This window comes from Phyllobates terribilis, unplaced genomic scaffold (assembly GCF_046119375.1).
Source record: "Phyllobates terribilis strain yellow unplaced genomic scaffold, ASM4611937v1 Scaffold_2__4_contigs__length_985480577, whole genome shotgun sequence".
NCBI classification, from domain to species: domain Eukaryota; kingdom Metazoa; phylum Chordata; class Amphibia; order Anura; family Dendrobatidae; genus Phyllobates; species Phyllobates terribilis.
In genome coordinates, this window is record NW_027362762.1 from 917,162,674 (window position 1) to 918,316,106 (window position 1,153,433).

Sequence of the window (1,153,433 nt, forward strand, 5' to 3'; positions counted from 1 at the left end):
ATTTTTTTCTACATCTAGCTCTGAAAAAATATTTTGTCTTCTAGCAGTGTGTGGGACTTGTTCTATTAGTCCATCTATACTGACCTCCATCAGGTTGCAAATTCAATATAATTTTTTTCTGCATCTAACCCAGCCAATAATTTTGGGCTAATACCACAGTTTGGCCACTCAGCTCTTCTCGGTTCCCATCCATTGATTTTTGTGCAAACAACTCCAGAGTTGTAAATTAGTTAACCACCAAAATGAGAGGAAAAAGGCCTGCTGCTGGTGGAAAGGGGAATAAGCGTGTTGGGAAGGGAAAAAAAGGTTGTGTCCGTGGGGTAGGTGTTAAAGCAACAGTAACATCTGCAGAAGAAAGACCATTTTCCAGTCAAACTAACATGTCTACTTCTTTTAGCGGAAAATGTTATAAGATCCCTTTCTTACGGCCACGCCAATCGCTACAAATTCCAGATGAGGCACAAAAACAGCAGGTGCTTCAACGGATATCAAGTGCTCCTTTAAGTGGGCTCTCCTCCACCTCAAATTCAACATCACAAATACTCCAGTCCTCAGAGGTGTCACCCCAATCGCACTTGCTTCCTCACAGCTCCCAAGTCTCCAGCTTCCCGTCTGAGTATGGGGTAGAACAGATGGTTGAGTCTGCAGAGCTGATTACTCATACTATAGCCTGGGAATCAAAGGTCGGCTCCAGAGCTTCTGTGAATCCAGACGAGGAAATTATCTGCACTGATGCCAGAATCTTTATGAATCGGATCCAGGACCAGACGCAGAAGGTTCTGACCATAATGCAGACACTAGTTCCCAAACTGTAAATCCTGTTGGTGGAGACAATGAGGAAGACGATGATGAGACTCAAATACTTGATTGGAGCGACAACTTTAGTTTTTTGTCAGGGCAGGAACAGGTTGGCTCTGAGGACAACGGGTGGGATAACACACAGGGTGATGATGATGAGGTTGGAGATCCCATTTACTGTCAACCCACAGTCAGCCAAGAGATGAGGTCAGCAGAGGAGGTGGAGGAGGATGCTAGTGACGATGAGGTCAGGTTGCGCCTTCCTGGACAGAGACGTAGTACTGGAAGCACGTCAACAACTGCATCCTCAAACACAACTCTGCCTCTCACCACAAGTCGTGGTGGCTCTTCAGGTCGCATGGGTGCTAAGCCTTGCATAGCCTGGGCATTTTTTCAGATCGATAAAGATGACCCAACTCGTGTTATCTGTAACATTTGTCAGCAAAAGCTAAGTAGTGGCCAAAAAATTCATAGTTTGAGTACTTCATGCATGAATCGGCACATGGACATGAAGCATAAGTTGCAGTGGGAAGCTCACTGTGCTACAATGCGGCCTAGCCGGCCGGGTCAACCACCGTCTGCCACATCTTGTGCATCCACGGCCTCTTCATCCTCTCTGACTCGGGGGACAGCAGTCACACCTGTTTTTCGACGCAGACCTGCCACCTCTTTTCCCGCAACAGCCAGCGTGATTGGCAGTTCATCATTTTCTTTGGAGGTGGAAACACCAGCTGGTGTTCAGCGCTGTCCGACACCGATAGCACCATCTTTGGATCAAGGCAACCTAACATGTCCGCCTGCATCTTCCTCACAGACCGGCAGTTTGCCGGGGACACCCTACTCAACCCCGTCTAAGCACAACAGCCAGCCCTCGGTCCCTCAGATGTGGACAAGTAAAAGACCATTTCCTCCTAGCCATGAGAAAGCTAAGAGGTTGAATTTCACCATCTGCAAGCTCTTGGCTACAGAAATGCTTCCTGTCCGCCTGGCAGACACAGAGGATTTTCGAGACCTTATGTCCGTCGCAGTGCCCCAGTACCAGATGCCCAGTCGGCACTACTTCTCAAAGAAAGGTGTGCCTGCGCTCCACCAGCATGTCGCACACAACATCACCGCTTCTTTGAGAAACTCTGAGTGTGACAGGGTACATTTCACCACAGACACTTGGATGAGTAGGCATGGACAGCGGCGTTACATGTCGCTGACTTTTCACTGGGTTACTATGATGACAGCAGGTCAAGGGGCTGCTGTCCAAGTCTTGCCGTCCCCACGAGTTGTGCGTCAATCCTCTTTCTCTCAAAGTTCCTCCACTACTTCTGCCTCCTCAACTTCCTCTCGGTCCTCCATCTGCAACCAAAGCCTGTCTGGTCATGCCACAAGATTTCTAACTGCGCAGAAGTGATCCTGCACACCTCCTTACTATGCTGGCAGCAGGGCTCAACGTCATCAGGCGGTTTTTACTTAGAAATGTCTGGGAAATGTGAGTCACACAGCTGAGGAGTTGTGGTCAGCTCTGGAGAACCAGTTTCAGAATGGTTGTCTCCACTGGACCTGAAACCAGGGAAGGCCGTGTGCGACAATGCTGCGAACCTGGGTGTGGCCCTTCGCCGGGGCAATGTCACACACGTGCCTTGTATGGCTCACGTGTTGAAACGGGTCGTCCAACAATTTTTAGCCAACTATCCCGGACTAGATGGCCTTCTGCAGAGGGCACGGTCTCTGTGTGCTCACTTCCGCCGTTCACATCCATCAGCTCAGCGACTTACATCTCTACAGAAGTCGTTGGGCCTGCCACTTCACCGGCTAAAATGAGATGTGCCTACCTGGTGGAATTCAACTCTGCACATGTTGCAGCAACTGTGGCAGCACCGACAAGCCCTGGTGAAATACGTTCTGACGTATAGCCTGGGCCAACGAGATCCAGAGGTGGGGCAAATCACGCTGGAGGAGTGGTCTCAGATCAGGGACCTATGCACCCTTCTGCACAGTTTTGAAATGACGATGAAGATGTTTAGTGCTGATGATGCCATTATCAGCATGACTATTCCGGTGATTTACATGCTTGAGCACATGTTAAACAGAATTCGGAGTCAGGTGGTGGCACAAGAGGAGGTGGAGGAAGTAGAGGAGGAGGAGTTGTATGCGGAAGGGCTAACATCTGCAAGGTCCAGACGGTTGGCAGCACCAAGGTGGTAGGCATGTGAGGGTGGGGGAGACGGTTTTACCAGGGCGCATGGTAGCATTCAAACTAGTGAGGAAGGTGCAGGAGCCCAGGAAGAAGTGGAGGACGAACTGATGGAAGGCTCATCATATGAGGGAGACCTTGATCACATTTCTGTTGTGCGAGGTTGGGGGGAGAGGACAGAGGAAGGAAGCATGATTGTTACCTCGCCACCAACACAACAGGGACTTGGTGCTCCTGGATGCGCAACACACATGAGTGCCTTCTTGCTGCACTACCTGCAACATGACCCTCGAATTGTGAGAATTAGAAATAATCCTGACTACTGGGTTGCCACACTGTTAGATCCCCGGTACAAAAGTAAATTTGCAGAAATTATTCCTGCCATAGAAAGGGATGCACACATGCTGGAGTATCAGCAGAGACTGTTGCAGAATCTTACATGTGCTTTTCCACAAAACACCAGTGGTGCACGTAGTCAATCTCACTGTTCCAACTAGCCAACCATGGGACAGTCGAGTGTTCAGCTCTCAAACCTTAACAGAAGCACAGTATCTGTTGGTAACATCAATTTTGCGGAATCATTTCACCACTTTTTAGCCCATCCTTTGCAAGGCCACAGGAGACAAGAAGTCTGACACATAGTCAACGCCTAGAGACGATGGTACAGGAGTATCTCCAAGTAAACATTGAAGCCATGACTGTGTCACTGGACCCTTGCTCTTTTTGGGCTTCCAATCTGGATAAATGGCTGGAGCTCGCCACTTACGCCTTGGAGATCTTGTCATGCCCTGCAGCCAGAGTTCTGTCTGAACGTGTGTTCAGTGCTGCAGGTGGTGTGCTGACAGATAAGCGCACGCGGCCCTCCACTGATAATGTAGACAGACTCACGTTCATAAAGATGAACAAATCATGGATCCGAAACAACTTTTCTACCCCTGTGTCATCCTGTGGAGAGTAAAAGCTTGATGATTTGTTAAAATCACCTCACCAACTGTTTTAAGCTTTAAAATTACTAATCATGTTTGTCTGTATCTTGGCTGGAAAATAATTTGGGCTTTGTACCAGTGTGCAGTACTAATTCTATTAGACCATCTATACTAAGCTCCACCAGATTTAAAATTATTAATCATGTTTATCTGTATCTTGGCTGGAAAATAATTTGGGCTTTGTAGCAGTTTGCAGTACTGATTCTATTAGGCCATCTCTACTAAGCTCCACCAGATTTAAAATTACTAATCATGCTTATCTGTATCTTGGCTGGAAAATAATTTGGGCTTTGTAGCAGTTTGCTGTACTGATTCTATTAGGCCATCTATACTAAGCTCCACCAGCTTTCAAATTAATAATAATTTTTAGCTGCATCTAGCACGGAAAATAATTTTGGGTCTCCTAGATGCGCAAGAGACATGAGTGCCTTCTTGCTGCACTACCTGCAACATAACCCTCAGATTGTCAGAATTCGAAGTAATCCTGACTAATAGGTTGCCACACTCTTAGATCCCCCACACTCTTCAATCAACCTTTTCTTTTTAATAAACAACAAAATAATGGTAATTTTTGAAATTATAAGCATTAGCAGGTTATTAGAAAATGAAATCAAACAGTTTTCGACTCAAAACTTTATTCTAGGTGATGTTACATTTGCACATAGGACCCCTTGTTCTAAAGGAGCTTCTGAACTCTCTTGTCCATTGAATTTGACAGCTTTTGGATGGTTTCTGCTTCAATTGTTTTGCATGAGGACAGAATACCCTCCCATAGCTGTTGCTTAGATGTGAACTGCCTCCCGCCATCATAGACACTCCTTTTGATGATGCTCCAGAGGTTCTGAATGGGGTTGAGGTCAGGGGAGCATGGGGGTAACACCATAAGTTTGTCCCCTTTTATGCCCATATCAGCCAGAGATGCAGATGTGTTATGTGCAGCATGAGACGGTGCATTATCATGCATGAAAATGATTTTACTGCGGAATACACGGTTCTTCTTCTTGAACCATGGCAGGAAGTGCTGTTTGAGAAACTCCACATACATTATGGAGTTCATCTTTATCCCTTGAGGGATCCTAAAGGGGTCGACAATCTCTCTCCCCATGATTCCAGCCCAAAACATTACTCCACCTCCTCCTTGTTGGCGCTGTAGCCGTGTTGGCGTGGGGTGTCCATCAACCAGCCATCCTCCACTCCATCCATCTGGACCATCGAGCGTTGCACGGCACTCATCGGTGAACAAAACAGTTTTGAAGTCAGTCTTCTTGTATTGTTTGGCCCACTGGAGCCGTTTATGCTTGTGTGCAGTGGATAGAGGAGGTCGACAGGATGGCTTACACACAGCTGCAAACCTCTGAAGGACTCTGCATCTTGTTGTTCGGGGGGCGTTGGGGGCACCAGCAGCTTCAAAAACTTGTCTGCTGCTATGACAAGGCTTTTTTGCCACTGCTCTTTTAGCCTGACGTAATTGCCTGGAGGAAAGAGTCCTCAATTTTCCCATATCAGCACGCACACGTGTGTACTGTGAATCAGCTACATACTTCTTGATTGTGCGATGATCAGGATGAAGTGTCTTGGCAATGTTGATTGTAGTCATGCCTTGACCTAAACACTCCACAATTTGTTGCTTCTCAGCAGCCGACACATCCTTTTTCTTTCCCATTTTGGCAGAAAATGTAGGCTGCTTAATAATGTGATAAACTAATTAGCACAGGTGTCTGCAATTGCTTACAGTGATATAAAGAGCCCTGACACACATCACCATCAATGAGTTTAACTGACAAATAAACAAATTCTTCCCTTATCACTCCTAAACACTTTTTGCATAATAATTTGGAACACAGTGTACATGTGCTTTTCCACAAAACACCAGTGGTTCACGTAGTGAATGTTACAGTTCTAACTTGCCAACCGTGGTCTGTATGGAGTTGTTCAATAAAGGGCCCAAAATTAAGATAACATAGATGGGAGAGGTCTCTATGAATAGGAATTTCTAAGTATTTGATACCCTGTGAGAGCCAGGCAAAGGGAAAGTTGGACTGGATGGAATCCTGTATGGATTTGGGGAGGGAGACATCGAGGGCCTCAGACTTCGCTGCATTGATTTTAAAATTTGACCATGTAACAAAGTGATCTATTTCAGCCATAACAGCAGGGATGGATATATGTGATTGAGTGATATATACTAGGACATAATCAGCAAATGCAGAAAACTTGTACTCGGTGCCTCCCACCTCAATCCACCTAATATTGGGGTTATGGCGAATTGATGAGAGCAGGTGCTCCGTCACTAGGATGTATAAGAGAGGGGACAGAGGACATCCCTGCCTTGTCCCATTGGTGATTATGAAAGGTGATGAAAATGTTCCATTTATCTTCAGCCTAGGTGACGTATTGCGATACAGGGCCGTGATTTTGCCTAGAAAAGGGTCCCCTAGACCCCTACCCCAAGCTTTTTAAGGGAATAATATATGGCGTGCCAGGAGACTCCATGGAGTGCTTTCTCAGCATCCAACGAGAGTATCTAATTACAAATTTTTAACTGCATCTTGCCCAGGAAATACTTTGTGCCTAGTAGCAGTGTCTGCTAGTCAGCGGATTATCCCAGCTGTTAAGCAAGCTACACCACCTGTAGTTTGGACACTTAATTTTTTCAAAGGAAATGGTTCGGGCCCCCCGGACACTCAGTGAAGAGCATCGGGGAGACACCCCAAGGCATAGGGGCTGGGACTGGCGGTAGGATGAATTGCGGTGGACCGCCGTGCTCGATCCTTATAAAAGCTTTTTAACTGCAGCAGCTTTAGTGGACGCTACTAGAGCTGGAATTACGCGGCTGCTGGCATGAGACTTGGCCTCCAATAGATCCTTGTATCCTTGATACGTGGGGCTTCGCCCTATTTTTGTGTCCAGCCAGGTACAACTAGGCAGCTGGGGGCTGGAATCCGCAGCGCAGGGAGGCCCAAGCTTTCTGGGGCCCCCCCGCTGCAAATTGCAGTCCGCAGCCACCCCAGAAAATGGCGCGTTCATAGAAGCACCATCTTCTGGCGCTGTACCCAACACATCCAGGGCCCTGGTGCGGTGGCTCACTGGGTAATAAAGGGGTTAGGGCCAGCTTGGCATTATCAGCTAGCCCTGAGCCCGAAATTCATGGGGTCACGCCAATATTAGACATGACCACCATGAATTTCTAGTAAAGTATTTAAAAAAAACACAACACTCAGAATAAAGTCCTTTAATTGAAATAAACACACAATTCTTTATTGTTCTAAATTAAACCATACTTACCATCACGCCCATTCCAGCTGAAGCCAACGATCTCCTGCAATAAAAGAAAAATAATAAAGCAACATCATCCTTACCGTTCCATGGTTCCCAGGACAGCTTCAGCTCTGCTACATCGAGATGACAGGCTGGACCGCAGCAGAAAGCTGCCATCCAGCCTGTCATCCCGCAGACACTGAGAAGCGCAGGCATGCTTGCGCTCCTCAGTGTCTGGCTGTGACGGCATCCAGATGAGCTGAGTTCATGTCTAATGAACTCAGCTCACCTCATGTACGTCACTGACAGCGTGGGAAAATTCTCCTGCACTCAGCGCTTCAGGATGAGTATTCTCTTACGCTGTCAGTGACGTGCATGAGGTGAGCTCATGTCCAATGAACTCAGCTCACTTCATGCACGTCACTGACAGCGTGGGAAAATTCTCCTGCACTCAGCGCTTTAGCGTGAGAATTTTCCCACGCTGTCAATGATGTGCATGAGGTGAGTTCATGTCCAATGATCTCAGCTCACCTCATGCACGTCACTGACATCGTGGGAGAATTCTCACGCTGAAGCGCTGAGTGCAGGAGAATTTTCCCAAGCTGTCAGTGACGTGCCTGAGGTGAGCCGAGTTCATTGGACATGAACTCGGCTCATCTTTATGCCGTCACAGTGAGACACTGAGGAGCGCAAGCATGACTGCGTTTCTCAGTGTGTGCGGCATGGCAAGCTGGATGGCAGCGTTCTGCTGCGATCCAGCCTGTTATGTGAATGTAGCAGAGCTGAAGCCGTCGTGGGAACCATGGAAAGGTAAGGATGATGTTAGTTTATTATTTTACTTTTATTGCAGGAGATCGTTGGCTTCAGCTGGAATGGGCGTGACGGTAAGTATGGTTTAATTTAGAACAATAAAGAATTGTGTGTTTTTTTCAATTAAAGGACTTTATTCTGGGTGTTTGTGTTTTTTTTTAACTTTGACTATGGGGTTAGTAATGGGGGTGTCTTATAGACGCCTCTCCATTACTAACCTGGGCTTGATGTCAGCTGGCATTATAAGCTGATATCAACCCCAGCCCTATTACCCCACTGCCACCGCTACAGGGCAGTGGGATGAGCGAGGCTAAGTGCCTGAATTGGCGCATCCTACGGATGCGCCATTTCTGGGGCGGCTGACGGCTGGTGTTTCTTGCCTGGGAGGGGGTCAATATTCATGGCACCCTTCCTGGGCTATTAATATCAGCCCCCAGCTGTCTGCCTAGCCTTTGCTAGCTATTAAAATAGGGGGGACCCCACGTCATTTTTTTGAGGGGTCCCCCATTTTAATAGCTAGTAAAGGCTGGGTATTCAGCTGGGGGCTGATATTAGTAGCCTGGGAAGCTCCGTGGGTATTACCCCCTTCCCAGGCTTCATACATCTGCCCCAGCCGTCTGCTTAACCTCCGCTAGAGCCTAAAATTATGGGGAACCCCACGCCAATTTTTTTTTAAATAAATCCTTTATTTTAACACTAAATGACAAGTACAGTAATCAATACTGTCACTGTACTTCATATATATGTGACTGACATGTTTCTATCTATCTAATCTATGTGTGATTCTCTATTCCTTCTATTCTAAATTGTCTGGTACCGCTGCTGAAATGCCGGCCGGCTTTTTTAAAGAGACGGTGCATGAAAACACTATTATTTTTTTAAATAAATCCTTTACACTAAATGACAAGTACAGTAAGCAACACTGTCACTGTACTTCATATATATGTGACTGACATGTTTCAATGTATCTAATCTATGTGTGATACTCTATTCTTTCTGTTCTAAATTGTCGGGAACCGGTGTATGCCGCTGCTGAATTACCGGCTTTTCATGTTTCACTGTGAGCACTGTTCCCATAGATTTGGGCAATCACTGTAATGCCACAACCACAATGGCTGTGGCATTACAGTGAGTGGCAGACAAACCCTGCATGATTGGTGCTCTAAATAGCGCCAGACATGCAGGACACGCTTTTGGTGCACGAACAGTTATCGAACATAACCTCAAACAGCTGAATTTTTTGCAAATCGTTCGGGTTCGTCGAACCACTCGAACACCGCCCAAAACAGCACGAATTTGAGATTGGCAAACAGTTCTAGTCGAACACCGCTCATCTCTAATTATGGCTTATTGTCTCTGTACCTATGTCCAGAGTAGAGATGAGCGGTGTTCGACTCGAACTGTTCGTCAATCTCAAATTTCGAGCTGTTTTGGGCGGTGTCCGAGCCGTTCGGCGAACACGAACAATTTGAAAAAAATTCGGCTGTTCGAGGTTATGTTAGATAACTGTTCGTGCACCAAAATCATAACTGGATTTTTTCTCAGTAATGCTGAAAATTAATGTTAATACGCAGTTTGAGTGTACAGCGGGGAGGGGGAGGGGCAGGGGATGGATCTCTGCAGAAATAATGAAGATCTCCACTTTTTTTTCTCTTCCCCGCATTTACAGTGGGGCGGTTCAGTCTGTCAGCCTATCAGCAGCGCACACACCTAGCGAAGTGCTTTTTTTCACACAAGCAAGGGCATGTGTCATTGGCAGTGTATGTCACATGTCCTTGCCCTATAAGACTCAGCCATTTTCCTCGTCGCCACCATTTTCTCACTGCTGCAGCTGCGTGTTAGACAGCACCGCTGTTGCTGTGTGCGCTATACTTTGTTAATTTTAAGCCAATTTTCGCAAATATCTACACATAGTTTGGGAGTAGGGAATAGTTGTGATTGCAGTCCTTTTAAGGACTAGGTTACATCATTTCCTATCACTTTTATCAGGCAGGTCTGTGATCTTAAATAGATAGAGTGGGAGTAAAGACTAATTGTAATTGCAATCCTTTTCAGGGCTAGGTTACATCAGTTCCTATCACTTTTTGCCAGGCAGGTCTGTGCCAGTGCTGTGCAAGTTTTTTTCACAGCATTTGGCTAAATCTAGCAAATCAAATCCTTTTTGGCCTATTGCAGAGTGTGTTAGTCAGTGGAGTAGCCTATCTGTGTTGCAAGCTACACCACCTGTGTATAGAATACAATTTTTTTTACTGCACATAGTGAAGTAAAACCTTTTGGGCATAGCATCATTCTATTAGTCCATTTATACTAACCTCAACCAGGTTGCAAATTCAATATAATTTTTTTCTGCATCTAGCTCTGAAAAATTATTTCGGCTTCTAGCAGTGTGTGGGACTTGTTCTATTAGTCCATGTATACTGACCTCCATCAGGTTGCAAATTCAATATAATTTTTTTCTGCATCTAGCTCTGAAAAAATATTTTGGCTTCTAGCAGTGTGTGGGACTTGTTCTATTAGTCCATCTATACTAACCTCCATCAGGTTGCAAATTCAATATCATTTTTTTCTGCATCTAGCTCTGAAAAAATATTTCAGCTTGTAGCAGTGTGTGGGACTTGTTCTATTAGTCCATCTATATTGACCTCCATCGGGTTGCAAATTCAATATCATTTTTTTCTGCCTCGAGCTCTGAAAAAATATTTCGGCTTCTAGCAGTGTGTGGGACTTGTGCTATTAGTCCATCTATACTAACCTCCATCAGGTTGCAAATTCAATATAATTTTTTTCTGCATCTAGCTCTGAAAAGATAATTCAGCTTGTAGCAGTGTGTGGGACTTGTTCTATTAGTCCATCTATACTAACCTATATCATGTTGCAAATTCAATATAATTTTTTTCTGCATCGAGCTTTGAAAAAATATTTCGGCTTCTAGCAGTGTGTGGGACTTGTTCTATTAGTCCATCTATACTAATCTCCATAAGGTTGCAAATTCAATATAATTTTTTTCTGCATTGAGCTCTGAAAAAATATTTCGGCTTCTAGCAGTGTGTGGGACTTGTTCTATTAGTCCATCTATACTAACCTCCATCAGGTTGCAAATTCAATATAATTTTTTTCTGCATCGAGCTCTGCAAAAATATTTTGGCTTCTAGCAGTGTGTGGGACTTGTTCTGTTAGTTGATCTATACTGACCTCCATCAGGTTGCAAATTCAATATAATTTTTTTCTGCATCTAGCTCTGAAAAAATATTTGAGCTTCTAGCAGTGTGTGGGACTTGTTCTATTAGTCCATCTGTACTGACCTCCATCAGGTTGAAAATTCAATATAATTTTTATCTGCATCTAACCCAGCCAATAGTTTTGGCCTAATACCACAGTTTGGCCACTCAGCTTTGCTCGGTTTTCATCCATTGTTTTTTTTGTAAACAACTCCAGTGTTGTGAATTAGCTAACCACCAAAATGAGTGGAAAAAGGCCTGCTGCTGGTGGAAAGGGGAATAGGCGTGTTGGGAAGGGAAAAAAAGGTTGTGTCCGTGGGGTAGGTGTTAAAGCAACAGTAACATCTGCAGAAGAAAGACCATTTTCCAGCCAAACTAAAATGTCTACTTCTTTTAGCGGAAAATGTGATAAGATCCCTTTCTTACGGCCACGCCAATCTCTACAAATTCCAGATGAGGCACAAAAACTGCAGGTGCTTCAATGGATATCAAGTGCTCCTTTAAGTGGGCTCTCCTCCACCTCAACTTCAACATCACAAATACTCCAGTCCTCAGAGGTGTCACCCCAATCGCACTTGCTTACTCACAGCTCCCAAGTCTCCAGCTGCCCATCTGAGTATGGGGTAGAACAGATGGTTGAGTCTGCAGAGCTGTTTACTCATACTATAGCCTGGGAATCAGAGGTCGTCTCCAGAGCTTCTGTTTATTGAGACGAGGAAATGATCTGCACTGATGCCCAGAATCTTTATGAGTCGGATCCAGGACCAGACGCAGAAGGTTCTGACCATAATGTAGACCCTTGTTCCCAAACTGTAACTCCTGTTGGTGGAGACAATGAGGAAGACGATGATGAGACTCAAATACCTGATTGGAGCGACAACTTTAGTTTTTTGTCAGGGCAGGAACAGGTTGGCTCTGAGGACGACGGGTGTGATAACACACAGGGTGATGATGATGAGGTTGGAGATCCCACTTACTTTCAACCCACAGTCAGCCAAGAGATGAGGTCAGCAGAGGAGGTGGAGGAGGATGCTGGTGATGACGAGGTCAGGTTGCGCCTTCCTGGACAGAGACGTAGTACTGGAAGCACGTCAACAACTGCATCCTCAAACACAACTCTGCCTCTGAACACAAGTCGTGGTGGCTCCTCAGGTCGCATGCGTGCTAAGCCTTGCATAGCCTGGGCATTTTTTCAGATCGATAAAGATGACCCAACTCGTGTTATCTGTAACATTTGTCAGCAAAAGCTAAGTAGAGGCCAAAAGATACATAGTTTGAGTACTTCATGCATGAGCCGGCACATGGACATGAAGCATAAGTTGCAGTGGGAAGCTCACTGTGCTACAATGCGGCCTAGCCGGCCGGGCCAACCACCGTCTGCCACATCTTGTGCATCCGCGGCCTCTTCATCCTCTGTGACTGGGGGGAAAGCAGTCACACCAGTTTGGGGACGAAGACCTGCCACCTCTTTACCCGCAACAGCCAGCGTGATTGGCAGGTCATCATTTTCTTTGGAGGTGGAAACACCAGCTTGTGTTCAGCGCTGTCCGACATCGATAGCACCACCTTTGGATCAAGGCAACATAACATGTCCGCCTGCATCTTCCTCACAGACCGGCAGTTTGCCGGGGACACCCTTCTCAACCCCATCTAAGCACAACAGCCAGCCGTCGGTCCCTCAGATGTGGACAAGTAAAAGACAATTTCCTCCTAGCCATGACAAAGCTAAGAGGTTGAATTTCACCATCTGCAAGCTCTTGGCTACAAAAATGCTTCCTTTCCGCCTGGTGGACACAGAGGATTTTGGAGACCTTATGTTCGTCGCAGTGCCCCAGTACCTGATGCCCAGTAGGCACTACTTCTCAAAGAAAGGTGTGCCTGCGCTCCACCAGCATGTCGCACACAACATCACCGCTTCTTTGAGAAACTCTTTGTGTGACAGGGTGCATTTCACCACAGACACTTGGATGAGTAGGCATGGACAGGGGCGTTACATGTCGCTGACTGGCACTGGGTAACTATGGTGACAGCAGGTCAAGGGGCTGCTGTCCAAGTCTTGCCGTCCCCACGAGTTGTGCGTCAATCCCCTTTATCTCAAAGTTCCTCCACTGCTTCTGTCTCCTCAACCTCCTGTCGGTCCTCCACCTGCACCCAAAGCCTGTCTGGTCATGCCACAAGCTTTTTAACTGCGCAGAAGTGATCCTGCACACCTCCTTACTATGCTGGCAGCAGGGCTCAACGTCATCAGGCGGTTTTTACTTTGAAATGTCTGGGAAATGTGAGTCACACAGCTGAGGAGTTGTTGTTAGCTCTGGAGAACCAGTTTCATGAATGGTTGTCTCCACTTGACCTGAAACCAGGGAAGGCCGTGTGCAACAATGCTGCAAACCTGGGTGCGGCCCTTCGCCGGGGCAATGTCACACACATGCCTTATATGGCTCACGTGTTGAACCTGGTTGTCTAGCATTTTTTAGCCCACTATCCCGGACTAGATGGCCTTCTGCAGAGGGCACGGTCGCTGTGTGCTCACTTCCGCCGTTCGCATCCCGCAGCTCAGCGACTTACATCTCTACAGAAGTTGTTGGGCCTGCCAGTTCACCGGCTAAAATGCTATGTGCCTACCCGGTGGAATTCAACTCTGCACATGTTGCAGTGACTGTGACAGCTCCGACAAGCCCTGGTGCAATACGTTCTGATGTATAGCCTGGGCCAATGAGATCCCGAGGTGGGGCAAATCACGCTGGAGGAGTGGTCTCAGATCAGGGACCTATGCACCCTTCTGTACAGTTTTGAAATGGCGACGAAGATGTTTAGTGCTATATGCCATTATCAGCATGACTTTTCCGGTGATTTACATGCTGGAGCACATGTTGAACAGAATTCGGAGTCAGGTGGTGGCACAAGAGGAGGTGGAGGAAGTTGAGGTGGAAGAGTTGTATGCGGAAGGGCTAACATCTGCAAGGTCCAAACGGTCGGCAGCACCAAGGTGGCAGGCATGTGAGGGTGGGGGAGATGGTTTTACCAGGGCACATGGTAGCAGCCAAACTAGTGAGGACGGTGCAGGAGCCCAGGAAGAAGTGGAGGACGAACTTATGGAAGACTCATCAGATGAGGGAGACCTTGATCACATTTCTGTTATGCGAGGTTGGGGGGAGAGGACAGAGGAAGGAAGCATGATTGCTACCTTGCCACCAACACAACAGGGACTTGGTGCTCCTGGATGCACAAGACACATCAGTGCCTTCTTGCTGCACTACCTGCAACATGACCCTTTAGTTGTGAGAATTAGAAATAATCCTGACTACTGGGTTGCCACACTGTTAGGTCCCCGGTACAAAAGTAAATTTGCAGAAATTATTCCAGCCATAGAAAGGGATGCACACATGCAGGAGTATCAGCAGAGACTGTTGTAGAATCTTACATGTGCCTTACCACAAAACACCAGTGGTGCACGTAGTGAATCTCACATTTCCAGCTTGCCAACCGTGGGTCTGTCGAGTGTTCAGCACTCAAACCGTAACAGAAACACAGTATCTGCTGGTAACATCAATTTTGCGGAATCATTTCACCACTTTTCTAGCCCATCCTTTGCAAGGCCACAGGAGACAAGAAGTCTGACACATAGTCAACGCCTAGAGACGATGGTACAGGAGTATCTCCAAGTAAACATTGAAGCCATAACTGTGTCACTGGACCCTTGTTCTTTTTGGGCTTCCAATCTGGATAATTGGCCGGAGCTTGCCACTTACGCCTTGGAGATCTTGTCATGCCCTGCAGCCAGCGTTCTGTCTGAATGTGTGTTCAGCGCTGCTGGTGGTGTGCTGACAGATAAGCGCACGTGGCTCTCCACTGATAATGTAGACAGACTCACATTCATAAAGATGAACAAATCATGGATCTGAAATGACTTTTCTACCCCTGTGTCATCCTGGGGAGACTAAAAGCTTGATGATTTGTTAAAATCACCTCACCAACCGTTTTAAGCTTTAAAATTACTAATCATGTTTATCAGTATCTTGGCTGGAAAATAATTTGGGCTTTGTAGCATTGTGCAGGACTGATTCTATTAGGCCATCTATACTAAGCTCCCCCAGATTTAAAATTATTAATCATGTTTATCTGTATCTTGGCTGGAAAATAATTTGGGCTTTGTAGCAGTGTGCAGTACTGATTCTATTAGGCTATCTATACTAAACTCCACCAGATTTAAAATTACTAATCATGTTTATCTGTATCTTGGCTGGAAAATAATTTGGGCTTGTAGCAGTGTGCAGTACTGATTCTATAAGGCCATCTATACTAAGCTCCACCAGATTTAAAATTACTAATCATGTTTATCTGTGTCTTGGCTGGAAAATAATTTGGGCTTTGTAGCAGTGTGCAGTACTGATTCTATTAGGCCATCTATACTAAGCTCCACCAGATTTAAAATTACTAATCATGTTTATCTGTATCTTGGCTGGAAAATTATTTGGGCTTTGTAGCAGTTTGCAGTACTGATTCTATTAGGCCATCTATAGTAAGCTCCACCAGCTTTCAAATTAATAATAATTTTTAGCTGCATCTAGCCCGGAAAATAATTTTGGGTCTCCTAGGTGTGCAAGACACATGAGTGCCTTCTTGCTGCACTACCTGCAACATGACCCTCAGATTGTCAGAATTCGAAGTAATCCTGACTACTGGGTTACCACACTCTTAGATCCCCCACACTCTTCGATCAACTTTTTCATTTTAATAAAGAACAAAAAAATGGTAATTTATGAAATTATAAGCATTAGCAGGTTATTAGATACTGAAATCAAACAGTTTTCAACTCAAAACTTTATTCTAGGTGATGTTACATTTGCACATAGGACCCCTTGTTCGAAAGGAGCTTCTGAACTCTCTCGTCCATTGAATTTGTCAGGTTTTGGATGGTTTCTGCTTCAGTTGTTTTGCATGAGGACAGAATACCCTCCCAGAGCTGTTGCTTAGATGTGAACTGCCTCACGCCATCATAGACACTCCTTTTGATGATGCTCCAGAGGTTCTGAATGGGGTTGAGGTCAGGGGAGCATGGGGGTCACGCCATAAGTTTGTCCCCTCTTATGCCCACATCAGCCAGAGATGCAGATGTGTTATGTGCAGCATGAGACGGTGCATTAGCATGCATGAAAATGATCTTGCTGCTGAATACACGGTTATTCTTCTTGAACCATGGCAGGAAGTGCTGTTTGAGAAACTCCACATACATTATGGAGTTCATCTTTACCCCTTGAGGGATCCTAAAGGGGCCGACAATCTCTCTCCCCATGATTCCAGCCCATAACATTTGTCCACCTCCTCCTTGTTGGCGCTGTAGCCGTGTTTGCGTGGGGTGTCCATCAACCAGCCATCCTCCACTCCATCCATCTGGACCATCGAGCGTTGCACGGCACTCATCGGTGAACAAAACAGATTTGAAGTCAGTCTTCATGTATTGTTTGGCCCACTGGAGCTGTTTCTGCTTGTGTGCAGTGGATAGAGGAGGTCGACAGGATGGCTTACGCACAGCTGCAAACCTCTGACGTAATTGCCTGGAGGCAACACGTATGTACTGTGAATCAGCTACATACTTCTTGATTGCGCGATGATCAGGATGAAGTGTCTTGGCAATGTTGATTGTAGTCATGCCTTGACCTAAACGCTCCACAATTTGTTGCTTCTCAGCAGCCGACACATCCTTTTTCTTTCCCATTTTGGCAGAAAATGTAGGCTGCTTAATAATGTGGGACAGCCTTCTTAAGTAGTCTTGCCTTTCATTGGACACACCTGCCAAACTAATGTGCACAGGTGTCTGCAATTGCTTACAGTGATATAAAAAGCCCTGACACACATCACCATCAATGAGTTTAACTGACAAACAAACAAATTCTTACCTTATCACTCCTAAACACTTTTTGCATAATAATTTGGAACACTGTGTACATGTGCTTTTCCACAAAACACCAGTGGTTCACGTAGTGAATCTTACAGTTCTAACTTGCCATCCGTGGTCTGTATGGATTTGTTTAATAAAGGGCTCAAAATTAAGATAACATAGACGGGAGAGGTCTCTATGAATAGGAATTTGATACCCTGTGAGGGCCAGGCAAAGGGAAAGTTGGACTGGATGAAATCCTGTATGGATTTGGGGAGGGAGACATCGAGGGCCTCAGACTTCGCTGCATTGATTTTAAAATTTGATCATGTAACAAAGTGATCTATTTCAGCCATAACAGCAGGGATGGATATATGTGATTGAGTGATATATACTAGGACATCATCAGCAAATGCAGAGCACTTGTACTCGGTGCCTCCCACCTCAATCCACCTAATATTGGGGTTATGGCGAATTGATGAGAGCAGGTGCTCCGTCACTAGGATGTATAAGAGAGGGGACAGAGGACATCCCTGCCTTGTCCCATTGGTGATTATGAAAGGTGATGAAAATGTTCCATTTATCTTCAGCCTAGGTGACGTATTGCGATACAGGTCTGTGATTTTGCCTATAAAAGGGTCCCCTAGACCCCTACCCCAAGCTTGTTAAGGGAATAATATATGGCGTGCCAGGAGACTCCATTGAGTGCTTTCTCAGCATCCAACGAGTATCTAATTACAAATTTTTAACTGCATCTAGCCCAGGAAATACTTTGTGCCTAGTAGCAGTGTCTGCTAGTCAGCGGATTATCCCAGCTGTTAAGCAAGCTACACCAACTGTAGTTTGGACACTTAATTTTTTTCAAAGGAAATGGTTTGGCCCCCGGGACACTCAGTGAAGAGCATCGGGGAGACACCCCAAGGCATAGGGGCTGGGACTGGCGGTAGAACGCCTTGCAGTGGACCGCCGAGCTCGATCCTTATAAAAGCTTTTTAACTGCAGCAGCTTTAGTAGACGCTACTGGAGCTGGAATTACGCGGCTGCTGGCATGAGACTTGCCCTCCAATAGATCCTTGTAAAAGGATTTAAAGTGTATTCATTTAAATTAGAGAGACAATTTAAATTAAAAAGCTTAGACCTGCCTCCACCACAGGGGGGCTCGCTCAACCCACCAGCAGACAGGCACCAGTATTGGGAGAGGGGGGCTGGCCGTCAGGGTCCACCGTGGCTCTGGCACAAACCCGGCGACACGGAGGTCGCACGGGCAGGAACAGACTGGCCGTGTCGGCTTCGCACTTTTTTGGTTTTAGAAGGGCATGACATGCCTATATCTGTGTCTCCCCCTCCTTTTACTCCTCCACCTCTTTTCTTTTCGCATGACTATATGTACTTGTCACTTTTCCATGTGTTAGTTGTGTCTTCTGAGCACTTTGTCAGCTTTTGGACACCTTTGAAGGTGTTTTCTTTGTATTTCTATGTGTTTTTGTTTGCCTGCCATTGGTTTTAACGGTGTTCGAAGGTGTCCGACAAACAGTTCGACGAACAGTTCGGCGAACATACCGGTGTTCGACGAACCGAACCGAACTCGAACACTACGGGGGTGGCTCAACACTAGTCCAGAGTACATTTTAAGTATATTTTAAGTTTTTTTTTTAGCTGTGTCACATTATCTTACTTGATAAAGGATGGATTTTATTTCTTGCTATTTGTACGGTAAGGCAGCGCTAGTCATCATACTGGGGAACACTCGCTGCACCAGGTCAATTAAAGCACACCAGCCATGTTTTTCTAGTTTTCACACTCCAGCACTTTATTTTATTTCATAACTGCTAAACCGAGTCCAAATCAGTGGCTCACCGACATATTACATATAATGTCCAGGAGCCTTTCTAGTGGCAGGCAGGCCCACTTGGCTCCAGTTAGTGCCCCCAGCAAAGTCACTTATAGAAATGTCCACATCAATCAGTGTTTTTACATTTGCCGGGTTTTAGCTGCTTCAGACTTGTTCTGCCACCACTGTGGCTTTATGGATTCCCAGATGGGGGTCTCCAGCCCTCGTTCCTTCAAAGGCTACTGGTATGTGATCTCACCTCACATCCAGCCCTTGCCTTCCAGGACTCTTGCCTTCCAAGCCTCTGGCCCTCCAAGGCTACTGGGATCGCTTACACCTAAGGATCCAGCCTCTGCCTTTCAGGCTTCACCAAGCTTCAATAGGCCTCACTAGGCCTCACACTCTAGCGGTGTCCCACACGGGAACAGGCCTCACGCCTTGCACACCCCCGTCTCAAAACTACCAGGGTTTATATATCCTGTAGTGTACACACAGGACCTGTGCTGATGTCAGAGTCATGTGATCAGACATTCTGTGTGCACAGGACCTGTGCTATGTCACAGTCATGTGACCAGTCACCTGAGGGGGAGGTACATGGTCAGCCAAAGCACATCCTAGACCATTACCGTAATGCCGAAAGCCGCTGCATTACAGTACATACTTGCAGTATTTGTTTGTGGATTTGCTTACCAGTTGCTTTAGTGTGAACAAATAAAGTCACGTTCATTGACTTTTGGTGGTGCCAGCCTTTTTTAACTCATACACAGTCCATTTTACCCCTCAAAGGTCTTCCACTGGTCTAATTCTACCTGATCTCTACTTTTGGCTTTCACAAGGACATGTGACCGCTGTACTAGTGAAAACTTTCATAGGTGAATCACTAGACCATGATTGGATAATGTAATCCCAAGCCCCTGTCATACGATTGCTGTTGCAAGAAGCATGGCAAGTAAAAGATCAAGAAATGGAGCAACAGGGAATCAGTGAGGTGAATCTTTCTTTTTTCTTTACTCATTTCTAGACAAACCCCTTGAAAGGGAATATGTCAGGTCATTTTTGCGTAGTATACTAATTGTATGGTGAAATATGGCTTGGGCAGCCCTTTCAGGATATGTAAAGTTTATTGCTGTAACCTTTGCTGTTTTCTTGCTGTAAGCTCTGGACAATTAACAGCTGCACTCCGGCTAGTCAAGTGTGGCACCCCTGAGGGTTCAGCCGCCACAGAGGTACTGCATCTCACCCAGAGGTGTGGTATCTCACTCTCAGGTAAGGAAGGAGTATGGCTCAGGACCCTAACACCTGCATTCACTACAGCATATTTCCGGGGGACAGGGCGAGATTGCTCCAACGGGAGAGCACAGTCCCTGGTCCCTGGCTGGGGTGGGGGGAACCACTTAGACAGGGGGAACCATGTAGTGGATGGGGTGGAGGACGTAGATCCTGGGAGCACATGTGTAGGAGCTATAAAAACAAGGAACCATCTTAGTTCAGGGTGGAGTTCCAGTCAGACAGTGAGAGGAGGAGAGGTGACAGGAGCAGAGGCTCTGCACGAGCTCTGCTCCGGAGGCGGGCCTAGCACTGAGGCCCAAGTCTGAGAGGAAAGGGAGCAGGGCGGCTCCAGGAATAAGGAGTGAAGGGAACCTAGGGGTATGGGCCGTGCAGCAAGCCACCCGTATGCCCGCTGTTACCAGGAGGTAGAGGGGTCAGGCCAGATAAGGGGAACCGGTCCCTCAACTAGTGGAGAACACTACTAAGGCTCAACTAGAAATCGGAGGCTGCAGTATTTCATGTGCTGTAAGCCGAAGTCCACACCAGTCCCACTAAGAAGGTAGCCACAGAGGACCCAGGGGACGGAACACACATCGCCCGCCAAGGCCCGGGGGTATCGGATAGAAGTGTCACTGGGTGTGAGGTGCAGGGAGCAGGCCAGAGAGAGGACACACAGAAGGGGTTCCTGCTAAGTACTCCGGAGATACCTGAGGGTGGACTGAGCCCCTCACTGAGTACACGCAGCACAACATGGGAAGTTGCTTGGACGTCTGTAACTTGAACTGCAATAACTATGAATAAAGACCCTGGGACTGCACTATCTGACTCCGTGTCATTACTGACTACCTGCACCATAACCACCATCGTCTATACATGCTGCCCTGAAGCTCCACTCTTCCTGTGGGGAGTTACATCACCTTGCTGCACATACCACCAGCTTCAGCGGACTGCTCTGCAGCGGCGGTTCCCAATAACCGCAGGTGGCGTAGTCGGACTATACATAAACTACCCTTAGATTGACCACCTGTGTCACGAACCCCCAGCATCTAAAGGCCCGGCTCCGGGTACCCCAGGGGGCGCGTCACAAGCATGTGTAAATCAAAAGTAAATATGTACTCCTTCCCATGTCCATAATCCCTCCCACCCCTGTGCGGCAGCATCAGTGATTGTAAAAATCTTTTTATTCTTATACTGTCATTTACTATCACTGACTCCGCAGCAGAGAGATGGGAGGGATTATGGGCGTGAGAAGGGGGGCATGTTTACTTATGATTTACATACGCTTGACTAGTTGACATGTGACTGTGAATTGTCCGAAGCTTACAGCAAGAAAGCGGCAGAAGGTACAGAAATAAATGTTAGATATTCTGAAAGTGCTGCCCATGCCCTGCTTCAGGATACCATTAGTATCTTACAAAATAAATCACCTCACAGATTTCCTTTAATAGCTCCAAGTGTACTGCTGCTATAAAACATGCTCATATTTTATATTAATCTTATTCAGATGATTGGATTTGTGACCCAAAAACTGTAAGATCATATACTGTAGAATGCACCACTATTCATTCCTTAACCCTCAATAGGGAGCGAGGAATAAAACAATACCAGGAACTCTGGGGTGCATGTTAATAGTCACCATGTGGTGAGCCTTGGGGGGGCACCAGATGCTGCAGAGGGGCCAGCTGGGACATGTAGTTCAAATGGCAGCAAATGGAAATGTCACGGTATCTGAAGTGGGTTGCTGAACTCCTAAACACTTCCCTCTTTTAACAATTATTAATGGTGGGAGGGGGCACTTATGTAGATGGTATAGGGGGTGCTCTTTTAGAAGTAACATTTGGGTGCAGATGTTGGAACCCCAGTGATGTTAGTGCAATTGGAAGCAACCAGAGACACATGTAATCTTACAAACTTAACACTTCTTTACTGAAGGAACTACCAGTTTAGCATCTCTCATAAAGGAACAGTGCATATAGTTCACAGTATAGGATACATGCAGTATTTTTACAAGGAGGTTTAGGGCCTCTCATGGCACCTAGAGTACAGTTTACTTCACTTGCTATTGGATAAATTGTTATAGGAAAGCACAGTCCAGGTAATACTTAGCTGAAGGAGGGATCTTCACGGGTTAGCTCTCCTTGGTGACATGCTAGTAGTTTGGAGTTACAGATGGTTTTGGGTGCTACTGTTCCCTATTTCAGGGCGTAGGGCAGATACAGTTTGTGGCATGGAAGTCACTGTGCACCTCTTCCCGCTGGAAACACATAGAAAAGCAAGTATGCAGGAGAGCAATTGTTCAGTAGTGTCTCAACTATATGAAGCTTTACTCCTTTATGGAGGCAACAATAACAACAATAAGGAGAAAGATGTCCCCCGCAGCATGGAGTGTAATAGAGATTTTGGGAGTAGTGGTGCATCCTTCCTATCCTTGGACTAGACTAGAAAGGATGGAACTGGTCTTTACCAGATTATAGGAAGTGTGCCAACACTGAGCTGAGAGGGTCCCCCCAGCCTTTACTATGGTAGCTTGTTGTGAGGAGAGTGAATACCCAACTTTTATATGCATACATGAGCCAGTAGATGGCTGAAAAGTTCAATGCACATTTATCAGTCCTAAGTGTATGCACATGCAATGTATTATACATCTCCTGTGCTTTAAGCAATTGTAAGACACTGGAAAAGATCTATTGTCACATGACCACTCTTTCACTCAGCAGTAGTAGAATGGGTACCGGAATACCACAAGCATACCCTATGGCAGACAAAAACTGACTTTTTTTAGGCTGACCATTATTTGACATATATTTCTGATTTCCATAATTCCTTGGAGTTGGGATTATGATTTTGTAAATTATGACAGCATCAGACAGTAATGGTGGACATCATAAGAGCCAATATTTACTGTATACCACATGTGGAAACCATTCTACTTGGTAATATTGGGCAGTATTGGGCTTTTTCTTTCTATGCTCTTACCTGTAACACAATTTGGCAGAATTTGAGTACATAGCAGCCAGTGTGGTGCCCAAAGAGCCTACTGAGGAAATGTATTACTTATAATTAGAGATGAGTGCATCTGTGATAAGCGAGCAAATTCCACATTATATAGACATATTTCTATCTTTCACTGGCTCAATTGTTATTTCCTTTAAAATTCAGAAAGTGAATGAATGATGTCACAAATGATTATAAAAACTTTAAAGGGAAACTTCAGGAATACATTTTTTGTAATGCGCAATACACTACTACAAAACTTTCATCAGGCATGTTTGAAAGCTTTAGACTGAATATAATCAGTTTTTCCTGCTTACCAACAAATATTTAAGTACATGAAGAAATCCAGTTTTTTTACAATGCATAGTTCTGGTGGCAAATGTTGCTCATTTAACCCCTTCACACCTTATGATGTAAACTTACGTCATATGCTGGCTCCCTGAATTTGATGCAGGCTCGAATGCTGAGCCCACATCTTTCCCCACACATGATGGCTGATTTGATCAGCCATCATGTGCCTTTAACAGCTGTGAGTGGAGCTCAGCCCATTGCTGTTAACCTGTTAAATCTCTGTTAATCTCTGAAAGCAGAACTTAATATGTGCTGACAGGGGGCGAGCGTCATTCCACCCACCCATTGGCATGCCCAGGACGTGATATGAATTGTTTTTTCACCACGGAATTAAAAAGAAAAACAATATATTTTTGGTATCTGCATACTCATACTGACCAGGAGAATCATATTGCCAGGTCATTTTTACCATATAGTGAACATGGTAAATAAAAAATAAAAAAAAAATAGTGGTTAAATTGCACTTTTTTTGCAATTTTAATGTACTTCGAATTTTTTTTTCCATTTTCCAGAACACTATGTGGTAGAATGAATGGTGCAAATGGAAAGTACAATTTGTTTTGCAAAAAAACAAGCCCTCATATTGCAATATTGACTAAAAAATTATGGCCCTTGGCAGAAGGGGAAGAAAAAACAAAAATGAAGAAATGGAACATGGCCATTGCGTGAAGTCATAAACACTGATTATCACAATGATTTTTATATCTACCAACAAAATAAAAAATACATGTAACACAAAATCTGGATGTAAACAGTACGTCATTATCTGATGATAGCTTCCCTTTAATAAACTTAATAAAAAATATTTCCAGTGTAATTATGTTTTGGAGAATACAGTGTTTATTAGGCAATAATCCTACGCTAATAAAATTAATGCTCAACGGTATATAAAAAAAACACCATAAAATATGTAAATATAAAAGTGCAATTTTTCTTTTATTGTTTTCTGAATATAAAATATCATAAAGGAACAAATTACAGTGGAACAAATCTGCAATAATGAAAGCATAATACCCATCTTGGCAGAATAAGTCCACTTTAATTAAAGAAAAAAAATCTTTTCATCTTACTCACATAAACTGCTAGCAGCTATTTGTCAAACACATATATAATCACTTTGCCAAGTGGAATACTAATAAAAAGCTACAACATAATTTAGTTCAAGTTTTTATTATCTCTGCTTTTTAGATATTCAGTAGACAAAATCATGGTAAATGGTAGGATCCAATCCGACTAGCAACTATCATGGGGGGCAAGGTGTGGCTGTAATGAAGCCTCACAACCAAAAACCATGGAAAACTATGTGTCTGTTACAAATCAAATCCATTAACAATCAATTTGAAGCCAAAAACCATGCTTGTTTGCATGTTTTTTTGGCTTCATTGTAGACGCTTCACAGCTGCGTTGTACCATGTGCCGGAAGTTATTTTGGATTTTACCGTATTCAGTATGAAATATCACATAAAAATATGATGTCTGCTGGTATATTCCATGTTGAGAATCTCAACAACTTATTTAGTATGTGTAAAATGTAGTAAATAGTTTTTCAAAGTACAAGCTTTATTATGGTCTTGATGGCACTGCCTTCAACACATAGTCCTTATATTCAAGGGTAAAATGTATACAGTACTTAGATTTGCATTTGCCATTGTATTTTTAGCTATTTCAAAAGAGAGAATGATGGGGATTTTTAATTTTATTAACAGAAATACCTGCCTGCTGCAACAGAGAGGCTCACTGGATCACAAGAACAGAAGTATTGGGTCAGATTTAAAAAAAGTTGAGGAACATTTCACTGGTGATGAAGACACAGCTCACACTTAGTCTGGTCTTTTCTGTGGTAACATATGGATTTGAAATCTGGATGATAAAGAAACAAGACAGAAGAAGAATCAATGCCTTTGAAATGTGGTACTGGAGAAGGATGTTATAAATACCATGGATAGCAAGAAGAACAAGCAAACAAATTTTGGAACAAATCAAGCAAGACATGTCACTGGAAGCAAGGATCACCAAACTACGACTTGACTACTTTCGACACATCATATGAAGACAGCAATCACTGGAGAAGGACATCATGGTCAGAAGAATAAAAGAAACAAGGCAAAGAGGAAGACCAGCAATCCGATAGCTTGATACAAACAAGACAATGATGGGGAAGACCCTGGTGGACCTATCTAGGCTAGCACAAGATCGATCTTCCTACAGAGTGTCCACCCATCAAGTCACCATGGCTCAAGTTCAAGCCGAAGGCTTGTAATAATAATTATATTAATTGGTAGTAATATAATAAGTAAGTAATAATAATACTAATACAAAAAATTTTGCATTTATTGTCATAGACTATATAGAAGTTTGAAATTCCTGCAATATGTTAAAATACAAAAAGAATATAATAATAGTATCAGGGAAGTCAAGAAGAATGTTGAAAGGTAATATAGGAAAATTTGTGGATTTAGCTCACTCCATCAAATATATCTATGATTTTCAACCTGGTTCCTGGGCAATCCACTCCACTGTGCTTGTGAGGTATCAAGCAGCTTTGTTTGAACTGATGAAAAAGATTTTTCAACCCAGCTAAGAGAGTTAAAAGCAAAAAATTCTTTATTGCAGCTTCATTAAAATAGTACCATAGACATAGAAAAATACTGAAGTGTTTCAAATCTGGCTAGCTTTTAGATAAATGTTGAAATGACTTAATCTCATAAATAGAGGACAGATGAAGACAACTGGAATTTCAAAGTCTTTATTGCGACAAAAACAATAATACCGGAAAAAAAATACAAGATTAATTCATATTATTGATAAAATAAAACCAGTAAAAAAATAAAAATATATTTATTAAAAGCTCTTCTAAGAAAACTAATTGAACTTCCAATTTTTGCCACATTTTTTTGCCCGGTACACATGCCAATAGCTGCACTATTCATGTGTACAGGGTCAGCACATTCTAACCACAGGACAGTTACAGGCAGGAGTGGTGGCACTGGTGTGACGGACGATTTACCAGAAGCATTTGTGGATTCGCGGCCATTTAATAAAAATGCTGTACAGCCTCTTAATTTGACAATGACCTTATTTTATCTGAAACTGAAAAATATAATTTTGAGTTCGACTTGTTTTTCTTCTATGTCATTATTTAAATAGGAATATAACTTTTCCATTATTTTTCAATATTTTAAACACTTAGTTGAAAATATAACTTTTTTACATACAAATATGTCTATATTTTATTACCTTTTTTGTGCTAGCTTTGAACAGTATATTGTGCATGCAGCAGAAAATCTAGAATCCTTCCTGATACAGATTGCATCAAAGGTGACCTTGAAACTAAAAATCCTGCTGGGTAGGCTGACGATGGCTCATTTAAGTACCAGCTAACTCATTCTACTTTATACCAATTGAAGTTTCATAATGCATGAGGCATTCCTGGATTGTAACCAGTAAAAAAATATATATGCATGTATATATCCCAGCAGAAGTGAAGGTTGGCATAAAACAATCATTGCAAAAGGAACAGATAGGTATTACTTAAAACCCATAAAATTTCTTTATTATGTTATGTTTTATCGCTTTATATTTTTTATTTTATTGCTCCCTGTAAATTTTAGAGCTCGACCAAGCACCTACAGCAGAAGGTTTCAATATAACATACATATCACTATAAAAACAAATGACTCAATGATATTTTAATGGTCTGCTCCAGGAAACAAATATGTAAAAAAGAAATGTTATAAAGCATTGACAAAAAAAGAAGTTAAGTTGGTAGAAAATTGAGCAATACTTATAGGAGAAGAAAAATGTTTGTTTTTTTTTCTAAAACAATTGTTCATAAGCAATCCTAGTGGGTTTTATTCTGTCTTTCTCTCAAGTGAAATACAATTTTGGCAGTCCTCCTAGAAGAAATTATGGTTGTTGCGCTTGTGATTGTCATAAATAAAAAAAAAAAAAAAGAGAAGAAAAATAAAGCTGGAAGAATTCTGCACTGAAGAGCTACATTTTACATAAAACATATATTGGTTATTTCCACTTGTGAAAGGTATTCAGCAAAAAAAAAAATTAACAGTAATGTGTGCAATTTTCCCCCATGCTTGTTTCCTTTCAGAGGATTGTAACTAAGGAAGGCAGGCAAGCACACAAATATAGGTGCAGCCAAATTATACAAAGGAATGGAATAAAAGTAAATACAGGGGGTTATGGGCAGTCTTGGAAAAGGATTGAATGTAAAAAAAAAGCTCTAAAATAAATATGCTAAGCACATAAAAGTAAAAATGAAAAAATAAAACATAAATAAAAAAAAAAGGTGTTGGTGAAACTAGGCTTTCTTTGAAAAGAGCTGGCAGCGCTATATTCATCAGCAGCTGCAAATAGGAGATTTTCTTTTTTCAGACTTGCTATCCCCCTGAAGCTTCTTATTCCTATTCTTTTTAGATTCACTCTGGGATCCAGCTACCAAGCAACAGAGCTGTTAAGTACCTAATCTCTTTTCACTTGTCAGTTCTGGTGGTGGCCTACGGTTCTCCGTCTCAGCTAAGAAGCATTGATTGAAATTGAGGTCCCAGACACAACACAAAAGAATAAACCTATTGAGATTGCAAATTACTTTCTTAACTATTGCTCTCTTCTCAAACAACGCGGCAATAAAAGACACATACCTTTGTACGTGCGACATAAACAAATGTGCAAATAAAGAAAAGACTTCTTCATGCACGTTGTGTATGATGACTTAGCCATAAAAGATCCACTCAGCCTGAAATGTTTTGCAGGCATACCCTACTTATCACATCAATGCATCAGAAATACTCTGTATTGTATACATTTAAATCATATCCAACTAGTAACCAATGTATCCATTTTCTCATAGTTTGTTACGCTCGAAACAAGAATATATTTCTTTAACGAGTAACTATTGTTTAATTTTTATTGTGGAAATCAATAACACACAAGGAAATAAGAAACTTTCTAGCATATCTTATCAAAGAAGCAAGGAGAGATTATCCAGCACAAATTCCATGGAAATATTTAAAAATCTTATCAAAGAAGTCGGCTCCTTTCTCCTCCTAGACTGATTACTCATTTTCAAAATTCTAAATTCCCTCGTAAAATCTGTATTCAGTGAAGACAATTTTTTAAATTACTGAGATAGAATTCTTCTTTGTATCAAGGGGAGGAAGGAGGAAAGAGGAGCTGGAAGCAGAGCTCCTCCCTCCCATCTACATAGAATCTTACCAGTCGTAACTGCCATCTCCTTTCTCGGTAATGTAAAATCTGCCTTCACTGAATGCAGATTTTACCTATAAATTGAGAATTTTGAGAAAGAACATTCAGTTCTGCCGGGGAAAGAAGCAAATGATCTTACAAGACATATGACAGTTTCCTATTTTTATGAGTTATTGATTTATTTAATAAAAATGAAAATACTCTTTAAATTTATTATTCGAACATGTTTTTGGAATTGCAATTAAGAGAACACATCGTTATTGATACGTAACATATATTTAACTTATTTTCGTAACTATCCTATAGCCAGGAATGAGACAAATAACATACCAGTATTTGAAATGAAACCCAGCTCAGGAATGATGACTATTATTGTGCTCTCAGTCCCTGTGCTCACTGTTCTTGTTTAGTTGTTTAAGGTTATCATTGCATTTACTATCCATATATTTAACAATATATTGGTCCTTTTAACTAATGGGTTCCATAGCTGCTTTGGTAGTTTTGTCCTTGCCACCAGCAGTGTGTGAGTGTTTTAACGCATCCCCTCTCCTGTTAGCATTGGCTGCCCACTACTGTATGGTCCTGTGTGCAGTGAATGGCCACTGCAGAAAGAAGAGAGGGGTTTGAGCATGTCTGTAGTGACACTTTTTGTGCTCCCAGCTCCTATAGGATCAATGTGTGCAGGGATGGGAATTCAAGTCAGACAGTGCTCCAAAGCGAACATTGTCAATCAACAGGAAAGTAGGTGCAGAGGACTGTAATTAAGGAGGCGGAAAAGAACACTGAGCCCTTGGCTATGCCAATGGTGCACCAGGGTCCCCTCATTTACATATAAAAGATTTTTTTATGTAAAATGAAATTGATGAAATTTACAAGTTAAAATAGATTTTTTTGGGGTGTGACAAACTCATTTTAATTATTTCCACAACTTTAAAGGGCTATTCCCATCTCCAACATCCTATCCTAATATGTAGTAAGTGTAATAATAATATTAGCAAATACCTTAATTTACAAATGTAATATAGTTCTTCAGAATTCCTAAGTCACTCACCCCATGTGCAGGCCCTGCAATAGCTTAAGTATTCATGGTTACGACCACTCATATATTGACAGTTAGTTAGTTGTTAGTGGTCGTAACCACTAACAGCTACTACAATGCCCTGCATATGGGGTAAGGGACTTAGAGATTCAGAAGAACTATGCTACATTTCTAATTGGAGGTATCTTATAATATTATTATTATTACACCTGCTACCTATTTGGATAGCATTTTGGAGATAAGAATACCCTTTTAAGGATAAAATAAAACATAATATTGAACAGAAGAGAACGTAGTCTTTCTCAGCTACCTGCATCACCACTTAGTGCCTTTTGTGTAAGGCAGGTGGCAGAATTCCAACTTAATAAGAAGAGGTAAGGTTTTCCTGAGTTACTGCATGGTAAAATAGTATTCCTTACTGAAAGGGGTTTTGCTTGGCCACATTTTTGTCCACCGTAGTGTGAGGTAATTTTTATTCAAGAGCAAAGTTAAAGCAATTATTTATTAAAGAAGGTGTCCACTACTTATAAATTGATGCCATATCCATAGGCACACAGCACCCCCACCGATCAGCTGCTATTAGTGTCGGTGGCGGCCACTAGCCGGAAGTACTCACTTGTGGAGCTGGCCGTCTAGTTGCAGTGGCCGCTGCAGGTTACTATACATCTGCCTTCCATTGAATTGAATAGGAGGTGGATGTGCTGTACCTCGTGGCAGCCACTACAACTAGGTGGTCAAGCTCTGCAAGTAGCTGAGGTTGTGCAGACAGCTGGGGGCTGATATTAATAGCCTAGGAAGGGGCCATGAATATTGCCCCCCTCCGAGACTCGAAACAGGAGCCCTCAGCCGCCCCAGAAATGGTGCATTCATAGGATGCGACAATTCTGCAATTTAGCCTCACTCTACCCACTGCCCTGTAGCGGTGGCAGTGGGGTAATAGGGCTGGGGTTGATGTCAAGTTATAATGCCATCTGACATCAAGCCTAGGTTAGTAATGGAGAGGCATCTATAAGATGCCACCATTACTTACCCCATAGTGAAAGTAAAATGTAAAATAAAACACCCACACCCAGAATACAATATTTTATTTGAAATGAAGACAGTATTCTTTAATATTCTAAATTAAACCATACTTACCGTCATGTCCATTCCAGCTGAAGCCAGCAATCTCCTGTAATAAAAATAAAATAATAAACCAACCTCATCCTTACCTTTCCACAGTCCAAATAACGAGTGTCCCTCGAAGATCCCATGAACTGAGTACAACCCATTGCAAGTGTGTGAATATACTCACTGCACATGCTCAGACCTCATTTGCCGGGAATACACTGAGTCAGTGTATTGCCGGCAAATTAACAGAGCTGTAATATACTATGTGGCTGCTCTGTTCATGGGATCTTCGTGGGACACTCGTTATTTGGACTGTGGAAAGGTAAGGATGAGGTTGGTTTATTATTTTAGTTTTATTACAGGTGATCGTGGGCTTCGGGGATTAGGTGTAAGGTGAGTATATGGTGTTTTTTTATTTTTTGCAGGGCCGGCGAACATCGGGGACAAGGTGTAGGTGAGTATAATGTGTTTTATTTTTATTTTAATATTTTTTTATTCATTTTAACTTTTTTTTTTTAACATTCAGAACAGCACAGGCATCGGCGGATGGGAGACTACTGCTCCCATCCAGCGGCGCCTGTGCTCGCTGTTTCCTATGGCAGGAGGCGCCGGCTGATGGTGGTAGTAGCACCATCAGCTGGCGCCTATGACCCGTGGTAAGCTTTTTACCGCGGGTCACTGTCATAGCTGTGATGCCACAATGCTCTGATAATGGTAATGCAATTACTGCTGATTAGAGCCTGTGTTTCCTGCGCTGTCACGCAAATGTCAGTACAGGAAACCAGGTGAATTTGGTTTCCCCATTCAAATAAATTGGGTCCGTGTTCTGGTGCGTTGTTTGGGTATTGTTCTGGTACCCGAACCCGACCTTTTAAAACTGTTCGGTGTTCAGCTACTTTAGTCGAACCCGAACATTGACGAGTACGCCCATCACTAGACTTAATTAGTAATTTGTGACACTGATATTTTGAAAAGTATGGACTGACTGTAGACTTGTAGCCTAATGCTGTACAACCCTTTTAAGCAGATAGCCTTTCGGTTTCTTCTATGGCTGCAGATATGGATATTTGAAAATGAATAATACTTATCCTGTGATAGCTTTTTATCTAACTATAATCATGTTAGACAATTAGATAATTACTTTGGATAATTAAAACATAATTATTACCAATGGTAACATATGGAAATGTCCCACAGCCATAAAACTTTAACTTTGTTTACCAATTTAAAAAAAAAAGATTGCAGCAAGAACAGTATATTTGCCTTGCTGGCAAATGACATACTTCAATGGAAAATCAGAGTAATGTTAAGAAGTGGTCTATATATGAATATGGGCTGCAGAGCTATGAGTGACACCTATTACATGTGCATTAATAATAGTTTTTACACTTGATTATTCTGGCATTCTAATATGTTACTCACTAATTTAGCCATGCACTATTCTTCCATGTGTCCAATTTATTTCTTACAGTTTTTTTCTCACAGATTACCTATACAACAAATTAAGCTTCAAGCAGTACTCTATTATCACAATACTATTCCCACCAAAGAAAAAGTGTTTTTATATTAAATAACATTTTTCATTTTTTTAACCACATTTGTATAACGTTTTTTCTTATCTTTTACATTTACATATATTTGTTACATAATATGTCCCCAGACATTATATTTTTTCTTTTGGTCACTTTTTAATTGTAACTTTTGCATCAATAGAAGTTCCAGTTACAAGAAAAACAGTGCGCACATCACTGCCAGAGCTGTCATGGAATCAATGTGTCTATTGATCACCTTTGCTGATTCTTCAATTCAGCAAATTCTCAAAGCACAAATTGAGAGATTTGTAGACTAAAACAGAGAAGGCTGCAGCAGTAAGAAGCCACGTCTGTCTTATCCCCAAACAGTGTTTGTAAACTCGGAACCTTCCGCACCAGCTGTCTATAGACAGTAGACTGTTGGGAATGGGTTAAACAATATTACCCCTTAATAAAATGGACAGCTAATTTACTAGTCCATAGATCAAGGAGGGGGAAGAGCTATACTTCTTTTAAAAAGGAATTGAACATAAAAAAAAAATCATTTCCTTGATCTCAGCTTGCTATGGATAAAAAATAGGGGCAGGGTTCATTACAATGGAGAGGTCTAATAAGCAAATTTTCAACCAACAGAGTTGTGGAGGTATGTTTTTTGAGGAGTGAGAGTCACGGGTATGTCAGGGTTGATAGACAGTCATACGACGTCCTGCTGTAGAAGGTCGCCGCATTTGGCCTTACAAACATCTCCCTGATCTTTTATGAGTCCTCTCTTTTAAGGACCCAGCGGTGATCCTCACCTTGCTTGGGGATTATACCATTCCCTTTAGGACCCTGAGGCATGCTCACCTTCTTTGCTGTGTCCTTAAATACACTCAGATCCTCAGAGTTGCTGGTGATAGCTTGTTACACATATTCAGACCTGGGATTCTAGTAGTTGGCTAAAATTTCCTTGGAGTTACTTCGTGAATTGTTGCCATGCTTTATCCGGGGTGACATCATAGAGCTAAGTGCATTCCCCTGTTTGTTTCTCCTCTCTGTACTTTAGTTTGTAGTGGGGCTGACTTAGTGCTCTCCCCTCCTGCTTTTTATAGCATGTGAGTTATAGAACATGATAAGCTTATATATGGAGCTGTTATAAACATGACATTTCCATGCATTTTGACTTTTTTTTATTTTTCACATAATGGACCCTTTTTTAATATAGAAAAAGGTTTGTTTGTATGTTTTTTTTAAATAACATATCTGACATGAACTAAGAAGTGTATTAAGATAGCAGCCATAGAGGCCATTGTTAGATTTCACCGCAGCATAGGTTAAGCAACTTAAATGCCACAGTTACCATTAGCCAGTTGTAGACTCAACTCCAATGATGGAGTCATCTCTGATCCTTGCAGTGGCAGCAGGTGGCTCCTGCCACTAACCTCTCAGGTTCATTGGCAGCACCTATGAAATCTGCTAAAAATGTATATTGCAGAACAGGATCTATCACCCAACTTGAACATCAATTTATGTCTATGATCGGGAACCAGATAAAAGGAATCCATCAGCAGATTTTTTCTACCTCATCTGAGAGCAGCACAATGTAGAGAAAGAGACCATTATTCCAGCAATGTGTCATTTAGTTTATTGGGTGCAGCAGTTGTAACACAATCAGAGTTCTTAGACACAACATGTAGCAGAACACAGAAAGCTGACGCTGCCCACAGCAGGCTGTCCTTGTACATTGTCTGTTGACAGTGAGCTGCTTATCAGAGGAGGGGGCGAGGTCAGATGACTTGGCATGAGGCAGCTAGTCTGGGTAATGATAATCTCCTGGTGATGAACCCTTCATTGTAATCAAAGAATAGCACACACCCTGATAAGAGACACATTGCTGAATTCAATGTTTTAACCACTATCTCATGCTGTCCTCACATTACATAGCAAGCACCTGCTGAAAGATTTCCTTTACAGAGAATATCCATCCTGGATCACTGTGTGTGGTCACTTAAATTTTTACACAAACATCCTAAATAATGTAAAATAACAAAAAAGTAATATTAATCTGGCTGTTTATTGGTCACCGATGCAGCCAGAATTGGATGCAGAGGCATCAAGCACATCCACATGATAGCAATAAGTCAAGAGATAAGTGGGGGACTTGAAAAGTAACAAATAGCAATGCAATGGGATTCATAAGGCAAGTATTACTTTTTCAAATATTGTTTATCATTTTGAGTATTTTTTTTTAAATAGAGGTTAACGAAAATCCCCTGAATCTAAATAGATCTGAAATTCTGTGCAGTGTAATATTCTGAAATATTTTTGTAGAGGGGTCAGTATTTTGATATTGAACCCAAAATTCACTTCAAACAGTAGATATAAAGTTAAAGAATGTTTAACAGTGCTATAAAACTAGATGCCAATCCTTTTTATATTACCAAAAAGGACAAATGCTAAAAGGTGAATTCTTTCTCAGTATTTCATTTACATATCTGTGTCTTTATTTGAGTAAAAATAAGCCCTCAAACCTTTACAGTGTCCATTAGAACAATACAGAGCTAAGCAAATCACTGGAATGCTTGTTTTAAAAGTTCAGCCTAATATGTGGTATTGTAAGAAGTATGGATTTGACATTTGGAGAAAAATATATTGCTCTATGCTTGCTGAAGTTTCTCACATTATAATACTCTGCAAAAAAAAACTCTACTTTGTGACCACAGTCCGAAAACAAAACTTAATTCAGAAATCAGTGTTTCACAGTCTGATTACAGACCATGACTTTTTTATTCTTTCTCGGGTCACTTGATCAAAATTCATATACGCCTATAAGAATAACTTAGAGTCAAAAGATGTAGTCGACTCAAGAAATCAGTCTGTACTTCGTCTGTAATAGGTGTGCATCTAAATTCAGCTTAAATCAGCATCACATAAGATTTATTCTAGCATATATAACATGATAAAAGTTATTGATGTAATATCATATTATTTCTAACCACATGGTGTTACTCATATGAGCCAATAATTTCTTTCCACTTCTAAACTCAGGAACATGGACTCCACTTGTTTGGTGCCTTTCATTAGCTTTTCTCTTGGCTCGACATATCCTGCTGCAGATACATATAATAAGCATTGAATAAAAATGTGATTTTGAAATATTCTGTGGAAAGATGTTTATGCTATATGTGTCCAGTGATTGTGATGAGAATTAAAGCCTTAGGCTATGTGCGTACATTCAGAATTTGATTGCAGAAATTTCTGCAGCGTTTCAGCATCTCTTGGCAGGAAAAATGCTGAGGAAAAAAAAATTGTTTTGTCGCGATTTTCATGCATTTTGATGTGCTTTTTGATGCATCTTTTAATGCATTTTTAGATGCGTTTTTGTACATCAATGAATGCTTTTAAGAGCTAAATAAATATATTTGAAAAAAGAAATGTGGTACATTGCTTTAACCCTTGGATTACCACCAGACCTGGGAAGAGTATATTGGTTAATTTAAATGATTAAAGAATGTTTCTGTTGTAATTTAAATAAAGTGTTTACTCTGTGTGTGTTTATTTTACTCTTTACTTTACTTTAATTAGCTTTTAGTACTGAGAGGGCCTGATGACACCTTGTTATCATACCTTGTCATCACCAAACAAAAGGTTAGGTGTCAACTAATCCAATATGCCCAATCGCATTAGCATTTCCATTCAAGTCATTTCTGGGGCAGATGAGAGCTGCTATTTTTAGCCTAGAAACGGTGCCATTAGGCAAACATGTTCCCTGTCTATTAATAACAACTCACAGCTGTTTTGTTAGCCGCTACGTCCCCCCGATCAGCAACAAGCTGCGCTTTGGACGCAGCGTATTTTTGCTGCGTCCAAAATGCTGTGTTCTAATGCCACACTTTTGTCAATACATGTGGATCCATCTCATATAATGACACTTTCATCGGTCAAAATATGCAGCAGAGACTAGCGTGTCCGCTACAGAAATAGACCTGATGTGGGTGAGTTTGGGTACGTGGCCACGATCAGGAGCTGCTGCGGGTTTGAAGCTGCGTGTTTATACAGTGTCAAACCTGCAGCATCCAGATGTTACAGCATAGTGGATGGGATTTCTAGAAATTCCATGTCCGCTATGCATGCATCTGAGGCTGCGGATCACCCGTGGACACTGACATGCGGTGCGTCTTTCAGGACCGCAGCATGTCAAATTCTCTTGTGGAGTTGCTAGTCTCTGCAACAGAAATATGACCACTAGACTGTATTGAATGTAGTAAATCCGCACGGTTCAGTGAACACATGTGGATTTACCTGCATTCAATAGAGTGCAACGTTTTGGAAGCAGCAAAAATATGCTGCATCTGAAGCGCTGCTATTTCCAGATCGTGGGCACATAGCCTAAAAGATGTAAAAAAAAAATTGCCTGGGCGCCCGCGTCATTTTCATAACCAGTAGAGGGAAAGCCGACCACTGGGAGCTGATATTAGTAGCCGGGGAAGGGGCCATTAGCCAAAAATGTTCCCTGGCTATTAATAACAGCCCACAGCTGTTTTCTTAGCCTTTATTGGCTAGCTTCAGGACCCTCCGCAGCTAATAATATCACCCCTCAGCAGTCCCAGAAATGGTGCATCCTTAAGATGTGCCAAATCTTGCACTTAGCCTACGCTCTTCCCACTGCCATGCAATGGCGGCAAGTGAGGTAGTAGGGTTAGGGTTCATGTCAGCCTTGTATTGGCGGCTGACATTAAGCCCACGTAAGTAATGGAATGGCGTCTATAAGACGCCCCCATTACTAACCCCATAGTAAAGGGTTTTGACGCTTTTTCAATAAAGACACGGCCAGAATAAAGTTTTTTATTGAAATAAAATGACACAGTTTTAATAATTATTGTTCTCCCTATCCCCGAAGCCCTCATCTCCTGAAAAAGCACAAAAATAAAAAGCAGCCATATCCCTCACCTGTCCTCCGTCGTGACGTAATCCAGATTGTCCCACAGCGATCCGGGTCATTTCTACAGCAGCCACATCAATCACTAATATGACTGCTATAGAAGACAGCACTGTACACTGAGAGGAGTGAAATCACTCCTGTCAGTGTACATCGCTGTGCTGCAGGCTGAGGTCACGTGAGTTCATCAAATGAATATCAGCTGATCAGCCCTGGTTACCTCATTACTGCATCAGTACTGCGTGGGAACATTTATGAGAATATTCCCACACAGCACCAGTGCCGTAAAGTGAGGTCCGTGAGCTCATCAATTGATCTTCAACTGATGAACTCACCTGACCTCAGCTGGCAGCACAGCAATGTACACTGCCGGGAGTGAGCACGCTCCCGTCAGTGTACCGACGGCCGCTGGGATGAGACATCGGGAGGACGCCTTGGGACGCCGGACAGGTGAGAAAGGTGTTTTTTATTTTAAATAGAATTTTTCTTTTTTTTTTTTTTTTTTTTACACCGCACACAGCCTTGGTTTGGCTGAGGAGACTACTTCTCCCCTCAGCTGCACTGCTCTCGCTGTTATCAGCGGGAGCGGCGGTCGGATGATGGGAGAAATAGTCTTCTTCCCCGGCCCGGGTACTATTCTTTGTGTTTTTTTGCACTGTAAAAATGCTACAAAGAATGGACATGCTGCATATTTTAACCCAAAGACAATCCTGAGCGGAAATTTCTGCATTATGTGCACAGCACATCAGGATTATCATTGCATTAGCTGGCAGATGGATTGCCTTGCATTTTTGGTGCATTTCCGCAGAAAAAACGCTGCGAAAGCGCATAAAAAACACAGTGTGCACTTAACTTTAAAAGGGTACTGATAACATGGTGGAATAATGTGTTGAGATTGTATATAGAAAATGTGGATTCCTTAAAGAGATTGTCCACTACGTTTACATTGATGGCCTATCCTTAGGCTAATCGGTCAGACACCCGGGTGTCAGGCACTGATCAGCCTGACACCCGGCCCCCCCCGCCAATCAGCTGTTATCGGTGTCGGCGGTGGACGGAAGTACTCACTTGCCGAGCTGCTCTGTCTACTTGTAGTGGCTGTCGCAGGGTACTACACATCTGCCTCCTATTCAAATCAATAGGAGGCGGATGTGCAGTACCCTGCGGCAGCCACTACAAGTAGAAGGAGCAGCTTGGAAAGTGAGTACTTACGGCTGACACTCATAACAGCTAATCAGCGGTGGTGCCGGGTGTCAGACCCTGACTGATCAGACATTGAAGACCTATCTTAAGGATAGACCATCAATTTAAAAGTAGTAGACAACCTCTTTAACTAAATTAGCATAAAGATAAAGATGAACATATCTATATATTTGATACATGAAGACAAAGTTGACAAAATATCTGTCATAAATAGTAATTTCTGATAAAATGAGTAATAATAAAATTCAACACTTCTGCAGTATAATATCTTTATACTTTAGTAAATGCAGACTTTTCCTCAGACTCAAATTCAATTGAAATGCATTGCAGCACAGAGAACTTCTCTCTGTATCACAATGCCAGTCACTGGCCAATCAGAGGCCAGCAGCTGATGGCGGCGGTGCGGCCGCTCATGATATCGTTGCTCAGCACCCCGGCTGTGGAAGAGGAATAAGACTCCGTCCGCCAAGGGAGCAAGGTCAGGTGAGAAGAATTTTTTTTCATGTGTGTGTAAAGAGCAGCAGAATGGGGGTCATTACTTCAACAAGGGGACAAAGATGGGACATTTCTATAAGATGGAATCAGGATGGGAAGATTACTATAAAATGGGATGAAGATGGGAAGTTTACTATAAAATGGAACCAGGATGAGAAGATTACAATAAGATGGTACCAGGATGGGAAGATTACTATAAGATGGAACCAGGATGGGACATTACTACAGGACAGTGGACATTATTACAGGTTGAGGAAACATTATTACAGGCTTGGGGATATTATTGCAGGTGGAGGGACATTATTACAAGCTTGGGGATATTATTGCAAGTTTGGGGACATTATTATAGGATTGGGGATATTTTTACATATTGAGCGACATTAGTACAGGATGTGGACTATTATCACAGGATGAGGGAAGTTATTACAGGACAAAGGACATTATTATAAGATTGGGGACATTATTACATGACGGGACCATTATCACAGGACAAGGGACATTACAGGAAAAGGGACATTATTACAAGTTTGGGGACATTATTACTAGAGATGAGCGGTGTTCGACTCGAACTGTTCGCCAATCTCAAATTCGAGCTGTTTTGGGCGGTGTTCGAGTTGTTCGACGAACCCGAACGATTTGCAAAAAATTCGGCTGTTCGAGGTTATGTTCGATAACTGTTCGTGCACCAAATGCGTGTCCTGCATGTCTGGCGCTATTTAGAGCACCAATCATGATGGGATTGTCTGCCACTCACTGTAATGCCACAGCCATGGTGGTTGTGGCATTACAGTGATTGCCCAAATCGATGGGAACAGTGCCAACAGTGAAACATGAAAAGCCGGCAATTTAGCAGCGGCGTACACCGGTACCCGACAATTTAAAACCGAAAGAATAGAGCTTCACACATAGATTAGATAGATAGAAACATGTCAGCCACATATATATGAAGTACAGTGACAGTGTTGATTACTGTACTTGTCATTTAGTGTAAAGGATTTATCAAAAAAAATAATAGTGTTTTCATGCACTGTCTCTTTAAAAAAGCCGGCCAGCAATTCAGCAGCGGTACCCGACAATTTATAACAGACAGAATAGAGCTTCACACATAGATTAGATAGATAGAAACATGTCAGTCACATATATATGAAGTACAGTGACAGTGTTGCTTACTGTACTTGTCATTTAGTGTAAAGGATTTATTAAAAAAAATAATAGTGTTTTCATGCACTGTCTCTTTAAAAAAGCCGGCCGGCAATTCAGCAGCGGTACCCGACAATTTAGAATAGAAGGAATAGAGCATCACACATAGATTAGATAGATAGAAACATGTCAGTCACATATATAAGAAGTACAGTGATAGTGTTGATTGCTGTACTTGTCATTTAGTGTTAAAATAAAGGATTTATTTAAAAAACAATTGGCGTGGGGTTCCCCGTAATTTTAGTCTCTAGCGGAGGTTAAGCAGACGGCTGGGGCAGATGTTTGAAGCCTGGGAAGGCGGTAATACCCACGGAGCTTCCCAGGCTACTAATATCAGCCCCCAGCGGAATACCTAGCCTTTACTAGCTATTAAAATGGGGACCCCCCCCCAAAAAAATGACGTGGGGTCCCCCCTATTTTAATAGCTAGCAAAGGCTAGGCAGACAGCTGGGGGCTGATATTAATAGCCCAGGAAGGGTGCCATGAATATTGGGCCCCTCCTAGGCTAGAAACACCAGCCGTCAGCCGCCCCAGAAATGGCGCATCCATAGGATGCGCCAATTCTGGCACTTAGCCTCGCTCTTCCCACTGCCCTGTAGCGGTGGCAGTGGGGTAATAGGGCTGGGGTTGATGTCAGCTTATAATGCCAGCTGACATCAAGCCCAGGTTAGTAATGGAGAGGCGTCTATAAGACATTCCCATTACTAAGCCCATAGTCAAAGTTAAAAGAAAATACAAACACCCAGAATAAAGTCCTTTAATTGAAATAAAGACACAATCCTTTATTGTTCTAAATTAAACCATACTTACCGTCACGCCCATTCCAGCTGAAGCCAACGATCTCCTGCAATAAAAGTAAAATAATAAAGCAACCTCATCCTTACCTTTCCATGGTTCCCACGACAGCTTCAGCTCTGCTACATCGAGATGACAGGCTGGAGCGCAGCAGAACGCTGCCATCCAGCCTGTCATCCCGCATACACTGAGAAGCGCAGGCATGCTTGCGCTCCTCAGTGTCTCGCTGTGACGGCATCCAGATGAGCCGACAATGAACTCGGCTCACCTCATGCACGTCACTGACAGCGTGGGAGAATTCTCCTGCACTCAGCGCTTCAGCGTGAGAATTTTCCCACGCTGTCAGTGACGTGCATGAGGTGAGCCGAGTTCATTGGACATGAATGAGCTCACCTCATGCACGTCACTGACAGCGTGGGAAAATTCTCACGCTGAAGCGCTGAGTGCAGGAGAATTTTCCCACGCTGTCAGTGACGTGCATGAGGTGAGCTCATTCATGTCCATTGAACTCAGCTGACCTCATGTACGTCACTGACAACGTGGGAGAATTCTCAAGCTGAAGCGCTGAGTGCAGGAGAGTTCTTCCACGCTGTCAGTGACGTACATGAGGTGAGCTGAGTTCATTGGACATGACCTCGGCTCATCTGGATGCCGTCACAGCCAGACACTGAGGAGCGCAAGCATGCCTGCGCTTCTCAGTGTCTGCGGGATGACAGGCTGGATGGCAACGTTCTGCTGCGGTCCAGCCTGTCATCTCGATGTAGCAGAGCTGAAGCTGTCGTGGGAACCATGGAAAGGTAAGGATGAGGTTGCTTTATTATTTTACTTTTATTGCAGGAGATCGTTGGCTTCAGCTGGAATGGGCGTGACGGTAAGTATGGTTTAATTTAGAACAATAAAGAATTGTGTCTTTATTTCAATTAAAGGACTTTATTCTGGGTGTTGTGTTTTTTTTAAATACTTTACTAGAAATTCATAGTGGTCATGTCTAATATTGGCGTGACCCCATGAATTTCGGGCTTAGGGCCAGCTGATAATGCCAAGCTGGCCCTAACCCCTTTATTACCCAGTGAGCCACCGCACCAGGGCCCTGGATGAGTTGTGTACAGCGCCAGAAGATGGCGCTTCTATGAACGCGCCATTTTCCGGGGTGGCTGCGGACTGCAATTTGCAGCGGGTGGGGCCCAGAAAGCTTGGTCCTCCCTGCGCTGCGGATTCCAGCCCCCAGCTGCCTAGTTGTACCTGGCTGGACACAAAAATAGGACGAAGCCCCACGTATTTTTTTTTTTAATTATTTCATGAAATTCATGAAATAATTAAGGAAAAAAGGGCTTCCCTATATTGTTGTGTCCGGCCAGGTACAAATAGGCAGCTGGTGGTTGGGGGCAGCCCGTTCCTGCCTGCTGTACCTGGCTGGACACAAATATAGTGCGAAGCCCCACGTCAATTTTTTTTAAAATTATTTCATGAAACTAGTTGGTGGCCCGATTCTAACGCATCGGGTATTCTAGAATATGTATGCGGCAGATTCGGCGCAATCAGCAGAGCGGTGTTTAAATTTGGCGCCAAAATCGCTGACTGGTCGCGGCCAGCAACCGCGACCAATCAGCAAAGCGGTGTTGAAATTGGCGACTATATCACTGATTGGTCACGGCCGGCGGTCGTGACTAATGAGCAGAGCGGGGTTTAAATTTTGCGCCAATAATGCTGATAGGTTGTGGTCGCAACCAATCAGCAAAGCGGTGTTTAAATTTGGCGCCAATAATGGTGATTGGTCACGACCGCGACCATTCAGCAGAGCGGTGTTTAAATTTGGCGTCAAAATCGCTGATTGGTCGCGAAAGGCAACTGTGACCAATCAGCCGAGCAGGGTTTAAATTTGGCGCCAATACTACTGATTTGTCGCGGAAGGCGACCGCGATCAATCAGCAGAGCGGTATTTAAATTTGGCGCCAATAATGCTGATTAGTCACGGCCAGCATCCGCGACCAATTAGCAGAGAGGGGTTTAAATTTGGCGCCAATCTCACTGATTGGACGCGTCTGGCGTCCGCGACCAATCAGCAGAGCGTTGTTTAAATTTGGAGCCAAGCTCGCTGATTGGTCGCGGCCGCTATTGAAATGTGGCGCCCAAATCGGTGATTGGTCGCGGGCAGCGTCCGCGACCAATCAGCAGAGCGGTGTTTAACTTTAGCGCCAAGATCACTGATTGGTCGCGTGCGGAGAGCGCGACCAATCAACGAATCGTATTGGTGAGGACCGGGGAGCGGCGCTGCCTGGTCGGATACTTCCGTTGCGAGAAGCCGGGAGATGAGCGACTGCTCGCAGCAGAAGTATCCCGACCTGCAGCGCCGCTCCCCGGTCCTCCCTTGACACCCTAGCCGCTGATGTCCCCACAGTATCCGCATGGTGTTACAAAGATCCGGACATTTGTGTTAAAAATCGCTGATTTGTCGCTGGCGCTGCCCGCGACCAATCACCGATTTGGGCGCCAAATTTAAATATCGGCCGCAACCAATCACCAATCTTGGCTCCACATTTAAACACCACTGTGCTGATTGGTCACCGACGCTGGGCGCGACCAATCACCGATTTTGGCGCCACATTTAAATAGCGTCCGCGACCAATCAGTACAGCGGTGTTTAAATGTGGAGCCAAGATGGGTGATTGGTCGCGGAGGATATTTAAATTTGGCGCCCAAATCGGTGATTGGTCGCGGCTGATATTTAAATTTGGCGCCCAAATCGGTGATTGGTCGCGGGCAGCGCTAGCGACCAATCAGCGATTTTTAACACAAATGTCCGGACCTTTGTAACACCATGAGGATACTGTGGGGACATCAGCGGCTAGGGTGTGAAGGGAGGACCGGGGAGCGGCGCTGCGGGTCAGGATACTTCTGCTGCGAGCGCCCGCTCATGTCCCGGGTTCTCGCAGCGGAAGTATCCGCACAGACAGCGCCGCTGACATCCATGCGGCAAGGGCGTGAAGGGAGGACCGGGGAGCGGCGCTGACATCCAATTGGTCGCGGCCGCTAATTAAATGTGCCGCACAAATCGGTGATTGGTCGCCGTCTTGACCGCGACCAATCACTGATCTTGCCGCCAAAGTTAAACACTACTGTGCTGATTGGTCGCGGACGCTGCCCGCGACCAATCACAGATTTGTGCGCCAAATTTAAATATCGGCCGCGACCAATCACCGATCTTGGATCCACATTTAAACAACGCTGTGCTGATTGGTCGCAGCCGATATTTAAATGTGGCGCCCAAATCGGTTATTGGTCGCGGTCTTGGCGCGCGACCAATCACTGATCTTGCCAGCCAAAGTTAAACACTACCGTGCTGATTGGTCGCGGACGCTGCCCGCGACCAATCACCGATTTGTGCGCCAAATTTAAATATCAGCCTCATGCATGTCACTGACAGCGTGGGAAAAATCTCCTGCACTCAGCGCTTCAGCGTGAGAATTTTCCCACGCTGTCAGTGACGTGCATGAGATGCGCCGAGTTCATTGGACATGACCTCGGCTCATCTTTATGCCGTCACAGCGAGACACTGAGGAGCGCAAGCATGCCTGCGCTTCTCAGTGTCCGAGGGATGACAGGCTGGATGGCAGCGTTCTGCTGCGGTCCAGCCTGTCATCTCGATGTAGCAGAGCTGGAGCCGTCCTGGGAACCATGGAAAGGTAAGGATGAGGTTGCTTTTAGAGATGAGCGGTGTTCGACTAGAACTGTTCGCCAATCTCAAATTCGAGCTGTTTTGGGCGGTGTTCGAGTTGTTCGACGAACCCGAACGATTTGCAAAAAATTCGGCTGTTCGAGGTTATGTTCGATAACTGTTCGTGCACCAAAAGCGTGTCCTGCATGTCTGGCGCTATTTAGAGCACCAATCATGCAGGGATTGTCTGCCACTCACTGTAATGCCACAGCCATGGTGGTTGTGGCATTACAGTGATTGCCCAAATCGATGGGAACAGTGCCAACAGTGAAACATGAAAAGCCGGCAATTCAGCAGCGGCATACACCTGTACCCGACAATTTAGAACCGAAAGAATAGAGCTTCACACATAGATTAGATAGATATAAACATGTCAGCCACATATATACGAAGTACAGTGAAAGTGCTGCTTACTGTACTTGTCATTTAGCGTAAAGGATTTATCAAAAAAAATAATAGTGTTTTCATGCACCGTCTCTTTAAAAAAGCCGGCCGGCAATTCAGCAGCGGTACCCGACAATTTATAACAGACAGAATAGAGCTTCACACATAGATTAGATAGATAGAAACATGTCAGCCACATATATACGAAGTACAGTGACAGTGTTGCTTACTGTACTTGTCATTTAGCGTAAAGGATTTATCAAAAAAAATAATAGTGTTTTCATGCACCGTCTCTTTAAAAAAGCCGGCCGGCAATTCAGCAGCGGTACCCGACAATTTATAACAGACAGAATAGAGCTTCACACATAGATTAGATAGATAGAAACATGTCAGTCACATATATATGAAGTACAGTGATAGTGTTGGTTACTGTACTTGTCATTTAGTATTAAAATAAAGGATTTATTATTAAAAAAATTGGCGTGGGGTTCCCCTTAATTTTAGGCTCTAGCGGAGGTTAAGCAGACGGCTGGGGCAGATGTTTGAAGCCTGGGAAGGGGGTAATACCCACGGAGCTTCCCAGGCTACTAATATCAGCCCCCAGCTGAATACATAGCCTTTACTAGCTATTAAAATGGGGGACACCCTAAAAAAAATGACGTGGGGTCCCCCCTAATTTAATAGCTAGCACAGGCTAGGCAGACAGCTGGGGGCTGATATTAATAGCCCAGGAAGGGAGCCATGAATATTGGCCCCCTCCCAGGCTAGAAACACCAGCCGTCAGCCGCCCCAGAAATGGCGCATTCATAGGATGCGCCAATTCTGGCACTTAGCCTCGCTCTTCCACGCTGCCCTGGTGCGGTGGCAGGGGGAAATAGGGTTGGGGTTGATGTCAGCTTATAATGCCAGCTGACATCAAGCCCAGGTTAGTAATGGAGAGGCGTCTATAAGACACCCCCATTACTAACCCCATAGTCAAAGTTAAAAAAAACACAAACACCCAGAATAAAGTCCTTTAATTGAAATAAAGACACAATCCTTTATTGTTCTAAATTAAACCATACTTACCGTCACGCCCATTCCAGCTGAAGCCAACGATCTCCTGCAATAAAAGAAAAATAATAAAGCAACCTCATCCTTACCTTTCCATGGTTCCCACGACAGCTTCAGCTCTGCTACATCGAGATGACAGGCTGGACCGCAGCAGAACGCTGCCATCCAGCCTCTCATCCCGCAGACACTGAGAAGCGCAGGCTTGCTTGCGCTGCTCAGCGTCTCTCTGTGACGACATCCAGATGAGCCGAGTTCATGTCCAATGAACTCGGCTCACCTCATGCACGTCACTGACAGCGTGGGAAAATTCTCACGCTGAAGCGGTGAGTGCAGGAGAATTCTCCCACGCTGTCAGTGACGTGTCTAAGGTGAGCTCATGTCCAATGAACTCAGCTCACCTCCTGCACGTCACTGACAGCGTGGGAGAATTCTCCTGCACTCAGCGCTTCAGCGTGAGAATTCTCCCACGCTGAAGCGCTGAGTGCAGGAGAATTTTCCCACGCTGTCAGTGACGTGCATAAGGTGAGCTCATGTCCAATGAACTCAGCTCACCTCCTGCACGTCACTGACAGCGTGGGAGAATTCTCCTGCACTCAGCGCTTCAGTGTGAGAATTCTCCCACGCTGAAGCGCTGAGTGCAGGAGAATTTTCCCACGCTGTCAGTGACGTGCATGAGGTGAGCCGAGTTCATTGGACATTAACTCGGCTCATCTGGATGCCCTCACAAAGAGACACTGTGGAGCGCAAGCAAGCCTGCGCTTCTCAGTGTCTGCAGGATGAGAGGCTGGATGGCAGCGTTCTGCTGCGGTCCAGCCTGTCATCTCGATGTAGCAGAGCTGAAGCTGTCATGGGAACCATGGAAAGGTAAGGATGATGTTGCTTTATTATTTTTCTTTTATTTCAGGAGATCGTTGGCTTCAGCTGGAATGGGCGTGATGGTAAGTATGGTTTAATTTAGAACAATAAAGAATTGTGTGTTTATTTCAATTAAAGGACTTTTTTCTGGGTGTTGTGTTTTTTTTAAATACTTTACTAGAAATTCATGGTGGTCATGTCTAATATTGGCATGACCCCATGAATTTCGGGCTTAGGGCCAGCTGATAATGCCAAGCTGGCCCTAACCCCTTTATTACCCAGTGAGCCACCGCATCAGGGCCCTGGATGAGTTGGGTACAGCGCCAGAAGATGGCGCTTCTATGAACGCGCCATTTTCCGGGGTGGCTGTGGACTGCAATTTGCAGTGGGGGTGGCCCAGAAAGCTTGGGCCTCCCTGCGCTGCGGATTCCAGCCCCCAGCTGCCTAGTTGTACCTGGCTGGACACAAAAACAGGGCGAAGCCCCACGTCAATTTTCTTTAAATTATTTCATGAAATAATTAAGAAAAAAAGGGCTTCCCTATATTGTTGTGTCCGGCCAGGTACAAATAGGCAGCTGGTGGTTGGGGGCAGCCCGTTCCTGCCTGCTGTACCTGGCTGGACACAAATATAGTGCGAAGCCCCACGTCAATTTTTTTTAAATTATTTCATGAATTTCCTGAAATAATTTAAAAAAATTGAAGTGGGGCTTCGCACTATATTTGTGTCCAGCCAGGTACAGCAGGCAGGAACGGGCTGCCCCCATCCACCAGCTGCCTATTTGTACCTGGCCGGACACAACAATATAGGGAAGGCCTTTTTTTCTTAATTATTTCATGAATTTCATGAAATAATTTAAAAAAAAGTACGTGGGGCTTCGCCCTATTTTTGTGTCCAGCCAGGTACAACTAGGCAGCTGGGGGCTGGAATCTGCAGCGCAGGGAGGCCCAAGCTTTCTGGGCCCCCCCCCCGCTACAAATTGCAGTCCGCAGCCACCCCGGAAAATGGCGCGTTCATAGAAGCGCCATCTTCTGGCGCTGTACCCAACTCATCCAGGGCCCTGGTGCGGTGGCTCACTGGGTAATAAAGGGGTTAGGGCCAGCTTGGTATTATCAGCTGGCCCCAAGCCCAAAATTCATGGGGTCACTCCAGTATTAGACATGACCGCCATGAATTTCTAGTAAAGTATTTAAAAAAAACACAACACCCAGAATAAAGTCCTTTAATTGAAATAAAGACACAATTCTTTATTGTTCTAAATTAAACCATACTTACCATCACACCCATTCCAGCTGAAGCAAACGATCTCCTGCAATAAAAGAAAAATAATAAACCAACCTCATCCTTACCTTTCCATGGTTCCCACGACAGCTTCAGCTCTGCAACATCGAGATGACTGGCTGGACCGCAGCAGAACGCTGCCATCCAGTCTGTCATCCCGCAGACACTGAGAAGCGCAGGCATGCTTGCGCTCCTCACTGTCTCGCTGTGACGGCATCCAGATGAGCCGAGGTCATGTCCAATGAACTCGGCTCACCTCATGCACGTCACTGACAGCGTGGGAAAATTCTCACGCTGAAGTGCTGAGTGCAGGAGAATTCTCCCACGCTGTCAGTGATGTGCATGAGGTGAGCTCATGTCCAATGAACTCAGCTCACCTCCTGCACGTCACTGACAGCGTGGGAAAATTCTCCTGCAATCAGCGCTTCAGAGTGAGAATTTTCCCACGCTGTCAGTGACGTGCATGAGGTGAGCCGAGTTCATTGGACATGAACTCGGCTCATCTGGATGTCGTCACAGAGAGACGCTGAGCAGCGCAAGCAAGCCTGCGCTTCTCAGTGTCTGCGGGATGACAGGCTGGATGGCAGCGTTCTGCTGCGGTCCAGCCTGTCATCTCGATGTAGCAGAGCTGAAGCTGTCGTGGGAACCATGGAAAGGTAAGGATGAGGTTGCTTTATTATTTTTCTTTTATTGCAGGAGATCGTTGGCTTCAGCTGGAATGGGCGTGATGGTAAGTATGGTTTAATTTAGAACAATAAAGGATTGTGTCTTTATTTCAATTAAAGGACTTTATTCTGGGTGTTTGTGTTTTTTTTAACTTTGACTATGGGGTTAGTAATGGGGGTGTCTTATAGACGCCTCTCCATTACTAACCTGGGCTTGATGTCAGCTGGCATTATAAGCTGACATCAACCCCAACCCTATTACCCCCTGCCACCGCACCAGGGCAGCGTGGAAGAGCGAGGCTAAGTGCCAGAATTGGCGCATCCTATGAATGCGCCATTTCTGGGGCGGCTGACGGCTGGTGTTTCTAGCCTGGGAGGGGGCCAATATTCATGGCTCCCTTCCTGGGCTATTAATATCAGCCCCCAGCTGTCTGCCTAGCCTTTGCTAGCTATTAAATTAGGGGGGACCCCACGTCATTTTTTTGGGGGGGTCCCCCATTTTAATAGCTAGTAAAGGCTATGTATTCAGCTGGGGGCTGATATTAGTAGCCTGGGAAGCTCCGTGGGTATTACCCCCTTCCCAGGCTTCAAACATCTGCCCCAGCCGTCTGCTTAACCTCCGCTAGAGCCTAAAATTAAGGGGAACCCCACGCCAATTTTTTTAATAATAAATCCTTTATTTTAATACTAAATGACAAGTACAGTAACCAACACTATCACTGTACTTCATATATATGTGACTGACATGTTTCTATCTATCTAATCTATGTGTGATGCTCTATCTTTCTGTTCTAAATTGTCGGGTACCGCTGCTGAATTGCCGGCCGGCTTTTTTAAAGAGACAGTGCATGAAAACACTATTATTTTTTTAAATAAATCCTTTACACTAAATGACAAGTACAGTAAGCAACACTATCACTGTACTTATTATATATGTGACTGACATGTTTCTATCTATCTAATCTATGTGTGAAGCTCTATTCTTTCTGTTCTAAATTGTCGGGTACAGATGCTGAATTGCCGGCCGGCTTTTTTAAAGAGACAGTGCATGAAAACACTAATATTTTTTTTAATAAATCCTTTACACTAAATGACAAGTGCAGTAACCAACACTGTCACTGTGCTTCTTATATGTGTGACTGACATGTTTCTATCTATCTAATCTATGTGTGATGCTCTATTCCTTCTTGTCTAAATTGTCGGGTACCGGTGTATGCCGCTGCTGAATTTGCCGGCCGGCTTTTTTAAAGAGAGTGTCTTCTGAGCAGTTTTTCAGCTTTTGGACACCTTTGCAGGTGTTTTCTATGTGTTTCTATGTGTTTTTGTTTGCCTGCCATTGGTTTTAACGGTGTTCGACGGTGTTCTAAGGTGTTCGACGAACAGTTCCTCGAACATCCCGGTGTTCGACGAACCGAACCGAACCCGAACACTACGGGGGTGGCTCAACACTAGTTGCTTTATTATTTTATTTTTATTGCAGGAGATCGTTGGCTTCAGCTGGAATGGGCGTGACGGTAAGTATGGTTTAATTTAGAACAATAAAGGATTGTGTCTTTATTTCAATTAAAGGACTTTATTCTGGGTGTTTGTGTTTTTTTTAACTTTGACTATGGAGTTAGTAATGGGGGTGTCTTATAGACGCCTCTCCATTACTAACCTGGGCTTGATGTCAGCTGGCATTATAAGCTGACATCAACCCCAACCCTATTATCCCACTGCCACCGCTACAGGGCGGTGGGAAGAGCGAGGCTAAGTGCCAGAATTGGCGCATCCTATGGTTGCACCATTTCTGGGGCGGCTGACGGCTGGTGTTTCTAGCCTGGGAGGTGGCCAATATTCATGGCACCCTTCCTGGGCTATTAATATCAGCCCCCAGCTGTCTGCCTAGCCTTTGCTAGCTATTAAAATAGGGGGGACCCCACGTCATTTTTTTGGGGGGGTCCCCCATTTTAATAGCTAGTAAAGGCTAGGTATTCAGCTGGGGGCTCATATTGGTAGCCTGGGAAGCTCCGTGGGTATTACCCCCTTCCCAGGCTTCAAACATCTGCCCCAGCTGTCTGCTTAACCTCCGCTAGAGACTAAAATTACGGGGAACCCCACGCCAATTTTTTTTTTAATAAATCCTTTATTTTAACACTAAATGACAAGTACAGTAATCAACACTATCACTGTACTTCATATATATGTGACTGACATGTTTCTATCTATATAATCTATGTGTGATGCTCTATCTTTCTGTTATAAATTGTCGGGTACAGATGCTGAATTGCCGGCCGGCTTTTTTAAAGAGACGGTGCATGAAAACACTATTATTTTTTTTAATAAATCCTTTACACTAAATGACAAGTACAATAAGCAACACTGTCACTCTACTTCATATATATGTGACTGACATGTTTCTATCTATCTAATCTATGTGTGATTCTTTATTCTTTCTAATCTAAATTGTCGGGTACTGAATTGCCGGCCGGCTTTTTTAAAGAGACGGTGCATGAAAACACTATTATTTTTTTAAATAAATCCTTTACACTAAATGACAAGTACAGTAACCAACACTATCACTGTACTTATTATATATGTGATTGGCATGTTTATATCTATCTATCTGTGAAGCTCTATTCTTTCTGTTATAAATTGTCGGGTATAGATACTGAATTGCCGGCCGGCTTTTTTAAAGAGACGGTGCACGAAAACACTATTATTTTTTTAAATAAATCCTTTACACTAAATGACAAGTACAGTAAGCAACACTGTCACTGTGCTTCTTATATGTGTGACTGAAATGTTTCTATCTATCTAATCTATGTGTGATGCTCTATTCCTTCTTGTCTAAATTGTCGGGTACCGGTGTATGCCGCTGCTGAATTGCCGGCCGGCTTTTTTAAAGAGAGTGTCTTCTGAGCAGTTTGTCAGCTTTTGGACACCTTTGAAGGTGTTTTCTATGTGTTTCTATGTGTTTTTGTTTGCCTGCCATTGGTTTTAACGGTGTTCGACTGTGTTCTAAGGTGTTCGACGAACAGTTCGACGAACAGTTCCTCGAACATCCCGGTGTTCGACGAACCGAACCGAACCCGAACACTACGGGGGTGGCTCAACACTATTTATTACTAGGTGGGCGACATTACTACAGGACAGAGGACTTTATTACAGGCTGAGAGACATTATTAAATGATTGAGGACTTTATTGGAGGCCAGGAGATATTATAAAACAGTGGACATTTTTACAGGACAGGAGAGACAGGAGGGGGAGACACAGATATAGGCATGTCATGCCCTTCTAAAACCAAAAAAGTGCGAAGCCGACACGGCCAGTCCGTTCCTGCCCGTGCGACCTCTGTGTCGCCGGGTTTGTGCCAGAGCCGCGGTGGACCCTGATGGCCAGCCCCCCTCTCCCAATACTGGTGCCTGTCCGCTGGTGTCCCTGCGTTGGAGGCAGGTCTAATCTTTTTAATTTAAATTGTCTCTCTAATTTGAATGAGTACACTTTAAATCTTTTTACAAGGATCTATTGGAGGGCAAGTCTCATGCCAGCAGCCGCGGTAATTCAAGGTCCAGTAGCGTCCACTAAAGCTGCTGCAGTTAAAAAGCTTTTATAAGGATCGAGCTTGGCGGTCCACCGCAAGGCGTCCTACCGCCAGTCCCAGCCCCTGTGTCTTGGGGTGCCTCCTAGATGCTCTTCACTGAGTGTCCCGGGGGCCTGAACCATTTCCTTTGAAAAAATTAAGTGTCCAAACTACAGGTTGTGTAGCTAGCTTAACAGCTGGGATAATCCGCTGACTAGCAGACACGGCTACTAGGCACAAAGTATTTCCTGGGCTAGATGCAGTTAAAAATTTGCAATTAGATACTCTCGTTGGATGCTGAGAAAGCATTCCATAGAGTCTCCTGGCACACCATATTTTATTCTCTTAAAAAGCTTGGGGTAGGGGTCTAGGGGACCCTTTTATAGGCAAAATCACGGCTCTGTATCGCAATACGTCACCTAGGCTGAAGATAAATGGAACATTTTCATCACCTTTCATAATGACCAATGGGACAAGGCAGAGATGTCCTCTGTCCCCTTTCTTAAACATCCTGGTGACGGAGCACCTGCTCTCATCAATTCGCCATAACCCCAATATTAGGTGGATTGAGGTGGGAGGCACCGAATACAAGTGCTCTGCACTTGCTGATGATGTCCTAGTATATATCACTCAATCACATATATCCATCCCTGCTGTTATGGCTGAAATAGATCACTTTGTTACATGGTCAAATTTTAAAATCAATGCAGTGAAGTCTGAGGCCCTCGATGTCTCCCTCCCCAAATCCATACAGGATTCCATCCAGTCCAACTTTCCCTTTGCCTGGCCCTCACAGGGTATCAAATACTTAGGAATTCGTATTCATAGAGACCTCTCCCGTCTATGTTATCTTAATTTTGGGCCCTTTATTGAACAATTCCATACAGACCACGGTTGGCAAGTTAGAACTGTAAGATTCACTACGTGAACCACTGGTGTTTTGTGGAAAAGCACATGTACACTGTGTTCCAAATTATTATGCAAAAAGTGTTTAGGAGTGATAAGGTAAGAATTTTTTTGTTTGTCAGTTAAACTCATTGATGGTTATGTGTGTCAGGGCTCCTTATATCGCTGTAAGCAGTTGCAGACACCTGTGCTAATTAGTTTGGCAGGTGTGTCCAATGAAAGGCAAGACTACTTAAGAAGGCTGTCCCACATTATTAAGCAGCCTACATTTTCTGCCAAAATGGGAAAGCAAAAGGATGTGTCGGCTGCTGAGAAGCAACAAATTGTGGAGTGTTTAGGTCAAGGCATGACTACAATCAACATTGCCAAGACGCTTCATCCTGGTCATCGCACAATCAAGAAGTATGTAGCTGATTCACAGTACACACGTGTACGTGCTGATAAGAGAAAATTGAGGACTCTTTCCTACAGGCAATTACGTCAGGTTAAAAGAGCAGCGGCAAAAAAGCCTTGTCATAGCAGCAGACAAGTTTTTGCAGCTGCTGGTGCCTCCAACGTCCCCCGAACAACAAGATGCAGGGTCCTTCAGAGGTTTGCAGCTGTGCGTAAGCCATCCTGTCGACCCCCTCTTTCCACTGTACACAAGCAGAAACGGCTCCAGTGGGCCAAACAATACATGAAGACTGACTTCAAAACTGTTTTGTTCACCGATGAGTGCCGTGCAACGCTCGATGGTCCAGATGGATGGAGTGGAGGATGGCTGGTTGATGGACAAGCCATGCAAACATGGCTACGGCGCCAACAAGGAGGAGGTGGAGTAATGATTTGGGCTGGAATCATGGGGAGAGAGATTGTCGGCCACTTTAGGATTCCTGAAGGGGTAAAGATGAATTCCATAATGTATGTGGAGTTTCTCAAAAAGCACTTCCTGCCATGGTTCAAGAAGAAGAACCGTGTATTCAGCAGCAAGATCATTTTCATGCATGATAATGCCCCGTCTCATGCTGCACATAACACATCTGCATCTCTGGCTGATATGGGCATAAAAGGGGACAAACTTATGGTGTGACCCCCATGCTCCCCTGACCTCAACCCCATTGAGAACCTCTGGAGCATCATCAAAAGGAGTGTCTATGATGGCAGGAGGCAGTTCACATCTAAGCAACAGCTCTGGGATGGCATTCTGTCCTCATGCAAATCAATTGAAGCAGAAACAATCCAAAACCTGACAAATTCAATGGACGAGAGAGTTCAGAAGCTCCTTTCGAACAAGGGGTCCTATGTGCAAATGTAACATCACCTAGAATAAAGTTTTGAGTTGAAAACTGTTTGATTTCAGTTTCTAATAACCAGCTAATGCTTATAATTTCAAAAATGACCATTTTTTGGTTCTTTATTAAAATGAAAAGGTTGATCAAAGAGTGTCTGGGATCTAAGAGTGTGGCAACCCAATAGTCAGGATTATTTTGAATTCTGACAATCTGAGGGTCATGTTGCAGGTAGTGCAGCAAGAAGGCATTCAGGTGTCTTGCGCATCTTGGAGCCCCAAAATTATTTTCCGGGCTAGATGCAGCTAAAAATTATTTTTAATTTGAAAGCTGGAGGAGCTTAGTATAGATGGCCTAATAGAATCAGTACTGCAAAGTGCTACAAGGCCCAAATTATTTTCCAACCAAGATACAGATAAACATGATTAGTAATTTTAAATCTGGTGGAGTTTAGTATAGATGGCCTAATAGAATCAGTACTGCACACTGCTACAAGTCCCAAATTATTTTCCAGCCAAGATACAGATAAACATGATTAGTAATTTGAAAGCTTAAAACGGTTGGTGAGGTGATTTTAACAAAATCATCAAGCGTATACTCTCCCCAGGATGACAGAGGGGTAGAAAAGTCGTTACGGATCCATGATTTCATCATCTTTATGAACGTGAGTCTGTCTACATTATCAGTGGAGAGCCGCGTGCGCTTATCTGTCAGCACACCACCAGCAGCGCTGAACAAACGTTCAGACAGAATGCTGGCTGCGGGGCATGATAAGATCTCCAAGGCGTAAGTGGCGAGCTCCAGCCATTTATCCAGATTGGAAGCCCAAAAAGATCAAGGGTCCACTGACAAAGTAATGGCTTCAATGTTACTTGGAGATACTCCTGTACCATCGTCTCTAGGCGTTGACTACGTGTCAGACTTCTTGTCTCCTGTGGCATTGCAAAGGATGGGCTAAAAAAGTGGTGAAATGGTACCGCAAAATTGATGTTACCAGCAAATACTGTGTTTCTGTTACGTTTTGAGTGCTGAACACTTGACGGTCCCACGGTTGGCAAGTTGGAATTGTCAGATTCACTACGTTCACCACTAGTGTTTTGTGGAAAAGCACATGTAAGATTCTGCAACAGTCTCTGCTTATACTCCTGTATGCGTGCATCTCTTTCTTTAGCAGGAATAATTTCTGCAAATTTACTTTTGTACCGGGGATCTAACAGTGTGGCAACCCAGTAATCAGGATTATTTCTAATTCTCACAATTCGAGGGTCTTGTTTCAGGTAGTGCAGCAAGAAGGCACTCATGTGTCTTGCGCATCCAGGAGCACCAAGTCCTTGTTGTGTTGGTGGCGAGGTAACAATCATGCTTCCTTCCTCTGCCCTCTCCCCCCAACCTCGCACAACAGAAATGTGAAAAAGGTCTCCCTCATGTGATGAGTCTTCCATCAGTTCGTCCTCCCCTTCTTGCTGGGCTCCTGCACCTTCCTCACTAGTTTGGCTGCTACCATGCACCCTGGTAAAACCATCTCCCCCACCCTCACATGCCTGCCGCCTTGGTGCTGCTGACTGTCTGGACCTTGCAGATGTTAGCCCTTCCGCATACAACTCCTCCTCCTCTACTTCCTCCACCTCCTCTTGTGCCACCACCTGACTCCGAATTCTGTTTAACATGTGCTCCAGCATGTAAATCACCGGAATAGTCATGCTGATAATGGCATCATCAGCACTAAACATCTTCGTCGCCATTTCAAAACTGTGTAGAAGGGTGCATAGGTCCCTGATCTGAGACCACTCCTCCAGCGTGATTTGCCCCACCTCTGGATCTCGTTGGCCCAGGCTATACGTCAGAACGTATTGCACCAGGGCTTGTCGGTGCTGCCACAGTCACTGCAACATGTGCAGAGTTGAATTCCCCTGGGTAGGCACATCGCATTTTAGCCGGTGAAGTGGCAGGCCCAAGGACTTCTGTAGAGATGTAAGTCGCTGAGCTGCGGGATGCGAACGGCGGAAGTGAGCACACAGCGACCGTGCCCTCTGCAGAAGGCCATCTAGTCCGGGATAGTGGGCTAAAAATTGCTGGACAACGAGGTTCAACACGTGAGCCATACAAGGCACATGTGTGACATTGCCCCGGCGAAGGGCCGCACCCAGGTATGCAGCCTTGTCGCACACGGCCTTCCCTGGTTTCAGGTCCCGTGGAGACAACCATTCATGAAACTGGTTCTCCAGAGCAGACCACAACTCCTCAGCTGTGTGACTCACATTTCCCAGACATTTCAAAGTGAAAACTGCCTGATGACGTTGAGCCCTGCAACCAGCATAGTAAGGAGGTGTGCAGGATCCTTCTGCGCAGTTAGAAAGCTTGTGGCATGACCAGACAGGCTTTGGGTGCAGGTGGAGGACCGAGAGGAGGTTGAGGAGACAGAAGCAGTGGAGGAACTTCAAGATAAAGAGGATTGACGCACAACTCGTTGGGACGGCAAGACTTGGACAGCAGCCCCGTGTCCTGCTGTCACCATCGTTACCCAGTGCTCAGTCAGCGACATGTAACGCCCCTGTCCATGCCTACTTGCCCAAGTGTCTGTGGTGACATGCAACCTGTCACACACAGAGTTTCTCAAAGAAGCGGTGATGTTGTGTGCGACATGCTGGTGGAGCGCAGGCACACATTTCTTTGAGAAGTAGTGCCGACTGGGCATCTGGTACTGGGGCACTGCGACGGACATAAGATCTCGAAAATTGTCTGTGTCCACCAGGTGGAAAGGCAGTATTTCTGTAGCCAAGAGCTTGCAGATGGTGAAATTCAACCTCTTAGCTTTCTCATGGCTAGGAGGAAATGGTCTTTTACTTGTCCACATCTGAGGGACCGAGGGCTGGCTGTTATGCTTAGACGGGGCTGAGAAGGGTGTCCCCGGCAAACTGCCGGTCTGTGAGGAAAATGCAGGTGAACATGTTAGGTTGCCTTGATCCAAAGGTGGTGCTATCGATGTCGGACAGCACTGAACTCCAGCTGGTGTTTCCACCTCCAAAGAAAATGATGACCTGCCAATCACGCTGGCTGTTGCAAGTAAAGAGGTGGCAGGTCTGCGTCCCAAAACAGGTGTGACTGCTCTCCTCCCACAGAGGATGAAGAGGCTGTGGATGCACAAGATGTGGCAGAGGGTGGTTGGCCCGGCCGGCTAGGCCGCATTATAGCACAGTGAGCTTCCCACTGCAACTTATGCTTCATATCCATGTGCCGGTTCATGTATGTATTTTTTGCCCTCTACTTCGCTTTTGCTGACAAATGTTACAGATAACACGAGTTGGGTCCTCTTTATCGATCTGAAAAAATGTCCAGGCTATGCAAGGCTTAGCACCCATGCGACCTGAAGAGCCACCACGACTTGTGGTCAGAGGCAGAGTTGTGTTTGAGGATGCAGTTGTTGACATGCATCCAGTACTACGTCTCTGTCCAGGAAGGCGCAGCCTGACTTCGTCGTCACTAGCATCCTCTTCCACCTCCTCTGCTGACCTCCTCGACTGCTGACTGTGGGTTGACAGTAAGTGGGATCTCCAACCTCGTCATCATCACCCTGTGTGTTATCACACCCGTCGTCCTCAGAGCCAACCTCTTCCTGTCCTGACAAAAAACTAAAGTTGTCGCTCCAATCAGGTATTTGAGTCTCATCATCGTCTTCCTCATTGTCTCCACCAACAGGAGTTACAGTTTGGGAACGAGGGTCTACATTATGGTCAGAACCTTCTGCGTCTGGTCCTGGATCCGACTCATAAAGTTTCTGGGCTTCAGTGCAGATCATTTCCTCGTCTGGATTCACAGAAGCTCTGGAGCCGACCTCTGATTCCCAGGCTATAGTATGAGTAAACAGCTCTGCGGACTCAGCCATCTGTTCTACCCCATACTCAGACGGGCAGCTGGAGACTTGGGAGCTATGAGGAAGCAAATGCAATTGGGGTGACACTACTGAGGACTGGAGTATTTGTGATGTTGAAGTTGAGGTGGAGGAGAGCCCACTTAAAGGAGCACTTGGTATCCGTTGAAGCACCTGCTGTTTTTGTGCCTCATCTGGAATTTGTAGCGATTGGCATGGCCGTAAGAAAGGGATCTTATCACATTGTCCGCTAAAAGAAGTAGACATCTTAGTTTGGCTGGAAGATGATCTTTCTTCTGCAGATGTTACTGGTGCTTTAACACCTACCCCACGGACACAACCTTTTCTTCCCTTCCCAACACGCCTATTCCCCTTTCCACCAGCAGCAGGCCTTTTACCACTCATTTTGGTGGTTAACTAATTCACAACTCTGGAGTTGTTTGAATAAAAAACAATGGATGGGAACCGAGCAGAGCTGAGTGGCCAAACTGTGGTATTAGCCCAAAAGTATTGGCTGGGTTAGATGCAGATAAAAATTAATTTGATTTGCAACCTGGTGGAGGTTAGTATAGATGGACTAATAGAACAAGTCCCACACACTGCTACAAGCCAAAATATTTTTTCAGAGCTAGATGTAGAAAAAAATTATATTGAATTTGCAACCTGGTGGAGGTTAGTATAGATGGACTAATAGAAAAGTCCCACACACTGCTACAAGCCGAAATATTTTTTCAGAGTTAGATGCAGAAAATAATTATTTTGAATTTGCAACCTGGTGGAGGTTAGTATAGTTGGACTAACAGAACAAGTCCCACACAATGCTACAAGCCGAAATATTTTTTCAGAGCTAGATGCAGAAAAAAATTATATTGAATTTGCAACCTGGTGGAGGTTAGTATAGATGGACTAATAGAACAAGTCCCACACACTTCTACAAGCCGAAATATTTTTTCAGAGCTAGATGCAGATAAAAATTATTTTGAATTTGCAACCTGGTGGAGGTTAGTATAGATGGACTAATAGAACAAGTCCCACACACTGCTACAAGCCGAAATATTTTTTCAGAACTAGATGCAGATAAAAATTATTTTGAATTTGCAACCTGGTGGAGGTTAGTATAGATGGACTAATAGAACAAGTCCCACACACTGCTACAAGCCGAAATATTTTTTCAGAGCTAGATGTAGAAAAAAATTATATTGAATTTGCAACCTGGTGGAGGTTAGTATATATGGACTAAAAGAACAAGTCCCACACACTGCTACAAGCCCAAGCCCAAATATTTTTTAGGAGCTAGATGCAGATAAAAATTATTTTGAATTTGAAACCTGGTGGAGGTTAGAATAGATCGACTAATAGAACAAGTCCCACACACTGCTACAAGCCCAAGCCCAAATATTTTTTCAGAGCTAGATGCAGATAAAAATTATTTTGAATTTGCAACCTGGTGGAGGTTAGTATAGATGGACTAATAGAACATGTCCCACACATTGCTACATGCCGAAGCCCAAATATTTTTTCAGAGCAAGATGCAGATAAAAATTATTTTGAATTTGCAACCTAGTGGAGGTTAGTATAGATGGACTAATAGAACAAGTCCCACATACTGCTACAAGCCCAAGCTCAAATATTTTTTCAGAGCTAGATGCAGATAAAAATTATTTTGAATTTGCAACTTGGTGGAGGTTAGTATAGATGGACTAATAGAGCAAGTCCCACACACTGCTACAAGCCCAAGCCCACATATTTTTTCAGAGCTAGATGCAGATAAAAATAATTTTGAATTTGCAACCTGGTGGAGGTTAGTATAGATGGACTAATAGAATGATGCTATGCCCAAAAGGTTTTACTTCACTAGGTGCAGCAAAAAAATTTGTATTCTATACACAGGTGGTGTAGCTTGCAACACAGATTGGCTACTCCACTGACTAACACAAACTGCAAGAGGCCAAAAAGGATTTGCTTTGCTAGATTTAGCCAAATGCTGTGAAAAAAACTTGCACAGCACTGGCACAGACCTGCCAGGCAAAAAGTGATAGGAACTGATGTAACCTTGCCCTCAAAAGGACTGCAATTACAATTAGTCTTTACTCCCAACCTATCTATTTAAGTGCACAGACCTGCCTGATAAAAGTCGTAGGAAATAATGTAACCTAGTCCTCAAAAGGACTGCAATTACAATTATTCTTTACTCCCAACCTATCTATTTAAGAGCACAGACCTGCCTGATAAAAGTGATAGGAACTGATGTAACCTAGCCCTGAAAAGGACTGCAATTACAATTAGTCTTTACTCCCAACCTATCTATTTAAGAGCACAGACCTGCCTGATAAAAGTGATAGGAAATGATGTAACCTAGTCCTTAAAAGGACTGCAATCACAACTGTTCCCTACTCCCAAGCTATCTGTAGATTTGTGCGAAAATTGGCTTGAAATTAACACTGAAGTATAGCGCACACAGCAACAGTGGTGCCGTCTAACATGCAGCTGCAGCAGTGAGAAAATGGTGGCGACGGGGAAAATGGCTGGGTCTTAGAGGTCAAGGACATGTGACATACACTGCCAATGACACATGCCCTTGCTTGTGTGAAAAAAAGCACTTCGCTCCGTGTGTGTGCTGCTGAAAAGCTGACAGATTGCACCTCCCCACTGTAAATGCGGGAAAGAGAAAAAAAAATGGAGATCTTCATTTTTTCTGCAGAGATCCATCCCCTGCCCCTCCCCCAGCCCCGCTGTACACTCAAACTGCGTATTAACATTAATTTTCAGCATTACTGAGAAAAAATCCAGTTATGATTTTGGTGCACGAACAGTTATCGAACATAACCTCGAACAGCCGAATGTTTTTCAAATTGTTCGTGTTCGCCGAACGGCTCGAACACCGACCAAAACAGCTCGAATTTGAGATTGGCGAGCAGTTCGAGTCGAACACCACTCATCTCTAATTATTACAGGAGTGAGGGACAGAATTACTACAGTATATGGGCTAATTGTCAAACTATATTACTGTATGGGGCCGATTGGGGGTAAAAAAAGGAAAACATATGAAAAAAAAAATTTGCCAACTAAAAATGCTGTTTTATGTAAAAAGAGTGAAAGAGAAAACATTTAACATACCATAACCCTTATGAAAAACATCATTAAAAAGAATGAAAAATATGGCAAAAAAAAAAATATGATGATCAACATTTACCCGGCTGAGTTTGAGACCCCTGGCACAAAGGAATAATACAGCTGCATTTTTCCTGCCAAGAGATGCAGAAATGTTTGCACCAAATACTCAATGCGTGCACAAACCGTTAGTGTAAGGGTGCATTGTTGGAAAAAAATCCTGGTGTGCTTATACAATAATTCCCTTATTTTCCAAGAAGCTAGTCACTATAAATCCATCCATTAGTTGTAAAAATGACAAATCAATTTAACCACCTTTATATAAAAATGTAAAAGCACTGAACACTTTGTTACAACAATAATATGATTCATATTTACTTTATTAAACACATACTGTACATATTATCTTCATTAGTAGAGGTTCAGATGAGTTGACTATTGTCCTCAGAATGCTGAATTTTATAGTGCAGTTCGATATTTGCAATAACTCAATATGAGACATTTTCTTTTCATCCTTTAATAAGCTGCTATTATAAATTCTACTTTTATCTTTCCCACAAACACACTTTATTTACTTTTATTACTTTTGTCAATCCATCACATAAAACTCTACGGACTACAGAACATAACATAGCTGTACTGTTCTTCGTGTTGTGTATAGTACAATACATTTCCTTTGTGTTTGACAAAAAAAAAAAAAAAAACGTACAAAATATACACTAAAACTCTAAAAATGCCAAAATAGGTTGAATATTTTAAACTCATAGAGTGTTTATTAGTGTAGTCATGTCTTTTGTTAATTTACTCCCAAAGAAGTATTAGTTGAAGCACTAATTAATGGAATTTTCTTTTATTATGTATCACAAAAAGCAAGCTGAGCTCTTCTTAGAGGACATCACTGACTTGAGTTTAGTTTTGTTTGGGTTTTTTTTCACTGCACTCTAGAAATAAGAAATTCCAAAACAATGAAAAATATATATTTTTAATAATAACATTATGCTGTATCCATTATAGAAAAACATGTGCAAACTTGTCCTAATATAAACTTGTTTTCTTGTATGTGTGGATTTTTTCCTTTGAAAATTAAATTCTCCTTGTATTGTGAATCAATACTTTGTGTATGTGCCCACGATGCAGATTTGAAGCAGAAATTTCCTGAGCATTTCTGCATCTCCTTGGCAGAAAAAATGCATGCGTGTTTTACATGCATTTTTTTTCAGCGTTTTTACATGCGTTTATGCATGTATTTTTTTCAAACACTTTTACAAGCGATTTTGAGCATCACTTGGAAAAGGGCTTGACAAGTTGGTCACACAATATAAATCCATGCAACTGGCATGGATTAATATTATGTGACCAACTTATGAGGAGATTTCTGCTTCAAATCATACGTCTACTGTAAATAAAAAATTAAAAAGTAAAAAGAAAAAAAAAACCTTATACGCACCTCTCTGGCTGCCCCTGGTCTCCTCCCGGCAGCGATCCTCTCTCCTTGGCGGCCCGCGGTGTACTGGCAGAACCTGCAGTTACGTAATTTAGTCAGCTGATGGTCATGCGACCGTGGGCTGCCGAGGAGAGAGGATCGCTGACGGAACGAGACTGGGAGCTGCTGAAGAGGTGAGTATGAATAATTTTTTAACATTTTTTACTTTATAATTCTTTTTTAACTTGCAGGTACGATGGTACCCGGGTCTGATGACAGTCTCCTCTTCTCCCAACCCATACCATCCGCGCATTGAACTGCATAATATCCACATGTATACATGTTATGTGGTCCAATGCAAGTCAATAGACGCAATTTCGCAACAAAATTATGCCCAAATTGGTTGTGCTGTGGATTTTTCCTGCAATGATAATCCGCAGCGGAAATTTCTGCAGCATGTGCACAGCACATGCGGATTATCATTGGGAAACATGGCAAACATCTTATCAAGTGATTTTAATGTGTTTCCGCTGTGTAAATGCTGCTGCAGAAATGCATTAAATCTGCATCGTGGGCACACAGCCTTCAACAAATTTTAGGAGGTCCCCTTGTTGCTTACTTGTAATACCATGGCTTTCCACACAGAGTGCTGAGAAATGAAAATACTGTACATGTGGTACAGTGAAAAGTGCAGTGCTGAATGGAAGGTATATTTCACCCAGCAAAATAAAATGTGGCCTGGATTTTCCCTAGTTCTCCGGGTTTTCAGCGCAACACCTGACATACACAGCTGCATCAATCAAGCCTGCATAAGCCAGTTAGTGGGGAATCTCTGGGTGTGTGAGGAGCTAGGCTGGAGTGAGACTGAATGTGTATTGTTGTCTGGATACTTGCTAAATAGGTCGGTGACAAGATTCAAGCAACCCTGGGAATGGCACTTGGTGGTCACCTGTGGCCTGCAACTAGCTACATCGCTAGTGGTGACGAGATGGCCGCTTAGTTAAGCCCATCCCATGTAAGGGTGAGTCTGTGACCAGTGGATTCTCCAAGTTGAAGTATATTTACGTTGGTTTTTTTTTTCTCCTTTTCTGCCTGCTGTTTTTTTAAAGTGTGAATAAAACACTGAAGTTTGGGCTTTAAGCCTATGTGTGTTGCCTCGTTACTGCGTCCCTGCCACTGCCTACCAGAGCAAATGCCTACAATTGGTTGGAGAATGCGGGCAACGCAGAGAGGCCAGCGCTGTTTTTGTTTTTGCTCTGGACTCCAGGTTATGTGCTGGGTGAAAGGTGGGGCGCAGACCCAGTTGGGGAAATCTGCATAAATGGAGGCCACGCTAAAAGTGCTTATGGAGGCTATGGAACAGCAGCAGCAGGCTACACAACAGCAGCTGATATGTACTCAACAGCAGCAGGAAACCAACCAGTTGTTGATACAGCACATCACAACATCTCAGACAACAGGAACTGCATGGGGAATTCATGACGTCCAGAAAGAAATGGAGAAACCTGACGACATCGAGACATATCTGGAGATGTTCGAAAGAGTGGCTGAGAGTGAGAGACTACCATGGGGCCAACGTGTAGAAGTCATTGCTCCATTTCTGGCCCCAGGACCGATGTAGCCAAAGAGGCTTGGGAAAACCAACCGACCCCACACAAGAGTGTAATAGAACATGTTGCAAAAATGCAGGAAAGAATGGAGAAAGTCCTACCACAGGTGCGGGAACATATCAAGGCGGCACAACAGTCTGAGTTGGGTCTATAACCGGGGGGGGCTCAGGTAAGATCCTTTAGTCCGGGGGATCGGGTGTTGGTACTTGTATCTACAGTAGATAGCAAATTCCTTGCAAGGTGGCAGGGGCGCTACGAGATAATGGAGAAGGTGGGGCTGGTAAACTACAAGGTACACCAACCAGGACGTCGGAAGCCAGAGCAGGTCTACCATATAAATTTGCTTAAACATGGAACGATAGAGACCACCCTGGTGGGGACAGTCTGCTGCCTGCATTTCCTGCGGAAAAGACTCCATTACCTTTGGGGTTGTTGAGAGAAGCCTTCACCATAGTTAAGATAGTGGATACTCTGTCCCCTAAACAGGGTCAGGAGGCCCGGGAGTTTGTTAGCTGAAATACAGATGTTTTCTCTGAATTCCCTGGACATACCTCCATAATCCAACATGATATCATGGAGCCTCAGGCCAAAATCCGACTAAAGCCGTATAGAGTGCCTGAGGCTTGGTGACCAGCCATCTCGGAGGAGGTGAAAACTATGCTGCAGTTAGGTGTCATTGAAAAGTCCCAAAGTGAGTGGGCTAGTCCAATAGTAATAATACCTAATCCTGATGGGATGCTAGGATGCTACGGTTCTGTAATGACTTCAAAAATACTTAATGAAGTTTCGAAATTTGATGCCTACCCCATGCCCCGGGTGGATGAATTGATAGAGCGGTTTGGGCAGACACGGTACTCTTCAACCCTTGACCTCACAAAAGGGTACCAGCAGGTGCCCCTAACGGAGGCGGCTAAGGAAAAAATGGCCTTTGTGATGCCCGAAGGGCTCTTCTAGTATAAAGTATTACCCTCTGGTTTGCATGGCGCGCCGGCAACAATCCGGAGGTTAATAGATATTATTCTCCGTCCCCATCGCCGTTATACTTCAGCCTATCTTGATGACATTGTTGTGTACAGTGCAGACTGGGAAAGTCACATACCAAAGGTACAGGCGATAACAGATTCCCTCTGACAAGCAGGGCTAACCGCCAACCCAAAGAAATGTTCTATAGGGTTGGAAGAAGCTTGGTATTTTGGTTATGTCATTGGAAAAGGAGTCCTCAAACCCCAAGTAAACAAAGTAGAGCCGATTCAGAACTGGCCCCGCACTCTCACAACAAAGCAGATGAGAGATTTTTTAGGTTTAGTGGGATATTACAGGTGGTTTATTCCTAACTTTGCCACCTTGTCAGCTCCTTTAACAGACGGCTTGAAAGGGTGGAAGTCCATGATGGTCCGCTGGAATGGTCAGGCAGAGGAGGCTTTTGTAAAATTAAAGTCTGTACTGTGCGGTACACCGGTTCTGGTTACACCAAATTTCAAAAGGGAGTTCATTGTGCAGACCGATGCCTCGATGATAGAATGGCACCAAGACCTATCTCAAGAGGTTAATGGGGAAGAGCATCCTGTTAGTTTCCTGAGCCGGAAGCTTACCCCAGCCGAAACAAGGTACAGTATAGTAGAGAGAGAGTGCCTGGCCATTAAATGGGCACTTGAGTCTCTCTGCTATTATTTGCTGGGGATGACCTTAAATTTGGTGACCGATTATTCCCCTCTTACGTGGATGAGTCAAGCTAAGTAGAGAAATGCGCGAGTCACTAGGTGGTTTCTGTCCTTCCAAAATTTCAAGTTTTCAATTGAACATTGGGCAGATAGACTGCTGGCGAATGCGGATGCCTTGTCCAGAGTCCACTGTATGACATGTGTCCACCCCTATAGGGTTGAACAAAAGGGGGAGGTATGTGGTGCAGTGAAAGGTGTAGTGCTGGATGGAAGGAGACAATGATGGGAGTTGTATTCAGCCTCCGTCGACTACATCCAGTATAAAATGAAGAATTAAATTTAAAAAATGGCTTGGGCTCCCGCATCATTTTAATAACCAGCAGAAGGAAAGCCGACCTTTGGGGGCTGATATTACAAACCAGGGAAGGGGTCATCAGACAAAAATGTTCCCTGGCTATTAATGACAGCCCAAAGCTGTTTTATTAGCGTTTATTGGCTAGATTAAAAGGGGACCCCAGAAAAAAATTGACATAGGGTCCCTTATAAATCTACCTAACAAGGGTTAAACAGAGAGCTGCCGGCTGATATTAATAGCCAGGGAAGTAAGATGTGCCAAATATTTTGCTTAAGGTCTTTTCTTCCCACTTGCCCTGGTGCGGTGGCAAGTGGGGTAATATGGTTGGGGTTCATGTCAGCCTTGTATTGACAACTGACATGAAGCACATGGGTTAGCAATGGAGAGGCGTCTATAAAATGCCTCCATTACTAACTCCATAGTAAAAGTTTGTAAACAAACACAAAGTTTGAGAAAAATCCTTTATTTGAAATAAAAGGCCACAACCTGTTTTACACATTTATTTAAATATAAAAAAACAGTTATACTCACCTTACATCTAATCTCAGAAGCCATTTCCCCTGTAAAAAAACAAATATAAAAAAAACAATATCCCTCACCTATCCGAAGTGGAAAAAATCTTTAGAGTCCCACGCTGTAATCCATCTGTGCGACATTTGCTCTTCTTCATGAACGGTGGCATGAGCCAACTGCTCATGCTGAAGAGCAGGGTAGAATTACTTGCTGCAGCGAGAGCGGGCCTATGAACTGTGGTGACCTCAGTGAGTTCACCGGACTGCTTACTGACATACAAAATGAATGTGTGAAGGGAGCTTTAGTATGTTATTTGAATCCTTGACCTCGGCTTGTGTTTAAACTATGCCACTGCTTTACAATTTACTTCTGATCCTGACCTCTTGATATTTACCAAGCTTTCTGACTATCCTCTGAGAGCCAGCAGCCAATCCATGGACTCAACCCAGTGGGCTCTGTGTTAGTTCAGATCCGTATTAAAAGGTTCAAGGGTGAATGTCAGGGTTCCCTTGGGACCTGCCGTATAGAATGACTTAATCAAAGCCTGCCTGTCCATGGAAGCCCTTTTATGGGCTTCTAGTCTCTTACTGACAGTGATAATTTACAGTATAGCAAGCCAATAAATATATAGATTGATCCCAAGCTGTGATTGATCAAAGGCAGGGCCTGACTCAGTTGGTTCAGGACCTTGCAGAGTGAATTAAATATATCGAAGCTGCAGAGGCCCAAGAAACTGCAACATCTTCACTAATTATTTTCAGATCAAAGATGAATTTACCAGACTGTTTTTTTTTTAGATAACCGCAATTTTTTTTCTCACCTTTAGGGAAAATTTTCACCTGTACTTTAGGCCTGTATTCATCTGGTTCTGGTTTATTCTTCTTTACACTGCAGACAGTTCTTAATGACATTTTATTGTATGTTTGCAGTCACTATCCTGCTAGAGATTAAATTTGGAGCCAATCAATAGCCTCACTGACTTTATTGCTTGATGGAAAAGTATAAGTCACTATTTCTCAGCACTGAGAAAACCATAAATATGACCAAACTCCCAACTCCAACTTTTTGCTGAAATGCAGAGAAACCTTGCAAATAACCTTAACCATACTTCTCTCTTGTCTTTATACACTCATTATTGTACTACTCTTCAGCACGATTTGAGATAATAAAACACATTAAAAGCCACAGTGCGGGGATAGGCACAGACCGCTCAATCCAGGGCAACGTGTGAGGAGAAGCTGCCATTGACCCTACTGTCCAACCAGTCTACCGTGCTGGTCCCCGATGGCTTTTAAAGTATATTTTTCTCTGAAACATCGCAGCGTTTCAGAGTTAATCATACCTGGCTGAAATCATACAATAAGTGCCTGATACATGCTGACCACGGATTGAGCAGCATGTATCAGTTCAAAGAGTCTCTCTAATTTATGTTTTGGGACCCAATTATTCCATGAATGAATTTCTGTAAAGAGTCGATGGGTGTATCTTGATCTCACTGGCTGCTATCAATTCTGACCTGATAGCACTGATGGATATTTTATGATTTCAAAGGGAAGTAAGCATGATGTGTTTTTCATCTGCTGCACTAAGTTTCCTTTGCCGACCACTGTGTATACGTTTGTGAAAGTTGCCTAATTCTAGGTGTTTCTGTAAAACAACTTTAACAGCACACCTTGAAAACAGTCTGCTTTGAAATATTAACCACTTTACCCCCGAGGGTGGTTTGCACGTTCATGACCTGGCCAATTTTTTCAATTCTGACCACTGTCAGTTTATGAGGTAATTAATCTGGAACACTTCAATGGATCTCCCTGATTCTGAGATTGTTTTTTTGTGACATATTTTACTTCATGATAGTCATAAAATTTATTCGATATCACTTGCGTTTATTTGTGAAAAAATCAGAAATTTGGAGAAAATTTAGAAAATTTAGCAATTTTCAAAATTTTAATTGTTATGCCCTTAAATCAGAGAGATATGTTACACAAAAATAGTTAATAAATAACATTTCCCACATGTCTACTTTACATCAGCACAATTTTGGAACCAAAATTTTTTTTTAGTAGTGAGCTATAAGGGTTAAAATTGACCAGCAATTTCTCATTTTTACAACAAAATTTACAAAACCATTCATTTTTTTAGAGACCACATCACATTTGACATGACTTTGAGGGGTCTTTATGACAGAAAATACCCAAAAGTGACACTATTCTAAAAACTGTACCCCTCAAGGTGCTCAAAACCACATTCAAGAAGTTTATTAACCCTTCAGGTGCTTCACAGGAATTTTTGGAATCTGGAAGAAAAAAATGAACATTTAACTTTTTTCACAAAAATGTTACTTTAGACCTAATTTTTTTTATTTCCGCAGGGGTAACAGGAAAAAATGGACCCTAAAATTTGTTGGGCAATTTCCCCTGAGCACACAGATACCCCATATGTGAGGAAAAACCACTGTTTTGGGTGCACGGCAGGGCTCGGAAGGGAAGGAGCCCCATTTGACTTTTCGAATGTAAAATTTGCTTGAATAATTAGCGGACGCCATGTTGCGTTTGGGGAGTCCCTGATGTGCCTAAACAGTGGAAACTCTCCCCCCAGTGACTCCATTTTGGAAACTACACCCCTCCAGGATTTTATCAAGGGGTATAGTGAACATTTTGAACCCAGAGGTACGACACAGAATTTGATAACATTAGGTCATCATATTGAATAAGCTGTCATGAGTGCAAGTGCTCGCTACTTGAGTTTGCATCGGGTACTCGGGTATGTACCAAGTATCACGGGTGCTCAAGTGACATGCTCGAGTCACTGCTCCGCATGTTTCATGGTTATTAGACACCCCAAAAAAAACATGCGGGGATCGCTCGTGCATGGCAGGCAATCCCCGCAAGGTTTTTTTGGCTGTATAACAGCTGCAAAACATTTAGGGCGGAGACTCGAGCATGTCACTCAAGCACCCGCTATACTTGGTGCCCACCCGAGCACCTGATGCAAACTCAAATATCGGGCACTTGCGCTCAACATTAGTCGCCATATCGTTGTCATTTTTTTTTCTTTACTTCTGAAAAAATCCCAACGCCAGCCCTAACCTTAGTCAAACCCTAACCCTAGCCCAACTCTAACCCTAGCCTAACTCTAACCTAACCCTAACCTTAGCCTAACCCTAGCCTAACCCTAGCACAACCCTAACCCCAGCACAACCCTAACCCTAGCCCAACCCTAACCCTAGCCCAACACTAACCCTACCCTAACACTAGCCCAACCCTTACCCTACCCTAACCCTAACCCTAGCCCAACCCTAACCCTAGCCTAACACTAACCTAACTAAACTTATACCAACCCTAGCCTAACCCTAGCACAACCCTAACCCTAGCACAATCCTAACCCTAGCCCAACTGTAACCCTAGCCCAACCCTAACCCTAGCCCAACTCTAACGCTACCCTAACCCTAGCACAAACCTAACCTAAGCCCAACCCTTACCCTAGCCCAACCGTAACCTTACCCTAACCCTAACGCTAGCCCAACCATAACCCTAGCCCCACCCTAACCCTAGCCCAACCCTAACCCTAGAACAAGCCTAACCCTAACCCTAGCACAACCTTAACGCTAACCCTAGCACAACTCTAACCCTAGCACAACCCTAACCCTAGCACAACCCTAACCCTAACCCTAGCACAACCCAAAGCCTAACCCTAGCTCAACTCTAACTCTAAAGTTTATTTTTTACGCCTTTCCTCGTGCGGTATAAGTGATTAGACATCTTTATTCTTCGGGTCGGTGCAACTACATCAATCCCAGATTCATATCGGGCTTTTATGATTGACAGCTGTCACACACTAAAAGACGCATTTTTTTGCAAAGACTAGTTTTGGCATCGCCATATTTTGAGAGCTATAATTTTTCCATATTTCATCTGACAGAGTCATGTGACAGCTTGTTTTTTGCAGGACAAGTTGACGTTTTTATTGGTACCATTTTCGGGCACGTGACATTTTTGGATCGCTTTCTATTCTGATTTCTAGAAGGCAGAATAAACAAAAAACAACAATTCAGGAATTGTTTTTTTTTTTTTTTTTTTATGCAGTTCTGCGTGTGGTAAAATTGATAAGGTAGCTTTATTCTTTGGGTCAGTACGTTTACAGCAGTACCACATTAGCTCAAGTGACATGCTCGATTCCCTGCCCCGCATGTTTCATGGTTATTAGACACCACCAAAAAAACAAGCAGGTATCGCTCGTGCATGGCAGGCAATCCCCTCGAGTTTTTTTTGGCTGTATAACAGTTGCAAAACAATTGGGGCAGAGACTAGAGCATGTCACTTGAGCACCCGCTATACTAGGTGCATACCCGAGCACCTGATGCAAACTCAAGTAGCAAGCACTTGCGCTCAACATTAGTCGCCATATCGTCGTCATTTTTTTTCTTTACTTCTGAAAAAATCCCAACGCCAACCCTAACCTTAGCTCAACCGTAACCCTAGCCCAACCCTTGCACAACTCTAACCCTAGCCTAATCCTAACCTAACCCTAACCTTAGCCTAACCCTAGCACAACCCTAACCCTAGCACAACCCTAACCCTAGCCCAACTCTAACCCTAGCCCAACTCTAACCCTAGCCAAACCCTAACCCTACCCTAACCCTAGCACAACCCTAACCCTACCCTAACCCTAACCCTACCCTAACCCTTGCCCAACCCTAACCCTAGCCCAACTCTAACCCTAGCCCAATCCTAACCCTAGCACAACCCTAACCCTTACCCTAGCACAACCCTAACACAAACCCTAGCACAACCCAAACCCTAGCACAACCCTAACCCTAGCACAACTCTAAACCTAACCCTAGCACAACCCTAACCCTAAAGTTTAATTTTTATGCCTTTCCTCATGCGGTATAAGTGATTAGAAGTCTTTATTCTTCGTGTCGGTGCAATTACATCAATCCCAGATTCATATCGGGTTTTTATGATTGACAGCTTTCACACACTAAAAGACGCAGTTTTTTGCAAAGACTAGTTTTTGAATTGCCATATTTTGAGAGCTATAATTTTTCCATATTTCGTCCGACAGAGTCATGTGACAGCTTGTTTTTTGCGGGACAAGTTGACGTTTTTATTAGTAACATTTTCGGGCACGTGACATTTTTTGATCGCTTTCTATTCTGATTTCTAGAAAACAGAATAAACAATAACCAACAATTCAGGTATTGTTTTTTTTTTTTTTTTTTTTATGCCGTTCTGCAATGTGGTAAAATTGATAAGGTAGTTATAATCTTCGGGTCAGTACGTTTACAGCAGTACCACATTCATATATTTTTTTTATATTTTGGAGCTTTTACACAATAAAAACTATTTTATAGAAAAAAGAATTGTTTTTGCATCGCTTTATTCTGAGAGCTATAACTTTTTTATTTTTCGGCCGTTGGAGCTGTATGGCGGCTTGTTTTTTGCAGGACAAGATGATGTTTTCAGAAGTACCATTTTTATTTACATTCATATTTTTGATCGTGTTTTATTCCATTTTTTGTTTGTCGGTATGATGATAAAACATCGTTTTATGTTTTGTTTTTTAATTTTATTTTTTACCGTGTTCACTAAAGGAGTTAACTAGCAGGACAGTTTTATAGGTCAGGTCGTTCAAGACCAAATATGTGAACTTTTAATGGTTTAATTATTTTTTTTCATAAGAATAATTGGGGCTTTCACTTTTTGCAGACTGATCGACTGTATAGCACAGGAATGCATAACCATCCCTGTGCTATGCAGGCTGTCAGTGCTGCACAGGGAGAAGTTACTTTGGTCGTGCACTGCGCATGGCCAAAGCAACTTCCTGCCTCCTGGTGACCCAGATGTTGTCATGATGACATCGGGTCACCATGGCAACATCCAGGACCGTACTCAGATGCCGCTGGACTCCGGCAGAGAAGGTAAGTATAGCGCTTACCTCCTCTTGCCACCGGAATGCTGTGATTGATTTCGATCGCAGCATTTCAGGGGTTAATGTGTCGGGAGCGGTGCAGGACCACTCCCTGCACATAGCACCGGATAACAGCTGAAACAATCAGCTGACACCCGTTGGCGATCTCGCCCACACCGCTTGTGTGCGGGCGAAATCGCCACGGCGTACTAATACGTATCTGGCCCATAAGGCTCAGGGCACAGATATGTATTAGTACGCCCTGGGCCAGAAAGAGGTTAACCTTGGAGAGACCATGCTGATGTATAATAACTGCCTTGTGTCTTGTTGCTTTGTTCAGTCTTAACAGGATGTGTGAGCTGTGACATGAAACTGTCTTTCACAACCTCACATCTGTATCTGTTTGGCTGCTTCTCACCCAGTTTTAAGCCTCCTATACAACTGATTCAGCTAATTACTGTGTTTCAATTACATGTGAAAATGATGATCAGTACAGCCTGCTTGGTATAATTGCTTACGCAAACACCTAGCTCTTCTCCTACAAAATCCTTGACTTTTTGGAAGTGTACCTAAAAAAATTGATGTTGTTTTGAAAACAAAGGGCGGTCACAACAAACATTGATTTTAGAATTCTCTTTTGTTCATTTACCTTGCAATTTGTTGATTGATAATATTAAACAATTAACACTTCTATTTCTGAAAGCCTTTTTACTTTGCAGCTTTATTTTACATTTTTGCTCACTAAAGCGGTGTGCCCGCTTATTGCTTCCTTACATGTTCAAACTATTTAATTTTTTGTTCTTGTAAACATATTAAAGACTGTGGTCTTGGGTATGCCTTGGTTACGCTGGATATTGTACACTGGAAGACTGTGTGTCAGAACAAAAGTTTATCCTTATATGTAAATTTAGCAAAAGCTTTGGCCAGAGTTTTACCTGAAATAAAAAATTTTTCCGATGTTTTACTGTGTCTGCATCAGAAAAGTTACCCCCTACATAAAGTGTATATTGTTTCCAATGATCTGGTACCTAACTCTCACCTGCCCAAAGGTAAAATATAGCCGAAAGAATTTAATCAGACTTCTGTGTCATAATTTGGGGCAGGTTTGTTTGTTAGTAAAAAAGTTGGTGGTCAATAACTATGTATTAATTACCGGAAATTTAACAAAATGACTGTAAAGAATAAGTATCATCTGACCCTCATGCCTTATCTCTATATTCATCTATTCAGAGCACATTGATTAACCAAGCATGATCTTGGGGGGTGTATAACTTAATCCATATCAGGGAATGAGATGAAAGGAAGTGTTAGGAGGGCGGTTGCAGAGAACTTTATTATAATGGAACGCAACCGACCCTGGGGTCCGCGATGCAGCCTGGAGGACTGCTGCTGAACACTTTCCGGGTGGAAAGTAAAGTAACCAACTTAAATGATAAACCCTTCCGTGTTACTGCACACAGGAACGGGTATAGCGGTTCGCTCTATCTCCGTTAGCAGCACGAGAGATAGGCGGAGAAAAACTATCTGTAGTCCTGTTACAGCACAGGGACTACAGTGGCGGCACTAGGATGCGTGTGTGACTACGCCGACGGGTACACGTGCCTCCAGCCGGCGTGCTACCTGACTGAAGGGTACTACTCCACGTGGCTGACAGGTGAAACCGTGGACAGGACGTCTGCAGGCTGCTCGGGGTGTTAGGCGACCCCTTTGGCAGAGCCAGACTGCTAGAATGAGCTACCTGCCTACTTTCATTAGCCTGCCTACTTTCACTAATCCTGCATGCAGAAACTACATGGATCACAGTCGTCCACACACAGCATCACTTGCTCAATGATCAGAGCACGCCACCATGTTTGTGGGCGAGCCTTTTAAAGACTAAGCCCTGCCCACTGACGCGCCATTGGTGATGCCACCCATGGACCAATTAGGCGGTGCCAGGTCACCGGGTCAGGTGGGTGCCAAACCACCAATCAGTTTCCGCCAGGTCACAGGAATGCTCAGTGCGGCGAATCCTGGACTTAGACTCCAAAAGCCCTGTTTCCCTCCGCAACCTATGCTTAACATTGCTAGGCACAAATACCCACGAGATAATCTGTACACCTCGTGGACCAGCTAAGCGTTGGGGCTGATGACGATGCCAAGCAGCATAAGCCCTGGCTGGACCGAAATGGGAGACCACAGGAGGTTCCGGACCCATTTCGAATCCAGCAACAGACTGAAGCCTAACAGAAATACCATATTTAAAGGAGTTATCTAGGACTTTAACATTGATGGCCTATCTTTAGGATAGGTCATCAATGTCTGATCAGTGGCGATATGACATATCTCACACCCACTGTTCAGCTTTTCCCAATGTTGGTGGCAGCCAGAACTGCTCAATTGTGAAGCTGCACAACACAGTTCCATCATTGAAATACTGGCCACAGCCAGGTTATGCATATACACAGCCAATTGATTTGAATAGAGGGCAGATATACAGTACCTAGCTGTGACTACTATACAATTGATAGAACTGTGCAGTGCAGCTTTGCCACTGAGCAGTTCCAGTCACTGATGTTGCACCCTCACCGATCAGACATTGATGACCTATCCTAATGTTAAAGTTCCTACAACCTCTTAAATACCTCTGAGGGTCACTAAGTATCTTGTGATGCCATTTGGGTTAAGTAATGTTCGTACTGCAAAATTCTGTTAACGACATGTTTAGATATATGGAGAAGTGGTCAAATGTGGTTGTCTACCTTGAGGACATCTTGTTTTATTTAGTCCATTATGAGACACGCAACCAACATGTACACACTGTACTCCAAAGACTCAGAGGCAATTCTTTATTTGCTAAGCTTGAAAAATGTGTTTTCCTGGTTCAAGAAATAAGCTTCCTGTGATACAGTATATTTTATCTGTCAAAGATTTCTGTATAGATCCCTTAAAGGTCACAGATATTAGGATTGGACACAATCCACATCTCTAACAGCTTTGCCTCACTTTCTTGAGTTCACTACTCATTATTGTTAATAATTTTTTCCAAGATTGCCAAACCATTGTATGATTAGGAACTAATGAGGGGTCACACATGACTAACTGGTAAACTGGGGCTGACCATGCCTTCACTGACTTAAAGGAATGCTTCTCATCTAACCTTGCACTGGTCCAGCCTGATCTAGAGCATTTGTATTGTACGTAGATGCGACAGAGTTTGGAAACACAGCGGTATTATCTCACGGTACACCATCTATCACTCAACTCTGCCCGTGTGCCTTCTTTTTACAAATGTTTTCATCTGCTGAGAAGAATTATAATATAGGTGAAATGTTTTCAATCAATTGGGCATTTGAGGAATGTGCCACTTCCTAGAAGGTGGCAAACCTAACATCACTGTTATCATGGACCACAAGAATCTTACTTATCTAGAATCAAGCAAGAGACTAAACCTTAGGTTGATGTTCTTTATTCTTCTCTAGGTTTGATGTTATGGGGACACTTAGACCTGGTAGTAAAAATGTTAACGCCATTACTATATCCCAAAGTTTCTTTTGACCTCAAGCCAAAGACACTGTAGAAGTTATTTTTCTCTCTTAGGATATATCTGAGTCCATCTTTCTCTAGATCTTGTTGAAGAGATCCATAGATCTCAAAAGTTAGCCCCTGACAATAATCCTTCCCAAAAATATGTTACCCCCCCCCCCAGTTTCATCTGTAAGTTCCACATGAATCTAATGATGCAGTTCCCTCAGGTCAACCTGTGATTTACAATACTATCCAACTAGTAATCAGAGATTTTTGATGGTCAACCATCATTTGAGATTGTAGGAATATGGAATATTTCAATGTTTGCAAAATCTTTAGCCAAGCCAAAACATCATCAACTCACTCTCTCAAAATTTTTTAGTCATTTCCTACTCCAAAAAGTCCTTGGACCCACCTCTCCATGGAATTCATTATTGACCTGGCATCCTCTAAAGAAATAACTATTATTTGTCTCTTAAGCCCTCTAATTGACCTTACTCCCAAATATGAAGTTATTATCAAACATATTGTACATTTGCATGTGTAGCGCCCCGAGGGCTCGGCCGCTACAGGGGTATTGCACCTCTGCCAGAGGTGTGGTATTCCACTCCCAGGTAAGGATGGAGTATGGACCAGGGCTCAGTTAGCTGCATTCAGCACACACACCCCATTTCCGAGGGACAGCTCAACGGTGCTCCCACTAGACAGAAGTGCAGGCACGACCGACCATGTCCCTGCTGGAGTGGGGAGGGAGGGGTGGAACACCCAGTGCTGTAGGGGCAGATAGGGGGCGGTTCCTGAGCGTAGGAAGGAGCCCATTGGTTGCTGGTCACCTGGGCTCATGGCTAGAGGGAGGTATAAAAGGTGGGCACCATCTTAGATCTAGGTTCGTTCTGTGGAGAGGAGAAGACAGGGAGCAGCAGCTCAGGCTGAGTGCTGCTCCAGAGGCAGGCCTAGGGAAGAGGCCGGGGCCTGAGAGGAGAAGGAGAAGTGGGCCTGGAGAAGAGGCCGAGGAGGAGGTGAAGGGGAGCTGAGATTCTGGCTCATCTCAGTTCCAAGAGAAAGGAACAGAAACAGAAAGGAACTGCAAAGAAGGAGAGACAGAGAAACAGAAGGGCTCAGGAACAAGAAGGTGGAAGGGACCCTAAGAACCCATGAGAATCCAGGGTGCAGGGTCAGGCAGATTAAGGGTACCGGATCCCAATTTGGTGGAGGAGAAACAACCCTCAGCCAAAGACCGGTCGTCGTGATCATATATTGGTGCGACACCTCATCAAACCTGCTAGGAAGGCACCATATAGGACAGCGGAGGACGGGGCCCACGTTTAACCGCACAGGTCCGCGGCAGCTGGACAAAAGTGGGTCACTGGTGAGGCAGGCCAGAGAAAGGATAAAAGGGGGTCCTGTGCCATGCTCCTGAACTGCCTGGGAGTTGACCGAGCCCCTCACCTGGTGGACGCAGCACGGCTCAGGCGGTCACTGCTGGCCGAAGTGACCTGGAACAAACGAACTGTGAGTAAAGACCCTGGACTGTAACTTGTTGTCTGTGTGCTCCTTCGCGCCTCCAGCACTATCAGCACCGGGACTCGCACTACCATCACTCCCAACATCCACTACACTGCCCTGGGGCTGCACTCTTCCCGTGGGGAGTCACATCACCTCAGCTGCACCCATCATCAGCCCCAGCGGACTGCCTTGCAGTGACGGTTCCTAATAACCGCAATCCACGGGTGGCGTAGTCGGACATTATTTGGAGCGCATAGCAGACTACCATTGGCCTGACCACCCTGAGCCGCGGGACCGGGCCGCCACTACTACTACCCCCATCGTTCCCCTATCGCCCGGATCCGCATGCCCCACGGCCCAGGGGGCGAGTCACATGGTTTTCCAGAAAATATTCGTCCCACTGTGGAATTTAATTTCCAAATTCTTGGGTACATTTGTTAATAATGGTCAATGGTCAAATTGAACATGCTAATGAGAATTTCAAGCAATACCTCTGAACATTTGTCTGACTGAGTAGAACATCTTCCTTTAGTTAAGTTTATTATTAATTAATATCAAAAGTTCTGTAATATGGGGTGCCATCCTTGCTTTGATTCTCTTTTGGCACTAAAACCATAGATAGGTTAAAACTTATCAGGCTGAGTAAAGGGAAAATTTGAGAACAGCATGAGGAAGACAAGTCTCTGCTGTTAATAAAAAGAGAACAGATGAGCTGAGTTTTGATGTTTAGGATAAAATATCAAACACAAGGACCCTCCATTAAGCTAGGGCCAAAGTTTATTGGTCCATGTAAAATAATTCAGTAATTCAGTAACTTTCCGCTTGAAACTTCCCATTTCCTTCTGGATAGAAAAAGTGATACAAAAGTCCCTGCTTAAAGGGATTGCCCCCTCTGATAAAATCTTACAGAAAAATAAAACGGCATTTTTCACACTATCCGGTGGTTCATCATTGAGCATCTGAGGCTGCTGCCATTGTTTGGTATTGGGTACTCTGATGTCAGCTAATTATTGAGCTCAGAAACTATTGGCATGGGGTTCCGTCTACACAGGCAGAGGCACTGAAATCATTAGTTGGTTGCTAATCCATTGATGTGTCATGAGTTCTACAGCCAATACCGAATGCTAAGAACAGCAGCAGAGCTGGACCTGGGGATAGTGAATACATTTTTTTATATATATATTACAAACAACACCCAAAAACCGATATTTTATTAAAAGGGACAACCCCTTTAAAGTACACTGCTTGCCAGTTCACCCTGTTAATGATTCTCCTCTTCTTGTCATTTTTGAAGATAATCTGTAATATAAAGTAAAAAAAAAACCTTGATTCCTGTTTAGTTAGATGGTCCTTTCAATATCTTTTATATTTGAAAGCTAATGAGCCAGAGAAAATATCTAGTGTTTTGGTTAGTAACATACGGATAGGGAGGTTCCATCAGTCATTTACTGATAAGCCTGAGTCTAAGGGCTTGGATGTCACTTATGAAAGGTTGGCATTGGAACATCCATGACTGAATTAGCTCCTTACATTTATCTATCTGTCACTAAGTAATGGTGCACCTTAATTTGGTGTGATGCAGTTATGTAAAGAATTGTATAACCTGTGGTACAATCCATGCAGACATATTGTGGTTTAATTCCTCAACATTGTTGTCTTGTCATCTCAGCTCAGAGCCTGGGGCAGGGCTGCTCATTTTAAAAGCCAAACTCCCTCTTTCCAGTTGCCAGTTATAAGTGTTACTGACTCTGGTTCACTTCTTTGCATTGCTCTGACTTACTTTGCTATTCTCTTCATTAACCCTGGCTTGTTTGGACTACTCTACTGAGTTATGATTTTGTTCCTGAACCTGACCTCTTGGTACTGACCACCCTCTGCTAGACAGCTGCACAGGTCAGCAGCATCTCCATGCACTCAACTCAAGGTACCTGAGTAAGTAAAGATCCCTTTAATAAAGTTTAAAGTGTGAGGGTTAGAGTTTCCCTGGCACTTGGTAAATGGAGTTGCTAGTGCAAAGCTTGTCTAAGGAAGCCATTTTAAAAGCTGGCAGCCTTCTACTGACAAAACTTACTTAAAATATTAAAAAAAAATCTTGGAAAAAAAAAATGAGGAATGGGAAAAGAGCTGCACTTGCATAGTCTCTAATAACAATACAGGAGTCACCTAACAAGAAACATAATTAGTGTTGAGTGAATTTGTTTGGCATTTCAAATTCAGGTTCGTGTTCGAGGTTCCGGCTTGCTCACGCCAAAAAATCGGCTCTGTCCATGAACATCCCTGATTTGCCACACTGTCACGCAGATGTTATGAATTTGAAATGCCGAAAAAATTTGCAACTCTATTTCCATGAATTACCAATAATATGCCATTTTGCACATTGCCAGATCGGACTCACATGATCTCAGATGTGGGCTTTCCTATTATTCTTTGCAGCTATCGCATCACCCCTTTAGTAGGGACTATCATAGCCACTACAAAAGTTGAGGAATTCAGCAGCCAGCAGATATTTTAGGGTGTTCCAGAATATAGAGACCTTCTCAGAGCAAACAGCTCAGCATTAGAAATAGTTTCTTTGTTTTTAAGGTTGAAAGTACACAAAGGTCCATAGAGTTCAACCTATAGACTAACAGATTAATCAAGAGGAAAGCAGACAATGACAGCTACATATTAGGGTAAAAATTCCTTCCCAGCTCCGCATACAGTTATCAGACCAGTTAAGGCTGTTCTGAGTTTTTGCATTTCTTGTGCATTCCATTTTTTTGTGAAATTGTGTTTTTTTTTTTAAGGCAAAAGAAAGTTCCAAAAATTCAGACATTTAAATGTGACTGTCTACCTCACAATGTGTGCATATTACAAAAACAGTTTTTAATTTTGTACACTTGATTTACTAGTCAAACGGGATGTTCATACACGCCACGAAAATAAAGTACCTAGTTGCAGGTTCTGACTCTTGAGACATGTAACCACTTAGCATTTCTTGCTACATTCTTTTTGGGAAAGGTGAGCTGAATTATGTAATAAAAATAGAAAAAACTATCTAAAAAATACACATTTAACTTTTTGCATACTCATTTTACTAGTCAAATTTTCCAACCGTACAAGCTGAAATAATACTGCACGCTGTTGCCACATTTGCCTTTTGAGTGTGTGCTCTCCGAAGTAACATTTTTGTTTACAGTATTTTTGTCAATGACAATGAATATTGTTATTACTGTTATTATAGAAATATAAAAAAAAAAAAAAAAAATATACGTTTAACTTTATATGTTTTACATCCGAGTTGGAAACAGTGCATGCAATTACCATACTGTTGGCTTTTTGTGCTTTTTGCTTTCTGGGTTTGTACCTCTCAATATGTAATTTTTTGCTGCAATTTTTTTTGCCAAGGGAGGTGAATAGTGTTAAAAAAACTTTTAAAACTATACAATTTTAACTTTTTGCATTCCTGTTTTACTAGCCCAGTTAGCAAACCGTACATGCCACAACAATACTGCAGATATTTTTCTTCCTATGAGTGCACCTAAAAGCATAGCAAATTTTATTATAGGGTTAGAGTGATTGTGTAAATTCGCGCTGATGGTAGTGGGTTTGGAGAAAGAAAACCAGAGGTGGATGACTAAAATGCTTAAAGCTTTTATTAAGAAAATATAAAATATATGGGGGTGGGGGAAAGCTTTAAAAAGGTGATACGTATCACCAGGATTAGTGCACAAATTTCTTTAAAATAAATATATAGAAAATGCACCAGGTTAATTGTATCTATATATATAATGGTCTTATCCCGTCTGTCTGTCTGTCTGTCTGTCTTTCTGTCCAGGAAATCCCGCGGTCCTCATTGGTCCGGAAGCGGCAAATCAGCGCCGCGGGATTTCTGAAAAAAGATGGCGGCCGTTAGCGGCTCATCTGCGGGACGGAGCTCAGCGGCGATGCATCAGGGAGATGACTGTCGCGAGGTGCTCATCTCCCGGCCGGTACCAGCCGAAGGACCTCGACCACCGGACCCATCTGCGGGATGGAGATGCAGCCGGGAGATGAGCGGCGCGAGGCGCTCATCTCCCGGCCGGTAGCAGCGGAAGGACCCCAACCACCGGCGCCGCTGACCTCCATGCGGAAGGGAGGACCGGGGAGCGGCGCTGCGGGTCGGGATACTTCTGCTGCGAGCACCCGCTCATGTCCCGGGTTCTCGCAGCGGAAGTACCCGCACAGGCAGCGCCGCTCCCCGGTCCTCACAAAGACGATTCGATGATTGGTCGCGGTCTTCGGACCCGACCAATCACTGATCTAAGCGCAAAATTTAAACACCGTTGTGCTGATTGGTCGTCGACGCTGCCCGCGACCAATCACCGATTTGGGCGCCACATTTAAATATCGTCCGCGACCACTCAGCACAGCGGTGTTTAAATCTGGAGCCAAGATCGGTGATTGGTCGCTGCCGATATTTAAATTTGCCACCCAAATTGGTGATTGGTCGCGGGCAGCGTCCGCGAACAATCAGCACAGTAGTGGTTAACTTTAGCCGCAAGATCAGTGATTGGTCGCGGGCCAAGACCGCAACCAATCACCGATTTGTGCGGCACATTTAAATAGCGTCCGCGACCAATTGGATGTCAGCGCCGCTCCCCGGTCCTCCCTTCACGCCCTTCCCGCATGGATGTCAGCGGCGCTCCCCGGTCCTCCCTTCACGCCCTAGCCGCATGGATGTCAGCGCCGCTGCATGTGCGGATACTTCCGCTGCGAGAACCCGGGACATGAGCGGGCGCTCGCAGCAGAAGTATCAGTGATCAGTGATCTTGGCGCTAAAGTTAAACACCGCTCTGCTGATTGGTCGCGGCCGCTACCCGCGACCAATCACCGATCTTGGCTCCACATGTAAACACCGCTGTACTGATTAGTCGCGCCCGGTATTTAAATGTGGCGCCACAATCGGTGATTGGTCGCGGGCAGCGGCCGCGACCAATCAGCAAAGAAGTGTTTAACTTTAGCGCCAAGATCACTGATTGGTCGCGCTCTCCCCATGCGACCAATCAGCGAATCATATTGGTGAGGAGCGGGGAGCGCCGCTGCCTGTGCAGATACTTCCACTCAGAGAAGCCGGGAGATGAGCGACTGCTCGCAGCAGAAGTATCCCGACCCGCATCGCCGCTCCCCGGTCCTCCCTTCACACCCTGGCAGCTGACGTCCCCACAGTATCCGCATGGTGTTACAAAGATCCGGACATTTGTGCTAAAAATCGCTGATTGGTCGCAGGCGCTGCCCGCGACCAATCACCGATTTGGGCGCCAAATTTAAATATTGGCCGCAACCAATCAGCACAGCGGTGTTTAAATCTGGAGCCAAGATCGGTGATTGGTCGCGGCAGATATTTAAATTTGGCGCCCAGATCGGTGATTGGTCGCTGGCAGTGCCAGTGACCAATCAGCGATTTTTAGCACAAATGTCCGGACCTTTGTAACACCATGCGGATACTGTGGGGACATCAGCGGCTAGGGTGTGAAGGGAGGACCGGGGAGCGGCGCTGCCTGTGCAGATACTTCTGCTGCGAGAAACAGGGACATGAGCGGGCGCTTGCAGCAGAAGTATCCCGACATGCATTGCTGCTCCCCGGTCCTCCCTTCACACCCTAGCCGCTGATGTCCCCACAGTATCCGCATGGTGTTACAAAGGTCCGGACATTTGTGTTAAAAATTGCTGATTGGTCGCTGGCGCTGCCCGCGACCAATCACCGATTTGGGCGCCAAATTTAAATATCGGCCGCGACCAATCACCGATCTTGGCTCCACATTTCAACACCGCTGTACTGATTGGTTGCGGACACTATTTAAATGTGGCGCCAAAATCGGTGATTGGTGGCGCCCAGCGTCGGCGACCAATCAGCACAGCGGTGTTTAAATGTGGAGCCAAGATCCGTGATTGGTCGCCGCCGATATTTAAATGTGGCGCCCAAATCGGTGATTGGTCGCGGGCAACGCCAGCGACCAATCAGCGATTTTTAACACAAATGTACGGATCTTTGTAACACCATGCCGATACTGTGGGGACATCAGCGTCTAGGGTGTGAAGGGAGGACCGGGGAGCGGGGCTGCGGGTCCGGATACTTCTGCTGCGAGCGTCCGGTCATGTCCCGGCTTCTCGAGCGGAAGTATCTGCACAGGCAGCGCCGCTGACATCAATGCGGAAGGGAGGACCGGGGAGCGGCGCTGCGGGTCCGGATACTTCTGCTGCGAGCGCCCGCTCATGTCCCGGCTTCTCGGAGCAGAAGTAGCCGCACAGGCAGCCGCTCCCCGGTCCTCATCAATACGATACGCTGATTGGTCGCGCCCTCCTGACGCGACCAATCTGAGAGTTGAACGCTGAATTCAAACACACTGTTCGCTGCTTAGGAACACGGCGCGCAACATTTAAAACCTGCTTCTATGATTGGTCGCGGACGCCGCCCGCGACCAATCACAGATTTCCACGCCAAATTTAAACACGCTCTCCGGCCAATTACCGCAACATTTCAAATATCTACGCCACGTTCGAGAGATAGCACGGCTAACTCCGCCCATGTGGTCATGTGACTCACAAAATGCTCATAACGTACTGAGCAGGTTTTCTCTGTCACACTGTGCGAGGGACTTCAGTCAGACTGTGCGAGGGACTTCTGTCACACTGTGCGAGGGACTTCAGTCACACTGTGCGAGGGACTTCACTCACACTGTGTGAGGGACTTCAGTCACACTGTGCGAGGGACTTCTGTCACACTGTGGGAGGGACTTCAGTCACACTGTGTTAGAGACTTCAGTCACACTGTGCGAGGGACTTCACTCACACTGTGCGAGGGACTTCAGTCACACTGTGCGAGGGACTTCTGTCACACTGTGCGAGGGACTTCTGTCACACTGTGCGAGGGACTTCTGTCAGGTTTACTGAACATGTTCTGCCAGTGACAGCGCTGAAGAGTTACTTCTTTACGCTTCCTGTTTTATAATGGGTCGTAAGTGAAAATACGCCACGGAGGAAGACAGAAAAGCAGCAGAAGCAGCAAGAAAACGACAACGTCGAGAGCAACAGACACCACAACATACTGCCGCCAGACAAGCCCAGGATGTGGAAGCTCACAAAAAATGCCGGGAACAGGAGATACCGCAGCACACTGCCGCCAGACAAGCCCAGGATGCAGAATCTCACAAACAACGCCGGGAACAGGAGACACCGCAACACACTGCCGCCAGACAAGCCCAGGATGCGGAAACTCACCAAAAATGCCAGGAACAGGAGACACCGCAACACACTGCCGCCAGACAAGCCCAGGATGCGGAAGCTCAACAAAAACGCCGGGAACAGGAGACACCGCAACAAACTGCCGCAAGACAAGCCCAGGATGCGGAAGCTCAACAAAAACGCCGGGAACAGGAGACACCGCAATACACTGCCGCCAGACAAGCTCAGGATGCCGAATCTCACAAAAAATGCCGGGAACAGGAGACACCGCAACACACTGCCGCCAGACAAGCCCAGGATGTCGAATCTCAACAAAAACGCCGGGAGCAGGAGACACCGCAACACACTGCCGCCAGACAAGCCCAGGATGCGGAAGCTCAAAAAAAACGCCGGGAACAGGAGACACCGCAACACACTGCCAGCAGACAAGAACAGGATGCGGAATCTCACAGACAACATCGGAAACAGGAGACAACACAACACAATGTCGCCAGACAAGCCCAGGATGCGGAATCTCACAGACAACATCGGAAACAGGAGACACCACAAGACAATGCCGCCAGACAAGCACAGGATGCGGAATCTCACAGACAACGTCAGGAACGGGAAACATCGCAACACACTGCGGCTAGACACGAACACGATGCAGAATCCCATAGACATTGTCGTCTGAATGAATCTCCAGAATCCAGGACAAACCGAGAACAACACGATCGACAACTTTATCAAAAAAGAATGCTCTACCAACTAAGGTAAACCCAGGAGAACATTCAACAACTTGCACGTTACGTAACAGACAATGAAACTATCGTTATTCAACACTACTGTGGGAAGATGAATGTAGTTTGTTCAAAATGTGAATCTATGAATTTTATCGGGGAAAAACCATCTGACAATCAGCTTACTCAATGCTGCCAAAAAGGAAAAGTGATGCTACCAAGATGTCACTACTCAGATCTGTTTGAGCAGTTAATGAAAGGGTCGCATGAACACAGTAGAAATTTTATGGAAAATATCAGAAGTATCAACAGTTCTCATGCGTTTGCTTCATTTGTTGCCAAAATTGCACCGCCCCCTGGATTCGGACCGTATTGTTTTAAAATTCATGGACAGATCTACCACCATACTGGAACACTTCACCCAGAACTAGGAGAACCACCAACATTTGCACAATTATACATCTTTGATCCAAATGAGGCTACAGAACAAAGGATGAACCGAAAAGAAAATGAAAAGTGTAATGCAGAACTGATGAACCTAATTGCCGTACATTTACAAACAATCAGCCCATTTGCTGCCGCATATCGCATGCTAAAAGACGTTGAAGCTGAGGAGGAACAGAGAGCTATACAAAATGGGACGGAAATGCCTTCTATTATCATGGCCATTAAACAAGAACGTCAACAAGATCCCCGATGTTACAACAAACCACGTGTAAGTGAGGTCGCAGTTGTTTTTCAAAACGATGATGGAGAGCCTCCTTTTCAAAGAGATATATTAGTCCATCTTAAACCAGACAAAACAACCCTTTCGTTCCTAAAACACAACGGATTAGCATTTTGCACAGCAACCTTGATGCTCTTCTGTATCCGCTATTCTTTCCAAGCGGTGATCAAGGGTGGCATGAAAACCTACACCAGCAAGGAACTTCAAGAAGAATTACACAACTACAGTACTACAGTTTTCTTCTGTCTGTGCGAAAATACTTCAATCTTATTTTAAACGGTGGGAAACTGACACAACAGTACTTAGTAGACGCATACGTTAAAATTGAAGCAAATCGGCTCATTTTCAAACGAAGAAATCAAAAACAACTTAAAGTTGAAGACTACTGCATTCTTCAAGAACATTTGCAAAAACAATCCATTTAAAAAGGAATTCCAATTGGAAAAACAGTAATTCTTCCGTCGTCCTTTGAAGGTAGCCCCCGCAACATGCAACAGCGTTATCAAGATGCAATGGCAATAGTAACAAAGTATGGAAGACCTGCCATTTTTTTAACAATGACCTGTAATCCTAAATGGCTGGAAATTACAGAAAATCTACAACCCTGGCAGCAAGTTGAACACAGGCCAGACTTAGTTGCACGCGTATTTCGACTAAAACTCAGCAGCCTTTTTGAAGACATCAAAAAAGGACTTTTTGGAACAGTCATAGCAATGGTACACATCATAGAGTTTCAGAAACTAGGTCTCCCACATGCGCATATAATAATTATTTTAGACGCGGATTCCAAGTTTCGCACGGAGGATGAAATTGACAACATAGTGTGGGCGGAAATTCCTTACCAAGAAAAGTATCCTGAACTGTATAATATTGTAATCTGTAATATGGTTCATGGCCCATGCGGTGTAGCAAATCCAAAAACGGAAAGTGTACAAAAGGGTTTCCAAAGCAGTTGAAACAGCACACTGTTAAAGATTTGGACGGCTACCCATCCTACCGGAGACAACTGATTGATAACATTGTACACAACAAAAAGATTATAAATAACTCATGGATAGTTCCATACAACCCGTACTTATTAAAACGCTATAACTGTCACATCAACGTTGAAATCTGCGCTTCAATAAAAAGTGTTAAATATCTTTTCAAATACATCTACAAGGGGCATGACAAAGCTAACGTCGAAATCCAACAAAAAACAGTCAATCACGATGAATCATCATGGTTTGTTGACTCAAGATATGTCAGTGCTCCAGAAGCTGCTTGGAGAATATTTGCATTTCCAATGCATTCACTGTCCCATGCCATTATACGTTTAGCTATTCATTTACCAAATCAACAGCAGCTTTATTTCTTTGAAAATGCTCAAGTCGAAGATGTCTCCAAAAATGTAAGCACAACATCAACATTGATGGAATGGTTTTTGCTGAACCAACGTGACGAAAACGCAAGGCAGTATTTGTATCGAGAGATTCCAGAGCATTACGTTTGGAATAAAACTTGGAAGCCAAGACAACGAGGACTTAGCAGAATAATTGGACGCATGTATACTGTTAGTGTTAAGGATCTAGAAAGATATTGCCTTCGGCTGTTACTACTGCATGTCAAAGGAGCTAGAAGTTACGAAGATTTGAAAACAGTTAATGGAGTATTGCACGATACATTTAAAGCTGCAGCTTTGGCTTTAGGACTCCTATTGGATGATACTATGTGGACACTTACTTTAGAAGACTCAGTTATTCTACATATGCCTAAGAAACTTCGTGAATTGTTTGCCTACATTTGTGTCTTTGGACCGCCTACAAATCCGGCTCAACTTTGGACAAATTTCAAAGAACATATAATTGAAGATTATTGCTTGCGTCTTCACAACAAAAGTGGAAATTGTCATAATTGCGAATCTTATGCCATGCAAGATGTCCAAAATATCCTACTACTGCATGGAAAAACGTTATCAGACTTTAATTTGCCACAGCCTGCATGTCAAGTTGCACAAATTCAAGAGTATGACGAAGCTTATGAATTATTGTTGGCAACAGAGAAGAAAAACTCCTTAAATCAAGAACAACGGATTGCATATGACACTATTGTGAGCGCTGTAGAAAACCAAGCCGATCCAACGCCAAAATGTTTCTTTATTGACGGTCCTGGAGGCAGCGGTAAAACATACCTCTATGAAGTTTTAATGCATCACGTTAGAGGGTAAGGAAAAGTCGTATTGCCATCGGCTACAACAGGTATTGCAGCAAACCTTTTACGAGGAGGTCGCACTATGCATTCACTCTTTGGGATACCAGTTCCGGTCAATGAAATCTCCGTTTCCAGAATCAAACAAGACACATTTGCAGGAAAACAGTTGAACAGTGCAAATCTTTTGATACTTGATGAGTGCACCATGGCGCCCAAATATGCTTTGAGCTTAATTGACAGACTTCTGCATGAAGTTATGACTACAAATATTGCTGAAAAAAATGAAATTACTTTTGGAGGTAAAGTTTTTGTCCTTGGCGGAGATTTTAGGCAATGCCTTCCAGTTGTACCGAATGGAACAAGAACAAATATTATCGAGTCAACTTAAAAATGTCAGACCTTTGGAAAGAGTTTAATAAACTACAACTAATTAACAACATGCGATCTTCTGACCCAGAGTACAGCAACTGGCTTCTTAAACTTGGTAATGGTGAACTGAGCAATGAATATAACCTTGGAGAAGACATTATTGAAATACCAGAAGACATGGTGTGCACTGACTGCATCGTAAGTGATGTTTTTGGACAACGCGTTGAAATAGATGTAAACGACCAAAGCAGTGTTGAGAGGGCCTCTTCCTATGCAATTCTCTGTCCCAAGAACGATGACGTAGCTCTGCTAAATTCCCGTGTGATGGATAGAATGCCTGGAGAGTATAAATTATACAAAAGTGATGATTCGGTGGATGTCGACAATGAAGATGAACGAGAGCATTATCCAGTTGAATTTTTAACTAGTGTTACGCCATCAGGAATGCCATTCCACAGACTACAACTTAAAGTTGGAGCAATCGTAATGTTGCTTCGGAATCTAAATACAAGAAATGGTCTATGTAGTGGAACTCGCCTTATTGTTACTGGACTCCATTCCCACATAATTCAAGCAACAGTGATCACTGGATCTGCAAAAGGAGAGGAAGTGTTAATTCCATGCATTGATTTAGGTCCTTCAGACACCGGTCTTCCATTTAGGCTTCGACGTCGACAGTTTCCAGTAAGACCAGCATTTGCCATGACAATAAACAAGTCACAAGGTCAAACTCTACAACGTGTTGGCATATATTTACCGGAGCCCATTTTTGGACATGGACAACTCTATGTTGCATTTTCAAGAGTTAAAATGAGATCCAATGTCAAGGTGCAAGTTTTGGATACCCATTTACAAGGAAAGTTGCTTACAGATAGTCCAAAAGTATTCACCAAAAATGTCGTGTACAAAAATATTTTAGGTTGATATTGTTAATAAATAAATTCTAGGGTCGTACTTCTTTTGTCCGATGATTTATTGTAAAATATTGTTACATATTCATGGAATTGTTTATATATTTTGATCATCTGTTTAATAATTTTGTTCAGGTGTATTAAGTTCTATAACCAATAATAGTTAATAAAGTATTATTCTGTGTATTCATTGTATTATTGTTAAATCTTCATAGCGGCATCTGCAGCATGTGCTACTAAAGTGAATGCAGATTTGTGCCTCTCCACGCACTTAGTCCCGGCGTGGAAAGCAGCGAATCTACAGACAGCAGCTAATCACAGCAGTATCTGAGAGCGCGTGCTGTGCCTCACATCCTGCGAGGAGCTGCTGAAAACAGGACAGACAGCGCTAGAGCAGAGAAAGGAAACAAGGGGAGGATTAGGGTTTAGTTTTTGAACTGTGCTGTAGAGATGGGGGAATGAGTAGGTCATACAAAACCAGGATAAGGGGGCCATACAAGCTAAGATGAGGAAGGCGTACAATCCAAAATAAGTCAGCCATACAAACCAGGATTAGAGGAATGAGGCAGCCATACAAACCACATTGACAGACCGCGCTGTGGATGCTGGATGTGACACGATGACGGATAACCCCGGCCACAGCCCGTCTTTCACTGTTGTGCGCGGAACAGCAGACCCCTGGCTGCAGCCGTAAATAGTTGTGATGTAAACGGAAGCAACATACGGCTGCAGGCGGGAGAATTACGTGCTGGCTGTGCGTCGTCAGCGATGTTGTCACAAGCAGGATTGACAACATGACGTAATGACAAAATTCATTAGTGGCACCGAGGGGATACATTGTGAAGTTAAGTAAAAGTAGTGCACAACCCATTTAAACACTGCTTCGCTGCTTAGTGGTGCCCTGTCAGCCGCATGCATATTCTAGATTACCCGATGCGTTAGAATCGGGCCACCATCTAGTAAAAACATAAATAGTTAATTGATGATTGGATTTGGTCTTCCTTCTCAGATGCGACGGGTAGGTTAGATCAGCTGGGACTCTTGTTGAGCACTTGTAGGATATGGATAGGGACTCTCGTAGTGCCTACAGCAGAAGAAGGGGAGAGAGGGTAGTTGCTTAGTGGGTATTGCTGTCCAGTAATGTCCCACTGAGTCAACAGGTGTATAATTACCTGCTATTGATGTGGCAATCAGCAGGTAGTAGAGGGTACGGAGGGTATCCAGTGGGGCTGTTTCCAGAGCTGGATCTAGGAGGGACAATAAAGGAGATGTCCAAATTGAAGAATAATGGGTGATGAACGGTTAACTGATAGGTCTAGTAAGTGTACCTGTGGAGGAAGAGTAGGAGGTAGACTTTGTTGTATTGTTGCAGGTGGGGTTAAACCTTCTTGGGTAGTGGTACCAGTAGGATGGAAATGATTTTATCTAGATGGTTCTGGAGGAAAAAGGATTATGTTAGGAATATTATTACGATTGTACAGGCTACTGCCTGGGTTTAAATAGAGTTGGTACCTGTAATAACTGCAGAGAATTTGCAGGAAGTGTCCAAAAAATGTCCCAGAGAGAATTCAGAAGTGGTCGAGGTTTTAATAATATTAGCCCCTTGGGTGGGTTCAGTAACTCACTTTGGCTGCACCAGGAGGTTCTGGATGGGCCAGAGAGGTCAGTGTCTAGTAGACTACCATATAGCAGGAGGCTCTGGTTCTAAAGATAAGTTAGCGATAAGTTAGCGATTAATAGTGCCAGGCTTGGCAGTTTTACCACGTTTATCACAGTGGATGCTTTATTTTATGATATTATTTATTAGTTTTGTTATTTACCTGCTAGGTGGCTGGTATAGAGTGTTGGGACTGGTCTGAGCGATGTCTCAAGTTGGTCGAGGTTTCTGACTCTGTTTTCCTAAGATAGGTAAGGTGCGGGGCTGAAGCTGCATCAGGAGGCTCTGGCTGAGCTTGAGATGGTCGGCGTCTAGTGGACTAAATATGATGAACAAAAATGGTTAATGGGGACGACAGGTTGGTCAGTAGTCGCTATTATATAGCTTTAGAGTACTCAATAGTACCTTTCTTTTGGTCTGGATGGCAGCAGGGTGGTTCAGCAGGAGGCTGTGGTAGATAAAACTTTGCTAAGTGGCTTGGGGATACAGAGTGCAAAGTGGAACTGCAGGTGCTGCTGGAAGGAGACGGAGTATTGTGACTGTGAGTTTGTGGTGTGTGATGGGGCCGTGGCCCGATTCTACTTACAGTAAGTTTTCCCGCGATGTCAGGTGTTGTCAGGGGTCCGGGGCGAGAGCGGAGTCCCGGCCGGTTACTGCCGCATGTTCGCCTGTTCCGGGTTGCGGGAGGGAGAGAGGAGGAGAGAGGAAAAAGCGCGCTCCTAGGTGAAAGAGCGCGAGAGAAGCAACGTGACAAGCGGTCACGTGGTGCGCAGCGTACTGATGCTACGGAGGCCTGGTTGGTGCCTCCTGTGCTGGGTCAAAGGGCAGTCCTACGCGTTTCGACAGCTACGGCTGTCTTCATCAGGGATGTCATGACCCAGTCTCATGTATCCTTATATATCTAGGGGGCAGTGACGTCATGTCTGTCAGTCCTGGAATGCAAATAGTTCGATCTCAGTTTTTAATCCCCGTGGTTTTAAAGTATTTAATTTAAATATCCATTCGCTCTCCGTTCTGGACATGTGTTTAATAAAGTTTCCCTGTCTCCAATGTTTATGCACTATTTCAATACCAGTTATTTGGATTCCTTTATTGGATCCGCTATGTTTTTCTGCAAAGTGTTTAGAAAGGGGGTGGCCTAGATATTTGTTTTTAATATTTCGCATATGTTCATTAATTCTGGTATTCAATGTTCTTTTGGTTCTCCCCACGTATAGTTTTTTACATGGACATGAAAGTCCATAGATGACTCCTGTAGTGTTGCACGTTATAAAGTCTGTAATCAGGTACGTTTACTTTTGGTGACTGATTGTATGCTGTTTTTGTGCTTTTAATATTTTGCATAGTTTACATTTTTGCAAGGGAAAAAAAACCTAAGTTTTTGTTGAAATGGGGTTTGTGGCTGTTTTGAGGTAGTATTGTTTCTACACATGTAGGTCAGATGATCAACACTGCTCTAAACTTTAGATGAAATAACCGACTTTATATAAACAGTAGAGATGATTGATTTGATTCAAAGAGAATCAACTTTGGGTTGAAGTTCTTTAACTCGCAGGTCCCAGCGGATTTAAAAAATTTGCAACTCTATTTCCATGAATTACCAAAAATATGCCATTTTGCACATTGCCAATGATTATATCATTCAGATGGGAATCACATGATCTCAGATGTGGGCTTTCTTTATATTCTTTGCAGCTATCGCATCACCCCTTTGGGAGGAACTATCATAGCCACTACAAAAGCTGAGGAATTCAGCAGCCAGCAGATATTTTAGGGTGTTGCAGAATATAGAGACCTTCTCAGAGAAAACAGCTCAGCATTAGAAATAGTTTCATAGTTTTTAAGGTTGAAAGTACACATAGGTCCATAGAGTTCAACCTATAGACTAACATGTTAATCAAGAGAAAGGCAGACAAGGACAGCTCCATATTAGGGTAAAAATTCCTTCCCAGCTCCGCATACAGTTATCAGACCAGTTAAGGCTGTTCTGAGTTTTTGCATTTCTTGTGCATTCCATTTTTTTGTGAAATGGTGTTTTTTTTTTTAAGGCAAAAGAAAGTTCCAAAAATTCAGACATTTAAATGTGACTGTCTACCTCACAATGTGTGCATATTACAAAAACAGTTTTTAATTTTGTACACTTGATTTACTAGTCAAACGAGATGTTCATACACGCCACGAAAATAAAGTACCTAGTTGCAGGTTCTGACTCTTGAGACATGTAACCACTTAACATTTCTTGCTACATTCTTTTTGGGAAAGGTGAGCTGAATTTTGTAATAAAAATAGAAAAAACTATCTAAAAAATACACATTTAACGTTTTGCATACTCATTTTACTAGTCAAATTTTCCAACCGTCCAAGCTGAAATAATACTGCACGCTGTTGCCACATTTGCCTTTTGAGCGTGTGCTCTCCAACGTAACATTTTTGTTTACAGTCTTTTTGTCAATGACAATGAATATTGTTATTACTGTTATTATAGAAAGATAAAAAAAAAATTAAAAAATATACGTTTAACTTTATATGTTTTACATCCGAGTTGGAAACATTGCATGCAATTACAATACTGTTGGCTTTTTGTGCTTTTTGCTTTCTGGGTTTGTACCTCCCAATATGTAATTTTTTGCTGCAATTTTTTTTTGCCAAGGGAGGTGAATAGTGTTAAAAAAACTTTTAAAACTATACAATTTTAACTTTTTGCATTCCTGTTTTACTAGCCCAGTTAGCAAACCGTACATGCCACAGCAATACTTCAGATATTTTGCTTCCTATGAGTGTACCTAAAGGCATAGCAAATTTTATTATAGCCAGTTTATAAAAATAGGTACTGTAACTAGTATTGAAAAAAGTAGAAAAACAATTATACAAAACACACACTTAACTTTCTGTATACCTATTTTAGTAGTCCAATGATGCCAACCGTACATGCCATAACTATACTGCGGCCTTTTGTGTCATTTTGATTTCTAGGCTTGTACCTATCTGGCATTTTTGTTATGTCCTTTTGGGAAGGAGTATTTAATTTTATTAACAAAATTGAAAGAGAATATTTTCAAAAATCTACACATTTCACCAGTGGCGGAAAAAGGACACAAGTGGATCCCAGTGCACAATTTGGTCACAATTGTATAATATCACTTTTTTTATTCTTTTTCCATTCTTTACTTTCATTAATCCATTCTACATTATAATGTCTCCTTGTATGCAGAGTCTGACGGTATATATTTAATCAAAACCTTAAACGGGTTGTGCAGTCTTGAGCTACAAGTCTGCAGTCACTTTATGTGACTGCAGACTTGTGAATCTTCTCATCACACGTACTGTATGCTCTGAGTATTCTCCGGTGCTGGGGCCGGGAGCAGGGAGTCATTTGACTGCAAGTATGCGATTTACACACTTCCGGTCACATTTCAACTAGAATATGTCCGGCCTCGCTCAATACATTTGCATTAAGTGAGGCAGCGCTTATCTAGTTGGTACATGACCACATGTATGCAAATCATAAACTTGCGGTCATGCACCCACAGCTCCTGGCGCCGGCACCGAAAAACCCTCACATCTCGCAGTGTGCCTGCTGTGAGAATTCACAAGTCTTTAGTAACATGGAGTGACTGCAGACTTGTTGCTTAAGACCAGACAACCCCCTTTTAATAAGTAGACAGCAGAGCTAATGCATCATTGTTAAAGCCATACAATACCATAATACACAACTTAGCCATAATCCAATAGTTAGGCTGAGACTCAAAAAAAGTAGGATAAATTGTGATGCTATTAACTAGGGAAAAATTTCTAGCACATACAAGCCAAACAGCTTATGCCCACAGATGCAGTTATTACCCCCAAGCACTTGTTATCAGTCAGATGAAAGCCGTAATTGGGCACCTATGGACACAACACACCATATGTTACAACCAATATTCCCATATCCTATAGCAATGGAGTTTTCCCTAACAAGATCACAAACATCTAAGATTTTATAAAAATACATTTTAGATAGTTTACTGTAACATTGTCTAAACATGATGAGACCACACACTACTTACAAATTTACAAAGTGAGTATTACATCTTTTTAAATAACCATTTACTTTTAGCCTTTATCCTGTTGAATTATGTGCGCTTTATCATTCCAGTCAAAAGAATAATTAATTCTAAGATATGCAACAGCTTTCTTACCTTAGGGCATTCACAAAGTCAAGAGGAATTACAAAATGAACAGTTAATTATATGTAGCTTCTGGCAATATCATATACACATTTCCATTAATAGTGTAGCATTCTAACAAAATATTTTACATAAAAGGGCACCTGCGTTTGAAAAGTATTATAATTTCATTTTTTTTTTCCAATTTAGTCATTATCTGCATGGCTAGCACTGCTGTTAAAAGCTTGTTAGTTTAGGTTCAGGGACAATCAAAAAACTTTAAAATTTGGAACTTTTCTTTCAATACTTAAAAATGAATATTTGCAATACCATTTTTTTTTTGTATAGAGTAGATGCCTAAGAGATGAAGAAAACTTTTTAGTTATTTGGTGAGTATTTGAATGATGATTGACAAATTTTGAAAAACTTCCCAGGAGTTTTGGTGGCTTCTCCTTTATTTTTTCACCATTGGGCAAAAGCTACTACTATAACTGACACTCATTATCAACTCTTTTAGTATTACAGTGTAATGTGCTATAAAAGAGTGATAAGTTGAGCTTCAAGGCTGTGGTTAAATCTGGAGATGGAATCCAACTCTGACATACATCTTATCAGTCCTGCGTCCAACTTTGTTCCAATGGAAACCACTGATCTTCGATGAACCAAGGGTATACAGAGCACTTACCGTATTTTTCGGACTATAAGACGCACCGGACCATAAGACGCACCTAGGTTTTAGAGGAGGAAAATAAAAATTTAAGCAAAAAATGTGGTCATGATGCACTTTTAAGGGGGGGGAGACTTCAGCTGACACTGGTATAGGGGTAATGTCCCCCAATTCTGACAATATCCTCCCATCCTGGTATATATGCCGCCCCCATTCCTTTTATATGTGGTCCCCATCCCCATCCTGGTATAACTGGCATACCTCCATCCTGGTATGCATGGCACTAGTGATGAGCGAGCACTAAAATGCTCGGGTGCTCGAAGCTCGGGTCGAGCACATTGGAAAACTCGGGTAATTGACCCGAGCAACGAGCCCAATGCAAGTCTATGGGAAACTCGAGCATTTTTCTGGCGGTCCCCCCACCCCGGGCGGTCTGCAGAAGGTCAAAAATTGCCCAAATCAATGGGAACAGTGCTCAAATAAATGTCAGGCAGGCAGAATATACAGGCAGACAGGCAGGCAGGGTATATAGGAGGGTGCATGAAAAACATAGCAGGGCACTTGGAACACACTAGTGCGCTCCAATTTTCATGCACCCTTCTCTTTAAAAAAGCCGGCCGGCAATTCAGCAGCGGCATACACCGGTACCCGACAATTTAGAACAGAAAGAATAGAGCATCACGCAGAGATTTGATAGATAGAAACATGTCAGTCACATACATTAGAAGTACAGTGACAGTTTTGGTTACTGTACTTGTCATTTAGTGTTAAAGGATTTATTAACAAAAAATAATAGTGTTTTCATGCACTGTCTCTTTAAAAAAGCCGTCCGGCAATTCAGCATCTGTACCCGACAATTTAGAACAGAAAGGATAGAGCATCACACATAGATTAGATAGATAGAAACATGTCAGTCACATATATAATAAGTACAGTGATAGTGTTGATTACTGTACTTGTCATTTAGTGTTAAAATAAAGGGATTTATAAAAAAAAAAAAAATTAGCGTGGGGTTCCCCGTAATTTTAGTCTCTAGCGGAGGTTAAGCAAATGGCTGGGGCCGATGTTTCAAGCCTGGGAAGGGGGTAATACCCACGGAGCTTCCCAGGCTAATAATATCAGCCCCCAGCTGAATATCTAGCCTTTGCTAGCTATTAAAATGGGGGACCCCAAAAAAATGATGTGGGGTCCCCCCTATTTTAATAGCTAGCAAAGGCTAGGCAGACAGCTGGGGGCTGATATTAATAGCCCTTGAAGGGTGCCATGAATATTGGCCCCCAACCAGGCTAGAAACCCCAGCCGTCAGCCGCCCCAGAAATGGCGCATCCATAGGATGCGCCAATTATGGCACTTAGTCTCGCTCTTCCCACTGCCCTGTAGTGGTGGCAGTGGGGTAATAGGGCTGGGGTTGATGTCAGCTCATAATGCCAGCTGACATCAAGCCCAGGTTAGTAATGGAGAGGCATCTATAAGACACCCCCATTACTAACCCCATAGTCAAAGTTAAAAAAACACAAACACCCAGAAAAAAGTCCTTTAATTGAAATAAACACACAATTCTTTAATGTTCTAAATTAAACCTTACTTACCGTATCGCCCATTCCAGCTGAAGCCAACGATCTCCTGCAATAAAAATAAAATAATAAACCAACCTCATCCTTACCTTTCCATGGTTCCCAGGATGGTTTCAGCTCTGCTACATTTACATGACAGGCTGGATCGCAGCCGAAAGCTGCCATTCAGCTTGCCATGCTGCAGACACTGAGAAGCGCAGGCAGGCTTGCACTCCTCAGTGTCTGGCTGTGACGGCATCCAGATGAGCCGAGTTCATGACTAATTAACTCAGCTCACCTCATGCACGTCACTGACAGCGTGGGAGAATTCTCCTGCGCTCAGTTCTTGAGCAGGAGAATTCTCCCACGCTGGGATGGCATTAAGATGACAGGCTGGATCACAGCTGAGCGCTGCCATTCAGCATGCCATCCTTCATAGACACTGCAGAGCGCAGGCATGCTTGCGCTCTGCAGTGTCTCTGAAGAATGACAAGCTGGATGGCAACGCTCAGCTGTGATCCAGCCTGTCATATCAATGCCATCCCAGCATGGGAGAATTCTCCTGCTCAAGCACTGAGTGTAGGAGAATTCTCTCACGCTGTCAGTGACGTGCATGAGGTGAGCTGAGTACATTGGACATGAACTCGGCTCATCTGGATGCCGTCACAGTGAGACACTGAGGAGTGGAAGCATGCCTGCGCTTCTCAGTGTCTGCGGAATGGCAAGCTGGATGGCAGCTTTCTGCTGCGATCCAGCCTGTCATGTCAATGTAGCAGAGCTGAAGCCGTCCTGGGAACCATGGAAAGGTAAGAATGAGGTTGGTTTATTATTTTACTTTTATTGCAGAAGACTTTGGCTTCAGCAGGAATGGGCGTGACGGTAAGTATGGATTAATTTAGAACATTAAAGAATTGTGTGTTTATTTTAATTAAAGGACTTTATTCTGGGTGTTTGTGTTTTTTTTAACTTAGACTATGGGGAGAGCAATGGGGGTGTCTTATAGACGCCTCTCCATTACTAACCTGGGCTTGATGTCAGCTGGCATTATAAGCTGACATCAACCCCAGCCTTATTACCCCACTGCCACCGCTGCAGGTCAGTGGGAAGAGCGAGACTAAGTGCCAGAATTGGCGCATCCTATGGATGCGCCATTTCTGGGGCGGCTGGTGGCTGGTGTTTCAAGCCTGGGAGGGGGCCAATATTCATGGCACCCTTCTTGGCCTATTAATATCAGCCCCCAGCTGTCTGCCTAGCCTTTGCTAGCTATTAAAATAGTGGGGACCCCACGTCATTTTTTTTTGGGTCCCCCATTTTAATAGGTAGTAAAGGCTAGGTATTCAGCTGGGGGCTGATATTAGTAGCCTGGGAAGCTCCGTGGGTATTACCCCCTTCCCAGGCTTCAAACATCTTCCCCAGCCATCTGCTTAACCTCCGCTAGAGACTGAAATTATGGGGAACCCCACGCCAATTTTTTCTTTCTTAAATCCTTTATTTTAACACTAAATGACAAGTACAGTAATCAACACTATCACTGTACTTATTATATATGTGACTGACATGTTTCTATCTATCTAATCTATGTGTGATGCTCTATTCTTTCTGTTCTAAATTGTCGGGTACCGATGCTGAATTGCCGGCCGGCTTTTTTAAAGAGACTGTGCATGAAAACACTATTATTTTTTTAAATAAATCCTTTAACACTAAATGACAAGTACAGTAACCAACACTGTCACTGTACTTATTATATATGTGACTGACATGTTTCTATCTATCTAATCTATGTGTGATGCTCTATTCTTTCTGTTCTAATTTGTCAGGTACCGGTGTATGCCGCTGCTGAATTGCCGGCTTTTCATGTTTCACTGTGAGCACTGTTCCCATCGATTTGGGCAATCACTGTAATGCCACAACCACCATGACTGTGGCATTACAGTGAGTGGCAGACAATCCCTCCATGATTGGTGCTCTAAATAGCGCCAGACATGGAGTGAGGGGACCCGAGCTCCTGCCCGAGCATCTCGAAAGTACTCGGCGAGCTCCGAGCATCTCGAGTACTGAAATGCTCGGGTGAGTACTGAGCAGTGGCGAGCATGCTCGCTCATCACCACATGGCACCCATCATCCTTATCCTGGTATGCATGGCACCCATCATCCTTATCCTGGTGTGCATGGCACCCATCATCCTTATCCTGGTATGCATGGTACCCCTCATACTTATCCTGATGTGCATGGCACCCCTCATCCCTGTCCTGGTATGCATGGTACCCCTCATCCCTCTCCTGGTATGCAAGGCACCACTAATCCCTATCCTGGTATGCATGGCACCCATCATCTCTGTCCTGGCATGCATGCCACTCCTCATCCCTGTCCTGGTATGCATGGCACCCCTCATCCCTGTCCTGATATGCATGGCACCCCTAATCCCTATCCTGGTATGAATGGCACCCCTAATCCCTGTAATGGTATGCATGGCACCCCTCATCCCTGTCCTAGTATGCATGGCACCCCTAATTCCTATCCTGGTATGCATGGCACCCCTAATCCCTGTCCTGGTATGCTTGGCACCCCTAATCCCTGTCCTGGTATGCATGGCACCCCTAATCCCTGTCCTGGTATGCATGGCACCCCTAATCCCTGTCCTGGTATGCATGGCACCACTAATCCCTGTCCTAGTATGCATGGTCCCCCTAATCCCCATCAGGCTGCACATTAAAAAAAATAAACACTCCTACTCACCTTTCTTCTCTCCTTCAGCGCTGTGTCCGGTCTGCCTGCACTGATCTCTCCATGTGAGCTGCGCATGACGTCACTGCCATGCGCGGATCACAAGGAGAGATCAGCTGCCAGAAGTCACTGCTCCCCACGTTGGGTCTGTGTGCGCGGGGAGCAGAGACTTCACTCTCCTTCATATCCGGCATACAGCGGAGCCGCGCTGCGGCAGCGGCTGCTGCTGCCGACTATCTCCTGTGCCCGCTCATTAAAGGGCATGAATATTCACCCCCTCCCCATGCCCATGGACGTGGAGAGAGGTTGAATATTCATGCCCTTTAACAGGGGGCACAGGAGATAGCCGGCAGCAGCAGGAGCCGCAGCGTGGCTACACTGTATACCGCTATTAAGGAGCATGAATATTCAGTGCAGTGCAGTGAATATTAATTTTCTTTAGCAGCGGGAACAGTGTAGGCTGCAGTAGGTGGCTGCTGCCTCCTGTGCCCCGCTCCTCCACAGATACCGCTCCCCCCACACGACACATAAATATACACCCCCCCAACATTCAGACTACACTGGGTTCCAAATTATTATGCAAATAATATTTTCTCAGATTTTCCCAAATTACCTATATGAATTGCAGTCATTGTAATTTTCCAGTCAAATAACTATTAGAGTACAATTGAAAGGTTTTTGTACAAACTGCCTATGATAACAGTATATTTTTAAAAAAATAAAAAACTCACACTGCACTCAAAATGCATATTCCAAATTATTATGCACAGCAGAGTTTTCAACCTTTTCATTTTAATAAAGAACAAAAAAATGGTCATTTTTGAAATTATAAGCATTAGCAGATTATTACAAACTGAAATCAAACAGTTTTCAACTCAAAACTTTATTCAAGGTGATGTTACATTTGCACATAGGACCCCTTGTTCCAAAGGAGCTTCTGAACTCTCTCGTCCATTGAATTTGTCAGGTTTTGGATGGTTTCTGCTTCAATTGTTTTGCATGAGGACAGAATACCCTCCCAGAGCTGTTGCCTAGATGTGAACTGCCTCCCGCCATCATAGACACTCCTTTTGATGATGCTCCAGAGGTTCTCAATGGGGTTGAGGTCAGGGGAGCATGGGTGCCACACCATAAGTTTGTCCCCTTTTATGCCAATAGCAGCCAGAGATGCAGATGTGTTATGTGCAGCATGAGACGGGGCATTATCATGCATGAAAATGATCTTTCTGCGGAATGCACGGTTCTTCTTCTTGAACCATGGAAGGAAGTGCTGTTAGAGAAACTCAACATACATTATGGAGTTCATCTTTACCCCTTCAGGGATCCTAAAAGGCCCGACAATCTCTCTCCCCATGATTCCAGCCCAAAACATTACTCCACCTCCTCCTTGTTAGCGCCGTAGCCATGTTTGCATGGGGTGTCCATCAACCAGCCATCCTCCACTCCATCCATCTGGACCATCGAGATCATTTCATGCATGATAATGCCCCATCTCATGCTGCACATAACACATCTGAATCTCTGGCTGCTATGGGCAAAAAAGGGGACAAACTTATGGTGTGGAACCCATGCTCCCCTGACCTCAACCCCGTTGACAACCTATGGAGCATCATCAAAAGGAGTGTCTAAGATGGCGGGAGGCAGTTCACATCTAAGCAACAGCTCTGGGAGGGTATTCTTTCCTCATGCAAAACAATTAAAGCAGAAACCATCCAAAACCTGACAAATTCAATGGACGAGAGAGTTCAGAAGCTCCTTTCGAACAATTGGTCCTATGTGCAAATGTAACATCACCTAGAATAAAGTTTTGAGTTGAAAACTGTTTGATTTCAGTTTGTAATAACCTGCTAATGCTTATAATTTCAAAAATGACCATTTTTTGTTCTTTATTAAAATAAAAAGGTCGAAAACTCTGCTGTGCATAATTATTTGGAACATGCATTTTGAGTGCAGTTTGAGTTTTTTATTTTTTTAAAAATATACTGTTATCATAGGCAGTTTGTACAAAAACCTTTCAATTGTACTCTAATAGTTATTTGACTGGAAAATTACAATGACTGCAACTCATATCGGTAATTTGGGAAAATCTGAGAAAATATTATTGGCATAATAATTTGGAACACAGTGTAATATGCCATTGTCTATGGATTGACTTATCAATTCTATAGGCATCAGGGTGAAAGGTGTGCACAAAGGGGATACGTTCTAGATTACATCTTGAGGGAATTAGTATGGTTTCACGTGCCCGATGTAGGAACCCAGAAGGATAGCCTCTCATTAAATATTTAGAGCTCATTTCTTTGAGCCGTAACTCGCACATGGAGTAATCGGTTACGATCCTCCTCATTCGTTGGTACTGAAAAATCGGTAGAGATTTTTTCATAGGTGTAAGGTGAAAACTGTTATATCTTAGGAGATTGTTTCGATCTGTATCCTTAGGGAATAAATCACTAGACAGTCTACCCGACGCATCCTTGAGAATCAATGTGTCAAGAAAATTCAGTTTAAATAGGTCCGTCTGCATAGTGAATCTTGGTCTGGGCCATGCGGTATTAAGGCAATCAAAAAAGCTCAAGAGGGACTCAGGTGGCCCGTATACAAAAAAATGTCATTAATATAGCGTTTCCAAAAATGTAAGCATTGTTGAAACAAGTTATTGGGATAAACAACCTGTTCCTCAAATGAGGCCATGTAGCAATTAGCATAAGGGGGGCCACATTCGAGCCCATTGCGGCACGTTGGACCTGCAAGTAGAAAGAATCCTCAAATAGGAAGTAATTTTCAGTTAGCACGAGTGTTAATAAATTCATACATAGAGCTGTGGTACCAGGGTCATGTGAGGATCACGACGGTAAATTTCTGACCGCTTTTATGGGGGATAGATGTGTATAGGCTACAGATGTCAAAGGACACTAGGATGGAGTCAGGACTAATAGGCCCAACTCTGCAATTGAACTTAGGAAGGCCCCGGTATCCAATAAGAAAGTTGGAGTATCCTTTATTAAAGGGTTAATGATTTTCTCAAGAAAATAAAGGATAAAGGAGACAGCAGTGAGTCTGTGGAAGCGACTATAGGATGACTGGGTGGGTTTTATAACGGTTTGTGAATCTTGTGTAAAATATACATTACTGGTGTCTTTGTATTCTCTTTATACAAATAGTCAAAGGTCTTTTGGTCTATAGTACCCCTGGAGAGATGTTGTGTCAGGGTCTCCTGGATCTTCCAGGATAATGTGAATGTAGGATCATGTGTAAATTTTTTATATACAGCGGTGTCACCCAGCTGCCTATATATATGCCTATATATGTCAGTTTTTTCATCACTACAATCGCTCCTCCTTTGTCAGCAGGTTTCATTATTATCTCTTTATCATCTAGGAGGGTTTTTATGGCTTGTTTGTCTAATGCTGAAAAGTTGTTCTGAAGCCGTAGGTGACCATGCTCAGCGTTCGCCCTTAATGACCGATAATCCCGATGTACGGAGTCAATATAGGTTTCAAAAGCAGCATTGCCTTGAAGCAAGCAAAAATTATTCCTAGACCTCAAACCTAAACTTCTCGCCGTAACACAGGGAGGTGTGCCAGTGTGTGTATTTGCATGAGGAGAACTCACAAAAAAAAATTTCAGACGTAAAGACCTAAAAAATCTTTGTAAATCCAGTTCAAGTCCAAGCAGACTATATGGAGTGGAGGGACAGAATGAAAGGCCCCTTTGTAAAAGAGCTAACTGAGCTATGCCCAGAGATTTCGATGAAATGTTCACTACAATTAACGATATACCTGGGAGTGTGTTACTCTTGTTGTCTCTTGTCACCTTCTGGTACTGGCCTCCTCTTCTTGTCTTCTATGTGGATTTCGTCTGCGAGGTCCTAAAAATGAGATGAAGAGATGTTGCCACAATGTTCGTTGTCGGAACCTCAGGCTGAATAATCTGTTGAAGAACGCTGTTGTCAGAATGAATCTTGCGGATAGCTGTAGCTGTCTCGCCATTTATAAACCCGTTCAAGTAACTAATCGTCTGCATCCCTCTGGAATGTAATCCTCTCTTTCTCCTGCCTTTCCTTATGATGTTGATCTATATTATTCTTAATCTTGTTTTTCAGTGGTGCAAGTTCCTCAGATGTAGTCGAGGAATCAAGTTGAACTTCAATGTTACTTTCCCATTCTCTGATAGTAACAATAGTTTTCTGAAGTTGTTCGACAGTCAATGTCATTAAATGAAATGAGCACTTATTCAAAATTATATTCTAATTTTTTGCTGAAGTCAGGTTGGTCATTAAAGATGGTAGGCCCTATCGGTACCCTCAGGCCCCTTGGGATAAGCTGAACCCTGAGGTGGCGCAGTGCAGTTCCAAATTAACCAGGTGTCTAGACTCCCATTCCAAGTCACATCTTCAGATTTCCTTGGGCTGAAACTTCAGGAAATCACTTGATAGGTTGGATTGAGATATGATATTAGTGGTTTCTTCCACATTAAAGTAAAAAATGTTATATGACATCCTCCAAAGTACTGACTTTAGGGGGGTGAATAGTTATGCACACTGAACGTTTCAGTTATGTTGTCCTATTTGTTGTTTGCTTCACAATAAAGAGAAAACCAAATGCTCATAGTCGTAGGCATGTTTTTTACATGGACTAATGCAAACCCTCAAAAAACCTGTGAAATTCCAGGTTGTGAAGTAGCAAAACAAGAAAATTGCCAAGGGGGTGAATACTTTTGCAAGCCACTGTATAATGTGGTCTGAGATTTAGTGTAAATAAACCCTTGCTGTATGTTATCATGATATGTATGATGAATGTAATTTATTCTGTGCTGCTTCATAGCCTGCATGATGTTATAGTAAGTTTATTATGATTGATTATAATAAAAAAAATTAACCCCTTAGTTTAGGAGGTCTAAATGAGTGCCTTAAGTCTTATTCAGACGTTCCTGATTTTTCTCTTATTTAAAAACATGGACCCTTGTTCATCTGTGTTTTCGATGTGAGTTTCATTGGTGTTTGGTCAGTGTTTTAGTTTTTATTGTTTCATGAGTGATTTTTTTATGCAAGAAAAAAAATAAACGGCAAAACGTCTCCTATTCATTTTAATGTTATTCATGAAAAGGACACCGACCATTCACTGCTGCCATCCGAGTGTTGACCATGATTTTCACGGATCTATAGACTTGTAGAGGTACTTTTGATCCATGACTTGGATCAATAATGGACATGTCTAAGTTAATATTTTTGCAGAGACATGGTTCACAAAATCATGGAGATGTGAATGTCACCAAAAACTTGAATGAATATGCATTTTACCTGTGAAAATAACAGCTAGAACATATATGAGGCTCACATTCAAATGATCGAATGTTTTCGCATTTGCCACCCTTCTCCTCTGCAGCCATTTTATTTATTTTATTTTTTTATTGATGTGGCTTTCTGACACAAACATGGAAAAAAGTAATTTTTGGTTTAATTTTTTTTTTTTAGTTTTTTACTGTTCATATTTAACACCAAATAACCTGTTGTGTAAATTCTCTAGATTATTACGATTATCTGAATACCTAATTTGTGTAGATGTTTTTATTTACATGTAATAAAAGGTATTAGATATAAAAATCTAATTTTATATTACTTTTTCACATTTGTTTTATATATAACTTTTATATATAATTTGTCCCAAATAAGATATCTTTGGCGAACAATCTTTATTTCTTTTATTATTCTTTTTTTTTCCCACTGTAAATGGGAAATCTGTATAAGTCCTAGTTGCAAGGAAAAACAGGTATTTGATATGCCAGACTTCACTGGAAGAACTTATTTTTGTCTGCTAGGACTAGTGTTGAGCCACCCCTGTAGTGTTCGGGTTCGGTTCGGTTCGTCGAACACCGGCATGTTCGAGGAACTGTTCGTCGAACTGTTCGTCGAACACCTTAGAACACCGTCGAACACCGTTAAAACCAATGGCAGGCAAACAAAAACACATAGAAACACATAGAAAACACCTGCAAAGGTGTCCAAAAGCTGACAAACTGCTCAGAAGACACTCTCTTTAAAAAAGCCGGCCGGCAAATTCAGCAGCGGCATACACAGGTACCCGACAATTTAGACAAGAAGGAATAGAGCATCACACATAGATTAGATAGATAGAAACATGTCAGTCACACATATAAGAAGCACAGTGACAGTGTTGGTTACTGCACTTGTCATTTAGTGTAAAGGATTTATTAAAAAAAATATTAGTGTTTTCATGCACCGTCTCTTTAAAAAAGCCGGCCGGCAATTCAGCATCTGTACCCGACAATTTAGAACAGAAAGAATAGAGCTTCACACATAGATTAGATAGATAGAAACATGTCAGTCACATATATAATAAGTACAGTGATAGTGTTGCTTACTGTACTTGTCATTTAGTGTAAAGGATTTATTTAAAAAAATAATAGTGTTTTCATGCACTGTCTCTTTAAAAAAGCCGGCCGGCAATTCAGCAGCGGTACCCGACAATTTAGAACAGAAAGATAGAGCATCACACATAGATTAGATAGATAGAAACATGTCAGTCACATATATATGAAGTACAGTGATAGTGTTGGTTACTGTACTTGTCATTTAGTATTAAAATAAAGGATTTATTATTAAAAAAATTGGCGTGGGGTTCCCCTTAATTTTAGGCTCTAGCGGAGGTTAAGCGGACAGCTGGGGCAGATGTTTGAAGCCTGGGAAGGGGGTAATACCCACGGAGCTTCCCAGGCTACTAATATCAGCCCCCAGCTGAATACATAGCCTTTACTAGCTATTAAAATGGGGGACCCCCAAAAAAAATGACGTGGGGTCCCCCCTAATTTAATAGCTAGCAAAGGCTAGGCAGACAGCTGGGGGCTGATATTAATAGCACAGGAAGGGAGCCATGAATATTGGCCCTCTCCCAGGCTAGAAACACCAGCCGTCAGCCGCCCCAGAAATGGCGCATTCACCCAGAATAAAGTCCTTTAATTGAAATAAAGACACAATCCTTTATTGTTCTAAATTAAACCATACTTACCATCACGCCCATTCCAGCTGAAGCCAACGATCTCCTGAAATAAAAGAAAAATAATAAAGCAACATCATCCTTACCTTTCCATGGTTCCCATGACAGCTTCAGCTCTGCTACATCGAGATGACAGGCTGGACCGCAGCAGAACGCTGCCATCCAGCCTGTCATCCCGCAGACACTGAGAAGCGCAGGATTGCTTGCGCTCCACAGTGTCTCTCTGTGAGGGCATCCAGATGAGCCGAGTTAATGTCCAATGAACTCGGCTCACCTCATGCACGTCACTGACAGCGTGGGAGAATTCTCACACTGAAGCGCTGAGTGCAGGAGAATTCTCCCACGCTGTCAGTGACGTGCAGGAGGTGAGCTGAGTTCATTGGACATGAGCTCACCTTATGCACGTCACTGACAGCGTGGGAAAATTCTCCTGCACTCAGCGCTTCAGCGGGAGAATTCTCACGCTGAAGCGCTGAGTGCAGGAGAATTCTCCCACGCTGTCAGTGACGTGCAGGAGGTGAGCTGAGTTCATTGGACATGAGCTCACCTTATGCACGTCACTGACAGCGTGGGAGAATTCTCCTGCACTCACCGCTTCAGCTTGAGAATTTTCCCACGCTGTCAGTGACGTGCATGAGGTGAGCCGAGTTCATTGGACATGAACTTGGCTCATCTGGATGTCGTCACAGAGAGACGCTGAGCAGCGCAAGCAAGCCTGCGCTTCTCAGTGTCTGCGGAATGAGAGGCTGGATGGCAGCGTTCTGCTGCGGTCCAGCCTGTCATCTCGATGTAGCAGAGCTGAAGCTGTCGTGGGAACCATGGAAAGGTAAGGATGAGGTTGCTTTATTATTTTTCTTTTATTGCAGGAGATCGTTGGCTTCAGCTGGAATGGGCGTGACGGTAAGTATGGTTTAATTTAGAACAATAAAGGATTGTGTCTTTATTTCAATTAAAGGACTTTATTCTGGGTGTTTGTGTTTTTTTTAACTTTGACTATGGGGTTAGTAATGGGGGTGTCTTATAGACGCCTCTCCATTACTAACCTGGGCTTGATGTCAGCTGGCATTATAAGCTGACATCAACCCCAACCCTATTACCCCCTGCCACCGCACCAGGGCAGCGTGGAAGAGCGAGGCTAAGTGCCAGAATTGGCGCATCCTATGAATGCGCCATTTCTGGGGCGGCTGACGGCTGGTGTTTCTAGCCTGGGAGGGGGCCAATATTCATGGCTCCCTTCCTGGGCTATTAATATCAGCCCCCAGCTGTCTGCCTAGCCTTTGCTAGCTATTAAATTAGGGGGGACCCCACGTCATTTTTTTTGGGGGGTCCCCCATTTTAATAGCTAGTAAAGGCTATGTATTCAGCTGGGGGCTGATATTAGTAGCCTGGGAAGCTCAGTGGGTATTACCCCCTTCCCAGGCTTCAAACATCTGCCCCAGCCGTCTGCTTAACCTCCGCTAGAGCCTAAAATTAAGGGGAACCCCACGCCAATTTTTTTAATAATAAATCCTTTATTTTAATACTAAATGACAAGTACAGTAACCAACACTATCACTGTACTTCATATATATGTGACTGACATGTTTCTATCTATCTAATCTATGTATGATGCTCTATTCTGTCTGTTATAAATTGTCGGGTACCGCTGCTGAATTGCCGGCCGGCTTTTTTAAAGAGACAGTGCATGAAAACACTATTATTTTTTTAAATAAATCCTTTACACTAAATGACAAGTACAGTAATCAACACTGTCACTGCACTTCTTATATATGTGACTGACATGTTTCTATCTATCTAATCTATGTGTGATTCTCTATTCCTTCTATTCTAAATTGTCGGGTACCGCTGCTGAATTGCCGGCCGGCTTTTTTAAAGAGACGGTGCATGAAAACACTATTATTTTTTTTGATAAATCCTTTACGCTAAATGACAAGTACAGTAAGCAGCACTTTCACTGTACTTCATATATATGTGGCTGACATGTTTATATCTATCTATTCTATGTGTGAAGCTCTATTCTTTCAGTTCTAAATTGTCGGGTACCGGTGTATGCCGCTGCTGAATTGCCGGCTTTTCATGTTTCACTGTTGGCACTGTTCCCATCGATTTGGGCAATCACTGTAATGCCACAACCACCATGGCTGTGGCATTACAGTGAGTGGCAGACAATCCCTGCATGATTGGTGCTCTAAATAGCGCCAGGCATGCAGGACACGCTTTTGGTGCACGAACAGTTATCGAACATAACCTCGAACAGCCGAATTTTTTGCAAATCGTTCGGGTTCGTCGAACAACTCGAACACCGCCCAAAACAGCTCGAATTTGAGACTGGCGAACAGTTCTAGTCGAACACCGCTCATCTCTAGCTAGGACCCATCAGCTCTGCTATGCTTATAGAGACCCGGTGATGATGTGAACTGCAGTGATGGTGCTTCTGTTATCTGCATAGTACTTACAAAATTTCTTACTATGTAGCCAGCAAAGGGGAAGACAGAAGTGGTATTAAAATGTTTCTTTCTTCTCCTCAGAGTCCAAGTATGTCAGACATAGCAGGGAACCTTTGGGAGAAGAGAGAAGTGGTAGATTGTAGGAGCAGTAGCTTTAGCCTTGTGCCATAAATTTACTATGGCACAGATTTAAAGCCCAGGACCAAGAGAGACAACGTTACCACACTTTGTCTTTGTCTGGTTAATAAAAATCTTTGCGATGCAAATGAAAAGCTGATATTGGCTCAATAAAAAATGGTAAGCTAGCTAGTAATGCACCATTATTTTACAGAATGTCTCACTGCCAATGCCACAAAGACTAACTTTATCTACTGAACTCATATCACTTTAGCTGCCGTCCATTGGCCACTTTGTTGATCAATAGAAAAATGTATTCTACAGCCCACCAGTCGGAGAATTATGAGATCTGTAGTTTTCAACTTATTGCTGAAACTACTAACAAGCCCTGCTCAAGAAATTGAAGAATAGATTTTTTACAATTATAAAGATGATATGGTATTCTGAAGATTTAACTCAGGTAAGGAGGGAAATATCCACAAGGAGTCAAATGATAGACTACAATTTCTTTGATTGGTACAGATTTCAACATGCAGCAGGACAACAATGGAAACATCATTCTATTATCTTAAAAAAAATGTTGACGAAGAACAAGGATCACAACATTTGATGGACTAGGCAGTAGTTTTGTCAGATCTCAACGGTTTTGTCTTCATAGAGTTCTTGAGGGAAGCTTTGATAGAAGGTCATGAAATGGGCTACAGAAGCTGTCAGTTATAATTTCCTTTGAATATTTCCAAAAATTAACAGCAAGGAAAGCAAGTGTCCACACGGCTGTAATTATAGGAAATGACGGAGCCTGTGATGAATGAACTTTGATTAACAGCAAAGTTACAGCTAATAAAACAATTTCTGTAATACATTACTTCTTTCAAAAACATAGACATTTTCTAGTGATTTTTAATCTTTGCAGGTTACAAGTTCACTTTAGGCTCTTCAGATAAATCTTGAAAGAATGTCATGACAGCTCTGTTGATTTATAAAGCCATGACCAATCCTTGTCAAATCTTCAAGACATGAATCACTACCATAAAAAATTGTGTGTTTGTTTGCGAAGCCCCCCCCCCAGGGAGATTTTTGCATCTTTTCTAACATTTTAGGACATATTTACCCTATTTTCACAGGTGACATTGGCACAATTAATTCTTCGAGTATTGTATTTGCTGTTCCTTTCTCCACAGGAGTTCACCTCTATTAATATAATATCACAGCACATTGACTAAAAGGTTAATAAATAATTGCATTCTATAAAATATACGTCTTCAATTTCAACTCTGTAGGTGCAAAATAATTTACAACCAAATTACCTTATTTACAGTCATGCTGAGCTCCCTATGCTTTAATACGCAGTTAAATGATATCAGCTTGATTCCTGAAAAAAGCTTAAACTGAATGCACAGTATGCAGATAAAAACCTTCTCTTTACGTGCTAATAATTACAATAATTTTATTCTTTAGAAATTGTATTATCATGCCACTGTTTCTTATTATTCGTGTTATTGTTCAATTACTGTTCAGGCAAAAATATATTCTAAAAAGTGAGAAATAACCTAATGCAATGTTTGACATTTTACTAAAGCGGGTAATAAAAAACCTGCAATTTCAGATTGAGTACATTAAGTTGATAGGTCACTGTGTTTTCTCTTAATTGTAATAGAAATATTTTGTGAGGATAGAAACTTGACAGATTTTGCTGTTCTTTCTGTTTCAACTTTGACATGAAGGAATGCAAATCATTTTCATGGATTTCAATTTCTTTAGCATTTTAATGTGGGAGCGGAACATAAAGCACATTCAACTTCTAATAAACTTTTAAAAGAAAGATGTTAAAGCCACGTCGTTTTTATACTTATCTTTTACTTCGTTTTCCAAGTCACATTGGACATGTGTCTAACTTTCTTATGGAAGCACAAGAGGCCAGGCAACTTTGGACCTACGATTGTGGACAACATTATTGACAGCCTTGATTGCTTATAATAAAAAATGCCAATATCTTAAGAATTAAATGGGTATGTACCAACTTTGTATCATCAGAATAATTTAATAGCATGTCAAAATACTTTCAACAAAAAAGCTGACCTGTCACCATACATGCCATCATTTCAAATGAAGAATGGTAGAAAAAATGAGGTGGATGTTGTCCCAGCGCTGCAATAGAGTAAATCAACCGGATTGAGAAATAGGATATCATTTAATGGCACTACATGTTTTTGAGATGGTCCGCCCCCTTCATTGGGTGCACACAGATTAAGACTCTCTCACAGCTTTCAAACAAACCAGCCGTATATATATATATATATATATATATATATATATATACACACAGTGGGGAAAATAAGTATTTGATACACTGCCGATGTTGCAAGTTTTCCCATCTACAAAGAGTGGAGAGGTCTGTAATTTTTATCATAGGTACACTTCAACTGTAAGAGACAGAATCTAAAAAAAAAAAAAAAGAAAATCACATTGTATGATTTTAAAATAATTAAATTGCATTTTATTGCATGAAATAAGTATTTGATCAGCAAATAACCAGCAAAAATTCTAGCTATCACAGACCTGTTAGTTTTTTTTTTAAGAAGCCCTCCTACTCTGCACTCACTACCTGTATTAATTGCACCTGTTTGAACTTGTTACCTGAAGCTATGACCATATCAAAAATACCTTAAAATTACATTAAAAATTGTATACTAGAGAATAGTAGTCAAGCAACAAGTATATTCAATATTTACATTGAAGCCCTTCAGGGTCAGAGTGGCCAATTTGAAAATCCAAAAGGATTCTATATTAATTAGTCTCTGAAACCGATCTGGAATATCAGAGCACATAAAACACTATTGTTTTTAAGACAAAAACACCTATAAAATGCTTAAAAAGACACCCAGGTATTTTTATGAGCATTCCAGTTGACTTCTATTTTTAAGGTATGGAGTGGATTCGTAGCGGAAAAACGCCTGAAGAATGATCAAAAGCCTGAATATATAAAGGACAATGTCATTTTTCAATAGAAGTCAATAAGAAAAGTCTTTCAAGCGTTTTGAGAGTACTTTTTCAGGCTCTTTTTCAGAGCAGACCTGCTCAAAAAAAGGTTGAAAAAATGAAGTGTAAACATTTGCTAAGAGTCCATAAAGACTAAAATAGTATTTAAAATTGCAATTTCATTTTAACAGCATACGCCACATAATGTACATAGAAAGGATGTATAATGTATACCTCATAAAGGTATTTGTGTTTCAATGAACCATGTTTATCCATTTTCAACCCTTTATGCATACATTACTCATGCATGGAGCTACAGATGAATATAATCATGACCTTACCACCATTTGCAAATCTGTTATGGCTTGCTAACCCACAACATTTGACAGCATATCAGTAGAGATTATTAATAATTCTAAAGCAGTTACATTGCAGAAATGGTGAAATAAGGTTTTCTAAAGCAGACTTTTATTTCCCTTACTATAAATTACCCTAATGTATCACAAGGACAACCTGTCAATCCATATTTCTCTACTTCGTCTGTATTTTGCCCTATCATGCAGTTTTCATTTTAGATCACCACATTTTTATTGCTTTTTATCACAATTATATCAAATAAGAATCAAATCAAAGTAGGAGAAAAAAAACAATATTGTTGTAAAGAGCATTTTAAACCTTGAGGAACACAAAACAGGAAATATAATCTCTTACATATTGACTATCTGTGCAATTTTCTAATATGTTCTTTAATTATTTTAGTCCATGAGTTTTATATTTCAGATTATTTCATAGTTCATGAAATATGTCATATTTTGTTTATTGATTACTTCAATTTTGTGTAGATATAGATAGTTTTTCATAATTAATGAAACAAGTAAAATATGCAAAATAACTTTTGTCTAGAAGACAGAAAACTGTATTTAGTTCCAATGGAAGGTGTCTGGAAAGTTAGTCAATGTCTAAACTCTTAAAAAGAGCCTTGAAATATGACATTATCTGTATATGGTAAACTATATTGAAATTTTTGCTACTCATTTTTTACAGAGAAGGGTTCTTATTAGCTGTATGTTATGGTGTCAAATGGTAAGGTGGGTTTGTAAGTCAAAGTGAAGAGCATGTGTGGCACCCCAGGGGTCCGGTTGCCACAGTGGCATTGCCTCCCTCACATAAGGTGATGCCATGCCTGGAAGCAAGCAGGGGTCCCCTAGTCAGGTAAACTAGCATGCAACACTTTCCTGGCTAAAGACCAGCAAGGGGAGCTCCTCCCCTTAGCAACTGGGATCTGGAGGCGGGGTTAGTAAGAGTTAGTGAGAGGAGTTGAAGTCAGGACAGCAAAGAGGAAAGACCTGGGGAGTGGAGCTGCACGGCAACTCACCCCAGAGAGGAGCATCGAAGAACCGGACACCGGAGTCTGAGGTTGTAGGGCACTGAAGGACCAGCAGCAGAAACCAGAGGGCAGAAGACTGCAGGTATCCTGGCCCCATCAGATGCCTGGAGGCTCTGCAGCACATAGGGCCCAGCACCGCCACGTGGGAGTGACACTCCAGGAAGGCCCAAGCTGCCTGCCATACGGGTGAGCACAAAGACGTTTTACTCAGGGACGAGGGCCACAGCACAGCTATAAGCAGCCAGGCCAAAGAGATTAGCTCAAAGGGAAGGCCTCCAACTTCACCTGGCGAGGTGGATTCCCAACTTGCTTCCAGGCCGCCAGGACCTCTACTACAAGCTAGTACCCGTGCCCCGGTCTGCCTAACCACCACAAGTAAAGATAAGAGGAAACCACCATTAAGTTGTGGACTGGTTATTATCTGCGCCATCCCCTGCACTACACTGCACAGCAACATTTATAACATCACTATTTCCTGCCCTGGAGCTAAGCTCTGCCTGTGGAGAGCTGTCCCAACTCTGCTGCGTCACCATCAGCTCCAGAGGTTCTGCACTGCAGCGTCGGCTCCATATAGCCGCATACCACAGGTGGCGTCACGAACATTAAACTATAAAAACTATAATCCCCTTTTATTGACCGCCCTGGGTCACGGACCGGCTCACTGCCACTGTGACATCCCCTGCACCGACTGGCCCGGCACCGAGTACCCCACGGCCCAGGGGACGCGTCATCTTGGAGTCATGAAGAGGATTCACGAAGCCCGGTATAACCAGGTACTGTGTGCCATAGATTTTACTGAACGGTGCGATCACGTCATTTGCCGTCCGCCGAGGGGAAGCAAAAGGCCCCGATCCGGAACCGCTGGGTAAGTGTGACGCTCGCAGCCCTGCCCTGAGAGATGGGGGTACTCGGAGCCGGGTCAGATGTTTGGGGGGTTGTAGCCATGGCCTGGACCCGTTCCGTGCCCAGGGCCGTCACATTCAAAAGGGTGTAATGGGCTTTCAGAGTTGATGTTACTCGAGTGGTGGTGTTGATTACGCCACCTGTGGTGTCAGGTGATTCCCCACCAGTGCTGCATTCAGTCCTCTGAGGCGGGATGTAGTGGCAGCCGGAGATGATACTACTCCCCACAGGCGGAGTAGGACAGAGAGGACAGGAGGATGGAAACTGTAGTGGGAGCTGTGGTGCGATGTGGTGCGGTGCCGCGCTGCAATAAGAAACCGAATTCCATAGGGGTAGTCTTCCAAGCTTTACTCACGGTAGTATGCACAGCTGCAAGGCTTCTCCCTGCTCCTCACGGCGCGCTGCGGCCACCAGGACCGGGGGTCGACCACCTCTGAGTAATTCAGATACTTTGACCAGGACCACGCACCAGAGTGTTCCTAGACTTTCCCACTAGGTCCACTCCTGTCCGTGTGTGGTACGTGTACTAAGGCCGGGTCTCCCTCTGGACTATGCACAGAACAAGGGTACGGATGGTGACTCCGCTCCTTCTATTACCCGGTGGGATCCGCTGAGCCTCCAGGCATCTCTGACTAAGACTTGCAGTGGCATAGTCAGATATCGGGGGCCGGTACCCCTTTTGTAGCAGGAGTTCCTCTGGCTAGGCCAGAATAGTGAGAACAGGTGGCGTATGCCGCTCCGTCTGCATCCCCCTGGGATCCTTTTGCTTGTGGAGCTGTATTCCTCCGCTCCAGGCCTTCTTGGGCAGGGACCTTGACCGGGTAGAGACAACCGTTAACTCTTGCCCGCTCCTCTACTCAAGGCCAGAGTACGAGGACCGTGTCCCTATCAACTGCAGGTTCACACAGAAAGCCACGTTCAGTGATGAAGATCACAATCAAAAGACCATAAGCCCAAGATGGCTGTTTATTAAATATGAATTATTAAGTGCAACTTAAATGTGCGTCCTCCACCCTCAACCACTACATGGTTCCCCCTATCTTTTGGTTTCCCCATCTCCACTTATCCCGACTGGGGCAGCACCCTGGGGCATATAAACGAGCAGCCCCTGGGGCAGAGGGCCACCCCCCAGGAGTAAGATGACCAGGCCCACAAAGCTGGCGAGACAAGTATGTGGGAGGATGAATGGTCCTACCTGTCGTGCTTGATGGCATCCCGATGAACGCACTGCTGGACACTGGGTCCCAGGTGACAACGATGCCATATATCCTTTATAAGCAATACTGGACTGATTCAGACATTACCCGCCGTCCAGATGAACATCTTAGCATCTATGCCAGCAATGGTCAGCCCTTGCCTCATGGTGGGGTATAAAGAGGTGACCATAAAAGTTGGCCGAGTAGAATTGCCATCATAAGGAATGATTATTGTTGATATTGATCACCGAGAAAGTCATCCTATGATAACCATAGGCACCAATGTGATAGAGAATAGTCTTGGGGCAATTATTCTTTTGTTGCAACAGGTTGCAGAGACTGCCAGTTCCAGTCAGCAGCGAGTTCTGCAGAAGGAAATCAGAGCCCTGATGAAAAGAAAACAGGTAGAGCTGTCTGGAAGAGAGGTTGGTAGTATCAGAATGAGTGATCCATTCCCCATTGCAATGCCCCCTAGGAGTGAAATGTTAATATGTTGTCGGGCAGCTATCGGTCTCAGGGGTCAAGATTATCAGGCCCTGGTAGAATCTGTGTACTCTGATAGTAGGCCCATCATCTTGACAGCCAAGGGGGTAGTCGATGTCCGCAAGGGGAGAGTACCGATGCGCATCCTGAATTGTGGGGAGAAAGAGGTCCATTTACCCCTGTATGCTACCCTTGCTAAGCTATTCACTGTCAGTAACAACGCAATAAAGAGAGTGGAACCCTTGCCTCCATCCAAACTGGCAGAGGATAATGGCTCCAAGGGACACGTGGAGGATTGGTGTCAGAAGCTACAAGTGGGCACTGACTCCACCCCTTTTCACCAAAAGCATGGAGTATACCGGGTGGTCCAAGAATATGAGCGAGTCTTCAGCAAACACCCACTAGACTTTGGGCAGCTAAAAGGGGTCCAACATCATATCCCCACGGGAGATCATCTGCCTATTAAAGAGAGTTTCCGGCCTGTACCCCCAGCTCACTATCAATGTGCCAAAGGAATGTTACGGGAGATGAAGGAGGCTGGGGTGATCAGAGATAGTTGTAGCCCCTGGGCAGCTCCATTAGTTCAGGTTAGAAAGAAAAATGGTATAATGAGGATGTGTGTTGATTACAGGCAGATTAACCGCATTACACATAAGGATGCCTACCCATTACCCAGAATTGAGGAATCATTAGCAGCATTGAGATCAGCTAACTATTTCTCCACTTTGGATCTCACCAGTGGGTACTGGCAGGTTCCTGTGGCAGAGGCGGACAGAGAAAAGACCGAGTTTACAACACCAATGGGCCTCAGCGAGTTCAACTGCATGCCTTTCGGGCTCTGCAACGCCCCAGGAACCTTCCAGAGGTTAATGGAGTGTTGCCTAGGACACAAAAACTTTGAAACCATCCTGCTGTACCTAGACGACGTAATCGTCTACTCAAAGACATATGAAGACCACCTGGAGCATCGGGCCGAGGTGTTCGAAGCCCTTTCTGGTTTTGGCCTGAAGGTAAAGCCATCCAAGTGCCACCTGTTAAAGCCCAAGATGCAGTACCTAGGTCATGTGGTAAGGGCCGAAGGTGTAGCACCAGTCTCTGAAAAAGTCACTGTGATCAAGGACTGGCCAAGACCCTCCACTATCAAGGAAGTGCGGCAGTTCCTCGGGCTGGTAGGCTACTACAGGAGATTCATCAAGGGTTTCACCAAGATAGCGGCACTCATGCAGGACCTCTTAGTGGGCCAGTCCAAGAAGGCCAAGAACCCGAAACCTCTGTTCAAATGGGGTAAACCAGAAGACGAATCTTTCACTCGACTGAAAATGGCTCTTACTGGAGACGAAGTCCTGGCCTACCCCGACTATGGCCAACCCTTTGTACTCCATACGGATGGCAGCAACGTGGGATTGGGAGCGGTGCTGTCCCAGGTACAACAGGGCAGAGAAAGAGTGATAGCCTACGCCAGCAGGAAGCTCCTTCCTACGGAAAGGAACCCCGACAACTATAGTTCTTTCAAGTTGGAGTTTTCAGCCATAGTCTGGACTGTAACAGAGCACTTCAAACATTACCTCGCCTCCTCCAGATTTACAGTCTTCTCAGACAACAACCCGCTGACGCACCTGGAGACTGCAAAGCTTGGTGCCCTAGAGCAACAATGGATGGCTCGACTGTCTAACTATGAGTTTACCGTCAAGTATCGGGCGGGGCATACAAACACCAATGCTGATGCGCTGTCCTGGATGCCCAACTTGCCAGATCGAGGAGAAGACCCGGAAGATCTGGAAGAGATAGAGCTATCCGCTTTCCATAGTCACGGGGTGACCCAGTGCTCCCACTGTGTGAGGGACAAATGCTCCGCCAACAGAGAGGCCACATTCAACCCATTGCCCCACCATGGATGGTCAGAGATGCAGTATTTTTACCTGGTTGTCCGCCTGATAAAGGAGTTTCTGACACAGGCTGATTCACACCCTGATCCAGATGCTCCACAGGAGGCCCAACAGTTGTGGAAGGAAAAGGGCAAACTGTTCATCTTCGAGAGAAAGCTGTGTCGATGAAGTATCAACTCCCGGACACAAGAACTGGTCTAGCAGGTGGTAGTCCCAAGGAGGGATGCGCCAATGGTCTTAGAAGCATACCACGATGGAGCAGGACACTTCGGATGGAAGAATTTGGAAGTCCTGCTACGTGAGCGATTCTACTGGGCTGGCATGAGGAAAGCAATCGAGAGATGGTGTCGAGAATGTGGTCCATGCAACCTAAGACGGAAAGACTGTGACAGCCAGAGGGCTCCCCTGCAGCCCATAATCACCAAACAACCACTTGAACTGGTAGCCTTGGACCACGTGAAGCTGGTCAGGCTATGTCTATGCTCTCACCATAGTAGACTACTACTCTAGGTTCTTGGTAGTAGTGCCAGTTAAAGATCAGAGGGCTCAGACGGCAGCCAAAGCATTTCAACAACACTTTTGTCACCCGAATGGTTACCATGAATGAGTGCTGACCGACCAAGGTCCAGCTTTTGAAGCAGAAGTGTTCCAGGAATTCTGTAACTTGTATGGCTGCAAGAAAATAAGGACAATGCCGTACCATCCCCAGACCAACGGTTTGGGCGAGAAAATGAACCAGGTGTTAATAGACTTGTTGAAGATGTTGCCCCTTGAAGAACGTAGCCTGTGGCCAGAGAGGTGACCAGATTTGTTGGACTTATATAACCACATCCCGGTGAACTCCCCCAACTGTACACCCGCTTATCTGATAAGAGCAAGACCTGGCAAGTTACCCATTGACTTAGACATGGGAGTGTTAACACCAGAGACGACATCACCAGATGCATATTGGGATACAGAGCGGCAGCAACAATACCGCATGGTGCAAGAATGTGTGGAGAGAATTTTGTCCCAGGCGAGACAGAAGCAGGAGAAAACTTGCAACCAGCACGCACATGCAGTTCTCTTTTCACCTGGAGAACAGGTACTCAAGAGGAAGAGACAAGTCCATAAATTAGATGACCAGTGGGAGGTTGAGCCATACACCGTCCTACCCTCGAATTACGATAACACCAAAGTGTGTCTCATCAGTAAAGAGGGAGGGGAAACTTCAGACAGTCCTTGGAGCATTTCCCCTGTCTTGGATGCAGGTGAACAGAGCAATTGTGGTACCGGTCCTGACCTTTCTTCAAGCTACCTCACCGGAAGCTGCAGAGGCTCCAGAACAGCAGAGAGACCAATCGGCCCCAGAGACAGATGCTTCATCAGCAGCAGATCAGGAGAATCTACCATCTGCTAGCAGTGAAGCTGTCGTACCCAGGGTGAGCCAAAGAATTCGTAGGAGATTACCCAGCCTACCGGTGTTACCTCAGACTACCCGTATTGTAGTTCACACTGAACCCACCACACCAGGCGTAGACAATAGGGACCAGGGTAGGTCATTAACAACAAATGTACTATGTAGATCGACCCGAAGTACTAAAAGTCAGCTCCCTGCCCATTGGAGGAGCTAAAGTGTATGTAATATATAGTTGTAACCATTAAATAATCTTGGAAATATCTAGTTGTTAAACTTATGTACAATTGGAACACAGGACTAGGTGTGGTCAGGACAATATTGAAAATAGTTAGTAAGTAGCCTTGAAAATAAACCGCAGGTATGGCCGAAGACCAGGTCCAACAACAGAGTGCACTGAAGCCACGCCTGGGGATGATACACAAAGTGGGTTGATGCGGTTCCCACCAGCCAAATTTCAATTATCAGGAAAAAGACAATCACCGGATTGTGGCATAAAGACTAAGCGCAGCAGTGACTGCTATAAATTTTTGGGTCCGGTTGCCACAGTGGCATTGCCTCCCTCACAAAAGGTGATGCCATGCCTGGAAGCAAGCAGGGGTCCCCTAGTAAGGTATACTAGCATGCAACACTTTCCTGGCTCCAGACCAGCAAGGGGAGCTCCTCCCCTTAGCAACTGGGATCTGGAGGCAGGGTTAGTAAGAGTTAGTGAGAGGAATTGAAGTCAGGACAGCGAAGAGGAATGACCTGGGGAGTGTAGCTGCATGGCAGCTCACCCCAGAGAGGAGCGTAGAAGAACCGGACACCAGAGTCCATGGTTTTGGGGCACTGAAGGACCAGCAGCAGAAACCAGAGGGCAGAAGACTGCAGGTCTCCTGGCCCCATCAGACGCCCGGAGGCTCTGCAGCACATAGGGCCCTGCACCGCCACGTGGGAGCGACCTCCCGGAAGGCCCGAGCTCCCTGCCATACGGGTGAGCACAAAGACGTTTTAATCAGGGACGAGGGCCACAGCACAGCTATAAGCAGCAGGGCCAAAGAGATTAGCACAAAGGGAAGACCTCCAACTTCACCTGGCAAGGTGGATTCCCAACTTTCTTCCAGGCCGTCCGGACCGCTACTACAAGCTGGTACCCGTGCCCCGGTCTGCCTAACCACCGCAAGTAAAGATAAGAGGAAACCGCCATTAAGTTGTGGACTGGTTATTATCTGCACCATCCCCTGCACTAGACTGCACAGCAACATCTATAACATCACCATTTCTTGCCCTTGAGCTAAGCTCTTCCTGTGGAGAGCTGTCCCAACTCTGCTGCGTCACCATCAGCTCCAGAGGATCTGCACCGCAGTGGCAGCTCCATATAGCCGCATACCACAGGTGGCGTCACGAACATTAAACTATAAAAACTATAATCCCCTTTTATTGACCACCCTGTGTCACGGACCGGGTCACTGCTACTATGACATCCCCTGCACTGACCGGCCCGGCACCGAGTATCCCACGGCCCAGGGGGTGCATCACATGGACTGAAGTTATTGATGTAGCAGCAGAGGTGGATAGGCTAAGTAACATAAGGAAAAGCAGATCTGGAGGATCTAGTTGACATTTTGAGCACCAAACTGAGTTTTCTAAACAGGATATAAAAATTGAGGATCAGTAGAACTGAATATGTGAGCTGGTACTTTGGATTCTTTAGTGAAATTCCACTTATTGCATCAAGTCTCACACTCCTTTAAATGAAGACACACAATCATACATTTCTTCAGGATGAGACACTGCAATAGAGCCGACAGAGGCTGCACACCTCTAGGACGTTTCGGGGGAAATAACCTCCTTATTCAAGTATGTATGTCTGAATTTTCAATAAAAATCAAATTGGAAAGAAAAAACTTATAGTCATATAGATGAACAGGCTCCTTCATGCAGACAAATGTCTGTGGACAGCACACAAGAACAGCAGAGTTGAGTCAGCACACAGGCATCTTGAATTAGCAGATCTGAGTCAGTGAATAGCACACAGGATGAGCAGAGCTGAGTTGGCAGACAGGTACCTTGGATTAATGCAGCTGAATGTGTGGTCAGCACACAGGAAAAGCAGAAATGTGTCAACAGACAGTCACATTGGATTAGGAAAGCCAAGTGTGTAATAAGCACACACAAGAAGCAAAGTTGAGTAGGCAGACAAGTACCTTCGAATAGTACAACTGAGATTGTGGTCAGTACCCAGGAAAAGCAGAGCTAAGTCATCAAAAAAGGCGTCTTTGAGTAGCAAAGCTGGATGTGCGGTCAGAACTCAGGAAAAGTAGAGCTGAGTTAGCAGAGGCATATTGGAGTAGCTGAATGTATGGACAGTAATTAGAAACAGAAGACTTGTGTTTGACAGATGGCACTCTTTGGGTGAAATGAAGAGATGCTCAATGAAAAGCAGAACTAGAATGGTCCTGTGGAATAAAAAGAGTTCTAGCAATGAGGTAGACAACTTGAATGCCGAAAAGCCTGAATACTCAGGAAGTACACAGTGCTCTCTCTGCAATGGACTTCCCCCGGAGCTCCAAACATGGCAACGGACTCTCGGGAGAAAACTATGCTCGGCATTTAGCACCGGACACTAAAAGTCCGGTACAAATCTCAATCTTTTAAGTTTGGGTTCTTTCATCTTTATTTGTAGCCATTTAGATCCATTGCTCATCCAATTAATTCTTATTTTAAATATATTACAGCAAGGGTCAGTGTAAATGCAATAAACCATGTAAAAATTTCAATGACTAAGTCTGAAAAAGAGACAAATTTAAACACAAAAAATGTATGTTATGTTCAATGTTCAAACCCTTTGGTTGTAAAGCATAAAGCCGTCAGATCCATCAAAATTCCTACATTTTTACTAGGTTCTCTGTCTCCTCAACTTTACATCTAGAGTTACCCCATATATCAATTGGCTGATTGAATGACCTGCTTTTAGAAAATTTTGAAAAACGGCAAATCGACCTTCCCAATTCTGTGTCTAATTCTCATTTCAATTTTGTTTATTCACTTATCTAATGTACAGTAACCCAAAATGGCAAAAATATACTGTATACATTAAACAATGCATATATAGTGAAGGGATTGTTAGAACTTGGGCATTTAAGACTGATTTCATATTTTGGGAAATTCACATTGATGAGAAGCAGATATTACTCCTTACATTCCACATAATCCTCATGTTAAGAGAGGGTGCATCACTGCATAAATATAGAACACCTCCCTCATATTCCATTTATGATAATGGCGACTGTGAAAGCTTTAAGTGTGCATCTATAGCTAAATTGGGCAATCAGTTTGATTTACAATGCATTCTGTAAGTGTATTGGTATGCAAGTGCAGCTGTTTTTTTCTGCAATTTGTACTGTTTTTAGTGCCATACAATTGCCTTAAAATACCACTCCAACCTTTTTTATATTGCATGCCCAATTAACCATAGGCAATGTGTGAAGATCCTGTGCATTAAAATACTTACCCATTGCTTTATTCTGCTATTTACATCAAATCCAGAAACTTTGATCTTCCTGTTCACACAATGGACCTTTAGTTGTTTTCTTAATGTAAGCCTACGAGAACCTTGAAGCTTATATTACATTGAAAAAGTGATTGCTTAAGCCGACTTGTCACAATTACTTTCATATGATATTGAAACAATGCACACTTCACAAAGAATATTCTGCACACATATTACTAATTAATACAAAATCAAACATAAGAGTGAGCCGTGTATCGACCAATTGATAAGACCTGCACAGCAAAGGTAAGTTTAATATAAGAAAGTAAGGGGGGAACAAAAATCCTCAAGTGGAGGATATGCAGAGGGAGTGGGATAAAAATGGATGCACAAATATAGTCATAAATGAGCATAAATGGTTATGTAAGGATACCAAATGTTACAAATAAGATTGCTGAGTAAGTGACATCCAATGCATAGAAGCTCAGTAGTATGTATGATTCCAAAAAAATAACTGAACGAAAAATGCAATATACACAGAATCTCATATATCTATATAAGTAGCCAATCATAAAGTCTGATGAAAAAGTGACAGTGCAGCATATGTTAAACATAAATAAATATATATACAAGGAATGTATTGAACATGAGGTAGGTGTAAAGTAATGAAACCTATAGAAAGAGCCTTAAGTAAAGTGCAAGTGCATAAAGAGAGGGATCAACTGACCAACATATGGAGGTCCCACACACACTGCTGCAGCTCCCAACATGGGTTTCGCCTGGGCTTTGACGAGAGATTCCAGATAAATATACTTGGTTTAGATGGTGTCAAGTGCGTGTGGCAGCAACCAGGTGAGGAGTACAAAGACAAGCGTGTCTTGCCCACAATCAAGCATGGTGGTGGGAGTGTCATGGTTTGGGGCTGCATATATTAAGTACTTTGCAAAAGTTATGGACAAGCGTAGAAAAAATGCTGGAAAGTAAAAATGCTTTAAGAAATGGAAATGTAGAATGAAAAGTGAATGAACAAAAGAGAAATCTAAATTAAATCAATATTTGATGTGAAATTTTGCCATGTACACTTGCTCGAAATCAGGGATTTTTTAGGATTTTATTTAAGTATATAAGTAACAAATTAGACCAAGCAGGTGATAATGATCATCATTTTCATATGTAGGTTCAAATACAGACACTAACTGAACCAGAAACAGCTGTATATGAGGCTTAAAACTGGGTCTACTTCAAAGGTGAGGTTTTGGAAGAGAGTTTCATAAGGATGTGATTCCATAGTGTAATGAAATATGTAGAGAAGTGAAAGATCAAGAAACTTTCATAATGTCAATATGTTTGTGCTGCTTAACCATCTTTCATTAAAAATATTGCCCAACTCCCCTTTTTAAAAGAAAAAAAAATTGACACAATGTGCTCTAAAAAAAAAAATCTGTGCACTCAAAACAAACCCTTGCCGCTCCTCTAAGACAGTACCCAGATCTCAATTGCCTTGCTTCTTCTAACAGCAGAAACAGTGCATGACCACTGCAAGGAATGGAAATGGTTTCCAAAGTCTTTTTTTGTACTTAATCCTTTAGCAAGAGAGCAATGGGTGGCATTAGACAGAATTTTTCGCTCTAATTGTGAGAAGTAATTTTATCGATTGTGGATCTTTTCATTGGGTTTCGAAAAGTTAAATCTTATTTTACTAGACTACTCGATTATTCAGCTATATTGAGAGAATAGAAAAAGTCAAAAGATGGGGTATGCAAATGGTAAGAGATATTAACCATTAGATTTATAGGAAAAGGATAAAATACTTTAATGTTTATTACCTGGATTAAAGAAGAGAATGGAGGAACATGAATGGAGTTTATCTAAACCTTTCAACATGTCAAAAGTTTATATATTAAACCTAAAGTAACTAAACATGAGAACAAGAGCGCAAAATCTGCAATGTCAGTAATTTTTTTTAGTAAAAGAGTAGTAGCACTTAAAACAATTTCCAGCAGATGTGGGTAGAAAAATAAAAAACCAGCGAATTTAAGGATTCTGCATACAGTGGGGAAAAAAAGTATTTTGCCTGGTCATCTTCCTACTGGCTGTTTTTGAGCAATGGACTAATCTCCAAGATCTGATGTCATTCCCATGTATCTAGGTATTCCTGTGCTCTGGAATCAGAGTGTGTATCCATGTAAACTCTAGCCTATGGCTTAAACTATAGTTCCAAATACATGAATCTGCTGGAGAACATGAATTTTCAGGTCATGAAGCTAGTGGTTCTTCTTGAGCCACAAAGACAATATATCTGCGCTTGATCAAATATATTTTTTCATGCACGTGGGTTAAGTCGCAAAAGATAATCTAACACTAGCAAAGCAACTACTCTTTGTGCCTCAATGCAGTGGTCAAACAATCCAGGTCTTCATCTGTATACATACAGTACAGACCAAAAGTTTGGACACACCTTCTCATTTAAAGATTTTTCTGTATTTTCATGACTATGAAAATTGTACATTCACACTGAAGGCATCAAAACTATGAATTAACACATGTGGAATTATATGCTTAACAAAAAAGTGTGAAACAACTGAAAATATGTCTTATATTCTAGGTTCTTCAAAGTAGCCACCTTTTGCTTTGATGACTGCTTTGCACACTCTTGGCATTCTCTTGATGAGCTTCAAGAGGTAGTCACCAGAAATGGTTTTCACTTCACAGGTGTGCCCTGTCAGGTTTAATAAGTGGGATTTCTTGCCTTATAAATGGGGTTGGGACCATCAGTTGTGTTGTGCAGAAGTCTGGTGGATATACAGCTGATAGTCCTACTGAATAGACTGTTAGAATTTGTATTATGGCAAGAAAAAAGCAGCTAAGTAAAGAAAAACGAGTGGCCATCATTACTTTAAGAAATGAAGGTCAGTCAGTGCTAAAAATTGGGAAAACTTTGAAAGTCTCCCCAAGTGCAGTTGCAAAAACCATCAAGCGCTACAAAGAAACTGGCTCACATGAGGACCGCCCCAGGAAAGGAAGACCAAGAGTCACCTCTGGAAATAAGTTTATCTGAGTCACCAGCCTCAGAAATCACAGGTTAACAGCAGCTCAGATTAGAGACCAGGTCAATGCCACACAAAGTTTTAGCAGCAGACACATCTCTTTAACAACTGTAAGAGGAGACTTTGTGAAGCAGGCCTTCATGGTAAAATAGCTGCTGGGAAACCACTGCTAAGGACAGGCAACAAGCAGAAGAGACTTGTTTGGGCTAAAGAACACAAGGAATGGACATTAGACCAGTGGAAATCTGTGCTTTGGTCTGATGAGTCCAAATTTGAGTTCTTTGGTTCCAACCACTGTGTCTTTGTGCGACCCAGAAAAGGTGAACGGATGGACTCTACATGCCTGGTTCCCACCGTGAAGCATGGAGGAGGAGGTGTGATGGTGTGGGGGTGCTTTGCCGGTGACACTGTTGGGGATTTATTCAAAATTGACGGCATACTGAACCAACATGGCTACCACAGCATCTTGCAGCGGCATGCTATTCCATCGGGATTGCGTTTAGTTGGACCATCATTTATTTTTCAACAGGACAATGACCCCAAACACACCTCCAAGCTGCGTAAGGGCTATTTGACCAAGAAGGAGAGTGATGGGGTGCTATGCCAGATGACCTGGCTTCCACAGTCACCAGACCTGAACACAATCGAGATGGTTTGGGGTGAGCTGGACCGCAGAGTGAAGGCAAAAGGGCCAACAAGTGCTAAGCATCTCTGGGAACTCCTTCAAGATTGTTGGAAGACCATTTCCGGTGACTACCTCTTGAAGCTCATCAAGAGTGTGCAAAGCAGTCATCAAAGCAAAAGGTGGGTACTTTGAAGAACCTAGAATATAAAACATATTTTCAGTTGTTTCACACTTTTTTGTTAAGTATAAAATTCCACATGTGTTAATTCATAGTTTTGATGCCTTCAGTGTGAGTGTACAATTTTCAAAGTCATGAAAATAAAGAAAAATCTTTAAATGAGAAGGTGTGTCCAAACTTTTGGTCTGTACTGTATGTACTAAGGTAGGAGCATGTTTTCCAGCTTTCTTAAAGGCTTCTGTGCACATGGTTTATAACACGTTAGAATTCTAGGATAAAAAATCTTGTTTAAAAATATTGGTGAACTTTTTTTTGCTTCCACATTAATAAGGGAAATGTGTCCTCATTAGGTACTCTAAGCATTTCAAAGTCAAATTTCCCATTTATAGGTTTCCCATTGATGTGAGAAGAAAGGAGTTTTATTGCATTTGTAAATATTTTCAGGTATTCTTCCCAATGTTTGGCACAATTCTCAAGGTTACAAAAGGTACATTGTCATATAAGTCTAGAATGACTTCCTCATATTTTATTTATGACATTCACTGCTGTGAAAGCTGTAAGTGTACATCTTTAACTAAATTGGGCAATCAGTATAATACACGAAAAATACTGTAAGTGCATTGGTATGCAAGTGCAGCTATTTTCATGCAATTTGTACTCTTTTAGTGCTATACATTAGTCTTAATAGTAAACAACAAAGGAGAAAAAAACTATCAAACAAACTTTGACGGGACAATCTAATGTGCATTTATTGGATGTTGAGCAGATTTTCATTTAGTCTTTTTTTTGGGCGAAAAGGATGGGACAGTTGAATTTCAACATTCCCAATCCTTTGTTCTTGAGGAAGATTAGCCACAATTAAAGGCTCATTATTGAGAACACAAGCACTATCGGCTGAACTTTTGCATCATGTGCACAGTGTATGGTTATGTATAAGTCTGGAGTAATTGCTGTTGCATATTCGACTAACAGCTGAATGTTGATCTAGTTTGGTCAACAATTTTACCTACACCCATTGTCCACATTCATATCCTCTCCTATGCTTCAGATAAATGTGATTGCTATATAGTCATGGACGAAAGTGTGGGCACCCTTTAAATTGTTACAGAAAATGAAGATTTTCTCCCAGACAGTTATTGCAATTACACATGTTTTGTTATACACATGTTTATTTCCTGTGTATATATTGAAACAACACAAAAAATAGAAAAAAAAGGCAAATTGGACTTAATTTCACACAAAACCCCAAAATGGACCAGACAAAATTGTTGGCACAATTCCAAAATTGTGGGTAAAAAACTTTGTTTCCAACATGTGATGCTTGTTCAAACTCACCTGTGGCGAGAAACAGGTGTAGGCAATATGAAAATCACACCTGAAACCAGATAAAAAGGGGAGAAGTTGACTCAATCTTTGCATAGTGGGTGCCACACTAAGAATGGAGAATAGAAAGAGGAGAGGAGAATTATCTGATGAATTGATAACCAAAATGTTGAAAAATATCAACAATCTCAAGGTTACAAGTTCATCCCAGAGATCTTGATGTTTCCTTGTTCATGGTGTGCAACATAATCAAGAAGTTTACAACCCATGGCAAATGAAGCTAATCTCCCTTGACATGGAAGGCAGAGAAAAATTGATGAAAGTTTGCAATGCATTATAGTCCACATGGTGGATAAGCAGCCCCAATCATGTTTCAAAGAAATTCAAGCTGTCCAGCAGGCTAAGGGTGCATTAGTGTTCTCTGTTTTTTATTGTGCTGTTCAAACACACAAAGGAAATAAACATGTATAACAAAGCATGTGTAATTGCAATAATTTTCTGGAAGAAATACTTCATATTCTGGAACAATTTCAAGGATTTACTGAAAATTTTAGAAAACTTAGCAATGTTTGAACTTTGAATTGTTATACCCTAAAAATAGCCATATGACACGAAATAGCTAATAAACAAAATTTAACATGTATCTACCTTATATTAGAATTGTTTTCAAAACATACATTTTTGCTAAGATGTCAAAGATCACTTCTTAATAGTGATGGATGAGCGTGTTTGGCACTGATAGATACTCGATCGAGTGGATACAAATGTATAATGATCCTGATCCTAAACACACGTCAAAATCCACAATAGACTATCTCAAAAGGCGCAAGCTGAAGATTTTACAATGGCTCTCACAGTCCCCTGATCAGAACATCATTGAAAATCTGTGACAAAACCTCAAAATAGCAGAGCATGCAAAACAACCCAGGAATCTCACTGAACTGGAATAATTTTCCAAGAAATAATGAATGAAAATCACTCAAACAAGAATTGAAAGACTCTTGTCTGGCTACAAAAAGCATTTACAAGCGGTGATACTTTAAAAAGGGGGTGCTACTAGGTACTAACCATGGAGGGTGCAAAACTTTTGCATTTGCCAATTTTCCTTTTTGTAATTTTTAAAATGTAAAAGATGAAAATATGTACGAGTATATATACTGTATATATCTTATTAAAATACAAAGGAAATTTGTCATCTTTAACTTTAGGCCTTTTAAAGATCATTCCATCTTCAACTTGCTTAACTGTTCACAATAACTGTAATTTTAACCAGGGGTGCCAAAACTTTTACATGCTAGTGTACATATATTTAAACATGATTCATAAGGTACAATTTATAAGCCATCTAAAAAATAGAATATCAATATCTTGTTAATGAAAAAACAGCATTTAAATATAAGTAACCATTGTTGACCCATACTAGTCTCAAAATACCCGTGCCCCGACACATAGTTTTCTCAAGGGCGATTATGCCTTATAAAACATATGTATATGTATTGACTTCATGGGATCATGTTTATATATACTTATGCACTTGCAATTTAACTTTATGTATCATATATTTTAGATTACATTTATATGATGGATTTTGTGTATTCCCTCCTCATTAATTACTAACAATATTTCAATTTCTTGAAGCCCGCTCATTGTTCTCAATTTTCTCTGAAATATTTTGTATATTGATGTATTTCTATTTGTTTTTATAGTGATTTAATACATATTGAATTCTCTATTTAAGTGTGTGTTTTCTAGTTGGATTTATGATCAATTAGGCAAATGGAAAGGCTAGGACAGGAAGGAGTGCTTTTAGACTTTGGACCCAAAATTTCACTGGGTCCTGTTGTGCTAAGTCATTTCAGAGGCAAAATGTTCATTTTTGGGTTTTCTATTGATGCAAGATAGAATGAATTTAATTGTTTTTGTAAATATTTTCAGGTATTCATCTCAATATTTTGCACTCCGGTCAAGGTTACAAAAGGTACATTGTTACATAAGGAACGTAATTCCCTCATATTCTATTCATGATAATTCCAACTGTGAAAGTATAAGGATGCATCTATAACTAAGTGACCTCATTTTGGAATCTACATTACTCTCTTTCACTACCATGTATATGCCACGGTTGCTTTAGCATGGTATGCACAGGGTTAAACAGAAAGGAACAATGCTGACACCAACCCTTGATATTGGTACAGAAGTTTGATGGCCAGTAAAGTAGAAATCATCTGATGATTAGTCTGGGCATAACCACAACTCCTGTGCCTACACAATCACCTGGGTGCTCCTGTTCATCCAAATGCGGCAAAATGTTAGAAAATAGGACATTCTGATATGTCCAATGTTGAGACGAGGTTAAAAACATATGTAATTAGGCAGCATGCATTGCCTAAGGGCATAAATTATTATTATATTTTCCCCAGATGTCAAAGTAATGCAAAATGCAATTAATGTAACAAAACCAATTAAGTCTACGAACAGATTCTCCTTGGCTCTCTAAATGGCACATATAAAACATGAGTTTCTAAAAAGACACGGAGAGCTCTGAAACAGATGTTTTAACAAACATAGATCAATGGTTGAACAACAGTGTGACACTATTACAAATGAATCAAGAGCTTTCGAAATAATCTTGGAGGAGGTCATCAATCTTTCTCTATTGTTCTGCCTTAAATTGATACATAGTGTCAACTTTCTATTTCATATCAGATACTAAAATATAGCAAGTCAACCTTTCTCTACCTTCTTATTAAGATAACATCTTTACATTTAACTCTCCAGGTCTGAGATTAGTGACATTATTTTATTTGCATCCTAAAAAATCAATAGGGGAGTAAATTTTTAAGTGTTCATTTTTTTCAGCTATGTAAAGCCAATTCAGATACTAGACCCAATGCCTTGACTTACAGTGGGTCTCCCTTCCTGAATATTCAGCATAATAGGCACATTAGGCTGTGAGTTCTACTCAGGAGACCAATAGTCAGACCTGGAATTGTGGTCCATATACAGTGGGGAAAACAAGTATTTAGTCAGCCACCAATTGTGCAAGTTCTCCCACTTAAAAAGATGAGAGGCCTGTAATTGACATCATAGGTAGACCTCAACTATGAGAGACAAAATGAGAAAACAAATCCTGAAAATCACATTGTCTGATTTGGAAAGAATTTTTTTTTTTCAAATTTTGGTGGAAAATAAGTATTTGGTCAATTATAAAAGTTCATGTCAATACTTTGTTATATATCCTTTGTTGGCAATGACAGAGGTCAAATGTTTTCTGTAAGTCTTCACAAGGTTGGCACACACTGTTGCTGGTAAGTTGTCCCATTCCTCCATGCAGATCTCCTCTAGAGCAGTGATGTTTTGGGGCTGTCGCTGGGCAACACAAACTTTCAACTCCCTCCAAAGGTTTTTGTATAGGGTTTAGATCTGGAGATTGGCTAGGCCACTCCAGGACCTTGAAATGCTTCTTATGAAGCCACTCCTTCATTGCCCTGGTGGTGTGCTTGGTATCATTGTCGTGCTGAAAGACCCAGCCATGTTTCATGTTCAATGCCCTTACTTATGGGAGGAGGTTTGCACTCAAAATCTCACGATACATGGGCCCATTCATTCTTTCAAGTTCACGGATCAGTCGTCCTGATCCCTTGGCAGAGAAGCAGCCTCAAAGCATGATGTTGCCACCCGCATGCTTCACAGTAGGTATGGTGTTCTTTGGATGCAACTCAGCATTCTTTCTCCTCCAAACACGACGAGTTGTGTTTCAACCAAACAGTTCTACTTTGGTTTCATCTGACCATATGACATTTTCCCAATACTCTTCTGGATCATTCAAATGCTCTCTAGCAAACTTCAGATGGGCCCGGACATGTAATGGCTTAAGCAGGGGGACATGTTTGGCACTGCAGGATCTGAATCCCTGGCAGCATAGTGTGTTACTGATAGTAGCCTGTGTAATGTTGGTCCAGCTCTCTGCAGGTCATTCACTAGGTCCCCCTGTGTTGATCTGGTATTTTTTGCTCACCGGTCTTGAGATCATTTTGTCCCCACGGGGTGAGATCTTGTGTTGAGCCCTAGATCGAGGGAGATTATCAGTAGTCTTGTATGTCTTCCATTTTCTAATTATTGCTCCCACAGTTGATTTCTTTACACTAAGCTGCTTGCCTATTGCAGATTCAGTCTTCCCAGCCTGGTGCAGGGCTACAATTTTATTTCTGGTGTCCTTTGACAGCTATTTGGTCTTCACCATAGTGGAGTTTATACTGATGACAAGTTCAAACAGGTGCCAGTACCACAGGTAATGAGTGGAGGACAGAGGAGCCTCTTAAAGAAGAAGTTACAGGTCTGTGAGAGCCAGAAATCTTGCTTGTTTATGTTTGACCAATTACTTATTTTCCACCAAAATTTTAAAATAAATTCTTTCTAAATCAGACAATGTGATTTTTAGGATTTGTTTTCTCATTTTGTCTCTCATAGTTGAGGTCTACTGGCCTCTCTCCTCTTTTTAAGTGGGAGAACTTTCACAATTGGTGGCTGACTAAATACTTTTTTTTCCCCACTGTACAAACCATTAAATATGTCCCTACTTCCCTAATAACCTAGTCTAAATGGGAAAATCAAATCCCGTAAGTTCAAGGTTTGTCAAAAAATGAGTCTGATTTACCTCATGAAGAATCTTTGGGAAAATAATTTTATTAAGTGCATCTCTCTTGAACTTCTTTCGGAAGTTTTTCTGAGTACACATTAAAATCAGGTAAATGCAATAATTGATCAAAGGTTGAGCCGAACACACCTTATAGAGAACCACACAATGTGGCTGGCCTTTGGTAGAAACTCCTCCTGCTGGCACTGTCCCAATGGCTATGTGATAGTGTAACAAAACCATGCCATTGACCCGCTGGTGATGGGCAGAGTTCCAGATTCACTCCACATTATTTTGCTTATAGATCTAGATAGTTTTACAATTCTGTGTTGAATAATTTCCTATTATACAGTATATTTATCTAGTACACAACTCCAAATCCTCTGCATAGTTAGAGTTTAAAAAACAAATAATAGCTAGTGTGGCTCCCCTGCTGGTCCAGTTGCCACGGAGGTACTGCATCTCAGCCAGAGGTGTGGTACCCCACTCTTGGGTAAGGAGAGAACACTACCCGGGACCCACACACTCACATCCAACACCACATCACTCCAGTAGGGAAGGGCGAGATTGCTCCTGAGGGAGAGCACAGTCCCTGTCCCTGTCTGGAGGATGGAACTAAGTAGAGGAGGTGGGTGGAGGAAGTAGTTTAGGGGAGCACTGAAGGAAGGACTGAAGGTAGAGGGGACCACGTAGAGTGACAGTTGGTGACATGGATCACATGACAGAGTATAAAAGGAAAGGTAGAACGATCTAGAAGGGTCCTAGGAGCAAGAGCGCAGTGAGTGAGGACCGTTGAAGGGTTAGTTAGTCAGTCAGAGCAGTTGGTGACAGGAGTCTGTCACAGGGAGTGAAGAGAGAAGACCAGAGCAGTGAGAGGCTCCAGAGACAGAAAGGGGTCCTAGGAGCAAGAGTGCATTGAGAGAGGACCGTTGAGGAGTAGGGTCCAGTCAGAGATACCCAGTAAGAGAAAGAACAAGAGGAGCGAGGGAGTTAGAGAAGGGCTCCAAAGACATTGAAAGGATCTTAGGGGCACGGGAAGTGCAGAGTCCATCTGTGCGCCTGAGTTCAAGCCGACCGTGAAGGGATCAGGTCGCAGTAGAGGACCGACCCCTGTCTAGTGGAGTACTGCAAGACTCAGCTATCAAACCGGAGGCTGCATTATCTCTAAGTGCCGTAGCCAGAACCACACACATTCGCTGAAAAGGTGGCCATATAAGACGTAGGGGACAGAGAGAACGTCGCCCAACAAGGCCCACGGCCACTGGCTCGGGACACTGTGTGTAAGGCACAGGGCAGGAGGACGAGACCCAGCGCAGAGAGATGACCAGGGAAGATACACAAGAAGGGGGTTCTGATCAAGTGCACCCAAGTTATCCGAGAGTTGGCTGGATCACTTCCCCGGAGGACACAGGACTCTGTGGGCTGTTATAACATGACTAGCAGTTGTAACCTGGAGCACCATAAAAACTGTGAGTAAAAACTTGAAGACTTCACCCAGCTGTGTCCTTGACTCAATTACTGTGTCACCTGCCTTGCACTACACACCAACATATAAAATTACCTATTTAACTGCCCTGGGGTCTAGCTCTATCTGTGGAGAGCTGAACCATCTCGGCTGCGTCACCAACGGCCCCAGTGGATCTGAACAGCAGCGGCGGCCACCGAAAGCCGCATACCACGGGTGGCGTCACAAAACTTTATCCCCAAAACTTTATTCCCCTCTCTTCCTTTATTTATTGACCGCCCTGGGCCACGGACCGGGTCACGCCACCATGACTGCCTCAAAAGAACCGACCGGCCCGGCTACCGAGTACCCCACGGCTCCAGGGGGCGCGTCATTAGCTTCTTACAACCACCAATACAAGGAATTTAAATTGAACCTGTTAAAAACTGTCACCCATCCTAACTATTAAAGGGAATCTGTCAGCAGGTTTTTGTCATTTAGTCTAAGAGTAGCATAATATGGGTCACGAGACCATAATTCCAGTGATGTGTCATTTATTAGGCTGTGTGTTGGAATTTCAATGCAGACAGTGTTTTATCAGCAGGAGAGTAATACTCTGTAGCTGGACTACAGTCCATGTGATTAACAGTCAGGCTTATCTGTGTATCCACACCCCCACCACTGATTGACAGCTTGCTCTCAATGCACAGTGTACACAGGAAGCTGCCATTCAGGGGTGTGGGCGGGGCTAAACACAGAGCAGAAGACTCAGCTCTGATACATCTAAATCAGTCAACACTATGAGAACAACACCAAGCAGCCCAGTAAGTGATAGATCCCTGGAATCAGATTTTCTTGCCTAATGTCATGATGTTCTCAGATTATATAGAAAAAAATCTGCTGACAGATTCCTTTTAATATGATTGTGTAGCCCTTTAAAATATTAGCCAGTTGATCATTTTATGACCCCAAAGTGCTGCTTTAACAGTTAGAAATAGTGTTTTGAAGTTCTGTCTGGATGTGTAATGAGGCTTGAGGATGCACTTAAAGCTTCTTAGCCTTCACTGTATTGCTGAACTAACAACACCATCCCCTGGATGATTAACAGGTCATTTCCACTGGTACACCAAACATGGATATGTCATTCAGCCAGGGGAAGGCGCTGTTAGTCCGGGAATACAGCAGAGGCTAAGGAGTTGTCTTGCCAGACTTCAAGACTGAACTTTAATGTCATAAAAATATTATATGGCTTATCTTTTCAAGGGCTACAAACTCATAGTAAGGGAGTTTTCATATTGCTTTTTGCCACCCGTTCTGTGATCCTATCGGGGTTTACATCCGAACCCCTGGCAAAATGGATTTCTGACGTAATCGTCGATGGGGCCATAAACTATAATGATGTCGACAGAGTGTACGTGTGCTCTGATGTGGATCATTTTCGGGAGGGTGTGCGTACTGGAGGTGGACACTCACATGCAGTCTACTATGTCTGCGTGTCTGCCTCCAATAGGTGTAGAATGTTTTAAATGATAATCTTTTAAATGATAATTTTCACTAAAATTTCTATAATTGTGTTGCTGCAAACTGTAAGTTCTTACACCCAGCTCAGTGCTCAGTGTAGCTCAGTGTTTTGCAGAAATGTTACAAATCTGTCAGTGTACCTGCTCTTGGTTCTATTGGCTCTCTCCCCCCCACCCCCCCTCAGTATTAGAAACAGTAGCGGAGGTGGGCGGTGGTAATTGTACACAGATTTCCAGAGAATGGAGAAGGAAAAAAGCAACTTGGGAAGGGCAGAAAAGACAAGCTGTTTTAAAGGAGAACAACGCATGAAGAAGAAACAAGGGCATGAAATTAGCTAATTAAGACAGCAGCATTTTGGATGCTGTCATACCTCGCATCCAGATTAAAGTACTGGGATAAATGTTAATAATTGGTCTGCACTCAAAATAAAATGGAGGTGCTGGAGGAGTGGGTAGCAGTCCTAGTGTATAAGAAGGAATATCCACCACACTCTCAGCATCGATATATTCAAGATATTTTATTGATTGATACACATCAAAAAGACATGAACGAGTTGAAACAGATTAGCGACAAAAAAAAAAGATGTTTGGACTACTGATGAGCAAACGTGCTCACTACTACTCGGTACTCACCCGATCATCACGGTGCTCGACAGGCTCAGTGCTCGGTGAGTACTTCCGGGTTGCTCGGGCGGGAGTTTAGGACCCCGCCCAGCATGTTTGGCGGTCTTTAGAGAGCAAATGAACATGCAGCGATTGCTTGCCGCGTAGTGTAAGGCCGCAGCCATGTTGGTTGTGGCATTACAGTGATTAGCTGGCTGCACAGCGTCATGAGGTCTATTTAAGACTCAGTGACATTAGGCTCGTCACAGTCTAGCCCGGAAACAGAGTAGGGAAAGCTGCTGCTGAGACAGGGAGAGATTTGCTTGTTTATAGTTAGTAAAATTAGTACTATCTACTGTGACATATATTTGTAGATGTAGTCCCAGATATCAGGGGCCAGGGCTAATTATTTTTTTATCTTAAAGGGGCTGTCTGGTACTTTTTTTAAGTTGCCCAATGTATTCAGCATGTGGGCATAAGTATCTCTGTAAATATCTTGTGTTGCAGATAATGTCTGTGAGCAGCGCTATCACTGACTGCTCACAGGCATCACGTGACCCCCGGCTGCAGCTGGCACTGACATCTGCTGACGTCACGACAAGTCCCGGCTGCAGTCGAGGGTCCCTCTTCCGCATTCCACTGGTGGCTGCTGGGTTGTGGGCGGGGTTATTCCCCTGCATCACACCGAGTATCCACCGCGTGCTCTCCCTCTCCCCATTCATTGGGAAAGCGCGTGGTGGATGCTGGGTGTGATGCTGGGTGTGACGCAGGGTAATAACCCCACTCACAACTCAACAGCCACCGCGGGGACCCCAGAGCTGAGTCACACCTCACTTGTCATAATGTCAGCGCGGGGTCACGTGATGCCTGTGAGCGGCCATGGATAGCGCCGCTCACAGACATTATCAGCAACACAAGGTATTTACAGATATACTTATGCCCACATACTGAATACATTGGGCAATTTAAAAAAAAAGTACCTGAAAACTTCTTTAATCCTGGTTATTTGCTTAAAAAGCAATTCAGAGTACACAATTTTTCTGCTCCATTTGCTTGTTAGCACTGCAGAATACAGCCAGATCTTTTCCATAGTACAGCAATAAAAATTTAGAAATTTGAACTGAAAGTGGAAAATATTGGCCTCCATTTCCAATTTGTTGCAGTGTCGGTGAAGCTATGCACATGTGGTCGCTATGAAGAACAGTATTAGTAAACTAAAATCCTGCTTTTTAAAACTGTGGTTCTCCATCAGACGTATCACATATAACTGCATTCCAAATTCAACCATTTATGGCTTGCATTTCCATTTTGTTGCAGTGTGTCAGGCAAGCTATCCACACGAAGTTGCTGTGAGCAATAGTATTAGTAAACTACAGGGCCGCTTTTTAAAACTGTGGTTCTCCGTCTGACGTATCACATATAACTGCGTTCCAAATTCAGCCACTTCTAGCTTCCATTTACATTTTGTTGCAGTTTGTCAGCAAAGCTATGCACATGAGGTTGCAGTAAAGAATAGTATTAGTAAACTACAGGCCCGCTATTTAAAACCATGGTTCTCTGTTAGACATATCACATAAAACTGCGATTCAAATCCAGCCATTTGTAGTGAACGTGGAAAATATTGTCCTCCATTTAAAATGGGCAAGGCACGTGGCAAGGGACGGGAAACTGGACGTGATGGTGCATGCAGATGCTGAGGCCAAGGCCGTGGCCATGGACAAGCTGAAAATGTGCCACAACAAACACCCACATCTTGTCGCTCAGGCCTTCCTGTCCCAATTAATAGAGGCCACAGAACACCACTTTTGAACACAGGGCAGTGTCAAAATGTTGTCGGTTGGATAGCAGATAATACTTCCAGTCATTGTGCCACAACCACCAGCACCTTGTCTTCCACACGGTCAAGTCTAAGCAGCTGTCAGTCTGGATTGCATATTCCTCACCCTGATCCTTCATCCTCCCACCATGTTGAGTGCCCGGAAACAACTGATTCTACACTTCTACACTTGGACACTCAGAAGAGCTATTCACTTTTCCAATTATAGATTCGGGCCTCTCATCCGGCCAGCTTCAAGAGGGTGAAGAGGAAAATGGGTGTAGCGATGCCCAAATCTTTGAGCAGCCACAGTCACACAAAGGCGATGGTGGGAAAGTGCAATTACTGTCGCAAGAGGTGGAGGAAGATGACACAAAATTGCCAGAAAATCAGGAGGAGGACTAGGGTGCAGAAGTGGAAGACAAGGTGGTGGATGATATGGTAACTGACCCAACCTGGCAGGGGGACATGCAGAGAAAGGACAGGAGCACACAAGGGGAGGAAGGCGTAGCACCAAAACAGGCAGGAAGAAGCAGTGTGGTGGCCGCAGACACAAGGCAGAAAAGTTTTCCCCTTAACGCAAACACAACCGAAGTTGCCAGAACAACTGTTAGGTCTTCCAGAGTCTAGTTGATTTTTAAAGACTCTGCAGATAACCCTAAAAAGGCCATTTGCAACTCCTGCCAGGCAAGCATCAGCAGGGGTAGCAAAATGAGCAGCCTGACCACCACCAGCATTATCAGGTACATGGCAGCAAAGCATCTGACTAAGTGGGCCGAACCCCAGGATCCTGAAAATGTCTGCGGGTGACACCACTGATTCTTCCACTGTTGTGCATACGTGCCAATCCCCCTGTCCATAGTGCATGCAAAGATGCCTCCCACCCTGCACATGTCATTGCACACTCTCAACTAACACCATCAGCAAGCACGTCCATGTCCTTGTCCCAGTGCAGCGTTCAGTTGTCCCTACCCCAGTACTTGGAACTGGAACGCAAGCACAAATACGCAGCCAATGCTCCACAGGCCAAACTACTAAATTCACACATTTCGCAAATGATTGTGCTCAAAATGTTGCCTTTTAGGCTCATGGAGATGGAAGCTTTCTGCAACCTGATGGCGGCGGCTGTCTCTAGGTACTCGGTCCCCAGCCGCCACTATTTCCCTCCGCGCCTTACACGAGCCCATGTCCCACAACATTAGCCATTCCCTCAACAATGCAGTTACCGGGAAGGTCCACCTAACCACGGACACGTGGACAAGTGCTTGTTGGCAGGGATGGTACATCTCGCTATTGGCACACTGGGTTAATATAGTGGAAGCTGGGACCCAGTCTGACCTTGGGATGGAACACATCCTCCCGATGCCGAGGATTGCGGGCCCTGGGTCAATCAGGGTTTCCCCTACATTCTACAGCTCCAGCACCTGCTCCTCCTCCTCTTTAGCCTCCATCTCCGAAATGGCCACATCTGTCACAAACTGGAAGCACTGCAGCAATGTCTCGGCTAAGCTGCAACAAGCTGAGGTGAAGCTAATATGCTTAAGTGATAAACCGCACAATGCTGAAGTCCTCTGTGATTCCTCTGTGCCTTATAATTATTGGGTATCCAAGCTGGACACATGGCATGAACTGGCTCACTACGCTTGGAGGTCCTGGCCTGTCCTGCCACTAGCGTTTTGTCAGAGCGGGTTTTTAGTGCTGCTGGTGGAATTATAACCCATAGGTGAATCCGCCTATCAAATGAAAATGCTTATAGAAATGAACAAGGGCTGGATTGGGCCAGACTTCTCAACACCACCGAATGATAGCAGCGTAACATAAACTCAAACACAGGGTCTTTTTTTGGGAGGTCTAACTCTATTCCCACGCACTTCTGTCTTCATACCCACACATGGGTATACGCTTCCCAATTTTGTCTATTTGTTCTTGTCCTCCTCCTTCTCCTCATCCTCCACCACCATTTCATTCACCACCATATCTACCATATCACCATATCTACGTCTCTTGCAAGGGGCATTGGAGTTCCTCCAAAAGTTTTGTCAGCTGTTGCATTCACTACATAGGCAAACGGTATGGGAGACCCACTTCCTAATAATGAGAACACTGTTTTCAGGAGGCCCTTTGACCACTACGTCTCTTGCAAGGGGCATTTGAGTTCCTCCAAATTTTTGGCAGCCATTGCATTCACTGCATAGGCAAACAGTATGGGAGACCCACTTCCTAATAATGGGAACATTGTTTTCAGGAGGCCTTCCGACCTCTACGTCTCTTGCAAGGGGCATTGGAGTGCCTCCAAATTTTTGGCAACCATTGTACTCACTGCATACCATATAACTGGATAGCTGAGCTACTCTTTTCTATCCTTTCTAGGAACATGTTGTTACTGAGTCCCATCTCTATGTTTATTTTTAATTGTTTTGGGGTTTTTCCTAAATTTTGGCAACCCTTGTACTCACTGCATACCTTATAAATATATAGCAGAACCATTTCTTTCTAGGAACATGTCATTACTGAGGCCCACCTTGATGTGTCTTTAAATTGTAATTGGGGGTTTTCCTAAATTTTGGCAGCCGTTGTACTCACTGCATACCCTATATTTGGATTTCAGACCCGTTCCTTTCTAATGGGAATATGTCGTTACTCTGGCCCACCTCTATGTGTCTTTAGATTGTTATTGGGGTTTTTCCGAAATTTTGGCAGCCCTTGTACTCACTGCATACCCTATAACTGGATAGCAGACCCTCTTCTTTCTAATGGGAACATGTCGTTACAGTGACCCAGCTCTGTGTGTCTTTAAATTATTGGGGATATACTAAATTTTGGCAGCTCTTGTAGTCACTGCATACCATATAACTGGATAGCAGACCTGCTCCTTTCTAATGGGAACATGTCATTATTGTGGCCCATCTCTGTGTGTCTTTAAATTGTTATTGGGGTTTTTCCCAAATTTTGGCAGTCCTTGCAGTCACTGTAGGGGCATTGCCACTATAGGAGACCCACTCCTTTATAATGGGAACATTTTTTTACTAAGGCCCTCTATGTCTCTTCAAAGGGGTATTGGGGTGTGTACAAATTTTTGACAGCCCTTGCAGTCACTGCATATGCTATAACAGTATAGGAGACCCACTCTTTAACAATGGGAGCAAGAAAGCATAGCCGGTTGATGGCCCTCAAACAATAGTGAGGGCCCACTGCTGGCCCTTTAAGAATAGTAAGGGTTGCCTGATGGCCCTATAAAAATAGTCTGTGACTTTCAGAGTCCCTCCTTCATAAATTAAACAGGTTGTTTCTGGTGATGTCTCACACACCACATGGCCAGAAAAGGTTGTAAAATGTTAAAATGACATTTACCTGTGAATGTATTTTTCACCTTTGAAAGCAATGCAAAAGTGCAAAAATGCAACAAAAATGCTATGTGTGAATATAGCCCAAGGTTTGGAGGAGCATTTTTGTTTTTGTATATTTATTTTGCCATATATACAAGAAATTACCCTGGAAAGGATGTTCCTTAACATTTTTCCCAAGAAAATCCATTTAGGTCCGTAAAAGTGGCTTAATACTCTGACAACATTGTTGAAAGCAGTTACCTGGGACTCAGAGATACTTCCAGGGGTCTTCTCTATGCTGTTCCTATGTCATTTGAGCACTGTTCCCATCGATTTGGCAATTTTTAGGCCCTCTGCAGACCGCCGGGGGGAGCAGCCAGAAAAATGCTCTAGTTTCTCATAGACTGACATTGGGCACATTACTCGGACCGAGCACTCGAGCATTCCAATCTGCTCCACCCAAGCATTGAGTACCCGTGCATTTTAGTTCTCGCTCATCACTAGTTTCGACCCGTCTCTGGTCTTAATCACAAGAGCGCAATATATCTCAATCGTTGCGATGGCATGGGATGTGCCTGCGTTACCTTCCTCTTTTTACTAGAGAGATGGACCCTTCTAAGTTATCCTTACATAACAAGCTCATGCCTTCATATGCTGCATTTCAGTGATTCAGATATACTGTGAGCTTGTGATAAAGACACTGGACTGGTGGAAACTTCTCTTTATTTTTTATGCTAATCTGTTTCACCTGGTTAAAGCCTGTTTGAAGTGTACTAATAAATAAAGTATCTTGAATATATATTGATTCCAAGAGTCTAGTTGATATTCCTTCCTATAGTCCAGGGATAAACACTCCCACAAGAAAAAAATCTGAAACTTGGATATCAGGGGGTATGAAAATGAACAACAGAACGAAACTAAGGGCATTTTTATTTTTAAAGGTAACCCGTAACACATGTAAAAAATATTTTTTACAATTCAAAGATATCACGTAAACATATTACAAATTTGAAATGTGTTCTCTGGCAAGATGTTACAGAAATTTGAGGACTCCAATTGGATTTCTGTAGTTGATTGCAGTTTGAACTGTCATGGATCTGCACAACGATTGACCCTATTGACTGAAGCCAATCCATGCCAGGCTTTTCCAACAGTATTCCTGTGCACCATTTGGTGAGGGATAAATACTGTGCTACTGTATTTTAATGACTTTCTTTAGCACATAAATTTTGTTCTGTTCAGTTTTTTTAGGAGATATGGCTTTGACCACTGAAAAATAGTTATCAATCGTTTTCACCTTAACATCTACCTTTTTAGTCTCTCTATGAGAGCACATTCTGCTTCCTAATTTTCAAAAACACACATATAAATTGAAATCTTGTTTACAATTGCAGATCATTATATTCCCTCCCATAAAGGATTCGGATATTCCTGTTTATGTCAAATGAAAAGGAACTTCTCTTTATTTTCAGCTGCTTATTCAGCAGTATTGTTTAATGTCACTTCCATTTTCTATGTGTATTAGACTTCCTTGTACCTTTGGTCTCCTGAGTATTTCCAGAACTGCTGTTCCAGCTCATCTCTTATTTTAAGCGCTCCATGCAAATACAAATATCCTTATTTCCAATCCATACTTTACCAAGACTTTCTGCTTTCTAGCTGCACAATTCTCTCTCCTCATTTTTATTCAGCAGCTTCTTTGGGTCATCTATACTCCACGCTGTCACTTTTCATTGGTGAAAGCTATCAGGAGAGTGCTGCCTTGGTCTTCTGCTTTAACCCCATCCACCTCCTTAGAGGCAGTCTGACACTTTCCTGCTGATTGCTTACCGTGCACTAGTCTTGCTTGTCAATCCTGGATTGCTCTTCTAATTATTACCATTCATGAGGAGGCAGAATGTATTACCAAATTATTTCCCTTTGGATAAATGCACTTTGTGTTGCTATGGCTCTCCTACTAATGTCCAAAACACTTTTAGAGAAAAAAAAAAACAAGCGCTGCAAAAGTGAATATTAAGACTTTATATTCGATGGTCGATATTGACTTGTAGGATTGCTACTTCCTGTAGGTGGCGCTAGAGTTCAAGTCCTCTTCCACTCTGAAGAGACAATTTGCATATTTTAATTTCCCAGAGGAGCATGCATGGTGTTTAAGCCTCCTCATACTGACGTGCCAGATCTGGCATGTCACTCCCCATAATGAGAAAACTTACCCCTTAAACTCCAGTCTTAGCCTTTCAGCCAGCCAAATCAATTTTCATACTTTGCACCAACGAGGGGCAATACCCCGAAACTCAGTGTCTGCAAATTGAGATTCTGATTTGGCTTTCGTCCAAGTCATATTACAAGACTCATTAAAGGGTCGATAGGGACTTGTTGAATTGCTACTTTCAATAGGTGGCACTAGAGCTCATGTTCCTCTTCCTCTCTGAAGAAGTAATTTGTATCTTCTACTAATTGTAATCCACAGAAATTACACTACATAAAATGTTATTTTTATTAGTTCACTTCAAATAATGTATTTTTTTAGAATATAACATAGGATAATTAGATTATTACTATTGATGAGCGAACGTGATCGCCACTGTTCGGTACTCGTCTGAGCATCACTGTGCTCGACAAGCTTGGCGCTCGGCGAGTATTTCCGGCGGGAACTCGGGTCCCCTCCATGCATGTTTGGTGCTCTTTAGACATCCAATGAACATGCAGCGATTGCCTGCCATGCACTGTAATGCCGTAGCCATGTTGGTTGTGGGCATAACAGTGATTGGCTGACTGCACGGCGTCATCAGGTGTATATAAGACATGGCGCTGTCATGCTCGTCACAGTCTACCCCAGAATCAGGCAGAGTAGGGAGAGCTGCTGCTGCGTCAGGGAGAGATTTGCTTCTTTATAGTTAAGATATCATACTTGATACAAAATCTAGATTTCTCAACCTTATTATATGCATCAATATTGCCCATAGATATATGTGTGCACCGGACTAGATCAATTCTGGAAGGATAAACTAACCAACAAAGAAAAACTGTACAAATGAGATCAAGGGTAAAGCAAGGTAATTTAAAAAACCTTTAATGAATCATGGTTTAGGACAATAAATGGCACTGCAAAGACAGGCGCTCTCACAAACAATTGTATATCAAAGTAAAAAAATACTGTACAGACCAAAAGTTTGGACACACCTTCTCATTTAAAGATTTTTCTGTATTTTCATGACTATGAAAATTGTACATTCACACTGAATGCATCAAAACTATGAATTAACACATGTGGAATTATATGCTTAACAAAAAAGTGTGAAACAACTGAAAATATGTCTTATATTCTAGGTTCTTCAAAGCAGCCACCTTTTGCTTTGATAACTGCTTTGCACACTCTTGGCATTCTCTTGATGAGCTTCAAGAGGTAGTCTGTTATTTAAAACCGTTGTTCTCTGTATACATATCAAGTATAAGACTATTCCAAAATCAGACATTTCTTTCATTTTTATTTCGTTGCAGTGTGTCAGTCAAGCTATTCATGCTAGGTGTCTGTTAAGAATAGTATTAGTAAATTACAAGCCTGCTATTTAAAATCGTGGTTCTCTGTCAGACTTATCACCTGTAAGAGTGTTCCAAAATCAGCCATTTTTTCTATTTCCATTCTGTTGCAGTGTGTCGGTCAAGCGGTTCACACTCTGTTCTCTGTGTAGAATAATATCAGTAAATTACAGGCCTGCTATTTAATATTGTGGTTCTCCATCAGACGGATCACATACAACTGCGTTCCAAAATCAGCCATTTCTAGTGAATGTGGAAAATATTGTATCCCATTTAAAATGGTAAGGTGTGTGGCAAGGGACGGGGAAGTGGACGTGATGGTGATGGTGCATGCAGAGGCTGAGGATGTGGCCGTGGGTAAGCTGAAATTGTGCCACAACAAACACCCACATCTTGTCTCTCAATATTCCTGTCCCAATTACTAGGGGACTGTAGAACACAGATAAAGCAGATAATGCTTCCCATCACGTAGCCACCACCACCCTGTCTTCCACAAGGTCAAGTCTCAGTAGCCGTGAGTCTGGCCCACATATTCCTCACCCTGATCCTCCTTCCTCCCACCATGCCAAGTCCCAGGAGAAAACTGATCCCACACACTCAGAAGAGCTGTTCACTTTTCTATTTTTAGATTCGGGCCCCTCGCCCGGCCAGCTTCAAGCGAGTCAAGAAGAGAACGAGTGTAGCGATGCCCAAACATTGGAGCATCCACTGTCACACAAAGGCGACGGTGGAAAAGTGCAATTACTGTCACAGGAAGTGGATGATGATGATGATGAGACACAAATGCCAGAAAGTCAGGAGGAGGACCAGGGTGCGGAAGTGGAAGACGAGGTGGTGGATGATATAGTAAGTGACCCAACCTGGCAGGGGAACATACAGAGTTAGGACAGTAGCACACAGGGGGAGGGAGGCATAGCACCACAACAGGCAGGAAGAAACAGTGTGGTGGCCACAGACACAAGACGGGAAAGCGTTCCTCAGAACGACGGAAGTTGCCAGTAAAACTGTTAGGTCTTCCCAAGTCTGGTTATTTTTTAAAGATTCTGCAGATGACCTTAAAAAGGCCATTTGCACCACCTACCTGGCCAGCTTCAGTAGGGGTAGCAAAACTAGCAGCCTGACCAACACCAGCACGATCAGGCACATGGCAGCAAAGCACCTGACTAAGTGGGCCGAACCCCAGGGTCCAGCAACAGAGTTTGCGGGTGACACCACTGCTTGTTCCACTGTTGTGCGTGCACGCCAATCCCCTGTCCATGATGCATGCCAAGATACCTCCCGCCCTGCACCTGTCGTTGAACACACAACTAGCACCATCAGCAGTCACGTCAACATCCTTGTCTCAGCGCAGCATTCAGTTGTCCCTACCCCAGTCCTTGGAACACAAGCACAAATATTCAGCCAACGCCCCCACAGGCTACACTACTAAATTCACACATTTTGCGAATGCTTGCACTCTAAATGTTGCCTTTTAGGCTTGTGGAGATGGAAGGATACAGAAGTTTTCCGCAACCTGATGGCGGCGGGCATCTCTCGGTACTCGGCCCCCAACTGCCACTATTTCTCCCGGTTTGCCGTCCCGCATTACACGAGCACGTGTCCCACAACATTAGCCGTGCCCTCAAAAACACAGTTACCTGAAAAGTTCACCTAACCATGGACACGTGGACAAGTGCTTGTGGGCAGGGGCCGTACATCTCGCTGACAGCACACTGGGTTAATATAGTGGAAGCCAGGACCCAGTCAGACTTTGGGATGGAATACATTCTCCTGATGCCGAGGATTGCGGGCCCTGGGTCAATAAGGGTTGCCTCCACATCTTATAGCTCCTGTACCTCCTCCTCCTCTTCAGCCTCCACCTCCGAAATTCTCACATCAGATGCAAGCTGGAAGCACTGCCTCGGCCAAGCGGCAACAGTCTGTGCTGAAGCTAATATGCTTAGGTGACAAACCGCACACCACTAAAGAGTTGTGGACAGCTTTGAAAGAGCAGGCAGATCTGTGGCTGACACCGCTGACCCTACAGCCAGGCATGGTCATGTGTGACAATGGCCAAAACCTGGTGGCGGCTCTGAGGCGAGGCGAGCTCACACATGTACCATGACTGGCCCATGTGCTTAACCTCGTGTTTCAGAGGTTTCTCAAAACCTTCAAAATCTACCCGGATCTGCCAGATATGCTTTTTAAAGTATGCCCCCTGTGTGCCAATTTTAAAAAGTCAGCTACAGCTTCTGCCGCCCTTGCCGTGCTTCAGCAGCATTTGCAGCTTCCAGCTCACCTACTGATCTGCAATGTCTCCACGCTTTGGAACTCTACATTGCAGATGTTTGGATGGATTTGTGAGCAGAAGAGAGCAGTTGTTGACTACCAGCATCTACAAGGCCGTCGGTATTCAGTTCAGACTCCACACATAAGACCTCAGGAGTGGACATGGATGTCAGACATATGTACCATCCTCCAAAACTTTGAGGACTCCACCAAGATGGTGAGTGGCGATGATGCCATAATTAGCATCACCATCCCACTTATCTGTCTTCTGAAATGCTCTCTGCTCACAATTAAAGAGGATGCATTGCAGGTGGAGCATGATGAGATGGAGCAAGAAACAATACAGGGTGATTACACCCAGCCCAGACTCATCTCATCCCAACGTGGATTGGGTGACAATGAGGAAGAGGAGAAGGAAGAACAGGAGCTAGTTTTCTGCGCTATAGACGGTACTACCTGTACAACTGTCATATCGTCTGTACAGTGCGGATGGCCTGAGGACAAGAAGGAGGAGGAGAGCATGGTTAGTCGTCCTCTAAGTGAGAACACGGAAGTCTTGCCTCTTTGCAGTCTGCCACACATGGCTGAGTTTATGTTACGCTGCCTTTCCCATAAACCCTCGCGTGGTTCAAATTTTGGGTGACAGTCATTACTTGTTGGTGACACTTCTAGACCCATGCTACAAGGAAAACTTTTTTTCTCTTATTCCCATGCTAGACAGGCCTAATAAAATGGGGCAGTACCAGAATGCCCTTGTTGCGGAATTATTAAAAAAATTCCCATCTAAAAACGCTGGCGGCAAAGGTCACAGTTCATTGGACAATCAAGCAGTACATGTGAGAAAGACACAAATGCAATCCAGCAGAGTTAGGGGAACACTGTCAAAGTTCTGGGACAGTTTTCTCAAACCCTCTTATCGCACATGTCCTGAGGCACAGGGTACTTTCCCAAGGAGGGAAAAGTTTCGGAAGATGGTGAAGGAGTACCTTGCCGACCATACCAACGTCCTCCATGATTCCTCTGTGCCTTATAATTATTGAGTATCCAAGCTGGACATGTGTCATGAACTGGCTCTCTATGCTTTGGAGGTCCTGGCCTGCCCTGCCGTGAGCTTTTTGTCAGAGCGGGTTTTTAGTGCCACTGGTAGAATTATAACTGATAGGCAGGCACATCTGCCTGTCAACTGAAAATGCTGACAGGCTGACTCTTCTAAAAATGAACAAGGGCTGGATTGGGCCAGACTTCTCAACACCATCAAATGATAGCAGCGCAACATATGCTCAAATACAGTGTCTTTTTTTGGGAGGTCTAACTCTATTCCCATGCACCTCTGTCTTCACACTCAGACATGGGTATACGCCTCCTGATTTTGTCTATTTGCTCTTGTCCTCCTCCTTCTCCGCATCCTCATCCTTCACCTCCATATGTACCATATCAACATATCTAAATCTCTTGCAAGGGACATTGGAGTTCCTCCAAATTTTTGGCTGCCGTTGCTTCACTGCATAGGCAAACAGTATGGGAGACCCAGTTTGTAATAATGGGAACATTGTTTTCAGGAGGCCCTCCGACCTCTACATCTTTTGCAAGAGGCATTGGAATTCTTCCAAATTTTTGGCAGCCATTTCTTCTTCTGCATAGACAAACAGTATGGGAGACCCACTTCCAAATAATGGGAAAAATTTTTTCAGGAGGCCCTCTGACCTCTACGTCTCTTACAAGGGGCATTAGAGTGTATTCAAATTTTTGACAGCCATTGCAGTCACTGCATGGAAAACAGTATGGGAAACCTTCTCCTTTCTAATGGGAATATGTCATTACTGAGGCCCACCTCTATGTATCTTTAAATTGTTAGTGGGGTTTTTTCTAAATTTTGGCAGCTGTTGGACTCACTGCATACACTATAACTGTAGAGCAGACCCTCTCCTTTCTAATGGGACCATGTCGTACTCGTTACTGTGATTCAGCTGTATGTGTCTTTAAATTGTTAGTGGGGTTTTTCCTAAATTTTGGCAGCCCTTGGACTCACTACATACCCTATTTCTGAATAGCAGACCCTCTCTTTTCTAATGGGAACATATCGTACTCGTTACTATGGCCCAGCTGTATGTGTCTTTAAATTGTTAGTGGGGTTTTTCCTAAATTTTGGCATCCGTTGCACTCACAGCATACCCTATAACTGAATAGCAGACCCTCTCCTTTCTAATGAGAACATGTCTGTCACAAAGTATTAAATGATTTGTGATGGCCCTGTCATTTCTACTGTTTAAATGCTGTTTTTTCCTTTGGGCAATAAGGGGTTAATGTCAGTTTTCCTTGCTAAGCTTGGTGTGTTGATTGTTCAGCTGATGGGGGTGTGATCTCTTGCTCCACCCTATAAATACTGACATGCCCCATCAATTGATGTTGGTGTTCAGTTCATTCTGCCTAACCTGGAGTGAGGAGAAGGAGTCTGTTATCTGGAGTATTTGGAGGTTTACCTTGGGATTGCTGCTTGCTGTTTGGCTGTGCGGTTTCCTTTCCTCATACCAATTTTGTTTTCCTGCATACTCTTTCCCTGTGTTTTCCTTTGTGGCTGTGAGTGTTTTTTTGGTGAGCTTGCTATTTAATTTTACCCAGTCTGTTTTCACTGTCTTGTTACAGGATCATTCTATTTGTACTGTCTTCCTCCCTGGATGGAGAGGGGGTCACTGACAGAGCCTGCGCAGGAGATACGGAGACACTGGCAGCTCGGTCCTTCTCACCTTCAGAGGTACCCCTGAGAAAAGGGAAAGTCAGGGCTCCCCTAGTGTGGCAGGGACAGATCCAGGTCCCAACTCCCAGCCATTTCCCGTTTTCACCATTTAGGGCATGAAAATGTCATTACTGTCGCCCAGCTCTATTTGTCTTTAAATTGTCAGTGGAGTTTTTCCTAAATTTTGTCAGCCATTGGACTCACTGCATACCCTATAACTGAATAGCAGACCCTCTCCTTTCTAACGGAAACATGTCATTACTGTGGCCCAGCTGTATGTGTCTTTAAATTGTTAATGGGGTTTTTCCCAAATTTTGGCAGCCCTTGCAGTCACAGCATGATCATTATCACTATAGGAGACCCGCTCCTTTATAATGGGAACTTTTTTTTACTGAGACCCTCCTCTATGTCTCTTCAAAGGGGTATTGGGTTGCGTCCAACTTTTTGGCAGCCCCTGCAGTCACTGTTTATGCAATAACAGTATAGGAGACCCACTCAGTAATAATGGGAACAACAAAGCATAGCCGGCTGATGGCTCTCTAACAATAGCGAGGGCCGACTGCTGGCCCTTTAAGAATAGTAAGGGCCGCATGCTGACCCTATAAAAATAGGCTTTATGATTTTCAGAGTCCATCCATCATAAATGAAACAGGATCTGTGTGATGATGTGTCACACACCACATGGCCAGATATGGTTGTAAAATGTTAAAATGACATTTCCTAGTGATTGCATTTTCACTTTGTTGAAAGCAAGGAAAAAGTGCAAAAGCGCATCAAAAATGCTACGTGTGAACATAACCCAAGGTGTGGAGGAGCCTTTTTGTTTTTGTATATTTATTTTCCCCTGTATACAAGTCATTACCCTGGCAAGGATGTTCCTTAACATATTTCCCAGGAAAATCAATTTTGGTTTAGTTTTTGTATGTTTTATTTTGAGTGCGTAAAAGTGGCGTAATACCTCTGACAACGTTGTTCACAGCAGTGACCTGGGAGTCATAAATGCTTCCAGGGGTCTTCCCCATGTTGTTCCTATGTCATTTGAGCACTGTTCCCATCGATTTGAGAAATTTTTAGGCCCTCTGCAGATGGCCGGGGGGAGTCGCCGGAAAAATGCTTGAGTTTTCCGTAGACTTATATTGGGCTCGTTACTTGGACCGAGCACTTGAGCATTCCAATTTGCTTGACTCAAACAACGAGTACCTGGGCTCGCTCATCACTACCTATTACCCTTTCACATGAAACTTTGAGAATATTTTTAAGATAAGCATATCATTCCATCTTGTGATGCACTTAGTACAAGCAACATTTTACCACTGTGTGTGGATTCTTATTTTGATATATTACTATGCTGCAATAACTTGCCTATGTGTTGGGATAAGGTAGATGGTGGATTCATCACTGTAGTGGTTTGAATCAGTGATAGGTTACCATTGTTTTTGGTTTTGTACATTTCTACAAAATGGTATTACCTATAGGGCGTAATAGGGCAAAACAGGGATAGCCGACATTGCCCTTGGGGGATGCCAACCTCCACGGCTATGTAGGGCTCAGAGCAGAGGGTAATAGGGTTGATATCCTTTTGAGCCCATACCCCACCCTGGTTGACCCAGCCCCATTTATACAGTATTGGTACCTACCACTATCACTAATCCAGTCGTTCTCAACTCCAGTCCTCAAGACCCACCTACAGGTCATGTTTTCAGGATTTCCTTAGTATTGCACAGGTAGTAATTCCATCACCTGTGCATTACCAAGGAAATCTTGAAAACATGATCTGTTGGTCGGTCCTGACGACTTCAGTTGAGAACCACTGCACTAAACAAACCACTTCAATTTTCTAGTAATTGAGGATTTTTTGGCCTCTAACCTAGAATATGTTAAGTAGACTAGGAAAAGTAAAGTTTTATGTAGTGTAAATTCTTTGAAATTGCTATTCTTTTAGACTCTAACAATATCTGTTTAATCGGTGAAAAAGACTATTTGTGACTAGAAAATACTTTGTCTGTTGTCTTCCTACTTTTTTTGTTACATTGGACTTGTACCCTTGACAAAATGTCATGTCATCTTTTATAAAACAGAATTATGTTTCTCTTCTTTTGTGTTTTATATTAGCCTTTTAGGTTTCACTCCACATTTTTATACCTGTTATTATCAAATTGCAGCAGATAACATTAAGTATTGTACATCTTATTTATGAAAAATGGTCAGTAACAGGAAAATATTTTTTTTCAGATTTTCTTCATGCTGAGTATTTCATCAATAATATTTCCACAAAAAAATAAATCTTGTTAATCTCCCATGCAAAGAAATATTATATATGTGTACACTGAGCAATGTTTCTGATACCAAAGAATAAATAACATTTTCATTTTAAAAGTTTCTTTCAAAAGATAATGAAAATTTGTAGTGAAATTTGAAGCAAAAGTCCAAAAGACAATAGCATAGAGGGAAAAAGATTAGAATTAATGGCTAGTGGTAATTATTTTTATAGCATGAATTCTGTGTGATAGGAAAGTAGAAATGCCTAAACAATTGACGTCTTTGCATAAACATATTTGCAATTGGAATATGAGGACTCGGAAAGCTGTACACTTTTTTTGAAATGAGAAGGGCTTTTATATTTTCTTTTTACTTTATTAATTTTGTTTATATTTTAATTTTATTTTTATTTATCTTTGCTATATTAATTATTTTTTCCTATGTTCCCCGACAATGGAAACAGAATAGAAAGTCTTAAAATGTGCCAAAGTTATCAAAGTGGCTCCAACTTTTTGCTTCAGACTGTCTGATTTTAGCTTGTACCATCTATTGTTGTGCATCAATAATTTCTGCCAAAATTTCAAACCACAATTTGAAATTTCTTTCTGATAATTCACGCCTCTTTACTATCTGGTCCATGCTCCATGTGTAAGCAAAAAAAATTGTCTAAAATACATGCTCTAGAGGCTGTACAGTGCCATGTGAAAGATTGGACGCAAGGTTTTTCTTAAGCTGGGGAATTTGTATCACCTGACCTTTCCTAACAATGATAGTGAACAAGTCATAACATTAACAGGCTAATTAAGGTCTGAAACCTTGGTCAAAGTTATCTGAGCACATAAATCTCCAAGTGTGCCCAAAAGGGGATAATTTTTGGACCACTTTTACAATTTACGTAGCCTAAAGTCTTTTACTGCAGTGTTTTGCTAAATAGGTTGTTGGTTAACATCATTCATTTTCCCCTAGCCAGATAGGTTGAGTTTACTTGGACATTAATAAGGCTGTATTTTTCTTAAAAAGCTCAAAAGCAGTTTAATACAGTACTAGGTTACCTCCGAGTGCTGTATATGTATTTTCAATTTCAATTAAAGGCTTTTCAGTATATTTGGTTAATTTGTTAAATCTGTTGAAATTCAAATTTCAAATGATCCACTCATCTCCACTTATATGTAATTTTAAATATAAGCTTATTACACAGTATAATGCATTAATTTTAATGACATTAACACTTTCTTGATGAAAGACATTTAAAAGTGTTTTTGCGTAGAAAAGTAACATGCCAGCACATTCCTTAAGAATACTTTTAGTGACAATTTTATATTAAAATGAATGTTTTTGTTTTTAGCAATGCTCCCATCATGCTCCATCCTGCCCTGGTAACTCAGCAGCTCCACCCATTTTGGTGAAACTGCCAAAAACTGAAGTGAAAATACCAAAAGTTGGAAGCATTTTGTGACTTTTCAATGTATTTTTCCCATAAACACTTTCATGAATCAACCCTATCAGCCCCATAGTCTGTCTAGTGGGAAAAACAGATAAAGATTTAAGGCATAACTATACTTTCAAGTAATTTTTCAGTATAAGCTGCCTGTGTATATCAGTGATAGAACTATTTCTGGCTGTTATATGTCTTGCAAAGAGGTGTTTGCCTGGGTTTCCTCCGGTTTCTTCGGTTTCCTCCCACACTCCAAAGACATACTGATAGGGAATTTAGATTGTGAGCCCCAATGGGGACAGTGCCCATAATGTCTGTGAAGCGCTGTGGAATTAATGGTGCTATATAAGTCAGTAAAATAAATAAATAAACACATTTTAAATCTTTTAAAATTAAAATTTTCCAGATTTGGTGAATTTTTTAGGGTCTTGCTCAAAGATCTACCAATGGAATTCACACAAATTGAGGCTAATAAAATACAAACTTTTAGCAAAAATGAAGATGATCACAAAGAAAAATCATAGTCATGGAGGTCCATACATTTTTTTGTAGAAAAATGTTTGCCATTTTATAGTGAGCCTTGTGCAAGGGTCCAATGTATGGGCTTCTACTGGGGTAATTCATACCAGTCAATTAACAAAACAGCTTATAAATCACAAAAATTAATAATGATTGTACTGAAAGTTGTAGCCATGAATTTTTGCTTGAAAAACCTTTTTCTCCTTTTGTGGACAATGAAATTGAGCATGGGCGCCATGGAATGAGTATGTGCCAACTGCATGGCTCTCATGATTTTTCTAACATAGTCACTTGCTAAGTTGCCAAGTTGCAGTCAACAAGGAAGCAACCGATGTGACAACTTAGAGAATATTTTACCTCTTTACTGTAAAAGTTGCAGAGATGAGGAGGATGTGAAGACCATACATAATCAGTAAAGTCTCTCACCGTAATTGCTGCTCTCAATGATGTAGTTCACCTTGCGGTACAACATCAATGCCGGGAAAGACCCTTGGTCTCTGCAACATGAGAGTAGAAATCTGAGACAGCTTTATTGAAGAAATAATGATGATTAGGTCTTTTGCATAGAGGTAAAGAAAACATCAGTTCGGGTCAGAAGACCTGCAGCTCGTCCATGCATTGCGGTCCAAGTATGATCAACAAAACACTCATGTGTGAATGTGGCCTAAACCAATTTCCCTAGGAAATAAAAAAGTCTCCTGCCCACGCATGTGCCCTGGAGAAACTGACTGAAAAAGAACTGAATTGGTCACTAGTGATGAGCGAACGTGCTCAGATAAGGGGTTAACCGGGCACGCTTGGGTGTTATCCGAGTATCTTCGGCGTGCTCGTATATTCCGTTCAAATCTCTGCATCTGCATGATTTGCGGCTGTTAGACAGCGTCAATAAATGTGAGGATTCCCTAACAAACGGGCAATCCCTGCATGTGTTGAGGCTGGCTAACAGCTGCAAATGAAGCAGACGCAGAAACTCAAACCTAATATACGAGCACGCCGAAGATATCATGCTTGGTTAAACCCTTATCTCAGCATGTTCGCTCATTGGTCACCAATAAGCAATTTTGCTAAATAAATTATTTAGGTCAAGCCTCTGTGTGAGATGTTATGATACAGCTCTTGCATGATTGGAAACTGCTGAGAGTTAAAAGCACAGATACCTTTTATTATACACACCTCAGATGCTGCACAATCTCATAATACAAATCTCAGCTGCTGCAGAACCTCATAATACACACCTCAGCTACTGCAGATCCTTATAATACACACCTCAGATGCTGCAGAACCTTATAATACACACCTCAGATTCTGCCCAGCCTCATAATACAAAGCTCAGCAGCTGCAGAACCTCATAATACAAACATCAGCTGCTGCAGAACCTCATAATACACCTCAGTTGCTGCAGAACCTCATAATACACCTCAGCTGCTGCTGAACCTCATAATACACACCTCAGCAGTTGCAGAACCTCATAATACAAACCTCAGCTGCTGCAGAACCTCATAATACACCTCAGCTGCTGCAGAACCTCATAATACACACCTCAGCTGCTGCTGAAACACATAATACACATCTCAGCTGCTGCAGAACCTCATAATACACATCTCAGCTGCTGCAGAACCTCATGATACACACCTAAGCTGCTGCAGAAACACATAATACACATCTCTGCTGCTGCACAACCTTATAATACACATCTCAGCTGCTGCAGAACCTCATAATACACTACTCAGCTGCTGCACAACCTTATAATACATCTCAGCTGCTGCAGGACCTCATAATACACAGCTCAGTTGCTGCAGAGCCTCATAACATACACCTCAGCAGTTGAAGAACGTCATAATAAACTTCTCATCTGCTGCACAACCTCATAATACACACCTCAGCTGCTACACAACCTCATAATACACTCCTCAGCTGCTGCACAACCTCATAATATACACCTCAGCTGCTGCACAACCTCATAATAACAACTCAGATGCTGAACAACCTTATAATACACAATTCAGCTGCTGTGCAACCTTATAATACATATCAGCTGCTGCAGGACCTCATAATACACAGCTCAGCTGCTGCACAACCTCATAATACACACCTCAGCTGCTGCCCAGCCTCATAATACACATCTCAGCTGCTGCAGAAACACATAATACACATCTCAGCTGCTGCACAACCTTATAATACACATCTCAGCTGCTGCAGAACCTCATAATACACTACTCAGCTGTTGCAGAACCTTATAAAACACAATTCAGCTGCTGCACAACCTTATAATACATATCAGCTGCTGCAGGACCTCATAATACACAGCTCAGTTGCTGCAGAACCTCATAATACACCTCAGCTGCTGCTGAACCTCATATTACACACCTCAGCAGTTGCAGAACCTCATAATACACACCTCAGCTGCTGCACAACCTCATAATAACAACTCAGATGCTGCAGAACCTTATGATACACAATTTAGCTGCTGTGCAACCTTATAATACATCTCAGCTGCTGCAGGACCTCATAATGCACAACACAGTTTAGATTTGCATCATCATAATATCTTGTAATCAAGAGTCTACTACAAAATGATGTCGCTGAATAAATGTTCGCTCATATAATCCTACTCTTTAGTGCTCCCTGCACTGTTCTGTTCCCTTCATTTCATTTCTACCAATCACTTTTGTGCGAAGCATTGAAAAGACCATAAAGTGAATCCAGAGGTGCCGGATCAAGACCAGACACGCCAATCAGACCGGATTGCACTGTATGGGGCACTATAAAAGATATTTTTAGGGCTAGGCAGAGGAGATTGGAGACTCATATACATCTTCCTAAAAGACTGTAAAACAGGCTATAACGGTGGTGGTAGTTCTATATATTGGGAAAACCTGTTGACAGGTTTCCTTTAATATCCACCAATGTTACGATTTTCATCTTATCTACAGTTTATGACTCCACAATTATGTGCTGTGTAATGTATTGTGAAGGTTAATTTAGACTGCACACTCAGACTAACAGGAGGACCTGAGGACTGTGGTCATGTGACCCTGATTACATCATCACAGGGCCTTTGCACTTCTATCCATGGAGACTGCACAGATAATGCAATATCAGTATAATCAGTGCAGTCTCTACAGGAGTGCAGAGCATGTGCCCTTTACCCCTCTCTCTGGTGCATATTATGGAGTTGACAGGAGACTTACCAGAAGAACCCTGTCAGAAGGATGTGGGTGCTTCCTCTATTCTCTTAACTATGAGGGGGCTTGTTCTTTCTCTAGTATGTGGCTACCTGCATATTATTGGTTAGAATCAAGCTAGGAGAAGAAGTGTAACTTTTTTATCTGCAATGTGACCATTAATGTATATTTTTACACTGGTTTTAGTTTGTCAAGTCTATTTTTTAAAGATTTTGTCAGGTTCTTCTGAATCAGACATATGCTGTATGATGACTTGAAAGGATATAGAATGCATGGGCTTTTTTAAACAATTTTCTGCAGAGAACTTTTTAGAAAAAAAAAGTTTATAGCATAAGCTTCAGTGTTTTTAAGTTCAAACTTAATGAATAAAATTATATAGAGCTTGTCAATACATTTAACTCCACTGAGCTGCAGTGTAAATGGTGATTTTGCTTTGGCTTACAGTAGGTCAAAGTACTTGTTCCTACTCAAAAATCTATTCCAATATGTTTTACAGTGGCGCAGTTGCTATTCTGCTTGCTGGAGTGTTTTAATATACACTGCTCAAAAAAATAAAGGGAACTCTCAAATAACACATCCTAGATCAAAATGAATGAAATATTCTCATTGAAAACTTTGTTCTGTACGAAGTTGAATATGCTGACAACAAAATCACACAAAAATCATCAATGGAAATCAAATTTATTAACCAATGGAGGCCTGGATTTGGAGTCACCCCCAAAATTAAAGTGGAAAAACACACTACAGGTTGATCCAACTTTGATGTAATGTCCTTAAAACAAGTCAAAATGAGGCTCAGTATTGTGTGGCCTCCACGTGCCTGTATGACCTCCCTACAATGCCTGGGCATGCTCCTGATGAGGTTGCGGATGGTCTCCTGTGGGATCTCCTCCCTGACCTGGACTAAAGCATCCGCCAACTCCTGGACAGTCTGTGGTGCAATGTGACCTTGGTGGATGGAGCTAGACATGATGTCCCAGATGTGCTCAATCGGATTCAGGTCTGGGGAACGGGCGGGCCAGTCCATAGTTTCAATGCCTTCATCTTGCAGGAATTGCTGACACACTCCAGCCACACGAGGTCTGGCATTGTCCTGCATTAGGAGGAACCCAGGGCCAACCGCACCAGCATATGGTCTCACAAGGGGTCTGAGGATCTCATCTCCATACCTAATGGCTGTCAGGATACCTCTGGCGAGCACATGGAGGGCTGTGCGGCCCTCCAAAGAAATGCCACCCTACACCATTACTTGACCCTCTGCCAAACCGGTCATGCTGAAGGATGTTGCAGGCAGCAGATCGCTCTCCACGGCGTCTCCAGACTCCACGTCTGTCACATGTGCTCAGTTTGAACCTGATTTCATCTGTGAAGAGTACAGGGCGCCAGTGGCGACTTTGCCAATCCTGATGTTCAGTGGCAAACGCAAAGCGTCCTGCACGGTGTTGGGCTGTGAGCAAAACCCTCATCTGTGGATGTCGGGCCCTTATACCACCCTCATGGAGTTGATTTCTTAGCAGTTTGTGCAGACACATGCACATTTTTGGCCTGCTGGAGGTCATTTTGCAGGGCTCTGGCAGTGCTCCTCCTGTTCCTCCTTGCACAAAGGCAGAGGTAGCGGTCCTGCTGAGGGGTTGTTGCCCTCCTATGGCCCCCTCCACATCTCCTGGTGTACTGGGCAGTCTCCTGGTAGCGCCTCCAGCCTCTGGACACTACGCTGACAGACACAGCAGACCTTCTTGCCACAGTTCGCATTGATGTGCCATCCTGGATGAGCTGCACTATCTGAGCAACTTCTGTGGGTTGTGGAGTCCATCTCATGCTACCACGAGTGTGAAAGCACAACCAACATTCAAAAGTGACCAAAACATCAACCAGAAAGCATTGGTACTGAGATGTGGTCTGTGGTCCCCACCTGCAGAACCACTTCTTTATTGAGGGTGTCTTGATAATTGCCAATAATTTCCATCTATTGTCTATTCCATTTTCACAACAGCATGTGAAATTGATTGTCAATCAGTGTTGCTTCCTAAGTGGGTAGTTTGATTTCACAGAAGTTTGATTTACTTGGCGTTACAGTTAGGTCCATATATATTTGGACAGAGACAACATTTTTCTAATTTTGGTTCTAGTCATTACCACAATGAATTTTAATCAAAACAATTCAGATGCAGTTGAAGTTCAGACTTTCAGCTTTCATTTGAGGGTATCCACATTAAAATTGGATGAAGGGTTTAGGAGTTTCAGCTCCTTAACATGTGCCACCATGTTTTTAAAGGGACCAAAATTAATTGGACAGATTAAATAATTGTAAATAAAATGTTCATTTCTAGTACTTGGTTGAAAACCCTTTGTTGGCAATGACTGCCTGAAGTCTTGAACTCATGGACATCACCAGACGTTGTGTTTCCTCCTTTTTGATGCTCTGCCAGGACTTCACTGCAGTGGTTTTCAGTTGCTGTTTGTTTGTGGGCCTTTCTGTCTGAAGTTTAGTCTTTAACAAGTGAAATGCATGCTCAATTGGGTTGAGAACAGGTGACTGACTTGGCCATTCAAGAATATTCCACTTCTTTGCTTTAATAAACTCCTGGGTTGTTTTGGCTTTATGTTTTGGGTCATTGTCCATCTTTAGTATGAAACGATGACCAATCAGTTTGGCTGCATTTGGCTGTAACTGAGCACACATTATGGCTCTGAATACATCAGAATTCATTCGGCTGCTTCTGTCCTGTGTCACATCATCAATAAACACTAGTGACCCATTGCCACTGGCAGCCATGCATGCCCAAGCCATTACACTGCCTCCGCTGTGTTTTACAGATGATGTGGTATGCTTTGGATCATGAGCTGTACCACGCCTTCGCTATACTTTTCTCTTTCCATCATTCTGGTAGAGGTTGACCTTGGTTTCATCTGTCCAAAGAATGTTCTTGTGTTGGCTTTTTTAGATGTTTTTTAGCAAACTCCAGTCTAGCTTTTTTATTCTTGATGCTTATGAGTGGCTTGCACCATGCAGTGAACCCTCTGTATTTACTTTCATGCAGTCTTCTCTTTATGGTAGATTTGGATATTGATACGTCTACCTCCTGGAGAATGTTGTTCACTTGGTTGGCTGTTGTGAAGGGGTTTCGCTTCACCATGGAGATTATTCTGCGATCATCCACCACTGTTGTCTTCCGTGGGCGCCCAGGTCTTTTTGCATTGATGAGTTCACCAGTGCGTTCTTTCTTTCTCAGGATCTACCAAACTGTAGATTTTGCCAGTCCTAATATTGTAGCAATTTCTCAGATGGGTTTTTTCTGTTTTTGCAGCTTAAGGATGGCTTAATTCACCTGCATGGAGAGCTCCTTTGACCGCATGTTTACTTCACAGCAAAACCTTCCAAATGCAAGCACCACACCTCAAATCAACTCCAGGCCTTTTATCTGCTTAATTGAGAATGACATAACGAAGGGATTGCCCACATCTGTCCATGAAATAGCCTTGGAGTCAATTGTCCAATTACTTTTGGTACCTTTAAAAATAGGGTTGCACATGTTAAGGAGCTGAAACTCCTAAATCCTTCATCCAATTTTAATGTGGATACCCTCAAATGAAAGCTGAAAGTCTGAACTTCAACTGCATCTGAATTGTTTTGTTTAAAATTCATTGTGGTAATGTCTAGAACCAAAATTAGAAAAATGTTGTCTCTGTCCAAATATATATGGACCTAACTGTATATTCTGTTGTTTAAGTGTTTCCTTTATTTTTTCGAGCAGTGTATAAGAAAAAGAGAAAAAAGATATACAGCTTTCTAACAAAAAAAAGAAGTAGCATAACATTGCAGGTAGAATATTTGCTTAACCAATGACAGGGCTTTTTTCATAAAATTATTCTTAGCGTTAAAAAAAGGGGACTTGTGGTCATTAAAAATTCTTTGCAAATGGTCAGAATTCTTTATTAAAGGGAACCTGTCAAAAGGTTTTCCTAATATAAACTAAAGTCACAAAACTTAACTGCTCTATTACAGTAGCCCATCAATCTATATCTAAGCCCTCAACAAAATGGCCACGGTGCATGCACAGTAGCAGCAATCGTTTGCAGCACCATGGGCATTTTGCTGGTGCTAAAATTATTCTTTTGCCCCAGCAAAATGGCCACGGCATGTGTGCAGTAGCATATATTGGCAAGCAACAGATGTTACTGCGCATGCACATGTGTCACACCTATTTTGCTGGAGCTAAAAAAAAATCCTCGTCAAAGAATAATCCAACTGCCACAGGCAACTTAGAAGGTCTAATGTGACCAGCAGCCAGGCTAGTCTGTATGTACTCCTCCAAGGCCTTTCTTTCCAGGATAGTCAGATTAAACAAGCGATTCTTGGGAAGAGTAGCTCCAGGAACAAACTCAATGGCGCAATCATAAACCCTATGAGGAGGTAAAACTTGCGACTCCTCCTCTGAAAAACCCTCCAAAAATCTTGAATAGGTACAGGCAATTCCCCTTTTTCAACAGCCGCAATGCGACCATTACAACATTTATCATAGCACTTCAAACTCCAAGACTTAATCACGTTAGTAAACCAGTCCAGCAAAGGATTGTGCAGTTTTAACCATGGCAATCCAGGAACAACCGGAGAGGGTAAATTATCTAATACAACCAATTCCAAAATTTCTTGGTGAACTCCATTGATAGTGAGAGGAAATGCAGGAACCTGTGAGTAATACATTTCAAGGGAGTGTTATCAATTGCAATCACAGAAATAGGTGATGACAAAGGTTTGGATTTCAATTTAAGGTTTTCCAAAAACCCTTTATCAATCACATTAAGTGTTGAACCACAATCCACAAATACCTGAAATTCAATCAAATTTTCGTGCAAAGTAGTACTCCCAGAAAGAAATACTCCTGCAGAGCGTAAACCAGCTATACGGGCATAACTGACCTTTTTTTTTTTCTTTACTTAAATGAAGCTCACAATACTTAATCAAATGGTCAGCTTTACCACAATAAAGACAATCCCTTGGTGAACCTTCGGTCTCTTTCATGAGAGGGGGGCGACTTCGCCCCAACCTCCATAAGTTCTTCGCCGTCAGAGCAGATTTTCTGGGGACTAGGACCTGGTATTACAGGAGTCTTTACCTCATTCTGTCTAAATCTCAGTCTCCTATCCACATGAACAGTTAATTGCATGGCATCCTGCAGAGTCTCAGGTGCGGGGAATGCAATTAGCAAATCCTTAACCCTTTCACTCAGACCAGCAAGAAATAGACATTTCAGAGCTGGATCATTCCATTTAACCTCTGAGGCCCATCTTCTGAAGTGTGTGCAATAATTTTCAACATCAACTGGCCCCTGATTCAAACGCCTGAGTTCTGCCTCAGCAGATGAGATTCGATCAGGATCGTCATATAATAGCCCCATAGCAGAAAAAAATTCTTCTACAGACCATAAACATGGATCATTAGGTTGGAAAGAAAAGGCCCACCCCTGTGGTTCTTTGCGCAAAAGTGACATAATAAAACCAATGCGCTGTGATTCATTCCCAGAGGACCTTGGACTCAAACGAAAATATAACAAACAAGCATTTTTAAAGGAAAAAAAATCTTGCTGTTTACCATAAAAAACATCAGGCAGTCCTACCTTGGGTTCCACAAAATGCGCTTCAGGACAGCAACTCACGTGTTGCTAGAGAGACAATCCCTGCAAGTGTTGAGCCAAATCCTGGATGGAAACCTCACTGATCCCTGAATTTCTTTCCTTTTAGTTTTTTTGGGCTGGACTTACTGTTATGATCTGAAACTTGAACTAAGCTGTATCCCTATGATGTGGCGGTCTGCCTGTTCCTAGCGAACAGACCCAGCTTAGTCCTCGGCTAGTCTGAGTGAAGACCTATAGCATTAGGGGAGGGGTCCATAAAGAAACTAAGGACTGGAACAAAAAATTGGACACCTCCTAAACAGGGAAGTTGTTGCAGAACACAAAAAGACAAAAAGGTACTAGAGGTCCCAGAAGGACCAAACGAACTGACAGAAAAAGGCACTGAAGCACCTGGCTAGAGAACCAGTCAAACACTGAAGTCCAGCACAGCCAAAAGGGTGGAGCTGGATTATAAAGGCAGATGGTCACGTGACCGCAAAACACAAGATGGAAAAAACAAACAGGAGGGTTCTAACACTTCAGCTGCACAGGTACAAGATTTGAGTCATTCTGTGGATGACATAGGACACATCATCCACATAAATCAAACCAGGAGGACCCCAGGAACAGGGATTGAAGAGACGTTGAGAATAGAAAAAGGATGCACATTGGACTGGACTGCGCTGTATGCCAGAAGTATAAAAACTATTATCAAGGTTTGCAGGGTTTTTAGGCAGCTTGTTTTCCTGAGGCAAAATAGGCTAAAAAAGAGATTTTACTGACTTTGAAAAGTCAAAAATTGTAACAGTCTTACAAAGGTTGCAGAACTTCTAAAATTGCACTTCTAAAATTGGAGCAAAATGAGAGAAGCAGCAAATTTTTTGTTTCAAATAGTCAAGACGGTCACAAAAAAATTGTTGAGAAAAAAAGACACACATTAACTGCCAAAGATTTGAGAAAAATCAAGTGTGAAATGACCAGGAACCCATTATCCTCCAGTGCTATCATATTCCACAGCTACAACCTCCCAGGAGGCCCAGAAGTACAAAGTGTTCAGTGCTCAGAGACATGGCCGAGATAAGGAAGGCTGAAACCCGACCACTACTTAACAATACACAGAAACGTCAAGACTAGGCAAATAAATATCTGAGGACTGATTTTTCAAAGGTTTTATGGACTGATGATATGAGAATGACTCTTGACGAACCAGTTGGAAGGGCCTGTGGCTGGATTAGTAACAGTCACAGATCTCCACTTCTACTCAGAAGCCAGCAAGGTGGAGGCGGGGTACTGCAATGGGCTGATGTTATTAAAGATGAGATAGTTAGACCTTTTCAGCTTAAAGTTCGACTCAAAATCAGCTCCCAAAGCTATGGAGAGTTTCTAGAAGATACTTTCTTCAAGCAGTGGTACAGGAAGAAGTCTGGATCTTTTTCAACAGGATAAAACTCCATCGCTTCATCAAAGTCTCCACTGCTTGGTTAGCTAGTAAAAGCCTTAGAGATGGAAGAATATTGACATGGCCCCTTTTTTTACCTGACCTTAACCCCATTGATAACTTGTAGGCACATCTTAAAGCGAACCAGTCAGCAGGATTGTGCTAAGTAACTACATGCAATGTCAGGTTGGTGCCGTTACACTGATTAAAATGATACCTGGGTTGATGATATCCATTCTGTGGTTCTTGTTTAATCTTTGTTTGCTGTTTGGAGATAATAATATGCTCATGCTCTGGGGCGGCCTGTGGGCGGGGCTTTCGTTCATGATCTGTTCTCATATTCATCATTGTGGCTTAAATGACAGGTCACTGAACCTTCATTGAACTGCCTCCTATTTTAAATACTGCTCTTGTGAAGTTCATATTGTTGTCTTTGAAAAAAAATTGTTTAACTCTAGTAAAATGGCTCCGGCACCCACACTAGCGCAGTAGCAGCTATTGCTTGCCAATAGATGCTACTGCACACATGCCGTGGCCATTTTGCTGGAGCAAAAGAATAATTTTAGCTCCAGCAAAATGCCCGTGGTGCATGTGTGGCGCCCCTGTGTGTTCGGTCGCCACAGAGGTACTGCACCTCACCCAGAGGTGTGGTGTCTCCCTTTCTCTCAGGTAAGGAGGGAGTGCTGCATGGAACCCCAACACCTGCATCCAACACTACACTACCCCAGGCCAGCAGGAGGGGCAAGACACAATGTAGTTTTCTGCTGAGCCCTGACCCTGGCTGGGGTGGGGGGAACCCAAAGTTAGGGGGAACCAATAGTGGGTGTGGGTGGAGGAAGTAGTTCATGGGAGCACTAATACAGTAAAGATATAAAATAGGGAAGCCATCTTAGGGTGGCAGACTAGTAGTTGGTGAACAGTCCAGGAGCAGAGTCTATCTAGGAGCTCTGCTCCACTACAAAGGGCCCAGGACTGTGGCCCAGGAGGGAAGCAGGGAGTAGGCTCCATTCTACTGAAAGGATCCTAGGGGGTACGGCGAGTGCAGGCAGCACCCGTACACCTCGAACCTGCCCGGTGTCAGGAGGATCTAGGCCACAAGAAGGGGACCAGCCCCTGGCCCAGTAGTGCAGCTTCAAGCCTCGGCTGGAAAATACCGGAGGCTTCTGACTTATATAGCCAGGAGCCAAACTCTCACTTCAATCCAAAAGTAAGGTCAAGCAGGTCTGTGCAACTCCGACGGATAGGGGGGACCTCGCAGCACCCGAATAGGATTCACAGTGAGAAGCACATTGCAGGAGGGAGTAAAGACCCAGCGTGAAGTCGGTCTAGGAAGGTATATATGAAAGTGGGGTTCTGCCAGGTACACCCGAGCCGCCTGAGGAAGGACTGAACCCCTGCCCATGAACGCAGTGCAACGCGGGAGGCTTGCACCAGTACTGTGCACCTGAGGAACTTGAACAGAACTGTGAGTAAACTCGGATGACTGCACTGAACTGCCTCCGCTCCTTCATTTTGCCGGTGCCATTTCCCTCCCTGCACTACAATGCACAGCGCACCTCCGTCATGCATCTACACTGCCCTGAGGCCTGCTCCACCTGTGGGGAGCCGTCCCATCACAGCTGCCCAACCATCTGCCTCAGAGGACTGTTGCAGCGCTGGTGATCCTCACCAGACACCACAGGTGGCATCACAAACTTTCCCAAATTCCCATATACATAATATCCCCCCTTTTTACTGACCACCCTGGGTCACAGACCGGGCCAGCCACCGTGATTAGTGTTGAGCCACCCCCGTAGTGTTCGGGTTCATTTCGGTTCATCGAACACCGGGTTGTTCGTGGAACTGTTCGTCGAACACCTTAGAACACCGTCGAACACCGTTAAAACCAATGGCAGGCAAACAAAAACACATAGAAACACATAGAAAACACCTTCAAATTTGTCCAAAAGCTGACAAACTGCTCAGAAGACACTCTCTTTAAAAAAGCCAGCCGGCAATTCAGCAGCGGCATACACCGGTATCCGACAATTTAGAAAAGAAGGAATAGAGCATCACACATAGATTAGATAGATAGAAACATGTCAGTCACATATATAATAAGTACAGTGACAGTGTCGGTTACTGTACTTGTCATTTAGTGTTAAAATAAAGGATTTATTAAAACAAAAATTGGCGTGGGGTTACCCGTAATTTTAGTCTCTAGCAGAGGTTAAGCAGACGGCTGGGACAGATGTTTGAAGCCTGGGAAGGGGGTAATACCCACAGAGCTTCCCAGGCTACTAATATCAGCCCCCAGCTGAATACCAAGCCTTTACTAGCTATTAAAATGGGGGACCCCCAAAAAAATGACGTGGAGTCCCCCCTATTTTAAAAGCTAGCAAAGTCAAGGCAGACAGCTGGGGGCTGATATTAATAGCCCAGAAAGGGTGCCATGAATATTGGCCACCTCCCAGGCTAGAAACACCAGCCCTCAGCCGCCCCAGAAATGGCGCATCCATAGGATGCGCCAATTCGGGCACTTAGCCTTGCTCTTCCCACTGCCCTGTAGCGGTGGCAGTGGGGTAATAGGGCTGGGGTTGATGTCAGCTTATAATGCCAGCTGACATCAAGCCCAGGTTAGTAATGGAGAGGCATCTATAAGACAACCCCATTACTAACCCCATAGTCAACGTTACTAAAAAACACAAACACCCAGAATAAAGTCCTTTAATTGAAATAAAGACACAATTCTTTATTGTTCTAAATTAAACCATACTTACCATCACGCCCATTCCAGCTGAAGCCAATGATCTCCTGCAATAAAAAAGTAAAATAATAAAGCAACATCATCCTTACCTTTCCATGGTTCCCACGACAGCTTCAGCTCTGCTACATTCACATGACAGGCTGGACCTCAGCAGAACGCTGCCATCCAGCTTGCCATGCCGCAGAGACTGAGAAGCGCAGGCATGCTTGCGCTTCTCAGTGTCTGGCTGTGACGGCATAAAGATGAGCCGAGTTCATGTCCAATGAACTCAGTTCACCTCATGCACGCAGAAGCATGAACGCAGTGCGACGCGGGAGGCTTGCATCAGTACTGTACACCTGAGGAACTTGAACAGAACTGTGAGTAAACTCGGATGACAGCACCGAACTGCCTCCGCTCCTTCATTTCACCGGTGCCATTTCCCTCCCTGCACTACAACGCCCAGCGCACCTCCTTCATACGTCTACACTGCCCTGAGGCCTGCTCCACCTGTGGGGAGCCGTCCCATCACAGCTGCCCTACCATCTGCCTCAGAGGACTGTTGCAGCGCTGGTGATCCTCACCAGACTCCACAGGTGGCGTAACAAACTTTCCCAAATTCCCATATACATAATATTCCCCCTTTTTACTGACCGCCCTGGGTCACGGACCGGGCCAGCCACCGTGATATCCCCTGCAAGCAGCCATAAGCCCGGCTGCCGAGTATCCCACGGCCCTGGGGGCGCGTCACATGCACAGTAGCATCTGTCTGCAAAAAAATGCTGCTGCTGTGCATGCTCCGTGGTCATTTTGCTGGAGCAAAAAAAATATTTTTAGCTCCAGCAAAATGACCCCAGCACGTGCGCAGTAGCATCTATCGGCAAACCGGCTTCATTTTTCACGAATTAAACATTTTTATTTCATAGACAGCAATATGAACTGCGAAAGAGAAGTGTTTAAAATAGAAGGCAGGTCACTGAAGGTTCAATGACTTGTCACTAAAGCCACAATGATGAATATAAGAACAGAGCACCAATGAAAGCCCCGCCCACAAGCCGCCCTGAAGCACGAGAATCTAATTTTCTCCAAACTGCAAATAAAGCTTAAACGGCAACCACAGGACGGATTTCATCAGCCCAGGTATCATTTTAATCAGTGTAACGGTGCCAACCTGAGACTGCAATGTAGTTTACTGAACACAATCCTGCAGACAGATTTAATTTAAATAGGTGATATATGGTGAAAGAAAACAGTCACCTCTCTGAAAAGTATCTGGGAGACTGTGGTTGATGCTGCCCAAACAGTTGATCATCAACAGATTAAGAAACTGGCAGACTCCATGGATGGAAGGCTTATGACTGTTATTGAAGAGAATGGTAGCTATACTGGTCATTTACAATTTTTTTTTAATTGTCAGAAATATTTATTTTGTACACTTTGAATTATTTGGTTATTATTCTCATTTTAATAGATGAAAATAAGCAATTGAGATGGAAAAATTTACGTTTTTCTTTTAGTTGCATAATATTTCTGCACACTGATAGTTGCCCAATATTTCTACACATAAGACATATTTTCAGTTGTTTCACACTTTTTTGTTAAGTATATAATTCCACATGTGTTAATTCATAGTTTTGATGCCTTCAGTGTGAATGTACAATTTTCATAGTCATGAAGATACAGAAAAATCTTTAAATGAGAAGGTGTGTCCAAACTTTTGGTCTGTACTGTATATGTACATACATTTAATTTTGTCTTATGTACCCATAGGCTCTAAGGGTAAAGATGCGTGGTGCTTTAGTAAGTGCTGAATTCTTCCAAAGAAGTAATATTTTGAGGATAGAATTGGTCCGTTATGACACATGCAGTATGCTAGCATTTTTTTAGGTGTATTTTATATGAATGCATGAGAATTCTTACTGACAACTTTTGAGAACTGTGGAAATGTCTTTTAAGACAATGACATTAACATGAAGCTTTTTTTCAGTAGAAGTAGAATAATTGATAATGCATGTTGTCTTTCTTTATACAATAGTGATAATTACAATATGCTCACATACAATGCCACATTCCCTGCCTTATTAAACTTGGGGACAATGAACTTGCACAAGGAGTGTTTGAAAATGTTTCAGTTGATGAAGTATCTTTGTTTTCTTATAAATTGAAGGATATACAGGTGCATCTCACTATATTAGAATATCATCAAAAAGTTAACTTATTTCAGTTCTTCAATACAAAAAGTGAAACTCATATTATATAGAGTCATTACAAACAGTGATCTATTTCAAGTATATATTTCTTTTAATGTTGATGATTATGGCTTACAGCCAATAAAAACACAAAAGTCATTATCTCAGTAAATTAGAATACTTTATAACAACAGCTTAATAAATCCGAAATGTTGGCCTACTGAAATGTATTTTCAGTAAATGCACTGAATACTTGGTCGGGGCTCCTTTTGCATCAATTACTGCATCAATATGGCGTGGCATGGAGGCAATCAGCCTGTGGCACTGCTGAGGTGTTATAGAAGCCCAGATTGCTTTGATAGCAGCCTTCAGCTTGTCTGCATTGTTGGGTCTGGTGTCTCTCATCTTCCTCTTGACAATACCCCATATATTTTCTATGGGGTTAAGGTCAGGTGAGTTTGCTGGCCAATCAAGCACAGTGATACTGTTGTTTTTAAACCAGGTATTGGTGCTTTTGGCAGTGTGGACAGGTGCCAAGTCCTGCTGGAGACTGAAATTTCCATCTCCAAAAAGCTTGTCGGCAGAGGGAAGCATGAAGTGCTCTAAAATTTCCTTGTATATGGCTGTGCTGACTTTGGCCTTGATAAAACACAGTGGACCTACACCAGCAGATGACATTGCTCCCCAAACCAACACTGAGTGTGGAAACTTCACACTAGACCTCAAGCAGCTTGGATTGTGGCCTCTCCACTCTTCCTCCAGACTCTGGGACCTTGATTTCCAAATGAGATGCAAAATTTACTTTGCATTTACTTAGTGTTAATGACTGCCTTCTGGACATCTGTCAAATCAGCAGTCTTCCCCATGATTGTGGTGCCTACTGAAACAGACTAAGGGACCTTTTTAAATGTTTAGGAAGCCTTTGCAGGTGTTTTTTGTCAATTATTCTAATTTACTGAGTTAATGACTTTTGTGTTTTCATTGGCTGTAAGCTATAATCATCAACATTAACAGAAATAAACACTTGAAATAGATCACTCTGTTTATAATGACTAGAGATGAGCGGTGTTTGACTCGAACTGTTCGCCAATCTCAAATTTGAGCTGTTTTGGGCGGTGTTCGAGTCGTTCGGCGAACACGAACAATTTGAAAAAAATTTGGCTGTTCGAGGTTATGTTCGATAACTGTTCGTGCACCAAAATCATAACTGGATTTTTTCTCAGTAATGCTGAAAATTAATGTTAACACGCAGTTTGAGTGTACAGCGGGGCGGGGGGAGGGGCAGGGGATGGATCTCTGCAGAAATAATGAAGATCTCCATTTTTTTTCTCTTTCCCGCATTACAGTGGGGAGGTGCAATCTGTCAGCCTATCAGCAGCGCACACACGGAGCGAAGTGCTTTTTTTCACACAAGCAAGGGCATGTGTCATTGGCAGTGTATGTCACATGTCCTTGCCCTATAAGACCAAGCCATTTTCCCCGTCGCCACCATTTTCTCACTGCTGCAGCTGCGTGTTAGACGGCACCGCTGTTGCTGTGTGCGCTATACTTTGTTAATTTCAAGCCAATTTTCGCACAAATCTACAGATAGCTTGGGAGTAGGGAATAGTTGTGATTGCAGTCCTTTTAAGGACTAGGTTACAGCATTTCCTATGACTTTTATCAGGCAGGTCTGTGTTCTTAAATAGATAGGTTGGGAGTAAAGACTAATTGTAATTGCAGTCCTTTTCAGGGCTAGGTTACATCAGTTCCTATCACTTTTTGCCAGGCAGGTCTGTGCCAGTGCTGTGCAAGTTTTTTTCACAGCATTTGGCTAAATCTAGCAAAGCAAATCCTTTATGACCTCTTGCAGTGTGAGTTAGTCAGTGGAGTAGCCTATCTGTGCTGCAAGCTACACCACCTGTGTATAGAATACAATTTTTTTTACTGCACCTAGTGAAGTAAAACCTTTTGGGCATAACATCATTGTATTAGTCCATCTATACTAACCTCCACCAGGTTGAAAATTCAAAATAATTTTTATCTGCATCTAGCTCTGAAAAAATATTTCGGCTAGTAGCAGTGTGTGGGACTTGTTCTATTAGTCCATCTATACTAACCTCCACCAGGTTGCAAATTCAATATAATTTTATTCTGCATCTAGCTCTGAAAAAATATTTCGGCTTGTAGTAGTGTGTGGGACTTGTTCTTTTAGTCCATCTATACTAACCTCCACCAGGTTGCAAATTCAATATAATTTTTTTCTGCATCTAGCTCTAAAAAAATATTTCGGCTTGTAGCAGTTTGTGAGACTTGTTCTATTAGTCCATCTATACTAACCTCCACCAGGTTGCAAATTCAATATAATTTTTTTCTGCATCTAGCTATGAAAAAATATTTCGGCTTGTAGCAGTGTGTGGGACTTGTTCTATTAGTCCATCTATACTAACCTCCAACAGGTTGCAAATTCAATATAATTTTTTTCTGCATCTAGCTCTGAAAAATTATTTTGGCTTGTAGCAGTGTGTGGGACTTGTTCTATTAGTCCATCTATACTAACCTCCACCAGGTTGCAAATTCAATCTAATTTTTTTCTGCATCTAGCTCTGAAAAAATATTTCGGCTTGTAGCAGTGTGTGGGACTTGTTCTATTAGTCCATCTATACTAACCTCCACCAGGTTGCAAATTCAATATAATTTTTTTCTGCATCTAGCTCTGAAAAAATATTTTGGCTATTAGCAGTGTGTGGGACTTGATCAATTAGTCCATCTATACTAACCTCCACCAGGTTGCAAATTCAAAATAATTTTTATCTGCATCTAGCTCTGAAAAAATATTTCGGCTAGTAGCAGTGTGTGGGACTTGTTCTATTAGTCCATCTATACTAACCTCCACCAGGTTGCAAATTCAATATAATTTTATTCTGCATCTAGCTCTGAAAAAATATTTCGGCTTGTAGTAGTGTGTGGGACTTGTTCTTTTAGTCCATCTATACTAACCTCCACCAGGTTGCAAATTCAATATAATTTTTTTCTGCATCTAGCTCTAAAAAAATATTTCGGCTTGTAGCAGTTTGTGAGACTTGTTCTATTAGTCCATCTATACTAACCTCCACCAGGTTGCAAATTCAATATAATTTTTTTCTGCATCTAGCTATGAAAAAATATTTCGGCTTGTAGCATTGTGTGGGACTTGTTCTATTAGTCCATCTATACTAACCTCCAACAGGTTGCAAATTCAATATAATTTTTTTCTGCATCTAGCTCTGAAAAATTATTTTGGCTTGTAGCAGTGTGTGGGACTTGTTCTATTAGTCCATCTATACTAACCTCCACCAGGTTGCAAATTCAATCTAATTTTTTTCTGCATCTAGCTCTGAAAAAATATTTCGGCTTGTAGCAGTGTGTGGGACTTGTTCTATTAGTCCATCTATACTAACCTCCACCAGGTTGCAAATTCAATATAATTTTTTTCTGCATCTAGCTCTGAAAAAATATTTCGGCTTGTAGTAGTGTGTGGGACTTGTTCTTTTAGTCCATCTATACTAACCTCCACCAGGTTGCAAATTCAATATAATTTTTTTCTGCATCTAGCTCTAAAAAAATATTTCGGCTTGTAGCAGTTTGTGAGACTTGTTCTATTAGTCCATCTATACTAACCTCCACCAGGTTGCAAATTCAATATAATTTTTTTCTGCATCTAGCTATGAAAAAATATTTCGGCTTGTAGCAGTGTGTGGGACTTGTTCTATTAGTCCATCTATACTAACCTCCAACAGGTTGCAAATTCAATATAATTTTTTTCTGCATCTAGCTCTGAAAAATTATTTTGGCTTGTAGCAGTGTGTGGGACTTGTTCTATTAGTCCATCTATACTAACCTCCACCAGGTTGCAAATTCAATCTAATTTTTTTCTGCATCTAGCTCTGAAAAAATATTTCGGCTTGTAGCAGTGTGTGGGACTTGTTCTATTAGTCCATCTATACTAACCTCCACCAGGTTGCAAATTCAATATAATTTTTTTCTGCATCTAGCTCTGAAAAAATATTTTGGCTATTAGCAGTGTGTGGGACTTGATCAATTAGTCCATCTATACTAACCTCCACCAGGTTGCAAATTCAAAATAATTTTTATCTGCATCTAGCTCTGAAAAAATATTTCGGCTAGTAGCAGTGTGTGGGACTTGTTCTATTAGTCCATCTATACTAACCTCCACCAGGTTGCAAATTCAATATAATTTTATTCTGCATCTAGCTCTGAAAAAATATTTCGGCTTGTAGTAGTGTGTGGGACTTGTTCTTTTAGTCCATCTATACTAACCTCCACCAGGTTGCAAATTCAATATAATTTTTTTCTGCATCTAGCTCTAAAAAAATATTTCGGCTTGTAGCAGTTTGTGAGACTTGTTCTATTAGTCCATCTATACTAACCTCCACCAGGTTGCAAATTCAATATAATTTTTTTCTGCATCTAGCTCTGAAAAATTATTTTGGCTTGTAGCAGTGTGTGGGACTTGTTCTATTAGTCCATCTATACTAACCTCCACCAGGTTGCAAATTCAATCTAATTTTTTTCTGCATCTAGCTCTGAAAAAATATTTCGGCTTGTAGCAGTGTGTGGGACTTGTTCTATTAGTCCATCTATACTAACCTCCACCAGGTTGCAAATTCAATATAATTTTTTTCTGCATCTAGCTCTGAAAAAATATTTTGGCTATTAGCAGTGTGTGGGACTTGATCAATTAGTCCATCTATACTAACCTCCACCAGGTTGCAAATTCAATATAATTTTTTTCTGCATCTAGCTCTGATAAAATATTTCAGCTTGTAGCAGTGTGTGGGACTTGTTCTATTAGTCCATCTATACTAACCTCCACCAGGCTGCAAATTCAATATAGTTTTTTTCTGCATCTTGCTCTGAAAAAATATTTCGGCTTGTAGCATTGTGTGGGACTTGTTCTATTAGTCCATCTATACTAACCTCCACCAGGTTGCATAGTCAATATAATTTTTTTCTGCCTCTAGCTCTGAAAAAATATTTCAGCTTGTAGCAGTGTGTGGGACTTGTTCTATTAGTCCATCTATACTAACCTCCACCAGGTTGCAAATTCAATTTAATTTTTTTCTGCATCTAGCTCTGAAAAAATATTTTGGCTTGTAGCAGTATGCGGGATTTGTTCTATTAGTCCATCTATACTAACCTCCACCAGGTTGCAAATACAATATAATTTTTTTCTGCATCTAGCTCTGAAAAAATATTTCGGCTTGTAGCATTGTGTGGGACTTGTTCTATTATTCCATCTATAATAACCTCCACCAGGTTGCATATTCAATATAATTTTTTTTCTGCATCTTGCTCCGAAAAAATATTTCGGCTTGTAGCAGTGTGTGGGACTTGTTCTATTATTCCATCTATACTATCCTCCACCAGGTTGCAAATTCAATATAATTTTTTTCTGCATCTAGCTCTGAAAAAATATTTCGGCTTGTAGCAGTGTGTGGGACTTTTTCTATTAGTCCATCAATACTAATCTCCACCAGGTTGCAAATACAATATAATTTTTTTCTGCATCTAGCTCTGAAAAAATATTTCGGCTTGTAGCAGTGTGTGGGACTTGTTCTATTATTCCATCTATACTAACCTCCACCAGGTTGCATATTCAATATAATTTTTTTCTGCATCTTGCTCTGAAAAAATATTTCGGCTTGTAGCAGTGTGTGGGACTTGTTCTATTATTCCATCTATACTATCCTCCACCAGGTTGCATATTCAATATAATTTTTTTCTGCATCTAGCTCTGAAAAAATATTTTGGCTTGTATCAGTGTGTGGGACTTGTTCTATTAGTCCATCTATACTAACCTCCACCAGGTTGCAAATTCAAAATAATTTTTATCTGCATCTAAGCCAGCCAATACTTTTGGGCTAATATCACAGTTTGGCCACTCAGCTCTACTCGGTTCCCATCCATTGTTTTTTGTGCAAACAACTCCAGAGTTGTGAATTAATTAACCACCAAAATGAGTGGAAAAAGGCCTGCTGCTGGTGGAACGCGGAATAGGCATGTTGGGAAGGGAAAAAAAGGTTGTGTCCATGGGGTAGGTGTTAAAGTAACAGTAACATCTGCAGAAGAAAGACCATCTTCCAGCCCAACTAAGATGTCTACTTCATTTAGCGGTTTATGTGATAAGATCCCTTTCTTACGGCAACGCCAATCGCTACAAATTCCAGATGAGGCACAAAAAGAGCAGTTGCTTCAACGGATATCAAGTGCTCTTTTAAGTTGGCTCTCCTCCACATCAACTTCAACATCACAAATACTCCAGTCCTCAGAGGTGTCACCCCAATCGCACTTGCTTCCTCACAGCTCCCAAGTCTCCAGCTGCCCGTCTGAGTATGGGGTAGAACAGATGGTTGAGTCTGCAGAGCTGTTTACTCATACTATAGCATGGGAATCAGAGGTCGGCTCCAGAGCTTCTGTGAATCCAGACGAGGAAATGCTCTGTACTGATGCCCAGAATCTTTATGAGTCAGATCCAGGACCAGACGCAGAAGGTTCTGACCATAATGTAGACCCTCGTTCCCAAACTGTAACTCCTGTTGGTGGAGACAATGAGGAAGACGATGATGAGACTCAAATACCTGATTGGAGCGACAACTTTAGTTTTTTGTCAGGGCAGGAAGAGGTTGGCTCTGAGGACGACGGGTGTGATAACACCCAGGGTGATGATGACGAGGTTGGAGATCCCACTTACTGTCAACCCACAGTCAGCCAGTCGATGAGGTCAGCAGAGGAGGTGGAGGAGGATGCTAGTGAAGACGAGGTCAGGTTGCGCCTTCCTGGACAGAGACGTAGTACTGGAAGCACGTCAACAACTGCATCCTCAAACACAACTCTGCCTCTGACCACAAGTCGTGGTGGCTCTTCAGGTCGCATGGGTGCTAAGCCTTGCATAGCCTGGGCATTTTTTCAGATCGATAAAGATGACCCAACTCGTTTTATCTGTAACATTTGTCAGTAAAAGCTGAGTAGAGGTCATAAAATACATAGTTTGAGAACTTCAGGCATGAACCGGCACATTGATTTGAAGCATAAGTTGCAGTGGGAAGCTCACTGTGCTACAATGCGGCCTAGCTGGCCGGGCCAACCACCGTCTGCAACATCTTGTGCATCCGCGGCCTCTTCATCCTCTGTGACTGGGGGGACAGCATTCTCACCTGTTTTGGGAAGCAGACCTGCCACCTCTTTACCCGCAACAGCCAGCGTGATTGGCAGGTCATCATTTTCTTTGGAGGTGGAATCACCAGCTGGTGTTCAGCGCTGTCCGACATCGATAGCACCACCTTTGGATCAAGGCAACCTAACATGTCTGCCTGCATCTTCCTCACAGACCGGCAGTTTGCCGGGGACACCCTTCTAATCACAGCAGCCAGCCCTCGGTCACTCAGATGTGGACAAGGAAAAGACCATTTCCTCCTAGCCATGAGAAAGCTAAGAAGTTGAATTTCACCATCTGCAAGCTCTTGGCTACAGAAATGCTGCCTTTCCGCCTGGTGGACACAGAGGATTTTCGAGACCTTATGTCCGTCGCAGTGCCCCAGTACCAGATGTCCAGTTGGCACTACTTCTCAAAGAAAGGTGTGCCTGCGCTCCACCAGCATGTCGCACACAACATCACAGCTTCTTTGAGAAACTCTGTGTGTGACAGGGTGCATTTCACCACAGACACTTGGACGAGTAGGCATGGACAGGGGCATTACATGTCGCTGACTGGGCACTGGGTAACTATGGTGACAGCAGGACAAGGGGCTGCTGTCCAAGTCTTGCCATCCCCACGAGTTGTACGTCAATCCTCTTTATCTCGAAGCTCCTCCATTGCTTCTGCCTCCTCAACCTCCTCTCGGTACTCCACATGCACACAAAGCCTGTCTGGTCATGCCACAAGCTTTCTATCTGCGCAGAAGGGATCCTGCACACCTCCTTACTATGCTGGCAGCAGGGCTCAGTGGCATCAGGCAGTTTTTACTTTGAAATGTCTGGGAAATGTGAGTCACACAGCTGAGGAGTTGTGGCCAGTTTCATTAATGGTTGTCTCCACTGGACCTGAAACCAGGGAAGGCCGTGTGCGACAATGCTGCAAACCTGGGTGCGGCCCTTCGCCGGGGCAATGTCACACATGTGCCTTGCATGGCTCACGTGTTGAACCTGGCTGTCCAGCAATTTTTAGCCCACTATCCGGGACTAGATGGCCTTCTGCAGAGGGCAGGGTCGCTGTGTGCTCACTTCCGCCGTTTGCATCCCACAGCTTAGTGACGTATATCTCTACAGAAGTCGTTGGGCCTGCCACTTCACCGGCTAAAATGCGATGTGCCTACCCGGAGGAATTCAGCTCTGCACATGTTGCAGCGACTGTGGCAACTGTTATGTTCTGCTACCAAAGCTAAGGAAAGAGAGGAGATCTGTCCCTACTATAAGTCTCAGCTGAATCCCTACGATGTAACAGGGAACCTGATCCTGCGATCAGACCTGCTAAAGTCCTAATCTAGTCTGTACGGAGACCTATAGATTTGGGGAGGGAATCCCTACAAGTACTAAGGACTGGGAGGAATATGGGACACCTCCTAACAGAAATAGTAGCAGACAGACGAACAAACAAAATAGATAGAACATAGAGGTCCGTAGACCAAGCAAACTAACAGAGTTAGATACAGAGCACAGGCTAGCTAGAAAGTAGATATACAATGAAGTCCAGCAAAGCCAGAAGGGCGGAGCAGGATTAAATAGGCCAACAAGGTCATGTGACCAGCAAAGGAAAAAAAACCTAACAGCAAGGTTCTAACAGTACCCCCCCTTCTAAGAGGATCCTCCGGATCCCCTAGGACCAGGCTTATCAGGAAATCTCCTGTGAAACGCTCTGATAAGTCTGGACGCGGAAACATCATCTGACCTCACCCAAGAGTTATCCTCGGGTCCGAAACCTTTCCAGGCCACAAGATACTGCAAACTACCTCTATACCGTCTAGAGTCAAGGATGCGAGAAATTTCATATTCCCCGTCCTCCACCACCGGAGGAACAGAGGCAGAGGCGTCACCATCCGACACAACAGCTTTTTTTAACAGAGAGACATGAAAGACCGGATTAATTCTCCAGGAGGTAGGAACCTCCAACCTAACAGCAGATTGGTTGACAACCTGAAGCACCTTAAAGGGCCCTACAAACTTGGGACCCAATTTCTTAGAAGGAATCCTCAACCGCAGATTCCTAGAGGACAACCAAACCATGTCACCAACAGCGAACAAAACCTCCTGTCGTTTCCTATCAAAGTAGTCTTTAGATTTTCTGTTGGCCTCCTGAAGATTACCACGCACATCCGTCCAAACTCTTTCCAAATCACCGGAAAAATTCTCCTCCTCAGGCACGGCAGATCCCAACTTGGAGAACGACCCAAACGACGGATGTCTCCCAGAACAACAAAAAAAAGGCGAACAACCAGCAGAAGAAGATGTATGATTGTTCAGAGCAAATTCGGCAAGTGGCAGAAACTCAGACCACCCCTCTTGATTGTCTGCCACAAAACAACGCAAGAACTGCTCAACATCCTGGTTTTTCCTTTCTGTCTGGCCATTAGATTCAGGATGATATCCGGACGAAAACGACAAATGAATTCCCAACCTGTCACAAAAGGCACGCCAAAAACGAGCCACGAACTGAGGACCCCTATCAGAAACAATGTCAGTAGGAACGCCATGAAGTCTGACAATTTCCTTGACAAAGGCCTTAGCGAGAGTTTTAGCGCAGGGCAGTTTGACGAAGGGAACCAAGTGACACATCTTGCTAAAACGGTCCACGACCACCCAGATGACAGTAAAACCCTCAGAGGGGGGAAGGTCAGTTATAAAGTCCATAGCCAAATGTGTCCAAGGAGCACTGGGGACCTCCAAAGGACAAAGCAACCCCGCAGCAGGAGTATGTGAGGACTTAGATCTAGCACATATAGTACATTGGCGCACCCACTTAATGACTTCCTTCTGCCATCCAGGCCACCAAAAACTGCGACCCACCAGTCTCTTGGTCTCAGAGATTCCGGGATGACCTGCCAACCGAGATTCGTGACACTCAACAAACAAATCTCTCCTAAAGGTCCCAGGCACAAACAACCTCCCATGAGGAGTGTTAGATGGGGCATTCTCCTGAGCTTTAAGAATCTCATCTTCCAAAACGGAGTCTAAAGCAGCTATCACAACACCTTCTTGTAAAATGTTTTCCTCTTTCTCAGCACCGACTATGGGAGAAAAACTGCGAGACAAGGCATCCGCCTTAACATTCTTAGTACCAGGGATGTAAGTAACGGAGAAATTAAACCGCGAGAAAAACAGTGCCCACCTAGCCTGACGGGCATTCAGGCGCTTGGCAGCGTCAAGATATATCAGATTTTTATGATCCGTAAGAACCTGAACGGGAAATTCCGCACCTTCCAAGAAGTGGCGCCAGTGTTCAAATGCGAGTTTAATAGCCAATAATTCCCGATTACCAATATCGTAATTCAATTCAGTCTCCGAAAATTTTTTTGAAAAAAATGCACAGGGATGTAATCCATCCCCGTTATCCTGAGACAATACTGCGCCAACCCCCACAGAGGAAGCATCAACCTCAACCAAAAACGGCCTAGTAACATCAGGCTGCATAAGGATGGGAGCAGAGGTGAACCTCTCCTTGAGATACACAAAAGCTTCAATGGCCTCAGAAGACCACTGAACCGCATCAGCACCTTTCCTGGTGAGATCAGTCAGAGGTTTGACAATACTAGAAAAATTTTTTATGAATTTTCTATAGTAATTGGCGAAACCCAAAAACCTCTGTATTGATTTCAAACCAATAGGCCTAGGCCATTCCTGCACAGCCTGAACCTTAACCGGATCCATCTCAAAACCTTTGCTGGAGATAATGTAGCCCAAAAAACTAATTCTCTGTACAGCGAACTCACATTTCTCCAGCTTAGCAAAAAGCGAATTGTCCATTAATAACTGTAATACCTCACGCACGCTCCGCCAATGAGACTCCAGATCTGGCGAATAAATCAAAATGTCATCCAAATACACAACCACATTTTTACCGATCAAAGGTCTAAGGATGTCATTAATCAGATTCTGAAAAAATGCAGGAGCATTAGTAAGACCAAAAGGCATAACCAGATTCTCAAAATGACCCACAGGAGTGTTAAAAGCAGTCTTCCATTCATCACCCTCCTTCATGCGCAACAGATTGTATGCCCCCTTAAGGTCAATTTTAGAGAACCACTTGGCCCCCAATAACTGGTTAAACAGATCAGGAATCAATGGCAGTGGGTAAGGATTGCGTACCGTAATTTTGTTAATCTCACGAAAATCCAGACAAGGACGTAAACCGCCGTCCTTTTTTTTTACAAAAAAAAATCCAACCGCCACAGGAGACTTAGAGGGCCTAATGTGACCGGCGGCCAAACTTGTCTGTATGTATTCCTCCAAAGCCTTCCTCTCAGGAATAGTAAGGTTAAATAAACGACTTTTAGGAAGAGTCGCTCCAGGGACAAATTCAATAGAACAATCATAGTCTCTATGGGGAGGCAAAACCTGCGATTCTTTCTCAGAAAAAACTCTCCAAAAATCCTGAATAGGAACAGGCAATTCTCCCCTATCCAAAGCTGCAATACGCCCGTTACAACACTTGTCATAACATTTATGGCTCCAGGATTTAATTTCACTGGTAGACCAATCCAGTACAGGATTGTGAAATTTTAACCAGGGCAAACCCAATATTACTGGAGAAGGCAAGTTATTCAACACTACCAAATCCAATTTCTCATGGTGAACACCATTAATAGTGAGAGGAAATTCACTGACCTTGAGAGTAATATTCTTCAAAGGGGAGCCATCCACAGAAACCACAGCAATGGGGGATGATAAAGGTTCAGGTTTTAAATTGAGTTTTTCCACGAATCCCCCATCAATAACATTCAGTGTAGACCCGCAATCAACAAACACCCGAAATTCCATTAATTTTTCCTGAGCAATCGTGGAAGCAGCTAAAAATATACCCTTGGAATTTAAACAGGCAATACGGGCGTGACTGACCATTTTTTTTTCTTTCTTCATACGAAGCTCACAGCCTTTAATCAAATGACCAGATTTTCCACAATAGAAACACAAGCCTTCTGAAAAACGACGGTGTTTTTCTTGAGAGCGAGGTGCCACCGATCCAATCTCCATCGGTTCACCACTGTTAGTACACACATTATCATAACCAGAAACTGACATAGCAGAGGATTTGCTCTCATTAACCCTAGCACGCAGTCTTCTGTCCACCCGTATAGCTAATTGCATAGCCTGTTGCAAATCCTCAGGTGTAGGATAAGCAATTAGCAGGTCTTTAACCTTTTCACTGAGCCCAGCAAGAAATAGACTTTTCAGAGCAGAATCGTTCCACCCTGTTTGAGTAGACCAACGACGAAAATGTGTACAATATTTTTCCATATTACCTGATCCTTGTTTTAAACGTCTCAACTCAGTCTCAGCTGATGCGACACGGTCAGGATCATCATATAATAGTCCTAAAGCAGAAAAAAAACTATCCACTGATCTGAAGCATGTATCACTAGGTTGCAAAGAAAAGGCCCACTCCTGAGGCTCTTTGCGCAAAAGTGACATTATGAACCCTAAGCGCTGGGATTCATCCCCAGAGGACTTGGGTCTCAAACGAAAATACAATAAGCAAGCATTTTTAAATGAAAAAAATTCTCGATGTTCACCAAAAAATAAATCCGGCAAACATACCTTAGGCTCCAAGAAATGTGCTCCAGGACAGTTACTCACGTGCTGACGGAGCTCGGCCACTTCCAGAGAGAGTCCCTGCAGGTGTTTAGCCAAATCCTGAACCGACACCATGATGGAACAAAAAAAAATCTTTCCTTAGAGAATTAGCAGGCTGGACTTACTGTTATGTTCTGCTACCAAAGCTAAGGAAAGAGAGGAGATCTGTCCCTACTATAAGACTCAGCTGAATCCCTACGATGTAACAGGGAACCTGATCCTGCGATCAGACCTGCTAAAGTCCTAATCTAGTCTGTACGGAGACCTATAGATTTGGGGAGGGAATCCCTACAAGTACTAAGGACTGGGAGGAATATGGGACACCTCCTAACAGAAATAGTAGCAGACAGACGAACAAACAAAATAGATAGAACATAGAGGTCCGTAGACCAAGCAAACTAACAGAGTTAGATACAGAGCACAGGCTAGCTAGAAAGTAGATATACAATGAAGTCCAGCAAAGCCAGAAGGGCGGAGCAGGATTAAATAGGCCAACAAGGTCATGTGACCAGCAAAGGAAAAAAAACCTAACAGCAAGGTTCTAACAGCAACACCGACAAGCCCTGGTGCAATACGTTCTGATGTATAGCCTGGGCCATCGAGATCCAGAGGTGGGGCAAATCACGCTGGAGGAGTGGTCTCAGATAAGGGACCTATGCACCCTTCCGCACAGTTTTGAAATGGCGACGAAGATGTTTAGTGCTGACGATGCCATTATCAGCATGACTATTAAGGTGATTTACATGCTGGAGCACATGTTAAAAAGAATTCGGAGTCAGGTGGTGGCACAAGAGGAGGTGGAGGAAGTAGAGGAGGAGGAGTTGTGTGCGGAAGGGCTAATATCTGCAAGGTCCAGACGGTCGGCAGCACCAAGGCGGCAGGCATGTGAGGGTGGGGGAGATGGTTTTACAAGGGCGCATGGTAGCAGCCAAACTAGTGAGGAAGGTGCAGGAGCCAGGAAAAAGTGGAGGACAAACTGATGGAAGACTCATCAGATGTGGGAGAACTTGATCACATTTCTGTTGTGCGAGGTTGGGGGGAGAGGGCAGAGGAAGGAAGCATGATTGTTACCTCGCCACAAACACAACAGGGACTTGGTGCTCCTGGATGCGCAAGACACATGAGTGCCTTCTTGCTGCACTACCTGCAACATGACCCTCGAATTGTGAGAATTCGAAATAATCCTGACTACTGGGTTGCCACACTCTTAGATCCCTCACACTCTTCGATCAACCTTTTCATATTAATAAAGAACAAAAAAATGGTCATTTTTGATATTATAAGCATTAGCAGGTTATTCGAAATTGAAATCAAACAGTTTTAAACTCAAAACTTTATACTAGGTGATGTTACATTTGCACATAGGACCCAATGTTCGAAAGGAGCTTCTGAACTCTATCGTCCATTGAATTTATCAGGTTTTGGATGGTTTCTGCTTCAATTGTTTTGCATGAGGACAGAATACCCTCCCAGAGCTGTTGCTTAGATGTGAACTGCCTCCTGCCATCATAGACACTCCTTTTGATGATGCTCCAGAGGTTCTCAATGGGGTTGAGGTCAGGGGAGCATGGGGGTCACACCATAAGTTTGACCCCTTTTATGCCCATATCAGCCAGAGATGCAGATGTGTTATGTGCAGCATGAGATGGTGCATTATCATGCATGAAAATGATCTTGCTGCGGAATACACGGTTCTTCTTCTTGAACCATGGCAGGAAATGCTGTTTGAGAAACTCCACATACATTATGGAGTTCATCTTTACCCCTTCAGGGATCCTAAAGGGGCCGACAATCTCTCTCCCCATGATTCCAGCCCAAAACATTACTCCACCTCCTCCTTGTTGGCGCCGTAGCCATGTTTGCATGGGGTGCCCATCAACCAGCCATTAGAGATGAGCGTTGTTCTACTCGAACTGTTCGCCAATCTCAAATTCGAGCTGTTTTGGGCGGTGTTCGAGCCGTTCGGCGAACACGAACAATTTGAGAAAAATTCGGCTGTTCGAGGTTATGTTCGATAACTGTTCGTGCACCAAAATCATAACTGGATTTTTTCTCAGTAATGATGAAAATTAATGTTAATACGCAGTTTGAGTGTACAGCGGGGTGGGGGTAGGGGCAGGGGATGGATCTCTGCAGGAACAATGAAGATCTCCATTTTTTTCTCTCTTTCCCGCATTTACAGTGGGGAGGTGCAATCTGTCAGCCTATCAGCAGCGCACACACGGAGCGAAGTGCTTTTTTTCACACAAGCAAGGGCATGTGTCATTGGCAGTGTATGTCACATGTCCTTGCCCTATAAGACCAAGCCATTTTCCCCGTCGCCACCATTTTCTCACTGCTGCAGCTGCGTGTTAGACGGCACCGCTGTTGCTGTGTGCGCTATACCTTGTTAATTTCAAGCCAATTTTCGCACAAATATACAGATAGCTTGGGAGTAGGGAATAGTTGTGATTGCAGTCCTTTTAAGGACTAGGTTACAGCATTTCCTACGACTTTTATCAGGGAGGTCTGTGCTCTTAAATAGATCGGTTGTGGGAGTAAAGACTAATTTAAATTGCAGTCCTTTTCAGGACTAGGTTACATGAGTTCCTATCAGCTTTTGCCAGGCAGGTCTGTGCCAGTGCTGTGCAAGTTTTTTTCACAGCATTTGGCGGAATCTAGCAAAGCTAATCCTTTTTGGCCTATTGCAGAGTGTGTTAGTCAGTGGAGTAGCCTATCTGTGTTGCAAGATATACCACCTGTGTATAGAATACCAATTTTTTTACTGCACCTAGTGAAGTAAAATCTTTTGGGCATAGCATCATTCTATTAGTCCATCTATACTGACCTCCATCAGGTTGCAAATTAAAACTAATTTTTATCTGCATCTACAATACCTCTGAAAAAATATTTGGGCTTCTAGCAGTGTGTGGGACTTGTTCTATTAGTCCATCTATACTGACCTCCATCAGGTTGCAAACTGAATATATTTTTTTCTGCATCTACCTCTGAAAAAATATTGGGCTTCTAGCTGTGTGTGGGTCTTGTTCTATTAATCCATCTATACTGACCTCCATCAGGTTGCAAACTGAATATATTTTTTTCTGCATCTACCTCTGAAAAAATATTTGGCCTTCTAGTAGTGTGTCGGACTTTCTCTATTAGTCCATCTATACTGACCTCCATCAGGTTGCAAATTAAAACTAATTTTTATCTGCATCTACAGTACCTCTGAAAAAATATTTGGGCTTCTAGCAGTGTGTGGGACTTGTTCTATTAGTCCATCTATACTGACCTCCATCAGGTTGCAAACTGAATATAGTTTTTTCTGCATCTACCTCTGAAAAAATATTGGGCTTCTAGCTGTGTGTGGGTCTTGTTCTATTAATCCATCTATACTGACCTCCATCAGGTTGCAAACTGAATATATTTTTTTCTGCATCTACCTCTGAAAAAATATTTGGCCTTCTAGTAGTGTGTCGGACTTTCTCTATTACTCCATCTATACTGACCTCCATCAGGTTGCAAACTGAATATAATTTTTTTCTGCATCTAGCTCTGAAAAAATATTTGGCCTTCTAGTAGTGTGTCGGACTTTCTCTATTAGTCCATCTATACTGACCTCCATCAGGTTGCAAATTAAAATTAATTTTTATCTGAATCTACAGTACCTCTGAAAAAATATTTGGGCTTCTAGCAGTGTGTGGGACTTGTTCTATTAGTCCATCTATACTGACCTCCATCAGGTTGCAAACTGAATATATTTTTTTCTGCATCTACCTCTGAAAAAATATTGGGCTTCTAGCTATGTGTGGGTCTTGTTCTATTAATCCATCTATACTGACCTCCATCAGGTTGCAAACTGAATATAATTTTTTTCTGCATCTAGCTCTGAAAAAATATTTGGCCTTCTAGTAGTGTGTCGGACTTTCTCTATTAGTCCATCTATACTGACCTCCATCAGGTTGCAAATTAAAACTAATTTTTATCTGCATCTACAGTACCTCTGAAAAAATATTTGGGCTTCTAGCTGTGTGCGGGACTTGTTGTATTAGTCCATCTATACTGACCTCCATCAGGTTGCAAACTGAATATATTTTTTTCTGCATCTACCTCTGAAAAAAAATTTGGCCTTCTAGTAGTGTGTCGGACTTTCTCTATTAGTTCATCTATACTGACCTCCATCAGGTTGCAAATTAAAACTAATTTTTATCTGCATCTACAGTACCTCTGAAAAAATATTTGGGCTTCTAGCAGTGTGTGGGACTTGTTCTATTAGTCCATCTATACTGACCTCCATCAGGTTGCAAACTGAATATATTTTTTTCTGCATCTACCTCTGAAAAAATATTGGGCTTCTAGCTGTGTGTGGGTCTTGTTCTATTAATCCATCTATACTGACCTCCATCAGGTTGCAAACTGAATATATTTTTTTCTGCATCTACCTCTGAAAAAATATTTGGCCTTCTAGTAGTGTGTCGGACTTTCTCTATTAGTCCATCTATACTGACCTCCATCAGGTTGCAAATTAAAACTAATTTTTATCTGCATCTACAGTACCTCTGAAAAAATATTTGAGCTTCTAGCAGTGTGTGGGACTTGTTCTATTAGTCCATCTATACTGACCTCCATCAGGTTGCAAACTGAATATAGTTTTTTCTGCATCTACCTCTGAAAAAATATTGGGCTTCTAGCTGTGTGTGGGTCTTGTTCTATTAATCCATCTATACTGACCTCCATCAGGTTGCAAACTGAATATATTTTTTTCTGCATCTACCTCTGAAAAAATATTTGGCCTTCTAGTAGTGTGTCGGACTTTCTCTGTTAGTCCATCTATACTGACCTCCATCAGGTTGCAAACTGAATATAATTTTTTTCTGCATCTAGCTCTGAAAAAATATTTGGCCTTCTAGTAGTGTGTCGGACTTTCTCTATTAGTCCATCTATACTGACCTCCATCAGGTTGCAAATTAAAACTAATTTTTATCTGCATCTACAGTACCTCTGAAAAAATATTTGGGCTTCTAGCAGTGTGTGGGACTTGTTCTATTAGTCCATCTATACTGACCTCCATCAGGTTGCAAACTGAATATATTTTTTTCTGCATCTACCTCTGAAAAAATATTGGGCTTCTAGCTGTGTGTGGGTCTTGTTCTATTAATCCATCTATACTGACCTCCATCAGGTTGCAAACTGAATATAATTTTTTTCTGCATCTAGCTCTGAAAAAATATTTGGCCTTCTAGTAGTGTGTCGGACTTTCTCTATTAGTCCATCTATACTGACCTCCATCAGGTTGCAAATTAAAACTAATTTTTATCTGCATCTACAGTACCTCTGAAAAAATATTTGGGCTTCTAGCTGTGTGTGGGACTTGTTGTATTAGTCCATCTATACTGACCTCCATCAGGTTGCAAACTGAATATATTTTTTTCTGCATCTACCTCTGAAAAAATATTTGGCCTTCTAGTAGTGTGTCGGACTTTCTCTATTAGTCCATCTATACTGACCTCCATCAGGTTGCAAATTAAAAATAATTTTTATCTGCATCTACAGTACCTCTGAAAAAATATTTGGGCTTCTAGCTGTGTGCGGGACTTGTTGTATTAGTCCATCTATACTGACCTCCATCAGGTTGCAAACTGAATATATTTTTTTCTGCATCTACCTCTGAAAAAATATTTGGCCTTCTAGTAGTGTGTCGGACTTTCTCTATTAGTCCATCTATACTGACCTCCATCAGGTTGCAAATTAAAACTAATTTTTATCTGCATCTACAGTACCTCTGAAAAAATATTTGGGCTTCTAGCTGTGTGTGGGACTTGTTGTATTAGGCCATCTATACTGACCTCCATCAGGTTGCAAACTGAATATATTTTTTTCTGCATATACCTCTGAAAAAATATTTGGCCTTCTAGTAGTGTGTCGGACTTTCTCTATTAGTCCATCTATACTGACCTCCATCAGGTTGCAAATTCAAAATAATTTTTTTCTGCATCTAACCCAGCCAATAGTTTTGGCCTAATACCACAGTTTGGCCACTCAGCTATGCTCGGTTACCATCCATTGTTTTTTTGTGCAAACAACTCCAGAGTTGTGAATTAGTTAACCACCAAAATGAGTGGAAAAAGGTCTGCTGCTGGTGGAAAGGGGAATAGGCGTGTTGGGAAGAGGAAAAAAGGTTGTGTCCGTGGGGTAGGTGTTAAAGCAACAGTAACATCTGCAGAAGAAAGACCATCTTCCAGCCAAACTAAAATGTCTACTTCTTTTAGCGGACAATGTGATAAGATCCCTTTCTTACGGCCACGCCAATCGCTACAAATTCCAGATGAGGCACAAAAACAGCAGGTGCTTCAACAGATATCAAGTGCTCCTTTAAGTGGGCTCTCCTCCACATCAACTTCAACATCACAAATACTCCAGTCCTCAAAGGTGTCACCCAAATCGCACTTGCTTCCTCACAGCTCCCAAATCTCCAGCTGCCCGTCTGAGTATGAGGTAGAACAGATGGTTGAGTCTGCAGAGCTGTTTACTCATACTATAGCCTGGGAATCAGAGGTCGACTCCAGCGCTTCTGTGAATCCAGACGAGGAAATGATCTGCACTGATGCCCAGAATCTTTATGAGTCGGATCCAGGACCAGACGCAGAAGGTTCTGACCATAATGTAGACCCTCAGTCCCAAACTGTAACTCCTGTTGGTGGAGACAATGAGGAAGACGATGATAAGACTCAAATACCTGATTGGAGCGACAACTTTAGTTTTTTGTCAGGGCAGGAACAGGTTGGCTCTGAGGACGACGGGTGTGATAACGCACAGGGTGATGATGATGAGGTCGGAGATCCCACTTACTGTCAACCCACAGTCAGCCAAGAGATGAGGTCAGCAGAGGAGGTGGAGGAAGATGCTAGTGACGACGAGGTCAGGTTGCGCCTTCCTGGACAGAGACGTATTACTGGAAGCACGTCAACAACTGCATCCTCAAACACAACTCTGCCTCTCACCACAAGTCGTGGTGGCTCTTCAGGTCGCATGGGTGCTAAGCCTTGCATAGCCTGGGCATTTTTTCAGATCGATAAAGATGACCCAACTCGTGTTATCTGTAACATTTGTCAGCAAAAGCTAAGTAGAGGCCAAAAAATACATAGTTTGAGTACTTCATGCATGAACCGGCACATGGACATGAAGCATAAGTTGCAGTGGGAAGCTCAGTGTGCTACAATGCGGCCTAGCCGGCCGGGCCAACCACCGTCTGCCATATCTTGTGCATCCGCGGCCTCTTCATCCTCTGTGACTGGGGGGACAACAGTCACACCTGTTTTGGGGCGCAGACCTGCCACCTCTTTACCCGCAACAGCCAGCGTGATTGGCAGGTCATCATTTTCTTTGGAGGTGGTAACACCAGCTGGTGTTGAGCGCTGTCCGACATCGATAGCACCACCTTTGGATGAAGGCAACCTAACATGTCCGCCTGCATCTTCCTCACAGACCGGCAGTTTGCCGGGGACACCCTTATCAACCCCGTCTAAGCACAATAGCCAGCCCTCGGTCCCTCAGATGTGGACAAGTAAAAGACCATTTCCTCCTAGCCATGAGAAAGCTAAGAGGTTGAATTTCACCATCTGCAAGCTCTTGGCTACAGAAATGCTGCCTTTCCGCCTGGTGGACACAGAGGATTTTCGAGACCTTATGTCCGTCGCAGTGCCCCAGTACCAGATGCCCAGTCGGCACTGCTTCTCAAAGAAAGGTGTGCCTGCGCTCCACCAGCATGTCGCACACAACATCACCGCTTCTTTGAGAAACTCTGTGTGTGACAGGGTGCATTTTACCACAGACACTTGGACGAGTAGGCATGGACAGGGGCGTTACATGTCGCTGACTGGGCACTGGGTAACTATGGTGACAGCAGGACAAGGGGCTGCTGTCCAAGTCTTGCCATCCCCACGAGTTGTGCGTCAATCCTCTTTATGTCAAAGTTCCTCCACTGCTTCTGCCTCCTCAACCTCCTCTCGGTCTTCCACCTGCACCCAAAGCCTGTCTGGTCATGCCACAAGCTTTCTAACTGCGCAGAAGGGATCCTGCACACCTCCTTACTATGCTGGCAGTAGGGCTCAACGTCATCAGGCGGTTTTTACATTGAAATGTCTGGGAAATGTGAGTCACACAGCTGAGGAGTTGTGGTCAGCTCTGGAGAACCAATTTCATGAATGGTTGTCTCCACTGGACCTGAAACCAGGGAAGGCTGTGTGCGACAATGCTGCAAACCTGGGTGCGGCCCTTCGCCGGGGCAATGTCACACACGTGCCTTGTATGGCTCACGTGTTGAACCTGGTTGTCCAGCAATTTTTAGCCCACTATCCCAGACTAGAGGGCCTTCTGCAGAGGGCACGGTCGCTGTGTGCTCACTTCCGCCGTTCGCATCCCGCAGCTCAGCGACTTACATCTCTACAGAAGTCGTTGGGCCTGCCACTTCACCGGCTAAAATGCGATGTGCCTACCCGGTGGAATTCAACTCTGCACATGTTGCAGTGACTGTGGCAGCACCGACAAGCCCTGGTGCAACACGTTGTGACGTATAGCCTGGGCCAACGAGATTCAGAGGTGGGGCAAATCACGCTGGAGGAGTGGTCTCAGATCAGGGACCTATGCACCCTTCTGCACAGTTTTGAAATGGCGACGAAGATGTTTAGTGCTGACGATGCCATTATCAGCATGACTATTCCGGTGATTTACATGCTGGAGCACATGATAAACAGAATTCGGAGTCAGGTAGTGGCACAAGAGGAGGTGGAGGAAGTAGAGGAGGAGGAGTTGTATGCGGAAGGGCTAACATCTGCAAGGTCCAGACGGTTGGCAGCACCAAGGCGGCAGGCATGTGAGGGTGGGGGAGATGGTTTTACCAGGGCGCATGGTAGCAGCCAAACTAGTGAGGAAGGTGCAGGAGCCCAGGAAGAAGTGGAGGACGAACTGATGGAAGACTCATCAGATGAGGGAGACCTTGATCACATTTCTGTTGTGCGAGGTTGGGGGGAGAGGACAGAGGAAGGAAGCATGATTGTTACCTCGCCACCAACACAACAGGGACTTGGTGCTCCTGGATGCGCAACACACATGAGTGCCTTCTTGCTGCACTACCTGCAACATGACCCTCGAATTGTGAGAATTAGAAATAATCCTGACTACTGGGTTGCCACACTGTTAGATCCCCGGTACAAAAGTAAATTTGCAGAAATTATTCCTGCCATAGAAAGGGATGCACGCATGCAGGAGTATCAGCAGAGACTGTTGCAGAATCTTACATGTGCTTTTCCACAAAATACCAGTGGTGCACGTAGTGAATCTCACAGTTCCAACTTGCCAACCATGGGACCGTCAAGTGTTCAGCACTCAAACCGTAACAGAACCACAGTATCTGCTGGTAACATCAATTTTGCGGAATCATTTCACCACTTTTTTAGCCCATCCTTTGCAAGGCCACAGGAGACAAGAAGTGTGACACATAGTCAACGCCTAGAGACGATGGTACAGGAGTATCTCCAAGTAAACATTGAAGCCACGACTGTGTCACTGGACCCTTGCTCTTTTTGGGCTTCCAATCTGGATAAATGGCCGGAGCTAGCCACTTACGCCTTGGAGATCTTGTCATGCCCCGCAGCCAGCGTTCTGTCTGAACGTGTGTTCAGAGCTGCTGGTGGTGTGCTGACAGATAAGCGCACGCGGCTCTCCACTGATAATGTAGACAGACTCACGTTCATAAAGATGAACAAATCATGGATCCGAAACGACTTTTCTACCCCTGTGTCATCCTGGGGAGAGTAAAAGCTTGATGATTGGTTAAAATCACCCTACCAAACGTTTTAAGCTTTCAAATTACTAATCATGTTTATCTGTATCTTGACTGGAAAATAATTTGGGCTTTGTAGCAGTGTGCAGCACTGATCCTATTAGGCCATCTATAATAAGCTCCACCAGATTTAAAATTAAAAATAATTTTTAGCTGCATCTAGCCCGGAAAATAATTTTGGGGCTCCGAGATGCGCAAGACACATAAGTGCCTTCTTGCTGCACTACCTGCAGCATGACCCTCATATTGTCAGAATTCGAAGTAATCATGACTACTGGGTTGCCACACTCTTAGATCCCCCAAACTTTTCGATCAACCTTTTCATTTTAATAAAGACCAAAAAAATGTTCATTTTTGAAATTATAAGCATTAGCAGGTTGTTAGAAACTGAAATCAAACAGTTTTCAACTCAAAACTTTATTCTAGGTGATGTTACATTTTCACATAGGACCCCTTGTTCGAAAGGAGATCTGAACTCTCTCGTCCATTGAATTTGTCAGGTTTTGGATGGTTTCTGCTTCAATTGTTTTGCATGAGGACAGAATACCCCCCCAGAGCTGTTGCTTAGATGTGAACTGCCTCCCGCCATCATAGACACTCCTTTTAATGATGCTCCAAAGGTTCTGAATAGGGTAGAGGTCAGGGGAGCATGGGGGTCACACCATAAGTTTGTCCCCTTTTATGCCCATATCAGCCAGAGATGCAGATGTTTTATGTGCAGCATGAGATGGTGCATTATCATGCAGAAAAATGATCTTGCTGTGAAATACACGGTTCTTCTTCTTGAACCATGGCAGGAAGTGCTGTTTGAGAAAATCCACATACATTATGGAGTTCATCTTTAGCGCCTTCAGGGATCCTAAAGGGGCCGACAATCTCTCTCCCCATGATTCCAGCCCAAAACATTACTCCACCTCCTCCTTGTTGGCGCTGTAGCCGTGTTTGCGTGGGGTGTCCATCAACCAGCCATCCTCCACTCCATCCATCTGGACCATCGAGCGCTGCACGGCACTCATCCGTGAACAAAACAGTTTTGAAATCAGTCTTCATGTAATGTTTGGCCCACTGGAGCCGTTTCTGCTTGTGTGAAGTGGATAGAGGAGGTCGACAGGATGGCGTATGCACAGCTGCAAACCTCTGAAGGACCCTGCATCTTGTTGTTCGGGGGACGTTGGAGGCACAAGCAGCTTCAAAAACTTGTCTGCTGCTATGACAAGGCTTTTTTGCCGCTGCTCTTTCAACCTGACGTAATTGCCTGTAGGAAAGAGTCCTCAATTTGCCCTTATCAGCACGCACACGTGTGTACTGTGAATCAGCTACATACTTCTTGATTGCCAAGACACTTCATCCTGATCATTGCACAATGTTGATTGTAGTCATGCCTTGACCTAAACACTCCACAATTTGTTGCTTCTCAGCAGCCGACACATCCTTTTTCTTTCCCATTTTGGCAGAAAATGTAGACTGCTTAATAATGTGAGAGAGCCTTCTTAAGTAGTCTTGCCTTTCATTGGACACACCTGCCAAACTAATTAGCACAGGTGTCTGCAATTGCTTACAGTGATATAAAGAGCCCTGACACACATCACCATCAATGAGTTTAACTGACAAACAAACAAATTCTTCCCTTATCACTCCTAAACACTTTTTGCATAATAATTTGGAACGCGGTGTACATGTGCTTTTCCACAAAACACCAGCGGTTCACGTAGTGAATCTTACAGTTCTAACTTGCCAACCGTGGTCTGTATGGAATTGTTCAATAAAGGGCCCAAAATTAAGATAACATAGATGGGAGAGGTCTCTATGAATAGGAATTCCTAAGTATTTGATACCCTGTGAGGGCCAGGCAAAGGGAAAGTTGGACTGGATGGAATCCTATATGGATTTGGGGAGGGAGACATCGAGGGCCTCAGACTTCGCTGCATTGATTTTAAAAATTTACCATGTAACAAAGTGATCTATTTCAGCCATAACAGCATGGATGGATATATGTGATTGAGTGATATATACTAGGACATCATCAGCAAATAGAGAGCACTTGTACTCGGTGCCTCCCACCTCAATCCACCTAATATTGGGGTTATGGCGAATTGATGAGAGCAGGTGCTCCGTCACTAGGATGTATAAGAGAGGGGACAGAGGACATCCCTGCCTTGTCCCATTGGTGATTGTGAAAGGTGATGAAAATGTTCTGACGCACCCCCTGGGCCTTGGGACACCCGGAGCCGGACCCTTTTTGGTGGATGCTGGTGGTTGTAGTCTTCGTGGCGGCGACCCGGTTCCGTGGCTCAGGGCGGTCAAACCAGTGGCGGAACTATTTATGTGGTTTTGATGTTTAAATGTCCGACTACGCCACCCGTGGATTGCGGTCAGAGTGAACCGCCGCTACAGGGCAGACCGCTGAGGCTGGTGTTGTGGGTGCAGCAGAGCGTAGCATAACTCCCCACGGGAGGAGTATAGCCTCAGGGCAGTGTATGCGGAGGATGGGGGTGATGGTGCAGGGCAGCAGCAGTAACGACACGGAGTCAGTGATGCAGTCCAGGGCCTTTACTCACAGTTCTTATTATCCAGACCACGTCTGCAGGTAATGGCTGCCCACGTCGTACTGTGCTCACCAGGTGAGGGGCTCAGACAACTCCCAGATAACTTTGGAGCACTTCACAGGACCCCCTTTGTGTGTCCTTTGTCTGGCCTTTCTTACCAACACTTCTGTCCGGCTGCCTCGGGCCTCCTCTTGGTAAACTTGGCGCCAGTTTCCCTGACCCTATGTGGTGCCTTCCTAGCGGGTGTAGCGAAGGGCTGCGCCACATAAAATGTCAGAGCCTCCGGTTTCTAGCTGAGGGTCGTTTCCTGCCTCCATTAGTTCGGGGACCGGTCTCCCCCTTTGGCCTGACCCCTCCACGCAGGTGGATTCGGGCGTGCGGTGGCGACACGCCCGTCCGCACCCCTGGGATCCCTTCATTCCTCGTTCCTGGAGCCTTCTCCGCTCCTCTTCCTTCCTTCTCCCTCTTCCAGGCCTGGGCCTCTGTTACTAGGCCCGCCTCCGGAGCAGAGCTCATGCAGAGCCCCTGCTCCCTGCCACTTCTGCTCAGACTTCTCTGCACTGAACTAAGATGGTGCCCACCTTTTATACTCCCTTCTCAATGCACCCAGGAACTGCTTCCTCCCTGCTCCTGCACTACAGAGTTCCCCTTCCTCAGTGTTCCCTCCCCCCACTCCAGCCAGGGACAGGGACTGTCGTGCCCATCTCAGGGGCATATTGGTCGCCCTGCCCCACGGCAATGTGGTGTAATGCATGCAGGTGTCGGGTCCTGATCCACACTCCATCCTTACCTGAGAGTGAGATATCACACCTCTGGGTGAGGTGCAATACGTCTGTAGCAACCGAGCCCTCAGGGTGCTACAGTTCCATTTATCTTCAGCCTAGGTGACGTATTGCGATACAGGGCCGTGATTTTGTCTATAAAAGGTTCCCCTAGACCCCTACCCCAAGCTTTTTAAGAGAATCATATATGGCGTGCCAGGAGACTCTATGGAATGCTTTCTCAGCATCCAACGAGAGTATCTAATTACAAATTTTTAACTGCATCTAGCCCAGGAAATACTTTGTGCCTAGTAGCAGTGTCTGCTAGTCAGTGGATTATCCCGGCTGTTAAGCAAGCTACACCACCTGTAGTTTAGACACTTAATTTTTTCAAAGGAAATGCTTCGGGACCATGGGATACTCAGTGAAGAGCATCAGGAGGCACCCCAAGGCATAGGGGCTGGGACTGGCAGTAGGATGCCTTGCGGTGGACAGCCGAGCTCGATCCTTATAAAAGCTTTTTAACTGCAGCAGCTTTAGTGGACGCTACTGGAGCTGGAATTACGCGGCTGCTGGCATGAGACTTGCCCTCCAATAGATCCTTGTAAATGGATTTAAAGTGTATTCATTCAAATTAGAGAGACAATTTAAATTAAAAAGCTTAGAGCTGCCTCCACCACAGGGGGGCTCGCTCGACCCACCAGCGGACAGGCACCAGTATTGGGAGAGGGGGGCTGGCCATCAAGGTTCACCGCGGCTCTGGCACAAACCCGGCGACACGGAGGTGGCACGGGCAGGAGCGGACTGGCCGTGTCGGCTTCTCACTTTTTGGATTTTAGAAGGGCATGACATGCCTATATCTGTGTCTCCCCCTCCTTTTACTCCTCCACCTCTTTTATTTTCGCATGACTATATGTACTTGTCACTTTTCCATGTGTTAGTTGTGTCTTCTGAGCAGTTTGTCAGCTTTTGGACACCTTTGAAGGTGTTTTCTATGTGTTTCTATGTGTTTTTGTTTGCCTGCCATTGGTTTTAACGGTGTTCGAAGGTGTTCGACGAACAGTTCGACGAACAGTTCGGCGAACACACGGGTGTTCGACGAACCGAACCGAACTCGAAGACTACGGGGGTGGCTCAACACTACCAGCCATCCTCCACTCCATCCATCTGGACCATCGAGCATTGCACGGCACTCATCGGAGAACAAAACAGTTTTGAAGTTAGTCTTCACGTATTGTTTGGCCCACTGGAGCAGTTTCTGCTTGTGTACAGTGGATAGAGGAGGTCAACAGGATGGCTTATGCACAGCTGCAAACCTCTGAAGGACCCTGCATCTTGTTGTTCAGGGGACGTTGGAGGCACCAGCAGCTTCAAAAACTTGTCTGCTGCTATGACAATGCTTTTTTGCCGCTGCTCTTTTAACCTGACGTAATTGCCTGTAGGAAAGAGTCCTCAATTTTCCATTATCAGCACGCACACGTGTTTATTGTGAATCAGCTACATACTTCTTGATTGTGCGATGATCAGGATGAAGTGTCTTGGCAATGTTGATTATAGTCATGCCTTGACCTAAACATTCCACAATTTGTTGCTTCTCAGCAGCCGACACATCCTTTTTCTTTCCCATTTTGGCAGAAAATGTAGGCTGCTTACTAATGTGGGACAGCCTTCTTAAGTAGTCTTGCCTTTCATTGGACACACCTGCCAAACTAATTAGCACAGGTGTCTGCAATTGCTTACAGTGATATAAAGAGCCCTGACACACATCACCATCAATGAGTTTAACTGACAAACAAATAATTCTTACCTTATCACTCCTAAGCACTTTTTGCATAATAATTTGGAACACAGTGTACATGTGCTTTTCCAAAAAACACCAGTGGTTCACGTAGTGAATCTTACAGTTCTAACTTGCCAACCATGGTCTGTATGGAGTTGTTCAATAAAGGGCCCAAAATTAAGATAACATAGACGGGAGAGGTCTCTATGAATATGAATTCCTAAGTATTTGATACCCTGTGAGGGCCAGGCAAAGGGAAAGTTGGACTGGATGGAATCCTGTATGGATTTGGGGAGGGAGACATCGAGGGCCTCAGACTTCGCTGCATTGATATTAAAATTTGATCATGTAACAAAGTGATCTATTTCAGCCATAACTGCAGGGATGGATATATGTGATTGAGTGATATATACTAGGACATCATCAGCAAATGCAGAGCACTTGCACTCGGTGCCTCCCACCTCAATCCACCTAATATTGGGGTTATGGCGAATTGATGAGAGCAGGTGCTCCGTCACTAGGATGTATAAGAGAGGGGACAGAGGACATCCCTGCCTTGTCCATTGGTGATTATGAAAGGTGATGAAAATGTTCCATTTATCTTCAGCCTAGGTGACGTATTGCAATACAGGGCCGAGATTTTGCCTACAAAAGGGTCCCCTAGACCCCTACCCCAAGCTTTTTAAGAGAATAATATATGGCGTGCCAGGAGACTCTATGGAATGCTTTCTCAGCATCCAACGAGAGTATCTAATTACCAATTTTTAACTGCATCTAGCCCAGGAAATACTTTGTGCCTAGTAGCAGTGTCTGCTAGTTAGCGGATTATCCCAGCTGTTAAGCAAGCTACACCACCTGTAGTTTGGACACTTAATTTTTTCAAAGGAAATGGTCCGGGCCCCAGGGACACTCAGTGAAGAGCATCGGGGAGGCACCCCAAGTCACAGGGGCTGGGACTGGCGGTAGGACGCCTTGCGGTGGACCACCAAGCTCGATCCTTATAAAAGCTTTTTAACTGCAGCAGCTTTAGTGGACGCTACTGGAGCTGGAACTCTTTTTTTTATTATAAAAATAGAAAACCATACAAAATACATATTCCACACTTAACCAATTCCCATACCACAACCCAACCATAGACACAAAACCATAGCGAAACATGTCCTCATCTGGATCCACACTAAAATGGGAAAGAAAACATATAAACTTTATAGACCTTATACAAGGCCCGTATGACCTCAGAAATAAAACAAACACCCTAGCAGAGTTCAAAGAGATTTTTAGGATTCCCGGATGTCCATCAGGCTCTGTCAAAAAGTTTCCTTACCGGAGGGAGCATTAGAGTCCATGAGTCTTTGAGTCATAGAGTCTCTTGTAAGTCCTGGCATGGGTAAACAAAAGTCCGTTTCCCAGCCTGCTCTGCTCTGATCCATTCCTCTCCTTAGTTTTAGTTTATATTTCACTCCTTAGCTTACTCCTCTTCTTCTCCTTCCCCTTCTCCTCCTCTTTGACTCCTTAACCCTTCTCCTCCTCCCGAGCTCCTCACCCTTCATCCTCCAGGCTCCGACATAGGACAAGGAGAGAAAAAAAGAGAGAAGGGCCCGCATAACACACTATCACACTTCCTTCACTTCTCAACCTACAAAAAACCCCGGTCCACCGCCCCAACATAATTCATATGGCAATCCGCCAAACCAAACTATAACTAAAACTTATCCCATCCACACTATATATATATATACACCGATATATACATATATATATATTATTTTTTTATTTTTATTTTTTTATTATTTATTTATTTATTTATTTTACTTTTTCTATTTTTTTTTATTTTTTTTTCCCAAGTCTTATCACAAAAGAAAGGATCATAACTTTAACACCTAAAACATATATAACACATATAACACATATATAACACCTCAAAACACATATTTACTCTTACCCATCAACCTAACCTGTGGGGTTTACCTTCACCCCACTACTGCAATTTCCCCTAATATTTATCACAGCCGACTAACAACTGTGCACATTTCTCCCAGAACAAAATGACATAACAACATTACATCTCACCAAAAACAATACATTTCTCAGCCATGGCTCGGTGCTTGCGAGCCCCATATATTGCCTAGAGTTTTGAAAACAAAAGACTGTGGTGGAAGTTGACAGCCCACCACCAGGAGCCGGAAAGACAGGCACTTTCCCTACTACACAAAAATAAACCTATCTTACCCTCACTATCTCAAAACTGCCCCTAATTAAAAACCTATCCCTATCTATCCCTCCCTGCCCCTATTGCTCTATCTACCTCACCACGTGCCTAACTATCTTTCCCTTCTCTGTCCCTAGCTGTCCCTATGCATATCTCTCCCTACTGCCTAAATACCTGCCCCTACTGCTGTAACACTGAAAATAATCTGGCCCTCAAGGCACTTCAAATGAAAGACCCCTCCAGAGGCGGGAGGCCTTCTTAGTGCCCAGCCTGTCAAATTCCAGCGAGCGCACTTTACCGAGGTCACCCAGAATGTTCCTAACCACCTCATCCATGGTGAGGGTTTTCTGCTGAGTGGACACTAGACAGCGTGCATTCCACGTGTATAACCTGACCACCAAACTAACTAAGAATAACGTGCACCGATCTCGGCCACCCAGGGACCCGAATGTTCCGTACGCCCACTCCGGATAGGAGAGGCGAGCCAGCCTAGGCCAGCCTATGGAAGCACCCACCCTGTTGTAGACCCCTGTATTATAGGAGCACTGAAGGAGGAAGTGCTCCATGCTTTCCAGCACGTCGTAGCATTCCTCACGGGGGCAACCCCGGTCATCGGAATTCCTGTACTTCAAATTGCCCCTTACATACAGCCTCCCGTGAAAGCAGCGCCAGGCCAAGTCCCAAAACTTCAAGGGGATCTGAGTAGAATTTACCAACCTCAGCCCCCCCTCCAGATCCCGACCTGGGCAATCCTTTAGGACCAGAGGCTTCTGGAAACGGGTCAACAGAACCTTTCTGTCAAGGAATTTCCTCGGCATAGTTCTGATCTCCCACATTCCCAGACCCCACTGGCGGATCACCTTCAAAACCAGGGTAGCATAAGCCGGGAGATGCCCGTGCGGTGTACGTAGGTCCCTCACTCGCCCTCCTGACTCCCATTCCTGGAAGAAGGGTCGAAGCCATCCCCTACAGGAGAAAACCCACGGAGGAGCCCTCTCTGGCCAGAGGTTCCCTATGTTGGTCTTAAGGAAGGCATTCACTAAGAATACCACCGGGTTGACCATACCCAACCCGCCTAGTCTCCTCGTACGGTACGTGACCTGCCTCTTGACTAGGTTGAGCCTGTTTCCCCATAACATCTGGAAAAACAGGTCGTAGACCCATGTCCAAAGAGGTTCTGGCAAATTGCAAACGCTGCCCAAATAGTTCAGCAAAGGCAGAAGGTAACCCTTGATCAGGTTCACCCGCTCCCTTAGGGTCAAAGTCCAATCCTTCCACTGGTCCACCTTTTGAGCGGCGATTTTTAGCCTGCCCTCCCAATTTAGCTGGGGGTAATCATCCTGGCCGAAATTGATGCCTAAGATCTTTTCTGTGGCTTGAGGTTCTGGGAGGGTGTCCGGGAGACCGAAACTAGGGTCTCCCCCTCCCAGCCAGAGACTCTCACACTTCTCCTGGTTGATCTTAGACCCAGATGCCTCCGAGTAGCGATCAACCTCAGACATCACCCAGTCCGCCTCCTCTTTCGAGCATACAAACAAGGAGACATCATCGGCGTACGCCACTGCCCTCAAGGTGGCCTCCGGGGCCGCCCAGTCCATCCAGACCCCCGCCAACGGTCCACCCTCGATCCTCCTTAAAAAGGGGTCAAGGGCGAACACGTATAACAGCGGGCTCAACGAACAGCCCTGGCGAACCCCAGATTCCACCTCAAAAGGGCTGCCAGACCAACCATTCACCAGCGGGAAAGTCTCAGCCCCTGCATACAATGCCTTTAACCAATTTACGAACCCCCCAGGCAGACCGTACCTCAAAAGGACAGACCAGAGGTAGTCGTGGTTCACCCGATCAAAAGCCTTTGCCTGATCTAAGGACAGCAGAAACCCCTTCCAGAGGCCAGCCCTACCCTGCTCCACTGCCTCTCGGACACCGAGTACAGCACTAAATGTGCTGTGGCCTGGAACAGAGCAATGCTGGGACCCCGAGAGGAGCCGGGGTGCAAATTTCACCAACCGATTAAAAAGCACCTTTGCCAGAACCTTCTGGTCCATATTGAGAAGCGCTATGGGAGGCGAATTCTCAATACGGGACGAGTCCCTACCTTTTGACAGGATAATCAGGGCAGACCTCCTCATTGAACGGGGAAGAGCACCCGAGGAAAGGCACTCGTTGAACACCTCCGTCAAGAGGGGGACCAAAGAGTCCCTAAAGGTCTTAAAATTCAGACGTTAAGCCGTCTGGACCTGGCGATTTCTTGAGCCGAAGCCCATCAATGGCCAGTCTCACTTCCTCTTCCCTGATTGCCTCAGTCAAAACGCCGAGAGAGGGGTCATCCCCTGGCTCAGGAATGGCTTCGGCCAGGAAAGTCGACGTCACGTCTCGATCTAGTTCCCTCTTTCCCAAGAGGCGTGAGTAGAACGACCTGACGACTTCCAGGATCCCTGATTTGAATCTGTTCAGGGAACCTGTACCATCGATCAGGCCGGTCACTATTTTACGATTCACTGACATCTTACACTTTCTGTAGGGGTCAGGCTAGCGGTACTTCCCGAAATCCCTCTCAAAAACCAAAGATGTGTGTCTATCATACTGACTCCTCTTGAGCAAAGACTTCACTCTGGAGATCTCCTCACGGTCACCTCCAGTCGAGACGAGCTGCTCAAGTTTCCTCCTCAGGCTCTGGTACAGGCGGTACCTGCTCAGGCTCCTGAGGCTAGAGAGCTGGCGGAAGAAACTCGCAACCCGATCTTTGAACATCTCCCACCACTCAGACTTAGTGCTACACAGATCCAACAGCGGTACCTGGCTCTGAAGAAAATCCTCAAAGGATTGTCTCACCTCCGCTTCTTCCAGCAGTGATGAATTCAGCTTCCATAGTCCTCTCCCCATCCGGGGGGTTTCTGAAACATTCAAGGAAAAGAAAATTAGACAGTGATCGGAGAATTCCACCTCCACAGCGGACACTGCTGAAGAGACGGCCTCCTCCTTTAAAAAAAACCTGTCTATTCTAGATCTACAACTACCCCTATAATAGGTGAAACCACTGTGACCTGGGGTGTGCCGGATGTGGACATCCACCAGGCGAGCATCACTAGCTATACTATTCAGAGTCACGCTATCATAAGCCAGCCGGCCATTGGAGCCTCCCCGGTCACGTAATCTTGTGACTGTGTTGAAGTCCCCTCCAAAGACCACCTGCCGACTCGTAAAAAGATAGGGCTTGATCTTCAGGAGGAGACATTTGCGGTCCCACTTTGATTGGGAACCGTAGATGTTTATGAGCCGAAGCTCCTGTCCCCCCATGAAGACATCTAAAACCAAGCGCCTCTCCATTTCTAATTCGATAACCCTCCGGCATTCTACCGCTGCGGTCTTAAAAAGGACCGTCACCCCGCTTCTGCGGCTCGGCCGCAAGAGACCAGTATGAGGGCCCACACCTCCACTCACTCCTTGCCTTGTGAATGGCCCCCATGTCAGTTAGTCTGGTCTCCTGCAAAAATAAAATTTCAGCCTCAAACCGGGTGAGAAAATCAAAGGCCATAAATCTAGCCGCATCTGATTTTATGCTGGCGACATTAATGGACGCCAGCGTCAACGGGGTGGGTGCAGCCATTGGGTGATCGAATTAGATGGCTTTCTTCATCCCTCCACCCCCCTCACCGTCCGACAAAGACCCCTTGCTGTCACGCTCACAGCATTTGAGGGACACTGTCATATCCATAGCACCCCCCCTCCCCATTTTTCCTCACCCCCAGGTTCAGGGACAGTCCCTCCCCCAGAGGAAGATGGCATACCCCCCGAGGGAAGGACCTCGCCATCCCCCACAGGCCCCTCAGGTGGCTCCCCCGGCTCTTTGCCCTCGACCCCCGCCACATCAGGGTCGTCGAGGACTCCAAACCGGTTGGAGACAGAGATCAGAGGTGAGATCGTGGAGCCCTCCGCCGGCACCTTGCTGGTCAAGGGGGGGGCAGATTTTTTAACCCCCTTCCCATTGATCTTCCTCATCCTCCTTCGCCTCTTTTTTTAGGCTTCACTGTCACCCTCTGCTGTATGCTGAGCGTCCACGTCATCCTCAACACTTTCATATTGGGAGGAATCTGAGAGCGCAGCTGCCTCCTCCTTCTCCATCCTCCTGGTCCCCTCACTCAGCGCCTCCTCCCCCAGGGCCTCAGTGGCACTGGTCGAAACCCCCGGAGGGGGGCAGTCATCACCCCAGTTGACTGGGGATCCCCCTGCCCTTCCCTAACCAGGCGCCTCTCCTGCCTCCGATGATAAGAGGGGCCCCGAACCTTCTTGATCTTCACTGGCCCCTCAGCCCCCCCCGCTTCCACAAGCCTCAGGCTCAGCAGAGGGCGCACTGCTGGGATCCACCCCAACACGGCCACCCTCCGCCTGACCAAAGACGGCGTTGGCGAAGGAACGAGGGCAGCGACTGAACGAATGCCCGACGGCATCACACAGGTGGCACCGAACCGTACCACAGGAGGCGGCGAGATGGCCTATCCCACCACACAGGGTGCATTTCTGCACCCTGCATGCTGCACTAAAGTGCGTGGGATCACCGCACCTGTGGCACACTTTCGGCTGCCCCTGGTAGAAAACCAGGATCCTCTCCCTCCCAAGGAAAGCCGAGGAAGGGATGTGGGTGACAGTGCCGCTGGACCTCTTCAACCTCATCATGAAGGTCCAGCCCCCTGACCAAATGCCCTCGTCCATGAACTTTTTTGGTGCCTCCACCACTTCTCCGTACCTGCTGAGCCAGGTCATGATATCGACTCCCGAAAGTGACTCATTGCACGTCAGCACGGTCACCTTCTTAGGGGCATTCTGGCGGGATGTCGCCTCCGCGACAAGACCCCGCCAGCTGGGCGTCTCTTTTGCCACCTCATAGTTCGACCAGAAAAGCTCCATACCCTCCGGTCGAACAAAGCTAACATCAAAGATGGAGGCGCCAAAAGGATGTATCAGGGCAAAAATGTCATTCGCCCTGAATCCCATCTCCATGAGGAGCTTCACTACCCTTGATCTTGGTGGGCACGCATCATTACCCCTCCACCGGAGACGGACCACATTTCTCCTGGACACCCCCCGCCCGGCTGTAGGGAGAGACCATACAGTCTCTCCCCCCTTTTTCTCTTGGAAAGCCGCCTGTCCAAATTTGTCCAACCAAAAGGACAGGTACACATCCCTCCCCTCTACTTGGATCGTCCGATCCCCACGCCTCAGGGCCTGCACGAGATGGCGGAGGAAATCTCCCTCTCCTGAGCCTGAAGGTGAGGAAGACCCCACAACAGCCAGTGAAAAATTCATTCCTGCGCCGCCATTAGCGCCGGCACCCCTCACTTGATTGGACGGTGGACAGGCCCTCACCTCACCATTCACCCCCCTTGCATCACCAGCCTCACCACTCACCCTGCCCCCTCCCAAAACTGGCCATTCATCCATTTCCACACATTCCCCATTTTCTCCATTTTTTCCATTTTCACCATTTTTTCCATTTTCACCATTGGCGCCATTCACACCATAAACCTGCGTTCCCCCCCCCCCGCGTTTTTCCCCTCCCCCCACTCATATCCTGCCCCTCCCCTGCCACTCTCACACCAGACCCCGTCTCATTATTCCCTCCTTTGTTATTATATTTCATATTACTCACATTAACCATAGTGTGCTGATTAGGAGCAGCTGGTGTTATCCTATGAAGCCTGGGCTTAGGAATGGGTGGTATGGGTGCCTTGGGTGTAGTCTCCTCTTTCCTTCCACAACCCTCACTGCTGCCGACCAAACTGGACATGCCCCCTGTCTTAGCAGAGCCTGCAGCCACAGTGCGAGCTGCTGCAGAGCGTTGCTCCTCCATTCACGCCTGCAGAACGTTTCCTCTGAGGGGACCAGCCACCGCCGAGGACCCTACCAACCCAGGTAAGACCATGCCAGCGGGGGCCCCCAACGGTGCGACCCCCCCTCCCGTGGATGGGGGTGGGGCCACAGTTGCTACAGTAGTTTTAACTGTTCTTAATGATTTTGCTGATGTTTTTGCTTCTCTGGGTTTTAAAACTGGCACCGGGACTTCTGCAGACCCTGGCAGCGCCGTGCCCCCTGCCAAAGTGGCAGTCAGGGACACGGCCTGCTGTGTAGCCGCAGTTTCAACCCCCAAACGCCCGCCCTCACTCACTGCCGGCGCCGAGGCCCCTATGGCCCCAGATGGTGGCAGGCACACAGGGGACCCCGGCGACACCACCCCCACCGCCGGTGGTGCGGTCCGGGACATGGCTGGCTGCACCTCAGCCACGACAGACCTCTCGCCCCTTGATGTTACCGGCGCCATGGCCCCCGCAGCCCCAGGTGGAAACAGGCCAGCAGGGGGCCCCGGCTGGCCGGCCCCCTCCGCCGAGCGTGCTGGCGGGGGTAGGATGGCGGCGACTATCACAGTCGACCCCTTGCTGTTACTAGCCGGCCCCAGGGCCCCCACAGACCCGGTAGATGACGCACTTGCCAGGGACCCCGGTAGCACAACCTCCCCCACCAAGGTGGGGTCGCGGGTCAGCCGGACCTCCGGCACCATCTTCATGTTAGGTACCCTTCCCCCATCCATGCTACAGCCAGCAAGGATGGCAGCCTTCACCATAGTTACATTTTTCTTCCCGCCCCCTTGCACTGGGCCCACACCAGAAACCAGGCCGGGGTGGGAAGTGGGCACATAGTGGGACCCAGGGGTCCCAGGAAGGGGGACATACACAAGTTTTTCTTCCATTCTGATTTTATTCCTCCCTTTTTTTCTTCCTCACCTTCCCAGTTGCCTCATCCAGGCAGCCCTCGCCCCCAAATGTAAACTGGGAGAAATCCACTCCCGGGGACTCGAGCCGCCGGATCTGGCGCATGAGGTAACCCCCCTCGCCACCACTGTCACTACTCCCACCATCATCCTCCACACTACTGGCATCCGATGGGAGCGCGACTTGGTGAGGGTCTAATAACCCACTATGTGTGACCTGGTGATCACTTACCAGGTCCCCAGGCAGGCTGTCCGGCTTCTCCTCCTCCTCCTCCATGGCAGACTCCTTGATCTTGGCAGGCTCCTTGGCCTCCTCCACCTCTGCCTGGGTCGAACAACCAGACCCCACTGGTGCCCCCCAGAACCTTTCATCGTTTATTAATTTCTCTTTTAAGGGTCCCGCATTCAACACTAATTCTGCCTTCCTGTCCTCCGCCAGTGTGATGGAACTTTTCAGCTCTTCAACTCGGGACGACAGGGCTGGTCTCCGGTTCTTTGAAGCGTAGTTTGCAGCCTGCCGGGCACAGCGCAGCTCTTCCCGGAGTCGCTTCAAGATCTTGCATACCTCTTTGTGCTCGCTGAGGTACAAGTTGAGGCGGGAGCCATAAGTGGTTATAGGCTCCCCCGCGGCCTGGACACCCCAGTCCTTGGGGACTGCCGCTGTACCCCAGCAAGCACCAGGTTCCCCTCCGGGAGGAGAGATCCCCTTTGCCCCCAGCCCAGCTGCAGCCCGCGCCCTGCCGCCTCTCTCCGGCTGCACCGCCCTGGCCTCTTTGGCCACTTTGGCCTTTTTGGTGCCCCTCATCTCAGGGGAGGCCTGTAGAAATAATAATAAAAATAAAAGTCCCAGCAAGTCCACACAGTCCAAAAAAAAATGGGACTCCCACCCCCGGTATCAACCGAGGGGTGGGAGACAGGGGACAAGCCCCACTATAGTCCACCAACCACCCTCCTTCCTCCGGATCCAAGGGGGGGGGTCCTTCCAGGAAAAAAACCTTCAGGCCCAGGAGCTCCAAAATCACAACCACTCTCCTCAGCAGCAGTCCTCCCACTGACAAAACAGGAAGTACCGCGGCTGCTGGCATGAGACTTGCCCTTCAATAGATCCTTGTAAAAGGATTTAAAGTGTACTCATTCAAATTAGACAGACAATTTAAATTAAAAAGATTAGAGCTGCCTCTAACGCAGGGGGGCTCGCTCAACCCACCAGCCGACAGGCACCAGTATTGGGAGAGGGGGGCTGGCCGTCAGGGTCCACCGCGGCTCTGGCACAAACCCGGCGACACGAAGGTCGCACGGGCAGGAACGGACTCGCCGTGTCGGCTTCGCACTTTTTTGGTTTTAGAAGGGCATGACAAGCCTATATCTGTGTCTTCACCTCCTTTTACTCCTCCACCTCTTTCCTTTTCGCATGACTAAATGTACTTGTCACTTTTCCATGTGTTCGTTGTGTCTTCTGAGCAGTTTGTCAGCTTTTGGACACCTTTGAAGGTGTTTTCTTTGTGTTTCTATGTGTTTTTGTTTGCCTGCCATTGGTTTTAACGGTGTTCGAAGGTGTTCGACGAACAGTTCGACGAACAGTTCGGCGAACATACGGGTGTTCGACGAACCGAACCGAACTCGAACACTACGGGGGTGGCTCAACACTAATAATGACTCTATATAATATACACATGTCGTCAAAAGTTTTGGTACCCCTCGTTTAATGAAAAAAAAATCCACAATGGTCACAGAAGTAACTTGAATCTGACAAAAGTGATAATAAATTAAAAATCTATGAAAATGAAAAAATGAAAGTCAGTCATTGCTTTTCAACCCTGCTTCCACAGAATTTAAAAAAAATTAAACTCATAAAATAGGCCTGGACAGAAATGATGGTACTCTTAATATTTTGTTGAACAACCTTTTGAGGCAATCACTCCAATCAAACGATTCCTGTAACGGTTAATGAGACTTTGGCACCTCTCAACAGGTATTTTGGCCCTCTACTCATGAGTAAACTGCTCCAGTTGTCTCGTGTTTGAAGGTTGCCTTTTCCAGACGGCATGTTTCAGCTCTTTCCAAAGATGCTCAATAGGATTTAGGTCTGGACTCATAAAAGGCGACTTCAGAATAGTCTAATGTTTTCCTCTTAGCCATTCTTGGGTGTTTTTAACTGTGTGTTTTGGGTCATTATCCTCTTGCAAGACCCATGACCTGCGACTGAGACCAAACTTTTTGACACCGGGCAGCACATTTCTCTCTAGAATCCTTTGATAGTCTTGAGATTTCATTGTACTCTGTACAGATTCAAGACACCCTGTGCCAGATGCCGCAAAGCAGCCCTAGAACATAACAGAGCCTCCTCCATGTTTCACAGTAGGGACAGTGTTCTTTTCTTGATGTGCTTCATTTTTCCATCTGTGAACATAGAGCTGATGTGCCTTGCCAAAAACTTCCATTTTTGTCTCATCTGTCCATAGGACATTCTCCCAGAAGCTTTGTGGCTTGTCAACATGTAGTTTGGCAAATTCCAGGCTGGCATTTTTATGATTTTTTTTCAACAATGTTGTTCTCCTTGGTCGTCTCCCATGAAGTCCACTTTGGATCAAACAACGACGGATAGTACGATCTGACACTGATGTTCCTTGAGCTTTAAGTTCACCTTTAATCTCTTTAGAAATTATCCTGGGCTCTTTTGTTACCATTCATATTATCCATCTCTTTGATTTGTCATCAAATTTTCTCCTGCGGCCACGTCCAGGGAGGTTGGCTACAGTCCCATGCATCTTAAATTTCTGAATAATATCTGCAACTGTAGTCACAGGAACATGAAGCTGCTTGGAGATGGTCTTATAACCTTTACCTTTAACATGATTGTCTATAATTATCTTTCTAATCTCCTTAGACAATTCTTTCCTTTGTTTCCCCTGGTCCATGTTGAGTGTGGTACACGCCATGTCGCCAAACAGCACAGTGAGTATCTGTAGCCTTATATACAGGCCCACTGACTGATTACACGATTGTAGACCCCTGTGATGCTAATTTAACTTGATTTAACGTTTCCCTTTTGTCACATTATTTTCAGGGGTACCATCATTTCTGTCCAGGCCTATTTCATGATTTTATTTTTATTTTTTTTTAATTCTATGGAAGCAGGGTTGAAAATCAATGTCTGACTTTCATTTGTTCATTTTCATAGATTTTTAATTTATTATTACTTTTGTCAGATTCAAGTTATTTCTGTGACCATTGGGAGTTTTTCTTTCATTAAACGAGGGGTACCAACAATTTTGACCACGTGTGTAGGAGTTTCACTTTTTGTATTGAAGAACTGAAATAAATTAACTTTTTGATGATAATCTAATTTAGCAAGATGCACCTGCATCATGGTCTACTATTGCAGAGGTCACTTAAACCTGATGGATATCCACATAATTTGTCGGAAAGAAAACCAGAGGTCATTGGAGTGTACTTTTCTTATATGGCATAAATATGTTGAAGGACATTTTACATTCTTTATATCATAGCAAACATTTCATAATTCACTCCTAAATTGTGAAACTGGACACTATGCTGGAAATATTTAATTTCCACTTTACTTTTGTACTACAGGTTTATTAATTGAAATAAATAAATAAAGGAAATAGGCAAAGTGTCATCATCAACTATTATCCATCATAATCCAGCATTCATCATTACTCATCATCAATGATCATCCATCATTCATTATTATTCATCAATCATTGTCCATCTCTCATTCCATTGCAGTGGTAAGTCAATGGCAAACAATGATCTCACTGACACTAATACTGTAAATCTGCTTTATAATTAATGAATGCCCAATACTCAGTTATCATAATAATGTATGTCTTACATCAGGTATGAAAGGACACAGGTAACATGTTGGGCGGTAAAATTGTAAATGCAACTAAAACCAAGGTGGCCTCATTCTAATTATTAGCATTTGTGCACAAGACTTTCTCTAATATCGCTGACAGGTAGACCAATGACTAAAAATATCATCAACTATTATATACAATTTACTCACTAGCCACTAGGTTTAATATCAAAGTCCAATTTTCTGTCCTTCATATGGAGTAGGTGAGCTGTGACATCACTATTGTGAATGGTGGATCCTGTGTTACCTACTGTATATATCGGTGTTATCAGTCATTGTACAGGATGAGGTGAGCTGTGACATCACTATTGTGAATGGCGGATCCTGTGTTACCTACTGTATATAGCGGTGTTATCAGTCATTGTACAGGAGGAGGAGGAGGTGAGCTATGCTTTCACCTGTTATGAATGGTGGATCCCATGTTATCCACTGTATATAGAGGTGTTATAGGCATTGTATATGAGGAGGAGGAGATGAGCTGTGACCTCTCCTATTGTGAATGGTGGATCCTGTGTTATCTACTGTATATAGAGGTGTTATCAGTCATTGTCATAGCTCACCTCCTCCTGTACAATGACTGATAACACCTCTATATACAGTAGATAACACAGGATCCACCATTCACAATAGGAGAGGACACAGCTCACCTCCTCCTCCTCATATACAATGCCTATAACACCTCTGTATACAGTAGATAACATGGAATCCACCATTCAAAACAGGTGAAAGCACAGCTCACCTCCTCCTCCTCCTGTACAATGACTGATAACACTGCTATATATAGTAGGTAACACAGGATCCACCCTTCACAATAGGTGATGTCACAGCTCACCTCCACCTGTACATCACCTATTGTGAATGGTGGATCCTGCGTTATCTACTGTATATAGAGGTGTCATAGTCATTGTACATGAGGAGGAGGAGGTGAGCTGTGACATCACCTATTGTGAATTGTGGATCCTGTGTTACCTACTGTATATAGCGTTGTTATCAGTCATTGTATAGGAGGAGGTGAGCTGTGCTTTCACCTGTTGTGAATGGTAGATCCCATGTTATCTACTGTATATAGAAGTGTTATAGGCTTTGTATATGAGGAGGGGGAGGTGAGCTGTGACCTCTCCTATTGTGAATGGTGAATCCTGTGTTATCTACTGTATATAGAGGTGTTATCAGTCATTGTCATAGCTCACCTCCTCCTGTACATCACCTATTGTGAATGTTGGATCATGCGTTATCTACTGTATATAGAGATGTCATATTCATTGTACATGAGGAGGAGGTGAGCCATGACATCACCTATTGTGAATGGTGAATCCTGTGTTATCTACTGTATATAGAGGTGTCATCAGTAGAGATGAGCGGTGTTCGACTAGAACTGTTCGCCAATCTCAAATTCGAGCTGTTTTGGGCGGTGTTCGAGTTGTTCGACGAACCCGAACGATTTGCAAAAAATTCGGCTGTTCGAGGTTATGTTCGATAACTGTTCGTGCACCAAAAGCTTGTCCTGCATGTCTGGCGCTATTTAGAGCACCAATCATGCAGGGATTGTCTGCCACTCACTGTAATGCCACAGCCATGGTGGTTGTGGCATTACAGTGATTGCCCAAATCGATGGGAACAGTGTCAACAGTGAAACATGAAAAGCCGGCATTTCAGCAGCGGCATACACCGGTACCCGACAATTTAGAACCGAAAGAATAGAGCTTCACACATAGATTAGATAGATATAAACATGTCAGCCACATATATACGAAGTACAGTGAAAGTGCTGCTTACTGTACTTGTCATTTAGCGTAAAGGATTTATCAAAAAAAATAATAGTGTTTTCATGCACCGTCTCTTTAAAAAAGCCGGCCGGCAATTCAGCAGCGGTACCCGACAATTTATAACAGACAGAATAGAGCTTCACACATAGATTAGATAGATAGAAACATGTCAGTCACATATATATGAAGTACAGTGATAGTGTTGGTTACTGTACTTGTCATTTAGTATTAAAATAAAGGATTTATTATTAAAAAAAATGGCGTGGGGTTCCCCTTAATTTTAGGCTCTAGCGGAGGTTAAGCAGACGGCTGGGGCAGATGTTTGAAGCCTGGGAAGGGGGTAATACCCACGGAGCTTCCCAGGCTACTAATATCAGCCCCCAGCTGAATACATAGCCTTTACTAGCTATTAAAATGGGGGACCCCCCAAAAAAAATGACGTGGGGTCCCCCCTAATTTAATAGCTAGCAAAGGCTAGGCAGAGAGCTGGGGGCTGATATTAATAGCCCAGGAAGGGAGCCATGAATATTGGCCCCCTCCCAGGCTAGAAACACCAGCCGTCAGCCGCCCCAGAAATGGCGCATTCATAGGATGCGCCAATTCTGGCACTTAGCCTCGCTCTTCCACGCTGCCCTGGTGCGGTGGCAGGGGGTAATAGGGTTGGGGTTGATGTCAGCTTATAATGCCAGCTGACATCAAGCCCAGGTTAGTAATGGAGAGGCGTCTATAAGACACCCCCATTACTAACCCCATAGTCAAAGTTAAAAAAAACACAAACACCCAGAATAAAGTCCTTTAATTGAAATAAAGACACAATCCTTTATTGTTCTAAATTAAACCATACTTACCGTCACTCCCATTCCAGCTGAAGCCAACGATCTCCTGCAATAAAAGAAAAATAATAAAGCAACCTCATCCTTACCTTTCCATGGTTCCCACGACAGCTTCAGCTCTGCTACATCGAGATGACAGGCTGGACCGCAGCAGAACGCTGCCATCAAGCCTCTCATCCCGGAGACACTGAGAAGCGCAGGCTTACTTGCGCTGCTCAGCGTCTCTCTGTGACGACATCCAGATGAGCCGAGTTCATGTCCAATGAACTCGGCTCACCTCATGCACGTCACTGACAGCGTGGGAAAATTCTCACGCTGAAGCGGTGAGTGCAGGAGAATTCTCCCACGCTGTCAGTGACGTGCATAAGGTGAGCTCATGTCCAATGAACTCAGCTCACCTCCTGCACGTCACTGACAGCGTGGGAGAATTCTCCTGCACTCAGCGCTTCAGCGTGAGAATTCTCCCGCTGAAGCGCTGAGTGCAGGAGAATTTTCCCACGCTGTCAGTGACGTGCATAAGGTGAGCTCATGTCCAATGAACTCAGCTCACCTCCTGCACGTCACTGACAGCGTGGGAGAATTCTCCTGCACTCAGCGCTTCAGTGTGAGAATTCTCCCACGCTGAAGCGGTGAGTGCAGGAGAATTTTCCCACGCTGTCAGTGACGTGCATGAGGTGAGCCGAGTTCATTGGACATTAACTCGGCTCATCTGGATGCCCTCACAGAGAGACACTGTGGAGCGCAAGCAAGCCTGCGCTTCTCAGTGTCTGCGGGATGACAGGCAGGATGGCAGCGTTCTGCTGCGGTCCAGCCTGTCATCTCGATGTAGCAGAGCTGAAGCTGTCATGGGAACCATGGAAAGGTAAGGATGATGTTGCTTTATTATTTTTCTTTTATTTCAGGAGATCGTTGGCTTCAGCTGGAATGGGCGTGATGGTAAGTATGGTTTAATTTAGAACAATAAAGAATTGTGTGTTTATTTCAATTAAAGGACTTTTTTCTGGGTGTTGTGTTTTTTTTAAATACTTTACTAGAAATTCATGGTGGTCATGTCTAATATTGGCGTGACCCCATGAATTTCGGGCTTAGGGCCAGCTGATAATGCCAAGCTGGCCCTAACCCCTTTATTACCCAGTGAGCCACCGCATCAGGGCCCTGGATGAGTTGGGTACAGCGCCAGAAGATGGCGCTTCTATGAACGCGCCATTTTCCGGGGTGGCTGCGGACTGCAATTTGCAGCGGGGGTGGCCCAGAAAGCTTGGGCCTCCCTGCGCTGCGGATTCCAGCCCCCAGCTGCCTAGTTGTACCTGGCTGGACACAAAAACAGGGCGAAGCCCCACGTCAATTTTCTTTAAATTATTTCATGAAATAATTAAGAAAAAAAGGGCTTCCCTATATTGTTGTGTCCGGCCAGGTACAAATAGGCAGCTGGTGGTTGGGGGCAGCCCGTTCCTGCCTGCTGTACCTGGCTGGACACAAATATAGTGCGAAGCCCCACGTCAATTTTTTTTAAATTATTTCATGAATTTCCTGAAATAATTTAAAAAAATTGAAGTGGGGCTTCGCACTATATTTGTGTCCAGCCAGGTACAGCAGGCAGGAACGGGCTGCCCCCATCCACCAGCTGCCTATTTGTACCTGGCCGGACACAACAATATAGGGAAGCCCTTTTTTTCTTAATTATTTCATGAATTTCATGAAATAATTAAAAAAAATTGAAGTGGGGCTTCGCACTATATTTGTGTCCAGCCAGGTACAGCAGGCAGGAACGGGCTGCCCCCATCCACCAGCTGCCTATTTGCACCTGGCCGGACACAACAATATAGGGAAGCCCTTTTTTTCTTAATTATTTCATGAATTTCATGAAATAATTAAAAAAAAAGTACGTGGGGCTTCGCCCTATTTTTGTGTCCAGCCAGGTACAACTAGGCAGCTGGGGGCTGGAATCTGCAGCGCAGGGAGGCCCAAGCTTTCTGGGCCACCCCCGCTACAAATTGCAGTCCGCAGCCACCCCGGAAAATGGCGCGTTCATAGAAGCGCCATCTTCTGGCGCTGTACCCAACTCATCCAGGGCCCTGGTGCGGTGGCTCACTGGGTAATAAAGGGGTTAGGGCCAGCTTGGTATTATCAGCTGGCCCCAAGCCCAAAATTCATGGGGTCACGCCAGTATTAGACATGACCGCCATGAATTTCTAGTAAAGTATTTAAAAAAAACACAACACCCAGAATAAAGTCCTTTAATTGAAATAAAGACACAATTCTTTATTGTTCTAAATTAAACCATACTTACCATCACACCCATTCCAGCTGAAGCCAACGATCTCCTGCAATAAAAGAAAAATAATAAACCAACCTCATCCTTACCTTTCCATGGTTCCCACGACAGCTTCAGCTCTGCTACATCGAGATGACTGGCTGGACCGCAGCAGAACGCTGCCATCCAGTCTGTCATCCCGCAGACACTGAGAAGCGCAGGCATGCTTGCGCTCCTCACTGTCTCGCTGTGACGGCATCCAGATGAGCCGAGGTCATGTCCAATGAACTCGGCTCACCTCATGCACGTCACTGACAGCGTGGGAAAATTCTCACGCTGAAGTGCTGAGTGCAGGAGAATACTCCCACGCTGTCAGTGATGTGCATGAGGTGAGCTCATGTCCAATGAACTCAGCTCACCTCCTGCACGTCACTGACAGCGTGGGAAAATTCTCCTGCAATCAGCGCTTCAGCGTGAGAATTTTCCCACGCTGTCAGTGACGTGCATGAGGTGAGCCGAGTTCATTGGACATGAACTCGGCTCATCTGGATGTCGTCACAGAGAGACGCTGAGCAGCGCAAGCAAGCCTGCGCTTCTCAGTGTCTGCGGGATGACAGGCTGGATGGCAGCGTTCTGCTGCGGTCCAGCCTGTCATCTCGATGTAGCAGAGCTGAAGCTGTCGTGGGAACCATGGAAAGGTAAGGATGAGGTTGCTTTATTATTTTTCTTTTATTGCAGGAGATCGTTGGCTTCAGCTGGAATGGGCGTGATGGTAAGTATGGTTTAATTTAGAACAATAAAGGATTGTGTCTTTATTTCAATTAAAGGACTTTATTCTGGGTGTTTGTGTTTTTTTTAACTTTGACTATGGGGTTAGTAATGGGGGTGTCTTATAGACGCCTCTCCATTACTAACCTGGGCTTGATGTCAGCTGGCATTATAAGCTGACATCAACCCCAACCCTATTACCCCCTGCCACCGCACCAGGGCAGCGTGGAAGAGCGAGGCTAAGTGCCAGAATTGGCGCATCCTATGAATGCGCCATTTCTGGGGCGGCTGACGGCTGGTGTTTCTAGCCTGGGAGGGGGCCAATATTCATGGCTCCCTTCCTGGGCTATTAATATCAGCCCCCAGCTGTCTGCCTAGCCTTTGCTAGCTATTAAATTAGGGGGGACCCCACGTCATTTTTTTGGGGGGGTCCCCCATTTTAATAGCTAGTAAAGGCTATGTATTCAGCTGGAGGCTGATATTAGTAGCCTGGGAAGCTCCGTGGGTATTACCCCCTTCCCAGGCTTCAAACATCTGCCCCAGCCGTCTGCTTAACCTCCGCTAGAGCCTAAAATTAAGGGGAACCCCACGCCAATTTTTTTAATAAGAAATCCTTTATTTTAATACTAAATGACAAGTACAGTAACCAACACTATCACTGTACTTCATATATATGTGACTGACATGTTTCTATCTATCTAATCTATGTGTGATGCTCTATCTTTCTGTTCTAAATTGTCGGGTACAGATGCTGAATTGCCGGCCGGCTTTTTTAAAGAGACGGTGCATGAAAACACTAATTTTTTTTTAATAAATCCTTTACACTAAATGACAAGTGCAGTAACCAACACTGTCACTGTGCTTCTTATATGTGTGACTGACATGTTTCTATCTATCTAATCTATGTGTGATGCTCTATTCCTTCTTGTCTAAATTGTCGGGTACCGGTGTATGCCGCTGCTGAATTTGCCGGCCGGCTTTTTTAAAGAGAGTGTCTTCTGAGCAGTTTGTCAGCTTTTGGACACCTTTGCAGGTGTTTTCTATGTGTTTCTATGTGTTTTTGTTTGCCTGCCATTGGTTTTAACGGTGTTCGACGGTGTTCTAAGGTGTTCGACGAACAGTTCGACGAACAGTTCCTCGAACATCCCGGTGTTCGACGAACCGAACCGAACCCGAACACTACGGGGGTGGCTCAACACTAGTCATCAGTCACTGTACAGGAGGAGGAGGTGAACTATGACATCACCTGTTGTGAACAGTGGATGCCATGTTATCTACTGTATATAGAGGTGTTATAGTCATTATACATAAGGACGAGGAGGTGAGCTGTGACCTCTCCTATTGTGAATGATAAATTCTGTGTTATCTACTGTATATAGTGATGTTATCAGTCATTTTATAGGAGGGGAGGAGGTGAGCTGTGACATCACCTATTGTGAATGGTGGATCCTGTGTTATCTACTGTATATGGAGGTGTCATCAGTCATTGTACAGGAGGGGAAGGTGAACTGTGACATCATCTATTGTGAACAGTGGATCCCACATTATCTACTGTATATAGAGGTGTTATAGTCATTGTACATGAGGAGGGGGAGGTGAGCTGTGACATCACCTATTGTGAATGGTGAATCCTGCATTATCTACTGTATATAGAAGTGTTAGTCTATTGTAAGAACTAGTGGTCAGTGTGAACATTGCAAGATTTTTCATTTTTTTATAGATTGCGATTTTGAAAATTGAGAGAAACTTGCAATCAAATATTATTAATTAAACATGTAACATAAAACCTGATCTAAACAATTGTCATTATATGATGCCACATTTTGATCAAATCTACATAGTTGCAATATGACTATTAGTGCAAACGTATACACAACCTATAAGTAGCTATGTGCCACCAGTGGTCAGGAATATATCAACCTATCCCTGTACAAATATGACTGTGCTCTGCTAGGATTAAAGTGTGAGTTTGACAAAAGAACTCCATATTTTTTAAAAGTTTCACACACAGTTCAAGACAGCATGCGTGTCACTACTGCATAGTGGGTGACCTCAGAAAGGACAGCATGAAGTAGCTGGCAGGTTTCCTATAAGTGAGTACACCAATACCAGACAATGTCAAAAGTCTAGAGGGTAGCTGTCAGGTTGTTTTTTTTAACTCCTTACATGCCTCAGTCAATGCTGACCATCTGTTGTGCATGAACACAAAACACATTTTTCAGAAAAAATGTATTTTATTTTGCAAATGTAGTTAAGCATAGAAAACATTTTAAAATTAGTATTTTGGTAAGGATATTTTCACACGTAGTGGATAACTAGAGATGAGCGGTGTTCGACTCGAACTGTTCTCCAATCTCAAATTTGAGCTGTTTTGGGCGGTGTTTGAGTCGTTCGACGAACGCGAACGATTTGCAAAAAAATTCAGCTGTTCGAGATTATGTTCGATAACTGTTCGTGCACCAAAAGCGTAACTGGATTTTTTCACATCATGCAGGGATTGTCTGCCACTCACGGTAATGCCACAGCCATGGTGGTTGTGGCATTACAGTGGTTGCCCAAATCGATGGGAACAGTGCTCACAGTGAAACATGAAAAGCCGGCAATTCATCAGTGGCATATACCAGTACCCGACAATTTAGAACAGAACGAATAGAGCATCACACACAGATTAGATAGAGAGAAACATGTCAGTCACATATATAAGAAGTACAGTGACAGTGTTGGTTACTGTACTTGTCATTTAGTGGTAAAGCATTTATTTAAAAAAATAATAGTGTTTTCATGCACCTTCTCTTTAAAAAAGCCGGCCGGCAATTCAGCATCGGTACCCGACATTTTAGAAGAGAATGAATAGAGCATCACACATAGATTAGATAGATAGAAACATGTCAGTCACATATATAATAAGTACAGTCATAGTGTTGATTACTGTACTTGTCATTTAGTGTTAAAATAAATGATTTATTTTAAAAAAAAAATTGGCGTGGTGTTCCCCGTAATTTTAGTCTCTAGCGGAGGTTAAGCAGATGGCTGGGGCAGATGTTTGAAGCATGGGAAGGGGGTAATACCCACAGAGCTTCCCAGGCTACTAATATCAGAACCCAGCTGAATATCTAGCATTTACTAGCTATTAAAATGGGGGACCCCCAAAAAAATGACGTGAGGTCCCCCCTATTTTAATAGCTAGCAAAGGCTAGGCAGACAGCTGGGGGCTGATATTAATAGCCCAGGAAGGGTGCCATGAATATTGGCCACCTCCCAGGCTAGAAACACCAGCCCTCAGCCGCCCCAGAAATGGCGCATCCATAGGATGTGACAATTCAGGCACTTAGCCTCGCTCTTCCCACTGCCCTGTAGCGGGGGCAGTGGGGTAATAGGGCTGGGGTTGATGTCAGCTTATAATGCCTGCTGACATCAAGCCCAGGTTAGTAATGGAGAGGCGTCTATAAGACACCCCCATTACTAACCCCATAGTCAAAGTTTAAAAAAAAACACAACACCCAGAATAAAGTCCTTTAATTGAAATAAACACACAATTCTTTATTGTTCTAAATTAAACCATACGTACCATCACGCCCATTCCAGCTGAAGCCAACGATCTCCTGCAATAAAATTAAAATAATAAACCAACATCATCCTTACCTTTCCATGGTTCCCAGGACGGTTCCAGGTCTGGGCTATTAATATCAGCCCCCAGCTGTCTGCCTAGCCTTTGCTAGCTATTAAAATAGGGGGGACCCCACATCATTTTTGGGGGGATCCCCCATTTTAATAGCTAGTAAAGGCTAGGTATTCAGATGGGGGCTGATATTAGTAGCCTGGGAAGCTCCGTGGGTATTACCCCCTTCCCAGGCTTCAAACATCTGCCCCAGCCATCTACTTAACCTCCGCTAGAGACTAAAATTACGGGGAACCCCACGACAATTTTTTTTTTTAATAAATCCTTTAACACTAAATGACAAATACAGTAAGCAACACTGTCACTGTACTTCTTATATATGTGACTGACATGTTTTTATCTATCTAATCTATGTGTGATGCTCTATTCTTTCTGTTCTAAATTGTCGGGTACCGATGCTGAATTGCCGGCCGGCTTTTTTAAAGAGAGTGTCTTCTCAGCAATTTGTCAGCTTTTGGACACCTTTGAAGGTGTTTCCTATGTGTTTTTATTTGCCTGCCATTGGTTTTAACGGTGTTCAACGGTTTTCGACAGTGTTCTAAGGTGTTCGACGAACAGTTCCACGAACATCCCAGTGTTCGACGAACAGTTCCACGAACATCCCGGTGTTCGACGAACCGAACCCGAACACTACGGGGGTGGCTCAACACTATGGATAACCTTTATATTTTCCGCCTCAATTTTAAACAGAAATCTGCAGCTTATTACCAAATGTTTTGGAAATTTTATCCACATCCCAAGAAAATAAAAAAAATCCATAGTAGAAATTGACCTGAGATGTCAATTGTAGATTTATTCTGTGTATCTTTATTGTACATTTTACTCTGGTAGTGCACAGGCTGAAAGCCATGACAAAGCTGCAAGGAAAATTTTTGTATGTGTGAATTGTAATTATCTGCAAAATAAAGCTACTCTATTATATTGCTCGGAGAATTCCACAAGAAGAAATCCAAAAATAACCATAATGACTGTTCCCTCCCCCCAAAGAAAAAAAAATATTAAAAATGATACAAATTATGCTAACTTCTCTGGTAAAAGAAAAACAAGGTTTTACAATGTTACGTCTTTGGAAAAACATATATGGTTTTTAAAGTGCTGATGTAAAAAATGTAAAAAGATCTTCCTTCCTGAAAGTTAAAAGTGTCTGTACCATTAAATAGTTAACTATCTTCTTGGAAGGCAGTCACTAATGAAGTGGTAGATAATATGAGTGGAAAAACTAACATAGAGTTACTGAAGGTAGAAGGAATTGAGGACTGCTTTAGGAAATAATATATTATTCTGATATGTAAATCTATTTCATATGTAACTAAGTTTAGGAAACGAGCCAGTGGCAAATTTTTGTAAGTGTCCTTAAAACTCAATGTTGCTACTTTATAAAGCTATTAAGCGGAGTGTTCCCGAGGATTATTCTGGTAGTTCTAGCTCACAGAGTACAGTTCTGCTAGTTATTCCTTATTGAATGATAAAGAAGCCCCTTTGGCAGGTTTTACATACAAATCTAATATCTCGCCACTGACGGCAGTGACTGGATGCTTAAATTTAATAAGGTATGCACATGTATTTATGAGCTTAGATTTATGAATCCGTTCAGATTGTCAAATAAGATTGTAGAAATATATGCTGGACATCCTGTGATATCGGTATGAATTATACAAAATGTAGTCATTGCATATAATTTTGTACTAGGGACTGCATAAGACAACTCTCTAGAAAAGACTATGTTTTATCTGTTTGCCAAACATCAGCCTACATTGTTATATTCACAAAATGAATTTAAATGGTCAAAAGAGATGAGCGGATGTTTTGAAATCCGAGTTTGACGACTTCACCAAATCTTCTCCCAAAATGGCTTTGTAGTGAATAAATTTACGCAAATCTCAATACTAGAAAGCTTGTAATTGCTGAGAATTTACACAGGGATGGGGGAGAGAAAATCCAAAAGAACATACACTTTATGATTAAAAGTGGTAAAATTCTTCCATACAAACTCTACTCCACTGAGAACTGTTGATCTGTGATGTTCCAATACTGATCACCACTGTATAGGTATGAAAATCCGCAAGTGCCTCTGGAGGTGTAAAACTCTGCCGTACAAACTGTACTCCACTGATCTGTGTTGGCCCAGGCACTGACCACCACTGTACAGGGTATGATAATCCGCAAGATGTCCTAGCTGTAGTTGAGTAGCCACTAGTGATGAGCGAGTATGTTCTGCTAACCCTTTCGGCGAGCATGATCGAGTGCTCGCCGAGTATCTCCAGCGTGCTCGGGTGTTATGTTTCGTCCCTCCGTGCTCATGATTTGCGACTGCTTGACAGCTTTAATACATGTGAGGAATGCCTAAGAAATAGGCATTCCTCACATGTATTAAAGCTGTCAAACAGTGGCAAATCATGAGCACGGAGTGATGAATAAATAACACCCGAGCACGCTGGAGATACTCAGAAAATAGCCGAGCATGCTCCTAAATCTCGAGTAACGGGTAAGCTCGCTCATAGCTAGTAGCCACCCACGTGGCAACCCAAAATAATATTTGCCCACTCTCTGATGTTTCATCAGTGTGGTACATGGTTCCAGGCAAGTTTTTTTATTTTTGCGAAACAGGAATTCAAATCTCACTTTGTTTGAATTCATGTGAAACCGCAAATTTCAGGAAATTCTTCTCTAATTTGATCCTCCGCAGATCAATCTGCTCATCTATAATAGCCACTGTAGAGGCAAAACAAAGAGTCACACTTCAGTTTAGGGCATGCAAGTCATTGAAAAGTGGCAGGAGCAATGCATGATGGAAAATTAGAAAAATGAAATTTCAGCACTTACAGTGCTTACAGAATTCTAATGCAGAGGAATCAACCTGCAAAAGCATGTGGGGGGGGGGGGGGGTTGCAGAGAATGAGAAATCGGGGCAGTTCATGGATATGTTAGACTAGCTTGGTATGTCCATCAAAATTGGTATTGGGAATGAGGGAAGCAAAACCTTGCTCTCCTACTTCTTTTTTGTTAGAGTATACATATTCTTTAAAGAGGAAGCTTTTTCCAACTAAGCCTGCAATGATACACAAACTAGATTACTATAAAATGTAACATTTATTAATCAATATAATAAAAAGACAGATCAGGGAGATAAAATAGGGAAAGGTAACACAATACAGTAAAGTAACAGTCGGGTACTCCAGAAGTGGTCATCATTCCTGCCTAATCATGACCGATCATTTTACAAAGTTTGCTGTGGCGGTTCCCACCAAGGATCAGACAGCTAAGTCCACAGCAGAGGCGATTTGTAAGCATTTAATTCCGGTTTATGGGTGTCCTCAAAGGGTGAATTCAGATAAAGGTGCCTGCTTTCAGGGTCAACTCATGACTGAATTGCTGCAGGTCTAGGGGATTCAGCAATTGCGGACAACACTCTATCATCCACAAGGAAATGGGACATGTTATTATGGCAGACTCCTGCCTTAAATGGATTTTGTGTGTACCCCTGGTTTATATTTGATGTCTTCTTTTTTGCCTGCTGTGCTCTTTCCCATCTTCCTTGCCTTTACCCAATGCAATGGTCTGGGAGTTATGAGCTTATGAGTACTGGGTGTTCCGGATAGTATGCACTTTTCTGTCGTTCCATGCTATGACTATATTACCTATGTGATGATGTTTATTTATTGAACTTAATTATTAAAATTTCTATTTCTCTTTACCATTTTGCTCCTTGTTCCTCCTTTTTATGATAAATTGTATCTTGTGGGGTTTTTTTGGCTGCCGTGGCCCATACTTTGTTTGGAAGTGAAATACTGTTATTTATTGCAATTTATAAAAAGAATTTTGTTTGGTACCATATCGTGGTCGGAGTAATTTATAGCAGCACCGTATCTCATCCTCACACACGTACGACTGGCGTTACGGTCGTTACAAAACCACGTTGGACTGTTTCTATCATATGGTTTCTTGCTACACATTGCAGACACATTGGTACCCGGTGTACACCTCTTACCACTGTATGACTTTATGTATGTCAGTGAAGCCTGCCTATTTTGGCCTTCCAACTCTCACTTGATGTCAAATTTAAGGCAAAATAAGTGGCATTTCAACTGTCTGATCCTTTTTATTCTTTGGAGAGCTAAACTGCTTTCGTGTTGGCCATTTCTCTGTTATTCCTACTGGGAATGCAAAAATAAATTGAAAAGTGGGTGTTACTAGGCTACTTTTCAATAGTGTGTATCTGTCCTTTCACTGTCTAACACTGTCTTTTTAGAGGGATATGTTCTATTAAAAAATGTACACTGGTTATCAATGTAATCAAATATTTTCAGAGATTTTTTGACGAATTAGAGTTCTAAGGAAATGTTCTTTAAAATGTATATTTTGTGAGGAAAAGTAGTATTTAATGAAATAAGCATATCAGGAAAACTGACAGGTTCTTTTTAAGTAAAAATGCATCTTGGAATACATATGACATGAAAATTAAATAATAATTTGTGTAGCATTTAGTATTTTGAATTCAATTTCAGTCTTCATCATTAAAGTTGACATAAAAAATAATAAAATGTGGCTTTCGGTGATGTGAGTTAAATAAAATAAAAAATAAAACAGTTGTTAGCCTTAAACAAGTCCAAGAAAACATTAGAAAAGTAAATATAAAAGGCAATTACTGTCATTCTATAATTTCTCCCGCCATCAGAGTACAACATTTCTGTACTAAATCTAATTCAGATGTTTGAGTTATTGCACTTAATCTACTTTGCTTGTTTTTCTTTACACTTTCCTGCCTTCATGTAGACATATTTCATCTTAGTACTTTAAATATTTTGACTACTTTACCTATTTCATATAAAATTTATATATACTATGTAACCGTTTGCTACACTATATACTGTTGGTGAATTATTTTTGTTTAGTACAACTATAATTTCTATCTGGGCTGATCTTGTCTACCATTGCAATGGAGAGGAGGAACCTCAAGTAGGCCATGGTCTGGACATAATAATGGACCCGAGCATCAATTAAAAATTTTAACTTTTAGTACCCTTGTAATTCCTACTGTGTACAAAGTATTGGTGTTATAATAATATTTTTTTTCCCTCTTAATTCCACGGATCTGTACATGTGAAAACTGCTTTTAAAGTACAAAACGTTAAATTATCAGTATATAACAAGTTAGGCACAGTATAACAAAACATGTCAAAGTGACAGACACGTGCAATGGGGGAGAAGATCCTGCCCATCAGGAGACAGCATAGAGATAGAAGCTGGTAATTTGACATTGTGGTGGCAGCACGGTGGTTGCAGATTGTATGCTGTCCTGAAGAGATGAGTTTTAGGATGTATTTGAAGGTTTCAAAGATGGGAAAGAATTGGGGTGGTGAGTTACAGAGTGTTACGCTCATGCCCGGACTAACTGGCGTCAGCGTTGTTAGTGATTTCACTGGACCATGAACCAAGGAGTGCCTGGAGGGGCATGACTAAGTATCAACTCGGTCCGACCAAGGTCACACGGCGGCTCAGTCGACTCCATGAACCAGGAAGGAACCGAGCAGAGGGACCAGGTGCTACTCCAGGTCAGACCCCGGTCACAGCTGTTGACCCACACCGGGGAATCCAGGAACGGGCAGGCACAGATGGTATGCAGACAGGTGGGTACTCACAGGCACGGCTGGTATGCAAACAGGCGGGTACTAGCAGGCACGGCTGGTATGCAGACAGGTGGGTACTGACAGGCACGGCTGGAATGCAGACTGACAGATACTGGCAGGTATGAACGCAGGCTGGATAGGGACCAGTATAGACTGGGATACAGGAACAGAGCCGCGGGTGCGGTGGACTAGCAGAGCAGAACCGCAGGCACGAAAGACTAGCGGGGTAGAGCGAAACCTCAGATGCAGTTAACAAGCAGAGCAGAGCGAAACCGCAGATGCAGAGAACAAGCAGAGCAGAGTGAAACCGCCGGTGCGGTGGACAAGCAGAGCGGAGCAAACCGCAGGTGCGGAGAACAAGCAGAGCAGAGCAAAACCGCAGGTGCGGTGAACAAGCAGAGCAAAGCGAAACCGCAGGTGCGGTGAACAAGCAGAGCAGAGTGGAGCAGAAGGTGCAGGCGGACAGGACAGGGCTCTGTTCACATGGAACAGACTGGAAAACACAGGAAGATAGTTAGAACACAGGAGGTAGATACGGAGGCAGGGAAACGTGACAAGCAGAACCAGATACACACAAGGTACTTACAATGAAGTAGCGAGTGGACACAAAACTCACAAACAGAAGTACAGAGACAACGAGTTGGAGTTAGGTGCAGGTTCAGACACTGCAGGAAAAGGGAAGGTTCGGACATAGAGACAAACAGGTAACAGGCTAGGACACAGTTCAGACAGGAACTGAACCAGGAACAAGATACAGGAACGAGCCTGGGAACTCAGCCCCCAGGGTGGCGGAGACAGACTAGAAGTCACAGATACAGGTAACAGGCCTGGGTATTCAGCCCCCAGGGGTGGAATCAGACAAGTTACAGGACAGGACTTGGCAACTCAGTTGCACAGAACACACAGAATGAAAGTGTTTCTCAGACACCCTCTACTGGGTGGAGAGGGTTTAAGTATCCAGTGACTCACAGCAATGGGCTGGGGAGGCATTAGGAGTGCGCACACAGTAACTATAAGAATCAGGCAGTCACCGCGCCGCCGCCCTAAGCAATCAGACAAGAGAAACAGTAGGTACTGGAGCAAAGTGTGCAGCCTGGATTGATAGGTAAGATGGCGGTTTTGCATGGTGAGAGGTGGTAACCCATGCAAGCACGCCGCCAGGGATGTTACACAGAGATTGTTGTAACGGTCTGGGAGGCGGAACCTCTTAGCAACTATACAAGGGGGCAGTCCTTGTAAGGAAGCGGGTGGCTCCCAGGGAAGATGGGCAGGTAGTCACGGAAGGTGACAGGGACAGTCTCTGGGTAGAAGGGCAGGTAGTCGCGGCAAGTGACAGGGACAGTCTCTGGGTAGAAGGACGGGTACTCACGGCAAGTGACAGGGACAGTCTCTGGGTAGAAGGACAGCAGGCAGGTGGCTGGTGAGCGCTCCCAGGTGAGCGGACGAGAGTCTTTGGACGGGCAGGTGGTCACGGCAAGTGACGGCAGAGCCTCCAGGTAGGCTAGCAGGCAGGTAGCAGGTGAGTGCTCCCAGGTGAGCAGGCAAGAGTCTCTGGACAGGCAGGTGGTCACGGCAAGTGACGGCGGAGCCTCCAGGTAGGCTAGCAGGCAGGTAGCAGGTGAGCGCTCCCAGGTTAGCAGGCAAGAGTCTCTGGACAGGCAGGTGGTCACGGCAAGTGACGGCGGAGCCTCCAGGTAGGCTAGCAGGCAGGTAGCAGGTGAGCGCTCCCAGGTGAGCAAGCAAGAGTCTCTGGACAGGCAGGTGGTCACGGCAAGTGACGACGGGGCCTCCAGGTAGGCTAGCAGGCAGGTAGCAGATGAGCGCTCCCAGGTGAGCGGGCAGGCTGGTCCATAGACTGACTGACAGGTGTCGGAAGGCAGACAGTCGGACCGCAGGCTTGCAAGCAGGTAAACGGATATCAGGCAGGTATCAAGCAGGAATCTGACAGGTGACTGGCAGGTAACTGGTAACGGGACCTGAGGGCTGAAGCAGAGTGAAGGCTTTGCAACAACATTGCTCGGGCACCTCCATTTTGGAGGAGGTGCCCTATATATGGTGAGGTCCTCCGGCCATTGGCCGGGGACTCCTTAGGACGGCGCGCGCGGCCACTTTAAGAGAGGGGGAGCGCGCGCAAGCCCTAAGCAGAGTGGCCGGGAAGCAGCGCGCGCTGCCAGCAGAGCGGGAGGAGGACGCCGGGCACGGAGTGGAGAGGTGAGGGGAACAGCGTCCCTGCCTAGCAGGAGGCAGGGACGCCGACGCTACAATTGTGATTAGAAGAAGGGGGGTACTTGGTCAGAGATATTTGGAGAAGATACTTTCTGAGAGGGCCTTGTAAATATTTATTAGCATTTTGAACTGAGTTCTCTTAGTAATGGTTAAACATTAAACAATGAAAAAATTGTTAGAGAGGAGTGACAGGAGAGTAATTAGGAGAACGGTTGATTGTGTAGCAGACTTAAGTATGGATTGGAAAGATGTAGGACTAAAAGATGGAATGTCACAAAGAATATTGCAGTAGACTAGATGGGAGATGCACTAATGTTTCTGTTGATTCAATTTTAAGTGGATTTGATAAATGGTTTTCTGCTTGAGGCCAGTAAAATGGATGGTTTGAAGGGCAGCATGGAGTCAAAGGTTAAAGCAAGGCTTCAGAATTAGCCTACTGACAAAATTATAATGTCATTAATAACTAGTGATGGGCGAGCACTAAAATGCTCGGGTGCTCGATGCTCGGGTCGAGCAAATTGGAAAGCTCGGGTGCTCGACCCGAGCAACGAGCCCAATGTAAGTCTATGGGAAACTCAAGCATTTTTCAGGCGGCTCCCCCTGGCAGTCTGCAGAGGGTCTAAAAATTGCCAAATCAATGGGAACAGTGCTCAAATTACATGGGAACAGCATGGGGAAGACCTCTGGAAGCATTTCTGACTCCCAGGTCACTTCTGTCAACAACGTTACAACATACAAAAACTAAACCAAAATGGATTTTCCTGGGAAATATGTTAAGGAACATCCTTTCCAGGGTAATGACTTGTATATAAGGCAAAATAAATATACACAAACAAAACTGCTCCTCCTCACCTTGGGCTATGTTCACACATAGCGTTTTTGATGCGTTTTTGCACTTTTGCATTGCTTTCAACCAAGACAAATGCATTCACTGGGAAATGTCATTTTAACATTTTACAACCTTATCTGGCCATGTGGTGTGTGACACATCATCAGACACATGCATACAGTGCTGATAAGACATGGGAACAGCCATGGGGTAGACCCCTGGAAGCATCTCTGACTCCCTGGTCACTGGCTAAAAGTGTGCCCATCATAAGTGATCCTTGGCGCATGCGAAGATGCCTCCCGCCATGCACCTGTCGTTGCAGACTTGCAACAATCACCGTCTACATCCTTATCCCAGTGCAGCGTTCAGTTGTCCCTACCCCATTCTTTAGAATGCAAGCACAAGTATGCAACCAGCCTCCCACCCACCCCCAAGCTGCAGTACTATACTGCCAACTTTTTGACAGCTGCTTGCACTTGAAATGTGGCCTTTTAGGCTTGAGGAAGCGGAAGCTGTCCACAACTTTATGGCGGCGGCGACCGGGTATCCATATTTGGTCCCCAGCCGCCATTATTTGTCCCGGTGTCATCTCCGCCTTCCACAAGCAAAGGTCCCACAACATTACCCGTGCCCTCCCCGGTAGACTTACTGGGAAGGACCGCCTAACCAAAAACACATGGTCAAGTGAATGTGGCCAGGGACGGTACGGAGCCAGTTCACAGCTTGTCGGTGAGTTGTATTTCACCACAGCCATATTTTTTAGCTCGGTGAAAGGACTGACTTTTGGGAAACCGTATCTACTCCAGCTGTCATTTTTCCCAGGATGTCCTCAAAAGCTGATTGCACTTGAAATGTGTCAGTTTAGGCTAATGGAGGTGGAAGCATTTCACGACCTCATGCCAGCGCTGGCCGGGTGTCCATACTCGGTCCCCAGCCGCCACTATTTCTCCCGGTATCGTCTCCGCCTTCCACAAGCACGGGTCCCACATTACCCGTGCCCTCCCCAGTGGACTTACTGGGAAGGAACGACTAACCACAAACACATGGTTAAGTGAATGTGGCCCGTGATGGTACGGAGCCAGTCCACAACTTGTGGGTGAGTTGTATTTCACAACAGCCATATTCTTTACCTTGGTGAAAGGACTTGGGAAACAGTATCTACTCCTGCTATCATTTCCCCCAGGAAGTCCTCTAAAGCTGCTTGCACTTGAAATGTGGCCTTTTAGGCTTGTGGAGGTGGAATCTGGCCACAACCTCATGCCAACGGCGGCCTGGTGTCCCCAGCCGCCATTATTTCTCCTGGTATCGTCTCCGCATTCCACAAGCAAGGGTCCCTGCACATTACTGCTGGTAATTTTCTGTGGGAATCTGCTTGCCTCCATCCTGCCTGGAATATTTCCAGTGAACTATGGTACGATGCCATGGTATTAGCATTTCCCCGAGTACCAGAAGCAAAGCCATCCCCAATTTCTTTCTCAGGAATTCTATTTGGTTGACTGAGTGGCTGCCCAAATACATTAGTTTCTCACAAAGGAGCTGAAGATAGAGTGGCAGTAGGTACAAGTTTCTCCAGCCTGTTAGACATCACTTGGTGAACGGCAGCACATTGGCTCAGTGGTTAGCACTGAAGCCTTGCAGTGCTGGGATCTTGGGTTCAAATCCCAGCAAGGACAACATCTGCAAGGACTTTGTATGTTCTCCCCATGTTTGCATGGGTTTCCACCTCAGTAAAAAAGCAGCCATAGATTGTCCGGGGACCTTCCCACACACTTTTCTTAGCCAGGACTGCTGCTCGGTAGGGTTGAACGGTCCCATCAGAGAATCCTCGGGGGGGTCCTCTCTTTTCCATCAGGAGAGTTCATGATAGTGCTAACTTTGCAGCTGCTATGGGGCTCTTGAGCGGGGGAGAAAGGAGAGCCCTCAGAATCAAATCCTCTGGTGGGCAAAATGTTTTTCAGTTTGAAACTGCTTCTCAGTGGGAGTTGTATTTCACCACAGCCATATTCTTTAGCTCGGTGAAAGGACTGGCATAGAGGGAAACTACATCTACTCCGGTTGTCATTTTTCCATCACCAGGTTCCGCCGATAGTCACACACGACCATGCCTGGCTGTATGTTCAGTGGTGAGAGCCACAGATCAGGCTGCTGTGTTACAGCTTTCAACAACTCTGCAGCGCTGGGCGGTTTGTCACCTAAGCATTAAGCATATTATCTTCTGCACAGCCTGTTGCCGCTTGGCCAAGGCAGTGCTGCAGTACTTTCAGCTTGTGACTGATGTGGTCATTTCGGAGATGGAGGAGGAGGTGCAGGAGCTGAACAATGTGATTACATTGAGGTTACATTGGCGACTCTGTTTTTTATACTAAAGAAAGATTCAACTGTTTTTTTTTAAACGTTATTTTTTAATACAAATGCATTCACCGTGAAATGTCATTTTAACATTATACAACATTTTTAACAGACACATCCTATTTCATTTATGTTAGAGGGTCTCTGAAAGTCGCAAAGCCTATTTTTATAGGGCCATCAGGTGGCCCTTACTATTCTTATAGGGCCAGCAGTTGGCCCTCGCTATTGTTAGAGAGCCATCAGCCGGCTATGTTTTGTTGTTCCCATTATTAACGAGTGGGTCTCCTATACTGTTAATGCATATGCAGTGACTGCAAGGGCAGCCAAAAATTCAGGCTCAACCCAATACCCCTTTGAAGAGACATAGAGGAGGGTCTCAGTAAAAAAAATGTTCCCATTATATAGAAGCTTGTCTCCTCAGGAATAAGAGATGTAAAGTTCTCCTTGTAGTGTGGTTCTAGAAGTGTCACCAACCATTAATGACTATTAGTGTTGAGCGAGCACTAAAATGCTCGGGTGCTCGAAGCTCGGGCCGAGCTCACTTTGATACTCGGGTGCAAGACCCGAGCAACGAACCCAATGTTAGTCTATGGGAGACCCGAACATTTTTGCGGCGGCACCCCCGGCAGTCTGTAGACAACCTAAAAAGTGCCCAAAACGATAGTGACAGTGCTCAAATGACATGGGGACAGCATGGGGATCGCCCCTGGAAGAATTTCTGACCCCCAGGTCACTGCTGTCAACAATGTGGTCAGAGGTATTAAGCCACTTTTACAGGCTCACAATAAAATGTTCAAAAACGAAAGTGAAAGTGCTTTCCTGTGAAATATGTTAACCCCTTAACGACCATGGGTCTTTCTGTTTTTGTGTTTTCCTTTTTTGCTCCCCTTCTTCCCAGAGCCAGAACTTTTTTAATTTTCGTTCAATATGGCCATGTATGGGCTTATTTTTTGCGGGACGAGTTGTACTTTTAAACGCCTTCACTGGTTTTACCATATCACGTGCTGGAAAATGGGAAAAAAATTCCAAGTGCAGTGAAACTGCAAAAAAAATGCAATTCCACAGTTGTTTTTTGGGTCCTTTTTTTACCACGTTCACAGATTGCTAAAACTGACCTGCCATCAATATTTTCCAGGTCGTTACAAGTTCATAGACACCAAACATGTATAGGTTCTTTTTTATTTAAGTGGTGAAAAAAAATCCGAAGCTTGCTAAAAAACCAAAAAAAAATGATGCCATTTTCCGAGACCCTTAGCTTCTCCATTTTTCGGGATCTGGGGCCAGGTGAGGGCTTATTTTTTGCGTGCCGGGCTGACGTTTTTATTGATACCATTTTGGGGTAGATCCGATGTTTTGATCGCCCGTTATTGCATTTTATTGCAAAGTTGTTGCGGCCAAAAAAACTTAATTCTGGCGTTTAAAATTTTTTTCTCGTTACGCCGTTTACTGATTGTATTAATTCTTCTTTTATATTGATAGATCGGGCGATACCAAATATGTGTATGTGTTGTTTTTTTTATATATATATATTTTATTTTGAATGGGGCGAAAGGGGGGTGACTTAAACTTTTATATATTTTTTATTTTTTTTATTTTTTTAAAAACTTTTTTTTACACTTTCTGCTTGCTTCTATACTCTCTAGAGGAGACTAGAAGCAGCAGTTGTCTGATTGCTTCTACTGCATACAAGCGATGAGCAGATCGCTTGTATGCAGGAGAAATGCTCACTTGCTATGAGCGCTGACCACTAGGTGGCGCTCATAGCAATTGAGACATGACAACCACAGGCGTCTGCTGCAGACCCTGAGTTGTCATGCCCACCCATTGGTGACCCGCGATCACGTGACGGGGTCACTGATGGGCGGGGCTTAGGACTCCCGGAAGCGCGAGTTAAATGCCACTGTCAGAGATTTAACATATTAACAGCCGTGGGTGGATTGCGATTCCAATAATCAGCTGACATGTGCTCGCTTCAGTGCGGGCTCACCGCCGGAGCCCCCACTGAACCGGCCTTCCCGACCTGGTGCGTACTATTACTGACCAGGTCGGAAAGGGGTTAAGGAACATCCTTTCCAAGGTAAAGACTTGTGTATAAGGTAAAATAAATAAGAAAAAACACAAATACTCCTCCACACCTTGGGCTATGTTCACAAGTAGCATTTTTTATGCGTTTTTGTACGTTTGTATTGCTTTCAACCGTGACAAATGCATTCACCGGGAAATGTCATTTTAACATTTTACAACCTTATCTGGCCATGTGCTGTGTGACACATGCATACAGTGCTAAAAAGACATGGGAACAGCATGGGGAAGACCCCTGGAAGCATCTCTGACACCCAGGTCACTGCCTAAAAGTGTGCCCATCAGAAGTGATCCTTGCCGCATCAGAAGATGCAGACTTGCAACTATCCCCGTGCAAGTCCTTGTCCCAGGGCAGTGTTCAATTGTACCTCCCCCATAACTTGCAATACAAGCGCAAGTATGCAGCCTGCCACCCACCCACCCCCCAGGCTGCAATACCATACTGCTAGCTTGCTTGCACTTGAAATTGGGCCTTTTAGGCATGTGGAGGTGGAATCTGGCCACCACATCATGGCTGCGTCGGTAGCCTGGTATTTATACTCAGTCCCCAGCCGCCCGGCGGCCGGGTGTCCACGCTTGGTCCCCAGCCGCCAGGGGGCGTCCGGGTGTCCATACTCAGTCCCCAGCCGCCCCGCGGCCGGGTGCCCACACACAGTCCCCAGCCGCGTGGGGGTGGCCGGGTGTCCATAAACGGTCCCCAGCCGCCCCTATTTGTCCCGGTGCACCTTATACACAAGCGCGCATACCAAAACATTACCTGTGCCCTCCCCAGTGCATTTAGTGGGAAGGACAGCCTAACCACAAACACGTGGACAAGTGAATGTGGCCAGGAATGGTCCATCTCACTGACGCCTTCACACTGGGTTAATATTGTGGAAGCCGGGACACAGTTGGACACTGGGATGCAACACGTCCTCCAGACATAGAGGATTGCGGGTCCTGGGTCAATCAGGCTTCAACACAAAGTTCAGAAGGTAGACAGCAGCAGTGGTCGGCCTCCTACACAACGAGTAAATTATTCATGGTCATCAGGCCATCCACCTCCTTAGCTTTCTGTTCCTTGGAATGCAAGCGCATGTATGTAGTAGCAGCTAGGCCTGAGGTGGTCAGCGTTTTGGCGCATATTCTACCTCCTTCGAGGATTGCTGGATGTTTTCCTGCTACTATCCCAGTTCTATGACTCCGGTTAAAACAAAGCTTCAGGTGATGAATGATGGATGAGGTGGTAGCAAAGGAGAAAGAGGAGGAGGAACAGGGACCATTCACATCAATATCAGGCCAGCCAACCACACATGTCTTGTAGGATATGTTTCCGTACCAAAAGGAGCGGTTCAGCTACACATTTATAAGGCGTACAGTGAATGCAATGCCTACCAAAAATTTCGATGCACTCCAATGCCCCTTGGAAGTGACATGGAGGTCAGAGGGCCTTAACTAAACCGTTTTTTCCATTTATAGCAACTGGGTCTACTGTACACTGTTGGCCTAAGCAGGGAATGGAAGGCTTTCCAAAAATTATTAGGCACTGCAATGCCCCTTGAAACAGACGTGGATTACAGCGTATTAAAAACCTTCTACCCATTATTGGGGAGTGGGTCTCCCTTAGTGTTTACCTATGCATGGAAAAGCAAAAGCTGACAAAAATTAGGAGGAAATGCAATGCCCTTTGCAAGAGTCGTGGAGGTTAGAGGTAATTAAAAAATTAAAAACAACATGTCAATGCCCCTTGGAAGAGCTGTGGAGTTCAGAGTGGTTTAACAAGACGGTTTTAATGTCCCTTAGAAGAGATGTGGAGTTCAGAGTGGTTTAACAAGACAGTTTTAATGCCCCTTGGAAGAGATGTGGAGGTCACAGTAGCTTAACAAGACGGTTTTAATGCCCCTTGGAAGAGTGGTGGAGGTCGCAGTGGAATAAAAAGACAATATCAATGCCCCTTGGAAGAGTGGTGGAGGTTACAGTGGAATAAAAAGACAATATCAACGCCCTGTGGAAGAGACGTGGAGGTCACAGTAGCTTAACAAGATGCTTTTAATGCCCCTTGGAAGAGTGGTGGAGGTCGCAGTGGAATAAAAAGACAATATTAACGACCCTTGGAAGAGACATGGAGGTCACAGTAGCTTAACAAGACAATTTTAATGCCCCTTACAAGAGCCATGCAGTACAGCATATTAAAAACATTATTCCAATTATTGGAGAGTGGGTCTCCCATAGTCTTTGCCTATGCCTTCCAAGCAAAAGCTGCCAAAAATTAGGAAGGGGGAACTTGCAATTAGAGATGAGCGTTGTTCTACTCGAACTGTTCGCCAATCTCAAATTCGAGCTGTTTTGGGCGGTGTTCGAGCCGTTCGGCGAACACGAACAATTTGAGAAAAATTCGGCTGTTCGAGGTTATGTTCGATAACTGTTCGTGCACCAAAATCATAACTGGATTTTTTCTCAGTAATGATGAAAATTAATGTTAATACGCAGTTTGAGTGTACAGCGGGGTGGGGGGAGGGGCAGGGGATGGATCTCTGCAGGAACAATGAAGATCTCCATTTTTTTTTCTCTTTCCCGCATTTGCAGTGGGGAGGTGCAATCTGTCAGCCTATCAGCAGCGCACACACGGAGCGAAGTGCTTTTTTTCACACAAGCAAGGGCATGTGTCATTGGCAGTGTATGTCACATGTCCTTGCCCTATAAGACCAAGCCATTTTCCCCGTCGCCACCATTTTCTCACTGCTGCAGCTGCGTGTTAGACGGCACCGCTGTTGCTGTGTGCGCTATACCTTGTTAATTTCAAGCCAATTTTCGCACAAATATACAGATAGCTTGGGAGTAGGGAATAGTTGTGATTGCAGTCCTTTTAAGGACTAGGTTACAGCATTTCCTACGACTTTTATCAGGGAGGTCTGTGCTCTTAAATAGATAGGTTGTGGGAGTAAAGACTAATTGCAATTGGAGTCCTTTTCAGGACTAGGTTACATGAGTTCCTATCAGTTTTTGCCAGGCAGGTCTGTGCCAGTGCTGTGCAAGTTTTTTTCACAGCATTTGGCTGAATCTAGCAAAGCTAATCCTTTTTGGCCTATTGCAGAGTGTGTTAGTCAGTGGAGTAGCCTATCTGTGTTGCAAGATATAACACCTGTGTATAGAATACCAATTTTTTTACTGCACCTAGTGAAGTAAAATCTTTTGGGCATAGCATCATTCTATTAGTCCATCTATACTGACCTCCATCAGGTTGCAAACTGAATATAATTTTTTTCTGCATCTAGCTCTGAAAAAATATTTGGGCTTCTAGCAGTGTGTGGGACTTGGTCTATTAGTCCATCTATACTGACCTCCATCAGGTTGCAAATTAAAAATAATTTTTTTCTGCATCTAGCTCTGAAAAAATATTTGTGCTTCTAGCAGTGTGTGGGACTTGGTCTATTAGTTCATCTATACTGACCTCCATCAGGTTGCAAATTAAAAATAATTTTTTTCTGCATCTAGCTCTGAAAAAATATTTGTGCTTCTAGCAGTGTGTGGGACTTGGTCTATTAGTCCATCTATACTGACCTCCATCAGGTTGCAAATTAAAAATAATTTTTTTCTGCATCTAGCTCTGAAAAAATATTTGGGCTTCTAGCGGTGTGTGGGACTTGGTCTATTAGTCCATCTATACTGACCTCCATCAGGTTGCAAATTAAAAATAATTTTTTTCTGCATCTAGCTCTGAAAAAATATTTGGGCTTCTAGCGGTGTGTGGGACTTGGTCTATTAGTCCATCTATACTGACCTCCATCAGGTTGCAAATTAAAAATAATTTTTTTCTGCATCTAGCTCTGAAAAAATATTTGTGCTTCTAGCAGTGTGTGGGACTTGGTCTATTAGTCCATCTATACTGACCTCCATCAGGTTGCAAATTAAAAATAATTTTTTTCTGCATCTAGCTCTGAAAAAATATTTGGGCTTCTAGCGGTGTGTGGGACTTGGTCTATTAGTCCATCTATACTGACCTCCATCAGGTTGCAAATTAAAAATAATTTTTTTCTGCATCTAGCTCTGAAAAAATATTTGGGCTTCTAGCAGTGTGTGGGACTTGGTCTATTAGTCCATCTATACTGACCTCCATCAGGTTGCAAATTAAAAATAATTTTTTTCTTCATTTAGCTCTGAAAAAATATTTGGGCTTCTAGCAGTGTGTGGGACTTGTTCTATTAGTCCTTCTATACTGACCTCCAGCAGGTTGCAAATTGAATATAATTTTTTTCTGCATCTAGCTCTGAAAAAATATTTGGCCTTCTAGCAGTGTGTGGGACTTGGTCTATTAGTCCATCTATACTGACCTCCATCAGGTTGCAAATTAAAAATAATTTTTTTCTGCATCTAGCTCTGAAAAAATATTTGGGCTTCTAGCAGTGTGTGGGACTTGGTCTATTAGTCCATCTATACTGACCTCCATCAGGTTGCAAATTAAAAATAATTTTTATCTGCATCTACAGTACCTCTGAAAAAATATTTGGGCTTCTAGCAGTGTGTGGGACTATTTGTATTAGTCCATCTATACTGACCTCCATCAGGTTGCAAATTCAAAATAATTTTTTTCTGCATCTAACCCAGCCAATAGTTTTGGCCTAATACCACAGTTTGGCCACTCAGCTCTGCTCGGTTACCATCCATTGTTTTTTTGTGCAAACAACTCCAGAGTTGTGAATTAGTTAACCACCAAAATGAGTGGAAAAAGGCCTGCTGCTGGTGGAAAGGGGAATAGGCGTGTTGGGAAGGGGAAAAAAGGTTGTGTCCGTGGGGTAGGTGTTAAAGCAACAGTAACATCTGCAGAAGAAAGACCATCTTCCAGCCAAACTAAAATGTCTACTTCTTTTAGCGGACAATGTGATAAGATCCCTTTCTTACGGCCACGCCAATCGCTACAAATTCCAGATGAGGCACAAAAACAGCAGGTGCTTCAACGGATATCAAGTGCTCCTTTAAGTGGGCTCTCCTCCACATCAACTTCAACATCACAAATACTCCAGTCCTCAAAGGTGTCACCCAAATCGCACTTGCTTCCTCACAGCTCCCAAATCTCCAGCTGCCCGTCTGAGTATGAGGTAGAACAGATGGTTGAGTCTGCAGAGCTGTTTACTCATACTATAGCCTGGGAATCAGAGGTCTGCGCTTCTGTGAATCCAGACGAGGAAATGATCTGCACTGATGCCCAGAATCTTTATGAGTCGGATCCAGGACCAGACGCTGAAGGTTCTGACCATAATGTAGACCCTCATTCCCAAACTGTAACTCCTGTTGGTGGAGACAATGAGGAAGATGATGATAAGACTCAAATACCTGATTGGAGCGACAACTTTAGTTTTTTGTCAGGGCAGGAACAGGTTGGCTCTGAGGACGACAGGTGTGATAACGCACAGGGTGATGATGATGAGGTCGGAGATCCCACTTACTGTCAACCCACAGTCAGCCAAGAGATGAGGTCAGCAGAGGAGGTGGAGGAAGATGCTAGTGACGACGAGGTCAGGTTGCGCCTTCCTGGACAGAGACGTAGTACTGGAAGCACGTCAACAACTGCATCCTCAAACACAACTCTTCCTCTCACCACAAGTCGTGGTGGCTCTTCAGGTAGCATGGGTGCTAAGCCTTTCATAGCCTGGTCATTTTTTCAGATCGATAAAGATGACCCAACTCGTGTTATCTGTAACATTTGTAAGCAAAAGCTAAGTAGAGGCCAAAAAATACATAGTTTGAGTACTTCATGCATGAACCGGCACATGGACATGAAGCATAAGTTGCAGTGGGAAGCTCCGTGTGCTACAATGCGGCCTAGCCGGCCGGGTCAATCACCGTCTGCCATATCTTGTGCATCCGCGGCCTCTTCATCCTCTGTGACTGGGGGGACAGCAGTCACACCAGTTTTGGGGCGCAGACCTGCCACCTCTTTACCCGCAACAGCCAGCGTGATTGGCAGGTCATCATTTTCTTTGGAGGTGGTAACACCAGCTGGTGTTGAGCGCTGTCCGACATCGATAGCACCACCTTTGGATCAAGGCAACTCAACATGTCCGCCTGCATCTTCCTCACAGACTGGCAGTTTGCCGGGGACACCCTTATCAACCCCGTCTAAGCACAATAGCCAGCCCTCGGTCCCTCAGATGTGGAAAAGTAAAAGACCATTTCCTCCTAGCCATGAGAAAGCTAAGAGGTTGAATTTCACCATCTGCAAGCTCTTGGCTACAGAAATGCTGCCTTTCCGCCTGGTGGACACAGAGGATTTTCGAGACCTTATGTCCGTCGCAGTGCCCCAGTAACAGATGCCCAGTCGTCACTACTTCTCAAAGAAAGGTGTGCCTGCGCTCCACCAGCATGTCGCACACAACATCACCGCTTCTTTGAGAAACTCTGTGTGTGACAGGGTGCATTTCACCACAGACACTTGGACGAGTAGGCATGGACAGGGGCGTTACATGTCGCTGACTGGGCACTGGGTAACTATGGTGACAGCAGGACAAGGGGCTGCTGTCCAAGTCTTGCCGTCCCCACGAGTTGTGCGTCAATCCTCTTTATGTCAAAGTTCCTCCACTGCTTCTGCCTCCTCAACCTCCTCTCGGTCTTCCACCTGCACCCAAAGCCTGTCTGGTCATGCCACAAGCTTTCTAACTGCGCAGAAGGGATCCTGCACACCTCCTTACTATGCTGGCAGTAGGGCTCAACGTCATCAGGCGGTTTTTACATTGAAATGTCTGGGAAATGTGAGTCACACAGCTGAGGAGTTGTGGTCAGCTCTGGAGAACCAATTTCATGAATGGTTGTCTCCACTGGACCTGAAACCAGGGAAGGCCGTGTGCGACAATGCTGCAAACCTGGGTGCGGCCCTTCGCCGGGGCAATGTCACACACGTGCCTTGTATGGCTCACGTGTTGATCCTGGTTGTCCAGCAATTTTTAGCCCACTATCCCAGACTAGATGGCCTTCTGCAGAGGGCACGGTCGCTGTGTGCTCACTTCCGCCGTTCGCATCCCGCAGCTCAGCGACTTACATCTCTACAGAAGTCGTTGGGCCTGCCACTTCACCGGCTAAAATGCGATGTGCCTACCCGGTGGAATTCAACTCTGCACATGTTGCAGCGACTGTGGCAGCACCGACAAGCCCTGGTGCAATACGTTCTGATGTATAGCCTGGGCCAACGAGATTCAGAGGTGGGGCAAATCACGCTGGAGGAGTGGTCTCAGATCAGGGACCTATGCACCCTTCTGCACAGTTTTGAAATGGCGACGAAGATGTTTAGTGCTGACGATGCCATTATCAGCATGACTATTCCGGTGATTTACATGCTGGAGCACATGTTAAACAGAATTTGGAGTCAGGTGGTGGCACAAGAGGAGGTGGAGGAAGTAGAGGAGGAGGAGTTGTATGCGGAAGGGCTAACATCTGCAAGGTCCAGACGGTTGGCAGCACCAAGGCGGCAGGCATGTGAGGGTGGGGGAGATGGTTTTACCAGGGCGCATGGTAGCAGCCAAACTAGTGAGGAAGGTGCAGGAGCCCAGGAAGAAGTGGAGGACGAACTGATGGAAGACTCATCAGATGAGGGAGACCTTGATCACATTTCTGTTGTGCGAGGTTGGGGGGAGAGGACAGAGGAAGGAAGCATGATTGTTACCTCGCCACCAACACAACAGGGACTTGGTGCTCCTGGATGCGCAACACACATGAGTGCCTTCTTGCTGCACTACCTGCAACATGACCCTCGAATTGTGAGAATTAGAAATAATCCTGACTACTGGGTTGCCACACTGTTAGATCCCCGGTACAAAAGTAAATTTGCAGAAATTATTCCTGCCATAGAAAGGGATGCACGCATGCAGGAGTATCAGCAGAGACTGTTGCAGAATCTTACATGTGCTTTTCCACAAAATACCAGTGGTGCACGTAGTGAATCTCACAGTTCCAACTTGCCAACCGTGGGACCGTCAAGTGTTCAGCACTCAAACCGTAACAGAACCACAGTATCTGCTGGTAACATCAATTTTGCGGAATCATTTCACCACTTTTTTAGCCCATCCTTTGCAAGGCCACAGGAGACAAGAAGTCTGACACATAGTCAACGCCTAGAGACGATGGTACAGGAGTATCTCCAAGTAAACATTGAAGCCACGACTGTGTCACTGGACCCTTGCTCTTTTTGGGCTTCCAATCTGGATAAATGGCCGGAGCTAGCCACTTACGCCTTGGAGATCTTGTCATGCCCCGCAGCCAGCGTTCTGTCTGAACGTGTGTTCAGCGCTGCTGGTGGTGTGCTGACAGATAAGCGCACGCGGCTCTCCACTGATAATGTAGACAGACTCACGTTCATAAAGATGAACAAATCATGGATCCGAAACGACTTTTCTACCCCTGTGTCATCCTGGGGAGAGTAAAAGCTTGATGATTGGTTAAAATCACCCTACCAACCGTTTTAAGCTTTCAAATTACTAATCATGTTTATCTGTATCTTGACTGGAAAATAATTTGGGCTTTGTAGCAGTGTGCAGCACTGATCCTATTAGGCCATCTATACTAAAGCTTCACCAGATTTAAAATTAAAAATAATTTTTAGCTGCATCTAGCCCGGAAAATAATTTTGGGGCTCCGAGATGCGCAAGGCACATAAGTGCCTTCTTGCTGCACTACCTGCAGCATGACCCTCATATTGTCAGAATTCGAAGTAATCATGACTACTGGGTTGCCACACTCTTAGATCCCCCAAACTTTTCGATCAACCTTTTCATTTTAATAAAGACCAAAAAAATGGTCATTTTTGAAATTATAAGCATTAGCAGGTTGTTAGAAACTGAAATCAAACAGTTTTCAACTCAAAACTTTATTCTAGGTGATGTTACATTTTCACATAGGACCCCTTGTTCGAAAGGAGCTTCTGAACTCTCTCGTCCATTGAATTTGTCAGGTTTTGGATGGTTTCTGCTTCAATTGTTTTGCATGAGGACAGAATACCCTCCCAGAGCTGTTGCTTAGATGTGAACTGCCTCCCGCCATCATAGACACTCCTTTTAATGATGCTCCAAAGGTTCTGAATGGGGTAGAGGTCAGGGGAGCATGGGGGTCACAACATAAGTTTGTCCCCTTTTATGCCCATATCAGCCAGAGTTGCAGATGTTTTATGTGCAGCATGAGATGGTGCATTATCATGCAGAAAAATGATCTTGCTGTGAAATACACGGTTCTTCTTCTTGAACCATGGCAGGAAGTGCTGTTTGAGAAAATCCACATACATTATGGAGTTCATCTTTAGCGCCTTCAGGGATCCTAAAGGGGCCGACAATCTCTCTCCCCATGATTCCAGCCCAAAACATTACTCCACCTCCTCCTTGTTGGCGCTGTAGCCGTGTTTGCGTGGGGTGTCCATCAACCAGCCATCCTCCACTCCATCCATCTGGACCATCGAGCGCTGCACGGCACTCATCCGTGAACAAAACAGTTTTGAAATCAGCCTTCATGTAATGTTTGGCCCACTGGAGCCGTTTCTGCTTGTGTGAAGTGGATAGAGGAGGTCGACAGGATGGCGCATGCACAGCTGCAAACGTCTGAAGGACCCTGCATCTTGTTGTTCGGGGGACGTTGGAGGCACAAGCAGCTTCAAAACTTGTCTGCTGCTATGACAAGGCTTTTTTGCCGCTTCTCTTTCAACCTGACGTAATTGCCTGTAGGAAAGAGTCCTCAATTTGCCCTTATCAGCACGCACACGTGTGTACTGTGAATCAGCTACATACTTCTTGATTGCCAAGACACTTCATCCTGATCATCGCACAATGTTGATTGTAGTCATGCCTTGACCTAAACACTCCACAATTTGTTGCTTCTCAGCAGCCGACACATCCTTTTTCTTTCCCATTTTGGCAGAAAATGTAGGCTGCTTAATAATGTGAGAGAGCCTTCTTAAGTAGTCTTGCCTTTCATTGGACACACCTGCCAAACTAATTAGCACAGGTGTCTGCAATTGCTTACAGTGATATAAAGAGCCCTGACACACATCACCATCAATGAGTTTAACTGACAAACAAACAAATTCTTCCCTTATCACTCCTAAACACTTTTTGTATAATAATTTGGAACGCAGTGTACATGTGCTTTTCCACAAAACACCAGTGGTTCACGTAGTGAATCTTACAGTTCTAACTTGCCAACCGTGGTCTGTATGGAGTTGTTCAATAAAGGGCCCAAAATTAAGATAACATAGATGGGAGAGGTCTCTATGAATAGGAATTCCTAAGTATTTGATACCCTGTGAGGGCCAGGCAAAGGGAAAGTTGGACTGGATGGAATCCTATATGGATTTGGGGAGGGAGACATCGAGGGCCTCAGACTTCGCTGCATTGATTTTAAAATTTTACCATGTAACAAAGTGATCTATTTCAGCCATAACAGCATGGATGGATATATGTGATTGAGTGATATATACTAGGACATCATCAGCAAATAGAGAGCACTTGTACTCGGTGCCTCCCACCTCAATCCACCTAATATTGGGGTTATGGCGAATTGATGAGAGCAGGTGCTCCGTCACTAGGATGTATAAGAGAGGGGACAGAGGACATCACTGCCTTGTCCCATTGGTGATTGTGAAAGGTGATGAAAATGTTCTGACGCACCCCCTGGGCCTTGGGACACCCGGAGCCGGACCCTTTTTGGTGGATGCTGGTGGTTGTAGTCTTCGTGGCGGCGACCCAGTTCCGTGGCTCAGGGCGGTCAAACCAGTGGCGGAACTATTTATGTGGTTTTCATGTTTAAATGTCCGACTACGCCACCCGTGGATTGCGGTCAGAGTGAACCGCCGCTACAGGGCAGACCACTGAGGCTGGTGTTGTGGGTGCAGCAGAGCGTAGCATAACTCCCCACGGGAGGAGTATAGCCTCAGGGCAGTGTATGCGGAGGATGGGGGTGATGGTGCAGGGCAGCAGCAGTAACGACACGGAGTCAGTGATGCAGTTCAGGGCCTTTACTCACAGTTCTTATTATCCAGACCACGTCTGCAGGTAACGGCTGCCCACGTCGTACTGTGCTCACCAGGTGAGGGGCTCAGACAACTCCCAGATAACTTTGGAGCACTTCACAGGACCCCCTTTGTGTGTCCTCTGTCTGGCCTTTCTTACCAACACTTCTGTCCGGCTGCCTCGGGCCTCCTCTTGGTAAACTTGGCGCCAGTTTACCTGACCCTATGTGGTGCCTTCCTAGCGGGTGTAGCGAGGGGCTGCGCCACATAAAATGTCAGAGCCTCCGGTTTCTAGCTGAGGGTCGTTTCCTGCCTCCACTAGTTCGGGGACCGGTCTCCCCCTTTGGCCTGACCCCTCCACGCAGGTGGATTCGGGCGTGCGGTGGCGACTCGCCCGTCCGCACCCCTGGGATCCCTTCATTCCTCGTTCCTGGAGCCTTCTCCGCTCCTCTTCCTTCCTTCTCCCTCTTCCAGGCCTGGGCCTCTGTTACTAGGCCCGCCTCCGGAGCAGAGCTCATGCAGAGCCCCTGCTCCCTGCCACTTCTGCTCAGACTTCTCTGCACTGAACTAAGATGGTGCCCACCTTTTATACTCCCTTCTCAATGCACCCAGGAACTGCTTCCTGCCTGCTCCTGCACTACAGTGTTCCCCTTCCTCAGTGTTCCCTCCCCCCACTCCAGCCAGGGACAGGGACTGTCGTGCCCATCTCAGGGGCATATTGGTCGCCCTGCCCCACGGCAATGTGGTGTAATGCATGCAGGTGTCGGGTCCTGATCCACACTCCATCCTTACCTGAGAGTGAGATATCACACCTCTGGGTGAGGTGCAATACGTCTGTAGCAACCGAGCCCTCAGGGTGCTACAGTTCCATTTATCTTCAGCGTAGGTGACGTATTGCGATACAGGGCCGTGATTTTGGCTATAAAAGGGTCCCCTAGACCCCTACCCCAAGCTTTTTAAGAGAATCATATATGGCGTGCCAGGAGACTCTATGGAATGCTTTCTCAGCATCCAACGAGAGTATCTAATTACAAATTTTTAACTGCATCTAGCCCAGGAAATACTTTGTGCCTAGTAGCAGTGTCTGCTAGTGAGCGGATTATCCCGGCTGTTAAGCAAGCTGCACCACCTGTAGTTTAGACACTTAATTTTTTCAAAGGAAATGCTTCGGGACCATGGGATACTTAGTGAAGAGCATCAGGAGGCACCCCAAGGCATAGGGGCTGGGACTGGCAGTAGGATGCCTTGCGGTGGACAGCCGAGCTCGATCCTTATAAAAGCTTTTTAACTGCAGCAGTTTTAGTGGACGCTACTGGAGCTGCAATTACCGCGGCTGCTGGCATGAGACTTGCCCTCCAATAGATCCTTGTAAATGGATTTAAAGTGTATTCATTCAAATTAGAGAGACAATTTAAATTAAAAAGCTTAGAGCTGCCTCCACCACAGGGGGGCTCGCTCGACCCACCAGCGGACAGGCACCAGTATTGGGAGAGGGGGGCTGGCCGTCAGGGTTCACCGCGGCTCTGGCACAAACCCGGCGACACGGAGGTGGCACGGGCAGGAGCGGACTGGCCGTGTCGGCTTCTCACTTTTTGGATTTTAGAAGGGCATGACATGCCTATATCTGTGTCTCCCCCTCCTTTTACTCCTCCACCTCTTTTATTTTCGCATGACTATATGTACTTGTCACTTTTCCATGTGTTAGTTATGTCTTCTGAGCAGTTTGTCAGCTTTTGGACACCTTTGAAGGTGTTTTCTATGTGTTTCTATGTGTTTTTGTTTGCCTGCCATTGGTTTTAACGGTGTTCGAAGGTGTTCGACGAACAGTTCGACGAACAGTTCGGCGAACACTCGGGTGTTCGACGAACCGAACCGAACTCGAACACTACGGGGGTGGCTCAACACTACTTGCAATGCCCCTTACAAGAGCCATGCAGTACAGCATATTAAAAACATTATTCCCATTATTGGGGAGTGGGTCTCCCATAGTCTTTGCCTATGCCTTCCAAGCAAAAGCTGCCAAAAATTAGGACAGAGGAACTTGCAATGCTGGCAACATGGACCACGGTCACCCTGGTGGTATAGTGGTCGTGGAGGCTGAGGATAAGTGCAAAAAACAGCCGAAATGAGGAAGCGCATACCCATGTGTGGGTGTGAAGCGATGCATGGGAATACACCTCCCGAAATAACACAGTGGATTTGACTTTATGTTACTCTGCTGTCATTTGGTGATGATGAGAAGTCTGGCCCAATCCAGCCCTTTGTCATTTTGATAAGGGTCAGCTTGTCAGCATTGTCAGTTGACAGGCGAGTGCGCTTATCAGTTATAATTCCCCCAGCGGCACTAAAAACACACTCCGATAACACGCTAGCGGCAGGGCAGGCCAGGACCTGCAAGGCATACAGAGTGAGTTCATTCCATGTGTCCAGCTTGGATACCCAATAATTAAAAGGCACAGAGGAATCACGGAGGACGCTGGTACTCCCTCACCATCTTTTGAAACTATCCACTCCTTGTGAGAGTACCCTGCGCCTCAGGGCCTGTAAGCTGGGCAGGTCTCAGAAAACTGTCCTAGAACATTAACAGTGTTCCCCTGCCTCTGCTGGATTGGAGTTGCGTCTCTCTCGCCTGTATGCCTTAGTTGGGCAGCGAACTGTGACCTCTGCCGCTACCGTGTTCAGATGGGAATTTTTTAATAGTTCTGCAGCAAGGGCCTTCTGATACTGCCCCATTTTTGTAGACCTCTCCAACTCAGGAATAAGAGAGTGAAAGTTCTCCTTGTAGAGGGGGTCTAAAAGTGTCATCAACCAGTAATGACTGTCACCCAACATTTTGACAATGCGAGGGTCACGGTTAAGGCAGCGTAACATAAAGTCTGCCATGGGTGCCAGACTGGTAACGGGCAAGACTTCCGTGTCCTCACCAAGATGACGACTGTTAGTGTTGAGCGATCACAAAAATGCTCGGGTGCTCGAAGCTCGGGCCAAGCTTACCGTGATACTCGGGTGCTCGACCCGAGCAACGAGCCCAATGTTAGTCTATGAGAGACCCGAGGATTTTTTCGGCAGCACCCCCGGCAGTCTGTAGAAAGCCTAAAAAGTGCCCAAAACGATAGTGACAGTGCTCAAAAGACATGGGGGCAGCATGGGGATCGCCCCTGGAAGCATTTCTGACCCCCAGGTCACTGCTGTCAACAACGTGGTCAGAGGTATTAAGCCACTTTTGAGGGCTCACAATAAAACGTTCAAAACGAAACTGAAACGGTTTTCCTGTGAAATATGTTAAGGAATTTCCTTTCCAGGGTAAAAACTTGTGTATAAGGTAAAATAAATAAACAAAAAACAAAAATACTCCTCCACACCTTGGGCTATGTTCACAAGTAGCATTTTTCATGCGTTTTTGCACTTTTGTATTGCTTTCAACCGTGACAAATGCGTTCACCGGGAAATGTCATTTTAACATTTTACAACCTTATCTGGCCATGTGCTGTGTGACACATGCATACAGTGCTGAAAAGACAAGGGATCAGCATGGGGAAGACCCCTGGAAGCATCTCTGACCCCCAGGTCACTGTCTAAAAGTGTGCCCATCAGAAGTGATCCTTGCCGCATCAGAAGATGCAGACTTGCAACTATCCCCGTGCAAAACCTTGTCCCAGGGCAGTGTTCAATTGTACCTCCCCCATTCCTTGCAATGCAAGCGAAAATATGCAGCCAACCACCCACCCACCCGCAGGCTGCAATACCATACTGCTAGCTTTCACTTGAAATGGGGCCTTTTAGTTTGGAGGAGGCCGAAGCTGGCCACTACCTCATGGCCGCTTCCTCAGCGAGGTATCCATACTCTGTCCCCAGCCGCCCGGCGGCCGGGTGTCCACGCTCGGTCCCCAGCCGCCAGGTGGCGGCCAGGTGTCCATACTCGGTCCCCAGCCGCCCTGATTTCTCCTGTCACCTTCCCCCACACTTTTCTTAGCCTGGCCTGCTTTAGGGTAGCATTGGACGAGCCCACCAGAGAACCAGACTCCTCCGGTGGGCCCTGGCTTCTCCATCAGGGGAGTTGAGAGTGCCTAGGTGAGGAGCATGATGATGATGATAGAAGTTAGCATCTGCTTTGTTTTCTTGGAATGCAAGCGCATGTATGTAGTAGCGGCTAGGCCTGAGGTGGTCAGCGTTTTGGCGCATATCCTACCTCCTCCGAGGATTGCTGGATGTTTTCCTGCTACTATCCCAGTTCTATGACTCCCGTTAAAACAAAGCTTCAGGTGATAAATGATGGATGAGGTGGTGGCAAAGGAGAAAGAGCAAGAGGAACTGGGACCATTCACATCAATATCAGGCCAGTCAACCAGATATGTCTTGTAGGATATGTTTCTGTAACAAAAGGAGCGGTTCGGCTACACAGTTATAGGGCATACAGTGAATGCAATGCCTACCAAAAATTTCAAGCCACTCCAATGCCCCTTGGAAATGACATGGAGGTCAGAGGGCGTTAACTAAACCTTTTTTTCGATTTATAGCAACTGGGTCTCCCGTGCACTGTTGGCCTAAGCAGTGAATGGAAGGCTTTCCAAAAATTATGAGGAACTGCAATGCCCCTTACAAGAGCCATGTGTGGCACCCCAGGGGTCTGGTCACCACAGTAATAGAGATATTACGTCGGAGAGCAAGTGGGAGGTTTCCTGGTCAGGATCCCTTAAACATGCAACATCCTCCTGCCCCAGTCCTTGGAGGGGAGAATTCTGTCCTTATAAACTGGATCTGGGGCGGGGTTGAGTGAGTCAGAGAACAGTCAGAGTCAGAGTGAGAGCAAGGGAAAGTAACAGCAAGGAGCTCTGTAGGAGCTAGGAGCTAAAGACCAGGGGCTGGAAGCTGAGCAGAGCTCGCCCTGGCAGAAGACAATAGGAACCGGACACAGGAGTCCGAAGCTGTGAGGACTTATATATCCAGCAGCAGAAACCAGCCGGCAGGGGATTTCAGGTCCTCTGGCCATAGAAGCCCGGAGGCTCAGTCACAAGCAAGGGACCAGCACCGCCGTCGTGGAGCGGAGGCTAACAGAAGGCCCCAAGTCACCTACCATACGGGTGAGCACTACACGGTACACTCAGGGACGTGGGCTACTTCTACCCGCTTACAGCAAGGTAGCCAGGAAGAGTGCAGACAGACGGGGAGGCCTACAACTCCACCTGGCAAGGGGAAATCCTGCTTGCTCACAGACTGACCAGGCCTCTAATGCTAGCCAGTACTCCCGGGAGGGTCTACCTTATAATCATCAGTAAAGACCCTGAACTTCACTGCAAAGACTCTGAGTCGTTCCTGCTGCGCTCGTGCACCATCACCCCCATCATCCACACTCACTGCCCTGAGGCTATACTCCTCCCGAGGGGAGTTATCCCATTCTATGCTGCGCACACAACACCAGCCTCAGCGGTGTACTCCCTGACCGCAATCCACGGGTGGCGCACTCGGACAATTAACCTCAAAACCTAAAAAAGACTGCCACTGGTTTGACCAGCCTGAGCCACGGGACCAGGTCACTGCCACGGAGACTACAGACCCCAGAGACCCGGCACCGGGTATCCCACACACGTGTACACATGGCCCAGGGGGCGCGTCACATGCAGTACAGCATATTACAAACATAAATCCCATTATTGGGGAGTGGGTGTCCCATAGTATTTGCTTATGCCTTGCAAGCAAAAGCTGCCAAAAATTAGGAAAGAGCAACTTGCAATGCCCCTTACAAGAGCCATGCAGTACTGCATATTACAAACATAAGTCCCATTATTGGGGAGTGGGTCTCCCATAGTATTTGCTTATGCTTTCCCAGCAAAAGCTGCCAAAAATTAGGACGGAGCAACTTGCAATGACCCTTACAAGAGCCATGCAGTACAGCATATTACAAACATAAGTCCCATTATTGGGGAGTGGGTGTCCCATAGTATTTGCTTATGCCTTGCAAGCAAAAGCTGCCAAAAATTAGGACGGAGCAACTTGCAATGCCCCTTACAAGAGCCATGCAGTACTGCATATTACAAACATAAGTCCCATTATTGGGGAGTGGGTCTCCCATAGTATTTGCTTATGCTTTTCCAGCAAAAGCTGCCCAAAATTAGGACGGAGCAACTTGCAATGACCCTTACAAGAGCCATGCAGTACAGCATATTACAAACATAAGTCCCATTATTGGGGAGTGGGTGTCCCATAGTATTTGCTTATGCCTTGCAAGCAAAAGCTGCCAAAAATTAGGACGGAGCAACTTGCAATGCCCCTTACAAGAGCCATGCAGTACTGCATATTACAAACATAAGTCCCATTATTGGGGAGTGGGTCTCCCATAGTATTTGCTTATGCTTTTCCAGCAAAAGCTGCCAAAAATTAGGACGGAGCAACTTGCAATGACCCTTACAAGAGCCATGCAGTACAGCATATTACAAACATAAGTCCCATTATTGGGGTGTGGGTGTCCCATAGTATTTGCTTATGCCTTGCAAGCAAAAGCTGACAAAAATTAGGACGGAGCAACTTGCAATGCCCCTTACAAGAGCCATGCAGTACAGCATATTACAAACATAAGTCCCATTATTGGGGAGTGGGTCTCCCATAGTATTTGCTTATGCTTTCCCAGCAAAAGCTGCCAAAAATTAGGATGGAGCAACTTGCAATGCCCCTTACAAGAGCCATGCAGTACAGCATATTACAAACATAAGTCCCATTATTGGGGAGTGGGTCTCCCATAGTATTTGCTTATGCTTTCCCAGCAAAAGCTGCCAAAAATTAGGACGGAGCAACTTGCAATGCCCCTTACAAGAGCCATGAAGTACAGCATATTACAAACATAAGTCCCATTAATGGGGAGTGGGTGTCCCATAGTATTTGCTTATTCCTTGCAAGCAAAAGCTGCCAAAAATTAGGACGGAGCAACTTGCAATGCCCCTTACAAGAGCCATGCAGTACAGTATATTGCAAACATAAGTCCCATTATTGGGGAGTGAGTCTCCCATAGTATTTGCTTATGCCTTGCAAGCAAAAGCTGCCAAAAATTAGGACGGAGCAACTTGCAATGCCCCTTACAAGAGCCATGCAGTACAGCATATTACAAACATAAGTCCCATTATTGGGGAGTGGGTCTCCCATAGTATTTGCTTATGCTTTCCCAGCAAAGCTGCCAAAAATTAGGACAGAGCAACTTGCAATGCCCCTTACAAGAGCCATGCAGTAAAGCATATTACAAACATAAGTCCCATTATTGGGGAGTGGGTATCCCATGGTATTTGCTTATGCTTTCCCAGCAAAAGCTGCCAAAAATTAGGACGGAGCAACTTGCAATGCCCCTTACAAGAGCCATGCAGTACAGCATATTACAAACATAAGTGCCATTATTGGGTAGTAGGCCTCCCATAATATTTGCTTATGCTTTCCCAGCAAAAGCTGCCAAAAATTAGGACGGAGCAACTTGCAATGCCCCTTACAAGAGCCATGCAGTACAGCATATTACAAACATAAGTCCCATTATTGGGGAGTGGGTGTCCCATGGTATTTGCTTATGCTTTCCCAGCAAAAGCTGCCAAAAATTAGGACGGAGGAACTTGTAATGCTGGCACCCTGGTGGTATAGTGGTGGTGGAGGCTGAGCATAAGGAGAAGAAGATTAAACAGCCGAAACGAGGAGGCGTATTCCCATGTGTGGGTGTGAAGGGGTGCATGTGAATACACCTCCCGAAGCAACACAGTGGATTTGACTTTATGTTACTCTGCTGTCATTTGGTGGTGATGAGAAGTTTGGCCCAATCCAGCCCTTGTTCATTTTGATAAGGGTCAGCTTGTCAGCATTGTCAGTTGACAGGCGATTGCACTTATCAGTTATTATTCCCCCAGCCGCACTAAAAACACGCTCCGATAGCACGCTAGCGGCAGGGTAGGCAAGGACCTCCAAGGCGTACAGAGCGAGTTCATTCCAAGTGTCCAGCTTGGATACCCAATAATTAAAAGGCACAGAGGAATCACGGAGGACGCTGGTACGATCGGCAAGGTACTCCCTCACCATCTTTTGAAACTTTCCTCTCCTTGTGAGAGTACCCCGCGCCTCAGAGTCTGTAAGCTGGGTGGGTGTCAGAAAACTGTCCCAGAACGTTTACAGTGTTCCCCTGCCTCTGCTGGATTGGAGTTGCATCTTTCTCGCCTTGGTTGGGCAACGAACTGTGACCTCTGCCGCTAGCGTGTTCAGATGGGAATTTTTTTAAGAGTTCTGCATCAAGGGCATTCTGGTATTGACCCATTTTTGTAGACCTCTCCACCTCAGGAATAAGAGAGTGAAAATTCTCCTTGTAGCGGGGGTCTACAAGTGTCACCAACCAGTAATGACTGTCACCCAAAATTTTGACAACGCGAGGGTCACGGTTAAGGCAGCGTAACATAAAGTCAGCCATGCGTGCCAGACTGGTAACGGGCAAGATTTCCATGTCCTCACCAAGATGACGACTGACCATGCTCTCCTCCTCCTCCTCCTCTTCCTCCTCCCCCCTGTCCTCAGGCCACCCACGATGAACCGACGGTATGACACTTGTACAGGTACTACCGTCTACAACGCATGATAGCAGCTCCTGTTCTTCCTCCTCCTCCTCCTCCTCCTCTCCCTCATTGTCCCCCAATGCACGTTGCGATGAGATGAGGCTGGACTGTGTGTAATCGCCCGCTACGGCTTCTTGATCCATCTCATCATACTCTGGCTGCAATGCCTCCTCTTTAATTCTCTGCAGAGAGCGTTGCAAAAGACAGACAAGTGGGATGCTGACACTAATGATGGCGTCATCGCCACTCACCATCTTGGTGGCCTCCTCAAAGTTTGTCAGGATGGTACATATGTCAGACATCCAGGTCCACTCCTGAGGTCTTATGTGTGGAGTCTGACCTGAATATCGATGGCCTTGTTGCAGCTGGTACTCCACAACTGCTCTCTTCTGATCACAAATCCTTTGCAACATGTGGAGGGTAGAGTTCCAACGTGTGGGGACATCACACACCAGTCGGTGTGCCGGAAGCAAACGCTGCTGCAACACAGCAAGGGCGGCGGAAGCTGTAGCCGACTTGCGAAAATGAGCTGACAGGCGGCGTACTTTCACGAGCAGATCTGGCAACTCGGGGTACGATTTAAGAAACCGCTGAACCACGAGGTTAAGCACATGAGCCAGGCATGGTACGTGTGTGATCTCACCTCGCCTCAGAGCCGCCACCAGGTTACGGCCATTGTCACACACGACCATGCCGGGATGTAGGTTCAGTGGTCTCAGCCACAGATCTGCCTGCTCTTTCACAGCTGTCCACAACTCACAAGCAGTGTGAGGTTTATCACCTAAGCTTATGAGTTTCAGCACAGCCTGTTGCTGCTTGGCGGAGGCAGTACTGCAATGCTTCTAGCTTGTAACTGATGTGGTGATATCTGAGATGGAGGCTGAACATGAGCAGGAGGAGGAGGAGGAGGATTCGCAGGAGCTGTACACTGTGGGGGCAACTCTGACTGACATATGGCCCGCAATCCTCGGTGTGGGGAGGATGTGTTCCGTCCCAAGGTCCGACTGGGTCCGGGCTTCCACTATGTTTACCCAGTGTGCCGTCAGAGAGATGTACCATCCCTGGCCACAAGCACTTGTCCACGTGTCCATTGTCAGGTGGACTCTCCCAGTAACTGCGTTGTTGAGGGCACGGCAGATGCTTTGGGACACGTGCTTGTGTAGTGCGGGGATGGCACACCGGGCAAAATAGTGTCGGCTGGGGACCGAGTACCGAGGGACGGCCACCGCCATAAGATTGCGGAAGGATTCCGTCTCCACCAGCCTAAAAGGCAGCATTTCCAATGCAAGCAGTCGTGAAATGTGCGAATTTAGGACTGTGGCCTGTGGGGCGTTAGCTGCGAATTTCCGCTTTCGTTCAAAGGTCTGGGATATGGACAATTGAACGCTGCGGTGGGACGTGGACGTGGACGTTGATGCTGTTTCTTGAGAAACTGCCATAACAAGTGAAGACTGAGAGGTGGGGGCATCTTTACATGTAGTAGGGACAGGGGATTGCCTTGCACACACAACAGGGGGTTCTATCGCATGCACAACAGTGGAAGAAGCAGTGGTAACACCCGCTGACACTGGTCGTGGACCCTGGGTTTCGCCCCACAAAGTCGGGTGCTTTGCTGCCATGTGCCTGATCATGCTGGTGGTGGTCAGGCTGGTAGTTTTGTCACCCCTGCTGATGCTGGCATGGCAGTTGGAACATATGGCCTTTTTGAGGTTATCAGCAGAGTCTTTAAAAAAATTCCAGACTCTGGAAGACCTACCGCTTGTACTGGCAACGTCCCTCGTGCTGGTGTTACGGGGAACGGATGCCTGCCTTCTGTCTGCGGCAACCACACTGCTTCTTCCTGCCTGTTGGGGTACTCTGCCTCCCTCCCCCTTGTGCTGCTGGCCTCACTCTGCATGTCCTCCTTCCACGTTGGGTCAGTTACTAGATCATCCACCACCTCCTCCTCTTCCACTTGCGCACCACGATCCTCCTCCTCACTTCCTGGCAATTGTGTCTCGTCATTGTCCACCTCTTGTGACAGATTGCCAACGTCGACTTCCTGTGGCCGTGGCTGTTCAAATATTTGGGCATCGCAAGATGGGATCTCCTCTTCCACCACTTCAAGCGTATCAGGCGAGGGGCCGAAATATGGAAATGGACCAGTGAACAGCTCTTCAGAGTGTCTAAGTGTGGGATCACTTGCTATCTGACGACACTCGGCATGGTGGGAGGAAGGAGCATCAGGGTGAGGAGGAGTATGCGGTCGAGACTCACGGCTACTAAGAGTTGACCGTGTGGAAGACAGACCGGAGGTGGTGGTGCCCAGGTAACTGGAAGTATTGTCTGCTATCCAATTAATAACCTGTTCACACTGATCAGTTCTCAATACTGGTGTTGTTCTGTGCTTCCCTAGTAATTCGGTCAAGAAGTGGGAGCGAGAAGATGTGGCTGTTGGTTGTGGTACATTTTCACCTTGGCCACGGCCCCGTCCTCTGCACGAACCATCACCAGAACGTCCACTTCCACGTCCCTTGCCACGCGCCTTGCCCATTGTAAATGAAGTAAAATAGCTTACACTTGCACTATCAATGGAAAAAGGGTAATAAAGAGTAGATTAGAACCGTGGAAGAGGAAAACCACAGTTCTTGTTTACTGAGGTATACCACACTTTTTTAAATAGAGATATTTGCGGCTGAACAGTGAGCGACACACTCAAACTGCTTTTTTTTTAGATACCAAAGGCCCAAAACTGGATAGTACAGCGATTTAACCCGTGGAACTGCGAAACCACACTGGGATGTCGGGCCTACACAAGACTATTTTTAACAGATATATTTTTGTGTCACAACAGTCAGGAGACACTACTGTTTTTCTTTACGGAAAAAATTACCAAAACCTTAATAATAGAGATTTTTTACCGTGAAACAGCAAAACCACAGTTATAATTTACTGGTGTATACCAGGCTTTTTAAAATATATACAGTACAGACCAAAAGTTTGGACACACCTTCTCATTTTAAGATTTTTCTGTATTTTCATGACTATGAAAATTGTACATTCACACTGAAGGCATCAAAACTATGAATTAACTCATGTGGAATTATATACTTAACAAAAAAGTGTGAAACAACTGAAAATATGTCTTATATTCTGGGTTCTTCAAAGTAGCAACCTTTTGCTTTGATGACTGCTTTGCACACTCTTGGCATTCTCTTGATGAGCTTCAAGAGGTAGTCACCAGAAATGGTCTTCCAACAATGTTGAAGGAGTTCCCAGAGATGCTTAGCACTTGTTGGCCCTTTTGCCTTCACTCTGCAGTCCAGCTCACCCCAAACCATCTCGATTGGGTTCAGGTCTGGTGACTGTGGAGGCCAGATCATCTGGCGTAGCACCCCATCACTCTCCTTCTTGGTCAAATAGCCCTTACTCAGCCTGGAGGTGTGTTTGGGGTCATTGTACTGTTGAAAAATAAATGATGGTCGAACTAAACTCAAACCGGATGGAATAGCATGATGCAGCAAGATGCTGTGGTAGCCATGCTGGTTCAGTATGCCTTCAATTTTCAATAAATCCCCAGCAGTGTCACCAGCAAAGCACCCCCACACCATCACACCTCCTCCTCCATGCTTCACGGTGGGAACCAGGCATGTAGAGTCCATCCGTTCACCTTTTCTGCGTCGCACAAAGACACGGTGGTTGGAACCAAAGATCTCAAATTTGGACTCATCAGACCAAAGCACAGATTTCCACTGGTCTAATGTTCATTCCTTGTGTTCTTTAGCCCAAACTTGTCTCTTCTGCTTGTTGCTTGTCCTTAGCAGTGGTTTCCTAGCAGCTATTTTACCATGAAGGCCTGCTGCACAAAGTCTCCTCTTAGCAGTTGTTGAAGAGATGTGTCTGTTGCTAGAACTCTGTGTGGCATTGACCTGGTCTCTAATCTGAGCTGCTGTTAACCTGCGATTTCTGAGGCTAGTGACTCAGATAAATTAATCCTCTGAAGCAGAGGTGACTCTTGGTCTTCCTTTCCTGGGGCGGTCCTCATGTGAGCCAGTTTCTTTGTAGCTCTTGATAATTTTTGCAACTGCACTTATGGACACTTTCAAAATTTGCCAATTTTTCGGACTGACCGACCTTCATTTCTAATAGTAAAGATGGCCACTCGTTTTTCTTTACTTAGCTGCTTTTTTCTTGCCATAATACAAATTCTAACAGTCTATTCAGTAGGACTATAAGCTGTGTATCCAGCAGACAACTGCACAACACAACAGATGGTTCCAACCTCATTTATAAGGCAGGAAATCCCACTTATTATACCTGAAAGGGCACACCTGTGAAGTGAAAACCATTTCCGATGACTACCTCTTGAAGCTTATCAAGAGAATGCCAAGAGTGTGCAAAGCAGTCATCAAAGCAAAAGGTGGCTACTTTGAAGAACCTAGAATATAAGACATATTTTCAGTTGTTTCACACTTTTTTGTTAAGTATATAATTCCACATGTGTTAATTCATAGTTTTGATGCCTTCAGTGTGAATGTACAATTTTCAAAGTCATGAAAATGCAGAAAAATCTTTAAATGAGAAGGTGTGTCCAAACTTTTGGTCTGTACTGTATATATTTGCGGCTGAACAGTGAGCGACACACTCAAACTGTTTTTTTTTAGATACAAATGGCCCAAAAGTGGATAATACAGAGGTTTGTACCGTGGAACTGCAAAACCACACTTGTATTTCTTGGGCCTACACCAGACTATTTTCAACAGATATATTTGTGTCTGAAAAATCAGGGAGACACTATTATTATTTTTATACAGCAAAAAATGCCAAAAACAGGATAATAGAGATGTTTTACCGTGGAACATCAAAACCACAGCAATAATTTACTGGTGTATACCAGACTTTTTAAAATATATATATATTTGCGGCTGAACAGTGAGCGACACACTCAAACAGTTTTTTTTAGATACAAATGGCCCAAAAGTGGATAATACAGAGGTTTGTACCGTGGAACTGCAAAACCACACTTGTATTTCTCGGGCCTACACCAGACTATTTTCAACAGATATATTTGTGTCTGAAAAATCAGGGAGACACTAGTTTTTTTGTTTTTTTACAGCAAAATATGCAAAAAGCAGGATAATAGAGATTTTTTACCGTGGAACAGCAAAAGCACACTTCTGTCTCTCTGGCCTACACCAGACTATTTTCAACAGATATATTTGTGTCTGAAAAATCAGGGAGACACTATTATTATTTTTATACAGTAAAAAATGCCAAAAACAGGATAATAGAGATGTTTTACAGTGGAACATCAAAACCACAGTAATAATTTACTGGTGTATACCAGGCTTTTTAAAATATATATATATTTGCGGCTGAACAGTGAGCGACACACTCAAACTGTTTTTTTTAGACAAAAATGGCCCATAGAACTGCAAAACCACACTTCTATTTCTCTGGCCTACACCAAACTATTTTCAACAGATATATTTGTGTCTGAAAAATCAGGGAGACACTATTATTATTTTTATACAGCAAAAAATGCCAAAAACAGGATAATAGAGATGTTTTACCGTGGAACATCAAAACCACAGCAATAATTTACTGGTGTATACCAGACTTTTTAAAATATATATATATTTGCGGCTGAACAGTGAGCGACACACTCAAACAGTTTTTTTTAGATACAAATGGCCCAAAAGTGGATAATACAGAGGTTTGTACCGTGGAACTGCAAAACCACACTTGTATTTCTCGGGCCTACACCAGACTATTTTCAACAGATATATTTGTGTCTGAAAAATCAGGGAGACACTAGTTTTTTTGTTTTTTTACAGTAAAATATGCAAAAAGCAGGATAATAGAGATTTTTTACCGTGGAACAGCAAAAGCACACTTCTGTCTCTCTGGCCTACACCAGACTATTTTCAACAGATATATTTGTGTCTGAAAAATCAGGGAGACACTATTATTATTTTTATGCAGCAAAAAATGCCAAAAACAGGATAATAGAGATGTTTTACAGTGGAACATCAAAACCACAGTAATAATTTACTGGTGTATACCAGGCTTTTTAAAATATATATATATTCGCGGCTGAACAGTGAGCAACACACTCAAACTGTTTTTTTTAGATACAAATGGCCCAAAAGTGGATAATACAGAGATTTGTACCGTGGAACTGCAAAACCACACTTGTATTTCTCGGGCCTACACCAGACTATTTTCAACAGATATATTTGTGTCTGAAAAATCAGGGAGACACTATTTTTTTTTTTTACAGCAAAAAATGCAAAAAGCAGGATAATAGAGATTTTTTACAGTGGAACAGCAAAAGCACACTCCTGTCTCTCTGGCCTACACCAGACTATTTTCAACAGATATATTTGTGTCTGAAAAATCAGGGAGACACTATTATTATTTTTATACAGTAAAAAATGCCAAAAACAGGATAATAGAGATGTTTTGCCGTGGAACATCAAAACCACAGTAATAATTTACTGGTGTATACCAGGCTTTTTAAAATATATATATATTTGCGGCTGAACAGTGAGCGACACACTCAAACTGTTTTTTTTAGATACAAATGGCCCATAGAACTGTAAAACCACACTTCTATTTCTCTGGCCTACACCAGACTATTTTCAACAGATATATTTGTGTCTGAAAAATCAGGGAGACACTATTATTATTTTTATACAGCAAAAAATGCCAAAAACAGGATAATAGAGATGTTTTACCGTGGAACATCAAAACCACAGCAATAATTTACTGGTGTATACCAGACTTTTTAAAATATATATATATTTGCGGCTGAACAGTGAGCGACACACTCAAACAGTTTTTTTTAGATACAAATGGCCCAAAAGTGGATAATACAGAGGTTTGTACCGTGGAACTGCAAAACCACACTTGTATTTCTCGGGCCTACACCAGACTATTTTCAACAGATATATTTGTGTCTGAAAAATCAGGGAGACACTAGTTTTTTTGTTTTTTTACAGCAAAATATGCAAAAAGCAGGATAATAGAGATTTTTTACCGTGGAACAGCAAAAGCACACTTCTGTCTCTCTGGCCTACACCAGACTATTTTCAACAGATATATTTGTGTCTGAAAAATCAGGGAGACACTATTATTATTTTTATACAGCAAAAAATGCCAAAAACAGGATAATAGAGATGTTTTACAGTGGAACATCAAAACCACAGTAATAATTTACTGGTGTATGCCAGGCTTTTTAAAATATATATATATTCGCGGCTGAACAGTGAGCAACACACTCAAACTGTTTTTTTTAGATACAAATGGCCCAAAAGTGGATAATACAGAGATTTGTACCGTGGAACTGCAAAACCACACTTGTATTTCTCGGGCCTACACCAGACTATTTTCAACAGATATATTTGTGTCTGAAAAATCAGGGAGACACTATTTTTTTTTTTTTACAGCAAAAAATGCAAAATGCAGGATAATAGAGATTTTTTACAGTGGAACAGCAAAAGCACACTCCTGTCTCTCTGGCCTACACCAGACTATTTTCAACAGATATATTTGTGTCTGAAAAATCAGGGAGACACTGTTATTATTTTTATACAGTAAAAAATGCCAAAACAGGATAATAGAGATGTTTTGCCGTGGAACATCAAAACCACAGTAATAATTTACTGGTGTATACCAGGCTTTTTAAAATATATATATATTTGCGGCTGAACAGTGAGCGACACACTCAAACTGTTTTTTTTAGACACAAATGGCCCATAGAACTGCAAAACCACACTTCTATTTCTCTGGCCTACACCAGACTATTTTCAACAGATATATTTGTGTCTGAAAAATCAGGGAGACACTATTATTATTTTTATACAGCAAAAAATGCCAAAAACAGGATAATAGAGATGTTTTACCGTGGAACATCAAAACCACAGCAATAATTTACTGGTGTATACCAGACTTTTTAAAATATATATATATTTGCGGCTGAACAGTGAGCGACACACTCAAACAGTTTTTTTTAGATACAAATGGCCCAAAAGTGGATAATACAGAGGTTTGTACCGTGGAACTGCAAAACCACACTTGTATTTCTCGGGCCTACACCAGACTATTTTCAACAGATATATTTGTGTCTGAAAAATCAGGGAGACACTAGTTTTTTTGTTTTTTTACAGCAAAATATGCAAAAAGCAGGATAATAGAGATTTTTTACCGTGGAACAGCAAAAGCACACTTCTGTCTCTCTGGCCTACACCAGACTATTTTCAACAGATATATTTGTGTCTGAAAAATCAGGGAGACACTATTATTATTTTTATGCAGCAAAAAATGCCAAAAACAGGATAATAGAGATGTTTTACAGTGGAACATCAAAACCACAGTAATAATTTACTGGTGTATACCAGGCTTTTTAAAATATATATATATTCGCGGCTGAACAGTGAGCAACACACTCAAACTGTTTTTTTTAGATACAAATGGCCCAAAAGTGGATAATACAGAGATTTGTACCGTGGAACTGCAAAACCACACTTGTATTTCTCGGGCCTACACCAGACTATTTTCAACAGATATATTTGTGTCTGAAAAATCAGGGAGACACTATTTTTTTTTTTTACAGCAAAAAATGCAAAAAGCAGGATAATAGAGATTTTTTACAGTGGAACAGCAAAAGCACACTCCTGTCTCTCTGGCCTACACCAGACTATTTTCAACAGATATATTTGTGTCTGAAAAATCAGGGAGACACTATTATTATTTTTATACAGTAAAAATGCCAAAAACAGGATAATAGAGATGTTTTGCCGTGGAACATCAAAACCACAGTAATAATTTACTGGTGTATACCAGGCTTTTTAAAATATATATATATTTGCGGCTGAACAGTGAGCGACACACTCAAACTGTTTTTTTTAGATACAAATGGCCCATAGAACTGCAAAACCACACTTCTATTTCTCTGGCCTACACCAGACTATTTTCAACAGATATATTTGTGTCTGAAAAATCAGAGGCACACTTTTTTTTTGGGGGGGGGGGGGGGCACCAAAAGGTTAATAAGATGGGTATTTGTACATTGTGAAGGAGGAAAAAAGAAAGAGGATTTAGATAAAAAAAAAGGATTTTTCCTGGCCCCCGGGACCTGGAGCTAAGTCCAGCAATTTCAGCAACAGGAGCAGCACACAGGACAGTAATGCAGCGTTTGCTGGTATAACCACTGCGTCTCCTATACAGCCTGCCTGCCTGCCTGCCTGATATACCTAGGATGGATATTAGTCCTGAGAAGGACTGTTTGTTTGATCTGGCAGCCTTTACAGACCCTACACTAACTATTTTGCAGGATATATCTCTCCCTAAATCAGCAGCGCTGTCCCTACACTGTCTGATCCGGAGCGACTGTGTCCAAGATGGCGGCGCCCGGTTTTAAATACTCGAGGTGACGCTGTGCGGCCAGCCAATCACTGTAATGCCCACAAACAACATGGCTGCGGCATTACAGTGACTGGCTGGCAATCCCTGCATGTTCATTGGCTCTGTAAAGAGCGCCAAACATGCTGGGCGGAGACCCGAGCTCCCGCCCGAGTAACCCGGAAATGCTCGGTACTCGCCGAACATCCCGAGTAAGGTGATGCTCGGGCGAGTACCGAGCAGTTTCGAGCATGTTCGCTCAAAACTAATGACTATCATTCAAAATTTTGAGAACGCGAGGGTCATAGGAATGGCAGCACAACATAAACTCAGCCATGCGTGCCAGACATCTAATCTGCAAGACTTCCATGTCCTTACCAAGAGGACGACTGACCATGCTCTCCTCCTCCTCCTCTCTGTCCTCAGGCCATCCACGCTGAACTGACGGTATGACAGTTGTGCAGGTAGTAGTACCGTCTATAGCGAATGAAACTAGCTCCTGTTCTTCCTCCTCCTCTTCCTCACTGTCACCCAATCCACGTTGGGATGTGATGAGGCTGGGCTGTGTGTAATCACGCTGTATTGTTCCTTGCTCCATCTCATCTTGCTTCGCCTGCAATGCATCCTCTTTGATTGTGAGCAGAGAGCAATTCAGAAGACAGAGAAGTGGAATGGTGATGCTAATTATGGCGTCATCGCAGCTCACCATCTTGGTGGAGTCCTCACAGTTTTGGAGGATGGTACATATGTCTGACATCCATGTCCACTCCTGAGCTCCGATGTGTAGAGTCTGAACTGAATATTGATGGCCTTGTTGATGCTGGTACTCAACAACTGCCCTCTTCTACTCACAAATCCTTCCCAATATCTGCAATGTAGAGTTCCAATGCGTGGGAATATCACACACAAGTCTGTGAGCCGGAAGCTGCAAACGCTGCTGAAACACAGCAAGGACAGCGGAAGCTGTAGGTGACATACTAAAATGGGCACACAAGCAGCGTACTTTGACAAGCAGATCCGACAGCTCCGGGTAGGATTTGAGATATCGCTGAACCACGAGGTTAAGCACATGGGCCAGGCATGCTACGTGTGTGAGCTCGCCTCACCTCAGAGCCGCTACCAGATTCCGGATATTGTGACACACGATCATGCCTGGATGTAGGTTCAGCAGTGTGAACCACAGATCTGCCTGCTCTTTCAACTCATCAGCATTGTGCGGTTTGTCACTTAAGCATATTAGCTTCAGCACAGCCTGCTGCTGCTTGGCCAAAGCAGTGCTGCAGTGCTTCCCGCTTGTGACTGATGTGGTCAATTTGGAGATGGAGACTGAAAAGGAAGAGAAGGCTGAGGAGGATGAGGTGCAGGAGTTGTAGACTGTGGGGGCAACCCTGACTGGCCTTGGGCCCGCAATCCTTGGTGTCGGGAGGACTTGTTCCGTCCCAATGTCCCACTGGGTCCTGGCTAATACTATGTTAACCCAGTGTGCCGTCAACGAGATGTACCATCCCTGCCCACAAGCACTTGGTCGTGTGTCCGTGGTTAGGTGGAATTTTCCTGTAACTGCATTGTTGAGGGCACAGCTAATGTTTTGGGACACGTGTTGTGTAATGCGGGGATGGCTCACCGGGAGAAATAGTGGCGGCTGGGGAGCGAGTACCGAGGAACGACCGCTGACATTAGATTGCGGAATGCTTCGGTCTCCACGAGCCTAAAAGGCAACATTTTGAGTGCAAGCAGTGGCAAAATGTGGACATTTAGTGTATTGTGGCCCTTGGGGCATTGGCTGCGTATTTGCGCTTGCATTCCAAGGACTGGGGTATGGACAACTGAACGCTGCGCTGAGGCAAGGAGGTGGACAAACTTTCTGATGCTGCTACTTGAGAGTGTGCAATGACAGGTGCAGGGCAGGAGGCATCTTTGCATGCACCATGGACAGGTGATTGGCTTGCATGCACAACAGCGGAAGAAGCAGTTTTGTCACCCGCAGACACTGTTCCTGGATCCTGGGGTTCGGCCCACAAAGTCGGATGCTTTGCTGCCATGTGCCTGATCATGCTGGTGGTGGTCAGGCTGGTAGATTTGCCACACCCGCTGATGCTGGCCTGGCTGGTGGTGCAAATGGGGCTATCGACAGAGTCTTTAAAAATCAACCAGATTCGGGAAGACCTAACAGTTGTACTGGCAACTTCCTTCGTGTTGGTATTACGGGGAACGGTTGCCTGCATTCTGTCTGTGGCCACCATACTGCTTCTTCCTGCCTGTTGGGGTGCTCTACCTCCCTCCCCCTGTGTACTGCTCTCCTCACTCTGCATGTCCACCTGCCAGGTTAGGTCAGTTACTATATCATCCACCACCTCGTCTTCCACTTCCGCACCCTGGTCCTCCTCCTGACTTTCTGGCAATTGTGTCTCATCATCGTCCACTTCTTGTGATACTTTCCCACCGTCGCCTTCGTGTGACTGTGGCTGCTCAAATAATTGGGCATCGTTACATGCGATCTCCTCTTGCCCCGCTTCAAGATGACCAGGCGAGAGGCCCGAATCTATAAATAGAAAAGTGAACAGCTCTTCAGAGTGTCCAAGTGTGGGATCAGTTGTCTCTGGGCACTCCGAATGGTGGGAGGAAGGAGGTTCAGAGTGAGGAATATGCGGTCCAGACTCACGGCTAGTCAGACTTGACCGTGTTGAAGACAGGGTGGTGGTGGTGATGGCTAAGGGACTGGAAGCTTTATCTGCTATCCAACCAATAACCTTTTCACACTGCTCTGTGCTCAACAGTGGTGTTCTGCGGTCCACTATTAATTGGGACCGTAAGGTCGAGCAAGAAGATGGGGGTGTTTGTTGTGGCACAATTTCAGCTTGCCCGCGGCATCGGCCTCTGCATGCACCATCACCATCACCATCATGTCCAGTTCCCTGTCCCATGCCACGTGCCTTGCCCATTTTAAATGGAGAACAATATCTTCCATGCTCACTACAAATGGTTGAATTTGGAGAGAACTTAAATGTGATCCGTGTGACGGAGAAAACACAGTTTTAAACACCCGGCCTGTAGGTAACTGTTTTGAACAGCAAACTGGTGTCAATAGCTTCACTGACACACTGAAGAAATTTTTAACGGAGGGCAGAAATGACAGTATTTTCTGAAAATGTTTATGTGATCCGTGTGATGGAGAAAACACAGTTTTAAATACCTGACATGTAGGTAACTATTTTGAACAGCAAACTGGTGTCAATAGTTTCACTGACGCACTGAAATTTTTTTTTAACTGAGGCCAAAAATGGCAGTATTTTCAGCGCAATTATATGTGATCCATGTGAGGGACAAACCAAAGTTTTAAATAGCTGGATTTTTAGCGCTGTAATATGGAAAGGACCTGACTGTATTCTGTAGTGCCAACAAGCAAATGGCGCAAAAAAAACGTGTTTTCTGGATTTCTTTTTAAGCAAATAATGAGGATTAAGATGCAAAAAAAATTATTCCTGGCCCCTGAGACCAGGGCCTAGTTCCAGAAATATCTAACAGCAGCAGCCGACAGAACTGGGCTGGAGTGCTATGTTCACTGCTGTCTGCTATATACACTGCCTGCCTGCCTATATACACTACCTGCCTGATATCTCTGCTTGTTGAGATGGATATGTGTCTCTAATATAGTCTGGTATACCTACACTAACTAGAAACAAGCAAATCTCTCCCTAGCTCAGCAGCAGCTCTCCCTACACTGTCTGATTCTGGAGTGACCTTGACGAGCATGGCGGTGCCAGATCTGATATAGACCTGATGACGCTGCGCGGCCAGCCAATCACTGTAATGCCACAACCAACATGGCAGCGGCATTCCAGTGTGTGGCAGACAATTCCTGCATCTTCATTGGCTCTGTAAAGAGCACCAAACATGCAGGGAGGGGACCCAAGCTCCCGCCGAGCATCTCGAGGATTGAGATGCTCAGACGAGCACCTAGCAGTAGCGAGCATGCTCGCTCATCACTATTAACAACGTTTTTAATGTCCAATGATGAATTTGAGCGAGCGGGTACAAATACAATAAATTCAGGTTTCTTCTTTCTTAGAAAAGTGGGAGGAGAAATTGTTGGATACAACTAGACACACTCTGGAATTTTAAAGCGGAGAGGTGACATATGTGTAAGAAAATTAAATTGAAGTGTCATTAGCTTAAATGGGGTACTGAGACATAAGACTAAACCTCGAATGATTCCAACAAGTAGGTGAAGAGGTGAGAAAATAGTGTGGAAATGAAAATTAAATGGTGAGGTAAGAGGGTAAGATCTGTAATGTCAAAGGATGAGACCATTTGTAAGAAGAGGAATGGGTTGACTGTTTTCATGGCAGAGAATACGTCAAAGAGGGTGGACATAGAGCAATGTCATTTAGCTTGGCAGTTAACAGATTATTAGTAGTGTTGAGCCACCCCCGTAGTGTTCGAGTTCGGTTTGATTCGTCGAACACCCTTGTGTTCGCCAAACTGTTCGTCGAACTGTTCGTCAAACACCTTCGAACACCGTTAAAACCAATGGCAGGCAAACAAAAACACATAGAAACACATAGAAAACACCTTCAAAGGTGTCCAAAAGCTGACTAACTGCTCAGAAGACATAACTAACACATGGAAAAGTGACAAGTACATATAGTCATGCGAAAAGAAAAGAGGTGGAGGAGTAAAAGGAGGGGGAGACACAGATATAGGCATGTCATGCCCTTCTAAAATCCAAAAAGTGAGAAGCCGACACGGCCAGTCCGTTCCTGCCCGTGCCACCTCCATGTCGCCGGGTTTGAGCCAGAGCCGCGGTGGACCCTGACGGCCAGCCCCCCTCTCCCAATACTGGTGCCTGTCCGTTGGTGGGTCGAGCGAGCCCCTTGTGGTGGAAGAAGGTCTAAGCTTTTGAATTTAAATTGTCTCTCTAATTTGAATGAGTACACTTTAAATTCTTTTACAAAGATATATTGGAGGGCAAGTCTCATGCCAGCAGCCGCGTAATTCCAGCTTCAGTAGCGTCCACTAAAGCTGCTGCAGTTAAAAAGCTTTTATAAGGATCGAGCTCGGCGGTCCACCGCAAGGCGTCCTACCGCCAGTCCCAGCCCCTATGACTTGGGGTGCCTCCTGAAGCTCTTCACTGAGTATCCCGGGGTCCCGAAGCATTTCCTTTGAAAAAATTAAGTGTCCAAGCTACAGGTGGTGTAGCTTGCTTAACAGCTGGGATAATCCGCTGACTAGCAGACACTGCTACTAGGCACAAAGTATTTCCTGGGCTAGATGCAGTTAAAAATTTGTAATTAGATACTCTCGTTGGATGCTGAGAAAGCATTCCATAGAGTCTCCTGGCACGCCATATATTATTCTCTTAAAACGCTTGGGGTAGGGGTCTAGGGGACCCTTTTATAGCCAAAATGACGGCCCTGTATCGCAATACGTCACCTAGGCTGAAGATAAATGGAACTGTAGCACCCCGAGGGCTTGGTTGCTACAGAGGTATTGCACCTCACCCAGAGGTGTGATATCTCACTCTCAGGTAAGGATGGAGTGTGGATCAGGACCCCGACACCTGCATGCATTACACCACATTGCCGTGGGGCAGAGCGACCAATATGCCTCTGAGATGGGCATGACAGTCCCTGTCCCTGGCTGGAGTGGGGGGAGGGAACACTGAGGAAGGGGAACCCTGTAGTGCAGGAGCAGGGAGGAAGCAGTTCCTGGGTGCATTGAGAAGGAAGTATAAAAGGTGGGCACCATCTTAGTTCAGTGCAGAGAAGTCTGAGCAGAAGTGACAGGGAGCAGGGGCTCTGCATGAACTCTGCTCCGGAGGCGGGCCTAGTAACAGAGGCCCAGGCCTGGAAGAGGGAAAAGGAAGGAAGAGGAGCGGAGAAGGCTCCAGGAACGAGGAACAAAGGGATCCCAGGGGTGCGGACGGGCGAGTCACCACCGCACGCCCGAATCCACCTGCGTGGAGGGGTCAGGCCAAAGGGGGAGACCGGTCCCCGAAACTAGTGGAGGCGGGAAACGACCCTCAGCTAGAAACCGGAGGCTGTGACATTTTATTTGGCGCAGCCCCTCGCTACACCCACTAGGAAGGCACCACATAGGGTCAGGGAAACTGGCGTCAAGTTTACGAAGAGGAGGCTCGAGGCAGCCGGACAGAAGCATTGGTAAGAAATGCCAGACAAAGGACACACAAAGGGGGTCCTGTGAAGCGCTCCAATGTTATCTAGGAGTTGTCTGAGCCCCTCACCTGGTAAGCACAGTACGACGTGGGCAGCCGTTACCTGCAGAAGTGGTCTGGATAATAAGAACTGTGAGTAAAGGCCCTGGACTGCATCACTGACTCCGTGTCGTTACTGCTGCTGCCCTGCACCATCACCCCCATCCTCCGCATACACTGCCCTGAGGCTATACTCCTCCCATGGGAAGTTATGCTGCGCTCTGCTGCACCCACAACACCAGCCTCAGCGGTCTGCCCTGCAGCGGCGGTTCACTCTGACCGCAATCCACGGGTGGCGTAGTCGGACATTTAAACATCAAAACCACATAAATAGTTCCGCCACTGGTTTGACTGCCCAGAGCCATGGAACCAGGTCGCCGCCACGGAGACTACAACCACCAGCGTCCACCAAAAAGGGTCCGACTCCGGGTGTCCCAAGGCCCAGGGGGCGCGTCAGAACATTTTCATCACCTTTCATAATCACCAATGGGACAAGGCAGGGATGTCCTCTGTCCCCTCTTTTATACATCCTAGTGAAGGAGCACCTGCTCTCATCAATTTGCCATAACCCCAATATTAGGTGGCTTGAGGTGGGAGGCACCGAGTACAAGTGCTCTCTATTTGCTGATGATGTCCTAGTATATATCACTCAATCACATATATCCATCCCTGCTGTTATGGCTGAAATACATCACTTTGTTACATGGTCAAATTTTAAAATCAATGCAGCGAAGTCTGAGGCCCTCGATGTCTCCCTCCCAAAATCTATACAGGATTCCATCCAATCCAATTTTCCCTTTGCCTGGCCCTCACAGGGTATCAAATACTTAGGAATTCCTATTCATAGAGACATCTCCCGTCTATGTTATCTTAATTTTGGGCCCTTTATTGAACAACTCCATACAGACCACGGTTGGCAAGTTAGAACTGTAAGATTCACTACGTGAACCACTGGTGTTTTGTGGAAAAGCACATGTACACTGTGTTCCAAATTATTATGCAAAAAGTGTTTAGGAGTGATAAGGGAAGAATTTGTTTGTCAGTTAAACTCATTGATGGTGATGTGTGTCAGGGCTCTTTATATCACTGTAAGCAATTGCAGACACCTGTGCTAATTAGTTTGGCAGGTGTGTCCAATGAAAGGCAAGACTACTTAAGAAGGCTGTCCCACATTATTAAGCAGCCTACATTTTCTGCCAAAATGGGAAAGAAAAAGGATGTGTCGGCTGCTGAGAAGCAACAAATTGTGGAGTGTTTAGGTCAAGACAAGACTACAATCAACATTGTGCGATGATTAGGATGAAGTGTCTTGGCAATCAAGAAGTATGTAGCTGATTCACAGTACACACTTGTGCGTGCTGATAAGGGCAAATTGAGGACTCTATCCTACAGGCAATTACGTCAGGTTAAAAGAGCAGCGGCAAAAAAGCCTTGTCATAGCAGCAGACAAGTTTTTGAAGCTGTTGGTGCCTCCAACGTCCCCCGAACAACAAGATGCAGGGTCCTTCAGAGGTTTGCTGCTGTGCGTACGCCATCCTGTCGACCTCCTCTATCCACTTCACACAAGCAGAAACGGCTCCAGTGGGCCAAACATTACATAAAGACTGATTTCAAAACTATTTTGTTCACGGATGAGTGCCGTTCAACGCTCTATGGTCCAGATGGATGGAGTGGAGGATGGCTTGTCGATGGACACCCCACGCAAACACGGCTACACTGCCAACAAGGAGGAGGTGGAGTAATGTTTTGGGCTGGAATCATGGGGAGAGAGATTATCAGCCCCTTTAGGATCCCTGAAGGGGTAAAGATGAACTCCATAATGTATGTGGAGTTTCTCAAACAGCACTTCCTGCCATGGTTCAAGAAGAAGAACCGTGTATTCCACAGCAAGATCATTTTTATGCATGATAATGCACTGTCTCATGCTGCACATAACACATCTGCATCTCTGGCTGATATGGGCATAAAAGGGGACCAACTTATGCTGTGACCCCCATGCTCCCCTGACCTCTACCCCATTCAGAACTTCTGGAGCATCATCAAAAGGAGTGTCTATGATGGCGGGAGGCAGTTCACATCTATGCAACAGTTCTGGGAGGGTATTCTGTCCTCATGCAAAACAATTGAAGCAGAAACCATCCGAAATCTGACAAATTCAATGGACGAGAGAGTTCAGAAGCTCCTTTCGAACAAGGGGTCATATGTGCCAATGTAACATCACCTAGAATAAAGCTTTGAGTTGAAAATTGTTTGATTTCAGTTTCTAATAACCTGCTAATGCTTAGAATTTCAAAAATGACCATTTTTTTGGTCTTTATTAAAATGAAAAGGTTGATCGAAGAGTGTGGGGGATCTAAGAGTGTGGCAACCCAGTAGTCAGGATTACTTCGGATTCTGACAATCTGAGGGTCATGTTGCAGGTTGTGCAGCAAGAAGGCACTTATGTGTCTTGCGCATCTCGGAGCCCCAAAATTATTTTCCGTGCTAGATGCAGCTAAAAATTATTATTAATTTTAAATCTGGTGGAGCTTAGTATAGATGGCCTAATAGAATCAGTACTGCACACTGCTACAAAGCCCAAATTATTTTCCAGCCAATATACAGATAAACATGATTAGTAATTTTAAATCTTGTGGAGCTTAGTATAGATGGCCTATTAGAATCAGTGCTGCACACTGCTACAAAGCCCAAATTATTTTCCAGCCAAGATACAGATAAACATGATTAGTAATTTGAAAGCTTAAACTGGTTGGTGAGGTGATTTTAACCAATCATCAAGCTTTTACTCTCCCCAAGATGACACAGGGGTAGAAAAGTCGTTTATGATCCATGATTTGTTCATCTTTATGAACGTGAGTCTGTCTACATTATCAGTGGAGAGCCGCGTGCGCTTATCTGTCAGCACACTACCAGCAGCGCTGAACACACGTTCAGACAGAGCGCTGGCTGCGGGGCATGACAAGATCTCCAAGGCGTAAGTGGCTAGCTCCGGCCATTTATCCAGATTGGAAGCCCAAAAAGAGCAAGGGTCCAGTGACACAGTCATGGCTTCAATGTTTACTTGGAGATACTCCTGTACCATCGTCTCTAGGTGTTGACTATGTGTCAAACTTCTTGTCTCCTGTGGCCTTGCAAAGGATGGGCTTAAAAAAGTGGTGAAATGATTCCGCAAAATTGATGTTACCAGCAGATACTGTGTTTCTGTTACGGTTTGAGTGCTGAACACTCTACGGTCCCACGGTTGGCAAGTTGGAACTGTGAGATTCACTTCGTGCACCACTGGTGTTTTGTAGAAAAGCACATGTAAGATTCTGCAACAGTCTCTGCTGATACTCCTGCATGCGTGCATCCCTTTCTATGGCAGGAATAATTTCTGCAAATTTACTTTTGTACCGGGGATCTAACAGTGTAGCAACCCAGTAGTCAGGATTATTTCTAATTCTCACAATTCGAGGGTCATGTTGCAGGTAGTGCAGCAAGAAGGCACTCATGTGTCTTGCGCATCCAGGAGCAACAAGTCCCTGTTGTGTTGGTGGCGAGGTAACAATCATGCTTCCTTCCTCTGTCCTCTCCCCCCAACCTCGCACAACAGAAATGTGATCAAGGTCTCCCTCATCTGATGAGTCTTCCATCAGTTCGTCCTCCACTTCTTCCTGGGCTCCTGCTCCTTCCTCACTAGTTTGGCTGCTACCATGCGCCCTGGTAAAACCATCTCCCCTACCCTCACATGCCTGCCGCCTTGGTGCTGCCGACCATCTGGACCTTGCAGATGTTAGCCCTTCCGCATACAACTCCTCCTCCTCTACTTCCTCCACCTCCTCTTGTGCCACCACCTGACTCCGAATTCTGTTTAACATGTGCTCCAGCATGTAAATCACCGGAATAGTCATGCTGATAATGGCATCGTCAGCACTAAACATCTTCGTCGCCATTTCAAAACTGTGCAGAAGGGTGCAAAGGTCCCTGATCTGAGACCACTCCTCCAGCGTGATTTCCCCACCTCTGGATCTCGTTGACCCAGGCTATACGTCAGAACGTATTGCACCAGGGCTTTTCGGTGCTGCCACAGTCACTGCAACATGTGCAGAGTTGAATTCCACCGGGTAGGCACATCGCATTTTAGCCGGTGAAGTGGCAGGCCCAACGACTTCTGTAGAGATGTAAGTCGCTGAGCTGCGGGATGCGAATGGCGGAAGTGAGCACACAGCGACCGTGCCCTCTGCAGAAGGCCATCTAGTCCGGGATAGTGAGCTAAAAATTGCTGGACAACCAGGTTCAACACGTGAGCCATACAAGGCACGTGTGTGACATTGCCTCGGCGAAGGGCCGCACCCAGGTTTGCAGCATTGTCGCACACGGCCTTCCCTGGTTTCAAGTCCAGTGGAGACAAGCATTCATGAAATTGGTTCTCCAGAGCTGACCACAACTCCTCAGCTATGTGACTCACATTTCCCAGACATTTCAAAGTAAAAACCGCCTGATGACGTTGAGCCCTACTGCCAGCATAGTAAGGAGGTGTGCAGGATCCCTTCTGTGCAGTTAGAAAGCTTGTGGCATGACCAGACAGGATTTGGGTGCAGGAGGAGGACCAAGAGGAGGTTGAGGAGGCAGAAGCAGTGGATTAACTTTGAGATAAAGAGGATTGACGCACAACTCGTGGGGATGGCAAGACTTGGACAGCAGCCCCTTCTCCTGCTGTCACCATAGTTACCCAGTGCCCAGTCAGCGACTTGTAATGCCCCTGTCCATGCCTACTCGTCCAAGTGTCTGTGGTGAAATGCACCCTGTCACACACAGAGTTTCTCAAAGAAGCGGTGATGTTGTGTGCGACATGCTGGTGGAGCGCAGGCACGCCTTTCTTTGAGAAGTAGTGCCGACTGGGCATCTGGTACTGGGGCACTGCGACGGACATAAGGTCTCGAAAATCCTCTGTGTCCACCAGGCGGAAAGGCAGCATTTCTGTAGCCAAGAGCTTGCAGATGGTGAAATTCAACCTCTTAGCTTTCTCATGGCTAGGAGATAATGGTCTTTTACTTGTCCACATCTGAGTGACCGAGGGCTGGCTATTGTGCTTAGACGGGATTGATAAGGGTGTCCACGGCAAACTGCCGGTCTGTGAGGAAGATGCAGGCGGACATGTTAGGTTGCCTTGATCCAAAGGTGGTGCTATCGATGTCGGACAGCGCTCAACACCAGCTGGTGTTACCACCTCCAAAGAAAATGATGACCTGCCAATCACACTGGCTGTTGCGGGAAAAGTGGTGGCAGGTCTGCGTCCCAAAACAGGTGTGACTGCTGTCCCCCCAGTCACAGAGGATGATGAGGCCGCGGATGCACAAGATATGGCAGATGGTGGTTGGCCCGGCCGGCTAGGCCGCATTGTAGCACAGTGAGCTTCCCACTGCAACTTATGCTTCATGTCCATGTGCCGGTTCATGCATGAAGTACTCAAACTATGTATTTTTTGGCCTCTACTTAGCTTTTGCTAACAAATGTTACAGATAACACGAGTTGGGTCATCTTTATCGATCTCAAAAAATGCCCAAGCTATGCAAGGCTTAGCACCCATGCGACCTGAAGAGCCGCCACGACTTGTGGTGAGAGGCAGAGTTGTGTTTGAGGATGCAGTTGTTGACGTGCTTCCAGTACTACGTCTCTGTCCAGGAAGGCGCAACCTGACCTCGTCGTCACTAGCATTCTCCTTCACCTCCTCTGCTGAGCTCATCTCTTGGCTGACTGTGGGTTGACAGTAAGTGGGATCTCCAACCACATCATCATCACCCTGTGAGTTATCACACCCGTCGTCCTCAGAGCCATCCTGTTCCTGCCCTGACAAAAAACTAAAGTTGTCGCTCCAATCAGGTATTTGAGTCTCATCATCGTCTTCCTCATTGTCTCCACCAACATGAGTTACAGTTTGGGAATGAGGGTCTACATTATGGTCAGAACCTTCAGCGTCTGGTCCTGAATCCGACTCATAAAGATTCTGGGCAACAGTGCAGATCATTTCCTCGTCTGGATTCACAGAAGCGCTGGAGCCGACCTCTGATTCCCAGGCTATAGTATGAGTAAACAGCTTTGCAGACTCAACCATCTGTTCTACCTCATACTCAGACGGGCAGCTGGAGATTTGGGAGCTGTGAGGAAGCAAGTGCGATTGGGGTGACACATGTGAGGACTGGAGTATTTGTGATGTTGAAGTTGATGTGGAGGAGAGCCCACTTAAAGGAGCACTTGATATCCGTTGAAGCACATGCTGTTTTTGTGCCTCATCTGGAATTTGTAGCGATTGGCGTGGCCGTAAGAAAGGGATCTTATCACATTGTCCGCTAAAAGAAGTAGACATTTTAGTTTGGCTGGAAGATGGTCTTTCTTCTGCAGATGTTACTGTTGCTTTAACACCTACCCCACGGACACAACCTTTTTTCCCCTTCCCAACACGCCTATTCCCCTTTCCACCAGCAGCAGGCCTTTTTCCACTCATTTTGGTGGTTAACTAATTCACAACTCTGGAGTTGATTGCACAAAAAAACAATGGATGGGAACCAAGCAGAGCTGAGTGGCCAAACTGTGGTATTAGGCCAAAACTATTGGCTGGGTTAGATGCAGAAAAAAATTATATTCAATTTGCAACCTGATGGAGGTCAGTATAGATGGACTAATAGACCAAGTCCCACACACTGCTAGAAGACCAAATATTTTTTCAGAGCTAGATGCAGAAAAAAATTATATTCAATTTGCAACCTGATGGAGGTCAGTATAGATGGACTAATAGACCAAGTCCCACACACTGCTAGAAACCCAAATATTTTTTCAGAGCTAGATGCTGAAAAAAATTATATTCAATTTGCAACCTGATGGAGGTCAGTATAGATGGACTAATAGACCAAGTCCCACACACTGCTAGAAGCCCAAATATTTTTTCAGAGCTAGATGCAGAAAAAAAATATTTTTAATTTGCAACCTGATGGAGGTCAGTATAGATGGACTAATAGACCAAGTCCCACACACTGCTATAAGCCCAAATATTTTTTCAGAGCTAGATGCAGAAAAAAATTATATTCAAGTTGCAACCTGATGGAGGTCAGCATAGATGGACTAATAGAACAAGTCCCACACACTGCTAGAAGCCCAAATATTTTTTCAGAGCTAGATGCAGAAAAAAATTATATTCAATTTGCAACCTGATGGAGGTCAGTATAAATGGACTAATAGAACAAGTCCCACACACTGCTAGAAGCCCAAATATTTTTTCAGAGCTAGATGCAGAAAAAAATTATATTCAATTTGCAACCTGATGGAGGTCAGTATTGATGGACTAATAGAACAAGTCCCACACACTGCTAGAAGCCCAAATATTTTTTCAGAGCTAGATGCAGATAAAAATTATTTTTAATTTGCAACCTGATGGAGGTCAGTATAGATGGACTAATAGACCAAGTCCCACACACTGCTAGAAGCCCAAATATTTTTTCAGAGCTACATGCAGATAAAAATTATTTTTAATTTGCAACCTGATGGAGGTCAGTATAGATGGACTAATAGAACAAGTCCGACACACTGTTAGAAGCAAAAATATTTTTTCAGAGATAGATGCAGAAAAAAATTATATTCAATTTGCAACCTTATGGAGGTCAGTATAGATGGACTAATAGAATGATGCTCTGCCCAAAAGGTTTTACTTCACTAAGTGCAGTAAAAAAATTGGTATTCTATACACAGGTGGTGTAGCTTGCAACACAGATAGGCTACACCACTGACTAACACACTCTGCAATAGGCCAAAAAGGATTAGCTTTGCTAGATTTAGCCAAATGCTGTGAAAAAAACTTGCACAGCACTGGCACAGACCTGCCTGGCAAAAACTGATTGGAACTGATGTAAATTAGTCCTGAAAAGGACTGCAATTACAATTAGTCTTTACTCCCAACCTATCTATTTAAGAGCACAGACCTGCCTGATAAAAGTCGTAGGAAAAGCTGTAACCTAGTCCTTAAAAGGACTGCAATCACAACTCTTCCCTACTCCCAAGCTATCTGTAGATTTGTGCGAAAATTGGCTTTAAATTAACAAGGTATAGCGCACACAGCAACAGCGGTGCTGTCTAACACGCAGCTGCAGCAGTGAGAAAATGGTGGCGACAGGGAAAATGGCTGGGTCTTATAGGGCAAGGACATGTAACATACACTGCCAATGACACATGCCCTTGCTTGTGTGAAAAAAATCAGTTCGCTCCATGTGTGCTCTGCGGATAGGCTGACAGATTGCACCTCCCCACTGTAAATGTGGGAAAGAGAAAAAAAATGGAGATCTTCATTATTCCTGCAGAGATCCATCCCCTGCCCCTCCCCCCGCCCCGCTGAACACTCAAACTGCGTATTAACATTAATTTTCAGCATTACTGAGAAAAAATCCAGTTATGATTTTGGTGCACGAACAGTTATCGAACATAACCTCGAACAGCCGAATTTTTTCAAATTGTTCGTGTTCGCCGAACGGCTCGAACACCGCCCAAAACAGCTCGAATTTGAGATTGGCGAACAGTTCGAGTCGAACAACGCTCATCTCTAATCATTAGTGACTTTAGTCAAGGTGGATTCAGTAGATTGGTAGGGTTTTAAGCTAGATTGTACATGGTCAAATAGAAAGTTGGATAAGAAGTGGACAGAAATTTCAAGGTGTTAAAGGGAACCTGACAGCTGATACATGCTGCCAGATCCACGGGCAGCATGTATCAGACACTGGTTGCATGTTTTCAGCCATGCATGTTTCACTCTGAAATGCTGCAGCGTTTCAGAGAATAATATGCATTAAAAGCAACGGGCTCTAAGCCGCACAGGAGGCAACGTTGGTCAGGTGAGGAGCGTGCAGGGAGAAGCCACTAGAGGCCCACCAGTCTGACTAGTCTGCCATGCGGCTTAGTCACCCATGGCTTTTTAAGTGTTTTTTCTCTGAAACACCAAAGTATTTCAGATTGAAACAAACCTGTTTGAAATCACTGGGGATCGGGCAGCTTGTACTAGCTGTCAAGTTCTAAAGGAGTTTAGAGGCATTTGGGATTAATGAGATATAACTGGACAAAGAGAATGGACCTAAGAAAAGAGAATGGACCTAAGAATGGTTACTGAAAGATGGGTGTAATGATAATTAAACTTCAAATTCAATGCATTTTCCTTTTAACAGTGCATTTTGTCCTTTAATTGCACTATTTGATTCTGACTATAAATAGCCAGATCACATAATACACTGCTCAAAAAAATAAAGGGAACACTTAAATAGAGTTGAGCCACCCCCCGTAGTGTTTGAGTTCGGTTCGGATCGTCGAACACCAGTATGTTCGCCGAACTGTTCATCGAACACCGTCGAACACCGTTAAAACAAATGGCAGGCAAACAAAAACGCATAGAAACACATAGAAAACACTTCAAAGGTGTCCAAAAGCTGACAAACTGCTCAGAAGACACAACTAACACATGGAAAAGTGACAAGTACATATAGTCATGCAAAAAGAAAAGAGGTTGAGGAGTAAAAGGAGGGGGAGATACAGCTATAGGCATGTCATGCCCTTCTAAACCCAAAAAAGTGCGAAGCTGACACGGCCAGTCCGTTCCTGCCCATGCGACCTCCGTGTCGCCAGGTTTGTGCCAGAGCTGCGGTGGACCCTGACAGCCAGCCCCCCTCTCCCAATACTGGTGCCTCTCCGCTGATGGGTCGAGCGAGCCCCCCTGCGGTGGAGGCAGGTCTAAGCTTTTTAATTTAAATTGTCTCTCTAATTTGAATGAGTACACTTTAAATCCTTTTACAAGGATCTATTGGAGGGCAAATCTAATGCCAGCAGCCGAGGGAATTACAGCTCCAGTAGCGTCCACTAAAGCTGCTGCAGTTAAAATGCATTTATAAGGATCGAGCTTGGCGGTCCACTTCAAGGTGTCCTACCGGCAGTCCCAGTCCCTGTGGATTGGGGTGCCTACCGATGCTCTTCACTGAGTGTCCCGGGGGCCCGAAGCATTTCCTTTGAAAAAATTAAGTGCCCAAGCTACAGGTGGTGTAGCTTGCTTAACAGCTGGGATAATCCGCTGACTAGCAGACACTGCTACTAGGCACAAAGTATTTCATGGGCTAGATGCAGTTAAAAATTTGTAATTAGATACTCTCGTTGGATGCTGAGAAAGCATTCCATAGAGCCTCCTGGCACGCCATATATTATTCTCTTAAAAAGCTTGGGGTAGGGGTCTAGGGGACCCTTTTATAGCCAAAATCATGGCCCTGTATTGCAATACGTCACCTAGGCTGAAGATAAATGGAACATTTTCAGCACCTTTTATAATCACCAATGGGACAAGGCAGGGATGTCCTCTGTAGAGATGAGCGGTGTTCGACTCGAACTGTTCGCCAATCTCAAATTCGAGCTGTTTTGGGCGTTGTTCGAGCCGTTCAGCGAACACGAACGATTTGAAAAAAATTCGGCTGCTCCGTTCGTGGTTATGTTCCTTAACTGTTCGTGCACCAAAATCATAACTGGATTTTTTCTCAGTAATGCTGAAAATTAATGTTAATACGCAGTTTGAGTGTACAGCGGGGTGGGGGGAGGGGCAGGGGATGGATCTCTGCAGGAATAATGAAGATCTCCATTTTTTTTTCTCTTTCCCGCATTTACAGTGGGGAGGTGCAGTCTGTCAGCCTATCAGCAGCGCACACACGGAGCGAACTGCTTTTTTTCACACAAGCAAGGGCATGTGTCATTGGCAGTGTATGTCACATGTCCTTGCCCTATAAGACCAAGCCATTTTCCCCGTCGCCACCATTTTCTCACTGCTGCAGCTGCGTGTTAGACGGCACTGCTGTTGCTGTGTGCGCTATACTTTGTTAATTTCAAGCCAATTTTCGCACAAATCTACAGATAGCTTGGGATTAGGGAAGAGTTGTGATTGCAGTCCTTTTAAGGACTAGGTTACATCATTTCATCCGACTTTTTTTCAGGCAGGTCTGTGCTCTTAAATAGATAGGTTGGGAGTAAAGACTAATTGTAATTGCAGTCCTTTTCAGGGCTAGGTTACATCAGTTCCTATCACTTTTTTCCAGGCAGGTCTGTGCCAGTGCTGTGCAAGTTTTTTACACAGCATTTGGCTAAATCTAGCAAAGCAAATCATTTTTAGCCTATTGCAGAGTGTGTTAGTCAGTGGAGTAGCCTTTCTGTGTTGCAAGCTACACCACCTGTGTATAGAATACAATTTTTTTTACTGCACCTAGTGAAGTAAAACCTTTTGGGCATAGCATCATTCTATTAGTCCATCTATACTAAACTCCACCAGGTTGCAAATTCAATATAATTTTTTTTGCATCTAGCTCTGAAAAAATATTTAGGCTTCTAGCAGTGTGTGGGACTTGGTCTATTAGTCCATCTATACTAACCTCCACCAGGTTGCAAACTAAAAATAATTTTTATATGCATCTAGCTCTGAAAAAATATTTAGGCTTCTAGCAGTGTGTGGGACTTGTTCTATTAGTCCATCTATACTGACCTCCATTCGGTTGCAAATTCAATATAATTTTTTTCTGCATCTAGCTCTGAAAAAATATTTCAGCTTCTAGCAGTGTGTGGGACTTGTTCTATTAGTCCATCTATACTGACCTCCATCAGGTTGCAAATTCAATATAATTTTTTTCTGCATCTATCTCTGAAAAAATATTTTTGGCTTCTAGCAGTGTGTGGGACTTCGTCTATTAGTCCATCTACACTAACCTCCACCAGGTTGCAAATTAAAAATAATTTTTATCTGCATCTAGCTCTGAAAAAATATTTAGGCTTCTAGCAGTGTGTGGGACTTGGTCTATTAGTCCATCTATACTAACCTCCACCAGGTTGCAAATTAAAAATAATTTTTATCTGCATCTAGCTCTGAAAAAATATTTAGGCTTCTAGTAGTGTGTGGGACTTATTCTATTAGTCCATCTATACTGACCTCCATCAGGTTGCAAATTCAATATAATTTTTTTCTGCATCTAGCTCTGAAAAAATATTTATATTTCTAGCAGTGTGTGGGACTTGGTCTATTAGTCCATCTATACTAACCACCACCAGGTTGCAAATTAAAAATATTTTTTATCTGTATCTAGCTCTGAAAAAATATTTAGGCTTCTAGCAGTGTGTGGGACTTGTTCTATTAGTCCATCTATACTGACCTCCTTCAGGTTGCAAATTCAATATAATTTTTTTCTGCATCTAGTTCAGAAAAAATAGTTCAGCTTCTAGCAGTGTGTGGTACTTGGTCTATTAGTCCATCTATACTAACCTCCACCAGGTTGCAAATTAAAAATAATTTTTATCTGCATCTAGCTCTGAAAAAATATTTGGGCTTGTAGCAGTGTGTGGTACTCATTGTATTAGGCCATCTATACCAAGCTCCACCAGCTTTGAATTTAATAATAATTTTTAGCTGCATCTAGCCCTGAAAATAATTTTTCTTCCCAATAGTGGTAGCAATAGAAATATGGGCCGCGCGCTTGGCTAACAAAAATATACGCTTCATAGCAAAAAACACCAGCCTAGCACATTGCATTAATAAGATGGCATCATCGTCTCTCCCAGTGCTAGGCCTTCTATGCCGGCTAGCATTCCTGTGCCTAAAACACAATGTATGGGTCCGTGCTAGCCACTATGCTGAGGGGTCTAAAGCTGCTGCTAACGCTTTATAACAATTCAATTGGCAGATTTTCACAGAGCTCTTCCCCATCGCCCACCCATTGGGCAACAGTTGCCCACCCTCCCTATGGGATATAGTGGCGAATAGTTGATGCCATTAATCAGAGCGTCAGTTGCCCCGTCGATGTGTCAAGCATAAAGGTAAGGCATGGGAAAAGTGGACACGACTAGTAGCAGGCAGACGGGTTGACCAATGTGAACAAGCCAGATCTCAAGTCATCATAGAATTTCTCCACCAGCTAATGATGAGGGGCATATCAGGGGCGTCAGCGCAGCGGTGTCTGACCGGAGTAGCATTTCACTTCCAATTACTGAATTGGGGAGATGTGACAAAGATTAATCATCAGACAATCCATAAAAGGGTGGAAAAGGGGTCAGAAAAGTCCGGAGTGTAGACGTCCCGTCCCGTGTCACTAAAACTGATTTCTCACATCATATCCCTAACACCATTGACATGACACTCACAATTTGAAGCAACACTACTGTCTACTGCATTTGTGATCGCCTTCTTCGGGGCGCTATGCATAAGCGAATTAGTCCCTCAATCCAAAATTACCACCAGTGGAGGCTTATTACACCAGGACGTAGTCATAGCCAATAATGCAATACATCTACGCATACGCCTATCGAAAACGGTTCCAGCGGGCAGGGGCACTTGGGTACTTCTACAACCCACAAACGTTACACTGAGTCGGGTAACAATAGTAAAAACATATCTAAACATCAGATCACAAAGTAATTTCTTCCTATCTCACATTGATGGAACGCCATTATCAAGATACCAGTTCCAAGCTATATTTAATAAATGCATAACATGGGGAGGGAACCACCCCAAAGATTACGGGACACACTCATTCCGCTTAGGCGCGGCCACGGAAGCAGCAAGAGCAGGACTGTCAGAAAAGGAAGTTCAGAGGATAGGGAGATGGCGATCCACGTGTTTGGTGAGATACATAAGACCGGACTTGTTATCCTAACGTGGTTTGTTTCTTTTACATGTGACGCTAAGCCAACAGTGTGGGGGATAGGCCACTCGTATATATATTGGGCAGAAAAAAGGGCGAAAGTCTGCCCAGGCGGGAGGAAATTAGAGTTTCATAACACATAGTTCAACTGGAGAGGTATTAGAGGCCTGCTATGGCTACAGGTACTAATGGAGGTAATCAAGTTAAGGAGAGAGGCAAGAGGTCTGGTCATCTTAGTTATACAGGCTGGGGGAAACAACCTAGGTCATCACAAGAGCGCATAACTAATGGCAATAATGAAACTAGACATTGAGCGCTTCAGAGAATTTTTCACAAAACTAGCTATAGTATGGTCAGAGATTGTGCCGATAGCAGTATGGCAAGGTGCGCGAGACATCACGGCCATCGAACGGACAAGGCGGGTAATAAATATTCGGATGGCAAAATTTAGAAGAGACAGAGGCGATGTTGTGATACGACACCGACAACTGGAAGGAGATAAAGCAGGCCTCATACGGCCCGACGGTGTTCACTTAATGGATATTGGACTGGACATATTCCTGTCAGGACTCCAGGACGGAGTGGAACAAGCATTAAGAGTGATGGGTGGGGGTCAGAGTCCTGCATACGAGTACGCAGGATCATCCGTGGCCTGGAAATAGAAAGGACATGTTGGAGAGTTACACTTGTTGGCAAACTTGCCGTTGTGGAGACTGGAGACCCAGGGTTTGCTGCAACAAGCAGAATTATTTTAGAAATAAAATGCCTTTCTAATGGAGTGAGTATAAAGAGTTAATAAAGCTGTGACCGATCCTCACCCATCCAGTTGTAAGAGTTACATTATTGTATTGTCAAGGAAAGGGGGCGGTAGGGGGGCTGAGCGTTTGTGTTTGTTTGGGGGTCCCCACAGTCTGCCTAGGCTAGATGCATTTAAAAATTCTTATTAGATACACAGGCGGTGCAGCTTGCTTCGCAGCTGGGCTACTACGCCCAAAGTATTGCCTAGGCTAGATGCAGTTAAAAATTCTACGCTGACTAGCAGACACTGAAGATTTGGAGCAGACCTCTGAGTAAACAACTCTTCAGACTCAACCATCTGTGTTACCCCAAGCCATAGTGTATGTAGTTTCTTACAGTTAAAAGGGTGTGGGGGGGCGACCCAACCCACCTGGAATTGACGATGCCAACGTCACTTAAGACACAGCAAGGGGACTCCAAAAAGAGTCTCCATTTTTTCCCAAAATTGTGGCACAGACACCACTTAACCCTAGAACGCATACCTGGGGCCTCGCAGGCCCGCCCTGTTAATTGTTTTCTATTTTCTGCAAGATTACTTTTGTTAGAATTTTGAAACTCTAGGTATTCTTCATGTATATAGTTAATTGTCATTTGAGCTTGAGTTATTCCATGTTATTTGCACATGGGCCTAAAAGGCCCCAGGTATTTGAAAGTGTAGATTTTTATGGTCATGCGTTCTAGGGTTAAGTGGCATCAATTGCCCCACATTGGCTTAAAACGGTTGGTGAGGTGATTTTACCAAATCCTCAAGCTTTTAGTCTCCCCAGGATGACACAGGGGTAGAAAAGTCCTTGCGAATCCATGATTTGTTCATCTTTATGAACGTGAGCCTGTCTACATTCTCAGTGGACAGCCGCGTGCGCTTATCTGTCAGCACACCACCAGCAGCGCTGAATACACGTTCAGAGAGAATGCTGGCTGCAGTGCATGACAAGATCTCCAAGGCGTGAGTTGCGAGCTCCGGCCATTTTTCCAGATTGGAATCCCAAAATGAGCAAGGGTCCAGTGACACAGTCATGGCTTCGATGTTCACTTGGAGATACTCCTGTACCATCCTCTCTAGGCATTGACTATGTTTCAGACTTCTTGTCTCCTCTGGCCTTGCAAAGGATGGTCTAAAAAAGTGGTGAAACGATTCCACAAAATTGTTGTTACCAGCAGATACTATGTTACTGTTAGGGTTTGAGTGATGAAGACTCGACGGTCCCACGGTTGACAAGTTAGAACTGTGAGATTCACTAAGTGCACCACTGGTGTTTTGTGGAAAAGCACATGTAAGATTCTGCAACAGCGTCTGCAGATACTCCTGCATGCGTAAATCCCTTTTTATGGCAGGAATTATTTCGGCAAATTTTGTACCGGGGATCTAAGAGTGTGGCAAACCAGTAGTCGGGATTACCTCGAATTCTGACAATCCGAGGGTCATGTTGCAGGTAGTGCAGCAAGAAGGCACTCATGTGTCTTGCGCATCCAGGAGCACCAAGTCCTTGTTGTGTTGGTAGCGAGGTAAGAATCATGCTTCCTTCATCTGCCCTCTCCGCCCAACGTCGCACAACAGAAATGTGATCAAGGTCTCCCTCATCTGATGAGTCTTCCATGCCCATCGCCAGTTCGTCCTCCACTTCTTCCTCGGCTCCTGCACCTTCCTCAACAGTTTGGCTGCTACCATGCGCCCTGGTTAATCCCTCTCCCCCACCCTCCCATGCCTGCCGCCTTGGTGCTGCCGACTGTCTGGACCTTGGAGATGTTATCCCTTCCGCATACCTCTCCTCCTCTACTTCCTCCACCTCCTCTTGTCCCACCACCTGACTCTGAATTCTTTTTAATGTGTGCTCCAGCATGTAAATCACCGGAATAGTCATGCTGATAATGGCATCGTCGTCAGCACTAAACATCTTCGACGCAATTTCAAAACTGTGCAGAAGGGTGTGCGGCGCCCCTGAGGGTTCAGTCGCCACAGAGTTACTGAATCTCACCCAGAGGTGTGGTATCTCACCCTCAGGTAAGGAAGGCGTATGGCTCGGGACCCTAACACCTGCATCCAACACATACCAGCAGTGGGGGTAGGGCGAGATTGCTCCTAAGGGAGAGCACAGTCCCAGGTCCCTAGCTGTCTGGAGGGTCCTATGTAGTGGGTGCTTAGGGGAGCAGCTTAGGGGAGCACATGACAGGGAGAGTATAAATAGGAAGCCATCTTAGAAAGAGCAAGCCAGTCAGAGGAGGAAAAGTGACAGGAGCAGAGGCTCTGCATGAGCTCTGCTCCGGAGGCGGGCCTAGCCTGGGAGGCCCAGGACTGAAGGAGAGAAGAGAGGAGTGGGAGCAGGAAGGCTCCAGGAACTGAAGGGACCCTAGGGCTACGGGCCGTGTAGAAGGCCACCCGTATGCCCGCTGCTACCAGGAGGTAGAGGGGTCAGGCAAGATAAGGGGAACCGGTCCCTCAACTAGCGGAGAAACAGCAAGGCTCAACTAGAAACCGGAGGCTGCAGCATTTCATGTACTGCAGGCCAAAGTCCACACCAGTCTCACTAAGAAGGTAGCCACATAGGACCCAGGGGACGGAACACATGTCGCCCGCCAAGGCCCGAGGATACCGGATAGAAGTGTCACTGGGTGTGAGGTGCAGGGAGAAGGCAAGAGAAAGGACACACAGAAGGGGGTCCTGCTAAGTACTCCGGAGCTATCAGGGGGTGGACTGAGCCCCTCACTGAGTACGCACAGCACGACGGGGGAGATTGCTCTGGTACCTGTAATCTGGACTGCAACAACTGTGAGTAAAGATCTTGGGACTGCATCACACGGACTCTGTGTTCATTACTGACTCCCTGCACTACAACCACCATCATCCACTCACACTGCACTGAAGCTACACTCTTCCTGTGGGGAGAAATAATACCATTGCTGCAAAACCACCAGCTTCAGAGGACTGTTCCGCAGCGGCGGCCCCTTTGGCCACACTCCACAGGTGGCGTAGTCGGACATTATAAAACCCATATATACAAATTACCCTTGGATTGACTGCACTGGATCACGGACCGGGTCACCGCCACAGTGACTACAACCCCCAGCGTCTACCGGCCCGGCTCAGGGTACCCCACGACACAGGAGGTGCATCAGATTCATAGGTCCCTGATCTGAGACCACTCCTGCAGCGTGATTTGCCCCACCTCTGGATCTCGTCAGAACGTATTGCACCAGGGCTTGTCGGTGCTGCCACAGTCGCTGCAACATGTGCAGAGTTGAATTCCACCGTGTCGGCACATCGCATTTCAGCCGGTGAACTGGCAGGCCCAACGACTTCTGTAGAGATGTAAGTCGTTGAGCTGCGGGATGCGAACGGCGGAAGTGAGCACACAGCGACCGTGCCCTCTGCAGAAGGCGATCTAGTCCAGGATAGTGGGCTAAAAATTGATGGACAACCAGGTTCAACACGTGAGCCATACAAGGCACGTGTGTGACATTGCCCCGGCGAAAGGCCGCACCCAGGTTTGCAGCATTGTCGCACACTGCCTTCCCTGGTTTAAGGTCCAGTGGAGACAACCATTCATGAAACTGGGTCTCCAGAGCAGACCACAACTCCTCAGCTGTGCGACTCACATTTCCCAGACATTTCAAAGTAAACACTGATGCCATTGCGCCCTGCTGCCAGCATAGTAAGGAGGTGTGCAGGAATCCTTCTGCGCAGTTAGAAAGCAGGTGGCATTACCAGACAGGCTTTGGGTGCAAGTGGAGGACCGAGAGGAGGTTGAGGAGGCAGAAGCAGTGGAGGAACTTCGAGATAAAGAGGATTGACGCACAACTCGTGGGGACGGCAAGACTTGGACAGCAGCCCCTTCTCCTGCTGTCACCATAGTTACCCTGTGCCCAGTCAGCGACATGTAACGCCCCTGTCCATGCCTACTCATCCAAGTGTCTGTGGTGAAATGTACCCTGTCACACACAGAGTTTCTCAAAGAAGCGGTGATGTTGTGTGCGACATGCTGGTGGAGCGCAGGCACACCTTTCTTTGAGAAGTAGTTCCGACTGGGCATCTGGTACTGGGGCATTGCGACGGACATAAGGTCTCGAAAATCCTCTGTGTCCCCCAGGCGCAAAGGCAGCATTTCTGTAGCCAAGAGCTTACAGATGGTGAAATTCAACCTCTTAGCTTTCTCATGGCTAGGAGGAAATGGTCTTTTACTTGTCCACATCTGAGGGACCGAGGGCTGGCTATTGTGCTTAGACTGGGTTGATAAGGGTGTCCCCGGCAAACTGCCGGTCTGTGAGGAAGATGCAGGCGGACATGTTAGGTTGCCTTGATCCAAAGGTGGTGCTATCTATGTCGGACAGCACTCAACACCAGCTGGTGTTTCCACCTCCAAATAAAATGATGACCTGCCAATCACGCTGGCTGTTGCGGGTAAAGAGGAGGCAGGTCTGCGTACCAAAAGAGGTGTGACTGATGTCTCCCCAGTCCCAGAGGATGAAGAGGCCACAGATGCACAAGATGTGGCAGACGGTGGTTGGCCCAGCCTCAAAGGCCGTATTGTAGCACAGTGAGCTTCCCACTGCAACTTATGCTTCATATCCATGTGCCGGTTCATGCATGAAGTACTCAAACTATGGATTTTTTGGCCTCTACTTAGCTTTTGCTGACAAATGTTACAGATAACACGAGTTGGGTCATCCTTATCGATCTGAAAAAATGCCCAGGCTATGCAAGGCTTAGCACCCATACGACCTGAAGAGCCACCACGACTTGTGGTCAGAGGCAGAGTTGTGTTTGAGGATGCAGTTGTTGACGTGCTTCCAGTACTACGTCTCTGTCCAGGAAGGCGCAACCTGACCTCGTCGTCACTAGCATCCTCCTCCACCTCCTCTGCTGACCTCATCGACTGGCTGACTGTGGGTTGACAGTAAGTGGGATCTCCAACCTCGTCATCATCACCCTGTGTGTTATCACACCCGTCATCCTCAGAGCCAACCTCTTCCTGCCCTGACAAAAAACTCAAGTTGTCGCTCCAATCAGGTATTTGAGTCTCATCATCGTCTTCCTCATTGTCTCCACCAACAGGAGTTACAGTTTGGGAACGAGGGTCTACATTATGGTCAGAACCTTCTGCGTCTGTTCCTGGTTCCGACTCATAAAGATTCTGGACATCAGTGTAGATCATTTCCTCGTCTGGATTCACAGAAGCTCTGGAGCCGACCTCTGATTCCCAGGCTATAGTATGAGTAAACAGCTATGCAGACTCAACCATCTGTTCTACCCCATACTCAGACGGGCAGCTTGGGAGCTGTGAGGAATCCAGTGCGATTGGGGTGACACATCTGAGGACTGGAATATTTGTGATGTTGAAGTTGAGGTGGTACTCCTTTCCTCTGGTAAGGAAAGGAGTACAGCCTGGGACCCCAACACCTGCATCCAACACTACACTGCTCCAGGCCGGCTGGAAGGGCAAGATGCACTGTGTTCTGCTGAGCCCTGTCCCTGGCTGGAGTGGGGGGAACCAGAGTGAGGGGGAACCAAGTAGTGGGTGTGGGTGGAGGAAGCAGTTTAGAGGAGCATTTTGTTAGGAGTATAAAAAGGGGGAGCCATCTTAGTTAGTTCAGTCTGTGGAGTGAGAAAGAGAAAGTAAGCGAGAAGGAGAGGAGCAGGTGCTCTACAGGAGCTCTGCTCCAGAGTGGGCCTAGTAAATGAGGCCCAGCAGAAGAGAGAAAGAGGATGTGAGCAGAGGAGGAAGGCTCCAGTAACTCAAGGGGTCCCAGGGGTACAGAAGAAGCAGGAAGCCCCTTTACGCTCTAATCTATCAAGTGTCAAAGGGACCAGGCCGCAAGAAGGGAACCGGTCCCTGGGCTAGTCGTGTCACTTCAAGTCTCGGCAAGGAAACCGGAGGCTTCTGACTTTTATGGTGCAGTTGCCACACTCGCATTCTAGCAGCCAAGAAAGGTTGCCGTGTAGGACCAGGGAACTCCAGGTGTCCCTGAAGGATTCGAGGACGCCATCTTGGGGCTCAGTTTGTGAGGCACAGGGCAGGAGGGAGAGACCCAGCACAGAAAGTCGGCTGAGGAAAGGAACATATAGAAAGGGGGTCCCGATAAGTACTCTCGAATTGCCGGAGGGACCTCTGAAACCCTGCTTGATGAACGCAGCGCGATGCGGGAAGCGGTAACCTGTACGGGGTACCTGAGGAATCTAAAAAGAACTGTGAGTAAAAATGGACAACTGCACTCCACTGTCTCTGTCGGTTATTGCCGCTGCACCATCATCCCTCCTACGTTACAACGCCCTGCATTCCCATCCATCAACACTGTCCCGGGGGGCCCGCTCCGCCCATGGGGAGCAGAAACATCCCGGCTGCCATTCCATCACCCCCGGAGGTCTGCAGCAGCGCCGGTAACTATTACCGGAAACCACAAATGGCGTCACAAAACAAACTGTTAAACAACACTAAAACCCCTTTTTAAAGAGTGACCCCAGAGGACGGGCCCAGGAGCCGACTGCCGTGACATCCTACAAAGAAGGTAAGGGCCCGGGTACCGAGTCTCCCCCATATCCCCCTGGGCGAGGCACCAGTACACCAGGAGATGTTCAGGGGGCCGTAGGAGGGCAACAACCCAGCAGCAGGACTGCTACCTCCGGGTTTGTGCAAGGAGGAAGAGGAGGAGCACTGCCAGAGCCCTGCAAAATGACCTCCCGCCGGCCACAAATGTGCATGTGTCTGCACAAATGGTTAGAAACCGACTCCATGAGGGTGGTATGAGGGCCCGACATCCACAGATGGGGGTTGTGCTTACAGCCCAACACCGCACAGGATGCTTGGCATTTGCCACAGAACACCAGGATTGGCAAAGTCGCCACTGGCTCCCTGTGCTCTTCACAGATGAAAGCAGATTGACACTGAGCACATGTGACAGACGTGACAGAGTCTGGAGACGCCATGTAGAGCGATCTGCTGCCTGCAACATCCTTCAGCTTGACCGGTTTGGCAGTGGGTCAGTAATGGTGTGGGGTGGCATTTCTTTGGAGGGCCGCACAGCCCTCCATGTGCTCGCCAGAGGTATCCTGACTGCCATTAGGTACCGAGATGAGATCCTCAGACCCCTTGCGAGACCATATGCTGGTGCGGTTGGCCCTGGGTTCCTCCTAATGCAGGACAATGCCAGACCTCATGTGGCTGGAGTGTGTCAGCAGATCCTGCAAGATGAAGGCATTGAAGCTATGGACTGGCCCGCCCATTCCCAAGACCTGAATCCGATTGAGCACATTTGGAACATCATGTCTCGTTCCATCCACCAACGTCACGTTGCACCACAGACTGTCCTGGAGTTGGCGGATGCTTTAGTTCAGGTGTGGAAGGAGATCCCACAGGAGACCATTCGCAACCTCATCAGGAGCATGCCCAGGGAGGTCATACAGGCACGTGGAGTCCACACACAATACTGAGCCTCATTTGGACATGTTTTAAGGACATTACATTAAAGTTGGATCAGCCTGTAGTGTGTTTTTCCACTTTAATTTTGGGGTGACTCCAAATCCAGGCCTCCATTGGTTAATAAATTTGATTTCCATTGATGATTTTTGTGTGTTTATGTTGTCGCACATTCAACTTTGTACAGAACAAAGTATTCAATGAGAATATTTCATTCATTCAGATCTAGGATGTGTTATTTGAGTGTTCCCTTTATTTTTTTGAGCAGTGTATCTTTCATATTGACCAAACATAATTTTCAATGCTTTACTATGAGAATCTCAAAATAGGACTCATAGGGGCATTTTCCTGATTGATTTAACTTAATGGGGTTGTCCTCTACTTTTTGCTATAAAAACTGATCCAACATGGGCAAAAAATATGAAATAATATGTATAGTCACCTGTCTTTGGGCAAGTCACGAGGCATGTGACCACTGCATTCGGAACAGTGTTCACTTCTCTACTTGACTCCCATGAGGGACCAGTGCAGTGCTATAGGGGAGCTATATGGGACTGGCAGGTGAGTATACATTTTGTTTGTTTTAGACTCAGTGAAAAAATTTGTAGAACAAAAATGACATGGACAACCCCTTTAATGGATAATGTTTAGTCTCATCTCTTCTATAGGCTCAAGGTAATCCAATCTTATCAAACTCTATGTGATTATATGTGAAATGTTGGAGCACCATTTTTAGTGCTATATCCTTCATATTTAATATGCAAGGAAAACTCCAAGTCATGGAAAGTAACATAAGAATAGTTTCAAAGACTGCATTAAAAAGTTAATAAAAGCATATTTTTTCACTGCTAACAGCACAAATCTATTGTCATAAGCAAAATTGAAGGAGTAAAAGACAATATTTCAGTTGTCTTGCTTTCTCCAGAGTAGACTTTTATATGTGATACAATAAATAAATGGGATATATACTACAGACCAGTTAGATGCTCCTAATCAACTAGTTACATGCATTAAAGACAGCTGTCTTACATTGTCATCTGTATAAAAAAACTCTTGTTCACAGACTCAATCAGTCAGACTCTATCCTCTACAATATGGGCAAGACCAAAGAGCTTTCGAAGGATGTCAGAGACAAGATCATAGACCTGCACAAAGCTGGAATGGGCTGCAAAAACGTAAGTAAGACGCTGTGTGAGAAGGAGACAACTGTTGGTGCTATAGTAAGAAAATGAAAGAAATACAAAATGACTTGTCAATCAACATCGATCTGGGGCACCATGCAAAATCTCACCTCGTGGGGTGTCCTTGATCATGAGGAAGGTGAGAGATCAGCCTAAAACTCCATGGGGGGAGCTTGTTAATGATCTCAAGGCAGCAGGGACCACAGTCACCAAGAAAACCATTGGTAACACATTACGCCTTAAAGGTTTAAAATCCTGCAGTGCCTGAAGGTCCCCCTGCTCAAGAAGGCACATGTGCAGGCCCATCTAAAGTTTGTCAATGAACACCTGGATGATTCTATGAGTTATTGGGAGAAGGTGCTGTGGTCAGATGAGACAAAAATTGAGCTCTTTGGCATTAACTGAACTCGTCGTGTTTGGAGGAAGAGAAATGCTACCCATGACCCAAAGAACATAGTCCCTACTGTCAAGCATGGAGGTGGAAACATTATGTTTTGGCAGTGTTTCTCTGTTAAGGGCATAGGACTACTTCACCACATCAATGGGAAAATGGATGGAGCCATGTACCGTTAAATCCTGAGTGACAACCTCCTTCCCTCCACCAGGACATTAAAAATGGGTCGTGGCTGGGTCTTCCAGCAAGACAATGACCCAAAACATACAGCCAAGGCAACAAAGGAGCGTCTCAAAAAGAAGCACATTAAGGTCATGAAGTGACGTAGCCAGTCTCCAGACCTTAATCCCATAGAAAATTTATTGAGGGAGTTGAAGCTCCAAGTTGCCAAGCAACAGCCTCAAAATCTTAATGATTTAGAGATGATCTACAAAGAGGAGTGGACCAAAATTCCTCCTGACATATGCGCAACCCTCATCAACTACAAAAAAATGTCTGACTGCTGTGCTTGCCAACAAGGGTTTTGCCACTAAGTATTAAGTGGCGTTTGCCAGAGGAATCAAATACTTATTTCTCACTGCAAAATGCAAATAAAATTATCAAATTTATACAATGTGATTTTCTTGATTTTTTTTGGATATTCTATCTCCCAATGTTAAAATTAACCTACCCTTAAAATTATACTGTTCATTAGTGATGAGCAAGTACCATAATATTCGTAATTGGTATACTCGCAACGAGTACTTTGTAATAATCACGTATTCATTCCGAATGGCGAGTACAATGGAAGTCAATGGGAAATGCGAGTAATTTTCTGCTGGACCCTACAAAGGGGTCTGGGGGCCTGAGGAAAAGGCTGAAATGGATGGGAAAGTGATGAAACAGAAAGGGAAGAGCCTGGAGAATATGCCTGCATGCATTTCTGACTCACATATGGTTTCTGGGAATAAGTTTGTCGCAGTATTACGCCAATTTTACAGACACACAAGAACAGCTACCAAACCTAACCTAAATTGCATTTAACAGGCCAAAAAGGTTAAGAAACAGTTTTTCCTGCATAATCACTTGTATATAAGGCTAAATAAACCAGAGAAACCAAAAAAATATCCATTTTAGCGTTTGTTCACACATACTGCTGTGGCTTTTTTTTCGCCTTTTACAATTAGGAGTGCCCTGACTTATACATTTTGTAGGTCCCTTTGTCATACATCATTTTTAGTTCGCTATTCCCCAGCACAGCTGGAACGTACCAGTAGGTATGTTGATCTTTGACCTGAGAGGCCTCAGGTGGCTGTGTAACATGCGTTTTGGAGGGACAGCAGTTACTTAGACATTTGGGCGGTACCGCCATCATTGACATAGTTAGTGGAATACATATTCCATAGCAGTTTACACTGTGCCCATTGTAGCGTTGGGCTTGACCCTCCTCCTCCTCCTCCTCCTCCACCACCATGTGATACTGCGGCCCTAAATTCAAATGTTCAGAGGGCCTGCAGTAGGCAGGAAAGCTGAGTTTTGTGAGAGCCCTTGTGTGGCCCTGTAACGTACATTTTGAAGTGCCCTCCTCTAGAAATTTTGGAGGTGCCTCTTGTGTACATTTGAAAGAGCCCTCACTTATTAATATTGTAGGGTCCTCACTCTATTATTTAACTCATTTAAGGGCAGAGACTACAGAGAAAAAGTCCAAGAGACATGGAGTACTAGAAGGTAGCAGTGAGTGCGGCCTGCGATCCTCAGGTTTGGCTTAACTCTGTGAACCGGAAAAATAAAGCTGCACTAGTCAACTGGATGAGCTAAAATATATCACTTTTGCAAGACAATGGACAAAGAATATATGGTACCCCCCTCAAGGATGGGTTGGAGAAGCTTCTCCAAATGGCTCAGAGATTTTGATTGCCAATATTCCCCAGATTATATAGGAAGAGAAGACTTCTTGATACTGTACTATTTGGTCCAGTGCAGAATGTGCATCGTATTTCCAAAAATTACTACTGGGGGCTTTGTCATAGATGCAGTAAGATGCCATGACAAGGGCCTCCCTTGACAAACATTATCTATGATGGAGTACTGTAGTAGTTGTGGCCCTCAATTCAAGTTTTCAGAGGGCCATCAGTCAGTCATCAACAGTCAGTGTAAATTTCTATTGAATATGTATTTCCTATCTCAGTCACAATGTGCCGCAACCTGTGACAAGGGCCTCTGATGCGCTCCCTGGGCCGTGTGTTGGGGAATACCCGGAGCCGGGTCTCTGTGTAATGCTGGGGGTTTGTAGTCTCCGTGGCAGCGACCCGGTACCGTAGCTCAGGGTGGTCAAACCAGTGGCGGATCTGTTTACTTGGTTTTTAATGTTTAAGTGTCTGACTACGCCACCCGTGTATTGCCGTCACTGAGAACCGCCGCTGCGGAACAGAACGCTGAGGCTGATGTTGTGTGCGCAGCAGAGGGTAGTATAACTCCCCATAGGAGGAGTATAGCCTCCAGGCAGTGAGCGCAGATGGTGGGGATGATGGTGCGTGGGAGCAACAGTAATGACTCAGAGTCCAGTGATGCAGTCCAGGGTCTTTACTCACAGTTTTACACTCCAAGCCAATTCTGCAGGTAATGGCTGCCAACGTCGTGCTGTGCTCACCAGGTGAGGGGCTCGGCCAACTCCCAGGTACCTTTGGAATGCTTTTCAGGACCCCCTTCGTGTGTCCTTTCTCTGGCCTGTCGTACCCCACAATTGACCACGTTTCTGTCCAGCTGCCTCGGGCCTTGGCGGGCAAACGTATGTTCCGTTTCCCTGGGTCCTATGTGGTGCCTTCCTAACGGGTGTAGTGAGGGGCCGTGCACGTATAATGCCACGGCCTCCGGTTACTAGCTGAGGGTAGTTGCTCTCCTCCACTAGATGAGGGATCCGGTTCCCTTTTCTTGGTCTGACCCCCCTACTCTGGTAGCAGCGGGCGTGCGGTGGCGGCTGGCCGGTCCGCACCCCTGGAGTCCCTTTAGTCTTCTTCTAGAGCTTCCTCCGTTCTTCTCCCTTCCTTCCTTCTCCTCCAGGCCCAGACCTTAAGACTTGGCCTGCCTGCGGAGCAGAGCCCATGCAAAGCCCCTGCTCCCTGCCTCCTTCTCACTCTGCTCTCTCTCACTTTCTACTTCTGTACTGACTCTAAGATGGTACCCACCATATATACTCCTCTATACAGTGCACCCGGGATCTACTCTCCCCACCCACACACTACCGGGTAACTACCGGGTTCCCCCTTTCTAGGTGTTCCCTCCCCCCACTCCAGCCAGGGACAGGGACAGTTGTGCTCACACTCGGGAGGATTGTCGCCCTGTCCCCCGGAAATGTGGTGTAGTGCATGTGGGTGTTAGGGTCCTGAGCCATACTCCATCCTTCCCTGGAAGTGAGATATCACACCTCTGGGTGAGATGCAATACCTCTGTAGCGACCGAACCCTCGGGGCGCTACATTCCCTCCTGGTAAATCACAGCACGTCTGCGGGCTGGAACAGAGCAAAAGACATTTGATTTCAAGACATGCAAAACATTTTAAATTCAACCATATAAAAGCAATTCAACATTTTCTTTTTCCCTTTATGGGAAACAACTTTTCCTGTTACCTTCAACATTATTAAACTTCACTTTTTAATATATATGAAATTTTCTTTTAAATATATAACTCTCGACATATAGATGTATATAAAACATTTCTTCAAGTAGAAAATACAAACTATTCTCAGCAGCATTCTTGCGATGAAGTCTCTTTAGCAGGTAACAGTCCTTGCCGTGCATCCAATAAGGTGCAATGTTATTAAGTGCAAACTTTCAAACACCTTCAGGTATCTTTTGAGGTAGGCGTTTATAAAACCAATAGAGGGCACTTTAAGAAGTGCAACTATTTACAAAATTTGGCTGCTCCCTGTCCTCAGCTGGATAGAAAAGGGTTGGCTGCTCCCAGTCCTCAGCAGGATAGTTCCCAGACCCTTTTCGGGTAACTTGAACAAACAAATGGACAACAATCCCTAGCCGGGTGAACTTTTTTACAATCCGCAAACGGCGTGTTCGAAACTTTTTCACCCTGGCGGGTAACTATTTACAGTTCCTGCTGTTGTTCTTTAATAGCGGTTTCCCTGCGCCTCATCCTCATCAGGCTCGTCCAGGTCCTCCGCGTAGCAGGGTTCAGGGTAGTGGTGCTCCTCCACCCTCCGAACATTGAGAGCGTACCACCCTCGCAGACCTCGGTGTCGGGTGTATGATACCCAATTCCCCGGGAACAGATCCTGTTTCGGGTGAACCGCGGGCAGACAACTCTCCACATCCCTCCTGTTGACAAAGAGGTCTGTGTCTGTCATCAGGTCCCGAATAAACCCCCACCCCTTCTCCTGGTGGAACTTGACCACGATCCCGGTAACTGTGGGACCGCGTACAGCCTAGGGATCTCGGCGGGTCCGGGTCTTTTCTTCCGCGCTCCGTGCCTGCAGCTGTTCCTGCCTCTGGCGCCGTGCCTGCTTTTCCTTTTCCAGCTGCTCTATTTCCCAGCGGCAGAATTCCCGCCTGCGAGCTGCGTCCGCCCACGTCTCCTGTGAAAACCCCATCAGGTCCTCCCTGGTCTGGTCCCACTCTATCTGGACCTCTTCATCCGGGAGCTGGGGGATGGTGACTGGCTGCGGAGCGGGCAGGAGTGGAGAAAATGGGGCTTTGGACCCTGCGGACAGGTCCCTCCGGTGGCAAGGGTGAACCCATCCGCGTGGCAGGGGGACCGGCTCTCCATCAGGCCCGGTGAGCTGACTGCATAAGTCTGTCCCTAGGGGTGGTAGTGTTGGGACCGGGGGCGCTCGCTGTTGGAAGGCGCCTGGGGACATCAAGCCTTGCGACCGGGCCTGGAGCGGGCCACTTCCGGCTGTACCCGGGATCAAGGGGCACGGCGTGGGACGTGGTCCGGCGACTGCGCTTGGGGCTTTGGGCCTAGGTGCAGGCGGTGGGAGCGGAGGAGGTGCAGCAACTTCCGGGGCGATCGGCTCCGCGATGGGGTCCAGAGGCAGGTTAGTGGCATCCTGGCTGGTATCAGGGGCGTCCCCCTTACCTGCTCCCTTTGCAGCGCTGCTCTCAGTCTCCAATGGTCCTCCTCCGTCCTCAGCGGCAGGCACGCTGTCGGGTGGTTACAGCGCCACTAGCTGCCGGGCCGTGACCCGCCGGCCCATCTCTTCTCTCCACCCCGCGATGGCCTCCGGCTGCGCCTGGACCATCCTCCGGTCCAATTCCTCCAGCACTGGCCGGAGAAATTCAGGGTCCTCTCCAGGCAGCTGGGCCACCAGCCCCACGAGGCTGTACGGAGTCGCTTCGGCTTGCCGCAGGCCACTCGTCAGGGCACTAGGACTTGCGCTCCCCATCATCTCCGGGTGTGGTCTGCCAAGACTGATCCAAACCACACCCTGCCCCTCAGATTTCTTTCCCTTCCGCCCCTGTTGGGGGTGGTCCTGGGGCAATCTGCTGACAATCACTCTCAAGGACAGCCACCCCACGTTGATGGACATCTCTGCAGCCGCACTCATGGCTGTTGGGGGTGGGCTCCGCCTTTGGCGCCATTCTGGGACCTGGCCCACGATGGGAGGTGGCTTCTTGTTGCCTTTTGGCGTGCACATAATGGCGTCCGATCTTCTGGGGCGGGCGCCACATTCAATACAGTGAAACAGTCTTTAGGCACACAATACCCGATGATAACGGATTGGTTTCGATCCTGCTGACTACGCCAAAGTTGACGCGCCCCCTGGGCCGTATGTGGGGGAATACCCGGAGCCAGGTCTCTGTGTAATGCTGGGGGTTTGTAGTCTCCGTGGCGGCGACCCGGTCCCGTGGCTCAGGGTGGTCAAACCAGTGGCGGATCTGTTTACTTGGTTTTTAATATTTAAGTGTCCGACTACGCCACCCGTGGATTGCGGTCACTGAGAACCGCCGCTGCGGATCAGACCTCTGAGGTTGATGTTGTGTGCACAGCAGAGGGTAGTATAACCCCCCATGGGAGGAGTATAGCCTCAGGGCAGTGAGCGCAGCTGGTGGGGGTGATGATGCGCGGGAGCAACAGTAATGACTCAGAGTCCAGTGATGCAGTCCAGGGTCTTTACTCACAGTTTTACACTCCAAGCCACTTCTGCAGGAAATGGCTGCCCACGTCGTGCTGTGCTCACCAGGTGAGGGGCTCGGCCAACTCCCAGGTACCTTTGGAATGCTTTTCAGGACCCCCTTCGTGTGTCCTTTCTCTGGCCTGTCGTACCCCACAATTGACCACGTTTCTGTCCAGCTGCCTCGGGCCTTGGCGGGCAAACGTATGTTCCGTTTCCCTGGGTCCTATGTGGTGCCTTACTAATGGGAGTAGTGAGGGGCCGTGCACGTACAATGCCACGGCCTCCGGTTACTAGCTGAGGGTAGTTGCTCTCCTCCACTAGATGAGGGATCCGGTTCCCTTTTCTTGGCCTGGCCCCCCTACTCTGGTAACGGCGGGCGTGTGGTGGCGGCTGGCCGGTCCACACCCCTGGGGTCCCTTCAGTCTTCTTCTAGAGCTTCCTCCATTCTTCTCCCTTCCTTCCTTCTCCTCCAGGCCCAGGCCTTAAGACTTGGCCTGCCTGTGGAGCAGTGCCCATGCAGAGCCCCTGCTCCCTGCCTCCTTCTCTCTCTGCTCTCTCTCACTTTCTACTTCTGTACTGACTCTAAGATGGTGCCCATGACTCGCCCCCTGGGCCGTGGGGCACTCGGATCCGGCAGTAGGGGAACGATGGGAGTAGTAGTGGCAACCCAGTTCCATGGCTCAGGGTGGTCAGGCCAGTGGTAGTCCGTTATGCGCTGATGATTATGTCCGACTACGCCACCCGTGGATTGCGGTTATTAGGAACCGCCGCTGCATGCAGACCGCTGGGGCTGATGAGGTGTGCAGCTAGGGTAGTGTGACTCCCCACGGGAAGAGTGCGGCCCCAGGGCAGTATAATGGATGGTGGGAGTGATGGGGGTGAGAGTCCCAGTACCGGTAGTGCTGGAGGCGCGAAGGAGCACACAGACAACAGGTTGCAGTCCAGGGCCTTTACTAAAACAGGTAAACTGACCCATAAACAGTCCCGGCTAGGAGGGGACCTGGATGTCTGAGAGCAATGGGGAAATTGGCCCTGGTCAGTGTGAGGGTGTAGGCCTACCATGCTTTCTGTGCTCCTTCTGGCTATCTCTTCCTTATAGGGTAACAGCCCATGTTTCCGAGCTTTCCGTGTACTCTCCCCTGTATGGCCTGCGACGTGGGTTCCTTTCTGCTCCCGGCCTGGTACGGCTTTACTGGTCCCTTCTGTTGTGGCAGAGCCTCCAGGTTTCTTAGGCCAAGGAACATACAGTCCCCTGCAGACTGGTTATCTGCTGTGGGATGTGGAATCCTCCCAGCCTCAGACACCAAAGTCTGGTAAATTACGTCCTTTATCTGCTAAGACAGGCTCACTTCGCCTCTTGTCTCTGGCTTGTGGCTCTCCTCCTGCCACACTTTCTCTTAGGTGCAATACAACTTTCAGTCCCTGCTCTGCTCCTGGACACGTCTCAGTACTGAGACAGGTCATCCGGTTCTCTCTAACCCTGCCCCCAGTTCCAGCTTTTATAGGGGCAGCCTGCTCCCCTACTGGCCTAAGACAGGAGGTACTGCATGCTAATGTTCCCCTGACCAGAAAACCTCCCCCTTGCTCTCAGACACAGCTTTATTACATTTTGTGGCATCCAGGCCAGGGTGAAAAACCCACCATATATACTCCTCTATACAGTGCACCCGGGATCTACTCTCCTCACCCACACACTACCGGGATCCCCCTTTCTAGGTGTTCCCTCCCCCCACTCCAGCCAGGGACAGTTGTGCTCACACCCGGGAGCATTGTCGCCCTGTCCCCCGGAAATGTGGTATAGTGCATGTGGGTGTTAGGGTCCTGAGCCATAGTCCATCCTCACCTGGAAGTGAGATATCACACCTCTGGGTGAGATGCAATACCTCTGTAGCGACCGAACCCTCGGGGCGCTACACCTCCAATGACATATATTAGTTTGGTAGGACCACTGTACATTCCTGATTTGTCCACTGCACAATGTGCATAGGGTTTGTAAAAATTAGCGCTATGGGCTGAGTCATGGTTGACACAGGAAGCCACCATCCCAAGGGCGTTCAATCACAAATAGTAGTTAGGCTGGAGTAGGAATACTGTCCTGGTTTGTCCACTGCAAAATGTGCATAGGGTTTAAAAAAATTAGCTCTATGGGCTGAGTCATGGTTGACGAAGGAAGGAAACGGGTTGCATAAATCTGCATATTTGGTGAATTTAGGTTGGCTTGCTGTCATCTGGAGGGATTTAAAACTGTGGAGATATCCAGTCCTTGTTGAATTTAATCAGAGTAAGTCTGCATTTTCTGTGGAGAGGCGTGTGCGCCGATCAGTGATGATTGCCTTAGTGGAACTGAAAACACGCTCTGACAACACACTAGCAGCCGGGCAGGCCAGCACCTCCAAGACATATAAGGAGAGTTCGGGCCAAATGTTCAGCTTAGACACCCAATAATTAAAGGGAACTGAAGCATCAGAAAGGATGCACGTAAGGTCACTTAAGTACCCCTTGACCATGTTCTGCTACTTATCCCTCCTTGGCATTGTTATAGGCTCAGATAGCCATTGCTGTTGTGCTGGTTTAGTGAAAATTGCCAATTTGTGCACATTTTCCCCCCACCTTCGTGTCTCTACCCATTATCCGTTGGTGTTGAAAAGAAGTACCTCTACCACCAGCATTGTCTAAGGGTGATGTTTTCAGCAACTCATCTACAACAGCTCTCTTGAATGATTCCATTGTAAAACTCTTTGGTGACTCCAAAAGGAGAGAAGGAAATTTCTCCTTGTACCGTGAATCGAGAAAGGTGGCCAACCAGTATAGGTTGTTGGATAAAATGTGTATCACTCGAGGGTCTTGCCACAGACACTTACACATGAACTGTGCCATGTGGGCCAAGCTGCAAAAAGGCAAATGTTCTGTGTCCCCAACAGTAGAAACAGTGTAAGGGGGAAGATCGGGGTGTAAGTACTTTCAGAACAAGGGATCCAGAACTGCCGGGGCCGTACCTCTGGTTGCAGGGGGAAGACATACTGCGAGCACAGGAGTCAGGTGACTGGGAAGCTGGGGGCGTGGCTAGACAGAGGGGGAGACAAGGACTTTTGCGCGGGAAAGCGACAGGAGAGTCCCGCTCAGGAGAGCAGTGTGAGAGGGTCCAGGCTCTTGGCTCCAGTACTTGGAGCAAGATCAGAGAACAGTGGAGGAGTCAAGCCGACTAGAGGAAGAAGAGATGCAGGTTCCGTGGAGCCGGGCACGTGAGGTGCCGTGCTATGGACTAGGGGCTCAGCGGGTAAAATCGGAGACCGCCCGCTGCTGCCAGAAGTCGGAGCATTGTTTGGGCGGGGAAGCCTGAAGAAAGCAACACCGGCCTCAGCTGGCAACTGCCTTGTGGAGGATAAGAGTCAGCTAAGTGTAAAAACTGTTGATTACAACCTGTTCGACTCTGCTACATCTAGTTAAACTGTGAACTGTCAGTTATAGACTTTTACCTCTACTTCCTTTGTTTTTCCCCATATTTTCCCTTGTTACTCCCTGCGTGGAGATTGACCCTGTTATTATAAACCTCCCCTGTTTATTAACCCTGTATTGGCTGCTCTGTGTTTCTGTGTCACTGCATCTAAAGTACTCGTGTTACAACAGTACCAATCCTCTCCTCATGCTGACTCGCTTCCTCCTCCACCTCCTCCTCTCCAGCTCATCCAGGCTGGATAGACATGAAGCTTGGCTTGGGTGTCCCCTATGTACCATTACGAGTCACCTCAGCACAGAAAAACAAGTCCATTCCCTCCTCATCCTCCTTATCTTCCTCCTCATCACCCAATGTTGTCCCAGAATATTGACTGGGCTGGGTAGTATCACCCATTGGGAAATCTGGCTCATACCAACATGCTGGGCACTCAAAGCTTCCTCTTTGAGATTATGCAGTGATTGTTTCAAGAGAAACAGCAGCGAGATGGTTACACTGATAATAGCCTGATCACCACTCACAAGGTTACTGCAGTACTCAAATTTCTCAAGAAACTCACAAATGTCAGCTATCCACACCCACTCGACAGTTGTTATTTGTGGTGGCTGACTCAGTCTGATGGGCATGTTGAAGCTTGTATTCAGCTACTGCCCTCTGCTGTTCACTAATCCTCGCCAACATATGATAGGTTAAGTTCCACCGTGTGGGCAGATAGCAAATGAGTCAGTGACTAGGCAGATTCAAGCACTTTTGCAGCACTGTAAGTGCAGTAAAAGCGGTAGAGGAATGGCAGAAAAGGGCACCTTCTCAAGTAGGTACGGCAAGTCACGGTAAGTTTTCAGAAATTTTTGAACAACTAGGTTAAGCACGTGAGCCATGTATGGCACGTGTACCTACTTGCCGACCATTAAAGTAGCCACCAGGTTACGCCCATTATCGCAGACGACCAGACCAGGTTGCAGGTGCAGCGGGGAGAACCACTGATCGATCTGTTGTTTTAGAGCTTGCCACAGCTCTGCTGCAGTGTGCATTCTGACGTAAACAGATCAGTTTCCGCAGAGTTTGTTGCCGCTTTGCTGATGCGCTGATGCACTTGTCCCAGCTTGGCAGGGATGGGGAGGGAAATTCAGCAGAGGATGAAGAGCAGGAGGAGGGGAGAGAGGAAGTGGAATATGAAGAGGTGTAAACCCTGACAGAATTTGGGCCCGCTATTCTTGGCGTGGGTAGGATGTGTGATGTTCCAGTTTGCGCCATTGTCCCACCCTCCACCAGGTTCACCCAGTGTGCCGTGGCAGAAATGTATCGTCCTTGTCCACAACAACTTGTCAAGGTGTCTGTTAGGTGGAACTTTCCGGTTACGGCGTTGGTAAGAGCGCGGTTCAGATTGTTTAACACATGCTTGTGTAACGCAGGGATGGCACACCGGGAAAAATAGTGGCGGCTGGGAACACTGTATCGTGGGCAGCCACAGCCAAGAGATCACAGAAAGACTGTTTTCACAAGCCTAAATGGCAACATCTCCACAGCTAGCAAGTTGGCAATGTGCGAGTTTAGTATTTGTGCCTGTGGGTGCGTGGCTGGGTATTTACGCTTTCTTTCGAAGCTCTCAGGCACAGACAATTGGATGCTTTGCTGGGACAAGGAAGTGGATGTGGTTGATGTTTGTTGTGTGTGAGCAACCGCAGCTTGTAGGCAGGAGGTTTGAGCTCCTGCATCCTGAACAGCAGATTCTGAAGGACATAACCCAGGTGACATGGAATTGGTTTGACCCGCAGACGCAGATTTGGTACCCTGATGTTCGCCCACCTACTGGGGTGCTTGGCTGCCATGTGGTTTTGCATACTGATAGTGTTCAGGTTGCCTTTGCCATTTCCTCTGCTCAACTTGGTGTGGCAGATGCTACATACTACAATGATTTTCTCTGAAGATCTTTCAGAAAAAAAATTCCACACAGCAGCTGAACGCCTCCTTGCCCTGACTTGGCGCACAGCAGGGGTGCTCTTGGGAACAGTTGACCCAGTTCTCACTCTGGGCAAATCACGACCCCTTGGTGCCTGTGTTGGTGCTACATATCCTTATTTCTCTGTGTTTCTGTCATGGCTAAGCATGTCAATGGTCCAGGTCAGATAAGTGTATTCATCATAGACCACCTCATCTTCCATCTCATCCTCCTTCCCAGTTGACATTGTAGGCTGACCTGATGGCAACTGTGTCTCATCATCATCAGCCTCCACCTCTGGAGACAGTAAATGATGTTCCTCCAAGTGGCTTTCTTCTGGCCGTAAGTCCTCAAATATTTGAGCATCAACGCACACCACCTCTTCTTGTCCCTCTTATATGCTGCACGATGATAGACCAGAGTCAACCAAAGGATATGTACTAAACAGATCCTCGGAGTGTCCAAGCTTGCGGTCATATGTCTCCTGTGACTGATAATGGCGGGAGGAAGGAGAACCAGCTTCAGGATTGGATGGGCCAGCCTTCTGTGTATCGACAGTAGACTGTGTGGTCGTAGAAGATTTGTTGCAGCATGGCAAATGCGTAGAGGTCTTGTCTGCTATCCAAGACAGAATCTGCTCTAGCTTTTCTGTCTTCCACAGGTGTTTACATTCCAGACTGGGAAATTTTTCCAGGATCATAGTGGATGCATCAAGCTTCTTCTGACCTGACAAAGACTAAGTGCCTTCTCGCGCACCACTGGCAACACCACGTCCATGTCCACGTCCCTTAACAACAGGCTTTTTGGCATTTTGGGTTTTGTTGACAGATTTTTTTAGATGTTGATGGCACAAGCTAAGCTAGCTGCCACAGCGAAAATAATTGGTAAAATGGCCTGGTGTGTGCTTGGTAGCAGGCAGTAGGAAATGTTTGGACTACTGCTTTTTGCAGGGCACTAAACGCCTTTTTAAGTGGACTAATGTGGACAGAACTCAGGCTGTCACCCCAAAAACAGCAGGGAAAATGGGCTGGTGCATGCTTTGTAGCAGGCAGTAGGAATTGTTTGGACTACTGCTTTGTATAGGGCACTAAACGCCTTTTTAAGTAGACTAATGTGGACAGAAGGCAGGCTGTCACCCCAAAAACAGCTGGGAAAATAAGCTGGTGCCTGCTTGGTAGCAGGCAGTAGGCAATGTTTGGACTACTGCTTTGCATAGAGCACTAAATGCCTTTTTAAGTGGACTAATGTGGACAGAAGGCAGGCTGTCACCCCAAAAACAGCGGGGAAAATGGCCTGGTGCCTGCTTGGTAGCAGGCAGTAGGAAATGTTTGGAATACTGCTTTGCGTAGTGCACTAACAGCCTTTTTAAGTGGACTAAAGTGGACAGCAGAAGCCAGGCTCTGACCACTAAAACAGCGGGGAAAATATACCTGTGGGTTTTTAAAAAAAAAAGGCAGCACAACATGCTACTACTCTGTGTGCTGGAAAAATATTGCTTTGCCTCTGACAAGAGCTGTTTTATGATGGATACTGGAAGAACACTTTAACCTCTCCCTACCTTATACACAATCTCTCCCTCCCTGTACTCTGACTTTGTTGTGTGTCTTCAGCTCTGAAAAGAGCTATTTTTTGGTGATATTATGGAGCTAGTGAGTGGCTCCTTTAAACTGTCCCTGCTCGAGTATCTCTCCCTCCCTACTCTACACTGAACTAGTATACACTACAGGTAGCCCTTAAAAGGACATTTGTTTTATCAAGAGGCCTAAACACTCTCCCTAGCATCTCAGCGATCTCTCCCTATGCTTGTAGAATGCAGGCTCCGGAAGCAATGTGCACAAAATGGCAGCGGCAGGGCTTAAAAAGACCCTATGAAGCTGGGTGGCCAGCCAATCACAGTAATGCCACAACCAAGATGTCTGCAGCATTACTGTGATTGGTGAAGAAGCCCAGCATGTTTACTGGCTGCAAAGTAGGCGTCAAAACTGCAGGGCGGGACATCTGAATATAGCGAGGTGAGTACACAAATACTCGCAATATAACGTGTAACCTGAATACCGTACTATCCGTGCGAATAGCAAATAGTAACAAATACTCTCGCTCATCACTACAGTTCATGTCTTTGTCAATGGGAAAACTTGCAAAAACAGCAAGGGATCAAATAATTATTTCCTTCACTGTACATTAGAGTACATTAATAAGGGTCGGATAATCCTTCTACTAATCCACCTGTGAATTTTAATGAAAATGCAGTGAATCCACCTTAAAATCTGAATGTGTAAAAGGTTTGCAACAAAATTCAATATAGAGTATATTCCACCCTCCATGTGAGTACTGTTACTAAGGCTGTGTGCCCACTATGCGTTTTTTAAGCGATTCCGCAGCGGCAATTCCACCGCAGAAACACTTTTCCATGTGTTAGTTGTGTCTTCTGAGCAGTTTGTCAGCTTTTGGACACCTTTGAAGGTTTTTTCTATGTGTTTTTACTTGCCCGTCATTGGTTTTAACGGTGTTCAACGGTGTTCGACAGTGAGTGTTCTAAGGTGTTCGACGAACAGTTCCACGAACATCCCGGTGTTCGACGAACCGAACCGAACCCGAACACTACGGGGGTGGCTCAACACTAGTCATGTGCAATGAACTCGGCTGACCTCATGCACGTCACTGACAGCGTGGGAAAATTCTCCTGTGCTTGCCGTGAGCGCAGGAGAATTCTCTCACGCTGGGATGGCATTCTGATGACAGGCTGGATCGCAGCTGAGCGCTGCCATACAGCTTGTCATCCTTCAGAGACACAACAGAGCGCAGGCATTATGGGAACTTCCGATTCCGGTATTCGATATTCTAAAAGTATCGGAACTCAGTATCGGAACTCCAATACCGCGAATATCGGTCGGTACCCGTTATTTCAGTATCGGAATGCTCAACACTACTTGTGACGTCTACATCAGACGCTGAGTTTAGTGATTGACTACAGCGCTGCAGACATCACAGCTGCAGCCAATCAACAAAGATAAAGAGAGTAAAACCTCAGTTTTTTGTATTTTTTTATACCCTTGAGCTTATGGAGTAATTTTTGAAATGAAACAATCCTTTTAGTTATTTACTTTTATTAACTTCTGTGGGCTTGGGGAGGTGATCAAATTTTTGCTATAAACAACATTATAGATGTATTAATTTATTCTGCAAATAAAAATACCAGTTATTTTTTAAAAGGTAAATGTGTTTTTAGGTTAAGCATATATGCTTTTTAATGTCTATCACTAAAAATGTCACACATACACATTTACATAAATGCCGACATATACACTGTATTTATATAGTGTATATACGAACATTTGTGGATACATTTATACACACACAGAAATAAGATGACAGGACCTCTGGCATCAATGAAGAAGATGGGGACCCCCTGTCACCATCACAGAACAGCAGTGGGGAAGACTTTGTGATAACTGGACAGCAGAAAGGATAGAGGGGGCAGGGAGAGTGCAGCTGTGGGGGGCAAACAGGAAAAACAACTATTGTTGGAGAGAGTGGAGAGTGCCGACCACAGAGCTTAGCTGACACAGCAGTGCAGGAGAGCGAGGACACCTTCTCCTCACTTCTTTCTGTTAACACTTTCTTCACTGCTACCTTCAGCAATGATTGCACAGCTCTCCCCATGCTCCAGCAGCCTGAGACTCCACAGCAGGTCCGTGCTGGTGGCTGGGCTTACTGCTGTCAGGCTGTAGGAGCAGCAGTAATCAGTGTGGTTCAGGGGGCGCTGTCCTGAGGCTCCCTCCCAACCATCATATCAAGGTATGAGTGACAATGAAGAGATCCACCCGGCACAGTTATCTGATGCTTGTCTGAGCCTGCTTAGCATATGATCCGCACCCTACCTTATACCAGGCAATGCAGGAGCCAACAGTGAGGAAGTTGTTCGCTGAGCTTTTCTCCCCTCTTCTGATAGGCGGGGAGGGGAGGGGCGGAGCTTGCAGCGTATGTGCTGCAGACTGAGAAGAGAGAGAGTGTCAGAGTCAGGGCCCACCGGGGGATCCACCAATTTCTCGGTGGGCCAGTTCGAGCCTGTCTACCAAAGGTATGGAGTGATGGCAGCATCTTGTCTTTCAATATAGAGCAGTACATCTATAAATTCATGATACCATCGATGAAAATTTGCTCCCGACACCAGCAGCACTCATGCAGCCCCACATAAGAACACTGCCCCACCATGTTACATTGTAGGCTCCATGCATTTAGAAAAAAATGTACATATTCCAAGTGCACAGAGTGATGGTAGCATCTTCTCTTTCAATATGGCGCAGAATATCTGTGAATTCATTCAATTATCAATGAAATGTAGCTCTCTGACAACAGCAACACTCATATAACCCCATAAAAGTACACTGTGCCCAACATGTTTCACTTTAGACACAGTGAATGCTGTGGCATTCCTGTATATAGCACAAGCAATCAGATGATTGCAACTTCAAGTCCCCTAAGGGTACTAATGGATACAGTGAAAAGTGAAAAAAAAACATGTTTTTAAAAATATGAACAAATAAAAAAAATATAAAAGCTAAAATCACCCCTCTTTTCCCCCTTTAAAAATTAAGAAATAAAAAGATAAAAAATACACATATCTGGTAATGCTGTGTTTGTAAACATCCGATCTCTCAAAATATAAAACATATTAAATGTTGCTAAATGTTGTAACAAGAAAAGAAATCAAAAAGCCAGAATTGTGATTTTTTTTTTGCAGCTGCAAGGACACAAAAAATGTAATAAAAAATGATCAAAACATCATATCTCCCCCTAAGTTATATCAATGAAAACATTGATTCGGTGTGCAAAAAACAAGCCCTCACACAGATGTATTTCCCAAAAATTTAAAACGTTACAGCTCTTGAAAAATGGCGACACAAGCAAAAAATTTTTTGCAAACTTCTGAATTTCTTTTCACCATTTAAATAAAATGAAAACTATATATCTTTGGCATCTGCGTAATAGTATTGACCTGGAGAATCGTAATACCAGGTTAATTTTACTGTAAAATTAACACTGAAAAAAAAGAGAAAAGCAATTGCGGAATTGCACTTCTTTTGCTATTTCGCTGCACTTGGAATTTTCAGCCACAGGCTGGTTTTCACAGGATTACTATAATGACAAGCACATGGGTCTTCAGCTGACCCCCGACTGTCATAGAAACCCATTGGTACCCCGCAATCCCATCACGGGAGTTCTGATGGGTACGTGAAATGACACGCCCTCCTGCCAGTGTTTGTTAAATGCCACTATCAGAGATTGTCAGTGGTATTTAGCAGGTTAACATCCATGGGCGGAGCTCCACACATTGCTGATAGAGGCAGATGATGGCTGAATAACACAGCCATCATATGCCGGGAAATATGCGGGCTCGGCTTTTGAGCCAGCATCAAAGTCAAGAAACTGGCATAGAATGTACCAGTATGTCCTATGTCGGTAAGGGGTTAATACTAAATTTCTCCTACAGTGTTCATTGTAGGAAAATGTCTTGCTGGTCTTAGATTTCCATGGCAAAATCAGCTCTTCATGGCAGGTCTTGAGAGCAATGTTGATCAATTAATATACTTACAGAATCCCATATGAATGGCTTTGTTCAGTGTGATAAAACCACATTAATGCTTTGCAGCAATTTTATAACTATGTTTCCATTTTATTACAATATTTGTCAATATACTAGTGACTTAATCAGGTTATTGATTTTGTCTAATTGATTGCTTCCATTCAGTATCACAGCATCCACAGAACATGCAGAATGCTCAGAGACCTAAAGCATTAAAAAGAGCAAAGTTTAAGTTCTTTTTTCCATTTTTTTAAATTATGTAAGGTCGTTTTAGGCACTTACCTGCTAGCGCTATTGATTATTGATTGTGGAGCACTGTATAACAGAGAACTCATAGCTAAGATCAATGTGGCTTTGTATTTTAAATCTAATGAGTCGCCTAAATAAAAAAAAAACATTTTTCTAATTCAGATTATTTTTTCAGAAAATTGTAATCACTTCTCTAATTAAAGTTTAAGTGGGAAAATAATCATCTGAATTTTATAAGAGGAGATTAAATTCTAGGACACAATAGAAGGATCGTATGATGCTACAGGGTGATTACAATCAGAAATATGGAAGGAAACAAAGGAAACATTGAGTAATACATCAATTACAAGCTTACTCTATTCGTATTTGTGTATTTCTTTTACCTTTATTGAAAATGTTTATTTTCTAAACTACCTAAATGCATAGACATGTACATAATGCTATGTGTGGATACATGGTAAATAACCAAAGGTGAAGTGATTGTTCTATATCAAAACTGGTGATGAGTGAATCTGCCGACATTTGGGTAGGAATTTCGATTTGCCTTAAATTTCTTTGATGACAAAATATTTTTTTTGCTTCTCATCTGTCATCATGCCACAGCCCCCAAAGGCTATGTGCCCCCATTGATCATACCTGAATATATCAGTTTTAATGCCTCAATTCTTTTTAACTATTTACCAATAAATATTTATATTTTAATAATTGTGGTCAGAGTTCATTTATAATCACCTAGACCAGCGCAGATACCTCATTTCCCACGTTGCATTTATGAAGCAGAAAATTTCTGCTGCATAAATGCAAGTCCTCTCCCGGAAAAACGCATGCGGAATTCCGCACGCGTTTATCGCGCATTTTTCGCGCGTTTATCACGCGTTTTCCACATGCGGAATTGCCTTGCGTTTTTTATGCATTGGACTAAGGCAATTCCGCTTGCGGAAACGCAAAATTAAATGACATGCTGCGGATTTTTGAACGCGGCATAAACGCTGCGGAAAAATCCGCAACATGTGCATAGAACTTGCGGAATCCCATTGGGGACCATGGGATGCGGATATACATGCGTTTTTCAAGCGTTTACGCTGCGGAAATTCCGCAGCATATACGCTTGAAAAATGCTACGTGGGCACACAGCCAAATAGTCCTCCATGCAGCTTCCACCCCTCTACATTTCCACCTTTCACAATGTCCTCTACCTCCATCTTTACTCCAAAGCAGGGCTTCCAGTGCCAAGTGATGTCACCAAACTCTGATGTCACCAACACTATTATGCATGAAGTTAAAAACAAAAAGATTCAGCTGAATTCAAGTTGCCTCATACCGATTTGCTTATCTCTACTCAGATCTGGAGATGAACACATCTAAGAGAAAGAGAGAGAGAGAGATCGGCAAACAACAGAAGTGGAAATGAAAGAGAGACAGAGAAAAAAGAGAGAGAAAAGAGAGAAGGAAAATAGAAAACAAGAGTGAAAGAAAGAGAGACAAAGAGGAAAGAGAAAGAAAGATAAAGAGAAAGAGAGAGGTAGAGAGAAACATAGAGAAAGAGAGATACAGAGAGAGGAAAAGAGATATACAGAGAGAGAGAAATACAGATAAAAAAAGAGCGATTGAGAAAGAACGAGTAAAAAAGAGTGAAAAAATGGTGAGGAAGAAAGAGAGAATAAAATAAGCATTTCATACAGTGCAAAAATAGAACTTAATACTTGGTACAGAAAGCTTTGTTTGCAATTTCAGAGGTCAGACGTTTCCTGTAGTTCTTGACCAAGTTTGCACACACTGCAGCAGGGATTTTGGCTCACTCCTCCGTACAGATCTTCTCCAGATCTTTCAGTTTTCAGGGCTGTTGCTGGTCAACATTGAGTTTCAGCTCACTCCAAAGATTTTCTATTGGGTTCAGGTCTGGAGACTTGCTAGGCCACTCCAGGACCTTGAAATGCTTCTTAGGGAGTCACTCCTTAGTTTCCCTTGGCTGTTTGTTTCCGGTCATTGTCATGCTGGAAGACCCAGCCACGACCCATCTTTAATGCTCTTACTGAGGGCAGGAGGTTGATGGTCAAAATCTCATGATAAATGACCCCATCCATCCTCCTTTCAATATGGTGCAGTCAACCTGTCCTCTTTACAGAGAAGTACCCTCAAACTATGATGTTTCCCCCACCATGCTTCATGGATGGGACGGTGTTTTTGGGGTTATACTCATCCTACTTCTTTCTCCAAACACATGGAGAGGAGTTATACCAAAAAGTTCTATTTTGGTCTCATCTGACCACATGACCTTCTCGCTTGTCTCCTCTGGATCATCCAGTTGGTCATTGGCAAACTTCAAATGGGCCAGGACATGTGCTGACATGAGCAGGGGGACCTTTGCATGCCTTATAGGATTTTAATCCATGACAGTGTAGTATGTTACTAACGGTAATGTTTATGACTGTGGTCTCAGCTATCTTCAGGTCATTGACCAGGTCCCCCCATGTAGTTCTGGGCTTATTCCTGACCTTTATCAGAAACATCATTACCCCACGAGGCAAGATCTTGCATGGAGCCCCAGACTGAGGAAGATGGACAGTCAACTTGTGTTGCTTCCATTTTCTAATAATTGTGCCAACAGTTGTCTTCTCATCAAGCTGCTTGCCTACTTTCCTATAGCACATCTCAGCCTTTTGCATGTCTACAATTTTGTCCCTGGTGTCCTTAGCTCTTTGGTCTTGGCCATGGTGGGGAGGCTGGAGTGTGATGGCTTGCGTGTGTGGACAGGTGTCTCTTATATGGATAATGAGTTCAAACATATGCAATTAATATAGGTAATGAGTGTAATGTAGGAGGGCTTCTTAAACAAAAGCAAATAGGTCTGTGAAAGACAGAATTATTTCTTGTTGGTAGGTGATAAAATACCTATTTCATAAAATAAATTGCAATTTAATTATTTAAAAATCATACGATGTGGTTTTTATTTTTAGATTCTGTCTCTTACAGTTGAAGTGTACCTATAATAAAAATGACAGACCTCTCCATTCTTTGTAGGTGGTAAAACTTGCAAAATTGGCAGTGTATCAAATACTTATTTTCCCCACTGTATACTCCACTAAGAGCAGACATGACAAAAGAGGATTTTCATGCAAGAACAACATATGGGCCATTTGCAGTCCTTTTTCTCATCATAATGCACAATTATACCTGTTTTAGAGGTTGTAGTGGCTACCTTACCTCTCAGGTCCCTGTGTGATTGCACTAGTTGCACCAATGATTTGTCCTTCCCTGTGCTCCACTTATCTGGAGATGGAAAGTGACTCTGTAGTAAAAATTGACAACCCTGTGCCTGACTGTGCTCCACAGGGGAACCACTGATCTCTAATGACCCAGATACTGACCATGAATGTACAAGGAATGAATAATTGCAAGATATTCAATGGATGACCAAGCTGCAGGGCATTATGGGAAATCCAGCATGGACACATGAAAAGACTCTAACCCAGTATCACTTGTCAGAATCACTTGTCAGGATCACTTGTTAGAATCACTTGTCAGGATAACTTGTCAGAATAACTTATAGAAAAGTAACCTTGCACTCAGAAGACTCTTGGGTTCCTTTATAATTTTTAATAAAGTAGTGCAGAAAATAAACAACAGACTTTCGGTCACATTAGACCTTCATCGGTGTACTACAAAAAGTGAAAAATGGCAGTGAGTAACATATAGAAGATTATAAATAATACAACCAAAATATACATGGTCAATTTCAACATAACACGTCATGGGAAATGCATATATGGAGTACAACAGGGGGAAATGGGATGGGATGGGAAGGGGAAGAGGATCAGGGCTGAGTAGGGAACAATGGTAAAATGGTAAATCCTGAAGAATTTTAAAGGAACCTACCAATATGTGGAAGTGGGTGTATTTAAGCAGTAGCCTATAAGGTTCTGTTTGCTGTGGGGATAAAATATAGGCGAAAGTGTCAAAAAAATGGACTCTAATGGTAAAAGAAAAGACCATCACTGAAAAAAGTTACCTGTAGATGTCTGCTAGCCGGACACGGTGTCCACCGTTTGTCAGGAGGTAAGGTGGAGGACTGAGGACCTACTACCTCTTAAATGTGCAGTGGAGGGGGTTAAAGGTCACTCATCGAGCCAATCATTGGTGGCAGTGGGGTTTTAGCGCGCATTTAGAGTATGGAGTAGGACCTAGAAAGTGGAAGTAGTGTCATATGATGCTCTGAAGGTCCTGAAATGAGAAAACCCGGTCACGTGACGGGAAGTGACGTGCGAGTGCGTTCCACAATGTATTGTATGCGTTCCACTGCATGTGGGGAGCGCTGGAGCCAGAATGACAGGGTGGAGGAACGTTAGGGAAGCAGGATAGGAGTCCAGGAGGGTTTGGGATCAGGAGGGAGGAACACCACTTAGGATTGGATCTAGGAGAAATGAAAAAATACATCTTAGAACAAAATAGATGTAATCAGCAAGGCATCACATATCTTAGAACATCAGAGGGTTCAAGTTATATTAAAAGGATATCACATATAGACAAATATGGTCAAGTTATCCAAATTAATAGTCCCAATAATAAAGGATAAAAGATAATGGTCCCTATAGAGTACCTTGATGAAATACCTGTGCAAGTTAACATAAATTATATGTGTTAATGAACAAGAATGTCACAACTAGGGATACATTAAGTGAAAGAGCTGATGTCATATTCTTTAATGAGTCCTTTGGGGGATAATGATTGTAGCTCGTGGATCCAAAATGACTCCCTGTGTTTTAGTAAACGAATGCGGTCCCCTCTGTGTCTGAGAGGGGGGACATGTTCGATCACCTGAAATTTTAGTTGTGACACTAGATGACCGGATGCCACAAAATGTGAGGGAACCGGTAAGAGTAGGTTTTTGCAACGTATTGTAGATTTGTGCTTCGAGATTCTATCCTTGATGCACTGAGTTGTCTCGCCAACATATATCAGGCCGCATGGGCATTTTAAGATGTAGACCACGTAGGAGGAGTTACATGTGAAGTAATCCTTAATCTTATATTGTTTGCCTGATTGTGGGTGATAGAAAGAGTCTCCCCGAATGATGTTATTGCATTGGTGACATTGTAAACATGGAAATGTCCCATGTTTAGGGGTGGATAGAAACCTCTATCTAGGTTGAGTGCTGGTGGTACCAATGTCGGAATGGACTAGGCGGTCACGGATATTTGTAGATCTTTTGTAACATGATAGAAACGGGACTTTGAATTCTGGAACTTTGGGGTAAGCTGTTCGAAGTTTGTGCCAGTGTTGTCTAATCTTCTTATGTAGTATTGAAACCATTGGATGGCAAGTGTGCACAAACGGCATGCGTTGATTATGAGTCAGGCGAGTGTTGGTCTCTAAAGCTTGGGACAATGTAGCTGATGGATAACCCCTGTCAAGAAATTTCTTCTTCATCTCAGTAATCCTGATGTTCAGTGTAGAGGGGCTGCTAACAATGCGTTGGACCCGGTGGAATTGGGACCTGGGTACTGACTTAAAGATGGATTTTGGGTGGAGGCTAGTGTAATGTAATAGACAATTCCTGTCGGTGGGTTTCACATATAAGTCGGTAGACAGGAAACCCAGTTCATCCTTGGTGATGGTCGTATCAAGGAAGTGAATGGATTCTTTGCTAGAAGACATGGTGAAGCCAAGACCATCCCAAGATGAGTTCAGAGTCTCAAAGAATTGTATCAAGGTTTCCATGGGCCCTGTCCAAATGCAGAAAATATCGTCTATGTAGCGCTTCCATATCCTAGAGTAGGTCTTAAACAGTGGGTTTGTGTATACTACCTCTTCCTCAAATGTTAACATGTAGCAGTTAGCGTACGGAGGGGCTACATTAGATCCCATCGTGGTACCCTGTTTCTGTAAAAAGAAGGTATCTTGGAAGAGGAAGAAATTTTTAGACAGGACCAAGGTTAAGAGGTCAAGGCAAAGATGACTAACATCCAATGGTGTATGGGAAATTTCCAATAAGTTTTTTACACAGATGATACCTTTCTCATGTGGAATGGAAGTGTATAGATTATTAACATCAAATGTGACAAGTAAGGAGTCTGGGTGGATCTGTACGATCCCTTTGATGATGGTTAGGAAGGCTCCTGTGTTGAGGATGAAAGATGTGGTCTGTTTAACCAAAGGGGTCAATATTTTTTCTAAGAAAATCGCTAGAGGGGATAGGATGGAGTTAGTGGCAGCGACAATCGGACGACCCGGAGGGTTCTCGAGATTCTTATGAATTTTTGGTAGGGTGTAAAAGACTGGAATGATTGGGAAGGTGTTAGTTAGGAATTCACAGGTTTGATTGTCAATCGTTCCCTTAAGGGAATGGTGTTCCAAGGTTTTTGAGATCTCATCTCTAATGGCAGAGGTGGGGTCATGTGTAAGTTTCTCGTAAATCGAGTTGTCATCTAACTGTCTATAAATCTCACTCAGGTAGGTAGATTTATCCATCACCACTATCGCCCCACCCTTGTCTGCTGATTTGATGATAATGGATGGATCATATTGGAGTGTTTTAAGTGCTTGTCTGTCAAGAGAGGACACGTTCTGATGATAGTGTAACCGGCCTAGGTCAATATCTGAGCGAAATTTTTGGAAAGATTGCTTGATGAAATCAATAAAAGTTTCTGCAGCGTGATAGTTCTGAGGGGGTCGATATGTACTTTTGCTCTTTAATCCTAAACTAGCTGCTGTGATGCTAACTGGATTAATGGCAGGTGTAGTGATATTGGGTATGACCTCCTGAGAGAAGTGAGCCTTTAGTCTAATGGATCTGAAAAACCTTTGTAAATCCATCTCTAAACCAAATGTGTTACATTTATAGGATGGACAGAAAGACAGGCCTTTCTGTAACACTGTCAGTTCCGCTATACTGAGGGATCGTGACGAAATGTTCACAAATAATGGGGTCATACCTGGGAGCGTGTGACCCTGATGAAATTCCTCGTCCATTCCGACATTGGTACCACCAGCACTCAACCTAGACAGAGGTTTCTATCCACCCCTAAACATGGGACATTTCCATGTTTACAATGTCACCAATGCAATAACATCATTCGGGGAGACTCTTTCTATCACCCACAATCAGGCAAACAATATAAGATTAAGGATTACTTCACATGTAACTCCTCCTACGTGGTCTACTTCTTAAAATGCCCATTCTGCTTGATTTATGTTGGCGAGACAACTCAGTGCATCAAGGATAGAATCTCGAAGCACAAATCCACAATACGTTGCAAAAACCTACTCTTACCAGTTCCCTCACATTTTGTGGCATCCGGTCATCTAGTGTCACAACTAAAATTTCAGGTGATCGAACATGTCCTCACTCCCAGACGCGGAGGGGACCGCATTCGTTTACTAAAACACAGGGAGTCATTTTGGATCCACGAGTTACAATCATTATCCCCCAAAGGACTCAATAAAGAATATGACTTCAGCTCTTTCACTTAATGTATCCCTAGTTGTGACATTCTTGTTCATTAACACATATAATTTATGTTAACTTGCACAGGTATTTCATCATGGTACTCTATAGGAACCACTATCTTTTATCCTTTATTATTGGGACTATTAATTTGGATAACATGACCATATTTGTCTATATGTGATACCCTTTTAATATAACTTGAACCCTCTGATGTTCTAAGATATGTGATGCCTTGCTGATTACATCTATTTTGTTCTAAGATGTATTTTTTCATTTCTCCTAGATCCAATCCTAAGTGGTGTTCCTCCCTCCTGATCCCTAACCCTCCTGGACTCCTATCCTGCTTCCCTAACGTTCCTCCACCCTGTCATTCTGGCTCCAGCGCTCCCCACACGCAGTGGAACGCATACAATACATTGTGGAACGCACTCGCGCGTCACTTCCGGTCACGTGACCGGGTTTTCTCATTTCAGGACCTTCAGAGCGTCATATGACGCTACTTCCACTTTCTAGGTCCTACTCCATACTCTAAATGCGCGCTAAAACCCCACTGCCACCAATTTTTGGCTTGGTGAGCGACCTTTAACCCCATCCACTGCACATTTAAGAGGTAGTAGGTCCTCAGTCCTCCACCTTACCTCCTGACAAACGGTGGACACCGTGTCCGGCTAGCAGACATCTACAGGTAACTTTTTTCAGAGATGGTCTTTTCTTTTACCATTAGAGTCCATTTTTTTGACACTTTCGCCTATATTTTATCCCCACAGCAAACAGAACCTTATAGGCTACTGCTTAAATACACCCACTTCCACATATTGGTAGGTTCCTTTAAAATTCTTCAGGATTTACCATTTTACCATTGTTCCCTACTCAGCCCTGATCCTCTTCCCCTTCCCATCCCATCCCATTTCCCCCTGTTGTACTCCATATATGCATTTCCCATGACGTATTATGTTGAAATTGACCATGTATATTTTGGTTGTATTATTTATAATCTTCTATATGTTACTCACTGCCATTTTTCACTTTTTGTAGTACACCGATGAAGGTCTAATGTGACCGAAACGTCTGTTGTTTATTTTCTGCACTACTTTATTAAAAATTATAAAGGAACCCAAGAGTCTTCTGAGTGCCAGGTTACTTTTCTATATGATTACGGGCTTGTAACCCTACCTGGGCACCACCATTACTCCCGGAGTGCAGTAGTTTTACTGATATATTGTCAGAATAACTTGTCAGGATCACTTGTCAGAATCACTTGTCAGACAGGGTATTTAGCCTCAAACTGACATCATTCTGATGTTTGATTTTGATATCTGATTATGTCCTAAAATGGACACTGTACAAAGGAAATAAAACAAGTTAGGTGATCATTTTCTTCTATTAGATCAAGGGGCACTTTTGTTTCAGTTGGTGTCCTGCTGTTCTTTTATGATATAGCATAAAGTACCAAAATAATTCACTAATAAAGTGACCAAAAAAACTGCCCAATTAATAAACTAGATATATCTCAGTCTTGTGAATCACACTTTACAAAATTATAGGAACCATCATCATTGCCTTTGCACTTGTTTTTTATCTAGTTTTGTGTGTTTCACACCTTTTTTTATTTGCACCAAATTCATTATTTTATTTGTGCCATTTTCAAAGTCTATATTATATGTTCTCGTTTTTTGCATTCTGGGCAGAGTTTAGTGATTCCATATGTTTTTGCCTGACTCATCAAATGCAACTTTTTAAAAAGTTTCAAAATTTCATACAACTCCACTCCATATCTCCAAGGTTTATTTTTGAGTATTCCAGTAGTTTGGCATAATTTTTGCACCATTTTTCCAAAAAGTAAAAAAAAAACACTTCCAGATCTTGTTTTTTACTTTGTGTCATATTCATGAATTGCGTGTGCCATTTTTAAGAATTTGGCAACAAAAATGGCAACAAATACCACAAGACAAAAAGAGAAAGTGGCTTAAAATAATGTTACCCATTTACTGTACTTTTTAATAGAGGTTCTGTGCTACTTAATTAGCGTAGAGCAGCTACCTTTATTTAAAACAGGGTATTGTCAAGTTTGTAAGTCCAGGCCATAATATACACTCAGATTCTTCATTCGAGGCAATGCAGGTTATAAAGTTTGACTTTGTGTTCTTTTATCTCTTTTACATTGAGCGATTTGAGAAATCTACTATATAATCGGCTTATCCCGTCTGTCTGTCCGTCCAGGAAATCCCACGTCTCTGATTGGTCCGGCCGCCACCAATCAGTGACGTGGGATTTCAGAACAAGATGGCAGCCGTTAGCGACTCATCGGCCGCACGGAGGTCAGCGGCGATGCAGCCGGGAGATGACCGGCGCTAGCTGGTCATCTCCCAGCTGCTCGCAGCAGAAGTACCCCGACCGTCGGCCTAGTCGGCGCCACTCCCCGGTCCTCCCTTCACACTTGCCGTTGGGAGATCAGTGGCCCTAGCCACTGATCTCCCGATGGTAGCCGCGTGGAGGTCAGTGGCGATGCAGTCGGGAGATGACCGTCACTAGCCGGTCATCTCCCGGCTGCTCGCAGCGGAAGTATACGCACAGGCAGTGCCGCTCCCCAGTCCTCACTAACACGGAACAAATTTTAAAACACCGCTGTCCTGACTGGTCGCGGCCGCCGGCCGCCACCAATCAGCAATGAGCGCAGTCCGGCCGCGAATTGGCACCGGATTTGAAACACGCTTCGCTGATTGGTTGCACCCGCCCGGCCAGCCGGCCGTGTTGGATTTGAAACACGCAGGCCACCGTCGGGAGATCAGGGGCGACGCAGCCGGGAGATGACTGGTGCTAGCCGGTCATCTCCCGGCTGCTTGCAGCAGAAGTACCCCGAACGGCGGCCTCGCTCCCCGGTCCTCCCTTCACACTTGCTATATGGAGATCAGCGGCCCTAGCCGCTGATCTCCCGACGGTAGCCGCATAGAGGTCAGCGGCGATGCAGCCGGGGGATAACCTCACCCACAGCCCGTCATTCACCATTGTACGCGGAACAGGAGACCCCTGGCTGCAGCCGCAAATAGTCGTCATGTAAGCGGAAGCAAGAGCCGGCTGCAGCCGGGGGAATTACGTGCTGGCTGTGCGTGGTCAGCAATGTTGTCACAAGCAGTATTGACAACATGACGTAATTATCCCCCGGGGGGATACATTGGGGGGTTAATTTAAAGTAGTGCACAACCCATTTAAACACTGCTTCGCTGATTAGTCGCGCCCGGTCGGCCGCATGCATATTCTAGAATACCCGATGCGTTAGAATCGGGCCACCATCTAGTATATATATATATATCTATGTTTATATTTCCTTTCTTTGAAAATTCCTCTTTCAGTCACATTTGTAAAAACGTATTCTGATGGAAACTAGACAGTGTAAAATATTGTTTTTTTAAACCTTCAGTTTTACATGTAATAGATTTTCTGTATATTGTTTGCAAAGAACAATAACGCTTTTAGATTTTTCTTAAATGGTTTTCAAATCTTGTTACATGTGAACACTAGAATTAACTCAGTATTTTGTTATGTTACAATAGTAAAAAAGAAATGTACAGAAAGTACAAAATAACTAATATTACAAAAAAATCAAGCAGAGGTTGTGAAAAAAAACACTGATTGCAAAAAAAGATTTTATTGCAGTTTTTCAGATGCTAGATCTGAGACAGTTCCACTACATCTTATTCACCATAATAAGTATAGTAGCCATGCTGTGACCAAAAATCACTAAGTATTGCATATATGTCAAAATCTAGTTGTTCTCACACAAGCATACATAGAAATCATGGAGCACAACAGCAAAAGTTCTACTAGGGACACCCGCCACCCTCTTTAAAAAAAAATAAATTGAGGAGTAGATGGCGTCACCGTACATATGCTCTGTCACAGAAGGGCATACCTCCTGACTTTTAAAAAAAGGGAGAGGGACATTTATTGCGGAACATATACAGTATTTATGCCTTAACTGAAATCCTTTTTTGTTCTCTCCCACTACAATGCCCATTTTATGGACCACATAAAGTATGACACCCTCAAAACCATACCAATACTGTATGATACCCTCACAGGGAAATGCACCACATTATCCACCACACGCATATTATGATGACCCTATGGTGCCTCTAACCCAGTATGATACACCCACAGTTCTCCTCAACAAAGTATGATGGCCCTCGCAGCCATCGCAAGATAGTATGATGGCCTCCACAGCCACCCCAGCACAGTATGGTGTCCCCTACCACCACCCCAACACAGTATGATGGCCCTGAGAGCAACCCCAAGATAGTATGATGGCCTCCACCGACATCCTAGCACAGTATGGTGGCCCCTACTGCTAATACAACACAGTATGATATCCCTCACAGGGACCCCAAAATTGTATGATGGCCTCCACCGACACCCCAGCGCAGTCTGGTGGCCCCTATCGCCACCCCAACAAATTATGATGGCCCTAGCAATTACCCAAAGATAATATGATGGCCTCTACCGCAACCCTAGCACAGTATGGTGGCCCCCACCACCACCACAACACAGGATGATGGTCTCCACAGCCACAGTAGAATTGCTTCCACAGCACATCACATCACACAGTAGGATAGATCCTATAGCCCTCCTTACAGCATGATGGCCTCTACCGACCCTCCCCACACACAATACAATGACCTCCTATATTCCTTCACATCGTACAAGTCAGATTCTGACTTCCTGTTTATGGTTCAGGTGGTTCCTTATGTGAACAGAAGTGCAGGTAAGATGACTGGCCTAATAATTATGCACAGAAAATAGAATTTGAAAACCTACAACCATAAAATAAAAACATTACAAAATGTTTTTTCAGTTGCTGGTTTTAATTATATAGGTGAAATATCCCTTTAAGGGCTCGTACACATGAGCATATTTTCGTCCAAGTGTTATCCATGATAAAACAAAATGAACCAATGTTATTCCATAAGAAAGTTCAGATGAACGATAGTGATGTGCGAGCACTAAAATGATCAGGTGCTCAATGCTCGGGTCGAGCAAATTGGGATGCTCGGGTGCTCGACCCGATCAACGAGCCCAATGTAAGTCTATGGGAAACTCGAGTATTTTTCAGGCAGCTCCCCTCGGCGGTCTGCAGAGGGCCTAAAAATTGCCCAAATCGGTGGGAACAGTGCTCAAATGACATGGGAACAGCATGGGGAAGACCCCTGGAAGCATCTCTGACTCCGAGATCACTGCTGTCACCAATGTTGTCAAAGGTATTACACCACTTTTACGGACTCACAATAAAACATACAAAAATGAAACCAAAATGGATATTCCTGTGAAATATGTTAAGGAACATCATTTCCAGGGTAATGACTTGTATATAAGGCAAAATAAATAACCAAATACCAAAATACGCCTCCACACCTTGGGCTATGTTCACACGTAGAATTTTTGATGTGTTTTTGCACTTTTGCATTGCTTTCAACCGTGACAAATGCATTCACCGAGAAATGTCATTTTAACATTTTACAACCTTATCTGGCCATGTGGTGTGTGAGACATGATCAGACACATCCTGTTTCATTTATGAAGGACTGACTCTGAAAGCCACAAAGCCTATTTTTATAGGGCCATCAGGCGGCCTATACTATTCTTACCCCTTTGAAAATTTGGATGCACCCCAATACCCCTTTGAAGAGACTTAGAGGAGCGCCTCCTAAAACCAATGTTCCCATTATTAGGAAGTGGGAATCCCATACTGTTTACCTATGCAGTGAATGTAAGGGCTGCAAAAAAATTGGACCTACTCCAATGCCCTTTGGAAGAGACATAGAGGAGGGCATCCTGAATAAAAGTGTTCCCATCTTTAGGAAGTGGGTCTCCCATAGTGTTGGCCTATGCAGTGAATGCAAGGGCTGCCAAAAATTGGGAGGCACTCTAATGCACCTTGGAAAAGACATGAAGGAGGGCCTCATAAAAAAATGTTCCCATTAAAGAGGAGCGCATCTCCTATACTTGTAATGCCCATGCACTAAGTGTATGGGCTGACAAACATATACCCCTGGGGGGTATACAAAAACATACTGTATAAAAAAAATTTTTTACGGGCATCATAAACACCCTTTAAAAAAATTATGTGTGTGTTGCATCACCGACCACGGTCACCCTGGTGATATGGTGATGGAGGATGAGTATGAGGAGAAGGAGGAGGACAAGAGCAAATAGCCAAAATCAGGAAGCGTATACCCATGTGTGGGTGTGAAAAGGTGCATGGGAATATGCCTCCCAAAAAAAGAATCTGGATTTGAGTTTATGTTACGCTGCTATCATTCGGTGGTGTTGAGAAGTCTGGACCAATCCAGCCTTTATTCATTTTTATAAGAGTCAGCCTGTCAGCATTTTCAGTTGACAGGCGGTTGCGCTTATCAGTTATAATTCCACCAGCGGCACTAAAACCCAACTCTGATAAAACACTAGCGGCAGGGCAGGCCAGGACCTCCAAGGCATAGAGAGCCAATTCTTTCCACGTGTCCAGCTTGGATACCCAATAATTATAAAGCACAGAGGAATCACAGAGAATGTTGATACAGTCGGCAAGGTACTCCCTCAGCATCTTCCCAAACTTTGCACTCCTTGTGAGAGTACCCCACGAATCAGGGCTTGTGCGATTTGAGGGGCTGAGAAAACTGTCCCAGAACTTTGACAGTGTTCCACTGCCTCTGCTGGATTGGCATTGTGTCTCTTTCGGCTGTACTCCTTGGTTGTCCAGCGAACTGTGACCTTTGCCGCCAGCATTTTCAGATGGGAATTTTTTTAATAGTTCCGCAACAGGGACCTTCTAGTACTGCACCATTTTTGCAGACCTGTCTGCCTCAGGAATAAGAGATATAAAGTTCTCTTTGTAGTGTGGGTCTTGAAGTGTCACCAACCAGTAATGAATGTAACCCAAAATTTTGAGAATGCGAGGGTCATGGGAAATGCAGCGTAACATAAACTCAGCCATGCATGCCAGACTGTTAACAGGCAAGATTTCCGTGTCCTCACCAAGAGGACAACTGACCATGCTCTCCTCCTCCTCCCTGTCCTCAGGCCATCCACGCTGAACAGATGGTATGACAGTTGTGCAGATAGTACTGTCTATTGCGCATGAAACTATCTCCTGTTCTTCCCCCTCCTCCTTTTCCTCATTGTCACCCAATCCACATTGGGATGAGATGAGAATGGGCTGTGTGTAATAACCCTGTATGGTTCCTTCGTACTCCGCATGCAATGCATCCTCTTTGATTGTGAGCATAGAACATTTCAGTAGACAGATAAATGGTATGGTGACGCTAATTATGGCGTCATCGCCGCTCACCATCTTGGTGGAGTCCTCAAAGTTTTGGAGTTTGGTACATATGTCTGATATCCATGTCCACTCCTCAGGTCTTATATGTGGGGTCTGAACTGAATACCGACGGCCTTATTGATGCTGGTAGTCAACAACTGCCCTATTCTGCTCACAAATCCTTACGAACATCTGCAGTGTAGAGTTCCAGCGCATGGGGACATAACACACCAATCGGTGAGCCGGAAACTGCAAACGATGCTGAAGCACGGCAAGGGCGGTGGAAGCTGTAGCTGACTTTCTAAAATGGGCACATAGGCGGCGTACTTTGACAATCAGATCCCGCAGCTCCAGGTAGCTTTTGAGAAACCGCTGAATCACGAGGTTAAGCTCGTGGGGCAGGCATGGTACATGTGCCAGCTCGCCTCGCCTCAGAGCCGCCACCAGATTCCGGCCATTTTCACAGACAACCATGCCTGGCTGTAGGTTCAGCGATGTCAGCCACAGATCTGCCTGCTCTTTCTGAGCTGTCCACAGCTCTTCATCTTTGTGCAATTTGTCACCTAATCATATTAGCTTCAGCACAGCCTTTTGCCGCTTGGCCGAGGCAGTACTGCAGTGCTTCCAGCTTGTGACTGATGTGGTCATTTTGGAGATGGAGGCTGAAGAGCAGGAAGGGGCTGAGGAGGATGAAGTGTAGGAGCTTTGGACTGTTGGGGCAACCCTGATTGACCTAGGGCCCACAATCCTCGACGTCGGAAGGATGTGTTCCGTCCAAAGGTCCAACTGAGTCCCGGCTTCCACTATTTTAACTGAGTGTGCCGTCAGCGAGATGTTCCATCCCTGCCCACAAGCACTTGTCCACGTGTCCGTGGTTAGGTGGACTTTCCCTGTAACTGCATTGTTGAAGGAACAGTTAATGTTGTGGGACACGTGCTTGTGTAATGCGGAGATGGCACACCGGGAGAAATAGTGGCGGCTGAGGATCGAGTACCGAGGGATGGCTGCCGCCATCAGGTTGCGGAAAGCTTGTGTCTCCACGAGCCTAAAAGACAACATTTCGAGTGCAAGCAGTCGCGAAATGTGTGAATTTAGTAGTGTGACCTGTGGGGCGTTGGCTGCTTATTTGCGCTTGCGTTCCAAGGACTGGGGTAGGGAAAACTGAGCGCTGTGCTGGGACAAGGACGGGCTTGCTGATGGTGCCAGTTGATAGTGTGCAACAATAGGTGCAGGGCAGGAGGCATCTTCACATGCACTATGGACATGGGATTAGCTTGAACGCACAACAGCGGAAGAAGAAGTGGTGTCACTGGCAGACACTGTTACTGGAGCCTGGGGTTCGGCCCACAAAGTAAGGTGCTTTGCTGCCATGTACCTGATCATGCTGGTGGTGGTGAGGCAGGTAGTTTTGCTACCCCTGCTGATGCTGGCCTGGAAGGTGGTGTAAATGGCCTTTTTGGGGTTATTGGCAGAGTCTTTAAAAAACAATCAGACTCAGGAAGACCTAACAGTTGTACTGGCAACTTCCTTCGTGTTGGTGTTACAGGGAACAGTTGCCCACCTTCTGTCTACGGCCACCACGATGCTTCTTCCTGCCTGTTGGGGTGTTCTGCCTCCCTCCCCCTGTGTGCTGCTGTCCTCGCTCTACATGTCCTTCTGCCAGGTTGGGTAAGTTACTATATCATCCACCACCTCATCTTCCATTTCCGCACTCTGGTCCTCCTCTTGACTTTCTGGCAATTGTGCCTCACCATCGTCCACCTCTTGTGACACTTTCCCACTGTCACCTTCATGTGACCGTGGCTGCTCAAATATTTTGGCATTGCTATATACGATCTCCTCTTGCCCCACTTCAAGTGGACCAGGCGAGAGGCCCGAATTTATAAATGGAAAAGTGAACAGCTCTTCGGAGTGTCCAAGTGTGGGATCAGTTGCCTCTGGACACTCGGCATGGTGGGAGGAAGGAGGTTCAGGGTGAGGAATATCCGGTCTAGACTCACAGCTATTGAGACTTAACCGTGTGGAAGACAAGGTGGTGGTGGTGGTAGCTAAGTGACTGTGCCACAAACAGGAAGTTGATATCACCAACCATTCCCATTTTATTTAAATGTATCCCTATAAATAACCCGCCCTGTACTAACAAATAATGTCTGTAAATTGTCTGAATTGTAAAGCACTGTGGAATAGGTTGGCGCTATATAAATAAAAAGATTATTATTATTATTATTATTATTATTATTATTAACTTTTGCGAAGTGAATTGATGATGAGCTGCAGTACCCAAGAATGGCCACCACCCAGTGTATGGAGCTGTGGTGTACTGGCTCAATATAACTTGTAATTCTAGTGGCCATGAAACCTTATAACAGTCAATTGGTGGGGCTGAGAGGTTTCATACCGGCACTGATCTATTATTGATGGTCAGCCTAAAGAGTCATCAATATTTTTTGCCTATAAGAAATTTAAGTAACGATATAGGTATATAGATCATTTAAAATGTAAATTTTGTATTTAATGTATATTTTAAGTTAAATATTTTTTTTCGGTGTATATACCCTCTCAATGTTACAAGTCACAAAAATAAATACTTTTTGAAATAACAATATACAGACAAAGAAGGAGAATTTGTGAAGAATGGGAGTGCATTACAGTGACAGGTATATTGTTACTGAAAGCTTTGCATGCAGACTGAATACAGCTTGTTAGCGTTCACAGCAAGTATATATCTATCCTGTAGAAAGGGGAAATTGTATTCATCCTGCATCACAAGCAAAACATGTTTCCATGATTAATATCAGGACATGTCAACGTTATCCTTACTCAGCCAATATTTTGTATAAAATACACTTGTTTTGATTTTGCTTTATCCTTTAGTAAAGCTAGCAAATCCATATTTTAGGGTAGAAACTAAGCACAGTTGCTTACCTTTTAACTCCTTCCTGTCATTTTATTTTCACCTTATCTTTTTTGTTAATAAATAGTGTTGAGCGAGCATGCTCAACACTGCTCGTTACTCGCCCGATCATCTCACTACTCGGGATGTTCGACGAGCACCGAGCATTTCCGGGTTACTCGGGCGGGAGCTCGGGTCTCCGCCCTGCACGTTTGGCGCTCTTTACAGAGCCAATGAACATGCAGGGATTGCCAGCCAGTCACTGTAATGCCGCAGCCATATTGTTTGTGGGCATTACAGTGATTGGCTGGCCGCACAGCATCACCTCAAGTATTTAAAACCGGGCGCCGCCATCTTGGACACAGTCGCTTCGGATCAGACAGTGTAGAGAGGGTGCTGCTAAGTTAGGGAGAGATATATAGTGCGAAATAGGTAGTGTAGGGCCCAATCAAACAAACAGTCCTTCTCAGGACTAACATCCATCCCAGATATCAGGCAGGCAGGCTGTATAGGAGATGCAGTGGTTATACCAGCAAATGCTGCATTACAGTCCTGTGTGCTCCTGTTAGTCAGATTGCTAGACTTATCCCCCGGTCTCAAGGGCCAGGAAAAATCCTTTTTTTTTTCATCTAAATCCTGTATTTTTTTTTTCCTCAGTCAGACAGTACAAATACGCATCTTATTAACCTTTTGGTATTCTCCCCCAAGCCCCCCCCCAAAAAATGAGTGTGTCTGTGACTGTTCAGAAACCACTCTATCTGTTTAAAAGAGTCTGGTGTAGGCCAGAAAAAAAATGTGGTTTTGCAGTTCCACGGGTCAAATCTCTGTATTATTCTGCTTTTGGAATTTTTTGCCGTAAAAAAAAACTGTAATAGTGTCTCCCTGACTGGTCAGACATCAATATATCTGTTTAAAAGAGTCTGGTGTAGGCCTGAGAATTAGAACTGTGGTTTTGCAGTTCCACGGGTCAAATCTCTGCATTATCCTGCTTTTGGCATTTTTTGCCGTAAAAAAAAACTGTAATAGTGTCTCCCTGACTGGTCAGACACCAATATATCTGTTTAAAAGAGTCTGGTGTAGGCCAGAGAAATAGAACCGTGGTTTTGCCGTTCCACTGGTCAAATCTCTGTATTATCCTGCTTTTGACATTTTTTGCCGTAAAAAAAACAGTAATAGTGTCTCCCTGACTGGTCAGACACAAATATATCTGTTTAAAAGAGTCTGGTGAAGGCCAGAGAAATAGAACTGTGGTTTTCCTCTTCCACGGTTCTAATCTCCTTTCTATTACCCTTTTTCCATTGATAGTGCGAGTGTAAGCTATTTTACTTCATTTACAATGGGCAAGGCGCGTGGCAAGGGACGTGGAACTGGACGTTCTGGTGATGGTGCGTGTAGAGGACGGGGCCGTGGCCAAGGTGAAAATGTGCCACAACCAACAGCCACATCTTCACGCTCCCACTTCTTGACCGAATTACTAGGGAAGCACACTACAACACCAGTATTGCAAACTGATCAGTGTGAACAGGTTATTAATTGGATAGCACATAATACTTCCAGTTACTTGGGCACCACCACCTCCGGTCTGTCATCCACACGGTCAAGTTTTAGTAATCGTGAGTCTCAACCGCGCACTCCTCCTCACCCTGATGCTCCTTCCTCCCACCATGCCGAGTGTCGTCAGACAGCAACTGATCCCACATTTGGACACTCTGAAGAGAGGTTCACTGGTCCATTTCCATATTTGTGCCCCTCACCTGCTCCGCTTGAAGAGGTGGAAGAGGAGATCCCATGTAGCGATGCCCAAATATTTGAACAACCACAGCCACAGGAAGTCGACGCTGGCAATTTGTCACAAAGGGTGGACGATGACGAGACACAATTGCCAGGAAGTGAGGAGGAGGATCGTGGTGCGCAAGTGGAAGAGGAGGAGGTGGTGGATGATCTAGTAACTGACCCAACGTGGCAGGAGGACACGCAGAGCGAGGCCAGCAGCACAAGGGGGAGGTAGGCAGAGTACCCCAACAGGCAGGAAGAAGCGGTGTGGTGGCCGCACACTGAAGGTGGGAAACAGTTCCCCGTAACACCAACACGAGGGATGTTGCCAGTACAACCGGTAGGTCTTCCAGAGTCTGGAATTTTTTTCAAGACTCTGCTGATAACCCCAAAAAGGCCATTTGTACCACCTGCCATGCCAGCATCAGCAGGGGTGACAAAACTACCAGCCTGACCACCACCAGCATGATCAGGCACATGTCAGCAAAGCACCCGACTTTGTGGGGCGAACCCCAGGGTCCATGACCAGTGTCAGCGGGTGTCACCACTGCTTCCTCCGCTGTTGTGTGTGTAATAGAACCCCCTGTTGTGCGTGCAAGGCAATCCCCTGTCCATACTGCATGCAAAGATGCCCTCTCCTCTCAGTCTTCACTTGTTATGGCAGTTTCTCAAGAAACAGCATCAACGTCCCACCGCAACGTTCAATTGTCCATATCCCAGAGCTTTGAACGAAAGCGCAAATTCATAATCAACGCCCCACAATGCTGCCTTTTAGGCTGGTCGAGACGGAATCCTTTCGCAACCTTATGGCGGTGGCAGTCTCTCGGTACTCGGTCCCCAGCCAACACTATTTTGCCCGGTGTGCCATCCCCGCACTACACAAGCACATGTCCCAGAACATCTGATGTGCCCTCAACAATGCAGTTACTGGGAGAGTCCACCTGACAACGGACACGTGAACAAGTGCTTTTGGCTAGGGACGGTACATCTCCCTGATGGCACACTGGGTAAACATAGCGGAAACCGGGACCCAGTCGGACATTGGGACCGAACACATCCTCCCCACACCGAGGATTGCAAGCCCTCTGTCAGTCAGAGTTGCCCCCACAGTGTACAGCTCCTGCGCATCATCCTCCTCATGTTCAGCTTCTATCTTAGATATCACCACATCAGTTACAAGCTGGAAGCACTACAGTACTGCCTCAGCCAAGCGGCAACAGGCTGTGCTGAAACTCATAAGCTTAGGTGAAAAACCTCACACTGCTTGTGAGTCGCGGACAGCTGTGAAAGAGCAGGCATATCTGTGGCTAAGACCGCTGAACCTACATCCAGGCATGGTCGTGTGTGACAATGGCCGTAACCTGGTGGCGGCTCTGAGGCGAGGTGAGATCCCACACGTACCATGCCTGGCTCATGTGCTTAACCTCGTGGTTCAGTTGTTTCATAAATCGAACCCCGAGTTGCCAGATCTGCTCGTCAAAGTACGCCGCCTGTCAGCTCATTTTCGGAAGTCGGCTGCAGCTTCGCCGCCCTTGCTGTGTTGCAGCAGCGTTTGCAGCTTCCGGAACACCTACTGGTGTGTGATGTCCCCACACGTTGGAGCTATACCCTCCACATGTTGCAAAGGATTTGTGAGCAGAAGAGAGCCGTTGTGGAGTACCAGCTGCAACAAGGCCGTCGATATTCAGGCCAGACTCCACACATAAGACCTCAGGAGTGGACCTGGATGTTTGACATATGTACCATCTTGACAGACTTTGAGGAGTCTCACCAAGATGGTGAGTGGCGATGATGCCATCATTAGCATAAAAAGTAGGGAGGGGACCCAGCACCACCATATAAATAAACCTATGCCTGTGCCAAAAAAACCCCAAACAAACAAATCGAGAGCAGGAAAAAAGAGAGAGCAAAGCAGGCACCAAGCATACAAAATCATGAGATGTAGAAACAGAGTGTTGAAAAATATTTGGAAATTTTATTATGACTGGGACAAACAACACCGCTAATTAAAAACATGATAAAAAACATATACGACAAAGACAAGTGAGAATATGACACCTTAAAGAATTTTAAATATAAATAGCCAATAAATATTAAAGAAATAATGAATAAATATTAGTTCATATATCCAAAATATTGCACAGGTGTGGTATATAGAGATTAGATTTTGTTCCTAATAGTATAAATATGCATAAGTAGAGTATACCTTCCAAATGTATCACAGGAAAGCCAAAGATATACTGATATTCTCCCTAACATGGACAAGTGCCCAATAAAAGATAGTAAGTTAGAAAGGAAAGCATATAGATCAATTACAAAAAGGACAAAGTATACCAACCATGTGAGAGTCATAAATAAAGCAAAGGGGATATCCAAGAAATGCCTGACCCTACGCGTTACGCCATTAGATTCTGGCTTCCTCAGGGGTATAAAGTCAGTGTCCCAAGTGTCCAACATATATATCCCAAAACACACCCAAAATCCATTGGTCAAACAAGAGAGCCTGAATATACAACCCGGACCAGGAGGAGGCATTCCTCCTGTATAGTGGATCTATTCTATGTTCAATAGAGAGATCAGTGGTATTCCAGATACCAGGTTTTGCACAGTTTCCTCCCAGCCTGAATCTAGCACAAGGTGAAACATGTGTGTGGTCAGCGTGCGTGTTACCTTGGAGCATACTGTTAGTGATCCAAATACCACAATATAATCTATATGTAGGGAAGCAGTGTGCGTATCTCGCTGGAACGCACCACCAGAAATACGAAAAACCGGAAATAGATGTCTAAGGGAGAGAGTTCCCTCCCCAAGTCGCACGCGTGTCAGCGTGAACCGCACAACCAGGAAAAACCCTGGAAGTGACGTCTCACGTCAACTATTTGAAGGTAACAACGCACGTTAACGCTGTAACTGCGCAGACCTATAAAGGAGTTCAAAAATCCACAGATGCATATCTCACAAAAGAATACACAAATCCACTCGGCTAGGGACCCAGAACCAAAGCGGGCAAAGCACCACAGGGAGCAAATCCCTTACTGCACAAGAGCCACACAGGGAAATTGAGGAACTCCATGAAGGAATATAAAAAAATATATATATATTTTATATACCTCCAGACGGCTGGGGACCGTGTGTGGACACCCGGCCGCGGGGTGGCTGGGTACCGAGTATGGACACCCGGCCGCCCCCTGGTGGCTGGGGACCGAGTGTGGACACCCGGCCGCGAGCGGCTGGGGACGGAGTATGGATGCCTCGCTGCTGAAGCAGCAATGAGGTAGTGGCCAGCTTCGGCCTCCTCCAAACTAAAAGGCCCCATTTCAAGTGCAAGCTAGCAGTATGGTATTGCAGCCTGGGGTGGGTGGGTGGCAGGCTGCATACTTGCGCTTGCATTGCAAGGAATTGGGAAGGTACAATTGAACACTGCCCTGGGACAAGTACTTGCACGGGTATAGTTGTAAGTCTGCATATTCTGATGCGGAAAGGATCACTTCTGATGGGCATACTTTTAGGCAGTGACTTGGGTGTCAGAGATGCTTCCAGGGGTCTTCCCCATGCTGTTCCCATGTCTTTTCAGCACTGTATGCATGTGTCACACAGCACCTGGCCAGATAAGATTGTAAAATGTTAAAATGACATTATCCGGTGAATGCATTTGTCACGGTTGAAAGCAATACAAAAGTGCAAAAATGCATAAAAAATGCTACTTGTGAACATAGCTCAAGGTGTGGAGGAGTATTTTTGTTTTTGGTTATTTATTTTACCTTATACACAAGTCTTTACCGTGGAAAGGAAGTTCCTTAACATATTTCACAGGAAAACCGTTTCAGTTTCGTTTTTGAATGTTTTATTGTGAGCCCATAAAAGTGGCTTAATACCTCTGACCACTTGTTGACAGCAGTGACCTGGGGGTCAGAAATGCTTCCTGGGATGATGCCCATACTGTCCCCATGTCTTTTCAGCACTGTCACTATCGTTTTGGGCACTTTTTAGGCTTTCTACAGACTGCCGGGGGTGCTGCCGCAAAAATGCTCGGGTCTCCCATAGACTAACATTGGGCGCATTGCTTGGGTCGAGCACCCGAGTATCACGGTGAGCTCGGCCCAAGTTTCGAGCACCCGAGCATTTTAGTGCTCGCTCAACACTATTTATAAATAATGAACTTTGTTATTTTCTTTCCAAATCTCCTTCATCGGAGAGCTTGATTTTTGTTGGACAAATTGCAATCTGAAAGTTGGAATGTCACCATTAAATTTAGAACATAATGTTCTAATAAATGGCATAAAATGTAGAGTGAAATGTTGAAAACAACACAATGGTTCCTTTGTTGTTCAGGTTTTATTTTTATGGTATTTACTTTGCGGTGAAAATAACTTTATAGATAGATATTTGTAAAGTTCTACAACTTTCTAATATTCTCTGTGATTCAGTGCCTTTCCCTTTTTTTAAGATAAGTGGTTGTTTAGTGAATCTAAACAAAAACAACATTCCCACACTAAATTAAGGAATAATAGTTGTTTCAATTTCCCAGAAAAGGTTAAAAAGTTACACTTTTATTTCGGAAAAAAAGTTAAAATCCATCATCATCATAAGAGGGAAATATGAGGAGGGAGACAAGGTATTTAAAAATGCATGTACAGATGACACATTTCAAACCACCATGGGTTTTTAAATACAGTTATATGAAAAAGTTTGGGCACCCCTATTAATCTTAAGCTTAATGTTTTCTTAAAATTGGTGTTTTTGCAACAGCTATTTCAGTTTGATATATGTAATAACTGTTGGACACAGTAATGTTTCTGCCTTGAAATGAGGTTTATTGTACTAACAGAAAATGTGCAATCTGCATTCAAACAAAATTTGACAGGTGCATAAGTATGGGCACCCTTATTTTCTTGTTTTAAATACTCCTACCTACTTTTTACTGACTTACTAAAGCACTTTTTTTGGTTTTGTAACCTCATTGAGCTATGAACTTCATAGCCAGGTGTATGCAATCATGAGAAAAGCTACTTAAAGTGGCCACTTGCAAGTTGTTCTCCTATTTGAATCTCCTCTGAAGAGTGGTATCATGGGCTCCTCAAAACAACTGTCAAATGATCTGAAAACAAAGATTATTCAACATAGTTGTTCAGGGGAAGGATGCAAAAAGCTGTCTCAGAGAATTAATCTGTCAGTTTCCACTGTGAGGAACATAGTAAGGAAATGGAAGAACACAGGGACAGTTCTTGTTAAGGCCAGAAGTGGCAGGCCAAGAAAAACATCAGAAAGGCAGAGAAAAAGAAAGGTCAAGGACAATCCTCAGACCACCTCCAGAGAGCTGCAGCATCAACTTGCTGCAGATGGTGTCACTGTGCATCGGTCAACTAAACAACGCACTTTGCACAAGGAGAAGCTGTATGGGAGAGTGATGCGAAAGAAGCCGTTTCTGCAAGCACGCCACAAACAGAGTCGGCTGAGGTATGCAAAAGCACATTTGGAGAAGCCAATTTCTTTTTGGAAGAAGGTCCTGTGGACTGGTGAAACCAAGATTGAGTTGTTTGGTCATACAAAAAGGCGTTATGCATGGCATCAAAAAAACACAGCATTCCAAGAAAAACACTTGCTACCCACAGTTAAATTTGGTGGAGGTTCCATCATGCTTTGGGGCTGTGTGGCCAATGCCGGCACCAGGAATCTTGCTAAAGTTGAGGGACGCATGGATTCCACTCAGTATCAGCAGATTCTTGACAATAATGTTCAAGAATCAGTGATAAAGTTGAAGTTACGCAGGGGATGGATCTTTCAGCAAGACAATGATCCAAAACTCCGCTCCAAATCTACTCAGGCATTCATGCAGAGGAACAATTACAATGTTCTGGAATGGCCATCCCAGTCCCCAGACCCGAATATCATTGAACATCTGTGGGATCATTTGAAGAGGGCTGTCCATGCTCGGCGACCATCAAACTTAACTGAACTGGAATTGTTTTGTAAAGAGGAATGGTTAAAAATACCTTCATCCAGGAACTCATTAAAAGCTACAGGAAGCGACTAGAGGCTGTTATTTTTGCAAAAGGAGGATCTATTAAATATTAATGTCACTTTTCTGGTGAGGTGCCCATACTTATGCACCTGTCAAATTTTGTTTGAATGTAGATTGCACATTTTCTGTTAGTACAATAAACCTCATTTCAAGGCTGAAATATTACTGTGTCCAACAGTTATTACATATATCAAACTGAAATAGCTCTTGCAAAAACACCAATTTTTATAAAACATTAAGATTAAGATTAATAGGGGTGCCCAAACTTTTTCATATAACTGTATTGTCTTTTTCCAAGTAGCAGCCAAGCACATTTGTACTATTTCCTTTTAACTGAAAGGGAGGGGCCAAAATGTAAAATTGAAGAGAAAAATAAATATTCTTGACAACTTACAGACATCAACATACATATGGTTCATAAATACCTAATAAATATTCATTAAAGAGGACCTTTCTCCATAATTTCTCATGTTAGGCTGGTCACAACATGGCTGAGTGGTTAGCACTGTAGCCTTACAGTGCTGGAGTCCTGGCTTCAAATCTCACCAAGGAAAACATCTGCCAAGAGTTTGTATGTTCTCCTTGTGTTTGCGTGGGTTTCCTCCGGGTTCTCCAGTTTCCTTCCACACTCCAAAGACATACTGATAGGGAATTTAGATTGTGAGCCCCAATGGGGACAGTGCTTATAATTTCTGTATGGCGCTAAATAAATGATGGCTACAGAGCAGAATATAGCTTTTTTTAAAAAAAAATCCTGCTCTCTGTTATGGAAATATTAGCAAAGTATTTGATACTCAAAGAGTTCATTTCTTTTTAACTCCAAGTGGGCATTACCAAAGAGACATCACTGGGGGGCGTGTACTTCTTCCACTTTCTGAAGCTAACCAATCATAAGCAGGCAGCAACACACTGGGAAAAGAAGAACACGCCCAAAAATAGCTTGGAGCTGGCTTAGTATGAGATTTATATTGACAAACAGTCTGCCCTCCTCACTGAAGAGTGATCACATGTTCTGGAGCACAGCAGACCTGAGTGTGATTTGACTTTCATCTTTGGCAGTCAATATGGGTGAAGAGGCAGTGGTGCAAAACTTTAGGCTCTCAAACCTACACACACTATACACTTTCGATGACATGGTTAGAAAGCTAATAAATACCCTACTGAGCCCTTCCTTCGGTTATGTAAGCCACTCTCTTCTTTTTGGAGAGGTAACCAATCAGTTTGCAGGCTTCTACAAACCAAAGGCTAAGCATATATAAATTCTAAAGCCCAAAATAAAGGTATGCAGATGGCATAAAATAGGAATAGGCATGTCACTGACATAAAATTTCTACAAAATAGAAAACACTGCATTTCACTTTCTCAAACAAGTATACCCATCAGCCCTAGATTTTCCTAGCAACACATCTTCTTCAAATAGTTTTGTGCTGGACTGGAACTGTGCTGTCAGAAGAACATGGGAAATCAGCTTGGAAGCATTGATATCATGCCATTTCTCATGTCAATTTGCATTATTAATCAGATTTTTTGGCAGAAACACATTTCAATTTCAATATAAAACGATCTTAAACAGATGTTATCTATTCAAAAAATGCAAAGGTATATAATTTATAATTTCATTTTATACTTAGTGTAATATCTGTGTGGTTAGTCTGATTCAACAAAAGACAAAAACAAATAAAAATGTCATCCAAGAAGAAAGGGTACAGTATACCCAAGTAAGCCATACGGTTGAGCAATAAGTATTAAAAGGACTGTCCACGTCCAAAAAAATTATCTTTAAATGTTTTGAAATATAGATACACATACCATTCTAATATATATAGCTTTAAAGAGCATCAGATTCTTGATGCTGGAATCACAGACAACAAGAATCAGAGCCTTCTCAATCTTTGCAGTCTTCACGTGTCACCTCTTTGGTTTGCTCTTGAAACCGAAGGTCGATTAGGATTGCCAGGGAGATTTTATAGTTTAAGGAGGTCAGGATGTCACATCCGGCCAAATCGTCCTTGATCCTTCCAGATAGTCCTTCCCAGAAGGCGGCTAAGCTTTGTTGTCCCATCCCAGTTCGGACGACAAGGGCTACTCCATCAAGGTGGGACATTAGAAATTCCACCTTAGCCCCATCAGTTGGGAACTGATGGGCCAAAAGTTCATAGTGCAGGGTGAACTGGTTCAAGAATCCACGGCATTGCTTACGGTCTCCGCTGTATAGTTATTGAGCCAATAAACGAGATTTAGCTCCAGGAGGATAGGTCGCAAGCGGGGTAGGTTCGGCCAGAGTGCCGTAGCTGGAGGGAGGAAGCGGCCATGGTCAAAGCATTCAATCGAGTATTTACAGTCCACAAATATGAAAAAAAAAAAATTTGCTGATCACGTTGCCAGGAGAATTCTTGTTAAAGATCCGTGAATGGGGGAGTCTTGGCATCAGTGGAGTCCATGTACTGAGCAAACTGTCATGCTTTCAGGAGACACACATGGTTCATGGACCCACTGTGCCACGGACTGGACTTACCCTGGAGGAGCATTACTAAGCAGCTACCTTGATGTTCAATGGAGCATCTAGTGGTGAGGTCAGGCTTGTGTGGCATGTAGCTGTCAGGTAGCACTCCATGGCACGTCCAGCAGTAGCTGCGGTCCCAAAGGGCAGAAACGTTACTACAGAGTAGAACTGCTACTTGGGACAAGTTCAGACTGTGCCTACTGGACGGCCACAGGGACAGGTTCACACGGTGCAGGCTGGACGGCCACAGGGACCGGTTCACACAGTGCAGGCAGGACAGCCACAGGGACAGGATCAGGTAATGTCAATGGGACGGCCACAGGGACAGGTTCAGGTAATGCCAATGGGACGACCTCAGGGACAGGTTCAGAGTTCAAAGTTCAGACAAGGGTATTCAGCCCGCAAGGTGGCAGACAGGAACCGCATCTGCTGTTACAGGAAATGGGAAACTAATCTAGACTAAGTGACTCAGGATATGGGACACAGGAAATGGGAGCACAGAAAATAACAGGCTAGGGACGGGAACCTGGCGACAAACTGTTGCACTCACTGCCACATAGATACCTATAGTGGCTTCTCGGGTATCTCCCTATTGGGGAGGGTACCTTATATACAAGATGTCTCCCAGCTATTGGTTGGGAGATACCTTGCAGGTGCACATACACAGACTAAATGCCTCTCAAACTGTTGCTGGAGGCATTTAACATGTGCACACTGCCCCTTTAAGAACAGGGAAGCATGCGCACGTGCGCCCTAACAGCACGGCTGAGACAGAGTGTGGCAATCACAAGGAAAGAAGGAGGTGGAGCAAGAGAACGCCCATGCCGCGCCGCGGACCGGGTGGTCAGTAACCCAGCTTCCCTGCACGCATGGAAAAGGGGACAGCGAGCAGGTGCACCAAGCACATTGCTACACATACCTAGCTCCAATTGGTTTGGGTATAATGATTCTAATAACAAGTTTCCTATAGAAATTTGTCCTCATGATCTTCAGGTAAGGGCAACAAGCTAAATATGAATAGCTGAAATGCCAGTTCAAGTAAAGTGCCATATACTGTACCTGTAAAGAAGGTGTGTGATAAGGGCACAGATACACAGAACACAATACACACAATACCAAAATGAATACAAAAGAAATATATATATATATATATATATATATATATATTTTTTTTTTTTTTTTAAATAAATTCAGAATATATATAAAGAAACAATTAAAAGCAAATTAAAAAGTACAAAAACTTTAATGACGACTCCAGGACAGCAACCTGATAAGTCTCCAGACACACAATAAAAAATATTTTCCATAAACCAAACTTGTTAGTCAAGCACTATCTCACATGTCCAAATCACAAAGACGGATGCAAGACAAAGTCGGAAAAGTAGACCAAATACTTTCCTATCACAGAATAAGATTGAATACAAAAAATCCTTACATCAGAAGTCCCCTTGTTTTTATTACACCAGTTCTATTTTTCACTTATATGTTACCACCTTGCATTTGGGTGTTTGCTTTCTTTTGATATACACAAGGTTATTATACATTTTTTGGGATTCCAGGCTCAATATTTCTGCACGTGTATCAGGGGAAGGGAGAATATCTGGGGCAGGGAATTTCTAAGCGCAGATGTCTTTTGGGGAGTTTTTGTGCTCTTTTTAATTGTTTTTAAAGATTGGCATACTGACCAAATACTCATAGTCGGGCCGTGGCTTTAGCTTGTGCACAACACAGAAAATAATTTATTATGTTGTCACATTGTCATTTCTATGTGTGATAGAGGCTGGCTGACTGTGTATTTAAATAGTCCTCTTTTTTGTCATAGACAGAGAAGGCTTAGCTATTGAAATGAGCCAGTCAGCTAGCCCCCTTCACATACAGCACTGATGATGTGGAAACTCTTCTAGGTTGACGACAAAGAGAAGAGAAGATTAGGTACCATTGTCCATACCAACATAGTAAGTTGTTTGTATTTATAGTTCTATCACTTCTAAGGATACTTCTTCCAACTGAAGTGCCCATTTAATCACATTTGTTTTAATCTGTCATGTATTTCCACTGACAAAATCTAATATAGCTAAAATCAACCTAAAATATTGATGCTCTATTTTATTATACCTCTATTCTATCAGTGCAATCTGAATGTCAAGGGATTGCACTAACCTCATTTCTTTTCTTTCATACACTAAATAACATAAATGTGAAGATGTCGATGTCACAGTTTGTAGCACAGCTATACTGCAGAGACTTTATCATGTAAAAACTGTGTCAAAAATAAATATATTTCTGTAGAAGAAAAATTATATTTTGCTAAATGTGTTTATTCTCAGCTGGTGTCGAGAACACCCTATGGGTACAATCAATTTCATTCATTCTGCTCTGTATCCCATCAATATTATCAAATTCAGCTTTGGAAAGATCTTTTCTTCGGCTGGCTTATCAGGAGAATTGCTGTCCTTGATTGCCATCAGCTTCATCTACTGCACACAAAGAAACAAAATGAACCCACGAAGATTACCCCAGTTACTCACTATGAACAGAATCTATCCATACAGTCTAGTGAGATGGAGGCAGTTGATCAGAAGAAGCAATTATTTCCACTAGTAAGAAAACTTCTCAACTTCCCTGAGCTGAAGTCATGGCAGTAAACCTTCGGGCTATAGGGAATTGCCAAAGCTATATCTGATTAAAATCTATTTATTTTATCTTAAAGAAGTTTTACAGGTTATTGCATTCATGACCTACCCTGACGATAGGCCACCAATGTATGTTAAGTTGGGCCTAGGCAAGATTCACATTGTGTTATACCCTACATTCAGTGGTTCCATCGTGGCTTATTTCTGACCACCACAAAACGGGATACCGGTGTATGTGCCAATGAGGACATTGACAGTAATGAATCAGAAAGAGTCCTAAAGTGCTTCGTCGGACATCATTTTTGGCCATATATACCAAGTTAAAGCTGGCAGCAAAACATAGTCTACTACATCTTGGTGCTCACCTCCATTAGGAGTATACAGCCAAAAATTATGTATGACAGAGCACACTATTACTCTGAAAGGCTGTCAAGTGCTTCATGTTCCTCATAAGGAACCGGAGGACACAGCAGAGAGCGATTTACCTACAGAAGGGAAAGTGTGCTGAGATAGAAAGAGATCCCACAGTGAGTTAAAACAAACATCAAAATAAGAAGGTAAGGTACGTACAGTAAGAGAGTATGCACCCTATTTCCTAAACAAAAAACAGAATATAGGTGCACGGTTAAAAGTATAATCAGCAGATAGATAAACCCTAGCTGGTCTTTCACTGACTGGCATAAACAACGGCAGTATGGCTGGACATCCAAATGAGAATATAACCAGCAGGAAATACCCACAGGGGGAAAGTATATATAGCCGAACCCAAAAAGGTGATTGAGCAGACAAATAAATAAATGATATGATGGCTCAACTACTGGCCACAAGGTATGACTGTCCGGAAAGACCAAAGAGAACTGGCACCACAGCATTGCTAACCTAGGATAATGTGCCAAACACCTAAAAAGGTGAATGTCATTAACATGGAAAAAAGTAGGGTGTATATACGGCACCAAAGATCCAAAATAAAACAATAAATGCAGAATTTATAAACAGCCTAAAATGTTTTTATTGAAATCAAAAACCACAAACCATAACCAAAAGCACACTAAAAACAATTAAAAAAGGGAGAAAGATAAAAAATCTACCCAGTAGAAAACCCAGCATATGTAAGCCTAGTAGCAAAGAACCTTTATTCCTCAAAACATATAGAAGGGGGATTGTCTATATAAGCAATAATTAGTAAGCTATAGGTGTACAACAAAATATTTATAATATGAATGTATGTCTCACAAAATCAATAGCATGATTCATGTATCAAATATAATGGGTAGACATGATAAATATGAGTAAATAAAGAATGTACTAGAAACATGATCAGACAATAGTGTCATATTTAATGGCTTGAATAAATAGCCTAAAAGATGACGCACATAATTCATTAATCATATTACACTATAAAAGCTACCAAAATATAAGGTGGAATATACATGCTTCTAGCCTTACATATCCATTAAAACTAGTATGCTGGGTTCTCTATGGGGTAGTTTTTGAATCTTTCCCCTTTTATTAATTGTTTTTAGTGTACTATTGGTTATGGTTTGTGATTTTTGATTTCAATAGAAAAATTTAGGCTGCTTATAAATTCTGCATTTATTGTTATATTTTGGATTATTGGTTAGGGCATTATTGGGAGGATCACTTTAGCCCAATCTCTGATGGTTCATTAATATGGTAAATTGTGACAGGCAAGTTTTTATTTTTGTGAACCACAAATCAAATCTCAAAATGTTAGAAGTCACATTAAATAGAGATTTTGAGAACATTCTACTCAATCTTGACCTTCCACTTTTCGATCTGCTCATCTCTAGTCATAAGTGGAGGAGAAATAAATTCACCTCAAATTTAAAAAAAAATCTAATTCTCCAGTATTCAAATATTCTGTGATTTCCCCAAATATTTTGCTGAATTGTAGTAAATAAATGGTAAAAAATAAATACTTCAGTGCTTACATCTCCTGCTTCAATGTCATCAGGCTTTCAGTGCCTCTTCGATCATTTTCTGCTTCGATATTCACTATCTACCAGGCTTCTTGTGCTGAGTAGGTCTTAGATCTTATGACAATGCCAGAAATCCCAGAGCAAAGTTAAGATCGTAGAAGAAGATGTGAGAGCAAATATGGAACATGGGCGGCATCCTGCAGCTGTGAGATATGTAAGTCGCAAGGTGAGTTTTTTTCATCCCATATTTATTATGCTCTGGGGTCTGTAGAGACCCCAAAACATAGTAAGGAACTTTTGATTTGCAATACATAACTGCAATGCCAGAGAGATTCCTTGAAAAATGTAGCTGATCTGCTGAATTCAGATCTAGGGACGTGCGCTTGTAGTAGTGGGGAAGGACGTAGCATCCCTATAGCACTGAAAGAGTTAAAAAGAGAATGTTCCCAATAGATAGATCTCTCTGAGCTGCAGTTAGGTCCAGTTAAAGGTTTAGCTGTGATAATCCAGCCAGCAGAGTAGAGGGGGAACTTAGTGCCATGATCAAGCATAGATTGTGTATAAAGCTTGTTTCTGATATAATTCCTTGTGGGCTGTAGTTTTGGTAACCAGTCACAAGATGCCACTGTCCCGGGTGCATATGCCAGGTTGAGCCTGCCAGCAGTATTGCAGACAGTGAAGGGGTTAATGGTGTGTGATGACAGCCCACAGAGGGTGCGCACATTAGAAAAATCTCTGCTTAGTTTCCAGAAGCAGAAAATGATGAGTAAGAAAGAGTTGGGACAGTGAACCGTACGGGCAGCCTGATTATATGGTGGCTGCTGGGATAGACGAGAGCTCCGTACCATCAGACAGTAGGATCACCAGTGTGAAGATCTCCATATGCAACAGTCCTGTTAGCCAGCCGAAGAAACTCAATGGAAGTATTGAGGACCCGGTGCACTTTCAGTCTGCAGGCAGCAGAGGAAGATAGGACTCCAGGGTAAGACGTGGGGGAGATAAAGGATCCAGATACACTATTGATATTGAGGAAGATTCTCTTGGGCTAGAGATTAGAGTTACAGAGATGCTTCACTTAAAGAGGGAACCAGGGCTGAAGATGTTGCCAGCGCCTGTGAGGAAGATGAAAACCTGTCGGGCCTTATCCATTATATCTACCTGTAAATATTGTACATATTCCTATTCCCCAAGTAAAGTCCAAGTTATGGTTAAGAACCTTGTGTCCTGTGAATTTTTGGCTGCCCTGGTCCCAGAAGAGAAATGCCTGGAGACAGCCACGATTGGATGGTCTGAAGTAAGTGGAGAGCACCCCATACACAGCCACTAGTGTTGAGAGAGCACTAAAATGCTCGGGTGCTCGAAGCTTGGGCCGAGCTCGCCGTGATACTCGGGTGCTCGACCCGAGCAATGAGTCCAATGTTAGTCTATGGGAGTCTCGAGCATTTTTTCGGTGGCACCCCCGGCAGTCTTTTAAAAGCCTAACAAGTGCCCAAAACGATAGTGACATTGCTCAAATGACATAGAGACAGAATGGGGATCGCCCCAAGAAGCATTTCTGACCCCCAGGTCACTGCTGTCAACAACGTGGTCAGAGGTATTAAGCCACTTTTACAGGCTCACAATAAAACGTTCAAAAACTAAAGTGAAACTTTTTTCCTGTGAAATATGTTAAGGAACATCCTTTCCAGGGTAAAGACTTGTGTATAAGTTAAAATAAATGACCAAAAACAAAAATACTCCTCCACACCTTCGGCTATGTTCACAAGTAGCATTTTTTATGTGTTTTTGCACTTTTTTATTGCTTTCAACTATGACAAATGCATTCACCGTGAAATGTCATTTTAACATTTTACAACCTTATCTGGCCACGTGCTGTGTGACACATGCATAAAGTGCTGAAAAGACAAGGGAACAGAATGGGGAAGACCCCTGGAAACATCTCTGACTCCCAGGTCACTGTCTAAAAGTGTGCCCATCATAAGTGATCCTTACCGCATCAGAAGATGCAGACTTGCAACTATCCCCATGCAAGTTCTAGTCCCAGGGCAGTGTTCAATTGTACCTCCCCCATTCCTTTCAATACAAGCTCAAGTATGCAGCCTGCCACCCACCCACCCCCAGGCTGCAATACCATACTGCTTGCTTGCTTGAACTTGAAATTGGGCCTTTTAGGCATGTGGAGGCGGAATCTGGCCACCATGTCATGGCTGTGTTGGCGGCCTGGAATCCATACTCAGTCCCCAGCCGCCCGGCGGCCGGGTGTCCATACTCGGTCCCCAGCCGCCCCGCGGCCGGGTGTCCACACACGGTCCCCAGCCGCCTGGGGGCAGCCGGGTGTCCATAAACGGTCCCCAGCCGCCCCTATTTCTCCTTGGAACATCCCCCCACACACTTTTCTTAGCCCGGCCTGCTTTAGGCAGCATTGGACGAGCCCACCAGAGAACCAGACTCCTCCGGTGGGCCCTGACTTCTCCATCGGTGGAGTTGAGAGTGCCAAGGTGAGGAGCTTGATGATGATGACAGAAGTTAGCATCTGCTATGTTTTCTTTTAATGCAAGTGTAAGTGTGCAGCCTGCCACCCACCCACCCCCAGACTGCAATTCCATACTGCTAGCTTGCACTTGAAATTGGGCCTTTTAGTTTGGAGGAGGCCGAGGCTGGCCACTATCTCATAGCTGCTTCGGCAGCGAGGTATCCATACTCAGTCCCCAGCCGCCCATATTTGTCCTGGTGTGCCTTATACATAAGATTAAGCGCGTATACCAAAACATTACCTGTGCCCTCCCCAGTGCATTTAGTGGAAAGGAGAGCCTATTCCGCTGTAGTGTGTGCATGCCAAACCCCTGTTCATGGTACATGCGAAGATGCCTCCCACCTTGGACCTGTCGTTGCAGATTTGCAACTATCCCCATTCAAGTCCTTGTCCCAGGGCAGTGTTCAATTGTACCTCTCCCATTCCTTGCAATGCAAGCACAAGTATGCAGCCTGCCACCCACCCACTCAACCCCAGGCTGCAATACCATACTGCTTGCTTGCTTGCACTTTAAATTGGGCCTTTTAGGCATGTGGAGGCGGAATCTGGCCACCACGCCATGGCTGTGCCGGCGGCCTGGTATCCATACTCAGTCCCCAGCCGCCTGGTGGCCGGGTGTCCCCGCTTGCTCCCCAGCCTCCCGGGGGTGTCCGGGTGTCCATACTCGGTCCCCAGCCAGCCCTATTTGTCCCGGTAACCTTTCCCACACTTTTCTTAGCCTGGCCTGCTTTAGGGCAGCATTGGCCGAGCCCACCGGACTATCAGACTCCTCCGGTGGGCCCTGGCTTCTCCATCAGGGGAGTTGAGAGTGCCAAGGTGAGGAGCATGATGAGGATGATAGAAGTTAGCATCTGCTTTGTTTTGTTGTAATGCAAGCGCATGTGACGCGCCCCCTGGGCCTGTGCTGTGCAGGGGATACCCGGAGCCGGATCGCTGGTGGGATGCTGGGGGTTGTAGTCTCCGTGTGGCGGCGACCCGGTCCGTGCCCAGGGTGGTCAAACCAGTGGCAGTCTATTTGTGTTGTAATAAGTGTCCGACTACGCCACTCGTGGATTGCGGTCAGTGGGGACCGCCGCTGCGCTGCAGACCGCTGAGGCTGATGTTATATGAGCAGCCAAGAATGGGATAACTCCCCACGGGAGAAGTATTGTCTCAGGGCAGCTAGAGTAGATGATGGTAGTGATGGTGTGAGCGTCCCAGTACTAATGGTGCTGGTACGGCGATGAAACACAGAGACGTGTGGTTGCAGTTTCCAATGCTTTACTCACAGTTCTTTACTGGTCCTAGTCACCTTGGTACCGGCGGTGACTGCCCAAGCCGTGCTGCGTCCACCAGGCAAGGGGCTCGACCAACTCCCAGGCAATTCCAGAGCGTGGCACAGGACTCCCTTCTCTTCCATTCTCTGGCCGTGCCCCACCAGTGACTCTATGTTTGTCGGGCTGCCTCGGGCCTTCTCTGGGCACGCTGATCTCTGCGTCCCTGACCCTATATGGTGTGCCTTCCTGGTAGGTGTAGTGAGGGGTCGCACCGAGATATAGTCACGACCGCCGGTCTTTGGCTGAGGATTAGTCGCCTCCACCAATTTGGGATCCGGTACCCTGTTCTGCCAACCCGTCACCCGCAATCTCCTGGGTCCTTAAGGTTCCTTCTGCCTTCGTGTCTCTGGGCCTCTCTTGGTGTTCTGTTCCTTTCTTCCTTTCCTTTCTGTTCCTGTCTTTTCTGCTGGCTCTGGCCTCACAGGCTAGGCCCGCCTCCGGAGCAGAGCTCCACAGAGGCCCTGCTCTGTCACTTCCTCTTTCAGACTGAACACTGTTCTAAGATGGTGCCCACCTTATCTACCTCCCTCTATGTGTGAGCCCAGGTGACTAGCAACCAATGGGCTCCTACCTTTGCCCAGAGACCCACACCTATCTGCTCCTACACCACTGGGTATTCCACCCCCCGCCCCACTCCAGCCAGGGACAGATGCTGTCGTGCCTGCACTTCTGTCTAGTGGGAGCACCGTTGACCTGTCCCTCGGAAATGGGGCGTGTGTGGTGCATGCAGCTTACTGAGCCCTAGTCCACACTCCATCCTTACCCGGGAGTGGAATACCACACCTCTGGTTTGAGGTGCAATACCCCTGTAGCAGCCGAGCCCTCGGGTGCTACATTCCCCCCTGGTAAATCACAGCACGTCCTCGGGCTGGAAAAGAGCAAAACAATTTAAAACATACAAATTTTTAGAATGCATTCGCATATAAGACATTAACTTTTCACTCATCCCTTTAAGGGAGGTATTCTTCTCTTTTTAACGATACTGGTATAAAACATTTTCATAAAACATTATAAGACTTTCTTCATACACGGAAAATACTATAGGCTCTTTTAGCAGCAAATTAAACTTTTTCAGTATAAGACATTCTTAAGTAAAACATTTTTTTTTTTTTTCAAAAACACATTCTTGAGTTCTGGCCGCCGTGCAACTTGCGACCAGGTGTTCTTTCTTCTTAGGGGAATGGCTGCTCTCAGTCCCCAGCCAGATTAGGAAAAAGGGATGGCTGTTCTCAGTCCCCAGCCAGATAAGGGATATAGGGGGTAACTTCTACACAGTTCTATATCAGTCCCAAAGGGGACCACACTCCACTCAGCAACAGTTTCTATACCCTTACGGGTAACTATATACAGTTCCATTTACCGTTCATTAGTAATGGTGTCCTACTGATGCTCCTTCCTCGTAATCTTCAGACCCGTCCGGGTCCTCTTGGCTTTCCTCGTACTGGTGGTACTGCAGCTCTTCCTCGGTTAGCCGGTTGACGTGAAGGGCGTACAGTCCTTTTGCGCCTGGGGAGTTCAGGCCTTGCGACCGGGCCTGGAGAGGGCCGCCGTTGATGACGCCCGGGGTCAGAGGGTGCGACTTTGGGCCTGGGCACGGGCTGGTGGTGGCGGTGCCCAGGGCTGGAGGGCTCGACTGCAGGGCTTGTTGCGGGGTCTGGAGCAGGTCGGTGTCTGCAGAGCCCGGGATCGGCGGCTCCACCAGGGGGCCCGGGAGCAGGCTGACGCTGGCAGTGTCCGGGACAGGGAGACTCCTCTTACCTGCTCCCGCGACCGCTCCTGCATCACGCGTCTTCTCCTGGCGCAGGTCGGGGCCCGTGACGGCTGGGGCACTGCCGATGCTGGGCAGCTTAGTCTGCTGCCGGTCCGCCATCTTGCTCTCCGTTCCTGGTGTCCTCCTCCTCCCTGGTGGACCGTGACCTACCTTGCGTTGATCTTCCTCTGTAGGCCGCAGCTCCGCAGTCGATCGTCGGGGTTGAGGACCTTGCGTCGCGCTCCTGTGACGTCAGCGTCGCTCCCTCTCCCTTCCAGGACCTTACGCAGCTTCAGTGCGTGGGGCGGAGCTTCGGATCTTGCGCGCTTTCGGCGTCCACGCCCCTCTTCTTCCCGCGCGGCATCCCGAAGATGGCACCCGATGGCTGGAAAACGACTGCGGATGGCAGGAAACGACCCAAGATGGCGTCCGATGGCAGGAAAGGGTCCAAGATGGCGTCTGATGGCGGGAATCGGCTCCGGATGGCGGGAAACGACTCCGGACGGCGGGAAACTTCGGGAAATGAAAGGAGACTTCTTTTCCAGGTACATGTACAATTTTCTTCAGGCACGCAATACCCGTTTGTGGCGGGTTGGTCTCGATCCTGCCGACTACGCCAAAGTTGACGCGCCCCCTGGGCCTGTGCTGTGCAGGGGATACCCGGAGCCGGATCGCTGGTGGGATGCTGGGTTTTGTAGTCTCCGTGTGGCGGCGACCCGGTTCGTGCCCAGGGTGGTCAAACCAGTGGCAGTCTATTTGTGTTGTAATAAGTGTCCGACTACGCCACCCGTGGATTGCGGTTAGTGGGGACCGCCGCTGCGCTGCAGACCGCTGAGGCTCATGTTATATGCGCAGCCAAGAATGGGATAACTCCCCACGGGAGAAGTATTGCCTCAGGGCAGCTAGAGTAGATGATGGTAGTGATGGTGTGAGCGTCCCAGTACTAATGGTGCTGGTACGGCGATGAAACACAGAGACGTGTGGTTGCAGTTTCCAATGCTTTACTCACAGTTCTTTACTGGTCCTAGTCACCTCGGTACCGGCGGTGACTGCCCAAGCCGTGCTGCGTCCACCAGGCAAGGGGCTCGACCAACTCCCAGGCAATTCCAGAGCGTGGCACAGGACTCCCTTCTCTTCCTTTCTCTGGCCGTGCCCCACCAGTGACTCTACGTTTGTCCGGCTGCCTCGGGCCTTCTCTGGGCACGCTGATCTCTGCGTCCCTGACCCTATATGGTGTGCCTTCCTGGTAGGTGTAGTGAGGGGTCGCACCGAGATATAGTCACGACCGCCGGTCTTTGGCTGAGGATTAGTAGCCTCAACCAATTTGGGATCCGGTACCCTGTTCTGCCAACCAGTCACCCGCAATCTCCTGGGTCCTTATGGTTCTTTCTGTCTTCGTGTCTCTGGGCCTCTCTTGGTGTTCTGTTCCTTTCTTCCTTTCCATTCTGTTCCTGTCTTTTCTGCTGGCTCTGGCCTCACAGGCTAGGTCTGCCTCCGGAGCAGAGCTCCACAGAGGCCCTGCTCTGTCACTTCCTCTCTCAGACTGAACACTGTTCTAAGATGGTGCCCACCTTATATACCTCCCTCTATGTGTGAGCCCAGGTGACTAGCAACCAATGGGCTCCTACCTTTGCCTAGAGACCCACCCCTATCTGCTCCTACACCACTGGGTATTCCACCCCCCGCCCCACTCCAGCCAGGGACAGATGCTGTCGTGCATGCACTTCTGTCTAGTGGGAGCACCGTTGACCTGTCCCTCGGAAATGGGGTGTGTGTGGTGCATGCAGCTTACTGAGCCCTAGTCCACACTCCATCCATACCCGGGAGTGGAATACCACACCCCTGGTTTGAGGTGCAATACCCCTGTAGCAGCCGAGCCCTCGGGTTGCTACACATGTATGTAGTAGCTTCTAGGCCTGAGGTGGTCAGCGTTTTGGCGCATATCCTACCTCCTCCGAGGATTGCTGGATGTTTTCCTGCTACTATCCAAGTTCTATGACTCCCGTTAAAACAAAGCTTCAGGTGATAAATGATGGATGAGGTAGTGGCATAGGAGAAAGAGCAGGAGGAACAGGAACCATTCACATCAATATCAGGCCAGTCAACCAGATATGTCTTGTAGGATATGTTTCTGTAACAAAAGGAGCGGTTCGCTTACACAGTTATAGGGCATACAGTGAGTGCAATGCCTACCAAAAATTTCGAGCCACTCCAATGCCCCTTGGAAATGACATGCAGGTCAGAGGGCGTTAGTTAAACCTTTTTTTCCATTTATAGCAACTGGGTCTCCCGTGCACTGTTGGCCTAAGCAGTGAATGGAAGGCTTTCCAAAAATTACGAGGAACTGCAATGCCCCTTACAAGAGCCATGTGTGGCACCCCAGGGGTCTGGTCACCACAGTAATAGAGATATTACGTCGGAGAGCAAGTGGGAGGTTTCCTGGTCAGGATCCCTTAAACATGCAACATCCTCCTGCCCCAATCCTGGGAGGGGAGAATTCTGCCCTTATAAACTGGATCTGGGGCGGGGTTGAGTGACTCAGAGAACAGTCAGAGTCAGAGTGAGAGCAAGGGAAAGTAACAGCAAGGAGCTCTGTAGGAGCTAGGAGCTAAAGACCAGGGGCTGGAAGCTGAGCAGAGCTCGCCCTGGCAGAAGACAATAGGAACCGGACACAGGAGTCCGAAGCTGTGAGGACTTATATATCCAGCAGCAGAAACCAGCCGGCAGGGGATTTCAGGTCCTCTGGCCATAGAAGCCCGGAGGCTCAGTCACAAGCAAGGGACCAGCACCGCCGTCGTGGAGCGGAGGCTAACAGAAGGCCCCAAGTCACCAGCCATACGGGTGAGCACTACACGGTACACTCAGTGACATGGGCTACATCTACCCACCTACAGCAAGGTAGCCAGGAAGAGTGCAGACAGACGGGGAGGCCTACAACTCCACCTGGCCAGGGGAACTCCTGCTTGCTCACAGACTGACCAGGCCTCTTATGCTAGCCAGTACTCCCGGGAGGGTCTACCTTATAATCATCAGTAAAGACCCTGAACTGCACTGCAAAGACTCTGAGTCATTCCTGCTGCGCTCGTGCACCATCACCCCCATCATCCACACTCACTGCCCTGAGGCTATACTCCTCCCGAGGGGAGTTATCCCATTCTATGCTGCACACACACCAGCCTCAGCGGTCTGCCTCGCAGCGGTGGTACTCCCTGACCGCAATCCAGGGGTGGCGCAGTCGGACAATTAACCTCAAAACCTAAGAAAGACTGCCACTGGTTTGACCAGCCTGAGCCACGGGACCGGGTCACCGCCACGGAAACTACAGACCCCAGAGACCCAGCACCGGGTATCCCACACACGTGTACACACGGCCCAGGGGGCGCGTAACATGCAGTACAGCATATTACAAACATAAGTCCCATTATTGGGGAGTGGGTGTCCCATGGTATTTGCTTATGCTTTCCAAGCAAAAGCTGCCAAAAATTAGGACGGAGCAACTTGCAATGCCCCTTACAAGAGCCATGCAGTACAGCATATTACAAACATAAGTCCCATTATTGGGGAGTGGGTGTCACATAGTATTTGCTTATGCTTTCCCAGCAAAAGCTGCCAAAAATTAGGACGGAGCAACTTGCAATGCCCCTTACAAGAGCCATGCAGTACAGAATATTACAAACATAAGTCCCATTATTGGGGAGTGGGTGTCCCATAGTATTTGCTTATGCTTTCCCAGCAAAAGCTGCCAAAAATTAGGACGGAGCAACTTGCAATGCCCCTTACAAGAGCCATGCAGTACAGCATATTACAAACATAAGTCCCATTATTGGGGAGTGGGTGTCACATAGTATTTGCTTATGCTTTCCCAGCAAAAGCTGCCAAAAATTAGGACGGAGCAACTTGCAATGCCCCTTACAAGAGCCATGCAGTACAGAATATTACAAACATAAGTCCCATTATTGGGGAGTGGGTGTCCCATAGTATTTGCTTATGCTTTCCCAGCAAAAGCTGCCAAAAATTAGGACGGAGCAACTTGCAATGCCCCTTACAAGAGCCATGCAGTACAGCATATTACAAACATAAGTCCCATTATTGGGGAGTGGGTGTCCCATAGTATTTGCTTATGCTTTCCCAGCAAAAGCTGCCAAAAATTAGGACGGAGCAACTTGCAATGCCCCTTACAAGAGCCATGCAGTACAGCATATTACAAACATAAGTCCCATTATTGGGGAGTGGGTGTCCCATAGTATTTGCTTATGCTTTCCCAGCAAAAGCTGCCAAAAACTAGGACGGAGCAACTTGCAATGCCCCTTACAAGAGCCATGCAGTACAGCATATTACAAACATAAGTCCCATTATTGGGGAGCGGGTGTCCCATAGTATTTGCTAATGCTTTCCAAGCAAAAGCTGCCAAAAATTAGGACTGAGCAACTTGCAATGCCCCTTACAAGAGCCATGCAGTACAGCATATTACAAACATAATTCCCATTATTGGGGAGTGGGTGTCCCATAGTATTTGCTTAAGCTTTCCCAGCAAAACCTGCCAAAAATTAGGATGGAGCAACTTGCAATGCCCCTTACAAGAGCCATGCAGTACAGCATATAACAAAGATAAGTCCCATTATTGGGGAGTGGGTATCCCATAGTATTTGCTTATGCCTTGCAAGCAAAAGCTGCCAAAAATAAGGATGGAAGAACTTGCAATGCTGGCACCCTGGTGGTATAGTGGTGGTGGAGGCTGAGGATAAGGAGAAGAAGATTAAACAGCCAAAACGAGGAAGCCTATACCCATGTGTGGGTGTGAAGCGGTGCATGTGAATACACCTCCCGAAATAACACAGTGGATTTGACTTTATGTTACTCTGCTGTCATTTGGTGGTGATGAGAAGTCTGGCCCAATCCAGCACTTGTTCATTTTGATAAGGGTCAGCTTGTCAGCATTGTCAGTTGACAGGCGAGTGCGCTTGTCAGTTATAATTCCCCCAGCGGCACTAAAAACACGCTCCGATAACACGCTAGCGGCAGGGCAGGCCAGGACCTCCAAGGCGTACAGAGCGAGTTCATTCCAAGTGTCCAGCTTGGATACCCAATAATTAAAAGGCACAGAGGAATCACGGAGGACGCTGGTACGATCGGCAAGGAACTCCCTCACCATCTTTTGAAACTTTCCACTCCTTGTGAGAGTACCCCGCGCCTCAGTGCCTGTAAGCTGGGCGGGTGTCAGAAAACTGTCCCAGAACGTTGACAGTTTTTCCCTGCCTCTGCTGGATTGGAGTTGCATCTCTCTCGTCTGTACGGCTTGGTTGGGCAACGAACTGTGACCTCTGCCGCTAACGTGTTCAGATGGGAATTTTTTTAAGTGTTCTGCAGCAAGGGCCTTCTGGTATTGCCCCATTTTTGTAGACCTCTCCACCTCAGGAATAAGAGAGTGAAAGTTCTCCTTGTAGCGGGGGTCTACAAGTGTCACCAACCAGTAATGACTGTCACCCAACATTTTGACAACGCGAGGGTCACGGTTAAGGCAGCGTAACATAAAGTCAGCCATGCGTGCCAGACTGGTAGCGGGCAACATTTCCGTGTCCTCACCAAGATGACGACTGACCATGCTCTCCTCCTCCTCCTTCTCCTCCTCTTCCTCGTCCCCCCTGTCCTCAGGCCACCCACGCTGAACCGACGGTATGACACTTGTACAGGTACTACCGTCTACAACGCATGATAGCAGCTCCTGTTCTTCCTCCTCCTCCTCCTCCTCCTCTGCCTCATTTTCCCCCAATGCACGTTGGGATGAGATGAGGCTGGGCTGTGTGTAATCGCCCGCTACGGCTTCTTGATCCATCTCATCATACTCTGGCTGCAATGCCTCCTCTTTAATTCTCTGCAGAGAGCGTTGCAAAAGACAGACAAGTGGGATGCTGACACTAATGATGGCGTCATCGCCACTCACCATCTTGGTGGCCTCCTCAAAGTTTGTCAGGATGGTCCATATGTCAGACATCCAGGTCCACTCCTGAGGTCTTATGTGTGGAGTCTGACCTGAATATCGACGGCCTTGTTGCAGCTGGTACTCCACAACTGCTCTCTTCTGCTCACAAATCCTTTACAACATGTGGAGGGTAGAGTTCCAATGTGTGGGGACATCACACACCAGTCGGTGTGCCGGAAGCTGCAAACGCTGCTGCAACACAGCAAGGGCAACGGAAGCTGCAGCCGACTTGCGAAAATGAGCTGACAGGCGGCGTACTTTCATGAGCAGATCTGGCAACTCGGGGTACGATTTAAGAAACAGCTGACCCACGAGGTTAAGCACAAGAGCCAGGCATGGTACGTGTGTGATCTCACCTCGCCTCAGAGCCGCCACCAGGTTACGGCCATTGTCACACACGACCATGCCGGGATGTAGGTTCAGCGGTCTCAGCCACAGATCTGCCTGCTATTTCACAGCTGTCCACAACTCACAATCAGTGTGAGGTTTATCACCTAAGCTTATGAGTTTCAGCACAGCCTGTTGCCGCTTGGCGGAGGCAGTACTGCAATGCTTCCAGCTTGTAACTGATGTGGTGATATCTGAGATGGAGGCTGAACATGAGGAGGAGGAGGATGCGCAGGAGCTGTACACTGTGGGGGCAACTCTGACTGACATAGGGCCCGCAATCCTCGGTGTGTGGAGGATGTGTTCCGTCCCAAGGTCCGACTGGGTCCCGGCTTCCACTATGTTTACCCAGTGTGCCGTCAGAGAGATGTACCGTCCCTGGCCACAAGCACTTGTCCACGTATCCGTTGTCAGGTGGACTCTCCCAGTAACTGCGTTGTTGAGGGCATGGCAGATGCTTTGGGACACGTGCTTGTGTAGTGCGGGGATGGCACACCGGGCAAAATAGTGTCGGCTGGGGACCGAGTACGAGGGACGGCCAACGCCATAAGATTGCGGAAGGATTCCGTCTCCACCAGCCTAAAAGGCAGCATTTCCAATGCAAGCAGTCGCGAAATGTGCGAATTTAGGACTGTGGCCTGTGGGGCGTTAGCTGCGAATTTCCGCTTTCGTTGAAAGGTCTGGGATATGGACAATTGAACCCTGCGGTGGGACGTGGACGTGGACGTTGATGCTGTTTCTTGAGAAACTGCCATAACAAGTGAAGACTGAGAGGAGGTGGCATCTTTACATGCAGTATGGACAGGGGATTGCCTTGCACACACAACAGGGGGTTCTATTGCACGCACAACAGTGGAAGAAGCAGTGGTGACACCCGCTGACACTGGTCGTGGACCCTGGGTTTCGCCCCACAAAGTCGGGTGCTTTGCTACCATGTGCCTGATCATGCTGGTGGTGGTCAGGCTGGTAGTTTTGTCACCCCTGCTGATGCTGGCATGGCAGGTGGAACATATGGCCTTTTTGGGGTTATCAGCATAGTCTTTAATCAATTCCAGACTCTGGAAGACCTACCGCTTGTACTGTCAACGTCCCTCGTGTTGGTGTTACGGGGAATGGTTGCCTGCCTTCTGTCTGCGGCCACCACACTGCTTCTTCCTGCCTGTTGGGGTACTCTGCCTCCCTCCCCCTGTGTGCTGCTGGCCTCACTCTGCATGTCCTCCTTCCACGTTGGGTCAGTTACTAGATCATCCACCACCTCCTCCTCTTCCACTTGCGCACCACGATCCTCCTCCTCACATCCTGGCAATTGTGTCTCTTCATCGTCCACCTCTTGTGACAGATTGCCAACGTCGACTTCCTGTGGCCGTGGCTGTTCAAATATTTGGGCATCGCAACATGGGATCTCCTCTTCCACCACTTCAAGCGTATCAGGCGAGGGGCCCAAATATGGAAATGGACCAGTGAACAGCTCTTCAGAGTGTCCAAGTGTGGGATCACTTGCTGTCTGACGACACTTGGCATGGTGGGAGGAAGGAGCATCAGGGTGAGGAGGAGTATGCGGTCGAGACTCATGGCTACTAAGAGTTGACCGTGTGGACGACAGACCGGAGGTGGTGGTGCCCAGGTAACTGGAAGTATTATCTGCTATCCAATTAATAACCTGTTCACACTGATCAGTTCTCAATACTGGTGTTGTTCTGTGCTTCCCTAGTAATTCGGTCAAGAAGTGGGAGCGAGAAGATGTGGCTGTTGGTTGTGGCACATTTTCACCTTGGCCACGGCCCCGTCCTCTGCACCAACCATCACCAGAACGTCCACTTCCACGTCACTTGCCACGCGCCTTGCCCATTGTAAATGAAGTAAAATAGCTTACACTTGCACTATCAATGGAAAAAGGGTAATAAAGAGTAGATTAGAACCGTGGAAGAGGAAAACCACAGTTATTGTTTACTGGGGTATACCACACTTTTTTAAATAGAGATATTTGCGGCTGAACAGTGAGCGACACACTCAAACTGCTTTTTTTTTAGATACCAAAGGCCCAAAACTGGATAATACAGCGATTTGACCCGTGGAACAGCGAAACCACACTGGGATGTCGGGCCTACACAAGACTATTTTCAACAGATATATTTTTGTGTCACAACAGTCAGGAGACACTACTGTTTTTCTTTACGGAAAAAACTACCAAAAGCTGAATAATAGAGATTTTTTACCGTGGGATGGCAAAACCACAGTTATTGTTTACTGGGGTATACCACACTTTTTTAAATAGAGATATTTGCGGCTGAACAGTGAGCGACACACTCAAACTGCTTTCTTTTTTTAGATACCAAAGGCCCAAAACTGGATAGTACAGCGATTTGACCCATGGAACTGCGAAACCACACTGGGATGTCGGGCCTACACAAGACTATTTTCAACAGATATATTTTTGTGTCACAACAGTCAGGAGACACTACTGTTTTTCTTTACGGAAAAAACTACCGACAGCTGAATAATAGAGATTTTTTACCGTGGGATGGCAAAACCACAGTTATTGTTTACTGGGGTATACGACACTTTTTTAAATAGAGATATTTGCGGCTGAACAGTGAGCGACACACTCAAACTGCTTTTTTTTTTAGATACCAAAGGCCCAAAACTGGATAGTACAGCGATTTGACCCATGGAACTGCGAAACCACACTGGGATGTCGGGCCTACACAAGACTATTTTCAACAGATATATTTTTGTGTCACAACAGTCAGGAGACACTACTGTTTTTCTTTACGGAAAAAGCTACCGAAAGCTGAATAATAGAGATTTTTTACCGTGGGATGGCAAAACCACAGTTATTGTTTACTGGGGTATACCACACTTTTTTAAATAGAGATATTTGCGGCTGAACAGTGAGCGACACACTCAAACTGCTTTTTTTTTAGATACCAAAGGCCGAAAACTGGATAGTACAGCGATTTGACCCGTGGAACTGCGAAACCACACTGGGATGTCGGGCCTACACAAGACTATTTTCAACAGATATATTTTTGTGTCACAACAGTCAGGAGACACTACTGTTTTTCTTTACGGAAAAGACTACCAAAAGCTGAATAATAGAGATTTTTTACTGTGGGATGGCAAAACCACAGTTATTGTTTACTGGGGTATACCACACTTTTTTAAATAGAGATATTTGCAGCTGAACAGTGAGCGACACACTCAAACTGTTTTTTTTTTTTGATACAAATGGCCCAAAATGGATAATACAGAGGTTTGAACCGTGGAAGTGCAAAACAACACTTCTGTTTCTCTAGCCTACACCAGACTATTTTCAACAGTTATATTTGTGTCTGAAAAATCAGAGACACACTTTTTTTTTGGGGGGGGGACACACCGAAAGGTTAATAAGACGGGTATTTGTACAGTGTGAAGGAGGAAAAAAAAAGGAGGATTTAGGTGAAAAAAAAAGGATTTTTCCTGGACCCCGACACCTGGTGCTAAGTCCAGCAATTTCAGCAACAGGAGCACACAGGACTGTAATGCAGCGTTTGCTGGTATAACCACTGTGTCTCCTATACAGCCTGCCTGCCTAGTATCTGGGATAGTTATTAGTCCTGAAAAGGACTGTTTGTTTGTTCTGGCAGCCTATACAGACCCTACACTAGCTATTTTGCAGTTTATATCTCTCCCTAAATCAGCAGCGCTGTCCCTACACTGTCTAACCCGGAGCGACTGTGTCCAAGATGGCTGCGCCCCGTTTTAAATACTCGAGGTGATGCTGTGCGGCCAGCCAATCACTGTAATGCCCACAACCAACATGGCTGCAGCATTACAGTGACTGGCTGGCAATCCCTGCATGTTCATTGGCTCTGTAAAGAGCGCCAAACATGCAGGGCGGAGACCCGAGCTCCCGCCCGAGTAACCCGGAAATGCTCGGTGCTCGCCGAACATCCCGAGTAGCGTGATGCTCGGGCGAGTACCGAGCAGTGTCGAGCATGTTCGCTCAAAACTAACAGCCACAAATCAGAGGGAGGACATGTATTGTCTGTAGGGTGCCAAAGCGAGCAGGGGCTACAACTCGCCCACGACTACTTTGATGAGGCACCTTACATTTGGCGTAGTCAAGAGAATGCGAGCTTCTTGCATGAAGAAAAGGGGGAAGAGCCGATGCAGATCACTGAGGAGAAAGTGTTGGAAGACATGCGGCACAAGATAGCTGCCAGAAGCATGCATTCTAAGATGGCGACAATGGCGGTAAAGTATAGGAGAAGAAACACCTATCGTGGGAGTAGACGACGCCAGAGAACACGAAAAGATGTCCAGCTCCTACTGTTATGATCTGGAAGATAAACTAAGGAAAGAATGGGAAAAGCTGTCTCTACAGTAAGACTAAGCTGAATCCCTACGAAGTAGCGGGCAGCCTGTTCCTTGTGAACAGACCCGCCTTCGTCCTCGGCTAGTCTGAACGGAGACCTATAGAATAAAGGGAGGGGTCCCTTAAAGAACTAAGGACTGGGACAAAAATGGGACACCTCCTAACAGAAGTTGTTGCAGAGCAAAAAGACAAACTGACAAAAAGTACTAGAGGTCCCAGAGGACCAAGCAAACTAGACAGAGATAGGCACCGAAGCACCTGGCTAGAGAGACAGGCAAAAAACACTGAAGTCCAGAAAAGCCAGAAGGGCAGACCTGGAATACATAGGCAGCTGGTCACGTGACCGCAAAACACAAAATAGCAAAAACTAACAGGAGGGTTCTAACACCTACGAGTTCCGGCACAGAGGAGGATGGGCCCAGCGGTGAAGATTTGTCCCAGGATGAGAGGTACAGTGAAGAACAGGGCACAGTGCAGAGTGAAGTCTGGCCCAGTGAGTATCAGTGCGCCCAGGAAGGAGGCGCGGCTGAAGGTGGAGTCACTGAGTGTGATGCGTGATGGGGCGGTCTCGTCACAAATTCAGCCTAGGAAGAGGCAGAGCCAGAAGTGCAGGAAACGCATCATCGGGGAGCGACAAGCGTCATTTTCTTCTCAACGCATGAGAGGTGAGAAGCTGAGTGGAACGCCCCGAACGACAATGGCACATGGCGGACGAGACTCCAGTGTGCCCCATGCTTATTGGCCTATGGAAATTAACAAGAAAGAAATTGACGCAGAGGAGGAGCAGCCCTCTGCTCGGGGAGAGAAAACCCCTGGCTTTGGGGCGGTGATCAAGGCCCGTAAAGCAGTGGTCCGAGGCCGTGGAGTACCCATGCAGACAGCTCTGGTGATCAGAGTGTGCCAAAGATGGCACGAATGGGAATTGCTAAGACTGACAAACTGAGCTCTTGTGAGTCGGGGTGGACCCCGCCCAGTGAAAAGCAGGGCAATGGCAGGCCTCAGGAGCCGGAAGAGATGGCTCTATTTGAGCGTTGTAAGCCACCAGGAGAACAGCGGCATGGAGTAATGGCAGGCCAGTGACTATGAGCTATGGTCCCACTCAAGTGGGCAGCAGAAGAGCCACTTCTGCAAAAGGACACCCCAGGCCCAGTAGGCTCCCCGATCAACCCTGGGGATAGAGAGAACCACCCTTCCCCAATGCCTGGTCTGCCTTCATGAAGGAGCAGAGGGAGGTCCGGAAAAAAAGTGAAGAGGAGATGGCTAACCAGCCCCATTGCAAAAGTTTGGAGGGACCCGTCTCACACTCTTTAGGTGAGTCAACTGTGAAAATGTCTGCTAGGGGCAAACTGCCCTGTTTTTCAAGTTGAAATCAGTTTAATATAAATAATCCGAGGGAGTGTTGCTTTACCTTCGTGGCCAGAAGGCCTCTTTGTTTCTCCTGAAAGGAATCCGAGGGACTGTTCAAAATACACTTGAGGCAAGGCGGGCGTGTAGTAGCAGCAGACAGCTGAAGGTTTGTTTGCACCTTTTTCTGCTGGAATTTACAGCACTGAGGCACACCTAGAGGATGGACATCCTCTGATACTAAGAGACTTGTAGCCTAGCCGGAAGAACCAGTGACCCCCTGCTAAGGTCAAGAAGAAAGAGACTCATGGGGTGTTCCCTGTGACCGTGTGCCTCAGGATGTAGCCCTTAATGGAGATTGAGGGCTATTGGTGTTTGACCTGTCTTAGTAATATGGACATCAACACTGTGTTTCCGGGGTCCTTACCAAGAAGGACCGGTACTCTGGAACAATGTTGAATGTTATGACAATGAACTGTCTCAATTGCTGTTCCGAGGCCCTTAACCAAGAAGGGCCGGTCTCCACATAAGAAGAAGACTTCAGGACCAGTCTTGTACTAAAATGTTTTAGTAATGTGATATGATGTTATAAGTGTTAATATTGATTGGTTGCCTAGTATGTTCGAGGACGACCATCATTAAAGTGTGGGGGAATGTAATAGTGGGGAAGGATGTAGCTTCCCTATAGCACTGAAAGAGTTAAAAAGAGAATGCTCCCGATAGTTAGATCTCTCTAAGCTGCAGTTAGGTCCAGTTAAAGGGTTAGCTGTGATAATACAGCCAGCAGAGTAGAGGGGGAACTTAGTGCCATGATCAAGCATAGAGTGTGTATAAAGCTTGTTTCTGATATAATTCCTTGTGGGCTGTAGTTTTGGTAACCAGCCACAAGATGCCACTGTCCCGGGTGCAGATGCCAGGTTGATTCTGCCAGCAGTATTGCAGACAGTGAAGGGGTTAATGGTGTGTGATGACAGATCACAGTGGGTGGGCACATTAGGAAAATCTCTGCTTAGTTTCCAGAAGCAAGAAATGATGAGTCAGAAAGAGTTGGGACAGTGAACCGTATGGGCAGCCTGATTATATGGTGGCTGCTTGGGTAGACGGGAGCTCAGTTCCCTCAGACAGTAGGATCACCAGTGTAAAGATCTCACTATGCAAGAGTTCTGTTAGCCGGCCGAAGAAACTCAACGGAAGTATTGAGGACCCGGGGCACTTTCAGTCTGCAAGCAGCAGAGGAAGATAGGACTCCAGGCTAAGACGCGGGGGAGATATAGGATCCAGATACACTATTGATATTGAGGAAGATTCTCTTGGGATAGATATTAGAGTCACAGAGATGCTTCACTTAAAGAGGGAACCAGGGCTGAAGATTTTGCAAGCACCTGTGAGGAAGCTGAAAACCTTTTGGGCCTTATCCATTATATCTGCCTGTAAATGTTGTTCATATTCCTCTTCCCTAAGTAAAGTCCAAGTTATGGTTTAGAACCTTGTGTCCTCTGAATTTATTGCTCCCCTTGTCACAGAAGAGAAATGCCTGGAGACAGCCGCGATCGGAAGGTCTGAAGTAAATGGAGAGCACCACATACACAGCCACACATCAGACAGTGGACATGTATTGTCTTTAGGGTGCCAGAGAGAGCAGGGGCTACAGCTCGCCCACAACTACCTCACTGAGGCACCTTACATGCTCATCTCTAATGGTCACCTATCTTATATTTGGTTTCTATAGGTAGCCGATGAGGTTTCTTTAGGGAGCTGATCATCCCTGTGGTGACACATGATACTCGACCAACCTTAATCTGGCTTTCATCATTCTAAGCACTTTTTATGACACTGAAGTTGCTATGTTTGCTAAAATATGCCACCTGTTTCTGTCTTCTAGAAAACCCAATACGAATGTTCCTGGACACCCTGATTTGGAAGTACACTCTTAGGCAGTCCTATATATAAATCTTTATTACAGAGAAGAATATGGAGCTAAGTTTGCTTGTCTTCTATAGGTAAGTGTAAAATACATTTATAATGAGCCCAATTACTGACTAGTGGATTATTTGTCTTGGTCAGCTTCTTAGCTTAACTTTCAGTGATTTATGCTGCCAGTAGAGTGTCGGGTAAGATGTTCAGTAGTTAACACTTAACAGTCGAGAAGTCGTGAGTTAACCTGTGACTCGTGTAATTGACTGGTCGCAACAAGATCTTTGTTTTCCAGTGTAATTTTAAGTAAAATGAAGGAGATCTGTTTTAAATGTCTTCTTTAATTAACTTTGCATCAATGAAAAAGAGGTGGCTCAGAGGTTACGGACAATCACTGTAAGAATGACTTGCTGGAGACATCGGTAGAATCCCAGTGGTATTTGTGTACTTCCTAGAGATAGACAATTAGATTATAAGCTCTAGTGAGCAGAGACCAATGTGTCAGTATGGTTGATTATTCATAATGATTGCCAGTCTGCCAAAGCAACTCTCTCAGGTGATAACACACAGCCTCCCCGAGGAAAGAGAATACACCTTGTGACTGTAAATAACACTGCATTTTGTATGATATCACACATTAGGGATGATTGAAAAAATATTTTTTGCAAGATGTCTTGCTGTGAAATCTCAAATTAATCTAATTCTGTAAATTAGCAGCTGGAATATTATTTTAAAATTAATGAGTTTATTACTTTGCATTTATAATTTTCATAGTAATCACAATAAAAATTATTATAGATTATAATAAAGGAACAATGACAGTAATCAAACAATAAGCATTAATTTGTTTCTTTTCCCCAGTATTCTGTATTCTTAGTTTTTCTATTAGATACTTTTCATTGTTTTATAAATTTGTATTTGATATTAAAGCCCAGCAGTAATAGTGGTATCACTAATAGTGGTAATAAGTATAATAATACATTAAAAAAAAGATACAATTACAATAATCGTACAATAATTATAATTTCCCTTTCCTCTCTGTCATTCATTCTCTATTATCTCATTTTCTAGTTTTTATTCAATTTTCACTTTTTCTTTATTTGATATTAAAACCAGCAAGTAATAGTAGTTATACCAATGATGATAATAATAATAATAATAATCATCATCATGACAACGGTTATTATTCTAAGTTGTAGTAGTAGTAGGATTAGGAATATTACTTCTATAACATTATGAATAATGAATATATGACTAACAATAATTATAGTCATTGTAGATTTATTATAATTTATAATAATCATAATAATAATCATCATCATCAACATCATCTTAACAACAGTTATGGCTGGTCCAATGGCTGGATGTTCTAAAGGACAGAAATGTCCAAGAAGGATGGGAGATTTTGCTAAATGAAATTCTCACTACACAATCAGTAACAATCCTGAAAAGAAGAAAGAATTGGAAGCATTTAAAGAGACCAGGGTGCATGAACACAGAACTTAAACACTTGCTAAAAGGGAAAAAATAAATGAATATCAAGTGAAAAGAGGGGGCATATCTAAAGAAGAATATAATGCTGTCTGCAGGGAATGCAGGGAAAGCGCAAGAAAAGCTAATGCCAGCAACTAAGTGAAGCTTGCAAGGGAGACCAAAACTAATAAAAAAGGATTTTGGGGGTATATCAAAAGCAAAAGAAGAGTCAAAGATGCTATAGGATTTTTACAGGATGAACCCAAAAAGAAAAAAACGAACACGTTAGTCACACTACACACTGAAAAAAAAAGTGCACACACGGATATAAAAACAATTAAAATCCTTAATACATCAATATAAAGTACCAATAAATCAAGCTGAACTATTGTATATCAATGCTGCGCACAAAATGTATAAATATGCACTATATCCTTCCTCTTGTGTTAGGGTCGTGACCGACCAGTTTTAGGTTTTAAATGCATACAAATTCTACATACATTTGTTTATTACATCAAGACTTTTTGACTTTTTCAGGAATTTATTTTTAAACAAAATACAATAAATAAACTATTTTACTAAATTGTAAAAATGCTCTTATTAAAATTCTAACATTTGTGTTGTTGGGGTCAATTTCAACCCAGGTCTAATATAAGAGTAAAAAAACAATAATAAGTCCCAAAACTGAACACATAAACACAATATAAACCAACAGCCCACAGCCAGCTCTACCTCCAGCAACTTGAGTTAGGGACATGTCCAGGCATGTATGGCCAAATCAGCTTAGAGTTGGTACTTTGCAGAGTATACATCTCCAGTTTACACATGCAACAATGAGGAGAAGATTTGATGTAAGCCAAATTCTGGATTATATCTTAGATGATAATGAATCAGAGGACACACAGCAGCAAACTGATACAGATGAACAGGTTTCTGAGGAGGAAGATGATGTGGAGTATCAACCGGAAGACACAGACAGTTCTGATTAGTCTGATGAGGAGGTCACTGGTGCTGAAGCTGCTCCCGCTGAAAGATTCAAATCCAAAAGTGGCAAGATCTGTTGGAGCTCAGTACCTCCAGATGTACATGGCAGGGCAGATGCTGCAAATGTCATAAAAATGACCCCTGGGATCACAAGGTTTGCTGTGACAAGAGTAAGTGACATTAAGTCATGTTTTGATCTGTTTATGCCATTGTCAATAAAAAAAGTCATTATTGCTATGACAAACCTTGAAGGAAAAAAAGTCCACGGCAATAGGTGGAATGACCTTCATGATTATGTCCTGGATGCCTACATTGGTGTTCTTCTCCTTGCTGGAGTGTACAAATCCTGCAATGAGGCCACTGATAGTCTCTGGGACGCATCGACAGGCAGGAATATTTTCCGGGCAATAATGTCACTTCAAAATTTTCAAATGATATCAAGAGTCCTCAGATTTGACAACAGAGACACCAGAACAAAATCTGACAAACTTGCTCCCATCAGGGATGTTTGGGAGAAATGGGTGCAGCTCCTTCCACTGATGTTCAACCCAGGGCCAGAGGTGACAGTAGACGAACGTTTTCTCCCTTTCCGCGGAAAATGCCCCTTCCGGCAATACATGCCAAGTAAGCCAGGCAAATACGGCATAAAAATTTGGGCAGCCTGTGATGCAAAAACTAGCTATGCATGGAATCTACAGATTTACACAGGCAAGTCTGCAAGCGGCAACCCTGAAAAAACCCAAGGAAAACGTGTAGTCCTCGATATGACTGCTAGACTGCAGGGTCACAACATTACTTGTGACAATTTTTTTACCAGCTATGACCTTGGACAAGAACTTCTCAGGAGGAAAATCACCATGGTGGGCACAGTGAAAAAAAACAAACCTGAGCTGCCCGCTGAATTGTTGCAGATGAAGGACAGGGCTCCACTTTCCTCAAAGTTTGTTTTTACAGACACAACCACTGCTATTTCATACTGCCCCAAAAAACGACGGAATGTGGTACTGATGTCCACACTTCACAAAGATGCAGCTGTGTCATCAGGAAGTGACAAAAAGCCCAGAATCATCCTGGACTATAACAAAAACAAAGGAGGAGTGGACAACCTGGACAAGCTGACTGCCACCTACACCTGCCAGCGAATGACTAGGAGATGGCCAATGGTTGTATTTTACAACATCCTTGATGTGTCAGCATGCAATTCATTTGTGTTGTGGACCCACATTCACCAAGGATGGAATTCAAAGAAAAAACACAAGCGGAGGATGTTTCTTGAGGAACTAGGAAGATCCCTTGTCAAGGCGCACATTGACCAAAGGGAACGAGTGCCCCGAGACCCAGCCGCTGCAGCCTTGGTCCGACAACTCCAGAGCTCAACAAGTGCTTCGTCCACATCCACAGCAACACAAAGAGCATCATCACCAGCATCCTCCTCAACCAGGCCTGCCTCAACATCAACCACAACAGCCACAACCCCAGTGAGACCACCTGATTCTAAAAGAAAGAGGTGTCAGGTCTGCCCTAGCAATAAGGACAGAAAGACAAACACATCGTGCTTCGGCTGCAAAAAATACCTCTGCAAAGAACACACAAAAAGTGTCACTTTTTGCCACACATGCATCTAAATACTAATGCATCTAAAAACTAGTACTTGATTTCTCTTGATATGCTTGATTGATTGTTGTTTGTTTGTTTGACCTAGAAAAGCTACTTTTTATTATTATTGCTATTAATGTTAATATAATTTTCATCTTTTATTTGTATTAAAGTTCTATAAAAAAAAAAATCTGTTTTTTGCCTTTTTTCATAAAGTAGTTAGATATGGGTCAAAATTGACCCGTAACACCATAGATGTTACGAGAGTTAATAATATAAAATATTTATATGTATACTTTTTTTTACATTTAAGAAATGTGTTCTAAAACCCTTCTGTAATAGTCAGGTAATATAACAAACTTTTTTTAAGTTTATATTATTCTCTTGAGGTTCATTTGACAATATTTTTATATTGAAAATGAAGGGTATGCTCTCAAATGAAAGGCCCAGGGGGCCACAACAAAAATATTAAAATCAATCCTTCCATGGATGAGAAACCCTAACAAGGTAACTAAGAGGTAAGAAACAAATTGGATCATAAATAACTGTTTTTAGGGTATCCTAGGGGTGATTTAAGACAAGGGTCAAAACCGACCCGTTAACATAAGAAAGAGTAACAGAAAGCTAACACAAGAGGAAGGATATACTATACGCACATGCTCTGGCACAAAAAGTGCATTGCAGCTATATCAGTATTCAATTGCATATAAGGTCAATGACCAAGTAAAGCTGCAGATCTCATACACCTACAGGATTGCAAGTGCATGTGAAAATGCTCAGAGTAAAAATACAGGTACATATAATAACCAAATTAATATTTAAAGGGTATTGGTGCATGCTAGTAAATGTATTTGCCATGTAAATCTATTAGGCACAGCATAGAGAGGAGAAAAAATCTCAGTACCTGGTGGTCCGTAGCTCCATGTGATGCACGCCGACCCCTCAAAAGGGTGAAGTGGTCAAAAATGATGTTGAGAATGCCGAGCTTTTAAATTCCTATTTTCCATCTGTGTTCTCTAAGAAAGCAAATATAACATCAACTGATCTTTACTGCACCATTGAAGGGATAAAATAATCCACACTATCTATAAAAAAGAGATGATGAGGGAACACATAGCTAATTGAATTTAAATCTCTTGGTCGAGATGAATTACATCCTAGGGTACTGAAAGAGATAGCAGAGGAGATTGCAGAATTACTAGTCAGAATCTTTGAAAATACTGGAGAACGGGAGAAGTCCCAGAAGATTGGAGAAGGGCAAATGTTGTCCCTATGTACAAGATAGGAAAGAAGATAGAGCTATGAAATTAAAGGCCAGTTAGCCTTATGTCTATACTAGGAAAGATCTTTGAACAAATTATTAAACAGCATGTATGTAAGTACTTGGATTATAATACAGTAATTAACCAGAGCCAGCATGAGTTTGTAAAAAATAAGTCATGCCAGACTAATCTGATTTCCTTCCATGATAGAATCACTGACTGGGTGGAGAAGGAAAATGCAGTATATATCTCGACTTCAGCAAAACGTTTGAAAAAGTAACTCATACTATCCTTATTGAAAAAATGAAGTATGGGATTGTCAAGGCTACGGTTATGTGGATTCATAACTAGCTCAGTGATCATACTCAAAGAGCGGTAATAAATGGTTGCACATCCAATTGGAAGAGTGTTTTAAGTAGGGCACCACAAGGCTCTGTTTTTGCCCCAATGTTGTTCAACATTTTTATAAATGATCTAGATAAGGGAACTAAAGGTAAACTAATCAAATTTGCAGATGATGCAAAGCTAAAAGAGATAGCTAACACTAGAGAATACAGAGAAAGGATTCAAAAGGATCTAGATAAGCTTGAACAATGGGCAGTGACTAATAGAATGGTATTTAACAGTGAGAAATGCAAGATTCTACATCTGGGTAAGAAAAACAAAAATGACAGCTACAGAATGGGAGGAATAGAACTAAGCAACAGTATGTGTGAAAAAGACTTGGGTGTACTAATAGATATCAGAGTGCATATGAGTCAACAGTGTGATGCAACAGCAAAAAAAACTAACACTGTTCTGGGATGTATTAAGAGAAGAGAGTCTAGAATCATGCGAAGTAATTATCCCCCTCTACTCCTCCTTGGTCAGACCTCACCTGGAATACTGTGTACAGTTCTGGGCATCACATTTAAAAAAATACATTGAAAAACTGGAACAAGTTCAGAGAAGAGCTAGCAGGATAGTGACCAGTAAGCAAACTATGTCCTAAGAGGAACGGTTAAAGGATCTGGGAATGTTTAGCTTGCAAAAAATAAGACTAAGAGGAGACATAATAGCTGTCTACAAAAATCTGAAGGGATGTCACAGTGTAGAGGGATTATCCTTATTCTCATCTACACATGGAAACACGAGAAGCAATAGAATGAAACTGAAAGCGAAAAAATACAGATTAGATATTAGAAAAAACTTTTTAACAGTGAGGGTTATCAATCGGTGGAACAGGCGGCCACAAGAGGTGGTGACTTCTCCTTCAATGGAAGTCTTCAAACAGAGGCTGGACAGACATCTGTCTGATATGGTTTAGTGACTCCTGCATTGAGCAGGGGGTTGGACACGATGACCTTGGAGGTCCATTCCAACGATAACATTCTATGATTCTATGTTTATTCTAAGTAGAAGTAGTAGAAGTATGATCAAGAGTATTACTTCTATAGCAGTATGAATGATGAATATAAGACTAAAATAATAAATATAGACATTGTAGCTTTAATATAATGGATTATAATAATAATAATAATACAGTTAGTATTTTTATTAGTAGTAGTTACTAGTAGGGGCAGTAATAGGAGAACTACTACTACTATTGCTGCTACTACTATAACAATATAAGAATATAAGATACTGGAGAAAATAAACTGCTAGCCACTTTTTACATAATGAATAATAATAATAATAAATATTATGTATTATAATAAATTATCATAATTGAATAATAAGTGTACTATTATTATTAGTATGATTAATTATAAAGCTATAAGGATCTTGCTGTAATAACAGTACTACACTACTACAGCTACCACGGCTACATTACTACTAATATTATTATTAAAGAAAACAGAGGAACTAGGAGATTCTTGTACAAAAATATGACAAAATCTTTATTAAATACACATGTATGCATATTAGCAAAAAGACATTATAGATAAAAACAGTGTGCATAAGGACCAGAGTCTGGAAAAAAAAAACCTTAGGGGAAAGAAACCAGCCAGAGGTTGTATGTAATTCTATACAATGTATGGGCCGGGAAAAGGGGAGTATTTGAGGCTAGTGATGACAGGTTAACCTAGGTAATCTGTATAGGGCAAGTAATAGGAGTATAAGCACACAGTGTGCCACTAAAATGCAAACTCCCGGGGCCACCATCAACAAATGTATAGGTACCAGAGTACGGGACCAAAAAGCATAGTACCGCTTACCCTAATTGCAGTATCCCAAGGACCCTTAGATCGGTAGCTAGGGTGGATTGGCGTCTTCCCAACGTGCGTTTCGCGTTGCCTATGCGTTGCTTTTTCAAGGGAAGTAATGGTGTTGTCCTTCCAGGACCTTAATGTATCATGGCAACCAATCACATTGGAAACCATGTGATCGGAAGATTGCCAATGGCGTTGCTAGAATCGGCGCACGGCCCCTCGGGACACCCACCACACGCCCGGTAGTCAGCCCACGGGAGGCACGCACAGCTTCGGAGAGAGCCACTACAGTGCCTGCATGGGCATAGAAGATGCCGGACCAAGGCAGGTGAGCGCAGGTCCAGGAGGAGCGCGCGCACCACAGCGCCACAATGATACATAAGTGTATAAGTCCCACAGGTCTGTCTGGTACTGCAGATATAAGTAACATAGTAACATAGTAACATAGTTTTTAAGGTTGAAGGAAGACTAAGTCCATCTAGTTCAACCCATAGCCTAACATGTTGATCCAGAGGAAGGTAAAAAAAAAAACATGTGGCAAACACTAAGCTCCACATTGGGGAAAAAAATTCCTTCCCGACTCCATACGACAATCAGACTAGTTCCCTGGATCAACGCCCTATCAAGGAATCTAGTATTTATAACCTGTAATATTATACTTTTCAAGAAAGGCATCCAGGCCCTTCTTAAATTTTAACAGTGAATCACTCATTACATCATGCGGCAGAGAGTTCCATAGTCTCACTGCTCTTACAGTAAAGAATCTGCGTCTGTGATTATGATTAAACCTTCTTTCCTCCAGACGTAGAAAATGCCCCCTTGTCCCCGTCTCAGGCCTCAGAGTAAAAAGATCAGTAGAAAGGTCTTTGTACTGTCCCCTCATATACTTGTACATAGTAATAAGATCACCCCTAAGCATTCATTTTTCCCCAGTAAATAACCACAAGTGTAATAACCTGTCTTGGTATTGCAGACCCCCCAGTCCTCTAATAACCTTGGTCGCTCTTCTCTGCACCCTCTCTAGTTCAGCTATGTCTTTCTTATACACCGGAGACCAGAACTGTACACAGTATTCTAAGTGTGGTCGCACTAGTGACTTGTATAGAAGTAAAATTATGTTCTCCTCATGAGCATCTATGCCTCTTTTAATGCATCCCATTATTTTATTTGCCTTTGCAGCAACTGCCTGACACTGGCCACTAAACGTGAGCTTGTCGTCCACCAATACACCCAGGTCTTTTTCAGTTACAGTTTTGCCCAGTGTTTTACAATTAAACATATAACTATACATTTTATTTCCTCTGCCCAAGTGCATTACCTTACATTTATCCCCATTAAAGCTCATTTGCCATTTATCAGCCCAAGCTTCTAGTTTACATAGATCCTCCTGTAATATAAAATTGTCCTCCTCTGTATTGAGTAGAAATATCGTCCACAATGGAAATGATACATGTATGGGAAGAATAACAACAAGATATAATGTTCATAGATATCAGTATATCGGAATTCTTCGAAAGCTTTTTGCAGATATCAAATAGATGCCCCTAACCATCAGTGAGCGTGGATCGCAATTATGGAAATCCCTGAAATGGCGGGTAGATTGTCTTAAGTTCTGATGCTTCAAGTCACTTGCTTGGCAGCGTGAATGTCTCTAACATGTTTGCGAACTCTGACTCTGAGCTCTTTGGAGGTGAGCTCCACATTAATCAGTTGGCAACCACATGTGGCGTAATAGATAACATTAGTACTACCACATGAGATCCAATGTTTGATTTTATATTGGCGCTCATGCCCAGCAGAGTCAAAAGTCATACAGCGAAGGACATTGGCACATGCTAGGCAGTGACCCCACAGGAAACATCCCACTGTGGATGTTAAATGTAACATCCCTGGCGGCATGCTGGCATGGCTTACCACCTCTCACCATGCAAGACCGCCATCTTACCTATCAATCCAGGCTGCACCCTTTGCTCCAGTACCTGCTGTGTCTTTTGTCTGATTGCTAAGGGCGGCGGCGTGGCTATTGCCTGATTCTTATAGTTACTGTGTGCGCACTCCTAATGCCTCCCCAGCCTATTGCTGTGAGTCACTGGATACTTAAACCCCCTCCACCCAGTAGGGGGTGCCTGAGCAACACTTTCATTCAGTGTGTTCTGTGTAACTGAGTTGCCAGGTCCTGTCCTGTATCTTGTCTGTTTCCGCCCCTGGGGGCTCTATACCCAGGCCTGTTACCTGTATCTGTGACTTCTAGTCTGTCTCCACCACCCAGGGGGCTGAGTTCCCAGGCTCGTTCTTGTACCTTGTTCCTGGTTCAGTTCCTGTCTGAACTGTGTCCTAGCTAGAGATGAGCGTTGTTCTACTCGAACTGTTCGCGAATCTCAAATTCGAGCTGTTTTGGGCGGTGTTCGAGCCGTTTGGCGAACACGAACAATTTGAGAAAAATTCGGCTGTTCGAGGTTATGTTCGATAACTGTTCGTGCACCAAAATCATAACTGGATTTTTTTTCAGTAATGATGAAAATGAATGTTAATACGCAGTTTGAGTGTACAGCGGGGTGGGGGGAGGGGCAGGGGATGGATCTCTGCAGGAACAAAGAAGATCTCCATTTTTTTTTCTCTTTCCCGCATTTACAGTGGGGAGGTGCAATCTGTCAGCCTATCAGCAGCGCACACACGGAGCGAAGTGCTTTTTTTCACACAAGCAAGGGCATGTGTCATTGGCAGTGTATGTCACATGTCCTTGCCCTATAAGACCAAGCCATTTTCCCCGTCGCCACCATTTTCTCACTGCTGCAGCTGCGTGTTAGACGGCACCGCTGTTGCTTAGTGCGCTATACCTTGTTAATTTCAAGCCAATTTTCGCACAAATCTACAGATAGCTTGGGAGTAGGGAATAGTTGTGATTGCAGTCCTTTTAAGGACTAGGTTACAGCATTTCCTATGACTTTTATCAGGCAGGTCTGTGCTCTTAAATAGATAGGTTGTGGGAGTAAAGACTAATTGTAATTGGAGTCCTTTTCAGGACTAGGTTACATCAGTTCCTATCAGTTTTTGCCAGGCAGGTCTGTGCCAGTGCTGTGCAAGTTTTTTTCACAGCATTTGGCTGAATCTAGCAAAGCTAATCCTTTTTGGCCTATTGCAGAGTGTGTTAGTCAGTGGAGTAGCCTATCTGTGTTGCAAGATATACCACCTGTGTATAGAATACCAATTTTTTTACTGCACCTAGTGAAGTAAAATCTTTTGGGCATAGCATTATTCTATTAGTCCATCTATACTGACCTCCATCAGGTTGCAAATTGAATATAATTTTTTTATGCATCTAGCTCTGAAAAAATATTGGGCTTCTAGCTGTGTGTGGGACTTGTTTTATTAGTCCATCTATACTGACCTCCATCAGGTTGCAAACTGAATATATTTTTTTCTGCATCTACCTCTGAAAAAATATTGGGCTTCTAGCTGTGTGTGGGACTTGTTCTATTAATCCATCTATACAGACCTCCATCAGGTTGCAAACTGATTATATTATTTTCTGCATCTACCTCTGAAAAAATATTGGGCTTCTAGCTGTGTGTGGGACTTGTTGTATTAGTCCATCTATACTGACCTCCATCAGGTTGTAAATTAAAAATAATTTTTATCTGCATCTACAGTACCTCTGAAAAAATATTTGGGCTTCTAGCTGTGTGTGGGACTTGTTCTATTAGTCCATCTATACTGACCTCCATCAGGTTGCAAATTAAAAATAATTTTTATCTGCATCTATCTCTGAAAAAATATTTGGGCTTCTAGCTGTGTGTGGGACTTGTTGTATTAGTCCATCTATACTGACCTCCATCAGGTTGCAAACTGAATATATTTTTTTCTGCATCTACCTCTGAAAAAATATTGGGCTTCTAGCTGTGTGGGGGACTTGTTCTATTAATCCATCTATACAGACCTCCATCAGGTTGCAAACTGAATATATTTTTTTCTGCATCTACCTCTGAAAAAATGTGTGGCCTTCTAGCAGTGTGTGGGACTTTCTCTATTAGTCCATCTATACTGACCTCCATCAGGTTGCAAACTGAATATAATTTTTTTCTGCATCTAGCTCTGAAAAAATATTTGGCCTTCTAGCAGTGTGTGGGACTTTCTCTATTAGTCCATCTATACTGACCTCCATCAGGTTGCAAATTCAAAATAATTTTTTGTCTGCATCTAGCTCTGAAAAAATTTTGGGCTTCTAGCTGTGTGTGGGACTTGTTGTATTAGTCCATCTATACTGACCTCCATCATGTTGCAAATTAAAAATAATTTTTATCTGCATCTACAGTACCTCTGAAAAAATATTTGGGCTTCTAGCTGTGTGTGGGACTTGTTCTATTAGTCCATCTATACTGACCTCCATCAGGTTGCAAATTGAATATAATTTTTATCTGCATCTAGCTCTGAAAAAATATTTGGCCTTCTAGCAGTGTGTTGGACTTTCTCTATTAGTCCATCTATACTGACCTCCATCAGGTTGCAAATTAAAAATAATTTTTATCTGCATCTACCTCTGAAAAAATATTTGGGCTTCTAGCTGTGTGTGGGACTCGTTCTATTAGTCCATCTATACTGACCTCCATCAGGTTGCAAATTGAATATAATTTTTATCTGCATCTACCTCTGAAAAAATATTTGGGCTTCTAGCTGTGTGTGGGACTTGTTCTATTAGTCCATCTATACTGACCTCCATCAGGTTGCAAATTGAATATAATTTTTATCTGCATCTAGCTCTGAAAAAATATTTGGCCTTCTAGCAGTGTGTGGGACTTTCTCTATTAGTCCATCTATACTGACCTCCATCAGGTTGCAAATTGAATATAATTTTTATCTGCATCTAGCTCTGATAAAATATTTGGCCTTCTAGCAGTGTGTGGGACTTTCTCTATTAGTCCATCTATACTGACCTCCATCAGGTTGCAAATTAAAAATAATTTTTATCTGCATCTACCTCTGAAAAAATATTTGGGCTTCTAGCAGTGTGTGGGACTCATTGTATTAGGCCATCTATACCAAGTTCCACCAGCTTTGAAATTAATAATAATTTTTAGCTGCATCTAGCCCTGAAAATAATTTTTCCTAATAGTGGTAGCAATAGAAATATGGGGCGCGCGCCTGGCTAACAAAAATATACGCTTCATAACACAAAACACCAGCCTAGCGCACTGCATTAATAAGATGGCATCATCGTCTCTGTTAGAACCTTGCTGTTAGGTTTTTTTTCCTTTGCTGGTCACATGACCTTGTTGGCCTATTTAGTCCTGCTCCGCCCTTCTGGCTTTGCTGGACTTCATTGTATATCTACTTTCTAGCTAGCCTGTGCTCTGTATCTAACTCTGTTAGTTTGCTTGGTCTACGGACCTCTATGTTCCATCTATTTTGTTTGTTCGTCTGTCTGCTACTATTTCTGTTAGGAGGTGTCCCATATTCCTCCCAGTCCTTAGTACTTGTAGGGATTCCCTCCCCACATCTATAGGTCTTCGTACAGACTAGATTAGGACTTTAGCAGGTCTGATCGCAGGATCAGGTTCCCTGTTACATCGTAGGGATTCAGCTGAGTCTCATAGTAGGGACAGATCTCCTCTCTTTCCTTAGCTTTGGTAGCAGAACATAACAGTAAGTCCAGCCAGCAAATTCTCTAAGGAAAGATTTTTCTGTTCCATCATGGTGTCGGTTCAGGATTTGGCTCATCGCCTGCAGGGACTCTCTCTGGAGGTGGCCGAGCTCCGTCAGCACGTGAGTAACTGTCCTGGAGCACATTTCTTGGAGCCTAAGGAATGTTTGCCGGATTTGTTTTTTGGTGAACACCGAGAATTTTTTTCATTTAAAAATGCTTGCTTATTGTATTTTCGTTTGAGACCTAAGTCCTCTGGGGATGAATCCCAGCGCGTAGGGTTCATAATGTCACTTTTGCGCAAAGAGCCTCAGGAGTGGGCCTTTTCTTTGCAACCTAGTGATTCATGCTTCAGATCAGTGGATAGTTTTTTTTCTGCTTTGGGACTATTATATGATGATCCTGACCGTGTCGCATCAGCTGAGACTGAGTTGAGACGTCTAAAACAAGGATCGGGTAATGTGGAAAAATATTGTACACATTTTCGTCGTTGGTCCACTCAAACAGGGTGGAACGATTCTGCTCTGAAAAGTCTATTTCTTGCTGGGCTCAGTGAAAGGGTTAAAGACCTGCTAATTGCTTATCCTACACCTGAAGATTTGCAACAGGCTATGCAATTAGCTATACGGGTGGATAGAAGACTGCGTGCTAGGGTTAATGAGAGCAAATCCTCTGCTATGTCAGTTTCTGGTTATGATAATGTGTGTACTAACAGTGGTGAACCGATGAAGATTGGATCGGTGGTACCTCGCTCTCAAGAAAAAGACCGTCGTTTTTCGCAAGGCTTGTGTTTCTATTGTGGAAAATCTGGTCATTTGATTAAAGGCTGTGAGCTTCGTATGAAGAAAGAAAAAAAAATGGTCAGTCACACCCGTATTGCCTGTTTAAATTCCAAGGGTATATTTTTAGCTGCTTCCACGATTGCTCAGGAAAAATTAATGGAATTTCGGGTGTTTGTTGATTGCGGGTCTACACTGAATGTAATTGATGGGGGATTCGTGGAAAAACTCAATTTAAAACCTGAACCTTTGTCATCCCCCATTGCTGTGGTTTCTGTGGATGGCTCCCCTTTGAAGAATATTACTCTCAAGGTCAGTGAATTTCCTCTCACTATTAATGGTGTTCACCATGAGAAATTGGATTTGGTAGTGTTGAATAACTTGCCTTCTCCAGTAATATTGGGTTTGCCCTGGTTAAAATTTCACAATCCTGTACTGGATTGGTCTATCAGTGAAATTAAATCCTGGAGCCATAAATGTTATGACAAGTGTTGTAACGGGCGTATTGCAGCTTTGGATAGGGGAGAATTGCCTGTTCCTATTCAGGATTTTTGGAGAGTTTTTTCTGAGAAGGAATCGCAGGTTTTGCCTCCCCATAGAGACTATGATTGTTCTATTGAATTTGTCCCTGGAGCGACTCTTCCTAAGAGTCGTTTATTTAACCTTACTATTCCTGAGAGGAAGGCTTTGGAGGAATACATACAGACAAGCTTGGCCGCCGGTCACATTAGGCCCTCTAAGTCTCCTGTGGCGGTTGGATTTTTTTTTGTAAAAAAAAAGGACGGCGGTTTACGTCCTTGTCTGGATTTTCGTGAGATTAACAAAATTACGGTACGCAATCCTTACCCACTGCCATTGATTCCTGATCTGTTTAACCAGTTATTGGGGGCCAAGTGGTTCTCTAAAATTGACCTTAAGGGGGCATACAATCTGTTGCGCATGAAGGAGGGTGATGAATGGAAGACTGCTTTTAACACTCCTGTGGGTCATTTTGAGAATCTGGTTATGCCTTTTGGTCTCACTAATGCTCCTGCATTTTTTCAGAATCTGATTAATGACATCCTTAGACCTTTGATCGGTAAAAATGTGGTTGTGTATTTGGATGACATTTTGATTTATTCGCCAGATCTGGAGTCTCATTGGCGGAGCGTGCGTGAGGTATTACAGTTATTAATGGACAATTCACTTTTTGCTAAGCTGGAGAAATGTGAGTTCGCTGTACAGAGAATTAGTTTTTTGGGCTACATTATCTCCAGCAAAGGTTTTGAGATGGATCCGGTTAAGGTTCAGGCTGTGCAGGAATGGCCTAGGCCTATTGGTTTGAAATCGATACAGAGGTTTTTGGGTTTCGCCAATTACTATAGAAAGTTCATAAAAAAATTTTCTAGTATTGTCAAACCTCTGACTGATCTCACCAGGAAAGGTGCTGATGCGGTTCAGTGGTCTTCTGAGGCCATTGAAGCTTTTGTGTATCTCAAGGAGAGGTTCACCTCTGCTCCCATCCTTATGCAGCCTGATGTTACTAGGCCGTTTTTGGTTGAGGTTGATGCTTCCTCTGTGGGGGTTGGCGCAGTATTGTCTCAGGATAACGGGGATGGATTACATCCCTGTGCCTTTTTTTCAAAAAAATTTTCGGAGACTGAATTGAATTACGATATTGGTAATCGGGAATTATTGGCTATTAAACTCGCATTTGAACACTGGCGCCACTTCTTGGAAGGTGCGGAATTTCCCGTTCAGGTTCTTACGGATCATAAAAATCTGATATATCTTGATGCTGCCAAGCGCCTGAATGCCCGTCAGGCTAGGTGGGCACTGTTTTTCTCGCGGTTTAATTTCTCCGTTACTTACATCCCTGGTACTAAGAATGTTAAGGCGGATGCCTTGTCTCGCAGTTTTTCTCCCATAGTCGGTGCTGAGAAAGAGGAAAACATTTTACAAGAAGGTGTTGTGATAGCTGCTTTAGACTCCGTTTTGGAAGATGAGATTCTTAAAGCTCAGGAGAATGCCCCATCTAACACTCCTCATGGGAGGTTGTTTGTGCCTGAGACCTTTAGGAGAGATTTGTTTGTTGAGTGTCACGAATCTCGGTTGGCAGGTCATCCCGGAATCTCTGAGACCAAGAGACTGGTGGGTCGCAGTTTTTGGTGGCCTGGATGGCAGAAGGAAGTCATTAAGTGGGTGCGCCAATGTACTATATGTGCTAGATCTAAGTCCTCACATACTCCTGCTGCGGGGTTGCTTTGTCCTTTGGAGGTCCCCAGTGCTCCTTGGACACATTTGGCTATGGACTTTATAACTGACCTTCCCCCCTCTGAGTGTTTTACTGTCATCTGGGTGGTCGTGGACCGCTTTAGCAAGATGTGTCACTTGGTTCCCTTCGTCAAACTGCCCTGCGCTAAAACTCTCGCTAAGGCCTTTGTCAAGGAAATTGTCAGACTTCATGGCGTTCCTACTGACATTGTTTCTGATAGGGGTCCTCAGTTCGTGGCTCGTTTTTGGCGTGCCTTTTGTGACAGGTTGGGAATTCATTTGTCGTTTTCGTCCGGATATCATCCTGAATCTAATGGCCAGACAGAAAGGAAAAACCAGGATGTTGAGCAGTTCTTGCGTTGTTTTGTGGCAGACAATCAAGAGGGGTGGTCTGAGTTTCTGCCACTTGCCGAATTTGCTCTGAACAATCATACATCTTCTTCTGCTGGTTGTTCGCCTTTTTTTTGTTGTTCTGGGAGACATCCGTCGTTTGGGTTGTTCTCCAAGTTGGGATCTGCCGTGCCTGAGGAGGAGAATTTTTCCGGTGATTTGGAAAGAGTTTGGACGGATGTGCGTGGTAATCTTCAGGAGGCCAACAGAAAATCTAAAGACTACTTTGATAGGAAACGACAGGAGGTTTTGTTCGCTGTTGGTGACATGGTTTGGTTGTCCTCTAGGAATCTGCGGTTGAGGATTCCTTCTAAGAAATTGGGTCCCAAGTTTGTAGGGCCCTTTAAGGTGCTTCAGGTTGTCAACCAATCTGCTGTTAGGTTGGAGGTTCCTACCTCCTGGAGAATTAATCCGGTCTTTCATGTCTCTCTTTAAAAAAAGCTGTTGTGTCGGATGGTGACGCCTCTGCCTCTGTTCCTCCGGTGGTGGAGGACGGGGAATATGAAATTTCTCGCATCCTTGACTCTAGACGGTATAGAGGTAGTTTGCAGTATCTTGTGGCCTGGAAAGGTTTCGGACCCGAGGATAACTCTTGGGTGAGGTCAGATGATGTTTCCGCGTCCAGACTTATCAGAGCGTTTCACAGGAGATTTCCTGATAAGCCTGGTCCTAGGGGATCCGGAGGATCCTCTTAGAAGGGGGGGTACTGTTAGAACCTTGCTGTTAGGTTTTTTTTCCTTTGCTGGTCACATGACCTTGTTGGCCTATTTAGTCCTGCTCCGCCCTTCTGGCTTTGCTGGACTTCATTGTATATCTACTTTCTAGCTAGCCTGTGCTCTGTATCTAACTCTGTTAGTTTGCTTGGTCTACGGACCTCTATGTTCTATCTATTTTGTTTGTTCGTCTGTCTGCTACTATTTCTGTTAGGAGGTGTCCCATATTCCTCCCAGTCCTTAGTACTTGTAGGGATTCCCTCCCCACATCTATAGGTCTTCATACAGACTAGATTAGGACTTTAGCAGGTCTGATCGCAGGATCAGGTTCCCTGTTACATCGTAGGGATTCAGCTGAGTCTCATAGTAGGGACAGATCTCCTCTCTTTCCTTAGCTTTGGTAGCAGAACATAACAGTCTCTCCCAGTGCTAGGCCTACTACGCAGGCTAGCATTCCTGTGCCTAAAACACAATGTATGGGTCCGCGCTAGCCACTATGCTGAGGGGTATAAAGCTGCTGCTAACGCTTTATAACAATTCAATTGGCAGATTTTCACAGAGCTCTTCCACAACGCCCACCCATCGGGCAACAGTTGCCCACCCTCCCTATGGGATCTAGTGGCGAATAGTTGATGGCATTAATCAGAGCGTCAGTTGCCCCGTCAACGGGGCAAACATACGGTAAGGCATGGGAAGAGTGGACACGACTAGTAGCAGGCAGACGGGTTGACCAATGTGAACAAGCCAGATCACAAGTCACCATAGATTTTCTCCACCAGTTAATGATTAGGGGCATATCAGGGGCGTCAGCGCAGCGGTGTCTGACCGGAGTAGCATTTCACTTCCAACTACTGAATTGGGGAGATGTGACAAAGATTCATCATCAGACAATCCATAAAAGGGTGGAAAAGGGGTCAGCCAAGTCAGGAATGTAGACATCCCGTCCCGTGTCACTAAAACTGATTTCTCACATCTTATCCCTAACACCATTAACATGACACTCACAATTTGAAGCAACACTAATGTCTACTGCATTTGTGATCGCCTTCTTCGGGGCGCTATGTATAAGCGAATTAGTCCCTCAATCCAAAATTACCACCAGTAGACGCTTATTACACCAGGAAGTAGTCATAGCCAATAATGCAATACGTGTACGCATATGACGCGCCCCCTGGGCCATGTTGTTAGGGATACCCGGAGCCGGATCAGATGGGGGTTGTAGTCTCCGAGTGGCTGTGACCCGGTCCGTGCACAGGGTGTCAAACTCAGTGTGCGGCAGTCCTTGCAGATGTTCTTAGTGTCGACTACGCCACCCGTTGATTTGCGGTCAAAGGGCCGCCGCTGCAGGATGGTCCGCTGAGGCTGGTGGTGTGTGTGCAGCTGTGGTAGTATAACCCCCAACGGGAGGGGTATAGCCTCAGGGGGTCAGACGTGGAGGATGGTGGTTGTGAAGGTGCAGCAAGGAGACTCAGAGGCATGAAATGCAGTTTCAGGGTTTTTACTCACTGGTGTTGCTCGGGTCACTCTGTACAGCAGTGACCACCCAAGCCGTGCTGCGTCCACCAGGTGCGGGACTCGGTCAACTCCCGGGCAATTCTGGAGCATGGTCCTGAGCTCCTTTCTGACTCTCCCCTCCTCTGGCCGTTCCCACCAGGGATCCACTTATGTCCGGCTCCCTCGGGTATCTTGTTGGTCAAGCCTCCTCTGGGCTCCCTGACCCTATGCTCGGTGTGCCTTTCTAGTGGATTTGGTGAGGGTCATGGCAGATCCTGCCCACAACCTCCGGTTCCTGGCTAAGGTTTGCTTTGGCCTCCGCCAGCTTGGGTTCCGGTACCCTTGTTCGCCAACCCCTCACCCTTCTGTCCTTATTCTGGGATCTTGGGGTTCCTTCTTGTTTCCTCTCTGGGTCCTTCTCACTCCTCTCTCTCTCTCTCAGCAGGCTCTGCTCTGGAGCTGGGCCCAGCCGGAGCCACAGCTCCCTGTCAGCCCTCCTGGCTGAACTCCTCTGCTCTGCTCCTCAGGTTAAACTCTCACTGACTGACCCTGTTCTAAGATGGTGCCCACCTTATATACTCCCTCTATGTGTGAGCTCAGGTGACCAGCACCCAATGAGCTCCTACATTTACCCAGACTACTCCCCCTATCTGCCCCTACACTACTGGGATGTTCCACCCCCCTCCCACTCCAGCCAGGGACAGACGCTGTCGTACCTGCACATAAACTGGTGGGAGTACCGTCGTTCTGTCTCCCGGAAATGGGATGTATGTAGTGCATGCAGCCTACTAGCTCAGTTCCACACTCCATCCTTACCCGGGAGTGGAATACCACACCTCTGGCTTGAGGTGTAATACCCCTGTAGCAGCCGAGTCCTCAGGGTGCTACATTCCCCCCTGGTAAATCACAGCACGTCCTCGGGCTGTAAAAGAATAAAAACATCCACTAACATACAAAATTTTTGCAAAAACATCATAAACATATAAAACATTATATATACTATCAGCATAAAACTTTTTCATATAAACATTCTTGTTCCTCCGGCCACGGTGCAACTTGTGACCGGGTAAAGTGCAACAGTCTCTTGTAGTAATAACAACAGTTTCCTATAAAACCGGTAGGGGGCACTTTAGGAAGCGCAACTATTTACAAGGGATATGGCCGCTCTCAGTCCTCGGCCAGTGGGGAAAAGGGGATGGCTGCTCACAGTCCTCAGCCTGTGGGGAGATGGGACACACTGGAACAGTTCACTGGTCCCAACGGGGACTATAATGGTAACAGTTATTGTACCTTCACGGGTAACTATTTACAGTGCTCCTACTGTACATCAGTGGCAACGTCCTCCTGGGGGGTCCCACTCAAACTGCGCCTCCTCTAACGAGAGCGGGGTCATCTTGACGGGCGCCGGAACCGGGATTAGGGGCTCCTCCAGAGGTCTTTCTTTCCGGAGTCGGGGATGGTGGAACTCCGGTGGCCACACAAAGGGCTGCCCATCCGGGCATGTGTGCTGGGCAAATAGGTCTTCACCCAGGTGTGGCGCTGTGGACGTTGAGGGCGCTGTTTTGGTGGCGGCGCCCAGGTTTACCAGGCCTTGCGACCAGGCTTGGGGCACCCTGAACGTAAAGGGCACCGTGAAGACGGCGGCGCCCGGGGTTACTTGGCCCAGTGACCAGGCCGGTGGCTCAGTGGAGGTAGAGGGCGCTGTTGGTACTGCGGCGCCCGGGGGCACTCGGCCTTGCGACCAGGCCGGTGGCGTCTCCTGCTTGGCCGCGCTCTGGATCGAGGCGCGTGACGTCACAGGGGGCGTGGTCGCGGCTCCGGCCGCTTGAGGCCTAGCTTGGAGCGATGACGCAGCGGCTACGGGAACGGTGAGTGGGGCTTCGGGCTCTGCGACGGGGAGCTGGGGCAGGTTTACGGCTTCTGGGCACGGGATATTGTCGTCCCCATTACCTGCCTTCATCTCTTCGGCTCCCTCCGCGGCGTCGTCTCCGGCCGTCGTCCCTCCTTCGCCGTCCTCAGAGGTGGACTTGCTCCTCGCTGCGGGTGACATGCTTCGCTGGCAGGCTCCAGCCTGCAGGGCCATCTCTCGGGTCCACTCCGCCAGCGTTTCCTGCTGCACCCGGGCCATCCTTCGTGCGAGGCCCTCCAGCGCGGTCTGTGCACGCTCCCGGTCTCGGGGGAGCTGTGCCAGGATCTCCAGCAGGCCTTCTGGAGTGGCGGCCTGCAACAGGCTCCTGACCACAGGGTCGGTGCTGCCTGACTCTCCCTCCATCTCCGGGTGTGTTTTCTCTGGACTCCTCTCCAGACTCCTCATCTCCGGGTGCGCTCTCTCCAGACTCCTCCAGGCTGCACCCATCTTCGCTCTTTTGTTCCGTCTCCGCCCACATTGGGGGTGGTCCTGGGGCAACTTTGTGATTGCCAGTTCCAGGGGCAGTTCCCTCACGCTGATGGACATATCAATCATCACAGTCTCTGCTGGTGGGGGCGGTTTCCACTTTTGGTGCCATTTCCGATCCTGGCCCACGATGGGAGGTGGCCTCTTGCCATCCTCTGGCACGCCCATAATGGCGTCCGCTCTGCCAAGGCGGGAAATCTTCTGAAATGGCGGGAATCTTCTCCCAGTGGCGGGAAACTCTGTGGATGGCGGGAAAAGACTGCATATGACGGGCAAATGGCGGGAACTGATCCGAGATGGCGTCCGATGGCGGGGACCCTCTGGAATTGGCGGGAGACTTCTTTTTGAGGTAAATGCGAACTTTTCTTCAGGCACGCAGTACGCGGTTGTTGCGGGCACGTGATCCTGCCGACTACGCCAAAGTTGACGCGCCCCCTGGGCCATGTTGTTAGGGATACCCGGAGCCAGATCAGATGGGGGTTGTAGTCTCCGAGTGGCTGTGACCCGGTCCGTGCCCAGGGTGTCAAACTCAGTGTGTGGCAGTCCTTGCAGATGTTCTTAGTGTCGACTACGCCACCCGTTGATTTGCAGTCAAAGGGCCGCCGCTGCAGGATAGTCCGCTGAGGCTGGTGGTGTGTGTGCAGCTGTGGTAGTATAACCCCCAACGGGAGGGGTATAGCCTTAGGGGGTCAGACGTGGAGGATGGTGGTTGTGAAGGTGCAGCAAGGAGACTCAGAGGCATGAAATGCAGTTTCAGGGTTTTTACTCACTGGTGTTGCTCGGGTCACTCTGTACAGCAGTGACCACCCAAGCCGTGCTGCGTCCACCAGGTGCGGGACTCGGTCAACTCCCGGGCAATTCTGGAGCGTGGTCCTGAGCTCCTTTCTGACTCTCCCCTCCTCTGGCCGTTCCCACCAGGGATCCACTTATGTCCGGCTCCCTCGGGTCTCTTGTTGGTCAAGCCTCCTCTGGGCTCCCTGACCCTATGCTCGGTGTGCCTTTCTAGTGGATTTGGTGAGGGTCGTGGCAGATCCTGCCCACAACCTCCGGTTCCTGGCTAAGGTTTGCTTTGGCCTCCGCCAGCTTGGGTTCCGGTACCCTTGTTCGCCAACCCCTCACCCTTCTGTCCTTATTCTGGGATCTTGGGGTTCCTTCTTGTTTCCTCTCTGGGTCCTTCTCACTCCTCTCTCTCTCTCTCAGCAGGCTCTGCTCTGGAGCTGGGCCCAGCCGGAGCCACAGCTCCCTGTCAGCCCTCCTGGCTGAACTCCTCTGCTCTGCTCCTCAGGTTAAACTCTCACTGACTGACCCTGTTCTAAGATGGTGCCCACCTTATATACTCCCTCTATGTGTGAGCTCAGGTGACCAGCACCCAATGAGCTCCTACATTTACCCAGACTACTCCCCCTATCTGCCCCTACACTACTGGGATGTTCCACCCCCCTCCCACTCCAGCCAGGGACAGACGCTGTCGTACCTGCACATAAACTGGTGGGAGTACCGTCGTTCTGTCTCCCGGAAATGGGATGTATGTAGTGCATGCAGCCTACTAGCTCAGTTCCACACTCCATCCTTACCCGGGAGTGGAATACCACACCTCTGGCTTGAGGTGTAATACCCCTGTAGCAGCCGAGTCCTCAGGGTGCTACACATACACCAATCGAAAACGGTTCCAGCAGGCAGGGGTACTTGGGTACTTCTACAACCCACAAATGGTACACTGAGTGGGGTAACAATAGTAAAAACATATCTAACCATCAGATCACAAAGTAATTTCTTCGTATCACACATTGATGAAACGCCATTATCAAGATACCTGTTCCAAGCTATATTTAATAAATGCATAACATCGGCAGGGAACCACCCCAAAGATTACGGGACACACTCATTCCGCATAGGTGCGGCCACGGAAGCAGCAAGTGCAGGACTGTCAGAAACGGAAGTTCAGAGGATAGGGAGATGGCGATCCACGTTTTTGGCGAGATACATAAGACCGGACTTGTTATCCTAACGTGGTTTGTTTCTTTTACAGGTGACGCTAAGCCAACAGTGTGAGTGATAGGCCACTCGTATATATATTGGGCACAAAAAAGGGCGAAATTCCGCCCAGGCGGGAGGAAATTAGAGTTTCATAACACATATTTCAACTGGAGAGGTATTAGAGGCCTGCTATGGCCACAGGTACTAACTGAGGTAATCAAGGTAGGGAGAGAGGCAAGAGGTCCGGTCATCTTAGTTATACAGGCCGGGGGAAACAACCTAGGTCATCACAAGAGCGCATAACTAATGGCAATAATGAAACTAGACACTGAGCGCTTCAGAGAATTTTTCACAAAATTAGCTATAGTATGGTCAGAGATTGTGCCGATAGCGGTATGGCAAGGTGCGCGAGACATCACGGCCATCGAATGGACAAGGCGGGTAATAAATATTCGGATGGCAAAATTTAGAAGAGACAGAGGCGGTGTAGTGATACGACACCGACAACTGGAAGGAGATAAAGCAGGCCTCATACGGCCCGACAGTGTTCACTTAATAGATATTGGACTGGACATATTCCTGTCAGGACTCCAGGACGGAGTGGAACAAGCGTTAAGAGTGATGGGTGGGGGTCAGAGTCCTGCATACGAGTACGCTGGATCCTCCGTGGCCTGGAAATAGAAAGGACATGTTGGAGAGTTACACTTGTTGGCCAACTTGCCGGAGTGGGGACCCAGGGCATGCTGCAACAAGTTGAATTATTTTAGAAATAAAATGCCTTTCTAATGGAATGAGTATAAAGAGTTAATAAAGCTGTGACCGATCCTCACCCATCCAGTTGTAAGAGTTACATTATTGGGTTGTCCATGAAAGGGGGGCGGTAGGGGGGCTGAGCATCTGGGTTTGGTTGGGGGTCCCCACAGTCTGCCTAGGCTAGATTAATTTAAAAATTCTTATTAGATACACAGGCGGTGCAGCTTGCTTCGCAGCTGGGCTACTACGCCCAAAGTATTGCCTAGGCTAGATGCAGTTAAAAATTCTACGCTGACTAGCAGACACTGAAGATTTGGAGCAGACCTCTGAGTAAACAGCTCTTCAGACTCAACCATCTGTGTTACCCCAAGCCATAGTGTATGTAGTTTCTTACAGTTAAAAGGGGGGGGTGCGACCCAACCCACCTGGAATTGACGATGCCAACGTCACGTGAGACACAGCAAGGGGACTCCCAAAATTGTGGCACAGACACCACTTAACCCTAGAACTCATACTTGTGGCCTTGCAGGCCCGCCCAGTTAATTGTTTTCTATTTTCTGCAAGATTGCTTTAGTTAGAATTTTGAAACTCTAGGTATTCTTCATGTATATAGTTGTTTGTCATTTGAGTTTGAGTTATTCCATGTTATTTGCACACGGGCCTAAAGGGCCCCAGGTATGTGAAAGTGTAGATTTTTATGGTCATGCGTTCTAGGGTTAAGTGGCATCAATTGCCGCACTGTTGCTTAAAACGGTTGGTGAGGTGATTTTACCAAATCCCCAAGCTTTTAGTCCCCCAAGGATGACACAGGGGTAGAAATGTCCTTGCGAATCCATGATTTGATCATCTTTATGAACGTGAGTCTGTCTACATTCTCAGTGGACAGTCGCGTGCACTTATCTGTCAGCACACCACCAGCAGCGCTGAACACACGTTCAGAGAGAACGCTGGCTGCATGGCATGACAAGATCTCCAAGGCGTGAGTGGCGAGCTCCGGCGATTTTTCAAGATTGGAATACCAAAATGAGCAAGGGTCCAGTGACACAGTCATGGCTTTGATGTTCACTTGGAGATTCTCCTGTACCATCCTCTCTAGGCATTGACTATGTGTCAGACTTCTTGTCTCCTGTGGCCTTGCAAAGGATGGTCTAAAAAAGTGGTGAAAAGATTCCACAAAATTGCTGTTACCAGCAGATACTGTGTTACTGTTACTGTTTGAGTAATGAAGACTCGACAGTCCCACGGTTGGCAAGTTGGAACTGTGAGATTCACTACGTGCACCACTGGTGTTTTGTGGAAAAGCACATGTAAGATTCTGCAACAGATACTCCTGCATTCGTCAATACCTTTTTATGGCAGGAATTATTTCGGCAAATATACTTTTGTACCGGGGATCTAAGACTGTGGCAACCCAGTAGTCGGGATTACTTCGAATTCTGACAATCCGGGTGTCATGTTGCAGGTAGTGCAGCAAGAAGGCACTCATGTGTCTTGCGCATCCAGAAGGACCAAGTCCTTGTTGTGTTGGTAGCGAGGTAAGAATCATGCTTCCTTCCTCTGCCCTCTCCCTCCAACCTCGCACAACAGAAATGTGATCAAGGTCTCCCTCATCTGATGAGTCTTCCATGCCCATTGCCAGTTCGTCCTCCACTTCTTCCTCGGCTTCTGCACCTTCCTCAACAGTTTGGCTGCTACCATGCGCCCTGGTTAATCCCTCTCCCCCACCCTCCCATGCCTGCCGCCTTGGTGCTGCCAACCGTCTGGACCTTTGAGATGTTAACCCTTCCGCATACGACTCCTCCTCTACTTCCTCCACCTCCTCTTGTCCCACCACCTGACTCCGAATTCTGTTTAACATGTGCTCCAGCATGTAAATCACCGTAATAGTCATGCTGATAATGGCATCGTCAGCTCTAAACATCTTCGTCGCCATTTCAAGACTGTGCAGAAGGGTGCATAAGTCCCTGATCTGAGACCACTCCTCCAGCGTGATTTGCCCCACCTCTGGATCTCGTTGGCCCAGGCTATACGTCAGAACGTATTGCACCAGGGCTTGTCGGTGCTGCCACAGTCGCTGCAACATGTGCAGAGTTGAATTCCACCGTGTCGGCACATCGCATTTCAGCCGGTGAACTGGCAGGCCCAACGACTTCTGTAGAGATGTAAGTCGTTGAACTGCGGGATGCGAACGGCGGAAGTGAGCACACAGCGACCGTGCACTCTGCAGAAGGCCATCTAGTCCGGGATAGTGGGCTAAAAATTGCTGGACAACCAGGTTCAACACGTGAGCCATACAAGGCACGTGTGTGACATTGCCCGGCGAAGTGCCGCACCCAGGTTTGCAGCATTGTCGCACATGGCCTTCCCTGGTTGCAGGTCCAGTGGAGACAACCTTTCATGAAACTGGGTCTCCAGAGCTGACCAAAACTCCTCAGCTGTGTGACTCACATTTCCCAGACATTTCAAAAGTAAACACTGATGGGTTGAGCCCTGCTGCCAGCATAGTAAGGAAGTGTGCAGGATTCCTTCTGCGCAGTTAGAAAGCAGGTGGCACTACCTGACAGGCTTTGGGTGCAGGTGGAGGACCGAGAGGAGGTTGAGGAGGCAGAAGCAGTGGAGGAAGTTCGAGATAAAGAGGATTAACACACAACTCGTGGGGACGGTAAGACTTGGACAGCAGCCCCTTGTCCTGCTGTCACCATAGTTACCCAGTGCCCAGTCAGCGACATGTAACGCCCCTGTCCATGCCTTCTCATCCAAGTGTCTGTGGTGAAGTGCACCCTGTCACACACAGAGTTTCTCAAAGAAGCGGTGATGTTGTGTGCGACATGCTAGTGGAGCGCAGGCACACCTTTCTTTGAGAAGTAGTGCCGACTGGGCATCTGGTACTGGGGCACTGTGACGGACATAAGGTCTTGAAAATCCTCTGTGTCCTCCAGGTGGAAAGGCAGCATTTCTGTAGCCAACAGCTTGCAGATGGTGAAATTCAACCTCTTAGCTTTCTCATGGCTAGGAGGAAATGGTCTTTTACTTTTCCACATCTGAGGGACCGAGGGCTGGCTTTTGTGCTTAGACGGTGTTGAGTAGGGTGTCCCCGGCAACTGCCGGTCTGTGAGGAAGATGCAGGCGGACATGTTAGGTTGCCTTGATCCAAAGGTGGTGCTCTCGATGTCGGAGAGCGCTCAACACTAGCAGGTGTTTCCACTTCCCAATGAACTGACGACCTGCCAATCACACTGGCTGTTGCGGGTAAAGAGGTGGCAGGTCTGCGTCCAAAAACATGTGTGACTGCTGTCCCCCCAGTCACAGAGGATGAAGAGGCTGCGGATGCACAAGATGGGGCAGACGGTGGTTGGCCCAGCCGGCTAGGCCGCATTGTAGCACAGTGAGCTTCCCACTGCAACTTATGCTTCATATCCATGTGACGGTACATGCATGAAGTACTCAAACTATGTATTTTTTGGCCTCTACTTAGCTTTTGCTGACAAATATTACAGATAACACGAGTTGGGTCATCCTTATCGATCTGAATAAATGCCCAGGCTATGCAAGGCTTAGAGCCCATGTGACCTGAAGAGCCACTACGACTTGTGGTCAGAGGCAGAGTTGTGGTTGAGGATGCAGTTGTTGACGTGCTTCCAGTACTCCGTCTCTGTTCAGGAAGGCGCAACCTAACCTCGTCGTCAATAGCATCTGTGATGCCCCGCTGCGCTTGGTATCACAGATCCTACAAGAGTGCATTGATGGAATCCTCCACAAGAGGCCCCCATAAACATTCACACATCTCCACCTTCCACCTCAGACCAGCAGAGGGAACCCGTTAGGGATATAAATAGGGAAGGTGGAGCTAGGCAGTTCAGTTCCTCTGAAGAGTTCCTGCAGTAGAGAAGCCTAAGAGAGGTCAGTCTGCAGTGGAGCTCAGTCTAGTCTAGAGAACGCAGTTAATAGTTCAGCAGTGGAGCACGAGGCTCCTGCTTGCTAGATTCAGGGAGCCCAGATAGAGCTTAAGGTGTGCCGGTGCCGTAAGATCAGTGAAGCGCGGCAAGCTGCCGTTAGTGTGTATAGCCTAGTGAGGGCCCGAGTAGGCCGAAGGCGAGTGGCAAGTTAGTACATAAGGGGCAGAGGAGCTTAACCAGCTCACCCCGAAGCATTTACCGGACACAGGATCCGAGCTTACCGGTATCTCTATGACCCAGTAAGGCATAACCTGAATCCCTGGAGAACTACAAGTCCCAGGATCGCTAAGGTGCTGATATGTAACAGAGCCAGGAGACGCTTAGGCCCCGCATACTGGGAGCGTGAACTCCAAGAGAAGGCCCTACCACAAGGTCAGCCAGCGCAGGACAGAGACAAAGTTAGGCCTAGCTCCAGGCAGGTCAGAAACTTACTACGCAGAGGCAAGAAACAGGAGGCCCTACACCCGCTCATTGGGGAGGATCCTGATATGCACCCTTCACCCTACAGTGCTCCGGGATGTGCCTGAATTTCCACCAGTAAAAGGTACTGAAGTGACTACCGTGTCCGTTCCCGTTCTTGCTCTGACCCAGCTGGGTCTCGCATGTCCTGCATTCCCCCTGCATACGCTGCCCTGAGACCTAGCTCCACCTGTGGGGAGCTATACCATCGAGCTGCCTTATCACCGGCCTCAGTGGACTGCTGCAGCGCTGGTGCTTGTCACCAGATACCACAGGTGGCGTCATGAGCTCTTATAAAATTAACAATTATCCACCCTTTTAAAGAGAGACCCCAGGGTACGGGCCAGGGAGCCGACCACCGCGACATCCCCAAGGCCAGGCAAATGCCCGGGTACCGAGTCATCCCCATCCCCAGGGCTAGTCACATCTTCCTCCACCTCCTCTGCTGACCTCATCGACTGACTGACTGTGGGTTGACAGTAAGTGGTATCTCCAACCTCGTCATCATCACCCTGTGTGTTATCACACCCGTCGCCCTCAGAGCCAACCTCTTCCTGCCCTGACCGAAAAGTCAAGTTGTCGCTCCAATCAGGTATTTGAGTCTCATCATCGTCTTCATCATTGTCTCCACCAACAGGAGTTACAGTTTGGGAACAAGGGTCTACATTATGCTCAGAACCTTCTTCATCTGGTCCTGGATCCAACTTATAAAGATTCTGGGCATCGGATCAGATCATTTCCTCATCTGGATTAACAGAAGCTCTGGAGCAGACCTCCGTTTCCCAGGCTATAGTATGAGTAAACAGCTGGGCAGACTCAGCCATCTGTGTTACCCCATACTCAGACGGGCAGCTGGAGACTTGGGAGCTGTGAGGAAGCAAGTGCGATTGGGGTGACACCTCTGAGGACTGGAGTATTTGTGATGTTGAAATTGAGGTGATGGAGAGCCCACTTGAAGGAGCACTTGATATCCGTTGAAGCACCTGCTGTTTTTGTGCCTCATCTAGAATTTGTAGCGATGGGCGTGTCCGTAAGAATGGGATCGTATCACATTGTCCACGAAAAGAAGTCGACATCTTAGTTTGGCTGGAAGATGGTCTTTCTTCTGCAGATGTTACCCCCCCCCCACCGTGGGGGGCCTCGACCCACCGGCGGACAGGCACCAGTATTGGGATAGGGGGGCTGGCCGTCAGGGTCCACCGCGGCTCTGGCACAAACCCGGCGACACAGAGGTGGCACAGGCAGGAACGGACTGGCCGTGTCAGCTTCTCACTTTTTGGATTTTAGAAGGGCATGACATGCCTATATCTGTGTCTCCCCCTCCTTTTACTCCTCCACCTCTTTTCTTTTCACATGACTATATGTACTTGTAACTTTTCCATGTGTTAGTTGTGTCTTCTGAGCAGTTTGTCAGCTTTTGGACACCTTTGAAGGTGTTTTCTATGTGTTTCTATGTGTTTTTGTTTGCCTGCCATTGGTTTTAACGGTGTTCAAAGGTGTTCGACGAACAGTTCGACGAACAGTTCGGCGAACACACGGGTGTTTGACGAACCGAACCGAACTCGAACACTACGGGGGTGGCTCAACACTAGTCCTAGCCTGTCACCTGTTTCTCTCTATGTCCGAACCTTCCCTTTTCCTGCAGTGTCTGAAGCTGCACCTAACTCCAACTCGCTGTCTCTGAACTTCTGTTTGTGAGTTTTGTGTACACTCGCTACTTCATTGTAAGTACCCTGTGTCTATCTGGTTCTGCTTGTTTACCGCACCTGCGGTTTTGCTCTGCTCATTCACCGCACCTGCGGTTTCGCTCTGCTCTGCTTGTTCACCGCACCTGCGGTTTCGCTCTGCTCTGCTTGTTCACCGCACCTGCGGTTTTGCCCTGCTCTGCTTGTTCACCGCTCCTGCGGTTTTGCTCTGCTCTGCTTGTTCACCGCACCAGCGGTTTTGCTCTGCTCTGCTTGTTCATCGCATTTGCGGGTTTTGCTCTGCTATGCTTGTTTACCGCACCTGCGGGTTTTGCTCTACTCTGCTTGTTTAAAACACCTGCGGGTTTTGCTCTGCTCTGCTTGTTTACCACACCTGCGAATTTTGCTCTGCTGTGCTTGTTTACCACACCTGTGGGTTTTGCTCTGCTCTGCTTGTCTACCGTACCTGCGGGTTTTGCTCTGCTCTGCTTGTCTACCGCACTTGCGGGTTTTGCTCTGCTCTGCTTGTCTACCGCATCTGCGGGTTTTGCTCTGCTCTGCTTGTCTACCGCATCTGCGGGTTTTGCTCTGCTCTGCTTGTCTACCGCATCTGCGGGTTTTGCTCTGATCTGCTTGTTTACCGCATCTGCGGGTTTTGCTCTGCTCTGCTTGTTTACCGCATCTGCGGGTTTTGCTCTGCTCTGCTTGTCTACCGCACCTGCAGGTTTTTCTCTGCTCTGCTTGTTTAATACACCTGCGGGTTTTGCTCTGCTCTGCTTGTCTACCGCATCTGCGGGATTTGCTCTACTCTGCTTGTCTACTTCACCTGCGGGTTTTGCTCTGCTCTGCTTGTCTACCCCACCTGCGGGTTTTGCTCTGCTCTGCTTGTCTACCACACCTGCGGGTTTTTCTCTGCTTGTCTACTGCATCTGCGGGTTTTGCTCTGCTCTGCTTGTCTACCGCACCTACGGGTTTTGCTCTGCTCTGCTGGTCTACTGCATCTGCGGGTTTTGCTCTGCTCTGCTTGTCTACTGCACCTGCGGCACTGTTCCTGTGTCCCAGTCATTACTGGTCTCTATCCTGCCTGTGTTCCTACCTGCCAGTGTCCACCTGTCTACATGCCAGCCGTGCCTGCCAGTATCCACCTTTCTGCATGCCAGCCGTGCCTGCCAGTGCCCACCTGTCTGCATACCAGCCGTCCCTGCCAATACCCACCTGTCTGCATACCAGCCGTGCCTGCCTATACCCAACTCTCTGTATGCCAGCTTAACCTGCCTTCTCCTGCATTCCCCAGTGTGGGTCAACAGCTGTGACCGGGGTCTGACCTTGAGTAGCACCTGGTCCCTCTGCTCGGTTCCTCCCAGGTTCACGGAGTCGACTGAGCCGCCGTGTGACCTTGGTCGGACCGAGTTGATACTTAGTTACACCCCTCCAGTTTCTCCTCTGTTCATGATCCAGTGGGATCACTAATCATGCTCATGCCAGTCAGTCCGGGCGTGTGCGTAACAGTTTGCTCAGGCCATGGTCCCCGTTGAGGGCCACGGCCCTTCGCTCTCGGAGACATTTGTAGTCTTGTCTGGCGAATATGTGCACCAAGGAAAAAAATTTTCTCAAGCTGAGATCCAGGCAATTTATGCACCACCCGAAATGGAGCTATCAGCACTCGTTCCTGCAGATCCACCACGGTACTATGGGGATCCAAAACAAAGCTGTGCATTTGTGGAGCAATGTATGCTGCATTTCAAATTCTATGCTCACTATTTTCCCACTGATCGGGTTAAAGTAGCATTCATGATGTCCTACTTAGCGGGTGATGCCTTGAATTGGATCACCCCCCTATGGGAAGCATGGGATCCTATCGTCTCTGACCTGCAGGCCTTCCTGGTGGCCTTTCTGATGGTCTTCGATGATGCTAACCCTGAAGCTTCTGCTAAAACTTCCCTTCCCAATATCCTAGAGCAGTCCCGATGGGTGATGCGTGTAGGTAGCCCACCAGTTCCCCAGCAAGAAGAGGCTGCTGCCCACACAGAATCCACACAGGATGACAATGCTTCACAGAATACTTCTCTTCCCAACCTCAAGAGGCAGTCCAGACGTGCAAAGCGTAGATGTAAACAGTCGCGCCAGGTTCTGTCCTCCCAAAGACCTCCTGTTGCCCAACCTCTAGAGGCAGCTACCCGCACAGAATCCATGAAAGATGACCATGTTCGTCAGGCAAAGCAGAGGCCAGAACTCAGTCACAAATTCGGATTGCGGTCCCGCTGCATTTTTTTGGGATACCCTGACGGTCTTTGTCCAGCAAAGGTTGGACAATCCCAAGACATTAGGCCTGTAGGAGAGGCTGCCCTTGGCGTTAGTGTTTCCTCTCCACATATGACCGTGACTGTCTACTTGGCAAGTGAAGGCCTCAGACTATCCGGAAGTTTCGGGCATAAAGCCTTGAAGAGTCGGTGTCTGATTCCCGTCCGACAACTCCAGAATCCGGTTTGGGCATTGTCAGCGGAAGGACGAGCCCTACTCAGAAACAGTGAAAATATGTCTGTACAAATTAAGCTCCAGATTGGAGCATTACACATGAAAAAGTTCACATTCCAGGTGCTGTCTGGTTTACCCACAGGTCATCCAGAGCCGAGCGATCTAGTGCCCGCTCAGGTCTGGAGATCCTGCATGGTGTTTCCTGGGAGACTGTTGAGGTACAAGGGGTGTCCAGTCCCCATATCTTCAGGACAGTCAGCAGTGTCTTTTTCTTCTTCTTCACCAGATCTGCTAGTCGCTGACTCGCTGTGTGCTGAAGTCTCTGAAGGAAGGGAAGCGGAGGCATTGTCCCCACACAGTCTCGACGATTGTACCAATGATCTGGCTTTAGGCACCGCCCCGCCTCGCAGACGTGTCATCTCAGAAACCAGATTGAAGTTGGTCCCTAAGCAAGGATCCTCCATCTCTAACAAATCTGGCAATAAGTCCATCAAGGCGGTGGCTACCTCCAAGTGTCTGCACCCCTCCAACCAGGCGGAGGACCTCCAGTTGCCTCCTGAATCCTCCGGGGTGCTATCTGATAACAAATGGAGAGAGACTTTTCTGCACCCTGTACCTGGTACTTCACCCACTTCATCCAGTAAGCTTGGCAAAGTGTGTGTCAAGGCAGTGGTTACCCCCGAGACTCTGCACCCCTCCAACCCGGTGGAGGATCTCCAGTTGTCCCGTGAATCTTTTGGGGTGCTATCCGATATTCACAAATGGAGAGAGACTTTCCTGTGTCTTGTTCCTGGTACTTCACTCACTTCATCTGTTGCCTAGGATGGCTCGATGGGAGGAAGCATCCTAGTTGCCAAGATGGTGAGACCAGTTTAGTTCCCTCTAGTGGACAGAAGAGGTAATCTTCTTGAAGAGAAGGATCGGCCTCCAAATTCTCTGCAGAAAATCCTTGCAGGCTTGAAGAAGAGGGGGCGTAAAGGGGGGAGGTGCTGTAACATTCCAGGTGGTGTGTTGGCATGGCTTACCACCTCCCACCATGATAGACCGCCATCTTACCTATCAATCCAGGCTGCACACTTCACTCCAGTACCTGCTGTGACTCTTGTCTGATTGCTTAGGGTGGCGGCGCGGCTATTGCCTGATTCTTATAGTTACTGTGTGCGCACTCCTAATGCCTCCCCAGCCTATTGCTGTGAGTCACTGGATACTTAAACCCCCTCCACCCAGTAGGGGATGCCTGAGCAACACTTACATTCAGTGTGTTCTGTGCGACTGAGTTGCCAGGTCCTGTCCTGTATCTTCTCTGTTTCCGCCCCTGGGGGCTCTATACCCAGGCCTGTTACCTGTATCTGTGACTTCTGAGTTCCCAGGCTCGTTCTTGTACCTTGTTCCTGGTTCAGTTCCTGTCTGAACTGTGTCCTAGCCTGATACCTGTTTCTCTCTATGTCCGAACCTTCCCTTTTCCTGCAGTGTCTGAACCTGCACCTAACTCCAACTCGCTGTCTCTGAACTTCTGTTTGTGAGTTTTGTGTACACTCGCGACCTGTGTCTATCTGGTTCTGCTTGTTTACCGCACCTGCGGTTTTGCTCTGCTCGTTCACTGCACCTGCGGTTTCGCTCTGCTCTGCTTGTTCACCGCACCTGCGGTTTCGCTCTGCTCTGCCTGTTCACCGCTCCTGCGGGTTTGCTCTGCTCTGCTTGTTCACCGCACCTGCGGTTTTGCTCTGCTCTGCTTGTCTACTGCACCTGCGGGTTTTGCTCTGCTCTGCTTGTCTACCGCACGTGCGGGTTTTGCTCTGCTCTGCTTGTCCACCGCACCTGTGGGTTTTGCTCTGCTCTGCTTGTCTACCGCATCTGTGGGTTTTGCTCTGCTCTGCTTGTTCACCGCACCTGCGGTTTCGCTCTGCTATGCTTGTTCACCGCACCTGCGGTTTTGCTCTGCTCTTCTTGTTCACCGCACCTGCTTTTTGATCTGCTCTGCTTGTCTACCGCACCTGCGGGTTTTGCTCTGCTCTGCTTGTCTACCGCACGTGTGGGTTTTGCTCTGCTCTGCTTGTCCACCGCACCGGCGGGTTTTGGTCTGCTCTGCTTGTCTACCGCATCTGCGGGTTTTGCTCTGCTCTGCTTGTTTACCGCATCTGCAGGTTTTTCTCTGCTCTGCTTGTCTACCGCTCCTGCGGCTCTGTTCCTGTGTCCCAGTCTGTACTGGTTTCTATCCTGCCTGGGTCCACCTGTCTGCATGCCAGCGGTGCCTGCCAGTGTCCACCTTTCTGCATGCCAGCTGTACCTGCCAGTGCCCACCTGTCAGCATACCAGCCGTCCCTGCCATTACCCACCTGTCTGCATACCTGCCGTGCATGCTAGTATCCACCTGTCTGTATGCCAGCTTAACCTGCCTTCTCCTGCATTCCCCAGTGTGGGTCAACAGCTGTGACTGGGGTCTGACCTTGAGTAGCACCTGGTCCCTCTGCTCAGTTCCTCCCTGGTTCACGGAGTCGACTGAGCCGCCGTGTGACCTTGGTCGGACCGAGTAGATACTTATTTACGCCCCTCCAGGCACTCCTCGGTTCATGGTCCAGTGGGATCACTAATCATGCTCATGCCAGTCAGTCTGGGCGTGTGCGTAACATTAAAGAAGCCAAAAAAGTATTATTACCTGGAACATAATGGCTCCTAACAAGAAGATCACTGAGATTACGTGATCTCCTTGGTGTCATGAATGGTTTGTCTCCTAATAGTGGATACAGCGAAGGTTCCGTACTGAGAATGGACCAATGTTTCGTTAGGATTGATCTCATTGTGCTCCACTCTCTGTTGTTTGTAGAGATGAACCTAATCTTGTTGTCACCTGTGTCCTCTCGCCCACGAGGGTACAAAAGTTGTGATCTCGAGGTTCTTTTTGCCCTGGTGTATCCTGTTTTGATAGCCCACTGGCTATAACCCCGCTTTACAAAACAGGTCCGAAGGTCCCTAGCTTGTGTCTCAAACCATTGGATAGAGGAAGAAATCCGCCTGACCCGGAGGATCTGACCGACCGGGACAGCCCTAATGGTAGCGGGGTCATGGGCAGACGAGGCATGAATCAATGCATTGACTGCAGTTGTCTTTCTGAAGACGTCAGTCAGGATGGCCGACGCCGAGTCCACCTCCAGACTGACGTCAAGAAAGTCAATCCTGATGGTATCATATTCGTAAGTCAGACTTATATTTTTATTGTTACAGTTGAGTCTGTCCATGAATATTCCGAGCTGCCGCGCTGTGCTCTTCCACATCAAAAAAATATCGTCAATATATCAGTACCAGCACAGCACATGGTCTGTGGTCCATGCCCCCCCATCACCAAAAATGGATCTCTCCCATGAACCCAGGAAGAGATTGGCATATGAAGGGGCACAGGCAGCACCCGTTGCTGTGCCGCGTACCTGTAGATAAAAAAGATCTTTAAAAGTAAAAAAATTGTGATTGAGGACAAAGCGCAGCAGCTCCAGAATAAACTCGCATAAAGGACCGTCCAGGTCGGAGGCACCCAGAAAAAGGTGGACCGCCTCCAATCCATCGTCATGGCCAATACAAGTGTAAAGCGTTTCAACATCCACCGTGACGAGGAGAACATCATCGTCCACAAAGATGCCGTCAACCCTGGTTAGGACGTCCATCGTGTTCTTGATGTATGATGGGAGGGTCTCGACCAATGGCTTAAGATAGAAATCAATGAACTTACAAGTTAGTTCGCAGAGACCCTCAATCCCTGACTCGATCGGACGTCCTGGTGGGTTGACAGCATCTTTGTGGATTTTAGGCAGTAAATAGAAGGTAGAGACCCTCGGAAACTGGACAGTTAGCCCATCAAGCACCTTCTTAGATATAATTCCTGACTCAAAGGCGCCAATAAGTATGGACTGGAGTTCTGCAGAGAAGGAGGCAAGTGGGGAGTGAGACAATTTACAGTAGGTATTTTTGTCCTTCAGTTGTCGAAAGGCCTCACGTTCATAAAGAGAGCAGGGTCATAGCACGATGTTCCCCCCCTTGTCCGCCTTTTTAAATACCACATCTCGATATGATTGTAAAGCTTTAATGGCATTCCGTTGTGCATGAGTTAGATTATCATGCTTACGTGTTGTGGATAGAGTTTTAAAATCCTCGGACACCAATTTAGTAAAGATTTCTATTGCAGGACTTAGGGACAAAGGGGGGAAACGTGTTGACTTCGGTACAATGTGCTGAGGGAACCTACCTTGATGGTTTGGTGTTTGTTCATTCAATAACTCCTCTAGTACCTGCATTGCCTCCTTCTCGGCCGGACTCACCAGGGCTGGATTATTATGGTTCTTATGATGTATTTTTTTTAAAAATAGCTTTTTTCAGAGCTGTGAAAAAATGAAAACCATTAGTAGGCGAAAAAGACAAACCCTTACTTTGTATATCAAGCTCATTTTTAGAGAGGACACGGGTGGACAAAGTAATCATCTGAAGGTTCCCAGCATTATCTGTCGCTGTCTGACCACTAACAGGTCCCTAGCATTTGGTGTTTTGTCACGTTTTCACACAATATGTAGGATGAGAGTTTGCATGCGTCGAAGAGTTGGAGCCTTTAGTACTAGGTTGTATATTATCCTGAGAGGATGCAGATCTAAGGGAAGAGGATCTTGATCTAGAGGAAAAATCCTCTCTAAAATGTGGGCGGGATCTATCTTGTGGATTCCACCATTTACAGACTCGGTTATTTTTTAAGTCGTTAATATCCCTTTGAAGCTTCCTCATTTTGATTTTTTGTAGATCCTTAACCCATTTCTGTGTTTCCTGCATGATTTCATCATTGAGCTTCTTATGAGTAAAAGCTGGAGCCTCCTTTTTAATAGTCTACAGAAGTTCCTCAATTTCTGTCTCCATACTTGTCAATAAGGCGTGATTTCTTTCCTTCAAAAGCTCTATAAAGTCACGCGAACAGGAATTAGCTAGACTTTCCCACTGACATTTAAAATTCTCATCTTCAATGAGAAATGAGGGAAAAATCTGGATACGCAGCCCTCTGGGGATCAGCCTTTTTTTGGAGATAACCTTTTGCTTTTCTATGTACTGTAGTATGTGCTTTTATTTGGTGCTGCCCTCCTTTCCCTCTTTCCCTCCCCTCCCCCCTTCACTTCTTTCTGTTTCTTATTTTTTGATCATCACTTCCTTCCTTGTTTTATCTTTTTATATATTTTCTTTTAAAAAATATTTCTTCTTTAGCAACTCTTTCTTTATTGCAATGGGTGTTTTGGCAATTTGTTATGTGTTGTCTTTACTATTTTTTTTTTTTTTTCATCATATGTGTTTTTTATTGTTTGTATCTTTTTTCATTGTTTTTGTCCAGGTTTCATTCGTATTTGGTATTCTTTTTGCCATTGTTTTTTGAATTACCCTTTCGAAGAATCCTTCAGTCTGGGATATCTGCAAAAAGCTTTGGAAGAATTCCGATATACTGACATCTATGAACATTATATCTTGCTGTTATTCTTCTCATACATGTATCTTTTCCCTTGTGGACATTATTTCTACTTATATCTGCAGTACAGACAGGCCTGTGGGACTTATACACTTATGTATCATTGAGGCGCTGTGGTGCACGCGCTCCTCCTGGACCTGCGCTCACCTGCCTCGGTCCGGCGTCTTCTATGCTTGCGCAGGTGCTGTGGTGGCTCTCTCCGGAGCTACGCGTGCCTCCCTTGGGCTGACTGCCGGGCGCGCGGTGGGTGGGCGTGGCTTCCCGAGGGGGCATGCGCCGATTCCAGCAGCGCCATTGGCCAGCTTCCGATCACATGGTTTCCCATGTGATCGGTTGCCATGATACATAAAGGTCCTGGAAGGACAACACCATTACTTCCCTTTAGAAAGCAAAGCTCAGGCATCGTGAAACTCGCGTTGGGAAGAAGCCAATCCACCCTAGATACTGGTCTGAGGGTCCTTGGGATGCTACCGTTAGGGTAAGGCTTTTTGGTCCACTACTCTGGTACCTATTCATTTGTTGATGGTGGCCCCGGAAGTTTGCATCTTAGTGGCACACCGTGTGCTTATACTCCTATTACTTGCCCTATACAGATTACCTGGGTCAATCTGTCATCACTAGCCTCAAATACTCTGCTTTTCCCGGCCCATACCTTGTATAGAATTACATACAACCTCTGGCTGGTTTCTTTCCCCTAGAGGTTTTTTTTTCCTGACAATGGTCCTTATGCACACTGTTTTTATCTCTATTGTCTTTTTGCTAATATGTATACATGTGTATTTAATAAAGATTCCTCTGGTATTATTATTATTATTATTATAAACAATACTAATAATTCAACTAAAATGCATTGATATGTCTCCAACTAGACTCAGAGTAGGAATAGTAATGTGAGGATATGTTCACTCTTGTGTAGTACATTGAGAGAAGGGTAGAGGGCTAGCTGGATGTCAAGGACCACCACTCTCCTAACCAAGTGCAACAGGGTTCCACTTTATGTGCTGACATCACAGGCCACGTCTGTGTGCAACCACATGGTCTGCCTTACTGGTTTTCATATTCTTGACACATTATGTGATACAGAAAATGTTCAAGAAATCACAGAAGTATGTAGTGAAGTAACTAGAAAGTTTATTTAGAAGTAAGTTTACAGCAAAATTAGTTAGAGAGTAATAAAGATAAGGCCATAGAGGCCTCCTACATTTGAAGATGATAGGAGAATGTACTCTCTGTTCCCTAACTGATCTTTTAAGGAGATGTTTTGGCCATTTGCCATCAGTGGAGTCTCTTTGCAAACTATTACAAACCATTGAACAATTAAGCAAATCACATACATAAGTTCATTTTAATTTACTTAAGAATTATTTTGCCTGAAAAGACCAGGCACATTGCTTTCTGGGTCATTCTATCGAAAACATTTCTGAAAGACAAAGAAATATACAATGCAGTGTATATACCTATACTAATAAGAATGCAATATAGCAATTCATTAATTCAGCAAGCAATAGGATCAATTAATGATCTGTTTACCTATTTTCCTTATTAGCATAACAGTTTATATCATTTTAGTAAGGTAAATCAAATCCATTGATTATACGTACAAAGGTCTCCTCCATGCCTCCATTGAGCCTATTTATCACATTAGACACTGGGTAGCGCAGCAAGCAGATCTATTCCTGCTATCAAAATGACAGTAGCACAGAACAAACCCCTACAGGCTTAAAGGGATTTTCCACTTTTAGGAAAGTTTACTTCAAACACACTAAAATACCTAAAATATATAACTAACAGAGCTCATATTCTCTTCAGCACAAGCAATGAACTCAGATTACTAAAGCTGTGATGAGCGCTCTCAGCATGATCTCACAAGTGCAGCAAAAACACTGAGACCTGAGCAGTGGCAGAGAGCCAGTACTGGACTATACTCGAAAAGGTTGAGCTCCTGCTTTGTTTGTTATTTTAGCTATTTTAGAGCATTTAGGTTCCACTTTAGTGAAAGTGGAAAACCATCTTTAAAGGGGATGTCCATTACTATGACAACCCCTTCCTGAACTAAATGTTTGGCTCCAATAAAATAAGAAACCTATGCTCTCCTCCCGTGCTGGCGCCGTTCCAGCAGTTTCCACACTCGTGGTCTCAGGGCTATGATGTGGCAGAATGACAAGTGATGCCCGACACCCAATCAGCGCTGGTGTCACTGTCCCCACCATCGAACGTTTTGAATATAAAGAAGTCCGGGCAGCAGCTGATCTCTTATTTCCTCTTCATGTACTCAAAGCTGTGATTGAATCAGCGCCGGCGCCGCCCCGGTGACTAAAACCAGAACACTGCCAGGGGGAGTACAGTTCATTTTCTCCCCACAGCGTTCAGCTAAATGCGGGTGCTGGGCAAGTTAATAACAGCCCCATATCTGCAGGTTAATAACATTTTTTATGGTGACAGGTTCCCTTTATTACATGACTGCAATATCTAACACCCTGCAAATTCTTTCTGTTGGGCTACATCAAAGACTTAATGTTTCTCTCCCCCCGGCTGCAGGATTTCACCTACCTGAGACAATGCATCACCGAAACATAGGAGTCCGAAGCCCTGATTCATTATTTGCATTTTTTTAAAGTCTCTCTTTTTTTTGTCTTGAGCTTTTGCCATTTTTGCCAAATTCACCAAATTGGTGCACGTTATTCATGAATTCAGTGAGAAGTCAAAAATGAGCTTTCTTCCTGTTTTTAATTGTTTTTGTGACTTTTGGAGGCAAAAAGTTACAAAAAATGTGACAAAATAGTGGCATACTCAAAAATATACCAGAGGAGGAATGGATTGAGTTTGCGTCAAATTTTGTGACTTTTTTAAAAGTCGCAATTGATGAATTAGGCTAAAACATTTAGAATTGCTAGACTCTTCCCACAAAGTGAAAAAAAGGTGAACACATGTCAAATAGACTTCAAAAAATGCCAAATAGAAGAAAACTAACTGGGTGCCAGCAAAATAGGTGCAAAACACACAACACTAAACAAAAAAACAGGTGCAAAGGCAATGATGAATTAGGGCTCAAATCTGGAATTTGCTGTTGTGCATCTGGACAAAACAGGACTACCATCTACACTACTGCTTTGTCACCAATGAGAATCACTTTGAACATTTGTAGTGTATAGATAAAACTTGGATAGAAAATGAGTCTTGGTAATAAATTTGCGTAATGTTTTCTTGGTTATGAATGCTAAGGCATTAATTTTGCACAATCCTTTTTAAATCACCCTGTATAATATATTCAATGCTGCTGCGCCTTCTTAATATAGGCTATACACAAATAGGAGACCTTCATGGTTCTGTCTCCTGTTTATTTGGAGATATAATAACACCAACTAGCTCAGAGACAACTGAAAATTAGAGATAAAACCTGAAGGGCTGAAAACTGGTGAAAACTCTAGGAGACAAGTCATATTGCAGATACATTTAAAGTGTGGAAATAGAAGGTAGAAATCATCTGACTTACATCTTAATAACCATCCAATGCTTACCCCGTTAAAGATCATGCAACATGACTAGAGTTATCAGCCAAACCAGAGACACCCATCTCTAGACAGTAGACTTGCCATTTCACCTATAGACCAGCTGAGAGAGACAGTCCCTCTTTTCTAGAGGAGAGCTATTTTGTATTTTCAAGGCTTCAGTGGCGAAAATGACAATATTCCAGCTGCTGAACTGCTTCTTTCTAGTTGTGATGACTTTGTAGGTAGTACTTTTATTTTATTTCCTAGGCTCTAAGAAAATAGTGTTTGAAAACGTGTTATAATTCTGCATTTTATTTATTTTCTGCGCAAGTTAGAAAATGCTCAAACAGAAAATAGCTGCAGAAAAGCCATCTGTCATGTATATGATTTTATGTGACAGAATACAAATTAAACCTCAAAATCTGCTCCAATCCGATAAAGAGACAGGTCACTCGTGTGAGCAGCACCATGTTATTTCACATTACATTTCTATATTGTTTTGTGTCTCCGCTCCCACCGCTGAGCTGCTATTGCTTTAACATTTGGGACTGTTACAATATGCTTTGCTGCATAGTTATTTTATATTACAACCGCTGAATGGAAAGCTCCATAATTGTGTGATGTGTTTGGTGATGAAAGGTAATGATACTCTTTTAGGGGAGTGCTTGTCCATTTATCTTATTGATTCCAGCCTGTAACAACAACAATTACATAATGCATAAAAAAAATTCTACATTGTCCCTCGAAGTTAAATTTATGTAAAAGGATGAGCAATTTTGTAAACCAAGAAGCCTAACATTTGTGCATACGGTTGTGAATTGTCTCTGATGACCTTCATTTCATTTTTATAGAAGTCAATTACTGGTACCAAACTGAGCGAATATTTCATCTTAATAGAGCAACGGTGACGTATATGGTTTTTTTTTGCAGAAATTATATCTGGTAAAGTGATTTTATTGGTCATTCTTTAAAAAATTTAATTAAATATGGATCTTATATTACTCTACTAATCTTTGCAATGGCAGCTGGTCTTGAAAAAACTTAGTGACCACTAATAAAGAGAAAAAAGGAATTTGTGAGTAATAATAAACAATATAAAAGGTCCAATGCACATTAAAGTTGACTGATCTAGTTGGTTACACTAGTCCTTCATTACCAAATATTGTGTGATGTGATTTTATAGTGTCTGTCACAAGGTTTTAGTTTTACTACAATTACATGTATTGGACATCTGAAAAGTTGTGTCAAAAGTTGTTAATTTATAAAACTGGCATGTGTGGCTTTGTTTGGTGCAGCTCAGTGTGACATCTGCCTTTGTTAAGTAGGGAATGGCAACAGGATAAATGATGCCCCTGGTGCCATGTTTATAAGAAGTAGGTGAGAATTTTAAGTCATGGCATCCTTCACAAGGAAGCCCTGTTGGCTTTAGTAAGAATGCAAAGGCATGAGGATCTCATGCTTTGTCATTCTAGACGAAACAGAAAACTTAAGACTCTTTCACCTGTCATCTGATGGTAAATCCTGGGCACATGGGGATAAGGTCCCAGGGTAAACAGTATCCACAGCATCCAGGAAAGAAGCTTAAAGAGCACAAATAAAACCCAATGATGTGTTTAATCCAAACAATTTCTGAAAAATTTGATTACATTTTTCGTCTGAGAGCACCTTTTTTCACGTCTACTACATTCAAAGGAGGTCAGATTGGGTATGTAAGCAATGTGATTGGTGTCAAATGTATTTTGCATATTTGTCTCTGGTCAGCTTATCAAGGAAGAGAGACTGTTGGAAAGGCCAGGAAAGTAGCCAACACACCAAGAGGCCAAACACAGACTCCAACTCTGAATAGCTCAAGCAATGGGTCTTAGCCAAGTGGCAGCAGTATGCAGAACCAACCTAAAAGAGACAAAACATTGTGTATAAGTCAAAGAAACATGCAGTGCTGACCAGAGCAAGAATTAATGGGAACCTGTAACCAGGTTTTTACAATAAAACCAAAAAGCCCTCTTACAGATCACCGAAGCAATCTTTGCCCCCCACTCCTCCGCAGACCTTTGAAAATAACTTTTATAACTCTTTCATAATGTATACCAATTGGTGTGGTTGAGTTGAAACAGGTGTCACTGGTTTGTGCTCAGAGCTTCTTTTCTCTTTGTAATTACCATCCTTCCTGTCTTGATGGACGTAGATGACTTCTCAGATGACATCCACCAAATGTTGCAAATCTGAAGTCGGTGTAGATGAAGGAAAAATTTGCACATGCAAGCTCCACTCTGTCCTCCTGTAGGATCTGATAACTGAGAAGTGAAGCTGGCACATTTGCATAGCAAAAGTTTACTTTTCATGTAGGAGGGCAGAAAGAAGCATACATACACAACAAGTGCTTCAACAAGTGCTTCAACTGCAGACAAGAGGGTTGTCAACTATGGAGAGAAAGGACGCATCGAGCTAAGACCTGGGACACCCATCATAGCGGACTGCTTTGATTAGCATACGGTGGGGGAGAATTATAAAAGGGACTTAATGGATCTGCTGGATTGATGGACTAAAAAGTAGCGCTTTCATTTTACATGGGGAAAACCTGGTTACAGGTTCCATTTATGAGTTAATAGAGACTGGAGGGGACGAGCAGTGGGAACTTTACTACATTCCATGGAACACTCAAGTATTGCTATCTCAGGTATAGTTATTGGGTTCAATAATTTGCTGTCCTAATGTCAGGTGCCCAAACAAGGTAGTCGTGGGCGAGCTGTAGCCTATGCTCACTTTGTCACCCTACAGACAAAGTGTGTCCTCGCTCTGGTGTGCTGCGGTGTATGTGGGGTTTCCCATTTACTTCTGGCCAGCCGGCCTTTTCTGACTCCAGGAATTCCTCTTCTGGAACCAGGGCAGCAATCAATTCAGAGTACACAGAGTTCATAACATCAACTAGAACTTTACTTGGTAACTGGCAGTATTTACAGTATTTGCAGGCAGGTATAAAGGATAAGGCCCAATGGGTTGTCATCTTTCCCACGGATACCGGATACAACTTCAGCCCTGGTTTCCGAATTTAGGTGAACCATCTCTGTTGCTTTCATCTTTAGCCCTAGAGAATCTTCCTCACCAATAACAGTATATCCGGATCCCTATTCTCTCCGTGTTCTAGACTTGAGTCCTAACTTCTTCTGCAGCCTTGCAGACAGAATGTGCCCCTAGGTCCCCAACAACTCTCTTGAGGTTCCCAGGCCAGCTAAGGGGACTCTTGTGGAAGGTTTGTCTGGTGATCCACTGTCCAGGATACTAGGCCCATGTCTACCCTAACAGCCAAGATAGAGCATGTCAGCTCTCTGCAGTACTGCACACACTACTGACTGTGCTCATTTCCTGCACTCGACACTAGCACTGAGTTCCCCCTCCCTCTACAGGGTCATCTGTCACAGTTAACCCCACCTGGACCAAACTGCAGTCCCATAAGGTCATAACTTTGAGTACGTGCTTTTAACCCTTTTTAGTGTGAGGGGATTATCTCCTTCACCACTACTACACTGCGACATTTCTTTCTGTAATGGGGCTGACAATAACCTTAGTTGCTGCCATTCATTCACTGTCTGGCTGCTAAAATTTGATCAATGCATATACTAAAACATGCCCTAAAATGTCTTGTGCACACAGGCATTGCATATATTGACATAAGGTGTCCCCTTTCCATATGACAGCCACGCCTCCTGACGAAGCCACTTCCGGGCGAAACGCGTGTCGAGGCTGCCACACACCCCCAGCATCTTACTCCACGCTGCCCCAGACCTGACCAGTATGACTCAAGGTAATGGAAACCTTACAATGTTATTGCTTTGATCTGACGATATGGGTATTCTGATAGCGCATTTCTTGAACCTATAGCCAATTACTGTCTTTGCTACATATGATATGTTTTTCCCTTATCCTCATTGGCCTCCTCTGCATAACCTGACTTGATATTATCTGGTAAGGTCTATGCTAGAATTTCTATTTTTGTATTATCTAGCTGGCAGCATATACTTACACCTGTTATTTATTGTAAGCTGCTTCAGGGATGTTAGTCTCTTTGCAGGGCTTTTCCACCTCAACCTGCCTTCTATAGCTGTCCTCTCCCCTCCCCCTCCCCCACCTTTTTCACAACTTTTTCATTGCTACTGTGTAACAAAATAAATATTGTCTAATAAAGTTTCTATTTTATGATATAAATCCCTTTCATGTCATTTTGGGACTACTTATAGGAAGATTGAAGCAACTATTTTCAATATGGGGATTCTTCTTTCCCCCTTTTATATTTAACCTCTTTTTCCCAAAATGGATTTTTTGTTCGTTCTGTTAGTTTTACAGGGATTGCGGACCATATATCATATGGCTGGTCAATAGGATTTCATTGCACATATTGAAGTTACTAATGAACTCTGGGGCCATAGGAGGATCCCATAGTACACTTATTTTGGAGGTTTTCTTAGAAATTGTAAATCAGACCTAGAAACTTCAAGTTTAAACCTCTGCTTTTTTACCCATTGTAATTATAACTAAAAATTGATGAAGGTCGTACTTTGATCCTGTAGAAAAACCTTGTCAACTGTTTTTGGGGACATATTGAATATCTTCGGAAATGAAGGTTTATTATGTCATAATTTGAGCTTCAATGACCCCTCATTTCTGATAATGACCCCTCATGTTTTTTTCATAAGCAAGTAGGGAAAGAATAACTTAGAAGCAGAATAGAAAATTGTTGACCTTTCTTTTCTTAGCACGAATAATATTTTAATAATCTTTTTATGACTTAACTTCAATAAAATGTGAGATAATTGTTATTCTAGAGCATTGATCCGAAATGTGTAAAATGTAGCTAGGAATGGTCACTATTGATGCGACCTAAGACATATCAATGTGTCAAATGGGACAATATCCATTTCATGCCAATAGTTATGAATTAGAAAATTGGAAGCATTAATGAATCCTTTACAGGAAAATGCATAACTCTTTCCAATATAGATTTTTACAATTGCTCTCATTTACATATTGGATTCATGGCTGTAGACAGAGCCTAGAGTAATGGCTTTTTTTCATGAAGTTGTTCAGAAGCACATTCATTATCGGAGAACATCTTTCTCATTTACATATTATGATGTGATCTATAATGATCTGACCTCTTCTAGGATGTTCTCAAAATATAAGACATAAAGCAGAATAATTCATGGTCAATTATTAGAATCTGAATTTCTAAATAACGTCTTTACTCTTTAAATATATGTATCTGCAAGCACAGCACCACAGCTTTATATATTAATATTGTTTTTAAAGTGACTTTTTCATTTCTAAAACTTTGCAAAATTGGTGGGCCTATCTGAAGGAAGTGCGTTACAAAGGAATGATGATTGGAATCTAAGAAAACCCTTGGTATTCATTTTTAAAGGGAACCAGTGACCACGAGAAATGCTTTATACCTGCAGATATATGGTTAGTCTGCAGGCAAATAGCTTTTAAACTGTGAGTAGCCAGCTTATTGGAGTAGCGGCTATAAGTTTTATTCTCCTGGCAGCTGCCTGCTTCCAGTCATCAGGGCGGTGCAGGGAGCTGAGCCACCGCTCAGTACTCAGTAAGAATGGCTATAATCACTCTGCAGGGTTTTTATTGAATGGCCTGCTTTGCAGTGTGAGTGTGCAACATGTGTGCAGAGGAGGCTGTCAATCAAAGTGCCAGGGAGGGATTATGGTGTGCTCACTGTATAGGGACCGGTGAGTGTAACTGATTCATTTAACACCCCAAAAATAGGAAGTGAGCAGCTCTTGGGAAAATAAAACTTAATCATCTCCCTTTATCCATTGCTCCAGTTAGTTGGCTACACAAAGTTCCCTTTAGCCAATATACAAAGATGATAACCTCCCAATAGTCTATGTTAGCAATGGCTGATAGATGATGGTACCAAGAAAGTAGGACTGAAACTTAGACTTTGATTCACCAAAGCTATTTTGCTAGAGCTCTGGTGTAAATTGCTTTGAAAAGTTGAAAAATGTCTCCGTAATTTGGAGTTGCGCAAAAATTATGCGACTTTTGGCGCTTTCAAATCTTCCAGATACACCAAAATGGGGGGAGTTGGAGCGTGGCAGGGGTGTGATGCCATGGCTTGTCTAATTCATGACGAAATGTGGTAGTACTTAAGCCAAAAAATCTTACTCTAGTCAATGGCTGGTGTAAAATTTATGGAGTGGTGCACAGAGGTGCACGCCGATCATCAGATGTTCCTTATTCATAAAAAAGTGAGCACTGCTACGCTCTCTCATCAAGACCTTCAAGAAATTTGCCATTGAGGGCTTAATATATAAAGGATAGTTAAATGAGCTTAGGTTAGGACAGGTGGAGTACATCAAAAATATTAGTCCAGCCAAAAGTCATTGCAGTATCATGAAAGTCATTGCAGTATTGTAGCCAGAATTATGCAACATTTTGGCTACATCTTAGCTTATTTCAGGCATCGCTACTTTACTGGATACTATACACTTTTTTTGCATATTCTTTTTGGAGTATTAGCTTCCCTTTGTATCTTATGAATTTGACATGTTTTGGGGAACTTGGACATTGAACCACAAGGGTGTCATTAAATTACTGGAGTGTTGTTCCCATTTATTCGAGGTTCTTCTTGGATAATATAAATTTATTTCAGGTTAACTAGTATACATATGTAGTTTTTAGACTGGGAATATTATTGGTGTGGTGTCTAATGGACTGTTGTATCATAGCAGGGTATCATTCAGGACTTTAAGAGAACCTGACATGTGAAAAAACGTTCTGAACCTGCCGGGTGCCGACACTTAGACCCCCGCTGCCGATCGGGTTTCAGTCACAGAGGGGCGCGGATTAAGTCACGGGTCAGTGTATGGAGACCAGAGGCTGTAACCGCGAACCTGACACTGTCTTACAGTAGGATCAGCATTAGGGCTGGCTATCAGTTAGTGTTGGGTACATGGTCACAGCCACCTTTCTTAATACACAGAGCAGTGATTGAGCCCACGCCTGTGCCGTCCACGTGACTGAAGCCTGAACGCTACTGGGAGAAATAAAGTTAATTTCCTCCTGACAGTGCGGGTCTAAGGGCCAGCGCTAGGCAGGTTCAGAACGCTAATAAATTTCAGATTAACCCCATATCTGCAGGTTAATAGTATCTAGTATACTTGTATAATGACTAAGTAAAATTATACATATAATTTTTATTTCATGTGTTCTCTTCATTTTTATGTGCTGCCTGTGTTATTCTGCTCATTTATAGTACATTGATATTGGAACAACAGAGGGAATAAATTACATTCTTCATGGTACAAGCCCTCATTTTAATGAGCCTTCTAACCTACTGTGCCACATCCTGACAAAGCTAAAAAAACAAAATGAAGAGAAGAACCACAGTAAATTAGAAAGCACTAGGTTTTTTTGGGGGGCCAGCATGCTTTGTCTGTTAATTTAGCCTGGAAGGTTGGATTTAGTTTAGTCAGTAGAATGTTTTGCCATTTGACAACAGCTCTATTTTGTATTTTTTGGCATCTTGATGTTTTTCTCCTTAAGAAAAAACAGTTTGATTTATTTTTATTATTTTTAGCATATGAGATATTTCATTACTTGATTAATTCAAAACTCTCAAGTAAAAATATTATATTTCTATGAACTTCTAGGTTGAGGGAAAAAAGTCCCATGGATCAAATCATACGAAGGAAAGATGATTGTAGCAAAAAAAGTGTTAAGTTCTTAAAATATACTATTTAATGTTTTTAAAATGGAAATAGTAAGAGAAATAAGAAAGAGAATGAGAGAGATAGAGAGAGACAGTGAATAAGAGAGTGAATGAAAGAGAATGAGAGAGGGAGAATGCAAAAGAATGAGAGAAAGATATTATTAAACTGAGAATTGAGAAAAGGCTAAACAGTTTCCAACATTATGATGCTCACTCTGCATTCTGCATCAATCAAACCCTAGTGGGCATCATTTGAGCCTCTGAAGCTTGACTGTTCTGTGATCTAGTGCCTCCCACTTGGTTGGATGAAGATAATTAGCATAGGCATTGGAAACACATTAAAAGTGTATTTTAGCATTAATGCATGGACAGTATCCCTCCATGTGGAAATTGACAAGTCTGACATGCCAGTGTAAGGAGACTTATAGGCCATGAAATGCTCTTTTGGGTAATTAAATATGTAAATTGTCTCTTCAGAGAGGAAAAGGACTCTGGTACCACCTAATGGAAGTAGCAATCCAAAACGTATATTCCAGAAGGTGGCACTAGAGATCAAATCCTCTTCCTCTCTTAAGATAAAATTTGCATATTTAATTTCACATCAAAGCATTTCATGGCCTATAAGTCTCCTTACACTGATATATCAAGCATGTCGTTCTCCACAAGGAAAGATGTTACCCTTTAGACTTTAGGCTGTGTGCCCACAATGCATTTTTTAAGCGTTTCCGCAGCAGCAAAAACGCTGCAGAAATGCTTAAAAAATGCATAGTAGAAGGCCTGCCATGTTCCCTAATGATAATCCGCATGTGCTGTGCACATTCTGTGGAAATTTCCGCTGCGGATTATCATTGCGGAAAAAAACGCAGCACTACCAATTATTTAGCGAAAGTGCTGCGTTTTTGCCGCCATTGACTTGCATTAGAACGCGCCAATTCCGCATCACTGCATCTGTACTTGCATAATTGGCGTGTTCTAATGTGCGGATGGTACCCGGGCATGGAGGACAGGAGACTCTCCTCTAGACCCAGGTACCATTAAAAGCTGTAAAAAAAAAGAATAAAATGAAAAATAAAGATTATATTCACCTTCCGACAGCCCCCGGACTCCTTCCCTGTGCTTGCCTGCAGGTCACGCAGGACTGAAGTACCTGTGGTGACGTCACAGTCATGTGACGGCAGGTCCTTCAGTACAGCGTACCGTGATCTGCCGGCAGCCAGCACTGGAGCGCAGCAAGACAGCCCGGTTCATTGGAAGGTAAGTATAGGTTTATTTTTTATTTTTGGACATTCTCTCGGGTCACACTATATAAATCCATGCCGTTTACATGGATTTATATAGTGTGACCGAGTTGTCAAGCACTTTCCAAGTAATGCTAAAATCGCTTGGAAAGCGCTTGTCAACCCGCATGCGGAAATGCAAGTCAAGAACGCTTCATTTCCGCATGTCCCTGGCAGGAAAGCGCAGGTACAATCCGCATGTACAATCCACATGTACAATTCGCATGTACAAACCGCATGCATTTTTTCTGCCAGGGAGATGCAGAAACGCTCAGGAAAAAATCCTGAGCATTTCTGCATCGTGGGCACATAGCCTTAGTCAGAGGCCTCTCAGACAGCCATATCAGATCTCTTGCTTTGCACTGATCAGGGTCAAACATATCAAAATGTGTTTGCTAATAGAGTTTCTGGTTTGACTTTTATCCCAAGTCAGTCATGTGTATGACTCATTAAAGAGTAGATATTGACTTTTAGATTTGCTACTTCTATTAGGTGGCAATAGAGTTCAAGTTTTTGTTCCTCTCGGCAAAACCAATTTCCATGGTCAGTTTAATTTTGAATTAGCATGTGTAGAATACTGTTTAAATAGGTAAGACTGTAGGAAGAGTGATATGGGGGGGGGGGGGCAAATAACAGGACAGATTTTTTTTAATCATGTATATTATGTCTTGCTGTCTGCCATTGTCAGCTCATAACCCCTATTAAATCCTTCCATGATACTCCTTGTTCCTTGTCCTTGTCAGTTATAAGTGTATAGTAACTCCTGTATTATTCTCTTATAATTTGTTCCTGCTATATGACCATGTTCTATTATTCATGAACTTGACCTTGGATTGAATTATTAATACTCCTGGCTCAGAATTTTGTATCTGGTTCATGTTTCCTGGTTTTCCTCTTGATTATATTATTGCCTGCTGGTTTTCATTGTGCTTTTTCCTCTAGTTTTAACCCAGCTGGACAATTACTCTACTGCTAACTTGCTCCAATGTCCAACAGATATTCTGTAGTTTCAACACAGGAGCCTTCAGTGTCAAGGTCAGATCCCTGTACAGGAGTGAAAGTGGGAAAACTGAAGAATTCCCTGGGATATCTTAAAGGAGTGTCTAGCACAAGATGATATGTGCAAACCAGCTTAAAGGGGACCTGTCAAAAGAAAAAATGCTATTAACCTGCAAATATGGGTTTCATGGTTTTACTGCGACAGAGAGGAGGGAGAAGACAGAGCTTTCTGATTTCTCCTACTCCTGCACTAATTAGAAGCACTTCACCTTCATATTAAATGGTGCAGATTTCTTCTAGCAGTGCAGGGGTTAATCTGCTTTAGTTGAAATCTCCTGGAATCTTATCTACCTTTTCTCTCAGCTATTCAGAGTTGGCCACAACCGATAGTCCTCCATATAGTATAATGCGCCCCATAGTCCTCCTTATAGTGTAATGTGCCCCATAGTCCTCATCATAGTGTAATGTATTCCCCATAGTCCTCCATATAATATATGTCACAATTCTGTTGTCGGATATCCCGGGGCCAGGGTCTCCTTCCCTGTCCCTAATGGTAGGGTTACCCTAGCTATCCCTGCTCCCTGGATTACTTCTGATGGGAAGACGCCAGGGCCACGTACCTTGCTGAGCTCCTGAATCCACTCTTAGTCTGTTCCCTTACCCCACCTAGGGAAGCGGGGAGTAGTAGTGTATGGAAATACACCAACCAGACTAACAAGGGAATATGTACAGGGATAAAGGAAAATACCAATCATACAAATAAGCACACACAAACAAGAGAAGGAGTCACCAGGGAGTGAAGGAAGGGAAAAAAACAAAGAAGGAGAAGAAATGGATTTGCACACAACCAAAGCCAAGCAACAGTCACTAAACAAATCCACCAAGTGATTCCTCAAGCAACCAAACCCCTCCAAGCTCCTGAATCCATGCAGCATGAAGCTCACTCTGGAAATGACTGCTTGCCAGATGTGAGTTACTATAGGAAAGGGGGGTGGCCAACACTGAACAGCTGAGAGCATCAAAGCAGGAAAGTTTCCAGGAGCTCTTAACTGAACAGATTAACCCCTGCATTGCTAGAAGAAAACTTCACCATTTAATATGATGGTGAAATGGTTCTAATCAGTGCAAGAGTAGGAGAAATCAGATAGCACGGTATTCTGGATACTCTGTGTCATGGTAAACCTGTGACAATGGGATTAATGTGCAGTTTAATAGTGTTACTATCCTGCCCGGCGCCTGCATTTAGCCGAATGCTGAGGGGAGAAAATTAGCTTTATTCTCCCTGGCAGCATTACGTTTCAGTTACAGGGCTAGCGCCAGTACGAGTTCAGTCACTACTTTGTGTATGGAGAGTGATGGCTGTAACTGTGCCCATGACGCTGACTGACACTCGCTTTGCGTTAGGGCAGGTTAATAGCATTTTTTTCTGGTGACAGGTTCCCTTTAAGAGTTTTCTACTATAATATAATTTCTATGGGCAGTTTCATGTTCTGTTAATTTGTATCAATCATTTTTAGTTTTAGCGTTCATTTAACTCAATCACCTTCTAATGATAGAGGATACTTTGCATGTTCTGTCAGAGTCTGTACAGTAAATCTACCAGATGAGCTGCAGAAAACAGTAAATGTCAGCCAATTGTTCTGCCCCAGTGGCCAAAATTCAAACTGTTATTTGCTCATGTATGACATAAATAAAAACGTGAAGGGTGATGTCACTGAAACTTTTAAGAGTTTGAACGATATACAGGTGCAGCTCACAAAATTAGAATATCATCAAAAAGTTAATTTATTTCAGTTCTTCAATACAAAAAGTGAAACTCATGTATTATTTAGAGTCATTACACACAAAGTGATCTATTTCAATTGTTTATTTCTGTTTACATTGATGATTATGGCTTACAGCCAATGAAAACACAAAAGTCATTATCTCAGTAAATTAGAATACTTTATAACAACAGCTTGAAAAATGATTTTAAAATCCGAATTGTTGGCTTACCGAAATGTATGTTCAGTAAATGCCCTCAATACTTGCTCGGGGCTCCTTTTGCATCAATTAGTGCATCAATGCGGCGTGGCATGGAGGCGATCAGCCTATGGCCTTGCTGAGGTGTTATGGAAGCCCAGGTTGCTTTGATAGCAGCCTTCAGCTCATCTGCATTGTTGGGTCTGGTGTCTCTCATCTTCCTCTTGACAATACCCCATAGATTCTCTATGGGGTTAAGGTCAGGCGAGTTTGCTGGCCAATCAAGCATAGTGATACTGTTGTTTACAAACCAGGTATTGGTACTTTTGGCAGTGTGGACAGGTGCCAAGTCCTGCTGGAGAATGAAATTTCCATCTCCAAAAAGCTTGTCGGAAGAGGGAAGCATGAAGTGCTCAAAAAATTCTTGGTAGATGGCTGCGCTGACTTTGGTCTTGATAAAACACAGTGGACCTACACCAGCAGATGACATGGCTCCCCAAACCATCACTGATTGTGGAAACTTCACACTAGACCTCAAGCAGCTTGGATTGTGTGACTCTCCACTCTTCCTTCTGACACTGGGACCTTGATTTCCAAATGAAATTTAGAACTCTGGGACCTTGTGGAGTGTGACAATGACTGCCTTCTGGACATCTGTCAGGTCAGCAGTCTTCCCCATGATTGTGAAGCCTACTGAAACAGACTAAGGGACCTTTTTAAATGCTTCGGAAGCCTTTGCAGGTGTTTTTTGTTAATTATTCTGATTTGCTAAGATAATGACTTTTGTGTTTTCATTGGCTGTAAGCAATAATCATCAACATTAACAGAAATAAACACTTGAAATAGATCACTCTGTTTGTAATGACTCTATATAATATGAGTTTCACTTTTTGTATTGAAGAACTGAAATATATATACTTTTTGATGATATTCTAATTTTCTGAGATGCGCCTGTATTTGCAGTTGCTGATCCAAAGAAGGACTGGTTCAGACTAGATCAATGAATTCTTTATAAGAAAAAATATGTGATCTTTAGTGTCTGATATCCAAGATTATTTGGACCCCAATAAAAGAATAGGTTTGTTCTCTTTAACTTTTTACTGACACTGCATTTGCTACATTTGTGTCTTCACCTTTATTTATTCCACTCCTGTAGCAAAAAGGTGCTACAAAATCTAGAAGAACTAATAGTTACTTTCATTACATGATATAAGTGCTCTAAAAATGATTCTCTTTAATGGAATAGTATTTGTGGACGTCGTGCAGCTGATCTATGTTTCTACACTGAAAGTTGTTTAGTTTTACAGTTTGGCATAAAAGAAATGAAGGAAATGTGTTTAAATGAAATATGTTATGGATACGATTTTATCGTAAAGGCTTTGGGTTATTATTGCAAAATGCTACTTTCTAGAACTTAGATGGATAGTATATTTCCCAGGTTACAAATTGTACTTTCAGAGCTGGTATGACAAATATTTAACACCCATGGGCTTGGAATTATTTAGCATTGGATATAGCACCACTGCGCCAAATAGGATGCAAAGCTAGGTTTGATTTAGAATTACAGCTATTAATCCCTGAAGGTTACGAAAACAGTGACAATCTGTTGCAATGTGCAGTGATTTCACATAAAACACTTATGTGCTGATCAGCAACTTTAAAGTAATTGAAGTAATTTCAGTCAAAGTCTTTTCAAATATATCTTAAATTAAATCAAGAGACAAAAGTCAGAGGAAATGTGTTTTTATCATCTGTGACAGGATGTTTAAATGCCTTAACATTATGACAACATTGTTTTGTGATACAGAGTTTTCTCGGCTGCTGTACATTATAAATAATAGCAACGGCTACAAAAGATAAAACCAGAGCATTTCTATACAGCAGTAAGTGAAGCAGATTCCTTATTCTTTGGTATCTGTCATTATGTTTTACAATGGCATTTTAATTAAACACTTTATCAGTCTACGATGTAAGTTATTAAAATTTACAACCAATGTAACAAAACTTTTTTGTATTTAGAGAACATTAAAGAGAATCCCTGAACAGTATGAGGGATGTAATCTTTAGTATGTAATCTGACAGCAGCATGATGTAGGGGCTGAGAGCCTGATTCCAGCGATGGGTCAATTACTGGGCTGCTTGTATAGTTTTGATAGAATCCCTGTTTTCTCTGCTATAGATGTAGCATTGGTCAGAATACTGAGCTGTGTATAACTCCGCCCACATCACTGATTGGCTGCTTCCTGTAAAGCACTATATATTTACAGAAAGCTGCCAATCAGAAGTGGGGGCGGGGTTACAGAGAGCAGTGGACTAGTAGGCATGAGACACCTAGTCCTGTCATGATAATCTCCTACTGATAAAACACTGATTTTATTGAAACAGCAACACACAGCCTAATAAGTGAGACATAGCTGTAATCAGGCTCTCAGCCCCTACACCATGTCACTTTCTAGGCTGTGTGTTTCTATTTCAATAAAATCAGTGTTTTATCAGCACAAGGTTAAGTTATTGTAATACGAATTAGGATCGTGGGATTGTGGGAAAATAGTTAGATAAGTTAAAGGAGATTTCCTTTAGGTAAATTCTGCCTACAGACACAGCTACATGCAAAAAAACCCCAAATAAACTGCACTTTACTTCTCCTCGCCTGGGCTAGAGATTTATCTCAGCTTCTTTCTCAGTTGTTTTGACTATTGTGTTGATGTCACATCATTGGTACTAAAGCCAATCACTGAGATAAGTGGCTCTGCCACTATAGATATTGATGAGACAAACAAAAGAGACTTAGACAGGTTTGAAGACGCATATTTGGACCTGGGGAGGAGAAGTAAGGCCCATTTTATTTTTACACTTATCTGTGCCTGTGTGCAAATGTTGAATCTCATGGTGACAAAGTTATCTCAATACATCTTGTGAACACAGTCAGGTTACCATCTGGTGACACACTATAGACAGGTTCATTCACATCATGTTGACAGATCAGGTTAAGTATTGTGAATACAACATGGACTGGCCACATCTAGTGATGAGCGAGCATGCTCGGTACTTGCCCGAGCATCTCACTGCTCGAGATGCTCGGAGCTCGCCAAGTATTTCCGGGGTTGCTCGGCGGGAGCTCGGGTCCCCTCCCTGCATGTTTGGCATTCTTTAGAGAGCCAGTGAACATGCAAGGATTGTCTGCCACACACTGTAATGCCGTAGCCAGTGATTGGCTGGCCGCACAGCGTCATCAGATCTATATCAGACCTGGCGCCGCCATGCTCGTCACAGTCACTCCGGAATCAGACAGTGTAGGAAGAGCTGCTGCTGAGCTAGGGAGAGATTTGCTTGTTTATTAGGTAGTGTAGGTATACCAAACTATGTTAGAGACACATATCCTTCTCAACAAACAGTCATTGAGGACTAATCCAGCTGCATAGATATCAGGCAGGCAGTGTATATAGGCAGGCAGTGTATGTGGCAAACTGCAGTGCATATAGCAAAAGGGTCCATTCCAGTTCTGTCTGCTGGTGCTTTTACAAATATTTGTAGAAATAGCCCCAGGTATTAGGGGCCAGGAATAATTATTTTGTGGATCTTAATCCTGATTATTTGCTTAAAAACCAATCCAGAGAACACCATTCGTCTGCTCCATTTGCTTGTTGGCACTTCAGAATACAGCCAGTTTCTTTACATACTACAGCGCTAAAAATCCATCTATTTAAAACTGTGGTTTGTCCGCCACATGGCTCACATATAAGTGCGCTCAAAATTCTGCCATTTCTGGCCTCCATTTAAATTTTGTTGCAGTGTATTAGCGAAGTTATTGACACCAGTTCGCTGTTAAAAATAGTTACCTACAGGCCAGCTATTTAAAACTGTGGTTTTATGCCACACGTATCACATATCAATGCGGTTCAAATCCAGCCATTTGCTGTGAACGTGGAAAATATTGTCCTCCATTTAAAATGGGCAAGGCACGTGGCAAAGGACAGGGAAGTGGAGGACGTGATGGTGATGATGGTGATGATGGTGAATGCAGAGGATGAGGCTGAGGCCATGAGCTAGCTGAAATTGTGCCACAACAAACACCAACATCTTCTCGCTCCATCTTCCTGTCCCAGTTAATAGGGGACCGCAGAATGCCACTATTGAACACAGATCAGTGTGAAAAGGTTATTGGTTGGATATCAGATAATGCTTCCAGTCACTTAACCACCACCACCACCACCCTCTCTTCCATACGGTCAAGTCTCAGTAGCCGTGAGTCTGGACTGCATATTCCTCACCCTCATCCTCCTTCCTCCCACCATGCCGAGTGCCCGGAGACAACTGATCCCATACTTGGACACTCAGAAGAGCTGTTCACTTTTCCATTTATAGATTCGGGCCTCTCGCCCGGTCCACTTGAAGCGGGGCAAGAGAAGATCGCATGCAGCGATGCCCAAATATTTGAGCAGTTATGGTCACACGTAGGCGACGGTGAAGCTGTCACAAGAGGTGGATGATGATGAGATGCAATTGCCAGAAAGTCAGGAGGAGGACCAGGGAGCAAAAGTGGAAGACGAGGTGGTGGATGATATAGTAACTGACCCAACCTGGCAGAGGGACATACAGAGCGAGGACAGAAGCACACAGGGGGAGGGAGGCATAGCCCCACAACAGGCAGGAAGAAGCAGTGTGGTGGCCACAGACAGAAGGCAGGCAACCTTTCCCCGTAACACCAACATGATGGAAGTTGCCAGTACAACTGTTAGGTCTTCCTGAGTCTGGTTGTTTTTTAAAGACTGCTAATAACCCCAAAAAGGCAATTTTCATCACCTGCCAGGCCAGCATCAGCAGGGGGAGCAAAACTAGCAGCCTGACCACCACCAGCATGATCAGGCACATGGCATCAAAGCACCCGACTAAGTGGGCCGAACCCCAGGATCCAGTAACAGTGTCTACAGGTGTCAACACTGCTTGTTCCAGTGTTGTGAATGCACGCCAATCCCCTGTCCATGGCGCATGCCAAGATGCCTCCCCCCCTGCACCTGTTGTTGAACACTCTCAACTAGCACCATCAGCAAGCACGTCCACATCCTGGTCCCAGCGCAGCATTCAGTTGCCCTTACCCCAGTCCTTGGAATGCAAGTGCAAATACGCAGATAACGCCCCACAGGCCACACTGATGGTGGCGGCAATCCCTCGGTACTCGGTCCCCAGCCGCCACTATTTCTCCCGGTCTGCCATCCCCGCATTACACAAGCACGTGTCCCACAATATTAGCCGTGCACTCAACAATGCAGTTACTGGGAAAGTCCACCTAACCACAGGCACGTGAACAAGTGCTTGTGGGCAGGGATGGTACATCTCGCTGATGGCACACTGGGTTAACATAGTGGAAGCCGGGACCCAGTTGGACCATGGGACGTCCTCCCGACACCGAAGATTGCGGGTCCTGGGTCAATCAGGGTGGCCCCAAAATTTTACTGCTCTTGCACATCCTCCTCCTCTTTAGCATCCATCTCCGAAATGACCACATCAGTCGCAAGCTGGAAGCACTGCAACACTGCCTCAGCCAAGTGGCAACAGGCTGTGCTGAAGCTAATATGCTTAGGTGACAAACCACACAATGCTGAAGAGTTGTGGACAGCTCTGAAAAAAAGCAGGCAGATCTGTGGCTGACACTGCTGAACCTACAGCCAGGCATGGTTGTGTGTGACAATGGCCAGAACCAGGTGACGGCTCTGAGGCGAGACGAGCTCATACATGTACCATGCCGCTCACACATGTACCATGCCTGGCCCATGTGCTTAACCTTGTGGTTCAGCAGTTTCTGCTGGATCTGCTTGTCAAAGTACGCTGCCTGTGTGCCCATTTTAGAAAGCCACCTACAGCTTCCGCCGCTCTTGCCGTGCTTTAGCAGCGTTTGCAGCTTCCAGGTTCACCGACTGGTGTGTGATGTCCCCATGCATTGGAACTCTACATTGCAGATGTTAGGAAGGATTTGTGAGCAGAAGAGGGCAGTTGTTGACTACCTGCATCAACAAGGCTGTCAGTATTCCAGTCAGCCTCCACATATAAAACCTCAGGAGTGGACATGAAAGTCAGATTGGTACCATCCTCCAAAACTTTGAGAACTCCAACAAGATGGTGAGTGGCGATGACGCCATAATTAGCATCACTATCCCACTTCTCTGTCTTCTGAAACCCTCTCTGCTCTGAATTAAAGAGGATGCATTGCAGGCGGAGCACGATGAGATGGAGCAAGGAACCATACAGGGTAATTATGTGATGCCTCTTCTCGGAAGCCCTTTTCTTTACCCTGGGAGATGGGGGACTCAGAGTCGGGTCCTGTGATGGAGAGATGGGGTGCAGCCGTGGCCCGAGCCCGACCAGTGCTCAGGACCGTCACAATATAAAAGGATGGTGTGGGCTTATCCAGGTTGAGTGGCTGATTTATGACTACGCCACCTGTGGCACCTGGTGAAGGCCACCAGCACGGCTGCAGTCCGCTGAGGCATGGTGTTATGGTGGCCAAAGTTATTACTACTCCCCACAGGCAGAGCGGGGCCTCAGGGCAGAGGGACAGGATGGAGAGAGTAGTAGTAGAGGAGTACGGGTGCCGCGTCGTGCGGTGTAGCGCAGAATAAACAGTCCGGAAGCCATAGGGGTGAACTTCCAAGGCTTTACTCACATTAGAGATGGCAGAAGGAAGGCGACTCCCTGCTCCCCGCGGAGTCCTGCGGTCACCAGGGAGGGGGGTCCGACAACCTCCGAGTAAGTCCAGCATTCGATAGGGACCCTACACCGGAGTGTTCCTGAACTACAGACCGATTCCTTTCCTGTAGTGTGTGTGTAGATAGGCCGGGTCTCCCTCTGAGCTCTTCTCAGAACAAGGGCATGGGTGGAAGCTCCGCTCCTTCCGATACCCAGTGGGATCCTCAGGGCCTACCGGGCTTTCCCGACCAGGACATGGAGTAGCAATGTCGGGTGTCGGGGGCCGCTACCCCTCTTGCAGCCGGACTCCCTCTGAATATATCAGGTGGTGAGGACAGGTGGCGTACACCGCTCCGTCTGCATCCTCCCCGGGATCCATTTGCTGTGGAGCTACACTCCTAAGCTCCGGGCCTTCTTGGTCATGGTCTTTGACCGGGTTGAGACATTCCTTGTCTGCAACCTGCCCCTCGTCCCAAGGCCAGGGTACGAGGGCTGTGTCCCCATCCGATGCAGGCCCACACAGGATCCGCGTTCAGGGTGGGAGATCACAGTACCTCTCAGTAATTGACAGCACAAAGACCAAAACCGAAGATGGCTTTTTATTAAATATGAAATTTAAAGTGTCACTAAATTGTGAGTCCTCCACCCTCACCCACTAACTGGTTCCCCTAACTCTTGGTTCCTCAGTCTCCCTGTAACCAGGAGGACAGCACCTAGTGCATTCTAGCCCCCTCTGGTGGAGAAATGTGGTGTTGGATGCAAATGTTGGGTCCCGACCATCACACTGTTCTTACCTCAGAGGAGGAACACTACACTCCATCCCTGTGGTGGCCGAACCCTCAGGGGCGCCACATTTACACACAGCCTAGCCTCATCTCATTATGCTGTTGCTTTACTATATAGGCAAATACTATAGGAAACTCACTTACAAATGATGGGAACATTGTTTTTAGGAGGCACTGTGACCTCTACGTCTCATGCAAGGGGCATAGGAATTCCTCCAAATTGGCAGCCCTTGCTTCACTGTATAGGCAAACACTATGGAAGACCCACTTCCTAATAATGGGAACATTGTTTTTAGGAGGCTCTCTGACCTCTGCGTCTCATGCAAGGGGCATTGGAGTGCCTCCAAATTTTTGGCAGCCGTTGGATCACTGCATAGGCAGACACTATGGGAGACCCATTTCCTAATAATGGGAACATTGTTTTTAGGAGTCTCTCTGACCTCTATGTCTCTTGCAAGGGGCATTTGAGTGCCTCCAAATTTTTGTCAGCTCTTGCAGTCACTGCATACGCAATAATAGTATAGGAGACCCACTTCCTTATAATGGGAACAACAAAGCATAGCTCGCTGACAATAGCGAGGGCCGATTGCTGGCCCTTTAAGAATAATAAGGACCACCTGATGGCCCTATAAAAATAGGCTTTATAACTATGAGTTCCTCCATCATAAATGAAACAGTATGTGTCTGATGATGTGTCACACACTACATGGCCAGTTAAGGTTGTAAAATGTTAAAATGACATTTCCCGGTGAATGCATTTGTCTTGGTTGAAAGCAATGCAAAAGTGCAAAAACGCATCAAAAACACTACGTGTGAACATAGCCCAAGGTGTGGAGGAGCATTTTTGTTTTTGGTTATTTATTTTGCCTTATACACAAGTCATTATCCTGGAAAGGATGTACTTTAACATATTTCCCAGGTAAATCCATTTTGGTTTCGGTTTTGCATGTTTTATTGTGAGTTCGTAAAAGTGGCGTAATACCTCTGACAATGTTGTTGACAGCAGTGACCTGGGAGTCAGAGATGCTTCCAGGGGTCTTCCCGATGCTGTTCCCATGCCATTTGAGCACTGTTCCCGTCGATTTGTGCAATTTTTACGCCCTCTGCAGACCGCCGAGGGGAGCCGCCGGCAAAATGCTCGAGTTTCCCTTAGACTTACATTGGGCTTGTTACTCGGACCGAACACTCAAGCATTCCAGTGTGCTCAACCCGAGCAACGAGTGCTCGAGCATTTTAGTGCTCGCTCATCACTACTCACATCAAATCATGGATATCCTGCTGGTCACATGAAATCACGCTGACAAACTCATATATTATTATGGTGATACCGGAGAACAAGTGAAACAAGGTACTGTCTGTGGATAATTTTGTCTGTTATTCCTCATAGAATGAGAAAACAAACAGTTCTAGAGGATAAATTGCCTAGTTTTATTAGCTTTTCCTACTAATTTATCTTATGCTTCTGCCTAACTCTGCTTCAGGAAGAGAGTTGAGATTTTAGTTCTAATTCACTGTTCTACATATTTTCAAAAGTTAATAAAAGGAGTTTTTAGAAGGCTAAAAACAGTAACACTTTATTGAAAATGCACATATATAAACATTTAACATACAATAGATAAAATTAAAAAGGATGACAAACCAGAAAAATGTCAACCTAGTGACCTATTAAATTTATGTAGGATAGTAAAATGGAATGGCTGCAATAAAGGGTTTCCAAAAAATGCAACAATTAGTATAATATATAATCGAATATAGAGCACATTTTCTAAACAACAACATATGACAATAGACAAAGACAAAAGAATTGTGCAATTATACGTAATAGACACTATGGTAATAAATAGCGCACTCCCAATATGTCCCCATTCAGTTGTTATCAGAGTAAAAAAGCACCCTTACCCATAGTGGACTGCACCAAGCCAGGTCGCCAGGTATACACAAAAGCCCCAAAGTCCGTTTCACGTTTTGCTTCCTCTCCTCTATTTGTAGTGGCTTACTGGCCTATTACTAGTTATGGTTAGATTATGGCTTATTACTATACCTAAATATGTATGTATGGAATTTTTGTTGTACATTTTCAAAAGTTGTCAGGATAAATTATGAAATGAGCCATTTCTTAATGATTTTGACCTCCTGAAATCAAATCTAACAATGATTTTTTTTTAGTTGCCTCTTGTTTCTATGTTATCAAAGAGTTTTCCTTTCCTGCTACACATAATTAATGCATAAAAGTTTCAGTACTTTGAAACATTATGTTACGTCAAACTTAGTAACAATTCAAATAACTAAAACATGTCTAAACACTATTGTAAATTATAAACAGTTACAGAAATTGCACTTCAAAATTTGGTCCTTATTCAGTGACAACTCTTTTGCTTGTCTCTTGTACTCCTGCACTGGATCATCTCTTTCAATTGTCCCACTGTAATCTGCAAGCATTGGTGGATTCCATTTTCCTTGATATCTTTTCTCCATAACTGCAATATCTTGGTGAAATCTCTCACCGCGCTTGTCGCTCACTACTCTGCAGTTTGGTGGAAAAAAGTCTACATGCGAATGTAAGAAATTAACCTTTAAGGACATGTTACAGCCAAGATCCTTATATATTTTGAAGAAAATTTCCACCAACTCTTCACAGTTATCTGCTTTTTTTATGTGAATTCTGCCCATGCAGCCTTTTCCTTGCTCTGCAACTAACGGAGAAACTTGAAACTCATCTTGCAGTATCTTACGAATCTAATCAAAGTTGTAAATTTATCAATGAGATACCTGATTGCGTTTGCATTTATATCCACTGCCTTTACAAAGTACTTTATTTGGCCCAACTTGGTATGCAATGGTGGTAATAAAATCCTATGTACAGTACAGACCAAAAGTTTGGACACACCTCATTTAAAGATTTTTCTGTATTTTCATAACTATGAAAATTGTACATTCACACTGAAGGCATCAAAACTATGAAATAACACATGTGGAATTATATACTTAACAAAAAAGTGTGAAGCAACTGAAAATATGTCTTATATTCTAGGTTCTTCAAAGTAGTCACCTTTTGCTTTGATGACTGCTTTGCACACTCTTGGCATTCTCTTGATGAGCTTCAAGAGGTAGTCACCGGAAATGGTCTTCCAACAATCTTGAAGGAGTTCCCAGAGATGCTTAGCACTTGTTGGCCCTTTTGCCTTCTCACTGCGGTCCAGCTCACCCCATACCATCTCGATTGGGTTCAGGTCTGGTGACTGTGGAGGCCAGGTCATCTGGCATAGCACCCCATCACTCTGTTTCCTGGTCAAATAGCCCTTACACAGCCTGGAGGTTTGTGTTGGGTTCATTGTCCTGTTGAAAAATAAATGATGGTCCAACTAAACGCAAACTGGATGGAATAGCATGCCGCTGTAAGATGCTGTGGTAGCCATGCTGGTTCAGTATGCCTTCAATTTTGAATAAATCCCCAACAATGTCACCAGCAAAGCACCCCCACACCATCACACCTCCTCCTCCATGCTTCACGGTGGGAACCAGGCATGTAGAGTCCATCCGTTCACCTTTTCTGCGTCGCACAAAGACACGGTGGTTGGAACCAAAGATCTCAAATTTGGACTCATCAGACCAAAGCACAGATTTCCACTGGTCTAATGTCAATTCCTTGTGTTCTTTAGCCCAAACAAGTCTCTTTTGCTTGTTGCCTGTCCTTAGCAGTGGTTTCCTAGCAGCTATTTTACCATGAAGGTCTGCTGTACAAAGTCTCCTTTTAACAGTTTTTGTAGAGATGTGTCTGCTGCTAGAACTGTGTGTGGCATTGACCTTGTCTCTAATCTGAGCTGCTGTTAACCTGCGATATCTGAGGCTGGTGACTTGGATAAACTTATCCTCAGAAGCAGAGGTGACTCTTGGTCTTCCCTTCCTGGGGCGGTCTTCATGTGAGCCAGTTTCTTTGTAGCGCTTGATGGTTTTTGCAACTGCACTTGGGAACACTTTCAAAGTTTGCCCAATTTTTCGGACTGACTGACCTTCATTTCTTAAAGTAATGATGGCCACTCGTCTTTCTTTACTTAGCTGCTTTTTTCTTGCCATAATACAAATTCTAACAGTCTATTCAGTAGGACTATCAGCTGTGTATCCACCTGACTTCCGCACAACACAACTGATGGTCCCAACCCCATTTATAAGGCAAGAAATCCCACTTATTAAACCTTACAGGGCACACCTGTGAAGTGAAAACCATTTCCGGTGACTACCTCTTGAAGCTCATCAAGAGAATGACAAGAATGTGCAAAGCAGTCATCAAAGCAAAAGGTGGCTGCTTTGCAGAACCTAGATTATAAGACATATTTTCAGTTGTTTCACACTTTTTTGTTAAGCTTATAATTCCACATGTGTTAATTCATAGTTTTGATGCATTCAGTGTGAATGTACAATTTTCATAGTCATGAAAATACAGAAAAATCTTTAAATGAAAAGGTGTGTCCAAACTTTTGGTCTGTACTGTATGTGAAAAAGTGCTGGATGCAGGACCTTTTTACTCCCTGGCTGAAGAGAGAGATTTTTAAGCTCCAAGGCTCGGGTCCCGATTGAAGTCAATGGGGTTCGGTTTCAGGCTTAAGTTTGGGCACAATTCTGGTACTCGAATCGAACTTTGGACTAAAAGTAGGAGGAATGATCCAGCATATAATGCTATAAACTTGAATAAAACAAAGCTGTTATTGAGCCATTAAAAAATGCTGCTACCACCACAATAACTCATAGTGCAAACAAGGATCACAGCTGTCTCAACCTACATGTTTCGACGTGCAGTCTTAATCATGGTCTGTGGTCAGACAGAACATGATAAAGACTGCACGTCGAAATGCGTAGGTCAAGACAGCTGTGATTCTTGTGTACACTAAGACTTACTATGACAGACCATCAGACAGACCATGTTGAAACACGTAGGTCGAGACAGCTGTGATCCTTGTGTGCACTAAGACTTATGGTGGTAGCAGCATTTTTTAATCGCTCAATAAAAGCTATGTTTTATTCAAGTTTATTGCCTGATACGCTGGATCATTTCTCCTACTTTCTGATTCATGAACCAGGCTGCTCTGGCTGGATCCGAGCAAGGCTGAGACTGCACCCCACCCCGATGGTGAGCAGACTTTACTTACCTTTTTTCAAGCAAACTTTTGACTAATGTTCAGTTGGGTACCAGAACCCAAACTTCCTGGAGTCTGCTCATCCCTATTTACTATGACAGCCAGGAACCTGCTGAAAAACTCAGACCTCAGAGGCTGGACAGACATCTGTCTGAGATGGTTCAGTGAATCATAGAATCATAGAATCATAGAATGGTAGAGTTGGAAGGGACCTCCTGGGTCATCTGGTCCAACCCCCTGCTCAAAGCAGGATTCACTAGATCATCTCAGACAGATGTCTGTCCAGCCTCTGTTTGAAGACGTCCATTGAAGGGGAACTCACCACCTCTCGTGGCAGCCTGTTCCACTCATTAATCACCCTAACTGTCAAAAAGTTTATTCTAATATCTAATCTGTGTCTCCTCCCATTTAGTTTCATCCCATTGCTTCTAGTCTTTCCTTGTGCAAATGAGAATAAAGATGATCTTTCTACAATGTGACAGCCCTTGACATATTTGTAGACAGCTATTAAGTCTCCTCTCAGTCTTCTTTTTTGCAAGCTAAACATTCCCAAATCCTGCAACCGTTCCTCATAGGACATGGTTTGCAGACCAGTCACCATTCTGGTCGCTCTTCTCTGAACTTGCTCCAGTTTGTCTATGTCTTTTTTAAAATGTGGTGCCCAAAACTGTACACAGTATTCCAGATGAGGTCTGACCAAAGAGGAGTAAAGACCGATAATGACTTCACGTGATCTAGACTGTATGCTTCTGTTAATACATCCCAGAATTGTATTTGCCTTTTTTGCTGCTGCATCACACTGTTGACTCATGTTCAGTCTATGATCTATTAGTATACCTAAGTCTTTTTCACATGTACTGTTGCTTAGCTCTATTCCTCCCATTCTGTATATGCTTTTTTCATTTTTATTGCCCAGATGTAGTACTTTGCATTTTTCCCTGTTAAAAACCATTCTGTTGGTTGCTGCCCACTGCTCCAGTTTATTTAGGTCTTTTTGAATCCTCTCTCTCTCTTCTCTAGTATTAGCTATCCCTCTTAGCTTTGTATCATCAGCAAATTTAATCAGTTTACCCTCAATTCCTTCATCTAAATCATTGATAAAGATGTTGAACAATACAGGTCCCAGGACAGAGCCCTGTGGTACCCCACTTGAGACATTCATCCAGCTGGATGTGAAGCCATTTACAACCACCCTTTGAGTCCGATCACTAAGCCAGTTATGAATCCACCTAACAGTTGCCTGGTCCATTGCATACTTGGTCATTTTTTCAATAAGGATGGTGTGAGATACTTTGTCAAATGCTTTGATGAAGTCAAGATATACTATATCTACAGCATTTCCCTGATCCACCCAGTCAGTGATTCTGTCATAGAAGGAAATTAAGTTAGTCTGACATGACTTGTTAGTTACAAACCCATGCTGACTCTGGTTAATCACTTCATTCTTATCCATGTACTTACATACATGTTGTTTAATAATTTGTTCAAAGATCTTTCCTGGTATAGAAGTCAGACTCACCGGTCTATAGTTCCCTGGGTCCACCTTCTTCCCCTTTTTGAAGATAGGAACAACATTTGCTCTTCTCCAGTCTTCTGGGACTTCTCCTGTTCTCCAAGAATTTTCAAAGATTATGGAGAGTGGTTCTAAAATTTCTTCTACGATCTCCTTCAGTACTCTGGGGTGTAATTCATCTGGACCTGGAGACTTGAACTCATTTATGTTAGCTAAATATTCCCTCACAATCTTTCTGTTTACAGATAACTTGGATTCCTCTATTCCTTTAAAAGGACAGTGAAGATCAGTTGATGTTACATTTTCTTTCTGAGAGAAAACAGATGCAAAATAGGAATTAAAAAGTTCGGCCTTCTCAACATCCTCTCTTACCATTTCTCCATTTTCATCCTGTAAAAATCCTATAGCATCTTTGACTTTTCTTTTACTTTTGACATACCCCCAAAATCCTTTTTTATTGCTTTTGACATCTCTTGCAAGCCTTAATTCATTGTCAGCTTTAGCTAACCTGATACGTGCCCTACAGGATCTGCAGACTGCATTATAATCTTCTTTAGATATGCCTCCCTCTTTCCATTTAATAAACATTTCATTCTTTCTTTTTAGCATGTGTTTAAGTTCTGTGTTCATCCATCCTGGTTTCCTTAAATGCTTCCCATTCTTCCTACTTTTCGGGATTGTTAACGATTGTGCTTTGAGAATCTCATTTTTAAAAATTTCCCATCCTTCCTGGACATTTTTGTCCTTAAGGACATCCAGCCATTGGATCCCTCCTATTCTCTTTCTGAGTCTCTTAAAATCTGCCTTTCTAAAATCTAACCTTGAAGTTTGAGTCTTCACATGTCTTCCTCCTCTAGTTATCCAAAATTCTATAATAGCATGATCGCTGCCTCCTAGGGTCCCAGCCACCTTTACCTCCTCAACCATTTCCTCCCTGTTTATAAGGATTAGATCCAAAGTAGAAGATCCCCTTGTTTTCTCCCCTACCTTTTGGAAGATAAAGTTGTCAGCAAGAGAGGATAAGAATTTGCTTGACCTGTTAGTTTTACTTGAGAGAGATTCCCAACAAATGTCTGGATAGTTGAAATCTCCCATGACCACTACGTCATATTTTTTGGAGAACTTGGTCATTTGATACATAAAGAGTTCATCCATATCTTCAGCTTGCCCAGGTGGCCTGTAGTAAATGCCTACAATGGTGTCCTTTCCGTTGTTCTCTCCTTGTATTCTTACCCAAACAGTTTCCACAGAACTCCCAGTCTCTGAAGCTTCAATCTCTGTGCAGATATACGCTTTTCTGACATACAATGCGACACCTCCACCTCGTTTATCAAGTCTGTTTCTTGCAAATAAGTTGTATCCTTTTAGCCTTTTATTCCAATCATGTGTATCGTCCCACCAAGTTTCAGTGATTCCAATGACATCATATTCTTTTTCCTGCATTAGTAGTTCCAATTCTCCTTGTTTGTTGCCCATGCTTTGTGCATTTGTATAAAAACATTTTAGTTTGTGATTGGTTTCTCTTCCTCCCATATTTTTATTATTTAGATTTTTTTGTCTTTTTTCTTCTTTTCCACTTCCAGTAGCAGAGATCTCAATAGTATTTGTCAGCTGTATGGCTTTTTCTGGCCTTTTGCTTCCCTTCCCACATTGTTCTAGTTTAAAGCTCTTCTGATGAGTGTAGCAAGGCGACTTCCAAATAAATGTTTTCCAGTCTTCGTAAGGTGCACCCCATCTCTAGCAAGTAGTCCATCGTATAGGTAATTCATTCCGTGATCCAGAAATCCAAATCCTTGTTGATGGCACCATCGACGTAGCCAGTTGTTCACGTGTAGAATCTTATTCCACCTCATTGTTCCATGGCCATCCACTGGGAGGATGGATGAGAAGACCACCTGCGCTCCCAATTCTTTCACTTTCTTGCCTAAGTCTTCAAAGTCACTGCAGATGGTTTCCAGGTCCTTTCTTGCGGTGTCATTTGTCTCCACATGTATTAGCAGGAATGGGTAGTGATCTGTAGGTCTGAAGAGTCTTGATATCCTGTCAGACACATCTTTAATTTTTGGTCCTGGAAGACAGCACATTTCTCTTGAGGTTATGTCTGGTCTGCAGATAGCGGCCTCTGTTCCTCTTAACAGGGAATCCCCCATGACCACCACTCTCCGTTTTTTCTTCACAACATTCTTCTTTCTCCATCCAGGAGGATTCTGAGGGCTTACAAGGTTATTCATTGCTGGCAAAGTCTTATTTTGCTGTATTTCTTCATGGTTCTCCTGCGTGAGAGCCTGGTACTGGTTCCTGAGCAGTATGGGTGCTGACTGCCTCTCGATCCTCCTGCTTCTGTGGGTCACATGCTTCCATTCCTCTGTTTCGTCAGGTGCAGTTCGAATTTCTTCTCTTTCTGAATCATGAAGAGATAATTCTGCTCTGTCTAAGAACTCTTCACCTTCCTTAATGATTTTCAAGGTAGTTAACCTCTCTTCTAGATTTCGCAACTTTTCCTCCAACAGGGACACAAGCTTGCATTTCTGGCATGTGAAGTTTGGCTTTTCCACTGGCAAGTCTGTGAACATGTAGCAGGATATGCAGCTCACCTGCATTGAGCAGGGGGTTGGACCAGATGACCCTGGAGGTCCCATCCAGTTCTATCATTCTATGATTCTATGACTTAAAAAAAAAATTAATAATAATCACAAAATGAACCTCGTAAAAACAAGACCCCAAGAACAATGGCGGAATTGCACTTGAAGTCTTTTTTCCCATTTTTTAGTACATCATATGGTAAAATGAATGATAACATTTAAACACTACAACTCGTCGGTGGATCAGTACGAGTCCTGTGCATTGAGGTGGCAACTTTTAATTATTTTCCACCATCAGGTTCCAGCATAGTTCATATCCTGGGCTAATCATGTGTGACAATGACAGATAGATGGTTGCAAAGTGCCAGAACAGAGTAACGCTCGGCGTACAACAGGCAATTGTGAAGTAATTCTCTGATATTTAGACGCCCTTGTAGGTTCTGATTCATCTTCGTCATGTTGTTTTGTTTTATTTTGCTGCTCAGTAGTAAAAGAGAAATGAAAGTAATTAATAAAAAAGCAAGTGGCAGTCACAATTAAAAAACAATAATACAGTTACAATCCAAATTATCCAACCCCCATTGCCAATTAGATTTATTAGCAAAATTTACAAATTGTCAGCTGTTTGCAATTAAAGAATCAAACAAGAATAATTTCAGTAGCTCAACACATTTGTATAAGCACAGCAAACACAAAAAAAAAACAATACCAGATCCAAAAAATATGTTGGCATGCATGCAATGCATAGGTGTACATTCACACTGGTCATTTAACAAAAAAAAACTAAGATAAAAACAGAATGAGCAAATACACTGCAGTAAGTAAATAGTAATAGTGCATGTAAATAATATAGCGTACTTAGTTACATTGTTTTGATGAAAAAAACGTAAAAGCCATCCCACCACGACAAGGTGTACCCCAATTGGGATGGTAGTTCACCTCACTATGTGTCAGTAGACGTAAAGATAAGGGTTGAGTAGGACCTGGGTCGTGATTGTTAAGACAGCTGCTTGTGGAAAGCTATATAAACAAAATGAACAGTCCAAAAAAGGGGAGCAATACCCCTTTTTAGTTCAAATTACAAACAACTAAACCAGGCTAAAAAAAAATTGAGCCAGAGAATATATTTGTATAAGTGCAAGGCATAGTTGCGCATACACCTTGTCATTGTGGCACGACTTTTAAGTTAACAATGTTAACTATGGTAAGTGCCCTATGTTATTTACATGTACTACTACTATTTATTTGCTTATTACAGGGTATTGCTCATTTTACTTTTATCTTTCCAAAAAAAACAATTATGGAATCATGTTTTTTTCACCATTCCACGCCAGTTGGGTTTTTTTCCCCACTTTTATGTACATTGTATGGTAAAATCAATGATGTAATTTAAAACAACTTCTTGTCTGGCAAAAACTGTGGCTGTGTCGATAGAGAAGTAAAAATCTTATGACTCTAGAAAGAGCATAAAGAAAAATATGAAAATACAAAAATGCTAGACTTAAAAGGGATAAATAAGCATGTAATATAGCAATTCTCCCAATTCAACACAAAATACCACTTTTACTTACTATGGAAGTCTCAGAATTATCTCCTTAAAGGGGTTGTCTGGCCTTAGGCTACAAGTCTGCAGTCGCTCTATGTGACTGCAGATTTGTGAATTCTCACATCGCACGCACTGCATGCTGTGAGGGTTCTCTGTGCCGCCGACAGGAGGGGGCATTCATGTGAGTGCAAATATGCGATTTGCCAACTTCTGGTCACATTGCATCTAGACTTTTCAGGATTCACTCAGTACACATTGAGCAAGGCCACGCCTAACTAGTTTGCATGTGATAGCATATATGCAAATCACATACTTGCGGTCACGCAACCCACACTCCCAGCTCTAGCACCAAACAATCCTCAAAGAGCACAGTGCGAGCGATGTGAGGATTCCCAAGTCTGCAGTCACATAGAATATCTGCGGATTTGTAGCCTAAGGCCAGAAAACCCCTTTAATGATAAGCACCTTTAGTATTTAGTAGGGTCTCTTTGACTGTTATGACCTGTTGCAATTGTTATGCATAGCAATTCACTGAGATACAGTGAAGCATAGCGGTGGCTCACTGATGCCTACAGTGAAGCATGACGGTGGTTCGGTGATGCTTCAAGGCTGATGTTCTTACTCTATGGCTAGGGCTACACCAGCATATTATTACTCTTCTGAGAGAATCAGACTGATTATGCTAAGCACACACTGATCACACTCTCTGATCAGAGTTTTTTTAGAGTGTGATCTTAGTGTGATCCGAATTTCTCAGATAAGGAGAAGATGGAAAAAACAATTCTCCATCTTATCCATACTGTCAGTTCGTGAAATCAATCTGAACTCAGATGTCATTCGAGTGCAATCTTATTTTTCCCTGGACTCATTGACTTGCATGGGAGAGTGTGATCCGATAATCGGATCCAACTTCGGCATGGTGCAATTTTTTCCTCAGGCCGACTCTGTCTAGGAGAAAAAATGGGACATGTGCACAGCCCCATAGACTAACATTGGTTCAATGAAATCCGATGTTTTGTCGGATTGCACTCGGACTGAAAATATGGTCGCATGCATAAGCCCTTACACTGAAAACCTCCAGTGTGTGGAGTGCAAGATGGATTCAATCAAGTATCATGAAATCCTACTAGAAAATGTAATTCTTTTTGTGAGGAAAGTGAATCTGCACATCTCTGAGCTCTCCAACAGGACAGTAATCCCAATTATACCTTAAAGTCCAACAGTAATAGTATAAGAAGTCCTGGAAGATTCGGGAATGGCTGTAACAGTCACCTGACTTGAACCATATAGAAAATTTTTGGCTGAATCTGAGAGCATCAGTAACCTGGAGGACACTGAAAATTTTATCTTTTCAAGACCTGGTGATTTTTTCATTTTTTGTTTTTTCTTTTTCTCCTGTTCCTTCAGGAGCTGTACATTTTTAATTCTTCCACTCACACTACTGTATGAGGCTTTGTTTTTTTTTTGCAGGATAAATTGTACTTTGAAATGGCATGACTCATTTTACCATATAATTTACTGAATAATGATAAATATTCCATCTAGGGTGAAATGGTGAAAAAAAAAGTATTTTGGGGGTTTTTGTTTTTATGGCATTCATTGTGCTGTAAAAAAAATAACAAAATAACATAGCAGCGAAAAATGACACTTATAGCATTTAATTTTTTTCAGTGTTTAACATGTGGTTTAAATAATTTTATATTTTAATAGATTGGCCTTTTATGGACTTTACAAAAGGACTAAGATCGCTGCCAGGCCCCCACCTGTCATGGTAACCCATTAGGTCCTGGGATCAGGCAAAACATTTAAATGCCACTGTTAGTAATTGACAGCAACATTTAAATAGATAACCAGCAGAGATCAGAGTTAGCTCTGGTTGATACAGTCAGAGGAAAATACTAGCTGTAAAATGCAGCTAGCATCTGCTCTCTATGAAGCATGCTCAGCTGTTTAGCCAATTTATAAATCCCGCAAATGACCAGTGATGAAATATGTGCACATCAGCAGAAAAAAATATTTCTTTATGTAGTGTGGTGTATATTTTGTAGTACTGCATTGTGCCTGCTCCTATTTTTTTTACTCACTTATAGAGCACCATTAATTCCACAGCATTTTTCAGACATTATCATCACTGTCCCCATTGGGGCTCACAATCTACATTCCCTATCAGTCTTTGGAGTGTGGGAGGAAACTGGAGAACCTGGAGGAAATCCACACAAACACAGGGAGAACATACAAACTCCTTGCAGATGTTGTCTTTGGTGGGATTTGAACCCAGGACCCCAGCACTGCAAGGCTACAGTGCTAACCACTGAGCCTCTGTGCTGCTCACTGTGTTTCTATCATTACTTCTGGAAATTAATAAAGTGATATTTTGGTATTATAATTCTCATTGTCAATAGGATGTCTCTCTATATAGATAGTCTCGGATAGAAAGTGTGGCAATCGTATTGTTCTCCAGGGAATAAGCAGGCTTTAGCCTCATACATAAGGTCCCTCCATATTGAACTTTGCCTCCATATCAGAGATCACCTCAATGATACAACATCGTAAGGAGCACAGCACAGTTGTATTTTTGACACATTCCATATGAATCCTATGGGGAAATACTTAGTATTTGGTCATGTTCACACGTTGAGTATTTGGTCAGTATTTTACATCAGTATGTGTAAGCCAAAACCAGGAGTGGAACAATTAGAGGAAAAGTATAATAGAAACAAGTCTCCATTTCTGTATTTATCACCCACTCCTGGTTTTGGCTTACAAATACTGATGTAAAATACTGACCAAATACTGAATGTGTGAACATGGCCTTAGCCATATGAATTAGCCACATACAGTAGATTTACCTAGAAATTTCCAAAAAATCTATCACAAATCTGAGACTGTGCAGATTTAACGAAAGCTGACTCTGCTAGAAATATGATTCATTGTAAATCAGGCGGCAGAACTAATCCATTTAATACTGTGATTAAGACACGGTGAGGAATTAAAGCAAATTGTACTGTGGCTTTGCCTCAGCTATGAATGCAGCTCAGGTCATGATTTTGTCCTTGCTGTGTATTATGTGTTCTGGGGCTCTGATGTACTGTGGGTTTGGCAAACTAAATGGTGAGCGATAAGATGAAAAACCTAACAAATAAAGTAAACGTCAAGCTCAATGGGGAGCGATAAGATGCAGGACGCAAAGAGTAAACAAAGAATAAAATACTGAGCAAGCAATATGAATCAAAGGCTGGAGGGAGGAAACAAAGCAAGTAAATAAAGCCGAGAAAACCAAAGAGAACAAAGGGAAAGGAAACAAATTAAGCAAATACTTAATATAAAGTGATGGAATCCATCTGTACTAATAAAATAAAATGCCCATCTTCTTTAAAGGTGTTGTCTAGTTATCACCTATCCATAGAGTAGGTGAATACTTATTGATTGATGGGGCGCTTGGACCTGCACCAATTGGTAGAACATGGAATTTTTATCTCCAATGGGAAAGTTTTATCCCCATTACAAAATTGAGCAGCCGTGCAAATGGGAAAAGCCAAGTGCAGTGCTCGGCAACCCCATAGCGAATGTTTGGAGCCAGGATCAAGCATGCGCACTGCCACTCCATTCTAACAGGGACAAAATTACCCTGCTGTGGTCTTAAAACCCTTGTGATGAACAAGTAAATACATGATAACTTCCTTTCACCAGACAGCCCATTTAAAGCCGTTACTGAAACTAAATAGTAATTGGTAGGTACAAAGGTGTTGGTGGCTCAAAGGGAGCCTGTCAATAGGTTTCCCAGTGCAATGATTGGCCACCACTTTTAAGAGTCTAGTATCCTGTATGTAAGTCCCCAATCCCCTCTGAAAAGCAAAAAAAAATTACAATTTGTTATACCCCCATACAGTGCGGTCCGGTCCAATGGGCTTATCTGGTCAGAAAGGACTATACTCCAAGAAAGGTAAATTTTATCGGCACATCCAAAAAATAGGTAAAATCTTCAAATTTTATTCCATTAGTATCAAACAATTCAAATCCACAAGCTGGTGATAGAAAAAACACTGACGCATTTCTGGCGCTGTGTGCTCTCTTAATCATAGAGAACTCTTTATGGCTAAGAGCGCACACAGCACCAGAAAAGCGTCAGAGTGTTTTTTCTATCACCAGCTTTTGGATTTGAATTGTTTGATACTAATGGAATAAAATTTGAAGATTTTACCTATTTTTTGGATGTGCCGATCAACTTTGCTATTCTTGGACTAATTTCCTGACGGTCAGCGGTATTTGAACCGGCACCCATTGCATACAACAAAAGCTAATTTATTCATTAACGGCATGGTGAGCCATTTATTCACTCATTTTTTTAGTATTTCAGAAAGGACTGTAACTGCTTGTATAAAAGTTAAGGCAGAGAATTCAGCAGCTATTTTGTGATGAATCTGCATAGTGAGAGGACATCACAGTTCAGAGCTGAGCCACAGAGATGATGAGTGAAAGCCATAAAGCACTTAACAAACTGTACATATAGTGAGTGACAAAATAGATGTGAAGAAGATTAGTATGTAAGGAACAAGCTGACGGTTATCCCCATTTACCATATAGTCGTATATGTTGAGGTCACTTTGACATTACTAGGACTGTGTTGGCATTAAGGAACTTGAAAGGGATTGGATACAGGCTAGTAAACTTCAGTGTCCTGTACAAGTCTTTGCAGGCTAGATGGAGACTTTGCATCATTTTTGATCCACAGTGTATTGATTTGCTGCAAATCAAATTTTTAAGGAAATAAATGCTGGCAAATTTGAATTTTAAAAGATTCACTCATTTCTATTCATTTCCAATCTGGGGTGAATAATTTTTATTGCCATCCCATATCATTGTAGTCATGCCTGTGTACCGTATTTTTTGGACTATAAGACGCACTGGACCATAAGACGCACCACAAATTTTGGGGTGGATAATAGAAAAAATATATTTTTTCATAAGATGGGGGTCCGTCTTATAGTCTGAATAGGTACGTTATCTTACCTGGAGGGTGGTGGAGCGGGGGTCACAGGAGGCAGGGTCCTTCAGAAAACCGGCCCGGCGGAAGTGGAGGAATGCTGTGGACCCTGGATACAAGAAGCTGGTGCTCCAGCAGCTGTGAGTTGCGGTGGTGGTGCAGCAGGTTGCTTTGTTCCCTGCATCAGGAACCCGGCGGCGGCAGCAGAGAAGGTGAAATGCTGTCGGGCCGGTGTCTGTCTGGGGCCTGTCACCTGCTGGGGCCTGTCACCTGCTGGGGCCTGTCTCCTGCTGGGGTCTGTCACCTGGCTGTAAGCGGCATCCAGCGATGAGGCAGAGGAGCCGGGGTCTGTGGCGGGCTGTGAGCAGCGTCCGGCGGTGAGGCAGAGGAGTGTGTGTGGCTCCTGGTGGCCGCGGCCATCTTCCTGAGGCCGTGATCTACAGGAAAATGGCCGCTGAAGCTCCTGGTCAGTGCATGCGCTGGCTCAGATGGCCATTTTCCTCTAAATCGCAGCCTCAGGAAGATGGCCGCTGCCACCGGAAGCTGCACACGCTCCTTTGCCACACCGCTGGAAGCCGCTCACAGTCCGGCACAGGCCCCGGCTCCTCTGCTTCATCAGCCACAGTTACAGACACCGGCTACAGCCACATGTCACCTGTTAGAATACTCCTGTTTGTTTTTTCAATCTTGTGTTTTGCGGTCACGTGACCATCTGCCTTTATATTCCAGCTCCGCCCTTTTGGCTGTGCTGGACTTCAGTGTTGTTTGACTGTTTTGCTAGCCAGGTGCTTCTATGCCTTTCTCTGTCAGTTCGCTTGGTCCTTCTGAGACCTCTAGTACCTTTTTGTCAGTTTATCTTTTTGTGTTCTGCAACAACTTCTCTGTTTAGGAGATGTCCCTTTTTTGTTCCAGTCCTTAGTTATTTTAGGGACCCCTCCCCTTATGCTATAGGTCTTCTTTCAGACTAGACAAGGACTAAGGCGGGTCTGTTCACTAGGAACAGGCAGCCCGCTACATTGTAGGGATTCAGCTTAGTCTTACTGTAGGGACAGCTTTCCCCTCTCTTTCCTTAGTACTTGTTAAAGATCATAAGAGTAAGTCCAGCACAAAAAAACTAAAGGAAAGAAATTCGGGGATCGGTATGGCTCCCGTCCAAGTTTTGGCTCAGCACTTGCAGAGATTGTCTCTGGAGGTGGCCGAGCTCCAGCAACACCGGAGTAGCTGTTCTGGAGCGCATTTTGTGGAACCCAAGGTAGGACTGCCTGATGTTTTTTATGGTAAACAGCAAGATTTTTTTTCCTTTAAAAATGCTTGTTTGTTATATTTTCGCTTGAGACCAAGGTCCTCTGGGAATGTATCACAGAGCATTGGTTTTATTATGTCACTTTTACGCAATGAACCACAGGGGTGGGCCTTTTCTCTCCAACCTAATGATCCATGCTTAAGGTCTGTAGAAGAATTTTTTTCTGCTATGGGTCTATTATATGACGATCCTGATTGAATCTCATCTGCTGAAGCAGAACTCAGGCGTTTGAATCAGGGGTCAGGTGATGTTGAAAATTATTGCACACACTTCAGAAGATGGGCTTCAGAAGTCAAATGGAATGATCCTGCTCTGAAATGTCTATTTCTTGCTGGTCTGAGTGAAAAGGTTAAGGATTTGCTTATTGCATTCCCCGCACCTGAGACTCTGCAGAATGCCATGCAATTAGCTGTTCGTGTGGATAGGAGGCTGATATTTAGGCAGAATGAGGTAAAGACTCCTGTAATGCCAGGTCCTAGTCCCCAGAAAATCTGCTCAGACAGAGGAGAACCGATAGAGGTTGGGGCGAAGTCGCTTCCCTCTCAGGAAAGAGACCAGAGGTTCGCCGAGGGATTGTGTCTTTATTGTGGTAAAGCTGACCATTTGATTAAGTATTGTAAGCTTTGCTTAAGTAAAGAAAAAAAAAAGTCAGGTACGCCCGTATAGCTTGTTTACGCTCTACAGGAGTATTTCTTTCAGGGAGTACTACTTTGCAGGAAAATTTGATTGAATTTCACGTATTTGTGGATTGTGGTTCAACACTTAATGTGATTGATAAAGGGTTTTTGGAAAAACTTAAATTGAAATTGAAACCTTTGTCATCACCTATTTCTGTGATTGCAATTGATAACACTCCCTTGAAATGTATTACTCACAAGGTTGCTGCATTTCCTCTCGCTATCAATGGACTTCACCAAGAAATTTTGGACTTGGTTGTATTAAATAATTTACCCTCTCCGGTCATTCTAGGATTGCCTTGGTTAAAACTGCACAATCCTTTGCTGGACTGGTCACTAATATGATTAAGTCTTGGAGTCCGAAGTGCTATGATAAATGTTGTAATGGTCGCATTGCGGCTGTGGAATAAGGGGAATTACCTGTACCTATTCAAGATTTTTTTTTAGGAGGAGGAGTCGCAAGTTTTACCTCCTCATAGGGATTATGATTGCGCCATTGCGTTTGTTCCGGGAGCTACTCTTCCCAATAGTCGCTTGTTTAATCTGACTATTCCTGAAAGAAAGGCCATGGAGAAGTACAAACAGACTAGCCAGTCTGCTGGTCACATTAGACCTTCTAAGTCACCTGTGGCAGTTAGATTTTTCTTTGTTAAAAAAAAGGATGGGGGTTTACGTCCATGTCTGGATTTTCGTGAAATTAATAAGATTACCGTAGGCAATTCCTACCCATTGCCGTTAATTCCTGACTTGTTTAACCAGTTAGTGGCGGCCAAGTGGTTCTCTAAGATTGATCTCCGAGGGGCTTACAATTTGTTACGAGTGAAGGAGGGTGATGAATGGAAAACTGCTTTTAACACTCCAGTAGGTCATTTTGAGAATCTGGTGATGCCTTTTGGTCTTACCAATGCACCTGCATTTTTTCAGAACCTTATTAATGACATTCAGAGACCTTTGATTGGTAAGAATGTGGTTGTGTATTTAGATGACATTTTGATTTATTCGCCAGATATGGAGTACCATTGGCAAAGTGTACGTGAAGCTTTGCAGTTATTGAGTGATAATTCACTCTTTGCTAAGCTGGAGAAATGTGAGTTCACTGTGCAGAAAATTAGCTTTTTGGGCTACATTGTCTCCAGCAAGGTCTTTGTGATGGACTTGGTGAAGGTTCAGGCTGTTCAGGAATGGCCTAGGCCTTTTGGTTTGAATTCTATACAGAGATTTTTGGGTTTTGCCACTTATTACAGGAAATTCATTAAGAATTTTTCTGTAATTGTTAAGCCTCTAACCGATCTCACCAGCAAAAGTGCGTATACGGTCCAGTGGACTACTGAGGCCATTGAAGCGTTTAAGTATCTCAAAGAGAGGTTCATTTCTGCCCCTATCCTTATGCAGCCTGATGAGACCAAGCCTTTTTTGGTCGAGGTCGATGCTTCATCGGTGGGGGTCGGAGCAGTTTTGTCTCAGGAGAACTGGGATGGAGTACATCCTTGTGCCTTCTTTTCGAAAAAAATTTCGGAAACCGAACTGAATTATGATGTTGGAAATCGGGAGTTGCTGGCTATTAAACTCATGTTTGAACATTGGTGTCATTTTTTGGAAGGTGCTAGATTTCCTATTGAGGTTTTCACAGATCATAAGAATTTGATCTATCTAGATGGTGCCAAGCGATTGAATGCCTGTCAAGCTAGGTGGGCACTTTTTTTTCTCGGTTTCATTTTTCTGTTACCTATATCCCTGGTACTAAGAATGTTAAAGCTGATGCTTTATCTTGCAGCTTCTCTCCTACGGTCGGTGCCGAGGAGGAGGAGAGCATTTTACAGAAAGGAGTTTGTTACGCTCGCGCCCGGACTGACTGGCGTGAGCGTGATTAGTGATCCCACTGTACCATGAATCGAGGAGTGCCTGGAGGGGCGTAACTAAGTATCAATCCGATCCGACCAAGGTCGCACGGTAGCTTAGTCAACTCCGTGAACCAAGGAAGAACCGAGCAGTGGGACCAGGTGCTACTACAGGTCAGATCCCGGTCACAGTTGTTGACCCACACCGGGGAATGCAGGAACAGGCAGCTTAGACTGGCATATAGGCAGGTGGGTATTGGCAGGCACAGCTGGTATGCAGACAGGTGGATACTGGTAAGCATGGCCGGTATGCAGACAGGTGGGTACTGGCAAGTACGGCTGGTATGCAGACAGATGGGTACTGGCTAGTACGGCTGGTATGCAGACAGGTGGGCTCTGGCAAGCACGGCTGGTATGCAGACAGGTGGGCACTGGCAAGCACGGCTGGTATGCAGACAGGGAGGTACTAGCAAGTTGGAGCACAGGCTGGATAGGATCCAGTACAGACTGGGAGACAGGTACAGAGCCGCAGATGCGGTAGTCAAGTAGAGTAAAGCGAAACAGCCGGAGCGGAGGACAAGGCAGAGAAGAGAGGAACTGCTGGTGCGGTGAGCAAGCAGAGCGGAGCGAAAACCACAGGTGCGGTGGGCAAAGTAGAGCAGAGCGGAACCGCCGGGTGGTGGACAAGGCAGAGCAGAGGAACCACCGGAGCGATGGACAAGGCAGAGCAGAGCGAAACTGGAGGTGCGGTGGACGAGGCAGAGCAGAGTGAAACCGCAGGTGCGGTGGACAAGGCAGAGCAGAGCGAAACCGCAGGTGCGGTGGACAAGGCAGAACAGAGCGGAACCGCCGGAGTGGTGGGCAAGGCAGAGCAGAGAGAAGCTGCCAGAGCGGTGGGTAAGGCAGAGCAGAGGGAAGCCGCTGGAGTGGTGGGCAAGTCAGAGCAGAGAGAAACCGCCAGAGTGGTGGGTAAGGCAGAGCAGAGGGAAGCCGCTGGAGCGGTGGGCAAGTCAGAGAAGAGAGAAACCGCCGGAGCGGTGGGTAAGGCAGAGCAGAGAGAAGACGCCGGAGCGGTGAGAAAGTCAGAGCAGAGAGAAACCGCTGGCGCGGTGAGCAAGCAGAGCCGAACAGGGCTGAAGGAGCAGGCAGAGAGGGCAGGGCTCTGTTCACATGGAACAGACTGGAAAATACAGGAAGATGGATAGAACACAGTAGGAAGATACGGAGGAAGGGAAAAGGGACAAGCAGAACCAGATACACACAAGGTACATACTATGAAGTAGCGAGTGGACACAAAACTCACAAACAGAAGTACAGAGACAATGAGTTGGAGTTAGGTGCAGGTTCAGATACTGCAGGAAAAGGGAAGGTATGGACATAGAGACAAACAGGTAACAGGCTAGGATACAGTTCAGACAGGAACTGCTACTGCAATGAGATACAAGAATGAGCCTGGGTATACAGCCCCCAGAGTGGCGGGAACAGACTAGAAGTCACAGGTAACAGGCCTGGGTATACAGCCCCCAGAGAGGCGGAAACAGACTAGAAGTCACATATAACAGGACTGGGTATGCAGCCCCCAGAGATGGCGGAAACAGACAAGAAGCAGAACTGGACCTGGCAACTTCAGAGCCATGGAGCACACTGAATGTTAGTGTTGCTCAGGCACCTCCTTCTGGGTGGAGGCGGTTTAAATATCCAGTGACTCACAGCAATAGGCTGGAGACACATTAGGGGTGTGCCCACCTCAGCTATAAGAATCAGCAAGTAACCGGGCCGCCGCCCTAAGCAGTCAGTCAAGAGACATGCACACAGCATGAACTGGAGCAAGGTTTGCAGGCTGGACTAACAGGTAAGATTGCGGTCTTGCATAGTGGGAGGTGGTGCACTATGCAAGCAAGCCACCTGGGATGTTACAGAGTTGTGGTGGCGGCATTGGACTCCGTTTTGGAGAATGGGATTCTGAAAGCTCAAGATGATCCTCCATCTAACACTCCCCATGGGAGGTTGTTCGTGCCTAGAACAATTAGGAGAGAATTGTTTGTGGAGTGTCATGAGTCTCGGTTGGCAGGTCATCCAGGAATTTCTGAGACTAAGAGACTTATCAGTCGCAGTTTTTGGTGGCCTGGATGGCAGAAAGAAGTCATCAAGTGGGTGCATCAATGTACTGTGTGTGCTAGGTCAAAGGCTTCACATACTCCTGCTGCGGGGTTGCTTTGCCCTCTGAAGGTCCCTAGTGCGCCTTGGACGCATCTTACAATGGATTTTATTACTGATCTGCCTTTGTCCGAGCGTTTTACTGTCATGTGGGTGGTCGTGGACCGTTTTAGTAAGATGTGTCATTTGGTTCCATTCATTAAGTTGCCCTGCGCCAAGACTCTCACTAAGGCGTTTGTGAAGGAGATTGTCAAGCTCCATGGCGTTCCCACGGATATTGTTTCTGAAAGAGGACCTCAGTTTGTGGCTCGGTTTTGGCGTGCTTTTTGTGACAGGTTGGGAGTCCATTTGTCATTTTTGTCTGGGTATCATCCTGAGTCTAATGGACAGACTGAAAGAAAGAACCAGGATGTAGAACATTTTTTGCGTTGTTTTGTGGCGGACAATCAAGAGGTGTGGTCTGAGTTTCTGCCTCTTGCAGAATTTGCTCTTAACAATCATACATCCTCCTCAGCTGGGTGTTCTTTTTTTTGTTGTACTGGGAGACATTCGTCTTTTGGTTTGTTCTCCAAATTGGGGTCGGCGGTGCCGAAGGAGGAGAATTTTTTCAGTCATTTGGAGAGAGTTTGGACTAATGTACATTGCAACCTTCAAGAGGCTAACAAGAAGTCCAAGAAGTATTTTGACAGGAAACGTAAGGAGGTTTTGTTTACTGTGGTTGACATGGTTTGCTTGTCCTCAAGGAACTTGAGGTTGAGGATTCCCTCTAAAAAACTGGGTCTTAAGTTTGTGGGTCCATTTAAAGTGCTTCAGGTTGTTAACCCATCTGCGGCTAAGCTGGATGTCCCTACTTCCTGGAAGATTAATCCTGTGTTTCATGTTTCCTTGTTGAAAAAAGCTGATGTATCTGATAGGGATGCCACTATCACAGTTCCTCTTGTGGTGGAAGACGGCGAATATGAATTTTCTCGTATCTTGAATTCTAGATGGTATAGAGGGAGATTTCAGTATCTCGTCTAATAGAAGGGTTTCGGTCCCGAAGATAACTCCTGGGTAAGGGCGGATGATGTCTCTGCTCCTAGGCTTGTTAGAGCTTTCCAAAAGAGGTTTCCGGATAGGCCTGAGCCTGGAGGATCTGGAGGACCCTCATAAAAGAGGGGGTACTGTTAGAACCCTCCTGTTTGTTTTTTCCATTTTGTGTTTTGCGGTCACGTGACCATCTGCCTTTATATTCCAGCTCCACCCTTTTGGCTATGCTGGGCTTCAGTGTTTGACTGTTTCTCTAGCCAGGTGCTTCTGTGCCTTTCTCTATCAGTTCGCTTGGTCCTTCTGGGACCTCTAGTACCTTTTTCTCAGTTTGTCTTTTTGTGTTCTGCAACAACTTCTCTGTTTAGGAGGTGTCCCATTTTTGTCCCAGTCCTTAGTTCTTAGGGACCACTCCCCTTATGCTATAGGTCTTCGTTCAGACAAGCCGAGGACTAAGGCGGGTCTGTTCGCTAGGAACAGGCAGCCCGCTACATCGTAGGGATTCAGCTTAGTCTTACTGTAGGGATAGCTTTCCCCTCTCTTTCCTTAGTACTTGTTGCAGATCATAACATCACCTCTGCCGCCACCGGAGGACCTTGCGATCCCCGTGATCCTCGCTCCACCACCATCGGTAAAGTAAGGTTCGGACCATTAGACGCACCCCCCATTTTCCTTCCAAATTTGGGAGAAAAAAGTGTGTCTTGTGGTCCGAAAAATACTGTAGATAACTATACGATTTCCTTTTTGAGAACTATAAGATTTCAGGATAAGTTATTCTTTGCAAAAAAAAGGAAATGAAAAACCATATGTTCTTAAAATATATATGTTTAGCATAAAAACTTAATTTGAACACATGATTATGTATGTAAAGTGCTGTGGAATATGTTAGCGCTATATAAAAATAAAGATTATTGTTATTATTAACACAAGATAATTCTGATGGTGCAGTCCCTTTTGTTAATATACTCCACAGATAATGTTTTAACTGTTTTAACAATATTAGTCATTAAAATTCATTTTTCTAACGATTCCAGATCATATCACAGATGAGAAAATATTCTGCATTGCTTCTATTGCAATGTCAGGGAGTCATTTCTAAATATTCTATCATTTCTCCTTTGGGGAAGGTTGATTAAGCATACCCAATCTTTTTGTTTGATTTGTATGAAATGGAACAAATAAAAACACCATATGTCTTCTTATGAAATCAGGGTACACGAAGGTATAGTAATGGCCTCATACACCTTTGGAAACCTATTATGACTGTGTACAAAAATTTAACTACAATACAGTCTTCTGCAGGTTAAGGGAAGTCTGTCAGCACAAAATGGCTGTTCAAGCCAAGCACAAAACTTGGGGTGGCCAAAAAGTTCAATTCACCTTACTTGTTTATTCTGTCTCTGCCCTTCTATAGTTCCTGTAAAACCAAAGCTGGCAATTAAAAGGAGGAGAGCGGAAATAGATTGAAAATAAGAATGCGGGAAGGTGCACTGCACAGTGTAGTAAGAGCCTCAGCTTGCTTGGAACAGTCATTTTGTGCTGATAGACTCCCTTAATGGGGTTAATCTGCAGGTTAATAGTGTTCTGAACCTGCCCGGTGATTGCACTTAGACCCCCACTGCAGGGGGGGGGGGATTAACTTTATTCCTCCTGGTAGAGTTTGGATTTACGTCACAGGGGTGGCACTGGCACGGTTCAGTCACCGCTCTGAGTATAAAGAGTGGCAGCTGTAACCAGTCCCCCGGCACTGGCAGACAGCTCTCTCATCAATAGGGCCGGCTATCAGTCTGTTCCAGGGGTGCGATTACAGCCACCACTTTCTATACATAAAGCAGTGACTGAACCTGTACCGCAGGTACAATCTGCAGGTTCAGAACGCTATTACCTGCAGATTAACCTCATATCTGAAGGTTGATAGAATTTTGTCATGTGACAGGTTCCCTTCAAAGCAGATATGTCCCCAAACTTCACAAAACAAATTGCATAGATTATTGATGAGGCTGGTGTGTTTTCTTTGCAAATCCGTATCAGAATGGCTGCATAATCACCTTTTTTCTCAGTACATCTGACACTTTTATGATTATATATGGGTAGAACTGCTTATTTTTGAAAGGAATACATAGTTATTCTTACATGCACTTTCAAAGTAAGTACACCAGCATCATCAGGTCTGAAACAATCTATGTAGTTGGTATTGTGACATCATACAATCAGTGATTAATACTATATTTTTAGGAGTAAATGATTGGGAACTTTCTCATAAATGCGCTATTATTTTCCCATGAGAAAGGGCCTGTAGGTTTTGTTCACACTGATGTTATGTACCTGTTGGGTTTTCTTTTACTTTTCAGGCTATCTTTTCAGTAAAAACAAAGTAAGCCTCAACCAAACCTCGATGGAACCCCATCATTAGTTAATGGTGTGCTATAGGCACTATATGGATCCATTTTAGCATGGCTCCAGAACAGAGTTATGGCACCAGTATGAACACAGCCTAGAATATATTTCTTTCATCTGTATTGCAGTCACAAGTCAAACACCCCTCCTTGATGACTGGGTAGCACAACATTTAGAAAGGACAGGAAAGACAACAAAGGTGGAGGAGTGTGTATTTTCGTTAAATCCAATTTAAAACCTGTGCTCAATGATGACATTGGGGGAAGCTGCGACAATGTAGAGTCAGTCTTGGTAAATGTACATGGAGATGGCAATAATGGAAAGCTGCTAATTGGAGTCTGTTACAAGCCTCCTAATATAGCTGAATAGGTAGAGGATGAAATGCTGCAACAAATTAAAAACGCTGCAAATAATAATAGGGTCATTATTATGGGGGATTTTAACTATCCAGATATTCAATGGGACATAGAATCTTCCAGTTGTGCTAAAAGCTGCACGTTCTTATCCACAGTTCAGGACAATTAGCTCTCTCAGCTGGTGGATGAACCAACCAGGGGAGGTAATCTTCTGGATCTGGTGCTGTGAAATAGACCAGATACAATTTCAGGTCTACAGATCCGGTAGCATTTGGGAAGCAACGATCATAATATGGTAAGTTTCATTGTAATTTTTTTTTTCATTGAAGCTAAGTGCCCACGATGCAGAAATGCTGCATATTTTTTCCGCATCTCCCTGGCAGGAAAAATGCATGCAGATTTTGCATGCGTTTTTCCCGCCAGGTAGAAGCATTTGTCAAGCGTTTTTGCATGCATTTCTGCATGCGGGTTATCAAGCGCTTTTCCAAGCAATTTTAGCATCACTTGAAAAACTGGTTGACAACTTGGTCACACTATATAAATCCATGAAACCGGCATGGATTTATATAGTGTGACCAAGTAATAGTTAAAAAAAAAGAATAAGAATGGTAAAAAATAAAAAATAAAGATTATACTTACCTTCTGATGGCCCCCGGTCTTTTCTCTGCTGCGTCCGGTGTGTTGGGCGGCTCGTGATGGTCTAAAAGGACCTTTCATGACGTCATTTAGTCATGTGACAGGTCATGCGACCGCCGACAACAGCTGTCGCGTGACCTGTCACATGACTAAATGATGTCATAAAAGGTCCTATGGTACCGGAGACTGGAGGAGAGTCTCCTCTTCTCCAGACCCGGGTATCATCCGCACATTGAATTGCCTAATATCCACATGTGCACATGTAGTGATGCGGATATTAAGTGATTCAATGCAAGTCAATGGCGGCAATTAAGCTGCGTGTCCGCAAAATTAATGCTGCGTATTTTTCTGCAATGATAATCTGCAGCAGAAATTTCCGCAGCATGTGCACAGCACATGCGGATTATCATTGGGGACCATGGGGCACGTATTACCAAGCATCTTTTAAGCGTTTTCGCTGCGGAAATTCCGCGGCAAAAATGCTTGAAAAGCGCATAGTGGGCACACAGCCTTAGGAACGAAACATAAAACAAAGCAAGTTTATAGATAAAGCCATACACTAAACATATTTTGACAGAGTAATACAGTAGAATACAAAAGTATCATAGAACAGTCAATATGTATAAAAATAATATAGTAAACATCTGTAACGGGATCTAGAATCCACATTGTGACTTCAGTTTTGTCCAGATTTTTCATGTTAAGACAGGAAGGAGAAGAAAAGCAGAAAGAAAAGAGATGAACTTCAGGTAAAAAGGAAGGGACTAAAAGAGAAAAGTAGATGGGGGGGTTGGAAAGGGTGATAAAAAATAAAGGGGAAAAAATCCCACCCCAGTCCAGACAACCGTTCGAACAAAAATCCCCCAATGGCAATCAAGTCTGAGAGTCGAGCTGCACAAGGCTTCCATATTCTTAGATTGCTTAAATTCCATCCAATAGAACCACGTTTTATAAAAGACCTCATATCTACTGTAGAGAGAAGCCATCAAATCCTCCTTGTACATGAAATCATTGACCTTAGAAATCCAGAGGGACAGGCTAGGTGGATTAACTTTCTTCCATAACAACGGAATATAACCTCTGGCAGCCATCACCAAAAATCTTCATAGGGACCGTTTGTTGGAGGAAGCAGAAGTCTCACAAAGCAGTAGAAGGAATAGTTCAGAACCCATTTTAGATGAAATGCCTGTAATCGACCTGAGAATACTTTTCACTTTAGTCCAGAACGGTTGAAAAACCAGACAGGACCAGAAGATATGAAGGAAATCTCCCTCACCTGATCCACATCTCCAATACTTAGGGTCAATAGAGGGGAACATTTTGTTTAACTTAACCGGGACCCTGTACCACCTTAAAATGAGTTTGAATTCGCTTCCTGAAGCCAAGAACTTATGGAAGATTTATGCGCTAAGGACGGCACCTTTTCCTTTTGCTCCATGGACAGAGTGATACCCAAGTCCTCATCCCATTGTGTTGAAAATCTGGGAAGAGACTGATTCATTGGGTTAGTTAGCATAGAGTGTTCGGAGGAAAGTGCATGACGAATCACCTTCTTACCCATGCAAAGAATTTCAAATGCGGAAGGGGTTTGTGTATATTGAGCGTAATTTGAAAGGGAGCGAACAAAGTGATGAAGTTGGGGAGAATGCCATGTGCCCAGTGGTAAGGTATCAGTAATAGCTTGAAGTGCCTCTAAAGAAGGCCAGCCATTATCTACCCCAGTCAGGAAAGCCCTAAACCTTCCGTGAGAGATTCAAAGTCTAAAAACAGGATCTGACAAACCAGGTGAGAAGTCCGGAGAGCTGATAATAGGTGATAAAGGAGATTGAATAGGAAGGAGAAGTTTGCGTATCTCTGGTCTGGAGCAGCAGTAGAGTGTAGCACTAATTGTGGGCTAAGACTTCAGTGAAGATTGGGAAATGAAGGGTACCCAGGACAGAACAGCTAACGTGGCCTCTGAAAAGCTTTGTTCTATTTGTACCCATGGCTTTGCTTAGGCATGCCTACACCAATCTATAACTCTAGACATATGAGCAGATAAATAGTATGTTTTTACTTCCGGAAGGCCCAAGCCTCCCTGACTTTTTGGTCTACATAGAAGGGATCCCTGGAGTCTAGCTGGTTTGTTAGCCCATATGAAACCTATTTGCAAGGACACGATAAATTTAAAAAAAGAGCTAGGGATTTTAATGGGAAAAGTTTGAAAGAGATATAATATGCGAGGGAGGATATTCATTTTAAGAATTTCACATCGGCCAAACCAAGTAAAGTAATGTTTAGACCATTTTGAACAATCAACTTTAATGTTCTGCAGCAGTGGTAAAAAAATTAAGTTTGACAATGGAATTAATATCAGCAGAGAGGAGAATGCCTAAATACTTCAGGGATTGAGATGACCAATGAAATTTGAATGAATTCTGTAATGAGGAAACTAATTTCAAAGGGAGATTTAAATTCAAAACCTTTGACTTAGTTAAGTTGATTTTAAAATTAGACAAAAATGCTTATTTTTTAAATTCCAACATCAAGCTAGGGAGAGATACAATAGGGTTAGTTATGAAGAATAACAGGTCATAATATCTGGGTTGGACAAGATACACCGAAGGAAGGACTCAAGAGTGAGGGTAAAGATTAGGGGGCTGAGGGGGTAGCCCTGCTGGGTAGGCATGAGCGACCATTTCAATGTTCGGTTCGGAAAAGTTCGCTGAACAAATTGATATTCACCGAATTTATTCCCCGAATGTTCATCGTACAAGTACTATAATTATTATTACTGTGACAGCGATATTTATTCAGTTGCGCTTTACATGTCAAAAGGGGTCACCGACTGATACAACAGGAGAAAGGACCCTGCCTGCGAGGGTGCACTGTCACGGACGTGGTTTGTGGAACCACTTTGCCATGGACCCCGGAGAGCCTGGAGGGGCATTACTAAGCGAGTACCGGAATGTTCACTAGAGCCTCTGATGGTGAGGTTAGACTTGGCCCCTGATGAACGCCAGGTGCCACTCCAGGACAGACCAATGGACGCGCCGCAGCTGGACCCAGTAGGACAGATTAGATGGTGCAGCAGGCAGAGTCTGTAGCATGAGTGCAGCAGGCAGAGTCTGCATCAAGAGTGCAGCAGGCGGATTCTGTATTAGAGAGCAGCATGCAGAGTCTGTATCAGGAGTGCAGCAGGCAGAGTCTGTATCAGGAGTGCAGCAGGCAGAGTCTGTATCAGGAGTGCAGCAGGCAGAGTCTGTATCAGGAGTGCAGCAGGCAGAGTCTGTATCAGGATTGCAGCAGGCAGAGTCTGTATCAGGAGTGCAGCAGGCAGAGTATGTATCAGAGTGCAGCAGGCAGAGTCTGAATCAGGAGTGAAGCAGGCAGAGTCTGTATCAGGAGTACAGCAGGCAGAGTCTGTATCAGGAGTAGAGATGAGCGTTGTTCGACTCGAACTGTTCGCCAATCTCAAATTCGAGCTGTTTTGGGCGGTGTTCGAGCCGTTCGGCGAACACGAACGATTTGAGAAAAATTCGGCTGTTCGAGGTTATGTTCGATAACTGTTCGTGCACCAAAATCATAACTGGATTTTTTCTCAGTAATGATGAAAATTAATGTTAATACGCAGTTTGAGTGTACAGCGGGGTGGGGGGAGGGGCAGGGGATGGATCTCTGCAGGAATAATGAAGATCTCCATTTTTTTTTCTCTTTCCCGCATTTACAGTGGGGAGGTGCAATCTGTCAGCCTATCAGCAGCGCACACACGGAGCGAAGTGCTTTTTTTCACACAAGCAACGGCATGTGTCATTGGCAGTGTATGTCACATGTCCTTGCCCTATAAGACCAAGCCATTTTCCCCGTCGCCACCATTTTCTCACTGCTGCAGCTGCGTGTTAGACGGCACCGCTGTTGCTGTGTGCGCTATACCTTGTTAATTTCAAGCCAATTTTCGCACAAATTTACAGATAGCTTGGGAGTAGGGAATAGTTGTGATTGCAGTCCTTTTAAGGACTAGGTTACAGCATTTCCTACGACTTTTATCAGGCAGGTCTGTGCTCTTAAATAGATAGATTGTGGGAGTAAAGACTAATTGTAATTGCAGTCCTTTTCAGGACTAGGTTACATCAGTTCCTATCAGTTTTTGCCAGGCAGGTCTGTGCCAGTGCTGTGCAAGTTTTTTTCACAGCATTTGGCTGAATCTAGCAAAGCTAATCCTTTTGGCCTATTGCAGAGTGTGTTAGTCAGTGGAGTAGCCTATCCTAGTTGCAAGATATACCACCTGTGTATAGAATACCAATTTTTTTACTGCACCTAGTGAAGTAAAATCTTTTGGGCATAGCATCATTCTATTAGTCCATCATTACTGACCTCCATCAGGTTGCAAAATGAATATAATTTTTTTCTGCATCTAGCTCTGAAAAAATATTTGGGCTTCTAGTAGTGTGTGGGACTTGTTGTATTAGTCCATCTATACTGACCTCCATCAGGTTGCAAACTGAATATAATTTTTTTCTGCATCTAGCTCTGAAAAAATATTTGGCCTTCTAGCAGTGTGTGGGACTTGTTCTATTAGTCCATCTATACTGACCTCCATCACGCTGCAAATTCAAAATAATTTTTTGTCTGCATCTAGCTCTGAAAAAATATTTGGGCTTCTAGCTGTGTGTGGGACTTGTTCTATTAGTCCATCTATACTGACCTCCATCAGGTTGCAAATTAAAAATAATTTTTATCTGCATCTACCTCTGAAAAAATATTTGGCCTTCTAGCTGTGTGTGGGACTTGTTCTATTAGTCCATCTATACTGACCTCCATCAGGTTGCAAACTGAATATAATTTTTTTCTGCATCTAGCTCTGAAAAAATATTTGGCCTTCTAGCAGTGTGTGGGACTTTCTCTATTAGTCCATCTATACTGACCTCCATCAGGTTGCAAATTAAAAATAATATATATCTGCATCTAGCTCTGAAAAAATATTTGGCCTTCTAGCAGTGTGTGGGACTTTCTCTATTAGTCCATCTATACTGACCTCCATCAGGTTGCAAACTGAATATATTTTTTTTTTGCATCTACCTCTGAAAAAATATTTGGACTTCTAGCTGTGTGTGGGACTTGTTCTATTAATCCATCTATACAGACCTCCATCAGGTTGCAAACTGAATATAATTTTTTTCTACATCTACCTCTGAAAAAATATTTGGGCTTCTAGCTGTGTGTGGGACTTGTTCTATTAAATCCATCTATACAGACCTCCATCAGGTTGCAAACTGAATATAATTTTTTTCTGAATCTACCTCTGAAAAAATGTTTGGGCTTCTAGCTGTGTGTGGGACTTGTTCTATTAGTATATCTATACTGACCTCCATCAGGTTGCAAACTGAATATAATTTTTTTCTGCATCTAGCTCTGAAAAAATATTTGGCCTTCTAGCAGTGTGTGGGACTTTCTCTATTAGTCCATCTATACTGACCTCCATCAGGTTGCAAATTAAAAATAATTTTTATCTGCATCTAGCTCTGAAAAAATATTTGGCCTTCTAGCAGTGTGTGGGACTTTCTCTATTAGTCCATCTATACTTAACTCCATCAGGTTGCAAATTCAAAATAATTTTTTGTCTGCATCTAGCTCTGAAAAAATATTTGGCCTTCTAGCAGTGTGTGGGACTTTCTCTATTAGTCCATCTATACTGACCTCCATCAGGTTGCAAATTCAAAATAATTTTTTGTCTGCATCTAGCTCTGAAAAAATATTTGGCCTTCTAGCAGTGTGTGGGACTTTCTCTATTAGTCCATCTATACTGACCTCCATCAGGCTGCAAATTAAAAATAATTTTTATCTGCATCTACCTCTGAAAAAATATTTGGCCTTCTAGCTGTGTGTGGGACTTGTTCTATTAATCCATCTATACAGACCTCCATCAGGTTGCAAACTGAATATAATTTTTTTCTGCATCTAGCTCTGAAAAAATATTTGGCCTTCTAGCAGTGTGTGGGACTTTCTCTATTAGTCCATCTATACTGACCTCCATCAGGTTGCAAACTGAATATATTTTTTTTCTGCATCTACCTCTGAAAAAATATTTGGGCTTCTAGCTGTGTGTAGGACTTGTTCTATTAGTCCATCTATACTGACCTCCATCAGGTTGCAAACTGAATACAATTTTTTTCTGCATCTACCTCTAAAAAAATATTTGGGCTTCTAGCTGTGTGTGGGACTTGTTCTATTAGTCCATCTATACTGACCTCCATCAGGTTGCAAATTGAATATAATTTTTTTCTGCATCTGACCCAGCCAATAGTTTTGGCCTAATACCACAGTTTGGCCACTCAGCTCTGCTCGGTTCCCATTCATTGTTTTTTTGTGCAAACAACTCCAGAGTTGTGAATTAGTTAACCACCAAAATGAGTGGAAAAAGGCCTGCTGCTGGTGGAAAGGGGAATAGGCGTGTTGGGAAGGGGAAAAAAGGCTGTGTCCGTGGGGTAGGTGTTAAAGCAACAGTAACATCTGCAGAAGAAAGACCATCTTCCAGCCAAACTAAAATGTCTACTTCTTTTAGCGGACAATGTGATAAGATCCCTTTCTTACGGCCACGCCAATCGCTACAAAATCCAGATGAGGCACAAAAACAGCAGGTGCTTCAACGGATATCAAGTGCTCCTTTAAGTGGGCTCTCCTCCACATCAACTTCAACATCACAAATACTCCAGTCCTCAAAGGTGTCACCCCAATCGCACTTGCTTCCTCACAGCTCCCAAATCTCCAGCTGCCCGTCTGAGTATGAGGTAGAACAGATGGTTGAGTCTGCAGAGCTGTTTACTCATACTATAGCCTGGGAATCAGAGGTCGACTCCAGCGCTTCTGTGAATCCAGACGAGGAAATGATCTGCACTGATGCCCAGAATCTTTATGAGTCGGATACAGGACCAGACGCAGAAGGTTCTGACCATAATGTAGACCCTCATTCCCAAACTGTAACTCCTGTTGGTGGAGACAATGAGGAAGACGATGATGAGACTCAAATACCTGATTGGAGCGACAACTTTAGTTTTTTGTCAGGGCAGGAACAGGTTGGCTCTGAAGACGACGGGTGTGATAACGCACAGGGTGATGATGATGAGGTTGGAGATCCCACTTACTGTCAACCCACAGTCAGCCAAGAGATGAGGTCAGCAGAGGAGGTGGAGGAAGCTGCTAGTGACGACGAGGTCAGGTTGCGCCTTCCTGGACAGAGACGTAGTACTGGAAGCACGTCCACAACTGCATCCTCAAACACAACTCTGCCTCTCACCACAAGTCGTGGTGGCTCTTCAGGTCGCATGGGTGCTAAGCCTTGCATAGCCTGGGCATTTTTTCAGATCGATAAAGATGACCCAACTCGTGTTATCTGTAACATTTGTCAGGAAAAGCTAAGTAGAGGCCAAAAAATACATAGTTTGAGTACTTCATGCATGAACCGGCACATGAACATGAAGCATAAGTTGCAGTGGGAAGCTCAGTGTGCTACAATGCGGCCTAGCCGGTCGGGCCAACCGCCGTCTGCCATATCTTGTGCATCCGCAGCCTCTTCATCCTCTGTAACTGGGGGGACAGCAGTCACACCTGTTTTGGGGCGCAGACCTGCCACCTCTTTACCCGCAACAGCCAGCGTGATTGGCAGGTCATCATTTTCTTTGGAGGTGGTAACACCAGCTGGTGTTGAGCGCTGTCCGACATCGATAGCACCACCTTTGGATCAAGGCAACCTAACATGTCCGCCTGCATCTTCCTCACAGACCGGCAGTCGGCCGGGGACACCCTTATCAACCCCGTCTAAGCACAATAGCCAGCCCTCGGTCCCTCAGATGTGGACAAGTAAAAGACCATTTCCTCCTAGCCATGAGAAAGCTAAGAGGTTGAATTTCACCATCTGCAAGCTCTTGGCTACAGAAATGCTGCCTTTCCGCCTGGTGGACACAGAGGATTTTCGAGACCTTATGTCCGTCGCAGTGCCCCATTACCAGATGCCCAGTCGGCACTACTTATCAAAGAAAGGTGTGCCTGCGCTCCACCAGCATGTCGCACACAACATCACCGCTTCTTTGAGAAACTCTGTGTATGACAGGGTGCATTTCAGCACAGACACTTGGACGAGTAGGCATGGACAGGGGCATTACATGTCACTGACTGGGCACTGGGTAACTATGGTGACAGCAGGACAAGGGGCTGCTGTCCAAGTCTTGCTGTCCCCACGAGTTGTGCGTCAATCCTCTTTATGTCAAGGTTCCTCCACTGCTTCTGCCTCCTCAACCTCCTCTCGGTCTTCCACCTGCACCCAAAGCCTGTCTGGTCATGCCACAAGCTTTCTAACTGCGCAGAAGGGATCCTGCACACCTCCTTACTATGCTGGCAGTAGGGCTCAACGTCATCAGGCGGTTTTTACTTTGAAATGTCTGGGAAATGTGAGTCACACAGCTGAGGAGTTGTGGTCAGCTCTGGAGAACCAATTTCATGAATGGTTGTCTCCACTGGACCTGAAACCAGGGAAGGCCGTGTGCGACAATGCTGCAAACCTGGGTGCGGCCCTTCGCCGGGGCAATGTCACACACGTGCCTTGTATGGCTCACGTGTTGAACCTGGTTGTCCAGCAATTTTTAGCCCACTATCCCAGACTAGATGGCCTTCTGCAGAGGGCACGGTCGCTGTGTGCTCACTTCCGCCGTTCGCATCCCGCAGCTCAGCGACTTACATCTCTACAGAAGTCGTTGGGCCTGCCACTTCACCGGCTAAAATGCGATGTGCCTACCCGGTGGAATTCAACTCTGCACATGTTGCATCGACTGTGGCAACACCGACAAGCCCTGGTGCATTACGTTCTGACGTATAGCCTGGGCCAACGTGATCCAGAGGTGGGGCAAATCACGCTGGAGGAGTGGTCTCAGATCAGGGACCTATGCACCCTTCTGCACAGTTTTGAAATGGCGATGAAGATGTTTAGTGCTGACGATGCCATTATCAGCATGACTATTCCGGTGATTTACATGCTGGAGCACATGTTAAACAGAATTCGGAGTCAGGAGGTGGCACAAGAGGAGGTGGAGGAAATAGAGGGGGAGGAGTTGTATGTGGAAGGGCTAACATCTGCAAGGCCCAGACGGTCGGCAGCACCAAGGCGGCAGGCATGTGAGGGTGGGGGAGATGGTTTTACCAGGGCGCATGGTAGCAGCCAAACTAGTGAGGAAGGTGCTGAAGCCCAGGAAGAAGTGGAGGACGAACTGATGGAAGACTCATCAGATGAGGGAGACCTTGATCACATTTCTGTTGTGCGAGGTTGGGGGGAGAGGACAGAGGAAGGAAGCATGATTGTTACCTCGCCACCAACACAACAGGGACTTGGTGCTCCTGGATTCGCAACACACATGAGTGCCTTCTTGCTGCACTACCTGCAACATGACACTCGAATTGTGAGAATTAGAAATAATCCTGACTACTGGGTTGCCACACTGTTAGATCCCCGGTACAAAAGTAAATTTGCAGAAATTATTCCTGCCATAGAAAGGGATGCACGCATGCAGGAGTATCAGCAGAGACTGTTGCAGAATCTTACATGTGCTTTTCCACAAAACACCAGTGGTGCACGTAGTGAATCTCACAGTTCCAACTTGCCAACCGTGGGACCGTCAAGTGTTCAGCAAAAGTGTTGAGCCACCCCCGTAGTGTTCGAGCTCGGTTCGGTTCGTCGAACACCCGTGTGTTCGCCGAACTGTTCGTCGAACTGTTCGTCGAACACCTTCGAACACCGTTAAAACCAATGGCAGGCAAACAAAAACACATAGAAACACATAGAAAACACCTTCAAAGGTGTCCAAAAGCTGACAAACTGCTCAGAAGACATAACTAACACATGGAAAAGTCACAAGTACATATAGTCATGCGAAAAGAAAAGAGGTGGAGGAGTAAAAGGAGGGGGAGACACAGATATAGGCATGTCATGCCCTTCTAAAATCCAAAAAGTGAGAAGCCGACACGGCCAGTTCGTTCCTGCCCGTGCCACCTCCGTGTCGCCGGGTTTGTGCCAGAGCCGCGGTGGACCCTGACGGCCAGCCCCCCTCTCCCAATACTGGTGCCTGTCCGCTGGTGGGTCGAGCCCCCCCCCCGCAGTGGGGGGGGGTAACATCTGCAGAAGAAAGACCATCTTCCAGCCAAGCTAAGATGTCGACTTCTTTTCGTGGACAATGTGATACGATCCCTTTCTTACCGACACGCCCATCGCTACAAATTTCAGATGAGGCACAAAAACAGCAGGTGCTTCTGTGGATATCAAGTGCTCTTTCAAGTGGGCTCTCCTCCACCTCAATTTCAACATCACAAATATTCCAGTCCTCAGAGGTGTCACCCCAATCGCACTTGCTTTCTCACAGCTCCCAAGTCTCCAGCTGCCTGTCTGAGTATGGGGTAACACAGATGGTTGAGTCTGCAGAGCTGTTTACTCATACTATAGCCTGGGAAACGTAAGTCTGCTCCAGAGCTTCTGTTAATCCAGACGAGGAAATGATCTGCACTGATGCCCAGAATCTTTATAAGTCGGATCCAGGACCAGATGAAGAAGGTTCTGAGCATAATGTAGACCCTCGTTCCCAAACTGTCACTCCTGTTGGTGGAGACAATGATGAAGACGATGATGAGACTCAAATACCTGATTGGAGCGACAACTTGACTTTTCGGTCAGGGCAGGAAGAGGTTGGCTTTGAGGACGACGGGTGTGATAACACACAGGGTGATGATGACGAGGTTGGAGATCCCACTTACTGTCAACCCACAGTCAGCCAGTCGATGAGGTCAACGGAGGAGGTGGAGGAGGATGTGACTAGCCCAGGGGATGGGGATGACTCGATACCCGGGCCTTTGCCTGGCCTTGGGGATGTCGCGGTGGTCGGCTCTCTGGCCCGTACTCTGGGGTCACTCTTTAAAAGAGTGGATAATTGTTAATTTTATAAGAGTTTGTGACGCCACCTGTGGTATCTGGTGAGAAGCACCAGCGCTGCAGCAGTCCACTGAGACCCGTGATAAGGCTGCTCGATGGTATAGCTCCCCACAGGTGGAGCTAGGTCTCAGGGCAGCGTATGCAGGGGGAATGCAGGACAGGCGAGACCCAGCTGGGTCAGAGCAAGAACGTGAACGGACACGGTAGTCACTTCAGTACCTTTTACTGGAGGAAATTCAAGCACATCCCGGAGCACTGTAGGGTGAAGGGTGAATATCAGGATCCTCCCCAATGAGCAGGTGTAGGGCCTCCTGTTTCTTGCCTCTGCGTAGTAAGTTTCTGTCCTGCCTGGAGCTAGGCCTAACTTTGTCTCTGTCCTGCGCTGGCTGACCTTGTGGTAGGGCCTTCTCTTGGAGTTCACGCTCCCACTATGCGGGGCCTAAGCGTCTCCTGGCTCTGTTACGTATCAGCACCTTAGCCATCCTGGGACTTGCAGTTCTCCAGGGATTCCGGTTATGCCTTACTGAATCTAGTTAGCAGGAGCCTCGTGCTCCACTGCTATACTATTAACTGAGTTCTCTGGACTAGACTGAGCTCCACTGCAGACTGACCTCTCTTAGGCTTCTCTACTGCAGGAACTCTTCAGAGGAACTGAACTGCCTAGCTCCACCTTCCCTATTTATATCCCTAACGGGCTCCCTCTGCTTGTCTGAGGTGGAAGGTGGAGATGTGTGAATGTTTATGGGGGCCTCTTGTGGAGGATTCCATCAATACACTCTTCTAGGATATGTGATACCAAGCACAGCGGGGCGTCACAGATGCTATTGACGACGAGGTTAGGTTGCGCCTTCCTGGACACAGATGGAGTACTGGAAGCACGTCAACAACTGCATCCTCAACCACAACTCTGCCTCTGACCACAAGTCGTAGTGGCTCTTCAGGTCACATGGGCTCTAAGCCTTGCATAGCCTGGGCATTTTTTCAGAATGATAAGGATGACTCAACTCGTGTTATCTGTAATATTTGTAACCAAAACATAAGTAGAGGCCAAAAAATCCATAGTTTGAGTACTTCATGCATGAACCGGCACATGGATATGAAGCATAAGTTGCAGTGGGAAGCTCACTGTGCTACAATGCGGCCTAGCAGGCTGGGCCAACCACCGTCTGCCCCATCTTGTGCATCCGCGGCCTCTTCATCCTCTGTGACTGGGGGGACAGCAGTCACACATGTTTTTGGACGCAGACCTGCCACCTCTTTACCTGCAACAGCCAGTGTGATTGGCAGGTCATCAGTTCATTGGGAAGTGGAAACACCTGCTGGTGTTGAGCGCTCTCTGACATCGAGAGCACCAGCTTTGGATCAAGGCAATCTAACATGTCCACCTGCATCTTCCTCACAGACGGGCAGTTTGCCGGGGACATCCTACTCAACCCCGTCTAAGCACAACAGCCAGCCCTCGGTCCCTCAGATGTGGAAAAGTAAAAGACCATTTCCTCCTAGCCATGAGAAAGCTAAGAGGTTGAATTTCACCATCTGCAAGCTCTTGGCTACAGAAATGCTGCCTTTCCGCCTGGAGGACACAGTGGATTTTCGAGACCTTATGTCCGTCTCAGTGCCCCAGTACCAGATGCTCAGTCGGCACTACTTCTCAAAGAAAGGTGTGCCTGCGCTCCACCAGCATGTCGCACACAACATCACCGCTTCTTTGAGAAACTCTGTGTGTGACAGGGTGCATTTCACCACAGACACTTGGACGAGTAGGCATGGACAGGGGCGTTACATGTCGCTGACTGGGCACTGGGTAACTATGGTGACAGCAGGACAAGGGGCTGCTGTCCAAGTCTTACTGTCCCCACGAGTTGTGCGTCAATCCTCTTTATCTCGAAGTTCCTCCACTGCTTCTGCCTCCTCAACCTCCTCTCGGTCCTCCACCTGCACCCAAAGCCTGTCTGGTAATGCCACCTGCATTCTATCTGCGCAGAAGGAATCCTGCACACCTCCTTACTATGCTGGCAGCAGGGCTCAAGGCATCAGTGTTTACTTTGAAATGTCTGGGAAATGTGAGTCACACAGCTGAGGAGTTGTGGTCAGCTCTGGAGACCCAGTTTCATGAATGGTTGTCTCCACTGGACCTGCAACCAGGGAAGGCCGTGTGCGACAATGCTGCATCGCCGGGGCAATGTCACACACGTGCCTTGTATGGCTCACGTGTTGAACCTGATTGTCCATAAATTGTTAGCCCACTATCCCGGACTAGATGGCCTTCTGCAGGGGGCATGGTCGCTGTGTGCTCACTTCCGCCATTCGCATCCCGCAGCTCAATGACTTACATCTCTGCAGAAGTCGTTGGGCCTGCCAGTTCACCGGCTGAAATGCGATGTGCCGACACGGTGGAATTCAACTCTGACCATGTTGCAGCGACTGTGGCAGCACCGACAAGCCCTGTTGCAATACGTTCTGACGTATAGCCTGGGCCAACAAGATCCAGAGGTGGGGCAAATCACGCTGCAGGAGTGGTCTCAGATCAGGGACCTATGAAGTTGACGCGCCCCCTGGGCCGTGGGGTATCCTGAGCCGGGCCGGTAGACGCTGGGGGTTGCAGTCACTGTGGCGGTGACCCGGTCCGTGATCCAGGGCGGTCAATCCAAGGGTAATTTGTATATATGGGTTTTATAATGTCCGACTACGCCACCTCTGGAGTGGGGCAAAAGGGGCCGCCGCTGCCGAACAGTCCTCTGAAGCTGGTGGTTTTGCAGCAATGGTATTATTACTCACCACAAGAAGAGTGTAGCTTCAGGGCAGTGTGGCTGGATGATGGTGGTTGTAGTGCAGGGAGTCAGTAATGAACACAGAGTCCGTGTGATGCAGTCCCAAGATCTTTACTCACAGTTGTTGCAGTCCAGATTACAGGTACCAGAGCAACCTCACCCGTCATGCTGTGCGTACTCAGTGAGGGGCTCAGTCCACCCCCAGATAGCTCCGGAGTACTTAGCAGGACCCCCTTCTGTGTGTCCTTTCTCTGGCCTTCTACCTGCACCTCACACCCAGTGACACTTCTATCTGGTATCCTCGGGCCTTGGCGGGCGACTTGTGTTCCGTCCCCTGGGTCCTATGTGGCTACCTTCTTAGTGAGACTGGTGTGGACTTTTACCTGCAGTACATGAAATGCTGCAGCCTCCGGTTTCTAGTTGAGCCTTGCTGTTTCTCCGCTAGTTGAGGGACCGGTTCCCCTTATCTGGTCTGACCCCTCTACCTCCTGGTAGCAGCAGGAGTACGGGTGGCCTTCTGCACGGCACATAGCCCTAGGGTACCTTCGGTTCCTGGAGCCTTCCTGCTCCCACTCCTCTCTTCTCTCCTTCAGTCCTGGGCCTCCCAGGCCAGGCCCGCCTCTGGAGCAGAGCTCATGCCGAGCCTCTGCTCCTGTCACTTTTCCTCCTCTGACTGGCTTGCTCTTTCTAAGATAGCTTCCTATTTATACTCTCCCTGTCATGTGCTCCGCTAAGCTGCTCCCCTAAGCACCCACTACATAGGACCCTTCCACCAGCTAGGGACCTGGGACTGTGCTCACCCTTAGGAGCAATCTTGCCCTACCCCCACTGCGGGTATGTGTTGGATGCAGGTGTTAGGGTCCCAAGCCATATGCCTTCCTTACCTGAGGGTGAGATACCACAACTCTGGGTGAGATGCAGTAACTCTGTGGTGACTGAACCCTCAGGGGCGCCACACACCCTTCTGCACAGTTTTGAAATGGTGACGAAGATGTTTAGTGCTGACGACGATACCATTATCAGCATGACTATTCCGGTGATTTACATGCTGGAGCACACACTAAACAGAATTCAGAGTCAGGTGGTGGGACAAGAGGAGGTGGAGGAAGTAAAGGAGGAGTCGCATGCGGAAGGGATAACATCTCCAAGGTCCAGACGGTTGGCAGCACCAAGGCGGCAGGCATGGGAGGGTGCGGGAGAGGGATTAACCAGGGCGCATGGTAGCAGCCAAACTGTTGAGGAAGGTGCAGGAGCCGAGGAAGAAGTGGAGGACGAACTGGCGATGGGCATGGATGACTCATCAGATGAGGGAGACCTTGATCACATTTCTGTTGTGTGAGGTTGAGGGGAGAGGGCAGAGGAAGGAAGCATGATTCTTACCTCGCTACCAACACAACAAGGACTTGGTCCTCCTGGATGCGCAAGACTCATGAGTGCCTTCTTGCTGCACTACCTACAACATGACCCTCAGATTGTCAGAATTCGAAGTAATCCCGACTACTGGGTTGCCACACTCTTAGATCCCCGGTACAAAAGTAAATTTGCCGAAATAATTCCTGCCATAAAAAGGGATTGACGCATGCAGGAGTATCTGCAGACGCTGTTGCAGAATCTTACATGTGCTTTTCCACAAAACACCAGTGGTGCACGTAGTGAATCTCACAGTTCTAACTTGCCAACCGTGGGACTATCGAGTCTTCATCACTCAAACCGTAACAGTAACACAGTATCTGCTGGTAACAGCAATTTTGTGGAATCGTTTCACCCCTTTTTTAGACCATCCTTTGTAAGGCCACAGGAGACAAGAAGTCTGACACATAGTCAACGCCTAGAGAGGATGGTGCAGGAGTATCTCCAAGTGAACATCGAAGCCATGACTGTGTCACTGGACGCTTGCTCATTTTGGTATTCCAATCTGGAAAAATGGCCGGAGCTCGCCACTCACGCCTTGGAGATCTTGTCATGCCCTGCAGCCAACGTGTGTTCAGCGCTGCTGGTGGTGTGCTGACAGATAAGCGCACGCGTCTGTCCACTGAGAATGTAGACAGACTCACGTTCATAAAGATGAACAAATCATGGATTCGCAAGGACTTTTGTACCCCTGTGTTATCCTTGGGAGACTAAAACCTTGAGGATTTGGTAAAATCACCTCACCAACCGTTTTAAGCAACTGTGGGGCAATTGATGCCACTTAACCCTAGAACGCATGACCATAAAAATCTACACTTTCATATACCTGGGGCCTTTTAGGCTCGTGTGCAAATAACATGGAATAACTCAAACTCAAATGACAAACAACTATATACATGAAGAATACCTAGAGTTTCAAAATTCTAACTAAAGTAATCTTGCAGAAAATAGAAAACAATTAACAGGGCGGGCCTGCGAGGCCCCAGGTATGCGTTCTAGGGTTAAGTGGTGTCTGTGCCACAATTTTGGGAAAAAATGGAGACTCTTTTTGGAGTCCCCTTGCTGTGTCTTACGTGACGTTGGCATCGTCAATTCCAGGTGGGTTGGGTCGCTCCCCCCCCTTTTTAACTGTAAGAAACTAGATACACTATGGCTTGGGGTAACACAGATGGTTGAGTCTGAAGAGCTCAGAGGTCTGCTCCAAATCTTCAGTGTCTGCTAGTCAGCGTAGAATTTTTAACTGCATCTAGCCTAGGCAATACTTTGGGTGTAGTAGCCCAGCTGCGAAGCAAGCTGCTCCGCCTGTGTATCTAATAAGAATTTTTAAATGCATCTAGCCTAGGCAGACTGTGGGGACCCCCAACAAAACCCAGACGCTCAGTCCCCCTTCCGCCCCCCTTTCCTTGACAATACAATAATGTAACTCTTACAACTGGATGGGTGAGGATCGGTCACAGCTTTATTAACTCTTTATACTCATTCCATTAGAAAGGCATTTTATTTCTAAAATAATTCAGCTTGTTGCAGCATGCCCTGGGTCTCCACTCCGGCAAGTTGGCCAACAAGTGTAACTCTCCAACATGTCCTTTCTATTTCCAGGCCACGGAGGATCCTGCGTACTCGTATGCAGGACTCTGACCCCCACCCATCACTCTTAACGCTTGTTCCACTCCGTCCTGGAGTCCTGACAGGAATATGTCCAGTTCAATATTCGTTAAGTGAACAACGTCGGGCCGTATGAGGCCTGCTTTATCTCCTTCCAGTTGTCGGTGTCGTACCACTACACCGCCTCTGTCTCTTCTAAATTTTGCCATCCGAATATTTATTACCCGCCTTGTCCGTTCGATGGCCGTGATGTCTCGCGCACCTTGCCATACCGCTATCGGCACAATCTCTGACCATACTATCGCTAGTTTTGTGAAAAATTCTCTGAAGCGCTCAGTGTCTAGTTTCATTATTGCCATTAGTTATGCGCTGTTATGATGACCTAGGTTGTTTCCCCCGGCCTGTATAACTAAGATGACCGGACATCTTGCCTCTCTCCCTACCTTGATTACCTCCATTAGTACCTGTGGCCATAGCAGGCCTCTAATACCTCTCTAGTTGAAATATGTGTTATGAAACTCTAATTTCCTCCCGCCTGGGCAGACTTTCGCCCTTTTTTCTGCCCAATACATATACGAGTGGCCTATCACCCACACTGTTGGCTTAGCATCACCTGTAAAAGAAACAAACCATGTTAGGATAACAAGTCCGGTCTGATGTATCTTGCCAAACACGTGGATCGCCATCTCCCTATCCTCTGAACTTCCGTTTCTGACAGTCCTGCTCTTGCTGCTTCCGTGGCCGCGCCTATGCGGAATGAGTGTGTCCCGTAATCTTTGGGGTGGTTCCCTGCCGATGTTATGCATTTATTAAATATAGCTTGGAACTGGTATCTTGATAATGGCATTCCATCAATGTGTGATAGGAAGAAATTACTTTGTGATCTGATGGTTAGATATGTTTTTACTATTGTTACCCAACTCAGTGTACCGTTTGTGGGTTGTAGAAGTACCCAAGTGCCCCTGCCCGCTGGAACCGTTTTCGATTTGTGTATGCGCAGACGTATTGCATTATTGGCTATGACTACGTCCTGATGTAATAAGCCTCCACTGGTGGTAATTTTGGATTGAGGGACTAATTCGCTTATGCATAGCGCCCCGAAGAAGGCGATCACAAATGCAGTAGACAGTAGTGTTGCTTCAAATTGTGAGTGTCATGTTAATGGTGTTAGGGATATGATGTGAGAAATCAGTTTTAGTGACACGGGACGGGACGTCTACACTCCTGACTTGGCTGACCCCTTTTCCACCCTTTTATGGAATGTCTGATGATGAACCTTTGTCACATCTCCGCAATTCAGTAGTTGGAAGTGAAATGCTACTCCGGTCAGACACCGCTGCGCTGACGCCCCTGATATGCCACTCATAATTAGCTGGTGGAGAAATTCTATGGTGACTTGTGATCTGGCTTGTTCACATTGGTCAACCCGTCTGCCTGCTACTAGTCGTGTCCACTCTTCCCATGCCTTACCGTATGCTTGCCACGTCGACGGGGCAACTGACGCTCTGATTAATGGCATCAAATATTCGCCACTAGATCCCATAGGGAAGGTGGGCAACTGTTGCCCGATGGGTGGGCGTTGTGGAAGAGCTCTGTGAAAATCTGCCAATTGAATTGTTATAAAGCGTTAGCAGCAGCTTTACACCCCTCAGCATAGTGGCTAGCGCGGACCCATACATTGTGTTTTAGGCACAGGAATGCTAGCCTGGGTAGTAGGCCTAGCACTGGGGGAGACGATGATGCCATCTTATTAATGCAGTGCGCTAGGCTGGTGTTTTTTGTTATGAAGCGTATATTTTTGTAAGCCAGGTGCGCGCCCCATATTTCTATTGCTACCACTATTGGGAAGAAAAATTATTTTCTGGGCTAGATGCAGCTAAAAATTATTATTAATTTAAAAGCTGGTGGAGCTTGGTATAGATGGACTAATACAATGAGTCCCACACACTACTAGAAGGCCAAATATTTTTTCAGAGCTAGATGCAGACAAAAAATTATTTTGAATTTGCAACCTGATGGAGGTCAGTATAGATGGACTAATAGAGAAAGCCCCACACACTGCTAGAAGGCCAAATATTTTTTCAGAGCTGGATGCAGATAAAAATTATTTTTAATTTGCAACCTAATGGAGGTCTGTATAGATGGACTAATAGAGAACGTCCCACACACTGCTAGAAGGCCATATATTTTTTCAGAGCTGGATGCAGATAAAAATTATTTTTAATTTGCAACCTGATGGAGGTCAGTATTAGAGATGAGCGTTGTTCTACTCGAACTGTTCGCCAATCTCAAATTCGAGCTGTTTTGGGCGGTGTTCGAGCCGTTCGGCGAACACGAACAATTTGAGAAAAATTCGGCTGTTCGAGGTTATGTTCGATAACTGTTCGTGCACCAAAATCATGACTGGATTTTTTCTCAGTAATGATGAAAATTAATGTTAATACGCAGTTTGAGTGTACAGCGGGGTGGGGGGAGGGGCAGGGGATGGATCTCTGCAGAAACAATGAAGATCTCCATTTTTTTTTTCTCTTTCCTGCATTTACAGTGGGGAGGTGCAATCTGTCAGCCTATCAGCAGCGCACACACGGAGCAAAGTGCTTTTTTTCACACAAGCAAGGGCATGTATCATTGGCAGTGTATGTCACATGTCCTTGCCCTATAAGACCAAGCCATTTTCCCCGTCGCCACCATTTTCTCACTGCTGCAGCTGCGTGTTAGACGGCACCGCTGTTGCTGTGTGCGCTATGCCTTGTTAATTTCAAGCCAATTTTCGCACAAATCTACAGATAGCTTGGGAGTAGGGAATAGTTGTGATTGCAGTCCTTTTAAGGACTAGGTTACAGCATTTCCTACGACTTTTATCAGGCAGGTCTGTGCTCTTAAATAGATAGATTGTGGGAGTAAAGACTAATTGTAATTGGAGTCCTTTTCAGGACTAGGTTACATCAGTTCCTATCAGTTTTTGCCAGGCAGGTCTGTGCCAGTGCTGTGCAAGTTTTTTTCACAGCATTTGGCTGAATCTAGCAAAGCTAATCCTTTTTGGCCTATTGCAGAGTGTGTTAGTCAGTGGAGTAGCCTATCTGTGTTGCAAGATATACCACCTGTGTATAGAATACCAATTTTTTTACTGCACCTAGTGAAGTAAAATCTTTTGGGCATAGCATCATTCTATTAGTCCATCTATACTGACCTCCATCAGGTTGCAAATTGAATATAATTTTTATCTGCATCTAGCTCTGAAAAAATATTGGGCTTCTAGCTGTGTGTGGGACTTGTTGTATTAGTCCATCTATACTGACCTCCATCAGGTTGCAAACTGAATATATTTTTTTCTGCATCTACCTCTGAAAAAATATTGGGCTTCTAGCTGTGTGTAGGACTTGTTCTATTAATCAATCTATACAGACCTCCATCAGGTTGCAAACTGAATATATTTTTTTATGCATCTACCTCTGAAAAAATATTGGGCTTCTAGCTGTGTGTGGGACTTGTTCTATTAATCCATCTATACAGACCTCCATCAGGTTGCAAACTGAATATATTTTTTTCTGCATCTACCTCTGAAAAAATATTGGGCTTCTAGCTGTGTGTGGGACTTGTTCTATTAATCCATCTATACAGACCTCCATCAGGTTGCAAACTGAATATAATTTTTTCTGCATCTACCTCTGAAAAAATATTGGGCTTCTAGCTGTGTGTGGGACTTGTTCTATTAATCCATCTATACAGACCTCCATCAGGTTGCAAACTGAATATAATTTTTTCTGCATCTACCTCTGAAAAAATATTTGGGCTTCTAGCTGTGTGTGGGACTTGTTCTATAAGTCCATCTATACTGACCTCCATCAGGTTGCAAATTGAATATAATTTTTATCTGCATCTAGCTCTGAAAAAATATTTGGCCTTCTAGCAGTGTGTGGGACTTTCTCTATTAGTCCATCTATACTGACCTCCATCAGGTTGCAAATTGAATATAATTTTTATCTGCATCTAGCTCTGAAAAAATATTTGGCCTTCTAGCAGTGTGTGGGACTTTCTCTATTAGTCCATCTATACTGACCTCCATCAGGTTGCAAATTAAAAATAATTTTTATCTGCATCTACCTCTGAAAAAATATTTGGGCTTCTAGCTGTGTGTGGGACTTGTTCTATTACTCCATCTATACTGACCTCCATTAGGTTGCAAACTGAATATATTTTTTTTCTGCATCTACCTCTGAAAAAATATTGGGCTTGTAGCTGTGTGTGGGACTTGTTCTATTAATCCATCTATACAGACCTCCATCAGGTTGCAAACTGAATAAAATTTTTTTCTGCATCTACCTCTGAAAAAATATTTGGGCTTCTAGCTGTGTGTGGGACTTGTTCTATTAGTCCATCTATACTGACCTCCACCTGACCTCCATCAGGTTGCAAATTGAATATAATTTTTTTCTGCATCTAACCCAGCCAATAGTTTTGGCCTATTACCACAGTTTGGCCACTCAGCTCTGCTCGGTTCCCATCCATTGTTTTTTTGTGCAAACAACTCCAGAGTTGTGAATTAGTTAACCACCAAAATGAGTGGAAAAAGGCCTGGAAAGGGGAATAGGCGTGTTGGGAAGGGGAAAAAAGGTTGTGTCCGTGGGGTAGGTGTTAAAGCAACAGTAACATCTGCAGAAGAAAGACCATCTTCCAGCCAAACTAAAATGTCTACTTCTTTTAGCGGACAATGTGATAAGATCCCTTTCTTACGGCAACGCCAATCGCTACAAATTCCAGATGAGGCAGAAAAACAGCAGGTGCTTCAATGGATATCAAGTGCTCCTTTAAGTGGGCTCTCCTCCACATCAACTTCAACATCACAAATACTCCAGTCCTCAAAGGTGTCACCCCAATCGCACTTGCTTCCTCACAGCTCCCAAATCTCCAGCTGCCCGTCTGAGTATGAGGTAGAACAGATGGTTGAGTCTGCAGAGCTGTTTACTCATACTATAGCCTGGGAATCAGAGGTCGACTCCAGCGCTTCTGTGAATCCAGACGAGGAAATGATCTGCACTGATGCCCAGAATCTTTATGAGTCGGATCCAGGACCAGACGCAGAAGGTTCTGACCATAATGTAGACCCTCATTCCCAAACTGTAACTCCTGTTGGTGGAGACAATGAGGAAGACGATGATAAGACTCAAATACCTGATTGGAGCGACAACTTTAGTTTTTTGTCAGGGCAGGAACAGGTTGGCTCTGAGGACGACGGGTGTGATGACGCACAGGGTGATGATGATGAGGTTGGAGATCCCACTTACTGTCAACCCACAGTCAGCCAAGAGATGAGGTCAGCAGAGGAGGTGGAGGAAGATGCTAGTGACGACGAGGTCAGGTTGCGCCTTCCTGGACAGAGACGTAGTACTGGAAGCACGTCAACAACTGCATCCTCAAACACAACTCTGCCTCTCACCACAAGTCGTGGTGGCTCTTCAGGTCGCATGGGTGCTAAGCCTTGCATAGCCTGGGCATTTTTTCAGATCGATAAAGATGACCCAACTCGTGTTATCTGTAACATTTGTCAGCAAAAGCTAAGTAGAGGCCAAAAAATACATAGTTTGAGTACTTCATGCATGAACCGGCACATGGACATGAAGCATAAGTTGCAGTGGGAAGCTCAGTGTGCTACAATGCGGCCTAGCCGGCCGGGCCAACCACCGTCTGCCATATCTTGTGCATCCGCGGCCTCTTCATCCTCTGTGACTGGGGAGACAGCAGTCACACCTGTTTTGGGGCGCAGACCTGCCACCTCTTTACCCGCAACAGCCAGCGTGATTGGCAGGTCATCATTTTCTTTGGAGGTGGTAACACCAGCTGGTGTTGAGCACTGTCCGACATCGATAGCACCACCTTTGGATCAAGGCAACCTAACATGTCCGCCTGCATCTTCCTCACAGACCGGCAGTTTGCTGTGGACACCCTTATCAACCCCGTCTAAGCGCAATAGCCAGCCCTCGGTCCCTCAGATGTGAACAAGTAAAAGACCATTTCCTCCTAGCCATGAGAAAGCTAAGAGGTTGAATTTCACCATCTGCAAGCTCTTGGCTACAGAAATGCTGCCTTTCCGCCTGGTGGACACAGAGGATATCGAGACCTTATGTCCGTCGCAGTGCCCCAGTACCAGATGCCCAGTCGGCACTACTTCTCAAAGAAAGGTGTGCCTGCGCTCCACCAGCATGTCGCACACAACATCACCACTTCTTTGAGAAACTCTGTGTGTGACAGGGTGCATTTCACCACAGACACTAGGACGAGTAGGCATGGACAGGGGCGTTACATGTCGCTGACTGGGCACTGGGTAACTATGGTGACAGCAGGACAAGGGGCTGCTGTCCAAGTCTTGCCGTCCCCACGAGTTGTGCGTCAATCCTCTTTATGTCAAAGTTCCTCCACTGCTTCTGCCTCCTCAACCTCCTCTCGGTCTTCCACCTGCACCCAAAGCCTGTCTGGTCATGCCACAAGCTTTCTAACTGCGCAGAAGGGATCCTGCACACCTCCTTACTATGCTGGCAGTAGGGCTCAACGTCATCAGGCGGTTTTTACATTGAAATGTCTGGGAAATGTGAGTCACACAGCTGAGGAGTTGTGGTCAGCTCTGGAGAACCAATTTCATGAATGGTTGTCTCCACTGGACCTGAAACCAGGGAAGGCCGTGTGCGACAATGCTGCAAACCTGGGTGCGGCCCTTCGCCGGGGCAATGTCACACACGTGCCTTGTATGGCTCACGTGTTGAACCTGGTTGTCCAGCAATTTTTAGCCCACTATCCCAGACTAGATGGCCTTCTGCAGAGGGCACGGTCGCTGTGTGCTCACTTCCGCCGTTCGCATCCCGCAGCTCAGCGACTTACATCTCTACAGAAGTCGTTGGGCCTGCCACTTCACCGGCTAAAATGCGATGTGCCTACCCGGTGGAATTCAACTCTGCACATGTTGCAGCGACTGTGGCAGCACCGACAAGTCCTGGTGCAATACGTTCTGACGTATAGCCTGGGCCAACGAGATCCAGAGGTGGGGCAAATCACGCTGGAGGAGTGGTCTCAGATCAGGGACCTATGCACCCTTCTGCACAGTTTTGAAATGGCGACGAAGATGTTTAGTGCTGACAATGCCATTATCAGCATGACTATTCTGGTGATTTACATGCTGGAGCACATGTTAAACAGAATTCGGAGTCAGGTGGTGGCACAAGAGGAGGTGGAGGAAGTAGAGGAGGAGGAGTTGTATGCGGAAGGGCTAACCTCTGCAAGGTCCAGACGGTCGGCAGCACCATGGCGGCAGGCATGTGAGGGTGGGGGAGATGGTTTTACCAGGGCGCATGTTAGCAGCCAAACTAGTGAGGAAGGTGCAGGAGCCCAGGAAGAAGTGGAGGACGAACTGATGGAAGACTCATCAGATGAGGGAGACCTTGATCACATTTCTGTTGTGCGAGGTTGGGGGGAGAGGACAGAGGAAGGAAGCATGATTGTTACCTCGCTACCAACACAACAGGGACTTGGTGCTCCTGGATGCGCAACACACATGAGTGCCTTCTTGCTGCACTACCTGCAACATGACCCTCGAATTGTGAGAATTAGAAATAATCCTGACTACTGGGTTGCCACACTGTTAGATCCCGGGTACAAAAGTAAATTTGCAGAAATTATTCCTGCCATAGAAAGGGATGCACGCATGCAGGAGTATCAGCAGAGACTGTTGCAGAATCTTACATGTGCTTTTCCACAAAATACCAGTGGTGCACGTAGTGAATCTCACAGTTCCAACTTGCCAACCTTGGGACCGTCAAGTGTTCAGCACTCAAACCGTAACAGAACCACAGTATCTGCTGGTAACATCAATTTTGCGGAATCATTTCACCACTTTTTTAGCCCATCCTTTGCAAGGCCACAGGAGACAAGAAGTCTGACACATAGTCAACGCCTAGAGACGATGGTACAGGAGTATCTCCAAGTAAACATTGAAGCCATGACTGTGTCACTGGACCCTTGCTCTTTGTGGGCTTCCAATCTGGATAAATGGCCGGAGCTAGCCACTTACGCCTTGGAGATCTTGTCATGCCCCGCAGCCAGCATTCTGTCTGAACGTGTGTTCAGCGCTGCTGGTGGTGTGCTGACAGATAAGCGCACGCGGCTCTCCACTGATAATGTAGACAGACTCACGTTCATAAAGATGAACAAATCATGGATCCGAAACGACTTTTCTACCCCTGTGTCATCCTGGGGAGAGTAAAAGCTTGATGATTGGTTAAAATCACCCTACCAACCGTTTTAAGCTTTCAAATTACTAATCATGTTTATCTGTATCTTGGCTGGAAAATAATTTGGGCTTTGTAGCAGTGTGCAGCACTGATTCTATTAGGCCATCTATAATAAGCTCCACCAGATTTAAAATTACTAATCATGTTTATCTGTATCTTGACTGGAAAATAATTTGGGCTTTGTAGCAGTGTGCAGCACTGATCCTATTAGGCCATCTATACTAATGCTTCACCAGATTTAAAATTAATAATAATTTTTAGCTGCATCTAGCCCGGAAAATAATTTTGGGGCTCCGAGATGCGCAAGACACATAAGTGCCTTCTTGCTGCACTGCCTGCAGCATGACCCTCATATTGTCAGAATTCGAAGTAATCATGACTACTGGGTTGCCACACTCTTAGATCCCCCAAACTTTTCGATCAACCTTTTCATTTTAATATAGACCAAAAAAATGGTCATTTTTGAAATTATAAGCATTAGCAGGTTGTTAGAAACTGAAATCAAACAGTTTTCAACTCAAAACTTTATTCTAGGTGATGTTACATTTTCACATAGGACCCCTTGTTCGAAAGGAGCTTCTGAACTCTCTCGTCCATTGAATTTGTCAGGTTTTGGATGGTTTCTGCTTCAATTGTTTTGCATGAGGACAGAATACCCTCCCAGAGCTGTTGCTTAGATATGAACTGCCTCCCGCCATCATAGACACTCCTTTTAATGATGCTCCAAAGGTTCTGAATGGGGTAGAGGTCAGGGGAGCATGGGGGTCACACCATAAGTTTGTCCCATTTTATGCCCATATCAGCCAGAGATGCAGATGTTTTATGTGCAGCATGAGATGGTGCATTATCATGCAAAAAAATGATCTTGCTGTGAAATACACGGTTCTTCTTCTTGAACCATGGCAGGAAGTGCTGTTTGAGAAAATCCACATACATTATGGAGTTCATCTTTAGCGCCTTCAGGGATCCTAAAGGGGCCGACAATCTCTCTCCCCATGATTCCAGCCCAAAACATTACTCCACCTCCTCCTTGTTGGCGCTGTAGCCATGTTTGCGTGGGGTGTCCATCAACCAGCCATCCTCCACTCCATCCATCTGGACCATCGAGCGCTGCACGGCACTCATCCGTGAACAAAACAGTTTTGAAATCAGTCTTCATGTAATGTTTGGCCCACTGGAGCCATTTCTGCTTGTGTGAAGTGGATAGAGGAGGTCGACAGGATGGCGTATGCACAGCTGCAAACCTCTGAAGGACCCTGCATCTTATTGTTCGGGGGACGTTGGAGGCACCAGCAGCTTCAAAAACTTGTCTGCTGCTATGACAAGGCTTTTTTGCCACTGCTCTTTCAACCTGACGTAATTGCCTGTAGGAAAGAGTCCTCAATTTGCCCTTATCAGCACGCACACGTGTGTACTGTGAATCAGCTACATACTTCTTGATTGCCAAGACACTTCATCCTGATCATCGCACAATGTTGATTGTAGTCATGCCTTGACCTAAACACTCCACAATTTGTTGCTTCTCAGCAGCCGACACATCCTTTTTCTTTCCCATTTTGGCAGAAAATGTAGGCTGCTTAATAATGTGAGACAGCCTTCTTAAGTAGTCTTGCCTTTCATTGGACACACCTGCCAAACTAATTAGCACAGGTGTCTGCAATTGCTTACAGTGATATAAAGAGCCCTGACACACATCACCATCAATGAGTTTAACTGACAAACAAACAAATTCTTCCCTTATCACTCCTAAACACTTTTTGCATAATAATTTGGAACACAGTGTACATGTGCTTTTCCACAAAACACCAGTGGTTCACGTAGTGAATCTTACAGTTCTAACTTGCCAACCGTGGTCTGCATGGAGTTGTTCAATAAAGGGCCCAAAATTAAGATAACATAGATGGGAGAGGTCTCTATTAATAGGAATTCCTAAGTATTTGATACCCTGTGAGGGCCAGGCAAAGGGAAAGTTGGACTGGATGGAATCCTATATGGATTTGGGGAGGGAGACATCGAGGGCCTCAGACTTCGCTGCATTGATTTTAAAATTTGACCATGTAACAAAGTGATCTATTTCAGCCATAACAGCATGGATGGATATATGTGATTGAGTGATATATACTAGGACATCATCAGCAAATAGAGAGCACTTGTACTCGGTGCCTCCCACCTCAATCCACCTAATATTGGGGTTATGGCGAATTGATGAGAGCAGGTGCTCCGTCACTAGGATGTATAAGAGAGGGGACAGAGAACATCCCTGCCTTGTCCCATTGGTGATTGTGAAAAGTGATGAAAATGTTCTGACGCGCCCCCTGGGCCTTGGGACGTCCGGAGCCGGACCCTTTTTGGTGGATGCTGGTGGTTGTAGTCTCCGTGGCGGCGACCCGGTTCCGTGGCTCAGGGCGGTCAAACCAGTGGCGGAACTATTTATGTGGTTTTTATGTTTAAATGTCCGACTACGCCACCCGTGGATTGCGGTCAGAGTGAACCGCCGCTCCAGGGCAGACCGCTGAGGCTGGTGTTGTGGGTGCAGCAGAGCGTAGCTTAACTCCCCACGGGAGGAGTATAGCCTCAGGGCAGTGTATGCGGAGGATGGGGGTGATGGTGCAGGGCAGCAGCAGTAACGACACGGAGTCAGTGATGCAGTCCAGGGCCTTTACTCACAGTTCTTATTATCCAGACCACGTCTGCAGGTAACGGCTGCCCACGTCGTACTGTGCTCACCAGGTGAGGGGCTCAGACAACTCCCAGATAACTTTGGAGCGCTTCACAGGACCCCCTTTGTGTGTCCTTTGTCTGGCCTTTCTTACCAACCCTTCTGTCCGGCTGCCTCGGGCCTCCTCTTGGTAAACTTGGCGCCAGTTTCCCTGACCCTATGTGGTGCCTTCCTAGCGGGTGTAGCGAGGGGCTGCGCCACATAAAATGTCACAGCCTCCTGTTTCTAGCTGAGGGTCGATTCCTGCCTCCACTAGTTTCGGGGACCGGTCTCCCCCTTTGGCCTGACCCCTCCACGCAGGTGGATTCGGGTGTGCGGTGGCGACTCGCCCGTCCGCACCCCTGGGATCCCTTCGTTCCTCATTCCTGGAGCCTTCTCCGCTCCTCTTCCTTCCTTCTCCCTCTTCCAGGCGTGGGCCTCTGTTACTAGGCCCGCCTCCAGAGCAGAGCTCATGCAGAGCCCCTGCTCCCTGCCACTTCTGCTCAGACTTCTCTGCACTGAACTAAGATGGTGCCCACCTTTTATACTCCCTTCTCAATGCACCCAGGAACTGCTTCCTCCCTGCTCCTGCACTAAAGGGTTCCCCTTCCTCAGTGTTCCCTCCCCCCACTCCAGCCAGGGACAGGGACTGTCGTGCCCATCTCAGGGGCATATTGGTCGCCCTGCCCCACGGCAATGTGGTGTAATGCATGCAGGTGTCGGATCCTGATCCACACTACATCCTTACCTAAGAGTGAGATATCACACCTCTGGGTGAGGTGCAATACCTCTGTAGCAACCGAGCCCTCAGGGTGCTACAGTTCCATTTATCTTCAGCCTAGGTGACGTATTGTGATACAGGGCCGTGATTTTGGCTACAAAAGGGTCCCCTAGACCCCTACCCCAAGCTTTTTAAGAGAATCATATATGGCGTGCCAGGAGACTCTATGGAATGCTTTCTCAGCATCCAACGAGAGTATCTAATTACAAATTTTTAACTGCATCTAGCCCAGGAAATACTTTGTGCCTAGTAGCAGTGTCTGCTAGTCATCGGATTATCCCGGCTGTTAAGCAAGCTACACCACCTGTAGTTTGGACACTTAATTTTTTCAAAGGAAATGCTTCGGGACCACAGGATACTCAGTGAAGAGCATCAGGAGGCACCCCAAGGCATAGGGGCTGGGACTGGCAGTAGGATGCCTTGCGGTGGACAGCCGAGCTCGATCCTTATAAAAGCTTTTTAACTGCAGCAGCTTTAGTGGACGCTACAGGAGCTGGAATTATGCGGCTGCTGGCATGAGACTTGCCCTCCAATAGATCCTTGTAAATGGATTTAAAGTGTATTCATTCAAATTAGAGAAACAATTTAAATTAAAAAGCTTAGAGCTGCCTCCACCACAGGGGGGCTCGCTCGACCCAGCAGCGGACAGGCACCAGTGTTGGGAGAGGGGGGCTGGCCGTCAGGGTTCACCGTGGCTCTGGCACAAACCCGGCGATGCGGAGGTGACACGGGCAGGAGCGGACTGAAAGTGTCAGCTTCTCACTTTTTGGATTTTAGAAGGGCATGACATGCCTATATCTGTGTCTCCCCCTCCTTTTACTCCTCCACCTCTTTTCTTTTCGCATTACTATATGTACTTGTCACTTTTCCATGTGTTAGTTTTGTCTTCTAAGCAGTTTGTCAGCTTTTGGACACCTTTGAAGGTGTTTTCTATGTGTTTCTATGTGTTTTTGTTCGCCTGCCATTGGTTTTAACGGTGTTCGAAGGTGTTCGACGAACAGTTCGGCGAACACACGGGTGTTTGACGAACCAAACTCAAACACTACGGGGGTGGCTCAACACTAGTCAGTATAGATGGACTAATTGAGAAAGTCCCACACACTGCTAGAAGGCCAAATATTTTTTCAGAGCTAGATGCAGAAAAAAATTATATTCAGTTTGCAACCTGATGGAGGTCAGTATAGATGGACTAATAGAACAAGTCCCACACACAGCTAGAAGCCCAAATATTTTTTCAGAGGTAGCTGCAGATAAAAATTATTTTTAATTTGCAACCTGATGGAGGTCAGTATAGATGGACTAATAGAGAAAGTCCCACACACTGCTAGAAGGCCAAATATTTTTTCAGAGCTAGATGCAGACAAAAAAATATTTTTAATTTGCAACCTGATGGAGGTCAGTATAGATGGACTAATAGAGAAAGTCCCACACACAGCTAGAAGCCCAAATATTTTTTCAGAGGTAGATGCAGAAAAAAATTATATTCAGTTTGCAACCTGATGGAGGTCTGTATAGATGGATTAATAGAACAAGTCCCTCACACTGCTAGAAGCCCAAATATTTTTTCAGAGGTAGATGCAGAAAAAAATTATATTCAGTTTGCAACCTGATTGAGGTCTGTATAGATGGATTAATAGAACAAGTCCCACACACAGCTAGAAGCCCAATATTTTTTCAGAGGTAGATGCAGAAAAAAAATATATTCAGTTTGCAACCTGATGGAGGTCAGTATAGATGGACTAATAGAACAAGTCCCACACACTGCTAGAAGGCCAAATATTTTTTCAGAGCTAGATGCAGATATAAATTATATTCAGTTTGCAACCTGATGGAGGTCAGTATAGATGGATTAATAGAACAAGTCCCACACACAGCTAGAAGCTCAAATATTTTTTCAGAGGTAGATGCAGATAAAAATTATTTTTAATTTGCAACCTGATGGAGGTCAGTATAGATGGACGAATAGAACAAGTCCCACACACTGCTAGAAGGCCAAATATTTTTTCAGAGCTAGATGCAGATATAAATTATATTCAGTTTGCAACCTGATGGAGGTCAGTATAGATGGATTAATAGAACAAGTCCCACACACAGCTAGAAGCTCAAATATTTTTTCAGAGGTAGATGCAGATAAAAATTATTTTTAATTTGCAACCTGATGGAGGTCAGTATAGATGGACTAATAGAATGATGCTATGCCCAAAAGATTTTACTTCACTAGGTGCAGTAAATAAATTGGTATTCTATACACAGGTGATATATCTTGCAACACAGATAGGCTACTCCACTGACTAACACATTCTGCAATAGGCCAAAAAGGATTAGCTTTGCTAGATTCAGCCAAATGCTGTGAAAAAAACTTGCACAGCACTGGCACAGACCTGCCTGGCAAAAACTGATAGGAACTGATGTAACCTAGTCCTGAAAAGGACTGCAATTACAATTAGTCTTTACTCCCACAATCTATCTATTTAAGAGCACAGACCTGCCTGATAAAAGTCGTAGGAAATGCTGTAACCTAGTCCTTAAAAGGACTGCAATCACAACTATTCCCTACTCCCAAGCTATCTGTAGATGTGTGCGAAAATTGGCTTGAAATTAACAAGGTATAGCGCACACAGCAACAACGGTGCCGTCTAACACGCAGCTGCAGCAGTGAGAAAATGGTGGCGACGGGGAAAATGGCTTGGTCTTATAGGGCAAGGACATGTGACATACACTGCCAATGACACATGCCCTTACTTGTGTGAAAAAAGCACTTCGCTCCGTGTGTGCGCTGCCGATAGGCTGACAGATTGCACCTCCCCACTGTAAATGCGGGAAAGAGAAAAAAAAATGGAGATCTTCATTAGTATTGAGCCACCCCCGTAGTGTTCGGGTTCGGTTCGGTTCGTAGAACACCGGGATGTTCGAGGAACTGTTCGTCGAACTGTTCGTCGAACACCTTAGAACACCGTCGAACACTGTTAAAACCAATGGCAGGCAAACAAAAACACATAGGAACACATAGAAAACACCTTCAAAGGTGTCCAAAAGCTGACAAACTGCTCAGAAGACGCTTTCTTTAAAAAAGCCGGCCGGCAATTCAGCAGCGGCATACACCGGTACCCGACAATTTAGACATGAAGGAATAGAGCATCACACTTAGATTAGATAGATAGAAACATGTCAGTCACATATACATGAAGTACAGTGACAGTGTTGCTTACTGTACTTGTCATTTAGTGTAAAGGATTTATTAAAAAATATAATAGTGTTTTCGTGCACCGTCTCTTTAAAAAAGCCGGCCGGCAATTCAGCAGCGGTACCCGACAATTTATAACAGACAGAATAGAGCTTCACACATAGATTAGATAGATAGAAACATGTCAGTCACATATATATGAAGTACTGTGACAGTGTTGCTTACTGTACTTTTCATTTACTGCAAAGGATTTATTAAAAAAAATAATAGTGTTTTCATGCACCGTCTCTTTAAAAAAGCCGGCTGGCAATTCAGCATCTGTACCCGACAATTTAGAATAGAAGGAATAGAGAATCACACATAGATTAGATAGATAGAAACATGTCAGCCACATATATACGAAGTACAGTGACAGTGTTGCTTACTGTACTTGTCATTTAGTGTAAAGGATTTATTAAAAAATATAATAGTGTTTTCGTGCACCGTCTCTTTAAAAAAGCCGGCCGGCAATTCAACAGCGGTACCCGACAATTTATAACAGACAGAATAGAGCTTCACACATAGATTAGATAGATAGAAACATGTCAGTCACATATATATGAAGTACTGTGACAGTGTTGCTTACTGTACTTGTCATTTGCTGCAAAGGATTTATTAAAAAAAATAATAGTGTTTTCATGCACCGTCTCTTTAAAAAAGCCGGCCGGCAATTCAGCATCTGTACCCGACAATTTATAACAGACAGAATAGACCTTCACACATAGATTAGATAGATAGAAACATGTCAGTCACATATATAATAAGTACAGTGACAGTGTTGGTTACTGTACTTGTCATTTAGTATTAAAATAAAGGATTTATTATTAAAAAAAATTGGCGTGGGGTTCCCCGTAATTTTAGTCTCTAGCGGAGGTTAAGCAGACAGCTGGGGCAGATGTTTGAAGCCTGGGAAGGGAGTAATACCCACGGAGCTTCCCAGGCTACTAATATCAGCCCCCAGCTGAATACCTAGCCTTTACTAGCTATTAAAATGGAGGACCCCCCCCAAAAAAAATGATGTGGGGTCCCCCCTAATTTAATAGATAGCAAAGGCTAGGCAGACAGCTGGGGGCTGATATTAATAGCCCAGGAAGGGAGCCATGAATATTGGCCCCCTCCCAGGCTAGAAACACCAGCCGTCAGCCGCCCCAGAAATGGCGCATCCATAGGATGCGCCAATTCTGGCACTTAGCCTCGCTCTTCCACGCTGCCCTGGTGCGGTGGCAGGGGGTAATAGGGTTGGGGTTGATGTCAGCTTATAATGCCAGCTGACATCAAGCCCAGGTTAGTAATGGAGAGGCGTCTATAAGACACCCCCATTACTAACCCCATAGTCAAAGTTAAAAGAAAACACAAAAACCCAGAATAAAGTCCTTTAATTGAAATAAAGACACAATTCTTTATTGTTCTAAATTAAACCATACTTACCATCACGCCCATTCCAGCTGAAGCCAACGATCTCCTGCAATAAAAGAAAAATAATAAAGCAACCTCATCCTTACCTTTCCATGGTTCCCAGGACAGCTTCAGCTCTGCTACATCGAGATAACAGGCTGGACCGCAGCAGAACGCTGCCATCCAGCCTGTCATCCCGCAGACACTGAGAAGCGCAGGCATGCTTGCGCTCCTCAGTGTCTGACTGTGACGGCATCCAGATGAGCCGACAATGAACTCGGCTCACCTCATGTACGTCACTGACAGCGTGGGAAAATTCTCCTGCACTCAGCGCTTCAGCGTGAGAATTTTCCCACGCTGTCAGTGACGTGCATGAGGTGAGCCGAGTTCATTGGACATGACCTCGGCTCATCTGGATGCCGTCACAGCCAGACACTGAGTAGCGCAAGCATGCCTGCGCTTCTCAGTGTCTGCGGGATGACAGGCTGGATGGCAGCGTTCTGCTGCGGTCCAGCCTGTCATCTCGATGTAGCAGAGCTGAAGCTGTCGTGGGAGCCATGGAAAGGTAAGGATGATGTTGCTTTATTATTTTACTTTTATTGCAGGAGATCATTGGCTTCAGCTGGAATGGGCGTGGCGGTAAGTATGGTTTAATTTAGAACAATAAAGAATTGTGTGTTTATTTCAATTAAAGGACTTTTTTCTGGGTGTTTGTGTTTTTTTTAAATACTTTACTAGAAATTCATGGTGGTCATGTCTAATATTGGCGTGACCCCATGAATTTCGGGCTTAGGGCCAGCTGATAATGCCAAGCTGGCCTTAACCCCTTTATTACCCAGTGAGCCACCGCACCAGGGCCCTGGATGAGTTGGGTACAGCGCCAGAAGATGGCGCTTCTATGAACGCGCCATTTTCCGGGGCGGCTGCGGACTGCAATTTGCAGCGGGTGGGGCCCAGACAGCTTGGGCCTCCCTGCGCTGCAGATTCCAGCCCCCAGCTGCCTAGTTGTACCTGGCTGGACACAAAAATAGGGCGAAGCTCCACGTATTTTTTTTTTAAATTCATGAAATTCATGGAATAATTAAGAAAAAAAGGGCTTCCCTATATTGTTGTGTCCGGCTAGGTACAAATAGGCAGCTGGTGGTTGGGAGCAGCCCGTTCCTGCCTGCTGTACCTGACTGGACACAAATATAGGACGAAGCCCCACATCAATTTTTTTTTCATTATTTCATGAATTTCCTGAAATAATTTAAAAAAAATTGACGTGGGGCTTCGCCCTATATTTGTGTCCAGTCAGGTACAGCAGGCAGGAACGGGCTACCCCCAACCACCAGCTGCCTATTTGTACCTGGCCAGACACAACAATATAGGGAAGCCCTTTTTTTAAAAAATTATTTCATGAAATAATTAAAAAAAATTTGATGTGGGGCTTCGCACTATATTTGTGTCCAGCCAGGTACAGCAGGCAGGGACGGGCTGCCCCCAACCACCAGCTGCCTATTTGTACCTGGTTGGACACAACAATAGAGGGAAGCCCTTTTTTTCTTAATTATTCCATGAATTTCATGAAATAATTAAAAAAAAAAATGCGTGGGGCTTCGCCCTATTTTTGTGCCCAGCCAGGTACAACTAGGCAGCTGGGAGCTGGAATCCGCAGCGCAGGGAGGCCCAAGCTTTCTGGGCCCCACCCGCTGCAAATTACAGTCCGCAGCCGCCCCAGAAAATGGCGCGTTCATAGAAGCGCCATCTTCTGGCGCTGTACCCAACTCATCCAGGGCCCTGGTGCGGTGGCTCACTGGGTAATAAAGGGGTTAAGGCCAGCTTGGCATTATCAGCTGGCCCTAAGCCCGAAATTCATGGGGTCATGCCAATATTAGACATGACCACCATGAATTTCTAGTAAAGTATTTAAAAAAACACAACACCCAGAATAAAGTCCTTTAATTGAAATAAAGACACAATTCTTTATTGTTCTAAATTAAACCATACTTACCATCACGCCCATTTCAGCTGAAGCCAATGTATTCTGCAATAAAAGTAAAATAATTAAGCAACCTCATCCTTACCTTTCCATGGTTCCCACGACAGCTTCAGCTCTGCTACATCGAGATGACAGGCTGGACCGCAGCAGAAAGCTGCCATCCAGCCTGTCATCCCGCGGACACTCAGAAGCGCAGGCATGCTTGCGCTCCTCAGTGTCTGACTGTGACGGCATCCAGATGAGCCGAGGTCATGTCCAATGAACTCGGCGCACCTCATGCACGTCACTGACAGCGTGGGAGAATTCTCCTGCACTCAGCACTTCAGCGTGAAAATTCTCCCACGCTGTCAGTGATGTACATGAGGTCAGCTGAGTTCATTGGACATGAATGAGCTCACCTCATGCACGTCACTGACAGCGTGGGAAAATTTTCACGCTGAAGCGCTGAGTGCAGGAGAATTTTCCCACGCTGTCAGTGACGTGCATGAGGTGAGCTCATTCATGTCCAATGATCTCAGCTCACCTCATGCACGTCACTGACAGCGTGGGAGAATTCTCCTGCACTCAGCACTTCAGCGTGAAAATTCTCCCACGCTGTCAGTGACGTACATGAGGTCAGCTGAGTTCATTGGACATGAATGAGCTCACCTCATGCACGTCACTGACAGCGTGGGAAAATTCTCACGCTGAAGCACTGAGTGCAGGAGAATTTTCCCACGCTGTCAGTGACGTGCATGAGGTGAGCTCATTCATGTCCAATGATCTCAGCTCACCTCATGCACGTCACTGACAGCGTGGGAGAATTCTCCTGCACTCAGCACTTCAGCGTGAAAATTCTCCCACGCTGTCAGTGACGTACATGAGGTCAGCTGAGTTCATTGGACATGAATGAGCTCACCTCATGCACGTCACTGACAGCGTGGGAAAATTCTCACGCTGAAGCGCTGAGTGCAGGAGAATTTTCCCACGCTGTCAGTGACGTGCATGAGGTGAGCTCATTCATGTCCAATGATCTCAGCTCACCTCATGCACGTCACTGACAGCATGGGAAAATTCTCCTGCACTCAGCGCTACAGCGTGAGAATTCTCCCACGCTGTCAGTGACGTGCATGAGGTGCGCCGAGTTCATTGGACATGAACTCGTCTCATCTTTATGCCGTCACAGCCAGACACTGCAGAGCGCAAGCATGCCTGCGCTTCTCAGTGTCTGCGGGATGACAGGCTGGATGGCAGCGTTCTGCTGCGGTCCAGCCTGTTATCTCGATGTAGCAGAGCTGAAGCTGTCGTGGGAACCATGGAAAGGTAAGGATGAGGTTGCTTAATTATTTTACTTTTATTGCAGGAGATCATTGGCTTCAGCTGGAATGGGCGTGACGGTAAGAATGGTTTAATTTAGAACAATAAAGGAATGTGTCTTTATTTCAATTAAAGGACTTTATTCTGGGTGTTTGTGTTTTCTTTTAACTTTGACTATGGAGTTAGTAATGGGGGTGTCTTATAGACGCCTCTCCATTACTAACCTGGGCTTGATGTCAGCTGGCATTATAAGCTGACATCAACCCCAACCCTATTACCCCCTGCCACCGCACCAGGGCAGCGTGGAAGAGCGAGGCTAAGTGCCAGAATTGGCGCATCCTATGGATGCGCCATTTCTGGGGCGGCTGACGGCTGGTGTTTCTAGCCTGGGAGGGGGCCAATATTCATGGCTCCCTTCCTGGGCTATTAATATCAGCCCCCAGCTGTCTGCTTAGCCTTTGCTAGCTATTAATTTAGGGGGGACCCCACGTCATTTTTTTTGGGGGGGTCCTCCATTTTAATAGCTAGTAAAGGCTAGGTATTCAGCTGGGGGCTGATATTAGTAGCCTGGGAAGCTCCGTGGGTATTACCCCCTTCCCAGGCTTCAAACATCTGCCCCAGCTGTCTGCTTAACCTCCGCTAGAGACTAAAATTACGGGGAACCCCACACCAATTTTTTTTAATAATAAATCCTTTATTTTAATACTAAATGACAAGTACAGTAACCAACACTGTCACTGTACTTATTATATATGTGACTGACATGTTTCTATCTATCTAATCTATGTGTGAAGCTCTATTCTGTCTGTTATAAATTGTCGGGTACAGATGCTGAATTGCCAGCCGGCTTTTTTAAAGAGACGGTGCATGAAAACACTATTATTTTTTTTGATAAATCCTTTACACTAAATGACAAGTACAGTAAGCAACACTGTCAATGTGCTTCTTATATGTGTGACTGACATGTTTCTATCTATCTAATCTATGTGTGAAGCTCTATTCTTTCGGTTCTAAATTGTCGGGTACCGGTGTATGCCGCTGCTGAATTGCCGGCTTTTCATGTTTCACTGTGAGCACTGTTCCCATCGATTTGGGCAATCACTGTAATGCCACAACCACCATGGCTGTGGCATTACAGTGAGTGGCAGACAATCCCTGCATGATTGGTGCTCTAAATAGCGCCAGACATGCAGGACACGCTTTTGGTGCACGAACAGTTATCGAACATAACCTCGAACAGCCGAATTTTTTGCAAATCGTTCGTGTTCGTCGAACAACTCGAACACCGCCCAAAACAGCTCGAATTTGAGATTGGCGAACAGTTCTAGTCGAACACCGCTCATCTCTAATCTTCATTATTCCTGCAGAGATCCATCCCCTGCCCCTCCCCCCACCCCGCTGAACACTCAAACTGCGTATTAACATTAATTTTCATCATTACTGAGAAAAAATCCAGTTATGATTTTGGTGCACGAACAGTTATCGAACATAACCTCGAACAGCCGAATTTTTCTCAAATCGTTCGTGTTCGCCGAACGGCTCGAACACCGCCCAAAACAGCTCGAATTTGAGATTGGCGAACAGTTCGAGTAGAACAACGCTCATCTCTATTCAGCACTCAAACCATAACAGAACCACAGTATCTGCTGGTAACATCAATTTTGCGGAATCATTTCACCACTATTTTAGCCCATCCTTTGCAAGGCCACAGGAGACAAGAAGTCTGACACATAGTCAACGCCTAGAGACGATGGTACAGGAGTATCTCCAAGTAAACATTGAAGCCATGACTGTGTCACTGGACCCTTGCTCTTTTTGGGCTTCCAATCTGGATAAATGGCCGGAGCTAGCCACTTACGCCTTGGAGATCTTGTCATGCCCCGCAGCCAGCGTTCAGTCTGAACGTGTGTTCAGCGCTGCTGGTGGTGTGCTGACAGATAAGCGCACGCGGCTCTCCACTGATAATGTAGACAGACTCACGTTCATAAAGATGAACAAATCATGGATCCGAAACGACTTTTCTACCCCTGTGTCATCCTGGGGAGAGTAAAAGCTTGATGATTGGTTAAAATCACCCTACCAACCGTTTTAAGCTTTCAAATTGCTAATCATGTTTATCTGTATCTTGGCTGGAAAAAAATTTGGGTTTTGTAGCAGTGTGCAGCACTGATTCTATTAGGCCATCTATAATAAGCTCCACCAGATTTAAAATTACTAATCATGTTTATCTGTATCTTGACTGGAAAATAATTTGGGCTTTGTAGCAGTGTGCAGCACTGATCCTATTAGGCCATCTATACTAAGCTCCACCAGATTTAAAATTAATAATAATTTTTAGCTGCATCTAGCCCGGAAAATAATTTTGGGGCTCCGAGATGCGCAAGACACATAAGTGCCTTCTTGCTGCACTACCTGCAACATGACCCTCATATTGTCAGAATTAGAGATGAGCGTTGTTCTACTCGAACTGTTCGCCAATCTCAAATTCGAGCTGTTTTGGGCGGTGTTCGAGCCAGTCGGCGAACACGAACAATTTGAGAAAAATTCGGCTGTTCGAGGTTATGTTCGATAACTGTTCGTGCACCAAAATCATAACTGGATTTTTTCTCAGTAATGATGAAAATTAATGTTAATACGCAGTTTGAGTGTACAGCGGGGCGGGGGGAGGGGCAGGGGATGGATCTCTGCAGGAACAATGAAGATCTCCATTTTTTTTTCTCTTTCCCGCATTTGCAGTGGGGAGGTGCAATCTGTCAGCCTATCAGCAGCGCACACACGGAGCGAAGTGCTTTTTTTCACACAAGCAAGGGCATGTGTGATTGGCAGTGTATGTCACATGTCCTTGCCCTATAAGACCAAGCCATTTTCCCCGTCGCCACCATTTTCTCACTGCTGCAGCTGCGTGTTAGACGGCACCGCTGTTGCTGTGTGCGCTATACCTTGTTAATTTCAAGCCAATTTTCGCACAAATATACAGATAGCTTGGGAGTAGGGAATAGTTGTGATTGCAGTCCTTTTAAGGACTAGGTTACAGCATTTCCTACGACTTTTAACAGGCAGGTCTGTGCTCTTAAATAGATAGATTGTGGGAGTAAAGACTAATTGTAATTGGAGTCCTTTTCAGGACTAGGTTACATCAGTTCCTATCAGTTTTTGCCAGGCAGGTCTGTGCCAGTGCTGTGCAAGTTTTTTTCACAGCATTTGGCTGAATCTAGCAAAGCTAATCCTTTTTGGCCTATTGCAGAGTGTGTTAGTCAGTGGAGTAGCCTATCTGTGTTGCAAGATATACCACCTGTGTATAGAATACCAATTTTTTTACTGCACCTAGTGAAGTAAAATCTTTTGGGCATAGCATCATTCTATTAGTCCATCTATACTGACCTCCATCAGGTTGCAAACTGAATATAATTTTTTTCTGCATCTAGCTCTGAAAAAATATTTGGGCTTCTAGCAGTGTGTGGGACTTGGTCTATTAGTCCATCTATACTGACCTCCATCAGGTTGCAAATTAAAAATAATTTTTTTCTGCATCTAGCTCTGAAAAAATATTTGGGCTTCTAGCAGTGTGTGGGACTTGGTCTATTAGTCCATCTATACTGACCTCCATCAGGTTGCAAATTAAAAATAATTTTTTTCTTCATTTAGCTCTGAAAAAATATTTGGGCTTCTAGCAGTGTGTGGGACTTGTTCTATTAGTCCTTCTATACTGACGTCCAGCAGGTTGCAAATTGAATATAATTTTTTTCTGCATCTAGCTCTGAAAAAATATTTGGGCTTCTAGCGGTGTGTGGGACTTGGTCTATTAGTCCATCTATACTGACCTCCATCAGGTTGCAAATTAAAAATAATTTTTTTCTGCATCTAGCTCTGAAAAAATATTTGGGCTTCTAGCAGTGTGTGGGACTTGGTCTATTAGTCCATCTATACTGACCTCCATCAGGTTGCAAATTAAAAAAAATTTTTTTCTTCATTTAGCTCTGAAAAAATATTTGGGCTTCTAGCAGTGTGTGGGACTTGTTCTATTAGTCCTTCTATACTGACCTCCAGCAGGTTGCAAATTGAATATAATTTTTTTCTGCATCTAGCTCTGAAAAAATATTTGGGCTTCTAGCGGTGTGTGGGACTTGGTCTATTAGTCCATCTATACTGACCTCCATCAGGTTGCAAATTAAAAATAATTTTTTTCTGCATCTAGCTCTGAAAAAATATTTGGGCTTCTAGCGGTGTGTGGGACTTGGTCTATTAGTCCATCTATACTGACCTCCATCAGGTTGCAAATTAAAAATAATTTTTTTCTGCATCTAGCTCTGAAAAAATATTTGGGCTTCTAGCAGTGTGTGGGACTTGGTCTATTAGTCCATCTATACTGACCTCCATCAGGTTGCAAATTGAATAAAAAAAATTTCTGCATCTAGCTCTGAAAAAATATTTGGGCTTCTAGCGGTGTGTGGGACTTGGTCTATTAGTCCATCTATACTGACCTCCATCAGGTTGCAAATTAAAAATAATTTTTTTCTGCATCTAACCCAGCCAATAGTTTTGGCCTAATACCACAGTTTGGCCACTCAGCTCTGCTCGGTTACCATCCATTGTTTTTTTGTGCAAACAACTCCAGAGTTGTGAATTAGTTAACCACCAAAATGAGTGGAAAAAGGCCTGCTGCTGGTGGAAAGGGGAATAGGCGTGTTGGGAAGGGGAAAAAAGGTTGTGTCCGTGGGGTAGGTGCAGAAGAAAGACCATCTTCCAGCCAAACTAAAATGTCTACTTCTTTTAGCGGACAATGTGATAAGATCCCTTTCTTACGGCCACGCCAATCGCTACAAATTCCAGATGAGGCACAAAAACAGCAGGTGCTTCAATGGATATCAAGTGCTCCTTTAAGTGGGCTCTCCTCCACATCAACTTCAACATCACAAATACTCCAGTCCTCAAAGGTGTCACCCAAATCGCACTTGCTTCCTCACAGCTCCCAAATCTCCAGCTGCCCGTCTGAGTATGAGGTAGAACAGATGGTTGAGTCTGCAGAGCTGTTTACTCATACTATAGCCTGGGAATCAGAGGTCGACTCCAGCGCTTCTGTGAATCCAGACGAGGAAATGATCTGCACTGATGCCCAGAATCTTTATGAGTCGGATCCAGGACCAGACGCAGAAGGTTCTGACCATAATGTAGACCCTCATTCCCAAACTGTAACTCCTGTTGGTGGAGACAATGAGGAAGACGATGATAAGACTCAAATACCTGATTGGAGCGACAACTTTAGTTTTTTGTCAGGGCAGGAACAGGTTGGCTCTGAGGACGACGGGTGTGATAACGCACAGGGTGATGATGATGAGGTCGGAGATCCCACTTACTGTCAACCCACAGTCAGCCAAGAGATGAGGTCAGCAGAGGAGGTGGAGGAAGATGCTAGTGACGACGAGGTCAGGTTGCGCCTTCCTGGACAGAGACGTAGTACTGGAAGCACGTCAACAACTGCATCCTCAAACACAACTCTGCCTCTCACCACAAGTCGTGGTGGCTCTTCAGGTCGCATGGGTGCTAAGCCTTGCATAGCCTGGGCATTTTTTCAGATCGATAAAGATGACCCAACTCGTGTTATCTGTAACATTTGTCAGCAAAAGCTAAGTAGAGGCCAAAAAATACATAGTTTGAGTACTTCATGCATGAACCGGCACATGGACATGAAGCATAAGTTGCAGTGGGAAGCTCAGTGTGCTACAATGCGGTCTAGCCGGCCGGGCCAACCACCGTCTGCCATATCTTGTGCATCCGCGGCCTCTTCATCCTCTGTGACTGGGGGGACAGCAGTCACACCTGTTTTGGGGCGCAGACCTGCCACCTCTTTACCCGCAACAGCCAGCGTGATTGGCAGGTCATCATTTTCTTTGGAGGTGGTAACACCAGCTGGTCTTGAGCGCTGTCCGACATCGATAGCACCACCTTTGGATCAAGGCAACCTAACATGTCCGCCTGCATCTTCCTCACAGACCGGCAGTTTGCCGGGGACAGCCTTATCAACCCCGTCTAAGCACAATAGCCAGCCCTCGGTCCCTCAGATGTGGACAAGTAAAAGACCATTTCCTCCTAGCCATGAGAAAGCTAAGAGGTTGAATTTCACCATCTGCAAGCTCTTGGCTACAGAAATGCTGCCTTTCCGCCTGGTGGACACAGAGGATTTTCGAGACCTTATGTCCGTCGCAGTGCCCCAGTACCAGATGCCCAGTCGGCACTACTTCTCAAAGAAAGGTGTGCCTGCGCTCCACCAGCATGTCGCACACAACATCACCGCTTCTTTGAGAAACTCTGTGTGTGACAGGGTGCATTTCACCACAGACACTTGGACGAGTAGGCATGGACAGGGGCGTTACATGTCGCTGACTGGGCACTGGGTAACTGTGGTGACAGCAGGACAAGGGGCTGCTGTCCAAGTCTTGCCGTCCCGACGAGTTGTGCGTCAATCCTCTTTATGTCATTTTTCCTCCACTGCTTCTGCCTCCTCAACCTCCTCTCGGTCTTCCACCTGCACCCAAAGCCTGTCTGGTCATGCCACCTCCTTACTATGCTGGCAGTAGGGCTCAACATCATCAGGCGGTTTTTACATTGAAATGTCTGGGAAATGTGAGTCACACAGCTGAGGAGTTGTGGTCAGCTCTGGAGAACCAATTTCATGAATGGTTGTCTCCACTGGACCTGAAACCAGGGAAGGCCGTGTGCGACAATGCTGCAAACCTGGGTGCGGCCCTTCGCCGGGGCAATGTCACACACGTGCCTTGTATGGCTCACGTGTTGAACCTGGTTGTCCAGCAATTTTTAGCCCACTATCCCAGACTAGATGGCCTTCTGCGGAGGGCACGGTCGCTGTGTGCTCACTTCCGCCGTTCGCATCCCGCAGCTCAGCGACTTACATCTCTACAGAAGTCGTTGGGCCTGCCACTTCACCGGCTAAAATGCGATGTGCCTACCCGGTGGAATTCAACTCTGCACATGTTGCAGCGACTGTGGCAGCACCGACAAGCCCTGGTGCAATACGTTCTGACGTATAGCCTGGGCCAACGAGATTCAGAGGTGGGGCAAATCACGCTGGAGGAGTGGTCTCAGATCAGGGACCTATGCACCCTTCTGCACAGTTTTGAAATGGCGACGAAGATGTTTAGTGCTGACGATGCCATTATCAGCATGACTATTCCGGTGATTTACATGCTGGAGCACATGTTAAACAGAATTCGGAGTCAGGTGGTGGCACAAGAGGAGGTGGAGGAAGTAGAGGAGGAGGAGTTGTATGCGGAAGGGCTAACATCTGCAAGGTCCAGACGGTCGGCAGCACCAGGGCGGCAGGCATGTGAGGGTGGGGGAGATGATTTTACCAGGGCGCATGGTAGCAGCCAAACTAGTGAGGAAGGTGCAGGAGCCCAGGAAGAAGTGGAGGACGAACTGATGGAAGACTCATCAGATGAGGGAGACCTTGATCACATTTCTGTTGTGCGAGGTTGGGGGGAGAGGACAGAGGAAGGAAGCATGATTGTTACCTCGCCACCAACACAACAGGGACTTGGTGCTCCTGGATGCGCAACACACATGAGTGCCTTCTTGCTGCACTACCTGCAACATGACCCTCGAATTGTGAGAATTAGAAATAATCCTGACTACTGGGTTGCCACACTGTTAGATCCCCGGTACAAAAGTAAATTTGCAGAAATTATTCCTGCCATAGAAAGGGATGCACGCATGCAGGAGTATCAGCAGAGACTGTTGCAGAATCTTACATGTGCTTTTCCACAAAATACCAGTGGTGCACGTAGTGAATCTCACAGTTCCAACTTGCCAACCGTGGGACCGTCAAGTGTTCAGCACTCAAACCGTAACAGAACCACAGTATCTGCTGGTAACATCAATTTTGCGGAATCATTTCACCACTTTTTTAGCCCATCCTTTGCAAGGCCACAGGAGACAAGAAGTCTGACACATAGTCAACGCCTAGAGACGATGGTACAGGAGTATCTCCAAGTAAACATTGAAGCCACGACTGTGTCACTGGACCCTTGCTCTTTTTGGGCTTCCAATCTGGATAAATGTCCGGAGCTAGCCACTTACGCCTTGGAGATCTTGTCATGCCCCGCAGCCAGCGTTCTGTCTGAACGTGTGTTCAGCACTGCTGGTGGTGTGCTGACAGATAAGCGCACGCGGCTCTCCACTGATAATGTAGACAGACTCACGTTCATAAAGATGAACAAATCATGGATCCGAAACGACTTTTCTACCCCTGTGTCATCCTGGGGAGAGTAAAAGCTTGATGATTGGTTAAAATCACCCTACCAACCGTTTTAAGCTTTCAAATTACTAATCATGTTTATCTGTATCTTGACTGGAAAATAATTTGGGCTTTGTAGCAGTGTGCAGCACTGATCCTATTAGGCCATCTATAATAAGCTCCACCAGATTTAAAATTAAAAATAATTTTTAGCTGCATCTAGCCCGGAAAATAATTTTGGGGCTCCGAGATGCGCAAGACACATAAGTGCCTTCTTGCTGCACTACCTGCAGCATGACCCTCATATTGTCAGAATCCGAAGTAATCATGACTACTGGGTTGCCACACTCTTAGATCCCCCAAACTTTTCGATCAACCTTTTCATTTTAATAAAGACCAAAAAAATGGTCATTTTTGAAATTATAAGCATTAGCAGGTTGTTAGAAACTGAAATCAAACAGTTTTCAACTCAAAACTTTATTCTAGGTGATGTTACATTTTCACATAGGACCCCTTGTTCGAAAGGAGCTTCTGAACTCTCTCGTCCATTGAATTTGTCAGGTTTTGGATGGTTTCTGCTTCAGTTGTTTTGCATGAGGACAGAATACCCTCCCAGAGCTGTTGCTTAGATGTGAACTGCCTCCCGCCATCATAGACACTCCTTTTAATGATGCTCCAAAGGTTCTGAATGGGGTAGAGGTCAGGGGAGCATGGGGGTCACACCATAAGTTTGTCCCCTTTTATGCCCATATCAGCCAGAGATGCAGATGTTTTATGTGCAGCATGAGATGGTGCATTATCATGCAGAAAAATGATCTTGCTGTGAAATACACGGTTCTTCTTCTTGAACCATGGCAGGAAGTGCTGTTTGAGAAAATCCACATACATTATGGAGTTCATCTTTAGCGCCTTCAGGGATCCTAAAGGGGCCGACAATCTCTCTCCCCATGATTCCAGCCCAAAACATTACTCCACCTCCTCCTTGTTGGCGCTGTAGCCGTGTTTGCGTGGGGTGTCCATCAACCAGCCATCCTCCACTCCATTCATCTGGACCATCGAGCGCTGCACGGCACTCATCCGTGAACAAAACAGTTTTGAAATCAGTCTTCATGTAATGTTTGGCCCACTGGAGCCGTTTCTGCTTTTGTGAAGTGGATAGAGGAGGTCGACAGGATGGCGTATGCACAGCTGCAAACCTCTGAAGGACCCTGCATCTTGTTGTTCGGGGGACGTTGGAGGCACAAGCAGCTTCAAAAACTTGTCTGCTGCTATGACAAGGCTTTTTTGCCGCTGCTCTTTCAACCTGACGTAATTGCCTGTAGGAAAGAGTCCTCAATTTGCCCTTATCAGCACGCACACGTGTGTACTGTGAATCAGCTACATACTTCTTGATTGCCAAGACACTTCATCCTGATCATCGCACAATGTTGATTGTAGTCATGCCTTGACCTAAACACTCCACAATTTGTTGCTTCTCAGCAGCCGACACATCCTTTTTCTTTCCCATTTTGGCAGAAAATGTAGGCTGCTTAATAATGTGAGAGAGCCTTCTTAAGTAGTCTTGCCTTTCATTGGACACACCTGCCAAACTAATTAGCACAGGTGTCTGCAATTGCTTACAGTGATATAAAGAGCCCTGACAAACATCACCATCAATGAGTTTAACTGACAAACAAACAAATTCTTCCCTTATCACTCCTAAACACTTTTTGCATAATAATTTGGAACGCGGTGTACATGTGCTTTTCCACAAAACACCAGTGGTTCACGTAGTGAATCTTACAGTTCTAACTTGCCAACCGTGGTCTGTATGGAATTGTTCAATAAAGGGCCCAAAATTAAGATAACATAGATGGGAGAGGTCTCTATGAATAGGAATTCCTAAGTATTTGATACCCTGTGAGGGCCAGGCAAAGGGAAAGTTGGACTGGATGGAATCCTATATGGATTTATGGAGGGAGACATCGAGGGCCTCAGACTTCGCTGCATTGATTTTAAAATTTTACCATGTAACAAAGTGATCTATTTCAGCCATAACAGCAGGGATGGATATATGTGATTGAGTGATATATACTAGGACATCATCAGCAAATAGAGAGCACTTGTACTCGGTGCCTCCCACCTCAATCCACCTAATATTGGGGTTATGGCGAATTGATGAGAGCAGGTGCTCCGTCACTAGGATGTATAAGAGAGGGGACAGAGGACATCCCTGCCTTGTCCCATTGGTGATTGTGAAAGGTGATGAAAATGTTCTGACGCACCCCCTGGGCCTTGGGACACCCGGAGCCGGACCCTTTTTGGTGGATGCTGGTGGTTGTAGTCTTCGTGGCGGCGATCCGGTTCCGTGGCTCAGGGCGGTCAAACCAGTGGCGGAACTATTTATGTGGTTTTGATGTTTAAATGTCCGACTACGCCACCCGTGGATTGCGGTCAGAGTGAACCGCCGCTACAGGGCAGACCGCTAAGGCTGGTGTTGTGGGTGCAGCAGAGCGTAGCATAACTCCCCACGGGAGGAGTATAGCCTCAGGGCAGTGTATGCGGAGGATGGGGGTGATGGTGCAGGGCAGCAGCAGTAACGACACGGAGTCAGTGATGCAGTTCAGGGCCTTTACTCACAGTTCTTATTATCCAGACCACGTCTGCAGGTAACGGCTGCCCACGTCGTACTGTGCTCACCAGGTGAGGGGCTCAGACAACTCCCAGATAACTTTGGAGCACTTCACAGGACCCCCTTTGTGTGTCCTTTGTCTGGCCTTTCTTACCAACACTTCTGTCCGGCTGCCTCGGGCCTCCTCTTGGTAAATTTGGCGCCAGTTTCCCTGACCCTATGTGGTGCCTTCCTAGCGGGTGGAGCAAGGGGCTGCGCCACATAAAATGTCAGAGCCTCCGGTTTCTAGCTGAGGGTCGTTTCCTGCCTCCACTAGTTCGGGGACCGGTCTCCCCCTTTGGCCTGACCCCTCCACGCAGGTGGATTCGGGCGTGCGGTGGCGACTCGCCCGTCCGCACCCCTGGGATCCCTTCATTCCTCGTTCCTGGAGCCTTCTCCGCTCCTCTTCCTTCCTTCTCCCTCTTGCAGGCCTGGGCCTCTGTTACTAGGCCCGCCTCCGGAGCAGAGCTCATGCAGAGCCCCTGCTCCCTGCCACTTCTGCTCAGACTTCTCTGCACTGAACTAAGATGGTGCCCACCTTTTATACTCCCTTCTCAATGCACCCAGGAACTGCTTCCTCCCTGCTCCTGCACTGCAGGGTTCCCCTTCCTCAGTGTTCCCTCCCCCCACTCCAGCCAGGGACAGGGACTGTCGTGCCCATCTCAGGGGCATATTGGTCGCCCTGCCCCACGGCAATGTGGTGTAATGCATGCAGGTGTCGGGTCCTGATCCACACTCCATCCTTATCTGAGAGTGAGATATCACACCTCTGGGTGAGGTGCAATACGTCTGTAGCAACCGAGCCCTCGGTGCTACAGTTCCATTTATCTTCAGCCTAGGTGACGTATTGTGATACAGGGCTGTGATTTTGGCTATAAAAGGGTCCCCTTGACCCCTACCCCAAGCTTTTTAAGAGAATCATATATGGCGTGCCAGGAGACTCTATGGAATGCTTTCTCAGCATCCAACGAGAGTATCTACTTACAAATTTTTAACTGCATCTAGCCCAGGAAATACTTTGTGCCTAGTAGCAGTGTCTGCTAGTCAGCGGATTATACCGGCTGTTAAGCAAGCTACACCACCTGTAGTTTGGACACTTAATTTTTTCAAAGGAAATGCTTCGGGACCACGGGATACTTAGTGAAGAGCATCAGGAGGCACCCCAAGGCATAGGGGCTGGGACTGGCACTAGGATGCCTTGCGGTGGACAGCCGAGCTCGATCCTTATAAAAGCTTTTTAACTGCAGCAGCTTTAGTGGACGCTACTGGAGCTGGAATTACGCGGCTGCTGGCATGAGACTTGCCCTCCAATAGATCCTTGTAAATGGATTTAAAGTGTATTCATTCAAATTAGAGGGACAATTTAAATTAAAAAGCTTAGAGCTGCCTCCACCACAGGGGGGCTCTCTCGACCCACCAGCGGACAGGCACCAGTATTGGGAGAGGGGGGCTGGCCGTCAGGGTTCACCGCGGCTCTGGCACAAACCCGGCGACACGGAGGTGACACGGGCAGGAGCGGACAGGCTGTCTCGGCTTCTCACTTTTTGGATTTTAGAAGGGCATGACATGCCTATATCTGTGTCTCCCCCTCCTTTTACTCCTCCACCTCTTTTCTTTTCGCATGACTATATGTACTTGTCACTTTTCCATGTGTTAGTTGTGTCTTCTGAGCAGTTTGTCAGCTTTTGGACACCTTTGAAGGTGTTTTCTATGTGTTTCTATGTGATTTTGTTTGCCTGCCATTGGTTTTAACGGTGTTCGAAGGTGTTCGACGAACAGTTCGACGAACAGTTCGGCGAACACACGGGTGTTCGACGAACCGAACCGAACTCGAACACTATGGGGGTGGCTCAACACTAGTCAGAATTCGAAGTAATCATGACTACTGGGTTGCCACACTCTTAGATCCCCCAAACTTTTCGATCAACCTTTTCATTTTAATAAATACCAAAAAAATGGTCATTTTTGAAATTATAAGCATTAGCAGGTTATTAGTAGAGATGAGCGTTGTTCTACTCGAACTGTTCGCCAATCTCAAATTCGAGCTGTTTTGGGCGGTGTTCGAGCCGTTCGGCGAACACGAACGATTTGAGAAAAATTCGGCTGTTCGAGGTTATGTTCGATAAATGTTCGTGCACCAAAATCATAACTGGATTTTTTCTCAGTAATGATGAAAATTAATGTTAATACGCAGTTTGAGTGTACAGCGGGGTGGGGGGAGGGGCAGGGGATGGATCTCTGCAGGAATAATGAAGATCTCCATTTTTTTTTCTCTTTCCCGCATTTACAGTGGGGAGGTGCAATCTGTCAGCCTATCAGCAGCGCACACACGGAGCGAAGTGCTTTTTTTCACACAAACAAGGGCATGTGTCATTGGCAGTGTATGTCACATGTCCTTGCCCTATAAGACCAAGCCATTTTCCCCGTCACCACCATTTTCTCACTGCTGCAGTTGCGTGTTAGACGGCACCGCTGTTGCTGTGTGCACTATACCTTGTTAATTTCAAGCCAATTTTCGCACAAATCTACAGATAGCTTGGGAGTAGGGAATAGTTGTGATTGCAGTCCTTTTAAGGACTAGGTTACAGCATTTCCTACGACTTTTATCAGGCAGGTCTGTGCTCTTAAATAGATAGGTTGTGGGAGTAAAGACTAATTGTAATTGGAGTCCTTTTCAGGACTAGGTTACATCAGTTCCTATCAGTTTTTGCCAGGCAGGTCTGTGCCAGTGCTGTGCAAGTTTTTTTCACAGCATTTGGCTGAATCTAGCAAAGCTAATCATTTTTGGCCTATTGCAGAGTGTGTTAGTCAGTGGAGTAGCCTATCTGTGTTGCAAGATATACCACGTGTGTATAGAATACCAATTTTTTTACTGCACCTAGTGAAGTAAAATTTTTTGGGCATAGCATCATTCTATTAGTCCATCTATACTGACCTCCATCAAGTTGCAAATTGAATATAATTTTTTTCTGCATCTAGCTCTGAAAAAATATTTGGCCTTCTAGCAGTGTGTGGGACTTTCTCTATTAATCCATCTATACTGACCTCCATCAGGTTGCAAACTGAATATATTTTTTTCTGCATCTACCTCTGAAAAAATATTGGGCTTGTAGCTGTGTGTGGGACTTGTTCTATTAATCCATCTATACAGACCTCCATCAGGTTGCAAACTGAATATAATTTTTTTCTGCATCTACCTCTGAAAAAATATTTGGGCTTCTAGCTGTGTGTGGGACTTGTTCTATTACTCCATCTATACTGACCTCCATCAGGTTGCAAATTGAATATAATTTTTTTCTGCATCTAGCTCTGAAAAAATATTGGGCTTCTAGCTGTGTGTGGGACTTGTTGTATTAGTCCATCTATACTGACCTCCATCAGGTTGCAAACTGAATATATTTTTTTCTGCATCTACCTCTGAAAAAATATTGGGCTTCTAGCTGTGTGTGGGACTTGTTCTATTAACACTAGAACTACTGATGGAGTCATTTTGACTCCTTTCGTTTTTTATTTCTCTTCTGTGACTACATTTTTCAGAATTCCGGCTTGAAACTCGGTGACTTTTCCTCAAATATGATGTGAAAAAAGATTTTGTGAGAATAAATAATTTTGGTGAAAAATTTGCGCGTTTTTTTCAAAATTTACCAAGAACTACTGAAGGGAGTCATTTTGACTCCCTGCTATATTTTGAGGTCCTTTTGTCACTAAATGTTGCTATAAAGTTTTGTGCATAATTTTTTCACTCTGTCTTATTTACCCTGATGTTCATATAGATGTAGTTCAATTTACATGTCAACTTTTCACATTTTCCTTGTGTTTTACCTGCTTGTATTACTGTGTAATGCTGAACAAAATAGCTTGTTTACTCTAGGCTCTTATCTTATGCTAATGAAGGGTGGTGTTTTTCTAAGGTCCTAGCAGGAGACAGTATTCTGAATAGTAACTTTACTTTCAGTTCAGCTGAAGAGACAAAGAGAACAGACGCAGACATACGAGCTCTGAAGACTCATACAGGTATGAATTGTTATGAAATAGTTTAGCTGTCTGTCAACTGATTCAGCCCACCTACTTTTGAAGGTGGCAGAACAGTTATTATTTCTTTTAGTTTTCATTTCATTTCTATTTTTCAGCAGGGAACTATATAGAATTATGGAATTTGTGAGGAATATGGAGAGAAGACGTTTGATAAAGCCTCAGGATATTCTGGCTACTTTGCAATCCATACCGGAGGATGAATCGGAATCCGAATTGCAGGAACATGTATTTGATTCTGACAGTGATGAAGATTTCATTCCTCAGAACATATCAAGTGAATCTGAAGACTCAGAAGGAACAAATCCAGAAGGTAAGTAGTTATGTGTATTTATTTGTTCTTCCACACACTGAGTTAGGGCCTGTGCACACTAGCAGAATTCTGGCTGAATAGCCATCTGGATATTCTTGCCGCAATACAGGCCGTACCTGCCCGCTCATGCCTGAAGCTCCGCTCCAAACCCCGGGCTGGAGCCGCTGTCAGGGACAGAGCAGCGCTTGCTTACGCGCGAGCACGGCTCCGTCCCAGACAGCGGCTCCAGCCCGGGGTTCGGAGCGGAGCTTCAGGTATGAAACTCCGCTCTGTACCTGAGCGGGCAGGTACGGGCCGGATTGTGGTGAGAATATCCGGTCGGATATTCCGCCGCTAATCCAGCCAGTGTGCACGGACCCTTACAAAACAAAAATTCTAAATATTCATCAACTTTTTTACAGATATTCCAAGCACATCAACTGGGGATCGGGCTCATGCAGTTATGTTGCCTCGTGACCATCCTCCTGGTCGTGGACAGAAAAAATCAGCAAAACGTCCCAGAAATGAAAGAACAACAGATAACGATGGCGACGAAGGTAATGCAACAACAAACACCAGAGAAGGCGAATCTGAAGGAATACTAGTTTCAGCGGATGGTATTCAATGGAAACCTGTTGAAATTGGAGAACACTTGCCTGGTAGGCGTGACAGCCAAAATATTCTTCGAGAAGCACCTGGCCCTATAGGATACGCCAGAAGAAATATCATTATCGATAGTCCTTTGAGCGCATGACGTTTATTTTTTGATTCATATATATTGACACATATAAAGAACTGTACGCTTGCAGAAGCATGCAGGAACAATAATTTACAGTTTACTCTATCTGATGAGGAGCTAGATGCATTCATTGCGATATTCTATGCTCGTGGAATATCTGGCACGAACCGTCACTCGATTAGCAGTATTTGGTGTAATGACTGGGGAATACCGTTTTGCAAAGCGACAATGTCTAGGGACCGCTTTGTTGAAATTATGAGGTTTCTCAGATTTGATGAGAAATCTACTCGATCGGAGAGACTGCAAACGGACAAGTTTGCTCTATTTTCTACTGTGTGGGACAGGTTTATTGAAAATTGTATTGCGTGTTACAAACCTGGCCCATACATAACGGTGGATGAGCAACTTTTCCCAAGCAAAACTAGGTGTCCATTCACGCAGTACATGCCTTCCAAAGCAGATAAATATGGCCACAAATATTGGCTAGCTGTTGATAAGAGGAGCAAATATCTGGCAAATGGCTTCCCTTATCTAGGCAAAGATGACACACGCTGTGCTGAGGACCGTTTAGCTGACCATGTGGTAATGAAGTTATTGGACCCGTTATTGAAAAAAGGTCGCAATGTTACAACCGATAATTATTTTACTTCAGTAAAATTAGCTAAACAGCTAAAAAGCAAAGGAACAACCATCGTGGGAACACTGAACAAGATAAGGCGAGAAGTGCCTAAAGAAATAAAATCCATGAAAGAGGAATTGTACAACACTAAAGTGTTTAGAAATGAAGACAATTTTACACTTACAGTATATCAAGGAAAGCCCAACAAAAATGTTGTCATTTTGAGTTCCGTCCATCCAGATGTTGTTGTTGCGTCTGATTCCGCTAAAAAAACTCCAGAAACTGTAAAGTTTTACAATGAAACAAAATATGGAGTAGATGTAGTGGATCAGATGGCATGAAAATATACCACACGAACATGCACAAGGAGATGGCCTGTTCATGCATTTGAAAATGCCTTAGACTTTGCGGGTATAAATGCATGGATAATATTCAAGGAGATTACCCACCAAAAAATGTCACGTAAGGCATTTTTGCAAACGCTTGTGAGAGAGTTGAGTGGTCCTTATGTCACAGAGAGGGAAAAGGGTTCCACGTCCCAAGTTTCTACATGCTCAGAAGTGATGGTTCAAACAAAATTTGCCAGATCAAAGAAAAGTGCAAGAAAAATAGATCTGTGGGAAATTGTAAGACTTGTGGTAAGTCTTTGTGTGGGCAATGTACTGCCATAAATCAAAGGCAATGCCTAAAATGCGAAACACCAAATGTTTAGAAGGTGAATTCTGCGCCATATTTTCATTTTTATGCTCCTCCACCTACATTTTCTCTGCTTTTTGTTCTTCAGTTGTTGTTTATATGTGTGCACTTGAATTAAAAAAAATGTTTGAAAAACGTCTATTATAATTATTGTTATTTTCTGTAGAAAAATAAGAAAAGCAGAAAAAAAACAATCAAAAGCATTACTGTTGGATCTCACAATAATAATACATTACAAAAAATATAATTATTAATAAATAACCACAAATGAAACTCTAAAAATAAACGAAAACAAGCAAGGAGTCAAAATGACTCCTTTCAGTAGTTCTAGGCGGGGTCACGAGTCCAGTAGTTCTAGTGTTGATCCATCTATACAGACCTCCATCAGGTTGCAAACTGAATATCATTTTTTTCTGCATCTAGCTCTGAAAAAATATTTGGCCTTCTAGCAGTGTGTGGGACTTTCTCTATTAGTCCATCTATACTGACCTCCATCAGGTTGCAAATTAAAAATAATATTTATCTGCATCTAGCTCTGAAAAAATATTTGGGCTTCTAGCTGTGTGTGGAACTTGTTCTATTACTCCATCTATACTGACCTCCATCAGGTTGCAAATTGAATATAATTTTTTTCTGCATCTACCTCTGAAAAAATATTGGGCTTCTAGCTGTGTGTGGGACTTGTTCTATTAATCCATCTATACAGACCTCCATCAGGTTGCAAACTGAATATAATTTTTTCTGCATCTAGCTCTGAAAAAATATTTGGCCTTCTAGCAGTGTGTGGGACTTTCTCTATTAGTCCATCTATACTGACCTCCATCAGGTTGCAAACTGAATATAATTTTTTCTGCATCTAGCTCTGAAAAAATATTTGGCCTTCTAGCAGTGTGTGGGACTTTCTCTATTAGTCCATCTATACTGACCTCCATCAGGTTGCAAACTGAATATAATTTTTTTCTGCATCTAGCTCTGAAAAAATATTTGGCCTTCTAGCAGTGTGTGGGACTTTCTCTATTAGTCCATCTATACTGACCTCCATCAGGTTGCAAATTAAAAATAATTTTTATCTGCATCTAGCTCTGAAAAAAATATTTGGGCTTCTAGCTGTGTGTGGGACTTGTTCTATTACTCCATCTATACTGACCTCCATCAGGTTGCAAATTGAATATAATTTTTTTCTGCATCTAGCTCTGAAAAAATATTGGGCTTCTAGCTGTGTGTGGGACTTGTTGTATTAGTCCATCTATACAGACCTCCATCAGGTGGCAAACTGAATATAATTTTTTTCTGCATCTAGCTCTGAAAAAATATTTGGCCTTCTAGCAGTGTGTGGGACTTTCTCTATTAGTCCATCTATACTGACCTCCATCAGGTTGCAAATTAAAAATAATTTTTATCTGCATCAACCTCTGAAAAAATATTTGGGCTTCTAGCTGTGTGTGGGACTTGTTCTATTACTCAATCTATACTGACCTCCATCAGGTTGCAAATTGAATATAATTTTTTCTGCATCTAGCTCTGAAAAAATATTGGGCTTCTAGCTGTGTGTGGGACTTGTTGTATTAGTCCATCTATACTGACCTCCATCAGGTTGCAAACTGAATATATTTTTTTCTGCATCTACCTCTGAAAAAATATTGGGCTTCTAGCTGTGTGTGGGACTTGTTCTATTAATCCATCTATACAGACCTCCATCAGGTTGCAAACTGAATAGAATTTTTTTCTGCATCTAGCTCTGAAAAAATATTTGGCCTTCTAGCAGTGTGTGGGACTTTCTCTATTAGTCCATCTATACTGACCTCCATCAGGTTGCAAATTAAAAATAATTTTTATCTGCATCTAGCTCTGAAAAAATATTTGGGCTTCTAGCTGTGTGTGGGACTTGTTCTATTACTCCATCTATACTGACCTCCATCAGGTTGCAAATTGAATATATATTTTTTCTGCATCTAGCTCTGAAAAATTATTGGGCTTCTAGCTGTGTGTGGGACTTGTTGTATTAGTTAATCTATACTGACCTCCATCAGGTTGCAAACTGAATATATTTTTTTCTGCATCTAGCTCTGAAAAAATATTTGGCCTTCTAGCAGTCTGTGGGACTTTATCTATTAGTCCATCTATACTGACCTCCATCAGGTTGCAAACTGAATATAATTTTTTTCTGCATCTAGCTCTGAAAAAATATTTGGCCTTCTAGCAGTGTGTGGGACTTTCTCTATTAGTCCATCTATACTGAAATCCATCAGGTTGCAAACTGAATATAATTTTTTTCTGCATCTAGCTCTGAAAAAATATTTGGCCTTCTAGCAGTGTGTGGGACTTTCTCTATTAGTCCATCTATACTGACTTCCATCAGGTTGCAAACTGAATATTTTTTTTTCTGCATCTACCTCTGAAAAACTATTTGGGCTTCTAGCTGTGTGTGGGACTTGTTCTATTAGTCCATCTATACTGACCTCCATCAGGTTGCAAATTGAATATAATTTTTTTCTGCATCTAACCCAGCCAATAGTTTTGGCCTAATACCACAATTTGGCCACTCAGCTCTGCTCGGTTCCCGTCCATTGTTTTTTTGTGCAAACAACTCCAGAGTTGTGAATTAGTTAACCACCAAAATGAGTGGAAAAAGGCCTGCTGCTGGTGGAAAGGAGAATAGGCGTGTTGGGAAGGGGAAAAAAGGTTGTGTCCGTGGGGTAGGTGTTAAAGCAACAGTAACATCTGCAGAAGAAAGACCGTCTTCCAGCCAAACTAAAATGTCTACTTCTTTTAGCGGACAATGTGATAAGATCCCTTTCTTACGGCCACGCCAATCGCTACAAATTCCAGATGAGGCACAAAAACAGCAGGTGCTTCAATGGATATCAAGTGCTCCTTTAAGTGGGCTCTCCTCCACATCAACTTCAACATCACAAATACTCCAGTCCTCAAAGGTGTCACCCCAATCGCACTTGCTTCCTCACAGCTCCCAAATCTCCAGCTGCCCGTCTGAGTATGAGGTAGAACAGATGGTTGAGTCTGCAGAGCTGTTTACTCATACTATAGCCTGGGAATCAGAGGTCGACTCCAGCGCTTCTGTGAATCCAGACGAGGAAATGATCTGCACTGATGCCCAGAATCTTTATGAGTCGGATCCAGGACCAGACGCAGAAGGTTCTGACCATAATGTAGACCCTCATTCCCAAACTGTAACTCCTGTTGGTGGAGACAATGAGGAAGACGATGATGAGACTCAAATACCTGATTGGAGCGACAACTTTAGTTTTTTGTCAGGGCAGGAACAGGTTGGCTCTGAGGACGACGGGTGTGATAACGCACAGGGTGATGATGATGAGGTTGGAGATCCCACTTACTGTCAACCCACAGTCAGCCAAGAGATGAGGTCAGCAGAGGAGGTGGAGGAAGATGCTAGTGACGACGAGGTCAGGTTGCGCCTTCCTGGACAGAGACGTAGTACTGGAAGCACGTCAACAACTGCATCCTCAAACACAACTCTGCCTCTCACCACAAGTCGTGGTGGCTCTTCAGGTCGCATGGGTGCTAAGCCTTGCATAGCCTGGGCATTTTTTCAGATCGATAAAGATGACCCAACTCGTGTTATCTGTAACATTTGTCAGCAAAAGCTAAGTAGAGGCCAAAAAATACATAGTTTGAGTACTTCATGCATGAACCGGCACATGGACATGAAGCATAAGTTGCAGTGGGAAGCTCAGTGTGCTACAATGCGGCCTAGCCGGCCAGGCCAACCACCGTCTGCCATATCTTGTGCATCCGCGGCCTCTTCATCCTCTGTGACTGGGGGGACAGCAGTCACACCTGTTTTGGGGCGCAGACCTGCCACCTCTTTACCCGCAACAGCCAGCGTGATTGGCAGGTCATCATTTTCCTTGGAGGTGGTAACACCAGCTGGTGTTGAGCGCTGTCCGACATCGATAGCACCACCTTTGGATCAAGGCAACCTAACATGTCCGCCTGCATCTTCACACAGACCGGCAGTTTGCCGGGGACACCCTTATCAACCCCGTCTAAGCACAATAGCCAGCCCTCGGTCCCTCAGATGTGGACAAGTAAAAGACCATTTCCTCCTAGCCATGAGAAAGCTAAGAGGTTGAATTTCACCATCTGCAAGCTCTTGGCTACAGAAATGCTGCCTTTCCGCCTGGTGGACACAGAGGATTTTCGAGACCTCATGTCCGTCGCAGTGCCCCAGTACCAGATGCCCAGTCGGCACTACTTCTCAAAGAAAGGTGTGCCTGCGCTCCACCAGCATGTCGCACACAACATCACCGCTTCTTTGAGAAACTCATGTGTGTGACAGGGTGCATTTCACCACAGACACTTGGACGAGTAGGCATGGACAGGGGCGTTACATGTCGCTGACTGGGCACTGGGTAACTATGGTGACAGCAGGACAGGGGGCTGCTGTCCAAGTCTTGCCGTCCCCACGAGTTGTGCGTCAATCCTCTTTATGTCAAAGTTCCTCCACTGCTTCTGCCTCCTCAACCTCCTCTCGGTCTTCCACCTGCACCCAAAGCCTGTCTGGTCATGCCACAAGCTTTCTAACTGCGCAGAAGGGATCCTGCACACCTCCTTACTATGCTGGCAGTAGGGCTCAACGTCATCAGGCGGTTTTTACTTTGAAATGTCTGGGAAATGTGAGTCACACAGCTGAGGAGTTGTGGTCAGCTCTGGAGAACCAATTTCATGAATGGTTGTCTCCACTGGACCTGAAACCAGGGAAGGCAGTGTGCGACAATGCTGCAAACCTGGGTGCGGCCCTTCGCCGGGGCATTGTCACACATGTGCCTTGTATGGCTCACGTGTTGAACCTGGTTGTCCAGCAATTTTTAGCCCACTATCCCAGACTAGATGGCCTTCTGCAGAGGGCACAGTCGCTGTGTGCTCACTTCCGCCGTTCGCATCCCGCAGCTCAGCGACTTACATCTCTACAGAAGTCGTTGGGCCTGCCACTTCACCGGCTAAAATGCGATGTGCCTACCCGGTGGAATTCAACTCTGCACATGTTGCAGCGACTGTGGCAGCACCGACAAGCCCTGGTGCAATACGTTCTGACGTATAGCCTGGGCCAACGAGATCCAGATGTGGGGCAAATCACGCTGGAGGAGTGGTCTCAGATCAGGGACCTATGCACCCTTCTGCACAGTTTTGAAATGGCGACGAAGATGTTTAGTGCTGACGATGCCATTATCAGCATGACTATTCCGGTGATTTACATGCTGGAGCACATGTTAAACAGAATTCGGAGTCAGGTGGTGGCACAAGAGGAGGTGGAGGAAGTAGAGGAGGAGGAGTTGTATGCGGAAGGGCTAACATCTGCAAGGTCCAGACGGTCGGCAGCACCAAGGCGGCAGGCATGTGAGGGTGGGGGAGATGGTTTTAGCAGAGCGCATGGTAGCAGCCAAACTAGTGAGGAAGGTGCAGGAGCCCAGGAAGAAGTGGAGGACGAACTGATGGAAGACTCATCAGATGAGGGAGACCTTGATCACATTTCTGTTGTGCGAGGTTGGGGGGAGAGGACAGAGGAAGGAAGCATGATTGTTACCTCGCCACCAACACAACAGGGACTTGGTGCTCCTGGATGCGCAACACACATGAGTGCCTTCTTGCTGCACTACCTGCAACATGACCCTCGAATTGGGAGAATTAGAAATAATTCTGACTACTGGGTTGCCACACTGTTAGATCCCCAATACAAAAGTAAATTTGAAGAAATTATTCCTGCCATAGAAAGGGATGCACGCATGCAGGAGTATCAGCAGAGACTGTTGCAGAATCTTACATGTGCTTTTCCACTAAACACCAGTGGTGCACGTAGTGAATCTCAAAGTTCCAACTTGCCAACCGTGGGACCGTCAAGTGTTCAGCACTCAAACCATAACAGAACCACAGTATCTGCTGGTAACATCAATTTTGCGCAATCATTTCACCACTTTTTTAGCCCATCCTTTGCAAGGCCACAGGAGACAAGAAGTCTGACACATAGTCAACGCCTAGAGACAATGGTACAGGAGTATCTCCAAGTAAACATTGAAGCCATGACTGTGTCACTGGACCCTTGCTCTTTTTGGGCTTCCAATCTGGATAAATGGCCGGAGCTAGCCACTTACGCCTTGGAGATCTTGTCATGCCCCGCAGCCAGCGTTCAGTCTGAACGTGTGTTCAGCGCTGCTGGTGGTGTGCTGACAGATAAGCGCACGCGGCTCTCCACTGATAATGTAGACAGACTCACGTTCATAAAGATGAACAAATCACGGATCCGAAACGACTTTTCTACCCCTGTGTCATCCTGGGGAGAGTAAAAGATGGATGATTGGTTAAAATCACCCTACCAACCGTTTTAAGCTTTCAAATTACTAATCATGTTTATCTGTATCTTGGCTGGAAAATAATTTGGGCTTTGTAGCAGTGTGCAGCACTGATTCTATTAGGCCATCTATAATAAGCTCCACCAGATTTAAAATTACTAATCATATTTATCTGTATCTTGGCTGGAAAATAATTTGGGCTTTGTAGCAGTGTGCAGCACTGATCCTATTAGGCCATCTATACTAAGCTCCACCAGATTTAAAATTAATAATAATTTTTAGCTGCATCTAGCCCGGAAAATAATTTTGGGGCTCCGAGATGCGCAAGACACATAAGTGCCTTCTTGCTGCACTACCTGCAACATGACCCTCATATTGTCAGAATTCGAAGTAATCATGACTACTGGGTTGCCACACTCTTAGATCCGCCAAACTTTTTGATCAACCTTTTCATTTTAATAAAGACCAAAAAAATGGTCATTTTTGAAATTATAAGCATTAGCAGGTTATTAGAAACTGAAATCAAACAGTTTTCAACTCAAAACTTTATTCTAGGTGATGTTACATTTTCACATAGAACCCCTTGTTCGAAAGGAGCTTCTGAACTCTCTCGTCCATTGAATTTGTCAGGTTTTGGATGGTTTCTGCTTCAATTGTTTTGCATGAGGACAGAATACCCTCCCAGAGCTGTTGCTTAGATGAGAACTGCCTCCCGCCATCATAGACACTCCTTTTGATGATGCTCCAGAGGTTCTGAATGGGGTAGAGGTCAGGGAAGCATGGGGGTCACACCATAAGTTTGTCCCCTTTTATTCCCATATCAGCCAGAGATGCAGATATTTTATGTGCAGCATGAGATGGTGCATTATCATGCAAAAAAATGATCTTGCTGTGAAATACACGGTTCTTCTTCTTGAACCATGGCAGGAAGTGCTGTTTGAGAAAATCCACATACATTATGGAGTTCATCTTTAGCGCCTTCAGGGATCCTAAAGGGGCCGACAATCTCTCTCCCCATGATTCCAGTCCAAAACATTACTCCACCTCCTCCTTGTTGGCGCTGTAGCCGTGTTTGCGTGGGGTGTTCATCAACCAGCCATCCTCCACTCCATCCATCTGGACCATCGAGCGCTGCACGGCACTCATCCGTGAACAAAACAGTTTTGAAATCAGTCTTCATGTAATGTTTGGCCCACTGGAGCCGTTTCTGCTTGTGTGAAGTGGATAGAGGAGGTCGACAGGATGGCGTATGCACAGCTACAAACCTCTGAAGGACCCTGCATCTTGTTGTTCGGGGGACGTTGGAGGCACCAGCAGCTTCAAAAACTTGTCTGCTGCTATGACAAGGCTTTTTTGCCGCTGCTCTTTTAACCTGACGTAATTGCCTGTAGGAAAGAGTCCTCAATTTGCCCTTATCAGCACGCACACGTGTGTACTGTGAATCAGCTACATACTTCTTGATTGCCAAGACACTTCATCCTGATCATCGCACAATGTTGATTGTAGTCATGCCTTGACCTAAACACTCCACAATTTGTTGCTTCTCAGCAGCCGACACATCCTTTTTCTTTCCCATTTTGGCAGAAAATGTAGGCTGCTTAATAATGTGAGACAGCCTTAAGTAGTCTTGCCTTTCATTGGACACACCTGCCAAACTAATTAGCACAGGTGTCTGCAATTGCTTACAGTGATATAAAGAGCCCTGACACACATCACCATCAATGAGTTTAACTGACAAACAAACAAATTCTTCCCTTATCACTCCTAAACACTTTTTGCATAATAATTTGGAACACAGTGTACATGTGCTTTTCCACAAAACACCAGTGGTTCACGTAGTGAATCTTACAGTTCTAACTTGCCAACCGTGGTCTGTATGGAGTTGTTCAATAAAGGGCCCAAAATTAAGATAACATAGATGGGAGAGGTCTCTATGAATAGGAATTCCTAAGTATTTGATACCCTGTGAGGGCCAGGCAAAGGGAAAGTTGGACTGGATGGAATCCTATATGGATTTGGGGAGGGAGACATCGAGGGCCTCAGACTTCGCTGCATTGATTTTAAAATTTGACCATGTAACAAAGTGATCTATTTCAGCCATAACAGCATGGATGGATATATGTGATTGAGTGATATATACTAGGACATCATCAGCAAATAGAGAGCACTTGTACTCGGTGCCTCCGACCTCAATCCACCTAATATTGGGGTTATGGCGTATTGATGAGAGCAGGTGCTCCGTCACTAGGATGTATAAGAGAGGGGACAGAGGACATCCCTGCCTTGTCCCATTGGTGATTGTGAAAGGTGATGAAAATGTTCTGATGCACCCCCTGGGCCTTGGGACACCCGGAGCCGGACCCTTTTTGGTGGATGCTGGTGGTTGTAGTCTTCGTGGCGGCGACCCGGTTCCGTGGCTCAGGGTGGTCAAACCAGTGGCGGAACTATTTATGTGGTTTTGATGTTTAAATGTCCGACTACGCCACCCGTGGATTGCGGTCAGAGTGAACCGCCGCTGCAGGGCAGACCGCTGAGGCTGGTGTTGTGGGTGCAGCAGAGCGTAGCATAACTCCCCACGGGAGGAGTATAGCCTCAGGGCAGTGTATGTGGAGGATGGGGGTGATGGTGCAGGGCAGCAGCAGTAACGACACGGAGTCAGTGATGCAGTCCAGGGCCTTTACTCACAGTTCTTATTATCCAGACCACGTCTGCAGGTAACGGCTGCCCATGTCATACTGTGCTCACCAGGTGAGGGGCTCAGACAACTCCCAGATAACTTTGGAGCGCTTCACAGGACCCCCTCTGTGTGTCCTTTGTCTGGCCTTTCTTACCAACCCTTCTGTCCGGCTGCCTCGGGCCTCCTCTTGGTAAACTTGGCGCCAGTTTCCCTGACCCTATGTGGTGCCTTCCTAGCGGGTGTAGCGAGGGGCTGCGCCACATAAAATGTCACAGCCTCCGGTTTCTAGCTGAGGGTCATTTCCTGCCTCCACTAGTTTCGGGGACCGGTCTCCCCCTTTGGCCTGACCCCTCCACGCAGGTGGATTCAGGCGTGCGGTGGCGACTTGCCCGTCCGCACCCCTGGGATCCCTTCATTCCTCGCTCCTGGAGCCTTCTCCGCTCCTCTTCCTTCCTTCTCCCTCTTCAAGGCCTGGGCCTCTGTTACTAAGCCCGCCTCCGGAGCAGAGCTCATGCAGAGCCCCTGCTCCCTGCCACTTCTGCTCAGACTTCTCTGCACTGAACTAAGATGGTGCCCACCTTTTATAGTCCCTTCACCCAGGAACTGCTTCCTCCCTGCTCCTGCACTACAGGGTTCCCCTTCCTCAGTGTTCCCTCCCCCCACTCCAGCCAGGGACAGGGACTGTCGTGCCCATCTCAGAGGCATATTGGTCGCCCTGCCCCACGGCAATGTGGTGTAATGCATGCAGGTGTTGGGTCCTGATCCACACTCCATCCTTACCTGGGAGTGAGATATCACACCTCTGGGTGAGGTGCAATACCTCTGTAGCAACCGAGCCCTCAGGGTGCTACAGTTCCATTTATCTTCAGCCTAGGTGACGTATTGTGATACAGGGCCGTGATTTTGGCAATAAAAGGGTCCCCTAGACCCCTACCCCAAGCATTTTAAGAGAATCATATATGGCGTGCCAGGAGACTCTATGGAATGCTTTCTCAGCATCCAACGAGAGTATCTAATTACAAATTTTTAACTGCATCTAGCCCAGGAAATACTTTGTGCCTAGTAGCAGTGTCTGCTAGTCAGCGGATTATCCCGGCTGTTAAGCAAGCTACACCACCTGTAGTTTGGACACTTAATTTTTTCAAAGGAAATGCTTCAGGACCACGGGATACTTAGTGAAGTGCATCAGGAGGCACCCCAAGGCATAGGGGCTGGGACTGGCAGTAGGATGCCTTGCGGTGGACAGCCGAGCTCGATCCTTATAAAAGCTTTTTAACTACAGCAGCTTTAGTGGACGCTACTGGAGCTGGAATTACGTGGCTGCTGGCATGAGACTTGCCCTCCAATAGATCCTTGCAAATGGATTTAAAGTGTATTCATTCAAATTAGAGAGACAATTTAAATTAAAAAGCTTAGAGCTGCCTCCACCACAGGGGGGCTCGCTCGACCCACCAGCGGACAGGCACCAGTATTGGGAGAGGGGGCCTGGCCGTCAGAGTTCACCGCGGCTCTGGCACAAACCCGGCGACACGGAGGTGGCACGGGCAGGAGCGGACGGAACGTGTCGGCTTCTCACTTTTTGGATTTTAGAAGGGCATGACATGCCTATATCTGTGTCTCCCCCACCTTTTACTCCTCCACCTCTTTTCTTTTCGCATGACTATATGTACTTGTCACTTTTCCATGTGTTAGTTGTGTCTTCAGAGCAGTTTGTCAGCTTTTGGACGCCTTTGAAGGTGTTTTCTATGTGTTTCTATGTGTTTTTGTTTGCCTGCCATTGGTTTTAATTTTGTTCGAAGGTGTTCAACGAACAGTTCGACGAACAGTTCGGCGAACACACGGGTGTTCAACGAACCGAACCGAACTCGAACACTACGGGGGTGGCTCAACACTAATCAGGAGTGCAGCAGGAAGAGTCTGTAACAGAATGCAGCAGGCAGAGTTTATATCAGGAGTGCAACAGGATGAGTCTGTATCAGAGTGCAACAGGCAGAGTCTGTACCTGAGTGCAGCAGGCAGAGTCTGTATCAGGAGTGCAGCAGGCAGAGTCTCTATCAGGAGTGCAGCAGGCAGAGTCTGTATTAGAGTGCAGCAGGCAGAATCTGTATCAGAGTGCAGCAGGCAGAATCTGTATCAGGAGTGAAGCAGGCAGAGTCTGTATCAGGAGTGCAGCAGGTGCAGTCTGTATCAAAGTGCAGCAGGCAGAGTCTGTATCAGAGTGCAGCAGGCAGAGTCTGTATCAGAGTGCAGCAGGCAGAGTCTGTATCAGGAGTGCAGCAGGCAGAGTCTGTATCAGAGTGCAGCAGGCAGTGTCTGTATCAGGAGTGTAGCAGGCAGAGTCTGTATCAGGAGTGCAGCAGGTAGAGTCTGTATCAGGAGTGCAGCAGGCATAGTCTTTATCAGAGTTCAGCAGGCAGAGTCTATATCAGGAGTGCAACAGGCAGAGTCTGTATCAGGAGTGCAACAGGCAGAGTCTGTACCTGAGTGCAGTAGGCAGAGTCTGTACCAGGAGTGAAGCAGGCAGAGTCTGTATCAGGAGTGCAGCAGGCAGAGTCTGTATTACAGTGCAGCAGGCAGAGTCTGTATCAGAGTGCAGCAGGCAGAGTCTGTATCAGGAGTGCAGCAGGCAGAGTCTATATCAAGAGTGCAGCAGGCAGAGTCTGTATCAGGATTGCAGCAGGCATAGTCTTTATCAGAGTTCAGCAGGCAGAGTCAATATCAGGAGTGCAACAGGCAGAGGCTGTATCAGAGTGCAACAGGCAGAGTCTGTACCAGAGTGCCGCAGGCAGAGTCTGTGTCAGGAGTGAAGCAGGCAGAGTCTGTATCAGGAGTGCAGCAGGCAGAGTCTGTATCAGGAGTGCAGCAGGCAGAGTTTGTATAAGGAGTGCAGCAGACAGAGTCTTTATCAGAGTTCAGCAGGCAGAGTCTGTATCAGGAGTGTAACTTAGACTGCAGAAGAGGAATGTTCCACTACAACCAACTCAATAGATGGAGACCCAATCACTATTCCCCACATTTAAAAAAAATAGTGGCAGACACTAGCAATATCTAATCAATTTCATTACAGTAGAAATAGTGTAAATAAGACCCACAACTCTTCCAGTACAGCGAACCTAGTAGATGGAGACCTAACCAGGAGTGTTCTCATTGCCTTATATGAGGGCCTAACGCCACCGAAGTGGCATCAATGTAATCGAACTACAAGTAGATTAACGCAGACCCATACGTGTTCCACTACAGCCTACCCAGGAGATGCAGACTCAATCGGAAGTGTTTACATTTAAAAAAATAGGGCCTAAGAACACCATTTCCGTGGCCAACAGATTGGAGATGGTGGAGTTCAACCTCTTACCTCTATCATGTGTAGGAGGAAACAATCTTTTACTTGACCACAACAGCGAGATTGAGGGCTGGCTGCTGTGCTGAGAGAGGGCAGAGTATGGTGAAACGGACAAACCGATAGACCGTGAGTGAGGTGCAGGCAGAGATGTTACGGAGGATTGAGAAACGTGTGGTGTGCTCAGAGAAACAAACACAGCTGGCACGTCCGCTTCACTTACAGCTGAAGGGCTGTCACTCAGCTTAACTGCAGCAGGTATAAAGCAGGTTCTGTCGGACACCTGCGTGACACAACTTGGCATGGTAACAGAGGAGGAAGAAGCAGCAAAGTTGTTTGATGGGGCGGCTGATGGTTGTTTATTGAAAATCAATTTATAGTTTATCACGTTTGGGTACCTGTTTGGGGAGAACAATATCTGCACCAAATGCTAAATTTCACTACAGTATAACTATAGAAATGCATGGAGACCAAAACCTCTTCCATTACAGTCGACCCAATGGATGGAGACCCATTCAGGATTCCCCACATTTCCAAAAATTAGCGGCAGATGCCAGGAATGTCTAATCAATTTCACTACACTAGAAATAGTGTAAATAAGACCCACACCTCTTCCAGTGCATCCAACCCAGGAGATGGAGACCTAACCAGGAGCGTTCACATTGCCCTAAATGAGGGCCTAACACCACCGAAGTGGCATTAATTTCACTAGAGTATAAATATTGCAAAGGAGGCCTAAACCAGTTCCACTTCAGCCAACCCAATAGATGGAGACCCAATCAGGATTCTCCACATTTGAAAAAATTAGTGGCAGACACTAGCAATGTCTAATCAGTTTCCCTACAGTAGAAATAGTGTAAATAAGACCCACACCTCTTCCAGTACAGCCAACCTAGGAGATGGAGACCTAACTAGGAGTGTTCACATTGCCCTAAATGAGAGCCTAACACCACCGAAGTGGCATCAATGTCATCAGACTACAAGTTCCACTTCAGCCAACCAAATGGATGGAAACACAATCAGAACTCTCCCCATTTCCCAAAATTAGGGCCTAAAACCTGCAGCAGCAGCAGAAGCAGCAAGAGCAGGCACAGAAGCCATATCACAGACTGCAATTTCAATAGGTCAATGCAGCACACTCAAAACGACAACATCGCCTACTCTGTACAGTCTGCAATTTGGGTGCAAAAGTCCTTGGAGATTCATGACTTGCTCATCTTGATGAAAGTTAGGCGGTCTACACTTTCAGGGGACAGCCGGGTGCTCTTATCCGTCAAGACACTACCAGCAGTGCTGAAGACATGTTCAGAGAGAACACTGGCTGCCGGGCATGATAAAACCTCCAAGGTGTGAGAGGCGAGCTTAGGCCATTCATCCATTTTTGAAGACCAAAATGTAAAAGGGTCAAAATCCTCCCTGATGGTACTCATATTAAAGAAGTTGTTTGGTACTTTTTTTTAAATTGCCCAATGTATTCAGCATGTGGGCGTAAGTTTATTTGTAAATACCTTGTGTTGCTGATAATGCCTGTGAGCGGCACTGTTGGTGGCCACTCACAGGCATCACGTGACCCTGCGCTGACATCACGACAAGTGAGGCATGACTCAGCGCTGGGGTCCCCACGGTGACTGCTGGGTTGTGGGTGGGGTTATTTCCTGCGTCACACCCAGCATCCACCGCGCGCTTTCCCAATGAATGGGGAGAGGGAGAGCGCGCAGTGGATGCCGGGTGTGACGCAGGGGAATAACCCCGCCCACAACTCAGCAGCCACTGCTGGAACACGGAAGAGGGACCCTCGGCTGCAGCCTGGACTTGTCGTGACATCAGTGGATGTCAGCGCCCGCTGCAGCCAGAGGTCACGTGATGCCTGTGAGTGGCCAGTAATAGCACTGCACACAGGCATTATCTGCAACACAAGGTATTTACAGAGATACTTATGCCCACATGCTGAATACATTGGGTAACTTAAAAAAAGTACCGGACAACCCCTTTAAGATCTAGATACTCCTCCACCATCCTCTCCAGTGGTTCACCATGTGTCAGACTTGTACTCTGTTGTGCTGGGGCAAAAAATGTGTGAGAGGACTCCCAGAAATTGCTTCTGCCACTTACTCTGCTGCTAATGTTTTGGTGTTGATGAACTGACGTGCCGGAGGTTGAAAGACTACAGCTGCGATGCACACTGTGTGCCTCACTGCTATCTTGGGGAAAACCTCTATTAAGGTTGCTTAAAAGCTTGTTTCGATACTCCAACATAAGAGGGTCCATTTCAAGGGCAGGAAGCATCTGGCAAAATTGAGTCTTATAACGTGGATCTAACAGAGTGGCGGGCTCTTCCAGGAGGTCCAAAGCCAGGCTGCATTGTGGGTTGTTTAACACTGATGCTTGTTTCTTCCTTCCCCTCCTGCCAACCAGGTCCAAAGGAGAGGGGATGATTATCCTCTTCATTCTCTGACAGCTGCTCACCCATCACCTCTTCCTCCTCCATTAGTTCCTCGGCTCTTGCACCTTCGCTAACAGTTTGCCTGGTATCACCAAACCCCCACGATCGCTGTAATCCACAGTCACTTGGCATCCGCCGGTGTGAGGACAGTCTAGAAATTTGAGACATTGGTATCCCTTCTGCATCCTCCTCTTCATCTGGGGCCACCACTTCCTGATGCAGGTTATTCAAAGTTTGCTCTAGCATGTATATGACCGGAATAGTGATGCTGATGATGGCATCGTCAGCGCTAACTAGTTTAGTAGCCATTTCAAAACCGTGCAGAAGGGTGCAGAGGTCCTTAATCTGTTCCCACTCCACAAATGTGATATACCCCAAGTCCGTACTGCGTTGCCCCAAGCTATACGTCATGACATACTGAGTCAGAGCTCGTTGTTGCTGGCACAGAGGCTACAACATGTGCAGAGTGAAATTCCACCGCGTCGGCACATCGCAGATCAATCTGTTAACTGGCACGGACAAAGACCTCTGTATCGATACAAATCGATGACATGAGCGGTGCGAATGGCGAAAGTGAGCACACTGCTTCTGTACTTTGTGAAGCTGCTCATTCAGGCCAGGATAGTAGTGCAGAAATCACTGTACCACCAGGTTAAGGGCGTGAGCAATGCAAGGCATTTGTGCGAGCTTGTCTCGGCCTAGGGCCGCTAACAGGTTCGCACCATTATCGCACACAGCCTTCCCTGGCTCTAGGTTTAGCGGAGACAGCCATTGCTTAAACTGAGCCTGGAGAGCTGCCCACAACTCATGACCTGTATGACTGCGATCTCCAAGGCATATTAATTTGAAGACTGCCTCAATACGGTGAGCCCTTACTACACAGTACGGAGGTGGTAAGTATTCGCTCCACACCTTTGGAACGCGTGTCTCGTTAAGGCAGAGTTTGAGTGTGCAGGTGGAGGCCCTAGAGGAAGTAGAGGACGCAGAAGCAGCGGAGGATGTGGGAAATACAGAGGTTTCTTCTGCAAGCCTAGGGGATTCCAAGATTTGTGGAGCAGCCCCTTCCCCGCCTGCCCCCACAGCCACTCAGTGCTCAGTCAGCGAGATGTAACGCCCTTGGCCATGCTTACTCGTCCAAGTGTCTGTGGTGAAATGCACCATGGCACACGTAGATTTAGACAAGGAACAGGTGATGTTGTCTGCGACATGCTGGTTAGCGCAGGCACAGCTTTCTTAGAGAAGTAATGGCGACTGGGCAACAGGTACTGGGGGTCTGCAACGGCCATCAGTTTTCAGAAACCATCTGTATCTACCAGGTGGAAAGGCAGCATTTTCGTGGCCAACAGATTTCAGATGGTGGAGTTCAACCACTTAACTTTGTCATGCGTAGGATGAAACAATCTTTCTCGCGACCACAACTGCGGGACGAAGGGCTGGCAAAAGTGCTGAGAGAGGGCGGAGAATGGTGAACCGGAAAAACTGGTGGAGCATGAGTGAGGTGCAGATGTTACGATGGATTGAGAAACATGCGGTGTGCTCGGTGAAACAAATACAGCAGGCGGGCTGTCACTCAGCCTGACTGGAGCGGGTAAAGAAACAGAGTTTCTGCGATGGGAGACGTGCGTGACAATACTTGGCACGGTAACAGAGGAGGAGGAAGAAGCAGCAGATGCGTTTGATGGGGCAGCTGATGGTTGTTGAGGTGTGCTGGTCCCCATTTAAGACAGGTAAGATTCTCAACGTAAAGAATGTTGTTTGAGCATGTGAACGTTCATGCATGTAGTAGTCAAATTATTGCAGTTTTTCCCTCTACTGAGTTTTTTATCACTATATTTGCAGATAACGTAAGTTGGCTCATCCTTTGCAGTGACAAAAAAGACCCATGCTAGGCAACTCTTGCTGCCCCTGTGAACTGCAGTCCCCTAACCGCTGCTGGCCAAAGCCACGGTTGTGGCTAAGGATGCAGTGCTCCTCGTGCTTGCATCACTCCATGTCAGCGCCGTAGGGCGAAATGTAACCTCCTCTTCTTCCTCCTCCATCTCCTCAGATGAGCTACTCTGCAGCGAGAGTCTGGGTTCACACCAAGTAGGATCTTCAACCTCGTCAACAGCCAATGTGTTGTCCCATTCCTCTCCCTCAGAGTCACCCCTCTCCTCTTGACAGCACAGTACAGTCCGCATGAGCCTCAAGTATCTGAGTCTCATCGGGATCACCTCTCTCCCCTGTGGTTAACGTCTAGTGACGAGGATCAGAAACCTGCTTGGACCCTTCTTCTTCCTGCCCCGAATCTAAGCTAAAAAAAATTTGGGCATCGGTGCAGATGATTCCCTCCCCTTGACTCTGTGACTGTTCGGAGTACACTTCTGATGCCCATGGTGTAGAATGGGTGAAGAGTTCTACAGAATTGCCCATCTGTGGTTTGCTACAGTCAGTTGGGAAGTTGGCCAGTTGTGACGCGGGGGGGAAGCATGGGTAATTGGAGTGCCACCTCTGTGGACTGTATTGCGTGTGATGTTGAGGTGGAGGAAGAAGAGGAGAGGCCACTGGAAGCAGAGCTTGCTCTTTCTGGACCTAATCTACAAGGCGTATCGCTGTGCGGCTGCCAAAGAAAATGAGTGCAGTAGGCCGTCCACTAACATAAGTTGTCAGTTGTCTTTGGATAGGACCTGTTTGTGTTGGTTCACTAGTGCTTTCACTAACATTACCAGATACCCCACGTACACCTTGAACACCAAGCCTATTCCCCCTTCCACCACGCCTTCTCTTTTTCCGACTCATGTTGGTCAGATACACTGGTAGGAGCACGCAATTAGCTAAAGAAAAATATGTTTTTTCCTGTGCAATAGCTCAGCACACACCTAAATTTCAGCAATACTAAATGACAAGGTAAGATATGGCCTGCCGTATAACATTACTAACAGACAAAAGAAATTTGCTAATGTGCGTGAGGCCGATAAAACCTACGAGATATTCTCCAAACAATTTCAAACTGAGATGCCCCCTGCTGTATTACTTTAGGAACAGAAGAAATTTTTTTTTATTGTGGATGAGGCCAGTATGACATAGAATATATGCTCCAAAATATTTCAAACTCATATCTAGCCAGCTGTATCACTTTACTCAGAGCAAAAAATATTTTTGGGCTACTCAACATAAGCTCTGCGTCCAGCTGACTTTGACCGCCACTGAGGTAGTAGCTGGCTTATAGCACTGTATGACTTTTGGCACAAGAAAAAATATTTTTTGGACAGGGCCTAGTAAGAGAAGTTTTTTTTTTTTCTGTGAAACCAGGACAAGTTCAACACCACTAAAATAGGATCTGCCTTTTAGTAGACTGGATCAACTTTGCCACAGTAAAAAACCTTTGGTGGACTCTGCCTGCCAGCCAAAAATATATATAGGTTTGACTGTGCGTACCAGCTGAATTTGACTGCCACTGACATACTGGCTGGCTTATAGCACTGTATGACTTTTGGCACAGGAAAAAATCTTTTTTGGACTGGGCGTAGCAAGAGAAATAATGTATTTTTTTACTCTGAAACCACCTGAAGTTCAACTCCACTAAAAACTTTAGTGCACACAGCTTTCAATATCACAATAACAACAGAAAAAAATTATTTTGTGCTCTGCAATAAGAAGCTCTGCAGACTGTGCAGAGCACAATTTCAACTCCACTAAATGAAAAGGCGCACTGCGCTTGCTTGATCACATTATCAAGTGCATAAAAAAGATTCAAGGTATACTGAGACATGGAGCTCTATACCAGCGATGCACAGCACTATTGTAGGGCATGGGCCCTCTGCTTCTGTCAGAATCTCAGTGCTTGCACCAGAACACCCAAAATGTGCTGCACCAGCTGTTGCAGAGGTACACAGGCCAGGAATTATTTACACTATCTGACTACCACACAAGCGCCCATCTATCTAGCTAATATTTCTCATTACACAGGAGAACACAGAGCTGCGTCAGTCTCCAGCAGTGACATGGATATAATGGCGCTGAGGGAACATGGCCGCTTTTTATATTGAGAGGACATATAATTTCTGCAGCCAATTGCAGAAGCCCTTATGTCTGGACAGTGTAGATGCTTCCTGCGCTATGATTGGCTGGCCGCGTTTTCCTCAGTTAAAGTTACCGCCCACTGGAAAACAAAACAAAACAGTGTGCCGCTGATCTGACCTGTTCTAAGCTCTCCACAGCCCCCAAACTCACCTGCCACATGTCAACGCTCATCATACACTTGCACTATGCTAACAAAACTATTCAAAATGCCGTGGTTGCCCTGTATTCATGGTCCAGCGCAAATATGTCGAACTTTTCCAATTTTAAGAAAATTTGCTCGCCTTTGCGATCACAAATCCCAATGTGACATATTTGTGCCGAATTTGAAACTTTCAATCATTCGCCGAACAAATTCGCTCAACACTACTACCAAGTGCCATTTGCAATTGGAAATCTCTCTGAGAAAACACCAGTCACCCGCACACAGGCAGAGGGAGTGCTGTAAAGAGAAACAATCCACTTTAGCATGACGCTCTGCAACCCAATAGAAATCAACACCTCCTCTATGAACACCCAGTTGACCCGTCAATGTAATTTTTAATCAAACATTCAAAAGAGGAAATGAAAAAACCTGAAACTTTAGGACATCTGTTTTCAAAAAATTTAGGGAAGAGCTTGATCATGTAGACAGGGACCATGTCATGGTAACTGGGGATACCAAACATAAATGGTACATGCTTAAGGAAATACTACTAGAATAATTGTAGGTATTGGAGGCGCTATTAGGCTACTCACTATCAAAGGCAGCGAATTTTTGGACAGGGAACCACTAAGTGTCCATATTAGATGTACTAGATAAAATAACCTATGGTTTAAAATTCGCGCTAGTGGTAGTGAATGAAGGACTTCGGGAGAATAAATAACTAAAATGTACTTTATTGATACAGGTGTTTAAAAAGATTTTTTCTAAAAAGCTAAAATAGACAATATAAGAGATTGGTAAAAATGAGTAAATAAATAAATAAATATGGTTCTGAATTAATGGATAGAACGGCTTTCCATAGAGTCTTGAGGTAGTCGATGCTTGGGAGGCAGAAGGGTGGACCTGGTAAAAGAGGAACCGTGTTACGGTATAGTAGTATGGTGTGGTATTACGGTACTTAGAGTATCGATTGTTGGTAGGTTTGGTATTTGTATGGGTTACCTGTTATGATTAGTCTGTATCTCCTTGTGGCAACCCTGAGGGCCTTTTGACGGTGGACTCTAGTGTCAGTAGGAGGCTTCACATACTCTAGATACCTGAGGTGCAGGAAAAGTACATTAGAACTTAGGAGTAATTGACTAGAGGTTACTAGTGGGAGTTGTACTTTACCTGCTGTTGTTGTGGCAATCGGTGGGCAACAAGAACAGAGACGTGCGGATGTGTTTCTTGGACCGTGATCCACAGGGAGCCACCTATAGAGGTGGACTAGTCCGGGATGGATATCTGAAAAGGGGGCTCGAGGTCCTAAGGTCGTAGAAGAAATAGGTTTGATATTGTAGGTACTTGGTTCTCAGGTGGTACGATAAGATTAGGACTTACCCTAAGGTAGATAAGTTCTATTTGGGTTTGATAATCATAGTTGTCCTTTTAAGAGATGCAGCAGGTGGGTCTGGTTTGTCCCTGTCCCTGTAGGAGAGGTGCAGCAAGGTGCTTCTGGCGGTACTGACGATGTGGCGTCTATGTTGTACCCTTTGTCCTGTTTGAGAATTTAAGGGAGGGTTAGTGTTAGAGGTATAGTGGAATTAGTCTGCAGTTACTATGCTTATTATTTACCTTATTTCATATATTGCAGACATAAGAGGACAGGTGCATCAGGTGTTCCGGTGGTACAGAGGGTGCAGCAGGAGGCTCTGGATGAATTATGCAGCAATAGTTCTATAGTAGGAGGCTCTGATCCTGGATACCAATTAGGTACAGTAGGAGGCTCTGACTGGGTGATCAGTCGGTCAGGCAGTAGTCAGAAAATGCTGTCACGATGTAGCAGAAGGCTATGGCTGCAAGGTGAGTATAGGCCCTCAGGGTTGCCACAAGGAGATACAGACTAATCATAACAGGAAACCCATACAAATACCAAACCTACCAAGAATCGATACTCTAAGTACCGTAATACCACACCATACTACTATACCGTAACACGGTTCCTCTTTTACCAGGTCCACCCTTCTGCCTCCCAAGCATCGACTACCTCAAGACTCTATGGAAAGCTGTTCTATCCATTAATTCAGAACCATATTTATTTATTTATTTACTCATTTTTACCAATCTCTTATATTGTCTATTTTAACTTTTTAGAAAAAATCTTTTTAAACACCTGTATCAATAAAGTACATTTTAACTACTAGAATCCTGTACAAAACTTATGCCCTCTGATAATAAAATGTCCAGGAATAAAAAGAAACCATTTTGGATAAATAAGACAGTACAAAGTTTAATAAGACAAAAACAAAGGGCATTCAAAATCTTAAAGGCCGAGAATACAGAAATAGCATTTCAGGAGTGTAAAGACCTAAGTAAGAAATGTAAAAAAGAAATCAAGCTAGCAAAGTTATTTATAGAGAAAAAATCAACAGCGACATTAAAATATAAAATAAATCCCAAAAACTTTATAAATGCATCAATGCCAAAAAGAAAAAAAATGGATGATATCTGCCCCTTAAAAGGCAATAATAAAAGATTTTCATCCGTGTTGTTCACCATTAAACTGACTGTTCCAGGGATAATTTAACAAGCAAAAAATCAAAGTTCACCACCTGATACAACTAATTTAACACAAGAACAAGATTGCTTGTGTTTGAACAAACTACACTGTGTTCCAAATTATTATGCAAATAATATTTTCTCAGATTTTCCCAAATTACCTATATGAATTGCAGTAACTGTAATTTTCCAGTCAAATAACTATTAGAGTACAACTGAAAGGTTTTTGTACAAACTGCCTATGATAACAGTATATTTTAAAAAAAATAAAAAACTCAAACTGCACTCAAAATGCATGTTCCAAATTATTATGCACAGCAGAGTTTTCAACCTTTCCATTTTAATAAAGAACAAAAAAATGGTCACTTTTGAAATTATAAGCATTAGCAGGTTATTACAAACTGAAATCAAACAGTTTTTAACTCAAAACTTTATTCTAGGTGATGTTACATTTCCACATAGGACCCCTTGTTCGAAAGGAGCTTCTGAACTCTCTCGTCCATTGAATTTGTCAGGTTTTGGATGGTTTCTGCTTCAATTGTTTTGCATGAGGACAGAATACCCTCCCAGAGCTGTTGCTTAGATGTGAACTGCCTCCCGCCATCATAGACACTCCTTTTGATGATGCTCCTGAGGTTCTCAATGGGGTTGAGGTCAGGGGAGCATGGGTGCCACACCATAAGTTTGTCCCCTTTTATGCCCATAGCAGCCAGAGATGCAGATGTGTTATGTGCAGCATGAGACGGGGCATTATCATGCATGAAAATGATCTTGCTGCCGAATGCACGGTTCTTCTTCTTGAACCATGGAAGGAAGTGCTGTTTGAGAAACTCAACATACATTATGGAGTTCATCTTTACCCCTTCAGGGATCCTAAAAGGGCCGACAATCTCTCTCCCCATGATTCCAGCCCAAAACATTACTCCACCTCCTCCTTGTTAGCGCTGTAGCCGTGTTTACATGGGGTGTCCATCAACCAGCCATCCTCCACTCCATCCACTTAATGGACCTAGGTCTTTTTTCAACCTATGTAACTATGTTTTACTAAACTAAACTTAATTTACAGTTAAGTTTGATTCATTCACACCAAGAGGTGGGACGAAGAGGCTTCTAAATGTATTTATTTTTCTGAATATAGATCCTAGTACTTTCATGAGGCAAACTATATCTGTGCTGTTTATTCACATGCATGCATTTTGCCATTACATTTTATATAAATATATATATACAGTACAGACCAAAAGTTTGGACACACCTTCTCATTTAAAGATTTTTCTGTATTTTCTTGAGTATGAAAATTGTACATTCACACTGAAGGCATCAAAACTATGAATTAACACATGTGGAATAATATACTTAACAAAAAAGTGTGAAACAACTGAAAATTTGTATTATATTCTAGGTTCTTCAAAGTAGCCACCTTTTGCTTTGATGACTGTTTTGCACACTCTTGGCATTCTCTTGATGAGCTTCAAGAGGTAGTCACCGGAAATGGTCTTCCAACAATTTTGAAGGAGTTCCCAGAGATGCTTAGCACTTGTTGGCCCTTTTGCCTTCACTCTGTGGTCCAGCTCACCCCAAACCATCTCGATTGGGTTCAGGTCTGGTGACTGTGGAGGCTAGGTCATCTGGCGTAGCACCCCATCACTCTCCTTCTTGGTCAAATAGCCCTTACACAGCCTGGAGGTGTGTTTGGGGTCATTGTCCTGTTGAAAAATAAATGATGGTCCAACTAAACGCAAACCGGATGGAATAGCATGCCGCTGCAAGATGCTGTGGTAGCCATGCTGGTTCAGTATGCCTTCAATTTTGAATAAATCCCCAACAGTGTCACCAGCAAAGCACCCCCACACCATCACACCTCCTCTTTCATGCTTCACGGTTGGAACCATGTATGTAGAGTCCATCCGTTCACCTTTTCTGCGTCGCACAAAGACACGGTGGTTGGAACCAAAGATCTCAAATTTGGACTCATCAAACCAAAGCACAGATTTCCACTGGTATAATGTCCATTCCTTGTGTTCTTTAGCCCAAACAAGTCTCTTCTGCTTGTTGCCTGTCCTTAGCAGTGGTTTCCTAGCAGCTATTTTACCATGAAGGCCTGCTGCACAAAGTCTCCTCTTAACAGTTGTTGTAGAGATGTGTCTGCTGCTAGAACTCTGTGTGGCATTGACCTGATCTCTAATCTGAGTTGCTGTTAACCTGCGATTTCTAAGGCTGGTGACTCAGATAAACTTATCCTCAGAAGCAGAGGTGACTCTTGGTCTTCCTTTCCTGGGGCGGTCCTCATGTGAGCCAGTTTCTTTGTAGCTCTTGATGATTTTTGCAACTGCACTTGGGGACACTTTCAAAGTTTTCCCAATTTTTTGGACTGACTGACCTTCATTTCTTAAAGTAATGATGGCCAGTCATTTTTCTTTACTTAGCTGCTTTTTTCTTGCCATAATACAAATTCTAACAGTCTATTCAGTAGGACTATCAGCTGTGTATCTACCTGACTTCTGCACAACACAACTGATGGTCCCAACCTCATTTATAAGGCAAGAAATCCCACTTATTAAACCTGACAGGGCATACCTGTGAAGTGAAAACCATTTCCGGTGACTACCTCTTGAAGCTCATCAAAGAATGCCAAGAGTGTGCAAAGCAGTCATCAAAGCAAAAGGTGGCTACTTTGAAGAACCTAGAATATAAGACATATTTTCAGTTGTTTCACACTTTTTGTTAAGTATATAATTCCACATGTGTTAATTCATAGTTTTGATGCCTTCAGTGTGAATGTACAATTTTCATAGTCATGAAAATACATAAAAATCTTTAAATGAGAAGGTGTGTCCAAACTTTTGGTCTGTACTGTATATATATATATATATATATATATATATATATATATATATTTTAGCCATTTATACTTTGAGAATAGAGAAACACTGTCAGTTCTTGTTTAACATGGAAGGAAAGGGTATTTTGAGATGTATGCATATGGATTGAAGTGGAATGTCATGCAAGATTTAGGTTCTAAGACTCTGTTCTGTAAGCACAAGCGATAAGAGCTGAGGAGCTTAAAATGCAAGAAAGGAGGATTATACCTAGATATATGGCCAAATGGAGCATTTCATTCATTCAATGTGATTATAGGCAAATATGTCATACACTAGAAATAAACCTTAGAAGAATTTGCACACATTTTAAGAGCATTATCTACAGTATACACACTGATGAAGCATTCAAATAGTTTGTGTTAAAGATTGAGACACAAAGAGCATTACACCAGACATCTAGCGCTTCTATGATTACTATATACTACATACAATTCTTAAAAAAGCTACTTGGACTTTCATACATTCCTGGTGACTTTAAATGTATAAAAACATATTATATTACATTTGCATTGGGAGAAATTGGAGTCAAACTAAATTCAAGAAAAATTAGGCGAGGACACATGTGCACATGGGATATAAATACTGCACTCAAGAAGCTTGTAGAGTAAAAATTAAATACTTTAAGAGCTGACAGTTTGAGATGCCATCATGCAGATATGTTGTAGGCATGCCAATGACTGCTACATTCATTGTCTATGGGACTACCAGGAACAGTGTTCAACTATCTTTTCAGTCCTAAAAAACAATAACTGAAACAGTTGCACACAGGGGTGAAAATATCATTGGTGCAACCTGTGCAGTCGCACAGTGTCCTAAGAGGTAAGGGGGCCACTGCCACCTCCAAAACATGTGGAATTGCGCATTATGATGAGCTGCTTGACTGCAAAAGGCTCATGTACTGTTCTTGCACAAGGGCCTCTTCGGTCTGTGGCCTCCATTGGTGGTGCATGGACATTGTTCCATTCCTTTGTAACTCAGGTCTTGAGTTGGTACCTCCCCTTTAAGAGAGAGCAAGTGTGTCCATACCATAGTGGCAGACTATACAGAATCTATGGTGCCTTTGAAACAAAGGGCACAGACATGGATGTTCCACTTTCTACTGGGTGATACTTGTGCAACTCTCCCTTTCCTAGAGAAACTGCCTTGTTTAAAGCTAAGGTGTGTGTGAAATTGGCTCAAAGGACATGGAAAGATCATGCAGCTCCAACAATCACCAGACTTGCAATAGGTGACTAAACATGGGAATCATTATGGAGGTCCCATTTTTATCTGTGCTATGGAGCTGCCTCAAATCTAGGGAAATTATCCACAGGGTAAAAAAATTACATTTTCAGGATTATTTTTAAATATAGAAAATGTAAAGATGTGCGGTTGTGGTTGTAAGTAATCACCTAGGCAGATTAACGATGCAGCAATATTTTATTGATCACAGCCATGGTAATAAGCAATTCCAGGTAAATGGCCAAAAACAGTTCTCCCAGTCCTCAAATTCCCAATCTGGGCTCAGTAGTTCTACTGGCTTTGCATAAGGCCATATTCACTGTCTCCATCCTCTTCCTCCAATCCTCCCACCCAACTCTCCTAAAACATGTCTGTCCTTTCTTCCACTGGGCTCAGTCCCCTCCCAGGTCAGAAATGATCACACCCTCCCCCTTAAACATTCACTGTTCACTCAACAATGAAGAATATTCTAGAAGGGTTCATCTGAGACTGCATGTAAGACCCCCTGTGTGGACGGCTCAACTGTGTCTGCAATCTACACACACATAACGAGATTATTGGCTATTGGAACAATGGTTAGATACTCCTGAGATACAGATTAGTGGAATGCTGGACATTTTACAAGTGAATCTAGTGCACATACTGACAAGTTAGCAGAACTAAAACATAACAAGTAAATCACTAATAAAACACAATAATAATATTAACAAAAATGGTGGTCCATTGCTGGAAAAGTATCATAGTCTTTAGGAAATTGGCAGCTTCTCACAGAAAACAACATAAAAATATATAAAAATCACCAGTAATATTCAAAAATCTGTGCAGCATAAAAGCTTCATTTAACCAATAGGTCATTTTCTGATAATACTTTCCCTTTATTAAACTAAAGCTTATCCGGTGCAAATCTTCAAAGTTGGCCAAATATAATAAACTATTCTATGTAAACATCATAAGTTAAATGAACTAATAATTCTGAAAGCTGCGAAGGTCATCTATTGACCTGTCATGCCAGTGATACTGACTGTAAATGTAATTTATTCTCCCACACTTCTCTCTGCCTTCCAGCTCTATACATTAGGATATAATTAAGTGACCTCTTGTCTCCTTACGTTTCTTGAGAATTAAATGCAAGACGTCCAGATGGAGAAAGATTTCACATGCAGCATGTTCCTTTTTCTTGGCAAACCATATAGATGAGCAAATCATTTAAGTACTTATCGGGTAAATACTCTACACAGCAAACTTCTAATGGAACAATTAGATTACAAATATGCGTTCCGTATTTACCTTTGGGACATGCAGTACATTTATGTGGAAGAAATAATTGTGTATTGAGATTTTTTATTTAAAAGGAGAAAGAAAATGATTGCTCCTCCTCGATGATAATGGACACAAAAATACAGCTTACAAAACACAACACTTCTAGAACTATGAATAGTTGAAACGACATTTAACTCACATTCACCCAAGCACTCTTGTGAAAACAAAATGAACTAAACATAGGGTCACAGACGAAATATTAGCTAGGTCTTATATTTATTTAGTTTCTCATATGATGATAAACTTAATCACAAGCGACAAGTGATGTTAGGTTTCTGTGTGTTGAGTCAAGAATGTGCGTAACATGGAGGAAGCCCAGTTGCCTGCTATAAGACCGGAGAGATAAGTGTTTCAGCCCAGGTTAACTTCATCACTTATTTCAAGAGATGGTGAGAAACATGGTTTTCCTCTTCCCCCACTCTGCAACATTATCAAACTAGGGCATGGGGTATCAAGTCATAGTTGACACAAAGAAGAGGAAAAGTACTACCTCCTCCTGTTGCAGGTGGTAAATGTGGTTCTTCATATTTGTCAACAGTCATGATTTGGCTAAGGCAGTCTTTGGAACCAATTAGCTAGAAATAACAAGATTAGACCCAAAAGTGGTCACTTTGGGATTGTCTGGGGCAGTTCTGAGGTAGTTAATTAAAGGCTATTAGAAGTAGGATCAACCTTCCTAAGCCATCTATGTGGTTATTTAAGTTATAGGAAGATGAATAAAATTATATCTTGACATCAGTGATCCAATGTTTTATTCCAGAGAAATCCATGTTTTTTCTTAATATGTAAACGATATGTTAAGATCTATGGGCCGGACATAAATCTCCCTGAGAATCTACCTTCAGAGCTTATTTTAAATGATAGGGGGCGTTAACAGTGTGAGACATGTAGACAAAGATATCCGACTGTCAGTTGTTACATGTTTCACGCATTTAATTAAAAATAAGCTCTGGAATCAGATTCTCTAACTGGCAGCTGATGGACCAGGTTGGGTTTGCAGAATGTCAGGAGAATATTACCTGCCTAAGTGACTTTTGCTAGCTGTAAAGATTTGTGGAGTAGAGATATTGCTATTGGGTTGTATTTCAGGAATTGTTCTTGGCCTCAAAGTTCCAGTGAAGGGTTATCTGCACTGAGACAACTGTCAAGTTTGGTGAAGGAAGGATAATTCTGTGGCATTGTTCTACTGTATGTCCATTAGTTCCAGCAAAGAAAAATCTTAATGCTTCAGTATCACAAGATATTTTGGACAGGTTGACAGTTTGGGAAAAGCTGTGTTCTATTCCTGCATGACTGTGCCCCAGTGCTCAAAGGAAGATTCATTAAGCCATGATTAATGAATTTTATGAAAGAGCTCAACCCCACTGAACACTTTTGGGATAAACTAGAACATAAATTGAATGCCAAGTCCTCTTGCTCAACACCAAAAAAATTTCCTTAGAAATCTCCAAAATTTTCGTAGGAAGTATTCTTGGAAGGGTGGAAACTGTTTTAGTTGCAAATAGGGGTACAATCACCTATAAATGTCTATTGATTTAGAATGGGATGTCAGAAAAGCTCATATAGGCGTAATGTGTAAATGTTCCAATATTTTTGTCCATGTATTGTATAAGGTATTGTTCGGCTGGGCTTCATCTTGTGGTGACTTGAAGAGAACCCCTAACAAACAATAACCCCTAATATTGTTTTTTCTCTTATTTCTGACTAAAACTAGAGTAGATCTGTTAGGTTAAAGAGTAAAAAATGCATTTATCTTTTTTGACACTATTGGCCTACTATATTGTTAATAAAGTAAATTCATTATTGATCAGTGCTTACTGTTCACTGCATGTCAGATGTGCTGCCCCAGGGACATCTAAAGCATTGTCAGCAGAATAGAGCTCTGTTTTCAATTTTCTGTGACATAACAAAGAAAAATATATGCAATATGCAGCAGAGTAGCCTTATAAACAGTGTCAGAGCTATAGGAAGTGTAGAAATAACAGTTGTACCCGAGCCACTTTGCTTGACGGGGATGAAAAATACGTTTACAATTACCTGCTTTTTTTTGTCTTCCTCGTTTCATATGTTGTGTCTTCTATTGTTTTTTTTTGTCTACTGTTTGTGGTCAAGAGGACTGGCTATCGATGCTGGCTTGGAGCCAGGGCTGTCCTTAGGCTAAATGGTACCCTATGATAAAATCCTAAAGGTGTGTAATATATACTCTGTTAGGATTTAGCTCTGCTTGCCAATTCAAGCAGTTGTCACATGATTGTTCACGTGCAATTTGCAGCTTTGTAGTCATGTGAAGACTGACATTTCCACCTGCTTCTCTCAGTTGAAAATTGAAATGAGAGAAGCAGGAGGAGAAGTTGGTCATCACATGATCACAAGTGTGCAAATCGCATGTGAGCGATCACGTGACGACTGATCGAATCAGCAAGCAGAGCGAAATCCTAACAGAGAATATATAACACACCTCTGGGATTCGCCATGTCAATGTCAACTTGCAGAATTTCAAACATATAAATGACACCTATATATTACACACATATACATTACACCTACAGATGACACAGATATATTGCACCCTATACATGATACTGAGAGATCTTTATTTATTTATTTTACTCACTTAAATAGCACCATTAATTCCAGAGCGCTTTACAGACATTATCGGCACTGTCCCCAATGGGGCTCACAAGCTATATTCCCTATCAATATGTCTTTGGAGTGTGGGAGGAAACCCATGCAAACACGGGAGAACATAAAAAACTCCTTGCAGATGATGTCCTTGGTGGGATTTGAACCCAGGACCCCAGCGCTGCAAGGCTGCAGTGCTAACCACTGAGCCACCGTGCTGCCTATTTACAGCATAAGTATATATACTGTATTTTTTGGTCTGCTGGCGGGGCAGGAGATGCTGCGGAGGCCGGACGGGGTGATCAGAGGCAGGAGTTGGCTGTGGACCCCATACTGTCTGCCAGGTTTTGCTCCAGGAGTTTGGTGGTGCCGGGGCACTGCCGACATTTTGTGGAAGCCGGAGCCCCGTACCTTCACCTTCCATCCTCTCCTATGTGGTTGACTCTGTAAAAATGGTCTCCGAGGGTGGCACATGCTTATATTTAGATCTCGGCACCGAGATTTCATCTCCCGACATCTTAGTGCCAAGATCTCAATCTGAGGAGGTGCCGCCACCAGCGGCCATTTTTCCGGAGTCCACCGCATAGAAGAGGATGGAAGGTGCGGGGCTCCAGCTTCCACAAAATGTCAACGGAGCCCCCGCACCACAGAACACCTGGAGCAGAACATGGCGGACAGCGTGGGGCCAGCAGCTGATTCCTGCCTGCGAACACAGCATCCGGCCTCCACAGCATCTCCTGCCTCAGCCAGCAGCAACCCTGGTACCCCACTCTACCAACGCGGCCCCCCTCAGGTAAGCTGATTATAGAACGTACCGGTTTATTAACAAACATTTCTTTCCTATTTTCCCTCTCAAAATTTGGGGTGCGTCTTATAAACCGATGCGTCTTATAATCCACAAAATACGGTATATACAGTATATACATGTACATTTACAGACATTTACTATGCAGTTTGCATACATGCAGTCTCATGTTGACAATGTATCTGGCTCCTCTTAATACATATCTGTTCAGAGAAGCAGAACACGTCTAATCAGCATGTGGCCGCATTTTGCAAATTGCATACATGCCGTCACAGGAACACCCAATTGCTCTGGAAATTCTGGGGAATCCTGACAGTGTGTACACTGCACGCTATCACAATTCAGAAGTCTGTAGTCACATAGAGTGATTGCAGACTTTTGTGTGAAACCTGGACAACCCCTTTAATGTCAGTCTATATGGCCCCCATTGTGTCTCCCAATGCTCACTACTATTAAAGAACAAAACAAAAAACAAACAATCTGTCACCTGTTCCCAGCCCGTACACCAGGGACTATCAAAAGGCCTCATACATATACCGTATATCTATATATATATATATATATATATGAGATATATATATATATAGATATATATATAGATATATATAGATATAGATATAGATATAGATATATATATATATATACACAGTACAGACCAAAAGTTTGGACACACCTTCTCATTTAAAGATTTTTCTGTATTTTCATGACTATGAAAATTGTACTGTACATTCACACTGAAGGCATCAAAACTATGAATTAACACATGTGGAATTATATACTTAACAAAAAAGTGTGAAACAACTGAAAATATGTCTTATATTCTAGGTTCTTCAAAGTAGCCACCTTTTGCTTTGATGACTGCTTTGCACACTCTTGGCATTCTCTTGATGAGCTTCAAGAGGTAGTCACCGGAAATCGTCTTCCAACAATCTTGAAGGAGTTCCCAGAGATGCTTAGCACTTGTTGGCCCTTTTGCCTTCACTCTGCGGTCCAGCTCACCCCAAACCATCTCGATTGGGTTCAGGTCTGGTGACTGTGGAGGCCAGGTCATCTGGCATAGCACCCCATCACTCTCCTTCTTGGTCAAATAGCCCTTACACAGCCTGGAGGTGTGTTTGGGGTCATTGTCCTGTTGAAAAATAAATGATGGTCCAACTAAACGCAAACCGGATGGAATAGCATGCCGCTGCAAGATGCTGTGGTAGCCATGCTGGTTCAGTATGCCTTCAATTTTGAAGAAATCCCCAACAGTGTCACAAGCAAAGCACCCCCACACCATCACACCTCTTCCACCATCCACATGTGTTAATTCATAGTTTTGATGCCTTCAGTGTGAATGTGCAATTTTCATAGTCATGAAAATACAGAAAAAGCTTTAAATGAGAAGGTGTGTCCAAACTTTTGGTCTGTACTGTGTATATATATATATATATATATATATATATATATATATATACATATATACACAGTGCATTGTGAAAGTATGTTGCCCCCTTGAACTTTTCTACCTTTTACCACATTTCTGGCTTCAAACATAAAGATATAAATTCTAATTTTTTGGGGAAGAATCAACAACAAGTGGGACACAATCGTGAAGTGGAACGAAATTTATTGGATAATTTAAACTTTTTTTAACAAATTAAAAACTGAAAAGTGGGGCGTGCAATATTATTCGGCCCCTTTGAGTTAATACTTTGTAGCGCCACCTTTTGCTGCGATTACAGCTGCAAGTCGCTTGGGGTATGTCTCTATCAGTTTTGCACATCAAGAGGCTGAAATTCTTGCCCATTCTTCCTTGCAAAACAGCTTGAGCTCATTGAGGTTGGATGGAGCGCGTTTGTGAACAGCAGTTTTCAGCTCTTTCCACAGATTCTCGATTGGATTCAAGTCTGGACTTTGACTTGGCCATTCTAACACCTGGATACGTTTATTTTTGAACCATTCCATTGTAGATTTTGCTTTATGTTTGGGATCACTCTCTTGTTGGAAGATAAATCTCCTTCCCAGTCTCAGGTCTTTTGCAGACTCCAACAGGTTTTTTTCCAGAATGGTCCTTAATTTGGCTCCGTCCATCTTCCCATCAATTTTAACCATCTTCCCTGTCCCTGCTGAAGAAAAGCAGGGCCAAACCATGATGCTGCCACCACCATGTTTGACAGTGGGGATGGTGTTTTGAGGGTGATGAGCTGTGTTGCTTTTACGCCAAACATATCGTTTTGCATTGTGGCCAAAAAGTTCGATATTGGTTTCATCTGACCAGAGCACCTTATTCCACATATTTGGTGTGTCTCCCAGGTGGCTTGTGGCAATCTTCAAGCAAGACTTTTTATAGATATCTTTGAGAAATGGTTTTCTTCTTGCCACTGTTCCATAAAGGCCAGATTTGTGCAGTGTACAACTGATTGTTGTCATATGGACAGACTCTCCCACCTCAGCTGTAGATCTCTGCAGTTCATGCAGAGTGGTCAGGGGCCTTTTGGCTGCATCTCTGATCAGTCTTCTCCTTGTTCGAGATGAAAGTTTAGAGGGACAGCCGGGTCTTGGTAGATTTGCAGTGGCCTGATACTCATTCCATTGCAATATGATCGCTTGCACAGTGCTCCTTGAGATGTTTAACACTTGGGAAATCTTTTTGTATCCAAATCCGGCTTTAAACTGCGCCACAACAGTATCTCGGACCTGCCTGGTGTGTTCCTTTGTCTTCATGATGCTCTCTGCATTTGAAACAGAACCCTGAGACTATCACAGAGCAGGTGCATTTATACCGAGACTTGATTACACACAGGTGGATTCTATTTATCATTACCAGTCATTTAGGACAACTTTGGATCATTCAGAGATCCTCACTGAACTTCTGGAGTGAGTTTGCTGCACTGAAAGTAAAGGGGCCGAATAATAATTTTCAGTTTTTAATTTGTTAAAAAGTTTAAAATATCCAATAAATTTCGTTCCACTTCACGATTGTGTCCCACTTGTTGTTGATTCTTCCCAAAAAAATTAGAATTTTATATCTTTATGTTTGAAGCCAGAAATGTGGCAAAAGGTAGAAAAGTTCAAGGGGGCCAAATACTTTCACAATGCACTAATATATATATATATGAATATATCCATGCAAAAATGGAGACAGCACACAGAGTAGAATAAAGTGATAAGGTTTAATAGCCCATATGACAACGTTTCGGTCCAAAATTGTGGACCTTTCGCAAGCATAGGTAAGGTACAAGTGCAGAGTATTTAAGGTGATCTAATTACAATAGTAATCAGCAGCAAATACATGAAAAGTGCATAATATACATAATCTTTCAGATAAATAATATTACAAGACATGATGGTGCATAATCAGTGTAAAGTGACATAGTGCATAAAAAACAATGTAAACAGGCTTATAGCCATAATACTCATATCAATACATAATTGATCATATGCAGCAGCTGTGTATACAAATAGGAAAACATGGCTCACCCCAATTTGCATTTGGATATAGCGCCAAAATCTCGGCGTTCCTGTAGCTAATACCATGCATGTCAGAACAGGAGGTGAGGACTTCCGCATCTGTGCACTAGAAGACCAGGTATACCGGCGCCATCTTGGGAAAGGGCATATTGCCCACAACATCTGTCACATGGTGATCACATGATCGCACCATAGAGCATCATGGGCATCACATGATCTAGAGGCACAAAGCAGTATAAAGAGCACTGCCCACCATATTGGAGAAGGGAAACTTGCCCAATTTTCATATAATATCAGAGATATTACAAATAGAAGGACCGTATCCAAATAATAATAAATAAAGCGTTAAAGCAAATATCCTGTGGTTTAAAATAAGACATATACCCAAGTAGCATGAGAATGCCCCCCATATGCTGGCGTAAGCAGCCCAGAGGCCAAAGGTATAGGGGAGATATGAACCCGTGAGGAACACATCTCTACCCTAGAACCATTCAAGGGTTATCATGTCTCAATTTATGACATGCTAACCCTTGTATGGTTCTAGGGTAGAGATTAGTGTTGAGCGAGCACTAAAATGCTCGGGTGCTCGAAGCTCGGGACGAGCTCACCGTGATACTCGGGTGCTCGACCCGAGCAAAGAGCCCAATGTTAGTCTATGGGAGACCCGAGCATTTTTGCGGCGGCACCCCCAGCAGTCTGTAGAAAGCCTAAAAATTGCCCAAAACGATAGTGACAGTGCTCAAATTACATGGGGACAGCATGGGAATCGCCCCAGGAAGCATTTCTGACCCCCAGGTCACTGCTGTCAACGTGGTCAGAGGTATTAAGCCACTTTTACTGCCTCACAATAAAACATTCAAAAACGAAACTGAAACTGCTTTCCTGTGAAATATGTTAAGGAACATTCTTTCCAGGGTAAAAGACTTGTGTATAAGGTAAAATAAATAACCAAAAACAAAAATACTCCTCCACACCTAGGGCTATGTTCACAAGTAGCATTTTTTATGCGTTTTTGCACTTTTGTATTGCTTTCAACCGTGACAAATGTATTCACCGGGAAATGTAATTTTAACATTTTACAACCTTATCTGGCCATGTGCTGTGTGACACATGCATACAGTGCTGAAAAGACATGGGAACAGCATGGGGAAGTCCCCTGGAAGCATCTCTGACACCCAGGTCACTGCCTAAAAGTGAGCCCATCCGAAGTGATCCTTGCCGCATCAGAAGATGCAGACTTGCAACTATCCCCGTGCAAGTCTATGTCCCAGGGCAGTGTTCTATTGTACCTCCCCCATTACTTGCAATGCAAGCACAAGTATTCAGCCTGCTACCCACCCACCCCCAGGCTGCAATACCATACTGCTTGCTTTCTTGCACTTGAAATTGGGCCTTTTAGGCATGTGGAGGCGGAATCTGGCCACCACGTCATGGCTGAGTCGGCGGCCTGGTATCCATACTTAGTCCCCAGCCGCCCGGCGGCCGGGTGTCCATGCTTGGTCCCCAGCCGTCAGGGGGCGGCCGGGTGTCCATACTCAGTCCCCAGCCACCCCGCGGCCGGGTGTCCACACTCGGTCCCCAGCCACCAGGTGGAGGCTGGGTGTCAATACTCGGTCCCCAGCCGCCCCTATTTGTCCCGGTAACCTTCCCCACACTTTTCTTAGCCTGGCCTGCTTAATGGCACCATTGGCCGAGCTCACCAGACAACCAAACTCTTCCTGTGGGCCCTGGCCTCTCCATCAGGGGAGCTGAGAGTGCCAAGGTGAGGAGCATGATGGTGATGATAGAAGTTAGCATCTGCTTTGTTTTCGTGGAATGCAAGCGTAAGTGTGAAGCCTGTCACCCACCCACCCACCCCCAGGCTGCATTACTAAACGGCTAGCTTGCTTGCACTTGAAATTAGGCCATTTAGGCATGTGGAGGCGGAATCTGGTCACCACGTCATGGCTGTGTCGGCGGCCTGGTATCCATACTCAGTCCCCAACCGTCCGGCGGCCGGGTGTCCACGCTTGGTCCCCAGACACCAGGGGGCGGCCAGGTGTCCACACTCGGTCACCAGCTGCCAGGGGGCGGCCTGGTGTCCATACTCGGTCCCCAGCCCCCCTATTTGTCCCGGTAACCTTCCCCACACTTTTCTTAGCCTGTGCTGCTTTAGGGCAGCATTGGCCGAGCCCACCAGACAACCAGACTCCTCCGGTGGGCCCTGGCCTCTCCATCAGGGGAGTAGAGAGTACCAAGGTCAAGGCATGATGATGATGATAAAAGTTAGCATCTGCTTTGTTTTCTTGGAATGCAAGCGTAATTGTACAGCCTGCCACCCACCCACCCCCAGGCTGCAATACCATACTGCTAGCTTGCTTGCACTTGAAATGAGGCCTTTTAGGCTTGTGGAGGTAGATGCCGGCCACCATGTCATGGCTGCATCGGCGGCCTGGTATCCATACTCAGTCCCCAGCCGCCCGGCAGCCGGGTGTCCATACTCGGTCCCCAGCCGCCCCTATTTGTCCTGGTAACCTTCCCCACACTTTTCTTAGCCTGGCCTGCTTTAGGGCAGCATTGGCCGAGCCAACCAGACAACCAGACTCCTCCGGTGGGCCCTGGCTTCTCCTTCAGGGAGTTGAGAGTGCCAAGGTGAGGAGCATGATGATGATGATAGAAGTTAGCATTTGCTTTTTTTCTTGGAATGCAAGCGTAAGTGTGCAGCCTGCCACTCACCCAACCCGAGGCTGCAATACCATACTCCTTGCTTGCTTGCACTTCAAATTGGGCCTTTTAGGCATGTGGAGGCGGAATCTGGCCACCACGTCATGGCTTCATCGGCGGCCTAGTATCCATACTCAGTCCCCAGCCGCCCGGCGGCCGGGTGTCCACACTCGGTCCCCAGCCGCCAGGGGGCGGCCGGGTGTCCATACTAGGTGCCCAGACGCCCCGCGGCCGGGTGTCCACACTCAGTCCCCAGCCGCCAGGGGGCGGCCGGGAGTCCATACTCGATCCTCAGCTGCCCCGCAGCCGGGAGCCCACACACGACCCCCAGCTGCCTGGGGGCAGCCAGGTGTCCATAAACGGTCCCAAGCCGCCCCTATTTGAAGGACAGCCTAACCACAAACACGTGGACAAGTGAATGTGGCCAGGGATGATCCATCTCACTGACGACTTCACACTGGGTTAATGTTGTGGAATCTGGGACACAATTGGACACTGGGATGCAACACGTCCTCCAGACATAGAGGATTGCGGATCCTGGGTTAATCAGGCTTCAACACAAAGTTCAGAAGGTAGACAGGAGCAGTGGTCAGCCTCCGACACAATGAGTAAATTATTCATGATCATGAGGCCATTCATCTCCTTAGCTTTCTGTTCCTGGGAATGCAAGCGCATGTATGTAGTAGCGGCTAGGCCTGAGGTGGTTAGCGTTTTGGCGCATATCCTACCTCCTCCGAGGATTTCTGGATGTTTTCCTGCTACTATCCCAGTTCTATAACTCCCGTTAAAACAAAGCTTCAGGTGATGAATGATGGATGAGGTGGGGGCAAAGGAGAAAGAGCAGGAGGAACAGGGACCATTCACATCAATATCAGGCCAGTCAACCACACAAGTCTAGTAGGATATGTTTTGTAACAAAAGGAGAGGTTCGGCAAAACAGTTAGAGGGCATACAGTGAGTGCAATGCCTACCAAAATTTTCGAGGCACTCCAGTGCCCCTTGGAAGTGACATGGAGGTCAGAGGGCCTTAACTAAACCATTTTTTCCATTTATAGAAACTGGGTGTCCTGTACACTGTTGAATGGAAGGCTTTCCAAAAATTAAGAGGAACTTCAATGCCCCTTGAAACAGACGTGGATTACAGCATACTAAATAGCTTCTACTTCTACCCATTATTGGGGAGTGGGTCTCCCTTAGTGTTCGCCTATGTATTGAAAAGCAAAAGCTGACTAAAATTAGGAGGAAATGCAATGCCCGTTGGAAGAGTCGTGGAGGTTAGAGTTAATTAAAAACAACATTTCAATGCCCGTTGGAAGAGCTGTGGAGTTCAGAGTGGTTACACAAGACGGTTTTAACCCCCTTTGGAAGAGACGTGGAGGTCACAGTAGCTTAACAAGATGGTTTTAATGCCCCTTGGAAGAGAAGTGGAGGTCACAGTAGCTTAACAAGACGGTTTAAATGCCCCTTGGAAGAGACGTGGAGGTCACAGTGGAATAAAAAGACAATATCAATGCCCCTTGGAAGAGTGTTGGAGGTCGCAGTGGAATAAAAAGACAATATCAATGCCCCTTGGAAGAGTGGTGGAGGTCGCAGTAGCTTAACAAGACGGATTTAATGCCCCTTGGAAGAGACGTGGAGGTCACAGTAGCTTAACAAGACGGTTTAAATGCCCCTTGGAAGAAGAGACGTGGAGGTCACAGTGGAAAAAAAAGACAAAATCAATGCCCCTTGGAAGAGATGTGGAGGTCACAGTAGCTTAACAGTTTTAATGCCCCTTGGAAGAGACGTGGAGGTCACAGTAGCTTAACAATACGGTTTAAATGTCCCTTGGAAGAGACAAGGAGGTCACAGTAGCTTAAAAAGACGGTTTAAATGCCCCTTGGAAGCGAGGTGGAGGTCACAGTAGCTTAACAAGACGGTTTTAATGCCCCTTGGAAGAGTGGTAGAGGTCACAGTAGCTTAACAAGATGGTTTTAATGCCCCTTGGAAGAGACGTGGATGTCACAGTAGCTAAACAAAACGGTTTTAATGCCCCTTGGTAGAGTGGTGAAGACCACAGTGGAATAAAAAGACAATATCAATGCCCCTTAGAATAGTGGTGGAGGTCGCAGTAGCTTAACAAGACGGTTTTAATGCCCCTTGGAAGAGTGGTGGAGGTCACAGTGGAATAAAAACACAATTTCAATGCCCCTTCGAAGAGTAATGGAGGTCACAGTAGCTTAACAAGATGGTTTTAATGCCCCTTTGAATAGACGTGGAGGTCACAGTAGCATAACAAGATGGTTTAAATGCTCCTTGGAAGTGACGTGGAGGTCACAGTGGAATTAAAAGACAATATCAAAGCCCCTTGAAAGAGTGGTGGATGTCTCAGTAGCTTAACAAGACGGTTTTAATGCCCCTTGGAAGAGACGTGACGGTTACAGTGGAATTAAAAGACAATATCAATGCCCCTTGGAAGAGTGGTGGAGATCGCAGTAGCTTAATAAGACAGTTTTAATGCCCCTTGGAAAAGTGGTGGAGGTCACAGTGGAATAAAAAGACAATATCAGTGCCCCTTGGAAGAGTGGTGGAGGTCGCAGTAGCTTAACAAGACAGTTTTAATGCCCCTTGGAAGAGTGCTGGAGGTCAGAGTGGAATAAAAAGACAATATCAATGCCCCTTGGAAGAGCGGTGGAGGACACAGTAGCTTAACAAGACGGTTTTAATGCCCCTTGGAAGAGACGTGAAGGTCACAGTAGCTTAACTAGACAGTTTAAATGTCCCTTGGAAGAGACGTGGAGGTCACAGTGGAATAAAAAGACACTATCAATGCCCCTTGGAAGAGATGTGGAGGTCACAGTAGCTTAACAAGATGATTTTAATGCCCCTTGGAAGAGACGTGGAGGTCAGTCACAGTAGCTTAACAAGATGGTTTAAATGCCCCTTGGAAGAGACGTGGAGGTCAAAGTGGAATAAAAAGATAATATCAATGCCCCTTGGAAGAGAGGTGGAGGTCACAGTAGCTTAACAAGATGGTTTTAATGCCCCTTGGAAGAGACGTGGAGGTCACAGTGGAATAAAAATACCATATCAATGCCCCTTGGAAGAGTGGTGGAGGTCGCAGTAGCTTATCAAGATAGTTTTAATGCCCCTTGAAAGAGTGGTGGAGGTCACAGTGGAATAAAAAGACAATAACAATGCCACTTGGAAGAGTGGTGGAGGTCACAGTAGCTTAACAAAATGGTTTTAATGCCCCTTGGAAAAGACGTGGATGTAACAGTAGCTTAACAAGATGGTTGAAATGCCCCTTGGAAGAGGTGTGGAGGTCACAGTTGCTTAACAAGACGGTTTAAATGCCCCTTGGAAGAGACATGGAGGTCACAGTGGAATAAAAAGACAAAATCAATGCCCCTTGGAATAGAGGTGGAGGTCGCAGTAGCTTAACAAGACGGTTTTAATGCCCCTTGAAAGAGACGAGGAGGTCACAGTAGCTTAACAAGACGGTTTAAATGCCCCATGGAAGAGACGTGGAGGTCACAGTGGAATAAAAAGACAAAATCAATGCCCTTGGAAGAGATGTGGAGGTCACAGTAGCTTAACAAGATGGTTTTAATGCCCCTTGGAAGAGACGTAGAGGTCACAGTGGAATAAAAAGACAATATCAATGCCCCTTGGAAGAGTGGTGGAGGTCGCAGTAGCTTAACAAGATGGTTTTAATGCCCCTTGGAAGAGTGGTGGAGGTCGCAGTAGCTTAACAAGACAGTTTTAATGCCCCTTGGAAGAGAGGTGGAAGTCACATTAGCTTAACAAGATGGTTTAAATGCTCCTTGGAAGAGGCGTGGAGGTCACAGTGGAATAGAAAGACAATATCCATGCCCCTTGGAAGAGTCGTGGAGGTCACAGTAGCTTAACAAGATGGTTTTGAAGCCCATTGGAAGAGCTGGAATAAAAAGACAATATCAAAGCCCCTTGGAAGAGTGGTGGAGGTCGCATTAGCTCAACAAGACGGTTTTTATGCCCCTTGGATGAGTGGTGGAGGACGCAGAGGAATAAAAAGACAATAACAATGCCCCGTGGAAGAGACGTGGAGGTCACAGTAGCTTAACAAGACAATTTGAATGCCCCTTACAAGAGCCATGCAGTACCGCTTATTAAAAACATTATTTCCGTTATTGGGGAGTGGGTCTCCCATAGTCTTTGCCTATGCCTTCCAAGCAAAAGCTGCCAAAAATTAGAACGGAGGAACTTGCAATGCTGGCAACACGGACGACGGTCACCTTGGTGGTATAGTTGTGGTGAGGCTGAGGATAAGGAGAAGAGCAAAAAATAGCCGAAATGAAGAAGCGTATACCCATGTGTGGGTTTGAAGCGGTGCATGGGAATACACCTCCCGAAACAACAGAGTGGATTTGACTTTATGTTACTCTGCTGTCATTTGGTGGTGATGAGAAGTCTGGCCCAATCCAGCCCTTGTTCATTTTGATAAGGGACAGCTTGTCAGCATTGTAAGTTGACAGGCGAGTGCGCTTATCAGTTATAATTCCCCCAGCGGCACTAAAAACACGCTCCAATAACACGCTAGCGGTAGGGCAGGCAAGGACCTCCAAGGCATACAGAGCGAGTTCATTCCAAGTGTCCAGCTTGGATACCCAATAATTAAAAGGCACAGAGGAATCACGGAGGACGCTGGTACGGTCGGCAAGTTACCCCCTCACCATCTTTTGAAACTTTCCATTCCTTGTGAGAGTACCCCGCGCCTCAGGGCCTGTAAGCTGGGCTGGTTTCAGAAAACTATCCCAGAATGTTGACAGTGTTCCCCTGCCTCTGCTGGATTTGAGTTGCGTCTCTCTCACCTGTATGCCTTGGTTGGTCAATGAACTGTGACCTCTGCCGCTAGCGTGTTCAGATGGGAATTTTTTTAACAGTTCTGCAGCAAGGGCCTTCTGGTACTGCCCCATTTTTGTAGACCTCTCCACCTCAGGAATAAGAGCGTGAAAGTCCTCCTTGTAGCGGGGGTCTACAAGTGTCACCAACCAGTAATGACTGTCACCCAACATTTTGACAATGCGAGGGTCACGGTTAAGGCAGCGTAACATAAAGTCAGCCATGTGTGCCAGACTGGTAACGGGCAAGACTTCCGTGTCCTCACCAAGATGACGACTGACCATGCTCTCCTACTCCTCCTCCTCCTCCCCCCTGTCCTCAGGCCACCCACGCTGAACCGACGGTATGACAGTTGTACAGGTACTACCGTCTACAGCGCATGATACCAGCTCCTGTTCTTCCTTCTCCTCATTCTCCTCCTCCTCTTCCTCAATGTCCCCCAATGCACGTTGGGATGAGATGAGGCTGGGCTGTGTGTAATCGCCCTCTACGGCTTCTTGATCCATCTCATCATACTCTGGCTGCAATGCCTCCTCTTTAATTCTCTGCAAAGAGCGTTGCAAAAGACAGACAAGTGGGATGCTGATTCTAATGATGTGTGGTTCTTGCAACTTTGTTTGAATTCCCCTATTTATTATAATCATGGCTGTACCATACACAACAAGCATTTCTTACCTTTTGTGGAACTCATATTTCCGTATAGATTGTAAGCTTGTGAGCAGGGTTGTTACTCTTGATCTTATTTAACGGGGTTGTCTATGTTTGAGAGTAAAGTCTGCAGTCACTCTGTATGACTGCATAATTCTGAATAGTGACAGTGTGCGATGCGTATGTTTAACAAAAAAGAAGAGGCTGGAGCAATTGGCATAAGGCAATAGGGTGGAAGCCGGCATGATGTAGGTGCGGCATAAGGTGGGGAAAGGTATGGAGAGGATGGGTCAGTTGAGGGAAGCTTATAAGGCCACCAGGGGAGTGGCTCAGTATTTTCTACCCATCCTCAAGACACAACCCAAGTCTTACCTGGACCATGTTGGTGGAGCAGCTGCTTGAGGCCCTGTGGATTGCGGCTATAGAGGACCCCTCTGGCTGGCTGGTGGAACAAGTGGCCCAGATCGTCAATAGGGGACCAGGAAATCCGTCACTGAGGGTGCTCCGTCCACCGGTGAAATTGTCCCCAGACGGGGCACCAAGGCCTAGACGCCGCCGGGGGAGTCCCTCCATGGAGCCCCATGTGTCTATCCCTACCCCAAACCTCCTTGCTCATGTGCCCCATGTACCTAACTCTATCCCAAACTTCCTTGCTCATTGTCCTCCTGCATCAAACCCCTCCTCGGGTTCCACAACAGCAGTCTGCATGCCCATGAATACCCCCTACCGTGTAGGACACGCTAACAGCACCCACCCCTGCATGTATTGGGCACAGGGTCCGGTGGGTCCATCAGCCAGTCACCAGCAGGTCTTGGCCCCCATAGTAACCACTCCTCCTGCTAGCCCTACTCTGGCCCCTAGGCTTTTCTGGTGCCTGCCCACCACGATTGGCATCAGGGAGTTTCCTACCCCCCCTTCCCAATTGACAGTGGAGAGGGATGCCGGCAGCACATCAAGTACACCGGGACAGATAGCGCCATGCGACCAGGAAGGACGACAGGAAACAGGATTTCTGGCCGGTGTGGCAGGACCGCCCATGCAGCCTAGTGAGTATGAATCTTTGTCGTGTCCGTTTCCACCTATACTATTGTCGCAGGGCTTAATACACAGTCAGAGTGCAGGAGATGTAGATCGGGCAGTAAGGGGAGGGGGGAACCTGGAATGGGCAGGCATACAGATTATGCTGGCTGTCCTAAAAAATTGGGTCACTTCGCTGGAGGCACATAACCTTCTGCCGGCAGCATCAGCCAGGGTCCCATTGGGAGGCGGGGAAGTGAGGAACGAGTGGGAAGAGAAGGGGATTCGCAGCCAGCGGTCACAAGCCGGGTGTCGGGGTCGGAGCAGGCCACGAAAGAAAAAGGGGGTAAGATTTATGTGGACGATAGGGCACAGTGGGCGAGGTTTATGTCTGCTACAGGGGCCCCCTGGGGGCAAGCTTAAAGAAAGAGGAGAAAGAGCAGATTTCGAGGGACAAGTACATGGAGATATTTTCCCTTCTGCCGTTAGAAAAATTTAATTTAGATAAGAATAGGAACGATGATAATAAAAAAGAGGAGAAGAAAAAACGAAGGTGGCGATTAATCCCACAAACCTTCACAAATTGGTTGCAGGCTTTCTCCATTTTAGCTAGTATCATAGGTGAGAGGGCACCAGAAAACTTTGCCCTGTTTTGCTACCAAGACGCTATCGGAGAAGCATATAGAGTGTACGGGGGCAAACATAACTGAGATACAATGAGCAATTTCACCAGAAAAAAGCAGTTTGACCAGCAATCAGATGGGAAGAGAAGGATATAGGGCTGTGGTTGAGAGTAATGGCCCTGGCAAGGTTCGGGCACACTTTTCCAGGCGTTGCCAGGTCATCCGGCCACCATGGAACCAAGGGAAGAGATATGGGACAAGGGTGGCATGCGAGTGGACCGAGGTCAGGGGTATGCTGGCAGTACAATGAGGGCCAGTGCAAATATGCCACCGACTGTAAATATAAGAATGCCTGCTCCTTCTGTAGCGGGACATCTCATGGAGCAGATAAATGTTTTAAAAAAGGAAGAGGAGGAGCAACTCCTGGCAAGTCCCAAAGGATCGACGCTGGTGATGCTAGCAAAGATGCTTTTATTCCTAAATAGGTTCCCTGACAAACAAAATAGTGGAGCTGCTGGCGGCAGGTTTTGAGTTGGGCTTCCAAATTCCTTCCTTCACAGTCAAGGTCCCCATTACCAATAAAAATCTATCAGCACCAGGAAGTGGTTACAGAAAAGTTAAAAAAGGAAGTGTCGTTAGGTAGAATGGCAGGACCATTCATGAAGTTACCTTTAAAAAATGCAGTGATGTCCCCACTCGGGGTTGTTCCTAAAAAAGAACACAATAAACTTAGATTAATCCACCATCTTTTGTACCCAAGGGGTTGGTCAGTAAACGACGGCATCTCCACTGAGCTAAGCTCAGTGGTCTATACTTCATTGACGAAGCGGTCAGGTGGGTAAAAAGGTTAGGTAAGGGTACACTAATGACCAAAACAGATATTGAGAGGGCGATCCGATTATTACCAGTACACCCGAATAGTGTTCGATTGCAGGGTTGTTTTTGGGAACGGGCATACTATATAGATCCCTGCTTGCCCATGGGTTGTTCCATGTCCTCCTCCCTATTCGAAGCGTTCAGTTGCTTTCTTGAATGAGTTGTAAAATATGTGCCTGGGGGGGCACCAATTATACATTACCTCGACGATTTTCTGTGCTTTAGCTGAAAAGACTCACCACAATGTAAATCCACATTAAACACCATGCAGTGGGTGGCAGAGCTATTTGGAGTCCCCTTAGCACCCGGAAAAACAGAAGGCCCTGCCATGCAAATGTGCTTTCTAGGGATCGTCATCGACTCCGAAAAATGGGAACTTCGGTTACTGGAAGGAAAAGTGGTGGCAGTAAGGGATGAAGTGGAAAGGGCTAGGCAACTTAAAAAGTTGTTGTTGAGGGAGGCACAATTGTTGTTAGGCAAGCTGAACTTCACATGTAGGATGATACTCATGGGACGAATATTCTCCTGAAGGCTGACAGGGGCGAAGTCAGGGGTGAGGGCCCCAAATCACTACATCAGACTGACAAAAGATCATCGAGACGACTTAACAGTGTGGGCCACATTCTTAGAACAGTATAACGGACGTTCATTGATAATAGAGGAGATGACGGATAATGTTGATTTGGAGCTGTTCACGGACGTGGCAGGTAGCACAGGGTTCAAGCTTATTTCAGGGGCCAATGGTGTGCAGTGGTGTGGCTCAACAATTAGAAAGAGGCAGGGCTAATTAAAAACATAGCGTTGCTCAAAATTTTCCAAATCATGGTAGCAGTAACATTGTGGGGCCAGCAGCAGCGTAATAAATGGATTTGTTTTCGCTGTGATAACATGGGGGTGATAATGGCAATTAATAATTTGTCAGCCTCTTCCCACTAGTGATAAGGGTTTTAAGGCAATTAGTATTGGAATGTTTATTAATAAACGCCTGTATAACAGCCTCACACATAGCAGGCGAAAAAAATTTGATCGCAGACACACTTTCTCGTTTTCAGTGGAATCTCTTTCCGTCAATGGCCCTAAAAGCAGTGGAAAAGGGGCTCGAGTGCCCGCAACACTTATGGAAATTGGCATTCATGCAGTCAAACCTTTGATTAAATTGTCCTTATCCCTTAACACCTGGAAGGCATATAAAACAGCCTGGGGCTGTGGGAGAGTTGGAAAATGGGTATACATAAAGCATTGTCCGAGGACGATCAGGCTTGCTGCTCCTATGGTTAAGCTTGTGAGGGGTGGTCAGTCGCCAAGGTAAATCGGGTAATAGCAGATATGGGATTTGGTTTTAGATCCCGGGGACTGAGAGACCTGATGAAGAATCCCTTAGTGAAACAAGCGGTAAAAGGATTTCATCGGGGGTGGAATGTTTGGGAAAAGAACAGCAAGAAATCTGCAGCTCAGAGTATGAATAACACTCTTCGTGTAGCTTTCTCCTGGGCCTTTTCGGTGCTATAGTTAGTCAGCTTGTGGCCCCATCAAAGAAGGAATGTGGGGTGGTACTAGCAAGGGATGTGCTAGCAACAATGGAAGGAGTGGAATTTTGGTTAAGGCATTCTAAAACTGTCCAGATGGGAAAAGGGAAAAAAGTGTGGTTGGGAGTGGTGTAGGGTTCAGAAATGTGCCCTTTAAAATCCTTCAAGCGGTTCAAGAGGCTTAGGGGTAATTCAAGTGGTCCGCTATTATGTTGTAATAGAAGGAGAAAATTCTATCCGAGAATCAGTGCGTGATGTATGTAATAAGGAGAAAGAGTGCCATCTGGGGAGCATTTCAAGTTTGGACGCTGGACCCAGTCATATGACCTCCAGCAGAGGATTTCAAAATTTAACGGTTGAGCGCGCAGTGCCTGAGGTGATTTCGGCGCCAGACACGGAGAGATGTGACGCAGGCTGGGTGCGCTGAAGGAACCAGCGAGAGAGACCAGTATGAGAGACCCGTAAAGCAAGACGGGTGGCTGCCGGTGAACAAGTGCGAGATTCAGAGCAACAGTCCCTCGGGTATCATGGCTACGGAAGAGTACCGAGACTTGGATACGACATTAAGGAAATGTACAAGACCCTTCTACCCACAACCTGGTAAAGCGTCCTGATTGACAGGACAAAGATAGGATGGAAACGAGTCATGCCGGAGAGATCACGTCAGCAAAAGCCGACGAGTGTCACTGAACAGGACTGTCACTTCAACCGCTCCCTCATGGTATCGGGAACAATTGGGTTTAGGGTATCAGGTTGGAAGGGGGACAGGTGAGGTGGAACAACCGGAGATCCCCGCTAGGGCCATTTGCAGAACCGATGGACTTCAGTGATTAATCCCATATTTGGGCTAGATACAGTATTTTAGAGAAGGATTTTATTGCTATTTCATAAGTGTTTGTTATTGTTCTCATTACTAACCCCTGTTGCAATCCCTGTCAGCTTTGTTTAATATATATCCATATATGAATTGTTATTTATAGCTATTTGACTGCCCTCATTTTGTGACTCTGCGCGTTGCATTCTGACACCTGCATTACAATGTCACGATGATAGATCAGTGTTATCAAGGTACCAATTCACCAGAATTTTTAGCAAATGTCTTGGTAAGACAGGATTAGATCTGCTCTGTTTTTCCCTCACTCCTTCAGGATAGGTGCTGCTACAGAGGCAGCTGTGTGCAGTCTAAGGGCTGAAACCATCAAACGCATAGGAAGGTGGGAATCAAAACATTTCTTATCATACATGAGACCAGAGGCAATAGTTAACTTGTAAAAATGTGTATATTTGCGTTCTAATATCAATTTTGTCTTCCGCTTAGGCCCCCCCTCCTTGCTGGATTGGATCTGACGTTCACTTGGGCGCAGTATGATCGGACGTGAGGCGGAACAGAAGGCAACTCGACAGCCCAAGGGACACGGCCAATATTCTCTGGGTGGGGTTTAAAGGGCTTAGAGGAAGCAAGGCATGGCAGGACATGGGACATGGCCAATATACTCTGGTCGGAGTTTAGAGGGAGCACAATTTTTCATGGCTGTAGGCATATGGGGGTCTCGAGTACTTAAAGCGTCAAGTACTCTCGTGGTGGCGTGCTTAGGGTCCTTGAAGTTGGTTACAAATTGGTATGGGAGTGTCCACAGGACATGGATCCCTCAGTTATATGTGTGGTATCGGGTTCTGGTGAATGGTGGGACTTATGACAAATGAATGTCGAGTCCCGGGTGTGGCGGTTTCAAACTGTTTGGACCCCCCATGGTTCGGGGGGTTCTTGGTGCTCCTGGGCTGGTGGTGTGCCGCTGGGAGCTAGTGGAATTGTGTCATTGGGATCACCAGACCCCTTCTTAGCTTCAAGGACCTTAACACGTCGTTATATATATACATATACAACACGTTTTAATAAAGGCCTCTGCGGCCAATTGCATCCAAGTCATGGCGTCTGTCATCTTTGGGGGGGGGGGGGGATAGAGGTGAAATGACCAACACACCTTGAATTGACGATACCAATGTCATGTGGTCACGTGCCAACTAGACACATTTGGTTTCTCTTAATTCTTTTATTTTAAGATAAGCTGGATGAGATTAGTTAGCACATGACCGCGTGTATGCAAATTGCATAAATGTGATCATATTACCACTTGCTCGCACCAGGAATCGTGCTAGCATGCACAGCATACACTTTTACAATTTCCTGGTATTATTGATAGGAGCAAGCGGTCACATGATTGCTTTGATGGCCACAACTGTCAATCAATCAGGAGTGCCTGCCCCTTCCTCCCCACCCCAGCAAACGGAAAGTCAGGCTGGATTGGAAAAGGTGCATTGCAGAAAAAAGTAGATGAGAACAATCCTTTAATATGACTGTGTACTTATATAGTTACACAGCTATTATGGTTAAAAAAATACATATGTCCATCAAGTTCAAGTGAAGAATGAAAGAAGAAATCACTGTCCGTTCCTGCTGCCATCAGCTCCTGAGGTAGGATATTCTACAGATTAATAATTCTCACTGTAAAGACTTGTCAAATCGGGAGATTTGTTGGGGGTTATTTTTACTCACCCCAAAATGTATCATCCTGAGACACAAATACCATTGATGGGAATGTGACACTGAAATATTATTGTATCTTCTTCGCAGTCTTCTGTATCTACATTTTGTATTACAGCAAATACTATGTAGGGAATAAAGCATCTGATTATATTCGGTGTGTTACAACGAAAACCTCTATGGTAAGATATGACCTAACCCCCGGTTCTATTATCTTTTGCAAGTTGGGTCAGAGATCACCGCACTCACTTGCTATGGGCTCTGCACACGGGTCCATTTGCACTGCATTAGTATATCAAGTCTTATGTGATTTTGTATTTCACTCCATTACACATGCACAATATGGAAGTCAGTGGACGGAGGTATTTTAAGGCAAATTGCAGGCAGACATGGGGTATGTACAGTTGACTGATTTACCTAATCAAGAGACTTGTTATTTCAGAGCTACATTCAAAATTGTTTTTGATAGCAATTGTATGCATGGAGGAGCTTCAATTACACTGTACAGGTCCTGACTCTGAAAAGGCTGACACTACCTTTTCGCTGTTACTTTTGTAATGTTATAAACATCTATTTAATGTGTTTTCAAGCTTTTTTTTAACCCATTTTAGGGTTAGAAGAACAGTCAAAGTCTTGCAATGGCTACGCTGTGATAATTTATTAAATGTAGTTTCTAGGTAATCAATATTTTATCAGAGGGGATCTGACTCCAATCAACAGAATGCTGACTGAGGCATACCAGGCACAGTGCCCCATCAAAGTGATCAATAATCACCTGTACCTGTTCAATTTAGAAGACACCAATAGTGTCACATACCTTCATTCTGCTGATCTGCAGAGTGCGGAAGATTGGACACCCACCACCCAATATCCTGAGAATGGCCATAAATGTTTATTTCTGCAAAAAGCCTATTAAGGAAATGTTCAATTTGATTTCAAATCAAGTTAGTAGACACAATATACCTTGATTAACATGCATTGAAACTAGTGAAGGGTAGCCACTAGAGATGAGCAAATCTTTTGAAATTCAAATTTGCCAACTTTTCAAAAAATTTGATTTGCAGCGAACAAATTTGCGCAGCTCTCAATACTGGAAAGCTTGTAATTGCTCAAAAAACACATAGTGGAGAAAAGAGGAAGAGAGAGAACTCTGCTGACCAAATAAACATACACTTTATAGGCAAGAGAGAGAGGGGATCCTACTGACCACAAGAGCTTACACTCTACAGTAGAGAGAGAAAGAAAGCGGACCCTGCTGACCATTAGAGCTTACACTCTACATGGGAGAGAGAGCGGACCCTGCTGACCATAAGAGCTTATACTCTAAAGTAGAGAGAGAGGACCCTGCTGATCAAAAGAGCTTACACTCTATAGTAGAGACAGAAAGGCATTTCACACCAGTTTCAGAGCGGAAGAGGAGCCAGTTTTAATTAATCGGGACCAAAAGTTTGTTTCTTAATTGCACTGTTTCTTTATGTTTATTTTAGATCCATTAGAATAATACAATCATTATTTTACACATCTTTAGAAAAATACTTCAAGACGGACTTACCAGGACAAAATGTTAAGGACCTTCATTATCTGTAATTCCAAGCACTTATTTACAAATGGGTAGAGGACTATTTCTGTTGAAGATATTATAACAGTAAACCAAAGGGGCAGCAAGCACAATACTCAGTAGAGTTAGATGATTGTCTTGGCATTTGTCTCATATAGGTTTCTCAATGCACAATGTCTGATCAGAGTCTGATCAGAGTGGAAATAAACTGGTAAACCCTCTTAAATGGATTGTTTGGTCAGAATAAGTTTATGGACTGATCTTTGAATAAGTTCTTAATATCCAGCTGAAATATATGCCAAATTTATTATAAGGTCCCAATAGAGATGAGCGCATTTATTTTTGAGTGGAATTGAATTCATCTAGGACTTTACAAAAAATTGTATTTTACAGAGCATAGATTTTTTGTGATTCACTCTTTGCCAAATCAGCAAAGGACAGTTAGTTGCAGCCTCGATTTTGGTAAACAGTAGAAGGCCAGACAAATAGTTAAAAAAATAATATTGATACTCTCCTCATTGTTCAGCAGTCCTGGCATCCCCTCAGTTCTCTGTCTAGTCTTCATGGTCTTTTCTTTTCCTCTTCTGGAGTGGCACACATTCCCTTCAACTTCTTCACTCCAGGCCACGTCTTCTGATTGAGCTAGGCCTTGGCGTTACTGAGCGCATACCATCACTCGGCTGACACGTCTCGTAATGTCATGACATCACAATGTTATGACACATGTTGCCTGAGTGACAGCATGGTGGACAGTGACCTAGGTCCAAGGCCTAGGCCAACCGAAAGCTGTGGCTAAGAGTAAAGAGGCCAAAGATAAAGCGGATGAATGGTGTCATAGAAAATATTAAAATCTCTGCAGCCACTGTAATGCAGAGCTATTTACTCCTTCCCTCTTTGTCTCTCAATCAGATTTGCAGCAGAAACAAGAGCTTACAGTCTACCAACCACTTTTGATGATAGGACCACACAGGTAACATATGGTGTAGTGAGGAATCTTAATTAAAATGCATGATGTCTTTTGTGAAGACTGAGATTTAAAGAATGGACATTAAGCAGTAGGAGATTGGAGAGGAAGAGAAATGAAAAATTTTAATTAACATGCAGGAGCTCCTTTTAGGACAAAAGACCCCGGCAGTACTAACGAGGATGTTTATTGTGCACAGACAAAGAGATTTAGAATAGAGTTATAATTGAGACTTGAAAAGTTTTTTCAGAGGGTTAAATAACCAAGGTACTTGTGTTTACATATAGACAGAGCAGTGGAAAAGGCCTCCTTTGTCCCCATAAAATGCATTTTGAATTCAAGTGACACTGAAGTTTCCTGCAAAGGAAATGTTATACATTTACAATATACAGATGTCTCCGAAAGAAAATATTTAATATCGAGGATTGTATAAATCCGATTGTGATGCGACATACCTTTTCGGCCTCAGGGCTAATAGGGGAAGACGATGCATATTTTTTTCTAACTGTAACCCCTGCCTATAAGCCACAAATCAATAATGGACAAATCACTGACAACAGCCCTGTCATGTTTGGTCTCTGGGTAAACGTAAAATCCCGATGAAAAATATGGCGGCAATCTCAAACTTCTGCTATCATCTGGAGAGAAGTTATCGCATAAGTTGTGAATTTCATAAAATCCTGAAGGGCTGAGAACAGCCCACAACCCAGCCCATGTGAGGTCATCAAGTGGGTTGTGTAGGTATAACTCAGGTGCTGATAAAGGGTCAAGCCGAATCATAATCTTGGTTCCTGTAGAGAGATACATGTTGTGTATGCATGAATCCTGTTCACTGAAGGCTGTTCACTGAAGTTCCAGGCGAAGCGCTCTCTTTCAGGTAAGTTGACTCTGTGAGCGGCGTAATAAGTTCTTTTGTTAATCCCTTTTATTTTCTGCAATTGTATATGCTGTATTGCTTTGTCCCCTTTTGTAAAATATTTTGTATATTTTTTATTAACACTGCCTCATTTTGGATTAAATATAAAATATAATAGTTCTTTTCCTTTTGTTCTGTAAACCGTGCCTCAAAGCCATACGCTACCTACCAGGCCTCCAGTCAGCCTGAAAAAATGACTGGTGGTGACAGCTAATAATCTTTCTTGAGTTACTGTGGAGTTAGCTGTGACCATACAGGGTATATTCATATTCCATGCTTTGGAACCTGAGTTGTATATACCATACGTTCATTGTTAGTTTCCTGATAACTGGCCTATTAGGGGTGACAGCCTGCGCCCTCCTCCGTTAATCAATGGCCAATTGTGTAATTGTCTGGACAATAGGGGGCAGCAGAGATCTATCCGCTCCAAAGATAACAGTGAGGTTGGTTAACTGATGACCCCTCTGGCTGTGATCTTTGGCAAAGGGGAAAGGGAAAAAGAAGAGGCACTGAGGACTGGATGGCAGTATCTAAGGATAGTGGGACAGATAAGCAGTGAGGTGAGTAATATTTCTTCATTTTTTAAATCCCACATTTATTTTGCTCAGGAATGACCTCAAACTGTAATAAGGAACATTTCTTTAGCAAAGAAAAGCTTAGTTGTGAATTGAATTTCACTGTAACATCCACATGATTTGGCAAATTTAAATCTTGTTAAATTTGATCATCTTGAGGGCACAGATCTTAAAGGGAACTTGTCATATGTCAAAACACTATTAACCTGCAGATATGGTGTTGATTTGCAGGTTAACAGAGTGTCAGAACTCACCCACACTGAGAGCCCCACTGCCGGGAGGAAATGAACTTTATTTCCCCCAGTAGCCTCACTCTTTCAGTCATAGGGGTGGTACTGTCACGGCTTTAGTATATGTATAGAGAGTAGGCTGTTGTCAGTGCAAAGGGCGTGGTTACACCCACTGCTCTCCACTGAAGCCGTGGCGGTGCCACCCCTATGACTGAAAGAGTGAGGCTACCAGGAGGAGATAAATTAAATTTCCTCCTGCCAGAGGGGGTTCTCAGTGCATTGTCCGCAAAGTGTCAGAATGCTATTAACCTGCAGATTAACCCCACATCTGCAGCTTCATAGCGTTTTGTCACATGACAGGTTCCTTTAATGAATTTAGCACATCCCACACCAATGCATCCTTATTGTGATTATTGCGCTTTGCATATATAGCGCCATTAATTCCACAGCACTTTACATACTGTACATTATCATCGCTGTCCCCAATGGGGCTCACAATCTACACTGCCTATCAGTATGTCTTTGGCTTGTGGGAGGAAACCCGGAGGAAACCCACACAAACATGGGGAGAACAACAAACTCCTTGCAGATGTTATCCTTGGTTGGATTTGAACCAATTACCCCAGCGCTGCAACGCAACAATGCTAACCACTGAGCCACCATGCTGCTCTAACACCAGCCTTCCAAACACCTGTCTTATTGAATTGAGGCTTTTGTATATTTTATTTTGGGTTAAAGAATTAAAAAAAAAAGATTTACTTCAACCTCTTTAACATAAATTTCAATTTTCAACGATTTCTTGCTTAAAGTACATGAATAATGTTACTATTGGATTTGTTCCTTTTATCAACAGAAATTCCTTCAAATCAGAAAAGCTGAGGGACATTTCAGACTCTTACAGGTTCCCTGCTGGTCCATCAGCATATGCGTGCTGCTTTATGTCAGTTTATAACCTGTTAATGGATCTACAGTGTGACCATGGGGGATTTCAAATTCTTCACATGCCTGCAGGATAGTGTATCATCACTATACTCCTGAGAAAGTCCAGTAATAATAATACTAAAGAAGGGAACAGCTGTCTACAACACACTCCAGGGGGATTGTGAGCAATATAGGTTATTAGTCATATAGAAAATAGCCAAGAGGACTTTGCATTATCTTGGGTCTTTCTTTGACCTGTAACTTTGCCCATATTTTAAGGAGTTTACTTGAGAGGAGGCTTTCAAATGAGGATGAGAGAATCATTCATCAATGTTATGGGTAACGATGTATGTGATTGAAGGGTAAGTAAACTTTTAAATATTTTTTTATGGAGCGGAGGTGCACATGATCGACCATTACTCTATTCACATGGGAAGATCCTCGGTTTTCGCAATCAGTGGGTGTCCCTGAGGTCAGATCCAAGTGGTCGGGAAGGTATTTCTTATCCCATGGATAAACAATGACTTTTAAACTTGACACAACCCCTTTAACTCAAGCCAAGAGTGACGTAATGAAGGCTGCAACTCTAAATTGAAAAAAGTCAAGTGCAAGTTTTCGAAAGCTGGCTATAGAGAGAAAGATACTTTTTAAAAAAAAAAATTCTTGAGTGTACATTTATTTTTATTGTTTTATTTTATACATGTGCAGACATCTCGATTGTATGTTGTTCTGTTCTGTTAATAGCAGTATAGCTAAATGCATTAGAGCAGGCACATGGACCAAAATAAACTGCAGTCTGGAGTTGACTCATTGACCTCTTGGGAAAAGTGTTGTGCCCATGCTCTATGACCTACACAGAGGACACTATGTAGAATGGAGGAGGAGATGAACTGTGACTATTACCTATGATAGTCTCTATATCAACTGTATATAATTGTCACATTTCATTGTAATCAACCTGTAATGAAAAGTGATCTTTACAGAAAAGGAAGTGTCAGTCTACGGTGAGGCTCAGTGGCTACAATTAGAAAATGGAATATTTCTGGAATGTTTTTACTGTAGGCTGTAACATGGGAGTAGGGAGAGGGGAAAAAAGGCTCAGACTTATTAAACTTAAACATGCCCGATCCTTGTCCCCAAAGCAGTTAAGCCCCAACCAGCATTGTCTAGTAATGAATTATTACCAATACCCTCTCTTCATAGAAATTAAAAAGGAAATTTGGGGACTCTAAGTGTGGATGTTTATGGTGAACTCTGCAATTTTAGCTGTGAGATGGATTTAGAGACTCCTCGTTATGATGCAGAAATAAGCAAACAAATGTAGAATTTCTTACCTATGCCTACAATGCTAGTTGCGATATTGGAAAGGTTGCACAGTAGCCTTGCTTTATAGAGCTGCTGTGTATAGAAACATTAGATAATATGGGCTTCATCTAGTGTTTATGGTAGGATAATTTTTTAGCTTGGATATAGGATCATGTCAGTTAGGTGTAGGTATAGAGCAGCATTAAGTTCCAACCAAATAACTTATTATTATCTAATCAAATACAGGATAGCTCTAAATGGTCCAAAAGGGGAAGTTCTCCAGAACTAAAGGAAAGTACAGTAGTTAAAACTTTGCCTTTAATCATATACAGTAGGATAAAAAAAGCAGAATTAATAAAAACATAATGTTTGTGAGTTTGTTTTAGAAAACCTCTCAATCACTGATATGATTAAGTATTTTTCTATCCAAAACTTAATTTGAGCACTTTTTCGAAAACAAATGTATCCTATATGACTAAAGGCTAAGTTTTAACTATTTTTATTTAGTGCCAAAGAACATGACCTTTTGGACCACTAAGAGTTATTTAATCTGGAAGCCAGAGTAATGCATTTTCCATGCACCACACCCAGACCACAGACTGTCCATCATGGAAATTTCCTGGGATCCTTATTTTTAACACAGAAGTGGTGAGTTGAATTGACACTTTTTCTATTTTTTTGCAAATAGGCATTAACATCCCGGGAATGACCCATCCTTTGCAACTATAACATCTTACACTCTTCTGTGAAGAATTTCTAAATGATTTTGGAGATTTCTGAGGGAATTGTTGCCCCTTCATCCAGAAGTCCATTTTTGAGTTCATACACTGATTTAGGACCAGAAGACTTGACTATTCATAATCTCCATTCTAGTTCATCCCAGGTGTTCAGGTTTTGGATGGGGTTGAGGTCATGGCTTCGTGAGACCAGTCATGTTCATCTCCACCAAACTCATCTAACTTGCACCGTAGTGAGCATTGGCATGGGGAACAGAATAGGGCCTACCCTAAACTGATCCAACAAAGTTGGATGCATATCATTGTCCAAAATGTCTTGGTAAGTTAAAGTTTTAAGATTTCTCTTCATTGTAACTAAAATTTCTAGGCCAAACCCTGAGAAATAAACACCATAGCATTATTTCTCCTCCACCAAACTTTACAGTTGGCATAATGCAGATAGGCAGGTGATGTTCTAGTGGAATTCCCCAAACTCAGATGCCAGATAGAGAAGCATGATCCATCACCAAGTCTTATCACAGAATCATAGAATCAAAGTAAGATAGAGTTGGAAGGGACCTGCAGGGTCATCGTGTCCAACCCCCTGCTCAATGCAGAATTCACTAAACCTCATGCTCGCTACTGCTCAGTGTTCTCCCGAGCATCTCACTGCTTGAGATGCTCGGCGCTCGCCGAATATTTCTGGGGTTTCTGGGTGGGAGCACAGGTCCCCTCCCTGCATGTTTAGAGCTCTTTAGAGCACCAATGAACATGCAGGGATTGTCTGCCACACACTGTAATGCCACAGTCGATTGTGGCGTTACAGTGATTGGCTGGCTGCACAGCGTCATCAGGTCTATACCAGACCTGGCGCCGTCATGCTCGTCACAGTCTACTCAGGAATCAGGCAGTGTAGGGAGAGGTGCTCCTGAGCAAGTGTGAGATTAGCTTGTTTCTTAGTTAGTGTAGGTATACCACAACATATTGTACACATACCCATCTCAACTAACAGTCCTTCTGAGGACTAATCCAGCTGCATAGATATCAGTGCTAGGCAGGCAGGCAGTGTATATGGCAGACTGCAGTGCATATAGCAAGAAGGTCCATTACAGTTCTGTCTGCTGGTGCTTTTACAGATATTTCTAGAAATAGCCCCAGTTATCTGGGGCCAGGAATAATTTTTTGGGGATTTTAATCCTCATTATTTGCTTAAAAAGCAATCGAGTGAACACCGTTTTTCTGCTCCATTTTCTTGTTGGCACAGCAGAATACAGCAAGATCCTTTCCATATTACAGCGCTAAAAAATCCATCTATTTAAAACTATGATTTGTCCGTCACACGGATCACATATGATTGCGCTTAAAAATCAGCTATTTCTGGCCTCCATTAAAGTTTTGCTTCAGTGTGTTAGCGAAGCAATTAACACCAGTTCGCTCTTAAAAATAGTTACCTACAGGCCAGCTATTTAAAACTGTGGTTTGTCCGTTACACGGATCACATATAAGTGCGCTAAAAATTCTGCCATTTCTGGCCTCCATTGAAATTTTTTTGCAGTGTGTCAGCAAAGTTATTGACACGAGGTCGCTGTCAAAAATAGTTACCTACAGGCCAGCTATTTAAAACTGTTTTTTGTCTGTCACATGGATCACATATAAGTGCGCTGAAAATTCTGCACTTCTGGCCTCCATTGAAAGTTTGCTGCAGTGTGCCAGCGAAGTTATTGACACGAGGTCGCTGTTAAAAATAGTTACCTACAGGCCAGCTATTTAAAATTGTGGTTTGTCTGTCACACGGATCACATATAAGTGCGCTGAAAATTCTGCACTTCTGACCTCCATTGAAATTTTGCTGCAGTGTTTCAGCGAAGTTATTAACACGAGGTCGCTGTTAAACATAGTTACCTACAGGCCTGCTATTTAAAACTGTGGTTTGTCCATCACATGGATCACATATAAGTGCGCTGAAAATTCTGCCATTTCTTGCTTCCATTGAAATTTTGCTGCTGTGTGTTAGCGAAGTTATTGACACCAGATTGCTGTTAAAAATAGTTACCTACAGGCCAACTATTTAAAACTTGGTTTGTCCATCACATGGATCGCATATAACTGCACTGAAAATTCTGCCATTTCTGGACTCCATTGAAATTTTTTTGCAGTGTGTCAGTGAAGTTATTGACACGAGGTCGCTGTTAAAAATAGTTACCTACAGGCCAGGTATTTAAAACTGTGGTTTTCCATCACACATATCACATATCACTGTGGTTCAAATTCAGCCATTTGAACTGAATGTGGAAAATATTGTCCTCCATTTAAAATGAGCAAGGTGAATGGCAAGGGATGGGGAATTGGACGTGATGGTGATGATGGTGCCTGCAGAGGACTAGGCCGATGCCGTGTGCAAGCTGAAATTGTGCCACAACAAACACCCACATCTTCTCGCTTGACTTTCCTGTCCCAATTAATAGGGGACCGCAAAGCACCACTATTGAACACAGAGCAGTCTGAAAAGGTTATGTTGGATAGCAGATAATGCTTCCAGTCACTTAGCCATGACTACTACCACCCTGTCTTCCACAGGGTCAAGTCTCAGTAGCCATGAGTCTGGATCGCATATTCCTCACCCTGATCCTCCTTCCTCACACCATGCCGAGTGCCCGGAGAAAACTTATCCCACACTTGGACACTTCGAAGAGCTGTTCACTTTTCCATTTATAGACTCGGGCCAATCGCCCGGTCCACTTAAAGTGGGGCAAGAGGAAATTGCAAGTAGCGATACCCAAATATTTGAGCAGCCACGGTCATGCGAAGGCAACGGTGAGAAACTGCCACAAGAGGTGGATGATGATGAGAAACAATTGCAAGAAAGTCAGGAGGAGGACCAGGGTGCGAAAATGGAAGACGAGGTGGTGGATGATATAGGAACTGACCCAACCTGGCAGGGGGACATACAGAGCGAGGACAACAGCACACAGGGGGAGGGAGGCATAGCATCACAATAGGCGGGTAACTGTTCCCCGTAACATCAACACAACGAAAGTTGCCAGTGCAACTCTTAGGTCTTAACGAGTCTGGTTGTTTTTTAAAGACAATGCTGATAATGCTAAAAAGGCCATTTGCACCACCTCCTAGACCAGCATCAGCAGGGGTAGCAAAACAACCAGCCTGACCACCACCAGCATGATCAGGCACATGGCAGCAAAGCACCTGACTAAGTGGGCCAAACGCCAGGGTCTAGGAACAGTGTCTGTGGGTGACACCACTGCTTGTTCCGCTGATGTGCATGCAAGCCAATCATCTGTCCATGGCGCATGCGAAGATGCCTCCTGCCCTGCACCTGTCATTTTACTCTCTCAAATAGCACTATCAGCAAGCAAGTCCACGTCCTGGTCCCAGCTCAGCGTTAAGTTGTCCCTACCCTAGTCCTTTGAAACGCAAGCGCAAATGCGCAGCCAACGCCCAACAGGCTTCACTACTAAATTCAAACAATTCGTGACAGCTTGCACTCGAAATGTTGCCTTTTTGGCTTGGGGAGACAAAACCTTTCTGATGGCGGCAGCCGTCCCTCGGTACTCGTTCCCCAGCCGCTACTATTTTTCCCCGTGTGCCATCCCCGCATTACACGAGCACGTGTCCCACAACATTAGAATTGCCCTCAACAACACAGTTACTCGGAATGTCCACCTAACCACGGACACGTGGCCAAGTGCTTGTGGGCAGGGACGGTACATCTTGCTGACGGCACACTGGGTCAACATAGTGGAATCGGGGATCCAGTTGAACCTTGGGACGGAAAACGTCCTCCAGACGCTGAGGATTGTGGGCTCTGGGTCAATCAGGGCTGTCCCCACATTCTACAGCTCTTGCACCTCCTCCTCCTCCTCAGCATCCATCTCCGAAATTACCACATGAGTCGCAAGCTGGAACCACTGCAGCACTGCCTCGGCCAAGCGGCAACAGGCTGTGCTGAAGCTAATATGCTTAGGTGACAAACCACAAATGCTGAAGAGTTGTGGACAGCTCTGAAAGAGCAGGCAGATCTGTGGCTGACATCATTGAACCTACAGCAAGGCATGGTCATGTGTGACAATGGCCGGAACAGGTGGCGGCTCTGAGGCGAGGCGAGCTCACACACATACCATGCTTGGCCCATATGCTTAACCTCATGGTTCAGCGGTTTCTCAAAACTTACCAGGAGCTGCCGGATCTGCTTGTCAAAGTACGCCACCTGTGTGCCCATTTTAGAAAGTCAGCTACAGCTTCCGCCGCCCTTGCCGTGTTTCAGCAGCGTTTGCAGCTTTCAGCTCACTGACTGGTGTGTGATGTCCCCACACGTTGGAATGCTACATTGCAGATGTTGGGATGGATTTGTGAGCAGAAGAGGGCAGTTGTTGACTAACAGCATCAAAAAGGCCATCGGTATTCAGTTCAGACTCCACACATAAGACCTCAGGAGTGGACACGGATGTCAGATACATGTACCATTCTCCAAAACTTTGAGGACTCCACCAAGATGATGAGCGGCTATGACGTCATAATTAGAGTCACCATCCCTCTTCTCTGTCTTCTGAAACACTCTCTGCTCACAGTTAAAGAGGATGCATTGCAGGCGGAGCACGATGAGAAGGACCAAGGAACCATACAGAATGATTGCACACTGTCTAGACTCATCTCATCCCAAAGTGGATTGGGTGACAATGAGGAAGAGGAGGAGGAGCTAGGTTCATGAGCTATAGACGGTACTACCTGCACAACTGTCATACCGTCTGTTCAGAGTGGATGGCCTGAGGACGAGGAGGAGGAGGAGAGCATGGTCAGTCGTCCTCTTGGTGAGGACATGGAAGTCTTCCCTGTTAAAAGACTGGCACTCTTGTCTGAGTTTATGTTTCGCTGCCTTTCCCGTGACTATCGCGTTCTCCAAATTATGGTTGACAGTCATTACTGCTTTGTGACACTTCTAGACCCACGCTACAAGGAGTACTTTCTATCTCTTATTCCCGAGGCAGACAGGTGTACTAAGATGGTGTAATACCAGAATGCCCTTGTTGCGAAATTATTAAAAAAATTGGTGGCAGAGGTCACAGTTCGTTGGACAACCAAGGAGTACAGGCGAGAGGGACTACAATCCAGCAGACGCAGGGGAACACTGTTAAAGTTATGGGACAATTATCTCTCAGGCCCTGAGGCACGGGGTACTCTCACAAGGAGTGCAAAGTTTGGGAAGATGCTCAAGGAGTACCTTGCCGACCATACCAACGTCCTCCGTGATTCCTCTGTGCCTTATAATTACTGGGTATCCAAGTTGGACACATGGAATAAACTAGCTCTCCACGTCTTGGAGGTCCTGGCCTGCCCTGGTGCTAGCGTTTTATCAGAGCAGATTTTTAGTGCCGCCGGTGGAATTATAACCGATAGGTACATCCACCTGTCAACAGAAAATGCTGACAGGCTGACTCATAAAAATGAACAAGGGCAGGATTGGGCCTGACTTTTCAACACCACTGAATGATACCTGCATATCCTAAACTCAAAAACAGTGTCTTTTTTTGGGAGGTCTAATTCTATTCCCATGCACCTCTGTCTCACACCCAGACATGAGTATACGCTACCTGATTTTATCTATTTGCTCTTCCTCCTTCTCCTCATCCTCTATTACCATATCATTCACTACCATATCTACCATATCACCTCCTCTACGTGTCTTGCAAGGGGCATTGGAGTGCCTCCAAATTTTTGGCAGCTTTTGCATTCACTGCATAGGCAAACACTATGGGAGACCCACTTCCTAATAATGGAAACATTGTTTTTAGGAGGCTCTCCGAACTCTACGTCTCTTCCAAGGGGAATTGGAGTTCCTCCAAATTTTTGGCAGCCGTTGCTTTACTGCATAGGCTAACACTGTGGGAGACCCACTTCCTAAAAATGGGAGCATAGTTTTTAGGAGACTCTCTGACCTCTACGTCTCTTGCAAGGAGCATTGGAGTTCCTCCAAATTTTGGCCAGCTTTTGCAGTCACTGCATACGCAATAACAGTATAGGAGATCCACTCGTTATTAATGGGAACAATAAAGCATAGCCGGCTTATGGTTCTCTAACAATAGAGAGGGCCGACTGCTGGCCCTTTAATAATAGAAAGGGCCACCTGATGGCCTTATAAAAATAGACTTTGTGACTTTCAGAGTCCCTCCATCATAAATGAAACAGGATGTGTCTGATGATGTGTCACACACCACATGGCCAGATAAGGTTGTAAAATGTTAAAATGACATTTCCCAGTGAATGCATTTGTGTTGGTTGAAATCAATGCAAAAGTGCAAAAACGCATCAAAAACGCTATGTGTGAACATAACCCAAGGTGGGGAGAAGTATTTTTCTTTTTGTATATTTATTTTGCCATATATACAAGTCATTACTCTGGAAAGGATGTTCCTTAACATATTTCCCAGGAAAATCCATTTTGGTTTCGTTTTTGCATGTTTTATTGTGAGTCCGTAAAAGTGGCGTAATACTCTGACCACGTTGTTGACAACAGTGACCTGGGAGTCAGAAATCTTTCCAGGAGTCTTCCCCACTCTGTTCCTATGTCACTTGAGCACTGTTCCCATCAATTTGGGCAATTTTTATGCCCTCTGCAGACCTCCGGGGGGAGCCACCTGAAAACTGAGCATCGAGCACCCGAGCATTTTAGTGCTCGCCCATCACTACTTTTGATTATTGTCTTGTTGGAAGGTGAACCTCTGTCCCAGTCTCAGATCACTGACAGATTGAAACAGGTTTTCCTCAAGCATATCCCTGTATTTTGCACCATTCATTTTTCCCTCTACTGAAACTATTTTCTCTGTCCCTGCTGCCGAAAAACATCCCCAGGGCATAATGATGCCACCACCATGTTTCACTGTGGGAATGATGTTCTTGAGGGGATGAGCTGTGCTGGTTTGGTGCCGAACATAGCGCTTACCTTGGTGGCCAGAAAGTTAAATTTTGGTCTTATCTGCCAACAGCACCTTCCTCCATACATTTGATGAGGCTCCCACATGTCTTTTGGCCAACTCAAAGGAGCCTTACAATTTTTGTCTGTAAGTAAAGGCTTTTTTCTGCTCACTCTTCCATAAAGGTCACCTCAATGGAGTGTATCGCTTATTGTGGTCGTATGAACAGATACTCCAGTCTCTGCTTAGGAACTCTGCAGCTCTTCAAGGTTACCTTTGGTCACTGTGCTGCCCCTCTGATTAAGGCCCCACTTGCCCAGACTGAGAGTTTTGGTGGGTGGCCCTCTCTTGGCAGATTTTTTGTGGTACCATGTTCTTTTCATTTGATGATAATGGATTTTATGGTGCTTCTGGGGATCATCAGATAATGGGATATTTTTTTATAACCCAACCCTGACTTGTGCATCTCAACAACTTTGTCCCTGACTTGTTTGTAGATCTCCTTGGTCTTCATGGTTTTGTTTGGTCAGTGGCACCTCTTGCTTAATGGTGTTACAAGCCTTTCAGAAAAGGTGTGTATATACTGACAGACCATGTCACACTTAGATTGCACACAGGTGGACTTCCTTTCACTAAGCAGGTGACTCATGAAGGTAATTGCTTGCACCAGAAATTTTTAGTGTCTTCACCTCAAAAGGGGTGAATACATATGCATGCATATGCCAATTTTTAATTATTTGATAAATTTAATGTATGCCTATATTTTTCTCACTTCCCTTCACCAACTTAGACTATTTAGCTGATACATCACACACAAATTGGATTACAAAAATATTTAAGTACAGGTTGTAATACAGCAAAATATGTAAAGAGCAAAGGAGGTGAATACTTTTGCAAGCCACTGTATCAGCTAATAGGAACTTTAGGGGCATGAATGCAAATGTGAATCTTCCCCAAGATGTTGTATAGCCCAAGATGTTGACTAGACATGCGCCGCAACATCACAATCCACGTCGTGACATCTGAAGCTCAACAGTGTGGTGGATCTAAAGTCTAGCTGTGGTGGGACAGATAGCAGTATTATTTTTTTTAAATACTAATTTTTTATGAGCAACCACAGAGCTTAATAAGGAAAATTCAATTTGCAACAAATTTCTTTGACGCAATTTGAATTTCCCTGCCAAGTTCAAGTTTCGACAGATTTGCTCATACCCTTTATTCAAAATATACCTAACAGCATAACAGAGGTGTAGATGAAAGTTAGCAGCGCTATTTAACCCCTTCACCCACGAGCCATTTTCCATTTTTGCGCTTTCATTTTTTTCTCCCCTTCTTCCCAAACCCATAACTTTTTTATTTTTTGGTCAATATGGCCATATGAGGGCTTATTTTTTGTGCGACAAGTTGTACTTTTGAAAAACACCATTGTGTTTACCATATCATGTACTGAAAAACAAGAAAAAAAATTTGAAGTGCCATAAAATTGCAAAGAAGTGCAATTCTACAGTTGTTTTTTTTTTTTTATCATGTTCACTAAATGCCAAAACTGACGTGCCATTATAATTCCCCAGGTCATTATGAGTTTGTAGATACCAAACATGTATAGGTTTATTTTTATTTAAGTGGTGAAAAAAAATACAAAGTTTGTTAAAAAAATAAATAAAGTCAACAGTTTCTGAGACCCGTAGCGTCTCCATTTTTTGGGATCTTGGGCCGTGTGAGGGATTATTTTTTTCTCACTTAGCTGACGTTTTTATTGATTCTACTTTGGAGTAGATACGATGTTTTCATCGACTCATTATTGCATTTTATCGCAATATTGCAGCGACCAAAAAAACGTAATTCTGGAGTTTTGATTTTTTTCTCGTTATGCCATTTTTCTGATCAGATTAATCCTTTTTACATATTGATAGATGAGGAGATTCTGAGAGCGGCGATACCAAATATGTGTATATTTGATTTTTTCATTGTTTTATTTTGAATGGGGCGAAAGGGGGGGGTAATTTAAAATGTTATAATTTTTTATTTTTTAATATTTTTAAAAACATTTTTTTTTTACTTTAGCTTCAATAATCTCCATGGCAGACTAGAAGCTGTGATCATCAGATCGCCTGTGTGCAGCAGAAATACTCAATAGCTATGAGCACCGACCGCTTGGCCGCGCTCATAGCCTCCAAACAATGACAACCGCAGGAGTCTCCTGCAGACCCTGGGTTGTCATGCGAACCCATCGGCGTCCCACGTTCATGTGACACGGGTGCCGATGGGCGGGACTTATGACGTCCTTCCGCCATGGCCATGTTAAATGCCGCTGTCAGAGATACCACCCGCAGCTGTTAGGGACACATAACAGCTGATCAGATCAGCTGTCATGTCCCCGGAAAGGTACAGGCTCTGGAGCTGAGGAAGAGACCCGACATGTGCCTTACATGTACGGCACATATCACAAAAGGGTTAACCTCTTTCCAAAATGAAATACTGAGAAAGACCAATACACCTGCAGAAAATTGGCGTCATCTGGTGCACAATTAGAACATCTTGAAGATTCCATTAAGACAATTTTATGCATAAAAAGGTTATATGGTGCAATCTGTGAACTCTAATGAACTGAATAATTTCAAAATTATAATTAAAGAAAAATGCTATTTAAAACCATGCTTCACTGTCAGACAAAACACCTATAAGAGTGTTCCAAAATCAGACATTTCTTCCATTTTCATTCCATTGCTGTGTGTCAGTCAAGCTATTCACACTAAGTGTCTCTGAAGGAAAGTATTAGCAAATTACAAGCCTGCTATTTAAAACCGTGGTTTTCTGTCAGACATAACACCTATAAGAGTTTTCCAAAACCAGACATTTCTTCCATTTCATTCCGTTGCAGTGTGTCGGTCAAGCTATTCACACTAGGTGTCTGTGAAGGACAGTATTAGCAGATTACCGGCCTGCTATTTAAAATTGTGGTTCTCTGTCAGACGTATCACATAACACCTATAACTGCGTTCCAAAATCAGCCATTTCTCATGAACGTGGAAAATATTATCCTCCATTAAAAATGGGCAAGGTGTGTGGCAAGGGACAGGGAAGTGGACGTGATGGTGATGGTGCATGCAGAGGCCGAGGACATGGCCGCGAGCAAGCTGAAATTATACCACAACAAACACCCACATCTTGTCGCTCGACCTTCATGTCCCAATTACTAGGGGACCGCAGAATACCACTATTGAACACATAGCAGTGTCAAAACGTTATTGGATGGATAGCAGATAATGCTTCCAGTCACTTAGCCACCACCACCACAATATCTTCAAAAACGGTCAAGTCTCAGCAGCCGTGAGTCTGGACCGCATATTCCTCACCCTGATCCTCCTTCCTCCCACCATACCGAGTTCCTGGAGACAACTGATCCCACACTTGGACACTCAGAAGAGCTGTTCACTTTTTTCATTTGTAGATTCGGGCCTCTCGCCTGGCCAGATTTAAGCGAGTCAAGAGGAGAACGCGTGTAGCGATGCCCAAATATTGGAGCAGCCACGGTCACACGAAGGCGATGGTGGGAAAGTGCAATTACTGTCGCAAGAGGTGGATGATGATGATGATGAGACACAATTGCCAGAAAGTCAAGCAGAGGACCAGGGTGCGGAAGTGAGGTGGTGGATTATATAGTAACTGACCCAACCTGGTAGGGTGACATGCAGAGCGAGGACAGCAGCACACAGGGGGAGGGAGGCATAGCACCACAGCAGGCAGGAAGAAGCAGCAGTGTCCCACAGACAAAAGGCGGGAAAGCGTTCCTCGCAACGCCAACACGAAGGAAGTTGCCAGTACAACTGTTAGTCTGGTTATTTTTTAAAGTCTCTTCTGATAACCCTGAAAATATCATTTGCACAAACTGCCAGGCCAGCATCAGCAGGGGTAGAAAAACTAGCAGCCTTACCACCACCAGCATGATCAGGCACATGGCGGCAAAGCACCCAACTAAGTGGGCCGAACCCCAGGATCCAGCAATAGTGTCTGCGGGTGACACCACTGCTTGTTCCGCTGTTGTGTGTGCACACCAATCCCCTTTCCATGGCACATGCCAAGATGCCTACCACCTTCACATGTCATTGCACACTCTCAAGTAGCACCACCAACAAGCACGTCCACATCCTTGTCCCAGTGCAGCATTTAGTTGTCCCTACCACAGTCCTTGGAACAAAAGCACAAATACGCAACCAACGCCCCACATGCCACAGTACTAAATTCACACATTTTGCGAATGCTTACGCTCAAAATGTTGCCTGATGGCACACTGGGTTAATATAGTGGAAGCCGGGACCCAGTCAGACCTTGGGACGGAACACGCCTTCCCGACGCCGAGAATTGCTGGCCCTGGGTCAATCAGGATTGCCCCCACATTCTATAGCTCCTGCACCTCCTCCTCTTCTTCAGCCTCAACTCCGAAATGACTACATCAGGCGCAAGCTAGAAGCACTGCGGCACTTCCTCAGCCAAGTGGCAACAGGCTTTGCTGAAGCTAATATGCTTAGGTGACAAACGCTGAAGAGTTGTGGACAGCTCTAAAAGAGCAGTCAGATCTGTGGCTGACACCGCTGAACCTACAGCCAGGCATGGTTGTGTGTGACAATGGCCGGAACCTGGTGGCGGCTCTGAGGCTAGGCGAGCTCACACGTACCATGCCTGGCCCATATGCTTAACCTTGTGGTTCAGCTGTTTCTCAAAACCTACCCGGATCTGTCGGATCTGCTCGTCAAAGTACGCCGCCTGTGTGCCCATTTTAGAACGTCACCTACAGCTTCCGCCACCCTTGCCGTGCTACAGCAATGTTTGTTGCTTCCAGCTCACTGACTGATCTGCGATGTCCCCACGCATTGGAACTCTACATTACTGATGTTGGGAAGGATTTGTGAGCATAAGAGGGCAGTTGTTGACTACCAGCATCAACAAGGCCATCGGTATTCAGGTCAGACTCCACACATAAAACCTCAGGAGTGGACATAGATGTCAGACATATGTACCATCCTCCAAAACTTTGAGGACTCCACCAAGTTGATGAGTGGCGATGATGCCATAATTAGCGTCACCATCTCGCTTCTCTGTCTTCTGAAACACTCTCTGCTCACAATCAAAGAGGATGCATTGCAGGCGGAGCACGATAAGATAGAGCAAGGTACCATACAGGGTGATTCCACTCAGCCCAGCCTCATCTCATCCCAATGTGGATTGGATGACAATGAGGAAGAGGAGGAGGAGGAAGAACAGGAGCTTGTTTCCTGCACTATAGACGGTACTACCTGCACAACTGTCATACTGTCTGGTTAGCATGGATGGCCTGAGGACAGGGAGGAGGAGGAAGAGGAGAAGGATGAGGAGGAGAGCATGGTCAGTCGTCCTCTTGGTGAGAACACGGAAGTCTTGCCTCTTTGCAGTCTGGCACACATCTGAAAACGCTGGCAGCAGAGGTCACAGTTCGTTGGACAACCAAGTAGTATAAGCGAGAGAGACACAAATGCAATCGAGCAGAGGCAGAGGAACACTTTCAAAGTTCTGGGACAGTTTTCTCAGACCCTCCCATCACACAAGCCCAGATGTGTGGGGTACTCTCTCAAGGAGGGAAAAGTTGTGGAAGATTGTGAGGGAGTACCTTGCTGACCATACCATCATCCTCCGTGATTCCTCTGTGCTTTATAATTATTGGGTATCCAAGCTGGGCATGTGGCACGAACTGGCTCTCTACGCCTTGCAGATCCTGGCCTGCCCTGCCGCTAGCGTTTTGTCAGAGCGGGTTTTTAGTGCCACCGGTGGAATTATAACCGATTGGCACATCCGCCTGTCAACTGAAATGCTGACAGGCTGACTCTTATAAAAATAAACAAGGGCTGGATTGGGCCAGACTTCTCAACACCACCGAATGATAGCAGCATAACATAAACTCAAATGCAGTGTCTTTTTTTTGGGTGGTCTAACTCTATTCCCATGCAATACCCAGAAATGGGTATCCGCTTCCTATTTTTGTCTATTTGCTCTTGTCCTCCTCCTTCTCCGCATCCTCATCCTCCACCACCATATCACCATCATATGTACCATATCAACATATCTACGTCTCTTGCAAGAGACATTGGAGTTCCTCCAAATTTTTGGCAGCCGTTGCTTCACTGCTTAGGCAAACAGCATGGGAGACCCACTTCCTAATAATGAGAACATTGTTTTCAGAAGGTCCTCCAACCTCTACGTCTCTTGCAAAAGGGACATTGGAGTTCCTCCAAATTTTTGGCAGCCGTTGCTTCACTGCACAGGCAAACAGTTTGAAAGACACACTTCCTAATAATGGGAGAATTTTTTTTCAGGAGGCCCTCTGACCTCTACGCCTCTTGCAAGGGGCATTGGTGTTCCTCCAAATTTTTGCCATCCGTTGCTTCACTGCATAGGCAAACAGTATGGAATACACACTTCCTAATAATGGGAGAATTTTTTTTCAAGAGGCCCTCTGACCTCTACACCTCTTGCAAGGGGCATTGGAGTTCCTCCAAATATTTGGCAGCCGTTGCAGTCACTGCATATGCAATAACAGTATAGGAGACCCACTCATTAATAATGGGAACAGCAAATAATAGCCGACTGCTGGCCCTTTAAGAATAGTAAGGGCCGCCTGAAAATAGGTTTGTGACTTTCAGACTCCCTCCATCATAAATGAAACAGGATGTGTCTGATGATGTGTCACATACCTCATGACCAGATAAGGTAGTAATATGTTAAAATTACATTTCCCAGTGAATGCATTTATCTTGGTTGAAAGCAATGCAAAATTGCAAAAATGCATCGAAAATGCTACGTTTGAACATAGCCCAAGAAGTGGAGGAGCATTTTTGTTTTTAGCTATTTATTTTGCCTATATAAGTCATTATCCTGGAAAGGATGTTCCTTAACATTTTTCCGAGGAAAATCCATTTTGGTTTCGCTTTTGCATGTTTTATTGTGAATCTGTAAAAATGGTGTAATACCTCTGACAACGTTGTTGACAGCAGTGACCTGGGAGTCAGAAAAGCTTCCAGGGGTCTTCCCCATGCTGTTCCCTTGTAATTTGAGCACAGTTCCCATCTATTTGGGCAATTTTTAGTCCCTCTGCAGACCGCCGGGGGGGGAGCCGCTGGAAAAATGCTTGAGTTTCCCATAGACTTACATTGGGCTCGTTACGCGGTCCGAGCACCCGAGTATTCCAATTTGCTAGACTCGAACATTGAGTACCCGAGCATTTTAGTGCTCGCTCACCACTATTAATGACCTGTGTCTCTACAATAATATCCTATTGAGGGGATAGATAAATTGAATAGAGAAATATGAAATTGCCCAAATATTTCAACGCCATACACAGAGTTGGGTAACAGCTATGCTGAGATTAGTGTGAACATCTAGAAAGAAAGTGTAATGAACAGTTCTACAAAAGAGAATTTTTTAAAAATTTTGGAAAAGTTACCTGTTCTAAACCCTTTTTTCTACTGAATATTGAAATCGAAGAATATTGAAAATTTATGAAGTAAATATTATTCCACAATGGCGAAGAAGAAGTAAATGAAAACTACTAAAAAATTTTAAAAAATTCTTGCCATACCAGCTTGTCCAATGGGTCTCTGTGGCATCTAGACCCAGCTAAATCCAAAAAAACTGTAGTCTGTGTAGTCACTACTATCATATAAGGCATAGATGTGGCACTATCACCATATCAAGACACAGAGAAGGCACTTTGTGAAAAAAACAGTGGGCGACTAATACTATATGGAGGCTCAGATGGGACATTATTGTTATACTGAGATACAATGTAGACACTATTAGTAAAAGAAGGCACAGAGGGGGTATTATTAGTATGTAGAGGCAGAGGGGGCACTTTTACTACATGGAAGCACAATGCGGTACTAATTTTTTTTTTTTAGTTTGCAGAGATAAGACGGAGCATTATAACATCATGAAGGCAAAGAGGTTTCACATTTACTGTATGTAGGCGTAGAGGGGGGCACTAATACTGTATTTAGACATAGTGGGGGTACTATTACTATATGGAGACACAATAGGGCCACAATTACTACATTTTATGGTGGCAAAATAGAGGAACAATTAATGTATGGAGGCACAGGGGGGCACTCTTGCTGTTTGGAGGTATGATTATAGTCTTATTACTATGTAAAAGTACAAAGGGACAAATTAATATATGGAGGCACAGAGTGGGCCACTATAGTGGCGAAGGTGCTAAAAAAGGGATGAACCAAAAATGTCCATATGATAAATAGTGTTGAGCCACCCCCGTAGTGTTCGAGTTCGGTTCGGTTCGTCGAACACCCGTGTGTTCGCCGAACTGTTCGTCGAACTGTTCGTCGAACACCTTCGAACACCGTTAAAACCAATGGCAGGCAAACAAAAACACATAGAAACACATAGAAAACACCTTCAAAGGTGTCCAAAAGCTGACAAACTGCTCAGAAGACACAACTAACACATGGAAAAGTGACAAGTACATATAGTCATGCGAAAAGAAAAGAGGTGGAGGAGTAAAAGGAGGGGTAGACACAGATATAGGCATGTCATGCCCTTCTAAAATCCAAAAAGTGAGAAGCCGACACGTTCAGTCCGCTCCTGCCCGTGCCACCTCCGTGTCGCCGGGTTTGTGCCAGAGCCGCGGTGAACCCTGACGGCCAGCCCCCTCTCCCAATACTGGTGCCTGTCCGCTGGTGGGTCGAGCGAGCCCCCCTGTGGTGGAGGCAGCTCTAAGCTTTTTAATTTAAATTGTCTCTCTAATTTGAATAAATACACTTTAAATCCATTTACAAGGATATATTGGAGGGCAAGTCTCATGCCAGCAGCCGCGTAATTCCAGCTCCAGTAGCGTCCACTAAAGCTGCTGCAGTTCAAAAGCTTTTATAAGGATCGAGCTCGGCTGTCCACCGCAAGGCATCCTACTGCCAGTCCGAGCCCCTATGCCTTGGGGTGCCTCCTGATGCTCTTCACTGAGTATCCCGTGGTCCCGAAGCATTTCCTTTGAAAAAATGAAGTGTCCAAACTACAGGTGGTGTAGCTTGCTTAACAGCCGGGATAATCCGCTGACTAGCAGACCCTGCTACTAGGCACAAAGTATTTCCTGGGCTAGATGCAGTTAAAAATTTGTAATTAGATACTCTCGTTGGATGCTGAGAAAGCATTCCATAGAGTCTCCTGGCACGCCATATATGATTCTCTTAAAAAGCTTGGGGTAGGGGTCTAGGGGACCCTTTTATAGCCAAAATCACGGCCCTGTATCGCAATACGTCACCTAGGCTGAAGATAAATGGAACTGTAGCACCCTGAGGGCTCGGTTGCTACAGAGGTATTGCACCTCACCCAGAGGTGTGATATCTCACTCTCAGGTAAGGATGTAGTGTGGATCAGGACCCGACACCTGCATGCATTACACCACATTGCCGTGGGGCAGGGCGACCAATATGCCCCTGAGATGGGCACGACAGTCCCTGTCCCTGGCTGGAGTGGGGGGAGGGAACACTGAGGAAGGGGAACCCTGTAGTGCAGGAGCAGGGAGGAAGCAGTTCCTGGGTGCATTGAGAAGGGAGTATAAAAGGTGGGCACCATCTTAGTTCAGTGCAGAGAAGTCTGAGCAGAAGTGGCAGGGAGCAGGGGCTCTGCATGAGCTCTGCTCCGGAGGCGGGCCTAGTAACAGAGGCCCAGGCCTGGAAGAGGAAGAAGGAAGGAAGAGGAGCGGAGAAGGCTCCAGGAACGAGGAACGAAGGGATCTCAGGGGTGCGGACGGGCGAGTCGCCACCGCACGCCCGAATCCACCTGCGTGGAGGGGTCAGGCCAAAGGGGGAGACCAGTCCCCGAAACTAGTGGAGGCAGGAAACGACACTCAGCTAGAAACAGGAGGCTGTGACATTTTATGTGGCGCAGCCCCTCGCTACACCCGCTAGGAAGGCACCACATAGGGTCAGGGAAACTGGCACCAAGTTTACCAAGAGGAGGCCCGAGGCAGCCGGACAGAAGGGTTGGTAAGAAAGGCCAGACAAAGGACACACAAAGGGGGTCCTGTGAAGCACTCCAAAGTTATCTGGGAGTTGTCTGAGCCCCTCACCTGGTGAGCACAGTACGACGTGGGCAGCCGTTACCTGCAGACGTGGTCTGGATAATAAGAACTGTGAGTAAAGGCCCTGGACTGCATCACTGACTCCGTGTCATTACTGCTGCTGTCCTGCACCATCACCCCCATCCTCCGCATACACTGCCCTGAGGCTATACTCCTCCCGTGGGGAGTTATGCTACGCTCTGCTGCACCCACAACACCAGCCTCAGCCGTCTGCCCTGGAGCGGCGGTTCACTCTGACCGCAATCCACGGGTGGCGTAGTCGGACATTTAAACATCAAAACCACATAAATAGTTCCTCCACTGGTTTGACCGCCCTGAGCCACGGAAACGGGTTGCCGCCACGGAGACTACAACCACCAGCATCCACCAAAAAGGGTCCTGCTCCGGGTGTCCCAAGGCCCAGGGGGCGCGTCAGAACATTTTCATCACCTTTCACAATCATCAATGGGACAAGGCAGGGATGTTCTCTGTCCCCTCTCTTATACATCCTAGTGACAGAGCACCTGCTCTCATCAATTCGCCATAACCCCAATATTAGGTGGATTGAGGTGGGAGGCACCGAGTACAAGTGCTCTCTATTTGCTGATGATGTCCTAGTATATATCACTCAATCACATATATCCATCCATGCTGTTATGGCTGAAATAGATCACTTTGTTACATGGTCAAATTTTAAAATCAATGCAGCGAAGTCTGAGGCCCTCGATGTTTCCCTCCCCAAATCCATATAGGATTCCATCCAGTCCAACGTTCCCTTTGCCTGGCCCTCGCAGGGTATCAAATTCTTAGGAATTCCTATTCATAGAGACCTCTCCCATCTATGTTATCTTAATTTTGGGCCCTTTATTGAACAACTCCATACAGACCACGGTTGGCAAGTTAGAACTGTAAGATTCACTACGTGAACCACTGGTGTTTTGTGGAAAAGCACATGTACACTGTGTTCCAAATTATTATGCAAAAAGTGTTTAGGAGTGATAAGGGAAGAATTTGTTTGTTTGTCAGTTAAACTCATTGATGGTGATGTGTGTCAGGGCTCTTTATATCACTGTAAGCAATTGCAGACACCTGTGCTAATTAGTTTGGCAGGTGTGTCCAATGAAAGGCAAGACTACTTAAGAAGGCTGTCTCACATTATTAAGCAGCCTACATTTTCTGCCAAAATGGGAAAGAAAAAGGATGTGTCGGCTGCTGAGAAGCAACAAATTGTGGAGTGTTTAGGTCAAGGCATGACTACAATCAACATTGTGCGATGATCAGGATGAAGTGTCTTGGCAATCAAGAAGTATGTAGCTGATTCACAGTACACACGTGTGCGTGCTGATAAGGGCAAATTGAGGACTCTTTCCTACAGGCAATTACGTCAGGTTGAATGAGCAGCGGCAAAAAAGCCTTGTCATAGCAGCAGACAAGTTTTTGAAGCTGCTTGTGCCTCCAACGTCCCCCGAACAACAAGATGCAGGGTCCTTCAGAGGTTTGCAGCTGTGCATACGCCATCCTGTCGACCTCCTCTATCCACTTCACACAAGCAGAAACGGCTCCAGTGGGCCAAACATTACATGAAGACTGATATCAAAACTGTTTTGTTCACGGATGAGTGCATTTGTGTTGGTTGAAATCAATGCAAAAGTGCAAAAACGCATCAAAAACGCTATGTGTGAACATAACCCAAGGTGTGGAGAAGTATTTTTCTTTTTGTATATTTATTTTGCCATATATACAAGTCATTACTCTGGAAAGGATGTTCCTTAACATATTTCCCAGGAAAATCCATTTTGGTTTCGTTTTTGCATGTTTTATTGTGAGTCCGTAAAAGTGGCGTAATACTCTGACCACGTTGTTGACAACAGTGACCTGGGAGTCAGAAATCTTTCCAGGAGTCTTCCCCACTCTGTTCCTATGTCATTTGAGCACTGTTCCCATCAATTTGGGCAATTTTTATGCCCTCTGCAGACCTCCGGGGGGAGCCACCTGAAAACTGAGCATCGAGCACCCGAGCATTTTAGTGCTCGCCCATCACTACTTTTGATTATTGTCTTGTTGGAAGGTGAACCTCTGTCCCAGTCTCAGATCACTGACAGATTGAAACAGGTTTTCCTCAAGCATATCCCTGTATTTTGCACCATTCATTTTTCCCTCTACTGAAACTATTTTCTCTGTCCCTGCTGCCGAAAAACATCCCCAGGGCATAATGATGCCACCACCATGTTTCAGTGTGGGAATGATGTTCTTGAAGGGATGAGCTGTGCTGGTTTGGTGCCGAACATAGCGCTTACCTTGGTGGCCAGAAAGTTAAATTTTGGTCTTATCTGCCAACAGCACCTTCCTCCATACATTTGATGAGGCTCCCACATGTCTTTTGGCCAACTCAAAGGAGCCTTACAATTTTTGTCTGTAAGTAAAGGCTTTTTTCTGCTCACTCTTCCATAAAGGTCACCTCAATGGAGTGTATCGCTTATTGTGGTCGTATGAACAGATACTCCAGTCTCTGCTTAGGAACTCTGCAGCTCTTCAAGGTTACCTTTGGTCACTGTGCTGCCCCTCTGATTAAGGCCCCACTTGCCCAGACTGAGAGTTTTGGTGGGTGGCCCTCTCTTGGCAGATTTTTTGTGGTACCATGTTCTTTTCATTTGATGATAATGGATTTTATGGTGCTTCTGGGGATCATCAGATAATGGGATATTTTTTTATAACCCAACCCTGACTTGTGCATCTCAACAACTTTGTCCCTGACTTGTTTGTAGATCTCCTTCGTCTTCATGGTTTTGTTTGGTCAGTGGCGCCTCTTGCTTAATGGTGTTACAAGCCTTTCAGAAAAGGTGTGTATATACTGACAGACCATGTCACACTTAGATTGCACACAGGTGGACTTCCTTTCACTAAGCAGGTGACTCATGAAGGTAATTGCTTGTGTAGCACCCTGAGGATTCGGCTGCTACAGGGGTATTGCACCTCAACCCAGAGGTGTGATATTCCACTCCCGGGTAAGGATGGAGTGTGGAACTGAGCTCGGTAGGCTGCATGCACTACATACATCCCATTTCCGGGGAACAGACCAACGGTACTCCCACTTAGAAATGTGCAGGTACAACCGAGTTTGTTCCTGGCTGGAGTGGGAGGGGGGTGGTACATCCCATGTAGTGTAGGGGCAGATAGGGGGAGCAGCCTGGGTAAAGATAGGAGCTCATTGGGTGCTGGTCACCTGAGCTCACACATAGAGGGTGTATATAAGGTGGGCACCAACTAAGATCAGGGTCAGATGCAGAGGATCAGATGCAGAGAGTCAGCTGCAGAGAACAAGTCAGGAGCAGAGGAGAGAAGAAAGACAAAGACCCAGAGTGAGAGAGGAGAAAAGAGAGAGACCCAGAGCACAGAAGAGAAGGACTCTGAGATCCCAACTAAAAGCACCGGGTGAAGAGTCGGCATCAGGGTACCGGAACCCAAGCTGGTGGGGGTAAAAACATTCCCCAGCCAGAGACCGGAGACCGTGGGCAGCGTCTGCCACGGTCACCCATCACATCCACCCCGAAGGCACACCACATGAAGGGTCAGGGAACCCAGGGCCAAGGGTGTCCCAACAGAAGGCCCGAGGGAGCTGGACCTAGGTGGATCACTGGTGGGGACGGCCAGAGAGCGGGACAGATAGAGAGCTCAGGGCCACGCTCCGGACTTGTTTGGGGGTTGGCTGGATCCAGGACCTGGTGGACGCAGCACGGCTCGGGTGGTCACTAGCAGCTGGAGTGACCAGTACAACATCTGCAGTAAGTAAACACCCTTAACTGCACAACCCGACTCTGTCTTCACTGCCGTCTGCACTACACCACCACAACCCCCATCCTCTGCACCTGTCCCCTCTGAGGCTATACCCCTCCCGTTGGGGGTTATCCCACCAAGCTGCGCACCCACCATCAGCCTCAGCGGACCCTGCTGCAGCGGCGGCCACAGTGACCGCATCACAACGGGTGGCGTAGTCGACACAAAAGAACTCTTAATAACATCTGTAGGACTGCCACATAACACTGAGCTTGACGCCCTGGGCACGGGCCGGGTCACAGCCGCTCGGAGACTACAACCCCCCCATCTGATCCGGTGCCGGGTATTCCCCTCAAAAAGGAATATGTCCCAGGGGGTGCGTCAACTTTGGCGTAGTCGGCAGGATTACGTGCCCACAACAACCGGGTACTGCGTGCCTGAAGAAAAGTGCAAGTTTACCTCAGAAAGAAGTCTCCCGCCGGTTCCGGAGGGTCCACGCCATCGGACTCCATCACCAATCGTTTCCCGCCGATTGTCCGCCATTTCCAGCTTGTTCCCGCCATCTGCAGAGTTTCCCGCCACTGGGCGACGCTTCCCGCCAAAACCGCAGATTTCCCGCCTTGGAAGAACAGCGGACGCCATTATGGGCGTGCCAAAGGAGGGCAGGAGGCCGCCTCCCATCGTGGGCCAGGACAGAAAATGGCGCCAAAAGTGGAAACCGCCCCCACCAACAGAGACTGTGATGCTAGAGGTGTCTGTCAGCGTGAAAGAACTGCCCCTGGAGCTGACAGTCACCGAGTTGCCCCGGGACCGCCCTCGAAGTGGGAGGAGACGAAAGAAAAGAACGAAGATGGGTGCCGCCTGGAGCAGTCTGGAGCGAGCGCACCCGGAGGCAAGAGGTCTAACGAGGAGTAGCAGAGAAGCTCACCCGGAGATGTCCAGAGAGCAGAGCAGCACCGGCCCGCTGGCCAGGAGCCTGCTGGAAGAAGAGCAGAGCAGCACCGACCCGTTGGTCAGGAGCCTGCTGGACACCACGACCCCACTAGGCCTAGTGGAGGTCCTTGCACAGCTCCCCCGAGACCGGGAGTGTGCACAGACTGCCCTGGAGGGCCTCGCACGGAGGATGGCCCGGGTACAGCGCGAGATATTGGCGGAGTGGAGCCGGGAGATGGCCCAGCAAACCAAGACCCGGAGCACGCCAGCCGAGATGAGGAAGGAGACCGCCTCTGAGGATGGCGCGGGAGGACCCAAGGCCGGAGACGGCGCCGAGGAGGGAGCCGAACGCATGGAGGCAGGTAAAGGGGACGCCTATACCCCAAGCCGTGACACCGCTTACCTGCCCCAGCTCCCCGTCGCAGAGCCCGAAAGTCCCCCTGCTGTGCCCGAAAACGCCATGTCACCGACGCAGACTAGGCCCCAACCGGAAGCCGCCGCCGCGACCCCTGTGACGTCACACGTCTCGACCCCGAGCGTCACCAAGCAGGAAGTACCACCAGCCTGGTCGCAGGGCCTAGAATTCCCGGGCGTCGCATCACCAACAGCGCCCCCTACCTCCGCGGAGCCTCCGGCCTGGTCGCAAGGCCAGGTAGCCCAGGGCGCCGCCGTATTAACGGTGCCCTTCACCTTCCAGGTGCCCCAGGCCTGGCCGCAAGGCCTGGGCAACCCGGGCGCCACCACCACCGCGCCCGCACCCGTAAAACCAAGGGTGCCGCGTCTGGGAGAGGACTTGTTTGCCCAGCACACGTGGCCGGACGGGCAGCCTTTCATCTGGCCCCAGAAGTATTACGAACTGGAGCACCAGAGGAGGGTTGGGGCCATGTGTGCACCCCTGATTCCGGCTCCGAAGCCCGTGGCACGGATCTCGCCCCCGCTAGCGGAAGCACAGTTTGAGTGGGACCCCGCCGGAGAAGATCTAATGGGGTTCACTCAGGAAACTAGAGCCGCTGCAGCAGAGCGTGCGGAGTGCTGCCGCCAACAGCTCGAAGAGTTCGCGAGGGAGCGGAGAGAGAGGCGGGTCCGGGAACAACAGGCCCAAATAAGGAGCGCCGAGCAGAAGAGCCGGACCAGGAGGGACCCCCGTGCAGCGCACAGTCCCCGTACCACCGGGACTGTAATAAAGTTTAATCTGCAGCATGGGTGGGGCTTCATTCGAGACAACAACACCCACGGCGACGTCTTTGTCACGCGCAGAGACGTGGAGTCCCATCTGCCGGAGGGGCACAGAGGTCGTGACCTCTACATCGGAGATGAGGTCACCTTTACCCGGCACAAGTGTGCCAAAGGACCTTATGCCCTCCACGTACACCGCCTGACGGAGGAGGAGTTGCAGTGCGGGGAGGAGGAGCAAGAGGACCCGGACGGGTCTGAAGTTACAACCAGTTATAAGCAAAGAGCAGGAGGAAGACGCCGTTGAGTGCGGCAGAGGAATGATGTAAATAGTTACCCGACCGGGTACCAAAGAAACTGTTGATACATATATATATAGTCCCCGTTGGGACCAGCTGAGTGAACTGTTTACCCGTTAACCCCTTCATCCCACAGGCTGAGGACTGTGAGCAGCCATTCCCTTCCCTCTACCTGGCCGAGGACTGAGAGCGGCCAACTTCCCCTGTATATAGTTGCGCTTCCTAAAGCGCCCCCTACCGGTTTTATAGAAAAACCATTTTTTCTAAGAGACTGTCGCACTTTTCCCGGACACACGTTGCACAGTGTCCGGAGGAGGAACCTGAAACAAGAGACGACGAGAATGTTTATATGAAAAGTTTTATATATATAATGTTTTATATGTTTTATATGTTTATGAAAAAAAAAATGTATGTTTTTGGTGTTATTTATGTCTTACAGCCCGAGGACGTGCTGTGATTTACCAGGGGGGAATGTAGCACCCTGAGGATTCGGCTGCTACAGGGGTATTGCACCTCAACCCAGAGGTGTGATATTCCACTCCCGGGTAAGGATGGAGTGTGGAACTGAGCTCGGTAGGCTGCATGCACTACATACATCCCATTTCCGGGGAACAGACCAACGGTACTCCCACTTAGAAATGTGCAGGTACAACCGAGTTTGTTCCTGGCTGGAGTGGGAGGGGGGTGGTACATCCCATGTAGTGTAGGGGCAGATAGGGGGAGCAGCCTGGGTAAAGATAGGAGCTCATTGGGTGCTGGTCACCTGAGCTCACACATAGAGGGTGTATATAAGGTGGGCACCAACTAAGATCAGGGTCAGATGCAGAGGATCAGATGCAGAGAGTCAGCTGCAGAGAACAAGTCAGGAGCAGAGGAGAGAAGAAAGACAAAGACCCAGAGTGAGAGAGGAGAAAAGAGAGAGACCCAGAGCACAGAAGAGAAGGACTCTGAGATCCCAACTAAAAGCACCGGGTGAAGAGTCGGCATCAGGGTACCGGAACCCAAGCTGGTGGGGGTAAAAACATTCCCCAGCCAGAGACCGGAGACCGTGGGCAGCGTCTGCCACGGTCACCCATCACATCCACCCCGAAGGCACACCACATGAAGGGTCAGGGAACCCAGGGCCAAGGGTGTCCCAACAGAAGGCCCGAGGGAGCTGGACCTAGGTGGATCACTGGTGGGGACGGCCAGAGAGCGGGACAGAAAGAGAGCTCAGGGCCACGCTCCGGACTTGTTTGGGGGTTGGCTGGATCCAGGACCTGGTGGACGCAGCACGGCTCGGGTGGTCACTAGCAGCTGGAGTGACCAGTACAACATCTGCAGTAAGTAAACACCCTTAACTGCACAACCCGACTCTGTCTTCACTGCCGTCTGCACTACACCACCACAACCCCCATCCTCTGCACCTGTCCCCTCTGAGGCTATAAACCTCCCGTTGGGGGTTATCCCACCAAGCTGCGCACCCACCATCAGCCTCAGCGGACCCTGCTGCAGCGGCGGCCACAGTGACCGCATCACAACGGGTGGCGTAGTCGACACAAAAGAACTCTTAATAACATCTGTAGGACTGCCACATAACACTGAGCTTGACGCCCTGGGCACGGGCCGGGTCACAGCCGCTCGGAGACTACAACCCCCCATCTGATCCGGTGCCGGGTATTCCCCTCAAAAAGGAATATGTCCCAGGGGGCGCGTCACTTGCACCAGAAATTTTTAGTGTCTTCACCTCAAAAGGGGTGAATACATATGCATGCATATGCCAATTTTTAATTATTTGATAAATTTAATGTATGCCTATATTTTTCTCACTTCCCTTCACCAACTTAGACTATTTAGCTGATACATCACACACAAATTGGATTACAAAAATATTTAAGTACAGGTTGTAATACAGCAAAATATGTAAAGAGCAAAGGAGGTGAATACTTTTGCAAGCCACTGTATCAGCTAATAGGAACTTTAGGGGCATGAATGCAAATGTGAATCTTCCCCAAGATGTTGTATAGCCCAAGATGTTGACTAGACATGCGCCGCAACATCACAATCCACGTCGTGACATCTGAAGCTCAACAGTGTGGTGGATCTAAAGTCTAGCTGTGGTGGGACAGATAGCAGTATTATTTTTTTTAAATACTAATTTTTTATGAGCAACCACAGAGCTTAATAAGGAAAATTCAATTTGCAACAAATTTCTTTGACGCAATTTGAATTTCCCTGCCAAGTTCAAGTTTCGACAGATTTGCTCATACCCTTTATTCAAAATATACCTAACAGCATAACAGAGGTGTAGATGAAAGTTAGCAGCGCTATTTAACCCCTTCACCCACGAGCCATTTTCCATTCTTGCGCTTTCATTTTTTTCTCCCCTTCTTCCCAAACCCATAACTTTTTTATTTTTTGGTCAATATGGCCATATGAGGGCTTATTTTTTGTGCGACAAGTTGTACTTTTGAAAAACACCATTGTGTTTACCATATCATGTACTGAAAAACAAGAAAAAAAATTTGAAGTGCCATAAAATTGCAAAGAAGTGCAATTCCACAGTTGTTTTTTTTTTTTTATCATGTTCACTAAATGCCAAAACTGACGTGCCATTATAATTCCCCAGGTCATTATGAGTTTGTAGATACCAAACATGTATAGGTTTATTTTTATTTAAGTGGTGAAAAAAAATACAAAGTTTGTTAAAAAAATAAATAAAGTCAACAGTTTCTGAGACCCGTAGCGTCTCCATTTTTTGGGATCTTGGGCCGTGTGAGGGATTATTTTTTTCTCACTTAGCTGACGTTTTTATTGATTCTACTTTGGAGTAGATACAATGTTTTCATCGACTCATTATTGCATTTTATCGCAATATTGCAGCGACCAAAAAAACGTAATTCTGGAGTTTTGATTTTTTTCTCGTTATGCCATTTTTCTGATCAGATTAATCCTTTTTACATATTGATAGATGAGGAGATTCTGAGAGCGGCGATACCAAATATGTGTATATTTGATTTTTTCATTGTTTTATTTTGAATGGGGCGAAAGGGGGGGGTAATTTAAAATGTTATAATTTTTTATTTTTTAATATTTTTAAAAACATTTTTTTTTTTACTTTAGCTTCAATAATCTCCATGGCAGACTAGAAGCTGTGATCATCAGATCGCCTGTGTGCAGCAGAAATACTCAATAGCTATGAGCACCGACCGCTTGGCCGCGCTCATAGCCTCCAAACAATGACAACCGCAGGAGTCTCCTGCAGACCCTGGGTTGTCATGCGAACCCATCGGCGTCCCACGTTCATGTGACACGGGTGCCGATGGGCGGGACTTATGACGTCCTTCCGCCATGGCCATGTTAAATGCCGCTGTCAGAGATACCACCCGCAGCTGTTAGGGACACATAACAGCTGATCAGATCAGCTGTCATGTCCCCGGAAAGGTACAGGCTCTGGAGCTGAGGAAGAGACCCGACATGTGCCTTACATGTACGGCACATATCACAAAAGGGTTAACCTCTTTCCAAAATGAAATACTGAGAAAGACCAATACACCTGCAGAAAATTGGCGTCATCTGGTGCACAATTAGAACATCTTGAAGATTCCATTAAGACAATTTTATGCATAAAAAGGTTATATGGTGCAATCTGTGAACTCTAATGAACTGAATAATTTCAAAATTATAATTAAAGAAAAATGCTATTTAAAACCATGCTTCACTGTCAGACAAAACACCTATAAGAGTGTTCCAAAATCAGACATTTCTTCCATTTTCATTCCATTGCTGTGTGTCAGTCAAGCTATTCACACTAAGTGTCTCTGAAGGAAAGTATTAGCAAATTACAAGCCTGCTATTTAAAACCGTGGTTTTCTGTCAGACATAACACCTATAAGAGTTTTCCAAAATCAGACATTTCTTCCATTTCATTCCGTTGCAGTGTGTCGGTCAAGCTATTCACACTAGGTGTCTGTGAAGGACAGTATTAGCAGATTACCGGCCTGCTATTTAAAATTGTGGTTCTCTGTCAGACGTATCACATAACACCTATAACTGCGTTCCAAAATCAGCCATTTCTCATGAACGTGGAAAATATTATCCTCCATTAAAAATGGGCAAGGTGTGTGGCAAGGGACAGGGAAGTGGACGTGATGGTGATGGTGCATGCAGAGGCCGAGGACATGGCCGCGAGCAAGCTGAAATTATACCACAACAAACACCCACATCTTGTCGCTCGACCTTCATGTCCCAATTAATAGGGGACCGCAGAATACCACTATTGAACACATAGCAGTGTCAAAACGTTATTGGATGGATAGCAGATAATGCTTCCAGTCACTTAGCCACCACCACCACAATATCTTCAAAAACGGTCAAGTCTCAGCAGCCGTGAGTCTGGACCGCATATTCCTCACCCTGATCCTCCTTCCTCCCACCATACCGAGTTCCTGGAGACAACTGATCCCACACTTGGACACTCAGAAGAGCTGTTCACTTTTTTCATTTGTAGATTCGGGCCTCTCGCCTGGCCAGATTTAAGCGAGTCAAGAGGAGAACGCGTGTAGCGATGCCCAAATATTGGAGCAGCCACGGTCACACGAAGGCGATGGTGGGAAAGTGCAATTACTGTCGCAAGAGGTGGATGATGATGATGATGAGACACAATTGCCAGAAAGTCAAGCAGAGGACCAGGGTGCGGAAGTGAGGTGGTGGATTATATAGTAACTGACCCAACCTGGTAGGGTGACATGCAGAGCGAGGACAGCAGCACACAGGGGGAGGGAGGCATAGCACCACAGCAGGCAGGAAGAAGCAGCAGTGTCCCACAGACAAAAGGCGGGAAAGCGTTCCTCGCAACGCCAACACGAAGGAAGTTGCCAGTACAACTGTTAGTCTGGTTATTTTTTAAAGTCTCTTCTGATAACCCTGAAAATATCATTTGCACAAACTGCCAGGCCAGCATCAGCAGGGGTAGAAAAACTAGCAGCCTTACCACCACCAGCATGATCAGGCACATGGCGGCAAAGCACCCAACTAAGTGGGCCGAACCCCAGGATCCAGCAATAGTGTCTGCGGGTGACACCACTGCTTGTTCCGCTGTTGTGTGTGCACACCAATCCCCTTTCCATGGCACATGCCAAGATGCCTACCACCTTCACATGTCATTGCACACTCTCAAGTAGCACCACCAACAAGCACGTCCACATCCTTGTCCCAGTGCAGCATTCAGTTATCCCTACCACAGTCCTTGGAACAAAAGCACAAATACGCAACCAACGCCCCACATGCCACAGTACTAAATTCACACATTTTTCGAATGCTTACGCTCAAAATGTTGCCTGATGGCACACTGGGTTAATATAGTGGAAGCCGGGACCCAGTCAGACCTTGGGACGGAACACGCCTTCCCGACGCCGAGAATTGCTGGCCCTGGGTCAATCAGGATTGCCCCCACATTCTATAGCTCCTGCACCTCCTCCTCTTCTTCAGCCTCAACTCCGAAATGACTACATCAGGCGCAAGCTAGAAGCACTGCGGCACTTCCTCAGCCAAGTGGCAACAGGCTTTGCTGAAGCTAATATGCTTAGGTGACAAACGCTGAAGAGTTGTGGACAGCTCTAAAAGAGCAGTCAGATCTGTGGCTGACACCGCTGAACCTACAGCCAGGCATGGTTGTGTGTGACAATGGCCGGAACCTGGTGGCGGCTCTGAGGCTAGGCGAGCTCACACGTACCATGCCTGGCCCATATGCTTAACCTTGTGGTTCAGCTGTTTCTCAAAACCTACCCGGATCTGTCGGATCTGCTCGTCAAAGTACGCCGCCTGTGTGCCCATTTTAGAACGTCACCTACAGCTTCCGCCACCCTTGCCGTGCTACAGCAATGTTTGTTGCTTCCAGCTCACTGACTGATCTGCGATGTCCCCACGCATTGGAACTCTACATTACTGATGTTGGGAAGGATTTGTGAGCATAAGAGGGCAGTTGTTGACTACCAGCATCAACAAGGCCATCGGTATTCAGGTCAGACTCCACACATAAAACCTCAGGAGTGGACATAGATGTCAGACATATGTACCATCCTCCAAAACTTTGAGGACTCCACCAAGATGATGAGTGGCGATGATGCCATAATTAGCGTCACCATCTCGCTTCTCTGTCTTCTGAAACACTCTCTGCTCACAATCAAAGAGGATGCATTGCAGGCGGAGCACGATAAGATAGAGCAAGGTACCATACAGGGTGATTCCACTCAGCCCAGCCTCATCTCATCCCAATGTGGATTGGATGACAATGAGGAAGAGGAGGAGGAGGAAGAACAGGAGCTTGTTTCCTGCACTATAGACGGTACTACCTGCACAACTGTCATACTGTCTGGTTAGCATGGATGGCCTGAGGACAGGGAGGAGGAGGAAGAGGAGAAGGATGAGGAGGAGAGCATGGTCAGTCGTCCTCTTGGTGAGAACACGGAAGTCTTGCCTCTTTGCAGTCTGGCACACATCTGAAAACGCTGGCAGCAGAGGTCACAGTTCGTTGGACAACCAAGTAGTATAAGCGAGAGAGACACAAATGCAATCGAGCAGAGGCAGAGGAACACTTTCAAAGTTCTGGGACAGTTTTCTCAGACCCTCCCATCGCTCAAGCCCAGATGTGTGGGGTACTCTCTCAAGGAGGGAAAAGTTGTGGAAGATTGTGAGGGAGTACCTTGCTGACCATACCATCATCCTCCGTGATTCCTCTGTGCTTTATAATTATTGGGTATCCAAGCTGGGCATGTGGCACGAACTGGCTCTCTACGCCTTGCAGATCCTGGCCTGCCCTGCCGCTAGCGTTTTGTCAGAGCGGGTTTTTAGTGCCACCGGTGGAATTATAACCGATTGGCACATCCGCCTGTCAACTGAAATGCTGACAGGCTGACTCTTATAAAAATAAACAAGGGCTGGATTGGGCCAGACTTCTCAACACCACCGAATGATAGCAGCATAACATAAACTCAAATGCAGTGTCTTTTTTTTGGGTGGTCTAACTCTATTCCCATGCAATACCCAGAAATGGGTATCCGCTTCCTATTTTTGTCTATTTGCTCTTGTCCTCCTCCTTCTCCGCATCCTCATCCTCCACCACCATATCACCATCATATGTACCATATCAACATATCTACGTCTCTTGCAAGAGACATTGGAGTTCCTCCAAATTTTTGGCAGCCGTTGCTTCACTGCTTAGGCAAACAGCATGGGAGACCCACTTCCTAATAATGAGAACATTGTTTTCAGATGGTCCTCCAATCTCTACGTCTCTTGCAAAAAGGACATTGGAGTTCCTCCAAATTTTTGGCAGCCGTTGCTTCACTGCACAGGCAAACAGTTTGAAAGACACACTTCCTAATAATGGGAGAATTTTTTTTCAGGAGGCCCTCTGACCTCTACGCCTCTTGCAAGGGGCATTGGTGTTCCTCCAAATTTTTGCCATCCGTTGCTTCACTGCATAGGCAAACAGTATGGAATACACACTTCCTAATAATGGGAGAATTTTTTTTCAGGAGGCCCTCTGACCTCTACACCTCTTGCAAGGGGCATTGGAGTTCCTCCAAATATTTGGCAGCCGTTGCAGTCACTGCATATGCAATAACAGTATAGGAGACCCACTCATTAATAATGGGAACAGCAAATAATAGCCGACTGCTGGCCCTTTAAGAATAGTAAGGGCCGCCTGAAAATAGGTTTGTGACTTTCAGACTCCCTCCATCATAAATGAAACAGGATGTGTCTGATGATGTGTCACATACCTCATGACCAGATAAGGTAGTAATATGTTAAAATTACATTTCCCAGTGAATGCATTTATCTTGGTTGAAAGCAATGCAAAATTGCAAAAATGCATCGAAAATGCTACGTTTGAACATAGCCCAAGAAGTGGAGGAGCATTTTTGTTTTTAGCTATTTATTTTGCCTTATATAAGTCATTATCCTGGAAAGGATGTTCCTTAACATTTTTCCGAGGAAAATCCATTTTGGTTTCGCTTTTGCATGTTTTATTGTGAATCTGTAAAAATGGTGTAATACCTCTGACAACGTTGTTGACAGCAGTGACCTGGGAGTCAGAAAAGCTTCCAGGGGTCTTCCCCATGCTGTTCCCTTGTAATTTGAGCACAGTTCCCATCTATTTGGGCAATTTTTAGTCCCTCTGCAGACCGCCGGGGGGGGAGCCGCTGGAAAAATGCTTGAGTTTCCCATAGACTTACATTGGGCTCGTTACGCGGTCCGAGCACCCGAGTATTCCAATTTGCTAGACTCGAACATTGAGTACCCGAGCATTTTAGTGCTCGCTCACCACTATTAATGACCTGTGTCTCTACAATAATATCCTATTGAGGGGATAGATAAATTGAATAGAGAAATATGAAATTGCCCAAATATTTCAACGCCATACACAGAGTTGGGTAACAGCTATGCTGAGATTAGTGTGAACATCTAGAAAGAAAGTGTAATGAACAGTTCTACAAAAGAGAATTTTTTAAAAATTTTGGAAAAGTTACCTGTTCTAAACCCTTTTTCCTACTGAATATTGAAATCGAAGAATATTGAAAATTTATGAAGTAAATATTATTCCACAATGGCGAAGAAGAAGTAAATGAAAACTACTAAAAAATTTTAAAAAATTCTTGCCATACCAGCTTGTCCAATGGGTCTCTGTGGCATCTAGACCCAGCTAAATCCAAAAAAACTGTAGTCTGTGTAGTCACTACTATCATATAAGGCATAGATGTGGCACTATCACCATATCAAGACACAGAGAAGGCACTTTGTGAAAAAAACAGTGGGCGACTAATACTATATGGAGGCTCAGATGGGACATTATTGTTATACTGAGATACAATGTAGACACTATTAGTAAAAGAAGGCACAGAGGGGGTATTATTAGTATGTAGAGGCAGAGGGGGCACTTTTACTACATGGAAGCACAATGCGGTACTAATTTTTTTTTTTTAGTTTGCAGAGATAAGACGGAGCATTATAACATCATGAAGGCAAAGAGGTTTCACATTTACTGTATGTAGGCGTAGAGGGGGGCACTAATACTGTATTTAGACATAGTGGGGGTACTATTACTATATGGAGACACAATAGGGCCACAATTACTACATTTTATGGTGGCAAAATAGAGGAACAATTAATGTATGGAGGCACAGGGGGGCACTCTTGCTGTTTGGAGGTATGATTATAGTCTTATTACTATGTAAAAGTACAAAGGGACAAATTAATATATAGAGGCACAGAGTGGGCCACTATAGTGGCGAAGGTGCTAAAAAAGGGATGAACCAAAAATGTCCATATGATAAATAGTGTTGAGCCACCCCCGTAGTGTTCGAGTTCGGTTCGGTTCGTCGAACACCCGTGTGTTCGCCGAACTGTTCGTCGAACTGTTCGTCGAACACCTTGGAACACCGTTAAAACCAATGGCAGGCAAACAAAAACACATAGAAACACATAGAAAACACCTTCAAAGGTGTCCAAAAGCTGACAAACTGCTCAGAAGACACAACTAACACATGGAAAAGTGACAAGTACATATAGTCATGCGAAAAGAAAAGAGGTGGAGGAGTAAAAGGAGGGGTAGACACAGATATAGGCATGTCATGCCCTTCTAAAATCCAAAAAGTGAGAAGCCGACACGTTCAGTCCGCTCCTGCCCGTGCCACCTCCGTGTCGCCGGGTTTGTGCCAGAGCCGCGGTGAACCCTGACGGCCAGCCCCCCTCTCCCAATACTGGTGCCTGTCCGCTGGTGGGTCGAGCGAGCCCCCCTGTGGTGGAGGCAGCTCTAAGCTTTTTAATTTAAATTGTCTCTCTAATTTGAATAAATACACTTTAAATCCATTTACAAGGATATATTGGAGGGCAAGTCTCATGCCAGCAGCCGCGTAATTCCAGCTCCAGTAGCGTCCACTAAAGCTGCTGCAGTTAAAAAGCTTTTATAAGGATCGAGCTCGGCTGTCCACCGCAAGGCATCCTACTGCCAGTCCGAGCCCCTATGCCTTGGGGTGCCTCCTGATGCTCTTCACTGAGTATCCCGTGGTCCCGAAGCATTTCCTTTGAAAAAATGAAGTGTCCAAACTACAGGTGGTGTAGCTTGCTTAACAGCCGGGATAATCCGCTGACTAGCAGACCCTGCTACTAGGCACAAAGTATTTCCTGGGCTAGATGCAGTTAAAAATTTGTAATTAGATACTCTCGTTGGATGCTGAGAAAGCATTCCATAGAGTCTCCTGGCACGCCATATATGATTCTCTTAAAAAGCTTGGGGTAGGGGTCTAGGGGACCCTTTTATAGCCAAAATCACGGCCCTGTATCGCAATACGTCACCTAGGCTGAAGATAAATGGAACTGTAGCACCCTGAGGGCTCGGTTGCTACAGAGGTATTGCACCTCACCCAGAGGTGTGATATCTCACTCTCAGGTAAGGATGTAGTGTGGATCAGGACCCGACACCTGCATGCATTACACCACATTGCCGTGGGGCAGGGCGACCAATATGCCCCTGAGATGGGCACGACAGTACCTGTCCCTGGCTGGAGTGGGGGGAGGGAACACTGAGGAAGGGGAACCCTGTAGTGCAGGAGCAGGGAGGAAGCAGTTCCTGGGTGCATTGAGAAGGGAGTATAAAAGGTGGGCACCATCTTAGTTCAGTGCAGAGAAGTCTGAGCAGAAGTGGCAGGGAGCAGGGGCTCTGCATGAGCTCTGCTCCGGAGGCGGGCCTAGTAACAGAGGCCCAGGCCTGGAAGAGGAAGAAGGAAGGAAGAGGAGCGGAGAAGGCTCCAGGAACGAGGAACGAAGGGATCTCAGGGGTGCGGACGGGCGAGTCGCCACCGCACGCCCGAATCCACCTGCGTGGAGGGGTCAGGCCAAAGGGGGAGACCAGTCCCCGAAACTAGTGGAGGCAGGAAACGACACTCAGCTAGAAACAGGAGGCTGTGACATTTTATGTGGCGCAGCCCCTCGCTACACCCGCTAGGAAGGCACCACATAGGGTCAGGGAAACTGGCACCAAGTTTACCAAGAGGAGGCCCGAGGCAGCCGGACAGAAGGGTTGGTAAGAAAGACCAGACAAAGGACACACAAAGGGGGTCCTGTGAAGCACTCCAAAGTTATCTGGGAGTTGTCTGAGCCCCTCACCTGGTGAGCACAGTACGACGTGGGCAGCCGTTACCTGCAGACGTGGTCTGGATAATAAGAACTGTGAGTAAAGGCCCTGGACTGCATCACTGACTCCGTGTCATTACTGCTGCTGTCCTGCACCATCACCCCCATCCTCCGCATACACTGCCCTGAGGCTATACTCCTCCCGTGGGGAGTTATGCTACGCTCTGCTGCACCCACAACACCAGCCTCAGCCGTCTGCCCTGGAGCGGCGGTTCACTCTGACCGCAATCCACGGGTGGCGTAGTCAGACATATAAACATCAAAACCACATAAATAGTTCCGCCACTGGTTTGACCGCCCTGAGCCACGGAACCGGGTTGCCGCCACGGAGACTACAACCACCAGCATCCACCAAAAAGGGTCCTGCTCCGGGTGTCCCAAGGCCCAGGGGGCGCGTCAGAACATTTTCATCACCTTTCACAATCACCAATGGGACAAGGCAGGGATGTTCTCTGTCCCCTCTCTTATACATCCTAGTGACAGAGCACCTGCTCTCATCAATTCGCCATAACCCCAATATTAGGTGGATTGAGGTGGGAGGCACCGAGTACAAGTGCTCTCTATTTGCTGATGATGTCCTAGTATATATCACTCAATCACATATATCCATCCATGCTGTTATGGCTGAAATAGATCACTTTGTTACATGGTCAAATTTTAAAATCAATGCAGCGAAGTCTGAGGCCGTCGATGTTTCCCTCCCCAAATCCATATAGGATTCCATCCAGTCCAACGTTCCCTTTGCCTGGCCCTCGCAGGGTATCAAATTCTTAGGAATTCCTATTCATAGAGACCTCTCCCATCTATGTTATCTTAATTTTGGGCCCTTTATTGAACAACTCCATACAGACCACGGTTGGCAAGTTAGAACTGTAAGATTCACTACGTGAACCACTGGTGTTTTGTGGAAAAGCACATATACACTGTGTTCCAAATTATTATGCAAAAAGTGTTTAGGAGTGATAAGGGAAGAATTTGTTTGTTTGTCAGTTAAACTCATTGATGGTGATGTGTGTCAGGGCTCTTTATATCACTGTAAGCAATTGCAGACACCTGTGCTAATTAGTTTGGCAGGTGTGTCCAATGAAAGGCAAGACTACTTAAGAAGGCTGTCTCACATTATTAAGCAGCCTACATTTTCTGCCAAAATGGGAAAGAAAAAGGATGTGTGGGCTGTTGAGAAGCAACAAATTGTGGAGTGTTTAGGTCAAGGCATGACTACAATCAACATTGTGCGATGATCAGGATGAAGTGTCTTGGCAATCAAGAAGTATGTAGCTGATTCACAGTACACACGTGTGCGTGCTGATAAGGGCAAATTGAGGACTCTTTCCTACAGGCAATTACGTCAGGTTGAATGAGCAGCGGCAAAAAAGCCTTGTCATAGCAGCAGACAAGTTTTTGAAGCTGCTTGTGCCTCCAACGTCCCCCGAACAACAAGATGCAGGGTCCTTCAGAGGTTTGCAGCTGTGCATACGCCATCCTGTCGACCTCCTCTATCCACTTCACACAAGCAGAAACGGCTCCAGTGGGCCAAACATTACATGAAGACTGATTTCAAAACTGTTTTGTTCACGGATGAGTGCCGTGCAGCGCTCGATGGTCCAGATGGATGGAGTGGAGGATGGCTGGTTGATGGACACCCCACGCAAACACGGCTACAGCGCCAACAAGGAGGAGGTGGAGTAATGTTTTGGGCAGGAATCATGGGGAGAGAGATTGTCGGCCCCTTTAGGATCCCTGAAGGCGCTAAAGATGAACTCCATAATGTATGTGGATTTTCTCAAACAGCACTTCCTGCCATGGTTCAAGAAGAAGAACCGTGTATTTCACAGCAAGATCATTTTTCTGCATGATAATGCACCATCTCATGCTGCACATAAAACATCTGCATCTCTGGCTGATATGGGCATAAAAGGGGACAAACTTATGGTGTGACCCCCATGCTCCCCTGACCTCTACCCCATTCAGAACCTTTGGAGCATCATTAAAAGGAGTGCCTATGATGGCGGGAGGCAGTTCACATCTAAGCAACAGCTCTGGGAGGGTATTCTGTCCTCATGCAAAACAATTGAAGCAGAAACCATCCAAAACCTGACAAATTCAATGGACGAGAGAGTTCAGAAGCTCCTTTCGAACAAGGGGTCCTATGTGAAAATGTAACATCACCTAGAATAAAGTTTTGAGTTGAAAACTGTTTGATTTCAGTTTCTAACAACCTGCTAATGCTTATAATTAGTGTTGAGCCACTCCGTAGTGTTCGGGTTCGGTTCGGTTCGTCGAACACCGGGATGTTCGAGGAACTGTTCGTCGAACTGTTCGTCGAACACCTTAGAACACCGTCGAACACCGTTAAAACCAATGGCAGGCAAACAAAAACACATAGGAACACATAGAAAACACCTTCAAAGGTGTCCAAAAGCTGACAAACTGCTCAGAAGACGCTTTCTTTAAAAAAGCCGGCCGGCAATTCAGCAGCGGCACACACCGGTACCCGACAATTTAGACATGAAGGAATAGAGCATCACACATAGATTAGATAGATAGAAACATGTCAGTCACATATATATGAAGTACAGTGACAGTGTTGCTTACTGTACTTGTCATTTAGTGTAAAGGATTTATTAAAAAATATAATAGTGTTTTCATGCACCGTCTTTTTAAAAAAGCCGGCCGGCAATTCAGCAGCGGTACCCGACAGTTTATAACAGACAGAATAGAGCTTCACACATAGATTAGATAGATAGAAACATGTCAGTCACATATATATGAAGTACTGTGACAGTGTTGCTTACTGTACTTGTCATTTACTGCAAAGGATTTATTAAAAAAAATAATAGTGTTTTCATGCACCGTCTCTTTAAAAAAGCCGGCTGGCAATTCAGCATCTGTACCCGACAATTTAGAATAGAAGGAATAGAGAATCACACATAGATTAGATAGATAGAAACATGTCAGCCACATATATACGAAGTACAGTGACAGTGTTGCTTACTGTACTTGTCATTTAGTGTAAAGGATTTATTAAAAAATATAATAGTGTTTTCGTGCACCGTCTCTTTAAAAAAGCCGGCCGGCAATTCAGCAGCGGTACCCGACAATTTATAACAGACAGAATAGAGCTTCACACATAGATTAGATAGATAGAAACATGTCAGTCACATATATATGAAGTACTGTGACAGTGTTGCTTACTGTACTTGTCATTTACTGCAAAGGATTTATTAAAAAAAATAATAGTGTTTTCATGCACCGTCTCTTTAAAAAAGCCGGCCGGCAATTCAGCATCTGTACCCGACAATTTATAACAGACAGAATAGAGCTTCACACATAGATTAGATAGATAGAAACATGTCAGTCACATATATAATAAGTACAGTGACAGTGTTGGTTACTGTACTTGTCATTTAGTATTAAAATAAAGGATTTATTATTAAAAAAAATTGGCGTGGGGTTCCCCGTAATTTTAGTCTCTAGCGGAGGTTAAGCAGACAGCTGGGGCAGATGTTTGAAGCCTGGGAAGGGGGTAATACCCACGGAGCTTCCCAGGCTACTAATATCAGCCCCCAGCTGAATACCTAGCCTTTACTAGCTATTAAAATGGAGGACCCCCCCCAAAAAAATGACGTGGGGTCCCCCCTAATTTAATAGCTAGCAAAGGCTAGGCAGACAGCTGGGGGCTGATATTAATAGCCCAGGAAGGGAGCCATGGAATCCGCAGCGCAGGGAGGCCCAAGCTTTCTGGGCCCCACCCGCTGCAAATTGCAGTCCGCAGCCGCCCCAGAAAATGGCGCGTTCATAGAAGCGCCATCTTCTGGCGCTGTACCCAACTCATCCAGGGCCCTGGTGCGGTGGCTCACTGGGTAATAAAGGGGTTAAGGCAAGCTTGGCATTATCAGCTGGCCCTAAGCCTGAAATTCATGGGGTCACGCCAATATTAGACATGACCACCATGAATTTCTAGTAAAGTATTTAAAAAAACACAACACCCAGAATAAAGTCCTTTAATTGAAATAAACACACAATTCTTTATTGTTCTAAATTAAACCATACTTACCGTCACGCCCATTCCAGCTGAAGCCAATGTCTTCTGCAATAAAAGTAAAATAATTAAGCAACCTCATCCTTACCTTTCCATGGTTCCCACGACAGCTTCAGCTCTGCTACATCGAGATGACAGGCTGGACCGCAGCAGAAAGCTGCCATCCAGCCTGTCATCCCGCGGACACTCAGAAGCGCAGGCATGCTTGCGCTCCTCAGTGTCTCGCTGTGACGGTATAAAGATGAGACAAGCTCATGTCCAATGAACTCGGCGCACCTCATGCACGTCACTGACAGCGTGGGAGAATTCTCCTGCACTCAGCACTTCAGCGTGAAAATTCTCCCACGCTGTCAGTGACGTATATGAGGTCAGCTGAGTTCATTGGACATGAATGAGCTCACCTCATGCACGTCACTGACAGCGTGGGAAAATTCTAACGCTGAAGCGCTGAGTGCAGGAGAATTTTCACACGCTGTCAGTGACGTGCATGAGGTGAGCTCATTCATGTCCAATGATCTCAGCTCACCTCATGCACGTCACTGACAGCGTGGGAAAATTCTCCTGCACTCAGCGCTACAGCGTGAGAATTCTCCCACGCTGTCAGTGACGTGCATGAGGTGAGCTCATTCATGTCCAATGAACTCAGCTGACCTCATGCACGTCACTGACAGCGTGGGAGAATTCTCACGCTGAAGTGCTGAGTGCAGGAGAATTCTCCCACGCTGTCAGTGACGTGCATGAGGTGCGCCGAATTCATTGGACATGAACGCGTCTCATCTTTATGCCGTCACAGCCAGACAGTGCAGAGCGCAAGCATGCCTGCGCTTCTCAGTGTCTGCGGGATGACAGGCTGGATGGCAGCGTTCTGCTGCGGTCCAGCCTGTCATCTCGATGTAGCAGAGCTGAAGCTGTCCTGGGAACCATGGAAAGGTAAGGATGAGGTTGCTTTATTATTTTTCTTTTATTGCAGGAGATCGTTGGCTTCAGCTGGAATGGGCGTGATGGTAAGTATGGTTTAATTTAGAACAATAAAGGAATGTGTCTTTATTTCAATTAAAGGACTTTATTCTGGGTGTTTGTGTTTTCTTTTAACTTTGACTATGGGGTTAGTAATGGGGGTGTCTTATTGACACCTCTCCATTACTAACCTGGGCTTGATGTCAGCTGGCATTATAAGCTGACATCAACCCCAACCCTATTACCCCCTGCCACCGCACCAGGGCAGCGTGGAAGAGCGAGGCTAAGTGCCAGAATTGGCGCATCCTATGGATGCGCCATTTCTGGGGCGGCTGACGGCTGGTGTTTCTAGCCTGGGAGGGGGCCAATATTCATGGCTCCCTTCCTGGGCTATTAATATCAGCCCCCAGCTGTCTGCCTAGCCTTTGCTAGCTATTAAATTAGGGGGGACCCCACGTCATTTTTTTGGGGGGGGTCCTCCATTTTAATAGCTAGTAAAGGCTAGGTATTCAGCTGGGGGCTGATATTAGTAGCCTGGGAAGCTCCGTGGGTATTACCCCCTTCCCAGGCTTCAAACATCTGCCCCAGCTGTCTGCTTAACCTCCGCTAGAGACTAAAATTACGGGGAACCCCACGCCAATTTTTTTTAATAATAAATCCTTTATTTTAATACTAAATGACAAGTACAGTAACCAACACTGTCACTGTACTTATTATATATGTGACTGACATGTTTCTATCTATCTAATCTATGTGTGAAGCTCTATTCTGTCTGTTATAAATTGTCGGGTACAGATGCTGAATTGCCGGCCGGCTTTTTTAAAGCGACAGTGCATGAAAACACTATTATTTTTTTTAATAAATCCTTTGCAGTAAATGACAAGTACAGTAAGCAACACTGTCACAGTACTTATTATATATGTGACTGACATGTTTCTATCTATCTAATCTATGTGTGAAGCTCTATTCTGTCTGTTATAAATTGTCGGGTACCGCTGCTGAATTGCCGGCCGGCTTTTTTAAAGAGACGGTGCACGAAAACACTATTATATTTTTTAATAAATCCTTTACACTAAATGACAAGTACAGTAAGTAACACTGTCACTGTGCTTCGTATATATGTGGCTGACATGTTTCTATCTATCTAATCTATGTGTGATTCTCTATTCCTTCTATTCTAAATTGTCGGGTACAGATGCTGAATTGCCAGCCGGCTTTTTTAAAGAGACGGTGCATGAAAACACTATTATTTTTTTTGATAAATCCTTTACACTAAATGACAAGTACAGTAAGCAACACTGTCACTGTGCTTCTTATATGTGTGACTGACATGTTTCTATCTATCTAATCTATGTGTGAAGCTCTATTCTTTCGGTTCTAAATTGTCGGGTACCGGTGTATGCCGCTGCTGAATTGCCGGCTTTTCATGTTTCACTGTGAGCACTGTTCCCATCGATTTGGGCAATCACTGTAATGCCACAACCACCATGGCTGTGTCATTACAGTGAGTGGCAGACAATCCCTGCATGATTGGTGCTCTAAATAGCGCCAGACATGCAGGACACGCTTTTGGTGCACGAACAGTTATCGAACATAACCTCGAACAGCCGAATTTTTTGCAAATTGTTCGGGTTCGTCGAACAACTCGAACACCACCCAAAACAGCTCGAATTTGAGATTGGCGAACAGTTCTAGTCGAACACCGCTCATCTCTACTTATAATTTCAAAAATGACCATTTTTTTGGTCTTTATTAAAATGAAAAGGTTGATCGAAAAGTTTGGGGGATCTAAGAGTGTGGCAACCCAGTAGTCATGATTACTTCGAATTCTGACAATATGAGGGTCATGCTGTAGGTAGTGCAGCAAGAAGGCACTTATGTGTCTTGCGCATCTCGGAGCCCCAAAATTATTTTCCGGGCTAGATGCAGCTTAAAATTATTATTAATTTTAAATCTGGTGAAGCTTTAGTATAGATGGCCTAATAGGATCAGTGCTGCACACTGCTACAAAGCCCAAATTATTTTCCAGTCAAGATACAGATAAACATGATTAGTAATTTTAAATCTGGTGGAGCTTATTATAGATGGCCTAATAGAATCACTGCTGCACACTGCTACAAAGCCCAAATTATTTTCCAGCCAAGATACAGATAAACATGATTAGTAATTTGAAAGCTTAAAACGGTTGGTAGGGTGATTTTAACCAATCATCAAGCTTTTACTCTCCCTAGGATGACACAGGGGTAGAAAAGTCATTTCGGATCCATGATTTGTTCATCTTTATGAACGTGAGTCTGTCTACATTATCAGTGGAGAGCCGCGTGCGCTTATCTGTCAGCACACCACCAGCAGCGCTGAACACACGTTCAGACAGAACGCTGGCTGCGGGGCATGACAAGATCTCCAAGGCGTAAGTGGCTAGCTCCGGCCATTTATCCAGATTGGAAGCCCAAAAAGAGCAAGGGTCCAGTGACACAGTCGTGGCTTCAATGTTTACTTGGAGATACTCCTGTACCATCGTCTCTAGGCGTTGACTATGTGTCAGACTTCTTGTCTCCTGTGGCCTTGCAAAGGATGGGCTAAAAAAGTGGTGAAATGATTCCGCAAAATTGATGTTACCAGCAGATACTGTGGTTCTGTTATGGTTTGAGTGCTGAACACTTGACGGTCCCACGGTTGGCAAGTTGGAACTGTGAGATTCACTACGTGCACCACTGGTATTTTGTGGAAAAGCACATGTAAGATTCTGCAACAGTCTCTGCTGATACTCCTGCATGCGTGCATCCCTTTCTATGGCAGGAATAATTTCTGCAAATTTACTTTTGTACCGGGGATCTAACAGTGTGGCAACCCAGTAGTCAGGATTATTTCTAATTCTCACAATTCGAGGGTCATGTTACAGGTAGTGCAGCAAGAAGGCACTCATGTGTTTTGCGCATCCAGGAGCACCAAGTCCTTGTTGTGTTGGTGGCGAGGTAACAATCATGCTTCCTTCCTCTGTCCTCTACCCCCAACCTCGCACAACAGAAATGTGATCAAGGTCTCCCTCATCTGATGAGTCTTCCATCAGTTCGTCCTCCACTTCTTCCTGGGCTCCTGCACCTTCCTCACTAGTTTGGCTGCTACCATGCGCCCTGGTAAAACCATCTCCCCCACCCTCACATGCCTGCCGCCTTGGTGCTGCCGACCGTCTGGACCTTGCAGATGTTAGCCCTTCCGCATACAACTCCTCCTCCTCTACTTCCTCCACCTCCTCTTGTGCCACCACCTGACTCCGAATTCTGTTTAACATGTGCTCCAGCATGTAAATCACCGGAATAGTCATGCTGATAATGGCATCGTCAGCACTAAACATCTTCGTCGCCATTTCAAAACTGTGCAGAAGGGTGCATAGGTCCCTGATCTGAGACCACTCCTCCAGCGTGATTTGCCCCACCTCTGGATCTCGTTGGCCCAGGCTATACGTCAGAACGTATTGCACCAGGGCTTGTCAGTGCTGCCACAGTCGCTGCAACATGTGCAGAGTTGAATTCCACCGGGTAGGCACATCGCATTTTAGCCGGTGAAGTGGCAGGCCCAACCACTTCTGTAGAGATGTAAGTCGCTGAGCTGCGGGATGCGAACGGCGAAAGTGAGCACACAGCGACCGTGCCCTCTGCAGAAGGCCATCTAGTCTGGGATAGTGGGCTAAAAATTGCTGGACAACCAGGTTCAACACGTGAGCCATACAAGGCACGTGTGTGACATTGCCCCGGCGAAGGGCCGCACCCAGGTTTGCAGCATTGTCGCACACGGCCTTCCCTGGTTTCAGGTCCAGTGGAGACAACCATTCATGAAATTGGTTCTCCAGAGCTGACCACAACTCCTCAGCTGTGTGACTCACATTTCCCAGACATTTCAATGTAAAAACCGCCTGATGACGTTGAGCCCTACTGCCAGCATAGTAAGGAGGTGTGCAGGATCCCTTCTGCGCAGTTAGAAAGCTTGTGGCATGACCAGACAGGCTTTGGGTGCAGGTGGAAGACCGAGAGGAGGTTGAGGAGGCAGAAGCAGTGGAGGAACTTTAACATAAAGAGGATTGACGCACAACTCGTGGGGAAGGCAAGACTTGGACAGCAGCCCCTTGTCCTGCTGTCACCATAGTTACCCAGTGCCCAGTCAGCGACATGTAACGCCCCTGTCCATGCCTACTCGTCCAGGTGTCTGTGGTGAAATGCACCCTGTCACACACAGAGTTTCTCAAAGAAGCGGTGATGTTGTGTGCGACATGCTGGTGGAGCGCAGGCAAACCTTTCTTTGAGAAGTAGTGCCGACTGGGCATCTGGTACTGGGGCACTGCGACGGACATAAGGTCTCGAAAATCCTCTGTGTCCACCAGGCGGAAAGGCAGCATTTCTGTAGCCAAGAACTTGCAGATGGTGAAATTCAACCTCTTAGCTTTCTCATGGCTAGGAGGAAATGGTCTTTTACTTGTCCACATCTGAGGGACCGAGGGCTGGCTATTGTGCTTAGACGGGGTTGATAAGGGTGTCCCAGGCAAACTGCCGGTCTGTGAGGAAGATGCAGGCGGACATGTTAGGTTGCCTTGATCCAAAGGTGGTGCTATCGATGTCGGACAGCGCTCAACACCAGCTGGTGTTACCACCTCCAAAGAAAATGATGACCTGCCAATCACGCTGGCTGTTGCGGGTAAAGAGGTGGCAGGTCTGCGCCCCAAAACAGGTGTGACTGCTGTCCCCCCAGTCACAGAGGATGAAGAGGCCGCGGATGCACAAGATATGGCAGACGGTGGTTGGCCCGGCCGGCTAGGCCGCATTGTAGCACACTGAGCTTCCCACTGCAACTTATGCTTCATGTCCATGTGCCGGTTCATGCATGAAGTACTCAAACTATGTATTTTTTGGCCTCTACTTAGCTTTTGCTGACAAATGTTACAGATAACACGAGTTGGGTCATCTTTATCGATCTGAAAAAATGCCCAGGCTATGCAAGACTTAGCACCCATGCGACCTGAAGAGCCACCACGACTTATGGTGAGAGGCAGAGTTGTGTTTGAGGATGCAGCTGTTGACGTGCTTCCAGTACTACGTCTCTGTCCAGGAAGGCGCAACCTGACCTCGTCGTCACTAGCATCTTCCTCCACCTCCTCTGCTGACCTCATCTCTTGGCTGACTGTGTGTTGACAGTAAGTGGGATCTCCAACCTCATCATCATCACCCTGTGCGTTATCACACCCGTCGTCCTCAGAGCCAACCTGTTCCTGCCCTGACAAAAAACTAAAGTTGTCGCTCCAATCATGTATTTGAGTCTTATCATCGTCTTCCTCATTTTCTCCACCAACAGGAGTTACAGTTTGGGAATGAGGGTCTACATTATGGTCAGAACCTTCTGCGTCTGGTCCTGGATCCGACTCATAAAGATTCTGGGCATCAGTGCAGATCATTTCCTCGTCTGGATTCACAGAAGCGCTGGAGTCGACCTCTGATTCCCAGGCTATAGTATGAGTAAACAGCTCTGCAGACTCAACCATCTGTTCTACCTCATACTCAGACGGGCAGCTGGAGATTTGGGAGCTGTGAGGAAGCAAGTGCGATTGGGGTGACACCTTTGAGGACTGGAGTATTTGTGATGTTGAAGTTGATGTGGAGGAGAGCCCACTTAAAGGAGCACTTGATATCCGTTGAAGCACCTGCTGTTTTTGTGCCTCATCTGGAATTTGTAGCGATTGGCGTGGCCGTAAGAAAGGGATCTTATCACATTGTCCGCTAAAAGAAGTAGACATTTTAGTTTGGCTGGAAGATGGTCTTTCTTCTGCAGATGTTACTGTTGCTTTAACACCTACCCCACGGACACAACCTTTTTTCCCCTTCCCAACATGCCTATTCCCCTTTCCACCAGCAGCAGGCCTTTTTACACTCATTTTGGTGGTTAACTAATTAACAATTCTGGAGTTGTTTGCACAAAAAAACAATGGATGGGAACCGAGCAGAGCTGAGTGGCCAAACTGTGGTATTAGGCCAAAACTATTGGCTGGGTTAGATGCAGAAAAAAATTATATTCAATTTGCAACCTGATGGAGGTCAGTATAGATGGACTAATAGAGAAAGTCCCACACACTGCTAGAAGGCCAAATATTTTTTCAGAGCTAGATGCAGATAAAAATTATTTTTAATTTGCAACCTGATGGAGGTCAGTATAGATGGACTAATAGAGAAAGTCCCACACACTGCTAGAAGGCCAAATATTTTTTCAGAGCTAGATGCAGATAAAAATTATTTTTAATTTGCAACCTGATGGAGGTCAGTATAGATGGACTAATACAAGAAGTCCCACACACTGCTAGAAGGCCAAATATTTTTTCAGAGGTAGATGCAGAAAAAAATATATTCAGTTTGCAACCTGATGGAGGTCTGTATAGATGGATTAATAGAACAAGTCCCACACACAGCTAGAAGCCCAATATTTTTTCAGAGGTAGATGCAGAAAAAAATATATTCAGTTTGCAACCTGATGGAGGTCAGTATAGATGGACTAATACAACAAGTCCCACACACAGCTAGAACCCCAATATTTTTTCAGAGGTAGATGCAGAAAAAAATATATTCAGTTTGCAACCTGATGGAGGTCTGTATAGATGGATTAATAGAACAAGTCCCACACACAGCTAGAAGCCCAATATTTTTTCAGAGGTAGATGCAGAAAAAAATATATTCAGTTTGCAACCAGATGGAGGTCAGTATAGATGGACTAATACAACAAATCCCACACACAGCTAGAAGCCCAATATTTTTTCAGAGGTAGATGCAGAAAAAAATATATTCAGTTTGCAACCTGATGGAGGTCTGTATAGATCGATTAATAGAACAAGTCCCACACACATCTAGAAGCCCAATATTTTTTCAGAGGTAGATGCAGAAAAAAATATATTCAGTTTGCAACCTGATGGAGGTCAGTATAGATGGACTAATACAACAAGTCCCACACACAGCTAGAAGCCCAATATTTTTTCAGAGGTAGATGCAGAAAAAAATATATTCAGTTTGCAACCTGATGGAGGTCTGTATAGATGGACTAATACAACAAGTCCCACACACAGCTAGAAGCCCAATATTTTTTCAGAGGTAGATGCAGAAAAAAATATATTCAGTTTGCAACCTGATGGAGGTCAGTATAGATGGATTAATAGAACAAGTCCCACACACAGCTAGAAGCCCAATATTTTTTCAGAGGTAGATGAAGAAAAAAATATATGCAGTTTGCAACCTGATGGAGGTCAGTATAGATGGACTATAACAACAAGTCCCACACACAGCTAGAAGCCCAATAATTTTTCAGAGCTAGATGCAGAAAAAAATTATATTCAATTTGCAACCTGATGGAGGTCAGTATAGATGGACTAATAGAATGATGCTATGCCAAAAAGATTTTACTTCACTAGGTGCAGTAAAAAAATTGGTATTCTATACACAGGTGGTATATCTTGCAACACAGATAGGCTACTCCACTGACTAACACACTCTGCAATAGGCCAAAAAGGATTAGCTTTGCTAGATTCAGCCAAATGCTGTGAAAAAATCTTGCACAGCACTGGCACAGACCTGCCTGGCAAAAACTGATAGGAACTGATGTAACCTAGTCCTGAAAAGGACTCCAATTACAATTAGTCTTTACTCCCACAATCTATCTATTTAAGAGCACAGACCTGCCTGATAAAAGTCGCAGGAAATGCTGTAACCTAGTCCTTAAAAGGACTGCAATCACAACTATTCCCTACTCCCAAGCTATCTGTAGATTTGTGCGAAAATTTGCTTGAAATTAACAAGGTTTAGCGCACACAGCAACAGCGGTGCCGTCTAACATGCAGCTGCAGCAGTGAGAAAATGGTGGCGACGGGGAAAATGGCTTGGTCTTATAGGGCAAGGACATGTGACATACACTGCCAATGACACATGCCCTTGCTTTTGTGAAAAAAAGCACTTCGCTCCGTGTGTGCGCTGCTGATAGGCTGACAGATTGCACCTCCCCACTGTAAATGCGGGAAAGAGAAAAAAAAAATGGAGATCTTCATTGTTCCTGCAGAGATCCATCCCCTGCCCCTCCCCCCACCCCGCTGTACACTCAAACTGCGTATTAACATTAATTTTCATCATTACTGAGAAAAAATCCAGTTATGATTTTGGTGCACGAACAGTTATCGAACATAACCTCGAACAGCTGAATTTTTTTCAAATTGTTCGTGTTCGCCGAACGGCTCGAACACCGCCCAAAACAGCTCGAATTTGAGATTGGCGAACAGTTCGAGTAGAACAACGCTCATCTCTAATGATAAATTCTGCAGAGACGAGCCATGAATGAAAAAGTCATCATATCTATCTAGGATGAATAGAGGCGAAAAGAGAAAGTGAACGACTACAGTCAGAGAAAACATCACTGGGGTAACACAAAGCTTGTGGGCAGCAATGCAAAATCTCCAACAGGGCTCCAAACTGTCACAGGTTTTCAATAGTAGCAGCAGTAGTTCTCATAGGGAAAAAAATGGACCTTTAGAGCCTCATAGGTGCCAGGACCCCGGTGCGACTGCAACTCCTGCACCCATTATAGTTTTGCTCCTGTATACATACGGCTCAGCCTAAAAAAGTTTGCATGGCATTGTGTGCAGTTTGTATTAACAAATGAGGTGAAAGATCCAATTTAATCTGGCCTCTGGGGTGGTGTTGGGCTTCTCCCATTGATAATGATGTGTAGGTACTATATTAGTTGCCATGCAGTCTTGCACCTAAAAATGTACTAGACAGAGGACACTGTGAAGTAGCAATTGGACCGGTACAGTCTGAATTCATTTTGTACTGTGAATATTATGTTAATTTTTTAATGTTTGCTTTGCAGAAGTTGCTTAAAAACATAAGGACAGTGTTTTCACACATTTATCAATATTAAAGGGGTTGTCCTGTCTAAAATAAGAAGTCTGCAGTCCCTCTATGTGAATCCTCACATCGTGCGCACTGCGTACTGTGAAGATTTTCCGTTGTCAGCGCCGGGAACGGCGGTTGTGTGACTGCAAGTATACGATATGCATACTCTTGGCCACATTCCTACAAGACTCTTTCCAGCACGCTCAGTATAAGTGTATTTCACGATGCCGCTGTTCCTGGTGCTCCAGTGGTGACATGCTATTTTCTGAGCACATGGTTTACATTTTCTAAACTCCTGTCAAAAAGCAATCCGCACATCTGATGAAGGTCAGGGATCTGACCGAAACGTTATGCATTAAACAGTGAATTGCACATGTGAATAAAACACCATAATTTGCTACTTTCTAAGAGTGCCAAGTTCTTCAATGCAGTCACATGGAGTGACTTCAGACTTGTCATTTTACAACCTCTTTAACATGACTCTCCAACCTGGGACTCAAGAGTAGCTGTACATGTCACATGTATCATATCCCCATTTGGTGTCGTCTCTTTGCACCTGCTGCCTTTTCTGTTCAGATCGATGTACCGTTCCTCCTGCTGCCAAGATGGCAGTTTGAGTGGCATGTGGAGTGCAGTGGGAAGTCTAGATCCCTGCTTTTCTTCTCCAACAGCATAGGGAAAGCAGGGAAGCAGAGGAGGCATGGGTTACACTTAATTGTGACTCCCCGTGCCACTGAGATGGTCATTAGCAGGAGGGTCAGAATGCCCATCTGTGTAGAGGAGACAAACGGAGAGCACCAAATATTTTACAGAGTAGAAGTCACAATAAGTAATGTTTGTAATGTACAGTGGTTTATCTTTCTGAAACTCTAAACTGTGTTTCTCATTGTGGCCATTTGTTTCTTTACGTAACGTGTGACAGAAAAGAAATCTGAAAACCTTACAATTTTGTACCACTCCATGCGACTGGAGAGTTTCTGTATCTACTGATAATAGCAATTGTATTAACCTGTCTACATTGATTATTTCTCTATTAAGGACTGTGACTTACAAAGCTTTCTATAAGAACAATGTCACATTATTCAGTTGGCGTTGGCGTTGTTGAAGTGCCATTATTGAAAGGTTGCTGCTTGCGTTGATAAAATTGACTCTAGGGATCTGATCTCAGTGTTATATTCTAGTTCAATCTGTGTTACGTTCTTATTATCAAGTGCTTGCTACTTTACCTTTTTTATTTTCAATTCTTCCTATTTTTCCTTTGCAATTTAACTTTTAACTATTCAATAAATATTGTGAACATTGGCTTAACATGATCTCGTAATATTGTCTTTCTCAGAAATGTCTTGACCAAGGCATCTCAAGCTTTTCCTGCTTGGTCCCCACCAGCCAGAACACAGTAATGCCTGGATCTGACCACTTGTAAAGTCCATGACAAATTCATAATATTACTTTAAATTATTTTCCAACATCTAAAAAAAAAAATTGTACATTACAAAGTGGGTTTTAAAATAATAAAAAGAGGCATAATCACAGACTCTAACCCTCGTAGTTCCAGTGTTGGGTGCCCTAGTGATCTATGACAGGATAGTATGCTATGACGTCCTGTTCTTTTGTCACTTGAGAACTGCTTGTGATTGTCAAAAAAAAGGACTACGTGGCACTAGGTGGCACTCCTATTTAATAGGGTGCTCAAATAGGATTCCCCTCAAATTATAAATGATTATAGGAATCTGGCACTCCAAAATAGTGAGAAAAAAGGATTTTATTTGACGTTTCGGCCTCATATGGCCTTCATCAGAACAGGAAACTGCCCAATAGATAGATGGGAGGTCAATCACATAGCAGGGTCACAGGAGAGAGGGACCTCGCATATCGGCGCTGCATGAGAAAAGCACGACCGTGCTATAGGGAATGCGCTCTTGAGAACTGCTTGTGATTGGCTGCATGGGTCATGTAACTGAAATGGGATATAATTGAATAGGCTTTTAATGATGTCCCATTTGATTCACTTGACCACTGCAGCCAATCATAAGTCTCAGAAGTCCATTGACCAAAGTAACGTGTAAGGTATCATCCTTTCCTTTCCTAGTGCAGAACACTGGAGCGGTTTGCATTTTACCCATAAGGGTAAAGGCATTCGAATTTGCCTCATTTTATTATTCTAAAACCATCCCTGTTTTTTCCAAAATTTTGTACATATTGGACAACTTTTTTCATTTATCTCCTGCATTTGTCTCTTCATTTGCAAAAATTGTAGTGGTGAAAGTTCACTGGGAGGTTGGGGCCAAAGAGGGGGCCATTAAGTTATTCCAAGTTATTTACATGCAGGTTAGGCTGGAATCATACACAAATTCTTGGTAGACACTGATTTATAGGTAGAACAGGTGCAAAGTATTAATGAACAGTTACTCAAACACCCACCATCTATGGATGCTTTGAATTCTAAATGCTCACAAATAAAGGTTTCTATAGGGTGACAATCATACAGGAACATGCACTTTGTTGGTTAATAGTAAGAAGGATGAGATGAGATAAGATTCCAATCCAAATCAGCTCTTTTGTCATTGGTTTTGAAAAGATGCATAAAGATAAAGGAAGATATTTGCTTAGAATGGTGTTTTATTTGCCAGTGGAAAACCAAATGTACAGTCATGGCCAAAAGTTTTGAGAATGACACCAAAATTATATTTTCACATGATCTGCTGGCCTCTGGTTTTTATTAGTGTTTGTCTGATGTTTATATCACATACAGAAATATAATTGCAATCATATTATGAGTACCAATAGGTTATATTGACAGTTAGAATGAGTTAATGCAGCAAGTCAATATTTGCAGTGTTGCCCCTTCTTCATCAAGACCTCTGTAATTCTCCCTGGCATGCTCTCAATCAACTTTTGGACCAAATCCTGACTGATAGCAGTCCATTCTTGCATAATCAATGCTTGCATTTTGCCAGAATTTGTTGGTTTTTGTTTGTCCACCCGTCTCTTGATGATTGACCACAAGTTCTCAATGGGATTAAGATCTGGGGAGTTTCCAGGCCATGGACCCAAAATCTCTTTGTTTTGTTTCATGAGCCATTTAGTTATCACCTTTGCTTTATGGCAAGGTGCTCCATCATGCTGGAAAAGGCATTGTTGGGTGCCAAACTGCTCTTGGACGGCTGGGAGAAGTTGCTTTTGGAGGACATTCTGGTTCCATTCTTTATTCATGGCTGTGTTTTTAGGCAAGACTGTGAGTGAGCCGATTCCCTTGGCTGAGAAGCAACCCCACACATGAATGGTTTCAGGATGCTTTACAGTTGGCATGAGACAAGACTGGTGGTAGCGCTCACCTCTTCTTCTCCAAATACGCTGTTTTCCAGATGTCCCAAACAATCGAAAAGGGGATTCATCAGAGAAAATGACTTTGCCCCAGTCCTCAGCAGTCCACTCCCTGTACCTTTTGCAGAATATCAGTCGGTCCCTGATGTTTTTTCTGGAGAGAATTAGCTTCTTTGCTGCCCTCCTTGAAACCAGCCCTTGCTCAAAGAGTCTCCGCCTCACAGTGCATGCAGAAGAACTCACACCAGCCTGCTGCCATTCCTGAGCAAGCTCGGCACTGCTGGTAGTCCGATCCCGCAGCTGAAACAGTTCTAAGATACGGTCCTGGCGCTTGCTGGTCTTTCTTGGGCGCCCTGGAGCCTTTTTGACAACAATGGAAGCTCTCTCCTTGAAGTTCTTGATGATGCGATATATTGTTGACTGAGGTGCAATCTTTGTAGCTGCGATACTCTTCCCCGTTAGGCCATTTTTGTGCAGTGCAATGATGGCTGCACGTGTTTCTTTAGAGATAACCATGGTTAACTGAAGAGAAACAATGATACCAAGAATCAGCCTCCTTTTAAAGTGTCCAGTGATGTCATTCTTACTTAATCATGACTGATTGATCGCCAGCCCTGTCCTCATCAACACCCACACCTGTGTTAATGGATCAATCACTAAAACGATGTTAGCTGCTCCTTTTAAGGCAGGAATGCAATGATGTTGAAATGTGTTTTGGTGGTTAAAGTTCATTTTCTGGGCAAATATTGACTTTACAAGTACAGTAATTGCTGTTAAGCTGATCACTCTTTGACATTCAGGAGTATATGCAAATTGGCATTACAAAAAATGAAGCAGTAAACTTTGGAAAAATTACTATTTGTCTCATTCTCAATACTTTTGGCCATGACTGTACTCTAAAGAGGAGTAAGATGCCCGACATGACAAATTTGGCAGATCCTGTGCCAGAATTAAGTTTTGAAGTCTGTATTGCCAGTGACTGCCAACCCAATTTTTGTGCCAAATTTAACAAAATGTCACATGACATTTGATACATTTGGTGCATCCTTAAATATATTACTTTTGCTCTGAGTTGTCGCTTCAGTTTTTATTACATGCGTAAACTGGACAAAAATTTTTTACTTTTTTGAGACATTTCCAAAATTCACAATTCATAAATATGTCTTAAAGGGGTTGTCCATTACTTTTACATTGATGCCCTATCTGTAGGATGGGGCATCAATGTATGATAGGCAGGGGTCTCGCATGTGGCACCCCCGCCGATCAGCTGTTATCAGAGCCGGCGGAGGCCGCTGCTCGGAAGTGCTCAACCTGCGGGTCTCCGCCGTCAAGTGGTAGTGGCCACCGCGGTGTACTGTAGATCCGCCTCCCATTCAATTGAATAGGAGTCAGATGTCCAGTAACAAGCGCCAGCCACTACCACTTAACGGCGGAGCCCTGCAGGTGAGCATTTTCGGCCGGCGGCCGCCGCTGCTGGCACCGAAAACAGCTGATCGGCGGGGGTGCCGCGTGCTGGACCCCGGCCGATCATACATTGATGCCCTATCCATTGGATAGGGCATCAATGTAAAAGAAGTGGACAACTACTTTAAACTAAGGTCAGACAGCTGTAGATACTCTCAACCTAGATAATCTTCTTGCTTATGAAAATCACATTCTGTTCAGAGTTTGTTCAAAGTGTGATCAGATTCACACGGATGAAGAAGATGGAGAACCACATTTCTCCATCTTCTCCATTCTGTCAGTGGGAGGAAATTGAACTGTACCAACCGAGTGTAATCTGATGACTTCAACGGACTCATTGGCTTACATGGCCAAGTGCAATCTGAATATCAAAACTCTGAGATGGTGTGTATTCTTCCAGTCCGAGGGAAAAATGGGACATGTACGTATGCGACCCCATACAATAACATTGGTTAGAGTGCAATCCAATGTTTTGTCGGATGGAAATTACAGTGGTGCGAAGGAGCCCTTAGGCCTATTTGTATGCATAACCACACCCACTTTACCACTCACATTTCTAAAGTGGTGAGTACAAATTAACCCTCAACTGGTGATGTGGGGTTTTTGTCACGCAACTGGTGATGTGGGGTTTTGTAGCGTCGGCGTCCCTGCCTCCTGCTAGGCAGGGATGCTGTTCCCCTCACCTCTCCGCTCCGTGCCCGGCGTCCTCCTCCCGCTCTGCTGGCAGCGTGCGCTGCTTCCCAGCCACTGTGCTTAGGGCTCGCGCGCGCGCGCTCCCCCTCTCTTAAAGGGGCCGCGCGCGCCATCCTAAGGAGTCCCCGGCCAATGGCCGGAGGATCTCACCATATATAAGGCACCTCCTCCAAAATGGAGGTGCCCGAGCAATGTTGTTGCAAAGCCTTCACTCTGCTTCAGCCCTCAGGTCCCGTTGCCAGTTACCTGCCAGTCTCCTTCCAGATTCTTGCTTGATACCTGCCTGATATCCGCTTACCTGCTTGCAAGCCTGCGGTCCGACGGTCTGCCTTCCGACACCTGTCAGTCTGTCTATGGACCAGCCTGCCCGCTCACCTGGGAGTGCTCACCTGCTTTCTGCCTGCTAGCCTACCTGGAGGCTCTGCCGTCACTTGCCGTGACCACCTGCCTGTCCAGAGACTCTTGCCCGCTCACCTGGGAGCGCTCACCTGCTACCTGCCTGCTAGCCTACCTGGAGGCTCTGCCGTCACTTGCCGTGACCACCTGCCTGTCCAGAGACTCTTGCCCGCTCACCTGGGAGCGCTCACCTGCTACCGGCCCTCTAGCCTACCTGGAGGCTCTGCTGTCACTTGCCGTGACCACCTGCCTGTCCAGAAACTCTTGCCCGCTCACCTGGGAGCGCTCACCTGCTACCTGCCTGCTAGTCTACCCAGAGACTGTCCCTGTCACTTGCTGTCACTACCTGCCCTTCTACCCAGAGACTGTCCCTGTCACTTGCCGTGACTACCTGCCCGTCTTCCCTGGGAGCCACCCGCTTCCTCACAAGGATCACCCCCTTGTAGAGTTGCTCAGAGGTTCCACCTCCCAGACCCGTTACAGGTTTCCTATACCCCAGTGTTTAGAAATCTCTTATTTTTACAGAAAATGCAAAGAACACGTTTGTTTTAATCGTTTTCTTATTGACGATTGATTATACATGAGTATAACATATTTTTGACACCCACAAGTGTCGGAACATGTAATACTTTGATGAGGGCATTATGAAACATGACTTTTAGGATAATGTAAATAAAAATCACAAAAATGTTTCAAAAACAAGGGAATATAAGTATTAACATGAAAATTGAAAACACCACAAGCCGTTCAAGAGAAAAATAAAAGGAATATTGTCTTTTTTGGTTTGCATGAAATTAGTCATTTTTTACAGTCAACGCAATATCTTACTGTACAATTACCACAAATTGGGGTCTCGCACTCTTCGCACATACATTTTGTCTTTATGTCCTTCTTCCTAGGACACTTGCCACACCTCACTTGTCTATCTAGTTATCGTTTTCTTGGTGTAGGCAACTGTTTCTGAAGAATACACCAGGGATTGAAGCTTGAAGAGGACAATTTGCATATTCCAATTTGTTTAATTTGTTTATCCTAGGGTATCACAAGAAAGAAGACAGACATCAAGTCAGCAAGGACAAGGAGCAGCATGGCAGATGTGACAACCTACACAGTGAGCTGCAACATGTGCTACATGTTCACAGATCGACCAGAAGCTGAAACCAACTTCACCTGCCAGAAGTGTAGACTACTGGCTCTTTTAGAAGAAAAGGTGCGGGGACTGGAAAAAAGAATTGCGACATTAAAACTCATCAAGGAAAATGAAGACTTCCTGGACAGAACAGAAGCGTCACTACTGGTCACGGAAAGTGAAGGAAGCGTCAGAGAGCCTCCAGAGGCAGACAAGTGGAGACAAGTGACCAAAAGAAGCAAGAAGACCATGGAGACACCACCAACCACACAACTGAGAAACAGATTCCAAGGACTTGTGGAGGACGAAGATGGCACACCTAAGGATGAGGAACTACCAGCAAGCAAAAAAGAAAAGAGTACCCAGAAACACCCAGAAGCGACAAGAAAAGGGACAGCCAAGAAGGGAAGAAGAGTGGTGGTGGTGGGAGACTCACTACTGAGAGGAACAGAGGCAGCTATCTGCAGACCGGACATAACTGCAAGAGAAGTATGCTGCCTCCCAGGGGCGAAGATCAAGGATGTTACCGATAGGATACCGAAGCTCATCAGTTCCAAGGATGTCCACCCATTTCTTCTGATACATGCTGGCACCAATGACACGGCAAAGAAGGACCTACCGCCAATCTGCAAGGACTTTGAAGCATTGGGGAAGAAAGTAAAAGAACTGGATGCGCAGGTAGTTTTTTCTTCTATCCTTCCCGTAGATGGGAATGGTGTCAGGAGATGGAACAGGATCCTTGATGTGAACAACTGGCTGAGACGATGGTGCAGACATCAAGGATTTGGATTTCTGGACCACGGTGTGAATTACCTCTATGACGGACTCCTTGCCAGAGACGGACTACACCTCAACAAACCCGGGAAACACACATTCGCCAGGAGACTCGCAACACTCATCAGGAGGGCGTTAAACTAGAAGAAGAGGGGATGGGAAGAAAAACGCCGGACACGAACATGCAACCAGAGAACATACTAATGAAAGATATGAAGTGCGACAAAGAAGGTCCAAGACAAGATACTTGGAAGGGAGGTAAGAAAATTTCTAATACAATCCACAGGGAGAAGATTGGAACAAAACAAAATCGTGTAAACTGCGTGCTAGCAAATGCCAGGAGCCTGACAAACAAGATGGATGAACTGGAAGCAGAAATATCTACAGGTAACTATGACATAGTGGGAATAACCAAGACATGGTTAGATGAAAGCTATGACTGGGCAGTTAACTTACAGGGTTACAGTCTGTTTAGAAGGGATCGAAGAAGTCGGAAAGGGGGTGGAGTCTGTCTATATGTAAAGACGTGTCTAAAGCCTACAATACGGGAGGATGTATGGGAGGGAAATGAGGAGGTCGAGTCGTTATGGGTGGAGATACATGGGGCAAAAAACAATAATAAAATTATCATAGGAGTCTGTTATAAACCACCAAATATAGCAGAAGCCACGGAAAGTCTATTAATGAGACAAATAGACGAAGTAGCAAAAAATAATGAGGAGATTATTATGGGGGACTTCAACTACCCCGATATAGACTGGGAAGCCGAAAGCTGTAGATCTCAGAAAGGAAACAGGTTTCTGTCAATTATCAAAGACAATTATTTGTCACAACTTGTGCAGGAACCATCTAGAGGGACGGCCCTTTTAGACTTAATATTAACTAACAGGCCAGACAGAATAACTGGGGTGCAGGTCGGGGGGCACCTGGGAAATAGTGACCACAATATTATACAATTCCACATGTGCTTCAGTAGGGTGCCCAGCAAGGGAGTCACAAAAACACTGAACTTCAGGAGGGCAAAGTTTGATCAGCTAAGAGATGCCCTTCACTTTATAGACTGGGATAGTATCTTTAGTAATAGGAGCACGGATAGAAAATGGGAAATTTTCAAAACAGTCCTACATAGTCACTGTAGAAGGTACATACCTTATGGGAATAAAAGGGCTAGGAATAGGAGGAAGCCAATGTGGCTAAATAAGGAAGTCAAGAGGGCAATGAAAAACAAAAAAAGGGCTTTTGGTAAACTTAAACAAGAAGGCCGCGAGGAAGCGCTAATATCTTATAGGGAAAAAAACAAAATCTGTAAGAAACAAATAAGAATAGCAAAAGAGGAGACAGAGCTACTAATTGCCAAGGAAAGTAAAACGAATCCCAAACTGTTCTTTAACTATATAAACAGTAAAAGGATTAAAACTGATGGAGTTGGCCCATTGAAAAATAACCTGGGTAAAATCATAGAGGGCGATGAGGGTAAAGCAAACCTACTCAAAAGCTTCTTCTCCACTGTTTTCTCAAAAGAAAACAATTTATCGGAGGAAATGCAGAGTGATAAAGTAAAGCCTCCGCTAAATATCACCCACGTAACCCAGGAGGAAGTTCAGAAACGCCTAAATAATGTCAAAATAGACAAGTCACCTGGCCCAGATGGCATACACCCCCGGGTACTAAAAGAATTAAGTAATGTGATAGACAGACCGCTGTATCTTATATTCAAGCACTCTTTATGGACAGGGACTGTCCCACTAGACTGGCGCCAAGCAAATGTGGTACCAATATTCAAAAAGGGGTGTAAAAGTGACCCTGGGAACTATAGACCAGTCAGCTTAACGTCTGTTGTGGGTAAATTGTTTGAAGGATTTCTTAGAGATGCTATTGTAGAATATCTTAATGATAATAACTGTCTAACTCCATATCAACATGGATTCATGAGGGATCGCTCCTGCCAAACAAACCTGATGGCAGTCTACGAGGAGGTGAGCTCACAGCTGGACCGGGGAGAGTCAGTGGATGTTGTATACCTTGACTTCTCCAAAGCGTTTGATACCGTGCCACCCAAAAGGTTGGTATATAAAATGAGAATGCTTGGTCTGGGGGATAATGTGTGCAAGTGGGTATATAGCTGGCTGAGTGATAGAAAGCAGAGGGTGGTTATCAATGGAGTAAGCTCAGGGGGTGTCAGGGTTACTAGCGGGGTGCCTCAAGGGTCTGTCTTGGGCCCTATATTATTTAATATATTTATTAATGATCTAGTGTAAGGGTTGCATAGTAAAATAGCCATATTTGCAGATGATACTAAACTTTGTAAAGAAGTTAATACAGATGAGGATAGGGCACAGCTACAGGAGGATTTAGATAAATTGGGGAGTTGGGCCAAAAAATGGCAAATGGGGTTCAATTCCGATAAATGTAAGGTTATGCACATGGGAAAGAAAAACAGCAGTCACCCATACATATTAAATGGGAAACCGTTGGGGAAATCTGACATGGAGAAGGACCTGGGCGTCTTGGTTAATAGCAAATTAAATTGGAGTGCCCAGTGTCAGGCAGCAGCTGCGAAGGCAAATAGAGTCATGGCATGCATCAGAAGAGGAATAGGGGCATATGATGAGAACATTGTTCTTCCTCTGTATAAAGCGCTGGTAAGGCCACACTTAGAATATTGTGCACAGTTCTGGGCTCCGGTGCTCAGGAAAGACATATTGGAGCTAGAGAGGGTACAAAGGAGGGCGACTAAGGTAATAAAAGGAATGGAGGGACTAGAATACCCAGAGAGGTTGTCAAAATTAGGCCTATTTACGTTGGAAAAGAGAAGGCTTAGGGGAGACCTCATAAACATGTATAAATACATCAGGGGGCAGTACAGAGATCTCTCCCATGACCTGTTTATACCAAGGATGGTGACAAAGACGAGGGGGCACACTATGCGTCTGGAGGAAAGGAGGTTCCTGCACCAGCATAGAAGGGGATTCTTTATGGTCAGAGCCGTGAGACTCTGGAACTCTCTGGGAGAGGAAGTGGCGATGTCCAACTCACTTAATGAGTGCAAGAGAGGCCTGGACGCCTTTCTTGAGAACAATAAAATTACATCTTATGCTTAGTGATAGTTAATTAATCCAGGGATTTAATCTGACTGCCAGGTTGGTGTCGGGAAGTGAATTTTTCCTCAATGATGTAAATTGGCCTATACCGCATGGTTTTTTTTTGCCTTCCCCTGGATCAACGCTGCGGAATAGCTGCAGTGCACAAGAAATATGCTGAACTGGATGGACGCTTGTCTTTTTTCGGCCTTATAAACTATGTAACTATGTAACTATGTAATTCGGGCAATGTTCTGCTGCAACTCGCATGGAAGTCAATTGTTCAGCATCCAAACATTGAGGTAGGGTTCTGACAGAGCTCTGTCAAGAGACTTTATAAAGTCAAGGCGACTGTTCTTTGGATTCTTTGGATAAGATGAAAAGAGTACTTATGCATTCATAAGGCTGATGTTCAAGATGGAGTAGAAGATTGCAAGCGGCCATCGTCTACTACGTCGACTAGTTGAGTAAAGCATGCAATTTTCATCCAGAGTGTAACATACCTGGCAGCGTCCTTGCGCAGTGGTCCATCTCCCACAGTGCAAGAGCGCGCACTTGATCTCCAGTCCAGTCTGCTAGCCTGGCTTCCCTCCATGCTGTCTGCTTGCCTCTGTTTCTGCTGCTTAAGGGTGGCGCCGATCACTTCCTGCTTCTTGTAGCTGCTGCAGGCACACCCCTTGTGCGTCCTCAGCCTATTGCTGTCTGTCACCTGGTATTTAACCCAGCTCCTCCCTGGAATCCATGCCTGAGCATTGTGTTCTGTCAGTTGGCTTCCTGTCACTGATGTGCCAGGTCCTGTCTATGCTTCCTGCCTTGCGGTATCATTTCTCGTGTCTGAACTGTGTCCTGTCTGAACTATCTTCTAGCCTGTTGTCTTCTGCCTATCCTGGAGGCTGTATTTCCAGGCCAGTGTGAACATGCTCCTAGCCTGTTCTTTCCGCCTTCTAGTGGCCGCATACCTAGACCCGTTCCTGTATCTTGCCTGTTCCTGTCTGAACACGCTCCAAGCCTTTTTGTTCCACCTTCTAGGGGCCGCATACCTAGACCCGCTCCTGTATCTTGCTGCTGTGTCTGTTCTTGTCTGTATATTCTCCTAGCCTGTTACCTGTTTTTCTCTATGTCCGTACCTTCCCTTTTCCTGCAGAATCTGATCCCGTACCTAACTCCTACTCATTGTCCCTGTACTCCCGTTTGTGAGTTTAGAGTCCACTCGCTACTTCATTGCAAGTATCCTGTGTGTACCTGGTTCTGCCTTTCCCTTCCTGTCTGTTCCGTGTGAACAGAGCCCTGTCCCCTCTGCTCTGCCTTGCTCGCAGCTCCAGCAGTCTCGCTCTGCTCTGACCCTTTGCTCGCTGCTCCGGCAGTCTCGCTCTGCTCTGACCCTTTGCTCGCTGCTCCGGCAGTCTCGCTCTGCTCTGACCCTTTTCTCACTGCTTCAGCAGTCTCGCTCTGCTCTGACCCTTTGCTCTCTGCTCCGGCAGTCTCGCTCTGCTCTGACCCTTTGCTCACTGCTCTGGCAGTCTCGCTCTGCTCTGACCCTTTGCTCACTGCTCCGGCAGTCTCGCTCTGCTCTGACCCTTTGCTCGCTGCTCCGGCAGTCTCACTCTGCTCTGACCCTTTGCTCGCTGCTCCGGCAGTCTCGCTCTGCTCTGACCCTTTGCTCGCTGCTCCAGCAGTCTCGCTCTGCTCTGACCCTTTGCTCGCTGCTCTGGCAGTCTCGCTCTGCTCTGACCCTTTGCTCGCTGCTGCGGCAGTCTCGCTCTGCTCTAACCCTTTGCTCGCTGCTCCGGCAGTCTCGCTCTGCTCTGACCCTTTTCTCGCTGCTTCGGCAGTCTCATCCTGCTCCTTTCTCGCTCACCGCTCGAGGCGGCCTTGTCCTGCTCTTCTCTCATTCACCGCTCCAAGCGGTCTCGTCTTGTTCTGCTCTTGCTCGCCGCTCTCGGCGGCCTCACTCTGCTGTTTGTCCACCGCATCTGCGGTTCTGTTCCTGAGTCCCAGTCTGTAATGGGTGCTATCCACTCGGTGCTCCAACCTGTCGTACCTGCCAGTACCTCCCTGCCTGCATACCAGTCATGCTTACCAGCGTCCGCCAGTCTGCATACCAGCCGTGTCTGCCTATACCCAGCAGTCTGTGTGCCAGCCTAACCTGCCTGTTCCTGTATTCCCCTGTGTGGGTAAACAGCCGTGTCCGGGGTCTGTCCTGGAGTAGCACCTGGTCCCTCTGCTCGGTTCCTCCTTGGTGCACTGGGTCGTATGCCGTCGTGCGACCCTGGTCGAATCGGGTGGATACTTAGTTACGCCCCTCCAGGCATTCACTCTCCGGCACGGTCCAGTGGAATCACTACATATACACGCACACGCCACTCAGCCCCGGCGTGTGCATTACAGCGAGCATCAACACCTCCTTTTGTTGTATTGTAAAATTCAATGATTTCTGGTTGCCAAATTCTGGGTCGATGCTTTTTGCATGATGCATGAATGAAATCAAAATTACCGCTTTGTTTTTCTTTGGGACGTAGGAAACTAAGGTCATGTCATTTGCAAATTAAAAGATTGCGGAACGTTCTTCTTTGGTTTTTGATGGGCAGAATTGTGGTGGAATTTCTTTCTTGTTCTTTCTAATTGTTCCCACGTATGTAAGTCCTCTTTTCTTCAACTCTGCCACAAGTTCAATGGAAGAGAACCAGTTATCAGCAGTAACATTTCTGTTCATTCTAAGTATTGGGGTTAATAGACGCAAGACAGACTGAGTAGGTTTATAAAACATTTTTTCCTCATTGGAGAGAAAGGTTCCATCGCTGTCTTTACCAGTGTAAATATACACATTTAGTAAGTAATGAGTTTTCGCGGCAGTGGTTTTTATGCCATACTTATGAGGCTTACTTGGAATATACATTTTGAATGAACACCTTCCTCTGAAACCAACCAGCATTTCGTCTATGCACGCATATTCCCCAATTGAGAAACATGCCTGGCAGTTCCTAATGAACTTGTCAAACACACACGATATAGCTGCCGCACGGTCAGTCTGCTGCCTTTCTTTTTGGTCAGTGCGATTATCGAAGCGAAGAGCCAGCAGTAGGATATAAACTCGCTTCAAAGACATAATGCAACGAAAAATATCTCACCCCGTTCCATCAGTGGCAAAAAGAGCTGCGAGATCTTCATGATTAGATTTTAAAATTGCAGAATACATCAAGATGGCCAGGAATGCTTTGAACTCGATCACGTCTAAATCTTTGTAGTCACTTGGATCAGTATCAGTCAGTTTGAGTCGCAATTCAGACAGCTTTTCATTTGTATAAAGTATTACTTCATCAATGATGTCTTCAGTAAACAGTAACTCCCACGATGACTGATGTGTGCAATAACGACCAAGCTGCCTGGCAGGCCCAATCATACCAGGCAAATGCAATATGATGCTGTGCCTTCTTGTACGGATGTTTGGCTTTGGCTGTTCTTCTGACCACATGAATTTGTTCTTTCCATAGAAAGTTTGAGAAGAATTTGTTGTACCTGGACGTGATTTTGGGGAGTCATCGTCATCTGAGGCTGATGTAGTGTCTTCACTTTTGTCCTCAGGCACATCTTCCTCAGACTCGCTATCGTGTTTGCTATGGAAATCGGCTGGTACAACATCTTCTTCATCGCCACTAAAATCACTCTCTTCATTGTCAAGGATTGAAGCTGTCCAATCCGCAAAATGGGGATCTTCTGACCTCATAGACGTCCTGGAATTCGCCATTTTTGCCTGAGAGCAAGTGCACGAACAAACAGAAACTCAGTTATAAATTTGTGCAAAAATAAAGAAGTTTTCAAAAATTGAAAATGTGTGAAAAAGAATTACATGATTGGTAATGTGGGGTTCAGCAAGACCAAGATAGCACTTAGCGACAGCTAACTCTGTTATGGGTGGCCAGAAGAGAGAGGCCTTGACGACATCCTGTTGACACGGAAATGGATGGAAGCTAGTGAGACACGTATCCTCATACCAGCATTTTTCAATGAATGGCAGCCGAACAAAAATTCCATGGGGTGTGGCAAACCCCACCTCACCAGTTGAGGGTTAAAATTGCTAAAAGTCACACATTTTTTGTTATAAAATGATGTGCAACAATGTTTACAACTTTTTACTTCAGAAAAACTGCTGCAAAAGCCTTACAAAATGCATTTTAAGATAAATAGAAGAATTACAGTCATGGCCGAAAGTGTTGGCACCTTGAAATTGCTCCAGAAAATGAAGCATTGCTCCCAGAAAATTATTGCAATTACACATGTTTTGTTATACACGTTTATTTCCTTTGTGTGTATCGGAACAACACAAAAAAAATGAGAAAAAAGTCAAATTGGACACAATTTCACACAAAACTCCAAAAATGAGCCTGTCAAAATTGTTTGCACTCTCAGCTTAATATTTGGTTGCACAACCTTTGGAATAAATAACTGAAATTAATCGCTTCCTATAACCAGCAACAAGCTTCGTACACCTCTGGACTGGAATTTTGGCAAATTCTTCTTTGCAAACTGTTCCAGGTCTCTCAAATTTGAAAGATGCCTTCTCCCAACAGCAATATTAAGATCTTTACACAGGTGTTCAACGGGATTTTTTCTGGACTCATTGCTGGCCACTTCAGAACTCTCCAGCCCTTTGATTTCATCCATTTATGGGTGCTTCTTGAAGTATGTTTGGGGTCATTGTCCTGCTGAAAGACCCATGACTTAAGAAATAAAGCCAGCTTTCTGACCCTGGGCACTACATTACGACCAAAAATTGCCTTGCACACAGTTAAGGCACCCAGTGCCAGGTGCAGCAAAACAACCTGAAAACATATGTGAACCTCCACCATGTGTAAGTTTAGGTACTGTGTTCTTTTCTTCATAGGCCTCATTCCATTTTTCGTAAACAGTAGAATGAGGTGCTTTACAAAAAGCTCTATCTTGGTCTCAACTGTCCACAAGATGCTTTCCCATAAATTTGGGCAAACTAAAGTCTAGCTTTTTATGCCTCTGTGTCAGCAGTGGGGTCCTCCTGGGTCTCCTGTCAAAGCATTTCATTTCATTCAAATGTCAATGGATGGTTTGTGCTGATGCACCCTTAGCCTGCAGGACAGCTTGAATTTCTTTGGAACTTGATTGGAATTGCTTATCCACCATCTGGACTATCCTGTGTTGCAACCTTCCATCAATTTTTCTCTGCCATCCTTGTCCAGGGAGATTAGCTACACTGCCATGGTTTGGAAACTTCTTGATTATGTTGCGCACCGTGGACAAAGGAAAATCAAGATATCTTGAACTGGACTGGTAAACTTGAGATTGATGATATTTTTCAACAATTTTGGTTCTCAAGTACTCAGACAGTTCTCTTCTCCTCTTTCTGTTTTCCATGCTTAGTGTGGCACACACATGCACACAATGCAAAGATTGAATCAACTTCTCCCCTTTATCTGGTTTCAGGTATGTTTTTCATATTGTCCACACCTCTTACTTGACACAGGTGAGTGTGAACGAGCACCACATGCTTGAAACAAAGTTATTTACCCACATTTTTGTAAAGTTGGCAACAATTTTGTCTGGACCATTTTGGGGGTTTTGTGTGAAATTATATCTAAATTGTTTTTATTTCTCTGTTTTTTGTTCTGCTCCAATAAACACAAAGGAAATAAACAGGTGTATAACAAAACATGTGTAATTAAAATTATTTTCTGGGAGAAATTCTTTCTTTTCTGGAACAATTTCAATGGTGCCAACAATTTCAGCCATGAGTTTATCTGTAATTCTGGTATTAATAGTAGTAAATCAGTAAGATCAGTGGTCGTTCACCAAGCTGCTAAACTGACCCTTTGCTTGTCATATTTGAAATGTGAAAAAAAAAGAAAGATTAGCACTTTTTTTGCAAAAAAAATAACGTGTCATGCTCTAGATATGTGATTTTTTTGTGCAATAAAAATGGAAACATAAAAAAGCAAACATGGAAATACAACATCTGCTTGAGTGATAAAAATAGGATGGCAGTGGGTCCTTTCATCCTATATTCTTACAAATATATTGGTGTCAAGCAGTGCCTATGAAGGTGCCAAATTTATATCTTTCCTATCCTCTTAGTATACCGCTAAACGTTATATAGCTGAAGGGGGGTACAGGGCAGGTTTGCTGTGGGCCATAACTGAATTCTCTTTGCCCGGAAACCCCTTTTCTAAACAGGAGTTTGAGTGGAGTGTACTATGTGGAGGAGTTTGTTCTATACTCACTGTTACTTTGGGAGTCCTTGCTATCTCCTGGTCCATGGGACAGGATTCGGCTACAGACAAGACAGGAGACCTTGGGTCTGGGTTAACAGGTTCGGCTTTATTTTGCAATTTATTTACACATGGCTGCAGCACAGAGATTAAGACAGAGTGTCTTTTAGTGATGTTCCCTTGGTTCTGTGTCCCAACAGTCCTTGTCCCCATCCTGTCCTGAGACCCACCATCTTCCTCTCCTTCTGTGACCCGGCCGATAACTTCAGCATCAGGGAGACAGAGGTCTGCATCTCAGTATCTCTCCTGGACCTTAGGCCCAAGACTGTCCCGGCTTTCCGATGGAGCTCCAGATGTGTCCTCATTCTATGAGGAAACTTACACTGGTAAAACACTTTCCTCTCTGCTGCATCTGCTTTCTGGAACCTGTGTTCCTGTTTGTTCAGCTTTCCTTCTTCTCATTTCCCATTGTTTAACTGAACTTGAACCTGAACTGTACAAGTCATGGACTCTATTGTAGACTGACGAACCCGGAAAACCTTTTCTATAAAAAAAAACCTTCTAACCCATCCCAAACTGTGGACTAATCCCAAATGTTAACTATCTAGTATCATATGCAGTGTAAACTATGTCCCTATCTGTTGTATGATTCACCTAGTTGACAGACCTCTCGCAAACTCATGGACGGCCTTGAGGCAAAGCCTAGAGGAGAACTGAAATACAATACCGGCCATAGGGATAAAATAAAATACTCTATCACACAAATAAATATAACATATTAGCACATCACACATAACCCCTCTGTTGCCACGGCATATTCATCTTCCAGCACCCTCCTTCATAGCTATTGAAAGATGTAAAGCCTCCAAATATACTATCATTTACCCTTTGATATACAAGCCACTGTGTGTATAAGCGTATACCTTTAGTCAATTTCTTTGGCACAACCTGGTGGATGGTGGAATTAACTGCCTTGTTGGATGGGGTCAAACAGAGGTGTCCTCTAAGTTTCCTGTATTTTGTACCTTCTATTAGGACAACCACACATTTCCTTCCTACGTAGAGTTGAATAATTTATATTTAACCCATTTTAGATAATCTAACCATAAAATATATTAAGCAAATATATAATTTTAGTTAAATTCCAATAATTCAAGATCCTTATGTAACATAATGAACATAATCCGCATGAGTTCTGCACTCCGCTAAAAATGTCATCATAACATAACTGTCTGAGCAGAAAATGAATGTTGGTTTTACCGAATCAAATAAAATCATTCTCCAGTATTCTCCACTAAGCTAAATAAAGTCCTATATCCATCACATAACACATTTGAAAATGTCAGATTACTGTTCCTAAGATTTAAACGTCCTGTGATACATTAACTAAGTAAACCACTAGGGGAATTCGTGAACGTCTTTACACATCTCTCCCAGCAATACACACAATCTATCAGAAATTATATGTGTCAAATAGATGATACATTGTGGCCATATCCTGTATACATGTGAATTCTGCCCCTGCAACCTCTGACTGGGCCGACATACTGAAAGAGATAAAGAAAGCACAAGACTGAATCTTACAACTAAGAAGATAAAATTGTGGCAGTGCATCAACATTGACAATATGCCATAGATGGATTTAAACATCATTTGGCGGCAGACTCCTGAGAAAAGCCATTTTTTGTTCCCAAGATCGTTGTATGTAAGATATGTGTCCTGTGTGAATTTATTGTAATCACTAACTGAAAACAAGGATTTTGTATTCCAAATTCAACTTCTATATAAGGCTATTGATTTATAATTTTTAGTGTTCTTTACTATAAATAAAAAGAGCCAAAATCAATTACACTATCTATCTATCTATCTATCTATCTATCTATCTATCTATCTATCTATCTATCTATCTATCTATCTATATCTCATATCTATCTAATATCTCTATCTATCTCTCATATCTCTCTATTATCTATCATCTATCTAACTCATATCTCTCTATCTAATCCATCACCGGAACAAATTAACAAGAAAAATAATATTTTTAGTAAGAAAGATAAGCAAATACAATATTATGTATGTAATATATATATATATATATATATATATATATATATATATATATATATATATATTTTCAGTGGGTACGGAAAGTATTCAGACCCCTTTAAACTTTTTACTCTTTGTTTCATTGCAGCCATTTGGTAAATCCTAAAAAGTTCATTTTTTTCTCATTAAAGTACACACTGCACCCATCTTAACTGAAAAAAAAATAGAAATGTAGACATTTTTTCACATTTATTAAAAAAAGTAAAACTGAAATATCACATGGTCATAAGTATACAGACCCTTTGCTCAGACACTCATATTTAAGTCACATGCTGTCCATTTCCTTGTGATCCTCCTTGAGATGGTTCTACTCCTTCATTGGAGTCCTGCTGTGTTTAATTAAACTGATAGGACTTGATTTGGAAAGGCACACACCTGTCTATATAAGACCTCACAGCTCACAGTGCATGTCAACCAAATAAGAATCATGAGCTCAAAGAAACTGCCTAAGGAGCTCAGAGACAGAATTGTGGCAAGGTACAGATCTGGCCATGGTTATAAAAGAATTTCTGCATTACTCAAGGTTCCTAAGAGCACAGTAGTCTCCATAATCCTTAAATGGTAGAGGATTGGGACCACCAGAAGTCTTCCTAGACCTGGCCGTCCAGCCAAACTGAGCAATCGTGGGAGAAGAGCCTTTGTGAGAGAGGTAAAGAAGAACCCCAAGATCACTGTGGCTGAGCTCCAGAGATGCAGTAGGGTGATGGTAGAAAGTTCCACAAAATCAATTATCACTGCAGCCCTCCACCAGTCGGGCCTTTATGGCAGAGTGGCTCGATGGAAGCCTCTCCTCAGTCCAAGACATATGAAAGCCCTCATAGAGTTTGCTCAAAAACACATGAAGGATTCCCAGATTCTGAGAAATAAGATTCTCTGGTCTGATGAGACAAAGATAGAACTTTTTGGTGATAATTCTAAGCAGTATGTGTGGAGAAAACCAGGCACTGCTCATCGCCTGCCCAATACAATCCCAACAGTGAAACTTGGTGGTGGCAGCATCATGCTATGGGGGTGTTTTTCAGCTGCAGGGACAGGACGACTGGTTGAAGTGGAAGGAAAAAGAAAGCGCCCAAGTACAGAGATATCCTGGATGAAAACCTCTTCTAGAGTGCTCTGGACCTCAGACTTGGCAGAAGGTTCACCTTCCAACAAGACAATGACCCTAAGAACACAGCTAAAATAACAAATGAATGGCTTCAGAACAACTCTGAGGCCATTCTTGACTGGCCCAGCCAGAGCCCTGACCTAAACCAAATTGAGCATCTCTAGAGAGACCTGAAAATGGCTGTCCACCAACGTTCACCATCCAAGCTGACGGAACTGGAGAGGATCTGCAAGGAAGAATGGCAGAGGATCCCCAAACCCAGGTGGGAAAAACTTGTTGCATCTTTCCCAAGAAGACTCATGGCTGTACTAGCTCAAAAGGGTGCTTCTACTCAATACTGAGCAAAGGGTCTGAATACTTATGACTATGTGATATTTCAGTTTTTCTTTTTTAATACATTTGAAAAAATTTCTACGTTTCTGTTTTTTTTCCAGTTAAGATGGGGTGCAGAGTGTACTTTAATGAGGAAAAAAATTAACTTTTTAGAATTTACCAAATGGTTGCAATGAAACAAAGAGTGAAAAATTTAAAAGTGTCTGAATACTTTCCGTACCCACTGTATGTATACATATATATACAGTGAAGGAAATAATTATTTGATCCCTTGCTGTTTTTGTAAGTTTGCCCACTGACAAAGACATAAACAGTCTATAATTTTAAGGGTAGGTTAATTTTAATATTGAGAGATAGAATATCCAAAAACAAAATCAAGAAAATCACATTGTATAAATTAGATACATTTTTTTGCCTTTTGCAATGAGAAATAAGTATTTGATCTCCTACAAACCATTATGAGTTCTGGCTCCTACAGACCAGTTAGACGTTCATAATCAGCTCTTTACCTGCATTAATGACAGCTGTCTTACATTGTCACCTACATAAAAGACTCCTGTCCACAGACTCAATTAATCAGTCAGACTCTAACCTCTACAACATGAGCAAGACCAAAGAGCTTTCTAAGGATATCAGGGACAAAATCATAGACCTGCACAAAGCTGGAATGGGCTATAAAACCATAAGTAAGACGCTGGGTGAGAAGGAGATAACTGTTGGTGCAACAGTAAGAAAATGGAAGAAATACAAAATGACTGTCCATCGACATCTATCTGGGGCACCATGCAAAATCTCACCTCATGCGGTATTCATGATCATGAGGAAAGTGAGAGATCAGCCTAAAACTACACAGGGGAAACTTGTTAATGATCTCAAGGCAGCTGGGACCACAGTCACCAAGAAAACCATTGGTAACACATTACGCCTTAAAGTTGTAAAATCCTGCAGTGCCCATACGGTCCCCCAGCTCAAGAAGGCACATGTGCAGGCCCGTCTGAATATTGTCAATGAACACCTGTATGATTCTGTGAGTTATTGGGAGAAGGTGCTGTGGTCAGATGAGACAAAAATTGAGCTCTTTGGCATTAACTCAACTCGCCGTGTTTGGAGGAAGAGAAATGCTGCCTATGATCCAAAGAACACCATCCCCACTGTCAAGCATGGAGGTGGAAACATTATGTTTTTGGATTGTTTCTCTGATAAGAGCACAGGACTACTTCACCGCATGGATGGAGCCATGTACCATAAATTCCTGAGTGACAACCTCCTTCCCTCTGCCAGAACATTAAAAATGGGTCATGGCTGGGTCTTCCAGCAAGACAATGACCCAAAACATACAGCCATGGCAACAAAGGAGTGGCTCAAAAAGAAGCAAATTAAGGTCATAGAGTGGCCTAGCCAGTCTCCAGACCTTAATCCCATAGAAAACTTATGGAGGGAGTTGAAGCTCTGAGTTGCCAAGCGATAGCCTCAAAATCTGAATGATTTAGAGATGATCTGCAAAGAGGAGTGGACCAAAATTCCTCCTGACATGTGCGCAAACCTCATCATCACTGTTATGCACACGCCCGGGCTGAGCGGCGTGTGCGTGTGATTGTAGTGATTCCACTGGACCATGAACCGGAGAGTGCCTGGAGGGGCGTGACTAAGTATCTGGCCGATCCGACCAAGATGGCACGACGGCATACGACGCCAGTGCACCAGGGAGAAACCGGGCAGAGGGACCAGGTGCTACTCTAGGTCAAACTCCGGACACGGGGGTTGACCCACACAGGGATTACTGGATCAGGCTGGTTAGGCTGGCGCACAGACTGGAGGGTATAGGCAGGCACGACTGGTATGCAGGCAGGCGGGTAAAGGCAAGCGCAGCTAGAGTGCAGACAGGGAGGCACTAGCAGGTAGGAACACAGGCGGGATAGGACCCAGTACACACTGGGACTCAGGAACAATACAGGTAGAGGGGTACAGGCAAGCACAGCTAGAGTGCAGACAGGGAGGCACTAGCAGGTAGGAACACAGGCGGGATAGGACCCAGTACACACTGGGACTCAGGAACAGGCAGGTTAGGCTGGCACAGACTGGTGGATATAAGCAAACACGGCAGGTATGCAGATGGGTGGATACAGGCGAGTATGCAGGCAGGGAGGTACTGGCCGAAAGGACGGGCTGGAGCACAGAAAGGTTAAGACCCAGTACAGACTGGGTCACAGAACCGCAGATGCGGTAGACAACCACAGCAGAGAGGGAACGCCCGAAGCGGTGGGCAAGAACAGAGCAGGACGGGGCTGCAGGAGCAGCGAGCACAAGCAGGGTAGGACAGGACTGCCGGAGCAGCGGGCAGAAGCAGGGCAGGACAGGACTGCTGGAGCAGCGGGCAGAAGCAGGGCAGGACAGGACTGCCGGAGCAGCGGGCAGAAGCAGGGCAGGACAGGACTGCCGGAGCAGCGGGCAGAAGCAGGGCAGGACAGGACTGCCGGAGCAGCGGGCAGAAGCAGGGCAGGACAGGACTGCCGGAGCAGCGGGCAGAAGCAGGGCAGGACAGGACTGCCGGAGCAGCGGGCAGAAGCAGGGCAGGACAGGACTGCCGGAGCAGCGGGCAGAAGCAGGGCAGGACAGAACTGCCAGAGCAGCGGGCAGAAGCAGGGCAGGACAGGACTGCCGGAGCAGCGGGCAGAAGCAGGGCAGGACAGGACTGCCGGAGCAGCGGGCAGAAGCAGGGCAGGACAGGACTGCCGGAGCAGCGGGCAGAAGCAGGGCAGGACAGGACTGCCAGAGCAGCGGGCAGAAGCAGGGCAGGACAGGACTGCCGGAGCAGCGGGCAGAAGCAGGGCAGGACAGGACTGCCGGAGCAGTGGGCAGAAGCAGGGCAGGCTAGAACCGCCGGAGCGGTAAGCAAAGGAGTCAGAGCAGACTAGAACCGCCGGAGCGGTGAGCAAAGGAGTCAGAGCAGGCTAGGCTGAGTAGGGGGGACAGGGCTCTGTTCACACGGAACAGACAGGAAGGGAAAGGCAGAGCCAGACACCCACAGGGTACTAGCAGAGAAGTAGCGAGTGGACCACAAACTCACAAACGGGAGTACAGAGACAACAAGCAGGAGTTAGGTACGAGTTCAGACTCTGCAGAAAAAGGAAGGGAACGGACATAGAGGCAAAACAGGTAAAGGATAGGAGAGAGTTCAGACTGGAACTGAGTGTACGGAGGAGACCGACACTGCAGCGGAATACAGGAGCGGGTCTGGGAATACGGCCCCCAGAGAGGCAGGACGAACAGGCAAGGTGCGTGTTCAGACAGGACAGACAAGATACAGGAGCAGGTCTAGGTAATCGGCCCCTAGAAGGCAGGAGGAACAGGCTAGGAGCGTGTTCAGACAGGTCAGACAAGATACAGGAACGGGTCTAGGTAATCGGCCCCTAGAAGGCAGGAGGAACAGGCTAGGAGCGTGTTCAGACAGGCCTGGAAATACAGCCTCCAGGATAGGCAGAAAAGAGAACACAGAACGGGACCTGGCACCTTCAGAGTGCAAGCACACACTGAATGAAACACTATGCTCAGGCAGGAATAGATGGGAGCAGCTGAGCTATGTACCAGGTGACAGACAGCAATAGGCTGAGGACGCACAAGGGGTGTGACCCACAGCAGGTACAAAAAGCAGGAAGTGATCGGGCGCCGCCCTTAAGCAGCAGAAACAGACACAAACAGACAGCATGGAGGGAAGCCAGAGAGACATTCTGGACAGGAGATCAAGTGCGCGCTCTTGCACAGTGGGAGATGGACCACTATGCAAGGACGCCGCCAGGTATGTTACAATCACCTGCAAACAACGTCTTACTGCTGTGCTTGCCAACAAGGGTTTTGCCACCAAGTATTAAATGTTGTTTGCCAGAGGGATCAAATACTTATTTCTCACTGCAAAATGCAAATAAATGTATCTAATTTATACAATGTGATTTTCTTCATTTTGTTTATGGATATTCTATCTTTCAATGTTAAAATTAATCTATACTTAAAATTATAGACTGTTCATGTCTTTGTCAGTGGGCAAACTTACAAAAACAGCAAGGGATCAAATACTTATTTCCTTCACTGTATATATACAGTGTTGGCCAAAAGTATTGGCACCCCTGCAATTCTGTCAGATAATACTCAGTTTCTTCCTGAAAATGATTGCAATCACAAATTCTTTGGTATTATTCTCTTCATTTAATTTGCTTGCAAGGAAAAAGCGCAAAAGAGAATGAAGCAAAAATCAAATCATAGATCATTTCACACAAAACTCCAAAAATGGGCCGGACAAAAGTATTGGCACCCTCAGCCTAATACTTGGTTGCACAACCTCTAGCCAAAATAACTGCGAACAACCGCTTCCGGTAACCATCAATGAGTTTCTTACAATTGTAGACCATTCTTCTTTGGCAAACTGCTCCAGGTCTCTGATATTTGAAAAGTGCCTTCTCCAAACTGCCATTTTGAGATCTCTCCACAGGTGTTCTATGGGATTCAGGTCTGGACTCATTGCTGGCCACCTTAGAAGTCTCCAGTGCTTTCTCTAAAACCATTTTATAGTGCTTTTGGAAGTGTGTTTTGGGTCATTGTCCTGCTGGAAGACCTATGACCTCTGAGGGAGACCCAGCTTTCTCACACTTCCTACAATATGCAGCAAAATTTGTTGGTAGTCTTCAGACTTCATAATGCCATGCACACGGTCAAGCAGTCCAGTGCCAGAGGCAGCAAAGCAACCCTAAAACATCAGGGAACCTCCGCCATGTTTGACTGTAGGTACCGTGTTCTTTTCTTTGAATGCCTCTTATTTTTTTCCTGTACACTCTATGTTGATGCTTTTTCCCAAAAAGCTCTACTTTTGTCTCATCTGACCAGAGAACATTCTTCCAAAATGTTTTAGGCTTTCTCAGGTAAGTTTTGGCAAACTCCAGCCTGGCTTTTTTATGTCTCAGGGTAAGAAGTGGGGTCTTCCTGAGTATCCTACCATACAGTCCCTTTTCATTCAGACGTCGACGTATAGTACGGGTTGACACTATTGAACCCTTGGACTGCAGGGCAGCTTGAACTTGTTTGGATGTTAGTTTAGGTTCTTTATCCACCATCCGCACAATCTTGCGTTGAAATCTCTCGTCAATTTTTCTTTTCCGTCCACATCTTGGGAGGTTAGCCACAGTGCCATGGGCTTTAAACTTCTTGATGACACTGCGCACGGAAGACACAGGAACATTCAGGTCTTTGGAGATGGACTTGTAGCCTTGAGATTGCTCATGCTTCCTCACAATTTGGTTTCTCAAGTCCTCAGACAGTTCTTTGGTCTTCTTTCTTTTCTCCATGCTCAATGTGGTACACACAAGGACACAGGACAGAGGTTGAGTCAACTTTAATCCTTGTTAACTGGCGCAAGTGTGATTTAGTTATTGCCAACACCTGTTAGGTGCCACAGGTAAGTTACAGGTGCTGTTGATTACACGAATTAGAGAAGCATCACATGATTTTTCAAACAGTGCCAATACTTTTGTCCACCCCCTTTTTTAGGTTTGATGTGGAATTATATCCAATTTGGCTTTTGGACAATTCTTTTTGTGTTTTTTTCATTGAAGACAAATTAAATGAAGAGAATAATACCAAAGAATTTGTGATTGCAATCATTTTCAGGAAGAAACGGAGTATTATCTGACATAATTGCAGGGGTGCCAATACTTTTGGCCAGCACTGTATATATATATATATATATATATATATATATATATATATATATATATACTGTATATTAAAGGGACTGTCCCCTTTTTCTTTTAATAAATGGCCCCGCATTGTTTATAAATCAAATACAATGTATACTCACCTACTGATTCCATTGTCCCTGCTCTCTGTACATATGCCAGCTGTAGCTGATCATTGCCAGCAAATCAAATTTCTCAGTTTAACTTGAATGAATCTGCCACAAATGCCAATTTTGGTAGCTATTCGGTACTCATCCTAAGTCATGTCGCAGCTCACCTCCTCCTCATCCCTGAGATAAGAATAACTGATCATAGCTCCTAACCACTATAGACAGGTTTACAAAAACAGCCAAGTGCAGATACATTACATTGTTTGAGTGACTCCTATACAAATTAATAAGCGTTACAGACTACTTTGTTTCCACAACTACTGTTTCTGCAATGGCTTTCTTTTCTAAGAGAGCTACACAAAAATCACAATTATGTTGTGTTCACCAGCTTTCTTAACCACTCCTATGAAGGGCACATAGAAGAAATTATTCATATCTTGACCATAAAAGTCACAGATGGCAATAACCCTGTAAGTAAAATGTTCTCCCTTCAAAATTGATTAAAGGAGCACTCCAACAAAACTTAATATTGCTTAAACCTGTGTATACGTATTTGTAGTATAGTGTAGGTGTATGATTTACCAGGTTTTCAGCACTGCTCTGGTCCTCTTCTAAGTCACATGGTCCTCTTCTAAGTCACATAATCGACATCCGGCTTACACAGAGAGCCCAGGGTGATTCATCTTACTAGAATTGGGCTGGAGCAGCGCTGTAAACTGGGAAAGATGCCAAACGATGAGTGTACAAACTCACTTGCTCTAAATTACCTATAGATTTACACAAGTTTAGGGCATAAAGCATGTAATGGGAGTGCATCTTTATGATTATATTTTTGGGAAAGAAAATAAACATGGTACTTCCCTTAATCAACCAAGCATAACGTATCTCTTGGAAGAAAAATAAGTTGGTAGTTCTCTTGAATTAACAAAACATGTTACTTCCCTTGAAGGAAATAAATAGAGAACTTCCCTGAAAGAAAATGGACATGGTATTTCTATTATCCCCTTCACCACCTTGTGTTTTTCCGTTTTTGCTTTCCTTCTTCCCTTCTTTCCTGAGCCATAACTTTTTTATTTTTCAATATAGCCATGTGTGGGCTTGTTTCTTGTGGGACGAGTTGTACTTTTAAACTACATCATTGGTTTTACCATATCGTGTACAGGAAAACGGGAAAAAAGTTCAAAGTGGGGTGAAATTGAAAAAAAAATGCAATTCCACAGTTGTTTTTTTTTTTTTTTTACCATGTTCACTAAATGCTAAAACTGACATGCCATTATGATTTTAGAGGTCATTACGAGTTCGAAGATACCAAACATGTATAGGTTCTTTTTGATTTAAGTGGTGAAAAAAAATCCAAAGTTTTCATAAAAATAAATTACCAATTTCCGAGGTCCGTAGCATCTTCATTTTTCGGGATCTGAGGGCTTCTTTTTTGCGCGCCGAGCTGACATTTTTATTGATACCATTTTGGAGTAGATACAATCTTTTGATTGCCTGTTATTGCATATTATTGCAAGGCTGCGGCAACCAAAAAAACAAAATCGTGGCATTTTGATTTCCTTTCTCGTTGCCCCGTTTACCAATCAGATTAATTAGTTTTTTATATTGATAGATTGGGCGATTTTGAATGTGGTGATATCAAATATGTGTATATTTGATTTTTTTTTATTGTTTTATTTTGAATGGAGCGAAAGGGGGGTGATTTTAACTTTTATATTTTTTAATTTTTTTTATATTTTTCAAAACATTTTTTTTACTTTACACTTGCTCCATGGGAGACTAAAAGCTGTGATCTTCTGATCATATGTGCTACAAACAGCAGGGCTTCAGCCCTGCTATGTGCAACAAAAGTGCTCATCCGCTATTAATGCCGTCCACAGGGCGGTGCTCATAGCAGTTCGGTAATGACAACCACAGGGGTCTCCTGCAGACCCTGGGTTGTCATGCCAATTCATCGGTGACCCGCGGTCATGTGACACAGGCACCGATGGACGGCATTAATGAAGCGCTTCCGGTACGTGCATATTAAATGTTGCTGTCAGAGTTTGACAGCGGCGTTGAACATGTTAACAGCCGTGGGTGGATCGCGATTCCACCCGCGGCTGTTAGGGGCACATGACAGCTGATCAGATCATGTGCCTGAAAACATGCGGGCTCATCGCTGGAGCCCGCATGGGGTACAGGGATACGACCTTGGACGTACTCATATGTCCAAGGTTGTAAAGGGGTTAAAGAGAATATGTCACTAGTTTTTTGCCATCTAATCTGAGAAGAGCATAAAGTAGCGAAAGAGACCCTGATTACAGGGATTTGTCACTTACTGGGCTGCTTAATGCTTTAAAATAAAATCACAGATATTATCACTAGAGGACTAGTAAACCTGTTGCCAGGTAGTCATACATATTAATGAGTTCTGTATAAATCCACCCCACCACTGATTGGCAGCTTTCTACCTATGTACAGTATATATAGAAAGCTGCTAATCAGTCCTATGGGCGGGGTTATAGAGAGCTCAGCATTCAGAGAACTGGTAGACACATGGCAGAAAACAGAAATTTTATCAAAGTGACACATCACTGGAATTAGGGTCTCTGCCCCTACATTGTGCTGCTCTCAGATGAAGTAGCAAAACCTGGTGACAGATTCCCTTTAAGAAAATAAAACTGGAACTTCTGTTTAAAGATTTAAAGATGGTACTGTAGGGGTCAGCCCCTGACAAGAACTGAATTACACTGTGACTTTGAGAGAAATTGCTCCCCTCTGATTTGTGTGTACTTGGACTAATCTTTTTCCCTTGCAGCTTGCTATGTGTTGGTTTGAGTAAGAAGCAGGAAGTGTCTGTTCAGGAAGTGAAGAGAAAGACTCGTGCCTGTGTCAGGGAGACTGGACATTAATTGTGTCCTAACACGGAAAGACTGGTCAATGAAAGGCAGAAGATAGTGCCCGGTTACCGCAGGATCGATCAGCCGGACTGTGCCAGAAGGAGAGAGTCACATCGCACAGTCAATGTGGTTTTCCCCGAGTACCTGTAACCTGGAGAGAGAAAACAATGCTATAGTACCAGTGGTCCTTCAGCATTGAAAGTGAGGCTAAGTCTTGCCCGTACCTGGAAGAAGATGGATCTGTTAATCTGAAGGAAAAGCTCAATACAACAAACTCAACTCCACTACATCGGGTCTAAGCAGGAGCTAGCAGACTTCCTCCTAAGTTCTACAGAACTGTGAGTGTGACACCGGTGTTCAACTGTGTTAGGGTGTAGAGCAAGTTTCTTTAGCTAGGGCACTGTAGCAGTAGCAATTTAGAAGAGAGTAGTTTTAGAAATTGTTTATTCTGTTTATATTGAACTTTGCATTGCCGTAGCTGAAGCACTGCTTGCCTGACACATTCTAGCTATCTCTTCTTGTATCTACAATCATTATTATCATTACAAGAACTGTTAGTCTTATTTCCCAGCATATAATTTTCTCTTTTTCAATAAAGCCCATGTTTTGCTTCTGCCTCCCCGTCTACTGCACCGCATTTGAGTCCTGCCCGGCTGTGTCGTTAAAGGCACCACTAAATAAATAAAAGCTTCACCGCACACTCTGGACTGGGTGATGAACAGTTTATTAATATTCCGTGATAAGCAGAGTTCAAAGTGCAAAACGTATTGTGCTTCAATGTGACCACATATAGATAACGACATTTCGACCCTACTGGGTCTTTTTCAAAGCGTCACTGAAAGGAAAACAGAGATACATTAGTACATTGCTTAAAGTGGAACATGCGTTAAATGGGTTAAAGGAATAAACAGTTAGTACCCGAAGTGACTAGAGGTAAATACAACTACAGTAGTGGTATATACATAGGAAAACGAGCAAAGCAAAATAAAATAAAGCATAGTAAAACACCTTAATGCACCTTAATGTCACAGTTTCAGAGTGCTCCCATGCCCTGTGGTCCTAGTCCATGTGTGGAGTGAAGTGTCTCCCCATGGTTTATAAAGCCAGTGTGTACCGCCAGACCGGCAGTGCATGAGGGGCGGACACGCCCCTGGAAGTTGCGTCATAGCGGCCGCAGTTAGGCCGAGTGCTGGAGCTAGTGTGGTAGTTGCTATGGAATCGCTGACGCTTCCTGTTAGGGGGCGTATGCACGATTGGCCAAAGGCAGATTGTCTGCAATGCGGGGGTAACCATGGAAGCGGTGATGCTTCCTTGTAGGGGGTGCATGTGTGGTCACTAGTACCAAAGAGGGGCATAGCTAGAGTGCTGCTTAATGTGCTGCTAATGTGCAGAAGCAGTGGTGGAATATGTTGTAAAGGGGAGAGGATGGGCAAGAAAAGAAAGAGAGAGGATATGCAAATCAAAAGATGAGGGATAAGTAGAAAAGTAGGGGGGGAGGGAATAAGAAGAAAATATGAGAGAGGCAAGGCAGAGAGACAAGAAGGAGGGGGAAGGGAAAGCATATGGTGAAGGCATGTGTAACGGGGGGGATTTTGATGGCCCGGATGAAGTAGACTAGCATAGTAAAAGATGGGTGGGTAGCAGGTGTGACAGGAAGTTTCCTAAGGCTGTGTAGGCGACAGTAATGGGTAAAGATGCATGGCATGGGGGGGAGGGGGAAGGAAGAGGATTGCAGAGCTCACCTGGTGGGAAGGTGCTAGTCAGCGTGTCTGCGTGGAGAAGAAATGCATATTAGGTTAGCCAATCAATTTCTCTGTTTAGGCCTTTTGGGGCCAAAGTTTGTAGGGTATGAATCCAAAAGGCCTCTCTCTGTTAAAGCAGTTGAATGTGATTGCCGCCGCTCCTGCTTAATTACCTGAAAACGTAGCTGAGAGATGGAGTGTCGGGCTTGATTGAAATGGTCAGGTAAGTGTAGCCATGTTTTGTTACAACGGATGGTGGATTTATGGTTAGCGATGCGATCTCTAACATGTTGTGTAGTCTCACCTACATACAATAATCCGCATGGACATTTGATGACATATACGACGAAATTTGAATTGCATGTGTAGTAGTCTTTAATGAGGTATGTCTTGCCGGTTCTGGGGTGTGTGATAGAGTCTGCTTTGATTATGTTGGAACATGCAGCATAGCTTAAGCATGGGAATGTACCATTCTTTCGAGGGCCGAGGAAGCGCTGCATGGTGATGAATGGGATGTCTCCGATGTCGGCTTTGACTAGTTTGTCCCTGATGTTCAGGGCTCTCTTAGAGCACATGAGGGTTGGGACTGAGAATGATAGGGGATAGTCCCCAGCTAGGAGAGGCCAATGTTTCTGGATAATGGTGTGTAGTTTGGGCATGAGCAGGTGATGTATGTATACAAATGTAATTCTTTCAATTTTATTGAGAGGTGGAGGGGGTGAAGGGGGTGCTTGTGCTCTTCTTATTTCCTGTTCTAGTAGTTCGGTGGGATAGTTCCTTTCCTTAAATTTCTGGGACATTTCTGATAGGCGGGTGTCTAGGAGGTCAGTATCTGTGACGATGCGAGAGACCCTTTGGAACTCTGAGCGGGGGAGATTATTTTTACTAGGTTTGGGGTGACAGCTCGAGTAAAGTAATAGGCTGTTACGGTCGGTGGGTTTGGAGAAGATATCGCTGGAAAGTGTCCCATCGGGGTTCTTGATAACCATGGCATCAAGGAATGAGATACGTTTGCTGTTGAAGTTCAAGGTAAATTGTAACTCAGGTCTAATGGAGTTGAGAAAATTGTGGAATGTGTTGAGTGAGTCAACGCTACCCTGCCAGATACAGAAGATGTCATCAATATATCTGTGGTAACTGGTGGTGTGTCTCTGGAAGAGGGTATTGGTGTATAGGTATTGTTCTTCAAATGCAATCATGTATGTGTTTGCGTACGCAGGTGCCACATTTGAGCCCATAGCAGTCCCACAAGTCTGTAGGTGGTATGTATCCTTGAATAGAAAGAAGTTCTCATGTAGAACCAATTTAAGGAGGTCCAGACAAAAATCAATGGAGGGACTGGTCATGTTGGACTGTGAGAGTCTGTCGGAGACGGCCTGTATGCCTAGGTTGTGGTAGATGGAGGTGTAGAGACTGTTGACATCAAATGTTACTAGGAGACTGTCAGAGGGAATGGATCTGAGTTCCCTGATAATCCTGAGGAAATGGCTTGTGTCTAATATGAATGATTGTGAGGTTTTGGTCAAGGGGATGAGAATTTTTTCTAAGTAGATGGATAGAGGTGACAGTATGACAGTATGACAGTATAGAGTCAGTGGAAGCGACTATGGGTCGGCCAGGTGGATTGATAAGAGATTTATAGATTTTGGGTAGAATATAGAATACTGGTGTGATAGGTTAGTGAGGTAAGTATCAGTTTTTTGGTCAATGGTTTTGTTATCGGGGTAGGTGGTGAGGACCCATTGGATTTTTGTTCTGATACTACTGGTGGGGTCTCTGGAAATAATGTTGTACGTGTTACTGTCGGATAGTTGACGGGTGATTTCACTACAATACTTGGTTTTGTCCATGATTACCACAGCGCCCCCTTTATCTGCTGGTTTGATGACAATGTCCCTATTAGACAGGGAGGTGAGTGCACGTTTCTCATCTAATGATAGATTCTGGTGGGTGGGAAAAAACCTAGTCTCTGTTGGTGTAGTTGTTCCTGTATGTCCCTGTTAATTAAGTTGATGAAAGTTTCAGTGGCATGATATGTACGTGGTGGATTAAATGTACTGTGGTTGAGGAGGCCTAGTGTGGAGATAGAGAGCTCCGGAACAGGGGGACCCACAGGGTGAGGTATGCTGTTGACTGGGGTCTCTGTAGCAAGTCCAAAGTGAGTTTTGAGTCTCACCGTGCGGTAGAATCTCTGTAGGTCCTTTTCTAACTGAAACAAGTTCCAGTTAGGTGTAGGACAGAAGGAAAGACCCTTCTGCAGTACTGCTAGTTCTTCAGGGGAGAGCATGTAGCTGGAGACGTTGACGACCAGGTCAGGTTCCTTACCTGGGAGCGAGTGACAATCCGGTTTACGGGATATCCGGGTTAAGCTGCATGTTTTCTACTTATCCCCCATTTCTTGATTTGCATTTCCTCTCCCTCTCTTTTCTTGCCCATCCTCTCCCCTTCACAACATATTCCACCACCGCTTCTGTACCTAAGTGGTACATTAAACAGCGCTCCAGCTATGCCCCTATTTGGTAGTATTGACCATGCATGCGCCCCCTATCAGGAAGCATCAAGGCTGCCATGGTTACCTCCGCATTGCAGACAATCTGCTTTTGGCCAATCGCGCATGCGCCCCCTAGCAGGAAGCATCAGTGCTTCCATAGCAACCACTACACTAGCTCTAGCACTCAGCCTAACCGCGGCTGCTATGAAGCAACTTCCAGGGGCGTTTCCGCCCCTGATGCACTTCCGGTCTGGCGGTACACACCGGCTTTATAAACCATGGGGAGACACTTCACTCCACACATGGACAAGGATCACAGGGCATGGGAGCACCCTGACACCGTGACATTAAGGTAACCTGCCATATTTCTACTTAGACCTTCCCTCCTCCTCCCCCTTGCATTACCTAATACACTGACCAATCTGCCCTTTTATCCACAGCTAACCTTACAAATATCTCTTATCCTTGGAATTGATTCTATTGAATTCCCCTTTCTATTCTAAGTTCAACGTAAGTTCACACAATCTTTATGCCTCTCTGATTTTCTCCTGGCCGTGCCTTAAACATTTACTGTGATAATGCTCTTATCCAGGACCACATAATTTTGTAAATATTGTACATTATATTTGTATATGTTGTATATTATATTTGTCCGCACCTCTGTTTTACTATACTTTATTTTATTTTGTTTTGCACGTTTTCCTATGTATATACCACTACTGTAGTTGCATTTACATCCAGTCACTTTGGGTACTAGATGTTTATTCCTTTGACCTATTTAACGCATGTTCCCCTTTAAGCAATGTACTCATGTATCTGTTTTCCTTCCAGTGACTCTTTGAAAAAGACCCAGTAGGGAAGAAACGTTATTATTAGTGATGAGCGAGCACTAAAATTCTCGGGTGCTGGAAGCTCGGGTCAAGCACATTGGAATACTCGGGTGCTCGACCCGATCAACGAGCCCAATGTATGGGAAACTCCAGCATTTTTCTGGCGGTGGTCCCCCCCCCCCCCCCCGGCGGTCTGCAGAAAGTCAAAAATTGTCCAAATCGATGGGAACAGTGATCAATTAAACGTCAGGCAGGCAGAATATATAAGCAGACAGGCAGGCAGGGTATATAGGAGGGTGCATGAAAAACATAGCAGGGCACTTGGAACACACTACTGCCCTCTGATTTTCATGCACCTGTCTCTTTAAAAAATCCGGCCGGCAATTCATCAGTGCACTGCAGAAAGCAAGCATGCCTGCGCTCCGCAGTGTCTCTGAAGGATGGCATGCTGGATGGCAGCGTTCTCCTACCGTCCAGCCTGCCATATCAATGCCGTCCCAGTGTGGGAGAATTCTTCTGCTCAAGTGGTGACGTCATTTGCCGGCACCGCATGCGCAGGAGAATTCTCCCACGCTGTCAGTGACGTGCTTGAGGTGAGCTGAGTTCATTGGACATGAACTCGGCTCATCTGGATGCCGTCACAGCCAGACACTGAGGAGCTTCACTGAGGAGCTTCTCAGTGTCTGCGGCATTGCAAGCTGGATGGCAGCATTCTGCGGCGATCCAGCCTATCATGTCAATGTAGCAGAGCTGAAGCCATCTTGGGAACCATGGAATGGTAAGGATGAGGTTGGTTTATTATTTTACTTTTATTGCAGGAGATCGTTGGCATCAGCTGGAATGGGCGTGACAGTAAGTAGAGTTTAATTTAGAACATTAAAGAATTGTGTCTTTATTTTTTTTAACTTTCACTATGGGGTTAGTAATGGGGGCATCTTATAGACGCCTCTCCATTACTTACCTGGGCTTGATGTCAGTTGGCATTATAAGCTGACATCAACCTCAGCCCTATTACGCCACTGCCACCACTACAGGGCAGTGGGAAGAGCGAGGCTAAGTGCCAGAATTGGCGCATCCTATGGATTCGCCCTCTCTGAGGTGGCTGATGGCTGGTGTTTCTAGCATGGGAGGGGGGCAATATTCATGGCACCCTTCCTGGGCTATTAATATCCGCCCCCAGCTGTCTGCCTAGCCTTTGCTAGCTATTAAAATAGGGGGGACCCCACGTTATTTTTTTGGGGGTCCCTCATTTTAATAGCTAGTAAGGCTAGGTATTCTGCTGGGGGCTGATATTAGTAGCCTGGGAAGCTCCGTGGGTATTACCCCCTTCCCAGGCTTGAAACATCTGCCCCAGCCGTCTGCTTAACCTCCGCTAGAGACTAAAATTACGGAGAACCCCATGCCAAATTTTTTTTTTTAATAAATCCTTTATTTTAACACTAAATGACAAGTACAGTAACCAACACTGTCACTGTACTTATTATATATGTGACTGACATGTTTCTATCTATCTAATCTATGTGTGATGCTCTATTCTTTCTGTTCTAAATTGTCAGGTACCGGTGTATGCCGCTGCTGAATTGCCGGCTTTTCATGTTTCACTGTGAGCACTGTTCCCATCGATTTGGGCAATCACTTTAATGCCACAACCACCATGGCTGTGGCATTACAGTGAGTGGCAGACAATCCCTGCATGATTGGTGCTCTAAATAGCGCCAATCATGCAGGACGGGGGCCCGAGCTCCCGCCCGAGTAACCCGGAAATGCTCAGTGCTCGCCGAACATCCCGAGTAGTGAGATGCTTGGGCGAGTACCGAGCAGTGGCGAATATGTTCGCTCATCACTATCTATATTGGGTCACATTCAAGCACAATACGTTTTGCTCTTTTGAATTCTGCTTATCACGAAATATTAATAAACTGTTCATCACCCAAGCCCAGAGTGTGCGGTGAAGCTTTTATTTATTGATCCGTGAGTACCATACCCCGTTCCACCAGCACTTTACCCATCATTTGTGCGCACGCCAATCTCTTATACACCGTTAAAGTCACCACTAGAGTACTTGCCTTGAAAGAAATTAAACATGATATTTTGCTTGAAAAACAAAAAATTATTACTTGATTCAAATTAGAGCAAATAATAATTTTCTTGCAGGGAGTACTCCCCTATACTGATATAAGGATGGTAATTCAAAGTGTTTTTTTTCTGTCTTTTTGAAACTTTCTTCTGAAAAATGTGCTGTTTTCTCTAAAGTAAAAAAAAAATCTACATAAGCTGAAGTTTTTGGATTGCTCCAAACTATAAAATGCCTTTTCAGACATCACTTTGCAGCATGGCTTTTTCGTGAGTTAAAAATTAATCCCTCGTGACATATAGATGAATATTTAAGCTGTATTTGGCAGTTCTTCCTTCCCTATCATTACTACTCAGGTGTGAAATACTTGTCTCTGCCTACACATTACCGAGACATGTAATGCCATGATTATATATGACCCTTGAGACTAATGTTGCCAAATACAGCTATTTAATGTGATAATACTTGCATGTTTCTGCTAAAGTTAGCATGGCCTATATCCGTTCCTGACGCGCTTGATTTTTACTTAACAAATGAAGCACTCTCAGAAATTATCAGACCAAGCATACAATTCTGAATGTCACCCACAGATGCGTGCTTAGGTTCGGGCTATCACAGACTAGTCCTCAGCAGGAATGACATTTGTTCTGACATTTTCAAAAACAGAAAAAAATAATAAAAAAAAAATCTACTCTGCCTGAGAAGAAAATTTGCATCTCATTCCCGTTTAAATAGGAGACATCACCTATCCAGATGCCATTTACCTTTTTCGGATAGTTCACCATAAAGACTTTACAAATTGAAATAAAAAAAAGTATTTTACGTTGGATGATTAATTTACACAAATAAAAAAGAAAGATACTAATTTTTCATTTAAGCCAAAGGTTGCAAAACATTTTTAAGTCTTCGCAATTAACTCTGGAATCATTTATAAATAATATATGCAAATCAAATGAATAAAATATAATGCTGGAAAGATTCCACCGATGACCAGAAGCTTTTTCAAACACTGGATTATAGAGATGAAGTTCCTAATTGCGCAGGTCTTTGTAATGTACAACATTGCCAGTTACTCTGTGAATGCTAATTGCATTTGTAAAATTTAATCGACCTTAAATTCCAGTAAAGTCAATTAATGATTTCTCAAATATACTAAGACTAGACAACAGAAGGTGGTGCGCAAACAATTCAGACTACTAGGACTGATGTAAGCCACAAATTAATCCTGTTTTAGCTCCTTCTGGAGATATAATGCAGAACTGGGAGCAAATACTTATACACAGGATAAGGCATAAGGCACGCTTTGCAACTTTTAAAGAAGGGAAAAAGGGGACGCATTATGAAACGAGCAATGTGGTATGGAAAAATTTTGGGTCACACCTATCAACCATTTCTGCTTTCCCACACTAGCCACATTAAGAAAATATTAGAAAGTGATGAACAATCTAAGTTCGTACTACTACTAAACCCTTCCAATATTCTGTTCTGTTATCGTTACAGAGCAATAGAATGCAGCTCGGGGATGGATTCATTATGCATACACCAGCAGAGACCGACTGTTCGTCCTGACTATAATGAGGCCTGTCAGATTTCTGTCACATTGCCATTATATTTCAAACATACAAAAAAAAGGGCCCACACACCTTTATTATTAAATTAATATGCATGCGCATAAATAAACTGGGCATGGTCGGATGAATTACTAACTTAAAGGGGTATTCCCATCTCCAAGATCCTATCCCAATATGTAGTAGGTGTAATAAAAATAATATTCGCAAATACCTCCAACTAGAAATGTAGTATAGTTCTTATGATAAGCTTTGTCACTTACCCCATGTGCAGGACATTGCAGTAACTTAGGTATCCATGGTTACAACCACTCGTGAAGTGACAGTTCGTTACTTGTTAGTGGTTATAACCACGGATACCTAAGCTATAGCAATGCCCTGTACATGGGGTAAGCGACATAACTTATCAGAAGTATACTACATTTCTAATTGAAGGTATTTGCTAATATTATTATTATTACACCTACTACATATTGGGATAGAATCTTGGAAATGGGAATACCCCTTTAAGTACTTGTTCTTATAAGTCTTTGCTGAGGCAGTCTTCTTGCTGTGCTGCTTTGCCCTCAGGGCAATGTACGTCGTAATAATGAACATTGCAACAAGTCCTGGTGCAAGGGAAGATAGGAGAATCTTAAAAATAGTTGTCTTCATAATTAACGTTTTAAAAGGGCTTGGGCATCCTGAGAGTTTGGGCATCTTCTTGACATATGAGGTGCAGATGAGGTCAAGTGTTGGTAAGTCTAAAGATATGCACCTGGGCACCATTAACCAGCAGGTTCCATATGTTTTAAGTGGAGTAAAACTAGGAGAGTCACTTGCAGAGAATGATCTGGTCATACTTGCAGATCACAGATTCAAAAACAGCATGCAATGTCAATCAGCAGCTTCTAAAGCCTGCAAGGTATTGTCATGTATTGAAAGATTGAATATGCAAAGATAATAAGGAAATTGTTTTGCCAAACCTTTTATTCTGTACACAGTGCTCACTGAATGCTATGTGCTTGAAAAAAGAGATGATAGAAACAGTAATAATCAAGTTCTGTATTGCTTTCAACTGTGACAAATGCATTCACCGAGAAATGTCATTTTAACATTTTACAACCTTATCTGCCCATGTGCTGTGTGACATATGCATACAGTGCTGAAAAGACATAGGAACAGCATGGGTAAGACCCCTGGAAGCAACTCTGACACCCAGATCACTGCCTAAAGGTGTGCCCATCAGAAGTGATTCTTGCCGCATCAGACTTGCAAGCCCGTGTCCCAGGGCAGTGTTCAATTGTACCTCCCCCATTCCTTGCAATGCAAGCGCAAGTATGCAGCCTGCCACCCACCCATCCCCAGGCTGCAATACCATACTGCTTGCTTGCACTAGAAATTGGGCCTTTCAGGCATGTGGAGGCGGAATCTGGCCACCACGTCTTGGCTGCGTCGGTGGCCTGGTATCCATACTGAGTCCCCAGCCGCCCGGCGGCCGGGTGTCCACGCTTGGTCCCCAGCCGCCAGGGGGCAGCTGGGTGTCCATACTCGGTCCCAGGCCGCCCCGAGGATGGGTGCCCACACATGGTCCCCAGCTGCCTGGGGGCGGCCGGGTGTCCATAAACGGTCCCCAGCTGCCCCTATTTGAAGGACAGCCTAACCACAAACACGTGGACAAGTGAATGTGGCCAGGGATGGTTCATCTGACTGACGCCGTCACACTGGGTTAATATTGTGAAAGCCGGACACAGTTGGACACTGGGATGCAACACGTCCTCCAGACATAGAGGATTGCGGGTCCTGGGTCAATCAGGCTTCAACACAAAGTTCAGAAGGTAGACAGCAGCAGTGGTCGGCCTCCTACACAATGAGCAAATTATTCATGATCATGAGGCCATCCATCTCCTTAGCTTTCTGTTCTTGGAATGCAAGCGCATGTATGTAGTAGCGGCTAGGCCTGAGGTGGTCAGCGTTTTGGCGCATATCCTACCTCCTCCAAGGATTGCTAGATGTTTTCCTGCTACTATCCCAGTTCTATAACTCCCGTTAAAACAAAGCTTCAGATGATGAATGGTGGATGAGGTGGTGGCAAAGGAGAAAGAGCAGGAGGAACAGGAACCATTCACATAAATATCAGGCCAGTCAACCACACATGTCTTGTAGGATATGTTTCTGTACCAAAAGGAGCGGTTCGGCTACACAGTTATAGGGCATACAGCGAGTGCAATGCCTACCAAAAATTTTGAGGCACTCCAATGCCCCTTGGAAGTGACATGGAGGTCAGAGGGCCTTAACTAAACATTTTTTTCCATTTATAGCAACTGGGTCTTCTGTACACGGTTGGCCTAAGCAGTGAATGGAAGGCTTTCCAAAAATTATGAGGAACTGCAATGCCCCTTGAAACAGACGTGGATTACAGCATACTAAAAGCTTCTACCCATTATTGGGGAATGGGTCTCCCTTAGTGTTCGCCTATGCATTGAAAAGCAAAAGCTGTCTAAAATTAGGAGGAAATGCAATGCCCATTGGAAGAGTCGTGGAGGTTAGAGTTAATTAAAAACAACATTTCAATGCCCCTTGGAAGAGCTGTGGGGTTCAGAGTGGTTTAAAAAGACGCTTTTAATGCCCCTTGGAAGAGTGGTGGATGTCACAGTTTCTTAACAAGACGGTTTTAATGCCCAATGGAAGAGTGGTGTAGGTCACAGTAGCTTAACAAGACAGTTTTAATGCCCCTTGGAAGAGTGGTGGAGGTCACAGAAGCTTAACAAGACAGTTTTAATGCCCCTTGGAAGAGTGGTGGAGGTTGCAGTGGAATAAAAAGACAATATCAATGCCCCTTGGAAGAGTGGTGGAGGTCACAGTAGCTTAACAAGACTGTCTTAATGCCCCTTGGAAGAGTGGTGGAGGTCGCAGTGGAATAAAAAGACAATATTAAAGCCCCTTGGAAGAGTGGTGGAGGTCACAGTAGCTTAACAATATGGTTTTAATGCACCTTGGAAGAGCTGTGGAGTTCAGAGTGGTTTAACAAGATGGTTTTAATGCCCCTTAGAAGAGTGGTGGAGGTCGCAGTAGCTTAACAAGATGGTTTTAATGCCCCTTGGAAGAGACTTGGAGTTCAGAGTAGCTTAACAAGACGGTTTTAATGCACCTTGGAAGAGTGGTGGAGGTCACAGTAGCTTAACAAGACGGTTTTAATGCCCCTTGGAAGAGACGTGGAGTTCAGAGTGGTTTAACAAGATGGTTTTAATGCCCCTTTAAAGAGTGGTGGAGGTCACAGTAGCTTAACAAGATGGTTTTAATGCCCCTTGGAAGAGATGTGGAGTTCAGAGTGGTTTATCAAGACCATTTTAATGCCCCTTGGAAGAGACGTGGAGTACAGAGTGGTTTAGCAAGATGGTTTTAATGCCCCTTGGAAGATACGTGGAGGTCGCAGTAGTTAACAAGACGGTTTTAAAGCCCCTTGGAAGAGACGTGGAGGTCACAGTGGAATAAAAAGACAATATCAATGCCCCTTGGAAGAGTGGTGGAGGTTGCAGTAGCTTAACAATATGGTTTTAATGCCCCTTGGAAGAGTGGTGGAGGTCGCAGAAGCTTAACAAGATGGTTTTAATGCCCCTTGGAAGAGTCGTGGAGGTCAGAGTGGTTTAACAAGACAGTTTTAATGCCCCTTGGAAGAGACGTGGAGGTCACAGTAGCTTAACAAGACTATTTTAGTGCACCTTGGAAGAGACTTGGAGTTCAGAGTGGTTTAACAAGATGGTTTTAATGCCCCTTGGAATAGACGAGGAGGTCACAGTGGAATAAAAAGACAATATCAATGCCCCTTGGAACAATGGTGGAGGTCGCAGTAGCTTAACATGACTATTTTAATGCCCCTTACAAGAGCCATGCTGTACAGCATATTCAAAACATTATTTCCATTTTTGGGGAGTGGGTCTCCCATAGTCTTTGCCTATGCCTTCCAAGCAAAAGCTGCCAAAAATTAAGACGGAGGAACTTGCAATGCTAGCAAACAAAAGCCATGAAGTACAGCTTTTTCAAAACATTATTCCCATTATTGGGGAGTGGGTGTCCCATAGTCTTTGCCTATGCCTTCCAAGCAAAAGCTGCCAAAAATTGAGACGGACGAACTTGCAATGCTGGCAAACAAGAGCCATGCAGTACAGCATATTCAAAACATTATTCCCATTATTGGGGAGTGGGTCTCCCATAGTCTTTGACTATGCCTTCCAAGCAAAAGCTGCCAAAAATTAGGACGGAGGAACTTGCAATGCTGGTAAACAAGAGCCATGCAGTACAGAATATTCAAAACATTTTTCCCATTACTGGGGAGTGGGTCTTCCTTAGTCTTTGCCTATGCCTTCCAAGCAAAAGCTGCCAAAAATTAGGATGGAGGAACTTGCAATGCTGGCAAACAAGAGCCATGCAGTACAGAAAATTCAAAACTTTATTCCCATTATTGGGGAGTGGGTCTCCCATAGTCTTTGCCTATGCCTTCCAAGCAAAAGCTGCCAAAAATTGAGACGGACGAACTTGCAATGCTGGCAAACAAGAGCCATGCAGTACAGCATATTCAAAACATTATTCCCATTATTGGGGAGTGGGTCTCCCATAGTCTTTGACTATGCCTTCCAAGCAAAAGCTGCCAAAAATTAGGACGGAGGAACTTGCAATGCTGGTAAACAAGAGCCATGCAGTACAGAATATTCAAAACATTTTTCCCATTACTGGGGAGTGGGTCTTCCTTAGTCTTTGCCTATGCCTTCCAAGCAAAAGCTGCCAAAAATTAGGATGGAGGAACTTGCAATGCTGGCGAACAAGAGCCATGCAGTACAGCATATTCAAAACATTATTCCCATTATTGGGGAGTTTGCATCCCATAGTCTTTGCCTATGCCTTCCAAGCAAAAGCTGCCAAAAATTAGGATGGAGGAACTTGCAATACTGGCAAACAAGAGCCATGCAGTACAGCATATTCAAAACATTATTCCCATTATTGGGGAGTGGGTCTCCCATAGACTTTGCCTATGTCTTCCAAGCAAGAGCTAAAATTTAGGACGGAGGAACTTGCAATGCTGGCAACATGGACCACGGTCACCCTGGTGGTATAGTGGTGGTGGAGGCTGAGGAAAAGGAGAAGAGCACAATACAACAGAAATGAGGAAGCGTATACCCATGTGTGGGTGTGAAGCTGTGCATGGGAATACAGCTCCTGAAATAACACTGTGGGTTAGACTTTATGTTACTCTTCTGTCATTTGGTGGTGATGAGAAGTCTGGCCCAATCCAGCCCTTGTTCATTTTGATAAGGGTCAGCTTGTCAGCATTGTCAGTTGACAGGCGAGTGCGCTTATCAGTTATAATTCCCCCAGCAGCACTAAAAAGACGCTCCAATAACACGCTAGCGGCAGGGCAGGCCAGGACCTCCAAAGCGTACAGAGCGAGTTCATTCCAAGTGTCCAGCTTGGATACTCAATAATTAAAAGGCACAAAGGAATCATGGAGGACGCTGGTACCGTCGGCAAGGTACTCCCTCATCATCTTTTGAAACTTTCCACTCCTTGTCAGAGTACCCCACGCCTCAGGGCCTGTAAGCTGGGCGGGTCTCAGAAAACTGTCCCAGAATGTTGACAGTGTTCCCCTGCCTCTGCTGGATTGGAGCTGCGTCTCTCTCACCTGTATGCCTTGGTTGGTCAACGAACTGTGACCTCTGCTGCTAGCATGTTCAGATGGGAATTTTTTTAACAGTTATGCAGCAAGGGCCTTCTGGTACTGCCACATTTTTGTAGACCTCTCCACCTCAGGAATAAGAGAGTGAAAATTCTCCTTGTAGCGGGGGTCTAAAAGTGTCACCAACCAGTAATGACTGTCACCCAACATTTTGACAATGCGAGGGTCATGGTTAAGGCAGCGTAACATAAAGTCAGTCATGCGTGCCAGACTGGTAACGGGCAAGACATCCGTGTCCTCACCAAGATGACGACTGACCACGCTCTCCTTCTCCTCCTCCTCCCCCCTGTCCTCAGGCCACCCACGCTGGACCGACGGTATGACAGTTGTACAGGTACTACCGTCTACAGCGCATGATACCAGCTCCTGTTCTTCCTCCTCCTCCTCTCCCTCATTGTCCCCCAATGCACGTTGGGATGAGATGAGGCTGGGCTGTGTGTAATCGCCCATTACGGCTTATTGATCCATCACATCATACTCTGGCTGCAATGCCTCCTCTTTAATTCTCTGCAGAGAGCGTTGCAAAAGACAGACAAGTGGGATGCTGACGCTAATGATGGCGTCATCGCCACTCACCATCTTGGTGGTCTCCTCAAAGTTTGTCAGGATGGTACATATGTCAGACATCCAGGGCCACTCCTGAGGTCTTATGTGTGGAGTCTGACCTGAATATCGATGGCCTTGTTGCAGCTGGTACTCCACAACTGCTCTCTTCTGCTCACAAATCCTTTGCGACATGTGGAGGGTAGAGTTCCAACGTGTGGGGACATCACACACCAGTCAGTGTGCTGGAAGCTGCAAACGCTGCTGCAACACAGCAAGGGTGGTGGAAGCTGTAGCCGACTTACGAAAATGAGCTGACAGGCGGCGTACTTTGACGAGCAGATCTGGCAACTCGGGGTACGATTTAAGAAACCTCTGAACTACGGGGTTAAGCACATGAGCCAGGCATGGTACGTGTGTGATCTTGCCTCGCCTCAGGGCCGCCACCAGGTTACGGCCATTGTCACACACTACCATGCCTGGATGTAGGTTCAGCAGTCTCAGCCACAGATCTGCCTGCTCTTTCACAGCTGTCCACAACTCACAAGCAGTGTGAGGTTTATCACCTAAGCTTATGAGTTTCAGCACAGCCTGTTGCCGCTTGGCTGAGGCAGTACTGCAGTGCTTCCAGCTTGTAACTGATGTGGTCATATCTGAGATGGAGGCCGAACATGAGGAGGAGGAGGATGCGCCGGGAGCTGTACACTGTGGGGGCAACTCTGACTGACATAGGGCCCGCAATCCTCGGTGTGGGGAGGATGTGTTCCGTCCCAAGGTCCGACTGGGTCCTGGCTTCCACGCTTACCCAGTGTGCCGTCAGGGAGATGTACCGTCCCTGGCCACAAGCACTTGTCCACGTGTCATTGTCAGGTGGACTCTCCCAGTAACTGCATTGATGAGGGCACAGCAGATGTTTTGGGACACGTGCTTGTGTAGTGCGGGGATGGCACACTGGGCAAAATAATGTCGGCTGGGGACCGAGTACCGAGGGACGGCCACCACCATAAGGTTGTGGAAGGATTCCGTCTCCGCCAGCCTAAAAGGCAGCATTTCCAATGCAAACAGTCATGAAATGTAGGAATTTAGGACTTTGGCCTGTGGGGCGTTGGCTGCGAATTTGTGCTTTCGTTCAAAGCTCTGGGATATGGACAATTGAACACTGTGGTGGGATGTGGACGTGGACGTTAACGCTGTTTCTTGAGAAACTGCCATAACAAGTGAAGACTGAGAGGAGGGGGCATCTTTGCATGCAGTATGGACAGGGGATTGCCTTGCACGCACAACAGGGGGTTCTCTTACACACCCAACAGCGGAAGAAGCAGTGGTGACACCCGCTGACACTGGTCGTGGACCCTGGGGTTTGCCCCACAAAGTCGGATGCTTTGCTGCCATGTGCCCGATCATGCTGGTGGTGGTCAGGCTGGTAGTTTTGTCACCCCTGCTGATGCTGGCATTGCAAGTGGTACAAATGGCCTTTTTGGGGTTATCAGCAGAGTCTTTAAAAAATTCCAGACTCTAGAAGACCTACCGGTTGTGCTGGCAACGTCCCTCATGTTCGTGTTACGGGGAACTGTAGCCCAACTACTGTGTGCGGCCATCACACTGCTTCTTCCTGCCTGTTGGGGTACTCTGCCTCCCTCCCCCTGTGAGCTGCTGGCCTCGCTCTGCGTGTCCTCCTGCCACGTTGGGTCAGGTACTAGATCATCCACCACCTCCTCCTCTTCCACTTGCGCACCACGATCCTCCTCCTCACTTCGTGGCAATTGTGTCTCGTTATTGTCCACCTCTTGTGACAAATTGCCAGCGTCGACTTCCTCTGGCTGTGGCTTTTCAATTATTTGGACATCGCTACATGGGATCTCCTCTTCCACCACTTCAAGCGAAGCAGGCGAGGGGGACAAATATGGAAATGGACCAGTAAACAGCTGTTCAGAGTGTCCAAGTGTGGGATCAGTTGCTGTCTGACGACACTCGGCATTGTGGGAGGAAGGAGCATCAGGGTGAGGAGGAGTATGCGGTCGAGACTCACGGCTTCTAAAATTTGACCATGTGGAAGACAGACCGGAGGTGGTGGTGCCCAGGTAACTGGAAGTATTATCTGCCATCCAATTAATAACCTGTTCACACTGATCAGTTTGCAATACTGGTGTTGTAGTGTGCTTCCCTAGTAATTCAGTCAAGAAGTGGGAGCAAGAAGATGTGGCTGTTGGTTGTGGCACATTTTCACCTTGGCCACAGCCCCGTCCTCTACATGCACCATCACCCGAACATCCAATTCCACGTCGCTTGCCACGCACCTTGCCCATTGTAAATTAAGTAAAATAGCTTACACTTGCACTATCAATGGAAAAAGGGTAATAGAAAGGAGATTAGAACCGTGGAAGAGGAAAACCACAGTTCTATTCCTCTGGCCTACACCAGAATCATTTAAACAGATATATTTGTGTCTGAACAGTCAGGGAGACACTATTACTGTTTTTTTTAATGGAAAAAATGCCAAAAGCAGGATAATACAGAGATTTGAACCGTGGAAGAGGAAAACCACAGTTCTATTTCTCTGGCCTACACCAGAATCTTTTAAACAGATATATTTGTGTCTGAACAGTCAGAGAGACAATATTATTTTTTTTTTTACGGAAAAAATGTCAAAAGCAGGATAATACAGAGATTTGAACCGTGGAAGAGGAAAACCACAGTTCTATTTCTCTGGCCTACACCTGAATCTTTTAAACAGTTATATATTTGTGTCTGAACAGTCAGGGAGACACTATTACTGTTTTTTTGGGGGGAAAAAATGCCAAAAGCAGGATAATACAGAGATTTGAACCGTGGAACTGCAAAACCACAGTTCTAGTTATCTGGCCTACACCAGAATCTTATAAACAGATATATTTGTGTCTGAACAGTCAGCGAGACACTATTACTGCTTTTTTTTTACGGAAAAATGGCCAAAAGCTGGATAATACAGAGATTTGAACCGTGGGACTGCAAAACCACAGTTATAGTTATGTGGCCTACACCAGATACTTTTAAACAGATATATTTGTGTCTGAACAGTCAGGGAGACACTATTACTGTTTTTTTTTACGGAAAAACGGCCAAAAGCTGGATAATATAGAGATTTGAACCATGGAACTGCAAAACCACAGTTATAGTTATGTGATCTACACCAGATTCTTTTAAACAGACATATTTCTGTCTGAACAGTCAGGGAGACACTATTACTGTTTTTTTTTTTTACGGGAAAAAGGCCAAAAGCTGGATAATATAGTGATTTGAACCGTGGAACTGCAAAACCACAGTTATAGTTGTAACATACCTGGCGGCGTCCTTGGATAGTGGTCCATCTACCACTGTGCAAGAGCGCGCACTTGATCTCCAGTCCAGACTATCACTTTGGCTTCTTTCCATATGGTCTGCTCTGCTCTGTCTGCTTAGGGAGACGCCCGCTGAACTTCCTGTTTCTTATAGCTACTGCAGACACACCCCAGATGCTTCCTCAGCCGTATACCTAGATCTGTTGTCTGTGTCTTTTCCCAGTGTCTGTTCCTGCCCTAACCATCTTCCAGCCTGTTTCCCGTTTCTCTCTACGCCCATATCTTCCCTTTTTCTGCAGAGTCTGAACTCGTACCTAACTCCTGCTCGTTGTCACTGTACTTCCGTTTGTGAGTTTGTGGTCCACTCGCTACTTCACTGCAAGTACCATGTGGGTATCTGGTTCTGCCTTTCCCTTCCTGTCCGTTCCTTGTGAACAGAGCCCTGTCCCCTCTTCCCTCTTCCCTGCCTTTCTCATTGCTCCGGCAGTCTCGCTCTGCTCTGACCCTTTGCTCACTGCTCTGGCAGTCTCGCTCTGCTCTGACCCTTTGCTCGCTGCTCCGGCAGTCTTGTTCTGCTCTGACCCTTTGCTCGCTGCTCCGGCAGTCTCGCTCTGCTCTGACCCTTTGCTCACTGCTCTGGCAGTCTCGCTCTGCTCTGACCCTTTGCTCGCTGCTCCGGCAGTCTTGTTCTGCTCTGACCCTTTGCTCGCTGCTCCGGCACTCTTACTCTGCTCTGACCCTTTGCTCGCTGCTCCGGCAGTCTCGCTCTGCTCTGACCCTTTGCTCGCTGCTCCAGCAGTCTCGCTCTGCTCTGACCCTTTGCTCGCTCCACCAGCAGTCTCGCTCTGCTCTGACCCTTTGCTCGCTGCTCCGGCAGTCTCGCTCTGCTCTGACCCTTTGCTCGCTGCTCCGGCAGTCTCGCTCTGCTCTCACCATTTGCTCGCTGCTCTGGCAGTCTCGCTCTGCTCTGACCCTTTGCTCGCTGCTCCAGGCGGCCTCGTCCTGCTCTACTCTCGCTCACCGCTCCAGGCGGTCTTGTCTTGCTCTGCTCTTGCTCGCCGCTCCGGGCGGCCACTTTCTGCTGTGTTTGTCCACAGCATCTGCGGTTCTGTTCTTGAGTCCCAGTCTTTACTGGGTCCTATCCACTCTGTGCTCCAACCTGTCGTACCTGCCAGTACGTCCCTGCCTGCATACCAGTCGTGCTTGCCAACATCCACTGGCCTGCATACCGGCCGTACCGTCCAGTACCTCCCTGTTTGCATACCAGTCATGCTTGCCAGCATCCACCCGTCTGCATACCAGCCATGTCTGCCTGTACCCACCAGTCTGTGTGCCAGCCTAACCTGCCTGTTCCTGTATTCCCCGGTGTGGGTCAACAGCCGTGTCCGGGGTCTGACCTGGAGTAGCACCTGGTCCCTCTGCTCGGTTCCTCCTTGGTGCACTGGCGTCTTATGCCATCGTGCGACATTGGTCGGATCGGGTGGATACTTAGTTATGCCCCTCCAGGCATTCACTCTCTGGTACGGTCGGGTGGAATCACTACATATACATGCACACACCAGTCAGTCCGGGCGTGTGCATTACAGCATGCTCAGGCCATGGTTCCCGTTGAGCCCCACGGCCTTCGCTCTCTGAGACGTTTTTCAGCGAATACATGCATCTAGAAGAAATTTATTTTTTTTCGCTACCAGCTGAGTTCCAGGTGAATTACGCACCCGTCCAGATGGATCTATCTGCACTCCTTCCTACGGATCCGCCACGGTACTATGGGGATCCAAGACTGAGTCGTGCATTTGTGGAGCAATGCTTGCTACACTTCAAGTTCTACCCTCTTAATTTTCCCACCGATCGGGTTAAGGTGGGATTCATGATGTCTTACCTAGCGGGTGATGCCTTGAAATGGATCACCCCCCTATGGGACACACAGGATCCTATCGTCCTGGACCTGCAGGCCTTCCTGGTGGCCTTTCTAATGGTCTTCGATGACCCTAACTCGGAAGCCCCTGCTGAAGCTTCACTTCCCAATATCCCGGAGCAACCCCGATGGGTAATGTGTGTGGGTAGCGCACTAATCCTCCTGCCCGAAGAGACTACTGCCCACCCAGAATCCACAGGATGACTACGCTCTCCGGAATACTTCTCCCAACCTCAAGAGGCAGTCCAGACGTGCTAGGCGTAGAGGCAAGCCGTCACGCCAGGATCTGTCCTCCCAAAGACCTCCTGACACCAATCTTGAAGTCCCAGCTGAAGCTTCACTTCCCAGTATCCCGGAGCAGCCCCGACGGGTAATGTGCGTGGGTAGCGCACCAGTTCTCCTGTCCGAAGAGACTGCTGCCCACCCAGAATCCACACAGGAGGACTTCCTGCACCCGGTATCTGATACTTCACCCACTTTAATCGGTGAGCCTGTCCAAAGGTACTCCGAAGCAGTGATTACCTCCGAGTCCATGCACCTCTACAACCTGGCGGAGGACCCCCTGTTGCCTCCTGAATCCTCCGGGATACCACTTGATGACAAATGGAGAGAGACTTCCCTACACCCGGTACCTGATACCTCGCTCGCTTCGTTCAGTGAGTCCGACCTAGTGTACTCCGAAGCAGAGGTTACCCCCTAGTCTCTACACCCCTCCGGCCAGGTGGAGGACCTCCAGTTGGCTCCTGAACCCTTCGGGGTGCTACCTGGTAGCGAATGGACAGAGAATTTCCTATACTCTGTACCTGATACCTCGCCCGCTTCGTCCAGTGAGTCCGACCTAGTGTACTCCGAAGCAGAGGTTTCCCCCGAGTCTCTGCACTCCTCCGACCCGGCGGAGGACCTCCAGTTGTTTCCTGAATCCTCCGGGGTGCCACCAGATAACAAAGGGACAGTGACGTTTCTACACCTTGTACCTAATACCTCGCCCATTTCATCCTGTGAGCTTGACAAGATGTACCCCGAAGCAGAGGTTACCCCCGAGTTTCTGCCCCCCTCCAACCCAGCGGAGGACTTCCAGTTGTCTCCTGTACCCTCTGGGGTGCCACCTGAAAATATGTGGAGAGAGACTTCCTTGTGTGCTGTTCCTGGTACTCCACCCGTTTCGTCTGTTGCTAAGGATGGCTGGATAGGAGGTAGCATCCTAGCTACCCAGATGAGACCAGTTTTTTCTGTGGACAGCAGAAGTAATCTCCTTGAAGTGAAGGATTGGCCCTCGAATTCCCTGCGGAAGAGTCTGGAAGGCCTGAAGAAGAGGGGGCGTAAGGGGGGGGTACTGTAACATACCTGGCGGCATCCTTGGATAGTGGTAAATCTCCCACTGTGCAAGAGCAGGCACTTGATCTCCAGTCCAGACTATCACTTTGGATTCTTTCCATATGGTCTGCTCTGCTCTGCTCTGTCTGCTTAGGGAGACGCCCGCTGAGCTTCCTGTTTCTTATAGCTACTGCAGACACACCCCTGAAGCATCCTCAGCCTATTGCTGTCTGTCACCTGGTATTTAACCCAGCTCCTCCCTGGAATCCTTGCCTGAGCATCTTGTACTGTCAGTTGGCTTCTAGTCACTGATGTGCCAGGTCCTGTCTATGTTTCCTGCCTTGCGGAATCAGTTCCCGTGTCTGAACTGAGTCCTGTCTGTGTTCTCTAGCCCGCTGCCTTTTCTGGAGGCTGTATTTCCAGGCCCGTGTGTACACGCTCTTAGCCTGTTCCTTCTGCCCTCTAGGGGCCGTATACCTAGATCTGTTGTCTGTGTCTTTTCCCAGTGTCTGTTCCTGCCCTAACCATCTTCCAGCCTGTTTCCCGTTTCTCTCTACGCCCATATCTTCCCTTTTTCTGCAGAGTCTGAACTCGTACCTAACTCCTGCTCGTTGTCACTGTACTGTATTTGTGAGTTTGTGGTCCACTCGCTACTTCACTGCAAGTACCCTGTGGGTATCTGGTTCTGCCTTTCCCTTCCTGTCCGTTCCGTGTGAACAGAGCCCTGTCCCCTCTTGCCTGCCTTGCTCATTGCTCCGGCAGTCTCGCTCTGCTCTGACCCTTTGCTCACTGCTCCGGCAGTCTCGCTCTGCTCTGACCCTTTGCTCGCTGCTCCGGCAGTCTCGTTCTGCTCTGATCCTTTGCTCGCTGCTCCAGCAGTCTCACTCTGCTCTGACCCTTTGCTCGCTGCTCCGGCAGTCTCGTTCTGCTCTGACCCTTTGCTCGCTGCTCCGTCAGTCTCGCTCTGCTCTGACCCTTTGCTCGCTGCTCTGGCAGTCTCGCTCTGCTCTGACCCTTTGCTCGCTGCTCCGGCAGTCTCACTCTGCTCTGACCCTTTGCTGGCTGCTCCAGCAGTCTCGCTCTGCTCTGACCCTTTGCTCGCTGCTCCGGCAGTCTCACTCTGCTCTGACCCTTTGCTTGCTGCTCCGGCAGTCTCGCTCTGACCCTTTGTTCGCTGCTCCAGCAGTCTCGCTCTGCTCTCACCCTTTGCTCGCTGCTCCGGCAGTCTTGCTCTGCTCTGACCCTTTGCTCGCTGCTCCAGGTGGCCTCGTCCTGCTCTCCTCTCGCTCACCGCTCCAGGCGGTCTTGTCTTGCTCTGCTCTTGCTCACCGCTCCGGGCGGCCACTCTCTGCTGTGTTTGTCCACCGCATCTGCGGTTCTGTTCCTGAGTCCCAGTCTGTACTGGGTCCTATCCACTCTGTGCTCCAACCTGTCGTACCTGCCAGTACCTCCCTGCCTGCATACTAGTCATGCTTACCAACATCCACTGGCCTGCATACCGGCCGTACCTGCCTGTTCCTGTATTCCCCAGTGTGGGTCAACAGCCGTGTCCGGGGTCTGACCTGGAGTAGCACCTGGTCCCTCTGCTCGGTTCCTCCTTGGTGCACTGGCGTCTTATGCCATCGTGCGACCTTGGTCTGATCGGGTGGATACTTAGTTACGCCCCTCCAGGCATTCACTCTCCAGGACGGTCCAGTGGAATCACTACATATACACGCACATGCCAGTCGGTCCGGGCGTGTGCATTACAATAGTTATGTGGTCTACACCAGATTCTTTTAAACAGATATATTTGTGTCTGAAGGGTCAGGGAGACACTATTACTGTTTTTTTTTGTGGAAAAACGGCCAAAAGCTGGATATGTAGAGATTTGAACTGTGGAACTGCAAAACCACAGGGAGACACTATGATGTTTTTTTTTAACGGAAAAACGGCCAAAAGCTGGATAATGTAGAGATTTGAACTGTGGAACTGCAAAACCACATTTCTAGTTATCTGGCCTACACCAGAATCTTTTAAACAGATATATTTGTGTCTGAACAGTCAGGGAGACACTATTACTGTTTTTTTTATGGAAAAAATGACAAAAGCTGGATAATACAGTGATTTGAACCATGGAACTGCAAAACCACAGTTCTATTTCTCTGGCCTACACCAGAATCTTTTAAACAGATATATTTGTGTCTGAATAGTCAGCGAAACACTATTACTGTTTTTTTCACGGAAAAACGGCCAAAAGCTGGATAATACAGAGATTTGAACCGTGGAACTGCAAAACCACAGTTCTAGTTATCTGGCCTACACCAGACACTTTTAAACAGATGTATTGGTGTCTGAACAGTCACAGACACACTCAATTTTTTTTTTGTTAGGGGGGAATACCAAAAGGTTAATAAGACGCGTATTTGTACAGTCTGACTGAGGAAAAAAAAAATACAGGATTTAGATGAAAAAAAAAAGGATTTTTCCTGGCCCCTGAGACTGGGTGATAAGTCTAGCAATTTGACCAGCGGGAGTGCACAGGACTGTAATGCAGTGTTTGTTGGTATAACCACTGCGTCTCCTATACAGCCTGCCTGCCTCATATCTGGGATCGATATTAGTCCTGAGAAGGACCGTTTGTTTGATTTGGCAGGCTTTAGAGACCGTACACTACCTATTTCGCACTATATATCTCTACCTAACTCATCAGCACTCTCCCTACACTGTCTGATCCCGGGCGACTGTGTCCAAGATGGCGGTGCCCAGTTTTAAATACTCGAGGTGACGCTGTGCTGCCAGCCAATCACTGTAATGCCCACAAACAACATGGCTGTGGCATTACAGTGACTGGCTGGCAATCCCTGCATGTTCATTGGCTCTGTAAAGAACGCCAAACATGCAGGGCGGAGACCCGAGCTCCCGCCCGAGTAACCCGGAAATGCTCAGTGCTCGCCGAACATTCCGAGTAGTGAGATGCTCGGGCGAGTACCGAGCAGTGTCGAGCATGCTCGCTCAACACTAATTATGATGCCTCTCCTATCTCCTCACACAGAATGATGCACTCACAGTCCTCCAAACATTATGGTGCCAACAAAGCCCCCCACACAGTATGATCCCCCACAGCTACCAATACAGTATGATGCCCCACAGCTACCATAAACAGGATAATTCCTTCAAAGCCCCCCACACAGCATAATGCCTTCACAGACTTGCACACACAATATAATGCCTATAAAGTCTTCACACTCAGTATGATTCCCTCACAGCTCCCAATTTATTATAATGCCCTTCTAGACCAACATAAGTATGATGTCTCTACTGTATCCCCATACAGAATGATGCACTCACAGCCCTCCAAAAATTATAGTGCCAACACATTTCCCAGCACATTATAGTGCCACCACAGCCCCCTAAATTGAATGGTGCCCTGCAGTTCTCACTACACACTATAATCCCCCACAGCTACCCACACAGTATGATACCCCCATAGCGACCACACATTGTATGATGCCTTCAAAGCCTACACACACAGCATAATGCCCTCATAGCCTCCCACACACAGTATAATGCTTACACAGCCCCAATCACACAGTATGATGCTACCATAGTCCCCCTAACACAGTATGATGTCACCCTCCACACAGTATGTCATTACACAGTATTATGCTCCCATAGCCATCACACACAGTAAACTGGCCTGACAATACACACAGTATACTGTCCAGTCCCACACACAGTATGATGCCCCCACAGTCCCAAACACATAACATAATTTATTTATTCATTTTACTCTTATATAGCGTCATTAATTCCCCAGCGCTTTACAGACATCATCATGATCCCACAGTGCCCCCACACAGAATGATGCCCCACAGCCACCAACAAATTAAGACGCCCTACAGCCCCCACACTATATGATTCCCTACAGCCTCTCTACACACTATAATTTTCTCACAAAAGCATCACACTTCACTGAATACTTGCTCTAAACATTGAGATGCTTTCTGTTGTCTAGTTACATGAACTAAGACTGTCATTCTGACAAATAAGAAAGTTGTGGTGACTCTCTAAATCAGGGTGGATTGTGGGAGCGGCACTGGAGTGTGACTGATAATGTGTTTGCTGCACCTTATGCTTCTTGGTCCTTCCATTGCTGGTGTGCATGGATGAAGCTGTGTGCATGGATGAAGCTGTGTGCTGTCCCTATTACTTAAGAAACAATTGCCCAATGGTTTCTTTAAAGCAACTCTTTTATTAAATATATTGTTGAAGTGGTTTTTGGCTCCACTAATAATATCTCATGACCTAATAGGTCCTTCAGTCTCAACAGTCTGAATGGTGAAGCAAGGATCTCTTTGTTCCTTGCTCCTCCATTGTGTTCTACTGTATATGTGTCCAGAAGATACAGATACAGTTGAAGTTGGGACATACTCCCAACCTCCTGGAACAGTAGGACAACTTCCTAAATTTGAGACTGTACCTGGGAGTCCATGAGATATTGAGTAGTACATGTAAATGTCACACATTCGCATGTATCATAAGATTTGTCTTGCTTGATTAGAAGTGACATCATAGCAATAGACTGCCCTCAGAGGCATACCTAAGCATTACTCCCACTAATGCAAAGACTGAGTTGCCCTGTTCCCCCTTCACATCTAAAATTAAAGTAATAAATGTATATAATCTATTAAATCAGCATAATCAGTGTGAAGACCCGGGGTCTTCCGTGGGCGTAACACTACTTAGACAACACAGGGTGAGGGTAAAACAGTGTGGCAATACTTTATTGAACCACAAAGTGGACACGAAACAGATAGAGAACTCCAGAAAGTACCCAAGATGGTACAAATTACCCTTCTGCTGGCCCGCTGGAAAAAGAGTAGCTGCGATGTCGGGGCTTCCAGGGCCGACTACACCTACCAGCAGTACCCCGCTTTTGGCGAGCCCCCAAAGAGAGGAGTTAATGACAAGCTTAGGAAACTAACCGAGAGCAGTGAGGTCTGGGGCCAGGTGACGTGATTGTCCCAACCTGGATTCTTCAAGACCTCTCTGAGGGTTCAGCAATGGTCAATGGAGCCGATCTGTATTCCTCCAGCTGGGGCCAAAGTCCCCTAAGCTGACATGCTGTAGAATGACACTGAATAGAGACAGAGACCCCCTTTTTATAGATCACAATTGTCCTTTCAGCCATCATTCACAAGTCAAGGGTCAGGGTTGAAGGTGGAAAGAGCTCATGACTCATTTTTTGAGCATTTAATCAACTTGCATAGTTTGCCCTCCATTGCTCGGCAAATCAACAACTCCCTTCTCTGGTTTAAAATGTAATCAGCATATTATCAAACAGTATTGCTCCATGACCCTATCTTGCAAGCAATAAGTTGCAGTACTTCGTAACTCAAGTGTCAACATTCAGGATAATGCAAACAATAGTCTGTGTTAATCAACCAAAGAAGGACAGAGGTTAAAAAGTCAACCTAAAAATAAAGGTATATTGCTCTTGGCCATAAGAATGTATGTCTGGCATCATTAAGAAGAAAAGCTGGGTTGTTACAATCAGCAAACTAAACAAAATGCTAATGATAGGCTAGCAAATCAGGTATGATGTTCAGGGAAAGGACACTGGTCAATGACAGACTGGTCAGACTAATGATGTTGTATTAGGGGCAGCCAAAGTAGCTCAGACTTGATGTGACTATGTATGTCTGACTATAAGCTACACTATGGTACAGACAAGTGGCTGAGTAAAAGGACTTATACATGGAGAGGAAATGCTAAAGGATAGTTCTCATGTACATGCTCCAGTGTAGGCACAGAGGCTGATATGTCCATTTAAAACACAACTAATGAAATATCTGCCTTATCAGTAAGCTCAATGTGTGGTGGTCAGGGTTTCTGCTGCATCATTTCTGTAATGGTACCATCAACTCAAACTCAGCTTGCACAGTCAAGCTTCAAGCATGCTTACATGTTAAGTGGAATGAGTAGGACATGCAGTATATCTCAGCAAAAATTGTAATTGCTGTACCATAGAAGGAAAATAGCATGCTGCTGATCTCTGAAGCTGCCAAAATCAATCACCTACTCCAGAGGTTTCCGCAAGATGACTATAGACACCTTAGTCCCTACTTACCATGCTGCAAGTTGTCAATCAAGTGCTCCTCTGTACCTATATCAGTAAGTTGTACCAGCCACCATGTGAATTTTTCTCTGCACCTCCTTGTGACCTCATGGAAAGGACCCATAAATGTTTAAAGATCCTTGGCAACATTAGGCAATAGGGTAATGTCAACCTACTTGGTATTTTTGTCACTACAGAATAAGAGAATGGCTGTACAGGTGGTATATCTCTATACTGGTGCAAAATTCTCTTAAAGGGAATATGTCAGTATGACAACCCTCCAAAGCCCTCTACATGGTCATGTAGGTCAAAGGAAGCTGAATAAAATGATACCTTGATATCTACGATCCAATGTCTTATTCCAGAGACATCCACATCTCTCTTAATATGTAAATGAGCTGTGAAGATCTATGGGCCAGACATAGACCTCCCTGAGGTTCTGCCTCCAGAGCTTATTTTAACTGATAGGGGGTGTTACCAGTGTGAACCAAGTAATGACTGATAGGCTGCTCCCTTAATCACACACGGCTGCTCTGGTCTCCAAGTATCTTTAGCTTGTCTGGCACTGACACTCATCAGACTGGAGCTGGCTTGTGTGGCAGGACAGATGAGGCATGAGGAAAGGTGAATATATATATATTTTTAATCTACATTAAATTCAAATTCAGCAGATTTGCTTGAATGCAGCCAGGAAATTTAATTTGCATCAAATTTATTTATGTGAATTGAATGCGCCTTCTTATGCAATGAGGTCTCTCCAGAACGCAGAACATAATAAGTCACATTCAATACACACATGGAAATGTGATGCAAATCAAGTTTCCTTGCTGAATTTGAGTGAATCAGTTGAATTTGGATTTCAGCAAATTTGCTCATCACTAATAAATACATATGTGTTTAGGTCCCTCGGGTGGCAGCTGCTCATTGCAGATACACTATTCAAAGAAACTTTCATAGTGATATAAAGGTACCTTGTTGCAATGTATCAATGTATCATTCAGAATAATCTGGCAACAGGTACTAAAAAGTAATATTGTTCCGCTATTGCCCCCTAGAAAATGTCTTCATCACAACAGTAATAACAACCCTCTTTGTGCACCAAATACAATAAAAATCCCAACGTTTCTTCCCTTTGTAAGTAATGTTGACATCTTTCCTAGAAAAAAAATTAAACTATAGTCACTTAACTACGATTCCACATTGAGAGTTTAAGTTATATATTTGGAGGCTTGCTCTGGGATTTTTATTTAATGGTCTGATCTGAGGTCCATATTTTTTTAAAATTAAGCATTCATCATAACATGACCTACTGATTAAATCAGGTTTTCGTGTTAAATATATTTTTCAAAATATGATTTTTTTTTCATGTAGTCAAATTTGTAATACCAAATAAATGAGCCAGAATATCTGTTGGTATAAGTGCATTTCATTGGTACACATTCACACTGTGACTATTTAATAGAAAAAGCCTAGGATAAAAGCAAAATAAGCAAATACCCTGTAGAAAGTAATTAAGTAAATAGTTATAGTAAATGTACAGTAAATAATATAAGGTACTTATTTTGTTCAAACAGGAGCATTTTATGAGCTGGGCCTTTCGTCTATATAGCTTCCCACGGGCAGGGGTCTGAACAGTCGGGTCTGGGTCCTGCTCTGCCCCCATCTATGTTGATGTCTGCTGACACATAGTGAGGTATACTACTAGACTTATGACTCATCCCGATTGGGTACACCCTGTCGTGGTGGGATGGCATCTACGTTTTTTTGATCAAAATAGTGTTAACTAAGTACCTTATGCAATTTACATTTATGCTTTACTTATTGCAGGGTATTAGCTAATTTTATGTTTATCTTAGGTTTTGTCTGTTAAATGGCCACAGTGTGAATGTACACCTACACATTGCACTTATGCAGACATATATTCTGGCTCATTTCCTTGGTTTTGCTTTAGTATTTTGTACTTTGTAGGGTCTAAGCTCATTTTGTTTTTATAGCACAATCTGTATTAATAATAAAAAAATAGAAATCTTGCACTTTTCACTCTGGTCACTGGGATGTAAAGCGCAGGATAAATGTGATCCCAAATGTTATGCAAAAAGTTCTCAATAAAAGCTTCAACTCAATCCACAAAAAAAGCAAGTCCCCATTCAGGTTCGTCATCTGTCAATGGAATTATGGGAAGCTTCCAAATTACTGGCAACACAAAGGCTCTGTAAAAGTGCCATGGCTCCTCGCCCCTCAAAATAAATCCAGTGAATTCTGCGCTCCAAAATCCAAATGCTCCTCTCCCTTCTGAACCCCACAGTGTGCCACATTTAGCATTCACATGTTCGGCATTTCTGAAGAGCTTGCCTATTTTACGGGGTCCATGCCTTCAAAATCACAAGATGGGCACAATGTATGGGCGCTACAATAGCAGATTTACAATTTTCTCTCAGCAACATCCACTGCTGCATGTTTCTGAAAAACACTTATGAAGTCAAAATCGTCACTACACCTGTACATAAATTCCCAGAGGGGTGTAATTTCCAAAATGGGGTCACTTGAGGGGGGATTCTGCTATTCTCACACTTTGTGGCTCTGTATATGGAGTCTGTACACTATTCTATGATAATTTATTCTCCAAGTGTCAAATAGCGCACCGACCCTCCTGAGTCTCGCCGTGTGGCTAAGCTAAGTACTGTACAGCCACATATGGGGTATTGCCACGTTCAGCAGAAATTGTGTGGCACATTTCTCCATGTGAAAATGTAAAATCTAAGGCTACAACATTTTATTGGTAAAAATGTAATTGTCTTTTCTTCACTGCCCAATGGTATAAAATTCTGTGAGGCACATGTGGTATCAATATGCTCACTGTACTCCTAGATGAATTCATTGAGAAGTGTAGTTTGTAAAATGGGGTCACTTATGGAGGGGTTCTGCTGTTCTGGCACCTCAGGGTCTCTGCCAAGGTGAGATGGCACCTTCAAACTATTCTATTGGCTAAAGTCACATTTTTGCGGGAAAAAATTTATTTTTTCATTTTCATGTATCAACGTTATAAAATTCTGTGTAGCACCTGTAGGTTCAAGGTGCTCACTAGAGATGAGCGTTGTTCTACTCGAACTGTTCGCCAATCTCAAATTCGAGCTGTTTTGGGCGGTGTTCAAGCCGTTCGGCGAACACGAACAATTTGAGAAAAATTTGGCTGTTCGAGGTTATGTTCGATAACTGTTCGTGCACCAAAATCATAACTGGATTTTTTCTCAGTAATGATGAAAATTAATGTTAATACGCAGTTTGAGTGTACAGCGGGGCGGGGGGAGGGGCAGGGGATGGATCTCTGCAGGAACAATGAAGATCTCCATTTTTTTTTCTCTTTCCCGCATTTGCAGTGGGGAGGTGCAATCTGTCAGCCTATCAGCAGCGCACACACGGAGCGAAGTGCTTTTTTTCACACAAGCAAGGGCATGTGTCATTGGCAGTGTATGTCACATGTCTTTGCCCTATAAGACCAAGCCATTTTCCCCGTCGCCACCATTTTCTCACTGCTGCAGCTGCGTGTTAGACGGCACCGCTGTTGCTGTGTGCGCTATATCTTGTTAATTTCAAGCCAATTTTCGCACAAATATACAGATAGCTTGGGAGTAGGGAATAGTTGTGATTGCAGTCCTTTTAAGGACTAGGTTACAGCATTTCCTATGACTTTTCTCAGGGAGGTCTGTGCTCTTAAATAGATAGGTTGTGGGAGTAAAGATTAATTGTAATTGGAGTCCTTTTCAGGACTAGGTTACATCAGTTCCTATCAGTTTTTGCCAGGCAGGTCTGTGCCAGTGCTGTGCAAGTTTTTTTCACAGTATTTGGCTGAATCTAGCAAAGCTAATCCTTTTTGGCCTATTGCAGAGTGTGTTAGTCAGTGGAGTAGCCTATCTGTGTTGCAAGATATACCACCTGTGTGTAGAATACCATTTTTTTTACTGCACCTAGTGAAGTAAAATCTTTTGGGCATAGCATCATTCTATTAGTCCATCTATACTGACCTCCATCAGGTTGCAAATTAAAACTAATTTTTATCTGCATCTACAGTACCTCTGAAAAAATATTTGGGCTTCTACCTGTGTGTGGGACTTGTTGTATTAGTCCATCTATACTGACCTCCATCAGGTTGCAAACTGAATATATTTTTTTCCTGCATCTACCTCTGAAAAAATATTGGGCTTCTAGCTGTGTGTGGGTCTTGTTCTATTAATCCATCTATACTGACCTCCATCAGGTTGCAAACTGAATATAATTTTTTTCTGCATCTAGCTCTGAAAAAATATTTGGCCTTCTAGTAGTGTGTCGGACTTTCTCTATTAGTCCATCTATACTGACCTCCATCAGGTTGCAAACTGAATATAATTTTTTTCTGCATCTAGCTCTGAAAAAATATTTGGCCTTCTAGTAGTGTGTCGGACTTTCTCTATTAGTCCATCTATACTGACCTCCATCAGGTTGCAAATTAAAACTAATTTTTATCTGCATCTACAGTACCTCTGAAAAAATATTTGGGCTTCTAGCTGTGTGTGGGACTTGTTGTATTAGTCCATCTATACTGACCTCCATCAGGTTGCAAACTGAATATATTTTTTTCTGCATCTACCTCTGAAAAAATATTGGGCTTCTAGCTGTGTGTGGGACTTGTTGTATTAGTCCATCTATACTGACCTCCATCAGGTTGTAAACTGAATATATTTTTTTCTGCATCTACCTCTGAAAAAATATTGGGCTTCTAGCTGTGTGAGGGTCTTGTTCTATTAATCCATCTATACTGACCTCCATCAGGTTGCAAACTGAATATAATTTTTTTCTGCATCTAGCTCTGAAAAAATATTTGGCCTTCTAGTAGTGTGTCGGACGTTCTCTATTAGTCCATCTATACTGATCTCCATCAGGTTGCAAATTAAAACTAATTTTTATCTGCATCTACAGTACCTCTGAAAAAATATTTGGGCTTCTAGCTGTGTGTGGGACTTGTTGTATTAGTCCATCTATACTGACCTCCATCAGGTTGCAAACTGAATATATTTTTTTCTGCATCTACCTCTGAAAAAATATTGGGCTTCTAGCTGTGTGTGGGACTTGTTGTATTAGTCCATCTATACTGACCTCCATCAGGTTGCAAACTGAATATATTTTTTTCTGCATCTACCTCTGAAAAAATATTGGGCTTCTAGCTGTGTGTGGGTCTTGTTCTATTAATCCATCTATACTGACCTCCATCAGGTTGCAAACTGAATATAATTTTTTTCTGCATCTAGCTCTGAAAAAATATTTGGCCTTCTAGTAGTGTGTCGGACTTTCTCTATTAGTCCATCTATACTGACCTCCATCAGGTTGCAAATTAAAACTAATTTTTATCTGCATCTACAGTACCTCTGAAAAAATATTTGGGCTTCTAGCTGTGTGTGGGACTTGTTGTATTAGTCCATCTATACTGACCTCCATCAGGTTGCAAACTGAATATATTTTTTTCTGCATCTACCTCTGAAAAAATATTGGGCTTCTAGCTGTGTGTGGGACTTGTTGTATTAGTCCATCTATACTGACCTCCATCAGGTTGCAAACTGAATATATTTTTTTCTGCATCTACCTCTGAAAAAATATTGGGCTTCTAGCTGTGTGTGGGTCTTGTTCTATTAATCCATCTATACTGACCTCCATCAGGTTGCAAACTGAATATAATTTTTTTCTGCATCTAGCTCTGAAAAAATATTTGGCCTTCTAGTAGTGTGTCGGACTTTCTCTATTAGTCCATCTATACTGACCTCCATCAGGTTGCAAACTGAATATATTTTTTTCTGCATCTACCTCTGAAAAAATATTTGGCCTTCTAGTAGTGTGTCGGACTTTCTCTATTAGTCCATCTATACTGACCTCCATCAGGTTGCAAATTAAAACTAATTTTTATCTGCATCTACAGTACCTCTGAAAAAATATTTGGGCTTCTAGCTGTGTGTGGGACTTGTTGTATTAGTCCATCTATACTGACCTCCATCAGGTTGCAAACTGAATATATTTTTTTCCTGCATCTACCTCTGAAAAAATATTGGGCTTCTAGCTGTGTGTGGGTCTTGTTCTATTAATCCATCTATACTGACCTCCATCAGGTTGCAAATTCAAAATAATTTTTTTCTGCATCTAACCCAGCCAATAGTTTTGGCCTAATACCACAGTTTGGCCACTCAGCTCTGCTCGGTTGCCATCCATTGTTTTTTTGTGCAAACAACTCCAGAGTTGTGAATTAGTTAACCACCAAAATGAGTGGAAAAAGGCCTGCTGCTGGTGGAAAGGGGAATAGGAGTGTTGGGAAGGGGAAAAAAGGTTGTGTCCGTGGGGTAGGTGTTAAAGCAACAGTAACATCTGCAGAAGAAAGACCATCTTCCAGCCAAACTAAAATGTCTACTTCTTTTAGCGGACAATGTGATAAGATCCCTTTCTTACGGCCACGCCAATCGCTACAAATTCCAGATGAGGCACAAAAACAGCAGGTGCTTCAACGGATATCATGTGCTCCTTTAAGTGGGCTCTCCTCCACATCAACTTCAACATCACAAATACTCCAGTCCTCAAAGGTGTCACCCCAATCGCACTTGCTTCCTCACAGCTCCCAAATCTCCAGCTGCCCGTCTGAGTATGAGGTAGAACAGATGGTTGAGTCTGCAGAGCTGTTTACTCATACTATAGCCTGGGAATCAGAGGTCGACTCCAGCGCTTCTGTGAATCCAGACGAGGAAATGATCTGCACTGATGCCCAGAATCTTTATGAGTCGGATCCAGGACCAGACGCAGAAGGTTCTGACCATAATGTAGACCCTCATTCCCAAACTGTAACTCCTGTTGGTGGAGACAATGAGGAAGACGATGATAAGACTCAAATACCTGATTGGAGCGACAACTTTAGTTTTTTGTCAGGGCAGGAACAGGTTGGCTCTGAGGACGACGGGTGTGATAACGCACAGGGTGATGATGATGAGGTCGGAGATCCCACTTACTGTCAACCCACAGTCAGCCAAGAGATGAGGTCAGCAGAGGAGGTGGAGGAAGATGCTAGTGACGACGAGGTCAGGTTGCGCCTTCCTGGACAGAGACGTAGTACTGGAAGCACGTCAACAACTGCATCCTCAAACACAACTCTGCCTCTCACCACAAGTCGTGGTGGCTCTTCAGGTCGCATGGGTGCTAAGCCTTGCATAGCCTGGGCATTTTTTCAGATCGATAAAGATGACCCAACTCGTGTTATCTGTAACATTTGTAAGCAAAAGCTAAGTAGAGGCCAAAAAATACATAGTTTGAGTACTTCATGCATGAACCGGCACATGGACATGAAGCATAAGTTGCAGTGGGAAGCTCAGTGTGCTACAATGCGGCCTAGCCGGCCGGGCCAACCACCGTCTGCCATATCTTGTGCATCCGCGGCCTCTTCATCCTCTGTGACTGGGGGGACAGCAGTCACACCTGTTTTGGGGCGCAGACCTGCCACCTCTTTACCCACAACAGCCAGCGTGATTGGCAGGTCATCATTTTCTTTGGAGGTGGTAACACCAGCTGGTGTTGAGCGCTGTCCGACATCGATAGCACCACCTTTGGATCAAGGCAACCTAACATGTCCGCCTGCATCTTCCTCACAGACCGGCAGTTTGCCGGGGACACCCTTATCAACCCCGTCTAAGCACAATAGCCAGCCCTCGGTCCCTCAGATGTGGACAAGTAAAAGACCATTTCCTCCTAGCCATGAGAAAGCTAAGAGGTTGAATTTCACCATCTGCAAGCTCTTGGCTACAGAAATGCTGCCTTTCCGCCTGGTGGACACAGAGGATTTTCGAGACCTTATGTCCGTCGCAGTGCCCCAGTACCAGATGCCCAGTCGTCACTACTTCTCAAAGAAAGGTGTGCCTGCGCTCCACCAGCATGTCCCACATAACATCACCGCTTCTTTGAGAAACTCTGTGTGTGACAGGGTGCATTTCACCACAGACACTTGGACGAGTAGGCATGGACAGGGGCGTTACATGTCGCTGACTGGGCACTGGGTAACTATGGTGACAGCAGGACAAGGGGCTGCTGTCCAAGTCTTGCCGTCCCCACGAGTTGTGCGTCAATCCTCTTTATGTCAAAGTTCCTCCACTGCTTCTGCCTCCTCAACCTCCTCTCGGTCTTCCACCTGCACCCAAAGCCTGTCTGGTCATGCCACAAGCTTTCTAACTGTGCAGAAGGGATCCTGCACACCTCCTTACTATGCTGGCAGTAGGGCTCAACGTCATCAGGCGGTTTTTACATTGAAATGTCTGGGAAATGTGAGTCACACAGCTGAGGAGTTGTGGTCAGCTCTGGAGAACCAATTTCATGAATGGTTGTCTCCACTGGACCTGAAACCAGGGAAGGCCGTGTGCGACAATGCTGCAAACCTGGGTGCGGCCCTTGGCCGGGGCAATGTCACACACGTGCCTTGTATGGCTCACGTGTTGAACCTGGTTGTCCAGCAATTTTTAGCCCACTATCCCAGACTAGATGGCCTTCTGCAGAGGGCACGGTCGCTGTGTGCTCACTTCCGCCGTTCGCATCCCGCAGCTCAGCGACTTACATCTCTACAGAAGTCGTTGGGCCTGCCACTTCACCGGCTAAAATGCGATGTGCCTACCCGGTGGAATTCAACTCTGCACATGTTGCAGCGACTGTGGCAGCACTGACAAGCCCTGGTGCAATACGTTCTGACGTATAGCCTGGGCCAACGAGATTCAGAGGTGGGGCAAATCACGCTGGAGGAGTGGTCTCAGATCAGGGACCTATGCACCCTTCTGCACAGTTTTGAAATGGCGACGAAGATGTTTAGTGCTGACGATGCCATTATCAGCATGACTATTCCGGTGATTTACATGCTGGAGCACATGTTAAACAGAATTCGGAGTCAGGTGGTGGCACAAGAGGAGGTGGAGGAAGTAGAGGAGGAGGAGTTGTATACGGAAGGGCTAACATCTGCAAGGTCCAGACGGTCGGCAGCACCAAGGCGGCAGGCATGTGAGGGTGGGGGAGATGGTTTTACCAGGGCGCATGGTAGCAGCCAAACTAGTGAGGAAGGTGCAGGAGCCCAGGAAGAAGTGGAGGACGAACTGATGGAAGACTCATCAGATGAGGGAGACCTAGATCACATTTCTGTTGTGCGAGGTTGGGGGGAGAGGACAGAGGAAGGAAGCATGATTGTTACCTCGCCACCAACACAACAGGGACTTGGTGCTCCTGGATGCGCAACACACATGAGTGCCTTCTTGCTGCACTACCTGCAACATGACCCTCGAATTGTGAGAATTAGAAATAATCCTGACTACTGGGTTGCCACACTGTTAGATCCCCGGTACAAAAGTAAATTTGCAGAAATTATTCCTGCCATAGAAAGGGATGCACGCATGCAGGAGTATCAGCAGAGACTGTTGCAGAATCTTACATGTGCTTTTCCACAAAATACCAGTGGTGCACGTAGTGAATCTCACAGTTCCAACTTGCCAACCGTGGGACCGTCAAGTGTTCAGCACTCAAACCGTAACAGAACCACAGTATCTGCTGGTAACATCAATTTTGCGGAATCATTTCACCACTTTTTTAGCCCATCCTTTGCAAGGCCACAGGAGACAAGAAGTCTGACACATAGTCAATGCCTAGAGACGATGGTACAGGAGTATCTCCAAGTAAACATTGAAGCCACGACTGTGTCACTGGACCCTTGCTCTTTTTGGGCTTCCAATCTGGATAAATGGCCGGAACTAGCCACTTACGCCTTGGAGATCTTGTCATGCCCCGCAGCCAGCGTTCTGTCTGAACGTGTGTTCAGCGCTGCTGGTGGTGTGCTGACAGATAAGCGCACGCGGCTCTCCACTGATAATGTAGACAGACTCACGTTCATAAAGATGAACAAATCATGGATCCGAAACGACTTTTCTACCCCTGTGTCATCCTGGGGAGAGTAAAAGCTTGATGATTGGTTAAAATCACCCTACCAACCGTTTTAAGCTTTCAAATTACTAATCATGTTTATCTGTATCTTGACTGGAAAATAATTTGGGCTTTGTAGCAGTGTGCAGCACGGATCCTATTAGGCCATCTATACTAAAGCTTCACCAGATTTAAAATTAAAAATAATTTTTAGCTGCATCTAGCCCGGAAAATAATTTTGGGGCTCCGAGATGCGCAAGGCACATAAGTGCCTTCTTGCTGCACTACCTGCAGCATGACCCTCATATTGTCAGAATTCGAAGTAATCATGACTACTGGGTTGCCACACTCTTAGATCCCCCAAACTTTTCGATCAACCTTTTCATTTTAATAAAGACCAAAAAAATGGTCATTTTTGAAATTATAAGCATTAGCAGGTTGTTAGAAACTGAAATCAAACAGTTTTCAACTCAAAACTTTATTCTAGGTGATGTTACATTTTCACATAGGACCCCTTGTTCGAAAGGAGCTTCTGAACTCTCTCGTCCATTGAATTTGTCAGGTTTTGGATGGTTTCTGCTTCAATTGTTTTGCATGAGGACAGAATACCCTCCCAGAGCTGTTGCTTAGATGTGAACTGCCTCCCGCCATCATAGACACTCCTTTTAATGATGCTCCAAAGGTTCTGAATGGGGTAGAGGTCAGGGGAGCATGGGGGTCACACCATAAGTTTGTCCCCTTTTATGCCCATATCAGCCAGAGATGCAGATGTTTTATGTGCAGCATGAGATGGTGCATTATCATGCAGAAAAATGATCTTGCTGTGAAATACACGGTTCTTCTTCTTGAACCATGGCAGGAAGTGCTGTTTGAGAAAATCCACATACATTATGGAGTTCATCTTTAGCGCCTTCAGGGATCCTAAAGGGGCCGACAATCTCTCTCCCCATGATTCCAGCCCAAAACATTACTCCACCTCCTCCTTGTTGGCGCTGTAGCCGTGTTTGCGTGGGGTGTCCATCAACCAGCCATCCTCCACTCCATCCATCTGGACCATCGAGCGCTGCATGGCACTAATCCGTGAACAAAACAGTTTTGAAATCAGTCTTCATGTAATGTTTGGCCCACTGGAGCCGTTTCTGCTTGTGTGAAGTGGATAGAGGAGGTCGACAGGATGGCGCATGCACAGCTGCAAACCTCTGAAGGACCCTGCATCTTGTTGTTCGGGGGACGTTGGAGGCACAAGCAGCTTCAAAAACTTGTCTGCTGCTATGACAAGGCTTTTTTGCCGCTGCTCTTTCAACCTGACGTAATTGCCTGTAGGAAAGAGTCCTCAATTTGCCCTTATCAGCACGCACACGTGTGTACTGTGAATCAGCTACATACTTCTTGATTGCCAAGACACTTCATCCTGATCATCGCACAATGTTGATTGTAGTCATGCCTTGACCTAAACACTCCACAATTTGTTGCTTCTCAGCAGCCGACACATCCTTTTTCTTTCCCATTTTGGCAGAAAATGTAGGCTGCTTAATAATGTGAGAGAGCCTTCTTAAGTAGTCTTGCCTTTCATTGGACACACCTGCCAAACTAATTAGCACAGGTGTCTGCAATTGCTTACAGTGATATAAAGAGCCCTGACACACATCACCATCAATGAGTTTAACTGACAAACAAACAAATTCTTCCCTTATCACTCCTAAACACTTTTTGCATAATAATTTGGAACGCAGTGTACATGTGCTTTTCCACAAAACACCAGTGGTTCACGTAGTGAATCTTACAGTTCTAACTTGCCAACCGTGGTCTGTATGGAGTTGTTCAATAAAGGGCCCAAAATTAAGATAACATAGATGGGAGAGGTCTCTATGAATAGGAATTCCTAAGTATTTGATACCCTGTGAGGGCCAGGCAAAGGGAAAGTTGGACTGGATGGAATCCTATATGGATTTGGGGAGGGAGACATCGAGGGCCTCAGACTTCGCTGCATTGATTTTAAAATTTTACCATGTAACAAAGTGATCTATTTCAGCCATAACAGCATGGATGGATATATGTGATTGAGTGATATATACTAGGACATCATCAGCAAATAGAGAGCACTTGTACTCGGTGCCTCCCACCTCAATCCACCTAATATTGGGGTTATGGCGAATTGATGAGAGCAGGTGCTCCGTCACTAGGATGTATAAGAGAGGGGACAGAGGACATCACTGCCTTGTCCCATTGGTGATTGTGAAAGGTGATGAAAATGTTCTGACGCACCCCCTGGGCCTTGGGACACCCGGAGCCGGACCCTTTTTGGTGGATGCTAGTGGTTGTAGTCTTCGTGGCGGCGACCCGGTTCCGTGGCTCAGGGCGGTCAATCCAGTGGCGGAACTATTTATGTGGTTTTGATGTTTAAATGTCCGACTACGCCACCCGTGGATTGCGGTCAGAGTGAACCGCCGCTACAGGGCAGACCGCTGAGGCTGGTGTTGTGGGTGCAGCAGAGCGTAGCATAACTCCCCACGGGAGGAGTATAGCCTCAGGGCAGTGTATGCGGAGGATGGGGGTGATGGTGCAGGGCAGCAGCAGTAACGACATGGAGTCAGTGATGCAGTTCAGGGCCTTTACTCACAGTTCTTATTATCCAGACCACGTCTGCAGGTAACGGCTGCCCACGTCGTACTGTGCTCACCAGGTGAGGGGCTCAGACAACTCCCAGATAACTTTGGAGCACTTCACAGGACCCCCTTTGTGTGTCCTTTGTCTGGCCTTTCTTACCAACACTTCTGTCCGGCTGCCTCGGGCCTCCTCTTGGTAAACTTGGCGCCAGTTTCCCTCACCCTATGTGGTTCCTTCCTAGCGGGTGTAGCGAGGGGCTGCGCCACATAAAATGTCAGAGCCTCCGGTTTCTAGCTGAGGGTCATTTCCTGCCTCCACTAGTTCGGGGACCGGTCTCCCCCTTTGGCCTGACCCCTCCACGCAGGTGGATTCGGGCGTGCGGTGGCGACTCGCCCGTCCGCACCCCTGGGATCCCTTCATTCCTCGTTCGTGGAGCCTTCTCCGCTCCTCTTCCTTCCTTCTCCCTCTTCCAGGCCTGGGCCTCTATTACTAGGCCCGCCTCCGGAGCAGAGCTCATGCAGAGCCCCTGCTCCCTGCCACTTCTGCTCAGACTTCTCTGCACTGAACTAAGATGGTGCCCACCTTTTATACTCCCTTCTCAATGCACCCAGGAACTGCTTCCTCCCTGCTCCTGCACTACAGGGTTCCCCTTCCTCAGTGTTCCCTCCCCCCACTCCAGCCAGGGACAGGGACTGTCGTGCCCATCTCAGGGGCATATTGGTCGCCCTGCCCCACGGCAATGTGGTGTAATGCATGCAGGTGTCGGGTCCTGATCCACACTCCATCCTTACCTGAGAGTGAGATATCACACCTCTGGGTGAGGTGCAATACGTCTGTAGCAACCGAGCCCTCAGGGTGCTACAGTTCCATTTATCTTCAGCCTAGGTGACGTATTGCGATACAGGGCCGTGATTTTGGCTATAAAAGGGTCCCCTAGACCCCTACCCCAAGCTTTTTAAGAGAATCATATATGGCGTGCCAGGAGACTCTATGGAATGCTTTCTCAGCATCCAACGAGAGTATCTAATTACAAATTTTTAACTGCATCTAGCCCAGGAAATACTTTGTGCCTAGTAGCAGTGTCTGCTAGTCAGCGGATTATCCCGGCTGTTAAGCAAGCTGCACCACCTGTAGTTTAGACACTTAATTTTTTCAAAGGAAATGCTTCGGGACCATGGGATACTTAGTGAAGAGCATCAGGAGGCACCCCAAGGCATAGGGGCTGGGACTGGCAGTAGGATGCCTTGCGGTTGACAGCCGAGCTCGATCCTTATAAAAGCTTTTTAACTGCAGCAGCTTTAGTGGACGCTACTGGAGCTGGAATTACCGCAGCTGCTGGCATGAGACTTGCCCTCCAATAGATCCTTGTAAATGGATTTAAAGTGTATTCATTCAAATTAGAGAGACAATTTAAATTAAAAAGCTTAGAGCTGCCTCCACCACAGGGGGGCTCGCTCGACCCACCAGCGGACAGGCACCAGTATTGGGAGAGGGGGGCTGGCCGTCAGGGTTCACCGCGGCTCTGGCACAAACCCGGCGACACGGAGGTGGCACGGGCAGGAGCGCACTGGCCGTGTCGGCTTCTCACTTTTTGGATTTTAGAAGGGCATGACATGCCTATATCTGTGTCTCCCCCTCCTTTTACTCCTCCACCTCTTTTATTTTCGCATGACTATATGTACTTGTCACTTTTCCATGTGTTAGTTATGTCTTCTGAGCAGTTTGTCAGCTTTTGGACACCTTTGAAGGTGTTTTCTATGTGTTTCTATGTGTTTTTGTTTGCCTGCCATTGGTTTTAACGGTGTTCGAAGGTGTTCGACGAACAGTTCGACGAACAGTTCGGCGAACACACGGGTGTTCGACGAACCGAACTCGAACACTACGGGGGTGGCTCAACACTAGTGCTCACTACACCTCTAGAGATGTTCCTTGAGGGAGGTTACCACTGTTTAGGCACATCAGCAGTTCTGCAAATGTGACATGGCGGTCGCTATCTATTTCAGCCAATTTTGACCTCCTAAAGCCAAATGGTGACCCTTCCCTTCCGAGCTCTGTCGTGTGCCCAAAGAGCAGTTTTCCACCACATATGGGGTATCAGTGTACTCAGGAGAAACTGACCAACATATTATATTATCCATTTTCTCCTGTTACCCTTTACACCACATTAGATATGATGCATCTGACAGTACCTGGGATCTTTAGTAGTCCTGATGTGAATTGTTGATATTTATCTTGTCTGTGGTTACTATAGATGGACAAGTTTCACATTTTTTCTAGTTGCAAGGAAAGGTTCCTGTAGCTGGTGGAGATGACAGGGAGCTTCTGACAATGATTCTTCTTAAATTTGGGAGCTGCCTGATTCACAGAAGTGGGGGGTCTGGAAATATGGATTGTAATCGGGCATCTTTTTGTAGTAAAGGTTGTAGTTTCCGTGCAGCTCCTCTTAGAGCCTCCAGATTTGGATTGTAGGTGACTACTAGAGGCACCCGGTTGATTTCTTCCTTTCTTCTTTAGTTTTGCAATGCAGGAGGTGATTCCTTGATATTCTGATGGCTCTTGTAATTTGGTTCTCAATTGTTTTTGGATGGTAGCCCTGATTCAAAAAGTTCTTTCTGAGGCCACCAAGGTGTTTGTCTCTATCCAGAGGGTTGGAACATATCCGATTGTATCTGATGGCTTAGCTGTAGACAAAAGAGTTTTTTATGTGTTTAGAATGGAAACTGTCCCATTTAAGGTATGTTGGACGGTCGATTGGTTTCCGATACAGGGATGTCTCTATTTCATTGTTCCGTAGTTTAATGATGGAGTCCAGAAAGTTAATTTCAGTACAGGAGTAGTTGAGTGTTAGGTTGATGGTGGGATGAAATTGATTAAAGTGTTCATGGAACGTCTTCAGCTGTTGCTCAGACCCCGTCCAGATGATCAAAATATCGTCAATGAAACGATAGTAGGCCAAAGGCCTGATGGGACATGAGGAGAAAAAGTCACTTTCAAGCTTGACCATGAAAAGATTTGCATACTGTGGATCCATTTTACTTCCCATCGCTATACCAGTCTCCTGTAGATATATAGCTCTGGCAAAAATTAAGAGACCACTGCAAAATTTTCAGTTTCTCTGATTTTTCTCTTTATAGGTATATTTTTGAGTAAGATGTACATTGTTATTTTAGTCTATAAACTACTGACAACATTTCTCCGAAATTCAAAGCTAAAATTGTTGTATTTATTTGCAGCAAATGATAAAGTGTCAAAATATTAAAAAAGAAACAATGCATTCAGACCTCAAATTACTCATGTTTTAACTCAGGAACAGTTCGGAAATCAATATTTGGTGGACTAACCATGATTTTTAATCACAGCTTTCATGCGTCTTGGCATGCTTTCCACCAGTTTTTCCATGCTTTCCAATAGAAAACTGTTCAGTGGTCTCTTAATTTTTGCCAGAGATGTATGTTGCTATCAAATGCAAAGTAATTGTGAGTGAGGATGAATTTTGTAAGTTTCACCACAGAATCAGCATCGATTCCTTTATTTTCCATGAAGATTTTACAGGCATTTAATCCATCCTGGTGTGGGATATTAGCGTACAAAGATTCCACATCCATGGTAGTCAGGATGGTTCTGTCTGGTAGAGGACCTATTGCTGCTAGTTAATTCAGTAGGTCCCTGCACCCAGAAAAAATGTAAAACCTGTCCATCTATAAGACCAAAAACAAGATAAAGATCTCCAGTTCACATGAGGACTACAAGATCCCAAGTAGTTTCAGCTGCATCACATCTAATGTGGTGTACTTAATTACATGTACCAAATATCCAGCTGGGGGTCTGTATGTAGAGGAGACAGGGCAAAACCTTAGAATAAGGATGAATTCTCATCGCCACACAATAAAAGAAAAAAGAATACATCTACATGTGGCCAAACATTATTGTATCCCTGATCACAGCATCGCGGCTATGAAATTACTGGTATTAATATTTAATTTCAAATCTCAGAGAGACAGAAAAGTTTGGAAGTATAAATTCATGACGAACTTTGACACCTTCAGAACAGGAATGAATGTGTTGCATGGATTTATGTCATTCTACATCAGCTAAGGAATGTGCTCCACAGACCTGTGGGGGCATCACAGCCCCAGAACAAACTCTAATCACAGGATAATAAAACTTTCACACTCCTTATGTATGAACTATTTCAATATTTACAGCCACAACTGTTTATCCCTCTCCAATAGTAATAGCTCTGCTTTACGTCACTTGTCTCATCTATTACATTATTTCTGTGTCTTGTTGTGTATAAACATGTGACTCTTCAGATTTTGTGCTATACTAAGCCTGATGAAGAAACCTGAGTAGTTTCGAAACGTTTCAATTTGTTACCATCTTTTCAGTTAGCCATTAAAAGGTATCAACCACTGAGGACTCTCAAATCAAAAAATTGCTGATAAACTTTTAACCTTTGTAACTTCCTAACAAAGAAAAATTATGTTGCAAAAATTGTAAACATGTGGTAAATGTTTTTTATTAACTATTTTATGTGGTATAAATATCTGGTTTAAGGGCTTAAGAAATCATAGTTTAAAAGTTTCTAAATTAAATTTTTTTTTTTTTCGATATTTTCATGTATATGCGCAAATCATATCAACCAAAATTTAACAGTAACATGAAGTACAATTTGTCATGAAAAAACAGTCTTAGTGTCACCGGGATACATTGAAGCATTCCAGAGTTATTACCTCATAGGCCACGGCCCCACTATCAGTATTTGGTCAGCATTCGGTCAGTATTTTTTCTCAGGAGTGGGAGCCAAAACCAGGTGAGGAACAATCAGAGAAAAAGTATAATAGAAACAAGTCACCAATTCTGCAATCATCACCCACTCCTGGTTTTGGCTCCCGCTCCTGAGAAAAAATACTGACCAAATACTGATAGTGAGGCCATGGTCATAAAGTGACACTGGTCAGAACTGAAAAAATTGGCCTGGCCAGGAACTTGAAAACAGGCTGGTGGGTGAAGGGGTTAAGGGATATTTGCTCTGATTATAATTTAGAAGGTCTGGATGATTTAACTAGTTGGTATCTAATTATTTGGGGGATTTTATTTGTTTAGGAGTTCTGGTCTCTAGTACTTTGGGAAGTTTGGGAGGTATAATGGATGATAAAGGAAGGGATCAAATTTACTATTTAGGAAGTGTATTGATTTGAGTGGTCTGTATTTTTTTACAGGATCTCTTGTTTGGTTCTATTTATATGGTGGTCTGGTTTATAATCTGGTAGTACTTTAGGAAGCTTGTATTCCTTTTGAGGCATGATGACAGGTTCATGTATATATGCAAGGGGTCATTGATTCCTCTGTGACCACCATCTCATGCCGTGAGTAAGGGTGCACTGCCTTTATAATGGTGTGTTGGTACATTGATCAATATGTGCTTTCTATGTCTATTGTGGCAACTATGACAGTATTATTATGCACTCAGGATCAGTACTAGGCATTGTTAAGTTGTCTCTCTTCCCCAGATTTTGGTGTGAAATAGAACTATACGTCTGCACTATTGCACTTTCTTTACCATGCAATATCATGGAACCTGTAACTAGGGAATTTGGTTCTCTATCATCCCATTTTTTATCTATACAGTACAGACCAAAAGTTTGGACACACCTTCTCATTTAAAGATTTTTCTGTATTTTCATGACTATGAAAATTGTACATTCACACTGAAGGCATCAAAACTATGAATTAACACATATGGAATAATATACTTAACAAAAAAGTGTGAAACAACTGAAAATATGTCTTATATTCTAGATTCTTCAAAGCAGCCACCTTTTGCTTTGATGACTGCTTTGCACACTCTTGGCATTCTCTTGATGAGCTTCAAGAGGTAGTCACCGGAAATGGTCTTCCAACAATCTTGAAGGAGTTCCCAGAGATGATTAGCACTTGTTGGCCCTTTTGTTTTGCCTTCACTCTGCGGTCCAGCTCACCCCAAACCATCTCGATTGGGTTCAGGTCTGGTGACTGTGGAGGCCAGGTCATCTGGCGTAGCACCCCATCACTCTTCTTCTTGGTCAAATAGCCCTTACACAGCCTGGAGGTGTGTTTGGGGTCATGGTCCTGTGGAAAAATAAATGATGGTCCAACTAAACGCAAACCGGATGGAATAGCATGCCGCTGCAAGATGCTGTGGTAGCCATGCTGGTTTAGTATGATTCAATTTTGAATAAATCCCCAACAGTGTCACCAGCAAAGCACCCCCACACCATCACATCTCCTCCTCCATGCTTCACGGTGGGAACCAGGCTTGTAGAGTCCATCCGTTCACCTTTTCTGTGTCGCACAAAGACACGGTGGTTGGAACCAAAGATCTCAAATTTGGACTCATCAGACCAAAGCACAGATTTCCACTGGTCTAATGTCCATTTCTTGTGTTCTTTAGCCCAAACAAGTCTCTTCTGCTTGTTGCCTGTCCTTAGCAGTGGATTCCTAACAGCTAGTTTACCATGAAGGCTGCTGCACAAAGTCTCCTCTTAATAGTTGTTGTAGAGATGTGTCTGCTGCTAGAACTCTGTGTGGCATTGACCTGGTCTCTAATCTGAGTTGCTGTTAACCTGTGATTTCTTAGGCTAGTGACTCGGATAAACTTATCCTCAGAAGCAGAGGTGACTCTTGGTCTTCCTTTCCTGGGGCGGTCCTAATGTGAGCCAGTTTCTTTGTAGCGCTTGATGGTTTTTGCAACTGCACTTGGGGACACTTTCAAAGTTTTCCCAATTTTTCATACTGACTGACCTTCATTTCTTAAAGTAATGATGGCCACTCGTTTTTCTTTACTTAACTGCTTTTTTCTTGCCATAATACAAATTCTAACAGTATATTCAGTAGGACTATCATCTGTGTATCCACCTGACTTCTGCACAACACAACTGATGGTCCCAACCCCATTTATAAGGCAAGAAATCCCACTTGTTAAACCTGACAGGGCACACCTGTGAAGTGAAAACCATTTCCGGTGACTACCTCTTGAAGCTCATCAAGAGAATGCCAAAAGTGTGCAAAGCAGTCATCAAAGCAAAAGGTGGCTACTTTGAAGAATCTAGAATATAAGACATATTTTCAGTTGTTTCACACTTTTTTGTTAAGTATATAATTCCACATGTGTTAATTCATAGTTTTGATGCTTTCAGTGTGAATATACAATTTTCATAGTGATGAAAATACAGAAAAATCTTTAAATGAGAAGGTGTGTCCAAACTTTTGGTCTGTACTGTATGTCTTTCTATGTATACACTGTGTTCCAAATTATTATGCAAATAATATTTTCTCAGATTTTCCCAAATTACCTATATAAATTGCAGTCATTGTAATTTTCCAGTCAAGTAACTATTAGAGTACAATTGAAAGTTTTTTTGTACAAACTGCCTATGATAACAGTATATTTTTAAAAAAATAAAAAACTCAAACTGCACTCAAAATGCATGTTCCAAATTATTATGCACAGCAGAGTTTTCAACCTTTTCATTTTAATAAAGAACAAAAAAATGGTCATTTTTGAAATTATAAGCATTAGCAGGTTATTACAAACTGAAATCAAACAGTTTTCATCTCAAAACTTTATTCTAGGTGATGTTACATTTGCACATAGGACCCCTTGTTCGAAAGGAGCTTCTGAACTCTCTCGTCCTTTGAATTTGTCAGGTTTTGTCTGGTTTCTGCTTCAATTGTTTTGCATGAGGACAGAATACCCTCACAGAGCTGTTGCTTAGATGTGAACTGCCTCCCGCCATCATAGACACTCCTTTTGATTATGCTCCAGAGGTTCTCAATGGGGTTGAGGTCAGGGGAGCATGGGGGTCACACCATAAGTTTGTCCCCTTTTATGCCCACAGCAGCCAGAGATGCAGATGTGTTATGTGCAGCATGAGACGGGAATCACGGGAAGCATCAGGAAGTACGTCCATGTCCTTGTCCCAGTGCAGCATTCAGTTATCCATACCCCAGTTCTTGGAACGCAAGCGCAAATATGCAGCCAACGCCCCACAGGCCACACTACTAAATTCTCACATTTCACAACTGCTTGCGCTCGAGATGTTGCCTTTTAGGCTCGTGGAGACGGAAGCATTCCACAACCTGATGGCGGTGGCCATCCCTCGGTACTCGGTCCCCAGCCGCCAGTATTTCTCACTGTGTGCCGTCACCGCATTACACGAGCAAGTGTCCCAAAACATTAGCCCTGCTCTCAACAACGCAGTTACCGGTAAAGTCCACCTAACCACGGACACGTGGACAAGTGCTTGTGGGCAGGGACGGTACATCTCGCTGATGGCACACTGGGTTAACATAGTGGATGCCGGGACCCAGTCGGACCTTGAGATGGAACACGTCCGCCCGACGCCAAGGATTGCGGGCCCTAGGTCAATCAGGGTTGCCCTCACAGTTTACAGCTCCTGCACCTCATCCTCCTTAGCCTCCTCCTCCTCTTCAGCCTCCATTTCCGAAATGACCCAATCAGTCACAAGCTGGAAGCACTGCAGCACTGCCTCGGCCAAGCGGCAACAATCTGTGCTGAAGCTAATATGCTTGGCTGAAAAAACGCTCAATGCTGAAGAGTTGTGGACAGCTCTGAAAGAGCAGGCAGATCTGTGGCTCACACCGCTGAATCTACAGCCAGGCATGGTCGTGTGTGACAGGGGCCGGAACCTGGTGGCGGCTCTGAGGCGAGGCGAGCTCACACACGTACCATGCCTGGCCCATGTGCTTAATCTCATGGTTCAGTGGTTTCTCAAATCCTACCCAGAGCTGCCGAATCTGCTTGTTAAAGTATGCCGCCTGTGTGCCCATTTTAGAAAGTCAGCTAGAGCTTCAGCCGCCCTTGCCATGCTTCAGCAGCGTTTGCAGCTTCCGGCTCACAGACTGGTGTGTGATGTCCCCATACGTTGGAACTCTACACTGCAGATGTTGGGAAGGATTTGTGAGCAGAACAGGGAAGTTGTTTAGTACCAGCATCAACAAGGCCGTCGGTATTCAGTTCAGACTCCACACCTAAGACCCCACGAGTGGACATGGATGTCAGACATATGTACCATCCTCCAAAACTTTGAGGACTCCACCATGATGGTGAGCGGCGATGACTCCATAATTGGCATCACCATACTGCTTCTCTGTCTTCTGAAACACTCTCTGCTCACAATCAAAGAGGATTCAATGCAGGCGGAGCACGACGAGAAGGAGCAAGGAACCATACAGGGTGATTACACAAAGCCAAGCCTCATCTCATCCCAACGTGGATTGGGTGACAATGAGGAAGAAGAGGAGGAGGAGGAAGGACAGGAGTTAGTTTCATGCACTATAGACCGTACTACCTGCACAGCTGTCATACCGTCTGTTCAGCGTGGATGGCCAGAGAACAGAGGAAGAGGAGGAGGAGAGCATGGTCAGTCATCCTCTTGGTGAGGACACGGAAGTCTTGCCTGTTAGCAGTCTGGCACGCATGGCTGAGTTTATGTTACGCTGCCTTTCCCATGACCCTCGCATTCTCAAAATTTTGGGTAACAGTCATTACTGGCTGGTGACACTTCTAGACCCATGCCACAAGAAGAACTTTCCTTCTCTTATTCCTGAAGCGGACAGGTCTACAAAAATGGGGCAGAACCAGAAGGCCCTTGTTGCAGAACTATTAAAGAAATTCCCATCTGATAACGCTGGCAGCAGAGAGCACACTTCTTTGGACAACCAAGGAGTACAGGCGAGAGAGACACAACTTCAATCCAGCAGAGCCAGGGGAACACTATCAAAGTTCTGGGAGAGTTTTCTCAGACCCTTCCATCGCACAGGCCCTGAGGCGCCGGGTGCTCTTACAAGGAGTGCAAAGTTTGGGAAGATGCTGAGGGAGTACCTTGCCGACCGTATCAACGTCCTCCGTGATTCTGCTGTGCCTTATAATTATTGGGTATCCAAGCTGGATACGTGGAATGAACTGGCTCTCTATGCCTTGGAGGTCCTGGCCTGCCCTGCCGCAAGCGTTTAGTCAGAGCGAGTTTTTAGTGCCATTGGTGGAATTATAACTGATAAACGCATCCGCCTATCAACTGAAAATGCTGACAGGCATAAAAATGAACAAGGGCTGGATTGGGCCAGACTTCTCAACACAACCGAATGATAGCAGCATAACATAAAATCAAATCCAGTGTCTTTTCTTGGGAGGTGTATTCCCATGCACCTTTTCACACCCACACATGGGTATATACTTCCTGATTTTGTCTATTTGCTCTTGTCCTCCTCCTTCTCCTCATCCTCCACCACCATATCACCAGGGTGACCGTGGTGCGTGATGCAACACCCACATAATTTTTTTAAAGGGTGTTTATGATGCCCTTATAAAAAATTTAATACAGTATGTTCATGTATACCCCCAAGGGGTAAATGTTTGTCAGCCCATACACATTTTTTTATGAGGCCCTCCTCCACGTCTCTTCCAAGGGTCATTGAAGTGCCTCAAAATTTTTGGCAGCCCTTGCATTCACTGCATAGGTGAACACTATGGGAGACTCTCTCCTTTCTAATGGGAATTTGTCGTTACTGTGGCCCTGATCTATGTGTCTTTAAATTCTTCGTGGGGTTTTTCTTAAAATTGGTCAGTCATTGGACTCATTGCATACCCTATAACTGTATAGCAGACCCTTTACTTTCTAATGGGAACATGTCGTACCTTGTTACTGTGGCCCTGCTCTATGTGTCTTAAAATTCTTAGTGGGGTTTGTCCTAAAATTGGTCAGCCGTTGGACTCACTGCATACCCTATTACTGTATAGCAGACCCTCTCCTTTCTAATGGGAACATGTCGTACTTGTTACTGTGGTCCTGCTCTGTGTGTCTTTAAATTCTTAGTGGGGTTTTTCCTAAAATTGGTCAGCCGTTGGACTCACTGCATACCCTATAACTGTATAGCAGACTCTCTCCTTTCTAAATGGATTTTGTCATTACTGTGGCCCTGCTTTATGTGTCTTTAAATTCTTAGTGGGGTTTTTCCCAAATTTTGGCAGCCCTTGAAGTCACAGCATGGGCATTACCACCCGCTCCATTATAATGGGAACATTTTTTTTACTGAGACCCTCCTTTATGTTTCTTCAAAGGGGTATTGGGTTGTGTACACATTTTTTGCAGCCCTTGCAGTCACTGGATACGCAATAACAGTATAGGAGACCCACTTGTTAATAATGGGAACAACAAAGCATAGCCGGCTGATGGCTCTCTAACAATAGCGAGGGCCGACTGCTGGCCTTTTAAGAATAGTAAGGGCCATCTGATGGCCATATAAAAATAGGCTTTATGACTTTCAGAGTCCCTCCATCATAAATAAACAGGATGTGTCTGATGATGGGTCACACATCACATTGCCAGATAAGGTTGAAAAATGTTAAAATGACATTTCCCGGTGAATGCATTTGTCTAAAAAAATAACATAAAAAAACAAAACAAGAGGATCTTTCTTTAGTATAAAAAACAGCGTCACCAATTTAAGCTCAATGTAATCACATTGTTCAGCTCATGCACCTCCTCCTCCATCTCCGAAATAACTAAATCAGTCACAAGCTGACAGCACTACAGCACTGCCTTGGCCTAGTGGCAACAGGCTGTGCTGAAGATAACATGCTTAATGCTTAAGTGACAAACCACCCAGCGCTGCAGAGTTGTTGAAAGCTGTAACATAGCAGCCTGATCTGTGGCTCTCACTGCTGAACATACAGCCAGGCATGGTCGTGTGTGACAATGGGCGGAACCTGGTGACGGAGAAATGACAGCAGGGGTAGATACGGTTTCCCTCTATGCCAGTCCTTTCACCGAGCTAAAGAATATGGCTGTGGTGAAATACAACTCCCATTGAGAAGCTGTTTCAGATTGAAAAACATTGTGCCCACCAGAGAATTTGATTCTGAGGGATAACCTTTCTCACTCGCTCAAGAGCCCCATGGCAGCTGAAAGTTAGCGCTATCATGAACTCTCCTGAGGTAGAAGCCAAGGCACACCAGAGTATTCTCTGGTGGTACCTTTCAACCCTGCCGAGAAGCAGTCCTTGCTAACAAAAGTGTGTGGGAAGGTTCCCAGACACTCTATTTTTACTGAGGAGGAAACACAAGCAAACACAGGGAGAACATACAAAGTCCTTGTAGATGTTGTCCTTGCTGGGATTTGAACCCAGGATCCCAGCGCTGCAATTCTTCAGTGCTAACCACTGATCCATCCAATGTGCTACCGTTCACTCTCTAATATCTAACAGGCTGGAGAAACTTGCACCTACTGCCACTCTATCTTCAGCTCCTTTGTGAGAAAATGTATTTGGGCAGCCACTCAGTCTACCAAATAAAATTCCTGAGAAGGAAATTGGGGATGGCTTCGCTACTGGTACTGGGGGCAGTGCTAATACCATGGCGTTGTACCATAGTTTGCTGGAAATATTCCAGGCTGGTAGGAGGCAAGCAAATTCCCACAGAAAAGTATCAGCAGTAATGTTCAGGCCACATTTCAAGTGCAAGCAGCTTTAGAGGACTTCCTGGGAGAAATGGCACGCAGGGTAGATACGGTTTCCCACTATGCCAGTCCTTTCATCGCGCTAAATACAAATCTCAGCAAAAAAAGTTGTAGACTGGCTCCGTACCATCCCTGGCCACATTCACCTGTCCACGTGTTTGTGGTTAGGCGGTCCTTCCCAGTAAGTGCACTGGGGAGGGCACGGGTAATGTTGTGGGACCCGTGCTTGTGGAAGGCGGAGGCGATACTGGGAAATATAGTGGTGGCTGGGGACCGAGTATGGACAACAGGCCACCGCCGGCATAAGGTTGTGAAAAGCTTCTGCCTCAAAAGGCCACATTTCAAGTGCAAGCAGCTGTCAAAAATTTGGCAGTATAGTATTACAGCCTGTGGGTGGGTGTCTGCCTGCATACTTGCGCTTGCATTCCAAGGAATGGGGTAGGGACAACTGAACGCTGCAGTGGGACAAGGACGTGGACGGTGATTGCTGCAAGTCTGCAATGACAGGTGTATGGCGGGAGGCATCTTCGCATGCACCAAGGATCACTTATTATGGGCACACTTTTAGGCAGTGACCTGGGAGTCAGAGGTGCTTCCAGAGGTATTCCCTTTGCTGTTCCCATGTCTTTTCAGCACTGTATGCATGTGTCTGATGATGTGTCACACACCACATAGCCAGATAAGGTTGTAAAATGTTAATATGACATTTCCTGGTGAATGCATTTGTCTTGGTTGAAAGCAATGCAAAAGTGCAAAAACGCATCAAAAACGCTACGTGTGAACATAGCCCAAGTTTTGGAGGAGTATTTTTGTTTTTGGTTATTTATTTTGCCTTATATACAAGTCATTACCATGGAAAGGATGATTCTTAACATATTTCCCAGGAAAATCCATTTTAGTTTCGTTTTTGTATGTTTTATTGTGGCGTAATACTCTGACCACGTTGCTGACAGCAGTGATCTAGGAGTCAGAGATGCTTCCAGGGGTCTTCCCCATGCTGTTCCCATGTCATTTGAGCACTGTTCCTATTAATTTGGTCAATTTTTAGGCCCTCTGCTGACCGCCGGGGGGAGCCGCCTGAAAAATGTTCGAGTTTCCCATAGAATTACATTGGGCTCGTTGCTCGGGTCGAGCACTCGAGTATTCCAATTTGCTCGACCCGAGCAACGAGTACCTGAGCATTTTAGTGCTCGCTCATCACTAACAATTACCTATAGATAAGTTGTAAAAGTTTAAGCAGGCTAACCACTGTACTTGTAGCTGTGGTTTATGCAGTTTTTCATTTGCACTTAAATTGAACCGAAAAACAGCAAATCGAAAAATCAAACATTATTTTCATTAAAAATCTTGTCATGTATGTACGGGTTTCATCACACAACTGTCATGTTTTTCCCACTTTAACATCTTTTACCATCCTGCAGAGAACATGTGAACACAATGACATGTATAACTTATTAAAGCAGAATAAATCCAGAGCTTAAACTGAAGGTGATAACGTGAAGTGAAGCTAATCAACTCTACACACAACCAATTCTTGTCTGGCTGAACATGATACATTTTGGCATTTGCTATGCATTTAAATTAGATGTCCACCAAGAACAGCTTTTTTTTTTTATTTAAAATGTAAATTGTGTGCTGATTGTGACGCGCCCCCTGGGCCAGTGTTGTTTGGGGGATACCCGAAGCCGGATCAGATGGGGGGGGTTGTAGTCTCCGAGTGGCGGTGACCCGGTCCGTGCCCAGGGTGTCAAGCTCAGTGTGTGGCAGTCCTACAGATGTTACTGGATGTTCTTTTATGTCGACTACGCCACCCGTTGAATTGCGGTCAATACGGCCGCCGCTGCAGCAGGGTCCGCTGAGGCTGGTGATGTGTGTGCAGCTCAGGTAGTATAACCCCCAACGGGAGGGGTATAGCCTCAGGGGGTCAGGTGTAGAGGATGGTGGTTGTGGAGGTGCAGTGAGGATGGTAATGAGACTCAGAGTCGGGCTGTGCAGTTCAGGGTATTTACTTACTGCTGTTATGCTGGTCACTCCGGCCTTGAGTGACCGCCCGAGCCGTGTTGCGTCCACCAGGTCCTGGACTCGGCCAACTCCCAAGTAATTCTGGAGCGTGATCCTGAGCTCCCTTTCTGACGTTCCTTCTCTCTGGCCTTCCCCACCAGGGATCCACCTAAGTCCGGCTCCCTCGGGCCTCTTGTTGGTAAACCCTTGTCTCTGGGTTCCCTGACCCTATTCTTGGTTTGCCTTCCGGGTGGATTTAGTGGGTGGTCGTGGCAGATCCTGCCCACGACCTCCGGTCTCTGGCTAAGGATTAATGCCCTCCACCAGCTTGGGATCCGGTACCCTTGTGCCAACTCTTCACCCTCTGATCTAATCTTGGGTTCTTGGAGTTCTCTCTTCTCCCCCTCTGGGTCCTTCTTTCTCCTCTCTCTCTCTGGGCCTTGGAGCTGCTCTTCTCCTCTGCTCTCTTCCTCTGACTGACTGACCCTGATCTAAGATGGTTCCCACCTTATATACTCCCTCTATGTGTGAGCCCAGGTGACCAGCACCCAATGAGCTCCTAGCATTACCCAGACTGCTCCCCCTATCTGCCCCTACACTACTGGGATGTTCCAACCCCCTCCCACTCCAGCCAGGGACAGACAATGTCGTACCTGCACATTTCTCTAGTGGGAGTACCATTGATCTGTCCCCCGGAAATGGGATGTATGTAGTGCATGCAGCCTACTGAGCTCAGTTCCACACTCCATCCTTACCCGGGAGTGGAATACCACACCTCTGGGTCGAGGTGCAATACCCCTGTAGCAGCCGAATCCTCAGGGTGCTACATTCCCCCCTGGTAAATAACAGCACGTCCTCGGGCTGTTAAAGATAAAAACATCCAAAACATACAATTATTTTTCATAAACATCAACATATAAACATATAAAACATCATATATATCATCAGCAGCAATAAACTCTTCATATAAAAACTTTTCATTATAAACATTCTTGTTCCTCCGGCCACGGTGCAACTTGTGACCGGGTAAAGTGCGACAGTCTCTTAAAGAAAATGGTTTCCTATAAAACCAGTAGGGGGCGCTTTAAGAAGCGCAACTATGTACAAGGGGAATATGGCCGCTCTCAGTCCTCGGCCAGGTATTAGAAACTAGGGACACACGGGCATCAGTTCACACTTTGTCCCAACGGGGAACATATTTTAAATAAGTAACAGTTCTTGGTACCCCGACGGGCAACTTTATACAGTCTCTCTCTACCGTACTTCAACGACGGCGTCCTCCTGCTCTTTCTTGTTGGTTGGTTTCAGTTTCAGACCCATCCGGGTCCTCTTGCTCCTCCTCACACCGCAGCTCCTCCTCCGTCAGGCGATGCACATGGAGGGCGTAGGGTCCTTTGGCACACTTGTGCCGGGTGAAGGTGACCTCGTCCCCTTCATACAGGTCACGACCTCTGTGTCCCTCTGGCAGATGGCTTTCTACGTCTCTGCGGGTCACAAAGACGTCGCCGGGGGTATGATGGTCTCTAATGAAGCCCCACCCATGCTGCATGTTGAATTTTATCACAGTCCCGGTGGAAGGGGGACCATGAGCTGCACGGGGATTCCTCCTGGTCCGGCTCTTCTGCTCCGCGCTTCTTATCTGCATCTGCTGTTCCCGGACCCGCCTCTCTCTCCGCTCCTTCTCGAAGACCTCGAGCTGCTGGCGGCAGCACTCTGCACGCTCCGCTGCGGCCGCCCGAGTCTCCTGAGTGAACCCCATGAGGTCTTCTCCGGTGGGGTCCCACTCAAACTGTGCCTCCTCTAGCGGGGGTGAGGTCCTCTTTACAGGCTTCGGAGCCGGAATCAGGGGCTCGCACATGGGCCTTGCTCTCTGGAGTTCCAGCTGAATGTACTCCTGGGGCCATATGAAGGGCTGCCCATCCGGGCACGTATGCTGGGCAAATAGATTTTCGCCCAGGTGCGGCACTCGAGATGTTGAGGGCGCGGTGGTGGAAGCGGCGCCCGGATTGACCAGGCCTTGCGACCAGGCCTGGGGTACCCTGAACGTAAAGGGCACCGTAAGAACGGCGGCGCCCTGGGTTACTCGGCCCTGTGACCAGGCCGGTGGCTCCGCGGGGGTAGGGGGCGCTGTTGGAATTGCGGCGCCCGGAGGTACTAGACCTTGCGACCAGGCCGATGGTATTTCCTGTTTGGTCGCGCTCAGGGTCGAGGCGTATGACGTCACAGGGGTCGCGGCCGCGGTTTCCGCTTTTGGCGCCATTCTTCGACCTGGCCCACGATGGGAGGTGGCCTCTTGCCACCCTCTGGCACGCCCATAATGGCGTCCGCTCTTCCAAGGTGGGAAATCTTTGGAAATGGCGGGAATCGTCTCCCAGTGGCGGGAAACTCCATGGATGGCGGGAAAAAGCTGCCAATGGCGGACAACCGGCGGGAATCAACCTGTGATGGGGTCCGTTGGCGGGGACCCTCCGGAACCGGCGGGAGACTTCTTTTTGAGGTAACGATGAACTTTTCTTCAGGCACGCAGTACCCGGTTGTTGCGGGCACGTAATCCTGCCGACAACGCCAAAGTTGACGCGCCCCCTGGGCCAGTGTTGTTTGGGGGATACCCGAAGCCGGATCAGATGGGGGGGGTTGTAGTCTCCGAGTGGCGGTGACCCGGTCCGTGCCCAGGGTGTCAAGCTCAGTGTGTGGCAGTCCTACAGATGTTACTGGATGTTCTTTTATGTCGACTACGCCACCCGTTGAATTGCGGTCAATACGGCCGCCGCTGCAGCAGGGTCCGCTGAGGCTGGTGATGTGTGTGCAGCTCAGGTAGTATAACCCCCAACGGGAGGGGTATAGCCTCAGGGGGTCAGGTGTAGAGGATGGTGGTTGTGGAGGTGCAGTGAGGATGGTAATGAGACTCAGAGTCGGGCTGTGCAGTTCAGGGTCTTTACTTACTGCTGTTATGCTGGTCACTCCGGCCTTGAGTGACCGCCCGAGCCGTGCTGCGTCCACCAGGTCCTGGACTCGGCCAACTCCCAAGTAATTCTGGAGCGTGATCCTGAGCTCCCTTTCTGACGTTCCTTCTCTCTGGCCTTCCCCACCAGGGATCCACCTAAGTCCGGCTCCCTCGGGCCTCTTGTTGGTAAACCCTTGTCTCTGGGTTCCCTGACCCTATTCTTGGTTTGCCTTCCGGGTGGATTTAGTGGGTGGTCGTGGCAGATCCTGCCCACGACCTCCGGTCTCTGGCTAAGGATTAATGCCCTCCACCAGCTTGGGATCCGGTACCCTTGTGCCAACTCTTCACCCTCTGATCTAATCTTGGGTTCTTGGAGTTCTCTCTTCACCCCCTCTGGGTCCTTCTTTCTCCTCTCTCTCTCTGGGCCTTGGAGCTGCTCTTCTCCTCTGCTCTCTTCCTCTGACTGACTGACCCTGATCTAAGATGGTTCCCACCTTATATACTCCCTCTATGTGTGAGCCCAGGTGACCAGCACCCAATGAGCTCCTAGCATTACCCAGACTGCTCCCCCTATCTGCCCCTACACTACTGGGATGTTCCAACCCCCTCCCACTCCAGCCAGGGACAGACACTGTCGTACCTGCACATTTCTCTAGTGGGAGTACCATTGATCTGTCCCCCGGAAATGGGATGTATGTAGTGCATGCAGCCTACTGAGCTCAGTTCCACACTCCATCCTTACCCGGGAGTGGAATACCACACCTCTGGGTCGAGGTGCAATACCCCTGTAGCAGCCGAATCCTCAGGGTGCTACAATTGCTTTTCTTAATATTACTGATAGTGGTTGGAGCTCTGCACAGCTATAGAGGTCATGGTAGAAATCTGCCATATACTGTGTACTGTTTAGACATAGAACTCAAAATCCAGTCCTAACCCAAAATCCAGCAAGTGTAGTGAAGATAGGATGTTGTCACTTGTGTATTGTCATTTAGAAAAATATTAGTCTCCACTGTCTCCCAAATGTCCAATGATCCCCGTGAAAGGCAAATGTCTCCCCCATCCTGCTTTGTGGGAACATAATTGCATGTGACCTCTACCTCTACCTCTGACACCTCACACAGGATGGAGTCAGCCACAGCTTTATTTATGAGTTTAACCAAAACTGTAATTCTCTTTAACCAACTCGAGCTGAAATGGCATGCACCAGCGGACTCTCGGCAAGTCCATCTTCAGATCATCTGAAGCTCAAATTATATAATTTTTTTACTACCAGCTGTGACTTATAACACCATAGAAGAACATAACTAGAGATGAGCGTTGTTCTACTCGAACTGTTCGCCAATCTCAAATTCGAGCTGTTTTGGGCGGTGTTCGAGCCGTTCGGCGAACACGAATAATTTGAGAAAAATTCGACTGTTCGAGGTTATGTTCGATAACTGTTCGTGCACCAAAATCATAACTGGATTTTTTCTCAGTAATGATGAAAATTAATGTTAATACACAGTTTGAGTGTACAGAGGGGTGGGGGGAGGGGCAGGGGATGGATCTCTGCAGGAACAATGAAGATCTCCATTTTTTTTTCTCTTTCCCGCATTTACAGTGGGGAGGTGCAATCTGTCAGCCTATCAGCAGCGCACATACGGAGCGAAGTGCTTTTTTTCACACAAGCAAGGGCATGTGTCATTGGCAGTGTATGTCACATGTCCTTGCCCTATAAGACCAAGCCATTTTCCCCGTCGCCACCATTTTCTCACTGCTGCAGCTGCGTGTTAGACGGCACCGCTGTTGCTGTGTGCGCTATACCTTGTTAATTTCAAGCCAATTTTCGCACAAATCTACAGATAGCTTGGGAGTAGGGAATAGTTGTGATTGCAGTCCTTTTAAGGACTAGGTTACAGCATTTCCTACGACTTTTATCAGGCAGGTCTGTGCTCTTAAATAGATAGATTGTTGGAGTAAAGACTAATTGTAATTGGAGTCCTTTTCAGGACTAGGTTACATCAGTTCCTATCAGTTTTTGCCAGGCAGGTCTGTGCCAGTGCTGTGCAAGATTTTTTCACAGCATTTGGCTGAATCTAGCAAAGCTAATCCTTTTTGGCCTATTGCAGAGTGTGTTAGTCAGTGGAGTAGCCTATCTGTGTTGCAAGATATACCACCTGTGTATAGAATACCAATTTTTTTACTGCACCTAGTGAAGTAAAATCTTTTGGGCATAGCATCATTCTATTAGTCCATCTATACTGACCTCCATCAGGTTGCAAATTGAATATAATTTTTTTCTGCATCTAGCTCTGAAAAAATATTGGGCTTCTAGCTGTGTGTGGGACTTGTTGTATTAGTCCATCTATACTGACCTCCATCAGGTTGCAAACTGAATATATTTTTTTCTGCATCTACCTCTGAAAAAATATTGGGCTTCTAGCTGTGTGTGGGACTTGTTCTATTAATCCATCTATACAGACCTCCATCAGGTTGCAAACTGAATATATTTTTTTCTGCATCTACCTCTGAAAAAATATTGGGCTTCTAGCTGTGTGTGGGACTTGTTGTATTAGTCCATCTATACTGACCTCCATCAGGTTGCAAACTGAATATATTTTTTTCTGCATCTACCTCTGAAAAAATATTGGGCTTCTAGCTGTGTGTGGGACTTGTTCTATTAATCCATCTATACAGACCTCCATCAGGTTGCAAACTGAATATATTTTTTTCTGCATCTACCTCTGAAAAAATATTGGGCTTCTAGCTGTGTGTGGGACTTGTTGTATTAGTCCATCTATACTGACCTCCATCAGGTTGCAAACTGAATATATTTTTTTCTGCATCTACCTCTGAAAAAATATTGGGCTTCTAGCTGTGTGTGGGACTTGTTGTATTACTCCATCTATACTGACCTCCATCAGGTTGCAAATTAAAAATAATTTTTATCTGCATCTACAGTACCTCTGAAAAAATATTTGGGCTTCTAGCTGTGTGTGGGACTTGTTCTATTAGTCCATCTATACTGACCTCCATCAGGTTGCAAATTGAATATAATTTTTATCTGCATCTAGCTCTGAAAAAATATTTGGCCTTCTAGCAGTGTGTGGGACTTTCTCTATTAGTCCATCTATACTGACCTCCATCAGGTTGCAAATTAAAAATAATTTTTATCTGCATCTAGCTCTGAAAAAATATTTGGCCTTCTAGCAGTGTGTGGGACTTTCTCTATTAGTCCATCTATACTGACCTCCATCAGGTTGCAAATTAAAAATAATTTTTATCTGCATCTACAATACCTCTGAAAAAATATTTGGGATTCTAGCTGTGTGTGGGACTTGTTCTATTAGTCCATGGATACTGACCTCCATCAGGTTGCAAATTGAATATAATTTTTATCTGAATATAGCTCTGAAAAAATATTTGGCCTTCTAGCAGTGTGTGGGACTTTCTCTATTAGTCCATCTATACTGACCTCCATCAGGTTGCAAATTGAATATAATTTTTATCTGCATCTAGCTCTGAAAAAATATTTGGCCTTCCAGCAGTGTGTTGGACTTTCTCTATTAGTACATCTATACTGACCTCCATCAGGTTGCAAATTAAAAATAATTTTTATCTGCATCTACAGTACCTCTGAAAAAATATTTGGGCTTCTAGCTGTGTGTGGGACTTGTTCTATTAGTCCATCTATACTGACCTCCATCAGGTTGCAAATTAAAAATAATTTTTATCTGCATCTAGCTCTGAAAAAATATTTGGCCTTCTAGCAGTGTGTGGGACTTTCTCTATTAGTCCATCTATACTGACCTCCATCAGGTTGCAAATTAAAAATAATTTTTATCTGCATCTACCTCTGAAAAAATATTTGGGCTTCTAGCTGTGTGTGGGACTTGTTCTATTAATCCATCTATACAGACCTCCATCAGGTTGCAAACTGAATATAATTTTTTTCTGCATCTAGCTCTGAAAAAATATTTGGCCTTCTAGCAGTGTGTGGGACTTGTTCTATTAGTCCACCTATACTGACCTCCATCAGGTTGCAAATTCAAAATAATTTTTTGTCTGCATCTAGCTCTGAAAAAATATTTGGCCTTCTAGCAGTGTGTGGGACTTTCTCTATTAGTCCATCTATACTGACCTCCATCAGGTTGCAAACTGAATATATTTTTTTTCTGCATCTACCTCTGAAAAAATATTGGGCTTGTAGCTGTGTGTGGGACTTGTTCTATTAATCCATCTATACAGACCTCCATCAGGTTGCAAACTGAATAAAAAATTTTTCTGCATCTACCTCTGAAAAAATATTTGGGCTTCTAGCTGTGTGTGGGACTTGTTCTATTAGTCCATCTATACTGACCTCCATCAGGTTGCAAATTGAATATAATTTTTTTCTGCATCTAACCCAGCCAATAGTTTTGGCCTAATTCCACAGTTTGGCCACTCAGCTCTGCTCGGTTCCCATCCATTGTTTATTTGTGCAAACAACTCCAGAGTTGTGAATTAGTTAACCACCAAAATGAGTGGAAAAAGGCCTGCTGCTGGTGGAAAGGGGAATAGGCGTGTTGGGAAGGGGAAAAAAGGTTGTGTCCGTGGGGTAGGTGTTAAAGCAACAGTAACATCTGCAGAAGAAAGACCATCTTCCAGCCAAACTAAAATGTCTACTTCTTTTAGCGGACAATGTGATAAGATCCCTTTCTTACGGCCACGCCAATCGCTACAAATTCCAGATGAGGCACAAAAACAGCAGGTGCTTCAACGGATATCAAGTGCTCCTTTATGTGGGCTCTACTCCACATCAACTTCAACATCACAAATACTCCAGTCCTCAAAGGTGTCACCCCAATCGCACTTGCTTCCTCACAGCTCCCAAATCTCCAGCTGCCCGTCTGAGTATGAGGTAGAACAGATGGTTGAGTCTGCAGAGCTGTTTACTCATACTATAGCCTGGGAATCAGAGGTCGACTCCAGCGCTTCTGTGAATCCAGACGAGGAAATGATCTGCACTGATGCCCAGAATCTTTATGAGTCGGATCCAGGACCAGACGCAGAAGGTTCTGACCATAATGTAGACCCTCATTCCCAAACTGTAACTCCTGTTGGTGGAGACAATGAGGAAGACGATGATAAGACTCAAATACCTGATTGGAGCGACAACTTTAGTTTTTTGTCAGGGCAGGAACAGGTTGGCTCTGAGGACGACGGGTGTGATAACGCACAGGGTGATGATGATGAGGTTGGAGATCCCACTTACTGTCAACCCACAGTCAGCCAAGAGATGAGGTCAGCAGAGGAGGTGGAGGAAGATGCTAGTGACGACGAGGTCAGGTTGCGCCTTCCTGGACAGAGACGTAGTACTGGAAGCACGTCAACAACTGCATCCTCAAACACAACTCTGCCTCTCACCACAAGTCGTGGTGGCTCTTCAGGTCGCATGGGTGCTAAGCCTTGCATAGCCTGGGCATTTTTTCAGATCGATAAAGATGACCCAACTCGTGTTATCTGTAACATTTGTCAGCAAAAGCTAAGTAGAGGCCAAAAAATACATAGTTTGAGTACTTCATGCATGAACCGGCACATGGACATGAAGCATAAGTTGCAGTGGGAAGCTCAGTGTGCTACAATGCGGCCTAGCCGGCCGGGCCAACCACCGTCTGCCATATCTTGTGCATCCGCGGCCTCTTCATCCTCTGTGACTGGGGGGACAGCAGTCACACCTGTTTTGGGGCGCAGACCTGCCACCTCTTTACCCGCAACAGCCAGCGTGATTGGCAGGTCATCATTTTCTTTGGAGGTGGTAACACCAGCTGGTGTTGAGCACTGTCCGACATCGATAGCACCACCTTTGGATCAAGGCAACCTAACATGTCCGCCTGCATCTTCCTCACAGACCGGCAGTTTGCCGGGGACACCCTTATCAACCCCGTCTAAGCACAATAGCCAGCCCTCGGTCCCTCAGATGTGGACAAGTAAAAGACCATTTCCTCCTAGCCATGAGAAAGCTAAGAGGTTGAATTTCACCATCTGCAAGCTCTTGGCTACAGAAATGCTGCCGTTCCGCCTGGTGGACACAGAAGATTTTCGAGACCTTATGTCCGTCGCAGTGCCCCAGTACCAGATGCCCAGTCGGCACTACTTCTCAAAGAAAGGTGTGCCTGCGCTCCACCAGCATGTCGCACACAACATCACCGCTTCTTTGAGAAACTCTGTGTGTGACAGGGTGCATTTCACCACAGACACTTGGACGAGTAGGCATGGACAGGGGCGTTACATGTCGCTGACTGGGCACTGGGTAACTATGGTGACAGGAGGACAAGGGGCTGCTGTCCAAGTCTTGCCGTCCCCACGAGTTGTGTGTCAATCCTCTTTATGTCAAAGTTCCTCCACTGCTTCTGCCTCCTCAACCTCCTCTCGGTCTTCCACCTGCACCCAAAGCCTGTCTGGTCATGCCACAAGCTTTCTAACTGCGCAGAAGGGATCCTGCACACCTCCTTACTATGCTGGCAGTAGGGCTCAACGTCATCAGGCGGTATTTACTTTGAAATGTCTGGGAAATGTGAGTTACACAGCTGAGGAGTTGTGGTCAGCTCTGGAGAACCAATTTCATGAATGGCTGTCTCCACTGGACCTGAAACCAGGGAAGGCCGTGTGCGACAATGCTGCAAACCTGGGTGCGGCCCTTCGCCGGGGCAATGTCACACACGTGCCTTGTATGGCTCACGTGTTGAACCTGGTTGTCCAGCAATTTTTAGCCCACTATTCCAGACTAGATGGCCTTCTGCAGAGGGCACGGTCGCTGTGTGCTCACTTCCGCCGTTCGCATCCCGCAGCTCAGCGACTTACATCTCTACAGAAGTCGTTGGGCCTGCCACTTCACCGGCTAAAATGCGATGTGCCTACCCGGTGGAATTCAACTCTGCACATGTTGCAGCGACTGTGGCAGCACCGACAAGCCCTGGTGCAATACGTTCTGACGTATAGCCTGGGCCAACGAGATCCAGAGGTGGGGCAAATCACGCTGGAGGAGTGGTCTCAGATCAGGGACCTATGCACCCTTCTGCACAGTTTTGAAATGGCGACGAAGATGTTTAGTGCTGATGATGCCATTATCAGCATGACTATTCCGGTGATTTACATGCTGGAGCACATGTTAAACAGAATTCGGAGTCAGGTGGTGGCACAAAAGGAGGTGGAGGAAGTAGAGGAGGAGGAGTTGTATGCGGAAGGGCTAACATCTGCAAGGTCCAGACGGTCGGCAGCACCAAGGCGGCAGGCATGTGAGGGTGGGGGAGATGGTTTTACCAGGGCGCATGGTAGCAGCCAAACTAGTGAGGATGGTGCAGGAGCCCAGGAAGAAGTGGAGGACGAACTGATGGAAGACTCATCAGATGAGGGAGACCTTGATCACATTTCTGTTGTGCGAGGTTGGGGGGAGAGGACAGAGGAAGGAAGCATGATTGTTACCTCGCCACCAACACAGCAGGGACTTGGTGCTCCTGGATGCGCAACACACATGAGTGCCTTCTTGCTGCACTACCTGCAACATGACCCTCGAATTGTGAGAATTAGAAATAATCCTGACTACTGGGTTGCCACACTGTTAGATCCCCGGTACAAAAGTAAATTTGCCGAAATTATTCCTGCCATAGAAAGGGATGCACGCATGCAGGAGTATCAGCAGAGACTGTTGCAGAATCTTACATGTGCTTTTCCACAAAACACCAGTGGTGCACGTAGTGAATCTCACAGTTCCAACTTGCCAACCGTGGGACCGTCAAGTGTTCAGCACTCAAACCGTAACAGAACCACAGTATCTGCTGGTAACATCAATTTTGCGGAATCATTTCACCACTTTTTTTGCCCATCCTTTGCAAGGCCACAGGAGACAAGAAGTCTGACACATAGTCAACGCCTAGAGACGATGGTACAGGAGTATCTCCAAGTAAACATTGAAGCCACGACTGTGTCACTGGACCCTTGCTCTTTTTGAGCTTCCAATCTGGATAAATGGCCGGAGCTAGCCACTTACGCCTTGGAGATCTTGTCATGCCCCGCAGCCAGCGTTCTGTCTGAACGTGTGTTCAGTGCTGCTGGTGGTGTGCTGACAGATAAGCGCACGCGGCTCTCCACTGATAATGTAGACAGACTCACGTTCATAAAGATGAACAAATCATGGATCCGAAACGACTTTTCTACCCCTGTGTCATCCTGGGGAGAGAAAAAGCTTGATGCTTGGTTAAAATCACCCTACCAACCGTTTTAAGCTTTCAAATTACTAATCATGTTTATCTGTATCTTGACTGGAAAATAATTTGGGCTTTGTAGCAGTGTGCAGCACTGATCCTATTAGGCCATCTATAATAAGCTTCACCAGATTTAAAATTAAAAATAATTTTTAGCTGCATCTAGCCCGGAAAATAATTTTGGGGCTCCGAGATGCGCAAGACACATAAGTGCCTTCTTGCTGCACTAATTGCAGCATGACCCTCATATTGTCAGAATTCGAAGTAATCATGACTACTGGGTTGCCACACTCTTAGATCCCCCAAACTTTTCGATCAACCTTTTCATTTTAATAAAGACCAAAAAAATGGTCATTTTTGAAATTATAAGCATTAGCAGGTTGTTAGAAACTGAAATCAAACAGTTTTCAACTCAAAACTTTATTCTAGGTGATGTTACATTTTCACATAGGACCCCTTGTTCGAAAGGAGCTTCTGAACTCTCTCGTCCATTGAATTTGTCAGGTTTTGGATGGTTTCTGCTTCAATTGTTTTGCATGAGGACAGAATACCCTCCCAGAGCTGTTGCTTAGATGTGAACTGCCTCCCGCCATCATAGACACTCCTTTTAATGATGCTCCAAAGGTTCTGAATGGGGTAGAGGTCAGGGGAGCATGGGGGTCACACCATAAGTTTGTCCCCTTTTATGCCCATATCAGCCAGAGATGCAGATGTTTTATGTGCAGCATGAGATGGTGCATTATCATGCAGAAAAATGATCTTGCTGTGAAATACACGGTTCTTCTTCTTGAACCATGGCAGGAAGTGCTGTTTGAGAAAATCCACATACATTATGGAGTTCATCTTTAGCGCCTTCAGGGATCCTAAAGGGGCCGACAATCTCTCTCCCCATGATTCCAGCCCAAAACATTACTCCATCTCCTCCTTGTTGGCGCTGTAGCCGTGTTTGCGTGGGGTGTCCATCAACCAGCCATCCTCCACTCCATCCATCTGGACCATCGAGCGCTGCACGGCACTCATCCGTGAACAAAACAGTTTTGAAATCAGTCTTCATGTAATGTTTGGCCCACTGGAGCCATTTCTGCTTGTGTGAAGTGGATAGAGGAGGTCGACAGGATGGCGTATGCACAGCTGCAAACCTCTGAAGGACCCTGCATCTTGTTGTTCGGGGGACGTTGAAGGCACAAGCAGCTTTAAAAACTTGTCTGCTGCTATGACAAGGCTTTTTTGCCGCTGCTCTTTCAACCTGACGTAATTGCCTGTAGGAAAGAGTCCTCAATTTGCCCTTATCAGCACGCACACGTGTGTACTGTGAATCAGCTACATACTTCTTGATTGCCAAGACACTTCATCCTGATCATCGCACAATGTTGATTGTAGTCATGCCTTGACCTAAACACTCCACAATTTGTTGCTTCTCAGCAGCCGACACATCCTTTTTCTTCCCATTTTGGCAGAAAATGTAGGCTGCTTAATAATGTGAGAGAGCCTTCTTAAGTAGTCTTGCCTTTCATTGGACACACCTGCCAAACTAATTAGCACAGGTGTCTGCAATTGCTTACAGTGATATAAAGAGCCCTGACACACATCACCATCAATGAGTTTAACTGACAAACAAACAAATTCTTCCCTTATCACTCCTAAACACTTTTTGCATAATAATTTGGAACGCAGTGTACATGTGCTTTTCCACAAAACACCAGTGGTTCACGTAGTGAATCTTACAGTTCTAACTTGCCAACCGTGGTCTGTATGGAATTGTTCAATAAAGGGCCCAAAATTATGATAACATAGATGGGAGAGGTCTCTATGAATAGGAATTCCTAAGTATTTGATACCCTGTGAGGGCCAGGCAAAGGGAAAGTTGGACTGGATGGAATCCTATATGGATTTGGGGAGGGAGACATCGAGGGCCTCAGACTTCGCTGCATTGATTTTAAAATTTTACCATGTAACAAAGTGATCTATTTCAGCCATAACAGCAGGGATGGATATATGTGATTGAGTGATATATACTAGGACATCATCAGCAAATAGAGAGCACTTGTACTCGGTGCCTCCCACCTCAATCCACCTAATATTGGGGTTATGGCGAATTGATGAGAGCAGGTGCTCCGTCACTAGGATGTATAAGAGAGGGGACAGAGGACATCCCTGCCTTGTCCCATTGGTGATTGTGAAAGGTGATGAAAATGTTCTGACGCACCCCCTGGGCCTTGGGACACCCGAAGCCGGACCCTTTTTGGTGGATGCTGGTGGTTGTAGTCTTCGTGGCGGCGACCCGGTTCCGTGGCTCAGGGCGGTCAAACCAGTGGCGGAACTATTTATGTGGTTTTGATGTTTAAATGTCCGACTACGCCACCCGTGGATTGCGGTCAGAGTGAACCGCCGCTACATGGCAGACCGCTGAGGCTGGTGTTGTGGGTGCAGCAGAGCGTAGCATAACTCCCCACGGGAGGAGTATAGCCTCAGGGCAGTGTATGCGGAGGATGGGGGTGATGGTACAGGGCAGCAGCAGTAACGACACGGAGTCAGTGATGCAGTCCAGGGCCTTTACTCACAGTTCTTATTATCCAGACCACGTCTGCAGGTAACGGCTGCCCACGTCGTACTGTGCTCACCAGGTGAGGGGCTCAGACAACTCCCAGATAACTTTGGAGCACTTCACAGGACCCCCTTTGTGTGTCCTTTGTCTGGCCTTTCTTACCAACACTTCTGTCCGGCTGCCTCGGGCCTCCTCTTGGTAAACTTGGCGCCAGTTTCCCTGACCCTATGTGGTGCCTTCCTAGCAGGTGTAGCGAGGGGCTGCGCCACATAAAATGTCAGAGCCTCCGGTTTCTAGCTGAGGGTCGTTTCCTGCCTCCACTAGTTCGGGGACCGGTCTCCCCCTTTGGCCTAACCCCTCCACGCAGGTGGATTCGGGCATGCGGTGGCGACTCGCCCGTCCGCACCCCTGGGATCCCTTCATTCCTCGTTCCTGGAGCGTTCTCCGCTCCTCTTCCTTCCTTCTCCCTCTTCCAGGCCTGGGCCTCTGTTACTAGGCCCGCCTCCGGAGCAGAGCTCATGCAGAGCCCCTGCTCCCTGCCACTTCTGCTCAGACTTCTCTGCACTGAACTAAGATGGTGCCCACCTTTTATACTCCCTTCTCAATGCACCCAGGAACTGCTTCCTCCCTGCTCCTGCACTACAGGGTTCCCCTTCCTCAGTGTTCCCTCCCCCCACTCCAGCCAGGGACAGGGACTGTCGTGCCCATCTCAGGGGCATATTGGTCGCCCTGCCCCACGGCAATGTGGTGTAATGCATGCAGGTGTCGGGTCCTGATCCACACTCCATCCATACCTGAGAGTGAGATATCACACCTCTGGGTGAGGTGCAATACGTCTGTAGCAACCGAGCCCTCAGGGTGCTACAGTTCCATTTATCTTCAGCCTAGGTGACGTATTGCGATACAGGGCCGTGATTTTGGCTATAAAAGGGTCCCCTAGACCCCTACCCCAAGCTTTTTAAGAGAATCATATATGGCATGCCAGGAGACTCTATGGAATGCTTTCTCAGCATCCAACGAGAGTATCTAATTACAAATTTTTAACTGCATCTAGCCCAGGAAATACTTTGTGCCTAGTAGCAGTGTCTGCTAGTCAGCGGATTATCCCGGCTGTTAAGCAAGCTACACCACCTGTAGTTTAGACACTTAATTTTTTCAAAGTAAATGCTTCGGGACCATGGGATACTTATTGAAGAGCATCAGGAGGCACCCCAAGGCATAGGGGCTGGGACTGGCAGTAGGATGCCTTGCGGTGGACAGCCGAGCTCGATCCTTATAAAAGCTTTTTAACTGCAGCAGCTTTAGTGGACGCTACTGGAGCTGGAATTACCGCGGCTGCTGGCATGAGACTTGCCCTCCAATAGATCCTTGTAAATGGATTTAAAGTGTATTCATTCAAATTAGAGAGACAATTTAAATTAAAAAGCTTAGAGCTGCCTCCACCACAGGGGGGCTCGCTCGACCCACCAGCGGACAGGCACCAGTATTGGGAGAGGGGGGCTGGCCGTCAGGGTTCACCGCGGCTCTGGCACAAACCCGGCGACACGGAGGTGGCACGGGCAGGAGCGGACTGGCCGTGTCGGCTTCTCACTTTTTGGATTTTAGAAGGGCATGACATGCCTATATCTGTGTCTCCCCCTCCTTTTACTCCTCCACCTCTTTTATTTTCGCATGACTATATGTACTTGCCACTTTTCCATGTGTTAGTTATGTCTTCTGAGCAGTTTGTCAGCTTTTGGACACCTTTGAAGGTGTTTTCTATGTGTTTCTATGTGTTTTTGTTTGCCTGCCATTGGTTTTAACGGTGTTCGAAGGTGTTCGACGAACAGTTCGACGAACAGTTCGGCGAACACACGGGTGTTCGACGAACCGAACCGAACTCGAACACTACGGGGGTGGCTCAACACTAGTTGGGTCCCCCCTATTTTAATAGCCAGCAAAGGCTAGGCAGACAGCTGGGGGCTGATATTAATAGCCCACGAAGGGTGCCATGAATATTGGCCCCCTCCCAGGCTAGAAACACCAGCCGTCAGCCGTGCTATGGATGCGCCATTTCTGGGGCGGCTGACGGCTGGTGTTTCTAGCCTGCGAGGGGGCCAATATTCATGGCACCCTTCGTGGGCTATTAATATCAGCCCCCAGCTGTCTGTCTAGCCTTTGCCAGCTATTATAATAGAGGGGACCCCACGTCATTTTTTTGGGGTCCCCAATTTTAATAGCTAGTAAAGGCTAGGTATTCAGCTGGGGGCTGATATTAGTAGCCTGGGAAGCTCAGTGGGTATTACCGCCTTCCCAGGCTTCAAACATCTGCCCCAGCAGTCTGCTTAACCTCCACTAGAGACTAAAATTACGGGGAACCCCACGCCAATTTTTTTTTTAATAAATCCTTTATTTTAACACTAAATGACAAGTACAGTAATCAACACTATCACTGTACTTCTTATATATGTGACTGACATGTTTCTATCTATCTAATCTATGTGTGATTCTCTATTCTTTCTATTCTAAATTGTCAGGTACGGATGCTGAATTGCCGGCCGGCTTTTTTAAAGAGACGGTGCATGAAAACACAGGGTTTTTTTTAATAAATCCTTTACACTAAATGACAAGTACAGTAAGCAACACTGTCACTGTACTTCATATATATGTGACTGACATGTTTCTATCTATCTAATCTATGTGTGATGTTCTATTCTTTCTGTTCTAAATTGTCGGGTACCGGGGTATGCCGCTGCTGAATTGCCAGCTTTTCATGAAATACATTCTACATTATTCTTAGTTGTTTTCCTTCATTTGGAATTAACCTACAAGGAAAGAAAGGGTTTATTTTTATTCCGATATTTGTGTCCCATTGACTTGCATTGGTTTCCGGTATCGGAATTGGCGATATCCGATATTTTTTGGGTATCGGTCCGATCCAATCCGATCCGATATTTCCCGATATCGGAAGGTATCGCTCAACACTAGAGATGAGCGATCATGCTCGCTACTGCTCGGTGCTCGCCTGAGCATCTCACTGCTTGAGATGCTCGGCGCTCGCCAAGTATTTTCGGGGTTGCTCGGCGGGAGCTCGGGTCCCCTCCCTGCGTGTTTGGCGCTCTTTAGAGTGCCAATCAACATGCAGGGATGCCTGCCACTCACTGTAATGCCGTAGCCATGTTGGTTGTGGCATTACAGTGATTTGCTGGTCGCACAACGTAATCAGGTTTATATCAGAACTGGCGCCACTGTGGTCGTCACAGTCACTCCAGAATCAGGCAGAGTAGGGAGAGGTGCTGCGGCATCAGGGAGAGATTTGCTTGTGTATTAGGTAGTGTAGGGAGAAAAAACATACATTACACATATCCATCTTAACAAACAGTCCTTTTGAGGACTAACTAATCCATCTGTAGAGATATCAGGCAGACAGTGTATATAGGCAGGCAGGCAGGCAGGGTATATATCAGACTGCAGTGCATATAGCACAAGAGGCTCTATTCCAATTCTGCCTTCTGCTGCTGTTAGATATTTCTATACAAAGGCCCAGGTCTCAGGGGCCAGGTATACTTTTTTTGGATCTTAATCCTCATTATTTGCTTAAAAAGCAATCCAGAGAACACCGTTTTTTTGTGCCATTTGCTTGTTTGCACTGCAGAATACTGACAGATCCTTTCCATATTACAGCGCTAGAAATCCAGCTATTTAAAACTGTGTTTTCTCCGTCACACGGATCACATATACGTTGTCAGAAAATACTATTTCTGGCCTCTGTTAAAAATTTCCTTTAGTGTGTCAGTGAAGCAATTCACCGCAGTTTACTGTTCAAACTACTTACCTACAGGCCAGGTATTTAAAACTCTATTTTCTCTGTCACACGGATCACATATAAGTTCGCTCCAAACTCAGTCATTTGTAGTGAGCGTGGAAGATACTGTCCTCCATTTAAAATGGCAAGACACGTGGCAAGGGATGGGGAACTGGACGTGATGGTGATGGTGCATGCAGAGGCCGAGGACAAGGCTGTGGGCAAACTGAAATTGTGCCACAACAACAAACACCCATATCTTCTCGCCTGACCTTCCTGTCCCAATTCCTAGGGGACTGCAGCACACCACTATTGAACCAAGAGCAGTGTCAAAAGTTTCTTGGTTGGATAGCAGATAATTAGTGATAAGCAAGCACTAAAATGCTCGGCTACTCGTTGCTCGGGGCGAGCAAATTGGAATACTCGGGTGCTTGACCCGAGCAACGAGCCCAATGTAAGTCTATGGGAAACTCGAGCATTTATGAGGCGGCTCCTCCCAGTGGTCTGCAGAGGGCCTAAAAATTGCCCAAATCGATGGGAACAGTGCTTAAATGACATGGAGACAGCATGGGGAAGACCCCTGGAAGCATTTATGACTCCCATGTCACTGCTGTCAACAACGTTGTCAGAGGCATTAACCCCTTAATAACATTTGACGTACTAATACGCGTCTGTGCCCTGGGACTTAAGAGCCAGACCCGTATTAGTACGTCATGGCGATCGCGCGCACACACAGGCTGTGCGGGCGCGATCGCCGCCGGGTGTCAGCTGATTGTCACAGCTGACACCCGGTACTATGTGCAGGGAGTGGTCCTGCACCGCTCCCAGCACATTAACCCCCGCTATGCTGCGATCGAAGTCGATCGAAATCGATCGCGGCATTGCGGGGGCAAGGGGAGGTGATCGGCGATACTCACCTCCTCTTCCGGCTTCCAGCGCAGACTGCAGCGGCTTCCCGGGTGTTGCCATGACGACCCGATGTCGTCATGACAACATCCGGGTCACCAGAGAGCAGGAAGATTGCTTGGACATGCGCAGTGCATCTCCAAGCAATCTTAACACTGTGCACTTCTGACAGCCTGCATGGCATAGGGATGGTGCTCCATTCCTATGCCATGCAGGCGATCAGAAAAAAAAAAGTGAAAGTCCCAGAGTGGGACAAAGTAATAAGGTGTACAAACTGTCTGAAAGTGGAAAAAAAAAAAAAATGTGCAAAAATATTATAAAAAAATAAAAAAAATAATACACCAAAAATAAAAATATAATGTACCCATCAATAAATATTATTATAAAAAAAAAAAAAAAAACAATAAAAGTACACATATTTGGTATCGCCGCGTCCGGAACAGCCTGACCTATAAAACTGTCCCACTAGTTAACCCCTTCAGCAAACACGGTAAAAAAAAAAAAACGCAGCAAAAAACAATGCTTTATCACCATACCGCCAAACAAAAAGTGGAATAATACGCGATCAAAAAGACGCATATAAATAAAAATGATACCGCTGAAAACGTTATCTCGTCCCACAAAAAACAAGCCACCATACAGCTCCATCAGCCGAAAAATAAAAAAGTTTCAGCTCTCAGAATAAAGCGATGCTAAAAAATATTTTTTTCTATAAAATAGCTTTTATTGTGTATAAGCGCCAAAACATAGAAAAATTATACAAATGTGGTACCGCTGTAAACGTACTGACCCGAAGAATAAAGCTACCTCATCAATTTTACCACACGCGGAACAGAATAAAAAAAAAAAAAAAAAACAATTCCTGAATTGTTGGTTTTTGTTTATTCTGCCTCCCAAAAATCGGAATAGAAAGCGATCAAAAAATGTCACGTGCCTGAAAATGGCACCAATAACAACGTCAAGTCATCCCGCAAAAAACGAGCCATCACATGACTGTCTGCCAAAATCTGGAAAAATTATAGCTCTCAAAATATGGCGATGCAAAAACTAGATTTTACAAAAAATGCGTCTTTTAGTGTGTGACAGCTGTCAGTCATAAAAACCCCATATGATTCTGGCATTGCTGTAATCACACCGACCCAAAGAATAAAGTCGTCTAATCACTTATACCGCACAAGGAACGGCGTCAAAAATAAACTCTTGGGTTAGGATTGGGCTAGGGTTAGGGCTGGGTTTGGGGCTAGGGTTGTGCTGGGGCTAGGCTCACTATGCATCTAGAAAGGTGCCTTGCAACATGATATCCGCTAACAAATTGTCGGCTCAAATTTTTAGCGGATATCATGTTGCATTTGGAGAGTCCCTGTGTGCCCAAACATTGGAGCTCCCCCACAAGTGACCCCATTTTGGAAACTAGACCCCCCAAGGCACCTATCTAGATGCATAGTGAGCACTTGGAACCCCAGGTGCTTCACAAATTGATTCATAAAAATGAAAAAGTGTTTTTTTTTTCACTTTTTCATTATTACGAATCAATTTGTGAAGCACCTGGGGGTTCCAAGTGCTCACTATGCATCTAGAAAGGTGCCTTGGGGGGTCTAGTTTCCAAAATGGGGTCACTTGTGGGGGAGCTCCAAAGTTTGGGCACAGAAGGGCTCTCCAAACGCAATGTGGTGTCCGCTAACAATTTGAGCCGATTTTCCATTCAATTTGTTAGCGGATACCATGTTGCATTTAGAGAGTCCCTGTGTGCCCAAACATTGGAGCTCCCCCACAAGTGACCCCATTTTGGAAACTAGACCCCCCAAGGCACCTATCTAGATGCATAGTGAGCACTTGGAACCCCTAGGTGCTTCACAAATTGATTCGTAAAAATGAAAAAGTGTTTTTTTTTTCACTTTTTCATTTTTACGAATCAATTTGTGAAGCACCTGGGGGTTCCAAGTGCTCACTATGCATCTAGAAAGGTGCCTTGGGGGGTCTAGTTTCCAAAATGGGGTCACTTGTGGGGGAGCTCCAAAGTTTGGGCACACAGGGGCTCTCCAAACAGAACATGGTGTCCGCTAATTATTCAAGCAAATTTTACAATCAAAAAGTCAAATGGCGCTCCTTCCCTTCCGAGCCCTGCCGTGCGCCCAAACAGTGTTTCTTCACCAAATATTGGGTATCTGCGTGCCCAGGGGAAATTGCACAACAAATTTTGGAGTCCATTTTTTCTTGTTACCTCTGTGAAAATAAAAAAAATTGGGTCTAAAGTAACATTTTTGTGAAAAAAGTTAAATGTTCATTTTTTTCTTCCACATTCAAAAAATTCCTGTGAGCACCTGAAGGGTTAATAAAGTTCTTGAATGTGGTTTTGAGCACCTTGAGGGGTGCAGTTTTTAGAATGGTGTCACTTTTGGGTATTTTCTGTCGTAAACACCTCTCAAAGTGACTTCAAATGTGATGTGGTCCCTAAAAAAATGGTTTTATAAATTTTGTTGGAAAAATGAGAAATCGCTGGTCAACTTTTAACCCTTATAGCTCCCTAACAAAAAAAAATGTTGGTTCCAAAATTGTGCTGATGTAAAGTAGACATGTGGGAAATGTTATTTATTAACTCTTTTGTGTGACATATCGCTCTGATTTCAGGGCTTAAAAATTCAAATTTTGAAAATCACAAAATTTTCAAAATTTTCGCCAAATTTCTGTTTTTTTTCACAAATAAAGGCAAGTGATATCGAAGAAATTTTTCCACAATCATGAAGTACAATATGTCACGAAAAAACAGTCTCAGAATCAGGGGGATCCGTTGAAGCGTTCCAGAGTAATTACCTCATAAAATGACAGTGGTCAGAATTGTAAAAATTTGGCCCGGTCATTAACGTGCAAACCACCCGCGGGGCTTAAGGGGTTAAGCCACTTTTACGGACTCACAATAAAACATACCTAAACAAAACCAAAATGGATTTTCCAGGGAAATATGTTAAGGAACATCCTTTCCATGACATGTACAATGTATCTAAAGCAAAATAAATAACCAAAAACAAAAATACTCCTCCACACCTTGCGCTATGTTCATACATAGCGTTTTTGATGCGTTTTTGCACTTTTGCATTGCTTTCAACAAAGACAAATGCATTCACTGGGAAATGTCATTTTAACATTTTACAACCTTATCTGGCCATGTGGTGTGTGACACATCATCAGACATAGGCATACAGTGCTGAAAAGACATGGGAACAGCATGGGGAAGACCTCTGGAAGCATTCCTGACTCCCGGGTCACTGCCTAAAAGTGGGCCAATCATAAGTGATCCTTGTCGCATGCGAAGATGCCTCCCGCCATGCACCTGTCGTTGCAGACTAGCAACAATCACCGTCCACATCCTTGTCCCACTGCAGCGTTCAGTTGTCCCTACCCCATTCCTTGGAATGCAAGCACAAGTATGCAGCCAGCCACCCACCCACAGGCTGCAATACTATACTGCCAAATTTTTGACAACTGCTTGCACTTGAATGTGGCCGTTTAGGCTTGTGGAGGCGGAAGCTTTTCATAACCTCATGCCAGCGGTGGCCAGTTGTCCATACTCGGTCCCCAGCCGCCACTGTTTCTCCCGGTGTCGCCTCCACCTTCCATAAGCACTGGTCCCACAACATTACCCGTGCCCTCCCCAGTGCACTTACTGGGAAGGACCGCCTAACCAGAAACTGTTAGAACCCTCCTGTTCGTTTTTTCTATCTTATGTTTTGCGGTCACGTGACCATCTGCCTATATATTCCAGCTCTGTCCTTCTGGCTTTGCTGGACTTCAGTGTTGTTTTGACTGTCTTGCTAGCCTGGTGCTTCGGTGCCTATCTCTGTCAGTTCGCTTGGTCCTCAGGGACCTCTAGTACTTTTTGTCAGTTTGTCTTTGTGTTCTACAACAACTTCTGTTTAGGAGGTGTCCCATTTTTGTCCCAGTCCTTAGTTCTTTTAGGGACCCCTCCCTTAATTCTATAGGTCTTTGTTCAAACTAGCCGAGGATGAAGGCGTGTCTGTTCACTAGAAACAGGCAGCCCACTACATGGTAGGGATTCAGCTTAGCCTTACTGTAGGGACAGCTTTCCCCTATCTTTCCTTAGTTCTTGTTGCAGATCATAACAGTAAGTCCAGACCAAAAAAATTTAAAGGAAAGAAATTCGGGGATCAGTATGGTTTCCGTCCAGGAGTTGGCTCAACGCTTGCAGGGATTGTCTCTAGAGGAGGCCGAGCTCCAGCAACACGTGAGTAACTGTTCTGGAGCGCATTTTGTCGAACCCAAGGTAGGACTGCCTGATGTTTTTTGTGGTAAACAGCAAGATATTTTTTCCTTTAAAAATGCTTGTTTGTTATATTTTAATTTGAGAGCAAGATCCTCTGGGAATGACTCACAGCGCATTGGTTTTATTATGTCACTTTTGCGCAAGGAACCACAGGGGTGGGCCTTTTCTCTCCAACCTAATGATCCGTGTTTGGGGTCTGTTGAGATATTTTTTTCTGCTATGGGGCTATTATATGACGATCCTGATTGAATCTCATCTGCTGTATCAGAATTTAGACATTTGAATCAGGGGTCAGATGTTGAAAATTATTGCACACACTTCAGGAGATGGGCCTCAAAAGTTAAATGGAATGATTCTGCACTGAGATGTTTATTTCTTGCTGGCCTGAGTGAAAGGGTTAAGGATTTTCTAATTGCATTCCCTGCACCTGAGACACTGCAGGAGGCTATGCAGTTAGCTGTTCATGTGGACAGGAGACTGAGGTCCAGGGTGAATGATGCAAAAACTCCTGTAACATCAGGTCCTAGTTCCCAGAAAATCTGCTCTGACAGCGGAGAACCAATGGAGGTGGGTGCAATGTCACTCCGCTCTCAGAAAAGAGACCGGAGATTCGCCGAAGGTTTGTGTCATTATTGTGGTAAAGCTGACCATTTGATTAAGTATTGTGAACGTCGTTTAAGTAAAGAAAAAAAAAAGGTCAGTTACGCCCGTATAGCTTGTTTATGCTCTGCAGGAGTATTTCTTTCTGGGAGTACCACTCTGCAGGGAGATTTGATTGAATTTCAGGTATTTGTGGATTGTGGTTCAACACTTAATGTGATTAATAAAGGGTTTTTGGAAAACCTTAAATTGAAATCCAAACCTTTGTCATCACCTATTTCTGCGGTTGCAATTGATAACACTCCTTTGAAATGTATTACTCACAAGACTGCTGCATTTTCCCTCACTATCAATGGAGTTCACCAAGACATTTTGGACTTGGTTGTTTTGGATAATTTATTGGACTGGTCTACTAATGTGATTAAGTCTTGGAGTTCGAAGTGCTATGATAAATGTTGTAATGGTCGCATTGCGGCTATGGTAAAAGGAGAATTATCTGTACCTATTCAAGATTTTTGGAGGTTTTGTTCGGAGGAGGAGTCGCAAGTTTTACCTCCTCATAGGGATTATGATTGCGCCATTGAGTCTGTTCCGGGTGCCACTCTTCCCAAAAGTCACTTGTTTAATTTGACTATCCCTGAAAGAAAGGCTTTGGAGGAGTACATAGAGACTAGCATGGCTGCTGGTCACATTAGACCTTCTAAGTTGCCGGTGGCAGTTGGATTCTTCTTTGTTAAAAAAAAAGGACGGCGGTTTACGTCCATGTCTGGATTTTACTGAAATTAATAAGATTACCGTACGCAATTCCTACCCATTGCCGTTAATTCCTGACTTGTTTAACCAGTTAGTGGGAGCCAAGTGGTTCTCCAAAATTGATCACCATTTTTTCAGAACCTTATTAACCACGTCCTGAGACCTTTGATTGGTAAGAATCTGGTTGTGAATTTGGATGACATTTTGATTTATTCGCCAGATCTGGAGTCCCACTGGCAGTGTGTACGTGAAGTTTTGCAGTTATTGAGTGATAATTCACTCTTTGCTAAGCTGGAGAAATGTGAGTTCGCTGTGCAGAAAATTAGTTTTTTGGGCTACATTGTCTCCAGTGAGGGCTTTGAGATGGACCCTGTGAAGGTTCAGGCTGTGAAGGAATGGCCTAGGCCTATTGGTTTGAAATCTATACAGAGATTTTTGGGTTTTGCCAATTATTACAGGAAATTCATTAAGAATTTTTCTGGAATTGTTAAACCTCTAACCGATCTCACCAAGAAAGGTGCGAATACGGCCCAGTGGACTACTGAGGCCATTGAAGCGTTTGAGTATCTCAAGGAGAGGTACAGTTCTGCCCCTATCCTTATGCAGCCTGATGAGACCAAGCCTTTTTTGGTCGAGGTCGATGCTTCATCGGTGGGGGTCGGAGAAGTTTTGTCTCAGGAGAACAAGGGTGGAGTACATCCTTGTGCCGTCTTTTCAAGAAAATTTTCAGAAACCGAACTGAATTATGATGTTGGAAATCGGGAGTTGCTGGCTATTAAACTTGCGTTTGAACATTGGCATCATTTTTTAGAAGGCGCTAGATTTCCTATTCAGGTCTTCACAGATCATAAGAATTTGATCTATCTGGATGCTGCCAAGCGCTTGAATGTCCGTCAAGCTAGGTGGGCACTTTTTTTTTCTCGGTTTCATTTTTCTGTTACCTATATCCCTGGTACTAAGAATGTTAAAGCCGATGCTTTATCTCGCAGTTTCTCTCCTACGGTCAGTGACGAGGAGGAGGAGAGCATTTTACAGAAAGGAGTTGTGGTGGCTGTTTTGGACTCTGTTTTGGAGAATGGGATTCTGAAATCTCAAGATGATGCTCCATTTAACACTCCCCATGGGTGGTTTTTCGTGCCTAGAGCCTTTAGGAGATATTTGTTTGTGGAGTGTCATGAGTCTCGGTTGGCAGGTCATCCAGGAATTTCAGAAAATAAGAGACTTATCAGTCGCAGTTTTTGGTGGCCTGGATGGCAGAAGGAAGTCATCACGTGGGTGCGTCAGTGTACTGTGTGTGCTAGGTCAAAGGCTTCACATACTCCTGCTGCGGGGTTCCTTTGCCCTCTGGAAGTTCCTAGTGCGCCTTGGACGCATCTCACAATGGATTTTATTACTGATCTTCCTGTGTCCGAGGGTTTTACTGTCATCTGGGTGGTCATGGACGTTTTAGTAAGATGTGTCACTTGGTTCCATTCATTAAGTTGCCCTGCGCCAAGACACTCGCTAAGGCGTTTGTTAAGGAGATTGTCAAACTCCATGGCGTTCCAACAGATATTGTTTCTGATAGAGGACCTCAGTTTGTGGCTCGCTTTTGGAGTACTTTTTGTGACAGGTTGGGAGTCCATTTGTCATTTTCGTCTGGTTATCATCCTGAGTCTAATGGACATACTGAAAGAAAGAACCAGGATGTTGAACAGTTTTTGCGTTGTTTTGTGGCAGACAATCAAGAGGTGTGGTCTGAGTTTCTGCCTCTCGCAGAATTTGCTCTTAACAATCATACATCCTCCTCTGCTGGGTGTTCTCCTTTTTTTTGTTGTACTGGGAGACATCCGTCTTTTGGTTCGTTCTCCAAATTAGGGTCGGCGGTGCCGGAGGAGGAGAATTTTTCAAGTGATTTGGAGAGAGTTTGGACTAATGTACGTTGCAACCTTCAAGAGGCTAACAAGAAATCCAAGAAGTATTTTGACAGGAAACGTAAAGAGGTTTTGTTTACTGTGGGTGACATGGTTTGGTTGTCCTTGAAGAACCTGCAGTTGAGGATTCCCTCTAAAAAACTGGGTCCTAAGTTTGTGGGTCCATTTAAAGTGCTTCAGGTTGTTAACCCGTCTGCTGTTAGGTTGGATGTCCCTACTTCCTGGAAGATTAATCCTGTGTTTCATGTTTCCTTGTTGAAAAAGTCTGATGTATGTAATAGGGACGCCACTGTAACAGTTCCTCCTGTGGTGGAAGACGGCGAATTTGAGATTTCACGTATCTTGAATTCTAGATGGCATAGAGGGAGATTACAGTATCTTGTCTCCTGGAAGGGTTTCGGTCCCAAAGACAACTCCTGGGTAAGGACGGACGATGTCTCTGCTCCTAGGCTTGTTAAAGCTTTCCACAGGAGGTTTCCGGATAGGCCCGTGCCTGTAGGATCCGGAGGATCCTCATAAAAGAGGGGGTACTGTTAGAACTAGAGATGAGCGTTGTTCGACTCGAACTGTTCGCCAATCTCAAATTCGAGCTGTGTTGGGCGGTGTTCGAGCCGTTCGGCGAACACGAACGATTTGAAAAAAAATCAGCTGTTCGAGGTTATGTTCGGTAACTGTTCATGCACCAAAATCATGACTGGATTTTTTCTCAGTAATGATGAAAATTAATGTTAATACGCAGTTTAAGTGTACAGCGGGGCGGGGGGAGGGGCAGGGGATGGATCTCTGCAGGAATAATGAAGATCTCAATTTTTTTTTCTCTTTCCCGCATTTACAGTGGTGAGGTGCAATCTGTCAGCCTATCAGCAGCGCACACATGGAGAGAAGTGATTTTTTTCACACAAGCAAGGGCATGTGTCATTGGCAGTGTATGTCACATGTCCTTGCCCTATAAGACCAAGCCATTTTCCCCGTCGCCACCATTTTCTCACTGCTGCAGCTGCGTGTTAGACCGCACCACTGTTGCTGTGTTCGCTATACCTTGTTAATTTCAAGCCAATTTTCGCACAAATCTACAGATAGCTTGGGAGTATGGAATAGTTGTGATTGCAGTCCTTTTAAGGACTAGGTTACAGCATTTCCTAAGACTTTTATCAGGCAGGTCTGTTCTCTTAAATAGATAGGTTGGGAGTAAAGACTTATTGTAATTGCAGTCCTTTTCAGGACTAAGTTACACCAGTTCCTATCAATTTTTGCCAGGCAGGTCTGTGCCAGTGCTGTGCAAGTTTTTTTCACAGCATTTGGCTAAATCTAGCAAAGCTAATCCTTTTTGGCCTATTGCAGAGTGTGTTAGTCAGTGGAGTAGCCTATCTTTGTTGCAAGCTACACCACCTGTGTATAGAATACCAATTTTTTTACTGCACCTAGTGAAGTAAAACCTTTAGGGCATAGCATCATTCTATTAGTTCATCTATACTGACCTCCATCAGGTTGCAAATTGAATATAATTTTTTTCTGCATCTAGCTCTGAAAAAATACTTGGGCTTCTAGCAGTGTGTGGGACTTGTTCTATTAGTCCATCTATACTGACCTCCACCAGGTTGCAAATTGAATATAATTTTTTTCTGCATCTAGCTCTGAAAAAATATTTGGGCTTCTAGTAGTGTGTGGGACTTGGTCTATTAGTCCATTTATACTGACCTCCATCAGGTTGCAAATTAAAAATAATTTTTATCTGCATCTAGCTCTGAAAAAATATTTCGGCTTCTAGCAGTGTGTGGGATTTGGTCTATTAGTCCATCTATACTGACCTCCATCAGGTTGCAAATCAAAAATAATTTTTATCTGCATCTAGCTCTGAAAAAATATTTGGGCTTCTAGCAGTGTGTGGGACTTGGTCTATTAGTCCATCTATACTGACCTCCATCAGGTTGCAAATTAAAAATAATTTTTATCTGCATCTAGCTCTGAAAAAATATTTGGGCTTCTAGCAGTGTGTGGGACTTGGTCTATTAGTCCATCTATACTGACCTCCATCAGGTTGCAAATTAAAAATAATTTTTATCTGCATCTAGCTCTGAAAAAATATTTGGGCTTCTAGCAGTGTGTGGGACATGGTCTATTAGTCCATCTATACTGACATCCATCAGGTTGGAAATTGAATATAATTTTTTTCTGCATCTAGCTCTGAAAAAATATTTGGGCATCTAGCAGTGTGTGGGACTTGGTCTATTAGTCCATCTATAATGACCTCCATCAGGTTGCTAATTAAAATTAATTTTTATCTGCATCTAGCTCTGAAAAAATATTTGGGCTTCTAGCAGTGTGTGGAACTTGTTCTTTTAGTCCATCTATGCTGACCTCCATCAGGTTGCAAATTAAAAAATTTTTTTTTTCTGCATCTAGCTCTGAAAAAATATTTTGGCCTCTAGCAGTGTGTGGGATTTGTTCTATTAGTCCATCTATACTGACCTCCACCAGGTTGCAAATTGAATATAATTTTTTTCTGCATCTAGCTCTGAAAAAATATTTGGGCATCTAGCAGTGTGTGGGACTTGGTCTATTAGTCCATCTATACTGACCTCCATCAGGTTGCTAATTAAAATTAATTTTTATTTGCATCTAGCTCTGAAAAAATATTTGGGCTTCTAGCAGTGTGTGGGACTTGTTCTTTTAGTCCATCTATACTGACCTCCACCAGGTTGCAAATTGAATATAATTTTTTTCTGCATCTAGCTCTGAAAAAATATTTGGGCTTCTAGCAGTGTGTGGGACATGTTCTATTAGTCCATCTATACTGACCGCAATCAGGTTGCAAATTAAAAATATTTTTTTTTCTGCATCTAGCTCTGAAAAAATATTTTGGCTTCTAGCAGTGTGTGGGATTTGTTCTATTAGTCCATCTATACTGACCTCCACCAGGTTGCAAATTGAATATAATTTTTTTCTGCATCTAGCTCTGAAAAAATATTTGGGCTTCTAGCAGTGTGTGGGACTTGGTCTATTAGTCCATCTATACTGACCTCCATCAGGGTGCAAATTCAATATAATTTTTTTCTGCATCTAGCTCTGAAAAAATATTTGGGCTTCTAGCAGTGTGTGGGACTTGGTCTATTAGTCCATTTATACTGACCTCCATCAGGTTGCAAATTAAAAATAATTTTTATCTGCATCTAGCTCTGAAAAAATATTTGGGCTTCTAGCAGTGTGTGGGATTTGGTCTATTAGTCCATCTATAGTGACCTCCATCAGGTTGCAAATTAAAAATAATTTTTATCTGCATCTAGCTCTGAGAAAATTTTGGGCTTCTAGCAGTGTGTGGGACTTGGTCTATTAGTCCATCTATACTGACCTCCATCAGGTTGCAAATTAAAAATAATTTTTATCTGCATCTAGCTCTGAAAAAATATTTGGGCTTCTAGCAGTGTGTGGGACATGGTCTATTAGTCCATCTATACTGACCTCCATCAGGTTGGAAATTGAATATAATTTTTTTCTGCATCTAGCTCTGAAAAATTATTTGGGCATCTAGCAGTGTGTGGGACTTGGTCTATTAGTCCATCTATACTGACCTCCATCAGGTTGCTAATTAAAATTAATTTTTATCTGCATCTAGCTCTGAAAAAATATTTGGGCTTCTAGCAGTGTGTGGGACTTGTTCTTTTAGTCCATCTATACTGACCTCCACCAGGTTGCAAATTGAATATAATTTTTTTCTGCATCTAGCTCTGAAAAAATATTTGGGCTTCTAGCAGTGTGTGGGACATGTTCTATTAGTCCATCTATACTGACCTCCATCAGGTTGCAAATTAAAAATATTTTTTTTTCTGCATCTAGCTCTGAAAAAATATTTTGGCTTCTAGCAGTGTGTGGGATTTGTTCTATTAGTCCATCTATACTGACCTCCACCAGGTTGCAAATTGAATATAATTTTTTTCTGCATCTAGCTCTGAAAAAATATTTGGGCTTCTAGCAGTGTGTGGGACTTGGTCTATTAGTCCATCTATACTGACCTCCATCAGGTTGCAAATTAAAAATAATTTTTATCTGCATCTAGCTCTGAAAAAATATTTGGGCTTCTAGCAGTGTGTGGGACTTGGTCTATTAGTCCATCTATACTGACCTCCATCAGGTTGCAAATTCAATATAATTTTTTTCTGCATCTAGCTCTGAAAACATATTTGGGCTTCTAGCAGTGTGTGGGACTTGGTCTATTAGTCCATCTATACTGACCTCCATCAGGTTGCAAATTCAATATAATTTTTATCTGCATCTAGCTGTGAAAAAATATTTGGGCTTCTAGCAGTGTGTGGGACATGGTCTATTAGTCCATCTATACTGACCTCCATCAGGTTGGAAATTGAATATAATTTTTTTCTGCATCTAGCTCTGAAAAAATATTTGGGCTTCTAGCAGTGTGTGGGACTTGGTCTATTAGTCCATCTATACTGACCTCCATCAGGTTGCTAATTAAAATAATTTTTTATCTGCATCTAGCTCTGAAAAAATATTTGGGCATCTAGCAATGTGTGGGACTTGTTCTATTCGTCCATCTATACTGACCTCCACCAGGTTGCAAATTGAATATAATTTTTTTCTGCATCTAGCTCTGAAAAAATATTTGGGCTTCTAGCAGTGTGTGGGACTTGTTCTATTAGTCCATCTATACTGACCTCCATCAGGTTGCAAATTAAAAATAATTTTTATCTGCATCTAGCTCTGAAAAAATATTTGGGCTTCTAGCAGTGTGTGGGATTTATTCTATTAGTCCATCTATACTGACTTCCACCAGGTTGCAAATTGAATATAATTTTTTTATGCATCTAGCTCTGAAAAATTATTTGGGCAACTAGCAGTGTGTGGGACTTGTTCTATTAGTCCATCTATACTGACCTCCATCAGGTTGCAAATTAAAAATAATTTTTATCTGCATCTAGCTCTGAAAAAATATTTGGGCATCTAGAAGTGTGTGGGACTTGTTCTATTAGTCCATCTATACTGACCTCCATCAGGTTGCAAATTCAATATAATTTTTTTCTGCATCTAGCTCTGAAAAAATATTTGGGCTTCTAGCAGTGTGTGGGACTTGGTCTATTAGTCCATCTATACTGACCTCCATCAGGTTGCAAATTCAATATAATTTTTTTCTGCATCTAGCTCTGAAAAAAAATTTGGGCTTCTAGCAGTGTGTGGGACTTGGTCTATTTGTCCATCTATACTGACCTCCATCAGGTTGCAAATTAAAAATAATTTTTATCTGAATATAGCTCTGAAAAAATATTTGGGCTTCTAGCAGTGTGTCGGTCTTGTTCTATTAGTCCATCTATACTGACCTTCACCAGGTTGCAAATTGAATATAATTTTTTTCTGCATCTAGCTCTGAAAAAATATTTGGGCTTCTAGCAGTTTGTGGGGCTTGGTCTATTAGTCCATCTATACTGACCTCCATCAGGTTGCAAATTAAAAATAATTTTTATCTGCATCTAGCTCTGAAAAAATATTTGGGCTTCTAGCAGTGTGTGGGACTTGGTCTATTAGTCCATCTATACTGACATCCATCAGGTTGCAAATTCAATATAATTTTTTTCTGCATCTAGCTCTGAAAACATATTTGGGCTTCTAGCAGTGTGTGGGACTTGGTCTATTAGTCCATCTATACTGACCTCCATCAGGTTGCAAATTCAATATAATTTTTATCTGCATCTAGCTGTGAAAAAATATTTGGGCTTCTAGCAGTGTGTGGGACATGGTCTATTAGTCCATCTATACTGACCTCCATCAGGTTGCAAATCAAAAATAATTTTTATCTGCATCTAGCTCTGAAAAAATATTTGGGCTTCTAGCAGTGTGTGGGACTTGGTCTATTAGTCTATCTATACTGACCTCCATCAGGTTGCAAATTAAAAATAATTTTTATCTGCATCTAGCTCTGAAAAAATATTTGGGCTTCTAGCAGTGTGTGGGACATGGTCTATTAGTCCATCTATACTGACCTCCATCAGGTTGGAAATTGAATATAATTTTTTTCTGCATCTAGCTCTGAAAAAATATTTGGGCATCTAGCAGTGTGTGGGACTTGGTCTATTAATCCATCTATACTGACCTCCATCAGGTTGCTAATTAAAATTAATTTTTATCTGCATCTAGCTCTGAAAAAATATTTGGGCTTCTAGCAGTGTGTGGGACTTGTTCTTTTAGTCCATCTATGCTGACCTCCATCAGGTTGCAAATTAAAAATATTTTTTTTTCTGCATCTAGCTCTGAAAAAATATTTGCGCTTCTAGCAGTGTGTGGGACATGTTCTATTAGTCGATCTATGCTGACCTCCATCAGGTTGCAAATTAAAAATAATTTTTTTTCTGCATCTAGCTCTGAAAAAATATCTTGGCTTCTAGCAGTGTGTGGGATTTGTTCTATTAGTCCATCTATACTGACCTCCACCAGGTTGCAAATTGAATATAATTTTTTTCTGCATCTAGCTCTGAAAAAATATTTGGGCTTCTAGTAGTGTGTGGGACTTGGTCTATTAGTCCATTTATACTGACCTCCATCAGGTTGCAAATTAAAAATAATTTTTATCTGCATCTAGCTCTGAAAAAATATTTCGGCTTCTAGCAGTGTGTGGGATTTGGTCTATTAGTCCATCTATACTGACCTCCATCAGGTTGCAAATCAAAAATAATTTTTATGTGCATCTAGCTCTGAAAAAATATTTGGGCTTCTAGCAGTGTGTGGGACTTGGTCTATTAGTCCATCTATACTGACCTCCATCAGGTTGCAAATTAAAAATAATTTTTATCTGCATCTAGCTCTGAAAAAATATTTGGGCTTCTAGCAATGTGTGGGACTTGGTCTATTAGTCCATCTATACTGACCTCCATCAGGTTGCAAATTAAAAATAATTTTTATCTGCATCTAGCTCTGAAAAAATATTTGGGCTTCTAGCAGTGTGTGGGACATGGTCTATTAGTCCATCTATACTGACCTCCATCAGGTTGGAAATTGAATATAATTTTTTTCTGCATCTAGCTCTGAAAAAATATTTGGGCATCTAGCAGTGTGTGGGACTTGGTCTATTAGTCCATCTATAATGACCTCCATCAGGTTGCTAATTAAAATTAATTTTTATCTGCATCTAGCTCTGAAAAAATATTTGGGCTTCTAGCAGTGTGTGGAACTTGTTCTTTTAGTCCATCTATGCTGACCTCCATCAGGTTGCAAATTAAAAAATTTTTTTTTTCTGCATCTAGCTCTGAAAAAATATTTTGGCTTCTAGCAGTGTGTGGGATTTGTTCTATTAGTCCATCTATACTGACCTCCACCAGGTTGCAAATTGAATATAATTTTTTTCTGCATCTAGCTCTGAAAAAATATTTGGGCATCTAGCAGTGTGTGGGACTTGGTCTATTAGTCCATCTATACTGACCTCCATCAGGTTGCTAATTAAAATTAATTTTTATTTGCATCTAGCTCTGAAAAAATATTTGGGCTTCTAGCAGTGTGTGGGACTTGTTCTTTTAGTCCATCTATACTGACCTCCACCAGGTTGCAAATTGAATATAATTTTTTTCTGCATCTAGCTCTGAAAAAATATTTGGGCTTCTAGCAGTGTGTGGGACATGTTCTATTAGTCCATCTATACTGACCGCAATCAGGTTGCAAATTAAAAATATTTTTTTTCTGCATCTAGCTCTGAAAAAATATTTTGGCTTCTAGCAGTGTGTGGGATTTGTTCTATTAGTCCATCTATACTGACCTCCACCAGGTTGCAAATTGAATATAATTTTTTTCTGCATCTAGCTCTGAAAAAATATTTGGGCTTCTAGCAGTGTGTGGGACTTGGTCTATTAGTCCATCTATACTGACCTCCATCAGGGTGCAAATTCAATATAATTTTTTTCTGCATCTAGCTCTGAAAAAATATTTGGGCTTCTAGCAGTGTGTGGGACTTGGTCTATTAGTCCATTTATACTGACCTCCATCAGGTTGCAAATTAAAAATAATTTTTATCTGCATCTAGCTCTGAAAAAATATTTGGGCTTCTAGCAGTGTGTGGGATTTGGTCTATTAGTCCATCTATACTGACCTCCATCAGGTTGCAAATTAAAAATAATTTTTATCTGCATCTAGCTCTGAGAAAATATTTGGGCTTCTAGCAGTGTGTGGGACTTGGTCTATTAGTCCATCTATACTGACCTCCATCAGGTTGCAAATTAAAAATAATTTTTATCTGCATCTAGCTCTGAAAAAATATTTGGGCTTCTAGCAGTGTGTGGGACATGGTCTATTAGTCCATCTATACTGACCTCCATCAGGTTGGAAATTGAATATAATTTTTTTCTGCATCTAGCTCTGAAAAATTATTTGGGCATCTAGCAGTGTGTGGGACTTGGTCTATTAGTCCATCTATACTGACCTCCATCAGGTTGCTAATTAAAATTAATTTTTATCTGCATCTAGCTCTGAAAAAATATTTGGGCTTCTAGCAGTGTGTGGGACATGTTCTTTTAGTCCATCTATACTGACCTCCACCAGGTTGCAAATTGAATATAATTTTTTTCTGCATCTCGCTCTGAAAAAATATTTGGGCTTCTAGCAGTGTGTGGGACTCGGTCTATTAGTCCATCTATACTGACCTCCATCAGGTTGCAAATTAAAAATAATTTTTATCTGCATCTAGCTCTGAAAAAATATTTGGGCTTCTAGCAGTGTGTGGGACTTGGTCTATTAGTCCATCTATACTGACCTCCATCAGGTTGCAAATTCAATATAATTTTTTTCTGCATCTAGCTCTGAAAACATATTTGGGCTTCTAGCAGTGTGTGGGACTTGGTCTATTAGTCCATCTATACTGACCTCCATCAGGTTGCAAATTCAATATAATTTTTATCTGCATCTAGCTGTGAAAAAATATTTGGGCTTCTAGCAGTGTGTGGGACATGGTCTATTAGTCCATCTATACTGACCTCCATCAGGTTGGAAATTGAATATAATTTTTTTCTGCATCTAGCTCTGAAAAAATATTTGGGCTTCTAGCAGTGTGTGGGACTTGGTCTATTAGTCCATCTATACTGACCTCCATCAGGTTGCTAATTAAAATAATTTTTTATCTACATCTAGCTCTGAAAAAATATTTGGGCATCTAGCAATGTGTGGGACTTGTTCTATTCGTCCATCTATACTGACCTCCACCAGGTTGCAAATTGAATATAATTTTTTTCTGCATCTAGCTCTGAAAAAATATTTGGGCTTCTAGCAGTGTGTGGGACTTGTTCTATTAGTCCATCTATACTGACCTCCATCAGGTTGCAAATTAAAAATAATTTTTATCTGCATCTAGCTCTGAAAAAATATTTGGGCTTCTAGCAGTGTGTGGGATTTATTCTATTAGTCCATCTATACTGACTTCCACCAGGTTGCAAATTGAATATAATTTTTTTATGCATCTAGCTCTGAAAAATTATTTGGGCAACTAGCAGTGTGTGGGACTTGTTCTATTAGTCCATCTATACTGACCTCCATCAGGTTGCAAATTAAAAATAATTTTTATCTGCATCTAGCTCTGAAAAAATATTTGGGCATCTAGAAGTGTGTGGGACTTGTTCTATTAGTCCATCTATACTGACCTCCATCAGGTTGCAAATTCAATATAATTTTTTTCTGCATCTAGCTCTGAAAAAATATTTGGGCTTCTAGCAGTGTGTGGGACTTGGTCTATTAGTCCATCTATACTGACCTCCATCAGGTTGCAAATTCAATATAATTTTTTTCTGCATCTAGCTCTGAAAAAAAATTTGGGCTTCTAGCAGTGTGTGGGACTTGGTCTATTTGTCCATCTATACTGACCTCCATCAGGTTGCAAATTAAAAATAATTTTTATCTGAATATAGCTCTGAAAAAATATTTGGGCTTCTAGCAGTGTGTGGGTCTTGTTCTATTAGTCCATCTATACTGACCTTCACCAGGTTGCAAATTGAATATAATTTTTTTCTGCATCTAGCTCTGAAAAAATATTTGGGCTTCTAGCAGTTTGTGGGACTTGGTCTATTAGTCCATCTATACTGACCTCCATCAGGTTGCAAATTAAAAATAATTTTTATCTGCATCTAGCTCTGAAAAAATATTTGGGCTTCTAGCAGTGTGTGGGACTTGGTCTATTAGTCCATCTATACTGACATCCATCAGGTTGCAAATTCAATATAATTTTTTTCTGCATCTAGCTCTGAAAACATATTTGGGCTTCTAGCAGTGTGTGGGACTTGGTCTATTAGTCCATCTATACTGACCTCCATCAGGTTGCAAATTCAATATAATTTTTATCTGCATCTAGCTGTGAAAAAATATTTGGGCTTCTAGCAGTGTGTGGGACATGGTCTATTAGTCCATCTATACTGACCTCCATCAGGTTGCAAATCAAAAATAATTTTTATCTGCATCTAGCTCTGAAAAAATATTTGGGCTTCTAGCAGTGTGTGGGACTTGGTCTATTAGTCTATCTATACTGACCTCCATCAGGTTGCAAATTAAAAATAATTTTTATCTGCATCTAGCTCTGAAAAAATATTTGGGCTTCTAGCAGTGTGTAGGACATGGTCTATTAGTCCATCTATACTGACCTCCATCAGGTTGGAAATTGAATATAATTTTTTTCTGCATCTAGCTCTGAAAAAATATTTGGGCATCTAGCAGTGTGTGGGACTTGGTCTATTAGTCCATCTATACTGACCTCCATCAGGTTGCAAATTAAAATTAATTTTTATCTGCATCTAGCTCTGAAAAAATATTTGGGCTTCTAGCAGTGTGTGGGACTTGTTCTTTTAGTCCATCTATGCTGACCTCCATCAGGTTGCAAATTAAAAATATTTTTTTTTCTGCATCTAGCTCTGAAAAAATATTTTGGCTTCTAGCAGTGTGTGGGATTTGTTCTATTAGTCCATCTATACTGACCTCCACCAGGTTGCAAATTGAATATAATTTTTTTCTGCATCTAGCTCTGAAAAAATATTTGGGCATCTAGCAGTGTGTGGGACTTGGTCTATTAGTCCATCTATACTGACCTCCATCAGGTTGCTAATTAAAATTAATTTTTATTTGCATCTAGCTCTGAAAAAATATTTGGGCTTCTAGCAGTGTGTGGGACTTGTTCTTTTAGTCCATCTATACTGACCTCCACCAGGTTGCAAATTGAATATAATTTTTTTCTGCATCTAGCTCTGAAAAAATATTTGCGCTTCTAGCAGTGTGTGGGACATGTTCTATTAGTCGATCTATGCTGACCTCCATCAGGTTGCAAATTAAAAATAATTTTTTTTCTGCATCTAGCTCTGAAAAAATATCTTGGCTTCTAGCAGTGTGTGGGATTTGTTCTATTAGTCCATCTATACTGACCTCCACCAGGTTGCAAATTGAATATAATTTTTTTCTGCATCTAGCTCTGAAAAAATATTTGGGCTTCTAGCAGTGTGTGGGACATGGTCTATTAGTCCATCTATACTGACCTCCATCAGGGTGCAAATTCAATATAATTTTTTTCTGCATCTAGCTCTGAAAAAATATTTGGGCTTCTAGCATGGGGGTGGGACTTGATCTATTAGTCCATTTATACTGACCTCCATCAGGTTGCAAATTAAAAATAATTTTTATCTGCATCTAGCTCTGAAAAATATTTGGGCTTCTAGCAGTGTGTGGGATTTGGTCTATTAGTCCATCTATACTGACCTCCATCAGGTTGCAAATTAAAAATAATTTTTATCTGCATCTAGCTCTGCAAAAATATTTGGGCTTCTAGCAGTGTGTGGGACTTGGTCTATTAGTCCATCTATACTGACCTCCATCAGGTTGCAAATTAAAAATAATTTTTATCTGCATCTAGCTCTGAAAAAATATTTGGGCTTCTAGCAGTGTGTGGGACATGGTCTATTAGTCCATCTATACTGACCTCCATCAGGTTGGAAATTGAATATAATTTTTTTCTGCATCTAGCTCTGAAAAAATATTTGGGCATCTAGCAGTGTGTGGGACTTGGTCTATTAGTCCATCTATACTGACCTCCATCAGGTTGCTATTTAAAATTAATTTTTATCTGCATCTAGCTCTGAAAAAATATTTGGGCTTCTAGCAGTGTGTGGGACTTGTTCTTTTAGTCCATCTATACTGACCTCCACCAGGTTGCAAATTGAATATAATTTTTTTCTGCATCTAGCTCTGAAAAAATATTTGGGCTTCTAGCAGTGTGTGGGACATGTTCTATTAGTCCATCTGTACTGACCTCCATCAGGTTGCAAATTAAAAATATTTTTTTTCTGCATCTAGCTCTGAAAAAATATTTTGGCTTCTAGCAGTGTGTGGGATTTGTTCTATTAGTCCATCTATACTGACCTCCACCAGGTTGCAAATTGAATATAATTTTTTTCTGCATCTAGCTCTGAAAAAACATTTGGGCTTCTAGCAGTGTGTGGGACTTGGTCTATTAGTCCATCTATACTGACCTCCATCAGGTTGCAAATTAAAAATAATTTTTATCTGCATCTAGCTCTGAAAAAATATTTGGGCTTCTAGCAGTGTGTGGGACTTGGTCTATTAGTCCATCTATACTGACCTCCATCAGGTTGCAAATTCAATATAATTTTTTTCTGCATCTAGCTCTGAAAACATATTTGGGCTTCTAGCAGTGTGTGGGACTTGGTCTATTAGTCCATCTATACTGACCTCCATCAGGTTGCAAATTCAATATAATTTTTATCTGCATCTAGCTGTGAAAAAATATTTGGGCTTCTAGCAGTGTGTGGGACATGGTCTATTAGTCCATCTATACTGACCTCCATCAGGTTGGAAATTGAATATAATTTTTTTCTGCATCTAGCTCTGAAAAAATATTTGGGCTTCTAGCAGTGTGTGGGACTTGGTCTATTAGTCCATCTATACTGACCTCCATCAGGTTGCTAATTAAAATAATTTTTTATCTGCATCTAGCTCTGAAAAAATATTTGGGCATCTAGCAGTGTGTGGGACTTGTTCTATTCGTCCATGTATACTGACCTCCACCAGGTTGCAAATTGAATATAATTTTTTTCTGCATCTAGCTCTGATAAAATATTTGGGCTTCTAGCAGTGTGTGGGACTTGTTCTATTAGTCCATCTATACTGACCTCCATCAGGTTGCAAATTAAAAATAATTTTTTTCTGCATCTAGCTCTGAAAAAATATTTGGGCTTCTAGCAGTGTGTGGGATTAATTCTATTAGTCCATCTATACTGACTTCCACCAGGTTGCAAATTGAATATAATTTTTTTATGCATCTAGCTCTGAAAAATTATTTGGGCAACTAGCAGTGTGTGGGACTTGTTCTATTAGTCCATCTATACTGACCTCCATCAGGTTGCAAATTAAAAATAATTTTTATCTGTATCTATCTCTGAAAAAATATTTGGGCATCTAGAAGTGTGTGGGACTTGTTCTATTAGTCCATCTATACTGACCTCCATCAGGTTGCAAATTCAAAATAATTTTTTTCTGCATCTAGCTCTGAAAAAATATTTGGGCTTCTAGCAGTGTGTGGGACTTGGTCTATTACTCCATCTATACTGACCTCCATCAGGTTGCAAATTCAATATAATTTTTTTCTGCATCTAGCTCTGAAAAAAAATTTGGGCTTCTAGCACTGTGTGGGACTTGGTCTATTTGTCCATCTATACTGACCTCCATCAGGTTGCAAATTAAAAATAATTTTTATCTGCATATAGCTCTGAAAAAATATTTGGGCCTCTAGCAGTGTGTGGGTCTTGTTCTATTAGTCCATCTATACTGACCTTCACCAGGTTGCAAATTGAATATAATTTTTTTCTCCATCTAGCTCTGAAAAAATATTTGGGCTTCTAGCAGTGTGTGGGACTTGGTCTATTAGTCCATCTATACTGACCTCCATCAGGTTGCAAATTAAAAATAATTTTTATCTGCATCTAGCTCTGAAAAAATATTTGGGCTTCTAGCAGTGTGTGGGACTTGGTCTATTAGTCCATCTATACTGACCTCCATCAGGTTGCAAATTCAATATAATTTTTTTCTGCATCTAGCTCTGAAAACATATTTGGGCTTCTAGCAGTGTGTGGGACTTGGTCTATTAGTCCATCTATACTGACCTCCATCAGGTTGCAAATTCAATATAATTTTTATCTGCATCTAGCTGTGAAAAAATATTTGGGCATCTAGCAGTGTGTGGGACATGGTCTATTAGTCCATCTATACTGACCTCCATCAGGTTGCAAATCAAAAATAATTTTTATCTGCATCTAGCTCTGAAAAAATATTTGGGCTTCTAGCAGTGTGTGGGACTTGGTCTATTAGTCCATCTATACTGACCTCCATCAGGTTGCAAATTAAAAATAATTTTTATCTGCATCTAGCTCTGAAAAAATATTTGGGCTTCTAGCAGTGTGTGGGACTTGGTCTATTAGTCCATCTATACTGACCTCCATCAGGTTGCAAATTAAAAATAATTTTTATCTGCATCTAGCTCTGAAAAAATATTTGGGCTTCTAGCAGTGTGTGGGACATGGTCTATTAGTCCATCTATACCTACCTCCATCAGGTTGGAAATTGAATATAATTTTTTTCTGCATCTAGCTCTGAAAAAATATTTGGGCATCTAGCAGTGTGTGGGACTTGGTCTATTAGTCCATCTATACTGACCTCCATCAGGTTGCAAATTCAATATAATTTTTTTCTGCATCTAGCTCTGAAAACATATTTGGGCTTCTAGCAGTGTGTGGGACTTGGTCTATTAGTCCATCTATACTGACCTCCATCAGGTTGCAAATTCAATATAATTTTTATCTGCATCTAGCTGTGAAAAAATATTTGGGCTTCTAGCAGTGTGTGGGACATGGTCTATTAGTCCATCTATACTGACCTCCATCAGGTTGGAAATTGAATATAATTTTTTTCTGCATCTAGCTCTGAAAAAATATTTGGGCTTCTAGCAGTGTGTGGGACTTGGTCTATTAGTCCATCTATACTGACCTCCATCAGGTTGCTAATTAAAATAATTTTTTATCTGCATCTAGCTCTGAAAAAATATTTGGGCATCTAGCAGTGTGTGGGACTTGTTCTATTCGTCCATGTATACTGACCTCCACCAGGTTGCAAATTGAATATAATTTTTTTCTGCATCTAGCTCTGATAAAATATTTGGGCTTCTAGCAGTGTGTGGGACTTGTTCTATTAGTCCATCTATACTGACCTCCATCAGGTTGCAAATTAAAAATAATTTTTTTCTGCATCTAGCTCTGAAAAAATATTTGGCTTCTAGCAGTGTGTGGGATTTATTCTATTAGTCCATCTATACTGACTTCCACCAGGTTGCAAATTGAATATAATTTTTTTATGCATCTAGCTCTGAAAAATTATTTGGGCAACTAGCGGTGTGTGGGACTTGTTCTATTAGTCCATCTATACTGACCTCCATCAGGTTGCATATTAAAAATAATTTTTATCTGTATCTATCTCTGAAAAAATATTTGGGCATCTAGAAGTGTGTGGGACTTGTTCTATTAGTCCATCTATACTGACCTCCATCAGGTTGCAAATTCAAAATAATTTTTTTCTGCATCTAGCTCTGAAAAAATATTTGGGCTTCTAGCAGTGTGTGGGACTTGGTCTATTACTCCATCTATACTGACCTCCATCAGGTTGCAAATTCAATATAATTTTTTTCTGCATCTAGCTCTGAAAAAAAATTTGGGCTTCTAGCACTGTGTGGGACTTGGTCTATTTGTCCATCTATACTGACCTCCATCAGGTTGCAAATTAAAAATAATTTTTATCTGCATATAGCTCTGAAAAAATATTTGGGCTTCTAGCAGTGTGTGGGTCTTGTTCTATTAGTCCATCTATACTGACCTTCACCAGGTTGCAAATTGAATATAATTTTTTTCTCCATCTAGCTCTGAAAAAATATTTGGGCTTCTAGCAGTGTGTGGGACTTGGTCTATTAGTCCATCTATACTGACCTCCATCAGGTTGCAAATTAAAAATAATTTTTATCTGCATCTAGCTCTGAAAAAATATTTGGGCTTCTAGCAGTGTGTGGGACTTGGTCTATTAGTCCATCTATACTGACCTCCATCAGGTTGCAAATTCAATATAATTTTTTTCTGCATCTAGCTCTGAAAACATATTTGGGCTTCTAGCAGTGTGTGGGACTTGGTCTATTAGTCCATCTATACTGACCTCCATCAGGTTGCAAATTCAATATAATTTTTATCTGCATCTAGCTGTGAAAAAATATTTGGGCATCTAGCAGTGTGTGGGACATGGTCTATTAGTCCATCTATACTGACCTCCATCAGGTTGCAAATCAAAAATAATTTTTATCTGCATATAGCTCTGAAAAAATATTTGGGCTTCTAGCAGTGTGTGGGACTTGGTCTATTAGTCCATCTATACTGACCTCCATCAGGTTGCAAATTAAAAATAATTTTTATCTGCATCTAGCTCTGAAAAAATATTTGGGCTTCTAGCAGTGTGTGGGACTTGGTCCATTAGTCCATCTATACTGACCTCCATCAGGTTGCAAATTAAAAATAATTTTTATCTGCATCTAGCTCTGAAAAAATATTTGGGCTTCTAGCAGTGTGTGGGACATGGTCTATTAGTCCATCTATACCTACCTCCATCAGGTTGGAAATTGAATATAATTTTTTTCTGCATCTAGCTCTGAAAAAATATTTGGGCATCTAGCAGTGTGTGGGACTTGGTCTATTAGTCCATCTATACTGACCTCCATCAGGTTGCTAATTAAAATTAATTTTTATCTGCATCTAGCTGTGAAAAAATATTTGGGCTTCTAGCAGTGTGTGGGACTTGTTCTTTTAGTCCATCTATGCTGACCTCCATCAGGTTGCAAATTAAAAATATTTTTTTTTCTGCATCTAGCTCTGAAAAAATATTTTGGCTTCTAGCAGTGTGTGGGATTTGTTCTATTAGTCCATCTATACTGACCTCCACCAGGTTGCAAATTGAATATAATTTTTTTCTGCATCTAGCTCTGAAAAAATATTTGGGCATCTAGCAGTGTGTGGGACTTGGTCTATTAGTCCATCTATACTGACCTCCATTAGGTTGCTAATTAAAATTAATTTTTATTTGCATCTAGCTCTGAAAAAATATTTGGGCTTCTAGCAGTGTGTGGGACTTGTTCTTTTAGTCCATCTATACTGACCTCCACCAGGTTGCAAATTGAATATAATTTTTTTCTGCATCTAGCTCTGAAAAAATATTTGGGCTTCTAGCAGTGTGTGTGACAAGTTCTATTAGTCCATCTATGCTGACCTCCATCAGGTTGCAAATTAAAAATAATTTTTTTTCTGCATCTAGCTCTGAAAAAATATTTGGGCTTCTAGCAGTGTGTGGGATTTGTTCTATTAGTCCATCTATACTGACCTCCACCAGGTTGAAAATTGAATATAATTTTTTTCTGCATCTAGCTCTGAAAAAATATTTGGGCTTCTAGCAGTGTGTGGGACTTGGTCTATTAGTCCATCTCTACTGACCTCCATCAGGGTGCAAATTCAATATAATTTTTTTATGCATCTAGCTCTGAAAAAATATTTGGGCTTCTAGCAGTGTGTGGGACTTGATCTATTAGTCCATTTATACTGACCTCCATCAGGTTGCAAATTAAAAATAATTTTTATCTGCATCTAGCTCTGAAAAAATATTTGGGCTTCCAGCAGTGTGTGGGATTTGGTCTATTAGTCCATCTATACTGACCTCCATCAGGTTGCAAATTAAAAATAATTTTTATCTGCATCTAGCTATGCAAAAATATTTGGGCTTCTAGCAGTGTGTGGGACTTGGTCTATTAGTCCATCTATACTGACCTCCATCAGGTTGCAAATTAAAAATAATTTTTATCTGCATCTAGCTCTGAGAAAATATTTGGGCTTCTAGCAGTGTGTGGGACTTGGTCTATTAGTCCATCTATACTGACCTCCATCAGGTTGCAAATTAAAAATAATTTTTATCTGCATCTAGCTCTGAAAAAATTTTTGGGCTTCTAGCAGTGTGTGGGACATGGTCTTTTAGTCCATCTATACTGACCTCCATCAGGTTGGAAATTGAATATAATTTTTTTCTGCATCTAGCTCTGAAAAAATATTTGGGCGTCTAGCAGTTTGTGGGACTTGGTCTATTAGTCCATCTATACTGACCTCCATCAGGTTGCTAATTAAAATTAATTTTTATCTGCATCTAGCTCTGAAAAAATATTTGGGCTTCTAGCAGTGTGTGGGACTTGTTCTTTTAGTCCATCTATACTGACCTCCACCAGGTTGCAAATTGAATATAATTTTTTTCTGCATCTAGCTCTGAAAAAATATTTGGGCTTCTAGCAGTGTGTGGGACATGTTCTATTAGTCCATCTGTACTGACCTCCATCAGGTTGCAAATTAAAAATATTTTTTTTCTGCATCTAGCTCTGAAAAAATATTTTGGCTTCTAGCAGTGTGTGGGATTTGTTCTATTAGTCCATCTATACTGACCTCCACCAGTTTGCAAATTGAAAATAATTTTTTTCTGCATCTAGCTCTGAAAAAATATTTGGGCTTCTAGCAGTGTGTGGGACTTGGTCTATTAGTCCATCTATACTGACCTCCATCAGGTTGCAAATTAAAAATAATTTTTATCTGCATCTAGCTCTGAAAAAATATATGGGCTTCTAGCAGTGTGTGGGACTTGGTCTATTAGTCCATCTATACTGACCTCCATCAGGTTGCAAATTCAATATAATTTTTTTCTGCATCTAGCTCTGAAAACATATTTGGGCTTCTAGCAGTGTGTGGGACTTGGTCTATTAGTCCATCTATACTGACCTCCATCAGGTTGCAAATTCAATATAATTTTTATCTGCATCTAGCTGTGAAAAAATATTTGGGCTTCTAGCAGTGTGTGGGACATGGTCTATTAGTCCATCTATACTGACCTCCATCAGGTTGGAAATTGAATATAATTTTTTTCTGCATCTAGCTCTGAAAAAATATTTGGGCATCTAGCAGTGTGTGGGACTTGTTCTATTCTTCCATCTATACTGACCTCCACCAGGTTGCAAATTGAATATAATTTTTTTCTGCATCTAGCTCTGAAAAAATATTTGGGCTTCTAGCAGTGTGTGGGACATGGTCTATTAGTCCATCTATACTGAGCTCCATCAGGTTGGAAATTGAATATAATTTTTTTCTGCATCTAGCTCTGAAAAAATATTTGGGCATCTACCAGTGTGTGGGACTTGGTCTATTAGTCCATCTATACTGACCTCCATCAGGTTGCTAATTAAAATTAATTTTTATCTGCATCTAGCTCTGAAAAAATATTTGGGCTTCTAGCAGTGTGTGGGACTTGTTCTTTTAGTCCATCTATGCTGACCTCCATCAGGTTGCAAATTAAAAATATTTTTTTTTCTGCATCTAGCTCTGAAAAAATATTTTGGCTTCTAGCATTGTGTGGGATTTGTTCTATTAGTCCATCTATACTGACTTCCACCAGGTTGCAAATTGAACATAATTTTTTTATGCATCTAGCTCTGAAAAATTATTTGGGCAACTAGCAGTGTGTGGGACTTGTTCTATTAGTCCATCTATACTGACCTCCATCAGGTTGCAAATTAAAAATAATTTTTATCTGCCTCTAGCTCTGAAAAAATAATTGGGCTTCTAGAAGTGTGTGGGACTTGTTCTATTAGTCCATCTATACTGACCTCCATCAGGTTGCAAATTCAATATAATTTTTTTCTGCATCTAGCTCTGAAAAAATATTTGGGCTTCTAGCAGTGTGTGGGACTTGGTCTATTAGTCCATCTATACTGACCTCCATCAGGTTGCAAATTCAATATAATTTTTTCTGCATCTCGTCCTGAAACAAAATTTGGGCTTCTAGCAGTGTGTGGGACTTGGTCTATTTGTCCATCTATACTGACCTCCATCAGGTTGCAAATTAAAAATAATTTTTATCTGCATATAGCTCTGAAAAAATATTTGGGCTTCTAGCAGTGTGTGGGTCTTGTTCTATTAGTCCATCTATACTGACCTTCACCAGGTTGCAAATTGAATATAATTTTTTTCTGCATCTAGCTCTGAAAAAATATTTGGGCTTCTAGCAGTGTGTGGGACTTGGTCTATTAGTCCATCTATACTGACCTCCACCAGGTTGCAAATTGAATATAATTTTTTTCTGCATCTAGCTCTGAAAAAATATTTGGGCTTCTAGCAGTGTGTGGGACTTGGTCTATTAGTCCATCTATACTGACCTCCATTAGGGTGCAAATTCAATATAATTTTTTTCTGCATCTAGCTCTGAAAAAATATTTGGGCTTCTAGCAGTATGTGGGACTTGGTCTATTAGTCCATTTATACTGACCTCCATCAGGTTGCAAATTAAAAATAATTTTTATCTGCATCTAGCTCTGAAAAAATATTTGGGCTTCTAGCAGTGTGTGGGATTTGGTCTATTAGTCCATCTATACTGACCTCCATCAGGTTGCAAATTAAAAATAATTTTTATCTGCATCTAGCTCTGCAAAAATATTTGGGCTTCTAGTAGTGTGTGGGACTTGGTCTATTAGTCCATGTATACTGACCTCCATCAGGTTGCAAATTAAAAATAATTTTTATCTGCATCTAGCTCTGAGAAAATATTTGGGTTTCTAGCAGTGTCTGGGACTTGGTCTATTAGTCCATCTATACTGACCTCCATCAGGTTGGAAATTGAATATAATTTTTTTCTGCATCTAGCTCTGAAAAAATATTTGGGCATCTAGCAGTGTGTGGGACTTGGTCTATTAGTCCATCTACACTGACCTCCATCAGGTTGCTAATTAAAATTAATTTTTATCTGCATCTAGCTCTGAAAAAATATTTGGGCTTCTAGCAGTGTGTGGGACTTGTTCTTTTAGTCCATCTATACTGACCTCCACCAGGTTGCAAATTGAATATAATTTTTTTCTGCATCTAGCTCTGAAAAAATATTTGGGCTTCTAGCAGTGTGTGGGACATGTTCTATTAGTCCATCTATACTGACCTCCATCAGGTTGCAAATTAAAAATATTTTTTTTTCTGCATCTAGCTCTGAAAAAATATTTTGGCTTCTAGCAGTGTGTGGGATTTGTTCTATTAGTCCATCTATACTGACCTCCACCAGGTTGCAAAGTGAATATAATTTTTTTCTGCATCTAGCTCTGAAAAAATATTTGGGCTTCTAGCAGTGTGTGGGACTTGGTCTATTAGTCCATCTATACTGACCTCCATCAGGTTGCAAATTCAAAATAATTTTTATCTGCATCTAGCTCTGAAAAAATATTTGGGCTTCTAGCAGTGTGTGGGACTTGGTCTATTAGTCCATCTATACTGACCTCCATCAGGTTGCAAATTCAATATAATTTTTTTCTGCATTTAGCTCTGAAAACATATTTGGGCTTCTAGCAGTGTGTGGGACTTGGTCTATTAGTCCATCTATACTGAACTCCATCAGGTTGCAAATTCAATATAATTTTTAACTGCATCTAGCTGTGAAAAAATATTTGGGCTTCTAGCAGTGTGTGGGACATGGTCTATTAGTCCATCTATACTGACCTCCATCAGGTTGGAAATTGAATATAATTTTTTTCTGCATCTAGCTCTGAAAAAATATTTGGGCTTCTAGCAGTGTGTGGGACTTGGTCTATTAGTCCATCTATACTGACCTCCATCAGGTTGTTAATTAAAATAATTTTTTATCTGCATCTAGCTCTGAAAAAATATTTGGGCATCTAGCAGTGTGTGGGACTTGTTCTATTCGTCCATCTATACTGACCTCCACCAGGTTGCAAATTGAATATAATTTTTTTCTGCATCTAGCTCTGAAAAAATATTTGGGCTTCTAGCAGTGTGTGGGACTTGGTCTATTAGTCCATCTATACTGACCTCCATCAGGTTGCAAATTAAAAATAATTTTTATCTGCATCTAGCTCTGAAAAAATATTTGGGCTTCTAGCAGTGTGTGGCACTTGGTCTATTAGTCCATCTATACTGACCTCCATCAGGTTGCAAATTCAATATAATTTTTTTCTGCATCTAGCTCTGAAAACATATTTGGGCTTCTAGCAGTGTGTGTGACTTGGTCTATTAGTCCATCTATACTGACCTCCATCAGGTTGCAAATTCAATATAATTTTTTCTGAATCTAGCTGTGAAAAAATATTTGGGCTTCTAGCAGTGTGTGGGACATGGTCTATTAGTCCATCTATACTGATCTCCATCAGGTTGGAAATTGAATATAATTTTTTTCTGCATCTAGCTCTGAAATAATATTTGGGCTTCTAGCAGTGTGTGGAACTTGGTCTATTAGTCCATCTATACTGACCTCCATCAGGTTGTTAATTAAAATAATTTTTTATCTGCATCTAGCTCTGAAAAAATATTTGGGCATCTAGCAGTGTGTGGGACTTGTTCTATTCGTCCATCTATACTGACCTCCACCAGGTTGCAAATTGAAAATAATTTTTTTCTGCATCTAGCTCTGAAAAAATATTTGGGCTTCTAGCAGTGTGTGGGACTTGTTCTATTAGTCCATCTATACTGACCTCCATCAGGTTGCAAATTAAAAATAATTTTTATCTGCATCTAGCTCTGAAAAAATATTTGGGCTTCTAGCAGTGTGTGGGATTTATTCTATTAGTCGATCTATACTGACTTCCACCAGGTTGCAAATTGAATATAATTTTTTTATGCATCTAGCTCTGAAAAATTATTTGGGCAACTAGCAGTGTGTGGGACTTGTTCTATTAGTCCATCTATACTGACCTCCATCAGGTTGCAAATTAAAAATAATTTTTATCTGCATCTAGCTCTGAAAAAATATTTGGGCTTCTAGAAGTGTGTGGGACTTGTTCTATTAGTCCATCTATACTGACCTCCATCAGGTAGCAAATTCAATATAATTTTTTTCTGCATCTAGCTCTGAAAAAATATTTGGGCTTCTAGCAGTGTGTGGGACTTGGTCTATTAGTCCATCTATACTGACCTCCATCAGGTTGCAAATTCAATATAATTTTTTTCTGCATCTAGCTCTGAAAAAAAATTTGGGCTTCTAGCAGTGTGTGGGACTTGGTCTATTTGTCCATCTATACTGACCTCCATCAGGTTGCAAATTAAAAATAATTTTTATCTGCATATAGCTCTGAAAAAATATTTGGGCTTCTAGCAGTGTGTGGGTCTTGTTCTATTAGTCCATCTATACTGACCTTCACCAGGTTGCAAATTGAATATAATTTTTTTCTGCATCTAGCTCTGAAAAAATATTTGGGCTTCTAGCAGTGTGTGGGACTTGGTCTATTAGTCCATCTATACTGACCTCCATCAGGTTGCAAATTAAAAATAATTTTTATCTGCATCTAGCTCTGAAAAAATATCTGGGCTTCTAGCAGTGTGTGGGACTTGGTCTATTAGTCCATCTATACTGACCTCCATCAGGTTGCAAATTCAATATAATTTTTTTCTGCATCTAGCTCTGAAAACATATTTGGGCTTCTAGCAGTGTGTGGGACTTGTTCTATTAGTCCATCTATACTGACCTCCATCAGGTTGCAAATTAAAAATAATTTTTATCTGCATCTAGCTCTGAAAAAATATTTGGGCTTCTAGCTGTGTGTGGGATTTATTCTATTAGTCCATCTATACTGACTTCCACCAGGTTGCAAATTGAATATAATTTTTTTATGCATCTAGATCTGAAAAATTATTTGGGCAACTAGCAGTGTGTGGGACATGTTCTATTTGTCCATCTATACTGACCTCCATCAGGTTGCAAATTAAAAATAATTTTTATCTGCATCTAGCTCTGAAAAAATATTTGGGCTTCTAGAAGTGTGTGGGACTTGTTCTATTAGTCCATCTATACTGACCTCCATCAGGTTGCAAATTCAATATAATTTTTTTCTGCATCTAGCTCTGAAAAAATATTTGGGCTTCTAGCAGTGTGTGGGACTTGGTCTATTAGTCCATCTATACTGACCTCCATCAGGTTGCAAATTTAATATAATTTTTTTCTGCATCTAGCTCTGAAAAAAAATTTGGGCTTCTAGCAGTGTGTGGGACTTGGTCTATTTGTCCATCTATACTGACCTCCATCAGGTTGCAAATTAAAAATAATTTTTATCTGCATATAGCTCTGAAAAAATATTTGGGCTTCTAGCAGTGTGTGGGTCTTGTTCTATTAGTCCATCTATACTGACCTTCACCAGGTTGCAAATTGAATATAATTTTTTTCTGCATCTAGCTCTGAAAAAATATTTGGGCTTCTAGCAGTGTGTGGTACTTGGACTATTAGTCCATCTATACTGACCTCCATCAGGTTGCAAATTAAAAATAATTTTTATCTGCATCTAGCTCTGAAAAAATATTTGGGCTTCTAGCAGTGTGTGGGACTTGGTCTATTAGTCCATCTATACTGACCTCCATCAGGTTGCAAATTCAATATAATTTTTTTCTGCATCTAGCTCTGAAAACATATTTGGGCTTCTAGCAGTGTGTGGGACTTGGTCTATTAGTCCATCTATACTGACCTCCATCAGGTTGCAAATTCAATATAATTTTTATCTGCATCTAGCGGTGAAAAAATATTTTTGCTTCTAGCAGTGTGTGGGACATGGTCTATTAGTCCATCTATACTGACCTCCATCAGGTTGGAAATTGAATATAATTTTTTTCTGCATCTAGCTCTGAAAAAATATTTGGGCTTCTAGCAGTGTGTGGGACTTGGTCTATTAGTCCATCTATACTGACCTCCATCAGGTTGCTAATTAAAATAATTTTTTACCTGCATCTAGCTCTGAAAAAATATTTGGGCATCTAGCAGTGTGTGGGACTTGTTCTATTCGTCCATCTATACTGACCTCCACCAGGTTGCAAATTGAATATAATTTTTTTCTGCATCTAGCTCTGAAAAAATATTTGGGCTTCTAGCAGTGTTTGGGACTTGTTCTATTAGTCCATCTATACTGACCTCCATCAGCTTGCAAATTAAAAATAATTTTTATCCGCATCTAGCTCTGAAAAAATATTTGGGCTTCTAGCAATGTGTGGGATTTATTCTATTAGTCCATCTATACTGACTTCCACCAGGTTGCAAATTGAATATAATTTTTTTATGCATCTAGCTCTGAAAAATTATTTGGGCAACTAGCAGTGTGTGGGACTTGTTCTATTAGTCCATCTATACTGACCTCCATCAGGTTGCAAATTAAAAATAATTTTTATCTGCATCTAGCTCTGAAAAAATATTTGGGCTTCTAGAAGTGTGTGGGACTTGTTGTATTAGTCCATCTATACTGACCTCCATCAGGTTGCAAATTCAATATAATTTTTTTCTGCATCTAGCTCTGAAAAAATATTTGGGCTTCTAGCAGTGTGTGGGACTTGGTCTATTAGTCAATCTATACTGACCTCCATCAGGTTGCAAATTCAATATAATTTTTTTCTACATCTAGATCTGAAAAAAAATTTGGGCTTCTAGCAGTGTGTGGGACTTGGTCTATGTGTCCATTTATACTGACCTCCATCAGGTTGCAAATTAAAAATAATTTTTATCTGCATATAGCTCTGAAAAAATATTTGGGTTTCTAGCAGTGTGTGGGACTTGGTCTATTAGTCCATCTATACTGACCTCCATCAGGTTGCAAATTCAATATAATTTTTATCTGCATCTAGCTGTGAAAAAATATTTGGGCATCTAGCAGTGTGTGGGACATGGTCTATTAGTCCATCTATACTGACCTCCATCAGGTTGCAAATCAAAAATAATTTTTATCTGCATCTAGCTCTGAAAAAATATTTGGGCTTCTAGCAGTGTGTGGGACTTGGTCTATTAGTCCATCTATACTGACCTCCATCAGGTTGCAAATTAAAAATAATTTTTATCTGCATCTAGCTCTGAAAAAATATTTGGGCTTCTAGCAGTGTGTGGGACTTGGTCTATTAGTCCATCTATACTGACCTCCATCAGGTTGCAAGTTAAAAATAATTTTTATCTGCATCTAGCTCTGAAAAAATATTTGGGCTTCTAGCAGTGTGTGGGACATGGTCTATTAGTCCATCTATACCTACCTCCATCAGGTTGGAAATTGAATATAATTTTTTTCTGCATCTAGCTCTGAAAAAATATTTGGGCATCTAGCAGTGTGTGGGACTTGGTCTATTAGTCCATCTATACTGACCTCCATCAGGTTGCTAATTAAAATTAATTTTTATCTGCATCAAGCTCTGAAAAAATATTTGGGCTTCTAGCAGTGTGTGGGACTTGTTCTTTTAGTCCATCTATGCTGACCTCCATCAGGTTGCAAATAAAAAATATTTTTTTTTCTGCATCTAGCTCTGAAAAAATATTTTGGCTTCTAGCAGTGTGTGGGATTTGTTCTATTAGTCCATCTATACTGACCTCCACCAGGTTGCAAATTGAATATAATTTTTTTCTGCATCTAGCTCTGAAAAAATAATTGGGCAACTAGCAGTGTGTGGGAATTGGTCTATTAGTCCATCTATACTGACCTCCATCAGGTTGCTAATTAAAATTAATTTTTATTTGCATCTAGCTCTGAAAAAATATTTGGGCTTCTAGCAGTGTGTGGGACTTGTTCTTTTAGTCCATCTATACTGACCTCCACCAGGTTGCAAATTGAATATAATTTTTTTCTGCATCTAGCTCTGAAAAAATATTTGGGCTTCTAGCAGTGTGTGTGACAGGTTCTATTAGTCCATCTATGCTGACCTCCATCAGGTTGCAAATTAAAAATAATTTTTTTTCTGCATCTAGCTCTGAAAAAATATTTCGGCTTCTAGCAGTGTGTGGGATTTGTTCTATTAGTCCATCTATACTGACCTCCACCAGGTTGCAAATTGAATATAATTTTTTTCTGCATCTAGCTCTGAAAAAATATTTGGGCTTCTAGCAGTATGTGGGACTTGGTCTATTAGTCCATCTATACTGACCTCCATCAGGGTGCAAATTCAATATAATTTTTTTCTGCATCTAGCTCTGAAAAAATATTTGGGCTTCTAGCAGTGTGTGGGACTTGATCTATTAGTCCATTTATACTGACCTCCATTAGGTTGCAAATTAAAAATAATTTTTATCTGCATCTAGCTCTGAAAAAATATTTGGGCTTCCAGCAGTGTGTGGGATTTGGTCTATTAGTCCATCTATACTGACCTCCATCAGGTTGCAAATTAAAAATAATTTTTATCTGCATCTAGCTCTGCAAAAATATTTGGGCTTCTAGCAGTGTGTGGGACTTGGTCTATTAGTCCATCTATACTGACCTCCATCAGGTTGCAAATTAAAAATAATTTTTATCTGCATCTAGCTCTGATACAATATTTGGGCAACTAGCAGTGTGTGGGACTTGTTCTATTAGTCCATCTATACTGACCTCCATCAGGTTGCAAATTAAAAATAATTTTTATCTGCATCTAGCTCTGAAAAAATAATTGGGCTTCTAGAAGTGTGTGGGACTTGTTCTATTAGTCCATCTATACTGACCTCCATCAGGTTGCAAATTCAATATAATTTTTTTCTGCATCTAGCTCTGAAAAAATATTTGGGCTTCTAGCAGTGTGTGGGACTTGGTCTATTAGTCCATCTATACTGACCTCCATCAGGTTGCAAATTCAATATAATTTTTTTCTGCATCTCGTCCTGAAAAAAAATTTGGGCTTCTAGCAATGTGTGGGACTTGGTCTATTTGTCCATCTATACTGACCTCCATCAGGTTGCAAATTAAAAATAATTTTTATCTGCATATAGCTCTGAAAAAATATTTGGGCTTCTAGCAGTGTGTGGGTCTTGTTCTATTAGTCCATCTATACTGACCTCCATCAGGTTGCAAATTAAAAATAATTTTTATCTGCATCTAGCTCTGAAAAAATATTTGGGCTTCTAGCAGTGTGTGGGACTTGGTCTATTAGTCCATCTATACTGACCTCCATCAGGTTGCAAATTCAATATAATTTTTTTCTGCATCTAGCTCTGAAAACATATTTGGGCTTCTAGCAGTGTGTGGGACTTGGTCTATTAGTCCATCTTTACTGACCTCCATCAGGTTGCAAATTCAATATAATTTTTATCTGCATCTAGCAGTGAAAAAATATTTGGGCTTCTAGCAGTGTGTGGGACATGGTCTATTAGTCCATCTATACTGACCTCCATCAGGTTGGAAATTGAATATAATTTTTTTCTGCATCTAGCTCTGAAAAAATATTTGGGCTTCTAGCAGTGTGTGGGACTTGGTCTATTAGTCCATCTATACTGACCTCCATCAGGTTGCTAATTAAAATAATTTTTTACATGCATCTAGCTCTGAAAAAATATTTGGGCATCTAGCAGTGTGTGGGACTTGTTCTATTCGTCCATCTATACTGACCTCCACCAGGTTGCAAATTGAATATAATTTTTTTCTGCATCTAGCTCTGAAAAAATATTTGGGCTTCTAGCAGTGTTTGGGACTTGTTCTATTAGTCCATCTATACTGACCTCCATCAGCTTGCAAATTAAAAATAATTTTTATCCGCATCTAGCTCTGAAAAAATATTTGGGCTTCTAGCAGTGTGTGGGATTTATTCTATTAGTCCATCTATACTGACTTCCACCAGGTTGCAAATTGAATATAATTTTTTTACGCATCTAGCTCTGAAAAATTATTTGGGCAACTAGCAGTGTGTGGGACATGTTCTATTAGTCCATCTATGCTGACCTCCATCAGGTTGCAAATTAAAAATAATTTTTATCTGCATCTAGCTCTGAAAAAATATTTGGGCTTCTAGAAGTGTGTGGGACTTGTTGTATTAGTCCATCTATACTGACCTCCATCAGGTTGCAAATTCAATATAATTTTTTTCTGCAACTAGCTCTGAAAAAATATTTGGGCTTCTAGCAGTGTGTGGGACTTGGTCTATTAGTCCATCTATACTGACCTCCATCAGGTTGCAAATTCAATATAATTTTTTTCTGCATCTAGCTCTGAAAAAAAATTTGGGCTTCTAGCAGTGTGTGGGACTTGGTCTATTTGTCCATCTATACTGACCTCCATCAGGTTGCAAATTAAAAATAATTTTTATCTGCATATAGCTCTGAAAAAATATTTGGGCTTCTAGCAGTGTGTGGGACTTGGTCTATTAGTCCATCTATACTGACCTCCATCAGGTTGCAAATTCAATATAATTTTTATCTGCATCTAGCTGTGAAAAAATATTTGGGCATCTAGCAGTGTGTGGGACATGGTCTATTAGTCCATCTATACTGACCTCCATCAGGTTGCAAATCAAAAATAATTTTTATCTGCATCTAGCTCTGAAAAAATATTTGGGCTTCTAGCAGTGTGTGGGACTTGGTCTATTAGTCCATCTATACTGACCTCCATCAGGTTGCAAATTAAAAATAATTTTTATCTGCATCTAGCTCTGAAAAAATATTTGGGCTTCTAGCAGTGTGTGGGACTTGGTCTATTAGTCCATCTATACTGACCTCCATCAGGTTGCAAATTAAAAATAATTTTTATCTGCATCTAGCTCTGAAAAAATATTTGGGCTTCTAGCAGTGTGTGGGACATGGTCTATTAGTCCATCTATACCTACCTCCATCAGGTTGGAAATTGAATATAATTTTTTTCTGCATCTAGCTCTGAAAAAATATTTGGGCATCTAGCAGTGTGTGGGACTTGGTATATTAGTCCATCTATACTGACCTCCATCAGGTTGCTAATTAAAATTAATTTTTATCTGCATCAAGCTCTGAAAAAATATTTGGGCTTCTAGCAGTGTGTGGGACTTGTTCTTTTAGTCCATCTATGCTGACCTCCATCAGGTTGCAAATAAAAATTTTTTTTTTTTCTGCATCTAGCTCTGAAAAAATATTTTGGCTTCTAGCAGTGTGTGGGATTTGTTCTATTAGTCCATCTATACTGACCTCCACCAGGTTGCAAATTGAATATAATTTTTTTCTGCATCTAGCTCTGAAAAAATATTTGGGCATCTAGCAGTGTGTGGGACTTGGTCTATTAGTCCATCTATACTGACCTCCATCAGGTTGCTAATTAAAATTAATTTTTATTTGCATCTAGCTCTGAAAAAATATTTGGGCTTCTAGCAGTGTGTGGGACTTGTTCTTTTAGTCCATCTATACTGACCTCCACCAGGTTGCAAATTGAATATAATTTTTTTCTCCATCTAGCTCTGAAAAAATATTTGGGCTTCTAGCAGTGTGTGTGACAGGTTCTATTAGTCCATCTATGCTGACCTCCATCAGGTTGCAAATTAAAAATAATTTTTTTTCTGCATCTAGCTCTGAAAAAATATTTGGGCTTCTAGCAGTGTGTGGGATTTGTTCTATTAGTCCATCTATACTGACCTCCACCAGGTTGCAAATTGAATATAATTTTTTTCTGCATCTAGCTCTGAAAAAATATTTGGGCTTCTAGCAGTATGTGGGACTTGGTCTATTAGTCCATCTATACTGACCTCCATCAGGGTGCAAATTCAATATAATTTTTTTCTGCATCTAGCTCTGAAAAAATATTTGGGCTTCTAGCAGTGTGTGGGACTTGATCTATTAGTCCATTTATACTGACCTCCATTAGGTTGCAAATTAAAAATAATTTTTATCTGCATCTAGCTCTGAAAAAATATTTGGGCTTCCAGCAGTGTGTGGGATTTGGTCTAATAGTCCATCTATACTGACCTCCATCAGGTTGCAAATTAAAAATAATTTTTATCTGCATCTAGCTCTGCAAAAATATTTGGGCTTCTAGCAGTGTGTGGGACTTGGTCTATTAGTCCATCTATACTGACCTCCATCAGGTTGCAAATTAAAAATAATTTTTATCTGCATCTAGCTCTGAGAAAATATTTGGGCTTCTAGCAGTGTGTGGGACTTGGTCTATTAGTCCATCTATACTGACCTCCATCAGGTTGCAAATTAAAAATAATTTTTATCTGCATCTAGCTCTGAAAAATTTTTTGGGCTTCTAGCAGTGTGTGGGACATGGTCTATTAGTCCATCTATACTGACCTCCATCAGGTTGGAAATTGAATATAATTTTTTTCTGCATCTAGCTCTGAAAAAATATTTGGGCGTCTAGCAGTGTGTGGGACTTGGTCTATTAGTCCATCTATACTGACCTCCATCAGGTTGCTAATTAAAATTAATTTTTATCTGCATCTAGCTCTGAAAAAATATTTGGGCTTCTAGCAGTGTGTGGGACTTGTTCTTTTAGTCCATCTATACTGACCTCCACCAGGTTGCAAATTGAATATAATTTTTTTCTGCATCTAGCTCTGAAAAAATATTTGGGCTTCTAGCAGTGTGTGGGACATGTTCTATTAGTCCATCTGTACTGACCTCCAGCAGGTTGCAAATTAAAAATATTTTTTTTCTGCATCTAGCTCTGAAAAAATATTTTGGCTTCTAGCAGTGTGTGGGATTTGTTCTATTAGTCCATCTATACTGACCTCCACCAGGTTGCAAATTGAATATAATTTTTTTCTGCATCTAGCTCTGAAAAAATATTTGGGCTTCTAGCAGTGTGTGGGACTTGGTCTATTAGTCCATTTATACTGACCTCCATCAGGTTGCAAATTAAAAATAATTTTTATCTGCATCTAGCTCTGAAAAAATATTTGGGCTTCTAGCAGTGTGTGGGACTTGGTCTATTAGTCCATCTATACTGACCTCCATCAGGTTGCAAATTCAATATAATTTTTTTCTGCATCTAGCTCTGAAAACATATTTGGGCTTCTAGCAGTGTGTGGGACTTGGTCTATTAGTCCATCTATACTGACCTCCATCAGGTTGCAAATTCAATATAATTTTTATCTGCATCTAGCTGTGAAAAAATATTTGGGCTTCTAGCAGTGTGTGGGACATGGTCTATTAGTCCATCTATACTGACCTCCATCAGGTTGGAAATTGAATATAATTTTTTTCTGCATCTAGCTCTGAAAAAATATTTGGGCTTCTAGCAGTGTGTGGGACTTGGTCTATTAGTCCATCTATACTGACCTCCATCAGGTTGCTAATTAAAATAATTTTTTATCTGCATCTAGCTCTGAAAAAATATTTGGGCATCTAGCAGTGTGTGGGACTTGTTCTATTCGTCCATCTATACTGACCTCCACCAGGTTGCAAATTGAATATAATTTTTTTCTGCATCTAGCTCTGAAAAAATATTTGGGCTTCTAGCAGTGTGTGGGACATGGTCTATTAGTCCATCTATACTGACCTCCATCAGGTTGGAAATTGAATATAATTTTTTTCTGCATATAGCTCTGAAAAAATATTTGGGCATCTAGCAGTGTGTGGGACTTGGTCTATTAGTCCATCTATACTGACCTCCATCAGGTTGCTAATTAAAATTAATTTTTATCTGCATCTAGCTCTGAAAAAATATTTGGGCTTCTAGCAGTGTGTGGGACTTGTTCTTTTAGTCCATCTATGCTGACCTCCATCAGGTTGCAAATTAAAAATATTTTTTTTTCTGCATCTAGCTCTGAAAAAATATTTTGGCTTCTAGCAGTGTGTGGGATTTGTTCTATTAGTCCATCTATACTGACTTCCACCAGGTTGCAAATTGAATATAATTTTTTTATGCATCTAGCTCTGAAAAATTATTTGGGCAACTAGCAGTGTGTGGGACTTGTTCTATTAGTCCATCTATACTGACCTCCATCAGGTTGCAAATTAAAAATAATTTTTATCTGCATCTAGCTCTGAAAAAATAATTGGGCTTCTAGAAGTGTGTGGGACTTGTTCTATTAGTCCATCTATACTGACCTCCATCAGGTTGCAAATTCAATATAATTTTTTTCTGCATCTAGCTCTGAAAAAATATTTGGGCTTCTAGCAGTGTGTGGGACTTGGTCTATTAGTCCATCTATACTGACCTCCATCAGGTTGCAAATTCAATATAATTTTTTTCTGCATCTCGTCCTGAAAAAAAATTTGGGCTTCTAGCAATGTGTGGGACTTGGTCTATTTGTCCATCTATACTGACCTCCATCAGGTTGCAAATTAAAATTAATTTTTATCTGCATATAGCTCTGAAAAAATATTTGGGCTTCTAGCAGTGTGTGGGTCTTGTTCTATTAGTCCATCTATACTGACCTTCACCAGGTTGCAAATTGAATATAATTTTTTTCTGCATCTAGCTCTGAAAAAATATTTGGGCTTCTAGCAGTGTGTGGGACTTGGTCTATTAGTCCATCTATACTGACCTCCACCAGGTTGCAAATTGAATATAATTTTTTTCTGCATCTAGCTCTGAAAAAATATTTGGGCTTCTAGCAGTGTGTGGGACTTGGTCTATTAGTCCATCTATACTGACCTCCATTAGGGTGCAAATTCAATATAATTTTTTTCTGCATCTAGCTCTGAAAAAATATTTGGGCTTCTAGCAGTATGTGGGACTTGGTCTATTAGTCCATTTATACTGACCTCCATCAGGTTGCAAATTAAAAATATTTTTTATCTGCATCTAGCTCTGAAAAAATATTTGTGCTTCTAGCAGTGTGTGGGATTTGGTCTATTAGTCCATCTATACTGACCTCCATCAGGTTGCAAATTAAAAATAATTTTTATCTGCATCTAGCTCTGAAAAAATATTTGGGCTTCTAGCAGTGTGTGGGACTTGGTCTATTAGTCCATGTATACTGACCTCCATCAGGTTGCAAATTAAAAATAATTTTTATCTGCATCTAGCTCTGAGAAAATATTTGGGTTTCTAGCAGTGTCTGGGACTTGGTCTATTAGTCCATCTATACTGACCTCCATCAGGTTGCAAATTAAAAATAATTTTTATCTGCATCTAGCTCTGAAAAAATATTTGGGCTTCTAGCAGTGTGTGGGACATGGTCTATTAGTCCATCTATACTGACCTCCATCAGGTTGCAAATTGAATATAATTTTTTTCTGCATCTAGCTCTGAAAAAATATTTGGGCATCTAGCAGTGTGTGGGACTTGATCTATTAGTCCATCTATACTGACCTCCATCAGGTTGCTAATTAAAATTAATTTTTATCTGCATCTAGCTCTGAAAAAATATTTGGGCTTCTAGCAGTGTGTGGGACTTGTTCTTTTAGTCCATCTATACTGACCTCCACCAGGTTGCAAATTGAATATAATTTTTTTCTGCATCTAGCTCTGAAAAAATATTTGGGCTTCTAGCAGTGTGTGGGACATGTTCTATTAGTCCATCTATACTGACCTCCATCAGGTTGCAAATTAAAAATATTTTTTTTTCTGCATCTAGCTCTGAAAAAATATTTTGGCTTCTAGCAGTGTGTGGGATTTGTTCTATTAGTCCATCTATACTGACCTCCACCAGGTTGCAAATTGAATATAATTTTTTTCTGCATCTAGCTCTGAAAAAATATTTGGGCTTCTAGCAGTGTGTGGGACTTGGTCTATTAGTCCATCTATACTGACCTCCATCAGGTTGCAAATTAAGAATAATTTTTATCTGCATCTAGCTCTGAAAAAATATTTGGGCTTCTAGCAGTGTGTGGGACTTGGTCTATTAGTCCATCTATACTGACCTCCATCAGGTTGCAAATTCAATATAATTTTTTTCTGCATTTAGCTCTGAAAACATATTTGGGCTTCTAGCAGTGTGTGGGACTTGGTCTATTAGTCCATCTATACTGACCTCCATCAGGTTGCAAATTCAATATAATTTTTATCTGCATCTAGCTGTGATAAAATATTTGGGCTTCTAGCAGTGTGTGGGACATGGTCTATTAGTCCATCTATACTGACCTCCATCAGGTTGGAAATTGAATATAATTTTTTTCTGCATCTAGCTCTGAAAAAATATTTGGGCTTCTAGCAGTGTGTGGGACTTGGTCTATTAGTCCATCTATACTGACCTCCATCAGGTTGTTAATTAAAATAATTTTTTATCTGCATCTAGCTCTGAAAAAATATTTGGGCATCTAGCAGTGTGTGGGACTTGTTCTATTCGTCCATCTATACTGACCTCCACCAGGTTGCAAATTGAATATAATTTTTTCTGCATCTAGCTCTGAAAAAATATTTGGGCTTCTAGCAGTGTGTGGGACTTGGTCTATTAGTCCATCTATACTGACCTCCATCAGGTTGCAAATTAAAAATAATTTTTATCTGCATCTAGCTCTGAAAAAATATTTGGGCTTCTAGCAGTGTGTGGCACTTGGTCTATTAGTCCATCTATACTGACCTCCATCAGGTTGCAAATTCAATATAATTTTTTTCTGCATCTAGCTCTGAAAACATATTTGGGCTTCTAGCAGTGTGTGGGACTTGGTCTATTAGTCCATCTATACTGACCTCCATCAGGTTGCAAATTCAATATAATTTTTATCTGAATCTAGCTGTGAAAAAATATTTGGGCTTCTAGCAGTGTGTGGGACATGGTCTATTAGTCCATCTATACTGATCTCCATCAGGTTGGAAATTGAATATAATTTTTTTCTGCATCTAGCTCTGAAATAATATTTGGGCTTCTAGCAGTGTGTGGGACTTGGTCTATTAGTCCATCTATACTGACCTCCATCAGGTTGTTAATTAAAATAATTTTTTATCTGCATCTAGCTCTGAAAAAATATTTGGGCATCTAGCAGTGTGTGGGACTTGTTCTATTCGTCCATCTATACTGACCTCCACCAGGTTGCAAATTGAATATAATTTTTTTTTGCATCTAGCTCTGAAAAAATATTTGGGCTTCTAGCAGTGTGTGGGACTTGTTCTATTAGTCCATCTATACTGACCTCCATCAGGTTGCAAATTAAAAATAATTTTTATCTGCATCTAGCTCTGAAAAAATATTTGGGCTTCTAGCAGTGTGTGGGATTTATTCTATTAGTCGATCTATACTGACTTCCACCAGGTTGCAAATTGAATATAATTTTTTTATGCATCTAGCTCTGAAAAATTATTTGGGCAACTAGCAGTGTGTGGGACTTGTTCTATTAGTCCATCTATACTGACCTCCATCAGGTTGCAAATTAAAAATAATTTTTATCTGCATCTAGCTCTGAAAAAATATTTGGGCTTCTAGAAGTGTGTGGGACTTGTTCTATTAGTCCATCTATACTGACCTCCATCAGGTAGCAAATTCAATATAATTTTTTTCTGCATCTAGCTCTGAAAAAATATTTGGGCTTCTAGCAGTGTGTGGGACTTGGTCTATTAGTCCATCTATACTGACCTCCATCAGGTTGCAAATTCAATATAATTTTTTTCTGCATCTAGCTCTGAAAAAATATTTGGTCTTCTAGCAGTGTGTGGGACTTGGTCTATTTGTCCATCTATACTGACCTCCATCAGGTTGCAAATTAAAAATAATTTTTATCTGCATATAGCTCTGAAAAAATATTTGGGCTTCTAGCAGTGTGTGGGACTTGGTCTATTAGTCCATCTATACTGACATCCATCAGGTTGCATATTAAAAATAATTTTTATCTGCATCTAGCTCTGAAAAAATATCTGGGCTTCTAGCAGTGTGTGGGACTTGGTCTATTAGTCCATCTATACTGACCTCCATCAGGTTGCAAATTCAATATAATTTTTTTCTGCATCTAGCTCTGAAAACATATTTGGGCTTCTAGCAGTGTGTGGGACTTGTTCTATTAGTCCATCTATACTGACCTCCATCAGGTTGCAAATTAAAAATAATTTTTATCTGCATCTAGCTCTGAAAAAATATTTGGGCTTCTAGCAGTGTGTGGGATTTATTCTATTAGTCCATCTATACTGACTTCCACCAGGTTGCAAATTGAATATAATTTTTTTATGCATCTAGATCTGAAAAATTATTTGGGCAACTAGCAGTGTGTGGGACTTGTTCTATTAGTCCATCTATACTGACCTCCATCAGGTTGCAAATTAAAAATAATTTTTATCTGCATCTAGCTCTGAAAAAATATTTGGGCTTCTAGAAGTGTGTGGGACTTGTTCTATTAGTCCATCTATACTGATCTCCATCAGGTTGCAAATTCAATATAATTTTTTTCTGCATCTAGCTCTGAAAAAATATTTGGGCTTCTAGCAGTGTGTGGGACTTGGTCTATTAGTCCATCTATACTGACCTCCATCAGGTTGCAAATTCAATATAATTTTTTTCTGCATCTTGCTCTGAAAAAAAATTTGGGCTTCTAGCAGTGTGTGGGACTTGGTCTATTTGTCCATCTATACTGACCTCCATCAGGTTGCAAATTAAAAATAATTTTTATCTGCATATAGCTCTGAAAAAATATTTGGGCTTCTAGCAGTGTGTGGGTCTTGTTCTATTAGTCCATCTATACTGACCTTCACCAGGTTGCAAATTGAATATAATTTTTTTCTGCATCTAGCTCTGAAAAAATATTTGGGCTTCTAGCAGTGTGTGGTACTTGGTCTATTTGTCCATCTATACTGACCTCCATCAGGTTGCAAATTAAAAATAATTTTTATCTGCATCTAGCTCTGAAAAAATATTTGGGCTTCTAGCAGTGTGTGGGACTTGGTCTATTAGTCCATCTATACTGACCTTCACCAGGTTGCAAATTGAATATAATTTTTTTCTGCATCTAGCTCTGAAAAAATATTTGGGCTTCTAGCAGTGTGTGGTACTTGGTCTATTAGTCCATCTATACTGACCTCCATCAGGTTGCAAATTCAATATAATTTTTTTCTGCATCTAGCTCTGAAAACATATTTGGGCTTCTAGCAGTGTGTGGGACTTGGTCTATTAGTCCATCTATACTGACCTCCATCAGGTTGCAAATTCAATATAATTTTTATCTGCATCTAGCTGTGAAAAAATATTTGGGATCTAGCAGTGTGTGGGACATGGTCTATTAGTCCATCTATACTGACCTCCATCAGGTTGGAAATTGAATATAATTTTTTTCTGCATCTAGCTCTGAAAAAATATTTGGGCTTCTAGCAGTGTGTGGGACTTGGTCTATTAGTCCATCTATACTGACCTCCATCAGGTTGCTAATTAAAATAATTTTTTACCTGCATCTAGCTCTGAAAAAATATTTGGGCATCTAGCAGTGTGTGGGCCTTGTTCTATTCGTCCATCTATACTGACCTCCACCAGGTTGCAAATTGAATATAATATTTTTCTGCATCTAGCTCTGAAAAAATATTTGGGCTTCTAGCAGTGTTTGGGACTTGTTCTATTAGTCCATCTATACTGACCTCCATCAGCTTGCAAATTAAAAATAATTTTTATCTGCATCTAGCTCTGAAAAAATATTTGGGCTTCTAGCAGTGTGTGGGATTTATTCTATTAGTCCATCTATACTGACTTCCACCAGGTTGCAAATTGAATATAATTTTTTTATGCATCTAGCTCTGAAAAATTATTTGGGCAACTAGCAGTGTGTGGGACTTGTTCTATTAGTCCATCTATACTGACCTCCATCAGGTTGCAAATTAAAAATATTTTTTATCTGCATCTAGCTCTGAAAAAATATTTGGGCTTCTAGAAGTGTGTGGGACTTGTTGTATTAGTCCATCTATACTGACCTCCATCAGGTTGCAAATTCAATATAATTTTTTTCTGCATCTAGCTCTGAAAAAATATTTGGGCTTCTAGCAGTGTGTGGGACTTGGTCTATTAGTCAATCTATACTGACCTCCATCAGGTTGCAAATTCAATATAATTTTTTTCTGCATCTAGTTCTGAAAAAATATTTGGGCTTCTAGCAGTGTGTGGGACTTGGTCTATTTGTCCATCTATACTGACCTCCATCAGTTTGCAAATTAAAAATAATATTTATCTGCATATAGCTCTGAAAAAATATTTGGGCTTCTAGCAGTGTGTGGGTCTTGTTGTATTAGTTCATCTATACTGACCTTCACCAGGTTGCAAATTGAATATAATTTTTTTCTGCATCTAGCTCTGAAAAAATATTTGGGCTTCTAGCAGTGTGTGGGACTTCGTCTATTAGTCCATCTGTACTGACCTCCATCAGGGTGAAAATTCAATATAATTTTTTTCTGCATCTAGCTCTGAAAAAATATTTGGGCTTCTAGCAGTGTGTGGGACTTGGTCTATTAGTCCATCTATACTGACCTCCATCAGGTAGCAAATTAAAAATAATTTTTATCTGCATCTAGCTATGAAAAAATATTTGGTCTTCTAGCAGTGTGTTGGACTTGTCTATTAGTCCATTTATACTGACCTCCATCAGGTTGCAAATTAAAAATAATTTTTATCTGCATCTAGCTCTGAAAAAATATTTGGGCTTCTAGCAGTGTGTGGGACTTGGTCTATTAGTCCATCTATACTGACCTCCATCAGGTTGCAAATTAAAATAGTTTTTATCTGCATCTAGCTCCGAAAAAATATTTGGGTTTCTAGCAGTGTGTGGGACATGGTCTATTAGTCCATCTATACTGACCTCCATCAGGATGGAAATTGAATATAATTTTTTTCTACATCTAGCTCTGAAAAAATATTTGGGCTTCTAGCAGTGTGTGGGACTTGGTCTATTAGTCCATCTATACTGACCTCCATCAGGTTGCTAATTAAAATAATTTTTTACCTGCATCTAGCTCTGAAAAAATATTTGGGCATCTAGCAGTGTGTGGGCCTTGTTCTATTCGTCCATCTATACTGACCTCCACCAGGTTGCAAATTGAATATAATATTTTTCTGCATCTAGCTCTGAAAAAATATTTGGGCTTCTAGCAGTGTTTGGGACTTGTTCTATTAGTCCATCTATACTGACCTCCATCAGCTTGCAAATTAAAAATAATTTTTATCTGCATCTAGCTCTGAAAAAATATTTGGGCTTCTAGCAGTGTGTGGGATTTATTCTATTAGTCCATCTATACTGACTTCCACCAGGTTGCAAATTGAATATAATTTTTTTATGCATCTAGCTCTGAAAAATTATTTGGGCAACTAGCAGTGTGTGGGACTTGTTCTATTAGTCCATCTATACTGACCTCCATCAGGTTGCAAATTAAAAATATTTTTTATCTGCATCTAGCTCTGAAAAAATATTTGGGCTTCTAGAAGTGTGTGGGACTTGTTGTATTAGTCCATCTATACTGACCTCCATCAGGTTGCAAATTCAATATAATTTTTTTCTGCATCTAGCTCTGAAAAAATATTTGGGCTTCTAGCAGTGTGTGGGACTTGGTCTATTAGTCAATCTATACTGACCTCCATCAGGTTGCAAATTCAATATAATTTTTTTCTGCATCTAGTTCTGAAAAAATATTTGGGCTTCTAGCAGTGTGTGGGACTTGGTCTATTTGTCCATCTATACTGACCTCCATCAGTTTGCAAATTAAAAATAATATTTATCTGCATATAGCTCTGAAAAAATATTTGGGCTTCTAGCAGTGTGTGGGTCTTGTTGTATTAGTTCATCTATACTGACCTTCACCAGGTTGCAAATTGAATATAATTTTTTTCTGCATCTAGCTCTGAAAAAATATTTGGGCTTCTAGCAGTGTGTGGGACTTCGTCTATTAGTCCATCTGTACTGACCTCCATCAGGGTGAAAATTCAATATAATTTTTTTCTGCATCTAGCTCTGAAAAAATATTTGGGCTTCTAGCAGTGTGTGGGACTTGGTCTATTAGTCCATCTATACTGACCTCCATCAGGTAGCAAATTAAAAATAATTTTTATCTGCATCTAGCTATGAAAAAATATTTGGTCTTCTAGCAGTGTGTTGGACTTGTCTATTAGTCCATTTATACTGACCTCCATCAGGTTGCAAATTAAAAATAATTTTTATCTGCATCTAGCTCTGAAAAAATATTTGGGCTTCTAGCAGTGTGTGGGACTTGGTCTATTAGTCCATCTATACTGACCTCCATCAGGTTGCAAATTAAAATAGTTTTTATCTGCATCTAGCTCTGAAAAAATATTTGGGTTTCTAGCAGTGTGTGGGACATGGTCTATTAGTCCATCTATACTGACCTCCATCAGGATGGAAATTGAATATAATTTTTTTCTACATCTAGCTCTGAAAAAATATTTGGGCTTCTAGCAGTGTGTGGGACTTGGTCTATTAGTCCATCTATACTGACCTCCATCAGGTTGCAAATTCAATATAATTATTTTCTGCATCTAGTTCTGAAAAAATATTTGGGCTTCTAGCAGTGTGTGGGACTTGGTCTATTTGTCCATCTATACTGACCTCCATCAGTTTGCAAATTCAAAATAATTTTTATCTGCATATAGCTCTGAAAAAATATTTGGGCTTCTAGCAGTGTGTGGGTCTTGTTGTATTAGTTCATCTATACTGATCTTCACCAGGTTGCAAATTGAATATAATTTTTTTCTGCATCTAGCTCTGAAAAAATATTTGGGCTTCTAGCAGTGTGTGGGACTTGGTCTATTAGTCCATCTGTACTGACCTCCATCAGGGTGAAAATTCAATATAATTTTTTTCTGCATCTAGCTCTGAAAAAATATTTGGGCTTCTAGCAGTGTGTGGGACTTGGTCTATTAGTCCATCTATACTGACCTCCATCAGGTAGCAAATTAAAAATAATTTTTATCTGCATCTAGCTATGAAAAAATATTTGGTCTTCTAGCAGTGTATTGGACTTGGTCTATTAGTACATTTATACTGACCTCCATCAGGTTGCAAATTAAAAATAATTTTTATCTGCATCTAGCTCTGAAAAAATATTTGGGCAACTAGCAGTGTGTGTGAATTGGTCTATTAGTCCATCTATACTGACCTCCATCAGGTTGCAAATTAAAAATAATTTTTATCTGCATCTAGCTCTGAAAAAATATTTGGGCTTCTAGCAGTGTGTGGGACTTGGTCTATTAGTCCATCTATACTGACCTCCATCAGGTTGCAAATTAAAATAGTTTGTATCTGCATGTAGCTCTGAAAAAATATTTGGGTTTCTAGCAGTGTGTGGGACATGGTCTATTAGTCCATCTATACTGACCTCCATCAGGTTGGAAATTGAATATAATTTTTTTCTACATCTAGCTCTGAAAAAATATTTGGGCTTCTAGCAGTGTGTGTGAATTGGTCTATTAGTCCATCTATACTGACCTCCATCAGGTTGCTATTTAAAATAAATTTTTATCTGCATCTAGCTCTGAAAAAATATTTGGGCTTCTAGCAGTGTGTGGGACTTGTTCTATTAGTCCATCTATACTGACCTCCACCAGGTTGCAAATTGAATATAATTTTTTCTGCATCTAACTCTGAAAAAATATTTGGGCTTCTCGCAGTGTGTGTGATTTGTTCTGTTAGTCCATCTATACTGACCTCCACCAGGTTGCAAATTGAATATAATTTTTTTCTGCATCTAGCTCTGAAAAAATATTTGGGCTTCTAGCAGAGTGTGGGACTTGGTCTATTAGTCCATCTATACTGACCTGCATCAGGTTGCAAATTAAAAATAATTTTTACCTGCATCTAGCTCTGAAAAAATATTTGGGCAACTAGCAGTGTGTGGGACTTGGTCTATTAGTCCATCTCTACTGACCTCCATCAGGTTGCAAATTAAAAATAATTTTTATCTGCATCTAGCTCTGAAAAAATATTTGGGCTTCTAGCAGTGTGTGGGACTTGGTCTATTAGTCCATCTATACTGACCTCCATCAGGTTGCAAATTAAAAATAATTTTTATCTGCATCTAGCTGTGAAAAAATATTTGGGCTTCTAGCAGTGTGTGGGACTTGTTCTATTAGTCCATCTATACTGACCTCCATCAGGTTGCAAATTAAAAATAATTTTTTTCTGCATCTAGCTCTGAAAAAATATTTGGGCTTCTAGCAGTGTGTGGGACTTGTTCTATTAGTCCATCTATACTGACCTCCATCAGGTTGCAAATTGAATATAATTTTTTTCTGCATCTAGCTCTGAAAAAATATTTGGGCTTCTAGCAGTGCGTGGGACTTGTTCTATTAGTCCATTTATACTGACCTCCATCAGGTTGCAAATTGAATATAATTTTTTTCTGCATCTAGCTCTGAAAAAATATTTGGGCTTCTAGCAGTGTGTGGGACTTGTTCTATTAGTTCATCTATACTGACCTCCATCAGGTTGCAAATTGAATATAATTTTTATTTGCATCTAGCTCTGAAAAAATATTTGGGCTTCTAGCAGTGTGTTGGACTTGTTCTATTAGTCCATCTATACTGACCTCCATCAGGTTGCAAAGTGAATATATTTTTTTTCTGCATCTAGCTCTGAAAAAATATTTGGACTTCTAGTAGTGTTTGGGACTTGTTCTATTAGTCCATCTATACTGACCTCCATCAGGTTGCAAATTGAATATATTTTTTTTCTGCATCTAGCTCTGAAAAAATATTTGGGCTTCTAGCAGTGTGTGTGACTTGGTCTATTAGTCCATCTATACTGACCTCCATCAGGGTGCAAATTCAATATAATTTTTTTCTGCATCTAGCTCTGAAAAAATATTTGGGCTTCTATCAGTGTGTGGGACTTGGTCTATTAGTCCATCTATACTGACCTCCATCAGGTTGCAAATGAAAAATAATTTTTATCTGCATCTAGCTCTGAAAAAATATTTGGGCTTCTAGCAGTGTGTGGGACTTGGTCTGTTAGTCCATCTATAGTGACCTCCATCAGGTTGCAAATTAAAAATAATTTTTATCTGCATCAAGCTCTGAAAATATATTTGGGCTTCTTGCAGTGTGTGGGACATGGTCTATTAGTCCATCTATACTGACCTCCATCAGGTTGGAATTTGAATATAATTTTTTCTGCATCTAGCTCTGAAAAAATGTTTGAACTTCTAGCAGTGTGTGGGACTTGGTCTATTAGTCCATCTATACTGACCTCCATCAGGTTGCAAATTAAAAATAATTTTTATCTGCATCTAGCTCTGAAAAAATATTTGGGCTTCTAGCAGTGTGTGGGATTTATTCTATTAGTCCATCTATACTGACCTCCACCAGGTTGCAAATTTAATATAATTTTTTTCTGCATCTAGCTCTGAAAAAATATTTGGGCTTCTAGCAGTGTGTGGGACTTGTTCTATTAGACCATCTATACTGACCTCCATCAGGTTGCAAATTGAATATAATTTTTTTCTGCATCTAGCTCTGAAAAAATATTTGGGCAACTAGCAGTGTGTGGGACTTGTTCTATTAGTCCATCTATACTGACATCCATCAGCTTGCAAATTAAAAATAATTTTTATCTGCATCTAGCTCTGAAAAAATATTTGGGCTTCTAGAATTGTGTGGGACTTGTTCTATTAGTCCATCTATACTGACCTCCATCAGGTTGCAAATTCAATATAATTTTTTTCTGCATCTAGCTCTGAAAAAATATTTGGGCTTCTAGCAGTGTGTGGGACTTGGTCTATTAGTCCATCTATACTGACCTCAATCAGGTTGCAAATTCAATATAATTTTTTTCTGCATCTAGCTCTGAAAAAATATTTGGGCTTCTAGCAGTGTGTGTGAATTGGTCTATTAGTCCATCTATACTGAATTCCATCAGGTTGGAAATTAAAATAGTTTTTATCTGCATCTAGCTCTGAAAAAATATTTCGGTTTCTAGCAGTGTGTGGGACATGGTCTATTAGTCCATCTATACTGACCTCCATCAGGTTGGAAATTGAATATAATTTTTTTCTGCATCTAGCTCTGAAAAAATATTTGGGCTTCTAGCAGTGTGTGGGACTTGGTCTATTAGTCCATCTATACTGACCTCCATCAGGTTGCTAATTAAAATTAATTTTTATCTGCATCTAGCTCTGAAAAAATATTTGGGCTTCTAGCAGTGTGTGGGACTTGTTCTATTAGTCCATCTATACTGACCTCTAACAGGTTGCAAATTGAATATAATTTTTTTCTGCATCTAGCTCTGAAAAAATATTTGGGCTTCTAGCAGTGTGTGGGACTTGTTCTATTAGTCCATCTATACTGACCTCCATCAGGTTGCAAATTAAAAATAATTTTTATCTGCATTTAGCTCTGAAAAAATATTTGGGCTTCTCGCAGTGTGTGTGATTTGTTCTGTTAGTCCATCTATACTGACCTCCACCAGGTTGCAAATTGAATATAATTTTTTTCTGCATCTTGCTCTGAAAAAATATTTGGGCTTCTAGCAGAGTGTGGGACTTGGTGTATTAGTCCATCTATACTGACCTCCATCAGGTTGCAAATTGAATATAATTTTTATTTGCATCTAGCTCTGAAAAAATATTTGGGCTTCTAGCAGTGTGTGGGACTTGTTCTATTAGTCCATCTATACTGACCTCCATCAGGTTGCAAATTGAATATATTTTTTTTCTGCATCTAGCTCTGAAAAAATATTTGGACTTCTAGCAGTGTTTGGGACTTGTTCTATTAGTCCATCTATACTGACCTCCATCAGGTTGCAAATTGAATATATTTTTTTTCTGCATCTAGCTCTGAAAAAATATTTGGGCTTCTAGCAGTGTGTGTGACTTGGTCTATTAGTCCATCTATACTGACCTCCATCAGGGTGCAAATTCAATATAATTTTTTTCTGCATCTAGCTCTGAAAAAATATTTCGGCTGCTAGCAGTGTGTGGGACTTGGTCTATTAGTCCATCTATACTGACCTCCATCAGGTTGCAAATTAAAAATAATTTTTATCTGCATCTAGCTCTGAAAAAATATTTGGGCTTCTAGCAGTGTGTGGGACTTGGTCTATTAGTCCATCTATACTGTCCTCCATCAGGTTGCAAATTAAAAATAATTTTTATCTGCATCAAGCTCTGAAAATATATTTGGGCTTCTTGCAGTGTGTGGGACATGGTCTATTAGTCCATCTATACTGACCTCCATCAGGTTGGAATTTGAATATAATTTTTTCTGCATCTAGCTCTGAAAAAATATTTGGGCTTCTAGCAGTGTGTGGGACTTGGTCTATTAGTCCATCTATACTGACCTCCATCAGGTTGCAAATTAAAAATAATTTTTATCTGCATCTAGCTCTGAAAAAATATTTGGGCTTCTAGCAGTGTGTGGGATTTATTCTATTAGTCCATCTATACTGACCTCCACCAGGTTGCAAATTTAATATAATTTTTTTCTGCATCTAGCTCTGAAAAAATATTTGGGCTTCTAGCAGTGTGTGGGACTTGTTCTATTAGTCCATCTATACTGACCTCCATCAGGTTGCAAATTGAATATAATTTTTTTCTGCATCTAGCTCTGAAAAAATATTTGGGCAACTAGCAGTGTGTGGGACTTGTTCTATTAGTCCATCTATACTGACCTCCATCAGCTTGCAAATTAAAAATAATTTTTATCTGCATATAGCTCTGAAAAAATATTTGGGCTTCTAGAATTGTGTGGGACTTGTTCTATTAGTCCATCTATACTGACCTCCATCAGGTTGCAAATTCAATATAATTTTTTTCTGCATCTAGCTCTGAAAAAATATTTGGGCTTCTAGCAGTGTGTGGGACTTGGTCTATTAGTCCATCTATACTGACCTCCATCAGGTTGCAAATTCAATATAATTTTTTTCTGCATCTAGCTCTGAAAAAATATTTGGGCTTCTAGCAGTGTGTGGGACTTGTTCTATTAGTCCATCTATACTGACCTCCATCAGGTTGCAAATTAAAAATAATTTTTATCTGCATATAGCTCTGAAAACATATTTGGGCTTCTAGCAGTGTGGGGGACTTGTTCTATTAGTCCATCTATACTGACCTTCACCAGGTTGCAAATTGAATATAATTTTTTTCTGCATCTAGCTCTGAAAAAATATTTGGGCTTCTAGCAGTGTGTGGGACTTGGTCTATTAGTCCATCTATACTGACCTCCATCAGGTTGCAAATTCAATATAATTTTTTTCTGCATCTAGCTCTGAAAAAATATTTGGGCTTCTAGCAGTGTGTGTGACTTGGTCTATTAGTCCATCTATACTGACTAGTGTTGAGCCACCCCCGTAGTGTTCGAGTTCGGTTCGTCGAACACCCGTGTTTTCGCCGAACTGTTCGTCGAACTGTTCGTCGAACACCTTCGAACACCGTTAAAACCAATGGCAGGCAAACAAAAACACATAGAAACAAATAGAAAACACCTTCAAAGGTGTCCAAAAGCTGACAAACTGCTCAGAAGACACAACTAACACATGGAAAAGTGACAAGTACATATAGTCATGAGAAAAGAAAAGAGGTGGAGGAGTAAAAGGAGGGGGAGACACAGATATAGGCATGTCATGCCCTTCTAAAATCCAAAAAGTGAGAAGCCGACACGTTCAGTCCGCTCCTGCCCGTGCCACCTCCGTGTCGCCGGGTTTGTGCCAGAGCCGCGGTGAACCCTGACGGCCAGCCCCCCTCTCCCAATACTGGTGCCTGTCCGCTGGTGGGTCGAGCGAGCCCCCCTGTGGTGGAGGCAGCTCTAAACTTTTTAATTTAAATTGTCTCTCTAATTTGAATGAATACACTTTAAATCCATTTACAAGGATCTATTGGAGGGCAAGTCTCATGCCAGCAGCCGCGTAATTCCAGCTCCAGTAGCGTCCACTAAAGCTGCTGCAGTTAAAAAGCTTTTATAAGGATTGAGCTTGGCTGTCCACCGCAAGGTATCCTACTGCCAGTCCCAGCCCCTATGCCTTGGGGTTCCTCCTGATGCTCTTCACTGAGTATCCCGTGGTCCCGAAGCATTTCCTTTGAAAAAATTAAGTGTCTAAACTACAGGTGGTGTAGCTTGCTTAACAGCCGGGATAATCCGCTGACTAGCAGACACTGCTACTAGGCACAAAGTATTTTCTGGGCTAGATGTAGCTAAAAATTTGTAATTAGATACTCTCGTTGGATGCTGAGAAAGCATTCCATAGAGTCTCCTGGCACGCCATATATGATTCTCTTAAAAAGCTTGGGGTAGGGGTCTAGGGGACCCTTTTATAGCCAAAATCACGGCCCTGTATCGCAATACGTCACCTAGGCTGAAGATAAATGGAACTGTAGCACCCTGAGGGCTCGGTTGCTACAGAGGTATTGCACCTCACCCAGAGGTGTGATATCTCACTCTCAGGTAAGGATGGAGTGTGGATCAGGACCCGACACCTGCATGCATTACACCACATTGCCGTGGGGCAGGGCGACCAATATGCCCCTGAGATGGGCACGACAGTCCCTGTCCCTGGCTGGAGTGGGGGGAGGGAACACTGAGGAAGGGGAACCCTGTAGTGCAGGAGCAGGGAGGAAGCAGTTCCTGGGTGCATTGAGAAGGGAGTATAAAAGGTGGGCACTATCTTAGTTCAGTGCAGAGAAGTCTGAGCAGAAGTTGCAGGGAGCAGGGGCTCTGCATGAGCTCTGCTCCGGAGGCGGGCCTAGTAACAGAGGCCCAGGCCTGAAGAGGGAGAAGGAAGGAAGAGGAGCGGAGAAGGCTCCAGGAACGAGGAACGAAGGGATCCCAGGGGTGCGGACGGGCGAGTCGCCACCGCACGCCCGAATCCACCTGCGTGGAGGGGTCAGGCCAAAGGCGGAGACCGGTCCCAGAAACTAGTGGAGGCAGGAAATGACCCTCAGCTAGAAACCGGAGGCTGTGACATTTTATGTGGCGCAGCCAGTCGCTACACCCGCTAGGAGGGCAGCACATAGGGTCAGGGAAACTGGCGCCAAGTTTACCAAGAGGAGGCCCGAAGCAGCCAGACAGTTGGTAAGAAAGGCCAGACAAAGGACACACAAAGGGGGTCCTGTGAAGCGCTCCAAAGTTATCTGGGAGTTGTCTGAGCCCCTCACCTGGTGAGCACAGTACGACGTGGGCAGCCGTTACCTGCAGACGTGGTCTGGATAATAAGAACTGTGAGTAAAGGCCCTGGACTGCATCACTGACTCCGTGTCGTTACTGCTGCTGCCCTGCACCATCACCCCCATCCTCCGCATACACTGCCCTGAGGCTATACTTCTCCCGTGGGGAGTTATGATACGCTCTGCTGCACCCACAACACCAGCCTCAGCGGTCTGCCCTGCAGCGGCGGTTCACTCTGACCGCAATCCACAGGTGGCGTAGTCGGACATTTAAACATCAAAACCACATAAATAGTTCCGCCGCTGGTTTGACCACCCTGAGCCACGGAACCGGGTCGCCGCCACGAAGACTACAACCACCAGCATCCACCAAAAAGGGTCCGGCTCCGGGTGTCCCAAGGCCCAGGTGGTGCATCAGAACATTTTCATCACCTTTCACAATCACCAATGGGACAAGGCAGGGATGTCCTCTGTCCCCTCTCTTATACATCCTAGTGACGGAGCACCTGCTCTCATCAATTCGCCCTAACCCCAATATTAGGTGGATTGAGGTGGGAGGCACCGAGTACAAGTGCTCTCTATTTGCTGATGATGTCCTAGTATATATCACTCAATCACATATATCCATCCATGCTGTTATGGCTGAAATAGATCACTTTGTTACATGGTCAAATTTTAAAATCAATGCAGTGAAGTCTGAGGCCCTCGATGTCTTCCTCCCCAAATCCATATAGGATTCCATCCAGTCCAACTTTCCCTTTGCCTGGCCCTCACAGGGTATCAAATACTTAGGAATTCCTATTCATAGAGACCTCTCCCATCTATGTTATCTTAATTTTGGGCCCTTTATTGAACAACTCCATACAGACCACGGTTGGCAAGTTAGAACTGTAAGATTCACTACGTGAACCACTGGTGTTTTGTGGAAAAGCACATGTACACTGTGTTCCAAATTATTATGCAAAAAGTGTTTAGGAGTGATAAGGGAAGAATTTGTTTGTTTGTCAGTTAAACTCATTGATGGTGATGTGTGTCAGGGCTCTTTATATCACTGTAAGCAATTGCAGACACCTGTGCTAATTAGTTTGGCAGGTGTGTCCAATGAAAGGCAAGACTACTTAAGAAGGCTGTCTCACATTATTAAGCAGCCTACATTTTCTGCCAAAATGGGAAAGAAAAAGGATGTGTCGGCTGCTGAGAAGCAACAAATTGTGGAGTGTTTAGGTCAAGGCATGACTACAATCAACATTGTGTGATGATCAGGATGAAGTGTCTTGGCAATCAAGAAGTATGTAGCTGATTCACAGTACACACGTGTGCGTGCTGATAAGGGCAAATTGAGGACTCTTTCCTACAGGCAATTACGTCAGGTTAAAAGAGCAGCGGCAAAAAAGCCTTGTCATAGCAGCAGACAAGTTTTTGAAGCTGCTGGTGCCTCCAACGTCCCCCGAACAACAAGATGCAGGGTCCTTCAGAGGTTTGCAGCTGTGCATATGCCATCCTGTCGACCTCCTCTATCCACTTCACACAAGCAGAAACGGCTCCAGTGGGCCAAACATTACATGAAGACTGATTTCAAAACTGTTTTGTTCACGGATGAGTGCCGTGCAGCGCTCGATGGTCCAGATGGATGGAGTGGAGGATGGCTGGTTGATGGACACCCCACGCAAACACAGCTACAGCGCCAACAAGGACGAGGTGGAGTAATGTTTTGGGCTGGAATCATGGGGAGAGAGATTGTCGGCCCCTTTAGGATCCCTGAAGGTGCTAAAGATGAACTCCATAATGTATGTGGATTTTCTCAAACAGCACTTCCTGCCATGGTTCAAGAAGAAGAACCATGTATTTCACAGCAAGATCATTTTTTTGCATGATAATGTACCATCTCATGCTGCACATAAAACATCTGCATCTCTGGCTGATATGGGCATAAAAGGGGACAAACTTATGGTGTGACCCCCATGCTCCCCTGACCTCTACCCCATTCAGAACCTCTGGAGCATCATCAAAAGGAGTGTCTATGATGGCGGGAGGCAGTTCACATCTAAGCAACAGCTCTGGGAGGGTATTCTGTCCTCATGCAAAACAATTGAAGCAGAAACCATCCAAAACCTGACAAATTCAATGGACGAGAGAGTTAAGAAGCTCCTTTCGAACAAGGGGTCCTATGTGAAAATGTAACATCACCTAGAATAAAGTTTTGAGTTGAAAACTGTTTGATTTCAGTTTCTAATAACCTGCTAATGCTTATAATTTCAAAAATGACCATTTTTTTGGTCTTTATTAAAATGAAAAGGTTGATCGAAAAGTTTGGGGGATCTAAGAGTGTGGCAACCCAGTAGTCATGATTACTTCGAATTCTGACAATATGAGGGTCATGTTGCAGGTAGTGCAGCAAGAAGGCACTTATGTGTCTTGCGCATCTCGGAGCCCCAAAATTATTTTCCGGGCTAGATGCAGCTACAAATTATTATTAATTTTAAATCTGGTGGAGCTTAGTATAGATGGGCTAATAGGATCAGTGCTGCACACTGCTACAAAGCCCAAATTATTTTCCAGTCAAGATACAGATAAACATGATTAGTAATTTGAAAGCTTAAAACGGTTGGTAGGGTGATTTTAACCAATCATCAAGCTTTTACTCTCCCCAGGATGACACAGGGGTAGAAAAGTCGTTTCGGATCCATGATTTGTTCATCTTTATGAACGTGAGTCTGTCTACATTATCCGTGGAGAGCCGCGTGCGCTTATCTGTCAGCACAACACCAGCAGCACTGAACACACGTTCAGACAGAACGCTGGCTGCGGGGCATGACAAGATCTCCAAGGCGTAAGTGGCTAGCTCCGGCCATTTATCCAGATTGGATGCCCAAAAAGAGCAAGGGTCCAGTGACACAGTCATGGCTTCAATGTTTACTTGGAGATACTCCTGTACCATCGTCTCTAGGCGTTGACTATGTGTCAGACTTCTTGTCTCCTGTGGCCTTGCAAAGGATGGGCTAAAAATGTGGTGAAATGATTCCGCAAAATTGATGTTACCAGCAGATACTGTGGTTCTGTTACGGTTTGAGTGCTGAACACTTGACGGTCCCACGGTTGGCTAGTTGGAACTGTGAGATTCACTACGTGCACCACTGGTGTTTTGTGGAAAAGCACATGTAAGATTCTGCAACAGTCTCTGCTGATACTCCTGCATGCGTGCATCCCTTTCTATGGCAGGAATAATTTCTGCAAATTTACTTTTGTACCGGGGATCTAACAGTGTGGCAACCCAGTAGTCAGGATTATTTCTAATTCTCACAATTCGAGGGTCATGTTGCAGGTAGTGCAGCAAGAAGGCACTCATGTGTGTTGCGCATCAGGAGCACCAAGTCCCTGGTGTGTTGGTGGCGAGGTAACAATCATGCTTCCTTCCTCTGTCCTCTCCCCCCAACCTCGCACAACAGAAATGTGATCAAGGTCTCCCTCATCTGATGAGTCTTCCATCAGTTCGTCCTCCACTTCTTCCTGGGCTCCTGCACCTTCTTCACTAGTTTGGCTGCTACCATGCGCCCTGGTAAAACCATCTCCCCCACCCTCACATGCCTGCCGCCTTGGTGCTGCCGACCGTCTGGACCTTGCAGATGTTAGCCCTTCCGCATACAACTCCTCCTCCTCTACTTCCTCCACCTCCTCTTGTGCCACCACCTGACTCCGAATTCTGTTTAACATGTGCTACAGCATGTAAATCACCGGAATAGTCATGCTGATAATGGCATCGTCAGCACTAAACATCTTCGTCGCCATTTCAAAACTGTGCAGAAGGGTGCATAGGTCCCTGATCTGAGACCACTCCTCCAGCGTGATTTGCCCCAACTCCGGATCTCGTTGCCCAGGCTATACGTCAGAACGTATTGCACCAGGGCTTGTCGGTGATGCCACAGTCACTGCAACATGTGCAGAGTTGAATTCCACCGGGTAGGCACATCGCATTTTAGCCGGTGAAGTGGCAGGCCCAACGACTTCTGTAGAGATGTAAGTCGCTGAGCTGCGGGATGCGAACGGCGGAAGTGAGCACACAGCGACCGTGCCCTCTGCAGAAGGCCATCTAGTCTGGGATAGTGGGCTAAAAATTGCTGGACAAACAGGTTCAACACGTGAGCCATACAAGGCACGTGTGTGACATTGACCCGGCGAAGGGCCGCACCCAGGTTTGCAGCATTGTCGCACACGGCCTTCCCTGGTTTCAGGTCCAGTGGAGACAACCATTCATGAAATTGGTTCTCCAGAGCTGACCACAACTCCTCAGCTGTGTGACTCACATTTCCCAGACATTTCAAAGTAAAAACCGCCTGATGACGTTGAGCCCTACTGCCAGCATAGTAAGGAGGTGTGCAGGATCCCTTCTGCGCAGTTAGAAAGCTTGTGGCATGACCAGACAGGCTTTGGGTGCAGGTGGAAGACCGAGAGGAGGTTGAGGAGGCAGAAGCAGTGGAGGAACTTTGACATAAAGAGGATTGACGCACAACTCGTGGGGACGGCAAGACTTGGACAGCAGCCCCTTGTCCTGCTGTCACCATAGTTACCCAGTGCCCAGTCAGCGACATGTAACGCCCCTGTCCATGCCTACTCGTCCAAGTGTCTGTGGTGAAATGCACCCTGTCACACACAGAGTTTCTCAAAGAAGCGGTGATGTTGTGTGCGACATGCTGGTGGAGCGCAGGCACACCTTTCTTTGAGAAGTAGTGCCGACTGGGCATCTGGTACTGGGGCACTGCGACGGACATAAGGTCTCGAAAATCCTCTGTGTCCACCAGGCGGAAAGGCAGCATTTCTGTAGCCAAGAGCTTGCAGATGGTGAAATTCAACCTCTTAGCTTTCTCATGGCTAGGAGGAAATGGTCTTTTACTTGTCCACATCTGAGGGACCGAGGGCTGGCTATTGTGCTTAGACGGGGTTGATAAGGGTGTCCCCGGCAAACTGCCGGTTTGTGAGGAAGATGCAGGCGGACATGTTAGGTTGCCTTGATCCAAAGGTGGTGCTATCGATGTCGGACAGCGCTCAACACAAGCTGGTGTTACCACCTCCAAAGAAAATGATGACCTGCCAATCACGCTGGCTGTTGCGGGTAAAGAGGTGACAGGTCTGCGCCCCAAAACAGGTGTGACTGCTGTCCCCCCAGTCACAGAGGATGAAGAGGCCGCGGGTGCACAAGATATGGCAGACGGTGGTTGGCCTGGCCGGCTAGGCCGCATTGTAGCACACTGAGCTTCCCACTGCAACTTATGCTTCATGTCCATGTGCCGATTCATGCATGAAGTACTCAAACTATGTATTTTTTGGCCTCTACTTAGCTTTTGCTGACAAATGTTACAGATAACACGAGTTGGGTCATCTTTATCGATCTGAAAAAATGCCCAGGCTATGCAAGGCTTAGCACCCATGCGACCTGAAGAGCCACCACGACTTGTGGTGAGAGACAGAGTTGTGTTTGAGGATGCAGTTGTTGACGTGCTTCCAGTACTACGTCTCTGTCCAGGAAGGCGCAACCTGACCTCGTCGTCACTAGCATCTTTCTCCACCTCCTCTGCTGACCTCATCTCTTGGCTGACTGTGGGTTGACAGTAAGTGGGATCTCCAACCTCATCATCATCACCCTGTGCGTTATCACACCAGTCGTCCTCAGAGCCAACCTGTTCCTGCCCTGACAAAAAACTAAAGTTGTCGCTCCAATCAGGTATTTGAGTCTCATCATCGTCTTCCTCATTGTCTCCACCAACAGGAGTTACAGTTTGGGAATGAGGGTCTACATTATGGTCAGAACCTTCTGCGTCTGGTCCTGGATCCGATTCATAAAGATTCTGGGCATCAGTGCAGATCATTTCCTCGTCTGGATTCACAGAAGTGCTGGAGTCGACCTCTGATTCCCAGGCTATAGTATGAGTAAACAGCTCTGCAGACTCAACCATCTGTTCTACCTCATACTCAGACGGGCAGCTGGAGATTTGGGAGCTGTGAGAAAGCAAGTGCGATTGGGGTGACACCTTTGAGGACTGGAGTATTTGTGATGTTGAAGTTGATGTGGAGGAGAGCCCACTTAAAGGAGCACTTGATATCCGTTGAAGCACCTGCTGTTTTTGTGCCTCATCTGGAATTTGTAGCGATTGGCGTGGCCGTAAGAAAGGGATCTTATCACATTGTCCGCTAAAAGAAGTAGACATTTTAGTTTGGCTGGAAGATGGTCTTTCTTCTGCAGATGTTACTGTTGCTTTAACACCTACCCCACGGACACAACCTTTTTTCCCCTTCCCAACACGCCTATTCCCCTTTCCACCAGCAGCAGGCCTTTTTCCACTCATTTTGGTGGTTAACTAATTAACAACTCTGGAGTTGTTTGCACAAAAAAACAATGGATGGGAACCAAGCAGAGCTGAGTGGCCAAACTGTGGTATTAGGCCAAAACTATTGGCTGGGTTAGATGCAGAAAAAAATTATATTCAATTTGCAACCTGATGGAGGTCAGTATAGATGGACTAATAGAGAAAGTCCCACACACAGCTAGAAGCCCAATATTTTTTCAGAGGTAGATGCAGAAAAAAATATATTCAGTTTGCAACCTGATGGAGGTCTGTATAGATGGACTAATACAACAAGTCCCACACACAGCTAGAAGCCCAATATTTTTTCAGAGGTAGATGCAGAAAAAAATATATTCAGTTTTCAACCTGATGGAGGTCAGTATAGATGGACTAATACAACAAGTCCCACACACAGCTAGAAGCCCAATATTTTTTCAGAGGTAGATGCAGAAAAAAATATATTCAGTTTGCAACCTCATGGAGGTCTGTATAGATGGATTAATAGAACAAGTCCCACACACAGCTAGAAGCCCAATATTTTTTCAGAGGTAGATGCAGAAAAAAATATATTCAGTTTGCAACCTGATGGAGGTCTGTATAGATGGACTAATACAACAAGTCCCACACACAGCTAGAAGCCCAATATTTTTTCAGAGGTAGATGCAGAAAAAAATATATTCAGTTTGCAACCTGATGGAGGTCAGTATAGATGGACTAATACAACAAGTCCCACACACAGCTAGAAGCCCAATATTTTTTCAGAGGTAGATGCAGAAAAAAATATATTCAGTTTGCAACCTGATGGAGGTCAGTATAGATGGACTAATACAACAAGTCCCACACACAGCTAGAAGCCCAATATTTTTTCAGAGGTAGATGCAGAAAAAAATATATTCAGTTTGCAACCTGATGGAGGTCTGTATAGATGGATTAATAGAACAAGTCCCACACACAGCTAGAAGCCCAATATTTTTTCAGAGGTAGATGCAGAAAAAAATATATTCAGTTTGCAACCTGATGGAGGTCAGTATAGATGGACTAATACAAAAAGTCCCACACACAGCTAGAAGCCCAATATTTTTTCAGAGGTAGATGCAGAAAAAAATATATTCAGTTTGCAACCTGATGGAGGTCTGTATAGATGGATTAATAGAACAAGTCCCACACACAGCTAGAAGCCCAATATTTTTTCAGAGGTAGATGCAGAAAAAAATATATTCAGTTTGCAACCTGATGGAGGTCTGTATAGATATATTAATAGAACAAGTCCCACACACAGCTAGAAGCCCAATATTTTTTCAGAGGTAGATGAAGAAAAAAATATATGCAGTTTGCAACCTGATGGAGGTCAGTATAGATGTACTAATACAATAAGTCCCACACACAGCTAGAAGCCCAATATTTTTTCAGAGCTAGATGCAGAAAAAATTATATTAAATTTGCAACCTGATGGAGGTCAGTATAGATGGACTAATAGAATGATGCTATGCCCAAAAGATTTTACTTCACTAGGTGCAGTAAAAAAATTGGTATTCTATACACAGGTGGTATATCTTGCAACACAGATAGGCTACTCCACTGACTAACACACTCTGCAATAGGCCAAAAAGGATTAGCTTTGCTAGATTCAGCCAAATGCTGTGAAAAAAACTTGCACAGCACTGGCACAGACATGCCTGGCAAAAACTGATAGGAACTGATGTAACCTAGTCCTGAAAAGGACTCCAATTACAATTAGTCTTTACTCCCACAATCTATCTATTTAAGAGCACAGGCCTGCCTGATAAAAGTCGTAGGAAATGCTGTAACCTAGTCCTTAAAAGGACTGCAATCACAAATATTCCCTACTCCCAAGCTATCTGTAGATTTGTGCGAAAATTGGCTTGAAATTAACAAGGTATAGCGCACACAGCAACATCGGTGCCGTCTAACACGCAGCTGCAGCAGTGAGAAAATGCTGGCGACGGGGAAAATGGCTTGGTCTTATATGGCAAGGACATGTGACATACACTGCCAATGACACATGCCCTTGCTTGTGTGAAAAAAAGCACTTTGCTCCGTGTGTGCGCTGCTGATAGGCTGACAGATTGCACCTCCCCACTGTAAATGCGGGAAAGAGAAAAAAAAAATGGAGATCTTCATTGTTCCTGCAGAGATCCATCCCCTGCCCATCCCCCCACCCCGCTGTACACTCAAACTGCGTATTAACATTAATTTTCATCATTACTGAGAAAAAATCCAGTTATGATTTTGGTGCACGAACAGTTATCGAACATAACCTCGAACAGCCGAATTTTTCTCAAATTGTTCGTGCTCGCCGAACGGCTCGAACACCGCCCAAAACAGCTCGAATTTGAGATTGGCGAACAGTTCGAGTAGAACAACGCTCATCTCTAGTCGTGGTGGCTCTTCAGGTTGCATGGGTGCTAAGCCTTGCATAGCCTGGGCATTTTTTCAGATCGATAAAGATGACCCAACTCATGTTATCTGTACCATTTGTCAGCAAAAGCTAAGTAGAGGCCAAAAAATACATAGTTTGAGTACTTCATGCATGAACCGGCACATGGACATGAAGCATAAGTTGCAGTGGGAAGTTCACTGTGCTACAATGTGGCATAGCCGGCCGGGCAAACCACCGTCTGCCACATCTTGTGCATCCGCGGCCTCTTCATCCTCTGTGACTGGGGGGACAGCAGTCACACCTGTTTTGGGACACAGACCTGCCACCTCTTTACCCACAACAGCCAGCGTGATTGGCAGGTCATCATTTTCTTTGGAGGTGGTAACACCAGCTGGTGTTGAGCTCTGTCCGACATCGATAGCACCACCTTTGGATCAAGGCAACCTAACATGTCCGCCTGCATCTTCCTCACAGACCGGCAGTTTGCCGGGGACACCCTTATCAACCCCGTCTAAGCACAACAGCCAGCCCTCGGTCCCTCAGATGTGGACAAGTAAAAGACCATTTCCTCCTAGCCATGAGAAAGCTAAGAGGTTGAATTTCACCATCTGCAAGCTCTTGGCTACAGAAACGCTGCCTTTCCGCCTGGTGGACACAGAGATTTTCGAGACCTTATGTCCGTCGCAGTGCCCCAGTACCAGATGCCCAGTCGGCACTACTTCTCAAAGAAAGTTGTGCCTGCGCTCCACCAGCATGTCGCACACAACATCACCGCTTCTTTGAGAAACTCTGTGTGTGACAGGGTGCATTTCACCACAGACACTTGGACGAGTAGGTATGGACAGGGGCGTTACATGTCGCTGACTGGGCACTGGGTAACTATGGTGACAGCAGGACAAGGGGCTGCTGTCCAAGTCTTGCCGTCCCCACGAGTTGTGCGTCAATCCTCTTTATGTCAAAGTTCCTCCACTGCTTCTGCCTCCTCAACCTCCTCTCGGTCCTCCACCTGCACCCAAGCCTATCTGGTCATGCCACAAGCTTTCTAACTGCGCAGAAGGGATCCTGCACACCTCATTACTATGCTGGCAGTAGGGCTCAACGTCATCAGGCGGTTTTTACTTTGAAATGTCTGGAAAATGTGAGTCACACAGCTGACGAGTTGTGGTCAGCTCTGGAGAACCATTTTCACGAATGGATGTCTCCACTGGACCTGAAACCAGGGAAGTCCGTGTGTGACAATGCTGCAAACCTGGGTGCGGCCCTTCGCCGGGGCAATGTCACACACGTGCCTTGTATGGCTCACGTGTTGAACCTGGTTGTCCAGCAATTTTTAGCCCTCTATCCCGGACTAGATGGCCTTCTGCAGAGGGCACGGTCGCTGTGTGCTCACTTCCGCCGTTTGCAGCTCAGCGACTTACATCTCTACAGAAGTTGTTGGGCCTGCCACTTCACCGGCTAAAATGCGATGTGCCTACCCGGTGGAATTCAACTCTGCACATGCTGCAGCGACTGTGGCAGCACCGACAAGCCCTGGTGCAATACGTTCTGACGTATAGCCTGGGCCAACGAGATCTAGAGGTGGAGCAAATCACGCTGGAGGAGTGGTCTCAGATAAGGGACCTATGCACCCTTCTGCACAGTTTTGAAATGGCGACGAAGATGTTTAGTGCTGACGATGCCATTATCAGCATGACAATTCCGGTGATTTACATGCTGGAGCACATGTTAAACAGAATTTAGAGTCAGGTGGTGGCACAAGAGGAGGTGGAGGAAGTAGAGGAGGAGGAGTTGTATGCGGAAGGGCTAACATCTGCAAGGTCCAGACGGTCGGCAGCACCAAGGCGGCAGGCATGTGAGGGTGGGGGAGATGGTTTTACCAGGGCGCATGGTAGCAGCCAAACTAGTGAGGAAGGTGCTGGAGTCCAGGAAGAAGTGGAGGACGAACTGATGGAAGACTCATCAGATGAGGGAGACCTTGATCACATTTCTGTTGTGCGAGGTTGGGGAGAGGACAGAGGAAGGAAGCATGATTGTTACCTCGCCACCAACACAACAGGGACTTGGTGCTCCTGGATGCGCAAGACACATGAGTGCCTTCTTGCTGCACTACCTGCAACATGACCCTCGAATTGTGAGAATTAGAAATAATCCTGACTACTGGGTTGCCACACTGTCACTGTTAGATCCCCAGTACAAAAGTAAATTTGCAGAAATTATTCCTGCCATAGAAAGGGATGCACGCATGCAGGAGTATCAGCAGAGACTGTTGCAGAATCTTACATGTGCTTTTCCACAAAACACCAGTGGTGCACGTAGTGAATCTCACAGTTCCAACTTGCCAACCGTGGGACCGTCGAGTGTTCAGCACTCAAACCGTAACAGAAAACACAGTATCTGCTGGTAACATCAATTTTGCGGAATCATTTCACCACTTTTTTAGCCCATCCTTTGCAAGGCCACAGGAGACAAGAAGTCTGACACATAGTCAACGCCTAGAGACGATGGTACAGGAGTATCTCCAAGTAAACATTGAAGCCATGACTGTGTCACTGGACCCTTGCTCTGTTTGGGCTTCCAATCTAGATAAATGGCTGGAGCTAGCCACTTACGCCTTGGAGATCTTGTCATGCCTCGCAGCCAGCGTTCTGTCTGAACGTGTGTTCAGCGCTGCTGGTGGTGTGCTGACAGATAAGCGCACGCGGCTCTCCACTGATAATGTAGACAGACTCACGTTCATAAAGATGAATAAATCATGAATCCGAAGCGACTTTTCTACCCCTGTGTCATCCTGGGGAGAGTAAAAGCTTCATGATTGGTTAAAATCACCTCACCAACCGTTTTAAGCTTTCAAATTACTAATCATGTTTATCTGTATCTTGGCTGGAAAGTAATTTGGGCTTTGTAGCAGTGTGCAGTACTGATTCTATTAGGCCATCTATACTAAGCTCCACCAGATTTAAAATGACTAATCATGTTTATCTGTATCTTGGCTGGAAAATAATTTGGGCTTTGTAGCAGTGTGCAGTACTGATTCTATTAGGCCATCTATACTATCCTCCACCAGATTTAAAATTACTAATCATGTTTATCTGTATCTTGGCTGGAAAATAATTTGGGCTTTGTAGCAGTGTGCAGCACAGATTCTATTAGGCCATCTATACTAAGCTCCACCAGATTTAAAATTACTAATCATGTTTATCTGTATCTTGGCTGGAAAATAATTTGGGCTTTGTAGCAATGTGCAGTACAGATTCTATTAGGCCATCTATACTAAGCTCCACCAGATTTAAAATTAATAGTAATTTTTAGCTTCATCTAGCCCAGAAAATAATTTTGGGGCTCGGAGATGCGCAAGACACATAAGTGCCTTCTTGCTGCACTACCTGCAAGATGACCCTCAGATTGTCAGAATTCGAAGTAATCCTGACTACTGGGTTGCCACACTCTTAGATCCCCCACACTCTTCAATCAACCTTTTCATTTTAATGAAGACCAAAAAAATGGTCATTTTTGAAATTATAAGCATTAGCAGGTTATTAGAAACAGAAATCGAACAGTTTTCAACTCAAAACTTTATTCTACGTGATGTTACATTTGCACATAGGACCCCTTGTTCGAAAGGAGCTTCTTAACTCTCTCGTCTATTGAATTTGTCAGGTTTTGGATGGTTTCTGCTTCAATTGTTTTGCATGAGGACAGAATACCCTCCCAGAGCTGTTGCTTAGATGTGAACTGCCTCCCGCCATCATAGACACTCCTTTTGATGATGCTCCAGAGGTTCTGAATGGGGTAGAGGTCAGGGGAGCATGGGGGTCACACCAAAAGTTTGTCCCCTTTTATGCCCATATCAGCCAGAGATGCAGATGTGTTATGTGCAGCATGAGACGGTGCATTATCATGCATGAAAATGATCTTGCTGTAGAATACACGGTTCTTCTTCTTGCACCATGGCAGGAAGTGCAGTTTGAGAAACTCCACATACATTATGGAATTCATCTTTACCCCTTCAGGGATCCTAAAGGGGCCGACAATCTCTCTCCCCATGATTCCAGCCCAAAACATTACTCCACCTCCTCCTTGTTGGCGCTGTAGCCGTGTTTGCGTGGGGTGTCAAACAACCAGCCATCCTCCACTCCATCCATCTGGACCATCGAGCGTTGCACGGCACTCATCCGTGAACAAAACAGTTTTGAAATCAGTCTTCATGTATTGTTTGGCCCACTGGAGCCGTTTCTGCTTGTGTGAAGTGGATAGAGGAGGTCGACAGGATGGCGTACGCACAGCTACAAACCTCTGAAGGACCCTGCATCTTGTTGTTCGGGGGATGTTGGAGGCACCAGCAGCTTCAAAAACCTGTCTGCTGCTATGACAAGGCTTTTTTGCCGCTGCTCTTTTAACCTGACGTAATTGCCTGTAGGAAAGAGTCCTCAATTTGCCCTTATCAGCACGCACACATGTGTACTGTGAACCACCTACATACTTCTTGATTGCCAAGACACTTCATCCTGATCATCGCACAATGTTGATTGTAGTCATGCCTTGAACTAAACACTCCACAATTTGTTGCTTCTCAGCAGCCGACACATCATTTTTCTTTCCCATTTTGGCAGAAAATGTAGGCTGCTTAATAATGTAGGACAGCCTTCTTAAGTAGTCTTGCCTTTCATTGGACACACCTGCCAAACTAATTAGCACAGGTGTCTGCAATTGCTTACAGTGATATAAAGAGTAGAGATGAGCGTTGTTCTACTCGAACTGTTCGCCAATCTCAAATTCGAGCTGTTTTGGGCGGTGTTCGAGCCGGTCGGCGAACACGAACAATTTGAGAAAAATTCGGCTGTTCGAGGTTATGTTCGATAACTGTTCGTGCACCAAAATCATAACTGGATTTTTTCTCAGTAATGATGAAAATTAATGTTAATACGCAGTTTGAGTGTACAGCGGGGCGGGGGGAGGGGCAGGGGATGGATCTCTGCAGGAACAATGAAGATCTCCATTTTTTTTCTCTTTCCCGCATTTGCAGTGGGGAGGTGCAATCTGTCAGCCTATCAGCAGCGCACACACGGAGCGAAGTGCTTTTTTTCACACAAGCAAGGGCATGTGTGATTGGCAGTGTATGTCACATGTCCTTGCCCTATAAGACCAAGCCATTTTCCCCGTCGCCACCATTTTCTCACTGCTGCAGCTGCGTGTTAGACGGCACCGCTGTTGCTGTGTGCGCTATACCTTGTTAATTTCAAGCCAATTTTCGCACAAATATACAGATAGCTTGGGAGTAGGGAATAGTTGTGATTGCAGTCCTTTTAAGGACTAGGTTACAGCATTTCCTACGACTTTTATCAAGCAGGTCTGTGCTCTTAAATAGATAGATTGTGGGAGTAAAGACTAATTGTAATTGGAGTCCTTTTCAGGACTAGGTTACATCAGTTCCTATCAGTTTTTGCCAGGCAGGTCTGTGCCAGTGCTGTGCAAGTTTTTTTCACAGCATTTGGCTGAATCTAGCAAAGCTAATCCTTTTTGGCCTAATGCAGAGTGTGTTAGTCAGTGGAGTAGCCTATCTGTGTTGCAAGATATACCACCTGTGTATAGAATACCAATTTTTTTACTGCACCTAGTGAAGTAAAATCTTTTGGGCATAGCATCATTCTATTAGTCCATCTATACTGACCTCCATCAGGTTGCAAATTAAAAATAATTTTTTTCTGCATCTAGCTCTGAAAAAATATTTGGGCTTCTAGCAGTGTGTGGGACTTGGTCTATTAGTCCATCTATACTGACCTCCATCAGGTTGCAAATTAAAAATAATTTTTTTCTGCATCTAGCTCTGAAAAAATATTTGGGCTTCTAGCAGTGTGTGGGACTTGGTCTATTAGTCCATCTATACTGACCTCCATCAGGTTGCAAATTGAATAAAAAAATTTTCTGCATCTAGCTCTGAAAAAATATTTGGGCTTCTAGCGGTGTGTGGGACTTGGTCTATTAGTCCATCTATACTGACCTCCATCAGGTTGCAAATTAAAAATAATTTTTTTCTGCATCTAGCTCTGAAAAAATATTTGGGCTTCTAGCAGTGTGTGGGACTTGGTCTATTAGTCCATCTATACTGACCTCCATCAGGTTGCAAATTAAAAATAATTTTTTTCTTCATTTATCTCTGAAAAAATATTTGGGCTTCTAGCAGCGTGTGGGACTTGTTCTATTAGTCCATCTATACTGACCTCCATCAGGTTGCAAATTAAAAATAATTTTTTTCTGCATCTAGCTCTGAAAAAATATTTGGGCTTCTAGCAGTGTGTGGGAGTTGGTCTATTAGTCCATCTATACTGACCTCCATCAGGTTGCAAATTAAAAATAATTTTTTTCTTCATTTATCTCTGAAAAAATATTTGGGCTTCTAGCAGCGTGTGGGACTTGTTCTATTAGTCCATCTATACTGACCTCCATCAGGTTGCAAATTAAAAATAATTTTTTTCTGCATCTAGCTCTGAAAAAATATTTGGGCTTCTAGCAGTGTGTGGGACTTGGTCTATTAGTCCATCTATACTGACCTCCATCAGGTTGCAAATTAAAAATAATTTTTTTCTTCATTTAGCTCTGAAAAAATATTTGGGCTTCTAGCAGTGTGTGGGACTTGTTCTATTAGTCCTTCTATACTGACCTCCAGCAGGTTGCAAATTGAATATAATTTTTTTCTGCATCTAGCTCTGAAAAAATATTTGGGCTTCTAGCGGTGTGTGGGACTTGGTCTATTAGTCCATCTATACTGACCTCCATCAGGTTGCAAATTAAAAATAATTTTTTTCTGCATCTAGCTCTGAAAAAATATTTGGGCTTCTAGCAGTGTGTGGGACTTGGTCTATTAGTCCATCTATACTGACCTCCATCAGGTTGCAAATTGAATAAAAAAATTTTCTGCATCTAGCTCTGAAAAAATATTTGGGCTTCTAGCGGTGTGTGGGACTTGGTCTATTAGTCCATCTATACTGACCTCCATCAGGTTGCAAATTCAAAATATTTTTTTTCTGCATCTAACCCAGCCAATAGTTTTGGCCTAATACCACAGTTTGGCCACTCAGCTCTGCTCGGTTACCATCCATTGTTTTTTTGTGCAAACAACTCCAGAGTTGTGAATTAGTTAACCACCAAAATGAGTGGAAAAAGGCCTGCTGCTGGTGGAAAGGGGAATAGGCGTGTTGGGAAGGGGAAAAAAGGTTGTGTCCGTGGGGTAGGTGCAGAAGAAAGACCATCTTCCAGCCAAACTAAAATGTCTACTTCTTTTAGCGGACAATGTGATAAGATCCCTTTCTTACGGCCACGCCAATCGCTACAAATTCCAGATGAGGCACAAAAACAGCAGGTGCTTCAACGGATATCAAGTGCTCCTTTAAGTGGGCTCTCCTCCACATCAACTTCAACATCACAAATACTCCAGTCCTCAAAGGTGTCACCCAAATCGCACTTGCTTCCTCACAGCTCCCAAATCTCCAGCTGCCCGTCTGAGTATGAGGTAGAACAGATGGTTGAGTCTGCAGAGCTGTTTACTCATACTATAGCCTGGGAATCAGAGGTCGACTCCAGCGCTTCTGTGAATCCAGACGAGGAAATGATCTGCACTGATGCCCAGAATCTTTATGAGTCGGATCCAGGACCAGACGCAGAAGGTTCTGACCATAATGTAGACCCTCATTCCCAAACTGTAACTCCTGTTGGTGGAGACAATGAGGAAGACGATGATAAGACTCAAATACCTGATTGGAGCGACAACTTTAGTTTTTTGTCAGGGCAGGAACAGGTTGGCTCTGAGGACGACGGGTGTGATAACGCACAGGGTGATGATGATGAGGTCGGAGATCCCACTTACTGTCAACCCACAGTCAGCCAAGAGATGAGGTCAGCAGAGGAGGTGGAGGAAGATGCTAGTGACGACGAGTTCAGGTTGCGCCTTCCTGGACAGAGACGTAGTACTGGAAGCACGTCAACAACTGCATCCTCAAACACAACTCTGCCTCTCACCACAAGTCGTGGTGGCTCTTCAGGTCGCATGGGTGCTAAGCCTTGCATAGCCTGGGCATTTTTTCAGATCGATAAAGATGACCCAACTCGTGTTATCTGTAACATTTGTCAGCAAAAGCTAAGTAGAGGCCAAAAAATACATAGTTTGAGTACTTCATGCATGAACCGGCACATGGACATGAAGCATAAGTTGCAGTGGGAAGCTCAGTGTGCTACAATGCGGCCTAGCCGGCCGGGCCAACCACCGTCTGCCATATCTTGTGCATCCGCGGCCTCTTCATCCTCTGTGACTGGGGGGACAGCAGTCACACCTGTTTTGGGGGCGCAGACCTGCCACCTCTTTACCCGCAACAGCCAGCGTGATTGGCAGGTCATCATTTTCTTTGGAGGTGGTAACACCAGCTGGTCTTGAGCGCTGTCCGACATCGATAGCACCACCTTTGGATCAAGGCGACCTAACATGTCCGCCTGCATCTTCCTCACAGACCGGCAGTTTGCCGGGGACACCCTTATCAACCCCGTCTAAGCACAATAGCCAGCCCTCGGTCCCTCAGATGTGGACAAGTAAAAGACCATTTCCTCCTAGCCATGAGAAAGCTAAGAGGTTGAATTTCACCATCTGCAAGCTCTTGGCTACAGAAATGCTGCCTTTCCGCCTGGTGGACACAGAGGATTTTCGAGACCTTATGACCGTCGCAGTGCCCCAGTACCAGATGCCTAGTCGGCACTACTTCTCAAAGAAAGGTGTGCCTGCGCTCCACCAGCATGTCGCACACAACATCACCGCTTCTTTGAGAAACTCTGTGTGTGACAGGGTGCATTTCACCACAGACACTTGGACGAGTAGGCATGGACAGGGGCGTTACATGTCGCTGACTGGGCACTGGGTAACTATGGTGACAGCAGGACAAGGGGCTGCTGTCCAAGTCTTGCCGTCCCCACGAGTTGTGCGTCAATCCTCTTTATGTCAAAGTTCCTCCACTGCTTCTGCCTCCTCAACCTCCTCTCGGTCTTCCACCTGCACCCAAAGCCTGTCTGGTCATGCCACAAGCTTTCTAACTGCGCAGAAGGGATCCTGCACACCTCCTTACTATGCTGGCAGTAGGGCTCAACGTCATCAGGCGGTTTTTACATTGAAATGTCTGGGAAATGTGAGTCACACAGCTGAGGAGTTGTGGTCAGCTCTGGAGAACCAATTTCATGAATGGTTGTCTCCACTGGACCTGAAACCAGGGAAGGCCGTGTGCGACAATGCTGCAAACCTGGGTGCGGCCCTTCGCCGGGGCAATGTCACACACGTGCCTTGTATGGCTCACGTGTTGAACCTGGTTGTCCAGCAATTTTTAGCCCACTATCCCAGACTAGATGGCCTTCTGCAGAGGGCACGGTCGCTGTGTGCTCACTTCCGCCGTTCGCATCCCGCAGCTCAGCGACTTACATCTCTACAGAAGTCGTTGGGCCTGCCACTTCACCGGCTAAAATGCGATGTGCCTACCCGGTGGAATTCAACTCTGCACATGTTGCAGCGACTGTGGCAGCACCGACAAGCCCTGGTGCAATACGTTCTGACGTATAGCCTGGGCCAATGAGATTCAGAGGTGGGGCAAATCACGCTGGAGGAGTGGTCTCAGATCAGGGACCTATGCACCCTTCTGCACAGTTTTGAAATGGCGACGAAGATGTTTAGTGCTGACGATGCCATTATCAGCATGACTATTCCGGTGATTTACATGCTGGAGCACATGTTAAACAGAATTCGGAGTCAGGTGGTGGCACAAGAGGAGGTGGAGGAAGTAGAGGAGGAGGAGTTGTATGCGGAAGGGCTAACATCTGCAAGGTCCAGACGGTCGGCAGCACCAAGGCGGCAGGCATGTGAGGGTGGGGGAGATGATTTTACCAGGGCGCATGGTAGCAGCCAAACTAGTGAGGAAGGTGCAGGAGCCCAGGAAGAAGTGGAGGACGAACTGATGGAAGACTCATCAGATGAGGGAGACCTTGATCACATTTCTGTTGTGCGAGGTTGGGGGGAGAGGACAGAGGAAGGAAGCATGATTGTTACCTCGCCACCAACACAACAGGGACTTGGTGCTCCTGGATGCGCAAGACACATGAGTGCCTTCTTGCTGCACTACCTGCAACATGACCCTCGAATTGTGAGAATTAGAAATAATCCTGACTACTGGGTTGCCACACTGTTAGATCCCCGGTACAAAAGTAAATTTGCAGAAATTATTCCTGCCATAGAAAGGGATGCACGCATGCAGGAGTATCAGCAGAGACTGTTGCAGAATCTTACATGTGCTTTTCCACAAAATACCAGTGGTGCACGTAGTGAATCTCACAGTTCCAACTTGCCAACCGTGGGACCGTCAAGTGTTCAGCACTCAAACCGTAACAGAACCACAGTATCTGCTGGTAACATCAATTTTGCGGAATCATTTCACCACTTTTTTAGCCCATCCTTTGCAAGGCCACAGGAGACAAGAAGTCTGACACATAGTCAACGCCTAGAGACGATGGTACAGGAGTATCTCCAAGTAAACATTGAAGCCACGACTGTGTCACTGGACCCTTGCTCTTTTTGGGCTTCCAATCTGGATAAATGGCCGGAGCTAGCCACTTACGCCTTGGAGATCTTGTCATGCCCCGCAGCCAGCGTTCTGTCTGAACGTGTGTTCAGCGCTGCTGGTGGTGTGCTGACAGATAAGCGCACGCGGCTCTCCACTGATAATGTAGACAGACTCACGTTCATAAAGATGAACAAATCATGGATCCGAAACGACTATTCTACCCCTGTGTCATCCTGGGGAGAGTAAAAGCTTGATGATTGGTTAAAATCACCCTACCAACCGTTTTAAGCTTTCAAATTACTAATCATGTTTATCTGTATCTTGACTGGAAAATAATTTGGGCTTTGTAGCAGTGTGCAGCACTGATCCTATTAGGCCATCTAAAATAAGCTTCACCAGATTTAAAATTAAAAATAATTTTTAGCTGCATCTAGCCCGGAAAATAATTTTGGGGCTCCGAGATGCGCAAGACACATAAGTGCCTTCTTGCTGCACTACCTGCAGCATGACCCTCATATTGTCAGAATTCGAAGTAATCATGACTACTGGGTTGCCACACTCTTAGATCCCTGAAACTTTTCAATCAACCTTTTCATTTTAATAAAGACCAAAAAAATGGTCATTTTTGAAATTATAAGCATTAGCAGGTTGTTAGAAACTGAAATCAAACAGTTTTCAACTCAAAACTTTATTCTAGGTGATGTTACATTTTCACATAGGACCCCTTGTTCGAAAGGAGCTTCTGAACTCTCTCGTCCATTGAATTTGTCAGGTTTTGGATGGTTTCTGATTCAATTGTTTTGCATGAGGACAGAATACCCTCCCAGAGCTGTTGCTTAGATGTGAACTGCCTCCCGCCATCATAGACACTCCTTTTAATGATGCTCCAAAGGTTCTGAATGGGGTAGAGGTCAGGGGAGCATGGGGGTCACACCATAAGTTTGTCCCCTTTTATGCCCATATCAGCCAGAGATGCAGATGTTTTATGTGCAGCATGAGATGGTGCATTATCATGCAGAAAAATGATCTTGCTGTGAAATACACGGTTCTTCTTCTTGAACCATGGCAGGAAGTGCTGTTTGAGAAAATCCACATACATTATGGAGTTCATCTTTAGCGCCTTCAGGGATCCTAAAGGGGCCGACAATCTCTCTCCCCATGATTCCAGCCCAAAACATTACTCCACCTCCTCCTTGTTGGCGCTGTAGCCGTGTTTGCGTGGGGTGTCCATCAACCAGCCATCCTCCACTCCATTCATCTGGACCATCGAGCGCTGCACGGCACTCATCCGTGAACAAAACAGTTTTGAAATCAGTCTTCATGTAATGTTTGGCCCACTGGAGCCGTTTCTGCTTGTGTGAAGTGGATAGAGGAGGTCGACAGGATGGCGTATGCACAGCTGCAAACCTCTGAAGGACCCTGCATCTTGTTGTTCGGGGGACGTTGGAGGCACAAGCAGCTTCAAAAACTTGTCTGCTGCTATGACAAGGCTTTTTTGCCGCTGCTCTTTCAACCTGACGTAATTGCCTGTAGGAAAGAGTCCTCAATTTGCCCTTATCAGCACGCACACGTGTGTACTGTGAATCAGCTACATACTTCTTGATTGCCAAGACACTTCATCCTGATCATCGCACAATGTTGATTGTAGTCATGCCTTGACCTAAACACTCCACAATTTGTTGCTTCTCAGCAGCCGACACATCCTTTTTCTTTCCCATTTTGGCAGAAAATGTAGGCTGCTTAATAATGTGAGAGAGCCTTCTTAAGTAGTCTTGCCTTTCATTGGACACACCTGCCAAACTAATTAGCACAGGTGTCTGCAATTGCTTACAGTGATATAAAGAGCCCTGACACACATCACCATCAATGAGTTTAACTGACAAACAAACAAATTCTTCCCTTATCACTCCTAAACACTTTTTGCATAATAATTTGGAACGCGGTGTACATGTGCTTTTCCACAAAACACCAGTGGTTCACGTAGTGAATCTTACAGTTCTAACTTGCCAACCGTGGTCTGTATGGAATTGTTCAATAAAGGGCCCAAAATTAAGATAACATAGATGGGAGAGGTCTCTATGAATAGGAATTCCTAAGTATTTGATACCCTGTGAGGGCAGGGCCAGGCAAAGGGAAGGTTGGACTGGATGGAATCCTATATGGATTTAGGGAGGGAGACATCAAGGGCCTCAGACTTCGCTGCATTGATTTTAAAATTTTACCATGTAACAAAGTGATCTATTTCAGCCATAACAGCAGGGATGGATATATGTGATTGAGTGATATATACTAGGACATCATCAGCAAATAGAGAGCACTTGTACTCGGTGCCTCCCACCTCAATCCACCTAATATTGGGGTTATGGCGAATTGATGAGAGCAGGTGCTCCGTCACTAGGATGTATAAGAGAGGGGACAGAGGACATCCCTGCCTTGTCCCATTGGTGATTGTGAAAGGTGATGAAAATGTTCTGACGCACCCCCTGGGCCTTGGGACACCCGGAGCCGGACCCTTTTTGGTGGATGCTGGTGGTTGTAGTCTTCGTGGCGGCGATCCGGTTCCGTGGCTCAGGGCGGTCAAACCAGTGGCGGAACTATTTATGTGGTTTTGATGTTTAAATGTCCGACTACGCCACCCGTGGATTGCGGTCAGAGTGAACCGCCGCTACAGGGCAGACCGCTAAGGCTGGTGTTGTGGGTGCAGCAGAGCGTAGCATAACTCCCCACGGGAGGAGTATAGCCTCAGGGCAGTGTATGCGGAGGATGGGGGTGATGGAGCAGGGCAGCAGCAGTAACGACACGGAGTCAGTGATGCAGTTCAGGGCCTTTACTCACAGTTCTTATTATCCAGACCACGTCTGCAGGTAACGGCTGCCCACGTTGTACTGTGCTCACCAGGTGAGGGGCTCAGACAACTCCCAGATAACTTTGGAGCGCTTCACAGGACCCCCTTTGTGTGTCCTTTGTCTGGCCTTTCTTACTAACACTTCTGTCCGGCTGCCTCGGGCCTCCTCTTGGTAAACTTGGCGCCAGTTTCCCTGACCCTATGTGGTGCCTTCCTAGCGGGTGGAGCAAGGGGCTGCGCCACATAAAATGTCAGAGCCTCCGGGGGTCGTTTCCTGCCTCCACTAGTTCGGGGACCGGTCTCCCCCTTTGGCCTGACCCCTCCACGCAGGTGGATTCGGGCGTGCGGTGGCGACTCGCCCGTCCGCACCCCTGGGATCCCTTCATTCCTCGTTCCTGGAGCCTTCTCCGCTCCTCTTCCTTCCTTCTCCCTCTTGCATGCCTGGGCCTCTGTTACTAGGCCCGCCTCCGGAGCAGAGCTCATGCAGAGCCCCTGCTCCCTGCCACTTCTGCTCAGACTTCTCTGCACTGAACTAAGATGGTGCCCACCTTTTATACTCCCTTCTCAATGCACCCAGGAACTGCTTCCTCCCTGCTCCTGCACTGCAGGGTTCCTCTTCCTCAGTGTTCCCTCCCCCCACTCCAGCCAGGGACAGGGACTGTCGTGCCCATCTCAGGGGCATATTGGTCGCCCTGCCCCACGGCAATGTGGTGTAATGCATGCAGGTGTCGAGTCCTGATCCACACTCCATCCTTATCTGAGAGTGAGATATCACACCTCTGGGTGAGGTGCAATACGTCTGTAGCAACCGAGCCCTCGGTGCTACAGTTCCATTTATCTTCAGCCTAGGTGACGTATTGTGATACAGGGCCGTGATTTTGGCTATAAAAGGGTCCCCTAGACCCCTACCCCAAGCTTTTTAAGAGAATCATATATGGCGTGCCAGGAGACTCTATGGAATGCTTTCTCAGCATCCAACGAGAGTATCTACTTACAAATTTTTAACTGCATCTAGCCCAGGAAATACTTTGTGCCTAGTAGCAGTGTCTGCTAGTCAGCGGATTATCCCGGCTGTTAAGCAAGCTACACCACCTGTAGTTTGGACACTTAATTTTTTCAAAGGAAATGCTTCGGGACCACGGGATACTCAGTGAAGAGCATCAGGAGGCACCCCAAGGCATAGGGGCTGGGACTGGCACTAGGATGCCTTGCGGTGGACAGCCGAGCTCGATCCTTATAAAACCTTTTTAACTGCAGCAGCTTTAGTGGACGCTACTGGAGTTGGAATTACGCGGCTGCTGGCATGAGACTTGCCCTCCAATAGATCCTTGTAAATGGATTTAAAGTGTATTCATTCAAATTAGAGGGACAATTTAAATTAAAAAGCTTAGAGCTGCCTCCACCACAGGGGGGCTCTCTCGACCCACCAGCGGACAGGCACCAGTATTGGGAGAGGGGGGCTGGCCGTCAGGGTTCACCGCGGCTCTGGCACAAACCCGGCGACACGGAGGTGGCACGGGCAGGAGCGGACTGGCCGTCTCGGCTTCTCACTTTTTGGATTTTAGAAGGGCATGACATGCCTATATCTGTGTCTCCCCCTCCTTTTACTCCTCCACCTCTTTTCTTTTCGCATGACTATATGTACTTGTCACTTTTCCATGTGTTAGTTGTGTCTTCTGAGCAGTTTGTCAGCTTTTGGACACCTTTGAACGTGTTTTCTATTTGTTTCTATGTGTTTTTGTTTGCCTGCCATTGGTTTTAACGGTGTTCGAAGGTGTTCGACGAACAGTTCGACGAACAGTTCGGCGAACACACGGGTGTTCGACGAACCGAACCGAACTCGAACACTACGGGGGTGGCTCAACACTAATAAAGAGCCCTGACACACATCACCATGAATGAGTTTAACTGACAAACAAACAAATTCTTCCCTTATCACTCCTAAACACTTTTTGCATAATAATTTGGAACACAGTGTACATGTGCTTTTCCACAAAACACCAGTGGTTCACGTAGTGAATCTTACAGTTCTAACTTGCCCACCGTGGTCTGTATGGAGTTGTTCAATAAGGGGCCCAAAATTAAGATAACATAGACGGGAGAGGTCTCTATGAATAGGAATTCCTAAGTATTTGATACCCTGTGAGGGCCAGGCAAAGGGAAAGTTGGACTGGATGGAATCCTGCATGGATTTGGGGAGGGAGACATCGAGGGCCTCAGACGTCGCTGCATTGATTTTAAAATTTGACCATGTAACAAAGTGATCTATTTCAGCCATAACAGCAGGGATGGATATATGTGATTGAGTGATATATACTAGGACATCATCAGCAAATAGAGAGCAATTGTACTCGGTGCCTCCGACCTCAATCCACCTAATATTGGGGTTATGGCGAATTGATGAGAGCAGGTGCTCCGTCACTAGGATGTATAAGAGAGGGGACAGAGGACATCCCTGCCTTGTCCCATTGGTGATTATGAAAGGTGATGAAATTTTCTGACGCGCCCCCTGGGCCTTGGGACACCCGGAGCCGGACCCTTTTTGGTGGATGCTGGTGGTTGTAGTCTCCGTGGCGGCGACCCGGTTCCGTGGCTCAGGGCGGTCAAACCAATGGCGGAACTATTTATGTGGTTTTGATGTTTAAACGTCCAACTACGCCACCCGTGGATCGCGGTCAGAGTGAACCACCGCTGCAGGGCAGACTGCTGAGGCTGGTGTTGTGGGTGCAGCAGAGCGTAGCATAACTTCCCACGGGAGGAGTATTGTCTCAGGGCAGTGTATGCGGAGGACGGGGGTGATGGTGCAGGGCAGCAGCAGTAACGACACGGAGTCAGTGATGCAGTCCAGGGCCTTTACTCACAGTTCTTATTATCCAGACCACTTCTGCAGGTAACGGCTGCCCACGTCGTACTGTGCTCACCAGGAGAGGGGCTCAGACAACTCCCAGATAACTTTGGAGTGCTTCACAGGACCAGCTTTGTGTGTCCTTTGTCTGGCCTTTCTTACTAACCCTTCTGTCCGGCTGCCTTGGGCCTCCTCTTGGTAAACTTGGCGCCAGTTTCTCTGACCCTATGTGGTGCCTTCCTATCGGGTGTAGCGAGGGGCTGCACCACATAAAATGTCACAGCCTCCGGTTTCTAGCTGAAGGTCGTTTCCCGCCTCCACTAGTTTCGGGGACCGGTCTCCCCCTTTGGCCTGACCCCTCCAAGCAGGTGGATTCGGACGTGCGGTGGCGACTTGCCCGTCCGCACCCCTGGGATCCCATCGTTCCTCGTTCCTGGAGCCTTCTCCGCTCCTCTTCCTTCCTTCTCCCTCTTCCAGGCCTGGGCCTCTGTTACTAGGCCTGCCTCCAGAGAAGAGCTCATGCAGAGCCCCTGCTCCCTGTCACTTCTGCTCAGACTTCTCTGCACTGAACTAAGATGGTGCCCACCTTTTATGCTCCCTTCTCAATGCACCCAGGAACTGCTTCCTCCCTGCTCCTGCACTACAGGGTTCCCCTTCCTCAGTGTTCCCTCCCCCCACTCCAGCCAGGGACAGGGACTGTCGTGCCCATCTCAGGGGCATATCGGTCGCCCTGCGCCACGGCAATGTGGTGTATTGCATGCAGGTGTCGGGTATTGATCCACACTCCATCCTTACCTGAGAGTGAGATATCACACCTCTGGGTGAGGTGCAATACCTCTGTAGCAACCGAGCCCTCAGCGTGCTACAGTTCCATTTATTTTCAGCCTAAGTGACGTATTGCGATACAGGGCCGTGATTTTGGCTATAAAAGGGTCCCCTAGACCCCTACCCAAGCTTTTTAAGAGAATCATATATGGCGTGCCAGGAGACTCTATGGAATGCTTTCTCAGCATCCAACGAGAGTATCTAATTACAAATTTTTAACTGCATCTAGCCCAGGAAATACTTTGTGCCTAGTAGCAGTGTCTGCTAGTCAGCGGATTATCCCGGCTGTTAAGCAAGCTACACCACCTGTAGTTTGGACACTTAATTTTTTCAAAGGAAATTCTTCGGGACCACGGGATACTCAGTGAAGAGCATCAGGAGGCACCCCAAGGCATAGGGGCTGGGACTGGCGGTAGGATGCCTTGCGGTGGACAGCCGAGCTCGATCCTTATAAAAGCTTTTTAACTGCAGCAGCTTTAGTGGACGCTACTGTAGCTGGAATTACGCGGCTGCTGGCATGAGACTTGCCCTCCAATAGATCCTTGTAATAGGATTTAAAGTGTATTCATTCAAATTAGAGAGACAATTTAAATTGAAAAGCTTAGAGCTGCCTCCACCACAGGGGGGCTCACTCGACCCACCAGCGGACAGGCACCAGTATTGGGAGAGGGGGGCTGGCCGTCAGGGTCCACCGCAGCTCTGGCACAAAGCCGGCGACACGGAGGTGGCACGGGCAGGAACGGACTGGCCGTGTCGGCTTCTCACTTTTTGGATTTTAGAAGGGCATGACATGCCTATATCTGTGTCTCCCCCTCCTTTTACTCCTCCACCTCTTTTCTTTTCGCTTGACTATATGTACTTGTCACTTTTCCATGTGTTAGTTAAGTCTTCTGAGCAGTTTGTCAGCTTTTGGACACCTTTGAAGGTGTTGTCTATGTGTTTGTATGTGTTTTTGTTTGCCTGCCATTGGTTTTAATGCTGTTCGAAGGTGTTCGACGAACAGTACGGTGAACTCACGGGTGTTCGACGAACTGAACCGAACTCGAACACTATGGGGGTGGCTCAACACTAGTTGGAACCCTCCTGTTAGTTTTTTCCATCTTGTGTTTTGCGGTCACGTGCCCATCTGCCTATATATTCCAGCTCCGCCCTTCTGGCTTTGCTAGACTTCAGTGTTGTATTGACTGTCTTGCTAGCCTGGTGCTTCGGTGTCTATCTCTGTCAGTTTGCTTGGTCCTCTGGGACCTCTAATACTTTTTGTCAGTTTGTCTTTGTGTTCTACAACAACTTTTGTTTAGGAGGTGTCCCATTTTTGTCCCAGTCCTTAGTTCTTTTAGGGACCCCTCCCTTAATTCTATAGGTCTTCGTTCAAATTAGCCGAGGATGAAGGTGGGTCTGTTCACTAGGAACAGGCAGCCCGCTACATCGTAGGGATTCAGCTTAGTCTTACTGTAGGGACAGTGTTACCCTATCTTTCCTTAGTTCTTGTTGCAGATCATAACACAAACACGTGGACAGGTGAATGTCGCCAGTGACGGTATGGAGCCAGTCCACAACTTTTTTTGCTGAAAGTTTTATTTAGCTCGGTGAAAGGACTGGCATAGAGGGAAAACGTATCTACCCTGGTTGTCATTTCTCCCAGGAAGTCCTGTAATTGAGCTTGTTGCAGAAGCAATGGCAGCCCATCCAACATCAACTCGCACTTGTCGGTGTTGCTTTGACACACACACATCTTTCTTTGCACATTTAATTTCTTGAATACAGAGTTGGACAATGGCCTGATCTGTAATGCGGTTTAAGAAACAACATGCTTAAGTATGGGCGATCCACATTAAAAAGCAGCCATAGAGTGTCCGGAAACCTTCCGCCACACTTTTCTTAGCAAGGGCTGCTTCTCAGCAGGGTTGAATGGGCGCACCAGAGAACCGGAGACTCCTTCGGCGGGCCCTGGCTTCTCTTTCAGGAGAGTTCATAGTGCCGAGGTGAGGCCATGATGATGATAGAGGCTATCATCTGCTTAGTTTTCTGTTAATTGGAAAGCAAGTGCAAGTATGCAGCCAGACACCCACCCACCCACAGGCCACAGCACTAAACTGCCAGATTTCTGGGCAGCTGCTTGCACTTGAAATATGGCCTTTTAAGCTCGTGGAGGTGGAAGCTTTTCACAACCTCATGCCGGCGGCAGCCGGGTGTCCATACTCGGTCCCCAGCCGCCACTATTTCTCCCGGTATCGTCTCCGTCTTCCTCAAGCACGGGTCCCCCAACATTACCCATGCCCTCCCCAGTGCACTTACTGGGCAGGACCGCCTAACCACAAACACGTGGACAGGTGAATGTGTCCAGGGACGGTACGGAGCCAGTCCACAACTTTTTTTGCTGAGAGTTGTATTTAGCTCGGTGAAAGAACTGGCATAGAGGGAAACCGTATCTATCCTGGGTGTCATTTCTCCCAGGAAGTTCTCTAATGCAGCTTGTTGCAGAAGCAACGGCAGCCCGTCCAATATCAACTCGCTCTTGTCGGTGGTGCTTTGACACACACACATCTTTCTATGCGCATTTAATTTCTTGAATACAGAGTTGGACAATGACCTGATCTGTAATGCGGTTAAAGAAACAACATGCATAAGCATGGACGATCCACATTTAGTAAACAGCCATAGAGTGTCCGGGAACCTTCCGCGACACTTTTCTTAGCCAGGGCTGCTTCTCGGCAGTGTTGGACGGGCCCACCAGAGAACCAGAGATTTCTCTGGCGTGCCCTGGCTTCTCCTTCATGAGAGTTTACAGTGCCAAGGTGAGGCCTTGATGATGATAGAGGCCACCATCTGCTTAGTTTTCTGTTACTTGGAATGCAAGTGCAAATATGCCACCAGCCACCCACCCACCCACAGGCAACAGTAAACTTCCAGATTTCTGGGCAGCTGCTTGCACAGAAATATGGCCTTTTAAGCTTGTGGAGCCGGAAGATTTTCACAACCTCATGCCGGCGGCGGCCGGGTGTCCATACTTGGTCCCCAGCCGCCACTATTTCTCCCGGTATCGTCTCCGCCTCCCACAAGCATGGGTCCTACAACATTACCCGTGCCTTCCCCAGTGCACTTACTGGGAAGGACAGCCTAACCACAAACACGTGGACAGGTGAATGTGGCCAGGGATGGTAAGGAGCCAGTCCACAACTTTTTTTGCTGAGAGTTGTATTTAGCTCGGTGAAAGGACTGGCATAGAGGGAAACCGTATCTACTCCGGCTGTCATTTCTCCTTCACCAGGTTCCGCCCATTGTCACACACGACCATGTCTTGCTGTATGTTCAGTGGAGAGAGCCACAGATCAGGCTGCTGTGTTACAGCTTTCAAAAACTCTGCAGCGTTGGGCGGTTTGTCAATTAAGCATTAAGCATGTTATCTTCAGCACAGACTGTTGCTGCTTGGCCAAGGCAGTGCTGCAGTGCTTTCAGCTTGTGACTGATGTGGTCATTTCGGAGATGGAGGAGGAGGTGCATGAGCTAAACAATGTGATTACATTGAGGTTAAATTGGTGGCGCTGTGTTTTATACTAAAGGGAGATCCTATTGTATTGTTTTTTTTTTACGTTATTCTTTAAGACAAATGCATTCACCAGGGAATGTCATTTTAACATTTTACAACCTTATCTGTAAAATGGCAATATGGTGTGAGACACATAATCAGACACATCCTGTTTTATTTATGATGGAGGGACACTGAAAGTCATAAAGCCTATTTTTATAGGGACATCTGACGGCCATTACTATTCTTAAAAGGCCAGCAGTCGGCCCTCGCTATTGTTAGAGAGCCAACAGCCAGCTATGCTTTGTTGTTCCCACTATTAACAAGTGGGTCTCCTATATTGTTATTACATATCCAGTGACTGCAAGGGCTGCCAAAAATTTGGACACAACCCAATACCCTTTTGAAGAGACATAGAGGAGGGTCTCAGTAAAAAAAAATGTTCCCATTATAAAGTAGCAGGTCTCCTATAGTAGTAATGCCCATGCTGTGACTGCAAGGGCTGCCAAAATATGGGATAAACCCCACTAAGAATTTAAAGACATACAGAGCCGGGCCACAGTAACAAGTACGGCATGTTCCCATTAGGAAGGAGAGAGTCTACTATACAGTTATAGGGTATGCAGTGAGTCCAACGGCTGACCAATTTTAGGAAAAACCCCACTAAGAATTTTAAGACACAGAGCATGGCCACAGTAACAAGGTACGACATGTTCCCATTAGAATGGAGAGGGTCTGCTATACAGTTATAGGGTGCAGTGAGTCCAACGGTGACCAATTTTAGGAGAAACCCCACTTTGAATTTAAAGACACATAGAGCAGGGCCACAGTAACAAGGTATGACATGTTCCCATTAGAAAGGAGAGGATCTGATATACACTTATATGGTATGCAGTGAGTCCAACGGCTGACCAATTTACGGAAAAACTACATTAAGAATTTAAAGACACAAAGAGCAGGGCCACAGTAACGACAAATTCCCTTTAGAAAGGAGAGAGTCTCCCATATTGTTGGCCTATGCAGTGAATGCAAGGGCTGCCAAAAATTTGGAGGCACTTCAATGACCCTTGGAAGAGACGTGGAGGAGGGCCTCATAAAAAAATGTTCCCGTTAGAAAGGAGCGGGCCTCCTATACTTGTAATGTCCGTGCACTAAGTGTATGGACTGACAAATATTTACCCCTGAGGGGTATACATGAACATATTGTATAAAATTTTTTTTTGTGGGCATCATAAACACCCTTTAAAAAAATTATGTGGGTGTTGCATCACAGACCACGGTCACCCTGGTGATATGGTGGTGGAGGATGAGGAGAAGGAGGAGGACAAGAGCAAATAGCCAAAATCAGGAAGCGTATACCCATATGTGGGTGTGAAAAGGTGCATGGGAATACTCCTCCCAAGAAAAGACACTGGATTTGAGTTTATGTTACTCTGCTATCATTCGCTGGTGTTGAGAAGTCTGGCCCAATCCAGCCCTTGTTCATTTTTATAAAAGTCAGCCTGTCAGCATTTTCAGTTGACAGGCGGATGCCCTTATCAGTTATAATTCCACCAGTGGCACTAAAAACCCGCTCTGATAAAAGGCTGGCGGCAGGGCAGGCCAGGACCGCCAAGGCATAGAGAGCCAGTTCATTCCACGTATGCAGCTTGGATAACCAATAATTAAAAGGCACAGCGGAATCACGGAGGACGTTGTTACAGTCGGCAAGGTACTCCCTCAGCATCTTCCCAACTTTGCATTCCTTGTGAGAGTACCCCGCGCCTCAGGCCTGTGCGATGGAAGGGTCTGAGAAAACTCTCCCAGAACTTTGACAGTGTTCCCCTGCCTCTACTGGATTGAAGTTGTGTCTCTCTCACCTTTGCTCCTTGGTTGTTCAACGAAGTGTGCCCTTTTCCCCCAGCGTTTTCAGATGGGAATTTTTTAAATAATTCCGCAACAAGGGCCTTCTGGTACAGCCCCATTTTTGTAGACCTGTCTGCTTCAGGAATAAGAGATATAAAGTTCTCCTTGTAGCGTTGGTCTAGAAGTGTCACCAGCCAGTAATGACTGTCACCCAAAATTTTGAGAATGCGAGGGTCATGGGAAAAGCAGTGTAACATAAACTCAGCCATGTGTGCCAGACTACTAACAGGCAAGACTTTCGTGTCCTCACCAAGAGGATGACTGACCATGCTCTCCTCCGCCTCCTTCTCTCTGTCCTCTGGCCATCCACGCTGAACAGACGGTATGACAGCTGTTCAGGTAGTACCATCTATAGTGCATGAAACTAGCTCCTGTCCTTCCTCCTCCTCCTCCTCTTCCTCATTGTCACCCAATGCACGTTGGGATGAGATTAGGCTTGGCTGTGTGTAATCACCATGTATGGTTCCTTGCTCCATCTCATCATGCTCCGCCTGCAATGCATCCTCTTTGATTGTGAGCAGAGAGCGTTTCAGAAGACAGAGAACTGGGATGGTGATGCTAAATATGGTGTCATCGCCGCTCACCATCTTGGTGGAGTCCTCAAAGTTTTGGAGGATGGTACATATGTGTAACATCCATGTCCACTCCTGAGGTATTATGTGTGGAGTCTGAACTGAATACCGATGGCCTTGTTGATGCTGGTACACAACAACTGCTCTCATCTGCTCACAAATTCTTCCCAACGTCTGCAGTGTAGAGTTCCAATGCGTGGGGACATCACACACCAGTCTGTGAGCCGGAAGCTGCAAACACTGCTGAAACACTGCAAGGGCGGCGGAAGCTGTAGCTGACTTTCTAAAATGGGCTCACAGGCGGCGTACTTTAACAATCAGATCCGGAAGCTCCAGGTAGGATTTGAGAAACCGCTGAACCATGAGGTTAAGCACATGGGCCAGGCATGGTACGTGTGTGAGCTCTTCTCGCCTCAGAGCCAACACCAGGTTCCGTCCATTGTCACATAAGACCATGCCTGGCTGTCCACAACTCTTCAGCATTGTGCGGTTTGTCACCTAAGCATATTAACTTCCAGCTTGTGACTGATGTGGTCATTTCAGAGATGGAGGCTGAAGAGGAGGAAGAGGCTGAGGAGGATGAGGTGCAGGAGCTGTAGACCATGGGAGCAACCCTGATTGACCTAGGGCCCGCAATCCTTGGAGTCGGTGGCAGCTTCTGCACCTCATCCTTCTCAGCCTCCTCCTATTCAGCCTCCATCTCCGAAATGACCACATCAGTCACAAGCTGGAAGCACGGCAGCACTGCCTTGGTCAAGCCGCAACAGGCTGTGCTGGAGCTGATATGCTTAGGTGACAAACCGCACAATGCTGAAGAGTTCTGGACAGCTCTGAAAGAGCAGGCAGATCTGTGGCTCACACTGCTGAACCTACAGCCAGGCATGGTCATGTGTGACAATGGCCGGAACCTGGTGGCGGATCTGAGGCGAGGCGAGCTCACACACGTACCATGCCTGGCCCATGCGCTTAACCTCGTGGTTCAGCGGTTTCTCAAATCCTACCCGGAGCTGCCAGATCTGCTTGCTAAAGTACGCCGAGTGTGTGCCCATTATAGAAAATCAGCTACAATTTCTGCAGCCCTTGCCGTGTTTCAGCATCGTTTGCAGCTTCCGGCTCACAGACTGGTGTGTGATGTCCCGACGCGTTGAATCTCTACACTGCAGATGTTGGGAAGGATTTGTGAGAAGAAGAGGCAGTTGTTGAGTACAAGCATGAACAAGGCCATTGGTATTCAGTTCAGACACCACACATAAAACCTCTGGAGTGGACATGTATGTCAGACATATGTACCATCCTCCAAACCTTTGAGGTCTCCACCAAGATGGTGAGCGGCGATGATGCCATATTTAGCGTCACCATCCTGCTTCTCTGTCTTCTGAAATGCTCTCTGCTCACAATCAAAGATGATGCATTGCAGGCGGAGCACGATGAGATGGAGAAAGGAACCATACAGGGTGATTACACACAGCCAAGTCTCATCTCATCCCAACGTGGATTGGGTGACAATGAGGAAAAGGAGGAGGTGGAAGGACAGGAGCTAGTTTCATGCTCTATAGACTGTACAACATGCACAGCTGTCATACCGTCTGTTAAGCGTGGATGGCCAGAGGACAGAGAGGAGGAGGAGGAGGAGAGCATGGTCAGTCATCCTCTTGGTGAGGACGCGGTAGTCTTGCCTGTTAGTAGTCTGGCACGCATGGCTGAGTTTATGCTACCTGCCTTTCCCATGACCCTCGCATTCTCAAAATTTTGGGTGACAGTCATTACTGGTTGGTGACACTTCTAGACCCACGCGACAAGGAGAACTTAATATCTCTTATTCCTGAGGCGGACAGGTCTACAAAAATGGGGCTGTACCGGAAGGCCCTTGCTGCAGAACTATTAAAAAAATTCCTATCTGAAAACGCTGGCGGCAGAGGGCACACTTCGTTGGACAACCAAGGAGTACAGGCGAGAGAGACACAACTTCAAACCAGCAGAGGCAGGGGAACACTGTCAAAGTACTGGGAGAGTTTTCCACATTGCACAGGCCCTGAGGCGCAGGGTACTCTCACAAGGATTGCAAAGTTTTGGAAGATGCTGAGGGAGTATCCTTCTGACCGCACCAATGTCCGTCGTGATTCCTCTGTGCCTTGTAATTATTGGGTATCAAAGCTGGATACGTGGAATGAACTGGCTCTCCAAGCCTTGGAGGTCCTGGCCTGCCTTGCCGCCAGCGTTTTATCAGAGCGTGTTTTTAGTGCCGCTGGTGGAATTATAACTGATAAGCACATCCGCCTGTCAACTGAAAATGCTGACAGGCTGACTCTTATAAAAATGAACAAGGGCTGGATTGGGCCAGACTTCTCAACAACACCGAATGATAGCAGCGTAACATAAACTCAAATCCAGTGTCTTTTCTTGGGAGGAGTATTCCCATGCACCTTTTCACCCCCACACATGGGTATACGCTTCCTGATTTTGGCTATTTGCTCTTGTCCCCCTCCTCTTCCTCATCCTCCACCACCATATCACCACGGACACCGTGGTCCGTGATGCAACACCCACATAATTTTTTTCAAGGGTGTTTATGATGCCCACAAAAAAAAATTTATACAGTATGTTCATGTATACCCCCTAGGGGTAAATGTTTGTCAGCCCATACATTTGTGCATGGGCATTACAAGTATAGGAGACCCGCTCCTTTCTAATTGGAACATTTTTTTATGAGGCCCTCCTCCACGTCTCTTCCAAGGAGCATTGAAGTGACTCCAAATTTTTGGCAGCCCTTGCATTCACTGCATAGGCCAAAAATATGGGAGACTCTCTCCTTTCTAATGGGAATATGTCGTACGTGTTACTGTGGCCCTGCTCTATGTGTCTTTAAATTCTTTGTGGGGTTTTTCCTTAAAATTGGTCATCCTTTGGACTCACTGCATACATTATAACTGAATAGCAGACTTTCTCCTTTCTTATGGGAATTTGTCATTACTGTGGCCCTGCTCTATGTGTCTTTAAATTCATTGTGTGGTTTTTGCTAAAATTGGTCAGCCGTTGGACTCACTGCATACCCTATAACTGTATAGAAGACCCTCTCCTTTCTAGTGGGAACATGTCGTACTTGTTACTGTGGCCCTGCTCTATGTGTCTTTAAATTCTTAGTGGGGTTTTTCCTAAAATTGGTCAGCCGTTGGACTCACTGCATACCATATAACTGTATACCAGACTCTCTCCTTTCTAATGGGAACATGTCATACCTTGTCACTGTGGCCCTGCTCTATGTGTTGTTAAATTCTTAGTGGGGTTTTTCCTGAAATTGGTCAGCCTTTGGACTCACTGCATACCCTATAACTGTATAGCAGACCCTTTCCGTTCTAATGGGAACATGGCGTACTTGTTACTGTGGCCCTACTCTATGTGTTTTTAAATTCTTAGTGGGGTTTTTCCTAAAATTGGTCAGCCGTTGGACTCACTGCATACCCTATAACTGTATAGCAGACTCTCTCCTTTCTAATCGGAATTTGTCGTTACTGTGGCCCTGCTCTATGTGTCTTTAAATTCTCAGTGGGGTTTTTTCCCAAATTTTGGCAGCCCTTGCAGTCACAGCATGGGCATTACCACTATAGGAGACCCGCTCCTTTATAATGGGAACATTTTTTTTACTGAAACCCTCCTCTGTGTCTCATCAAAGGGGTATTGGGTTGCGTCCAAATTTTTGGCAGCCCTTGCATTCACTGGATACGCAATAACAGTATAAGAGACCCACTTGTTAATAATGGGAACAACAAAGCATAACCGGCTGATGGCTCTCTAACAATAGTGAGGGCTGACTGCTGGCCTTTCAAGAATAGTTAGGGCCGTCTGATGGCGCTATAAAAATAGGCTTTATGACTTTCAGAGTCCCTCCATCATAAATAAAACAGGATGTGTCTGATGATGTGTCACAAACCACATTGCCAGGTAAGGCTGTAAAATGTTAAAATGACATTTCCCGGTGAATGCATTTGTCTTAAAAAATAACGTAAAAAAAACAATACAATAGGATCTTTCTTTAGTATAAAAAACAGCGCCACCAATTTAACCTCAATGTAATCACATTGTTCAGCTCATGCACCTCCTCCTCCATCTACAAAATGACCACATCAGTCACAAGCTGAAAGCACTGCAGCACTGCTTTGGCCAAGCGGCAACAGGCTGTGCTGAAGATAACATGCTTAATGCTTAATTGACAAACCGCCCAGTGCTGCAGAGTTGTTGAAAGCTGAAACATAGCAGCCTAATGTGTGGCTCTCACCGTTGAACATACAGCCAGGCATGGTCGTGTGTGACAATGGGTGGAACCTGGTGACGGAGAAATGACACCCAGGGTAGATACGGTTTCCCTCTATGCCAGTCCTTTCACCGAGCTAAATACAATTCTCAGCAAAAAAAGCTGGGACTGGCTCTGTACCGTCCCTGACCTCATTCACCTGTCCACGAGTTTGTGGGTAGGCGGTCCTTTCCAGTAAGTGCACTCGGGAGGGCACGGATAATGTTGTGGGACCCGTGCTTGTGGAAGGCGGAGCCGATACCGAGAAAAATAATGGCGGCTGGGGACAGAGTATAGATAGCCGGTCGCCGCCGCCATAAGATTGTGAGCAGCTTCCGCCTCAAGGAGCCTAAAAGGCCACATTTCAAGTGCAAGTAGCTGCCCCGAAATCTCAACTCAGTTTAGTGTTGCGGCCTGTTTGGCTGGCTGCATTCCAAGTAACAGAAAACTAAGCAGATGGTGACCTCTATCATCATCATGGCCTCACTTCGGCACTATGAATTCTCCTGAAGAAGAAGCCAGGGCCCACCGGAGGAGTCTCTGGTTTTCTGGTGGGCCTGTTCAGCCCTGCTGAGAAGCAGCCCTGGCTAAGAAAAGTGTGGTGGAAGGTTCCTGGACACTCCATGGCTGCTTTTTAAATGTGGATCGGACATGCTTTTGCATGTTATTTCTTAAACCGCATTGCAGATCAGGCCATTGTCCAACTCTGTATTCATGAAATTAAATGCGCAAAGAAAGATGGTTGTGTGTCAAAGCACCACCGAGAAGTGCGAGTTGATGTTGAACGGGCTGCCATTGCTTCTGCAACAAGCTGCATTAGAGGACTTCGTGGGAGAAATGACACGCAGGGTAGATACGGTTTCCCTCTAGGCCAGTCCTTTCACCGAGCTAAATACAACTTTCAGCAAAAAAAAGTTGTGGACTGGCTCCGTACCGTCCCTGGCCACATTCACATGTCCACGTGTTTGTGATTAGGTGGTCCTTCCCAGTAAGTGCACTGGGGAGGGCATAGGTATAAATAGTAATAGTGGGGGACCGAGTATGGTATTCCGCTGCCGGCATGAGGTTATGAAAAGCTTCTGCCTCCATGAGCCTAAAAGGCCACATTTGAAGTGCAAGCAGCTGTCAATAATTTGGCAGTATGGTATTGCAGCCTGTGGGTGGTTGGGTGACTAGCTGCATACTTGCGCTTGCATTCCAAGGAATGGGATAGGGAAAACTGAATGCTGCACTGGGACAAGGATGTGGACGGTGATTGTTGCAAGTCTGCAATGACAGGTTCATGGCGGGAGGCATCTTTGCATGCGCCAAGGATCACTTATGATGGGCACACTTTTAGGCAGTGACCTGGGAGTCAGAAATGCTTCCAGTGGTCTTCCCCATGCTGTTCCCATGTCTTTTCAGCACTGTATGCATGTGTCTGATGATGTGTCACACACCACATGGCCAGATAAGGTTGTAAAATGTTAAAATGACATTTCCCAGTGAATGTGTAGCACCCTGAGGATTCGGCTGCTACAGGGGTATTGCACCTCAACCCAGAGGTGTGATATTCCACTCCCGGGTAAGGAAGGAGAGTGGAACTGAGCTCGGTAGGCTGCATGCACTACACACATCCCATTTCCGGGGAACAGGCCGACGGTACTCCCACTTAGAAATGTGCAGGTACGACCGAGTCTGTTCCTGGCTGGAGTGGGAGGGGGGGGGTGGTACATCCCATGTAGTGTAGGGGCAGATAGGGGGAGCAGCCTGGGTAAAGTTAGGAGCTCATTGGGTGCTGGTCACCTGAGCTCACACATAGAGGGTTTATATAAGGTGGGCACCAACTAAGAACAGGGTCAGTCAGTTGCAGAGAACAAGTCAGGAGGAGAGCAGAGAAGAAAGACCCAGAGTGAGAGAGGAGAAGAGAGAGAGAAACCCAGAGGGGGAAACAGCAGAAAAGGACTCCAAGATCCCAACTTAAATCCCCGGGTGAAGAGTCGGCACAGGGTACCGGAACCCAAGCTGGTGGGGGGGCAAAACACACCCCAGCCAGAGACCGGAGACCGTGGGCAGCGTTTGTCACGGTCACCCATCACATCCACCCCGAAGGCACACCACAGGAAGGGTCAGGGAACCCAAGGCCAAGGGTGTCCCAACAGAAGGCCCGAGGGAGCTGGACCTAGGTGGATCACTGGTGGGGACGGCCAGAGAACGGGACAGAAGGAGAGCTCAGGGCCACGCTCCGGACTTGTTTGGGGGTTGGCTGGATCCAGGACCTGGTGGACGCAGCACGGCTCGGGTGGTCACTCGAAGCTGGAGTGACCAGTACAACATCTGCAGTAAGTAAACACCCTTAACTGCACAACCCGACTCTGTCTTCATTGCCGTCTGCACTGCACCACCACAACCCCCATCCTCTGCACCTGTCCCCCCTGAGGCTATACCCCTCCCGTTGGGGGTTATCCCACCAAGCTGCGCACCCACCATCAGCCTCAGCGGACCCTGCTGCAGCGGCGGCCACAGTGACCGCATCACAACGGGTGGCGTAGTCGACACAAAAGAACTCTTAATAACATCTGTAGGACTGCCACATAACACTGAGTTTGACCCCCTGGGCACGGGCCGGGTCACAGCCGCTCGGAGACTACAACCCCCCATCTGATCCGGTGCCGGGTATTCCCCTCAAAAAGGAATATGTCCCAGGGGGCGCGTCAACTTTGGCGTAGTCGGCAGGATTACGTGCCCACAACAACCGGGTACTGCGTGCCTGAAGAAAAGTGCAAGTTTACCTCAGAAAGAAGTCTCCCGCCGGTTCCGGAGGGTCCACGCCATCGGACCCCATCACAGGTCGTTTCCCGCCGATTGTCCGCCATTTCCAGCTTGTTCCCGCCATCTGCAGAGTTTCCCGCCACTGGGCGACGCTTCCCGCCAAATCCGAAGATTTCCCGCCTTGGAAGAGCAGCGGACGCCATTATGGGCGTGCCAAAGGAGGGCAAAAGGCCGCCTCCCATCGTGGGCCAGGACAGAAAATGGCGCCAAAAGTGGAAACCGCCCCCACCAACAGAGACTGTGATGCTGGAGGTGTCTGTCAGCGTGAAAGAACTACCCCTGGAGCTGACAGTCACTGAGTTGCCCCGGGACCGCCCTCGAAGTGGGAGGAGACGAAAGAAAAGAACGAAGATGGGTGCCGCCTGGAGCAGTCTGGAGCGAGCGCACCCGGAGGCAAGAAGTCTGGAGAGGAGTAGCAGAGAAGCTCACCCGGAGATGTCCAGAGAGCAGAGCAGCACCGGCCCGCTGGCCAGGAGCCTGCTGGAAGAAGAGCAGAGCAGCACCGACCCGTTGGTCAGGAGCCTGCTGGACACCACGACCCCACTAGGCCTAGTGGAGGTCCTTGCACAGCTCCCTCGAGACCGGGAGTGTGCACAGACTGCCCTGGAGGGCCTCGCACGGAGGATGGCCCGGGTACAGCGAGAGACATTGGCGGAGTGGAGCCGGGAGATGGCCCAGCAAACCAAGACCCGGAGCACGCCAGCCGAGATGAGGAAGCAGACCGCCTCTGAGGATGGCGCGGGAGGACCCAAGGCCGGAGACGGCGCCGAGGAGGGAGCCGAACGCATGGAGGCAGGTAAAGGGGACGCCTATACCCCAAGCCGTGACACCGCTTACCTGCCCCAGCTCCCCGTCGCAGAGCCCGAAAGTCCCCCTGCTGTGCCCGAAAACGCCATGTCACCGACGCAGACTAGGCCCCAACCGGAAGCCGCCGCCGCGACCCCTGTGACGTCACACGCCTCGACCCCGAGCGTGACCAAGCAGGAAGTACCACCAGCCTGGTCGCAGGGCCTAGAATTCCCGGGCGTCGCATCACCAACAGCGCCCCCTACCTCCGCGGAGCCTCCGGCCTGGTCGCAAGGCCAGGTAGCCCAGGGCGCCGCCGTATTAACGGTGCCCTTCACCTTCCAGGTGCCCCAGGCCTGGCCGCAAGGCCTGGGCAACCCGGGCGCCACTACCACCGCGCCCGCACCCGTAAAACCAAGGGTGCCGCGTCTGGGAGAGGACTTGTTTGCCCAGCACACGTGGCCGGACGGGCAGCCTTTCATCTGGCCCCAGAAGTATTACGAACTGGAGCACCAGAGAAGGGTTGGGGCCATGTGTGCACCCCTGATTCCGGCTCCGAAGCCCGTAATAAGGATCTCGCCCCCGCTAGCAGAAGCGCAGTTTGAGTGGGACCCCACCGGAGAAGATCTAATGGGGTTCACTCAAGAAACCAGGGCAGCTGCAGCGGAGCGTGCTGAGTGCTGCCGCCAACAGCTCGAGGAGTTTGCGAGGGAGCGGAGAGAGAGGCGGGTCCGGGAACAACAGGCCCAAATAAGGAGCGCCGAGCAAAAGAGCCGGACCAGGAGGGACCCCCGTGCAGCGCACAGTCCCCGTACCACCGGGACTGTAATAAAGTTTAACCAGCAGCACGGGTGGGGCTTCATCAGAGACAACAACACCCCCGGCGACGTCTTTGTCACGCGCAGAGACGTGGAGTCCCATCTGCCGGAGGGGCACAGAGGTCGTGACCTCTACATCGGAGACGAGGTCACCTTTACCCGGCACAAGTGTGCCAAAGGACCTTATGCCCTCCACGTACACCGCCTGACGGAGGAGGAGTCGCAGTGCGAGGAGGAGGAGCAAGAGGACCCGGACGGGTCTGAAGTTACAACCAGTTATAAGCAAAGAGCAGGAGGAAGACGCCGTTGAGTGCGGCAGAGCAGTGATGTAAATAGTTACCCGATCGGGGTATAAAGAAACTGTTGCTACATATAAATAGTCCCCGTTGGGACCAGCTGAGTGAACTGTTTACCCGTTAACCCCTTAATCCCACAGGCTGAGGACTGTGAGCAGCCATTCCCTTCCCTCTACCTGGCCGAGGACTGAGAGCGGCCAACTTCCCCTGTATATAGTTGCGCTTCTTAAAGCGCCCCCTACCGGTTTTATAGGAAAACCAGTTTTTCTAAGAGACTGTCGCACTTTTCCCGGACACACGTTGCACAGTGTCCGGAGGAGGAACCTGAAACGAGAGACGACGAGAATGTTGATATGAAAAGTTTTATATATAATGTTTTATATGTTTTATATGTTTATGAAAAAAAAAAAAAATGTATGTTTTTGGTGTTATTTATGTCTTACAGCCCGAGGACGTGCTGTGATTTACCAGGGGGGAATGTAGCACCCTGAGGATTCGGCTGCTACAGGGGTATTGCACCTCAACCCAGAGGTGTGATATTCCACTCCCGGGTAAGGAAGGAGAGTGGAACTGAGCTCGGTAGGCTGCATGCACTACACACATCCCATTTCCGGGGAACAGGCCGACGGTACTCCCACTTAGAAATGTGCAGGTACGACCGAGTCTGTTCCTGGCTGGAGTGGGAGGGGGGGGTGGTACATCCCATGTAGTGTAGGGGCAGATAGGGGGAGCAGCCTGGGTAAAGTTAGGAGCTCATTGGGTGCTGGTCACCTGAGCTCACACATAGAGGGTGTATATAAGGTGGGCACCAACTAAGAACAGGGTCAGTCAGTTGCAGAGAACAAGTCAGGAGGAGAGCAGAGAAGAAAGACCCAGAGTGAGAGAGGAGAAGAGAGAGAGAAACCCAGAGGGGGAAACAGCAGAAAAGGACTCCAAGATCCCAACTTAAATCCCCGGGTGAAGAGTCGGCACAGGGTACCGGAACCCAAGCTGGTGGGGGGGCAAAACACACCCCAGCCAGAGACCGGAGACCGTGGGCAGCGTTTGTCACGGTCACCCATCACATCCACCCCGAAGGCACACCACAGGAAGGGTCAGGGAACCCAAGGCCAAGGGTGTCCCAACAGAAGGCCCGAGGGAGCTGGACCTAGGTGGATCACTGGTGGGGACGGCCAGAGAACGGGACAGAAGGAGAGCTCAGGGCCACGCTCCGGACTTGTTTGGGGGTTGGCTGGATCCAGGACCTGGTGGACGCAGCACGGCTCGGGTGGTCACTCGAAGCTGGAGTGACCAGTACAACATCTGCAGTAAGTAAACACCCTTAACTGCACAACCCGACTCTGTCTTCATTGCCGTCTGCACTGCACCACCACAACCCCCATCCTCTGCACCTGTCCCCCCTGAGGCTATACCCCTCCCGTTGGGGGTTATCCCACCAAGCTGCGCACCCACCATCAGCCTCAGTGGACCCTGCTGCAGCGGCGGCCACAGTGACCGCATCACAACGGGTGGCGTAGTCGACACAAAAGAACTCTTAATAACATCTGTAGGACTGCCACATAACACTGAGTTTGACGCCCTGGGCACGGGCCGGGTCACAGCCGCTCGGAGACTACAACCCCCCATCTGATCCGGTGCCGGGTATTCCCCTCAAAAAGGAATATGTCCCAGGGGGCGCGTCAAATGCATTTGTCTTTGTTGAAAGCAATGCAAAAGTGCAAAAACACATCACAAATGCTACGTGTGAACATAGCCCAAGGTGTGGAGGAGTATTTTTGTTTTTGGTTATTTATTTTGCCTTATATACAAGTCATTACCCTGGAAAGGATATTCCTTAAAATATTTCCCGGGAAAATCCATTTTGTTTTTGTTTTTGTATTTTTTATTGTGAGTTCTTAAAAGTGGCGTAATACTCTGACGTTGTTGACAGCAGTGACCTGGGATACAGAAATGCTTCCAGGGGTCTTCCCCATGCTTTTTCCATGTCATTTGAGCACTGTTCCCATCGATTTGGGCAATTTTTAGGCCCTCTGTAGACCGCCGGGGGGAGCCGACTGAAAAATGCTCGAGTTTCCCATAGACTTACATTGGGCTTGTTGCTCGGGTTGAGCACCCGAGTATTCCAATTTGCTCTACTCGAGCAACGAGTACCTGAACATTTTAGTGCTCACTCATCACTATACATTATCCCTAATTTTCGGTTATCTTTAAACTTGAGGGCACATCTTAGCTTCTGTGATGTCTCTGATTTATAGTACACAGAGACCTGAGACATTCCTTCTCTCCTGTCTCTATACTGTAGAACACATGTTCATAAGCAGCAGCATAAAACTAGTTTTAAAGCAGTGTAGCTGTGAATCCATCACTGAGATGAGATAAAACATTTACTAGAAAGCAGCACCCTATATGTATCTCTAAGATATATTAAAAAGTTTTCATTTGTTGGTAGTATTGATTTATGCAAGAATTATTAAACGGCAGTAACCATTTAAGAAAAACTCCTGTTCTTGAAATACTATAATAATGAGTATATTGCTCAAATACCAACCTATGTTGTGGCTCATTTCTTTGGTTTTGCTGTAGTTTCTTGTACTTTATATTAACAGGGCGTGACCCTCTTTTTCGAGTTAGACATTTCATCTATATAGCTTTACATGGGAAGGTGTCTGAACAGTTGGGTATGGATTCTGCTCTCCCCTCATCTATACTGAGGTCAGCTGACACAAGTTAAGGTTTTAATTCTTGAAAACAGGACCGTTCCGATTATGTACACCCTGTCGCAGTGAGCTTTTAGAGTTTTTTAATAAAAATTGTGTTAATTAGTACCCTATGTTATTTACATTTACTATTACCATTTGCTTACTTACTCACAGCAGGGTATTTGCTCATTTTGTTTTTTTCTTAGGTTTTGTTTTTAAAATGGCCACAGTGTGAACGTGCTCCTACACATTGCACATATACCAAATTATGCATTGGTTCATTTCGGTTTTAATGAGTATATTAAGAAATTTTTTTTCTATTTTAGAGCATTGTCATTTTTGGCCTTTTTTTATCTCCTAGGTCCCTTTTCACATATTTTTACAGCCAGCTAATCAATTGCTGTACCTAGAAACTTGGAAAATCAGGAAATTTGCGTAGGTCCTGTCCACAGCTAGAGAGAGCGCTGACCTGGGCCGGTGACCAGGGTTATGCAAAGCGATCCACTACTCTCTATACGCTATAGGTCATCAAGGTGTTTTAACATTTTATTTTACACCATTGATATACTTTATTATCATTGAAATGAGATTTTAGATAATTTACAGAACATTTGGCTAAAAAAATATTTGTCTTCTTGATTGTGGTAAGGCTTAAAAGAGGTTTACTAGAATATATCATCAACATCTGATCATCAGGAGTAACATTGTTTTGAGCAGTAGGCCAACCATGCTTCCAATGGAAAAAGCTGAGTGGAACCATCGGGAGACAAAGTAGTGTAAGGCTGTGTGCCCACGATGCGTTTTTTAAGCATTTACGCAGTGGCAAAAATGCTGCAGAAACGCTTAAAAAACGCATGGTAGAAGGCCTGCCATGTTCCCCAATGATAATCGCATGTGCTGTGCACATGCTGCGGAAATTTCCGCTGCATATTATCATTGCGGAAAAAAACGCAGCACTACCAATTATTTTGCGGAAGTGCTGTGTTTTCGTCGCCATTGACTTGCATTAGAACGCATGTATTCCGCTTCACTAGATAAGGACATGCGGAATGCATGAGTTACAATGTGCGGATGGTACCCAGGTCTAGAGGAGAGGAGACTCTCCTCCGGACCCGGGTACCATGGAAACTGTGAAAAAAAGAATAAAATAAAAAATAAAGATTATATTTACCTTCTGATGCCCCCGCTGCACTCGTCCTTTCATGCCGGCAGCTAGCGATGGACTGAAGGACCTGTGCTGACGTCATAGTCATGTGACGGGTCACGCGACGCTGACGTCGGCAGGTCCTTCAGTGTACCGCTGCCGGCAGCCAGGACGGAGGGAAGCAAGGTGCCGGGGGCCATCAGAAGGTAATTATAGATTTATTTTTTTATTTTTTACCATTCTTTCGGTCACAGTATATAAATCCATGCCGTTTGCATGGATTTATATAGTGTGACCAAGATGACGAGCACTTTCCAAGTGATGCTAAAATCGCTTGGAAAGCACTTGTCAACCCGCATGCGGAAATGCAAGTGAAGAACGCTTCACATCCGCATGTCCCTGGCAGGAAAACGCATGTAAAATCCGCATGTACGATCCGCATGTACAATCCGCATGCGTTTTTTTCTGCCATGGAGATGCAGAAACGCTCAGGAAAAAATCCTGAGCATTTCTGCATTGTGGGCACATAGCCTAAGCCTTTCTTGTGCCCATTTCATTCTTAATCTTAGGGGGCCTTATAAATTGGGCTTTGCTATCCATGTCTCTCCCAAGACAACCACTCAATATTACAGTACAATGGCATACTAAGAAGGTATGACATCAACAACAAAAACACATTGGGAAACAGATAAAAAAAAAAAAACCTTCAAATTATGATAACATCTCCTCTATAATGTTCCCATGTTTTATTTCTAAATGTGAAGTATATAATTCTTTACTGATGTGAACATAGAATATCACAGGGTTTGAAACCAGACTTGTATTTGAGATAGACAGGGCAAATGTCCAATATGTTACTTTAAGCTATAAGTGCAACTCTTGGCTGTAATGCTTAGCTTTTGGCATTACTCACGCCATGACCACAGGGTCAACCTGGTGCTCAATACTTAGATTCCATGCCATTAAAAGTTGTAAAAAGAATAAACTTTTGCAATTGTTTTATTGAGTTTTGAACTCTTACACTTGCCTAGATTCTGAGAATATTGCTATTTTATTTTTAATCCAACATATTTTCATTGGTGCTCTAATCTTGTTTTACGGAAAGTTGCATTTCTTGATAAACCAGTCTTTGACTCTCCATCATAATTTATATTTTTGTTTGAAAAGACGTACCATTTCAAGGAGAGAGAAAAAAAATACAGCTACAGCAAGTATAAAAGAAAGATAATATCGACACTTCTGTAGGAAAACATGCTGTCCGTATAATATGAAGCAGAAATACAGTTTTTCAAACCTAGTAAGAACTTTAAGCTTTCATCCTTTCACCGAATGCGCTATTTCTTTTGCTCCAATACCAGCAGTGAGGCTTGCCAATGCAATTTCTTTACATAAGCAAGTCCTTAGAACTGGGAAAGCTTATTATATACTCAAAAGATTATTTGTTTCTCCTCCAAACATCCTTTTTTTCCCATTATTTTAAGTTATATCACAGTTGGAGAGTGCAGAGAGGTTTTTTTTACTTTTTTTTCAGAAAATTAGTTTCTCTTAGTTCATCTGACTCAATAGTACAGGCCAATGGAGAAAATTGATATGCTTGGCTACCTTGTATAAAAGAAAATATCTGTTACAGCGAGCAAGCTAAATAAAGGTCTCTGATTCTTTTAATATAATTTTCAAAGAAGTAATTATTGCCCCCATGAAATTACAGCACATTTTTATGGATACAGATCCTCAAATTGTGTTACTGTTTGCCCATTGTATTAAGGTTTATTAACATGACTATACATGAACAAATCAGTTATGTAATCTGTGATATAAAGATTCTAGGACTGAATGAAAAACCTGCAGTCCATCACCTGCCACGTAACATTTATAACAGTGATTTCTTAGGAGGCAGAGGGGATTTTGAGCCTCCTTGGGTGATGAAATCCAAAACCTCTACATTCCCATAGCTAAACCCTTGGATCCTTGCACTTATGAACACTATATGTATGAAAGTATTGGGACATGTCTTAATAAGTGATGAGCGAATGTGCTCGCCACTGTTCGGTACTCGCCCGAGCATCAATTTGCTCGACGAGCTTGGCGAGTATTTCCGGTTTGCTCAGGCGGGAACTCGGGTCTCCTCCCTGCATGTTTGCCGCTCTTTAGAGAGCAAATGAACATGCAGGGATTGCCTGCCATGCACTATAATACCGTACCCATGTTGGTTGTGGGCATTACAGTGATTGGCTGGCCACACAGCATCATCAGGTGTATATAAGACCAGGCGCCGTCATGCTCGTCACAGTCTATCAGGCAGAGTAGGGAGAGCTGCTGCTGCGTCAGGGAGAGATTTGCCTCTTCATAGTTAGTAAAGGTACCCCACAGCATATATATATATATATATATCCAACTGAACTAACAGTCCTTCTGAGGACTAATCCAGCAGCATATATTCAGTGGTGATAGCAGGAATTAGGCAGGCAGGCAGTGTATGTGGTAGACTGCAGTGCATATAGTGCAAGAGGGTCCATTGAACGTTTCTGCTGCTGCTATTCTTACAGATATTTGTAGACATAGCCCCAGATATCAGGGGCCAGGGAAACTTTTTTTATCTTAATCCTGGTTATTTGCTTAAAAAGCAATCCAGAGTACACCATTTTTCTGCTCCAGTTGCTTGTTCTCACTGCAGAATAAAGCCAGATCTGTTCCATATTTCAGCGATAAAAATCCAGAAATTTAAACTAAACGTGAAAAATATTGGCCTCCGTTTCCATTCTGTTGCAGTGTGTCGGTCAAGCTAGTCACACTAGGTGTCTGTGAAGGATAGAATTAGCAAATAACAGGCTTGCTATTTAAAACCGTGGTTCTCTGTCAGACATAACACCTATAAGAGTGCTCCAAAATCTGACATTTCTTCCATTTTCATTCCATTGCAGTGTGTCGGTCAAGCTATTCACACTAGGTGTCTGTGAAGGATAGTATTAGCAAATTACAGGCCTGCTATTTAGAACCGTGGTTCTCCGTCAGACATAATACCTATAAGAGTCTTCCAAAATCAGACATTTCTTCCTTTTTCATTTGGTTACAGTTTGTCAGTCAAGATATTCACACTAGGTGTCTGTAAAGGATAGTATTAGCAAATAACAGGCCTGCTACTTAAAATTGTGGTTCTCTATCAGACGTATCACTTATAACTGCGTTCCAAAATCAGCCATTTTGGACGTGAAAAATATTGTCCTCCATTAAAAATGGGCAAGGTGCATGGCAAGGGACAGGGAAGTGGACGTGATTGTGATGGTGCATTCAGAGGCCGACGCCGAGGACGTGGCATTAGGCAAGCCGAAATTGTGCCACAACAAACACCCACATCTTCTCGCTCAACCTTCCTGTCCCAATTAATAGGGGACTGCAGAACACCACTATTGAACACAGAGCAGTGTCAAAAGCTTATTGTTTGGATAGCAGATAATGCTTCCAGTCACTTAGCCACTACCACCCTGTCTTCCACACAGTCAAGTCTCAGTAGCCGTGAGTCTGGACCGCATAATCCTCACCCTGATCCTCCTTCCCCCCACCATGCCAAGTGACAAGTGAACGAGTGCTAGTGGGCAGGGACGGTACTTCTTGCTGATGGCACACTGGGTTAATATAGTCGAACACTTCCTCCCGACGCTGAGGATTGCGGGTCATGGGTAAATCAGGGTTGCCCCCATATTCTACAGCTCCTGCACCTCCTCTTCTTCCTCTTCAGTCTCCATCTCCGAAATGGCCACATCAGTCACAAGCTGGAAGCACTGCAGCACTGCCTTGGCCAAGTGGCAACAGACTGTGCTGAAGCTCATACATTTTACAAAGCCAGATACTGGTTCCACCGCCCTTGCTGTGCTTCAGTAGCATTTGCAGCTTCCAGCTCACCGACTGATCTGCGATGTCCCCTTGCGTTGGAACTCTACATTGCAGATGTTGGGAAGGATTTGTGAGCAGAAGAAGGCAGTTGAGTACCAGCATCAAAAAGGCTGTTGGTATTCAGGTCAGACTCCACACATAAGACCTCAGCAGTGGACATGGATGTCAGATATATGTACCATCCTCCAAAACTTTGAGGACTCCACCAAGATGGTGAGCGGCGATGACGCCATAATTAGCATCACCATCCCTTTTCTCTGTCTTCTGAAATGCTCTCTGCTTACAATTAAAGAGGATGCATTGCAGGTGGAGCATGATGAGATGGAGCAAGGAACCATACAGGGTGATTCCACACCGCCCAGCCTCATCTCATCCCAACGTGGATTGGGTGAAAATGAGGAAGAGGAGGAGGAAGAGTTTCCTGCACTATAGACGATACTACCGTAACAACTGTCATACCGTCTGTTCAGCATGGATGGCCTGAGGACAGGGAGGAGGAGGAAGAGGGGGAGGATGAGGAGGAGAGAAAGGTCAGTTGTCCTCTCGGTGAGGACACGGAAGTCTAGCCTCTTTGCAGTCGGTCACACATGGCTGAGTTTATGTTACGCTGTCTTTCCTGAGACCATCGCTTTGTCCAAATTTTGGATGACAGTCATTACTGGTTGGTGATACTTCTAGATCTGTGCTACAAGGAGAACTTTCTGTCTCTTATTCCCTTGCATGACAGGCCTAATAAAATGGGGCAGTACGAGAAGGCACTTTTTGCAGAATTAGTGAAAAAATTCCCATATGAAAACGCTAGAGGCAGAGGTCACAGTTCGTTGGCAACCAAGGAGTACAGGCGAGAGCAATTGAGCAGAAGCAGGAGAACACTGTCAAAGTTCTGGGACAGCCTTCTCAAACCCTCCCATAGCACAAGCCCTGATGTGCGGGGTACTCTTTCAATGACGGAAAAGTTTCAGAAGATGTTGAGGAAGTACCTTGCCGACCGTATCAATGTTGTTACGGATCGGGTTGTGGAACCTCTGTGCAGAGGTGCAAGTAGGGACAAGAGGGGCGTGACTAAGTATCTACTCGGCCAGACCAAGGTCGATCGGCGGCTCAGTCGACTCCGTGAACCTGGGAGGGACCGAGCAAAGGGACTAGGTGCCACTCTGGGACCGACCTTGTATGAGAACAGGTGACTCCCACGGGTCAGAAGGCAGGAACTGACCGGTACAGCAGAAGAGCACGGCAGGCAGGCTGACGGGTGATCCAGGTAGTCAGGCAGGCGGATTTGGCTGAAAGCCAGACAGATGCTCCGAGTAGGCAAGCTGGCGGGCACAACAGGTAGCAGGCATGTGCTTCCAGGTAAGCAGGCAAGCAGGCACGGCAGGTGACAGACAGGTGCTTCCAAGTAAGCAGGCAAGCGGCACGGCAGGTAACAGGCAGGTGCTTTCAGGTAAGCAGGCGGGCAGAATCCATAGACAGACTGGCGGACTGGACTGTAGGCAGACTGTCGGGCTGGAAAGTAGTCAGACTGGAGGACTGGACTGAAGATCAGACTGGCGGACAGGACTGACTAGTAGAGATGAGCGTTGTTCTACTCGAACTGTTCGCCAATCTCAAATTCGAGCAGTTTTGGGCGGTGTTCGAGCCGTTCGGCGAACACGAACAATTTGAGAAAAATTCGGCTGTTCGAGGTTATGTTCGAAAACTGTTCATGCACCAAAATCATAACTGGATTTTTTCTCAGTAATGATGAAAATTAATGTTAATACGCAGTTTGAGTGTACAGCGGGGTGGGGGGAGGGGCAGGGGATGGATCTCTGCAGGAACAATGAAGATCTCCATTTTTTTTTCTCTTTCCCGCATTTGCAGTGGGGAGGTGCAATCTGTCAGCCTATCAGCAGCGCACACACGGAGCGAAGTGCTTTTTTTCACACAAGCAAGGGCATGTGTCATTGGCAGTGTATGTCACATGTCCTTGCCCTATAAGACCAAGCCATTTTCCCCGTCGCCACCATTTTCTCACTGCTGCAGCTGCGTGTTAGACGGCACCGCTGTTGCTGTGTGTGCTATACCTTGTTAATTTCAAGCCAATTTTCGCACAAATCTACAGATAGCTTGGGAGTAGGGAATAGTTGTGATTGCAGTCCTTTTAAGGACTAGGTTACAGAATTTCCTACGACTTTTATCAGGCAGGTCTGTGCTCTTAAATAGATAGATTGTGGGAGTAAAGACTAATTGTAATTGGAGTCCTTTTCAGGACTAGGTTACATCAGTTCCTATCAGTTTTTGCCAGGCAGGTCTGTGCCAGTGCTGTGCAAGTTTTTTTCACAGCATTTGGCTGAATCTAGCAAAGCTAATCCTTTTTGGCCTATTGCAGAGTGTGTTAGTCAGTGGAGTAGCCTATCTGTGTTGCAAGATATACCACCTGTGTATAGAATACCAATTTTTTTACTGCACCTAGTGAAGTAAAATCTTTTGGGCACAGCATCATTCTATTAGTCCATCTATACTGACCTCCATCAGGTTGCAAATTGAATATAATTTTTTTCTGCATCTAGCTCTGAAAAAATATTGGGCTTCTAGCTGTGTGTGGGACTTGTTCTATTAATCCATCTATACAGACCTCCATCAGGTTGCAAACTGAATATATTTTTTTCTGCATCTACCTCTGAAAAAATATTGGGCTTCTAGCTGTGTGTGGGACTTGTTCTATTAATCCATCTATACAGACCTCCATCAGGTTGCAAACTGAATATATTTTTTTCTGCATCTACCTCTGAAAAAATATTGGGCTTCTAGCTGTGTGTGGGACTTGTTCTATTAATCCATCTATACAGACCTCCATCAGGTTGAAACCTGAATATATTTTTTTCTGCATCTACCTCTGAAAAAATATTGGGCTTCTAGCTGTGTGTGGGACTTGTTCTATTAATCCATCTATACAGACCTCCATCAGGTTGCAAACTGAATATATTTTTTTCTGCATCTACCTCTGAAAGAATATTGGGCTTCTAGCTGTGTGTGGGACTTGTTGTATTAGTCCATCTATACTGACCACCATCAGGTTGCAAACTGAATATATTTTTTTCTGCATCTACCTCTGAAAAAATATTGGGCTTCTAGCTGTGTGTGGGACTTGTTGTATTAGTCCATCTATACTGACCTCCATCAGGTTGCAAACTGAATAAATTTTTTTCTGCATCTACCTCTGAAAAAATATTGGGCTACTAGCTGTGTGTGGGACTTGTTCTATTAATCCAGCTATACAGACCTCCATCAGGTTGCAAACTGAATATATTTTTTTCTGCATCTACCTCTGAAAAAATATTGGGCTTCTAGCTGTGTGTGGGACTTGTTCTATTAATCCATCTATACAGACCTCCATCAGTTTGCAAACTGAATATATTTTTTTCTGCATCTACCTCTGAAAAAATATTGGGCTTTTAGCTGTGTGTGGGACTTGTTCTATTAATCCATCTATACAGACCTCCATCAGGTTGCAAACTGAATATATTTTTTTCTGCATCTACCTCTGAAAAAATATTGGGCTTCTAGCTGTGTGTGGGACTTGTTGTATTAGTCCATCTATACTGACCTCCATCAGGTTGCAAACTGAATATATTTTTTTCTGCATCTACCTCTGAAAAAATATTGGGCTTCTAGCTGTGTGTGGGACTTGTTCTATTAATCCATCTATACAGACCTCCATCAGGTTGCAAACTGAATATATTTTTTTCTGCATCTACCTCTGAAAAAATATTGGGCTTCTAGCTGTGTGTGGGACTTGTTCTATTAATCCATCTATACAGACCTCCATCAGGTTGCAAACTGAATATATTTTTTTCTGCATCTACCTCTGAAAAAATATTGGGCTTCTAGCTGTGTGTGGGACTTGTTCTATTAATCCATCTATACAGACCTCCATCAGGTTGCAAATTGAATATAATTTTTTTCTGCATCTAACCCAGCCAATAGTTTTGGCCTAATACCACAGTTTGGCCACTCAGCTCTGCTCGGTTCCCATCCATTGTTTTTTTGTGCAAACAACTCCAGAGTTGTGAATTAGTTAACCACCAAAATGAGTGGAAAAAGGCCTGCTGCTGGTGGAAAGGGGAATAGGCGTGTTGGGAAGGGGAAAAAAGGTTGTGTCCGTGGGGTAGGTGTTAAAGCAACAGTAACATCTGCAGAAGAAAGACCATCTTCCAGCCAAACTAAAATGTCTACTTCTTTTAGCGGACAATGTGATAAGATCCCTTTCTTACGGCCACGCCAATCGCTACAAATTCCAGATTAGGCACAAAAACAGCAGGTGCTTCAACGGATATCAAGTGCTCCTTTAAGTGGGCTCTCCTCCACATCAATTTCAACATCACAAATACTCCAGTCCTCAAAGGTGTCACCCCAATGGCACTTGCTTCCTCACTGCTCCCAAATCTCCAGCTGCCCGTCTGAGTATGAGGTAGAACAGATGGTTGAGTCTGCAGAGCTGTTTACTCATACTATAGCCTGGGAATCAGAGGTCGACTCCAGCACTTCTGTGAATCCAGACGAGGAAATGATCTGCACTGATGCCCAGAATCTTTATGAGTCGGATCCAGGACCAGACGCAGAAGGTTCTGACCATAATGTAGACCCTCATTCCCAAACTGTAACTCCTGTTGGTGGAGACAATGAGGAAGACGATGATAAGACTCAAATACCTGATTGGAGCGACAACTTTAGTTTTTTGTCAGGGCAGGAACAGGTTGGCTCTGAGGACGACGGGTGTGATAACGCACAGGGTGATGATGATGAGGTTGGAGATCCCACTTACTGTCAACCCACAGTCAGCCAAGAGATGAGGTCAGCAGAGGAGGTGGAGGAAGATGCTAGTGACGACGAGGTCAGGTTGCGCCTTCCTGGACAGAGACGTAGTACTGGAAGCACGTCAACAATTGCATCCTCAAACACAACTCTGCCTCTCACCACAAGTCGTGGTGGCTCTTCAGGTCGCATGGGTGCTAAGCCTTGCATAGCCTGGGCATTTTTTCAGATCGATAAAGATGACCCAACTCGTGTTATCTGTAACATTTGTCAGCAAAAGCTAAGTAGAGGCCAAAAAATACATAGTTTGAGTACTTCATGCATGAACCGGCACATGGACATGAAGCATAAGTTGCAGTGGGAAGCTCAGTGTGCTACAATGCGGCCTAGCCGGCCGGGCCAACCACCGTCTGCCATATCTTGTGCATCCGCGGCCTCTTCATCCTCTGTGACTGGGGGGACAGCAGTCACACCTGTTTTGGGGCGCAGACCTGCCACCTCTTTACCCGCAACAGCCAGCGTGATTGGCAGGTCATCATTTTCTTTGGAGGTGGTAACACCAGCTGGTGCTGAGCGCTGTCCGACATCGATAGCACCACCTTTGGATCAAGGCAACCTAACATGTCCGCCTGCATCTTCCTCACAGACCGGCAGTTTGCCGGGGACACCCTTATCAACCCCGTCTAAGCACAATAGCCAGCCCTCGGTCCCTCAGATGTGGACAAGTAAAAGACCATTTCCTCCTAGCCATGAGAAAGCTAAGAGGTTGAATTTCACCATCTGCAAGCTCTTGGCTACAGAAATGCTGCCTTTCCGCCTGGTGGACACAGAGGATTTTCGAGACCTTATGTCCGTCGCAGTGCCCCAGTACCAGATGCCCAGTCGGCACTACTTCTCAAAGAAAGGTGTGCCTGCGCTCCACCAGCATGTCGCACACAACATCACCGCTTCTTTGAGAAACTCTGTGTGTGACAGGGTGCATTTCACCACAGACACTTGGACGAGTAGGCATGGACAGGGGCGTTACATGTCGCTGACTGGGCACTGGGTAACTATGGTGACAGCAGGACAAGGGGCTGCTGTCCAAGTCTTGCCGTCCCCACGAGTTGTGCGTCAATCCTCTTTATGTCAAAGTTTCTCCACTGCTTCTGCCTCCTCAACCTCCTCTCGGTCTTCCACCTGCACCCAAAGCCTGTCTGGTCATGCCACAAGCTTTCTAACTGCGCAGAAGGGATCCTGCACACCTCCTTACTATGCTGGCAGTAGGGCTCAACGTCATCAGGCGGTTTTTACATTGAAATATCTGGGAAATGTGAGTCACACATCTGAGTAGTTGTGGTCAGCTCTGGAGAACCAATTTCATGAATGGTTGTCTCCACTGGACCTGAAACCAGGGAAGGCCGTGTGCGACAATGCTGCAAACCTGGGTGCGGCCCTTCGCCGGGGCAATGTCACACACGTGCCTTGTATGGCTCACGTGTTGAACCTGGTTGTCCAGCAATTTTTAGCCCACTATCCCAGACTAGATGGCCTTCTGCAGAGGGCACGGTCGCTGTGTGCTCACTTCCGCCGTTCGCATCCCGCAGCTCAGCGACTTACATCTCTACAGAAGTCGTTGGGCCTGCCACTTCACCGGCTAAAATGCGATGTGCCTACCCGGTGGAATTCAACTCTGCACATGTTGCAGCGACTGTGGCAGCACCGACAAGCCCTGGTGCAATACGTTCTGACGTATAGCCTGGGCCAACGAGATTCAGAGGTGGGGCAAATCACGCTGGAGGAGTGGTCTCAGATCAGGGACCTATGCACCCTTCTGCACAGTTTTGAAATGGCGACGAAGATGTTTAGTGCTGACGATGCCATTATCAGCATGACTATTCCGGTGATTTACATGCTGGAGCACATGTTAAACAGAATTCGGAGTCAGGTGGTGGCACAAGAGGAGGTGGAGGAAGTAGAGGAGGAGGAGTTGTATGCGGAAGGGCTAACATCTGCAAGGTCCAGACGGTCGGCAGCACCAAGGCGGCAGGCATGTGAGGGTGGGGGAGATGGTTTAACCAGGGCGCATGGTAGCAGCTAAACTAGTGAGGAAGGTGCAGGAGCCCAGGAAGAAGTGGAGGACGAACTGATGGAAGACTCATCAGATGAGGGAGACCTTGATCACATTTCTGTTGTGCGAGGTTGGGGGGAGAGGACAGAGGAAGGAAGCATGATTTTTACCTCGCCACCAACACAACAGGGACTTGGTGTTCCTGGATGCGCAACACACATGAGTGCCTTCTTGCTGCACTACCTGCAACATGACCCTCGAATTGTGAGAATTAGAAATAATCCTGACTACTGGGTTGCCACACTGTTAGATCCCCGGTACAAAAGTAATTTGCAGAAATTATTCCTGCCATAGAAAGGGATGCACGCATGCAGGAGTATCAGCAGAGACTGTTGCAGAATCTTACATGTGCTTTTCCACAAAATACCAGTGGTGCACGTAGTGAATCTCACAGTTCCAACTTGCCAACCGTGGGACCGTCAAGTGTTCAGCACTCAAACCGTAACAGAACCACAGTATCTGCTGGTAACATCAATTTTGCGGAATCATTTCACCACTTTTTTAGCCCATCCTTTGCAAGGCCACAGGAGACAAGAAGTCTGACACATAGTCAACGCCTAGAGACGATGGTACAGGAGTATCTCCAAGTAAACATTGAAGCCACGACTGTGTCACTGGACCCTTGCTCTTTTTGGGCTTCCAATCTGGATAAATGGCCGGAGCTAGCCACTTACGCCTTGGAGATCTTGTCATGCCCCGCAGCCAGCGTTCTGTCTGAACGTGTGTTCAGTGCTGCTGGTGGTGTGCTGACAGATAAGCGCACGCGGCTCTCCACTGATAATGTAGACAGACTCACGTTCATAAAGATGAACAAATCATGGATCCGAAACGACTTTTCTACCCCTGTGTCATCCTGGGGAGAGTAAAAGCTTGATGATTGGTTAAAATCACCCTACCAACCGTTTTAAGCTTTCAAATTACTAATCATGTTTATCTGTATCTTGGCTGGAAAATAATTTGGGCTTTGTAGCAGTGTGCAGCACTGATTCTATTAGGCCATCTATAATAAGCTCCACCAGATTTAAAATTACTAATCATGTTTATCTGTATCTTGACTGGAAAATAATTTGGGCTTTGTAGCAGTGTGCAGCACTGATCCTATTAGGCCATCTATACTAAATCTTCACCAGATTTAAAATTAATAATAATTTTTAGCTGCATCTAGCCCGGAAAATAATTTTGGGGCTCCGAGATGCGCAAGACACATAAGTGCCTTCTTGCTGCACTACCTGCAGCATGACCCTCATATTGTCAGAATTCGAAGTAATCATGACTACTGGGTTGCCACACTCTTAGATCCCCCAAACTTTTCGATCAACCTTTTCATTTTAATAAAGACCAAAAAAATGGTCATTTTTGAAATTATAAGCATTAGCAGGTTGTTAGAAACTGAAATCAAACAGTTTTCAACTCAAAACTTTATTCTAGGTGATGTTACATTTTCACATAGGACCCCTTGTTCGAAAGGAGCTTCTGAACTCTCTCGTCCATTGAATTTGTCAGGTTTTGGATGGTTTCTGCTTCAATTGTTTTGCATGAGGACAGAATACCCTCCCAGAGCTGTTGCTTATGTAACGGGTCTGGGAGGCAGAACCTCTGAGCTACTATACAAGGGGGCAGTCCTTGTAAGGGAGCAGGTGGCGACCAGGGAAGACGGGCAGGAGGTCACAGCAGGTGACCGGGACAGTCTCTGAGTGAATGGGCTGGAGGTCACGGCAAGTGACCGGGGCAGTCTCTGGATGAACGGGCTGATGGTCACGGCAAGTGACCGGGGCAGTCTCTGAATGAACGGGCAGATGGTCACGGCAAGTGACCGGGGCAGTCTCTGGATGAACGGGCAGATGGTCACGGCAAGTGACCGGGGCAGTCTCTAGATAAAGGGTTGGTACGACCTGTGGCGGCTGATGATAGACGTGAGCTCCCAGGTGAGCAGGCGAGAGTCTCTGGATGAACGGGTGGTCACAGCATGTGACGGTGGAGCCTCCAGGAAGACCAACAGACAGGCGGCAGATGAGCGCTCCCAGGTGAGCGGGCAGATGTCTCTGGACAGGCGGGTGGTCACAGCACGTGATGGCAGAGCCTCCAGGTAGGCTAGCAGACAGGCAGCAGATGAGCGTTTCCAGGTGAGCGAGCAGGAGTCACTGGACAGGCAGGTGGTCACAGCACGTGACGGCGGAGTCTCCAGGTAGACTAGCAGGCAGGTAGCAGGTGTGTGCTCCCAGGTGAGCGGGCAAGCTGGTCCATAGACAGACTGACAGGAGTTGGAAGGCAGACCGTCGGACCTCGGGCAAGCAGGCAGGGGGCTGATGTGCGCTCCCAGGTGAGCGGGCAGGCTGGTCCTTAGACAGACTGACAGCAGTAGTAAGGCAGACCGTCGGACCTCAGACTAGCAGGCAGGTAGCAGATAATCAGGCAGGAAACTGGCAGGTAACTGGCAGGTAACTGGCAACGGGACCTGAGGGCTGAAGCAGAGTAGTGAACAGTGCAACAACATTGCTCGGGCACCTCCATTTTGGAGGAGGTGCCTTTTATATGGGAGGTCCTCCGGCAATTGGCCGGGGACACCTTAGGACGGCGCGCGCGGCCCCTTTAAGAGGGAGGGAGAGCGCGCGCGCCCTAAGCACAGTGGCCGGGAAGGAGCGCGCGCTGCCAGCAGAGCGGGAGGAGGACGCCGGGCACGGAGCAGAGAGGTGAGGAGAACAGCGTCCCTGCCTAGCAGAGGGCAGGGACGCCGGCGCTACAGTACCCCCCCTTTAGGCCCCCCCTTTTTTAGGCCAGACAGAAATTTAGCTAGGATAAGAGGGGCATGGATGTTCTCCCGGGGCTCCCACGTTCTCTCCTCAGGACCAAACCCCCTCCAATCTACTAGAAAAAAGGTCTTTCCTCTTACCCTTTTGGTGGCAAGAATGTTCTCTACCTCAAACTCATCCTCAGCAGAAACCGGAGCAGGAGGCTTACCTGTAGACTTGGAAAAAGAGTTAAGTACCACAGGTTTGAGGAGAGATATATGGAAGGAGTTAGGGATCCGTAAGTTGGCCGGGAGTTTTAATTTATACTCCACCGGGTTGATCTGACTGATGACCTCCAGAGGACCGATGAACCGAGGCCCTAACTTGTAAGAAGGTATCTTGAGTCGGACATATTTAGATGAGAGCCAGACTTTATCTCCAGGACGAAATTGTGGAGGATCCAGGCGTTTTTTGTCAGCGTGTCTTTTCATCCGTTCGGACGACTGAAGGAGTGCGGATCGGGTACTCTCCCAAATGGAGGAAAATTTGCTAACGAGAGATTCCGCAGCCGGGTTGTCCACAGAGGTGGAGACAGGAAAAGGAATCCGAGGATGCTGACCGAAGACTACAAAAAACGGGGATTTGGAGGAGGATTCGCTCTCGTGATTGTTATAGGAGAACTCGGCCCAAGGTAGGAGATCCACCCAGTCAGAATGATGGGCATTAACGAAGTGCCGGAGGTAACTGGTCAGGTTCTGATTGATCCGCTCCACTTGACCATTGGACTGTGGGTGGTAAGCGGAAGAGAAGTCCAGGGTGACGTCTAGCAGTTTACAAGTGGCTCTCCAGAAACGTGAGGTGAACTGTACCCCACGATCCGACACGATGTGGAGGGGCAGGCCATGAAGACGGAAGATGTGGCGGATAAAGTCTTTAGCCAGCTCGGGTGCAGACGGGAGGCCAGGCAGGGAATAAAGTGAGCCATCTTGGAAAAGCGGTCAGTGACCACCCAAATGACCGTACAACCGGCAGAGACGGGGAGATCAGTTATGAAGTCCATAGCAATATGCTGCCAGGGGGCAGCAGGCACAGGAAGCGGAAGAAGGCGACCGGCTGGCAGGTGTCTCGGGACTTTGTTGCGGGCGCAGGACACACAGGCAGAAACAAAGTCTATTACGTCCTTGTGCAGGGTAGGCCACCAGTAGTGCCGGGCAATAAGCTGGAGGGTCTTTTTCTGACCGGCGTGGCCAGCTAGTTTAGACGAGTGACCCCAGTGTAGGATCTTCTCCCGATCAGGTACTGATACGAACGTCTTACCGGGAGGGAGACGATTTAGACTCACGGGAGCCACCTGCATTACTCTGGCGGGATCGATGATATGTTTAGGTTCTTCCTCGAGATCGGACACCAGAAAGGATCGGGACAAGGCATCTGCTTTGACGTTTTTGTCAGCTGGGCGAAAATGAAGAACAAAATCAAAGCGAGCAAAAAACAAGGACCACCGGGCTTGACGCGGGTTAAGTCTCTGGGCATGCTGGAGGTAAGCCAAGTTCTTGTGGTCAGTGTAAATTATTACCGGGTGAAGAGCCCCCTCGAGTAGGTAACGCCACTCCTCCAATGCCAATTTGATGGCCAATAACTCTCGGTCTCCTATGGAATAGTTGCGCTCAGAAGAGGAGAAGAGTTTGGAGAAGAAGCCACAAGTTACCATTCTCCCGGAAAATGATTTTTGAGTAAGTACCGCTCCGGCTCCAGAGGATGAGGCGTCAACTTCCAGGAAGAACTGCTTGTTGCCGTCCGGGCGATGCAGCACCGGGGCGGAAGAGAAGGCCCGTTTTAGGGAAAGAAAGGCCTCCTCTGCTTCGGGCGACCACTCTTTGGGATTAGTACCCTTACGGGTGAGCGCGGAAATTGGGGCAGTCCGGGAAGAGAAGTGTGGTATGAAGAGGCGGTAGTAGTTGGCGAAGCCCAGGAATCGCTGAATGGCCTTCAACCCCTCCGGTCGAGGCCATTTCTCGATGGCAGACAGTTTCTCTGGATCCATTCGTAGGCCGGTCTGAGAAATAATGTAGCCCAAAAACGGAAGCGAGGTCTGCTCAAAGAGGCACTTCTCGTATTTAGCGAAGAGGTGATTCTGCCTGAGCCTGAGCAGGACCTGACGAACGTCCCTCCGGTGAGTCTGGAGATCCGGAGAGAAGACCAAGATGTCGTCCAGGTACACCACTACGCAGGAGTAGAGAAGGTCCCGGAAGATGTCATTGACCAACTCTTGAAAGACGGCAGGAGCGTTACAGAGACCAAAGGGCATTACCAGATATTCATAGTGGCCGTCCCGGGTGTTGAATGCCGTCTTCCATTCATCCCCCTGACGGATACGAACCAGATTGTACGCCCCACGGAGGTCCAGTTTGGTGAAGATTCTAGCCCCCCTCAGGCGATCAAATAACTCCGGAATGAGCGGAAGGGGGTACTTATTCTTCACCGTGATCTGGTTAAGGCCTCTATAGTCTATACAGGGACGGAGAGAGCCGTCCTTCTTTTTGACGAAAAAGAAGCCTGCTCCCGCCGGAGAGGTAGATTTCCGGATGAATCCCCTGGCCAGATTCTCCTCAATATATTCGGATATCGACCGGGTCTCAGCAGCGGATAAAGGATAAATACGCCCACGGGGAGGAGTAGTACCAGGTAACAGGTCGATAGGGCAGTCGTATGGTCTATGAGGAGGTAGTGTCTCTGCTTCCTTTTTATTAAAGACATCAGCATAAGACCAATAAGGAATCGGAAGTCCAGGTAGATTAGCTGGGGTAGGAGAAGGACGGACGTGATGGACGGGAACCAGACAGGTCTTATGGCAGTCCTGTCCCCAGCGAAGGACTTCTCCGGTCTGCCAGTCAAGCACGGGTGCATGTCTCTGGAGCCAAGGTAGGCCTAGCAAGAGGGCGTGAGAGAGTCCAGGCAGAACATGAAAGGAGATGCTCTCAGAATGCAGCATTCCCACTTGCAGAGTTACGGATTCGGTGATGAGTTGGATGGGACGTGGTAAGAGGCCCCCATCCACAGCAGCGACAGATATTGGTACAGCCAGAGGTTTGGTGGGAATGCGGTATTTTTCTACCAGGGACTGTGAGATAAGATTCCCGGCCGCTCCAGAGTCAAGTTGGGCTAGTTCGAAATAACGATTCTCCCCGCAGATAATTGAGACTGACAGTAGCAGAGATGGAGAGGATTTATTCTTGTCTAGGTTGACCTCTCTGAGCGAACCTAGACACAGGCGTTTCCCGACCTCTCCGGGCAGGTACAGATCCGGTGCTCCTTACTGCCACAGTAGAAGCAGCTCCCTTCGGCACGGCGTAAGTCCTGACGGGTTTTGACCATCTTGGTCTGGTCGACCTGCATAGGCTCAGGAGAGTGTACCTGGGGAGAGACGGATGGAGTGATGGGTTTCTGAAAAGTAGGAGCTAGACGTGGAAACCTCCTCTCACGGGTGACCTCTTTGGCACGCTCCTGGAACCGTAGGTCAATCCGGGTGGCAAGAGTTATTAGGTCATCGAGAGTGGTAGGAATGTCCCGACCGGCAAGTTCATCTTTAATACGGCCGGACAGACCCTCCCAGAAGACGGATACCAGAGCATCGTTATCCCAGGCCAGCTCCGAGGCAAGGGTACGGAACCGTATGGCATATTGGCCCACGGTGAGACTTCCCTGACGGAGGCGTAGCAGAGATGATGCGGATGAGGTCTTCCGTCCGGGTTCGTCGAAGACTTTCCGGAAAGCCGTGAGAAAGGCAGGCAAGTCGGACACCAGGGGGTCTCCTCTCTCCCATAGAGGATTTAGCCAGGCCAGGGCCTCCCCGGTGAGATGGGACATGATGAATGCAATTTTGGCCCGGTCAGAGTTAAACTGGTGGGACAATAGTTCAAAGTGCAGGGTGCACTGATTTATGAAGCCCCGAGCCTGGGCGGAGTCGCCTCCGAAGCGAGGAGGTGCAGAAAGCCGGGGTCCGGGGTAGGATACCATGGTATTAGTGGGCAGCGGGGCTGCCGGATTGCGAGACATGGCACTGGCGGAGGTTGCTGGTGGAGCAGTCAGAGTGTCCAGGCGAGTATTGACATTCCGCAGGTGACCCAGGATGGACTCCTGTTGGGACCTTTGACGGGACAGTTCATGACACAGGTCCGAGAGCGAGGGAGCTTGGGTGCCACCGGGTTCCATGGCCTGAGCAAACTGTAACGGGTCTGGGAGGCGGAACCTCTGAGCTACTATACAAGGGGGCAGTCCTTGTAAGGGAGCGGGTGGCGACCAGGGAAGACGGGCAGGAGGTCACAGCAGGTGACCGGGACAGTCTCTGAGTGAACGGGCTGGAGGTCACGGCAAGTGACCGGGGCAGTCTCTGGATGAACGGGCTGATGGTCACGGCAAGTGACCGGGGCAGTCTCTGAATGAACGGGCAGATGGTCACGGCAAGTGACCGGGGCAGTCTCTGGATGAACGGGCAGATGGTCACGGCAAGTGACCGGGGCAGTCTTTAGATAAAGGGTTGGTACGACCTGTGGCGGCTGATGATAGACGTGAGCTCCCAGGTGAGCAGGCGAGAGTCTCTGGATGAACGGGTGGTCACAGCATGTGACGGTGGAGCCTCCAGGAAGACCAACAGACAGGCGGCAGATGAGCGCTCCCAGGTGAGCGGGCAGAAGTCTCTGGACAGGCGGGTGGTCACAGCACGTGACGGCAGAGCCTCCAGGTAGGCTAGCAGACAGGCAGCAGATGAGCGTTCCCAGGTGAGCGAGCAGGAGTTACTGGACAGGCAGGTGGTCACAGCACGTGACGGCGGAGTCTCCAGGTAGACTAGCAGGCAGGTAGCAGGTGTGTGCTCCCAGGTGAGCGGGCAAGCTGGTCCATAGACAGACTGACAGGAGTTGGAAGGCAGACCGACGGACCTCGGGCAAGCAGGCAGGTGGCTGATGTGCGCTCCCAGGTGAGTGGGCAGGCTGGTCCTTAGACAGACTGACAGGAGTAGTAAGGCAGACCGTCGGACCTCAGACTAGCAGGCAGGTAGCAGATAATCAGGCAGGAAACTGGCAGGTAACTGGCAGGTAACTGGCAACGGGACCTGAGGGCTGAAGCAGAGTAGTGAACAGTGCAACAACATTGCTCGGGCACCTCCATTTTGGAGGAGGTGCCTTTTATATGGGAGGTCCTCCGGCAATTGGCCGGGGACACCTTAGGACGGCGCGCGCGGCCCCTTTAAGAGGGAGGGAGAGCGCGCGCGCCCTAAGCACAGTGGCCGGGAAGGAGCGCGCGCTGCCAGCAGAGCGGGAGGAGGACGCCGGGCACGGAGCAGAGAGGTGAGGGGAACAGCGTCCCTGCCTAGCAGAGGGCAGGGACGCCGGCGCTACAGCTTAGATGTGAACTGCCTCCCGCCATCATAGACACTCCTTTTAATGATGCTCCAAAGGTTCTGAATGGGGTACAGGTCAGGGGAGCATGGGGTTCACACCATAAGTTTGTCCCCTTTTATGCCCATATCAGCCAGAGATGCAGATGTTTTATGTGCAGCATGAGATGGTGCATTATCATGCAGAAAAATGATCTTGCTGTGAAATACACGGTTTTTCTTCTTGAACCATGGCAGGAAGTGCTGTTTGAGAAAATCCACATACATTATGGAGTTCATCTTTAGCGCCTTCAGGGATCCTAAAGGGGCCGACAATCTCTCTCCCCATGATTCCAGCCCAAAACATTACTCCACCTCCTCCTTGTTGGCGCTGTAGCCGTGTTTGCGTGGTGTGTCCATCAACCAGCCATCCTCCACTCCATCCATCTGGACCATCGAGCGCTGCACGGCACTCATCCGTGAACAAAACAGTTTTGAAATCAGTCTTCATGTAATGTTTGGCCCACTGGAGCCGTTTCTGCTTGTGTGAAGTGGATAGAGGAGGTCGACAGGATGGCATATGCACAGCTGCAAACCTCTGAAGGACCCTGCATCTTGTTGTTCGGGGGACGTTGGAGGCACAAGCAGCTTCAAAAACTTGTCTGCTGCTATGACAAGGCTTTTTTGCCGCTGCTCTTTCAACCTGACGTAATTGCCTGTAGGAAAGAGTCCTCAATTTGCCCTTATCAGCACGCACACGTGTGTACTGTGAATCAGCTACATACTTCTTGATTGCCAAGACACTTCATCCTGATCATCGCACAATGTTGATTGTAGTCATGCCTTGACCTAAACACTCCACAATTTGTTGCTTCTCAGCAGCCGACACATCCTTTTTCTTTCCCATTTTGGCAGAAAATGTAGGCTGCTTAATAATGTGAGACAGCCTTCTTAAGTAGTCTTGCCTTTCATTGGACACACCTGCCAAACTAATTAGCACAGGTGTCTGCAATTGCTTACAGTGATATAAAGAGCCCTGACACACATCACCATCAATGAGTTTAACTGACAAACAAACAAATTCTTCCCTTATCACTCCTAAACACTTTTTGCATAATAATTTGGAACGCAGTGTACATGTGCTTTTCCACAAAACACCAGTGGTTCACGTAGTGAATCTTACAGTTCTAACTTGCCAACCGTGGTCTGTATGGAGTTGTTCAATAAAGGGCCCAAAATTAAGATAACATAGATGGGAGAGGTCTCTATGAATAGGAATTCCTAAGTATTTGATACCCTGTGAGGGCCAGGCAAAGGGAAAGTTGGACTGGATGGAATCCTATATGGATTTGGGGAGGGAGACATCGAGGGCCTCAGACTTCGCTGCATTGATTTTAAAATTTGACCATGTAACAAAGTGATCTATTTCAGCCATAACAGCATGGATGGATATATGTGATTGAGTGATATATACTAGGACATCATCAGCAAATAGAGAGCACTTGTACTCGGTGCCTCCCACCTCAATCCACCTAATATTGGGGTTATGGCGAATTGATGAGAGCAGGTGCTCCGTCACTAGGATGTATAAGAGAGGGGACAGAGGACATCCCTGCCTTGTCCCATTGGTGATTGTGAAAGGTGATGAAAATGTTCTGATGCACCCCCTGGGCCTTGGGACACCCGGAGCCGGACCCTTTTTGGTGGATGCTGGTGGTTGTAGTCTTCGTGGCGGCGACCCGGTTCCGTGGCTCAGGGTGGTCAAACCAGTGGCGGAACTATTTATGTGGTTTTGATGTTTAAATGTCCGACTACGCCACCCGTGGATTGCGGTCAGAGTGAACTGCCGCTGCAGGGCAGACCGCTGAGGCTGGTGTTGTGGGTGCAGCAGAGCGTAGCATAACTCCCCACGGGAGGAGTATAGCCTCAGGGCAGTGTATGCGGAGGATGGGGGTGATGGTGCAGGGCAGCAGCAGTAACGACACGGAGTCAGTGATGCAGTCCAGGGCCTTTACTCACAGTTCTTATTATCCAGACCACGTCTGCAGGTAACGGCTGCCCACGTCGTACTGTGCTCACCAGGTGAGGAGCTCAGACAACTCCCAGATAACTTTGGAGCGCTTCACAGGACCCCCTTTGTGTGTCCTTTGTCTGGCCTTTCTTACCAACCCTTCTGTCCGGCTGCCTCGGGCCTCCTCTTGGTAAACTTGGCGCCAGTTTCCCTGACCCTATATGGTGCCTTCCCAATGGGTGTAGCGAGGGACTGCGCCACATAAAATGTCAGAGCCTCCGGTTTCTAGCTGAGGGTCGTTTCCTGCCTCCACTATTTTCGGGGACCGGTCTCCCCCTTTGGCCTGACCCCTCCACGCAGGTGGATTCGGGCGTGCGGTGGCGACTCGCCCGTCCGCACCCCTGGGATCCCTTCATTCCTCGTTCCTGGAGCCTTCTCCGCTCCTGGGCATCCGCTCCTCTGTTACTAGGCCCGCCTCCGGAGCAGAGCTCATGCAGAGCTCCTGCTCCCTGCCACTTCTGCTCAGACTTCTCTGCACTGAACTAAGATGGTGCCCACCTTTTATACTCCCTTCTCAATGCACCCAGGAACTGCTTCCTCCCTGCTCCTGCACTACAGGGTTCCCCTTCCTCAGTGTTCCCTCCCCCCACTCCAGCCAGGGACAGGGACTGTCGTGCCCATCTCAGGGGCATATTGGTCGCCCTGCCCCATGGCAATGTGGTGTAATGCATGCAGGTGTCGGGTCCTGATCCACACTCCATCCTTACCTGAGAGTGAGATATCACACCTCTGGGTGAGGTGCAATACCTCTGTAGCAACCGAGCCCTCAGGGTGCTACAGTTCCATTTATCTTCAGCCTAGGTGACGTATTGTGATACAGGGCCGTGATTTTGGCTATGAAAGGGTCCCCTAGACCCCTACCCCAAGCTTTTTAAGAGAATCATATATGGCGTGCCAGGAGACTCTATGGAATGCTTTCTCAGCATCCAACGAGAGTATCTAATTACAAATTTTTAACTGCATCTAGCCCAGGAATTACTTTGTGCCTAGTAGTAGTGTCTGCTAGTCAGCGGATTATCCCGGCTGTTAAGCAAGCTACACCACCTGTAGTTTAGACACTTAATTTTTTCAAAGGAAATGCTTCGGGACCATGGGATACTCAGTGAAGAGCATCAGGAGGCACCCCAAGGCATAGGGGCTGGGACTGGCAGTAGGATGCCTTGCGGTGGACAGCCGAGCTCGATCCTTATAAAAGCTTTTTAACTGCAGCAGCTTTAGTGGACGCTACTGGAGCTGGAATTATGCGGCTGCTGGCATGAGACTTGCCCTCCAATAGATCCTTGTAAATGGATTTAAAGTGTATTCATTCAAATTAGAGAGACAATTTAAATTAAAAAGCTTAGAGCTGCCTCCACCACAGGGGGGCTCGCTCGACCCACCAGCGGACAGGCACCAGTATTGGGAGAGGGGGGCTGGCCATCAGGGTTCACCGCGGCTCTGGCACAAACCCGGCGACACGGAGGTGGCACGGGCAGGAGCGGACTGGCCGTGTCGGCTTCTCACTTTTTGGATTTTAGAAGGGCATGACATGCCTATATCTGTGTCTCCCCCTCCTTTTACTCCTCCACCTCTTTTCTTTTCGCATGACTATATGTACTTGTCACTTTTCCATGTGTTAGTTATGTCTTCTGAGCAGTTTGTCAGCTTTTGGACACCTTTGAAGGTGTTTTCTATGTGTTTCTATGTGTTTTTGTTTGCCTGCCATTGGTTTTAACGGTGTTCGAAGGTGTTCGACGAACAGTTCGACGAACAGTTCGGCGAACACACGGGTGTTCGACGAACCGAACCGAACTCGAACACTACGGGGGTGGCTCAACACTACTGACTAGCAGAGGACCTGAGGGCTGAAGCAAAGTAAGTATCACAGAGCAACAACCTTGCACGGGCACCTCCATATTGGAGGAGGTGCATTTTATAGAGGACTTTTTAGGATGGCACGCGCAGCTCCTTTAAGAGGGAGGGAGCACGCGCGCACCCTAAGCACGGAGCCAGAGAAGCTGCGTGCGCCAGCAGCAGCAGGGAGGCCTGAAGACTCCGGAGCAGGATCGCGGCGGTAAGCGGGATGGCATCTCTGCCTGGCAGATGCTACAGTACCCCACCCTTACGCCACCTCTTTTTTAGGCCAGCAAGAAATTCTTTAAGTAGAAGCGGGGCATGGATGTTCTCCCTGGTTTCCCAAGACCTCTCCTCCTGGCCAAACCCCTTCCAATCCACCAGAAAAAAGGTTTGTCCTCTTACCCTTTTGGTGGCCAAAATGTTCTCTACCTCATTGACGTCCTCAGCGGAGACTAGAGCTGGAGTGGTGCCTGGATCGTCAGAAAAAGAATTAAGAGAGTCGGGAGTTTTAGCTTTTAAGCCAGAGGATTGATTTGCTTGAGAACCTCAAACCGTAGACCACATAGAACAGGGATTTGGAAGAAGACTCACTCTCATGGTTGTTATAGGAGAACTCAACCTATGGTAGTAGCTCAACCCAATCGTTATGGCGAGCATTGACGAAATGCCAGAGAAAGCTGGTAAGGACCTGGTTGATACGTTCCACTTGACCATTGGACTGAGGATGATAAGCAGAGGAGAAATCCAGGGTGACATCCAGCAGATTACACGTAGCTCTCCAGAAGCGCAAAGTGAACTGGCCCCCGCGATCAGACACAATGTGGAGGGGTAGGCCGTGGAAACGAAAGATGTGATAGATGAAGTCCTTGGTCAGCACAGATGCGGATGGTAGACCAGGCAGAGGGATGAAGTGGGCCATTTTAGAAAAGCGGTCAGCGACCACCCAAATTACAGTACAATCGGCAGAAACAGGGAGATCCGTAATAAAGTCCATAGCAATGTGTTGCCACGGAAAAGAAGGTACGGGTAGATGCAGGAGAAGGCCAGTGGGAAGATGCCTGGGAACTTTGTTATGGGCACAGGAGGAACAAGCCGAGATGAAATCCGCAACATCCTTGCTTAGAGAAGGCCACCAGTAATGTCAGGCGATGAGCAGGAAGGTCTTTCTCTGGCCAGCATGGCCGGCTAGTTTGGACGAATGACCCCAGAGAAAACCTTCTTACGATCCGGAGCAGCTACAAAAGTCTTACCGGGTGGAAGACGAGACAGGTCAAACGGGGCCACAGTCATTACACTGGAGGGGTCGAGATATGCAGAGGCTCCTACTCTTGGTCGGAGGACAGGTATGAATGGGATAGAGCATCGACTGTAACGTTCTTGTCCGCAGGGCGGTAATGTAGAGTAAAGCAGAATCGGGCAAAGAACAGAGACCACTGGGCCTGTCGCGGATTGAGTCTCTGGGCGTTTTGTAAATAGGCCAGGTTTTTGTGATCTGTGTAGATGATCACCGGGTGCAGAGCCCCTTCCAGCAGGTAGCGCCACTCCTCCAGCGCCAATTTGATGGCAAGCAGCTCACGATCTCCTATGGAGTAGTTGCACTCAGATGAGGAGAAGAGCTTGGAGAAGAAGCTGCAGGTTACCATTCTCCTGGATGGGGATTTCTGGGTGAGCACCGCTCCGGCTCCAGAGGAGGAAGCATCAACCTCCAGGAAGAACTGCTTGTTGCAATCTGGACGGTGCAGCACAGGGGCGGAGGATAAAGCTTGTTTAAGGGAGACAAAGGCCTCCTCCACTTCAGAAGTCCATTCCTTGGGATTTCCTCCCTTATGGGTGAGCGCGGAGATGGGAGCGGTCCGGGAGGAGAAGTGAGGGATGAAGAGGCGGTAATAATTTGCGAAGCCCAGGAATCACTGAATCGCCTTCAACCCCTCCGGTTGGGGCCATTTTAAGATGTCAGAAACCTTCTCAGGATCCATCCGAAGACCTGTCTTGGAGATAATATATCCCAGGAATGGAAGGGAAGTCTGCTCGAAGAGACATTTTTCAAATTTTGCTTAGGGACGACTGCCGGAGCCTTAACAGAACCTGACGAACATTCCTCCAGTGTGTGGGCTGATCCAGAGAGAAGACCAAGATATCGTCCAGGTACACCACTACGCAAGAATACAAGAGGTCCCGGAAAATGTCATTAACCAGCTCCTGGAAGACGGCTGGGGCATTACAGAGACCAAAGGGCATCACGCGGTATTCATAGTGACCGTTCTGGGTGTTGAATGCAGTCTTCCACTCGTCTCCCTGGTGGATCTGGACCAAATTGTATGCCTCACGTAGATCGAGCTTGGTGAAGACCCTCATGCCTTTAAGGCAGTCGAACAGCTCCGAGATTAGAGGCAGGGGGTACTTATTCTTGATGGTAATTTGGTTAAGCCCCCTGTAAGCGATACACGGCCGTAGCGAGCCGTCTTTCTTTTTGATGAAGAAGAATCCTGCTCCAGCCGGGGAAGTAGATTTCTGATTGAATCCCCTAGCAAGATTCTCCTCGACGTACTCAGACATGGACCGGGTCTCAGCCAGCGACAAGGGGTAGATATGTCGGTGGGGAGGTGAAGCACCGGGTACCAGATCGATTCGGCAATCATACGGCCTATGAGGTGGCAGTGTCTCGCCCTCCTTCTAGTCGAAGATGTCTGCATAGGACCAGTAGGGTGCCGGCAGACCAGGTAGATTAGCAGGAGTAGATGGAGGTTGAGCCGGGCAAACCGGAACCAGGCAGGTCTCATGGCAATCCTGCCCCCAACGGAGCACCTCACCAGATCGCCAATTCAGGGCAGGCTCATGTTTCTGTAGCCAGGGTAGGCCTAGCAAAAGGGAGTGAGAGAGTCCGGATAGCACATGGAAGGAGATCCTCTCAGAGTGCAGCATTCCCACCTGAAAGGTTACAGGCTCTGTGATGAGCAAGATGGTCACCGAAAGGAGTCTCCCATCCACGGAAGCGATTGCCAATGGTTCGGCCAGACGTTTGGTGGGAATCTGATACTGCTCCACAAGGGACTGAGAAATGAGATTCCCAGCGGCTCCGGAATCCAGTTGGGCGGTCTCGAAGAAGCGGGTCACACCACTGGAGATAGAAACGGATAGAGTCAAGGACGGAGAGGATTTATTCTTGCCTAGGACGACCTCTCAGAGCAGTACTAGACACTGGAGTTTCCCGGTTTCACCGGACAGGAACGGATCAGATACTCCTTACTGCCACAGTAGAAGCAGCTCCCCTCGGCTCGGCGTGACTCTTGGTGAGACTTGACCATCTTGGTCTGGTCAATCTGCATGGGTTCGGGCGAGCGTGCCCGGGGGATTGCTGGTTGGGAGGCAGGTTTCTGGAATACAGGAGCGAGATGAGGAAATCTTCTCTCCTGGGTAGTCTCCTTAACTCGTTCCAAGAAACGGATGACAATCCGGGTAGCTAGTGACACCAGGTCGTCCAGGGTGGAAGGAATGTCCTGACCAGCTAGCTCGTCCTTTATCCATACGGAAAGACCCTCCCAGAAGGTGGATACCAGGGCCTCTTTGTTCCAGGCAAGGTCAGATGCGACAGTGCGGAAATGGATGGCATACTGGCCCATGGTGAGACTCCCTTGGCGGAGACGGAGAAGAGAGGAGGGAGTAGAAGTCTTTCGTCCGGGCTCATCGAAGACCTTCCGGAAGGTAGTGAGGAAAGCCGGAAGATCAGACACCAGGGGATCCCCTCTCTCCCATAGAGGGTTTAGCCATGCCAGTGCTTCACCGTTGAGATGAGACATTATGAATGCCACCTTGGCCCGGTCGGAGGGAAACTGATGTGCCAGAAGTTCAAAGTGCAGCGTGCACTGGTTTAGAAAACAATGACATAAGACGGGGTCACCGCCAAAACGTGGGGGCGCAGAGAGCCGGGGACCAGGGCCGGATGCCAAGACACAAGTAGGCTGAGGCGCCGCCAGAGCGGTTGCCGCTCGGCTCGAGGCAGACACAGGTGGGATGGACAGCGTGTCCAGGTGGGAGTTGACAGACCGCAGGTAGGTCAGGATAGTTTCTTGTTGGGATCTCTGACGATAAATCTCCAGGTACAGGTCAGCAAGCGAAGGAGCCTGGGGGCCATCGGGTTCCATGGCCCGTGCAAACTGTTATGGATCCGGGTGGTGGAACCTCTGTGCTGAGGTGCAAGCAGGGACCAGAGGGGCGTGACTAAGTATCTACTCGGCCTGACCAAGGTCGCACGGCGGCTCAGTCGACTCCGTGAACCAGGGAGGGACCGAGCAGAGGGACCAGGTGCCACTCTAGGACTGACCTTGTATGAGAGCAGGTGACTACCATGGGTCAGAAGGCAGGAACTGACCGGTACAGTGGAAGAGCAAGGCAGGCAGGCTGACGGGTGATCCAGGTAGTCAGGCCGGCTGATTCGGCTGATTGCCAGACAGGTTCTCCCGGTAGGCAAGCTGGCGGGCACAACAGGTAACAGGCAGGTGCTTCCAGGTAAGCAGGCAAGGGGGCATGGCAGGTGACAGGCAGGTGCTTCCAGGTAAGCTGGCAAGCGGGCACGGCAGGTAACAGGCAGGTGCTTCCAGGTAAGCAGCGGGCAGAACCCATAGACAGACTGGCGGACAGGAAAGTAGTCAGACTGGAGGACTGGACTGAAGATCAGACTGGCGGACAGGACTGACTAGCAGAGGACCTGAGGGCTGAAGCAAAGCAAGTATCACAGAGCAACAACCTTGCACGGGCACCTCCATATTAGAGGCGGTGCCTATTATAGAGGAAGTCCTCCGGCCATTGGCCGGGGACTTTTTTAGGCCGGCACACGCTGCCCCTTTAAGAGGGAGTGCATGCGCGCCCTAAGCACAGGGTTAGGGAAGCTGCGTGCACTAGCAGCAGCAGCAGGGAGGCCAGAAGACGTCGGAGCAGGACCGCGGCGGTAAGCGGGACGGCGTCTCTGCCTGGCAGGGGGCAGAGACGCCGATGCTACAAACGTCCTCTGTGATTCCTCTGTGCCTTATAATTATTGAGTATCCAAGCTTGACACGTGGCATGAACTGGCTTTCTATGCCTTGGAGGTCCTGGCCCGCCTTGCCACTAGCATTTTATCAGAGCGGGTTTTTATAACCAACCATTTGTACCATATCAACATATCTATCTTTGCAAGGGGCATTGGAGTTCCTCCAAATTTTTGGCACCCGTTGCTCCACTGCATAGGCAAACAGTATGGGAGGCACATTTCATACAAATGGGAGCATTTTTGCAGGAGGTCCTCCGACCTCTTCGTCTCTTACAAGGGGAATTGGACTACCTCTACATTTTTGGCAGCCATTGCTTCACTGCCTAGGCAAACAGTAAGGGAGACACACTTCCTAATAATGGGAGAATTTTTTGCAGTAGGCCCTCCAACCTCTACATCTCTTGCAAGGGGCTTTGGACCTCCTCCAAATTTTTGACAGCCGTTGCTTCACTGCATAGGCAAAAAGTATGGGAGACACACTTCCTAATAATGGGAGCATTTTTTGAAGGAGGCCCTCCAACCTCCACATCTGGTGCAAGGGGCATTGGTGCTCCTCCAAACTTTTGGCAGCCATTGCAGTCACTGCATACGCAATAACAGTATAGGACACCCACTCGTTAATAATGGTAACAACAAAGCATAGCCGGCTGTTTGCTCTCTATGGCAAGGGCAGACTGTTGGCGCTTTAAGAATAGTAAGGGCCACCTGATGGCCCTATAAAAATAGACTTTGTGACTTTCAGAGTCCCTCCATCTTAAATGAGACATGATGTGTCACACACCACATGGCCAGATAAGGTTGTAAAATGTTAAAATGACATTTCCTGGTGAATGCATTTGTCTTGGTTGAAAGCAAGGCAAAAGTGCAAAAACGCATCAAAAAAGCCGGCCGGAAATTCATCAGCGGCATACACCAGTACCCGACAATTTAGAACAGAAAGAATAGAGCATCACATATAGATTAGATAGATAGTAGCATGTCAGTCACATATATAATAAGTACAGTGACAGTGTTGTTTACTGTACTTGTCATTTAGTGTTAAAATAAAGGATTTATTTTAAAAAAAATTGGCGTAGGGTTCCCCGTAATTTTAGTCTCTAGCGGAGGTTAAGCAGACGGCTGGGGCAGATGTTTGAAGCCTGGGAAGGACGTAATACCCACGGAGCTTCCCAGGCTACTAATATCAGTCCCCAGCTGAATACCTAGCCTTTACTAGCTATTAAAATGGGGGACCCAAAAAAAAAATGTTGTGGGGTCCCCCCTATTTTAAAAGCTATCAAAGGCTAGGCAGACAGCTGAGGGCTGATATTAATAGCCCAGGAAGGGTGCCATGAATAGGATGCGCCAATTCTGGCACTTAGCCTCGCTCTTCCCACTGCCCTGTAGCGGTGGCAGTGGGGTAATAGGGCTGGGGTTGATGTCAGCCTATAATGCCAGCTGACATCAAGCCCAGGTTAGTAATGGAGAGGCGTCTATAATACACCCCCATTACTAACCCCATAGTCAAAGTTAAAAAAAAACACAAACACCCATAATAAAGTCCTTTAATTGAAATAAAGACACATTCCTTTAATGTTCTAAATTAAACCCTACTTACCGTATCGCCCATTCCAGCTGAAGCCAACAATCTCCTGCAATAAAAATAAAATAATAAACCAACCTCATCCTTACCTTTCCATGGTTCCCAGGATGGCTTCAGATCTGGTACATTGACATGACAGGCTGGAGCACAGCAGAACACTGCCATTCAGCTTGCCATGCCGCAGACATTGAGAAGCTCCTCAGTGAAGCTCCTCAGTGTCTGGCTGTCACGGCATCCAGATGAGCCGAGTTCATGTCCAACGAACTCAGCTCACCTCATGCACGTCATTGACAGCGTGGGAGAATTCTCCTGCGCTCACCGTTTGAGCAGGAGAATTCTCCCACGCTGGGATGGCATTGAGATGACAGGCTGGATCGCAGCAGAGCGCTGCCATCCAGCTTGTCATCCTTCAGAGACACTGCAGAGTTCAGGCATGCTTGCACTCTGCAGTGTCTTTGAAGGATGACAAGCTGGATGGCAGCATTCTGCTGCGATCCAGCCTGTCATCTCAATGCCATCCCAGCATGAGAGAATTCTCCTGCTCAAACGGTGACTTCATTTGCCGACACCGCTTGAATTGGAGAATTCTCCCACGCTGTCAGTGACATGAATAAGGTGAGCTGAGTTCATTGGACATGAACTTGGCTCATCTGAATGCCATCACAGCCAGGCACTGAGGAGCTTCACTGAGGAGCTTCTCAGTGTCTGCGGCATGGCAAGCTGGGTGGCAGCGTTCTGCTGCACTCCAGCCTGTCATGTCAATGTAGCAGAGCTGAAGCTGTCCTGGGAACCATGGAAAGGTAAGGATGAGGTTGGTTTATTATTTTATTTTTATTTCAGGAGATCGTTGGCTTCAGCTGGAATGGGCGTGACGGTAAGTCGAGTTTAATTTAGAACGTTAAAGGAATGTGTCTTTATTTCAATTAGAGTACTGTTTTTCAGGGTGTTTGTGTTTTTTTTTAACTTTGACTATGGAGTTAGTAATGGGGGTGTCTTATAGACTGCTTAGTCATCTTCTGCTTATAATTTAGATAATATGTTTTGCTCTGATTTTTAGTCTTATGCTTAATGTTCTTCTGCTTTTTGTTCTGCGGCTTCTTGTACTTCTGCTTCTTGGTTTTCTGTCTCTTGTTCTTCTGTATCTTGGTGGTTGTCTTCTTGTTCTTTGTCCTCTTGGTCAACTTCTTCAGGGTCATCTTCTTGGTCTTCTTCGGGGTGGTCTTCAGGGTAGTCGTCTTCAGGGTCGTCGTCTTCGGGGTCCTCGTCTTCTTCGGGGTGGTCTTCAGGGTCCTCGTCTTCAGGGTCGTCGTCTTCGGGGTCCTTGTCTTCTTCGGGGTTGTCTTCAGGGTCCTCGTGTTCAGGGTCGTCGTCTTCGGGGTCCTCGTCTTCTTCGGGGTGGTCTTCAGGGTCGTCGTCTTCAGGGTTGTCGTCTTCAGGGTCCTCGTCTTCTTCAGGGTGGTCTTCAGGGTCCTCGTCTTCAGGGTCATTGTCTTCGGGGTCCTCGTCTTCTTCAGGTTGGTCTTCAGGGTCCTCGTCTTCAGGGTCCTCGTCAGGGAGATCCAGAGTGATTACCAAGAACCATTTCAAAAAGCTTGTACTTGGAAATGTAGCAGAAGGTACAAGAAGGCTGAGGAACTGCCCAGAACCAGCTGATGGTACTGGAACCCGGATAGGTAGCAGAAGGTACAAGAGCCAATGGAACTACCGAGGACCAGCTGATGGTACTGGAACCCGGATGGGTAGCAGAAGGTACAAGAGCCAATAGAACTGCCGAGGACCAGCTGACGGTACTGGAACTCGGTTACTAAGCAGGAGGTACCTGTGTCAGAAAGCACTACCAAGGAGCAGCAGACGTTGGTGGAACTTGGATACCGAGAAGGAGGCACCTAAGCCAAAGGCACTGCCGAGAACCAGCTGACGGTACTGGAACCCAGATGGGTAGCAGAAGGTACCCATGTAAAAAAAAGTTGCAAGGCCGCGAGCCGGCCGCAGTTACCAAAACCCACAGTCCTACAGGGGGTGCTAGTCTTATTGGCACTATGGAACCAGCCGTCATTGCCAGATCCCGCAGCCCACATAGGAGTCACCTAAACTGCAGGCATCATAGAGTCGGCTAACCCGACCGCAACACGACAGAACAACGCATTGGAGGCAAAGTGACGTTGACACTACCCGGAAACAGCTGGCGTGCTGGAACCAGGCTGGGCAGGAGGGAGTACCCGTGCCAAAGACACTGCCAAGAACCAGCTGACGGTACTGGAACCTGGATGGGTAGCAGAAGGTACAAGAGCCAATGGAACTACCGAAGACCAGCTGACGGTACTGGAACTCTGTTACTAAGCAGGAGGTAACTGTGCCAGAAAGCACTACCAAGGACCAGCAGACGTGGGTGGAACTTGGATACCGAGAAGGAGGCACCTAAGCCAAAGGCACTGCCGAGAATAAGCTGACGGTACTGGAACCCGGATGGGTAGCAGAAGGTACAAGAGCAAATGGAACTACCGAGGACCAGCTGACGGTACTGGAACCCGGATGGGTAGCAGAAGGTACAAGAGCCAATGGAACTTCTGAGGACCAGCTGACGGTACTGGAACTCGGTTATTAAGCAGGAGGTACCTGTGCCAGAAAGCACTACCAAAGACCAGCAGATGTTGATGGAACTTGGATACCGCGAAGGAGGCACCTAAGCCAAAGGCACTGCCGAGAATAAGCTGACGGTACTGGAACCCGGATGGGTAGCAGAAGGTACAAGAGCCAATGGAACCACCGAGGACCAGCTGACGGTACTGGAACTCGGTTACTAAGCAGGAGGTACCTGTGCCAGAAAGTACTACCAAGGACCAGCAGACGTTGGTGGAACTTGGATACCGAGAAGGAGGCACCTAAGCCAAAGGCACTGCCGAGAACCAGATGACGGTACTGGAACCCGGATGGGTAGTAGAAGGTACAAGAGCCAATGGAACTACCGAGGACCAGCTGATGGTACTGGAACTCAGTTACTAAGCAGGAGGTACCTGTGCCAGAAAGCACTACCAAGGACCAGCAGACGTTGGTGGAACTTGGATACCGAGAAGGAGGCACCTAATCCAAAGGCACTGCCGCGAACCGGCTGACAGTACTGGAACTCGGATGGGTAACATAAGGTACCCATGAAAAAAAAAGTTGCAAGGCCGCGAGCCGGCCGCAGTTACCAAAACCCACAGTCCTATAGGGGGTGCTTGTCCTATTGGCACTATGGAACCAGCCTTCATTGCCAGATCCCGCAGCACATATAGGAGTCACCTAAACTGCAGGCACCATAGAGTCGGCTAACCCGACCGCAACACGACAGGACAACGCATTGGAGGCAAAGTGACGTTGACACTACCCGGAAACAGCTGGCGTGCTGGAACCAGGCTGGCAGGAGGGAGTACCCGTGCCAAAAACACTGCTGGGAAACAGCTGGCGGTGCTGGAACCCAGGGTAAATACTTAAAACAGAGTGGAGCCAGAGGCATAATTGGAGCAACTTTAAAATCTGTAGTTGTGTGAATGTGGACAGAGCAGGAGAATTTGCCGGACACACAGCAGGGGAACAGCTGACGTTACTGAACCCCAATAACACAGGAGCAAGCATTGACTGTGCAGACGGCACTTCTGGGCAGCAACTAGCGGTATTGGAGCCCAGGGTAAATACTAAAAACAGAGAAGCCAGAGGTGTAATTGGAGCAAGTTTTAAATCAGTAGTACAGTGGATGTGGACAAAGCAGGAGAATTTGCCGGACACACAGCTTGGTATCAGCTGACGTTACTGAACCCCAATAACACTGGAGCAAGCGTTGACTGTGCAGACACCACTTCTGAGCGCCAACTGGCGGTGTTGGAGCTCAGGGATAATACAGAAAACAGAGGAGCCAGAGGTGTAATTGGAGCAACTTTAAAATCTGTAGTAGTGCGAATGTGGACAGAGCAGGAGAAATTGCCATCCGCACAGGAGGGGAACAGCTGACGTTACTGAACCCCAATAACATGGCAGCAAGTGTTGACTGTGCAGACAGCACTTCTGAGTGCCAACTGGCGGTGTTGGAGCTCAGGGATAATACTGAAAACAGAGGAGCCAGAGGTGTAATTTGCAGCAACTTTAAAATCTGTAGTAGTGTGAATGTGGACAGAGCAGGAGAAATTACCGTCCACACAGCAGGGGAACAGCTGACGTTACTGAACCCCAATAACACTGGAGCAAGCGTTAACTGTGCAGACGGCACTTCTGAGCGCCAACTGGCGGTGTTGGAGCTCAGGGATTATACTGAAAACAGAGGAGCCAGAGGTGTAATTGGAACAACTTTAAAATCTGTAGTAGTGTGAATGTGGACAGAGCAGGAGAAATTGCCGTCGCACAGCAGGGGAACAGCTGACGTTACTGAACCCCAATAACACGGCAGCAAGTGTTGACTGTGCAGACAGAACTTCTGAGCGCCAACTGGCGGTGTTGGAGCTCAGGGATAATACTGAAAACAGAGGAGCCAGAGGTGTAATTTGCAGCAACTTTAAAATCTGTAGTAGTGTGAATGTGGAAAGAGCAGGAGAATTTGCCGGACACACAGCTTGGGATCAGCTGACGTTACTGAACCCCAATAACACTGGAGCAAGCGTTGACTGTGCAGACAGCACTTCTGAGCGCCAACTGGCGGTGTTGGAGCTCAGGGATAATACTGAAAACAGAGGAGCCAGAGGTGTAATTGGAGCAACTTTAAAATCTGTAGTAGAGTGAATGTGGACAGAGCAGGAGAAATTGCCGTCTGCACAGCAGGGGAAAAGCTGACATTACTGAACCCCAATAACATGGCAGCAAGTGTTGACTGTGCAGACAGCACTTCTGAGCGCCAACTGGCAGTGTTGGAGCTCAGGGATAATACTGAAAACAGAGGAGCCAGAGATGTAATTAGAGCAACTTTAAAATCTGTAGTAGTGTGAATGTGGACAGAGCAGGAGAAATTACCGTCCACACAGCAGGGGAACAGCTGACGTTACTGAACCCCAATAACACTGGAGCAAGCGTTAACTGTGCAGACGGCACTTCTGAGCAGCAACTGGCGGTGTTGGAGCTCAGGGATTACAGTTCAGGCGGTAGAAACATGAACACAACAGGAGGCCTGGATACTGTTGCCATCAATTATTTATTCTGGAAGAGGACCGGCAAATTCATGCGAGATCCAGGCCTTGTTCATTTTGTGAAAAGTAAGCCGGTCAACGTTATCGGAGGATAGTCGCATGCGACGGTCTGTTAGTACACCACCTGCGGCACTAAAGACGGGTTCCGATAATACACTAGCAGCAAGGCAAGCTAGCACCTCCAATGCATACTGGCTAAGCTCTGGCCATGTATCCAGCTTACAGACCCAAAACTTGAAGGGAGTACACTGAGAGGGCAAGACATGTAGTCTGTCACCATCTGACGGAAACGTTGCATCCTGCTGACTGGAGCCGTCTGTGATGGTGTAGACATTTGTGGCGGCGGGGGCACAAAACTTTGCCACATTTGGGCCATACTCATCTTGCCTTGTGCTGAGGCACTGCTTCTGCTCCCTCTTTGTGCAGAGCTTCCTCCACTGCCTCGATGCACTGAGCTGCTTTGTAAAGCACTAGTAGCACTGCTCTCGGTTGTAATGGAGAACATGATGGAATGCACCAGTGCGTCTTTGGTTCTCCCGCATTTTACGCTCCCGGTTCAAAGGTGTTGTGAGGCTTTGTAAGTTGTCCCGGTAGCGAGGATCTAGGAGGGTGGACACCCAATAATCAGCCGTGTTGAGAATGTAGGTGATGAGGCGGTCGTTTCTCAGGCACTGCAGCATGAAATCAACCATGTGCTTCAGACTGCCAACTGGCCAAGAAACGCTGTCCCCTGCTTGAGGCGTGATCTCTGCCTGCTCTGCATCACCCCACCCTCGCTCCAGATACTGACTACTAGAGCATTGTGTACCTCCCTCCTCTGGACAGAAGTCTTCCTCCTCCATTGACTCCTACTCATCCTCCTCACAAAGTGTCCCCGCCTAGGCCTTTGTGAGGAACCACGTTGTGCAGACTGTACAGAAGCAGATGGCATTTGTGACTCCTCATCCTCCACCTCTTCCAAAACCTCCTCCCTTAGTGCTTGCAGTGTTTTTTCAAGCAGGCAGATAAGGGGGATAGTCATGCTGACTAGTGCATCATCTGCACTCGCCATCCGCGTGGAATAATCGAAGGCACGCAAAACGTGGCAAATGTCCTTCATAGAGGCCCACTCAGTGGTGGTGAAGTGTGAACGGCGCGCACTGCGACTTGTTTGCGCCTGCTGCAGCTGGTACTCCATTACTGCTGCCTGCTGCTCACACAACCTCTCCAACATATGTAACGTTGAATTCCACCTGGTGGGTAGGTCACATATGATGCGATGTTCCGGAAGACGTAATCGGCGCTGCAGAGCTGCAATGCGCGATCTTGCGTTGCTGGAACGCCGCAAGTGAGCGCACTCTATGCGGACCTTGTGAAGCAGTGCATCAAGATCCGGATAGTCCCTCAAAAAACTCTGCACGACCAAGTTGAGCACATGTGCCAGACATGGGATGTGAGTGAGGTTGCCTAGGCCCAGAGCTGCCACCAGATTTCGGCCATTGTCACACACTACCATGCCTGGCTGGAGATTCGCTGGCACAAACCACACGTCACTCTGCTGCTTGATGGCATTCCAGAGCTCCTGCGCTGTGTGGCTTCGATTCCCCAAAGAAATTAATTTTAATACGGCCTGTTGACGTTTGGCCATGGCTGTGCTCATATCAGTCATCATAACAGGTAACCGTTCACGGGTCGATGTGGAGGTAGACCGTGACGGCTCCTGCAGCGCTGATTCAGAGGAACTGGAGTATGAGGAGGAGTCAATGTGTGCAGACTGGATTCCTGCAATCCTTGGAGTTGGCAGAACACGTACAGCGCCACTCTCAAGATATGTACCCGGCTCCACAACATTTACCCAATGGGCAGTGAGGGAAAGGTATCGTCACTGTCCATGCTTACTGGTCCACGCATCGGTGGTCAGGTGGACCTTGCTACTGACGGCGTTTTGTAGCGCATGTTTAATTTTTCCCTCCACATGCTGTTGCAGGGCAGGGACGGCTTGCCTGCTGAAATAAAAGCGTCTGGGCAAGTTGCATTGTGGGACTGCCAATGCCATAAAGTTACGGAAGGTGTCAGTCTCCACCAGCCTGAATAATAGCATTTCAAGGGCCAGTAGTTTAGCAATGCCAGCATTCAGAGCCTGTGCTCGGGGGTGGTTTGCCGAGTATGGGCGCCTTTTCTCCCATGCCTGTGCTAATGATGGCTGTAGACTGGCCTGGGAGTGTGAGGATGACAGGGAAAGTGGTGCTGTGGGTGGAATTACACTGTGTCTCTGTACAACAGTGCCAGAGATTCTTCCATGGCGATCCTGTGAGGAAGCCGAACCAGCTGTGTGTGAGCTGGAGGAAGAGGCTACAACACGAGCTGAAGAGGTGGTAGGCGGTGCTGTAGGTTGGCCTAGGTCTTCAGTGTGTTTTTGTAACTCCACCACGTGCTTGGTCCGCACATGTTTCCACATATTTGTGGTATTGAAGTTGCTGACACTTTTCCCTCTTTCCACCTTCTGATTACACAGCTTGCATTTGACAAAGCAAATGTCATCTGCAACTGTGTCATAAAAGGACCAGGCACTGCAAGTCTTGGGAGCGCCCGCTTTGGATTTTGAAAGAGCCATGCTCCTAATGGGTGCCGAAGTGGAGGCTACAGGCAACCAAGTCTGCCCCCTCCCTCTCCTTCCTTTTTGGGCTGTTTGGGGAATCTCTTCCTCAGAGCTGCTCCCACCACCTTCCTGTCCCTCACGCCATGATGGGTCAAGGACCTCATCATCTACACCACCCTCTTCAAACAACTGCTTCTCCTCGGTAGTCTCGACAGCACAGTACGCACCAGAAAGTGGCACCTGAGTCTCATCATCAGATGCGTACTGAGGTGTGCTGATGACCATAGGCACTGGCCCACCCGCCTCTTCAGATTCAGAGAGACAAAACGGTTGCGCATCACTGCATACTACCTCTTCTTCAAATTCTCGAATTCTGCTTGGCTGGCCCCCTCTTTCCAAGCCAAGAGATTCAGAGAACAGAAGTAGAGATGGCTCCTGTCCAGGGCTCTCTGACTGCCTGGGCAATTTGGCAGGTGGTGAAGAGACAGATGGGTGCTCTTCAGTGCTCAGGACCTGAGAGGATCAGGAACTAATTGAAGTCGATGCGTTAGCTGCCATCCATCCGAGAAAGGCTTCAATTTGGTCCTCCCGCAGCAGTGGGGTACGGCTAGCTCCTACTAAGCTGCGCATAAAGGACTGTTCCCTGGTAAAACTGGGGGATGCTGAGTCACTGGTGCCCGCAGCAGGCACAGAATGCCCACGTCCTCTCCCTGCAGGCACAGAATCCTCACATCCTCTCCCTGCAGAAACTCCACGCCCACGACCATGACCACGTGCCTTACTCCCTGCCTTCTTCATCTTGGTAGACTGATAAAGATAGGCAGAAAAGTACTAAGGGCTTAGTGTGCTTATTCCTGAACAGCTGCTAACTGGTATAAGAAACACTAATTTTATAAAGTGTGGACTAGACTTTAATATGAGCTAATGTGGCCTACACAACTGTAAAGTGGAGTGTTTGGTGAACATTATTTAGGTTTTTTTTGTCACAAAAAGACACTGGATGTGCCCAAAGATGTAATACCAATAGTATCACAAACTTTTTGTAGCTGTTACAATGTAGGAAGGTAACCTACAATGCAATAGATGAGGCTACAAAAAATAGGCTAATACTAATCTGGCTGGGGCTGCAGGGCACAATGCTGCAGAAAGGCTCCTCTATCTACTCCTATATAGTGTGTTTGGAACCAACTTAGCTGAATACGGATGGAACCACCACACTAATAGGAGAAATCAGGAAAAATGTTCAATTAGCAAAAAAGGACAATGTATGAGGCAGTGACGCACGCTGAGCGCACTACAACCAGACGTGGCTGAAGCACACACTACAGGGTGAGCTGCACTCACGCACACAGACCTTGCAGACAGCGGTGAATAGTGCAGATGCAGAGCACTGTGCAATAGCGCTGCAAGACAAAAAAAAATTCTCTATCTACTCCTATATAGTGTGTTTGGAACCAATTTAGCTGAATACGGATGGAACCACCACACTAATAGGAGATATCAGGAAAAATTATGAATTAGCAAAAAAGGACAATGCATGAGGCAGTGACACACACTGAGTGCACTACAACCAGACGTGGCTGAAGCACACACTACAGGGTGAGCTGCACTCACACACAGAGACCTTGCAGACAGCGGTGAACAGCACAGAGAACTGTGCACTAGCGCTGCAAGGCACAGCGATTTATAAAAGTAGCTTGGGTAAAGCAGAATAGACAAAATAGGTAGCTAAAACTGTCCCTCAGAACAACAGCGTCCTATCCCTAACTGAATTCACAGCAGAGTGAGCTCAAAATGGCGGCGGCGGCTTTTATATTTCAGTATCGGAATGCTCAACACTACATAGAGAGTATTTTTCACTTACAATAAACAAATAAGCATTATTTCAAATAAGTTTTACTAAAACTTCTACTATGTGCAAGAGTGGTTATATTTAAGAAAACATTATACGTTCCAGACTTGGTTTTAACTACCATAAAATTTTTATGAATACAAAAGGACACTAATGATAATTACAAACGGAAACAGTTATTGATTTGTGTTGGTTAGTTTAAGTGCTTTTTCTTATCTTTTTTTACTCCTCTATCCTAGAAGCTTGTGTCTATTGTATTATTTAATATTGAAGAATCCCTCATCCCTCTACCACTGTGAGCTCACTGTGTGGTGGTAATATTGGTATTGGTCTTTATATATATACTAGCTATTGAGCCTGTTCTACGCCCGGGTGGCGAGCAGTTTTATTGGTATATGGTCTCCTATGCTGGTATGTGCTGCCCCCCTCCTGGAATCTGTGCTGCCCCCATCCTGTCCCCACCATTCTATCCTGGTATGCATTGCACCCCTAATCCCCATCCTGGTATGCATGGCACCCCTCATCCCTATCCTGGTATACATGGCACCCATCACCCCCATCCTGGTATGCATGGCACCCCTCACCCCCAATCCTGGTATGTATGGCACCTCTCACCCCCAATCCTGGAAGGCATGGCACCCCTCATACTCACTCCTGGTATGCATGACACCCCTCATCCTGAATCCTGGTATGTGTGGTACTCCTCATCCCTATCCTGGTATTCATGGTACCCCATCCCTCATCCCTATCCTGGTATGTATGGTGTCCCTCATCCTGGTATGCATGGTCCCCTCACCCACATCCTGGTATGTATGGCACCCCTTACCCCCATCCTGGTATGCATGGCTCCTCATCCAAATCCCGGTATGCATGGCACCCCGCATCCCCATTCCTGGAATGCATGGCACCCTTCATCCCCAATCCCGGTATGCATGGCACCCCTCATCACCAATCCTGGTATGCATGGCACCCCTCATCCCCAATCCTGGTATGCATGGCACCCCTCATCCACAATCCTAGTATGCATGGCACCCCTCATCCCCAATCCTGCCATGCATGGCACCCCTCATCCCCAATCCTGGTATGCATGGCACCCCTCATCCCCAATCCTGGTATGCATGGCACCCCTCATCCCCAATCCTGGTATGTATGGTACTCCTCACCCCCCAATCCTGGTATGTGTGGTACCCCTCACCCCGCAATCCTGGCATGCATGGTCCCCTCACCCCACAATCCTGGTATGCATGGTCCCCTCATCCCCCAATCCTGGTATGTGTGGTACCCCTCACCCCCCAATACTGGTATGCATGGTCCCCTCACCTCGCAATCCTGGTATGCGTGGTCCCCTCACCCCCCAATCCTGGCATGTGTGGTACCCCTCATCCTGGTATGGATAATCCCCTCACCCCACAATCCTGGTATGCATGGTTCCTTCACCCCCCAATCCTGGTATGCTTCGTCCCCTCACCCCACAATCCTCGTATGTGTGGTACCCCTCATCCTCCCAATCCTGGTATGTGTGGCCCCCTCACCCACCAATCCTGGTATGTGTGGCCCCCTCACACCCCAATCCTGGTATGTGTGGCCCCCTCACCCCCCAATCCTAGTATTTGTGGCCCCCTCATCCCCCAATCCTGGTATGTGTGGCCCCCTCATTGCTTTCACGCTGTACACACATACAAAAAAATAAACCACGCTGTCTGGCGCCATTTTGCTTAAGATATACTGCAATGCTATGCGAATGCGCCAATCTGACGCCTCACCCCTGCCCCTGTCTCCGGCGAAGAGAAGAGAGGCGCCGCGGCAACGCTCCTCCCGGTCAGTTAAGTATGTAAGAATGGCGCCGGAGGTCGCGGTAAGCATTCAGTGTCTACGCATACCGTGATCTCCGGCGCCATACACTCCTCTTACCTGTAATGGCTGGATGTGGTCTTCTGTCTGGAGCCAGACTGCACGTCACGCATGCGTAGTCTAAAAAGGCTTCAGACAGAGACATGCATTCCCGGTTATATTATAGATATTTTTTTATTTAGTAACAACATTGCCAACTACTGAGGTGCATACTATACACACACTATAATTAGGGTGCACCTCCATAGTAGTAAACACTGTCTACCTGGGTTTGAAGCCCTTGTAGATGTGTTATATGCTCTTTCTTCAGTGTTGAACCCTTAACTACGTATCTGTGTCTGTAGTTAGGATGCTTAATATGATCAAGTGCAGAAAAAGGAAAAGGTAAGCAGTATCTTATTAAGGAAATTCAATAAAGATGAGCAAATCTTTTGAAATTCAAATTTGCCAACTTCATTGAATTTTGCAAAATAATTCAATTTGCAGCAAATTGATTTGTCACAACATCACAAGTACAGCAAAGCCTTCAATAGCCCTGAAAAGATATGTGTAACACTCTGAGGTTTCCTAGTACTGTATTGAACACTTTTCAAACTCTTTAATGGAAACACAAACCTAATAATATAAAAATGACCTATACATATATGGCTTTAAGCCATGTTACACTGAGGTTCCCAGGGCCCTCGAATAACATTGACTTTGGGGGCTTGCTGTTCTACTATGTGCAAATATTACATTTCCCTCTTTCACAAATTTATATATGCATCCATATAACAATAAACTGAGTAGTTAAATGCTGGCTGCAATGGAGGTTCTGTCACCTTCTTTAGCTTTTACAAAATTTTTTTCAATTTCGCCAGGTCCTGTGAATTTTCTAAAATTTGACATGAATTTGATTCACATCAAATCAATTCACTCATCCCTAAATTCTAATTTAATAGGAAGCTGTTAGCCAGATTATTTTGCCAATACAAAAAGTTTCTTGCTCTTGAAGACCTAGAACCTACTGTAGACATTAAGTAGAGTATAGATATAGATCTAATTATTCAAATTTGTTATGGATTTCCTAAAAATTATATATTCTGGAAAATTTAAAATTTTGGAATTCTCTTTGCACAAATCCAACTGCTGCTGTTTTGCTAGTTTACTTTGGGGGTGGGGTTAAGGTAAATAAAAAAAACATTTTAATTAACTGTCGTAAGGCCTCTCCTGACTTTTTATGCTGTCGCAGCTCTCTGTTCCTGTACACGGGTCCTTCGTTATTCCAAGGTTGATTATTCTTTCCTTTCCTTGCTCCCGTTGCAAGCTCCCTTGCTCATCTTGCTCCCTTGCTCCTCCTCCATAGCTAGAGGGCGGGCAGCCCATGGCAGTGATCTCATGCACCGCCCACGAAGGGGTGCTGACGTCAGTTGCTCTCCTCTGATTGGCCGGTGGCCACTGTAGCTTTTGCAGTATATCTTTGTGCCGCAAAAAAATTCAGCATTCTGAGGATACACATTCAGCTTAAAGTGGCGCTCACATCGATGGGACCCCTGACTTCCTTGTCCCATTTGCAGTCACACCCTCTGCAACCGAGATCGTTACACCCTTGCTCAGTCAGCTCCATAGCAAGTCTAGTATGGCTCCATATAAAATGCGCATAAGCCATAAAAGTAGACTTTTAATACATTTAAGGGGAATTTTAAGGGAGTGATGTATGGGAAAACAATACAATCAACACAAATATGTGATTATTATGCACAGTATCACTCTACTGGGGCAGTGTGTATTCACTTATACTGCACGAGATGCTTTATCACAGCACAGGTTGAGCTGGAGGTATTTGGGGGCATAATAGAGTATAATATAATATCTAAATATTTTATACACATTTGTCATTTTCTAATATTCTAACCATCATCTATTAATGAATGCAGCATTTGACTTCTAATAAACAATATATTTAGAATAACAATCATTATTAGTAGTATTACAATCATTATCATGTTACTATTTTTATATTTATTTTATGTTAATACTTTTGCTGTTTTTGTGTGTGTTTTTTTTCTATTTTTCATTTTTTTATTTACTCAACAACATCCTTCTCCACAAAATTTGTATCTGAGAACAGTAACTTTAGGGATTTATACATTGGCAATTTCCTGCTTCCTGACTGTCTTGCTTACATGGTTTGCAGTCAGCTCATTGTATTGTACCTGTCAGTTCATTCAGTGAAAGGTGCTGCTATTAGGATAAAATCTAAGATGAATCTCTGTGCAGCTGGGTCAGTGCAGAAAACCTTTCTATTCTTAGGACTGAAAATGTGGACGGTTGTTTAATTCTGCCTTCTGCTAAAATTTCTGAAATATAATTTATTCCCAATAATACAATGACAAATACTATTATTATTTACTTCAAATCTTTTTTAACTCCAGGGTGCCCCGTATGTATGAAAGGGTACGTACAAGATTAAGGTAGTTAACACAGTATAATAATTCTTAGCAGAAAACAAGTACAGTAACCATGACAAAATGAATGTCAGATTGTTTTGCGGGAAGGGAGGAACCTGGAGGTCACTGATTACAATCTGCTAGGCACAAGAAGACAATAGGTAAGGGTTAGGATTGATGGTGCTCATAAGGTAGTATGGTGGTGTAATGCACCAAAGGCGAGAACAGTCAGAGATGAATATAAACAGTTTATATATATACAGTACAGACCAAAAGTTTGGACACATTTTCTCATTTAAAGATTTTTCTGTATTTTCATGACTATAAAAATTGTACATTCACACTGAAGGCATCAAAACTATTAATTAACACATGTGGAATTATATACTTAGCAAAAAAGTGTGAAACAACTGAAAATATGTCTTATATTCTTTGTTCTTCAAAGTAGCCACCTTTTGATTTGATGACTGCTTTGCACACTCTTGGCATTCTCTTGATGAGCTTCAAGAGGTAGTCACCGGAAATGGTTTTCACTCCACAGGTGTGCCTTATCAGGTTTAATAAGTGGGATTTCTTGCCTTTAAAATGGGTTTGGGACCATCACTTGTGTTTTGCAGAAGTCAGGTGGATACACAGATGATAGTCCTACTGAATAGACTGTTAGAATTTGTATTATGGCAAGAAAAAAGCCGCTAAGTAACGAAAAACGAGTGCCCATCATTACTTTAAGAAATGAAGGTCAGTCAGTGAGAAAAATTGGGCAAACTTTAAAAGTGTCCCCAAGTGCTGTTGCAAAAACCATCAAGCGCTACAAAGAAACTGGCTCACATGAGGACCGCCCCTGGAAAGGAAGACCAAAAGTCACCTCTGCTTCTGAGGATAAGTTTATCCGAGTCACCAGCCTCAGAAATCACAGGTTAACAGCAGCTCAGAATAGAGACAAGGTCAATGCCACACAGAGTTCTAGCAGCAGACACATCTCTTCAACAACTGTTAAGAGGAGACTTTGTGCAGCAGGCCTTCATGGTAAAATAGCTGCAAGGAAACCACTGCTCAGGACAGGCAACAAGCAGAAGAGACTTGTTTGGGCTAAAGAACACAAGGAATGGACATTAGACCAAGGGGAAATCTGTGCTTTGGTCTGATGAGTCCAAATTTGAGATCTTTGGCTCCAACCACCGTGTCTTTGTGCGACGCAGAAAAGGTGAATGGATGGACTCTACATGCCTGGTTCCCACTGTGAAGCATGGAGGAGGAGATGTGATGGTGTGGGGGTGCTTTGCTGGTGACACTGTTGGGGATTTATTCAAAATTGAAGGCATATTGAACCAGCATGGCTACCACAGCATCTTGCAGCAGCATGCTATTCCATCCGGTTAGCGTTTAGTTGGACCATCATTTATTTTTCAACAGGACAATGACCCCAAACACACCTCCAGGCTGTGTAAGGGCTATTTGACCAAGAAGGAAAGTGATGGGGTGCTTTGCCAGATGACCTGGCCTCCACAGTCACCAGACCTGAACCCAATCGAGATGGTTTGGGGTGAGCTGGACCGCAGAGTGAAGGCAAAAGGGCCAACAAGTGAAAAGCATCTCTGGAAACTTCTTCAAGATTGTTAGAAGACCATTTCCGGTGACTACCTCTTGAAGCTCATCAAGAGAATGCCAAGAGTGTGCAAAGCAGTCATCAAAACCAAAGGTGACTACTTTAAAGAACCTAGAATATAAGACATATTTTCAGTTGTTTCACACTTTTTAGTTAAGTATATAATTCCACATGTGTTAATTCATAGTTTTGATGCCTTCAGTGTGAATGTACAATATTCATAGTCATGAAAATACAGAAAAATCTTTAAATGAGAAGGTGTGTCCAAACTTTTGGTCTGTACTGTATATAACAGGTATTCTGAACAAGGGATTGGAAACAAGGGTAATGAACAGTAATTTGAAATATTAGCAAAATACGAAGTCTCTCAAAGTAATGTGGTGCCCTCAGTCATGGGGGACACCACGTGAGTTCTTTAACTCTGCATATGGCCCTAGCGGGGGTCACCAGTTATTCCCGCTAGGCCGAAAGTCTTTTCCTGACAAATTCAATTAGATCACGTTGAGCTTCTTTAACCCCAACCGTTCTCCTCCCAACCTGAGTATCAGGATATCCAATGAATCAACCACTGGGGATTGCAAGTCACTTCTCGACTCATTCTGGGTTCCACTCGGGGTTGGCATCGACGGTTCTGATGGGCCCAACTGCATTGTGGCCCATCCTTCTTCATCCCCCAAGGTTCCTGTATGTGGCACTCCAGCCATTTCGTTTGAGGGCCCAACCTCGTTACAGGCTTCTGCTTCAGAGGAGCAAGGTCGCAGCATATTGTGGTGCAACACTCTGGGTGTCGCGGCTTCATCCCCTTCGGGCCTAACCTCGTAGACTGGGTTGTCTGGGTGAACCTTCTTCACCACCCGATATGGTATCACCTCCCAATGATGGTCCAGTTTACTCCCAAATCGTTTGACCCTTACCAGTACTCGGTCTCCTGGCTGGAGTGATCCACCTGAGGTCGGTGGCCGATCTGCATGCTCGACTTCCTGAAACTTCTGAGCAACCAATCTTCTCACTCTATGGAGCGGGCGCTTGTGTTCTCGAATCCAGGTACTTGGGCTACTGCCCGGGCCGGAGCCTTCTGAGTCTAGCTCCAGTTCAGTAATTTCTCGCAAACTTCTTCCAAACAGCAACATATAAGGGGTGTAGCCAGTAGTCGCATGAACTCGATTATTATACACCCACACCAGTTCGGACACAAATTCGGGCCACTTCATCTTTTTGTCCGCTTCCAGCATTCGCAACATTTGCAACAGGGTTCAGTTAAAGCGCTCGCATGCGCCATTCCCTTGAGGGTGATAGGGCGTTGTTCGGGATCGGTCGATCCCATAGATGCGGTATATTTCATCCATCACTCGTCCTTGGAAGCAGGCCCCCTCGTCAGAATGTATTCTCTTCGGGCACCCATAAATCCGGATGAAATCCTGACAGATGGCCTTAGCTGCGGCTTCTGCTGACTGGTCTTTGGTAGGCGTCACTACTGCAAACTTGGTGAAGTGATCAGTCATGACTAAACAGTGTCCATAACCATTGTATGAAGTTCCTATCATCAGGTAGTCAATCATCAGGACTTCCAAGGGGGCAGAAGTTCGGATGGTTTGAATGGGAGCTCTTTGTTCCGGGTGCTTGTTCAACTCACACTGGCGACATGTTCGGCAGACCACCTCGACTTCTTGCCGCATTTGAGGCCAATACACCAGCCGTTGCAACCACCAAAAGGTCTTCTGTGCGCCGAAGTGAGCACCTCTTCTATGAGATTCCTGGGCTAGCTGCGTTACCAGCGCTCCTGGAACTACTACCTGCCAGGTCACATCAAACTCTCGAGGTAGCTGGATTCTTCAGCATAGCAAGCCATCCTTCAGGAAGAGCCTCTCCCACTGGCCTAGGATTTGTAGGGTAGTTGGAAGTGAAGTGGCTCTGGCTTCCTGGTCTGGTCTTTGACCAAGGGCGACCCATTCTCTCAGCTTTGCCAGCTCTGGGTTGGATTGTAGCAGATGTATCCACTCGTCTCTTGAGTGGCCCAGAACAGAATTTGAGTGGGCCTCGGCTCCTCTCTGGTCTCCTGGGCGTCGACCACGGCAGCGGCGAACTGGCTAAAATCCGGAATCTCGTCGCCTTCGAGCTCCTCATCTCTGTCCCTCTTCGGCCCAGTCTGAGTGACCCGGGACAGGGAATATGCATGAGTGTTCAGGGCCTTGGACCGATAGGCGCTTTTATACTGGTATTTGGACATCCTTGCTACCCACCGCTGCCCTAACGCGCCAAGTTTGGCGTTCTCCAAGTGGGCCAAAGGGTTGTTATCTGTCCACACTTGCACTTCTGACCCTGACAAGTACTCAGCAAATTTCTCGGTCATGGCCCACACCAGTGCCAGTAGCTTCAGCTTAAACGAACTGTAGCTGTCCGGATTCTTCTCCGTATCTCGGAGCAACTTGCTGGCATACGCGATCACCCGCTCTTTTCCTCCATGCACTTGAGCCAGCACTGCTCCCAGTCCATGCAAGCTTCCATTAGTGTACAACATAAAAGGCTGCGAAAAGTCAGCGTAGGCCAGAATTGGGGCATCCGTTAGAGCCATTTTCAATGCTCGGAATGCTTCTTCCTGTCATGGGCCCCACTGAATGGGCTGCCGCTTGGCTCCCCCAGCCGTTCCTCTCAGCAATTCATTGAGCAGGATCGCAATCTTAGCAAAATCTTTAATGAATCTGCGGTAGTATCCAGCGAGCCCCAGAAATGCCCTCAGTTCTTTTAGATTGGCGGGTGTGCGCCACTTCTGCACGGCAGCTACTTTCTCCGCAGTGGGGTGCACTCCTGCACTGGACACAGTGTGCCCCTGATATTCAATTTGTCGCTTGAAGAGACGACACTTACGAGGCTTAATTTTCAGGCCGTGCCTTTGAAGCCGTTCTAACACTTGTTCCAGTCAGCGAAGATGATCTTCAAACGTAGCGTAATAGATAATTATATCGTCCAGATATATTAAAGTGGCTTCAAAGTTGAAGTCCCCCAAGCATCTCTCCATCAGTCTTTGGAAGGTTCCTGGCGCATTTGTTAGCCCGAACGGCATCCAATTGAACTCAAACAGGCCCATAGGGAGAATAAAAGCTGTCTTTGGATGATCCTTCTCAGCTACTGGGACCTGCCAATAGCCACTGGTCAGGTCGAGGGAAGAGAAGAACTTGGCGCTTCCTAGTGCAGATAGAGACTCTTCAATTCGGGGGAGTGGATAGGAGTCCCGTCTAGTACAGGCATTCAGCTTCCGATAGTCTGCACAGAATCTCAGGGTACCATCCTCTGACTTTCGCGGATCACGCCGTTCCGCAACATGTGGGCCAACAGCTCTTTCACCTCCTGGTACATTTGAGGCGGGATCTGCCGATATCTCTCTCGGATGGGAGCAGTTTTTCCGGTGGATATTTCGTGCTGAATGTCCCGAGTGCACCCGAAATCGTCTTCATGTTGTGAAAACACTCCCTGATATCGCTGTAGAAGTTGTTCGATCTGCCTTACTTGTCCAGCAGAAAACTCAGTCAGATTAGCCTCCATTTTCTCCAAGAGGTGGCGCCCAGCCAAGGGTTCTCTTCCATACTCCTGGCTGTTAAGGGACACCTCCAGGATCCATGGCTCTCCTTCCACAGGTGGCAGCCCTATAGCATCAGCTCTGGTAAGGGCCTCTGGCATTATACACACTCGCGCCACCTATTGTCGGGGCAACAACTGTAAACTCGTGCCACTTAGATTGATGCAACGCACGGGCACTTGACCCTGCCGCATGGTGGCCAGGGTCCGAGCAACCAGGAGTCCAGAGGGCGCTTCCTCTCCCTCCATTGGTTCAATTTGAATGTCCACGCCTTCTAAGGACACATGTGCCAGCACCGGTAACGTGAGTACGGTCTGTCCCACTGGCAGTGTCATAGTGGCTTCGGGTGGTATCGATACCTTACCAAGGTACTGAGAGGTAGCGGGCAATTTTTGAATTTGACTGACCCGCACGAGATGCTGGAATACTCTCTTGTTAGCTGGGTCTCGAGTGGCGCGGGTCCAGTTGTTTTTGTTACAGTCCTCAGCCAGGAACTGTCCGACCTCCTTCAGCACATTCATGCCCAGGGTTTCAATGGACCCATCGCCTCTGGGCCCTGTGGTCAGTACGATCCCTTTCCGACCGAGGTCCTTTCCACATGTCCGGACAGACATCCATACTACTCCCGCTACTGGGATAGGTAGTTGATTAGCCGCCACCAGTTTGACTGTGGGTTCCCGCCAGGAATGAGCAACCTCAGGAAAGTGACTTTGGAAATACGTCTCAGGCATAGTGGTCACTTGAGACCCGGTGTCCATTAGACAGCGGATCCGCTGCCCATTAAATTCAGCCCAGATAATGGGCCTCTCAGAAACAATGTCTTCAGAGCTCCCTCTTCCACTCTCTGAAGCTCGAGACTAGAGATGAGCGTTGTTCTACTCGAACTGTTCGCCAATCTCAAATTCGAGCTGTTTTGGGCGGTGTTCGAGCCGGTCGGCGAACACGAACAATTTGAGAAAAATTCGGCTGTTCGAGGTTATGTTCGATAACTGTTCGTGCACCAAAATCATAACTGGATTTTTTCTCAGTAATGATGAAAATTAATGTTAATACGCAGTTTGAGTGTACAGCGGGGCGGGGGGAGGGGCAGGGGATGGATCTCTGCAGGAACAATGAAGATCTCCATTTTTTTTTCTCTTTCCCGCATTTGCAGTGGGGAGGTGCAATCTGTCAGCCTATCAGCAGCGCACACACGGAGCGAAGTGCTTTTTTTCACACAAGCAAGGGCATGTGTGATTGGCAGTGTATGTCACATGTCCTTGCCCTATAAGACCAAGCCATTTTCCCCGTCGCCACCATTTTCTCACTGCTGCAGCTGCGTGTTAGACGGCACCGCTGTTGCTGTGTGCGCTATACCTTGTTAATTTCAAGCCAATTTTCGCACAAATATACAGATAGCTTGGGAGTAGGGAATAGTTGTGATTGCAGTCCTTTTAAGGACTAGGTTACAGCATTTCCTACGACTTTTATCAGACAGGTCTGTGCTCTTAAATAGATAGATTGTGGGAGTAAAGACTAATTGTAATTGGAGTCCTTTTCAGGACTAGGTTACATCAGTTCCTATCAGTTTTTGCCAGGCAGGTCTGTGCCAGTGCTGTGCAAGTTTTTTTCACAGCATTTGGCTGAATCTAGCAAAGCTAATCCTTTTTGGCCTATTGCAGAGTGTGTTAGTCAGTGGAGTAGCCTATCTGTGTTGCAAGATATACCACCTGTGTATAGAATACCAATTTTTTTACTGCACCTAGTGAAGTAAAATCTTTTGGGCATAGCATCATTCTATTAGTCCATCTATACTGACCTCCATCAGGTTGCAAACTGAATATAATTTTTTTCTGCATCTAGCTCTGAAAAAATATTTGGGCTTCTAGCGGTGTGTGGGACTTGGTCTATTAGTCCATCTATACTGACCTCCATCAGGTTGCAAATTAAAAATAATTTTTTCCTGCATCTAGCTCTGAAAAAATATTTGGGCTTCTAGCAGTGTGTGGGACTTGGTCTATTAGTCCATCTATACTGACCTCCATCAGGTTGCAAATTAAAAATATTTTTTTTCTTCATTTATCTCTGAAAAAATATTTGGGCATCTAGCAGCGTGTGGGACTTGTTCTATTAGTCCATCTATACTGACCTCCATCAGGTTGCAAATTAAAAATAATTTTTTTCTGCATCTAGCTCTGAAAAAATATTTGGGCTTCTAGCAGTGTGTGGGACTTGGTCTATTAGTCCATCTATACTGACCTCCATCAGGTTGCAAATTAAAAATAATTTTTTTCTGCATCTAGCTCTGAAAAAATATTTGGGCTTCTAGCAGTGTGTGAGACTTGGTCTATTAGTCCATCTATACTGACCTCCATCAGGTTGCAAATTAAAAATAATTTTTTTCTTCATTTAGCTCTGAAAAAATATTTGGGCTTCCAGCAGTGTGTGGGACTTGTTCTATTAGTCCTTCTATACTGACGTCCAGCAGGTTGCAAATTGAATATAATTTTTTTCTGCATCTAGCTCTGAAAAAATATTTGGGCTTCTAGCGGTGTGTGGGACTTGGTCTATTAGTCCATCTATACTGACCTCCATCAGGTTGCAAATTAAAAATATTTTTTTTCTGCATCTAGCTCTGAAAAAATATTTGGGCTTCTAGCAGTGTGTGGGACTTGGTCTATTAGTCCATCTATACTGACCTCCATCAGGTTGCAAATTAAAAATAATTTTTTTCTTCATTTATCTCTGAAAAAATATTTGGGCTTCTAGCAGCGTGTGGGACTTGTTCTATTAGTCCATCTATACTGACCTCCATCAGGTTGCAAATTAAAAATAATTTTTTTCTGCATCTAGCTCTGAAAAAATATTTGGGCTTCTAGCAGTGTGTGGGACTTGGTCTATTAGTCCATCTATACTGACCTCCATCAGGTTGCAAATTAAAAATATTTTTTTTCTGCATCTAGCTCTGAAAAAATATTTGGGCTTCTAGCAGTGTGTGGGACTTGGTCTATTAGTCCATCTATACTGACCTCCATCAGGTTGCAAATTAAAAATAATTTTTTTCTGCATCTAGCTCTGAAAAAATATTTGGGCTTCTAGCAGTGTGTGGGACTTGGTCTATTAGTCCATCTATACTGACCTCCATCAGGTTGCAAATTAAAAATAATTTTTTTCTGCATCTAGCTCTGAAAAAATATTTGGGCTTCTAGCAGTGTGTGGGACTTGGTCTATTAGTCCATCTATACTGACCTCCATCAGGTTGCAAATTGAATAAAAAAATTTTCTGCATCTAGCTCTGAAAAAATATTTGGGCTTCTAGCGGTGTGTGGGACTTGGTCTATTAGTCCATCTATACTGACCTCCATCAGGTTGCAAATTGAATAAAAAAATTTTCTGCATCTAGCTCTGAAAAAATATTTGGGCTTCTAGCGGTGTGTGGGACTTGGTCTATTAGTCCATCTATACTGACCTCCATCAGGTTGCAAATTAAAAATAATTTTTTTCTGCATCTAACCCAGCCAATAGTTTTGGCCTAATACCACAGTTTGGCCACTCAGCTCTGCTCGGTTACCATCCATTGTTTTTTTGTGCAAACAACTCCAGAGTTGTGAATTAGTTAACCACCAAAATGAGTGGAAAAAGGCCTGCTGCTGGTGGAAAAGGGAATAGGCGTGTTGGGAAGGGGAAAAAAGGTTGTGTCCGTGGGGTAGGTGCAGAAGAAAGACCATCTTCCAGCCAAACTAAAATGTCTACTTCTTTTAGCGGACAATGTGATAAGATCCCTTTCTTACGGCCACGCCAATCGCTACAAATTCCAGATGAGGCACAAAAACAGCAGGTGCTTCAACGGATATCAAGTGCTCCTTTAAGTGGGCTCTCCTCCACATCAACTTCAACATCACAAATACTCCAGTCCTCAAAGGTGTCACCCAAATCGCACTTGCTTCCTCACAGCTCCCAAATCTCCAGCTGCCCATCTGAGTATGAGGTAGAACAGATGGTTGAGTCTGCAGAGCTGTTTACTCATACTATAGCCTGGGAATCAGAGGTCGACTCCAGCGCTTCTGTGAATCCAGACGAGGAAATGATCTGCACTGATGCCCAGAATCTTTATGAGTCGGATCCAGGACCAGACGCAGAAGGTTCTGACCATAATGTAGACCCTCATTCCCAAACTGTAACTCCTGTTGGTGGAGACAATGAGGAAGACGATGATAAGACTCAAATACCTGATTGGAGCGACAACTTTAGTTTTTTGTCAGGGCAGGAACAGGTTGGCTCTGAGGACGACGGGTGTGATAACGCACAGGGTGATGATGATGAGGTCGGAGATCCCACTTACTGTCAACCCACAGTCAGCCAAGATATGAGGTCAGCAGAGGAGGTGGAGGAAGATGCTAGTGACGACGAGGTCAGGTTGCGCCTTCCTGGACAGAGACGTAGTACTGGAAGCACGTCAACAACTGCATCCTCAAACACAACTCTGCCTCTCACCACAAGTCGTGGTGGCTCTTCAGGTCGCATGGGTGCTAAGCCTTGCATAGCCTGGGCATTTTTTCAGATCGATAAAGATGACCCAACTCGTGTTATCTGTAACATTTGTCAGCAAAAGCTAAGTAGAGGCCAAAAAATACATAGTTTGAGTACTTCATGCATGAACCGGCACATGGACATGAAGCATAAGTTGCAGTGGGAAGCTCAGTGTGCTACAATGCGGTCTAGCCGGCCGGGCCAACCACCGTCTGCCATATCTTGTGCATCCACGGCCTCTTCATCCTCTGTGACTGGGGGGACAGCAGTCACACCTGTTTTGGGGCGCAGACCTGCCACCTCTTTACCCGCAACAGCCAGCGTGATTGGCAGGTCATCATTTTCTTTGGAGGTGGTAACACCAGCTGGTCTTGAGCGCTGTCCGACATCGATAGCACCACCTTTGGATCAAGGCAACCTAACATGTCCGCCTGCATCTTCCTCACAGACCGGCAGTTTGCCGGGGACACCCTTATCAACCCCGTCTAAGCACAATAGCCAGCCCTCGGTCCCTCAGATGTGGACAAGTAAAAGACCATTTCCTCCTAGCCATGAGAAAGCTAAGAGGTTGAATTTCACCATCTGCAAGCTCTTGGCTACAGAAATGCTGCCTTTTCCGCCTGGTGGACACAGAGGATTTTCGAGACCTTATGTCCGTCGCAGTGCCCCAGTACCAGATGCCCAGTCGGCACTACTTCTCAAAGAAAGGTGTGCCTGCGCTCCACCAGCATGTCGCACACAACATCACCGCTTCTTTGAGAAACTGTGTGTGACAGGGTGCATTTCACCACAGACACTTGGACGAGTAGGCATGGACAGGGGCGTTACATGTCGCTGACTGGGCACTGGGTAACTATGGTGACAGCAGGACAAGGGGCTGCTGTCCAAGTGTTGCCGTCCCCACGAGTTGTGCGTCAATCCTCTTTATGTCATTTTTCCTCCACTGCTTCTGCCTCCTCAACCTCCTCTCGGTCTTCCACCTGCACCCAAAGCCTGTCTGGTCATGCCACAAGCTTTCTAACTGCGCAGAAGGGATCCTGCACACCTCCTTACTATGCTGGCAGTAGGGCTCAACGTCATCAGGCGGTTTTTACATTGAAATGTCTGGGAAATGTGAGTCACACAGCTGAGGAGTTGTGGTCAGCTCTGGAGAACCAACTTCATGAATGGTTGTCTCCACTGGACCTGAAACCAGGGAAGGCCGTGTGCGACAATGCTGCAAACCTGGGTGCGGCCCTTCGCCGGGGCAATGTCACACACGTGCCTTGTATGGCTCACGTGTTGAACCTGGTTGTCCAGCAATTTTTAGCCCACTATCCCAGACTAGATGGCCTTCTGCAGAGGGCACGGTCGCTGTGTGCTCACTTCCGCCGTTCGCATCCCGCAGCTCAGCGACTTACATCTCTACAGAAGTCGTTGGGCCTGCCACTTCACCGGCTAAAATGCGATGTGCCTACCCGGTGGAATTCAACTCTGCACATGTTGCAGCGACTGTGGCAGCACCGACAAGCCCTGGTGCAATACGTTCTGACGTATAGCCTGGGCCAACGAGATTCAGAGGTGGGGCAAATCACGCTGGAGGAGTGGTCTCAGATCAGGGACCTATGCACCCTTCTGCACAGTTTTGAAATGGCGACGAAGATGTTTAGTGCTGACGATGCCATTATCAGCATGACTATTCCGGTGATTTACATGCTGGAGCACATGTTAAACAGAATTCGGAGTCAGGTGGTGGCACAAGAGGAGGTGGAGGAAGTAGAGGAGGAGGAGTTGTATGCGGAAGGGCTAACATCTGCAAGGTCCAGATGGTCGGCAGCACCAAGGCGGCAGGCATGTGAGGGTGGGGGAGATGGTTTTACCAGGGCGCATGGTAGCAGCCAAACTAGTGAGGAAGGTGCAGGAGCCCAGGAAGAAGTGGAGGACGAACTGATGGAAGACTCATCAGATGAGGGAGACCTTGATCACATTTCTGTTGTGCGAGGTTGGGGGGAGAGGACAGAGGAAGGAAGCATGATTGTTACCTCGCCACCAACACAACAGGGACTTGGTGCTCCTGGATGCGCAACACACATGAGTGCCTTCTTGCTGCACTACCTGCAACATGACCCTCGAATTGTGAGAATTAGAAATAATCCTGACTACTGGGTTGCCACACTGTTAGATCCCCGGTACAAAAGTAAATTTGCAGAAATTATTCCTGCCATAGAAAGGGATGCACGCATGCAGGAGTATCAGCAGAGACTGTTGCAGAATCTTACATGTGCTTTTCAACAAAATACCAATGGTGCACGTAGTGAATCTCACAGTTCCAACTTGCCAACCGTGGGACCGTCAAGTGTTCAGCACTCAAACCGTAACAGAACCACAGTATCTGGTGGTAACATCAATTTTGCGGAATCATTTCACCACTTTTTTAGCCCATCCTTTGCAAGGCCACAGGAGACAAGAAGTCTGACACATAGTCAACGCCTAGAGACGATGGTACAGGAGTATCTCCAAGTAAACATTGAAGCCACGACTGTGTCACTGGACCCTTGCTCTTTTTGGGCTTCCAATCTGGATAAATGGCCGGAGCTAGCCACTTACGCCTTGGAGATCTTGTCATGCCCCGCAGCCAGCGTTCTGTCTGAACGTGTGTTCAGCGCTGCTGGTGGTGTGCTGACAGATAAGCGCACGCGGCTCTCCACTGATAATGTAGACAGACTCACGTTCATAAAGATGAACAAATCATGGATCCGAAACGACTTTTCTTCCCCTGTGTCATCCTGGGGAGAGTAAAAGCTTGATGATTGTTTAAAATCACCCTACCAACCGTTTTAAGCTTTCAAATTACTAATCATGTTTATCTGTATCTTGACTGGAAAATAATTTGGGCTTTGTAGCAGTGTGCAGCACTGATCCTATTAGGCCATCTATAATAAGCTCCACCAGATTTAAAATTAAAAATAATTTTTAGCTGCATCTAGCCCGGAAAATAATTTTGGGGCTCCGAGATGCGCAAGACACATAAGTGCCTTCTTGCTGCACTACCTGCAAGATGACCCTCATATTGTCAGAATTCGAAGTAATCATGACTACTGGGTTGCCACACTCTTAGATCCCCCAAACTTTTCGATCAACCTTTTCATTTTAATAAAGACCAAAAAAATGGTCATTTTTGAAATTATAAGCATTAGCAGGTTGTTAGAAACTGAAATCAAACAGTTTTCAACTCAAAACTTTATTCTAGGTGATGTTACATTTTCACATAGGACCCCTTGTTCGAAAGGAGCTTCTGAACTCTCTCGTCCATTGAATTTGTCAGGTTTTGGATGGTTTCTGCTTCAATTGTTTTGCATGAGGACAGAATACCCTCCCAGAGCTGTTGCTTAGATGTGAACTGCCTCCCGCCATCATAGACACTCCTTTTAATGATGCTCCAAAGGTTCTGAATGGGGTACAGGTCAGGGGAGCATGGGGGTCACACCATAAGTTTGTCCCCTTTTATGCCCATATCAGCCAGAGATGCAGATGTTTTATGTGCAGCATGAGATGGTGCATTATCATGCAGAAAAATGATCTTGCTGTGAAATACACGGTTCTTCTTCTTGAACCATGGCAGGAAGTGCTGTTTGAGAAAATCCACATACATTATGGAGTTCATCTTTAGCGCCTTCAGGGATCCTAAAGGGGCCGACAATCTCTCTCCCCATGATTCCAGCCCAAAACATTACTCCACCTCCTCCTTGTTGGCGCTGTAGCCGTGTTTGCGTGGGGTGTCCATCAACCAGCCATCCTCCACTCCATCCATCTGGACCATCGAGCGCTGCACGGCACTCATCCGTGAACAAAACAGTTTTGAAATCAGTCTTCATGTAATGTTTGGCCCACTGGAGCCGTTTCTGCTTGTGTGAAGTGGATAGAGGAGGTCGACAGGATGGCGTATGCACAGCTGCAAACCTCTGAAGGACCCTGCATCTTGTTGTTCGGGGGACGTTGGAGGCACAAGCAGCTTCAAAAACTTGTCTGCTGCTATGACAAGGCTTTTTTGCCGCTGCTCTTTCAACCTGACGTAATTGCCTGTAGGAAAGAGTCCTCAATTTGCCCTTATCAGCACGCACACGTGTGTACTGTGAATCAGCTACATACTTCTTGATTGCCAAGACACTTCATCCTGATCATCGCACAATGTTGATTGTAGTCATGCCTTGACCTAAACACTCCACAATTTGTTGCTTCTCAGCAGCCGACACATCCTTTTTCTTTCCCATTTTGGCAGAAAATGTAGGCTGCTGAATAATGTGAGAGAGCCTTCTTAAGTAGTCTTGCCTTTCATTGGACACACCTGACAAACTAATTAGCACTGGTGTCTGCAATTGCTTACAGTGATATAAAGATCCCTGACACACATCACCATCAATGAGTTTAACTGACAAACAAACAAATTCTTCCCTTATCACTCCTAAACACTTTTTGCATAATAATTTGGAACACAGTGTACATGTGCTTTTCCACAAAACACCAGTGGTTCACGTAGTGAATCTTACAGTTCTAACTTGCCAACCGTGGTCTGTATGGAGTTGTTCAATAAAGGGCCCAAAATTAAGATAACATAGATGGGAGAGGTCTCTATGAATAGGAATTCCTAAGTATTTGATACCCTGTGAGGGCCAGGCAAAGGGAAAGTTGGACTGGATGGAATCCTATATGGATTTGGGGAGGGAGACATCGAGGGCCTCAGACTTCGCTGCATTGATTTTAAAATTTGACCATGTAACAAAGTGATCTATTTCAGCCATAACAGCATGGATGGATATATGTGATTGAGTGATATATACTAGGACATCATCAGCAAATAGAGAGCACTTGTACTCGGTGCCTCCCACCTCAATCCACCTAATATTGGGGTTATGGCGAATTGATGAGAGCAGGTGCTCCGTCACTAGGATGTATAAGAGAGGGGACAGAGAACATCCCTGCCTTGTCCCATTGGTGATTGTGAAAGGTGATGAAAATGTTCTGACGCGCCCCCTGGGCCTTGGGACACCCGGAGCCGGACCCTTTTTGGTGGATGCTGGTGGTTGTAGTCTTCGTGGCGGCGATCCGGTTCCGTGGCTCAGGGCGGTCAAACCAGTGGCGGAACTATTTATGTGGTTTTGATGTTTAAATGTCCGACTACGCCACCCGTGGATTGCGGTCAGAGTGAACCGCCGCTACAGGGCAGACCGCTAAGGCTGGTGTTGTGGGTGCAGCAGAGCGTAGCATAACTCCCCACGGGAGGAGTATAGCCTCAGGGCAGTGTATGCGGAGGATGGGGGTGATGGTGCAGGGCAGCAGCAGTAACGACACGGAGTCAGTGATGCAGTTCAGGGCCTTTACTCACAGTTCTTATTATCCAGACCACGTCTGCAGGTAACAGCTGCCCACGTCGTACTGTGCTCACCAGGTGAGGGGCTCAGACAACTCCCAGATAACTTTGGAGCGCTTCACAGGACCCCCTTTGTGTGTCCTTTGTCTGGCCTTTCTTACCAACACTTCTGTCCGGCTGCCTCGGGCCTCCTCTTGGTAAACTTGGCGCCAGTTTCCCTGACCCTATGTGGTGCCTTCCTAGCGGGTGGAGCAAGGGGCTGCGCCACATAAAATGTCAGAGCCTCCGGTTTCTAGCTGAGGGTCGTTTCCTGCCTCCACTAGTTCGGGGACCGGTCTCCCCCTTTGGCCTGACCCCTCCACGCAGGTGGATTCGGGCGTGCGGTGGCGACTCGCCCGTCCGCACCCCTGGGATCCCTTCATTCCTCGTTCCTGGAGCCTTCTCCGCTCCTCTTCCTTCCTTCTCCCTCTTCCAGGCCTGGGCCTCTGCTACTAGGCCCGCCTCCGGAGCAGAGCTCATGCAGAGCCCCTGCTCCCTGCCACTTCTGCTCAGACTTCTCTGCACTGAACTAAGATGGTGCCCACCTTTTATACTCCCTTCTCAATGCACCCAGGAACTGCTTCCTCCCTGCTCCTGCACTGCAGGGTTCCCCTTCCTCAGTGTTCCCTCCCCCCACTCCAGCCAGGGACAGGGACTGTCGTGCCCATCTCAGGGGCATATTGGTCGCCCTGCCCCACGGCAATGTGGTGTAATGCATGCAGGTGTCGGGTCCTGATCCACACTCCATCCTTATCTGAGAGTGAGATATCACACCTCTGGGTGAGGTGCAATACGTCTGTAGCAACCGAGCCCTCGGTGCTACAGTTCCATTTATCTTCAGCCTAGGTGACGTATTGTGATACAGGGCCGTGATTTTGGCTATAAAAGGGTCCCCTAGACCCCTACCCCAAGCTTTTTAAGAGAATCATATATGGCGTGCCAGGAGACTCTATGGAATGCTTTCTCAGCATCCAACGAGAGTATCTACTTACAAATTTTTAACTGCATCTAGCCCAGGAAATACTTTGTGCCTAGTAGCAGTGTCTGCTAGTCAGCGGATTATCCCGGCTGTTAAGCAAGCTACACCACCTGTAGTTTGGACACTTAATTTTTTCAAAGGAAATGCTTCGGGACCACGGGATACTTAGTGAAGAGCATCAGGAGGCACCCCAAGGCATAGGGGCTGGGACTGGCACTAGGATGCCTTGCGGTGGACAGCCGAGCTCGATCCTTATAAAAGCTTTTTAACTGCAGCAGCTTTAGTGGACGCTACTGGAGCTGGAATTACGCGGCTGCTGGCATGAGACTTGCCCTCCAATAGATCCTTGTAAATGGATTTAAAGTGTATTCATTCAAATTAGAGGGACAATTTAAATTAAAAAGCTTAGAGCTGCCTCCACCACAGGGGGGCTCTCTCGACCCACCAGCGGACAGGCACCAGTATTGGGAGAGGGGGGCTGGCCGTCAGGGTTCACCGCGGCTCTGGCACAAACCCGGCGACATGGAGGTGGCACGGGCAGGAGCGGACTGGCCGTCTCGGCTTCTCACTTTTTGGATTTTAGAAGGGCATGACATGCCTATATCTGTGTCTCCCCCTCCTTTTACTCCTCCACCTCTTTTCTTTTCGCATGACTATATGTACTTGTCACTTTTCCATGTGTTAGTTGTGTCTTCTGAGCAGTTTGTCAGCTTTTGGATACCTTTGAATGTGTTTTCTATGTGTTTCTATGTGTTTTTGTTTGCCTGCCATTGGTTTTAACGGTGTTCGAAGGTGTTCGACGAACAGTTCGACGAACTGTTCGGCGAACACACGGGTGTTCGACGAACCGAACCGAACTCGAACACTACGGGGGTGGCTCAACACTACTCGAGACCCCACAGTATGCTCCACAACCATGGGGCATTTTAGTTTAAAGGCTTTCCCCTCCTCCTCCTTTCTCGGTTTGGACATTCTTTGTAGATATGCCCCCTACCACCGCAGGTCAAACACTCTGGTCCTCGTTCTACTGATAGGTCGGGTACATGCCGTGCTGGGGCCTGATAGGAACATCTTTCTCGCTCTCGTCTCCGTCCACGTTGGGCGGTACGGTCCATCGGCAAGGGGGCAGCAGGGGTCTTTCTGATAGCGTTCAATTCACCCCGAATATCTCAAATTTCCTGACGTATTTCCCGCACCCAATCAGACTCTTTGTTGGTGAATCCAGGGGCAATTGCCTCATGACTTCTAACTGTGGCTTTGAGAACAGGAACTTCTTTCTCCAGGACTCTAGCATCAGCCCCTACCTCCAGGAAGCCCAGATCAGGGCTCAAACGCAGCCGCTCCTTCAAGATCTGCCTCAGGGAAGGGTCTTTCAAGCCAGCAATTAGTTGGTCACGCAACACTTCATCTAATGGTCCCAGTCCTCGGTTCCCATCTCGAGCCTTCTTAGTGATATGGGCCATCACTTCCTGCAATGCATTAACATACTCATTTACGGTCTCATTTTCCCCTTGGACCCGCTGAAACAAACGTAGGCGCAAGTGTCCCAGATCTGTGGTGTCACCGTGCATGTCCTCTAGAATTTTTATCACTTTGTCCACGGTATCACGGTCCCCAGGTGGGCGGTACATCACAGTCTGCCGGGCCTCTCCATCAAGGGTTAGGAGGGCCAGTTCTGCCTGGGCTAGGGGATCGAGGGGATACATACGTAGCATACTTCTAAGTCTTTCTACCCAGTCCCACAGTGACATGCCATCCCCGGTCAACTTGGGAAGATGGCTGAGCATAGCCCCCAGGGATATATGGCTCCGGCCGGACCCAGTCACAGGCTGCTCCGCCATCTCTGCGTCTGAATGTTGCATCCTGCCGACTACGCCAAATGTAATGCAGGTGCCGGAATGCAACGCACAGAGACACAAGGCGAGAACAGTCAGAGATGAATATAAACAGTTTATATATATATATATATATATATATATATATATATATATATATATATATATATATATAACAGGTATTCTGAACAAGGGATTAGCAGCAAGGGTAATGAACAGTAATTTGAAATATTAGCAAAATACGAAGTCTCTCAAAGTAATGTGGTGCCCTCAGTCATGGGGGACACCACGTGAGTTCTTTAACTCTGCATATGGCCCTAGCGGGGGTCACCGGTTATTACCGCTAGGCCGAAAGTCTTTTCTGGACAAATTCAATTAGATCACGTTGAGCTTCTTTAACCCCAACCATTCCCCTCCCAACCTGAGTACCTAAACCCAATTGGCCCTGGTACCATGAGTGAACAGTAGAAGTGACGGCCCTGTTCATGTATGCAGCTCCTCTGCTTCCACTGACGTGACTTTCCTGGGACAGCCGTCTCTCAACTCCTCTCTTCTTTGCTGTTGGAGGCAATCAAGCCTTGGGTAGGGGGGTCCAGACCTGGTCTGTCGGCGGGCGACGTCGGGTTCCGCAAACTCACTCAGCACCGCAAGCAGGATCCGAATCTCCTCAGCAGGCACAGCACTCGGGTCACATCTGTGAGGGATCTGGAGCTCTTCCACCAGCGCCCAGCAGTGGCACCTCACAGGCCTCTGGCTTAGGCCTGCTACGCGGGGCTTCTCAGCACCCAGAGAACACGTCTCCTCCTCTCTGCTGCTTGGCGCCAAAAACTCCACAGGCTTGGCGTGCTGGTCTTTTATCTCCAGGAACTCCTTCCTGGAAGTCACCTGATCGTGTCCAGCGTCTCAATTTGCTCTCTCTTCAACTTCTCCTGTATATCTTGGTTCCGCTTGACTGTGTCTGGCCAGCAGATGGCAGTCTCTCTCCATCTTTGAAGCATCATATAAGAGTTCTCTTAAAGGCTCTCTCGCCTCTGCTACAGTGGCAACATGGATATTGCAAGTTGTAAGCTTTCTTGAAGAAATAGGTTTTCAAATTGCTTTTAAAGGTGTCAAAGTCTGGGGAGAGTCTGACCAGTTGGGGTAGCAAATTCCAAAGTATGTGGGAAGCACAGGAAATATCTTTGAGAAGGTTGTGTGAAGAGATCAGGAGAGAAGGAGGACTAGTGAGGGCCAGAGATTCGGTACGGGGAGGAAGGTAGAAATCAGATCTAGCATGTATCATGGGAACATGTTATGGACTAGAGATAATGTTTGGGGAGGTGATTGGAGATTAGGACAGAAATATATGTATGGGGAAGGTTGTGGATTGGATATTATGTGTGGGAAGGTAGTTGAAGATTAATTTAGAGATGTATGGAGACCATAGGCTATGAACCGGAGATTACATTGTATGTTGAGGGAGTGGCAGATCAGGGCATAGATGTATGGAAGGGACAGGTTGTAGACTGAAGATTCTGTGTGGGGAAGTAGTGGGAGAGTGGGGCAGACATGTATGGAGGGTACCTAATATGGTCTGGAGATTACATGTGGATAAATAGTGGGAGATTAGGTCAAGAATGTATTGAGGGGAGTTGTTGTGGACTGGAGATAATGTGTGGGGAAGTAATGAGAGATTAGCCCAGAGATGAATGAAAGGGGCAGGTTGTGGATTGAAGATTATGTGGGATAGCATGAGATTAGGGCAAAAATACAGCGGGTGAAATAAGTATTGAAAACATCATCAACTTTCTAAGTAAATATATTTCTAAATGTGCTATTGACTTGAAATTCTCACCAGATGTCAGTAACAACCCATCCAATCCACACAGGCAAAGAAATCAAACCATAGATGTCCATAAATTAAGTTATGTGTAATAATGAGAAATGACACAAGGAAAAAGTATTGAACATACTGAAATTTAAATAATACTTCTTACAAAAGTCTTTGTTGGTGATGATGACATCTTCAAGAAGCCTCCTGTAAGGAGAAACTAGTCGCATCCAGCTCATACGGTCAGCTGGGTCTTCTCTCTTTCTTGCCTGTAACGTGTGAGCTCTTATGGTAAGTGGCGTTCTCTCTATCTCTCCTCTCACTACGTGTATTTTCTGAGCAATTACAAACTTTCCAGTATTGAGATTAATTTACTCATTGACATTCAAATTTTGGGGGGAAATTCAGTGAATTTGTATTTCAAAAGAACCACTCATCTCTAATAACTATAACATTTTAAGAAGTAGATTTTTGATCCTCTATTAAGTGCAGCTTGAGGAAAGTTCAGCGTTGGTGCATCTCTACACTTATACAGAAGGACTGCTCTATAAAAGAACAGAAGTGCTGTTCCAGTAAATAAAAAATGGAATAATACACTTGACACTAATGCAGTAGACTTCACTGCAGGTTGAGGAGGTCAAGAATGTCTCTTAAAGTACCTCTGTGTGCTCATTGTTTAGCATTAACACTGTTGTCTTTTCATAATTCCTTTTCAGAAACGTATTTTTTTCTTTTTTTATCCATGCACTCTTTAAAAACAAAAAGGCAAAGGATCGAAAAGAAAATAATAATTTCTCTGTGTATGGATCTCTGACAATCAGCATTCTTTATTGTGGCTTACTGAAGTTCTGATCACTAGTGGGGCATCTTTGACTTGTTTGCATATGTGGTATCCTGGTACTCATTCTACTACTGCTGAGTGAAACAGAAAAGTTAGGGATTGCTCAATTTGCGGCAAGGGGTTGGCATCCTTGTGTGTGATGTTGTTCAATTTACAGTAATCCACACAAAAACTGAGGAAGCAATCTTTCTTTTTTCACAAGGACCAGTGGTGCAACCCATGGGCTTTTACGATCACAGATAACATCTGCGTGTTTCACATTTTGATTTTTTTCCTTGTCAGGAAGGTACTTGTCAGTGATGTCACTCCTTGATCAGAGGATGGTCACCTGTGACAATATAATGCTGAGTCAAAGTAGTCTTGTCAAAATACAACGGAGTGCTGGCTGAATGCTTCATGATGCTTGTCAATATTAATAACTCCATTGATTCTTTCTACAGGAGTAGTGGCTTCTCTCACATTCAGCTCAGTCCACCAGGGGTCTGGAGCAGCATTTTTAATATCTTTGGCAGCTTGGGTGAAATGTTAGTAAGATGTTGTCTCACCTGTCTTCTGGTGAGAGCTGGGACAACTTTGCCACTGGATGAAATTTGGGAAGATCAATGGGAGCGTCAGACCAGCTGGTACTCTTCCATTGGAGATGGTTACAATGCTGCGAGCAGCTTTTGCTGATGACTGTCCTAGCAGAATGAGTTAGAGAAGAGTCTGATAGTCTTGATTTTCAACATCTGGCTAAGCATGGCACCATACCATGGTCTCTGAACTAAGTTGTAGAATAATTGGTCGGGTAACTCGGATGAGGACGCAGCAAATTTTGCCCTTGCTGTTTGCTAACTTCTGTTGTGCTCTGAGCACACAGATGGCACACTGAATGATGAGAAGATGTAGCTGTAAGGAGAGAGGCATGCATAGCAGACAACACTTCTTGAAAACAATTTCTAAGAACATTCATGCCTAGAACCATGACAGCAAAACCCCTATCTTCTACTTCAGTTACAATGACACTTTCTTGGGAGCTTAATGCCCCCAACCTGAATAGTGAGCTTCTAGTAACCCTGGTGAGGGATGGGTTTACCATTACTGGTTATAATGTTAATCCAGATTTCTGATGGGCTATTTAAGTCAGTAATGTCATAATTTTCACGATATGCCTGCTTCTGCAAAGTGATTACCTGTGAGCCAGAGTCCACGAGAGCTTCCAAAGGGACACCGCTTACCAGGACACCTGCAGGCACGATAAGATGAAATGGGGCACCCACATTGATGCTCCATCCATACCTTTTCTTTTTTGTCCTGAAGGGCAGTTCTCATTCTCTGAGGGTGGCCCATTTAACTGATAACACTGGGCCTTAGTGTGTATATACCTGTGGCAGGGCTAACACAAAGGTCTCCTATGGTGAGCAGCTCTGTCTTGAGGTAGACATCTGGTGAAGGCTAAGGTGGAAGAGATCTGCTCTGGAATTGCTCACCTGAGGGTGAAGATGATATAATCAGGTTTTTGATCTTCTGAGAGACTTGTTAAAGTCCTCTGGCATTGTCATTTACATGGGCCTAAAGAAATGCTTTGGAGTCCGCAGCTGGTATCTGCACAACTTATGTAGCATGCATGATATCTGGTGCTATCATTAGAAAAGCCAGAGGGATACCTGGAGTATACCCACCTAGGGGAGCAACAGGGACAAATTCTCCCTGAGAAGGTTCATTTCCCAGGACATAAATGGGCTTAAAGTTTGTAAAGGTTAGGTTGGGATGCTGGGCAGCAAGCATATGGAGTTGGCATTGCAGTTGTTCAGAATCCACCCCCTCTATGAAGCAGCCTTTCAGAGTTTTGTCAGAACCCACAGCTTCACAGTGGTCAATCTGTAGCACAGTGGAGAAAGCCTCTTGAAGGGATAGAGCACGGTCCAGTAGGGTCTCATCTGGCTGCTTTCATCTGGCAAAGAATATTATCTTGACCTCAGAAATGGATGTAACATCAAAGGCATCCTGGAGTTTTGCAAGGATTTTCTCAGACATTTTTTTCTCTGGTAGGGCCAGAATCCGGCTTCCCTGGCAGCAGCACCCTCAAGCTGACCGAGCAGGATCTGTACATGCTGTTATGGAGAGAGGGGGTAAAACAGAAAAAGAGCCAGTAATTTTTCATGGAAGTCCTTAATGGCAAGAGGATCCCCATTGTAGTGTGGCAACCAGCGTGCCTCAGGAAAAAATGAGCCAGAGAAGGCATGTTGCATGCTATAGACAACTAGCAACAGCTTGGCAATCATTGTTAGGATCACTCGTGATGTAGATGTAGGAGTTTCTTCTCACAATCTGACAAAGTCTTAGATATAGACAACTAGCAACAGCTTGGCAATCATTGTTAGGATCACTCGTGATGTAGATGTAGGAGTTTCTTCTCACAATCTGACAAAGTCTTAGATATAGGCACACAGATTGATCCTGTTCATGATGCAAACAATTGTGATGAGCACAGGGGAGGTGCCAGATATTGCAGAAGGGCCAGCTGAGACATGTAATTTCACTTGTAGAAAATGGTAATGTCACGTAGCTGAAGTTGGTTGCTAGACTTCCATAGTGTTCACAACAATTGTCATTTGTGGGAGGTTTCACTTATGGAGATGATATAGAACCCCCCGGGGGCCCTCCTATACAGGTGATGTCTGGGTGAAGGTGTTGAAGTTTCAGGTTTAGGGTCTCTCAGGGTGGCTACAGTACAGTTTATTTCACTTGCTATGGGAGGAATCCTTATAAGAAAGCACAGTCTAGGTAATGCTTGCCTGATGGAGCTACTTTCACAGGTTAGCTCCCCATGGCGATACACTAGTAATATGGAGTTACTCATGGTTTTGAGACACTACTATTCCCTATTGCAGGGGGTAGAGCAGACAAAGTTCATGGCGAGGAAATCACATAACACTGGTTCCTGTCGGAGGCGCATAGAGAAACCAGTATGTAGGAGAGCACTTGTTTAGCCTTATCTCTCCTGACTATGGAAAGCTTCACTCCTTTGAGGAGTCTGCAATATGTAGCAAGATGTCCCCTCCGCATGGACTGGAAAAAGATTCTGGCAGTAGTAGTGCTTCCTTCCTTTCCCCGGTTCCCTGATTTGTACCAGTCTACAGGACGTGTCAGCAATGAGCCTGGAGGCTCCTCTCAGTCATTTCTATAGTAGCTTGTGATGAGGAGATTGAGTACCTAACTTTCATATGCAGACATCAGTCAGTAGATGACAGCAAAGTAAAAAGCACAGTGCTCATTTATCAGTCCCTGGTGTACACACAGTACCACACTTAAAGCAATACTCCAGTGTATTAGTATTTATTACAGCACTGGAGTGGTGCAACTAGTTTAAGTTCCTGCTCTTAGTCTTATACTTACCAGCTGCCATCTCCATCTTTTATCAACACCACTGCATTTGGTCTCCAGCAGTTTGCGACCTGTCAGATCGCTCCAGTGTTTGCTGGGCGAGCTATAAGTCACTTCTCAATATAAGTCTATAAGAGCCAGAACGAGGTCAGAATAAAGCGCTCACAGACTTACATTGGGAACTTGTGACTGTTAACTGTGACTTCCGGTCACTCAGAATTTGCGATCACAAGATGGCACTGCGGGACCGAAGTGACACTGGGAAGAGCTGAAGATGACAGCTGGTAAGTATTATACTAGGACAGGGAACTTAGATTATTAGCACCAGTTCAGTGCTGAAATAAAAAAAAAAAACTTTGAAGTGGTGCAGTAATACATTATACATTCCCTAACTCACATTAGCAAATGTAATTCTGGCACACTGGAACAGATCTACTGCCACACTACAACTGTTTCACTCAGCAGTAGTAGAATGGGTACTGGGATACAATACACAGAGAAAAGATGAAGAAATGATTTTGACTCCATTATCTATTGCATAAAATCCCTGCTCGAGTTCGCCTTCTCTGAGTTTTTCAGGTCCATTATGGTGGACATTATTGCAAAATATATAAGAGGATCAGAGGACATATTTCGTAACACTTTGCTGTGCTTTATAATTGTATTAGTTTGCCAAGGGTCATGTGCATGTGCAGTCCAGTTTCTAAAGGCCGAATAACCATAATTGCAGTTGTCATCAATAAGTACTGAGGGTTCATGGACTTTATAGGGGACCTTACCTCAGTTTTCTGGGCCAAAAGGTCCATTTGGACCTCTGCTAAGGTGATATATTTTTGCTGACCTGGTTTGTATATTTAACTACATACTTGTGTTTTGCCTGCCCTGACATATTCCTGTCTATGATTGCAATGTATGAGCCACCTGCCACATACCTTACTCCAGTGTTCCATAACCCCAATTCTCAAGAGCCACCAACAGATCACATTTTCAGAATTTCCTTAGTATTGTCCAGGGTATGGAATTATTGCCTGTTCAGGTGAGTGAATTATAACCTGGACAATACTAAGGAAACCTGAAAACATGATCTGTTGGTGTCTCTTGAGGACCGGAGTTGGAGAACACTGCCTTACTCCATCACTCTGGTTTATGACTTTGCACTGTAACTTGATGTAATCTGTTCTTCAACCAGTCAGATGTACTACTCTACTCATAGTTACTAGTGATGAGCGAGCATGCTCGCTACTGCTCGGTGCTCGCCCGAGCAACTCACTGCTCGAGATGCTCGGCGCTCGCTGACTATTTCCGGGGTTGCTCGGCGTGAGCTCAAGTCCCCTCCCTGCATGTTTGGCGCTCTTTAGAGCGTCAATCACCATGCAGGGATTTTCTGCCACACACTGTAATGCCACAGCCATGTTTGTTGTGGCATTACAGTGATTGGCTGGCCGCACAGCGTCATCAGGTCTATATCAGACCTGGCGCCGCCATGCTCATCACAGTCACTCCAGAATCAGACAGTGTAGGGAGAGCTGCTGCTGAGTCACGGAGAGATTTGCTTCTTTCTAGATAGTGTAGGTATATCAGACTATATTAGAGACACATATCCATCTCAACTAACAGTCCTTCTGAGGACAAATCCAGCTGCATAGAAATCAGTGCTAGGCAGGCAGGGTATATAGCAGACTGCAGTGCACATAGCAAGAGTTCTGTCTGCTGGTGCTTTTACAGATATTTGTAGAAATAGGCCCAGGTCTCAGGAGCCAGGAATATTATTTTTTTTATCTTAATCCTGATTATTTGCTTATAAAGCAATCCAGAGAACACTGTTTATCTGCACCATTTGCTTGTTGGCATTGCAGAATACAGCCAGGTTCTTTCAATATTACAGCGCTAAAAATCCAGCTATTTAAACTGTAGTTTGTCCGTCACACAGATCACATATAACTGCACTGAAAATATTGCCGTTTCTGGCCTCCATTGAATTTTTGTTGTAGTGTATCAGTGAACTTATTGACACGAAGTTGGCGCTGTTAAAAATAGTTACCTACAGGCCAGCTATTTAAAACTGTGGTTTTTCCGTCACATGCATCACATAAAATTGCGCTGAAAATTCTACCATTTCTGGCCTCAATTTAAATTTTGTTTCAGTGTGTCAGTGAAGTTATTGACACCAGTTTGCTGCTAAAAATAATTACCTACAAGCCAGCTATTAAAAACTGTGGTTTGTCCGTCACACGGATCATATATAATTGCGATGAAAATATTGAGATTTCTGGCCTCCATTGAAATTTTGTTGCAATGTGTCAGTGAACTTATTGACACAAGGTCGGCAGTGTTAAAAATAGTTACCTACAGGCCAGCTATTTAAAACTGTGGTTTGTCCGTCACACGGATCACATATAATTGCACTGAAAATATTGCCATTTCTGGCCTCTATTGAAATTTGGCTGCAGCGTGTCAGTGAATTAATGACACGAGGTCAGCGCTGTTAAAAATAGTTACCTACAGGCCAGCTATTTAAAACTGTGGTTTTCGGCACACAGATCACATATAAGTTAGCTCCAAACCATTCCTCGTAACTAGTGTTGAGCCACCCCCGTAGTGTTCGAGTTCGGTTCGGTTCGTCGAACACCCGTGTGTTCGCCGAACTGTTCGTCGAACTGTTCGTCGAACACCTTCGAACACCGTTAAAACCAATGGCAGGCAAACAAAAACACATAGAAACACATAGAAAACACCTTCAAAGGTGTCCAAAAGCTGACAAACTGCTCAGAAGACACAACTAACACATGGAAAAGTGACAAGTACATATAGTCATGAGAAAAGAAAAGAGGTGGAGGAGTAAAAGGAGGGGGAGACACAGATATAGGCATGTCATGCCCTTCTAAAATCCAAAAAGTGAGAAGCCGACACGTTCAGTCCGCTCCTGCCCGTGCCACCTCCGTGTCGCCGGGTTTGTGCCAGAGCCGCGGTGAACCCTGACGGCCAGCCCCCCTCTCCCAATACTGGTGCCTGTCCGCTGGTGGGTTGAGCGAGCCCCCCTGTGGTGGAGGCAGCTCTAAGCTTTTGAATTTAAATTGTCTCTCTAATTTGAATGAATACACTTTAAATTCATTTACAAGGATCTATTGGAGGGCAAGTCTCATGCCAGCAGCCGCGTAATTCCAGCTCCAGTAGCGTCCACTAAAGCTGCTGCAGTTAAAAAGCTTTTATAATGATCGAGCTCGGCTGTCCACCGCAAGGCATCCTACTGCCAGTCCCAGCCCCTATGCCTTGGGGTGCCTCCTGATGCTCTTCACTGAGTATCCCATGGTCCCGAAGCATTTCCTTTGAAAAAATTAAGTGTCTAAACTACAGGTGGTGTAGCTTGCTTAACAGCCGGGATAATCCGCTGACTAGCAGACACTGCTACTAGGCACAAAGTATTTCCTGGGCTAGATGCAGTTAAAAATTTGTAATTAGATACTCTCGTTGGATGCTGAGAAAGCATTCCATAGAGTCTCCTGGCACGCCATATATGATTCTCTTGAAAAGCTTGGGGTAGGGGTCTAGGGGACCCTTTTATAGCCAAAATCACGGCCCTGTATCGCAATACGTCACCTAGGCTGAAGATAAATGGAACTGTAGAACCCTGAGGGCTCGGTTGCTACAGAGGTATTGCACCTCACCCAGAGGTGTGATATCTCACTCTCAGGTAAGGATGGAGTGTGGATCAGGACCCGACACCTGCATGCATTACACCACATTGCCATGGGTCAGGGCGACCAATATGCCCCTGAGAAGGGCACGACAGTCCCTGTCCCTGGCTGGAGTGGGGGGAGGGAACACTGATTAAGGGGAACCCTGTAGTGCAGGAGCAGGGAGGAAGCAGTTCCTGGGTGCATTGAGAAGGGAGTATAAAAGGTGGGCAGCATCTTAGTTCAGTGCAGAGAAGTCTGAGCAGAAGTGGCAGGGAGCAGGGACTCTGCATGAGCTCTGCTCCGGAGGCGGGCCTAGTAACAGAGGCCCAGGCCTGGAAGAGGGAGAAGGAAGGAAGAGGAGCGGAGAAGGCTCCAGGAACGAGGAACGAAGGGATCCCAGGGGTGCGGACGGGCGAGTCGCCACCGCACGCCCGAATCCACCTGCATGGAGGGGTCAGGCCAAAGGGGGAGACCGGTCCCCGAAACTAGTGGAGGCAGGAAACGACCCTCAGCTAGAAACCGGAGGCTGTGACATTTTATGTGGCGCAGCCCCTCGCTACACCCGCTAGGAGGGCAGCACATAGGGTCAGGGAAACTGGCGCCAAGTTTACCAAGAGGAGGCCCGAGGCAGCCGGACAGAAGGGTTGGTAAGAAAGGCCAGACAAAGGACACACAAAGGGGGTCCTGTGAAGCGCTCCAAAGTTATCTGGGAGTTGTCTGAGCCCCTCACCTGGTGAGCACAGTTCGACGTGGGCAGCTGTTACCTGCAGACGTGGTCTGGATAATAAGAACTGTGAGTAAAGCCCTGGACTGCATCACTGACTCCGTGTCGTTACTGCTGCTGCCCTGCACCATCAACCCCATCCTCCGCATACACTGCCCTGAGGCTATACTCCTCCCGTGGGGAGTTATGATACGCTCTGCTGCACCCACAACACCAGCCTCAGCGGTCTGCCCTGCAGCGGCGGTTCACTCTGACCGCAATCCACGGGTGGCGTAGTCGGACATTTAAACATCAAAACCACATAAATAGTTCCGCCACTGGTTTGACCACCCTGAGCCACGGAACCGGGTCGCCGCCACGAAGACTACAACCACCAGCATCCACCAAAATGGGTCCGGCTCAGGGTGTCCCAAGGCCCAGGGGGTGCATCAGAACATTTTCATCACCTTTCACAATCACCAATGGGACAAGGCAGGGATGTCCTCTGTCCCCTCTCTTATACATCCTAGTGACGGAGCACCTGCTCTCATCAATTCCCCATAACCCCAATATTAGGTGGATTGAGGTGGGAGGCACCGAGTACAAGTGCTCTCTATTTGCTGATGATGTACTAGTATATATCACTCAATCACATATATCCATCCATGCTGTTATGGCTGAAATAGATCACTTTGTTACATGGTCAAATTTTAAAATCAATGCAGCGAAGTCTGAGGCCCTCGATGTCTCCCTCCCCAAATCCATATAGGATTCCATCCAGTCCAACTTTCCCTTTGCCTGGCCCTCACAGGGTATCAAATACTTAGGAATTCCTATTCATAGAGACCTCTCCCATCTATGTTATCTTAATTTTGGGCCCTTTATTGAACAACTCCATACAGACCACAGTTGGCAAGTTAGAACTCTAAGATTCACTACGTGAACCACTGGTGTTTTGTGGAAAAGCACATGTACACTGTGTTCCAAATTATTATGCAAAAAGTGTTTAGGAGCGATAAGGGAAGAATTTGTTTGTTTGTCAGTTAAACTCATTGATGGTGATGTGTGTCAGGGCTCTTTATATCACTGTAAGCAATTGCAGACACCTGTGCTAATTAGTTTGGCAGGTGTGTCCAATGAAAGGCAAGACTACTTAAGAAGGCTGTCTCACATTATTAAGCAGCCTACATTTTCTGCCAAAATGGGAAAGAAAAAGGATGTGTCGGCTGCTGAGAAGCAACAAATTGTGGAGTGTTTAGGTCAAGGCATGACTACAATCAACATTGTGCGATGATCAGGATGAAGTGTCTTGGCAATCAAGAAGTATGTAGCTGATTCACAGTACACACGTGTGCGTGCTGATAAGGGCAAATTGAGGACTCTTTCCTACAGGCAATTACGTCAGGTTAAAAGAGCAGCGGCAAAAAAGCCTTGTCATAGCAGCAGACAAGTTTTTGAAGCTGCTGGTGCCTCCAACGTCCCCCGAACAACAAGATGCAGGGTCCTTCAGAGGTTTGCAGCTGTGCATATGCCATCCTGTCGACCTTCTCTATCCACTTCACACAAGCAGAAACGGCTCCAGTGGGCCAAACATTACATGAAGACTGATTTCAAAACTGTTTTGTTCACGGATGAGTGCCGTGCAGCGCTCGATGGTCCAGATGGATGGAGTGGAGGATGGCTGGTTGATGGACACCCCACGCAAACACGGCTACAGCGCCAACAAGGAGGAGGTGGAGTAATGTTTTGGGCTAGAATCATGGGGAGAGAGATTGTCGGCCCCTTTAGGATCCCTGAAGGCGCTAAAGATGAACTCCATAATGTATGTGGATTTTCTCAAACAGCACTTCCTGCCATGGTTCAAGAAGAAGAACCATGTATTTCACAGCAAGATCATTTTTTTGCATGATAATGCACCATCTCATGCTGCACATAAAACATCTGCATCTCTGGCTGATATGGGCATAAAAGGGGACAAACTTATGGTGTGACCCCCATGCTCCCCTGACCTCTACCCCATTCAGAACCTCTGCAGCATCATCAAAAGGAGTGTCTATGATGGCGGGAGGCAGTTCACATCTAAGCAACAGCTCTGGGAGGGTATTCTGTCCTCATGCAAAACAATTGAAGCAGAAACCATCCAAAACCTGACAAATTCAATGGACGAGAGAGTTCAGAAGCTCCTTTCGAACAAGGGGTCCTATGTGAAAATGTAACATCACCTAGAATAAAGTTTTGAGTTGAAAACTGTTTGATTTCAGTTTCTAATAACCTGCTAATGCTTATAATTTCAAAAATGACCATTTTTTTGGTCTTTATTAAAATGAAAAGGTTGATCGAAAAGTTTGGGGGATCTAAGAGTGTGGCAACCCAGTAGTCATGATTACTTCGAATTCTGACAATATGAGGGTCATGTTGCAGGTAGTGCAGCAAGAAGGCACTTATGTGTCTTGCGCATCTCGGAGCCCCAAAATTATTTTCCGGGCTAGATGCAGCTAAAAATTATTATTAATTTTAAATCTGGTGGAGCTTAGTATAGATGGGCTAATAGGATCAGTGCTGCACATTGCTGCAAACCAAAATTATTTTCCAGTCAAGATACAGATAAACATGATTAGTAATTTGAAAGCTTAAAACGGTTGGTAGGGTGATTTTAACCAATCATCAAGCTTTTACCCTCCCCAGGATGACACAGGGGTAGAAAAGTCGTTTCGGATCCATGATTTGTTCATCTTTATGAACGTGAGTCTGTCTACATTATCAGTGGAGAGCCGCGTGCGCTTATCTGTCAGCACACCACCAGCAGCGCTGAACACACGTTCAGACAGAACGCTGGCTGCGGGGCATGACAAGATCTCCAAGGTGTAAGTGGCTAGCTCCGGCCATTTATCCAGATTGGAAGCCCAAAAAGAGCAAGGGTCCAGTGACACAGTCATGGCTTCAATGTTTACTTGGAGATACTCCTGTACCATCGTCTCTAGGCGTTGACTATGTGTCAGACTTCTTGTCTCCTGTGGCCTTGCAAAGGATGGGCTAAAAAAGTGGTGAAATGATTCCGCAAAATTGATGTTACCAGCAGATACTGTGGTTCTGTTATGGTTTGAGTGCTGAACACTTGACGGTCCCACGGTTGGCAAGTTGGAACTGTGAGATTCACTACGTGCACCACTGGTGTTTTGTGGAAAAGCACATGTAAGATTCTGCAACAGTCTCTGCTGATACTCCTGCATGCGTGCATCCCTTTCTATGGCAGGAATAATTTCTGCAAATTTACTTTTGTACCGGGGATCTAACAGTGTGGCAACCCAGTAGTCAGGATTATTTCTAATTCTCACAATTCGAGGGTCATGTTGCAGGTAGTGCAGCAAGAAGGCACTCATGTGTGTTGCGCATCCAGGAGCACCAAGTCCCTGTTGTGTTGGTGGCGAGGTAACAATCATGCTTCCTTCCTCTGTCCTCTCCCCCCAACCTCGCACAACAGAAATGTGATCAAGGTCTCCCTCATCTGATGAGTCTTCCATCAGTTCGTCCTCCACTTCTTCCTGGGCTCCTGCACCTTCCTCACTAGTTTGGCTGCTACCATGCGCCCTGGTAAAACCATCTCCCCCACCCTCACTTGCCTGCCGCCTTGGTGCTGCCGACCGTCTGGACCTTGCAGATGTTAGCCCTTCCGCATACAACTCCTCCTCCTCTACTTCCTCCACCTCCTCTTGTGCCACCACCTGACTCCGAATTCTGTTTAACATGTGCTCCAGCATGTAAATCACCAGAATAGTCATGCTGATAATGGCATCGTCAGCACTAAACATCTTCGTCGCCATTTCAAAACTGTGCAGAAGGGTGCATAGGTCCCTGATCTGAGACCACTCCTCCAGTGTGATTTGCCCCACCTCCGGATCTCGTTGGCCCAGGCTATACGTCAGAACGTATTGCACCAGGGCTTGTCGGTGCTGCCACAGTCGCTGCAACATGTGCAGAGTTGAATTCCACCGGGTAGGCACATCGCATTTTAGCCGGTGAAGTGGCAGGTCCAACGACTTCTGTAGAGATGTAAGTCGCTGAGCTGCGGGATGCGAACGGCGGAAGTGAGCACACAGCGACCGTGCCCTCTGCAGAAGGCCATCTAGTCTGGGATAGTGGGCTAAAAATTGCTGGACAACCAGGTTCAACACGTGAGCCATACAAGGCACGTGTGTGACATTGCCCCGGCGAAGGGCCGCACCCAGGTTTGCAGCATTGTCGCACATGGCCTTCCCTGGTTTCAGGTCCAGTGGAGACAACCATTCATGAAATTGGTTCTCCAGAGCTGACCACAACTCCTCAGCTGTGTGACTCACATTTCCCAGACATTTCAAAGTAAAAACCGCCTGATAACGTTGAGCCCTACTGCCAGCATAGTAAGGAGGTGTGCAGGATCCCTTCTGCGCAGTTAGAAAGCTTGTGGCATGACCAGACAGGCTTTGGGTGCAGGTGGAAGACCGAGAGGAGGTTGAGGAGGCAGAAGCAGTGGAGGAACTTTGACATAAAGAGGATTGACGCACAACTCGTGGGGACGGCAAGACTTGGACAGCATCCCCTTGTCCTGCTGTCACCATAGTTACCCAGTGCCCAGTCAGCGACATGTAACGCCCCTGTCCATGCCTACTCGTCCAAGTGTCTGTGGTGAAATGCACCCTGTCACACACAGAGTTTCTCAAAGAAGCGGTGATGTTGTGTGCGACATGCTGGTGGATCGCAGGCACACCTTTCTTTGAGAAGTAGTGCCGACTGGGCATCTGGTACTGGGGCACTGCGACTGACATAAGGTCTCGAAAATCCTCTGTGTCCACCAGGCGGAAAGGCAGCATTTCTGTAGCCAAGAGCTTGCAGATGGTGAAATTCAACCTCCTAGCTTTCTCATGGCTAGGAGGAAATGGTCTTTTACTTGTCCACATCTGAGGGACCGAGGGCTGGCTATTGTGCTTAGACGGGGTTGATAAGGGTGTCCCCGGCAAACTGCCGGTCTGTGAGGAAGATGCAGGCGGACATGTTAGGTTGCCTTGATCCAAAGGTGGTGCTATCGATGTCGGACAGCGCTCAACACCAGCTGGTGTTACCACCTCCAAAGAAAATGATGACCTGCCAATCACGCTGGCTGTTGCGGGTAAAGAGATGGCAGGTCTGCGCCCCAAAACAGGTGTGACTGCTGTCCCCCCAGTCACAGAGGATGAAGAGGCCGCGGATGCACAAGATATGGCAGACGGTGGTTGGCCCGGCCGGCTAGGCCGCATTGTAGCACACTGAGCTTCCCACTGCAACTTATGCTTCATGTCCATGTGCCGGTTCATGCATGAAGTACTCAATCTATGTATTTTTTGGCCTCTACTTAGCTTTTGCTGACAAATGTTACGGATAACACGAGTTGGGTCATCTTTATCGATCTGAAAAATGCCCAAGGCTTAGCACCCATGCGACCTGAAGAGCCACCACGACTTGTGGTGAGAGGCAGAGTTGTGTTTGAGGATGCAGTTGTTGACGTGCTTCCAGTACTACGTCTCTGTCCAGGAAGGCGCAACCTGACCTCGTCGTCACTAGCATCTTCCTCCACCTCCTCTGCTGACCTCATCTCTTGGCTGACTGTGGGTTGACAGTAAGTGGGATCTCCAACCTCATCATCATCACCCTGTGCGTTATCACACCCGTCGTCCTCAGAGCCAACCTGTTCCTGCCCTGACAAAAAACTAAAGTTGTCGCTCCAATCAGGTATTTGAGTCTTATCATCGTCTTCCTCATTGTCTCCACCAACAGGAGTTACAGTTTGGGAATGAGGGTCTACATTATGGTCAGAACCTTCTGCGTCTGGTCCTGGATCCGACTCATAAAGATTCTGGGTATCAGTGCAGATCATTTCCTCGTCTGGATTCACAGAAGCGCTGGAGTCGACCTCTGATTCCCAGGCTATAGTATGAGTAAACAGCTCTGCAGACTCAACCATCTGTTCTACCTCATACTCAGACGGGCAGCTGGAGATTTGGGAGCTGTGAGGAAGCAAGTGCGATTGGGGTGACACCTTTGAGGACTGGAGTATTTGTGATGTTGAAGTTGATGTGGAGGAGAGCCCACTTAAAGGAGCACTTGATATCCATTGAAGCACCTGCTGTTTTTGTGCCTCATCTGGAATTTATAGCGATTGGCGTGGCCGTAAGAAAGGGATCTTATCACATTGTCCGCTAAAAGAAGTAGACATTTTAGTTTGGCTGGAAGATGGTCTTTCTTCTGCAGATGTTACTGTTGCTTTAACACCTACCCCACGGACACAACCTTTTTTCCCCTTCCCAACACGCCTATTCCCCTTTCCACCAGCAGCAGGCCTTTTTCCACTCATTTTGGTGGTTAACTAATTCACAACTCTGTAGTTGTTTGCACAAAAAAACAATGGATGGGAACCGAGCAGAACTGAGTGGCCAAACTGTGGTATTAGGCCAAAACTATTGGCTGGGTTAGATGCAGAAAAAAATTATATTCAATTTGCAACCTGATGGAGGTCAGTATAGATGGACTAATAGAGAAAGTCCCACACACAGCTAGAAGCCCAAATATTTTTTCAGAGGTAGATGCAGAAAAAAAATATATTCAGTTTGCAACCTCATGGAGGTCAGTATAGATGGACTAATAGAGAAAGTCCCACACACTACTATAAGGCCAAATATTTTTTCAGAGCTAGATGCAGACAAAAAATAATTTTTAATTTGCAACCTGATGGAGGTCAGTATAGATGGACTAATAGAGAAAGTCCCACACACTGCTAGAAGGCCAAATACTTTTTCAGAGCTGGATGCAGATAAAAATTATTTTTAATTTGCAACCTGATGGAGGTCAGTATAGATGGACTAATAGAGAAAGTCCCACACACTGCTAGAAGGCCAAATATTTTTTCAGAGCTAGATGCAGAAAAAAATTATATTCAGTTTGCAACCTGATGGAGGTCAGTATAGATGGACTAATAGAACAAGTCCCACACACAGCTAGAAGCCCAAATATTTTTTCAGAGGTAGATGAAGATAAAAATTATTTTTAATTTGCAACCTGATGGAGGTCAGTATAGATGGACTAATAGAGAAAGTCCCACACACTGCTAGAAGGCCAAATATTTTTTCAGAGCTAGATGCAGACAAAAAATTATTTCCAGTTTGCAAACTGATGGAGGTCAGTATAGATGGACTAATAGAACAAGTCCCACACACAGCTAGAAGCCAAAATATTTTTTCAGAGGTAGATGCAGAAAAAAATTATATTCAGTTTGCAACCTGATGGAGGTCTGTATAGATGGATTAATAGAACAAGTCCCACACACAGCTAGAAGCCCAACATTTTTTCAGAGGTAGATGCAGAAAAAATATATATTCAGTTTGCAACCTGATGGAGGTCAGTATAGATGGACTAATAGAGAAAGTCCCACACACTGCTAGAAGGCCAAATATTTTTTCAGAGCTGGATGCAGATAAAAATTATTTTTAATTTACAACCTGATGGAGTTCAGTATAGATGGACTAATAGAGAAAGTCCCACACACAGCTAGAAGCCCAAATATTTTTTCAGAGGTAGATGCAGATAAAAATTATTTTTAATTTGCAACCTGATGGAGGTCAGTATAGATGGACTAATAGAGAAAGTCCCACACACTGCTAGAAGACCAAATATTTTTTCAGAGCTAGATGCAGACAAAAAATTATTTTCAGTTTGCAACCTGATGGAGGTCAGTATAGATGGACTAATAGAACAAGTCCCACACACAGCTAGAAGCCCAAATATTTTTTCAGAGGTAGATGCAGAAAAAAATTATATTCAGTTTGCAACCTGATGGAGGTCTGTATAGATGGATTAATAGAAGAAGTCCCACACACTGCTAGAAGGCCAAATATTTTTTCAGAGCTAGATGCAGACAAAAAATTATTTTCAGTTTGCAACCTGATGGAGGTCAGTATAGATGGACTAATAGAACAAGTCCCACACACAGCTAGAAGCCCAAATATTTTTTCAGAGGTAGATGCAGAAAAAAATTATATTCAGTTTGCAACCTGATGGAGGTCTGTATAGATGGATCAATAGAACAAGTCCCACACACAGCTAGAAGCCAAATATTTTTTAAGAGGTAGATGCAGAAAAAAAATATATTCAGTTTGCAACCTGATGGAGGTCAGTATAGATGGACTAATAGAACAAGTCCCACACACTGCTAGAAGCCCAAATATTTTTTCAGAGGTAGATGCAGAAAAAAATTATATTCAGTTTGCAACCTGATGGAGGTCTGTATAGATGGATTAATAGAACAAGTCCCACACACAGCTAGAAGCCCAATATTTTTTCAGAGGTAGATGCAGAAAAAAAATATATTCAGCTTGCAACCTGATGGAGGTCAGTATAGATGGACTAATAGAGAAAGTCCCACACACTGCTAGAAGGCCAAATATTTTTTCAGAGCTAGATGCAGAAAAAATTATATTCAATTTGCAACCTGATGGAGGTCAGTATAGATAGACTAATAGAATGATGCTATGCCCAAAAGATTTTACTTCACTAGGTGCAGTAAAAAAATTGGTATTCTATACACAGGTGGTATATCTTGCAACACAGATAGGCTACTCCACTGACTAACACACTCTGCAATAGGCCAAAAAGGATTAGCTTTGCTAGATTCAGCCAAATGCTGTGAAAAAAACTTGCACAGCACTGGCACAGACCTGCCTGGCGAAAACTGATAGGAACTGATGTAACCTAGTCCTGAAAAGGACTGCAATTACAATTAGTCTTTACTCCCACAATCTATCTATTTAAGAGCACAGACCTGCCTGATAAAAGTCATAGGAAATGCTGTAACCTAGTCCTTAAAAGGACTGCAATCACAACTATTCCCTACTCCCAAGCTATCTGTAGATTTGTGCGAAAATTGGCTTGAAATTAACAAGGTATAGCGCACACAGCAACAGCGGTGCCGTCTAACACGCAGCTGCAGCAGTGAGAAAATGGTGGCGACGGGGAAAATGGCTTGGTCTTATAGGGCAAGGACATGTGACATACACTGCCAATGACACATGCCCTTGCTTGTGTGAAAAAAGCACTTCGCTCCGTGTGTGCGCTGCTGATAGGCTGACAGATTGCACCTCCCCACTGTAAATGCGGGAAAGAGAAAAAAAAATGGAGATCTTCATTATTCCTGCAGAGATCCATCCCCTGCCCCTCCCCCCACCCCGCTGTACACTCAAACTGCGTATTAACATTAATTTTCATCATTACTGAGAAAAAATCCAGTTATGATTTTGGTGCACGAACAGTTATCGAACATAACCTCGAACAGCCGAATTTTTCTCAAATCGTTCGTGTTCGCCGAACGGCTCGAACACCCCCCAAAACAGCTCGAATTTGAGATTGGCGAACAGTTCGAGTAGAACAACGCTCATCTCTACTCGTAACACCAACACGACTGAAGTTGCCAGTACAACTGTTAGGTCTTCCAGAGTCTGGTTGTTTTTTAAAAACTCTGCCGATAACCCCAAAAAGGCCATTTGCACCACCTGTCAGGCCAGCATCAACAGGGGTAGCAAAACTACCAGCCTGACCACCACCAGCATGATCAGGCGCATGGCAGCAAAGCACCCGACTTTGTGGCCAAACCCCAGGGTCCAGGAACAGTGTCTGTGGGTGACACCACTGCTTCTTCCGCTGTTGTGCATGCAAGCCAATCCCCTGTCCATATTGCATGCGAAGATGCCACCTGTCCTGCATCTGTCATTGCACACTCTCAACTAGCACAGTCAGAAAGCACGTCCTTGTCCCAGCGCAGCGTTCAGTTGTCCATACCCCAGTCCTTGGAACGCAAGTGAAAATGCGCAGCCAACGCCCCAAAGGCCACACTACTAACTTCCCATATTTCGCGATTGCTTGCGCTCGAAATGTTGCCTTTTAGGCCCGTGAGTACGGAAGCTTTCCGCAACCTGATGGCGGCGGCCGTCCCTCGTTCCTTGTCCCCAGCCGCCACTATTTCTTCCCGTATGCCGTCCCCGCATTACACAAGCACCTGTCCCACAACATTAGCCGTGTCCTCAACACTGCAGTTACATGAAAGTCCACCTAACCACGGACACGTGGACAAAATGTTTGTAGGCAGGGACTGTACATCTCGCTAATGGCATACTGGGTTAAAATAGTGGAAGCCAGGAAGCAGTCGGACCTTGAAACGGAGCACATTCTCCCGACGCTGAGGATTGCGGGCCCTATGTCAATCAGGGAGGCCCCCACAGTCTGCAGCTCCTGCACCCCATCCTCCTCAGCCTCCTCCTCCTCTTCAGCCTCCATCTTTGAAATCAGTCACAAGCTGGAAACACTGCAGCACTAGCTCAGCCAAGCGGCAACAGGCTGTGCTGAAGCTAATATGCTTAGGTGACAATCTGCACAATGCTGAAGAGTTGTGGACAGCTCTGAAAGAGCAGACAGACCAGTGACTCACACCGCTGAATCTACAGCCAGGCATGTTCGTGTGTGACAATAGCCAGAAACTGGTGGCGGCTCTGAGGCGAGCTCACACTTGTACCATGCCTCGCCCATGTGCTTAACCTCATGATTCAGCAGTTGCCGGATCTGCTTGTCAAAGTACGGCACCTGTGTGCCCATTTTAGAAAGTCAGCTACAGCTTCTGCCGCGCTTGCCGTGCTTCAGCAGCATTTGCAGCTTCCGGCTCACCAACTGGAGTGTGATGTCCCCACGCATTGGAACTTTACACTGCAGATGTTGGGAAGGATTTGTGAGTAGAAGAGAGCAGTTGTTGACTACCAGCTTCAACAAGGCCGTCGGTATTCAGTTCAGTCTCCACACATAAGACCTCAGGCGTGGACATTGATGTCAGACATCTGTACCATCTTCCAAAACTTTGAGGACTCCACCAAGATGGTGAGCTGCGAAGACGCGATAATTAGTGTCACCATCCCGCTTCTCTGTCTTCTGAAAAGCTGTCTGCTCACAATCAAAGAGGATGCATTGCAGGTAGAGCACAATGAGATGGAGCAAGGAACCATAGAAGGTGCTTACACACAGCCCAGCCTCATCTCATCCCAACGTGGATTGGGTGACAATGAGGAAGAGGAGGAGGAGGAAGAACAGTCGCTAGTTTCATGCGCTACAGATGGTACTGTTATGATCTGCAACATGTACTAAGGAAAGATAGGGAAAAATTGTCCCTACAGTAAGACTAAGCTGGATCCCTACGATGTAGCGGGCTGCCTGTTCCTAGCGAACAGACCCGCCTTAGTCCTCGGCTAGTCTGAACGAAGACCTATAGCATTAAGGGAGAGGTCCCTAAAAGATCTAAGGACTGGGTCAAAAATGGGACACCTCCTAAACAGAGAAGTTGTTGCAGAACACAAAAAGACAAACTGACAAAAGGTACTAGAGGTCCCAGAAGGACCAAGCAAACTGACAGAGAAAGGCACCGAAGCACCAGGCTAGAGAAACAGTCAAACACTGAAGTCCAGCACAGCCAGAAGGGCGGAGCTGGAATATAAAGGCAGATGGTCTTGTGACCGAAAAACACAAGATGGAAAAAACAAACAGGAGGGTTCTAACAATGCCCCCTCTTTTATGAGGATCCTCCAGATCCTCCAGGCCCAGGCCTATCCGGAAACCTGCTGTGGAAAGCTTTAACCAGCCTAGGAGCAGAGACATCATCCGTCTTTACCTAGGAGTTGTCTTCGGGACCGAAACCCTTCCAGGAGACAAGATACTGTAATCTCCCTCTATGCCATCTAGAATTCAAGATACGATAAATTTCATATTTGCCGTCTTCCACCACAGGAGAAACTGAGATATTGGCGCCCCTATCAGATAAATAAGCCTTTTTCAACAAGGAAACATGAAACACAGGATTAATCTTCCAGGAAGTAGGAACATCCAACCTAACAGCAGACGGGTTAACAACCTGAAGCACTTTAAATGGACCCACAAACTTAGGACCCAGTTTTTTAGAGGGAATCCTCAACCGCAGGTTCTTCGAGGACAACCAAACAATGTCACCCACAGTAAACAAAACCTCCTTACGTTTCCTGTCAAAATACTTCTTGGACTTCTTGTTAGCCTCTTTAAGGTTGCAATGTACATTAGTCCAAACTCTCTCCAAATCACAGGAAAAATTCTCCTCCTCCGGTACAGCCGACCCCAATTTGGAGAACGAACCAAAAGACGGATGTCTCCCAGCACAACAAAAAAAAGGAGAACACCCAGCAGAGGAGGATGTATGATTGTTAAGAGCAAATTCTGCGAGAGGCAGAAACTCAGGCCACACCTCTTGATTGTCCGCCACAAAACAACGCAAAAACTGTTCAACATCCTGGTTGTTTCTTTCAGTCTGTCCATTATACTCAGGATGATAACCAGACGAAAATGACAAATGGACTCCAAACCTGCCACAAAAAGCACGCCAAAAGCGAGCCACAAACTGAGGTCCTCTATCAGAAACAATATCCGTGGGAACGCCATGGAGCTTGACAATCTCCTTAACAAACGCCTTAGCGAGTGTTTTGGCGCAGGGCAACTTAATGGATGGAACCAAATGACACATCTTACTAAAACAGTCTAAGTCCAACCAGATGACAGTAAAACCCTCGACACTGGAAGATCAGTAATAAAATCCATTGTGAGATGCGTCAAGGCGCACTAGGAACCTCCAGAGGGCAAAGCAACCCCCCAGCAGGAGTATGTGAAGCCTTTTACCTAGCACACACAGTACACTGACGCACCCACTGGATGACTTCCTTCTGCCATCCAGGCCACCAAAAACTGCGACTGATAAGTCTCTTAGTCTCTGAAATTCCTGGATGACCTGCCAACCGAGACTCATGACACTCCACAAACAAATCTCTCCTAAAGGCTCTAGGCACGAACAACCTCCCATGGGGAGTGTTAGATGGAGCATCATCTTGAGCTTTCAGAATCCCATTCTCCAAAATGGAGTCCAATGCCGCCACCACAACTCCTTTCTGTAAAATGCTACGGCACCGACCGTAGGAGAGAAGCTGCGAGATAAAGCATTGGCTTTAACATTTTTAGTACCAGGGATATAGGTAACAGAAAAATGAAACCGAGAAAAAAAAAGTGCCCACCTAGCTTGACAGGCATTCAAGCGCTTGGCAGCATCCAGATAGATCAAATTCTTATGATCTGTGAAAACTTGAATAGGAAATCTAGTACCTTACAAAAAATGATGCCAATGTTCAAACGTGAGTTTAATAGCCAGCAATTCCCGATTTCCAACATCATAATTCAGTTCGGTTTCCGAAAATTTTTTCTAAAAGAAGGCACAAGGATGTACTCCACCCTTGTTCTCCTGAGATAAAACTGCTCCGACTCCCACCGATGAAGCATCAACCTCGACCAAAAAAGGCTTGGTCTCATCAGGCTACATAAGGATAGGGGCAGAACTGAACCTCTCTTTGAGATACTCAAATGCTTCAATGGCCTCAGTAGTCCACTGGGCTGTATTCGCACCTTTCCTGGTGAGATCGGTTAGAGGTTTAACAATTACAGAAAAATTCTTAATGAATTTCCTGTAATAATTGGCAAAACCCCAAAATCTCGGTATAGATTTCAAACCAATAGGCCTAGGCCTTTCCTGCACAGCCTGAACCTTCACAGGGTCCATCTCAAAGCCCTCGCTGGAGACAATGTAGCCCAAAAAACTAATTTTCTGCACGGCGAACTCACATTTCTCCAGCTTAGCAAAGAGTGAATTATCACTCAATAACTGCAAAACTTCACCTACACTCTGCCAATGGGACTCTAGATCTGGTGAGTAAATCAAAATGTCATCCAAATACACAACCACATTCTTACCAATCAAAGGTCTCAGGATGTCATTAATAAGGTTCTGAAAAAATCCAGGTGCATTGGTAAGACTAAAAGGCATCACCAGATTCTCAAAATGACCTACTGGAGTGTTAAAAGCAGTTTTCCATTCATCACCCTCCTTCACTCGTAATAAATTGTATGCCTCCCGGAGATCAATTTTAGAGAACCACTTGTCCCCCACTAACTGGTTAAACAAGTCAGGAATTCACGAAAATGGGTAGGAATTGCCTATGGTAATCTTATTAATTTCACGAAAATCAAGACATGGATGTAGACCCCCGTCATTTTTTTAACAAAGAAAAATCCAACTGCCACCGGCGACTTAGAAGGTCTAATGTGACCAGCAGCCAGGCTAGTCTGTTTGTATTCCTCCAAGGCCTTTCTTTCAGGGATAGTCAGATTAAACAATCGACTCTTTGGAAGAGTAGCTCCCGTAACAAACTCAATGGCCCAATCATAATCCCTATGAGGAGGTAAAACTTGTGACTCCTCCTCCAAAAAAACCCTCCAAAAATCTTGAATAGGTACATGTAATTCCCCTTTTTCCACAGCCGCAATGCGACCATTACAACATTTATCATAGCACTTCGGACTCCAAGACTTAATCACACTAGTAGACCAGTCCAGTAAAGGATTGTACAGTTTTAACCAAGGCAATCCTAGAACCACCGGAGTGGGTAAATTATCTAAAACAACCAAGTCCAAAATTTCTTGGTGAACTCCATTGATAGTGAGGGGAAATGCAGCAACCTTGTGAGTAAAACATTTCAAGGGAGTGTTATCAATTGCAATCACAGAAATAGGTGATGCCAAAGGTTTGGATTTCAATTTAAGGTTTTCCAAAAACCCTTTATCAATCACATTATGTGTTGAACCACAATCCACAAATACCTGAAATTCAATCAAATCTCCCTGCAAAGTAGTACTCCCAGAAAGAAATACTCCTGCAGAGCGTAAACAAGCTATACGGGCATAACTGACCTTTTTTTTTTCTTTACTTAAACGAAGCTCACAATACTTAATCAAATGGTCAGCTTTACCACAATAAAGACCCATCCCCTCGGCGAACCTCCGGTCTCTTTCCTGAGAGCGGAGTGACATCGCCCAAACCTCCATCGGTTCTCCGCCATCTGAGCAGATTTTCTGGGGACTAGGAGCTGACATTACAGGAGTCTTTACCTCAGTCAGCCTGCACCTCAGCCTCCTGTCCACAGGAACAGCTAATTGCATGGCATCCTGCAGAGTCTCAGGTGCAGGGAATGCAATTAGCAGATCCTTAACCCTTTCACTCAGACCAGCAAGAAATAAACATTTCAGCGCAGGATCATTCCATTTAACTTCTGAGGCCCATCTCCTGAAGTGTGTGAAATAATTTTCAACATCACCTGACCCCTGATTCATACGCCTGAGTTCTGCTTCAGCAGATGAGATTCAATCAGGATCGTCAAATAATAGACCCATAGCAAAAAAAAATTCTTCAACAGACCTTAAACACGGATCATTAGGTTGGAGAGAAATGGCCCACCCCTGTGGTTCATTGCGCAAAAGTGACATAATAAAACCAATGCGCTGTGATTCATTCCCAGAGGACCTTGGTCTCAAACGAAAATATAACAAACAAGCATTTATAAAGGAAAAAAAATCTTGCTGTTTACCATAAAAAAATCATGCAGTCCTACCTTGGGTACGACAAAATGTGCTCCAGAACTGCTACTCACGTGTTGCTGAAGCTCGGCCACCTCCAGAGACAATCCCTGCAGGCGTTGAGCCAAATCCAGGACTGAAACCATACTGATCCCCGAATTTCTTTCCTTTTAGTTTTTTGGGCTGGACTGTTATGATCTGCAACATGTATTAAGGAAAGATAGGGGAAAGCTGTCCCTACAGTAGGACTAAGCTGAATCCCTACGATATAGCAGGCTGCCTGTTCCTAGCGAACAGACCCGCCTTAGTCCTCGGCTAGTCTGAACGAAGACCTACAGCATTAAGGGAGGGGTCCCTAAAAGATCTTAGAACTGGGACACCTCCTAAACAGAGAAGTTGTTGCAGAGCACAAAAAGACAAACTGACAAAAGGTACTAGAGGTCCCAGAAGGACCAAGCGAACTGACAGAGAAAGGCACCGAAGCACCAGGCTAGAGAAACAGTCAAACACTGAAGTCCAGCACAGCCAGAAGGGTGGAGCTGGAATATAAAGGCAGATGGTCATGTGACCGCAAAACACAAGATGGAAAAAACAAACAGGAGGGTTCTAACAGGTACTACCTGCACAACTGTCATACCGTCTGTTAAGCGTGGATGGCCTGAGGACACGGAGGACCCCTGGGCTGTGGGGTACTCGGTAGCTGGGCCGGTCGATGCTGGGGGATGTCACAGTGGCGGTGACCCGGTCCGTGACCCAGGGTGGTCAATAAAAAGGGATTATAGTTTTTATAGTTTAATGTTTGTGACGCCATTCTGTGGTATACGGCTATATGGAGCTGCCGCTGCGGAGCAGGTCCTCTGGAGCTGTTGGTAATGCAGCAGAGTTGATTCAGCTCTCCACAGGTAGAGCTAAGCTCCAGGGCGGTGCTGTGAAGGCTAATGATGAGGTAACAGTTGTTGTGCAGTGTGGTGCTGGGAATGATGGCGCAGCAATAATTCACAGAGACAGTGGGGTGCAGTCTTCAGGGTTTACTCACGATTATCACCTGCAGATTGTAACCACCCACGTCGTCCTGCGTTCACCATGGGAGGGGTTCAGCAATGCCTCAGGTAATTCAAGAGCACTTGATGGGACCCCTTTCTGTGTGCCTTTCTCAGTCGTCTTCCTTCGCTGGCCTCACCCTCCTGTCCTGCGCCTCACAAACATTGTCCCAAGCCGGTAACCTCAGATCTCGGCGGGCAACCAGGAGTTCCCTGGATCCTGTGTGGCTACCTTTTTGACGATTAATTGCGGTGGTTAGCAGCTGCACCTTGCAAGTACAGCAGCCTCCGGTTTCTAGCTGAGCCTTGTAGTTCTCCAGTAGTTTAGGGTCCGGTCCCCTCTGCGGCCTGATCCCTCTACGTTCCTGCAGATTCAGGCGCAAGGGTGGCATCCACCCTTCCCGTGCCCCTAGGAACCCTTCTGTTCCTCTTGGAGCCTTCCCTGCTCCCTTTCTCTTCAGCCTTCCCTCCTGGGCCTCTCAACTCAGGCCCGCTCCTCCTGAGCAGAGCTCCTGCTCCTCTCACTGTCCTCCTCTGACTGAACTCTCCCTTCCAAGATGGTTCCCCTTTTTATACTCCTACTGAAGTGCTCCCCTAATCTACTTCCTCCATCCACACCCACTACATTGTTCCACCCTCCAGCCAGGGGCAAGGCACTGTGCTCTCCCTTAGGAGCAATCTCGCCCTTCCCTCTGAAGAGAAGTGTAATGGATGCAAGTGTGTGGTCCCGGGCAGTACTCCATCCTTACCTGGAAGTGGGATACCACACCACTGGGTGAGATGCAGGACCTCTGTGGCGACTGAACCCACAGGGGCACTACATATGGTCAGTCGTACTCTTGGTGAGGACATGGAAGTCTTGCCTGTTAGCAGTCTGGCACGCATGGCTGAGTTTATGTTACGCTGCCTTTCCCGTGACCCTCGCGTTCTCAAAATTTTGGGTGACAGTCATTACTGGTTGGTGACACTTCTAGACCCATGCTACAAGGAGGACTTTACATCTCTTATTCCTGAGGCGGACAGGTCTACAAAAATGGGGCTGTACCGGAAGGCCCTTGTTGCAGAACTATTAAAAAAAATTCCCATCTGAAAGCGCTGGCGGCAGAGGGCACAATTCGTTGGACAACCAAGGAGTACAGGCGAGAGAGACACAACTTCAAACCAGCAGAGGCATGGGAACACTATCAAAGTACTGGGAGAGTTTTCGCACATCTCACAGGCCCTGAGGCGAGGGGTACTCTCACAAGGATTGCAAAGTTTTGAAAGATGCTGAGGGAGTACCTTGCTGACCACACCAACGTCCTCCGTGATTCCTTTGTGCCTTGTAATTATTGAGTATCGAAGCGGGACACGTGGAATGAAATGTCCCATCTAAAAACGCTGGCGACAGAGGTCACAGTTCGTTGGACAACCAAGGAGTACAGCCAAGAGAGACACATCTTCAATCCAGCAAAGGCAGGGGAACACTGTCAAAGTTCTTGGAGAGTTTTCTCAGCCCCTCCCATCGCCAGGCCCTGAGGCACGGGGTACTCTCTCAAAGAGTGCAAAGTTTGTGAAGATGCTGAGGGAGTACCATGCCGACTGTACCAACGTCCTCCGTGATTCCTCTTTGCCTTATAATTAATGGGTATCCAAGCTGGACACGTGGAATGAAATGTCTCTCTACATCTTGGAGGTCCTGGCCTGCCCTGCTGCTAGCATTTTATCAGAGTGGGTTTTTAGTGCCGCTGGTGGAATTATAACTGATAAGCGCATCTGCCTGTCAACTGAAAATGCTGACAGGCTGACTCTTATAAAAATGAACAAGGGCTGGATTGGGCCGGACTTCTCAGCACTACCGAATGATAGCGTAACTTAAACTCAAATCCAGTGTCTTTTTTGGGAGGTATATTCCCATGCACCTTTTCACACCCACACATAGGTATACGCTTCCTGATTTTGGCTATTTGCTCTTGTCCTCCTCCTTCTCCTTATCCTCATCCTCCACCACCATATGACCAAGGTGACCGTGGTCCGTGATGCAACACCCACATAATTTTTTTAAAGGGAGTTTATGATGGCCGTAAAAATGTTTTTTTTATACAGTATGTTCATGTATACCCCCCAGGAGTAAATGTTTTTGTTAAACCATACACTTAGTGCATGGGCATTACAAGTATAGGAGACCCACTCCTTTCTAATGGGAACATTTTTTATGAGGCCCTGCTCCACGTCTTTTCCAAGGTGCTTTAGAATGCCTTCCAATTTTTTGCAGCCCTTGCATTCACTGCATAGGCCAACACTATGGGAGACCGACTTCCTTATAATGGGAACATTTTTTCATGAGGCCCTCTACGTCTCTTCCAAGGGGCATTGGAGTGCCTCCCAATTTTTGGCAGCCCTTGCATTCACTGCATAGGCCAACACAATGAAAGACCAACTTCCTAATGATGGGAAGATTGTTTTCAGGAGGCCCTCTGACCTCCACATCTCTTCCAAGGGGCATTGGAGTGCCTCCAAATTTTTGGCAACCCTTGCATTCACCTCATAGGCAAACACAATGGGAGACCCACTTCCTAATAATGGGAACATTGTTTTCAGGAGTCCCGCTGACCTCCATGTTTCTTCCAAGGAGCATTGGAGTGCCTCCAAATTTTTGGCAACCCTTGCATTCACTTCATGGGCAAACACAATGAGAGACCAACTTCATAATAATGGAAACATTTTTTTTCAGGAGGCCCTCCTCTACGTATCTTCCAAGGGGCATTGGAGTAAGTCCAAATTTGGCAGCCCTTGCATTCAATGCATAGACAAACATTATGGTAGACCCACTTCCTATTAATGGGAACATTGTTTTCAGGATTCCCTCCTCTAAGTCTCTTCAAAGGGGTATTGGGGTGCATTCAAATTTTCAGAGTGGTATTGGGGTGTGTCCAAATTTTGGGCAGCCCTGCCACTTACTGCATACGCAATAACAGTATAGGAGACCCACTCTTTAGTAATGGGAACAACAAAGCATAGCCGGCTGATGGCTCTCTAACAATAGTGAGGGCCATCTGCAGGCCCTTTCAGAATAGTAATAGCCATCTGATGGCCCTTTAAAAATAGGCTTTGTGACTTTCAGAGTCCCTCCTTCATAAATGAAACAGGATGTGTCTGATCATGGCAAGATAAGGTTGTAAAATGTTAAAATGACATTTCCCTGTGAATGCATTTGTCACAGTTGAAAGCAGCGCAAAAGTGCAAAAACACATCAAAAACGCTACATGTGAACATAGCCCAAGGTGTGGAGGAGCATTTTTGGTTTTGGTTATTTATTTTGCCTTATATATAAGTCATTATCCTGGAAAGAATGTTCCTTAACATATTTCCCAGGAAAATCCATTTTGGTTTCATTTTTGTATGTTTTATTGTGAGTCCGTAAAGTGGCATAATACCTCTGACAACGTTGCTGACAGCAGTGACCTGGGAGTCAGAAATGCTTCCAGTGGTCTTCCCCATGCTGTTCCCATGTCATTTGAGCACTGTTCCCATCGATTTGGGCAATTTTTAGGCCCTCTGCAGACCGCCAAGGGGAGCCGCCTGAAAAATGCTCGAGTTTCCCATAAACTTACATTGGGCTTGTTGCTCGGGTCGAGCACCCGAGCATTCCAATTTGCTCGACCCGAGCATCGAGCACCTGAGCATTTTAGTGCTCGCCCATCACTAATAGTTACCTTGGATTGCCCTGTAAGAAAGTTCAGAATGCCTTTTGGGTGTTAAGGTCATAGAGTTTGCAATCCCTTTGACTCTGCTCCCAGGTTTAGCTCAAAGCCTAAATACTTTAATCCAAGAAGACAATCTTTATTATTTTCTTGGGGTCAAAAAAATTGTTATGAGATTTAAGATGTATTTTTTGTCCAAGTGTCTCTACCATCTCATCATTCAGTAACTTTAGTTAATTTGTACATTCTGTAAGTGGTGGCATGTGAACCAGTCATTTGTCTGCAATGTACTCATTCTTATCCATAGGGTTTAATCTGTAAATACTGTATCTCTAATTGCTTGGACTGTGCATTGGAAGTTTTGATGAAGCCAACTTCTTCTCCGTTCTGGATCAGTTCATTCCACCAATTTATGATCTGTATTCAGCTCTTTATCTCATCTATTGTAAAGCAGGTCATTTGGACTGGTAAATGCAAGATCATACATGGAGATGTAAAGCAATTTCCCATAATTGTAAAGCATTAATGCTGACAGAAGGAATGATTGACTGAATATTACTGAGGGCTTGACTTGAGGAAAATCTGAAAACCATGACGTGATCCAAGCAAATATTTTAACCTCTGTTTAATTGATTTATATGCTTATAATCTGTTATTTAACTCACCACATTCTGTGTTTATTGTGTTATGTGTAATAGCTAGAAATTAACACATTAACAATTGACCTTCAAAGAAAGATGCCAAAAGAACCAAATTGAAATTGACTTATTCTAGTCAAGAATTTATACATCAATGTAAAAAGATAGAATTGTAATAGAGGTGTTCAAAATACAGTAATTATCAAGTACTGGTAAGAGAGGTTATCTGAAGGTGACAACCCCTGTCCAGATATCCTATTAGGACAAATTATAGATTGTGCGGTGGGGTCTTCTTCTATGTGCTAGAATGGTAAAAGGCAAACAAAACAAGTACATCATTTCAATTATGAATATAGCCAATAGACATGATTGAACCTTTTAAAATTCAAATTTGCCATGTTTGATATTTTTTTTTAAATTTGATTCGCAGTGAAAATATTATCTGTGAATCACAGATATTCCAATTGCCCTGAAAAGAAGTATATAACACTCTGCGCTCTCCTAGGACTGTATCTAACCCTCTTTCAATCTCTTTAATGTAAGCACAACTTTGGTAAAGACCAACCCAATAAATGGCACAGCACATTGGCAGGCGTTTATTGTTTTTCAAAATTAAAAAAATGATCCCTCTTAGTCATTTGTGACCATGCAGACCATTCTGTGCAGAAAACTAATGCAAACTGACGGTGTCACTGTCAGCTGTAACATCACTCTATTGTGATTGATATAAGTGCCATATATTCCATAACGCCCTCCACTTTCTTCTCATTAGTACACATACCAGAGGCAAGGGAGATCTATTGGGGCCTTTGTTTGGTAATACTATTATTCGGATGTCTGGTTTCAATAGTGGTGCCTCTGCTGTTCCTAGCAACTTCTACATTCTAATGTGTGGTATGTTTTTTTTTTTAAACACTTCACAATTGATTGCCATTACCATTTTTACCTTACATTTTGTTCAATATTCTAATTAACCTATCAAAATCTTTTCAACCCCAATTATTCAACCCTTACGAAAGAGGCCAAATAATAAATAATGCTAAGCAGATAGGTATAGGTACAGAAAGAAAGATGTGCCTGTAGGCACAACAATAGGTGTGGTGTATATAGTTGTCACTTTGGACTAGTAAAACAGATCTGCAAAATATGCATGCACAGTCAGTTGTCAACATTTTTTTATTTTTTAAACAACATTCATCCCCTTTCCCGAAAATGACAAAATTAAAATAAAAAAAGTAGATGCATGACCGAAAACACATTTGTAGTATTTGCCAAATGGTCTTGTATTGCTGTTGCATGTATAAATGTAAAATTTAACTAGGAAAACAGATAAATCAACACAGCAAGAAAAGAAAAAACTCAGAACAGTGACAAGCAGGTACACTGTCTGACACTAATTTCAGATAATTTTTCTGTAAAAACTATTGTGCTGTCTTGCTTTCACTTTCTAGTGTATTAATAATAAATAAAAAAAAACATGCAATTGTAATTCAATTGTGGTGGCTACACCATATCACTGATCAATCACACAGAGTCTGACAATACTGCTGCCACCTCTTCTGTCTCTCTGTCTCCATTTCAATAGAGTCTCGCTATTATTCTCAGACTTCTCCTCTCATCTTCTTCAGTGCTGCAGTTATGCAGCATATTACTGTCTGGACTATTTGTTAAATGTTTTAAGGCTTTCTCTTCCTGTCTCTGTTGTTGAACTGTTATCTCTGATTTACTCTTATGTTTGGGTTTTGCTTTTTTGGAATTCATTCATTATTATTTAACCCCCTTAACGGACTTGAACCTGTGATCATCTAATCGTTTATACTATATGCTGGGTTTTAGCAACCAATAACCCAGTAGTATATTAGTTGTGGACCCATGGCACCATGCCAAAAATGTTGTGACCCATCGATAGAAGACCATTCCAAAAATATCATGCACAATAGGAGAAACTGGAGTAAATCGGTACAGAAATATCAAAATTGTCTATTTAGACAAATAATTCTGAATACTCAGTGCGAGAGGTATATACCGTATGGGAATAAAAGGGCCCGAAATAAGAGGAAACCAATATGGTTGAACAAGAACGTAAAAGGGGCGTTAAATAGCAAAAAAGAGGCATTCAAGAGATTAAAACAGGAAAACAGTAAGGAAGCACTAATGTGTTACAAGGAAAAAACGAGAACCTGCAAAAAACAAAAAAAAATAGCAAAGGAGGAAACAGAGAGACGTATTGCTAGGGAAAGTAGATCAAATCCCAAACTGTTCTTTACGTATATAAATAGTAAAAGGATTAAATCGAATAATATTGGACCGATAAAAAGTGATGAAGGCAAAATCATAGAGAAAGATGAGGATAAAGCTAATCTATTAAATAAATTTTTTTCGTCAACTTTCACAAAGGAAAAAGAACTAACAGGCGAAATGAGAAGTGACAAACTTAATCCTCCACTAAGTATGACAAATCTAACCCAAGCTGGGGTACAGAAACGCCTCAGTAACATTAAAATAAACAAATCACCAGGACCTGATGGCATACACCCACGGGTACTAAGGGAACTAAGTAATGTGATAGACAGACCGTTATATCTTATATTTAAGGACTCTGTTGAGACTGGGTCTGTACCACTTGATTGGCGACAGGCGAATGTAGTGCCAATATTCAAAAAGGGAGCGAAAAGTGACGCCGGAAACTATCGGCCGGTGAGTCTGACGTCCGTTGTGGGCAAAATTTTTGAAGGCTTTATTAATGAGGCAATCATGGAGCATCTTGATGCTAATAATCTATTAACCCCGAACCAACATGGATTCATGAGGAATCGCTCCTGCCAAACAAACCTGATTGACTTCTACGAGGAGGTTAGCTCTCGAGTAGATCACGGGGAACCAGTGGATGTCGTGTATCTCGACTTCTCAAAAGCGTTCGATAGCGTGCCACATAATAGGTTGGTATACAAAATGAGAATGATGGGGCTGGGGGAAAATGTCTGCAAGTGGGTAGCTAACTGGCTAAAGGATAGAAGGCAGAGGGTGGTTATAAATGGAATATACTCAGATTGGGTAAGCGTCACTAGTGGGGTACCACAGGGGTCTGTACTAGGCCCAATGTTATTTAATATCTTTATTAACGACATAGTCAACGGGATAAATAGTAAAATATCAAGATTTGCAGATGACACAAAGTTATGTAAAACAATTAATACAAAAGAGGACAGTGCAGACCTACAGAGGGATTTGGATAAGCTGGGTAGGTGGAGCATTAAATGGCAAATGAGGTTTAACGAGGAGAAATGTAAGGTCATACATATGGGAAGGAAAAATGGAAGTCACCAGTACTCACTGAATGGGAAATCATTGGGGAATTCAGAGATGGAGAAGGACTTGGGCATCTTGATTGATAGCAAACTAAATTGGAGTGCCCAAAGTCAGGCCGCTGCTGTAAGGGCAAACAGGGTAATGGGATGTATCAGAAGAGGTATAGCTGCAAAGGATGAGAACATTGTTCTTCCACTGTACAAAGCACTGGTCAGACCACACTTGGAATACTGTGCTCAGTTATGGGCCCCAATATATAGAAAGGATATAAATGAGCTTGAAAAGGTACAAAGGAGGGCAACAAAATTAATAAAGGGAATGGAGGGACTGCAATACCCAGAGAGGTTGGCAAAACTAGGACTATTCAGCCTGGAAAAGAGAAGGTTGAGGGGGGACATAATAAATGTGTACAAATATGTTAGGGGACAGTATAGAGACCTTGCCCGGGATTTGTTCAAAAGGAGGGATATTACGGTAACAAGAGGGCACTCACTAAGACTGGAAGAGAAAAGGTTTCAGCACCAGCATAGGAAGGGGTTCTTTACGGTAAGAGCAGTGAGAATATGGAATTCACTGAGTGAGGAGACGGTAATGTCGGATTCACTACACCAGTTCAAGCGGGGACTGGATGCATTTCTAGATACCAGGCAGATTTCTGCATATACTTAAAAATAAAATAAAATAGTAGGTTGATACAGGGATTTATTCTGACTGCTGGTTTCAGAGTCGGGAGGGAATTTTTCCTCAGGTGAAGATTGGCTAAATCATTTGGGGTTTTTGCCCTCCTCTGGATCAACTTTAGCAATTACAGAACTAACAGGTCGAACTTGATGGACGCAAGTCTTTATTCGGCTTTACTAACTATGTAACTATGTATGTAACTATGTAATTAAAATACACAATTAAAAATAGTGAAAATGAGAGGTAGAAACAGACAACCATGGGCAATCAAAGGTCAATAATACTTCCCAGACACCATAACTGTGTAGACTGAGTGGGCATATAACATCTCAAACAAGATGCAAATAAGTAGGATACACTGGGAGATGTTAAGAGTGCAATACGATAGGAATTATATACATAATTAGCGGCAAGCAATGTCTAAAGCATGTAAAGGGCCAAGTGACAATCTTATATGTCAAATAGAAGTATGGCACATCTTACCAAATGTAGACTGAGAGCCCAGACTGATAGGAAAATGGGTGTGAAAACAGTCCCCTATGCGCGTTTTGTTGATTATGGTCTCGCTTTCTCAAGGGTAGGTTGTGTATGCAAGGCCCAACAGGACCTTTTTGTACCTATGGCAACCGGCCATGTGGTGTCCCACGTGATCATCGGCTGCCAATCCGCACTGCCTATTCAGCACACACGCACCATGCCAGCTGTGTTACTCGGCTGTCCCCAGGAAGCACTTCGACGTTGTATGCCTGTGCCGAATAGGCAGCACGGAATCTCAGCCGATGATCATGTGGGACACCACGTGACCGATTGCCATAGGTACAAAAAGGTCCTGTTAGGACTTCTATTCACAACCTCCCAAAAGCAAGACCATAATCAGGCAAAATGTGCGTCGGGGTCTATCTTCACACCCAATTTTTCTATCAGCCTTGTCTCTCAGTCTACATTTGGTAAGAAGTGCCATACTTCTATTTGACATACAATAACGAGTAAAAGGGTAACAATGTTTTGAACTTTTCACTTTCAGGCTCCATATATCACCATTCACTAATGCTTCCAACGTGAGACTACCATCATTTTATGGACAATCATCTTGGCTATCTCATACAAAAATTAGATTTGCAAATATTTAGCATATGATTAGATATGCAGATTCTTGTCATGTCACTGCATTGTTACTGTTCTGCTCCTAAAAACCTACATTTTCATTTTTAGTATTTTGTAAATACACCATTGGCTTTGGACACTGCCTGAATCCTATTGAGCATGCTCTCGATCAGACTCAAGCATGTCTCAACTGAAATCTGATCCCAGGTCTCTTCTACACGTTCCCACAAGTGTTTGATTGGGTTGAGGTCTGGGGATTGTGGGGGCCAATCAAGCACCTCTACTCATTGTAATTGAATGATTTCTTCACCAATCTTGAAGTATACTTTGGATCATTGTCCTGCTGGATCACTATTAGTGTTGAGCCACCCCCGTAGTGTTCGAGTTCGGTTCGGTTCGTCGAACACCCTTGTGTTCGCCGAACTGTTCGTCGAACTGTTCATCGAACACCTTCGAACACCGTTAAAACCAATGGCAGGCAAACAAAAACACATAGAAACACATAGAAAACACCTTCAAAGGTGTCCAAAAGCTGACAAACTGCTCAGAAGACATAACTAACACATGGAAAAGTGACAAGTACATATAGTCATGCGAAAAGAAAAGAGGTGGAGGAGTAAAAGGAGGGGGAGACACAGATATAGGAATGTCATGCCCTTCTAAAATCCAAAAAGTGAGAAGCCGACACGGCCAGTCCGTTCCTGCCCGTGCCACCTCCATGTTGCCGGGTTTGTGCCAGAGCCGCGGTGGACCCTGACGGCCAGCCCCCCTCTCCCAATACTGTTGCCTGTCTGCTGGTGGGTCGAGCCCCCCCGCGGTGGGGGGGGAGTAACATCTGCAGAAGAAAGACCATCTTCCAGCAAGACTAACATGTCAACTTCTTTTCGTGGACAATGTGATACGATCCCTTTGTTACGGACACGCCCATCGCTACAAATTCCAGATGAGGCACAAAAACAGCAGGTGCTTCAGCGGATATCAAGTGCTCCTTCAAGTGGGCTCTCCTCCACCTCAATTTCAACATCACAAATACTCCAGTCCTCAGAGGTGTCACCCCAATCGCACTTGCTTCCTTACAGCTCCCAAGTCTCCAGCTGCCCGTCTGAGTATGGGGTAACACAGATGGTTGAGTCTGCAGAGCTGTTTACTCATACTATAGCCTGGGAAACGGAGGTCTGCTCCAGACCTTCTGTTAATCCAGATGAGGAAATGATCTGCACTGATGCCCAGAATCTTTATAAGTAGGATCCAGGACCAGATGAAGAAGGTTCTGAGCATAATGTAGACCCTCGTTCCCAAACTGTAACTCCTGTTGGTGGAGACAATGATGAAGACGATGATGAGACTCAAATACCTGATTGGAGCGACAACTTGACTTTTCAGTCAGGGCAGGAAGAGGTTGGCTTTGAGGACGACGGGTGTGATAACACACAGGGTGATGATGACAAGGTTGGAGATCCCACTTACTGTCAACCCACAGTCAGCCAGTCGATGACGTCACCTGGGCCTTTGCCTGGCCTTGGGGATGTCGCGGTGGTCGGCTCCCTGGCCCGTACCCTGGGGTCACTCTTTAAAAGGGGGATAATTGTTAATTTTATAAGAGTTCGTGACGCCACCTGTGGTATCTGGTGAGAAGCACCAGCGCTGCAGCAGTCCACTGAGGCCCGTGATAAGGCAGCTCGATGGTATAGCTCCCCACAGGTGGAGCTAGGTCTCAGGGCAGCGTATGCAGGGGGAATGCAGGACAGGCGAGACCCAGCTTGGTCAGAGCAAGAACGGGAACGGACACGGTAGTCACTTCAATACCTTTTACTGGAGGAAATTCAGGCACATCCCGGAGCACTGTAGGGTGAAGACTGCATATCAGGATCCTCCCCAATGAGCGGGTGTAGGGCCTCCTGTTTCTTGCCTGTGCGTAGTAAGTTTCTGACCAGCCTGGAGCTAGGCCTAACTTTGTCTCTGTCCTGCGCTGGCTGACCTTGTGGTAGGGCCTTCTCTTGGAGTTCACGCTCCCAGTATGCGGGGCCTAAGCGTCTCCTGGCTCTGTTACGTATCAGAACCTTAGCGATCCTGGGACTTGTAGTTCTCCAGGGATTCCGGTTATGCCTTACTGGGTCATAGAGATCCCAGTAAGCTCGGATCCGGTGTCCGGTAAATGCTTTGGGGTGAGCTGGTTAAGCTCCTCTGCCCCTTATGTACTAACTCGCCACTCGCCTTCGGCCTACTCGGGCCCTCACTAGGCTATACACACTAACGGCAGCTTGCCGCGCTTCACCGATCTTATGGCGCCGGCACACCTTAAGCTCTATCTGGGCTCCCTGAATCTAGCTAGCAGGAGCCTTGTGCTCCACTGCTGAACTATTAACTGAGTTCTCTAGACTAGACTGAGCTCCACTGCAGACTGACCTCTCTTAGGCTTCTCTACTGCAGGAACACTTCAGAGGAACTGAACTGCCTAGCTCCACCTTCCCTATTTATATTCCTAACGGGCTCCTTCTGCTAGTCTGAAGTGGAAGGTGGAGATGTGTGAATGTTTATGGGGGCCTCTTGTGGAGGATTCCATCAATACACTCTTCTAGGATCTGTGATACCAAGCGCAGCGGGGCGTCACAGATGCTATTGACGACGAGGTTAGGTTGCGCCTTCCTGGACAGAGATGGAGTACTGGAAACACGTCAACAACTGCATCCTCAACCACAACTCTGCCTCTGACCACAAGTCGTAGTGGCTCTTCAAGTCGTATGGGCTCTAAGCCTTGCATAGCCTGGGCATTTATTCAGATCGATAAGGATGACCCAACTCGTGTTATCTGTAATATTTATCACCAAAATCTAAGTAGAGGCAAAAAAATCCATAGTTTGAGTACTTCATGCATGTACCGTCACATGGATATGAAGCATTAGTTGCAGTGGGAAGCTCACTGTGCTACAATGCGGCCTAGCAGGCTGGGCCAACCAACGTCTGCCCCATCTTGTGCATCCGCGGCCTCTTCATCCTCTGTGACTGGGGGGACAGCAGTCACACATGTTTTTGGATGCAGACCTGCCACCTCTTTACCTGCAACAGCCAGTGTGATTGGCAGGTCGTCAGTTCATTGGGAAGTGGAAACACCTGCTGGTGTTGAGCGCTCTCTGACATCGAGAGCACCACCTTTTGATCAAGGCAACCTAACATGTCCGCCTGCATCTTCCTCACAGACCGTCAGTTTGACGGGGACACCCTACTCACCCCTGTCAAAGCACAACAGCCAGCCCTCGGTCCCTCAGATGTGGAAAAGTAAAAGACCATTTCCTCCTAGCCATGAGAAAGCTAAGAGGTTGAATTTCACCATCTGCAAGCTGTTGGCTAAAGAAATGCTGCCTTTCCACCTGTAGGACACAGTGGATTTTTGAGACCTTATGTCCGTCGCAGTGCCCCAGTACCAGATGCCCAGTCGTCACTACTTCTCAAAGAAAGGTGTGCCTGCGCTCCACCAGCATGTCACACACAACATCACCGCTTCTTTGAGAAACTGTGTGTGTGACAGGGTGCATTTCACCACAGACACTTGGACGAGTAGGCATGGACAGGGGCATTACATGTCGCTGACTGGGCACTGGGTAACTATGGTGACAGCAGGACAAGGGGCTGCTGTCCAAGTCTTACCGTCCCCACGAGTTTTGCGTCAATCCTCTTTATCTCGAAGTTCCTCCACTGCTTCTGCCTCCTCAACCTCCTCTCGGTCCTCCACCTGCACCCAAAGCCTGTCTGGTAATGCCACCTGCTTTCTAACTGCGCAGAAGGAATCCTGCACACCTCCTTACTATACTGGCAGCAGGGCTCAACGGCATCAGTGTTTACTTTGAAATGTCTGGGAAATGTGAGTCACACAGCTGAGGACTTGTGGTCAGCTCTGGAGACCCAGTTTCATGAATGGTTGTCTCCACTGGACCTGCAACCAGGGAAGGCCGTGTGCGACAATGCTGCAAACCTGGGTGCGGCCCTTCGCCGGGGCAATGTCACACACGTGCCTTGTATGGCTCACGTGTTGAACCTGGTTGTCCATAAATTTTTAGCCCACTATCCCGGACTAGATGGCCTTCTGCAGAGGGCACGGTCGCTGTGTGCTCACTTCCGCCGTTCGCATCCCGCAGCTCAATGACTTACATCTCTACAGAAGTCGTTGGGCCTGCCAGTTCACCGGCTGAAATGCGATGTGCCACACGGTGGAATTCAACTCTGCACATGTTGCAGCGACTGTGGCAGCACCGACAAGCCCTGGTGCAATACGTTCTGACGTATAGCCTGGGCCAACGAGATCCAGAGGTGGGGCAAATCACGCTGCAGGAGTGGTCTCAGATCAGGGACCTATGAAGTTGACGTGCCCCCTGGGCCGTGGGGTACCCTGAGCCGGGCTGGTAGACGCTGGGGGTTGTAGTCACTGTGGCGGTGAACCGGTCCGTGACCCAGGGCGGTCAATCCAACGGTAATTTGTATATATGGATTTTATAATGTCCGACTATGCCACCTGTGGAGTGCGGCCAAAGGGGCCGCCGCTGCGGAACAGTCCTCTGAAGCTGGTGGTTTTGCAGCAATGGTATTATTACTCACCACAGGAAGAGTGTAGCTTCAGGGCAGTGTGGGTGGATGACGGTGGTTGTAGTGCAGGGAGTCAGTAATGAACACAGAGTCCGTGAGATGCAGTCCCAAGATCTTTACTCACAGTTGTTGCAGTCCAGATTACAGGTACCAGAGCAATCTCACCCGTCGTGCTCTGCGTACTCAGTGAGGGGCTCAGTCCACCCCAGATAGCTCTGGAGTACTTAGCAGGACCCCCATCTGTGTGTCCTTTCTCTGGCCTTCTCCCTGCACCTCACATCCAGTGACACTTCTATACGGTATCCTCGGGCCTTGGCGTGCGACTTGTGTTCCGTCCCCTGGGTCCTATGTGGCTACCTTCTTAGTGAGACTGGTGTGGACTTTTGCCTGCAGTACATGAAATGCTGCAGCCTCCAGTTTCTAGTTGAGCCTTGCTGTTTCTCCTCTAGTTGAGTGACCACTTCCCCTTATCTGGCCTGACCCCTCTCCCTCCTGGTAGCAGCGGGAGTACGGGTGGCCTTCTGCACGGCCCGTAGTCCTAGGGTCCCTTCGGTTTCTGGAGCCTTCCTGCTCCCACTCCTCTCTTCTCTCCTTCAGTCCTGGGCCTCCCAGGCTAGGCCTGCCTCCGGAGCAGAGCTCATGCCGAGCCTCTGCTCCTGTCACTTTTACTCCTCTGACTGGCTTGCTCTTTCTAAGATGGCTTCCTATTTATACTCTCCCTGTCATGTGCTCCCCTAAGCTGCTCCCCTAAGCACCCACTACATAGGACCCTCCCACCAGCTAGGGACCTTGGACTGTGCTCTCCCTTAGGAGCAATCTCGCCCTACCCCCACTGCGGGTATGTGTTGGATGCAGGAGTTAGGGTACCGAGCCATGCGCCTTCCTTACCTGAGGGTGAGATACCACACCTCTGGGTGAGATGTAGTAACTCTGTGGCGACTGAACCCTCAGGGGCGCCACACATCCTTCTGCACAGTTTTGAAATGGCGACGAAGATGTTTAGTGCTGACGACAATGCCATTATCAGCATGACTATTCCGGTGATTTGCATGCTGGAGCACACATTAAACAGAATTCAGAGTCAGGTGGTGGGACGAGAGGAGGTGGAGGAAGTAGAGGAGGAGTCGTATGCGGAAGGGATAACATCTCCAAGGTCCAGACGGTTGGCAGCACCAAGGCAGCAGGCATGGGAGGGTGGGGGAGAGGGATTAACCAGGGCGCATGGTAGAAGCCAAACTGTTGAGGAAGGTGCAGGAGCCGAGGAAGAAGTGGAGGATGAACTGGCAATGGGCATGGAAGACTCATCAGATGAGCGAGACCTTGATCACATTTCTGTTGTGCGAGGTTGGGGGGAGTGGGCAGAGGAAGGAAGCATGATTCTTACCTCGCTACCAACACAACAAGGACTTGGTCCTCCTGGATGCGCAAGACACATGAGTGCCTTCTTGCTGCACTACCTGCAACATGACCCTCAGATTGCAGAATTCGAAGTAATCCCGACTACTGGGTTGCCACACTCTTAGATCCCCGGTACAAAAGTAAATTTGCCAAAATAATTCCTGCCATAAAAAGGGATTGACGCATGCAGGATTATCTGCAGACGCTGTTGCAGAATCTTACATGTGCTTTTCCACAAAACACCAGTGGTGCACGAAGTGAATCTCACAGTTCTAACTTGCCAACCGTGGGACTGTCGAGTCTTCATCACTCAAACCGTAACAGTAACACAGTATCTGCTGGTAACAGCAATTTTGTGGAATCGTTTCACCACTTTTTTAGACCATCCTTTGCAAGGCCACAGGAGACAAGAAGTCTGACACATAGTCAATGCCTAGAGAGGATGGTGCAGGAGTATCTCCAAGTGAACATCGAAGCCATGACTGTGTCACTGGACCCTTGCTCATTTTGGTATTCCAATCTGGAAAAATGTCCGGAGCTCGCCACTCACGCCTTGGAGATCTTGTCATGCCCTGCAGCCAGTGTTCTCTCTGAACGTGTGTTCAACGCTGCTGATGGTGTGCTGACAGATAAGCGCACGCGGCTGTCCACTGAGAATGTAGACAGACTCACGTTCATAAAGATGAACAAATCATGGATTCGCAAGGACTTTTCTAACCCTGTGTTATCCTTGGGAGACTAAAAGCTTGAGGATTTGGTAATATCACCTCACCAACCGTTTTAAGCAACTGTGGGGCAATTGATGCCACTTAACCCTAGAACGCATGACCATAAAAATCTACACTTTCATATACCTGGGGACTTTTAGGCCCGTGTGCAAATAACATGGAATAACGCAAACTCAAATGATAAACAACTATATACATGAAGAATACCTAGAGTTTCAAAATTCTAAGTAAAGTAATCTTGCAGAAAATAGAAAACAATTAACAGGGCGGGACTGCGAGGCCCCAGGTATGCGTTCTAGGGTTAAGTGGTGTCTGTGCCACAATTTTGGGAAAAAATGGAGACTCTTTTTGTAGTCCCCTTGCTGTGTCTTACGTGACGTTGGCAAATATTGGGTCGCTCCCCCCCCCCTTTTAACTGTAAGAAACTACATACACTATGGCTTGGGGTAACACAGATGGTTGAGTCTGAAGAGCTGTTTACTCAGAGGTCTGCTCCAAATCTTCAGTGTCTGCTAGTCAGCGTAGAATTTTTAACTGCATCTAGCCTAGGCAATACTTTGGGCGTAGTAGCCCAGCTGCGAAGCAAGCTGCACCGCCTGTGTATCTAATAAGAATTTTTAAATGCATCTAGCCTAAGCAGACTGTGGGGACCCCCAACCAAACCCAGACGCTCAGCCCCCCTACCGCCCCCCTTTCCTTGACAATACAATAATGTAACTCTTACAACTGGATGGGTGAGGATCGGTCACAGCTTTATTAACTCTTTATACTCATTCCATTAGAAAGGCATTTTATTTCTAAAATAATTCAGCTTGTTGCAGCATGCCCTGGGTCTCCACTCCGGCAACTTGGTCAACAAGTGTAACTCTCCAACATGTCCTTTCTATTTCCAGGCCACGGAGGATCCTGCGTACTCGTATGTAGGACTCTGACCCCCACCCATCACTCTTAATGCTTGTTCCACTCCGTCCTGGAGTCCTGACAGGAATATGTCCAGTCCAATATCCATTAAGTGAACACCGTCGGGCCGTATGAGGCCTGATTTATCTCCTTCCAGTTGTCGGTGTCGTACCACTACACCGCCTCTGTCTTTTCTAAATTTTGCCATCCGAATATTTATTACCCGCCTTGTCCGTTTGATGGCCGTGATGTCTCGCGCACCTTGCCATACCGCTATCGGCACAATCTCTGACCATACTATAGCTAGTTTTGTGAAAAATTCTCTGAAGCTCTCAGTGTCTAGTTTCATTATTGCCATTAGTTATGCGCTCTTGTGATGACCTAGGTTGTTTCCCCCGGCCTGTATAACTAAGATGACTGGACATCTTGCCTCTCTCCCTACCTTGATTACCTCCATTAGTACCTGTGGCCATAGCAGTCCTCTAATCCCTCACCAGTTGAAATAACTGTAATGAAACGCTAATTTCCTCCTGCCTGGGCGGACTTTCGCCCTTTTTTCTCCCCAATATATACGAGTGGCCTATCACCCACACTGTTGGCTTAGCGTCATCTGTAAAAGAAACAAACCACGTTAGGATAACAAGTCCGGTCTTATGTATCTTGCCAAATACGTGGATCGCCATCTCCCTATCCTCGGAACTTCCGTTTCTGACAGTCCTGCTCTTGCTGCTTCCGTGGCTGCGCCTATGCGGAATGAGTGTGTCCCGTAATCTTTGGGATGGTTCCCTGCCGATGTTATGCATTTATTAAATATAGCTTGGAACTGGTATCTTGATAATGGCGTTCCATCAATGTGTGATAGGAAGAAATTACTTTGTGATCTGATGGTTAGATATGTTTTAACTATTGTTACCCGACTCAGTGTACCGTTAGTGGGTTGTAGAAGTACCCAAGTGCCCCTACCCGCTGGAACCGTTTTCGATTTGTGTATGCGTAGACGTATTGCATTATTGGCTATGACTACGTCCTGGTGTAATAAGCCTCCACTGGTGGTAATTTTGGATTGAGGTACTAATTCGCTTATGCATAGCGCACCGAAGAAGGCGATCACAAATGCAGTAGACAGTAGTGTTGCTTCAAATTGTGAGTGTCATGTTAATGGTGTTAGGGATATGATGTGAGAAATCAGTTTTAGTGACACGGGATGGGACGTCTACACTCCTGACTTGGCTGACCCCTTTTCCACCCTTTTATGGATTGTCTGGTGATGAATCTTTGTCACATCTCCCCAATTCAGTAGTTGGAAGTGAAATGCTACTCCGGTCAGACACGCTGCGCTGACACCCCTGATATGCCCCTCATCATTAGCTGGTGGAGAAATTCTATGGTGACTTGTGATCTGGCTTGTTCACATTGTTTAACCCGTCTGCCTGCTACTAGTCGTGTCCACTCTTCCCATGCCTTACCGTATGCTTGCCACGTCGACGGGGCAACTGACGCTCTGATTAATGGCATCAACTATTCACCACTAGATCCCATAGGTAAGGTGGGCAACTGTTGCCCGATGGGTGGGCGTTGTGGAAGAGCTCTGTGAAAATCTGCCAATTGAATTGTTATAAAGCGTTAGCAGCAGCTTTAGACCCCTCAGCCTAGTGGCTAGCGCGGACCCAGGAATGCTAGCCTGTGTAGTAGCCCTAGCACTGGGAGAGACGATGATGCCATCTTATTAATGCAGTGCGCTAGGCTGGTGTTTTTTGTTATGAAGCGTATATTTTTTTAAGCCAGGAGCGCGCCCCATATTTCTATTGCTACCACTATTGGGAAGAAAAATTATTTTCAGGGCTAGATGCAGCTAAAAATTATTATTAATTTAAAAGCTGGTGGAGCTTGGTATAGATGGCCTAATACAATGAGTCCCACACATTGCTTGAAGGCCAAATATTTTTTCAGAGGTAGATGCAGAAAAAAATTATATTCAGTTTGCACCCTGATGGAGGTCAGTTTGGATGGACTAATAGAACAAGTCCCACACACTGCTAGAAGGCCAAATATTTTTTCAGAGCTAGATGCAGATAAAAATTATTTTTAATTTGCAACCTGATGGAGGTCAGTATAGATGTACTAATAGAACAAGTCCCACACACTGCTAGAAGGCCAAATATTTTTTCAGAGCTAGATGCAGACAAAAAATTATTTTGAATTTGCAACCTGATGGAGGTCAGTATAGATGGACTAATAGAACAAGTCCCACACACTGCTAGAAGGCCAAATATTTTTTCAGAGCTAGATGCAGAAAAATATTATATTCAATTTGCAACCTGATGGAGGTCAGTATAGATGGACTAATAGAACAAGTCCCACACACAGCTAGAAGCCCAAATATTTTTTCAGAGCTAGATGCAGAAAAATATTATATTCAATTTGCAACCTGATGGAGGTCAGTATAGATGGACTAATAGAACAAGTCCCACACACAGCTAGTAGCCCAAATATTTTTTCAGAGGTAGATGCAGAAAAAAATTATATTCAGTTTGCAACCTGATGGAGGTCAGTATAGATGGACTAATAGAACAAGTCCCACACACTGCTAGAAGGCCAAATATTTTTTCAGAGCTAGATGCAGATAAAAATTATTTTTAATTTGCAACCTGATGGAGGTCAGTATAGATGGACTAATAGAACAAGTCCCACACACAGCTAGAAGCCAAAATATTTTTTCAGAGGTAGATGCAGAAAAAAATTATATTTAGTTTGCAACCTGATGGAGGTCAGTATAGATGGACTAATAGAACAAGTCCCACACACTGCTAGAAGGCCAAATATTTTTTCAGAGCTAGATGCAGATAAAAATTATTTTTAATTTGCAACCTGATGGAGGTCAGTATAGATGGACTAATAGAACAAGTCCCACCCACTGCTAGAAGGCCAAATATTTTTTCAGAGCTAGATGCAGATAAAAATTATTTTGAGTTTGCAACCTGATGGAGGTCAGTATAGATGGACTAATAAAACAAGTCCCACACACTGCTAGAAGGCCAAATATTTTTTCAGAGCTAGATGCAGAAAAATATTATATTCAATTTGCAACCTGATGGAGGTCAGTATAGATGGACTAATAGAACAAGTCCCACACACAGCTAGAAGCCCAAATATTTTTTCAGAGGTAGATGCAGAAAAAAATTATATTCAGTTTGCAACCTGATGGAGGTCAGTATAGATGGACTAATAGAACAAGTCTCACACACAGCTAGAAGGCCAAATATTTTTTTCAGAGCTAGATACAGATAAAAATTATTTTTAATTTGCAACCTGGTGGATGTTAGTATAGATGGACTAAAAGAAGAAGTCCCGCACACTGCTACAAGCCCAAGCCCAAATATTTTTTCAAAGCTAGATGCAGATAAAAATTATTTTTAATTTGCAACCTGGTGGAGGTTAGTATAGATGGACTAATAGAACAAGTCCCACACTCTGCTACAAGCCCAAGCCCAAATATTTTTTCAGAGCTAGATGCAGATAAAAATTATTTTGAATTTGTAACCTGGTGGAGGTTAGTATAGATGGACTAAAAGAAGAAGTCCCACACACTGCTACAAGCCCAAGCCCAAATATTTTTCAAAGCTAGATGCAGATAAAAATTATTTTTAATTTGCAACCTGGTGGAGGTTAGTATAGATGGACTAATAGAACAAGTCCCACACTCTGCTACAAGCCCAAGCCCAAATATTTTTTCAGAGCTAGATGCAGATAAAAATTATTTTGAATTTGCAACCTGGTGGAGGTTAGTACAGATGGACTAATAGAATCATGCTATGCCCAAAAGGTTTTACTTCACTAGGTGCAGTAAAAACATTTGTATTCTATACACAGGTGGTGTAGCTTGCAACACAGATAGGCTACTCCACTGACTAACACACACTGCAAGAGGCCAAAAAGGATTTGCTTTGCTAGATTTAGCCAAATGCTGTGAAAAAAACTTGCACAGCACTGGCACAGACCTGCCTGGCAAAAAGTGATAGGAACTGATGTAACCTAGCCCTCAAAAGGACTGCAATTTCAATTAGTCTTTACTCCCAACCTATCTATTTAAGAGCACAGACCTGCCTGATAAAAGTCGTAGGAAATGATGTAACCTAGTCCTTAAAATGACTGCAATCACAACTATTCCCTACTCCCAAGCTATCTGTAGATTTGTGCAAAAATTGGCTTGAAATTAACAAAATATAGCGCACACAGCAACAGTGGTGCCGTCTAACACGCAGCTGCAGCAGTGAGAAAATGGTGGCGACGGGGAAAATGGCTGGGTCTTATAGGACAAGGACATGTGACATACACTGCCAATAACACATGCCCTTGCTTGTGTGAAAAAAAGCACTTCGCTCCGTGTGTGCGCTGCTGATAGGCAGACAGATTGCACCTCCCCACTGTAAATGCGGGAAAGAGAAAAAAAAATGGAGATCTTCATTATTTCTGCAGAGATACATCCCCTGACCCTCCCCCCGCCCCGCTGTACACTCAAACTGCGTATTAACATTAATTTTCATCATTGCTGAGAAAAAATCCAGCTATGATTTTGGTGCACGAACAGTTATCGAACATAACCTCGAACAGCCAAATTTTTCTCAAATCGTTCGTGTTCGCCGAACGGCTCGAACACCGCCCAAAACAGCTCGAATTTGAGATTGGCGAACAGTTCGAGTCGAACACCGCTCATCTCTATTCACCACCACTAAAATGACTAGGTGGCTTATAGCAGAGTGTAACACGTCTGCAACACAAAAAAGATCTTTGATGGACTGTGGCTAGCAACAGAAAATATCTATTTTTTTACTCTGAAAACAGTTGAATTTCACTGCCACTAAAAGCACTGCGTGGCTTACAGCAGAGTGTAACACGTCTCCGACATAAAAAAAATCTTTGGGGGACTGTGGCTAGCAACCGAAAACTCAGAAGCTCTGCACTGACAGGATCTGCAGATAGCTGAATTTCAACCCCACAAAAACAAAAAGTGGCCTACAAGGGCTTGCTTGCTTTGTCGGATTAGCAAATGCAAAAATAGATTGAAGGTCTGCATGGAGCACAGTACAACTGATGCACAGCACTGTTCTGAGCCATAGACCCTGCTCTTTCTGTGAGAATCTCAGTAATTGCAAAAAAACGGCTGCAAGGTCAATTGAACAGGTACACAGCACAGGACTTATCTGCACTATCTGACTTCCACAGAAGCGCCCATCTATCTAGCTAATATCTCTCATTACACAGGAGCTGGGTGCAGGAGCAGCATCTAACACGAGTGACATGCATAAAATGGCGCTGAGGGAACATGGCCGGTTTTTATATGAAGAGGACATGTAATCTCAGCAGCCAATTGTAGAAGCCCTTGTGTCTGGGACACTGTGGATGCTTCCTGCACTCTGATTGGCTAGCCGCGCTTTCCTGACTTAAAGTTACCGCCTACAAGAAGGAAAAAAAAAAAAAACAGCGCGCCGCTGATCTGACCTGTTGTGAGCTTTCACCAGCCCAATCACTCATCTGCCACGTCTCCCAGCTCATCATACGCAAGCACTATGGTAGCAAAATTGTAAAAAAAGCAGTAGTTGCCCCTCAATCACGTAACCAGGTAAATTCGCTGAACGTTACCGATTTTCCCGAATTTAACAAATTTTGCTCGCCTTTCCGATCACGAATCCGAATGTGCCACATTCGTGTCAAACTTAAAATTTGAGATCAGCTTTCGAACATTTACACACATCACTACTCTTAACATCTCTCAGTGTGTCCTAATTATTTGCATCTTGTTTGAGATGCCTACTCAGCAGAGGCGTAACTAGGGTTTTGGTTCGGGGGGGCGAAACTTCTGAGTGGGCCACTTACCAGGTAACCCTGATTACAGCTATGGTGGCGCAACCAGATAGTGGATGTAGGAGAACCTCAGCAGATAACCGCGCTGTTACTAAAAATAATCTCTATACAAAGACCAGCACTGATATTACCACCATATGGTGACATATATTGATAGATACCAGTCCTGCAGAGCATATAAGAGATCACTGCACAGTTATATATAGGGAGTTACCGCTGACGTTCTTTCTGATTAAATTGTTCACTTTTCCCGTCTTTTCCATCTGGCCCAGACCGACACGACAACGTCTCCATCCAGGACTCAGAGTCTCAGGTCTCCAGAGATCACAACAAAGACACATTTGACTCCATACATTTCAGGCCCCATCCCCATCTATTCCCAACCTACACAAACGCTTCATCCTGCTGAAGCACACATGCTGAGCCTCTGTTGCTGTATGTTTCCCTATTACTGCAACTGCTGTGTGCTCTCTAGAGGGTAAAACAATCCTTTAGAATATAGTAATGTCGTGTGCAAGTGCCCTAGAAAACAGTGACCACTAGTGTTGAGCATTCCGATACTGAAATATCGGGTATCGGCCGATATTCGCGGTATCGGAATTCCGATACTTAATTCCGATACTTTTACAATATCGAATACCGGAATCGGAAGTTCCCATAATGCCTGCGCTCTGCAGTGTCTCTGAAGGATGATAAGCTGGATGGCAGCGCTCAGCTGCGATCCAGGATGTCATCAGAATGCCATCCCAGCGTGAGAGAATTCTCCTGATTGTTTAAAAGCCGGCGGGCGGTAAAAAGCCGCCGGCTTTTAAACAATCACACAGCCCCATACTGCTTCCCCGCAGCCTCCCACCCCGATCCTCCGCTCCCCTCGTCACCTCCCATCCCGATCGTAAGTTAGGACCGGGCGGGGAGCGAAGGACCCGGGCGGGGAAGCCGGCAGTGAAAAGACTTCACCGCTGGCTTTCCCGTTCTGTGCTGCGCTTTCCCGCCAGTTATTTCAAATGAACAGCTGAGGTATCAGGTGATGCCGATCAGCTGTTCATTTGAAGTAGCCGCGGTGCCCTCGGAGGGTTCATGTGAGTTCATGCTTGACTGCATTGCATGAACTCACATGAACTTTCCCACAGTCGCACAGGTCAGCCTCACCTCCCAGAACCGTCATGATTAGTGTGTGTGGGTGTCTGTGCGATGTGTGTGGGTGTGCGTGATGTCTGTGCAATGTCTGCGGGTGTGCGCGGTGTCTGGGCGATGTCTACGGGTGTGTGCGGTGTCTGTGCGATGTCTGCGGTGTCTGTGCGATGTCTGCCGGTGTCTGCGTGCAGGCAAACATAGGCCGATGTGACACTACTACTCCCATCGGCCTATGTCTGTCCCCCGTCCACTCGTGCCAGCAGGATCAGCTCGATGGGAGCAGTAGTTCCCATCAGCCTGATCCTGCTATTTAAATTGCCCTACTGTGTCCCCAATATATTTTAAATACATTTCATTGGTGGCCAGTGGTTACCTACAATAAATTAGTTTATACATTACCTGTCCCCGCCGATCGCCACCTAAAATAAAGTAAAATATAAAAAACTACACCTATACTCACCTAGACACCTAATTCCCCGAAGCCATCGATCTCCTGTAATAAAATATAAAATAATAAACCACAACCTTATCCTTACCCCTCCGTAGTAGTCCACGAGTGTCCCACGAAGATCTCCAGTTTAGAGCAGCCACATAGAATGTGACCGCTCTGAACCGCTGCCGCCGCTAGAATGGCGGGGCCGTAAAGCGTCCCCATCATTGCATGAGCGGGTTCGCCGGAGTTCAGGCAGCGCTGCTCCGGTTAGCTGCTTTACGGCCCCGCTGTACCGTGAGAAATTCCCACGGTACAGCAGTGCCGTAAAGGAGGTCTCCGGAGCTGCGCTGACTGAATGCACTCTGGTGACCTAAGTTAGTGGCTCCCGCTGCCGGGAGCGGACGTATTCCCGGCAGTGTGAGCTTACAGCAGCAATGACAGCTGTCACATCTCTAGATGTGACAGCTGTGCATGGGAGATCAGTGCAGGAACGTGGACAGGTAACTATTTTTTTTTAGTAAACTAAGAATTAAATAAAATGGTGTGATTTATTTCAAATAAATTATTTTTTTCTGCGTGTAGTGTGTGTTTTTTATTTTTAACACTTTGTAGGTTAGTAATGGGGGTGTCTTATAGACGCCCATCATTAATAACCTGGGCTTCATGGCAGCTGGCGCTGACATGAACCCCACCACTATTACCCCCTGCCACCGCACCAGGGCAGCGTGGTAGAGCGAGGCTAAGTGCCAGAATTGTCGCATCCTATGGATGCGCCATTTCTGGGGCGGTTGACGGCTGGTGTTTCTAGCCTGGGAGGGGGCCAATATTCATGGCACCCTTCCTGGGCTATTAATATCAGCCCCCAGCTGTCTGCCTAGCCTTTGCTAGCTATTAAAATAGGGGGGACCCCACGTCATTTTTTGGGGGGGTCTCCCATTTTAATAGCTAGTAAAGGGTAGGTATTCAGCTGGGGGCTGATATTAGTAGCCTGGGAAGCTCCGTGGGTATTACCCCCTTCCCAGGCTTCAAACATCTGCCCCAGCCGTCTGCTTAACCTCCGCTAGAGACTAAAATTATGAGGGATCCCACGCCAATTTTATTTTTAATAAATCCTTTATTTTAACACTAAATCACACTTGAGGGGTTAATAAAGATGCAGTCAATAAATTATTATTTATTTTTTAATTAATTTTTCCCAAAAATTTTGACATGGGCTTTGCCATATTTTTGTATGCCAGCCAGGTACAGCAGGCAGGAACGGGCTGCCCCCAACTCCCAGCTGCCTATTTGTACCTGGCCGGACACAACAATATACGGAAGCCATTTTTTTTTAATTATTTCATGAAATAATTTAAAAAAAATTGACGTGGGGCTTCGCACTATATTTGTGTCCAGCCAGGTACAGCAGGCAGGAACGGGCTGCCCCCAACCACCAGCTGCCTATTTGTACCTGGCCGGACACAACAATATAGGGAAGCCCTTTTTTTTTTTAATTATTTCATGAAATAATTAAAAAAAATTTGACGTGGGGCTTCGCCCTGTTTTTGTGTCCAGCCAGGTACAACTAGGCAGCTGGGGGCTGGAATCTGCAGCGCTGGGAGTCCCAAGCTTTCTGGGCCACCCGCGCTGTAAATTGCAGCCCGCAGCCACCCCAGAAAATGGCGCGTTCATAGAAGCGCCAGCTTCTGGCGCTGTATCCAACTCATCCAGGGCCCTGGTGCGGTGGCTCACTGGGTAAAAAAGGGGTTAGGGCCAGCTTGGCATTATCAGCTGGCCCTAAGCCCGAAATTCATGGGGTCACGCCAATATTAGACATGACCACCATGAATTTCTAGTAAAGTATTTAAAAAAAACACAACACCCAGAAAAAAGTCCTTTAATTGAAATAAACACACAATTCTTTATTGTTCTAAATTAAACCATACTTACCATCACGCCCATTCCAGCTGAAGCCAACGATCTCCTGCAATAAAAGAAAAATAATAAAGCAACATCATCCTTACCTTTCCATGGTTCCCAGGACAGCTTCAGCTCTGCTACATCGAGATGACAGGCTGGTCCGCAGCAGAACGCTGCCATCCAGCCTGTCATCCCACAGACACTGAGAAGCGCAGGCTTGCTTGCGCTCCTCAGTGTCTCGCTGTGACGGCATAAAGATGAGCCGAGGTCATGTCCAATGAACTCGGCTCACCTCATGCACGTCACTGACAGCGTGGGAAAATTCTCACGCTGAAGCGCTGAGTGCAGGAGAATTTTCCCACGCTGTCAGTGACGTGCATGAGGTGAGCTGAGTTCATTGTCGGCTCATCTGGATGCCGTCACAGCGAGACACTGAGGAGCGCAAGCATGTATGCGCTTCTCAGTGTCTGCGGGATGACAGGCTGGATGGCAGCTTTCTGCTGCGGTCCAGCCTGTCATCTCGATGTAGCAGAGCTGAAGCTGTCGTGGGAACCATGGAAAGGTAAGGATGATGTTGCTTTATTATTTTTCTTTTATTGCAGGAGATCGTTGGCTTCAGCTGGAATGGGCGTGACGGTAAGTATGGTTTAATTTAGAACAATAAAGAATTGTGTGTTTATTTCAATTAAAGGATTTTATTCTGGGTGTTTGTGTTTTTTTTAACTTTCACTATGGGGTTAGTAATGGGGGTGTCTTATAGACGCCTCTCCATTACTAACCTGGGCTTGATGTGAGCTGGCATTATAAGCTGACATCAACCCCAACCCTATTACCCCACTGCCACCGCTACAGGGCAGTGGGAAGAGCGAGGCTAAGTGCCAGAATTGGCGCATCCTATGGATGCGCCATTTCTGGGGCGGCTGACGGCTGGTGTTTCTAGCCTGGGAGGGGGCCAATATTCATGGCACCCTTCCTGGGCTATTAATATCAGCCCCTAGCTGTCTGCCTAGCCTTTGCTAGCTATTAAATTAGGGGGGACCCCACGTCATTTTTTGGGGGGGGTCCCCCATTTTAATAGCTAGTAAAGGCTAGGTATTCCGCTGGGGGCTGATATTAGTAGCCTGGGAAGATCCGTGGGTATTACCCCTTCCCAGGCTTCAAACATCTGCCCAGCTGTCTGCTTAACCTCCGCTACAGCCTAAAATTACGGGGAACCCTACGCCAATTTTTTTTTAAATAAATCCTTTATTTTAACACTAAATGACAAGTACAGTAATCAACACTGTCACTGTACTTCATATATGTGTGACTGACATGTTTCTATCTATCTAATCTTTGTGTGATTCTCTATTCCTTCTATTCTAAATTGTCGGGTACCGCTGCTGAATTGCCGGCCGGCTTTTTTAAAGAGACGGTGCATGAAAACACTATTATTTTTTTTTATAAATCCTTTACACTAAATGACAAGTACAGTAATCAACACTGTCACTGTACTTCATATATATGTGACTGACATGTTTCTATCTTTCTAATCTATGTGTGATGCTCTATTCTTTCTGTTGTAAATTGTCGGGTACCGCTGCTGAATTGCCGGCCGGCTTTTTTGAAGAGACGGTGCATGAAAACACTATTATTTTTTTAAATAAATCCTTTACACTAAATGACAAGTACAGTAACCAACACTGTCACTGTACTTCATATATATGTGACTGACATGTTTCTATCTATCTAATCTATGTGTGAAGCTCTATTCTTTCTGGTGTAAATTGTCGGGTACCGGTGTATGCCGCTGATGAATTGCCAGCTTTTCGCGTAATACATTCTACATTATTCTTAGTTGTTTTACTTCATGTAGAATTAACCTACAAGGAAAGAAAGGGTTTATTTTCATTCCGATATTTGTGTCCCATTGACTTGCATTGGTTTCCGGTATCGGAATCGGCGATATCCGATACTTTTTGGGTATCGGTCCGATCCAATCCGATACGATATTTCCTGATATCGGAAGGTATCGCTCAACACTAGTGACCACATTTTGCCCTCCAGAAAATAATAATGCCCTCTGTGTGCCCCTATGACAGTCATAATAAGCTGAGTTCCCCTATAACAATAAGTGGCCACTTAAGATTTAATAATGTCCTGAGTCTCCCCCCATGTACAGCTCCCCTCTACACAATATGATGCTCTCTTATACACAGTATAGTTCCCCCTCACTGTATAGTACCCCACACAGTATACTGACCCCTTAGTAGCCCCCAAACTGATGTCTCCAACACTGTATGATGGCCCCTATACTGTGCAAAGACCCCACATTATCGCCCAAACTGTATGACCCTAACTGTAATCCCCACACTGTACAAATAGCCTACATAAAGTATAATGTCCACTCATAGGCAGAGTCTGTAGTATACCCCCCCATGGGCACAGTCTGTAGTATAATGCCCCACCATGGGCAGAGTCTGTTGTATAATCCAGCCCCACAGGCAGAGTCTGGACTATAATGCTCCCCCCCTTCCCATAGGCAGAGTATGTAGTATAATTACCCCCCCCCATAGGCACAGTCTGTAGTATAATGCTCCCCCCTTCCACATAGGCAGAGTCTGTAGTATAATGTTTCCCCCTCATAGCAAGAGTCTGCAGTATAATTATCCCCTCAAAGGCAGAGTCTGTAGCATAATGTGCCCCCCTCATAGGCAAAGTCTGTAGTACAATGTGCCCCTCCTCGTAGGCAGAGTCTGTAGTATAATGTGTCCCCCCTCCCTCATAGGCAGAGTATGTAGTATAATGTGCCCACCCCACCCAGGCAAAAAAATGAATAAGCACGATACTCACCTCTCCTCCTCATTCCCTCGGTGCTCTGAGTGCCACTCCCGGCCCGCACATCTCCAGCATAGTGGGCCAGGCGCCAAGTGATGACATCACTGATGTCAGACTCAGAGGTGACTGATGGGAGAGGGAGCATCGTGCTCACTCTCTCATCAGTGAACTTGCAGCAGTAATGGGCGGGGGGGCCCCCGATGCTGGCATCGGGTTCCCCCCTCCTCCTCAAGAGCCGCATATCAGCCACCGAGCAGTGCAGAGACATCCGGCCTTCCTGCTCTGCCCGAAATATAACTGTATCGGCATGCTGCGCACACCGGATACAGCTGCACGGCGTAGTTCCGGATGGGCCCCCTCAGAGCACGGGGCCCTGGGCCACCGTCCCCTCTACCCCCCTGGTAGCTACGCTACTGCTACTCAGTCTACACAGTTATGGTGCCTGGGAAGTATTATTGACCGTTGATTGCCCATGGTTGTCTGTTTCTGCCTGTCATTTTCACTTTTTTAATTGTGTGTTTTAATTGTATGTTCTAAATAAACTATTTTGATATTTATGTACCAATTTAATCTAGTTTCTCCTATTGTACATAATACCACAGTTTTGCAGTTTATAAAGCAAACCACTGTTACCTATGAAGGAATACCGCACCAGAACTGCCAAGAGTACAGGAGTACAACACCAGAATGACCATCAATACATAAATTGATAACCAGAATCACCATCAGTACATGAATACAGCACTAGAACCACAAACAGCACACAAAGGCATTACCAGAATAACCAACAGTACGATTAATGCATCAAAACAACAATCATCACATGAATAAAGCACCATATCCAGGGGCATACATAGAAATCATAGAAATTATTATTACCAGTCATAATCAGAATACAGACCATACAAGTTCCACAGAATTTTAGATTCAGGCAGTATCACAAATAAACATTTACATTCAAGTACCTTGGATTGGAGTTATTCTCATCCCTTTTGTCATGATCTGTTCCAATCACCAGCTCACCTCTGCAGACTTTCATCTTCTCCGGTTTTCTGCTGCACATCCCCACACAATGCTCTTAAAAAGTCAGTGTCACCACTATGCTTCTAAATAAAAATATCTACCCTACTCTGTGCCCCTTAAAAATAATTACCCCTCACTGCGCTCTCTGCCCAAAATATGACCCCCACACTGTCCCACACTGTTCCATTTAAATATACCAAAGAGAACCACTATTGCTTTAGCCACAAACCATCAAAAAAGGTTAAAATGTATATAATTTATTAGAAAAATATTTTTTACAATTTATTAGTGATGAGCGAGCACTAAAATGCTCAGGTACTCGTTGCTCGGGTCGAACAAAAAGAAATGCTCGGATGCTTGGTCTGAGTAACGAGCCTAATGTAAGTCTACAGGAAACTCGAACATTTTTCCGGAGGCTCCCCCCGGTGGTCTGCAGAGGGCCTAAAAATGGCCAAAATCGATGGGAACAGTGCTCAAATGACATGGGAACAGCATGGGGAAGACCCCTGGAAGCATCTCTGACTCCTAGGTCACTGCTGTCAACAACGTTGACAGAGATATTACGCCACTTTTACGGACTCACGATAAAACATACAAAAATGAAACCAAAATGGATTTTCCTGGGAAAAATGTTAAGGAACATCCTTTGCAGGGTATTGACTTGTATATAAGGCAAAATAAATAACCAAAAGCAAAATTGCTCCTCCACACCTTGGGCTATGTTCACACGTATTGCTTTTGATGCGTTTTTGCACTTTTGCATTGCTTTCAACGGTGACAAATGCATTCACCAGGAAATTTAATTTTAACATTTTGCAACCTTATCTGTCCATGTGGTGTGAGACATGATCAGACTCATCCTGTTTCATTTATGAAGGAGGGACTCTGAAAGTCACAAAGACTATTTTTATAGGGCCATCAGGTGGCCCTTACTATTCGTAAAGAGCCAGTAGTCGGCTATGCTTTGTTGTTCCCATTATTAAAGAGAGGGTCTCCTAAACTTTTATTGCGTATGCAGTGACTACAAGGGCTGCCTAAAATTTGGACGCACCCCAATACCCCTTTGAAATGACATAGAGGAGGGTCTCAGTAAAAAAAAACAATTCCCATTATAAAGGAGTGGGTCTCCTATAGTGGTAATGCCCTTGCTGTGACTGCAAGGGCTGCCAAAATTTGGGAAAAACCCCAATACCAATTTAATGACACATAGAACTGGGCCTCAGTAACGACATGTTCCCATTAGAAAGGAGCAGTTCTGCTATACAGTTATAGGGTATGCAGTGAGTACAACGGCTGCCAAAATGTTGTAAATACCCCAATAACAATTTAAAGACATATAGAACTGGGCCACAGTAACGACATGTTCCCATTGAAAAGGAGTGAGTCTCTCATATTGTTTGAAAATGCAGTGAATGCAACAGCTGCCAAAAATTTGGAGGAACTCCAATGTCCCTTGCAAGAGACGTAGATATGGTGATATGTGCTACGGATCTGGGTGGTGGAACCTCTGTGCTGAGATGCAAGGAGGGAAAAGAGGGGAGTAACTAAGTGCCAAATCGGACCGACCCAGGCCACATGGTGGCTTAATCAACTCCGTGAACCAGGGAGGGACCGGGCAGGTGGACGAGGTGCCACTCTGGGACTGATCTTGTGTGAGAGCAGGCGACTCCCACGGGTCAGATGGCAGAAGCTGACCGGTACAGCGGATGAGCATGGCAAGTAGCTTGATGGGTGATCCGGATAGGCAGGCAGGCGGGCTCGGCAGGTAGCCAGACAGGTGATCCAGGTGATCCAGGTAGGCAAGCAGGCGGACACGGCAGGTGGCCTGATAGGTGATCCGGGTAGACAGGCAGGCAGACACGTCAGGTGCTGACAGGTGATCCGGATAGACAGGCAGGTGGGCACGGCTGACAGACAGGCTAACGGGCACGGCAGATAGACAGGCTGGTGGACACGGCAGATAGACAGGCTGGCGGGCATGGCTAACAAACAGGCTGGCAGGTACTGGAACCTGAGGGCTGAGGAGAGTGTTCACACACAAACAACAACCTTGCACAGGCACCCCCATTTTGGAGGAGGTGCTTTGTATAGGAGTGGTCCCCCGCCATTGGCCAGGGACTCTTTAGGATGGTGCGCGCTGCCCCTTTAAGAGGGAGAGAGCGCGCGCACGCACTAAACACAGTGCCCGGGAAGATGCGCGCGTCGCACGCAACAGCAGCAGCTGCAGGGGAGCTGGAGGACGCCGGACCGGGACCGCGGCGGTGAGGGGAATGGCATCTCTGCCCGGCAGGAAGCAGAGATGCCGACGCTACAATATGGTAGATATTGTGGTGATATGATGGTGGAGGATCAGGATGAGGAGAGGGAGGAGGACAAGGGAAAACAGACAAAATCAGGAATCTTATACCCATGTCTGGGTGTGAAGACAGAGGTGCATTCGAATAGAGTTAGACCTCCCTAAAAAAAGGCACTGTATTGGAGTTTATGCTACGCTGCTATCATTCGGTGGTGTTGTGAAGTCTGGCCCAATCCAGCCCTTGTTCACTTTTATAGGAGTCAGCCTGTCTGCATTTTCAGTTGACAGGCTGGTACGCTTATCGTTATAATTCCACCAGCGGTACTAAAAACCCGCTCTGACAAAACGCTAGCGGCTGGGCAGGCCAGGACATCCGAGGCGTAGAGAGCCAGTTCATGCCATGTGTCCAGCTTGGATACCCAATAATTATAAGGCACGGAGGAATCACGGAGGGCGTAGATAGGGTCGGCAAGGTACTCCCTCACTATCTTCTGATACTTTTCCCTCCTTGTGAGAGTACACCATGTCTCAGGGCCAGTGCGATGGGAGGGTCTGTGGAAACTGTCCCAGAACTTTGACAGTGTTGCCCTGCCTCTGCTAGATTGCAGAAGGTAAAATCCGGTGCCACATGCGATAAATCCTTTTATTCCAAAAATAAAAATCACAACATGTCCCTAGGAGGGGAACAACTGGACGCGTTTCGAGGACACAGCCCCTTAATCGTCAGTACGATGCGAAGATGCATCGTATTTTAAAGATATAAAATTCTATTTTATGGGGAAGAATCAATGACAAGTGTGACACAATCGTGAAGTGGAACGAAATTTATTGGATGTTTTAAATTTTTTTTAAAAATTTAAAGCTGAAAAGTGGGGCGTGCATTATTATTCGGTCCACTTGAGTTAATACTTTGCAGCGCCTCCTTTTGCTGCGATTACAGCTGAAAGTCGCTTGGGGTATGTCTCTATCAGTTTGCTGAAATTCTTGCCCATTCTTCCTTGCAAAACAGCTTGAGATCAGTGAGGTTGGATGGAGAGCGTTTGTGAACAGCAGTTTTCAGCTCTTTCCACAGATTCTCGATTGGATTCAGGTCTGAACTTTGACTTGGCCATTCTAACACCTGGATACGTTTATTTTTTAAACATTCCATTGTAGATTTTGCTTTATGTTTGGGATCATTGTCTTGTTGGAAGATAAATCTCCGTCCCAGTCTTAGGTCTTTTGCAGACTCCAACAGGTTTTCTTCCAGAATGGTCCTGTATTTGGCTCCGTTCATCTCCCCATCAATTTTAACCATCTTCCCTGTCCCTGCTGAAGAAAAGCAGGCCCAAACCATGATGCTGCCATTACCATGTTTGACAGTGGGGATGGTGTTTTGAGGGTTATGAGCTGTGTTGCTTTTACGCCAAACATATCGTTTTGCATTGTGGCCAAAAAGTTCAATTTTGGTTTCATCTGACCAGAGCACCTTATTCCACATGTTTGGTGTGTCTCCCAGGTGGCTTGTGGCAAACTTCAAACGAGACTTTATATGGATATCTTTGAGAAATGGCTTTCTTCTTGCCACTCTTCCATAAAGGCCAGATTTGTTCAGTGTACGACTGATTGTTGTCCTATGGACAGACTCTCCCACCTCAGCTGTAGATCTCTGCAGTTCATCCAGAGTGATCATAGGACTTTTGGCTGCATCTCTGATCAGTCTTCTCCTTGTTCGAGATGAAAGTTTAGAGGGATGGCCGTCTTGGTAGATTTGCAGTGGTCTGATACTCCTTCCATTTCAATATGATCGCTTGCACAGTGCTCCTTGAGATGTTTAAAACTTGGGAAATCTTTTTGGATCCAAATCGGGCTTTAAACTTTGCCACAACTGTATCTCGGACCTGCCTGGTGTGTTCCTTGGTCTTCATGATGCTCTCTGCACTTGAAACAGAACCCTGAGACTATCATAGAGCAGGTGCATTTATACGGAGACTTGACTACACACAGGTGGATTCTATTTATCATTACCAGTCATTTAGGACAACATTGCATCATTCAGAGATCCTCACTGAACATCTGGAGTGAGTTTGCTGCACTGAAAGTAAAGGGGCCAAATAATATTGCACGCCCCACTTTTCAGTTTTTAATTTTTTTTAAAAGTTTAAAATATCCAATAAATTTCCACTTCACGATTATGTCCACTTGTTGTTGATTCTTCCCCCAAAAATTTGAATTTTATATCTTTAGGTTTGAAGCCAGAAATGTGGCCAAAGGTAGAAAAGTTCAAGGGGGCCAAATACTTTCAGAAGGCACTGTATATACAGTATGTGGTACGTCTGACAGAGAGTCACAGTTTTAAATAGCAGGCCTGTAATTTACTAACACTATTCTTCACAGAGACCTAGTGTGAATAGCTTGACCGACACACTGCAACGAAATGGAAGGCAGAAATGGCTGATTTTGGAACACAGTTATACTGTATGTGAGATACGTCTGACAGAGAGCCACAATTTAAATAGCAGGTCTGTAATTTACTAACACTATTCTTCACAGAGACCTAGTGTGAATAGCTTGACTGACACACTGCAACGAAATGGAAGGCATAAATGGCTGATTTTGGAACACAGTTATATATGTGATACGTCTGACAGAGAACCACAGTTTTAAATAGCAGGCCTGTAATTTACTAATGCTATTCCTCACAGACACCTAGTGTGAATAGCTTGACCGACAAACTGCAATTGAATGGAAGGCAGAAATGGCTGATTTTGGAACACAGTTATATGTGAGATTCCTCTAACAGAGAACCACAGTTTTAAATAGCAGGCCTGTAGTTTAGTAACACTATTCTTCTCAGAGACTTAGTGTGAATAGCTTGACTGACACACTGCAACAAAATGAAAATGTAAGCCAATATTTTCCAAGTTCAGTTCAAATTTCTGGATTTTTATCTCTGTAATATGGAAAAGATCTGGCTGTCTTCTGCAGTTCTAACAAGAAAATGGAGCAGAAAAAATGTGTACTCTGGATTGCTTTTTAAGCAAATAATCAGAATTAAGATAAAAAAAAAATTGGCCCTGGCCCCTGATATATGATGGGGCTATGTCTACAAATATCTGTAAGAACAGCAGCATCAGGAACGTGCTATGGACCCTCTTGCACTATATGCACTGCAGTCTGCCACATACACTGCCTCCCTGTCTAACTCCTGCTATCATTTCCACCACTGAAAATATGCACCTGGATTAGTCCTCAGAAGGACTGTTAGTTAAGATGGATATATAGATATACGTTGTGGAATATCTATACTAACTCTAAACAAGCAAATCTCTCCCTGACTCAGGAGCAGCTCTCCCTGCCCTGCCTGATTCTGGGGTAGATGCTGTGCGTCCAGCCAATCACTGTAATGCCCACAACCAACATGGCTATGGCATTAAAGTGCGTGGTAAGCAGTCCCTGCATGTTCGTTGACTCTCTAAACAGCGTCAAACATGCAGGATGGGGACCCGAGTTCCCACTCTAGCAACCCGCAAATACTTGTCAAGTTTGTCAAGCACAGTGATGCTTGGGCAAGTACCGAGCAGTGGCGAGCACATTCACTTCAAATTATTAGTGATGAGAGAGTATGTTCTGTTAACCCTTTCGACGAGCATGCTCGGGTGCTCTCTGAGTATCTTCAGCATTGCTCGGTGTTATGTTTTCATCACTCCGTGCTCATGATTTACGACTTTTTGAAAGCTTTAATACATGTGAGGAATGCCGGTTTCTAGGTACTCACTGCATACCCTATAACTGTATAGCACAACCGCTTATTTCTAATTGGAAAACGCTGTTAGTGAGGCCCACCTCTATGTGTATTTAAATTGTTATTGGAGTTTTTCACAAATTTTGGCAGCAGTTGTACTCACTGCCTACCCTATAACTGTATAGCAGAACCGTTCCTTTCTAATGGGAACATGTCGTTACTGAGGCCCAGCTCTATGTGTCTTTAAATTGGTATTGGGGTTTTTCCTAAATTTTGGCAGCCGTTGCAGTCACTGCATACCCTATAACTGTATAGCAGAACCTCTCCTTTGTAATGGATTCATGTCATTACTGAGGTCCACCTGTATGTTTCTTTAAATTGGTATAGGGGTTTTTCCTAAATTTTGGCAGCCGTTGTACTCTATTCATACCCTATAACTGTATAGCAGAACCGCTACTTTCTAATGGGAACATGTTGTTACTGAGGCCCACCTCTATGTGCCTTTAAATTGTTATTGGAGTTTTTCCCAAATTTTGGCAGCTGTTGTACTCACTGCATATCCTATAACTGTATTGCAGAACTGCTCTTTTCTAATGGAAATATGTCTTTACTGAGGCCCAGCTCTATGTGTCTTTAAATTGGTACTGGGGTTTTTCCTAAATTTTGGCAGCCGTTGTACTCACTGCATACACTATAACTGTACAGCAGAACCAATCCTTTTTAATGGGAACATGTCGTTACTGAGGCCCAGCTCTATGTGTCTTTAAATTGTTATTGGTTTTTTTTTCCAAATTTTGACAGCCGTTGCACTCACTGCATACCCTATAACTGTATAGCAGACCCTCTCCTTTCTAATGGGAAAATGACACTACTGAGGCCCACCTCTTTATGTCTTTAAATAGATTTTTGTTTTTTTCCCAAATTTTGGCATCCCTTGCAGTCACTGCATAGGCATTGCCACTATAGGAGACATACTCCTTTATAATGGGAACTTTTTTTTTACTGAGGCCCTCCTCTATGTCTCTTCAAAGGGGTATTGTGGTGCATCCAAATTTTTGGCAGCCCTTTGACAGACCTCAGAACGTTGCCCAAACCATTATAGGTTAATAAACCACTGTTTTTTTTCATCATATTGCTTGGTGAGCTGCCTCCATTCGTTACTTTTTATATGGATGGTTTGTTTTTTGCCAGGGAGGCTCTGCACCCACACTATCTTGGTGCTGTTAGTACTTTTCTATTTTTTTTAGTCATAATGTGCACTATATTTTGAACAAAATTTTCTATGTAAAGCTAAATTAATTTTTTATTTCATTTTTCAAACAACATTTTTTTTTTAAAGTTTTTTTACTGATATGTTTGTATCTGTTCAGCAGTAAAAGGGCTATGAATTGTGCCTGCAGAATAAGCTCTAAAACATGCCAAATTGTTACCTTGACTCACAAAACAGCTGTCAAGGGATCTGTGAAATGTGAAACGGCAGGTAAGTTTCTGTCAGAAAATGTCACAGTCTCCACTTTCCTAATGTCAGTTCAGTTTGTAATGAAGGTACAACCACATATCATTCACCATTAATGTGTTTTATACTTTTCAGTATCAAAAGCAAAAATAGGCAAATTAATAAAAATCTGCTCCACTGTGAATTTCTCTGAACCAGTTTAACTTCATAGATAAAAAAAATGGTAATGAGAGTGACGAGAGGTCATTCTCATTGTCGCACTCAAGGTTTTACTTGTTCTTGCCCTATTTTTAGGTTGTTAAACATATACTGTATTTTGAGCAAAAATAGATATCCAATTTCCAAAGAAAAAAATGTAAGAAACATCTGCAATGCAACAAAAAGGAAAACTACCCATCTCATCCTTCAGTCTATCCATATAAAAAGGTATACACCTGAAGAAGGAGCAGGACCGGATACGAAACACATAGTTCCATTAAAGATTTTTTTTTACCCACTTGAAATCTCCATTATTGGAAGCACTCATGCAGCCCAGGAACCTTTTTATCTGTACCCATTTCTTCAGTCAATCCAGCACAGATCTTCCAAAAGTTCTCCAAGACTTTGAACACAAGTAGTCAGCACTCGAGAACTACTAAGTTGTTGTTATTTTATGTTTTACCTCATTTAGATAGCCATGTCTCTTTTTTTCATCAACATAGTTGTTTAAAACTTTGTTTATTATGAGATGTTCTGTAGAATTTTTAGAAATTACTGTGGGTACATGAAAAATAATGTTTCATTTGTATAAAATTAGTATAATTAGTGAATTCATAAATATCTGATTCTGTTGTATTTTTTTATTTTTTAAGACTTTTGTAACTATAATTTGTAAGGTGTTGAAGATGCATAATATGTACATGTAGTTTTTCATTTTTACTATCTTTTGTTTTTTATTAAAAAACACATTTCAACAAGTTTTTCATGTTGAACTACACACAGGGTGTAATAGTGGCCGCAGAGTGGAATACAACACCCAAGTGGGTGTTATCAGACAATTTTCACTAGAGGCATGTACTTCTTCTTCGTTTATGATGCTGACCAATCATAAGCAGCCAGCAACACTCAAAGAAAAGAAGAATGCATCCAGACCATAGCTTCGAGCAGATTTTTCAGTATGTGAGATGTCTCATGACAGACAGCCCTGATCTCTTGCTCTAACCTCCTCCATGAGTCAATTTGTGGGGAGGTGCAGTGCAGCTGAATTTAGCAGTGTCACATTACAAACCCTTCTGTCTCCTGATTATTGTGTTTGTCAGTATCAAACATATGTCTTCTATGCTGAGGCAACTAGTAATCGCTCTGCAATGACATCAGGGTGTCATTATATCTCACAAAGGAGTAACTTACTACGTCTGGGCTACACTTGTGTGAGATGTAATGACAACCTGCTCTGATCTCACTGCAGAGAGAGTACAAACTGAGAACAACAGACATAAGTTTTATACTGACAAGATTAGCTCTCATTTCTGGACAGGCAGTGCAACAGAGGGGCAAAACAGCACAGCTGACTGTGATACAAAAGGAAGAGAGTTGATAGAATGGGTTGTAATGTGACACAACTAAACTCAGCTTTGTTGCCCCTCCCCTCACAGGGACCTTATCTGAATGGTATTAGCTGTCTGTGCTTTCGTTGACTAACAGAGAAAACACCCTAAAAGTTAACTTTTAATTATGATTACTGATCCCTTACTGTTTTTGAAGCTTGCCCACTGACAAAGACATGAACAGTCTATAATTTTAAGGGTATGTTAATTTTAACATTGAGAGATAGAATATCCCCAAAAAATCAAGAAAATCACACTGTATAAAAAAAAGATTATTATTGTATAAATTAGATATTTTTTTGGCATTCTGCAATGTGAAATAAGTATTTGATCCCCCTACAACCCATTATGAGTCCTGGCTCCTACAGACCAGTTATACACTCCTAATCAACTTGTTACCTGCATTAAAGACAGCTATCTTACATAGTCACCTGTATAAAAGACTTCTGTCCACAGACTCAATTAATCAGTCAGACTCTAACCTCTACAACATGGGCAAGACCAAAGAACGTTCTAAGGATGTCAGAGACAAGATCATAGGCCTGCACAAAGCTGGAATGGGCTACAAAACCATAAGTAAAACGCTGGGTGAGAAAGAGACAACTGCTGCTGCAATAGTAAGAAAATGTAAGAAATACAAAATGACTGTCAATCGACATCGATCTGGGGCACCATGAAAAATCTCACCTCGTAGGGTATCCATGATCATGAGGAAGGTGAGAGATCAGCCTAAAACTACACAGGGGGAACTTGTTAACCACTTCGCGCCAGAGCCTGTTTTTGCCTTCGTGACCGGGCCAATTTTTTCAATTCTGACCACTGTCTCTTTATGAAGTAATTACTCTGGAATGCTTCAACGGATTCCCCTGATTCTGAGAATGTTTTTTCGTGGCATATTGTACTTCATGAAAGTGGTAAAATTTCTTCGATATCACTTGCGTTTATTTGTGAAAAAATATGAAATTTGGCGAAAATTTTGAAAATATTGCAATTTTCAAACTTTGAATTTTCATGCCCTTAAATCAGAGAGATATGTCTCACAAAATAGTTAATAAATAACATTTTCCACATGTCTACTTTACATCAGCACAATTTTGGAACCAAAATTTTTTTTTGTTAGGGAGCTATAAGGGTTAAAAGTTGACCAGCGATTTCTCATTTTTACAGCAAAATTTACAAAACATTTTTTTAGAGACCACATCATATTTGAAGTCACTTTGAGGGGTCTTTATGACAGAAAATACCCAAAAGTGACACCATTCTAAAAACTGCACCCCTCAAGGTGCTCAAAACCACATTCAAGAACTTTATTAACCCTTCAGGTGCTGCACAGGAATTTTTGGAATGTGGAAGAAAAAAATGAACATTTAACTTTTTTCACAAAAATGTTAATTTAGACCCAATTTTTTTTATTTTCACAGGGGTAACAGGAAAAAATGGACCCCAATTTTTTTTGTGAAATTTCTCTTGAGCGCGCTGATACCCCATATGTGTGGGAAGATTACTGTTTGGGCGCACTGCAGGGTTCGGAAGGGAAGGAGCGCCATTAGACTTTTTGAATGTAAAATTTGTTTGAATAATTAGCAGACGCCTTGTTGCGTTTGGAGAGCCCCTGATGTGCCTAAACAGTGGAAACCCCCCACAAGTGACACCATTTTGGAAACTAGACCCCTTAGGGAACTTATCTAGATGTGTGGTGAGCACCTTGCACCCCCAGATGCTTCACAGAAGTTTATAATATTGAGCCGTAAAAATAAAATTTTCCCATTTTTCCCACAAAAAATGTTTTTCATCCCCTAATTTTGCATCATCATAAGGGTAACAGGAGAAATTGCACCATTAAATTTGCTGTGCAATTTCTCCTGAGTATGCCGATACCCCATATGTGGGGGAAAACCACTATTTGGGTACACTGCAGGGCTCGGAAGGGAAGGAGTGCCATTTGACTTTTTGAATGTAAAATTTGTTTGAATAATTAGCGGACGCCATGTCGCATTTGGTTAGCCCCTAATGTGCCTAAACAGTGGAAACCCCACACAAGTGACACCATTTTGTAAACTAGACCCTTTAGGGAGCTTATCTAGATGTGTGGTGAGCACATTGGGAGACATAATAAACAAATCAGAAGCAGGTGAAGAATTGGTTTTATTTATTTTCTACGCCGTTCCTCATGCAGTATAAGTGATGAGATTACTTTATTCTTCGGGTCGGTGCAATTACAATGATACCAGATTTATATCGGGTTTTTATGATTGACAGCTGTAACACACAAAAAGACGCTTTTTTTTGCAAAATCTAGTTTTTGCATCGCCATATTTTGAGAGCTATAATTTTTCCATATTTCAGCCGACAGAGTCATGTGATGGCTTGTTTTTTGCGGGACGAGTTGAGATTTTTATTGGTACTATTTTTGGGTACGTGACATTTTTTGATCGCTTTCTATTCCGTTTTTTGGAAGGTAAAATTAACAAAAACCAACAATTCAGGAATTGCTTTTTGAGGGTTTTTTTTATGCCGTTCTGCGTGTGGTAAAAGTGATAAGGCAGAATTATTCTTTGGGTCAGTATGTTTACAGCGATACTACACTTACTGTATATTTTTTTAAGTTTTGGCGCTTTTACATAATAAAACAATTTTATAGAAAAAAATTTTTTTTTGCATTGCTTTATTCTGAGAGGTATAACTTTTTTACTTTTTGGCTGATGGAGCTGTATCGTAGCTTGTTTTTTGCGGCACAAGATTACGTTTTCAGCGGTACCATTTTTATTTCCATTTTGCTTTTTGATCGCATTTTTTTCCACTTTTTGTTTGGCGATATGAGGAAAAGGCATAGTTTTTTGCTCCGTTTTTTATTTATTTTTATTACGATGTGCACATAAGGAGTTAATTAGTGTGACAGTTTTATAGCTCGGGTTGTTTCAGATGCGGTGATACCAAATATGTGTACTTTTTTGTTTTTGCATAAATATACGGATTTATCGGTTTAATATTTTGTTTATTTATTTTTATTTATTTTGTGATATTTTTTTAACAGTTTCAAAACATTTTTTTTACTTTTTTTTACATTTTTACTTAGTCCCTCTATGGGACATTAATTTTTATTTTTCTGATCACTGATCTCATGTAATGTAATAGACATATATTACATTACATGAGATCTTTGCTGACTGTTTCACAGTCAGTGTGTCCTGCCAGGCTTCAGCAGCTGGCTGAGCCAGGCAGGACACCATATATGGCAGATCTGGAGGTGGTCATGTGCAAGGTCCCCCTGCTCAAGAAGGCACATGTGCAGGCCCGTCTGAAGTTTGCCAATGAACACCTGGATGATTCTGTGATTAATTGGGAGAAGCTGCTGTGGGCAGATGGGACAAAAATTTAGCTCTTTGGCATTAACTCAACTCGCTGTGTTTGGAGGAAGAAGAAGGATGTTTACAACCCTTAGAATATCGTCCTAACTGTGAAGCATAGTGGGGGAAACATTATACTTTGGGGTTGCTTTTCTGCCAAGGGGATATGATGACTGCACCGTATTGAAGGGAAGATGGATGAGGTCATGTATCGTGAGATTTTGGCCAATAACCTCCTTCCCTCAGTAGGAGCATTGAAGATGGGTCATGGCTAGGTCTTCCAGCAAGACAATAACCCAAAACATACAGCCAAGGCAACAAAGGAGTGGCTCAAAAAGAAGCACAGTAAGGTCATGCAGTGGCATAGCCAGTCTCCAGACCCATAGAAAACTTATGGAGGGAGTTAAAGCTCCGAGTTGCCAAGCGACAGCCTCAAAATCTTAAGGATTTAGAGATGATCTGCAAAGAGGAGTGGACCAAAATTCCTCCTGACAATTGCGCAAATCTCACCATCAACTACAAAAAACATCTGACTGCTGTGCTTGCCAATAAGGATTTTGCTACCAAGTGGTAAGTATTGTTTGCCAGAGGGATCAAATACTTATTTCTCACTGCAAAATTCAAAAAATGTATCTAATTCATACAATGTGATTTTCTTGTTTTTTTTGGGATATTCTATCTCTCAATGTTAAAATTAACATACCCTTAAAATTATAGACTGTTCATGTCTTTGTCAGTGAGCAAATTAACAAAAACAGCAAGGGATCAAATACTTATTTCCCCCACTGTATGCCCTAGGCAACAGATAGCCATAATGTGAAGAAGCTGAAACTTTATCTGTGTGTGTAAATAATCAAATAACACACAGGAACAACAGTAGAAGCAGCTGCAAAGTGAAAAACCAACAATCGGTTATAATTAGTGTTGAGCGATACCTTCCGATATCGGGAAATATCGGATCGGATTGGATCGGACCGATACCGAAAAAGTATCGGATATCGCCGATTCCGATACCGGAAACCAATGCAAGTCAATGGGACAGAAATATCGGAATGAAAATAAACCCTTTCTTTCCTTGTAGGTTAATTCTACATGAAGGAAAACAACTAAGAATAATGTAGAATGTATTGGGGGAGGTGGGGGAGACAATAAAGGCATAGAGGTTTAGCCCAATCAAATGGAATAGCAGGAATTAATTTTTTTTTTTAAGACGTTCTGAGTTACGGAAATATTGACTATGTTAAGTATTTTTATATTTTGTCATATATTTATGTTTCACTACTTCCATGCTCTTCACCTTCTTTTTTACTTCTCCCACACTTTCTCCTTCATCATCCTCAGCATCTTTTTCATCCACTTCTTCTTCACCTTCTTCATCTTCTTCTTCTTCACCTTCTTCGTATTATTCTTTTTTTTTACATTCTTCATATTCTACTTCTTCATCTTCTTCATCTTCTTCTTCTTCATCATATTCTTATTTGTGGCAGGCATTCCTGTAGTTGTTATCTATAAAAGGTTGGACATTACACCTTTCGTTCTGCCCATCACAAAAGATTTACAACAGGATTTGTCCGCGTTCAGTTTGGCCTGCAGCAGCAGGTCTTTTCCAGGGGCACCACGAGGAGGAACGGACTCACCCCCATACACTGCTTAGTCATCTTCTGCTTGTAATTTAGATATTATCTTTTGCTCTGATTTTTAGTCTTATGCTTAATGTTCTTCCGCTTTTTGTTCTGCAGCTTCTTGTATTTCTGCTTCTTGGTTTTCTGTCTCTTGTTCTTCTGTATCTTGGTGCTTGTCTTCTCTTCTTTGTCCTCTTGGTCAACTTCTTCAGGGTCATCTTCGTGGTCTTCAGGGTCGTTGTCTTCGGGGGTCCTCATCTTCGGGGTCCTCGTCTTCTTCGGGTTGGTCTTCTGGGTCCTCGTCTTCGGGGTCCTCGTCTTCTTCGGGGTGGTCTTCAGAGTCCTCATCTTCTTCGGGGTGGTCTTCAGGGTCCTCATCTTCAGGGTCGTCGTCTTCGGGGTCCTCGTCTTCTTAGGGTTGGTCTTCAGGGTCCTCGTCTTCAGGGTCCTCGTCAGGGAGATCTAGAGTGATTACCAAGAACCATTTCAAAAAGCTTGAACTTGGAAATGTAGCAGAAGGTACAAGAAAGCTGAGGAACTACCGAGGACCAGCTGATGGTACTGGAACCCGGATGGGTAGCAGAAGGTACAAGAGCCAATGGAACTGCCGAAGACCAGCTGACGGTACTGGAACTCGGTTACTAAGCAGGAGGTACCTGTGCCAGAAAGCACTACCAAGGACCAGCAGACGTTGGTGGAACTTGGATACCGAGAAGGAGGAACCTAATCCAAAGGCACTGCCGAGAACCAGCTGACGGTACTGGAACCCGGATGGGTAGCAGAAGGTACCCATGTAAAAAAAAGTTCAACGCCGCGAGCCGGCCGCAGTTACCAAAACCCACAGTCCTACAGGGGGTGCTTGTCCTATTGCCACTATGGAACCAGCCTTCATTGCCAGATCCCGCAGCCCACATAGGAGTCACCTAAACTGCAGGCACCATAGAGTCGGCTAACCCGACCGCAACACGACAGGACAAGGCATTGGAGGCAAAGTGACGTTGACACTACCCGGAAACAGCTGGCGTGCTGGAACCAGGCTGGGCAGGAGGGAGTACCCGTGCCAAAGTTACTGCCGAGAACCAGCTGACGGTACTGGAACCCGGATGGGTAGTAGAAGGTACAAGAGCAAATGGAACTACCGAGAACCAGCTGGCGGTGCTGGAACCCAGGGTAAATACTAAAAACAGAGTGGAGCCAGAGGTGTAATTGGAGCAAGTTTTAAATCCGTAGTACAGTGGATGTGGACAAAGCAGGAGAATTTGCCGGACACACAGCTGGGGATCAGCTGACGTTACTGAACCCCAATAACACTGGAGCAAGCGTTGACTGTGCAGACGGCACTTCTGAGCAGCAACGAGCGGTATTGGAGCCCAGGGTAAATACTAAAAACAGAGGAGCCAGAGGTGTATTTGGAGGAGGTTTTAAATCCGTAGTACAGTGGATGTGGACAAAGCAGGAGAATTTGCCGGACACACAGCTGGGGATCAGCTGACGTTACTGAACCCCAATAACACTGGAGCAAGCGTTGACTGTGCAGACGGCACTTCTGAGCAGCAACTAGCGGTATTGGAGCCCAGGGTAAATACTAAAAACAGAGGAGCCAGAGGTGTATTTGGAGGAGGTTTTAAATCCGTAGTACAGTGGATGTGGACAAAGCAGGAGAATTTTCCGGACACACAGCTGGGGATCAGCTGACGTTACTGAACCCCAGTAACACGGCAGCAAGTGTTGACTGTGCAGACGGCACTTCCGAGCGCCAACTGGCAGTGTTGGAGCTCAGGGATAATACTGAAAACAGAGGAGCCAGAGGTGTAATTGGAGCAACTTTAAAATCTGTAGTAGTGAAAATGTGGACAGAGCAGGAGAAATTGCCGTCCGCACAGCAGGGGAACAGCTGACGTTACTGAACCCCAATAACAAGGCAGCAAGTGTTGACTGTGCAGACGGCACTTCTGAGCGCCAACTGGCGGTGTTGGAGCTCAGGGATAATACTGAAAACAGAGGAGCCAGAGGTGTAATTGGAGCAACTTTAAAATCTGTAGTAGTGAGAATGTGGACAGAGCAGGAGAAACTGCCGTCCGCACAACAGGGGAACACCTGACGTTACTGAACCCCAATAACACGGCAGCAAGTGTTGTCTGTGCAGACGGCACTTCCGAGCGCCAACTGGCGGTGTTGGAGCTCAGGGATAATACTGAAAACAGAGGAGCCAGAGGTGTAATTGGAGCAACTTTAAAATCTGTAGTTGTGAGAATGTGGACAGAGCAGGAGAAATTGCCGTCCGCACAGCAGGGGAACAGCTGACATTACTGAACCCCAATAACACGGCAGCAAGTGTTGTCTGTACAGACGGCACTTCCGAGCACCAACTGGCGGTGTTGGAGCTCAGGGATAATACTGAAAACAGAGGAGCCAGAGGTGTAATTGGAGCAACTTTAAAATCTGTAGTAGTGAGAATGTGGACAGAGCAGGAGAAATTGACGTCCGCACAGCAGGGGAACAGCTGACGTTACTGAACCCCAATAACACGGCAGCAAGTGTTGACTGTGCAGATGGCACTTCCAAGCGCCAACTGGCGGTGTTGGAGCTCAGGGATTACAGTTCAGGTGGTAGAAACATGAACACAACAGGAGACCTGGATACTGTTGCCAACCAATTATTTATTCTGGAAGAGGACTGGCAAATTCATGAGAGATCCAGGCCTTGTTCATTTTGAGAAAAGTAAGCCGGTCAACGTTATCGGAGGATAGTCGCATGCGACGGTCTGTTAGTACACCACCTGCGGCACTAAAGACGCGTTCCGATAATACACTAGCAGCAGGGCAAGCTAGCACCTCCAATGCATACTGACTAAGCTCTGGCCATGTATCCAGCTTACAGACCCAAAACTTGAAGGGAGAAGAGCCGTCTGGGAGTACACTAAGAGGGCAAGACATGTAGTCTGTCACCATCTGACGGAAACGTTGCCTCCTGCTGACTGGAGCCGTCTGTGATGGTGTAGACATTTGTGGCGGCGGGGACACAAAACTTTGCCACATTTCGGCCATATTGGTCTTGCCTTGTGCTGAGGCGCTTTTTCTGCTCCCTCTTTGTGCAGAGCTTCCTCCACTGCCTCGACGCACTGAGCTGCTTTGTAAAGCACTAGCAGCACTGCTCTCGGTTGGAATGGAGAACATGATGGAATGCACCAGTGCGTCTTGGTACTCCCGCATTTTACGCTCCCGGTTCAACGGTGTTATGAATCTTTGTAAGTTGTCCCGGTAGCGAGGATCTAGGAGGGTGGACACCCAATAATCAGCCGTGTTGAGAATGTAGGCGATGCGGCGGTCGTTTCTCAGGCACTGCAGCATGAAATCAACCATGTGCTGCAGACTGCCAACTGGCCAAGAAACACTGTCCCCTGCTTGAGGCGTGATCTCTGCCTGCTCTGCATCACCCCACCCTCGCTCTAGATACTGACTACTAGAGCATTGTGTACCTCCCTCCTCTGGACAGATGTCTTCCTCATCCATTGACTCCTCCTCATCCTCCTCACAAAGTGTCCCCTGCCTAGGCCTTTGTGAGGAACCACATTGCGCAGACATTAGAGAAGCAGATGGCATTTGTGACTCCTCATCCTCCACCTCTTCCAAAACCTCGTCCCTTAGTGCTTGCAGTTTTTTTTCAAGCAGGCAGATAAGGGGGATAGTCATGCTGACTAGTGCATCATCTGCACTCGCCATCCGCGTGGAATAACCGAAGGCACGCAAAACGTGGCAAATATCCTTCATAGAGGCCCACTCAGTGGTGGTGAAGTGTGAACGGCACGCACTGCGACTTGTTTGCGCCTGCTGCAGCTGGTACTCCATTACTGCTGCCTGCTGCTCACACAACCTCTCCAACATATGTAACGTTGAATTCCACCTGGTGGGTAGGTCACATATGATGCGATGTTCCGGAAGACGTAATCGGCGCTGCAGAGCTGCAATGCGTGATCTTGCATTGCTGGAACGCCGCAAGTGAGCGCACTCTATGCGGACCTTGTGAAGCAGTGCATCAAGATCCGGATAGTCCCTCAAAAAACTCTGCACGACCAAGTTGAGCACATGTGCCAGACATGGGATGTGAGTGAGGTTGCCTAGGCCCACAGCTGCCACCAGATTTCGGCCATTGTCACACACTACCATGCCTGGCTGGAGATTCGCTGGCACAAACCACACGTCGCTCTGCTGCTTGATGGCATTCCAGAGCTCCTGCGCTGTGTGGCTTCGATACCCCAAAGAAATTAATTTTAATACGGCCTGTTGACGTTTGGCCACGGCTGTGCTCATATTGGTCACCATAACAGGTAACCGTTCATGGGTCGATGTGGAGGTAGACCGTGACGGCTCCTGCAGCGCTGATTCAGAGGAACTAGAGTATGAGGAGGAGTCAATGTGTACAGACTGGATTCCTGCAATCCTTGGAGTTGGCAGAACACGTACAGCGCCACTCTCAAGATCTGTACCCGGCTCCACAACATTTACCCAATGGGCAGTGAGGGAAAGGTATCGTCCCTGTCCATGCTTACTGGTCCACGCATCGGTGGTCAGGTGGACCTTGCTACTGACGGCATTTTGTAGCGCATGTTTAATTTTTCCCTCCACATGATGTTGCAGGGCAGGGACGGCTTGCCTGCTGAAATAAAATCGGCTGGGCACGTTGTATTGTGGGACTTCCAATGCCATAAAGTTACGGAATGTGTCAGTCTCCACCAGCCTGAATGATAGCATTTCAAGGGCCAGTAGTTTAGCAATGCCAGCATTCAGAGCCTGTGCTCGGGGGTGGTTTGCCGAGTATGGGCGACTTTTCTCCCATGCCTGTGCTAATGATGGCTGTAGACTGGCCTGGGAGTGTGAGGATGACTGGGAAAGTGGTGCTGTGGGTGGAATTACACTGTGTCTCTGTACAACAGTGCCAGAGATTCTTCCATGGCGATCCTGTGAGGAAGCCGAACCAGCTGTGTGTGAGCTGGAGGAAGAGGCTACAACACGAGCTGAAGAGGTGGTAGGTGGCGCTGTAGGTTGGCCTAGGTCTTCAGTGTGTTTTTGTAACTCCACCACGTGCTTGGTCCGCACATGTTTCCACATATTTGTGGTATTGAGGTTGCTGACACTTTTCCCTCTTTTCACCTTCTGATTACACAGCTTGCATTTGACAAAGCAAATGTCATCTGCAACTGTGTCAAAAAAGGACCAGGCACTGCAAGTCTTGGGAGCGCCCGCTTTGGATTTTGGAAGAGCCATGCTCCTAATGGGTGCCGAAGTGGAGGCTACAGGCAACCAAGTCTGCCCCCCCTCTCTCCCTCCATTTTGGGCTGTTCGGGGAATCTCTTGCTCAGAGCTGCTCCCACCACCTTCCTGTCCCTCATGCCATGATGGGTCAAGGACCTCATCATCTACACCACCCTCTTCAAACAACTGCTTCTCCTGGGTAGTCTCGACAGCACAGTACACACCAGAAAGTGGCACCTGAGTCTCATCATCAGATGCGTACTGAGGTGTGCTGCTGACCATAGGCACTGGCCCACCCGCCTCTTCAGATTCAGAGAGACAAAATGGTTGCGCACCACTGCATACTACCTCTTCTTCAAATTCTCGAATTCTGCTTGGCTGGCCCCCTCTTTCCAAGCCAAGAGATTCAGAGAACAGAAGTAGAGATGGCTCCTGTCCAGGGCTCTCTGACTGCCTGGGCAATTTGGCAGGTGGTGAAGAGACAGATGGGTGCTCTTCAGTGCTCAGGACCTGAGAGGATCTGGAACTAATTGAAGTCGATGCGTTAGCTGCCATCCATCCGACAACGGCTTCAATTTGGTCCTCGCGCAGCAGTGGGGTACGGCTAGCTCCTACAAAGCTGTGCATAAAGGACTGTTCCCTGGTAAAACTGGGGGATGCTGAGTCACTGGTGCCCGCAGCAGGCACAGAATCCCCACGTCCTCTCCCTGCAGGCACAGAATCCTCACGTCCTCTCCCTGCAGAAACTCCACGCCCACGCCCACGCCTACGCCCACGACCACATGCCTTACTCCCTGCCTTCTTCATCTTGGTAGACTGATAAAGATAGGCAGAAAAGTACTAAGGGCTTAGTATGCTTATTCCTGAACAGCTGCTAACAGGTATAAGAAACACTAATTTTATAAAGTGTGGACTAGACTTTAATATAAGCTAATGTGGCCTACACAACTGTAAAGTGGAGTGTTTGGTGAACTTTATTTAGGTTTTTTTTGTCACAAAAAGACACTGGATGTGCCTAAAGATGTAATAACGATAGTATCACAAACCTTTTGTAGCTATTACAATGTAGGAAGGTAACCTACAATGCAATAGATGAGGCTGCAAAAAATAGGCTAATACTAATCTGGCTGGGGCTGCAGGGCCCAATGCTGCAGAAAGGCTCCTCTAACTACTCCTATATAGTGTGTTTGGAACCAATTTAGCTGAATACGGATGGAACCACCACACTAATAGGAGAAATCAGGAAAAATTATGAATTGGCAAAAAAGGACAATGTATGAGGCAGTGACACACACTGAGTGCACTACAACCAGACGTGGTTGAAGCACACACTACAGGGTGAGCTGCACTCACACACCAGACCTTGCAGACAGCGGTGAACAGTACAGATGCAGAGCACTGTGCACTAGCGCTGCAAAACCAAAAAATTTCTCTATCTACTCCTATATAGTGTGTTTGGAACCAATTTAGCTGAATACGGATGGAACCACCACACTAATAGGAGATATCAGGAAAAATTATGAATTGGCAAAAAAGGACAATGTATGAGGCAGTGACACACACTGAGTGCACTACAACCAGACGTGGTTGAAGCACACACTACAGGGTGAGCTGCACTCACACACAGAGACCTTGCAGAAAGCGGTGAACAGCACAGAGAACTGTGCACTAGCACTGCAAGGCACAGCGATTTATAAAGTAGCTTTGGTAAAGCAGAATAGACCAAATAGGTAGCTAAAACTGTCCCTCAGAACAACAGCGTCCTATCCCTAACTGAATTCACAGCAGAGTGAGCTCAAAATGGCGGCGGCGGCTTTTATAGTGCATCATGACATCATTTCAGCAGCCATTAGTTAAGATGCCTACATGCCTAACAGGATGTGCCCACACTTCTTAGGATCCTCATTGGCTGAATAAAATGAAAATGTCTCATTGCATTATGGGAACTTCCGATTCCGGTATAGGATATTGCAAAAGTATCGGAATTAAGTATCGGAATTCCGATACCGCGAATATCGGCCGATACCCGATATTTCAGTATCGGAATGCTCAACACTAGTTATAATCCAATCATTAAACCAAAGATAAATTGATCCCTTGCCCCCCCCCCCAGCATGTCTCGACGTGTTTCCCCGCATGATAGAGGTTCATCAGGAAAAGATGGAAGTCCGCCAGCAAAAAGATGTCCTGTAGTGATGGGCGAGAACTAAAATGCTCCGGTGCTCAATGCTTGGGTCGAGCAAATAGGAATGCTCAAGTGCTCGACTCGAGCAACGAGCCCAATGTAAGTCAATGGGAAACTCGAGCATTTTTCTGGCGGCTCCCCCGGCGGTCTGCAGAGGGCCTAAAAATTGCCCAAATCGATGGGAACAGTGCTCAAATTACATGGGAACAGCATGGGGAAGACCCCTGGAAGAATTTCTGACACCCAGGTCACTGCTGTCAACAACGTTGTCAGAGGTATTATGCCACTTTTACGGACTCACAATAAAACATACAAAACCAAACCAAAATGGATTTTCCTGGGAATACACAATATATAAATATGTAACCATGTGCATATAGATTAAAAATACCTGTAAGTGCAGGTATTATAATATCACAGTGTACAAAAAAGTGCAATAGTGTTTAATTATGCAGGTAAATACCAGGTGAAAAAAAATCGCAATAAATAAATATAGCTCAGATAATAATATTAATAATAATAATTTTTAATTTCCACAGCACTTAACAATTTTAGGGCGGACTATAAAGATGTTACAGAATAAACATAACTCAGATATGAAAAACAGTGAGGGTCTTGCTTCCAAGCATACAATCTATGAGGAAAAAGGGGAAATGACTAGAGATGAGCGTTGTTCTACTCGAACTGTTCGCCAATCTCAAATTCGAGCTGTTTTGGGCGGTGTTCGAGCCGGTCGGCGAACACGAACAATTTGAGAAAAATTCGGCTGTTCGAGGTTATGTTCGATAACTGTTCGTGCACCAAAATCATAACTGGATTTTTTCTCAGTAATGATGAAAATTAATGTTAATACGCAGTTTGAGTGTACAGCGGGGCGGGGGGAGGGGCAGGGGATGGATCTCTGCAGGAACAATGAAGATCTCCATTTTTTTTTCTCTTTCCCGCATTTGCAGTGGGAGGTGCAATCTGTCAGCCTATCAGCAGCGCACACACGGAGCGAAGTGCTTTTTTTCACACAAGCAAGGGCATGTGTGATTGGCAGTGTATGTCACATGTCCTTGCCCTATAAGACCAAGCCATTTTCCCCGTCGCCACCATTTTCTCACTGCTGCAGCTGCGTGTTAGACGGCACCGCTGTTGCTGTGTGCGCTATACCTTGTTAATTTCAAGCCAATTTTCGCACAAATATACAGATAGCTTGGGAGTAGGGAATAGTTGTGATTGCAGTCCTTTTAAGGACTAGGTTACAGCATTTCCTACGACTTTTATCAGGCAGGTCTGTGCTCTTAAATAGATAGATTGTGGGAGTAAAGACTAATTGTAATTGGAGTCCTTTTCAGGACTAGGTTACATCAGTTCCTATCAGTTTTTGCCAGGCAGGTCTGTGCCAGTGCTGTGCAAGTTTTTTTCACAGCATTTGGCTGAATCTAGCAAAACTAATCCTTTTTGGCCTATTGCAGAGTGTGTTAGTCAGTGGAGTAGCCTATCTGTGTTGCAAGATATACCACCTGTGTATAGAATACCAATTTTTTTACTGCACCTAGTGAAGTAAAATCTTTTGGGAATAGCATCATTCTATTAGTCCATCTATACTGACCTCCATCAGGTTGCAAACTGAATATAATTTTTTTCTGCATCTAGCTCTGAAAAAATATTTGGGCTTCTAGCAGTGTGTGGGACTTGGTCTATTAGTCCATCTATACTGACCTCCATCAGGTTGCAAATTAAAAATAATTTTTTTCTGCATCTAGCTCTGAAAAAATATTTGGGCTTCTAGCAGTGTGTGGGACTTGGTCTATTAGTCCATCTATACTGACCTCCATCAGGTTGCAAATTAAAAATAATTTTTTTCTGCATCTAGCTCTGAAAAAATATTTGGGCTTCTAGCAGTGTGTGGGACTTGGTCTATTAGTCCATCTATACTGACCTCCATCAGGTTGCAAATTAAAAATAATTTTTTTCTTCATTTAGCTCTGAAAAAATATTTGGGCTTCTAGCAGTGTGTGGGACTTGTTCTATTAGTCCTTCTATACTGACCTCCAGCAGGTTGCAAATTGAATATAATTTTTTTCTGCATCTAGCTCTGAAAAAATATTTGGGCTTCTAGCGGTGTGTGGGACTTGGTCTATTAGTCCATCTATACTGACCTCCATCAGGTTGCAAATTGAATAAAAAAATTTTCTGCATCTAGTTCTGAAAAAATATTTGGGCTTCTAGCGGTGTGTGGGACTTGGTCTATTAGTCCATCTATAGTGACCTCCATCAGGTTGCAAATTAAAAATAATTTTTTTCTGCATCTAACCCAGCCAATAGTTTTGGCCTAATACCACAGTTTGGCCACTCAGCTCTGCTCGGTTACCATCCATTGTTTTTTTGTGCAAACAACTCCAGAGTTGTGAATTAGTTAACCACCAAAATGAGTGGAAAAAGGCCTGCTGCTGGTGGAAAGGGGAATAGGCGTGTTGGGAAGGGGAAAAAAGGTTGTGTCCGTGGGGTAGGTGCAGAAGAAAGACCATCTTCCAGCCAAACTAAAATGTCTACTTCTTTTAGCGGACAATGTGATAAGATCCCTTTCTTACGGCCACGCCAATCGCTACAAATTCCAGATGAGGCACAAAAACAGCAGGTGCTTCAACGGATATCAAGTGCTCCTTTAAGTGGGCTCTCCTCCACATCAACTTCAACATCACAAATACTCCAGTCCTCAAAGGTGTCACCCAAATCGCACTTGCTTCCTCACAGCTCCCAAATCTCCAGCTGCCCGTCTGAGTATGAGGTAGAACAGATGGTTGAGTCTGCAGAGCTGTTTACTCATACTATAGCCTGGGAATCAGAGGTCGACTCCAGCGCTTCTGTGAATCCAGACGAGGAAATGATCTGCACTGATGCCCAGAATCTTTATGAGTCGGATCCAGGACCAGACGCAGAAGGTTCTGACCATAATGTAGACCCTCATTCCCAAACTGTAACTCCTGTTGGTGGAGACAATGAGGAAGATGATGATAAGACTCAAATACCTGATTGGAGCGACAACTTTAGTTTTTTGTCAGGGCAGGAACAGGTTGGCTCTGAGGACGACGGGTGTGATAACGCACAGGGTGATGATGATGAGGTCGGAGATCCCACTTACTGTCAACCCACAGTCAGCCAAGAGATGAGGTCAGCAGAGGAGGTGGAGGAAGATGCTAGTGACGACGAGGTCAGGTTGCGCCTTCCTGGACAGAGACATAGTACTGGAAGCACGTCAACAACTGCATCCTCAAACACAACTCTGCCTCTCACCACAAGTCGTGGTGGCTCTTCAGGTCGCATGGGTGCTAAGCCTTGCATAGCCTGGGCATTTTTTCAGATCGATAAAGATGACCCAACTCGTGTTATCTGTAACATTTGTCAGCAAAAGCTAAGTAGAGGCCAAAAAATACATAGTTTGAGTACTTCATGCATGAACCGGCACATGGACATGAAGCATAAGTTGCAGTGGGAAGCTCAGTGTGCTACAATGCGGTCTAGCCGGCCGGGCCAACCACCGTCTGCCATATCTTGTGCATCCGCTGCCTCTTCATCCTCTGTGACTGGGGGGACAGCAGTCACACCTGTTTTGGGGCACAGACCTGCCACCTCTTTACCCGCAACAGCCAGCGTGATTGGCAGGTCATCATTTTCTTTGGAGGTGGTAACACCAGCTGGTCTTGAGCGCTGTCCGACATCGATAGCACCACCTTTGGATCAAGGCAACCTAACATGTCCGCCTGCATCTTCCTCACAGACCGTCAGTTTGCCGGGGACACCCTTATCAACCCCGTCTAAGCACAATAGCCAGCCCTCGGTCCCTCAGATGTGGACAAGTAAAAGACCATTTCCTCCTAGCCATGAGAAAGCTAAGAGGTTGAATTTCACCATCTGCAAGCTCTTGGCTACAGAAATGCTGCCTTTCCGCCTGGTGGACACAGAGGATTTTCGAGACCTTATGTCCGTCGCAGTGCCCCAGTACCAGATGCCCAGTCGGCACTACTTCTCAAAGAAAGGTGTGCCTGCGCTCCACCAGCATGTCGCACACAACATCACCGCTTCTTTGAGAAACTCTGTGTGTGACAGGGTGCATTTCACCACAGACACTTGGACGAGTAGGCATGGACAGGGGCGTTACATGTCGCTGACTGGGCACTGGGTAACTATGGTGACAGCAGGACAAGGGGCTGCTGTCCAAGTCTTGCCGTCCCCACGAGTTGTGCGTCAATCCTCTTTATGTCATTTTTCCTCCACTGCTTCTGCCTCCTCAACCTCCTCTCGGTCTTCCACCTGCACCCAAAGCCTGTCTGGTCATGCCACAAGCTTTCTAACTGCGCAGAAGGGATCCTGCACACCTCCTTACTATGCTAGCAGTAGGGCTCAACGTCATCAGGCGGTTTTTACATTAAAATGTCTGGGAAATGTGAGTCACACAGCTGAGGAGTTGTGGTCAGCTCTGGAGAACCAATTTCATGAATGGTTGTCTCCACTGGACCTGAAACCAGGGAAGGCCGTGTGCGACAATGCTGCAAACCTGGGTGCGGCCCTTCGCCGGGGCAATGTCACACACGTGCCTTGTATGGCTCACGTGTTGAACCTGGTTGTCCAGCAATTTTTAGCCCACTATCCCAGACTAGATGGCCTTCTGCAGAGGGCACGGTCGCTGTGTGCTCACTTCCGCCGTTCGCATCCCGCAGCTCAGCGACTTACATCTCTACAGAAGTCGTTGGGCCTGCCACTTCACCGGCTAAAATGCGATGTGCCTACCCGGTGGAATTCAACTCTGCACATGTTGCAGCGACTGTGGCAGCACCGACAAGCCCTGGTGCAATACGTTCTGACGTATAGCCTGGGCCAACGAGATTCAGAGGTGGGGCAAATCACGCTGGAGGAGTGGTCTCAGATCAGGGACCTATGCACCCTTCTGCACAGTTTTGAAATGGCGACGAAGATGTTTAGTGCTGACGATGCCATTATCAGCATGACTATTCCGGTGATTTACATGCTGGAGCACATGTTAAACAGAATTCGGAGTCAGGTGGTGGCACAAGAGGAGGTGGAGGAAGTAAAGGAGGAGGAGTTGTATGCGGAAGGGCTAACATCTGCAAGGTCCAGACGGTCGGCAGCACCAGGGCGGCAGGCATGTGAGGGTGGGGGAGATGATTTTACCAGGGCGCATGGTAGCAGCCAAACTAGTGAGGAAGGTGCAGGAGCCCAGGAAGAAGTGGAGGACGAACTGATGGAAGACTCATCAGATGAGGGAGACCTTGATCACATTTCTGTTGTGCGAGGTTGGGGGGAGAGGACAGAGGAAGGAAGCATGATTGTTACCTCGCCACCAACACAACAGGGACTTGGTGCTCCTGGATGCGCAACACACATGAGTGCCTTCTTGCTGCACTACCTGCAACATGACCCTCGAATTGTGAGAATTAGAAATAATCCTGACTACTGAGTTGCCACACTGTTAGATCCCCGGTACAAAAGTAAATTTGCAGAAATTATTCCTGCCATAGAAAGGGATGGACGCATGCAGGAGTATCAGCAGAGACTGTTGCAGAATCTTACATGTGCTTTTCCACAAAATACCAGTGGTGCACATAGTGAATCTCACAGTTCCAACTTGCCAACCGTGGTCTGTATGGAATTGTTCAATAAAGGGCCCAAAATTAAGATAACATAGATGGGAGAGGTCTCTATGAATAGGAATTCCTAAGTATTTGATACCCTGTGAGGGCCAGGCAAAGGGAAAGTTGGACTGGATGGAATCCTATATGGATTTAGGGAGGGAGACATCGAGGGCCTCAGACTTCGCTGCATTGATTTTAAAATTTTACCATGTAACAAAGTGATCTATTTCAGCCATAACAGCAGGGATGGATATATGTGATTGAGTGATATATACTAGGACATCATCAGCAAATAGAGAGCACTTGTACTCGGTGCCTCCCACCTCAATCCACCTAATATTGGGGTTATGGCGAATTGATGAGAGCAGGTGCTCCGTCACAAGGATGTATAAGAGAGGGGACAGAGGACATCCCTGCCTTGTCCCATTGGTGATTGTGAAAGGTGATGAAAATGTTCTGACGCACCCCCTGGGCCTTGGGACACCCGGAGCCGGACCCTTTTTGGTGGATGCTGGTGGTTGTAGTCTTCGTGGCGGCGATCCGGTTCCGTGGCTCAGGGCGGTCAAACCAGTGGCGGAACTATTTATGTGGTTTTGATGTTTAAATGTCCGACTACGCCACCCGTGGATTGCGGTCAGAGTGAACCGCCGCTACAGGGCAGACCGCTAAGGCTGGTGTTGTGGGTGCAGCAGAGCGTAGCATAACTCCCCACGGGAGGAGTATAGCCTCAGGGCAGTGTATGCGGAGGATGGGGGTGATGGTGCAGGGCAGCAGCAGTAACGACACGGAGTCAGTGATGCAGTTCAGGGCCTTTACTCACAGTTCTTATTATCCAGACCACGTCTGCAGGTAACGGCTGCCCACGTCGTACTGTGGTCACCAGGTGAGGGGCTCAGACAACTCCCAGATAACTTTGGAGCGCTTCACAGGACCCCCTTTGTGTGTCCTTTGTCTGGCCTTTCTTACCAACACTTCTGTCCGGCTGCCTCGGGCCTCCTCTTGGTAAACTTGGCGCCAGTTTCCCTGACCCTATGTGGTGCCTTCCTAGCGGGTGGAGCAAGGGGCTGCGCCACATAAAATGTCAGAGCCTCCGGTTTCTAGCTGAGGGTCGTTTCCTGCCTCCACTAGTTCGGGGACCGGTCTCCCCCTTTGGCCTGACCCCTCCACGCAGGTGGATTCGGGCGTGCGGTGGCGACTCGCCCGTCCGCACCCCTGGGATCCCTTCATTCCTCGTTCCTGGAGCCTTCTCCGCTCCTCTTCCTTCCTTCTCCCTCTTGCAGGCCTGGGCCTCTGTTACTAGGCCCGCCTCCGGAGCAGAGCTCATGCAGAGCCCCTGCTCCCTGCCACTTCTGCTCAGACTTCTCTGCACTGAACTAAGATGGTGCCCACCTTTTATACTCCCTTCTCAATGCACCCAGGAACTGCTTCCTCCCTGCTCCTGCACTGCAGGGTTCCCCTTCCTCAGTGTTCCCTCCCCCCACTCCAGCCAGGGACAGGGACTGTCGTGCCCATCTCAGGGGCATATTGGTCGCCCTGCCCCACGGCAATGTGGTGTAATGCATGCAGGTGTCGGTTCCTGATCCACACTCCATCCTTATCTGAGAGTGAGATATCACACCTCTGGGTGAGGTGTAATACGTCTGTAGCAACCGAGCCCTCGGTGCTACAGTTCCATTTATCTTCAGCCTAGGTGACGTATTGTGATACAGGGCCGTGATTTTGGCTATAAAAGGGTCCCCTAGACCCCTACCCCAAGCTTTTTAAGAGAATCATATATGGCGTGCCAGGAGACTCTATGGAATGCTTTCTCAGCATCCAACGAGAGTATCTACTTACAAATTTTTAACTGCATCTAGCCCAGGAAATACTTTGTGCCTAGTAGCAGTGTCTGCTAGTCAGCGGATTATCCCGGCTGTTAAGCAAGCTACACCACCTGTAGTTTGGACACTTAATTTTTTCAAAGGAAATGCTTCAGGACCACGGGATACTTAGTGAAGAGCATCAGGAGGCACCCCAAGGCATAGGGGCTGGGACTGGCACTAGGATGCCTTGCGGTGGACAGCCGAGCTCGATCCTTATAAAAGCTTTTTAACTGCAGCAGCTTTAGTGGACGCTACTGGAGCTGGAATTACGCGGCTGCTGGCATGAGACTTGCCCTCCAATAGATCCTTGTAAATGGATTTAAAGTGTATTCATTCAAATTAGAGGGACAATTTAAATTAAAAAGCTTAGAGCTGCCTCCACCACAGGGGAACTCTCTCGACCCACCAGCGGACAGGCACCAGTATTGGGAGAGGGGGGCTGGCCATCAGGGTTCACCGCGGCTCTGGCACAAACCCGGCGACACGGAGGTGGCACGGGCAGGAGCGGACTGGCCGTCTCGGCTTCTCACTTTTTGGATTTTAGAAGGGCATGACATGCCTATATCTGTGTCTCCCCCTCCTTTTACTCCTCCACCTCTTTTCTTTTCGCATGACTATATGTACTTGTCACTTTTCCATGTGTTAGTTGTGTCTTCTGAGCAGTTTGTCAGCTTTTGGACACCTTTGAAGGTGTTTTCTATGTGTTTCTATGTGTTTTTGTTTGCCTGCCATTGGTTTTAACGGTGTTCGAAGGTGTTCGACGAACAGTTCGACGAACAGTTCGGCGAACACACGGGTGTTCGACGAACCGAACCGAACTCGAACACTACGGGGGTGGCTCAACACTAGAAATGACTCAGATAACTCAGCCTATATGTCACAGGAACATCTATATAACTAGTGATGGGTGAGCACTAAAATGTTTAGGTACTCGTTGTTTGAGTCGAGCAAATTGGAATGCTCGAGTGCTCGATCCAAATAACGAGCCCAATGTAAGTCTATAGGAAGCATTTTTCCAGCGCCCCCCCCCCCCCCCAGCGGTCTGCAGAGGCCCTAAAAATTCCCCAAATAGATGGGAACAGTGCTCAAATGACATGGGAATGACATGGGGAAGACCCCTCAAAGCATCTCTGACTCCCAAGTTACTGCTATGAACAATGCTGTCTGAGTATTACGCCACTTTTACGGACTCACAATAAAACATACAAAAACGAAACAAAAATGGTTTTCCTGGGAAAAATGTTAAGGAACATCCTTTCCAGGGTAATGACTATTATATAAAGCAAAATAAATAACCAAAAACAAAAATACTCCTCCACACCTTGGGCTATGTTCACACATAGAGTTTTTGATGGGTTTTTGCACTTTTGCATTGCTTTCAACAGTGACAAATGCATTCACCAGGAAATGTCATTTTAACATTTTACAACCTTATCTGGCCTTGTAGTGTGTGAAACATGATCAGACACATCCTGTTTCATTTATGAAGGAGGGACTCTGAAAGGCACAATGCCTATTTTTATAGGGCCATCAGGTGGCCTTTACTATTCTTAAAGAGCCAGCAGTCAGCCCTCGCTATTCTTAGAGAGCCATCAGCCGGCCATGCTTTGTTTTTTCCCATTACTAAAGAATGGGTCTCCTATACTGTCAGTGGCAGGTCTGCCCAAAATTTGGACGCACCCCAATACCCCTTTTAAAATTTGGATGCACCCTATGCAGTGAATGCAAGGGCTGCCAAAAATTTGGACCTACTCCAATGCTCTTTTGGAAGTGATGTAGAGGAGGGCATCCTGAAAAAAAATGTTCCCATTATTAGGAAGTGGGTCTCCCATAGTGTTGGCCTTTGCAGTGAATGCAAGGGATGACAAAATTTCGAGGCACTCTAATGCCCCTTGGAAGAGACGTGGAGTTCAGCAGGCCTCCTGAAAACAATGTTCCCATCATTAGGAAGTGGGTCTCCCACAGTGTAGGCCTATGCAGTGAATGCAAAGGTTGCCGAAAATTTGGATGCACTCCAATGCCCCTTGGAAAAGACTTGGAGGTCAGAGGGCCTCCTGAAAACAATGTTCTCATTGTTAGAAAGTGGGTCTCCCATAGTGTTGGCCTATGCAGGGAATGCAAGGGCTGACAAAAATTGGGAGGCACTCCAATGCCCCTTGGAAGAGACGTAGAGGGCCTCATGAAAAAATGCTCCAATTATTAGGAAGTGGGTCTCCCATAGTGGTGGCCTATGCAGTGGATGCAAGGGCTGCAAAAATTGGGAGGCACTCCAATGCACCTTGGAAAAGACGTGGAGGAGGGGCTCATAAAAAAATGTTCCCAAAAAGAAAGAAGTGGGTCTCCTATACTTGTAATGCCCATGCACTAAGTGTATGGGCTGACAAACATTTACTCCGGGGGGGTATACATGAATATACTGTATAAAAAATTTTTTTTACGGGCATCATAAACACCAAAATTATGTGGGTGTTGCATCACGGACCACGGTCACCCTGGTGATAAGGTGGTGGAGGATGAGGATGAGGAGAAGGAGGAGGACAAGAGCAAATCAGAAAGCGTATACCCATGTGTGGGTGTAAAATGGTGCATGGGAATACACCTCCCAAAAAAGACACTGGATTTGAGTTTATGGTGGTGTTGAAAAGTCTGGCCCAATACATCCCTTGTTCATTTTTATAAGAGTCAACCTGTCAGCATTTTCAGCTGACAGGCGGATGCGCTTATCAGGTATAATTCCACAAGCGTCACTAAAAGCCCGCTCTGATAAAATGCTAGCGGCAGGACAGGCCAGGACCTCCAAGGTGTAGAGAGCCAGTTCATTCCACATATCCAGCTTGGATACCCAATAATTATAAGGCACAGAGGAATCATGGAGGACGTTGGTACAGTCGGCAAAGTACTCCCTCAGCATCTTCCCAAACTTTGCACTCCTTGCGAGAGCACCCCGCGCCTCAGGGCCTGTGCGATGAGAGGAGTAAAGAAAACTCTCCCAGAACTTTGACAGTGTTCCCCTGCCTCTGCTGGATTGGAGTTGTGTCTCTCTCGCTTTTACTCCTTGGTTGTCCAATGAACTGTGTCCTCTGCCGCCAATGTTTTCAGATGGAAATTTTTTTAATAATTCCGCAACAAGGGCCTTCTGGTACTGCCCTATTTTTGTACAGCTGTCCGCCTAAGGAATGAGAGATATAAAGTTCTCCTTGTAGCATTGATTTAAAAGTGTCACCAATCAGTAAAGATGGCCACCCAAAATTTTGAGAATGCGAGGGTCACGGGAAAGGCAGGGTAACATGTACTCAGCCATGTGTGCCAGACTGCTAACAGTCAAGACTTCCGTGTCCTCACCAAGAGGATGACTGACCATGCTCTCCTCCTCCTCCTCCTCCTCCCTGTCCTCAAGCCATCCACGCTGAACAGATATCATCGTGCTCCACCTGCAATGCATCCTCTTTGATTGTGAGCAGAGAGTGTTTCAGAAGATAGAGAAGCGGGATGGTGACACTAATTATTTCGTCATTGCCGCTCACCATCTTGGTGGAGTCCTCAAAGTTTTGGAGGATGGTACAGATGTCTGACATCCATGTCCACTCCTGAGATCTTATGTGTGGAGTCTGAACTGAATACCGATAGCCTTGTTGATGCTGGTAGTCAACAACTGCCCTCTTCTGCTCACAAATCCTTCACAACATCTGCAGTGCAGAGTTCCAACGCGTGGGGTCATCACACACCAGTCGGTGAGCCGGAAGCTGTAAGCGCTGCTGAAGCACGGCAAGGGCGGCGGAAGCTGTAGCTGACTTTCAAAAATGGGCAAACAGGCAACATATTTTGACAAGCAGATCCGGCAGCTACGGGTAGCTTTTGATAAACTGCTGAACCACGAGGTTAAGCACATGGGTCAGGCATGGTACATGTGTGAATGGTACATGTTTGAGCTCGCCTCGCCTCAGAGCCGCCACCAGGCTCCAGACATTGTCCCACACGACCATGCCTGGCTATAGGTTCAGCGGTGTCAACCACAGATCTACCTGCTCTTTCAGAGCTGTCCACAACTCTTCAGCATTGTGCGTTTTGTCACCTAAGCATATTAGCTTCAGCACAGCCTGTTGCCGCTTGGCCAAGGCAGTGCTGCAGTGCTTCCAGCTTGTGACTGATGTGGTCATTTCAGAGATGGAGGCTGAAGAGGTGGAGGAGGCTGAGGAGGATGATGTTCAGGAGCTGTAGACTGTGGGGGCAGCCCTGATTGACCTAGGGCCCGCAGTTCTCGGTATCGGGAAGATGTGTCCCATCCCAAGGTCCGACTGGGTCCCGGAAGAAAAATGCACAAAAGATTGAACAAATGAACAGCAAAGTGCTTTTATTATACAATTGATTAGGAAGAGTGTTTCAAGCTTTTTTTGAGCATTTTTTCAAGCATTTATTATAGCAGACCCGCTCCAAAAAACTCCTAAAAAAACTCAGTGTGCACATAACCTTAATTTTTTTTTATAAATCTGTAATATGATATCATAAGTCATTGTCTATTTTTAAGTCCCAAGTTTGGTCTATTAGGGTCTTATAATGGAAAGCCAAAGGTTGACAGTATAAAGCATTCAGAACTAATAAGAGCAAATAGAAAATCAAGAGATCTGCCTTTGTTTATACTTCTCACAAAACATGATCATTGAAGGGAACCTGTCAACAGTTGTTCGCTTATAAACTATGTCCATCACCTTGTAAGATTGTGTGAATGTGGTTCCTACAACCCCTTTATATCCTCAGATGTCCCCTGCATACCTCTGAAAAAGTGTTTTATAATTGTCCCGCGCTACATGTAAATTGTGTGGTCAAGCCTGATGAGTGTTTCCAGATTGCGAACAGCCCTGCGCCAGTCCCTTTAAACGCTGCCCTGGTCCCTTCTTCTAACTCCATGTAAGTGGATGAGATGTCACACAGTGCCTGAAGTCTCGAGCCTGTACCATGGAATCACTTGGCTGTTTTAATAAGGCGGAGTGAGGCACCTGCACCAGTCTCCAATTCCACTGCGCCCACGTGAGACTTCGGGCACTGTGTGGATGATGTAGAGATGTCATCCACTTAGATGCAGTTAGAAGAGACAGTTTTTGAAGGGTCCGGGGCAGCACTGATCACAATCTGGAGACACCCATCAGGCTGGACAGCGCAATTTACACACAGCACAGGACAAGTATAAAACACTTTGTCTGATGTAAGCAGGTGCATTTTTGAGAATATAAATTGGCTGCAGGAACCCCATTCACGTGATCATAAAGGTGATGAGCATAGATTCTAAGCTAAAAAACTGGTCACAGGTTCCCTTTAAGGATGTTACGCTTCGGTCTAATCCACAGACATATTTCTAATCGATCTGAGGGTCACGAGAAATTTTAGTGAAAAAGATTGCGCTCAGTATACAGTAAGTGACATTATTGGCTGTTTTGGATTTTAAAGAGGTTACCATAGAACTAGATTGTCAGTGCTCAGCTGTCCCCAAAGCAATTCAACTTAGGCTAAGTGCCCATGATGCAGAAATGCTGCATATGGATTTACATAGTGTGACCAAGTAAATAGTTAAAAAAAAAGCATAAGAATGGTAAAAACGTAAAAAATAAAGATTATACTTACCTTCTGATGGCCCCCGGTCTTTTCTCCGCTGTGTCCGGTCTCTTGTACAGCCCACGGTGGTGTGAAAGGACCTTTCATGATGTCATTTAATCATGTGACAGGTCACGCCACCGCCGACGGCAGCAGCCGCGTGACCTGTCACATGACTAAATGACGTCATGGAAGGTCCTTTTAGACCATCACAAGCTGCCAAACACACTGGACACATCGCTATGGAGACCGTGGGCCATCGGAAGGTAAGTATAATCTTTATTTTTTGTTTTAATTTTTTTTTTTAACAGGTACCATGGTACTCGAGTCTGGAGCAGAGTCTCCTCTTCTCCAGACCCGGATACCATCCGCACATTGAATCGCTTAATTTCCGCATGTGCACATGTAGTTATGCTGATATTATGCGTTTCAATGCAAGTCAATGGCGGCAATTACGCTGCGTGTCCCAAAATTAATGGACATGCTGTGTATTTTTGTACAGTGGTCACATGTGTGCAAACATGTAATCAAAGGCTGCACTGAAATAAGGCTTTAGGCTGCATGCCCACTATGCATTTTTCAAGCGTTTTTGCAGCCAAATTTCCGCAGCGAAAACGCTTAAAAAACGCTTCGCAATACATGCCCCATGGTCCCCAATGATAATCCGCATGTGCTGTGCACATGCTGCGGAAACTTCCGCTGCGGATTATCATTGCTGAAAAATATGCAGCATGTGCACAGCATATGCGGATTATCATCGGGGGCCATGGGGCACGTATTACCAAGCGTTTTTTAAGCGTTTTCGCTGCAGAAATTCCACAGCAAAAACGCTTGGATAATGCATAGTGGGCACACAGCCTAAAACCTTATTTCAGTGCAGCCTTTGATTACATGTTTGCACACATGTGATCACTGTAACCAATCAGTGGCCATAGCCGTCACATGTCCTACTGCTGCAATCATTTTAGTAGTCACTAAGGGCTTCTTAAAGAAAAACTAACACGTCTGTGATAGCCAGAATTCTTGCCGGTTGGTCGGTGATCAAATACCTATTTCATGCAATAAAATGCAATTTAATTATTTAAAAATCATACAATGTGATTGTCTGGATTTTTTTTTAGATTCTGTCTCTCACAGTTGAAGTATACCTACGATAAAAATTACAGCACTCTCTATTCTTTGTAGGTGGGAAAACTTGCAAAATCGTCAGTGTATCAAATACTTATTTTCCCCACTATATAAACAAAGACATATAGCACTGAAAAAGAGGCATCACTGGAGAGAATAGGTGAGTAGTGATGCTTTTGTAATTTTTTCAATATTAAAAAATAAAGTTGAAATAAATAACCCCTTTAATTTTAAAGTTTTCTCTATTTCTACTCCTTTAGTGCTAGAGGGTGACTGTGAATCATGACTGTGCTCCACTGGGGGGTTGTGCAGCTTCTTTGCCTCATACAATCCCCATCATGTTCACTATAATGTTGGAAGGGGTTAAAACATTTTATTTCATATTCTGTATGAAACTGTGTATTAAGATGTTGTAAATAACAATAGGACATCTTGTTGATACAGTATTTTACCACCTCTTGTATTAGCACTAATAAAATGTGTATGTTATTTGTTTTTAAAACACAGAACAATTCACTAAGGGTTTCCACATTTTCTTTCCTTGTTTACTTAAAAAAATTGGTGTCAATTTTTGCCTCTTCATTTTTTATAGTCTACAGAGAGACAGCGTGATAAAATCTATCACACGCTGGGAACGTTTGCTGGAAACCAACATTTTACATATCGCTCATAAATGTAAAAGTTACTTTGATTTTCTCTGCTTTCCTGGGTGTTATTTATTTATTTTTTTTAGATTAAAGGAAATGAACACCAACAGATCTATCATGACTGGTAATATCAAACGCCTAGCCTGAAAGTAAGAGAACAGTACCAAACCTAAGCTTTAATACGCAGGGAAACTTCATAGGTCCACAGTGTACTTTTGCAAAAATATCTGACGGTATTGACTTCTGCTTTTGTCATAGAAATCAAGTGCTTTTAATGATACTTGCATATAGCATCTCATGCACGTATACAAATACTATTGGTGTCCAAAGCATTTATTTATGTTGACCTATACTTTTGGCACAAGCAGAAGAGGCCCTGGGCAAGAACAGTACATGAGCCCTACGCAGTTCCATAGCTCATTATACTGCAGAATTCCACCAGCTTTGGAGGTGGTAATGGTCCTCTTACCTCTAAGGCACATGTGCAGCTGCACAGGTTGCTCCAATAATATGTCCATCCCTGAGATTGTATGCCATTTAAAATTATGTTATTTCTGATTGCTTCTGTGTGTGTTGCACCCTTACTGTGTGGGGCAGTGTCACAGTGGCTACCCAAAGTTAAAGGTTATTATGTGGCTCATACAAATTCTTGAGTGGGTCATTGCTCCATTCCTGGATGGAGGATGTAAAAAGGAACTGGTTGGTGTTAGAATGAAGTAAAAAGATTCATAGGTTCTGGTCCAGTAGCCATGTTGATAGTCCATGTCTGCCAGAGCAGAGCCTAACTAAGTACGAGAAAGGATGCCACAGATAGTAGGAGGTTTACAGTGCTCTGGTCTGGTAGTGATGGACAACTAATGTGGCTGTTGGACGTTTGTCCTTATTTATTTACTAGGTTTTGCTTATATAGCACCATCATAGTCCACAGCGCTTTACAGACATTACTTTTACTTTCCCCATTGGGGCTCACAATCTATATTCCCTATCAGTATGTCTTTGAAGTGTGGGAGGAAACCGCAGAACTCGGAGGAAACCCAAGCAAATACAGGGAGAACATACAAACTCCTTGTAGATGTTGTCCTGAAATCTTTATGCCATTATTATCTGAATTGTCTCACAGAAAAAGAGAAGTCACTGCTGAGCTAACCAGAGAAAGAGAGGCCACATGTTTGTAATTCGCTTTTAAATGGATTCAACAAAATAGTGCCGTTGTCCGCCTATTTGCTGAATCATGAAGGGCAAACAAAAAGCCTAAAAGTGACAAAAATACTTCTACTCACCTTATCGCTCACCACACCTGATGCTCCCCTCCTCGCTGTCCCCTATCTGGTCCTCATTGCATCTTCTTATCATCGCCGCAAGCACTAAATCCCGATGCAAACCAAGGTCACAGGGTATGTCGTGTCGTGACCTTATGCGCTTGTACAGACCCATCTCAAGCCTCATCAGAGCCAAAAGTCTTGGCCTTGGGGGAAGAGGTCCAGAGATTCAGAGCTCATAGCAGTTATAAGAAGATGCAATTAGGCAAAGACTGGTCAGGTGATGTTGAAGAGCAGAAGTGTCGTAGAGGGGAACGGTAACATGAATATAGCTATTATTTTAATTTTATATCTTAAATTTACTTTTTTTTTACATCTTACATTTCTCCTGACCCCATAGCATAATAAGGAGCATACAATTCGCTGGAGAATAACTTCTCTGCAAATTGAATTTCTTTGTAAAACACACAAGAACAGGTAATTTCAAATTTTGCCTAATCCGCTCATGTCAATAGGAAAACTAGTGCCACTTATTCAAGCAAATTTTACAATCAAAAAGTCAAATGGCGCTCCATCCCTTCCGAACCCTGCCGTGCCCCAAAACAGTGTTTTTTCCCCACGTATGGGGTATCTGTGTGCTCAGGGGAATTTGCACAACAAATTTTGGGGTCCATTTTTTCCTGTTACCCCTGCAAAAATAAAAAAATAGGGTCTAAAGTAACATTTTTGTGAAAAAAGTTAAATGTTAATTTTTTTCTTCCAGATTCAAAAAATTCCTGTGAAGCACCTGAATGGTTAATAAAGTTCTTGAATGTGGTTTTGAGCACCTTGAGGGTATCGGCGTGCTCAGGAGGAATTGCACAACAAACTGCATGGTGCAATTTCTCCTGTTACCCTCATGAAAATGCAAAATTGGAGGCTGAAAAAAAATTTTGATGCAAAAATGTGAAAATTTTATTTTGACGGCTCAATGTTCTAAACTTCTGTGAAGCACCTGGGGGTTCAAGGTGCTCACCACACATCTAGATAAGTTCCCTGAGGGGTCTAGTTTCCAAAATGGTGTCACTTGTAGGGGGTTTCCAGTGTTTAGGCACATCAAGGGCTCTCCAAATGCAACATGGCGTCCGCTAAATATCCAAGCAAATTTTACAATCAAAAAGTGAATTGGCGCTCCATCCCTTCCAAACCCTGCCGTGCACCCAAACAGTGTTTTTTCCCCACATATGGGGTATCTGTGTGCTCAGGGGAAATTGCACAACAAATTTTGGGGTCCATTTTTTCCTGTTACCCCTGCAAAAATAAAAAAATAGGGTCTAAAGTAACATTTTTGTGGAAAAAGTTAAATGTTAATTTTTTTCTTCCACATTCCAAATATTCCTGTGAAGCACCTAAATGGTTAATAAAGTTCTTGAATGTGGTTTTGAGCACCTTGAGGGGTGCAGTTTTTAGAATCGTGTAACTTTTTGGTATTTTCTGTCATAAAGATCCCTCAAAGTGACTTCAAATATGATGTGGTCCCTAAAAAAATTGTTTTGTAAATTTTGTAGGAAAAATGAGAAATCGCTGGTCATCTTTTAACCGTTATAACTCCCTAATAAAAAAAAAAATTGGTTCCAAAATTGTGCTTATGTAAAGTAGACATGTGGGAAATGTTATTTATTAACTATTTTGTGTAGCATATCGCTCTGATTTAAGGGCATAAAAATTCAAATTTTGAAAATTGCAAAACTTTCAAAAATTGTTGTCAAATTTCCATTTTTTTCACAAATAGATGCAAGTGATAGAGAAGAAATTTTACCACAATCATGAAGTACAATATGTCACAAAAAAAACAGTCTCAGAATCAGGGGGATCCGTTGAAGCGTTCCAGAGTAATTACCTCATAAAATGACAGTGGTCAGAATTGTAAAAATTGGCCCGGTCATTAATGTGCAAACCACCCTCGGGGGTAAGGAGGTTAAAGGGTTGATATTAACTTTTAGGATTTATACAATCAATAGGTCTCTAGATTTCGTTAACTCTTTTTCTCTGATGAGGCTACATGGATGCTAAATTTTTAAGAATTTGCAATTTGCTTTGTGTAAATTGCCTAAAATGGCAATTTAGTTCACCCCTTTGCTTTCATCCTTCTACCATTCTTCTACCTTTTCTTTTCCAGCTTCAACCATATTTAACTTTAACATATTTTGAATAATAATCTCACCTACTGTCTCATCACAATCTTGAAATGGCTACAAGTAAAAGAATAAGTAAGAATTGAAATTGATTATGGGGGTGTGCATAGCTGTCTCTGAAAAATATTTTCTGTGCTTCATGCCTGGTATATGTTCAAATGAAAATAATATATATTCTCCCTTTCTGACAAGGTCTGTATGTAACGCTGGTGGCTGTGGACCCACTGTGCCATGGGCTGGGCTTACCCTGATGGTGAATGACTAAGTGTCTACCTGGTATTCACTAGAGCCTCTGATGCAGATAGACCAGGCCGCCTGTAAACACCAAATACCACGCCAGGGCAGTCCCCGAGACTGCAGCAGCAGACCAAAGTGGCCAGCGTAACACTCGATTTTATTGTTTTTATTATTTTTATTTTTTCTTGAGTGAAGTCATTTTTATTCATAGAATAAATTTCCAAAATGATTGAAAAAAACAATAAAGAATTTCTAATAAATATGAAGCTTAAATCTAAAAAATAAGCAGATAGCAGTGACTAAAAAAATAAGAGTACTAGAATATTCCTACAAAAATAAAATAACATGTAAATATTATTTTTAGAATGTTTTGATTAATTATAGTATTTCCATTTATTGATGGGTCCATTATTGATGGGTCCATGTTGCATTCAGTGGTATTTCCAATGAACAACAAGGTTTGCATTTCTATAAGAATACGTCAACATAATAAAAATAAATGCAATACATCAAATGTGTAATATACCATTTAAAAGTCTGTAAATTAGCTTTGATGATAGGCTGCTACTGAAACATGTCAATATAATTATACCTAGCATCGCAATAAATCGTGCTTGTTTGTTGACCTCACCTTCCAGCTGATAGACAGCAAAAAAAACAAAATCCATATATAATATATTTCCACATGAATCTGTCCTTAAAAATCCAAATAGATATTAAAAGAAGTCTAATATATTCTCCATCAGTCCGGGCTATGTTATTTTAAAATTGCTCAGCTCCTTCCTTATATTTTATTTAGTCAATGGCTTGACAAGTCAATTCAGTGCCTTTGGAAACATATACACTGCTAATGACAAACTTAGGTCTATAAAACTGAAACCGTCAAAGGACATTCTAATAAAAATGTGATTTACACCATGTAATTTGAGGTGGTTTAGCAATGTGTCAGTCACTTTAATTCGCTTAGTCCATGTGCTGTCATTTAAATGGCTTCTCACCCATGATATCTGTATGGAGTTTCAGCATAATTTAGTGTATTGCTATGCACTCATGAGCACAAGCATATTATATACAGTACAGAACAAAAGTTTGGACACACCTTCACATTTAAAGATTTTTCTGTATTTTCATGACTATGAAAATTGTACATTCACACTGAAGGCATCAAAACTATGAATTAACACATGTGGAATTATATACTTAACAAAAAAGTGTGAAACAACTGAAAATATGTCTTACATTCTAGGTTCTTCAAAGTAGCCACCTTTTGCTTTGATGACTGCTTTGCACACTCTTGGCATTCTCTTGATGAGCATCAAGAGGTAGTCACCGGAAATGGGTTTCACTTCCCAGGTGTGCCCTGTCAGGTTTAATAAGTGGGATTTCTTGCCTTATAAATGGGGTTGGGACCATCAGTTGCGTTGTGCAGAAGTCTGGTGGATACACAGCTAATAGTCCTACTGAATAGACTGTTAGAATTTGTATTACGGCAAGAAAAAAGCAGTTAAGTAAAGAAAAACGAGTGGCCATCATTACTTTAAGAAATGAAGGTCAGTCAGTCTGAAAAGTTGGGAAAACTTTGAAAGTGTCCCCAAGTGCAGTTGCAAAAACCATCAAGCGCTACAAAGAAACTGGCTCACATGAGGACCGCCCCAGGAAAGGAAGACCAAGAGTCACCTCTGCTTCTGAGGATAAGTTTATCCGAGTCACCAGCCCCAGAAATCGCAGGTTAACAGCAGCTCAGATTAGAGACCAGGTCAATGCCACACAGAGTTTTAGCAGCAGACACATCTCTACAACAACTGTTAAGAGGAGACTTTGTGCAGCAGGCCTTCATGGTAAAATAGCTGCTAGGAAACCACTGCTAAGGACAGGCAACAAGCAGAAGAGACTTGTTTGGGCTAAAGAACACAAGGAATGGACATTAGACCAGAGGAAATCTGTGCTTTGGTCTGATGAGTCCAAATTTGAGATCTTTGGTTCCAACCACTGTGTCTTTGTGCGACGCAGAAAAGGTGAACGGATGGACTCTACATGCCTGGTTCCCATCGTGAAGCATGGAGGAGGAGGTGTGATGGTGTAGGGGTGCTTTGCTGGTGACACTGTTGGAGATTTATTCAAAATGGAAGGCATACTGAACCAGCATGGCTACCACAGCATCTTGCAGCGGCATGCTATTCCATCCGGTTTGCGTTTAGTTGGACCATCATTTATTTTTCAACAGGACAATGACCCAAAACACACCTCCAGGCTGTGTAAGGGCTATTTGACCAAGGAGGAGAGTGATTGGGTGCTACACCAGATGACCTGGCCTCCACAGTCACCAGACCTGAACCCAACCGAGATGGTTTGGGGTGAGCTGGACCGCAGAGTGAAGGCAAAAGGGCCAACAAGTGCTAAGCATCTCTGGGAACTCCTTCAAAACTGTTGGAAGACCATTTCCGGTGACTACCTCTTGAAGCTCATCAAGAGAATGCCAAGAGTGTGCAAAGCAGTCATCAAAGCAAAAGGTGGCTACTTTGAAGAACCTAGAATATAAGACATATTTTCAGTTGTTTCACACTTTTTTGTTAAGTATATAATTCCACATGTGTTAATTCATAGTTTTGACTCCTTCAGTGTGAATGTACAATTTTCATAGTCATGAAAATACAGAAAAATCTTTAAATGTGAAGGTGTGTCAAAACGTTTGGTCTGTACTGTATATGCAAGTAATTGTTAACTTGTACAGAGCCAATATGGCACCTATAGAGTAACACCTTGTGGCACTGTAATGCAGGTAACATAGTAACATAGTAACATAGTTTTTAAGGTTGAAGGAAGACTAAGTCCATCTAGTTCAACCCATAGCCTAACATGTTGATCCAGAGGAAGGCAAAAAAAACCCATCTGGCAACACTAAGCTCCACATTGGGGAACAAAATTCCTTCCCGACTCCATACGACAATCAGACTAGTTCCTTGGATCAACGCCCTATCAAGGAATCTAGTATATATAACCTGTAATATTATACTTTTCAAGAAAGGCATCCATGCCCTTCTTAAATTTTAATAGTGAATCACTCATTACAACATCATGCGGCCGAGAGTTCCATAGTCTCATTGCTCTTACAGTAAAGAATCCCAGTCTGTGGTTATGATTAAACCTTCTTTCCTCCAGACGAAGAAGATGCCCCCTAGGTGACCGGATGCAACTCACAGAAAGCATGAGGCTGGACAGTCAAGGAACATTTTAATCCTTTCAAATACAGTGAAATTTGCAGTAATTAAGGGACAGTTAATAATATCAAACAGTGCGAACTGCAATAAACCATGAAACAATACAATTAGCGGGGAAAGTCTCTCAAGAATGATACTAATGTTCTTTATATAAGGGTGGTACACCCGTTCCTGGAAGTTACCACTTTAGTTTATTCTGCTAAAATGGCCCTGGCGGGCATCACCAGGTTTTCCTGCTAGGTCGCAAGTCCTTCTAACAAAGTCTATCAGGGAGCGTTCAGCCTCCTGTTCCCCAACCGGCCCCACCCCACCTGTTGTCCTAACCCAGGCTGACCCCAGTAACTTATTGCTTGAAGTGACGGCTAGGTCAATCGTGTCATCCCTCTGTAACTGCAGGCGTCCTCCTGCCAACGTATCCTCAGGGATCTTTGGTGCTTGACCATCGGCGGGCATCTCCTAGGCCTGGGACAGAGAGAGCTGGGTCCCGATCGGCACGGGGCAAGGGTTCCGTTCTTGACCGGCGCAGCCTGAACTCTGGGTCTTATCCGGCATAGTCGGGTCTCTAGGTCTTTTATAATGATGATCAGCATCCTGCTGGTGCACGCTTTCCACTGTGGCCTGTCACACTGGCTTCAGCATAGTCTCTGGTACATGTCTGCACCGTTTCTTTCCTTGGCACCAAATCACCTCTGCACCGTTCCTTTCTTTGGCTCCAAATCTCCCTGCGATTTGGTGCACAGGGATTTTATATCCAGGAACTTTGTCATGCTAGGCACATGACCAGGTCTGGCACAAGAACTCGCTCCCCTTTCAATTCTTCTGCTGCAAATTGGTTTCGCTTGACTTCGTCCCACCAGCAGATGGTAGTCTTTACTAGAGATGAGCGTTGTTCTACTCGAACTGTTCGCCAATCTCAAATTCGAGCTGTTTTGGGCGGTGTTCGAGCCATTCGGCGAACACGAACAATTTGAGAAAAATTCGGCTGTTCGAGGTTATGTTCGATAACTGTTCGTGCACCAAAATCATAACTGGATTTTTTCTCAGTAATGATGAAAATTAATGTTAATACGCAGTTTGAGTGTACAGCGGGGTGGGGGGAGGGGCAGGGGATGGATCTCTGCAGGAACAATGAAGATCTCCATTTTTTTTTCTCTTTCCCGCATTTGCAGTGGGGAGGTGCAATCTGTCAGCCTATCAGCAGCGCACACACGGAGCGAAGTGCTTTTTTTCACACAAGCAAGGGCATGTGTCATTGGCAGTGTATGTCACATGTCCTTGCCCTATAAGACCAAGCCATTTTCCCCGTCGCCACCATTTTCTCACTGCTGCAGCTGCGTGTTAGACGGCACCGCTGTTGCTGTGTGCGCTATACCTTGTTAATTTCAAGCCAATTTTCGCACAAATATACAGATAGCTTGGGAGTAGGGAATAGTTGTGATTGCAGTCCTTTTAAGGACTAGGTTACAGCATTTCCTACGACTTTTATCAGGGAGGTCTGTGCTCTTAAATAGATAGGTTGTGGGAGTAAAGACTAATTGTAATTGGAGTCCTTTTCAGGACTAGGTTACATCAGTTCCTATCAGTTTTTGCCAGGCAGGTCTGTGCCAGTGCTGTGCAAGTTTTTTTCACAGCATTTGGCTGAATCTAGCAAAGCTAATCCTTTTTGGCCTATTGCAGAGTGTGTTAGTCAGTGGAGTAGCCTATCTGTGTTGCAAGATATACCACCTGTGTATAGAATACCAATTTTTTTACTGCACCTAGTGAAGTAAAATCTTTTGGGCATAGCATCATTCTATTAGTCCATCTATACTGACCTCCATCAGGTTGCAAATTAAAACTAATTTTTATCTGCATCTACAGTACCTCTGAAAAAATATTTGGGCTTCTACCTGTGTGTGGGACTTGTTGTATTAGTCCATCTATACTGACCTCCATCAGGTTGCAAACTGAATATATTTTTTTCCTGCATCTACCTCTGAAAAAATATTGGGCTTCTAGCTGTGTGTGGGTCTTGTTCTATTAATCCATCTATACTGACCTCCATCAGGTTGCAAACTGAATATATTTTTTTCTGCATCTACCTCTGAAAAAATATTGGGCTTCTAGCTGTGTGTGGGTCTTGTTCTATTAATCCATCTATACTGACCTCCATCAGGTTGCAAACTGAATATAATTTTTTTCTGCATCTAGCTCTGAAAAAATATCTGGCCTTCTAGTAGTGTGTCGGACTTTCTCTATTAGTCCATCTATACTGACCTCCATCAGGTTGCAACTTAAAACTAATTTTTATCTGCATCTACAGTACCTCTGAAAAAATATTTGGGCTTCTAGCTGTGTGTGGGACTTGTTGTATTAGTCCATCTATACTGACCTCCATCAGGATGCAAACTGAATATATTTTTTTCTGCATCTACCTCTGAAAAAATATTGGGCTTCTAGCTGTGTGTGGGACTTGTTGTATTAGACCATCTATACTGACCTCCATCAGGTTGCAAACTGAATATATTTTTTTCTGCATCTACCTCTGAAAAAATATTGGGCTTCTAGCTGTGTGTGGGTCTTGTTCTATTAATCCATCTATACTGACCTCCATCAGGTTGCAAACTGAATATAATTTATTTCTGCATCTAGCTCTGAAAAAATATTTGGCCTTCTAGTAGTGTGTCGGACTTTCTTTATTAGTCCATCTATACTGACCTCCATCAGGTTGCAAATTAAAACTAATTTTTATCTGCATCTACAGTACCTCTGAAAAAATATTTGGGCTTCTAGCTGTGTGTGGGACTTGTTGTATTAGTCCATCTATCCTGACCTCCATCAGGTTGCAAACTGAATATATTTTTTTCTGCATCTACCTCTGAAAAAATATTGGGCTTCTAGCTGTGTGTGGGACTTGTTGTATTAGTCCATCTATACTGACCTCCATCAGGTTACAAACTGAATATATTTTTTTCTGCATCTACCTCTGAAAAAATATTGGGCTTCTAGCTGTGTGTGGGTCTTTTTCTATTAATCCATCTATACTTACGTCCATCAGGTTGCAAACTGAATATAATTTTTTTCTGCATCTAGCTCTGAAAAAATATTTGGCCTTCTAGTAGTGTGTCGGACTTTCTCTATTAGTCCATCTATACTGACCTCCATCAGGTTGCAAACTGAATATAATTTTTTTCTGCATCTAGCTCTGAAAAAATATTTGGCCTTCTAGTAGTGTGTCGGACTTTCTCTATTAGTCCATCTATACTGACCTCCATCAGGTTGCAAATTAAAACTAATTTTTATCTGCATCTACAGTACCTCTGAAAAAATATTTGGGCTTCTAGCTGTGTGTGGGACTTGTTGTATTAGTCCATCTATACTGACCTCCATCAGGTTGCAAACTTAATATATTTTTTTCTGCATCTACCTCTGAAAAAATATTGGGCTTCTAGCTGTGTGTGGGACTTGTTGTATTAGTCCATCTATACTGACCTCCATCAGGTTGCAAACTGAATATATTTTTTTCTGCATCTACCTCTGAAAAAATATTGGGCTTCTAGCTGTGTGTGGGTCTTGTTCTATTAATCCATCTATACTGACCTCCATCAGGTTGCAAACTGAATATAATTTTTTTCTGCATCTAGCTCTGAAAAAATATTTGGCCTTCTAGTAGTGTGTCGGACTTTCTCTATTAGTCCATCTATACTGACCTCCATCAGGTTGCAAACTGAATATATTTTTTTCTGCATCTACCTCTGAAAAAATATTTGGCCTTCTAGTAGTGTGTCGGACTTTCTCTATTAGTCCATCTATACTGACCTCCATCAGGTTGCAAATTAAAACTAATTTTTATCTGCATCTACAGTACCTCTGAAAAAATATTTGGGCTTCTAGCTGTGTGTGGGACTTGTTGTATTAGTCCATCTATACTGACCTCCATCAGGTTGCAAACTGAATATATTTTTTTCCTGCATCTACCTCTGAAAAAATATTGGGCTTCTAGCTGTGTGTGGGTCTTGTTCTATTAATCCAGCTATACTGACCTCCATCAGGTTGCAAATTCAAAATAATTTTTTTCTGCATCTAACCCAGCCAATAGTTTTGGCCTAATACCACAGTTTGGCCACTCAGCTCTGCTCGGTTACCATCCATTTTTTTTTTTGTGCAAACAACTCCAGAGTTGTGAATTAGTTAACCACCAAAATGAGTGGAAAAAGGCCTGCTGCTGGTGGAAAGGGGAATAGTCGTGTTGGGAAGGGGAAAAAAGGTTGTGTCCGTGGGGTAGGTGTTAAAGCAACAGTAACATCTGCAGAAGAAAGACCATCTTCCAGCCAAACTAAAATGTCTACTTCTTTTAGCGGACAATGTGATAAGATCCCTTTCTTACGGCCACGCCAATCGCTACAAATTCCAGATGAGGCACAAAAACAGCAGGTGCTTCAACGGATATCAAGTGCTCCTTTAAGTGGGCTCTCCTCCACATCAACTTCAACATCACAAATACTCCAGTCCTCAAAGGTGTCACACAAATCGCACTTGCTTCCTCACAGCTCCCAAATCTCCAGCTGCCCGTCTGAGTATGAGGTAGAACAGATGGTTGAGTCTGCAGAGCTGTTTACTCATACTATAGCCTGGGAATCAGAGGTCGACTCCAGCGCTTCTGTGAATCCAGACGAGGAAATGATCTGCACTGATGCCCAGAATCTTTATGAGTCGGATCCAGGACCAGACGCAGAAGGTTCTGACCATAATGTAGACCCTCATTCCCAAACTGTAACTCCTGTTGGTGGAGACAATGAGGAAGACGATGATAAGACTCAAATACCTGATTGGAGCGACAACTTTAGTTTTTTGTCAGGGCAGGAACAGGTTGGCTCTGAGGACGACGGGTGTGATAACGCACAGGGTGATGATGATGAGGTCGGAGATCCCACTTACTGTCAACCCACAGTCAGCCAAGAGATGAGGTCAGCAGAGGAGGTGGAGGAAGATGCTAGTGACGACAAGGTCAGGTTGCGCCTTCCTGGACAGAAACGTAGTACTGGAAGCACGTCAACAACTGCATCCTCAAACACAACTCTGCCTCTCACCACAAGTCGTGGTGGCTCTTCAGGTCGCATGGGTGCTAAGCCTTGCATAGCCTGGGCATTTTTTCAGATCGATAAAGATGACCCAACTCGTGTTATCTGTAACATTTGTCAGCAAAAGCTAAGTAGAGGCCAAAAAATACATAGTTTGAGTACTTCATGCATGAACCGGCACATGGACATGAAGCATAAGTTGCAGTGGTAAGCTCAGCGTGCTACAATGCGGCCTAGCCGGCCGGGCCAACCACCGTCTGCCATATCTTGTGCATCCGCGGCCTCTTCATCCTCTGTGACTGGGGGGACAGCAGTCACACCTGTTTTGGGGCGCAGACCTGCCACCTCTTTACCCGCAACAGCCAGCGTGATTGGCAGGTCATCATTTTCTTTGGAGGTGGTAACACCAGCTGGTGTTGAGCGCTGTCCAACATCGATAGCACCACCTTTGTATCAAGGCAACCTAACATGTCCGCCTGCATCTTCCTCACAAACCGGCAGTTTGCCGGGGACACCCTTATCAACCCCGTCTAAGCACAATAGCCAGCCCTCAGTCCCTCAGATGTGGACAAGTAAAAGACCATTTCCTCCTAGCCATGAGAAAGCTAAGAGGTTGAATTTCACCATCTGCAAGCTCTTGGCTACAGAAATGCTGCCTTTCCGCCTGGTGGACACAGAGGATTTTCGAGACCTTATGTCCGTCGCAGTGCCCCAGTACCAGATGCCCAGTCGGCACTACTTCTCAAAGAAAGGTGTGCCTGCGCTCCACCAGCATGTCGCACATAACATCACCGCTTCTTTGAGAAACTCTGTGTGTGACAGGGTGCATTTCACCACAGACACTTGGACGAGTAGGCATGGACAGGGGCGTTACATGTCGCTGACTGGGCACTTTCTAACTATGGTGACAGCAGGACAAGGGGCTGCTGTCCAAGTATTGCCGTCCCCACGAGTTGTGCGTCAATCCTCTTTATGTCAAAGTTCCTCCACTGCTTCTGCCTCCTCAACCTCCTCTCGGTCTTCCACCTGCACCCAAAGCCTGTCTGGTCATGCCACAAGCTTTCTAACTGCGCAGAAGGGATCCTGCACACCTCCTTACTATGCTGGCAGTAGGGCTCAATGTCATCAGGCGGTTTTTACATTGAAATGTCTGGGAAATGTGAGTCACACAGCTGAGGAGTTGTGGTCAGCTCTGGAGAACCAATTTCATGAATGGTTGTCTCCACTGGACCTGAAACCAGGGAAGGCCGTGTGCGACAATGCTGCAAACCTGGGTGCGGCCCTTTGCCGGGGCAATGTCACACACGTGCCTTGTATGGCTCACGTGTTGAACCTGGTTGTCCAGCAATTTTTAGCCCACTATCCCAGACTAGATGGCCTTCTGCAGAGGGCACGGTCGCTGTGTGCTCACTTCCGCCGTTCGCATCCCGCAGCTCAGCGACTTACATCTCTACAGAAGTCGTTGGGCCTGCCACTTCACCGGCTAAAATGCGATGTGCCTACCCGGTGGAATTCAACTCTGCACATGTTGCAGCGACTGTGGCAGCACCGACAAGCCCTGGTGCAATACGTTCTGACGTATAGCCTGGGCCAACGAGATTCAGAGGTGGGGCAAATCACGCTGGAGGAGTGGTCTCAGATCAGGGACCTATGCACCCTTCTGCACAGTTTTGAAATGGCGACGAAGATGTTTAGTGCTGACGATGCCATTATCAGCATGACTATTCCGGTGATTTACATGCTGGAGCACATGTTAAACAGAATTCGGAGTCAGGTGGTGGCACAAGAGGAGGTGGAGGAAGTAGAGGAGGAGGAGTTGTATGCGGAAGGGCTAATATCTGCAAGGTCCAGACGGTCGGCAGCACCAAGGCGGCAGGCATGTGAGGGTGGGGGAGATGGTTTTACCAGGGCGCATGGTAGCAGCCAAACTAGTGAGGAAGGTGCAGGAGCCCAGGAAGAAGTGGAGGACGAACTGATGGAAGACTCATCAGATGAGGGAGACCTTGATCACATTTCTGTTGTGCGAGGTTGGGGGGAGAGGACAGAGGAAGGAAGCATGATTGTTACCTCGCCACCAACACAACAGGGACTTGGTGCTCCTGGATGCAAACACACATGAGTGCCTTCTTGCTGCACTACCTGCAACATGACCCTCGAATTGTGAGAATTAGAAATAATCCTGACTACTGGGTTGCCACACTGTTAGATCCCCGGTACAAAAGTAAATTTGCAGAAATTATTCCTGCCATAGAAAGGGATGCACGCATGCAGGAGTATCAGCAGAGACTGTTGCAGAATCTTACATGTGCTTTTCCACAAAATACCAGTGGTGCACGTAGTGAATCTCACAGTTCCAACTTGCCAACCGTGGGACCGTCAAGTGTTCAGCACTCAAACCGTAACAGAACCACAGTATCTGCTGGTAACATCAATTTTGCGGAATCATTTCACCACTTTTTTAGCCCATCCTTTGCAAGGCCACAGGAGACAAGAAGTCTGACACATAGTCAACGCCTAGAGACGATGGTACAGGAGTATCTCCAAGTAAACATTGAAGCCACGACTGTGTCACTGGACCCTTGCTCTTTTTGGGCTTCCAATCTGGATAAATGGCCGGAGCTAGCCACTTACGCCTTGGAGATCTTGTCATGCCCCGCAGCCAGCGTTCTGTCTGAACGTGTGTTCAGCACTGCTGGTGGTGTGCTGACAGATAAGCGCACGCGGCTCTCCACTGATAATGTAGACAGACTCACGTTCATAAAGATGAACAAATCATGGATCCGAAACGACTTTTCTACCCCTGTGTCATCCTGGGGAGAGTAAAAGCTTGATGATTGGTTAAAATCACCCTACCAACCGTTTTAAGGTTTCAAATTACTAATCATGTTTATCTGTATCTTGACTGGAAAATAATTTGGGCTTTGTAGCAGTGTGCAGCACTGATCCTATTAGGCCATCTATACTAAAGCTTCACCAGATTTAAAATTAAAAATAATTTTTAGCTGCATCTAGCCCGGAAAATAATTTTGGGGCTCCGAGATGCGCAAGGCACATAAGTGCCTTCTTGCTGCACTACCTGCAGCATGACCCTCATATTGTCAGAATTCGAAGTAATCATGACTACTGGGTTGCCACACTCTTAGATCCCCCAAACTTTTCGATCAACCTTTTCATTTTAATAAAGACCAAAAAAATGGTCATTTTTGAAATTATAAGCATTAGCAGGTTGTTAGAAACTGAAATCAAACAGTTTTCAACTCAAAACTTTATTCTAGGTGATGTTACATTTTCACATAGGACCCCTTGTTCGAAAGGAGCTTCTGAACTCTCTCGTCCATTGAATTTGTCAGGTTTTGGATGGTTTCTGCTTCAATTGTTTTGCATGAGGACAGAATACCCTCCCAGAGCTGTTGCTTAGATGTGAACTGCCTCCCGCCATCATAGACACTCCTTTTAATGATGCTCCAAAGGTTCTGAATGGGGTACAGGTCAGGGGAGCATGGGGGTCACACCATAAGTTTGTCCCCTTTTATGCCCATATCAGCCAGAGATGCAGATGTTTTATGTGCAGCATGAGATGGTGCATTATCATGCAGAAAAATGATCTTGCTGTGAAATACACGGTTCTTCTTCTTGAACCATGGCAGGAAGTGCTGTTTGAGAAAATCCACATACATTATGGAGTTCATCTTTAGCGCCTTCAGGGATCCTAAAGGGGCCGACAATCTCTCTCCCCATGATTCCAGCCCAAAACATTACTCCACCTCCTCCTTGTTGGCGCTGTAGCCGTGTTTGCGTGGGGTGTCCATCAACCAGCCATCCTCCACTCCATCCATCTGGACCATCGAGCGCTGCACGGCAATCATCCGTGAACAAAACAGTTTTGAAATCAGTCTTCATGTAATGTTTGGCCCACTGGAGCCGTTTCTGCTTGTGTGAAGTGGATAGAGGAGGTCGACAGGATGGCGCATGCACAGCTGCAAACCTCTGAAGGACCCTGCATCTTGTTGTTCGGGGGACGTTGGAGGCACAAGCAGCTTCAAAAACTTGTCTGCTGCTATGACAAGGCTTTTTTGCCGTTGCTCTTTCAACCTGACGTAATTGCCTGTAGGAAAGAGTCCTCAATTTGCCCTTATCAGCACGCACATGTGTGTACTGTGAATCAGCTACATACTTCTTGATTGCCAAGACACTTCATCCTGATCATCGCACAATGTTGATTGTAGTCATGCCTTGACCTAAACACTCCACAATTTGTTGCTTCTCAGCAGCCGACACATCCTTTTTCTTTCCCATTTTGGCAGAAAATGTAGGCTGCTTAATAATGTGAGAGAGCCTTCTTAAGAAGTCTTGCCTTTCATTGGACACACCTGCCAAACTAATTAGCACAGGTGTCTGCAATTGCTTACAGTGATATAAAGAGCCCTGACACACATCACCATCAATGAGTTTAACTGACAAACAAACAAATTCTTCCCTTATCACTCCTAAACACTTTTTGCATAATAATTTGGAACGCAGTGTACATGTGCTTTTCCACAAAACACCAGTGGTTCACGTAGTGAATCTTACAGTTCTAACTTGCCAACCGTGGTCTGTATGGAGTTGTTCAATAAAGGGCCCAAAATTAAGATAACATAGATGGGAGAGGTCTCTATGAATAGGAATTCCTAAGTATTTGATACCCTGTGAGGGCCAGGCAAAGGGAAAGTTGGACTGGATGGAATCCTATATGGATTTGGGGAGGGAGACATCAAGGGCCTCAGACTTCGCTGCATTGATTTTAAAATTTTACCATGTAACAAAGTGATCTATTTCAGCCATAACAGCATGGATGGATATATGTGATTGAGTGATATATACTAGGACATCATCAGCAAATAGAGAGCACTTGTACTCGGTGCCTCCCACCTCAATCCACCTAATATTGGGGTTATGGCGAATTGATGAGAGCAGGTGCTCCGTCACTAGGATGTATAAGAGAGGTGACAGAGGACATCACTGCCTTGTCCCATTGGTGATTGTGAAAGGTGATGAAAATGTTCTGACGCACCCCCTGGGCCTTGGAACACCCGGAGCCGGACCCTTTTTGGTGGATGCTGGTGGTTGTAGTCTTCGTGGCGGCGACCCGGTTCCGTGGCTCAGGGCGGTCAAACCAGTGGCGGAACTATTTATGTGGTTTTGATGTTTAAATGTCCGACTACGCCACCCGTGGATTGCGGTCAGAGTGAACCGCCGCTACAGGGCAGACCGCTGAGGCTGGTGTTGTGGGTGCAGCAGAGAGTAGCATAACTCCCCACGGGAGGAGTATAGCCTCAGGGCAGTGTATGCGGAGGATGGGGGTGATGGTGCAGGGCAGCAGCAGTAATGACACGGAGTCAGTGATGCAGTTCAGGGCCTTTACTCACAGTTCTTATTATCCAGACCACGTCTGCAGGTAACGGCTGCCCACGTCGTACTGTGCTCACCAGGTGAGGGGCTCAGACAACTCTCAGATAACTTTGGAGCACTTCACAGGACCCCCTTTGTGTGTCCTTTGTCTGGCCTTTCTTACCAACACTTCTGTCCGGCTGCCTCGGGCCTCCTCTTGGTAAACTTGGCGCCAGTTTCCCTGACCCTATGTGGTGCCTTCCTAGCGGGTGTAGCGAGGGGCTGCGCCACATAAAATGTCAGAGCCTCCGGTTTCTAGCTGAGGGTCGTTTCCTGCCTCCACTAGTTCGGGGACCGGTCTCCCCCTTTGGCCTGACCCCTCCACGCAGGTGGATTCGGGCGTGCGGTGGCGACTCGCCCGTCCGCACCCCTGGGATCCCTTCATTCCTCGTTCCTGGAGCCTTCTCCGCTCCTCTTCCTTCCTTCTCCCTCTTCCAGGCCTGGGCCTCTGTTACTAGGCCTGCCTCCGGAGCAGAGCTCATGCAGAGCCCCTGCTCCCTGCCACTTCTGCTCAGACTTCTCTGCACTGAACTAAGATGGTGCCCACCTTTTATACTCCCTTCTCAATGCACCCAGGAACTGCTTCCTCCCTGCTCCTGCACTACAGGGTTCCCCTTCCTCAGTGTTCCCTCCCCCCACTCCAGCCAGGGACAGGGACTGTCGTGCCCATCTCAGGGGCATATTGGTCGCCCTGCCCCACGGCAATGTGGTGTAATGCATGCAGGTGTCGGGTCCTGATCCACACTCCATCCTTACCTGAGAGTGAGATATCACACCTCTGGGTGAGGTGCAATACGTCTGTAGCAACCGAGCCCTCAGGGTGCTACAGTTCCATTTATCTTCAGCCTAGGTGACGTATTGCGATACAGGGCCGTGATTTTGGCTATAAAAGGGTCCCCTAGACCCGTACCCCAAGCTTTTTAAGAGAATCATATATGGCGTGCCAGGAGACTCTATGGAATGCTTTCTCAGCATCCAACGAGAGTATCTAATTACAAATTTTTAACTGCATCTAGCCCAGGAAATACTTTGTGCCTAGTAGCAGTGTCTGCTAGTCAGCGGATTATCCCGGCTGTTAAGCAAGCTGCACCACCTGTAGTTTAGACACTTAATTTTTTCAAAGGAAATGCTTCGGGACCATGGGATACTTAGTGAAGAGCATCAGGAGGCACCCCAAGGCATAGGGGCTGGGACTGGCAGTAGGATGCCTTGCGGTGGACAGCCGAGCTCGATCCTTATAAAAGCTTTTTAACTGCAGCAGCTTTAGTGGACGCTACTGGAGCTGGAATTACCGCGGCTGCTGGCATGAGACTTGCCCTCCAATAGATCCTTGTAAATGGATTTAAAGTGTATTCATTCAAATTAGAGAGACAATTTAAATTAAAAAGCTTAGAGCTGCCTCCACCACAGGGGGGCTCGCTCGACCCACCAGCGGACAGGCACCAGTATTGGGAGAGGGGGGCTGGCCGTCAGGGTTCACCGCGGCTCTGGCACAAACCCGGCGACACGGAGGTGGCACGGGCAGGAGCGGACTGGCCGTGTCGGCTTCTCACTTTTTGGATTTTAGAAGGGCATGACATGCCTATATCTGTGTCTCCCCCTCCTTTTACTCCTCCACCTCTTTTATTTTCGCATGACTATATGTACTTGTCACTTTTCCATGTGTTAATTATGTCTTCTGAGCAGTTTGTCAGCTTTTGGACACCTTTGAAGGTGTTTTCTATGTGTTTCTATGTGTTTTTGTTTGCCTGCCATTGGTTTTAACGGTGTTCGAAGGTGTTCGACGAACAGTTCGACGAACAGTTCGGCGAACACACGGGTGTTCGACGAACCGAACCGAACTCGAACACTACGGGGGTGGCTCAACACTAGTCTTTACTCACTGATGTCACATCATGCAGGGACTTTTCAGAGGCATCATTGCTTCTTCTTCCTCTGTATTAACCCCTTCATGACATTTGACTTACCTATACGTCATGGCCTGGAAGGGGTTCCCGACCGATGATGTACAGTTGTATCATGGTGATCATGTGGTCACCGTGTCCAAAGATACAGTGATCGCATAAAGGTGCCTGCTGTTTCTGATAGCAGGACACCGGGACTTGTCACTACGGGGGGGTTCGCCACCCCCCGCAACTATGATCAATGTGTTTGTCTGTTCAATTCTGAACAGCCAATCACAGCGATTTCAATATTTTGGCAAATAGAAGTGAATATTTTTTAACTATATATTATTATTAATATTTTTTTCCTTCAAATTTTTGTGTATATAAGTAATTGTTGTTAATAAAATTATATTTATTTATGCATATGTTTTTTTGCATTGTTTCATTTATGAGCATAGTATTTTTTTGGTGAGTTAATTATAGGTTCACATCTTTGAAATTCTGCACATGCACTTTTAGGGTCTCAGCTTAAAACACCTACGCATTGAGTTGTGGTGCATACAGGTTCCCTTAAAGCTATCTATCTATCTATTGTTACCATTATTTTTTTTCCAAAGGTGTATAGTACCAAAATCACTAAAAAGGGCTGCATATATCATCCTGTGGCACCAACTAAAGAAATGTAAATGCCAGCTCTAATGTGCAATAAAGAGAATAACGAAAGAGAGTGCTAGAAAAAGGAGGGGGGGGGGCTAAAAAGGGCTAAAAATCAAATACTTTTAACAACAGGGATTTAAAGAATAAGTGAATGCTCACTGCTCGGCAAGTTGGTATATAGTAAAAGGAATGGAGAAAGACACTTGACTTGTCTGATTAATAACGTCTTTCCTTGGGACAAACACTAATTTCTTTAGACCTGTCCCAAGTGATCATGAGGATCCCCTCTTATACAAAAACTATGGAGGTCAGAGAAGGGAACAATATTAGGGATAGAAGTCTAAATCGAAGAAGTGCTCTCATAGACATTAAACAAGTTGGCGGCTGAACCCGCCGATATCGACACGTTCAGCCAATGGTCTAATGTGTATGGGGGCACCAGACGACTGATGGTCGAGAGAGATGTCCATCGTGCATGTCCGATTTTATACTGCTGATTGCATTATACTCCCTTAAAACGCCGCCAGCCAATGTGTCAGTCAGCAGCTTTCTTAAAGAGAACACAGGAGCGCTCAACCAAACGAGCTCCTTTGTATGGGAGAGACAGCTGAGATGGCTGTCAGCCAAACGATCGTCTGAAGCATTGTTTGGCCAACAGCCATCTAGTTTGTATGGCCAGCTAAAGACTATCATGAAGTGGTGACTATAATCAGAGACATTGTGAACTTTAACTCTCCTGTTCTTCAATTTGGAGGTGTCTGGGACTATAACACTGATGTCCTATCCTTTGGATAGGTCATCAATGTATGATCGGTAGGGGTGCGACACCCGGCACACTCGCTAATCAGCTGTTCCCAGTGTCGGCAGTTAGGGAGCTGCACAGCTCTCTATTCAAATCAATAAGGGGTGGGTGTGCTGAAGATGGCCAAGGCCACTAGTCCATCCATGGAGCTGCGCTGTGCCGCTCCATAACTGAGTAGTTCTGGATGGTGCTGACACCGAGAACAGCTAATCGGTGGGGGTGCCGGGTGTCGAACATTCACCAATCAGACATTAGCAACCTGTCCTAAGGATAGGCCATCAATACTAAAGTCATGGACAACCTCTTTGGTGACCTAGACCTCATAGAACCCAACACTTGTACAGACCTGTAATATGTGGTATGTCCGATATTTGTGATTCCTTATGGTATATAACTTTAAAATGTAACTAAATAGAGGTTTAAAACTAGAACAGATAAAAAACAGTATGTAAATCTGTGTTAACTATATAGATTAATTTAATACATTTGTCAAAGCAGCTTATCCTGCAGACAAAGAACAAATGTAATCTAATCTTGCCCTGGTTCGTTAGAGTGAATATAATCACAAATCTGCTCTTTGTGTCCAGTGATGATTTGTGTCATTGTTTTTGTTTTTTTGTGTTTTTTTATACAAGAATCTTATTAAAAGTGAATTACAAAAAAGTGAAGAGGAAGGTTATGATGAAACTGACGCTGCCCGAGACAACTTTGTCCTTTTGTTTTTCAATTAGATAAACCACTTTGTTGTAAAATGCCACCTGGTATCGGGAAGCGATGGAAAGACTAACGCTAATGAGAAAGTGCCATGTTAATGCATCATTATTAATGGCTGATTAAGGGAAAGGGCATTGTAAAAAAAGGAAAAGTCTGAAATGGTACATCTGTGATAAATATTACAATAACCTGTGTGATGTGAAACTTCAGTACATTTATAATGGAGAAACAATTTAAATACATTTTATTATTAGATTTTATATTCTTCACAAATCTATTAAAGGAATACAAACCCTAGAAATTAATGAGTTAGTTAATCAAGAAATTTAGTTACCCTCAATGTTAGTCTGCAGTATTTTATTCATAATCCTGAATTAAACTTGTAGAAATTCTGCAGAAAATTCAGGGGAAAATCTCCTGCTGATCGTTCCCATCTTTGGCTGATGGATGGCTAACTTTTGCCAAAGGGGGGGGGGACTTAATCTATCTTTAGACCAACTGCAAGACGGGGCAAAAAATGTTTGTCAGAAATGTTACAGATTACCTATAGTCATTTAAAGAGTTTTATGAGTGTGACTTCACAGCATTTATATATTTTCAGTAGGCCAGGAGACATAGATTGCTGTTCATATGAGTCTGAAAGTTGACTCTTGAATTGATGTGTTTTTCTTCAGTGGGTCAAGAAACATAAACTATTGTCTGGACATTGACTCTTGAAATTATGTTTGTGAATTGTGGAATGGCTTGTATTTACCTCTTATATCAACTCCTAAGTTATTGTGTCTCTATCTTTGGAGGACAGAGACGCAGGATCATTGAACAATCAATGTTTGCTAAAATGTTGATTATCCATTGTATAAGTCTATGTAGCTTGTTATCTTGCAGACAGTGAAGTGCAAGCTATTCAGACTGATTAAATACTCAAACAATGAGAGTTTACCTTATCCCACCTTCCCCTTGATCTGTGGATGATGGCCCGAACCAAAGATGTGGGTATACAAAGGGATCTCTATCCTTCTGCAAAGAGACTATACAGAACAGCAGCCAAGACAGCATGGCTTACTCAAGAAGGACACAGATTTGACATGCTCCTGGATGCCAGCCTAAGAGACCATGGCCCTAGCTGGAAGAATACAGATCTGCTCTATTGACCATCACTGAAACCATGGAGACGTTTGGAGAAGCGAGGTGGGGACCCTGTGGTCACTTCCTCTTGAGAAAGCTGTTCTGTGACAGCAAAACGTGCATCGAGGTGCGCCTGCTACCCTGTGGCTCCCCCTTACCTGTGTTCCCATCCACTTTGCGGTGAGAATATACTGTTTCCTACTTGGCAAGTGGGGTTTTCCCACATCCATTCGGGCCACTACTGCAGTGTTAATGTGGCTTGAAATTCTGATGGCTGCAACTTCCTCAGCATTTGGGATGGGATGCAGTGAACTTTTGGGGACCTTGGGTCAGGCACTTTGCATTTTTTTTCCCCTTCTCCTACATTTATGATATTTAAAATATTTTTTTGTACTGTATATTTAACTATTAATAAACAATATTCTTCTGTAAGCCATTTATACTCCTAGTCTCTGTTTAGTTTTATGACCCTGTGGTCACCTGGCCCCATGAAGACATTTGGAGTAGCCTCGTTGGGACCCTCCGGTCACCTGGTCACGTACCTCAATGTACTGTCAGCTTCCTAAGCTTGCTGTTACCTCCTATCTGTGGTTGTCTGCCAAAAGAGTGTCACTGGTGGGGGTAGTCAGCCCTGCAAGCCCCGAAGTCGCAGCTGCTCTAATCCTGGTGAGTCAGCGGAAGAGGGAGACTCTAATTTGCACCATCTTGTGTATTTGCTGGGATTGTTCTATATGTTTGATGTCTGTTGGTGGTTCAATAAAGTATTGCCACACTGTTTTACATTCACTCTGTATTATGCCCACGGGAAAGGAGTGCAGGCATTCTGTGGGATGATCCCTGGTCCATGCGGTCTTTTCAAAGGCAGCTGGGTCAGCGGATAAGAACACTCACTGAATCCCGTGTCTCTACGATGAGCATAAAAGATTCTGCTGATTTTTTTTGCTATTTAATTTTCTTATGAATTGTTATGTCCTGCTCTTATACAGTAACAGTGTTACTTGTGCTGATTACAAATAGCAATAGACTAGGCATGTTACCTACAAAATGAAATTTGATTGTCTAGTGATCCAAAGATCCTTTTTTTAGTAGGTACTGATATCATGTATCCTGCTTTTAGCCAACTATCTTAAAAAAATTGATGAGTAAATATACCTAGTGTAACATACCTGGCGGCGTCTTTGCATAGTGGTCCATCTCCCACTGTGCAAGAGCGCGCACTTGAGAATGTCTCTCTGGCTTCCCTCCATGCTGTCTGTTTGTGTCTGTTTCTGCTGCTTAAGGGCGGCGCCCGATCACTTCCTGCTTTTTGTACCTGCTGTGGGTCACACCCCTTGTGCGTCCTCAGCCTATTGCTTTCTGTCACCTGGTATTTAACCCAGCTGCTCCAATCAATCCCTGCCTGAGCATCTTGCCCTGTCAGTTGGCTTTTGTCTCTGACATGCCAGGTCCTGTCTATGTTACCTGTCTTGCAGTATCTGTTCCCATGTCTGTACTGTGTCCTATCTGTGTACCCTAACCTGCAGTCTGTACACGTTCCTTGCCTCTTGTCTGCCTATCCTGGAGGCTGTATTTCCAGGCCTGTCTGAACACGCTCCTAGCCTGTTCCTCCCGCCTTCTAGGGGCCGATTACCTAGACCTGCTCCTGTATCTTGTCTGTCCTGTCTGAACACGCTCCTTGCCTGTTCGTCCCGCCTCTCTGGGGGCCGTATTCCCAGACCCGCTCCTGTATTCCGCTGCAGTGTCGGTCTCCTCCATACACTCAGTTCCAGTCTGAACTCTCTCCTATCTTTTACCTGTTTTTTCTCTATGTCCGTTCCTTTCCTTTTTCTGCAGAGTCTGAACTCGTACCTAACTCCTGCTTGTTGTCTCTGTACTCCCGTTTGTGAGTTTGTGGTCCACTCGCTACTTCTCTGCAAGTACCCTGTGGGTATCTGGCTCTGCCTTTCCCTTCCTGTCTGTTCCGTGAGAACAGAGCCCTGCCCCCCTGCTCTGCCTTGCTCTCCGCTCCAGGCGGCCTCGTCCTGCTCTGCTCTTGCTCACCACTCCAGGCGGCCTCGTCCTGCTCTGCTCTTGCTCACCGCTCCAGGCGGCCTCGTCCTGCTCTGCTCTTGCTCACCGCTCCAGGCGGCCTCGTCCTGCTCTGCTCTTGCTCACCGCTCCAGCCGGTCTCATCCTGCTCTGCTCTTGCTCACTGCTCCGGCAGTCTCGCTCAGCTCCCTCTTTCTCACTGCTCCGGCAGTCTCGTTCTGCTCTCTCCTTCTTTCTCACTGCTCCAGCAGTCTCGCTCTGCTCCTTCTTGCTCACTGCTCCGGCAGTCTCATTCTGCTCTCTCCCCTTTGCTCGCTGCCCTGGCAGTCTCGCTCTGCTCCCTTTTGCTCGCTGCTCCGGCAGTCTGCTCTTACCCTTTGCTCGCTGCTCCGGCAGTCTCGCTCTGCTCTGACCCTTTGCTCGCTGCTCCAGCAGTCTCGCTCTGCTCTGACCCTTTGCTCGCTGCTCCGGCAGTCTCGCTCTGCTCTGACCCTTAGCTCGCTGCTCCGGCAGTCTCGCTCTGCTCTGACCCTTTGCTCGCTGCTCCGGCAGTCCTACTCTGCTCTGACCCTTTGCTCGCTGCTCCGGCAGTCTCGCTCTGCTCAGACCCTTTGCTCGCTGCTCCGGCAGCCTCGCTCTGCTCTGACTCTTTGCTCCGCTCCTGGCGGCCTCGTCTTGCTCTCAACCTGCTGTGTTTGTATACCGCTTCTGCGGTTCTGTTCCAGAAGTCCCAGTCTGTACTGGGTTCTATCCTCTCTGTGCTCCAACCTGTTGTACCTGCCAGTACCTCCCCGTCTGCATACCAGTGTGCCAGCCTAAACCTTCCAGTTCCTGTATTCCCCGGTGTGGGCCAACAGCCGTGTCCGGAGTCTGACCTGGAGTAGACCCTGGTACCTCTGCTCGGTTCCTCCCTGGTGCACTGGCGTCATATGCCGTCGTGTGATCTTGGTCGGATCGGGCAGACACTTAGTTACGCCCCTCCAGGCACTCTCCGGTACGGTACAGTGGAATCACTACAATCACACGCACACGCCGCTCAGCCCGGGCGTGTGCATTACACCTAGTTATATATATGAAATATAGTGCCCCAAAAAAGTAATCATACCCAGTGAACTTTTCCAAATTTTTTCATGTTACACCCATAAATTTAAATGTATTTTATAGGATATACCAACGCAAAGTAGCAAGTATTTGTGAAGTGTAATGGAAAAAACAAATAGTTTTAGAATTTATTTGCAAAAAATATAAATCTAAAAATTGTGTTGTGCATTTGTATGGAGTCCCCTGTAGTCTGATACCCCTAAATAAAATCCTAAGTGACCCATTGCCTTCAGTCACATAATTAGTAAATTGAGTCCATCTGTGTGTAATTTATTCTCAGAATAATGACAACTGTTTTGTGAAGGCATCAGAGGTTTGTTTGAGAACATTGTGGATAAAATCATAAAAACCAAGGAACACACCAGACAGGTCAGGGATAAAGTTTTGAAGAAGTGTAAAGCAGAGTTAGGTTACAAAAGAAAAATACCCCAAACTCTGACCATCTCACTGAGAACTTTTCAATCCTTCATCCAAAAATGGAAGGAGTGTGGCACAACTGCAGACCTATTAAGACATAGCCATACACCTAAGCTGAGATCCCAAGGAAGGAAAGCACTAATTAGATAAGCAGCAAAGAGGCCCATGGTCACTTTGGTGGAGCTGCAGAGATCCACAGTTCAGATGGGAGAATCTGACTAAAGGACAACTCTTAGGGCAGGGACACACTGCAGTATTTCACGTCCGAGGTTCGTATCATCAACCATGACTGGCCAGCACTAGTGGTGGGCGAACCTGTCACTGTTCGGGTTTGGCTAATATAGCCAAACATCGAACAGATTTTTTAAAGTTCGGGTCCGGGTGCCAGAACAGTACCTGAACCCCGAACATGGACCCCCTTCATGTGAATGGTGGATCCAAATTTACCTGGTTTCCCGCACTGTCATTTGAGTGATCGGCGGTAAGCAGTGACACGATGCCATAGCAGTGACAGGTGACCCAGCAGTAAATAGTTTACTGTGGGTCATAGGCACCAGCTGATGATACCACTACCACCATCAGCTGACGCCTCCTGCCATAGTAAACAGCGGGCACAGGGGCCGCTGGATGGGAGCAGTAGTCTCCCATCCGCTGGCATCTGTGCTCTGCTGAGTGTAAAAAAATAAACATTAAAATTAATAAAAAAATATTAGAATAAAAATAAAACACATTATACTCACCTACACCTTGTCCCCGATGTTTGCCACCCCTGCAAAAAATAAAAAAACACCATATACTCACCTTACAGCTAATCCTCACACAAAACTAGCCTCTCCTGGCCTGAGTTTGACAGCTGCATAGAAATCCATCATGCAGTCATGCTCAGGTCAGGAGAGGTGCCATCCAGTCCGTTCAGTGTAATGCAATCATCTCATGAGTTATACGGCAGTGTGTCCCTGCCCTTAGTCATATACTCCACAAATCTTGCCTTTATGGAAGAGTGGTAAAAAGAATGATATTTTTGAAAGCAAGCCATAAGAAGTCCTATTTGAAGTTTGCAAAAACCTATATGTGGCAGAAAACTAACACTGTACATCACCTTGAAAACAACATCCCCACCGTCACACATGGTGGTGGCAGCATCATGCTGAGGGAATGCCTTTCTTTAGGAGGGACAGGGAAGCTTGCCAAAGTTGATGGGAAGATGAATGTAACTAAATACACAGCAATCCTGGAGAAAAACCTGTTAGAGGCTGCAAAAGACTTGAGACTACATCATAGGGTCATGTTCCAGCAGTACAATGACCCTAAGCATACTGCCAGAGCTACAATGGATGATTTAGATCAAAGCACATTCATGTATTTGAGTGTCACTGTCCAGACCTAAATCCCATTGAGAATCTGTGGCAAGATGTGAAAATTGCTGTTCACAGACACCTCCATCCAATCTCAATGAGCTAGAGCTAGTTTGCAAAGAAGAATGGGCAAACATTTCAGCCTCTAGATGTGCAAAACTGGTAGAGACATACCCCAAAAGACTTGCAACAGTAATTGCAGCAAATGGTGGTCCTACAAAGTGTTGACTCAAGGGGGCTGAATACAAATGCACGTCATAATTTACATATTTTAAGTAATTAAAAAATCATTTATCATTTTCTTTACACTTCACATTTTCTAGCTTCTTTTTGTTGCTAGATTACTTAAAATCTAAATAAAAAACATTTAAAAGGAACTCATCACTAGGTTTTCCCCATATAAAGTACTACCACCACATTTACTGCCTGGTTAACAGTATTCTAGGAAGATGTAGAGTACAGACCAAAAGTTTGGACACACCTTCTCATTTAAAGATTTTTCTGTATTTTCATGACTATGAAAATTGTACATTCACATTGAAGGCATCAAAACTATGAATTAACACTAGTGTTGAGCGAACATGCTCGACACTGCTCGGTACTCGCCCGAGCATCACGCTACTCGGGATGTTCGGCGAGTACCGAGCATTTCCGGGTTACTCGGGCGGGAGCTCGGGTCTCCGCCCTGCATGTTTGGCGCTCTTTACAGAGCCAATGAACATGCAGGGATTGCCAGCCAGTCACTGTAATGCCGCATTACAGTGATTGGCTGGCCGCACAGCGTCACCTCGAGTATTTAAAACCGGGCGCCGCCATCTTAGACACAGTCGCTCCAGATCAGACAGTGTAGGGTCAGTGCTGCTGAGCTAAGGAGAGATTTATACTGCAAAATAGTTAGTGTAGGATCTGTAAAGGCTGCCAGATCAAAGAAACAGTCCTTCTCAGGACTAATTTCCATCCCAGGTATATCAGGCAGGCAGGCTATATAGCAGACGTAGTGGTTATACCAGCAAACGCTGCATTACAGTCCTGTGTGCTGCTCCTGTTGCTGAAATTGCTGGACTTAGCTCCAGGTCCCGGGGGCCAGGAAAAATCCTTTTTTTTATCTAAATCCTCTTTTTTTTTTTTCCTCCTTCACAATGTACAAATACCCATCTTATTAACCTTTTGGTGCCCCCCCCCCCCCAAAAAAAAAGTGTGCCTCTGATTTTTCAGACACAAATATATCTGTTGAAAATAGTCTGGTGTAGGCCAGAGAAATAGAAGTGTGGTTTTGCAGTTCTATGGGTCATTTGTATCTAAAAAACAGTTTGAGTGTGTCGCTCACTGTTCAGCCGCAAACATATATATATTTTAAAAAGCCTGGTATACACCAGTAAATTATTACTGTGGTTTTGATGTTCCACGGTAAAACATCTCTATTATCCTGTTTTTGGCATTTTTTGCTGTATAACAATAATAAGTGTCTCCCTGATTTTTCAGACACAAATATATCTGTTGAAAATAGTCTATTGTAGGTCAGAGAGACAGAAGTGTGCTTTTGCTGTTCCACGGTAAAAAATCTCTATTATCCTGCTTTTTGCATTTTTTGCTGTAAAAAAAAAAAAATTGTGTCTCCCTGATTTTTCAGACACATATATATCTGTTGAAAATAGTCTGGTGTAGGCCCGAGAAATACAAGTGTGGTTTTGCAGTTCCACGGTACAAACCTCTGTATTATCCACTTTTGGGCCATTTGTATCTAAAAAAAACAGTTTGAGTGTGTCGCTCACTGTTCAGCCGCAAATATATATATATTTTAAAAAGCCTGGTATACACCTGTAAATTATTACTGTGGTTTTGATGTTCCACGGTAAAACATCTCTATTATCCTGTTTTTGGCATTTTTTGCTGTATAAAAATAATAATAGTGTCTCCCTGATTTTTCAGACACAAATATATCTGTTGAAAATAGTCTGGTGTAGGCCAGAGAGACAGAAGTGTGTTTTTGCTGTTCCACGGTAAAAAATCTCTATTATCCTGCTTTTTGCAATTTTTGCTGTAAAAAAAAAAAAAAAATAGTGTCTCCCTGATTTTTCAGACACAAATATATCTGTTGAAAATAGTCTGGTGTAGGCCCGAGAAATACAAGTGTGGTTTTGCAGTTCCATGGTACAAACCTCTGTATTATCCACTTTTGGGCCATTTGTATCTAAAAAAAACAGTTTGAGTGTGTCGCTCACTGTTCAGCCGCAAATATATATATATTTTAAAAAGCCTGGTATACACCAGTAAATTATAACTGTGGTTTTGCTGTTCCACGGTAAAAAATCTCTATTATTCCGGTTTTGGTAGTTTTTTCCATAAAGAACAACAGTAGTGTCTCCTGACTGTTGTGACACAAAAATATATCTGTTGAAAATAGTCTTGTGTAGGCCCGACATCCCAGTGTGGTTTCGCAGTTCCACGGGTCAAATCGCTGTACTATCCAGTTTTGGGCCTTTGGTATCTAAAAAAAAAGCAGTTTGAGTGTGTCACTCACTGTTCAGCAGCAAATATCTCTATTTAAAAAAGTGTGGTATACCCCAGTAAACAATAACTGTGGTTTTCCTCTTCCACGGTTCTAATCTACTCTTTATTACCCTTTTTCCATTGATAGTGCAAGTGTAAGCTATTTTACTTCATTTACAATGGGCAAGGCGCGTGGCAAGGGACGTGGAAGTGGACGTTCTGGTGATGGTTCGTGCAGAGGACGGGGCCGTGGCCAAGGTGAAAATGTGCCACAACCAACAGCCACATCTTCTCGCTCCCTCTTCTTGACCGAATTACTAGGGAATCTGATCAGTGTGAACAGGTTATTAATTGGATAGCAGACAATACTTCAAGTTACCTGGGCACCACCACCTCCAGTCTGTCTTCCACACGGTCAACTCTTAGTAGCCGTGAGTCTCGACCGCATACTCCTCCTCACCCTGATGCTCCCTCCTCCCACCATGCCGAGTGTCGTTAGGCAGCAAGTGATCCCACACTTGGACACTCTGAAGAGCTGTTCACTGGCCCATTTCCATATTTGGGCCCCTCGCCTGATACGCTTGAAGTGGTGGAAGAGGAGATCCCATGTTGCGATGCCCAAATATTTGAACAGCCACGGCCACAGGAAGTCGACGTTGGCAATCTGTCACGAGAGGTGGACGATGATGAGACACAATTGCCGGGAAGTGAGGAGGAGGATCGTGGTGCGCAAGTGGAAGAGGAGGAGGTGGTGTATGATCTAGTAACTGACCCAACGTGGAAGGAGGACATGCAGAGTGAGGCCAGCAGCACACAGGGGGAGGGAGGCAGAGTACCCCAACAGGCAGGAAGAAGCAGTGTGGTGGCCGCAGACAGAAGGCAGGCAACCGTTCCCCGTAACACCAACACGAGGGACGTTGCCAGTACAAGCGGTAGGTCTTCCAGAGTCTGGAATTTTTTTAAAGACTCTGCTGATAACCCCAAAAAGGCCATATGTTCCACCTGCCATGCCAGCATCAGCAGGGGTGACAAAACTACCAGCCTGACCACCACCAGCATGATCAGGCACATGGCAGCAAAGCACCTGTGTGACTTTGTGGGGCGAAACCCAGGGTCCACGACCAGTGTCAGCGGGTGTCACCACTGCTTCTTCCACTGTTGTGCGTGCAATAGAACCCCCTGTTGTGTGTGCAAGGCAATCTCCTGTCCATACTGCATGTAAAGATGCCCCCTCCTCTCAGTCTTCACTTGTTATGGCAGTTTCTCAAGAAACAGCATCAACGTCCACGTCCAAGTCCCACCGCAGCGTTCAATTGTCTATATCCCAGACCTTTGAAAGAAAGCGGAAATTCGCAGCTAACGCCCCACAGGCCACAGTCCTAAATTCGCACATTTCACGACTGCTTGCATTGGAAATGCTGCCTTTAAGGCTGGTGGAGACGGAATCCTTCCGTAATCTTATGGCGGTGGCCGTCCCTCGGTACTCGGTCCCCAGCCGACACTATTTTGCCCGGTGTGCCATCCCCGCACTACACAAGCACGTGTCCCAAAGCATCTGCCGTGCCTTCAACAACGCAGCTACTGGGAGAGTCCACCTGACAACGGACACGTGGACAAGTGCTTGTGGCCAGGGACGGTACATCCCTCTGACGGCACACTGGGTAAACATAGTGGAAGCCGCGACCCAGTCGGACCTTGGGACGGAACACATCCTCCGAACACCGAGGATTGCGGGCCCTATGTCAGTCAGAGTTGCCCCCACAGTGTACAGCTCCTGCGCATCCTCCTCCTCCTCCTCCTCCTCATGTTCAGCCTCCATCTCAGATATCACCACATCAGTTACAAGCTGGAAGCATTGCAGTACTGCTTCCGCCAAGTGGCAACAGGCTGTGCTGAAACTCATAAGCTTAGGTGATAAACCTCACACTGCTTGTGAGTTGTGGACAGCTGTGAAAGAGCAGGCAAATCTGTGGCTGAGACCGCTGAACCTACATCCCGGCATGGTCGTGTGTGACAATGGCCGTAACCTGGTGGCGGCTCTGAGGCGAGGTGAGATCACACACGTACCATGCCTGGCTCATGTGCTTAACCTCGTGGTTCAGCGGTTTCTTAAATCGTACCCCGAGTTGCCAGATCTGCTCGTGAAAGTACGCCGCCTGTCAGCTCATTTTCGCAAGTCGGCTACAGCTTCCGCCGCCCTTGCTGTGTTGCAGCAGCGTTTGCAGCTTCCGGCACACCGACTGGTGTGTGATGTCCCCACAAGTTGGAACTCTACCCTCCACATGTTGCAAAGGATTTGTGAGCAGAAGAGAGAAGTTGTGGAGTACCAGCTGCAACAAGGCCGTCGATATTCAGGTCAGACTCCACACATAAGACCTCAGGAGTGGACCTGGATGTCTGACATATGTACCATCCTGACAAACTTTGAGGAGGCCACCAAGATGGTGAGTGGCGATGACGCCATCATTAGTGTCAGCATCCCACTTGTCTGTCTTTTGCAACGCTCTCTGCAGAGAATTAAAGAGGAAGCATTGCAGCCAGAGTATGATGAGATGGATCAAGAAGCCGTAGCAAGCGATTACACACAGCCCAGCCTCATCTCATCCCAACGTGCATTGGGGGACAATGAGGGAGAGGAGGAGGAGGAGGAGGAAGAACAGGAGCTGCTATCATGCGTTGTAGACGGTAGTACCTGTACAAGTGTCATACCGTCGGTTCAGTATGGGTGGCCTGAGGACAGGGGGGAGGGGGAAGAGGAGGAGGAGGAGGAGAGCATGGTCAGTCGTCATCTTGGTGAGGACACGGAAATCTTGCCCGCTACCAGTCTGGCACGCATGGCTGACTTTATGTTACGCTGCCTTAACCGTGACCCTCGCGTTGTCAAAATGTTGGGTGACAGTCATTACTGGTTGGTGACACTTGTAGACCCCCGCTACAAGGAGAACTTTCACTCTCTTATTCCTGAGGTGGAGAGTTCTACAAAAATGGGGCAATACCAGAAGGCCCTTGCTGCAGAACTCTTAAAAAAATTCCCATCTGAACACGCTAGCGGCAGAGGTCACAGTTCGTTGCCCAACCAAGGCGTACAGGCGAGAGAGATGCAACTCCAATCCAGCAGAGGCAGGGGAACACTGTCAATGTTCTGGGACAGTTTTTTGACACCCGCCCATCTTACAGGCCCTGAGGCGCGGGGTACTCTCACAAGGAGTGGAAAGTTTCAAAAGATGGTGAGGGAGTACCTTGCCGATCGTACCAGCATCCTCCGTGATTCCTCTGTGCCTTTTAATTATTGGGTATCCAAGCTGGACACTTGGAATGAACTCGCTCTGTATGCCTTGGAGGTCCTGGCCTGCCCTGCCTCTAGTGTGTTATCGGAGCGTGTTTTTAGTGCCGCTGGGGGAATTATAACTGATAAGCGCACTCGCCTGTCAACTGACAATGCTGACAAGCTGACCCTTATCAAAATAAACAAGGGCTGGATTGGGCCAGACTTCTCATCACCACCAAATGACAGCAGAGTAACATAAAGTCAAATCCACTGTGTTATTTCGGCAGGTGTATTCACATGCACCGCTTCACACCCACACATGGGTATACGCTTCCTCGTTTCGGCTGTTTAATCTTCTTCTCCTTATCCTCAGCCTCCACCACCACTATACCACCAGGGTGCCAGCATTGCAAGTTCCTCCGTCCTTATTTTTGGCAGCTTTTGCTGGGAAAGCATAAGCAAATACTATGGGAGACCCACTCCCCAATAATGGGACTTATGTTTGTAATTAGAGATGAGCGTTGTTCTACTCGAACTGTTCGCCAATCTCAAATTCGAGCTGTTTTGGGCGGTGTTCGAGCCGGTCGGCGAACACGAACAATTTGAGAAAAATTCGGCTGTTCGAGGTTATGTTCGATAACTGTTCGTGCACCAAAATCATAACTGGATTTTTTCTCAGTAATGATGAAAATTAATGTTAATACGCAGTTTGAGTGTACAGCGGGGCGGGGGGAGGGGCAGGGGATGGATCTCTGCAGGAACAATGAAGATCTCCATTTTTTTTTCTCTTTCCCGCATTTGCAGTGGGGAGGTGCAATCTGTCAGCCTATCAGCAGCGCACACACGGAGCGAAGTGCTTTTTTTCACACAAGCAAGGGCATGTGTGATTGGCAGTGTATGTCACATGTCCTTGCCCTATAAGACCAAGCCATTTTCCCCGTCGCCACCATTTTCTCACTGCTGCAGCTGCGTGTTAGACGGCACCGCTGTTGCTGTGTGCGCTATACCTTGTTAATTTCAAGCCAATTTTCGCACAAATATACAGATAGCTTGGGAGTAGGGAATAGTTGTGATTGCAGTCCTTTTAAGGACTAGGTTACAGCATTTCCTACGACTTTTATCAAGCAGGTCTGTGCTCTTAAATAGATAGATTGTGGGAGTAAAGACTAATTGTAATTGGAGTCCTTTTCAGGACTAGGTTACATCAGTTCCTATCAGTTCTTGCCAGGCAGGTCTGTGCCAGTGCTGTGCAAGTTTTTTTCACAGCATTTGGCTGAATCTAGCAAAGCTAATCCTTTTTGGCCTATTGCAGAGTGTGTTAGTCAGTGGAGTAGCCTATCTGTGTTGCAAGATATACCACCTGTGTATAGAATACCAATTTTTTTACTGCACCTAGTGAAGTAAAATCTTTTGGGCATAGCATCATTCTATTAGTCCATCTATACTGACCTCCATCAGGTTGCAAATTAAAAATAATTTTTTTCTGCATCTAGCTCTGAAAAAATATTTGGGCTTCTAGCAGTGTGTGGGACTTGGTCTATTAGTCCATCTATACTGACCTCCATCAGGTTGCAAATTAAAAATAATTTTTTTCTTCATTTATCTCTGAAAAAATATTTGGGCTTCTAGCAGCGTGTGGGACTTGTTCTATTAGTCCATCTATACTGACCTCCATCAGGTTGCAAATTAAAAATAATTTTTTTCTGCATCTAGCTCTGAAAAAATATTTGGGCTTCTAGCAGTGTGTGGGACTTGGTCTATTAGTCCATCTATACTGACCTCCATCAGGTTGCAAATTAAAAATAATTTTTTTCTGCATCTAGCTCTGAAAAAATATTTGGGCTTCTAGCAGTGTGTGGGACTTGGTCTATTAGTCCATCTATACTGACCTCCATCAGGTTGCAAATTGAATAAAAAAATTTTCTGCATCTAGCTCTGAAAAAATATTTGGGCTTCTAGCGGTGTGTGGGACTTGGTCTATTAGTCCATCTATACTGACCTCCATCAGGTTGCAAATTAAAAATATTTTTTTTCTGCATCTAGCTCTGAAAAAATATTTGGGCTTCTAGCAGTGTGTGGGACTTGTTCTATTAGTCCTTCTATACTGACCTCCAGCAGGTTGCAAATTAAAAATAATTTTTTTCTTCATTTAGCTCTGAAAAAATATTTGGGCTTCTAGCAGTGTGTGGGACTTGTTCTATTAGTCCTTCTATACTGACCTCCAGCAGGTTGCAAATTGAATATAATTTTTTTCTGCATCTAGCTCTGAAAAAATATTTGGGCTTCTAGCGGTGTGTGGGACTTGGTCTATTAGTCCATCTATACTGACCTCCATCAGGTTGCAAATTAAAAATAATTTTTTTCTGCATCTAGCTCTGAAAAAATATTTGGGCTTCTAGCAGTGTGTGGGACTTGGTCTATTAGTCCATCTATACTGACCTCCATCAGGTTGCAAATTAAAAATAATTTTTTTCTTCATTTATCTCTGAAAAAATATTTGGGCTTCTAGCAGCGTGTGGGACTTGGTCTATTAGTCCATCTATACTGACCTCCATCAGGTTGCAAATTAAAAATAATTTTTTTCTTCATTTATCTCTGAAAAAATATTTGGGCTTCTAGCAGCGTGTGGAACTTGTTCTATTAGTCCATCTATACTGACCTCCATCAGGTTGCAAATTAAAAATAATTTTTTTCTGCATCTAGCTCGGAAAAAATATTTGGGCTTCTAGCAGTGTGTGGGACTTGGTCTATTAGTCCATCTATACTGACCTCCATCAGGTTGCAAATTAAAAATAATTTTTTTCTGCATCTAGCTCTGAAAAAATATTTGGGCTTCTAGCAGTTTGTGGGACTTGGTCTATTAGTCCATCTATACTGACCTCCATCAGGTTGCAAATTGAATAAAAAAAATTTCTGCATCTAGCTCTGAAAAAATATTTGGGCTTCTAGCGGTGTGTGGGACTTGGTCTATTAGTCCATCTATACTGACCTCCATCAGGTTGCAAATTAAAAATAATTTTTTTCTTCATTTAGCTCTGAAAAAATATTTGGGCTTCTAGCAGTGTGTGGGACTTGGTCTATTAGTCCATCTATACTGACCTCCATCAGGTTGCAAATTAAAAATAATTTTTTTCTTCATTTAGCTCTGAAAAAATATTTGGGCTTCTAGCAGTGTGTGGGACTTGTTCTATTAGTCCTTCTATACTGACCTCCAGCAGGTTGCAAATTGAATATAATTTTTTTCTGCATCTAGCTCTGAAAAAATATTTGGGCTTCTAGCGGTGTGTGGGACTTGGTCTATTAGTCCATCTATACTGACCTCCATCAGGTTGCAAATTAAAAATAATTTTTTACTGCATCTAGCTCTGAAAAAATATTTGGGCTTCTAGCAGTGTGTGGAACTTGGTGTATTAGTCCATCTATACTGACCTCCATCAGGTTGCAAATTAAAAATAATTTTTTTCTTCATTTATCTCTGAAAAAATATTTGGGCTTCTAGCAGCGTGTGGGACTTGTTCTGTTAGTCCATCTATACTGACCTCCATCAGGTTGCAAATTAAAAATAATTTTTTTCTGCATCTAGCTCTGAAAAAATATTTGGGCTTCTAGCAGTGTGTGGGACTTGTTCTATTAGTCCTTCTATACTGACCTCCAGCAGGTTGCAAATTGAATATAATTTTTTTCTGCATCTAGCTCTGAAAAAATATTTGGGCTTCTAGCGGTGTGTGGGACTTGGTCTATTAGTCCATCTATACTGACCTCCATCAGGTTGCAAATTAAAAATAATTTTTTTCTGCATCTAGCTCTGAAAAAATATTTGGGCTTCTAGCAGTGTGTGGGACTTGGTCTATTAGTCCATCTATACTGACCTCCATCAGGTTGCAAATTGAATAAAAAAATTTTCTGCATCTAGCTCTGAAAAAATATTTGGGCTTCTAGCGGTGTGTGGGACTTGGTCTATTAGTCCATCTATACTGACCTCCATCAGGTTGCAAATTAAAAATATTTTTTTTCTGCATCTAGCTCTGAAAAAATATTTGGGCTTCTAGCAGTGTGTGGGACTTGGTCTATTAGTCCAACTATACTGACCTCCATCAGGTTGCAAATTAAAAATAATTCTTTTCTTCATTTAGCTCTGAAAAAATATTTGGGCTTCTAGCAGTGTGTGGGACTTGTTCTATTAGTCCTTCTATACTGACCTCCAGCAGGTTGCAAATTGAATATAATTTTTTTCTGCATCTAGCTCTGAAAAAATATTTGGGCTTCTAGCGGTGTGTGGGACTTGGTCTATTAGTCCATCTATACTGACCTCCATCAGGTAGCAAATTAAAAATAATTTTTTTCTGCATCTAGCTCTGAAAAAATATTTGGGCTTCTAGCAGTGTGTGGGGCTTGTTCTATTAGTCCATCTATACTGACCTCCATCAGGTTGCAAATTAAAAATAATTTTTTTCTTCATTTATCTCTGAAAAAATATTTGGGCTTCTAGCAGCGTGTGGGACTTGTTCTATTAGTCCATCTATACTGACCTCCATCAGGTTGCAAATTAAAAATAATTTTTTTCTGCATCTAGCTCTGAAAAAATATTTGGGCTTCTAGCAGTGTGTGGGACTTGGTCTATTATTCCATCTATACTGACCTCCATCAGGTTGCAAATTAAAAATAATTTTTTTCTTCATTTATCTCTGAAAAAATATTTGGGCTTCTAGCAGCGTGTGGGACTTGTTCTATTAGTCCATCTATACTGACCTCCATCAGGTTGCAAATTAAAAATAATTTTTTTCTGCATCTAGCTCTGAAAAAATATTTGGGCTTCTAGCAGTGTGTGGGACTTGGTCTATTAGTCCATCTATACTGACCTCCATCAGGATGCAAATTAAAAATAATTTTTTTCTTCATTTAGCTCTGAAAAAATATTTGGGCTTCTAGCAGTGTGTGGGACTTGTTCTATTAGTCCTTCTATACTGACCTCCAGCAGGTTGCAAATTGAATATAATTTTTTTCTGCATCTAGCTCTGAAAAAATATTTGGGCTTCTAGCGGTGTGTGGGACTTGGTCTATTAGTCCATCTATACTGACCTCCATCAGGTTGCAAATTAAAAATAATTTTTTTCTGCATCTAGCTCTGAAAAAATATTTGGGCTTCTAGCAGTGTGTGGGACTTGGTCTATTAGTCCATCTATACTGACCTCCATCAGGTTGCAAATTGAATAAAAAAATTTTCTGCATCTAGCTCTGAAAAAATATTTGGGCTTCTAGCGGTGTGTGGGACTTGGTCTATTAGTCCATCTATACTGACCTCCATCAGGTTGCAAATTAAAAATAATTTTTTTCTGCATCTAACCCAGCCAATAGTTTTGGCCTAATACCACAGTTTGGCCACTCAGCTCTGCTCGGTTACTATCCATTGTTTTTTTGTGCAAACAACTCCAGAGTTGTGAATTAGTTAACCACCAAAATGAGTGGAAAAAGGCCTGCTGCTGGTGGAAAGGGGAATAGGCGTGTTGGGAAGGGGAAAAAAGGTTGTGTCCGTGGGGTAGGTGCAGAAGAAAGACCATCTTCCAGCCAAACTAAAATGTCTACTTCTTTTAGCGGACAATGTGATAAGATCCCTTTCTTACGGCCACGCCAATCGCTACAAATTCCAGATGAGGCACAAAAACAGCAGGTGCTTCAACGGATATCAAGTGCTCCTTTAAGTGGGCTCTCCTCCACATCAACTTCAACATCACAAATACTCCAGTCCTCAAAGGTGTCACCCAAATCGCACTTGCTTCCTCACAGCTCCCAAATCTCCAGCTGCCCGTCTGAGTATGAGGTAGAACAGATGGTTGAGTCTGCAGAGCTGTTTACTCATACTATAGCCTGGGAATCAGAGGTCGACTCCAGCGCTTCTGTGAATCCAGACGAGGAAATGATCTGCACTGATGCCCAGAATCTTTATGAGTCGGATCCAGGACCAGACGCAGAAGGTTCTGACCATAATGTAGACCCTCATTCCCAAACTGTAACTCCTGTTGGTGGAGACAATGAGGAAGACGATGATAAGACTCAAATACCTGATTGGAGCGACAACTTTAGTTTTTTGTCAGGGCAGGAACAGGTTGGCTCTGAGGACGATGGGTGTGATAACGCACAGGGTGATGATGATGAGGTCGGAGATCCCACTTACTGTCAACCCACAGTCAGCCAAGAGATGAGGTCAGCAGAGGAGGTGGAGGAAGATGCTAGCGACGACGAGGTCAGGTTGCGCCTTCCTGGACAGAGATGTAGTACTGGAAGCACGTCAACAACTGCATCCTCAAACACAACTCTGCCTCTCACCACAAGTCGTGGTGGCTCTTCAGGTCGCATGGGTGCTAAGCCTTGCATAGCCTGGGCATTTTTTCAGATCGATAAAGATGAGCCAACTCGTGTTATCTGTAACATTTGTCAGCAAAAGCTAAGTAGAGGCCAAAAAATACATAGTTTGAGTACTTCATGCATGAACCGGCACATGGACATGAAGCATAAGTTGCAGTGGGAAGCTCAGTGTGCTACAATGCGGCCTAGCCGGCCGGGCCAACCACCGTCTGCCATATCTTGTGCATCCGCGGCCTCTTCATCCTCTGTGACTGGGGGGACAGCAGTCACACCTGTTTTGGGGCGCAGACCTGCCACCTCTTTACCCGCAACAGCCAGCGTGATTGGCAGGTCATCATTTTCTTTGGAGGTGGTAACACCAGCTGGTCTTGAGCGCTGTCCGACATCGATAGCACCACCTTTGGATCAAGGCAACCTAACATGTCCGCCTGCATCTTCCTCACAGACCGGCAGTTTGCCGGGGACACCCTTATCAACCCCGTCTAAGCACAATAGCCAGCCCTCGGTCCCTCAGATGTGGACAAGTAAAAGACCATTTCCTCCTAGCCATGAGAAAGCTAAGAGGTTGAATTTCACCATCTGCAAGCTCTTGGCTACAGAAATGCTGCCTTTCCGCCTGGTGGACACAGAGGATTTTCGAGACCTTATGTCCGTCGCAGTGCCCCAGTACCAGATGCCCAGTCGGCACTACTTCTCAAAGAAAGGTGTGCCTGCGCTCCACCAGCATGTCGCACACAACATCACCGCTTCTTTGAGAAACTCTGTGTGTGACAGGGTGCATTTCACCACAGACACTTGGACGAGTAGGCATGGACAGGGGCGTTACATGTCGCTGACTGGGCACTGGGTAACTATGGTGACAGCAGGACAAGGGGCTGCTGTCCAAGTCTTGCCGTCCCCACGAGTTGTGCGTCAATCCTCTTTATGTCAAAGTTCCTCCACTGCTTCTGCCTCCTCAACCTCCTCTCGGTCTTCCACCTGCACCCAAAGCCTGTCTGGTCATGCCACAAGCTTTCTAACTGCGCAGAAGGGATCCTGCACACCTCCTTACTATGCTGGCAGTAGGGCTCAACGTCATCAGGCGGTTTTTACATTGAAATGTCTGGGAAATGTGAGTCACACAGCTGAGGAGTTGTGGTCAGCTCTGGAGAACCAATTTCATGAATGGTTGTCTCCACTGGACCTGAAACCAGGGAAGGCCGTATGCGACAATGCTGCAAACCTGGGTGCGGCCCTTTGCCGGGGCAATGTCACACACGTGCCTTGTATGGCTCACGTGTTGAACCTGGTTGTCCAGCAATTTTTAGCCCACTATCCCAGACTAGATGGCCTTCTGCAGAGAGCACGGTCGCTGTGTGCTCACTTCCGCCGTTCGCATCCCGCAGCTCAGCGACTTACATCTCTACAGAAGTCGTTGGGCCTGCCACTTCACCGGCTAAAATGCGATGTGCCTACCCGGTGGAATTCAACTCTGCACATGTTGCAGCGACTGTGGCAGCACCGACAAGCCCTGGTGCAATACGTTCTGACGTATAGCCTGGGCCAACGAGATTCAGAGGTGGGGCAAATCACGCTGGAGGAGTGGTCTCAGATCAGGGACCTATGCACCCTTCTGCACAGTTTTGAAATGGCGACGAAGATGTTTAGTGCTGACGATGCCATTATCAGCATGACTATTCCGGTGATTTACATGCTGGAGCACATGTTAAACAGAATTCGGAGTCAGGTGGTGGCACAAGAGGAGGTGGAGGAAGTAGAGGAGGAGGAGTTGTATGCGGAAGGGCTAACATCTGCAAGGTCCAGACGGTCGGCAGCACCAAGGCGGCAGGCATGTGAGGGTGGGGGAGATGATTTTACCAGGGCGCATGGTAGCAGCCAAACTAGTGAGGAAGGTGCAGGAGCCGAGGAAGAAGTGGAGGACGAACTGATGGAAGACTCATCAGATGAGGGAGACCTTGATCACATTTCTGTTGTGCGAGGTTGGGGGGAGAGGACAGAGGAAGGAAGCATGATTGTTACCTCGCCACCAACACAACAGGGACTTGGTGCTCCTGGATGCGCAACACACATGAGTGCATTCTTGCTGCACTACCTGCAACATGACCCTCGAATTGTGAGAATTAGAAATAATCCTGACTACTGGGTTGCCACACTGTTAGATCCCCGGTACAAAAGTAAATTTGCAGAAATTATTCCTGCCATAGAAAGGGATGCACGCATGCAGGAGTATCAGCAGAGACTGTTGCAGAATCTTACATGTGCTTTTCCACAAAATACCAGTGGTGCACGTAGTGAATCTCACAGTTCCAACTTGCCAACCGTGGGACCGTCAAGTGTTCAGCACTCAAACCGTAACAGAACCACAGTATCTGCTGGTAACATCAATTTTGCGGAATCATTTCACCACTTTTTTAGCCCATCCTTTGCAAGGCCACAGGAGACAAGAAGTCTGACACATAGTCAACGCCTAGAGACGATGGTACAGGAGTATCTCCAAGTAAACATTGAAGCCACGACTGTGTCACTGGACCCTTGCTCTTTTTGGGCTTCCAATCTGGATAAATGGCCGGAGCTAGCCACTTACGCCTTGGAGATCTTGTCATGCCCCGCAGCCAGCGTTCTGTCTGAACGTGTGTTCAGCGCTGCTGGTGGTGTGCTGACAGATAAGCGCACGCGGCTCTCCACTGATAATGTAGACAGACTCACGTTCATAAAGATGAACAAATCATGGATCCGAAACGACTTTTCTACCCCTGTGTCATCCTGGGGAGAGTAAAAGCTTGATGATTGGTTAAAATCACCCTACCAACCGTTTTAAGCTTTCAAATTACTAATCATGTTTATCTGTATCTTGACTGGAAAATAATTTGGGCTTTGTAGCAGTGTGCAGCACTGATCCTATTAGGCCATCTATAATAAGCTCCACCAGATTTAAAATTAAAAAAAATTTTTAGCTGCATCTAGCCCGGAAAATAATTTTGGGGCTCCGAGATGCGCAAGACACATAAGTGCCTTCTTGCTGCACTACCTGCAGCATGACCCTCATATTGTCAGAATTCGAAGTAATCATGACTACTGGGTTGCCACACTCTTAGATCCCCCAAACTTTTCGATCAACCTTTTCATTTTAATAAAGACCAAAAAAATGGTCATTTTTGAAATTATAAGCATTAGCAGGTTGTTAGAAACTGAAATCAAACAGTTTTCAACTCAAAACTTTATTCTAGGTGATGTTACATTTTCACATAGGACCCCTTGTTCGAAAGGAGCTTCTGAACTCTCTCGTCCATTGAATTTGTCAGGTTTTGGATGGTTTCTGCTTCAATTGTTTTGCATGAGGACAGAATACCCTCCCAGAGCTGTTGCTTAGATGTGAACTGCCTCCCGCCATCATAGACACTCCTTTTAATGATGCTCCAAAGGTTCTGAATGGGGTACAGGTCAGGGGAGCATGGGGGTCACACCATAAGTTTGTCCCCTTTTATGCCCATATCAGCCAGAGATGCAGATGTTTTATGTGCAGCATGAGATGGTGCATTATCATGCAGAAAAATGATCTTGCTGTGAAATACACGGTTCTTCTTCTTGAACCATGGCAGGAAGTGCTGTTTGAGAAAATCCACATACATTATGGAGTTCATCTTTAGCGCCTTCAGGGATCCTAAAGGGGCCGACAATCTCTCTCCCCATGATTCCAGCCCAAAACATTACTCCACCTCCTCCTTGTTGGCGCTGTAGCCGTGTTTGCGTGGGGTGTCCATCAACCAGCCATCCTCCACTCCATCCATCTGGACCATCGAGCGCTGCACGGCACTCATCCGTGAACAAAACAGTTTTGAAATCAGTCTTCATGTAATGTTTGGCCCACTGGAGCCGTTTCTGCTTGTGTGAAGTGGATAGAGGAGGTCGACAGGATGGCGTATGCACAGCTGCAAACCTCTGAAGGACCCTGCATCTTGTTGTTCGGGGGACGTTGGAGGCACAAGCAGCTTCAAAAACTTGTCTGCTGCTATGACAAGGCTTTTTTGCCGCTGCTCTTTCAACCTGACGTAATTGCCTGTAGGAAAGAGTCCTCAATTTGCCCTTATCAGCATGCACACGTGTGTACTGTGAATCAGCTACATACTTCTTGATTGCCAAGACACTTCATCCTGATCATCGCACAATGTTGATTGTAGTCATGCCTTGACCTAAACACTCCACAATTTGTTGCTTCTCAGCAGCCGACACATCCTTTTTCTTTCCCATTTTGGCAGAAAATGTAGGCTGCTTAATAATGTGAGAGAGCCTTCTTAAGTAGTCTTGCCTTTCATTGGACACACCTGCCGAACTAATTAGCACAGGTGTCTGCAATTGCTTACAGTGATATAAAGAGCCCTGACACACATCACCATCAATGAGTTTAACTGACAAACAAACAAATTCTTCCCTTATCACTCCTAAACACTTTTTGCATAATAATTTGGAACGCGGTGTACATGTGCTTTTCCACAAAACACCAGTGGTTCACGTAGTGAATCTTACAGTTCTAACTTGCCAACCGTGGTCTGTATGGAATTGTTCAATAAAGGGCCCAAAATTAAGATAACATAGATGGGAGAGGTCTCTATGAATAGGAATTCCTAAGTATTTGATACCCTGTGAGGGCCAGACAAAGGGAAAGTTGGACTGGATGGAATCCTATATGGATTTAGGGAGGGAGACATCGAGGGCCTCAGACTTCGCTGCATTGATTTTAAAATTTTACCATGTAACAAAGTGATCTATTTCAGCCATAACAGCAGGGATGGATATATGTGATTGAGTGATATATACTAGGACATCATCAGCAAATAGAGAGCACTTGTACTCGGTGCCTCCCACCTCAATCCACCTAATATTGGGGTTATGGCGAATTGATGAGAGCAGGTGCTCCGTCACTAGGATGTATAAGAGAGGGGACAGAGGACATCCCTGCCTTGTCCCATTGGTGATTGTGAAAGGTGATGAAAATGTTCTGACGCACCCCCTGGGCCTTGGGACACCCAGAGCCGGACCCTTTTTGGTGGATGCTGGTGGTTGTAGTCTTCGTGGCGGCGATCCGGTTCCGTGGCTCAGGGCGGTCAAACCAGTGGCGGAACTATTTATGTGGTTTTGATGTTTAAATGTCCGACTACGCCACCCGTGGATTGCGGTCAGAGTGAACCGCCGCTACAGGGCAGACCGCTAAGGCTGGTGTTGTGGGTGCAGCAGAGCGTAGCATAACTCCCCACGGGAGGAGTATAGCCTCAGGGCAGTGTATGCGGAGGATGGGGGTGATGGTGCAGGGCAGCAGCAGTAACGACACGGAGTCAGTGATGCAGTTCAGGGCCTTTACTCACATTTCTTATTATCCAGACCACGTCTGCAGGTAACGGCTGCCCACGTCGTACTGTGCTCACCAGGTGAGGGGCTCAGACAACTCCCAGATAACTTTGGAGCGCTTCACAGGACCCCCTTTGTGTGTCCTTTGTCTGGCCTTTCTTACCAACACTTCTGTCCGGCTGCCTCGGGCCTCCTCTTTGTAAACTTGGCGCCAGTTTCCCTGACCCTATGTGGTGCCTTCCTAGCGGGTGGAGCAAGGGGCTGCGCCACATAAAATGTCAGAGCCTCCGGTTTCTAGCTGAGGGTCATTTCCTGCCTCCACTAGTTCGGGGACCGGTCTCCCCCTTTGGCCTGACCCCTCCACGCAGGTGGATTCGGGCGTGCGGTGGCGACTCGCCCGTCCGCACCCCTGGGATCCCTTCATTCCTCGTTCCTGGAGCCTTCTCCGCTCCTCTTCCTTCCTTCTCCCTCTTGCAGGCCTGGGCCTCTGTTACTAGGCCCGCTTCCGGAGCAGAGCTCATGCAGAGCCCCTGCTCCCTGCCACTTCTGCTCAGACTTCTCTGCACTGAACTAAGATGGTGCCCACCTTTTATACTCCCTTCTCAATGCACCCAGGAACTGCTTCCTCCCTGCTCCTGCACTGCAGGGTTCCCCTTCCTCAGTGTTCCCTCCCCCCACTCCAGCCAGGGACAGGGACTGTCGTGCCCATCTCAGGGGCATATTGGTCGCCCTGCCCCACGGCAATGTGGTGTAATGCATGCAGGTGTCGGGTCCTGATCCACACTCCATCCTTATCTGAGAGTGAGATATCACACCTCTGGGTGAGGTGCAATACGTCTGTAGCAACCGAGCCCTCGGTGCTACAGTTCCATTTATCTTCAGCCTAGGTGACGTATTGTGATACAGGGCCGTGATTTTGGCTATAAAAGGGTCCCCTAGACCCCTACCCCAAGCTTTTTAAGAGAATCATATATGGCGTGCCAGGAGACTCTATGGAATGCTTTCTCAGCATCCAACGAGAGTATCTACTTACAAATTTTTAACTGCATCTAGCCCAGGAAATACTTTGTGCCTAGTAGCAGTGTCTGCTAGTCAGCGGATTATCCCGGCTGTTAAGCAAGCTACACCACCTGTAGTTTGGACACTTAATTTTTTCAAAGGAAATGCTTCGGGACCACGGGATACTCAGTGAAGAGCATCAGGAGGCACCCCAAGGCATAGGGGCTGGGACTGGCAGTAGGATGCCTTGCGGTGGACAGCCGAGCTCGATCCTTATAAAAGCTTTTTAACTGCAGCAGCTTTAGTGGACGCTACTGGAGCTGGAATTACACGGCTGCTGGCATGAGACTTGCCCTCCAATAGATCCTTGTAAATGGATTTAAAGTGTATTCATTCAAATTAGAGGGACAATTTAAATTAAAAAGCTTAGAGCTGCCTCCACCACAGGGGGGCTCTCTCGACCCACCAGCGGACAGGCACCAGTATTTCGAGAGGGGGGCTGGCCGTCAGGGTTCACCGCGGCTCTGGCACAAACCCGGCGACACGGAGGTGGCACGGGCAGGAGCGGACTGGCCGTCTCGGCTTCTCACTTTTTGGATTTTAGAAGGGCATGACATGCCTATATCTGTGTCTCCCCCTCCTTTTACTCCTCCACCTCTTTTCTTTTCGCATGACTATATGTACTTGTCACTTTTCCATGTGTTAGTTGTGTCTTCTGAGCAGTTTGTCAGCTTTTGGACACCTTTGAAGGTGTTTTCTATGTGTTTCTATGTGTTTTTGTTTGCCTGCCATTGGTTTTAACGGTGTTCGAAGGTGTTCGACGAACAGTTCGACGAACAGTTCGGCGAACACACGGGTGTTCGACGAACCGAACCGAACTCGAACACTACGGGGGTGGCTCAACACTATTTGTAATATGCTGTACTGCATGGCTCTTGTAAGGGGCATTGCAAGTTGCTCCGTCCTAATTTTTGGCAGCTTTTGCTTGCAAGGCATAAGCAAATACTATGGGACACCCACTCCCCAATAATGGGACTTATGTTTGTAATATGCTGTACTGCATGTGACGCGCCCCCTGGGCCGTGTGTACACGTGTGTGGGATACCCGGTGCCGGGTCTCTGGGGTCTGTAGTCTCCGTGGCGGTGACCCGGTCCCGTGGCTCAGGCTGGTCAAACCAGTGGCAATCTTTTGAGGTTAATTGTCCGACTGCGCCACCCGTGGATTGCGGTCAGGGAGTACCACCGCTGCGAGGCAGACCGCTGAGGCTGGTGTTGTGTGCGCAGCATAAAATGGGATAACTGCCCTCGGGAGGAGTATAGCCTCAGGGCAGTGAGTGTGGATGATGGGGGTGATGGTGCACGAGCGCAGCAGGAATGACTCAGAGTCTTTGCAGTGCAGTTCAGGGTCTTTACTGATGATTATAAGGTAGACCCTCCCGGGAGTACTGGCTAGCATAAGAGGCCTGGTCAGTCTGTGAGCAAGCAGGAGTTCCCCTGGCCAGGTGGAGTTGTAGGCCTCCCCGTCTGTCTGCACTCTTCCTGGCTACCTTGCTGTAAGCGGGTAGAAGTAGCCCACGTCCCTGAGTGTACCGTGTAGTGCTCACTCGTATGGCTGGTGACTTGGGGCCTTCTGTTAGCCTCCGCTCCACGACGGCGGTGCTGGTCCCTTGCTTGTGACTGAGCCTCCGGGCTTCTATGGCCAGAGGACCTGAAATCCCCTGCCGGCTGGTTTCTGCTGCTGGATATATAAGTCCTCACAGCTTCGGACTCCTGTGTCCGGTTCCTATTGTCTTCTGCCAGGGCGAGCTCTGCTCAGCTTCCAGCCCCTGGTCTTTAGCTCCTAGCTCCTACAGAGCTCCTTGCTGTTACTTTCCCTTGCTCTCACTCTGACTCTGACTCTTCTCTGACTCACTCAACCCCGCCCCAGATCCAGTTTATAAGGGCAGAATTCTCCCCTCCCAGGATTGGGGCAGGAGGATGTTGCATGTTTAAGGGATCCTGACCAGGAAACCTCCCACTTGCTCTCCGACGTAATATCTCTATTACTGTGGTGACCAGACCCCTGGGGTGCCACACATGGCTCTTGTAAGGGGCATTGCAGTTCCTCATAATTTTTGGAAAGCCTTCCATTCACTGCTTAGGCCAACAGTGCACGGGAGACCCAGTTGCTATAAATGGAAAAAAAGTTTTAGCTAACGCCCTCTGACCTCCATGTCATTTCCAAGGGGCATTGGAGTGGCTCGAAATTTTTGGTAGGCATTGCACTCACTGTATGCCCTATAACTGTGAGCCGAACCACTCCTTTTGCTACAGAAACATATCCTACAAGACATATCTGGTTGACTGGCCTGATATTGATGTGAATGGTCCCTGTTCCTCCTGCTCTTTCTCCTTTGCCACTACCTCAACCATCATTTATCACCTGAAGCTTTGTTTTAACGGGAGTCATAGAACTTGGATAGTAGCAGGAAAACATCCAGCAATCCTCGGAGGAGAATTTTCCCACGCTGTCAGTGACGTGAATGAGGGGAGGTCATGTCCAATGAACTCAGCTCACCTCATTCACGTCACTGACAGCGTGGGAAAATTCTCACGCTGAAGCACTGAGTGTAGGAGAATTCTCCCACGCTGTCAGTGACGTGCATGAGGTGAGCTGAGTTCATTGGACATGAACTCGGCTCATCTGGATGCCGTCACAGAGAGACACTGAGGAGCGCAAGCATGCCTGCGCTTCTCAGTGTCTGCGGGATTACAGGCTGGATGGCAGCGTTCTGCTGCGGTCCAGCCTGTCATCTCGATGTAGCAGAGCTGAAGCTGTCCTGGGAACCATGAAAAGGTAAGGATGAGGTTGCTTTATTATTTTTCTTTTATTGCAGATCGTTGGCTTCAGCTGGAAGGGGTGTGATGGTAAGTAGTGTTTAATTTAGAACAATAAAGAATTGTGAGTTTATTTCAATTAAAGGACTTTATTCTGGGTGTTTGTGTTTTTTTTTTTAACTTTGACTATGGGGTTAGTCATGGGGGTGTCTTAAAGACGCCTCTCCATTACTAACCTGGGCTTGATGTCAGCTGGCATTATAAGCTGACATCAACCCCAACCCTATTACCCCACTGCCACCGCTACAGGGCAGTGGGAAGAGCGAGGCTAAGTGCCAGAATTGGCGCATCCTATGGATGCGCCATTTCTGGGGCGGCTGACGGTTGGTGTTTCTAGCCTGGGAGGGGGCCATTATTCATGGCACCCTTCCTGGGCTATTAGGCTATTAATATCAGCCCCCAGCTGTCTGCCTAGCCTTTGCTAGCTATTAAATTAGGGGGAACCCCACGTCATTTTTTTGGGGGGGTCCCCCATTTTAATAGCTAGTAAAGGCTAGGTATTCAGCTGGGGGCTCATATTAGTAGCCTGGGAAGCTCCGTGGGTATTACCCCCTTCCCAGGCTTCAAACATCTGCCCCAGCCGTCTGCTTAACCTCCGCTAGAGACTAAAATTAAGGGGAACCCCAAGCCAATTTTTTTTTAAATAAATCCTTTATTTTAACACTAAATGACAAGTACAGTAATCAACACTGTCACTGTACTTCATATATATGTGACTGACATGATTCTATCTATCTAATCTATGTTTGATTCTCTATTCCTTCTATTCTAAATTGTCGGGTACAGATGCTGAATTGCCGGCCGGCTTTTTTAAAGAGACGGTGCATGAAAACACTATTATATTTTTAAATAAATCCTTTACACTAAATGACAAGTACAGTAAGCAACACTGTCACTGTACTTCATATATATGTGACTGACATGTTTCTATCTATCTAATCTATGTGTGAAGCTCTATTCTGTCTGTTATATATTTTCGGGTACCGCTGCTGAATTGCCGGCCGGCTTTTTTAAAGAGACAGTGCATGAAAACACAATTATTTTTTTTAATAAATCCTTTACACTAAATGACAAGTACAGTAAGCAGTACTGTCACTGTACTTCATATATATGTGACTGACATGTTTCTATCTATCTAATCTATGTGTAAAGCTCTATTCTTTCTGTTGTAAATTGTCGGGTACCGGTGTATGCCGCTGATGAATTGCCGGCTTTTCGCGTAATACATTCTCCATTATTCTTAGTTGTTTTACTTCATGTAGAATTAACCTACAAGGAAAGAAAGGGTTTATTTTCATTCCGATATTTGTGTCCCATTGACTTGCATTGGTTTCCGGTATCGGAATCGGCGATATCCGATACTTTTTGGGTATCGGTCCGATCCAATCCGATACGATATTTCCTGATATCGGAAGGTATCGCTCAACACTATCCTTAACATATTTCACAGTAAAAAAGTTTCACTTTCGTTTTTGAACGTTTTACTGTGAGCCCATAAAAGTGGCTTAATACCTCTGACCACTTTGTTGAAAGCAGTGACCTCGGGGTCAGAAATGCTTCCTGGGGCGATCCCCATGCTGTCCCCATGTCATTTGAGCACTGTCACTATCGTTTTGGGCACTTGTTAGGCTTTTAAAAGACTGCAGGGGGTGCCACCGCAAAAATGCTCGAGTCTCCCATAGACTAACATTGGGCTCGTTGCTCGGGTCGAGCACCCGAGTATCACGGCGAGCTCGGCCCGAGCTTCGAGCACCCGAGCATTTTAGTGTTCGCTCAACACTAATTAACACATGTGGGATTATATACTTAACAAAAAAGTGTGAAACAACTGAAAAGATGTCTTATATTCTAGGTTCTTCAAAGTAGCCACCTTTTGCTTTGATGACTGCTTTGCACACTCTTGGCATTCTCTTGATGAGCTTGTCTATATTGGTGACAGCTGACATTGAGTCGCTGTACACCAGCATTAGACATGCTGATGGTCTAAATGCCATTCAATATTTCTTGGAGGGATCTTCTTTACCTAATGATATACAAGCATTGATTATGGAATTATTGGAATTCACGCTAACTCATAATTTTTTTGTGTTTAAGGGGTCCTTTTACCTGCAGCTCCAGGGGGTGGCCATGAGGGCGGCTTTTGCCCCCTCCTACGCCAACCTCTTCCTGGGGCTATGGGAGAGGGACCTCTCCCTGCCAGATCAGGGGTCGTCGATGGGCCGCGTCCAGGAAAGGTACATCGACGACATTTTGATGATCTGGCAGGGATCACGGGATCACCTTGAGAAATTTAACCAAGGCTTAAATACAAATATATTGAACATACGCATCACATTTGTATGTGATCCGGGCAAAATTGAATTTCTGGATGTGTGTTTGACAAGAGACAATGTCAATGCCGTCCAAACAAACATTTTCAGGAAACCGACATCAACCAATACTCTCCTCCACGCCTCTTCCTCTCACCCATTACATATGATTCAATCTGTACCGGTGGGGCAGTTTCTGCGGCTCCGTAGAATCTGCTCCACTGAACAAGATTTTGAGGCGCAGTCAGTGGAATTAAGGGAATGTTCCTATGAACGTGGATACAGTCACAGAATGGTGAAAAGGGCTTATAATCGAGCCAAATATGCTTCTCGACAGGATTTACTGTATAAGCCTCATGATAGGCAAGAGAATGATGTAGTGAGGTTCATCACCACATTTCATATTCAGATACCAACAGTCATAAATGCCCTCACTAAAGCATGGCCTGTCTTGAGAGCTGATCCAGTACTGTCTAAATTTGTTTCTGTGAAACCTACGATCGTATTCCGGCGTGCCAAAAAACTTCATGACCATTTGGTCCGTAGCCATTATGAGGGTGGCGTAGTACATACATTTTTGGATAAGGCAAAAATTTGTCTTGGATGTACACCGTGTGGCCTATGTGTGGCCTGTCACAATGTGATTAGAAGTACCACATTTGTGGATTCTACGGGCAAGCTCTCGTTTGAGATCAAAAAGTATATCACATGTGCGTCACATAATGTGATATACTATGCTACAGGTCCTTGTGGTCTGATTTACGTTGGGATGACCGCACGTTGTTTAAAAACACGTGTTAGGGAACATCTATTGGGGATATTGGCAGCTGTGGAACAAAAGGATGTGTTCACGTTAAAAACTATACCAAGACTCTTTAAATTACATCATGACTGCAATACCAAGTTATTGGAGGTGAGGGGGATTGATATGGTGGTTGCAGGGATACGTGGTGGCCCGGTGGCCCAGAGACTCGCTCGGATTGAGACGAGGTGGATTTGGACTTTGAAAACATTACACCCAAATGGTCTCAATGAGAACAATAGCTTTGCTCCATTTTTTAACCTAGTCCTGAAGGTATATCGCTCTGCCTGTGCGATTAATACGTGCACTGTTATTTTTAACTGTTTGTTGTTGGTGAGTTTTTAATTATATTTTTTTCAGCAGGTTTAATGGTCTCTCTGCTCTGGTTGTACGTATGGTCACCTATGAGCCAGTTTTATGATATCCCCGTTGGACCACAATGTTATATTCTTCTCTGAATGTGTACGCACCATGAGACTAAACCTGAGATGATGTGAACCATGAAAGCAAGAATATACACACGTTATTGAGTTCATCTTTCATTATTGGATTATTTTTTTTGCTGTATATATTTTTGTTGCATTATGTGTGATATATATATTTTTGGTGTCACCTCACCATAGAGAGATTCAGCTCGGTGGTGTTTTTTTATGTAAGAATTTGTGTAGTCATGATTAATTGTCCCATATGGTGGGGAGGAGATTTAGGTGTAAAATCCAGTTCTATTTAAGATATGAGCCCATTCTTAAGTTCTCACGTGGGATGTGATCCATATTGGTATCTATATAGTGACAAGTCAATATATCTCTTTATGTGGGATGTACATATGGGGTATCCCTGAATTTTATGCTGGTAATGGTGAACGATATATATCCCATATATATGAATCTGTGTCAATTTATCAATATTTGTCTATCCCAATGATCATATGACTATACTGTGAGATAGGGTCCAAATCTTTCTATAAGGGCTGTAGGGTACAAACTCCTAATGATTCCTTCCGACATTGTTGGGTTCTATTGTCTTTGGCACTGATGTGTATGTATGTTCTATTTGTACTAGCACACATACCGTGAGACTCAGTACGCAGGGGTATCGCCGTCCTTGCACGCCTGACTTTTTTCGGCGTCCCAGGGTGGCTCTTGCTGCCGCGATGCCGACGCAGTCTGGTGTCCTAGTTACGGTGACGCGCCCTGCGTCACTTCCGGTGAGTCGCGGTGCATTACAGGGTAGTATCCTTTGCTGCCATGGCAATGTACACATAATTTACAACTTCCATCGGGGGCGTCACCGCTGCCCCGTTGGTCAGCGGTTCGCGCGATTCAATATTTAAGTGATCAGCTGTTTAACCAGAGCAGTCCCCTTGAGGAAGGCATAAGCGTCGAAACGCGCATTGGGGAATTACGCATGGTGCAGGCTCCACTTCTCCCACTAAGGTAATGATGGCAGATGGTGGTCATTTATGATGGTTGGATGGAAAGTGACATGAGTATTTGGACATGATCATTTATACTATATACACAGGTTGTTCATTTTCCCTCACTTAATAGCACACTCTCTCCATCATATGATAATTATTGAGTAAGAGAATTTTGGGGAGGTGGGATACCGGCATCGTGCATATTTGCTTGCTTTTAATGATGTTTTAAAGTGATGTATGTAATTTTGGCATTGGTGTTTTCTCCCCAGACTTTCTGTGTTAATATTTTGAATAAAGTTGTTTCATATTTTCAATACAATGGGTCATATGATCGTTGTTTTTTTTGCTTCGGCACCCCCTAGGTGGCGCATGCATATTGCAGTTCTTTGCTCTGTGCTGCTGAGGGCAGTGCAAAGTATGCCTGCGCGATTCAAGGACAGTGTGCGGATGATGTACAACACGTCATCCACATGAAGCAGGGAAGGAGGACGGCATTTGAGATTAGAGAGGAGGCTCTGGATCAAGACCAGAGACAGATTAGACGGCGCCATATGGGAGCATTATAAAATATATTTTTGGGTCTATGCAGAGGGGGTTGGAGATTCATATATATCTTCCTAGAATACTGTAAAACAGGTGGAAAAGTTGGTGGCAGTACTTTATATTGGTAAAACCTGATGACAGGTTCCCTTTAAGTTTGTTGGTGTAATGTGAAAAAATGTGGAAAAGTTCATGTTGTATGAATACTTTTTCAAGGCACTGTATGTGGAAAAAATTGATCATTGAAGGAGCTGAGCCAAATTTACAATAAATAAATTTTGCGCCTTGATCTGGTGTTTTCACTAATTCCATTTTGGGGTAGTTACAATTTTTTGATTGCCTCTTATTGCATGTTTTTGCAATTCGCTGTTTTGATTTCTTTTCACCATCTGCAGGCTTGTCTTGCGAGCTCAAATTAAAGTCAGGAAACCGACATGTGACTTAACTGTACATCATATGTCGTGAAGAGGTTAAATCAATCTTACAATCTTATAGTTTATTGTTAAGAATCCCAAATAGAGTGACCAAATGTCAAATAAGGATACATTATTTTTTTACTTATTTTGCAATCCCCAGTACGACAAATATTTGGAAATAATTTATTTGAATAAATTTGTGCATGTTGCTATAATTTAGCTACTAGAATTTGCATGAGTGAAAATGAGGCGTAAATGTCTGCTTGTGCTGAAAGACCCCCAGGTAATTTATGACAAGTGTTAAATATGGTTTAATAATTTACACTTGCCATTTAGCGATTCTAATTCCTGTGTTGTAAGTTCAGTCGAGTTATTAATAGAGCGGCGTTATCACTTCTGGTCAAATCCGCAAAATGTCATTGATCTAAAACAACATCTCCTGCTGTGGTGGAGACGCTTTCCTCTGTCGGCTGATTTATTTGGTCTACCAGACTAATTCAATCATAAAAGTCTTCTTAAAGAGCACCTGCAGCCAATAAGGAAACTTGACAGCATAGTTGAGCTTTTATATTGAAGAGTATAGATGTGCCTGCTGTCAGGACAGGCACGAGGAGCAGGACGGGTAGGCACCCTCCAAGAGCGCTACCTCCTGCTTACCTGAAGGGGGCACACTTAAAAAAAAAAAAATGACATTGCTGAATGCCTGTGGCCTCCCACCATCTTTCTCTGGCAGCAGGCATTTAGAACAGTAACGGAAGAGACACATAGGTGAGCAATGTCAGTCACCGACACCGCTCACCAGTCTTTCTGCCTGCCCCCAACCATCGCTCACTCCCCGCACTCAATTGAATTTGAGTCTGTCAGATACAAATACGAGCACCACCGGCACAGGAGCAGAGGAGCTGGAATCAGCCTGCTGCTCCGCTGGGATCTCCGACAGAATGGCGGCTACTTCCAGCCTGTGACCTGTTGGAGATGGTGCATGCAGGGGATGTCGGATGATGTGATGCAGTGAACTCGTCGCGCCATCCAGTGTCCACTTTTGTACCAGAGAGAGGAAAAGATGGAGCTGTGCTGGATAAGGGGCCTGGATTAGGTGAGTATAAGCTTTTTCTTTATTTTTCTTATAAGTATAGCCACTGAATGCGGGAAATCAAAAGTGGGGTTGGCTGTGGGGACTATAATACTGTGGGCTTCTGGGTGTGGGGGAGATTATACTTGCGGCTGCTGACTGTGGTGGACATAATACTGGGGGCTTCGGGCTGTTGGGGACATAGTACTGGGGGCAACTGGCTGTTGGGGACATAATACTGGGGGCTGCTGACTGTGGAGGACATAATACTGCTGGGGGTTGCTGCCTTTTGAGGACATAATACTGGGGTCTACTGACTGTGGGGGACATAATACTGGGAGCTGCTGGCTTTTGTGGACATAATACTGGGGGCTACTGACTGTGGGGGAAATAATACTGGGAGCTGCTGGCTGTTGTGGACGTAATACTGGGGGCTGCTGATGTGGGGGCGCTATTACACTGGGGGCTTCTGGCTATGGGGAACATTATACTAGGGGCTGCTGGCTGTGTGGGACATTATACTGGAGGCTGCTGGCTGTGGTGGACATCATAATGTATACTGGGAATCACACTTCCATCAGCTCTATTTACAGTTGCTTGCGAAAGTATTCACCCCCCTTGGCATTTTTCGTGTTTTGATACCTCACAACCTACAAAGTCAGTACTATGTAATGCCTCTTTTGCAGCAATTACAGATGCAAGTCATTTTGGATAAGTCTCTATGAGCTTTCCACATCTTGCCTCTGGGACTGTTTCCCATTCCTCAAGGCAAAACTGCTCCAGCTCCTTCAAGTTAAATGGTTTCCTCTCGTGAAGAGCAATCTTCGAGTCTGATAACAGATTCTCAATTGGATTAAGGTCTGGGCTTTTGACTAGGCAATTCCAAAACATTTACATATTTCCCCTGTGGGTCATTGTCTTGTTGGAAGGTTAATTTCCGTCCCAGGGATATCATTTTATAACCCAACCCTGACTTGTACTACTAAACAACGTTGTCCCTGACTTGTTTGGAGATCATCTTGGTCTTCACGGTGTTGTTTGGTTAGTGGTACCTCATACTTAATGGTGTTGCAGCCTCTCTTGGCAGGTTTGTTGTGGTACCATGTTCTTTCCATTTGATGATAATGGATTTGATGATGCTCTGGAGAATCATCAGAGATTGGGATACTATTTTATAACCCCAATCTGACTTGTACTTCTCAACAACTTTGTCCCTGACTTGTTTGGAGATCTCCTTGGTCTTCATGGTGTTGCTTGGTTAGTGGTGCCTCTTGCTTAATAGTGTTGCGACCTCTCTGGTCTTTCAGAAAAGGTGTGTATATACTGCTCCAACTTAAATATATCTCCCGGATCCACACATTCCTCAACCATGAATCTGCAAAAACATTAGTTCACGCCCTCATCATCTCCAGCCCCAACTACTGCAACCTCCTGCTCTGTGGCCTCCCTTCCAACACTCTCGCACCCCTCCAATCTATCCTAAACTCTGCTGCCCGACTAATCCACCTGTCCCCCTGCTATTCCCCGGCCTCTCCTCTCTGTCAATCTCTTCACTGGCTTCCCATTACACAGAGAATCAAGTTCAAAACCCATGGTATACAAAGCCATCCATAACCTGTCTCCTCCATATATCTCTGACCTAGTCTCCCGGTACATACCCGCACGCAACCTCCGATCCTCACAAGATCTCCTTCTCTACTGCCTTCTTATCTCCTCCTCCCACAATCGCATACAAGATTTCTCCTGTGCATCCCCCCTACTCTGGAACTCTCTACCCCAACACATCAGACTCTTGCTGACCATTGAAATCTTCAAAAGGAACCTGAAGACCCACCTCTTCCGACAAGCCTACAATCTGCATTAACCATAGCTCCACCATACCGCTCCACGACCAGCCCTACCTTCACCTACTGTATCCTCACCCATCCCTTGTAGATTGTGAGCAGGGTCCTCGTTCCTTCTGTACCAGTTGCCGTCACGTTTTGTTGAAGATTATTGTAATTGTTTTTGCTATGTATACCCCTTTTTCACATGTAAAGCGCCATGGAATAAATGGCGTTATTATAATAAATAATAATACTAGCAGACCATGTGACACTTATATTGCACACAGGTGGACTTTCACTAAGCATGTGACTTATGAAGGGAATTGCTTGCACCAGAAATATTTAGGGGCTTCATCGCAAAAGGGGTGAATATATATGCATACTCCAATTCTTAGTTATTTGATCCCATAAATTAAATTTATACCTATATCTTTCTCACTCCACTTTACCAACTTAGACTGTTTAGTGCTGAGGCATCTCCCGAGATCTCATCTTCCGAGACCTCAATCTGCGCAAGCGCCACCTCCGGCTTCTATTTTCCTGAAGTCCACCGCAGTGAAAAGGTTGGGAAGTGCGGGGACTCTGCCGACATTTTCTGAAAGGTCGGAGTCAGCCACAGCCTTGCAACCCCTCCTCTCACTCTGGGGCCCATAGCATCACCCCACTCCTGCCGCCGCCTCCTGCTTCCTGCTTCCTGCTGCAGCGACCCTGCCTCCTGGAACCCTGTTCCACCACAGCTGCCCCCCCTGGTAAGCTGCCATAAGAACGTACTATAAGATGCACCACCATTTTATTACAAAAAATGTTTTCCCTATTTTCCATCCCAAAATTTGGGGTGCATCTTATGGTCCGGCGCGTCTTATAGTCCGCAAAATATGGTATGCATGTATATACCTATATATCTAGTGTGGCGCCTTGCAAAGTCAGGCATCAGAAATGTCTGTGAACACTGATGGTGTGATAAGCCAGCTCTATAGCCATTTTTACACACACACAGATGTAATTAGTGTAAGGGCCATTGTGAAGTATGGTGGGTAGCAGCCTCTGCAGGAGAACTACCAAGGCAAAGAGAAGCAACCCTGCTCCTCAGGGATTGAGTGGTGCTGGAGATCATGGAGGCCAGCCAGTGCCTTCGCTGTGGTCGCTATTGGGACTCCAGTGAAATCTGTGCAGCCGGGTGGAACATAGTGTCCTGCGGGGTTCAAGAAGTGCTCGACTGCTAGACGATGTCAGTTAGGGATCAGAAGTGGGATGTCTTGATATGATCCTTAGTTGCCAGTGGTGGGAAGAGAGCTGAGGTAGTTTCCTGTAAGCCTGACATGCCGTGGATGCCAAGGACCAGGCTGACAGGAAACGTTTTAGTGCACATATAATGCTATATGCAGCGGGAGTGAGGAGAGCTACTACAAATTGCCAGAAAAGAGCTGGATTCATCACACTGAGGGGCTGTTGGCTCAGTGTAATGAATAACTGTGGCGAACTGTAACCATCATCATCAACTGCTCCAGTAAAAGCAAGTTTTTTCCATGTTGCAACTGAGGTCTGGACATTGCTTATTGAGACAGGCTAATTCTGCATCCCTTCCACAACTTCTCCCCTTTTATTCTGCTTAGGATGGCCCGCCGGCCGAAAAGACCAGCATTATCGTTGGCCGCCATTACGATCCGGCTTGTTGGAGAGATAGATAGATAGAGAGATAGAGAGATAAATAATCCTTTATTGCATGATACATAAATGAGATAAAAATCCATGATGGTATGAGCAGAGATGCTCAGATCAGTTTCTGGCATTGCTGCCCTTGATCACTGAGCTAAAGATATAACCATGTGATGTACATGAACTAACCAGTCATGGGATACGGACAAAGACATGTGAATATACACAGATGGATATAACAAAAGAGTTTTTTGATGCATTTTACATGTATATATATTTCATAGTACATTTCTCTGTTCATACAATCATGAATTTTTAACTGATTTGTGTATCATGCAATAAAGGATTGACGATTTTATTGAAATTGCTGGACTCCAGGATTTTTCCTTTTCACCACATTTACCATGGGTCAGCAATGTTTTTTGGTTGTCATTAAGATTTAAAAAGAGAAAACACAGTAGTTTGACAATAAATGGCTTCACCCAACCAATAACCATGAGTGGAGATAAAGTTTTTTTGTTATCATTCATATTCTCTGAAACAAGGCCAAGAAAGGAGAAAATCTGCTGGGGTATGTAAACTTTTGAGCACAACTGTATATGTGTATATATATGTATATATATATATATATATATATATATATATATATATATATATATATATATATATATATGTATATATACAATAAAAGACTACTTGTTTCAGTCAGTCTCAACACTTGATGCATAGCTGTTTTATATTGATGTCCTCTCCAGAAAAAATCACTGCTGTACAAGGGAAGCTGTCACTAGCACTCGCTCTGTCCTCTCATGTGGGACTTATGGAGGACTTCATTACACCTCCCACTGAAATATCTGCACTTGTTCCACAGTGGGTCAGTCACTATTATACTCAACAAGAGATAGTCAGATTCAGGCACTTGGAAATGTCACAGCCTGTTCTACACAATTGCAAATAAACTGAAAGACAAGATTCATTGTTGAAATAAAAGATTTTTTTTCTGCAACTAATGCCAGATTGTGTTGAGGAAATAATAGTAGCTGTCAATGAGAAATAATGGTGGATTCTTGAGGCTGGATATCATATAGCTGAGCCAATTTGTATTCAAAATAATGAAAATATACATCCCAAAGAGAACGTGCTATTGTGACACTGTTGTGAAAGAGACTGGCTATAACATCTAATTTCTTTCCTTCTATCTGTCTCTCTATCCATCTAAACATCCACCCATTTGTGTATGAAAGGGGGCCAGCACGTGTCCCTTCACACCTGGCCTGTGCACTATTAGATATTTAGGGCCAAAATGGTGGATTATAACACAAGCAGCTTGGTGGCCATCTAAAGTTCCGAGAGTCGCTTCTGCCGCCCAAACTGCCCACAACGTCAACTAGAGCTGCTTGTGGCTGCTACATCTCTGCACTCACTATTATCTTAGAGAGAGAGAGGTTTCAGTTAGGTTCACTGGCAAGTCTAATATATAATCCAGTCCCGTTATCAGTGTTGGACATGAAGCACACATGGGTCAACCAGTGTAGGCAGAGTTCACTGCTTCTGATTTTTTGAGATGCTGTCCAGAAAATAAAGTTGGCAACCCTGCGCTGTGCTGTCAGGAGACACGTGGCCGATAAGAGTATTGTGGTTCATACTCAGATAATGAAACACATATATGTGAAACCCGCCCAAATAGACACAGTAACATTACTTCCCTTATCTAAGAAATGGTCTATTTAGACGAACCAACCATGACCATTATATGGCCATACATTGGCTTATAGACTGGCCGATCAGCGATCCTTGAATGCCCTTTTTAGAAAGGCTGACCAGAGTTCACTGGTTTCCACAGGGTAATGTTCTTCTGAAAAGGAAAATTTTATTGCCAGCAAGTTTACACAAGCAGGTAAGTGGCAAATGACCTTTCTAAGAAACACTCATTCTTAATTATCAGTGTGTCAAGATGAGCCTTAAATCTACATTCACATTTGCATTCGGCCATTCCTTTTTTAGTAGCAGACAATTGGAATTGAAGTCCGTAATGGATCTGTTACATACCTTATGAAAATAGAAGCAGATGGACCCCAACCATTATTATCAGGTCTTTCTGAGTCCTAAAAATGAGCAAATAATGAAACTAGGTGGACTCCATAATAATCAATGTGGTCTTTCTGATTAAAGTTGAGCAAAAAGATTAGTAGGACCCTGGTCCAGCGGCCACATTGGTAGTCTATGGCAGGCAGACTAGTTCCTTGTGAACCTCTTCCTACCTGATGGCATGCCAGGTGCTGTTCTGATTAGCAGATGTCAATATTAAAGCATAATGTTACACCAGGCCTAATATTTAGAAGCAGCCCCGAGGAAACCAATAAGTAGGAGGAGGTTCACAGGGCGCCAGTTCGGCAGTCATGGACTTTTGACTCAAAGAACCACTCCAGCTAGACTGGTTCTTTTAAACTAAGGTAACTGACTCCTGTCTAATACTTACCTGCTGCCATCTGCAACTTTTTTGTGAGCCGCTCCAGTCCCGCAGCGCCATCTTGTAACTGCAGCTTCTGACTGGCCACAAATTATGTCACAAGCCCTCAATGCAATTCTATGAGAGCCAGAACGAGGCAAGAAGGAGTCTTTCAAAGACTTGTATTGAGTTGTGACCTCCAGCTCACTCCATGAAACAATGGAGAGATCTGGCAGGTCACAAACTGATGGAGATCGACAGGAGCGGTGGTGATAGAAGGTCAAGATGGAGGCAGGTAAATATTATACTAGATGAAGGGACCTTACATTAGAAGCACCACTCCAGCACGGCAATAAATTAAAAATGCTGGAGTGGTGTTTTAACCGTTGAAACATTGCTCAAGTCTAATGGACAACCTTATAGTAGAAACTTGCGTTCCAGACTTTAGGAATCTAGGAGTTGGCCAGTTAGTGTTTTGTCCCAATGAGTAATGATTTATTTTTACTCTGCTCTAATACCCATCATTTCCAGAAACTTTTGACATGTCATAGTGAAATGTCAGAGGTTTTGATTTATGCGGAGGAATAGAAGAAGGTGTATAGATTTTCTATGGATTCTATGGACTCTCTCAGGAGAGTCAAGCAAAGCCAATCAGGATCAAAGGGTTAAAGTGTTCACTTGATCGTTTCTGCCCTTTCGACTTCCAGATCATCTCAGCACTTGAGACATCTTTAATGAAAACTTCTTACATGTCAATATGGCAGGTCAAACGTTTTTACAATAGTAGGTATCATTTAAATGTAAAAGCCTTTATTTGTGCTGTTTACAATTTACGCCAACTTATAATACTTGAGCTTCATTTTTTCAGAAATTCGGATAGAAAATGTCATTTCTGCATATGAATGCAATGGCCTTCTAGTAAGTCAGACAGTTTGGAAGAAATCCTAAAAGAAAAATCCTTTATCCCTAACATTATGGAGGCTTTCATTGTTATCATATCTTGGCACACCACTTGGCAGAGCAAAAAGAAGCAAATATTGAGCATGTTTTACGGTAACATGATAGTACACTGTCTGTAAGCTGTATGTATCTCATACAAAACACACCAACTGCTGAAGGAACAGAACGAGCCTTGGCTATGGATGGCTCCAGGCCAGGCCTATACCTCTTTATTTTCTGCGTCGCTGTAGATTGCTTTAATCCTCATCATTCATTTTTACAGACTATTTTGTCAGTTCAAAGAAACGTCTGCTTTTTGTATATACAGGATTTCTCTTTTCTTTTTTTTTTTGGAAAAATGGGAAATATAAATTACCTGTTTCAATTGGCCAGAATGGATGTAAGATTTGGCACGAATGCCTTGGCTTTGTTGGCACTAGTGTTGAGCCCCCCCCGTAGTGTTCGAGTTCGGTTCGGTTCGTCGAACACCCGTGTGTTCGCCGAACTGTTCGTCGAACTGTTCGCCGAACACCGTTAAAACCAATGGCAGGCAAACAAAAACACATAGAAACACATAGAAAACACCTTCAAAGGTGTCCAAAAGCTGACAAACTGCTCAGAAGACATAACTAACACATGGAAAAGTGACAAGTACATATAGTCATGCGAAAATAAAAGAGGTGGAGGAGTAAAAGGAGGGGGAGACACAGATATAGGCATGTCATGCCCTTCTAAAATCCAAAAAGTGAGAAGCCGACACGGCCAGTCCGCTCCTGCCCGTGCCACCTCCGTGTCGCCGGGTTTGTGCCAGAGCCGCGGTGAACCCTGATGGCCAGCCCCCCTCTCCCAATACTGGTGCCTGTCCGCTGGTGGGTCGAGCGAGCCCCCCTGTGGTGGAGGCAGCTCTAACCTTTTTAATTTAAATTGTCTCTCTAATTTGAATGAATACACTTTAAATCCATTTACAAGGATCTATTGGAGGGCAAGTCTCATGCCAGCAGCCGCGTAATTCCAGCTCCAGTAGCGTCCACTAAAGCTGCTGCAGTTAAAAAGATTTTATAAGGATCGAGCTCGGCTGTCCACCGCAAGGCATCTTACTGCCAGTCCCAGCCCCTATGCCTTGGGGTGCCTCCTGATGCTCTTCACTGAGTATCCGGTGGTCCCGAAGCATTTCCTTTGAAAAAATGAAGTGTCCAAACTACAGGTGGTGTAGCTTGCTTAACAGCCGGGATAATCCGCTGACTAGCAGACCCTGCTACTAGGCACAAAGTATTTCCTGGGCTAGATGCAGTTAAAAATTTTTAATTAGATACTCTCGTTGGATGCTGAGAAAGCATTCCATAGAGTCTCCTGGCACGACATATATGATTCTCTTAAAAAGCTTGGGGTAGGGGTCTAGGGGACCCTTTTATAGCCAAAATCACGGCCCTGTATCGCAATACGTCACCTAGGCTGAAGATAAATGGAACTGTAGCACCCTGAGGGCTCGGTTGCTACAGAGGTATTGCACCTCACCCAGAGGTGTGATATCTCACTCTCAGGTAAGGATGTAGTGTGGATCAGGACCCGACACCTGCATGCATTACACCACATTGCCGTGGGGCAGGGCGACCAATATGCCCCTGAGATGGGCACGACAGTCCCTGTCCCTGGCTGGAGTGGGGGGAGGGAACACTGAGGAAGTGCAGGGAGGAAGCAGTTCCTGGGTGCATTGAGAAGGGAGTATAAAAGGTGGGCACCATCTTAGTTCAGTGCAGAGAAGTCTGAGCAGAAGTGGCAGGGAGCAGGGGCTCTGCATGAGCTCTGCTCCGGAGGCGGGCCTAGTAACAGAGGCCCAGGCCTGGAAGAGGGAGAAGAAGGGAAGAGGAGCGGAGAAGGCTCCAGGAACGAGGAACGAAGGGATCTCAGGGGTGCGGACGGGCGAGTCGCCACCGCATGCCAGAATCCACCTGCGTGGAGGGGTCAGGCCAAAGGGGGAGACCGGTCCCCGAAACTAGTGGAGGCAGGAAATGACCCTCAGCTAGAAACAGGAGGCTGTGACATTTTATGTGGCGCAGCCCCTCGCTACACCCGCTAGGAAGGCACCACATAGGGTCAGGGAAACTGGCGCCAAGTTTACCAAGAGGAGGCCCGAGGCAGCCGGACAGAAGGGTTGGTAAGAAAGGCCAGACAAAGGACACACAAAGGGGGTCCTGTGAAGCGCTCCAAAGTTATCTGGGAGTTGTCTGAGCCCTTCACCTGGTGAGCACAGTACGACGTGGGCAGCCGTTACCTGCAGACGTGGTCTGGATAATAAGAACTGTGAGTAAAGGCCCTGGACTGCATCACTGACTCCGTGTCCTTACTGCTGCTGCCCTGCACCATCACCCCCATCCTCCGCATACACTGCCCTGAGGCTATACTCCTCCCGTGGGGAGTTATGCTACGCTCTGCTGCACCCACAACACCAGCCTCAGCGGTCTGCCCTGGAGCGGCGGTTCACTCTGACCGCAATCCACGGGTGGCGTAGTCGGACATTTAAACATCAATACCACATAAATAGTTCCGCCACTGGTTTGACCGCCCTGAGCCACGGAACCGGGTTGCCGCCACGGAGACTACAACCATCAGCATCCACCAAAAAGGGTCCGGCTCCGGGTGTCCCAAGGCCCAGGGGGCGCGTCAGAACATTTTCATCACCTTTCACAATCACCAATGGGACAAGGCAGGGATGTTCTCTGTCCCCTCTCTTATACATCCTAGTGACGGAGCACCTGCTCTCATCAATTCGCCATAACCCCAATATTAGGTGGATTGAGGTGGGAGGCACCGAGTACAAGTGCTCTCTATTTGCTGATGATGTCCTAGTATATATCACTCAATCACATATATCCATCCATGCTGTTATGGCTGAAATAGATCACTTTGTTACATGGTCAAATTTTAAAATCAATGCAGCGAAGTCTGAGGTCCTCGATGTCTCCCTCCCCAAATCCATATAGGATTCCATCCAGTCCAACTTTCCCTTTGCCTGGCCCTCACAGGGTATCAAATACTTAGGAATTCCTATTCATAGAGACCTCTCCCATCTATGTTATCTTAATTTTGGGCCCTTTATTGAACAACTCCATACAGACCACGGTTGGCAAGTTAGAACTGTAAGATTCACTACGTGAACCACTGGTGTTTTGTGGAAAAGCACATGTACACTGTGTTCCAAATTATTATGCAAAAAGTGTTTAGGAGTGATAAGGGAAGAATTTGTTTGTTTGTCAGTTAAACTCATTGATGGTGATGTGTGTCAGGGCTCTTTATATCACTGTAAGCAATTGTAGACACCAGTGCTAATTAGTTTGTCAGGTGTGTCCAATGAAAGGCAAGACTACTTAAGAAGGCTCTCTCACATTATTCAGCAGCCTACATTTTCTGCCAAAATGGGAAAGAAAAAGGATGTGTCGGCTGCTGAGAAGCAACAAATTGTGGAGTGTTTAGGTCAAGGCATGACTACAATCAACATTGTGCGATGATCAGGATGAAGTGTCTTGGCAATCAAGAAGTATGTAGCTGATTCACAGTACACACGTGTGCGTGCTGATAAGGGCAAATTGAGGACTCTTTCCTACAGGCAATTACGTCAGGTTGAAAGAGCAGCGGCAAAAAAGCCTTGTCATAGCAGCAGACAAGTTTTTGAAGCTGCTTGTGCCTCCAACGTCCCCCAAACAACAAGATGCAGGGTCCTTCAGAGGTTTGCAGCTGTGCATACGCCATCCTGTCGACCTCCTCTATCCACTTCACACAAGCAGAAACGGCTCCAGTGGGCCAAACATTACATGAAGACTGATTTCAAAACTGTTTTGTTCACGGATGAGTGCCGTGCAGCGCTCGATGGTCCAGATGGATGGAGTGGAGGATGGCTGGTTGATGGACACCCCACGCAAACACGGCTACAGCGCCAACAAGGAGGAGGTGGAGTAATGTTTTGGGCTGGAATCATGGGGAGAGAGATTGTCGGCCCCTTTAGGATCCCTGAAGGCGCTAAAGATGAACTCCATAATGTATGTGGATTTTCTCAAACAGCACTTCCTGCCATGGTTCAAGAAGAAGAACCGTGTATTTCACAGCAAGATCATTTTTCTGCATGATAATGCACCATCTCATGCTGCACATAAAACATCTGCATCTCTGGCTGATATGGGCATAAAAGGGGACAAACTTATGGTGTGACCCCCATGCTCCCCTGACCTCTACCCCATTCAGAACCTTTGGAGCATCATTAAAAGGAGTGTCTATGATGGCGGGAGGCAGTTCACATCTAAGCAACAGCTCTGGGAGGGTATTCTGTCCTCATGCAAAACAATTGAAGCAGAAACCATCCAAAACCTGACAAATTCAGTGGACGAGAGAGTTCAGAAGCTCCTTTCGAACAAGGGGTCCTATGTGAAAATGTAACATCACCTAGAATAAAGTTTTGAGTTGAAAACTGTTTGATTTCAGTTTCTAACAACCTGCTAATGCTTATAATTTCAAAAATGACCATTTTTTTGGTCTTTATTAAAATGAAAAGGTTGATCGAAAAGTTTGGGGGATCTAAGAGTGTGGCAACCCAGTAGTCATGATTACTTCGAATTCTGACAATATGAGGGTCATGCTGCAGGTAGTGCAGCAAGAAGGCACTTATGTGTCTTGCGCATCTCGGAGCCCCAAAATTATTTTCCGGGCTAGATGCAGCTAAAAATTTTTTTTAATTTTAAATCTGGTGGAGCTTATTATAGATGGCCTAATAGGATCAGTGCTGCACACTGCTACAAAGCCCAAATTATTTTCCAGTCAAGATACAGATAAACATGATTAGTAATTTGAAAGCTTAAAATGGTTGGTAGGGTGATTTTAAACAATCATCAAACTTTTACTCTCCCCAGGATGACACAGGGGTAGAAAAGTCGTTTCAGATCCATGATTTGTTCATCTTTATGAACGTGAGTCTGTCTACATTATCAGTGGAGAGCCGCGTGCGCTTATCTGTCAGCACACCACCAGCAGCGCTGAACACACGTTCAGACAGAACGCTGGCTGCGGGGCATGACAAGATCTCCAAGGCGTAAGTGGCTAGCTCCGGCCATTTATCCAGATTGGAAGCCCAAAAAGAGCAAGGGTCCAGTGACACAGTCGTGGCTTCAATGTTTACTTGGAGATACTCCTGTACCATCGTCTCTAGGCGTTGACTATGTGTCAGACTTCTTGTCTCCTGTGGCCTTGCAAAGGATGGGCTAAAAAAGTGGTGAAATGATTCCGCAAAATTGATGTTACCACCAGATACTGTGGTTCTGTTACGGTTTGAGTGCTGAACACTTGACGGTCCCACGGTTGGCAAGTTGGAACTGTGAGATTCACTACGTGCACCACTGGTATTTTGTGGAAAAGCACATGTAAGATTCTGCAACAGTCTCTGCTGATACTCCTGCATGCGTGCATCCCTTTCTATGGCAGGAATAATTTCTGCAAATTTACTTTTGTACCGGGGATCTAACAGTGTGGCAACCCAGTAGTCAGGATTATTTCTAATTCTCACAATTCGAGGGTCATGTTGCAGGTAGTGCAGCAAGAAGGCACTCATGTGTGTTGCGCATCCAGGAGCACCAAGTCCCTGTTGTGTTGGTGGCGAGGTAACAATCATGCTTCCTTCCTCTGTCCTCTCCCCCCAACCTCGCACAACAGAAATGTGATCAAGGTCTCCCTCATCTGATGAGTCTTCCATCAGTTCGTCCTCCACTTCTTCCTGGGCTCCTGCACCTTCCTCACTAGTTTGGCTGCTACCATGCGCCCTGGTAAAACCATCTCCCCCACCCTCACATGCCTGCCGCCTTGGTGCTGCCGACCGTCTGGACCTTGCAGATGTTAGCCCTTCCGCATACAACTCCTCCTCCTCTACTTCCTCCACCTCCTCTTGTGCCACCACCTGACTCCGAATTCTGTTTAACATGTGCTCCAGCATGTAAATCACCGGAATAGTCATGCTGATAATGGCATCGTCAGCACTAAACATCTTCGTCGCCATTTCAAAACTGTGCAGAAGGGTGCATAGGTCCCTGATCTGAGACCACTCCTCCAGCGTGATTTGCCCCACCTCTGAATCTCGTTGGCCCAGGCTATACGTCAGAACGTATTGCACCAGGGCTTGTCGGTGCTGCCACAGTCGCTGCAACATGTGCAGAGTTGAATTCCAACGGGTAGGCACATCGCATTTTAGCCGGTGAAGTGGCAGGCCCAACGACTTCTGTAGAGATGTAAGTCGCTGAGCTGCGGGATGCGAACGGCGGAAGTGAGCACACAGTGACCGTGCCCTCTGCAGAAGGCCATCTAGTCTGGGATAGTGGGCTAAAAATTGCTGGACAACCAGGTTCAACACGTGAGCCATACAAGGCACGTGTGTGACATTGCCCCGGCGAAGGGCCGCACCCAGGTTTGCAGCATTGTCGCACACGGCCTTCCCTGGTTTCAGGTCCAGTGGAGACAACCATTCATGAAATTGGTTCTCCAGAGCTGACCACAACTCCTCAGCTGTGTGACTCGCATTTCCCAGACATTTCAATGTAAAAACCGCCTGATGACGTTGAGCCCTACTGCCAGCATAGTAAGGAGGTGTGCAGGATCCCTTCTGCGCAGTTAGAAAGCTTGTGGCATGACCAGACAGGCTTTGGGTGCAGGTGGAAGACCGAGAGGAGGTTGAGGAGGCAGAAGCAGTGGAGGAACTTTGACATAAAGAGGATTGACGCACAACTCGTGGGGACGGCAAGACTTGGACAGCAGCCCCTTGTCCTGCTGTCACCATAGTTACCCAGTGCCCAGTCAGCGACATGTAACGCCCCTGTCCATGCCTACTCGTCCAAGTGTCTGTGGTGAAATGCACCCTGTCACACACAGAGTTTCTCAAAGAAGCGGTGATGTTGTGTGCGACATGCTGGTGGAGCGCAGGCACACCTTTCTTTGAGAAGTAGTGCCGACTGGGCATCTGGTACTGGGGCACTGCGACGGACATAAGGTCTCGAAAATCCTCTGTGTCCACCAGGCGGAAAGGCAGCATTTCTGTAGCCAAGAGCTTGCAGATGGTGAAATTCAACCTCTTAGCTTTCTCATGGCTAGGAGGAAATGGTCTTTTACTTGTCCACATCTGAGGGACCGAGGGCTGGCTATTGTGCTTAGACGGGGTTGATAAGGGTGTCCCCGGCAAACTGCCGGTCTGTGAGGAAGATGCAGGCGGACATGTTAGGTTGCCTTGATCCAAAGGTGGTGCTATCGATGTCGGACAGCGCTCAACACCAGCTGCTGTTACCACCTCCAAAGAAAATGATGACCTGCCAATCACGCTGGCTGTTGCGGGTAAAGAGGTGGCAGGTCTGCGCCCCAAAACAGGTGTGACTGCTGTCCCCCCAGTCACAGAGGATGAAGAGGCCGCGGATGCACAAGATATGGCAGACGGTGGTTGGCCCGGCCGACTAGGCCGCATTGTAGCACACTGAGCTTCCCACTGCAACCTATGCTTCATGTCCATGTGCCGGTTCATGCATGAAGTACTCAAACTATGTATTTTTTGGCCTCTACTTAGCTTTTGCTGACAAATGTTACAATGTGGAGGAGAGCCCACTTAAAGGAGCACTTGATATCCGTTGAAGCACCTGCTGTTTTTGTGCCTCATCTGGAATTTGTAGCGATTGGCGTGGCCGTAAGAAAGGGATCTTATCACATTGTCCGCTAAAAGAAGTAGACATTTTAGTTTGGCTGGAAGATGGTCTTTCTTCTGCAGATGTTACTGTTGCTTTAACACCTACCCCACGGACACAACCTTTTTTCCCCTTCCCAACACGCCTATTCCCCTTTCCACCAGCAGCAGGCCTTTTTCCACTCATTTTGGTGGTTAACTAATTCACAACTCTGGAGTTGTTTGCACAAAAAAACAATGGATGGTAACCGAGCAGAGCTGAGTGGCCAAACTGTGGTATTAGGCCAAAACTATTGGCTGGGTTAGATGCAGAAAAAAATATATTCAGTTTGCAACCTGATGGAGGTCAGTATAGATGGACTAATACAACAAGTCCCACACACAGCTAGAAGCCCAAATATTTTTTCAGAGGTACTGTAGATGCAGATACAAATTATTTTTAATTTGCAACCTGATGGAGGTCAGTATAGATGGACTAATACAACAAGTCCCACACACAGCTAGAAGCCCAAATATTTTTTCAGAGGTACTGTAGATGCAGATAAAAATTATTTTTAATTTGCAACCTGATGGAGGTCAGTATAGATGGACTAATAGAGAAAGTCCGACACACTGCTAGAAGGCCAAATATTTTTTCAGAGTTAGATGCAGAAAAAAATTATATTCAGTTTGCAACCTGATGGAGGTCAGTATAGATGGATTAATAGAACAAGACCCACACACAGCTAGAAGCCCAATATTTTTTCAGAGGTAGATGCAGAAAAAAATATATTCAGTTTGCAACCTGATGGAGGTCAGTATAGATGGACTAATACAACAAGTCCCACACACAGCTAGAAGCCCAAATATTTTTTCAGAGGTACTGTAGATGCAGATAAAAATTATTTTTAATTTGCAACCTGATGGAGGTCAGTATAGATGGACTAATACAACAAGTCCCACACACAGCTAGAAGCCCAAATATTTTTTCAGAGGTACTGTAGATGCAGATACAAATTATTTTTAATTTGCAACCTGATGGAGGTCAGTATAGATGGACTAATACAACAAGCCCCACACACAGCTAGAAGCCCAAATATTTTTTCAGAGGTAGATGCAGAAAAAAATATATTCAGTTTGCAACCTGATGGAGGTCAGTATAGATGGACTAATACAACAAGTCCCACACACAGCTAGAAGCCCAAATATTTTTTCAGAGGTACTGTAGATGCAGATACAAATTATTTTTAATTTGCAACCTGATGGAGGTCAGTATAGATGGACTAATACAACAAGTCCCACACACAGCTAGAAGCCCAAATATTTTTTCAGAGGTACTGTAGATGCAGATAAAAATTATTTTTAATTTGCAACCTGATGGAGGTCAGTATAGATGGACTAATAGAGAAAGTCCGACACACTGCTAGAAGGCCAAATATTTTTTCAGAGCTAGATGCAGAAAAAAATTATATTCAGTTTGCAACCTGATGGAGGTCAGTATAGATGGATTAATAGAACAAGACCCACACACAGCTAGAAGTCCAATATTTTTTCAGAGGTAGATGCAGAAAAAAATATATTCAGTTTGCAACCTGATGGAGGTCAGTATAGATGGACTAATACAACAAGTCCCACACACAGCTAGAAGCCCAAATATTTTTTCAGAGGTACTGTAGATGCAGATAAAAATTATTTTTAATTTGCAACCTGATGGAGGTCAGTATAGATGGACTAATACAACAAGTCCCACACACAGCTAGAAGCCCAAATATTTTTTCAGAGGTACTGTAGATGCAGATACAAATTATTTTTAATTTGCAACCTGATGGAGGTCAGTATAGATGGACTAATACAACAAGTCCCACACACAGCTAGAAGCCCAAATATTTTTTCAGAGGTACTGTAGATGCAGATAAAAATTATTTTTAATTTGCAACCTGATGGAGGTCAGTATAGATGGACTAATAGAGAAAGTCCGACACACTGCTAGAAGGCCAAATATTTTTTCAGAGCTAGATGCAGAAAAAAATTATATTCAGTTTGCAACCTGATGGAGGTCAGTATAGATGGATTAATAGAACAAGACCCACACACAGCTAGAAGCCCAAATATTTTTTCAGAGGTAGATGCAGAAAAAAATATATTCAGTTTGCAACCTGATGGAGGTCAGTATAGATGGACTAATACAACAAGTCCCACACACAGCTAGAAGCCCAAATATTTTTTCAGAGGTACTGTAGATGCAGATAAAAATTAGTTTTAATTTGCAACCTGATGGAGGTCAGTATAGATGGACTAATAGAATGATGCTATGCCCAAAAGATTTTACTTCACTAGGTGCAGTAAAAAAATTGGTATTCTATACACAGGTGGTATATCTTGCAGCACAGATAGGCTACTCCACTGACTAACACACTCTGCAATAGGCCAAAAAGGATTAGCTTTGCTAGATTCAGCCAAATGCTGTGAAAAAAACTTGCACAGCACTGGCACAGACCTGCCTGGCAAAAACTGATAGGAACTGATGTAACCTAGTCCTGAAAAGGACTCCAATTACAATTAGTCTTTACTCCCACAACCTATCTATTTAAGAGCACAGACCTCCTTGATAAAAGTCGTAGGAAATGCTGTAACCTAGTCCTTAAAAAGACTGCAATCACAACTATTCCCTACTCCCAAGCTATCTGTATATTTGTGCGAAAATTGGCTTGAAATTAACAAGGTATAGCGCACACAGCAACAGCGGTGCCGTCTAACACGCAGCTGCAGCAGTGAGAAAATGGTGGCGACGGGGAAAATGGCTTGGTCTTATAGGGCAAGGACATGTGACATACACTGCCAATGACACATGCCCTTGCTTGTGTGAAAAAAAGCACTTCGCTCCGTGTGTGCGCTGCTGATAGGCTGACAGATTGCACCTCCCCACTGCAAATGCGGGAAAGAGAAAAAAAAATGGAGATCTTCATTGTTCCTGCAGAGATCCATCCCCTGCCCCTCCCCCCACCCCGCTGTACACTCAAACTGCGTATTAACATTAATTTTCATCATTACTGAGAAAAAATCCAGTTATGATTTTGGTGCACGAACAGTTATCGAACATAACCTCGAACAGCCGAATTTTTATCAAATTGTTCGTGTTCGCCGAACGGCTCGAACACCGCCCAAAACAGCTCGAATTTGAGATTGGCGAACAGTTCGAGTAGAACAACGCTCATCTCTAGTTGGCACCATATAAATACACTTCTCAATTCTTCAGTTACTGCTGAGCATTTCATTGTGCAATTTTTCAGTTTTTAGAGTTTCTTACTACTTATGTTACCGAAGAATTTAGGACTTATGTGGATCTATAGAGTATTTTAAGGAAGAATATCACAGGTCTTATATTATTTCATTAATGATCTTAAATTACGTGATTATTTTTAATTTTTACTGTATAACAGAAACTGCTGTAATATCTATTTTTTATTGCTCTTTTCGCCAGCTGCTGGAGGCTGCCATTTTTATTTGCTAATGTGTATGAGTCAGAGCACAACACTTACACACACCAAATATGGCAGCCACAAGACATAGGAGAATGTGGTGAGTGTCCAACCCTATCTCCTATGCTTGCAGCTACCTCAGTTGTGAACAGTGTACATCCCCTGGGTTGCCAATTCACTGCTGTAGGTGAAGCCTGGCACCATATTATTGTAGCCCAGCACTATGTGCTTTGTTACCAGTATTTACAGTGGTCAGAGTGGAGCAGTCATATCATTTCAAGGCTGCAGTGTTGAGATCTCTGTAATTAGCAGTGACCAGTGAACACAGGTCTTGGCACCTCCTGCAGATGTGTCTTTATTCAGCAGTAAGAAAAAGTCCCTGGATGAAGTCAATGTTGTAGCCCTGGTGCCCGGACCTCTGCTCACTGCTAACCTTTACTTACAGAGATCACAGTACTGCAGCTGACAATGATATGACTGCTCCTCTCTGATCATAGTAATTACCGGTGAGTACTGAGCAGTATCGACATTAGGGGGTCAGAGAGGGACAGGTGAGGAGAACAAAATACACTTCTCTGTTTTTAGGATGTTGTTTTATCTGTTTCCGGGATATCTTGCCACCCAGTTTTCTGAGGAACAGATACAACTAACAGTGACTGAAGAGCTCAATATCTTAGGAGGAGGCATTAGTCTATATTAACATAGTTTGACCCTTACATTAGTGGTTCCATCATGGTGTATATCTGAAAACGGGTGTAACATACCTGGTTTCGGGCTTGCATGGTGCACCATCTCTCACTATGCAAGATCGCAAACTTGATCTTCAGTCCAGTCTGCTAGCCTGGCTTCTATTCACGCTGTCTGTTTGTCTCTGTTCTGATTGCTTAGAGTGGTGGCCCGGTTACTTCCTGTTTCTTGTAGCTGCTCTGGGCACACCCCAAATGCGTCCTCAGCCTATTGCTGTCTGTCACTGGATATTTAAACCAGCTCCACCTGGAAGCTGGTGCCTGAGCAACTCTAACATTCAGTGTGCTCCTTGACTCTGAATGTGCCAGGTCCTGTTCTGTTCTTGCCTGTCCGCCAACCTGGGGGCTGTATTCCCAGGCCTGTCTGAACTATCTCCTAGCCTGTTGTCTGTCTGCCTTCCTGGAGGCTGAATTTCCAGGCCAGTCTGAACACGCTCCTAGCCTGTGCGTCCCACCTTCTGGGGGCCGAATACCCAGACCTGTTATCTGTGTCTTCTAGCCTGTTGTCCGCCATTTTGGGGGCCACATACCCAGACTCACTCCCGTATCTCGCTGCAGTGTCAGTTCCTGTCTGAACACTCAGTTCCTGTCTGAACACTCTCCTAGTCTGTTACCTGTTTTTCTCTATGTCCGCACCTTCCATTTTTCTGCAGAGTCTGAACCTGCTCCTAACTCCTACTCGTTGTCGCTGTACTTCCGTTTGTGAGTTTAGAGTCCACTCGCTAATTCATAGCAAGTATCTTGTGTGTATCTTGTTCTGCCTTTCCCTTCCAGTCTGTTCCGTGTGAACAGAGCCCTGTCCCCTCTGCTCTGCCTTAGCTCACCGCTCCGGCGGTTTATCTCTGCTCTGCCTTACTCACTGCTCCGGATGTTCCTGCCCGCTCTGCCTTGCTTACCGCTCCGGCGGTTTCTGCCTGCTCTGCCTTGCTCACCGCTCCGGCGGTTTCTCTCTGCTCGGCCTTGCTCACCGCTCCGGCGGTTCCTGCCTGCTCTGCTTTGCTCACTCCTCCGGCGGCTCTTGTCTGCTTTGCCTTGCTCACTGCTCCGGCGGTTCCTGCCTACTCAGCCTTGCTCACCGCTCCGGCGGTTCCTGCATGCTCTGCCTTGTTCACCGCTCTGGCGGTTCTTGCCTTCTCTGCCTTGCTCACTGCTCCGGCGGTTCCTGCCTGCTCTGTCTTGCTCACCGCTCTGGTGGTTCCTGCCTGCTCTGTCTTGCTCATCGCTCCAGCGGTTCCTGCCTGCTCTGCCTTGCTCACCGCACCGGTGGTTCCTGCCTACTCTGCCTTGCTCACCGCTCCAGTGTTTCCTGCCTACTCTGTCTTGTTCACCGCTCCGGCGGTTCCTGCCTGCTCTGCCTTGCTCACCGCTTTGGCGGTTCCTGCCTGCTCTGCCTTGCTCACCGCTCCGGCGGTTCCTGCCTGCTCTGCCTTGCTCACTGCTCCGGCGGTTCTGGCCTGCTCTGCCTTGCTCACCGCTCTGGCGGTTCCTTCCTGCTCTGCCTTGCTCACCGCTCCGGCGGTTCCTCTCTGCTCTGCTTGTCTACCGCATCTGCGGTTCTGTTCCTGAATTCCAGTCTGTACTGGACCCTATCCAGCCTGTGCTCCAACCTGCTAGTACCTCTCCGTCTGCACGCCAGACGTACTTGTCAGTACCCTCCTGTCTGCATACCAGCCGTGCCTGCCAGTATCCTCCTGTCTGAACTCCAGCGTGCCTGCCAGTGCCCACCTGTCTGCATGCCAGCCGTGCCTGCCAATACCCACCTGTCTGTGTGCCAGCCTAACCTGCCTGTTCCTGTATTCCCCGGTGTGGGTCAACAGCCGTGTCCGGGGTCTGGCCTGGAGTAGCACCTGGTCCCTCTGCTCGGTTCCTCCCTGGTGCACTGCGTCGTTAGCCGTCGTGCGACCTTGGTCGGATAGGGTTGATACTTAGTTACGCCCTCCAGGCACTCTCCGGTTAATGGCACAGTGGAATCACTAAATCACGCACACGCCAGTCAGCCCGGGCGTGTGCATAACAATTTGCTCAGGCCATGGTTCTCGTTGAGCCCCACAGCCCTTCACTCTCAGAGACATCTTGAATCCGTGTCCAGCGACTACGTGCAGTAAAAATAAAAATAAAAAAAAATAAACAAAAATAAAAATGAAATTTTTTTTTCTCTAGCTATGGCCCAGGCGATTTATGCACCAGCCCAAATGAATCTATCAGCACTTGTTCCTGCGGATCCGCCACGGTACTATGGGGATCCTAAACAAAGCCGTGCATTTGTGGAGCAATGCATGCTGCTTTTCAAGTTCTACCCTCTATATTTTCCTATCGATTGGGTTAAAGTGGCATTTTTGATGTCCTACCTAGCGGGTGATGCCTTGAAATGGATCACCCCCTATGGGAAGCATGGGATCCTATCGTCCTTGACCTGCAGGCCTTCCTGGTGGCCTTTCTAATGGTCTTCAATGACCCCAATCCTGAAGCCTCTGCTAAAGCTTCCCTTCCCAATATCCCGGAACAGCCCCGATGGGTAATGTGTGTGGGTAACTCACCAGTTCTCCAGCCTGAAGAGACTGCTGCCCACACAGAATCCTCACAGGATGACTTTGCTCCTCAGAATACTTCTCTTCCCAACCTCAAGAGGCAGTCCAGACGTGCTAGGCGTAGATGCAAGCCATCAAGCCAGGTTCTGTCCTCCCAAAGACCTCCTGTTCCCCAGCCTGTAGAAGCAGCTACCCGCACGGAATCCATGAAGGTTGACCATGTTCGGCAGGCAAAGCAGAGGCTGGAACTCAGTCACGAAATTGGATTGCAGTCCCGCTGCGGTTGTTTGGGACCCCCTGATGGTCTTTGTCCAGTGAAGATTGGAGAATCCCAAGACATTAGGCCTGTAGGAGAGGCTGCCCTGGGCATTAGTGTTTCCTCTCCACAGATGACCATGACTGTCTCCATGGCAAGTAAAAGCCTCGGATTAATCGGAAGTTTCGGGCTTAAAGCCTTGAAGAGTCAGTGTCTAATTCCCGTCCAAAAACTGCAGAAGCTGGTTTTGGCATTGTCTGCAGAAGGACGAGCCCTACTCAGAAACAGTCAAAAGATGTCTGTACAAATTAAGCTCCAGATTGGAGCATTACACTTGAAGAAGCTTTCCTTTCAGGTGCTGACTGGTTTACCCACAAGTCGTCCAGAGCCGAGAGATCTAGTGCCCGCTCAGGTCTGGAGACCTTGCATGGTGTATCTTGGGGGACTGTTAAAGTACAAGGGGTGTCCAGTCCCCATATCTTCAGGACAGTCAGCAATGTCTTCTTCTTTTTCACCAGATCTGCTAGTTGCTGACTCGTTGTGCGCTGAAGTCTCCAAAGGAAGAGAAGCGGAGGCAATGTCCCCACACAGTCTCGACGATTGTACCAATGATCTGGCTTCAGGTTTCGTCCCGCCTCACAGACAAGTCATCTCTGAAACTAGTTTGAGGATGGTCCCAAAGCATGGACCCTCCATCTTTAATAAATATGGCCTTGCGCCCATCGAGGCGGTGGATACCCCCAAGTCTCTGCACCCCTCCAACCAGGCGGAGGACCTCCAGTTGCCTCCTGAATCCTCCGGGGTGCTACCTGATAACAAATGGAGAGAGACTTTCTAACACCCTGTACCTGATACCTCGCCCGCTTCATCCAGTGAGCTTGACCAAGTGGACCCCGAAGCAGTGGTTACCCCTGAGTCTCTGCACCCTTCCAACCAGGCGGAGGACCTCCAGTTGTCTCCTGAACCCTCCGGGGTGCTACCTGATAACAAATGGACAGAGACTTTCTTACACCCTGTACCTGGTACTTCAACCACTTCATCCGTTGCTGAGGATGGTTGATGGGAGGAAGCATCCTAGTAACCAAGATGATGAGACCAGTTTTGTTTCCTCTAGTGGACAGAAGAGGTAATCCTCTTGAAGAGAAGGATTGGCCTCCCAATTCTCTGCGGAACACTCTTGCAGGCTTAAAGAAGAGGGGGAGTAAGGGGGGGTACTGTAACATACCTGGTGGCGGGCTGGCATGGTGCACCATCTCTCACTATGCAAGATCGCAAACTTGATCTTCAGTCCAGTCTGCTAGCCTGGCTTCTATTCACGCTGTCTGTTTGTCTCTGTTCTGACTGCTTAGGGTGGCGGCCCAGTTACTTCCTGTTTCTTGTAGCTGCTGTGGGCACACCCCTAATGCGTCCTCAGCCTATTGCTGTCTGTCACTGGATATTTAAACCAGCTCCACCTGGAAGCTGGTGCCTGAGCAACTCTAACATTCAGTGTGCTTCTGACTCTGAATGTGCCAGTTCCTGTTCTGTTCTTACCTGTCCGCCAACCTGGGGGCTGTATTCCCAGAACTGTCTGAACTATCTCTTAGCCTGTTGTCTGTCCACCTTCCTGGAGGCTGTATTTCCAGGCCAGTCTGAACACGCTCCTAGCCTGTTCATCCCGCCTTCTGGGGGACGCATACCCAGACCTGTTATCTGTGTCTTCTAGCCTGTTGTCCGCCATTTTGGGTGCCGCATATCCAGATTCGCTCCTGTATCTCGCTGCAGTGTCAGTTCCTGTCTGAACACTCAGTTCCTGTCTGAACACTCTCCTAGTCTGTTACCTGTTGTTCTCTATGTCCGTACCTTCCCTTTTTCTGCAGAGTCTGAACCTGCACCTAACTCCAACTCATTGTCGCTGTACTTCCGTTTGTGAGTTTAGAGTCCACTCGCTACTACATTGCAAGTATCTTGTGTGTATCTGGTTCTGCCTTTCCCTTCCAGTCTGTTCCATGTGAACAGAGCCCTGTCCCCTCTGCTCTGCCTTTGCTCACCGCTCCGGCGGTTTATCTCTGCTCTGCCTTGCTCACCACTCCAGCGGTTCCTGCCCGCTCTGCCTTGCTCACTGCTCCGGCGGTTTCTGCCTGCTCTGCCTTGCTCACCGCTCCGCCGGTTTCTCTCTGCTCTGTCTTGCTCACCGCTCCGGCGGTTCCTGCCTGCTCTGCCTTGCTAACCGCTCCGGCTGTTCCTGCCTGTTCTGCTTTGCTCACCGCTCCGATGGTTCCTGCCTGCTCTGTCTTGATCACCGCTCCGGCGGTTCCTGCCTGCTCTGTCTTGCTCACCACTCCGGCGGTTCCTGCCTGCTCTGCCTTGCTCACCGCACTGGTGGTTCCTGCCTGCTCTGCCTTGCTCACCGCTCCGACGGTTCCTGCCTGCTCTGCCTTGCTCACCGCTCCGGAGGTTCCTGCCTGCTCTGCCTTGCTCACCGCTCCGGCGGTTCCTGCCTGCTCTGCCTTGCTCACCGCTCCGGCTGTTCCTGCCTGTTCTGCCTTCCTCACCGCTCCGGCGGTTCCTGCCTGCTCTGCCTTGCCCACCGCTCCGGCGGTTCGTGCCCGCTCTGCCTTGCTCACCACTCCGACAGTTCCTGCCTGCTCTGTCTTGCTCACTGCTCCGGCGGTTCCTGCCTGCTCTGCCTTGCTCACTGCTCTGGCGGTTCCTGCCTGCTCTGCCTTGCTCACCGCTCCAGCGGTTCCTGCCTGCTCTGCCTTGCTCACCGCTCCAGCGGTTCCTGCCTGCTCTGCCTTGCTCACCGCTCCAGTGGTTCCTGCCTGCTCTGCCTTGCTCACTGCTCCGGCGGCTCCTGCCTGCTCTTTCTTGCTCACCGCTCCAGCGGTTCCTGCCTGCTCTGCATTGCTCACCACTCCGGCGGTTCCTGCCTGCTCTGCCTTGCTCACCGCTCTGGCGGTTGCTGCCTGCTCTGCCTTGCTCACCGCTCCAGCGGTTCCTGCCTGCTCTGCCTTGCTCACCGCTCCAGCGGTTCCTGCCTGCTCTGCCTTGCTCACCGCTCCAGCGGTTCCTGCCTGCTCTGTCTTGCTCACTGCTCCGGCGGTTCCTGCCTGCTCTTTCTTGCTCACCGCTCCAGCGGTTCCTGCCTGCTCTGCATTGCTCACCGCTCCGGCGGTTCCTGCCTGCTCTGCCTTGCTCACCGCTCTGGCGGTTGCTGCCTGCTCTGCCTTGCTCACCGCTACGGCGGTTCCTGCCTGCTCTGCCTTGCTCACCGCTCCGGCGGTTCCTGCCTGCTCTGCCTTGCTCACCGCTCTGGCAGTTTCTCCCTGCTCCGCCTTGCTCACCGCTCCGGCGGTTCCTCTCTGTTCTGCTTGTCTACCGCATCTGCGGTTCTGTTCCTGAATTCCAGTCTGTACTGGACCCTATCCAGCCTGTGCTCCAACCTGCTAGTACCTCTCTGTCTGCACGCCAGCTGTACTTGTCAGTACCCTCCTGTCTGCATACCAGCCGTGCCTGCCAGTATCCTCCTGTCTGCACTCCAGCCATGCCTGCCAGTGCCCACCTGTCTGCATGCCAGCCGTGCCTGCCAATACCCACCTGTCTGTGTGCCAGTCTAACCTTCCTGTTCCTGTATTCCCCGGTGTGGGTCAACAGCCGTGTCCGGGGTGTGGCCTGGAGTAGCACCTGGTCCCTCTGCTCGGTCCCTCCCTGGTGCATGGCGTCGTTAGCCGTCGTGCGACCTTGGTCGGATAGGGTTGATACTTAGTTACACCCCTCCAGGCACTCTCCGGTTAATGGCACAGTGGAATCACTAAATCACGCACACGCCAGTCAGCCCGGGCGTGTGCATAACAACAGGATTTGGGTGTATGCATTGATGGGGCCATTGACAGTAATTATGCAGGTTATGTCACTTTGTGCTCTGTCGAACTTCATTTTAGGCTGCATCTGCATGTTTGAGGTGGGCTCTAAAACATGGTTGACTATGACTACATCTTGAAGCCCGCCTTAAAGATGCGTATATGGCCAAAAATTATATTCGACCAAGGACACAATGACTTTTTCTGCATCATTACAGTCAATAGCCTGATAAGTGCATATGCCTGAATCTCATTTTCCAAGGCTCCATTTATAAGCATTAATGAAGCCACTGATGTAAGAGTAAAACGCTATGTAAACATAGTCTAAGAGGAGTATGTTTAAATTTCTCTCCCCCGTAGCGTCACCCCCTCTTCTGTCACATTAAAAAAGAAAGAAAATATATAAACACATTTGGTATTGTCACATCTTTAAAAGTCTGATGAATCAAAATTAATTTCTGAATTTTTTTTTAGCAATTTTACAATAAAAATTAATCTATATCAGTTTGATATTGTCAAAATTGTATTGACCCAGATAATCGTGTTACCAAGTTTTTTTTTATCACACAATGACTACTGTAAAAAAGAACCACAAATAACAACGTTTACAACTATTTTAAGCCAATATAAAGTGTTTCACGAATTTCCCCCATAGCATTGTGCTTTAGGAGGTGTTGTGTTTGTAATTCACTGTTCAAAACTGTGCAATATACAATGCTTCTTGGACTTACTGAGGAGCACTGATTCCTATTGATGACATTCAGCTAAGATATGGAGTCTTAAAAACACCCTCCCCACAAACTGACTGCCGTGAGATGAGATCTGGAAGTGTTTGTAATGGTACATAACTCAGCTCTGCTGTTTCTCTACACAGTAGTTGCAGAGATGAGTGAGGAGAGGAGGGTGTGTTCTTTTCTCCTGCATGATGCTGCTTATGATTGGTTAACCTCATACAGGGGAAGAAGTACATGCCCCCAGTGACAAATCTTTGGTAACAACCAATTGAACTGTAACATTAGTTAAAACCTAAACTTTACAATCAAATATTTCCACAATGGAGAGCAGAAATAAAAAAAATAAAAGCTATGTTTTCCAAATTGTGTGGCCAAATTAACATGTTCAAACTGATGAATAGTCCTCTTTAAACTATGTGAATCCTTGCTTATATTTGGGTCGCCTTAAAAAAATCATATACATCTATTTCTCATAATAAGAAGAAAATAATAATAGTGTGAGGCAGTGACGGGGATCGTATATGAGGGACGGTATATATCCCCCAGAATGTGTACAGAGACCTATTAAATCCATTGGAGTGCATTGCAGTCACAAACTCACATGCGGCTGCAATGCAGGAATGAAGGTAAGCATTGCCCTCGTCAGGCTATCTGGCTAAGGCAGATTAGTAAAACCCGGCAGGGCCTTCATTTTTTGGAGGATGCAACAGGAAGGGAGTGGGGCGGCCTCCTCCCTCCAACCCGGGTTTTCCAGTGGCTCTTGCCACAGGTCCTTTAAAAACCCTACACTAAGGATTAGTGTTGTTCAGTGTTGGGACCTGCTAGGAGCATAGCAGGAAAGCTCGGCGGGCCTGTGAGCAGCTGAACCCACACCTGGGAAGGCTCTGCACCCGTCAGGCTCTGAGCGGCCCGGCGCGGCCGTTGCCCCCGGGAACCATTGTTTGTGACTTGTGTTAACCCAGCTGCGAACTAGAGGACTTTTCTGTTTACCCGTGACTTTCTGAATAAAAGCTCCTTATGTTGGACTTGCTTGGGTCACAGCCTCTGTTACTGCACGGTGTGAACACCGCCGCCTTAAAATAGTAAGAAAAAAAATGACTTACCTTAGCTCAACCATACAGTTGTATTTTCCAGTCATGAGTGTATGATCTAACCGTAATATAATAGTCACATGACTCTAGCAAATCATATGTTAACCGCCTGGAAAGGAAACAAATACAGAAATCCATTATTTCTTAAATTACAGTTACAAATTTTTCTCAACTTCGGTTTTCAAGAGTTATTAACACATTTCTTCCGAGTCTATGAAAAATAAGTATTCTCATTTTCCTCTACAAATCTAATAGAAAATGTATTATGAATCAGGGTTGATTGCAATCCTGATCCTATTGAAGCCAGAACAATTCTAACATCTGACAATATTATAGATTTCAAAGTGGCTCACTTGAAAATCTTCATTACATGTCTAAATTTTCATTTACTTTCTACCGCAGGTACTTGCACATCAATGGTTGTAGAGTGCAAGGAATGAATTCTCTGGAGGCAGAGACTGCACAATACCTTGTGAGTGAAATTACAGCTTGCACCTATATTATCATTTTTGCAATGTACACAGATCAGAGGATAGTTACAATGCTGTGGAAACTTTGAAGATAATTCCAACCTCAAAAAGTACAATTCGAAAGGAAAATCTTACATAAAACTTGCATAAAATTTTGATTGAAACCAAACAATGGCCCCATTATTCACAAAATCTTGTATTGACCAAGTGTTAGTTCATTCAAGTGTATTTAAAGGGATTGTTCGCTTTGACAATTTTTTTAAATAAGCTCAGAATGACAAAAGAACAAAAAAGAAATCATACTTACTACATCCATTCTGGTGCTTCCTTGGTCCCCTGCTTGTTTATCTACTTTCTCATCTCTCAAAAACATAGGAAATTAATGCTTAGCCAATCAGTATTTGGTCAGTATTTTTTCTTAGGAGTGGGATCCAAAACCAGGTGAGGAACAATCAGAGAAAAAGTATAATAGAAAAAAGTCACCAATTCTGCATTTATCACCCACTCCTGGTTTGTCTCCCAAGCCTGATAAAAATTACTGACCGAATAATGACCAAATACTGATAGTGGGACCGTGGCCTAAGATGTACAATGTGACAATCTCAGAGGGAATTAAAAAAAAAACATCAGTGGGCCCCATAACAAGTATGTAACAGCAATATCTACACACAAGGATACTTTTTTGAACATTCGGTGAAAAAAAAATATTTTGTGTTAGAGAAATACAATATTTAACCATAGGACAAACTGGTTAACAACCTTCGACTCAAAAGTAACTTGTCCATTAAGATCAAAATTGATGATTTGTTACACAGTTCTGGAGTGCAACATTTACTATAATAATACAACCACAGGAATAAAGCCAGTACGTATATAACCAGTATATGCTGTAGGTGTCAAACAACACAAACTAAAAGTTACCATTGACATAGTTCATTTTATGTTACAAAGCAAAAAGAACTTCAAAGTAACTTCAATTCTTATGAAGTTGTGTCCTAGTTTTGAGAATAAGATTAAAGTGTTCTTTACCAAAAAGAAAGCTATAGACAGGAATAACAGCAGAATAATGACAAGATTGGTGTATATATACGGCTTAGTTATTTTATATGCATGAGTTTCTTTTTCAATCCCAAGATCTACGCAACCATAATAAATGCCCAGTGCTCGATAGATGGATAAAAAATTAGGCAGTATTTCAGCATTTATTAAAAAATAGAGATGAGTGAATTTATTCCAGGAAAATTAAATTCTCCTCAAATTTTACAAAAATTTGTATTTTCTAGAATAGGCATTTTTTGCAATTTGCTCCACATGAATTTAACAAAATGTCGGCCAACCAGACACCATTTTGCTGAACTGTAGAGGGTTGAAAATAAAAATTAGCACTCACCTCATCATTTACCTTTCCCACCACACCTGCAGCCCACCGTCTGGTGGTCCTTTGCACCTCTACTTTTCCTGTCTCCTGTTATGGTAGTGGAGATGAAACAGTGGTGGTGTCTTGGCTCTGCCAAATATTTCACGATGGAACAAATTTATTTAAAAAACATCACGGTTCTGAGTTGGAACAACACCTTCTTCAGGTAATTCTTATATTTGTTTTCTTCATCACCTGTTCGATCGTGACATCTTTGGCAGCGCCTGGACACCACAACCATTTCCTCTCCCCTATCGTGATCTTCCTCTCCCCCTACTGGGTGTGAGTTCAGCGGCCTGAGCAGCAGCCTTCCATTGTTTGTTCGCAACATACATTACAGTTGTGCCACACACAACTCGGGTGAGCGGTTCACATTCCATCAGCTCCCCAACTATCTTGCAGTTTTACACAGGGAGCGCTCCTTTCCTCTTTTTTCATCCCATGGACATTCTCTATGACCTGCTTGCCACTACTGATGATTCAAGCACCAAATAGACCTATGACATCACTGTGCACCTTGCTACCAAGACGTGACAATGTTACAACATACGTCACCCAAGGCCAAGCCAGCATTTCAGGATAAACACGTTGTAACGTCATAAAGTGCGTTGTAACAACATGGCACGCAGTGTCGTTAGAGCCCAACTCAGTCCCGTACTTTCCGACTTAGAGTGAAGCAGGTCTAAGAGTTTTCATGCAATTGAGGAAGGCAAAAAAAAAAAGGACAGGACGGTGGGCTGCGATGACAGTGGGACAGATGAGCAGTGAGGTGAGTATTATTTTATTATTTTTTACATCCTATGTCCCTCAGAAAATAATTAAGAATATTCAGTTTGCATCAAAGTTAAAAAATTATTCCTTTCATAAATTTGGCACCTTACCCTAAAAAACTAAATAACTAAAAGTTAATCAACAACTTATGTTTTCCAAATAGGATGCATTTTACAACACAATTCATCCCAAAGACAACATAGTGATGGCACGTTTTTGTATTTGGTTGATGTATCATGGCATCATCATCTGAGCAATCTTTGATTTCAACCAGAATTTTTTTTTTTTTACATTGGACGTAATACTTATACCAACAGTTATTTAGAAAAGTGGGGACTTTGGAACAGATTTTAAAGCATAAATTTACAGGTGTGTTATTTCCTTTTCATGAAAAAAAAACATAATCAAGAGCTCTTGATGAAGAGTAAATGATTTGAACATCATCAGAGGCTATCATTCTGTATATTGTGATGAAATTGTGTTTTTTGTCTTTATTTTCTGGAAAGTGCAGAGCTTTGCTGCAATTTCCTGAAAATTGTGACTCAGACGACAATTAGAGGGCTCTTGAAAAAAAATTGTTCGGTTTGAACCTAAAGAATGTAGTTTTGTTTACTCTATGTTAAAATAAAAGCACTCCCATCAAAGTTTCTATCCTCTTAATATATTGCAATCATCATATTATACTGGATGCACAGATGACGTCGCGCTGCCTGGACTAATCAAAAGCCACGATGGGGATGCCGACAGGTTAGAGAATGGCAGACCTCCGTTCAAGCTGCCAGGTAGCACTGACATGCATGCTGGACCAGAGACCCGTGAATTTATCCGCTCATCTCTAGTTCCAACTGTCCCCGATACAGCTGATAATCCCGGATTTGGGACTACGCCCTGCAGTCTTGTGTGTCTGATGAATTTCCCTCACTACCACCGCCCCTCTGACATCACCTCCTGCCAGGGTAGAAAGAAATGGTAAATGGGCGTGAATTGGGTGTGGTCAGTGGCGTGGCCAAAATTTCCCAGGGCACACTGATTGCGCCACATGATCTGCCCATCTCTCTGTTCTTCAACAGTTGGGCGGTATGCTATTGTATCTTATTAGACTAATGCTAGTATTCTTATTTACTATTAGTTACCTACTCTTGAATCCAGCTTATTATATTGAAATGTGGAAGAGGGATGAGAGATACAGTAACATGCAGCAGACACGCACAAAGATTTGATAATATAATATGAATATTTACTAACAAGTTTATAAAACAAAGGGAAGAATGGTAGATAAACATTGTATATATAAACAAATTGCGACTAAGAGTATACACAGGTACAGTTAACAGAATTAACAGTTATATGCAAGCAAAAATGCTTGTTATTAACCCTTTCTATGCATATATCCATAAAATGAAAGTGTGGTGGCAGTACTTTAGTAATTGCCTACACGGGGCATTTTTTTAAAGTGTCTCTTACAGAAGAGGCCTTTTCTTCTAACTAACTAGACTTCCATAAAGTTATTTATATATGCGCATAAATATTCCGTTGTAAATGGTACCAGTACGGCCTGAAACTGAAGTGTCCTTGCTTGGCTGAGTCCCGAATACGCTGACTTGAAGCTCTTAGAGAATGCTGATCTCACAGGGCTTCTCTAAGTCCTTAGAAATAAGGCCTCATGTGGCCTAGCTCAAGATGACGTGTCCTTGGTTGTCCTCACCAAGTCGGCTCATGTCAAGCCGAACACTGCGTCCCAGAGTCACCAAAACCAGATCAGAGACCCACCACTCTATCCAGACCTTTTTCCAACTATGCACAGCTTCATTCTCCCCTTGAACTCCCCTAGCAACAGTCACCAATTTCCAAACCTCTGCGCTGCAACTCCGGCCTCTCTGTTGCCTTCTACTGGCCAGATCATATATTACATCACAAATCTCCAACAATACAGTGAACTGAAATTAACCATTACATTATCACGGCATAAAAGGAGATTTAGGTACAGCTGCCGATGAGCCAGGGAGCCATTTCACCTAAATTAGGTTGCCAACCTCTGCGGCCAGGCAGTATCAGTCAGCTCAGGCAGAAGATAGGGAATCAAATGGTACTGTTGTCTGCTTTTCATATATATAGATATATTTAGATATTTTGGTGAAGGGGAAGGACTCCTTTATATCATCAGGCTTTCTATAACAAAATGGATGTCCTTCTTCTTTATAAATGATTATTTTTATGTCCATGTTACACAAGTAATAGTGCTTTTTAAGAATAATATTAATGCAATTTCCTCTCCAGTAGATAGGTTACTTTTTCAAGCAAAATGACAGCAAGCAGCTCAGTATGTGATACATCACTGGAATCAGGGTATCTGCCCGTATATCATGCTGCTCTCAGATGAGGTAGCAAAAACGTGTTGACCTCTGGACTGCTAAAGCCTGTGATTGTCTGCAGCAGCCAAATGTTGTAGTTGGCAAATCAATGCTGCAGCAAGAAAACAGAAAGATGGAGAGCAACAGAGAAGCATGTGCTGTAGCGACAGGCGTTTCAACTAGTAAGCAATGGTTATGGTTTCATACTAAAGCATTAACTGCCAGTGGCTCAAAATTGTCTGAGAATGAACCTCCACTTTAATGAATGAAACCTAAAAACAAGAAATGAAATATTACCACAAATCTGTCTATTATAGAACTGTATTTTTTAATGAGGAAAGTCCACTCATCCTTCATTCGAACAAGTGCAAAATATTCAGATTTTTTGGATTTCCAGATAAATCCCAGGGTAAAAATAATTTTAAATTTCACATACATTTTTATACACACAAGTACATCAATATTTTTTATAAATATTCTAACCCCCAAACAAAATCTGCTTTGTTTATTCAATGTTTAAAAAAAGTTTGAAAAAGTTTGAAAAACGGATTATCATTGCCACCTAGTGGTCCGTAGAATAATTCTAATGTCAATTCATAAAAAAAAGCTTTTTTGAAGTATTCTGTTCATTCTCATAAGTTCAGTGTAAGCCCATAAGTGGACTATCTCCAGGCTAGGATCTATTTTACAGTTTTTATGGCCTTTTTAAGTGTTTTTGCCGAGTTTTGTTATATATATATATTTCTTTAGGATATTATTTGCTTCCATCACCCCGCAAGCTTTTAATCAAACTGCTTTTTCTTTAGGCAGCAATGAAAGCCATTCGTTTTCTAAAATGACAACCAGATATTATAGCATTGAGCATAATGGAGAAATTACACTCATTGCTAAACAATAGTCTACTCAATCATCGAAAAGTGTAATTCATTAAATTGGCTATTTAGGAGAAATTAAATTCTCCATTTTTTCGTTGATAAGTGCACAACCGCAGCATAAAAGCCTTAGACCTGACCTACATATATAGTGAACGGAGATGCCTCGCTCAGGCATTTAAGCAAATAACCTCATTCAACAAGGGATAGGGCTAAATGAGAACACTGTCAAGAAGCTGCAATCTGCTGAGTTTAGCTGCGGAACCAATTACACTATTAATTAAGCCAGGATGCCTTGAATCTTGTATCTTGTCATTAAACAAACAGCATACATGTAGCATTACGTAATCAAAATTTACTAACACAAAAAAAAACCCAGTAAAAATCATCAAATTGTGTTTGATGAAAGATGAAGGAGTGAAGAGCATCCATGATAGCTCCTATGGGATGAACACAGATGTGGCATACATCAATATCAGAAATGGAGGGTACTAGTGACGCGCCCCCTGGGCCGTGGGGGTACTCGCCAGCTGGGCCAATGGATGCTGGTGGGGGATATCACAGTGGCTGGCCCGGTCCGTGACCCAGGGTGGCCAATAAAAAGGGCGTTTTTTTATTTATAGGGAATTTATAAAGTTCGTGATGCCACCTGTGGAATGCGGCTAAAGGGAGCCACCGCTGCGAAGCAGTCCTCTGAAGCTGATGTTACTGCAGCAGGGATGGTGTGGCTCTCCACAGGAAGAGCTGGCTCCAGGGCAGTGTAGATATTGTTGGTTGTGCTGGGCATTGTAGTGCAGGGGAAAAGATGGCACAGCTGAAATAATGGACGGAGGCAGTGCGGTGCAGTCATTCGAGTCTTTACTCACAGTTCTCATGTACGTTCCACTGATACACTGCGCGGGTGCTAGCCTCCCACGTCGCGCTGCGTTCACCAGACCGGGGATTCAGCACTTCCTCAGGTAGGTTAGGAGCACTTGACGGAACTCTTGTGTTCCTCTCTAGACCGACTTCACGCTGGGTCTTCTCCCTCCTGCCCTGCGCTTCCCCACTCACAGTCCCGCTCGGGTGCTCTGAAGTCCCTCCTGTCTAACTGGAGTTCCCAGACCTGCTTGACCCTCACGGTGATTAGAATGAGGCTTTGGCAACTGAACTATAAAATCCAGAAGCCTCCGGTTTTCCCAGCCGAGACCTGGAGTAACACGGCTGGTCCAGGGGCCGGTCCCCTTCTTGCGGCCTGATCCCTCTGACTTCTGACAGATTCGGGGCGTACGGGTGCCGTCCTGCACTCGCCGTACCCCCTGGGATCCCTTCGATAGAACGGAGCTTTCCTCCTCTGCTCCCCTGCTGGGCCTCTAGCACTAGGCCCTACTCGTGAGGCAGAGCTCCTAAGGAGACTCTGCTCCCAGACTGTCTTCACTCTCTCCTGATCTGTTCTGACCTGCCACCCTAAGATGGCCTCTCTTTAAATACCTCCTTCTATGGTGCTCCCCTAAACTGCTTTCTCCACCCACACCCACTACTGGTTCCCCCTACCTTTGGTTCCCCCCACTCCAGCCAGGGACAGGGCTCAGCACTGTGCACATGCATCTTGCCCCTCCAGCCAGCCTGGAGCAGTGTAGTGTTGAATGTGAGTGTTGGGGTTCTGGGCAGCACTCCCTCCTTACCTGAGAGAAGGAGACACCACACCTCTGGGTGAGGTGCAGTACCTCTGTGGCGACTGAACCCTCAGGGGCGCCACACTAGCATCTGTCGCAGCACTGGTCGTCATTGCCTGGTTGTTCTTGAGTGGTTATGATTAAAATTGACAAATAATTTGCAAGTGGTTGCCATTTACCTTGCTAGTGGTGCAGAAACATAAATAAGATTGAAAGAACCCCATAAAAAAAGTCATAGATGGACTTTTACAATATGGTCTTAGTGGAACCTTTATGGAAACATTAGTCGTTGCACAAGCTACTATAGTTTCAATCATGAAATTATCTTTAGTGCATTTTCATTTTCCTAAAGATGATGCATTGGCAATAGTGATGAGTGATCATGCTCATTTAACCCTTTCACCGAGCATGCTCGGGTGCTTTCCGAGTATCTTCGGCATGCTCGTATATTATTTTCGAGTCACTGCGTCTGCATGATTTATGGCTGTTAGACAGCTTCAACACATGCAGGGATTGCCTGTGTGTTAAGGAATTCTCACATGTGTTCAGACTGTGTAACAAATAAATCATGCAGACGCAGGGACTCCAACATAATATTCAACATAATATATGAACACGTCAAAGATACTCGGAAATTCTCTCACAATTTACATGATGTTAAAGAGAATCTATTACCAGATTTTTGCTACCTCTTCTGAGAGCAGCATTATGTAGGAGACCTTGATTCCAACAATGTATCATTTAGTTTACTGGGTGCAGCAATTGTGACACAATCTGAGTTTTTAGATGTAGCATGTAGCAGAGCTCAGAAAACTGCCCCAGCCCACACCTGATTGTAAATTGATAGTAAACTTCTAATCAGTGGTTATGGTGGAGTTGAACCAGGATGCTTGAGGGCAGCTTGGCTGGCAGAGCTCCTTGCTATTTAAACTCATGAATCTCTGGTTTCCATTGCCAATCAATTACTTCTGCTATGTGGCTTGAGTTATAGCCATTTCTCCTGTGTTGTCTTCCTGATTTCACCCATTTTCTGACCTCGGCTTTTCTGACTTTTCTGATTTTTCTGATTTTCTGACCTCTTGACATTGATCTAGTTTGGCAACCCTTCTTGCCTCTGGATGCCTCTCCGGACATCACCTCTTCGATGGAAACAATTCAGTGGCCCTCATTGTAAGACCAGATCCCTGTACAGTGATTAAAGGGTGAAAGTCAGGGTTCTTCTAGAACCAGCCAGATGGAGTGGCTTGTACCAAATCTATCCGATGTAGCCTTTTTGAGCATGTTGCCTCTGACAGACATAACACTGCTCTAGATGAAGATGGAGTAGCACGTTGTGAAGAAACAGCTGCCTATCTTAATTAGCCAGATGTCAAGATTTGTTAGGCCAAAAGAAATACACTATTGTGTTTGTGTTGACTTGTGAATGTATGTGTTTCTCTTTGGCTGGTCAAGAAGGATAGTGACTCAATGACTCAGTGTTTGGGAACAATGATGTTTGCTACTATGCTAATTGCATATTGTACTAAGCTAGCTAGTTTATTTAAAAGAGCAGAGGGATTAGCTCAAACAATGAGAACAGAGTGCTGCACCTCCCCCTCCTCCGACCTCTGACTGATGACCTCAGCCACATAGGTAAATATAAAAAGGTTTTCTATCCTGCTGCAAAGAGACTTTACAAAGAAAATCAAACATCAGTCAGACTCTTCAGGACATCAGATTTGGATTCTACATGATTCAGGCCTAATTGTACACGGCCCTGGATACATTTGGGGAGACCAAGTTGGGACGATGAAGTCACCTGGCCCCATGGATATTTTGTTTGGGGTTGCCAGGTGGGACTCCCCCGTCACCTGGAACCCATGGAGACATTCAAAGAAGCCAAATTGGGACTAGCTGGTCATCTGGACCCATGGAATCTCTCAGAGAGGCCAGGGTGGGACCCTTGGTCTCCTGGCCTTGACTGTCAGCTTCCTAAGCTTGCCACAACTGGAGAAAAAAATTTCATAGAATAGTTTTTGAACTCCATATACAGAGCCCCTAAGTGCTAGAAGAGCATAAAATCCCACCTCGAGTGACCACATTTTGGAAATGATATCCCTCTGGGATTTTATCTCCAGGTGTAGTGATGATTTTGACTGAATGGCTAATTGCATATTGTACTAAGCTAGCTAGTTTATTTACAAGAGCAGAGGGATTAGCTCAAACAATGAGAACAGAGTGCTGCACCCCCCCCCCAACCTGTGACTGATGATTTAAGCCACATATGTTAATAGAAAAAGGGTTTTCTATCCTGCTGGAAAGAGACTTTACAAAGAGACTCAAACATCAGTCAGACTCTTCAGGACATTAGCTTGGTAGCATGGATCGATCTAAAGAGACACAGATTTGGATTCTGCATAATTCCGGCCTAATTGTACATTGCCCTGACTGGAAGAATACGGATCTGCTCCATTGACCTGTGACACAGGTACTTTAGATGCAGTGACACAGAAACACAGATCAGCCAGTACAGGGTTAATAAACAGGGGGGATTTATTGTAACAGTGTCAATCTCCACGCAGGGAGTAACAGGGGAAATATGGGGACAACAAGCGGAGTAGCAGGTAACAGGCTATAACCGACAATCCACAGTTTGGCTAGATGTAGCAGAGTCAAAACGTTTGTAATTGGCAGTATCTTACTTAGCTGTCTCTTGTTCCCTACAAGGCCGTTGCCGGTTAATGCCAGTGTTGTTTTCTTCTGGCTTCCCCGCCTAAACAATGCTCCGTCTTCTGGTGGCAGCGGGCGGTCTCCGGTTTGACCCGCTGAGCCCCTAGCCATAACACTGCACCTCACTTGCTCGGCTCCACGGACCCTGCGCCTCTTCTCCCTCTAGTCGGGCTTGATTCCAACTGTCAACTGCCTGCTTTCCGGCACAAAACTCCTTTTTCTCCCTCTTCCTAGACAGTTCCCCAGTCACCTGACCCCTGAGCTCTGGACACGCCCCCAGCTTCCTGTTCACCTGACTACTGTGCTCGCAGCCTGTCTTCCCCCTGCAACCAGAGGCACGGCCCCTGCAGTTCCGGATCCCTTGTCCAGGAAGTACTTACACTCCGGTCTTACCCCTTACAGACGATCAGAGAACCCATTGATACATTTGGGGAGACCAGGTTGGGATGATGAAGTCACCTGATCCCATGGATATGTTATTTGGGGTTGCCAGGTGGGACTCCCTGGTCACCTGGAACATATGGAGACATTAAAAGAAGCCAAATTGGGACTAGCTGGTCATCTGGCCCCATGGAAACTCTCGGAGAGGCCAGGGTGGGACACTTGGGTCTCCTGGCCTTGTACCTCGATGGATTGTCAGCTTCCTAAGCTTGTCGCTACCTTTTCTCTGTGGGGGCCCGCAAAAGATGGGGGCCACTGGTTGAGGTTGTTGGCCCTGGAAGTCGCAAAGTCGCAGCTGTTCTATTCCCAGGTGGTCAGACTGTGTAATTTTGCACCATCTTAGGTATTTGTTGGCACTGTTCTATGTGTTTATTGTCCATTTGGTGGTTCAATAAAGTATTGCCGCACTGTTTTACCCTGACCTTGTGTTGTCTGAGTTGTATTATGCCCACGGAAGACCCCGAGTCTTCACACACTACTTTTGTTTTTATCTCTTTATGGAAAGATTGAGTGATCAGAATCATGTGATAAATATTTGTATCCTACTTAGGATTTGCTGTGTTGTAATAAGTCACAGATGTATGATCGTGCTCACCACTTGTAACTACATGACCGGGTATGTAAAAATGATCGGTTTATTCACTAACATAGCTACATTTACTTTATATTAGCACAAAGCCCCTAAGTAATCACAAATGGTGTTCTCGCATTACTTTGTTTACTAGAACAAACTACAATTAATCACCTAAATTATGGATGATGTATTACAATTTATGAGGCTTTTCATTTTAAATGCCTTATTTACACTGTACTAATGCTTAGAGACTGTCACATTTTCCAGACTTACATTTTCTATAATCACATCCCAGATGTGGCTCAAAGCCAAAATTTGCTTTCATTTGTAATTTTTCACTGAAATAATCTAATTTTTGATTTATCACAGAGCATTTTCGGAATATAAGAAAAAAGATTGTCTGTCACAAGTTTGGTGATCAATGGTTCATGTTTTCATCTTAATGGTCATTTTTAGGTATTTTTCATCATTATCAGCAATTTTTTGATATTCTCTAGCTCACTTTTGGTTTCTTATTTTTGCCAGCCAAGTTTAATGGAAAATATCCAATGTTCTGTAATATTATGTGCAGTGAACTAATTAATGATGACCTAATTAATAGTGTTGAGCCACCCCCGTAGTGTTCGAGTTCGGTTCGGTTCGTCGAACACCCGTGTGTTCGCCGAACTGTTCATCGAACTGTTCGTCGAACACCTTCGAACACCATTAAAACCAATGGCAGGCAAACAAAAACACATAGAAACACATAGAAAACACCTTCAAAGGTGTCCAAAAGCTGACAAACTGCTCAGAAGACACAACTAACACATGGAAAAGTGACAAGTACATATAGTCATGCGAAAAGAAAAGAGGTGGAGGAGTAAAAGGAGGGGGAGACACAGATATAGGCATGTCATGCCCTTCTAAAATCCAAAAAGTGAGAAGCCGACACGTTCAGTCCGCTCCTGCCCGTGCCACCTCCGTGTCGCCGGGTTTGTGCCAGAGCCGCGGTGAACCCTGACGGCCAGCCCCCCTCTCCCAATACTGGTGCCTGTCCGCTGGTGGGTCGAGCGAGCCCCCCTGTGGTGGAGGCAGCTCTAAGCTTTTTAATTTAAATTGTCTCTCTAATTTGAATGAATACACTTTAAATCCATTTACAAGGATCTATTGGAGGGTAAGTCTCATGCCAGCAGCCGCGTAATTCCAGCTCCAGTAGCGTCCACTAAAGCTGCTGCAGTTAAAAAGCTTTTATAAGGATCGAGCTCGGCTGTCCACCGCAAGGCATCCTACTGCCAGTCCCAGCCCCTATGCCTTGGGGTGCCTCCTGATGCTCTTCACTGAGTATCCCGTGGTCCCGAATAGAGATGAGCGGTGTTCGACTAGAACTGTTCGCCAATCTCAAATTCGAGCTGTTTTGGGCGGTGTTCGAGTTGTTCGACGAACCCGAACAATTTGCAAAAAATTCGGCTGTTCGAGGTTATGTTCGATAACTGTTCGTGCACCAAAAGCTTGTCCTGCATGTCTGACGCTATTTAGAGCACCAATCATGCAGGGATTGTCTGCCACTCACTGTAATGCCACAGCCATGGTGGTTGTGGCATTACAGTGATTGCCCAAATCGATGGGAACAGTGCCAACAGTGAAACATGAAAAGCCGGCAATTCAGCAGCGGCATACACCGGTACCCGACAATTTAGAACCGAAAGAATAGAGCTGCACACATAGATTAGATAGATAGAAACATGTCAGCCACATATATATGAAGTACAGTGACAGTGTTGCTTACTGTACTTGTCATTTAGTGTAAAGGATTTATCAAAAAAAATAATAGTGTTTTCATGCACCGTCTCTTTAAAAAAGCCGGCCGGCAATTCAGCATCTGTACCCGACAATTTATAACAGAAAGAATAGAGAATCACACATAGATTAGATAGATAGAAACATGTCAGTCACATATATATGAAGTACAGTGACAATGTTGCTTACTGTACTTGTCATTTAGTGTAAAGGATTTATCAAAAAAAATATTAGTGTTTTCATGCACCGTCTCTTTAAAAAAGCCGGCCGGCAATTCAGCAGCGGTACCCGACAATTTGGAATAGAAAGAATAGAGAATCACACATAGATTAGATAGATAGAAACATGTCAGTCACATATATATGAAGTACAGTGACAGTGTTGCTTACTGTACTTGTCATTTAGTGTAAAGGATTTATCAAAAAAAATAATAGTGTTTTCATGCACCGTCTCTTTAAAAAAGCCAGCCGGCAATTCAGCAGCGGTACCCGACAATTTGGAATAGAAAGAATAAAGAATCACACATAGATTAGATAGATAGAAACATGTCAGTCACATATATATGAAGTACAGTGACAATGTTGCTTACTGTACTTGTCATTTAGTGTAAAGGATTTATCAAAAAAAATAATAGTGTTTTCATGCACCGTCTCTTTAAAAAAGCCGGCCGGCAATTCAGCAGCGGTACCCGACAATTTGGAATAGAAAGAATAGAGAATCACACATAGATTAGATAGATAGAAACATGTCAGTCACATATATATGAAGTACAGTGACAGTGTTGCTTACTGTACTTGTCATTTAGTGTAAAGGATTTATTAAAAAAAATAATAGTGTTTTCATGCACTGTCTCTTTAAAAAAGCCGGCCGGCAATTCAGCAGCGGTACCTGACAATTTAGAATAGAAGGAATAGAGCATCACACATAGATTAGATAGATAGAAACATGTCAGTCACATATATAAGAAGTACAGTGATAGTGTTGATTACTGTACTTGTCATTTAGTGTTAAAATAAAGGATTTACTTAAAAAAAAATTAGCGTGGGGTTCCCCGTAATTTTAGGCTCTAGCGGAGGTTAAGCAGACGGCTGGGGCAGATGTTTGAAGCCTGGGAAGGGAGTAATACCCACGTACCTTCCCAGGCTGCTAATATCAGCCCCCAGCGGAATACTTAGCCTTTACTAGTTATTAAAATGGGGGACCCCCCCAAAAAAATGACGTGGGGTCCCCCCTATTTTAATAGCTAGTAAAGGCTAGGCAGACAGCTGGGGGCTGATATTAATAGCCCAGGAAGGGTGCCATGAATATTGGCCCCCTCCCAGGCTAGAAACACCAGCCGTCAGCCACCCCAGAAATGGCGCATCCATAGGATGCGCCAATTCTGGCACTTAGCCTCGCTCTTCCCACTGCCCTGTAGCGGTGGCAGTGGGGTAATAGGGCTGAGGTTGATGTCAGCTTATAATGCCAGCTGACATCAAGCCCAGGTTAGTAATGGAGAGGCCTCTATAAGACACCCCCATTACTAACCCCATAGTCAAAGTTAAAAGAAAACACAAACACCCAGAATAAAGTCCTTTAATTGAAATAAAGACACAATTCTTTATTGTTCTAAATTAAACCATACTTACCGTCACGCCCATTCCAGCTGAAGCCAACGATCTCCTGCAATAAAAGTAAAATAATAAAGCAACCTCATCCTTACCTTTCCATGGTTCCCACGACAGCTTCAGCTCTGCTACATCGAGATGACAGGCTGGACCGCAGCAGAACGCTGCCATCCAGCTTGTCATCCCGCAGACACTGAGAAGCGCAGGCATGCTTGCTCTCCTCAGTGTCTGGCTGTGACGGCATCCAGATGAGCCGACAATGAACTCGGCTCACCTCATGCACGTCACTGACAGCGTGGGAGCATTCTCCTGCACTCAGCGCTTCAGCGTGAGAATTTTCCCACGCTGTCAGTGACGTGCATGAGGTGAGCTGAGTTCATTGGACATGACCTTGGCTCATCTTTATGTCGTCACAGCGAGACACTGAGGAGCGCAAGCATGCCTGCGCTTCTCAGTGTCTGCGGGATGACAGGCTGAATGGCAGCGTTCTGCTGCGGTCCAGCCTGCCATCTCGATGTAGCAGAGCTGAAGCTGTCGTGGGAACCATGGAAAGGTAAGGATGAGGTTGCTTTATTATTTTACTTTTATTGCAGGAGATCGTTGACTTCAGCTGGAATGGGCGTGATGGTAAGTATGGTTAAATTTAGAACAATAAAGAATTGTGTGTTTATTTCAATTAAAGGACTTTTTTCTGGGTGTTTGTGCTTTTTTTAAATACTTTACTAGAAATTCATAGTGGTCATGTCTAATATTGGCGTGACCCCATGAATTTCGGGCTTAGGGCCAGCTGATAATGCCAAGCTGGCCCTAACCCCTTTATTACCCAGTGAGCCACCGCACCAGGGCCCTGGATGAGTTGGGTACAGCGCCAGAAGATGGCGCTTCTATGAACGCGCCATTTTCCGGGGTGGCTGCGGACTGCAATTTGCAGCGGGTGGGGCCCAGAAAGCTTGGGCCTCCCTGCGCTGCAGATTCCAGCCCCCAGCTGCCTAGTTGTACCTGGCTGGACACAAAAATAGGGCGAAGCCCCACGTATTTTTTTTTTTAATTATTTCATGAAATTCATGAAATAATTAAGAAAAAAAGGCCTTCCCTATATTGTTGTGTCCGGCCAGGTACAAATAGGCAGCTGGTGGTTGGGGGCTGCCCGTTCCTGCCTGCTGTTCCTGGCTGGACACAAATATAGTGCGAAGCCCCACGTCAATTTTTTTTAAAATTATTTCATGAAACTAGATGGTAGCCCGATTGTAACGCATCGGGTATTCTAGAATATGTATGCGGCAGACCTGGCGCAATCAGCAGAGCGGTGTTTAAATTTGGCGCCAAAATCGCTGACTGGTCGCGGCCAGCAACCGCGACCAATCAGCAAAGCGGTGTTGAAATTTGGCGACTATATCACTGATTGGTCACGGCCGGCGGTCGCGACTAATCAGCAGAGCGGGGTTTAAATTTTGCGCCAATAATGCTGATAGGTTGTGGTCGCGACCAATCAGCAAAGCGGTGTTTAAATTTGGCGCCAATAATGGTGATTGGTCACGACCTCGACCATTCAGCAGAGCGGTGTTTAAATTTGGCGGCAACAATGTTGATCAGTCGCGGCCGGCGGTTGCGACCAATCAGCAGAGCGGGGTTTAAATTTGGCGCCAATAATGCTGATTGGTCGCAATCGCCGGCCGCGACCAATCAGCAGAGCGGTGTTTAAATTTGGCGTCAAAATCGCTGATTGGTCGCGGAAGGCAACTGTGACCAATCAGCCGAGCAGGGTTTAAATTTGGCGCCAATACTACTGATTGGTCGCGGACGGTGACCGCGATCAATCAGCAGAGCGGTGTTTAAATTTGGCGCCAATAATGCTGATTAGTCGCGGCCGGCATCCGCGACCAATTAGCAGAGCGGGGTTTAAATTTGGCGCCAATCTCGCTGATTGGTCGCGGCTGGAGTCCGCGACCAATCAGCAGAGCGTTGTTTAAATTTGGCACCAATCTCACTGATTGGACGCGTCTGGCGTCTGCGACCAATCAGCAGAGCGTTGTTTAAATTTGGCGCCAAGCTCGCTGATTGGTCGCGGCCGCTATTTAAATGTGGCGCCCAAATCGGTGATTGGTCGCGGGCAGCGTCCGCGACCAATCAGCAGAGCGGTGTTTAAATTTAGCGCCAAGATCACTGATTGGTCGTGTGCGGAAAGCGCGATCAATCAGCTAATCGTATTGGTGAGGACCGGGGAGCGCCGCTGCCTGGTCGGATACTTCCGTTGCGAGAACCAGGGACATGAGCGACTACTCGCAGCAGAAGTATCCCGACCCGCAGCGCCGCTCCCCGGTCCTCCCTTCACACCCTAGCCGCTGATGTCCCTACAGTATCCGCATGGTGTTACAAAGATCCGGACATTTGTGTTAAAAATCGCTGATCGGTCGCTGGCGCTGCCCGCGACCAATCACCGATTTGGGCGCCAAATTTAAATATCGGCCGCAACCAATCACCAATCTTGGCTCCACATTTAAACACCGCTGTGCTGATTGGTCGCCGACGCTGGGCGCGACCAATCACCGATTTTAGCGCCACATTTAAATAGCGTCCGCGACCAATCAGTACAGTGGTGTTTAAATGTGGAGCCAAGATGGGTGATTGGTCACGGAGGATATTTAAATTTGGCGCCCAAATCGGTGATTGGTCGCGGCTGATATTTAAATTTGGCGCCCAAATCGGTGATTGGTCGCGGGCAGCGCCAGCGACCAATCAGCGATTTTTAACACAAATGTCCGGACCTTTGTAACACCATGCGGATACTGTGGGGACATCAGCGGCTAGGGTGTGAAGGGAGGACCGGGGAGCGGCACTGCGGGTCGGGATACTTCTGCTCCGAGCGCCCGCTCATGTCCCGAGTTCTCGCAGCGGAAGTATCCGCACAGGCAGCGCCGCTGACATCCATGCGGCTAGGGTGTGAAGGGAGGACCGGGGAGCGGCGCTGACATCCAATTGGTCGCGGCCGCTATTTAAATGTGCCGCACAAATCGGTGATTGGTCGCCGTCTTGACCGCGACCAATCACTGATCTTGCCGCCAAAGTTAAACACTACTGTGCTGATTGGTCGCGGACGCTGCCCGCGACCAATCACAGATTTGTGCGCCAAATTTAAATATCGGCCGCGACCAATCTCCGATCTTGGATCCACATTTAAACACCGCTGTGCTGATTGGTCGCGGCCGATATTTAAATGTGGCGCCCAAATCGGTGATTGGTCGTGGTCTTGGCGCGCGACCAATCACTGATCTTGCCGCCAAAGTTAAACACTACCGTGCTGATTGGTCGCGGACGCTACCCGCGACCAATCACCGATTTGTGTGCCAAATTTAAATATCAGCCTCATGCACGTCACTGACAGCGTGGGAGAATTCTCAAGCTGAAGCGCTTAGTGTAGGAGAATTTTCCCACGCTGTCAGTGACGTGCATGAGGTGAGCTGTGATCATTGGACATGACCTTGGCTCATCTGGATGCCGTCACAGAGAGACAATGAGGAGCGCAAGCATGCCTGCGCTTCTCAGTGTCTGCGGGATGACAGGCTGGATGGCAGCGTTCTGCTGCGGTCCAGCCTGTCATCTCGATGTAGCAGAGCTGAAGATGTCCTGGGAACCATGGAAAGGTAAGGATGAGGTTGGTTTATTATTTTTCTTTTATTGCAGGAGATCGTTGGCTTCAGCTGGAATGGGCGTGATGGTGAGTATGGTTTAATTTAGAACAATAAAGAATTGTGTCTTTATTTCAATTAAAGGACTTTATTCTGGGTGTTTGTGTTTTCTTTTAACTTTGACTATGGGGTTAGTAATGGGGGTGTCTTATAGACGACTCTCCATTACTAACCTGGGCTTGATGTCAGCTGGCATTATAAGCTGACATCAACCCCAGCCCTATTACCCCACTGCCACCGCTACAGGGCAGTGGGAAGAGCGAGGCTAAGTGCCAGAATTGGCGCATCCTATGGATGCGCCATTTCTGGGGCGGCTGACGGCTGGTGTTTCTAGCCTGGGAGGGGGCCAATATTCATGGCACCCTTCCTGGGCTACTAATATCAGCCCCCAGCTGTCTGCCTAGCCTTTGCTAGCTATTATAATAGGGGGTACCCCACATCATTTTTTTTGGGGGGGGTCCCCCATTTTAATAGCTAGTAAAGGCTAGGTATTCAGCTGGGGGCTGATATTAGTAGCCTGGGAAGCTCCGTGGGTATTACCCCCTTCCCAGGCTTCAAACATCTGCCCCAGCCGTCTGCTTAACCTCCGCTAGAGACTAAAATTACGGGGAACCCCACGCCAATTTTTTTTTAAATAAATCCTTTATTTTAACACTAAATGACAAGTACAGTAACCAACACTGTCACTGTACTTATTATATATGTGATTGGCATGTTTATATCTATCTATGTGTGTAGCTCTATTCTTTCTGTTATAAATTGTCGGGTACCGCAGCTGAATTGCCGGCCGGCTTTTTTAAAGAGACAGTGCATGAAAACACTAATATTTTATTTAATAAATCCTTTACACTAAATGACAAGTACAGTAAGCAACACTGTCACTGTAATTATTATATGTGTGACTGACATGTTTCTATCTATCTAATCTATGTGTGATGCTCTATTCCTTCTTGTCTAAATTGTCGGGTACCGGTGTATGCCGCTGCTGAATTGCCGGCCGGCTTTTTTAAAGAGAGTGTCTTCTGAGCAGTTTGTCAGCTTTTGGACACCTTTGAAGGTGTTTTCTATGTGTTTCTATGTGTTTTGTTTGCCTGCCATTGGTTTTAACGGTGTTCGACGGTGTTCTAAGGTGTTCAACGAACAGTTCGACTAACAGTTCCTCGAACATCCCGGTGTTCGACGAACCGAACCGAACCCGAACACTACGGGGGTGGCTCAACACTAGTCCCGAAGCATTTCCTTTGAAAAAATTAAGTGTCCAAACTACAGGTGGTGTAGCTTGCTTAACAGCCGGGATAATCCGCTGACTAGCAGACACTGCTACTAGGCACAAAGTATTTCCTGGGCTAGATGCAGTTAAAAATTTGTAATTAGATACTCTCGTTGGATTCTGAGAAAGCATTCCATAGAGTCTCCTGGCACGCCATATATGATTCTCTTAAAAAGCTTGAGGTAGGGGTCTAGGGGACCCTTTTATAGCCAAAATCACGGCCCTGTATCACAATACGTCACCTAGGCTGAAGATAAATGGAACTGTAGCACCCTGAGGGCTCGGTTGCTACAGAGGTATTGCACCTCACCCAGAGGTGTGATATCTCACTCTCAGGTAAGGATGGAGTGTGGATCAGGACCCGACACCTGCATGCATTACACCACATTGCCATGGGGCAGGGCGACCAATATGCCTCTGAGATGGGCACGACAGTCCCTGTCCCTGGCTGGAGTGGGGGGAGGGAACACTGAGGAAGGGGAACCCTGTACTGCAGGAGCAGGGAGGAAGCAGTTCCTGGGTGCATTGAGAAGGGAGTATAAAAGGTGGGCACCATCTTAGTTCAGTGCAGAGAAGTCTGAGCAGAAGTGGCAGGGAGCAGGGGCTCTGCATGAGCTCTGCTCCGGAGGCGGGCCTAGTAACAGAGGCCCAGGCCTGGAAGAGGGAGAAGGAAGGAAGAGGAGCGGAGAAGGCTCCAGGAACGAGGAATGAAGGGATCCTAGGGGTGCGGACGGGCGAGTCGCCACCGCACGCCCGAATCCATCTGCGTGGAGGGGTCAGGCCAAAGGGGGAGACCGGTCCCCGAAACTAGTGGAGGCAGGAAACGACCCTCAGCTAGAAACCGGAGGCTGTGACATTTTATGTGGCGCAGCCCCTCGCTACACCCGCTAGGAAGGCACCACATAGGGTCAGGGAAACTGGCGCCAAGTTTACCAAGAGTCGGCCCGAGGCAGCCGGACAGAAGGGTTGGTAAGAAAGGCCAGACAAAGGACACACAAAGGGGGTCCTGTGAAGTGCTCCAAAGTTATCTGAGAGTTGTCTGAGCCCCTCACCTGGTGAGCACAGTACGACGTGGGCAGCCGTTACCTGCAGACGTGGTCTGGATAATAAGAACTGTGAGTAAAGGCCCTGGACTGCATCACTGACTCCGTGTCGTTACTGCTGCTGCCCTGCATCATCACCCCCATCCTCCGCATACACTGCCCTGAGGCTATACTCCTCCCGTGGGGAGTTATGCTACGCTCTGCTGCACCCACAACACCAGCCTCAGCGGTCTGCCCTGCAGCGGCGGTTCACTCTAACCGCAATCCACGGGAGGCGTAGTCGGACATTTAAACATCAAAACCACATAAATAGTTCCGCCACTGTTTTGACCACCCTGAGCCACGGAACTGGGTCGCCGCCACGAAGACTACAACCACCAGCATCCACCAAAAAGGGTCCGGCTCCGGGTGTCCCAAGGCCCAGGGGGTGCATCAGAACATTTTCATCACCTTTCACAATCACCAATGGGACAAGGCAGGGATGTTCTCTGTCCCCTCTCTTATACATCCTGGTGACGGAGCACCTGCTCTCATCAATTCGCCATAACCCCAATATTAGGTGGATTGAGGTGGGAGGCACCGAGTGCAAGTGCTCTCTATTTGCTGATGATGTCCTAGTATATATCACTCAATCACATATATCCATCCATGCTGTTATGGCTGAAATAGATCACTTTGTTACATGGTCAAATTTTAAAATCAATGCAGCGAAGTCTGAGGCCCTCAATGTCTCCCTCCCCAAATCCATATAGGATTCCATCCAGTCCAACTTTCCCTTTGCCTGGCCCTCACAGGGTATCAAATACTTAGGAATTCCTATTCATAGAGACCTCTCCCATCTATGTTATCTTAATTTTGGGCCCTTTATTGAACAACTCCATACAGACAACGGTTGGCAAGTTAGAACTGTTAGATTCACTACGTGAACCACTGGTGTTTTGTGGAAGAGCACATGTACACTGTGTTCCAAATTATTATGCAAAAAGTGTTTAGGAGTGATAAGGGAAGAATTTGTTTGTTTGTCAGTTAAACTCATTGATGGTGATGTGTGTCAGGGCTCTTTATATCACTGTAAGCAATTGCAGACACCTGTGCTAATTAGTTTGGCAGGTGTGTCCAATGAAAGGCAAGACTACTTAAGAAGGCTGTCTCACATTATTAAGCAGCCTACATTTTCTGCCAAAATGGGAAAGAAAAAGGATGTGTCGGCTGCTGAGAAGCAACAAATTGTGGAGTGTTTAGGTCAAGGCATGACTACAATCAACATTGTGCGATGATCAGGATGAAGTGTCTTGGCAATCAAGAAGTATGTAGCTGATTCACAGTACACACGTGTGCGTGCTGATAAGGGCAAATTGAGGACTCTTTCCTACAGGCAATTACGTCAGGTTAAAAGAGCAGCGGCAAAAAAGCCTTGTCATAGCAGCAGACAAGTTTTTGAAGCTGCTGGTGCCTCCAACGTCCCCCGAACAACAAGATGCAGGGTCCTTCAGAGGTTTGCAGCTGTGCATACGCCATCCTGTCGACCTCCTCTATCCACTTCACACAAGCAGAAACGGCTCCAGTGGGCCAAACATTACATGAAGACTGATTTCAAAGCTGTTTTGTTCACGGATGAGTGCCGTGCAGCGCTCGATGGTCCAGTTTGATGGAGTGGAGGATGGCTGGTTGATGGACACCCCACGCAAACACGGCTACAACTCCAACAAGGAGGAGGTGGAGTAATGTTTTGGGCTGGAATCATGGGGAGAGAGATTGTCGGCCCCTTTAGGATCCCTGAAGGCGCTAAAGATGAACTCCATAATGTGTGTGGATTTTCTCAAACAGCACTTCCTGCCATGGTTCAAGAAGAAGAACCGTGTATTTCACAGCAAGATCATTTTTTTGCATGATAATGCACCATCTCATGCTGCACATAAAACATCTGCATCTTTGGCTGATATGGGCATAAAACGGGACAAACTTATGGTGTGACCCCCATGCTCCCCTGACCTCTACCCCATTCAGAACCTCTGGAGCATCATCAAAAGGAGTGTCTATGATGGCGGGAGGCAGTTCACATCTAAGCAACAGCTCTGGGAGGGTATTCTGTCCTCATGCAAAACAATTGAAGCAGAAACCATCCAAAACCTGACAAATTCAATGGACGAGAGAGTTCAGAAGCTCCTTTCGAACAAGGGGTCCTATTTGAAAATGTAACATCACCTAGAATAAAGTTTTGAGTTGAAAACTGTTTGATTTCAGTTTCTAATAACCTGCTAATGCTTATAATTTCAAAAATGACCATTTTTTGGTCTTTATTAAAATGAAAAGGTTGATCGAAAAGTTTGGGGGATCTAAGAGTGTGGCAACCCAGTAGTCATGATTACTTCGAATTCTGACAATATGAGGGTCATGTTGCAGGTAGTGCAGCAAGAAGGCACTTATGTGTCTTGCGCATCTCGGAGCCCCAAAATTATTTTCCGGGCTAGATGCAGCTAAAAATTATTATTAATTTTAAATCTGTTGGAGCTTAGTATAGATGGCCTAATAGGATCAGTGCTGCACACTGCTACAAAGCCCAAATTATTTTTCCAGTCAAGATACAGATAAACATGATTAGTAATTTTAAATCTTGTGGAGCTTATTATAGATGGCCTAATAGAATCAGTGCTGCACACTGCTACAAAGCCCAAATTATTTTCCAGCCAAGATACAGATAAACATGATTAGTAATTTGAAAGCTTAAAACGGTTGGTAGGGTGATTTTAACCAATCATCAAGCTTTTACTCTCCCCAGGATGACACAGGGGTAGAAAAGTCGTTTCGGATCCATGATTTGTTCATCTTTATGAACGTGAGTCTGTCTACATTATCAGTGGAGAGCCGCGTGCGCTTATCTGTCAGCACACCACCAGCAGCGCTGAACACACGTTCAGACAGAACGCTGGCTGCGGGGCATGACAAGATCTCCAAGGCGTAAGTGGCTAGCTCCGGCCATTTAACCAGATTGGAAGCCCAAAAAGAGCAAGGGTCCAGTGACACAGTCATGGCTTCAATGTTTACTTGGAGATACTCCTGTACCATCGTCTCTAGGCGTTGACTATGTGTCAGACTTCTTGTCTCCTGTGGCCTTGCAAAGGATGGGCTAAAAAAGTGGTGAAATGATTCCGCAAAATTGATGTTACCAGCAGATACTGTGGTTCTGTTATGGTTTGAATGCTGAACACTTGACGGTCCCACGGTTGGCAAGTTGGAACTGTGATATTCACTACGTGCACCACTGGTGTTTTGTGGAAAAGCACATGTAAGATTCTGCAACAGTCTCTGCTGATACTCCTGCATGCGTGCATCCCTTTCTATGGCAGGAATAATTTCTGCAAATTTACTTTTGTACCGGGGATCTAACAGTGTGGCAACCCAGTAGTCAGGATTATTTCTAATTCTCACAATTCGAGGGTCATGTTGCAGGTAGTGCAGCAAGAAGGCACTCATGTGTGTTGCGCATCCAGGAGCACCAAGTCCCTGTTGTGTTGGTGGCGAGGTAACAATCATGCTTCCTTCCTCTGTCCTCTCCCCCCAACCTCGCACAACAGAAATGTGATCAAGGTCTCCCTCATCTGATGAGTCTTCCATCAGTTCGTCCTCCAATTCTTCCTGGGCTCCTGCACCTTCCTCACTAGTTTGGCTGCTACCATGCGCCCTGGTAAAACCATCTCCCCCACCCTCACATGCCTGCCGCCTTGGTGCTGCCGACCGTCTGGACCTTGCAGATGTTAGCCCTTCCGCATACAACTCCTCCTCCTCTACTTCCTCCACGTCCTCTTGTGCCACCACCTGACTCCGAATTCTGTTTAACATGTGCTCCAGCATGTAAATCACCGGAATAGTCATGATGATAATGGCATCGTCAGCACTAAACATCTTCGTCGCCATTTCAAAACTGTGCAGAAGGGTGCATAGGTCCCTGATCTGAGACCACTCCTCCAGCATGATTTTCCCCACCTCTGGATCTTGTTGGCCCAGGCTATACGTCAGAACATATTGCACCAGGGCTTGTCGGTGCTGCCACAGTCGCTGCAACATGTGCAGAGTTGAATTCCACCGGGTAGGCACATCGCATTTTAGCCGGTGAAGTGGCAGGCCCAACGACTTCTGTAGAGATGTAAGTCGCTGAGCTGCGGGATGCGAATGGTTGAAGTGAGCACACAGCGACCGTGCCCTCTGCAGAAGGCCATCTAGTCTGGGATAGTGGGCTAAAAATTGCTGGACAACCAGGTTCAACACGTGAGCCATACAAGGCACATGTGTGACATTGCCCCGGCGAAGGGCCGCACGCAGGTTTGTGGCATTGTCGCACACGGCCTTCCCTGGTTTCAGGTCCAGTGGAGACAACCATTCATGAAATTGGTTCTCCAGAGCTGACCACAACTCCTCAGCTGTGTGACTCACATTTCCCAGACATTTCAAAGTAAAAACCGCCTGATGACGTTGAGCCCTACTGCCAGCATAGTAAGGAGGTGTGCAGGATCCCTTCTGCGCAGTTAGAAAGCTTGTGGCATGACCAGACAGGCTTTGGGTGCAGGTGGAAGACCGAGAGGAGTTTGAGGAGGCAGAAGCAGTGGAGGAACTTTGACATAAAGAGGATTGACGCACAACTCGTGGAGACGGCAAGACTTGGACAGCAGCCCCTTGTCCTGCTGTCACCATAGTTACCCAGTGCCCAGTCAGCTACATGAAACGCCCCTGTCCATGCCTACTCGTCCAAGTGTCTGTGGTGAAATGCACCCTGTCGCACACAGAGTTTCTCAAAGAAGCGGTGATGTTGTGTGCGACATGCTGGTGGAGCGCAGGCACACCTTTCTTTGAGAAGTAGTGCCGACTGGGCATCTGGTACTGGGGCACTGCGACGGACATAAGGTCTCGAAAATCCTCTGTGTCCACCAGGCGGAAAGGCAGCATTTCTGTAGCCAAGAACTTGCAGATGGTGAAATTCAACCTCTTAGCTTTCTCATGGCTAGGAGGAAATGGTATTTCACTTGTCCACATCTGAGGGACCGAGGGCTGGCTATTGTGCTTAGACGGGGTTGATAAGGGTGTCCCCGGCAAACTGCCGGTCTGTGAGGAAGATGCTGGCGGACATGTTAGGTTGCCTTGATCCAAAGGTGGTGCTATCGATGTCGGACAGTGCTCAACACCAGCTGGTGTTACCACCTCCAAAGAAAATGATGACCTGCCAATCACGCTGGCTGTTGCAGGTAAAGAGGTGGCAGGTCTGCCCCCCAAAACAGGTGTGACTGCTGTCCCCCCAGTCACAGAGGATGAAGAGGCCGCGGATGCACAAGATATGGCAGACGGTGGTTGGCCCGGCCGGCTAGGCCGCATTGTAGCACACTGAGCTTCCCACTGCAACTTATGCTTCATGTCCATGTGCCAGTTCATGCATGAAGTACTCAATCTATGTATTTTTTGGCCTCTACTTAGCTTTTGCTGACAAATGTTACAGATAACACGAGTTGGGTCATCTTTATCGTTCTGAAAAAATGCCCAGGCTATGCAAGGCTTAGCACCCATGCGACCTGAAGAGCCACCACGACTTGTGGTGAGAGGCAGAGTTGTGTTGACGTGCTTCCAGTACTACGTCTCTGTCCAGGAAGGCGCAACCTGACCTCGTCGTCACTAGCATCTTCCTCCACCTCCTCTGCTGACCTCATCTCTTGGCTGACTGTGGGTTGACAGTAAGTGGGATCTCCAACCTCATCATCATCACCCTGTGCGTTATCACACCCGTCGTCCTCAGAGCCAACCTGTTCCTGCCCTGACAAAAAACTAAAGTTGTCGCTCCAATCAGGTATTTGAGTCTCATCATCGTCTTCCTCATTGTCTCCACCAACAGGAGTTACAGTTTGGGAATGAGGGTCTACATTATGGTCAGAACCTTCTGCGTCTGGTCCTGGATCCGACTCATAAAGATTCTGGGCATCAGTGCAGATCATTTCCTCGTCTGGATTCACAGAAGCGCTGGAGTCGACCTCTGATTCCCAGGCTATAGTATGAGTAAACAGCTCTGCAGACTCAACCATCTGTTCTACCTCATACTCAGACGGGCAGCTGGAGATTTGGGAGCTGTGAGGAAGCAAGTGCGATTGGGGTGACACCTTTGAGGACTGGAGTATTTGTGATGTTGAAGTTGATGTGGAGGAGAGCCCACTTAAAGGAGCACTTGATATCCGTTGAAGCACCTGCTGTTTTTGTGCCTCATCTGGATTTTGTAGCGATTGGCGTGGCCGTAAGAAAGGGATCTTATCACATTGTCCGCTAAAAGAAGTAGACATTTTAGTTTGGCTGGAAGATGGTCTTTCTTCTGCAGATGTTACTGTTGCTTTAACACCTACCCCACGGACACAACCTTTTTTCCCCTTCCCAACACGCCTATTCCCCTTTCCACCAGCAGCAGGCCTTTTTCCACTCATTTTGGTGGTTAACTAATTCACAACTCTGGAGTTGTTTGCACAAAAAAACAATGGATGGGAACCGAGCAGAGCTGAGTGGCCAAACTGTGGTATTAGGCCAAAACTATTGGCTGGGTTAGATGCAGAAAAAAATTATATTCAATTTGCAACCTGATGGAGGTCAGTATAGATGGACTAATAGAACAAGTCCCACACACAGCTAGAAGCCCAAATATTTTTTCAGAGGTAGATGCAGAAAAAAATAGTATTCAGTTTGCAACCTGATGGAGGTCAGTATAGATGGACTAATAGAACAAGTCCTACACACAGCTAGAAGCCCAAATATTTTTTCAGAGGTAGATGCAGAAAAAAAATATTTTCAGTTTGCAACCTGATGGAGGTCAGCATAGATGGACTAATAGAGAAAGTCCCACACACTGCTAGAAGGCCAAATATTTTTTCAGAGCTAGATGCAGACAAAAAATTATTTTTAATTTGCAACCTGATGGAGGTCAGTATAGATGGACTAATAGAGAAAGTCCCACACACAGCTAGAAGGCCAAATATTTTTTCAGAGCTAGATGCAGAAAAAAATTATATTCAGTTTGCAACCTGATGGAGGTCAGTATAGATGGACTAATAGAACAAGTCCCACACACAGCTAGAAGCCCAAATATTTTTTCAGAGCTAGATGCAGATAAAAATTATTTTTAATTTGCAACCTGATGAAGGTCATTGTAGATGGACTAATAAAGAAAGTCCCACACACTGCTAGAAGGCCAAATATTTTTTCAGAGCTAGATGCAGAAAAAAATTATATTCAGTTTGCAACCTGATGGAGGTCAGTATAGATGGACTAATAGAACAAGTCCCACACACAGCTAGAAGCCCAAATATTTTTTCAGAGGTAGATGCAGATAAAAATTATTTTTAATTTGCAACCTGATGGAGGTCAGTATAGATGGACTAATAGAGAAAGTCCCACACACTGCTAGAAGCCCAAATATTTTTTCAGAGCTAGATGCAGACAAAAAATTATTTTGAATTTGCAGCGTGATGGAGGTCAGTATAGATGGACTAATAGAACAAGTCCCATACACTGCTAGAAGGCCAAATATTTTTTCAGAGCTAGATGCAGAAAAAAATTATATTCAGTTTGCAACCTGATGGAGGTCAGTATAGATGGACTAATAGAACAAGTCCCACACACTGCTAGAAGCCCAAATATTTTTTCAGAGCTAGATGCAGAAAAAAATTATATTCAGTATGCAACCTGATGGAGGTCTGTATAGATGGATTAATAGAACAAGTCCCACACACAGCTAGAAGCCCAAATATTTTTTCAGAGGTAGATGCATAAAAAAATTATATTCAGTTTGCAACCTGATGGAGGTCTGTATAGATGGATTAATAGAACAAGTCCCACACACAGCTAGAAGCCCAATATTTTTTCAGAGGTAGATGCAGAAAAAATATATATTCAGTTTGCAACCTGATGGAGGTCAGTATAGATGGACTAATAGAGAAAGTCCCACACACTGCTAGAAGGCCAAATATTTTTTCAGAGCTAGATGCAGACAAAAAATTATTTTTAATTTGCAACCTGATGGAGGTCAGTATAGATGGACTAATAGAGAAAGTCCCACACACTGCAAGAAGGCCAAATATTTTTTTCAGAGCTAGATGCAGATATAAATTATTTTTAATTTGCAACCTGATGGAGGTCAGTATTGATGGACTAATAGAGAAAGTCCCACACACTGCTAGAAGGCCAAATATTTTTTCAGAGCTAGATGCAGAAAAAAATTATATTCAGTTTGCAACCTGATGGAGGTCAGTATAGATGGACTAATAGAACAAGTCCCACACACAGCTAGAAGCCCAAATATTTTTTCAGAGGTAGATGCATAAAAAAATTATATTCAGTTTGCAACCTGATGGAGGTCTGTATAGATGGATTAATAGAACAAGTCCCACACACAGCTAGAAGCCCAATATTTTTTCAGAGGTAGATGCAGAAAAAAAATATATTCAGTTTGCAACCTGATGGAGGTCAGTATAGATGGACTAATAGAGAAAGTCCCACACACTGCTAGAAGGCCAAATATTTTTTCAGAGCTAGATGCAGACAAAAAATTATTTTTAATTTGCAACCTGATGGAGGTCAGTATAGATGGACTAATAGAGAAAGTCCCACACACTGCTAGAAGGCCAAATATTTTTTCACAGCTAGATGCAGATATAAATTATTTTTAATTTGCAACCTGATGGAGGTCAGTATAGATGGACTAATAGAGAAAGTCCCACACTCTGCTAGAAGGCCAAATATTTTTTCAGAGCTAGATGCAGAAAAAAATTATATTCAGTTTGCAACCTGATGGAGGTCAGTATAGATGGACTAATAGAACAAGTCCCACACAAAGCTAGATGGCCAAATATTTTTTCAGAGGTAGATGCAGATAAAAATTATTTTTAATTTGCAGCCTGATGGAGGTCAGTATAGATGGACTAATAGAGAAAGTCCCACACACTGCTAGAAGGCCAAATATTTTTTCAGAGCTAGATGCAGATAAAAATTATTTTTAATTTGCAACCTGATGGAGGTCATTGTAGATGGACTAATAAAGAAAGTCCCACACACTGCTAGAAGGCCAAATATTTTTTCAGAGCTAGATGCAGAAAAAAATTATATTCAGTTTGCAACCTGATGGAGGTCAGTATAGATGGACTAATAGAACAAGTCCCACACACAGCTAGAAGCCCAAATATTTTTTCAGAGGTAGATGCAGATAAAAATTATTTTTAATTTGCAACCTGATGGAGGTCAGTATAGATGGACTAATAGAGAAAGTCCCACACACTGCTTGAAGGCCAAATATTTTTTCAGAGCTAGATGCAGACAAAAAATTATTTTGAATTTGCAGCGTGATGGAGGTCAGTATAGATGGACTAGTAGAACAAGTCCCATACACTGCTAGAAGGCCAAATATTTTTTCAGAGCTAGATGCAGAAAAAAATTATATTCAGTTTGCAACCTGATGGAGGTCAGTATAGATGGACTAATAGAACAAGTCCCACACACTGCTAGAAGCCCAAATATTTTTTCAGAGCTAGATGCAGAAAAAAATTATATTCAATTTGCAACCTGATGGAGGTCAGTATAGATGGACTAATAGGTGCAGTAAAAAAATTGGTATTCTATACACAGGTGGTATATCTTGCAACACAGATAGGCTACTCCACTGACTAACACACTCTGCAATAGGCCAAAAAGGATTAGCTTTGCTAGATTCAGCCAAATGCTGTGAAAAAAACTTGCACAGCACTGGCACAGACCTGCCTGGCAAAAACTGATAGGAACTGATGTAACCTAGTCCTGAAAAGGACTGCAATTACAATTAGTCTTTACTCCCACAATCTATCTATTTAAGAGCACAGACCTGCCTGATAAAAGTTGTAGGAAATGCTGTAACCTAGTCCTTAAAAGGACTGCAATCACAACTATTCCCTACTCTGTAGATTTGTGCGAAAATTGGCTTGAAATTAACAAGGAATAGCGCACACAGCAACAGCGGTGCCGTCTAACACGCAGCTGCAGCAGTGAGAAAATGGTGGCGACGGGGAAAATGGCTTGGTCTTATAGGGCAAGGACATGTGACATACACTGCCAATGACACATGCCCTTGCTTGTGTGAAAAAAAGCACTTCGCTCCGTGTGTGCGCTGCTGATATGCTGACAGATTGCACCTCCCCACTGTAAATGCGGGAAAGAGAAAAAAAAATGGAGATCTTCATTATTCCTGCAGAGATCCATCCCCTGCCCCTCCCCCCACCCCGCTGTACACTCAAACTGCGTATTAACATTAATTTTCATCATTACTGAGAAAAAATCCAGTTATGATTTTGGTGCACCAACAGTTATCGAACATAACCTCGAACAGCCGAATTTTTCTCAAATCGTTCGTGTTCGCCGAACGGCTCGAACACCGCCCAAAACAGCTCGAATTTGAGATTGGCGAACAGTTTGAGTAGAACAACGCTCATCTCTACTAATTAATACTGATAATTACAATTTAAACCATTTCAAAATAGAGATGTGTGATTTTTTTTCCAGTGAAATTGAATTCTACTCAAATTTTACAAAAAATACACATTCTGGAGGGAACGGAATTTTTTTAATTTGTTTCTTGTGAATTCGGTAAAATTACAGCCAGCTGCAGCTGCTATATTGCTGAACAATAGCTAGCCTATCAAGGGATAAAAAGAAAAAAAAGAGATATTCACCTCACCGCTCAACTCTTCGACCATCACCGCTGCTACTTGACTGCTGCCTTGTCCTCCGTGCCTCTGTTGTGTTATATTTCAGTCCAGTGCTTGTTCTAGGATGGTGCTTTTGGCCACAAACCTGTGCATGGTCCTAGTCCTACTCACTGCTGGAAGTCCAAGCCACGAATGTCTAGCGGTCTGCAACTTCTGGCTGTTGGTCCCGGAGGTCACTGAGAATGCACAGTGATCTGTTAGGCCTGCTCACGCCCAAGAGAGCCTGGCTAGAATGAAGATGCAATGTGACCGAGGCACAGAGTACCGGGCAAGCAGGCAAGGAGCATTGGAAACATGCAGAAAGGTGAGTGGTGAGGTATGTTTTTTTTTATTTCTTTTAACCTTTTGCAGTCCACTTATTTGTCTAGCTGCCCCCTCTGCTCCTTGCCAGATGCTCTGATCCTCTGTTGCATCACATCATGGCCCACTATTCGCTCTAGGCGAGGACTTCCATCAGTGAGCAGGCTCTCCATAGTTTATTGCCCATATGTAGTTGCTCACAGCTATAAGCCCTGGTTTGGAGTGAACACCTGGCCAGATATGGAACACGATGGAGGCATGGTCTTCCCTGGTGAAAATTTCAAAGCTAACATTAGCCTCATTAAGATGATCCTAATTTTTGCTGTACGTAAAGACACAGACCTTTGGTCATCGGTGTTTTGGATCCGAGTTTCATCAGTGTTTGGTCAGTTTTTCATCACCGATTTTCACTAGTGAAAAAAAGTGAATAAGTTACAGAAAATAGAAATTCTGGCATTTTGATTATTATTTTTTCATTATCGAGTTTATCGTGTTGGTTAATAAATGTTATTTTTTGACAGTTTGAACTTTTACGGATGAAGCAGTCCTAAATGTCCTTGTTTTTTTATTACTTCTCTATTTTTGTATTTGGAAAAGAGGTGAAGTAAATTTCTTTTCAATTTTTTGTTAACATTTTTTTAGTATAGTGGACTCGAACCTCCAATTGCTTAATCGTTTGTACCTGCAATGCCCAACTCTTGTGAAGTCCAGCCACAGGAGCAACAAGAAGGCATTTAGAAGGCTCCCAGCTGCCATGATAAAATATTTGGCACAACACATCAGGTGCTCCCACAAGTCACAACCATTTAAGAGATGGATGGTGGAATCTAAATGGCTAAACAGCAGCTCCTTGGAGTTAGCTGTTAGTGGCAGACTTTGGCTCTATTACGCAGATGGCACCCAACCTCTATGGACCAGGCTCAACTCCTGAGCTCACTCCACACACTGCACACAATGTGGAATGAACAAGTACTGAAGTGGTTTCTAGCTATGACACAAAATGCCAAAAAAGTGCCTACCCTTAATTGGTTTTGTTTGTATAGTGAAAATAACAAATAGGTTGAGTTTGCTAAAATTAAACAGCTTCAGGGGAGAATGTCTCATTAAGGAGACCAGCTGTAAATGGAGTCTTATTTGCAACATTGAAAACTAGTGCCACATATTGGAGGTAGCTATGTTTTAAGACATTGCAGGACACTTAATTAAACCATGACTTCCAGATGCCCAATTACATAGAACTGTTCACTAAACAACAGTCTTTTTGAGAGTCAGGAAGCATACTGACAAGGAGACACAGAGCTAGACAGAGAGATGGCTTACTAGGCTAGTAGAACAATCTTAGCTTTCATCAACTGGATACTTGCTCTGCAGATGCCACTTTCCTGAGTGAGTGGCCAAAGTTGAGCAGCATTGAAAAACTATGATTTTGCATTACTCTTTTGAGAAATGTTTATGCTACCTATGGCTACCCAATGTTTGTTATATGAATTAATTCCTGTCAAGACATTTGCTAGCATGTTGCAATACATTTTTGAAATCTGTAACCAGACATATATGGTTAGTGCAATAAACATATTATAGTAAAGTCTTAGTTCACATCCTCTTCAAAAAAAAACTAATCACCCCTTGTTAAGCAAAGGAAAATCTCAATAGGTAATTGCTGGTGATCTTGGCTTTATCTTACAGCATTTTCCTCATGCTGTTAAGTAAACTGTCTCCCATCAACTACACCTTTCAATTTCTACTCCTAAGGAATATAGTACAGACCATCCAAGGATGTGGTTACAAAGAAATATTACTGTATATATTGAAAATGAACCATTAGAAAGTTCTTAACTAGTATAACATCCAAGGTTTCGCCTGTAATGGCTTCTCTGCGGCACTAATGTTCGTGGGTGGCATTGATGCAATAATATATTAAATTTGTATCGTTAGAGATTGGAGTCCTAAAAACAGGTACTGTATCCGTTGATGGGTATATGGATTAGCTAATATCATTAGTCATATTGTAGGGTTCATTAAATGAAATAGTTTCCGGACCATTAGTATAGAAATTACTGTAGTCATGGAGAGGACTCTTAGAGTACATATATCTCTTATCAAGGAAGAAGTCAACCAAATTCCAAATTCAATAAAAATACATATAATTTTATTAATCATGAAAATACACAAAATAGTAAATATAGCTCCACCCTCCGAAGAAGCCCTTGCGAAACGTGCGTTGGGGTACACTGGGATACACTCAACATTCATCATTTCTATTTTACTAATCGAGTCTGTGCCCTCTTCGTCATATGCATTGTTGCAGTGCCATCTGTATGATATCCTGGGGAGTCTTATACTCTATTTAGTCACAACTCCCCTGTAATATGATTACACTCTGCACTTTATTAAATCCAGCTATAGTATTTCATGTGGTTGTGTGCTGTTATTATAGTATTTCATGTTCTATACTACAGATTTGACTTACATTATTAGACTGATGCACTTCTTACATGGTATCACATTTGTTGAGACAAGGAAAAAATAAGTATTCTTTGTGGATAGTATATGGCCAATGTGACACGTATATGTACGTATGTGTACATTTTTTGAGGATTACTTAATCCTTGTTTTTCTGAGTGTTATTCCTCCTTTTTGAGCCTTTACCGAGAACCTCATTGATTATTGTATTGGAATCTTTATGCCGTCTAGATTATGAGCCCTCGCGGGAAGGGTCCTCTTTCCTCCTGTACCAGTCGGTGACTTTTTTTTGTTCAAACTATTGTACTTGTTGACTGCTACGTATACCCCTTTTCCACATGTAAAGCACCATGAAATTAATGGTGCTATAATAATAATAATAAATGGCTTTTTTTTCCTTTTATGCGTATTTTTGTGATTAATAATAAATAGATGTATTTTTTTTTCCTTGATAAGAGATATATTGTAGGGTTTGTTTAAAAGTCGGAGATAGGTTTCTCCTATTGGCGACACTTCGGAAATAGTTTTCTTTCTTTCTTTCTTTCTTTCTTTCTTTCCTGTCATTCTAGAAGTTTCCTTTCTTTTCTTTCTGGCACATTACCAATAAGCTTCTACTCAACTAGTGTACAGCCAAACCTTGTTCTGCACCGAAGAAGAACAAGTCCCTTAAAATAGCTGTTTGTAGATGGGAGTCTGGCTTGGCTAATATCCTTTGCCAAGTTGCAAGTCTCATTAAAAAGCTTTCCTTTTAAATTACCTATAATTGGTGGAATCCTTCTGAGATTGACATTAATGTGCACATAATTTTAGGAACCCTTATATATGCACAATAATAATAATAAGATAAATTTAAGATACTACTCACACCGCGATCACTCAAAGCGCTCAGATCAAATCAACCAAAACCGGTGTTGACATTTCATGTTCATAAAGAAATTATGTAGCGATGGAGCTGGAGTGCACACCACTGACAGCTGAAATTAGATAGCAATTCTTGCTGAGAGCATATATTAAACAAGTCCTCGATTAGACAAAGGCTATGCCGTCTATTTCTACATCAAGGAATAGAAGTGTTGTTACACAGCAGATGTTTTTTTACCATTTAAATGTATTTTGCAAATCAAGTGAATTACACTTAGGCTCTCCGTTACCTTTGACTATAGATTCGAATTGCTGCTTCAAAGATATTTTAAAATGTCAAAAGTACTGGGGGGGGGGGAACGCAGGGGGATGATTTAGAGAACAAAGGAAATTAAATTAGGAAACTCTGATTTATTATGCTTTTAGTCACACCAAAGAAATAATGAACAATTCTCCATCAAATGAAAAGTCACAGAGTGAAGTGAACGTTGGACGAGTTATGTCCATAAACACTGCGCGTTGTTTGTAATAAACCCTGACATTGCTGTGTGTGTGTCTCCCCCAGGTGATATAGAGTGATATATGAGGATTGATATATTTTTATGGTACATGCTTTCTAAGTCATGGACTGCATGAAATAGTCTCACCAACAGATTGTCCCATCGTCGATAAAAAAGGTGAATGTCTACCCTTTATCATTGTGTTATTTTTAGGCAAACTATTATGTGCTTGTTATTTTCTTAATTGGATTTTCCAATTCCATGAATAGACATAAATTATTTAATATTTATAATGAAATTCTGTCTTTCTGAGGTCACCACAATGGAAGCCTAGAGGATGTCTCACAAAGATATCCCCTTTATTAATAAAAGTCATTCCCGTGATGCGTTGATCAGTGTGGGTTCTGCCATTGAAATAAATGGTTGGCCATGAAACCCATAAATGGGCGATAGCTTATCTTTGTAAGCAGCTTTTTTTGGCTCTTAAAGGGGATCCCTGAAAAGTGTATCCTTTCTGCAAGCCTATATTAAACAATAGAATAATGTCCTTAAAGCAACCCTCTACCATAGGACTGAAATGTAACTAGACATTTCTCATGTACAGTCTCCCTATCTGGTGCCCTTTTTTGCCTCCCACTTCCTCTTCTACTCAAAGGTTAGGACCGTCCCAAATAGGGTCACGTTGACGTGGTGGGAAGGCTTTTAGGTTTTCTTATCAAACTTATATTAACTAATTGCCCTATATTATTTTCATGCACTATTGTTACTTATTTATTTTCTGCAAAGTATTTGCTTATTTTGTTTTTATCTTATGTTTTGTCTGTTTAGTGGTCAGTGTGAACATGCGCCTACACACTGCATGCACATCAACTTATATTCCAGTTCATCTCTTTAGGATACATGCCCACAATCAGTATTTTCAGCGTTTTGGATGCAGCTCACCTGCGCTGTGTCCCAAAATGCTGTGTTCTACATTACAAGCACAGTGGATGGGATTTATAAGCTTGCCGCTACCTCTTTTCATTGAGTGCCTGCCAAAATTGGGGTGCTGCTGGTTGGGACAGTTGGCCCAGGATGACCTGAAATTGCCGAGGTTCTAATCCTTGGCAAGCCAGCGGAAGGGTGAGACTTTGTCATTTGCACCATGTTGTGTCCTTGTTGGGAATGTAATATATGCTCTTAACTTTTGGTGACCCAATAAAGTCTTACCGGGGTGTGGTACTCTCAACGTATGTTGTCTTAATAATCTTTTGCCCATAGAAAAGGAGTATGGGCATTCAGTGGGATGAGCCCCGGCCAGTGCGGTCTTTCTAAAGACAGCTGGGCCAGCGGACGTGAGTGTCCACTGACCCTCGTGTCTCCACAATGCCTACCATACACACTACACACAGACAGGAGGGATTCCTTCTCTCCAGTAACACCGGTTCAGAAGCACCAATACTGAGCTGTAAATCCAGCACTGAGGTGGAATAAAACACTTATATGGTTGTTACAAAACTAACACTGACTTAATCTTAAATCTCTATTAAATGCGATAATCTAATTGCTTTTTCTAATATATTTTAATTAAAAATTCCCCACCATTAGCTCTCTTCTCTATCTAACTGCTTTATTTATTTTTTTACCAACTTCCTATTTGGTGACATTTCATTTTAGAATCCCCAGTGTATGCTGGGATACTCAAACAAGGACAGAGGCGGCAGTCACTTTGCGCTCCTTAAAACATAGTCATCAGTAATATCCGTTTAAGGGGATGAGCTAGTCCCTGCTCTACTGAGCATGCATTGGTTATCAATTGCGACATACTCTATGCTCAGTAGGATCTTGTTACTGTGCAATATTCTTATTCATGCAGAGTAACAGTGCGCTCCCTCGCCAGCTCTAATATTAGAATAATAAGGAGTCAGCAAAAGAGTGCACTGTCAGTGTACATTGTAATGAGAAAACCCATCAAGCAGTAAAAGCAGAGACCATCTCTGAGACAATGATGAGACCATCATAGGTATAAATAGATAGACATTTAGGATTAAACCAGTATTGGTTTCGGACCGCCTTATTAAAAGAAAGCAGCTCATAGATCTGTGTGTGTCTGTGCATCTCTCCCACTAATGCTTCTCCTCCCCTCTTTATATATTCAATAGGCAGCATGTGACCTGATCCCTCAGTGAGCTGCAAGTCAATGGATCTAAGTTATATTTTTGAGTGAATGATAAGTTTAGAGAAAGTAACATATTTCTCTGATAAGACGTATTACAACAATTATTGTATTTGCTAGCACTGGAGATTTGGCTTCTCATGAAATTCACCCTGGTGTTTGAAATTGGGAATTTTTATGGTGACAAGGACCAATTTAAATGATGTCAATATCAGCACATCAATATATTGCCATTAAATGATTTGTGGAAATAAAGAAGCGGGAAGGGGCGCATTAAACTATGGCAACACTTGTAGTTGAGATCATCGCAGCAAGTAAGTAAAAGATCTTTGAGAGCTCTTTTGTCTTGGAAGAAGTCCATAAAACTGATGATACCATTCATGGTGGGGTGGTTATCAAAAAAGTTCTGGGGAGATGGTAGACATTAAAATAAAATGTCCACATAAATAGATGATGTTTTTCACGGCACAACTCCTACACAATAATAAATATATTTTCAATTATTATTGAGAATATCTGGTCTTATAAAAATACATTGAAATCATATAGTTTTTACAAAGTGAAGTTAGAAGCAATAGAAAAGCAAAGGAAACAATGGAAAAAATAGGTGTCTATTATTATGTAGGTGTAGGTGAGACATTTCTTTTTCTCTTTCAGCGTGAGATCATTATATAGGTTTGTTGACTCAAACTTTTAATGCATTGTCTCTGTGTGCCTACCTGTTATACTTAGCATCCTCCAGATCTGTTTGTCTTTTATTCCCATTTTCTGTGCCCTTCTCTTGCCAATTTGATGTTGCACATAGCTGATATGACACATTATCTGCAAGTTGTTTTGTGAGTGGTAATTTCCCTATGGTGCTGCATCCCAGGGTTCCTATAATATGCGAACATTATGTTGCATTTTGAAAACAAATACACTTTTGCTGAAGGACTCTGCTGCTCTATGATTTATGCGTCTACAAGTTTAGAAAAAAAAATAAAGCAACATCAATGGAAGTAATGGAAGAGACGTCTACAAGTCATCCAGTATCTAAAAGGTTAAATAGTATGGTCACTAGCATTAGAGATGGTCTCTGGGGAATTAATTAAGACTCCCTTTATGTATGTCAGTCTTAAAGGGTTATCCACTATATTGATATTGATGACCTATCCTTTAAATAGGTCATCAGTATCAGAGCAGTGTAGGTCTAACGCCCAAACCCAAGACAGCACAGCCCCTGAATACTGATTAGGGGCTGTTGGCGAGAGCTGACATTTAACTCATATTTAATTTTTTGGAGGTACAAGTCTGATAATAATTGTAAAGCTCACCCAGTGAGATGGATTTTCTAAGCCTCACGGCTGGGTGGGCTCATGGACCTCAGGCATTGATTCAGCAAACAAAAAGACACATAGGGCAGTGAGGAATTGGCACACTCAGGAATGGATGAAGTGGAATCCAGCAGTTATTGAGGCAAGTTAAAGCAAGGCATGCAAAAAAGGTGGAGTACACCTAACATAGACTCAATCCCAAGACCTAAGTGTGTGTTTTAATAGGCACCGAAAAGGCCTATGTAGATAATGTCATTGATCCACGCTGGGCAACTTGTAAAACCAGACGTAGAGCACAGCAGAGGGCAGCGGGCCCAGGGGAAGGATGAAAATCCCGGGATACCTGGGACAGGTGTGTCACAATAACTTTTGAGTAAGTTATGAGCTGGTGTAGATTTTATGTGTGACCATGCCCCTTTTGCCAAGCTCCACCATCATTTAGAAAGAATGAGGCATGCAAACCTCCTTGTACCAAATTTTGTTACTTTATGATGCCAGAAAGCCACAGTAGAGGAATTTTAAATTCACCCTTTGTGCTTTTATCAAGATTGGAACAAGCTAGACTGAGGCCAGAAGACACAAAATCTTCAGATTTGTTCATCTTTTACTTTCCATGAATTTTGCCAAGGAGTCAAATGTCTCATGATACAAATAAGCACAATACATTAAAATGACATACTAGGAAAACCAGTGACAGGCTGAAATTCACATCACAACTTCTGGGTGGCCACATAGACACATACAGAAAAAACATCTCCCTGCAGAGTATCACAAAAATATGTTTTTTTCAAAGCTGGCTGTAATTCTTCACTTATCTTAGGAAATTTTCAGTTGCACTATAGACTAGAATCCTCAGTAAAAGTTTGATATGGTCATACATTTCCCCGTAAGTGGCCCCTACAAGCAAAATATAGTATTATATGCTTGGTATTTAAGTAAAACATGGACGAATTAGGTCTGCCAGATTGGAAGTAGGTCTTACTTAGCATCTTTTAACTCTGGCTTATGGAAGGACACAACTTGAAACAGCAAAGTTTGCTAATATGGCACATTGACAAGTATTGTCTTTGTGAAACAGCGCTTTTATCTTCACTATCGATTTTCTCAGGCAAGTGTTTTTCATGGATAGCACCAGTACCTATGATATACTATGGGACTGTCTGAGAAAAACTGATGCCACTTTGATTAAAGTCTAATCAGAATAGCTGGACTGTTTTTCTCGGATGTAGAGAAATCGGTCATATGAACCTACTCTAAGGAGTCATATTGCTACACCCATCTTGGGATATGTCTAGCCAAACAGAAAAATAAGAAGGAACGCATCTGTAAATCTTCAACCAAAAGGTTCTTGGAACTACAATGTTCTGGATAAGTTTCATTTGGCCATGCATTTCCCCTTAAGAGGCCTATACATGTAATACATGCTTTGTATTCATGTAAAACATGGACAAGTTGGGTCTACCAGATTGGAAAAAGATTTTACTTAGCAGCTTTCAATTTTACCTTAAAGTGGGATACCCTTTAAAACATCAATTTTCCCAATATGGCAACTGGACTAGCGTTGTCTTCATAAGGAAGTCCCTTTTCCACCCCCATAAGGCCTTTACTTTCTAGATGGTAGTCTTCTTCATTGGTTCGCTCAAAAATATGTTGCTCTTTTGTATCAATAAATATAATTTCATACAAATTACAAGCATTTCAGGTACTATATATTTTTTTGAGAATAATTAAGAGTTAAGTTTTTATTACAAGTCAAGACACCAATTTCACTTGCTCTTTATTCTGTGGTGGTGATAGGGCACACTACTAAACATGACCTCAGAGAACAAAACCAAGAAAACATGTATTAACCTCAGTAACCTCCAGCGGTTTAGTTATTGGTCATGTTATGTTTGTGGATTACAACATAATCCTATTAGGAGCTTATTTTCTCTTATATAAAGTAGCCTACTGATCTCATAACAAATTCAGAAACATTGACCTCAAGTCTTAGATAATAAAAAACAAAACAAAAGCATCTTAATAGAAAATAGGATTGTATGTTAATTTCAATGATGAAATTTGGTTTATTTTTAATTAACTCTCCGTAATGTGATGGCTGGAGCTCCTTCTCTTTGGTGAGATGTGTGATGTTAGGTCGTATTCCTGATTTTGCTTCTCACAGCTGATTTTCCTGGTTTGCGTTGGTCTGGAGCGCAGTCGTTGATTCTGATACGTTTTTAAAAGAACTCAAAGCAGTAACTTGTTCTGAACACAAATGTCTATTAAGCTTCATGTCTGAGACTCTACGTTATACATCACATAGGATACGTAGCTAAATGGAGAATGAGCCTGCACCACCTTCTAAATGCATAATGACCGCACCTGAATCTTAACGGCAAATACACATCGCATAAACTTGCGGTGCCAGCTTTAAAATGCAGAAATAATAGTCCAATAGAGAGGAGATGACGAAAAGCTGCACTCACCGTTTATGTAAAAATAAGAGTCCTTTATTTCATATTCGGATAAAATGAATGGAAAGCAGGGAGGAGGTGGACGACAGTTGTTTCATGCTCTAACTAGCGCTTCTACGGGTCCTTGAATCCGATTTGCAGTTACAGGCGCGAAAGCTATTTGTGACCATATGTGTCCAGCAATTTTGGTTTTGATGTTGGTTCAATGGATCTCACAGCAGTGCTGTTGCCAACACGTGATTTTTTTATGTTGTTCCCAGAATTCAATTCATAAGTAATAATAATAATCTTTTTATTTATATAGTGCCAACATATTCTGCAGCGCTTTCCAATTCAGACAATTTACAGGTTTTATCGGTACTGTAACCATTGGGGCTCACAATCTAGATTCCCTATCAGTATGTCTTTGGAGTGTAGGAGGAAACCAGAGAACCCAGAGGAAACCCACGCTAACACGGGAAGAACATACAAACTCCTTGCAGATGTTGTCCTTGGTGGGATTTGAACCCAGGACCCCAGCGCTGCAGGACTGCAGTGCTAACCACTGAGCCACCGTGCTGCCCGTAAACGAAAATCACACAAAAAAGCAGTGTAAAAGAAAAGAGGACTATCTTGCCAGTGCCTGCCACAGATGTAGATATGCTGTAAGTCAATGTGTGATCCTTTATCAAGTTGCACAACAGACATCTGCTTAGGATTAACGAATGAGATGCCCTTAACACAGCTTTGGGAAGGGACTGGCTCTTCAGCTGAGTGTGAAGACTTATTAGCAATAAATCTATGACAGTGTTTCCCAACTGCAGTGCTCAGGAGACACCAAGAGATCTTGTTTTTAGAATTTCCTTACTATAGCATAGCTGATAACTCCATCACCTGGGAAATACTAAGGAAATCCTGAAAACATGATCTGTTGGTGACTCTTGAGGACTGCAGTTGGGGAACACTGCTCTATGGGAAAAATATGCAAATTTTCTCTCTCTTACAAGAACATAGAATTATTTGGCTATTGACTCCTACATGTCTGAAGATGGATGTTTGACTTGAAAAATAACTATTCCAGTTATAATGCTCGTGGAAGAGTTGGGCATTGACTTACCGGGTAATTAACTTTATATGTGACAAGCCCGATTGTTTTTTTCAAGGAGGGCATTAATTTACATGTTTTTTCCCATGGAGCATTGCCATCAGGACTCTCATTATGGAAAGTTTTATTGGCACCCAAAATAAGATAAATGTAGTATAAAACATCCCCCAAATGAACCTTCCTTTGAACAAATTATGTACCCAATTATAGAAGAGAAATAAAAGCCTTCACATCACTGCAACTATGAAATATCGAGCCAATACCCAACACATCACTGGTGAATTTTCACTCAAACGTTATCTGGCTAATGCTGAAATAAAAATGATAAAAATAATAATGAGTGATTGACCTCCAGATTTCCAGGACAGAAGATGAGCTATATTTTTATACATATTTATTTTGAGCCACAAAATAATTGGTTCATTAAAGATACATGATATTTACTGCTGTCAATCACTCATTGAATTAGCTGTGTCAATGGTCAATGAATAATATATGGATCCACATTTACCTGCATAAACACAATCCTTGGTGGATTTACTATAAATGACGCACCAGTCTAAAACTAAAATTTGCCTATAAACATCAATACAGTCAAATTTTCATTTTAGACTCGAGGTTTGCTTTAATATTTTCCTGCAGCTATTGAGATGATTTGCAATCTAACCTCATGAAAAATAATATAGATTGGACCCATCAAATCTGTAAAATAATTAGATTTCTATCTAACATCTGCCACAAGAAATGTAAATGTGTGCTATCAACGCATATAGTCATATACAAGTATTCACATATTTAACCCCTTAACAACATAGACAATTTTCATTTTTCCTCCTCCAAGAGCCATAACATTTCTATCTTTCTTTCGACATGTATGGGACATTCATTTTAATGTTTATTCTAATTAGAAAAATGTAAAAAAAAAATCCAAGTGAGGTTTACTGATAAAAAAGGTGATTCCACCATTTGATTTTTGGGTTTAGTTTTTATGGCATTCAATGTGCAGCAAAATTGAAAAATTGACCTGTCTGCATGATTCTTCAGGTCAGTATGATTATGGCTTTAACAAACTTGTATAGACTTTTTAAAATTATTTTAGTGGTTTAAAAATTCTGATATTTAAAAAAAAATAAAGGGGGGGGGTTTGCTTTGCCATTTTTCAAGACTTGTTGTAACTTTTTTATATTTTTCTATTGATGAAGCCATAAAAAGATTGCTTTTTATTTGCAATTGGAGCTGTAGTTTTTATTGGTTTCATTGGGCATGTATGACATTTTGAGGCAGTTGCTGCAAACGAAAAATGGCAACTCTGTTGTTTCCATTTTATTTCTTTGCAGCATTTAACTTTGGAGTTAATTCTTGCAATACTGAATCTGTTGCTCTCTTTTCTTTTTATTCTTTATTTTTGGATGGGGTAAAAGGTGTGAGTCCAACCTTCATATTTTTATTACATTTTTTTCAAATATTTTTTAAACCTTTAATTTTCTGTTTATTTTTAAATTCTCCTAGGAACCTTGAACTTGCAACCTGGATTCATTGGCTCTTATGAAGCCTAGCCAAGGTCTGGCCTTTATAGCAGCATGAAGATAGAGGTGACTAGGCCTTTAGCAGGCTTCCAGATGTTATGGTAATTAATCGGCACTCTGTTGTATCTTTTGTGGACAATGGGCACCTGAGCCCTACCATAATTAAGTCATGTAAATGACGCTATCAAAGACTGGCAGCAGCATTTAATTGTATAGAAAGAATAAAATTGGAACTGAGGGTAGAGGCAAATGATGGCTGTATGATGCAGTCAGCACCTGCAGTGTGTGGAACAGGATCAGCTCCTGAGCGCACTGGACTGGATACACATGCACCCTCCTCTATGATAGAAATATTCGTTAGGGATCATGAAGGAGTTAGAGGAAATCTCTAATGAAAACAGTGTCCTATATAACCAACTAAAGGGGTTGTACATTTATGGCATATATAAAGCTGGGATCAGTTTCTATCTTGAAAACATGGCCCCGTCACACTCCATCTGCAATGGTGAGATGGTTGCTAATTTTTCATTTTGTTTTGACTGTGTAGATTATGAAGAAATATCTTTGGCTACTGGAAAGTAGCACCGAGCAGGCTAAATGCTATTGATGGACTTTTTTTATGATTATGTTCATGGCTTATGTGTAATGCTCCAATGTTGGGGATTATATTAATCCCTTTACAACCCAAGGTGGTTTGCACGCTAATGACCAGCCCAATTTTTGCAATTCTGACCACTGTCACTTTATGAGGTAATTACTCTGGAACGCTTCAACGGATCCCACTGAATCTGAGATTGCTTTTTGTGACATATTGTACTTCATGATTGTGGTAAAATTTCTTCGATATCACTTGCTTTTATTTGTGAAAAAAAAATAAAAAATTGTCGAAAATTTTGTAAATTATGCAATTTTCAAAATTTGAATTTTTATGCCCTTAAATCAGAGAGATACAGTACAGACCAAAAGTTTGGACACACCTTCTCATTTAAAGATTTTTCTGTATTTTCATGACTATGAAAATTGTACATTCACACTGAATTATATAGTTAACAAAAAAGTGTAAAACAACTGAAAATATGTCTTATGTTCTAGGTTCTTCAAAGTAGCCACCTTTTGCTTTGTTGACTGCTTTGCACACTCTTGGCATTCTCTTGATGAGCTTCAAGAGGTAGTCACTTTAAATGGTCTTCCAACAATCTTGAAGGAGTTCCCAGAGATGCTTAGCACTTGTTGGCCCTTTTGCCTTCACTCTGCGGTCCAGCTCACCCCAAACCATCTCGATTGGGTTCAGGTCTGGTGACTGTGGAGGCCAGGTCATCTGGCGTAGCACCCCATCACTCTCCTTCTTGGTCAAATAGCCCTTACACAGCCTGGAGGTGTGTTTGGGATCATTGTCCTGGTGAAAAATAAATGATGGTCCAACTAAACGCAAATCAGATGGAATAGCATGCTGCTGCAAGATGCTGTGGTAGCCATGCTGGTTCAGTATGCCTTCAATTTTGAATAAATCCCCAACAGTGTCACCAGAAAAGCACCCCCACACCATAACACCTCCTCCTCCATGCTTCACGGTGGGAACCAGGCATGTAGAGTCCATCCGTTCACCTTTTCTGCGTCGCACAAAGACACGGTGGTTGGAGCCAAAGATCTCAAATTTGGACTCATCAGACCAAAGCACAGATTTCCACTGGTCTAATGTCCATTCCTTGTGTTCTTTAGCCCAAACAAGTCTCTTCTGCTTGTTGCCTGTCCTTAGCAGTGGTTTCCTAGCAGCTATTTTACCATGAAGGCCTGCTGCACAAAGTCTCCTCTTAACAGTTGTTGAAGAGATGTGTCTTCTGCTAGAACTCTGTGTGGCATTGACCTGGTATCTAATCTGAGCTGCCGTTAACCTGCGATTTCTGAGGCTGGTGACTCGGATAAACTTATCCTCAGAAGTAGAGGTGACTCTTGGTGTTCCTTTCCTGGGGCGGTCCTCATGTGAGCCACTTTCTTTGTAGCGCTTGATGGTTTTTGCAACTGCACTTGGGGACACTTTCAAAGTTTGACTGACTGACCTTCATTTATTAAAGAAATTATGGACACTCATTTTTCTTTACTTAGCTGCTTTTTTCTTGCCATAATACAAATTCTAACAGTCTATTCAGTAGGACTATCAGCTGTGTATCCACCAGACTTCTGCACAACACAACTGATGGTCCCAACCCCATTTATAAGGCAAGAAATCTCACTTATTAAACCTGACAGGGCACACCTGTGAAGTGAAAACCATTTCCGGTGACTACCTCTTGAAGCTCATCATGAGAATGCCAAGAGTGTGCAAAGCAGTCATCAAAGCAAAAGGTGGCTACTTTGAAGAACCTAGAATATTAGACATATTTTCAGTTGTTTCACAATTTTGTTAACTATATAATTCCACATGTGTTATTTCATAGTTTTGATGCCTTCAGTGTGAATGTACAATTTTCATAGTTATGAAAATACAGAAAAATCTTTAAATGAAAAGGTGTGTCCAAACTTTTTGTCTGTACTATATGTCACACAAAATAGTTAATAAATAACATTTCCCACAAGTCTAGTTTACATCAGCACAATTTTGGAAGCAAAATTTTTTTTATTAGGGAGCTATAAGGGTTAAAAGTTGACCAGCGATTTCTCATTATTCCAACAAAATTTACAAAACCATTTTTTTAGGGACCACATCACATTTGAAGTCACTTTGAGGAGTCTTTTTGACAGAAAATACCCAAAAGTGACACCATTCTAAAAACTGCACCGCTCAAGGTGCTCAAAACCACATTCAAGAAGTTTATTAACCCTTCACGTGCTTCATACCAATTAATTGAACGTAAAAGGGAGAAATGAACATTTAACTTTTTTTCACTAAAATTTTATTTTGGACCCCAATTTTTATTTTTACAAGGGTACCAGGAAAAATTGGACCCCAAAAGTTGTTGTGCAATTTCTACTGAGTACGTCAATTTCTCATATGTGGGGGAAAGCCATTGTTTGGGTGCACAGCAGGGCTCGGAAGTGAAGGAGCGCCAATTGACGTTTTCAATGTAAAACTCGCTGGAATTGACAGCGGACCCCATGTCGCGTTTGAAGAGCCCCTGATGTGCCTAAACAGTGGAAATCCCCCACAAGTGACCCCATTTTGGAAACTAGACCCCTTAAGGAACTTATTTAGATGTGTGGTGAGCACTTTAAACCCCCAAGTGTTTTGCAAAAGTTTATGACGTAGAGCCAAAATCATTTTTCTTCCACAAAAACGATCTTTTAGCCGCAATATTTTTATTTTCACAAGAGCACTAGGAGAAATTGGACATTGAAAGTTGTTGGGAAATTTCTCCTGAGTACACTGATACCTAATATGTGGGGGAAAGCCATTGTTTTGGCGCACGGCAGGGCTCGGAAGGGAAGGAGCGTCATTTGACGTTTTCAATGCAAAACTCGCTGGAATTGACAGCAGACCCCATGTCGCCTTTGGAGAGCCCCTGATGTGCCTAAACAGTGGAAACCCCCACAAGTGACCCTATTTTGGAAACTAGACACCTCAGGGAACTTATTTAGAAGTGTTTTGCAAAGGTTTATGACGTAGAGCCGTGAAAAAAAAATATTTTTTTCCCCACAAAAACAATCTTTTAGCCGCAATATTTTTATTTTCACAAGGGCACTAGGAGAAATTGGACTCCAAAAGTTGTTCTGCAATGTCTACTGAGTACGCAGATACCCCATGTGTTGGATAAAACTACTGTTTGGGCACATATTAGGGCTCGGAAGGGAAGGGGTGACGCTTTTGAATGCAGACTTTGATGGAACGGTCTGCGGGCGTCATGTCACGTTCTCAGAGCCTCTGATGTGCTTAAACAGTGGAAATGCCCAATAAGTGCCCCCTTTTTGGAAACTAGACCTCCAATGAATTTATCTAGATGTGTGGTGAGCCCATTTAACCCCCAGTGGCTTCGCACAAAATTATAATGTTGACTTGTGAAAAAAAATATATATTTTTTTTCCACAAAAATGCCAAAAAATATATTTTTACAAGGGTACCAGGAGAAATTGCACCCCATACATTGCTGTGCAATTTCTCTTGAGCATGCTGATACCCAATATGTTGGAGAAAACTACTGTTTGGGCGCATGTCAGGGCTCGGAAGGGAAGGAGTGACGCTTTTGAACGCAGACTTTGATGGAACGGTCTGCGGACGTCATGTCACGTTCTCAGAGCGTCTGATGTGCATAAACAGTGGAAATGCCCAATAAGTGCCCCATTTTTGGAAACTAGACCCCCAATGAATTTATCTAGATGTGTAGTGAGCCCATTGAACCCCCAGGTGCTTCACAGAAAATTATAATGTTGACTTGTGAAAAAAAAAACAAAACATTTTTTCCACAAAAATGCAAAAAAAATATTTTTACAAGGGCACCAGGAGAAATTGCACCCCATAAGTTGTCCTGCAATTTCTCCTGCGTACGCTGATTCCCAATGTGTTGGATAAAACTACTGTTTGGGCACATGTCAGGGCTCGGAAGGGAAGGAGTGACGCTTTTGGATGCAGACTTTGATGGAACGATCTGCAGGCGTCATGTCACATTCTCAGAGCCCCTGATGTGCCTAAACAGTGGAAATGCCCAACAAGTGCCCAAATTTGGAAGTGGTAGCTGATTTTTGAATTTTATAATGTAGTGTCATATGTCAGTTGTGTAGGACAACCTGACGAACAATACACAACTGACGTATGACAAATGACGAACACTATGTCAGCTGTGTAGTGTTCGTCAAGTTGTCATAAGTTAGAAATTAATTTAATAGTCCATGGAAGTATGGTACCTTTTGAAGCAGTCTTTCATGTACAGGCCAGGTTTGTCGGGGCAGGTGTCACATTGATAAATGGTGTCCTTGCGTATTCCCCTTTTATAACCCACTCGGCAACCTCTTTTATGACTTATCTTTTTTCCGCTGTGAGGGACCTGCCCCGGGAAATGCTGGCCTGGTACAATTCGAGGTCCTTCAGTTCTGGAAGTACTGGGGCCTGCTCCGTCACCACTGGCAAATATCAGGGCCTTGATAACTGTCTCCTGGAAGTGAAGATACGATGTAGAAGTCTAGCCTGCACATTGTGACTGAAGGAAAGCGTTGTGCATTGCCATCTGTACAATGTGCATGGCCAGCTTCATATACCATATCTTGGCCTTTCTTAAAGCACTGTATGGCTGGAGGACTTGATCAGAGAGATCAACTCCCCCCATGTACTTATTGTACCCCACTACACAGTCTGGTTTGGTGACCTGTGTAGTGGAACCTCGTTGTGGAACCTCGTACAGTGCTGAGGGTGCTGCAATCACCATGTATGGTGGTCAAGAAAAGGACATCCCTTTTGTCCTTGTACTTGACCATCAGAAGGTGGTCGCTACATTGGGCTCTGCTCTCACCCCTTCTTAGCAGCTGCCCAATTAGCATCTTTGGGAGGCCTCTCTGATTTTTGCGGACCGTACCGCAGGCTGCGGTACCTCGCACAGAGAGGGACTAAAAGAGCTTGATACTTGTATAAAAGTTATCCACATACAGGTGATAACCTTTATCCAGCAGTGGGTACACCAAGTCCCGCACAATTTTCCCACTCACTCCCAGAACAGGGGGGCATTCAGGGGGTTCAATCCGGGAGTTCTTCCCTTCGTAAACTCTAAACTTGTGAGTGTACCCTGAGGTACTCTCACAAAGTTTATACAGCTTCATCCCATACCTTGCCCTCTTACTGGGCAGGTACTGCCGGAATCCAAGCCGCCCCTTAAAAAATATTAAGGACTCATCCACACAGATGTCCCTTTGGGGCACGTACACTTCAGCAAACTTGTTGTTGAAGTGTTTGATGACCGGCCGAACTTTGAAAAGACGATCAAAGTTTGGGTCATCGCGTGCAGGACACCTTGCATTATCTTGGTAATGCAAGAATTTTTGGATGGCCTGAAAACGTTTCCGGATCATGACTATTCGGGACACTGGAGTGTTATACAAAAAGTCAACAATCCAGTATTGCCGAACTTCTGGCTTCTTCAGGATCCCCATAAGAAGGACCAGGCCCCCAAACTGCATCATTTCTACTGCATCTAGAGGAGACCAGTTAGAAAATGATGAAGAGGGGTTTTGTTCCAAAAATTGATGAGCATATAAATTAGTTTGGCCCACCATGAGGTTTACAAAATCCTCAAAGAAAAAGACTGTGAAAAAGTCTAGTTCTGTGAGGCTGGTGGTGTCAAACTTGATTCCTGATTCCGCCACAAAATCAGGAATCAGTGGCTCATAATTTTTGGCGGGCGAGGTCCATATGGGATCAGTAGTGGGGAGCGCTGGATCATCTTCTCTCCTGCGATGACTGCGGGGTGGTCCAGCAGCACCTGAGGAGGAAGAGGAGGAAGAAGAGGAGGAGAAGGAAGATGACAAGGAGTCGGAAAAATAAATAAATGTGGGATCCTCGCCCTCGCTGTCAGTGTCAGAGGCAAGAAAAGTGTATGCCTCCTCCGCTGAATAGTGAGTTTGGGATGAGCGGGACATTTTTTGTTATGTATGTGGTGCATGTGTGTCAGTACTTTATTTAGAGTGTGTGTGTGTCAGTACTTTATTTAGAGTGTGTGGAAAAAAGAAATACTGTATGTGGTGCAAACAGCGAGCACGAGTATGGATTGGTGAACTATATAACCAATCAACACTCAGCAGCTGCTGGATGTGCGCACAGATGTGTGGGGAGTGGGAAGAGGGGAATTGGGGTGGATGAGGGGAGATCAGAGATGGACTTACCAAAGTCTTCTCTGTTCTTCTTTCAGTAGCAGGATCGGCGCAGGAGACCGGGAGCCCGGAGCAGGAGACCGGGAGCCCGGAGCAGGGGCCCGGTGCTGGTGGCCGGGAGCCCGGAGCTGGAGACCACTGTGGGACGCACAAAAATTGGTGGTAAGGGGGGTAAAAAGAAGTGTGAGGGGGGATTGGGATGGATGAGGGGAGAACAGGCTTACCAAAGTCTTCTCTGTTCTTCAGCAGGATCAGCAGCAGGATCAGCAGCAGGCTCTGCATCAGGATCTGGAGCAGGAACCACAGCAGGTCAGGAGCAGGAGACCCAGGATGCTGGAGCAGAAGATCCAGGAGCAGCAGCAGCGACTGGAGCAGGTGAGAAGATGGTTTTGTGGTGTCACAGAATATTCTGTGGCACTACAAGGCCCTGCGACAGACACATCAGACGTGACCGCTCTGCAAAAATCCTCACCAAGTGTGAGGGTCTGCAGGGCGGTCACAAGGTGGTGATAGGGTGGTGACAGGTGGAGGTCACCACCCAGTCACCTCCCGGTCAGGTAATCTGATTAGAGCGATCGATGATGACATTGATCGCTCCAATCAGAGCACCTGAATACAGGTGACCGAGCGGTCACAGGGAGGTGTCACCTCCCTGTGACCCCCTGTGGTGCATGCTCTGCCCCTGCCATCTGAATGGTGACATTGATTGCACCAATCTGACATGGCTGGGGCAGAGCACGCACAACAGGGGGTCACAGGGAGGTGACACCTCCCTGTGACCGCCCGGTCACCTGTATTCAGGTACTCTTATTGGAACGATCGATGTCATCATCGATCGCTCCTTTCACGGCAGTCTGGGGGCTTTGATCAAATTACAGGGGGTCATGGGGCGGTGACAGGCAGGTCACAAGCCGGTCACTACCCCATGACCGCCCTGTCACCGCACGGTCGCGCTACGATCGGTGCGATCGATGTGATCGGCGATCGCACCGATCTTGGCGCTTTGGGTCCAGGGCTGGGGTGTCTCAGCAACAGCCTAGGATCGGTGCTCTTAGGAGCACTGATCCTAGGCTGCAGATCACTGTTTCCGGCAATCACATTGCCGGAAACAGTGAGAAATGATGTGATTGGCTTTTCAGATTTAAACAGCCAATCACAGCGAACGCTGGTGCGGGGGGGGCGGTGACACTCCCCGGGATGATGGCGCTATCTACCAGAGGTAAGATGGCGCCGGAAATTTAATGTAATCACTGTGACTTCAGTCGCGGTGCCGCGTTAAAGATATGACGTATTAATACATGTCAGGCTCTTAAGTCCCAGGGCACAGATACGCGCAGGGGTGGACATATCATAGGTGCAACCTGTGCAGCCGCAAAGGGGCTCAGAAGGTAAGGGGGCCACTACCACCTCCAAAGTAGCAAGAAGCTTTTGCCATTGACATATTTTTGGATTGCAAAGGGTCCATATACTGTTCTTGCACAAGGGCCCTCTTCTGTCTGTGTCCGCAGGTGCTGTAGTGTATTAGTATTGTGATCTGGTCACAGTAAATACAGCTGCCTTTTTGTCTGTGATGTTTTTTCACTTTTAGAGCCAGAATTGGTTGCTTCTGGGTTTGAATTAAAGGCATTGTCTGGTCCAAACTGATAAGTCTGCAGTCACTCTGTGTGGCTGCAGACTTATGAAACCCCCCAGCGCACGCACTGTGTGCTGTGGGGATTCATCGGTTTCAGACCCGGTAACGGAAGGTACGTATGAATTATACATACCCCCAGCCAGTGGGAGCGGCCTCGCTCATACACTTGTATAGAGCCGAGGCCGCGCCCAGTCTAGTGATGCAACCGGCCAGTGTCAGACTAGAAGGCGCAGCCTTGCTCCATACAAGTGTATGGAGAGCGAGGCCACACCCACTGGCCGGGGGTATGTATAACTCATACATAACCTCCGGCCCCGAGTCTGAAACCGGTGAATCTCCGCAGTGCACAGTGTGTGCACTCCGGGGATTCAGAAGTTTGCAGTTACACAGGGTGACTATAGATTTACAGTTTTGATCAGACAACCCCTTTAAAAAAGTTGTAGAAGAAGAAGAAAAAAAAAAAGAAAAAAAGCAATGCTCACCTTCACCAGTCTTCTTTCATTCAAATTGCTTACTGGAACCCCATTGGTCTCTAATTTTTGGTCCGAAACTAATACAAAGGAAATGCCCATTCAGCCTATCAATGGCTGCAGTGGTAACCACCCTAGACAGTGAGATCATCAGCACAGGAGCGTTGGGGGTTTGGTGGAGGTTAGTATTGATTTTTTCCTTTTGTATTATACTCTGAATATTAAAAAGGGCATATAACTTTTTACAGTATATCAGTACTTTATAAGTTTTGATCAGAATATTCTGTTTTTATTTTGTAGCTAATTTACAAAAGTCATTACTTATTCATACCTCTTCAACTTTATCTATATATATACATTTATAAGATTTGCCCTAGATTTCCACCACAGACTTAATATTAAATAATGCTGAAAATGCTTATGTAGAGCATGCCCCAGAAATATGTAATTATGGCGCTCAATTTGCTTCATATTGCTTTGTATTTATGTGTATGTACACGGGTTTAGAATGCTTAGACAATAGTGAAATCCAATACACAAAGTCATTACTGTTAGGCAGCAGGATGTAGATGATAATAAGAAAATTAACCTCGAGCCATTTTCTTCGAAAGAAAGGAGTCTTGGGAAAACAGCGTGCTGCAGCCTTTTTAATAATGCATCCAATACTTGAACGCTTTGTTATGTTGCTGAACAATGGCACAGTAGAGCGACTTCACCTGTGTATCTTTTTGTGATGGAGGAGCCCTTGGGTATAAAGACCAGGCTTCATCAACTACAGACCTCCAAAGTCTGTAGCTCTGCATTCTGCCACATTTCATTTCCCTTCAAGGGAAATAAGAGTAAAAAATAGACGTAATTAGAGTTTAAGAATCGAAAATTGGCTGACCTGCCTATTAATATGGGGCAAGATGTTGTCGCTAGGTGGTCTCCGCTGTGCTTGCCTGTCGGCATGGTGCACGGCACATAGTAGGTTAATGTTCTGCAGGCTGAAAAATGCTCATCTGCTACAAGTCTCTGCATCTTTAGTTGCTATAACAACCACAGCATATTTGACATATCTCCTGTGATGCTGCAGAAGATTTCAATTGCGGCACCCTTAGTCTCCAGTTCATTATGTAGCCAGATCCGCTCATCATACATAAATCACTGCTGGTCCATTGTTTTTTTTTCTTCTCCATTTGGAGTTTATTAAAGCCCCTAAATAGAGGAACAGACTCGCTCCACGCCATCTTGCAGTCCTTGGTGAGATTTACTATAATTCCTTACAGAAACAGATGCAGTTTTCATTCTGGAAACTACTAAAGGAGGGAGATTATAAAAAAAATATGAAGTGTCTGAGCCGGTTCCAGGTAATGTGGAGATACGGTATCTGGTCACAGTAACCTCCAAGCTGGGAGCTGCTTAGCGGAGACTTTACTTCGAGACATGCCAGAGATACAATCATTGCACAAGCTATTTCCAAAAGCAATGGGGAGACTGGAAATATCTTCCATAAAATTTTAATCTCTGCTGCCATAACTTCCGTTATAATGGAGCCCTGAACTCTGTACACCGGGTCACCATGGTGGTCACATGTATTAGATTTCCCAGTTTCTCATCAAAAAAGAACAACAGCATTTTAACCCTGGCTAATGAAAAATTGTTGTTCTGAGTTTTGTTTTGTTTTTTGCTTTGTTTTGCTTTCTTTATATTGTAGGGCTACAGTGGAAATTGAGGTTAAAAATGGGACTTTATGGTTAGCATTTCATAAGTTATCAGTACATTAGAAAAAAGTATTCTGATTTCAGCAAAGAAAAGGTGTGTCCATTGTATAACCCCAATTAGGAAAAAGTTGGGCACTGAATAAAATTTAAAGAAAACAAGAATGCAATGATTTAGAAATCTTTTATAACCATATTTTATTCCTAATATAGAACACTGATCAGAAATTGAATCTTGGCCATTTTTACATTTCATTTGAAAAAAATAACTCGTGATGGCAGCGAAACATCTCAAAAAAGTTGGGACAGGGTTAATAAAAAGCTGGAAAACTAAGTGGTGCTAATGAAAAACACCTGGAAGGTCAACTTTCAACAAAGTCACATGACTATGTGAAAAGATGTTAGAAAGGCAGAGTCTCTCAGAAGCAAAGATGGTCAGAGGTTTCAGAGTGTGGCTTGGCTGCTTTCCTGACTAGCTGCTTTTTGAAGAAGCTCCATTCTGGTATCCACCATCATCCTCTCTCTCCCTGTTACCTCCAGGCACAATCCACCACCAGATTTGGACTCTGCGGAACCCACAATCATTTTGAGCCCTAGATTGGACATCAGATTACTTTTAAAATTGTGGCCTATTGTGATCCCATAAGTCAGGGACTAAACTTGCAGCCAGAGGGGGTGCACTGGCAGCCATTTCTCATTCAGGAAGGGATGCAGAAACTCTAGGTAAGAGCGGTTTTGTTCCCCACAATCTAAGAAATGTGAAGCTGGGCAAATGAAGCCGTTTTTTTTTTATGCCCATTGAGACTTCGAAAAGTCTAAAATAGAATGTGAGAAAGGCACAAGTCATTCATCTTGGAGCCCTTTTATAAGGCATACAGGATGCTATACTGCAGGTCTGCTATTATTACTCCCAGCATCTCATGCAAATTAAGCTGGCCACCCTCTGCAGTATTTTAGTAAGTCTCCATTTATTCTACCAACAGTGTTTGCACAGTGTCCTTTGAATATTAACATCTGCCTGCTTACCTTAAACTTTAACTGCACAGTTCTGCTCCATTCCTTTGTAGATACTTTAAGGACTGCCTGTGAGTATTAAAGTTAAGTGCACATGTAGCGTTTTTGATGCGTTTTTGCTGTGTTTTTTCCCCACCGAAATGCATAGAAAACGCTATGTAATCCATCTGCCAGCTAATGCAATGACAATCCTGATGTGCTGTGCACATGATACAGAATTTTTTGTCCTTTCTATGTAGCAATTCTGCAGTGTTTCCTGCTCTTTGACTTTAATTGAACTGCAGCAAATCCACAGGTATAATATTTATACCTGCAGATTTGCTGCACTTCAGTTAAAGTCAATGAGCGGGAAACGCTGCAGAAACGCACATATAGACGCCCTCCATTGCTAACCTGGGTTTCATGTCGGCCGCCAATACAAGGATGACAAGAACCCCAACCCCATTAGACCACTCGCCACTGTTACAGGGCAGTGGGAAGAGCAGATGCTAAGCACCAGATTTGGCTGTCTGTTTAGATTTTTCTGGTTAGATTTTATAGGGAGACCCTATGTCAATTATTTTCTGGGGTCCCCCTGTAATCTAGCCAGTAAAGGCTAAGCAAACAGCTGTGGGCCGTTATTAATAGCCAGGGAACATTGTTGGCTAATGGCCCCTTCCCTGGCTACTAATATCAGCCCCCAGTGGTTGGCTTTCCCTCTGCTGATTATAAAAATGATGCAGGAGCCCACACCATTTTTTTTTTAAATTTTAGGCTCTGTGTCCATGATTCAGACATAGCAGCGCTGTGGACGCATATTTTTGCTGCGTCCAAAATGCTGCATTCTATTGAACGCAGGTAAATCCACATGTGTTCACTGAACCTTGCAGATTTACCACATTCAATACATTCTAGTGGTCAAATTTATGTTACGGAGTGGTCCTGAAAGAAGCGCCGCATGTACGTGTCCACGGGTGATCTGTAGCCACAGATGCACTCATAATGGACATGGGATTTCTAGTGTCCATCCACTATGCTGTAACATCTGGACGCTGTGGGTTTAACGCTGCATATTAACGCAGCATCAAACCTGCAGCGGCTCCTGATCGTGGCTATGTACCCAAATTCACCCGCAGCATGTCAATTTCTGTAGCGGATATGCGAGTGTCCAATGCTGATTTTGACTGATTGAAGTGTCATTATATGTGGTGGATTCACGTGTACCAACAACAAAATTGCAGCATTACAACACCGCATTTTGGATGCAGCAAAAATACTCTGCATCCAAAGCGCTGCTGAGTGCTGATCATGGGTACATAGCTGCTAATGAAACAGCCGTGAGCTGTTATTAAAGCCAGGGAACATGTTTGCCTAATGGCACCTTCCTAGGCTAAAAATAGCAGCTTCAGCTTCCCCAGAAATTACATGAATGGGAATGCTAATAAAGATTGGGTGAATGGGATTAGCTGACACTTAACTCTTTTGTTTAGTGATGACAAGGTGTCAATGAGACCCTTTCATTACCAAACCTAATTAAAGTTAAGTAAAGAGTTAAATAAACACACAGGCACAGAGTAAACACTTTATTTGAAATACAACAGACACATTCTTAAATTAACCAATATACTCACCCCAGTTCTGATGGTAATCCAAGGGTGTCCCATGTTTCTTTCAAATAACTTTATTTAGCTTCAAAAAGCATTCATTGATGTACAAAACTGCATTAAAAACATTTCAAAAAAAGCATCAAAAACCGCGTCAAACCCTTATTAAAATCGCAGAAAAACGTGAGTGTTTTCTGCCGCGTTTTTCCTGCCAAGGGCATGCAGAAACGTTGCAGAAATTTCTGCTTCACATCCTGAACGTGCGCACATAACCTAAAAGCGTTTCTGTCATCGTCATCTATTATGGACATCTTGTGATCCTATACTGTGGACTGTGTTAAATACCATAAAGTGCCTGCTCTCTACACATAAGAACCTGGGATTTAATCAGTCTTCTATGAAGTGGATATTTTTGCATTGGATCATGCTGAGGTCCATAAGAATGTATTTCCAGTTATATCTATACATTGATGCTATCCTACCCTACCTTCCTGTGACCACATATATATTCCATCCTACCAATCTGCTCTTTTCTGCGCACTGAAACATTATACCTGGCTCTGACTTGTTCTGGGCATCATGTCTCTGGCAAAATAAAATAGCCAACAAGCTGGAGCAATTTTGCATGAGGAGGCTTCGTGAGATGAAAGAGCAAGGTTCATAACTTAGATAATCTCGACCCAACTGTCTCTGATCCTATTACTGCAGCAGCTCTGCCTGCAGAAAACCCTACCACACTGGATATCCACAAAGCTGTAATTGAATGTCCCTTGATATTCACCAAAATGATTTATTCTTTGGTTTACTGCTTGCAGATGTCCGGGATCTATGTGAGAAGATGTCAGGTGTCAGAACTGAGCCTCTGATCTCGAGGATGTAGTCACACTACTCAGAGCCAGGTTTGAGACTTTAAAATTTTCTTCTGCTGCTCAAAACAATAAGAAAGACCTTGAAAACCACCTGCATAGATGTAACATCAGTCTGATTGGGCTCCTAAAAGGTATTTATAATAACAATAATAATAATAATTTTTTATATATAGTGTCAACATATTCCGCAGCACTTTACAATTAAGTTGGGACATATACAGACAATATAAACAATGCAATGTATCACATTTCAATAGTTACAGGAGGATTGAGGGTAAAGAGTCTGTACTGAGTTGTCTGGGGCAGGCAGATGGATATAGGACCTAGTGGAATGCTTATCTTTATTCTCTGTATAATATGTTAATCTTCCCCTTCTTTCTCCATAATGCAGCCATTATCTACTTGAATGCGAGTGCTTTGGTTTCTTGACCTTTATCACAGTTCCAGACAACTAATACTAAGTTTAAAATTGTTTCTTGGAATGGGAGAAGCATAAATTCTAAATTATAAAACGTACTGGGATTAAATTTTCTTAAAACTTACTCCTTTCAGATCATATTTGCACAGACACATTTTCAAGGGTCTAGGGCAGTGGTGGCGAAGTGATGACACGTGTGCCACAGGGGGCACGCAGAGCCGTCCCTGTGGGCACCGCGCCATTGGCTCAGCACCAGCGCCTGGGTTAGGGTAGCAGCACAGTTCGGAGGTGCAGTGTACACCCTGCACAAGTGCACGATTTCCCCTCCAGCCTGGCGCACAGGAAGCCTGAGCCCGCACAGCTCCACACAGGCGGGCGGGAGGAGGCTATGGGGCAGGCGGCCAGGTGCACCTGGGTGCACTGAGGGCAGTGGAACAGGACCTCTGAGGAGGATGGGGCGGGCACCCACTGCAGACAGGAAGAGCAGCAGGTGCCCGGGAAGATACATCCTGCAGCGCACACGGAAGCCACTACCTGGCAGCAACCTGACCTGCTCTGCACTGGGAATTGCACTATGACCCCTCTCCCTGCCTGGCACTGGGTTCTGCCTGTTATCCCTCTTCTTTTCTTTATCTCTATTTCCTCTCAACACTATCTACTTTGTTTCTTCTATCTCTGCTCTTTCTTGATTCTGCAATTTACCACTTTCTCTACTCTGCCAGCTGCCTGCACTTTACTGTTCATTATATCTGCAGTCTGGTGCCCTGCTCCTGTCTGTGGCTGCACTTAGTTGCCCCCACCTGCTCTCTGTCACCCCCACCATCTCTAATGCCCCCTCCTGCTCTCCGTAGCCCCCACCTTCTCTAATGCCCTGCCTGCTCTCCGTAGCCCCCACCTTCTCTAATGCCCGCCTGCTCTCTGTCACCCCCACCTGCTCTAATGCCCCTCCTGCTCTCTGTCACCCCCACCTGCTCTAATTCCCCCACCTGCTCTGTCGCCCCCACCTTCTCTAATGCCCCCGCCTGCTCTCTGTCACCCCCACCTTCTCTAATGCCCCCGCCTGCTATCTGTCACCCCCACCTTCTCTAATGCCCCCCACCTGCTCTCTGTTGCCCCCACCTTCTCTAATGCCCCTGCCTTCTCTAATTCCCCACCTGCTCTCTGTCGCCCCATCTTCTTTAATGCCCCGCCTGCTCTCTGTTGTCCCCCACCTTCTCTAATGCCCCTGCCTGCTCTTTGTCGCCCCCACCTGCTCTCTGTCGCCCCATCTTCTCTAATGCCCCCGCCTGCTCTCTGTCGCCCCCACCTTCTCTAATACCCCCGCCTTCTCTCTGTTGCCCTTACCTTCTCTAATGCCCCCGCCTGCTCTCTGTCACCCCCATCTTCTCTAATGCCCGTGCCTGCTCTGTCGCCCCACCTGCTCTCTGTTGCCTCCACCTTCTTTAATGCCGCCGCCTGCTCTGTCACCCACACCCTGCTCTAATTCCCCCACCTGCTCTGTCGCCCCCACCTTCTCTAATGCCCCCGCCTGCTCTCTGTCGCCCCACCTGCTCTATGTCGCCCACACCTTCTCTGATGCCCCGCTTGCTCTGTGTCGCCTCCCCTGCTCTGTGTCGCCTCCCCTGCTCTGTGTCACCTCCGGTTTCTCTAATGCCCCACTTGCTCTGTGTCGCCTCCCCTGCTCTGTGTAACCCCTGCCTGCTCTGTGTCACCCCTGCCTGCTCTGTGTTACCCCCACCTGCTCTCTGTTGCCCCTGCCTGCTCTCTGATGTGCCTGCTCTCTGTTGCCCCTGCCTGCTCTTTGTTGCCTCTGCCTGCTATCTGTTGCCCCTGCCAGCTCTCTGTTGCCACTGTCTGCTCTCTGATATGCTTGTTCTCTGTTGCCCTTGCCTACTCTCTGATTATGCCTGCTTACTCTGCTGCACCCCACTCTCTGTATTAGTTGTTTGTTCTAAACTAAAACCTCAGTATTCAGGTTAAATTGCAGTGTTGGCACTTTGCATTAAATAAGTGGGTTTTGGGTTGCAGTTTGGGCACTTGGTCTCTAAAAGGTCCAGCATCACTGGTCTAGGGTATTAGCACTTCCACACACCTTCCATACCACTTACTCCAAATATGATAAAGGTTTTACAATGGCAAAAATGGCTCAATTTGTATGAGGGCAGATTTACATTGATCCAGGGACTGGTTTCTTATTCTCCAATGTATTTTCCATAACCACCCTTTAACTTTAGTTAATTTATACCTACCTCCTACTTTTGAGCTACAAATTCTACATAATGTCCAAGGTTGTTTAATTGGATCCGGCCCCAGGAATATTGTTAGGAGATTTTAACCTGGGAAAGGACTCTGTCAGTGAACGACTTATGCAGACCGACCCACCCTCTCCACATTTATCCCACTGGGCTTCTGTATATTCACTACAGGAGGTGTGGAGACTTCGGCATTCACATGATGAAGTATATTCTTTTCATTCTCGTATACATGACACATTTTCCAATATTGCTTTATATTTTGGATCAGTAGAATGCATTCCTTTGGTAAATTATATATCCGAACCCCAAGGGAATATCAGACCACTATCCTCTCCGATTGGTCTTAGATCTCTGCTCAGTAAAAGCTGTGCACTTTGGAGAGATAACCACCTCTGGTTAGACCAGATGGAGGTACAAGATCATATGAATAAGGAAGCTGAAATGTATTAGGTGGTTAACACTGATTTAGCTCCTGAGCTGGTTGTATGGGAGGCCTTTAAAGACTTTAATAGGGGGTCGATCTCCTTTCTACATTCTGAGTATAGGAAACCATTACAAATAACTAGATTGGCCTTAGAAAATCATCTGTCTGATGCAGTGTCTAAATGTGCCACACACCACACCAGATCACCATTCCCAGTTTGAACTACAGAGAAAATATAAAATCTACTTAGTTTATTATACTAAAAATAAACTCATATAAACCAGCACCATATCTTTGATCAGGGAGAAAAAAATTAGTAATTGTTAACTTATCTAGCCAAGAGCATTAACACAATACTCTCCGCTGTAGCTGTTGAGGATATGAATGGTATCATAGTTACTGAACCTTTGGAAGCAAACTCACCTTTTACAGAGTTGCATAAGTCCTTATAAAACCTCAGGCTATTCTTATTAGGTGATAGATTAGTGACATATTTGGATGTCATCTGTGTGGCACCCCTGAGGGTTATGTCGCCACAGAGGTACTGCACCTCACCCAGAGGTGTGGTGTCTCCTTCTCTCAGGTAAGGAGGGAGTGCTGCCCGGAACCCCAACACCTGCATCCAACACTACACTGCCTCAGGCAGGCTGGAAGGGCAAGATGCATGTGCACAGTGCTGAGCCCTGTCCCTTGCTGGAGTGGGGGGAACCAAAAGGTAGGGGGAAACAGTAGTGGGTGTGGGTGGAGGAAGTAGAGTAGGGGAGCACCACAGAAGGAGATATATATAGGGAAGCCATCTTAAGGTGGCAGGTGGGGCACCCGCGCAGTGTATCAGTGGAACGTACATGAGAACTGTGAGCAAAGACTTGGATGACTGCACCGCACTGCCTCCGTCCATTATTTCAGCTGCGCCATCTTTCCTCCTGCACTACAACACCCAGCACAACCAACGATATCTACACTGCCCTGGAGCTAGCTCTTCCTGTGGAGAGCCACACTATCCCTGCTGCAGTAACATCAGCTTCAGAGGACTGCTCTTCAGCGACGGCTCCCTTTGGCCGCATTCCACAGGTGGAGTCATGAACTTTAGAAATCCCCTATAAATAGAACCCCACCCCCCCTTTTTATTGACCGCCCTGGGTCACGGACCGGGCCAGCCACCTTGATATCCCCCACCAGCATCCATAGAGGCCCGGCTGCCAAGTACCCCACGGCCCAGAGGACGCGTCATCTGCTTTCCAGTTGTCTTCCTGGACAGTGCAACCTTGCTTGATGGAGGTGTATCTGAAAAGGAGGAGATTGACACCATCATGTCCTTTTGCAATAATATCCACGTGGTCTGAAGGTTTTCCTATCAAGTGATACAATTTGGTTTCAGCCAAGCTTTTACATAATAGATGCATATTTTGTATAATTTCCCAATGGATAGTATTAGAACTAATAGTCGCATTTCTATAAATTTTACAAGGCCAGGGGAGAATATCAGGAGTGCCATCTTTCTCCTGCATTGTTTGCCATTGCTATTAAGCCGCTGGGGATTTAGATTTTCTCCTCTCACACTATTGCCAGTCTTCGACTTAGATTTTCAGTAGATTCTGCCACTCTGCAATATGCACTGCACACTGACAATGCGCTCCTTCACCGTCTCTGAGCAGAATTAATGAGCCAGCAGGAGAGCGCACTGTCAGTATGCGCTGTAAGATTACCTGGCATTGTGTAGGCAGAACAAAGGCCAGTAAGATCATTCATATGATCTGGGATGATGGCTAACTGCTTCTGCCACAAACTCATGTGTATATGACTCAACACATAGTATTGGCTATAGGAAAGGTATTAATACCAGTGATCACCAAGTAACTCAATATACAGTACAGACCAAAAGTTTGGACACACCTCATTTAAATATTTTTCTGCATTTTCATGACTTTGAAAATTCTACATTCACACTGAAGGCATCAAAACTATGAATTAACACATGTGGAATTATATACTTAACAAAAAGTGTGAAACAACTGAAAATATGTCTTATATTCTAGGTTCTTCAAAGTAGCCACCTTTTGCTTTGATGACTTCTTTGCACACTCTTGACATTCTCTTGATGAGCTTCAAGAGGTAGTCACCGGAAATGGTCTTCACTTCACAGGTGTGCCCTGTCAGGTTTAATAAGTGGGATTTCTTGCATTATAAATGGGGTTGGGACCATCAGTTGTGTTGTGCAGAAGTCTGGTGGATACACAGCTGATAGTCCTACTGAATAGACTGTTAGAATTTGTATTATGGCAAGAAAAAAGCAGCTAAGTAAAGAAAAACGAGTGGCCATCATTACTTTAATAAATGAAGGTCAGTCAGTCCGAAAAATTGGGCAAACTTTGAAAGTGTCCCCAAGTGCAGTTGCAAAAACCATCAAGCGCTGCAAAGAAACTGGCTCACATGAGGACCGCCCCAGGAAAGGAAGACCAAGAGTCACCTCTGCTCTTGAGGATAAGTTTATCCGAGTCACCAGCCTCAGAAATCGCAGGTTAACAGCAGCTCAGATTAGAGACCAGGTCAATGCCACACAGAGTTCTAGTAGCAGACACATCTCTACAACAACTGTTAAGAGGAGACTTTGTGCAGCAGGCCTTCATGGTAAAATAGCTGCTAGGAAACCACTGCTAAGGACAGACAACAAGCAGAAGAGACTTGTTTGGGCTAAAGTACACAATGAATGGACAGTAGACCAGTAGAAATCTTTGCTTTGGTCTGATGAGTCCAAATTTGAGATCTTTGGTTCCAACCACCGTGTCTTTGTGCGACGCAGAAGAGGTGAACGGACAGACTCTACATGCCTGGTTCCCAACGTGAAGCATGGAGGCGAAGGTGTGATGGTGTGGGGGTGCTTTGCTGGTGACACTGTTGGGGATTTATTCAAAATTAAAGGCATAGTGAACCAGCATGGCTACCACAGCATCTTGCAGCGGCATGCTGTTTCATCCGGTTTGCGTTTAGTTGGACAATCATTTATTTTTCAACAGGACAATGACCCCAAACACACCTCCAGGCTGTATAAGGGCTATTTGATGAAGAATGAGAGTGATGGGGTGCTACGCCAGATGACCTGGCCTCCACAGTCACCAGACCTGAACCCAATTGAGATGGTTTGGGGTGAGCTGGACCGCAGAGTGAAGGCAAAAGGGTCAACAAGTGCTTAGCATCTATGGGAACTCCTTCAAGATTGTTGGAAGACCATTTCCGGTGACTACCTCTTGAAGCTCATCAAGAGAATGCCATGAGTGTGCAAAGCAGTCATCAAAGCAAAAGGTGGCTACTTTGAAGAACCTAGAATATAAGACATATTTTCAGTTGTTTCACACTTTTTTGTTAAGTATATAATTCCACATGTGTTAATTCATAGTTTTGATGCCTTCAGTGTGAATGTACAATTTTCATAGTCATGAAAATACAGAAAAATCTTTAAATGAGAAGGTGTGTCCAAACTTTTGGTCTGCACTGTATATTTACATTTCTGAACACTATGTGGCCGTACTGAACTGTGCTCAACCTTCTCCCCTTCTTCCCCCTTTTTTTTCTTCTACTAAACTCCTTATTTATATTTTGTTGACCCTGATTGGGGTAATTTAACACCATTGTAGTAAATACGTAGTATTTGCTTTTTTTATCATCATAAGAGCTTGTGGTTATGAATAATGCATGATTTTATTAAAATGCTGTTTATGTTTAACTCGTTCTCCTTATAAGTGCAATCTGTATTATCTTTTACTGTAAACATTTATGATTTTATTCTTCTGGCACAAGTCTTTAAATAAAACATTCTTAAAAAAAAAAAAGATAATTTGATGTTCACCAATCAGTTAAAATGCTGCACTGAAATATTGTGGAACAATTTTAGAAAATTGTTCCTCAACGTACACTGTGGATAATTATTAAGCAATTTGTATTTTATTCTATAAAAACTGTAGTTTTGTTGGTCAATCCAAAAGGTTAATAAACCTGAAACCTGAAAATTTAAGAAAGTAAAAGTGAGCTTTTGTTATACTTATGAGAAAATCTCTGTTGGCAGAATTATTGGGAAACTATTAGTGCACAGAATTACTATGCAACTAGATGAAAAATGTAAATTTTCCATCTCCATTGTTTATTTTCATCTGTTATAGTGAGAACAAGAAGCAAACAACTCAAAAGGCACAAAAATATGTTTCTGACATTTTAAAAAAAGTCAGTGACCAATATAGCCATCCTTCATTTCAATACCAGCCATAAACTCCATCCATGGAGCCTGTCCATTTCTTAATCTGTTGACGATTAACTTTTGGTACAGCACCACCCACAGTCTCCCAGACACTGATCAGAAAGGTGACTGTTCTCCATAATAAATCTCCTGTTATAAAAGGGCCCAGAAGTTCTCAATAGTTTTAGCTGGCAGATATTTGTAGACGCGACATCCCTGGTCCTTCCACGTCCTGATGAGTAGGAGCCGGAATATTCCTTTACTGTCATTAAAAGGAATCTAGTTAGGCTGGAGAAAATAGGGTCTATTCCGATAAACATTCAGAATTAAGATTGACAGATTATGATCCATAGAATTGTGCATTTTACAATGTTGTTCAGCTGCTCTGGGACTCACGAGTTGTCAAGCCATTTGCAATAGAAACCAGTAAGGATTTGTGGACTTGTACGTGTGCTAATTATTTAAGATACAAATTTCAGAAAATTAAGCCATACGGCTTTAGTCGACGCGTTTCGAATACAAATCATGTATGTTTTTTCTGGAGGAAGAAGTGTATTATACTTCGAAACGCGTCAAATTAAACCGTATGTCGGATTCATTTTCTGAAATTGGCGTCTTCAATAATCAGCAGCACAAACAAGTCCACAAATCCTTCCTGGTTTCTGTTAAGAGGAATCACTCAGCAGGTTTTTGCTTTGTAATCTGAAACCAGCATGATGTAAGGGCAGAGACCCTGAGTTCAGCAATGTATCACTGTATCACAATGAGCTGCTTCCTATTATTTCGATAAAATCACTCTTTTATCTACTGCAGATATCTGAATGCTGAACTCTGTATAATCCCACCCATGCCACTGATTGGAAGCTTCCTGCCTATGCACAGCGTACATAGTAAGCTGCCAATCAGTGGTGGGGGCAAGGTTGTACACAGGTCATGAATATGCTTATTTACTCCTCTAATGATAATGCCCTGATAATATAGTAGTGATTTTTATCAAAACTACAGTAAGAAGCCCAGTAAGAGACACATTGCTAGAATCAGAGTCCCTGCCCCTCCATTATGCTACTGTCAGATTCGGTGGCAGAGACATGGTGACAGATTTCCTCTAAGCATTATACACCACAATGTGTATGATGACGCAGTGGACTTCTTTATAGAAAAAAAAAAAGATACACCGAAATAGTTGTGATTCTGACTTTCCCTATGAATTTCAGATTTGTCATATACTTTAAAATGTCACACAGATTATGATAAATATCCTTAATAATAAGAGCAAAGTCACAAAACAGTCACAATCTCTTCTTCTGCTTGTTCTTGTCATACACAGGCTCCACAATTTTTTTTATCATATATCATTGATACATCTGTCTCACAGCTGTGACTTCACTCAAAATTCGAGTGTCATTGAAGTCTACCTATCGGTACCCAAAAATAAGTCTAATCTCTCAGTTGTGTATAATCGTTTTCCTTCCCTCTCCTGTTTTCTATAAATGAATATACTTTCTCCAAAATTGATGAGTAGGCAGACTCTTCCCGGTGCGTCTGAGCTGTAGGTGCTCTCTCATCAGATGTCTACGCATGCTGCTCCCCCTCTCCTCTCACAGCATGCAGTCTCGCTGACACACAGAGAGAAAAAATGCAGTTTTATCCCTTTTCTTTCTGTTTTCTTCTGACTGTTTTATGCCAGAGAGAATTTTTTGGCTACTGCGAAAGTTTCTGAATAAATAGTCTGCAAGCAATGAAATTGGAGCAACAGGAGGGTGCAAGGCGAGGAATATCGAACTTTTCCCTGTTAAAACATATTTCAAAATTATATATAGTCACTTTAAAAAAGGTAAGCTCATTCTTCACCAGTACTAAAAGTGAAATATATTTTTGATGCATAAAGGGGGAGGGCATGAATCAATGTTTTTGCACCAGTTTTTTTTTTGCATCAAAAGCAATCTGAAGTCTAAAATTAGGGTTTAGACAGATAAATAATTTTCAAACAAAAAAAGTAGGAAATCTCAGTCCAGGAAAAAGTTGGTGCAAAAAGTAAAGTAAAATTTCTAGACAGAAAATTAAAGATCGCAAGCTGGGTCAAATTTATCAAACATCATGCGGCACTTGATTATTTGTGGCCCAAATAACGGCAATGGAATCACAAGTAGAAATTACATTAAAATTGCCACCCAAACTGTAAGTCATCAGTGGCAATTTTTAAGACCTTGGTACACCAATTATTTTCTTGGATGAACTTCCTCCTTTATGTAACATATTGAGGGGGTATCCATTTTTTCTTTAAAAAAGTGGACCCCAAACAATGTCTGTGATATAAAATAGAAAATAGACAGATACTTCTCACCCTCCCCAACTCCATAACCAGCTTTCGACAATGACGCCAATCTCTGTGTTTTGGCTACAGCATTGACGTCATGTTGACAGTGCTCATCACCACTGCAGCCAATCACTTAGTTCAGTGGCTTCTGCAGGCTACAGTGAGAGCTGTTGAGCTAATGATTGATTGCAGTGGTGATATGTACTATCTTTTGATGAGCGAGCATGCTCGTTACTCAAGATTTACGAACATGCTCGGGTGTTTTCCCAGTATCTTCAGCGTGCTCAGTGTTATGTTTGAATTACTCCCATGTGCGTGATTTGCGACTGTTTGACAACTTTAAAACATGTGAGGAATGCCTGTTTCTTAGGCATTCCTCACATGTATCAAAGCTGTCAAGCAGACGCAAATAATGCGCACGGGAGTGACTGAAACATAACACCGAGCACTCGAACATGCTCACCGAAAGGGTTAACAAAGCATACTCGCTCATCACTAGTACTATCAACTTGACATCACCGCTGCAGGGAAGACTGGAGGAGCATCGGAAAACCAATGTTGGATAGAATGACTATTATATATCTGTTGTATAATAATTTGGGGTGTATTAATATGGTTTATACTGGTAAAATGACACAAACAAAATACTGTATTCTTCATTTTTGCGATTTCTTTTTCATATTTTCTCCATTGTCATTTTCTTACCGCCAGCCCAGCCTCTTTAGTAACCTAAATTATGTATGAAAACAGCTGCTCGAGAAACAAGACAGAAAATGTGGTCAAAAATTAATCTGAGAATCATGCCTTTATATTAAGTATGTAGAGTGCAAGGAGGTGATCACTAACGTTTGGGTAAAGCTGCCAATATTGTTATCTAGGTGTGTCGAGGACGAATGTGATGGTTTGTCTTGCAGTGCTGGAAGATCTGACAGTAGACAATTATTGCAATGCTAAGGATAGCCTGTCACACTCCGTTTCACTTTATGCTTATCCATGTTGATAGATTGTTACATACCTACATAAATATTTAAACTTATTATATAATGAATTAAAGACGCAATTGCCATCTTCTAAAGTGACTGCATATCACTAAAATATACCTTAATTTTAATTCAGGGGGGCTGACATTAGAAACCCCAGTTATAAGGGTTATCTGGGACTATTTTTTTCACTATGAACTAACAGGCAGGTAGTTGCTAACGACCTGCCTATTGTGCCCAGCACTGATCTCTGTTGACAGAGCAGCGGCTTTGCTTCCACTCTGCTCTTTTAATGGAACATGACTGCCGACATCAGGCTGATTAACAACCGGCTCTCCATTGCCTAACGGAGAGAAGCTGTCTGTCAATCAGCATGATGACGGCAGTCACTCTCTGTTAACAGAGCAGCTGGAATAAGAAGACCTTCTTTGTTGACGTGGAGCAGCTCAGTCACCGGCAGGAGCAGTCAGTGATTGTTCTGAGCTGGTGCCGGGCACAACAGGCTGGTAATTAGCAACTACCTGCCAGTTAGTTTTTAGGCCCATAGGAAAAAGAAAAAAAATCCTGGAAAACCTCTTCAGTCATGCAGGGGCCATAGTGCTACTTTATTACTGTGACGATACAGAGTAAAATCTAAATAAGCCAGATGTTTAGATTTGTTAAGCCAAGAGAAGTACACTATTGTGTTTAAATTGACTTGTAAATATATGTGTATCTCTGTGGCCCTGGACAGACCAGTATTTGTACATTTGCATAACCCTGAATGCTGAATTCTGTTCATTTGGAAACAAACATGTTTACTATACTAAAGACAAATTGTACTAAAAGTCAGCTAGAGGTTTATTTGCATTAGCCCCTGTGATACCAGCTATGTAAATTTATTAGCTAAAACAATGATAGATGAGCCATGTGAGGCTGTCCTCTAAAAACTCCTTGACCTGTGTATGTGTATTTAAAAAGGAAATGTGCTTCTGCAGGTGGCAAACTTGAGACAGAGTCAAGACAGAAAGACTTACAAGGAGAATGAGAGATATCCTTCAGGAAAGTAAATGGATTGCATGGCATCATGGCATCCAAAGAGACACAGATTTGTATTCTACATGATTCTAGCCTAAGGGTACCGGCCCTGACTGGAAAGATACGGATTAGCTGCACTGAATCATCAGAGAGACTATGGATACATTTTGGGGAGTCCAGGAAAGGACGAAGAAGTCACTTGGCCCCATAGATATATTGTTTTGGGGTTGCTAGGAGGGAACCACTGGTCATCTAGTACCCATGGAGACATTTGGAATTGCCAGGAGGGACCCACCGGTCGCCTGGCCCCATGGAAACTCTCGGAGAGGCCCAATTAAAGTGAGCATATTCCTGTATACGGTGTATTTTATGTTACATTTGGTAGAAAATTTGCACCTTTTTAACCCCTATACAACCAAAGGTGGTTTGTATGTTAATGACCAAGCCAATTTTTACAATTCTGACCACTGTCACTTTATGAGGTAATTACTCTGGAAAGCTTCGACGGATCCCCCTGATTCTGAGACTGTTTTTTTGTAACATATTGTACTTCATGATTGTGTTAAAATTTCTTCGATATCACTTCATGATATCATTTGTGAAAAAAATGGAAATTTGGCGAAAATTTTGAAAACTTTGCATTTTTCAAATTTTGAATTTTTATGCCCTTAAATCAGAGAGATATGTCACACATAATAACATTTCCCACATGTCTACTTTACATTAGCACAATTTTGGAACCAATTTTTTTTTTATTAGGGAGCTACAAGTGTTAAAAGTTGACCAGAGATTTCTCATTTTTCCAACAAAATTTACAAAATCATTTTTTTAGGGACCACATCACATTTGAAGTCACTTTGAGGGGTCTTTATGACAGAAAATACCAAAAAAGTGACACAATTTTAAAACCTGCACCCCTCAAAGTGCTCAAAACCACATTCAAGAACTTTATTAACCCTTCAGGTGCTTCACAGGAATTTTTGGAATGTGGAAGAAAAAAATGAACATTTAACTTTTTTCACAAAAACGTTACTTAAGACGCAATTTTTTTTATTTTCACAGGGGTAACAGGAAAAAATGGACCCCAAAATTTGTTGTGCGATTTCCCCTGAGCAGGCAGATACCCCATATGTGGGGATAAAACACAGTTAGCAGACGCCATGTTGCGTTTGGAGAGCCCATGATGTGCCTAAACAGTGGAAACCCCCCACAAGTGACAACATCTTAGAAACTTGATCCCTCAGGGAACTTATCTAGATATGTGGTGAGCACCTTGAACCCCCAGGTGCTTCACAGAAGTTTATAACATTGAGCAGTAAAAATATCATTTTCACATTTTTCCCACAAAAATGTTTTTCAGCCCCCAATTTTGCATTTTTATAAGGGTAACAGAAAAAATCGCACCATGGAGTTTGTTACGCAATTTCTCCTGAGTAAGCAGATACCCCATATGTGGGGGAAAACCACTGCTTGGGCATACAGCAGGGTTCGGAAGGGAAGGAGCGCCATTTGACTTTTTGAATGCAAAATTAGCTTGAATATTTAGCGGATGTGCCCCTGATGTGCCTAAACAGTGGAAACCCCCAACAAGTGACAGCATTTTAGAAACTAGACCGCTTAGGGAATTTATGTAGATGTGTGGTGAGCACCCTGAACCCCCAAGTGTTTTACAGAAGTTTATAACATGGAGCCATGAAAATAAAAAAATCTAACTTTCTCCATAAAAATTATGTTTTAGCCCCAATTTTTTATTTTCACAAGGGTAAGATGAGAAAATGGACCACAAAATTTGTTGTGCAATTTCCCCTGAGCAAGCAGATACCGCATATGTGGGGAAAAACACTGTTTGGGCGCACAGCAGGGTTCGGAAGGGGAGGAACGCCATTTGACATTTTGAATGTAAAATTAGCTGTTATAATTAGCGGATGCCATGTTGCGTTTGGAGATCCCCTGATGTACCTAAACAGTGGAAACCCCCCACAAGTAACACCATCTTGGAAACTAGACCCCTCGGGGAACTTATCTAGATGTGTGGTGAGCACGCTGAACCCCCAGGTGCTTCACAGAAGTTTATAACATTAAGCCGTAAAAATAAAATTTTCACATTTTTCACACAAAAATGTTTTTCAGCCCCCAATTTTGCATTTTCATAAGGGTAACAGGAGAAATTGCACCATGCAGTTTGTTGTTCAATTTCCCCTGAGTAAGCAGATACCCCATATGTGGGGGAAAACCACTGTTTCGGTGCACGGCAGGGTTCGGAAGGGAAGGAGCGCCATTTGATTTTTAGAATGTAAAATTTGCTTGAATTATTAGCGGACGCCATGTTGCGTTTCGAGAGCCCCGATGTGCCTAAACAGTGGAAACCCCCCCCAAGTGACACCATCTTGGAAACTAGACCACTCAGGGAACTTATCTAGATGTGTAGTGAGCACCTTGAATCCCCAGGTGCTTCACAGAAGTTTATAACATTGAGCTGTAAAAATAAAATTTTCACATTTTTCCCACAAAAATGTTTTACATTTTTCCGCACTTTTATAAAGGTAACAGGAGAAATTGCACCATGCAGTTTATTGTGTAATTTGTGCTGAGCACGCAGATACCCCATATGTGGGGGAAAACCACTGCTTGGGCATATGGCAGGGTTCGGAAGGGAAGGAGCGCCATTTGACATTTTGAATGTAAAATTAGCTTTAATAATTAGCGGATGTGCCCCTGATGTGCCTAAACAGTGGAAACCCCCCACAAGTGACACCATTTTGGAAACTAGACCCCTCAGGGAACTTATGTAGATGTGTAGTGAGCACCCAGAACCCCCAAGTGTTTTACAGAAGTTTATAACATGGAGCCGTGAAAATAAAAAAATCAAACTTTTTCCACAAAAAATATGTTTTAGCCCATTTTTTTATTTTCACAAGGGTAAGATGAGAAAATGGACCCCAAAAACGTTTGTGCAATTTCTCCTGAGTACGCCAATGTGGGGAAAATACAGTGCTTGGATGAATGGCAGAGTTCAGAAGGGAAGGAGCACTGTGTGACTTTTTGAACACAAAATTGGCTGGAATCAAGAGTGGACGCCATGTCGCATTTGGAGAGCCCCTGATGTACTTAAATAGTGTAAACCCCCACAAGTGACCCCATTTTAGAAACTACACCCCTCAAGGATCTTATCAAGGGGTATAGTGAACATTTTGAACCAAGAGGTATGACAAAGAATTTGATAACATTAGGTCATCATATTGAATAAGTTGTCACTAGTCTTGAGCGCAAGTGCTCGCTACTTGAGTTTGCATCGGGTAATCAGGTCTGCACCATGTATCGTGGGTGCTCGAGTGACATGCTCGAGTCCACGCCCGCATGTTTCACGGTTATTAGACACCCAAAAAAAAACATAGGGGGATCGCTCTTGCATGGCAGGCAATCCCGGCGAGGTTTTTTTGGCCGCAAAGCATATAGGGCGGAGACTCGAGCATGTCATTCGAGCACCCACGATACTCAGTGCATACCCGAGCACCCGATGCAAACTCAAGTAACGAGCACTTGCGCTCAACACTAGCCGCCATATCGTCATCTTTTTTTTTTTTACTTTAGAAAAACATCCCAACCCTAGCCCTAGCCCAACCCTAACCCTAGCCCAACCCTAACCACAAAGCTAACCCCAACCCCAACCCTAACCCCAACCCTAACCCTAACAGCAACCCTAACCCTAGCCCAACCCTAACCCTAGCCCAATCCTAACCCTAACCCTAGCCCAACCCTAACCCTAGCCCAACCCTAAGCCTAACCCCAACCCTAACCCTAGCCCAACCCTAACCCTAACAATACCCCAACCCTAACCCTGACACTAGCACAACCCTAACCCAAGAGTTTATTTTTTACACCTTTCCTCGTGCGGTATAAGTGATTAGATGACTTTAATCTTTGGGTCAGTGCGATTACAGCGATACCAGAATCATATCGTGTTTTTATGATTGACAGCTGTCACACACTGAAAGACTCATTTTTTTGTAAAATCTAGTTTTTGCATCTCCATATTTTGAGAGCTAGAATTTTTCCATATGTTGGCCAACAGAGTCATGTGATAGCTTGTTTTTTGCGGGATGAGTTGACGTTTTTATTAGTGCCATTTTCAGGCACGTGACATTTTTTTATCGCTTTCTATTCCGATTTTTGGGAGGCAGAATAAACAAAAACCAACAATTCCAGAATTGTTTTTTGTTTTTTTTTATGCTGTTCCGCGTGTGGTAAAATTTATAAGGTAGATTTATTCTTCAGGTCAGTACGTTTACAGCGGTACCACATTTATATCGTTTTTCTATGTTTTGGCGCTTTTACACAATTAAAGCTATTTTATAGAAAAAAAATATTTTTTTGCATCGCTTTATTCTGAGAGCTATAACTTTTTATTTTTTGGCTGATGGAGGTGTATGGTGGCTTGTTTTTTGAGGGACACAATGACGTTTTCAGCGGTACCATTTTTATTTATATTCATCTTTTTGATTGCGCGTTATTCCTTTCTTTGTTTGGCGGTATGATGATAAAGCATTGTTTTTTGCTTAGTTTTTTTTTTACCGTGTTAACTAAAGGGGTTAATTAGTGGGACAGTTTTATAGGTCAAGTCGTTCTGGACGCAGCGATACCAAATATGTGTACTTTTATTGTTTTCTTGTTTTTTTTCATAATAAAATTTATTGATGGGTACTAGTGTTGAGCGAACATGCTCGACACTGCTCGGTACTCGCCCGAGCATCACGCTACTTGAGATGTTTGGCGAGCACCAAGCATTTCCGGGTAACTCGGGCGGGAGCTCGGGTCTCCGCCCTGCATGTTTGGTGCTCTTTACAGAGCCAATGAACATGCAGGGATTGCCAGCCAGTCACTGTAATGCCGCAGCCATGTTGTTTGTGGGCATTACAGTGATTGGCTGGCCGCACAGCGTCACCTCGAGTATTTAAAACCGGGCGCCGCCATCTTGGACACAGTCGCTCCGGATCAGACAGTGTAGGAACAGCGCTGCTGATTTAGGGAGAGATATATCCTGCAAAATAGTTAGTGTAGGGTCTGTAAAGGCTGCCAAATCAAACAAACAGTCCTTCTCAGGACTAATATCCATCCCAGGTATATCAGGCAGGCAGTCCGGCAGGCTGTATAGGAGACGCAGTGGTTATACCAGCAAACGCTGCATTACATTCCTGTGTGCTGCTCCTGTTGCTGAAATTGCTGGACTTAGCTCCAGGTCCCGGGGGCCAGGAAAAATCCTTTTTTTTAATCTAAATCCTCTTTTCTTTTTCCTCCTTCACAATGTACAAATACCCATCTTATTAACCTTTTGGTGCCCCCCCCCCCCCCAAAAAAAAAAGTGTGCCTCTGATTTTTCAGACACAAATATATCTGTTGAAAATAGTCTGGTGTAGGCCAGAGAAATAGAAGTGTGGTTTTGCAGTTCTATGGGCCATTTGTATCTAAAAAAAACAGTTTGAGTGTGTCGCTCACTGTTCAGCCGCAAATATATATATATATTTTAAAAAGCCTGGTATACACCAGTAAATTATTACTGTGGTTTTGATGTTCCACTGTAAAACATCTCTATTATCCTGTTTTTGGCATTTTTTGCTGTATAAAAATAATAATAGTGTCTCCCTGATTTTTCAGACACAAATATATCTGTTGAAAATAGTCTGGTGTAGGCCAGAGAGACAGAAGTGTGCTTTTGCTGTTCCACGGTAAAAAATCTCTATTATCCTGCTTTTTGCATTTCTTGCTGTAAAAAAAAAAAAATAGTGTCTCCCTGATTTTTCAGACACAAATATATCTGTTGAAAATAGTCTGGTGTAGGCCCGAGAAATACAAGTGTGGTTTTGCAGTTCCACGGTACAAACCTCTGAATTATCCACTTTTGGGCCATTTGTATCTAAAAAAAACAGTTTGAGTGTGTCGCTCACTGTTCAGTCGCAAATATATATATATTTTAAAAAGCCTGGTATACACCAGTAAATTATTACTGTGGTTTTGATGTTCCACGGTAAAACATCTCTATTATCCTGCTTTTTGCATTTTTTGCTGTAAAAAAAAAAAAAAAATAGTGTCTTCCTGATTTTTCAGACACAAATATATGTGTTGAAAATAGTCTGGTGTAGGCCCGAGAAATACAAGTGTGGTTTTGCAGTTCCACTGTACAAACCTCTGTATTATCCACTTTTGGGCCATTTGTATCTAAAAGAAACAGTTTGAGTGTGTCGCTCACTGTTCAGCCGCAAATATATATATATTTTAAAAAGCCTGGTATACACCAGTAAATTATAACTGTGGTTTTGCTGTTCCACGGTAAAAAATCTCTATTATTCTGGTTTAGGTAGTTTTTTCCGTAAAGAAAAACAGTAGTGTCTCCTGACTGTTGTGACACAAAAATATATCTGTTGAAAATAGTCTTGTGTAGGCCCGACATCCCAGTGTGGTTTCGCAGTTCCACGGGTCAAATTGCTTTACTATCCAGTTTTGGGCCTTTGGTATCTAAAAAAAAAGCAGTTTGAGTGTGTCGCTCACTGTTCAGCCACAAATATCTCTATTTAAAAAAGTGTGGTATACCCCAGTAAACAATAACTGTGGTTTTCCTCTTCCACGGTTCTAATCTACTCTTTGTTACCCTTTTTCCATTGATAGTGCAAGTGTAAGCTATTTTACTTCATTTACAATGGGCAAGGCGCGTGGCAAGGGACGTGGAAGTGGACATTCTGTTGATGGTTCGTGCAGAGGACGGGGCCGTGGCCAAGGTGAAAATGTGCCACAACCAACAGCCACATTTTCTCGCTCCCTCTTCTTGACCGAATTACTAGGGAAGCACAGAACAACACCAGTATTGAGAACTGATCAGTGTGAACAGGTTATTAATTGGATAGCAGACAATACTTCCGGTTACCTGGGCACCACCACCTCCGGTCTGTCTTCCACACGGTCAACTCTTAGTAGCCGTGAGTCTCGACCGCATACTCCTCCTCAACCTGATGCTCCTTCCTCCCACCATGCCGAGTGTCATCAGACAGCAAGTGATCCTACACTTGGACACTCTGAAGAGCTGTTCACTGGTCCATTTCCATATTTGGGCCCCTCGCCTGATACGCTTGAAGTGGTGGAAGAGGAGATCCCATGTTGCGATGCCCAAATATTTGAACAGCCACGGCCACAGGAAGTCGACGTTGGCAATCTGTCACAAGAGGTGGACGATGACGAGACACAATTGCCGGGAAGTGAGGAGGAGGATCGTGGTGCGCAAGTGGAAGAGGAGGAGGTGGTGGATGATCTAGTAACTGACCCAACGTGGAAGGAGAACATGCAGAGTGAGGCCAGCAGCACACAGGGGGAGGGAGGCAGAGTACCCCAACAGGCAGGAAGAAGCAGTGTGGTGGCCGCAGACAGAAGGCAGGCAACCGTTCCCCGTAACAGCAACACGAGGGACGTTGCCAGTACAAGTGGTAGGTCTTCCAGAGTCTGGAATTTTTTTAAAGACTCTGCTGATAACCCCAAAAAGGCCATATGTTCCACCTGCCATGCCAGCATCAGCAGGGGTGACAAAACTACCAGCCTGACCACCACCTGCATGATCAGGCACATGGCAGCAAAGCACCCGACTTTGCGGGGCGAAACCCAGGGTCCACGGCCAGTGTCAGTGGGTGTCACCACTGCTTCTTCCACTGTTGTGCATGCAATAGAACCCCCTGTTGTGTGTGAAAGGCAATACCCTGTCCATACTGCATGTAAAGATGCCCCCTCCTCTCAGTCTTCACTTGTTATGGCAGTTTCTCAAGAAACAGCATCAACGTCCACGTCCACGTCCCACCGCAGCGTTCAATTGTCCATATCCCAGACTTTTGAACGAAAGCGGAAATTCGCAGCTAACGCCCCACAGGCCACAGTCCTAAATTCGCACATTTCACGACTGCTTGCATTGGAAATGCTGCCTTTTAGGCTGGTGGAGACGGAATCCTTCCGCATTTTTATGGCGGTGGCCGTCCCTCGGTACTCAGTCCCCAGCCGACACTATTTTGCCCGGTGTGCCATCCCCGCACTACACAAGCACGTGTCCCAAAGCATCTGCCGTGCCCTCAACAACGCAGTTCCTGGGAGAGTCCACCTGACAACGGACACGTGGACAAGTGCTTGTGGCCAGGGACGGTACATCTCTCTGACGGCACACTGGGTAAACATAGTGGAAGCCGGGACCCAGTCGGACCTTGGGACGGAACACATCCTCCCCACATCGAGGATTGCGGGCCCTATGTCAGTCAGAGTTGCCCCCACAGTGTACAGCTCCTGCGCATCCTCCTCCTCCTCCTCCTCCTTATGTTCAGCCTCCATCTCAGATATCACCACATCAGTTACAAGCTGGAAGCATTGCAGTACTGCCTCCGCCAAGCGGCAACAGGCTGTGCTGAAACTCATAAGCTTAGGTGATAAACCTCACACTGCTTGTGAGTTGTGGACAGCTGTGAAAGAGCAGGCAGATCTGTGGCTGAGACCGCTGAACCTACATCCCGGCATGGTCATGTGTGACAATGGCCGTAACCTGGTGGCGGCTCTGAGGCGAGGTGAGATCACACACGTACCATGCCTGGCTCATGTGCTTAACCTCGTTGTTCAGCGGTTTCTTAAATCGTACCCCGAGTTGCCAGATCTGCTCGTGAAAGTACGCCGCCTGTCAGCTCATTTTCGCAAGTCGGCTACAGCTTCCACCGCCCTTGCTGTGTTGCAGCAGCGTTTGCAGCTTCCGGCACACCGACTGGTGTGTGATGTCCCCACACGTTGGAACTCTACCCTCCACATGTTGCAAAGGATTTGTGAGCAGAAGAGAGCAGTTGTGGAGTACCAGCTGCAACAAGGCCGTCGATATTCAGGTCAGACTCCACACATAAGACCTCAGGAGTGGACCTGGATGTCTGACATATGTACCATCCTGTCAAACTTTGAGTAGGCCACCAAGATGGTGAGTGGTGATGACGCCATCATTAGTGTCAGCATCCCACTTGTCTGTCTTTTGCAACGCTCTCTGCAGAGAATTAAAGAGGAGGCATTGCAGCCAGAGTATGATGAGATGGATCAAGAAGCCGTAGCGGGCGATTACACACAGCCCAGCCTCATCTCATCCCAACGTGCATTGGGGGACAATGAGGGAGAGGAGGAGGAGGAGGAGGAAGAACAGGAACTGCTATCATGCGTTGTAGACGGTAGTACCTGTACAAGTGTCATACCGTCGGTTCAGCGTGGGTGGCCTGAGGACAGGGGGGAGGAGGAAGAAGAGGAGGAGGAGGAGAGCATGGTCAGTCGTCATCTTGGTGAGGACACGGAAATCTTGCCTGTTACCAGTCTGGCACGCATGGCTGACTTTATGTTACGCTGCCTTAACCGTGACCCTCGCGTTGTCAAAATGTTGGGTGACAGTCATTACTGGTTGGTGACACTTGTAGACCCCCGCTACAAGGAGAACTTTCACTCTCTTATTCCTGAGGTGGAGAGGTCTACAAAAATGGGGCAATACCAGAAGGCCCTTGCTGCAGAACTCTTAAAAAAATTCCCATCTGAACACGCTAGCGGCAGAGGTCACAGTTCGTTGCCCAACCAAGGCGTACAGGCAAGAGAGATGCAACTCCAATCCAGCAGAGGCAGGGGAACACTGTCAATGTTCTGGGACAGTTTTCTGACACCCGCCCAGCTTACAGGCCCTGAGGCGCGGGGTACTCTCACAAGGAGTGGAAAGTTTCAAAAGATGGTGAGGGAGTACCTTGCTGATCGTACCAGCATCCTCCGTGATTCCTCTGTGCCTTTTAATTATTGGGTATCCAAGCTGGACACTTGGAATGAACTCGCTCTGTATGCCTTGGAGGTCCTGGCCTGCCCTGCCGCTAGCGTGTTATCGGAGCGTGTTTTTAGTGCCGCTGGGGGAATTATAACTGATAAGCGCACTCACCTGTCAACTGACAATGCTGACAAGCTGACCCTTATCAAAATGAACAAGGGCTGGATTGGGCCAAACTTCTCATCACCACCAAATGACAGCAGAGTAACATAAAGTAAAATCCACTGTGTTATTTCGGGAGGTGTATTCACATGCACCGCTTCACACCCACACATGGGTATACGCTTCCTCGTTTCGGCTGTTCAATCTTCTTCTACTTATTCTCAGCCTCCACCACCACTATACCACCAGGGTGCCAGCATTGCAAGTTCCTCCGTCCTAATTTTTGGCAGCTTTTGCTGGGAAAGCATAAGCAAATACCATGGGACACCCACTCCACAATAATGGGACTTATGTTTGTAATTTGCTGTACTGCATGGCTCTTGTAAGGGGCATTGCAAGTTGCTCCGTCCTAATTTTTGGCAGCTTTTGCTGGGAAAGCATAAGCAAATACTATGGGAGACCCACTCCCCAATAATGGGACTTATGTTTGTAATATGCTGTACTGCATGGCTCTTGTAAGGGGCATTGCAAGTTGCTCCGTCCTAATTTTTGGCAGCTTTTGCTGGGAAAGCATAAGCAAATACTATGGGAGACCCACTCCCCAATAATGGGACTTATGTTTGTAATATGCTGTACTGCATGGCTCTTGTAAGGGGCATTGCAAGTTGCTCCGTCCTAATTTTTGGCAGCTTTTGCTTGCAAGGCATAAGCAAATACTATGGGACACCCACTCCCCAATAATGGGACTTATGTTTGTAATATGCTGTACTGCATGTGACGCGCCCCCTGGGCCGTGTGTACATGTGTGTGGGATACACGGTGCCGGGTCTCTGGGGTCTGTAGTCTCCGTGGCGGTGACCCGGTCCCGTGGCTCAGGCTGGTCAAACCAGTGGCAATCTTTCTTAGGTTTTGAGGTTAATTGTCCGACTGCGCCACCCGTGGATTGCGGTCAGGGAGTACCACCGCTGCGAGGCAGACCGCTGAGGCTGGTGTTGTGTGCGCAGCATATAATGGGATAACTCCCCTCGGGAGGAGTATAGCCTCAGGGCAGTGAGTGTGGATGATGGGGGTGATGGTGCATGAGCGCAGCAGGAATGACTCAGAGTCTTTGCAGTGCAGTTCAGGGTCTTTACTGATGATTATAAGGTAGACCCTCCCAGGAGTACTGGTTAGCATAAGAGGCCTGGTCAGTCTGTGAGCAAGCAGGAGTTCCCCTGGCCAGGTGAAGTTGTAGGCCTCCCCGTCTGTCTGCACTCTTCCTGGCTACCTTGCTGTAAGCGGGTAGAAGTAGCCCACGTCCCTGAGTGTACCGTGTAGTGCTCACTCGTATGGCTGGTGACTTGGGGCCTTCTGTTAGCCTCCACTCCACGACGGCGGTGCTGGTCCCTTGCTTGTGACTGAGCCTCCGGGCTTCTATGGCCAGAGGACCTGAAATCCCCCTGCCGGCTGGTTTCTGCTGCTGGATATATAAGTCCTCACAGCTTCGGACTCCTGTGTCCGGTTCCTATTGTCTTCTGCCAGGGCGAGCTCTGCTCAGCTTCCAGCCCCTCGTCTTTAGCTCCTAGCTCCTACAGAGCTCCTTGCTGTTACTTTCCCTTGCTCTCACTCTGACTCTGACTGTTCTCTGTTCTCTGACTCACTCAACCCCACCCCAGATCCAGTTTATAAGGGCAGAATTCTCCCCTCCCAGGACTGGGGCAGGAGGATGTTGCATGTTTAAGGGATCCTGACCAGGAAACCTCCCACTTGCTCTCCGAAGTAATCTCTATTACTGTGGTGACCAGACCCCTGGGGTGCCACACATGGCTCTTGTAAGGGGCATTGCAGTACCTCATAATTTTTGGAAAGCATTCCATTCACTGCTTAGGCCAACAGTGCACAGGAGACCCAGTTGCTATAAATGGAAAAAAAGGTTTAGTTAATGCCCTCTGACCTCCATGTCATTTCCAAGGGGCATAGGAGTGCCTCGAAATTTTTGGTAGGCAATGCACTCACTGTTTGCCCTATAACTGTGTAGCCGAACCGCTCCTTTTGTTACAGAAAAATATCCTACAAGACATATCTGGTTGACTGGCCTGATATTGATGTGAATGGTCCCTGTTCCTCCTGCTCTTTCTCCTTTGCCACTACCTCATCCATCATTTATCACCTGAAGCTTTGTTTTAACGGGAGTCATAGAACTTGGATAGTAGCAGGAAAACATCCAGCAATCCTCGGAGGAGGTAGGATATGAGCCAAAACTCTGACCTCCTCAGGCCTAGCCGCTACTACATACATGCGCTTGCATTACAACAAAACAAAGCAGATGCTAACTTCTATCATCCTCATCATGCTCCTCACCTTGGCACTCTCAACTCCCCTGATGGAGAAGCCAGGGCCCACCGGAGGAGTCTGATAGTCCGGTGGGCTCGGCCAATGCTGCCCTAAAGCAGGCCAGGCTAATAAAAGTGTGGGAAAGGTTACCGGTACAAATAGGGGTGGCTGGGGACCGAGTATGGACTCCCGGCCACCGCCTGGAGGCTGGGGAGCAAGCGGGGACACCCGGCCACCAGGCGGCTGGGGACTGAGTATGGATACCAGGCCGCCGACACAGCCATGGCGTGGTGGCCAGATTCCGCCTCCACATGCCTAAAAGGCCCAATTTAAAGTGCATGCAAGCAAGCAGTATGGTATTGCAGCCTGGGGGTGGGTGGGTGGCAGGCTGCATACTTGCGCTTGCATTGCAAGGAATGGGAGAGGTACAATTGAACACTGCCCTGGGACAAGGACTTGAATGGGGATAGTTGCAAGTCTGCAACGACAGGTGCAAGGTGGGAGGCATCTTCGCATGTACCATGAACAGGGGTTTGGCATGCACACACTACAGCGGAATAGGCTCTCCTTCCCACTAAATGCACTGCGGAGGGCACAGGTAATGTTTTGGTATACGCGCTTAATCTTATGTATAAGGCACACCAGGACAAATAGGGGCGGCTGGGGACTGAGTATGGATACCTCGCTGTCGAAGCAGCCATGAGGTAGTGGCCAGCTTCGGCCTCCTCTAAACTAAAAGGCCCCATTTCAAGTGCAAGCTATCAGTATGAATTGCAGTCTGGGGGTGGGTGGGTGGCAGGCTGCACACTTACACTTGCATTAAAAGAAAACATAGCAGATGCTAACTTCTGTCATCATCATCATTCTCCTCACCTTGGCACTCTCAACTCCACCGATGAAGAAGTCAGGGCCCACTGGAGGAGTCTGGTTCTCTGGTGGGCTCGTCCAATGCTGCCTAAAGCAGGCCGGGCTAAGAAAAGTGTGTGGGGGGATGTTTCAAGGAGAAATGGGGGCTGCTGGGGTCCGTTTATGGACACCCGACTGCCCCCAGGCGGCTGGGGACCGTGTGGACACTCGGCCGCGGGGCGGCTGGGGACTGAGCATGGACACCCGGCCGCTGGGCGGCTGGGGACTGAGTATGAATTCCAGGCCGCCAACACAGCCATGACGTGGTGGCCAGATTCCACCTCCACATGCCTAAAAGGCCCAATTTCAAGTTCAAGCAAGCAGTATGGTATTGCAGCCTGGGGGTGGGTGAGTGGCAGGCTGCATACTTGCGCTTGTATTGCAAGGAATGGGGGAGGTACAATTGAACACTGCCCTGGGACAAGGACTTGAATGGGGATAGTTGCAAGTCTGCAACGACAGGTGCAAGGTGGGAGGCATCTTCGCATGTACCATGAACAGGGGTTTGGCATGCACACACTACAGCGGAATAGGCTCTCCTTCCCACTAAATGCACTGCGGAGGGCACAGGTAATGTTTTGGTATACGCGCTTAATCTTATGTATAAGGCACACCAGGACAAATAGGGGCGGCTGGGGACTGAGTATGGATACCTCGCTGTCGAAGCAGCCATGAGGTAGTGGCCAGCTTCAGCCTCCTCTAAACTAAAAGGCCCCATTTCAAGTGCAAGCTAGAAGTATGAATTGCAGTCTGGGGGTGGGTGGGTGGCAGGCTGCACACTTACACTTGCATTAAAAGAAAACATAGCAGATGCTAACTTCTGTCATCATCATCATTCTCCTCACCTTGGCACTCTCAACTCCACCGATGAAGAAGTCAGGGCCCACCGGAGGAGTCTGATTCTCTGGTGGGCTCGTCCAATGCTGCCTAAAGCAGGCCGGGCTAAGAAAAGTGTGTAGGGGGATGTTCCAAGGAGAAATGTGGGTTGCTGGGGACCGTTTATGGACACCCGACTGCCCCCAGGCGGCTGGGGACCGTGTGGACACTCGGCCGCGGGGCGGCTGGGGACTGAGCATGGACACCCGGCCGCCGGGCGGCTGGGGACTGAGTATGAATTCCAGGCCGCCAACACAGCCATGACGTGGTGGCCAGATTCCGCCTCCACATGCCTAAAAGGCCCAATTTCAAGTTCAAGCAAGCAGTATGGTATTGCAGCCTGGGGGTGGGTGAGTGGCAGGCTGCATACTTGCACTTGTATTGCAAGGAATGGGGGAGGTACAATTGAACACTGCCCTGGGACTAGAACTTGCATGGGGATAGTTGCAAGTCAGCATCTTCTGATGCGGCAAGGATCACTTATGATGGGCACACTTTCAGACAGTGACCTGGGAGTCAGAGATGCTTCCAGGGGTCTTCCCCATGCTGTTCCCATGTCTATTCAGCACTTTATGCATGTGTCACACAGCACATGGCCAGATAAGGTTGTAAAATGTTAAAATGACATTTCCCGGTGAATGCATTTGTCATAGTTGAAAGCAATACAAAAGTGCAAAAACGCATAAAAAATGCTACTTGTGAACATAGACGAAGGTGTGGAGGAGTATTTTTGTTTTTGGTCATTTATTTTAACTTATACACAAGTCTTTTCCCTGGAAAGGATGTTCCTTAACATATTTCACAGGAAAAAAGTTTCACTTTCGTTTTATTGTGAGCCTGTAAAAGTGGCTTAATACCTCTGACCACGTTGTTGACAGCAGTGACCTGGGGGTCAGTAATGCTTCCTGGGGCGATCCCCATGCTGTCCCCATGTCATTTGAGCACTGTCACTATCGTTTTGGGCACTTGTTAGGCTTTTAAAAGACTGCCGGGGGTGCCACCGCAAAAATGCTCGAGTCTCCCATAGACTAACAATGGGCTCGTTGCTCGGGTCGAGCACCCGAGTATCACGGCGAGCTTGGCCCGAGCTTCGAGCACCCGAGCATTTTAGTGCTCGCTCAACACTAATGGGTACATTATATTTTTATTTTTGGTGGATTATTTTTTTAATTTTTTTTTTATATTTTTACAATTTTTTTATATTTTTATTCACTTTCTGACACTTTTTTTACTTTTATTCTTTGTCCCACTTTGGGACATTCACTTTTTTTATTCTGATTGCCTGTATAGCACAGGAATCAAGCACCATCCCTGTGCTATACGGGCTGTCAGTGCTGCAGATGCAGAAGATATTTTGGTCATGCGCAATGCAGAAGAAATTTTGGTCATGCACTGCGCATAACCAAAATATATTTCCTGCTGTCTGGTGACCCGGATGTTGTCATGACGACATCTGGTCATCATGGCAACATCCAGGAAGCCGCGGCAGACAGCGCTGGAGGCCGGCAGGAGTGGTGAGTATGCCGATCACCTCCCCTTGCCACCACAATGCTGCGATCGCCTTCGGCACCGCTCCCAGCACATAACACTGGGAGTCAGCTGTGACAATCAGCTGACACCCGGCGGTGATCGCGCCCACACAGCTTGTGTGCGGGCGCGATCGCAAAGTACTAATACGTATCAGGCTCTTAAAGCCCAGGGCACCGATATGTATTAATACGTCTTGGGCTTTAAAGGGGTTAAAGTAGCAGCAAAATAGATTAGACTTTTCAAATCTTATGTACACTTCCTGGAAAAAAATCTGCATTTCAATTTATGGTGTGGTTTGCCCTTGCAAAATGAGATATTAATTTGCAGATCATTGTAAATTCCAGCATTTCTTACTACAATCTGCTGCTCCTTTTATGTGTATAACCACCCAAGATGTCAGCAAAACTCACCAAAATTGTCTGGCTCTATCGATGGTCTGCAGATTTATATATCAAGTCTGTGAGTGAAATCCATGGGAAATTCTCATCATTATCTATGATAAATGTGCTTGTACGGCTCGCAGATTTACTTGCAAATTTCAATGGGGAGCATGCTTTGTTATTGGGGTTTCAGAAATTTTCATTCATCATTTTATGGCCTTTGGGAACCTCAGTAAAAACCCGTTGAAGCCACCAACTATGGATATAGCCTTACAGTAATCAAATTGGCAGCGCAGCGTCATATAATTTTTGTGACTGTAGAATTAGATGTTTTCCCAAAAAAGATGTGAGATGTTTGGGTGTTCACATTTTTTTTATTGCATAGCAAATGGGTCAGTAATGAAAATATATATTTAGGGTGTTATATACAGGAAAATAGAGTTGGGATGAAATGAATTAGTATGAACAGCTTGGAAAAAAGTAACAATGGCCAATCAATTCTAGCCATGTTGCATTTCTAACAATAGTGCTAGGGAAGAAAACCTGGAAAGGTGAGGCAAGATTCAATGGAAAGTTGTCACGAATAATTAATTAAGGGTAAAATGTTATGACTGCCAAAGCACATTCACAGGTAACGTACAAACCAGGAATACAAATACCTGAACCTAATAGGTCCCTGTTCAGTCTATGAAAAAACCCTTCTGTGATGCTGGTCTGTCCCTGCCTGACCGTGGAGGTTGGCACCCTATGATAACGTAATGGTGCCCCCACTCAACGGCTGCTTACCCTGAATGTCCTTAGCAGCTTCTGTGATCGCTAGAGTAGCAGTTCCTTAAGGAATAAAGGAATCACACGCAAAACTACTCCAACCAACATAAAATACAGCAATGTGAATGAATCCAATAAAGTCTATCACCAGCAGGAAACATCAGTAGGATAGGTATTTAAAGCTGCATCCAAAAGGTGATAGTACATACAAACAGACTGTATGAAAAACACATGTTATCCAAAATCGACAGAAGCAAAGGTAACAGAACTAAAGCTCCCAAAGAAAAGGTGTATCTTTTGTGGCTCAGTGGAAAGAGACTCCAACCACAGAACACATAATCAAGGGTTCGATCCAGAAGCATGACATAAATATTAAAATGTTTACTTACTGGAAAATATTCTTATCAGTTCTTCAATTATTTGGAAGGTGAATTTTGTGGAAACTATGGGACCGATTCCTCAAGACTAGCATTATTTACGCCGGACTTGAGGCGATGTGCTGGAGTCAGATGAACCTGATTAATGAAGAGGTGTATAACTCTTCATGAATCAGGAGGATGGGACAAGAGGCATGCACTTCCTACTCCAGTCCAAGTTGAAGAAAGGTTTGTGGCATAGCATATACTGCTGCTCATCATGAATTTGACAAGCGGTGGTCATCATGCCCTCGTCCTGTTTCAACTCCGCCAACTTTGTCATAGCTGAACAAAAGTGGTGTGAGAACACCAAAAGTCCCAAAATTTTAGCGCGGCCTCAAGTTGTGCCAAAGGCATGTGACTTTTCAAAACTTTTTAGGCATAACATTTTTGATGTATCTGGCCTTATATTTACATCCACATGTAGTGAAACTGCTCTGCATTCTCTATTTTCCACTATAAAATACATTTGCAATGAAGAGGATGAAATTTTAACAAATCAGTCCATGCTGATAAACCGTTTTAATTTGAAGTACATAAAGAGGCTATCCCAATATATAACTTAAATAAAAAGCTCTGTAGCATAGCAATGTACTTAAAGCAAACAAAAAAATACCAGCTGGTTTGCATACACTACCTCTGCCACCTTGCCCTACAGTGGTGTAAAAAATTATTTTCCCCCTTCCCGATTTCTTATTCTTTTGCATGCTTGTCACACTTAAATATTTCAGGTCACAAAACAAAATAAAATAATAGACAAAGATAACAAAGGTCTTTATTACTAAGGGAAAAAAAATCCAAACCTACAGGGTCCAGTGTGAAAAAGTGATTGCCTCCCTTCCTTAAGACATAAATAAACTGTGGTTTATCACATTTTTGAGAAGCTGAGTTCAATTTCCCAAGCCACACACAGGCCTGATTACTGCCACACCTGCTCTCAATCAAGAAAATAAAATAGGACCTGCCTGACAAAGTGAAGTAGACCAAAAGATCCTCAAAAGCTGAATATCATGCTGCGATGTCATCCGTGTTGTCATCAGTGTCAGATTTTTTGCAGCGCAAAAAAAAATGGACATGTCAACGTGTTTTGCCTATGGACACATGGTCCATGGAAACACAGTGACATGTGAATGGGTCTGCATGTGAATGTGTCTCTGGTACGTTGGAAACTGTCGCCACACGTACTGGACACACTGATTTGTGTGTGTGAAAGACCTCTTAAGAAGTCCAGCTGCTTTGCCAGGGGTGTTGCACTCCTGAAATTTAACAGTTGCATTGCAGGTATAAACTATGTTCTATCCCAGACTGCTAGCAGAGTTAACTTTACCTCATTAGCATTGAATGAGCTGTAGCAATCTGGCCAGATTCAGAGTGATAAAAGCAGACTGTAAAGCATAGAGCCTGCTTGTGCCATGCACTTCTTGCCTAGACATCCAGTCTTGCTGGGAATAAATGTGGAGGTGGCCGTTACGCTAGGTAGCAATGTGTAGACTATAAAATTATAGAGCACTCTGTTCTTGACAGCGAAGAGGATTTTTTAATTAAGAGATAAATTTCAAAATCGCTTTTTTTTTTTAATTTTACAAGCACTTTGAAAAGTCACCCATTTATGAATTTGAGACAACCACTTTAGGTTGTTAGTGGATATTACCATATTTGTTAGTGAAAGTACCTAAAGCAGTTGACTTTTCCGCTGTTGGATTTGTCAAGTCCATACGTTAAACAGAAATAATATTTTTAATAGGCATTGTGCTCCATTTTCTAAGAGGTGGAACTGCAAGGTAACTGAACACTTATCATGTCTTCCCACAGGTGACATATATTTACGGGGTCTCCTAGCAGCATGGCAACTATTCTGACTCCATAAGTAGGCTGCGAGTGTGGGGTTCATGAGACACAATTTCTATAGATGTCTGTATGTACCGGTACTCGCATAAAGAGATTTCATCAGATAGCTTAACTCGACTGCAGGAGGCACTTATGAAGATACCAGAAGAAGGTTTATTTTCAAGCTGAATTCTTGTAGTTATGCACAATTGCAGTAGCAGTAGGTACAAGGACAATTCTGAACCAGAGCTGTGTAAAGATGATGCTAGCGAGATGGATGACACACAATATCTGTGGTAGAAGGGAGGGGTTACTTACATCAGAGCTGGGCTACAGAGGGAGAGAGAGGACAAATTTCTAAAAGACAAAATTGACTTCATAGCAGTAAAATAGAACAGTACAATGAGAATGTAATACTGTATGATTCCCATGTCCTGGGACATGACAGCATCTTTTCATATACTTATAAACAGGGAACTTAAAAAGGGTTAAAATGTTTGACATAGACAACCCTTCCAGAGAGTTTTTTTTAGTTTTACAGAAAAAAATATTTTGATATACTCTATTAGGAAATTCTAAGGGTGGAGGACTTGCCCTGTCCTGCTTCACACAGACACCTCATTGATTTGAATAGGCTCTTTTAATTGCTTAATTTGTCTGCGATTGCACAGCTAAGTAAAGATTTCACCATATAATGTCAAGGGACATTTAAAGGAAACCTGACAGCAGATACATACTGCCCGAATCACAGCATTGGCTATATAATTTCAGCATTGCAGGTTTCAGAGAAAACAGGGTTTTAGGGACAAAGCTGCATAGAAGACTAGATGAAAATGTAAGCCCCCGGGATCTTCTCCCCGCCAGCTACCTTTGAGTGATGGGTCTTTTCCACCATGTGTGTTTAGGGAGAGATCTGTCAGTTAGTGGTAGTGGGCCCGCCGGGCACCCAATTTTTTAACTAGTCTCCAATGTGGCTTGCTTCCTGGCAAGATTTTACACTATGTTTTCCAGAATTGAACACACATGGCTGAAATCATGCAGCCAGAGCCTGTGTATCTGCTGTCAAGATCCCTTAAACAAGTAGGGATTGCCCAAAGTAGAGAACACCTTTAAAAGAGTTCTCGCCTCTCTTTTTTTCCATCAGTGTCTCTCTTCGCTGAAAGGGAAGTACAGAAATCTACAAAAGCATAAAGAGGTTATGCAGGAATTATCTTTTTTTATGTGCCTAAAAACTAAAAGGCAGGATGTTGATAACAGAGGCAACTAATTGCCAGTTGTACATTGAGCCGGCTCAGAGCGGTCACCGACAGTTACTGCCGGTGATTCAGCTGCTCCATGTCAACAGAGCAGCTCTCCTTCATCTGGGCTGCTCTGTCGATGGGACTGCTGGCGTCATGCTTATTGACAGCTGTCTTCTTACAGTTAGATAGCAGGGAGCCAGCTGTAAATCAGTAAGATGTCTGCAGTCACTCCTCATCAACATAGCAGAACAAAAACGAATCCGCTGCTCTGTGAACGAGGTTCAGTGGAAGTCGTTGAATTGCCGGCAGGATCGGTCTTTGACCGCTCTGTGTCAGCAGAGATCATTGACAGGCACAACAGACAGGTAGTTAGCAACGAGATGCCTGTTAATGCTTAGGTAGAAAAAAATCTGGGATAACTCCTTTAAGCTATTTCTATCTCCCCTATTATTTATAATGGAAAGCAATTATAGAAATCTGGGAGACTCTTCAGGGGATCAGGGCCTCAACATCTTCTCGACTGATAAACAAGCAAGGGTCAGAGGCTTCCTACCTTACACAAACACCGGGAGCTCCATCCATGCACCCTAGACACAAAAATAAATATATTTGGTTCTTTCTACAGAGTGGTAGAAAATAAAGCTAAATGGAACAATTAAATATTACATATCATTTGTACTGCAAAAATTAGATGAAGAAACACATTACATTTTAAATTATAGAAATCTGATAAATGATGCGCTTATGAGTTATTCGGTATAACAATTCACCTTTCACTCTCCTGACATGTCTGTTTTAGTCATTATTTCCAACATACGAGAAAAATGGACTGATTATTTTGATTAGAGTTTGGTCAGAATGCCATCGGTTTCTCTCATACGTGTAGAAAAAAAAGTTTCTCCACCTTCTCCTTTCTTACAGTCCGTGAATATTGGACCGCACTCGGATGTCATAGATTTTTTTCATGGACCCATAGACTTGATTTTCTGATTTTAGAATAGAAAGCAATCAAAAAATGTGTTGTGGCTGAAAATAGTACCAATAAAAACGTCAACTTGTCCCGCAAAAAACAAGCCGTCACATGATTCTGTCGGTCGAAATATGGAAAAATTATAGCTCTCAAATTATGGTGATGTAAAAATTAGTCTATGCAAAAAAATGCTCCTTTTAGTGTGTGACAGCGGTCAATCATAAATTCCCGATATGAATCTGGCATCGCTATGATTGCACCAACCCGAAGAATAAAGACATCGAATCCCTTTTACCGCACGAGGAACGGCGTAAAAAATAAACTTTAGGGTTAGGGTTGTGCTAGGGTTAAGGTTGTGCTAGCATTTGGGTTAGGGTTGTGCTAGGGTTAGTGTTGGGCTAGGGTTAGAGTTGGGCTAGGGTTAAGGTTGTGATAGGGTTAGGGCTGTGCTAGGGTTAGGGTTGAGCTAGGGTTAGGGTTGGGCTAAGGTTAGAGTTGGGTTAGGGTTGGGCTATGGTTAGGGTTGGGCTACGGTTAGGGTTGGGCTAGGGTTAGGGTTGTGCTAGGGCTAGGGTTGTGATAAGGTTAGGCTAGGGTTAGGGTTAGGCTAGGGGTAGGCTAAAGTTAGGGTTAGGTTAGGGTTAGGCTAGGGTTAGAGTTGGGCAAGGGTTGGGCTAGGGTTAGGGTTGGGCTAAGGTTAGGGTTGGGATTTTTTCAGAAGTAAAGAAAAAAAAATGACGACGATATGGCGACTAATGTTGAGCGCAAGTGCTCGCTACTTGAATTTGCATCGGGTGCTCAGTTATGCACCAAGTATAACGGGTGCTTGAATGACATGCTCGAGTCTCCGCCCCAAATGTTTTGCAGCTGTTATACAGCCAATAAAACCTTGCGGTGATTACCGGCCATGCACGAGCGATCCTTGCATGGTTTTTTTTGGGTGTCTAATAACCATGAAACATGCGGGGCAGGGACTCGAGCATGTAATCTGAGCACCCTCGATACTTGGTAAATACCTGAACACCCGATGCAAGCTCAAATAGCGAGCACTTGCACTCAAGACTGACAACTTATTCAATATGATGACCTAATGTTATCAAATTCTGTCTCGTACCTCTAGGTTCAAAATGTTCACTATACCCCTTGATAAAATCCTGGAGGGGTGAAGTTTCCAAAATGGAGTCACTGGGGGGAGGTGGGGTGTGGTTTTCACTGTTTAGGCACATCATGGGCTCCCCAAAAGCAACATGGCGTCCGCTAATTATTCAAGTAAATTTTACATTCAAAAAGTCAAATGGCGCTCCTTCCCTTCCGAACCCTGCCGTGCGCCCAAACAGTGGTTTTCCCCCACATATGGGGTATCAGCTTACTTAAGAGAAATTGCACAGCAAATTGCATTGTGCAATTTCTCCTGTTACCCTTGTGAAAATGCAAAATTGGGGGCTGAAAAACATTTTTGTTGGAAAAATGTGAAAATTTTATTTTTAGGCTCAATGTTATAAACTTCTGTGAAGCACCTGGGGGTTCAAGGTGCTCACCACACATTTAGATAAGTTCACTGGGGGGTCTAGTTTCCAAAATGGTGTCACTTGCGGGGGGTTTCCACTGTTTAGGCACATCAGGAGCTCCCCAAACGCAACATGGTGTCCACTAATTATTCAAGCAAATTTTACATTCAAAAAATCAAATGGCGCTCCTTCCTTTCTAAGCCCTGCCGTGTGCCCAAACAGTGTTTTTTCCTCACATATGGGGTATCTGTGTGCTCAGGGGAAATTGTACAACAAATTTTGGTGTCCATTTTTTCCTGTTACCCCTGCAAAAATAAAAAAATGTGGGTCTAAAATAACATTTTTGTGAAAAAAGTTAAATGTTCATTTTTTTCTTCCACATTCCAAAAATTCCTGTGAAGCACCTGAAGGATTAATAAACTTCTTGAATGTGGTTTTGAACACTTTGAGGAGTGCAGTTTTTAGAATGGTGTCACTTTTTGGTATTTTATGACATATAGGCCCCTCAAAGTCACGTCAAATGTGATGTGGTCTCTAAAAAAAATGGTTTTGTAAATTTTGTTGTAAAAATGAGAAATCGCTGGTCAACTTTTAACCCTTATAGCTCCCTACTAAAAAAAAATTTTGGTTCCAAAATTGTGCTGATGTAAAGTAGAAATGTGGGAAATGTTATTTGTTAACTATTTTGTGTAACATATCTCTCTGATTTAAGGGCATAAAAATTCAAATTTTGGAAATAGCAAAATGTTCAAAATTTTAGCCTAATTTCATATTTTTTCACAAATAAACGCAAGTGATATTGAAGAAATTTTACCACTATCAGGAAGTACAATATGTCATGAAAAAACATTCTCAAAGTCAGCGGGATCCGTTGAAGCGTTCCAGAGTAATTACCACATAAAGTGACAGTGGTCAGAATTGTAAAACTTGGCCTGGTCATTAACGTGCAAACCACCCTCGGGGGTAAAGGGGTTAAAATGTCCATCAAAGTTTCCCATGAAGCTGCCAGGAGACCCAGTGGCTGTGAAATCTGGTGACCTTAAAGGTTTAAGCCACCGGGTTTCACGGTAGCTCCAGTACCGGACTGTTGAATGCTGGAGTACCAAGTGCCATACTCGCGGTCATTCGTCAGCCCAGCACTGGCACTGGCAAAGCAAGAGAAACAGCTGCTGTGAACTCAGGTGTCCTTACTGTTCTTGTTAATAAATAAAAAAATTATTGAAAAAAACCTGTGTGGTCCCCCTTAATTTTCATAATCAGCAGAGGGAAAGCCGATGGCTGGGGGGTTGATGTTAATATTCTGGGAAGAAGCCAATAGCCATTAAGGTTCCCAGGCTATTAATATCACCTTATTGCAGTTTTCTTAGCCTTTACTGGTTACTACAGAGGAGACCCCCCCCCAAAATTTACTTGTGGTCCCCCTTATAATCAATATCCAGCAAAGGCTAAACAGGCAGCTGCAGGCTAATATTAATAGCCTAGGAAAGGGCCATGAATATTGGCCCCCTCCCAGACTAAAACCATTAACTCTCAGCCTCCCCATAAATGGCAAATCAATTTGATGCGCCAATCCTGGTGCTTAGCCTCACTCTTCCCACTTGCCCTGATGCCGTGGAAAGCTGGGTAATAGTTGTGGGGTTGATGTCAGCTTTGTAGTGTTAGCTGACATCAAGCTCACAGGTTAGTAATGGAGAGGCATCTTTAAGATGCCCCAATTGCTAAACCCCATAGTCAGATTGTAATAAAGACACAGCAAGAATAAAGTCCTTTAAATGAAAGAAAGACACTGACATGTTTATTAGAAAAAAAACTTCCCATCCTCTTTTACTCATTTAATCACAAAAATAGAAATAAAAAAGCAAACTTATACTCACTCACCTGTCCGATGAGAAGATAATCCACTGAAGCCCATGTCCCCTGTAAAGGACAAAAAAATAATAAACCACCACATTCTTCACCTGTCCAATGAGAAGATAATCCATATTTGTTCCATGACGATCTGGATGATTTGAATAGCGGCTGCATCAGTGATGGGACCGCTGTCCACGCCAGTCGGCTCACACTAAGGCAGGAGCATAATTACGTTACTGTAGTGTGTAGAGCTGAGCTGCTGTGAGAAAGGTCACCAGAGTTTATAGCTGATAAACCCCAATCACCTCACTTATGACACCGTTCACTACGTGAGCCGGTCAAAACGCCAGAATTGGCACATCTAATAGATGCGCCTTTTTTGGAGTGGCTGTAGGCTGCTATTTTTAGGCTGGGGAGGGCCAATATTCATGGCCCCTTCCCAGTCTGAGAATACCAGCCCCCAGCTCTCAGTTTTAGTTGACTTGTCAAAAATGGCGGGAATCATACACCGTTTTTTAAATTATTTATTTAAATAATTAAAAAAAAACAGTGTGGGACCCCTATATTCATGATAACCAACCATGATAAAGCTGATAGCTGGGGGCTGCCTGTGCTGGTCGTCAAAATAGAGGGACGTCATTTTTTAAAAAATGTATTTATTTATTGCACAGGCGCCGGCTGGTGAATAGTATTGCTATGAGCGAGAACAGGTGTAAGATGATGACAGTAGTACTTTTTACCGCTGACCAGAGCTGCTGGCTCACGCTATCATCTATGTGACAGAGTGGGGACCGTTGCACTCTGACCTGCGGTAATGAACTTACCGCCAATCAGAGCTAGTGTTTCTCGCGATGTCATACAGATAACAGCGTAGGAAACACCCGATGTTCGTGCTACCGAACTTAAACAGTAAAACAGACTTCTTAGAGAAGTGCACACTAGGTGTTCAGTACAGACCCCAAACTTTACTCGTCAGGTTCACTCATCCCTATTTGTAAGCCAAAACCAGAAGTGCAGAAATGGTGCACCTATTTCTATTATACTTTTCCTCTGATTGTTTCACTCCTGGTTTTGGCCTATAAATACTGATATTAGATATACCCAAAAATTGTGCATCATACATAGTCTACTATAAAAGATATCCATATATAAAGAAGATGCACCAGGACTTATACGATGTAGGGATACAATCACAAAACGACATCAAAATGTAAAGAAAAACCACGATCAAAAAAATCCCCATGAAGGAAAAAGATGTAAAAAAATCATCTTTATTGAACATATTAATCAGACAATACATTTAGTGTAAGGAAACACATGATAGGAGAGTGTGCAAATAAATCAAACACACAGAGGACGCTATACCCAAACCAAGGCTTAATAAATGGTATGGCCAAATACTTATCCAATTTAAGCTTGCACCTATCTCACAAAAGTGCCGTATCGGTATATCCCATGTCTTTATATCAGTCCTTGGTCGTCCCAAAACCTAAACAAACACCCTTAGCAAGCATAGCATATCCAATTACCTCTTGGGATGAAGCAACAGTAGACATAGGGCTCGGGTGGGCGTGATTGTTCCACTCCTGGTTTTGGCTTACAAATACTGATGTAAAATACTGGCCAAATACTGAAAGTATGAATGTGGCCTTAAGTTAATTCTTTGTTGCAAAACCTTTTGAGGCAATCACTACATACAAATGATTTCTTTAAACCTCCATAACTAAACTTTTTCAGCTATCTCAGGTGTGAAGGCAGTCTTCTTCCAGACTGCATGCTTCAGCTCCTTCCACAAAAAAACTGACCTAGTTCCATCCATGATTGTCATCAGAGTTTCATCAATGTTTGGGTCAAAGTTTCATCGTTTTTTTCCGCTGTCGAGAGAAAAAAAAGTTTCTCCACCTTTTCTAATCTATCAGTCAGTGAAAAATGGACAGCAAACAGATGTCATCCAAGTGCGGTCCGATTTTTTCACCGACCCATAGACTTACATTGACGATTTTGATTCGACACTTGAATCAATATTGGACATGTATCTATGATTTTGCATGGACCTCATTGTGAACAGTCCATTACACTGCTATAGTTACAAGTGCTATCCGTCGAAAAAACAGATAGCACTCGTACGTGTAAAACTGTACTTCTAATGATCTTTGTATAATTAAACATAACATTGAGAATGCGGGTGGTGCTGTCAATTTAATGGTATTCAGCAGCAATACCAAACACAGTCCATAGAAAAGGTGACACTTTTTCCAAATAAATATGTTTTCTTATCTTGCACAGGTAGCCAATGCATTTGGAAGAGTAATTATTATAAATGTAACCATTAGAAATGTATTTAAACACACAGGCACTAAAATATTTAAAGAAACTCTTTCTTATCTGAGGAGTATGGTAGATGCAGTTATGTGTCCTCGATGTTTTTCTCTACGAAGGTGAATATTTAATGGGGATTTTGCTGTTTACTAGAATGCATTTAATATTTTAAACTGATAATGCGCTTTGGTAATTACTGCTGTTATTCAGACTTAATGAGGCATATTTCGTAAGATATCTTTTCCTCTAAAAGCCATGAAGCCGTGGCTTAACTATCTGTGAGTTTTATGCCCATGTAATTGTGGAAGGAACATGTGCATTTAATAATCCTGTGTGGAGCATTGAACTTATGCACTTGCCAGTCATCTGGAAAATTCCCTAACTGTCCATTGTCAGTGCAGAAGATGTCATATTCTCTGTAGTCGAGGACAGGTTAGAACAGGATGTAGGTAGACGGATGCGGGGAAGGTCACAACGGTCACTGTATGTATTACATTATTCAGACAGAAACAATTCCTTTGTGTTCTGATGAAGCGCAAAAGAAAACTTTTATTACAAAGCCACCAAGACTATGCAGAAAAGCAATAAAAGAGGCATATAGTGTTAAACAATAGACAAAGGAACGGTCACTCTGAGGCTTTATAATCTTACATAATTGACATAGAAAATATACCTCCAATAGTGTTGAAATCTTCATGTTTAACCTTTAAGTGACAAAGGCAATTTTGAGCTTAAAGGGGTTGTCCGGTCTAAATTGTTAAGTCTGCAGTCGTTCTGTGTGACTGTAGTCTTACGAATCCCCCCAGAGCATGCACTGTGCGCTTCGAGGATTCGTCTGTTTCTGAGCTGGGACCGGCGGGAATGTATGCATTATGCATACTCCCAGCCAGGGCCCGTCTAGTGGGCGCCGCCATCCATTGGGCTCAATCTCGTTCAATATAAGTGTACGGAGCAAGGCTGCGCCCACCAGGCGGGCTCTGGTTGGGAGTATGTATAACGCATACATACCCCCAGACCAGAAATTGGCAAATCTTCGCAGCGCTAGGGGCGCTGAGGGAATTCATACATCTGCAGTCACACAGAGTGACTTCAGACTGATTCATTTAGACCAAACTTAAACTTTAATGACCAAGCACGATTTTTCAAATTTGACCAGTGTCGTTTTATACAGTGGTGGCCAAAAGTATTGGCACCCCTGTAATTCTGTCAGATAATACTCAGTTTCTTCCTGAAAATGATTGCAATCACAAATTCTTTTGTATTATTATCTTCATTTAATTTGCTTGCAAAGAAAAAACACAAAAGAGAATGAAGCAAAAATCAAATCATTGATCATTTCACACAAAACTCCAAAAATGGGCCAGACAAAAGTATTGGCACCCTCAGCCTAATACTTGGTTGCACAACCTTTAGCAAAAATAACTGCGAACAACCGCTTCCGGTAACCATCAATGAGTTTCTTACAATGCTCTGCTGGAATTGTAGACCATTCTTCTTTGGCAAACTGCTCCAGGTCCCTGATATTTGAATGGTGCCTTCTTCAAACTGCCATTTTGAGATCTCTCCACAGGTGTTCTATGGGATTCAGGTCTGAACTCATTGCTGGCCACCTTAGAAGTCTCCAGTGCTTTCTCTCAAACCATTTTATAGTGCTTTTGGAAGTGTGTTTTGGGTCATTGTCCTGCTGGAAGACCTATGACTTCTGAGGGAGACCCAGCTTTCCCACACTGGGCCTTACATTATGCTGCAAAATTTGTTGGTAGTCTTCAGACTTCATAATGCCATGCACACGGTCAAGCAGTCCAGTGCCAGAGGCAGCAAAGCAACCCCAAAACATCAGGGAACCTCCGCCATGTTTGACTGTAGGGACCGTGTTCTTTTCTTTGAATGCCTCTTTTTTTTCCTGTACACTCTATGTTGATGCTTTTTCCCAAAAAGCTCTACTTTTGTCTCATCTGACCAGAGAACATTCTTCCAAAACATTTTAGGCTTTCTCAGGTAAGTTTTAGCAAACTCCAGCCTGGCTTTTTTATGTCACGGGGTAAGAAGTGGGGTCTTCCTGGGTATCCTACCATACAGTCCCTTTTCATTCAGACGCCGACGGATAGTACGGGCTGACACTGTTGTACCCTCGGACTGCAGAGCAGCTTGAACTTGTTTGGATGTTAGTCGAGGTTCTTTATCCACCATCCGCACAATCTTGCGTTGAAATCTCTCGTCAATTTTTCTTTTCCGTCCACATCTAGGGATGTTAGCCACAGTGCCAAGGGCTTTAAACTTCTTGATGACACTGCGCACGGAAGACCGGAAGACACAGGAACATTCAGGTCTTTGGAGATGGACTTGTAGCCTTGAGATTGCTCATGCTTCCTCACAATTTGGTTTCTCAAGTCCTCAGACAGTTCTTTGGTCTTCTTTCTTTTCTCCATGCTCAATGTGGTACACACAAGGACACAGGACAGAGGTTGAGTGAACATTAATCCATGTTAACTGGCTGCAAGTGTGATTTAGTTATTGCCAACATCTGTTAGGTGCCACAGGTAAGTTACAGGTGCTGTTAATTACACAAATTAGAGAAGCATCACATGATTTTTCAAACAGTGCCAATACTTTTGTCCACCCCCTTTTTTAGGTTTGGTGTGGAATTATATCCAATTTGGCTTTAGGACAATTCTTTTTGTGTTTTTTCATTGAAGACAAATTAAATGAAGATAATAATACCAAAGAATTTGTGATTGCAATCATTTTCAGTAAGAAACTGAGTATTATCTGACAGAATTGCAGGGGTGCCAATACTTTTGGCCACCACTGTACATCAATAACTGTGGAATGCTTCTACATATACAGTACAGACCAAAAGTTTGGACACACCTTCTCATTTAAAGATTTTTCTGTATTTTCATGACTATGAAAATTGTACATTCACACTGAAGGCATCAAAACTATGAATTAACACATGTGGAATTATATACTTAACAAAAAAGTGTGAAACAACTGAAAATATGTGTTATATTCTAGGTTCTTCAAAATAACCAACTTTTGCTTTGATGGCTGCTTTGCACACTCTTGGCATTCTCTTGATGAGCTTCAAGAGGTAGTCACCAGAAATGGTCTTCCAACAATCTTGAAGGAGTTCCCAGAGATGATTAGCACTTGTTGGCCCTTTTGCCTTCACTCTGCGGTCCAGCTCACCCCTAAACCAACTCGATTGGGTTCAGGTATGGTGACTGTGGAGGCCAGGTCATCTGGTGTAGCACCCCATCACTCTCCTTCTTGGTCAAATAGCCCTTACACAGCCTGGAGGTGTGTTTGAGGTCATTGTCCTGTTGAAAAATAAATGTTGGTCCAACTAAACGCAAACCGGATGGAATAGCATGCCACTGCAAGATGCTGTAGTAGCCATGCTGGTTCAGTATGCCTTCATTTTTGAATAAATCCCCAACAGTGTCTCCAGCAAAGCAACCCCACACCATCACACCTCTTCCTCCATGCTTCACGGTGGGAACCAGGCATGTAGAGTCCATCCGTTCACCTTTTCTGCGTCGCACAAAGACATGGTGGTTGGAACAAAAGATCTCAAATTTGGACTCATCAGACCAAAGCACAGATTTCCATAGTCTTATGTCCATTCCTTGTGTTCTTTAGCCCAAACAAGTCTCTTCCGCTTGTTGCCTGTCCTTAGCAGTGGTTTCCTAGAAGCTATTTTACCATGAAGGCCTGCTGCACAAAGTCTCCTCTTAACAGTTGTTGAAGAGATGTGTCTTCTGCTAGAACTCTGTGTGGCATTGACCTGGTCTCTAATCTGAGCTGCTGTTAACCTGCGATTTCTGAGGCTGGTGACTCGGATAAACTTATCCTCAGAAGCAGAGGTGACTCTTGGTCTACCTTTCCGGGGGCGGTCCTCATGTGAGCCAGTTTCTTTGTAGCACTTGATGGTTTTTGCAACTGCACTTGGGGACACTTTCAAAGTTTTACTAATTTTTCACGCTGACTGACCTTCATTTCTTAAAGTAATGATGGCCATTAGTGATGAGCGAGCATGCTCGCCACTGCTCAGTACTCGAGATTCTCGGAGCTCGCCGAGTACTTTCGAAATGCTCGGGCGGGAGCTCGGGTCCCCGTTCTGCATGTTTGGCGCTATTTAGAGCACCAATCATGCAGGGATTGTCTGCCACTCACTGTAATGTCACAGCCATGGTAGTTGTGGCAATACAGTGATTGCCCAAATCGATGGGAACAGTGCTCACAGTAAGACATGAAAAGCCGGCAAATCATCAGCGGCATACACCAGTACCCGACAATTTAGAACAGAAAGAATAGAGCATCACACATAGATTAGATAGATAGAAACATGTCAGTCACATATATAATAAGTACAGTGACAGTGTTGGTTACTGTACTTGTTATTTAGTGTTAAAATAAAGGATTTATTAAAAAAAAAATAATAGTGTTTTCATGCACCCGTCTCTTTAAAAAAGACAGCCGGCAATTCTTCAGCGGCATACATCGGTACCCGACAATTTAGAACAGAAAGAATAGAGCATCACATATAGATTAGATAGATAGAAACATGTCAGTCACATATATAATAAGTACAGTGATAGTGTTGATTACTGTACCTGTCATTTAGTGTTAAAATAAAGGATTTATTAAAAAAAAAATTGGCGTAGGGTTCCCGGTAATTTTAGTCTCTAGCGGAGGTTAAGCAGATGGCTGGGGCAGATGTTTGAAGCCTGGGAAGGAGATAATACCCATGGAGCTTCCCAGGCTACTAATATCAGCACCCAGCTGAATACCTAGCCTTTACCAGCTATTAAAATGGGGGACCTAAAAAAAAATGATGTGGGGTCCCCCCTATTTTAATAGCTAGCAAAGGATAGACAGACAGCTGGGGGCTGATATTAATAGCACAGGAAGGGTGCCATGAATATTGGCCCCCTCCCAGGCTAGAAACACCAGCCGTCAGCCGCCCCAGAAATGGCACATCCATAGCATGCGCCAATTCTGGCACTTAGCCTCGCTCTTCCCACTGCCCTGTAGCGGTGGCAGTGGAGTAATAGGGCTGGGGTTGATGTCAGCTTATAATACCAGCTGACATCAAGCCCAGGTTAGTAATGGAGAAGCGTCTATAAGATACCCCCATTACTAACCCCATAGTCAAAGCTAAAAAAACACAAACACCCAGAATAAAGTCCTTTAATTGAAATAAACACACAATTCTTTAATGTTCTAAATTAAACCATACTTACCATCACGCCCATTTCAGCTGAAGCAAATGTCTTCTGCAATTAAAGTAAAATAATAAACCAAATGTCATCCTTACCTTTCCATGGTTCCCAGGACGGCTCCAGCTCTGCTACATTCCCATGACAGGCTGGATCGCAGCCGAAAGCTGCCATCCAGCTTGCCATGCCGCAGACATTGAGATTCGCAGGCATGCTTGCGCTCCTCAGTGTCTGGCTGTGACGGCATCCAGATGAGCCGAGTTTATGTCCAATGAAGTCAGCTCACCTCATGCACGTCACTGACAGCGTGGGAAAATTCCCCTGCGCTTGCAGTGAGCGCAGGAGAATTCTCTCACACTCACCGCAAGCGCAGGAGAATTTTCCCACGCTGTCAGTGACATGCATGAGGTGAGCTGAGTTCATTGGACTTGAACTCGGCTCATCTGGATGCCGTCACAGCCAGACACTGAGGAGCACAAGCATGCCTGCGCTTCTCAGTGTCTGTGGCATGGCAAGCTGGATGGCAGCTTTCGGCTGCGATCCAGCCTGTCATGTGAATGTAGCAGAGCTGAAGCTGTCCTGGGAACCAAGGAAAGGTAAGGATAAGGTTGGTTTATTAATTTATTTCTATTGCAGGAGATTGTTGGCTTCAGCTGGAATGGGCATGATGGTAAGTATGGTTTAAATTAGAACAATAAAGAATTGTGTGTTTATTTCAATTAAAGGACTTTATTCTGGGTGTTTGTGTTTTTTTTAACTTTGACTATGGGGTTAGTAATGGGGGTGTCTTAAAGATGCCTCTCCATTACTAACCTGGGCTTGATGTCAGCTGGCATTATAAGCTGACATCAACCCCAATCCTATTACCCCACTGCCACCGCTACAGGGCAGTGGGAAGTGCGAGGCTTAGTGCCAGAATTGGCACATCCTATGGATGTGCCATTTCTGGGGCGACTGACGGCTGGTGTTTCTAGCCTGGGAGGGGGCCAATATTCATGGCACCCTTCCTGGGCTATTAATATCAGCCCCCAGCTGTCTATGTGGCCTTTGCCAGCTATTAAAATAGGGGGGACCCCACGTCATTCTTTTGGGGGGTTCCCCATTTTAATAGCTGGTAAAGGCTAGGTATTCAGCTGGGTGCTTATATTAGTAGTCTGGGAAGCTCCGTGGGTATTATCCCCTTCCCAGGCTTCAAACATCTGCCCCAGCCGTCTGCTTACCTCCGCTAGAGACTAAAATTACGGGGAACCTCACGCCAATTTTTTTTTTAATAAATCCTTTATTTTATCACTAAATGACAAGTACAGTAATCAACACTATCACTGTACTTAATATATATGTGACTGACATGTTTCTATCTATCTAATCTGTGTGTGACGCTCTATTCTTTCTTTTCTAAATTGTCTGGTACCAGTGTATGCTGCTGATGAATTGGCGGCCGGCTTTTTTAAAGAGACAAAAACACTATTTTTTTTTTTTAATAAATCCTTTATTTTAACACTAAATAACAAGTACAGTAACCAACACTGTCACTGTACTTTTTGTATACGTGACTGACAAGTTTTTATCTATCTAATCTATGTGTGATGTTCTATTCTTTCTGTGCTAAATTGTCGGGTATCGGTGTATGCCGCTGATGAATTGCCGGCCGGCTTTTATAAGAGACCGGTGCATGAAAATCGGAGGGCACTAGTGTGTTCCAAATGCCCTGCTATGTTTTTCATGCACCCTCCTATATACCCTGCCTGCCTGTCTGCCTATATATTCTGCCTGCCTGACGTTTAATAGAGCACCGTTCCTATCGATTTGGGCAATTTTTGACCTTTTGCAGACCGCCGGGGGGGGACCACCAGAAAAATGCTCGAGTTTCCCATAGACTTACATTGGGCTCGTTGCCCGGGTCGAGCACCCGAGTATTCCAATGTGCTGGACCCGAGCTTCGAGCACCCGAGCATTTTAGTGCTCGCTCATCACTAATGGCCACTGTTTTTTCTTTGCTTAGCTGCATTTTTCATGCCATATTACAAATTCTAACAGTCTATTCAGTAGGACTATCAGCGGTGTATCCACCAGACTTCTGCACAACACAACTGATGGTCCCAACCCCATTTATAAGGCAAGAAATCCCACTTGTTAAACCTGACAGGGCACACCTGTGAAGTGAAAACCATTTCCCGTGACTACATCTTGAAGCTCATCAAGAGAATGCCAAGAGTGTGCAAAGCAGTCATCAAAGCAAAAGGTGGCTACTTTGAAGAACCTAGAATATAAGACATATTTTCAGTTGTTTCACACTTTTTTGTTAAACATATAATTCCACATGTGTTAATTCATAGTTTTGATGCCTTCAGTGTGAATGTACAATTTTCATAGTCATGAAAATACAGAAAAATCTTTAAATGAGAAGGTGTGTCCAAACTTTTGGTCTTTATTGTATATCCCGGTTATGCTTTCATTTTTTTCATTACACATTTTACTTTCTGTTATCAGTACAATTAGATTGCTCAGTTTTTCGTTTTTTTTTTTAAATATCTAAAATTTGATGAAAAATTTGTGATTTTCAAACTTTGAATGCTTATCCTTAAACCAGATAGTCATACCACATAATACAGTTAATACATAACATTTACCTTATGTCTACTTTATGTCAGCATTATATTTCAAATGTCCAAGTATTTTGTTACGACGTTACAAGAGTTAAAACTTAGCAGCAATTTTTCACAGGGAAATGTACAAATTTTTTACAGACCTATTCAGTTTTGAAGGGACCTTATGGGGCCTATATATCGGAATACCCCTAGAAGTGATACCATTTAAAAAACAGCACCTCTCAAATTATTCTAAACTGCTGTTGGAAATTTTGTTAACCCTTCAGGTGCTGCACATGAATTAAGGCTAAATGGAATGAAAAAATGAAAAATTTAGTTTTTTCCAATAAAATATTGCTTTATCTGCAAATTTTGAGCATCTTGAACCCACATGTGCTGCACAAAACTTTATAACATTTGGGTGTGATAATGAAAAATTATGTTTTCTCTGCTAAATAGTTGTAGTTTTTTTGCACCAAGTTTTAAATTTTCACAAGGAGTGATAGTAGAAAACTGAAACCATAATTTGTTATGCATTTTCTCCCGAATGTGGCAATATCCCATGTGTGATCAAAAACTGTTGTTTGGGCACATTGCATGGTCTGGAATTTGATTTTTGAAGTGCAGATTTGGATGGAACAGATTGTGTATGCCATGTTGCACTTGCAGAGTCCTTGACTTGCATTAACCCCTTACAAGAGACCTCATTTTGAAAATTAGACCTCTCAAGGAATTCATCTAGGGGTGTGTGTCACAGAATTTTTTAACCCCTTCGCAACCTTGGGATTTTCCGTTTTTGCATTTTCATTTTTTGCTCCCCTTGTTCCCAGAGCCATAACGTTTTTATTTTTTGGTCAATATGGCCGTGTGAGGGCTTATTTTTTGCTGGACGAGTTTTACTTTTGAATGACATTACTGGTTTTACCATATCATGTACGAGAAAACGGGAAAAAAATTCCAAGTGAAATTGCAAAAAAAGTGCAATACCACAGATGTTTTTTTCTTTTTTTCTTTCCACGTTCACTGGATGCTAAAACTGACCTGCTATTCTCATTCTCCAGGTCATTACGAGTACGTAGACACTAGTGTTGAGCGAGTATGTTCTGTTAATGCTTTCGCCGAGTACGCTCGGGCCGAGCACCGAGTATTTATAGCTGCTCATTGATATGGTTAAATCGCTCCCGTGTGCATGATTTGCAAGTGTTTGACAGTTTTATTACATGTGAGGAATGTCTATTTCTTACACATTCCTCACATGTAATAAAGCTGCCAAACAGTTGCAAATCATGCACACGGGTGCGATTTAACCATATCACCGAGCAGCTATAAATACTCGGAGCTCGGCCCGAGCGTACTCGGACAGAACATACTCGCTCAACATTAGTAGACACCAAACATGTACAGGTTCTTTTTTATTTAAGTGTTGAAAAAAAATTCCAAAGTTTGCTAAAAAAAAAAAATGGCACCATTTTCCAAGACCTGTAGCGTCTCCATTTTTTGGGATCTGGGCCGGGTGAGGGCTTATTTTTTGTGCGCCGAGCTGAAGTTTTTATTGATACCATTTTGGGGTAGATCCGATGTTTTGATCGCCCGCTATTGCATTTTATTGCAATGTTGCGGCGACCAAAAAACATAATTCTGGTGTTTAGAATTGTTTTCTCGTTACGCCGTTTACCGATCAGATTAATTTTTTTTTTTATATTGATAGATCGGGCAATTCTGAACGCGGCGATACCAAATATGTTTTATATATTTTTAATATTTTCAAAAACATTTTTTTTCACTAT

The 1,153,433-nt window shown here is 44.8% G+C and overlaps 1 long non-coding RNA gene across 1 annotated transcript; it reads left to right on the forward strand.

Moving 5' to 3' along the window:
• Positions 1-317,467: 317,467 nt before the first annotated feature.
• LOC141253057 (uncharacterized) lies at positions 317,468-318,287 on the forward strand. Its single transcript, XR_012314212.1, has 2 exons — positions 317,468-317,859; positions 317,942-318,287. It is a non-coding gene; the product is annotated as an uncharacterized lncRNA (long non-coding RNA).
• The last annotated feature ends 835,146 nt before the right edge of the window (positions 318,288-1,153,433 follow it).